General features: G+C 43.1%; 2 protein-coding genes and 2 pseudogenes across 4 annotated transcripts; 2 read left to right on the plus strand and 2 right to left on the minus strand.

Moving 5' to 3' along the window:
- The first annotated feature begins 18,926 nt into the window (after positions 1-18,926).
- epha6 (eph receptor A6) lies at positions 18,927-906,965 on the plus strand. Its single transcript, XM_068040607.1, has 17 exons — positions 18,927-19,008; positions 69,876-69,940; positions 188,317-188,980; positions 505,111-505,266; positions 539,698-540,033; positions 735,252-735,376; positions 740,547-740,709; positions 788,259-788,367; positions 808,286-808,356; positions 821,084-821,209; positions 841,120-841,305; positions 850,644-850,705; positions 860,161-860,370; positions 876,065-876,214; positions 884,428-884,621; positions 903,687-903,836; positions 906,851-906,965. The coding sequence occupies exons 1-17, from the start codon at positions 18,927-18,929 to the stop codon at positions 906,963-906,965; spliced, it is 2,964 nt and encodes a 987-aa protein (XP_067896708.1).
- A 111,330-nt stretch (positions 906,966-1,018,295) lies between these two features.
- Positions 1,018,296-1,018,404, minus strand: LOC137374767 (U2 spliceosomal RNA; annotated as a pseudogene).
- A 5,230-nt stretch (positions 1,018,405-1,023,634) lies between these two features.
- Positions 1,023,635-1,023,743, minus strand: LOC137374755 (U2 spliceosomal RNA; annotated as a pseudogene).
- A 6,079-nt stretch (positions 1,023,744-1,029,822) lies between these two features.
- Positions 1,029,823-1,086,241, plus strand: arl6 (ADP-ribosylation factor-like 6). Of its 3 annotated transcripts, XR_010975821.1 has the most exons (10): positions 1,029,823-1,030,173; positions 1,044,106-1,044,247; positions 1,054,812-1,054,873; positions 1,060,024-1,060,092; positions 1,067,741-1,067,835; positions 1,069,991-1,070,120; positions 1,073,419-1,073,474; positions 1,075,617-1,075,704; positions 1,075,990-1,076,080; positions 1,084,735-1,086,241. XR_010975821.1 is itself a non-coding variant. In XM_068040608.1 (9 exons), exons 2-8 carry the CDS (start codon positions 1,044,125-1,044,127, stop codon positions 1,075,652-1,075,654), a joined length of 573 nt encoding a protein of 190 aa, XP_067896709.1. In that variant the 5' UTR covers positions 1,029,823-1,030,173; positions 1,044,106-1,044,124; the 3' UTR covers positions 1,075,655-1,075,693; positions 1,084,735-1,086,241. The 3 variants fall into 3 exon arrangements, 2 of the variants coding, with proteins under 2 accessions (XP_067896709.1, XP_067896710.1); XM_068040608.1 differs by lacking the exon at positions 1,075,990-1,076,080 and having other exon boundaries at positions 1,075,617-1,075,693; XM_068040609.1 differs by lacking the exons at positions 1,075,617-1,075,704; positions 1,075,990-1,076,080.
- Positions 1,086,242-1,136,836: the final 50,595 nt, after the last annotated feature.

Here is a 1,136,836-nt window from a genome sequence, read left to right on the forward strand (position 1 = left end):
CAGCATCATGTCTTTCCCCACTCTGGCCCCTGCCACTGTCTTGCTGATACTGACCCAGCACTGTTGCTTTTCTCACACCTTTGAGCCACCTGTGACTGCTCCCACACAAACACTGACACATTTCATCTCTCACTAATGCATTCCTGTTGCTGTGAATTTCACACCAGCAACACAAATAATTTGTTCAGAGCAACTCTCATCACCTCACCCATTGTTCAGGAATAAGTTGCTTCCATTAACTGAGCTATAACATCATCATTTTGCTGTTAATATTGCAGTCATATGAGCACAGCTGAAAATTGATTTCAGAATCACAGATTCGGTTTGAAGCTTGAATGTCAGTGTAAATCAGCTCTCCTTACTTGCAGCAAACTTAAAAGTGAATCTCTTTCTCTCAGTTTCCTTTGTGTGCACCATTAATGACTTGCATGATGGATAAGGAAACGTAATGATAAAATACTGTGACTTTTGGCATCAAAGAATAGGCCATTTCTCAATCTATTGCAATCAGTAAAACTTCGACAAAAATTCTACACTACTAGAATTTTTGAGACAAGTCCTATTTTCTGCTAATGTTTAAAATACTATACATTGATCGCACAAAGAATAAGATCATTAATAGATGAAATTTAACAAAATTAAATCCACAGTAAGTTCAGCATTTAAAGGCTATGAGTTTTATGATTTATGGTATCACCGTTTCGCAAAATCAATGACAAAGTTAAGATTGTAATTGTGTATACCTCAATGCATACCCTCAATAAAATTTTAGAATTTTTTTGTGATGAGTACTATTGATTGGTAGAAACGTAGAAAATAGGATGATTAATAAAATACTTATCCAATCCTCAATTAATCACTGTGGACTGACCTATTTATAATATTTTCATTACTAAAGTCACACACCACAATTTCAATCTATATGTGGACAGAAAAATATTTTGATGAAAAAATTCTTTACATTTCTCACTAAAACAAATGTATTGCACTTTGGTGGATAAAAACAAAATTAATTGTTTAATGATTGATCAAGGTGTACTCGCCCAAATTGAACTTGCGTTGCTTTTTCACAACAGGTTCATTTTTTTCCTTACATGATTTGTTTTGTCAGAGACTAGCAGTTTGCAAGCCAAAGAAATCACTCAATACTTCTACCAAAAAATTAAAACATTTTAAATGCATTTAACATAAATGGTTTTATTTTAAGTGGATTAATATATCTGTTAAAATAGTGGACTGACCTATTTATAATATTTTCATTACTAAAGTCACACACCACAATTTCAATCTATATATGCTGTCCAAAACAGATTGCCATTTGAACTGTATGATAATCTACTGTAGCATTCAACAAAAACTGGCATTTATATAACACATTTAATATACAAAATTATCCCAAGATGCTTCACAGAAACATAAATAGACAAAATAGGGCACTGAGCCAAAGACCAGGATATTGGGAGGGGTGACTGAATGTTTCAGTATCAAGCTTTTATAGTGATAATGGATACTTGTAAGTGAATTGCAAGCAATATTGCAATCCAAGGGTTCAGATCCCATAACAAAGATGAAACCAAGCTCAAGTTGTGCACATTTATCATCTGGATCCCAAGCTATGATTATTGCTTTTAATTTCTCATATCTAGAAAGAGACCATTATAATTTATTATACATCTAGGTTGAAACTGAACTGAAGAGATTCTACATTGTCAGAAGTGCTAACTTTTGGATGAGACATTAAACCCATGTCTTGTTTGCCTGTTCAGGACATAAAAAAGATCTTATGTCATTATTCAAAGAAAAGCAAGTAAACTCTCCCATGCCTTAGCTAGCATACTTTCCTCAACCACTACCAGCAGATCAGTTTACTGGTTACTTATCTCATTTTGCTGTTTGTCTGGCATTGCTACATGCATATTAGCTGTTATATCTGCATATATAACAATAGTGAAAACACTTCATAAGTAACTTCTTACTGGTGAAGCACATTGGAACATTCTGAGGAGGTGAAAAGAATAAGACAAATGCAAGTTCTTTCTTTACATATCCAGTAGTGAATGTTAATTCTAGTTATGTTATGTTTTACTCCAGTGTTCTACTTTTTAGATTTCAGGGTTTTCTGATGTTTGGCTCCAATAGTAGTACAGATGACATAGGACAATGGGTCTCATCAATCTGAAATAGTATCTGAAAGTATAGTGAATTAAGTCAGAATATGTGCAGTACTCTGCTTTTTCATAACAAACTGAAAATTTGTGCTCTTGTAAGGATTCAATATGATTACTTTTTCATGATTGTATTGATTTTGCATTTAAACAATTTACTGAAATTGATGATTATATATTTTCTAATTACAAGTGTCAGTAGCATCTCTGAACAGAAAATATGATAAACAAAAATGTAGATGATGGAAATCGGAACTAAAAAGTAAATACCGATAATGCACAGCAAGTCAATCTGCTTCCAAAAGAGAAAGGTTGTTTTCTCGAGCTAACTTTCTCCAACAGGTTTTCTCCTCTCCTTTTGCTGACATTACATTTATGCTGAGGTACAGTTTCATAGTTGCCAAGTGGTCTCCACCTCCTTACCCATACATCATAATCACAGGTAAGCTATGTAGGTGGGTGTCATAGAAACAATGAAACATAGAAAATAGGAGCAGGAGTAGGCCATTCGGCCCTTCGAGCCTGCTCCGCCATTCATTATGATCATGGCTGATCATCCAACTCAGTGACCTGTTCCCACTTTCCCCCCATATCCTTTGATCCCTTTTGCCCCAAGAGCTATATCAAACTCCTTCTTGATCCAATGTTTTGGCCTCAACTGCTTTCTGTGGTAGCAAATTCCACAGGTTCACCACTCTCTGGGTGAAGTAATTTCTCCTCATCTCAGTCCTGAAAGGTTTACCCCGTATCCTTAGACTATGACCCCTGGTTCTGGACTCCCCACCATTGGGAACATCCTTCCTGCATCTACCCTGTCAAGTCCTGTTAGAATTTTATAGGTTTCTATGAGACTCCCCCCTCATTCTTCTGAACTGCAGCAAATATAATCCTAACCGACTCAATCTCTCCGCATCATCAGTCCTGCCATCCCAGGAATCAGTCTGGTAAATCTTCGCTGCACTCCCTCTATAGCAAGAACATCCTTCCACAGATAAGGAGACCAAAACTACACACAATATTCCAGGTGTGGCCTCACCAAGACCCTGTATAATTGCAGCAAGACATCCCTGCTTCTGTATTTGAATCTTCTCACTATGAAGGCCAACATACCATTTGCCTTTTTTACTGCCTGTTGCATCTGCATACTTACCTTCAGCGCCTGGTGTACAAGAACACCCAGGTCTTGCTGCATATTCCCCTCTCTCAGTTTATAGCCGTTCAGATAATAATCTGCCTTCCTGTTTTTGCTACCGAAGTGGATAACCTCACATTTATCCACGTTATACTGCATCTGCCATGCATTAGCCCACTCACTCAACTTGTCCAAATCACCCTGAAGCCTCTCTGCATCCTCCTCACAACTTACCCTCCCACCTAGTTTTGTGTCATCTGCAAATTTGGAGATATTACATTTAGTTCCCTCATTTAAATCATTAATATATATTGTGAATAGCTGGGGTCCTAGCACCGATCCCTGCGGTACCGCACTAGTCACTGCCTGCCATTCAGAAAAAGACTTGTTTATTCCTACTCTTTGTTTCCTGTCTGCCAACCAATTTTCTATCCATTACAATACACTACCCCCAATCCCATGCGCTTTAATTTTACATGCTAATCTCTCATGTGGGACTTTGTCGAAAGCCTTCTGAAAGTCCAAAAAACCACATCCACTGGCTGTCCCTCATCAACTCTACTAGTTACATCCTCGAAGAATTCTAGTAGATTTGTCAAGCAAGATTTCCCTTTCGTAAATCCATGCTGACTCTGTCCGATTCTGCCACCGTTCTCCAGTCCTCTGCTATAAAATCTTTGATAATGGACTCTAGAATTTTCCCCACTACCGATGTCAGGCTGACTGGTCTATAATTCCCTGCTTTCTCTCTACCTCCCTTTTTAAATAGTGGAGTTACGTTAGCTACCCTCCAATCTGTAGGAACTGTTCCAGATTCTATAGAATCTTGGAACATGACCACCAATGCAACCACTATTTCTAGGGCCACTTCCTTAAGTACTCTGGGATGCATACCATCAGGCCCTGGGAATTTAACGGCCTTCAATCCCATCAATTTCCCCAACACCATTTCTCTACTAATACTGATTTCCTCAGTTCCTCCCTCTCACTAAAACCTGTGTTCCCCAACATTTCTGGTATGATATTTGTGTCCTCCTTTGTGAAGACAGAACCAAAGTATGCATTTAGTTGGTCAGCCACTTCTTTGTTCCCCATAATAAATTCCCCTGTTTCTGACTGTAAGGGACCTACATTTGTCTTCACCAATCTTTTTCTCTTCACATACCTATAGAAACTTTTACAGTCAGTTTTTATGTTCCTCGCAAGCTTGCTCTTGTACTCTAATTTCTCCTTCTTAATCAATTCCTTGCTCCTCCTTTGCTGAATTCTAAACTGCTCCCAATTCTCAGGTCTGTTGTTTTTTCTGGCAAATTTGTATGCCTCTTCCTTGGATCTAACGCTATCTCTAATTTCCCTGGTAAGCCATGGTTTGGCTACCTTTCCTGTTTTAATTTTGCGCCAGACAGGAATAAACAATTGTTGCAGTTCATCTATGCACTGTTTGAATTTTTGCCATTGTCTATCCACCGTCATCCCTTTAAGTATTGTTTCCCAATCCATCATAGCCAACACGTGCTCATACCTTCGTAGTTTCCTTTATTAAGATTCAGGACCCTAGTCTCAGAATCAACTACGTCACTCTCCATCTTGATGAAAAATTCTATCAAATTCTATCCCCAAGGGGTCTCACGCAACTAGATTGTCAATTATTTCTCTCTCATTACACAGTACCCAGTCTAGGATGGCCTGTTCGCTAGTTGGTTCCTCAATGCATTGGTCCAGAAAACCATCCCGTATACACTCCATGAATTCCTCCTCTACGTTATTGCGACTAATTTGATTTGTCCAATCTATATGCAGTTTAAAGTCACCCATAATTACAGATGTTCCTTTATCGCATGCGTCCCTAACTTCCTGTTTAATGCCATTCCCAACATCACCACTATAGTTTGGGGGTCTATACACAACCCCCACTAATGTTTTTTGCCCCTTAGTGTTTCTCAGCCCTACCCATACAGATTCCACATCGTCAGAGGTATCGTCGTTGGGTTAGTTAGCCATTCTGCCATCAATTTCAATTGAAATCCTGCCCTGATCTGAGATCCACATGCATGCTTTCCCATAATGGTTGCTGCATAATAATTAGAAGTTGGAGTTGACCATGTGGCACCTCGAGCCTGTTCTGCCATTCAATACGATCATGGCTGATCTTCTGCCTCAATTCCACTTTTCTCCCACTCCCCATATCCCTTGATTCCCTGAGAGATCAAAAATCTATTTATCCCAGCCTTGAATATATTCAATAATGAAGCATCCACAACCCTCTAGGGTAAAGAATTCCAAAGATTGACAATACTATGGTTGAAGAAACTTCTCCTCATCTCAGTTTTAAATGATTGACCCCTTATCCTGAGACTGTGCCCCCATGTTCGAGATTCCCCAGCCAGGGGAAACAATCACGTGTCTACCCTGGCAAGCCCCTTCAGAACTTTATATGTTTCAATCTGATCTCTTCTCATTCTTCTAAACGCCAGAGAGTATAGACCCAATTTACTCACTCTCATCATAGGACAAACCTCTCTCCACAGGAACCAATCTACAGAATATTTTCTGTACAAGGCAAGTATATCCTTCCTTAGATATGGAGACCAAAACTGTGCACAGTACTCGAGATGTGGTCTCACCAAACCCTGTAAGATTGTAGCTAGACTTCCTTCTTCTTATACTCCAATCCCCTTGCAATAAAAGCCAACATGCCATTTGCCTTCCTAATTGCTTGCTGTACCTGCATGTGAACTTTCTGTGTTCCTTGTACAAGTCTCTCCAAACATCAACATTTATAAGTTTCACGCCTTTTAAAAAAAATTCCATTTTTTAATTCTTATTACGCAAGTGAATTTCTTTTGGCTCTCCTTATCTCGAGAGACAATGGATACGCGCCTGGAGGTGGTCAGTGGTTTGTGAAGCAGCGCCTGGAGTGGCTATAAAGGCCAATTCTGGAGTGACAGGCTCTTCCACAGGTGCTGCAGAGAAATTTGTTTGTTGGGGCTGTTGCACAGTTGGCTCTCCCCTTGCGCCTCTGTCTTTTTTCCTGCCAACTACTAAGTCTCTTCGACTCGCCACAATTTAGCCCTGTCTTTATGGCTGCCCGCCAGCTCTGGCGAATGCTGGCAACTGACTCCCACGACTTGTGATCAATGTCACACGATTTCATGTCGCGTTTGCAGACGTCTTTATAACGGAGACATGGACGGCCGGTGGGTCTGATACCAGTGGCGAGCTCGCTGTACAATGTGTCTTTGGGGATCCTGCCATCTTCCATGCGGCTCACATGGCCAAGCCATCTCAAGCGCCGCTGACTCAGTAGTGTGTATAAGCTGGGGATGTTGGCCGCTTCAAGGACTTCTGTGTTGGAGATATAGTCCTGCCACCTGATGCCAAGTATTCTCCGAAGGCAGCGAAGATGGAATGAATTGAGACGTCGCTCTTGGCTGGCATACGTTGTCCAGGCCTCGCTGCCGTAGAGCAAGGTACTGAGGACACAGGCCTGATACACTCGGACTTTTGTGTTCCGTGTCAGTGCGCCATTTTCCCACACTCTCTTGGCCAGTCTGAACATAGCAGTGGAAGCCTTACCCATGCGCTTGTTGATTTCTGCATCTAGAGACAGGTTACTGGTGATAGTTGAGCTTAGGTAGGTGAACTCTTGAACCACTTCCAGAGCGTGGTCGCCAATATTGATGGATGGAGCATTTCTGACATCCTGCCCCATGATGTTCGTTTTCTTGAGGCTGATGGTTAGGCCAAATTCATTGCAGGCAGACGCAAACCTGTCGATGAGACTCTGCAGGCATTCTTCAGTGTGAGATGTTAAAGCAGCATCGTCAGCAAAGAGGAGTTCTCTGATGAGGACTTTCCGTACTTTGGACTTCGCTCTTAGACGGGCAAGGTTGAACAACCTGCCCCCTGATTCACGCAAGTGAATTACCTCACATTATACTCCATCTGCCACCTTGTCGCCATCCACTTAACCTGTCTATGTCTCTTTGCAGCCTCCTCACAGTTTATCTTCGCATCTAGCTTTGTATTGTCAGCAAATTTGAATACGTTATTCTCAGTCTCTTCGTCTAACATAGATTGTAAATAGTTGAGGCCTCAGTATTCATCCTTGTGGCAGTCCACCTGTTATAGCCTGCCAACTGGAAAATGTCCCATTTATTCACACTGTCCCATTTCCTGTCTGTTAACCAACCCTCCATCCATACTAATATATTACCCCCAAATCCACGAGCCCTTGGCTGGAATTTTACTTTGGGCAGGGGCTCCGCCCACTGGCCAAAACGTTGGGGGCGAGCTCCACCTCCTCCGGGCCTGGGGAGCCACTCCAGGATTTTACACTCTCCAGCCCCTTTATTGGCCTTGGGCGGGATTTCCACCCCTCTGAGGCAGGATGTCCCATCTCCAAGAGTTACCAACAATCAGCGAGCTGGCAGATCTCAATCCCGGCAGCGCCACCGGGAGTGGTGGCCACTGCTGGGACTACCCCCAGCTTCAGCAGCAAGAGGAACGCCAGCCCAGGAAACACAGTAAGTGTCCAGGACATTGCCGGGGACAATTGGCCGGGCCCCGGCGAGGCAAAGGAATCGGTTGGGGGGAGGAGGGGAAGTATTGTGTAGCGGGGGTGATTGGGCCATGGGGAGGCCTCCATGGGGCACAGGGTGTCCAATTAGGAGGGTCCCCCTAGCCCGCAAGGAGGCCGCCAGGTTTTACTTGGCGGCCTTCTGGGCGGCCTCGGCCACCTGCCCGCCGCTGGTAAAATACCAGCAGTGACGGGCGGAGGACCTTAAATGGCCACTTAAGGGCCTTGATTGGCCTAGGGTGGGCAGACCATTTCTTGCCGCCGTTGCTCCTCATAAATTTGCAGCAGGGATGGGAAGGTGTCGGGAACGGCACCTCCCCATCCACTCAATTTTACATCCCCTCACCCCCAGCCACCAGCCCGATCCTGCAGGGGGGTGTGGGGGCGTAAAATTCTAACACTTTTCTTGCATATTAACTATTTGTGTGTCACTTTATTGAATGCCTTTTGGAAATTCAAGTATACCACATCTACTGGCTCCCCTTTATCTACCCTATTAGTTACATCAAAGAACTCTAATAAATTTGTCAAACACAATTTCCCTTTCATAAAACCATGTTGATTCTGTCTGATCATACTATGACTTTCTAAGTGCATTGTTAAGACTTCCTTCATAATAGATTCTAGCATTTTCCCAAAGATTGATGTCTGCCTAACTGGCCTGCAGTTCCCTGTTTTCTCTCTCCCTCCTTTCCTGAATAGCGGTGTTACATTTGCTAACTTCCAATCTGCTGGGACCAGTCTAGAATCTAGGGAATTTTGGAAAATCATAACCAGTGCAATCACTACCTCTTCAGTTACCTCTTTTAGAACCCTAGGATGTAGGTCATCGGGTCCTGGGGATTTCTCTGCTTTTAGTCCCTTAAGTTTCTCTAATGTTTTTTCTCTGCTGATATTAATTACATTCCCCACCCTTATTAGCCCCTTGGTTACCCTCTATTTCTGGTATGTAATTTGTGTCCGCTACTGTGAAGACAGACACAGAATATTTGTTCAACATCTCTGCCATTTCCTTATTCCCTATGATAATTTCTCCTGCCTCTGCCTCTCAGAGACCAATGCTTACTTTAGCTACTTTCTTCACTATTATACACTTAGAAAAACTCTTACAATGATTTTATATTCCTGGCTAGTTTACTGTCATTCTATGTTTTCCTTTTTTTCAACTTTTTGGGTGCCCTTTGTTGGTTTCTAAAATGTTCCCAAACCTCAGGCTTACTGCCAATCTTTTCAATATTATAAGCCTCTTCATCTAATGCTATCTTTAACTTCTCTTACAAAAGCAAAATACTGCGGAGGCTGGAAATCTGAAACAAATCTGAAACTGCGATCAGATGAACAGTCATTGATCTGAAACATTAACTCAAGTTTCTCTCACCACAGATGCTGCCTCACCTGCTGAGTATTTCCAGTATTTTCTCTTTTTGTTTCACCATCCTTAACTTTCCTAGTAAACCACTGATGGATCTTTCTCGCTGCATTTTTATTTTTTAATGCAGCATATTTTTGTTGAACATATTGAATAATATCTAATGTTTGCCACTGTTTATTACCACCAAAACAGGAGCAGGCTGGAGGCGGGGTGGGGGGGGGGGGGTCGTAAAATTGATTGGGAGGAAGAGTTGCCGCTCCCGTCGCCTTCCCGCTCCCGCTGCAATTTTACAATGGGTGGCGGTGGCAAGAAACAGCCTGCCCACCCCAGGTCAATTAATGCCCTTAAGTGGCCAATTAACAGCCACTTAAGGGCCTCCTCCCACCTCCCGGTAGCCTCCTTGCCGGCTGGGGGGCCCTCCTGATTAGGCACCCTTCACGTCCCAACCGTCCCCACTGAAATACATCCCCACCCCCACCCTCTCCCCACTCCCCTCCCCAACCGACCCCCCTTGCCTCGCCGGGGCCCAGCCAATTGTCCCTGGCGAGGCCCCACAAACGTACCTTTTTTCCGGGGCTGGCATCCCTCTTGCTCCATCCCCTGGCTGCAGTCCCAGCAATGGCCACCGCTCCTGGTGATGCTGCTGGGATGGAGAGCTGCTGGCCCACCGCTTGGCTGACAGCTCTTGGAGGCGGGGCTTCCTGCCTCTGAGGGGCGGAAGTCCCGCTCGAGGTCAATTAAGGGCCTGGGCCACGTAAATTCGTAGCGTCGCTCCCAGGCCCAGCAGAGGCAGGCTCGCCCCAACATTTTGGCCGGTGGACGCGGCCTCCCGCCCATAATAAAATTCCAGCCTTAGACTATTTACCCAATCAACCAGCTCTTCCCTCATACCTACATGTAATTAGCTTTAAGTTTAAGATTCTTGTTTTAGACTCAAGTGTGTTGCTCTCAAACTTAATATGGAATTCAGTTGTGTTATGATCACTTTTTCCCAGAGAATCCTTTCCTTTGAGATTACAAATTAACCCTGCCTTATTTCTAGATCAAAAATGGCTTTGTCCCTAGGTGGTTCCACAACATATTCTAGGAAGCTGTCATGAAAGCATTCAATAAACTCATCTTCCAGACTATCTTTGCCCATTTGATTTGGCCTGTCTATAGGAAGATTAAAGTCCCTCATGGTTATTAAAATGCTTGTTGCAAGCTCCAATTATTTCTTGCTTAATACTTTGTCCAATTGTATAACTATTGTTAGGGGGCCTATAAACTATGCCCAACATTTTCTGCCCTTGTTATTCCACCCATACCAATTCTACTTCTTGATCTTCTGAATCAAGATGCTTTCTTACTACTGTCTGTTTGTAATCCTTTACTTTGAAGGCTACTCCTCTTCCTTTTCCATTCTGTATGTCTTTTCAAAATGTTGTGTACCCTGGAATATTTATTCCCAACCTTGGTCACCTTGTAACTATGTCTTTGTGATGTGATTATATCAAACCCATTAATCCCTATTTGTGCCATGAGTTCATCTATCTTATTATGAATGCTTCATGCATTCAGATAAAGAACCTTTAATTTTATATTTTACCAGTATTCTTTGCACTATTAACATTAAACTCTCTGTCTCTTCCTGTCTCACTCTGTTTGTCTTTACCCAAATTATTGCACTGCTCTATTGCTTCAGCTTTTCTCTTTAGATTTCTAAATCTTCCTTCACTTAACTCCTCCCCCACTTTTTACTATAAAGCCCTATCCAGAGCCCTAGTTACACGATTCACCAAGACACTGAACCCAGCTCAATGTAAGTGGAGCCCATCCAAACAAAACAGCTAAATTTTCCCCAGTACTGATGCTAGTGCTCCATGATATGACCAGGCCATGCTTTGAGCCACACACTTAATTCATTTATCTGCTTGATGTTATATCAATGGGCATATGGTTCAGGCAGAAATCCAGACATTACCACCTTTGAAGTTCTGCATTTTAATCTGGACCCTAACTCCTCAAACTCTTTCTGGAGAACATCATTCCTCGTTCTACTTACATTGTTGCTTCCTACGTGGACAACAGCAACTGGACTCTCCCTCCCTTCCATTCCAAGTTCGTCTCCAGTCTTGTGGAGATGTTTTTAACCCTGAAACCGGGCAGACATCAAAACCTTCAGAACTCCTGGTCGCGACTGCAAAGAACAATATCTATCCCCTTGACTATACTGTCCCCTATGACTACCATATTTCATCTCACCCTCCCCCCACTTGAATTATATCCTACACCATGGTGCCATGAAACTCTGAAGGGTTTTCTCTTCCTAACTTAGGGGTCCTTAGGAAAATTGCTGCATCCCTACTGTTGCTACAACTAAGATCAGCTACTTCTCAGCACATCCGCAATTGAACTGGCCACTTTCCTGATCTATATGATTCAGTTATTCAATGAATAAATTCAGTCAGTAGAGAAGCAGGTAAATAAGCCAATGTCTCCAATTTAACACTTCATATGAAGGATATCATTTGAAACAATATTGTTAACTTTCAGATGCTAAATAACTTGTTTTTAGATGTGGATTTATAGCACTTTTTTAGAACAATTGAAGTTTTAAAATTTGTTCTCAGGATGTGGGTGATTCTGGCAAGACTGCTTTTATTACCCATACCTAGTTACCTCAAGAATATTGTCACAAGCAATATAACAATTTTATTTTGATCTTTTTAATTGAAAAAAAGTTGAAGGGCCAAATACCACAGTACAGGATATACCAAGGTTGTGAAGAATGAGAGAAATAGTTAAATCTCAAAGTGGAAATTAGTAATGCCTTGAGCAGGGCATGGAGTTGGGTGGTGGGGGGGGGGAGGGGCAGTCTTCTCTATGAACAACTGCAGTTCTTGTGTTAATTGTGCCCTCACAGTGGCATTGGGTAAGAAATTCCAAGTTTCAGTCCAGCAACAATAAAGTCACAGGGATAAATATCCAAGTCAGGTTAGTAAGTTGACTTGGGGGAACTTGAAGTTGATGGTATTCCCACAGCATTGCTGCTTGTCCTCCTTGGTAGCAGAGGTTGCAAGGAAGGGAGGTGTTATTGAAGTAACCTTGCTGTGATGTTACCTGTCGCTTGTGCATGCTGCAGCCATAATGCGCCAGAAGCGGAGTGGTTTGATATAAGTATGACAGATAAACTTGGAATATTTTCACAATAATGTCACAAACAATACAAACCTTATTTTGATGTTTTTTTAATTGAAAAAAAGCAAGTTGAATGGCCAAATACCATAGTGCAGGATGTAGCGTGATATAGCTGATAATAGTAAAAGATAAATAGTTAAATAATTAAAGCTCCAAAGTGGTTATTAGTAGGGTTATGTTTTCTGTTCATTGTCCATAAATGGACAATAAATTCATCCCCTGGGTGATGCCAAACTTGCATTTTAATAATCATAATAGTAGATGCTATACTATATGAAATAACATACTTTGACGGGATAAAATGTAATCCCTGGGTTTCGGTCATTTTGAGAAACTGCATCTGCAGTTCTATTCTTATGGTCCATCATACCTTGAGAACTGTTCAACTGAATTATTACTGTATAACACCCTCTCAAGCATCCATTTCATTATTCTATATTTAACTGCAATAAGCATCAGTCACTGACATAAGCTTATCTAGTCAGTAATAGTGAGCTTCTGCCCTTTATGAATTGAGGGAGGGGTAATACAATTACTTGGCAATTATATTGAAATGTTATCTTTTATAACATTCAGCTAGCTCAGCAGGCTGATAACAATTAGTTGATTTTAGTGGCTAGTACCAGAGGAGAGATTTTGTTCATTGCTATGCTAATAGTGGTGAAACAGTTTTCAGAATTTAAATGATATGATATAAGATAGGTGTCAGGAGGAATGCAGTTCAAGTTAATGAGTTCTTAAGGGTAGAACCATGTTCTCCCCACATGCATGCTGGAAGGAGAAAAAGGACAGAAGGAAACTCCTGAGCTCAAAATCGCAAACTGAAACCTGATTGGTAGTCTTTCACTAAAAACAAGAATTATATATTTTGTTACTGTAGTAGTTTTTTCATGACTTACCAGACTGGCTGTTACTTATGCAATGATTGACACCTCTTGCACACTTCTGAGCTCATCCAGACATCTGAATGAAACAACCCATGACATTTTCTTATTCTTCCTTTATGACTTTTCCATAGTGAGATTTCAGAGGTTAACACTGGTGTAAACGTCATCTTCCACTGGCAGTCCAGGGCAAAGTTTTAATTCCTGTTAAGGACAAGAGCATCTAAAAGCTTTGCGAGTCAACAACAATGCAACCATTAAGTTTCTCAACCCTTCCAAGCCAAATTTCAGTTCCTCCAGAATGACACTTTGTTATACAGATTGATTGCTGCATTGTTTTGTTGACCTGCAAAACTCCTGGGTTTCCTCCTAACAACAGCCCAACATGCATTTCATTGAGGCAGTGAGAACTGTATCTTCCCTTCCATGCAATGTAGGTCAAGATACAATGGGGAAATAGTTAGTCCAAAAAAGAACTAACATTGATACTGAATCAGGAGATATTTTCTAGCTGTAACCCTTAGCCCACTGCTAACAGATGCCCAGCTCACTGCATTGTATATACTGCAGCCATAATGCACTAGTGGTGGAGTGGCTGGATTTACCCCATAATGTCCCATGTCGTATGCAAGAAGATAATGAAGCAACCCACCTGACAATTAATATTCACAAACCCTATAGCAACACACAGAAAGCCAAATAAACATTATAAACCTAGGAAAACACCCCAAAGCCATTCACAGAGGCATAAGGAAAAATGCAAGCACTGAGTTGAAGAGGTTAGGGGTGACCAGAAGCTTAGCCAACATTGAGGAGAGTCTTAAGGAAGCAGAGGGAGGAGGAGAGGTGGATGAGTTTGGGGAAGAATTTCAGGCATGGAAATCTTACAGCTGAAGGGATGGTCATCAATAATAGGGAAAGGTGGTTCACAAAAGATCAGAGTCAGAAGAAATGAGTTTGGGAATTGTAGCTCTTAAGGTTCCAGAGATAGGGAGGATTTAGAACAAGGAAGCATTTAAACATAGCAATGAAATTTTAAATTTGAGTTATTAGCTAGGGAACAATCAGTGGTGAGGATATGGAGTTTGTCTTGGCAGGTGGGTGTTGAAGATGATGCCTTAGATGTTACCAAGATATAGCTGGAAGAAATGACAAATGTGCACTGCGACAGCATAGAGGCAGTAAGAGGTTGAGAGGTAGTAAAGAAGGTGAGCTGGATGCCATCAGCATATAGTGGAAACTAACCCAGTATCTGTGGCAGGCAGCCATATTAAAGGGCAATACTACATAGCAGAACAAGCCCCTAAGCAGTTGTATACCACTATGCAAGATTGACCTGTGTTCTTTTGCATCAATTACACTCAACTATACATATAATATGCAATGTTGATAAATATGAATATTGAAATGCACTGTAACTTAAAAATTGCAATAGATAATTTTCCATTTAGTTATATTAGGCATGCGTGTTAATAAATGAACCTCATCAGCATTACCCTAATACAGAAATGCTTTTCATATCAGGGAAATCATAAATAGAGCTGCAAGTGGAAAAATGCAGAAATGTTCAAAATTTTCAATGAATTTAGATAAATTGACAAATGATTAATATTTTCTAATCTGGTTATTCATCCAAATTATTTAATTGAGATTAATTGAAAATAATATCGTAGTTTTCATACATTTGTGACTGATACTCGCTATTGTCCTTTTTCATAACAAATTCATGAGTTTATCAGCATATTTAATGCATTGAGTCACTGATTGCCCCATATTTTGGGTCGAGCTGAGTTTAGCCATTTCGTCCTCATTTTTATGGCCGTTTGCCTGATTGGTTAGTTTAGAATTTGATAATGAGTTTACTGGGATGGGAACGGGGCAATTAGGGATGGGCAACAAATTACTGGCCTTGCCAGTGACGCCCACATCCTATGAAAGAATAAAACAAATGTCACAGCTAAGCACTGATTAGAATTCAATACGTCACAAATACAATGTGTTTTATTAAAATAATTAATAAGTGTTCCCTTTAATTAATAGTGGACCGTGCTTTTATGTTGTAAAATAGTTGATGTAATGTATAGCAATGGCGTGGGAAGTGAGGAGTCAGGAAAGGGTATTCCAGTGCCGATATCCCACTTCTCACGGTAATTGAATCTAATTCCTGAAAGCCCCCTAGTGGGAGTTCATCACGAATTCAACCAACTAGCAATAGCAGGTAAACAATTCACTATAAGTACTCGCTATCACAGCGGCATAACGAGAAGGTTTTGTACCCCACATGTGACCTACAATATCTCTTCACAGGTTCTGATTAATGGACTGGCCAGTTCCAGATTTTTTTCATTTTTATTTGTGGCTCTTAGAATTTCGGTTTTTAACCCTCAAAATACAATACTAGGGTCGTATTTGAAGATACAATGCAATAAATGTGTTTGGTAGCCTCAAGCATAAATAATGACTTTCGAACAAGGGGGGTATGATGCGATTTCAATCTCGATCTATCAAAATTATATATTGCAATATGCACAGTTTAATCAAATACCAATAGTCGAAAAATACCAAGTTCTCCTTAACGGCGAATCTTAACTATGCTCAGTTAGTAACGTTACTTCTTTATGCCAAATAAAAAATGATGGAGACAAATACAATATGGTCAGAAACTGCAACCTGGCATTGAAAGGGGGCGAATGCGACAGATGCTATGAACCAATTTTCACCATGCTTGCAATACCCGGGTAAGAAATCTATCCTTGTATGTTAAGAGAATAGACACAGCCTTATGGATGTATATGCCAGCGATCACAACGCTATTGCGGGGAAAGAATCGCTTTACTAAAATTGTTCAAAAACACAACCTGAAACTGCAGATTCTACTACAACACGGTCTGACTTTCTTGAACCGAACGGCTGCTTTCCATCTTAAAAACTTCCGTCTCGAATTCACCTATTTACATGATACTGTTTATGTGAGATGTTCTGAAGAGGTGAAATGATTTAACGATCGCGCTTCAAAGCCGCACTAGATCTTTAAGAAAGAATCATGAGGCTACTGTCCCCTAACGGCAGTTGCCTTTACTGTCTCTCACTGATTCACTCTCACAGTCTCACTACACGTTTAGTTCATAACGTTTGTAACGCGCTCTACAGATTTAGTGTAAATATACTGTGCACTGATTTATTCAAAAGCTAAAATTGGAGTATATGGAGTTAACGGAACATTAGCTGCACCTTTAAACCAGTTACATCGTAATACTTGCGGAAGATATAGATTATACCACCCGTGAGATGTAAAGTTTGAAGATCACCAGGGATGTTCAGTATGATGTTGACTAATTCAATTATCGGTTGTTCTGTACGGGCACTTATCCTAAGTACCTCATATTCCAAACTTACAAAGTATGGGAGTCAAGTGTTTCTATTGTAGTTAAATACCTGCATTTATAATCCTCCCATATAAAGGTCTTTAATTGTCAGTATGCCAATTCACATCAAACCGATTGGTAATATGAAACAATGATTTTCAAAACGTGTTATTCGTCACAATCTCTAATATTTCTTTCAAATGATTTTACATATTTTAATGACACATAGTTAATATGTTGTCCCATCCACACATGTCTGTAACAGAGTCTGTGGTACTGCAGTTTGGATAGAGTCATAACGGCACAGAAGGAGGCCATTCGGCCTTACTCTCTGCAGAGTAATCCGATCAGTACCATTTTCCCGCTCTATCCCCTCTATGTGTATTTAACTAATACATGTGGTTGAAAACGTCTTACGTCTTAACGTATGTAGGTATTCCAAAATAATGTTGACTGACATTTGCCAGCCATTTAAAATACTTCTAACTTCATTAAGTTAACCAAGCAGATAATGTAGAACACGATCATTGCATTAATAGAGCTTATGATATGACGAGAACCATATAGGTCAAACATAGCAACTCTAACCAAGGCGGGAAGCAGACACAACTGGTCACCTATGAAAGAAGTAATGGGTGGTAGTAATAGCAAAACATAGACCGATTACAAACATTTTATTTTGTAAAATATTTCTAGATTTTATTTTACCTAGTTTTTTTAAAAACAAACACTTCCCCTCCATTCCATTCTATTCCCTCCCACATTTCTTTTATTTTGTAAGTAGGGACATAGCAGGGAACAAATAAATGTTGATTGTAGATCTCCCATGGCCTGGTGCTGTCCATGTACTCCAACTGACAATCACATTGCCGTTTAATTGGTTAGTGTCCACTGGTTGAAAGAAAGCATTTGGCAATTGAGATAACGGCAAGCAATTGACGGCTTTGTTAATTCACTTCTCACAATTGCGATTTAAATGATCCCATATTCATTTCAATTTGAACAGATGTGCAGTTTTAGGAGTGCTTGCATTGAAGGATGATTTTGGCGTGGGATTGGGTTCTCGTCTATACAGAACAGCAGACTGATCTTTCGAGACCGCTCAGGTGGCTTCTTTAGACACATTTAACAACTTTCTCCGCCCTCTGTTTATTTGCTTACACTTGGGGTTCTCAGTACGTGCAGGCATTTAAGTGGACAAAGTCATCTACAATTGTTAACTCGGTTTGAAACCTTCCAAACACCCTTATTGCAATAACTTGTTTTAGGAAAAAAATGTAAATATTTAAAACAATCTTGGAGAGCAGCGTACCTTGTATTTTGTTAATTAAAGCTGGGCATTAGGAGCAGTAAGAAGTGTTCTGTGTGTTATTGACACCCCCTAGTGCTCAGTGGCAGCTCTCTTGACCTGCCAATGTCTGGCAGGCACCAGCTGGAGCTTTCGCTCGGGCCGGCACCTCAGCGCCAGTTTCATTATTCACGGACTGAACCAAGAATACATATTCTGCAAGTTGTATTTTCTTTTTTTAAAAAAAAACATTCTCTATGGGGGCGGAAGTGTCAGCTCCAAGCTTTCATTTATGATCATGTGTGAAGAGGCAGCAAGTTGCACTCAGTGGTTAACAGCAGCAACCGCCTGCACGGAGGATGTGCATTTGAGGCGCTGCTGAAAGTTGTCAATTTGTGGAGCGGCGGCGGTCCGAGCGCTGAAGGTGGCGCCAATCTGCCCGGCACTTTCCCTCGCTCTCTTAAAACCCCCAGGACTCGCTCAGCAGCCATCCGCTTGAAGAAATAAAAAAAAAATACTTTTCTGACCAGCGAGAGATTAAGGGGGTGGCTCATATTCACGTTAGTACTTTTATTGTTAGGCAGCTACAAAGCTGCCAGAGCGAGGGTAAAAAGTATTTGTCTTTCCTGAGTGCGGAATTTTTTTTCCTGCGATTGAAGCTTCCCTCTTGGAAGAGAAAGGGACCCGAGCAGTGAGTGGCTCACTTTGGATTTGTTGTGTGAGGAGAGGGGATGCTGCCGTGTCCTCGCTGATTCCAGTTCCCAGCCCATGGCTCCCTCAGTCTGGACGTGAACGGATGACCGGAGGAGGGCGGCGCACCAACTCCTTTCGGCTACAATTCTATCACTTCATTTTTATTTTGACAGCCCGCAGGCCTACCTGGTGTCTCCCTGTCTGAGTCGGAGTGAGAGGAGCAGCTTCTCTTGGAGCCAGGGAAGGGGGGTGGTGTTTGCATTGAAGGATGATTTTGAGCGTGAAATTCAGCATCTTGCTGCTTCTCTCTGAGCGGCTGCTCAGCGCCGCGAGTCACCTTTCTAACCAAGGTAAGAGAGGGCGGGTGGGGAAAGTGCCAGGTCCTCAGCAACACCTTTAACTTTCGCAGCTCTACCAACAGTCTGTGTTGACCCGGGACACCGCTGCTTGCGAAACAGCGTGCATTTATTCTCGTGGCAGTGACCAAAGAGGGCTTAAAAAATCTTCCAAAAGATTGCAAGGGTATTTCAATCTTTTCTCAAATATCTCAATAATTTGCAGATCCATTGCAGGGCTGTATTATATAGTCTATGTCTTGGACATAGATGGATAGTGCACGTATATCTGCACCATCATTCGTCTGCTAACAACACCTTCCATAAGTTTAAAGAATGATCCAAGATGGTAACTAATTAAACTCGTTTGATATTTGTGCAAAATAATGGGTGCTTATTTTTCAACTCATGCCGAGATGTAATTCTGTTTTGACTTGAGCAGTAGACTGTCGATCACTCATTTTAGGTGTTTAAAGTGATGTAATTTTAACTTGTGGATTCTAACTGCGATATTTCCTCAAAATTTAGCAAAGTTACAGTGCTGTGCTGCAATGCCAGGTTCATTCAACAATTAAACATTTTTATGTGTACTGTATCGACCTAATTTATCAGGTTGCCTTGATTCTATTAAATAACGTTCAAAGTACAATAGAGCAGTTTTGGAAGCGACGCCTTTTAACGGGAATTTTTTTTAAAGTGCCAGTTAATGGGAGAATCATTTCGCTACTATTACGTTACCACCCAGTTAAAGGAGAGGTTATGAAATTGAAGATGGGTGTTATAGTATATTAAACTATAGTTGAACCGTACTGGTTCCCAAGGCGCAACTGAAGTGCTTTATTATTTGGCCTTCATATAGTTATGAGATTGTACCATAATCCGTTTAGTGTACATGTTCAGGGACTTCAAGATCGACCTCATTCGAGTTTTTATTGAGGGTAGGACTAAAGATTTTATCAAATTAAACCCGGTATTCATAGATTGGATGCTTATGCTAACGATAGTGACCATTTAATTGAGCTGTTTAGGGTTTATCATTATTTGGAAGGGGCTACTACAAGGTTACCACTGTGATCGGAGCCCTTTTTAGAAAATAATTTGGTTTATTGTAGATTTTTGATGGAGAGCTGTCTGAGATTAGTAAGATTTAGATTACAGTTGTGGACCGTGTTGCAGAGATGTATCTATAGAGAGGGTAACAATTCCTTTTGGTATCTGTGAAAATAGCTAGTGACTTCTGTCTAACATTATCAGCTCGGTGTAATCAACCATGGGCCGTTTTAGAGTTCAGAATATTTTATTAATACTTTAACGGTCATTGGATCAAAGAATGTACCAATTGCTTTCAGAAGTAGTGCTGAAGGAAATAGCAAATGAAATACTAGCTATGTTAAGAGTATATTTTCTGCATTCCAATGATACTGATTACTTTTTACACTTCACAATTTGATTAGAATTACAACGTGGATATTGTTGCTGAAATTAAAATTGAGTAATCATTTTATTTAATGCCTAATTTTCATGTTTTAATCTCATTTCCTGAAAAAAAATGTTAACAGTACTTTTGGAACTATTTAAATATTAATGAGCTTTCTATAATTTAAAAAATGTAACAATGAAATTATTGGTTCATTGATTTTATTCCAGAAGTATTAATCACAGCTACCCTTGAAACTAAAGTTGTTTCCTGTAAAACTGAATAAAATACACAAACAACACTATCAGATAAGATCAATTTGTAAACTTTTTGAATTTATTGTTTAATAAGAACAGTAACTGTTTATGGTCATGTGTTTCTGGTGCCTTAGAGTAAAATGAATGTTAACCCCAAATTTTCTGCATCTATAAGTTAGTGTAAAATAAACCGCAAAGAAAATTAGATCTACAATTGGTCATGGATCTAAAGCAAGAATCTTATTATGTTAATGCTCATTTGATAGGCTGAAAGAGTACACATTAAAGTGTGGATAAGGATGAAATAAGCACTTAACATCAGAAATCCTGGCTGTAAGATATTACTTTAGTTGACCACATGTTAATAGTGGCATCTTTTTTGCTTCACAAATTGCCTTAACAGTTCTGATGCTTAAAAAAAAATAACTTTTTTTTATTCGTTAATGGTATGTGGGCATAGCTGGCGAGGCCAGCATTTATTGCCCATCCCTAACTGCCCTTGAGAAAGTGCTGGTGAGCTGCCTTCTTGAACCGCTGCAGTTCTTTGGGTGTGGGTACACTCATGGTGCTGTTACGAAGGGAGTTCCAGGATTTTGAGACCCAGTGAAGGAATGCAATATAGTTCAAAGTCAGATGGTGTGCGGCTTGGAGGGGAACTTGCAAGTGTTGGTGGTGAATCTATTTGGGAAAGATGTAACATAAACAAAGTCGCAAAGAAAATGTGTTAAAAATAAGCATAATCTAATAGTTAAATTATGTAGGTAGGCTAAAATTGATCTTGGAAATTAAGACAATGTTGCAGACTTTATTAATTACTCAATTCTGATGCTGATAGGAAAATATGGGCCATAATTTGCTGTCAAAGTAATGGTGAAGATAATGATGCTCACCATTACTTATGTGAAAATGCTACTGCAACTTCAGGCAAGGGACAGATGTGCAGTTAAACTTAAATATCCAAAAGTTGCTGTCCAAGTTGTGCTCCTAAGCACCTCACTGTCTGCCTCATCATGAAATGCATTGAATAACTTTATGTTGTTGTATTTGTAAGGCAAATATGAACTAAACTTGTCACAAAAAGTTGTCTTGTTCATTTTAGTCTAAATACTCTTAACAACAAAAGTGTTACTGCCAATCAAGCCCTCTGGCACTGAAATTAATTATTGCATGTGTGGAGTCTCATTTCTTCTCGTTTTAATTAAAGACTTCAAAAATGTAAAATTTTAAGTCACTTTTTATTTACTTTTGTCTTTTCTTTCTCAATCAAATCTCTTTCCCTCCCTTTATTTCTCTTTCTTTACCTGATTTGATGCTCCATCATTGAATACATTTAAGGCTGAGATAGATAGATTTTTCGTCTCTCTGGGAATCAAGGGATATGGGGAGCGGGCAGGAACATGGAATTGAAGTCCAAGATCGTATTGAATGGCGGAGCAGGCTCGAAGGGCCAGATGGCCTACTTCTCCTATTTCTTGTGTTCTTGTGATATTAAATTCATCCATTCAGTCCTTGTTCTGATATTTCACAACCCTTCAATCTGATTAAGGAAGTACATGGGTGCTTGCCCTGTTCGCTCAGGTGCTTGATGCCTTATTTCCCTTGTCGTGACGTTATCAGCTTGTCCTTTCAGCAACTTGCCATGCAAAAAAAAATCTACACATGCAAGGGCAAGGATAACTAATAGCAGATGCCATGAAATGCCCTGCCACAGGGCCCAATATGTTGGCATAAGAAATACAAGTGTATTTTAGCTGTACAGTTGCAACATGTACATTTTCATATGGCGAAGCAGATTGAATATGAAGAATATATTGCTAATTTTGAACTAATATTTTAATACATCCCATTGCAAGATTTAAGTACAATATATTTATCAATTGATGTATTCTGGAAGTTGGTTTATTCTCAAGTTACATTCGTAAAATCAGTTATTTGAATTATCAAAGTAATGGCACAGGGTCAGTCACCTCACAGTTGGTAAAATATCGCATTGCCTCCAAAAATTAGCATTCAAGTTTCTACAATCCAACTTAGAAATTAAAGATTAGAACTGGTCACTGAAACATTACATCTAATATTCCCACACATGGCATCTGGAGGAAAATTCATCCCACCCTTGCCATTTTAATTTTTGTCATGGCTGTCATAAGGGGAAATGTGATACTTAAACAAATATTTATTTTTCTCCGTAAGAGTGCATATAGAGACTTTTCTATTTACATCAAGATATTGGGTAGGGAGAAAATAGCCTGGTAATTGTCACATGATTGTAAGTGGCAATGTTTAACTTTTTTCATATTTTTATAAGCTATATAATCACGATGGATAGTGAGGTGTATGGGTGCACTGTAAATGCAGAACGCCAGTGGAAATCTGTATGTAAATTAGATGGGCATGCTATCCATAAGAGCTTCAGGTTCATTGCAATAAAAAAACTAAATGGAGTTGTGGGGAATTTTCTTTTAAAATATTTCTATTGCACAGATTTTTGGCATCTAATTGACAGTGACCTGTTGTAGTTTTAAAGTTTAGCATTTAGACTGTATGCAACCTCTAAACATGAGGCAGCTTATATCATTGTATTCAAAAATGTTTTCGTCCAATTTAATATGCAAATATGTGTAGTTTTACTGACATGGTTTGGTTGCAAATGCTACAGAAAGCTGTTTATCCTTTCATCTGTTAGTTGTGATCAATGACTCATATCTGGATAGAATTAAATTCTGGTTGAAGTGGAAGAGTCAAGGATATTGTTGACAAATAATTGGTTTTATTTTGTTGCGAAGTGTGCATGTGAAACATTCTGTGCTTATTGAATTTCAGAAACTATGTACAGAGTTTTAATTTTCTCTGCAAAATATTTTCATCTATTTTCTGTTTTGTTCCTGCAATTGGGAAGCTATCACAATGCTCTTATAGCTGTCAGCAAGGGAAGCCAGGTATGATTCTCTCCAATGATTATTTCATCCTTTGCTATGCAACACTAACTAGTGCATCTCCCTGTTGAGCAGAAAGGATGTGTTTCTATCCCTGCTCTGTGATGGAGTTTAGTACAAAATTCTTGGTGCCCCTTGCTATCCATAGCCTAATTCTTGTTTTCTAATTTCCATTAAAAAAAAAAGATGAAAACACTTGACATGCCTGAATTCCTCTGCTCTTGAGATACGTTTTTGAAGGTGGTAAAAACCCATTTAAAACAATTGCAACTAATTGGCTGAAGGTTAGTTCCGGGGACTTTTTTTTTTTTTGCAGAGCAGTAAAAAGTAAAGATTGACTTTGTCATATCATCGATGTGACTCAAGTCAATTATTTATGTATGAAAAATAGCCCAAAGCAGCAAGGGTCAACAGATGAGTGCATTTGTTAGCCTTGGATGTAAAGCACAGCCAGATGTATAAAGCACCTGCACTGTGAAATTCATTTTTTCCCCTCAGTTTATTTATTTATTTAATTTATTTAGAGATACAGCACTGAAACAGGCCCTTCGGCCCACCGAGTCTGTGCCGACCATCAACCACCCATTTATACTAATCCTACACTAATCCCATATTCCTACCACATCCCCACACCTATCTTGTGAAAGGAATTTATACAATTCAGGAAGCATTTGGTAACATTAAATTAGGTAATTAACACACAAAAGCCATATCAACTATCACAATAGAAAAGTGCTGCAGAGAATGTTTTTTTGAAGAAAGAAAAATGCTAGAGAGAATTTGTCATATAACACTATTGTAGATGGCCAAGGATTTTATGTAAAGTTTGCATTTTTGTCAGCAACTGCACTATTTTGAAATAACTTTAAATAAAATCCTTGGCCATCTACAATAGTGTTATATGACAAATTCTCTCTAGCATTTTTCTTTCTTCAAAAAAACATTCTCTGCAGCACTTTTCTATTGTGATAGTTGATATGGCTTTTGTGTGTTAATTACCTAATTTAATGTTACCAAATGCTTCCTGAATTGTATAAATTCCTTTCACAAGACAAATTCTCTCTAGCATTTTTCTTTCTTCAAAAAAACATTCTCTGCAGCACTTTTCTATTGTGATAGTTGATATGGCTTTTGTGTGTTAATTACCTAATTTAATGTTGCCAAATGCTTCCTGAATTGTATAAATTCCTTTCACAAGATAGTTGCGAAATGTTTTTATTTAAATAAAATGATGAAGCAAGCAGTCTAGATAGAAGCGCAAGGTTAGTACTGTCCATCTTAACTTCTGTTTAAGCCTAAATACACCCTGATATTCGTGAAAGAGTTTGTATTAACATTACAATACTGCATTTCAGGACTAAGTACTGATAGTACTGTGCCACACCGATTGGAAAGCTTCTTTCATTATCACTACACATTTTTTATTCATTCATGGGATGCGGGCGTCGCTGGCTAGGCCAGCATTTATTGCCCATCCCTAACTGCGCTTGAGAAAGTGGTGGTGAGCTGCCTTCTTGAACCACTGCAGTCCATGTGAGGTAGGTACACCCAGAGTGTGGTTAGGAAGGGAATTCCAGGAATTTGACCCAGCGACAGTGAAGGATATAGTTCCAAGTCAGGATGGTGTGTGACTTGGTGAACTTGCAGGTGGTGGTGTTCCCATGCAATTGCTGCCCTTGTCCTTCTAGTTGGTAGAGGTCGTGGGTTTGGAAGGTGCTGTCTAAGGAGCTTTGGTGCATTGCTGCAGTATATCTTGCAGATGGTACACACTGCTGCCACTGTGCGTTGGTGGTGGAGGGAGTGAATATTTATGGATGGTGTGCCAATCAAGCGGGCTGCTTTGTCCTGGGTGGGGTCGAGCTTCTTGAGTGTTGTTGGAGCTGCACCCATCCAGGCAAGTGGAGAGTATTTCATCACACTCCTGACTTGTGCCTTGTAGATGGTGGACAGGCTTTGGGGAGTCAGGAGGTGTTATGTGCCGCAAGACTCCTAGCCTCTGACCTTCTCTTGTGGCCACGGTATTTATATGGCTACTCCAGTTCAGTTTCTGGTCAATGGTAGCCCCTAGGATGATGTTAGTGGGGGATTCAGCGATTGTAATGCCATTGAATGTCAGGGGAGATGGTTAGATTCTCTCTTGTTGGAGATGGTCATTGCCCGGCACTTGTGTGGCGGGAATGTTACTTGCCACTTATCAGCCCAAGCCTAGATATTGTTCAGGTCTTGCTGCATTTCTACACGGACTGCTTCAGAATCTGAGGAGTCAAGAATGGTGCTGAATATTGTACAATCATCAGTGAACCTCCCCACTTCTGACCTTATGATTGAAGGAAGGTCATTGATGAAGCAGCTGAAGATGGTTGGGCTTAGGACACTACCCTGAGGAACTCCTGCAGTGATGTCCTGGAGCTCAGATGATTGACCTCCGACCATCATCTTTTGTGCTTGGTATGACTCCAACCAGTGAAGAGTTTTCCCCCAATTCCCATTAATATAGATTAAGAATAACAGTGGTCCTAATCTTTGGGAACCCCTACATATAATACACGCTAATATAGATTCTGGGACAAAACAGTGTAATGTAACAAAAAGTCTTCTGTCTTTTTTTCAATTTTCACGTATTATTCAATTCATTCTTCACCTGAGGGATGTTTGCTGCTTTAATAAAAACAAATCTTTAATTACATTTTAAGTTTTTAAACTAATGTACTTAAATAATTGAAGTTGGGCGTTTAGCAATGTATTCCATATTGACTCTATGCTATGACACTGGTGCATGGTTACCTGTTGAAGGAAATAAAGACTGCATATTTTAACTGAAAAATCCATAATGAGCATCTATTGTGGGTAAACTTCTGGAGGCATATCCAGGCTGAAATTAATAGTCCATCAGAAGTTTCTGAATTAATTAAGGGCATCTAATGTAGATTGCTAAGAGACAAGTCATGTCTGATAAGTTTAAGGTGTATTGTTGAAGGAAATTTAGTGAGTGTTCAGTAGGTGGATTTTTAGATGTTTGATGAAGTAGAGCATAGAAGACTTTTGGAATGAACATGGTTTTAAAGGAAATGTAGCAGCATGGGTAGGAGCACAAACAAGAAATGCTGGAAATACTCAGGTCTGGCAACATCTGTGGAGAGAGAAGCAGAGTTAATGTTTTAGGTCAATGACCCTTCATCAGAGCATGGATAGAAAGTTGGGTGAAAGACAGAGTTAGTGGTTAATAAATGTATTTTAGATTGGATCTTAAATGGTATTACTTCATATTGGGTTTTTCTATCTTCAGTTCTAGATTGGGGTACAATGACCACAATATCAAAATTTAATTCAAAATAGCCAGTTGAAAAGAACAATTTACAAAATGTGAGGAGAATAAATTAAATAAATCTCTCTTTGAGAGAGAGTACCGGTACATATATGATGGGCCAAATGGCCGCCTTCTGTGCTATAAAACTTTTTTTTTATAAAATAATTTTTTAGAACAGTGGAAAGGTATTTATCTTAGTAAGACTGTCAATGTTTGATTTAAATCGCATCTACCTTGTTATGGTCAGGTGGTGAGGGTGGTTCCTACTGTTCACTTCCCAACTGACAGCAATTGTGTTTTTTTGTTAGAAATGATATCCTCAGTGTTTTATTTGCTAAATAAACAGAGTGTGACAGGTTTTCTTGTAGGTGTAAAACATAAGATTAACTATTTATTGAAAAAATCCATTCCCTGAAATGTAACACCACTCACGCACATATTCACTCTCACAAGCGCTCGCAAGAGAAGATATATAGAAGGAAAAGGGTTCAGGATGTGGTAGGTGTTAATAGTTTATGGTAAACCTGTTGAATCTTCTAAGTAGAACAGTCTCTTTTTTAAAGATGCAGGCCTGGGGTATTTGTAGTCTTGACTTATTGAGGTGTTTAAGATTTCAAACTGGAGGTGGGTCACTTTCAGTTCTCTGCTGCACCAAGTTGAAGTGTAGAATTAGTAGCCAGACTCCTTCATTACCTGGCTGGGCTTCTTTCCAAAGCCCTTGGCTCGACTGCCTTCTGTGATGTTATGATCTCTCCTTCACTCTCTTCAGAGAGCTACTTTTTAAGGTAAAAATCTCTCTCGTTAGCTTCTGTTAGGCGATGCATGGCCCTCTCCTCTGTTGTGACCACACAATGGACCAAGATAACCATGGCCATCGTTCGATGTTTGGATGAGTATAATGCAGTTATGATGTGGCTACTTCACACCTTCTTTGTTTCAGAGGAACCCATTCAATTCAGAAATATCTCTTGATGGTTTGAGGATGGGTGTAATTGACACCTCTTAGCCAAGAATGTATCCTTTTTTTCCTTAACAGACAGTGAAGCAATGTTCGAATACACGAACCAGGTTGTCTGACCTCCAGCAGCCATCCTGTGCAACATTATTTTTTTTTAAAGGTAAAGTCAATTTAAAGAGTCAACTTTGAATAAAGTTTGTATCTTAAAAGTAGGAATATGATATGCCTTTACTGGGCATGACAACCTGTAATAAAAGTTCTCCCTCCCCCAAAGGTGGAGGCATAACAATGGAAATTGGGACTCTTTGATAACATCTTAAAAAGTTGATTGGGAGTTAAATAAATCATATTATTGCTGGTATGATGCCAACGTTGCTTGAGGCTATCCTTTTGAGGTAGTATCACACTGATTCTGTTCAACTAATAGAGTAGATGTCACATTAAGCTCATTTATAAAAAAAAAAAAGCCTACGTATCAATTAGGAGCCGGAGTAGGCCAATTGAGCCTGCTCTGCCATCTGATTGTAATCTCAGCTCCACATTTATGCTAACCCCTGCTAACCTTTCACCCCTTGCTTATCAAGAATCTATCTACCTCTGTCTTAAAAATATTCAAAGTCTCTGCTTCCACCACCATTTGAGGAAGTGTTCCAAAGACTCATGACCCTCAGAGAAAAAAAATCATGTCATCTGTGTCTTAAATGGGCAAGCCTTATTTTTAACAGTGACCCCTAGTTCTAGATTCTCCCACAAGAGGAAACATCCTTTCCATATCTGCCTTGCCAAGCCCCCTCAGGATCTTGTGTTTCAAACAGGTCACTTCTTCCTCTCTCAAGCTTCAGTGGATACAAGTCTAGCCTGTCCAACTTTTCCTCATAAGACTACCTGCCCACTCTAGGTATTAGTCTAGTGAACTGCAGTATAACTGTTCTGAATATCTTATTACACTAAAACGTTGTATCATGAAGTTGTAGTATGTGGTTAGACATCTTAGTTCATCACATAATTCATTCCTGATTTAGAGTCACCATGGCACGGAGGAAGGCCATTTGTCCCATCTAGTCTATGCCAGTTCTCTGTACAGAAATCCAATCAGTCCCTTTTCCCCATTCTACCTTCAGAGCCCTGCAGGTTTATTTCCCTCGAGTCCATCCAATTTACATTTGAAATCATTCATTGACTCTGCTTCCACCACCTTGTAGGTGTATATTCAACAGACAATATGTCATGCATTTTCCTGCAGAAGGTTAGTTTGGAACAGGAAGGGGAACAAGCTTCTGTGCAATGTTGAGGGGTTTTGATGGTAAATAAGGAGGAGCAGATTCTACTGGCAAGGGGGCCAGTAAGCAAAGGACACAGATTTTAGGTACTGGTAAAAGAACTAGAGAAGAGATGAGAAATTGTTTTAGACAGTGAGTTGTGATGACCTGGAAAGGTGTGGAAGTAGATTCAGCAGGAACCTTCAAAACAAAATTTGATATATAGTTAGAATGGAATCTTAAAGCAAAGAGGCAGTGCCAGCTCTTTGGAAGTGCTGTCCAATTTAGTCCCCCCCCCCCCTCCACCCTCAACCTTTTTTCCATATAACCCTATAAATTGGTTCTCTTCAAATAGACATCCAATCCTCTTTTTTGAAAGTTTCTGTGGAATATGATACCATCACCCTTTCAGATAGTGCACTCACTTGTGAAATAATTTCTCCTCATTTCTCCTCTAGATCTTTTGCCAATTATTTTAAAACTATGACCTCTGGTTACTGACTCATTTGTCAGAGGAAATCTCCCGATTTTCACTCTGTTTTTAAATACCTGTAACAGGTCTCTGCTTAACCATTTCTGCTCTTAGAATAATCCCAGCTTCTCCACTTTCTCTCTATATAACTGAACTTTCTCATCCCATGTATCATCCTGGTAAACCTCTGTACGCTCATCCAAGGCCACATCATCCTTCCTAAAGTATGGTGCACAATTGTACACAGTACTCCAGCTGAGGTCTAACCAGTGATGTGTAAAGGTTTAGCATGACTTCCTTTATTTTTGCATTGAATGCCCTGTTTGCAAACAACAGCTTGTATTTATATAGCACCTTTAACATAATCGAACATCCTAAGGCACTTCACAAGAGCATTGTAAAACAAAATATGGCACTGAGCCACATGAGATATTTGGCAGACAACTTGATCAGAGGTAGGTTTTAAGGAACATATTAAAGGAGGAAAATGAGATAAAAGGTGGAGAGGTTTAGGAAGGAAATTCTCTAGCTTACGGCTCAGGCAGCTGAAGGTGTGGCCACCAATGGTGGAGCAATTTAAAATCAGGGATGTTCAAGAAGCCAGGATTAGAGGATCGAAGGTTGTAGGGCTGGAGGAGATTAGAGATCGAGAGGGGTGAGGCCATTAAGGGATTTTTAAAATAAGGATGAGAATTTTAAAATTAAGGCATTGCTTAACTGGGAGCCAAAGTAAGTTATCGAGTATAGGGATGATGTGTGAATTCTGAAACAGGCAGCAGATTTTTGGATGACCTCAAGTTTTTGGAGGGGACAATGTGGGATGCTGGCCTGAAGTGAATTGGAAGAGTCATGTCTAGAGGTAACAAAGGCATGAATGAGGGTTTCATTAACCGATGAACTGAGGCAGGGGTAGAATCAGGCTACGTTACGGAGGTGGAAATAGGTGGTCTTAATAGTGCAAATATGTGGTCAGAAGCTCATCTCGGGGTTGAATGTACCAAGGTGTAGGAATTTGGGGTAATCAGTCAGTTAACCCTTTAATCCCTTATTCTCAAGTTCCTAAATGATTCAAAATGATAACCCTTATTGGTGACTGATTATATTTTATTCAGTATAAGTAAGACATGACAAATGCCAATGTCTGTGCTGTAGTATCAGCGCAACAGCATTGCCATTACATACTGAATAGAAACACAATCTCCATGTAACTATTCCCTTGTTATGCCCCAGTACTGTTGCATCAGTCCATATGACATGTTATACCTCTACAATCTCCTTACGTGGGGAATCCCTCCTTATACATTCTTTACTCAGAAAAGCCAATGGAGACCAATTTTTAATCCAATCATTACCTCGCTATTATTTGGCCCAATTACAAAATATACCAGTTATCTATCTGCCTGACCAAGCTAAGTCAAACCCTCAAGATCTCTGGCTTCCCACGCTCAGATTCCTATCAGCTCTTAAACATTTCAATGCCGGTGCCTGGCTAAAGCAAGGAAAACATGGTGGTCTTGGCAACCAGGTGTCTTGTCTAGGATTCAAGGCACTATTGTTTTCTCTGCCCTCTATCTGGGTCTCTGGAATCCTGCTAAGGTGTTTATCTTATCTCCAGTTCTACTCCGGCCCCCTCCCCAACTCTTTTTCTAGTACATTGATGACTGTATCGGTGCCATTTCTTGCTCTCACCCCGAACTGGAAAACTTCATCAACTTTGCTTCCAATTTCCACTCTTCTCTCACGTTCTCCAACACTTCCCTTCCTTGACTTCTCTGTGTCCATCTCTGGGGGTAGGCTGTCCACTGGTATTCGTTATAAGCCCACTGACTCTCTCAGCTACCTCGACTACACTTCCTCACACCCTGCCCCCATAAGAAATCCATTTCATTCTCTAATTTTCTCTCTCTCCAACACATCTGTTCTAATGTTGCAACCTTCCACAACAGCGCTTCTGATGTGTCTTCCTTTTTCCACCCGAGGAGTCCCCCTTACTGTGGTTGACAGGGCCCTCAACTGTGTCCAACCCACTTCCTGCACTTCTGTAGTCAACCCTTCCCCTCCCTCCCAGAACCACGACAGGGTTGCCTTTGTCCTCACTTTCCACCCACCAGCTCCACATCCAAAGGATCATCCACCACCATTTCTGCCATTTATTTATAGTTTTAATTTGTTTTAACCATGTGCCGGTTTTAAACTTGTTTCTCAGGTTTTTGCTTTTGGACAGAGCTGTTCATTATTCTGCCATTAACACTGTCTCTGGGATGGTGCTTTGTCTTTTACTTCTGCCATTAGCACTCCCTTTACCTTTAATTCCGTGACATCTCTGTCATTTAATCTCACCTGCTGTCTGCCCTATCATACGCCTTCCCTTTTTGTTCTCCCACCCAACCCCCTTTTCACTTGCTCAAAGCCTATTACAGTTCTAACTTTTGCCAGTTCTGATGAAAGGTCACAGACCTGAAACTTTAACTCTGTTTCTCTCTCCACAGATGCTGCCAGACCAGTTGCGTGTTTCTGGGACTTTCTATTTTTATTTCAAATTTGCAGCATCCGCAGTATTTTGCTTTTATTTTAGTGTTTATCTTTTAGTTCTCTTGCAGGCTGCCTTTTTGCGCACTCTGCTAGATTTCTGCTGAAGTTTACCTTTTTACGATTTGGTACTTTTCCAAACCTCTGGGCTCAAAAACACTTGGTCAATGAAGGCCCAAAGCACAAGTCCCCATTTGGTCACCCCTCTGCAGCTTTTACCCAGGATGCATCACAAGCAGGAATGAAACAATTCAGTATACGATTAAGTGTAACAAAGACATTTTTAAAAAAAATGTACAGCCAGTCATAGTATTTAAGCTAGTTTTCATTAATTAGCAAGAAAACTCATGTGGGGATTTCCCAGGATTCTTTGGTCACGAACAGTCTGGTTCAGTCTCTGGCAGTTGCAGAGAGAAGGATGGAGTCGATGGCTAGGGAACAGTTTGTGGCAGGGTCCAATAACAATTGCATCAGTCTTCCCAATATTTAGTTGGAGGAAATTTCTGGTCATCCAGTACTGGATGTCAGACAAGCAGTCTAACAATTGAGAGACAATAGAGGGGTCAAGAAAGGTGGTAAGGTAGAGCTGGGTGTCATTGGCATACATTTGGAAACTGATGTGTTTTTGAATGATGTCGCTGAGGGGCAGCATGCAGATGAGAAATAGGAGGAGACCAAGGACAGATCCTTGGGGGACACCAGCGGTAATGGTGGGGAGCAGGAAAAGAAGGCATCATAAGTTATTATTTGACTACTATCAGATAAGCGTGGAATCAGATGAAAACAGTTCCACCCAACTGGACAACAGTGGAGAGGCATTGGAGGAGGATGGGGCTATCAACCATGTCAAAGGCTGCATACAGATTGAGAAGGACGAGGAGGAAAAGTTTACTTTTGTCACTGTCCCATAGAATGTTAATTGTGACTTTGATAGGAACCATTTTGTTACTGTGGCTGTAGTGGAAACATGATTGGAGGGATTCAAACATGGAGTTCTGAGAAAGATGGGTATGAAGTTGGGAGGCAACAACATATTCAAGAACTTTTGAAAAAGGAAGGAATGTTGGAGATGGGATGGTATTTGGCAAGGATGAAGAGGGTCAAGGTTTGGTTTTTTTGAAGGAGAGGGGGACAGTGCTTGTACTGCATAAACGTAATTGCCTTATCAGCTTGCCCTGCCACCCAAGATTTGTGAATATGCACCCAAGTCTCCCCCTGCTCTTGTCTGCTTCTCAAAGTAGCACCGAAAGGAAAAAATGCAGGGCTATGGAGAAACAGCAGAGAAGTGTGACTAATTGGATAGCTCTTTCAAAGAGCCAATACAGGTATGATGGGCTGAATAGCCTCTTTCTGTGCTGTATTATAATACTATTAAGTTAATATTCTTTAAGGACCACTCCTCCAAGAACAGTGACACAAGCAAAAGCTTGGGAACACCCCCACAGCTTTGAGCCCTGAACAAAATAACTAAAAGGAGGAGACATGTCACATTTTTATAAAATTGATAATGATAGAGTGAATAAATGGAAGTCACAAGAAAACTCAAGTATTTCTAGCACCTCTTCCACTTTGAATCATATCACTTTCTGAAAGAAATAGGCAACTTGATGTTTGACAGTCAGACATAGCATTTAGTAATCTCTGGAATGGTTTCAGATATTAGAATCATTTAAAAGGAATCAAAGGCCACTGAAAATCAATTAACCATGCCTTCTGTTGAAGCAAAGTATGTTGATTGGCTTTACTTTTTCGAAGTTGTTTTGGTCACAACAAAATGGAAGTATCTCCAGCAAATAAATAACAATCTTGTCAATTTCTTACTAAGCATGTTCAATGTTAGTAAATACCCTATAAAACTACAAAGTAACTCCAATGTTTCAACTCTCAAAACTTTATTAAATCAATCATATTAATCCAAAATTTTAGATATCTAAGTCTTTAACTTTGCTCTTCAATGGCAATATTAAGCTACAGTAGAACATTGGAAGCCTGGAGCTCTAACTCTGGATGGATACCATGAAATTATGAGTTCAACTACAACATGTGCAGTTAAATACATATTAAAGTGAAGATCGAAGTCAGTCGCACTAAATAATTGCAACTTTCCTATGCAAAATACTGTTTATATATGGTTTAAAAAAGTGAAATGTACAAAAAAAAATCTTGTCCGCCTTCCCACCCACCCCACATAAATGCTGTCTTTTTTTATATAAACATGGTAACATTGTCTGATCTTTTGCTCAGGTTAGTATGTACATTCACAGCAAAATCTAATCATTCTGCTTACCTTTTTGTTTAACTAACAAAGATGTACAGTACTTATCCCAGTAGCAAGATTTGCAGCTGACAATACATTTCAAATTGTGATTTTTAATTATTTTCAATTACATTTTTTAAATGTTATTTTGACCATTAATTTTACAGTATATAAGTTCTCTATTTAACTTGCCATCATGTGTTCTGTAAAGCCTATTTATGAAAGTATTATTGCACTTGACCTTTCCCGTACATTCTGCAATTGCTGAAAACAATTTATTGAAGTAAGTTCTATGTATGGTGTTTGTATGCGGCTTAGCAATTGCTGGAGTGGCATATTTCACAGCAAGCCCCGTCAGTTGAACTGTTTTTATTTCCCCTTGTCCTTCAGGTTGTATTATTTTTGTGCAGCAAATCACTTAAAAATACAAATTGATAATGGTGTGGTGATGTAAACGGGCATCTGGGTCCAATGGTTTATCTCCTTAACTAATGAAATTTAAGAATAAAGAGAGGGAAATGGGGTGAATTAGTTAAATTAGATACTGACAGGGAAATAAAAACAAAGATTAGATCGAGAGGGGGAAAAAGCAACAAAGGAGAAGTTTAAAAAAAAATTTTAAATTTAGGAAACCTCTAGGAACAATTTATTATCAGAGAGTGGGGTTCCACAGTTTCAGTTGCTCCCTTTCTGGGCCCCTCCAGTTGAATGGCATGTCAGGACCATAAATCACGTCATTAACAGGATCCTTACAATGTGAAATACCTGCCTTAACTGGCTGGGTTAAGATTTATATGTATTTCTGTTGTAAAGCCAGCAATTTCATGACATTCATTGGGAAGTTAACAGTGCGCTCCTACTTTCGCGAGGTTAGCGGCAGAGCAGCACAAATACTTCAAGTTGTGCCAGTGTCGTGAACTCACGACAATTATCTTTCCAAAATATTTGGAGCAATGGTGCTGGTGGTATCTCGTTCTGTCTTTTTTTTTAATGCAAATGTCAAATTGTGTTTTGCCAGTGTATAAACCCTCTAAATTATCATAAACTTGTTATTGTATATCTTGCTTTCAGAGTAAAGATGGCTTTGCTCCAATTTATGAAATTAACTTGAAACTTGAAGTACAACACAAAATAATGTTCTCAATTGATAGAGCAGAATGGAGGCACTGGCTCTTCCAAATAAACCTGTTGAAATCAAGGTCCACCCTGATGTGTAATGAATACTTGATATATGGAGTATATAGAAATGCTAGAGGTGTGTAGATCGCCATCAAATATTATTAACGTAACATTTTCTCAGAAAATGGTCTAAAATGTTTAAATATTCGGATATGAATTGTGTTATTTATAACTTTAACACGCTAAAGGGTAGCCTTCCCTTGTTTGCCAGATAGCAGCAGAGCATTGCTCAGTTGATCTCAGTTCCTTGAAAGCAATCATCACTGTAACTGTTTCCAGTACATGAGGTTTCCTGACCCCGCCTCCCACTGCCCTATCCCCCACGTCCCTTCAGTTTGGACATAGCCTTACAATTGCATTAGCAGTTTTTTGCTTCAAAAAACACCCCTATCCCGCCAGAGGTAGCTGTCTGTTGAGTTTGTAGCTCTTTGAAGGTCACTGGTTTCAGGAGAATAAACACTGGAACATTTACGTTGCTGAATTCGCAACGTAGTTTGGAACCGTTTTATTTCTTCACCTCTTTTTTTTGTTAAAGCTACAATTTAAGTAAAATCATTCTGACTGCAGCAATAGAACTGCGATTATGAAAAAATGGTCAGGCTGTTGTTTCCTCTGCCCCTCAAAAAAAAAAACTAGCAATCTTTTAGCAAAAGCAACTTTAAAAAAAAAAGTCACATAGGATTATATGGAAATAGCATTTCTTTTAGTTTATTAAACCAAATCTATGGACCAAATCTTGTTGGAGTGGGAAATTTTGCAGCATGTGCTGTTAGTTAAACTTTTCCCTGTACTCGTTAGCTCAAAAAACATTTGCACCATGACTTGCTGGAAGTGTGAGTTTTTAATGGTATGGCAAGGGCATTGAGGTATTTAGGTCTTCCATGAATGATGGAGCCAACACAGTCTCTCTTTAACCAATGGCATTTAAGTATTAAGGAAGAAATAGGAATGAGAAGGAAATGGCTGAAACAGGAGTCAAATCAGGTACAGAAAGAGGGAAAGTCTGATTGGATTAAGAGAGAATTATTTAAAAATTTCAAACAATTTATTAGGAATTGGATTGAACAGTTTAAATTCTGTTTCTGGGTCAGAGAGATTGGTTGCCATTGAATTAAAAATTATCACAGCATTCAAAGGCTACTTGCACTCAATCACTAGCCATAACTTTCTGTGTCAAGTTTAATGGAAAATTAATCTGCAAATCCACAAGTTCATTAATAATGGGGAGGCTAAGGGTAGGATGCTGTCTGTGTGAACGAATGGTTAGAGCAGTGTATATTAACAAGCAAGTTTTAGAGATTCACCATTTGTAGCATATCTCATAATCTGTTGAATTTGCACATTAATAAATGCGTGTACACTATTTTGCCAGCAAGATTTGGGCCTTGTGCCCGATACTAGTGGAGGAGAAAATGGAGTAAATTGACTCTTGTACCTTCCTGCTGAGGTCAAGAGCTGAAAAAATAATATACAAATATCTCAGTGACTGGCCGCATAATTGATATAATAATCTTGACTTGGGTATACAGAGCAAAGTTTGGCGATTACGCAAAACTCTGAAATGTAAATTGTGAGGTAAAATGGACAGACATATCGCAGGTGAAATTTAAAGCAGAGAAGTATGAAGTGATTCATTTTGGTAAAAAGGATGAGGACTGCAATGCAAACTAAATGATACGATTTAAAAAGGGGATGCAGGAACAGACGTGGGGCTGAATTTTAATTGCGAGCCATGCTCCCTGTTGGCGCGCTTTCAACTCTGCAGCCTCCCGACACAGAAGTACCACCGAGGAGCCCTCACGATATTACACATGGGTGCTCATTTAAATAGAGGGGGCAGAGTGGCCGCCCCAATGATGCAGAGGGGGAAGTTGCCATGTCCCCAGCAATGGCGTTCGGTGCCACCACGCAAGCGCTAGTGCCATATTTACAGGGCCTTAAGCCCTTAGTGAAATTACCATTCTTAAAGGTGTACATTATTAATTTTTATTAAATAAAAACTGTTGTGATGGAGGCCCTTCTGCAACCCCTCCCCACCCCCCACAATGGTCAGTTCATTTCCCAGGATAACCAAAAAATACCTTTTTCCCATACTGAACTTTACCCCCCAACCTTCAAACTTTTGCCCTTCAACCCTTTCCCACCATTCACACAGCCAATCAAAATAGATTTCCCTGCTCCCCCACCTCTCCTGTCCTGGAAATTTTATTCCTACCCTCTCCCCACCAGCTTCTTACCTTGGAACTCCAAGTCCAGAAGGCGCATGAAGCACGACTGGCGGCAGTAAAATTGGTGTGGGATGGCCGCTGTCTGCAGGTAAGTACATTTACATATTAATTTAAATATGCAGATGAAAGGCCTGCCACCAGGCGGCGGGAGGGCCGCACTGAGTTCCCGTCGCCACCGGGACTATGTGGCGGGCCCTTCTCGACGTCGCAGGTCGAGGTGGGCCTCTCCCCATAGAATTTTACTGGCCCCCGCGCTGTGACCCCTGGTGTCGGGAGTCCAGTAAAATTCAGCCCGTGAGGGTGTGTGTACATCAGTCTTTGAAGGTGGTGCGACAAGTTGAGAAGGTCGTTTTTACTTAGCTTTATGAATAGAGACACATTATGAAAGCAACAGATACAATGGATGCCCCTCTACATTGCCTTCATCGATCTCACCAAAGCCTTTGACCTCGTCAGCAGATGTGGTCTCTTCAGACTACCAGCAAAGATCGGATGGTCACCAAAGCTACTAAGTATCATCACCTCATTCCATGACAATATGAAAGGCACAATTCAGCATAGCGATGCCTCATCGGACCCTTTTCCTATTCTGAGTGGCATGAAATAGCGCTGTGTTCTCGCACCTACACTGTTTGGGATCTTCTCACTGCTGCTCTCACATGCGTTCAAATCTTAAGAAGAAATTTTCCTCCACACAAGATCAGATGGCAGGTTGTTCAACCTTGTCCGTCTTAGAGCAAAGACCAAAGTAGGGAAAGTCCTCATCAGGGAACTCCTCTTTGCTGACGATGCTGCATTAACATCTCACACTGAAGAATGTCTAGAGACTCATTGACTGGATTGCGGGTGCCTTCAACAAATTTGGCCTAACCATCAGCCTCAAGAAAATGAACACCATGGGACAGGACGTCTGAAATGCTCCATCCATCAATATCAGCGACCACGCTCTGGAAGTGGTTCAAGAGTTCACCTTCCTAGGCTCAACTATCACCAGTAACCTGTCTCTCGATGCAGAAATCAACAAGCTCATGGGAAAGGCTTCCACTGCTATGTCCAGACTGGCCAAGAGAGTGTGGGAAAATGGCGAACTGACACGGAACACAAAAGTCCAAGTGTTTCAAGCCTGTGTCAAAGAAGAAAGAACAGTACAGCACAGGAACAGGCCATTCGGCCCTCCATGCCTGCGCCGATCTTGATGCCTGCCTAAACTAAAACCTTCTGCACTTCCGGGGTCCGTATCCCTCTATTCCCATCCTATTCATGTATTTGTCAAGATAACTCTTAAACATCTCTATGGTACCTGCTTCCACCACCTCCCCCGGCAACAAGTTCCATGCACTCACCACCCTCTGTGTAAAAAAACGTGCCTCGCACATCCCCTCTAAACTTTGCCCCTCTCACCTTAAACCTATGTCCCCTAGTAACTGACTCTTCCACCCTGGGAAAAAGCTTCTGACTATCCACTCTGTCCATGCCGCTTATAACTTTGTAAACCTCTATCATGTCGCCCCTCCACCTCCATCGTTCCAGTGAAAACAATCCGAGTTTATCCAACCTCTCCTCATAGCTAATACCCTCCAGACCAGGCAACATCCTGGTAAACCTCTTCTGTACCCTCTCCAAAGCCTCCACGTCCTTCTGGTAGTGTGGCGACCAGAATTGCACACAATATTCTAAGTGTGGCCTAACTAAAGTTCTGTACAGCTGCAGCATGACTTGCCTATTTTTATACTCTATGCCCCGACCGATGAAGGCAAGCATGCCGTATGCCTTCTTGACTACCTTATCCACCTGCGTTGCCACTTTCAGTGACCTGTGGACCTGTACACCCAGATCTCTCTGCCTGTCAATACTCCTAAGGGTTCTACCATTTACTGTATACTTCCCACCTGCATTAGACCTTCCAAAAGGCATTACCTCACATTTGTCCGAATTAAACTCCATTTGCCATTTCTCCGCCCAAGTCTCCAACCGATCTATATCCTGCTGTATCCTCTGACAATCCTCATCACTGTCCGCAACTCCACCAACCTTTGTGTTGTCCGCAAACTTACTAATCAGACTAGCTATATTTTCCTCCAAATCATTTATATATACTAAACAGCAAAGATCCCAGCACTGATCCCTGCGGAACACCACTAGTCACATCCCTCCATTCAGAAAAGCACCCTTCCACTGCTACCCTCTGTCTTCTATGACCGAGCCAGTTCTGTATCCATCTTGCCAGCTCCCCTCTGACCCCATGTGACTTCACCTTTTGTATCAGTCTGCCATGAGGGACCTTGTCAAAGGCTTTACTGAAGTCCATATAGATAACATCCACTGCCCTTCCTTCATCAATAATCTTTCACTTCCTCAAAAAACTTAATCAAATTAGTGAGGCACGACCTCCCCTTCACAAAACCATGCTGCCTCTCGCTAGTAAGTCCATTTGTTTCCAAATGGGAGTAAATCCTGTCCCGAAGAATCCTCTCTAATAATTTCCCTACCACTGACATAAGGCTCACCAGCCTATAATTTCCTGGATTATCCTTGCTACCCTTCTTAAACAAAGGAACAACATTGGCTATTCTCCAGTCCTCTGGGACCTCACCTGTTGCCAATGAGGATGCATACTGGCATTTTTTGTGGAAATGGTTTGGAACTCCTCCTCTGCATGGCCCAGTGTATACAGCCCTCTAGACATCCCACCAATCACCATACCTTCAATTTCTTTTCAGTGAACCAGAAATGTAAAGTTATTTTTGTACTGCTTTTCCTTGTTGTTTAATTTTCAAATTTCTCCCTCCTGAAGGCAGTAACTCATGCTGGGTACTTTAATTCATGTTTGAATCTGGCTCAAACAGCCATACTTGTATGTGAGACTTAGCAGTGATATTGGCAGAGCGCTCAAAAATTGATAAGTAGTAGAGCGGGATGGGTGTGTGGTGGACTGAGAAGAGGGGCAATCATAGCCAAACCCAGGTGTGTCCTCACACAAAGCCATAACATGCATCAGAGGTCTATGGGTTCTTTTTCAGGGCATCTTATGTCTTTCCTTAACCCAGAGAGGCAAAACCCAACTGTAGACTTAAATGTCAGCATTCATGTTAGGTCACTATATAATGTCCCTGACTTTGTGCAAACATCTTTAATTCAAAATTGGCTGTAATGCATTTTCTGTGTTCTCCTCAGTACCTTGCTCTATGGCAGCAAGGCCTGGACAACATATGTCAGCCAAGAGCGACATCCCAACGCATACCATCTTTGCTGTCTCCGGAGAATCCCTGGCATCAGGTGGCAGGAACGTATCTCCAACGCAGAAGTCTTCAAGGCAGCCAACATCCCCAGCATATACACCCTACTGAGCCAGCGGTGCTCGAGATGGCTTGGCCATGTGAGCTGCATGAAAGATGGCAGGATCCCCAAGGACGCGTCGTACAGCGAGCTCGTTGCTGGTATCAGACCCACCGGCCGTCCATGTCTTCGCTTTAAAGACGTCTGCGAACTCGACATGAAGTCCTGCAGCATTGACCACAAGTCATAGGAGTCAGTTGCCAGCAATCGCCAGAGCTGGCGGACAGCTATAAAGGCGGGGCTCAAGAGAGGCAAGGCGAAAAGACCGAAGTGTAAGAAGAGAGCCAACAGTGTAACAGCTCCTGACAACCAATTTTATCTGCAGCGCCTGTGGAAGAGTCTGTCACTCTAGAATTGGCCTTTGTAGCCACTCCAAGCGCTGCTCCACAAACCACTGACCATCTCTTGGTGCTTGCCCAATGTTTCTCAAGACAAGGAGGCCAAAGAATGAAAGCAAGGAAGTTATTCTAAACTATGATACTAGTTGGGCGCTACCTAGAATATTGTGGCCAATTCTGGGCATCACACTTGATGAAGGATGCCAAACCCTTGGAGAGGGTGCAGAAGAGATTTATGAGAATGGTACCAGGGATGAATAACTTCAGTTATGTGAAAACACTAGAAAAATTAGGGTTGTTCTCTTTGGAGCAAAGTTGGTTTAAGGGGAGATTTGATAGGTGTTCAAAATCATGAAGGGTTTTGATAGAGTAAATCAGGAGAAACTTTTTTTCCCAGTGGCAGAATGGTGAGTAACCAGAAGACTATGAATTAAGTAAATTGGGGCAAGAACCAGAAATGATGTAAGGGAGAAAACGTTTATACAGCAGTGTATTCCAGATCATTGTAACTTGCCTGAAAGGGTGTGAAAGCAGATTTAATTGTATCTTCCAGAAAAGAATTTGATAGATACTTGAAGGAGAATTTGCAGGGCTATGGGAGAAGAGCAGGGGCATAGGACAAATTGGACAGCTCTTTCAAAGAGCTGGTATGGGTCTGATGGGCCGAATGACCTCCTGCACTGTGTTATTCTAAAGGAAGGTATTTCTTCAAATGTAGCAAACACTTTCCTTTGGCTGTGTTGTTTCTGATTCATTGCTACACTTGCTGTGGCCTATTCTAATTACCAATCGAGGTAATTTTGGAGTAAGTTTGCAATGGTGCTATTACCAGGAAAGAGCCTGGAATTTAAGCCATATGTTGCCAACTCTCAATTACGGGAAATTCTATGGTTCAATCCCCTACCTTGCATGCCATGTAATTCATAGCGAGTCAGCTATTGTAGCAAGAAATTTAAGAGTGTTTGTCATTAGTTAGACTTGCCTTTCTATGTTTAAGTTAAATTTGTTTGCATGGCAAGTTGATGAGAGTGTGAACTGATGACAGGGCATTGGAAGAAACAGCACATTTGGGACTTGAGTGAACAAGGTAAGCAATTGTTTATCTACTTAACCAACCAGATTGAAGGATTGAGAAGAATTGCTGAAAATAGGGACATGTCAAAGCGTTTTGTCTTGCACTCATCAGGACAATTGCAAGAATAACCAATATAAGGGAAAACAACAACTTACACTGCATGAGAAGAGAATGCTCATTGGTTGGCAAGTGAACTCTGGTAGAAGTGTTGTCATGGCAAATGCACCAGCTTGCAGTGACTGACAGTTACTGCCAAGCTTTGTTTAAAATTTAAACCAGGCAGCTTGACTCTGGTCAAGGCATTACTGTGAGGAATGAACCAGTGAATAGCTGTCACTTATTGTGTTCAGCTGAAACAGGTGCAATGTTTGTACATATTCTTTCTGTCTGCAAAGAACAGGGCCCTGCGTACCGGATCGTATCAAACAACACGACCCTTCTGTTTGCAACGGGCAAGGTATGCGCCGTACCCAACCAGCCCGTGCTTGCAAAACTCAAAACCCAGTGTCCAACATTAGATGTGATTCCGCGATTGGACAACATTTGCTAAAAAGTGTGCTAAGAATTATGCTGACAACCAATTTAAGATTGTAACAAAAACAAGAAATGCCGGATTCACTCAGCAGGTCTGGCAGCATCTGTGGAAAGAGAAGCAGAGTTAACGTTTCGGGTCAGTGACCCTTCTTCGGAACTGACAAATATTAAAAGAGACAAACGAAAATCCCGTCGGAGAGAAGAGCAGAACTTCTTCAAGGTAGGCATTCCTGGAAGAGAAGTGGCAGTGAATTAAACACTAAAATAAGATTGTAAGTAGTGCTCGCAGCGTGGCACATTTGCGCGTACTGGAAGCTACATATATTAATACACAGGGCCCTGTTCTTTGAAGACAGACAGAATATGTACAAACATTGCGCCTGTTTCAGCTGAACAAAATAAGTGACAGCCATTCGCTGGTTCATTGGTCAAGTCATTGTCCTGAGGAATCAGAGTCAAGCTGCCTGGTTTAAATTTCAAACAAAGCTTGGCAGTTAACTGTTAGTCACTGTAAATTGGTGCATTCGCCATGGCAACGCCTCTACCAATCACAGTTCACTTGCCAACCAATCAGCTCTCTCTTCTCATGCAGTACAATGTTGTTTTCCCTTGCATTGGTTATTCTTGCAATTGTCCTGATGAGTGCAAGACAAAAAGCTTCAACAACATGTCTCTTATTTTCAGCAATACTCAAGTTGTGTACTACTAAACAACAATTGAGAAATAAACAACACAAGGACTGAGAAGGAAGTATAAATTAGAGTAGGTGAATTCAATGTCAAATCGGGTACAAAAGGCGAATTAGAGGAAACAAAAAATTGGATGAGAGAGGGGGGTAAAAGACTGGAAAGTGGAAAAGTAAAAAAAAAAGCTCTTTACATTTTTAAAATCTCCAACAGCAATTAATACCTGAAGGAATGAGATTTCACACTTGTAATAGATAATCCAGTGCCATTAAGGTTGATATAATAGGTATTAATTGCTATCATTAAAAGTGCACTTACAATTGAAATGACCAGGCTTGAATTTCTGTCATGTTCAGTTTGTATTTACCACGCAAATACAGCAACTTCATACTGTTCAGTACATGTCAATGATGAGGCAGACAGAGAAATGCTGTTTGCACGCAGTTAATAGCAGAGCATCGTCATTCAAACAGCAACTTCTGGATATTTGTGTTTGCTCCACACATCCGCCCTACCCCGAAAGTTGCTGTAGCATTTGCGCATTGGTAAAGTGAGTATCATAAGTGTCTCCATTAATTTGATAAGATTTTGGCCTAATTGCTTACTTCTATCATTGGGTTTGGTAAACAAATAATAAATTCAACATTTTATCTACTTCATTTCAAATGATCAACTATATTCATAGTTTGACAGAAAATATTCTTTAAAATAGCTGCTTGTTGAGGAAAGAGAGGATTCTGCGATATAGTTACATTTATTTTGATTATAACAGATTCATTTGAGTAACCAGGATCCTTTTGTGGGTTGCACCTGTAAATTCTTTAAGGTTTTGCTAAAAGCTGGACCTTTACACTGGAGCATGAGGAGTGAGTGTGGCCCCCGTGCTGTGATTTTTTTTTGTAGCAGCTCAACCGTAAAGGGGCAGTCTGGAGGCAAAGTACCCTGTTTGAGTTACCAGGATACGCAGATGAGGCGAACATTAAGTCCATTTTTATTTTCAAATTCGCAGAACTTTCCTCCGATGGGCAAGGGTAGAGTTATGTGTTAGTACTAATTTGGAAATTATTTTCGTGTTGTGTTTTTCCATTCCAGTAACACATGTCTCCCTCAAATTTCCTGTATTCCGATATTGTAATTCCAGTGTGAGGCAGTTAAGTGGCTAAATATAGATCATTTGGCCTTGATTGTGTGGTCACTGGCTAAACAACGGTGCTTGCTGCTGACCTCTAAAGTAAGCTGCCCACAACGATCTAGCTATCTCTGTGGCATGGTTTTGTCCATTCCTGACAGGTTAAATCTGTCACCAAGTTAAGGGATGTCTTGGTGGCGGCAGCATTAATATCAGCAAGCAGGTAAGCGGCCAGTTACATTGAAGTATTCACATACAGCACACCATGAAGATAGAAACATTATCCTCCAAATTTAAATTTTCAGATAGTGACATAAATTATTAGATTAAGGTAGAAGCTAAAACGGAGTTAAACACACTTACAAAAATTCCACACATTTTTTTATTTTTTAAAATCATAATGGAGAAATTTAACACACCAGTAGGCTGTTTTTCAGTAATTATGAAGTTAATATGCTGTTCAAAAACCCGGTTACACATCATTCAATAAGATGTAACTTTTTCAAGAGTTTTTACAGTGAGAAAGGTGATCGGGGGTAGGTGGTAATGTGGAGAAATCAGTTCAACCATGAACTTATTGAATGGCGGAGCAGGCTTGAGGGGCCGAGTGGCCTACTCCTGTTCCTAGTTTGTATGTTCGTATGAGACTAGCAGCACAAGAGTGGACGTTTTTGTTAATTCAATTGATTTCCCATTAGTTGCAGTCTGGGGATGTCTCAATGGTGATCTTCTAGAGAAATATAGAATCACTTGGCAGTGACTTCTGGATTTCTGCATTATACTGCACACGTGCGCACTCCCGAAGTTGCTGTCATTTTAAGTGCAGTAATGCTGTGCACTAACCATTTCACCTTTACCACTGCAAAATCTGGGCCCTGAGGATTTTATTAACGCTATCCTGAAGTTTTCAGTTCCGACCCACTCCGTATTGTAATCAGAATTGTTTGGTTGAGGCCCAATTCCCAGTTTCAGCGGCTGTATTGATTTTGCCATTGAATTGCTTATTTAGCTTGTAGAGTTTGGATTAAATCAAATATCAACTTGTATGTTATTTTAGTGCTTAATTGTGAAAATACATACTGTTGTCAGTTCTGGCTCAGTGGCAGCCTTCTCACCTGAGGTGAGAAAGTTGTGGGTTCAAGCCTCTCTTAGAGACTTGAGTACATAATCCAGGCTTGATACTTCAGTGTATTATTGAGTGTGCTATTTTGGATGTGCCATCTTTCAGATGGGAGGTTGAATCAAGGCCCCATCTGTCCCCTCAGGTGGATGTAAAAGACCCCATGGCACCTTTTTGATGAAGGACAGGGGAGTTCGCCCCAATGTCCCGGCCAATATTTATTCTTCAATCGACACCACTTAAAAACAGATTCTTTTTTATCTCATTGCTTCTTGTGGGATCTTATTGTCTGCAAATTGTAATCAACGCTGGACTTTGTAGTATGGTTATGTTTTAAAAATTGTGATCTTTAATGCAGTGTAAGATGGATTCGGAGAAGACATGTGACCTCACACTAAATCTGCCCAGAGACAAGGCAAGGGTCTTGGTTGCCAAGTAAACAACCACCCCAGGTCAGAGACCCTTTTGAAGGCAGCGTGCAAGGTTGTAAGATTTAAAGGACAGTAGGTTTCGCTTTTCCAGACTCTCTGATCATAAACAGGAAGCCAGAGGCTCCAAAAATGCAAATTAAAGTTGCAATTGCTAACACCTGGAAACAAAGGAAGGCCCAGGTAGTTTTGCTATGGTCAGACTTATGGACTCTGAGGATTGTAAAAGGCAAAAGACTATTGACTTTTTGATCTGGATAAATTCAACATACTTTCCTAAGTCTGGTTGGCTGTAAGGAAGACATGAAGACCAACAGCTGCAGCTTCGAGAGAGAGAAAAACAGCTGCTCTCAGGTCACCGATACAGCAAAAGGCTGCGAAGACCTGAGACCGATTTGAAAGTTAAGGTTTGAGAAAGGGAAAAGACCAATCGGGTTTCCAGAGTTTGCCTTTTTAATGGATGCACAATCGCATGTGCTCAGGAGAAGTGAATGAAGAGGACATTAGTTTTGAGAAGGACACTGGGAGATCCAATTCATTGCAACTTGGAGTTTGAGACTTTTAACTGTAAGGATACTGTTTCAATAAGAACACTAACGTATAAATGTGGTGTGGGGTTTTCAAGTGTTTTAATAAGTTAATGGGAAATACCTTTCTCTGTAATTTAGTGCATTTGTTACCTTCTAAGTACTGTTTAGTTAATGTTACTTTTAAGTTAATTATAGTGAAAGTCTTAATGTGAAATCTTGTCATGTAATTCTTTAATTGGTCTGGGGAGTTCATAGCTCTTGTTTTGAAATTAACGGTCTCTAATGAGGTTGTAACAAAATTGGCTGCCACATATCCCTATGAACTGTGACTACACTTTGGCTGAGGTCTTGAAAGGCAATACAGAAATGCTAATTCTTTTACATGTGGAAAGATGCATGTTAAGTTGGGCAAAAAAGTCAAGTTTCTCATGTAAGTAAGCTTTTTAAAAATGTATTTGAATTGTTTTCCCTTCTCTGTTGGAAAAGCACTGACCTCATGCTGCAGCACAGTTCTATGGGTGGCTGTTGGTCCAAGTGGCTGTTCTCATATCTGAGTCTAATCTTACAGTTGGCTTATTGAAGTGAAGAAGGGTATCACATCTGAGCCCGATCATGTTCATGTGTGGATGTCATGTGAGGACGTCTCCGACAGGAGTTATAGATAGCAATCAGGAGTGGCAGCTCTGACCAGTTGTTCCCTTCTTAACTCGGTACTAAAGTGATCAGTTGTAATCCATTTTTCCTGTAGTAGTTGAGACCAAGTACTTCAGCACAGAGTAAGGATCAATTTTGGTATCTTTCAAGTATGTTATTTAGGTACTCACTGAGTAATGAGCAGAGATTGAGGTTTTTTTTCATGTATCGTAGTCATTTGCAGTTAAAGTCTAATAACATTGATATAGCTGAGTCTGACGTCGTATTGCTATTTTTGCACTTAAGCACTTTTATATGTTTTTGAAAATGAACAGAACTATACTATGCATTATGCTGTGACTGAGAGAATATGGTTTCAATAGCTAGCTGGATGGTCAGTTTTGGGAACGAAGTGAAAATCTTAGTGATGGCACCAGAGGGGTACATGTGTAGATAGAAATGTTGAAAGTATCTTATTGCTAAACAAAATGAATCATACCAATGCATTTTGTGATGAGGTGCATTAAGTAGTCTTACATCAGGTGGAGGAGTACTTGTTTCAAATCTGTTTTAATGAGGCTAAGACCCAGCTTCAGAAATTAACATCTTCTAGCACCAATTGCACTACCCATCCTTGTAGCAAGATTGTGGACCATTTGGTACAATAAACCTAGGATGTCGATTGAAGCCGTTGAAACTCATTTTATGTAGGGCAATTCTGCGAGAGATTGAGAAACAAAAAACCTCCCACAAATGAACAGTCAAGTTCCTCAATCTGGACTACATTCAAACCCAGTGCCCAGAGCTAAAAGAAATGCTATGCTAATACAGTAATTAAGCTGATTGAGAACAAATGTGTTCTCACAAAAATATAAATTCTACACTTGGAAATTGGTGCACGTAGGATAATGGTTTGAAGTGATTGAAGTATCAGTAATAAAATGGAGTTGTCCTGGTTGAGATAAACTGAGAAATATTTTTTTTTTGTTACGAGAACCTTTTGGATGCATTACAGCCTAACATTCACTCAGGCAGTTTTGTTCTTTGTAATAATGCATACCGCATAAATTGCCTTAAAAAGAAAATGTGAATACCTTTTTACCTTTCTGTAGCAGGTGTGCTAGATGAAATCTTACTCAATGCTACTAAAACCACTTGGCAGAATAAGGAAAAATACTTTCTATGCAGTGTGGCAAATTCCATGGTATTATCCCTGAAAAATAGTTGGTAGAAATAGATTTAATTTTACATATAAATATCAATTAATACATTGTGCTCTGTATAAAGTTAAAGCTGAGAAAGATAGCTGCTCAGCTCAGGTGTATCTGGTTTCTGGAAGATGGCTTTTCTAATTGACTTGTATCCAACATTAACTATATAGCATTTCTGTGCTAATTAAGCCAGAAAAATATGGCATGAGCAATGCTCAACTTTGGAATATGCAACCTGGAAATGGGTCTGTCAGAGGAAGCAGTAAGCAAACCGTGTGCATTCTAGGAAGCTCAGGCTAATGGACCATTTAGGCTTGTCATCTGAAATTCCAAGAAAAACAAAACAATTAAAAAAAAAAAAAAAACTGGAACTACTATTGACACATGTTATAGACAGTTGGCAAAGAGACATTTGTTGGGAGCAGAGTTTGTGTTTTACTACTTAGTGTGCATAAGCTTATGCTATTTTCGGTGTCCTGTTTGGAAAGAAACATGGTTAGTTAATTTGGAATCTGCCTCTGGTGTATCTGTATCTATAGGCAGTACCTTGGAGTCAGGAATAACTTGCTTCCACTCCAGTTCTATGCATTTGAGATGGCTAACGCTGCGCAATCCACAGACTCTACTACATGTGGGGCAGGTGGTGTTTGAAGGGTTAGGTAAATGAGTTACTTGGAGGGCTGTGGGCTCCTTCCACTGCCTGGACGTAGCCTCTGCATGCTCTCTTCCACGTGCTCGATGCCTTCCCGAATGCACCATCTCCATTTTGAGCAGTCGCGGGCCAAAGATTCCCATGAGTCAGTGGGGATGTCGGATCTCTTCGTGGATGCTTTGAGAGCATCTCTCAAGCAATTTCTCTGTCTGCCTGGGAATCTCTTGCTGTAACGTTATTTGGAGTAGAGCAGTTGTTTCAGGAGCCTGGTGTCAGCAAGAAAGCAATGTGGCCTGCCCACTGAAGCTGGTTTTGGGCGATTAATACCTCGGTGCTGGGAATGTTGTCCCGGGAGGGGATGCTGACATTAAACTGTCTATCGTGCCAATGGATTTGAAGGATTGAAGATTTGTGGAGACAGTGTTGCTGTTATTTCTCCAGTGCCTTGTGGTGCCTGCTGTAGATTGTCCAAGTCTCTAAAGCATATTGTCATGTGGGGATTAATGCTTAGTCCCAGGTTTGAGGTCCTGGTTCTCATACTCTTCCTCAGCCAGTCGAAGGCTAAGCTGGTGCATTGGAGGTGGTGATGGATTTCATCATCTATGTCAGCCTTCATTGAGAGGAGACTTGCACATTGTGGAAATTGGTCCACGTTTTCCAGCATCTTACCAGGGATCTTGATCTACAGGGGCTGATGTTTTGCTGTGGGAGCGGGTTGTAAGAGGACCTTAGTTTTCTGGTGTTTAAAGTAAGGCCCATCCTCTCGTATGCTTTGGTGAAGGCGTTAATGATGACTTGGAGCTCAGTCTCTGAGTGAGCACATACACAAGTGTCTTCTGCATACTGAAGCTTTATGACTGAGGTTGGAATGACCTTAGTTCAGTTGAGGTGGTGATGAAGGTTGAATAACTTCCCATCTGTCCTGTAGATTATCTCCACCCCTGTGGGGAGCTTGCTGGAGGTGAGGCGCAGAATTGCGGTGAGGAAGTTGGAGAAGAAGGTTGGTGCAATGATACTGCCTTGTTTGTCACCAGTCTTCATTGACTTAGGGTCTGTGGTCCGTTGGTAAGGATTACAGCTTGCTCGTCATGTAGTGGGCAAAGGATGGTAACAAATTTCAGAAGGCAGCCAAATTTGAGGAGGACTCTCCAAAAACACTCACGATTGACACAGTCAAAGGTTTTTGTGAGGTCGAAAAAGGCCATGTACAGCGGTTGGTGCTGCTCCTTGGATTTTTTGTGGATTTGCTGTGCAATGAAGTTCATATCTGTAGTGCCCCTCAGTGGGCGAAATCCACATTGCGACTCTAGGAGGATGTCTTCGGAAACTGAGGAGACAGTTGAGTAGGATCCTTGCAGTTTCTTCCCTGTGGCAGTTAGCAGGGAGACTTCCCTATAATTACCACAATTGGACTTGTCTCGTTTCTTGAAGATGGTCATGATTACAGCATCCCTGAAATCCCCTGGCACTTCCCAGATAAGGGATATGAGATTGTGCAATTGTGTCAGGAGTGTATCTCCACTGTGTTTTAGGATTTTGGCAGGGATTCTGTCTGTTCCAGAGGCCTTATTGGTGTTCAGCTGATGAATGGCTTTTTCAATTTTATTCTAGGCCAAGATTGAGGCACTCTTCTAAATGTTCCCTCCAGCGGGTGCTAATTGCCTCTCTGTCCTTGAGCTCTCCTCCATTCTTGACTCTCAGCAGGTGGGCCATAGATGGTCTTGACAGAACTGAAAAACCCATGCATGTCATGGTTGTCCACCAGCTGTTGGATGTCCTGCGTAGTTTCCACCCACTATTAAATCTTTGTCTTGTGTTTTTTGTTAACGCCTATAAGTCTGCTGCTTTTCTCTTGAAATGTGGCGATGCTTTCAGTCTATGAATGCTTTGTGCTTATGCTCAATTAGCTGCTGTGTCTCTTGGTCATTCTCATCAAAACAGTACCTTTTATTTCCTGGTAGAGAAGCCAAGAACCTCTTTGCAGGTGCTGGTTATGGTGGACTTTAGAGTGGACCAGGCACTATGGACACACAGTGGCTCTTGTTGGCTGGGAGTTGAGAGGTTGCCTGTAAGGTGCTGGCTGAGAAGTGCTGCCTTTACGGGATCCTTGAGACCTACAATGTTAACTTTCTTGAAGCAGTGTTTCTGCTGCCGTTGATGAGGCTAGGTTGATGGAAATGATTGCCATCTAATTTGGTCTATCAGTCCAGCAATCATTGGCACCTGTCTTGGCTTAAGTGATATGGACATCCCTGCGATCTCTTCCTTGGACACTGATGTAGTCAAGAAGATTACCAGTGATTGGATCATGGTGTTGCCACAAAGTCTTGTATTTTTGTCTCTGATGAAACAGGGTATTGGTTATGACGTGGTCATGTTCTAAGTATTTCATCACGAGAAGCACTCCATTAGTGTTTGCTTTTCTTACCCCCTTTCTTGTCAATCACACTCTTCCAGTGGTTTGTCTCCTTCCCGACTCTGGCATTGAAGTCACCAAAGAAAGTCAGCTAGTCTCCCGTTGGGACTCTGGCTACGGATTGCCCAGGGCCGGCGTAGAATCCCTCCTTTAGCCTCGTCTGTTGCCTCTAGGGTAGGAGCATATGCACTGATGACAGTGGCATACTGATTCCTTGTTAAGGCGAGCAGGATGGTCACGAGTCACTGAGAAGCTGGACAAGCTTGTTCTTCCGATGCCCACCCCATACAGGAGTCATTCCTGTTCTGGATTGCCCTTCCAGAAAAAGGTTTACTTGCCACCTTGTTCCTTGAGCCTGCCTTCTCTTGTCTGCCATGTCTCACTCATGGCAGTGATATTGATGTCATGGCGCATGAGTTCCTAAGCTACAGCAGCGGCGCGGCTATTTGGCTTGTCTGTAAGGGTCCTGATGTTACAGGTCCAGAACTTCATTTTGAGGAGTGGAAGATGCCTTTGATGTGGAGTGGCTGCTGCACACCAGCTACCACACGATTTTGACAGCAAGGACTTGATCCAATGGCAAGGAGGTCCGAGGTAGTTGGAGACCAGACTGTGCTGCATAACAGTAACACAATTGACACACAGGCATACACTAGGGGCATAGACAGGCACAGGAACACACACACATTACATACACCATGGCCCCTCCACCCCTCAAGCTCCTTCATCACATCTCCCAGTTTCCTTCTGCAACATCCACCTTACACTCACCCGCACCTCGAGCCTACCTCGCTGCTAGTCTCCCCTCCCAGATTTTTTTTCTCTCTCTCGCATTCTCTCTCTCTCGCATTCTCGCTCTCTCTCGCATTCTCGCTCTCTCTCGCATTCTCGCTCTCTCTCGCATGCTCTCCCTACCGTTCTCCCTCTCCCTACTGCCCTCACCACCCCCCAACCCGCAGGACACCTCGAGCTAATACAGTCCCTTCTCCCTCCAACCTTCCCTGCTTTTCTTTCTTGGGGCCCAGTCCCAGTGGCAGCCTCCATGTGAGGGAAGAGTATTGGAGAGAGAAAGTAGTGGCCTGTGGGAGAGAGAAAGAGATTCTGGTGTGCTGATAATGCATCTTCTGGAGTGTGTTGGAGGGAAATGCAGTGAATTGGTTATTAGTGATCTAGGATTTGGTGTGTCCTAATCAGTATAAAGTGTCTGCAAAGTCCAAGAAATCCACTCAGATTGAGCTTTTGGTTTGTAAAAGGGCATGTAGTTCTTGGAAGCACTGTGAGACTGTTGCATCAGGGAAAAGCTCATTTAAAGTACCCGGAAATTACACCACACTGATAACCACAAGTTGAATTTCTTATTTCTGTCACCATATATGTTCAATTTACTCAGTGCTAAACGTGTATATTTTCGAACAGAATTGAGGCAAAATATTATCTATACTAGTTGATCCTCTACAGGATTTCAGTTGGGAATTTGAGATAGTATGTAATCTTCAGATGAAGGTGTGTTAAAGAATGGAGAAAATTGGATCAGAGAATATTCCCATTTAAAAGTCATATATTCTGTCCTAATTTTTACATTTCCATTACTCGTGAATCTCCTATGTTGCACACAATAAGTCAGAAATATCTGTCTCTGCTATCTTCATAATGTATTGCCTTTTTTCTCTCCTCTTCTTGTCTCCCTATTTCTTCCCTTTTTGTTCCTGTTTGCCTTTTTCTTCATCCTTCCTCTCAGGTGGGTGATATGGAGAGAGTAGTGTTCTCAGAACAGAGAAGGTTAAGAGGAGATATGAGAGAGGTATTCAAAACTATGTATGATTTTGATAATGCAAATAAGGGGAAACTGTTTCCAGTCGCAGAAGGGCCAGTGATCAGAGGTCACAGATTTAAGGTCATTTGCAAAAGAACCAGAGGCAACATGAGGAAACAATTTATTGCACAGTGAGTTATGATCTGGATAGCACTGACTGAAATGGTGGTGGAAGCAGATTCAATAAATATCAATCTGGAATTGAATAAAAACTTGGGGAAAATTTTGCAGGGCAGTGGAGAAAGAGCAGAGGGATTGAGCAAATTGGATAGTTTCGGAGCTGGCATAGCTACGATGGGCTAAATGGCCTCCTGTGTTGATCACAGGTGTTGCAGAAAGTAGACATCAATGCCTACCATTTACATTTGGGGCAGGGCTTTCTGGGAAATAGCAGCCCTCAATGCATTTCATCCTATCCACATTGGTACTTTCTCCTGACCATTTTCTCCTTTTCCCACAACCTCCTCTTCCTGCCCCTCATAACTCTCACTACCCTGAACTCTTCTAATCTAAACTACTCACTCAACCCATGTATCCTTGCCTGCTGTTTGCTCTTCTGTCACTTACTTCACCTGAAACACTCCATCTGCAGTACCCATTCTTTCTTACTCCTCTGCCAGAGGCCTTGTTTCATTATTTCCCCCTCCACTCTGACTGTCCCTTGTGATTCACTGAGACTTTGTTTTCAAAATTAAACATTTAAGAAAAAAAAAATCAAATAATGCAAGAAGTATCTCTTTGCCTTCCATTCTCTCCATTGACCTTTTGTAACTACCAACATAACCAGTGAGACAACTAATTGGCTTCAAAATTCAGCTGTTTTATTTTTTAAAATGGAGAACATCTCACATACTTACACACAAATACTCAAGTCTTGCCTGAAAGCTTTCAAAATCTGCATACTCTTTCAAAGTTATTTGAAGAAATCTACTGAGGAGAAAGTGCTGAAGCTGAAATCTTCTATCAATAGAGCTGACTGAACAATACTGATAGATCTTAGGAAATTAAGTTCACTGCACATGCTCAGATTACACAATCCAAATTTAGCTCAAGTGTCACAACTCTGGGCACGAATAAATTCAAGCTTATGCTTTTGGGAGAGATCAAGTCCTCTAATGACGGCATTAAAATACATGCCAGACAGTTCAGCGGATAAGCTTAATTATTCTGAAATTATTTTTGGGTTTGTTTTATGTGTATTCTTTTACTCAACATCAGAAATTCCAGTTGCTAAGGTTAAAATAAAAGTGGGTGAGAAAAATTCAAAGGCAATTTGGGGAACACCATGAATAAATTGCACAATTAGGTTTATCAAGTTTACATCAGCAAAAGCCATTATAAATGTGCACATGGGAATTTATAATGGCGGGTGGAGAGGGGAATTGACTCAAGCCATGTGACAAACATGAACACATGAAGTCATGTGCAGACAGGAAATGTATGCAAACCGAAGATGTCTGTTATTGATGGATTAGTTCTTATGCCACACATATAATGTAAACTGCCTGTGTAAACTTGTACTGTAATTGTTACACTGCTGTTTGTTTATAGGCAAGCTAGGTCTAAAAACAGTGAAGCTGGCGGCTGATCGCTGACATCTTGAGAACAGCCTTGCCTCAGCTGTCTCCTGAAAATAATCCAAGGTTTGCCATATGTACCAGAATTTTGCCAAAAGCTGTGCCTTGATACTTAATTTGCTGCTCTGTCAGTCTTTCTAGGTAAATAAGCTTTCAAATATATTAGCCACATACTTGAAAATATTTACTTGCTGCTGGCAAAGCTCCCCTGTATAACACCTGGGGTTGAGCCTGGATACGTATCCAATTAATGAATGGTAAATATGTAAGAATTATTAATCAAGGGACACTGGACAGATCTTTTTACCATTTCTCCACTTTAGAGAATTGAATTAGAGATTTATTATTCATGTATGAGATTTTATGATGTGAACATAGCTCACCTTTAGGGTTGTCACCCATTATCCAGTCCAAAATGCATTAAGCTACACAAACCTAAATCAATCACAACTGGAACACAGTACAGCATAGTGCAATATTCCTACTTGCCAGGCATCATGGATGAAGTTGGACACAGATGTATAAACTAACTTTTGTAGTATAAGGGACTGAAAGGGTTAATGTTTGAGACAATGAGTAACCCTGCTACTGTAGTAATGACGTGGTAATAGTCACATGGGCAGTAGGCTTGGAAGGAGCTAGAAGCACCATGAGAAGTGCTAGAGATCCTAATGGAGTGTGTAAATATAAATAAAAAGCTGATGTTCAGCCAGCCAAAGACTCCAAGACATTTCTAAAGAACACTAACTACGCTACCAACAACATAGTGACAGTGATATACAACGTTATACTTAAACAATATCTGTGTGTAATACTAAAGCTCACACCATCATTACAAGAATTACATTTATAAAACACCTTTCATTACCTCAGAACATCCCAAAGCATTTTATAGCTAATGAAGTATTTTGCAGTTTAGTCACTTTGTAATGTAGGAAATGCAGCAGCCAATTTGTACAAGCTTTCACAAACGGCAATGTGATAAAAACCAGATAATTTGTTTGTGATGTTGATTGAAGAATAAAATTGACCAGGACACTGGGGATAATGTCCCTGTTCTACAGTAAAGTATCATGAGATCTTTTACGTCCACCTGAGAGCAGGGAGGTTTAACGTCTCATCCAGTAGACGGCACTAGGGAGATGCTGGTAATACAACATTCACTGCTCATCCTGAGGTGCTCTGGAAAGCTAATAGTGGGCCTTATTGAAAAATTGCAAGCCTTGTGATGATGGTGCCCCTATGGCAGCATTAGGTAGGGAATTCCAAAATTTTGAACTAGTGTTTAATATCTTGGAGAGCCTGGGAGTGTTGGTGTTCCCATGAGCTTGACGAATTGTTGCACTGTATCCTATAGGTAGTGCAGCCATAGTGAACTAGTGGTGAAGGTGTGCATTGAGTTCAGTGACAAAGTGTATACCTGGTGAGATAGCTTTGTCCTGGATAATTTTCAAGCTTATTGAGTGTTGTGGCTACACAAAAATTGGTGGTGTCCAATCATACTCCAAGATTATAGTGCAGTTTTGTGAGGTTACGTTTGCAGTTAATTATCAACACATCTATGTAAATTAGCTTTTAAATATGTTGATTGCACACTTATTAAGTGCTGCTGACAATGCTCACCTGACTAGGACCTGGAGTTGGGCCTAGAAAAGTATTCAATTAATGAATTGTAAATCTGTAAAATATGTAAGAAATATTAATCAAAGGGTATTGAACAAATCTTTTTCCCCATTCCTACGCTTTCACATAGAACTGAATTGGAGATTTATTATTCATGGTTGAGGTTTTAAGGTGTGTAAATAGCTCACTATTTGGATTGTCGCCCATTAGCAAGTCCAAAAGCATTTAAGTTACATAAATTGAGTATTTGTCTCAGATTTCTCCCTGAAATTAGGGGAAAAGCATAGTTGTAGACTGAGTGTGAATTGCATCTCCGTACGGTGCTATGGAAGACAATAGGGGGAAAATAGTCAAACCAGGAGTTTGCTGGCCTGTTAGTATAGTTGGGTAACAAAACAGAGGTAAACCTGTGGTCAGGCAGCAGTATAAAGGTGGCCACCAGGTAGCAGAGTTGAGGCAGGCCTGTGGTTAGACTATGGAATACTGTGCAAAAGCTGCTGGGCGAGAATTGGTTGATCATGTACCTTCAGTATTTTGAGGTTGGAATGACACCGAGGCCTAAGGACTTAAATTATGAGGACAGGTTGCATAAATGTGACTTGTGCTCCCTTGAAAAAGAAGGGTTAGAGGTGATTTCATTTGAGGTGCTTAAAATGATTAAAGGATTTGATAAAGCAGGTACTGGGAAGCTATGCCCTTTAGAGGGGGACTCCAGAAAAAGGAGGAACAATTGTAAAGTTAGAGCTAGGCTTTTAAGTGAAATCTGGAAGCAGTTTTACACAGAGTAGTAGAAGTCTGGGATTTTCTCTTCACCCTCACCTCTCCCCAAAAAAGGCCATGGGATGCTGGATCAACTGAAATTTTAAAGGCTGAGATTGTCAGAACAAAGAACAGTACAGCACAGGAACAGGCCATTTGGCCCTCCAAGGCTGCGCCGATCTTGATGCCTGCCTAAACTAAAATCTTCTGCACTTCCGGGGTCCGTATCACTCTATTCCCATCCTATTCATGTATTTGTCAAGATGCCTCTTAAACGTCCCTATGGTACCTGCTTCCACCACCTCCCCCGGCAACAAGTTCCAGGCACTTTACACTCTCCTCTGTGTAAAGAACTTGCCTCGCACATCCCCTCTAAACCTTGCCCCTCTCACCTTAAACCTATGTCCCCTAGTAACTGACTCTTCCACCCTAGGAAAAAGCTTCTGACTATCCACTCTGTCCATGCCGCTTATAACTTTGTAAACCTCTATCATGTCGCCCCTCCACCTCCGTAGTTCCAGTGAAAACAATCTGAGTTTATCCAACCTCTCCTCATAGTTAATGCCCTCCAGACCAGGCAACATCCTGGTAAACCTCTTCTGTACCCTCTCCAAAGCCTCCACGTCCTTCTGGTAGAGTGGCGACCAGAATTGCACGCAATATTCTAAGTGTGGCCTAACTAAAGTTCTGTACAGCTGCAGCATGACTTGCCTATTTTTATACTCTATGCCCCGACCAATGAAGGCAAGCATGCCGTATGCCTTCTTGACTACCTTATCCACCTGCGTTGCCACTTTCAGTGACCTGTGGACCTGTACGCCCAGATCTCTCTGCCTGTCAATACTCGTAAGGGTTCTGCCATTTACAGTATACTTCCCACCTGCATTAGACTTTACTGTATACTTCCCACCTGCATTAGACAGATTTCCTTTTAAGTAAGGGTATTGAGAGATATGGATCAAAGGTGGGTACATTGTGAGGTATTACATTTTAGTCGGAAAAATATGCAAGTCACATAATACTTGGAAAATAAAAATCTAAATAGGATAGAGGAGCAGAGGGATCTGGGAGTACAAATATGCAGATCACTAAAAGTTGAGACACTAGTTAATGTCATTTGGAAAAAAAAACAAAAAGGCACTAGAGTTGGTTTCTTGAGGGACAGAATTGAAAAGTGGAGAAGTTGTGCTAAACTTGTATTGAACCTTGGTTAAACCACACTGTGTACGTTTCTGATCACCATATTAAGAAAAGGATATCGCGGCACTAGAGAGGGTGCAAAAAAGATTTATAAGGGTGATAACGGAACTGAGAGACTATATCTATCAGGAAAGGATAAATAGGTGGGATCTCTTTTAAGTGAGGCTGAGGGGTGATCTAATAAGGTCTTTAAAGTTATGAAAGACTTTGGTAGAATAGACACAGAGGGCTGAATTTGGTCGACCTGGCAGGGGTCCCACGTCAGGCCGAAAAGGCGAGAAGACCGCCTCAGCCCTTTGGAGCCCCCCGGCTCAATTCAGCGGTGCTTGGGCAATTACCTGCTTAGCATCTGGAGGCCCATCCCTTTAAGGATGGGGATCCCACCTCTGAGTTGCCAGTCAATCAGAGGGCGGGCAGCTTAGTAGTATTGGAAGCACCACTGGGAGTGATGGCCACTGCCATCACTGGAGCCCTGGACCCAAGATGAGTGAGCTGGGGTCAGTATGGCAGGCCCTGGCGATTTCGGGGGGTGGTGGAGGGAGGAAGGTGGACGTTGCGGGTGGGGGAATGTTCACGGAGGGGCTGCTTTTCCTGCTGGGGGTCTTCTGTTGGCCACAGATTGCCTACGGAGGTGACACCACCCCCCCCCCACCCCGCCCCAAGCCTGCAGGGAGGCTGCCTTGTTTTACTGGGTGACCTCCCTGCTCGGAGGAGGCCCTCCCCCGGCCGCTGGTTTAATTACAACGATGGCGGGTAGAAGCCATTAAGTGGCCACTTAAGGGCCTTAATTAGCCTCTGGGCGGGAAGGCTGTCTTTGGCCTTTCCCACCCCTCATTCTATGGGCTCACCCATCTCCCAGGGGCCCACTAAATTCTGCACAGAGTGTTTCCACTTGTGGGAAGAGCAAAACTAGAACGTATCAATGTAAGGGAGTCACCAAGAAATCAAATGGGGAATTCAGAAGAAACTTCTTACTCAGAGTGTTGAGAATGTGGAACTTGCCATCATAAGGAGTACTTGAGGCAAATAATATGGATGCATTTAAGGAGAGACTAGATAAGCATATGAGAGCAGGGAATAGAGGGTTATGCTGATGGTTAGATAAGGAAGAATGGGAGGAGGCTTGAGTGGAGAATAGACTGGTTGGGCTGAATGGCCAGTATCTCTACTGTGAATTCTATGTAAAATGGGGTTGAGATACAGATGATGTGATATAATTGAACGGTGGAATAGGCTCAAGGAACTGAATAGCTGACTCTAGTTCCTATGGTCGTGTTGGAACTGGGACTACAAACAAAAAAACTGGAGGCAAGGATAGCTCACATAAATTAGGCCTTAGGGCCAATTCAGGGCTCAGTTAGAATGCTGGTAGAGCCCGGCTTTGTGATTGCATCTCATGTATGATCACCATGCACATGATGGTGGTCATTATGCTGCTCGTACGTGGAATGCGCTTACAACAGTCAGAAAAACGGTCTTCATTGGAGGATGTGCGGAAACAGTGGTGTAGTGGTAATGTCCCTGGACTATAATCCAGAGGCCCAGGCTAATGCCCTGGGGATATGGGTTCATATTCCACCAAGGCAACTTGTGGAATTTAAATTCAATTAATAAATGTAATTTAATTAATAGAAATTTGGAATTGAAAATTAGTCTCAGTTTCATGGCACCATTACTATCATCGATTGTCGTAAAAACCCATCTGGTTCACCAATGTCCTTTAAGGAAGGAAATCTGCTGTCATTACCTGGTCTGGTCTACATGTGACTACAGACCCACAGTAAAGTGGTTGACTCTTAAATGCCATTTGAAATGGCCAAGCAAACCATTCAGTTCAAGGGCAATTAATGATGGGCAACAAATGCTGGTCTGCCAGTGACATCCACATCCCAGAAAAAAAGAATAATAAAAATCGTGCTACTTTAAGTATTTTACTTAAAAAAAAAAACAAAATTCTCACTGGTTCCAGTTTTGGATGAAAAAAAAAATTGCAGATTGCTGCGGCAAATTTGAAATGTTCTGTCTCTTCCCATCTGCTCACCTTCATTTTCTCTGGCAGCAGTCTATTTCTTCTGATTCTGGCAACAAGATTGACTGTGCTGGCTCAAAGTTCTCCCATGCATCTACTTGTGACTGCAGCTGCTGGACCTGAGATGCAGCCAAAAACCTCCCAGCTTGGTGGTGAAGGCAGCCAGAGATCCTGCTGGTGGTCTCTCTAACACTGATCCCAGCTGAACTGGCTTTGGAATTCACCGTCCATACACATTCATGTCCTGGATGCTGGGGGTAATGCCAGCTAGTTTATGTGATATTGCATTAACCTGCTTTTTTGATGAGACCAAAATTCATACCTCAACCAATAAGCTTCCCTCTGTACTTTTAGTACCCTACAGTTGATTAACTTTGGATATACTTTTCTAAGTCCCTAGAACTTGAAATTTTTTTTTTAAATTTGTTGCTTTGACCTGCAATTCCTGATTGTAATCATACCAGTCTCACCTTGCCTTGATTCTCTTGAGGCTTGAGGAACTATTTTTTCATTAATATGCATTCCATTACCTGGGCTTGTGTCTAGCCCATTTATTTCTTACGGATGCATTATGTTCCTATTTTACAGCCTTTGAATTACTTTAAACCAAAATAATTCTGCAGTTTCTATCTTTCCATTCAAAATGCTGCCCCAATTCATTTTTGAAGCTGATTCACAGAATTGAAACCTAGTGTAAAGTCTTAATCTCCCATTTTTAGTATTATCTGTTAAAATAACAACTAAGAATATGATCACATATTATGGTCATTTGTTTACATTACATTGCTAAGCAGCGTAAAGATAGAAAAGGTTTTGAAAATTCTTAAAGTAGGCTAAGTCTGATAGTGCATTAGACAGTAAAAGTCATTGTTTATCAGAAATCTTCAGAAAATTGGCTAAAAATGTTCCATTATGTAACAGATTGGGCATTGAAACACAGGCTTGCATATAGTGACATCACCATTCCTGGGCAGAGTAGACATGATTGGATAATTCCTCTATAAATCACACCTGAAGTCAGCACTGCTTTAAATAACTGGGACTGATTTTATGCCCATAATTTACATCATGTAACTATCCTCCACTCACTGAATTTTGCTGGAGAAATAATGTTGCAGTAGTTTTGGTCAGCTGTAGTTCCAAGATTCTTTCAAAATAGACTCTGTTTGCTGACTAAATAGACTTTATTGCTTTAAGACCTGCCCTGCCTCCAACTCCTTAGCTGGCAGAATGGTGCCAATAAACAATCTGGGGAAAAATAAGCCAAAGCCTGTTTTGTTTCTAGTATATAAAAATAAGCTGATGGTAACTACAGTTCCAGACTTGAATCATCATATTACTCAAAGAGTGACCTCCTCCAGGTACATAAAAAGAAATCCAGATGACCTCAACAGCGGGAATATTTCCTTCAGTGCTGTGTACGTATAGAGTTTATTGCTTGTAAAGTTTGGTATAAAGTGCTGCTGTAATTTGTTTCCTTCTAGTGGTGAGTAACAAACAAGCATTTCCCGTGGTATTCCTTTTCAGAAAAGTGAACAAAATTCAGGCACAGCATTTAGTGGAACTTATGAAAACTAATTGAGCTCACTGTTTAGGGCTTAGATATTCGTGGGATGGCTCTATTAAAGGGAAAATGTGATGGGCTGAATGGCCTCTTTCTGTGCTGTATTACTCTATGATTTCCTATAAGTCCTTAATCAGCCCTACCTTTTCTTTGACTATACTATTGCTCTTTATATGTTTATAAAAGACTTTAGGGTTCCCTTCTATGTTGCCTGCTAATCTTTGCGCACTCATTCATTGTGTCCCTCTTATTTCTTTCTATCTCTTCTATGTAGCCTGATTGTTTTGCAAATGGATATATTTCTATGTTCCATTGGCCAAGTTTTCCAACACTTTTACACTAGCTGGATCCCCTAAAGTCCAGAGAGCTATTCTTGGCCTTGCTGCCCCCATAGGTCCAGAATTGCACACATTAATGCCACGTAACATGGACAAATAAATCTGGTCACCACTGCCCGCAGCCTTAGATTGAGACTGGTGAATACAATGACATTCCTCTACAGCTATCATTCTGCTCCATCCCAAATGAAATCTCTCAACAAATTACAATAACAATTAACCCAAATTTTATTTAACCTAACAGTGTGTGGTTCAGGAATGTTCAATGGTTTTTAATCCTATACCCTACATTTCTCCTTTGCTGCAATATATGCTATGTTTTCCACTTCCTAATGTATTCTGCTTCTAGGTGTTTCCCCAGTGGGAGAAGAAAGTAAGGTGGATGTCTGTTGGGTGGTAGTATTTGTATTTAGGGTTAGAGATGGCTCAGTACCTGCTTGTATTGGGCAAGTACATGGTGCTACAACTGCCCACGGGTATTGGAGCACTGTCTGCCTAGGCCTTTACGCTATTTGATGCATCTGCAGTCATTTGGGGCAGCTGGATATTGAGGATGTGAATTCCATCATTTTGTATCAGTTTCTGTCACTTCTCTGCTTCTGGATACTCTCTCAACCTACCCAGAAATCTGTGTGAGATCCCTCTCCTGGCATCTGTGAGATAACTGAAACGCTATAATAAATGTTTCCCAGCAAGATAGACTGTTAGATTGCAGCTGAAGGTCTTGAGCCTGAGCCAAATGTTCAAGGTGTAAGATAAACCTCAGTTTAGGACTTTGGCCAAAGGGAATCTGCTGTGAAAAACTTTAGCCATGACTACAAAAGTGTGATTGTGGCCTTAGCAGCTAATCAGATTCTACCTCCTCCTTGCTTGCTGTACTATGCTTATCAAGTGCTCCCTCCTGCAAATTACTATTTGATCCTGGACTGGATGTATCTGACTGCTGGTGCTTGCCATGAATGGGTGATGGTGTGCTGCGAGATACTAGAATCAGTTAACATGTTAGGCTCTACCATCTGCTGTAAAGCGTTCAGTGTAGCAGAAGAGCAAGAACAATGGCAATAAGTGACCCTTTGAAGCACCGATAACTGATGTGGGGAAGTGGAAAGCATGCCCATTGTTTCTGAAGTTTGGATTAGGCCAAATTGTTGGGCAAGTGTAAAAGAAACCTTACTTTGCATTGAAGCTGTGCTGTACCTGATGTGTGAGAGTTCATTAATGATTCAGTGAGGCAGAAGTGGAGAAAAGCCTTCATTTCTCAGTATTGAGAACCTATACATTAACAAAAATTCACGACTTAGTTATAAGGAAGTTTTTCAGTATGTCTGCTCTTGCAAAGTGTCTGAATGTATGTTCAAATTCTATTAAATATATGCCAGGATGTCCATGAATATATGGGTAATTGCGATGAGCTCATTTTCAAAATAATTCAAAGATGTGATACGAGTCACTTGTCACGATGACCAGATACTCCAATGTAGAAGGCCATTTGGCCCATTTTGATTAATCTACCCTACCCTTGACCCCATTACAGCATCTAATTATTTCTTAAATGACTTGGGTTTTCTATCTCCACCACTTTACCAAGAATTCCATTCCAAGGGTGATCAAGCTCTGCCAATATAAAAGCAAAATACTGCGGATGCTGGAAATCTGAAATAAAAACAAGAAATGCTGGAACCACTCAGCAGGTCTGGCAGCATCTGTGAAAAGAGAAGCAGAGTTAACGTTTCGGGTCAGTGACCCTTCTTCGGAAGCTCTGCCAATATCAGTTCTGGTGTCATCTGGTTCTACTACCACTATTTGTTTGTTTTAAAGTAGTATTCCAGAATATCCTTTTATCTACCATTCACTATCTTTTCTATCTGACTACCTGTCAAATGCCTCTTTTTCCAAGAAGAAAAGTCCAACTCTGTGATCTTTCCTCATAACTCAGCACTCTTACACTCGGGATCAGCCTTGTGTTTCTTCTTTACACTGCCTTCAGTGCATGAATATCTACCACCCCTTCTTTCTCAGCAGCCAGAAATGCACCCAGTACTGAAGGTGTGGTCCAACCAGAACACATACTTTGATCATAACATACAAGTCAGGAAGTTTTTTGGCTATATTCAAAATTCCATTGTCATTATTGATTGCTCGTCTGCTTTGGTTGAACATGTTGACTGTTGAATCTACTAGAACTCTGAGGTCTTTGTCTTGTTCAATCTCATCCTGAGCTACTTCAACATAATTCATGAAGTATGTATATTGCCCATTTTACCTTCCTACAGGCAATCTCTTATACTTGTCTGTATTATATTTAATAACCCATTGTTCAGCCTCCTCATTTTCTTCAGGTCATTCTGTAGTTCCTGTGCTTCTGTCTTTAATTCCACTATCCCTCATAGTTTGGTATCATTGGCAAAGTTCACCAATTTACATTGAGTTTCTGAATACAAGTCATTTGGTGTAAATTAGAAACAGCAGTGGTGCCAATACTGAGCCCTGGGACACCCCACTCATTGCAACCTACTGCTATCACCGTTCTCCCTTAATCCCCACACAATCTGACATTCTCCTTCGAACAGATATCCATTGTTTTCTATCCCTCAAATTAAAGGAAATGCAAAAGCATGTTTAGTGTAGTGACAAGTTAGTATTCATAGATGGCCAAACATAAGTAATGTAAATTAATTTAACGTAATTTTTCATTGTATGAAGAATTGGTAAACACTTGGGTACTATAGTGTGAGCACCAGTACTTGCTAACTTGATTGTAGCTACATTACAGTGGGGAAAAACCAAGTGAAGGCAAGGAGGGGACATAATAGTAAAGTCACCCCAAGCCACATTCTTGGAGGGTTGAAGCCTAGGAGCAGATTGCCTCTCTATTTTATTGTCTGGGGTTCTGTAAATGTGAGCTGAACAAAGTGGAGAGAAAGTAACTTTGAGATGGATTTTTACCCAAAAATGGAAAACAGATTGGATGAGCAGCAATTTTTAATCTTTTCACATAATGTCATTTCCCCTCAGCTTCTGATCATCGAGGCAAACATTCTTCTACAAAACTTCTGACACTGTTAACCTGTAGATTAGCAAGTAGCTGTATGTTCCTGCAGCAAGGCACAATGTCAGTTTGTTGTAGGGCAATGACACCACCTCTGCATGGTATCATCAGAGGCTAGCCCTTGACTTGGTGCGGAATCTGTTTTCAATAAACAAGCATTGATTTGAATCCCACTTTCCATAGGGGACAAAAAATGGTTCGATCACCACATTAAGTGTGTGTTATCAATGTGTTCTTGCTGGATCGCCATGATTTCTGCAGTGACAGAAAATCCTAGAAGGCTGTGTAGTTAGAAGTAATTAGAATTCAAGATCATGTGCATGGGGTCATCAGTATCTCTTCCCACCAGGTATAGATGGCGTTTAATTTACATTACAGAAAGGGTTTTTACTGTTGATGTCACTTTGTCTTTGTAATTAATCTATTAAAAACTAGAGCATGTTTTGCATTAAAAATAAATGTGTAGATTAAATATATTGAGTGAAGAATAAGGACTATACTGTTACAAAACACACAGTAGCAATTATTTTCTGAGTTTGACTTTCATTTGTAATGCTTGTATGGAATTTAATTTTTATTGGTGATAGAATTATTTAACTTTAATCTTATTGCTCATTGTAGTGTTTACACGAACAAGATAGAATTTGTAGCGCGGACAAAGAAAACAACCATGACATTGCCTGTTATCAGTGAACTATGGTACTTTTTTCAATGTTGTGATTGGTAATAATGTGACTGAAAATCTCATAATTCCAAACCCACAACTTCTTGGCTCTTTTGAGTATCACTTTTGAATTAGGGCATCACAAAGCAGTTTCGAAGTGGCTATCTTTTGAGTGATCGCTTTCTAGCGTTTGGCACATGATCCAAAGACATTGTTGGGTGCAAATGAGCCTGCTTGTGGTAGGCTCAGTGGGAAGATTTCAACAGAACTCTTTATTTTATTGAAGTTGGAAGAATTTAAAAATGTTTAGAAGTCCAATTTTCAATTATCATCTGTAGGACAAATACAGTGAAGTACTTTAAAGCAATTTTTTTGCCGTGGGCGATCAACTAACCAATTTTTAAATTTGTAATGAAGTAGTTACTAAATACCAGCAATATAAAAGAATGCAGCTCACACTGCATTCTGGCAAAAATGATGCCTTGGTGCATGCATGCCTTTGTTATGAGGGCATCAAACCTAAAAGGAACTTCAGTATTAATTAAAATATTGTTTCATCATTGTTTTCAGTTTCTGAGTTCCATTTCACTGCACCTATTGAAAGTGTGTCTGCATTGGGAGTTTGGGTGCCATAGTGGTTCTAAACATGTTCCTTTTGTCTTCAGAACCCCAGTTAGAATCAAGCCTGATGGGATGGAAATCTTCTCCCCTTGCCAGCTTTAATGGTCATAAGTGGAATGCGTTTTGAACAATTTAAATTCAGTTATTAGTGGCTGCTGTCCCATCACACACAACCGCTAATAATTTGCCATTAGCATACACTACATTGGCAGCCTTACATTAAAAGATCCTGAAGAATGGCTGGAAGCATAAATAGAAATATCGCAGTAGTACAGCAATAAAAGTGCATTATTGAGGCATCATTGAAGGAATCTTGCCCTTTGTTTAATCTCTGCCATACAAGTCCTGGAAATAGGTGATGCTAACACAATTTAACAAAAAAAGTGAAGAATGTTCCTTTCCTGTGCACTTGTGCATTTAACCTTGTGCAAAAAATTCACCTGCGGACGGAATGCTTGTTTGTTGCTTCACTGTGTGGCTTACTAAGATGTTCAGTCATAGAGAGATACAGCACTGAAACAGGCCCTTCGGCCCACCAAGTCTGTGCCGACCAACAACCCCCCATTTATACAAATCCTATATTAATCCCATATTCCCTACCACATCCTCACCATTCTCCTACCACCTACCTACATTAAACTTTTCTGGCACTGCTGTCATGTACTTGGACCCAGACTCTGGGCATTCACCTCTCTGACCGCCTGCTCTCACTCCCTTCGCACTGTCAGCCTTGAGGACGTCTTGTACACCTGCAGAAACATTGGGCTGAATTTTAATCTAAAAAAACGAGTATTATTTTTTCACTGTGCATCTTGGGACTCATAGGGTAAAATATTCTGCTTAGATTCAATTCTAGCATGATCCATGCAGCTGGTATTTACAAAATCGGACAAAATAGAGCAATTCCGTCCATGATTCATTCCATCAGAAAGGTAATGCAGCACTACCCCAATGAGCTGCTGAGAAACAAATTAAACCATTTTTGTAAATAACTAAAATGAATGCAATGATCTGCAGAATCAAATATGCAGTAAGTATATTTCAAAATTGTTTTCTTTTAGTAGTGCTTCTGATTATATGGCTACAGATGGGGATTTACATTTTAATCAGCTGTATTTGTCACATGACTAGAATATAGTGGAGGTTTTACATAAGTGAGGATTTATGTTGTTAAATTGGGCATTTTGTTATTCAATAAAAACACAATGTGCTATTATCAAGACAGTTTATTAGTAATCTAGATAATTAATTATAAAACAATGAACATCAGAATTAGCTTCCCAGTAATTCACTAATGTGAGTTTCATTTGTGGGAAAACATTGAGTAACAAAAATTAGAGTTTGGTTTGCAGTATATCTTGGAGGCATACCTACTGGTTGGTGTCTTGCACAGAAGTGTTTGAATAAATAATGAGCTTCTGTGCCTGCATGCACGCATTGCAGCTAGGTTTCAGGATTCTGCCAGCATCCTGCCTGATGGTTTTATAGCACATATATAAAGGTGACCCATTTGGTTGTTAGACTATTTAGCACCGTGCTGCTATTGAACAAAAGGGGCGACGATCATGAATAAAAGTGTCATGTTTAATTTATGAAGGTCGTAACATTTTCCAATAGGTAAATTATTAAACATTGTGTTGCACTGCATATACAGCAACTGTTAAAAAAACCTAGCTAACTATTAGATGCAAAGCAAATAGCATTAAGAGTAAGCTATAATATGCTGCACTAAACATCTGAACTATTGAAATGACCCAACAGCTGAGCACCCAACTAAAGAAAGCACTGCACTGACGTATGTATTCAGGCTTACTCCATAGTATGAGTTTTGCTGCCTCGGGAGGGTCTCTCTGCATCTATTAATCATGCCTTGTGCCTGGTCAACTGATGATTGGCGTAAAGAAAGAATTTGCATTTATAAAGTGCCTTTCACAACTTTAGGACATCTGATCATTATTAATCCTTCAACTAACATTATAACAGATTTATCTGGTCATTATCTCATCACTATTTGTGGGACCTTGCTGTGTGCAAATTGGTTGCTATGTTTCCTACTTTACACAATGACTACACTTCAAAAGTAATTGGCTGTAAAGTGCAATGGGATGTCCTGAGATTGTGAAAGGTGCTATATAAATTCAACTTTGTTCTTTTCTTTGTCCCAAGTTAATGCATTAATCTACCATTCAGAACAAAATCTTGTCAAGTGAAACGAATTAAAATTACCATTACTTTCATCAGTCTTTCCTGAAAAGGTGGGGAAAAAATAAAACTATAATGGCTAGTCGTCTCAGTGCACAAGCAAAAAAATCCTGTTCTGTGCATTACGTTGGGTAAGCAATAAAACTGAGTCTTTGTAATATTCAGAGATTTGCTTCCTTCAGGAATGAGTGCAGCATATGTGGATTTGACTGCATTACTGTTTTAATATTTCTATTATATAATTGCTTTTCACTCTGTCTAACGGAGACATTGAATTCCAGATGATCAATTGTTTAACATGTTTTTTTGACCATTTGTTAAAATCTAAATATTGCTTTTCTTGGGGCTAAATTTGCTAATTAACTGTTCTTTGATGTACTCGGGCACTATTCTTCACAACATTGTTGAACAGTTAAAAGGGTATAGCCTTTTGTGATGTGTGAATGTAAAGCTCGTCATTATTTGATGCTGGGAAGTGAACATAGTCTTTGATTATTTGTTGCTGCCTTTGTAAATGTCAATTAAATGCTAATATTGATATTTTACTTATTTCCAGTTGTACTACTAGACACAACAGCTGCTCTAGGAGAGCTGGGATGGAAGGCATACCCATTAAATGGGGTGAGTCCATAATAATTTTCATTAACTGCGTGCTTTTATATGGTAGGCCACAAAAATCACTTTAATTTTTTTTTTTAAATGAACAGTGTTTCACATATGGGACTTAACGAATATTGTCACAACTTTGATATATTTACGCAAATGCTTTTTCTGTATGACTGAATAATTGTAGAACGTGAAAAGCTCTAAAATGATTAATACTAGAAAGTTGGGTTAAATTTTTTAAAATACATGTTTTAGTGAAAGAGCTGTTTTCCACTTGAATTTTTAAAACTGATAATTCTTTTGGATCTTATGTCAGCTCCTTACCAAAGTGATCATAGTGCTCCAATAATTTTAATATGTGGCTAATCCTATTTACACACTACATTAATGCTGCTGTGATGTGAAATGCCAATATAGCATTATCAGTTTCATGCTGCTGCACTTCTGATTCACCCCCATTAAGATCTATGCATTTCATGGCCTAATGTAATAATGTCATATAATGTCCAGGATTTTGCAATCAGTGGTGAAACAATGGGACTCCATGCTGACCTTGAAGAAAGCAGCACACAGCAATCTAGCAATCTCTGTGGCATGGTTTCCCTTTTCCTGACAGTTTAAATCTGGTGCCAAGTCAAGGAGATGCCTTGACATGCACCAGCAGCGATGTCAGCAAACAGGTAGGCAGCCAATCACATTGAAGTATTCACGCAGCGTGAACCAGGCAGTTAATATCGTTCACTTTTAATTTAACTTTTCAGATAGTGAAATAGATGATTGTGATTGGATTAAGATAGAAGATTAAAATGAGGATAAATTAATGTCTTTAGTTTTTTTTAAATTCCACATAAATTTCTCCAGAATGAAGAAACTTATTAATGTTCCACAAATATATTGGCTCTTGCAGGGCCAGTGAGGGTACTTGGCAGTAATTATGAAGTTAATACCCTGTTGAAAATCCAGTTAAACCTTGTTCAACAAAGTGTAACTTTTTCAAGGGTTTTTCCAGTGAGCCTAACAGTGCATGAAGGAAGTTCTTGTCAATTCAATTGATTGTCCCATTGATTGCAGTCTGTGGGTGCCTCAACATTGCACCCTCTGGAGAAGCATATAATCATTGACAGCAATTTCTGGATTTCCTTGTTATTCTGCATGTGTGGACTCGAAGTTTCTGTCAATGGAATAAAGACAACATCATTAGTGCTGCAAAATTTGGGCCATTGATCTGACATAACTCCACATAAGTTCTCATCTCTAAATGCAGCATTCTTTTCTGGAAGCTTCAGTGTGAAAGCATGTGAATGCATTTTTAACAGCAAAAAAATTGATTGAAAAGTCTTACAAGGATCGAGTGAAAGATTAAACACAAATTACGATCAATTCTTGTATATGACTTTCAAGTACATTTTTTTATGACTTGTAGGAGCCAGATCAGAATAAAACATAAAATAATTGAATAGTAGACTTACACATTGATTTCACCATATTCTGTTGTTAAGATCAAACTTCCTTTTTATTGTGTTGAGTTCTTTTTATTAATTCTACTTTAAACATTCACAGATTGTTTGTTTGAATTAATAGTTCTATAGCATGAAACAATTACTCCAGCATACAAAAAACTTACTGCTACTGATACCTTGGCAAACATGTTCAGCAATAATTTTAGAGTGAGAGAGCAAGGAAATCCTCAATGATTAGTAGTTCTGTTGACTGGTCACAGAGTTTTGGCTCCCTCCAAATATGGAGCATACACGTTGCATCACAAGTTGTATACTTGGTATCTGCATTTGTCAGATAGCCGAACTGTCTACATGCAGCTAGTATAACCAGACTGGTTCAATGGATGCATGCTACTAATATGCTTTTCCATGGTGTTCCTAGCTTCTGCTTGGGTTTTATCCCTGCATCACTGGACATTGCTCTGTGCTGACCATTTTCTGGCCTCTAAGTATGGAAGAGGTGTTATAAAATGCATTTTTTTTTAAAGAGTAGGTGACATCACTGTATAGCACTTGTTACATGCTCTTCTAATTTCTCTGTGTAACACTATTATTACTTCTAGGGAACATATAAACTGCTGCTATCAGTGTTTTGTGCCCTTTTTTATTTCTTAGCTTCACCCATACAGATTCTACATCCTAATTTTCTGTGCTAAGGTCCTTTCTCTTTACTGCCTTCATCTCATCTTTATTATCAGAGGTACCCACCTCCTTTTCCATTATGCCTATCTTTTTTTTAACTATTTGACAAATATGTTAGTTGTTTGAGGGTGTAACTAGTAGTTGTTACAACCAGGTGAGAAAGGGGTCCAGGGCTCCCCCTCTCCACCTCTTCCTGGTTTGGCCATAACAGGGTTTAACTTTTTAAAAACACCATGTTTTAGCTTTCCTCTCAGTGAGTCCTTGCTCACTGCTCTCTAATTGTAATGGCAAAGAAACCAACCAGACAGGTATTCTCAGATTTAAACAAGAAAGGTGTAAGTTTATTATCCTTAAAACTCTAACTCTGTTAAAACTACAAAGAACACACGTTGCAACCACGATAGCGTGCGTATGCGATAAACACACGCTCAAATAGAGACAGAGGAGGAGAAAGAATCAAAGGGGAAAGGTTTGAAGCAATAGCTGGAGTTCAGTTACTGGCTTTGGGTTTGATGTAAAGTCATTGAAGTTAAATCTTGCAGTTCTCATTGGGGCCCAGTGCACACTTTGAGTTGTTTCGCTGGTCTTCTGTCTTGAGGCTTAAGTTACTTCCGTGGGTCCCTGGAACTTTGGGTGAGAGAGACAGGGAAAGACCTTCCTTCTCTTTAGTCTTCAAATTGTAGTCTCCCTTTCTGTGTGGCACAATTCAAACAACTCCAGGTTGCCCAGCAGATAAGTCATGTGACTAGCTCCTTGTTTGGAACAGTCTCCCCAGCGAGGTTTTTTGGATTCTTTCAAGCTCCAGACGCTGTGGGGGAGGGAGGGGTGGGGAATGCTGGTACAATGGCTCTTGATCATCATCATTGACAAAAATCCATCTGGCTAATTGAATCAGGGAGTACTCCCATTGTCTTCTACAGGCAACTGTCTTTTAGAATGCATATGTGCAGCCATATTTTCAACCACTGTTGTCTTTTTAAACACGTTATTTCAAGTCCAGTAACAGCTCAAAAATAATGTTCCATATGACAAAATTAATATCTCATTTTGGCAGGTGTGGTTTTCGTCACACAGGGTAGATAAGAGGGAGCCAGTGGATGTAATATATTTGGATTTTCAGAAGGCATTCGATAGGTGCCACACAAGAGTTTGTGACACAAGATTAGGGCTCATGGAATTGGGGGTAACATATTAGCTTGGATTGATTGGTTAATGGCCAGAAAAGAGAGAGTAGGAATAAACTGATCATTTTCGGAATGGCAGGGTGTAACTAGTGAAGTACCCACATGGATCAGTGCTTGGATCTTGGCTATTTACATTCGATATCAATAACTTTGATAAGGGGACTGAGTGTAACATATCTAAGCTTGCTGACAATGTGGAGCTAGGTGGGAAAGTAAACTGTGAGGAGGATGCAAAGGGATATGGAACAGTTAAGTGGGCAAGAAGTTGGTAGATGGAGTATATTATGGGAAGAATGGAAAAACAGATGTTTTGTTAAAAGTTAGGAGACTAGTATATGTTGGTATTCAGAGGAATTTAGATATACTGGGTAGTTTCTGAGAAGCTGTTTCACTTGGAGAGTCTAGAACCAAGTGTCATAATCTTAGAGAAGGATTATTTTGGACTGCGAAGAGGGGAAATTTCTTCACTTAGAGGTTTGTGAATCTTTGGAATTCTCAATCCCAGAGGGTTGTGGATGTTCAGTCGATGTGTATATTCAAGACTGAGATTAATGTACTTTTGGGCACTAAAGGAACCTAGGGATATGAGGATAGGGTGGGAAGATGCAGTTGATGTAGAAGTTCAGACATGATAATGAATGGCAGAACAGACTGGATGGGCCTTATGGCTGCGCCAGCTCCTATTTCTTAGGTTCCTATATAGTGCTTTCAATTTCCTGAGGATGACTAATGAACTCTGCTAACACAAGGAATGTGAGGGAGATAAAGATCAACTACAGGAATGAGGCAAGAAGCAGACCCTAGTGAGTGGGAAAGGTGCCAAGGCATTGACTAGAGGTGGAGAAGGGAGCCATGATAGAGGCATAGTTTTAAGAGGATTATTGAGGGGAATAAGGATCTGAAGACAATTGATCCCTTGACTTTTAGTTTGTAAATTGTAATTCCAAATGGGTTTGAGAGATGTCAAAACGTGCAGCCTGCCATCAGTTTAAAAAAAAAATTAAATCAGATAATAGGCTCAAAAGTTGAAGTAAAGTTCTACTTAGTAATAAAGTTGAGACTTGCTAAGGCTGGACTTTAAATAGCTCACCTCTCTAGTTTCTTTTTTAGTTCTGAAGGTACTTAACTGCAAAAGTAATGAAGTGTTGCATTTTACTTTTTGTCCCCTATCTTTTTCACTTCACATTGTTGCCTGTTTGATTCATTTAATTTATATAACCAGCAGTCGATAATTAGTTTTGATGTTTCTCCTGGACAGTTTAAGGATTATACACTTTTGTATGCCATTAGGTTCAATAGCATTCTGCATTCACCACTCCCTATCATTTTTTCTCTGCCACAGGTTCCCTTGTACCATAGTAGATAGGGCTCTTGAATAATCCATTTCCCTTAATTCTGCCCTTGCGGAACTGTGATGAGGTTCCCTTTGTCTTCATCCTTCACCCCAACAACCTCTACATTCACCGGATCGTCTTCCTCTATCTTTTAACACCTCCAACATGATTCTACCACCAAACCGTTTCCTCTCCACTTTCAGCATTCCAAAAGGACTGTACCTTATTTGACACCTTAGTTCAAATCAATCTACTAACACCTGCTCTCCTTTCCCTGGCAACTTCGCATGATAGCTCAGTAGTCAAAACCCCTGTCTCCTCCACATCAGATCTAGGTTCAGTTATCACTTTGCTGAACACCTCTGTTTAAACACGCACCTGAGCTCCCTGACACTTACCACTTTAATTCTCCATCCCATTCCAATTTCCCTATCTTTTTACACCATTCGTGAAGCTCGAGGAACAACACTTTTTTTTTTAAAAAAGGATTTTGCAGCCAATTTACCTTAACATTAGATGCCATTAACTTCAGATATTTCCATTATCTCTGACATTAGGTGTCAGGAAAGTAGGCTGTGTTTTCCAACACTTCTGAGAATGGGGGATTGATTAAGTTGGGGACTCCCCATCAGCACATTGCTGGTATGGCAGCCCCTGGTGTTGATTTTCCTTTTTCTTCACCAAACTCCTGGGCTCCTTGAGCCTGCTTCACTTTGCCAGGTTTTCATAATCCCCTCTCCAATTTAATTAATCTGTTTTAAGTATTCATGCATTCCCTGGGTTTCATATCTTTTATTTCTCTCATCATGCCTCCTTGTATTTGCATTATTATCATACCTTGGGATGTTTTATTATGTTACAGATGCTATCAGTTAGCCATCTCGAGTTCTCTTAATCATTTTACTGCTCATACATAGAAACAGGGTTAGGCCATTTCGCTCCTCAAGCTTGTTCTGCCAGTCAATGATGCCATGGCTGATCTGCAAAATAACTCCATCAATTTGCCTTTGCCTGATATCCCTTAATACCTTTTGGATACAGAAATCTTTTTCTTCTGAATCTCCCTTTCTCCTGTACCGCGTGTTCTCTAATGTCTTCTGATGAAGGGCTATACCTGCAACATCATCATTTTCATTTTCTTCACGGATACTGCCTGACCTCCTGAGTGTTTCCACCATTTTATGTTTATATTTTAGCATAAAATTCCACCTTCCAACATTTGTTTGTTTTAAAGAAGTTATCCACTTATCATGGTTGAGATTTTCATTGGAAACCAGTAGAACACATGATTCTTAATGCAGGAAGATCATAACATGATATTCCAAGCAACTTGAGGACCTCAATTTGTAGGAAAAACATCAAATTCCAGTATTCCTTGTAGCATATTCTGTTAAGGATCATTGTGATGATTTGGTTTGAATTTTAATCTGTTGATTTAAAAATATGTATATTTTTCAATTGGGGAGGTTGCGAGATACCTTGCGACATTTCATAAGTACCTAAGTATGGAATGAAAAAGGCTTCTTCAGTTCATCAAATCTACTATCCACAGTGTTGTTGTTTGACTTACAGACTGGATTTTCTCCTTCTTTGGTACGAGGGGGGAAAGTGGTGGAAAATTGTGTAGGGACCTGTTCCACCAGGTTTCCATCTAATTTCATGATCTCTAAAAGTGTCTGCCCAAAAATAGATGCTCATTATGTAATTGACTGAAGGTTCCCATGTCTGTGACCTCTACCACCTGGAAGGACAAGGGCAGCAGATGCATGGGAACACCATTGCTGATAAATTCCCCTCCAAGTCGCACACCATCCTGACCTGGACAAATTTCATTGTTACTTAACTGTTGCGAGGTGAAAATCCTGGAACACCCCATCCAACTGTACAATGGGAGTACTTTCACCACATAGCTCGCAGCAGTTCAAGAAGGTGCCTGAACACCACCACCTTGTGGGTAGCTAGGAATGGGCAAGAAATTATGACCTTGCTGGAGATACCTACATCTGGAGAAAGCACTTTTTAAAACAAAAGTTTAAAGCGAATACGCCACTAACTGGGACTCAAAAACTAATGGCTAATTTTAACTGTTAGAATGCTACTTTGACCTTTTGCTTGTAGGGAGCTCCTGGTATTTGCTATCTTAATTGCAATTTCACACTATACAGTTGTCTAATAGAGAAACAAACTTTCTTTGGAGCCACGGTGTATCCAGGATGACACATCTGGCATTGGAAGTTCAGAACCTCATGCGTCTTGAAAGAGCCCTGTAAAACAATGCCTTAATGGGGTAGGTTTAGCTGAACAAGTAATGGGTTGGTTAACCAGTGCTCTTTTCTAGTAATTAAATTCTATGGTTTTAATTAGTTAAGCTTGAGCAATACCTTGCGCAGATCTGGAGCATGCTAAGTCTTACCACTGACGACCTGAACTTAAAGTCTATGGACTTGGGTAAATTTAATATATCTGAGGAAAGATGCAAGTTTCTCAGTGGCTTAATTGTGATGCTGAGATCTTGATTGGACATGTACAGAAAACCAATTTCTAGCTGTCCCTAAAAAGGAAGGAGGTAGAAGCATAAAAGTTGCAGATGGGTCAATGCTGACTTTCATTGCTGCCATATGGTATAGATTGGATTTAGGTCACCTTGTTTAAAAAAATAAAATCGCATGGGATCTAGGGAAATGCAGCAAGATGGATACAAAATTGATTCAGTGGCAGGAAACAAAGGGTAATTGTTGACGGTTGTTTTTGCGACTGGAGGGCTGTTTCCACTGGCATTCCGCAGGGCTCAGTATTGGGTCCCCTGCTTTTTGTGGTATATATTAACTATTTGGACAAGCATGATCAAGAAATTTGCAGACGAGACAAAGATTGGCCGTTTGATAGATAGCGTGGAGGGTAGCTGCAGGTAGATATTGATGGTCTGGTCATTGAGTCATAGAGAGATACAGCACCAAAACAGGCCTTTTGGTCCAATGGGCAGAAAAGTGGCAAATGGAATTCAACCTGGAGAAGTGTGAGGTAATGCATTTGGGGAGGTCAAACAAGGCAAAGGAATACACGATTAATGGGATAATACTGAGAAGTGTAGAGGAAGTCGGGGACCTTTGGAGTGAATGTCCACAGATCCCTGAAGGTAGCAGGACAGGTCGATAAGGTGGTTAAGGAGGCATGTGGAATCCTTTCCTTTATTAGCTGAGGTATCGAATATAAGAGCAGGGAGGTTATGCTGGAACTGTATAACTCATTGGTTAGGCCACAACTTGAGTACTGTGTACAGTTCTGGTCACCTCATTACAGAACGGATATATTTGCACCAGAGAGGGTACAGAGGAGATTTATGAGGATGTTACCAGGACTGGAAAAATGCAGTTATGAGGGTAGATTGGATAGGCTCGGGTTATTCTCCTTGGAACAGAGAAGGCTGAGGGGAGATCTGATTGAAATGTACAAAATTTTGAGGGGCCTGGATAGAGGAGGTGAAGGGCCTATTCACTTTAGCAGAGCGGTCAGTTACTAGGGGGCATAGATTTAAAGTTATTGGTAGAAAAATTAGAGGGGTGATGAGGAAAAACTTTTTCACCCAGTGCCTGTGCCAGTTGAAATGAAAGGTGGTATGAAACAGAACTGGCTGTTTGTTCACTCGTAATGGCAAAATTATGAAATTGCGACAGATTTAATAAACACACCAGAGCAGTTGCAAGTAGCTACATTTTTATCACTATTGGGGAGAGACTGTTAGAAAGTGTACTCCACCCTAAATCTCTCTGAAGAACAAAAAAAAGGACAGCAGAAATTTTGAAAGCACTATTTAAACCCTAAGTGAACATAACCTATGAACAGTGTGTGTTCAATATTAAGGCCCAAGGTGAAAGGATCTACAATGTGTTCAACCTCTTATACCTCTTTTCAGGGGATGGATCTGGGTTGCTGTATTGACAGGCCATACCATCCGATGAAGCTTCTCTTAAATTCACAATACCCAATTATATTCTGAGCTATTTGTTTAAACCATAGGATTTCAATCTGCCCAGAAAGTTGTTTATCCTTCTTTCGCTTTCTTCAATCATTTTCCATTTATAAGCCCCTTGTAGTCAACCTTCTAGATAAAGATGTTCTGCTACAATTCTGAAAACCATCTTATCTAATTTCGATAGTTTCCAGTTTCTATCCAAATAACAATATCTCCTCCTCTTCTGCACTATTTCCGTTTCATTCCAATTAGTATTTGCTTAGTTTCGCTGTCTTACCACATCTTAGTAAAATTTAATTTTAAAAGACTGAAAAGCAATCATTTCTTCCATCAGCAATATTTCATGCTTCCCAAGGCAGACTGGTTGAATGTCAGGCTTACAATGTCAATTTTCCTTACACGGCATGGACTGGTTGGGTCAAATGGCCTATTTCTGTGCTGTATAGCCCATGGGAACATGTTCAACATGGGAAGGACCGCATTACCCCTGAAATAATCAAGAGTGCCAAGTCTGCTATACTCTCAGCACTACATGAACTGCTTTGCCTGTGCTGGGACGAGGGAGCAGTACCACAGGACGTGCGCGATGCCAATATCATCACCCTCTATAAAAACAAAGGTGACCGTGGTGACTGCAACAACTACCGTGGAATCTCCCTGCTCAGCATAGTGGGGAAAGTCTTTGCTCGTTTCGTGCTGAACAGGCTCCAGAAGCTGGCCGAGCGCGTCTACCCTGAGGCACAGTGTGGCTTTCGTGCAGAGAGATCGACCGTTGACCTGCTGTTCTCCCTTCGTCAGATACAGGAGAAATGCCGTGAACAACAGATGCCCCTCTACATTGCTTTCATTGATCTCACCAAAGCCTTTGACCTCATCAGCAGACGTGGTCTCTTCAGACTACTAGAAAAGATCGGATGTCCACCAAAGCTACTAAGTATCATCACCTCATTCCATGACAATATGAAAGGCACAATTCAACATGGTGGCTCCTCATCAGAGCCCTTTCCTATCCTGAGTGGTGTGAAACAGGGCTGTGTTCTCGCACCCACACTTTTTGGGATTTTCTTCTCCCTGCTGCTTTCACATGCGTTCAAGTCCTCTGAAGAAGGAATTTTCCTCCACACAAGATCAGGGGGCAGGTTGTTCAACCTTGCCCGTCTGAGAGCGAAGTCCAAAGTACGGAAAGTCCTCATCAGGGAACTCCTCTTTGCTGACGATGCTGCTTTAACATCTCACACTGAAGAGTGCCTGCAGAGTCTCATCGACAGGTTTGCGGCTGCCTGCAATGAATTTGGCCTAACCATCAGCCTCAAGAAAACGAACATCATGGGGCAGGATGTCAGAAATGCTCCATCCATCAATATTGGCGACCACGCTCTGGAAGTGGTTCAAGAGTTCACCTATAGGCTCAACTATCACCAGTAACCTGTCTCTAGATGCAGAAATCAACAAGCGCATGGGTAAGGCTTCCACTGCTATGTCCAGACTGGCCAAGAGAGTGTGGGAAAATGGCGAACTGACACGGAACACAAAAGTCCGAGTGTATCAGGCCTGTGTCCTCAGTACCTTGCTCTATGGCAGCGAGGCCTGGACAACGTATGCCAACCAAGAGCGACGTCTCAATTCATTCCATCTTCGCTGCCTCCGGAGAATACTTGGCATCAGGTGGCAGGACCGTATCTCCAACACAGAAGTCCTCGAGGCGGCCAACATCCCCAGCTTGTACACACTACTGAGTCAGCGGCGCCTGAGATGGCTTGGCCATGTGAGCCGCATGGAAGATGGCAGGATCCCCAAAGACACATTGTACAGCGGGCTCGCCACTGGTATCAGACCCACCGGCCGTCCATGTCTCCGTGTTAAAGATGTTTGCAAACACGACATGAAATCCTGTGACATTGATCACAAGTCGTGGGAGTCAGTTGCCAGCGTTTGCCAGAGCTGGCGGGCAGCCATAAAGACAGGGCTAAAATGTGGCGAGTCGAAGAGACTTAGTAGCTGGCAGGAAAAAAGACAGAGGCGCAAGGGGAGAACCAACTGTGCAACAGCCTCGACAAACAAATTTCTCTGCAGCACCTGTGGAAGAGCCTGTCATTCTAGAATTGGCCTTTATAGCCACTCCAGGCGCTGCTTCACAAACCACTGACCACCTCCAGGCGCGTATCCGTTGTCTCTCGAGATAAGGAGGCCCAAAAGAATAGCCTATGTAATCCTATGTATGTAAAAATAGCATGGTACAAAAACACCCTTTGAATTGTAACTGCTCTATTGCCTTCTCAGCAGAAATAATACTAATTGGATCTTTATCCAGCAGAGCACAGCAGTGTGATGGCCTCGGGACTGGAGTGAAGTTTAGCCGAGTTTAGTATCAGATGTGAGACCGAGATTGAGCCAGAAGCAGCAAGCTATTGAACATAAAGACTTCTTTATTCTGCTTTAGCTTCACTTTCCCTTTGCTAGCATGTGTGTTCTACAGCATTCTTGAGAGGACACCATCTCAGAACACAGCTACACTACATCCCTCTCTTTCTTAGTAAATGAGAGACATAGCAGTTCTGACGAAAGGTGTGATTTAGTCCATTCCTAATTGGTGCTCTCTTTTGTCAGATTGCTCGGGGCAGATAGCTTAGCTTAGCGAGATCAGGAATGAAAACTGCAGTACGTGATGAGTCCTAACAGACTCCGGACTTCTTGCTCGTTTATAGGATCTACAGTGTTTTCAATTGCTTCAACTTTCCGTGGATCTGGTGATAGTTCTTCACCACTGAACACATGACTAAAGAATTCAATTCTGCCTTCATTAAACAAGCAGTTGTCTTTGTTCAAGGTGAGGTTACATTCTCTGAGAAGATGTAGGCGTGTCTCACGTTCCTCTTCTGTGCAGCCATAAATGAGAACGTCATCACTGATGTTCAGCGTGCCTTCAAGTCCTTTCTGAAGTGCAGATTGAATCAAGTGCTGAAATACCTCAACTGTTGAGCTGACTCCAAACTTGAGCCTCTTGTCTTGGAAAAGTCCGATTTGACTGGAGAAGACAGTAAGGTATCTCGATTCCTCTGCAAGCTTGATTTGATGGTAGCCTGCATTGAGGTCAAGATTAGCCAAGTGTTTAGCACCATTCACTTTCTCTATATCATTGATTATCAGTGTCTCGTGTCTTTCTTGTATGGCTTGGTTTGGTGATCACATATCAACGCAGATTCAAATCTGGTTCTCACTCTTGTGTTTCTTGATGACTTGTATGGGTGAGACCCAAGGGGCTCATCCTCCAACTTTCTCCACAATGTCAAGGTCAAGTAGGTGTTGAAGTTCCTTCTCTGACTGTTTTCTGACATGAAATGGTATTCATTACTATCGGGGCATATTAGGATCCACATGCAACTTGCATGTAACACCTTGCAGTTTTCCAATACCAGAGAAGGGATCAGCATACAGTTCAAGAATGTTTGTTTTTGTTCTCTCTCTCGCCCCCCCCTCTCTCTCTCGCCCCCCCCTCTCTCTCTCGCCCCCCCCTCTCTCTCTCGCCCCCCCCTCTCTCTCTCGCCCCCCCCTCTCTCTCTCGCCCCCCCCTCTCTCTCTCGCCCCCCCCTCTCTCTCTCGCCCCCCCCTCTCTCTCTCGCCCCCCCCTCTCTCTCTCGCCCCCCCCTCTCTCTCTCGCCCCCCCCTCTCTCTCTCGCCCCCCCCTCTCTCTCTCGCCCCCCCCTCTCTCTCTCGCCCCCCCCTCTCTCTCTCGCCCCCCCCTCTCTCTCTCGCCCCCCCCTCTCTCTCTCGCCCCCCCCTCTCTCTCTCGCCCCCCCCTCTCTCTCTCGCCCCCCCCTCTCTCTCTCGCCCCCCCCTCTCTCTCTCGCCCCCCCCTCTCTCTCTCGCCCCCCCCTCTCTCTCTCGCCCCCCCCTCTCTCTCTCGCCCCCCCCTCTCTCTCTCGCCCCCCCCTCTCTCTCTCGCCCCCCCCTCTCTCTCTCGCCCCCCCCTCTCTCTCTCGCCCCCCCCTCTCTCTCTCGCCCCCCCCCTCTCTCTCTCGCGCCCCCCCCCTCTCTCTCTCGCGCCCCCCCCCTCTCTCTCTCGCCCCCCCCCCTCTCTCTCTCGCGCCCCCCCCCCCTCTCTCTCTCGCCCCCCCCCCTCTCTCTCTCGCCCCCCCCCTCTCTCTCTCTCGCCCCCCCCTCTCTCTCTCTCGCCCCCCCCCTCTCTCTCTCGCCCCCCCCCTCTCTCTCTCGCCCCCCCCCACATCTTTCCTTTGGTGGGCAACACAGATTTTCATCCCTGCGTTGATCGACAATGGCTCAGATGTGGTTACTTCACACCTTCTTTATTTCAGAACAACCCATTCAATTCAAATTTTTCACGCATCAGGATGAGTGTAATTGACACATCTTAGCTTTGGATTGTATCCCGCTATTGTTGCCAGGAAGTAAGACCATTTGAATATACAAGACCAGGTCTTTTGACCTAGGGCTGCTATTTTGAAGCATATTGTCCACATTTTTGCAAGAAAAGTCCATTTTGAGAACTCTTCTGGTTGGGTACTTGTATTTTCAGTTGCTGTACTTTGTTAGCATTACAAACTGTACTATTAGATACAAATCCGTGCAGCCTCTTATATTTTGTATAAGTCATGAATATAATTTTTGGCGCATATTTAACCATCAAATGCAAACAGTATCTAATAGTAAGTGAATTGGTTTCCTAGAATCCATTAAAGTCAAATCGGCAGTAACAACGCACATTAAATCTTTTGTTCTAGACACTCTTAATGAAACTGCTCATCACTGCCAAATGCAACATCTGTGTTTTCATAAGAGATTATGTGCATAAATACTCAGCACGTCACTGATATTTTCAGGTCCCATCAGAACATGTGTATCAGACTGTAATGTAGCAATAGTGGAATGAGTGACGGTCTTCACTAACCACAACACCAGGCTTTATAGGTTGCCCAAATCAAATTGTAAGAAAATTTATAATGAAGCTGATCTGATGCTCATGAAGCCTGTTCTCGAAAGCAGTTAAAAGAGTAATGAACAACATTGGGATCCTTTTGTGGTATTTCCCATTTGATGCTTTTTTTGCGTACAATTTTATTTGAGAAGTGTGTGCTTTGTGTCAGTAAAGTTACAAATGCATCCATAACAGCCATCCCTTATAGCTTTGCTGTATCAGATTGCTAATTTAGCGCTAAATTGAGCCCCATGATAGGCAGTTATGTGCTGTCAGCCTGTACTTGCTCAAACTCATTTTACATAGTTCCATTATAGTCAACAACGAGAGAAGATTTTATCTCACTAACTTGGGCTGGATTTAAACCTGTTGCATCACTTACTCCTCAAGAAACAATGGACATAGTAGGTTATCTAGACTGTATTAAATTCAATATCTCATGTGTGATAGACTAATAAAATAAACCTAGTTTAATTTATTTTTGAACTTGAGAACCAAGGCAAAAGGTCTGGAATACTTTTAATTTCAAAGTATATGTCTACATATTTATATGAGATGTGGCTGTTTTCTAAATTTGACTATTGCATTCTGTTTCTATATTAGCTTTTCTGCATGTTAGGGAACATACCCATCACTGTTTGGTTTGCAAAATGTCACTTCAAAGAAAGGTGATCATCGCTGTCTAAATGCAGAACTAATATTGGCTCAAACATTGCTGGAGTGTTGCATCACGCAGCAAGCACTGTGATTTTTAATTTTTTTTTAACCTCTCTTCAGGTCCTATTATCTTTGCGCTATAAACTGCTGGAAATGTGAATTGATTACGATGTGGTGACATCAGCAGGGTATTGAGACCTTGTGAATGTCAGGACCAATGGTTTATTTCCTAAATCAATTAGATTTAAGGATAGAGATAGAAACAGTGAGTGACTGAGAAGGAAATAGGATGAATTAGAGTCAAATTAGTTACAAAAAGAGTTAGAGAGGAAAAGTTTGGATTAAGAGGGGTAGAAAAATGAGGCACAAAATGTAAGAAAATTGTAACATTTATATAATATAAATTACATATATATAAATATTTGATAAAGCCTCTAAGAACAGTTTACTACTTGCAGGCATACGACTCCACAGTTTCACTTGTTCCCTTTCTGGACCTCCAAGGTTGCATTTCATGTCTAAATCACATCATTAACAGGGTCCTTATGACATAAAATACCACCCCCAAATATCTTTAGTGAGATTATGATGCATTTGTGGTGTAAATCCAGCAATTTCTTGAAACTCGTGGGGAGATTGGTAGCAAGCTCCCATTTTTGCGAAACTAACAGAATCTCTACCCAAGCCTCGCCACAAATGCTTTTTCTTTTTTTACTTGCTAATAATGACAGGCACCGTGAACTTGCCATTGTATTTTCAGCAATCTTTGGATGAATGTTTCCCTGACTGTACAAGATTGAACTATATCAGTTGTGCTGTTGTCATGTCCTGGGTTTCTGCTAGCAAGGCTCTCAAAGCTTACTATTGTTCAGGAAATAAATAAAAGATTTGAAACTGGTTTCAATGGGGAAAGGGTCTTGATCCTTTGAAGTCCACTTAATTGATAGCTCTCTAGCCAGGCGACACAATTTTGGAGATAAATAGAATCGCCTTTTCCCAATTCTCTGTCTGCCAAGATTGGGGCTGGAAACTCTGTGTTGATAAATGAAACCTCACATACATGTTATGTTATAGGTGTTTGCTCAGATTTAGTGTTGTTAATCGAGTCAGTGCAGTGTTGTCCATTTTTTGTGCCCTAGAAAGTATGTCAAGTCTTGCGATCAAACGATATTTGCTTGATTTGATGTTTTTGCTACTGTCTGCTTTTTGCTTTAATGAATCTGATGAGCTGTTTGCAGTCTAAGTTTTACATTTTGATACATGCATTTGTTCACTGTCTGAAAACTAGAAGAACATGAGAGGGCTTGTATTAATTCAATAACTGGAGTTGAGATGCTAAATGAAGTCCCATCTGCCCTGTCAGGCATACATGAAAGGTCTCATAGAGCTATTTGAAGAGCAGAGGATTCTTCCGTTGTCCTGGCAAACTTCTATCTCTCAACCAAGCACTAAATCTGGTCATTTATCTCATAGCTTTTGTGAAATTTTGCTATATACAAATCGTTGGCCACGTTTGCCTACATTACTATGGTGACTGCATTTATTATTTTTTTTATTTAGAGATACAGCACTGAAACAGGCCCTTCAGCCCACCGAGTCTGTGCCGACCAACAACCACCCATTTATACTAACCCTACAGTAATCCCATATTCTCGACTACCTACCTACACTAGGGGCAATTTACAAAGGCCAATTTACCTATCACCTGCAAGTCTTTGACTGTGGGAGGAAACTGGAGCACCCAGCGGAAACCCACGCAGACACAGGGAGAACTTGCAAACTCCACACAGGCAGTACCCAGAATTGAACCCGGGTCCCTGGAGCTGTGAGGCTGCGGTGCTAACCACTGCACCACTGTGCCGTAAAGTACTTGACAATGAAGCACTTTGGGGGATCCTGAACGTGTGGAAGGCACTATATAAATGCAAGTCCCTTTTCTGTTGAGATGGGTTAGTGGAGGGAATGGATAGATGGTTAGATGAAGGGAAACATGGAGGTAATAGCGAAAGGCGGTATATCCTAAATGGTTTATAATGGAGTCCTTAAGGAACTTTAAGAATTGGTCTCTTAAAGTGCAAAATTTCAACATGGTTGTTATGACTGAGTGGTAGTGTCTACTTGTGGGCAAAAACCAGCACCAGCAAAGTGCAAGAAGGTTGGGAAGTATTTATAACAAAAACAAGAAATGCTGGAATCACTCAGCAGGTCTGGCAGCATCTGTGGAAAGAGAAGCAGAGTTAACGTTTCAGGTCAGTGACCCTTCTTCGGAACCCAAGAAGTATTTATGTTTGAATAATATGAGTTCCTCAGATTGTTGCTGAAGAAACTTCTTTATGTAACAAAAACAATTCTCACCCAGTTGATGCCTCCCCCACACCCCCCCCCCACCTGCCCTGCCACTGATCACAACTGGGACTCACCCACCCACCTCCTACAGTTACAAAAGCCATTTTCTAGGCTTCAGCACTTGAGTCTGGTCATGATGAGGTGGGGAAAAGGCTCCATCAATTACAGATTTAACATGAATTTATAAATTCAACATCCTGTCCTCATTACAGCCTTAGTCCAAGCAAGGACAAAAGAGCTGAACTCGGGAGGTGAGGTGAGAGTGACTGCCCTGGATATCAAGGCAGCATTTGACCGAGGGTGGTATCAAGGAGCCCTAGCCAAAGTGAAGTCAATTGGAATCGGGGAAAACGCTCCACTGGTTGGAGTCATATCTAGCGCAAAGTAAGATGGTTGTGGTTGTTGGAGGTCAATCATCTCTGCTCCAGGACATCACTGCAGGAGTTCCTCAGGGTAGTATCTAGGCCCAACCATATTCAGCTGCTTCATCAATGACCTTTCCTCCATCGTGAGGTCAGAAGTTGGGATGCTTGCTGATTGTGCGATGTTTAGTGCCATTCTCAACTCCTCAGATACTGAAGCAGCCCGTGTCCAGATGCAGCAAGGCTTGGGCTGATAGGTGGCAAGTAACATTTGCGCCACACAGGTGCCAGGCAATGACCATCTCCAATAAGAGGGAATCGAAAAATCTCCCTTGGCATTCAACAACATTACCGTCGCTGAATTCCCCCACCATTAACCAGAAACTCAACTGGAGCAGCCATATAAATACTGTGGCTACGAGAGCAGGTCAGAGACAGGGAATTCTGCAGCGAGTAACGCACCTCCTGACTCCCCAAAGCCTGTCCACCATCTACAAGGCACAAGTCTGGATTGTAATGGAATACTGTCCACTTGCCTGAATGAGCGTGGCTCCAACAACACTAGGGAAGCTCAACGCCATCCAAGACAAAGCAGCCCACTTGAGTGGCACCTCATCCGCCACCTTCAACATTCACTCCCTCCACCACCGACGCACAGTGGCAGCAGTGTGTACCATTTACAAGATGCACTGCCGCAAATCACCAAGGCTCCTTTGACAGCAACTTCCAAACCCGCAACCTCCATCACCTAGCAGAACAAGGTCAGCAGACGCATGGTAACGCCACCACCTGCAAGATCCCCCCCAAGCCCCACACCATCCTGACTTGAACTATATCGCCGTTCCTTCACTGTCGCTGGATCAAAATCCTGGAACTCTCTTCCTAACAACACTGTGGGTCTACCTACACCAGATGGACTGCAGGGGTTCAGAAGGCAGCTCACCACTACCTTCCCAAGGGCAATTAGGGATGAGCGATAAATGCTGGCCTAGCCGGGAGCACCCACATCTCCTGAAAGAATGAAAAAAACTGAGTAAAATATTTTTATAATCATGTTATAACAGAAAAAATGTTGCAGAGGGAAGAACAAATTTACATGCATCTGATGCACGTGTTGTCAGTTAACAGGGAAACATCTTTCAGATATATCTGTTAAAGCCTGTACTTTTTTTTTTTTACAAGTGTCTTCAAATAGATGAAGGCAGGGAGCAGATTTGGTGGGTTGTGGTAGGGCGGTGGTGGAGGAAGATGGTGGTTCTGGAGAATAAGTTTAGTTGATTTTTCTTTATGGTCCCTGTTACCATGTCAGTTGTAAGCACCTATTGACTGATTCTCTAACAAGGAATAATATTATAATGACAGTGATCTTATGAAGCAGTTTCAACAAAGTGACTGAAAAGTTTGGTGTCTGGGATGTGATGATGGCAGGTCCTTTTTTTTGTGGACCTGTTTAATGAGAGGATTGAAAATTTTTTTCAAGCACTGGAATGCTTTTTGTGACAAGACTGACCTTTCATATGGAGGCACAATTTTCTGTTTAATTCCTGCTTTATCTGTCCAATGCTGTTAGATTGAAGAGGGAGAGATTTGGCCTTATGTATTTGAATTAGAAGGTTGTGCATTCAAGGCCTGCTGTGGGATTTGAGCACTCAGTCTAGGCTGACACTCTGATAAGACAGTAGTCCTTTAGTTCTGCGCAGGAGACATTAAGCTGAGGCCCTGTCTGCCTGTTCAAGATGGGCAGAAAAAGTTCTGCCATATTTTTTCAAAGAAGAGCTCGGAGTGCCCCATCTGTCCTGGAAAACATTTCTCCCTCAACCAACTTCACTAATACAGATTAACGTTTAAAATAAAACCAGAAAATGCTGGAAACATTCAGCAAGGCAGGCAGTATCTATGGAGAGAGGAACAGAACTGACAATACAGGCCACTTATCTCTTGCTATTTAGTGGGTCTGCTTTGCACAAATCGGCTGCCACGTTTGCCTACAAAATAATAGTGTTAACACTTCAAAAGCTGATCCATTTTGAGATATTCTGAGGATATAAAGATGTTATACAAATGAAGTTAAATTTTCTCTGAATAGGTCTCAGACTTACGAGCTCATTGGGAGAGAATTTAATGTAGCTGGTGAACTTTTGTGCCTGTTATTCATTAGACTTGCAGTTACCCATTTAATTCCTATGACCTTTTGCTTCGGAGGTGGTTGTAAGTTAGAGATTCAAACATTTACACCCTCTATTGGGCATCTGGGTCTTGTGTGAACAGGGCAAGCAACTGTGTGTCTCCTTTCCCAGTCAGATTGAAAACTGGTTAATAAGCAGCTCTGAGTCTGAACTAGAAAGTGTTAGTCAGAATATGAAATTTAATGTCAAATCAAGTACAGGAAAAGAAATAGAGAAGGAATGAATGATTATATTACAATTTTTTTTGTTTTTATATCACTAATAATTAAAATCTGTAGGAATGAGATTCTATATTGGTAAAAGGTAATTTTTGGTGCCAGAAGGTAATTCAGACTTGTGCTGTTTTAAAAAAGGTACTTAGACTGGAATGGCCAATTCCCAACTTTTGTGGTGAGTTTAGTCTGCATCTATGATGCAAGTGCAAGAACGTCACACCATTCAATACATTGGAATAGGGACCCAGTCAGCTTAGGAAGGAATGGCAGTTCTGTGACCAGAACCTCCAGATTTTCGCATTTAACTGCACATCTGCATTTGTCTGAAGTTGCTGTCCAATTTGTGAATAAATAAGTGAGTGCACAATTTTTTTTACATTAAATTCTTGCCATTGAGACTGATGCATTCTGGGGTTAAGAGTTCACTGGTGTGGTATGCACAGAGTGGCACTAGTGCATTTTCGAAGTTTGACTCGTGCCCTCAATAATTAAGCAAAGTTGAAGTTCCAAGTTTTTCCTGCATTTGACTTCTTTCAAGGCCATGTGGTTTCATTTTTAAAATTCCGTACCTTGCTACAATCCTCTTCCCTCCCACTCTTTTTGGGGGGAATTTTATGCAGTCTGCCACAGCAGACTTGGTGGCATGCAGGGCGATATAATTAAGTGGGAGGTGTTTTTTCAGATTCTTGATGGCGGAATATTTTAGAGAAATTAGGTTGGGTTTGTGGCGTTCTGGGGTTCCCCCAGCATGGTGGCAGGTTGCAGCTTTGCATTTGTTTACATAACTTGAATACTCATTGCCTTTAAGCATAGTTAGGATTTAGTCCTACCTACCAGATTAACTGAATGCCGAGTGATATTCCTGTGCCACCCGGTTCATGAATATTTCAACGTGACATGAAGCTGTCTCAGGACTGTGACGTTCTCTCTTTCACTCAGCCATTAAACTAACGCCAGCATTGGAATGGATGTTTGCCTCCAGGCTCAGCACCAGCAAGGGTGAATCATCTCTGGATGGGGGAAATGGCATGGGGTGGGGGGCTATGTGGAGGAACAGGGGTGGGTAGTCGAGGAGGGAAGTCTGGGGCTGATCGGTGCATGGAGGAGCAGGACAGGACTGGTTGGGGTCTCGGGCGCATGGAGGAGCAGAGGAGGGAGATGGGGAGGACAAGGTGTGTGGTGGCTGATTTTGGCGATGAGGCTGGCTGTGCACGTTTGCAGGGGGTGGTGGGTTGATGTGTTCCTGTCACAAAACTGATGGTCATGAGAGGCCTAAAAGAAGAGAAGATCGCTGTTGTTGTCAGAGTCCTGTGTGTGCACATCAGGGTAGTGGCTGGCAGAAAGTACGGTCATAGTCACGGGGGCAATTGTATATGGAAGGGGAGAAGGTCGAGTCTTAGGGTTGGGTATTCGAGATCATCATATGGAGGAGATTGGGAATCTGTAACTATATCAAGGTGGATCTTGAAGGTTCACGGGTGAGAATCAGCAGTTGGATGGTGACAGGAATAGGGATGGGGGGAAGGATGGCATGTATAAATTGATGAGCCAGTCCATGGTAATGGGGGGGGAGGTTCTATGGTAACAGGGGGAAGGGTGAAAGTTAAGTTGGGTGGGTCAAGTGTGATGGGTGGGTCAAGTGTGATGGGTGCAGGCTGGAAGGTGGCAGCAGGAGGTTGGAAGGTGGGCAAATGTGCCTGGTGTCGTAGATGCAACATTTTCTGGAAGAAGAATGCAAACCACATGTCCAATCAAAGAATGCAAGTAGATTGGGAGGAGACAAATGATGGTGGGTGGGATTTCCTGCTGCATGCAAATGTTAGGCCATAACCGCAATCTGCTCATCACTTTCATGGTTCTGCTGAATGGTAGAAGGATGGTTTTAGAACACTCTTATCTCAACAATTGAAAAACTGCAACGGTGAGTCTCACAATTGCAATTTGTCCTCTAGCATGTGAACAATTGCAGAGGGAGAGACTGAGGAGTGATCTTGGCAATCACTGGATGATGCCTCAACGGGAGCAACAGGCAGCACAAGAGGGTGAGGCTGCTCAGAATGAAGCCATCCAGGAAAGGCATTATCAACGACCGGTGCTGGCATGCCATCACATCCTCAGGACAAAAGTACATTATCTTCAGATGTCACAGAAGCATGAAGATGTGACATGCAATGGCATCAGATGTCTGTATGATCATTCAGCATTACCTGCAGCCCTTTTTTTTTCATTGTGTGTGTGCATTTGTGACAATTTTGGGATAAGGTATTTTGTTCAATAAATGATTAATCTGTTTTTAAACCTAAAAGAAAACCTGTAGTTGTCTGTTTATTTTGACAAATAAAACATTAAGGGGTTAAAACCCCAATCACAAAAACACTTGCTGTGGCCAACTGGGAGTTGAACAGTGGGAACCACCCACACCCTTCACCACGTAGCTGTTAGAAGGATGAAACCAGAATTCCTTATTTCCTTCCCAGTGTGAATACCCTTCAAACGTAATCCATTAGTTGCAAAGTGCTATTGGACATTCTGAAGGTATGATGAGACACCAAATGAATACCAGTTGGTAAACGCACTGGATGATTGAAATGCATTACAAATTTTCAGATTAGCCCTAAGTATTCATTTGGCTTAATTGTCACTTGGCACTCTACGGTACATGGAGCCTGCTTGCCAATCTGCCCAATACTTAGTGAACCAATAGCATGACCTGGGTATCGTAACAATAAGAGTAAGACACCTCATATAAAAACTTTTTGAAATATTACGAAATGTTGGGACTCACTTAGTCAAAAGCAGAAAGCTTTGGTGATCATTTAGAGCTGAGCAAAGGCTGCAGAGCAGAGCTGCTCTGAAAAAAGGGCAATAATAGGCACCTGAGATAGATAGCAATTCCTGGGGGGAGGAGAGTCTTGAATACAAACCATGCAAAAATATGCAAAGGATCGGAGGATCCCTGTGATATCCCAGGGGCACCTGTGTGTTTTAGACCACCAACTGTTTAATACCAGCTCAATCTGTTGAATTTCAAAGGACATATGAGCTCAAACCACCTGGGATATCATCTAGACAGAACTTGAACCAAAAGGATAGTATAGTTATGAGAATGAACCTTTGGTTGGCATAGGAAATCCAAACTTGCTGAAGGACAGGGATCAGAAATGTTCTGTCAGATAAGTACTACTACAGATGTAGTGTAAAGGTTTATTAGAGGTAGCCTATAAAAAATCTCTCTGAAAGTCAGGACTACAACATACCAAAAAAAAACAGGTTTTTAAATTGATGTCAACATGTGGATAAAACTGCGGACCTAACAAACCAACCCATTGGTAACACACCTTTTAATGTAGGGGGCATAGATTTTGTCGTTCCCATGTATTACGTGAACCAGTTAGGGAAACTACACATTAACATGGTAAACTGTACATATAAGTATACAGACGTTGGTAGCTCTTGCATCGAACAGACATTATGGCCAATGCCTTGCTAAAAACATTCACTAAAATCAGGTTTCCAGAAGAGATTTTGTATTTCAATTACTTCAGTAGGTTGTTTCTTGTGCTAAGAATGATGTAATCAACTTCTGGGTACTGCTGGCAGCAAATGTGAATAATTATACTGTACCTCTCAATTTACAAATTGAGAATGAATGTCCAGGGGATTTTATTCTATTACAGATTGTGTCATAAATATTCAAGTAACCTAATATTTTCTCTTTCTTTATGTTTATCCTTGTATTGAGTTTATTACATTGAGTACCACAAATTCATACTACTGAGTAAAATGGATTAATGTCTTGCTGTATTTTGATGTTGCATATCTCATGTTAAACGGTGTCCCATCACAATACAATAAAATGTTAATCCTATTGATTGAAAGTATCAAAGTAATACCTCGCAGACTTCCTTTATTTCACAAACCATGTAACTCTGAACAGAAATATAAGGCAGCAGTTTCAGGCTAGGGTGACATATTAAAGTTGGAGAATACCATTTCAAAAATTTTGGATAGCATTAGAATTTGCTAGCAAAATCAGGATGCTTGAGATAAAACTGTTGCATGCACTTAGGTTAGCCACTGGTTTGAATCTGGCTACAATATGACTGTACTTTCAGACAATCCGCCAATGAGCTTTTGGTGAGTCCTGAATTAAACTTGCACTGTCGCAAAGGTAACTTGCACAGATGTGTAATTCATGCAGGCATACGTGCTTTCAAGTAGAAGGGAAGGAAACTGTTTCAACTGCAGCTGCTGTGTGGAAATCTCAGCTCCTCTCAGAGTAATATCCTTTTAACTGCTTTCAGGAAAATCTATTATTTTGAGGTTGAAACGTGATGGAAAGGGTTGGGGGGGAGGGGTGCAGGGGAACAACAGAGAAACTATCATAGCCCTCTGTTTACACCCTTTTCTATGTTGGTTGTTGCTATGTTGCTAAACAAAGCAGAGTTATATGACTGTCGGGTAATGATTAATTAAGGATGTTACTGTGCCAGTTAGTATCCACTAACAAAATGAGAGTGCTGACATATTTTAGTTGGTTCAGCAACCATTTCAATAATCAAGTCTGTCATACTTGCACAAAAAGAATCTCTGTCATCCTGTTATCTCCCTAAGCTGAAGGCTGCTTAACAACCTTATTGAATGTACGAAATTTCAAGGTGAAGGCATTTCTGTACATAAGACCCGAGTTGTAAGTAACTACTCATAGAGCACCTCTACTGTTTTACAGTTATTTTCTCAAGTATAAAATGCCTTTATTTTCTCTCCATACTGGTCTTAAATTAATTTAAATAGGGAAAGAGTAACTAAAGTGAGTATTGGCTCTCTAGAGAGCGATGTCTGGGGATGAAAAACAAGGAAATGGCGGAAGCATTGAACAGGTATTTTGTGTCTGTTTTCACTGTAGAAGACATAGCCTCCCAAAGGTACTTGAAAATCAAGAGGTGAAAGGGAGGAACTTAAAACAATCACCATCACCACAGAAAAGGTGCTGGGAAAACTATTAGACCAGAAGGTGACAAGTCCCCAGGACCAGATGGTCTGCATCCTAGGGTCTTAAAAGAAGTGGCTGCAGAGATAGTAGAGGCTTTGGCTATAATCTTGCAAAAATCCTTAGATTCTGGAAGGGTCCCAGCAGATTGGAAAATAGCAAATGTAACACCTTTATTCAAGAAGGAAGGGTGACAGAAAGCAGGAAACTATAGGACAGATAACCTAACATCTGTCGCAGGGAAATTGCTAGAATCCGTGATTAAGGAGGTTGTATAACAGGATACTTAGAAAGTCATAATGGGATCAGATAGAGTCAACATGGTTTTGTGAAAGGAAAATAGTGTTTCACTAATTTTTTTTTTTTAAGAGTTCTTCGAGGAAGTAACAAGCCAGTTGGACAAAGGGGAACCTGTAGATGTGGTGTACTTGGATTTCCAAAAAGCATTTGATAAGGTGCCACATCAAAGGTTACAACAGAAGATAAGAGCACATGGTGTAGGGGGTAACGTATTAGTGTCGATAAAAGATTGGTTAGCTAACAGGAAGCAGAGAGTAGGGATAAATGGATATTTTTTGGGTTGGCAAGCTGTAATGAGTGCCACAGGGATCAGTGTTGGGGTCTCAACAATTAACAATCTGTATCAATGACTTGGATGAAGACATCAAATGTATGGTAGCTAAAATTGCCGATGTTACCAAGATAGGAAGGAAAGTTAGGAGGAAAAATATCTACAAAGGATAAGAGAGAGGTTAAGTGAGTGGGCAAAAATTTGGCCATGTGGAAAAATGTGAACTTGTCCACTTTGGCAGGGAGATTCGAAAAGCTGTATGCTATTTAAATGGAGAGAGATTGCAGAACTCGGTGTTATAGAGGGATCTGGGTGTCCTAGTACATGAATCAAAAAGGTTAGTATGCAGGTACAGCAAATGATTAGGAAGGCAAATGGAATGTTGGTGTTTATTGCAAGAGGAGTCGAGTATAAAAGTAGAGAAGTTTTACTGCAGCTGTACAGGACCTTGGTGAGACCACATCTGGACTACTGTGTACAGTTTTGGTCTCCTTATTTGGAAAAGGATATAATTGTGTTAGAAGCAGTTCAGAGAATGATCACCTCGATTCATTCTGGGGATGAAGGGCTTATCTTGTGAAGAAAGATTGAACCAGTTGGGCCTTTACTCATTGGAGTTCAGAAGGATGAGAAGTGCTCCTTTTGAAACATACAAGATCCGGAGGGGACTTGGTAGAGTGGATACCGGAGGATGTTTCCTCGTTTGGGGGAGACTAGAGCTCGGGGACACAGTTTTAAGAATAAGAAATCTCCCTTTTAAGACAAAGATGAGGAGAAATATTTTCTCTGAGTCGTGAGCCTGTGGAATTCTCTTCCCCAGAAAACAGTGGAGGCTGGGTCATTGAATTTATTCAAAGCTGAGTTAGATAAATTTTTGATAGACAAGGGAGTCAAGGGTTATGCGGGGCAGACAGACCATAACCAGATCAGCCATGATCTTATTAAATGTCGGAGCAGACTCAAAGGGCCAAATGGCCTACTCTTGCTCCTATGTCTAATGTTCCTATTATCTGATCGCACAGCTCATTACAGCTTGATATGTAGAACAACTAACCTCAGGGATCTTGGTGTTGCTCCTCAGTGGCTCACTAAGGGACACTGACAGAAAAGTGATGACTTTTCCTTTTGATTTTACCTCTGCTCCTCCCAGCCTCCATCTCCACAATCTGGGGCAGTGCCAAGAGATGATCAGCCAGCACCCCTAATTATTTATAATATAAATAAGAACGATGCTTGAAATACTCAGCAGGTCTAACAGCATGTGTGGAGAGAGAAACAGAGTTTGGAGATGGGGGCTGGGAGGAGCAGAGGTAAAATCAAAAGGAAAAGTTATCACTTTTCTGTTAGTGTGTCCCTTAGTGAGCCACTGAGGAGCAACACCAACATCCCTGAACTTGGTTTCTCTCTCTGCAGATGCTGCCAGACCTGCTGAGTATTTCCAGCACTTACTATTTTTATTTCAGATTTCCAGCATCTGCAGTATTTTACTTCTATCCCCGAATTAGTTAACTAGATATGGATCTTGTAGAGGAAAGGGAAATCTTGCAGCCCTCCAGTTGGGATACACTGTTCTTGTTGCACCATGTTACCTGTAGTTTTTTTCCATTTTTAAAAAGTGGGAGAAAATATTTTCAGTATTCCTCTGTGGGGCTTTAAATTAAATACAGTAGAGACTGGAATAGATGCATTGAAATGATAGAAGGTAATGGGATTTTTCTGCATTGCATCTGCTGATCACATATTTGGTCTTGTTAAAGAGTGACCACATGTTGGGTGTTTTTCTTTTATTGCATTCTATCTTTCCAACAAACATTGCTTTAAAAGCAGTGTTGATGCTGAGCAAAACACTCCAAGGCCCTTGCTTTACTCCATTATTTTTGCTTCAGTCCATATGTCAGTGAATGGAGCTCCATGGCGAAGCTTTAGGAAATTACTTTTCTTTCCATTTTCTCCCCTTCTCTGTCTTTCTTTTTACTAGAGACTGAATTGGGCTGGAGTTAAATGCTTATAGGTTCCAGCAATGCCAAATGGCCAATCTTTGTGTGAGCTTAAATGGTGAGTGCCATGCTACTTGACTATTGGGAAGAGAAAAGAGTCATTAGATATCAGGCTTAACTCAGTGATAGTACTCTCACCTCTGAATCAAAAGGTTGAGTTCAGTCCAAACACTGAGACTTGAACACATACTCTGGATTGACATGTCAGTGCAGTACTGAATGAATGCTACACCGTTGGAAGTGTTATCCTTCCGATGAGATGTTAAATCGTGGCCTTACCTGTCCTCAGTAGATGTAAAAGACCCCATGCCGCTATTTAGAAGTGTAGATACCTCCCAGATACCTTGGCCAATATTTTTATTTCTCAGCCAAAGCCACTAAAACAAATTATCTGGTCATTATCTCATTGCTGGATCTGGGACCTTGCTCTGTGCAAATTGGCTGCTAATTTTCCTACATTACAACAGTGACTAGAATTTAAAAAAACATTGGCTGTGAAGTGATCTGAGGTCATGAAAGGTGATATGAGAAAGAACTTGCATTTTATCATAAAGCTCGATTGAGTTGTCTATTATACTTACTTACCAGGAGTCACTAGAATGGAAATTCTGTTTTATTTCACTCCCTTTTCTCTTTCTCAACCTTCGCCACCCCCAACAGTTTATGACCCTTTATGTTTACCTGGCTGAAATTTGCTAATTCAGCAATGGAGCATCCAACTGTGCTAGCGCGGTAAGAAATGTGCAAGTTTATACTGTTGATTTGTATCCTCTATTTACATAACAAACATGGCAACCCTTTGAATCTTTTGTAGTCATTGTCTTATTAGTTACAGATGAGCAAATGTAAATCTTATTGCTTTCCATAGAAACTGTTATCAAGCCTGGAACAAACTCGCTACTTTATAATATGTCTCCATTTTACCATCTGATCGCACTAAATATTAACATCAAATATGAAGTAAGGCTTCCTAATGAGTTAAAAAGGCTTCCAATTCGCTAAACTAATGTGCAATTCTGTAGCCTAATTCTAAGCTTTGGTACCTTATTTTACCCCTTTTTTTTAACCCACTCTGGGATTTGTAAGTTTGTCTGCATGCACTTTTTAATAAAGGGGAAGAATTAGAAACTCTGAGGTATAAAAATAGCAGTGCTGCTTTCAGTTTGCCCTCTATATCTGCAAGATGACGTTCTTGAGTGGAATACTTAGTTCAAATGCCAGAAACATTATTTTTATGCACATGCATGTATCGCCATAAAAATTAAAAAAAATAAAAGCTAATATATCTGTCTCTAGCCTACAGAGCCCATTGTAAATCAAGAATTGGGTTTCTGCACTCTCTGGCCTCATTGCCTACTCATATTTTCAGTGCTGGAGAGGTTGTTTGTTTCATGTCATTAAAAAGACACTTGTACTGGACAAGGATAAATACCACAATTTCACGCCCTTGCCAAGCCTATCAGTGAGGTATTGGTGTAGTGCAGCTTGTGGAGAAGCAGGATCAATTTTCAACAACTACCGGATTTCTGCATTTACTGCGCATTTCATGCTAAACCTATAGAAAACACTAGTTTGGCCCCACTGAGGGTGTTGTATCCAATTCTGGGCACCACACTTTAGGATGGGTGTGAAGCCTTTGTAGAGGGTACAGAAAATATTTACTAGAATGGTTCCAGGAATGAGGATTGTACTTGTGTGGGTGGACTGGAGAAGCTGGGGTTGTTCTCCTCCTTGGAGCAGAGAAGGCTAAGAGGAGACTTGTTGGAAGTGTCTAAAGTCATGAAGGGTTTATATAGAGTGAATGAGGAGAAAGGATTGATGACCAGAGGGCGTAGATTTCAAGTGATTGGAAAAGGAACCAGAGACAGCATGAGGCAACTAGTGGGGATTATTTATTTATTTATTATTTAGAGATACAGCACTGAAACAGGCCCTTCGGCCCACCGAGTCTGTGCCGACCAACAACTACCCATTTATACTAACCCTACAGTAATCCCACATTCCCTACCACCTACCTACACTAGGGGCAATTTACAATGGCCAATTTACCTATCAACCTGCAAGTCTTTGGTTGTGGGAGGAAACCGGAGCACCCTGCGAAAACCCACGCGGCCACGGGGAGAACTCCGCACAGGCAGTACCCAGAATCGAACCTGGGTCCTTGGAGCTGTGAGGCTGCGGTGTTAACCACTGCGCCACTGTGCCGCCCACTTAGATTGCAGTGCCTGATAGAGTGGTAAGTATAGATTTAATATTGGCCTTCAAACAGGAATTGGATAAATACTTGAAAGAGAAGAACGGTGGAGTGGGACCAACTGGATTACTCTTTGAAAAAGCCGCTGCCGCCTCAATGGGCTAATGAGTGTAGTAAAAACAAATCAGAGAATGTCTGTCTCTCTTTGTTGCTATAGATCTTTAAATCCTGCACAGCACAAGTTCTCAATTTCCCCCTGTACCTCCCTGCTCTATTCCACCCCTTCCATCTGAGGCATTTCTCAGTCTGGATATTATCATGGGTATGTGCTAATGACATCAGGCCTTAAAGAATAATCTGCATTTGTTCAGAATTTCACATCATTCTAAATGCTAAATTTATTGACCTAGTAAAAGGTTCAGTTGGAAACCTGAAGATTAATTCTTCCATGCAGGGCAGAAATTTTATAACTAGATCCTCATAATCCTGGATATTTTAAGATAGGCCATTCTGTATTGGGTGTAATGTCTAAAGGAATTTTTTTCTGAGCAGATATGCTGGTAGAAATTGTAATGAAAATATACATGAGGATCCTGTTAGTAGTTAGCAAGACTCATGTTTGCCAGATAAGGTAGCCTTATGATCCCTTACTTTTTGCCTCCTCGATAATTATGTCTTAATTTATCTATTAGTCCCTTGTGTGTATATGTGTTCTTTCCAGTTCTGGGGAGAACATGTGCTGTCAAAATGGCATGATCTAGAATAATATCGTACAGTAGAGAACTTTTAATTGAGATCTAGATGAAATGTTTCACCAATTCCCATATGATTGGAGTCAATAGCTATGACTAGCAATAGAGATGTTCACAAGTAGAAATGCTTGGTTTACTTTAACAGGCAGCTTTCAGCAAACATTTTATTTGATCAGTGTTTGAAAGAGCCATGTGAGGCATCAAAGAGTGCTGCGGGAAACCATGGGAAAAATTAACAGCAAGTTTTACAGAACATAACAGACATCACTCAAAGAAATGGCATTTTTATGACGACTTTCAAGAGGCCGATGTGTATCTCAAGTGAAACGTCTAAACCACCAGTGCCTTAAATTACAACAGCTATAGATGATTCCTTCCGGGCAAAGCAGAAACCTGCAGCCTTACAATGACAAAGATACAGTTATTGTAACTGAAAGGTGGTGAATTGGATTTGAATTAATTTAAATGAAGATTGGCCTACTTTGTCTGAAACAGAATATGCTGCTGAATCCCACAACAGGTAATGTAGCAGATATGGATACTTGCCGCCAGTTTCACCAAAACAAATGTCTCATAACTAATTCTGACAGCCCCTCCTCCCACCGGCACCATCCTACACCTGTGTAGGGGCCCCAACAACCCCACTGCCTTGTGGGCGTCTCGGGAGAGACCAAGGCTAAGGGAGTAAACCCTAACAGAAAATCCGGAGCGGAACCCCGTAGGCGGTCATGTGTCACCTTTGGCATGTTTCCGGCAGTTCCTGCAGCCATACTGGTGCCAAACGTCGTGTCCTGCACTCCTTTGGACCCCACCAGAAAGGCCGAGAGGGGGGTTTTGACGACTGGGCAACTCTCAACCCCCATAAATTTGCCCAGGCATGCGCCATGGAGAGGTCACTCCATAGTTGCCTCACAGCGACTAAAACAACACGGAAGGCAGCAGTTACGGGTTATAAGTCCAGATAAATTGGCGTAGAAACTGGGCGCCACGGGTTGCCTTTGTCGGTGGGAGAGGTCATTGCACCTCACTGGACAGCTACCGCCCGCCTCAAACCGGGCAGCCCCCGGTCAATAAGGTTCTGTCCCGCCACAGTCTGCCTGCTTCAATGGGTGCTTGGAGCTCAGGGTCATTGCCCGAAAGGTGGACTGATACACCGCACCAAACAACATGAAAAAAGGAAAGAAGGTACCAGCCCTTCGCTTTGCAAGCTGGAACGTCAGAACTATGTGTCCTGGCCTGTCGGAAGACCTTACACAAATCAACGATTCTCGGAAGACCGCCATCATTAACAACGAGCTCAGTAGATTCAATGTGGACATTGCAGCACTTCAGGAGACTCGCCTCCCCGCGAGTGGCTCTCTAGCAGAGCAAGACTACACCTTCTTCTGGCAGGGCAGGGATCCTGAAGAACCAAGACAGCATGGAGTGGGCTTCGCCATCAGAAACTCCTTGCTCAGCATGATAGAGCCTCCCTCAAATGGCTCGGAACGCATACTGTCCATCCGACTGCTCACCACCTCTGGTCCAGTACACCTACTCAGCATCTATGCTCCAACACTCTGCTCCGCACCTGAAGCTAAAGACCAGTTCTATGAACAACTCCATAACATCATTAGCAGCATCCCCAACACCGAACACCTATTCCTGCTGGGGGACTTTAATGCCAGGGTTGGGGCCGACCATGACTCATGGCCCTCCTGCCTTGGGCGCTATGGCGTTGGAAGGATGAATGAGAACGGGCAGAGACTGCTTGAGTTGTGGGGCGGCGCAGTGGTTAGCACCGCAGCCTCACAGCTCCAGGGACCCGGGTTCAATTCTGGGTACTGCCTGTGTGGAGTTTGCAAGTTCTCCCTGTGTCTGCGTGGGTTTTCTCCGGGTGCTCCGGTTTCCTCCCACATGCCAAAGACTTGCAGGTTGATAGGTTAATTGGCCATTATAAATTGCCCCTAGTATAGGTAGGTGGTAGGGAAATATATAGGGACAGGTGGGGATGTGGTAGGAATATGGGATTAGTGTAGGATTAGTATAAATGGGTGGTTGATGGTCGGCACAGACTCGGTGGGCCGAAGGGCCTGTTTCAGTGCTGTATCTCTAAACTAAACTAAAATAACCTCTGCATCACCAACTCGTTCTTTCACACTAAACCCTGTCACCAGGTTTCATGGAGGCACCCAAGATCACGTCGTTGGCACCAGCTAGACCTCATTGTCACAAGGCGAGCCGCCTTAAACAGTGTTCAAATCACACGCAGCTTCCACAGTGCGGACTGCGACACCGACCACTCCCTGGTGTGCAGCAAGGTTAGACTCAGACCAAAGAAGTTGCATCATTCCAAGCAGAAGGGCCACCCGCGCATCAACACGAGCAGAATTTCTCACCCACAGCTGTTACAAAAATTTCTAAATTCACTTGTAACAGCCCTTCAAAACACTCCCACAGGGGATGCTGAGACCAAGTGGGCCCACATCAGAGACGCCATCTATGAGTCAGCTTTGACCACCTACGGCAAAAGTGCGAAGAGAAATGCAGACTGGTTTCAATCTCATAATGAAGAGCTGGAACCTGTCATAGCCGCTAAGCGCATTGCACTTTTGAACTACAAGAAAGCCCCCAGCGATTTAACATCCGCAGCACTTAAAGCAGCCAGAAGTACTGCACAAAGAACAGCTAGGCGTTGCGCAAACGACTACTGGCAACACCTATGCAGTCATATTCAGCTGGCCTCAGACACCGGAAACATCAGAGGAATGTATGATGGCATGAAGAGAGCTCTTGGGCCAACCATCAAGAAGATCACCCCCCTCAAATCTAAATCGGGGGACATAATCACTGACCAACGCAAACAGATGGACCGCTGGGTTGAGCACTACCTAGAACTGTACTCCAGGGAGAATGCTGTCACTGAGACTGCCCTCAATGCAGCCCAGCCTCTACCAGTCATGGATGAGCTGGACATACAGCCAACCAAATCGGAACTCAGTGATGCCATTGATTCCCTAGCCAGCGGAAAAGCCCCTGGGAAGGACAGCATTACCCCTGAAATAATCAAGAGTGCCAAGCCTGCTATACTCTCAGCACTACATGAACTGCTATGCCTGTGCTGGGACGAGGGAGCAGTACCCCAGGACATGCGCGATGCCAACATCATCACCCTCTATAAAAACAAAGGTGACCGCGGTGACTGCAACAACTACCGTGGAATCTCCCTGCTCAGCATAGTGGGGAAAGTCTTTGCTCGAGTCGCTCTGAACAGGCTCCAGAAGCTGGCCGAGCGCGTCTACCCTGAGGCACAGTGTGGCTTTCGTGCAGAGAGATCGACTATTGACATGCTGTTCTCCCTTCGTCAGATACAGGAGAAATGCCGTGAACAACAGATGCCCCTCTACATTGCTTTCATTGATCTCACCAAAGCCTTTGACCTCGTCAGCAGACGTGGTCTCTTCAGACTACTAGAAAAGATCGGATGTCCACCAAAGCTACTAAGTATCATCACCTCATTCCATGACAATATGAAAGGCACAATTCAACATGGTGGCTCCTCATCAGAGCCCTTTCCTATCCTGAGTGGTGTGAAACAGGGCTGTGTTCTCGCACCCACACTTTTTGGGATTTTCTTCTCCCTGCTGCTTTCACATGCGTTCAAATCCTCTGAAGAAGGAATTTTCCTCCACACAAGATCAGGGGGCAGGTTGTTCAACCTTGCCCGTCTAAGAGCGAAGTCCAAAGTACGGAAAGTCCTCATCAGAGAACTCCTCTTTGCTGACGATGCTGCTTTAACATCTCACACTGAAGAATGCCTGCAGAGTCTCATCGACAGGTTTGCGTCTGCCTGCAATGAATTTGGCCTAACCATCAGCCTCAAGAAAACGAACATCATGGGGCAGGATGTCAGAAATGCTCCATCCATCAATATTGGCGACCACGCTCTGGAAGTGGTTCAAGAGTTCACCTACCTAGGCTCAACTATCACCAGTAACCTGTCTCTAGATGCAGAAATCAACAAGCGCATGGGTAAGGCTTCCACTGCTATGTCCAGACTGGCCAAGAGAGTGTGGGAAAATGGCGCACTGACACGGAACACAAAAGTCCGAGTGTATCAGGCCTGTGTCCTCAGTACCTTGCTCTACGGCAGCGAGGCCTGGACAACGTATGCCAGCCAAGAGCGACGTCTCAATTCATTCCATCTTCGCTGCCTTCGGAGAATACTTGGCATCAGGTGGCAGGACTATATCTCCAACACAGAAGTCCTTGAAGCGGCCAACACCCCCAGCTTATACACACTACTGAGTCAGCGGCGCTTGAGATGGCTTGGCCATGTGAGCCGCATGGAAGATGGCAGGATCCCCAAAGACACATTGTACAGCGAGCTCGCCACTGGTATCAGACCCACCGGCCGTCCATGTCTCCATTATAAAGACGTCTGCAAACGCGACATGAAATCGTGTGACATTGATCACAAGTCGTGGGAGTCAGTTGCCAGCATTCGCCAGAGCTGGCGGGCAGCCATAAAGACAGGGCTAAATTGTGGCGAGTCGAAGAGACTTAGTAGTTGGCAGGAAAAAAGACAGAGGCGCAAGGGGAGAGCCAACTGTGCAACAGCCCCAACAAACAAATTTCTCTGCAGCACCTGTGGAAGAGCCTGTCACTCCAGAATTGGCCTTTATAGCCACTCCAGGCGCTGCTTCACAAACCACTGACCACCTCCAGGCGCGTATCCATTGTCTCTCGAGATAAGGATGCCCAAAAGAAAGAATTCTGACAGACAGGAAATTGTGAAATTGTTAAGTTTAGGATCTTTTGGATTTCATGACTACTTTCAGTCTGGATTTCTGCTGTAAGGTTGGGTGTGATGCTCCTGAATTTCATGCGTTGAATTAACCTACACTTTTATTGAAGGGCAGCAAACAGACATAGTTTATTGTAGGTGGTAAACAGTAGTAGTTTATTGACTTGCTTAATGCTTTGAGAGTGAGAATGCATTTAGGATTCAAGAACTGTGTTGTAATGCACAGGAGGTTAACAAGGTTGTTATCGTTGATATATAAGCTCTGCTGTTAACTAATTTAAAATGATGTTTTCAGTTTGAAATGCCTTGTGGCAGTTTCACATTACAGCAGTGCTACCAATAGCAGCCCAACTTCAGTAGAAGTAAATAAATGAGGTAATGCTACTGCTAATAGAGGTGCCGAGAACCACCCAAAGAGGTGATCTAGCATAATGTTTCAGAATGCAACAGCTGGATTGGCCACAAATTTAAATGTTGAGGTCAATGGTGCCAGCTACAGTTTTATTTTCACTGACTGGCTGAGTGCTTGGCCCACCTGTATAGACCAGCAATGCAGATTTCCCTTTCCCAGATTGTACATATTTTCTCTATCAGGGAGGGTACAGGACAGCCAGAAATAAAACAGATTTTCAAATGACTCAAAGTGGATAATCTTGTCTCAAAGCTTTTGTTTGACTGTTCCTGCTAGTGTGGTGGAACAGCCACATTGTAAACGTGTTGGATTATATAGTACCAACAATCAAGGCAGTTACAGAAACGCATCTACTTGAAGTGGTTGGCAATAGAGAAAGACCATTAATAGGAATTGCAGCGTTTGACATATTTCAAGATAAGGCGCTATAATTTACTAATGGTCATCCACAGCTTACTCTTACATTTTGGCATAACAGAAAACTGGTATGTAATTACAAAATATAATGGGATGGTATGGAGGTGATATTTTCTTATGATTTTGCGCCCTAATTTTAGCACTATATCGGAATTAACTATTGCTTCCCAGGCTGTGTTCCCGTGTACTGAGGGCAATGACTACATTACAACAATTGACGCATCTTTTTAGAGTTATTTCAGATGAGCATGAAAACTCTTAAGGAAATAAATGTTCATAAATTATATTGTAGGACAATTGAGATGGCTAATATATTTGTAAAGAAATTATCAAAATCATAACAAAAAAACTCATACTGCAATTTTCCTTTCTGAAATGGCATTTGCCCAGATTTTGTGGTCGTAATAATCGCAAAACTATCAACCTTCACTATCATTACTGTGTGAAATTGACAGCGACATCCAATGTCTGCACATGTGCAGTTAAATTCAGAAAACCAGAAGTTGTTAATGATTCCCCACTCCTCCATAGGGTGCGCTTGTCTCTGCAGATGGAAATCTTAGAAATAACTTAATTTGATGTGAACCTCTACTTTTTATGCTAATAGTCTTGCTGTAAAACTACTTGAAAAAGTTATCCCTTGTTGAATGAGGTGTAACTAGGTTTTTAATGGTGTACTAAGTCATAATTAGTGCTGAACAACCTCTTTGATCCTGAAAAGTTAATTTTATATATGTGGAAATTCAAATTTCTCCATTATAATAAAATTCTGTAGATTTTGTTTTGTTTTAAAATTTGATGTTTCAACTTCTACCTTTGTCCCATGTGTATATCCCAAGATTTATTTCACTCTCTGTAAAATGAATAACTAGTGAAGAATAATCAGTGCTTTTTACTTCTTGGTTTCTGGCCCTAACGAATTCTTCAATATGATTGGCTGCTTCGCTTGCCTGATGACATCACTGTTGCTGGATGCCGCAATCCCCATAGTTTACATCGGAATGAAATTAACATGCATCGCAAATTAACGTTGGGAAAGGTAAAATCCACTCCATAGAGATTGCCGGTCGGTAGCTTTCTTCGAGGTCCACAGCAAGTGTTGTTACTTTGTCACTGACTGCGTAATTCGGGCTATTGTTTGATCTTGGGATAATTAAACACAATGGCAAAATAAATGCTGTGGTTTTAAAAAACTGATTCTAAATAATTAATCACTGAAAACAAATCTAAAATCTGCTTGGCAGCTGAATTTAAAATGCATGTTAATCAGATGTTACAGTACAGAAAATGAAATGTCTGGAATCTACCAGCTATGCTAACCAATTATCTTAACATGCAGTTTTTGCAGTGAACCTTTCTTAAAAAAAAGTGTATTTACAAGAAAATAGTCATAAAAGTTTAACCTCAAAGCAATTCTATTAATTGTGCCAGCCAATAATTCTGTAGTTGAATGTTGTATAAATTACTGTAATTGATTAAATATTCAAAGTCAAGGCTCATTTACCTCAACATTAATGTACTGCTGTGTAAAGCAATGAAGCACACACCAATTTGTCAAAAACTGCTACAAAAAATGTTAGTCATTTGTGTAGTTAACAATCACTTAACGTCAAATTTAACATGACCTGTGATAAACCAATACTGCAAAACAATACTCTAAAAGGGCCAATTTGAAGGCAACAAGGGAAAAGCTTAAAATCGAATGGGAGGGGTTGGGGGGGTTGACATCCAAGAAAGCTTCAGTTGAAAATGAAGGGACCTTTAAGGAAATATTAGGCGCACTGTAAAAGGTCAAACCAAGGAAAATAAAGACAGATTAAAAGAGCATGGCCCAAAATGAATTAAGAGGGGAAAGTGAACTAAAGAAAGCAAGCCCTATAAAGCCTTTAGGGAGAAAGGTGAGGCAAACCACTTGAAAGAATACCAGAATCTTCACTGAAGACTGTCAAAAGGACAGAGGGAACTTGAAATAAGCCTAGCTATAGCAGCTAAATGCAACAGTACAAAATTCCTCCAGTATTGTAACAGCAAGATTTAAACTACCAAACAATTTAATTAGACTATGAAATAGTAACAAAAACTAACAGATTTGCAATAATATGCAAAATGTAGATATTCTTCCTCTGAATATAGATCATAAGGTCACAAAATCTCACTATAAAACTAGACCTGGTAAAGTCCCCAGACAAAAACTGCATAATCATTCTGCACTGTGTCAAGTTCATACAGGACACCAATAGCTGTATAAACAAATATCTGTGACATCATTTGGACGGAGGAATAACACTAAGGAATTTGCATTCAACAAGCATCAGTGTATAAAAAGACAAACTTTCTGCTTCATTCCAGTAACATACAATGTAACATCACTGTTCCTGTCTTGATGTGCATCAGCCAGATTGGATCATTTCTTTAATTGAACCTGATTTTAACCCTGTTGATACTATAATAAGAATACAATAAAAGACATCAATCTAAGGCACTGCAGACAAAATTTGTCACCATAATATCAAGCGGCAACAACATTTGGCATTTGTATGGATTGGGTGTCTAATAGTTTACTTGGATCTATGTTCAGGCTTGATTTTGTTGCATCAGCTGTATTGTAAGAGGCAATGATTTTATAATTCAATGATCTTGGATAATGAAAACAATGGTATGACAAATGGAGTCTGAGAACCGTTGAAAAAATTAATTAAAACTTTTTTTTTTGGCCTCCTTTCCATTGTGTACACATTTCTTCAGAGATCAGGGTGGCATTTTTGTAGTTTTCAGGAAGTATGGTAGGTCAAAAATGCTGGGGAAAATTCAGTTGTCACAAGAGTTAATTATCTTGAAATGTCAAACTGTTTTGATATATTGATTTTTCTTCACTGAAATATTTAAGCTAGATGGTTGGAAGTGCTGCACTGAGGGAGGTAAAATCTAAAGTGTTCACTTCAAAAGCCATTTCTGATAACCAAGCAATCACAATACAGAGATATATTGGATTAGAGGTAACAGGAAGGAATAGAACAAACATTATGGCTGCAGGTTCCTTCTTGCTGAAAAGTAAGAGTCACAATAAAGGCAAACTAATAAAATTCTGATGAATTTTGACAATAATCAAAGTTAGCATTTAATTATTCTATATCTGAGATTCCATTTCACTAGATTATTTGCGATAGACTATACCTGAATCTTGTACTACCTAAAAATGCTTCACCGACTCCAGGAGTTAGGTTGATTTGAACGCTTGACCAGTTGAGCAGGGAGCCAGTTCAACATAACTATCACAATAGTGTGATTTTTTTTTTAAACAATCAAAACTAATGCAAATTCCACTAGAAATAACTCCTGTAAATTAACAATTCTCTATTAAGGAATGACTTGCATTTTTTAAAAATTCATTCATGGGATGTAGGCATCGCTGGCCAGGCCAGCATTTATTGCCCATCCCTAATTGCCCTTGAGAAGATGGTGGTGAACTGCCTTCTTGAACCCCTGCAGTCCATGTGGGGTAGGTACACCCACAGTGCTGTTAGGAAGGGAGTTCCAGGATTTTGACCCAGCGACAGTGAAGGAACGGTGATATAGTTCCAAGTCAGGATGGTGTGTGACTTGGAGGGGAACTTGCAGGTGGTGGTGTTCCCATGTATTTGCTGCCCTTGTCCTTCTAGTTGGTAAAGGTCGCGGGTTTGGAAGGTGTTGTCTAAGGAGACTTAGTGCATTGCTGCAGTGCATCTTGTAGATGGTACACACTGCTACCACTGTGCGTCGGTGGTGGAGGGAGTGAATGTTTGTAGATGGGGTGCCAAGCAAACGGGCTGCTTTGTCCTGGATGGTGTTGAGCTTCCTGAGTGTTGTTGGAGCTGCACCCATCCAGGCAAGTGGAGAGTATTCCATCACACTCCTGACTTATGCCTTGTAGATGGTGGACAGGCTTTGGGGAGTCAGGAGGTGAGTTACTCGCCTCAGGATTCCTAGCCTCTGACCTGCTCTTGTAGCCATGGTATTTATATGGCTACTCCAGTTCAGTTTCTGGTAAATGGTAGCCCCTAGGATGTTGATAGTGGGGAATTCAGCGATGCTAATGCCGTTGAATGTCAAGGGGAGATGGTTAGATTCTCTCTTGTTGGAGATGGTCATTTCCTGGCACTTGTGTGGCACGAATGTTACTTGCCACTTATCAGCCCAAGCCTGGATGTTGTCCAGGTCTTGCTGTATTTCTACACGGACTGCTTCAGTATCTAAGGAGTCACGAATGGTGCTGAACATTGTGCATTCATCAGCGGTCATCCCCACTTCTGACCTTATGATTGAAGGAAGGTCATTGATGAAGCAGCTGAAGATGGTTGGGCCTAGGACACTACCCTGAGGAACTCCTGCAGTGATGTCCTGGAGCTCAGATGATTGACCTCCAATAACCACAACCATTTTCCTTTGTGCTAGGTATGACTCCAGCCAGCAGAGGGTTTTCCCCCTGATTCCCATTGACCTCAGATTTGCCAGGGCTCCTTGATGCCATGCTCGGTCAAATGCTGCCTTGATGTCAAGGGCAGTCACTCTCACCTCACCTCTGGAGTTCAGCTTTTTTGTCCATGTTTGAACCAAGGCTGTGATGAGGTCAGGAGCTGAGTGGCCCTAGCGGAACCCAAACTGAGCATCACTGAGCAGGTTATTGCTGAGCTAGTGCCGCTTGATGGCACTGTTGACACCTTCCATCACTTTACTGATGATTGAGAGTAGGCTGATGGGGCGGTAGTTGGCCGGGTTGGACTTGTCCTGCTTTTTGTGTACAGGACATACCTGGGCAATTTTCAACATTGCAGTGTAGATGCCAGTGTTGTAGCTGTACTGGAACAGCTTGGCTGAGGGCGCGGCAAGTTCTGGAGCACAGGTCTTCAGTACTATTGCCGGAATATTGTCAGGGCCCATAGCTTTTGCAGCATCCAGTGCCTTCAGTTGTTTCTTGATATCACGCGGAGTGAATCGAATTGGCTGAAGTCTGGCATCTGTGATGCTGGGGACTTCAGGAGGAGGCTGAGATGGATCATCAACTCGACACTTCTGGCTGAAGATTATTGCAAATGCTTCAGCCTTATCTTTCGCACTGATGTGCTGGGCTCTCCCATCATTGAGGATGGGGATATTTGTGGAGCCACCTCCTCCGGTTAGTTGTTTAATTGTCCACCACCATTCATGGCTGGATGTGGCAGGACTGCAGAGCTTAGATCTGATCCGTTGGTTATGGGATCGCTTAGCTCTGTCTATCGCATGCTGCTTACGCAGTTTGGCATGCAAATAGTCCTGGGTTGTAGCTTCAGCAGGTTGATACCTCATTTTGAAGTGTGCCTGGTGCTGCTCCTGGCATGCCCTCCTGCACTTTTCATTGAACCAGGGTTGGTCTCCTGGCTTGATGGTAATGGTAGAGTGGGGGATATGCCGGACCATGAGGTTACAGATTGTGGTTGAGTACAATTCTGCTGCTGCTGATGGCCCACAGTGCCTCATGGATGCCCAGTTTTGCATTGCTAGATCTGTTCGAAATCTATCCCATTTCACACGGTGATAGTGCCACACAACACATTTTTAAAAACATTTGTGGCATCTTCAGAATGTCCCAAAGCAGTTCACAAGAAAGTGGAGTTGCAACAGCCAGTTTATACACCGCAAGATTCCATAAGCAACAGTTATGATTGCTTAGTCGGTGTTTTTGGTGGTGGTAGTTGAGGGGTGAATGTTGTCCAGGACAATAGCAGAAGACCTGGCTTTTCTTCGCATTGTGTTGTAAGACCTTTTATGTCCACTGCGGGTAGGCTGATGATTAATATCTCAGTTGAATGATAGCATCTCCAACAATACAGAATTCCCTCAGAGTTAGCCTAGGCTTTATGCTTGGATGTTGGTGTGGAATTTGAACCTCCATCCTTCCTTCTGCTTGGTAAGAGTGTTACCAAACTGACATTGGCATGAAATTAGTCTTGGACAGCAACACAAAATGGACTTTTTACATCCTGATGGATTTTTCTTTACAATGGACAAGACAAGGCTGCTCATTTGCTGTTGCTTGTTTTGTGCTGTTGACTAAGACCAATTTCACCCTTTTTTATTTTGGGTTCAAGTATCCATTGTCATAGAATCCTAAGAATTGCACCAAAGAACCAGGCTCTTCAGCTTATTAAACTTGTGCCTACGTTCTTTAACTTGTCCAATTACTTCAATCTAATTTTCCTGTCCTTCTGTATGCTTTTCAAATACTTATTTTTCTTTTAAGTTATAGAGTTTTTACCTAAATAACCATTTGTGGATTTGTTGCAAAATATTCTAATAACCCTCTTCTAAGTTTTCCTTCATTCTTCAAATAATCCTGTGCCTAGGTCCCTTGCTAAAACAATCCACCAAACACCTGATTTACTAACCAGTGGATTTTGCTTTTTAATCATTTCCCCTCTCGCAGGTTTTCAAGATTTTAAAAAGCTTTATTAGGTTCACTTCAATAATAAAGATAAGGTGGACAGCATCTCTCCATTTTAATCTACCAACAAGCTAGTTTAGAGATAATGGATTGAATGACCTGTGCTGTGCGCTTCTATGTTTCATGACTACAATCTTAATTCATGTATCTTTACAGCCTTTCTATGAATTTAATTCTTCATTATTTTCACAGTTCTCCAATGTCTTGCAGCAAATCAACATAACTTCCTTACTTTTCCATTCAGATCCTTGAATCCTATTTATTTTTATATCTATAATTTCTCTTTTGAAGATCTATGTATCTGCATCTTTAGATTTCTCTTCCTCACTCTTTTACGATTTAGTGTATACTTCTATTCAATGCTCCTTTTTCCAAAATGTACTTCAGAGTTCTGTCAAAGTTGGTCCATTATTTAACCTGTCTTTTTTTAAATTCAATTTCCAGTCCAATGCATAGGTGCACATACAATTAATTCTCACTAATTTGGTTATGGTAACTATTTCCCAAGTTTTTCCATAATTCTCTTCCTCCTTTCTCTGTCTCTTGCTTTCCTTGCTGTTGTCATTATGTCTTGTACATCTTCCAACCATAATTTCACAACCCTACCTCTTACTCTGCTGCCTACTATCAATTTTCCTTGATATCTTTCTTCTCAATTGCCCACTCTTTCTCTCTCTGTAGTTGCAAACTAAGAGTTGGTAAGATCACCAACAACTGGATCTCATGCACACCCAAGATACTTTGATCTTTTAACTCCTTAGTTGCATTACATAAATGATATTCAGTGTAATAAATTAATAAATGAGGTGCATGATGAGTGAAGTCTAAATAATGCACGAGTTGTGCGCCTGTTAATACTTAGTAGTTTATTTTTCATTAAATCTTTGAATCTCATGTCAACTCCAATTATTGATGATTTAAAACCCATTGACATAATTGACTGGTATTCAATTCTACATTTTAGTAATTCTCTGGTGGATAAAGTAGGACACGTAACTACAGAGCAGAGCACTGGTGTACCACAACTTGAAGAAATGGCATTGCATCTTTTTCACCCTGCTGTTAGTGAATCTCCTGTCAAGCGAGGCACAGCTGCCTTGGTTTTGCAAGTGACAGAGGAATCAATATCTCAAATGCCCTGTGTTCTTTCACTTGGCTGAAGAAAAGGCTGCAGAACCAATTAACGGTGAAAGAAAGGGGGCTTGCAGATAGGGGAGAGAGAATTAGAGGAAAATTGTATCCTAAAAATAAAAGACAATACTTCATACATTCTCTCAATCTCTTAATCTCTGTCGATCTCACACCTTTCCTGTTGTATCTGTTTTTAACTCTTGCTCCCCTCTCTCCCTCTTTTTCTCTCTGCAAGTCTCTCCTGTCTGGCTTCTTTACCATATGTCTACAAATATCTTGCTTTGGCTTTCAAGAATCATTGCTCACGTACTTGGCTTCCATGACTTGATTGTTTAAAACCTAAGATATGTTTCAAGTTGACAGCCAGCAAGTAGAATACTGGGAATGTTGGAGATCGTTTACTGAGGTGTTGGGGTTGGGAGGGGTGATGTTTAAGGCCAGGAAGGAGTGTGGAGGCTGTGACTAGGGCTGGTGCATTGGGATGGAATGTAGAAAGGCACCACAAGGATGTCTTGCAGGGTGCGTGGGGGGAAAGTAGCCTGCTTTGAGCTGTGGTTTGGGAGCAAAGAGGGCAGTTGGGTACCTCACAGTACTGAGGTAGAGCCAGCTCTTCAGAGAAGAGATAGGAACCTAGTAGCCCTCAGGACAGGGAAGTTTGCAGGGATGGCTAGGGATAGAATATAGGAGCTGAATCAATGAAAAAAAGTACATTATTTATTATACTGCTAGTGTAAAGTGTCCTCAGTACCTTGCTCTACGGCTGCGAGGCCTGGACAACGTATGCCAGCCAAGAGCGACGTCTCAATTCATTCCATCTTCGCTGCCTTCGGAGAATACTTGGCATCAGGTGGCAGGACTATATCTCCAACACAGAAGTCCTTGAAGCGTCCAACACCCCCAGCTTATACACACTACTGAGTCAGCGGCGCTTGAGATGGCTTGGCCATGTGAGCCGCATGGAAGATGGCAGGATCCCCAAAGACACATTGTACAGCGAGCTCGCCACTGGTATCAGACCCACCGGCCGTCCATGTCTCCGCTATAAAGACGTCTGCAAACACGACATGAAATCCTGTGACATTGATCACAAGTCGTGGGAGTCAGTTGCCAGCATTCGCCAGAGCTGGCGGGCAGCCATAAAGACAAGGCTAAATTGTGGCGAGTCGAAGAGACTTAGTAGTTGGCAAGAAAAAAGACAGAGGCACAAGGGGAGAGCCAACTGTGCAACAGCCCCGACAAACAAATTTCTCTGCAGCACCTGTGGAAGAGCCTGTCACTCCAGAATTGGCCTTTATAGCCACTCCAGGCGCTGCTTCACAAACCATTGACCACCTCCAGGCGCATATCCATTGTCTCTCGAGATAAGGAGGCCCAAAGAAGAGTGTAAAGTACCGATAGAGTATAACAGATTCATTAGATTATTCATTATTTCTATTGTAATACAATGTCTATAAAGCACACAGGAACCTCCTAACTATACCTTTCAGTGAGTTTGCAGTCAAAGGAACATTGGGCATGCATTTCGTCTCTGTAGCAGTGCCACAGAGGCCCAGTGCCCATTTGTTGGGGTGTGTTGCAGTGCCAGCCACTCCTGCACTGTTGCATGAAAGCATGCACCGGAAGGTACTAAATTACATCTGTCCTGATGTCACACAGCCCTACCAACAATGTGACATTCATTCACCTAATTTGTACCACACAGGTCCAGGCAACAAATTAGTACATCCCTCACCAAAGATCAGCTGCAAGATGGGCCCTGAACCAAGGCTGTTTAAAGGCCCACTCAGCAAGTTTCAGATGATGTGTTTTTGTCTTATTTTAGGCTGAGTTTGTGGAAGCACTGTACTGACTTTTTTTGGAATCGATTTTTAGCAGTTCTTGTCTACAGTCAGAGAGGACAGAAGAATATTTGACTCCAGTATGGTGGCTGTGATTATAGTGACCAGGATATGAGGGTGTAGAGAGGGGAAGCTCTGTGAAGAGGGAGGAAGGGGAGGGCTTTCCACAGAAGACCCTACCTACCAAGAATTTTCAGAGAGCAGTTTTACCTTTAAATGTCCCCGGAGAAATGCTTGTGGCATTTCAGGTTCAAAAGGAGGTGGTCACTGAACTGTCACCTCCTACAACCCAACCTGGAGCCTCACACCAGGGTGAGGAAAGCCCTTCCAGTTGCTGGTATGATCACCATTGCCCTCAGCTTTTATGCCTCCGGGCCTTCCAGGCAGGTTCGGGAAACGTTACCAACATTTTCCAGTAAGTGTTCATTGCAGTACTTGGGAGGTCGCAGAGGCCACATACACCAGATGAGGGGAGTTCATCATCTCACTCAGGAGGGGCAGACAGGATGAAAGGGCACATGGCTTCACCAGCTTAGCAGGATTCCCAATTGTGCAGGGCATCATCGATTGCACCCATGTAGCACTGCGGGCCCCGCATGTTAACGCAGAGGTAAAAGAATTACAAAGGTTTCCATTTGATCATCCTGTCGTTGCTTCATCAAGACCTTCATCTCAGTGAATGCCCGCTATCCTGGCAGTCATCCCTACCCACAGCCTTCAGCCATTTTAGAAAAACCAGAGGCTGGCTGCTGGGGGCAGGGATTACCCCCTCTACTAGTGGCTGATGACCCCTTCTGCCATCCCACCTTGTGAGCAGAGCCACTTGAGACAGCGTGGAGCAGGCGGTCGGTCTCAAGCAGCAGTTCTGCTGCCTGACCAGTTGGGGGGAGCATTGCAGTACAGCCCAGAGAGGGTCTCGAGGTTTGTGGTGATCTGCTATGTCCTTCACAGTCTCACCATTCAAGGTACAACCATTGCCTCCAGGAATCTGGAGGAGGAACAGGAGGGGGCATCCTGGACCCCTTGTAACCTGATGGGCTGTCAGAGAGCAGACTTGGGAGGTTCTGCTTCCACTAAGACAACTTCCTGAGACCAACATTGGACCCACCATTCCCCACTGTCACATCATAGCGTCCCCTTGGCCACCATACAACAATAAAAACCATCAACAAAAATCTTCACATAACATCCTTATCTGACAACACATTCTATTGTACAAACACAAATGAACTAATCACACTTGTAATTCCTTGCTGCCTGTCTTGTAGGTACCTTTGCCTGCCCTAGTGCTCCTGGGCAGTGTTAAACCAGTAGCTACAGCATGGCTGGTTGGAAGGCTGTTGACCTTCAGTGGGGGACACTGCAGATCACCTTGCAGGATGCCCTCAAGCAGCTCTGGGCATTGAGGGCCCAGCTTCAGACTGTACCACCTCAGCATAGCTGACGGATAATAACAAGGGCACTGGCAGTGTGCCAGTGGTGGGAGCGCAAATGCTTTCATCCTGAGAGAACAGCAGGTTAATCCTCCGCACTGCCACTCCACACCCACATTTTGCCTCCCCAGTAATCTGTTGGAGGACAGATTGCTGGACTGCTGAGTCTGCAAGCCCCTTTGAGCACTGAGATCCACAGCAATAATGGTGATTGTATGACTCTACATGGTAGCAGAGCTTGGAGATCTCAACCTCAGTCTGAGTTTCCACTGCAGCAGTCAAGACGTTGGGTGGCTTCTACCTGTGCTGCAATGGAAGCTGAGATAGCAGCCACCAGATTCTCCATCACATTTGGGTCCACAAGTGCAGTCATGGTGTTGGCCACCATATCCACAGTGGAAAGGATGGGCTCCAATTTCTGTGTAATGCCCTCTGCCATGTTGGAGCTGGACTCCTCCATGCTCCTTGATAATGATGCAATGCTGTCTGATAAGCCTACCAATGCACCAAGCACCTCATTGTGCATTAAAATCAAAGCAAAATACTGCAGATGCTGGAAATCTGAAATAAAACGATAAATGCTGGCAATACTCAGCAGGTCTGGCAGCATCTGTGGAGAGAGAAGCAGAGTTAACGTTTCAGGTCAGTTTCCCCCCCCCTCAATCCATTTTTTCTTTCCCTCCTTTTATTTTGCTTTCTACACCAGATTTTACATTTGAGTTCATTATTCAAGCTGACGCTTCATGGTTCAGCAGTGTATAGTAACTACTCATTAACAATTCTTCAACTTGATTGGTTAAGGAAATGCACAGTTATTTGCCTCATTCACAAAGACCCCAGATGCCCCGTAGAGGGAATGCACTGTTTCACTCTCCCACTTCCAGCAACTTGCTGTGGAAAAGTTCATAGAAGTTAAATGGGCAAGCACAACTCGAACAAATGGCGGTTCTGATGAAGGGTCACTGACCTGAAACTTTAACTCTGCTTCTCTCTCCACAGATGCTGCCAGATCTGCTGAGTATTTCCAGCATTTATTGTTTTTTTACTTCATTGTGCATGTTCATCAGCCTTTTCCTGAAGGCCGCCCCATCAAAGTGTTCATCCGAGTCCCCTGCCACTTATCTGCAACCTCACCCTTGAGAGATGACACATGAGTCATCCTTTCCCATGGCCTGGCTGCAGCTCACTCATGCCTGGTTACTCTCAACATGCAAGTCCTAACTCTATACCAGTGTCTAAAGTACATGCCAATATCTGAGCTGGAGTCTGCAAGTGTCAGATCACGGGTCGCTGCCTCCCTATCTCTGGTATGGGGTTGCCTTTCTTCTTGAGGCTGTCCAAGTGGCATAATATCAGAACAGGAGTGGTGGGGGAAGCAAGCAAGAGGGCTATGGTCATACCATCAGCAGCTTTCACTTCATGCCACATCTCGGGATGCGGGTGAGGAGGGAGTTGGGAAGGGGCATAAGATAGTCAATTACTGTCTTCCTGGATGGCCTCTGTGGCATCATAAGCCATGGGCTCTGTTGCTGCTGGCTCCAGGATTCTAAATACCCTCTCCTCGAGGGAGTTCAGGATGGAGTTATGTCACCACTCAGACATCCTCACTTCACCAGCACCGGTTCTTTGGCACTCCCTGCTGTTACGGACAACCTCATCCTGCAAGAGAGAAGAAATTATGCGTTCTATAGCTGAATAGCTGTATGTATGTGGAGGCAGCAAGAGGTAGATGTAAGGCTAACATCATTGGGAGTTGTATGAGGGTGAGGTGGAGTATCTGAATATTAAGTATGGGTCCTGAGTGCTACTGAGTGATAGGGGTGTGGTGCAATGAGCAGCTTGAGAGGTTGGTGTGGTGGTAGAAGATGTCATTTGAGGATGCATTCACTGACTGTGATCACATATGTGAGGTCATTAGATGTCTTGCGGCCAGGTCTTTTTGGCCAGACTGTAGTGTTTTACCTCCCTTACCATGTGCTCCCGCTCCCTTTTGGAGGCTGCTGCATGAAGGCCTTCTGGCGCCCTGTGGAAACATGGCCTTTCTCCTGGACTCCACTTGGCTTACTAGTGTCTCCAATGCAGCATCACTAAATCCTGGAACCCTTTCTCTTCCCTGGTGCACCATTTTTCCTGACCTTCAGTGTTCCAAAATCATATTCAGTAGAGCAGCTTTCCTTTAAGAGAGAGAGTCTACCTTTTAAGAATTGGACGCGAGCTGCAACATGCTGTTCAGCCCCACACTTGGCCTGCACTCCAGTCATGGTCATGAGGTGCCAGAGTGCAATTTATGTGCTCGCTACCTCCAACGTAACCGGCCTGGACAGATCACGAATTGTGGCACTGTGTTTAAAAACCAGGATAAGCCAATTTTTAGCCCATTGAGTGTGCTCAAAGATTAGTATGGTCATCTGTCCAATGACTGAATTTTCAGCCTTGTATCAGGGAAATTAGAAATGTTTTCCTATTTTTACCTAGTTTCTGACTCCTGATTAATTATTCATAGCAGAGAACGAGGCTTGCCTATAAGATAGCCTGAAAAGCCTGCTGGGTGCTTGAATCTTTGTCAGGCATCTTCTCTACTCTATGAATATATGATAAAATGATTGTGATCTGAAACAGCTCAACCTACCGAAAAAAGTATCCAGAAAAGAAGCATTTTTTGACACTTTTTCATCACAAATGTCAGGGGAGATAGTGTGATCAACATTTTGGAAAGAGAATAGAATAAGGATCTCGCTCGACTAAATGCTCAGTAATATTTTGGTTTAATACTGAAACAACAGTAAACTAAAAACCAAAAGCTTGGTGCTAACAAATTCCAGTGGGTTTGTTATATACATCTTTCTCACTGCTGAAATTCAGCTTCATTCCTTTGCCAAAGGTAAATCTGTCCACACTATGCGATGTGCACAAAATATTTAATCAACGTATATTTCTTAAAATCCTCTATAATCATGCAACAGGGAGAAACATGGGTATTACTTTGGCATTCTCAAATGGAAATGTTTTTTAAAAAAACCACCAAAAATTTTGACAAAAGCCTTGTTTGTGAAGGTGGTTAAAGGTACCTGGAAATAATGGGAAACATAGGGCAACTTGAGTGGCGCAGAGCAGTGGGAGTAGCTCAAATGGAAGGAATGCCCCAGAGAGTAATGAATAAATCAGTGATCGTTTTGTGCAAACATTGAAAATATTAGCTGGAGAAGGAAAGACACAAGTTGGAGTTAGCCTGGAGACATGACATTATACATATTCATTTTTTTTCCTTATAGATATTTTCTACACACTATGGACACTTTTTTGCCCTTCAGGTGTGTAGAGTATACTATAAATAGATAATACTGCTTGATATAGTGCATTAGGCGCTGCGCAAACGACGACTGGCAACACCTATGCAGTCATATTCAGCTGGCCTCAGACACCAGAAACATTAGAGGAATGTATGATGGCATTAAGAGAGCTCTTGGGCCAACCATCAAGAAGATCGCCCCCCTCCAATCTAAATCAGGGGACATAATCACTGACCAACACAAACAAATGGACCGCTGGGTTGAGCACTACCTAGAACTGTACTCCAGGGAGAATGTTGTCACAGACTGCCCTCAATGCAGCCCAGTCTCTACCAGTCATGGATGAGCTGGACATACAGCCAACCAAATCGGAACTCCGTGATGCCATTGATTCTCTAGCCAGTGGAAAAGCCCCTGAGAAGGACAGCATTACCACTGAAATAATCAAGAGTGCCAAGCCTGCTATACTCTCAGCACTACATGAGCTGCTATGCCTGTGCTGGGACGAGGGAGCAGTACCCCAGGACATGCGCGATGCCAATATCATCACCCTCTATAAAAACAAAGGTGACCGCGGTGACTGCAACAACTACCGTGGAATCTCCCTGCTCAGCATAGTGGGGAAAGTCTTTGCTCGAGTCGCTCTAAACAGGCTCCAGAAGCTGGGCGAGCGCGTCTACCCTGAGGCACAGTGTGGCTTTCGTGCAGAGAGATCGACCGTTGACATGCTGTTCTCCCTTCGTCAGATACAGGAGAAATGCCACGAACAACAGATGCCCCTCTACGTTGCTTTCATTGATCTCACCAAAGCCTTTGACCTCGTCAGCAGACGTGGTCTCTTCAGACTACTAGAAAAGATCGGATGTCCACCAAAGCTACTAAGTATCATCACCTCATTCCATGACAATATGAAAGGCACAATTCAACATGGTGGCTCCTCATCAGAGCACTTTCCTATTCTGAGTGGCGTGAAACAGGGCTGTGTTCTCGCACCCACACTTTTTGGGATTTTCTTCTCCCTGCTGCTTTCACATGCGTTCAAGTCCTCTGAAGAAGGAATTTTCCTCCACACAAGATCAGGTTGTTCAACCTTGCCTGTCTAAGAGCGAAGTCCAAAGTACGGAAAGTCCTCATCAGGGAACTCCTCTTTGCTGACGATGCTGCTTTAACATCTCACACTGAAGAGTGCCTGCAGAGTCTCATCGACAGGTTTGCGGCTGCCTGCAATGAATTTGGCCTAACCATCAGCCTCAAGAAAACGAACATCATGGGGCAGGACGTCAGAAATGCTCCATCCATCAATATTGGCGACCACGCTCTGGAAGTGGTTCAAGAGATCACCTATAGGCTCAACTATCACCAGTAACCTGTCTCTAGATGCAGAAATCAACAAGCGCATGGGAAAGGCTTCCACTGCTATGTCCAAACTGGCCAAGAGAGTGTGGGAAAATGGCGCACTGACACTGAACACAAAAGTCCGAGTGTATCAGGCCTGTGTCCTCAGTACCTTGCTCTATGGCAGCGAGGCCTGGACAACGTATGTCAGCCAAGAGCGACGTCTCAATTCATTCCATCTTCGTTGCCTCCGGAGAATACTTGGCATCAGGTGGCAGGACCGTATCTCCAACACAGAAGTCCTCAAGACAGCCAACATCCCCAGCATATACACCCTACTGAGCCAGCGGTGCTTGAGATGGTTTGGCCATGTGAGCCGCATGGAAGATGGCAGGATCCCCAAAGACACATTTTACAGCGAGCTCGCCACTGGTATCAGACCCACCGGCCGTCCATGTCTCCGCTTTAAAGACGTCTGCAAACGTGACATGAAATCCTGTGACATTGATCACAAGTCATGGGAGTCAGTTGCCAGCGTTCGCCAGAGCTGGCGGGCAGCCATAAAGACGGGGCTAAAGTGTGGCGAGTCGAAGAGACTTAGTAGTTGGCAGGAAAAAGGACAGAGGCGCAAGGGAAGAGCCAACCGTGTAACAGCCCCGACCAACAAATTTCTCTGCAGCACCTGTGGAAGAGCCTGTCACTCTAGAATTGGCCTTTATAGGCACTCCAGGCGCTGCTTCACAAACCATTGACCACCTCCAGGCGCTGAGCCATTGTCTCTCGAGATAAGGAGGCCAAAGAAGTGCATCATATATTAAAATATCTCAAGTGCTTCACATATTGAATTACTTTGGAATTAAGTCATTGTTATGTAGGCATGTTAGTTACAACATCTATATAGTGTCTTGGGTAAACTGTTGCAACATTACTCACATTTGAAATAAGTATACCGACCACTTTGACTACCTTGCGAGCATATTACATACGAACATACGAATTAGGAACAGGAGTAGGCCCCTCGAGCCTGCTCTGCCATTCAGTACGTTCATGGCTGAACTGATTACTCCACATTTCCACCTACCCCTGATAACCTTCCACCCCCTTGCTTATCAAGAATCTATCTACCTCTGCCTTAAAAATATTCAAAGACTCTGTTTCCACCGCCTTTTGAGGAAGAGAATTCCGAAGACTCACGACCCTCTGAGAAAAAGTTTCTCCTCATCTCTGTCTTAAATGGGTGACCCCTTATTTTTAAATAGTGACCCCTAGTTCGAGATTCTCCCTCAAGGGGAAACATCCTTTCCACATCCACCCTGTCCAGACCCCTCAGGATCTTGCATGTTTCAATCAAGTCGCCTCTTACTCTTCGAAATTGCAACAGATACATGCCTAGCCTGTCCAGTCTTTCCTCATAAGACAGCCCACCCATTCAAGGTATTAGTCTAGTAAACCTTCTCTGTACTGCCTCCAACACATTCACATCCTTCCTTAAATAAGGAGACCAGTACTGTACACAGTACTCCAAATGTGGTCTCACCAATGCTCTGTATAACTGAAGTATAACCTCCCTACTTTTGTATTCAATTCCCCTCACAAACGATAACATTCTATTAGCTTTCCTAATTATGTGCTGTACCTGCATACTAACCTTTTGCAATTCATGCACTAGGACACCCAGATCCCTCTGCATCTCCGAGCTCTGCAATCTCTCACCATTTAGATAATATGCTTTTTTATTCTTCCTGCCAAAGTGGACAATTTCACATTTTCCCACATTTATACTCCATTTGCCAGGTCTTTGCCCACTCACTGAACCTATCTATATCCCTTTGTAGCCTCCTTCTGTCCTCTTCACAGGTTACATTCCTACCTATCTTTGTCTCATCAGCAAATTTAGCAACCGTACTTTTGGTCCCTTCATCTAAGTCATTTATATAAATTGTAAAAAGTTGAGGCTCCAGTACAGATCCCTGTGGCACACCACTCAATACATCTTGCCGGTCAGAAAATGACCCATTTATGCCTACCCTCTGTTTGCTGTTAGCTAGACAATCTTCTATCCATGCCAATATGTTACCCCCTACACCATGAGCTTTTATTTTCTGCAATAACCTTATCAAATGCCTTCTGGAAATCTAAGTCCAATACATCCACCAGTTCCCCTTTATCCACAGCACATGTAACTCCCTCAACGAATTTGCTACGAAACAAAATTATATTGGAATGCAGAAAGCTGAAAGCAGCTTCAATAATTTTCTTGGATTTTGACGTCACCTTGACCATGTCGTGCTCCCCGGCCAAAGACGATGACCTCCTAATCTACAGTGATGATACTGTAGAACTGGTTGCAAGGAGGTGCATGAGGGCAGCTCAGATGATTTGCTGTCTGACTTTATATCCAGTCATGTGGGGAATTGTGAAGCCTTTGTTCAGCACCTCCACCTGATGTCTTGGCGAACATCAATAAAATATTTTATGAATGGTACAGATTTTTGGCATTTATTTAAATAGGAATTAATGATTAAAAATCCAAGATCCCAGCATCCTAATATTTATCTCTGAATTCAAAACCAGCAGAAATGTCAAAGGTAAAATATTAAACTGTTATGTTGGCTTTAATAAAAAGCTCCATAAATCCTTTTGTGATGCGACAGTCAATGCTGGTGCCCACCCATTGCACATTCGTTTGTTATGGTCCAGTTTTTTTTTAAGAAAAAAGGTCCTGGCCTTTAAAATCTAGCCCACTTTACTGGTGGGTGCGTGGCCCTCCCTTGCCCTCGGCCCTCTGCCCCTCTCCCTTCTCTGCCCCCGCATCTCTGCTCCCCTCTGCCCCTCCCCCTCTCTCTCTCTGCCCCTCTGCCCCCCCCTTCTCTGCCCCTCGCCCCCCCCCCTCCCCTCTCTGCTGCTCCTCCTCAGATGAAGGCAAAAGTTCCACTCCTTGCAATGCTGTCCCGAAAGTCCGGGAAATGCTGGAGACCCAGTGTAGACTGGTCCTTGCTGTTTTCCAGCAGGTTCTACTGGTTTACCTCATCACATTAATCTAAAGACTTCAGGTCTGATGAAACATTGAATGAATCTGTTTGTGAATTGCACCATAAAGTTGTTACCGAAAAATAACTAACTGTCGCACCTGGCTCCTTTTTTTCACCTTGTATTGTATATGTTGGTCTGATTCCTCTCCCTTTGGACAATTCATGAGTCATTACATTTGACTAATCATTTATATAAACTTGTGTTGACAGCTTCAAAATTCATAGACCGGATTTTATTTGGGTGGGAGGCACTGCCCACCCATCAAAAAGTCAGTGGCGAGCCTGCCTCCTCCGGGCCTGGGGAGCCAGGCCAGGATTTTTCGCTCCCCAGGCCCTTAATTGGTCTTGGGCAGGATTTCCACCTCCTTGAGGCAGGAAGTCCCGCCTAATAGAGCTGCTGGCCAATCAGCAGGCCGGCAGCTCTTAGTCCCAGCAGTGGCCACTGCTCCCATCGGAGGCAACAAGAAGGATGACCCCAGAACTCAGGTAAGTTTTTAGGGCCTTGGCGAGGCAAGGGGAGTTGGTGGGGAGGGGAGTGTTGTGCGTTGGGGGTGGTTGGGGCTTCAGGGGCGGCCCATCGTGGGGCACAGGGTCCCCGAATGGGAGGGCCCACCCCCCCACCCACCCCCACCCAAACCCACCAAAAGGCCGCCTGGTTTTACCAAGCAGGGTCATGAGGCCTTTGCCATCCGCTCGCTGAGGGTAAAAATACCCGCGGCAGTGGGAGGAGGCTTTTAAGTGCCAGGTAATTGGCCACTTAAGGGCCCCATGTAAGATTGCAGCAGGGGTGAGAAGGGGTCGGGAACAGTCCTCCCCCCCCCCGCCCCCCCCACCCCCCAAACTCTTTCTAAGTAATTTGAGCATCGACAATGTTAATGTTTACATACCTGCTGTACAATTCAAATATCATGGTATGTTGCTATAATATAATGAATATGTTTTAAATTCAAATGTCTCTTATTTAGTTTGGTATCAATGTACTATTATAACTGCCATTACCATTAGGCCAGGGGATCAACTCTGGTTCAATGAGGAGCAAAAGGGAGCATGTCAGGAGCAGCACCAGGCATACCTGGAGTACTGTGTACAGTTTTGCTCCCCTTACTTTAGGAAGGATATTATTGCCATAGAGGGAGTGCAATGAAGGTTCAGCAGACTTGTTCCCAGGATGACGGGACTGTCCTATGAAGAGAGGTTGGGGAAACTGGGCCTGTATTCTCTAGAGTTTTGAAGAATGAGAGGTGATCTCATTGAAACCTACAAAATACTTCAAGGGATAGACAGGATAGATGCAGCTAAGATGTTTCCCCTGGTTGGGGACTCCAGAACCAGGGGATACAATTTCAAAATAAGGGGGAAACCCACTTAGGACTGAGATGAAGAGAAATTTCTTTACTCAGAGGGTTGGGAATCTTTGGAATTCTCCCCCAGAAGGCTGTGGAAGCTCAGTCATTGAGTATGTTTAAAGCAGAGTGTCAGGCAAGCCCCCCACCTGCCAAGAATGAGGAAATTAATTTCGCCACATGAACATTAATTTTAAACTATTGATGGTGAATGAAGAACTTGCTTTAAAAAACAATTGGCGACTTTGGCTGGAGAGAGACATTAGCATATCAACAGAGAAGTACTTCAAAGCTCAAAGGAGCTATTCCCTGCTCCAATTTTCTCCACAATGGACTTTTGCTTACTAGACGTTGAAGCATTCCAGGTTAACTACTAAGATGGCCGAATACACAAACAGATGTGGTCAGGCCAGTTTAGTCACATAACTGACTGTTCGAGTTTTTTGAATTTGAACTTCCAACAGGACATTTGAACCCTTTGCTCCTGGATTGAGAACACCTTTTTCCTGTCTATTCTCATCTTGCGCTCACCTCACTCTCACCAGCTTCGGAAACCGTTGGAGACACGTGAACCCCAAGAGAGAAAAGTCTCCTACAGTGAACAAGATTTAAGAATAATACTGGGCCCCAACGAAAAGTAAGAGCTGTCTACAATCAAGGAGTCTATGGTGAGCTGGAAACACAAACAGTAACAAGAAACCCCCTTTTAGAGACTGCCTCAAATCTCTCCATTTTCTTTTCTTTTTTCTGTCCCTATTTGCATGTGTGAATCACGTGTGCATGCTAGCGTGGGGCGCGTCGTATATCCGTAGGCATTAATCAATTTAGAGTTTAAGTTTAAGATTTAATAAATTTCACTTTTCTTCTTTAAACCTAAAGAAAACCTGGTGTGGCTCATTTCTTTGCCTTGTAATCGGAAAGCTGTGAACAAGGATTCACAGAGGGGGAGCTGAAATCAGTGTGTTTAAAATTAAACCCTTTTACAGTAAGACCAGGTAAAGACAGTAAAAGACCCCTAGACACCTTTCTTACCTGGTCGTAACAAGCGATTGACATATTTCTCAATACCCATGACATAAAGGGATACTGGGGTAGTGTGGGGGGGAAAAGGCATTGAAGTGGATGATCAGCCATGATCGTATTGAATGGTGGAGCAGGCTTGATGGGCTGAATGGCTGCCTCCTGCTCCTATGTTCCTATGAATCTGCAACACCGGACTATATGCATGCCACCAAAGAAACAGCACGAAACAGGTAGAAATTAGTAATCCCACAAATTACAGCTCTTCAGTCCTGCTACATCCAGTCATGATTGGCAGTGGACAATTAAGCAACTAGCCAGAGGAAGAGGCTCTATGAACATCCCCATCCTCGATGGTGGAGCCCAGCACATCAGTGCAAAAGACAAGGCTGAAGCATTTGCAACCATCTTCAGCCAGAAGTGCAGAGTAGATGATCCATCTCGACCTCCCCCTGAGGTCCCCAGCCTCATAGATGCCAGTCTTCTGCCAACTCTTTTCACTCCATGTGATATCAAACGGCTGATGGTACTGGATTCTGCAAAGGCTATGGATTCCGACAACATTCCAGCAGTCGTACTGAAGACTTGGGCTCCAGAACTATCTGTGCCCTTAGTCATGCTGTTCCAGTAAAGCGACAACACTGGCATCTACCTGACCAAGTGAAAGATTGCCCAGGCATGTCCTGTCCACAAAAAGCAGATAAATCTTTAAGAGGCATCTTGACAATGAATAGGATGGTAATAGTGATACGGTCCCCAGAAGTGCAGAAGGTTTTAGTTTAGGCAGGCATCAAGATCGGCGCAGGCTTGGAGGGCCAAATGGCCTGTTCCTGTGCTGTACTGTTCTTTTTCTTTGTTCTAAATCCAATCTGGCCAGTTACCACCCCATCAGTCTTCTCTCAATCATCAGCTAAGTGATGCACTGTTTATCAAGCAGCACTTACACAACAATAATCTGCTCACCGATACTCAGTTTGGGTTCTGCCAAGGCCACTGTGCTCCAGACCTCATTACAGCTTTGGTCCAAACATGGACAAAATAGCTGAATTCCAGAGGTGAGTTACAAATGACTGCCCTTGACATCAGGGGACCATTTGACTAAGTGTGGCAGCGAGGAGCCCTAGGAAAATTGAAGTCAAAAGGGATCAGGAGGATAATACTCCACTGGTTGGAGTCATACCTATCACAAAGGAAGATGGTTGTGGTTATTGGATCATCTCAGCCCCAGGACATTGCTGCAGGAATTCCTCAGGGTAGTGTCCTTGACCCAACCATCTTCAGTTGCTTCATCATTGACCTTCCCTTCATCATAAGGTCAGAAATGGGGATGTTCATTGCACAGTGTTCAGTACCATTCGCGGCAACTCGGATACTGAAGCAATCCATGCCCGCATAAAGCAAGACCTGAGCAATATCCGCACTTGGGCTGATGAGTGGCAAGTAACATTTGTGCCACACAGGTGCCAGGCAATGGCGATCTCCAACAAGAGAGAATCCAACCATCTCCCCTCGACATTCAATGGCATTACCATCGCTGAATCCCCCACTATCAACATCCTGGGGTGACCATTAACAAGAATTGGACCAGCCGTATAAGTACTGTGGCTACAAGAGCAGGTCAGTGGCTCGGAATTCTGTGGTGAGTAACTCACCTCCCAACTCCCCAAAGCCTGTCCAGCATCTGCAAGGCACAAGTAAGGAGTGTAATGGAATACTCTCCATTTGCCTGGATGGGTGCAGCTCCAATAACATTCAAGAAGCTCAACACCATCCAGGACAAAGCAGCTCGCTTGATTGGCACCCCATCAACAAAGATCCACTCCCTTCACTGACGCACAGTGGCAGCAGTGTGTACCATCAACAAGATGCACTGCAGCAACGTACCAAGGCTCCTTAGCACTTTCCAAACCTGTGACCTTTTGCCGTCTAGAAAGACAAGGGCAGCATGTGCATGGAAAAGTTCCCCTCCAAGTCACACACCATCCTGACCTGGAACTATATCGCCATTCCTTCCCTGCTGTTGGGTCAAAACCCTGAAGCTCCCTTCCTAACAGTACTGTGGGTGCACCTACACCACATGAAATGTAGCTGTTCAAGAAGGCAGCTTACCATAAGCTTCTTGAGTGCAATTTGGGATGGGCAACAAATGCTGGCCTTGCCAGCAATGTTCCTATTCCATGAATGAATAACTTTTAAAAAATTGTTTTAGTAACATTTTTACATCACAATATGACTATTTTTAACTGTACTACATTATTATGAAAGCCACCCCTTTTATTTAGACATCAACAAAATTAAAACATTTTTTAGAACTGCGTGTGATGTAAAGGGAATTTCATAATGGTACTAAAATTCCTCCGTCAATGTTGTAGCAGAATATTAAACTTCGTCTAAAATTAGAAATAGGCTTAGAGGAAACATATATTTATCCGTCAGCCTGAAATAGGTAAAAGAGTAGGTTAGTGTTGTAAGTTTGTTTACTGGAAACTGCTGAGAGTTTTGTTTCACTGGAAGCAAAAACCAGTGGAATAATTATTCTTGGGTGATGTCAGCAGTAGCTAGCCTGAAAGGGGCCATGGTCAGATGAGGCCTCTGCTATTGTGGGAGAGCAACTGCATAGATACCTAAAATAATAATCATGCTGCAAAACTGTTAGGATTTTCATTTAACCTTGCTTAATTAAGGTGTTTGCTGAAATGCGAAAGTTAATTAGTGTGTGCAAGTAGAAGTTACTTTAGCGAACAATCCTATGTTTCAATAGTCTGACAAGAAATTAGACCACTTAGACTGGCCCTTATGAACAGCTCTGAGCATAAATAAATGATAACAGGCCAATAAGAACAACGGAGCCCCTGAAAGTTAGTTGAAGACCAGAGATGAGATGGAAAGGAGTTATAAAACCAGTCACGGAGAACAGCCTAGGGTGAGATAAAGAAAAATGATGTAAAGCCCTGGTTGATGATGGATAGAAGGTACTTGCAAAGGCTTTAGGAGCTCATGGCAAGTGGATAATATTAAAGTGGGCTTTTAACCCATGGTTTAGATAGAGCTCAATATACTATTGGGTATTTTGTAATAAAGGACATTTTTATAAGGTAATAAAGTCCTGTCAATCCATCCAGAGTGACCCCTGAAGAATGATATAAAGTTAGAGACTTTGGGAGACCTCAGTGCAGTTAGGCAGTAGAGAATCACAGTCAAGGCTGGCTCTGGTCTCACACTGTTAGGTAGTTTGAGAAGACGTGAGGCGCCAAAAAGAGGAAAAAGGAGAGAAAAGATGTTCATGCATGCCAGCCCTCCTGCCCGACCGGTACTCGTTACTTGTCATGGTTGTATGTTTTCTTTGTACAAGTAGCATGCTATAACCCGTTTTATACTACAATTAAAATCAACTTATTCACCATATTGGTTGTAGTTGACCCTGTTTAAATTCAGACAAATTAAAACTTCACGAGCAGAAGATTCTCACTCGCCTACTTGTACACTTTCAGTGTGTTAATGTTCACCAAAAGGAAGCTCTGCAGCAGCCATTTCCATCAAGGGGACTCCAGGATCATCAAATACATCTATTACTTTGCTTTTTTAATTTAAAACAGAACCAAGGAAAAATCTGAAACATGATGGTTGTCTAATTTTATCACCACCAAGTCGAAAATAGTTTTCCTACTACTGCTGACTAAGAACATCACAGCCTGTATCTCATGGACCAACATGGTATTCTAGGAACTCTCACCATTTCACAATACTTAAAATGTTTTTCAGTTTTAGTTTTAGAGATGCAGCACTGAAACAGGCCCTTCGGCCCACCGAGTCTGTGCCGACCATCAACCGCCCATTTATACTAATCCTACACTAATCCCATATTCCTACCACATCCCCACCTGTCCCTATATTTCCCTACCACCTACCTATACTAGGGGCAATTTATAATGGCCAATTTACCTACCAACCTGCAAGTCTCTTGGCTTGTGGGAGGAAACCGGAGCACCCGGAGAAAACCCACGCAGACACAGGGAGAACTTGCAAACTCCACACAGGCAGTACCCAGAATTGAACCCGGGTCGCTGGAGCTGTGAGGCTGCGGTGCTAGCCACTGTGCCGTTCAATGTCCAGTAACAGTTCAAAAATAATGTTCTATATGACAAAATTAATATGTCCCATTTTGGCAGGTATGGTTTCCGCCACACCTCCACATCCAGCAGAATGAAATGCGACATTACGGGAGCATTTCATTATAAAAATAGGAAGAGAAAGTACAGGAAAACACACATGCATTACTCTCATTCATTCTCATTCATACAGAAATCTGAAAAATTGTTACAGTCTGTCTTTCCTTTGTAGCTGGTACTGCTTTAAACTGCCCCTTTTCTTGAGGTGGGTCTGAGAAAGTTATGTGTTTCCAAAGGGTTTAAAGTTTCTTCACTTCATCAGCCTGCCATATGTTGGGAATGGGCCTTCCAATAAGCATGTGATTTTTGGGGAGGTTTGCAGTTTGCACATTTCCATGACTGTCTAGGGTGCCTTTGTTCCTGTTGAGGTCTGCAGAGGGTCAAATTTAATTTGTCCTGGTTTGGAGTTCTGCTCATGAGAGTCGGCAGTGGGTGGATCTACTCTGATCTCTCTTTCAGTGTTCTAATGAGTCATGCAAGTGCTTTTCACGTTAAGGGCTGGTTGGTTCCCTTTCTGCTGACTATTGGGTGGGGTGGGGGGGTGGGGGATGAGATTCTTTGCTAATATTCCCTTTGTCATCTGGGACATTTCTGCTTGCAAGTATTTGTCCAGATTCGACTACATGCCCCTGCGGCACTTCGACTCGGTCAGGCATCACCCTCAGTTTCTCTGCCCCCTGGAGGACATTCTTTGTCATTGCAGGTTTCTGTAAATGCTGTTAGTAACTCTGGTGGGGTGTTTGTGGTGTCTGCATTTACATAGGAGGATGTGGGAGCTCATTTCTCCAACATTTCAGGGTTGGTTGACCGGACAGTAGGGGGTTTCCATTTGGGAATCCTCTCGGATCTCCTTTAACCTGTCCACTTTGTCCCTGTTTCCCCTTTCTTCTCTAACATCTTGCTAGCCCTGTGCCTGTCTGCCCCCATTGGTTCTCGACAGTGGTCCCTGTCGAGTGATAGGCCACTCAGCCCTTCGAGCCTGCTCCACCATTCAATAATTTCGTGGCTGGACTGATTACTCCACATTTCCCCCTACCCCCAATAACCTTCCACCCCCTTGCTTATCAAGAATCTATCTACCTCTGCCTTAAAAATATTCAAAGACTCGACTTCCACTGCCCTTTGAGGAAGACTCATGACCCTCAGAGAAAAAAATTCCCCTCATCTCTGTCTTAAATGGGTGACCCCTTAGTCTAGATTCTCCCACAAGGGGAAACATCCTTTCCACATCCACCATGTCAAGATCCCTAAGGATCTTATAAGTTTCAAGCAAGTCGCCTCTTACCCTTCTAAATTCCAGCGGATACAAGAATAGCCTGTCCAATCTTTCCTCATAAGACAGCCCGCCCAATCCAGGTATTCGTCTCGTAAACCTTCTCTGTACTGCCTCCAAAGCATTTCATCTTTGGCCTCCATATCTCGAGAGACAATGGGTAAGCGCCTGGAGGTGGTCAGTGGTGTGTGGAGCAGCGCCTGGAGTGGCTATAAAGGCCAATTCTAGAGTGACAGGCTCTTCCACAGGTGCTGCAGAAAAATTTGATTGTCGGGGCTGTTACACAGTTGGCTCTCCCCTTGCGCCTCTGTCCTTTTTCCTGCCAACTACGAAGTCTCTTCGACTCGCCACATTTTAGCCCTGTCTTTATGGCTGCCCGCCAGCTCTGGCGATCGCTGGCAACTGACTCCCACGACTTGTGATCAATGTCACAGGATTTCATGTCGCGTTTGCAGACATCTTTAAAGCGGAGACATGGACGGCCGATGGGTCTGATACCAGTGGCGAGCTCGCTGTACAATGTGTCTTTGGGGATCCTGCAATCTTCCCTGCGGCTCACATGGCCAAGCCATCTCAAGCACCGCTGACTCAGTAGTGTGTATAAACTGGGGATGTTGGCCGCCTCGAGGACTTCTGTGTTGGAGATATGGTCCTGCCACCTGATGCCAAGTATTCTCCAGAGGCAGTGAAGATGGAATGAATTGAGACGTCGCTCTTGGCTGACATACGTTGTCCAGGCCTCGCTGCCATAGAGCAAGGTACTGAGGACACAGGCTTGATACACTCGGACTTTTGTGTTCCGTGTCAGTGCGCCATTTTCCCACACTCTCTTGGCCAGTCTGGACATAGCAGTGGACGCCTTTCCCATGCGCTTTTGATTTCTGCATCTAGAGACAGGTTACTGGTGATAGTTGAGCCTAGATAGGTGAACTCTTGAACCACTTCCAGAGCGTGGTCGCCAATATTGATGGATGGAGTATTTCTGACGTCTTGCCCCATGATGTTCGTTTTCTTGAGGCTGATGGTTAAGCCAAATTCATTGCAGGCAGCTGCAAACCTGTCGATGAGACTCTGCAGGCACTCTTCAGTGTGAGATGTTAAAGCAGCATCGTCAGCAAAGAGGAGTTCCCTGATGAGGACTTTCCGTACTTTGGACTTCGCTCTCTTTGAACAACCTGCCCCCGATCTTGTGTGGGGGAAAATTCCTTCTTCCGAGGACTTGAACGCATGTGAAAGCAGTAGGGAGAAGAAAATCCCAAAAAGTGTGGGTGCGAGAACACAGCCCTGTTTCACACCACTCAGGATAGGAAAGGGGTTTACACCCTTCCTTAAATAAGATGACCAGAACCATAAACAGTATTCCAGATCTGGTCTCACCAATGCCCTGTATAGCTGAAGCATAACCTCCCTACTTTTGTATTCCATTTCCCTCACGATAAACGATAACATTCGATTAGTTTTCCTAATTACGTGCTCTACCTGCATACTAACCTTTTTCATTTCATGCACTAGGACACCCGGATCCCTCTGCATCTCCGAGCTCTGCAATCTCTCACCATTTAGATAATATGCTTCTTTTTTATTCTTCCTGTCAAAGTGGACAATTTCACACTTTCCTAAATTATACTCCATTTGCCAGGTCTTTGCCCACTCACTTAACCTATCTACTTCCCTTTATAGCCTCATGTCCTCTTCACAACTTACTTTCCTACCTTTGTGTCATCAGCAAATTTAGCAACCATACCATCAGTCCCTTCATCTAAATCATTTATATAAATTGTAAAAAGTTGAGGCCCCAGCACAGATCCCTATGGCACACCACTTGTTACATTTTGCCAACCAGAAAATGACCCATTGATGCCTACTCTGTTTCTTATTAGCCAACCAATCTTCTATCCATGCCAATGTTACCCACTACACCATGAACATTTATTTTCTGCAATAACCTTTGATGTGACACCTTATCAAATGATTTCTGGAAATCTAAGTACAATACATCCACTGGTTCCCCTTTATTGACAGCACATGTAACTCCCTCAAAGAACTCCTATAAATTGGTTAAATATGATGTCATGGAAAAAATTCATTTTTGTAAAGTACTAATCAATTTTCTCGGCCATTTCATTCTGTTTGGACAAAGATTAAGTTTTAAAAAAATTTCTGATAGGTTGTTTTGTATTCTGTTCTCTCCGTGACTACTGTGGCAACATAAGTATTTGTGAGCAGTTGTTTAATAGTTGTTATGTATGCATAGAAATAACCATTCAGTTTCCTGCTGCATAGTTGAATTATCTTGGGGCTTCAATATAACTGGTATTGGGGCTATGTAAACTTCTCCGAATCAAGAGGTAATGGTGATTGTGACAAGGTAAGTGATGTGATCTGCTCCCAGGTGTATGGCAGTGTCATTTTGTAATGAGCAGTCCAGGGTTAGCCTTTCTCCAATTTTTCCTTTCTCTTTAGGGAGCTACCTGTTTTCCATTGTGCACCTCCCTTGATGTTACATCTCAGATTGGCAAGTCATTGAGTGGAGAATTGTAGGTGTGCACATACATTTTATCACAGAAGATTGAAGAAGCAGTGCACTGGCTCATTGCACCATCTCTTAGATTTAGTTTAGTTTTATTATGACATATTGCTCGGCTTTTAGTAGTTTTCCTTCACCCATCCGCTTCTCTAGTCAAAATATGTTCATTTAAATGTCCACCTTCCTGGGAGGGGGATAATTAATTTAAATGTAACTGGATGGAAGAGCATGCATATCATTTTACAGCATGTATTATCCATGTGCTTATGCATTTGAAATGATGAATTTAGTGCTCATTCTGGTAAAAGATAGCAGTACTAGCAATTGAAACATTTTATCCTAGTTTTTGCCACCTCCTGTTGGGAATCAGTGTTACCCGATCAGGTATGTCCATGCAGCAAGGAGCAGAGCTCATTTTTACTGTTGCCATGCAGGCCCCCACCTGCCAAGAATGAGGCATATTAATTTAGCCACATGGACATTAAATTGTTGCTGGGAGGAAGAGAAGGCCTGATACAAGGGGTTGCGAGGCCCCTGACTGGTAAGACATTCTTGCATATTAACAGACAGTGGGCTGGATTTTACGTCAGGCAGATGGGAGCTGGCCACCGAAGTAAATGTCGGTGGCAAACCCGCTTCCACCTAGCCCAGGGATCCATCTTGCATTTTACAGGTTCCCAGGCTTTAATTGTTCTGAGGCGGCGGGACTTCTACCCGCTTGAGGAAGAAGTCCCGCCTCATTGAGCTGCTGGCCAATTATCGGGCCAGTAGCTCTTCATCCTAGCAGCGCAAAAGGCATCGGTGGCCACTGCTGGGACTGCAGCCCAGCCGAGGGCATGGAGCCAGGACTGCAGGTAAGTTGGGCTTGCCTCGATAGGGGTATTTGATCGTGACCCATCGAGGGCAAGGGTGGTCGTTTCGGGGGGGAAGGGGGGCATCTTGGGTCCTGGGGGTGGTTGGGGAAGTGGGGGCGACCCCCAATTGGGCACCCTGTGCCTGATTGTCAGGCCCCCCCACCCCCAGTGTGCTGAGAGGCCACCAAGTTTTACTGGGCAGCCTTTCACGTCTCCTGGATGCCCGCCTGCCATGGGTAAAACCCCTGTGGAGGTGGGCAAAGGCTCTTAAGTGGCCATTAAGTGGCTACTTAAGGGCCTTGATTGGCTTGGGGTGGGCGGCCATTTTCTCGGCCCCCCCAACACCCTGCATAAAGTGGGGCAGAGGCGGGAGTGGGTCGAGAAGACCTCCTGGAGCCTCACGCTCAATTTTATGCCACCTCCCCGCCACCATCCGGCTCACTGGGGTGGCGTAAAATTCCGGTCAGTGTCTGTAGACAAAGGGCCATTCTCTGACCCACCCAATACACAAAGTCAGAAGTGGTTATACCAGTCACATGACTACCCTGCTGGCCAACTTGGGGAGTTTTAAATTGTAGAAACAATGTTTGAACTGGGAAAAAGCTCTTTGCTCCTGGACTGAAGAAGATCTCCTGTTTGCCTGTCTGCTCCCATCTCTTTCTCACGGAACTGAAATCCCCTGACGACACATGAACCCCAATAGAGAAAAGCCTCCTACAGTGAACAAGGTTTACGAAGAATACTGGGCCCCAATGAAAAGGAAGATCTACCTGCAATCAAGGACTACAGCAAGCTCGAAGCACAGTAACAATAAAACCCTCTTCAGAAATTGCCTCAAACTTTTCCACTTAATCTTTCCTCTCTTTCTGTCCCTGTCAGCACGTATGCATGCTATCATGGGCCGTATATCCGTAGGGGTCAACCGAATTAAAATTTAATAAAATTTCACCTTTCTTCCTTAAACCCAAGAAAGCCTATTTGTGCTCATTTCTTTACCTTATCATTGGAAAGCGGTGAATAACGATTCACCAAGGGGAGATAAAAACATGGTGTGTTTAAAAATTAAACCTTGTTACAGTAAGACCAGGTGAAGGCTGAAAGGGAACCCTAGACTTCTTTCTCACCTGGTCATAACACTGTACCTCAACAAGGTGCCTTAGCCCTGGAAGCCTAGATTTTGCTGCATTAGTGCAAATTTTTCGACTGACCTCTGCCCTTTTAATGGTACAAAAATATGGGCTGAATTTTATTAGCGCATTGCACATCGCCCGGTGGCTCATTTAAATGGAGGGGAGGAGCGTTCACCCTCAATGACGTGGAGATGGCAACTGCTTCGTTCCCAGCAGCATGTCCGGCGCCACCATGCAGGTGTGGCACCATTTTTAAGGGGCTTCAAGCCTTTAGAAGTAATTTTAATTTTTAAAGTGATATTGTGGAGCATTGTGTGTAAAAATTGGAATAGGTGCTGGAGGCCCCCCCACCCCCACCCCCAGTCACGACCCCTGATGTCGAGGGGCTGGTAAAATTCCGTCATGTCTTTTTGTTGCTGAATTGCTCCTTCATACGCAAGGGCAGATTATTAACATGAAAAAAACTGCATGCGCACAGATTTGCGGAAAAAAAATCACAATTTAAAGCAGCTAAGTATGCAATGCCTGAAGAATCGTCCGCGACCCTGGCGAACAGGCCCGCCCACAGCCTGCACGGCCTCCTCGATATCAACGTCCCCCAGCAGCTGATGAAAGTGTTTGTGACCCGTCGGATTCCGAAGGGCGGGCTGAAGGTATTGTCTAAGTCGGGAATCTGCAATATTCAGCAATGGGACTCCGATGAGCCAGTTCCAAAGGAAGAGCTGCTGAAGGGAATCGCAGGAGCACATGGCCTGTACTGTATGTAAACGGGCAAGATCGACGATGAGGTTTTACAAGCTGCAGGGCCAAGTTTGACAGTTATTGGTACGCTGTCCATTGGATTTGACCATCTCTCTCTGGGAGAAATCAAAAATTGGTTAGTGGATCAAGTAGCATCAAGTACTGTGAGCAGTACTCCCAATGGTGGGAGCGGATGAAATGCTTTATTACCGGCACCCCCTTCCTCTACACATCCCCGCCTGCTCCCCCCTCCCAGCTCCCCCCTCGCACCATCTTCCCCTCACACCCGCTTCCCCTTCCCCCCCCGCCTCCTCCCCCCCCCCCCAACCTCCTCCCACCGGCATCCACCTATCCCTGAGCAGCGGCCCTAACAACCCCACTGCCCTGTGGGCGTCTCGGGAGAGACCAAGGCTAAGGGAGTAAATCCTAACAGAAAACCCGGGGCGGAACCCCGAAGGCGGTCATGTGTCACCTTGGCATGTTTCTGGCAGTTCCTGCAGCCATACCGGTGCCAGACATCATGCTCTGCACTCCTTTGGACTCCACCGGGAAGGCCGAGAGGGGGGTTTTGACGCTTGGGCAGCTCGCAACCTCCATACATCCGCTCAGGCATGCGGCATGGAGAGGTCACTCCATAGTCTCCTCACAGTGACCAAAACAACACGGAAGGCAGTAGTTACGGGTTATAAGTCCAGCTCAATTGGCGGAGAGATTGGGCGCCAGGGGTTGCCTTTGTCGGTGGGAGAGGTCATCTCATCTCACTGGACAGCTACCGCCCGCCTCAAACCGGGCAGCCCCCGGTCAGTAAGGTTCTGTCCCGCCACAGTCCACCTGCTTCAATGGGTGCTTGGAGCTCAGGGTCATTGCCCGACAAGTGGACTGTAACACCGCACCAAACAGCACAACAAAAAAAGGAAAGAAGGTACCAGCCCTTCGTTTTGCAAGCTGGAACGTCAGAACTATGTGTCCTGGCCTGTCAGAAGACCTTACACAAATCAATGATTCTCGGAAGACCGCCTTCGTTAACAACGAGCTCAGTAGACTCAATGTGGACATTGCAGCACTTCAGGAGACACGCCTCCCTGCGAGCGGATCCCTAAGAGAGCAAGACTACACCTTCTTCTGGCAGAGTAGGGATCCTGAAGAACCAAGACAGCATGGAGTGGGCTTCGCTATCAGAAACTCTTTGCTCAGCATGATAGAGCCACCCTCAAATGGCTCGGGACGCATACTGTCCATCTGACTGTTCACTGCCTCTGGTCCAGTACACCTACTCAGCATCTATGCTCCAACACTCTGCTCCCCACATGAAGCTAAAGACCAGTTCTACGAGGAACTCCATAATATCATTAGTAGCATCCCCAACACCGAACACCTGTTCCTGCTGAGGGACTTTAATGCCAGGGTTGGGGCCGACCATGACTCATGGCCCTCCTGCCTTGAGCGCTATGGAACTGAAAGGATGAATGAGAATGGACAGAGACTGCTTGAGTTGTGTACCTATTATAACCTCTGCATCAACAACTCGTTCTTTCATACTAAACCTTGGCACCAGGTTTCTTGGAGGCACCCAAGATCACGTCATTGGCACCAGCTGGACCTCATCGTCACAAGGCGAGCCTCTTTAAACAGCGTTCAAACCACACACAGCTTCCACAGTGTGGACTGGAACACCGACCACTCTCTAGTGTGCAACAAGGTTAGACTCAAACCAAAGAAGCTGCATCACTCCAAGCAGAAGGGCCGCCAGTGCATCAGCACAGCAGAATTTCTTATTCACAGCTGTTATATAAGTTTCTAAATTCACTTGAAAAAGCCCTTTAAAACACTCCTACAGGGGATGCAGAGACCAAGTGGGCCCACATCAGAGACGCCATCTATGACTCAGCAATGACCACCTATGGCAAACGTGTGAAGTAGAATGCAGACTGGTTTCAATCTCACTTTGAAGAGCTGGAACCGGTCATAGCCGTTAAGCACATTGCACTGCTGAACGACAAGAAAGCCCCCAGCGAGTTAACATCCGTAGCATTTAAAGCAGCCAGAAGCGCTGCACAAAGAACAGCCAGGTGCTGCGCAAATGACTACTGGCAACACCTATGCAGTCATATTCAGCTGGCCTCTGACACCGGAAACATCAGAGGAATGTACGATGGCATTAAGAGAGCTTTTGGGCCAACCATCAAGAAGATCTCCCCCCTCAAATCTAAATCAGGGGACACAATCACTGACCAACGCAAACAAATGGACCGCTGGGTGGAGCACTACCTAGAACTGTACTCCAGGGAAAAGTTTGTCACTGAGACCGCCCTCAATGCAGCCCAGTCTCTGCCAGTCATGGATGAGCTGCACATACAGCCAACAAAATCGGAACTGTGATGCCATTGATTCTCCAGCCAGCGGAAAAGCCCCTGGGAAGGACGGCGTTCTTCTTTGGCCTCCTTATCTCGAGAGACAATGGATAAGCTCCTGGAGGTGGTCAGTGGTTTGTGAAGCAGTGCCTGGAGTGGCTATAAAGGCCAATTCTAGAGTGACAGGCTCTTCCACGCTCTACCCCTGAAATAATCAAGAGTGCCAAGCCTGCTATACTTTCAGCACTCCATGAACTGCTTTGCCTGTGCTGGTACGAGGGAGCAGTACCTCAGGACATGCGCAATGCCAATATCATCACCCTTTATAAGAACAAGGGTGACTGCAGCAACTACTGTGGAATCTCCCTGCTCAGCATAGTGGGGAAAGTCTTCGCTCAAGTCGCTTTAAACAGGCTCCAGAAGCTGGCTGAGTGTGTCTACCCTGAGGCACAGTGTGGCTTTCGAGCAGAGATCCACCATTGACATGTTGTTCTCCCTTCACTAGCTACAGGAGAAATGCCGCGAACAACAGATGCCCCTCTACGTTGCTTTCATTGATCTCACCAAAGCCTTTGACCTCGTCAGCAGACGTGGTCTCTTCAGACTACTAGAAAAGATCGGATGTCCACCAAAGCTACTTAGTATCATCACCTCATTCCATGACAATATGAAAGGCACAATTCAGCATAGCGGCGCCTCATCAGACCCTTTTCCTATCCTGAGTGCTGTGAAACAGGGCTGTGTTCTTGCACATACACTGTTTGGAATCATCATCTCCCTGCTGCTCTCACATGTGTTCAAGTCTTCAGAAGAAGGAATTTTCCTCCACAAGATCAGGTGGCAGGTTGTTCAACCTTGCCCGTCTAAGAGCGAAGATCAAAGTACGGAAAGTCCTCATTGGGGAACTCCTCTTTGCTGACGATGCTGCATTAACATCTCACACTGAAGAGTGTCTGCAGAGTCTCATCGACAGGTTTGCGGCTGCCTGCAACGAATTTGTGCCGAACCATCAGCCTCAAGAAAACGAACATCATGGGACAGGACGTCAGAAATGCTCCATCCATCGATATTGGCGACCACGCTCTGGAAGTGGTTCAAGAGTTCACCTACCTAGGCTCAACTATCACCAGTAACCTGCCTCTCGATGCAGAAATCAACAAGTGCATGGGAAAGGCTTCCACTGCTATGTCCAGACTGGCCAAGAGAGTGTGGGAAAATGGCGCACTGACACGGAACACAAAAGTCTGAGTGTATCAAACCTGCGTCCTCTACCTTGCTCTATGGCAGCGAGGCCTGGACAACGTATGTCAGCCAAGAGTGACGTCTCAATTCATTCCATTTTCGCTGCCTCCGGAGAATCCTTGGCATCAGGTGGCAGGACCGTATCTCCAACACAGAAGTCCTCAAGGCGGCCAACATCCCCAGCTTCTACACACTACTGAGCCAGCGGTGCTTGAGATGGCTTGGCCATGTGAGCCGCATGGAAGATGGCAGGATCCCCAAGGACACATTGTACAGCGAGCTCGTCACTGGTATCAGACCCACCAGCCGTCCATGTCTCCGCTTTAAAGACATCTGCAAACGTGACATGAAGTCCTGTGACATTGATCACAAGTCATGGGAGTCAGTTGCCAGTGATTGCCAGAGCTGGCGGGCAGCCATAAAGGCGGGGCTAAAGTGTGGCAAGTCGAAGAGACTTAGCAGTTGGCAGGAAAAAAGACAGAAGAGCAAGGAGAGAGCCAACTGTGTAACAGTCCCAACAACCAATTTTATCTGCAGCGCCTGTGGAAAAATCTGTCACTCTAGAATTGGCCTTTATAGCCACTCCAGGCGCTGCTTCACAAACCACTGACTACCTCCAGGTGCTTACCCATTGTCTCTCGAGACCAGGAGGCCAAAGAAGAAGAAGAATGTATGCAGCAATCTAGCACAATTACCAGATGCAGGTATTTATGACTCTTAGATCTTTCCTTGCCATCAAGGAATTATATGAAGGCCAGCAATGAGGAAAATGCATTGATGGCCTTGGTGGACAGCCAAAGTCAAGAGGATCCATTTATCTTTGCTAGTACTTTGCCAACAGAGAAATCCAGAGACACCTTCTCCCAAGGTGTGTCTGATACTGTCGCTCAATCATTTACATACAGGCTTACACTGGAGGTACAGGGGTAGTTTTTTAATCCATTACTTGACCCAATTCTCTGTTCGTTTCTTACTTTATATGGCTTCAGTTTAATATTAAATGTGTCCTGCAAAGATCTGCTACTGTATACTTTTTTCCAAAAATATACTTTATTCATAAAAATTTGCAAATAAATACATTATAAAACAGTTCAAATTTCACAATTCGGAAACAATAGTAGAGAGGTGCCTCACAACTCTTGCCATTACAATTTATATGCAATGTACATTTGCATTACGTAACAAAAACATTTTGGTGCATACAGCCAGAGGGGATTTACAGAGGTTCCAGACCTTCGGTATACTATGGTAGGAGGACCTTGCACCCATTAAGCATTTGAGGTAGCTACCCCAAACTTTACAGTGTCCCTCAGCATGTAGTCCTGGACCTTGGAATGTGCCAGACTGCAACACTCTGCCGTGGACAACACTTTGTAAGACCAGCAAGTTTCGGGCAGACCAAAATGCATCTTTCACTGAGTTGATGGTCCTCCAGCAGTAGTTGATGTTTATCTGTGTGTGTGTCCCTGGGAACAGCATATACAGCACTGAGTCTTGTGTTATGGAGCTGCTCGGGATGAACCTAGACAAAAACCACTGCATTTCTTTCTACACCTACTTTGCAAAGGCACATTCTCGAAGGAGGTGGACAATGGTCTCTTCCCCACACCTCGAGGGAAGCGTGTGGAGGCAATGAGACTCTGCGTGTGTAGTATCTGACAGGAGGGCCCTTCTCACCACCAGCCAAGCTATGTCTTGGTGCTTGTTTGAAAGTTCTGGCGATGAGGCATTCTGCCAAATGAGTTTGACAGACTGCTCGGGGAACCATCTGACAGGATCTACCATCTCCTTTTTCCCACAGGGCCTTGAGGACATTCCGTGCAGACCACTTTCTGATGGATTTGTTGTCAAAGGTGTTATTCTGCACAGACTTTTCCATGAAGGATAGGTGGTCCGGCACGGTCCAACTGGATGGAGTCTTTCACGGCAATGTGGCCAGTCCCATCCTTTGCAACACTGGGGACAGATAGAACCTCAGCACGTAGTGACACTTGGTGTTTGCGTACTGGGGTTCTACGCACAGCTTGATGCAGCCGCACACAAAGGTGGCCATCAGGATGAGGGTGACATTGATTGTGTTTCTTTTCCCTTTTATCCAGAGGTTTGAACATGGTGTCCCTGTGGACGCAGTCCATTTTCGATCTCGCGATAAAGCGAAATATGGCTCGGGTGACCGCTATGGCACAGGAGTAGGGTATGGGCCACATACAGTAAGCACGTGAGTGCTGCGCACTTGATGACCAGGTTTTTACCCACAATGGAGAGAGAACGCTGCTCCCACATGCCCAGTTTTTGTTTTACCATGGCTACAAGCTCCTTCCAGTTTTTGGCACATGCTCCGTCCCCTCCGAACCATATTCCTAGCACCTTCAGGTAGTCTGATCTCATGGTGAAGGGGATAAAGGATCGGTCAGCAAAGTACCCAAAGAACATGGCCTCGCTTTTGCCGTGATTTACTTTGGTTCCCGAGGCCAGTTTGAACAGGTCGCTGATGCTTATCAGCCTGTGAACGGACAGCAGATACGAGCAGAAAACGGTGACGTTATCCATTTATAGAGAGGCTTTGACCTGAGTGCCTCCGCTGCCTGGGATTGTCACCCCTCTTATGCCTGCATCCTTCCTGATGGACTCAGCAAAAAGTTTGATGCAGCAAACAAACAGGACAGGGGAGAGAGGACAGATCTGTATGACTCCAGATTTGACCAGGATACTTTCTGATTCCCACCCATTAATTGAGCCTGTGCTACTGATCTTTGTGTACAGCAGTTAGATCCAATTGCGGATTCCCTCCCCAAACCCCATTTTGGAGAGCACGTCCATTATGTAGGCATGCAATATCCTGTCAAAAGCCTCCTGGTCCAAGCTGTTGAGACATGTGTCCACCCCCCTATCCTGTGCATAGGCGATTGTAGCCTCGTGCTACTCAGGGATATCAGAGATCTTTCTGCTGGGTACAGTACAGGTCTGCTCCTGTGTGTAATAAATAAGGAATTCGGTTCTAAATTTGCTTTCGTGAAAAATCAGGTATAAAGCTTGACTGTTAATTACTAACACATTTAAGTGAGTGTAGCTTTAGTTCCATCTAAATTGGTGCTACAGTACTGGTGTAATAAGTAGTAGTGTTTTATCTGATGGTCGCAAAAGTGGGACTGACAGAGCGTGCCTTTATCACAATTGTGAGATGGCTAAAGTGTGAAATTATTACCTTATTTTCAGTGACATCAGGACGTTGTTTCCACTTTGTCATAAAAGGAGATTTATTGCAACTCTCAGCCCTATCTGTAGAACCTGATTGATTCATTTTCACTTAAATCCCTTTCACAGCTTTCCCTCCAAAATTGTAGATTCAGCTTTCCCTGAAACATGTCTCTTCCCTCTCTCTCTCTTTGACATGCCATTGCCCAAGTACACCCAACGCCTCTAGTTTCCTGGACATCCCTTTCACTTTCTTGGTGGTCTTCTCACTTAATGAACTTGCACAGTCTTCCCATGATGATTGCTCTAGATTCGACTTTCTAAACCAACAAACTTGAAAGTTTTTCCTGATGGGAAGTCAATCAACGAGTCAAGAGTCTGTCTAACTTAAATTAATATCAAGTACTATTGTGACATTATGAACAATATAGAGTTTTTGTTCTTGGGATGTTAACCTTGCTGGCAAAGCTAACATTTATTGCCCATCCCTAATTGCTCTTGAGAAGGTGGTGGTGAGCCAGCTTCAAGAACCGTGCAGTCCATCTGGTATAGGTACTCCCACCGTGCTGTTAGGGAGGGAGTTCCAGGATTTTGACCCAGTGGCAGTGGGGGAGACGGTGATGTAGTTCCAAATCAGGTTGGTGTACAACTTGAAGGGAACTTGGAGGTGATCGTCCCATTTGTCTGCTGCCCTTGACCTTCTAGGTGGTAGAGATCATGGGTTGGAAGGAGGTATCAAAGGAGCCTTGGCAGGTTGCTGCAGTACATATTGTAGATGGTACACATTACTGACATTGTGCACTGGCGGTGGAGGGAGTTCCTGTTTAAGATGATGGATGGAGTGCTGATCAAGTGGGCCGCTTTGTGTTGGATGCTGTTGAGCTTCTTGAGTGTTGGAGCTGTATTGATCCAGGCAAGTGGAGGGTATTCCATCACCCTCCTGACTTGTGCCTTGTACACAGGCTTTGGGGAGTCAGGAGGTGAGTTAACTTGCTGCAGAATTCCCAGCCTCTGACTGCTCTTGTAGCCACAGTATTTATATGGCTGGTTCAGTTAAGTTTCTGATCAATGGCAACCTTCACAATGTTGATGGTGGGATATTTAGTGATTTCATTGTTGTTAAATGTCAAGGGGAGATGGTTTGATTCTCTCTTGATGGGGATGTTCATTGCCTGGCACTTAAGTCGCATTTAACATTCATGCCACATATCAGCCCGAGTCTGAATGTTGTCTTGATCTTGCTACATGCAAGCATGGACTGCTTCATTATCTGAGGAGGTGAGAATGGAACCAAACACTCTGCAATCATCGGCGAACACCCACACTTCTGACCTTTATGTTGGAGGGAAGGTCATTGTTGGATTACCTGCAGATGGTTAGACCTAGCACACTACCCTGAGGAATGTCTGCAGTGATGTAGAATATAATGTAATATAGTGCTTCAGTCATCTTGTGTCTTACCTTTCAAGTCTCCTGCATTGGGAATTATTTCTTTTTGCACCTTTTGGTACAGTATTCTACCTTTACCAATGATTTAATGTGTCTACTACAGTTACTGGGTCCAATGTGAAAAGAACCGAAAGCATTGAACTTGCAATTGCATGAAACTGTGAAACTATATAAAACTGGAAAGGATGATTTTGTTGAATGCAAAATCTTTGTCAGGTGTAATTTATGATCATCAAAAATAGTGTTGCATCATATTCCAGTGACACATTAACTCGCAGCACTTTTGTTTGCAGTGGCACTTGGTGCCATTTCTGTCACGTAATTTTCTAAAATCTCTCAGTAATGATAATTGCACCAAACTGGAGCTTTTCATCCCATTATTTCTGTGCTGCCAGTTATAGATCAGTTGACTCGTTGATTGTGGGAAGGAGTGGGCATTGAGAACAAATTTACTGGAAAGCTAATAACTTAAATGTTATGCAGTACTCCTTGCCTGTCAAAGAGCCACCTTATGCAGGTAAGAGATGGATATCAAATGGGAGGTTCAGGAACTTGGGTTGGGAGATTGAAGATACTGTCAGAGATGGACACATTTTTAGGAGCGTTTTGAAGATGGAGAAAATTAGAAAATTATTAATTTTGTAAAAGAATATCAGAGGGCAGGGATGTGATGTCTATCAGACCAGTCTTTAATAGTGGTCTGGAAGGTTTACAGAAGAAACAATAATGCAGAGATGCAGGAATGGATGCTGTCTATTGGAACACGATACTCATAAAAGTGAGATAGGATCTTGGAAATATTTGAAAACAAGGACAAGCATCTTGAAGTAAATTCAGTAAGACACAGGAAGCTAGTGCAGCTTGGCAAGGATGGATGTGCAACAGAGATATCTGGGCACATTAATTCTAGATTAACAGGTTTGAAGCACATGGAAATAAAGTAAGCAGGCATGGGCTGTGAATGGAATAGAGGACAGAAATTTGTATGAAAGAATGTATGGAGGAAGGACATCGAGACACACACACAGCTATTCAAATATTTTGTATAGTGCAGAGAAAGCATCAACATAGCTCCTTTGCCATAAAGTTCTAATGTTATACAGATCAAATAGAGTTGGAAAACTCAGGAGTGTAATTGCAACACGGTTTCCCAGTGTGCTGCCAACCCTGCTAGTAATGACTTCTACAGTTTAACATTCCAAGATTCTGTAATGCCATCATAAGACAAACAGAGCTGATGTAGTTATCTTTATCACAGCATTTTAGCTTTCTGTTCCATATCATGCCCAAATATGAATAATGTGAAATCCACCACTGTTAGATAGAGGTACATTGGTTCCTTCAATCCGTCCCTATTGCAGGTGGTATTACTGAAGTTAGAGTTTACAGCAAGTAGTTCAATAATCATTTATTTTCTAAATTATTATTTTCAAGCCAAAGAACATTGGCACTGCTGAATGGAATAAGTTTCAGATATTTTATCCACTGAACACTCGTAAATTAGATACCCTACAAGTCAGGTATATAATAATATTCTGCTCTGCAATAACCATGTGCCTTTGTCCAAGCTTCATTTCATGTATCAGCCATATTTGTGACCTTGCATGAGCATGCCTAATTGAGGACAATTTTATGTTGCGGTTCTGGCCCAATTGAGAAGTGATTAAAGATTATCAAAACTTATTTCACATATGTGAGGCCTTTCTAATCAGCAAACCATGGAAATATTTGTCACAAGAAAACAAACCTGCAGGACTACAGGGATAGAGTGGGGGAATGGGACTGACTAGATTGCCGTATACAGTATGCCAGCATGGATTCGTTGGCTGAATTACCTCTTTCTGCGTCGTTATGACTCTCTGATTCCATAAATGTATGAGCTAGAGTGAGCTGCTGCTCCAGTGCTTAAAAAAAAAATGTGCTCTATTGCTGAATCCTCAAGATTATCAGTTTTTCAAAAATAAAAGATATGAAATTGAGGAGTAAGCAATCTACTGGTTTAATAAATGTGCCTGGAGGGAAACTCTTAATGTGATTCTAGCTGGTTGCAGCCTTTAGTAATCCTCTTATATCATGGTCAATAGTCTGTTCAAAAAGCCATGCCCATTCATTTAATTTCTTCAATGGCAGCCATACCAAGAACGCAGAAAGCTTACAATTTTATTCAGAATAAGGGAAGACATTACAATGATCACTAAACTAAAACTCCATTGATGAACCCTTAAGATTGAGAGTTTGGAATGAAAGAGCATCAAAATAGCACTTATGTTACAGCTTTATTTTTTCTAGACAATATTGAAATAAATAAATGTGTTTTAAAATGTTATGATTAAAGTATTGAAAATGCACAGCATATCCTTTTCCAAGTATTAAAATTAGATACATATTTGAAAATCCATTTCTCAATTCAAAAAAATAGCAACTAAAGTTAGCATTGTTAAATGCTGTTTAATTTCTTTCAACCTTAGAGTGATATTGCAGCAGTTAAAAGTCAACCTTTTGGAAAATGTGTTGAAATGTTTATTTTCCTATCATTTGAAAAAAAAATATTGATGTTCCTCAGCTTGAATCTACCCCTTCCGACAGCACAATCGAGGCTTGCAATAATCTGTGAGTGATGGGATTATTAGTGTGAATGTGCCGAAGAACTGGAAAATGTTTTACCATGGATATGTTTCCTTTGATTAACTGTGTTTATAACTTTCATTTATAAGCCAGATTTAACATGGAGGGGAAGCTTTTCCTAAAATACTGTCTGCTGGAAATGTCAAGAACCTTGAGGTATAAAGTATTGCTAGCTGGAGGCAATCCTAGACCTCCTTTTGTGCCTTGACAGTCCTGTGTCAATCATCTCTTCATGCGGAACCCTAATAGTTCCAGCTGAAACATTCTACAGAAATGTATTTCTGTGTTGGACTCTGGACAGTTAACAGTGAGAGCTTCTCTGCATAGGGTTCGTGATGTCTCGGATCGTGTTTTTGGGATCCTTAAGGGGGAGGGGGAGCAGCCCCAAGTCGTGGTCCACATAGGCACCAACGACATAGGTAGGAAGAGAGATGGGGATTTAAGACAGAAATTCAGGGAGCTAGGGTGGAAGCTTAGAGCGAGAACAAACAGAGTTGTTACCTCTGGGTTGTTGCCCGTGCCACGTGATAGCGAAGCAAGGAATAGGGAGAGAGAGGAGTTGAACACGTGGCTGCAGGGATGGTGCAGGAGGGAGTGTTTTGGTTTCCTGGATAATTGGGGCTCTTTCTGGGGTAGGTGGGACCTCTACAAACAGGATGGTCTTCACCTGAACCAGAGGGGTACCGATATCCTGGGAGGGAGATTTGCTAGTGCTCTTCGGGGGGCTTTAAACTAATTCAGCAGGGGAATGGGAACCTAAAATGTAGTGCCAGTGTACAGGATGTTGAGAGTAGTGAGGTCAGGGATAAGGTTACAAGGACGCAAGAGGGCACTGGCAAGCAAGAACCTGGTTTAAAGTGTGTCTACTTCAACGCCAGGAGCATCCGGAATAAGGTGGGTGAGCTTGAAGCATGGGTTGGTACCTGGGATCTCGATGTAGTGGCCATTTCGGAGACATGGGTAGAGCAGGGGCAGGAATGGATGTTGCAGGTTCCGGGATTTCGATGTTTCAGTAAGAACAGAGAAGATGGTAAAAGAGGGGGGGGTGTGGCATTGTTAATCAAGGAGAGTATTACAGCGACAGAAAGGACGTTTGAGGACTTGTCTACTGAGGTAGTATGGGCCGAGGTTAGAAACAGGAGAGGTGAGGTCACCCTGTTGGGAGTCTTTTATAGACCTCCAAATAGTTCCAGAGATGTAGAGGAAAGGATAGCGAAGATGATTCTCGACAGGGGCGAGAGTAACAGGGTAGTTGTTATGGGGGACTTTAACTTTCCAAATATCGACTGGAAATACTATAGTTCGAGTACTTTAGATGGGTCAGTTTTTGTCCAGTGTGTGCAGGAGGGTTTTCCGACACAGTATGTAGACAGGCCAACCAGGGGCGATGCCACATTGGATTTGGTACTGGGTAATGAACCCGGCCAGGTGTTAGATTTAGATGTAGGTGAGCACTTTGGTGATAGTGATCACAATTTGGTTAGGTTTACCTTAACGATATACCGCAGGGCAAAAATTATAGCTGGGGGAAAGGAAATTATGATGCGATTAGGCAAGATTTAGGATGCGTAGGATGGGGATGGGAGCTTATTCAAGGAGCAGCTACTGCGTGTCCTTGATAAGTATGTACCTGTGAGGCAGGGAGGAAGTTTTCGAGCGAGGGAGCCGTGGTTTACTAAAGAAGTTTGAAGCGCTTGTCAAGAGGAAGAAGAAGGCTTATGTTAGGATGAGACGTGAAGGCTCAGTTAGGGCGCTTGAGAGTTACAAGCTAGCCAGGAAGGATCTAAAGGGAGAGCTAAGAAGAGCAAGGAGAGGACACAAGAAGTCATTGGCGGATAGGATCAGGGAAAACCCTAAGGCTTTCTATAGGTATATCAGGAATAAAAGAATGACTAGAGTTAGATTAGGGCCAATCAAGGATAGTAGTGGGAAGTTGTGTGTGAAATCAGAGGAGATAGGGGAAGTGTTAAATGAATATTTTGCGTCAGTATTTACAGTAGAGAAAGAAAATGTTGTCGAGGAGAATACTGAGATTCAGGCGTTGAGGCTAGATGGGATTGAGGTTCACAAGGAGGAGGTGTTATCAATTTTGGAAAGTGTGAAAATAGATAAGTCCCCTGGGCCAGATGGGATTTATCCTAGGATTCTCTGGAAGCTAGGGAGGAGATTGCAGAGCCTTTGTCCTTGATCTTTATGTCGTCATTGTCGACAGGAATAGTGCCGGAAGACTGGAGGATAGCAAATGTTGTCCCCTTGTTCAAGAAGGGGAGTGGAGACAGCCCTGATAATTATAGACCTGTGAGCCTTACTTCGGTTGTGGGTAAAATGTTGGAAAAGGTTATAAGAGACAGGATTTATAATCATCTTGAAAAGAATAAGTTCATTAGCGATAGTCAGCACGGTTTTGTGACGGGTAGGTCGTGCCTCACAAACCTTATTGAGTTTTTCGAGAAGGTGACCAAACAGGTGGATGAGGGTAAAGCAGTGGATGTGGTGTATATGGATTTCAGTAAGGCGTTTGATAAGGTTCCCCACGGTAGGCTATTGCAGAAAATACGGAAGTATGGGGTTGAAGGTGATTTAGAGCTTTGGATCAGAAATTGGCTAGCTGAAAGAAGACAGAGGGTGGTGGTTGATGGCAAATGTTCATCCTGGAGTTTAGTTACTAGTGGTGTACCGCAAGGATCTGTTTTGGGGCCACTGCTGTTTGTCATTTTTATAAATGACCTGGAAGAGGGTGTAGAAGGGTGGGTTAGTAAATTTGCAGATGACACTAAGGTCGGTGGAGTTGTGGATAGTGCCGAAGGATGTTGTAGGGTACAGAGGGACATAGATAGGCTGCAGAGCTGGGCTGAGAGATGGCAAATGGAGTTTAATGCGGAAAAGTGCGAGGTGATTCACTTTGGAAGGAGTAACAGGAATGCAGAGTACTGGGCTAATGGGAAGATTCTTGGTAGTGTAGATGAACAGAGAGATCTTGGTGTCCAGGTGCATAAATCCCTGAAGGTTGCTACCCAGGTTAATAGGGCTGTTAAGAAGGCATATGGTGTGTTAGCTTTTATTAGTAGGGGGATCGAGTTTCGGAGCCACGAGGTCATGCTGCAGCTGCACAAAACTCTGGTGAGACCGCCCCTGGAGTATTGCGTGCAGTTCTGGTCACCGCATTATAGGAAGGATGTGGAAGTTATGGAAAGGGTGCAGAGGAGATTTACTAGGATGTTGCCTGGTATGGAGGGAAGGTCTTACAAGGAAAGGCTGAGGGACTTGAGGTTGTTTTCGTTGGAGAGAAGGAGGAGGAGAGGTGACTTAATAGAGACATATAAGATAATCAGTGGGTTAGATAGGGTGGATAGTGAGAGTCTTTTTCCTCGGATGGTGATGGCAAACACGAGGGGACATAGCTTTAAGTTGAGGGGTGATAGATATAGGACAGATGTCAGAGGTAGTTTCTTTACTCAGAGAGTAGTAGGGGCGTGGAACGCCCTGCCTGCAACAGTAGTAGACTCGCCAACTTTAAGGGCATTTTAGTGATCATTGGATAGACATATGGATGAAAATGGAATAGTGTAGGTCAGATGGTTTCACAGGTCGGCGCAACATCGAGGGCCGAAGGGCCTGTACTGCGCTGTAATGTTCTAATTCTAATTAGTCACTTCAGGAGACAACGGCTGGAATTTTCTATTGAGGCAGTGGTCCTGCCCACTGGCTAAAAAGTCAGGGGAGAGCCTGCCTCCACCGGGCCTGGAAGGAAAACAGCAATTTCGCATGGCTCAGGCCCTTAATTGGTCTTGGTCAGGACTTCCACTCCTCTGAGGCAGGTAGGCCCACTTTTAAGAGGTGCTGGCGAATCAGAGTGCCGGCAGCTCCTCAGTCCCAGCAGCGCCACCGGGCTCAAAAGCCACTGCTGGGACTGCACCCAACCAGAAGAGGACAATGGAGGTTGCCCTTCAGGAAGGTAAGTGGGGATCGGGCCTCACCGGGGCAATCAGCTGGGCCCCAGCCAGGAGGATGGAGGTTGGACTGTAGGGAAAGGGAGGTAATTTTAGTGAGGCTGGCCTATGCTGCTGGGGGGTGGGGGCGGGGTGGGGGGGGCCTCCATTGGGCGCAGTGTGCCTGATCAATAGGGCCCCCCCCCCACCCTGCCAGGTGACCGCCAAGTATTACTGGACCGCCTCCTCAGGTGCTGAAGTGCCCATCCGCTGCTCTAGTAGCAGTGGGAGGAGGCCCTTGTGGCAATTAATTGGCCATTTAAGAGCCTCAATTGGCCTGGGTGGGTGGGTCATGTGCCACCTCCCCCACTGCTGGTAAAATAGCAATGGGACGGGTAGGTGACGGGAACGGCACCCCTCCCCCCGGCTCCCACTCTATTTTACGCCCCTCCTGCGCCTCCCATCCCACTTCCAGAGGGTGCGTAAAGCTCTGACCAATTAGTTTTGGCCTTTACTGTTCTTAATGCAATCTAAGCTGTTTCAGCTAATTGTAGGTCGGACTTGATGTAAACCAGTAACCTGCCTTGCACTTTTCTTCCCCCTCCTCTCCGATGAAAAAAATTGTGTATTAGTTTTCCTTTCCAAATAAATCTGAATCGTTCTGTAATGGCCTTCAGTAATATCAATGGTTCAAATTTCCTTCAATATTTGCATTATTTTTAGTCCTTAAATTTCGATGCTCTGTACTCTTAATTTCAAATCTGAGTTTCAGGGCTTTAACTATTGTAATGCTTAATTCCTATGAATTAAAAGAAAATACAGAAAAATTAATTTAGAAAATAAGTTAACAATAAATCAATTAACTCAGTGCCATATACTTCATACAGGTCCTTGGTTAAAAGATGTTCACATTAATTGAGATATACAGTCACAGTGACATTGGACAGAAAATTCAAATTGTTTCATTTATTTATTTGATGAACCTACTTTTTTTGTTTTAATGAAAGGGTTTCTGAGCTCAAACATATGCCAAAACATCATCTGCAGTGATATAAAGATGCACAAGATATTTTCCCAGCATAGCAAAGAGTGGCAGGCAGTCTGAATAGATGTGCATTGAAACACTGCTACTGACATCTGTGTGAGGCGAATTGAGGAAGATAAGGAAGATATATTCATGAATATGCATAATTCAATGCATAATTATTACTTTAATTGTGAATTTATTTTTAACTAAAATATTGGTGGTTGTGTTTGTTTATATGTAGAATTGTGTGTTTTTTAGTGCCTTATTTGCTGTTTTCTGTTCTTTTCACTTGAGTGTTGGTATAAGGCACCATAGCTAAACCCAGTCTTGTCTTTATCTGGTAACCATTCACAAACACTTTCCAGTTCCTGGAAAGAGATCAGAAGTGTGAACCCTCTCTGCCAGGCCTTCTCCAGTAGTTGGATGGATCTATACAGATCTCCCCACCAACAACTTAGAGACAGTATAGCTTATGCTGGCTGTACAGTCTGGAGATTGGAACCATCTTGATTTGTGTGACCACCTGATGTAGTTACATGCTGAAGTTTTGGTGGAACTGGAAGTTTTTGTTTTCGTGTCAGGTACAATAACAGACCTGACTTTTTGACTGCTTTTTGTATCTGGATTCGTAGAGGTGGAAGGTCAATAATCCACAAATCAATGTATATTTGCTGCCAGTACATCTTTGCACATTTGTCAGATAGTTATTGCTGTCCCTTGGCCTTGCTGATTTGTTTTGGTGTGTTTTGAAAACCATTGCTGATTCTGTAATGACATTTGAATGCATGAATTTTCATGTGTGCAGCATAACAACATTGCACATGTTCTTAAGAACAGTGATTGAAGATGGTGATTTTAATTTAGTTTGTTGCTGTGCTGCATTTTTTGAGCTGTTGTCAATAAAATATTTTCTGTCTACATTCAAATTCATGCAGATAGGAGTTGTTCTGCAACTGGCTTGCAGCAGAAGGGATGTGATTCCGTGTACTTCACTTCCGTGGCTTCACTTCTCCTTCACAGTGTAGCCTAACTACCGTGAATCCCCCTGTTTAACTTATAACATTTTAAATGTGTTTTTACATTGGGTAGCCTGAAGCCTAATGGTGAATAATATGGAACAGGCTGGAAGGGTCATAGCTAAAAATGCTATTGGTGTGGTGTGGATACAGCCTGTGCAAGCATCTATTATGTCTCCAGCAAGAATGAATGACTGATTAATTATTAGAGACAATTTTTTGTGTTTGCATGAAGACTTAATTTTTAACTTTTTTGTTCTTTGTTTAGAAGTGATTTATACCTTTGTACTTTTACTTTAATTGTTAATTTTACACAATTCACTACATGTCAATACTTTCATTATTTGTTGTCAAGATCAGTAAAGCAGAAAACTGTTCTGCTATGTGCAGGTTAGCGTAGTAGTCAGTGCAACCAGTCACTAGGAAAGGTTCTATTAAAAAGACTGTATGAAATGATTGTCATTGAAAGTAAGTGGCAGATAGAGTTTCCACATGACATGTTGATCAGAAATAATTTTCTGTAATTAAGTTATTAAATGTTTAAAAGCTTTTAGCACTATCTTCTCTGATTATGTAAGAATGTTGTAATGCACATGCAAGAAGTGTAATATTTGTATGCAAATACAGAAAAATAAATCTACCCCGCCTTACTAAATGTCGTTACTGATGTATGTTGCTGTACAGGAGACCGTTCAAATTTTCTTTTGTCAGAGAACGCTGTTTTATTTTGCCTGTGGAGATGAATTTCTGTGCGCTACAATTGCTTTCCTGAAATACACACATGATTAAAAAGTATTTTTATTTGGTCAGATCTATCTCCATCTGCTTTTCCATCTCTAACACAAAATGTAAAGGATTAAAGTAATCCAAAATTAAGTTACATTTCGATAGATCTGTATTGGGGTTCTGTAGAATGTGATTTTAAGGCAAAAAGAGATAAATACTGAGTCATGCAGGGAAAGGATTAGTCCAAGTTTGATCCCTGGTATGTATTGAGTTAGCTGGTTTCAGCTAGCACAGCAGATGGGTGCTAGAAAGAGAAAAAATGGTCTTGAGCACTATCCAGTGTGCTGTTGAAAAGTACCTGTGTAATTTGTTCAATAATATCCTAAGCGGAGTACAGCAGTGAGTGAGGCCACCTTTTGATGGTATTTAACAAATTACACAGTCCTCACAGAAGAGAAGAGCACAGTTGGAGATTGAGGATGGGGGGAAGAAGAGCACAGTTCAGGTGTGCAATCCATTCAGAACACAATGAGAAGTGCTAGGAAGTAGAGCAGGATAGGGAAACGAGGAATTTAAAATGTTTTTTTTATTTGTTCATGGGATGTGGGCATCGCTGGCTAGGCCAGCATTTATTGCCCAGCCCTAATTGCCCTTGAGAACGTGGTGATGAGCTGCCTTCTGGACCTCGAGATGCAGAAGCTTATGACCTAACGTGAAAATAGAGCTATGAACCCCAAGACCAATTTAAAGAATTAAATGACAAGATTTCACTTTTTAAGACTTTTGTTATAACAACTAAACTAAAAGAAATTCCCATTAACTAAATAGTACTTTGTAAGTAGCTGATACACCAGATTACAAAGGAAGGTGTTTTCTTTACTTATTAAAACATTTGAAAACCCCACACCACATGTTTACGTTACACAGTCCTCCTTGATGGCGAAATCTTTGCGGTTAAAAGTCCCAAATTCCCCTCAGTTGCAATGGGTTGGATCTCCCAGACCCTTCTCAAAGTCAGTGTCCTCTTTGCTCACGTCTCCGAGCACTTTCGACCTAGATGTCCACGAATAAGGTGATTCCTGGTGACCCTGTTTGTCTTTTCCTTTTCCGCAAACTTCAACTTTCAAAACAGGTTCAAGTCTTCACATCCTTTTGCTGTATCAGTTTTTCCTCTTGAGAGCAGGGGTTCCCCCTCTCGCTTCCTTGAGGTTGCCACCGCTGGTTGTCTTCCTTTCTTACAGCCCGTTCTGAGGCTGCAACCACCGTTTTCCTTTCTTACAGCTTGTTTGCCTTCAGAAAATCTGTTAGGGTGAAACACATTGTTCTTCAGGTGTTACCCCAGCAGGCTCTATTTTTCAAAAAGTCTTTGATCTGTGTTCTCTGTTGTCCTGGTGACCAGGATTTCTGTCTTGGCTTTAAGCAGAGTTGATGTGAAGTCACCCGATTTCCCTGACTCCATCTTAAACTTTTAAAAATCTGTTTTTTAAAACATAAACATGTTACAAAGTCCAGCGTTCATAACACAGCAGTGGGAGAAGGGGAATCTGTGATAGGTAGACTGAGAATATTTTCCATAATGCTACCATAACTGGACTGGTCCCCTTCCCATAAAGGATTTAGACCCATTTCTGTATGTAGGTTAACTTGTCCACATATGGCTGTTAAATGACCTCATCAGTTGTAGAGAGTAGGGGAACTCATGATGCAGTAACTTCATTTATGGACTGACTTTATCAGGGCTGTTCAATAATCTCTCATCTTTCTATCATTGATCTGGATGATTTGTTCATGAATCTAGAGCTTGAGGAAAGGGAGATACAGCAGCAGGAAAATTTAGTAGCATGGAGGAAGCGGTAGCAACATTTCGAGACAGCCCCATATACTCTGCCATTAATTAAATGTTAGCTAGACCTTGGGGTCATTTTTAACTTCTGTGGGGGTGACAAACTGGTTATGGACCCAACTGCCCCTTATTCACCCTGCCTGGGGCCAACTACCCATTTATACCAACCCCCCCAACCTGGGGCCAACTGCCCATTACACACACAGCCTGGATATCCCTTCCATTGACTTCAAGACTGTCTTCTGCCCCTGTCAAAGTTAAAAATGACCTCTGTTCAATTTTAGATACTGAACATAGGAAATGATATACTTGCCTTAGATCTTTTCTAAAGTCCAGCAACAATTGATCACGATGACACTTTGAAATTAACTGTGTTAAAATAAAATCTGAGTAGCCTTCATTATACTTCCTGGAAATATGAGTCCAGTGTTTCCACTTGGGGCACAATTAGAAAACTACCTTCAAAATTCTATTGGTTTGGTTACAATTCAACTATACAGAACCATTTAGTAATTTCATTGATGTGCACTTGTCAGTTTTTTAATATTTCAATTTTATTGTTCAGTCATAGGATGTAGGTGTTGCTGGCAAAGCCAGCATTTGTTGTCCATCCCTAAATGCCCTTGAGAAGGTACGGATGAGCTGCCGCCTTGAACCGCTGCAGTCTGCGTGGTTTTGGAACACCCGCAGTGCTGTTAGGGAGGGAATTCCAGGATTTTGACCCAGCGACATTGAAGGAATGGCAATATACTTCCAAGTCAGGATGGTGTGTGGATTGGAGGGGATCTTGCAGGTTGTGGTGTTCCTATGTGCCTTCTGCCCTTGACCACCTAGTGTTAAAGGTTGTGGGCTGGAAGGTGCTGTTTAGAGAAGCTTGGCAAGTTGCTGCAGTGCATTTTGTAGATGGCACACACTGCTGCCACTGTGCGCCAGTGGTGGAGAGAGTGAATGTTTAAGGTGGATGGGGTGATGGTCAAGCTGACTGCTTTGTCCAGGATGGTGTCGAGCTTCCTGACTGTTGTTGGAGCTGCGCTCATCCAGGAAAGTGATATTTCATCTCACTTGCTGTAGAATTCCCAACCTCTGACCAGCTTTTGTAGTCACAGTATTTGTGTGATTGGTCCAGTTAAGTTTCTGATCAGTGGTGATCCCTGGGATGTTGGTGGGGGATTCAGCAATGGTATTGCCGTTGAATGTCAAGGGAAGATGGCTAAGTCCTCTCTTTTGGAGATGATCATTATCTGGCATTTGTGTGGGGCAAATGTTACTTGCCACTTGTCAGTTCAAGGCAGAATTCTATCTAGATCTTGCTGCATGCAGGCACAGACTGCTTCGTTATCTAAGGAGTTGCAAATAGAACTGAATACTGTGTAATCATTAGCAAATGTCCCCACTTCTGACCTTGTATTGGAAGGAAATATTTTTGATATGGAAATTTTTTTTAAACGCCTGAGAAACGGAGTGTAATCAGTAGAATTGTGCAATTTCAACCTGGGGGTGCAGCTAGTTTTGTGGGTGGGACTTTATCTGAGAAAATTTAGTCTTGAACCAGTGTAAAAGATTGCAGAAAACCTAACTGTAAGTGGTTTTGGACGTAATTCATTCACATTTAAAAGTCCCTCACCTTTGTACTGCTTTGGATGAGTCTGCCTTCATTGTGCTAATGTTACTGGAATTAAGGAGTGGAAACTCTATCTTTAGGAGTTTAAGGATTGATCTGTTTGAGGTGGGATTTTCCCCTCTAATTTGTAAAAAGTGAAGCTATTCATTTTACACCCTCTAAACTATGTTTTGCATCTGCCTGGAATTCCATCAACCTCATTGAATGTCAAGCTCAGCTTGAGCTCAGTTGGTCATCACAAAATCAGAAGATACTGACAAATGAAGAAGGCCATTGTTCCCATTATAATCCAAAACAATTACTTCTCACTGCCACCAGCACCACCACCCCCTCCCCCCACCAACTCCAACCTCCACATTGTTGCATCTCATTGTTTCTTAAGTGCATCTAAGATTTTTGGCTCCATCACCCTGCTCAGAAATCTATTCCTAGTATTGCTTACTCTGTATCTGAAGAACCTCTTGATATTAATCCTGAAGTTACCTTTTGCTAGTTTGAGCATGTGTCCCCTTTATCCTACTCCACAGTTTAAAGTCGTTTTCCAGAATAGCCTTTTCTATACCACTTATTATTTTTCTATAAGATCACTTGTCAGATACCTCTTTTTCTCGGCTGAAAAGCCCAGTTCCCTGTAGTCTTTCCTCATATCTCAATGCTGACACTAGGGACCATCCTTTTGGCTCTGCATTGACTCCAGCACTTGAATATTTCCTTTTGTTTTTCATTAATTGGAACTGACTTCCCCTGTACTCTGCTGTTTTTGGACGTGTCATTCAACATTATTTTTCTTATCCCAGATTTTCATTGCTCCACCATTGGTGGGCGTGCCTTAAGCTGGAATTCCTTTCCTAAACCTCTCCAGCGCGCTCACTTTTTCCTCCTTTCAAGATGCTTCTTAGAACCTATCTCTGACCAAGCTTTTGGTCACCTGTTCTGTTACCTCCTTACATAGTTTGGTGTCAGATTTTGTTTGATACCACTCCTGTGAATTGCCTTAAGAAGTTTAAATGGAAGTTGTTGATTACTTCTCTGAATTGTTTAGATACGTTGAGTGTTGAATTTATTAAGGCTCCTTGGACTCTGAAACTACATCTTCAGTTCTTTTAGCATTATTCATTAATTAGGGGCTGAAATTTATGTTGCTCATGGCGGCTGTAAACAATGGTGGCCTGCATGCGGAACCAAGCTTCGGATATTAAACGTGGTGGCTCATTTAAATGTCCGGGCCGGACTGCCCCCCTGATGATGTGGAGGGGGCGGACTGTCTGTCCCCAGCAATGGTGTTAGGCGCTAATGCACAGGCGCCAATGCCATTTTTAAAGGGCTTCTAGCCCTATAGTACAATTTTAATTTTTCAAGAAATATTGAGTTAGAATTTATTCAAAAAAGGAAATGTTTCTCGCCCCTCTCCCACCCCCAAATAGCTAAACAATTCATTCCTTGCTCTCTCCTCCCAAAATATTACCTTGTGCACAGGACCTTCTCTTTTCTCCCCACCCCCCCAAATTTCGTAAACTTTTATCTTTAACCATTCCCACCATCCTCTACATCAGGAATATTAGTTTGACCCTGGTTTTTCCCCCCCCTCCCCCCCCCCCCCCACCACCACACTGAAATAGTTATCTTCTCCCCCTCCCCACCAGCATTACGCCTCGGATCTCTGGATGGTGATCCAAAGGTGCGGGAGTGCCCCCCACTGGCAACAGTTACGGAGTGGAACAGACGACGGGAGCGGGTAAGTCATTAATTCATTAATTTGAAATTTTTTGATTAATGTAAATTCGCTCCCGTTGGCGGGGGGAGCCGCCACGAGGCCTCACCGCCCCTGGCAATATTGGGTTGGGCCGAGCCTTCCCAGCATCGAGGCCCGTGGTGGGCCTCTGTCAAAGGCATTTTTCACCCTGCCCCTCCCTTCCCCCCCACTCACCCTCCCTGCCATGACTGCCGACAACGGGGGGTTGGGGGGCTATAAAATCCAGCCCTATGTAGTTTTCAATATTTCCTCCTTGTCTGCATTACTTTACGCTTGTATATATTAAATTTCATCTGCCATTGTTCTGACCACTCACTTCTTGTTTAGCTCATTCTGTAGTTTCTCTTTCATAGAACATAGAACATAGGACAGTACAGGCCCTTCGGCCCACGATGTTGTGCCGAACCTTTAACCTACTCTAAGATCTAAGTAATTACCTACCCTTCATTCCACTATCATCCATGTACTTTTCAGTGCAGCAGCTTTTTCGGGAGCAGAGTGTGAGCGAGTGAGCAGCTGGGAAGGTCAGTTGAAAGTAAATTTAATTTCCTTTTGTTTTTCGGCGGAGGCCAGGGGGCTGCTGGGTAAGTAAAACACTATATATTTGGGCGGTTTAAAATAACTTTCCTTTCAGTGCAGCAGCTTTTTCGGGAGCAGAGTGTGAGCGAGTGAGCAGCTGGGAAGGTCAGTTTGAAAGTAAATTTAATTTCCTTTTGTTTTTCGGCGGAGGCCAGGGGGCTGCTGGGTAAATAAAACACTATATATTTGGGCGGTTTCTGAACCCGAGACACCACACTTGTAGTGTCTCCCACCCGCCCTCCTCCTCTAACCAAAAAAAAAAGGACTCGGTGGGGTGTTTGTAAGGTAAGGCTTTTTCGATTTCTCTGGTTTTATTGTGATTGGTAAAAACTTTTCGTTCCTTTTTCATTTAACTAAGTTTAAACTTAAGATTAAAAATGGCAGGAGATCTCAGACCCGTATCATGCTCCTCTTGCTCAATGTGGGAGCTCAGGGACATGGCTGATGACCCTGACTCCTTCACGTGCAGGAAGTGTGTCCAACTGCAGCTCTTGTTAGACCGCATGACGGCTCTCGAGCTGCGGATGGACTCACTTTGGAGCATGCGCGATGCTGAGGAGGTCGTGGATAGCACGTTCAGTGAATTGGTCACACCGCAGATTAGGATTGCTGAGGGAGAAAGGGAATGGGTGACCAAAAGGCAGAGAAAGAGCAGGAAGGCAGCGCAGGAGTCCCCTGCGGTCATCTCCCTCCAAAACAAGTATACCGTTTTGGATACTGTTGAGGGAGATGGCTCACCAGGGGAAGGCAGCAGTAGCCAGGTCCATGGCACCGTGGCTGGCTCTGCTGTTCAGAAGGGCGGGAAAAAGAGTGGAAGGGCTATAGTCGTAGGGGATTCGATTGTAAGGGGAGTAGATAGGCGGTTCTGTGGTCGAAAACGAGGCTCCCGAATGGTATGTTGCCTCCCAGGTGCACGGGTCAGGGACGTCTCAGATCGGCTGCAGAACATTCTAAAGGGGGAGGGTGAACAGCCAGTTGTCATTGTGCACATAGGCACTAATGATATAGGTAAAAAACGGGATGAGGTCCTACAAGCAGAGTTTAGGGAGTTAGGAGCCAAGTTAAAAAGTAGGACCTCAGAGGTAGTAATCTCAGGATTACTACCAGTGCCACGTGATAGTCAGAGTAAAAATGAAAGAATAGTCAGGATAAATGCGTGGCTTGAGAGATGGTGCAGGAAGGAGGGGTTCAGATTTTTGGGACATTGGGACCGGTTCTGGGGGAGGTGGGACTATTACAAATTGGACGGCCTACACCTGGGCCGGACTGGAACCAATGTCCTTGGAGGTGCTTTTGCTAACGCTGTTGGGGAGGGTTTAAACTAATGTGGCAGGGGGATGGGAACCAATTGAGGTCAGTTGACAGTAAGGAGGTCGTAACAAAAGCCTGTAAGGAACTAGATAATGAAGTCAGTGTGACTAAGGGGAAGAGCAGGCAGGGAGCAGATGATGAATATAAAGGGACTGGTGGTCTGAGGTGCATTTGTTTTAATGCAAGAAGTGTAGTAGGTAAGGCAGATGAACTTAGGGCTTGGATTAGTACCTGGGAGTATGATGTTATTGCTATTACTGAGACTTGGTTGAGGGAAGGGCATGATTGGCAACTAAATATCCCAGGATATCGATGCTTCAGGCGGGATAGAGAGGGAGGTAAAAGGGGTGGAGGAGTTGCATTACTGGTCAAAGAGGATATCACAGCTGTGCTGAAGGAGGGCACTATGGAGGACTCGAGCAGTGAGGCAATATGGACAGAACTCAGAAATAGGAAGGGTGCGGTAACAATGTTGGGGCTGTACTACAGGCCTCCCAACAGCGAGCGTGAGATAGAGGTACAAATATGTAAACAGATTATGGAAAGATGTAGGAGCAACAGGGTGGTGGTGATAGGAGATTTTAATTTTCCCAACATTGACTGGGATTCGCTTAGTGTTAGAGGTCCAGATGGAGCAGAATTTGTAAGGAGCATCCAGGAGGGTTTTCTAGAGCAGTATGTAAATAGTCCAACTCGGGAAGGGGCCATACTGGACCTGGTGTTGGGGAATGAGCCCGGCCAGGTTGTTGAAGTTTCAGTAGGGGACTACTTTGGGAATAGTGATCACAATTCCGTAAGCTTTAAAATACTCATGGACAAAGACGAGAGTGGTCCTAAAGGAAGAGTGCTAAATTGGGGGAAGGCCAACTATACCAAAATTCGGCAGGAGCTGGGAAATGTAGATTGGGAGCAGCTGTTTGAAGGTAAATCCACATGTGATATGTGGGAGGCTTTTAAAGAGAGGTTGATTAGCGTGCAGGAGAGACATGTTCCTGTGAAAATGAGGGATAGAAATGGCAAGATTAGGGAACCATGGATGACAGGTGAAATTGTGAGACTAGCTAAGAGGAAAAAGGAAGCATACATAAGGTCTAGGCGGCTGATGAAAGACGAAGCTTTGAAAGAATATCGGGAATGTAGGACCAATCTGAAACGAGGAATTAAGAGGGCTAAAAGGGGTCATGAAATATCTTTAGCAAACAGGGTTAAGGAAAATCCCAAAGCCTTTTATTCATATATAAGGAGAAAGAGGGTAACTAGAGAAAGGATTGGCCCACTAAAGGACAAAGGAGGAATGTTATGCTTGGACTCAGAGAAAATGGGTGAGATTCTAAACGAGTACTTTGCATCGGTATTCACCGAGGAGAGGGACATGACGGATGTTGAGGTTAGGAACAGATGTTTGATTACTCTAGGTCAAGTCGGCATAAGGAGGGAGGAAGTGTTGGGTATTCTAAAGGGCATTAAGGTGGACAAGTCCCCAGGTCCGGATGGGATCTATCCCAGGTTACTGAGGGAAGCGAGAGAGGAAATAGCTGGGGCCTTAACAGATATCTTTGCAGCATCCTTAAACACGGGTGAGGTCCCGGAGGACTGGAGAATTGCTAATGTTGTCCCCTTGTTTAAGAAGGGTAGCAGGGATAATCCAGGTAATTATAGACCGGTGAGCCTGACGTCAGTGGTAGGGAAGCTGCTGGAGAAGATACTGAGGGATAGGATCTATTCCCATTTGGAAGAAAATGGGCTCATCATGATAGGCAACATGGTTTTGTGCAGGGAAGGTCATGTCTTACCAACTTAATAGAATTCTTTGAGGAAGTGACAAAGTTGATTGATGAGGGAAGGGCTGTCGATGTCATATACATGGACTTCAGTAAGGCGTTTGATAAGGTTCCCATGGCAGGCTGATGGAGAAAGTGAAGGCGCTTGGGGTCCAAGGTGTACTAGCTAGATGGATAAAGAACTGGCTGGGCAACAGGAGACAGAGAGTAGCAGTAGAAGGGAGTTTCTCAAAATGGAGACGTGTGACCAGTGGTGTTCCACAGGGATCCGTGCTGGGACCACTGTTTGTGATATACATTAATGATTTGGAGGAAAGTATAGGTGGACTGATTAGCAAGTTTGCAGACGACACTAAGATTGGTGGAGTAGCAGATAGTGAAGGGGACTGTCAGAGAATACAGCAGAATATAGATAGATTGGAGAGTTGGGCAGAGAAATGGCAGATGGAGTTCAATCAGGGCAAATGCGAGGTGATGCATTTTGGAAGATCCAATTCAAGAGTGAACTATACAGTAAATGGAAAAGTCCTGGGGAAAATTGATGTCCAGAGAGATTTGGGTGTTCAGGTCCACTGTTCCCTGAAGGTGGCAACGCAGGTAAATAGAGTGGTCAAGAAGGCATACGGCATGCTTTCCTTCATCGGACGGGGCATTGAGTACAAGAGTTGGCAGGTCATGTTACAGTTGTATTCGGACTTTGGTTCGGCCACATTTGGAATACTGCGTACAGTTCTGGTCGCCACATTATCAAAAGGATGTGGATGCTTTGGAGAGGGTGCAGAGGAGGTTCACCAGGATGTTGCCTGGTATGGAGGGCGCTAGCTATGAAGAGAGGTTGAGCAGATTAGGATTATTTTCATTAGAAAGACGGAGGTTGAGGGGGGACCTGATTGAGGTGTACAAAATCATGAGAGGTATAGACAGGGTGGATAGCAAGAGGCTTTTTCCCAGACTGGGGGTTTCAATTACTAGAGGACACGAGTTCAAAGTGAAAGGGGAAAAGTTTAGGGGGGATATGCGTGGAAAGTTCTTTACGCAGAGGGTGGTGGGCACCTGGAACGCATTGCCAGCGGAGGTGGTAGATGCGGGCACGATGGAGTCTTTTAAGATGTATCTAGACAGATACATGAATGGGCAGGAAGAAAAGAGATACAGAACCTTAGAAAATAGGCGACATGTTTAGAGAGAGGATCTGGATCGGCGCAGGCTTGGAGGGCCGAAGGGCCTGTTCCTGTGCTGTAATTATCTTTGTTGTTCTCTTTGTTGTACCCATCCAAACATCGCTTAAATGCCCCTAATGTATCTGCTTCTGATACCACCGCTGGCAGCGCATTCCACGCACCCACCACTCTCTGTGTAAAGAACCTACCTCTGACATCTCCCCGAAACCTTCCTCCAATCACCCTAAAATTATGCCCCCTGGTGATAGCCCTTTCCACCCTGGGAGAAAGTCTCTGACTATCCACTCTATCTATGCCTCTCATCATCTTGTATCCCTCTATCAAGTCACCTCTCATCCTTCTTCGCTCCAATGAGAAAAGCCCTAGCTCCCTCAATCTTTCTTCGTAGGACATGCCCTCCAGTCCAGGCAGCATCCTGGTAAATCTCCTCTGCACCCTCTCTAAAGCTTCCACATCCTTCCTATAATGAGGCGACCAGAACTGAACACAATATTCCAAGTGTGGTCAAACCAGGGCCTTTATAGAGCTGCAGCATAACCTCGCGGCTCTTAAACTCAATCCCCCTGTTAATGAAAGCCAACACACCATACGCCTTCTTAACAACCCTATCAACTTGGGTGGCAACTTTGAGCGATCTATGGACATGGACCCCAAGATCCCTCTGTTCCTCCACACTACCAAGAATCCTGTCTTTAAGCCTGTATTCCGCATTCAAATTCGACCTTCCAAAAGGAATCACTTCACACTTTTCCAGGTTGAACTCCATCTGCCACTTGAACAAGGGAACAACATTTGCCACCCTCCAATCATCTGGTACTACTCCAGTGGACAGTGAAGACGCAAAGATCATGGCCAAAGGCGCAGCAATCTCTTCCCTCGCTTCCCGTAATATCCTTGGGTATATCCCGTCTGGCCCTGGGGACTTATTTGTCCTCATATCATTCAAAATTTCCAGCACATCCTCCCTCTTAACCTCAACCTGTTCGAGCATATCAGCCTGTTCCACGCTGTCCTCACAAACGACCAGGTCCCTCTCACCAGTGAATACTGAAGCAAAGTATTCATTTAGGACCTCCCCTACCTCCTCTGACTCCCTCCACTATCCCTGATCGGCCCTACCCTCACTCTGGCCATCCTCTTGTTCCTCACATAAGTGTAGAACGCCTTGGGATTTTCTTTAATCCTACCCGCCAAGACTTTTTCATGTCCCCTTCTAGCTCTCCTAAGTCCATTCTTCAGTTCCTTCCTGGCTACCTTGTAACCCTCTAGAGCCCTGTCTGATCCTTGCTTCCTCAACCTTAAGTAAGCTTCCTTCTTCCTCTTGACTAGCTGTTCCACATCTCTTGTCATCCAAGGTTCCTTCACCCTACCATCCCTTCCCTGCCTCATCGGGACAAACCTATCCAGCAGTCGCAGCAAGTGCTCCCTAAACAACCTCCACATTTCTGTCGTGCATTTCCCTGGGAACATCTGTTCCCAACTTATGCTCCCCAGTTCCTGCCTGATAGCATTGTAATTCCCCCTCCCCCAATTAAATATTTTCCCATCCCGTCTGCTCCTGTCCCTCTCCATGACTATAGTAAAGGTCAGGGAGTTGTGATCACTATCACCGAAATGCTCTCCCACCTGGCCTGGTTCGTTGCCAAGCATCAAGTCCAACATAGTCTCCCCTCTAGTCGGCCTATCTACATATTGAGTCAGGAAACCTTCCTGGACACACCTGACAAAAACTGCTCCATCCAAACTATTTGCACTAAGGAGGTTCCAATCAATAGTAGGGAAGTTGAAGTCACCCATGACAACAACCCTGTTACTTCTGCACCTTTCCAAAATCTGCCTCCCAATCTGTTCCTCCATGTCTCTGCTGCTATTGGGGGGGTCAATAGAAAACTCCCAACAAAGTGACTGCTCTTTTCCTGTTTCTGACCCATAATGACTCAGTAGACAAACCCTCCTCGACGACCTCCCTTTCTGCAGCTGTGATACTATCCCTGATTAACAATGCCACTTCCCCACCTCTTTTACCTCCCTCCCTATTCCTTTTGAAACATCTAAACCCTGGAACATCTAACATCCATTCCTGCCCCTGTGATATCCACGTCTCCGTAATGGCTGCAACATCGTAGCTCCAAGTACTGATCCATGCTCTAAGTTCATCACCCTTATTCCTGACACTTCTTGCGTTAAAATAGACACAATTCAACCCATCATACTGGCTGCAACTTTTCCCTGTCAACTGTCTAACCTTCCTCACAGACTCTCTGCACTCTGTATCTGACTGTTCAACAGCTACCCCATCCACTGATCCGTAGCTCCGATTCCCATCCCCCTGCCAAACTAGTTTAAACCCTCCCAAAGAGCTCCAGCAAACCTCCCGCCCAGGATATTGGTGCCCCTCCAGTTCAGATACAACCCGTCCTCCTTGTACAGGTCCCACCTTCCCCAGAAGGTATCCCAATGATCCACATATCTGAATCCCTCCCTCCTACACCAGTTCTGTAGCCATGTGTTCAGCTGCACTCGCTCCCTGTTTCTAGCCTCACTAGCACGTGGCAGCGGTAACAATCCTGAGATTACTACTCTGCTCGTCCTGCCTTTCAGCTTCCAACCTAACTCCCTATATTCGCTTTTCAGGTCCTCATCCCTTTTCCTAGCTATGTCATTGGTACCGATATGTACCACGACCTCTGGCTGCTCCCCCTCCCCCTTAAGAATCCTATAGACTCGATCCGAGACATCCCTGACCCTGGCACCCAGGAGGTAACATACCATCCGGGAGTCTCGTTCGCGACCACAGAATCTCCTGTCTGTTCCTCTAACCATTGAATCTCCTATCACTATCGCTCTCCTATTCTCCCCCCTTCCCTTCTGAGCCAATGAGCCAGGCTCAGTGCCAGAGACCTGGCCACTGTGGCTTTCCTCTGGTAGGTCGTCCCCCCAACCGTATCCAAAATGGCATACGTATTATTGAGGGGAACGGCCACAGGGGATCCCTGCACTGTGTGCCTATTCCCTTTCCCTCCCCTGACGGTCACCCAGCTACCTTTATCCTGTAACTTAGGTGTCACTACTTCCCTATAACTGCTCTCTATCACCCCCTCAGCCTCCTGAATGATCCGAAGTTCATCCAGCTCCAGTTCCCCAACGCGGTCTGCGAGGAGCTGGAGTTGGGTGCACTTCTCACAGGTGAAGTCAGCAGGGACACAAGTGGTGACCCTCACCTCCTACATCCTGCAAGAGGAGCATGCAACTGCCTTAGCTTCCATCCCCTCCGCACTAAATGGACAACAGAGATTTAAATAAAAGGAAAACCTTACCTTACCAAATCCTCCACACAAGAGTCTTTTTTTTTGGTTAGAGGAGGAGGATGGGTGGGAGACACTGCACTTGTAGTGTTTTGGGTTTAGAAACTGCCCAAATATATAGGTTTACTTACCCAGCAGTCCCCTGGTCCGCCGAAGCAAAAGGTAATTTACTTTAAGCTGAAACTCACCTTCCCGGCTGATACCTCGCTCGCACTATCGCTGCTTCAGAGTCGATTGACTAACTTCAATTTCACTACCCCTGTGTTATGGTATCATCTGCAAATTTGCATTGGCTTTCTCAATTCAAGTTATTGATATAAATTAGGAACTGTATTGATGCCAATGCTAAACCCTGGAGCTCAACATAATCCAGGTACATAATCTTGTGTGGTTTACCACAGTCAATTTGTTAGTCACTTCTATAAAGAAGTCGAGAAGGTTGGCTGGGTAGAAAGTCGAAAACCATGGCGACTGCTGTGTACAGAACACCTTAAAGCTTACTCTGGATAATCATTTTACATTGGGCGACGCAGTGGTTAGCCCCGCAGCCTCACAGCTCCAGCGACCTGGGTTCAATTCTGGGTACTGCCTGTGTGGAGTTTGCAAGTTCTCCCTGTGTCTGCGTGGGTTTCCTCCGGGTGCTCCGGTTTCCTCCCACAGCAAAAAGACTTGCAGGTTGATGGGTAAATTGACCATTATAAATTGCCCCTAGTATAGTTAGGTGGTAGGGGAATATAGGGACATGTGAGGATGTGGTAGGATTTTGGGATTAGTGTAGGATTAGTATAAATGGGTGGTTAATGGTCGGCGCAGACTTGGGCTGAAGGGCCTGTTTCAGTGCTGTATCTCTAAATCAAAAAAAATCAAAATTGTAATGAAAAGAGACTAATGGGTCTGCATTGTGTTTTTTGTTTTGTTTTGCATCTCTAACCCTGATTTCAAATTCACTTTACTGGACCAGGTCAGAGTCTGGGAATTTTGCAGCGGGTAACACATCTCCTGACTCCCCAAACCCTGTCCACCATCTACAAGGCACATGTCAGGAGCATGATGGAATACTCTCCAGTTGCCTGGATGTGTTCAGCTCCAACAACACTCATGAAGCTCGACACCATCCTGGGCAAAGCAGCCCATTTGATCACCCCATCCATCACCTTAAACATTCGCTCCCTCCACCAATGGCACACAGTGGCAGCAGTGTGTACCATCTACAAGATGCACTGCAGTAATTCACCACCAGGCTTCTTCAACATCACCTTCCAAACGGCTACCTCTACCACATAGGAGGTCAAGGGCCTCAGGCACATGGGGCGCCACCACCTGCAATTCCCTCCAAGTCGCACACCATCCTGACTTGGAACTGTATCGCTGCTCCTTTACTGTCGGAACTCCTCCCTAACAGCACTCTGGGTGTACCTACACCACATGGATGCAGGGGTTCAAGAAGGTGGCTCACCACCACATTCTCAAGGGCACTTGAGGATGGGCAATAAATGCTGGCCTTGCCAGTGACCCCCACATCCCACAAACAAATTAAAAAAAGCCTCCTCCAGACTTTCCAATTTTTTTTTTTTCCGTCCTCCTTCTGATTTGCTGTTCATTTTCATTTATCCAATCTGTAGTAAACTCTGGGAGATCTTTCGGATACTAAATTCACTATATAATTGCGAGTAGGTTAAAATAATGAAAGGAACAGATGAGGAATTACAGGTGAAGCTATGATGATGGAGAAGCAGCAAGGAAATTCCTGGCCTGAATCTTGTGATGAGTGGGATGTACGGAATCATCTTTCACCAGCCCCACCTTATGATATCCAAACAGTAATGAGTGCATTGAACTGTGCAATGCATGAGTCACAAAGTCATCTGTGTTTCTCATTTGGTATGTCCTTTATGAATCTATGCCCCGGGACCTTAACATGCTTTCAGTTTACATTATAAGTGTCATTTGTTTGGCAGGGTTTTTTCCCCATTTAGCTTAAATATTAATAGTAAATCAGGGTTTGCAAAGCAGGTTGATCAAGTTTGCTGATGCAGTTCAAGTGGCAACAGCCTGTTTTGACAGTTGCAGAGATTGAAGAATAATAGTATTGCTGTAAATAGAGACATGGTGTCAAAGCTTTTCGTCTTGCACTCATCAGGATAATATGCAAGGAGAACCAATGCAAGGGAAAACAACAAATTATACTGCATGAGAAGAGTGTGCTGAATGGTTGGCAAGTGAACTCTGGTAGAGGCATTGCTTAGGAGAATGCACCAGTTTACAGTGTCTGACAGTTAACTGCCAAGCTTTGTTTGAAATTTCAACCAGGCAACTTGACTCTGATTGGTCAAGGCATTGCCCTGAGGAATCAACCAGCGAATTGCTGTCACTTATTTTGTTCAGTTGAAACAGGCGCAATGTGCGTACATGTTCTTTCTGCCTGCAAAGAACAGGGCCCTGTGTATTAATCTATGTGGCTTCCAGTACACACAAATGCACCACACTGTGAGCCCTACTGACAATCTTAACTTGGTTGTCAGCATAATACTTAGCACACTGCGGATTATTTAGCAAATGTTGTCCAATCGCGGAATCACATCTGATTTTGGGCACTGTATTTTGAGTTTTGCAAGCACAGGCTGGTTGAGTACGGCCTGTACCTTGCCAGTTGCGAACAGCGGAAGTGACGTTGGATGCGATCTGCCAGTCTTTGGGACATATGGCCTATATACCTAGCATCACACTGGCATTGAAATTCATATATCACATTACTCATTTGTGTGATGGGACATCTTTTTGGCTTGACGGCAGCATCCTGTTAATGGCCAACATCACACGTGTTGCTACTGCATAGTAGCAGCGTGAAACAGCTAGCTTTACTTGTTGCTCAAATTTTTGGGATACATTACCCTTCCAGGGTAATCTGAGGTAGATGGGGCACTTTTCAGGGCAGAAAATGATGGCCTTAGGCCCGTTCATAAATGTGCACGATATCCAGCGAGAAATGATCTGCCAATAAGGCCAATCTTATAGCGTGTGGAACTGTAAGAATCCCAACACGTGTATTGACCAATGAAGGTAGGTTTGCGGTAGACCATGTGCTCATTTGACATTGATAGCCTATTCATCAATGTACCACTTAAGGAAGCCATAGATATTTGAACTGCAGCACTATATCATGGTGATCTCGACCCACCACCATTGCGTGAATCAGTATTCATTGAACTTATAAACTCGGCAACTCGCGCAGTTCAGTTTTAACACCATGTATGCCCAAATAGATGGTGTTGCCATGGGATCCCCTCTAGGTCCAGCTTTCGCAAACATCTTTGTTGGGTTCCATGAGAAACATGTCTTCAAGGGAATGACACCTAACCTCCTATCTCTTGCATATTTCCAATATGTAGATGATACGTTTGCTATATTTGAATCCGCAGCTGCATATAATTTCCTTACACGTCTTAATGGGCTCCATCCTGCGATCAAATTCACCTTTGGAATGGAGCAGTCAGATGAGCTTCCTTTCCTTTTTTTTTGAGATACAGCACTGAAACAGGCCCTTCGGCCCACTGAGTCTGTGCCGACCATCAACCATCCATTTATACTAATCCTACACTAATTCCATATTCCTACCACATTCCCACCTGTCCCTATATTTCCCTACCACCTACCTATACTAGGGGCAATTTATAATGGCCAATTTACCTACCAACCTGCATGTCTTTGGTATGTGGGAGGAAACTGGAGCACCCGGAGGAAACCCATGCGGCCACAGGGAGAATTTGCAAACTCCACACAGGCAGTACCCAGAATTGAACCCAAGTTGCTGGAGCTGTGAGGCTGCGGTGCTAACCACTGCGCCACTGTGCTGCTATTGACGTACTAGTTGAGAAATCTGCCAAGGGGTTCTCCACCACGGTCTACCGCAAGCCTACCTGCACTGGTCAGCACACGCCTTGGGATTCTTACAGTTCCATTCCCCACTAGATTGGCCTTATTGGCAACCTCGTAAATAGGGCCCGAGCCATTTGCTCACCATGCAAGCTTGATGCTGAAATAGGGCGAATCAAAGACATCCTGCAATGACCATGGCTATCCTGATCAGATCATTTCTCGCTGTATATTGGACAAACTTATGAACGGGCCTAAGGCCGTCATTTTTGGCCCTGAAAAGTGCCCAGTCTACCTCAAATTACCCTAGAACAGGATTCTGCCGTCAACCCAAAAAGATGTCCTGCCTATCACACAAATGAGTAATGTGATATATGAATTTCAATGCCAGTGTGATGCTAGGTATATAGGCTGCACGTCCCAAAGACTGGCGGATCGTATCAAACAACATGTCCCCTCCGCTGTTCGCAACGGGCAAGGTACAGACTGTACCCAGCTAGCCTGTGCTTGCAGAACAGTGTCCAACATTAGACGTGACTCCTCAATTAGACAACGTTGCTAAATAATCCAGTGTGCTGAGAAATATGCTGACAATCAATTTAAGATTGTCAGTAGGGCTCGTAGTGTGGTGCATTTGCACATACTGGAAGCTACATATATTAATGTACAGGGCCCTCTTCTTTGCAGGCAGGAAGAATGTGTACACACATTGCGCATGTTTCAGCTGAACAAAATAAGTGACAGCCATTTGCTGGTTGATTTCTCAGGGCAATGCCTTGACCAATCAGAGTCAAACTGCCTGGTTTAAATTTCAAACAAAGCTTGGCAGTTAACTGTCAGTCACTGTAAACTGGTGCATTCCCCATGACAATACCTCTACCAATCAGAGTTCACTTGCCAACCAACCAATCAGCACTTTCTTCTCATGCAGTATAAGTTGTTTTCCCTTACATTAGTTGTTCTTGTGTATTGTCCTGATGAGTGCAAGACGAAAAGCTTTGACAACATGTCTCTATTTTCAGCAGTTCTCAAGTTCTGTACTACCAAATGACTATTGATGATAATAGTGAAGCAGACATTTTTCATTAGCAGGAAAAGTTTAGCGTTTCTCAGATGCATGCTTTTGTTTGAGGTTTAAAGATCATTATTTCCTTCTCACCCTCTTGGGAAGGGGAGCTTATTTATTTTTGATTTTGTGTGTGTAAAACCAAACTTGCAATTCTACAAGGTAATTTTTGATAAATTGATGAGAATTCAATTTTTAGCTGGCTATTCATGTTGCAGTATACTGAGACGGAAACTACTGCAGAGATGTAACTAAAGAGGATTTAGGGTGACTGTAACACATAGAAATATTTTTGTGTTAGAATTAGTTAATGGTATGGCGACTTGGAATAGAGGCGACTTAGGATTGAGTGGCAGATTCGAGAGGATAGAACTTTTATCATCGTAGCATTCATGAATGAAAGTGGTGTGTGTGTGTGTAATCTTGCACATCATATGTAGGAATTGCCATGCAAATCATACCCAATTGGTTTATCGAGCCAGACTCTGATATAAAATTAAAATTCTCTGGGTGGACAGAACATATTGAATGTTAAAGATTTGGAATGACAAATTATGATTCAGTGTGAATGCATTTCTTATTGGATTTGAATGAAGACTTTTTTCAAGTTAAGTCTCTTGTTACTTTCTGTTTCTAAGTATGTTTTTCTTATTACTTTTTATGGTTGCTACGTAAATGCACTTTGTTCCCACCAGAGGAAAAATCAGTTTATGGTGTATGTGACAGTGAAGCAAAAATAGCAGGACATTTGAGCAGGTAGCTAATCAGGCTCCTAAGTGGTAGTAATGTTCTTAATTAGTTGTCAAGAAAACATGACATGCCAAATGAGGGATTATTAATTCATCAGTTGGAAACTTACATTACACTTTTAATGGAAAAAGAAAATCCTGCAGTTAACTTCTAGAAGACTAGCAGCCAAGATGGCCACCGCGATTTGCATCTGAAACACCATCTTCACATTCCAAAGACCCACCCAGAGACAGAGGTTTGGGCAGTATGGACCCAGAACAATGGCTTGCTCTAAGTGATTGATTGAATTACTTATGATTGCTTCATTAGCACAACATTCAAGGCAATCCTCATACCTTGACTTTGAAGGATCAAGCCCCCTTCAAGTGTAAATATTGGCATCCTGGGTGCTGGGGAGCCAATTCAGAACCTTGAATATCATTAGAAGATTCCAGTGAATACACGGGGATTGTCATGTGACTGTGTCTGTCCATCTCCAAGAGCCAAAATGTTTCCTTGAACAAAGACAGGAGCAGTAACTCAGACTGTTGAGCAACAGGAAGTTTGTGTGCCTTTCTCTTTCTCTCCTCCAGATAACAAAAGTTTGAACCCCGTCTGCGACTGTCGACGCTCCAAACCTACAGATTGCTACAGACAGAGACCAGGGGAACAGAGCCGCCTACAAATCTGCCGCCAAGGAAGCCAGCCAGAAAGTGCACTTTAACCTGCCAAGGACTTCAAGAATACAACTCCAGCCGGAAGACCATCGAATTAACCAACTTCAGAGCCTGCGTATTTAATTTCCATTTATTTTAGACTCTGATCCAACCACAAATCTACTTTTCCCTCTGTAATCTATTTGTGTGTGTGTGTGTGTGTCTCGTGTGAATGTGTAGTGTAAATTTATTATTTTTTCTAGATCGGTTTTAGATTAAGTTTAATAAACTCACTTCTTTAAACTCAAGAAAAACCTGTCTGGTTCTTTCACGATCACATTAAAGGTAAAAGGTAAAATACTCAGAGGTGGTAAGCACAACCATTGTTTAAAAAGGAATAAACCCTGTTGCAATCAAATAAGAGGAAGGGCAAGAGGGGAGCCTGAAAACCCCCCCCCCCCCCCCCCCCTCACCTGGCTGTAACAGTGCTTTTAATTATTTTAAAATACTCAGGAATACATTAATTTTAGCTGTGAATAAAGATACTGCAACATCTAACAAGGATTAAGTGTAAACTTTCTTACTATAGAAACACAGAAAACGTACAACAGAGAAACCATTTGTCCCAGTGTCTGCCGCCTTTAGTGTAATAAAGCATCCCAAGGTGCTTCACAGGAGCATGATGAAGCAAAATTAGACCCAAAGCCCTGTAATGCGATATTAGGGCAGATGGCAAAAAGTTTTTTCAAAGGGAGTGGTTTTGAGGAGTGTCTAAAGGAAGAAAGAGAGATAGAGGGGTAGACACATTTATGGAGGAAATTCCAGAGGTTAAAGGCATGGCCCCCAATAGTGGAGCGATTAAAATTGGTGATGCTCAAGACGCCAGAATTAAACAAATGTAGTTATCTTGGAGGATTGTGAGGCTGAAGGAAATGATTGGAAGGGGTGAGGCCATGGAGGGATTTGAAAACAGGGGTGAAGGGTGAATGGGATTTGATGCAATTTCGGTCCCAGGCAGGAGAGTTTTGGATGACTTGAAGTTTACAGAGGGTAGAATGTTGGAGGTCAGCCAGGAGTGTATTGGTATAGTCAAGTCTAGAGATAACAAAAGCGTGAATGGCGTTTTCAGCAGCAGATGAGTTGAGGTAGGGGGCAAAGTCGGGTGATATGGAGGTGGAAATAGGCAGTCTTAGTGATGGTGTGGCGATGTGGTCAGAAACACATCTCAGTGTCACCTATGACACCAAAGTTGTGAATGGTTTGGTTCAGCCTCATACAGTTGCCAGGGAAAGGAATGGAGTTGGCAGTGTGGGGACTGAAGACAGTGGTTTTGGTTTTGCCAATATTTATCTTGAGGAAATTTCTGCTCATCCAGTACTGCATGTCAGTGAGGCAGTTTGATAAAGCAACACTAGGAGAATTAAAAGATTTTTCACCAAAAGGGTGATTATAATAAAAACAGAAAATGCTAGAAATATCAAATCACAAATTTTCTGCAGTTGTTCACCTAAATATTTTTGCATGAACATTAACAAGTCTGTGACATGAAGGCTCTGGTTTTCCTGAGGACTTGCACTATTGCAATGGTACACTTTGTCCGTAGGGGCCCTGAATGAAAGGAAATTACGAAGTAAATGACTTGTTTCATTAATTTTGCCACTCAATGACCCAGATTTTGCATTAATAATGATAATGGTAAGGCTATCAGTTATTAAGAAATAAATCGGACAGCAGCCTCTGACATCTGCACATGCACAGTAGAAAGTGAAAATCAGGAGTTTGCTGTCAAATTTATCCTGGTTCCCGCAAGCTTCGCCACACCATTACCTCGCTGAGAAATTTGGCACTGTGTTGCAGTCAGATTCAGAGGGGAAATAATAGTGAATGGAACAGACAAATGTGGGAAAGGCTAGCATAAAGAATGGTACATCTGTAAATCGAGAGGGAATCAACTGGATAAATTACATGAACGGGTCATGGGGAAGGGATAAATACAATTCTTGCTGTTATATTAAAAGTCGTTTAATTACTCTTGAAATCTATATAGTGACCATGTGACGACTATTACAGAGCATGTGTTCTGAAAAGCTGTTGGTTTGAAACAATATCCCTGTGAGCTTAGTATGTTGTTGTCCCCAGAGAAGCCTTCACCTTGAACAGTGGTAATTGCTTTTATTGGCAGTCAAGGGCTGGATTTTCAAATCCTGCTGAGTGCGGGAACTGAGGCAAGCGCAATTTGAATATCACGTTCACGGAGGTCGGCACTGGGACCCGCCGTCTCCTGAAGGTGACACCACTTTTCAAGAGATGCTGGCAGCTCATTAACAGGCTTGTCAGTATCAGTTCACAATTTTCGGAAGCTGGGAACGGGGTAGATGCTATAGGGGAAATATGACAGGGTTGTGAAATGTGAACGTTGTAGAGGGCCATGAGGGCTATGGGAAGGGCTGACTGAAATCAATCAGAAGCAGCAAATAAAGCTCAGCTCCTTCAGATGTGCCTTGAGGCAGGAAACCGGAGAGGGATGTGACCCTGCTGGCATCCCGGGCAGGTGAGTGTAAAAAGTCCAGTGAGGGAGTTCACGTGGGAACAGGCTAATCTGATATTGGACAGAGCAGCCAGGATGAGTTGCGGCAGATACAAATTCCTGGACAGCAGGAGGTCAGAGGAGAACAGCAGGTTGCAAGGGAATGAAGGCACTACCCAAGATATCGGGTGCACAGCTACCTGCAAATGACAGAGCGCCAGTGACATAGGAGACTGTACCTATCCAGGCAGATGGTCTCAGTCCTGTGTGCTCTGATCCACAATGACCTGAGACCTCACTACCCCTATGGCAGTCCCCTACCTGCAGCTGTCAAGGTCTCAATCACCCTGAATTTCTATGCAACCAGGTCATTCCACAGGTCAGCCTTGGACCTAGGTGGCATCTTGCAGTCGGCATCTCATTAGGCCATGAGGCAGGTCACGGATGTCCTTTTCAGGAAGGCAAGGACTACACCCACTTTGAAGGATGGGCTTGCACTGGCACAGAAGGTATTGGGTTCAGCCTCTTTCGCTGGATTATCCCAGGTGCAGGGTATCATCGCTTGTGCTCATGTGCTATCAAGGCATCCAACATCCAGTCAGTGAGATCTATCAACAGGAAGGGCTGCAACTCTCTCAATGTCCAACTGGTCTGCGACCACGAGACCTTCTGCTAAGTGTTCGCTCGTTTTCCTGGCAGCTGCCATGTCTCCTTCATTACCTACCAGTCCAAGCTGCCTCCGTCCTTCACTCCATTCCCCAAAGTGCATGGCTGGCTCCAAGGGAACACCCTAGAAGAGATGGCTACTGACTCCTCCGTGGGAGCCCTAAACGGCAGCATAAAGGCAAAAGAACCAATGCCACCTGCTCAGCAGACTAACCATTGAGCAGGCCATCAGGTTTGGGAAGATGTGATTCTGGTGCCTAGATCGGTCAAGTGGCACCCTCCAATAACCTCCTTCAAGGCTGTCTGTTATTGTGTCTGCTGTGCTCTCCATAGCATGGCCCCTTGGAGAATGTGGACCTTGGGAACAGTGAGGCCCTGGAAGGGTCTGCCCTGCCTGTGGTGCCAGGCCTCCAGCTCCCCTGTGACATCATGCTTCCCTCTGGTGCTGTGGAAGGCAGATCTCTCCCTCAGCACAACCAGCAGCCTCTGTGATGGCTGTCATGGAAGTCTACATGAGCCCCAGACTTGATCTGACCCACTGCCATTCTCAAACCCACTGGCAGCAAGAGAATAGAAACCATCACCATACCAATTAAGGGCATTCCCATTTAAAATTGTATTCTGAATCAGCTTCCCAGAGGAGGCAGATTTCAGACCCAAAACCAGACCTGCTTCCTGTTTCCCATCTCCATAATGAAAATCCAGCCCCAGGAATTGAAGTCAGGCTGAAAAGATGACAATTCCCTTCTGAAATATGGTGTTGCTCAATTTCAACACTTTTACTCAGAAAAGTGTGTTTAGCTTGCTAATGGGTATAATCAGCTGCATTTTGTGAGCCCCCCGAGGCGGGGGATCGCAGGCCCATTGCCAAGCGATTTTGCCAGAAGCTGGATAGGCCGACAATGGCCTTTCTGCTAAGAGGTTAATTAACACCCTTAAGTAGCCTATTAATGGCTACAGTATCAGTACAGTTTCAAGGTTACAGTATTCAGCTGTCACAAGTTTCATTGGTACATCCCCTGTATCTGTGACTAGATATTGAGCAGTACAAATAAATTGGTGATCATGAGGGATACAGATCTGCCTATGGGTGAGATTGACAGTGCTGTACCCAACAGCACATTTAATGCAGACCTGAAATTTGGAGCAAACAACTTCCTGGGTGGCTGTAATGACAAAAGATAAATGGAATCCTGCTACACAATAAACAGCTGACATTGAAGTGCAACATTTCAATAAAAGTATTAGCACTTTCCAGTCCAGAAAAGATAGAGCTTTCTGACACAGAAAAGAACTTTTAGGAAATGCAGCTCAATAAAGGATCGCAGAGTAATCTTTCTACAGTGGAGTTTTGGATATGATATCGTTCAGGCATCTTATATATCAATATTTTCAGGATTATTGACTATAGCTAGAAGATTTTCATTCCAAAGTAATAGATTGGGTTGAATTACAGGTGAGTGCGATCCTGAACTGGTTTGTATGGCTCGTTCACATAAAAATCAAAAGCCAATTCAGTACCTTTGCACATACATATCTGTAATTTAGAGCTCACTATTTTAAATGATATATGCATATTTTTCCCTTGTTTTTATCTGTGAAAAATGTCTGCATCAGAGGGCACAGACAATATGTCCACACTAACACTGCAAGTAAAACAAAATTGCCATTGCAATGCATATCTGATACTGGAGCTCCGAATTGCAGGAAAACAATCTGCACACTTGAGCATGTGACATGCACTTTACAGGAATTTAATTTTGGAAAACTGAAAGGGAACCAAGTATAAAATAAAAACAGCAAATGCTGGAAATATTCAGCAGGTCTGGCAGCATCTGTGGAGAAACAGAGCTAACATTACAGGTCGCTGACCTTTCGCCAGAACTGGAAAAATTCAGAAATGTAACAGGTTTCAAGCAAGCACAGAGACAGGGAATGGTTGGGGACTGGGGTGGGGTGGGCGGGGTGGTGGAAAACAAATGGTAATGTATGTGATAGGGCAGAAATTCCTGGTGAAACAATGATTTACATGTACTACTTTCAATTTAGTACACTGTTTTCACCATTCACGACATGCTCTCCTCTACAATGGCGAGACCACATGCAGATTGCATGACCACTTTGTGGAAAGCCTTCAATTAGTCTGCAAGGCTGACCCCCAGTTTCTGGTCGCCTGTTATTTTAATTCTGTGCCCCACTCCCACTCTGACCTCTCTGTTATCGGCCTCCTATACTGTTCCAATGAAGTTCAATGCAAGCTGAAGGAAGAGCAACTCGTCTTTTGATTAGGCAATTATGCAGCCTTCCAGATTCAACATTGAGCTCAACAATTTCAGATCATAACTTCTGTCCCTATTTTTGCGATTGGCAGCAGTTGGTAATGATTTCGCTGTTGCCATTTACACCTCCCACCTTTTTGTTTCTGTACTTGTCCCATTTCCATCTTCTTTTGCACTATCATTCCTTTCATCATTTTATCTCGCCTGCCTTCCACACTATCACAGAGCTTCCTTGTTTCCTCCCATCCCCCCTTTCCTTGCCTTTGTGCTTGCTTAAAGCCTGTCAGATATCTAACTTTTCCCAGTTCATCAGCCTGAAATGTTAACTCTGTTTCTCTCTCCACAGCTACTGCCAGATCTGCTGAGTATTTCCAGCATTTTCCATTCTTAGTTCAGATTTCTATCATCTGTAGTATTTTGCTTTTGTATTAGGAAGCTAAGTATCCTGTACATATTCATGATTATTTAGTTGTATTTTAATTACAGTTTATAATTGCTGTTAAAATGTTTTGCAGTATTCCATGTTAACAAGACCAATCCAAAACTAATTATGCTATTTTTGAATTTTACAGTACAAGTAGTTGCAGATATTGTAAGCATTTCATAATCAGTTATATCCAGTGATGCGGGTCAATATTTTTTCTGTACCACAAGTTGTAGCTCAGGGTTTAGTTAACAGTAAAACTGTTGGTTAACTTTCCAAAAAACAACTAAATAAAAATTAGTGGCATTTTCTGACCCTCCAGCACTGAAAATTGATCTTCCACTAAAACAGAAAACTGAATGATTTCCTATTTAACAAACCAATAGCCTTTTCATACACCACAGTAAAAATGTAAAACTGCTTAATTGACTAATAACAAAATGGAGCCAAATATTTAAGTTAGATTATTAATTGCAATCCATATCTTTTTGGAAATTTACAAAGTTTGAATGTGTCAAGATTTTAATTGTTGCAGTGAGGCTCAAACCAGAGCCCAGTCCATTTCTCCTTCACCATCCCATGCCACAACCACCACCACCCTCCCCCAACCTTTCCACCCTCCAAAACTTGGGATATCTCAGTCCCAATGCCTCATATCCAGCATTTGCCTATGATACAATGTCCCAAGCTTAGGTATCATGATTTTCCTGTCCTAGTGATGATGCCACTTCCATAACAAGATCACATAAGAAATAGGAGCAGGGGTAGGCCATGTGGCCCCTCGATAAGATCATATCTGATCTGATCGTGTCCTCAATTCCACCTTCCTGCCTGCCCCCATAACCCTTTACTCCCTTGTAGATCAAAAACAGCCTTGAGTATATTCAATGACCCAGATTCCACTGCTCTGAGGTAGAGAATTCAAAGATTAACAACCCTCAGAGAAGAAATTTCTCCTCACTCCATCTTAAATGGGAGACCCCTTATTTTGAAACTGTGCCCCCTGGTTTTAGATTCCCCTTGAGGGGAAACACCATCTCAGCATTTACCCTGTCAAGCCCCCTCAATCTTATATGGTTCAATAAGATCACCTTTTAACCTCCAATGGGTATACACCTAACCTGCTCAACATTCCCTCATAAGATAATCCCTTCATCCCAGGAATCAGCCTAGTGAACCTTCTCTGAACTGCCTCCAATGCAAATATATCCCTTCTTAAATATGAATCCAAAACTGTGCGCAGTGCTCTAGGTGTGGTCTCATCAACACGCTTCACAGTTGTAGGAAGACTTCGCTACTTTTATGCTCCATCCCCCCTGCAATAAAGGCCAACATTCCATTTGCCTTCCTAATTACTTGCTGTACCTGCATGCTAACTTTTTGTGATTTATGTATCAGGATACTCAGATCCCTCTGTGCTGCAGCATTCTGCAGTCTCTCTCCATTTAAATAACATTCTGCTTTTCTGTTCTTCCTACCAAAGTAGATTACCTCACATTTCCCAGATTATACTCCCTCTAACAAATTTTTTCCCAGTCACTTAATCTGTCCTTCTCACAACTTGCTTTTCCATGTATCTTTGTATCATTAGCAAATTTGGCTACAATACACTTGGGTCCTTCATCCGAGTCATTAATATAGACTGTAAATAGTTCAGGCCCCAACACAGATCCCTGTGGCACCCAACTATTTAAAGTTTGCTAACCTGAAAATTTATCCCAACTCTCTGTTTCCTGTGACTCAGCCAATCCGCTATCCCTGTGAATATAATACCCCAACCCCATGGGCTCTTATCTTGTGCAGTAATCTTTATGTGGCGCCTTATCAAATGCCTTTTGGAAATCCAAATACACGACATCTATTGGTTCTCCTTTATCCTCCCCGCTTGTTAAATCCTCATAGAACTCTAATAAATTTGTCAATCACGATATCCCTTTCATACAATCAAGCAGTGTCCACATGATTTTCTAAATGTATGATACAGCTTCCTTAATAATGGATTCCAGCATTTTCCCAATGACAGACATTAGGCTAACTGTCCTATAGTTTCCTGTTTTGTGTCTCCGTCCTTTCTTGAATTGAAGCATTACATTTTCAGTTTTCCAATCCGCTGGGACCTTACCAGAATCTAGGGAATTTTGGAAGATTACAACCAATGCATCCACTATCTCTGCAGCCACTTCTTTTAAGACCGTAGGATGCAGGCCATCAGTTCCAGGGGACTTGTCAGCCTTTAGTCTTATTTTTCCTACTAATGTTTCTCTAGTAATACTGATTGTTTCAAGTTCCTCCCTTCCTTTTTCCCCTTGATTTTCTACTATTTGTGGAATGCTTTTAGTGTTTTCTACTGTTAAGACAGATACAAATACTTGTTCTAAATCTGTCATTTCCTTGTTTCCCACTATTAATTCCCCAGTCTCATTTTCTAAGGGACCAATGTTTACTTTAGCTACTCTCTTCCTTTTTATATCTTGTAGAAGCTATTAATGTCTGTTTTTTATATTTCTTGCTAGTTTACTCCGAGATTCTAATTTCTCCCTCTTTTTTTTTTAGTCATTTTTTGCTCGCTTCTAAAATTTTCCCAACTCTTCACTCCCGTTACTAGCTGATGACAAATACTCTTTTGCGTTGGCCTTGATCTAATGTAATGTTTTAAGCACTTGAAGTGTTGCAATGAAAAAATATATATCATAGCACCATGATACTATGGGTTGGATTTTATGGGCCCCTGATGTTGGGCTGGAGGCAGGAGGGTACAGAGAATTGCGACAAGTGACGGGGGCAGAGACCCAGTTGCCAACTGATCTTCTCGTGGGTGGGATAGGCTGAGGATGGCCTTCCCGCCCAGAGACCAATTGAGGCCTTTAAGTGGCCTATTAATGGCCAATAAACGGCCTCTTCCCACTGCAGCTGGGATACTATAAGCGGCAGGGGGTGCCTCTGCCATGCGGGGAAGATGCCCTTCCTGTGGGCTTGGGGGGAGGGGTCCCCCCTCCATAGGCAATCTGTGGCTCATGGAAGACCCTTGTTGGGAACCATTTCACCCCCACCGGACACCCGTTCCCTTAGACTGCATGCCCAACCCCCTCTTCGGGGCCATCCAGACTGGCCCCGGCGACTCCGCCTCACTTACCTGAGGGTTCCTGCACTGGGCTTTGATCCTATACAAAAGAAGGCATGACCACCAATGGTAGAGCAGTTAAAATAGGGAATGCTCAAGATGGCAGAATGAAATCTCCACAAATACCTCGGCAAGTTGTGGGCTGGAAGAGATTCCAGAGATAAGGAGGTGCAAAACCATGGAGGGATTTGAAAACAAGGATGACAATTTTTAAATCAAGACATTGCTTGACTGCGAGCCAATGTAGGTCGGCGAGCACAGGGGTAATAGGTCGATGGGACTTGCTGCGAGTTAAGAAAAGGGTAGTAGAGTTTTGGATGACTTCAAGATTACAGAGGGTAGAATGTGCAATATCAGCCATGAGTGTGCTGAAATAGTCAAGTCTAGAGGTAGCAAAGGCATTATTGAGGGTTTCAGCAGCAGATGAGCTGAGGGGGGTGCAAAGTTGGGCAATGTTAGAAAGGTGGATATAAGTAGTCTTAGTGATGGGGTGAATTGTGGTCGGAAGTTCATTTGGGGTCAAATATGTTGCTAAAATGGTGTCATGTAGGCCCCTACCTGCCAAGAATGAGAGACATTATTTTGCTACATGAACATTAAAACTTAAAATTGTCGCTGGGAAGAAAAGAAGGCCTATTGCAAAGGGTTTCCAAGCCCCTGACTGGAAATACATTTGCATAGTAACAGACAGTACTTGGAAGGGACAAAGGGGCCACTCCCTGCTCCAATTTAATCCACAATAGACTTTTGATTACCCAACTTTGAAGGTGGAGAGGCTAACATTCCAGATTAACTGCTAAGATGGCCGAAAGCACAAACAGACGTGGTCAGACCAGTTTAGTCACATGACTAACTGGCTGTTGGAGGTTTTTGAATTTGAGCTTGCCACAGAGAGTTTGAACTCAGAAAGCTGTTTGCTCCTGGACAGAAAAGACCTCTCTCCTGTCTGCTCCCATATCTTTCTCACGGAACTGAAGACACATGAACCCCGAGAGAGAAAAGTCTCCTACAGTGAACAAGGTTTAAGAAGAATAATGGGCCCCAATGAAAAGCAAGAATTACCTGCAAAAGGACTACAGTGAGTTCGAAGCACAGTAAAAAGAAACTCTTCTGATATTGTCTCAAACCTCTCCACTGCATTTTCCTTCTCTTTTCTGTCTCTGTTTGCACGTGCATATTGCACGTGCATGCTAGCGTGGGGTGCGGCTTGTAACCGTAGGTGTTAACTTAATTAGAGTTTAAGTTTTTATAAATTTCACTTTTCTTCTTTAAACCTAAGAAAGCCTATCTATGTTCATTTCTTTGCCTTATAATTGGAAAGTGGTGAACAAGGATTCACCAAGGGGGAGCTCAAAACACAGTGCATTTAAAAGCATAAAACCCTATTACAATAAGACCAGGTGAAGGCTGAAAGAGACCCCTAGACACCTTTTCCACCTGGTCATAACAGAGGTGAACAAATTGGTTTAGTCTTAGACTAGGGAAAGGAATGGAGTTGGTGGCTAGAGAATGGAGTTTGGAGCGGGAACTTAAAACAGTGGCTACTGTCTTCCCAATATTTAATTGGAGCAAATTTCTGCTCATCCAGAAAATGGGTGTCAGATAAGCAGTCTGATAATTTAGCAACATTCAGGGAATCAAGAAAGGTGGTGGTGAGTTAGAGCTGGGTGTCATTAGTGTACATGTGAAATTTAATGCTGTGCTTTCAGATGATGTCACCGAGCGGCGGCATGTAGATGAGATATAGGAGGGTCGAAGGATAGATCCTTGGGGGACACCAGAGGTAACGGTGCAGGAAGAGAAGCCACTGCAAGTGATTGTTTGGCTGCAATTAGATAGATAAGAATGGAACCAGGTGAGAGTAGTCCCACCCAGCTGGGAGAGAATGGAGAGGTGTTGGAGGAGGAAGGTGTGGTCAACACTACTCACATAGTTTGGAAGAAGGCTGTAGAAGGATTTAAAAAATAGCATGAAGGCATTTTTCAATGAATTAGGTAGGGCACAAGGAGTCAGTAGAGCTTGTCAAGGATGAGGGATAATATTTGGACCACAGAGCTCTGGAGTAGGTGACGTTTGTGAAGAATGAAGACAGGGAAGCCAGCTAGAAAATAATCCTTGGCAATTTAAAAATGTATTTCAATGTTTTATTAACTGAGGAATGAAGTGTGAGGTTGAAGTCAAAGCTGAAGATGGATAAATGCAGCTGTGGTGACAAACTCGATGTTGGGTAAAAAGCTTATTAGGCTGCACACCACTGGATTCAGTTTGAATGCACAACTAGGGAGATTAATAGAATGAGAAATAGAGGTGACAGGTATTAAAATGGATAGTTGTGGCTTTGTTGAAATTCTTAAACTGGGATGTAAAATGTAAGATACTTATGCTTGTAATATATTTATTAATACAAACCTATGAATCATATAAAATTATATTCCCTTCTATTTTTATGAACAGCCTTAATGAGAAGTCTGACAGATTGCAAAGTTAAACTGAAGAAGAAAATACTCCTTACAGGACCATAATTCTTCTAATAGTAGGCAAGCTGAAACATCTGTAACATACGTGGCCCAATTTTAACTCAGCCGACACTCACTTGCTGCTCCAGAAAAGAGCCTCAGGATATGTTAAAGTCTGCAGCTCGTTTAAATCCTAATGATGGACTTCTGACCTGTTCCAGGCAGTAAGCACCAGAGATTTGTATACCAGAGTTTTCCCACCAAGACCAATTAAGTGGTGGTATCAGCCGCTGGGGCTGACCTGGGGTTGGGCGGAGAGGGAGAAATTTTGTGGGGGGAGTGGTCTGGGGCCTGTGGGGCCTAGAGATGTGTTCCTGATATTATTGATATCCAACATGCATTGACAAAAAAGGAAAAAGTTGGTTTTGACTAGGTGTCTTGATCAGTTGAGAAGGTTAAAATTGCATTCAGGTGGCTCTGGTGCATTTAAGTAAGCTCGTTATTTTTAACTGTTCAAGGTGGAGAGAGTTAAAAATTAGCTCTTAAATTATATTTCAAATACAAAGATGTAAAGTATTGCCAATAAATATATTCGTTCAGTGACGTAAATCCAACATTTTTCACAGAGTGAATAAATTTGAAATTGTGGTCCTGTTTGGGTACCTGAGGCTATTCCAGATTAGATTGTTCCAATGTACATAAGATTTAATTAGCAGAAGGGTACTTAATAGCATTGCTATGCAAGGACAGTTTGAAACCAGTATCTGTTTAGGAATATATTTAGGGGCCACGAGTTGCACTATTGGCTCTTTATCATTCCTTAGCTAAGGTTAACAGAATTCTGCCATATCTGAATGTAGGTTAAACCTAAATGTTGCCAGCAAGCTAATGTGCACTGTGGTAACACAAAAAAATTAATTTGAAATATTTGCATTGTCATCAAGTTGCACTGCACCATTTATGTCAATTTAAAGGCTGAAACTGAGTAATAGTACAAAATGTGCAGTAAAATTGTCCAGTGAATAAAATCCAGTATTACTAAATGTGTGTAACAAATAATCTTGCATCTACACAACTTGACTTCCAATTGTTTTTGTCAAACTTTTTGTGACCTTTTTCGCATAAATTCCTAAGTTGATCTTTATAATGAATTTTGCTACATCAACTCAATCATAGTTGTTTACGTAATTGGGTGGCTGTACTAGATGTCTTCATTTTTCAATATTTTAATTATATTAAATTTGAGCACCTTTTCTATTCTAGGGTTACAATATAAAATTTGCTCTTAGTTGCTTGATAGTGCAGAACTTGAGTATTGCTGAAAAAGAATCATGCTGTTGAAGCTTTTCATCTTGCACTCATCAGGACAGATGCAAGAATGCCAAATTTCAAAGGGAACAACAATTTATACTGCAGGGAAAAGGGTGCTGATTGGTTGACAAGTTGACTCTGGTCGAAGCATTTCATGGAGATTGCATCAGGAAACTATTGTCCCCCATGCTTTTGTTTAATTCAAAAAAAGGTGTAACACATGGATAAGTTCCTTTTGCCTGCAGAGGACAGGTCCCTGCTTACGAATATATGTAGCTTCTAGCAAACATAAATGAGCCAGATTGGAAGCCTGACTGATCATCTTAAATTGGTTATTAGCATGATTCTTAGCACACTCGGGATAGTTCAGTAAATGCTGTCCAATTGTGTAATCGCATCTAACATTAGGCATTGCGTTCTGAGTTTTACAAGCACAGGTTAAGTACGATCATTACTTTGCCTATTGTGAACAACTGAAGGGACATATTGTATAATCCGATCTACCAGTCGTTGGGATTGTTGCTCCCTTTGAAATTTAGCGTTCTTGCGTCTTTCCTGATGAGTGTATGACAAAAAGCTTCGACAGCATGCCCCTTTTTTTCAAAAATTGCTCGGTTTCAACACATGATCTCTTCTCAGCCTGCTCCATCTTTTTAAACAGCTTCTTCTCATCTCACGTGATATATTTGTCACCACTGATTATCTATTTGGGCCTCTTTCCCTGTCCACCCACCCCGCAATGGCCCATCCTCCATTTCCCTACTCTTCTCTCTGCTCCCCAGCTCCACTTTCAACAGACTTTACTGTTGGAGCAGCGCAGCTGCATTTTCTGTCTTAATCAAAGTGAACAGCAAGCATTCCTCTTTTAAAAGTACGTAACGATCTTCCCCTCCGTATTTAAGACTGTGTTTTATTGTCCGGTAGATTGAAGTCATTTTGTAAGCCAGTTACACCATTGAAAGTCACCCATGTTGGTTCAAAAACAAATTGCGTGAAGTAAAACATTATACAGCACTATTCTTATGACAATAAAGACAAATTCATTCCAAGACATGGACTTTGGTCTTACATTAGGATTCATTGATCACCCAATCTTAATTGGTTCCCACTCCATTTCCATTACAGTGAAATTAAGAGACCTCGTTCAAGAATATAATAGTTTTATGGAAGTAATATTAAATATTTAATATCTGGTTATGAAATTAGTACATGTTCTTGTCTGTTTTCTGAATTATTTCTTTCCTTTAGATTATGATCACAGACCACAATTCAACTGAATCCAGAGTTGCTCAGTTTCTTCATTTGATTTTCCTCTTTGTTTTGCAGTGGGATGCTATCCCAGAAATGGACGAACGCAACAGACCCATCCACACCTACCAGATCTGTAATGTGATGGAACCCAATCAAAACAACTGGCTGCGGACTAACTGGATTTCCCGTGAGGCAGCTCAGAAAGTATATGTTGAATTAAAATTCACTCTGAGGGACTGTAACAGCATTCCTTGGGTTCTGGGAACATGCAAAGAAACATTCAATCTATTTTACATGGAATCAAATGAGTCTCATGGTGTTAAATTCAAACAAAATCAATATACTAAAATTGATACCATTGCAGCTGATGAGAGTTTTACTCAAATGGATCTAGGAGATCGTATACTCAAACTGAATACTGAGATCCGTGAGGTGGGGCCGATAACCAAAAAGGGATTTTATCTTGCCTTTCAGGATATTGGAGCTTGCATTGCTCTTGTCTCTGTACGTGTGTACTATAAAAAATGCCCATTTACTTTCCGCAACTTGGCCATGTTTCCTGATACAATTCCTAGAGTTGACTCTTCGTCCCTTGTGGAAGTTCGCGGTTCCTGTGTAAAGAATGCAGAGGAGAAAGATACACCAAAACTTTACTGTGGTGCAGATGGAGACTGGTTGGTTCCTTTGGGAAGATGTGTCTGCAGCATTGGTTATGAGGAAGTTAATGGAGCCTGCCATGGTAAGTGAATGAAACATGCACTAAGAATGTTTGAGACCATGCAAGTGAATCTTTCTTTAGAAAACCTCTGGTAATAGCAGTGGGGGAGAGCACAAGGAATAGACAGTGCATCACATAGTTGCACAAAAGCACAGCATTAAATCCAGGCTTATAGTCTGACATAAGTTTGCTAGAAAAGAAAACATATAGCTAACCTGTTTCTCTACTTTTGTGAAATCCAAAAATAAACTTCTGTGAGACAATCCGAAGGGGAATTACAGCACTGCTGCAAAACAGAAAATGTGCATGGATCACAGCTCCCAATGTAACACAGCTCCCGAAGCTTTTAACATAGGCCATTTGAAAAGCAGTAGTCATTTTTTTCCCAGTCTAAACCATTAGTAAATGGGATCATTCTATTTTATATGAAATCAATGACCTATCTAATGTTTGTAGGCACTGAATGTCAACATGTCGTACTAGCTGCTGTTTATTCATTAGTTTTATTCTTATTTCATTTAGGAACATAGTAAACAGATTTGTACATCATAGGAACAATAAATATTTTGGCAAGTTTACTTATGTAGCATGCAGTATCCTATGTCTGGTTCTAGATTCTTGATTTGTTAAGTAAGGTCAGTCGGATACAAATTTTTAACTTGAATGCCTGGCACAATGAGTTCAACAGTGTTCAAGGTTGGAGTGCATATTCCCACAAGACTTTTGTGGTTCAGAGGGAGCTGATGGGCAGGGATGTTAACTTGCTGTATTTATCATCTATGCCTATTTTCAAAGGGGCACTGGCAGATACCTGGAAACAGCATGACGGTCTGCTGCCATGGTTACAGATCTTACATAGCATGTTGACAATCATTAGAAGTGTGAAGGAAAAATTCTAACAGTCAAATAAAAAAACCTCATCACACAGCTAATTGGAGATAGAAAACAAAGCAACTTGCTACCTAATAAGATTTGTATATGATGCGACACCATGGTGCATTTATGAGTTTGCCTTTCACTATGTTCATTGGTTGGGTCACAAATATAAAGGCCAACCGCACACACTCTGTTTATCTGTATAAGGAAGTTAATACACCAGGTTCTTAACAACTGCTGCTTAAAATCATGATTAAATGGCTACTTTTACGCAGCAATATATTATAGTGGCCATGTGTTGGACTCCTGACATTTGGATTTTTGTAGCTCCTGTATCTTGAACTTTTTTTAAAAATATGATATCAGCTTTGCATGCCAACATTCTATAATGAACTTGATTCCTTGTATAATATCCCTCTTTGTTCCTGATTTATGAGGATAAACAATAAAGTACACTTCCTATAATTGTGCTTTCCGTATTTTATGTGCGACTTTCACAAAGGTTTCTGCAGCCATAAGTATACGGCATGATCACAATAAAATTGGCAGCATTATCTGGTCACAGGCAGTAAGGCAATAATAATGGTCATTATAGTTATTTAGCAGACTTCATTTCTTTATATACGCATTTGTAAAATCCAATTGTCTAGTATTTATGTTTGTTTTGTTCAATTATGAATATAGGAAAAGTGCAAGCTCAGGACACACAATCCATAATTGATGAGGAGATTGATCAGCCTCATTGTATGAGTCAATGGATTTTCACCCTTGTCCAGTTATATACTTAGCTGATCTTTAAGATGAATTAAATCTCTCTCTCAAAAGAAAATTATACCACTAACAATATATTCTGTTATTAAGATGCAATTTGACATTCAATCATGGTAAGTCACTGGCTGTCAGAATGTATTCTATGTTGCATACACTAAGGGTGTTTATGCAATTTATGATTATCGAAGCATTCATGTGTCTAATTACTCTTCTAGAAACAAGACTTCCCAGTTGCTCTTTTCACTATCCCTTTGGAATATTACTTTTGTTTCTATTTTCCCAATGCACAGCCCTTCAGTTTAAAAGTCTGGGGCCCACACCCCCATAGTCAGCACGGATTATTTAAGGAAAGGTCATGTCTGACTAACATGATTGAATGTTTTGAAGAGGTAACGAGGAGGGTGAATGAGGGTAGTACATTTTGGATCTAACTTTCCATTTTGCCTTGGATCCCATGGGCTTTTACTATTGTGACCAGTTGGCCATGTGGGAGCTTATCAAAAGCCTTGCTAAAATCCATATAGTCTGTATGGATTTTAGCAAGGCTTTTGATAAGCTCCCACATGGCCAACTGGTCACGATAGTAAATGCCCATGGGATCCAAGGCAAAATGGAAAGTTAGATCCAAAATTGGCTCAAAGGCAGGAAGCAAAGGGTAATGGTTGATGGGCGTGTTTGTGACTGGAAGGCAGTTTACAGTGGGGTTCCACAGGGCTCAGTACTAGGTACCTTGCTTTTTGTGGTATAGATCAATGATTTGGACTTGAATTTAGGGGGTATGATAAAGAAATTTGCAGACCGTACAAAAATTGGCCATGTGGTTGATAATAAAGATATCTGTAGACTGCAGGAAGATATCAATGGACTAGTCAAGTGAGCAGAACAGTGGCAAATGGTGTTCAATCTGGAGAAGTTGGAGGAATTACATCTGGGGGAGACTAGCAAGGCAAGGGAATACACAATAAATGGTAGACCATTGAGAAGTGTAGAGAAACAGAGGGACCGTGGATTGCCTGTCCATACATCCCTGAAGGTGGCTGGACAGGTAGATAAGGAGGTAAAGAAGGGATATGGAATCCTTGCCTTTATTAACCAAGGCATAGAATATAAGAGCTCTAAGGTTATGCTGGAACTGTATACAACATTAGTTAGGAGTACTGCTTGCAGTTTTGGTCACTGCTCTATCGGAAAGATGTGATTGCACTAGAGAAGGTACAGAGGAGATTTACCAGGATATTGTCTGGACTGGAGAATTTTAGTTATGAAGAAAGATTGGACAGGCTAGGGTTGCTTGCTTTGGAACAGAGGAGGCTGAGGGGAGACCTAGTTGAAGTGTATCAAATTATGAGGAGTCCAGTTAGAGTGGAAAGGAAGGCCCAATTCCCCTTGGTTGAGGGGTCCATAACGAGGGGGCATAGATTTAGGGTAGGTTTAGAGGGGATTTGGGGGAAATTTTTGCACCCAGAGGTTGATGGGAATCTGGAACTCACTGCCTGAAAGCATAGTAGAGGCAGAAACCCTCATAACACTCATAGCATTTAACAATACTTGGATATGCACTTGAAGTGCCAGAAAGCAGGATTAGGCTGGATGGCGATTTGTTTGCGTATGGACACGCTGAGCCTACTGGCCTCCTTCCGTGATGTGGATTTCCAAGATTCAGCCCAATATTCTTTTTAATGTTGAATCACAAATTAATTAGTTTGCCACTTGGAAAAAAGATTATGAAGCCTCACAGTTTTGCTGCAACTAAAGGAAATAATAACATGCGGGGAACAACATTGGCAGGAACAATTCATTCCTGTGGGTTTGAGCTGCATCGGATATAACTTTGGTCACAGCAGGCTGGGACCCTCCCACAGAGTGCTTTTTGATATACCTGCATAATTGCTCTCCCAGCTAGAGTAAATCCTGGCCTAGCCTGTTTACTTGCTGCCCTGAATGCTTCTGGTTCAGTTACCCACTTTGCTTCCTAGCTCACCTACCCACCTGCCCTGCATGATTTTTGATTGACGAAGAATTTCCAGCTGATGTTTCTTTACCAACTCCATGCCGCACACTAAACCCACTGGACATTCTGAGACTCCTGTGTTCCCATAACCCGTTCACTGCAGCTACTCCCAGGTGAAACACTCTCCCATTTCCTTCCAGGGCATGGCCCAACCTTCCAGTTGTAAGACTGCTCTGTCAAAGAGTTCCCAGACCCTATTCTACTCATGAGTACTGATGGAAAATTATGGAGGACAGGGTTCATTGGAGAAACCACTTTAAGCAGCAGTGGAAGTAACTGGATTTTTATTTTTATAAAGCAAATCCAGATAAAGCATGAAGCAGGTTATTTTGGTGAAAGGGTGAAAACAGGTGCTAAATGGGTGCCCTATTAACAATATATGCTTATTTGAAAGTTTGGTTTGAGCATGCGATTTTGATTCTAACATTATTACCATAATTTGAACTTGCCTAGACGTGCTAAAACAGCCACCTGCAGGTTCAGCACTCGAGCGCTGATTAGATGCAATTTTCATGGAGTGGCAGATGTGGGCTCATGCGTGGACCCTCCAGGATGACCTCACCCTCACGCTCAGACCTGGACTGTTGGCCAGCTCTGCACAGGGAATTGTCAATTTGCCACCATGCGCAACCAGTGAGCTATGTTTTGGTGCATGCAGTTTGCCGGATCCATGCAAGTGAGGGCCCATCACCAAATGACTCTTTCCACCAACAGCCCATTTTGTGTCAAAATTTAGAACTGACCCAAGATTTCAGGGGCCCGGATTTTGCAGTCCCAGTCGCGGCAAGCGCTGAGGCGTTTGCAACTATTGAGAATTGGAATGGCACTGCAACTTCCAGCAATCGCACTTGCACCAAAAATTGGACGTTGTGGTATGTCTCAATGGCCGATGGTCCTGCCAGGCTTCTTTGTAAAGTGGCAGGGACCCATATTTCATCAGTTTGAGCTGATTGCCCACTACTAGTTCTAGATTTAACATTGAATTATTTAGAGCTGGTATCCGGCGCAGAGGGAGTACATCCACCATTAAATTATATGGAAGGACTATACCGCTTCATAGCTATGGGGACTAATCATCGATTCACAAACTTGGATTAATATCTGATCGAGAACAGAATGAAGTTTGTGGATAAATGAAAACATCGATGCTCCAATATTTAACAAAAAATTATAGCTCCTCTACTGTTGGGGCATGCACATGGATCTATGCAATATTATGTTCAGGGTTGACAATGTCGATTGTGATGTTAGTTTGATATCGCAGAGCTTTACTAGATTATTTAGGAGCCTAGGAAGAAATGCAACAATGACTTGTTTGTAGATAATTTTAGTTAGACACAAGTGCCAGGCAATGATCATCTCAAACAAGAGAGAATCTGACCATCTCTCCTTAATGTTCATTGGCATTACCATCGCTGAATCCTCCACTATCAACATCCTGGAGGTTTCCATTGACCAGAAACTGAACTGGACCAGCCACATAAATACTGTGGCTACAAGAGCAGGTCAGAGGCTGGGAATTCTGCAGCGAGTGACTCACCTCCTGATTCCCCAAAGCCTGTCTGCCATCTACAAGGCACAAGTCAGGAGTGTGATGGAATACTCTCCACTTGCCTGGATGGGTGCAGCTCCAACAACACTCAAGAAGCTCAACACAATCCAGGACAAAGCAGCCTGTTTGGCACCCCATCCACCACCTTCACCATTCACTCCCTTCACCACTGACACACATTAGCAGCAGTATGTACCATATACAATATGCACTGCAGCAATTTACCAAGGCTTCTTCGACAGCACCCGCAATCTCTACCATCTAGAAGGATTCGGGCAGCAGATGCATGGGAACACCACCACCTGGAAGTTCCCCTCCAAGCCACACACCATCCTGGCTTGGAACTATATCGCCATTCCTTCACTGTTGCTGGGTCAAAATCCTGGAACTCCCTAACAGCACTGTGGGTGTACCTAAGCTCCAAGGACTGCAGCAGTTCAAGAAAGCAGCCCACCTCCACCTTCTCGAGGGAAATTAGGGATGTGCAATAAATGCTGGCCTAGCCAGCGACACCCGCATCCCATGAATGAATTAAAAAAAACTATTTCAAATTATGTAATTGTAAATGGTAATGAAAATGATTCTATGGAAGAAATGGGCTTGATAAGTCAAATAGTCCTTGTTCATGATCTAGATTTTCTTATTTTGTTACAAAATATGCTTAAGTTGCAGTGTATTTGCTAATAGAGAAAAGAGACAAAGGTGTAAAATTTCCAAGGGGGCTCTACTGGCCTCGTGCAATAACCTTGGCGAATTATCAGCAGGATCTTTGGAAACAAGGTATGAATGTTTATGTCATTTCTCTGGGTTTTCTTCCAATTTTCTGCCCAAGTTGTGGGGCAGATTGGGAGAAACCCCACAAATTCTACCCCACATCTTTCTCCTGTTCTGACCAGTTCAGTAAGTTTAAGTTCTGCTAACCAAAGCACTTAACTTCAGATGTGGAATCCCATTTGTTTTCTACATCATTAGTGTTTATCAAGTTCCCCAAATGTTCTTCCTTTTTGACCGTATCTGGTCAAACATTCTTCCTCTTGAGTATTGATCTAAAGATCAAGGGAGATCCTGTTTGACTAATTTTTGAGGATGTAACTAGTAGGGTAGAAAGAGGGGAACCAGTAGATGTAGTATACCTGGTTTTCCAAAAGACCTTCAATAAAGTGCCACATAAAAGATTATCTTTGGCCTCCTTATCTCCAGAGACAATGGGTAAGCGCCTGGAGGTGGTCAGTGATGTGTGGAGCAGCGCCTGGAGTGGCTATAAAGGCCACTTCTAGAGTGACAGGCTCTTCCACAGGTGCTGCAGAAAAATTTGTTTGTCGGGGCTGTTACACAGTTGGCTCTCCCCTTGCGCCTCTGTCTTTTTTCCTGCCAACTACTAAGTCTCTTCGACTCGCCACACTTTAGCCCCGCCTTTATGGCTGCCCGCCAGCTCTGGCGAACGCTGGCAACTGACTCCCACGACTTGTGATCAATGTCACAGGATTTCATGTCGCGTTTGCAGACGTCTTTAAAGCGGAGACATGGACGGCCGGTGGGTCTGATACCAGTGGCGAGCTCGCTGTACAATGTATCTTTGGGGATCCTGCCATCTTCCATGCGGCTCACATGGCCAAGCCATCTCGAGCGCCGCTGACTCAGTGTGTATAAGCTGGGGATGTTGGCCGTCTCGAGGACTTCTGTGTTGGAGATACGGTCCTGCCACCTGATGCCAAGTATTCTCCGGAGGCAGCGAAGATGGAATGAATTGAGACGCCGCTCTTGGCTGACATACGTTGTCCAGGCCTCGCTGCCATAGAGCAAGGTACTGAGGACACAGGCTTGATACACTCGGACTTTTGTGTTCTGTGTCAGTGCGCCATTTTCCCACACTCTCTTGGCCAGTCTGGACATAGCAGTGGAAGCCTTTCCCATGCGCTTGTTGATTTCTGCATCTAGAGACAGGTTACTGGTGATAGTTGAGCCTAGGTAGGTGAACTCTTGAACCACTTCCAGAGCGTGGTTGCCAATATTGATGGATGGAGCATTTCTGACGTCCTGCCCCATGATGTTCATTTTCTTGAGGCTGATGGTTAGGCCAAATTCATTGCAGGCAGCCGCAAACCTGTCGATGAGACTCTGCAGGCACTCTTCAGTGTGAGATGTTAAAGCAGCATCGTCAGCAAAGAGGAGTTCCCTGATGAGGACTTTCCGTACTTTGGACTTCGCTCTTAGACGGGCAAGGTTGAACAACCTGCCCCCTGATCTTGTGTGGAGGAAAAGATTAATAGTCAAGGTAAGGGCTCATGGTGTTGGGGGGTAATATATTAATGTGGATAGAAGATTTAGAAGATAACAGACAGCAGCAGAGAGTGGGCATAAATGGGGCATTTTCAAGTTGGCAGGCAGGGTGCTGCAAGGATCAGTGATGGGGCCTCAGCTATTTACACCCTGTATTAATGACTTGGATGAAGAGACAGAGAGTAATGTATGTAAATTTGCTTATGATACAAAGCTCGGTGGAAAGGTAACCTGCGGGGAGGACGTAGAGAGGCTGCAAAGAGATATCGAAGGGCTAAGTGAGTGGGCAACAAGATGGTAAATGGGGTATAATGTAGGGAAGTGTGAAGCTGTTCACTTTGGTCGTAAAAATAGAAAAGCAGAATATTTTCAAAAAGATGCGAAACTGGCAAGTGTTGATGTTCAAAGAGACTTGGGGTACTCGTACAAGGAACGCACAAAGTTAACATGTAGGCGCAGCAGGCTATTAGGAAGGCAATTGGCATGTTGGCTTTTATTGCAAGGGGATTGGAGTACAGAAATAAAGAAGTCTTACTAAAATTGTACAGGGTTTTGGTGAGACTGCACCTGGAATACTGTGTGCAGTTTTGGTCTCCGCATTTTAAAAAGGATATACTTTCACTGGAGGCAGTGCAGTGAAGATTTATTAAATTGGTCCCTGGGATGAGGGGTCGTCCTATGATAGGCTGAGTAAATTGGGCCTATATTCTCCAGAGTTTAGAAGAATGAGAGCCGATCTACTTGAGACATACAAGATTCTGAAAGGGCTTGATGGGGTAGAAGCTGAGAGATTGTTTCCATTGGTTGGGGAATCTAGAACGTGGGGGCACAGTCTCAGAATAAGGGGCCAATCACTCAGGACTGAGATGAGGATAAATTACTGCACTCAAAGAAAGGGCTGTGAATCTTTGGAATTCTGTACCCCACAGGGTTGTGGATGCTCCATCATTGAATACATTTAAGGCTGGGCTAGATAGACTTTTGGCCTCACAGGGAATCAAGGGATATGGGGAGCGGTCAGGAAAGTGGAATTGAGGTCCAAGATCAGCCATGATTGTATTGAATGGTGGAGCAGGCTCAATGGGCCATATGGTCTACTTCTGCTCCTATTTCTTGTGTTGTTGTATTTATATTATATAACAAAAGATCACTGAGATGTAGAACATGTGGAATAAAGAAATTAATTTCTCATGGAAAAATACTTTTAAAACCTACTTTTCCACGCTTGTCCTTATGGAATGATTGCTACACAAATGTGGACAATAAATAGCAAAGTCTTCAACGAGCATTAAAACAACACTAAGAAAACCAGAAAACTGTTGGATCAATTTAAACGGGCTGTTCGGACTCCAAAGAGATGTTATCTCGATCACAAAGTAGATTGGAATGTTTACCGATCACTAGCTCTGGTAAACTAAACCCTACTTTCCCTTTGGCAGAATGATAATTGAGATTTTCTTAAGGTCATTGACATATTTATGACAATCTTGACCATTTTGTTGAATTAATGAAACTGTTGAAGTTAAGTTCTGTCACGTTCCAAACTTCCTTGTGCCTTTTACGATGGATAAGTTAGATTTTGTGCCATATGGAGCATAGAAACATTAGAAAGTTTATGGCACAGAAGTAGGCCATTCAGCCCTTTGTCTCTACCAGCTATCCTGTCTAATCCCACTTTCTAGCTTTTGGTCTATAGGCCTGTAGGTTACATCATTTCAAGTGCATATCCATGGGACTTTAATGTGATGAGGTTTCTGCCTCAACCACCCTTTCAGACTGAGTTACAGGTCCCCACCACCCACTGGGTGGAAAGATTTCTCAACTCCCCTCTCACCCTTCTACCAATTACTTTATAGCTATGCCAGTGGTTATTGACCTCTTTGCTTAGAGAAACAGGTCCTTCCTATCTACTCTGTCTAGGCCCTTCATAATTTTATATACTTCAATTAAATGTCCCCTCAGCCTCCTGCATTCCAAAGAAAACAGCCCCAGCCTATTAAATCATTCCTCAGAGCTAAAATTCTCCATTCCTGGCCACATGCTCCTAAATTTCCTCAGTATCTTAATACTTGATTACTGATTGACAAGTGTACATATAGTTGAGTTTCAGACATTTACTTCAGTCTTTCTTTTCTATCTTTTACATTCCTGTTCATTGATGTGATAGATCTGAATAGTTTAAAGTAACATATGATTGACTGTCCTAATTTCTCACTGTCAGTGAAATGCTGTGTATCAGAATATGCAGTGCTGATCGTTGGGCATAAATCTATCAATTTATGTGCCACCTAACTATCTAAAGTGCTAAAATGTCCAATAGTCCAAAAGATAGTCTCTCAGTAATCTGACAGAGTAATGGCCTGTATTTTGCTGTCCCAAAAGTGGCAAACGCTGAGACGTTCATCGCTGTTGAGGGTTGGAAGGAAGCTGCAACTGCCTGTCGGGCTGAAGCCATGTCCTTCCCCCAATCTCTCAGTCAGTCTCGGCTCCCAGTCTAATAGCAGCAACAGCTGGTTCTTCCGCTCGTGTCTGGCATCCTTGCCCCGGCTCTGGATGTTTGATGCCCATGTTCTGGGGCTTATCCTTATGGTGTTGGTCCTCTCCTAGCCCAAGAAGCAGTAGACCAACCTGCTGCTTCCAGGGCTCAGAGCCCCATCTGGTCACTTGTCATATCACCGATCCCACAGCTCAATCAGCTCCACCATGGGAAAAAGGGTGAGCGGTCGGGAGAAGGAGGGAGGAAGTTTAAACTCCCTGGGAAAACTTCAGCCTGAGTAGCCCTTGCAGTTTTCCCAGGGAGTTTAAACTTTCTCCCTCCCTCCTCCTCCTGACCTCAAGCCAAGTCCAAGAGACCTTCTGATGATCTCTTTTATTAAAAAAAAACACAAAGTTCCAGAATCTATAAAATCAATTTTTCAATTTTAAAATACAAATCCTCATAATTTAACAAAAAAAATGGAAGCACTTATAACGGGGTCTATTGCAAAGTTGGGCTCCGTGGTGTCAGCAGGTGCTGAAAATGGTAGCCAATCTGCTTCCGGACACATCCCACATGGATTGCCGTGCTTGGAAGGGCAATAGCGTGGGTTCGCCAAGCAGGCGCCGGACACTTGCAGAGTGGGCAGATTGTGATGTCACTGAGCGACTAATGCCAATTTGGTGCCTGACCTGCCATTTTGGATCTTGCAGATCCTGATAACACCCTCTCTTAAACACTCATAGCTCATTATGCATTCAGCTACACAAAGGACCTCACACTAATGCTATTTAAAGGCATTAGCATGGGACTTTGATATGAGGTGCTTTTGACTTTTTTGCTGCTGCAAGAGTTAGTGGAAGTACTGTATACTGTGTCATTGGAGAATCCCTCAGATGTTATTGGACTCGGGAGCGAGTGGTGCTGGACTTTTCAAGGAGTTCAGTGCAGTTTAAAATCCTCTGAGCACAAAGCCTGCTACCACTTATGGGGGCTATAGATGTAGTCCCTCTTGGGCTGCAGCGTGACAGGGAGATGGAGAATAGGCAGCAGAGAGGCGAAGCAGCGCACAGAGAGGAGGAGAGATCGCAATAGAAGGCCATTCCAGCTATGGTCTTCAGAGAACACCTCCTACCCCAACCTCAGCAAGGAGCAGTGTCCGAGATGGCTAGGATTCAACAAGGAGATGGTCACTTAAATGTGCCACCTCTTCTAAACAGACCTGCAGCCACAGAGCAGGGCAAGGATGTTGCTGCCAGTGGCTGTCAAGAGCACTAGGGCCCTCAATTTTTACACCTCGGGATCCTTCCAGGTTGGAGCCAGTAACATAGCTAACATCACACAGTTCGCCAGGCATCACTGGATCAGGAAGATCACCTGAGACCCTGTGTGCAAGGAGAGGATACTTCATAATCTTCTGTCTAACCAGAGAAGCAGAGGAGCAGGCACGTGGCTTTGCCAGGGTTGAGGGATTCACAGTGGGGCAGGGAGCCATCAACAACACACACGTGGCTTTGTGGGTGCCGCATCTCATTGGGGAGATGTGGCGGAACCGCAAAGGGTTCCGCTGCCTTTACATGCTGTTGGCATATGACCATGCTCAGAGCATCATGTTAGTTGATGTCTGTTATCCTGGCAGCAGCCACGATGCTTTTATCCTGCAGCAGTCAGCAATTCCTGCTCTTCTTGAGCCACCACAACAGACCAGAGGGTGGCTGTTTGGTGGTTGGGGCTGCCCTCTCTCCACATGGCTCATGACTTCCCTTCGCAACTGTCCTCTCATGGACAGCATGCATACATCAGGAGCAGTTCTGTGACCAGGAACATCATGAAGGAAACCATTGGCATTCTATCGCAATGGTTTCGCTACCTGGACTGCTCAAAGGGAGCGCTGTCTCCAAATTTGTGGTGGCCTTTTGTGTATGACACAACTTGACTCTTGGGAGGATGCAGTCCTTGTCACCAGACATTCAGCAAGCTCCTCCAGAGGAAGGGAGGAGGTTTCCGGAACACCACCACTCCAGACAGGCTGTCCGTGAGGGCTCATCTGACTCTGGTTCCCTGGAAACATCCCACAACACTGTTGCCTCTCAATTCTCCACTTTTCAACCCCCCGTTGCAGACCATCACAGCGTCCTCTTAGCCAAAATCCGGAAGTAAAAGACACCATAAGAAAACCATTCCATAACAACTTTATCCAACAACACTTCCAATAATGTATACAGAACTATTCACCCTTGTACTTTCCTTCAGTGTCTGTCTTGTGGGTGCCGTTGCCTGGCCTAGTGCTCCTACGCAGCGTTATGCCAATGGTTGCACCATGGCTGATGAATGGCTGCTGACTTTCCATGAGGGAGACTACAGATGGCCTTGCAGGACATCCTCGAGCACCTCTGTGCCTTGAGGGCCTGGCTTCTGACTGCACCACCTCAGGGTGGGTGGCAGCAGTCTGGCTGGCTGGCTGAGAGGCATCAGCAGGGGCACTGGAAGAGTGGCAGTGGTGGGGGCATGAATGCTGTCATCCTGAGTGCTTGCGTGGCAGCAAGTATAGTTCTCATGAGCTCAGTCTGAGCTTCCACCACTTTTTTTTTTGTCAGTTCCGAAGAAGGGTCACTGACCCGAAACGTTAACTCTGCTTCTCTTTCCACAGATGCTGCCAGACCTGCTGAGTGAATCCAGCATTTCTTGTTTTGGTTCAGGTGTTACGTGGCTTCTGCCTGTGATGCAGTGGAAGCTGAGATATCAGCCATCAGACACTGCATCACATCTGGATCCGCAAGTGTTCTCAGAGTTGGCTACCATTTCCACACTGGAAAGGATTGTGCTCGAAGTTCTGCATCATGCCCTGTGCCAAATTGGAGCTGGACTCCTCCATGCTACTTGATGGTGATGAGAGGATGTCTTGCAGGCCCGACACTGCACCAAGCAACTTTATGTGCACGTCCATCAGCATTCTGCTGTATGCCACCCCACCGATGTCCTCTACAGCAGAACCTCACCCTCCGAGGGGCTGACGCACGTGCCATCCTTTACCCTCTGGCATAGTTGCAACCTATTCATGCCCAGTGACTCTTCACATAACTGATCCTGTCTCTGTACTATTCTTTAAATTACATGCAGTGCCAGTATCTTAGCTGGTGGCTGTGAATGTCAGATCAAGTGACGATGCTTGAGGATGTCAGTGAGAGCATTGCAATGTGTTTGGGTGATGTACCTGTCATAGGTGAGTAACTGGAAGTGTGTGGAAGCTGGGAGATATAGGTGTGAAGGTGAGGTAGAGAATATGAATGTTATGCACGTGTCTTGATTGCTCGAGACTGCTGATGAGTGATGATGGTGTGATGCATTGAGCAATGGGTAGAAAATGGCATTTGATGATGCAGTCACTGATCTTGGCCACCTGTGTGAGATCATTGAACTCTTTGCAGCAATGCAGCCAGGTCCTCAGGGCCACACTCCTTGAATTGAATTGATTTCCATGGCTATGTGCTCCTATTCTCTTCACAGTGTGTGTCTTAAAGACCTCCTGGTTCCCTGTGGAAACATCGCGTCCCTTCTCCTTTCCATCACCTGGACTAAGGCCTCCAACGCCACATCAGAGGACCTGGGAGCCCTCTCTCTGGTCTGTTACTTTGTTGGTAGTCTTGCTCCTTATCAGAAACATTTATGGAGAATGTTCCACCACCTGCTGTAGCCAGAATGAACCCCTTCGCTAAGAGGTACAAGATGGCTTTAACTCATGAGAGCATGCACCCAGCTAGGCTCCCTGTTGAGTATTTAGCAACACGATGAGGACAAGGTCATCGTGATCCACATGCTTGAAAACAGGCCCTATTGCAGTTTTAGTGCTCTGTTGATATATTTTTGTAAGCTAATCTGGAAAATTGCCCAGGTATGTCCTGTTCACAAAGAGCAAGACCAATCCAAACTGGCCAATTACTGCCCCATCAGTATGGATGGGAAGGTGTTGTCAACACTGCTATCAAGCGGCAATTACTCCCCAATAGCATGCTCGCTGCTCAATTTGGATTCCGCCAGGACCACTTGCCCCCAGAATGCATTGCAGGCTTGGGTCCAAAAACGCCACTCCAACAGCACTCACAAAGTTCAACTCCATCCAGGACAAAGCATCCTGCTTGATCAACGCTACGTCCACCACCTTAAACATTTATTCCCTCCACCACTGGCGCACCGTAGTTACGCTGTGATCCATCTACAAGTTGCACTGCAGCAACCTGCCAAGATTTCTTCAATAGCATCTTCCAAACCCGTGACCGCTAATGCTTAGAATAACAAAGACAGCAGGTAAATGGGAACACCACCACCTGCACATTCCCCTCCAAGTCACACATCATTCTTACTTAAAAGAAAAAAGAAGGATGCATTTATAATAGTGCCTTTCATGACCACTGGACATCTCAAAGTTCTTTACAGTGAATGAAATATTTTTGAAGTGTAGTCACAGTTGTAGCATAAAAACACAGCAGCCAATTTACTCACAGCAAGCTCACACAAACAGCATTGTGATAATGACCAAATAATCTGTTTTTGTGATGTTGATTGAGGGATAATTTAGGGCAGCACAGTGGCGCAATGGTTAGCACTGCAGCCTCACAGCTCCAACGACCCGGGTTCAGTTCTGGGTACTGCCTGTGCGGAGTTTGCAAGTTCACCCTGTGACCGCATGGGTTTCCGCCGGGTGCTCCGGTTTCCTCCCACAGCCAAAAACTTGCAGGTTGATAGGTAAATTGGCCATTGTAAATTGCCCCTAGTGTAGGTAGGTGGTAGGAGAATTGTGGGGATGTGGTAGGGAATATGGGGTAAATGTAGGATTAGTATAAAATGGGTGGTTGGTCAGCACAGACTTGGTGGGCCGAAGGGCCTGTTTCAGTGCTGTATCTCTAAATAAAATAAATAAATAAAATAATTATTGGCTGGGACACCAGAGGTAACTCCCCTGCTCTTTTACAAAATAGTACCATGGGATCTTTTATGTCCACCTGAGAGCACAGACAAGGCCTCTGTTTAACATCTCATCCAAAAGATGGCACCTCAACAATGTAGTATGCCCACAGTGTTGCACTGAAGTGTGAGCTTTAATTTTTTTACTCAAGTCCTGAAGACTTGGAAATATATCATTGTTCCTTTTGTCATCACTGGCTCAAAATCTTGAAAGCACTACCTAAACACAGAGTGCAGCAGTTCAAGAAGGTGGTTCACCACCAACTTCTCAAGGGCTGTTGGGGATAGGCAATTAATGCTGTCCTTGCCTGCGGTGCCCACATTCTGTGAAAGAATTTTTTAAAATGTTTTTGCTCTGCAGCAGATGTTACTTATTCCATGCACTTGAATATGACAAAAGAAATGTTAGTGGACCAGGGAATGACATAGCATTCTAATGTCAGCTAGAGTGATGACTTAATAATTGCATGCTCCACAGGGTCCTCTATTGATGTATGGCTGTTTACTTTGGTGTTGTGAAGTTCTTGCTGAAATTCCCATCTGAATGGAATTAGGCATCTATAAACAAGTTTTATCATCACTAAGTGGAAGTCCGAGTGAACAATCTGGATGCTGCATAGTTTTAATGACTGCAACAAATTGTCAATGTGGATTATTCTGATAAGAAAAATGTAAGAATTCTTCATTTTAATTAGCATGAGGACATACAAATTAGGCGCAGAAGTAGGCCATTCGGCCCCTCTAGCCTACTCCGCCATTCAATAAGATCATGCCTAATCTGTTTGTGTCTCGAACTCCACACTCCCATCTATTCCTGATAACCTTTGATTTCCTTGCCTAACTAGGTGTAGTGGTAATGTCACTGGACTAGTAATCCAGATGCTCAGGCTGTGGGGACCCAGGTTCGAATCCCACCACGGCGGATGGTAAAATTTGAATTCAATTAATAAATCTGGAATTAAAGCTAGTCTAATGGTGACCATCAAACCATTGTTGATTGTTGTAAAAACCCATCTGGTTCATTAATGTCCTTTAGGGAAGGAAATCTTCCATCCTTACTTGGTCTGGTCTACATGTGACTCCAGACCCACACCAGTGTGGTTGACTCTTAACTGCCCTCTGAAATGGCTTAACATGCCTCTCAGTTCAAGGCAATTAGGGATAGCCAATAAATGCTGGCCTTGCCAGCGATGCCCACATCCCATGAATGAATAAAAAAAAGAATCTATCTACCTCCACCTTTAAAAATATTCAATGACCCCCACCTCCACCACCTTCTGAGGCAGAGAGTTCCAAAGTCAGCAGCCTTCAGGACACCTGTAGGAGGCAGGACAAAGCAGGAGCCAATTACATAATTTACATATGGTACAATTCAGTTGAGTCAGCCTGATTAATTAGCTTTCAAGTGGAAAATGTGCATAGCTTTAAGGTCACTGTCTTGAACATGAGATGCTTAAATTTTTGGCACTGTGCATTTGGTGATTGAAATGTTTCTTCAGTTCTGCAGGAAACAGACACTACTTAACATGTAAAGCAATTTCCACAATGAAAGCTGACTGAAAAGAATACACCACATTAAGACCTTATAATGATTTGGGTATCTGGAATACTTAAAAAAAAAAATCGCTCTATCTTTAAGAATTTTGTAATTTATCTTGATAAAAGTTTAAAGCACTGATTTGTGGCTTTCTGATCATTGCCAGCTTTTTTCTTGGGCCCTATGATGTTTCATAGATGCTGCACTGAGTTTAGAAAATTTGACTATCAACCACTGAGAAGCACTAAAGGTGCATTGCATTTCAGCCACCAATCTCAGCTTAAAGTTTGGTTCCCAGCCAGGCAGTATCCTATTTACATTGCCTGGCTTCTATTGTTGGAACTTGCACTGTCCTGTTCAGGAGAGCATCATTCATGTGCCTGGAAGTAAACATGAACAGAGCACTCTCCCTGTTCTCTAAACATTTATAACCCAACAGACTCCTGAATGCTTGATAAATCAGGATTGACACTGCAATAGATTTGCACTCCATGTAGTGCCAAACCAAAGCGATGTCAGTCTATCACCTCCAAGAGTATCACTCTCCTTCACTAGCTCCAGAGTGACAGATTTTAAACTTTAACTATAGCATCTGTGCCAAAGGTAATCTTACTGTATCAATGCAAAACATTGTGTAAGTGTACTTTCAGAGAAAAGAAAACTTTTTGTTTGCTTAATCAGTGATGTGTTTTAGAAGAAATGAGGGTAAAGCCATTATTGCCATTATACTCTTGTCTTTTCCTGCTTTAAATAAATACATCAAATATTAATCTATAAGAGAATGCAGCATTGATTCACCAGGATAATAACAGGAAAGGGAAAGTATGGTTCCGAGGAGAGACTTAAGGTAGTTGAAGTATTCCCACTGGAACAAAAAGGAATTTTAAAAATATGAAGGTGTTTGTTGGGATGAATGGGAAAGACTATTTCCGCTAGTTGGGGGTGGGGGACTCGTGACAATTTGCAATCTAGTATCTAAGTAACTAACTATTTAAGGGGAGAGGTTAGGAGAGTTGTTGGTGCATGAAATGCTTTGCATGGTTGAGGCAGAAACTATGTAATGTTTTAAGGGAGAATTGGATACATATTTGAAACTGGAAGATACAGGGTTAAAGGGAGAAAGCGGTGCAATGGGAATAGCAAAGTTCCAGCACAGACATGATGGGCCAGTTCAACATAGATAAATATGAGTTAGGGAGGAAGAATAGGGAGGTCACTTATTATTTGGAAGGTGAGTCTCAGAGTAGAGGAACAAAGGGATCTCTGAGTACAAATACACAAAACACTAAAGGTTGTGCCATGGGTTAGCAAGGCCATAAAAAAGCAAACCAAGTACTAGACTTTATTTCTAGTGGGATAGAATTGAAAAGTAGGGAATTTATGTGAAACCTGTATTGAGCCTTGTTCAGACCTTGAGTGCTGCATACAGTTCTGGTCGCCATATTATTAAAAGGATATTTAAGCACTGCAGAGGGCACAGAGCAGATTTATAAGGATGGTACCAGAAATGCATGTGTATACATGTCAGGAAAAGATTAACAGGCTGGGTCTCTTTTCTCTTTAAAAAAAAAAAAGGCTGAGGGATGACTTAATGGAGGTCTTTAAAATTATGAAAGGTTTCGGTAGAGCGGATACAGAGAGAATGTTTCCTCTTGTGGGGAAGAGCATAACTAGAGGCTATCAATATAAGTTTGTCACCAAAAAATCAAATCGGGAATTCAGAAGAATCTTTTTTACCTTAAGAGTGGTGAGAATGTGGAAGCAAATAGATATAGATGCATTTAAGGGGAAGCTAGACAATTATATGAGGGTGAAGGGAATGGAGGGTTACGATGATAGATTTAGATGAGAAAAAATGAGGGGAGGCTCAAGTGGAGCATAAATGCCAGCATGTACTGGTTGGGCCGAATGGCCTGTTTCTGTGATGTATATCCTGTGTAAAACTCCTTTTGAGGCTATAAATATCCATGGTAATGAAACTACATAATCATTTTTGCTGACATCTTGTTCAACCACAAATAAGATAATTTCCAATGCTTTCACAACTAATGGCTTACATATACAACATCTTCTTAATATATATTTGTAGCATAGAATTGGTAAGTCACACAAAACTTATTTCCTGATAATCTCTTAAAAGCAAATCAAACTCATAGTGCAAGTTATACAAAAGCATATATATTCTGGTAGGGTAGCACAGTCTATTTCCAGTTCTTAGTGGTCTGTTACCGAGTTCAGCACAATCTTCTCATGATAGGAAGACCAATTTTTTTTTAAAAACCTTGAAAATTCTTCTTCGTTCAAGCAGGTCTCATGCAATCTAAGAACTTATCCAATCTTGATTGCCCTTTTTGATGACCAGGTATAGAACATAATACTGAAGCAGCAGGTAGTGGCACAAGCTCTTGTCTCAGCAGCAAAGTTCACGTTTCATAGTATTTTGCTGTATTATGTGGCACGGATATACCTTTCTATTCTGTTCTGGGATTTGCAGCAAATTCCGTTTCTGTTTGATGGAAAAGCTGCTTTTGATAAGTATGTGGAAGCCTCTTATTTAAAAAAAAAAAAATTCTAAATATAGAAACTAAAAGGTTAAGGATGCAGTGAGTGTGGAACAAATGAGTTGTCCTATATTAAGTCACTTCCATGTAAACGTTTGTGCTGGGTTGCTTCCAGATCAAATGTTTTCAAATATGTAATTTGAAGTTTCTTGCCTGGAAAATAACATTGTGGTAACATTAGTATCAAACTGCTGGGTTAGAGAACCGTCTGCTTTGATTGTAGATTGGCCCTGTTTGACTTGGCATGAGGGTATTGTCGTTCTTGCACTCTGCCATAGTTTTTCCATCAGGTGATCTCTCACATTCACTTCAGTCAGGAGATTATTTAACACTTTATCATCTCATCAGCAAATGAGTATTGTAGGTTTCATAATGTAGATGCATGCGGAGTGCTGTATTTTGATGTTCAATGCACTCCAGAAGTTTCAGCAGTTATTTGTGTCTTGGAAAGAAGACCTTGGGTAACTTATGGGGCAAAGCAGAAACTAGCAAAATGATGAACAAAATAATTCTCAATTGCATCTTTTATCTGGTACACATACCAAAGGTTCAGTTAAGGCCCATCTTGCTTAGTCCAGCACTACATCTTGAGCTTCTCTCATTCAGTTACTGTTCCCCATGTTTGTAAAGCAACCATGTCTTTTATTGAACATTATTATTTAAATGTGACCAACACCCAGAGCAATGCTTTTTTCAGAGCAGCTTTATCCATGTAGGTTGGGTCTCTTGGAGTGTGTAAAGGATGCTTGAATAATGAAGAAAACAAGATTACCTAAGTAAATGTGGAAGGTGTGTCCTGTGGTATGTGGGAAATCATGGATGCACCATGTGTCCGAGATGAACACATATGCAGGAGGTGTCACCGGCTGTAGAAGTTTGAGCTCCGGGTTTCGGAACTCGAGCGGCGGCTGGAGTCACTGTTGTGCTTCCGCGAGGTACAGGACTATATGGACAGCACGTTCAGGGAGGTGGTCACACCACAGGTTAGGAACATGCAGGCAGAAAGGGAATGGGTGACAGCCAGGCAGGCAGTGCAGGAGTCCCTTTCGTCTATCTTGCTTGCTAATCGGTTTTCCATTTTAGATACTGTTGAGAGCAATGGTTCTTCAGGGGAGTGTAGCCAGAGATAAGTCCATGGCACCACCGGTGGCTCAGCTGCACAGCAAGGGAGAAAGAAGAGTGGAAGAGCAATAATGATAGGGGATTCGATAGTCAGGGGATCAGATAAGCGTTTCTGTGGCAGTAAACATGTCTCCAGGATGGTGTGTTGCCTCCCTGGTGCCAGGGTCAAGGACGTCACGGAACTGCTGCAGGACATCCTTCTGGGGGAGGGTGAACAGCCAGAGGTTGTGGTTCACGTTGGTACCAATGACATAGGTAGAAAGAGGGATGAGCCTGAAAGCAGATTTTAGGGAGTTAGCAAGAAAATTAAAAAATAGTACCTCCAAAGCAATAATCTCGGGATATCTCCCAGTGCCACGTGCTAGTGAGCATAGGAACAGGAGGATTGATCGATTGGACACGTGGCTGGAGAATTGGTGTAGGAGGGAGGGCATCAGATTTCTGAGGCATTGGGACCGTGTCTGGGGCAGGTGGGATCCGTACAAGATGGATGGACTCTCTTTATTTTGCTTTTTGTATATGATTTGCCATTGAATTTAATATTCTAACTTGTACTTCCTGGTTCATAATCTGCATGTCTCAGTAAGGATTCTTCAATCTGATTGGTTAGGAAGATACAGTTGCTTGCTCTATTCGCACAGGTCTCAGATCCCTTGTAGAGAGCACTGGATCAAGATACGAACATACAAATTAGGAGCAGGGGTGAGCCACTCGGTTCCTCGAGCCTGCTCCGCCATTCAATAAGTTCATGGCTGAACTGATTTCTCCACATTATCACCTACGCCCGATAACCTTTCACCCGCTTGCTTGTCAAGAATCTATCTAGCTCTGCCTTAAACATATGCAAAGACTCTGCTTCCACCGCCTTTTGAGGAAGAAAGTTCCAAAGACTCAGCAGCACAGTGGCTAGCACCACAGCCTCGCAGCTCCAGCGACCTGGGTTCAGTTCTGGGTACTGCCTGTGCGGAGTTTGCAAGTTCTCCCTGTGACTGCATGTGACCGGGTGCTCCGGTTTCCTCCCAGAGCCAAAGACGTGCAGGTTGATAGGTAAATTGGCCATTGTAAATTGCCCCTAGTGTAGGTAGGTGGTAGAAGAATTGAGGGAATATGGGATTAATGTAGAATTAGTATAAATGGGTGGTTGATGGTCAGCACAGACTTGGGGGGCCGAAGGGCCTGTTTCAGTGCTGTATCTCTCTATGACTCTATAACTAGATCTTAACAGGACCGGAACTAATATCCTCGCAGGAAGATTTGCTAGTGGGGAGTGTTTATATTAGCTTGTCAGGGGGATGGGAACCTGAGAGGTAGCTCAAATTGGAAGGAAGTAAAGCTGGTAACAGGAGGTAGAAAAGCAGCAAGTGACGTTAGAAAGTAGGCAAAACAGAGGCGAGCATCAACTAGGCTTAGAATGCCTAGTTAAGAAGTCAAGAAGACAAGGTTAAGGGTACTCTATCTGAATTCACACAGCATTCGCATCAAGGTAGATGATTTAAAGGCTCAAATAGAGGTAAATGGGTATGATCTAATTGCTATAACGGAAACGTGGCTACAGGGTGAACAAGACTGGGAACTGAATATTCAAGGATATTCAACATTTAGGAAGGACAGGCAAAAAGGAAAAGGAGGTGGTGTTGCACTGATAATAAGGGATGGGATCAGTACATTAGTAAGGGAGGATTTCAAATCAGAAGAACAAAATGTGGAATCTGTTAGGTGGAGCTAAGAAACAGCAAGGGGCAGCAAACATTGGTAGGAGTTGTTTATAGGCCACCAAACAGTAGTGGTAGTGTGGGGCATGGTATTAATCAGGAGATCAGAGAAGCATGTGGCATGGGTAATACAGTAAACATGGGTGACTACAATCTGCGTATAGACTGGATAAACCTAATGAGTACTAATGCTGTGAAGGACAAATTTCTGGAGTGTGTTAGGGATAGTTTTCTAGAGCAGTAGGTTGAGGAATCAACTAGAGAACAGGGTATTTTAGATCTAGTATTATGTAATGAGAAAGGGCTAATTAATAATCTTCTTGTAAAAGAGCATTTAGGAATAAGTGACCATAATATGATAGAATTTTACATTATGTTTGAAAGTGAGGTAGTTCAATCTGAAGCCAGGGTGTTAAATTTGAACAAAGGAAATTATGAAGGTATGAGGGGCATATTGACTGAGGTGGATTGGGAAAATTAAAAGGTATGACCAGTACATAGGCAATGGACAGTCTTTAAAGAAATATTACACAATTTAAAGCACAGTGGTTAGCACCACAGCCTCACAGCTCCAGCGACCCGGGTTCAGTTCTGGGTACTGCCTGTGCAGAGTTTGCAAGTCCTCCCTGTGACTGCGTGGGTTTCCATCGGGTGCTCCGGTTTCCTCCCACAGCCAAAGACTTGCGGGTTGATAGATAAATTGGCCATTGTAAATTGCCCCTAGCGCAGGTAGGTGGTAGGAGAATTGAGAGAGAAAAGTTTCCATATCGAACAAGGTTTAAGAAGAATACTGGGCCCTAACGAAAAGCGAGACCTACCAACAATCAAGGACTCCACAGTGAGCTCGAAGAACAGTAACCAAAACCATCTTCCGATATTGCCTCAAACCTGTCCACTTTTTTTCCTCTCTTTTGTGTCTCTATCTGTGTATCGCATGTGCATGTTAGCATGGTTGCATATCTGTAGGCATTAACCAAATTAGAGTTTAAGTTTAATAAAGTTCAACCTTTCTTCTTTAAACCTAAGAAAACCTGTTTGGCTGGTTTATTTGCCTTACAGTTGGAAAGCAGTGAACAAGGATTCACTAAGGGGGAGCTGAAAACACGGTATGTTTAAAATTAAACCCTGTTATAAGAACAGGTGAAGGCTGAGAGGGAACCCTTTCTCACCTGGTCGAAACAAAAGATATTATTCCCATAGAGGGAGTGCAACGAAGGTTCACCAGACTTGTTCCCAGGATGGTGGGACTGTCCTTTGCAGAGAGATTGAGGAAACTGGGCCTGTATTCTCCAGAGTTTCGAAGAATGAGAGGTGATCTCATTGAAGCCTACAAAATACTTAAAGGGATAGACAGGGTAGTTGCAGCTAAGATGTTTCCCCTGGTTGGGGAATCTAGAACCAGGGGACATATTTTCAAAATAAGGGGGAAGCCACTTAGGATTGAGATGAGGAGAAATCTCTTTACTCAGAGGGTTGTAAATCTTTGGAATTCTCTACCCCAGAAGGCTGTGGAAGCTCAGTCATTGAGTATGTTTAAAGCAGAGATTGACAGATTTCTAAATACAAATGACATAAGGGGATATGAGGATAGTGTGGGAAAAAGGCATTGAAGTGGATGATCAGCCATGTTCTTATTGAATGGTGGGGCAGGCATGATGGGCTGAATGGCCTACTCCTTCTCCTATGTTCCCACCTAACTCATCAGGTCGTCATTCTTCAAATGATAACCTCCCAAGATATCCCTATGGCTCTGTAATTTTATGGTTGGCAAATTTTGAGGGAAGTAATTTTTAAGATAATGTTGGTCAAAAAGAGCAGAGAGAATGCTACACAAGTGAAAAGTTCTGGTCATATGGGAAAAAAAGATTCACTAGATCAATTCAAGATTCAACAATTTTTTGCAGTGTTGGCATGCTTTCTCCGAGTGGTTCCGATGTAATGTCCATTATCTGTGGGCACTCATTGTGACAGATAATATTTTGCTTTGATAAGTTCCTTACAGCAGTGCAGATAAGCCATAATTCATAAGATTATCTTCCAGTATTGAGAAGGCAGACTTTCCTGGCAAAATTACAATATTATTTGTTAGATCCTTGTTAAATTATGTGTTATACAAAAAATACTAATTCTACAAACCACCATGAGGCTATACTATTTGTAGCCTTAAAATAGGAAACACAGTAAACTGGTCATTTAGAAACAAAATAAAAACAATTTCAATCATTATAGAGAAATACTATGGTTACAAGCACAATGTTGATTTGCTTTCAGTGAACACAGGGAAGCCAATTTGAGTCAACTGAACTGGAAAGATATAGTGTGAACAGATATGCATTTGGGAGGGTGTTGAAGTAAACTGGATTCAAATAGATTTGAATTTCATCTTCGTGATTTTACAATCATTGCAGGTCTAATATTCGGTAGTCAGAGATGTTTTGTGTGCTTTGCATAAAGTTATATTACAGAATTTGCCACCTACGCACTAAAATTTGCTTTAGTGTTGTACAAAATCTAAAGCCTAAATGTTATGCTGTAATACTAATGTAAGTATGCATAACATGTTCATATGAAATTATATTATCCATTATTATAACTGAAACCTTAATTTTAATTCAAGCTTGGTAGATACCACAATAAATACCAGGACTGCACTTAGAGACAAACTGGACCCTTTGAGTAATACCAAATGTGTATACGAAACAAGGTTTGAAAGAAAGATATTTATTTGTGTTAATTTTAGGTTTAAAATATGTTTGTCATGCAGGTGCTATCCTCCCAGTGCTTATAATTTTCCTAACATTGTGGAGCTCTCTGCAATCAAACCACCACCCCCCCCCCCCCCCAACCACCAACAAGCACATAGGACAGTGCAGTGGTTAGCACCGCAGCCTCACAGCTCCAGGGACCCGGGTTCAATTCTGGGTACTGCTTGTGCAAGTTCTCCCTGTGACCATGTGGGTTTTCGCCGGGTGCTCCGGTTTCCTCCCACAGCCAAAGACTTGCAGGTGATAGGTAAATTGGCCATTGTAAAATTGCCCCTAGTGTAAGTAGGTGGTAGGGAATATGGGATTACTGCAGGGTTAGTATAAATGTGTGGTTGTTGGTTGGCACAGACTCGGTGGGCCGAAGGGCCTGTTTCAGTGCTGTATCTCTAAATAAAAATATAAATAAATAAAATAAATAAAAATAAAAAATATCTGTGTTGCCAACCAGCAAAGCCTTTGCATTTGACATCTGACTCTACAGTTAGTTGAACTAGGAGAAATTTGACTTTGTCTCCATTCCACCCGAAGTACTTTGCAGAATTCTAAGCAGACTATAGGCTTAACCCAGATTGCAGTGAGTACTGTGCATGCATATCAGGTAGAGGTTAACCATAATCTAAAGAACCATAGAAAAATTACAGCACAGAAGGAGGCCATTCAGCCCATCATGTCTGTGCCGGAATAGAATAGTGGAAACGACTCAAAGGACTGAATGACTGCCTTCTGTTCCTGTGACAAACTGTCACGTATAGTAAATAACATTGCATTATAATGTCTAAGATGTCGAAATTTGTTTCAACAAAAAACTCTTGCAAATCCAAGTGAGATTGTATGTGAATTATTAATCTATAAGGTATTCTGTGGAAATGCACATTTAATAATAAATCATGAATAATCAGTTACAAAATGTGCTTTTTTAATTCTTTCTTGGGATGTGGGCGTCACTGACAAGGCTAGCATTTGTTGCCCAATCCAATTCCCCTTGGCAACTGAGTGGCCTGCTAGGCCATTTCAGAGGGCAGTTAAGAGTCAACCACATTGCTAGAGGTCTGAAGTCACATATAGGGCAGTCCAGGTCAGGGCAGCAGATTTCATTCCCGAAAGGACATTAGTGAACCAAATGGGTTTTTATAACAATTGATTATAGTTTCATGGTACCATTACTGAGGCTAGCATTCAATTCCTGATTTTTATTAATTAATTGAATTTAAATTCTGCCAGGGATTTGAACGTGTCCTCCCAGAGTATTAGCTTGGGCCTCTGCATTACTAGTTTAGTGACATTACCACTACGCCACCATGGAAAAATCAGCTTTGGTAGAAATAGAGTAAGTTGTTCCTGGTTTTACTTTTTTTCTTTGCTGTGGTTCATACTTTTAAAATAACTCTTTTAAAAAATCCATAAAGTGGAAACTTCATATTTGACTTATCAAAGCCAGCTATAGAATTCTGCAAAGAACCAAATTGCTCTTAGCATGCTAATATTTTAATGGCAAAGTTGTTAGTGCTGATGTGCCACCAGAACACCTCTTGCCATGTAATCATATCTATTCCTACAATCAGCTTAGGATCCTGATTTATATATTTACCATGTCTTGCCCCTATTCCAGGTGGGCTGACAGATTGCTCATTCACAGGCTTCTCTGAAAATTGTATCAGGATGGCTTTGGGCATTTAGGAAACAGCCGAGATACCCTCCTCCCACCAACACCGCTCTCCCATCCCCCACCTCCACCCAACCCCAGATTTTGGAACTGTTGGCTGACCATTTTTAAGGGAAGAAATGGATAGCTGGCAGTTCAATATAGTCCCTGAGATGTCTTGTGTACATTATCAATTGCTTTCCAGAGTTAGGGGAGCAAGGGTTTGCCTGTAGAATCCAGGAAAGGTATGTAGTGAGAGCATAAAAACCCAAGAAAGAGAGGTCTCACATCAGCCATAATCCTAAGCTGTAATTTTACATTGAGTGGGAGGCACTGCTCACTGGCGGGCCTGGGGAGCCAGGATGGGATTTTTTGTTCCCCAGGCCCTTAATTGGTCTTGGATGGGACTTCCACCTCCTTGAGTCAGGAAATCCCACCAAATGGAGGTGCCAGCCACTCAGCGGGCCGGAAGCTCTTAGTCCCAGCAGCACCACCAGGAGTGGTGGCTACTGCTGGGACTACACTCTGCCATCGGAGACAACAGGAAGGACAGTCCAAGAACTCAGGTAAGCTTTTAGGGCCTCGCCGAGGATAATCGTCAGGGCTCCAGCAAGGCTAGGGGGGGAAGGGGGAAGTGTGTTGTGCATTGGGTGTGGTTGGGGCTTTGAGGGCAGCTCTCCGTGGGACACAGGGTGCCTGATCAGGAGGCCCCCCCACCCCAAACCTACAAGAAGGCTGCCTGGTTTTAACAGGCAGGGTTCTTGGGGCCTTTGCTGTCCGGCTGCCGGGGGCAAAATACCCGCAACGACGGGTGGAGACCCTTAAGTGGTAGTTAATTGACCACTTAAGGGCCTTGATTGGCCTGAGGTGGGCGGGCCGATTCTTGCCACCGCCGCCCACTTAAAATTGCAGCTGGGGCGGGAGGGGGTTGAGAACGGCTCCCGCACCCCCCCACTCAATTTAACACGGTAAAATTCTAGCCCTAATTTTTCATGAAATAAAGCACATGGTAAAGAACAAAGGATACTTCTGGGACCAGAGATGAGTTTTGTGAGACTGGTGTCATGATATGGCAAAGAATGAGGCAATCTGACACCAAGGAAGAATGATCACTGTGAGGAGGAAGTAAACATTCTTAAGTGAAATCCTATATTGTGAAAGATTTGATTACACCACAAACAGTAGCTGCACTGATATCATCATTGCCTTGCATTGAATTTAGTGAAGAGTATAACATTACATGGAAAGAAATTATACCTTCAAGACAATACTACTAAAAGTCGGATTTGAGGTGACTAGGATCATCAGAGGTGGAAATACATAGCCTAAGACAGGGAAACTCTGATCATTCTTTTTCCCTAGCAGTTTTCACAATCTGTGACCATATAAAGATTTTATAAGAAATAAATGCCTTTGTTGCATACTGTAAGGAATTCTTACTGGAAAAATATCATGTAAGATATTTTAATCTTAATGTACTTTATTTGGTTACAGTATAAAATAATTAAATCTGACTTACATTTTCAAATATAAATGGCCTGGATTTTCCTCCAAATTAATGCCAGCTTTGAGTGATAAACTCTAAAGCAAGTGTTAAGATACTACTGATGCAAAAAAATTGAATTTCCTGCAAAGCAAAATCAGTCCCTTTTAAGAAGTCCAATTCACCTTATGGAAAGACAGTTATAGCGATCGAGACTATCCGATCAGCTGCCTCTGCCACGACCTTCCCTTCTGAAAGTCCACATGGCCAAACTTCCTCCAATGCACCATAATCCCACATTAGCCCTGAACTCACATCTTTCTCGAATTTCTCTCCTATCTCCCCTTATGCTCTCTCTCAGCTCATTTTGCCCATGAGACCCACTTCCTGTTCACTGGATCCTATTCCCACAAAACCTCTGACCACCCAGTTTCGCCTCCCGGTCCAATATTGCTAATGGTTCTGTCTCTTCAGGTGTTCTCCTCTCTCCTTTAAATCTGCTGTCATCACCCCTCTTAAAAAAAAACCCCACTGTTCTTGTAAACTACCGTCCCATCTCCAACCTCCCTTTCCTCCCCAAAGTTACCTCCCAAATCGGTTCCCCCAACTTTTCTGGAAATTTGAATACCTCCAATGAGGTTTAGAGCCCTGCCACAGGACCAAAACAGCTCTTATCAAAGTCACAAATGACATCCTATGTGACTGTGACCAAATGTAAACTTTCCCTTCTCACCCTTCTCGACCTTTCTGATGCCTTTGACAGCGTTGACCACGCTATCCTCCTCCGATGCCTCTCCACTGTCGTCCACTGGGTTGGTCTGTTCTCACCTGGTTCCATTCTTATCTATCTAATCATGGCCAGAGTATCACTTAGACATAGAACAGTACAGCACAGTGCAGGCCCTTCGGCCCACGATGTTGTGCCGAATCTTTAACCTACTCTAAGATCAAACTAACTACCTACCCTTCATTCTACTATCATCCATGTACCTATCCAAGAGTCGCTTAAATGTCCCTAATGTATCTGCTTCTACTACCACCGCTGGCAGCGCATTCCACGCACCCACCACTCTCTGTGAAAAGAACATACCTCTGACATCTCCCCGAAACCTTCCTCCAATCACCTTAAAATTATGCCCCCTGGTGATAGCCCTTTCCATCCTGGGAAAAAGTCTCTGGCTATCCACTCTATCTATGCCTCTCATCATCTTGTACCCCTCTATCAAGTCACCTCTCATCCTTCTTCGCTCCAATGAGAAAAGCCCTAGCTTCCTCAACCTTTCTTCATAAGACATGCCCTCCAGTCCAGGCAGCATCCTGGTAAATCTCCTCTGCACCCTCTCTAAAGCTTCCACATCCTTCCTATAATGAGGCGACCAGAACTGAACACAATATTCCAAGTGTGGTCGAACCAGGGCCTTATAGAGCTGCAGCATGACCTCGCGGCTCTTGAACTCAAACCCCCTGTTAATGAAAACCAACAGACCATACGCTTTCTTAACAACCCTATCAACTTGGGTGGCAACTTTGAGCGATCTATGGACATGGACCCCAAGATCCCTCTGTTCCTCCACACTACCAAGAATCCTGTCTTTAAGTCTGTATTCCGCATTCAAATTCGACGTTCCAAAATGAATCACTTCACACTTTTCCAGGTTGAGCTCCATCTGCCACTTCTCAGCCCAGCTCTGCATCCTGTCAATGTCCCGTTGCAACCTACACTAGCCTTCCACACTATCCACAACTCCAGCAACCTTCGCGTCATCGGCAAACTTGCTAACCCAGCCTTCCACTTCCTCATCCAAGTCATTTATAAAAATCACAAAGAGCAGAGGTCCCAGAACAGATCCCTGCGGAACACCACTGGTCACCGAGCTCCGGGCTGAATACTTTCCATCTACTACCACCCTCTGTCTTCTATGGGCCAGCCAATTTTGTATCCAGAGAGCCAACTTTCCCTGAATCCCATGCCTCCTTACTTTCTGAATGAGCCTACCATGGGGAACCTTATCAAACGCCTTGCTAAAATCCATATACACCACATCCACTGGTCTTCCTTCATCAATGTGTTTTGTCACATCTTCAAAGAATTCAATAAGGCTTGTGAGGCATGATCTGCCCCTCACAAAGCCATGCTGACTGTCTCTAATCAAACCATGCTTTTCCAAATAATCATAAATCCTGTCTCTCAGAATCCTCTCCAATAATTTGCCCACTACCGACATAAGACTGACTGAACTATAATTCCCAGGGTTATCCCTATTCCCTTTCTTGAACAAGGGAACAACATTTGCCACCCTCCAATCATCCGGTACTACTCCAGTGGACAGTGAAGACGCAAAGATCATGGCCAAAGGCGCAGCAATCTCTTCCCTCGCTTCCCGTAATATCCTTGGGTATATCCCGTCTGGCCCCGGGGACTCATATGTCCTCATATCATTCAACATTTCCAGCACATCCTCCCTCTTAACCTCAACCTGTTCGAGCATATCAGCCTGTTCCACGCTGTCTTCACAAACGACCAGGTCCCTCTCACCAGTGAATACTGAAGCAAAGTATTCATTTAGGACCTCCCCTACCTCCTCCGACTCCAGGCACAAGTTCCCTCCACTATCCCTGATCGGCCCTACCCTCACTCTGGCCATCCTCTTGTTCCTCACATAAGTGTAGAACGCCTTGGGATTTTCCTTAATCCTACCCGCCAAGACTTTTTCATGTCCCCTTCCAGCTCTCCTAAGTCCATTCTTCAGTTCCTTCCTGGCTACCTTGTAACCCTCTAGAGCCCTGTCTGATCCTTGCTTCCTCAACCTTAAGTAAGCTTCCTTCTTCCTCTCGACTAGCTGTTCCACATCTCTTGTCATCCAAGGTTCCTTCACCCTACTATCCCTTCCCTGCCTCATCAGGACAAACCTATCCAGCAGTCGCAGCAAGTGCTCCCTAAACAACCTCCACATTTCTGTCGTGCATTTCCCTGAGAACATCTGTTCCCAACTTATGCTCCCCAGTTCCTGCCTAATAGCATTGTAATTCCCCCTCCCCCAATTAAATATTTTCCCATCCCGTCTGCTCCTGTCCCTCTCCATGACTATAGTAAAGGTCAGGGAGTTGTGATCACTATCACCGAAATGCTCTCCCACCTGGCCTGGTTCGTTGCCAAGCATCAAGTCCAACATAGTCTCCCCTCTAGTCGGCCTATCTACATATTGAGTCAGGAAACCTTCCTGGACACACCTGACAAAAACTGCTCCATCCAAACTATTTGCACTAAGGAGGTTCCAATCAATAGTAGGGAAGTTGAAGTCACCCATGACAACAACCCTGTTACTTCTGCACCTTTCCAAAATCTGCCTCCCAATCTGTTCCTCCATGTCTCTGTTGCTATTTGGGGGGGTCTATAGAAAACTCCCAACAAAGTGACTGCTCCTTTCCTGTTTCTGACTTCCACCCAGAATGACTCAGTAGACAAACCCTCCTTGACGACCTCCCTTTCTGCAGCTGTGATACTATCCCTGATTAACAATGCCACTCCCCCACCTCTTTTACCTCCCTCCCTATTCCTTTTGAAACATCTAAACCCCGGAACATCCAACATCCATTCCTGCCCCTGTGATATCCACGTCTCCGTAATGACCACAACATCGTCGCTCCAAGTACTGATCCATGCTCTAAGTTCATCACCCTTATTCCTGACACTTTTTGCGTTTAAAATAGACACACTTCAACCCATCATACTGGCTGCAACTTTTCCCTGTCAACTGTCTAACCTTCCTCACAGACTCTCTGCTCTCGGTATCTGACTGTTCAACAGCTACCCCATCCACTGATCCGTAGCTCCGGTTCCCATCCCCCTGCCAAACTAGTTTAAACCCTCCCTAAGAGCTCTAGCAAACCTCCCGCCCAGGATATTGGTGCCCCTCCAGTTCAGATGCAACCCGTCCTTCTTGTACAGGTCCCACCTTCCCCACAAGGTATCCCAATCATCCACATATCTGAATCCCTCCCTCCTACGCCAGTTCTTTAGCCACGTGTTCAGCTGCACTCGCTCCCTGTTTCTAGCCTCACTAGCACGTGGCACCGGTAACAATCCTGAGATTACTAATCTGCTCGTCCTGCCTAACTCCCTATATTCGCTTTTCAGGTCCTCATCCCTTTTCCTCGCTATGTCATTGGTACCGATATGTACCATATCCTCTGGCTGCTCCCCCTCCCCCTTAAGAATCCTGTGGACTCGATCCGAGACATCCCTGACCCTGGCACCCGGGAGGCAACATACCATCCGGGAGTCTCGTTCGCGACCACAAAATCTCCTGTCTGTTCCTCTAACCATTGAATCTCCTATCACTATCGCTCTCCTATTCTCCCCCCTTCCCTTCTGAGCCACTGAGCCAGGCTCAATGCCAGAGACCTGGCCACTGTGGCTTTCCTCTGGTAGGTTCCCCCCCCCCCCCCAACCATATCCAAAACGGTATACGTATCAATGGCTTCTCCTTCTGTTCCCGCACTGTTACTTCTAGGGACCTCAGTTGGCACCCTCCTATTTCTCATCTACATGTTGTCCCTTGGTGACATCATCCAAAAGCACAGCGTTAATTTTCACATGTACACTGATGACATCCTCACCACCACCTCTGTCATTCCTCAACTGTTGCTAGATTATCAGACTGCTTATATCTGATATCCAGTACTGCATAAATAGAAATTTCCTCCAATTATATATTAAGAAGACTAAAACCATTGTTTTCAGTCCCTGCTGCAAACTGCATTCCCCAGCTACCGACTCCATCTCACTCCCTGGCAGCAGTCTGAGACTAAAACATTCTGTTTGCAACCTTGGTGTCACATTTGACCCCGAGATGAGCTTCTGATCTCATATTTGCACCATTACTAAGACCACCTGTTTCCACCTGTGTAACTTTGTCCCTGACTCAGCTAATCTTCTGCTGAAATCCTCATTCATGCCTTTGTTACCTCCAGACTTGACCACATTCTACCCTCTGTAATCTTGAGGTCATCTAAAACTCTGCTGCCTGTGTCCTTACTCACACCAAGTCCTGTTCACCCACCAGCCCTGTGCTCGCTGACCTACATTGGCTCCCGCTCAAGCAACATGTTGATTTTAAAATTCTCATCCTTATTTTCAAATTCCTCCATGGTCTCACCCCTCCTTAACACTCTAATCTCCTTCAGCCCCAGAAACCTCTGAGACGCCTGCGCTCCTCGAATTCTGGCCTCTTGTGCATCCCTGATTTTAATCACTCCACCATTGGTGACTGCCCCTTCAGTTGCCCAGGCCCCAAGCTCTAGAATACCCCCCCCCCCCAATACCTTTCTGCCTCTCTAGCTCGCTTTCCTCCTTTAAGACTCTCCTTAAAACCTACCTCTTTGACCAAGCTTTTACTCATCTGACCTAATATCTTTATGTTGCTCAGTGTCATTTTGTTGTATAATGCTCCTGTGAAGCACCTTAGGATGTTTTATTACGTGAAAGGTGCTTTATAAATATAAGTTGTTGTTGTTGTTTCCCCATAACTTCTGCCTAAAACAGTCCCAAATAATTACCATTAAATAATGAAGCAACAGTTTGCTTTCACTCTATTAATTGTCAAGCTGGTATGCTCTACTGATCACTTTATCTCACATATCAATGGCAGATACCCAGGAAGATACAATGATGGCTTCATCATGCAACAATCCATCATGCCAGACTCAAACAGGTTGGTTGGTTGATTAGGCTATTCCCTGCATTTCTATTAGGCTTCTGCAGCCAGTGATGGGACAACAGGTACAACAAAGCCCTTGAGACCAAAAGATGTGTCATAGAGCTGACCATTGGAACATTTAAGTCCCATTTTAGATGCCTGGATAAATATGGTGGAGCATTGTATTGTAGCTCAGTGTGAATCTGTAGAATCATTATATCGCAATGAAGAAAAGCTCCTTCCTGAAATTGAGTGATGTTGGTGAAGAGGGAGTTGCAGGACCTCCCTTGCATGATGTGGGTACACAGGAAAGACAGAACATGAGATAGGATGCAATAGCCAGACAATGGAGAGTGCAACTAATAATGCAGTGCTTTCCATAAATAAAGGTTGACTCGCCAAGCCCCCTAAAACCTGGCTGTTCTCCCCCTCCCTCCATATGCCCCTCACTGTCAAAGACTTCTACAAATTTCCTTCATAAGATAAAAGTCAGCAGCTTCCCTGCCATTGTTCAACCACCAAAATTCAAAAGCATACACTGGGCTGGATTTTACTGACCCCACCGTACCCCATGATCCCGGGGTCCTTGGCCGGGGTGGGGGACGGAAAATGTCTCCAGGAGAGGACCACCATGCGCCCCGATGCCGGGAGGGCCTGGCCTGATATTACTGGTGGTGGCGAGGCCTCGTGGCATCCCCCCTGCTCGGCGACAGGACCGCAATTTAAATATTTACATAAATTGAAATAAGTGAATTCATTAATCTTGCATCGCCTCCCGATGTCCTGCCGTGATCTACAGCCCGGCGGCTGGCACTCCTGTGCCCTTGGATCCATGTCTGGGGAAATGAGGCATAACACTTGTTGGCAGGGCGGGGGAGGTAAGTTTATCAGTTCAGGGGGTGGGGGAAACAGGGTCAAATTAGCATCATGGGCATAGGGGGTGGTGTAAAAGGTTGTAGTTGATGGGTTTGCGGGGTGTCACGGACTTGTAATTGTTTTTCTCCTTGGATTAAAAACAATTTGTGCCATTAAGACTCTGTTAAAAAAAAACGTGCATCTTGAAGGGAAAGTAAGTTCTGGAATTCCTAAGGTGCAGTGTGCCAGCAGCTGCATTATTGTTACCTAGGCAACAGCAGGAGAGAGAAGTCACATGGTATAATGTTTCCACTTGACTGTGTGTGGAACTGGCAAAAAACAGTTTGAACCAGCAAAGCGTATTGAAGAGAAAGGAGCTGTTTTATTCTCTCAGCAGAAATTCTACAAGGAGCTATAGGCCAAGTTAATCCCCTAAGGAAAGAAAAAGCCTTTTCTTTTAAGAGACCATTTGTTTTGCTGAACTCCTTTCCTTTACTTCCAAGCCAGCAAGTATTTGCTTCAAGATTGAATCTCTCTGGACTGATTGAGTTTTCTGGAATTCGAAGTAAAGTTTCAACCGAGATACTGTCAATTTTAAAATTCAAGTTGACTTGTTGCTGTGCTTATCGTTCGAAGAACTGTTTAATGTGCACTGCAGCCAAAGAGTTGAATGCCTGTTAAGAATTGACTACTGCATCAAATCCATGTGAAGACTTCCTGTGGCCTTTGACTATTTCCACATTAGAATACCTCATCCACCAGGAGCGTAATCCACAAGATTTACTTATTTTATTTATTCTTAAGAGACAGCTAACTTTTATTAAAACACCAGTTTTTTAAAAAAACTGGTTAACTACTGTTATTTTTGAGTGTGTGAATGGGTGAGTTAGAATAAAATAAGAAGTTATAAGGTCTTTAGACATAGGTTTATCTTAATAGTGTTTAAGATTTAGTTTTTTAATAAATAGTTAATTTGTTGTTGTCTAAAGATACCTGGTTTGGTCTGTTTTATTCTGGGGGTTACTAGAGTGTTTAATTTGACTGTTTTCCGATTGGTTGTGAAAGCATAATAACATGCTGCAACCTGTGGAGTGATGGGATTGAATTGACAGTGCGTTGCTCCCAGCACGGTCGTAACAGGGGGGAAAGGTCAGATGGTAAAAGTAAGAGGGTTTTTTTTTTATTGGGGGAGGAAGGGCAAATAATTAATTTAATTGTTGTGGGAGAGAGGCAAAAGAGATGTATTTATAATAATTCCATTTCCCCTTAAATATTTAAATTTCCTGATAGGGCTGACGGCCTTTAAAAATGGTGTCAGCGCCTACGCACAGGCAGCTGACGGCATTGCCGGGGACGGACAGCCCACCACCACCTTGTGATTGGGAGGGGTGGGTGCGGCCCAGCTGCACGGAAGATAGTAACGGCTCCATGACATGCGGGCCGACATTTATTTTTGCCCACTGGGATTGGTACATAACATTCAGCCCCTATCAACATCCTGGGGGTTACCATTGACCAGAAACTGAACTGGAGTAGCCACATAAATACTGTGGCTACAAGAGCAGGTCAGAGGCTGGGAATTCTGCAGTGAGTAGCTCACTTCCTGACTCCCCAATGCCTGTCCATCATCTACAAGGCACAAGTCAGGAGTGTGATGGAATACTCTCCACTTGCCTGGATGGGTGCAGCTCCAACAACACTCAAGAAGCCCAAGACCATCCAGGACAAAGCAGCCTGTTTGATTGGCACCCCATCCATCGCCTTCACCATTCACTCCCTTCACCACTGAAGCACAGTAATAGCAGTGTATACCATCTACAAGATGCACTGCAGCAACTCACCAAGGCTTCTTCAACGGCACCTTCCAAACCTGTGACCTCTACCATCTAGACGTTCAAAGGGAGTAGATGCATGGGATCACCACCACCTTCCAGGTACCCTGCAAGCCACACACCATCCTGACTTGGATATCACTATTCCTTCACTGTCGCTGGGTCAAAATCCTGAAACTCCCTCCCTAACAGCACTGTTGGTGTACCTACCCCACATGGACTGCAGCAGTTCAAGAAGGTAGCTTACCACCACCTTCTCAAGGGCAATTAGGGATGGACAATAAATGCTGGCCTAGCCAGTGACGACCACATCCCATGAATGAATTTTAAAAAATTGAAATGAACTCAGAACTCTACCTGCGTAAGCTGTGTTTACTTTATCTAGCAACATTTTATCCAAAAAACACCAACATTTTCAACCTCCAATTACTTCTTATGACCATGTAGACTCTTTGTGGCAGCTAACTTAATTTCTCTTGCACTTAATCTATTGGTATTCTGAGGTGCTGTTTGAGTTAGGTAAGGTTAAGAGATGGGTGACTAGGATCGCGCGTTTGAAGCCCTGAATAGATTCCCCTGTCATGAAAGCACTTATCCTAGAGAAATAAGCTTCCAGCAGCCTCCTTTTGCAATATGGAAATAGTGTCAGGCACATGTCTGAGACATTTTCTAAAATACTTTTATTTATTTGCTCATAGGATGTGGGCATCACTGGAAAGGCAAGCATTTATTGCCCATCTCTAATTGCTCTTGAGGAGGTGGTGGTAAGCCGTTACCTTGAACCACTGCAGTCCGCGACGTGTAGTTACACCCACAGTGCTGTCGGATAGGAAGTTGCAGGATCTTGACCCAACCACGATGAAGGAATCCAGCAATATAATTCCAAGCCAGGATGGTGTGTTACTTTGCAAGAAAAGGACAAATGGTGTTCCCTTGCATCTGCTGCCCTTGTTCTTCTAGGTGGTAGATGTTGCAGTTTTGGGGGGTGCTGTCAAAGAAGCCTTGGTGAGTTACTGCAGCCCATCTTGTAGCTGGTACAGAGCAGACAAATTGTGCCAGTCGTGGAGAGTGTAAATATTTAACATGGTGGATGAGGTACCAATCAAGCAGGCTGCTTTGTCCTGGATCATGTTGAGCTTCTTGAGTGTTGATGGAGCTGCATTAGTGGAGAGTATTCCATCACACCGACCCCTGAGGCTTTGGGGAGTTGGAAGGTGAGTCACTTGCCATGGGGTACCCAGCCTCTTGTAGCCACTGTGTGTATGTGGCTTGTCCAGTTAAATTTCTGGTCAATGCTGACCTCCAGCATGTTGAAGATGGGAGATTTGATGATGGTAATGCTATTGAATGTCAAGGGGAGGTGGTTAGATTCTCTCTTGTTGGAGATGTGGTGTGAATGTTACTTGCCACTTATCAGCCCAAGCCCAAATGCTGTCTAGGTCTTGCTGCATGCAGGCACAGACTGCTTCATTATCTGAGGAGTGACTGGCACAGAACACTGCACAATCATCATTTTGTCCTGACTGTATGCCACTATTTCACCTCCTTTGATAGGTCTGTCTTGCCGATGGGACAGGATATATCCAGGGATGATGTCGGAGGAGTCTTTAATGCAGCAGGCTCAATGCTACATCAAGATCTATGGTCTAACAATGTAGAAATCAGCATAGTAACAAATAACGCTTTTGTTTGTGTCATAAGGTTGTGGATTTCATGATCACATCATGTGGGCTGATGTCTCAGTGAAGTACTGAGAAACTGCTGCGCTATCTGAGGTGGCGTCTTTCAGATGAGATGTTAAATTGAAGCCCCGTATCTGTATGTCCTTCCAGGTGGACCTAAAATATCCTATAGCATTATTTGAAATGAGGAGGGGAGTTTTCCCTGTGCCCTGGCCAACATTTATTCCTCAACCAATATCACAAAAATAGATTAACTAGTCATTTATCTTCCTGTTGTTTGTGGGACCTTGCTGTGTGCAGATTGTCACATTTCTATACACGGACTGTAATTCTTTGGCTGTGCAGTGCCTGGCGATGTCTGAGGTTATGAGAGGTGCTATATAAATGCAAGTTTGTTCTTCATAATGCTGCTTCCAGAGCTTATCGTGTTAATTTATGAAGATAAATCATTTGCTCTGAAATGTTAGTGTCTTAAGAAGAGGAGAATCTGCGAGAACTTCATTTTTACAAGTATGAAGAATCTGGATCCAGGCAAGTTTTTCTGCCAGGCACAAAATTTGAAGTCTCGGGTATACAGTTTAAAATTAAAAGTATCAAAAGAAAGTCGGAACTGTAGGCATTTTTTTAATAGTGAAGTGTGATCACATGTTGTCAGTACATTACCAATAGGGGTGGTAGAACAGAAGATTGTGACAGGTTTTAAGAAAGAATTTGATGAATTCTTCTTCAGAAAGAGTATATAGGGCTAGTCCTTCCATAATCTGGTAAGGAACCTGATGAGTGGTTCGGAAGAATAGGCTAGATGGAACAATATTTTATCCTGCCCAAGACATTGCTTGTGAACCATTAGTCCACTTTGGCAAGCTGCAACCCTTTCATAGCTGCTGCCTGTTCAGATTTTTGTGCACATGGGCTAAACTCTCTCAGCAATCTCTTCAAGGGCTAATAGTATGTTCAAATTAGGGAAATGGTTTCCCACCACAAACTTCAGCATCTCTTATTCGCTGAGTGCATATGTGGTGTGCCTGTATCATGAACCAGCTCAAGCCCAATTTTGCCATTCTTACAAAATTGGATTTCTTTTCTCTGAGTAACACTACAGGGGACCAACTCCCAGTATAAGCTCGATAGTATCCTATATCAGTTAAAAAAGAAACTATTTTGCAAGCATACCTGATAGAACGGACAAATGAGTAGCATGATCTAGGTGTTCGATGAGCCCTATAATGTTTGCACTGCCGTGAAAGTAATGCCTTTTCATTCTGTCTGTGTAATGTTATATCCCTCATTGAATGCACGAAAAGGACATGACAATATTGGCTTTGTTGTCTCAGATACTGCGTAGTAATGTAATAAAATCTATCAAGTATATAGTATTTTACTCAGGAGCCTAACAGAATCTTTGGTGTAACAGAATTATTGAAGGCTTTTGGTGCTGTGAAAAGAAAAATCCTCATGGAGATAAAAACATTACTTGTGGATATATTGGTCATATCTCACTGGTTATAATGTATCATTTATTTAAGTGTTCTTTTGCTTTGAAAAATTTTGTAAACATATTTATTTAAAAGAATACTTTATCATAATTTTTGTAATAATTGTGCCTTATTAAAGCTTTCAACATGCTAATATCTTGAGCCCCCACTCTTCTTACCTTTTATAGCTGATTCTGCATTGATAATACAAAGCAGTAGCGAGACCTCGAATGCTGTGTATATAAAAATATATAGGCTACCAAATAAACATTAGCTCCATGTGATAGGCACAGTTAATACTAGATGGTTTAACAATGTCAAAATTATCCTAACGACAAATAACATCTGTCAAAGCCCGATTTTAACATGGGCTGGCGAGGCTAATTCGCTGGAAAGAGGACTGGGACATCTAAACTGAGGTGGAGACCGGCGGGCAGAAACATGAAATTGTGCGGCAGCTGGCTGCCACCAGGGGCCCATGGTTGCCATATGAGGAGCACTCCTGCTCCTCCAGGCCCACAAAGAAGCCTTGAGATTAAATTTTGTTATCTTCTTGAATCACTTCTCATTCTGCTCCAATGAGGCACCAGGTTTCCCTAGCAAAGCCAGCAAGGGAAATTGAACGCATGTGTTGAAATCTCATTGGGTCTGAATTACATGCCTGGGGCATGCTGGCCAAAATGTGCCTGTAAAACTGGTGCCTAACCTGAAGTAGTTGTGGATCTGCTGGGTTGTTCACTGTTCTGGTTTTAAGCCATAGTTGTCGTGCATGTGATGGGGTGGTGGAGGTCAAAATTAGCTCTTTAGAGTTATTTTGTCTGTAATAGAACAAGGATTATTTTACATTAAAACAGAAAATGCTGGAAATACTCAGCAGCATCTGTGGGAAGAGGAACTGAGTTAATGTTTCTGGTTCTGGCCCAGACAAATGTGTAGAAAATGGCTAATTTCAAATGATATAACTAAGTCTCGAGTTAAATTATAAAAGTTAAGATTAATAGGTTGTTAAATTTTTGTTATTTGTAGTCATTCAAAAGCACGAATGTCACAACATAGTGTTATGGCTTCACTCATTTTAACTTCAGGAACAGTAATTTTTATCTGTGCATTAAAGTAAAGAACCATATTGTAATGTCAATTTTTCAAGAATCGTAACTACCTGTATATGGTGCCTTGGGAATGATTGACTGCAGCTTGTCTTTGAGCTTAGTTGACACAATCTCTTCTTGTCATGTTATTCCAGATAAACAATTTTAACCTGCAACCATGACCATTGATTTATTTTCCAGCTTTAAAAGACACATGATTGTAACATTATATTACATCAGTCAAAGCTTTCCACCCCTTGAGTAATGAGATTTTCTCTCACGTGCAAAATTGGAACATTTATTTCAATGATCACGATGAAAAATCCATCATGAACTTTGTGAGAAATGGTATAATCGTGCTGAATAGCAAAGGAAATAGAATTTCCTATTCAGTGTCTTCTGATGGTGAGATAGGATTGAAGAGGTAGCGTAGTGGTTATGTTACTGGACTAGTGATCCTGAGGCCTGGACTAATGATCTAGAGACATGAGTTCAAATCCCACCAGGGCAGCTGCCGGGATTTAAATTCAATGAACAATCCTTATCCAGACTGGCCTATATGTGACTCCAGACCCACAGCAATGTGGTTGACTCTTAACTGCTCTCTGAAATGACCTAGCAAGCCACTTAGTTGTTTTCAAAAAGGCAGCTCACTCCCACATTCTCAAGGACAATTAGGGATGGGCAATAAATGCTGACCTTACCAATGATGCCTGCATCTCATGAATGAATGAAAGAAAATTGAGAAAACACATGCATTCCAAAATCAATGGATATTCATAAGTAAATCCTCTCTGTATTAAAAGACTGGGAACCTATGGATAAAATGATGTCCATCTACCTGTAAAGTTGTATTTGACTAATAGCAGATGGAAGGAAGACTTCTCTCCTTATCAGCTGTCTTGATCCAAACTGAAAATAGGGCCTGTATTTTATGGTCAGCAACAAAGTGATGGTATTCGCCGCTGACCTTGAACAAAGCTGTCCACAGAGATCTAGCAAGCTCTGTGTCATGGATTCTCCTTCCCCAATGTTTGTTTGAAATTGTCATCATGCCAAGGGGATCCCCTGGTGTCCAGCAACAATGATATCATCAAGCAGGATAAGGAGCCAATTACATTGATGTATTCACACAGAAAGCAAACCAAGATGTGAAATGCACCGATTATACTTTAAATTACATTTTACAGAGAGTGAAATAAACGATTAGGACATATACATGGGATTAAGGTAGCAGTTGAAATATCATAACCTTTTAAGAATATTTATTTCTTTAAAAATGTGATTTTTTTATTATAATGGAGAATTTTGACATTCTACAAATATAGAATTAGTTTTTCAGGGGCAGTACTTGGACCACAATACAATTTATTAAACTTGCAATGACTTAGAGGCAATGCACTTTATTTTGAAGCTGAAGTAGTTATCTAAGTTCCTTTTATCACGTAACAATAAAATGATTTTATAATTTAATTCAAAACCCTTCATAAGTTGCATCAACCTGGCTTAAAAACAGGTTGTTGTCATCGTGAACATCAGTTAGTAATATGTAACTGCACAAGCTGAGTGTAAGAATATTTTTATAACTTTCCTGAGAATTCAGTAAGTAAATGTGCTATGTACTGTGGCAGTAAGATCTACAGATCAGAGATAGGCCCTAGATTTGCTCTATAAAGAATGAGTTGATCTCAGCCAAGGTAGTTTCAGGGGACAGGACAGTTTGTCTCAGGTAGGCAAAAGTTAGCTCTGTTCCTGCTGCTGTTAACTATGCAGCAATCCTTGCTGTTTGTGAATGTTTGTGGACATCAGATAGACAGGTGCAACTACCAATAAATTGATAGGGTTTCTATATGCCTTGCCCTCACTCACCTGCCATTTAACTTTTTATTAATCCTATTACTAGTTAATAAGCACAATGCTTTGTGCAGTTTCTGTCCATAGGGTTGTGTTTCCAAGTCCAGTACATAGCCATTTTTGATTCTCTTCCATTTTTAATGTGCTAGCTGATCAGTATTTGTTGAAAGGCATACTGTTAAACATTGCATGGTCATGTCAATAGTGTTTTTCCTTTTAAGTATTTTTAATTATATTTCCATTTTAAGTATTCTTTTAATCTGCTACTTCACAGATTTGTTTAACTAAATGATCCCTCAAGAATAAAATCAATGACTAAGGGCAACAATTCAGCAATTGCACATCGATATGTGCAATAATGTTTAATCATAGAAGACAAACCCAAGCATCAAAAGAACAGTTCCAACTAAAGGTACTGTTAAGACCAGGTGTGAAAGGTGTCTAGAGTTCCCTTTCAGTTTTCACCTGGTCTTACTGTAACAGGGTTTAATTTTAAACACACCGTGTTTTTAGCTCTCCCTTGGTGAATTCTTGTTCACCGCTTTCCAATTATAAGGCAAAGAAACCAGTACAAACAGGTTTTCTTAGGTTTAAAGAAAAGTCGAAATTTATTAAACTTAAACGCTAATTTGGTTAACGCCTACAGGTACACCCATGCTAGCATGCATATGTGATGCACACATGCAAATAGAGACAGAAAAGAGCAGAAGAAAATTAAAGTGGAAAAGTTTGAGGCAATATCTGAAGAGTTTTTGTTACAGTTTTTCGAGCTCACTGTAGAGTCCTTGATTGTAGGTAGATCTTGCTTTTTGTTGGGGCCCAGTATTCTTCTTAAACCTTGGACAAACTCAGCAGGTCTGGCAGCATTTCTTGTTTTCATTTCAGATTTCCAGCATCTGCAGAATTTTGCTTTTATTCTTCTTCAACCTTGTTCGCTGTAAGAGACTCTTCTCTCTTGGGGTTCATGTGTCTTCAATGGATTCAGAGGCTTGTGAGAAAGAGATGGGAGCAGACAGGAGAGATCCTCTCAGTCCAGGAGCAAACAGACACATTCAGTTCAAACTATTTGTACAATTCAGAAAAACCCAGGTTGCCAAGCAGGTTAGTCATGTGACTAATTGGTCTGACCACGTATTGGATTGTATCACCTTAGTCTCTGGAATGCTCCTCTTACACACAATACCTGGTGATCAAGGTCCATTGTGGGTTGAATGTGTCAGGGAATGGTCCTTTGTCCTTCCAATCACTGCCTGTTAATATGTAAATGTATTTTCCAGCCATGGCTGCTCTGTTTAACAAGTCCTTTCTTCACTTCAGTAACAATTTAGAATCAATGTGCCTCATTCTTGGCAGGTGGGGGCCTAGTATGATAGTCCCAAGAATCTCATCTATGGATTAATGCAAATTACAATGACCTGTGGCTATGCTGCCTCTGATTTGCTGCTCTGCTCGCTGCGTTGTATTTTAAATAAAATGCAGAAAAATATGGAATACGTTATTAACATGAGATCAGTGCACTCCACCACAGAATTTATAGTGTATGTCACTGATCTTGACGTTGCAGTAAATTCGGGGCAAAGCTCTGCAAATATTCTTGGTGGCATCTTTTTGTTTGTGGCCAACTAGATTTTGCCAGCTGATGATCATTTCTTCTTTCATGGAGCACCATGTTGAGCAAGATGCATTGATTGCGTGCTTCAGCCACAGATGACAGTTATGTTTATAAAGAAAATTTTAAGAAACATTGCTGTGGAACCAGCAGGAGTTCTCCCTTAATTCCACAGTATCCCATTCACTTCCCCATTCCCGCCCCCAGGACTCAAACAGATGTGCTGTCTGTGGAGGCACGGCAGGCCCCAGCACATATCCAATTAATACTATTGAGGCTCAAGGCCCAAATTTGGGCTGGCCTTGGGGCTCCCAGTTCGACTCTATGTTGCACGCACATCCCTACCTTCCCACCTGAAACCAGGTGCCAATGAAATTCTTCCCCTTGGTGTGCTTTTGACGCCTGTCCCAGTCTGCACGTGGATCTGTAACTAATTGTGAAAATCAACAAGCCCAGAAAAATTGGGTGCTTTAACAATTTTCGCAATGTTAACCTTTTCTTCCTTATTGCTAGAGAGTTTCTTGTCTAATAAGCAGAGAAAGATGCCTTGAAGTGTTTCACAATTCAACAATACCACTGTAATATATCTGTATAATGCACTAATGATGCGATGACATCATTACGTGATGATGTGATGACATAAACACTTCCTTGAACTGGCCATGCTTGGGGACCATTTTCTCTCTTAGTACCACACAAGTATATAACAGAAAATGGCAATGAGGATGAGATAAATGTCCATCAATACAGGCAGCAAACAGGGGAAGGGACTGCAGTGAACAGGTTCAGTCAGCTTCTAATGACCTACCTACTTGATGGCACAGATTTTGGCTGGTCTGTGCGAAGCCTCAAGCTGTCTGCTTGGTTGATTGGGATGCCGCAGGGTGCTAGTGTGCATCAGATTCAAAGTATTCATTTGGGTTAGAGAATATTTTTAAACACCGACAAGACATATGAACATAGGAATAAGGAGCAGGAGTAGGACACTCGGCCCTTCGAGCCTGCTCCGCCATTCAATAAGGTCATGGCTGATCTGATTGTAACCTCAAGTCCACATTCTCGCCTACCCCCAATAACCTTTCACCCCTTTGCTTATCAAGAATCTATCTACCTCTGCCTTAAAAACATTCGAAGACTCTGCTTCCACTGCCTTTTGAGGAAGACAGTTCCAAAGACTCATGATCGTCTGAGAGAAAACATTTTTCCTCATCTCTGTCGTAAATGGGCGACCCCTTATTTTTAAACAGTGATCCCAGTTCTAGATTCTCCCACAAGAAACATTCTTTCCACATCCACCCCTCAGAATCTTATGTTTTAATCAAGTCGCCTCTTACTCTTCTAAACTCCAGGAGATACAAGCCTAGCCTGTCCAACCTTTCCTGTTAAAACAGCCCGCCTATTACAGGTATTAGTCTAGTAAACCTTCTCCAAACTGCTTCCAATGCATTTACTTCCATCCTTAAATAAGGAAACCAATACTGTACACAGTGGCCGGAACTTTGCCGTCAGAAATCGGGTCCGATTGGAAGCGTCCGGAAGGTAAAATGGAGCGCGAAGACGTCTGGCCGGGTCCCCGGCGTCATTACGCGCAGACGCCATTTAACCAGCTTAGGAAGTCGGGCGAGATCGAGTCTGCGCTCACCGCCCGACTACAAGCAATTGAAAGCTCATTAAGGTACTTGAAAAAGCAATTGACAGCAATTTTACCCGTGCAGTCTGATTTTATGGCCATAAATCGTGTCGTGGGGCGTCCCAGGAACCTGGCTGGTTCTAAAGGGCGGCAGACATTGATTCATGAAGGAGTTGGAGGTACAGTTTTTATTTTTGCTCTTTATTAATTCAGATGTTATTTGTGTGTCCTAACAAGGGGTGTTACTGGCAGGTTGTACAGAAGGGTTCATCTGAATGTTATGCACTGCTGATCGGGACCCATCTACTCTGAGTTATTGGGTGAAAGGAAGGGGCTTTCGTGAGCCAGTCCTAACAGCTGGATGCTAATACCTGTGGTCAAAGCATCTGGTCTGCTGTACAACAATGGGAATTGTTCACTCGAGGTGGATCATCAGATGAGGAGGATTGTGCCCCAATGAGGGACAGAAGGACAAATGGGCAGGGGAACGTGCAACAAACTGCCCTAGTGCATCTTCGTAATGTGGGAGGGAGAGCAGGTGGCAGAGTCGCCCGGGAGCGAACACGTCAGGAGACGTGCCTACCCAGCAGGAAAGGCATACCGACCGCGTCTGAGCTACTTGCAGCTGTCAGGACGCCAGTGCAGAAGAAGACTGCGGCTGTCAGGGGAGACTGTCACATCTCTTTGTGAGATGCTGGCAATGGACGTTGCCTCAAACTGTATCGGTGGCCATCCAATGCTGGTTGCTCTAAAGGTTACAGTAGCTCTTCTATGTGTGTGGCTCCTTCTAAGCCTCAGCGGCAGACTTGTGCGGTGTCTCACAAGCAACAGCGCACCATTGCATAAAGGTTGTGACTAGTGCATTGTTCCAAAGTGCTAACCATTTCATCACGTTCAAGACGGACAACACTAGTCAGGCTGAGAGAGCCAGAGGCTTCAGCACTATATCTGGCTTTCCAATGGTACAGGGCGTGATAGACTGTACTCACGTGGCCCTTAAAGCACCAGCTGGACAGTCGGGGGCGTTCATGAACTGCAAGGGATTCCATTCAATGAATGTTCAGCTCGTTTATGATCATCAGAAGAGAATCATGCAGGTGTGTGCAGGTTACATTGGGAGTTGTCACGATGCTTTCATTCTTCGAAACTCCCAGGTGCTAGCACTTTTCAGTCCTCCAGACAGAATGGAGGGATGGATACTTGGCAACAAGGGTTATCCTTTGAAGAGATGGCTCATGACACCAGTGAGGAACCCAAGGGGTCATGCGGAGGAACGATACAATGAGAGCTATGAGGCCACCAAAGTGACAAGCGAGCAAACTATAGACCTACTAAAGATGAGATTTAGGTGTCTTGAGCGCTCTGGTGGAGCACTGTAGTACACACCATCAAGGGTTTCAAGAATCATTGTCATCTGCTGTGCTTTGCATAACCTGGCGATTGAAAATGGAGAGACCCTGGAGGATGATCAATGTCAGCGCGATGTCATCAGATGATGATGAAGTTTCTGATGAGGAAGCTGGGCATCAGTCACACGATCAGGGAGAGGAAGCTGAATGTAATTTGGCTCTCAGTGCAAGAGAGACCAGGGAGTCTCTAATAGGCAGGCATTTCCAGTGAGAGGATATAAATTTTCACAAAATTGATATTGCCGTATGAGATGAGTCATTGTGAGGATCTGAAAGGGCAAATTCACTCACCTTCAGGGGGAGGGATAATGTGACGATGCACTACTTCACATCATGAGGAACCCAACCCAAGTGTGTGACCTCACATTTTAAACTACTTGGGCTGAGCAACGATGTTGTATGTGACTTCGGGACTGACATGCCAAATAGTCAAGACACAAAATTTATTAAAATTTTTTCTTACACAAATCAAATAAATAAATTACAAGTCACCCAGTGATCCAGTAGTGGTGATAAAGTGATTTCTTATTTCATATGCGAATACTCATGCGGGTGGATGATCCCTCGCCACCAGACTCACCAGAGGCAGGTGGCTGATCTGGTTTCCGCCCTGCTTGTGTTGACTTTGGTGGACATCCTCTGCCTGCTTGTGGCCGTGAGGGCCGCGGCATCTCAGGGTTCTCATGTTAAATATCATAAGCACCCTCTAACACCCTGGGATTTCGCGGTTCACATGTACCTGGCAGAGGGAGCAAGGAGCTGCAGGATGCATCAGAGGGGCCCTGAGAGGAGTTCTCATATGCTCCGAGTGTGTGAGGCATCGGCCGATTCTGCCTCTGGTGGCTGGCCTGACAACTGTGCTGTGCTCACACCTGTCTGTGAATTCGACTCCCCGGACAGGCTAATCCCTACCAATGTGTAAGTATCTGCGCTGGTACTTGGTGCGTTGTAAGGATGTGACGGTGCACCCTCTGAGGCACCCTCCTCCACCTCAGAGGTGGATGTTCGGGCAACGGAGATGCTTCCTGGCCCATGCTATGTTTCACCTGTTGGGAAAATCATATTTATTTTTTATTTATTTAGAGATACAGCACTGAAACAGGCCCTTCGGCCCACCGAGTCTGTGCCGACCATCAACCACCCATTTATACTAATCCTACATTAATCCCATTACCCTCTCACATCCCTACCTTCCCTCAATTCCCCTACCACCTACCTATACTAGGGGCAATTTATATTGGCCAATTTACCTACAACCTGCAAGTCTTTGGCTGTGGGAGGAAACCGGAGCACCCGGCAAAAACCCACACGGTCACAGGGAGAACTTGCAAACTCCGCACAGGCAGTACCCAGAATCGAACCCGGGTCGCTGGAGCTGTGAGGCTGCGGTGCTAACCACAGCGCCACTGTGCAGTTTGATCAGCAATCCAGACTTAAGCACATGCTTTTGACTCCATTATAGTCACATCTGTGTGATGTAACATTTGAGGGCAAAATTCAGTGCATTTGACAATCACACACCATTGGCCCACCAGCACTCTTCTGCCCCCCCCCCCCCCCCCCACCAAAATACACTCTAACACCACATTCTGGATCACTCACTCTCATGGCCAGGTCCATCGGCCTCGCCATCTGCAACGGCGTGTCCTCATACCTCCCCTGCTAACATCAAAGCATCCTCCTCCATTCTACTCAGGTATACCTGACTGGCCACGCCACCACTGGTCCAAGACCTCTCTCGGGCATTGTGTGCCCTCTTTTCTGATTTAAATAAAAATACTTAGGACAACAAATATGTTTAAACTATCACGCAATCATCCAAAGGGGTTGATGTTGCATTGGAATGCTGTGCCAGTGCTGAGCGTGACTTGAACGTCTCTGCATCACCGTTCATCTCAGACTTGCCCATCTTGCGTCCCAATGCAAGGCAGCAGCCAAGCAGTGATCATACAGGGCTTCCACATTGCATCATGAGGACACATATACCCTCCCTTGACACATTAACAATTAGATGAATGAGGAATGCCCCTTACCCGGGCAGAGTGAAGCAGGTCATTGAGGTGCTTGCGGCACTGGATCCATGTCCGCCTCATAACGCCGCGGCTGCTGACCTCCTCCGCGACCTCCAGACAGGCCCTCTTGGTCACTTGGGAAGGTCGCCTTCTTCCATCTGGATTAAGGAGGACCTCCCGCCTCTCCTCAACTGCCTGAAGGAGGACCTGCAATGAATCATCCGAAAATTGCGGGGCTGATCGAATACTTCTCCCCTCCATCACTTCTTGTACTTCTCCTGTACTCTCCCAGTCCTTCTCTCCTTGCAGATGTCGAGCCTTTTAATCCACCAGACCTAATGCCACTGATGTCTTAATGTCGAGCCAAGTAAGAACTAACTGTTCAATTTCATTGCAGTAAACCTTTTTCAAGGGCTTTCCCGGATGTGGCTCCGCCCCCAATGCTGATTATGATCCCACCCGCACGCGCCCTTTCATTTCACAGCTACGTCGCAAGGCCACTAATTGGCTGCCCCGCGCATGATGCCGGTGGCCAGGAGACGCGGAGCGGGATCGGAGCCCTCATCCGCTTCGGGCTCATCCACCCCGGAGCCACAGATAATGGTAAAATTCAAGCCAGTACTCCAGATGTGGTCTCACCAATGCCCTGTATAGCTGAAGTATAACCTCCCTACTTTTGTATTCAATTACCCTCACAATAAACGATAACATTCTATTAGCTTTCCTAATTACTTGCTGGACCTGCATACTAACCTTTTGCGATTCATGCACTAGGACACCCAGATCCCTCTGCATCTCGGAGCTCTGCAATCTCTCACCATTTAGATGATGTGTTTTTTTTATTCTTCCTGTCAAAATGGACAATTTCACACATTTTCCCACATTATACTCCATTTGCCAAATCTTTGCCCACTCACTTAACCTATTTATATCCTTTTGTAGCCTCCTTATGTTCTCTTCACAACTAACTTTCCTACCTATCTTTGTGTCATCAGCAAATTTAGCAGCCATACCTTCGGTCCCTTCGTCCAAGTCACTTATATAAATTGTAAAAAGTTGAGGCCCCAGCACTGATCCCTGCGGCCACACCACTCATTACATCTTGCCAATAAGAAAATGACCTGTTTTTTTTAAAAGCATGAGCTTTTATTTTTCACAATAACCTTTGATGTAGCACCTTATCAAATGCCTTCTGGAAATCTAAGTACAGTACATCCACTAGTTTCCCTTTATCCACAGCACATATTACTTCTTCAAAGAACTCCAATAAATTGGTTAAACATGATTTCCCTTAAAAAAAAACTATGTTGACTCTGATTACCTTGCATTTTTCTAAGTGCCCTGCTATAATGACTTTGTTATGGCCAGGTGAGGAGGGGGTCTCATGCTCCCCTTTCGCCCCTTCTCTGGTTTGACCACAACAGGGTTTATCTTTTTTTAACACAGAGATTTAACTTACCACCTCAGTGAGCACTTGCTCCTGTTCCTCTAATATAATTACAAGTGAACTAATCAGACAGGTTTTCTTGAGTTAAAACAAGAAAGATGCAAGTTTATTAACCTTATCACTCTAAACCGGATAAAATTACTAAAATATGCTGCGCATCTATGCCCCATAATCACAAAAGAGACACACACACATACATAGATTACAAAGGGAAAACAGAGTTGGGAAGTTGGAGTAGAGTATGTAATAAATGGAATTCAAATACTGAATTTTAGTCCCAGAGTTCTTAGTTGAAATTGTAGTCCTGAAGTCCTAGCTGGGCCATATGCATGATTCGGCTTGCTTCTCAGGTTCCGGAAGGCAGAAGAGGGGATTTATCCCTGTCCCCTAGTTGCTGTGCTGTGCTGGGCTGTAGGTTTGAGTCTTAGCAGTTGCAGCCGAGGCTTCTCTGGGTCTTTCCTGGAGAGAGGAGAGTGATGTTCCCTTGCTGGATCTCATTACTGTTTGTCTTCAGAGTCACAACTCACAATATCCTAGACATGCACAAACAGCCACATGACATGACCACCTCTTTGTGTGTTACTGCAGTTTGTCTGGAATTTCCTCTGAAATTCAAGGTTCTGTCTTCAGGCTGCCCAGACATACTTGTTGGGTGGGGTTGCCTCTTTCAAAGTCAATGGGTGTCAATGGCTTTTGACAGTCACATATTGACAAGGCTATCTCAGATAATTGAATCAGAGAGCACCCCATTATTCTGGCCAGGCTGAGTCAATTAGGTTTGTCTCCGGTCCGCTCTGTTCCTGATTCATGTGCAAATTGTGTGGCCATCATCTTGGCTGCTAGCTTTTCTGTTCAAAAAAAGTTATTTATAACAATTTCCAGTAAAAGTCTCAAGCAAAGCTCCACATGAGGAAATTAATATTTTCCATCTAGCATGTGGGGTTCTCATCACATCTTTAATAGCTTTTAACATCTTCCCTATGACAGATGTTAAGCTAACTGGCCTGTAGTTTCCTGATTTCTGTCTCCTTCCCTTTTTAAATAAAGGAGTTACATTCGCTATTTTCCAATCTAATGGAGCGTTCACCAAATTTAGGGAATTTTGGAAAATCAAAACCAATGTATCAACTGTTTCACTAGCCATTTCTTTTAGGACCCTAGGATGAAGTCCATTAGGACCCAGGGACTTGTCAGCCTGCAGCTCCAACAGTTTGCTCGGTACCACTTCCGTGGTGGGATTGTAATTTTCTTGAGTTTCTCCCGCCCTTCCATTTCCTGATTTACAGCTATTTTTGGGATGTTACTTGTACCTTCTATGGTCAAGACTGATGCAAAATAGTTGTTCACTTCATCTGTCATCTCCTTATTTTCCCTCATTAATTTCCCAGACTCACTTTCTATCGGACCAATGCTCACTTTTTTTAACTCTTTTCTTTTTTAAATATCTATAGAAACTCTTAGTATCTGTCATTATATTTCTCGTCAGACTGGTTTTAGGTATCACTGTTACGGACAGCTGCAGTAAAATGTTTTCTGGCTTATTGTGAATTTGCAAACAGGATAATATGGCTGCAGCCACAGGATACATCAGAAGGCTAGGAACATAATGAGAGGGCTCAAGAGGCATTTAGTTCGTATGTTGAAAGAATGGACATGTTTTTCAGAGCTCATAACATTTTTGAATTCGAAGGTGATAGTGGAGAGGTCAAGACTCAGAATAAGGCAAATCTTGAGTGCACGAAAACAATTTAGCTGAAGGAAATTGACCTGGAAGTGTAAGGCACACTAACAAACCTTGCTCCCAACAAGGCAAAAGATGTGCCATTCAGAACAATCATCACCAAGTTGGAGAAACATTTCAATCCTAAAACACTAGAGAGAGCAGAAAGCTACTAATTTGGAACTAGAAATCAGAAAAAGTAGTGAATCAGTTGACGAGTGCATTGTTACATTAAAGAATTTATCGTTACATTGCAACTTTGATACTTTCTTAGACCGTTCATTATGAGACAGACTTGTGGTTTGGTGAACGTATCCAATCAAAGTTACACAAAATCTTACATTTGAGCTAGCATGTAAAATTTCTCTTCCTGTAGAGATGCCATCAAGAAATGTTCGGGAATTCCATCCTATGCCAATGGCTAGTGCAGCTTCTGTCCGCTGTCAGTAGGCTTGTGCCAAGCCTTTAAGTGGAGAGACCTAATCAGAAGAGTGCTGGTCATTGTGGTTCAGTGACTTGTTATCACTGTAAGGGCAACCACACGGCACAGGCATGTCAGTATAGAAATGCCAAATGTTTTAATTGCCAAAAGAAAAGCCATATGGCAACTGGGATGGGCAATAAATGCTGTCCTAGCCAGCGAAACCCCATCCCATGAACGAATTTTTAAAAAACTGCTTGCTGAGCGAAGGCCAAAACAGGAAAGAAAACTAATTCCAGTTGTAATGGAAAACAGTGTCGTCACTAGGGTGGAGTTCACAATCTTGAAGTGAGTCCAAAGTTCTTGAGTTAAGAGAAGTTAGTACTGTACAGCATTTATGCCACTAGGAATCTCTCAAATGACAGAGAATTTTTTACAAAGGTAAATCGACAATACATCAACATGCGCATTGATACAGCTGCAGATTGCTCCATTATGAGTAGAGATACGTATGAGAGCAAATTCAATGACATACTTCTAACTGAGAGCACAGTTCTGTTGAAAACCTACACTGGTTGGGTGTTCGAAACTTGTAGACAGTGGAGTGCAATGTCCAATATAAGGGCAAGTCCCTCAAGTTACCCATTGTTGTAACAAGATATGTCAACCAACCAATGCTAATGGGCAAAGGCTGGCTGAGCTTAGACTGGAAGCATGTTTTCCAAGTTGAGATGACCAAGAAGTTTGATCAGCTATTGCATAGTTACAGGGCTATTTTCGAGGACAGCTATGAAGGTATAATCAGTGTGAAAGTGCACATCTGAATTAGGCCTGATGCAAAACCAGTATATTGCAAGGCTAGGCCGGTTCCTTATGCTCTCAAAACCCTGGTTGAAGAGGAACTAAAGAAGCTAGAGAAAAATGGTGTACGAATGAAAACTGACCATAGTGAGGAGTAGTGCCCAAGACAGACAAAATTGTAAGACTATACAGGGACTGCAAAGTCACAATCAACAAGGCTTCTCAAGATTTGTTTGCGGAGTTAGCAGGATCCAAACTATTCATAAAGTTGGATTTGTCCTATGCTTATGCACGGCTCAATGTGGATTGAGTTAGCAGTATCTCAGAATAAACACAAACATGGGATTAAACTCCGACATGAAGCTGCCCTATGGTGTGAAGTCTTCTCCAAAAATCTTCCAAGATACAATGGGTAAGATTTTGCAAGGTGCGGCACGTTGCTTCTGTGATCATGATGATGTGCAGATCATGACCACAACAGAGGAAGAGAATCTTTAAGTGTTTCTCGAAGTATTAAAAAGGCTCATTGATCACTATGTGAAGTTGTGAAGGAACATGCTTTCGTGCAATTTGAGGTAGTGTACCTTGGCATAAAATTTAATGAAAAAGGACTACAGCCAGTGAAAGAGAAGATAGAGGCTATAGTTCATGCCCCAAAGCAAAAACATGTGTCTGAGTTTATATCTTTTCTACTCAATACGTCAATACTACTCACGATTTCTGCCTGAGCTTGCAATGGTGATAGCTCCACTATGAGTTGTTGAAGAAAGATGTGAAATAGGAATTGTCTAAAGCACAACGAGATGCTTATAATGTATGTAAGAAAAGCTTGACCAGTGGTGTGCTACTTGTTTATTACAATACAAATCGTGTCCTGAAGCTAGCATATGATGCTTCAAACTATGGAGTTGGAGCAAAGATCAATCATGTCATGAATGATGTTCAAGATAAGCCCTAGCATTCGCGTCACGTACCCTGACCAAGAGTGAGTGCAACTACGCATGGATAGAAAAGGAAGCGCTTGGAATCATCTTTGAAGTCAAAAGGTTTCGCCAGTTTTTGTTGGGTAGAAACTTTACGCTAGTAACTAATATTCTGATAACTATAAGGCTTAGTACAGAATATCTACAAGACTGTCTGTTAGGATAACAGGAGTTTATTTACACACGTCTTGCATCTGTGGCTTCCACTCACACTCTACATGAGGTTCCATACAAATTCTGTTACATCACATCCTGTTATGATGCTCACAATCTATTTAAATATTCTACCCAGTAACAATCCTATATTACATTAATAAAGACAGAAAATACTGGAAATACTCAGCAGATCTGGCAGCATCTGTGCAGAGCAGAGCTAACGTTTCAGGTCTGTGACTTTTCATCAGAACTGGCAAAGGTTAGAAATGTAATAGGTTTTAAGCAAGTGAAGTGGGGGTGAGGGGAAGAGAACAAAAGGGAAGGTGTGTGATAGGGCAGAGGACAGGAGAGATTAAATGACCAAGATGTCATGGGACAAAGGCAAAGGGAGTGCGAATGGTGTGGTGAAAGACACAGCATTAATCCAGAGAGAATGTTAATGACAGAATAATAGCCAGCCCTGCCCAAAAGCACAAACATGAAAAACCAAGTTTAAGGCAGGTACATGGTTTAAAAAATACAAGAAAATAATAATGAAAAAGGCCAGTCATACTCTGAAATTATTGAACTCTATGTTGAGTCCGGAAGGCTTTAGAGTGCCTAATCGGAAAATGAGGTGCTGTTCCTCGAGCTTGTGTTGATATTCACTGGAACACTGCAACAGACCAAGGACAGAAAGGTGGGTGTGAGATCAGTGTGCTGAATTGAAACGGCAAGCTCCAAAAGCTGCGGGTCCTGCTTGCAGACTGAGTGGAAGTGTTCTGCTGAGCGGTCACCCAATCTGTGTTTGGTCTCCCCATTGTAGAGGAGACTGCATTGTGAGCAGCGAATACTGAAAATTGAAAGAAGTACAAGTAAATCGCTGCTTCACCTGGAATAAGGGTTTGGGGCCTTGGATGGTGAGGAGAGAAGAGGTAAAAGGGCAGGTGTTACACCTCCTGTGATTGCATGGGAAGGGGACGAGGTGTCTGGAATGATGGAGGAGTGGACCAGGATGTCATTGAGGGAACGATCCCTTTGGAATTCTGACGAGAGGAGGAGAAGATACGTTAGGTGGTGGCATCGTGCTGGAGATGGAGGAAATGGTGGAGGATGATCCTCTGAATGTGGAGGCTGGTGGGATGGAAAGTGAGGACAAGGGGAACCCTGTCACGGTTCTGGGAGGGAGGGGAAGGGTTGAGGGCAGAAGTGTGGGAAATGGGTCGGACACGGTTGAAGGCCCTGTCAAACGGGGTGGGGGGGAAAATTCGTGATTGAGGAAAAAGGAAGACATGTCAGAAGCGCTGTTGTGGAAGGTTGCATCATCAGAGCAGATGCATCAGAGACGGAGAAAATGGAATGGAGCCTTTACAGGCAGCAGGTGAGGAAGTGTAGTCGAGGAAGTGTAGTCAAGGTAGCCGTGGGAGTTGGTGGCATTATAATGAATATTAGTGCACAGCCTATCCCCAGAGATGGAGACAGAGGGGTTGTGGAAGGGAAGGAAAATGTCAGAGGTGGACTGTGTAAAGGTGAGAGAAGGGTGGAAATTGGAAGCAAAGTTGAAGAAGTTTTCCAGAGTATTGAGATTAGAGATCTTGGAGAGATTACATTAAGGATATTTGGGAATAACAAAGTGTAGAGTCAGGAAAAGACAATTCAGTATAATGGTCTGGTATATCGAAACAAATTGAATAGATGATATCGAGATGTATCATGTGTGCTATCAATAGTTATAAGAACCACTTCAGAATAGTTTAGCCCCATGCGAATTGTTAAGGGAAGAAGGTTGAAGAGCCAACTTCCTACGCTCCCAAGAACAGTCGAGCCACAACTGAGTGCAGAAGACTTAGAAAAAGTGAGGTGGGGGGAGAGAGGACAATGAGCAGTCGAATCAATCAGAAAATAATGACAGCCCATCACAGAACCGGAACCTAGTCAGACATCCAACCTGGAGAATCAGTTTGAGTTAGAGGCCAAAATCAGTATGGAGAAGTCATAGAACAATCACCATATGCACGATCATGCATTGTCCAAATTGACCAAGGGATGATAAGAAGAAACTATAGGTCATTGGTGGTGGATAGCAAAGAAGCAGCAAATACAAGAAGAACAATCATCTCAAGAGTTTGATGAAGCAGTGATGTTGCAAGCAGCCATCAACCCAGAGGCCAACCAGAATGAAGAACTTGAGTCATCAATAGTTCTGCTCAAGTAGAGCAGAGTCAAAAGGAGGAGCTAGAAAATTCAAAACTTCAAACCCCTTCAAAAGAAAGGAGAGCAGGAAATGGCACCGATACAATCATCAATGTACTGGAAAAAGAGTTTTACTCTAGGGATAACTAATCTTTTATTGTAGATCAATAAATCATGAAGAATGCTTAGAGAACATAGGAGCTGGAGTAGGCCATTGAGCCCACCAAGCCTGCCCCACCATTCAATACGATCATGGTTGATCATTCACTTCAATGCCTTTTTCCCATACTATCCTCATATCCCCTTATGTCATTTGTATTTAGAAATCTGTCAATCTCTGCTTTAAACATACTCAATGACTCAGCTTCCACAGCCCTCTGGGGTAGAGAATTCCAAAGATTTACAACTCTGAGTAAAGAGATTTCTCCTCATCTCTACCCTAAGTGGCGTCCCCCTTATTTTGAAATTATGTCCCTTGGTTCTAGACTCCCTAACCAGGAGAAACATCTTAGCTGAATCTACCGAAGAAGGGTCACTGACCCGAAACGTTAACTCTGCTTCTCATTCCACAGATGCTGCCAGACCGGCTGAGTGGTTCCAGCATTTCTTGTTTTTATTAGCTGAATCTACCCTGTCTATCCCTTTAAGTATTTTGTAGGTTTCAATGAGATTACCCCTCATTCTTTGAAACTGGAGAATACAGGCCCAGTTTCCTCAATCTGTCTTCCTAGGACAGTCCCTCCATCCCAGGAACAAGTCTGGTGAACTTTTGTTGCACTCCCTCATGGCAATAATATCCTTCCTAAGGTAAGGGGACCATAACTGCACACAGTACTCCAAGTGTAGTCTAACCAAAGTTCTATAACTTTGAAGCAAGACTTCACTACTCCTGTACTCAAAACTTCTTGCGATAAAGGCTAAGATACAATTAGCCTTCCTAATTGCTTGCTGCACCTGTATGTTAGTTTTCAGTGACTTATTGACAAGGACACCCAGGTCCCTTGGTACATCTACACTTTCTAATCTCTTACCATTTAAGAAGTACTTTGCACATCTGTTCCTCCTACTAAAATGGATGACCTCACATTTTTCCACATTATATTCCATTTTCCATGTTCTTGCCCACTCACTAAGTCTATTCAAATCCTCTTGAAGCCACTTTGCATCTTCCTCACAACACACATTCTCACCTACAAAAACAAGAAATGCTGGAATCACTCAGCAGGTCTGGCAGCATCTGTGGAAAGAGAAGCAGAGTTAACGTTTCGGGTCAGTGACCCTTCTCCGAAACGTTAACTCTGCTTCTCTTTCCACAGATGCTGCCAGACCTGCTGAGTGATTCCAGCATTTCTTGTTTTTGTTTCAGATTTCCAGCATCCGCAGTATTTTGCTTTTATACACATTCTCACCTAGTTTTGTGTCATCCGCGAAATTGGAAATACTACATTTGGTCCCCACATTCAAATCCTTGATATATATTGTGAACAGCTGGGGCCCAAGCACTGATCCCTGTGGTACCCCACTAATCACAGCCTGCCAACATGAGAAAGAGCTGTTTATTCCTACTCTCTGCTTTCTGCCTCTTAACCAATCCTGAATCCATGCCAGTATATTACCTCCTATCCCATGTGCTTTAATTTTGTTAACCAACCTCCTGTGGGGGACTTTATCAAAAGCCTTCTGAAAATCCAAGTATAGCACATCCACTGACTCCCCTTTACTAATTCTGTTAGTGACATCCTCAAAAAACTCCAACACGTTCGTCAAACATGATTTCCCATTCATAAATCCATGTTGAATATGCCCGATCATATCAGTATTATCCAAAGTGTCCATCTATCACGTCCTTTCGAATAGATTCTAGCATTTTCCCAACGACTGATGTAAGGCTAACAGGTCTGTAATTCCCTGTTTTCCCTCTCCCTCCCTTCTTAAATAGTGGGGTGACATTTGCAACCTTCCAATCTGCAGAAGCCGCTCCAGAATCTATCGAATTTTGAAAGATGATCACCAATGCATCCACTATCTCCATAGCTACCTCTTTCAACACCCTGGGATGTAGAATATCAGGTCCTGGGGACTTATCAACCTTCAGCCCCATTAATTTCTCCAATACAACCTTCTTACTAATACTAATTTCCTTCAACTCCTCATTCCTCCTAATCCTTTGGATCTCTAATTCTGAGAGATTTCTTGTATCTTCCTTAGTGAAGACACACACAAAATAATATTTAGCTTCTCTGCCATTTCTCTATTTCCCATTATAAATTCTCCTGACTGTGCCTGTAATGGACCCACATTTATCTTAGCTAAGCATTTCCTTTTTACGTACCTGTAAAAGGTTTACAGTCCGTTTTTATATTTTTTGCTAGCTTACATTCATATTCTATTCTCCCTTTATCAGGTTCTTCGCCCTCTTTTGCTGTATTCTAAAATCTTCCCAATCCTCAGGTTTACTACTACTTCTGTCAACTTTAAAGGCCTTTTCTTTAAATCTTATACCGTCCTTAACTTCCTTTGTTATCAATCGTTGACTGCCTTTACTTTTTGGGTTTTTGTGTCTTGAAGGAATGTATATGAAGGAATGAAGTCATAGAGAGATACAGCACTGAAACAGGCCCTTCGGCCCAACGAGTCTGTGCCAACCATCAACCACCCATTTATACTAAATCCTACATTAATTCCATACTCCCTACCACATCCCCACCTTCCCTCAATTCTCCTATGCAAGCGGCAGTTTACAATGGCCAATTTACCTATCAACCTGCAAGTCTTTGACTGTGGGAGGAAACCGGAGCACCCGGCAGAAACCCACGCGGTCACAGGGAGAACTTGCAAACTCTGCACAGGCAGTACCCAGAACCGAACCCGGGTCGCTGGAGCTGTGAGGCTGTGGTGCTAACCACTGCGCCACAGTGCTTTAAATTATGTAATATTTCTTTATAAAGGCTGTCCATTGCTTATGTACTGTCATACCTTTTAATGTATTTTCCCAATCCACCTCAGCCAATGTGCCCCTCAAACCTTCATAATTTCATTTGTTCAAAATTTAACACCCTGGCTTCAGATTGAACTACCTTACTTTCAAACATAATGTAAAATTCTATCATATTATGGTCACTTGTCCCTAAATGCTGTTTTACAGGAAGATTATTAATTAGCCCTTTCTCATTACATAATACTAGATCTAAAATAGCTTTTTCTCTAGTCAGTTCCTCAACATACTGCCCTAGAAAACCACCCCTAACACACTCCAGAAACATGTCCTTCACAGCATTAGTACTCATTAAGTTTATCCAGTCTATATGCAGATTAAAGTCAGCCACAATTACTGTATTACCCAAGCCACATGCTTCTCTAATCTCCTGATTAATACCATGCCCCACACTATCACTACTGTTTGGTGACCTATAAACAATTCCTACCAATGTTTGCTGCCCCTTGCTGTTTCTTAGCTCCACCCAAACAGATTCCACATTTTGTTCTTCTGATTTGAGATCCTCCCTTACTAATGTACTGATCCTATCCCTTATTATCAGCACAATACCACCTCCTTTTCCTTTTTGCCTGTCCTTCCTAAATGTCGAATATCCTTGAATATTCAGTTCCCAGTCTTGTTCACCCTGTAGCCACGTTTCTGTTATGGCAATTAGATCATACCCATTTACCTCTATTTGAGCCTTTAAATCATCTACCTTGTTGCAAATGCTGTGTGCATTCAGATAGAGTGACCTTAACCTTGTCTTTTTGACATTCTGTATTCTAAGCCTAGTTGATGCCTTTGTTTTGCCTATCTTCTAATGTCACTTGCTACTTTTCTACCTCCTGTTACCAGCTTTACTTCCTTCCAATTTGAGCTACTCCTCAGGTTCCAATCCCCCTGACAAACCCTCCCGAACAGCACTAGCAAATCTCCTTGTGAGGATATTAGTTCCGGTGCTGTTAAGGTGAAGCCTGTCCATCTTGTACGGGTCCCACCTGCCACAGAACCGGTCCCAATGCCTCAGAAATCTGATGTCCTCCGTCCTACACCAATTCTCCAGCCACATGTTCAATCGATCAATCCTGCTATTCCAATGCTCACTAGCATGTGGCACTGGGAGTAATCTTGAGATTACTGCTTTGGAGGTCCTGCTTTTTAATTTTCTTCCTAACTCCCTAAAATCTGCTTTCAGGATCTCATACCTTTTCTTGCCTATCTCACTGATACCAATGTGGACCACAACCTTTGGCTGTTCACCCTCCCCCAGAAGGATGCCCTGCAGTGGCTCTGTGAAGTCCTTGACCCTGGTACCAGTGAGGCAACAAACCATCCTGGAGTCACGTTTACTGCCGCAGAAACGCCTGTCTAATCCCCTGACTATCGAATCCCCTATCTCTATTGCTCTTCCACTCTTCTTTCTCCCTTCCTGTGCAACTGAGCCACCCATGGTGCCGTGGATTTTTCTCTCGCTGCACTCCCCCGAGGAGCCATCACTCTCAACAGTATCTAAAATGGAAAACCGATTAGCAAGCAAGATAGACTCAGGGGACTCCTGCACTGCCTGCCTGGTTCTCTAAGACTGCCTGGGAGCCACCCATTCCCTTTCTGTCTGCATGCTCAGAATCTGAGGTGTGGCCACCTCCCTAAATGTGCTATCCACGTAGTCCTCTGCCTTGTGGATGTACAACAGTGACTCCAGCCACCACTGGAGTTCTGAAACCTGGAGCTCAAGCTTCTGCAGCCAGATACTTCTTGCAGATGTTTGTTTGGGACACATGGTGCGTCCATGACTTCCCACATACCGCAGGATGTACATTCCACTTGGCCAAGCTGACCTGCCATAATGTAACTTTAAAACATTTTATCACAACGAGAAGTAAAATAACTTCTGAGACTGAGACCGGTGGTATTTAAAAAGAGCAGCGACAGCGGGAAAGAAGGAGACAGAGTGAGACCAGCGGTGTTTAAAAGGTGCAGAGACAGCGGGAAAGAAGGAGACTGAGTGAGACGAGCAGTGTTTAAAAAGTGCAACGGCAGCGCACCTGAGTTTTGAAAAAAAAAAGCCACCAGTGACATCACAGGAGAGCTGCAAAATGATTGGTTGGTGAGTAGCAGCTGTTAGAATATCTTAAAAAAAATAAGGGGTAAATTTTTTTTTGTTGAAAATAAAATCTCTGGTGAAAAGCTGAGTACTACTAAAGTATTTTTTTTTCAAGGACTTTAGATTGAAGTGGGTAAAACAAGGCCCCTAGTATAATTAGTATTTTAATTAAGGGAGTAACTAATTAACCTAAGGCTAAGTCATGGCAGGATAGCTCAGCCCCGTGATCTGCTGCTCCTGTGCGATGTGGGAAATCAGGGATGCTTCCAGTGTCCCTGACGACCATGTGTGCAGGAAGTGTATCCATCTGCAGCTACTGGCTACCCGCATTACGGAGCTGGAGCTGCGGGTGGAATCATTGTGGAGCATCCGCGATGCTGAGGACGTCGTGGATAGCACGTTTAGCGAGGTGGTCACACCGCAGGTAATGGCTGCACAGGCTGAAAAGGGATGGGTGACCACCAGACGGAGTAGTAGGCGCAGCCAGGTAGTGCAGGAGTCCCCTGTGGCCATCCCCCTCTCAAACAGATATACCGCTTTGGATACTGTTGGGGGGGATGACCTCCCAGGGGAAAGGAGCAACAGCCAAGTTTGTGGCACCACGGGGGGATCTGCTGCAGGGGAGGAAAAGGGTTGGAAGAGCAAAAGTGATAGGGGATTCTATCATAAGGTGAGCAGATAGGCATTTCTGTGGCCACAAACGAGACTCCAGGATGGTATCTTGCCTCCCTGGTGCTAGGGTTAAGATGTCTCAGAGCGGCTGCAGGACATTCTGAAAGAGGAGGGTGAGCAGCCAGAGGTTGTGGTCCATATTGGTACTAATGGCATAGGCAAGAAAAGAGATGAGATCCTGCAAAGTGAATATAGGGAGTTAGGCAGAAGGTTATAAAGCAGGACCTCTCGGGTTGTAATCTCAGGATTACTCCCTGTGCCACGTGCTAGTGAGGGTAGGAATAGGAGGATAAGGCAAATGAATGTATGGCTGAAGAGCTGGTGTAGGCGGGAGGGCTTTAGCTACTTGGATCATTGGGATCTCTTCTGGTGCAGAGGTGACCTGTACAAGAAGGACGGGTTGAATCTAAACTGGAGGGGGACCAATATCCTGGCGGGGAGGTTTGCAAGCACTACTTTGGGAGGGTTTAAACTAGTCTTGCAGGGGGTTGGGACCCAAAGTAGTCGTCTCTCAGATGAGATAGTTGAGGCAAATGTAGAGGATAAAGCAAGCAAGTCCAGTAGGCAGGACGGGGAGCGTGGAAGGTGTGGTAGGTACTTTAATGCAAGAAGCCTTATAGGTAAGGCAGATGAACTCAGAGCATGGATCGGTACATGGGATTATGATATTATAGCTATTACGGAAACGTGGTTGAGGGATGGGCAGGATTGGCAGCTCAATGTTCCGGGGTACTGATCTTTCTGGCGTGACAGAGGTGGAGGTAAGAGAGGAGGGGGAGTTGCACTATTGATTAGGGAGGACATCACGGCAGTACTTAAAGAGGATATCCAGAGGGGAAGAATTTGTTAAGTGTGTCCAGGATAGTTTTCTGAAGCGGTATGTGGATGGCCCTACTGGAGAAGGGGCTACACTCGACCTCCTCTTGGGAAATGAGGATGGGCAGGTGGTTGATGTGTCAGTGGGGGAGCACTTTGGGACCAGTGACCATAACTCTATTAGCTTCAAGATAGTTATGGAAAAGGATAGGACTGGTCCTCAGGTTGAAGTCCTAAATTGGGGGAAGGCTAATTTTGATGGCATCAGACAGGAACTCTCAAAAGTTGAATGGGAGAGGCTGTTTACATGTAAAGGGACGTCTGGCAAGTGGGAGGCTATTAAAAGTGAGATAGGAAGAGTTCAGGGCTGGCATGTTCCTGTTAGATTGAAGGGCAAGGCTGGCAAGTTTAGGGAACTTTGGTTGACGAGGGATATTGAGGGTCTGGTCAGGACAAAAAGGAGGCAATGGTCAGGTATAGGCAGCTGGGATCAAGCGAGTTCCTCGAGGAGTATAGAGGATGTAGGACTACACTTAAGGAAATTAGGAGGGTGAAAAGGGGCCATGAGATTTCCCTGGCAGATAAGATAAAGGAGAATACTAAAAGATTCTTTAAATATATTAAGAGTAAAAGGGTAGCTAGGGAGAGAGTAAGTCCCCTTAAGGATCAGTGTGGCAATCTATGTGTGGAGCCACGGGAAATGGGCGAGGTCTTAAATGAATATTTCTTGTCTGTATTTACTGTGGAGACGGTCATGGAAGCTCGTGAGTTCAAGGGAGGGAACACCGATATCCTGGAAGGAGGAGGTGTTGGAGGTTTTGAAGTGCATTAAGGTGGATAAATCCCCAGGGCCTGACCTGGTGTATCCTAGGATGCTCTGGGAAGCAAGGGAGGAGATTGCTGGGGCCCTGGCAGAGATTTTTGTATCATTGTTAGCCACGGGTGAGGTACCAGAAGACTAATAGCCAGAAGGCTAATGTCGTGCCTTTATTTAAGAAGGGCAGCAGGGACAAGCCAGGGAACTACAGGCCGGTGAGCCTTACATCAGTGGTGGGAAAGTTATTGGAAGGGATTCAGAGAGAAAGGATTTATATGCATCTGGAAAGGCATGGTCAGATTAGGGATAGTCAGCATGGCTTTGTGCATGGGAAATCATGACTCACGAATTTGATTTGAGTTTTTTGAGGAGGTGACCAAGAGGATTGACGAGGGCAGGGCGATGGACATTGTCTACATGGACTTTAGCAAGGTCTTTGACAAGGTCCCGTATGGTAGGCTGGTCCAGAAGGTTCAAACACATGGGATCCAGGGTGAGCTAGCAAATTGGATACAAAATTGGCTTGGTGATAGGAGGCAGAGGGTGGTAGTGGAGGGTTGTTTTTCAGATTGGAGGCCGGTGACCAGTGGTGTGCTGCAGAGATCGGTGCTGGGCCCTCTGATGTTAGTCATAAATATTAATGACTTGGATGTGAATGTAGGGAGCATGATTAGTAAGTTTGCAGATGACACCAAAATTGGTGGTAAAGTGGACAGTGAAGAAGGTTGTCTAAGGTTACAATGCAGACAAGTGTGAAGTGATGCATTTTGGGAAGTTAAACCAGGGCAGGACATATACAGTGAATGGCAGGGCCCTGGGGAGTGTTCTTGAGCAGAGAGATCTTGGGGTGCAGGTACATACTTCCCTGAAAGTGGCAACACAGGTAGACAGGGTGGTGAAGAAGGCGTGTGGCATGCTTGCCTTCATCGGCCGAGGCATTGAGTACAAGAGTTGGGTCGTCATGTTACAGTTTTACATAATGTTGGCTAGGCCGCATTTGGAGTACTATGTGCAGTTCTGGTCGCCGCACTACAGGAAAGATGTGATTAAGCTAGAGGGGGTGCAGAAAAGATTCACAAGGATGTTGCCTGGTTTGGAGAGCTTGAGTTCTAAAGAGAGATTGGATAGGCTGGGTCTGTTTTCCCTGGAGCGAAGGAGGTTGAGAGGGGACATGATAGAGGTATATAAAATTGAGAGGCATAGATAGGGTAGATAGCCAGAGTCTGTTTCCCATGGTAGGGGTGACTAAAACTAGAGGGCATAGATTTAAGGTGAGAGGGAGGAGATTTAAAGGGGATTAAAGGGGTAAATTTTTCACACAAAGAATAGTGGGTATCTGGAATGAGCTGCCTGAGGAGGTGGTGGAGGCAGGAACAGTAGCGACATTTAAGAGGCATCTGGACAGGTACTTGAATGAGCAAGGCATAGGGGGATATGGAATTAATGCAGGCAGGTGGGATTAGTATAGATGGGCATTATGGTCGGCATGGACGCGGTGGGCCGAAGGGCCTGTTTCTATGCTGTACGATTCTATGACTCTATAACTTACCGGTTACTCACCAATCAACTTTGTCCCCTGTACCAAAGAGAGAGGCAGCTACTGGAGGCTGAAAAAAAGTTGAAGAAAGAAAGAAAGGAGCCTCTCCCACATACACCAAACTCCCACTTTACACTCTGTGCACCCAAATTTATTTTCTTCTTAATTTATGTTTTCCTCATTACTGAACTCACTTAATTACCAAACTCCCTTCTTAACATTCTGTGCCTTCAGCAGTCAAGCAGCAGAGAGTCCCCTCAATTTATACTCTGAAAATAATGCTGTGTCAGCTCTGCTTGAGCTCTGCTACAGCTCAGAAACCAGTTTAAGGTAGCGAGCTAATTTACTAGCTACAGCTACACTGAGTGTTAGTATACCCCTGTTTAAAACTGCAAGAAACCTAACTTGCCTCTTAACTGAAACAGGAGTTTCAATTAATTGCTAGACGGAAACAAAACAAAAACTCATCTTGAGAAATTAACCCTTAAAATTCACTCACTTACCAAGCTCCTTTCTTCACACTCAGTGCAGACAAGCAGCACTGAGAGTCCCCGCAATTTATACTCTGAAAACAATGCTGCGTCAGCTCTGCTCGAGCTCTGCTACAGCTCAGAAACCAGTTTAAGCTAGCTACCTAATTAACTAGCTACAGCTACTCTGAGTGTTAGTATACCCCTGTTTAAAACTGCAAGAAACCTAACTTGCCTCTTAACTGAAACAGGAATTTCATTAATTTAATGATGGTTTATGGGAATGGTGAATCAAGTAGGGAAACCCCTGGGCTATGTAGCATGTACGCTGGCCATCCACACAAGCAAAATTCCCTGATTGCAGTGAATACTTCATCTGTTTTCTGCGCATTCCTGATCTCACTCAGTTTCTGAGTCGTAGCAGGTTGAGTTGTTGTTGTCGTCAAAGCAAAAACTACTACTATGTGAAGGGCAATAAGGGCAATAAATGCTGGCCTCGCCAGCGAAGCCCACATCCCATGAAAGAATGAAAAAAAAGCAATATTTCCTCTTTCGGGTCCTGTTAATGAAATAAGTGATAAAGTGTTTGCTGTGATCAGCCGTTTCCCTGGAACATATTCAGTTTTCACATCAACTCTCATCAATCTTAATCTCAACCTCTGTACTCTTGGAGGTAGTTTTGCTAGCTCTTTGCGCTTAATAGAGTAACTAACAGTTTATGATTGTTTCAATTTTAAATTGAAGATCTAGCACATAATCTGAAAGCTTTCCACATGCCCAAGTTGCTGCCAATGCTTCCTTTTCTATGACTGCATATCTCTGCTCCGTTTCTGTTAACAAACGGGAAACAAAATATACAGGTCTGCGTCTCCCATTGCTCTGCACTTGAAATAAGACTGCTTCTAACCCCATTGATGATGCATCCGCAGCTATGATGGTTGATAGCTTTGGGTCATAATGTACTAAAACGTCTGATGATACTAGCATGCACTTGATTTTCTCAAAGGATTCTTGTTGGGCTTCTTTCCAACACCAAATATGGTCATTTTCAACAACTGGCTCATTGATCATGACTAAACTTGATCGAAATTTCCCTACTTGATTCACCATTCCCATAAACCTTTGAAGCTCTGTAATGTTTTCAGGCTCTGGGTAGTCCTTTATCACTTTTGTCTTTTGTGGATCTGCTCTTAGACCAAACCCATAGATTATATGTCCAAGAAATCTCACCCTTGGTTGTGAAAAAACACATTTCTCATTCAATATGATGCCTGCTTCCTCCAATCTCTGTAATACTGCTGTTACTTTTGTATCATGTTCCTGCTGATTCACTCCATGGATTAATATGTTGTCCATATGTCAGATGATCTGATCTAATCCTTCCAGGATTCTCGACATCGTCCTGTGAAAGACCTCCGGTGCTGACGTAATTCCAAACAGTAATCTGTTCAAACAGAATCTTCGAAATGGTGTTATAAATGTTGTCAAGAGTTTAGACTCCTCATCCAATAGTAATTGCCAAAATCCACTGTTGGCATTCAATTTGGTAAAAATTGTCCTCTTCCCTCACTTTGCCAAACTTCCATCTACATTGGATGTATTTCTCTTTCACTGCCTTATTCAACTGTATGAGGTCAACATGAATTTGAATGGATCCATCAGGTTTCTTCACTGGAACGATATCTGAGCACCATCCTATAGGATTTGTTACAGGTGAAATGACTCCGTTTTGTCATTAATTCGATTTCATTTTTAACTTTCTCGAGGAGTGGATGTGGAACTTTCCTAGGTGCATACAAACACACTGGCTCTGCATCCTTTCTCACAGTGATGAGATATGCTGTTTTTAACTTCCCCAATCCTCTGAATAATTTTGGAAATTCAGCCATGAAATCACCCAGCTGCTCTTCTACTCTACATATCAGTTGTAGGTCTATGCAAGTTTTTCTGCTTAAGAGTGAACAACTTTGATTCTTGCTTACTTATAAGGTCTCAGGAATTTATTTTCCCCAGTAATGCTAAATTGTTTTCAGCTCTCCTATTACCTTCAACTCGAGGCCTCAAGGCTCATATAATGATTACAATATTGAATATTGCAATTCAAAAGTGAATGCTATTGCTGAGACACTGTTGTGTTTGCTTTATGAAGATTCTGAAGTAGGCTTTGAAAGTGCAGTCTTCACGATAGGAATAGTAGGTGATGACTTCCCAATCACTACCTCTGAAATTGCAGCTGAAACTCAAAGGGCAGGCAGATGCAGAGAACAAAGAACAATACAGCACAGGAACAGGCCATTCGGCCCTCCAAGCCTGCGCCGATCTTGATGCCTGCCTAAACTAAAACCTTCTGCACTTCCGGGGACCATATCCCTCTGTTCCCATCCTATTCATGTATTTGTCAAGATGCCTCTTAAACGTCGCTATCGTACCTGCTTCCACCACCTCCCCCGGCAGCAAGTTCCAGGCACTCACCACCCTCTGTGTAAAGAACTTGCCTCGCACATCCCCTTTAAAGTTTGCCCCTCTCACCTTAAACCTATGTCCCCTAGTAATTGACTCTTCCACCCTAGGAAAAAGCTTCTGACTATCCACTCTGTGCATGTCGTTCAGAACTTTGTAAGCCTCTAACATGTCGCCCCTCCACCTCCGTCGTTCCAATGAAAACAATCCGAGTTTATCCAACCTCTCCTCATAGCTAATGCCCTCCAGACCAGGCAACATCCTGGTAAACCTCTTCTGTACCCTCTCCAAAGCCTCCACATCCTTCTGGTAGTATGGCGACCAGAATAGCACGCAATATTCTAAGTGTGACCTAACTAAAGTTCTGTACAGCTGCAGCATGACTTGCCAATTTTTATACTCTATGCCCCGACAGATGAAGGCAAGCATGCCGTATGCCTTCTTGATGACCTTATCCACCTGCGTTGCCACTTTCAGTGACCTGTGGACCTGTACGCCCAGATCTCTCTGCCTGTCAATACTCCTAAGGGTTCTGCCATTTACTGTATACTTCCCAACTGCATTAGACCTTCCAAAATGCATTACCTCACATCTGTCCGGATTAAACTCCATCTGCCATTTCTCCGCCCAAGTCTCCAACCGATCTATATCCTGCTGTATCCTCTGACAATCCTCATCATTATCCGCAACTCCACCAACCTTTGTGTCGTCCGCAAACTTACTAATCAGACCAGTTACATTTTCCTCTAAATCATTTATATATACTACAAACAGCAAAGGTTCCAGCACTGATCCCTGCGGAACACCACTAGTCACATCCCTCCATTCAGCAAAGCACCCTTCCGCTGCTACCCCCTGTCTTCTGTGACCGAGCCAGTTCTGTATCCATCTTGCCAGCTCACCTCTGATCCCGTGTGACTTCACCTTTTGTACCAGTCTGCCATGAGGGACCTTGTCAAAGGCTTTACTGAAGTCTATATAGATAACATCCACTGCCCTTCCTTCATCAATCATCTTTGTCACTTCCTCAAAAAACTCAATCAAATTAGTGAGACACGACCTCCCCTTCACAAAACCATGCTGCCTCTCGCTAATAGGTTCGTTTGTTTCCAAATGGGAGTAAATCCTGTCCCGAAGAATCCTCTCTAATAATTTCCCTACCACTGACGTAAGGCTCACCGGCCTATAATTTCCTGGATTATCCTTGCTACCCTTCTTAAACAAAGGAACAACATTGGCTATTCTCCAGTCTTCTGGGACCTCACCTGTAGCCAATGAGGATGCAAAGATTTCTGTCAAGGTCCCAGCAATTTCTTCCCTTGCCTCCCTCAGTATTCTGGGGTAGATCCCATCAGGCCCTGGGGACATCTACCTTAATGCTTTGCAACACTCTCAACACCTCCTCCTTTTTAATAATGAGGTGACTGAGACTAACTACACTCCCTTCCCTCGGCTCATCATCGACCAAGTCCTTCTCTTTGGTGAAAGAGGTGGGGGGAAAACGAGGACAACCTGCCCACCCCAGGCCAATTGAGGCCCTTAAGTGGCCACAAGGGCCTCTTCCCACCTCCACCTTAATTTTGTAGAAGGTGGAGGGGCCTTTTGCTGTGGGGAGACGCCACCAGATAAAGCTTGGCGCCCTCCTAACAGGAGTAGTGGTGGGGAAATCCCTCCATTGTGGGCAATCCAGGGCCCCATAGGGGCCCCAAATCCTAGTGGTGATTGCCACCCAACCACCCCCCACCCAACCCGACCCCATTTACCTTTTCTGGGATCTCTGATGTCCTCATTCACCAGCAGTGGCCACTGCTCCCGGTGGCACTGCAGAACTGCCAGCCTTCCGATTGGCTGGCTGCTCTGGAGGTGGGAGCTCGTCTCTTACAAGGACAGCATCCCCGACAGCAGGCAGTTAATTGCCTGCCCGCTGTTGAATTCCAACAGGGGTCTGTTGGAGGGCCAAGGCGGGTTCTCCCCTGCCTTCCAGCCCACTGCTGGGACCCCTGTCACTGGAATAAAATCTGGCCCAAAAGCTCAGTGTTGAATAGAGTCTATGAACAGACATTGAATGAATGAACAGAATTTGACAAGTGTACAGATGAGGAACTGAATCTGTTCCACAGTCGTCACAATGAGTTGTGACGTTCACTTTGGATCCCACGAGGGCCACTCAGCTCCTGACCTCATTACAGCCTTGGTTTAAACATGGACAAATGAGCTGAAAGTCAAGAGGTGAGGTGAGAGTGACTGCCCTTGACATCAAGGCAGCATTTGACTGAGTATGGCATCAAGGAGCCCTAGCAAACTCAAGTCAATGCGAATCAGGGGGAAAACTCTCCACTGGTTGGAGTCATACCTAGCGCAAAGGAAGATGGTTGTGGTTGTTGGAGGTCAATCGTCTGAGCTCCAGGACATCACTGCAGGAGTTCCTCAGGGTAGTGTCCTAGGCCCAACTATCTTCAGCTGCTTCATCAATGACCTTCCTTCAATCATAAGGTCAGAAGTGGAGATGTTCGCTGATGATTGCACAATGTTCAGCACCATTCACGACTCCTCAGATACTGAGGCAGTCCGTGTAGAAATGCAGCAAGACCTGGACAATATCCAGGCTTGGGCTGATAAGTGGCAAGTAACATTCGTGCCACAGAAGTGCCAGGCAATGACCATCTCCACCAAGAGAGAATCTAACCATCTCCCCTTGACATTCAATAGCATTATCATCGCTGAATCCCCCACTATCAACATCCTGGGGGCTGCCATTGACCAGAAACTGAACCATATAATACCGTGGCTACAAGAGCAAGTGGCTAGGAATCCTGCAGCAAGTAACTCACCACCTGACTCCCCAAAGCCTGTCCACCATCTACATGGCACAAGTCAGGAGTATGATGGAATACTTTCCACTTGCCTGGATGGGTGCAGCTCCAACAACACTCAAGAAGCTCGACACCATCCAGGACAAAGCAGCCTGCTTGATTGGCTCCCCACCCACAAAATTTCACTCCCTCCACCACCGACGCACAGTGGCAGCAGTGTGTACCATCTACAAGATGCACTGCAGCAATGCACCAAGGCTCCTTAGACAGCACCTTCCAAACCTGCAACCTCTACCAACTAGAAGGACGAGGACAGCAAATGTATGGGAACACCACCACCTGCAAGTTCCCCTCCAAGTCACACACCATCCTGATTTGGAACTATATCGCCGTTCCATAACTGTCGCTGGGTCAAAATCCTGGAATTCCCTTCCTAACAACACTGTGGGTGTACCTACCTCACATGGACTGCAGCAGTTCAAGAAGGCAGCTCACCACCACCTTCTCAAGGACAATTAGGGATGGGCAATAAATGCTGGCCTGGTCAGTGTGCCCTCTTCCCATGAATCAATAAAAAAAGTGAACAGTGCTGCATTGAGTGGGATCTTGGAATTTATTTTTAATTTGTTTCATGGGTTGTGGGCGTTGCTGGCAAGACCCGCATTTGTTGCCCATTCCTAATTGCCCTTGAGAAGGTGTTGGTGAGCTGTCTTCTTGATCCACTGCAGTCCATCTGGTAGTACCTAATTCTCTGAGAAATAGAATACTGAACGCATAGGAATAGTCAGTATGAAATCTATAGCTAGAAGTTTTATTTATTGGCCAGGTCTCGACAGTGATCAATAATCATTGGTTAGTAAATATACTGTCTGCTAAATCTGTAGAAACATTTCGCCTAAAACTACTTTGCAATCATGGTCATGCTCGATCCGACCATTTCTTGTGGATTACATTATTCCGGTAAGGGATGAACTAAAACATGAGCACGTTCCGCTTGATTATGATCTTATGTCAGAGTTTGAACCAGTTCAGATTTCAGTGACTGAAGTAGCAATTTTTGAGAAAGGAACAAGATCTTCTCTAAGTTCTGAACCTAAACCCAAGCAGTCCAAAACCTGACTCTACACCAAAATCTGTAAGGAGATCAGGAAGATTTTTTAAACCAGTTATTAAACTTGATTTATTAATATAGTTAATTGCAGAGGAAAATACTTTCCTTTTTAAAGGGGCAACAGTGCAATGTATTTGCATATTCTGCTAATAACATGATCACAGAATGAGATCATGATGTAAATACGAACTTCCTTGAACTGGCCATGCATGGTGCCCTCTTGTCTGTTAGTGCCACCCAAATATATCTCAGTCACTGCATCACAGCCCACAAGGGTTGCATTATTATCATTTTAAAAAGCGTAGTGCATGAAGGTAAAATCTATATTACAAAAGTTTACTTTATGGTGGATGTAACATCTGTTGTAGTGAGTTTTCTTTGCTTGCCAACATAATAGAACTAACATGGAGTTTTCAGAGCAAACTGTTACAGATTTGTCAAGTAATGAGCCTTTCCAAAATGCCACGTAACTCAAATCGTGCATCTCATGGGATTCTGTTTTTCGCATTCTATGTAAGTAGTTACATTTTGTATTGCATCCATCACTGGTGCTTACGTGAGTTTGTTCAAGAGAAGCAAGCTTGTAATTCAGAGGAAAGGTTTTCTATTTGCAACAACCCCAAACCAGTGAACACTCTTCTAATAGCAACTGATGACTATTGTCAATTAGCTGCGAAAGTTATTTTATATCACATTAGTTCAAATGATCAGAATTATTTTTAAATAAATCTAGCTAGCCAAAATCTTTGTTGATGGGTTGAATCACATTGGTTCAATTAGTTCCCAATTAGGTACTCCATTAAATTCACAAATATTTTAAAACTTTTCCCCATGATGTTGCTTGTACATATTTACATAGACTGCATTTGCTTTGAATCCAAAATAAGTTTGAGACAAAAAAAAATCTTTTGAATATTTGTCGCCATTCGCACCTGGAACAAGAAGGTTTAATTATTTTACCTTTTCTTGATAAAATGGATTTGTGTGGATATTATAAAGGTGCCTAATTCCAGATGATCTGATTAAAAGCAGCTTTCATCCTTGGGTCCTTTCAGCACTACTTAAAAAAAATTGATTACTGAAACAATATAGGTAAATGCCTTGTTTTAATAAGATATGGATGTTTTCAAATAAATAGAAGAATTTCTTTCACCATTTGTTGTCAGAAAGCTACTTTAAAAGCAACTAAAGACAGCTCTGTGAAGGAACATGGGAAACTATTAAAAGCAGAGTTATCAAAATCTCTTCTGCTCTTTTGAGAAAGCACTGATGAAAAGTGAAGCTCTGTGCAAACTCAGGTTGTTAGTTTCTTCACAGATTGCGGATGTTTTCTGTCCCTCAAAGATGTTTGATCTTTTCATAATTACAAAGAGAATGGACTTGCCTTGAGTTTCAGGCCAACTCCAGCTACATTCCAACTCTTAGCAACTGCATTTGCTCGCCCAATAGCAACAGTATCTATAGGCTGGATTTTATGCAGCTGGTGGGGCTCCCGATGCTGGGCCAGAAAGGCAAGGGGAGCCCCACCTCGGCTGTTAGGGGACCCCTCAGCTGCATTTCACAGCGCTCAGGCAATTAACTGCCTGGCGCCTGGGACCCTATCCGTTTAAAGATGGAGATCCTGCCTCTAAGAGCTGCCGGCCAACCACAGGGCTGGCAGATCAGCAGTCCCAGCCGAGCCACTAGGAGCAGTGACCACTGCTGGTACTGCAATAGGCCTGGAACAAGGAGCAGCCATGGAGCCTCAGAGAGTGGATAAGTTGGGCAGGCTCATCAGGACCAGTCAGGCGGGCTCCGGTGGGGAGGGAGATTGTTGAGGGCGGGGGGCAGGTGTTGGCGCAGGGGTGGTCTTTGCCGCTGGGAACCCTTCATGGGCCACAGATTTCCCAAGCAGGAGCACCCTCCCCCCCCCCCCCCCCCCCCACCTCCCCACAGCAAGGCCACATGCTTTTACTTGGCAGAGGCCCCTCCCTCTCACCGCTGGTAGAATTGGCCACTTAAGCGCCTCAGTTGGCCCTGGGCAGGAAGGCTGTCCTCAACCTTCCTCGCTCCTGACAAAACTAAATGGTGTCAGGAAGGTGATGGGTGTTTTGCTCCTGCCTTCTGTCGCCATTTTATGGGCTCCTGTGCCACCCTGACCATCCCTGGAGAGCTGATAAAATTCAGCCCTATTGGGCATTGCAAGCTGTGCTTACATTGTCATCTTGTATTATTATAGCATTGGAAGAGAGGGTTGACTCACCTTTGTGCATTCACACTGGCACACCCATACAGAGTTTGTTGAGTGGCCTTGACTGCCAGTGAGATTTTTCCTGATTGAGAAGAGCTGCTGGGACTTTGAAAATTGCGCTGAGCAGAGGAGGTAAATGTTTTTTGAGACAACATTGGCCTGGATTTTCATCTGTTAACCAGGTGAAAATTGGGACGGTGGAGATGTGTTGTTCCTAGCCACTTTAGTGGCAGAACATTTCCAGTGGACAACCAAAGTCCCCTTCCATTTTTGGACGAGCGCATTCAAATAAGACGGTGATTACTACATATGTTCTTTGACAAATATCCTATTTATGGAAGAAGACACATGAGGGCTGCTGGGGGAACAGCCTGAGGAGTAGCAGCAGCCTGAAGAGGAGGCAGAGGAGAAACCATTACTGCCTGTAAGAGACATTTGTTTTATTCTCAAAGAAGATTCCTTCGCTTGACCTCTATTTCTTAAGCCTATTATACCTATATTCCATCACAAAATCACCTCTCAGCCTTCTCTTCTCCAAGGAAAACAGTCCCAACTTCTCCAATGTATCTTCATAACTCAAGTTCCTCATCGCTGGAACCATTTTCATGAATCTCTTCTGTACTCTCCAATGCCTTAAAGTGCAGCACCCAGAATTGGATGCAATACTCCAGCTGAGGCTGAACTAGTGCCTTATACAAATGCAACATAATCTCCTTGCACTTGTAACCGATTCCCTTATTAATAAAGCCTAAGATATTGTATGCTTTATTAACTGCTCTCTCAACCTGTCCTTCCGCCTTCAATAACTTATGCACATATACCCCCAGATCCCTCTGCTCCTGCACCCCATTTAGCTTTTCAGCCTTGATGTTATATTGTCTCTCCATGTTCTTCCTACCAAAATGTATCACTTCACATTTATCCACAATGAACTTCATCTGCCACTTGTCCGCCCATTCCATCAACTTGCCGATGTCCTTTTGAATTTCTACACTATCCTCCTCGTAGTTCACAATTGTTCCAAGATTCGTGTCATCCGCAAATTTTGAAATTGTGACCTGTACAGCGAGGTCTAGGTCATTAAAATATATCAGGAAAAGCAAGGGTCCCAACACTGATCCCTAGGGAACTCCACTACAAACTTTCCTCCAGCCTAAAAAACATCCATTTAACACAACTCACTGTTTCGTGTCAGTCAGCCAATTTTGTACCCATGTTGCTACTGTCCCTTTTATTCCATGAGCTATAACTTTGCTCAGAATTTTTTATTGCCACTTAGAATAGACAAGATCTCCTGCCGGCAGTAGAAAGTTGAAAAATGACCCTGAAATTTGCCATAGCACAAAAGGAGGTCATTGCACCTGTGCCATTAGCAGAATGAGTAGGAATAGTCTGAACTGTTAAAAATGGTACAGTCTCCAGGGCACAATGGTGGGAATCTATGGAATGCATTCAGATACTCCCAAGTGAATGAGGCAGTGTGGTCTTGTGACAGTGCCAGAGGGTCTAATGCCCACCTGGTTTAATCTAATTGTTAACTTCTATTTGCTGCACAGCTGTTGTAAGATATAGGTTGTGTAGTTTCATTGATCTCACCAAAGCCTTTGAACTCGTCAGCAGACGTGGTCTCTTCAGACTACCAGAAAAGATCGGATGTCCACCAAAGCTACTAAGTATCATCACCTCATTCCATGACAATATGAAAGGCACAATTCAACATGGTGGGTGGCTCCTCATCAGAGCCCTTTCCTATCCTGAGTGGTGTGAAACAGGGCTGTGTTCTCGCACCCACACTTTTTGGGATTTTCTTCTCCCTGCTGCTTTCACATGCGTTCAAGTCCTCTGAAGAAGGAATTTTCCTCCACACAAGATCAGGGGGCAGGTTGTTCAACCTTGCCCGTCTAAGAGCGAAGTCCAAAGTACGGAAAGTCCTCATCAGAGAACTCCTCTTTGCTGACGATGCTGCTTTAACATCTCACACTGAAGAGTGCCTGCAGAGTCTCATCGACAGGTTTGCGTCTGCCTGCAATGAATTTGGCCTAACCATCAGCCTCAAGAAAACGAACATCATGGGGCAGGACGTCAGAAATGCTCCATCCATCAATATTGGCGACCACGCTCTGGAAGTGGTTCAAGAGTTCACCTACCTAGGCTCAACTATCACCAGTAACCTGTCTCTAGATGCAGAAATCAACAAGCGCATGGGTAAGGCTTCCACTGCTATGTCCAGACTGGCCGAGAGAGTGTGGGAAAATGGCGCACTGACACGGAACACAAAAGTCCGAGTGTATCAGGCCTGTGTCCTCAGTACCTTGCTCTACGGCAGCGAGGCCTGGACAACATATGCCAGCCAAGAGCGACGTCTCAATTCATTCCATCTTCGCTGCCTTCGGAGAATACTTGGCATCAGGTGGCAGGACTATATCTCCAACACAGAAGTCCTTGAAGCGGCCAACACCCCCAGCTTGTACACACTACTGAGTCAGCGGCGCTTGAGATGGCTTGGCCATGTGAGCCGCATGGAAGATGGCAGGATCCCCAAAGACACGTTGTACAGCGAGCTCGCCACTGGTATCAGACCCACCGGCCGTCCATGTCTCCGCTATAAAGACGTCTGCAAACGCGACATGAAATCCTGTGACATTGATCACAAGTCGTGGGAGTCAGTTGCCAGCATTCGCCAGAGCTGGCGGGCAGCCATAAAGACAGGGCTAAATTGTGGCGAGTCGAAGAGACTTAGCAGTTGGCAGGAAAAAAGACAGAGGCACAAGGGGAGAGCCAACTGTGCAACAGCCCCGACAAACAAATTTCTCTGCAGCACCTGTGGAAGAGCCTGTCACTCCAGAATTGGCCTTTATAGCCACTCCAGGCGCTGCTTCACAAACCACTGACCACCTCCAGGCGCGTATCCATTGTCTCTCAAGATAAGGAGGCCCAAAAGAAAGAAGAAGAAAGTTTCATACTGAAAAGTGCAGCTAATTGAATCATTTAATAAATGCACTAGATATGACAAAATATATCAAGCTGTTTGACATAATGCTGCAACTGGAGTTGGTGGCTCATCGGACAAGAAAAATAAAAAAAGTGTTAGAGATTCATTTTAATAAATGAGTCAGTACAAACAGAATAATCTATAAGCATTGTAAAACAATGCAAATTGAAAGTGTGAATCAACATGGGAAAATTCGTTAAAAAGCATCTAGAACAATGTATGAGCCCATGTTCAGCAATTCATTATTATTCACCTCTAAAATTCCCTATAGCATTGCTGATTTGTTTTTGTCTGGCCAAGGAGATTTGTCTTATCCAAAAAGGCAGCAGTTGCTACAGTGAAAGGCTCACAAGATAAATACAGATGAAAAAGGCTATTTATTCCATCTTAGTTTATTCATCCAGAAGGAAAAATGTAGAGTCTCCTTATCACTGCATTCAAATAGTTCCTGAATGACCCCAGAAGGTTTTTATTTCCATTTCTCTTCTCATTCCAAGTGTTGATTGCTTTGTGCAAAGACATTCGCCTGGACAAATGTCCCAAATTTGTCCTTTCACTAATCTGAATGTATGACTGCTTTTCCTGCTATTATGTTTTACCTTGGAATAGTGCTTCAGGTTTGCCTTTGCAAGATCATTGAATACCTTCAATAAGATGGCCTTTAGTCACCTACATTCAAGGCTTAAGAGCTTTGTTTTTATAGTCACTTCACATCTTTAACCCTTGTTATGAAAGTGCTTCTATATTTTTTGTTTAGTATATGTTTTTGAGGACTTGTATTTAAATTGTGAAGATGGATTCATTGGAAGGCTGAAGCATTCATAGAAGTTGCACTTTGCTTTGTTGTTAACAGTTCATTGAAAGGACACTGAGATGTTGTTTAAAAACAGCCTTGCTGGAAGTCATGTGCTTTAAGCAATAAACAACAGAAACTTGGTGACCTGGGGAAGATGTTTACGGAGAAGTGACAGGTCAACATTTATAGGGGTCAGGAAGCTTGACTCTTGAGATATTATTTTTGGTTTCGCTTTGGACAGTATGTTGGAGTGTGAACTGTTTTATAGACAGTTGCAGAAAACCAGCCAAGAGAGCAGCCACCATCAGCTTACCACCTTCCATCTCTTTGATTTAAGGTTTAGAGTGATTGCTAGAAGGATTAGAGGAGACGTAAGGAAGTGCTTTTTCACCCAGAGGGTGATGGGTGTCTAGAATTCACTGCCAGGAATGGTGGTGGAGGCAGAAACTGTCAACTCTTTTAAAAGGTACCTGCACATGCATCTGAAGTGCTGTAACCTGCAAGGCTACGGACCAGGTGCTGGAAGGTGGAATTAGATTGGGCGGCTAGTTTTTTCGGCCGGCCCATACACGATGGGCTGAATGGCCTCTTTCTGTGCCGTAATTTTTCCCTATGGTTCTATGGTTCTTTGAGAACTTCATGAGAATCAAGTGTAAGAAGTAAAGAAACTGATGCTGCATTTCTCCTGAAAAACCTGCCGTAAACTCCTGATGCCGCATTCCTCCCGGAAAGCCTGCCAAACTGATCCTCAATGTCGCCTGCAAAGAATTGCTCTAGAAAGATCCCAGTGACAGACATTTGCGCATATTTGGGACACCAGACCAAAAAAGGGACAACTGACATCTTTCCATATCTTCTCTTTTTTCTTCAAAAATTCGTGAGTATTTGGCCAAAGTATTCTTTTTTTGTCTTACTTTGTAAAAGACCTTTGCAGAGAGAATTTCTGTATTTTTTTCAGTATGTGCGAGTTTGTGTGTAGGGAATTTAAAAAGGGAACTTCCATATTTCAATCTGTGTGTTCATGTTTTGCTTCATTACCGGATAAGTCTTGTTTGATAATAAACTGATAACTTTGTTGTCTATTAAAGAAACCTGGTTGGTGTATCTTATTCTGGGATAAAGAGTAGAGTATATGATTGACTGCATTGGTAACTGGGTAAACAGTTTAAAAAATATATGTGTTGTGACCTGTGGAGTAGTGGAACTAGAAAAGACAGTTCATTCCTCCTGCCTCAGTCGTAACAACCTATTGTCTCTTCTCTGTCCTGTATTTGGCAGAATGAATTTAATGCTGCACAATTGTGAGGTCTTGTTGCCAATCACCTGGTTCACAAGATATCTCATCTACCCATCTCATTTGTCTTCCAATGCAGTGTGTGCGACTGTAAATGTGCATCCAGGATTAGGCTTTCTTGCATCAGCGATTCCACGACAATTGATACTCATCCATTCACTTGATGGAGTATTCCATTATTCGGGGCTTGAATGTTTCCATCGTGCAATTGATTAAAACTAAACTAAGCACTGATGGTGGTGTCTGACAAGTGGACTGTACATAGCAGCTCATTACCATTTTAATTATATGCTGAGTGAGTTAGATAAATAACACTATTTAATCTTGAACTTGGGGTCCAGCAATTGGTCACTGATAATCACTGTTGCTTTGCATGAATCCATATTAAAGTATGGTGTTGTCAAGATAATACACGTCCCCCATTTTCTTTGCTACATTTATGACATTGCAGCATCAGTAATCACAGCACTATCTTAGCATTCCAGTCTTGTATGGGGGATAATATTCATAGACTCATTTACTGCACAGAAAGAGGCCATGTGGCCTTCGAATCCATGCCAGCTCTCCACTGAGCAATCCAGTCAGTCCCACTCCCCTGCTTGATCACTGTAGCCCTGCACGTTTATTTCCTTCAAGTGCCCATCCAATTTCCTTTTGAAATCATTGTCTCCACTTCCACCATCCTTGTGGCAGTAAGTTCCAGGTCATTACCACCCACTGTGTAAAAAAAAAAAAGTTCTTCCACACATTTCCCATGCATCTCTTGCCTAAAACCTTCAATCTGTGTCCTCTAGTCCTTGTATCATTAGTTAATGGGGACAGTTGTTCCTCGTCTAATTTATCTATGCTTTCATGATCTTGTACACCTCTATTAACTCTCCCCTCAATCTCCTTTGCTGTAAGGAGAACAACCCCAACGTTTCCAACCTAACCTTGTAACTAAAGTCCCCCATTCCTAAAATCATTCTGGTCAATAATGCAATTGTCCTGCTCTCCTGACACCCTATGGTGATGTTCTTTACATTAACTGCCACAGAGTTGTAATTTGCAAATCTTGCCACATTTTATATTTTGCCCTTTTTGAAATATACTATTGATAGAGTCTGTTGAAAGGAATTTATGTGGCAAACCTAGGGAATATAGTTAGCACCTTGTTAATTAAATATGAATAAACATAGATAACACGGATGACATTAATGTACCACTGATGTCATGACTTAAGTCTGCAGCTATTCAAATGTGAAGAAGGTGTTTTAATAGCATCCACAATTTAAATGTTTAAGTCTGCATCTCTTTGTTCTTCTGTATTAATATTAAGAGTTTATTAAAAATTTATGATGCAGCAAAACTTATTTAATTGAGCTTCAGACTGTTGTTTTCTCAGTCCATTGCTTCATTTACCTATTTAAATCAGATTCTACCTTCCACAACAGACCTTGAAATTATTACATTGGGGTGTTCATTGTTCAGCAACATATATTTGACAGCTTTCCCAGTCACAGTAATGGATTATGATGAGTAAAATGAAAATGGTACCAAGTGACAACGCATCTAAGACAGTCACAGACTGCACTCGAAGTGTTTAGTCTTTGAGGAATTCTTACTTCAAAGACATGCCGATCAAAGCTAAGAGAAATTCCCACATGATACAGTGAAAGAGATGTTTAAAAAAACTCCTGTAGACAGTAATGTTAAGTGTTCAGCATTTTGGCATCAGTTTATAGCAGCACAGAGAGAATTTATGTGTGATGCAAAAGTTTATAATCGTCACCTAGTCATTCAGTTGTAAATCACTTTATTATGAGTATTTAGATTCTAGATTGGCATTTCAGAAGATATTTTCATCTTTAGACTTGAAAAGTGATCCAAATAAAACATGTAAAAAATGACAATCCAGTATATAGGGCTATGAAATTAGCTTATTAGCAAAATTGCGTCTCTTCTACATTTTGCTATGACACAATACACCACTTATCCTATTTCAGCAATGCATTTCCTTTTTTAGATTTGCATGAAGGAGGGCGGGATGAGGAGGCACTAGTACTTTGGTGAAGGTACTTGTTCATTGGCATTGTTTCTTTACTTCAGGCAATTCATCTACAAGAATAATGGTTGCAAAATATTCCTGGATAGAAATGTTTGGGTTTACAAGATAAAATTAAAATCACGTAAAGCCAGGCTTTTCTTCACTATAGTTCCCCACTATACCTTTGCCAGGAGTTTGACAGAAACCCCATGTTTGCTTAACTTCAGGTGAATGTGGAGATGGAGTAGGAGCAGTTCAGAGGGCATTCCTGATCACTTGTCAGTGATCCTCAGTGATATTTGTTTTACTTAGATGTTTTGATAAAATGATCATGCGGTAAAATGTTTATGTTGGCCTTTTTATTTGGTGCGAAATTGGAAAAATAGTGCTCAAGAAGTCAAAAGACAAAGTGGCATGGTGATTTTAATTAATTCCATAATTATGGAGAAAATTGTGCTTTTGTATTCAATTTATTGAAAGTTGCTGTAAGCTAATGTAACTGAGGGCTAAAGTAACCATTTTCTGTGAAACCTTCTTAAGGTTAACTGCTGTCATCCAAAACTTTAACTCCCTTTCAACCGACAACCTCACCATCTATCAATGAGTTGATATCCTAGCCCTAACAGAAGCCTAGCCTATGGATGCTAACTCCTTCCCCATTATCAAAACCTCTCTTCCAAATTACTTGTGTCACCATTTGCCATGTCCAAGCTACAAAACCAGCAGTGTAGCTTTCAACCTCAAGTCCCACCTTTTTGGCATTCGGGGCCTTCTCGCTCTTCCATCCCAACACCTTGAAGTTCCTTTGACATCGACTTCCTCAGCAACATTTCTTCACTGTTTTCCTCTGTCTGCTTGTGCACTGAGTGACAGTAAATAGTTTAAGTTCCCTTTTATTTCAAGGTCAATTCAATGTGTAGACCAATAAAATGTTTATAAACAGCATTTTATGAGGGAAGCTAGGATTGGCTAGTAGGTAATGCAGTGTAAATAATGGGATTCAAGCCTTGTTTTTGACTATGAATAGCTATTTATGAATGCTGTACTGTACCATTCTCCCTCCAGAATCGTGTTTGAGGATGTTTCTTGTTTTCTAGTTTACTACCAGGGTTGAGCCATGTAAAACCATTTTCTGTCACTTCAAAGTTCATGAGATATCTGGAAAAAATAGTGTTCTCTTTCATTTCTACTCAGATTGAGATGACACTAAACTTTCAGTATGCAGTGGTCAGTTTATTTACAATCCTCCTACAACATAGATTTGCATATCAAAGGCTGAAATCATTAAGCAACCCTTTCTGGTTCCATCTGCTGTTCTGCCTCTGGTGAGACCCATTACAGGAAATAAAGCAGTGTGATGGAGATCACTACAGAGCTACTGTACACTTAACTCCCTCCAGTATTACACTGAAGAAATTTCAATTTTCAGATCAGGTACATTACTGAAGATGTGCATATAAATGAAAGTACAGCTCAGCCATCAAAAGGGTAGATAGTAGGGCTGGAGAAATAAAATCACAATAGCTGTCAGAAACGAGCATGGCATTGAAATTTCTGGGAGGAAAACCATGATGTTTTGTTTCAGCTGGATAACCAATTCCATTTATATGACATATCTGCAATGGTCTGTGCAGGAAAAAGTAATGTAAGAGATCAAAATGAAGGACCACCAAATTCAGAGAAAGCAATATAACGCTGGAGATTTAATAACTTTAAAGGAAAAGATGACTATACCAGTATAAAGTATAATGCTGTTTCCATGCCTATCAGGAGCTGTGCTTTTTTTTTCAAAGGTATATCAGATAAATCTTAGCTGTTTAGTTTCAAGCAAGCAAAGCTCAAGTAATACTGTTTTAACAAGTAAAGACTGGCCCTGTTAACACGAAGGTATCAGTAATCCTTACATTATGATAAATGTATTTCATGCCACATTTTAACATTGATGTTAGCTTGACAGCTCCCCCGACATGTAAAATCAACAGCCTTGAACCCATATACACACTCCACTGCCAGTAGTCAGTTCAACACCCTTGTACTCATGTGTCTAGCCCATCTTCAAACCCGCCATCCAAAGGCTTGGTATGAATGATGCATACAAAGAGCATCAAAAGCTTGACAGGACAATGATTTCACCCTTCTATTATTAGGGATAGGCAATAAATGCAGGCCTAGCCAGCAACGTCCATTTCCCACGAACGAATAAAAAAAAAAGTTTCGGCATCAGCCGCTCTGCATTTTCCCACTTGCATGCTGCCGAAACTGGCTACTTTGTGCACCTACTGTTCTCACAGTTTAAGTTACTGTGGCTGCTGGCTCTAGAGGCTGTACTTGCTGGATCTGGGATCAAGCTGACCTTTGCCATGTTCCCAGAATCTGGGTCTGCACCTGCCCCTCTCAATCTGAGCTGAGCTTGAAATCTCCTGTCATGAAATACTCAAATAGATCCACAAGGATAAGCTGCTCACTGCCCTGCCCTGGGAAATCAATGCAGGTGAGAAATAAAACTAGAAAAGGAAAAATAAAATACAGATGGAACTAGATGACAAACTGCAAAAACAAATAAGGGAAGGATGGAGATAATTCTGAACCTGCAGTTGTGAGGTCAGCTTCACTCATATTACAGCTTCTCAAATGCAGAGTTTAGAGTTTTTAATCTGTTTTTCCAATTTATTGGCCTCATGGGTGGTAAAGTTCACCACAGCACCCTAAATACTAAAGTAGAAAAAAATCAGTCAGAATTTCTGCTGTTTAGAGATGACAGCAAAAGAAAGCGTGTGAAAAACAATGTAAACTGAAGATATAAATAAATACAGTAGAACGAGAGTAAGAAAGAGGAGAGACAGGCAAAGCAGAGATAACTTTTTCCCATAAAGCTAAATAACTGCAAATGTTGGAAATCTAAAAAGCACAAATTTCTGGAAAAAAATTCAGCAGGTCTGTCAGCAGTCAGGAGAGAACATAGCATTCTCTTTCAGGTGTAGATCATGGATCTGATGAAGGGGGTACACCTGAAAGGTTATCTTGTCTGTTCTCTCCACAGATGCTACCTAGTGTGCTGAGTATTTGCAGAGTTTTGTATTTTTGTTTAATCTTTATTTTTCCAAAGTGTTTTCCACCTTTCTCTCCTGAGCAGGAGGTTCATGCTGGGGTTTGGTTTCACAGGTATTGGAACCTTCTGGTAGCTCACCATTACGGCCATTCTGTGTACATAAGCCTAAATAATGTTATTAGCAGGCCATTCCAAATTCAGAATGCTATCAGACACACAACTAGATGAGGTCAATACAGGCCAGAGATTGAACCTAGGGCCTTCTTATCTGTCTAACACAGCACCACATGAAGAGAGTGTTTTCCACTCTCTGAGGGCGATACTTTGACTTTTTTTTTTAAAAATTGTGCATTTCTCTTTCTCTTTGACCTCCTTATCTCGAGAGACAATGGGTAAGTGCCTGGAGGTGGTCAGTGGTGTGTGGAGCAGTGCCTGGAGTGGCTATAAAGGCCAGTTCTAGAGTGACAGGCTCTTCCACAGGTGCTGCAGAAAAATTTGTTTGTTGGGGCTGTTACACAGTTGGCTCTCCCCTTGTGCTTTTGTCTTTTTTCCTGCCAACTGCTAAGTCTCTTCGACTCGCCACACTTTAGCCCCGCCTTAATGGCTGCCTGCCAGCTCTGGCGAACACTGGCAACTGACTCCCACGACTTGTGATCAATGTCACAGGATTTCATGTCGCGTTTGCAGACGTCTTTAAAGCGGAGACGTGGACGGCCGGTGGGTCTGATACCAGTGACGAGCTCGCTGTACAATGTGTCTTTGGGGATCCTGCCATCTTCCATGCGGCTCACATGGCCAAGCCATCTCAAGCGCCGCAGACTCAGTAGTGTGTATAAGCTGGGGATGTTGGCCGCCTTGAGGACTTCTGTGTTGGAGGTACGGTCCTGCCACCTGATGCCAAGTATTCTCCGGAGGCAGCGAAGATGGAATGAATTGAGACGTCGCTCTTGGCTGGCATACGTTGTCCAGGCCTTGCTGCCGTAGAGCAAGGTACTGAGGACACAGGCTTGATACACTCGGACTTTTGTGTTCCGTGTCAGTGCGCCATTTTCCCACACTCTCTTGGCCAGTCTGGACATAGCAGTGGAAGCCTTTCCCATGCGCTTGTTGATTTCTGCATCTAGAGACAGGTTACTGGTGATAGTTGAGCCTAGGTAGGTGAACTCTTGAACCACTTCCAGAGCGTGGTCGCCGATATTGATGGATGGAGCATTTCTGACGTCCTGCCCCATGATGTTCGTTTTCTTGAGGCTGATGGTTAGGCTAAATTCATTGCAGGCAGCCGCAAACCTGTCGATGATACTCTGCAGGCACTCTTCAGTGTGAGATGTTAATGCAGCATCGTCAGCAAAGTGGAGTTCCCTGATGAGGACTTTCCGTACTTTCACAGATCTCACCAAAGCCTTTGACCTCGTCAGCAGACGTGGTCTCTTCAGACTACTAGCAAAGATCGGATGTCCACCAAAGCTACTAAGTATCATCACCTCATTCTATGACAATATGAAAGGCACAATTCAGCATAGCGGTGCCTCATCAGACCCCTTTCCTATCCTGAGTGGCGTGAAACAGGACTGTGTTCTCTCACCTACACTGTTTGGAATCATCTTCTCCCTGCTGCTCTCACATGCATTCAAGTCTTCAGAAGAAGGAATTTTCCTCCACACAAGATCAGATGGCAGGTTGTTCAACCTTGCGAGCGAAGACCAGAGTATGGAAAGTCCTCATCAGGGAACTGCTCTTTGCTGAAGATGCTGCATTAACATCCCACACAGAAGAGTGTCTGCAGAGACTCATCGACAGGATTGTGGCTGCCTGCAATGAATTTGGCCTAACCATCAGCCTCAAGAAAACGAACATCATGGGTCAGGACATCAGAAATGCTCCATCCATCAATATTGGCGACCACGCTCTGGAAGTGGTTCAAGAGTTCACCTACCTAGGCTCAACTATCACCAGTAACCTGTTTCTCGATGCAGAAATCAACAAGCGCATGGGAAAGGCATCTGCTGCTGTGTCCAGACTGGTCGCGAGGGTGTGGGAAAATGGCGCACTGAAACAGAATGCAAAAGTCCAAGTGTTTCAAGCCTGTGTCCTCAGTACTTTCCTCTACGGCAGCGAGGCCTGGACAACGTATGTCAGCCAAGAGCGACGTCTCAACTTCTTCCATCTTCGCTGCCTCCGAAGAATCCTTGGCATCAGGTGGCAGGACCGTATCTCCAACGCAGAAGTCCTCGAGGCGGCCAACATCCCCAACATATGCACCCTACTGAGCCAGCGGCGCTTGAGATGGCTTGGCCATGTGAGCCGCATGGAAGATGGCAGGACACATTGTCCAGCACGTTCGTCACTGGTATCAGACCCACCGGTCGTCCATGTCTCCGTTTTAAAGACATCTACAAATGCGACATGAAGTCCTGTGACATTGACCACAAGTCGTGGGAGTCAGCTGCCAGTGATCGCCAGAGCTGGCGGACAGCCATAATGACGGGGATAAAGAGTGGCGAGTCAAAGAGACTTAGCAGTTGGCAGGAAAAAAGACAGAAGTGCAAGGAGAGAGCCAACTGTGTAACAGCCCCGACAACCAATTTTATCTGCAGTGCCTGTGGAAGAGTCTGTCACTGTAGAATTGGCCTTTATAGCCACTCCAGGCGCTGCTCCACAAACCATTGACCACCTCTAGGTGTTTACCCATTGTCTCTCGAGATAAGGAGGCCAAAGAAGAAGAAGAATCTGAGGGGAGAACAAAACTATGGCTTCCACTTTGTACCCCATCACAGGAATACAGTTACAATCTGTAATTCAGCACTGTCGGGATCACAGCATGACTCCACATTACATATTGGCATTCCAAAATATTATGTCACTGAATCTACTTTCTGAATGTACTACATTTCAACCTTTGGTATGCAACAAAAAAAAAAGCACTCAGGTCAGGTGCAAAATATAATTCCTTGTACCTTGGAACAGTTATCAAATTTTTGGGCAGTTTTATATTGTGGACTGCAATCTATGAAAAGCAGTTGAATAAAGTTGCTCAAACTTAATTCACCAGTTGAGGTGAGATTTCGAACCCAGGGTCCAGAGGTGAAAGGACATTGCACTAACCTATTGCACCACCTAGTGTCCACATTGCCTAGATGGTTTCCATCTATGTTGTAATTTCATTTGAAGTTATCATATGCATAATCACATGATAATTATGGATTCGGCCCATCTTGATTCATTCATTCAGATAAGTCCAAACACTATTTCATTGCTCCTATAATGATTTGATTATTTTTAACCTCCACTTCTTTCCCTGAACGTTTATTCAATATGTTGATCACTCTCTATCTTTATCAATTCTCAAGATACCTTACTGTAACCTGCACCTCAGTCTGTATCCTTTAGTTCTTTATCTAGTTCCAGACTTTTATCATAACTCATATCTCTGACAATGGGATCAGCTACACTGCCTCCAGTGCTTGAATGTCTCTGTTGTTTCTTCATGAGCAGAACTGGGTGCAGTTTTCAAGGTTTGGTCTCACTTGAGCACTTCAGTTTGATCATTTCCTCCTTTTACTGATAGTTTACTATTTTTGCTATGTCGTGCAACATCCTATTACCCAAGTTCATTGCTGTTGTGCATTGATTTACATGGTTAGTGTTGAGCCATAGGGACAGGAGTCAGCTATTTAGCCCCTCAAGTCTGTTCTGCCATTCAGTGAGATCATGGCTGATCTGCGACCTAACGCCATATACCCACCCTTGCCCTTATGCCTGAGGTTAATAAAAATCTATCAGCATCAGATTTAAAATTTCGATTGATCTAGCATCAATTGCTGATTGCGGGAGAGAGTTCCAAACTTCAACTTTGTGTGTAAAACTGTTTCCTAATTTCACTCCTGAAAGGTCTGGCTCTAACTTTTAGACTATGGCTGAAATTTTATGCCCCTCACAGGAGTGGGCTGTGGCAGGGAGAGGTGCAAAGATTGAGTGGGAGGCAGGGGGTGCCATTCTCATCGCCTTCCTGCCCCGCTGCAATTTTACGAGCAGCGGGGGAGATGACAAACGGCCTCCCCACCCCAGGCCAACTAAGGCCCTAAATGGCCAATTAATTGCCACAAGGGCCTCATCCCGCCGCTGCTGGTATATTACCAGTAGAGGGTGGGTGGCTCAACACCTCAGGAGGCCACCCAGTAAAACCGGGCAGCCGCCTTGCATGCTGGGGGATGTTCTCCTGATTGGGCACCCTGTGCCCCATGGAGGCCCTCCCCCCATGGCACAAGCCAGCCCCACTCCTGGTGGCACTGCTGGAACTGAGAGCTGCCTGCCCGCTGATTGGCCGGCAGCTCTTGGAGGCGGGACTTCCTGCCTCAAAGGCCTGAGGCCAATTAAGGGCCTGGGCAACGTAAAATCACCGCGTAGCTTCCAGGCCCGGCAGAGGCGGGCTCACCACTGACTTTTTGGCTGGTGAGCTGGACCTCTGCCCCGATGTAAAGTTCTGGCCTAGGCCTCCTAATCCTAGAATCTACAAACAAAGGAAATAGTTTCTCTCTATCGACCCTATTTGTTCCCCTACGAAGTCTACTAGGACTCCTTGGTGTGTCTCAGCTTCTTCCTCAGATCTTTCATGGAGTCTGTATGATGTCCATTTTTTCCTTCCTATGTGCAGTGCTTTACACTTATCTGCAGTAAATTTAATCCATCTTTGTTCTGCTACTTTATCTTGTCTAACTCATTCTGCAAATTCTGAGTGACCTCTTCCAATACCACAGCCCCTCCTAGTTAGGCATCTTTTGTAAATTTGATCACTTTGCATTGAATTTCTGAATCCAGATTTATGTTAATTAAAAATGGTAGAGATTTCAGTCCTGAGACCTGAGGTACCCCACTCATACTTCCAGCCAGTCTAAAATTGCTCCTCTAATGAGTACTCCTTGGCTGGGAATTTCCACAGAACTGCATCTTCTCCATCATCGTTACTTTGTTGAAAATGCTGTGAAAACTCTGTTAACACCTGAAAATGGAGTTTCCACCCATACCATTGGTGAAGTTATGGTTGCAGAGCAGGACAGCTCCGAGAAAAGTCACAACCATTCCTTTCTACCCTGCAACCAGTTCCTTATCCATTCCCAAGGTTTACTGTGAATCTCCACAGCTTTGAGTTAATTAATAGCTTTGCATGTGAAACTTTGTCCAATGTTTTTTTTGAAACTCGATGCACCATGTCACAGGGCTTACATCAGACCACTTGGGTTATTTATTTCCTCATATAAAATGTGGAGGTTGGTCAGACAGGATCTTCCCTTTCTGAAAACATGTTGACTGATGTTTACTACATTGTTATTGCACAGATGGCACTCAAGTTCACTCCTGATAATTGATTTGTAATAAAATGAAAGCAAAATACTGCGGATGCTGGAAATCTGAAACAAAATTGATTTGTAATGTTGTACACAGAAATGGAAGTAAGGCTGATGAGTCAGTAATTGAATAAATTTTGCAACATTTTTAAATATAGGCACTGCATACTATTATTTTATCCTTCATTTTGGTTATTTTTAAACTTACAACTACAACAGAAATAATACTTATTCAAAAATAGATGCCACTTGATCTTCAGTACATTGGTATTTGGACTTAAATACCATTACAAATACCACTGGCTATGCTCTGCAATGGGCAGTTATAGCAACAAGTATTAGCAATATCTGCATGTTGTTATGACGGTGCTTCTATATTTTTGTTAGGTTTTTTTGAGGACTGATGTAATTTAGAATTATAGACATTGTTTTATTTGGGAAAACTGAAAAGGATTCCATGGATGTTTTATTTTCACTGGGATCATTGGAGGGATAGTGAGAGGTCTTGTTTGAAAACAACATTTACTAGTAGTCACTCAGCAGGTCTGGCAGCATCTGTGGAAAGAGAAGCAGAGTTAACGTTTCGGGTCAGTGACCCGAAGAAGGGTCACTGACCCGAAACATTAACTCTGCTTCTCTTTCCGCAGATGCTGCCAGACCTGCTGAGTGATTCCAGCATTTCTTGTTTTTGTTTCAGATTTCCAGCATCCGCAGTATTTTGCTTTTATTTACTAGTAGTCATCTGTCTTCAGATAAATACCCAGAAGGGGCTTTTCGACTTGGGGGAGATGTTTACAGAGAAGTGACAGGTCAAGGCTTATAGAGGTAGGAGGCCTGACTCTTGAGGTGTTATTTTTGCTTTCGCTTTGGACAGTGTATTGGGGTGTGAACTGTTTTGAAGGCAGTTGGAGAAAACCAGCCAAGAGAGCAGTCACCATCAGCACCCTCTTCCATCTATTTGAAAACATCTTGAGAATCAAGTGCAAGAAATAGAGAAACTGATGCTGCATTTCTCCTGAAAAGCCTGCCAGAAACCCCTGTTGCCGCATTTCTCCTGGAAAGCCTGCCAAACTGATCTTCAACGTCGCCTGAAAAGAACTGTTCCAGAAAGATCCCAGTGACAGCCGTCTACATGTATTTGGGACACCAAACCAAAAAGGGACTACTGACATCTTTCCATATCTTTTTTTTGCTTCAAGAATTAGCAAGAGTTTGGCCAAAGTACTCCTTTTTGTGTTTTTGTAACTGAGCTCTAAAGAGAAAACCTCTATTTCTTCGGTTAACCGGTGTGTTTGTGTTTGAGGGGCTAAGGTAAAAGGGAACTTTCATATTTCACTCTGGTATGAGGTTAAAATTATGTAGCTATTATTGATTAGCCATTCATTGATTGTTTTACTATGGGAGACAAGAAAGGTTTGCAGTTGACAATAAACTAATGTATTGTTGGTTTACTCAATGGAACTTGTATGGAGTGCCCATTTATACTTCTCATTCCTGTGAAAGGCAGTGTAACACCATGCTTTCAGACCATATAGTGCACCATAGAACCATGAAGCAGATTTATGACAGGAACAATAATATACAGATTAATAGAAAGCAGTGTCCAATATACTTTAAACTTCTACTTCAACAAAAATATTAGTGCTTTAAGTTGACACTTTTGATGATTAAGTAGAGAATATCTGTATCTATAGTGTTGCCGTTCACTGCCTTGATGTAGATAATGAAAGGTTAAACTAAGTGAGCTAAACATCCTAGCTACCCATATATACTCATCATATCTTTGAAGTGCAAGTCAGTTTCTTTGAAGAAACCCCTGTTTATTTTTCAGTAGGCCAGTAATTATAATAATTATTTCTGACACCTTAATAGATGAGGATGTGGACAACCACTCCTGTGCTGAATGAGCAATCTTTACTAGGTCAAGCTTGAAACAAAGGATATTCATTTGATGATTGTGGCTCGTGACAGTGGTAAACTTGCTGGTCAACCTTGACTTTATTAGGTTGTGCTTCCAGCCGTGTCAGCCTAGGCTCAGTTGGTACTGCACTCGCCTTTGCAACAGAAGGTTGTGGGTTTGAGTCCCACTCCAGGATTTGAGTACATTAATCTAGACTGAAACTTCAGTGCAATATTGAGGGAATGCTGCACTGTCAGAGGTGCTGTCTTTCAAACGAGATGTTAAACTGCCTGTCTGCCCTCTCAGGTAAATGTAAAAGATCCCGTGGCACTATTTTGAAGAAGAGCAGGGGGTTATCCCGGTGCCCTGGCCACTAATTATCCCTCAATCAACATCACAAAAAAAAATCATCAGGTCATTATCACATTGCTGTTTGTAGCAGTTTGCTGTGAACAAATTAGCTGACATGTTCCCTACATTGTAACAGTGACTACGCTTCAAAAGTACTTTATTGGCAGTTTGGGCTTTAGGACGTCTGGTGATCATGAAAGGCACTATATCAATGCAAGTCTCTCTTTTTTAAATAATATAACCAGAGGCAAATCCCCTCCTCCACCCTGGGCTAGCAACTACACTCCAGACAATGCCATACATTACTCTACCATCAATTTCTGAGACAAGGAAGAGCTTCTTCAGAGTGCAGCTCCAAAGGGTTATTTAAAATGCATTGGCCTGCTAAAAGTTCCTGTGAAATTATATGATACAGAAATACTTTAGCGTATGATGCAAAACAAAGCCTCTCATCTGTCACAGTACCCTGGCATGACCTATGTATTGATTATATTTATTTTTAATGTTATCTGACATTTCACACATTGTACATGTATGTGGAGACATAGCATATTACATTGGAACTTCCCAGAGGGAGTGGTGCCTCTCAGACCAGCCTCTTCAGAATCCCCACTCTATGACCCTCAACTCTGCCAACTTCTTCCACAGTACAAACAGAGAATGCTGAAAATACTCAGCAGATCAGGTAGTACCTGTGGATAGAGGAAGATGTGATTAACACCATGGTTTCCTCTGCATTGGTTGTTGAAAGGATTCTTGCCCTTTCTTGTCCTCTTCATGTCACTAAAATATATCCTGGTTTCATGTCAAGTTATTATTTTTGGATACTTGAAGTTGAGTCACTCCTCCAAGGTCTGTGCTTTTTGTGCATTAGTACCTGTTCCAAATATGAAACCTCCCATGGCAATTAACTCATCTACTACGAGAACTGTTTCTAGCTTGCTTCTAGCTAACTTGACTTTTTAACATTTTTTCTGGCTAAATATGCCATTTCTGATCACCTGAGACAGTGCTTTTACAGTGTTGGGGTAATTTCTTCTTGCAGAGATGTTTACTGATGGTGGTAAATAAGGTCCTGGTGGAGCTAAAAGTAGAGCATGTAATTACCACCACTGAACTATTCATAGGGACTTAGACTAAACTAAATTATTTTATGAAAAATTGCATACCTTGAGATTGACCCGATGGAGATGGGGTCAATCTTCCACAAGTTGAAGATGCAAATAAAAGCCCAATGGAAAAGAATGAAAATGCTTGATAATGCTCAGAGTCACCAAGGATCTTCGGTGTTCTAGTCCCTAGGCTTTGATGTATTTTTATTTTTTCTTCTCCCTTCCTCCGCATCTAAAGCCATTAACACCTAGCTGAGGTATGGCTGCAAAGGTGTTGCTGAATCCTTTACCCCATCTACTTCACCAAAGGGATTGTTCTTCATTAATGAGCCATTATAAAGTGGCAGCAAGCTATCCTCACCAAACACTGCACACAAAATAAACCTATTGGACTATTGGAGCAGTCATTTCTGTCTACTTTTTTAATTACCTTGATTTTAGCGTGTTTGATGAAACATGCATAAGATAAACTTGCAGGGCACTCATTCAAGTTTTGAAAGTCCTGTTAGGTCTATATGTATCAACCTGTAAACTTGAATAGCAGGGACAAATGAAAACATCAGAGATATCTTATTTTACTGGGACAGCATCATAAATATTTTCATCTCTTGGACTAAAATGAGTTAAATGCATTGTTACACTTTCCATAAACCCAAATACAAATGAATGGAGTGTGTGATATGTGCTTAATTCATCAGTTTCCTACGATCAGAAGGATTAACCCCTGACTGTGTATGTGTGCATATATTCTTTTTCTTTTTCTTTTGGGCCTCCTTATCTCGAGAGACAATGGATACGCGCCTGGAGGTGGTCAGTGGTTTGTGAAGCAGCGCCTGGAGTGGCTATAAAGGCCAATTCTGGAGTGACAGGCTCTTCCACAGGTGCTGCAGAGAAATTTGTTTGTTGGGGCTGTTGCACAGTTGGCTCTCCCCTTGCGCCTCTGTCTTTTTTCCCGCCAACTACTAAGTCTCTTCGACTCGCCACAATTTAGCCCTGTCTTTATGGCTGCCCGCCAGCTCTGGCGAATGCTGGCAACTGACTCCCACGACTTGTGATCAATGTCACACGATTTCATGTCGCGTTTGCAGACGTCTTTATAACGGAGACATGGACGGCCGGTGGGTCTGATACCAGTGGCGAGCTCGCTGTACAATGTGTCTTTGGGGATCCTGCCATCTTCCATGCGGCTCACATGGCCAAGCCATCTCAAGCGCCGCTGACTCAGTAGTGTGTATAAGCTGGGGGTGTTGGCCGCTTCAAGGACTTCTGTGTTGGAGATATAGTCCTGCCACCTGATGCCAAGTATTCTCCGAAGGCAGCGAAGATGGAATGAATTGAGACGTCGCTCTTGGCTGGCATACGTTGTCCAGGCCTCGCTGCCGTAGAGCAAGGTACTGAGGACACAGGCCTGATACACTCGGACTTTTGTGTTCCGTGTCAGTGCGCCATTTTCCCACACTCTCTTGGCCAGTCTGGACATAGCAGTGGAAGCCTTACCCATGCGCTTGTTGATTTCTGCATCTAGAGACAGGTTACTGGTGATAGTTGAGCCTAGGTAGGTGAACTCTTGAACCACTTCCAGAGCGTGGTCGCCAATATTGATGGATGGAGCATTTCTGACATCCTGCCCCATGATGTTCGTTTTCTTGAGGCTGATGGTTAGGCCAAATTCATTGCAGGCAGACGCAAACCTGTCGATGAGACTCTGCAGGCATTCTTCAGTGTGAGATGTTAAAGCAGCATCGTCAGCAAAGAGGAGTTCTCTGATGAGGACTTTCCGTACTTTGGACTTCGCTCTTAGACGGGCAAGGTTGAACAACCTGCCCCCTGATCTTGTGTGGAGGAAAATTCCTTCTTCAGAGGATTTGAACGCATGTGAAAGCAGCAGGGAGAAGAAAATCCCAAAAAGTGTGGGTACACTTATATTAAAGTCTGTTAATAGCGTTTACTTCCCATAAGTATGACACTTCTAGTCCTATTATTTCTGCCATTACTGCATACATAATTTCCTATTTATAAGCCTTTATGCTTTATTTACCTAAGGCTCATTCTTCCCATATGACTAATTCCAGCTTGAGTCTGCACAATTTCCAATTTGCATTGCCGAGATAAATGGTGCTGATCTTTGATGTTACCCACCTGAGGCCTTTAAAAATTGCATTTTTCATCCAACACACCCTTCTGCTGCCTCTCACATCTTCAGCCTCTACGTATGCAAGTGGCATTTCCACACTCCATGCTCCTTCCTGCCACCTCTTGGCACTCCTACTCACTCCCCACCTCCTGCTCTAAGCACTGATGGCCTTCTCCCTTCTTTCTACTCCTTGCTGTTAATTCACACCACTTTCACAAAAGCCTCATTGCCACATTCCCATTTCTGACCTGGGAAACAAATAAGTTTTAAATGCTTATTCCTCTTTTACCATTCAATTCAGAAAACACTTTAAACAGTTTAAAGCCAGTTCCCAAATCATGGCTGGGATGCAGCAATGGGGCATTTCTCTTTGCAAAGGTGGATTCCACAATGACTTCCAGGACATTTAGTGAGGAGCCAGATTTCGTTATCAAAAGTGCACTAAAATAAGTTAAATGGCACTATGGCCTACTGCTACAATACCACCTCAAAAAAAAAGTTGCATCAAAATTATCCTCAGTAAAATCTACCAGTCTGCAGTACTCCACCACATGTAAATGAGAGCAGGTGGGCTTGTCAAAGGTCCAATCGCTATTTCCCTCAATTGCTGCCTCAAACTTGACATCTGAGAATGCTGCCACTGTATCGATGGTGGTATGAGGCGAATAGAACATTGAGGAGGCCATCTTGCCCTGGACATTAATTTGTGCTGTTTACTATAGCTTCTCTGAGAACTTCCCCTATAGTGAGTACTGGTGAATGTTATTTTTTGGACAGAAGCAATGGATTTCACAATAGGAATTTCTCTCTTTGTGTTATGAAGAGAGGATGAGGAAATAGATGAGGCTAGATTAGAGTCGAGCATCATAGAAGACCTTTGTTTACAACATATTGATACTCTTTCACTTAGGATTTAAGGATTTAGTAGACCTTAACTTAGACTTTTTGCTCCATCAGTGGTTCAGAAGACAGTGCCTCCCCTTGAGCCTACTGGGGAGTTATGCCAGCTGCCGACTGAAGATCTACAACTCGCTTGAATGAGGTGAACAGCATTGTCTGTAATAGTTAAAGCAATCACGGCTTTTAATCTTTATAGGTTGTGTCAGGTGACATTCATTACATCAGTTAAGCAGCAACTCATTATCACTGGTCAGCCTTGGCTAAAGCCTGGCTTGGGTATAAAATTAAAACCAGACCCGGACCCGACCCGACAACAGTCAACCCGAACTCGACCTGGGCCTGAGTCCTTTTAATTTTTTTAAATGCCAGACCTGAACCCGAACCCGACACATGTAGTCGGGTTTGGTCAGGTATCCAGGCTTTACTGCAGAGTGCGGAGTCCGGACTGCACTTTTCCCGCCTTGATGTCCTGAATGTGCATTTGAAGATTACTTTCCGGCGCAAGGCAGCACTGTCCATGTCCGGTCGGACTCGAGCCGAGCCCGAATGCTGGACCCGGAAGAGAGACCCGATCTTACCCGAACCCGGCACGTCGTCGGGTCTGGTCGGGTTCGGGTCGGGTAGCCGTGCTTTAGCCTTGGCTCATTGATGGTGCTTTCACCTCTGGGGGTCAGAAGGTCATGCCTTCAAGCTGCACTCCAGGACTTGAGTGTATAATCTCGGCTGACCTTTCAATGCAGGACTGAAAGAACACAACATTATCAATATAAGATGTTAAATAGAGATTTCATCTACCCTCTAAGGTGAATGTAAACGATCCCACGGCACTATGCAAAGACCAATGGGGGAATTATCCCAGTTTCTGGGCCAACGTTTATATCTTAACTAATACCAGCAATACTTATTTTCTGATTATTATTCATGTTGTCTGTGGAACCTCACTGTGCCCACAGCAATAGTGACTATACTTAAAATGTAATTTTTTGGTTGTAAAGGGCGTTGGGACATCTTGAGGATGTGCATGGTGCTATATAAATGAAATCCGATCAATTTCATGAATGAAATATTTCATTTGATTAATGTGCAACTAGTGTGCAATGCATGTACATTAAAACCCATTACCCTGAAAACTGTCATGGTATTTTCATCACATAGCAACATTGTCCTTATGAGTAAAAACCATGTACCTGAGTTGTTTGGAGATCGGAGATATCCCTGCATCCATGGCTTAGGATTCCAGTTAGGCATCCACCAATGGAGGGGGAGAACAAATATAATGAGGCCCCAGGGGACATCAGAACTGTAAAAGTGCAGACCATTGACATTCTCAAGTTTCAATTTAAGTGCCTGGATAAATCTCGTGAAACCATAAAGTCACCAGAATCAGTGTAGTTATATCTGACATGATAATATAGTTATGCAGAAAAGGATGCTGTTTCTTGAAACTGAAAGGGTGATTGATAATGGAGAAGGCCACATCAGGAGAAAATTGCCCAGAAAGCAGAAGAGTGTAGGAAGACAGCCATCAGCTTGTTGACAGAGAAAGGAGGCAGCAACTTATAGCTGAGAGCTTTCAATAAATAAATGTTGAGACATCTAATTTTACATTTTCTCCCCTGAATGTCCTTTCCTCCACCTCCAACTTCATCAAAAAGACCTGCAACTCAAAGTTTTCTATGCTTTGCCTCTGTAATACAGCTTTTTGGATGAGACATTAACCCCAGGCCCTGTCTTGTCTCTGAAGTGGATATAAAAGATCCCATCACACTCTTGAAAGAGGAGCAGATTGTTCCATCAGTTCTTGGCCATTAATTACCCCTCAACCAACATTAGTAAAAATAATGTACCTGGTCATTTATCCCAATACCTTTTAGGGGACCTTGCTTTGCATAAATTGTTATTGTGAAAGTCTATTAAGTTGCAAACTTCCACAGGAATCAATTCTGAAGTCTATATGTTCTAATAATTTTTACATTCCAAACTACAATTCAGCAGTAGATTCCAATAATTTCTTACAGTCTAACTGCAACAATTTCTTACCTTCATGTTTTTACTTTGTGCCAACTACCTGACTTATTGTAGCTCCTAATCTACTTCCATGAGGTGCTCCCTGAGTGATGTGAGTTGTGAGTTCGGTGGTTGGGAAATGTAGACTTTGATCCCAAAGATTAGTGGAAGATACAATGGGGATAATTTTGACTTTGGCTGAGGATGTAAAACAGGGGATACTGATTCAGCCGCCCATCATACATCTCTCCTGATTTTTATTTTTGTTGAAATAAAAATCAGAAGAGAAGAGATGTGGCTGAATTGATGCTGCCCGTTTTACACTATGACTCAGAAGTGTCAAAATTGCTCCCATTGTGTCATTTGCAAACTTTTCAGATCAAAGTAAACTTTTATTTTAATTTTAATTTGGCTCTGGATTCCATGTGCAAGCTGAAGCCCATGAAGATTCATGCTGTTGATTAACTGCATAGCGTATGTAGCAACTATGATTTTTGTTTCACATAGTTAAAACAGTGCTCATACAGTAGAAGAAGATATTTTGTTAGTGCAGCTAATTAGTGACAAAAGTTGCTTAAAGTAATTGCATCCAGCATCATTTCTGAATTTAACAACCTTTTTAAAAAAAAAAAAATCTTTTGTGGAAATCTTTCATACAGTGTTGCACTTGTTCCTTGCCATATTTAGTGTAGGTGTCTGCTGGCCATTAATCCAGATATAGCACAGTCATCTCGATAATATGTAATTTGTACTTGCTTAATGTTCACTGTCTTTTGTGGTTTCTTGTTATATATTGCAGTAGTGGCAAAAAATCAAGTTCCCGTGTGGTTTACCAAACTGGAAAGAAACTGCTGGGGGTTAAAGTTAATGTGATTTCTATTAGAAACCAAAGGGAGATTTTTCAGATGATTCTTTTGGTCTGCAGTCTTTGCTTCTAATGTCCTTGTGCTTGGTTTCACCTTCAAAGCCTATATGATTTGTACTCATGATTTCAGTAGGTTGACTGCATACGTAAGTCTGCAATAACTCCTGAAAGCAGAGACAATTCGTGAAGGACATTACATATTATCCCTAAATCATGGATAAATTCATGAAATGCCAAGTCTTTTACACAGTCCATTGTATGTAGCTCTGTCTCTGCTTCATCTCCATGTCTTCCAAAGCAGCAAGGAAATGAGTATGAAGTTCTTAAGTTATTCCACAGTGCACACTGCCTTTCATGAACTTACAACCCACTTGCTTCCTAATGTACATTCAATTTCATTTAGTTCTAAATCCAGGCCATCAAGCACATTCTCTCAATTCCTTTTGGTTGAGTGGTGAATATCTGTAGAAACTGTATGCAGCAATCTACAAATATCTGAAAATAGTTTAAACCATTCACTGCATCAGTAACTGTTAAATCAGTGCTACAATTGAGAGAATGCTACATTCATGGTTTCTGGATGCTTACCTCCAAAATGCTGACCAATTTGTTTTTTCGGCCTAACATTGCACTAGCCCCATTACTGGCAGATGCAACTAAATTGCTCTTCGAATATGTGGCTTGGTAACTATAACTATTGAGACATTCAGAAAGGCTCTCTGTGATGATTTCTGTTTCAGCTTAGGGATTGCCAATAGGTCAGAGAACATTTATGAGGGTCATTTGTTTTGCCAGTGTGACACTTGTATAGGACGTATATTGACCAATTTTAATATCTTGGGACTGAAAATCCACAAACTTTCCACCGCACTCATACCTTAACACAGAGTGCACCTGAGGGACTGCGAATTAGGCTGGAACCTGCTTACTCTGGGATTTTGCAGGAGATTCTGAGAACCGAAGATTACGCCTGCTTCATATCAGACCAGTAGCATGGGATGTTATCAGGCTGAGAGCAGGGATTCTCAATGACAGAAGTTCATGTGTGCCTGACCGCATAGGCATCTCCTCGGCACTCAATACAACCGTTGAAAGCAGGCACATCATACAATTGCCCGGCGGAAGTAGGGGAATTCTTTTTTTTAATCTTCATAATGTCAGCCTCCTTACAATCAGGGCCAGAGAATTATCTTTCTGGTGGGGATGTGCCACCAACCCTGACCCAGCAAGCAGTACTCAGAGTGCAGCTCAGTCCCTGGATGCCCTTGTGGTGGCATGGCTGCCTGCTGTTCATACGTAAATGGTGCGCATCCCCACCTAACCCTATGAACTTCAATTGCAGAGGTTTCAGGGAACTGCCTGATAGCACTTATGCCAACATTCACCCCTCATACTCCCTGCTGCACACCACCCACCCCCCACCACACCCCATTTTTGGCCCTGTTTCAATCATGCAAGCAGGGGGTCGAAGGGCTCCCCTCTTTTTCCTCTCCACAACAGGTTTATTTTTTAAGTGGATATACTTGTCAATTCATGGAGTGTTTAACTGTTTACGTGCTGTGATCATAAAAAGAGCCAAGCAGACAGGGTTTCTTGAGTTTAACAAAGAAAGAGGTTAATTTTATTGTACTTAAACCGATCTAAGTAAAAAAAAATATGCTCCAACTTTCTCTCACACACGTACACAAATAGGTTACAGAGTGAGGAAGGGTAGATTGGTCGAATTAGAGTCCAAAGAAATAAAAGAGGTATACAGTCTGTGGAGGTTCGTGACTCGGCTGGCTTCAGGCTGAATTTGGTGGCCCTGAGGCTTCCGTTTTGAAGAGGTGGACGCTAATTCAGTGGTTCTCCAGGAGACAGAAATGTGACTGGATTCATTCAAGCGAGACTGCTGCCTGTTCTTTTCAGGAAGTTCTCTTAGCCTCAATAGTTTCCCCATCAGGCTTAAGTAATTAAGCACAGTAAGCATCAATTGGTGAACAGTCTAATACAATCAAACACAGATCAATTAAACCACTGATCACTATAGTCTGCAGCAGGGAATTTTCCTCGGTGCTCACGGTCAGCAGACAGTGTTCTAAGCTTGCAAGGTTTGCGTGGATCATCTCCACCAGTTTAATATTCAGGTTTCCAGCCAGTGGATTAAACAGTCATCCTTTGATTTAGCATTGACTTTTCATGACATTGCCACACCTTGTAATATGAAATGCGACAACAGAAGCATTTCATTCTAAACTTGTAAAAAAAAAATGTACACACACACTCACTTATCAATCTCACTCTGCCATAGCTATGCTCTGGTCTAGTTTTCGTCCAGGATAGTTCTGTACTGAGTTAGATTCTGGATATAGCATCAGCTATCACATTGTTTTTCCCTGCAATGTAGATAATCTTTAAGTGGTAAGGTTGCAAAAGCAGACTCCATCAAAATAGCCTTGCATTCAGGGTTTTAAATTTCTCCACAAATGTCAATGGATTGTGGTCAGCATAAGCTACGATGTCTCTATATCCATTTCAGACATATACTTCAAAGTGCTTGAGAGCCAGTAACAGTCCCAATGTTTCTTTCTCCACAGCAGAGTATCTCCTTTGATGTCTGTTTAATTTCTTAGAGAAATACTCAACTGGTCTCTGAATGCCTGACTCATTATCTGGGATCAGGACGACACCTACCCCTAGGTCACTAGAATCAACAGTCACCTTAAATGGTTTGTTAAGGTTTGGAGATGCCAGTACCGGCTCGTTGGTTAAGCTGGCTTTCAGCCTCTTGAAAGCTGTTTGGGACCTCCCTGACCACACTACCATCGTTCTTTTCTGTAACAAGTCTGTCAGTGGGGTGGCTATAGTGCTGAAGTTTGGGACGAAATTGCAGTATCACACATCCCCAAAAATCGCATTATTTCCCGTTTGGTTGTGGGGATGGGAAAATCCATCAGCGCCTGTACCTTTGCTGCATTGGGCAGCACTCGCCCCTGACCCACAACTTGCCCTAGATAGGTCACCTGAGCTTTTGTGAACTAGCTCTTCGTAAGATTTACCATGAGGTCAGCTGACTGTAACCTTCGGAAGAGGGCTTCTAACTGGTCTAGGTGGCTCCCCCCAGGTGTCACTGTACACTAACAGATCAGTTGGGAAGGCCAGCCACTACCTTGGTCATCAGCCTTTGGAAGGTGGCTGGGACATTTCTTAATCCAAGGGTCATCACCTGGCACTGGAATAAACCATCTGGGTGACAAAAGCTGAGCTCTCTTCAGCTTGGGTGATTAAGGGAATCTGCCAGTATCGTTTTAACAAGTCTATTTTTGTTACGTGGGTGGCATTTCCTACTGTATCAATACAGTCTTCCAGGCGAGGAATTGGGTAGGAGTCAGCTCTGGTCACTGCCTTCCTGTAATCAATGCAGAGCCTTGTTGCGCCACTGGGTTTGAGCACGACTGAGGAACTGCAGCTGCTGTGACTGGGCTCAATCAGCTTGTTTTTTTATACTGAATTTCCTCCCGAACCTGGGTTAGTTTCCCAGGACCCAGGTGATAGGGATTTTGCTTTATCAGAGGGGTGTCTCCTACATCCACATTATGTGGGGTTAGGGTTGTGCACCCTGGTTTGTCCCTGCAGATCTCCTTAAACACTGTGTGCAGCCTTGTTAGGCCTCCCCTTTACTCTCATTTAGATAGGAGAGTACGGCATCTAATCTCCCTAACATTTTGATGTTAACTAACTAGACTGTAGGGGGTTCGATTTGGGAATCCTCCAGGCCTCCCTCTAACTTGTCCTCACTGTCCCTTTCACCCTCCTCTTTCTTGACTGCCTGACTGACCCATGCTTGTTTGTCCCTTCCCGGCTGTGATACTGTTTTAACATATTGATGTGGCACAGCCTTTGCTTTTGCCTATGATCTAGGGTGTCAATTATATAATTCACCAGGCTAATTCTCTTAACTCTGTACGGGCCACTGAACTGGGCTTTCAGTGGTTCTCCCTGCATTGGTAATAGCACTAACACAGGGTGTCCAGGCTGAAATGTTCTGATCTTGGCATTTTTATCTGCCTGCCTTTTCATAGTTGTCTGGGAGGTTTTTAGGTGCTCCTGAGGCACCCCACAGGCTCTTGTGAGCCACTCACGGAACATGGAGATGTAGGTCATCAGTTTCTCAGGATTTATCAGATTTTAGTTCCTGTTTCTATGAAAGCAGGAACAGGTTACTGAGTTGGATGATCAGCCATGATCATAATGAATGGCGGAGCAGGCTCGAAGGGCCGAATGGCCTACTCCTATTTTCCATGTTTCTATGTTTGGGGACAAAAGCAGAGAATCGGATTATAATAGATAGCTGCAGTTAAAGAGCTGGCAATGGCACAGGTGTATTTGCCAAAATGGCCTCCATTTGGACTGTAATTTCGATGAAATACTACAGGAGTCATATAATTTTATCATTTTTACTTGTTAAAGCAATTTGTCAAGGTTGAGTATCTTCCTTCATTTTATACATATCAGTAGTCCAGACATTTGGGACTGAATTTTTCAGCGGATGTTGGGATGTCAAGCCCTTATGGGGGGGGAGGGGGTCAGCTGCTTGCCAGTCCAACCTCTCGGGAGGCAACCTCCTAATTGGCCACCTCTGCACACCCCAAGGCTGGAGGCCCAATCAGCTCTGGATGGCCAGCATCTCCAGTGGGATAAGTGGGCACTGCTAAGGCAGAAAAGGGACTGCAAGCGTGCCTCAACATGGAGGTGCCCTCGGGTTGATTGCAGAGAAGTCAGCAAATAAAGAGACCTGAAGCCTGTATGGCCATCTGATGGGAAGGGAAAACCCTCTGTCGGATTGGTTTTGTATACGGTTATGGCCTTTCATCCCCAAGGCCCCAACGTTGAGGCATGGAGCCTTTGGTTCCAATGGCTCTCTGGCCTCTGCTGCTGGGAGGCTACCTCCAACGATCTTGCAGGCTGTGCACTTAGCCAGGGTCGGAGGGGTGTGGGACCAGTCAAAATGCCAGGAAACTACTGACGCTGTTGTAAAATGACCCCTAAGTGGGGGCCTTAATTATCCTAATTGGCTGCCTGCCTCTGTGAAACGGGCAGCTGACCCTGTTCCCAGCCCACCTTCGGAAATTCCCCCTCCCCATGCAGTTCCCCCCTATTTTTCTGGCCCCGCGTGCCTCCATGGGACCAGGAAAATTCAGCCCTTGGTCAGTTGATAATGAAGCTGCAGAAAGTATTGACATCACTACTTTTAAGTCTGAAATTAATCAAAGTTTGCTGTTTTTGCTTACTTGTGATTTTATGTGTTCAATTTGAATAGTAAGTGCTATATTCGAATGCTGTGTTGCCATGCAATGGCAGCCACAGGACCATGTTTGCGGCCAGTTAGGCAGACTAACCTGACTGGAGCTGTCATTTTTTTTAATATAGTAAAATTGCATTGATGCACATAATTAAGGGCCTGAGTGAAGCCAAGGATGGGACATGAGAGATTTGAAAGGGAAGTTTGTGGGGGTTTTTTAGGAACACTGGTATGGCAATAGCATTCCTGAGCACTTTGGGACCAGTGTATCATTGCTTTGGAGACCATCATTGTCTTCTCAGGACTAAACCGAGAATTCAAAGTTGCTACTGGCATAATCCACTTTTTAAGTGATTTTTCTGAAAGTCTTCCTCTGTACTCATATTAAGTGCATGTCATTGGTGGATTTGGGGTTGTTTGAATTTGTGTAGACATGTATTGAATTCAACCTTGTAATGGGGCAGTTTGCAAGACTTTAAACCATCTGGCAGTGGAGGTCAATTGGATGATTAATCCTGGTTCAATGAGAAATATCGAAGAGCATGCAAGGAGCAACATTAGACATGCCTGAAATTGAGGTGCCAACCAGCTGAAGTTCAACACAGGACTTTGTGCATGGTAAATAGTGGGACAGATCTAAGCGATCCCACAACCAACAAATTTGGTCAAAACTTTATAATCCTGCCGCATCCAGTCATGAATGGTAGTGGACAAGTAAGCACCTAATGGGAAGAGGTAACTCCATGAACATCCACTTCCTCAATGATGGTGGAGCTCGGCACGTGGATGCACAAGAAAAGACAAATCATCTCCTGAGATCCCCACGATCACAGATGTCAGACTTCAGCCAATTCAATTCACTCCACTTGATAGCAAGAAACAGCTGAGTGCACTGGATACAGCAAAGATTATGGTTCAATCAACATCCCAGCTATAGTGCTGATTATTTATTTATTTTTTTATTTAGAGATACAGCACTGAAACAGGCCCATCGAGTCTGTGCTGACCATTAACCACCCATTTATACTAATCCTACACTAATCCCATATTCCTACCACATCCTCACCTATCCCTATATTCCCCTACCACCTACCTATACTAGGGGCAATTTATAATGGCCAATTTACCTATCAACCTGCAAGTCTTTTTGGCTGTGGGAGGAAACCGGAGCATCCGGGGGAAACCCATGCAGACACAGGGAGAACTTGCAAACTCCACACAGGCAGTACCCAGAATTGAACCCGGGTCGCTGGAGCTGTGAGGCTGCGGTGCTAACCACTGTGCCGCCTGAAGCTACAGATTTTTTTTTGAAGTTATCAAAACTATGTATCGTATCATACATTTTGAACTGTGTAAAATATATACTAATTGAGAATGTCAATATTCCAAGGTTTAAACCTATAATCCACATTGTTACAATCACCTGATTCATGGTTTGTATTAATTTTCTACAGGTAACTTTTAATTTGGGAATTGGATTTTTTTTTAATGCAAGACAAATGAAAACACCTGGTTTGAGAAGCTGGCAAACAAACCTAGGGTGTTTACAAGTCAAAGGGTGGCCCATGGTTATTTAGTAAGGTCATATTGGAAAGTGTAAAGACCCTACACAATAGGAAACTCTCTTAACTTGTTGATGGAGACGTGGCTGCAGCAACCTCAGTCAGAGGTTAAAACTATTCATATGATTTCCCAAATCAAAGGGAAGATTTGAAGTTGGAAATAATTAGTTTAAATTGCTATCTGGGGCATCCCATATGTACCAAATTGCTGTGGAGTTAGATGATGCAGTGGGTGTCTGTTTTTTATCTGTGTTGCTGGCTGATACAGACAAGCAGTTGGCTTTGGAAAGCTGTTGGCTTCCAACAAGTATTTGGCTTTTGCAAAAGCAGTTGTCTTTTAGACAAGCTGTTAGCTTCAGATAAGCGGTTGGCTTTTGAAAGTCAGTTGGACTCGGGAGCAAAGAGGCCATTACGAACCAGGGATGTTTCTGTTTTGAGGTAGGCCCATGCTCAAGCTGGGAAATCCAGATTCTGTAGTATTGAAGGTGAACTGGAGGATTTGCCTAGCCGACGCTAGAGGGAGAACCAACAGGAAATCTCAAACCTCGGAAGACAGTTAAGAAATTAAGGAAATCAAAGTGAATTCCTAAGAGCTGTGGTACCCTTTGGATTGGTCCCAGGAGAAGTGAACAAGCCACCAAAATCCTGTCATGCATAGTGGAATTTTTGGGATGGAAATAACAGTCAAACAGAGTTTTCATGTTCTGTTTAAAATTTTGAGTTTAAAATATGTGTTTCCAAATTGTAGTGTTAAGTTAGTAGTGTTTTGTTTTGTTTAACTCTTGTACAGTAAAGTTTTTTGTTTAAAATGTGAAATCTTGCGGTGTAATTCTTCCAGTAAAAACTGGGAATTCGACTTTCTCTTTTTAAAAGTTACTGATCCCTAACAGAATCGTAACAATATAGTTCCAATTCTGAAATTTATGTTGATGTATTTTCACAGTGTTGAAATGTAATTTTTGTAATGTTCTTTATATTGGCTAATTTGGTACAGACAGGACATTATTCACCATGTATTGATTGCTTCCCATGTGAGCTGCAGCACTAAACTGACACCCAAGAAATGATCAAGAAATGTAACTTTTCTATAATATTTATTAAGATGTACCAGTAGGTTGGACAAAATGATCTCCTACAAGAGTTTCAGAATGTTGTCCTTGGGCTACATATAAACATATTAATTTTTTCCACAAGGTAATCATGCTTTCTTTTTTGCAGTCTTGCAGGGAGTAACTATCTTGCACTTCTCAAAGAAAATGTTGTTTTCTCAATTTCAGATACATATTCCTTGTTTTCAGATGGGATAAGATTGAAAGTTGCAAAGGAACATGAGTAGACCATTTAGCCCTTGGAGCATGTTCCACCTTTCAATGACTGGTCGATCTGCAATCCATGTCGGCCAGCAAGTAGCCATCCAGCCTAATCCCACTTTCCAGCTCTTGGCCCATAGCCTTGGGGGTTACAGCACTTCAAGTGCATATCCAACTACTTTTTAAATGTTATGAGTGTTTCTACCTCTATTACCCTTTCAGGCAGTGAGCTCCAGATCCCCACCATCCTCTGAGTGAAAACATTTCCCCTCGAATCCCCTCTAAACCTCCTATATCTTACCCTAAATCTATGCACCCCTGGTTATGAATCCCTCAGCCAAGGGGTATGGGGCCTTCCTATCCACTATATCTAGACCCCTTATAATTTTATACACTTCAATCAGGTTTCCCCTCAGCCTCCTCCGTTTCAACGAAAGCAACTCTACCCTATCCTCATAACTAAAAATTTCCAGTCCAGGCAACATCCTCATAAATCTCCTTTGTGCCCTCTCTAGCACAATCACATCTTTCCTATAGTGCAGTGACCAAGACTGCACACAGTACTCCAGCTGTGGCCCAACCAGCGTTTTATACAGTTCCAGTATAACTTCCCAGCTTATATTCTGTGCCTCAGTTAATAAAGGCAGGTATCTCATATGCCTTCTTGACCAGCTTATCGATCTGTCCGTTTACTTTCAGGGATCTCAGTATCCTATCATTGCCTGCGTATTCCCTTGTCATCTTAACTTTCCTCAAATTCATTACCTCACACTTCTCTGGATTAAACTCCATTTGTCACTGTTCCACCCACCTGACTCATCCATTGCTATCTTCTTGTAGTCTACAGATTTCTTCTTCATTATCAAGCATACATTCAATTTTTCTATTGTCTGCAAACGTCTTAAACATATCCCCTATATTCAAGTTCAAATCATTGATCTGTATACCACAAACAGCAAGGGACAATAGGGACTGAGCCCTGCAGAACCCCACTGGAAACAACCTTCCAGTCACACAAAAAAACATGCAGCGACCATTACCCTTTACTTCCTGCCTCTGAGCCCATTTTGGATCCAACTTGCCACTTTGCCTTGGATCCCATCGTCTTTTACTTCCATGACCAGGCTGCCATATGTGACCTTATCAAAAGCCTTGCCAAAATCCATATATACTACATCAAGTACACTACCCTATCGATCCTCCTTATTAACTCATCAAAAAATTCAATCATGTTAGTCAGACATGACCTTCGCTTAATAAATCTGTGCTGACTGTCTTTGACTAATATATATCTTTCTAAATGAAGATTTATCCTGTCCCTCAGAATTTCTTCCAATAGTTTTCCCACCATCAAAGTCAGGATGACTGGCTTGTAATTACTTGGTCCATCCCTTTATTCCTTCTTAAACAGTAGTACAAACTTCGCTGTCTTCCAGTGCTCTGGCACCACAACTGTAGCCAGAGAAGATTAGAAAATGATGATCAGAACCTCCACTGTTTCTTTTCTTGCTTCCCTTAACAGCCTAGGATACATTTAATTCGGGCCTGGGGATTTATCCACTTTCAAAGATGTTAAACACCTTAATACTCCCTCTCACTAAGTTAATCTCATCAAATATTTCATACTCCTCCTCCCTGATTGCAATGTCTTGTTATGGACAGGAAAGTGATGATAGGGATGGCTCCCCCTTTTCAGCTCTCAACTGACCGAAGACAGCATGTTTTAAAAATGTAACAGGTTTTCTCATAAATTGTAAAAGAAAAATAAATGTTTATGGTTCAACACTTGAATATACACAACTACACACACTCTCACACGCATACAGATACACACACTCAAGAAAAGATCGTGATTATAAAAGTAGCATGCGATTAGGTCTTATGATTTCAAGAGTTCTCTGTTACACTTGCTTTTCCCTGAGGTTAAGACTTGAAGTAATGCAGGCCTTTTTTTGAGAAGTCATTAAAATGCTTCTTGAGGTAATGGCTGCATTTCTCCAACTAATTAAATAAATCTGGGTTCACAATACTCTTTGACTCCAAACTTGAAATCCAGAAAATGGATGTGAAAAGCTCTATTTTATCATGATGCTTTGCGGACTCCATTGTAATCCTTATTTTGTTCACTGAAGAAAATCTCTGGAGGTTTAGTAGAATGGATTTGTTGTTTTATGTTTTCAATAGTAGATTTCTCTTATTACACTCCAGCCAAGGTTCAATGGCGAAGCCCTGATACGGTTCCTCAGGTGGAGAGTTCAGGTCCAACTTGAGTCTATGCCTACATGTCGCTTAAAGCCAGTGATCTTAGGCAGGGCCCTTTTCCATCATTGACATAGATTTTCTTTTGTGTCTGCCTGCTCAGAATGTGCCTTTTTAAAACCCCTTATCAGAAACCTAGTTTCTGTCATGTGACCAGATCATCTCTTTCCATTGTCCTCATAAATGGTTTCTGATGGTTAGGCCATTGTCAGAATTATGATCACTTCCACCAAAGTGCTCCCCAACTGATACCCCTTCCAGCTGCCCAGCTTCATTCCCTAAAACTAAGGCCAGAACCACCCACTCTGTTGTTGGGCTTGCTGCGTCCTGGCTAAAAAATTCTCTTGAATTCAAATCGCAATATCTTTGTGTCATTGGCAAATTTGGATATGTGACTTTCTATCCCATCATCTAAGTCATTAATAAATATGGTGAATAGTTGATGTCCCAACACTGATCCTTGCAGGCGCTACGAGTCACATCCTGCCAATTAGAGTACCTATCCATTATCCCTACTCTCTGTCTTCTGCTGCTCAGCCAATTTCATAACCAGGTCAATATTTTACCTTCAATTCCATGAGCTTCAACTTCAGCTAACAGTTTCTTAAGAGGGACTTTATCAAATGCCTTCTGGACATCCATATAAATAACATCCATAGATATTCTCCCTCCCACTACTTTAGTCACTTCAAAAATTTCTATCCGATTCGGCAGGCATGACCTACCCTTTATAAATCCATTCTAGCACTCTCTGATCAACTGAAAATCTTCAAGGTGTTCCCTCACCATATTCTTAATTATAGACTCTAGTAATTTCCTGACAACAGGTGTTAGGCTCACTGATCTATGATTCCCTCGTTTTCATAATAGCAGAGTGATGTGCAATTTTACAATCTAAAGGAATGGTTCCTGAATCTAGTGAACTTTGGAAGATTGTAGTTAGGGCATAGGCAATGTTCTCACCTACTTCTTTTAATACTCTGGGATGGAAACCATCTGTTCCTGGGGATTTGTCAATCATTAGTGCTGTTATTTTCTTCATTACTGTTCTTTTGCTTACATTAATTTGGATGAGTTATTGACCCAAATTCAGCATTAGTCTCCTTGCGATTGTGGCATGCTGATCTCCTCCTCTCCTGAAAATAATGATTCAGGGTAATTATTCAGTATGTCTGCCATTTTCTTATTTTCAGTGACAGTATCAACAATATCAGTTTTTAAGGTGCCCACATTGCTCCTGACCATCCTCTTTTTTCCTAGTGTAATTGTAATTGCAAATGTCCATCCATGATTATGCATCTTTGGAAAACATTCTCTTATTGACACACTAGATCATATTGCAAGTGTGATTACAATGCCCAAAACTACCAGGAGATAATGCATTTAAAAAAAATTAGATAGTTGCAGATTTTGAAGATTTACAATGATGCACAATAACGTAATACAAAATATAAGGTATTTTACTCAACATATGTGATTAATTTCTTTTGCTTTAAAATATATTATCTGTTTTTAACATGGATAAAGCTATATATAATAATTTTCATCTGGAACAAAATAAATATTCCATGCAATTTCTTTCCAAATCAAATGCACAATTATCCACCAGGAGATGAGCCAAAGTAACTCCAACCTCAAGCAATAATGGGTTTTCTTTGAACTGAGCAAAATACTAATAGAAATATTAATTTGATATATGTAATGTGTAATTAGCTAAATGTATGTCATTCATATACAATATTGCAAAAACATTCAGACTTCTAAATAAACAAACTGTGGTCACACCTAATTTGTCATAAGCAAATTCATCTTCTGCCAGTTCCTACAGTATATCTTTCTCAAATTAGAATAAACGTGTCAAGTTTTTCACTCAGGAGATTTGTTTTCTACCAAATGCCATCTTATTTATTGTTGGGGATTGTGAATTGTATTGTTAGCTTTGTATTGATTTGTTATTTACTGAAAATACACAATACTTTTGCAATGTTAGAAGGCATAAGCATACAGACATGAACCCTGACAGATATCAGTCCAAAATGTTTGGTCTGGACAGAAGATAATTACCCCAGGGTTAATTCAGAGGAAAATACCGAATGGCATTATGAAACTGAATATAATAAAAGGAAAAACTGGATTGAGTCAGATTTGTATGACTGATTGTGGTGGCCGAGGTAGGCATTGAGGGATACTATATCTATTACAGTGTTGATTTACTCAAGGATTGAAGGAAAGGGAATCCAGAATTTCTCATTTAGCAGAATGATTTGTTTGGCCACAAGAAAGACAATAAATGCAATCTGATCAACACTAGGGAAAAGTCAGTCAACAGTGTAGCCAAAGTTTCACCAGGGAATAGACAAGTGGTATGAAAGGTGCACTTCAGTTATTCCAAAAAAACAAATGTATATGGATGAAAGTAAAAAGTTTCATATAGCTCCACTGACACACCTGGGAACATTGATAGCTTACCAGTCGCACAAGATGCCAATCTCCATCTAATGTTGTGCTCATTAAACAGTTCTACACTGTTTTTGTAATGTGTTTATGATGCAAAACTTATCTTTATCAAGAACAGGCGTTCATAAAACATGCGAAAGACAATTTGCATCTGCACTCAGGAAACATTTAGTCCTTTGCACAAAGCAAATAGAAAATAGGCAAAGTTCTGAGATACTGGGCCTTTGTCCAATTTGTATTGCTCAGATACTTACTGAGGAAGTTGAGTTGAGAGCAAGTGCAGGCATGGAATGCGTACTAATGAGAAGGGTGTGACATCACATTGCCTCTCGCCTTGGTTTCTTGGATCTCTGTTTGTTGAAAGACAAAATGTAAAGGGTGACCACTGATAGAGGTGGGCCTATGCCTTCTGCCCCACCTGCTCAGCTGACAGGACCTGGTAACAGTCTGGGTCCAAACTTTTGGGGCCAACTAGAAGTTTTTTTCTTTTCATTGGGTCAATAGGGCAGATATAGGTCAAAAAATCACAAAGTCCGAAAGCAAACAGCTATTTCCACTGCTACTGGCACCTTAGGGCTACAGTAACAGTTTTGCTTCCTTCCTCTGCCAAGACCTGTTTCTGCACCCATGGTATATTGGATAATAACTTGAATCCAGAAATATAAATGGGTGCAAGCTGGGGAGAGTGGACTCTACCTAACTACCACAAAAATGCAGCAAAAGGGGAGGAAAATTGGTTCCAATATGTTGCTACCATTGATTAATTCCAGTAGAATAATACAAATACAAAGGCAAAATAATGTAGATGCTGGAAATCTGAAATAAAAACAGAAAATGCTGGAAATATTCAACAGGTCTGACAGCATCTGTGGAGAGAGAAAAACAGTTAACGTTTCAGGTCAATGAGAAGGTCACAGACCTAAAATGTTAACTCTGTTTCTATCTCCACAGATGCTGCCAGACCTGCTATTTCCAGCATTTTCTGTTTTTATTCCAAAATAATAATGTCCCACTATAATACAGTCCTCTGACTTGACATTTACAATGTGAATTGGTGGGAAGAGTGGATTGCTTCAATTCCTTCTTCCCATCTAAATGGTTTTAACTCAAGTTTCTTTGTCTGGCCACTGTTTTATCTAGTTACCACAAACAGAGTTTCTCTAGATAAGTTATCTCTTCTATTCAACTTGGTAAATTAATTAGTTTTAAGAAGCAAACATTTTGCGTTGATCAAAATCAATTACAGTCTTTCCTGTAAATGCAAAGCATTTTCAACTCTTAGACTGTTCCTGCAATATTCTGAGGTTACACATGCTCCACATGGATCTTTGTAAATGGTTGGAGTTGAACATGAAATTGGGTTGCAGGCTAGATTTTTGGAAACTGCACTGGTGACCAGCACAAGTGCCAGTAAAGCTTTACAAGTTATGTATATGAGGCTCATGTTGTTTTTAGTAGCTTCCTTGCTGCTTACTAATATGAAATGGTGCAGCAGTACTTGGATGGCCTGGCCTGTAGAAGTTAGTTTCTTAAAGAAAGTATCACCTTTTAATTGTTGGTTGGAAAGTTGGATATTTATTATTCATTATATTGCTTTATCTACATTTTCACTGTTACTTTGATTTTTAGTGTCAATTATGTTTGAGTTTTGCAAGACTCTGACTATGAATTCTATTTCTCACAACTTCAGGCGTGACGGGGAGGATGTTAAAGAGGAGGTGGCGTTGCACTGTTGATCAAGGAGTCAAATACTGCAGTAAGGAGGGATGATATCTGAGAAGGTTCCTCAAATGAGGCCAAATGGGTAGAACTTAAAAACAAAAAGGGGGCAATCACTTGGCTGGGTGCGTACTACAGGCCTCCAAACAGTCAGGGAGAGATAGAAGAGCAGATATGTAGGCAAATCTCAGAGGTGTAAAAATAATAGAGTAATGATGGGGGATTTCAACTTCCCCAATATCAACTGGGATAATCTTAGTGCAAAAGGCTTAAAAGGGGCGGAATTCTTAAAATGCATACAGGAGAGCTTTTTGAGTCAGCACGTAGAAAGTCCTACAAGAGAAGGGGTGGTACTGGACCTAATCCTGGGTAGAAGTGTCAGTGGGGGAATATTTCGGGGATAGTGACCATAACTCTAAGGTTTAAGGTAGTTATGGAAATGGACAAAGAGGGACTGGAAATAAAAGTCCTGAATAGGGGGAAGGCCAATTTCAATATGATAAAACAGGATCTGGCCAAAGTGGACTGGGAGCAGCTACTTGTAGGAAAGTCTACATCAGACCAGTGGGAGTCATTCAAAAAGGAAATAGTGAGAGTTCAGAGCCAACATGTTCCCGTAAAGGTGAAGGTAGGACTAACAAGTCCAGGGAGCCCTGGATGTCAAGGGATATAGAGGATTGGATAAGGGAAAAAAAGGAGGCTTTCGGCAGATTCAAAGCGCTGAAATAGCAGAGGCCCTAGAGGAGTATAGAAAGTGTAGGGGGTAGTTAAAAAGGTAATTAGGAGAGCGAAGAGGGGACATGAAAAAACACTGGCGGGCAAATTAAAGGAAAATCCCAAGGCGTTTTATATGTATATTAAGGGCAAGAGAATAACCAGGGAAAGAGGAGGGCCCATCAGGGACCAGCGTGGTAGTATGTGTGTGGAGCCGGAGGACATAGGTGAAGTTTTAAATGATTACTTTTCGTCTGTGTTCACTATGGAGAAGGACGATGTAGGTGTGGAGATCAGGGAGGGGGATTGTGATATTCTTGAACAAATTAGCATTGAAAGGGAGTAGGTATTAACGGTTTTAGCCGGCTTAAAAGTGGATAAATTCCCAGGCCCAGATGAGATGTATCCCAGGCTGTTATGTGAGGCAAGGGAGGAGATAGGGGCTCTGACACAAATTTTCAAATCCTTTCTGGCCACAGGAGAGGTACCAGAGGACTGGAGGACATCGAATGTGGTACCATTATTCAAGAAGGGTAGCAGGGATAAACCAGGTAATTACAGGCCAGTGAGTCTAACATTAGTGGTAGGGAACTATTGGAAAAATTCTGAGGTACAGGATTAATCTCCAATTGGCGAGGCAGGGATTAATCAGGGATAGTCAGCATGGCTTTGCCAGGGGGAGATCATGTCTAACAAACTTGATTGAATTTTTTGAGGAGGTGACTAGATGTATAGATGAGGGTAAGGCAGTTGATGCAGTCTATATTAACTTCAGTAAAGCTTTTCATTAGGTCCCGCATGGGAGATTGGTTAAGAAGGTAAGAGCCCATGGGATCCAGGGCAATTTGGCAAACTGGATCCAAAATTGGCTTAGTGTCAGGAGGCAGAGGGTGATGGTCGAGGGTTGTTTTTGCAAGTGGAAGCCTGTGACCAGTGGTGTACTACAGGGATAGGTGCTCGGGACTCTTGCTGTTTGTAATGATTTAGACATGAATATAGGAGGTATGATCAGTAAGTTCGAAGATGACACGAAATTTGGTGGTGTCGTAAATAGTGAGGAGGAAAGCCTTAGGTTACAGGAATATCTAGATGGGCTGGTAAGATGGGTGGAGCAGTGACAAATGGAATTTAATCCTGAGACATGTGAGGTGATGCGTTTTGGGAGGACCAACAAGGCAAGGGAATATACAATGGATGGTAGGACCCTAGGAAGTGCAGGAGGTCAGAGGGACCTTGGTGTACTTGTCCATAGATCACTGAAGGCAGCAGCACAGGTAGATAAGGTGGTTAGGAAGGCATATGGGATACTTGCCTTTATTAGCCAAGGCATAGAATATAAGAGCAGGGAGGTTATGATGGAGCTGTATAAAATGCTAGTTAGGCCACAGCTGGAGAGCTGTGTATAGTTCTGGGCACCACACTATAGGAAGGATGTGATTGCACTAGAGAGGGTGCAGAGGAGATTCACCAGGATGTTGCCTGGGCTGGAGCATTTCAGCTCTGAAGAGAGACTGGATAGGCTAGGGTTGTTTTCCTTAGCGCAGAGAAGGCTGAGGGGGGACCTGATTGAGGTATACAAAATTATAAGGGGCATTGATAGGATAGATAGGAAGAAACTTTTTCCCTTAGTGGAGGTGTCAATAACCAGGGGGCATAGTCTTAAGGTGAGGGGCAAGAGGTTTAGAGGGGATTTGAGGAAAAACTTTTTCATCCAGAGGGTGGTTGGAATCTGGAACACAAACTGCCTGAAGGGGTGGTAGAGGCAGGAACCCTCACAACATTTAAGAAGTATTTAGATGTGTACTTGAAATGCCATAGCATACAAGGCTATGGGCCAAATGCTGGAAAATGGGATTAGTGTAGATAGGTGCTTGATGGCCAGCACAGACACGATGAGCCGAAGGGCCTGTTTCTGTGCTGTATAACTCTCTGACTGTAGCTGCCTTGCGTCAATCTGCCACTTTGCAACTAAATTGGTCAGGAGTTTTCTTAATGCTTCAAGGTTTAGACAAATAAGAGCAGTTCTCAAGGACATGAGAAAGACATGTGATTCTGCTTTGGATCATAGACACACACTTTCTTATTTGGGGTTTTCATTTATTGGCCCAGATTCCTCTTCCTGGGCATGTTAGAGAAAACTTATCTTTGATGCCTTTTTGAAGGAGACTGCCACATATTTATGCAATTTTCTGGAGGTTGATTTGCAGACAGCTCGTACCATGGGATTTTTTTATGCCATAAAATCCTTCTTAGCTGTCATCAGTGACATATGCCAAATCAACCAGTCGACTATCCACAGATGCATCAGGAATATGTCAGAGATCTAGTTTGCAAAGGGCTGCCATGTCATCACTTTCCCTGTGGAAAGAAAGCATCAGTTTGACAGTTCACTAAATTTTTCCTAGGCGACAAGGTGTCAAGAGTGCACAGGATAGTAGTTGGTACCATGTGCTTTACAGCCCATTGATCCTGGCTGCTATGTCCTGATAGAGAAGGTGCACTGCTGCCTTCTGGAGAAGGTGCCCAATAGTCCAAGTCAACTTGTGGCATTGTGTCTACCTTGTCAGCATTAAAAGGCAATTGGGTGCTGGCCATTCCATCAGTTACTCCCTGATCAGTCCATCACATCATCAGTTCTGTTCCCCCACATAGCCTGGGCAAAAACTGACACATATTTTTAAAAATCTTATAAAGGCTGAAAAAAATTTGCCCCATATGTAGCCACCTACCTTTAAGTGTGAACATCCCTTTAAATTTGAGCTGATCAGATTTTCAGCATTCTCCATTTGACTAAATGCTAGCTCAAAACCAAAGCTGTGCTGGAAACTTATGGTAATTATTCAAGTAGCTTGACACCCTAAAATTGTGTCCAATCAGGTCCGTGCACTCCAGGTCAGCTTTTTACTGGTAGTCAGTCATTTTGACAGAGATTTTGCTATGACCATAAATTAGGGCTCAGGTGTCACCAAAGGCAGTATCACAAAGATGTAATAAAAGCAAAATACTTCAGATGCTGGAAATCTGAAATAAAAACAGAAAGTGCTGGACGTACTCAACAAATCTGGCAGCATCTGTGGAGCGAGAAGCAGAGTTAACATTTCAGGTCTGTGACCTTTCATCAGAACTGCTGAAAAGTCACAGACCTGAAATGTTAGCGCTGTTTCTCTCTCCACAGATGCTGCCTGACCTGCTGAGTATTTCCAGCACTTTCTGTTTTTATCACTAAGATGTAGTACAGATTGAGTGCAGTATCAACCTCCCAATACATTTTTATTATTCATTCTGGAATGTGGGCATTGCTGGCAAGGCTAGGATTTATTGCCCATTCTTAATATCCTTTGAGAAGGTGGTGGTGAGTTGATTTCTTGTACTGCTGCTGTCTCCCACAGTGTTGTTAGGGAGGGAGTCCCAGCATCAGTGAAAGAATGACAGTATATTTCTAAAGCTGTGCTGGATGGTGTATGACTTGGAAGAGAACTTGCAAGTGCTGGCGTTCTCATGGGCTTGCTGCCTTGTAATTCCAGGCAGTCGAGATCACAGATTTAGAAGATACTGTCAAAGGAGACTTGGCGAGTTGCTGCAATGTATCTTTTAGATTGTATACACTGCAGCCACAGTGCATGGGTGGAGGGGGAAGTGAATGTTTAAGGTGGTGGATAGGGTTCCAGTCAAGCGGGCTGCTTTGTCCTGGATGGTGTCGAACTTCTTGAGTGTTGGAGCTGCACCCATCCAGGCAAGTGGAGAGTATTTAATCACACTCCTGACTTGTGCCTTGTAGATGGTGGACAGGCTTTGTGGAGTTAGGAGGTGAGTTACTCGCACAGAATTCCAATCCTTTGATTTCCTTATGTATCTATGTGGCTGGTCCAGTTAGGTGCCTGGTCAATAACGACCTCCAGGTTAGTAATGGCGGAGGATTCAGTGAAGGTAACGCTGTTGAATATCAAAGAGAGCTGGTTAGACTCTCTTGTTGGAGATGGTCATTACCTGGCACATGTGTGGCACGAATGTTACTTGTCACTGAGCAGCTGAAGCCTGAATAATGTCCAGATTTTGCTGCATAGGGACATGGACTGCTTCATTATCTGAGGAGTTGCGAATAGAACTAAACACTGTGCAACCATCAGTGAACATCCCACTTCTGACCTTATGATGAAGGGAAGCTCATTAATGAAGTAGCTGAAGATGGTTGGGCCTCGGACACTACCCTGAGGAACTCCTGCAGTGATGTCCTGAAGTGGAGATGTTGGCCTGCAACAAACACAGTGTGGCATTGAGAAATCCTAGTAAAAGTGGAGTCAATGGAAATTGGAGAAAACTCTCCACTGGTTGGAGTCATACCTAGCACAAAGAAACATGGTTGTGATTGCTGGAGCATGAGGCTACAGATTGTGGTGGATTACAATTCTGCTGTTGATGCCCCACAGCACCTCATGGATACCCAATTTTGAGCTGCTCGATCTCTTCTGAAGCTATCAAATTTAGCAAGGTGGTAGTGCCACGCAACCGATGGAGGGTATCCTCAGTGGAGAGATGGGACTGTGCGGTGGTCACTTCTACTTGTCATAGATAGATGCATCTGCAACACATAGATTGGTGAGGACAAGGTCACATTGGTTCACATACCACCTGCCACAAGCCCAGTCTGGTGGCTGTGTCCTTCAGAGCTCAGCCAACTTGGTCACTAGTGGTGCTATTGAGCCACTCTTAGTGATGGACATTGAAGTCCCCCACCCAGAGTACATTCTGTGCCCTTGGTACTCTCAGTGCTACTTTCAAGTGCTGTTCAACATGCTCATATTTAATATAATGCCATGAGACCTCATGGAGTCCAGAGGCAATGTTGAGGACTACCAGGGCCACTCCTTCCTGACTGTATGCCACTGTACTGCCACCACTGGTGGTTCTGTTCTCCCGGTGGGACAGGACATACCCAGAGATGGTGATGGAGGAGTCTGGTTTGTTGGCTGAAAGCTATGATTCCATGAGTATGAAAGTCAGGCTGTTGCTTGATTAGTCTGGGACACCTCTCCCAATTTGGGTACAAGTGCTCAAATGTTAATAAGGAGGACTTTGCAGTATTGATTAGGCTGGGTGTGCCTTGGTTGTGTCTGGTGCCTAGGTTGAGACTGGGTGGTCCGTCCAGTTTTATTCTTCTTGTTTTTTATAGCAGCTTTATACAACTGAGTGACTTGCTAGGCCATTTCAGAGGGCAGTTGTGTTTTTTTAAATTTATTCGTTCATGGGATGTGGGCATCGCTGGCTAAGCCAGCATTTATTGTCCACCCCTAATTGCCCTTGAACTGAGTGACCATTTCAGAATGCATTTAAGAATCAACATATTGCTGTTTTCTGGAGTCTCATGTAGGCCAGACCGGGTAAGGATGGCAGATTTCCTTCCCTAAATTGAACCAGATGGAACTTTAGGATAACCTGGTAGTTTCATGCTCACCATTACTTATGCTAGCTTTGTATTCCAGATTTAACTGAATTTAAATTGCTAAGCTGCTATAGTGGGATCTGCAGACCATGAATCCAGATTTCTGGTTTACTAGTCCAGTAACATAATCACCCAATTTAACATGCACCAGTGTGTATTTATCTCTTTCCCATACAATCCATCATTGAGGCCTCGCAGCATTTTAGACTAGATGTTATGTCATGTTAAATGGCTTTTCTAATGCTCTGCACACATTTCTAATCGCTTATGGCACTTGAATTATTTTCCTGCAAGCTTTAGGCTGTTAAAGAATTTGTGGCACCAATTGAATATGACACAAGGTGATGAAACAAACACCATTTTTTGTTTACTTTGTTCCAATGAATTACCCAGTAAAAAACTCCTAATTTAAAAGCAACACTTTTGTATTACAGGTAGTCATTTTTTCTATTAAAAAAGTTTTATATTTCTATTTTGGATAAATATACTGGGTTTAGTAAGATTCTAAATGTTTAGCAAACCAGGGCAGCAGGTAGTACCTGTTGCATTCTCAATAGTGGCTTTTGTTATGACAGCAACAGGAACTGATGTGCTTTTGGAGGAGTATGTAATAACAGGAACATGGGTGAGCTCTTCATCATCAGACACACAAGCATCCTGATTGTCCTCCTGTTCTAAGAGGAGCTTGCCCCCTCTCATAATGGCGGGCACCAGAGCTTGCTACCTACCCAAGTTCCAATTTAGTTCATAAATTTTCAGCTCACACTGAGAGTGGTCTGCCTCTCGATGGCACTGGTTCAGTTTCACATTCTCCCTAGTTCAATTATTCAGTTCTTCCTCCAGCTGTTCGCATTTAACCATTCGTGAATTAACCTGTAAACAAGTAAAGCTTTTTTTGCTCTCACATTGCTGCATTTTGCAGTTTCTCTATTTCTAAACTCTGGACTTGTTTTTCCAAGTGTTCAATCTCCTGATCTTTCTGTGCTCGCAGCTCTTCTAATTGCTATTTCAACCTCTCTACTTCATTTCGTTTTTGTCGTGCCAATCATCACTTTTGTAAACAAGTAGATCCCTTACTTTGTCCACTTTCTACTATTTAACGTCTATTGGCCTTGAATAAACACAACTACTTCGTCGAAGGGAGCTGTCTCTCCCTTTGCTAACTATTCTGTCAACAAAATAAGAACTTCACTATCTGACACTTCATCTAATTTCTCTTTGTATGGTGACAGAATGCTATTCTTATTCTCATTCTTCCGTGACATCTTTTCACTTGCCTTTAACCGACTGGCAGTTTCTACTGATCCCACAACCCCGAGGCTTTCTTTCCCTGGCATGAATGATAGCTGGCCAAACACTACCGAGATCCCTAATCACCAACACCAAATATTCCAAGTTCTAGTCCGGTCCCATCTGGGATGCCAATTGTAAGATTTAGAACCTTACTTGTAATTTGTTCTTGGACCAGACAATAAGAATTTGGACAAGGAATCACCTGGTGTGGTGATATAAGGATGAATTATTAAGGCTAAATGCAATACTTAACAAATCCAAGGCAGCCGATATCCTAGTCCAGGTGGCCTTTACTCTCCACTGGCTCTCGTGGCACAGATGACTTATGAATCCTCTTGTCTCACCCTTTGCCGTCTTCAAATCTGTGCACCTAACCTCTCCAGGTCTGTTCCTTTATTCTTCATAGCTAGTGACTCCTCATGTGCACTGGTTGGTTCATGTGTATCGTGTTTCAACTGGTCCTGCCATTTTGTTTGCCAATTCCTCCGTTTATGCATTAATCATGTATATGCAATAAGATGTGTCCTTGATGCATAAACAGTCCATTATAACCCTGAGGTGGATTCATACATATATTCCCAGTGAAAACTCCTCCTGCTGTTCTGTTACATTTTGACCATACCAAGGGTCCAAAGTTCCAGTGGGTCCACTCTGCCAGTGCACGTGCGATGCAGTGGAAGCCCACAGCTGCACAAAGCGAAGGCCACTGCCCTTGCCCTAAATTGTGAGGGTGATGTCATTAGCATGGTAGGTGCATTATGGCTGAGGCCAGGAATATTTATTTAGTTGATATGACTTGGGAAGGGCCCAAAAGAAATAAAATGGCCCCAATTCTGCATCATCCAAAGGTGTGCAATGAGGCCATTCCCACAAGGTAATTTATCCTCTCCACGATCTCTTAGGGAACCTTTTCTCGACCCATAATGGAACCTATGCCTGCACTTAGATTTAGATTTTTTTAGATTTAGAGATACAGCACTGAAACAGGCCCTTCGGCCCACCGAGTCTGTGCCGACCATTAACCACCCATTTATACTAATCCTACACTACTCCCATATTCCTACCACATCCTCACCTGTCCCTATATTCCCCTACCACCTACCTATACTAGTGGCAATTTTATATGGCCAATTCACCTATCAACCTGCAAGTCTTTTGGCTGTGGGAGGAAACCGGAGCACCCGGAGGAAACCCACGCAGACACAGGGCGAACTTGCAAACTCCACACAGTGCGGTACCCAGAATTGAAACCGGGTCGCTGGAGCTGTGAGGCTGCGGTGCTAACAGATGTAGGTTTTGTTGGGCTTACTGGGAAGCATCTTGGGTGGAACTTTTCAAGGAAGCCTCGGAAGTACTTCAACCACACTCTCCTTAAGTAAGAGGGGAGAACCTGCTGGATCTGCACACTGGAATTTCCTGACCTTTTTGTCATGGGGAAAACTCCTGGTAGAACTAAGTTCCATCCTACTTTCTGCTCCTCCCCACCCCAGCAGCAACACCTAAGATACGCTCAGTACAAGGATGGAATGTTGATCCCCAACTGTCCTCACTAGTTTTCTGAGATTGCCATTTTGTGTTAGATTGTGGGCAGTTGTAAGTTGTATATCATCAAATATATGCAACTGCAGTGAGACTATTGTCACGAAAGCGTGCTATGTCGAATGATGAATTTTTTAATCCACCAGCTGGAAAACTGAATTAAACTTAAAAGAAACAGATAAAAGCTAAGATGGCCACACCAATTTGTAGCACTATACTCCACATTCCAATGCATTGAGATGGAGACGAATTGTCTGTCCAGTCCCAGCAAGAGCAATGACCTGGGGAATCTGAGTGAACTACCTATCCTGCTCCCATTAGCATGACATTAAGGCCATCACTTAGACATTAAATTGGTAGGGACAAACCACTCAAACCTAATCACTTGAACAATGGGACCCTGGTTGAGAGAAGGGAATTTTTTAGACATGAACTAATTTAGTTAAAAGAGGGAGTACACACTGGTAACCATCATGTTGAATCACGGGGTGGTGGTCATGTGATAGGCCCACCATCTGTGTGCTTAAGCTGGTGGTTTCTCTGCAGCAGCCAGACAAGCAGCTAGAGACTGGCAAGAGAAGACCTAAGTGGGATCCCTTCTCTCTCTCTCTCTAGCTTGCAAGCTTGGAACCTTGCCTGCTGGCAGTAACCACCTACGCCTATCACTGCTGCAGAGATCCTGTGAAGGAAATCATCTGCATTGCTGTTTTCAGGAGAATTACCAAAGCAGCTGTCCAGATTTGCAAACAGTAAGCCTCAGGACCACCAAATTCAGCCTGAAGCCAACCGAGTCACCAACCTCCACAGACTGTATACCCCCTTTTATTGTTCCAGACTCTAAGCCGACCAGTTTATCCTTTGCCACTCTGTAACCTATTTGTGTGTAAGTGTGTGTGTGTGTGAAAGTTGGAGCTTAGTTTATTATTTTACTTAGATCGGTTTAAGTACAATAAAGCAAACCTTTTTCTTTCTTAAACTCAAGAAAACTTGTCCGATTGGTTCTTTTTATGTTCGTAGCACATAAATAGTTAAACACTCACTGAATTGGCAAGTATATCCACTCTAAAAATAGAAACAAACCTGTTGTGGTCAAACAAGGAGAGGGAAAAGAGGGGAGCCCTTTGACCCCTCCTCACCTGATTGTAAGACTATCCAAATCATTTTAGATAAGTCATTTACAGCCAGGAAAGGGATGACTTTTATGCCATTAATATGACATGGATTCAGGACTCTACATGAAAGGAGATTATCGTAACAGTATATCACTGTCGACTGTCAGCTAGGTTAAAAGTATGCTTTGCTTCAGAAGAACTGATTGCTTAAGGTGTCCCTAATATTGTTCCTATCAAGAGTTAAATAATTTAATAAGACTCTGTGGGAGGAGGATGGAGTTGTTTACAGTCAGTGGGGGAGATAGTTTACTTCGGTCAGATCATTAGACCAGAGGTTCTCAATCTTTTTGCTTCTGAGACCCCCATTCTATTTTATAAAAATTCCATGGGCGGCCTGTAAAACAACACAAGTATTTTTTTTCTGCATTAAACTTAGTTACACAAGTAAACATAATTATTTATTTTCATTTTTGTTTACTTAGTGTGAAAACTGCTGGTGCTGAGCAACAATTCTCAATTGCAATGCTGAAAACACTCAGCAGATCAGGCAGGATCTATGGAGAGAGAGAAACAGAGTTAACATTTCAGGTCATTGACCTTTCATCAGAATTGATCATCGACCTGACATGTTAACTCCATTTCTCTCTCCATCTGCTGAGTGTTTTCCAACATTTTCTGTTTCTAATTTCACACTTCCAGCATCAGCAGTATTTTTAACTTGCTTGTTTATACCTGTTTATCTGTGGGATCTTAAAAGCACAAAAATCCCTCCCCTCCCCAAAAAAGGTTACACATGGGTACTTTACAGATGGAAACCGAAAAAGCAGCAGCTACATTGGTGGAAGAGGGATAAAGTTATAAAATGATGAAATTAAGAGGCCTATGAATCTCATGCATTAGGAGTGAGTCATTCATGTTGGTTTAAACATGTGACCTACCATGGATGCCACTGATGATGAAACACTACTTTATGTCCTGAGCATGGGTGCAATTCACTTCACTCCTTGATGATAAACCTGATGACCACCATTGCCCTAAATTCTTTCTATCTGCTCATTCCGTGCTTCACGTACGGCAAAATAACCTGCGGATCAAAGCTCCAGATATCAGGCACCGTGGAACCTAGCGTTCTCCTGTGTTGGGGGAGCACTTGGGTAAAAGAGATCATATCATAGGTTTAGACTAATAATGGAGAACAGCAAGGACAATCTAAAGTAGAGTTTCTAAATTGGAGGAGGGCTAACTTCAATGGGAGCTTCTTTTTCTTTCGTATTCTGTCTTTCGGCAGGTTCTTGTCCCATTCTTACATCTGCCTGTCTTATAGCCCTTTAGATACTCATATCATCGTTCCGTCACCATATCTAGCATTGCTAGTCTCTTCCCTCCTCGTTGTCTTTTACCTTTCGTTCTACCTTTAATTAATCCTTGTCTCAAGGTGTCGTGCCCGGCAGAGGAAGGAGTAGTGCCTCCCAGGTGGGGTGCTGAGAATCAGAATGTGAGAACAATGCTCAGGAGAGGAAAGCTGGAGAATATCTAGAGAGAAATGGAAAGATGCAAGCTGAAGTTTCTGGGGTTAACTGAAGTAAGAAGGGTTCTAGCCAGGGTAAAATGGAACAAAAGACTGACAAGAAAAGCTGTAACGGAACAATGGGTGACATGGAGAAAGATGTTTCAGGTACAGGCTAGGTACAATGCAACAAAGGCGAAATGTAGGTGAACCAAAGCCAGGGCTCCTTGGATGATGAGGAAGATAGAGAATATGATGAAACGCAAAAAGTGTACGCATGCCAGATGAATTCTTCAAGTGAGACCCGGATCAATTCCAATAAGTTGAGAGGGGAAGTGAAGAGGAAAATAAGGCTGTCAGAAAGAATATGAAAATAGAATGGCAGTTAACATAAAAGGGAACCCAAAAAACATGTAAATAGTAAGCAAGTAGAAAGAAGCAGAATGTGTTCTATTAGGGCTAAAAAGTATGCTGAGAGGCACAGGGCAAGGCTAGAAAACTGAATGGGTGCTTTGTATCGGTATTTACTAAGGAAAAGGATGCTGACAAAATATCTTTAGAAGCAGAGATGGTTAGATGTAATGGATGGGGTGAAAATTGAGAGGCCCGGATGTATTGGAAAGGACGGCTATGCTTAGAGTGGATAAGTTGCCTGGTCCGGATGGCTTGCATCCCAGGTTGTTAAAGTATGTGGGGGTGGCGATAGCGGAAGGGCTTGCCATAATCTTCCAATCTTCCCTAGATATGAGGGAGATGCCAGAGGAATGGAGAGTGGCAAATGTCACACTCTTGTTCAAGAAAGGGTATACAGACATTCCTACTAACTACAGGCCAGTCAGTTTAACGTCAGTGGCAGGTAAGGTTTTGGAAACAATAATCATGGAAAAAGTCACTTGGAGAGGTTTGGGTTAATTAAGATGAGCCAGCACAGATTTGTAAAAGGCTTGACTAATCTAACTAAATTTTTTGATGAAGTAACAGAGAAGGTACATGAAGGGAATGCAATGGATGTTGTCTATATGGATTTTAAGAAAGTGTTTGACAAAATACCACATAAAAGGCCAATTAACAAAATTTAGACTCATGGAATAGGAGGGTCAGTGTCAGTTTGGATAAAAAAAATTTGCTTAAGGACAAAAAAAAGCGAGTTTGTTTTGTGGACTGGAGGATGGTAGACAGTGGTGTTCCCCAAGGGTAGATGCTCGGACCGCCGCATTTTTGATATATAAATGACTTGCATCTTGGAATACAGAGTAAAATTTCAAAATTTTCCAATGATACTAAACTTAGAAGAGCGGCAAACAGTGAGGATGATACCAATGGACTGCAACAGGACATAGATAGGCTAGCAAAATGGGTAGACAAGTGGCAGATGGAATTTAATACAGAGAAGTGTGAGGTGATGCATTTTGGCAGAAGGGATAGAGTGAGGCAATATCGACTTAATGGCACAGTTCTAAAGAGTGTGCAGGAACAGAGACCTGGGGATGCAAGTGCATCGATCTTTGAAGGTGGCAGGACATATTGAGAGAGTAGTTAGCAAAGCATATGGGATCTTGGGTTTCATAATTAGAGACATTGAGTACAAAAGCAGGGAAATTATGCTGAACCTTTATAAAGCTCTGGTTAGATTACAGCAAGAGTATTGTGTCCATTTCTGGTCACCACACATTAGGAAGGATGTGAAGGTCCTTGAGTGGTTGCAGAGGAGATTTACCAGAATGGTTCCAGGAATTAGGGATTTTAGCTACAAGGTTAGGTTGGAGAAGCTGGGGTTGTTCTTCTTGGAGCAAATGAGATTGAGGAGAGATTTGATAGAGGTGTACAAAATTATGATAGAGGTGTACAAGATTATGATAGATTTAGACAAGGTAGACAAAGAAAAACTGTTCCATTAGCTGATAGTACAAGGACTAGGGTACATAGATTGAAGGTTTTGTGCAAGAGATGTAGGGGGAATGTGAGGAAGAACTTTTTTATGCAGCAAGTGGTAATGACGTGGAACTCGTTGCCTATGAGGGTGGTGGAAGTGGAGACAATCAATGGTTTCAGAAGGAAATTGGATGGGCTCTTGAAGGAAAAACGTGCAGGGCCACGGGGATAGAGTGGGGGAGTGGGACTAGATTGTTCTATGGAGAGCTGGCATAGACACGATGGGACGACTGGCCTCCTTCTGTGTTATACTGACTTTATGGTATCTATGCTAACTTTTCCAATAAGGTTTTTCCCATTGTTAATCTTCAGCTAATTGATTGAGGTCCTGAAATCCACACTGAGGTTTAATTCCTGGAAATTTCCCCTCTTTCAGTCAACCTGAGACGTCCATCTCTGCTTAATACTATGGAAATAGATTGAGAACTGTAACTGTCCATCAGGTAAATCATAAATGCAGATATCAGCCAGGAGGGAAAAATTGATATTAATCAAAATACAATCTTGCCAGATTATAGAGTCATAGAGTCGTACAGCATAGAAACAGGCCCTTCATCTCACTGCGTCCATGCCGACTATATGCCTATCTATAGTAATCCCACCTGCCTGCATTAATTCCATATCCCTCTATGCCTTGCTCATTCAAGTACCTGTCCAGAAGCCTCTTAAATGTCGCTACTGTTCCTGCCTCCACCACCTCCTCAGGCAGCTCATTCCAGATACTCACTATTCTTTGTGTGAAAAATTTACCCCCTTGATCCCCTTTAAACCTCCTCCCTCTCCCCTCATTATATTGGGCCAGATTTTGCAGTAGGAATAAGTGAGACTATCAGTATTCGCCATCATTATGGAGTAAATCGAACAGGTACTTGAATGAGCAAGGCATAGAGGGATATGGAATTAATGCAGGCAGGTGGGATTAGTATAGATAGACATATAGTCGGCATGGATGCGGTGGGCTGAAGGGCCTGTTTCTATGTGGTACGACTCTATGACTCAATAGTTTGGCAAGATTGTATTTTTGATTATCAATTAAAATCCAGCATCCACTCGTGCTCAGTTAAACAGGGAAATCAAGAAGTTGCTGTCCAGTTTGCCCTGTTCTTCCGCGAGCTTCACCATGTCGATACCTCTTTAAGAGATTTGGCATTCTCACACATGAAGGAAATGATGTTGCTGTACTTACCCACTAGATACCCACAAAACACACAAGTAAAGTTTTTTTTTAATCATTTCTGGGATATGGGTATCGCTGGCTAGGCCAGCATTTGTTCCCCATCCTAATTGCCCTTGAACTGAGTGGCTTGCTAGGCCATTTCAAAGAGCATTTTAAGAGTCAACCACATTGCTTGTTAATGCTTGTCCATTCAACTGTCAGTGAATTTTTAACACTGTGATAAGTCATAACTACCAAACAACCTCTCTGGCACTGAAAATGTAATTCTACAAGTGTGCAGTCTCATTCCTTCAGTTTTAATTGTTGTTGAACATTTAAAAAGAAGTTACATCTTTTTAACTTTTTCTCTCTGACCGGAATTCTATAGCCCCCCAATGAGTTGGCTGGTGGTGGGGTGGGGGCGAAAAATTGAGTGGGAGGCGGGGGCCCAATCTCGACCCCCTCCTGTCCCCATTGCAATTTTATGTGGGCTGGTGGCGGCGTGAAACAGTCCGTTCGCCCCAGGCTAATCAAGGCCCTGAGTGGCCAATTAACCGGGTATTTTACCCTCAGTGGCCAGACGGCAAAGGCCCCAAGGTGGCCGCCTTGTGGGCTGGTGGGGGGAGGGGGGATCAGTGCTCCATGTGCCCCATGGGGGGCTGACCTCGAAGCCCCATCTGCCTCCAAAGCACAACACTCCACCACCTCCACCCCACCCCACCCCCCAACCGACCTACCTTGCTGCAGCGGGCCTCCCGCCCAACTTAAAATTACGCCTGTCTCTTTTATCTTTCTTTCTTTACCCGATCTTTATTTCCCTCTGTTTATTTTACTTTTTGTACACGATTAGGCATTAAATTAAATATTCTAACTTACACTTCCAGTGAGAGTTTGAAGAGCTCGGGGGATGAGTCCGTGGGTTGGATTTTAAAGCCCCTCCACCATCGGGAATGTTGGCGGGGGGGCAATGAAGATCGGTGTGGCAATGAAGATTGGTGTGGCAGAGGCCCGCCACCAACCGCGATGGCGTCAGGCCCCATGCCGATCTTGGCGGTGGCGAGGCCTCGTGGCGGCTGCCCCGCCGCTCGGTGACGGAACCCCTATTTAAATGTGCAAGCTAATTTACATACCTGATTTAATGAGGGTCCCGTTACCTCCTTAATCATCGCACCCATTGTCATTCGTGGCACGACACCTGTGGGGATGGGGCTGGAGGATTTTTTTCTTTGTGCGGGAGGGGGAAGTGGGGTTAAACCACTACGGATTGGTTGGGGGGGGCGGGATGTTGGGAAGGGGTAAAGGGCAAATTTGCCGGACTTAGCGGGGCTGGGGTGGGGGAGGAAGGTCAAATTCTTAATAAACAAATTCCTGGGGGGGGGGGAAGGGCAGGAATGTTTTGAAAATGCCATCAGGGGGAGGGAAAATGAATTTAATGGTAATTTCATTCTTTTTTTTGTCATTGAACTGACCTGGCCCTTTAATTTTAAAATCTCCATTTAGGGCTGTAAGCCCTTTAAAAATGGCACCTGCGCCTACACATTGGCACCGGACGCGTTGCCTGCGACAGCTCGCACGCCCCATCCACGTGATCGCGGGGGGCGGACGCTGTGGCCATACAAATTAGCCGCCACGTTTGAAATCATGGCAGCTCCGTGGCGCGGTGCCCGTGTGGGCAGGGGTCATTATTTTTCTTCGGCGGTGGACTCTTAAAATGCTGCCCAGTGGGTTCAGAGCATTCTAAAGAAAATGGAAGTGTGACATAACGGGAAATAAGGTAAGAGATTTTCTCTCATCTAAACTATGGAATTTTAGTCGGGTTAAGCGTAATATTAGATGAAATAATAAGAATATCAGCACAGGCAGAACCAGAGGCATTAATTAAAAATTAATTAAAATTAATTAGTTAATTATAACACAATAAGGATGGCAGGCCAGGTGATGTGTTGCATCTGTAGTACATGGGAACTGGTGGAAGCCAGCATGATCCATGGCAACCACGTCTACAGTAAGTGTCTGCGGCTCGAAGAACTTGGGCTCAGAGTTAATGAGCTGGAGGCTGTGCTTCGTACACTGCGATGCATCAGGGAGGGGACAGTTACCTGGACGCTTTGTTCCAGTAGGCAGTCACACTGCTTAAGCAAGGGTCTTCTCATTTGGTCCGTGTCCAGGGACATGGGGGTGTGACTGCGAGAGAGGCAGGTATGGGGACCGTGTTGGTAGAAGTGCAGCAGCCTCAGCCCTTGCAATTGCTCAACAGGATCAAAGTTCTTACAGTTTGCGTGGCCGAGAACGGGGAGCTGCTGGGTGGATGAGCAAACTGACCATGGCACCATGGTGCAGGGACCCAGTCAAGTGTGGGGAGTAAATAGAAATGTAGTGGTAGTAGGGGACAGTGTAGTCAGGGGTATAGACACAGTTCTCTGCAGTTGAGAGTGTCAGTCCAGAAGGCTATGTTGTTTGCCCAGTGCCAGAGCTCGGGTCATCTGCTCGGGCTGGAGAGAAACTTGCAGTGGGAGGAGGGGGATCCAGTGGTCCATGTGGTTACCAATGACATATATAGGACTAGGAAAGAAGTTCTGCTGAGGGATTATAAGCAGCTATGGCTAAATTAAAAAGCAGAACCACAAAGGTAATAATCTTTGAATTACTATCTGAGACACGAGCAAATTGGCATAAGGGAAATAAGATCAGAGAGTTGAATGCATGGCTCAAGGATTGGTGTGGGAGAAATGGGTTTTGATTCATGGGGCACTGGCAGCGATACTGGGGAAAGCGGGAGCTGTACCGTTGGGATGGTCTTCACCTGAACCGTGCTGGACCAGTGTTCTGGGGAGTCGTATAACTAGGGCGGTAGAGAGGGCTTTAAATTAAACAGTGGGGAGGAGGGATCACCTGAGGGGAGATGCGGTAAATTAAAGAGGAAGGACACGGCAATAGAGTAGGGTAGTGATATGGGTAATGATAAACAGAGTGTGGCAAGAAGGGACAGAACATATAAACTGAAGAGTGCACCAGCAGATAAGGCCAGAGTTTGCAAGAATGGTAAAAATTCAGAATTAAAGGCTCTGTATCTGAATGCGTGCAGCATTTGTAACAAAATGGATAAATTGATAGCACAAATAGAAATAAATATGTATGACAGCCATTTCAGAGACATTCACCCGAATTTTATGTTGGGTGGGAAGCCCACCCACCGGCCAAAAAGTCGGGGGTGAGCCCACCTCTGCTGGGCCTGGGGAGTAACGCCAGGCCCTTAATTGGCCTCGAGTGGGACTTTGCCCCTCTGAGGTAGGAAGCCCCACCTAATGGAGCTGACGGCCAATCAGCAGGCTGGCAGCTCTGAGTCCCAGCAGCGCCACTGGGAGCAGTGGCCACTGCTGGGACTGCTTTCAGACATAGCAGGATTGGGGATGTCGGCCTGGAAAAAAGGTAAGCCTCTGGGGCCTCACCGGGGACAATTAGTCAGGCCCAGTGATGCAAAGGGGGTCGGTTGGATGGGGGTGGAGGAGAGTGTTGTGCTCTGGGGGCAGTTGGGCTGCGGGGAGTCCCTCCATGGGACACAGGGTTCCCGATCAGCTTCTACTTGGAGGCCTCCTGGAGGGCTTGAGCTGCCCGCCCACCACTGGTAAAATACCAGCGGCGGCAGGAGGAGGCCCTTAAGTGGCAGTTAATCGGCCACTTAAGGGCTCTGATTGGCCTGGGGCAAGCATTTCCTGCCACTGTCACCACTTGTAAAATTGCAGCGGGGGCGGTAAGATGTTGGGAACGTTCCCCCCCCAGCTCTCGCTCAATTTTACATCCGCCCCCCCCCCCCCCCCACCGGCCATCTCCTGGGGGGTGCGGAGCGCAAAATTCCAGCCATGATTGCAATGTGACCAAGGCTGGGACCTAAATATTCAAGGCTATTTGACATTTCAGAAGGACAGCAAGCTAGGAAAAGGTGGTGAAGTTGCACTGTTAATAAAGATGACATTAGTACAGTGATGAGAAATGACCTGAGTTCAGAAGATCAAGACATAGAATCAGTTTGGGTAGAGATAAGATACAGCAAAAATAAGAAGTGACTTGTGGGAGTAGTTCATAGATCCCCTCACAGTAGCTAGACTGTAGGACAGAGTATACAGGAAGAAATATTGGTGGGTTGTAAGAAAGGTACTGCAATAATGATGGGTGATTTTAATCTCCATATAGGTTGGACGTATCAGATTGACAAAGGCAGCCTGGAAGATGAGTTCATAGAGTGTATTCAGGACAATTTATTAGAGCAGTACGTTCTCGTGGCAACCAGGGAGCAGACTTGGTAATGTACAATGAGACAGGATTAATTAATGACATCATAGTAAAGGAGCATCTAGGCAACAGTGATCATAACCTGATTTCACATTCAGTTTCAGGGTGAGAAATGTGGGTTGAAGACTAGTGTCTCAAATTTAAATAAAGGCAATTAAAAGGGTATGAGGACAGAGCTGGCTAAAGTGAACCAGGAAAATAGGTTAAAGATAGGACAGTAGAGAAGTAGTGGTAGACATTTAAGGAGATATTTCATAACTTCCAGCGAAGATATAGTCCATTAAGAAATAAAGAAGCTATGAGATTAATGGACCATCTGTGGCTTACTAAGAAAGTTAAGCATAGTATCAAATTGAAAAAAAAACTACAATACTGTGAAGATTAGTGGTGGGTCAGAAGATCGGACAGACTTTAGAAACCAGCAAAGAATGACTAAAAAGATAATGAGGGAGGAATTAGAGTATGAGAGAAAGCCAGCTAGAAATATAAAAACAGCTAGTAAGAATTTCTGAAAGTATTTTCAAAGGAAAAGAGTAACTAAAGTGAGTTTTGGTCCCTTAGAAGGTAAAACTGGGAAATTAATGGGAAACAAGGAAATGGCATGTTCCCCTTGTGGTGAAGTCTAGAACTAGGGGATACAGTTTAAAATTCGGGGTCTCCCATTTAAAACTGAGATGAGAAATTTTTTCCCAGAGCAGTTCATTAGTCTGTGGAATTCTCTTCCACAGAGAGCAGTAAAGGCTGGCTTATTGAATATATTCAAGGCAGAGTTAGATAGATTTTTGATCGACAAGGGAGTCGAGGCTTATGGGGGGCAAACAGGAAAGTGGGGTTGAGGCCACAATCAGCCATGATCTTATCGAATGGTGGAGCAGGCTTGAGGGGCCAAATGGTCTTCTCCTGCTCTTAATTCTTGTGTTGTGTTCTTGTCTTGTGTTCCTGGTTTAGACTCTGCACAGCTCACTAAGGATTCTTCAATCCAATTGGTTGAAGATACGTGCTGTTGATTACCCTGTTCACACAGATCCAATATACCCTTTAGGGAGCACAGTGTGAATGGTCAGATGTAAGCTTAATGAATTATGAGTGCTCTTCATTCGCCGTTGACTGCAAAAACCAAGCCAGTAGTACATATGGTTTCCAGATTTCATTGCAATTCAATTTAAAGTATCTTATTTATACTTTTTTGGCATTCTGTTATATCTCTTATCCAGAACATATGATTTTTGTATGTCTCCATCAAAAGTGACAAAAATGTAATTGCTTTGAAAGGTACCTAATAACCTTTTATAGTTACTTGGGAAGCTGTAACAGGATATGTAGAAATCAATGAGAATAATTGAAATTTAAGCAATTGTAATCTGATGTCGACCAATTTAATGCTCAGGTTTAAACAATAAGGTCAGACAAAATATTTTTGAGACTGACAACGATTCATTTTTTTCTCTCTAAATTTCACCCCAGATCGATGAAATAAATGAGTGCCAATCAATTCTAATTGGTTTTACCAGTCTGTGGTATTCAATTGTAGCATTGTATCTTTGCAACTATCATCTGGTTTATAATGATTCAATTCGAATGGGGAACAGAAAATCTAGTAGTGACATTAATATAGATGCAGACAACTGTTCTAAATTTAGATACATGTTTGCAGCAGACTCGAAAAGTGATTGGAATTTGTTGCAAGCAAGGGAAGCAAAGTTGAATTGATTTGATACTTGTCCTGTGTGTGTGCCTGGATCTTGAGCTGCTTTTTTAAAATAATAATTCCGTATATAGAAAGTTAGATTGGTTTCTTGTGATGAAATTCTGCAGTGTTATCTGGTATTTGATTTTCAAATATCACTCTTAAGTTACCCAGACAGGGTCACTGATGTATAGAAACAAGGGCAAAACACCTTTAAGTGGCAGTGTAATGAAACTCTTACAGAAATGAAACACATTCAAATTAAGAAAAGGGAATTGTACTTAGTGTGACAATGTTTTTTAACAAGATACTTTGGACGCATAATAGTCGAATGTCAGAAATTACAAGGAAATAAATACGATACACCAGTGGTCCCAAGCACCTTGCCTGGATGGAATTCTGGATTTGCTAAACCTCCAGGATGCCAATGTCTGTCATTTTGTACCGCAGATCTTTATTATTAAGGTAGCTTTGTAAGTGACTACTAAACCCAAAAAATTATCATAGAAATATTCAAAATTACATAATTTTCAGTGTACATGGAGAATTAAAAGTTAACTTGTGCATTTTTAAACTTTTGGAAAGGGTCTGGTAGGATATTCATTAGAATTTTCTGTAACGTTACAGTATATTCCATGAGGTACATATTAGTTAGTCATAATATTTAGCCCAGATCTCTTTCAAAGAGATAAGATGGAGACAATTACAAATTGGTAAAACACAACCTTCCTTTTACAAAAGCCATGTTAGGTGACCCTGATATGGCCTGCTTATAATTCCCTTCAGCATCTTACCTCTTGCTGATGTAAAGCTAATGGACCTATAATTACCTATTTTGTCTTAACCCACTTTTTAAAAATTGGAAATATGTTAGCCCCGAGACTGAGGGAACAGTTCCTAACTCCAGCAAGCTGTTAAAAATGTTGGCACAGTCTCACATAGCATCTGTCTAATCTCCTTAATGACCTTCCTTTAGATATCATCTGGGCTGTCAGCCTGATGTAGAGTAAGGCTCCTTATTCTTTTTAAACCAATATTCTCATCTATTTTATTAATGCTTTTATTAACTAGTTTGAGTAATACATATGTTGGAGTTCACTTCTTCTGGTGTCAATCAGTTCATGCAGCCCTGTTGGTCAAGTCAGCCTGTTCCCACACCACCTTCGGGCTCCGAAAAACACCAGTCAGCAACAACTGCTGTTAAAATCCAGAAAGCTTGTTATGGAAGGATAATGCTGGAGCCTATCTCAGTCAGTTTCACATTTATTGTACAGAGTAAAAAGATTACAAACATGTAGCTCCTCATTCAAATCCTCCTCCAGTCTCAGTGAATGTCTGCTTATGAGTGCTCAGATAAGACCCCAATTAACACCCTCCACCTGCATATAATCAAACAATTGATACACAATTAACAGATTAACAACTGCAACCACTTGGCATCAAAGACCTCAGTTATATTGTGCACTGTATTGGACTCCACATTATCAGAAGGATATTGAGGCTTTGGAAAGGAAACATCATGGACAGAATCTTCTGCACTTAGTCGCTACTGGAACGATGGGACAATTTTCAGCTCAGGAACCCGATTCCCTAATTGGTGGGCTTTGCTGAGGCTCTTTTCCAGGGCCACGGTGTTATCATCCCACCTCTGGGTTCCCCAACCAATCAGGGAGAGTGGGTAGGATGACGTGCTGGATCTATCAAAGGAAGGATTTCTAATTAAAGGGACCACACCATGGTTTACAAGGGCTCACCAGCACTTGTATTTTTGAGGCTTCAGCAACCACAGGAATGGAAAGGAAACCTGGGAAGGCTACTCCCTAGGTCTCGCATTCTTACCTGGAGGTCCTGCTCTGGGATCTGAGGGGCTATAGTGAGGTGAGCTCTCCTAAGAATGGGAGGAAGAGGACAGCCTCTCCAGCCAAGCAAGTGTGGACAGAAGTGGCTGAGGAAGTCAGCAGCAGGCGTGTGGTTCCTCCAACCTGGAGATAGTGCAATGAGGATATAGGACATCAGGAGGGTGGGAAAGGTGAGTGGCAGAACACTTTAAGTTGCCAAGCTCCACACTCTGACTTTCCCAGTATTCTCCTGCACAGCATGCCTCAGGTCAATACACCTTGCAGCTCCACTCATTGCTCTCTCTGCGAGACCCTCCCATCCCCAACTGAACAGCCAACACTCACACTCACCCTCATCCTGTTGTCCTCTCGCACCAATGCCTCACAGTCATCCTCCACAAATATTGTCCTTCCCTCCTCGCCACACAAGCTTTTACAAACACCCACCCCTCTCTGCTTTCTCTTCTTGCAGGGGAAGAGAGCACACAACTTGATGACAGACAGAGACCCAGGCTGCAGGGGCACAGGAGGTGGGTGTGGGGTGGGGGGAGGGGGGCTGTACATTTGGTGGTGTAGGGGTGAACCACTAATGACAGGCATCTTATTGGTCATTGGCAATGCAGCCTACCTGCTCCACTGGGAAGAAGCCCTTGTTGCAGGAGGCTGCAGATGTCAGCAGTGGCCTGCCGTGAGAGCCTGAGCCTTCTGAAGCACTGATGTTTGACACTGTGAGAGAGCTGATTGTCTACCTGTAGACTCTGTGCTGAGGGTCTTACCTCCTTCCAGCTGAATTTTGATGTCCATCCCATCTGCCTTGTGGCGGGGCATGCAACTGTGGAGAAGGCAGCTGGTGGTGCTGCTTCTGGAGCTGTTGGTGGTGTTGCGGCAATCACCTGTCAAGCCATGCTAGCAGTCTCTGAGAGAAGTGCTTTAAGCAGCAGTCACTCAATGACTATGGCTGATCAGAGTAACTGATCAAAGCTTTCCCGAAGAAGCTCTTCTCGCTGTGCACTCACCTTGGTGACCCTAACAAATTGCTGACAGGTCGCCAAACAGGGTCCCTGACTGGGAAATCCAAAATTGAGGGTTAAAACAGTTCTTAATTGACTTCTTAACTACCTTAATTCCTTACCCGAAAGATCCCAGAAGGTTCCCCATTCACTTGCAATCCCACCCTACAGAAACATCAATTTCAGGAGATTTAGCTCCCCACACAAACACAAACCCGCCTCCACTTGGCTGGGAAAAGTCTCCCCCACAAGTTCAATACGAGGCTGCCTGATATGAGGAAAAACCAATATGAAGATAGCCTTAAAACATTAGAAATTGTTTCCATTCAGAGACCTATTACAGGGTGATCTGATCAAACTGTTCAGAATTAATTGCTTTTGATAAAAGTAAAGATCAAATTACGTCATACTGGATAAAATTATATAGTTTTAAAATTTATCTTGGGCAAAATTAAATTTGAAAATGCAAATAATTTTGTCATGTGACAGGCCATGCTGTACAAAGTAGTTTTTCACATTTGTTCAAAGAAACATGCAATTTCAAAATGTTTACTTTTCTATCATGTGACTAATCTGTATCTTTTTCGTGTCTTTCTAATACCTGCCTCACCAAGGTGACCATGCCTGCATGCAGCAAGACCTGGACATAATCCAGGCGTGGGCTGATGTGGCAAGTAATATTTGTGCCTCACAAGTGCTGGGCATTGACTATCTCTAACATGAGAGAGTAAACCACCTCCCCTTGATATTCAACAGCATTACCATTGTTGAATCCCCCACCATCAACATCCTAGGGGGTCACCATTGATCAGAAACTGGACCAGCTACATAAATACTGTGACTACAAGGGCAAGTCAGAGGCTGGGTATTCTGTGGTGAATGACTCACCACCTGACTCACCAAAGCCTTCCCGCCATTTACAAGGCACACATCGAGATTGTAATGTAATACTCTTCACTTGCCTGGATGAGTACAGCTCCAACAACACTCAAGAAGTTTGACACCATCCAGCACAAAGCAGCCCACTTGATCGGCACCCCTTAAATATTCACTTCCTCCACCACGAGTGCACCATATCTGCAGTGTGTACCATCTACAAGATGCACTGCAGCAGCTCGCCGAGGCTTCTTCAACAGCACCTTCCAAACCCACAACCTCGACCATCTAGAATAGGGGTGTCCAACCTTTTTGTGTGAGGGGCCATATTTCAAATTTTGTCCTACATATTGGGCTGGTGAATGAATTTCGGAAGGATAAAGGCATTAGAAATTTATTTTACTAGAAATAAAAACAAAAGGATGTGCATTTTTGTGAACAAACTTTAAATGAGAAAACAAATGTATTCATTTACTTGCTTGTCATTATGGTGAACACTGATTTAGTGTGATAGTTGGTATTGTTTTTGCTTGCACAAGTAGTCAATGACTGCCCACACACTTGATGTAGCAATGCAGAGTATTCCAGACAGATGTCCATCTGACAGGAATGATCTTGATCACTCTCTCATTCGCTCTGTGTCTGTCTGTCTGTCTGTCTCTCTCCCCCACCCCCCGGTCTGTCTCTCCCCTGTCTCTGTGTCTGTCACTCTCTCGCTCTCTCTCCCCCTCTCTCTCTCCCTCCGTCTGTGTCTGTCTCTCCTCTGTCTGTCTGTCTGTCTGTCTCCCTCTCCCTCTCTATGTGCCTCTCTCTCTCTCTCTCCCTTTCTCTGTGTCTGCCTGTCCCTCTCCCTCTCTTTCTATGTGCCTGTCTCTCTCCTTCTTTGTGTCTGTCTCTCTCTCTCACTTTCTCTGTACCTGTCTCTCTCTCCCTTCCTCCAGGCTTGGGTCATAAGCCTCAGGCTCACCTTCACTTTAATCAGCGTGCAGTCGGTTCCCCAGACTAACCGTGTCTACCGTCTCTGTCGTGACCCACTTCGGTCATTAACCTCTGGGGTCACACCGCCAGACTGCAGCTAATCACCATGCAGGCACACAGTGCTCTTTGAGATTTGTTCTGGATTATGGTTCTGTCCATAGGGACTGGGGAGCAGAGGGACTACATTTCCCAGCATGTGCTCACTCACTGAAAATAGCAGGGGTGGCCGATCATCAGTAATAGAAAGCTTTGGCGGGTCAAAAGAAATTTCTCACCCCTGAAGCTGAAAGCAAATGGCTGAGGGCAGAAACCACGCAGCGAGGAGGAGGAACGGCCACACACAGTTTACAACCGTGGGCCGGATGGAAACCTTTGGCAGGCCGGATTCCGGCCCGTGGGCCGTATGTTGGACAACGCTGATCTAGAAGGACAAATGCAGCAGGAGGATGGGAAAACCACCACTTCCACATTTCCCTCCAGGGCATTCTACTGGTCAAAAATAAGCAAACAGATTAGAACATAGGACCTTTAAACAGATTCACATTACATATTTAAATATTTCTGTGCTGTATTAATTTGTTGTGAAATTACTTCTGCAATGCTATCAGCTTGTAATTCTGTACAACTCTGATATACCTGTGATAAATATTCTGCATAGTAGTCAGAATGGTCATGGAGCATTTGCAGCTAATTGGTTCGTTCTTCTAGTTCTGCTGTAATATTGTATTTTATCTTAATATGCCACTGACATGCAGGAAATAGAACACTCTTTGCATTATATTCCCTTACAACTAAATATAATGCATGATTATAAACAGCAGTGTCAGTTTAGTCATTCAAGCCATTGTTTCTTATGGAGTTGCAATCTAATTTAAATAATCTAATTTGCTAACCACTCTGGCAGACCTGTTTTATCTGTTTTGAACTGCACAAGTAGTAGGATTATGCACTTGGCCCAGTTTTTCCAACCCCATTTCTTTTATGGTTGGCACACTATGTGCAGAGACCTGACTAAGCGCAGGTAGATTTTGGCATTCTGCTGTTTGCATGTTGTTGGAGGCCAAGGACATATCCAAAAGATAGTTTCTATTTTCATGCATATGCCAAGGGCCCTGCCAAATTCACAGCAGTGAAAAATGCGTTTCTGACTGTGAAATCTTAGGTTCTCCGTAAAATTGGCCATTTTGTGAACTTGGCGCATTTTATTCATTGACACAAGGCATACCTCACTGATTGCTGGGCACGTTGTCACCTTGTAACTTAAGATGCCCTCTCTGCGGGTTTAGGGTGGGGCCCCTCCTCCATGGGAAATCTGTGGCCCATGGAGGACCTCCGCCTGGAACCATTTCACCCTGGGACCCCCCCTACCCCTGGAATGCGTGACCACCCCACAGCTCCCCCTCACTGGGGCCTTCTGGACTGGCCCCGGTGACCCTGCTTCACCCATCATTGGTCCAGGTTTCCAGCGCTGGGTCTAGGTTGAAGGCATCTGCAGTACTGACAGCGGCCACCACTCCTGGTGGCGCTGTTGATACTGCTGAGTTGCTGACCCTCTGATTGGCCAGAAGCTCATGGAGGCGGGGACGGGGATCCCGGCTCCTGAAACTGGGATTGAAAAGGATCATTCTGGGTGGGTGAGGCAGGAAAAGGCAGAGCCTGTCTTTCTCCTCACTTTCTCGGCCAGCGCTAAAAGCCTTGCCTCCAGCAAAAAATCCAGCTCTTAGAGTGCGAAAGTCATTGCAGCAGAAAGAGAACATCCAACACTACACTGCTGGAAAATGAACACACATGAAAAAAAGCAACGATTTCATTTCTTTTTAAGAAGTCAACAGAGAGCTCAGAAAATCATCAGTTGGCTACAATGGAACTCGTGGATGCTTTTGTAAGTGCCAACATACCATTGGAAAAAACTTGATCACCTAAAGCTGTGGGGAGTCATTCAATGTAATGTGCAAAATGGTGGTTGCGGGGTAGGTGAACAAGATACCAGAGAGTTATAGGGAATTCTTGTCAAAAGGAAAAGTAACTCCTTCTCCCTCAAGTGATGCAGGTAAACCTATAGTTATACTTAGGGATACAGGAGCCACCCAAATGCTTTTTCTGGGAAAAGGCATAACGTTGCCACCAGAGAGCATACTGAATGTCAAGGTTTTAGTGAATGGTAATACCCATATGTTTGTATCGGGTGCACCTGGAGTGTGACCTAATGTCTGGAATGGTAACCGTAGGAGTTGACCACAGTTTGCCTGCAGCTGGAGTTAACCTACTCCTGGGGAATGATTTGGCCGGAGGAAAGGTAGTAGCTTCTCCAGTAGTCATGGAAAGACCAAGTGAAGTTAAAGCGATGAGTAGTTGCAGGAAAAAGTTCCAGGATTTTTTCCTTCATGTGTAGTGACCCGAGCAATGGCTAAACAAGATCCATTGTCGAATGTCAAATGGGTACCACAGACAGATAGCCGAATATATGAAACTTTCTTTGGATAATCGGAAGGAAATGTTCAGTAAGTCTTCTCTGATCAAGGCTCAGCAAGCCGATCCTGAATTAAATAAAGTGGCACAATCGGCTGTAACTGAGCTGAACCAAAGAAAGTTCTGAGAGGCTACTATGTTAAAAATGGGACCTGACGAGGAAGTGGAAACCTCCTCTCAGACCTGCGGACGAAGAATGGGCAGTAGTTCACCAGATAGTGGTACTGCCCAAATATCGCTGGTAAATATTAAGGATACCCCTTGAAATTCCTATTGTGGGACATCTGGGGATCCGGAAGACCCAATCACAGGTGGCGTAGTGGTATTGTCACTGGACTAGTAACCCAGAGACCCAGGGTATTGTTCTGGGTACATGGATTTGAACCCCACCACAGCAGAAGGTGGAATTTGAATTCAATTAATAAATCTGGAATTTGAAGCTAGACTAATGATGGCCATGTAACCTTTGTCGATTGTTGTAAAAACCCATCTGGTTCACTAATGTCCTTTAGGGAAGGAAATCTGCTGTCCTTACCTGGTCTGGCCTACATGTGACTCCAAACCCACAGCAATGTGGTTGATTCTTAGATGCCCTCTGTAATGGCCTAGCAAGCCACTCAGTTGTATCTAACTGCAACAAAGTCAATAAAGGAATGAAACCGGACGGACCACCTGATATTGACCTCGGCACCGGAAACGACAACGGCAAGCCAAGCCCTGTTGACCCTCCAAAGTCCTCCTTACTAACATCTGGGGGCTTGTGCCAAAGTTGTGAGAGCCATCTCAAAGACTAGTCAAGCAACAGCCTGACATAGTCATACTCACGGAATCATACCTTACAGACAATGTTCCAGACACTGCAATCACTATCCCTGGATATGTCCTGTCCCACCAGCAGGACAGACCCAGCAGAGGTGGCGGCACAGTGGTATACAGTACGGAGGGAGTTGCCCTGGGAGTCCTCAACGTCGACTCCGGACTCCATGAAGTCTTATGGCCTCAGGTCAAAGATGGGCAAGGAAACTACCTGCTGATTACCACCTACCGCCCTCGCTCAGCTGATGAGTCAGTACTCCTCCATGTTGAACACCACTTGGAAGAAGCACTGAGGGTGGCAAGGGCACAGAATGTACTCTGGGTGGGGGACTTCAATGTCCATCACCAAGCGTGGCTCGGTAGCACCACGACAGAATGAGCTAGCTGAGTCCTAAAGGACATAGCTGCTAGACTGGGTCTGCGGCAGGTGGTGAGGGAACCAACAAGAGGGAAAAACATACTTGACCTCATCCTCACCAATCTGCCTGCCGCAGATGCATCTGTCCATGACGGTATTGGTTGGAGTGACCACCGCACAGTCCTTGTGGAGACTAAGTCCCGCCTTCACATTGAGGATACCATCCAACCTGATGTGTGGCACTATCACCGTGCTAAATGGGATAGATTTCGAACAGATCGAGCAATGCAAAAGGGCATCCATGAGGCGTGGTGGGCCATCAGCAGCAGCAGAATTTTACACCACCACAATCGATAACCTCGTGGCCCAGCATATCCCCCACTCTACCATTTACATCAAGCCAGGAGACCAACCCTGGTTCAATGAAGAGTGCAGGAGGGCAGGCCAGGAACAGCACCAGGCGTACCTCAAAATGAGGTGTCAACCTGGTGAAGCTACAACAGAAGACTACTTGTGTGCCAAACTGCGTAAGGAGCATGCAATAAACAGAGCTAAGCGATCCCATAACCAACAGATCAGATATAAGCTCTGCAGTCCTGCCACATCCAGCCATGAATGGTGGTGGACAATTAACCAACTAACTGGAGGTGGTGGCTCCATAAGTATCCCCATCCTCAATAATAGGGGACTCCAGCACATCAGTGTGAAAGATAAAGCAGAAGCATTTTCAATAATCTTCAGACAGAAGTGTCGAGTTGATGATCCATCTCCGCCTCCTCCTGAAGTCCCCAGCATCACAGATGCCAGACTTCAGCCAATTCAATTCACTCCACGTGATATCAGGAAATGACTGAAGGCACTGGATGCTGCAAAGGCTATGGGCCCTGACAATATTCCGGCAATAGTACTGAAGACCTGTGCTCCAGAACTTGTCGCACCCGTAGCCAAGCTGTTCCAGTACAGCTACAACACTGGCATCTACCCGGCAATGTGGAAAATTGCCCAGGTATGTCCTGTACACAAAAAGCAGGACAAGTCCAACCAGGCCAATTACCGCCCAACAGTCTACTCTCAATCATCAGTAAAGTGATGGAAGGTGTCATCAACAGTGCTTTCAAGCAGCACTTGCTTAGCAATAACCTGTTCAGTTACACTCAGTTTGGGTTCTGCCAGGGCCACTCAACTCCTGACCTCATTACAGCCTTGGTTCAAACATGGACAAAAGAGCTGAACTCAAGAGGTGAGGTGAGAGTGACATCAAGGCAGCATTTGACTGAGTATGGCATCAAGGAACTCTATCAAAACTGAAGTCAATGGGAATAAGGGGGAAAACTCTCCACTGGTTGGAGTCATACCTATCGCAAAGGAAGATGGTTGTGGTTGTTGGAGGTCGATCATCTGAGCTCCAGGACATCACTGCAGGAGTTGCTCAGGTTTTGTCCTAGGCCCAACCATCTTCAGTTGCTTCATCAATGATCTTCCTTCAATCATAAGGTCAGAAGTGGGGATGCTCGCTGATGATTGCACAATGTTCAGCACCATTCGTGACTCCTCAGATACTGAAGCAGTCCATGTAGAAATGCAGCAAGACCTGGACAATATCCAGGCTTGGGCTGATAAGTGGCAAGTAACATTCGTGCCACGCAACTGCCAGGCAATGACCATCTCCAATAAGAGAGAATCTAACCATCTCCCCTTGACATTTAATGGCATTACCATCGCTGAATCCCCCACTATCAACATCCTGGGGGCTACCATTGACCAGAAACTGAACTGGATTAGCCATATAAATACTGTGGCTACAAGAGCAGGTCAGAGGCTAGGAATCTTGCAGTGAGTAACTCATCTCCTGACTCCCCAAAGCCTGTCCACCATCTACAAGGCACAAGTCAGGAGTGTGATGGAATATTGTCCACTTGCCTGGATGGGTGCAGCTCCAACAACACTCAAGAAGCTCAACACCATCTTGGACAAATCAGCCCTCTTGATTGGCAACCCCTCCACAAACATTCACTCCCTGCACCACAGACGCATCGTGGCACACCACCCACAGACACAAGGGGCTTTAGAATGGTACCATCAGACCTTCAAAACAATGATCAGGGCATACTGTCATGAATATCCCCATGATTGAAACAAAGAGCTGGAATTTCTTTTGTTTGCCACTGGGGATTCACCTGATGAATCTACAGGTTTTAGTCCTTTTGAATTCGTTTATGGACATGAGGTAAGAGGTCCTCTAAAACTAATTAAAGAAAAATGTTCAGAACAGCGGGACGAATCTTGCGTGTTCGATTATGTATCTGTGTTCCAGGAATGGCTCACGGGAGCCTGCAAAGTGGCTAAAAAACCTAAAAGCTTCCCAAACAGCGTGAAGAAATAGACAGACAAGCATGCCAAGACCTGAACATTTTAACCAGGGGATGAGGTGTTAGTATTACTGCCTTTACAGGGTGAACTGCTGAAAGCACAGTTCAGTGGTCCATATAGAGTAGTCAAAAGAACTGGTAAAGTAAATTATTTGCTTGACACCTCAGTTCGCCAGAAAAAGAATTGGCTGTGTCACATCACTGGGAGGAAGATAAGCAAGCACAGGTATGTCAGGTCGCAGGGACAGTGAAAGAAGAAAGGGATAATGAGGCCTAGACGATTCTCAAAGTCAACATCCTACTATCCAGTTTGCTAAGACTGAATTATTGGGGAGATTAGACATTATGCTTCCATATTTAGATGCAAAACAACAAGAAGACCTAACAAGGCTACTCACAGAATTTAAAGGAATCTGTAGGGATAAACCAGGATGTACAACCTTAGCCATACATGATGTGGATGAAGGAGAATACTCATCCTTATTGTTTAGGTCCAGAGAAACAGGCCCAAGTGAAAGCAGAAATCCAATACATGTTGGAAAACCACCTAACTGAACCCAGTCAAAGCAGTTGGAGTTCCCCAGTCATGTTCGTGCATAAGCCTGACGGTTCAACTAAATTTTGCTTAGATTACAGAAAGGCTAATGCAGTGACAAAGGCAGACTGCTACCCAATTCCTCACTTGGAAGACTGTATTGACAGAGTTGACAGTGCCACATTTCTTACCGAAATAGATTTGTTAAAGGGATACTGACAGGTTTCTTTAACGCCCCGAGCTAAAGAAATATCGGCTTTTGTCAGTGGGTGGCACAATGACGCAGTGGTTAGCACCTCAGCCTCACAGCTCCAGCGACCCGGGTTCAGTTCTGGGTACTGCCTGTGTGGAGTTTGCAAGTTCTCCCTGTGACTGCGTGGGTTTCCGCTGGGTGCTCCGGTTTCCTCCCACAGCCAAAGACTTGCAGGTTGATAGGTAAATTGGCCATTGTAAATTGCCCCTCGTGTAGGTAGGTGATAGGAGAATTGAGGGAAGGTGGGGATGTGGTAGGGAATATGGGATTAAATGTAGGATTAGTATAAATGGGTGGTTGTCGGTCGGCACAGACTCGGTGGGCCGAAGGGCCTGTTTCAGTGCTGTATCTCTCTATGACTCAGACGGTCTTTTCCAATGCTGAGTGCTGCCATTCGAACTAAAAATGCCCAGCTACTTTCCAAAGACAAATGAACCAAGTGGTGGCCAATATTTCTAGTTATGTGGTTTACATTCATGATGTGCTGGTATACAGTGACACTTGGAAGGACCACTTGGAACAACTAGAAGCTCTATTTAGAAAATTATAGTCAGCTGGTCTGGTGATAAACCTTGACAAAAGTGAATTTGAAAAAGTGCGATTAACTTACCGAGGGCATATAGTAGGGAAAGGACAAGTGTAAAAGTACAAGCATTGCTGGAGTTCCCTGCCCCTAAGACTAACAAGAAATCATGAGATTTGGGGGAAGTGTGGTTTCTACTTCGTTTGTACCAAATTTAAGCACTATAGCTGCTCCACTGCTACAAAAAAAGAAAGTTAAGGTAATGTGCTCAGCAGAGTGCCAGGTATCGTTTGAGAGGTTGAAAGCCATTTTGATCAATGAACCAGTGTTGGCTGCCCCAAATTTCACAAGCCCTTCAAGGTAGCAATTGATGCTAGTGACGTGGGGATCGGTGCAGTTCTGTTACAAGATGGTAAATCAGGCATAGAAAGGCCAGTGGGATACTTTTCCAAAAAGCAGCGCAGTGGTTAGCACCGCAGCCTCACAGCTCCAGCCATCTGGGTTCCGTTCTGCCTGTGTGGAGTTTGCAAGTTCTCCCTGTGACCGCCTGGGTTTTCGCCGGGTGCTCCGGTTTCCTCCCACAGCCAGAGACTTGCAGGTTGATAGGTAAATTGGCCATTGCAAATTGCCCCTAGTGTAGGTAGGAGGTGGGGATGTGGTAAGGAATATGGGATTAATGAAGGATTAGTATAAATGGGTGGTTGTTGGTCGGCACAGACTCGGTGGGCCGAAGGGCCTGTTTCAGCGCTGTATCTCTCTATGACTCTATAACAACAAAAGAGATAATCAACAGTAGAAAAAGAAACCCTGGGCTTACTGCTAGTTCATAAATATATGTCAGCCACAACTACAGAGGAACAGTGGTGTATACTGATCATAACATCCTAGCCTTTGCGGAAAAATTCAACAAGCAGAATGCCGGACTATTTCGCTGGAGTTTTCTATTGCAGCCCTATTGCTTAAAGATTATTCACACTGCAGGGAATAATAATGTAATCGCTGATATGTTGTCTAGAATTTAACCTTTTTTTGAGTTATCTGAGAACAAAATGGTACAGGGCATTACTGTATTAGTTACAGGTAAAGAGTGAATGAAAATGTGTGTAAATGTGTTTTAATTTTTTTTTTCATCTTTTTTCCCACTTTTTGTAATGCAATCATTTAAAAATGGTGTTTCATTCCTCCAAGAATGGAGATGTTACAAAAGTGCTTCCATTTTTTAGTATTTTTTGAAGACTTGTGTTTTAAAATTGTGGAAATGGATTCCTTTGGATGATTGAAGTGATTCCATAGATGCTTTGTTTTCTTTTAATAGGTTACTAGAAGGACTTTGGGACTTGAGCTTTCTGCTTAAAAACCACCCTTACTGGATGTCACATATCTTAAGCTAAATAAACAACAGGAGCATTGGTGACTAGGGGGAGTTGTTTACAGAGAAGTGACATGTCAAGATTTATGGTGGTTAAGAGTTGATCTTGTTTTGGATTGTTTTGAGTCACTTGGGGGTCAGCATGCTGAGAGAGAAGACCAGTTCACCCTTTCTACACCTCTCTGAGAAACCCTGAGAATCCAGTGTGTGATAGCTGAAATCCCTGATGCCACATTTCACCTGGAAAGCCTGCCAGACTAATCATTGATGTCGCCTGAAGAGAACTGCTCCAAAAAGATCCCAGTGACAGCCGTCTATGCACATTTGGGATGCCATGAAAAGGGACAACTGATATCATTCCATATCTTATCTTTTACCTTTAAGAACTAACAAGTATCTGGCCAAAGTATTGTTTGTCGTTTTTTGTGAAGAGATCTTTGCTGAGAAAACCTCTATTTTTTCTTTAACCTGTGTGTGTGTGTTGGGCTAATTTTAGATGGGAACTTTCATATTTCAATCTGTGTGTTAATGCTTTATATCTTTACCGAATAAGTCTTGTTTTATAATAAATTTATAATTTATTTGTTTATTTAGGAAACCTGGTTTGTGGATTTTATTCTGAAATAAAATAGAGTATATCGGTAACTGGGTAAACGCTTCAATATATGTTGTGACCTGTGGAGTATTGAAACTAGAGAAAGACAGTGCACTCCTCTTGCTTCAGTCATAACAGCGTGTACACATGCACAACCACACCACCACCCATTCGCACCCCGCCCCACCACCACAAATAATATCTGATGTTAGCAGCTTTTAAAGATCTGCTGGTTGTCTTGCGAGTGAGAGGTAGAAATGGTTGAAACATCCTTTCAGAATACAGGTTGGAAGTCTTTTGAAGGAGGTGATGGAGAACAGTGGTTCTTTCTGGAGCAGAAGTGCAAAGTGCAACCCCTTCTGATAACTTGATCATAAGTCACCTGGATAGATTTAGCAGAGCAAGTGAAGTCTGTTACACCTGGAAGCAGCAATGGAAAAAATTGCTAATCTCTTAAAAACAAATTGTCATAGTATGTGTGCTCAAACTTTACTTCATCTTATAATGTTGTCTAACAACACCTCTCACGAACACCTGATTATAAGCCTGGTGGAGATTGAGAATGCAAGTTCTCTCCTCCTCCACTTATTCTATGGCAATAGTATATGCACGGCAAGGCTATGTAAGGCACATCAGGCTGAAAACCTCTTAAACCTGCTATGTTAGCCTGTAATGCATATCTCAATCCAGCCCTCCCTCCTCCAAAACCAGGAGATAGAGAAAGATGACCAATGGGATACTTTTATTTAGGCAGAACTCCAATACAGTTCCCTCAGAGGTGAGATGGATGAAATCTTTAACCAAGGATTGTAGTAAATTAACAATGAAATCACTGGCTGCACATTAGCAACTTGCCATAACTACCAAGCTGACCCTTTAAGGAAGAGGAAACAACATGGTTGGATGGAACAAATATCCAGCAGATATTTTATCTGGGTGTTGACCTCCAGCAAAGTAGTTCAGGTGCTAAAACTGCATTCTGAGGCAAGGATGTGGTTAACATTTTCTTGTTGCTTCTTCTTTGGCCTCCTTATCTCGAGAGACAATGGGTAAGCGCCTGGAGGTGGTCAGTGGTGTGTGGAGCAGTGCCTTGAGTGGCTATAAAGGCCAATTCTAGAGTGACAGGCTCTTCCACAGGTGCTGCAGAAAAATTTGTTTGTCGGGGCTGTTACACAGTTGGCTCTCCCCTTGCGCTTTTGTCTTTTTTCCTGCCAACTGCTAAGTCTCTTCGACTTGCCACACTTTAGCCCCGCCTTTCTGACTGCCCGCCAGCTCTGGCGAACGCTGGCAACTGACTCCAACGACTTGTGATCAATGTCACAGGACTTCATGTCGCGTTTGCAGACGTCTTTGAAGCGGAGACATGGACGGCCGGTGGGTCTGTTGGAGATACGGTCCTGTCACCTGATGCAAAGTATTCTCCGGAGGCAGCGAAGATGGAATGAATTGAGACGTCGCTGTTGGCTGACATATGTTGTCCAGGCCTCACTGCCATAGAGCAAGGTACTGAGGACACAGGCTTGATACACTTGTTGCTTAATCGATGCCTTATCCTGTACTGTGTGTGTTGGGTTCACCTTGTAATAATAGCTGCCTGCACCTGATTAGTGCTATGGTGCCTGTTAGACATTAGAAATAATTATATATATATAATTAATTAGCTTTGTATAAGTACAATATTAAATTAATGCTGTAAGTTGCGCTTTACTTAAGTTTAATTTCCCTGGAAATGAAACTTGTGAAAGGAGGCACCTTATTGAATCATCTGATGGCTCAATGAGGAGTTCAAACAATTAGAATGGATGGCTGGCCATATAAATGGCTCTAAGCGTGAATAACTGACAGCAGGCAAATACAGAAGATGAGGCCCCGAAAGTAGATTTGAAGGCCAGAGATGTTTTTTTTTTATATTCTTTGACGGGATGTAGACATCACTGGCTAGGCCAACATTTGTTGCCCATCCCTAATTGCCCTTGAGAAGGTGGTGGTGAGCCGCCTTCTTGAGCCAGTGCAGTCCGTATGGTGTAGGTACACCCACAGTGCTGTTATGAAGGGAGTCCCAGATTTTTGGCCCAGCAACAGTGAAGAAACGGCGATACAGTCCAAGTCAGGATGGTGTGTGGCTTGGAGGGGAACCTGCAGGTGGTGGTGTTCCCATGCATATGCTGCTCTTGTCCTTCTAGTTGGTAGAGGTTGTGGGTTTGGAAGGTGCTGTCTAAGGAGCCTTGATAAGTTTCTTCAGTGCATCTTGTAGATGGTACACACTGCTGCCACTGTGCATCAGTGATGGCATGAGTGAATGTTGAAGGTGGTGGATGAGGTGCAAATCAAGTAGGCTGCTTTGTCCTGGATGGTCTCGAGCTTCTTGAGTGTTGTTGGAGCTGCATCCATCAAGGCAGTATTCCATCACACTCCTGACTTGTGCCTTGTAGATGGCGGACACGCTTTGGGAAGTTAGGAGATGAGTTACTCGCCGCAGAATTTCCAGCCTCTGACCTGCTCTTGTAGCCACAGTATGTATATGGCTGGTCCAGTTCAGTTTCTGGTCAATGGTAACCCCCAGGATGTTGATAGTGGGGGATTCAGCAATGGTAATGCCATTGAATGTCAAGGGGAGATGGTTAGATTCTCTATTGTTGGAGATGGTCATTGTCTGGCACTTGTGTAGCTCGAATGTAACTCGCCACTTATCAGCCCAAGCCTGGATATTGTTCAGGTCTTGCTGCATCTGGACACGAACTGCTTCAGTATCTGAGGAGTCACAAATGGTGCTGAATGTTGTGCAATCATCAGCGAACATCCCCACTTCTGACCTTATGATGGAGGGAAGGTTGTTGATGAAGTAGTTGAAGATAGTTGGGCGTAGGACACTACCCTGAAGAATTCCTGCAGTGATATTCTGGAACTGAGATGATTGACCCCCAACAACCACAACCATCTTCCTTTGTGCTAGGTATGACTCCAACCAGTGGAGATTTTTCCCCCTGATTCCCATTGACTTCAGTTTTGATAGGGCTCCTTGATGCCACAATCAGTCAAATGTTGCCTTGATGTCAAGGGCAGTCACTGTCTCCTCACCTCTGGAGTTCAGCTCATTTGTCCATGTTTGGACCAAGGCTGTAATGAGGTCAGGAGCAGTGAGCAGGTTGTTGCTGACTAAATGCTGCTTCATAGGATTGTTGTTGACCCCTTTGATCACTTTGCTGATGACCGAGAGTAGACTGATGGGGCGGTAATTGACCAGGTTGGTTTTGTCCTGCTTTTTGTGTACAGGACATACATGGGCAATTTTCCACCTTTTCAGGTAGATGCCAGCGTTGTAGCTGTACTGGAACAACATGGCTAGTGGCATGGCCAGTTCTGGAGCACAAGTCTTCAGTACCCTTGCCGGAATGTTGTCAGGGCCCAAAGGCTTTGCAGTATCCAGTGCCTTCAGTCGCTTCTTGGTATCACGTGGAGTGAATTGAATTGGCTGAAGACTAGCACCTGTGGTGCTGAGGACCTCAGGAGGAGGCTGAGATGGATCATCTACTCGGCACATCTGGCTGAAGATGGTTGCAAATGCTTCAGGCTTGTCTTTTGATGTGCTGGGCTTCCCCATCATTGAGGATGGGAATATTTGTGGAGCCTCCTCCTCCTGTTAGTTGTTTAATTGTCCACCACCATTCATGACTGGATGTGGCAGAACTGCAGAGCTTAGATCTGTTCCGTTGGTTGTGGGATCGCTTTAGCTTTGTCTATCGCATGCTGTTTTCGCTGTTTGGCATGCATGTAGTCCTGTGTTGTAGCATCAGCAGTTTGGTACCTCATTTTGAGGTATGCCTGCTGTTGCTCCTCCTAGCATGCCCATCTGCACTCTTCATTGAACCAGGGTTGATCCCCCAGCTTGCTGGTACAGGTAGAGTGGGGGATATGTCAGGCTATGAGGTTGCAGATTGTCGTTGAATATAATTCTGCTGCTGCTGATGGCCCACAGCGCCTCATTGATGTCCAGTTTTGAGTTGCTAGATCTGTTTGAAATCTATCCCATTTAGCACAGGTAATGCCACACAACACGATGGAGGGTATCCCCAGTGTGAAGACGGGACTTAGTCTCCACAAGGAGTATGCGGTGGTCACTCCTACCAATACTGTCATCGACGGATGCATCTGTGACAGGTAGGTTGGTGAGGATGAGGTCAAGTAGGTTTTGAAAGAGTTTTGAACTGATAATGCGGAACATCACAGGATGAGATAAGGGAATACGCTTTAAGGGTATAGTTGGTCAAGGACAGAAAGTACATGCAAGGGCTACAGAAGCCCATGAAAGGTGGGAGATAACATAAAGGTGGGCTTTCACTCCATCGTTTAAACAAAGAAATCGATATGCCATTGGACACCTTGTATTAAGAAGAACTTTTACTGGACAATTAATTCTAGTCAATAATGAACCCCAGGTCTACCACTGAGAAAGGGTATGAGGATAAGGTTTGGAAGAGTTCCAGTTGCAGTAGACGGCAGAGAGGAACTCCGAAGGGTGGATCCATGCTGACTTCAGTTTAAAACGCTTTGCTAGTTCAGGGAGACTTCAAGAAGAAGCAAGGCATTGAGAAGGAAAGAGAAGAGCTGTTCAAGCATGCAAGCCGTCCTGCCCAACCTGGATCAGTACTCACTACTTGCCACTGTTGTATGTCTTTCCTGTATAACTAGTGTGTTGTATTCTGTCTTTAACTCCGATTAAGCTCAATATATTCATCATGTTGGTTGCAGTTGATCCTGCTTAATTGAAATAACAATAAATTGGTTAATAGATTGATTGACAACAATAACAATCCTGCTTAAATTAAACTCAACAGGCAAACATTAGATTATTGGCCATTCAAAGGACCAGTTTCAAAAGGGCTGGTTTAAAGAAGGTCTGGAAACCATCACATGGCAAATTCAGAAAATATTTTTTTCAACAAACTATATTAAGTCAGCCTGTTCAGAATGATAAAACATTTTCTTGGGAAGAAAAGGATAATTTGCACAATTCAGAAAGCACTTGAAGACAATAGGTGGCCACTGGGCTTTTAATTCGATTGCAGCTGATGTGTTCTATACAAATGACAGCAATGCTCCATGAAGTGAGCAAGAGGAACATTTAATAATGTTGCAACTAATAACTCATGATAAGGTTTTGTTGCTGTGTAATGACTTCTTGCTACATGTCTTATACTCATTGTAGCTGTTGTATTAAAGAAAAATTACCTTCCATTTTTGCACTAACTCCAAAAAGAAAAATTACTTTCCATTTTTCCATACGTAATGTTGTGAAAATTCAGACTTGTGTGGAGTAATAGCCAGTGTAGATAGAATGGGTGATACAATCTGTCTCAATAACTTGGAGAGATTCAAACATTGAGTTGTGGGAAAGCTGAGCACAATTTTGGAAGACAGTAACACAGTTAAGGACTTGAGAGGAGAGGGAGATTGGAGGGAGCAGCAGTTTGCAAGGACAGTGGATGGTTCTTTTGAGGAGGTGTGTGATGATGTAGAGTTTCAAATGGAGGGTACAGTATATGAGGAGAGGGAACTATTTAGGATGTCAGCTGGCATGCAGGCCAGGAAATGAAGTTGGGCAGTAAGCAGTTTAATGCGAATGGGGTCAAGGAAGTAGGAGGCAGGTCTTGTTGACAAGGTGAACTGGGAAGGGAATGAGGGGAAATGGGAAAGAAACTATTGAAAGTCATGAGTTCATGGCTATGGCAAGGGAAAGCTGGGGATGGGTTTTGCTTGGTGAGCAAGGGGAAGAGAGGTAAAGGAGGAGAGGCAGTTGAACTGATTGTCTCAATCTTGTTGACAAAGATAGCCATGAGCTCCTTGGTAGATGGACCTTATTGGATGACTGCTATGGATTCACAGAGTGTCAGGAATGCAAATGCATCCAATAAACCATAAAACCCAAGGAGAGGATTGTTACTGTGGTTATTGAGGTGAGGCAGTTGAAAAATCAGCAATAGGAAGACCATTTCTCACACTGCTGTTGTCACAAGACAATTTAACCTGTGACGGTCAATGTTTGTGCAACTTCTCCACCTGCTTGTAATATGTGCCTGAAGACAGGACAGCCAACAAAAGGGCAGTGATCTCCAAATCAGGAGAATTTTATAGGATGGAGTCAATAGTACTTTAGAAGAGTCATGTAAAACAGAAAAGCAGAATGGGACAGGAAGGGACAGTGAGATTAATGGTAAGTAGCCAAGACTAGTTTATTCATCTTGACAGGCTGTTAAACTAGGTCCTGGATTCTAAAATACAGAAACAACAGAATCTCTCATGGACAAAGTGTCATTTGCTCACCAAAGCTAGTTAAAAAAAATAGATAAACATAATTTTTTAAAAAAGCACATTCAATTCCACCAATAAAGTGATTTTCTTGGTTTTAATTATGTCAATATCTCAGTCCATCACTGTTGATTCTGATTCAGGTCTGACAAGATAATTAACAAAAAGCTTTTCTACAAAAAGTTGAGCGGTTGTTACTGCATATATTATTCAATTACAAAATGTTTAATCACTAATGGTAAGATTGTACTCCAGACTAACCAATTTATGTCCAAGCCAAATCTCTTACCTGTTAGCAAAGATGCACTTTTAACGTAATATAATTACATAATACAGACAACTTTCAAATGACATTGGCCTCTCAGGTTATCTGCCCTCAAACTGGATAGTAGGTGATGCACATTGCAGTTACTGATCTTTAACATACTTTTAAAACTTGTCCTTTAATTTAATTTGCAGCAAAAAAAATCAGTTAATGACCGTTTCCAAATGGTCATTGAAACTTAATAAATTTTTGCTATATCATCCCCAACAGCTTTCAAAACTGCAAATGCAGCTTGGGTATTGTTAAGGAATCGTAGATAGTTCATCATAGATTGAGTTTATGAAAGTTACCTATTACATTATATTTACTAACTATTGTATATGGTCAGCCGCATCCTGTTTTTGCCAATATTAATTAGCCTGAATACACTGTACTCTTGTATTAATGAGGAACATAAAGCGCTGGCCTCTGGAGATTCCTTGGATTTTCTTGCCTATTTTCTCCTTCATACAAGTTCTGAACCAATGTGACTCCAAATGGATAGCAGTGCAATTGTGACATTTATATAGAAATAAAGGTCCAGTAACTTTCAACGTGTCACTGAGCTTGGGTCCCAAGTGAAAGTAATGCATGCCAGAGTGTAGAAATTGAGACATTCTCTAAGTGACTTTTGCCATTTTAAAATGAGTTTACATAACACAAGTCTTTAAACTTGTGTTTTAAACTAACCTAGCTGCTAGGTTATTTTAAAATACAAGGTTAAAGGCTTGAATCAGGGATGTCCAACATTTTTGCGTGGGGGGCCACATTACAATTTTTGTCTTATATAGGGGGCTAGTGATATAATTTCGGAAAGATAAGGGCTTGAAAAATTTATCTTACAGTTAATCAAAACAACAACTGTGCATTTTTGTGAAGAAACTTTAAATGAGCAGACTGATTTATTGACTTACTTTCTCGTTACTATGTTGGACACTGATTTAGTGAGATACCTGGCATCTCTTTGCTTGTACAAGTAGGCAATGTTTGCCCACACACTTGAGTAGCGATGTGGAGTATTGCGGATAGATGTCCCCCTGTCAGGAGTGATCGGTCTCTTTCCCTCCTCTCTCTCTCTCTCTGTCCCCCCCACCTCTTGCTTTCTCTCTCTGTCCCCCGACCTCTCTTCTGTGCCCCACTCTCTCTCTCTCCTCCTCTCTCTCTCTCTCTCTCTCTCTCCCCCCCACATCTCTTTCTCTCTTTCCCTCTCTCTGTACCCTCCCACACTCTCGCTCCACCCCCATCCCCCCTCACTTTCTTTCTGACTATTGCTGAGAGTGGGAACAGTGCTTCTGAACTTCGGACATCTTTGTTGTTTTCCGGTGGACTTAAAAAAAAAACGAACCTGCCGGATAACCCCGAATCTGTCTGAAGTTCAGAAGTGCCGTTCCCGCTCCCAGCAACTGTCAGCTGTGAAACTGACACTTGCGATTTTTTAAAAAGACAGTCTAAAGAAGCCAATGGGAAATTTCTCATCTGTGAAATTATCAGTCACAGACCTCAAAATCTTTACCACGGACGTGTCCGTGTACAGACAAGTTGCCGACCTCTGACAGTTGCAGAAGTATGCAAATAGAAGGCAGTTCGGAGTTTGAAAGTGCAGTTAGAAATGACTTTGGGGAGAGTTTATTCAGACTCTTTTACAGTTTTTTTCAGCTTCTCTCTCTATTCTCTGCCAATGTTTAATAAGCTTAAGCTTAGTGAATGCAAACAACTCAATCTAAAAGATACTAAGAAGCTGTATTAATTTACAAACTGTTTTCAATGCCTGTTTCTAGCTGCAGAGGATCATAGTGCACTGATTAGATTCTTCTATTGATATTTTTTCAAATAAAATTGTAGCTATTTGTCAGGTTTTTACTGAGATTTATAAAGTGCAAACATATGATTTCAAAATTAATGAAAACTAGTAGGTAACCACCATTTTTTTCCCATACACACTTACATAACCAGCATCGCTAGACAAAATATTATTGCTATCACAAAAGCATGATTGCAAATAGCAGGTAGGCAAAAGATAAGCCATCCAGTTGCAAAGCATGTTGTAAAAATGGATCAATTAAGCTATATGGAGAAGTAAAATTAGTAATTTTCAACTGCTTCAAAGCAGACAGAGAGATAACAATGTGTTTAGACAAGTCAGGTGAGCAGCAGGAAGGTGGACACATCAGGGACAAAGGTGATGAAGAGTTGAAAGCATAAATAATTTAAGAGGTAGTGAACGAGAGATTCCTAAAAGGGATCACCTTTATGGTAATCTGCAAGCCTTTTTGTTTTTGCTGATTTTCCATGACATCGGTCATGGCTAGCTGTTAAAACTGAGCTCAGGCACTCCCTGTGAAAATTTGACTTAAATGGAAACATCCCGAAGTCAATTGGAGATGAATTGTTGAGGTAGATTTCTGCAGATTATCATGTGCCTGTTTCTGCTTTGAAAACAGGTCAGATTATCACGTCAGAAATAACCAGCTACAAATGACTGCCTTTTTTTCTTAAATACTTCTGACGTGTTGAAATGTGAGTTTGAAAGTGTCATGAATGTGTTCTAGATGCAGGACTTTAAATTTATTTGAATGCCTGGCTAAATGCTGTAAATTATTTTGAAATGCATCAACGTGGTACTTATATGTGATGTTATTATGGCGAAACGTATGCTCACCTCCTCTGCCACTTGAATGATTCTGTGCCCTTTTGACACAAAAGCTGTAATCTCGGATACATATCAGATGAATTAGTTTACCAGAAACAATTTTAATCTGGAGGTGGATGAAGGTTTACGGTTCTAGTGATCACCATATCGTTTGATTTGATTTTCTTGACCTTAACAATACAAATGTACAAGACTTTAGATTAGCTTTGCAATTATGTCTTCAGCATCAAGGAGGAGTAAGTAAGATTTTTCTTGAAATAATTACTCCAGGAAAGATAGAAAGGAAATATATAGTTGTGTAAATGGCAGCAAGTATTAGAACCTAGATCACCATGGCTCAGTAAGTAACTGAAGAATAACATAACAGCCAAAAAGAATTATTTAAAATACAGAACAGTTGGACGAAATGGAAATCCTACAAAAATAACCAATGTGGATATTTCAAGCAGTAGCCAAGTAATGACAGTGATGATTGATAGCAGCAAAATTAATTAAAGAGCATCTTTCATTACATACAGAGCAGACAGAATGTTAAATAGTAGCTAGGTCCTTTAATGGAATATGTTAGATAGAAGTATCATGGATCATAAGGAAATGGATGATGACTTCAGAAGATCTAGTCAAACTGGTCCTGCAATCTATAAAGTATGTAGAAGTCTGTTATACATGTATTATGCAAAATTCAAATAATTAAATGTCACCTGCACCAGGTGAAATACGCCCTGGAATCCTCAATAAAATCCATGAGGAAACAGATGAGGCACTATGTAATATTTTCAAGAGCTCCATAAAATATGAACCATGCCTAAAACTGGAGAGAAACCCATGCAGAGTCACTAAAAAAAACAAATTAAACTCACTGATGATTTATGTCTCATATCAGTAGTAGGGAAAATGTCAAGTCTATTTAGAAGGATGTTATCATTATTCATCTAAAAAGTACAGCACTAGTAAGGAAAATAAGCCTATTCCCACAAACAGCAGATCAGGCTTCACATATTTGATAAATCTTGTGCAGGATGTAACTAAATTGATGGACATATCAAACTGATATAATCTGATTGGATTTTTCAGATATTTGAAATGTTTAGAGTTTTGAAGATGTTGCATAGAATTAATGGTGAAGTATCTAGCTTAATTGAAAAATAACTAAACAATAAAAAGCCAAAGTTGGTGATAAGTGGAGAAGCTTTTGGTTGAGAGTCTCTAACCACTGGAGTTCCCCAAGGTTTATTCTGTATCCCCAGCTGCTTACACTTTATAAATGATATGAAAAATCAAAAATGCTGTTAACAGTAGTTTATGTGAGTAGATACCCAGATCAGAAGGGATTGATAGCATCTGAAAGGATCTAGACAAATTAAACAGATGAATTGAGAAATGGCAGACAGAATTCAATGTGTAACAGAAGTAAGATTTCACAGACAGGACAAGACAAACAAGAAACACAAAGCCCTTGATAATATACATGTTTTTTTATTCCTTGAGTGTGACTAAAACTCATGGATTGGAAGTAAAAACTATGGCCCAACAAAACAAAGATGGACAAATCAAATCATTATTTCCGGTTAAAACATTAACCAAAATTTTCAAAAAAAGTCATTTGGAATCATAGAATCTTACAGCACAGAAGGAGGACCCATTGTGCCAGTGCCAACTCTTTGAAAGGTGTCAAATTTAGTCCTACAACCCAGGTTTTTCCCAATAACACTAAAATTTAGTCCTTTTCAAGTACATGTACTTTTGAAAGTTCCTATAGAATCTGATTCCACCACCCTTTCAGGCAGTGCATTCCAGATCTCAACAACCCTCTGTGTAAAGACATTTCTCCACATTACCCCTGTAGTTCTTTTGCCAATTATTTTGAAATGATCACCTCTGGTTACCAATCCACTTTCCAGAGGAAACTGTTTCTCCCTAGTTGCTCTATCATAACCCCTCATAATTTTGAATACTGCTATTGGGTCTCCCCTTATCTCACCTTAAGGAAACCAGTAGTAGCTCCATATCTATTTACAATTGTTGGAACTGTTGCCCCTGGGTCAAACAATTCAAGTACCACTCCTAAATTGTAAAACATAATCTAGGTTAATGAGTTCTTCGCTGTAAAGTGCTTTGGGATGTTCTGAGGTTGTGAAACGCAGTATAAAAATGCAGGGCTTCCTTTTCCAGTGAAGTACAAAGGATGTGCTCTATTGTCAGGGGTGCTGTTGTTAGGGTCAGACTCTAAATGGAGGCATATCTGCATGTTACTGTGGCTCAGGAGAATATTAAAGATCCTATGGCAATATTTGAAGAATACAGAGATTTGTCCCCAAGATTTTGAAGAATAGTTCATCAAAACTAGATTAACTGGCCATTCATCTCATTGCTGATTGTAAAAACTCTTTGGGCGGAATTTAATGCCCCCGCCTCCCAAGACAGGCGAAGGGCTCATAGAATTGTGACGGAAGGTGGGGAGTAGAGGACCTGTCGCTTTCTCGTTGCACCGCGATTAAGTCAGAGGCGGGAAAGACTGAAGACAGACTTCCCACCCAGAGGCCAATTGAGGCCCTTAAGTAGTTAATCAGTAGCCTGTTAAGTGCCTCTTCCTGCCACTGCTGGAATTAATCCAGTGGCGGGGGGCGGTGGGGAGTGGGTGGTGGGGGCTCTGCCATGCGGGGAAATCACCCAGTAAAACAAGGCGACCTCCTTGCGAGTTTATTGAAGGGGGTGGTGCGGGGGCAGAAGGGCCTCTTCAGTGGGCTTTCTATGACCCACGGAGGGCTTCTGGCGGCAAAGGTCGCCCCTCCGGTAACACTCCCCCTCCCTCATCACCAGGGCCTGCCAGACTGGCCCTGGTAACTCCACCTCACTTAGCTCTGGTCTGGGTCTCCAGCACTGGGCCTGGTCCCAGGCCTCCCGTAGTACTGGCAGTGGCCACCGATCCTGGTGCTGTTGCCGATACTACTGAGCTGCTGGCCCTCTGATTGGCAGCTCTTGGAGGAGGGATCCCTGTCCTGAAAGGGCCACGTATCCCAGCGCTGGAAACCTAAGTGCCTGAGCGCCGTTGAATCACGCTGGCGGGGGTGGCTCCGAAAGACCGAGGCAGGGTTCCTTTTCGGCCAGTGCCGGGAGTCCTGTTGGCACGACTAAATTCAGCCCTTTGTGTGCAAAATGGTTACAATGCTCATCTACATGAAAATGCTCACTGTGCTTCTCTCTGCAAATTTTGACGTTCTCACATAGTGGGTGGCCTAGAGACCCTAGAAATGGTTCAAAGATGGGCCATGAAAATGACGGCTACTTTAACAGTCTTTAGTTATCACAATAGGCTTAGACAGCTGGAGGTTTTCACTCTAGAATTTATAGATTTTGATGTGATATAATTGAAGTACTTAAATGTTGAAGGGGCTTGACATTGTTTGTGTGGATGGACTATTTGAAGTATATAGGTTTGGAAAAATGAGGGGTCATTGCATATAAGCTGTGTAAGCATAGACCTAGGTTCGATATCAGGAGGGTTTTCTTTAAGCAGAGGATTATAGATGGCTGGAACAAGTTGCCCAGTTGTGTGGTGAGTGTGACTTTAAAGCAACAGTTCAAAATGCAGGTAGACAAGTTTCTTTTTGTGGCTAATATCTTTAATATGTACAAAAGGTAAGAGGGATGTTGTGTATGTACCTCATGACCATTATATCTCCTGAACTTGTCTTAATTGCTTTAGGGGGATGGAGAGGAATTTCCAAGATTTTTTCTTTGAATTGGCAGGGTATTTTTAACCTGTTATTGGCCTTTCCCAGGAGATTACATTCCTTTCATTGCAGCAGCTTTTTCGGGAGCAGAGTGTGAGCGAGTGAGCAGCTGGGAAAGTCAGTTTGAACGTAAATTTAATTTCCTTTTGTTTTTTGGCAGAGGCCAGGGGGCTGCTGGGTAAGTAAAACACTATATATTTGAGCGGTTTAAAATAACTTTCCTTTCATTGCAGCAGCTTTTTCGGGAGCAGAGTGTGAGCGAGTGAGCAGCTGGGAAAGTCAGTTTGAAAGTAAATTTAATTTCCTTTTGTTTTTCGGCGGAGGCCAGGGGGCTGCTGGGTAAGTAAAACACTATATATTTGGGCGGTTTAAAATAACTTTCCTTTCATTGCAGCAGCTTTTTCGGGAGCAGAGTGTGAGCGAGTGAGCAGCTGGGAAAGTCAGTTTGAAAGTAAATTTAATTTCCTTTTGTTTTTCGGCGGAGGCCAGGGGGCTGCTGGGTAAGTAAAACACTATATATTTGGGCGGTTTAAAATAACTTTCCTTTCATTGCAGCAGCTTTTTCGGGAGCAGAGTGTGAGCGAGTGAGCAGCTGGGAAAGTCAGTTTGAAAGTAAATTTAATTTCCTTTTGTTTTTCGGCGGAGGCCAGGGGGCTGCTGGGTAAGTAAAACACTATATATTTGGGCGGTTTAAAATAACTTTCCTTTCATTGCAGCAGCTTTTTCGGGAGCAGAGTGTGAGCGAGTGAGCAGCTGGGAAAGTCAGTTTGAAAGTAAATTTAATTTCCTTTTGTTTTTCGGCGGAGGCCAGGGGGCTGCTGGGTAAGTAAAACACTATATATTTGGGCGGTTTAAAATAACTTTCCTTTCATTGCAGCAGCTTTTTCGGGAGCAGAGTGTGAGCGAGTGAGCAGCTGGGAAAGTCAGTTTGAAAGTAAATTTAATTTCCTTTTGTTTTTCGGCGGAGGCCAGGGTGCTGCTGGGTAAGTAAAACACTATATATTTGGGCGGTTTCTGAACCTGAGACACCACACTTGTAGTGTCTCCCACCCGCCCTCCTCCTCTAACCAAAAAAAAGGACTCGGTGGGGTGTTTCTAAGGTAAGGCTTTTTCGATTTCTCTGGTTTTATTGTGATTGGTAAAAACTTTTCGTTCCTTTTTCATTTAACTAAGTTTAAACTTAAGATTAAAAATGGCAGGAGATCTCAGACCCGTATCATGCTCCTCTTGCTCAATGTGGGAGCTCAGGGACATGGCTGATGACCCTGACTCCTTCACGTGCAGGAAGTGTGTCCAGCTGCAGCTCTTGTTAGACCGCATGACGGCTCTCGTGCTGCGGATGGACTCACTTTGGAGCATGCGCGATGCTGAGGAGGTCGTGGATAGCACGTTTAGTGAATTGGTCACACCGCAGATTAGGATTGCTGAGGGAGAAAGCGAATGGGTGACCAAAAGGCAGAGAAAGAGCAGGAAGGCAGCGCAGGAGTCCCCTGCGGTCATCTCCCTCCAAAACAAGTATACCGTTTTGGATACTGTTGAGGGAGATGGCTCACCAGGGGAAGGCAGCAGTAGCCAGGTCCATGGCACCGTGGCTGGCTCTGCTGTTCAGAAGGGCGGGAAAAAGAGTGGAAGGGCTATAGTCGTAGGGGATTCGATTGTAAGGGGAGTAGATAGGCGGTTCTGTGGTCGAAAACGAGGCTCCCGAATGGTATGTTGCCTCCCAGGTGCACGGGTCAGGGACGTCTCAGATCGGCTGCAGAACATTCTAAAGGGGGAGGGTGAACAGCCAGTTGTCATTGTGCACATAGGCACTAATGATATAGGTAAAAAACGGGATGAGGTCCTACAAGCAGAGTTTAGGGAGTTAGGAGCCAAGTTAAAAAGTAGGACCTCAGAGGTAGTAATCTCAGGATTACTACCAGTGCCACGTGATAGTCAGAGTAAAAATGAAAGAATAGTCAGGATGAATGCGTGGCTTGAGAGATGGTGCAGGAAGGAGGGGTTCAGATTTTTGGGACATTGGGACCGGTTCTGGGGGAGGTGGGACTATTACAAATTGGACGGCCTACACCTGGGCCGGACTGGAACCAATGTCCTTGGAGGTGCTTTTGCTAACGCTGTTGGGGAGGGTTTAAACTAATGTGGCAGGGGGATGGGAACCAATTGAGGTCAGTTGACAGTAAGGAGGTAGTAACAAAAGCCTGTAAGGAACTAGATAATGAAGTCAGTGTGACTAAGGGGAAGAGCAGGCAGGGAGCAGATGATGAATATAAAGGGACTGGTGGTCTGAGGTGCATTTGTTTTAATGCAAGAAGTGTAGTAGGTAAGGCAGATGAACTTAGGGCTTGGATTAGTACCTGGGAGTATGATGTTATTGCTATTACTGAGACTTGGTTGAGGGAAGGGCATGATTGGCAACTAAATATCCCAGGATATCGATGCTTCAGGCGGGATAGAGAGGGAGGTAAAAGGGGTGGAGGAGTTGCATTACTGGTCAAAGAGGATATCACAGCTGTGCTGAAGGAGGGCACTATGGAGGACTCGAGCAGTGAGGCAATATGGACAGAACTCAGAAATAGGAAGGGTGCGGTAACAATGTTGGGGCTGTACTACAGGCCTCCCAACAGCGAGCGTGAGATAGAGGTACAAATATGTAAACAGATTATGGAAAGATGTAGGAGCAACAGGGTGGTGGTGATAGGAGATTTTAATTTTCCCAACATTGACTGGGATTCGCTTAGTGTTAGAGGTCCAGATGGAGCAGAATTTGTAAGGAGCATCCAGGAGGGTTTTCTAGAGCAGTATGTAAATAGTCCAACTCGGGAAGGGGCCATACTGGACCTGGTGTTGGGGAATGAGCCCGGCCAGGTTGTTGAAGTTTCAGTAGGGGACTACTTTGGGAATAGTGATCACAATTCCGTAAGCTTTAAAATACTCATGGACAAAGACGAGAGTGGTCCTAAAGGAAGAGTGCTAAATTGGGGGAAGGCCAACTATACCAAAATTCGGCAGGAGCTGGGAAATGTAGATTGGGAGCAGCTGTTTGAAGGTAAATCCACATGTGATATGTGGGAGGCTTTTAAAGAGAGGTTGATTAGCGTGCAGGAGAGACATGTTCCTGTGAAAATGAGGGATAGAAATGGCAAGATTAGGGAACCATGGATGACAGGTGAAATTGTGAGACTAGCTAAGAGGAAAAAGGAAGCATACATAAGGTGTAGGCGGCTGATGAAAGACGAAGCTTTGAAAGAATATCGGGAATGTAGGACCAATCTGAAACGAGGAATTAAGAGGGCTAAAAGGGGTCATGAAATATCTTTAGCAAACAGGGTTAAGGAAAATCCCAAAGCCTTTTATTCATATATAAGGAGAAAGAGGGTAACTAGAGAAAGGATTGGCCCACTAAAGGACAAAGGAGGAATGTTATGCTTGGACTCAGAGAAAATGGGTGAGATTCTAAACGAGTACTTTGCATCGGTATTCACCGAGGAGAGGGACATGACGGATGTTGAGGTTAGGAACAGATGTTTGATTACTCTAGGTCAAGTCGGCATAAGGAGGGAGGAAGTGTTGGGTATTCTAAAGGGCATTAAGGTGGACAAGTCCCCAGGTCCGGATGGGATCTATCCCAGGTTACTGAGGGAAGCGAGAGAGGAAATAGCTGGGGCCTTAACAGATATCTTTGCAGCATCCTTAAACACGGGTGAGGTCCCGGAGGACTGGAGAATTGCTAATGTTGTCCCCTTGTTTAAGAAGGGTAGCAGGGATAATCCAGGTAATTATAGACCGGTGAGCCTGACGTCAGTGGTAGGGAAGCTGCTGGAGAAGATACTGAGGGATAGGATCTATTCCCATTTGGAAGAAAATGGGCTCATCAGTGATAGGCAACATGGTTTTGTGCAGGGAAAGTCATGTCTTACCAACTTAATAGAATTCTTTGAGGAAGTGACAAAGTTGATTGATGAGGGAAGGGCTGTCGATGTCATATACATGGACTTCAGTAAGGCGTTTGATAAGGTTCCCCATGGCAGGCTGATGGAGAAAGTGAAGGCGCTTGGGGTCCAAGGTGTACTAGCTAGATGGATAAAGAACTGGCTGGGCAACAGGAGACAGAGAGTAGCAGTAGAAGGGAGTTTCTCAAAATGGAGATGTGTGACCAGTGGTGTTCCACAGGGATCCGTGCTGGGACCACTGTTGTTTGTGATATACATTAATGATTTGGAGGAAAGTATAGGTGGACTGATTAGCAAATTTGCAGACGACACTAAGATTGGTGGAGTAGCAGATAGTGAAGGGGACTGTCAGAGAATACAGCAGAATATAGATAGATTGGAGAGTTGGGCAGAGAAATGGCAGATGGAGTTCAATCAGGGCAAATGCGAGGTGATGCATTTTGGAAGATCCAATTCAAGAGTGAACTATACAGTAAATGGAAAAGTCCTGGGGAAAATTGATGTCCAGAGAGATTTGGGTGTTCAGGTCCACTGTTCCCTGAAGGTGGCAACGCAGGTAAATAGAGTGGTCAAGAAGGCATACGGCATGCTTTCCTTCATCGGACGGGGCATTGAGTACAAGAGTTGGCAGGTCATGTTACAGTTGTATAGGACTTTGGTTCGGCCACATTTGGAATACTGCGTACAGTTCTGGTCGCCACATTATCAAAAGGATGTGGATGCTTTGGAGAGGGTGCAGAGGAGGTTCACCAGGATGTTGCCTGGTATGGAGGGCGCTAGCTATGAAGAGAGGTTGAGCAGATTAGGATTATTTTCATTAGAAAGACGGAGGTTGAGGGGGGACCTGATTGAGGTGTACAAAATCATGAGAGGTATAGACAGGGTGGATAGCAAGAGGCTTTTTCCCAGAGTGGGGGTTTCAATTACTAGAGGACACGAGTTCAAAGTGAAAGGGGAAAAGTTTAGGGGGGATATGCGTGGAAAGTTCTTTACGCAGAGGGTGGTGGGCACCTGGAACGCATTGCCAGCGGAGGTGGTAGATGCGGGCACGATGGAGTCTTTTAAGATGTATCTAGACAGATACATGAATGGGCAGGAAGAAAAGAGATACAGAACCTTAGAAAATAGGCGACATGTTTAGAGAGAGGATCTGGATCGGCGCAGGCTTGGAGGGCCGAAGGGCCTGTTCCTGTGCTGTAATTATCTTTGTTCTTTGTTCTTTGTTCTACTGCTTGGAAGGAACACTGGAGGTCATGATGCCTAGTTTGGGACAGGCTTAATAGTCCAGCCTGTCTTTTATTGCCCATATTTTTGTACATTCATAAGCTCAAAGTAATTAATTGAAGTGCTTTGAGACTTTGCTGGGAAATGCGATAACTTATTATTTATGACTAACAGAGTTTGCAGTGATTTATCAGTTTGATTGTCATTCTGCAACCAAGCCTAATTTTTCAAAGGATAGATTTATTTCTTCAAGTCATCTTTCTGAGAAACATCTGGCAACTTAATAGCAAAGAAGTTTACATCTATTCCACAATGTGTGCTGCAGTTTGGAGAATAGTCTTATACAGAATAATTTCACCTCAGCTTCCTCTGCCAGACATCAGGAAAGTTTTATATGATAATTCAACCTTTACAGTCCTTCACCCATACTCATTGAGCTGAAGGATGACCATATTGGACAGGATGCCATTCTTTGCTTTGCACCAAGTAATGAGCACTGCTTGGTAAGATGTAGTACTGGTTATATGCAAAGAACAGTTCCTTCTAATTTACCCCAACAATGCAGCTCACCCTAATCGCAGATGAGCACCACCATTGGAGCAGTGTGATATTTCTATTTCACAAAATCTATCTTTTCAGCTTCACAAGAGAAGATTGCTCAATTAGTGCCATTTTTGAAGCAATTTGGAGTTGTGGATTTATTGCTTGCCCTAGTGAGAATGATGAGATTGACACTGTCAGTACGAAATGCATTGTCAGAGGAGGAGACATTTTTGCAGTTGCCATGCTTGATTTGACCTATGTTTTACGGTTAGGTGAGTGAGTTTCCACTTATCTACGATGTATATGCAGCAGTATAAAAAGGTATAGTGTCTGTGTTAAACAAATCATTTTGCCTTTGTAGTATTTTGATACAAGTGATATACTGTATTAAGCAATCATTAGACTAAACTAGATCATGGGCTGACATCTCCTCACTGATCACCTCTCATTTGTAGCTCTATCCAGTGCCTGCCTTTTCCCCAATCTCCTTGTCTCTCTACTGCTTCAGATTCCTTTGCCCCAATAGTGGGTGCATGTTAGCCCAAACTACAAATTCAAGCAACAAGTTTAACACGATCTGTACAGAGCACATTGTCTATTCCCAAACCATTCATATTCTGTGTTTTTACTGTGCTCATTTCAATGGCTGAGACTCTGCTCAAATTTAATTTCCTGGGTTCCTTGGCCATCAGGACTAGACTGCTCTGCTGGACTATCACAGAATCTCAGAATGGTTACAGCACAGAAGGAGGCTTTTTGGCTCATTGCGTCCACATTCTGTCTTAATGAGCAATTCAACTAATGCCATTTCCACCACTTCTTCCTGTAGCCCTGCACGTTCTTGCTTTTCGGATAACAGTCTAATTCCCTTTGGAAGGCCTTGATTGAACCTGCCTCCACCACACTCTCAGGCAGTGCATTCAGACCTTCACCACTCACTGCATGGAAAGGTTTTTCCTCATATCGCTTTTGCTTCTTTTGCCAATTGCTTTAAATCGGTGTCCTCTCATTCTCAATCCTTTCATGAGTGGGAACAGTTTCTCTCTATCTACTCTGACCAGACCTCTCATGATTTCGAATACCTCTCTCTAATCTCCTCTCAACCTTCTCTTCTCCAAAGAAAACAGTCCCAACTTCTTCAATCTATCTTCATAACTGAAGTTCCTCATCCCTGGAACCCATTCTCATGAATCTTTTCTGTACTCTCTCTAATGCCTTCACATCTTTCCTAAAGTACGGGACCCAGAGCTGGATGCAGTACTCCAGCTGAGGCCGAACCAGTGTCTGACACAAGTTCAACATAACCTCCTTGCTCTTGTACTTGATGTCCCTATTAATAAATCCCAGGATACTGTATGCTTTATTAACTGCTCTCTCAACCTGACCTGTCATCTTCAATGACTTATGCACATGCACCCCCAAGTCCCTCTGTTCCTGCACCCCATTTAGAGTTGTACCCTTTATTTTATATGTCTCTCCATGTTCTTCCTACCAAAATGAATCAATTCACATTTCTCCACATTGAACTTCATCTGCCACTCATCCACCCAATCCACCAACTTGTCCTGTTGAAGTTCTACACTATCCTCCTCACAGTTCACAATGCTTCCAAGTTTCATATCATCTGCAAATTTTGAAATGTTGCTCTGTACACCAAGATCTAGGTGATTAATATACATCAGGCTAAGCAAGGCTCCCAACACTGACCCCTGGAAAACTCCACGACAAACCTTTCTCCAGCTCAAAAAACATCCAGTTACCACTACTCTCTGTTTCCTGTCAGTCAGCCAGTTTCATATCCATGTTGCTATTGAATAACCTATAACTTTGCTCACAAGTCTATTGTGCGGCACTGTATTAAATGCCTTTAGGAAGTCCTTGTACACTACATTAACAGCATTATCCTCATTTGGAGATTACTACTTTTGAGGTCCTGCTTCCTAATTTCCTACCTAGCTCCTTAAATTCTGACTGCAGGACCACATCCCTCTTGCTGCATATGCAGTTCGTACTAATGTGTACCACGACTGCTAGCTGTTCACCCTCCCTGCCCCCCCCCCCCCTCAGAGTGCTCTGCAACCATTCAGTAACATCCTTGACCCTGGCATCAGGGAGGCAACACACCATCCTGGATTCACTTCTGCAGCCACAGAAAGGCCTGTCTATTCCCCTATCAAATCACCTAACATTCTTGCTCTTCCATTCTTCCTTGTACCCGCCCCTCTGCACCCCACCCCCCCACCCTGCCCCCCCCACCCCACCCCTGTACAGCTGAGCCACCTGTAGTGCCATGGACTTGGCTCTGGCTGCACTCCCCAGATGAACCATCACTCTCACTGGTATTTAGGACTGAATACTAGTTGGAGACTGGGATGCATTCAAGGGATTCCTGCACTACCTGCCTGTTTCTACTTGATTTTTTGGTGGTCACCCATTCCCTCTCTCCCTGCATACTCTTAAGCTGCGAGGTGACCACATCTATAAATATGCTATCCACGAAGCTCTCAACCTCACAGATGCGCTTCGATGATGCCTGTTGCTGCTCAAGTTCCAAAACCTGGAGCTCAAGCTACTGCAACTGATGACACTTCCTGCACAAATGATTATCTAGGACACACCTAGCACAGGATGTGCAAGCTGGCGGTTGGAGCAGCCTTGCCATCCCTCTATCGATTAGTTAATAACCTTGCTACTGCTAATAAACCTTAACACGGCTATATCTTTACCAATACCTTACTATTAATAAACCTTAGCAATACTAATAAACCTTCCTAATCCTAATAAACCCTAGTAATACTAAATACACCTTACTAGTAGTAATAAACCTTACTTTGAAAAAGAGAGACTCACCAGCTGCTCACTTGTTACTTGTTATTAATACTTAATATTTTCAACATTTTAATTTGCTAGTTGTTTAGATTCAGTCCATAAGCAGCAATATTCACCTCAGTTCTTGCTCTTTATATTCCATTCAGCTCCCGTTCTTTATTTCCGATCAGCTCTCGCGCCTTCCCAAAGTCCCTACTCTGAAAGACTTATCCCCTGTGACTCTGCTCTGTTACTTGGCCACTTCAAGTATTATGCTTACCTGTTCTAGCTGACAGCATCCACTTCCAACCTGTTACTATTCCCTGCTGAGATTTAGGAATGCACTTCAGTGAACTGCTGGTTTTTCAGATTTACTCTGCTTTCTGTTGGGTATTGGACAGAAATTGATTTTCTCCTTGGCCAAATTCCAACTCTTTGCTGGCTTCTGTACTTTATAATGATCTTCACTTTCACAGCTGCTTTCTGCAAATACTGCATTCTTTGTTGGATTGCCTCCATTGTAGTACCTAGTCTGCTCCTGCATCCTCTTTTTTTTCCTCCTTTTTTTTCCTCCTCTTCTGGGGCGTTTTTACTCTACACTGAACTCACTCTGATCTGAAATAAAAATAAAGTGCTGGAAATACTCAGTAGGTCTGGCAGCATCTGTGGCGAGAGAAATAGTTAATGTTTCAGGTTGATGACCTTTCATTAGAACTGGCAAAAGTTAGAAATGTAATATGTTTTGAGCAACTGAAAGGGGGGAGGGGAAGAAGAACAAAAGGGAAGGTCTGTGATAGGGCAGAGGGCAGGAGAGATTAAATGACAAAGATGTCATGGAACAAAAGACAAAGGGAGTGCTAATAGTTGTAATAAAAGGCAAAGTATTTTTCCAGAGAGAGTGTCAATGGCAGAATAATGAACAGCTCTGTCCAAAAGCAAAGCTCTGATCTGTTATTGTTGGTATCCATCCAGCTCCGAATTCTATTCCATTGCAGCTTAATGAACTTTACCTTGCTGCTTTCCACTTGCTGTCTTTAACTGCTGACACCAGTCATCTTCAGAACTCCTCTCTCACCTTTTGCGAGACTGGGTTGGGCTAACTCCTCAAGTTCTAACAGCTACTCCCAATATTCTCTGCTCCTCACCTACCTAGAGCTGTCCCTCGGACCAGTTTCCTTGATCTTTTGGATTTTCATTTCACTATTTCCTGGTCCCCTGGACTTCACGGCTCCCAGTCCTTAGGTTTCACTCCCACCGGTATATCCACTGATATACATTACTAACACCAACACCTCTCTCACATCTGCTGGACCCAGAACTCAGCCGCTGCTGACGCAGAGTTGACTTGTCCTGCCTCCTCGGCTCTTTATTGTCCACTGAACAACCTCCAGCAATGTGCCCACTGATTTTTAAAAAAATCTTTGAAATGCTCCTGGACTCATTTGTTCCCAACAGCTATATCTGAGCCTAGATGTTGATTCATTGATGCTTGAAATTGACTCCACCTTATCTGTAAGTCAAATTCATCCCACCACAGAATGTCAGTCTTTAATTTTGGGCTCACGCTTACCGTCTCCACCTTTTGTTTACAACGAGGATATCCGATATCATTGTTGCCACAATATTAAAAGTAAAGCTTGGACTTTCAGGACCAAAATTAGGAAGCACTTCTCATTGTGTTTGTTGTAATCTGACTGTAAATAATCTAAATGTGATTTATCTGAGTATGGGGTTGATCACAATTTAATTAGTGGCATCAATAATTTTCATTATTGGAAAGGCTAACTTGTTTTAACATGTAGTTGTTCCTTGGTTGAATTAGGACAGTAACAAAGCTGTAAGAAACTGAGGACTTTAAGTTGGCTATAGTGGAAATCTACTGTTTACATTCCAAAGCATTGTGCTATTTCCAAACACAGAGGGTTGGCCAGTGGGTGATCTTTTTCCCGTTTCAGTTGAGCTGTACCAAAAGAAACCTCTTGATTTAAAAAAAAAGCATTGTTAAGTTTCTTGTAACAGTAATGTTCTTGAAAGCTAAAGCTTTAATTGGTTACATGCTTATTGATTTGCTCGTACATTCCGTAAGGAAAAAAAACTTTCATTTATATAGCACTTTTCATGATCGCAGGACGTCCCAAAGCACTTTATACCCAATGAAGTACTTTTAAAGTGTAGTCACTGTTGTAGGAAATGTGTCGGCCAACCTGCACATAGCCAGCTCCAACAAACAGCAGTATGATAATGACCAGAGTACAAGAAGTCCAGACTTCAAAATATAGCTGGGTTTTACCTGAATACAATCCAAGTTGCTATCTGTAACTAAAATGTCTAGTGCTTTTGTTATTATGGTGTTATTTTTCAGGTTTTAGGATGTGATAATTGTGTTTCACGATCAATGGCTGTTACAGTTAAACCATTAATGGTCATAATAAAATTTGATTTCATTGTACTTAGGGAGAACCTTCTTCCATGCACCCCCTTTCTAACACCCGCCACCCCCGCCCCCCCACTCATCCATTGGTGTTTGTGGGAGCTTGCTATACACAATTTAACTGCTGCATTTCCTACATTACCACAGTGAACACACTTCAGAAGTATTTTATTACCTGTAAAGTGCTTCGGGACATCCTAAGGTCAAGAAAGGCACTGCATAAATGAAAATGTTTTCTCTGCCAACATCTACCCTATTTATTTCCTTAGGATGAGAGTTTATGTATGGTAATAATAGGATTATGCAGATGCAGTTAAAACAAACTTTGCTTTTGGAACTCATAATTGCTCAAAGACAAAAAATCCCAGCATTCAGTTAATTTAGAAATGCTGACTATTGATATTATGCAAGAGCATCTCAATGTCAATATAAAGATTTGAGTAATAATACAATCTCTGTTGTAAGATTACTGGAGCATTAATCCTGACATTTTTATGTTGCATCTTATGCTCTGTAGGGACCTTTATGTAGAGGTGCCTTTTCTAATCTGAAAAATGTTTGGTTCACAAGGACTGCAGAATAATAATGAAATTGCTTTACATCTATTAATCCAGTGATTGATTAGTTTCAGTACTGCCAAGAATCATGATTTTAGCAGAGAACCACTGATTAAGTTGTCCCCACAAATCAACAGTTTATTTTTTAATTTGAATATGTAGGATACAGTTAAGTGAACTTCCCATTAACAGTATCTCTGATAACTAGCATTATTTCATCATCTTTAAAGCATCATTTCTGATGCATTGTACCCAAATTTGAATTTCTTGTTACATTCATATAAAAATCTGTACTCCGAAAACTCGGGGAGAGTTAACTCCACTTCAGCATGACCAGACAAGGAGGTTTAGAGTTATAATGTTATACAGCACAGAAACAAGCCCTTCGGCCCATTGTGTCTGTGCTGGCCATGAAGCACCTATCTATTCTAATCCCATTTTCCAGTACTTGGCCTGTAACCTTGTCTGCTATGGCGTTTCAAGTGCTCATCTAAATACTTCTTAAATGTTGTGAGGGTTCCTGCCTCTACCACCCCTTCAGGCAGTGTGTTTCAGATTCCAACCACCCTCTGGGTGAATTTTTTTTCCCTCAAATCCCCTCTAAACCTCCTGCCCCTTACCTTAAATCTATGCTCCCTGGTTATTGATCCCTCTGCTAAGGGAAAAGGTTTCTTCCTAAATATCCTATCAATGCCCCTCATAATTTTGTACACCTCAATCAGGTCCCCCCTCAGCCTTCTCTGCTCTAAGGAAAACAACCCTAGCCTATCCAGTTTCTCTTCATAGCTGAAATGCTCCAGCCCAGGCAATATCCTGGTGAATCTCCTCTGCACCCTCTCCAGTGCAGTCACGTCCTTCCTATAGTACTGTATACCGTACTCCAGCTGTGGCTTAAATAGCGTTTTATACAGCTGCATCATAACCTCCCTGCTCTTATATTTTGTGCCTCAGCTAATAAAGGCAAGTATACCATATGCCTTCCTAACCACCTTTTCTACCTGTGCTGCTGCCTTCAGTGATCTATGGACAAGTACACCAAGGTCCTTCTGACCCTCTGTACTTCCTAGGGTCCTACCATCCATTGTATATTCCCTTGCCTTGTTAGTCCTCCCAAAATACATTACCTCACACTTCTTAGGATTAAATTCCATTTGCCATTGCTCCGTCCATCTTACCAACCCATCTATATCATCCTGTAATCTAAGGCTTTCCGCCCCACTATTCACGACACCACCAATTTTTATGTCATCTGCGAATTTACTGATCACACCTCTTATATTCACATCTAATTCATTAATGTACAGATGCCTGACTTGACCAGATATACTCCCATTAAACAAACACCAGGTTCCTCTGAAGTGGAAGGGTGTGGGAACTTCTGGACTCCCTACCATCAGGCCTTATGATAGGCTGAGATAGACAGATTTTTGGTCTTTTAGAATCAAGGGATATGGAGAGTGGGCAGAAAAGTGGAGTTGAAGTCCAAGATCAGCCATGATAATATTGAATGGCAGAGTAGGCTTGACAGGCCTTATGGTCTACTCCTGCTCCTATTTCTTATGTTCTTAGTGGCATTTGTAAGGGACGGATGGGGGGCGCTACTCCTATGTGGTCATCTTGCGAAGTTTGCTGCACAGGCAGGTCCCAGCTTATGCAGTCCTCCGACCTATAGGCCTCTGACCTGTTTCCAGCTATTTTGGCAAAATTCTACTAAAGGTTCAAGGCCTAGAATCTGCGCTTGGTCAAAATGGTTGGTAGGTAAATTGGCCATTGTAAATTGCCCCTAGTGGTGGTAGGAGAATGGTGTGGATGTGACAGGGAATATGGGATTAATGTAGGATTAGTATAAATGGGTGGTTGCTGGTCGGTACAGACTCGGTGGGCCGAAGGGCCTGTTTCAGTGCTGTATCTCTAAATAAATAAAAAAAAATTAGTTTGTTTAATTGATTGAAGGCTAATTCCTTTGAATAACAACTGTTTTGTTCCATTGTGAAGAATAATATATTCAGTATAAACAGGCAAAGTGTTTGTGTCCTCCTGAATATTTCCCATTGTGTTTGTGACATTTGTTCCCTATTCATTTGATATCTTATGAAGTATATTGAATTTGTCTGGGGTCTTGTACCTCAACAAGATAACAAAAGTGTTAGTGTTGACACATAAGGGATTAAAAGCTATAAGATTAAAGCAGGATTTATTTTGAAAGTTGGTGTTTGACCAGAACAAGAGAACCAGTAATGCTATGTGGATGGCCTTGCACAGAACTTTGCAAAAAATGAAATGGGCTGACTTCCGAAACCATTCTTATGAAGAATAATTAGCCTGTTACAGACCTTCTGTTTTGCTGTCGAATAATAAGTACTTCCTGTATTTTCTGATTACTGTGCTTCATATTACTAATTATATAGAGATATTAGTTACTTCTTTAAATCTCCGGTGTATATGGTAACATGTACCATTTTGAAGAGGATTTGGTGGGGTAGTGTGAGTCTGCTAAATTTAGTAGACAATTTGCTGTAACAGCAACAATTTATATTTATACAGTGCCTTTAAGATAGTAAAACATTCCAAAATGCTTCACAGAAGGGTTAGAAAGCAAAATGTGACAATAAGCCCAATAAAGTGATATTGGGAATGCAAAAGATCTCAGAGGGATGGAAGGCCGGAGCAGATAACAGAAATAGGGAGGGGCGAGGCCATGGAGGGATTTGAAAACAAGGATGAGAATTTTAAAGTAGAGCAATTGTTGGCACCTGTGAGAAACTCTTAAGCTTCTGGATCATAAGGGACAAGATGCTGTCATAAAAACCATATTAGACCTTTGAAAGAGAAGACAATTAAAAAAAAAACAGAACTGACACTTATCCTGATGTATGTGTTTATGATTTGTTTAAAGTGTTGACCAACATAATAATGGAAAATTAATTGAGTCATTTATTTTAGCATTACAATAACTTATTGCTATATTTTTCTCCCTCCATTATAAAATCATATAGCACAGAAAGGCCATTCGACCCATCACGCCTGTGCCGGCTCTTTGAAAGAGCTTTCCAATTAGTCCTGCTCCCCTATTCTTTTCCATAGCTCTGCACGTTTTTCTTTTTCAAGTGTGTAACAAATTCCCTTTTGAAAGTTATTATTGAATCTGTTTCCACCACTCTTTCTGACAGTGCATTCCAGATCATAATACCTTGCGGTGGAAGAAAAAATCTCCTCATCTTGTCTCTGGCTCTTTTGCCAATTACCTTAAATGTGTCCACTAGCTACCAACTCTTCTGCCACTGGAAACAGTTTCTCCCTAAATACTCTATCAGAACCCCTCCAAATTTTGAACACTATTATTGAATCTTTCCTTAATCTTCTCTGTTCTAAAAAGAACAATTTCAGCTTCTCGAATCTCCTCATATAACTGAAGTCCCATGTCCCTGGTACCATTCTAGTAAATCTCCTCTGCACTCTTCTAAGGCTTTTACACATCCTTTCCAAAGTGTAATGAACACAATCCACCAACCGAGGCCTAACCAGTGATTTATAAAGGTTTAGCATAGCTTTCTTGCTTTTGTACTCCATGCCTCTATTTATAAAATCAATGACCATATATGCTTTTCTTGAACAATCTTATCAACTTGTCCTGCCACCTCTAAAGAATTGCGTACGTAAGCACCCAGGTCTCTGTCTTCCTGCACCCCCTTTAAAATTGTACCATTTTGTTTGTAATGCCACTCCTCATTCCTCCTACCAAATGCATCACTTCACACTTCTAAGATGTTTCTTCTCCTGGGTGACTAGTGGTTTGCAAATTGTTTCATAATATATGCAAAATGAGGTATGTTTTTTATGTCCAAGTTAATCTGTTGTACGGTATAGACAACTTACCATTTCAGTGTATTACTTCTCCCATATCCACTGTTTCAGATTTAAGTTCTTTCTTCTCCATTTATTTTAGTATCTACTGGTTGAACTGCCACAGCACTGGTTATAAATTAATAGAGTCATAGAATTATTTACAGCACAGAAGGAGGCCATTCAACCCGTTGAGTCCATGCCAGCTCTCCATGGCGCAATGCATCAAATCCTTTAAATTTGAAAGCTAGGATGTTAACAGGTGGAAAAACTATAAATCCCTTCGCAAATGTGAAGTATCTGAATGGTCTCCAGGGTGACTATGCTGATGTATCAGTAAATGGGATGACTAAGTGAATCCATTTCCACATTCAGCTTGTGAACACCCTCTCCCTGACGTAACTGGCAACAGAATGCCTGCCCACAGTCAAGAACAATGTGCATTTATATAGCACCTTTACCATAGTAAAAAGTCCCAAGACTCTTCACAGGAGCGTTAACAATCCCCACAAGAAGACATTTGATTTCTGACATGTTCATGCTTGTAGCTCCAATTTAGTCCCTAAAACACTGCTATAATTTCCAAAAAATAAATGGGAAATGCACCTATTTTACCAACATATGTTAGTGGCTCTGGTAAATGGTCCATAACGTCGTGTAACACTCCCGTGGTTGTAAAACAGAAGATCCTCTAGCTCAGTAGGAGAATACGAATTCGGAGCTGGAGTAGGCCACTCGACCTCTCAAGCCTGCTCCACCATTCAACAAGATCATGGCTGATCTGATTGTAACCTTAACTCTACCCCCAATAACCTTTCACCCCCTTGCTATTCAAGAATCTATCTACCTCTGCCTTAAAAATATTCAAAGACTCTGCTTCCACTGCCTTTTGAGGAAGAGAGTACCAAAGACTCACGATCCTCTGAGAGAAAGAATTTCTCCTTATCTCTGTCGTAAATGGGAGACCCCTTATTTTTAAGCAGTAACCCCGAGTTCTAGATTCTCCCAAAAGGGGAAACAGCCTTTCCACATCCACCCTGTCAAGACCCCTCAGGATCTTATGTGTTTCAATAAAGGACACCTAAATCCCTCTGCATCTCAGAGCTTTGCAATCTCTCACCATTTAGATAATATGCTAATTTTTTATTCTTCCTGCCAAAATGGACAATTTTCCATTTTCCCACATTATACTTCTTTTGCCAGATCTTTGCCTACTCACAGCCTATTTGTATCACTTTGTAGCCTCCTTATGTCCTCTTCACAACTTATTTTCCTACCTAACTTTGTCTCATCAGCAAATTTAGCAACCATACCTTCAGTCCCTTCATCTAAGTCATTTATATAAATTGTAAAATGTTGAGGCGCCAGTACTGATCCCTGTGGCACACCATTCATTACATCTTGCCAACCTGAAAATGACCCATTTATGCCTACTGTCTGTTTCTTGTTAGATAGCCAATCTTCTATCCATGCCAATATGTTACCCCTCTACACCATGAGCTTTTATTTTCCACAATAACCTCTGATGTGGCACCTTATCAAATGCCTTCTGGAAATCTAAGTACAATACATCCACTTTATCCGCAGCACATGTTACTTCAGAGAGATCCAATAAATTAGTTAAACATGATTTCCCTTTCACTAAACCATGTTGACTCTGCCTGATTACCTTGAATTTTTCTGTGCCCTGCTATAGCGTCTTTAATAATAGCTTCTGACATTTTCCCTAAGACAGATGTTAAGCTAACTGGCCTGTACTTTCCTGATTTCTGTCTCCCTCCCTTTTTGAATAAAGGAGTTACATTTGCTATTTTCCAATCTAATGGAACCTTCCCCAAATCTAGGGAATTTTGGAAAATTAAAACCAACACATCAACTATCTCACTAGCCACTTCTTTTAGGACCCTAGGATGGCGTCCATCAGGACCCGGGCGGGGTCTTGTCAGCCCGCAGCTCCAACAATTTGCTCAGTACCACTTCCCTGGTGATTGTAATTTTCTTGAGTTCCTCCCACCCTTCCATTTCCTGATTTACAGCTATTTCTGGGATGTTACTTGTATCCTCAATAGTGAAGACCGAAACAAAATACCTGATGCAAAATTCAGGATCAAGTAGTCTTCAGGTGAATTAGATCAGAACCTGAATTGGATTAGAGTACAAGGATATAGTTCAGTCTCCATTTTAAAGCCATGTATTCTGTTCTTATGTAGTATTTTGATTTGATATTTATTGCTAACTGGCAAAACTTATGGGAATTGGGAAACAGAAGCAGAGTTGTTTGGAGCATAATTATATTGCAAGAGGTGAGCTGCCAGCTTCAATTGCGCTGCAATAAGCAGCTTGCTGTGACTGCACTTTAAAAGTACTTCATTAGCTGTAAATTGCTTTGAAATATCCTGAGGTTGTGAAAGGTGCTATATAAATGCAAGTTTCTCTTTTTTTCTTCGCTGGCTGCCTATATCAAGGACTGCCTGAAAATCAGAATGGGCAGACCTCTAGTGTTAAACTGATAGTTTTTCTTCCCTAATTTTTGTTCACTGTTTCCCCATTTGCTAGTGTAAACACAGGACTAGTCCCTGGAAGTCTCTATTCAGTGTTTGGAGACAAGGTGAAAATATAAAACAGCATTACCAATGACAGACAGGTACAATTATCGAGCTTTGGATTCTACAGATGCAGTGTCCATTCTAAATGTGGATGGATTTAGTATTTACCTAATAATTACATTCTAACCCTACCCCTTATAAAAGGATGAATCACTTTATTCAAGCACTCGTGTTCCCACTTAATTTATGTTGTCTTCCAGGTTCACATTAAAAATTGTACCACCCTGACCTTTCAGGACATATCACAAGATGAACATTAAACAATGGCAACATTTCAAATGCCAAATATCACTTGTCACATATTGCCCTTGCTTAAAAACAGGGTGCAAACAGCATTATTCCCAAGTGTTGCTCCGTCTTTTCTACAGTTCATATTCTAGAATCTTCACTTTGTACTTTGCAGGATGAAAGCAAGTCCTTCTATTGTCACGGACTTATATTATTTTTCTCCTCGGATTAAAACAGTGTGCCATTAAGACTCTATTAAAAAGAGTGCGCCTTTAATACAGGGAGAGAAGTTTTGGATTTCTGAGACACAGTGTGCCAGCTGCACTTGTTACCCTAGGCAACAGCAGAAGAGAGAGGTCACATGATATAATGTTTCAATTTGACTGTGTGTAAAACTGGCAAAAACCAGTCTGAACCAGTTTGTCTTGAGAGACTCCCCAGTGAGGCGTGCTACTGAAGAGCTGTCTATTTTCTCTCAGCAAAAATTCTACAGGGAGCTACGGGCCGAATTGGTTGCCTGTTGCAGAGAAAAAAAAGCCCGTTTAAGAGACCTCTTGTATTACTGATGGTAGTAAATTCCTTTTCTCCACTTCCAAGCCAGGAAGTATTTGCTTCAAGATTGAATCTCTCTTGACTGATTGAGGTTGCTGAAATTCAAAGTAAAGTTTCAACTGAGATACTGTCAGTTTTAAAATTCAAGGTGACTGATTGCTGTGCTTATAGTTGAAGGAACTGTTGATGCCTGCTGCCGCCGAAGAATTTGAATGCCTATTAAGAACAGACAATTTCATCAAATCCACATGAAGACTTGGAGTAGCATTTGATTATTTCCACTTTAGAATACTTCATCCATCAGGAACGTAACCCACAAAGACTTATTTATTTATTCTTAAGAAACAGCTAATTCTTTAAAAACACCACTTTTAAAACCAGTTAACTACTGTTGTTTTGAGTGTATGTGTGTGAATGGGGGAGTTAGATTAAAATAAGAAGCTATAAAGTCTTTAGCCATAGGTTTATCTTAATAGAGTTTAAGATTTAGTTTTTTAAAAATAGTTAATTTGTTGTTGTCTAAAGATACCTGGTTTGGTCTATTTTATTCCGGGGTGACTCGAGTGTTTAATTTGTCTGTTTTCCAGTTGGGTGGGAAAACTTTAATAATACCTGTGGAGTGACGGGACTGAGTTGATAGTGTTATGACCGGGAGCAATGCACTATCAGAACTCTATATTTTACTTTTTCTAGTCATTAAAACTGAACTGTCGTCATCCTGTTCCAGACTAAAAGGAAGAAAATTGGTTTTCATCAAGGGATTCCTACATAGTATCTTCCTTTTACTTGCTAAACCATTGTCTGGAATTCTTGTGTGTTGTCCAACTACTTGGTGCAACGTGAGTTTCATTGGTCTACCTCGGTCCAATTTCTTTTTACATTTTTATTTGCAAGAGGCAGTCTGTCACTTACTTGTATGGAGTCTCCTTTTGTTTTTCTGTCATTCTATTTTCCTCTCACATTGATGCCCCTTGGTGGCATTCTCTTGGGCTCTTGCATAATTTCACAGAAATCATTATATAGACTTTTGATGTATGAAACACAGTCTATACATTTTCATCTTTCAAGACACAATAAATATCATACCTGTTTATATTATGAATTTTAGAATATGCCCAAATATAAGATGAAACAATATGGTACGGTTAGAAGCAAAGGTAAGTATAATCTAACATTTAACATTGCAAAACCAATGTCGCAAGAAAATTAACATTGAAGGCCTCATGATCACGCTAAAGCAGCCCTTCTCAGTCAGCACCTTACTGCCAACCTCGACCTCCAACCACCAAGAGCCGCTGTGTGCCATTGGTGCCTGGTCGACCCTAAAGACCCCCATAACAAGCACCTGCAAAGAGGTCCTTGGCTTCTCCACCAGGAAGGGTGATTGATTTGACAAGAACAACCAAGAAATACAGGACCTAATTGAGCATAAGCACAAAGTCTTCGCCACCTGGAAACCTCACCGCACATCCAAGGTAAAGCAGCAATCCTACAGGCTCCTGAAGGCAGTGGTGCAAAATGAAACCCGAAACATAAAAAACAAATGGAGGGTTGAAAGAGCGTGAGAGATCCGGCAACTTGTGGACACCAACAAATTGCACAGTTTCTTCAGCGCTGTCAAGGCGATCTATGTCCCAGGCACTCAAGGGCCCACCCCGCTGAGAACCAAGCCTGGAGGAGAACTCATCAAGGACAGGGAGTCAGTGCTTGCTGGAGAGAAGATTTTGAAGAACTCCTCAACTAAGACTCTGTCTTCAATTTAAATGTCCTCAACTCCATCCTGCAACACCCTGTCTGTCTCAGTCTCGGTGCTACCCCAGTCTGGAGCAAGGTCGGAAAAGCCATTCAACAGCAAGGTCTCTGAAAGGCAGAATCCCTGCCGAAATCCTGAAGCATGATTTTGTTTAGTTTAGTTTAGTTTAGAGATACAGCACTGAAACAGGTCCTTCGGCCCACCGAGTCTGTGCCGACCATCAACCACCCATTTATACTAATGCTGCACTAATCCCATTTTCCTACCACATCCCCACCTGTCCCTATATTTCCCTACCACCTACCTACACTAGGGGCAATTGCTAATGGCCAATTTACCTATCAACCTGCAAGTCTTTGGCATGTGGGAGGAAACCGGAGCACCCGGAGGAAACCCACGCAAACACAGGGAGAACTTGCAAACTCCACACAGGCAGTACCCAGAATTGAACCCGGGTCACTGGAGCTGTGAGGCTGCGGTGCTAACCACTGCGCCACTGTGCCGCCCACTGTGTGGATGCACTCCTGGCATGACTGCATAACCTCATATCCTTCATCTGGGATGAGGTGTGCTTGCTGGGGGACATCAGGGATGCTCTGATTGTGACAGTTTTCAAGAAGGGAGACAAGACCGATTGCAGGAATTACAGAGGAAGATCATTGCAAGGATCCTCCTCAATCGCCTCCTCCCTGTGGCTGAGGAGCTCATCAAGAGGCAGCACAGACATGATCTTCACTGCACAGCAAATCCAAGATAAATGCAGGGAATAACGCCACCGCTGAGGCCTTTATCGACCTCACAAATGCTTTTGACTGTCAGCCACAAAGGCTTATGGAGCACCCTGCTCAAATTTGGCTGCCTTCAGAAGTTTGTCACCATCCTCCGCCTGCTCCACAATGATATGCAAGCTGTGATCCTCACCAACGGAAACACCACAGACCCTATCTCAGTAAAGATCAGCGTCAAGCAAGACTGTGACATCGCACCAACTCTCCTTTCCATTCTCCTCGCTGTAATGCTACACCTCACCTCCAGAAATTACCCGCAGGCATGGAGATAATCTGCAGAACATATGGGAAGCTGTTCAACCTACACCGCCAAAACCAAAATCACTCTAACCTCAGTCATCGAGCTTCAGTATGCAGATGATGCTTGTGTGTGTGGTCACGCTGAAACTGAGCTCCTGATCATTGTCGACTCTTCTTCAAAGCAAATGAGAAAATGGGTCTTTCACTAAACACTGAGAAAACGAAGGTCCTCTTTCAACCAGCTCCCACAGCACAACATCTCCCCCCACCCACCACCCCCCCCCCATCAATCATGATCAATGGGAAAAACCTGGAAAATGTGTATCATTTTCCATATCTTGGGAGCCTCCTTTTGGAGAAGGCAGACATAGATGATGAGGTTCATCTTCGCCTCCAGTGTGCCATCTCAGCCTTTAGCCAGCAGAGCAAGAGAGTATTTGAGGATCAGGATCTGAAACCCAAGACTGAGCTCATGGTTTACTAGGCAGCAGTGATCCCTGCACTCCTGAATGCTTCAGAGACTTGGACAACCTACAGCAGGCACCTCAAAGCACTGGAGAAATATCACCAGAGGTGACTCCACAAGATCCTCCAAATCTGGCGGCAAGAAAGGCGGTCCAACAGCAACGTCCTCTCCCAAGGAAACCAGCCAGCATCAGGGCGCTAATCACCCAAAACCAGCTCCGCTGGGCGAGCCTTGTCATTCGCATGCCTGACACCAGACTCCCAAAGCAGCTGTTCTACTCAAAACTTGGTTGCAGCAAGAGACTCCCAGGAGGACAGCGGAAATGCTTTAGAGATGTCCTCAAAGCATCCCTGAAGAGATCAAACATCCCCGTTGACTTGTGGGAGACCCTGCTTCGTGATCGTCCTAGATGGAGAAAATTCATTCGAGAAGGCATCATACACCTCGTGCAACTTCGTCGGGAACATGCAGAGTCGAGGCATCTGAGAGAGTGCACAAACCTCCAAACTACTCATCTACCTGATCCTTCAAGCACCACCTGCCCGTCATGTGGCAGAGTCTGCAGATCACGCGTTGGACTTATTGGCCATCTCAGAACCCATCGAACCAGAGTGGAAGCAAGTCATCCTTGATCCCGATGGACTGCCCAATAAGACAGTTAGAAGCAAAGATAAGTATACCTAACATTTAACATTGCCTAATCTTGTAACATGCAGGTAGAGCTGGGATTATACTGTCATCCATCAGATTAAATTGTTTTACATTTCTGTTCCTTACTGGGAGGTAAACAAAGATGTGTTAAATTCCATAACATCAATATTCAAAAGCTGATGAATCAACTGAGAATCAAAATTGATCCATTCGTTTGACTGTGTGTATGTATTCTAGGAATCCATAGACATAAAATAAATGGTCTAGTTGCTAGAGGTAAATAGCTGAGCCACTTTTGTATGTAGTGGTTCATGACTACAGGTACATCCATATTGTGTTTGCTGCTTTCATCTATCTAAAAGACTATCTCTACAGGATAAATTATTTGAATTGGTTCTACTTGAGCTTTGCCGTGTGGCTTTTAAATCTTACTGTATATTATTTGTATCTCTCATATTGCTTGACATCGTTGCCAGGGCTCTCCAGAAGAATCTCTATTTGTCCAGGTGGATGGATTTCTGATGGTTCTGATGCTTGATCATGGACTAATTTTAGTACATCACTCTTAAAAGATGAAGGTACTACCAATCAAACCTTTTCTTCCTCAGAGTTCTGCCTTTAACCTGTAACTTACTCCACTGTTTTAAAAGTCTCAGTACTCTGTGTTCCAAGATATTCACTCATACATGGAATGACTGTGGTCTCTCAATGTACTGCCTCATCCTTGCAGTTATGTTAGCACTCTGCTGCTGTGCTTGTGTGGCATAATTGGAATAAACTGAAGAGTTTCAGGGCCAGATGATCTTGTTCTCCCAATATCTGGTTCTGTGGCATTGGGGCCTGGAAAATCAGAGAGACAACGGCCTGCCAGGGAATCCAACGAGGCGGGGAAGCTCCATCGTGGCCCTTCCACCACTCTACGATGGAACCTGAGTTTGCATATTTAAGTTAAATCTTTGCTTTCCTTAAAATGTAATCCGCAATGACCTTACCTTCAGTTCCTGATCTTCAGCATGACGTTCGGTACTCACACACCTTCACATTCCCCTCCAGGGAAAGCTGGCGCCACTGAGGTGGGGAAGGGGTCAACTCTGCACAATGTACAGTATTGGGTAAAAGAGGGGGGGGTGTGGCATTGTTAATCAAGGAAAGTATTACAGCGGCAGAAAGGACGTTTGAGGACTCGTCTACTGAGGTAGTATGGGCCGAGGTTAGAAACAGGAGAGGAGAGGTCACCCTGTTGGGAGTTTTCTATAGACCTCCGAATAGTTCCAGAGATGTAGAGGAAAGGATAGCGAAGATGATTCTCGACAGGAGCGAGAGTAACAGGGTAGTGGTTATGGGGGACTTTAACTTTCCAAATATTGACTGGAAATACTATAGTTCGAGTACTTTAGATGGGTCAGTTTTTGTCCAGTGTGTGCAGGAGGGTTTTCTGACACAGTATGTGGACAGGCCAACCAGGGGCGATGCCACATTGGATTTGGTACTGGGTAATGAACCCGGCCAGGTGTTCGATTTAGATGTAGGTGAGCACTTTGGCGATAGTGATCACAATTCGGTTAGGTTTACCTTAGCGATGGGCAGGGACAGGTATATTCCGCAGGGCAAGAATTATAGCTGGGGGAAAGGAAATTATGACGCGATTAGGCAAGATTTAGGATGTGTAGGATGGGGAAGGAAACTGCAGGGGATGGGCACAAACGAAATGTGGAGCTTATTCAAGGAGCAGCTAATGCGTGTCCTTGATAAGTATGTACCTGTCAGGCAGGGAGGAAGTTGTCGAGCGAGGGAGCCGTGGTTTACTCAAGAAGTTGAAGCGCTTGTCAAGAGGAAGAGGGCGGCTTATGTTAGGATGAGACGTGAAGGCTCAGTTAGGGCGCTTGAGAGTTACAAGCTAGCCAGGAAGGATCTAAAGGGAGGGCTAAGAAGAGCAAGGAGAGGACACGAGAAGTCATTGGCGGATAGGATCAAAGAAAACCCTAAGGCTTTCTATAGGTATATCAGGAATAAACGAATGATAAGAGTTAGAACAGGGCCAATCAAGGATAGTAGTGGGAAGTTGTGTGCGGAATCAGAGGAGATAGGGGAAGCGTTAAATGAATATTTTTCGTCAGTATTTACAGTAGAAAAAGAAAATGTTGCCGAGGAGATTACTGAGATACAGCCTACTAGGCTAGATGGGATTGAGATTCACAAGGAGGAGGTGTTAGCAATTTTGGAAAGAGTGAAAATAGATAAGTCCCCTGGGCCAGATGGAATTTATCCTAGGATTCTCTGGGAAGCCAGGGAGGAGATTGCAGAGCCGTTGTTGTTGATCTTTATGTCGTCATTGTCGACAGGAGTAGTGCCGGAGGACTGGAGGATAGCAAATGTTGTCCCCTTGTTCAAGAAGGGGAGTAGAGACAGCCCTGGTAATTATAGACCTGTGAGCCTTACTTCGGTTGTGGGTAAAATGTTGGAAAAGGTTATAAAAGACAGGATTTATAATCATCTTGAAAAGAATAAGTTCATTTGCGATAGTCAGCACGGTTTTGTAAAGGGTAGGTCGTGCCTCACAAACCTTATTGAGTTTTTTGAGAAGGTGACCAAACAGGTGGATGAGGGTAAAGCCGTGGATGTGGTGTATATGGATTTCAGTAAGGCGTTTGATAAGGTTCCCCACGGTAGGCTATTGCAGAAAATACGGAAGTATGGGGTTGAAGGTGATTTAGAGCTTTGGATCAGAAATTGGCTAGCTGAAAGAAGACAGAGGGTGGTGGTTGATGGCAAATGTTCATCCTGGAGTTTAGTTACTAGTGGTGTACCGCAAGGTTCTGTTTTGGGGCCACTGCTGTTTGTCATTTTTATAAACGACCTGGATGAGGGTGTAGAAGGGTGGGTTAGTAAATTTGCGGATGACACGAAGGTCGGTGGAGTTGTGGATAGTGTCGAAGGGTGTTGTAGGGTACAGAGGGACATAGATAGGCTGCAGAGCTGGGCTGAGAGATGGCAAATGGAGTTTAATGCGGAGAAGTGTGAGGTGATTCACTTTGGAAGGAGTAACAGCAATGCAGAGTACTGGGCTAATGGGAAGATTCTTGGTAGTGTAGATGAGCAGAGAGATCTTGGTATCCAGGTACATAAATCCCTGAAAGTTGCTACCCAGGTTAATAGGGCTGTTAAGAAGGCATATGGTGTGTTAGCTTTTATTAGTAGGGGGATCGAGTTTCGGAGCCACGAGGTCATGCTGCAGCTGTACAAAACTCTGGTGAGACCGCACCTGGAGTATTGCATGCAGTTCTGGTCACCGCATTATAGGAAGGATGTGGAAGCTTTGGAAAGGGTGCAGAGGAGATTTACTAGGATGTTGCCTGGTATGGAAGGAAGGTCTTACGAGGAAAGGCTGAGGGACTTGGGGTTGTTTTCGTTGGAGAGAAGGAGGAGGAGAGGTGACTTAATAGAGACATACAAGATAATCAGAGGGTTAGATAGGGTGGATAGTGAGAGTCTTTTTCCTCGGATGAGGATGGCAAACACGAGGGGACATAGCTTTAAGTTGAGGGGTGAAAGATATAGGACAGATGTCAGAGGTAGTTTCTTTACGCAGAGAGTAGTAGGGGCGTGGAACGCCCTGCCTGCAACAGTAGTAGACTCGCCAACTTTAAGGGCATTTAAGTGGTCATTGGATAGACATATGGATGTAAATGGAATAGTGTAGGTCAGATGATCGGCGCAACATCGAGGGCCGAAGGGCCTGTACTGCGCTGTAATATTCTAATTCTAATTCTAAAATTGGGGGGGGAAGGGGTCAACTCAGCACTATGTACTGTATTGGGGGGAAGGGGTCAACTCTGCACTATGTACTGTATTGGGGGGGAAGAGGACAGCTCTGCACTATGTACTGTATTGGGAGGAAGAGGTCAACTCTGCACTATGTACTGTATTGGGGGGAAGGGGTCAACTCTGCACTATGTACTGTATTGGGGGGAAGGGGTCAACTCTGCACTATGTACTGTATTGGGGGGGAGGGGATCAGCTCTGCACTGTGTACTGTATTGGGGGGGAAGGGGTCAGCTCTGTACTATGTACTGTATTGGGGGGGAAGGGGTCAACTCTGCACTATGTACTGTATTGGGGGGAAGAGGTCAACTCTGCACGATGTACTGTATTGGGGGAAGGGATCAGCTCTGCACTATGTACTGTATTGGGGGGATGGGATCAGCTCTGCACTATGTACTGTATTGGGGGGAAGGGATCAGCTCTGCATTATGTACTGTATTGGGGGGAAGGGGTCAACTCTGTACTATGTACTGTCTTGGGGGGGAAGGGGTCAACTCTGCACTATGTACTGTATTGGGGGGGGGCAGAGGTCAACTCTGCACTATGTACTGTATTGGGGGGAAGGGGTCAGCTCTGTACTATGTACTGTATTGGGGGGGAAGGGATCAGCTCTGCACTATGTACTGTATTGGGGGGAAGGGGTCAGCTCTGCACTACGTACTGTATTGGGGGGAAGGGGAGAGCTCTGCACTGTGTACTGTATTTGGGGTGAAGGGGTCAACTCTGCGCTATGTACTGTATTGGGGGGAAGGGGTCAACTCTGCACTATGTACAGTGTTGGGGGGGAAGGGGTCAACTCTGCACTTTGTACAGTATTGGGGGGGAAGGGGTCAACTCTGCACTTTGTACAGTATTGGGGGGGAAGGGGTCAACTCTGCACTTTGTACAGTATTGGGGGGGAAGGGGTCAACTCTGCACTATGTACTGTATTGGGGGGGGGGCAGAGGTCAACTCTGCACTATGTACTGTATTGGGGGGAAGGGGTCAGCTCTGCACTATGTACTGTATTGGTGGGGAAGAGGTCAACTCTGCACTATGTACTGTATTGGGGGGAAGGGGTCAACTCTGCAGTATGTACTGTATTGGGGGGAGGGGATCAGCTCTGCACTATGTACTGTATTGTGGGGAAGGGGTCAACTCTGCACTATGTACTGTATTGGGGGGAAGGGGTCAACTCTGCAGTATGTACTGTATTGTGGGGAAGGGGTCAACTCTGCACTATGTACTGTATTGGGGGGAAGAGGTCAACTCTGCACGATGTACTGTATTGGGGGGAAGGGGTCAACTCTGCACTATGTACTGTATTGGGGGAAAGAGGTCAACTCTGCACGATGTACTGTTTGTGGGGTGGGGGGGGTGTGAGAAACAGGTGAACTCTGAATTATGTTGTGCTGTTTGCAGGGCTGGCAGCCTTTTGAAAATGGCACCAGCACCTGCTTCTTCAACAGGTGACGCCATGCATGGTGTTGCCAAGGTTGCCCCTGCCACATGATTGGGGTTGCAACCGCCATGCATATGCAAAGTGCCCGCTAGCCGCAAGATCGTGGCAGCGTGGTCGCCATTTTCTGCACCCAGCACCACTCCTGGTGGCGGGACAACAAGATCCAGCCGTCAGTGTCCGAGTGTATTGGACAACTGCAAACATTACTCTCCCACAGACTGCCTCTTCCCAACATGTGTGGTTTTCTAACATAGTGGTGACCTCTTCTGGTTCTGCTGAACCTACTCCTATTGTCATTGATTCACTTCTGCACAGCGTATGTTCATCCAACTTACACCTCTCTTCATTCTCCTGCAATGTCTGATCAACAGTGTTATGGAATGTAACTTGCAGCATTGTTTCCTGTTTTTACTTCTGTATGAAGGACATAAGGCTTAGGTTCTGACTCAGTCTCTTTTTTTTTTAATTCTTTCATGGGATGTGAGCACACTGGCTAGGCCAGCATTTGTTGCCCATCACTAATTGCTCTTGAGAATGTGGTGGTGAGCAACCTTCTTGAACCGCTGCAGTCCATGTGGTATAGGTACACTCACAGTGTTGTTAGGGAGGGGGTTCCAGGATTTTGACTCAGCAAAAGTTAAGGAAGGGCGATGTAGTTCCAAATCATAAGGGTGTACGACGTGGAAGGGAACTTGCGGATGGTGGTGTTCCTTTGCGCCTCCTGCCCTCATTTTTCGAGGTAGTAGAGGTTGTGGTTTTGGAAGGTGCTGTTGAAGGAGCCTTGGCGAGTTGCTGCAGTGCATCCTGTAGATCGTATACACTGCTGCCACTGTGCACCTATAGTGGAGGGAGTGAATGATATAAGGTGGTGGATGGGAATCCAATCAAGTGGGCTGTTTTGTCTTAAATGGTGTCGAACTTCTTGAGTGTTATTAGAGCTGCACTCATCCAGGCAAATGGAGAGTATTCCATCACACTCCTGATGACTTGTAGATGTTGGACAGGCTTTGAGGAGACAGGAGGTGAGTTACTTGCCATAGAATTGCCAGCCTCTGATGTGCTCTTGTAGCCACTGTATTTATATGGCTTATCCAGTTAAGTCCTGGTCAATGGTAAACCCCAGGATGTTGATGATAGGGGATTCAGCAATGGTAATGCTTTTTTTTATTTTTTCATGGGACATGGGCATCACTGGCAAGGCCAGCATTTGTTGCCCATCCCTAATTGCCCTTGACAACTGAGTGGCTTGCTCAGCTATTTCAGAGGTCAGTTAAGAGTCAACCACATTGCTGTGGGTCTGGAGTCACATGTAGGCCAGACCGGGTAAGGATGACAGATTTTCTCCTCTAGAGGCCATTAGTGAACTCGATGGGATTTTATGACAATCGATGATAATTTCATGGCATCATTCCTGAGACTAACTTTCAATTCCAGATTTTTATTTATTAATTGAATTTATTAATCAAGTGAATTTAAATTTCACCATCTGCATTGGTGGGATTTGAATCCGTGTCCGCAGCTTTCTCTGATTTCCGTTAACTTCACTTTTATTAGGGCTTCTTGATGCCACACTTGGTCAAATGTTGCCTTGATATCAAGGGCAGTCACTCTCGCCTCACCTCCTTGAATTCAGCTCTTTTGTTCATGTTTGCACCAAGGCTGTAATGAGGTTTGGAGATGAATGTTCCTGGCAGAACTCAAAATAAGCTTTCTTTCAGTCATGCAGATATGGCCAGTTAAATCTTTCTTTGCTTTCAGTCTCTTTTCAGTCCTCTCACTGATCATACAAGGCAACACATTGCTACCTATCATTGCTACAACATGAATAAGTCTTCCCGTAGTTGCTAGCGCTCTTGCCTGTGAGTCACAAGGTTGTGGGCTGAAGGTTCATTCTAGGACTTAAATACATATTTTCGAAGTGCTGTGTTGTCAACTTTTATTTGGCATGTTAAACCACGGCCATGTCTGCCTTCTGTCATGGTTTAAATAAATGTAAGAAAAATCCTATTGCAATATTTAAGGAACAACTTCAAGTTCACATAGTGTATTGGTCATCATTTTTCCCTCAACCAACTCCACCAAAATGGAATTGCTTTTCTTGAGACCTTGCACACAAATTGGTTGCTGTGTGTTCCTGCATGATAGTAGTGACTGCATTTCAAAAGTAATTAATTGGTGATGAAGTAGTTTGGAATATTCTGAGGACATCATAACATGCTTTATGTACGCAAGTTTTTTCTTTTATATATCAGCTCTGGAATAAGATTTTTTTAAATTCAGATTTTGCAAATGAAGTTCTGCTTAGAAAGTTCCAAGTTTGAGATTTGGGATTTTTAAACATTGTAGTCACCTTCCATTAGGAAGGTGCTGGTGTTTCTGGGCAATATATATGGAAATAATAGTTGCAAGTATGCTGGCCTACTTCCCTATTGACATAAACTAACTTTAGTTAGTTTTATCTCCCTGGACAATACAGGTTTAATGTACATTGCTGAGCATTGTGTCAAGTTTATTTTGTCCATGTGTTTATTGCTCCGAGACCGTAAATGACTCTTTATTGCCTATTAGCTAAAGATGGGACCATAATTGAAATACTTCTTAAGTGCTGGATATGCCATCCTCCCCCATCAACAACATCCAGAGTTAAAAATAACCTAGATGTGGAATAGTAAAATTATCTCTCTCAAGTATTACTTCCGTATCCCTGCAATACTGATCAAGCGCATATCATATACATTATTGGACAAGGTATATTCTGTTTGTAGAGAACATGGGTACTATTTGTATGAGAAATGAATGCAATATGCTTTAATTATGTTATCAATGCTGGCACAGAGCCTGCACCATTTGTTGTAGAAACAGTTGAAATGGGGAGATAATCCACCTGCACTCATATTTATGGAAGCAATGACCATGCTCTGCGTGGGTGCATCAAATTACATTCACAGAGTGTGCTTTGTCAGCATCATGGATTCTCACTGTACTTATTTTAAAAATCTCATAGGACAATCAGCTCTTCATTTAAAATAAAGTTGTCAAAAATAAGTACCAGCACAATTTTTTTTTTAAAGCAGGCTAAACCAAAGAGGATACTGTGCTGCTGCAGTTAGTACAACAAGTGTCCTTAAGAGTGAAGGTCAGACCAATACGGACAGCATCATACTGTACTTTGAGGTAGTGTAAGGAAAATAATAGTGTGGCATGACCTCCAAGAGTGCAGTATGACATAGAATCATTGAATAATACAGCACAGAAGGAGGCTATTTGACCCATCAGGTCTGCATCACCTCTTTCAAAGAGCAATTTGTTCTCCTTCAAGTATTTATCCAATTCCTTTTTGAAGGCTACTATTAAATCTGTATTCACCGTTGTATCAGACAGTGCATTCCAAATCCTAAACACTTGCTGGGCTGAATTTTAGTTGCGCCGTAAAAGCGCGAGGGAAGGGGGTGGAGTGTCTGTTGCCTTCTTGATGGCGTGCAATTTTATCAGCGGTGAGGAAGGTTGAGGTTGGGCTTCCCATCCAGAGGCCAATTGAAGCACTTATGTGGCCAGTTACGGTCCTCTTCCCACTGCTGCCAGTATTCTACCAGCGGCAAGGGCCTCTGCCACAAGGGCAGACTGCCCAGTAAAAGCTGCCGATCTCCCTGCAGGCTGATGGGGGCTGGGGGGCGCCATTGTGATCGGGCACTCTGTGATCCACTGAGGGCCCACTCCCCCCGCTACCCCACCCTGACCAAGGGCCTCCCCCTTGGAAATCTCCCCCACCCCCACCTTTCCCTGAAGAATGACCCTCCCTCTCTGGGACCTGCCTGATGTCCTCGGCAAGTCCCACACGCTTACCTCCATTCTAGGGCCACCTCCATTGTTGCTGCTGCTGGGCAGCTGCAGTACCAGCAGTGGCCACCAGTCCTGGTGGGACGGAAGAGCTTCCAGCCCTCTGATTGGCTGGCAGCTCTTGTAGGCGGGATCTCCACTCTTAAAGGAACAGAAGCCCCGACACCTGGTAGTTAATTGCCAGGGCAGGGTTGTCCCTGACTTTCTGGCCTGTCATCGGGGCCACTGCCGCAGCCGTTAAATTTTGCCCGTTGTGTAAAAAAGTTTTTCCTCATGTCACTTCTTGTTCCTTTACCTTAAATCTGTGTCCTCTGGTTACTGACCCTTCAGCCATTAAAAACAGTTTCTCTTTATTTACTCTATTAAAACCATTCATGATTTTAAACACCTCTATCAATCTCCTCTTAGCCTTCTCTGCTGTAAGGAAAACAAGCCTATTAGAATATTGAAACTAAATTTTGGCTGCTTTGTGTGCAGTGGGTAAACAAAGTATCCATTTTAAAATATATATGTATATAAATTGAAACCCATAAAATGCCAGCTGCAATACACCAGTGATAGCTATCCCTGCTCGGTAATGTTTGTGATGTCAAGGGGCTATGCTGATTAATGTGATGTTTGAAACAGGTTAGAACAACCAAAACCATGACACAGATGTTAAACACTGAGCTAATGTTATCGAAATCCCTGAGATGCAAAGCAGGCCAACTCCCATTGGATTCTTCTCATTAATTGCAAGGATGGTTAGTACCTGTGCAATGCACTATCATTAAAAAATATTATGCAAGATACTGCCACTGAAACTGGTTTTAAAAATCTCAATAATATAACAAATCCCAACTGACTCATATGCTTCACCACCTAATATTTAATTATGCTCGACTGACTGCTCAATGAAAGGCATTCTATGAAGTATTATGTGGTCCTGCAGCACATGTACAGGTTTATAAAATAGAGAGGGACTTGGAGCTAAGATGGATCAGAGTATCAAGAAATACTTATATTTTCAAACATCTCCAGGAATAATATAATAAGGCATTAGATCCCAATCAAATTATTCAGCAAATGTTTTCATTTTTATGTACATGTGATGTGATGATATTCATATTATTAAGTTATCCACTTTGGTAGAAAAAACAGAAATGCAGAGTATTTTTCAAATGGTCAGAGGTTGGCAAGTGTTGATGTCCAAAGAGACCTGAATGTCCTTGTTCATAAGTCACTGAAACCCAACATGTAGGTGCAGCAAGCAATTAGGAAGGCTAATGGTATGTTGGCCTTTATTGCAAGATGATGATTGAGTACAGGAGTAAAGACATCTTGCTGCAATTGTATAGAGCCTTGGTGAGACTGCACCTGGAGTACTGTGTACAGTTTTGGTCTCCTTATCTAAGGAAGGATATAAGTGCCATAGAGGGCGTGCAATAGAGGTTCATCAGACTAATCCCTGGAATGGTGGGATTGTCTTATGAGGAGAGACTGTGGAGGCTGGGCCTATATTCTCTAGAGTTTGGAAGAATGAGAGGTAATCTCACAGAAACATACAAAATTCTTACAGGGCTCAACAGGGTTGATGCAGGAAGGATGTTTCCCCTGGCTGGGGGGAGTCTAGAACCAAGGACACAGTCTCAGAATAAGAGGTAGGCCAATTAGGACTGAGATGAGGAGGAATTTCTTTACTCAGAGGGTGGTGAATCTTTGGAATTCTCTACCCCAGAGGGCTGTGGAAGCTCAATCATTGAGCATGTTCAGATAGAAATCGATAGATTTCTGGATACTAATGACATTGACATAACCTCCCTTTTGTAGGGACTGCACCCTTAAGAAGGGAAGGCTGCCTGGAGCACGTGGTTTCTGAACAATGCTACTTGGCCCCCTGTAGTGTGCAGAAAATGTCTGCACTGGCATGGAGGTTGAAGCCACTCGTGTCCATGCTACAATCATGGAATTAGGTGGGTACACAAATATTGTGTCTTACCCACCTCGTTTCTATTGGGCGTGGGCACACTGCGATTCACAACCCCACACCCAAAAATCGAGGCAAATGAATTTCATGCCCATTAGGTCTTCTTCAATTGGGTTTTATTTTATTCATGCATATACCCCCAATCTTTTTGTGTAATCATATTAGATTTGCAATTAGACCAATTGAAACTTTCTTGTATTCTGTATTTTTCAGTTTTTGTTCATAAGTATATAATGTTAATTATATTGTTAATTAGAGTATTTGTGAATCAACTCGCTTTTCAACAATTGGTCTGGTTTATACACACCTGATCATGTTATTTACTTGTATGAAGATAATATTCCTCTCTTTAAAAGTATTTTTCTTCCCTACCTGTTGATGCATGTCTGGCAACATTATCAAGTGTAGGATCTTAAACTGGCCATGCAAAAGACTATCTTTCCAATTTTCTGTTCCTTCATGTGGCCTCCCTTCATATACAGCAGCATAACTAAGACAAGGAATTCAGTGTGAGTTGGATTGCAAAGCAAATTCATATCCTACTAATCCATGGCACAGCATTAGTATTGAAATGCTACTTTACTAGCTGTGATCTAGCCATCTTGTTAATATTTAATATGTATATCAGCAAGTCACAATAAATATTTATGAAACTATGACAATCTTAATTAAGGAACTTATTTGTTTTCACAGTGCTATTCATTTTTCATTAGTCTTGAAGATGATTGCATTGCCAGAATATTTTAACTTGTTCTATATTTAAATATGTTAAGCTGAAGATAAGGTTGTGCTCTATATTGTTGTAATAGTTAAGTTTATCAGTATTTTAGTTAGTTCCCTCTACATTTCACTCAAAATTTAGCAATAAATGGTAAGCCATTTCTTTGTAACATTGTGGAAATTCTCTCATTTTTCATTGCCTGTTTCTTTCTGCCCAAAACTTATACGAATCAGTGTTTGACTCCTGCAAACACCTTGTAGTGTGTTCCATAAATGATGCTCACATATCAGGCTGGATAGAATTTGACCCACACCACATGTAAAAATTGACAGTAAAGTATGTTTCAAAAGCAGCACAGTTGGACATCTATCGATAATACATCTAAAAATCTTTTGTTGGTATGCACTTCCTGTCTGTGCCACTTGACTTTCTGTTGTCGCAGCTTTGTTGCACTTTTTCTGCCAATATTTTCTAATTGTAAGTTCCTCGGGCCATATTTATGATAGAAAACACTTATGTAAACTTTTAGCTCTGCACAATCTGCCCACCGGATTCACCATGAAAGCTGCCCTCTGGGGAGAGGTAGCCCTTCTTATGTCACCTCATGCAGCTACATGCTCATTTAGCTATTCCTGAAACAGCTGCTGTAGCACTCATTGATCTGCTTGCAAAATCAGGTTTGTATCCCTACATTGGGTTTTGCTTCACTTCATTTACACTGAATCTGAATGTGTGAAATTGATTTCAAAGCTTGATAAAACTGAAGTAGATATTCATCCCTTTGCCATTCACTCACCATTTAAGTGCACACATTCCTTTAATTTGGATTTAGTAGCCAGAAATTCCACTTGTTCTGTTGGGCTGGCTGTCTACACAAGGGAAAAGCTGTGCTAGCAGTTAGGCATAATTATTCAAAGAGCTGGATCACAAATTTTGGAACACTCAGTGCACAAATGCACTGGGGAAGAGACAAAAGAAAATCATTCCAGTAGGTCAGCTAACTAAATGGTACTGATGCATTTTGGGATATTCAGTTCACTGCACGTGCTCAGCTTGCGCAATCCGCCATTCAAAATATGCCCACAGACTTTTTGGAAAGGCTAAGGGTTTCATGTGAAAACCAAATGACAGCATTAGAAGGCAATTCAACAGATGCTATTGTGAAATATGCAATTATTTCATTTTTTAGTTTTGGACAAAAGGAATTTCAGTTACGGAGGAAAAATGTTTGATAATTTGTGGGAAAATATATCAACCTTAACTAGTGATTTGAGAAGGAATGGTTACAGGTCAGGATCGGTTAGCTTTGGGATTCCCATCAGAGTGCCCATAAAAGTGTTATAGATAAGAAATAGAGGTAAATGTTCACATTTTAACATTAGAATCCTCACAGGAAACTTTACATTAACAGTAATTTGCATGTCACAGTCAAGATATTTAATAAGAGGTTGATTATGACAACAATCAACTTTCAAAACTTTTTTTGCTATGGTGTTTAATTTGGATTCGTATCAAACAGAACAAAAATACTAAAACAGCCAGAACCCGTTTTTTAATTGCTGTATTTGTACTACAATGACAACAAATTGACGAACGTTTTTACTTTCCTTTGAAAGGAAATCTTAGAAATGGAGGACTTAGGACAGTAAGGAAAAAAACACTCTGGTAATCCTTCTTGTCTGCCACGAAAAAAGAACAAATTAGTGGTCATTGTCTCTGACCCGCTTGAGTGCTCTGCAACTGCATGATGATGTATGAGTGTCAGCACCACTTATCAGCAAAGTAACATTAGAATGAGGCACAGACAGGATCAGTTCCAGTCACTGCCTATATGCTGCCAACTTAAGCTATTTAGCCTGGCCTTCAGCTGATAGAAAACATCAAAATTCCTTTACAAAATTAGCTGTGTATCATTCAGTTCAATTGAAACGAACAATGTGGTAATAGAAGGTTGCTCAGGTGCCAGAAACCACAATTACTTTCAAGTGAATTGAAGCATTCAAGAAATCATTTCTTCCTGCTATGAAATAAGGTGGCTTTCAATAGGAACACACATGCAAATCATTTGAGTATTTCTTATTTAATTGAATCGGAAAAGAAAAAAGTATTTCCTTGGCAAAAGTGAACACAAGGATGATATTGAAAAAACCTAAAGAGAAACAATGCTTTATCTAGAAAACCAAATCTGGGCCACTGATCATTTTTAAACAGCAAACAAATGCTTCAGTGCAGTTGATGCTCTGTATATAGACTTTCAGAAGGTATTTGGTATAGTACCGCATATGAGGCTTGTTAGCAAAATTGAAGCTGAAGGGCTAAATAGGTCAGTAGCAGCATGACTAAGGTATAGAAAACAGATTTGTGGTGAATGGCTGTTTCTCAGATAGAAGGGAGGTATACAGTGGTGTTCCACAGGGTTCAGTTCTAGGATCAATGTTTTTTATTCATATACATTAATGACTTGGACTTCAAATATGTAATGCTTAGAGTGGTGGATACAGCCTTTTAAAGTAGGTGAAAGAACAAAGAGATCTGGGAGTGTTTGCGCACAAATCTTTGATGGTAATAGGTGAGGTTAACAAAGCTGTTTATAAAGCATGTGGAATACTGGGCTTTATACGTAGAGGCACAGAGTACAAAAGCCAGGAAGTTATGCTAAACCTTTATAAACACTAGTTCAGGCTCCAGCTGGAGTATTGTGCCCAATTCTGGGAATTGCATTTTAGGAAGGACATGAAGTATTTGGAGAGGGTACAGAGAGAATTACCAGAATGGTTCCAGGAATGAGGAATTACAGTTACATTGATAGATCTGAGAAGCTAAGAGGAGGTTTGATAGTGGTGTTTAAAATCATAAAGTATTTAGAATAAATAAATAAATGCTGAAGGATTGAAAACTGGGGGCACAGATTTAAGATGATTGGCAAAAGAACCAGAGACAAAATGAGGTAAAACTTGTTTACGCAACAAGTAATTCTGATTTAGAATGCACTGCTTGATAGGGTTGTGGATACAGACTCAATTGTAGTTTTCCAAAGGAAACTGGATGAATACTTGAAGCAGAACAAATTGCAGAGAAATGGAAAAAGAGTGAGGGAGTGAGATCAACTGGATTGCTCTTCAAAAGAGCAGCACAGATTCAATGGGCACATGGCCTCCTTCTGTGCTGTATTATTCTATGATTGTATATTTTGTAATTTTAAAGAAGTTTAAATCCAAGCTAATTTGACATCAGAATTTGAGAACTTTAAGCTGAATTTATATGTCAGACATTTTATTATTTCATGGGATGTGGGCGTCACTGGCCAGGCCAGCATTTATTGCCCATTCCTAATGGCCCTTGAAAAGGTGGTGGTGAGCTGTCTTCTTGAACTGCTGCAGTACGTGTGGTGTAGGTACACCCACAGTGCTGTTAGGAAGGGAGTTCCAGGATTTTGACCCAGCGACAGTGAAGGAACGGTGATATAGTTCCAAGTCAGGATGGTGTGTGGCTTGGAGGGGAATTTGCAGGTAGTGGTGTTCCCATTTATCTGCAGCCCTTGTCCTTCTAGGTGATAGAGGTCGCGGATTTGAAAGGTGCTGTCTAAAGAACCATGGTGAGTTGCTGCAGTTCATCTTATATTCAGTATACACTGCTGCCACTGTGTATCAGTGGTGGAGGGAGTGAATGTTGAAGGTGGTGGACGGTGTGCCAATCAAGCTTTGGCCTGGTTGGTGACGAGCTTCTTGAGTGTTGTTGGAGCTGCACTTATCCAGGCAAGTGGAGAGTATTCCATCACACTCCTGACTTGTGCCTTGTAGATGGTGGACAGGCTTTGGTGAGTCAGGAGGTGAGTTACTCGCTGCAGAATTCCTAGCTACAGTATCTGTATGGCTGGTCCAGTTCAGTTTCTGGTCAATGGTAACCCCCAGGATGCTGATAGTCAGGGATTCAGTGATGGTAATACCATTGAATGTCAAGAGGAGATGGTTGGATTCTCTCTTGTTAGAGACGGTCATTACCTGGCACTGTGTGGCGTGAATGTTCCTTGCCACTTATCAGCCTAAGCCTGAATGTTGTACAGGTCTTGCTGCATTTGGATACAGACTGCTTCAATATCTGAGGAGTCGCAAATGCTTCTGAACATTGTGCAATCATCAGCGAACATCCCCACAGGCCATTGATGAAGTAGCTGAAGATGGTTGGTCCTAGGACGTTACCCTGAGGAACTCCTGCAGTGCTGTCCTGGGACTGAGATGATTGACCCGTAACAACCACAACCATCTTCCTTTGTGCTCAGTATGACTCCGGTTTTGCTAGGGCTCCTTGATGCCATACTCAGTCAAATGCTGCCTTGATGTCAAATGCAGTCACTCTCACCTCACCTCTTAGGGTAGTAACATTTATCCTTTATGAAGGACGTAGCACACTTTCATGTAATTTTGCAATTTGCATGCATGCCGACCTATTAAACTCAGAAAAACTAACAAACAGCTTCTGAAAAGTTGACACAGTCCCATAAAAGCAGATAAGTCAAAAAAAGAAACTCAGAACAGAAAAACAGCTCTGAATAAAGCCCATGACCAAAGCCACTATTTGAAGGCATCTGAATAAGTTAACAACCTTTTTATTTAATTGGACTTTTGAGATTTCTTTGTTTTTCTGTGAAAACAAATACCCAGTAGAATTGAGAAGAAAAATACTGTAACTGCTAGAAAGGTAACAAAAACAGAAAATGCTGGAAACATTTAACAGGTCTGTTTACATTTTGGATGATAACTTTTCTGTAGAACAGAAGATGATTACGGACATATGAACATACAAATTAGGAGCAGGAGTAGGCCACTTGGCCCCTCGAGCCTGCTCCGCCATTTAATAAATTCATGGCTGATCTGATTGCAACCTCAACTCCTCATTCCTGCCTACCCCCAATAACCTTTCACCCTCTCCCTTATCAAAAATCTATCTACCTCTGCCTTAAAAATATTTAAAGATTCTGTTTCCACCACCTGTTGAGGAAGAGAGTACCAAAGACTCACGACACTCTGAGAAAAAATTTCTCCTCATCTCTGTCTTAAATGGGTGACCCCTTATTTTTAAATAGTGACCCCGAGTTCTAGATTCTCCCACAAGGGGAAACATCCTTTCCACATCCACCCTGTCAAGACCCCTCAGGATTTTATATGTTTCAATCAGGTTGCCTCTTACTCTTCTAAATTCCAGCGGATACAAGCCTAGCCTGTCCAACCTTTCCTCATAAGACAACCCACCCATTCCAGGTATTAAATTAGTAAACCTTCTCTGAACTGCTTCCAACGCATTTACATCCTTTCTTAAATAAGGAGACCAATACTGTGCACAGTACTCCAAATGTGGTCTCACCAATGCCCTGTAGAACTGAAGCATAACCTCCCTACTTTTGTATTCAAAAGATTCTACACTCTAGGTGTTAACTTGTCTGTTCTTTCTCATAGCCTTAAGTATGACAGGTGAAAAGAAGTATAGTGGCACAGAAACTTGCATGGCGTAAATGCAGCTACACCCAATATTCCATGGGGGATGGGAACAGGGATGGAACTGGAGTACACTCAAAATGCAATTTCATTCTTCCTATAAAAATTGTTCAAACTAATTCGCACCAAATCACATTCCCCCATCAACCCTGTGCTTGCTGACCTACTTTGACCCTTGGTGAAGCAATTTTAAAATTCTCAATGTGTTTTCAAATCCCTCCATAGCTTCACCCCTCCCTATTGTAATGAGTTTTTTATGTTGTCTTGTGCAACATAAATGAGATGCCTGGAGTCCAGTTTGCTGAAGATCTCTAACACTTTTATGAACAGCTAAACTATTATGTACAATTCAGAGCAAACCACTTACTGAACTTTTCTCTAGGTGTTACAGTTGCAGAGTGATGCTGGCTTTGAGTCACATGACTACATCCTGGTACTTAGCTTATTAAGATACTGAGATCTTAAAGGGACATCAGTCTTAAAGGCAATCATACAGCACCTCTCTCTGTCACCTTCTCTAGCCCCATAACCCTCTGAGATATCTGCACACATCTAATTCTGGCCTCTTGTGCATCCCCATTTTTAATCACTCCACCACTGCTGGCTGTGCCTTCAGCTGCCAAGGTCCTAAGCTCTGGAATTCCCTCCCTAAACTGCTCCCCCTCTCTACCTCTCTCTCCTCCTTTAAGATACTCCTTAAAACCCACTTCTTTGACTAAGCTTTTGGTCACCTGCCCTAATATTTGCTTATTTGGTTCAGGTCAAATTTTGTCTCATAATGCCCCTGTGAAGAGCCTTGGAACTTTTTAACGATGTTACAGGCACTGTAAAAATACAAGTTGTTATTGTTATTACAAATCCAGATATTCTATTAAATCTATCAATATTATAAGTTCAGTTTTACTTACTTACATTGACATTCTCTATTTCAAATGCATCAGACACCTTAGAGTAATACCTGTGTGCTGCTACCAGACTGCCCTTCTCTCCAGACATATCATAGGTATACTAGGACAATAATCAGTCGAGTGGTGGTCACGCTCAGTGATCTGGCTGCCATTGGTACTGTTGTGTCATGTGAAAGCAGAGAGAATGGATTTGGTTTACTTTCTAGGGCAGAGTAAGGAGAGTAGATGGAGCTCAGTACACATGCCTATCTCTTTGAAAAAAATGTCACAACTTTGTTATTTTGGTGTATTATTAAATACTAAGAATAGAAGAGTTACTGGAAGCTTCTATGCGCAACTATGGATGGGAATTTCCATGAAGGTACTCACATTCTGTGTAGGAGTGAGGAGTTTGAGAGCTTTAGAAGTTTCCTAAAACCTTACTTATGAGTTACTGTAAGATAAGCCAGGGAGCAGTAAGTGCATCTAACTGCCCTGTGGTGGGTCTGGAAGAAAAGGTGGCAGAAGGTAAACCCCCCCTGGGATGAAGGAAGCCTAGAAAGAGGGTGGAAGTTTGTGGAGGTGGGTGGGGGAGGGGGTTGGGGTTATTTCAGACTGTTGCCACGTCAACACTATTAGTTACTAATCTGGTGCCAGGAGGTTGCTGGTGACTTTGACACCTGCCGTAACAATAGCCGATGTGTGCCCACCTATGAGCTGCATGACCTTGTCCTTAAAAAAAGGTTTGAAGCTAAGACTGCTGGCCTTTGTCGAACATTTTTTGCCAACTTCTCCTGCACATGAATCAGTAAATGAGGGTAAGGTCGGCAGTTAAAGAGTGTGCACGAAGAGGTGAAGTACAAGATGAGGGGATGCGAGGGGGATGCAATGGAGAAAAGTGTTTTGGGTTGTGCATAGTACAGGATAAGGCAGTAGATGCTCCCTTAACCAGAGTGCAGTGTGAAAGATTAGTTATTTAAGTTTTGCTTCAGAGGGTGAAGGGTTTGGTGGTGCCAGACTGGGCAAGAACCAAAAGGAGAGCATGGTGAGTGTGTTACATTGCCAGCCCTGGTCAAGTAGTATTCTCAGCCCTTGTCTTTCAGCTCTGTTCTGCAATCTTGGGAATGAAGGAATTAGCAGTTAATGCCAGTGCTACCTCCTTCCAGATGGCATAAGTAGCATCCCTGGTCAGTTTGGTGGATTGCAGACCCAGAAGTTTGTGCCTCCAACATCCAGAAGGCCATTCAATCCCATCCAGGAAGTTCCGATGGAAGGTCATTGACCTGAAACATTAACGTTTTTCTCTGCACAGATGCTGCCAGAGCTGCTGAGTCCTTCTAGCATTTTCTGTTTTTATTTCAGTTTTCCAGCATCATCTGTATTTTGCTGTTGTGGTGGTGTTGATGAGTATAAGCTGAGCAGTGCTTTTAAAAGCTGAACAGAAATTTCCTGGAAGCTGGGCTAGTTACACCTGCTCTACAGGGGTTTTATGCCAATGCTTGCACTTACAGATATCCAAATGACCCAGGAAACTGTCATGTATCCAGTGGTGCATATATCATCTTTTTTTGAAAGGTGTAGCTGCAGTGTAAATAATTCTGTGCCTTTATTTGGAATTACAGTAGAGCTTGATGCATGATTTCAAATCAACTGAACTGATGTTACATCCATACCTGTTTCTGGTCTACAGTTCCCAGAAGACCTTGCATGAAATAACTCCTCTTCACTTATGCAATGTTAGTGCATGCACAGAAGAGATATTTCATGCAAGGTCTTGACAGAAGATGTGAGGTCTGTGCAAGTCACACAAATGCTCATTGATAAAGTTAATTGCTCAAAGTATGATTGATTAGCAGCTGTGAATTTATTTTTCAATACTTTAAGAAAAGCACAAACTATTGATAAATGTTGATTAATCACACATTAATCACCTTAGGAGAACTGTTGTAAGCAAACACCCAGTAATTATTGACTGTTTCATCAATCTTTTTTACTGCATCCATTGACAAAATATCTGCTGTTCATTTTCATGCTTTGATGTTTGTGTCAGCTGTGGCTCAGTTGGTAGCGTTCTCATCACTGAGTCAGAAGGTTCTGGATTCAAGTCCCACTCCAGGACTTCAGCATAAAAATCAAGGCTGACACCCCAGTGCAGTACTGGGGGAGTGCTGCATGGTCAGAGGTACCATCTTTCAGATGAGGTACTATACTGAGGCTCTGTCTGCCCTCTCAGGTGAACATAAAATATCCCATGGCACTTTTTCAAAGAAGAGCACGGGAGTTATCCCAGGTGTCTTGGCCAATATTTATCCCTCAGTCATCATCACAAAAACAAATCATCTGGTCATTAAAATAAAAGCAAAATACTGCGAATGCTGGAAATCTGAAATAAAAACAAGAAATGCTGGAACCACTCAGCAGGTCTGGCAGCATCTGTGAAAAGAGAAGCAGAGTTAACGTTTCGGGTCAGTGACCCTTCTTCGGAACTGACAAATATTAGAAATGTCACAGGTTATAAGCAAGTGAGGTGGGAGTGGGGCAAGAGATAACAAAGGAGAAGGTATAGATTGGACAAGGCCACATAGCTGACCAAAAGGTCATGGAGCAAAGGCAAACAATATGTAACAATATGTTAATGGTGTGTTGAAAGACCAAGCATTAGTAAAAAATAAAAAACAATTTTTTTTTTGCATTTATTTCATTTCATCTTAGTTTGTTCAGTTTGCTTACCCACTGTTTTTTTTCAGGTTTGCACTTGCTGCTGTTCAATATTCAGTCCGTTAACACCTAATCTGTACAAATGCTTGGTCTTTCAACACACCATTAACATATTGTGTTAAGAAGGGTCACTGACCCGAAACGTTAACTCTGCTTCTCTTTTCACAGATGCTGCCAGACCTGCTGAGTGGTTCCAGCATTTCTTGTTTTTATTTCATCTGGTCATTATCACATTACTGTTTGTGGGAGTTTGCTGTGCACAATTTGGTTGCTGTGTTTCCTACATTACAACAGTGACCACACTTCAAAAGTACTTCATTGGCTGTAAAGTGCTTTGAGATGTTCGGTGGTTATGAAAGGTACTATATAAATGCATTTTTTTAAATGTATGAAAACAGCTTGCAGGGCTACAGGGAAAAGGCAAGGGAGTGGGACTAGGTGAGTTGTTCTTGCAGAGAGCTGGCACAGACACAATGGGCCAAATGGCCACCTTCTGTGCTGAAACCATTCTGTGATTCTATTGAGGAATTGAAAATAAAATGGTAGCTGAATAAGATTTGCTAATTGGTTAAATTGTACATTAGCATCCAAAAGTACATTACAATAAAATGATAGAAATACAAAAGGCTCAAAACTAACTACAGATATTTCATAGTTCTTTTAAAAGTTTGTAATCCAAACAAAATGGGAATAGGCAGAGTTCTGCCTCTGAAAAACGAAATATAGCTTATATTTAGAAGAATTCTGGTGCAATTCCAGAAATTTGCATCATGCAATTTGATCAATATGCACACCTAAAAATGTTCTGATAATTCCTGTGGAACTAAAACTGGTGGTATATGGTAGCTGCGAGTACGCTATCATGCAGAAATTAGTTTCTTCAGCTGAAAATAAAGATGAATAATTGGTAGACTTCAGTGACATTTCTTCAACATTTCAAAAAGTATGTCGGTGTAGTCATCAAATCTGTGATAATATCTTTAGTAATGGAAATTGTTTGTGCTGACTTCCCTCTTAACACAAATAACCGCTACCCCTTTAGATACTATACTGGTATTTGCACATCATTTTATCAGTTATAGCAAAGTTAGTTTTTCCAGGTCACATGAATCTTTTTTTGACTGAACATCCTTTGACATTTGCAAACGGCACATGATTCTTCATTCAGAACTAGGATTTCTGCATTGTGATAAACCTTTGACAGCGAATGATTAGCATGCACTGAGAATTTAACCAGTTCAGGGGTTACTGAAAGCTTGTAAGAACACTGGACTATATACTCTGATGAGAATATTTATCAAGTTCACAAGACAAATCCTTAACCCTCCAATTTAATTGATCATCAGAACAGCTTGAATTGACTGCCCAGTTCATACCTAGAATTGAATGATGCCCAAATTTGGCAAGCTGAATTGCCTTACATCAAATAAGGTTGGCATCTATGAAAAATGGACACGCAGTGAACAATCCATTTCAGTGGGGTGTCTTCTCTTGGTGCTCGTTTGCTGATGGCTGTGAAGACCAATCCTTGAGAGGCAGGTTCTGCCACAAATGCAGCACATGAAGCTGCCAAGTGATGCTGTGAGTTGTTGTATTTGATGGCACCTGTTGCCAAGCTGCTGTAGCAACTGGTCGTTCTGATAGTGCACACCAGTCCACAGAATATGGCGCATTTCCATCTTTTGCCAGCTATTGACTCCCAAGTGTGATGGTTGGCATTTAGAGCCTTCATGTCACGCTTGCAAGCATCCTTGAAGTGGAGCCTTGGGCGCCCCAGAGCTCGTCTGACCCAATCTACTTCACCATACAGAAGGTCCTGCAGACGTGTCTAATCAACTTTATATACTTATATCAACTGGTTTGTATTACATTTGCACCAGCACAACCAATCTTCCATCAGTATCTACAAGCTATTGAGTGAACTCACCTCTTGAGAATTGCCAAAGAAGTCAGACAGCAAAGTTATGAATGAACAAATGTTTATTAACCTTAAAATCATAGTGCTTAAACTTAAACATTGACTATGTAAATAATTACTATATAGTGTTCATTGAAATTAGATATTACAAGACAGTTATTTTAACTACTTAGTGGCAGGAGGCAGAGGGTAATGGTCGAGGGTTGTTTTTGCGAATGGAAGCCTGTGACCAGTGGTGTACCACAGGGATTGGTGCTGGGACCCTTGCTGTTTGTGGTGTACATTAATGATTTAGATGTGAATATAGGCGGTATGATCAGTAAGTTTGAAGATGACACCAAGATTGGTGGTGTCGTAAATAGTGAGGAGGAAAGCCTTAGATTACAGGACGATATAGATGGGCTGGTAAGGTGGGCAGAACAGTGGCAAATGGAATTTAATCCTGAGAAGTGTGCGGTGATGCATTTTGGGAGGACTAACAAGGCAAGGGAATATACAATGGATAGTAGGACTTTAGGAAGTACAGAGAGACCTTGGTGTACTTGTCCATAGATCACTGAAGGCAGCAGCACAGGTAGATAAGGTGGTTAGGAAAGCATATGGGATACTTGCCTTTATTAGCCGAGACATAGAATATAAGAGCAGGGAGGTTATGATGGAGCTGTATAAAACATTAGTTAGGCCACAGCTGGAGTACTGTGTACAGTTCTGGGCACCACACTATAGGAAGGATGTGATTGCACTGGAGAGGGTGCAGAGGGAATTCACCAGGATGTTGCCTGGGCTGGAGCATTTCAGCGATGAAGAGAGACTGAAAAGGCTAGGGTTGTTTTCCCTGCAGCAGAGAAGGCTGAGGGGAGATATGATTGAGGTATACAACATTATGAGGGACATTGATAGGTTAGATAGAAAGAAACATTTTCCCTTAGCGGAGGGGTCAGTAACCAGGGGGCAGAGATTTAAGGTAAGGTGCAGGAGGTTTAGAGGGTATTTGAGGAAAAAAAAAATTCACCCAGAGGGTGGTTGAAATCTGGAACACACTGCCTGAAGGGGTGGTAGAGGCAGGAACCCTCACAACATTTAAGAAGTATTTAGATGAGCACGTGAAAAGCCATAGCATACAAGGCTACAGGCCAAGTGCTGGAAAATGGGATTAGAATAGTTAGGTGCTTGATGGCCAGCACAGACACGATGGGCCAAAGGGCCTGTTTCTGTGCTGTATATCTCAATGACTCTATGACTCTAACTGCTTGCTGATTATAAATCTGTAGTAGAGATCAGTGTCTGAGACTTACCTAAATTATGGAACTAATTTTGAGGACCCCACTCCAATCTGGTAAATACAGGGAGGTGGTGCCCCCAAAAATGCTGACTTAGTGTCCTATTTACAGTGGTCATTGAGGGTGAAAATAGGGTGGGAAGTGGGGGGGATGGGGAAATAGGTTGGAAGGTGGGGGATGCCATTCCTGTTGCCTGCCCACCCCCGCTGCTATTTCACTAGCAGTAGGGGAGGTGGCAGGCGGCCTGTCCTTAGGCCAATTGAGGCCCTTAAGTGGCCAATTAATTGCCACTAAAGGCCTCTTCCCACCACCATTGGTATTTTACCAGCAGTGCACAGGCACTTCAGCACCTGCGGAGGTAACACCTGACGGCCACCTTGCGGGGAGTAGGCTCTCCTGATTGGCACTATGTGCCCTATGGAGGGCCCCCCCACAGCAGCACACGCCACACCCCCTAAAATAACATCCCAGCCCTAGACTCCGACCCAGCCCCACCTCGCCGGGGCCTAGCCGATTGTTCCTGCCAAGGACCACCGCCCACTTACCTTTTTCGGGGCCTCCTCCATTGTTGCTGGCCCTGACTAGGTGCAGTCCCACCAGGGGCAACTGCTCCTGGTGGCACTGCTGGGACTGAAGAGCTGGCAGCCCTCTGATTGGCTGGCAGCTCTTTAAGGCAGGATGGCCTGCCTTAGAGGGCGGAAGCCCCGCCTGAAGTCAATTAAGGGCCTGAGCCATGCAGAATAGCAGCTTTCAGACCTGGTGGAGGTGGGCTTTATTTATTTATTTTATTTAGAGCCCCAGCTTTCCAGCCAGTGGGCGGGGCCACCGCCTCACTGTTAAAATCCGACCATGATTTCATGGGAAGAGGTTGCTTTTTGGTTTCCAGGTGGCTTTTATTAATCTCTAAGCCTTGCCATTGAGTGTCAGACGGCTATCCATTTGTGGAAGACATCACCAATTATTTATTTATAATCACTAATTATTTATTTATCCAGCATCAACACACAAATTTCCCCATGGTTTCCTCTATACAGTGATTTAGGAGCAGGAACATTGATGGATTTCCCTTCCCTTAACCAGAAAACTGTGGCAATTTGTAATGTGTTTGCTGCTGCCTTGACTGAGAAGGGCTAATTCTTTGGAAAGACAGATTGGAGGTGCAGTGGTTTTGCAGCTTGTCATTTCACCTCCAACTTAAGCGATGTAAGTATCTTCTGTATGATGTCTGTAAGTTGCCTGTGTGAAAACACTTTGAAGAACTAAGACATTTTGTATCAGGCATGACAGTCAAACATTGAATGACAGTGTCATGCTGTTACACTCAGCAGTAGTTGAACTGTGCAATGGGAACATCTATAAAGATTCCATCCAATCAGCTTGCCAGCCTGCCTGTCCCTCAGCTGCCTGGTATTTGTTTCTGGTTCGTACTTTTACAGAGTAGGTGAAGGGAAACTTGAGGGATAGATCCTAGCCTCCAAACTAGTGAGAAACCTTTAAGTTACCTATACAACAATAGAAACAGCAAAGATATCTCCAGAAAGAAATTAATCAAGTTGTATTTGGACAAAATATCTTCTTAGTATGATCAACTTAGTGTCCTGAGCAGGAAATAAATAACTTGCATTTATCAAGCACCTTTCATAACCTTAGGACTTTCCAAAGTGCTTTGCAGCCAATAAAGTGTGAAGTAGGAAGAACGAGGAGAGACAATATAAAGTAAATAGCACAATTTTAAAAAGAATGGAGGAAGAAAAGGCTGCAAAAAAGCATACAGGACCCGTGGGTTTAGAAACATGTGGAGTGCAAAAGCAAGGAAGTTATGCTGAACATTTGTAAATCAATGGTTAGGTCCCAGCTGGAGTATTGTGTCCAGTTCTGGACTCCACACTTCAGGAAGGATTTCAAAGCTTTAGAAAGGTTGCTGAGGAGATTTACTAGAATCGTACTAAGAATGAGACTTCAGTTACAGAGAGAGACTGGAGAAGCTTAGAGCAGAGAAGGTTAGGGGGAGATTTAATAGAGGTGTTCAAAATCTTGAATGGTTCAATAATGTAAATAAGGAGAAGCTGTTGCCAGTAGCAGAAGAGTCTGTAATCAGAGGGCACAGATTTCAGGTGATTGGTAAAAGAATCAGCAGTAAGATGAGGAAAAAAAACTTATGCAGCAAGCTCTTATGGTCTGGAATGGACTGCCAGAAAGGGTGGTGAAAGCAAATTCAATAATAACTTACAAAAGGGAATTGGATAAATACTTGAAAAAAGAATTTACTGGACTATGGGGAAAGAGAAGGGGAATGGGACTAATTAGAAAGCTCTTTCTAAGAGTTGGCACAGGCACAATGGGCCAAACAACTTCCTGTGCTGTATCACTCTGTGATTCTAGGAAATGTTTCTGAAGTGCCATCACGGTTGTAATGTATAAATAGGGCAGCCAATTTGCACACGGCTAGAAGATCTGTTTTTTTTTTGTGGTGTTGGGTGATGGATAAATATTGACCATAAGCCAAGAGAACTCGCCAGCTCTTCTTCACAAGCATGATTGGCACACCATCCAAAAACATTTACTCCCTCCACCACCGACACACAGTGGCAGCAGTGTGTACCATCTACAAGATGCACTGCAGCAACTCACCAAGGCTCCTTAGACAGCAACTTCCAAACCTGCAACCTCTACCACCTAGAGGGACAAGGGCAGTAGATGAATGGGAGCATCACCACCTGCAAGTTCCCCTCCAAGTCACACACCATCCTGACTTGGAACTATATCGCTATTCCTTCACTGTCGCTGGGTCAAAATCCTGGAACTTCCTTCCTAACAGCACTGTGGGTATACCTATGCCCCAAGGACTGCAGCGGTTCAAGCAGGCAGCTCAAGGGCAATTAGGGATAGGCAATAAATGTTGGCCGAGCCAGCGACGCCCACATCCCATGAACAAATTTTTAAAAATGTCATTGGATCTTTAGCGTCCACCTGAGAAGGCAGGCGAGGCTTTGGTTTAACATCTCATCTAAAAGGCAGCACTTCCAACAGTGCAGGATTCCCTCAGTACTGCACTGAGGTTTCAGCCTATGTTTTAGTGCTGGTTAAATTTGTGACCTACTGCTCAGGATGGGACATAGGAGCAGATCATTCAGCTCCCAAGCCTATTCTATCATTCAGTTAGATCACAACTACTCTGTCCCTTAGCTCCATTCACATTGATACCTTTGCCTCATAAAAATCTATTAATCTCTGTCTTCAAAATTTCAATTAACCTAGAATCCGCAACTTTTTTGGGAGAGAGTTCTAGATTTTCACTATCCTCTGTGTGAGACGTACCTCCTGGTTTCACTCCTAAATAGCCCTCTCGTTCTGAAAATAGTTTTTAAAATCTCTTTATCATTTTAAACATCTCAATGAAATCACCACTCAACTTTCAAAGATACTCCAACAAACTGGGCTATCGAGATACCCATAGTCAAATCCAAGAACAACTTACACTCATATAAATTACACAACAACAATTAGGCTTTTACATCCAAACCATCCCAAAATAGTCCCCAGATGAGAAATCGTAAAGTCATTTACTGCATAGAAGGAGGCCATTTGGCCCATTGAGTCCATGCCGGCTCTACACAGAGCTATCCAGTCAGTCTCCTCCACTCCCCCTCTCGATGCCTGTAGCCCTGCAAGTCTATTTCCCTCAAGTGGCCATCCAACTTTCTCTTAAAGTCATTGATTGTCTCCACTTCCACTACCCTTGTGGGCAACAAGTTCCAGGTCATTACTATCCGCTGTGTAAAAAAGTTCTTCCTCATATGGATGGGTTGCATCTTAGCAGGACTGGGACAAATATCCTTGCAGGGAGATTTGCCAGTGCTGTTGCGGAGGGTTTAAACTAAATTGTCAGGGGGGTAGGAACCTGAGAGGGAGTTCAGATTGGAGGGAAGCAAAACTGGTAAATAGTCAGGGGTGTGGGAACCAGGAGCAAGTATTAGAGAGGAATACCAAGGTGCACTGAATACTGGGGGTGATAGATAGCATGAGAGTAGGGAATAGTACGTTATTAGGTGGGGTCAGAGTAAGGGAGAAAGTAATAAAGTCTGGATCAGGGTTAATGTGCATGTATGTGAATGCACGGAGTGTGGTTAATAAGATTGGTGAGGTACAGGTGCAGATTTCCTTGTGGAAATATGATGTTGTGGGTATAACAGAGAACTGGCTTAAAGAAGGGCAGGACTGGGTGTTAAATATTCCTGGATGCAAGGTGTTCAGGAAAGAAAGGAAAGGGAAGAAAAGGGGAGGGGTGGCAGTATTGATTAAGGAGAGTATTGCAGTGCTGGAGAAAAAGGATGTCCCAGAGGGGTCGAGGACAGAATCAATTTGGCTAGAGCTAAGGAACAGAAAAGGAAAACAGTCCTAACTTCTCTAATCTATCTTCATAACTGAAATTCCTCATCTCTGGAACCATTCTCACACTTTTTCTTCTTTAGCTTAATCTCTACCTCTTTCATCATCCAGGGAGCTCTGGATTTGTTTGCTCTACTCTTCCCCTTCAAGGAAACATACCTTGACTGTGCCCGAACTATCTCTTCTTTGAAGGTAGCCCTTTGTTCATCTACTGGTTTTCCTGCCAGCTTTTGGCTCCAATTTATTTGCCGCAGCTCCATTCTTACCCCATTAAAGTTGGCCTTCCCCCAGTTAATTATTCTTGCCCTGGATTGCTCCTTGTCCTTTTCTGTAGTCAGCCTGAACCTTATGATACAATGATCACTATCCCTAAATGTTCTCCTACTGATACTTGATCCACTTGGCTCACCTCATTCCAAGAACCAGGTCTAGCAGTGCCTCCTTTCTTGTTGGACTAGCAACATACTTTTGATAGTTCCTTAGCCTAGCAGGTTACATTGGGCCTCGCCTGTGATCCCGATCATGAAGCTTGCTGATACCTCACTTCGTAACTTATCTTGTTGGGCATTGTTTCTATGAGTCCCCGGCGGCTGCCTGAACCTCAGCAAGTTTCGACTTCTGCCCACCAGTGGTGACATCATCCCTGTTCATTCAGACGGGAGTCAATGTCAAGGTATTCAAATAAATCCTGGGACTTAATTCCTGGGCTTTAGTTTCTCCTCAAGTTTCTGGATGAATAGATTACAGGGAGTGGGGAAGATGTACAAGGGTCAGATTCAGAGAACCAAAAAGAATGGGCCCAGTTGTAAGAGATTAAGGCTCAGATTTTGCAGTCACCGCTCATTACTGACCTTGAAGAAAACTACCCCAAAGATCTAGCAATTTTTGTGACCTGGATTTCACCTTTCCAGATATTTCATTCTGGCGCCAGCTATAGGGGATCTCTGGTGTCCAGTAACAGTGACATCATCAAGCAGGCAATCACAGTGAAGAATTTTCAGAGACAGCATACCAGGAATTAACCAGCAGGATTTATCATTTACTTTTTATCATTTACTTTTTATCATTTACTTTTTATCATTTTACAGAAAATGAATTAGAGACTGGGACATACATATGGGATTAAGGTACATGCTGAAATATCAAAAACAAACTTTAAAAAAATATTTTTATAAATGTAAAAATCTATCAAATGTTCATAATGGAATGGAGAAATTTGACATCCCACAAATATAAAATTAAAATTTCAGGACAAGTAAGGTTGCTCAGCAGTAGTTATGTCTTGGAACACAGTGAAAAACTGAGTATTGCCATTTTTAATGAGGTGAAACTTTTTCAAGCATTTTTCTTTCTTTTGGGCCTCCTTATCTCGAGAGACAATGGATACGCGCCTGGAGGTGGTCAGTGGTTTGTGAAGCAGCGCCTGGAGTGGCTATAAAGGCCAATTCTGGAGTGACAGGCTCTTCCACAGGTGCTGCAGAGAAATTTGTTTGTTGGGGCTGTTGCACAGTTGGCTCTCCCCTTGCGCCTCTGTCTTTTTTCCTGCCAACTACTAAGTCTCTTCGACTCGCCACAATTTAGCCCTGTCTTTATGGCTGCCCGCCAGCTCTGGCGAATGCTGGCAACTGACTCCCACGACTTGTGATCAATGTCACACGATTTCATGTCGCGTTTGCAGACGTCTTTATAACGGAGACATGGACGGCCGGTGGGTCTGATACCAGTGGCGAGCTCGCTGTACAATGTGTCTTTGGGGATCCTGCCATCTTCCATGCGGCTCACATGGCCAAGCCATCTCAAGCGCCGCTGACTCAGTAGTGTGTATAAGCTGGGGATGTTGGCCGCTTCAAGGACTTCTGTGTTGGAGATATAGTCCTGCCACCTGATGCCAAGTATTCTCCGAAGGCAGCGAAGATGGAATGAATTGAGACGTCGCTCTTGGCTGGCATACGTTGTCCAGGCCTCGCTGCCGTAGAGCAAGGTACTGAGGACACAGGCCTGATACACTCGGACTTTTGTGTTCCGTGTCAGTGCGCCATTTTCCCACACTCTCTTGGCCAGTCTGAACATAGCAGTGGAAGCCTTACCCATGCGCTTGTTGATTTCTGCATCTAGAGACAGGTTACTGGTGATAGTTGAGCCTAGGTAGGTGAACTCTTGAACCACTTCCAGAGCGTGGTCGCCAATATTGATGGATGGAGCATTTCTGACATCCTGCCCCATGATGTTCGTTTTCTTGAGGCTGATGGTTAGGCCAAATTCATTGCAGGCAGACGCAAACCTGTCGATGAGACTCTGCAGGCATTCTTCAGTGTGAGATGTTAAAGCAGCATCGTCAGCAAAGAGGAGTTCTCTGATGAGGACTTTCCGTACTTTGGACTTCGCTCTTAGACGGGCAAGGTTGAACAACCTGCCCCCTGATCTTGTGTGGAGGAAAATTCCTTCTTCAGAGGATTTGAACGCATGTGAAAGCAGCAGGGAGAAGAAAATCCCAAAAAGTGTGGGTGCAAGAACACAGCCCTGTTTCACACCACTCAGGATAGGAAAGGGCTCTGATGAGGAGCCACCATGTTGAATTGTGCCTTTCATATTGTCATGGAATGAGGTGATGATACTTAGTAGCTTTGGTGGACATCCGATCTTTTCTAGTAGTCTGAAGAGACCACGTCTGCTGACGAGGTCAAAGGCTTTGGTGAGATCAATGAAAGCAATGTAGAGGGGCATCTGTTGTTCACGGCATTTCTCCTGTATCTGACGAAGGGAGAACAGCATGTCAATAGTCGATCTCTCTGCACGAAAGCCACACTGTGCCTCAGGGTAGACGCGCTCGGCCAGCTTCTGGAGCCTGTTCAGAGCGACTCGAGCAAAGAATTTCCCCACTATGCTGAGCAGGGAGATTCCACGGTAGTTGTTGCAGTCACCGCGGTCACCTTTGTTTTTATAGAGGGTGATGATGTTGGCATCGCGCATGTCCTGGGGTACTGCTCCCTCGTCCCAGCACAGGCATAGCAGTTCATGTAGTGCTGAGAGTATAGCAGGCTTGGCACTCTTGATTATTTCAGGGGTAATGCTGTCCTTCCCAGGGGCTTTTCCGCTGGCTAGGGAATCAATGGCATCACTGAGTTCCGATTTGGTTGGCTGTATGTCCAGCTCATCCATGACTGGTAGAGGCTGGGCTGCATTGAGGGCAGTCTCAGTGACAGCATTCTCCCTGGAGTACAGTTCTAGGTAGTGCTCAACCCAGCGGTCCATCTGTTTGCGTTGGTCAGTGATTATGTCCCCCGATTTAGATTTGAGGGGGGTGATCTTCTTGATGGTTGGCCCAAGAGCTCTCTTCATGCCATCATACATTCCTCTGATGTTTCCGGTGTCTGAGGCCAGCTGAATATGGCTGCATAGGTGTTGCCAGTAGTCGTTTGCGCAACGCCTAGCTGTTCTTTGTGCAGTACTTCTGGCTGCTTTAAGTGCTGCGGATGTTAAATCGCTGGGGGCTTTCTTGTAGTTCAAAAGTGCAATGCGCTTAGCGGCTATGACAGGTTCCAGCTCTTCATTATGAGATTGAAACCAGTCTGCATTTCTCTTCGCACTTTTGCCGTAGGTGGTCAAAGCTGACTCATAGATGGCGTCTCTGATGTGGGCCCACTTGGTCTCAGCATCCCCTGTGGGAGTGTTTTGAAGGGCTGTTACAAGTGAATTTAGAAATTTTTGTAACAGCTGTGGGTGAGAAATTCTGCTCGTGTTGATGCGCGGGTGGCCCTTCTGCTTGGAATGATGCAACTTCTTTGGTCTGAGTCTAACCTTGCTGCACACCAGGGAGTGGTCGGTGTCGCAGTCCGCACTGTGGAAGCTGCGTGTGATTTGAACACTGTTTAAGGCGGCTCGCCTTGTGACAATGAGGTCTAGCTGGTGCCAACGACGTGATCTTGGGTGCCTCCATGAAACCTGGTGACAGGGTTTAGTGTGAAAGAACGAGTTGGTGATGCAGAGGTTATGATAGGTACACAACTCAAGCAGTCTCTGCCCGTTCTCATTCATCCTTCCAACGCCATAGCGCCCAAGGCAGGAGGGCCATGAGTCATGGTCGGCCCCAACCCTGGCATTAAAGTCCCCCAGCAGGAATAGGTGTTGGGGATGCTGCTAATGTTATGGAGTTGTTCATAGAACTGGTCTTTAGCTTCAGGTGCGGAACAGAGTGTTGGAGCATAGATGCTGAGTAGGTGTACTGGACCAGAGGTGGTGAGCAGTCGGATGGACAGTATGCGTTCCGAGCCATTTGAGGGAGGCTCTATCATGCTGAGCAAGGAGTTTCTGATGGCGAAGCCCACTCCATGCTGTCTTGGTTCTTCAGGATCCCTGCCCTGCCAGAAGAAGGTGTAGTCTTGCTCTGCTAGAGAGCCACTCGCGGGGAGGCGAGTCTCCTGAAGTGCTGCAATGTCCACATTGAGTCTACTGAGCTCGTTGTTAATGATGGCGGTCTTCCGAGAATCGTTGATTTGTGTAAGGTCTTCCAACAGGCCAGGACACATAGTTCTGACGTTCCAGCTTGCAAAGCGAAGGGCTGGTACCTTCTTTCCTTTTTTCATGTTGTTTGGTGCGGTGTATCAGTCCACCTTTCGGGCAATGACCCTGAGCTCCAAGCACCCATTGAAGCAGGCAGACTGTGGCGGGACAGAACCTTATTGACCGGGGGCTGCCCGGTTTGAGGCGGGCGGTAGCTGTCCAGTGAGGTGCAATGACCTCTCCCACCGACAAAGGCAACCCGTGGCGCCCAGTTTCTACGCCAATTTATCTGGACTTATAACCCGTAACTGCTGCCTTCCGTGTTGTTTCAGTCGCTGTGAGGCAACTATGGAGTGACCTCTCCATGGCGCATGCCTGGGCAAATTTATGGAGGTTGAGAGTTGCCCAGTCGTCAAAACCCCCCTCTCGGCCTTTCTGGTGGGGTCCAAAGGAGTGCAGGACACGACGTTTGGCACCAGTATGGCTGCAGGAACTGCCGGAAACATGCCAAAGGTGACACATGACCGCCTACGGGGTTCCGCTCCGGATTTTCTGTTAGGGTTTACTCCCTTAGCCTTGGTCTCTCCCGAGACGCCCACAAGGCAGTGGGGTTGTTGGGGCCCCTACACAGGTGTAGGATGGTGCCGGTGGGAGGAGGGGATGCAAGGGGGAGGGGTAGAGGGAGGGGGTGGGGTGCAGGGGAAGGGGGTGCGGGGTGAAGATGGTGCGGGGGGGGCGGGCTGGGACGGGGTTGTGAGGGGGTGAGCTGAGAGGGTGGAGCAGGGAAGGGGACGGGGGTGGGGGGGGTGGAAGGGGGGTAAATGGGGGGGGAGGGGGGGTGGAATCTGGTGCAGGTAATAAGCCATTTCCTCAGTGAAACTTTTTCAAGCATTTTTACAGCCAGACTAATAGCATGAAAAGTGGAAGTTCATGTCAATTCACTGATTTCTAATTGATTTCCATCTGCAAGGACATCAACAGCACATCTGTGGAGGAGCAGAAAGTCACTGACAGCAACTTCTGGATTTCCACATTTAACTGTGCATGTACGGACATCAGAAGATGCTATCAGTTACACAGAATAATGACAGAGAACGCTGATTGTTTTGCTGTCATTATAATTGCAAAATCCAGGACAAAGTGTTTTCAGACATAGGCTGAGAATGCTACTTATATATGAGAATGAAATGCGTTAAATATTTTTGACACACATTGAGATCTTTATCCACTTATTCTGTTTGGAAAGGAACTATGTGATATTCAAGTATCTTAAGTTGCACATTGCGAAACATAATACAAGTAATAGCCTATGGTAAGTTTTTAATTAATTGATGTATAGCATGCTAAACCATTTTGCTGCAAAGCAGACCTTTCTGGCATGTTTGATAGCTGTATGTGTTATTTTCGATTTGTACTTAGTTGCTAAACTTTCTGATCCTGCAGGTTGCAACAGTCGGCCTTATCTCATCTCGTAAATATCTGCATTTATATAATAAGTTCAAATGTCATAGTTTAATAGTTACTTCACAAGCTATCTACTAATATTATGGTTAGCTTTCTGCTTTAATCAACTTGATCAGTTCTCTGACATAACGCAATGTGAAACATTCATTTTAACCACAGTGGAACAATGATTTGAAACCTGCTTGAAATAATAATGTCAGCAACGTAAAAAAATCCATTATAATAGAAGCAAAAAATAGAATCAGAAATATTTGCAGCTTGGTACAAAACTCAGATGGGAGTTTGAATGGATGACTGCATTTAACAAAAAAAAATGTGCAGGAGTATGTTACATGCTCTGAGTATTCTATACTCACTGGGCTGAAGTTTACATACCCTCTGATATTGGGGGTCATGGTGCTGGGGGGCGCCGGAAGAGGCCACCTAGAGAGGCCCGCTACAGACCTCAATGCCGGGAATGCCCGGCCCAATACTGCTGGCAGGGGCGAGGCCTCGTGGCAGCTGCCACCACCACCACCACCGCCCCCCAACCTCTGCTTGGCAACAGGAGCCCAATTTAAATATTAAATTGATGGAAATAAATGAATGAATTACCGTTACACTCCCACCATCTATGCCGGTGCGATCTTCGTGCCGGTGGCCGGCGCTCCCATGCCTTTGGATCCATGTCCAGGGAACCGAGGTGGAACACTGGTGGAGAGTGGGGAGCAGGTAAGTTTCTCAGTGCGGGAGCGGGTAAGCAAGGTCAGAGTAGTATCATTGGTTTAGGTGATGGTGGGAAGTATTATAGTTTAACGTTTATGCACTTTGCGGGGAGATGGTCAAGTGGACAAGCTAAGTGTTTGGGGTGGGGGAAGGAAGAGGGCAAGTAATTAATTATATGGTGATTGGGGGGTGAAATAAATACTTTCAATTTTTTTCCTTCAATCTCTCTTGAAATATTTAAATTGAAATGTAGGGCTCAAAGCCCTTTAAAAGTGGCATCAGCATCTGCACAAAGGCAGCTGACGCCATTGTCGGGGACGGACCGACTGCACCCTTCACATCAATGGGGCGGACGGTCCGCCCCGGCTATTTAAATGAACCGCCGCACTGAATATCGCTGCAGCTCCACGACATGCGGCCCGCCATTGTTTTTGTCTGCTGGCAGAATATAAATTTCAGCCCACTATATATTCTTTGCCCAAATCAGATAATCTTTAGAAAAATATGTGTTGATCTCCATACTGTTTCTTAATAAGTCAGATATACTGTAATTGTTGATAGGATTAATAGAAAGAGCAGACTTCATACCATCGGCATTGATTCCATCCTATTCCCTGGTTTTTGACTGAGTCTAAACCAGTCCTTTCTTAACCTGGGTGGCTTTTCTGACCCTGAACTGAACTTCTGATCTTGCATACTGTCTATCACAGAGACCCACTACTTCCACTGCCATAACATTGACAGCCTGCACTTCAGTCTATTTGATTCTGAAACCTTCATCCATATTTCTGACACATTCAGACTCTACTATTTGAATGCTATCCCAGCTGACCTCCCATCCTCCACCTTCCATAAACTTCAGCTCATCCAAAGCTCTGTGGGAATATTCTATCCCATACAGGTCCTGTTCACCTATCGCTTTTGACCTCGCTGTCCTACATTGACTCCCTTTCCTCCCAAAGCTTCCAATTTAAAACTCTCACCCTGGTGTTTAAATCTGTCAAGGTCTCACCCCTCCCTATCATTGTAACCTCCTCCAGCCCTACAACTCCACTCCCTACCACATTAACTTCCATTTGCTTTATCACCCTACTATTGACGGGCGCCCAGACTTCAGTGGCACCAAGCTAAGGTAAGCGGACTGATAACTGTCTGCAGCGGTACAAAAATTGATATAATATCCCATTAGGAGTGCAGAGGCAGCAGTATGAACATTACCAGTTATCAGACATCAATCGTTTCTCTGTTGCTGTCATTGCTGTGGAATCAATATAGATAGGGTGGATTCCATTGCTCTGAGAACCAAGGGTGTTAATGATATGCAAGATAATTAGTGCTCCTATAAAGTAATTATGACACCTTGGCAGTGAAATGTAAGGAGAGAACGGATTTGCTACAGCTATATCTGACATTGAAAATAATACCCGAGTTGATTCCTCGCTGGGAGAAAACAGTGTGAACTGGATGCCTTTACATAATTCATCATCTCCTGAGTTTGATTTAAGGTTGAGGTACTCTATAAGTCAGATATTATTTTTATAATTCCACCTACACTTTTAGTGTTTTAGTACTTCTAATATTCGAAATTTGCCCTACTTACACTGTGGGATGTACTAGGAGCAGCAGTGAAACAACTGCGCACAATTACTCAAAAAAACATGTTTGCAATTTTGCATTCCAGAGTGTGGAGCTTTAATGATGTTGGGAGAAGGATCATTAAGGGTAACAATATGAAAACTGCTTTGCTAGTCTGTATGTAGCTAGTAAAATGTAGCTTATGAGTTATCCTAATGAAACTTAAAGTTTAAAAATGTATTTATTGGTCTTTGCTCTATTAGTAAAGAACTTGCACAACCCTAAATTGCAAGACTTGTTATTTAAAGTACATTTTAATTGAAGCTTCTGAGGACTATAATAGCTATTCTGCACCAAACATAATTAAGAAAACAAAATCTGCTCTATAATACCCATTGCAAATTTACATAGAAACATATTTAGTGCTTGTGAAAAAATACACTTATTTTGAAAACTCGAAGGCTGTTTCATTACATTAAAACAAATGAGGAACCAGATAGGACTCTGAATGACATACATATGCAGCATAGATAAAATCTTATTGAAGGAGTACATGGAATACTGTGTGTGACATTCTTCTCTGTTCAGCAATTCAGATAACGCCTCCTTTAGCTCTCCTGTCTCAAGAGTGCTTAAAGTATGTATTTACTCTGAGTAAAATATGTGCAAAATAGGCTGATGTTATCATGTGCCATAATAAAAAAAACAAGGTTAGCACTAAACCCTGGATAATGTGTCCCCAGCCAGTGTTTTGCTGCTGCTTCACACGCTGTCTATACCTTTTTATAATTTGCAGTTATTTATCTGGAGATTTATGATGAGCACATTTTGCCTGTGAATCAGCACTTATTGTTCAAAACAATAGGTACAATATACCAGATTTAATTTAATAGCAACTGTTAAATGCCCAAGAGATCAGCTTCATGGAACATTACACAGAAATGTGCTTTCTTCAGTTACTGAGGTGCTGGATTTCCCTGCACAGAACAGGCTATGAATGTGCCTTTACACATATTTTAGTTTCAAATTCAGAACTCTGCAATGATTTCCTAAATCTAATATTTTTTATATTAACAAGCTTAACATGTCTTGTTTATTTTGCTTTAATCTAATGTATCTCACTCTTAAAACTAAACACCACTCCATAAAATAAATTAATCAATCCCAATCCAAGGCTTTTGACAGGAACCATCTTTGAAGGGATTTGGGTTGGAGAAGTAGAAATGCAATGTCATAGCTCTAATCCCCAACCTGAACTCCCTTACAGCATATCTCCCTGCTTGGAGTGTGAGATCATTAAACTTATTTCCAAATGTTTAAATATATTTGTGTATTTTTATTAATAAATTATACTTCTAACACTTAATCTGATCTTGAAAGCCATGCAATATCCAACTGCAAACATTTTTATACATTGAGTATAGATTAAAATACATACTTTCAACTCAAAACTGCATTTTCAACCCATTTTCATGTCGTGAATATCTCATCTCAGTAAAGGTACATCATTCTGAAATGATTTGTGCAGCTTCAACCTAAGCCCATAGTGGGAATGGATCCACATCACTGAGCTATCCATAATTCTGCACTAACTGGGGGAAGAACCAGGGGTTAAGGGACCTTTTTGGGACAGAGTAGAAGGAACTGTATACACAAGCTGGGATTATTTAATTCTAGCAATTGTGCGTAAAAGGATGAAAAGTTTTTGCTTCCCTAACATTGACATCTGTTATCTTGAGCAGTTAAATTAAAAATGCGAGCTTAATTTTAAAGTTTCTATGTAGGTCTCCTCTAAACTCCAATTTCAGGCCTTAAAGTAGTAATAGTGAGTTTTTGCTTGCATAATACTGCTATTCATTATCTTGCTGAACACATGGAAGACACCATTAAAACATCCTTCTAGAATGTAGCTTAGGCATAACTTGAGTACCATTTCTTTTTGAATAGTGCTTTCCACTAATTATTCCGCACCTACCTCAGGTGGCTCTACTATCCCAATAACCATCTCCAAGATCCAAACCATTACTGACCAGGGAATTGAGGCGTGTGAATCCTGTTTGAAGTTGTGACCAAAGATAACTTTTGGGGGCAGAAGGTGCTGGCAGTCAAAAAAGAAGCAGGGAGGCAAAGAAAGGGAAATTGGGAGGACATGACTGGCGCCTAAATATGGCCTAGCTGCAAGGGGCAAGAATGAATAAGTTAAATGTACTGTGACGTTGCACATGGGAATTGATGACAAAATTCAGTCAAAAGATGCGAAGGAGTTAGAGTGCAGGGAGTAATTGGACCAGGGCATGCAGCTGTAATTCAGTCCCTATTTAAATTCATACATTCTGTCTTTATTTTTTCTATTCTAAAGCTACAGCAGGTTGAGAATCAGACAAGTAGAGTTGGTTGCACCACATGACTTTCTCTACAGTACAGGTTGAAGAGCTGGGGGATGCAAAACTAAGATGCTACAGTGTCACCATTGGTGAAAGGGTCTAATTACTATTTGTAATAGACGTGCATGCAAAGGTAAGAAATTTGGTAAATTTGCATATTTCATTTTAAACATTTTTAGTAAATTACTTAAATTAATCAGTGGGGAAGAAAGCAAAATGGCAAATGGAGTTAGAAGAGTGACTTCAACTCCATATTGCCACCTAGTGGTCATAGAGTGCAACTGCATTGTTATAGACTAGTGTTTACATACAGGAAATTAATTAGAAATGTTTAAAGAGGTAGTTATAATGCCAGATGTTGACATAATAGAATGATAAAAAAATCATGAATTACCAATAATTATAATGACAGACTGATGGCCCAACATTAGAAGGTTAGCGAAGCCAGTAGGAAATGACTGGATTTTTTGTACACATCGAATTTACAGCTGAAATTGTATTTATATTCCATTTGAGCTTCTTCCCACTCTATTTGCTTCATCTCACCCTCGCCCTATCAACATATCCCCCTATTCCTTTCTCTTCATCTGCATATTCAGCTTCCTCTTAAATGGATCTATGCTATTCACCTTAACCATGTTCTCACCACTCTTTAGACTATTTTACATTTATGACCCCTGGATTTGGGGTCCCTGACAAGTGCAGCCACCTTCTCTATGTCTACCCTATCGAATATCTTGATAATTTTAAAAGCCTTTATCAGGTCACCTCTCAGTCAGAAGGGATAGGGAAAGGCAATGTAGACTTAATGGCACAGTTCTAAAGAGTGTGCAGGGACAGCGGGAACTGGGGGTTCATGTGCATAGCTCTTTGAAGGTGACAGGACATATTGAGAGAGTAGAATCATAGAATGATTACAGCAAAGAAGGAGACCATTCAGCATGTCCGTGCTGGTTCTGTGAAGGACCAATTCACCTAGTGCCACTCCTCCGCCTTCTCCCCATAGCCCTGCACATTCTTCCTTTTCAGAAAATAACCCAATTCCCTCTTGAATGCCTCGATTGAACTTGCCTCCAACACCCTCTCAGCCAATGCATTCCAGATCCTAACCATTCACTGGGTAAAAAAAAGTTTTTCCTCGTGTTACCGTTGCTTTTGCCAATTACCTTAAATCTGTGCCCTCTGGTTTTCAATGCTTCCACCAATGGGAACAGTTTCTCCCTATCTACTCTCCAGACAACTTATGATTTTGAATACCTCTATCAAATCTCCTCTCAGCCTCCAAGGAAAACAGTCCCAAATTCTCCAATCTATCTCTGTAACTGAACTTCCTCATCACAGGATACATTCAAGTGAATCTTTTCTGCACCTTCTCTAATGCCTTCACATACTTCCTGAAGTATGGTGCCCAGAACTGGACACAACACTCCAGTTGAGGCCGAACCAGTGTTTTATGCAAGTTTAACCTAATTTCCTTGCTTTTGTACTCTATGTCCTGATTGATAAAGCTTAGGATGCCTTATGTGGTATGAACCATTCTCTCAACTTGTCCTGCCACCTTCAATGATTTATGCACATACGCACCCAGATCCCTCTGCTCCTGCACCCACTTTAGAATTGTACCCTTTATTTTGTATTGTCTGTTCACATTAATTCTACTAAAATTAATCACCTCACACTTCTCTGCATTAACTTTCATCTGCCACTTGTCCGCCCATTCCACCAGCCTGTCTATGTCCTTTTGAAGCTCTACACTATCCTCCCCACAGCTCACAATGTTTCCAAGTTTTGTATCGTCCGCAAATTTTGAAATTGTGCCCTGTGAACCAAGGTATAGATCATTAATATATATCAGGAAGAGCAGGGGTCCCAACATTGACCCCTAGGGAACTCCACTATAAACCTTTCTCCAGTCTGAAAAACAACCATTAACCATTACTCTCTGTTTCCTGTCACTCAGCCAAGTTTGTATTCATGTTGCTACTGTCCATTTTATTCCATAAGCTCTAACTTTGCTCACATGTCTGTTGTGCTTGATCAAATGCCTTTTGGTAGTCCATGTACATCACATCAACCTTCTCTGTTACCTCATAGTTAGCAAAGCATTTGGGTTCCTGGGCTTCATAAATAAAGGTATTGAGTGCAGAGCAGGGAAGATTAGATTAGATTAGAGATACAGCACTGAAACAGGCCCTTCGGCCCACCGAGTCTGTGCCGACCATTAACCACCCATTTATACTAATCCTACACTAATCCCATATTCCTACCAAACATCCCCACCTGTCCCTATATTTCCCTACCACCTACCTATACTAGTGACAATTTATAATGGCCAATTTACCTACCAACCTGCAAGTCTTTTGGCTTGTGGGAGGAAACCGGAGCACCCGGAGAAAACCCACGCAGACACAGGGAGAACTTGCAAACTCCACACAGGCAGGACCCCGAATCGAACCCGGGTCCCTTGAGCTGTGAGGCTGCAGTGCTAACCACTGCGCCACTGTGCCGCCCCAATATGCTGAACCTTTATAAAACTCTGGTTAGACCACAACCATCCAGTTTGGATCACCACACTTTAGTAAGGATGTGAGGGTCCTTGAGAGGGCGTAGAGGAGATTTACCAGAACTGTTCCAAAGATGAGGTATTTTAGCTATAAGGTTAGGTGGGAAAAGCTGGAGTTCTCCTTGGAACAAAGGAGATTGAGGGGAGATTTGTTAAAGGGTATACAAGATTATGACAGGTTTAGATAAGGTAGACAAAGAAAAGCGTTTCCCATTAGCTGATCGTACAAGGACTGAGGGACACAGATTTAGGGTTTGGGGCAGAGATGTCGGGAAGAATGTGAGGAAGATTTTTTTTCACAGAAAATGATAATGACCTAGAAATCATCGCATATGAGGGTGGTGGAAATGGAGACGATGAATGATTTCAAAAGGAAATTGGATGGGCACTGAGGGAAACAAAATTGCAGAGCTATGGGGATAGAGTGGAGAAATGGGACTGATCAGATTGCTCTACAGAGAGCTGGCACAGACTCTGGGCCAAATGGCCTCCTTCTGTGCCATAATGACTCTGTGACTCTTTTTCTAGAGAACAAAATGTACAAATCAGTTCAGTCCTTTCTGATTGTTGTACCTTCTCAGATCTGGTATCATCCTTGTAAATCTCTTATGCACTTTTCCGATGCTTCTGTCTCCTTTTTGCAATATTGAGATCAGAACTGAGCACAACATTCTTAAGTGTGGTCCGACTGAGGATCCTCTAGGGAAGAATGATCATAACATGATAGAATTTAACATTCAGTTTGAGGGTGAGAAACTTATGTCTTAAACTTAAAGGCAATTACAAATATATGAACACAGTTTGCTAAAGTGGACTGGGAAATGGATTGAAGGTAAGGCAGTAGAAAAGCAATGGCAGACACTTAAGGAGATATTTCATAATTTTCAACAAACATAATTTCCATTGATAAAGAAAGACTCTGAGAAGAATAAAACATCCATGGCTGGCTTTAAGAGCCCACTGCCGATCTTGGCTGCGAACTCAAAAAATGGTGGCTCTCATATGCGTGCCGCATGCCAAAGAGCCACTGTAATCTCCCGCACAGCGGCTCATTTAAATAGCCGGGGCAGCCCACCCCATCCAATCACGTGGAGGGGGCGGGCTGTTCATCCCCAGCAATGTCATCAGTTGCTGGTGCGCAGATGCTGGTTCCATTTTTAAAGAGCAGCCAGCACTGCCAGCAAATTTGAATTTTTAAAGTGAACCCCCCCCCCCCAAAGTTTGCTAAATAAAATTGGAATGCCCCTTTCCAACCCGCTAATAAAAATTACAGTATTTGCCCTTCCCCCACCCCCACAAAACATTTACATTTGAATTCTGACGTTCCCCCCCCCCCCCCAACCCGCCCAGACTGCACAAAGTTGAAAGTTCACCCCTTTCCACCATCCCCAACATGCCTGCTTTCCCCAGATGGGGAATTGAAGATGCAGGAGTGGCAGCTGCTGTGCTGAAGATCGCAGTGGGACCGGAAGATTGCCAGTAAATATATTTAACTAAATTAATTTTAATGATTTAAATATGGAAATTGAGGTCCCATCACCCAACGGGGGTGGGGAGGGTGGGGGAGGCGACAGGAGAGGGGGTGGTGCCACGGAGCCGCATCGCTGCCAGGAGGAATGGGCCAGGCCCTCCTGGCATCGGCCTCTGAGCTGGGCCTCTGCCAGAATAATCTTCCAGGCCCCTTGCCACAGAGCCCGACGTCGTGGGTTTGTTAAAATCCAGCCCAGTGGATGCATTGGTAGTAATCTTCCAAAATTCCCTAGATTCTGGAAAGGTCCCAATAGATTGGAAAACCGCAAATGTAGCGTCCCCATTCAAGAAAGGAGGGAGCCACAAAATAGGAAACTATAGGTCAGTTGGCCTAACATCTGTCAATGGAAAAGTACTGGAATCCATTATTAAGGAAATAGTAGCAGGACATTTAGAAAATCATAACACAAACAAGTGGAGTCAATATGGTTTTTGAAAGGAAAATTGTGTTGAACAAATTCTTTGAGGATGTAATGAACAGGGTGGATAAAGGGGAACCAGTGGATATAGTGTATTTGGATTTCCAAAAGTCATTCAATAAAGTGCCACGTAAAAGGTCACTGCACAAAATAAGACACCATGGAGTTGGTGGGCAGTTGGGGGCGGTAGGGGCGTATTATATTGGCATAGATAGAGGATTGGCTAACTAACTGGAAACAGAGTCGAGATAAATGGGTCATTTTTAGGTTGGCAAATTGTAACCAGTGGGGTGCAACTATTTACAATCCATAGTAATGACTTGGATGCAGGGACTGAGTGTATTGTAGCCAAATTTGCTGATGATACAAAGATACATGGCAATACAAGTTGTGAAGCGGTCATAAAGAATCTGCAAAGGGATATGGATAGGTTAAGTGAGTGGACAAAAATTTGGCAGATGGAGTATAATATGGCAAGTTTAAGTTGAGAAGTTTAACATAACCTCTTTGCTTTATTAACTTATACATTTAAAATAAAAGCTATTCAGATATGTTTTTTATTAGGCAAAGTGTAACATTTGATGTTTAATACAAGACTATACATTGACGCTGCTCAAAGTAAACCAGATGATACCTTTTATGTTAAGGACAGGAGTGTTATATTACAGAAGGCAGACTGCAAATTACGCTTTGAACTGTCTTTCTAACTTTTGAAAAGACAGTTACAATTAATTCAGTTTCATGTTTGTGATCTGTCACTTGTTCAGAATTAACCCCAATCACTAGCAATTAGCAAAAGGAACTTCTGTTGAAACTTAAGGCCACAAAGTCCAATTGTTAAGTTAACATAGTCTAAGGTCTTTCTAAATTTAATTATTGTGTCTTTATGGAATTATGGAGAGTGTAAAGCATTTACCTATTTTAGGTTGCATCTAAGAAGTACGCAGTATTTTAAAATTGCTTTACGTCTGTCAAAGTCTGACATCTGCATGTATAGACATATTAATATTCATATATTACTAGAAAATCTCTCATGGTACTACTCATGGCAAGTCAGAGAATGTTCTGATAAAACAGAAACATCAGAACATGTAAATCACAATGTATAATTTTGCTGCTCTCGTGTAGGCATGTGTCCTTTTGAGGACACAAACCACAATTGATAAATAACCATAGGGTGAGTTATTTCCAAGATTAATTGTTACTCTGGTTGGATATCAGATCCCTGGATTTGTTTGTGGAAGGTTAAATAAGAATCTTGAGATATTGCTTTGCTAGTTTGCGTTCCTTGGGAGTTCTGTGTGTGACTTCTTTTGTTTATTTATACCCTTTTTAAGTATGACTTTAAAAAAAATTAGACAGGTCATGGTGGACATCTGAAATGTATTGGGTAGAAAGAATGCACATAAATGTTTTTCCTCAATAAATAAAGCATGGAAGCTAGCTTGAAAAATGCCAAGAACTATAGATTTAATCAATTCTGTGAAGCAGCAATTTTACAATTGGATAAGTATAATTTTTTTTCTCAGGTAAAAAGTGAAGTCAAAAATTCCTTTTGATCATTGATCCCATGCAACTCAGTCGTATTCTGAGTAAACAAATGACAAAAACTAGAACTGTTCAAAGTAGATTACATAATAGTTTGATCCAAGTAGTCTTTTGTTTGAATTAAATTGGTGCCTCAGTAACATTTGCATTAGAAATGTGAGTTTTCTCTGAGAGGAGCAGGAATTTTTATGAAGATATTCAAATATGTGAGACTTTGCAATGTTAATTGTTGCCATGTTGATATGTTAATGTCAGAGCAATTATCCTAGCCGATTGAAGCTGAAAGTTAGCATGTAGATTCATTAGCATTCAAGCTGATTCAGTAGATTATTATTCACCATAGAAATTTTGAATCTATTTATAGATAAAACATATATACCCTTCTAATATTTTAGAACAGCAACATGTATTAAGAAATATTCAAGAATCTGTTTTAAGAATATTGGAGTCCCAAAGGATATTTGCCAACTATTTATTAATGACAAGCCATATTTTGATGGCAAGTGCTGCTTTAAATAAGCTTGAAATGGGATATACACATGGGATTAAGGCAAAAGCTGAAATATAATAAACTTTAAAAAAAGATATTTTATTATTTCAAAAATTGTACAATTTTCAGATGTTCTTCTGAGGGAATGTGACTCCACAGTTGTAAAATCAGTTTTTTAAGGCCAGAGAAGATGTTCAGCAGTAAATATAGGCTAGATTTTAAGAAGTCCTCGAAGTCGAGATCCGTGGCGGGGTGGGGGGCTGAAGGTGGCTCCAGATGAGGCCCGCCACAGACCTTGACGCCGGCAGGGCCCGGCCCAATCCTCCCGCCGGCGGCGAGGCTCTGTGGCGGTCCCCCAACAGCTGGGCACATTGACCATGATTTGCATATTCAAATTAATAAAATTAACAAATTATCATGTACTTACCTAAGATCTTGAGGGCGCGGTGCAATCTGCAGCGTGGTGGCCTGCACTCCCGCGCTTTCAGATCCCCGTCTAGGGAAACGAGGCACCATATTGGTGGGGAGGAGGAGGAGGTAAGTTTGTGAGTGTGGGAGGGGGTGGGGGACGGGGTCAAAGACATGTAATGGGTGTAGGGGATGGTGGGAAGAGTTGTACTTTAAACTTTGTGCAGTTTTGGGGGGAAGGGAAAATAATTATTGTAATTGTCATGAGGGGGGTAGGAAAGGGGCAAAAGAAATGTATTTGTTTAATTTTGGTGTCTATTACTTTAAATATTTAAATAAGTCGGCAGGCAGCTGACGCTGTTGCCAGGGACGGACAGTCCCTTCTGCGTGATTGGGGGTGGGGGGGCAGGCTGCCCCGACTATTTAAATGAGCCACCGCACTTAAGATCGCGGCGGCATTTTGATGTGATTTTGAGCTCAGTGCCGAGATCGGCGGCGAGCTTGTGGAATCCAGCCCAATGTCTTAGTATGCTGTTAAAAACTCAAGTTACACTTGATTAAACAAGGCTTAACATTTTAATTGTTTTTTTACAGTGGGAATAGTGCATAAAAAGTTGAGATTTACATGAACTTACTGTTTCTGTGTTGATTATGTCAACAAAGACTGCAACAGTGCACTGTGTGAAGGAGCAGGGAATCACTGACACCAACTTTAGAATTTCCATGTTTAACGGCGCATGTCCCGATAGCAGAAGTTACTGTTAGTTTTATACAGTAATGACGGTGAGTGCTGACAGATTTGCCATCATTACATCTGCAAATTCCAGACCATTATGTCAATGTTTAAGCACACCATCAAATCTCCTTTCGATGTCTCACTGAACTCATGAGATCTCAATGATCATGTTGCCTTTTGAATGTTCATGTCACTACTTTTCGATCCTGAGAATATGGGTGAGTCTCTTCATTTGGGAATCAATCTGTGACTACATCCAAAGGGTATAATGAAATAAATGCTACTTGCTTGGCCTTGGGTGCTCATTTAAAATGCAGCGAGTCACAAAGAAAGCAAGAGCTTGCTTTTACATCATGCTTTCATACCGTCTGGATGCTCCCAACGCTTCAGTCAATGCATTACTTTTGAAGTCACTGTTGTTATGTAGGCAAATGTGGCAGCCAAATTGTGCACAGCAAGGCCCCACAAACTGCAAATGTGATAAATGACCACTTAAACTGTTTTGGTAGTGTGGGTTGAGGAATAAATGCTGGCAAGCATACCGGGAGAACTCTTTTACTCTTCCTTACATAGTGCCATGGGAAATCTTCATGTAATGGGTGTAGGGGATGGTGGGAAGAGTTGTACTTTAAACTTTGTGCGGTTTTGGGGGGGAAGGGCAAATAATTAGTGTAATTGTCATGAGGGGGGTAGGAAAGGGGCAAAAGAATGTACTTGTTTAATGATGAACAAGCAAATGGAACCTTAAGTTTAATGTCTTAACTGAAAGGCAACACCTCTGACTGAAGTGCCAGTCTAAATTATTTGCTCCAGTCGGATCTTCTGACTCAGAGGTGAGAGTACTGACTTTCAGCATGTAATGTACCAAACAATGTCCCAAAGGTCTGAAAGGTGATTTCTGCAGCCATGGAGGCAACAGTTCATTTCATCAGAAAAAAGTTAACCTGTATATTATTTCCATCCTTCAATACTTTAGCAATAATTATCTTGACCACACAAATAGAACTCTAGATGTACAACAAATTATTTTCCTTTATAAAGTCTTTTAAATTATCAGGCATTTTCAATCTCAGAGTGATTCATCATTTGGTATCATAAAATTATGGTTTACAATTTATTTGATGACTGGTAGATTTTGTCACATTTAGTTAATGGTTGTTTTAACAAGTAGTGGAAAATAATTTTCTGGGAGGCTAGATGAGCTGTTAAATGCAGAAACCCAAAAGTTTCTGTATGAGATGCTGTCTGTCTCACCATTATTTCTTTCTGTACCTGACTTGACAAACAGCATGAAGTTGCTGTATTTGTGTGCTAGATACAAATTAAACTTGCCACAGAAAGTTCAGTTTTGTCCATTTCAATCGAAATAACCTTTTAACAATGTGATAACTGTTAATTACTGCCAGTCAACCTCTCTGGCACTGAAAATGAACTATTACAAGTATGGAGTTTGATTCCTTCAGATTTTAATTGTTAGAGATTTTTAAAAATGTAATTTTTAAAAACGGTTTCTTTCCGTTTCTTTTTCTCTCTCTTTCGATCCAGATTTTCTCTACATATCTTTATTTCCTTCTATAACCTGTAACCAATTTGACATTGAATTCACTTATTCAAAGTTTACACTTCCTTTTCAGTCCTTATGGTGTTAATTTCACAACAACAGCAACAGCTTGCATTTATCTAGCGCTTTTAACATCGTAAAATGTCTCAAGGTGCTTGATAGGAGCATTATCAAACAAAATTTGACATTGAGCCACATTGGGTGTTATTAGGGCAGATGACCAAAAGCTTGGACAAAGAGGTAGGTTTTAAGGAACATCTTAAAGGATGAAAGAAAGGTAAAGAGCTGGAGAAGTTTAGGGAGAGAATTCCAGAGCTTAAGATCTAGGCAGCTGAAATAATGGTGGAGTGATTAAAATTGGGGGTGCTTAAGAGGCCAGATTTGGAAGAGTGCAGATAGGAACATAGGAAATGGGAGCAGGAGTAGGCCATTCAGCCCCTTGAGCCTGCTCCGCCATTCAACTAGAATCATGGCTGATCATCTACCTCAATGCGATTTTCCCACACAATCCCCATATCCCTTGATAGCTTTAATATCTAGATCTCTGTCTTGAATATAATCAATGACCAAGCCTCCACAGTCCTCTGGGGTCGAGAATTCCAAAGATTCACAACCCTCTGATATCTTGGAGTGTTCTTCAGTCTGATTGATTAAAGAAATAGACAGTACTTGCCCCGTTCACTGAGATCCCAGATGCCTAATTTCCCTTACTGCAACATTATCAGCTCACACATTCAACAACCTGCCATGTAAAAATTTTCAAAACTTATGTGCAAGAGCAAAACTGACTAAAACAACTAAACGACAGATGCCATTAGATGTCCTGACACTGCAAATTATAGAACATTTTTTTCAATAGGTAGTTGCAGTTAAAATTGAGGAAAACAAAACTGGATAGTCAATTGATAGCAACTGCACCTGAAGAAAACTTGGATACTCTCAGAATGTATTTATGTTGCAAGATGAATACACAGAACTCAATAAGTGCTTGATTAGAACTCCAAATGGTGGCCTGTGATGTAAAATTAATTGCTTCAGTCCCCACTGTAGCAGATTCCACAATTCATTTTGAATCTGGTCTGCTGCCACCTGCTCCCTGCTGCTCCGTCAGACACCCGCAGCACAGTCTGAGAATGCTGATGAAGGCAAAGGTCAGGCAGTCCACTTCGATTTACAGAGCCCTTAAATACTTCAGACAGGCTGTAATCAGAATTTGTTTACCTGTTAATGCATGGCATGGGTAAGAATTGGAGACAAAAATTAAAATTCAGACAAACATATATGAGATAGAACATTGATGTGGAGGACATGTAGCCACTGACTGAATTAGCACACAATATGTTTTGTTCCTCTATTCAGCTTTTAGCACAATAAGTAATTGTGCAAGGTTTCAATCGTCATGGTATACTTTGATAGACACCTGGGAGGCAATCTACAATGCATATTTTGATCTTCTAGTAAATTAGAAGGAAGGAATAGAACAATAATGGCTCCTGGGTATGCAGGTAACTGCAATTGAAAGTTACCCATTTAACTGGAGGAATTTTCTGCAACAGAAATGTAATTGCATTTTCTATTAAGTTTACTGATATTAAAATTCATTCCAGGGGGCACCTGTTCTATAATTCAAACGCATTTTACATTGTCACCAGTCACCCAAAAATATTCTCAGCTCAGGCTGTTAAAATATACAATTTGCACTTAAAAACGGACAGTTACATGCACTGTGCCTTGAGCTGGAGACAGCAAAATATGGTAAATATAGAACTGTAAGTATTCTAGCATTTTGATTAGTTGTGGCCTTGTGATGGCAAAATAAGTATTTTACCAAGTATCATAAGAAGATTGACTCAGGATAAAATGCTTGAAAATACTTCCAACTAAGTGACAGTGCTGAAAAAAGTAATGTCTACCTAACAAGGAGTGATGTATTGATTAAAAGAGTAACAAGCATTCCCCAACTTTAAAAAAAAAATGACCGACACATTAATCATGAGTCTCCTTTCGGGTGTTTTTTTCCTGGCAGTCATGAAAGGTGTCTTTTACCTTTTATTGATATTTAACTCATGTAAGCATACAGCGTTCAAATGTTTTCACATCCAACATTTTTTTCATCCAGAGAAATTTATAGAGAATAGATGTGGAAGAAAACTTTTTGCTGTTCAAAAAAACAATGAATTATGCAATAAATGGTTTATAGATTAAATAGTTAACTATTATAGATGGATTGATGGATAAATTGATGAATAGATAAACAAATCGGCAGCTGGAAAGATGGATGAGCAGATCGGTGGAAAATAGAATGATAGATGTATGTATCAGTGGATGGATAGATACAAGTATCATAAAATAAAGAATGCTTCATTGCTATTGAAGAGAGCATAATTTCACAGAAACTTGTTCCTAGTTTTCCATGGTTTTCAGATAGTACCTGATTCTTTTACAATAAATAAATCAGCATAACTTAAACAAAAAAATTAATGCAAATAAATTCATTAAATTAATAAAACAATGGGGCAAAAAATATGTTATCTCCCAAAACTGGATCCGATTCAGGTGGCATTGTGCTAGAATGGAGAGGCCTGAGGACTGCCCTAAATTAGTCCTCATTCACCAGAATTCAGGCCCTCAATGTTTGCATGTCAGGGCCTAAGCAATTTTGGCCAGTGCTCACGAGCACAGCTAAGTTGAGGAAGGCGGGAACTGCTTGAGAGGATGTGAAACCAAGGCAGCAGCGGCCCGCGGTTATTTTGTGCAGCTAGGAGCAGCACTTGTGCACCACAAAAAACTAATTTTTTTAAAGTTTTATGTCCTTTTTCAGAGTAGTTTATTAATGTAAATGATTTTATGCATCTTGATTGGAAATGAGCACAGGAGCCTCATTTTCTCTGCTAAATTAAATACTTTGCATCGATTGTACCCATAAAATGGGCGTAATGATGTTGAATTTAAGCTCCACTATTTCTATGTTGATTACTGTTGATTTGAAAGATACTTTTAAAAATTAAAATTCTTCATTGTACTTAATATGATGTCCAATAAACTCTGTTCCCCACTTAGATATTTTTATTTGTTCCCAGACTCTACCCCTGCCTGCATCCATCTCTTTTCTGATTAGCACAAGAGAAACATGTTGTTTTCACACCATCATCCAACTTAATTTTGTGGTTTATTTTTTGTTTAAAGGTTTGATTTATACTGAATACGGGGCACCTTCAAGAATATTTGTCATCTGTCTTCAGTGCTTTACTTAACATCAAGGTTTTGTTTCTTGCAATTTTTGTGAGCATTTCCAAGAAAGCTCATGGACAGCATGTTCCTAAGAAATCATTAATTTCAGGGTGGCTGACGTCTATTCTTCCTCTCCCATATCTTGGTGCAAAATTGGTGAAAGTGCACTTTCTGTTTGTAAATGGCTGCCACATTTGCCTACATAGCAAAAGTTAGGACTTAGATGTGAAGCACTTTAGCATACCTTCAGGGCATGAGAAGACACTGTATAAATGTAAGTTTGTTTCTTCCTTTCTTGCATACAATAACAACTTGCAATAATATAGCACCTTTAATGTGGAAAACATCCCAAGATGCTTCATAGGAGCATTATCAAGCAAAATTTGGCACTAAGCCACTTAAGTAGGACTGATACTAGAAGATGTCGTCAAAGAGGTAGGTTTTAAGGAGTGTCTGAAAGCAGGAAAAAGAGGTAGAGATGTGGAGAGGTTTAGGGAGGGAACACAAAAGCTTAGGGTATCAGCAGCTGAAGGTTGCGGTCACCAATGGTGGAGCAATTAAAATTGGGGATGGTCAAGAAGCCAAATTGGAGGAGCACAGGTATCTTGGAAGGCGGTAGGACTGGAGGAGGTCACAGAGGTAAGGAGGGGTGAGGCCATGGAGGGATTTGAAAATGAGTATTTTAAAATTGAGGTGTTGCTCAATCAGGAGCCAATGTAGGTCAGCGAGCACAGGGGTGATGGGTGAGCAGGACTTGGGGCTGAATTTTAACATAAAAAAGAGCGGGTTTGGTACTGGCGAAGGGTTTAAGATCTCAAAAATTGTTTCCCAACCCAAGCCCCGCCTCCAACCCGCACATTCCTGGTGTTACAATTCAACAGCGTGAGAGAGAATGCTGAATTGTGGGTTTCCCCTGACTTTCTGACACTCCCACTCCCTTCAGGCCAGGTCTGTAAAGATTCTGCCCTTAGTGCCAGTCAGGACATGGGCAGCAGAGTCTTGAATGACCTTAAGTCTGTGTAGGGTGGAAGATGGAATGCCAATCAGGATTGTGTTGGAAAAGTCAAGTCTAGAGATAACCAAGACATGGATGAGGGCGTCAGCAACAGATGAGCTGAGGCAGGAGCAGAGACAGGCAATGTTACCGAGGTGTTAATAGTTGGTCTTAGTTATGTTGCGGATATGTGGTCAGAAGCTTACCTTGGGGTAAAATATGACACCAAGGTTGCAAATTGTCTGATTCAGCCTCAGACAGTTGTCAGGGAGAGGGCTGGAGTCGGAGACTAGGGAATAGAGTTTGAGGCGGGGTGCGAGAACAATGGCTGTTGGAAGTCATTTTTGCTCATCTAGCACTGAATGTCAGACAAACAATCTGACAATTTAGAGATAGTGGAGGAGTCAAGAGAGGTGGCAGAGAGTAGAGCTGCGTGCCATCAGCGTATGTGTGAAAGCTGACACTGTATTTTTGGATGATATTGCTGAGGGGCAACATGTAGACAAGAAAAAGGAGGCAGCTAAAGATAAATCCTTGGGGACAGCAGAGGTTATGATATGAGTTCAGGAAGAAAAGCCATTGCAGGTGGTTCTCTGGCTATGACTGGATAGATAAGAAAGGTACAAAAATTAGTGCACCAAAATTGCCTTAGTTGATTATGAACTCCAGGATGTATCTGCGCCTAAAGCGTAGAGAGAAATAACCAATTGCATTATTGTAGCTCTGAATAGATTATATGGGGAGGAACTTCATTGCAGTAATGTAACCTCTGAAACCGATGATTGCTTAAGTGTGGAGTAATTAACTTTTCCTTAAAGACTTGATTTGGATTGCAAAATTAAATAATCAGACCTTTACTTACATTGATTAGAGACAAACAATTGGTTTGTCTCATCAATGACGATATTTTAACAAAAAAAAATTCCCATTCAAGAAATCCAAAATATTAATCAACTGCTGGATTGAAATGACTGTTAATGGTAGCTGAAAGACATGAAAATTAGTACTTGAAAGTTTTGCCTGTAGAATTTATTGAAGCATTCAGCCTACCAGAGATTAAAATTTTGATTCACTGATTGCAGGGCTAGCCATTTTATTCTGTTGAAGCACAACTCTCCCGATGCATAGTTATAATATCATTGCTCAGTTATGGAGAAGACCATGATCCAGATTATAGGTGTCACAAGCTACGAGGTTGCATGGTGATGAACAACCTGAATGTGGAAAATACAACAAAGACACATTTAAATGGAAGCTCCTTTGGGTTTGTTCTAATAATTCTTTTTAAATCCAGAGGAAGAGCCATTTTGATTTTAACACAATGAGAATGTAGGATGAAGGATGATCATGTAGAATGATATATTTGAAGCTTAGAAGGAACCAGGAGGAAAGTTCAGAGCATAGTAGTATAATAAAATAAAGAGAAAATTTAGAGCAAAGAGAGAGAGAGGTTAGAAATCTGAGGATGCAATTCTAGCAGTTCACCTGGTCTGGATTTTGAAGCAGCTTACATCTGAATTGAAGATCTTGGTAAATTCTTGTCAGCAGAAGGGAAGGAGGCGTAGTCTTCTGCCCACCTTTCTTATGCCTGGCTTGGACATCAGCAGCACATGTTCATGGATAACACCTGGAATCCTGCCATTTATACCTTCTTTTGGCTCTATGGAAGCCACACCTGCTGAGATCAGGCATGAGTCCCTTACACGGACTTGCCAAAGCCCCAAATAGTTCAGCAACTAGAGTTAAGTGATCTCGGACACAAAACAGAAAGTGCAGGAAATACTGAGCAGGTCTGGCAGCATCCGTGGAGAGAGAAGCAAAGTTAATGTTTCAGGTCTGTGACCTTTCACCAGAACTGGCAAAGGTTAGAAAAGAATTAGGTTTTAAGCTAGTGAAGGGGAGGGGGCTGGGGGAGAGAACAAAGGGGGAAGGTGTTTGATAGGGCAAAGGGAGATTAAATAACAAAGCTGTCCTGGGACAAAGGCAAAACATATGTTAATGCTTGCGATGAAAGACAAAGCATTAGTCCAGAGAGTGTTAATAGTGAAATAATGAGCAGCTCTGACTACATGCAAAGCAGGCACATGGTTAAAAAATAAAATATTAAAAAAGGCCAGTCATGCTCTGAAGTTGTTGAACTCAATGTTCAGTCCGCAAGGCTGGAGACTGGCCAATCGAAAGATCAGGTGCTGCTCCTCGAGCTTGCGTTGATGTTCACTGGAACACCGGAGCAGGCCAAAGACAGGAATGTTGGAATCAGAGCAGGGGGGAGTGTTGAAATGGCAAGCAACCGGAAGCTCGGGTTCATGCTTTCGGACTGAGTAGAGGTTTTCAGCAAAGCCGTCACCCAATCTGCATTTGGTCTCCCCAATTTAGAGGAGACTGTATTGTGAGTAGCGAACACAATATACTAAATTGAAAGAAGTACAGTTTTATCCCCTTACGCCCCCACCTGAATGAATTTCGCACTCGGCGTGACGTTCAACTCTTCTTCCATCGCATTCACCTCCATGTTCACGTCTTTGACCAGGAATCCTCCCCCCGACCAGCAGACCCATTCACCCAGCTCCAGCATTCTCCCTCCACCTGGACCCTCCTTCTGGCCTCTTACCCATTCTTGATCTTTTAATTGAGAACTGTCGGCGAGACATCGGCCGTCTCAATTTCCCTGGTCCCCTCACTCACTCCAACCAGTCTCCCTCTAAACTTGTTGCACTCCATTCTTTCAAGTCTAACCCCAACGTGGGTGGTGCTGTTTTTGACTGGCATACCAACCTCTACCTTCCAGAGGCTGAGCGCCAACTCTCAGACACTTGTTCCAACTCCCCCTGGACCATGTCCCCATCACTGAACATCAAGCTACTGTCCCCAGGACTGTCACTGACCTCATCATCTCCGGAGATCTTCCCTCTACAGCTTCTAACCTCATAGTCCCACAACCCCAGACAGCCCGCTTCTACCTCTTTCCTGAAATCCACAAACAGGTTTGTCCTGGCAGACCCATCATTTCAGCCTGTTCCTGCCCCACTGAACTTATTTCTTCCTATCTTGACTCTATCTTTTTTCCGCTGGTCCAGTCTCTTTCCACTTACATCCATGACTCTTCTGATGCCCTACGTCATTTTGACAATTTCTAGTTTCCTGACCCTAACCGCCTCCTCTTCACTATGGACGTCCAATCTCTCTACACCTCCATCCCTCACCAGCCACAGTTTTTGGGCTCTCGGCTTCTTCTTTGAACAGAGGCCCAACCAGTCTCCATCCACCACCACCCTCCTCCGCCTGGCTGAACTTGTTCTCACATTGAACAATTTCTCCTTCAGCTCCACTCACTTCCTTCAAGTAAAAGTGTTGCTCTGGGTACCCACATGGGTCCTATTTATGCCTGTCTTTTTGTGGTATATGTCAAACATTCCTTGTTCCAGTCCTATTCAGACCCCCTCCTCCAACTTTTTTTCTGGTACACCGATGACTGTATCGGTGCCATTTCCTACTCCCGCCCCAAATTGGAAAGCTTTATCAACTTTGCTTCCAATTTATACCCTTCTCTCACCTTTACATGGTCTATCTCCGACACTTACCTTCCTTTCCTCGACTTCTCTTTCTCCATCTCTGGGGATAGGCAGTCCAGTAATATTCATTATAAGCCCACTGACTCCCACAGCTACCTCGACTACACTTCTTCACACCCTGCCTCTTGTAAGCACTCCATTCTATTTTCCCAGTTTCTCTGTTTCCGATGCATCTGCTCTGATGATGTAACCTTCCACAACAGCGCCTCTGATATGTCTTCCTTTTTCCTTAACCAAGGATTCCCCCCTAATGTGATTGACAGGGCCCTCAACCGTGTCTGGCCCATTTCCCGCACCTCTACCCTCACGCCTTCCCCTCCCTCCCGGACCCGCGACAGAATTCCCCTTGTCCTCACTTTCCACCCTACCAGCCTCCACATCCAGAGGATCATCCTCTGCCATTTCTGCCACGTCCAACATGATGCCACTATCAAATGCATCTTCCCCTCCCCTCCCCTGTCAGCATTCTGAAGGGATCATTCCCTCCGCGACACCCTGGTCCACTCCTCCATTACCCCCGACACCTCGTCCCCTTCCCACAGCACCTTCCCATGGAATCACAGGAGGTGTAATACCTGCCCTTTTACCTCCTCTCTCCTCACTATCCAAGACCCCAAATACTCCTTTCAGGTGAAGCAGCGATTTACTTGTACTTCTTTCAATTTAGTGTACTGTATTGGCTGCTCACAATGTGGTCTCCTCTACATTGGGGAGACCAAATGCAGATAGGGTGATGGCTTTGCTGAACACCTCCGCTCAGTCCGAAAGTATGACACGAGCTTCTGGTTGCTTGCCATTTCAACACTCCCCCCTGCTCTCATGCCAACATTTCTGCCTTAGGCCTGCTGCAGTATTCCAGCGAACTTCAACGCAAGCTCGATGAGCAGCACCTGATCTTTCGATTGGACACTCTACAGCCTTGCGGATGGAACATTGAGTTCAACAACTTCAGAACATGACTGGCCTTTTTTTAATATTTAATTTTTTAACCATGTGCCTGCTTTTCATGTAATCAGAACTGCTCATTATTCCACTATTAACACTCTTTCTGGACTAATGCTTTGTCTTTCACCACAAGCATGAACACACGCTTTTCCTTTTTCCCAGGACAGCTTTGTTATTTAATCTCCCTCTGCCCTATCAAACACCTTCCCCTTTGTTCTCTCCCCTACCCCCTCCCCTTCACTTGCTTAAAACCTAATTCTTTTCCAACTTTTGCCAGTTCTGATGAAGGGTCACTGACCTGAAACGTCAACTTTGCTTCTCTCTCCACAGATGCTGCCAGACCTGCTGAGTATTTCCAGCATTTCTTGTTTTGTTTCAGATTCCAGCATCCGCAGTATTTTGCTTTTGACTTAATTGATCTCAGAACTGATCTTTGAGGAAATGTTAAAAATTTTCAGCTTACCTTGTTGGCCCATTGAGCACCTGTGGCAAATTGAAGTGGCAAATTACTTTTCTGATTTTCTTGCACTTCTCCAGGGTCGGCACTTCTGTTGTCTCTACACATTGTTTAAATTATCCTGTCCTCAGGATTTTCATTAAGTGACCAAGAGTCCTGCCCCATCAGACTGCCAGCATTGGAGCAGGCACACTGGAATTTCAGGCCCAAGCTTTTCTTGTTTCCTGCCCAAGAGTACAAGAGCGACGTTAGAAAAGTCTACTCACATGTAAAAGCGATAGTATAGCCTTTGAGAGACTTGAGCTTTAAAGAAAATTGAAAGGAAAAACATACTTGACCTGAAAGAGAAAACCAAGGTTTTTGGCGCTTTTAGCATTGGAGAAGAGCAATCATTGCTTCATTTTGGGTCCTGAATGTAATGTACCTTTAACAGTTTTTTAGTGGTTGAAGTAAATGCTACCAAGGCACTTCTGGAAGTGAAGGAAGTACTCTTGCTATTTTAGCAAATAATCTGCCTTCAATCAATGTTACTGAAAATCTATTAACTGATTGACATTCTTCAAATGGTTGTTTGTGGGATGTTGCTGCTATGGTATTGCCTATATAACAGTGACTCCATTTCAGAGAAATTCATTGAAGAAGTACCTTGAAAGTGATAAGCCGCTATATAAATGAAGGTTTATAAATAAAAACATTTTTCCATCAAAGAGCATTGGTTTAGATCAAGATATATTGGGGGTGAAATTCAACTTTGGCAGCTGCCTCTTATATATCCCATCTGTTTTTATTCTCATTGAAGTCAATCATAAGAAAAATCAAGTGGGGTGTATGATGGGTTCCCGGTAGTTAACGTCCATTTATGCATCCCCAACGAAGTTGAATTGCACTCTCATTCTTTCAGCCATTACACTGAGAGAGGACTTCAGGTTGTGTGAGCAGAGAGTGTGTGTGATCTAAAGGAAGTTGAATACAGAGTAAAAATCATGAACAAAAAAAGTGAATTAGGTTGGATGCTGAGCAAAGGAGGCCATTGATATATAGTTGGAGAAAGGAGAAATCCACAACGAACTCCTGAGTTCCTGGAATGAGAGTTAGAGAGTGAACCATTGCAACAGAGAAATTTGATAAGAAATTAGATAGTCATAAATATAGGCCTGGATTTTGCAATGCCGCTGTTGCCATAAACAATGGCTCATCACAGAGCTGTCGTGATATTAATCATGGCGGATCATTTAACAGGCCAGGGTGGACTGCACATCCCCCCCCACCCCTCCCCCCCCCCAGTGGAAGGGGCGGGCGGGAGGTCCCTGGCAATTGCATCCAGTGCCACTGCGCAGGCGCCAACACCATTTTTAAAGGGCTTCCAGCCCTTACATTTCATCTAGATATTGAAAGGAATAGGCATTTTAAATTTAATTTTAAAACTTAAAGAAATGTTTCTATCCCCTCCCCCAGACCCCAACATCCATGCAGTTCATTCCTTGCCCTCTCACCCCCCCAAAATACTTACCTTGTGTACCTGATCTCCCCCCACATCCCCCCCACCCCCCACCCCCCACACACCCCCAGCAAGGTTTACTTATTTTTAACTTCAACCTCTTCTCACCATCCCCTCCACCAATCAGAATAGTTTGACTCCGCTTCCCCCCACCAGCACTCAAATACCTACCTACTCCCCCTTCCCCACCAGTATCCCACATCAGATCTCCGAACGGAGGTTCAAAGGCGCAGCAGTGCCGGCTGCTACCACAAATATTGTACCGGGACAGACGGCGGAAGTTGGTAAGTATTTCATTCATTCATTTGCTTTTTAACTATGTTAATGCTGCTTCCATTGCCGAGCGGCAGGGGACTGTAACGAGGTGTCGCCGCAGCCGGCATTATCGGGCTAGGCCTTCCCTGTGTCGAGGCCCTCAGCGGGCCTCTCCCGGAGACATTTTACATCCCCCCCCCCGCCCCCCGACGTCAGGCTGTAAAATCCAGCCCATAGTTTTGTTTAGAGATACAGCACTGAAACAGGCCCTTCGGCCCACCGAGTCTGTGCCGACCATCAACCACCCATTGTATACTAATCCTACACTAATCCCATATTCCTACCGCATCCCCACCTGTCCCTGTATTTCCCTACCACCTACCTATACTAGGGGCAATTTATAATGGCCAATTTACCTATCAACCTGCAAGTCTTTTGGCTTGTGGGAGGAAACCGGAGCACCCGGAGAAAGCCCACACAGACACAGGGAGAACTTGCAAACTCCACACAGGCAGCACCCAGAATTGAACCCGGGTCGCTGGAGCTGTGAGGCTGCGGTGCTAACCACTGCGCCACTGTGCCGCCCACAGGTGGGAGGCCTAAGTTCATTACCAGTTTAGAAGTAGCAGACTCCATGTCATTAAGAAATCCAAGACATTGGCAAATGATTCATTAAAGTATTCATAAGCAGAGTTTCAGAAAAATGTAACATGAGGCACAAGATGACTGGAAGAACAGCTATGTGAAGAGCTAGACTGCAATTCTGGGCTGGAAGAAAACTTTTAAAGTTATGGTTAATTTCTGGGTTCCGATTAGTTCCCATAACTTTAATGGTACTCAGACATAAATCTACTTCTAAATTCCAATAAACTAAATAGACCTAATATTGACATTTAGATAATTGAAAAATTAATATTACTATTTTCATTTATATTGGTCCAGATATTTTCCCCTCAAAATATACTAAATGCCTTTTTCATCTTCAATGTAATTAATGGATTTCCATTTGAGAAGATTAGTCTGAAGTGAAGCTGAGGTCAGTGACTGATTGGAAATTAGAACACATGGCATGTCATCTTTAAAGAGCAAGGTTAATTTGTTCCCTGGATACAATTCTTCCACATCAGATGCTTAGATTAATGTACTTTAATTTCCGTTTTACAATTTTGTGATTGATGCAGAGTGTCCTGAAACTGAGAGTCCACCAAGGACTACTATTTCCGTAAAAAAAAAAAAATAGGTTGCAGATAACTCACGTAAAAGTCAGAGCTGGACCCATGGCACTTCTCTCTTAACTCCACATAATTGGAAATGTTGAGACATTTCCTGTCAGGTAGGTCACTTTGTGTTAAATTGCTAAAAATTGGTACAGCTGAACAGCTTCTCGTTTCCTGGTGATTTTGGAGGCCCCTAATTATAAACAATGAATTTTAGTTATTAGTGCAAATATTCTTAAAATTAAAAACAAATAGATGCTTATCTTTTTTTTTAAGTGGATTTACACAACAGCCTGTTACTTGTCAAGCTACAGATACTCATGAGAAGATTTAACATTAACATATAATAAATAAATCTTTGATCCCTGAAGAAAACTGTTTCTTTAAAAGAAAACTCCTCATAGAAAAAAAAAAGCGTTGGAGAAATATGTTGGTTCATGATATCAATTTAAACTGACTTGCTCAGAAAACAAGGGAACAGTCAGGGATTTATAAGACTATTGGGCTCCCATTTGGGAAGCAGTTAAGAAGGGAGATTTGATTAGCAAGGAAGACAAAAAGGAAATAGATAGGGAGTCAAAGACAAAAAGATTGAATCAAATCTGGGATAATATCAGAATATAGAATGACAATTAGTAAATTTTTCGAGTTTGGATAATTCTTATTTGCTGAAGAAAAGAAAATGACAAATCTATGTGAGTTGGAAAGGGAAAAGGCAAAAGGAATATGAGATGGGTATGTTATAAAAACAGAAAGTGCTGGAAATACTCAACAGGTCTGACAGCATCTATGGAGAGAGAAACACAATTAACGTTTCAAGTCTGTGAGCTTCCATCAGTTCTGGTGAAAGATCATCAATCTGAAACGTTAACTGTGTTTCTCTCCCCACAGATGCTGTCAGACCTGTTGAGGATTTCGAGCATCCACAGTATTTTGCTTTTATTTGGGTATGTTATAGTTTGATTCTAATTCAAGAGTATTGGTTGGGATTAATATATTTGACATTTTCAATGAACTGAACTGGAACAAGTGTGTAGTTTTTCCTTATTCATTGTTTGGCTATTAGTTAATATGTAACTTCATAAATAAAAGCTCCTGCATGCACAATTTTTCACAAATTTATTGCATTCAGAAATAATTTCTATTTTTGATATACAAACAAAGGGTTAATAAAAAGTGAAGATAGGAACCTTATTTGAATATGCCAACCTATTATTAAGGATAGTCCACAGAATAATTTCCATCTTTTGCATATTTTTCTGTGAAATCTTTGTCAATGCATACTTTCCTGCTCAATAGAAAGATACTTTTGAAAAAAGTGAGTATATTAGTGCATACGTCAAGCAATTTCTAAATAGATGGCACTTGATGGCAATGAATGTGATACCTTATTTATCATAGATCAGGTTAGCCTCATAAATCATAAGTTTCATATTTACACCATTGTTTTATATGCTTATTTGATTGTATGTAATTGCATATTCAAAATGATGCTCTATTGTGAGCAGCATATGCGCTGGTAGATGTATAGTGACAAATGTCAGTCTGAGAACAGAGTTTTGCAGCCTCATTATTTTTCATCCAGAATTGTGATTCAGAATTTTCAAAAATTGTTGTAAAGAGACAGGGGAAACATTTGAACTCTGTGCAATGTGGTAGTTAGTGTGAATTGTAGATATCTGATGTCGTTTTTTTCCTTCCATAGGTGAGCTTGGTGTAAAATTATAGCTCTTGATGTTATTAGCAGACTAGTGAGACATTTTAATGGTCTTACTGCTGGATGATTACATTGATTTATCATATTCAAAATATATCCACGTAATTTCTACACATTTATTTAAATTGAGAGCAATTTGTAGAATGCACAATCTTGAAATACAAATATTGCAGTTCTAACCCTTTTAGCAAAAAAATACCACAGTCCAATGGGAATGTATTAAAATAGTCAGGACATGTAGTTCTGTTCCAGTAACTTAGTCCTCCACTAGATTAATTAGGAAATTTTTGGTGGGATAACTGAAACATTTATCATATTGCATTCAGGTTAACCCTGATGGCAATGGTATAATTTGAATATCAATAGATAAGTGCACATTTGACAAATGCTTATTTCAGGACCATATGTAAAACTTTGCTTATTTTGTGTGAAATTTTGGTCTGGATTTTCATAGAGTGGTGCTGGCAGGTTCTCAGGTTGACGTACTGTCGGTTTCGTGCTACTGACTGGTGTGCCAGTCTTGGTATATTCCTGCCTCTGGCGTATTTTGAAGGAGGCTGTTTCAGAGGACATGACGGCTACCCATCTGCCAGCAACAGTTAGCCAATTCGGCCAATTGCAGGGCCTAATAAGGGCACTCTCCCGACGCCATCTGAAATTTTCCAGTCTGCAAGTGGGCCACCTGCTGATGCCAAACCCCAGCCGATGGATGGAAGCGACTTCCTGGCAGGGCGGGAGGGCCAGCAGTGCCTCCGTTAATACCCCACCCCCTCAGCTGCAATTGCCGGAGGGACACAGCTGCAGGTACAGCCCATCCAGTGGAGGACACCCCCCCCCCCCCACTCCCCCACCCCCCCACAATGACGGCTTGGCAGCTGTGACCACTTTTTATTTTGAAAAATTGGAAGATCTTCAGACAGCGCCCTCTCATTCTCCCATCTATATTGGCAGCTTCCACCTCTGACAGTGGGGCTAATGATCTTTCAGTGCTGGAGCACCTCCTATTGGCCTTACAACCATGGGAGCCTGCTCACCATACTTAATTGGACGGGGATCCTGGAGGCAACTACATAATAGGCCCCCCTCCAAAATCTCCCCTGCATCCCACTGCCGGCATTAGTGGGTTCCCAACCGACATTTCATCCTGACGTCGGGATCAGGATCCAGGAACAAAAATTCAGCCTTTCATTTCCCTTTCCCACATAAAGGTCGATAAGCATTTAGTAAGAATAACTCAAAAGTGATGCCACTTTGATCAAAATAAGCTTAGTTACTTCGGAATAGTAAATCAGGTACAACCAACATTGAAAGGTGCTAAGTAACATCAAAACACATTTAGTAGCAGCCTGACAACAGTTCTTCAGAATGAAAACTGTTAACTAATTTTGTTTTGAGAAAATAAGGGTAGCAGAAAATGAAGTTGAATTGAGTTACACTCTCCAAACCTAGAAATAAGGATCTTGAAGTTTGAAGGATGGAGCTAAGGGGCTCCATAGTTTTGAAGACACAGCAAAGAATGAGTTAGAGGAAGAGATGTGCGACGAATCTTGATATCAACTCAGTGTGGATAAGAGAATAGGAACAGCATGAAGTAGCTGCAGCTAAGAAAGAAAAGTTACTGCATATATTAATAAAATGGGGAAAAGTGATGCAAAGAGAAAGAGCTTGGAGGTTAAAGATGAGAAGGTCAGAGTAGTATAAAGCAAGAGCATTAACCATTGATATAACTGTAAAAAGCACAAATTCACTGTTGCTGGAGGCTGGGTAATATAGATGGTTATAATACTGCGAACTAAATTAATATGCTGTGCAGAAAAATGAGATGAAAGTCTCCAGTTCAGTGGAGTGGTAAAACATATGTTTGTCTTTATGATGCCTCATATGATGAGTTCTTTGCAAGCCATGCCAGTTCAACAATAACATGGGGAGGGAAGGAATATCAGGGAATCAACCTGGGCTGTTCTTGTACAATCCCAATTAAGAATAGACCTGACTACTTTCTCAGCTGAGAGCAGTGTATAATGCAGGAACCAACAAATGGGAAAATGCAAAATAATAAAGTACCATTTTTAATGTAGGAAGAGTTTTCTTTCACTAATCGCTCCTAATCTTTTCACTTGCACAAACCTATTATTGAGGGTTAACCAAATTACAGCACGGCCAAATGGATTTCTGTTTGCATGGTTACCCTCATTTGTTTAAAACAATGCAAGATTCTAAGAAAGAAATTATGATGTCTCCTGGTTGTTTTCTGCTTCCCATATGTTTGAAATAATCACAATTTAGACTTGGAAGCTAGAGTCTTTGTTTATTCCATTCAGCTTCCAGGCTCCCTGGTATAAGATTGCCCCAGGCTGGTTTCCTGTTACACATCACATGACTTTGTAGTGCAGCTGTGAATGTGCACCCCCAGAACACTTACACATAACAATTAGTTCTTAACTAATTAGTTCCTAGCACTTTACAGATAGTATAACAATACCCACTCCTGCGCCGTGGCAGTCACCCGAGCCATTTTCCGCTTCGTCTGGGGATCTAAAATGGACCGGGTCCGGAGGGACACGATGTTCAAATCTCTGGACATGGGCGGGAAAAATGTACCCAACGTGGCCCTCATCCTGATGACCACCTTCGTGTGCGGCTGCATCAAGCTATGTGTAGATCCCCAGTATGCAAACTCCAAGTGTCACTACGTGCTGAGGTTCTATCTGTCCCCGGTGTTGCGAAGGATGGGCCTGGTCACATTGCCGCGGAACGCACCATGCAGTTGGGCGGCGCCGTACCACCTATCCTTCGTGGAGCAGTTTCTGCGGAAAAACACCTTTGACCACCGGTCCATCAGGCAGTGGTCTGCACGGAATGTCCTCAAGGTCCTACGGGAAAAGGAAACGGTGGATCCTGTCGGATGGTTCCCCGAGCAGACCGTCAAAGTCATTTGGCGGAATGCCTCATCACCAGAACTTTCAAACAAGCACCAAGACGTAGCTTGGCTGGTGGTGAGAAGGGCCCTCCCCGTCAGATCCTTCATGCACACCCGAAGTCTCGCCCCCTCCGCACAGTGCCCCCGCGTTGGCTGTGGTGGGGAAGAGACGGTCGCCCACCTCCTCCTGGAATGTGCCTTTGCAAAGCAGGTGTGGAAAGAGATGCAGTGGTTTTTGTCAAGGTTCATCCCAAGCAGCTCTGTAACACAGGAGTCTGTGCTCTACGGGCTGTTCCCAGGGACGCACACCGAGACAAACATCAACTGCTGCTGGAGGACTATCAATTCGGTGAAAGACGCCCTTTGGTCTGCCCGAAACTTGCTGGTCTTCCAGCGCAAAGAGTTGTCCACCACAGAATGTTGCAGACTGGCACATTCCAAGGTCCAGGACTACGTGCTGAGGGACGCACTAAAGCTTGGGGCAGCCGCAGCAAAGGCTCAATGGGGAAAGACCACAGTGTAAGGTTCCCCCCACCAAGCTGGACTGAGGGGCTGGATCCATGGGAAACCCCTCGAACTGTATCGTTAATATTCTCAATTGCTGTAAATGTAAAACTGTAATTGACATGACAATTGTGAAACGGAAGGGTTGGGAAGAAACTCATGACAGTATTGAAGGAAACTGATCTCCCTTGCAATGTTTATATTTTTTGGTGCTGTTTGGAAACTGTTTGGCAATGTAATTTTTACAGATTTTTATGAATAAAGTATATTTTGGAAATTAAAAAAAAAAGTATAACAATATATAACATCCCTGTTTCTTTAAAACCATGTTGCCACTATATCAATATAACTGTCGCAGTCATTAACTTTAAACTAAAGAAGATGATCAACTGACTTTTGGAAATAATCTGAACCTCTTTTAAGAGTGTTTTAATTCGTGTATTCTTTCCTTTAAAATTTTTTTTTATTTGTTCATGGGATGTGGGAGTCACTGGCTAGGCCAGCATTTATTGCCTATCCCTAATTGCTCTTGAGAAGGTGGTGGTGAGCTGCCTTCTTGAACTGTTGCAGTCCATGTGGTATAGGTTACCCCACAGTGCTGTTAGGAAGCAATTTCCAGGATTTTGACCCAGTGATAGTGAAGGAATGGTGATATAGTTCTAAGTCAGGATGGTATATTATTCACTGTATCGCTTAGATGGTAAGATGTTGTACCTCCATCCTGTAGATTTGGCAATTGTTGCTCTCAGCAGTGAGTTGGCACGCTGCACAGGCAATGTTGTGTCACTTGCTGGTGATAATGTTGTCTTGCTGGGTAGTGATATTGCCAGTGTTGTTGATGGTCTTTCCTGTTTTTCCAGCTCAGGTGTAGATCAAATATGGATTCTGTTCCTTCTCATTTGGTTACTGGTTTCAGTCTCAATGATATATGACCTTGGAGTCTCAGCTTCACTAACAACTTTTGCTGTTAGGTTCAGGTTTTCATGATTGAATCCTGTACATGTACAGTTTGTTCTTTCAACAGCTCAGATAGGGATTTAGCATGCTTGTTGAAGTGTTGCTGTCCCCTTACCTGTGCTTCAGTGAGTTGTTGTCTCACTTTCTCCTAGTCACTTGAAGGATGTATTTTGCTTGGCAGAGTAGTCTTGTATTATCTTCCATTCAAAAGTTCTGCAGGTGATTTCATGACAGTCTTGAGAGGTGTAGATCGAAGTGACAATGAGGCCAGGCTTTAGGTCTTCCTTCGTCTCTTTAACTTGCTGCCAGGGGAGGTGGTGGAAGCAGATACGTTAGCGACGTTTAAGAGACATCTTGACAAATATATGAATAGGAAGGGAATAGAGGGATATGAGCCCTGGAAGTGCAGAAGGTGTTAGGTTAGGCAGGCATCAAGATCGGCACAGGCTTGGAGGGCCGAATGGCCTGTTCCTGTGCTGTACTGTTCTTTGTTCTTGGCATTTTGCAAGGGTTCTTTTGATCATCTGCACGTCTTTCTATAAACCTGTGTCCCCGTGGGTGATGAGGTGATGGTGTTGAACCCGTACTGGTCAGCGAATTCCTCAAATTCTCTGGATGTAAATTGGGTGCCATTGTCACATATTAACCTTTCAGGAATCCCTCATTCAGTGAACAGAACTCGTACTGCTGAGATGATTGTTGCGGCTCTCCAGTCTTTCACCTTCCGGATAAAAGAGAACTTTGAGTAGTAATCTGCGACAATGAGATACTATTCTTGATTATATGTGAATAAATTGGCTCCTACAGTATGCCATGGTCTGGGTGGTACTTCAGTAGCTATCATCTCTTTTTGCTGTGTTTCTGTACTTCTGGCATACATTGCATGTAGACACCATATTTTCGATATCTTTGTCTATGCCTATCCAGTACACAGCTGATCTGTCTCTGAGCTTACACTTCTCCATTCCCATGTGGCCTTGGTGTATCTTTTGGATAAGTTCTTCCTGCATTGTTTTGGGTATGATTATTCTGGGTCTGGCCAGCAGAACACCATCTTCTAGTGAGATGTCATCTCTGATAAACCAGTACTACTGTTTTGCTGGCTGTGTGTGCTGTATCTTATCAGACCATCCCTGGATCACTTGCTGAGCCAGCATCTGTAACTCATTGACTTTGCTGGTCTGATCTCTAATTTGACTAATTTTCAGTGGTGTTATATTCAGTAGGTGATGAATCTTTATACCTAGATCTTCTATCTTATGTTTCTTCTGTGACGACAACCAAGATGGGGTATCTGCCAGCATCATTTCTCTTCCTGGCTTGTATTTCAGAGTGAAATCGTAACTCTGAAGCTTCTGCAGTTTTGTTGGTGCTTTACATAGATATTTCTTGTAGATCTGCTCTAGTGGACGATGATCACTCTCCACTGTGAACTTTCTCCCATAGAGATGTGTGTGGAACTTCTCACATCCATACATGACTGTCAAATGCTCTCTTTCTATGTTGGCATATCTTGTCTCAGCTGATGTTAGAGATTTGGATGCAAATGCTATTGGCTTTCCCTCTTGTACCAGGGCTGCTCCCAGTCCTTTTGTGGAAGTATCTACTTGCAGAGTGGCAGGTTTTTTTCTGTCATAGCATGACAGACTTGTTTCCTTGCATACTACCTTTTTGAGTTTGTTGAAACTCCTGTCATGTGACTCTGACCACTGGTACTCTGCATCTACCTTCATCAGCTCCTGCAGGTTTGCTGTGTGTTCTGACATAATGCAGTATGAAGGAGCTCATGTATTGGATCAAACCTAGGAAACTTCGCAACTCTCTCTTAGCTCTTGGGGCTTCCATCCCAGAGATAGCTGAGATTTCTTCAGGTCTCAGCTTGACTCCGTCAGATGTGTACACCATTTCGAATTACTGGCATTCTGTCACTTTCATAATGCATTTGTCTGCGTTTAGCTTGATCCCAGCTTTCCTGATCCTCTCTATGGCTACATGTAGATGGTTGTCATGATCTTGTCCATCTATGCCATATGTCTGGATATCATCTGCTATTCCAACAGCTCCTTTACATCCCCTGTATGTCTCGTCTACTTCCTGTTGGAACACATCCTGGCTCACTTTAAAGCTAAAATGTAGACATAGGAATTTGCACTGTACAAAGGGTGTGTTGAATGTTGTCAACAGTAAAGATTCTGCATCTAACTTCACATTCCAGTAGCCATTTCTGGCATCAAGCTTGCTCAAAACTTTTGCCCCTGCCAATGCTGGTATGATTTCTTCCAGTGTTGGAATAGGGTAGTGATCCCTTTTTATTGCTTGTGTTATGACTAGGTGAGAAAGGGGTCTAGAGTTCTCTCTCAGCCTTCACCTGATCTACCGTAACAGGGTTTAATTTTAAACACACACTGTTTTTAGCTCCCCCTTGGTGAATCCTTGTTCACTACCTTCCAATTATAAGGCAAAGAAACCAGCCAAACAGGTTTTCTTAGGTGTAAAGAAAAAAGGTTGAACTTTATTAAACTTAAACTCTAATTCAGTTAATGCCTATGGATACACGGCATGCCCTTGCTAGCATGCATATGCAATACACACATGCAGATAAAGATAGAAAAGAGCAGAAGAAAAATAAAGTGGAAAAGTTTCAGGCAATCTCTGAAGAGGGTTTTTGTTACGGTTCTTCGAGCTTATTGTAGAGCCCTTGATTGTAGGTAGATCTTGCTCTTCATTGGGGTCCAGTATTCTTCTTAAACCTTGTTCGGTGTAGGAGACCTTTCTCTCTTGGGGTGCATGTGTCATCAGTGGATTCAGAGGCTTGTGAGAAAGAGATGGGAGCAGACAGGACAGGAGAAGTCTTCTTCAGTCCAGGAGCATATTGCAGTCTCTCAGTTCAAAACTGTTTGAACAATTCAGAACAACCAGGTTGCCAAGCAGGCTAGTCACGTGACTGGTCTGACCGTGTCTGTTTGTGGATTCGGCCATCTCAGCCATCCTGAAATTTGAGCTCCCTCACCTTCAATGTCTGGTGCTCAAAGTCCATTGTGGGTAAAATTGGATAAGGGAAGTAACCCTTTGTCTCCACAAGCACTGCCTGTTAATATGAAAATGTCTTTCCAACCAAGAGCATGGTGATCTTCACTTAAGCAACAGTTTTCAAATCAATATTCATATGAAAAAATTAATGTGCCTCAGTCTTGGCAGGTGGGGTCTGCATGATACTTGGTTAAGATCCTTGGGATCGAGGCAAATTCATAGCCGTCCATTTGGCTTCTCTCTCACCACGATGGAATTTACTCAGTCTGTAGGCTCTGTGACTCTGGCGATCACCTTCTTTTCTTCCATTTCTTGGAGCTCTCTTTCATGCTTTCCTTTTAGTTCTCTTGGTACTTTACGTAGGGATGAATCGCTGGTTTCATCATTGTTTCAATAGTGATGTGATACTCAATCTTCAAAGCATCCAACCATCTCATCAAAACACTCTGGGTACATTTGTCCCAGATCATCTTTGCTTCAAATGGGAGCATGCTTTACAATGGATGTACTGTCTTCAACCCTCAGTGTCACCTCTCATGGTTTACTGAGATAATCTACAGCTCTTCGCAACTGCTCAACCCCAGGATAGCAGGACAATCTGTTCCAGTGACATAGAATATACAGTTAACATCTTTTCCTTTGTGAGTTCCTCTGATTTGGGTTGTTCCTCGCTGTCGAATCTCAGTTTTCCTGTATGCTGTTAGCATGATGTTGTTTGGTTTCAGAGCACCTTTCCTTGGGTAACCATTTGTCTCCAAATTTTCAGGAAAGACCTTCTGGTATAGTCTGAGCGGGATGATGTTACTCTGTGCTCCAGTATCAATCTTCACCTTCAGATTTATTGTTGTGGGCTTATTTCTCACCCTCTTCCTGATCTGAATGGTTGTGTGACTTTCTTTTCTTTGGGAACAGTCGCATCCAGACATTTCATGCAGTTGTATGGTTCCTATGTCTATCGTGTTCTCAAATGCATCATCATCTTCCAGGGTATGGATATTTTGGTTTCTTTCCCTGCTCATTCGCCCTGTTACTCTGGCTCTGATGACTCGTCTACCACCTTCTTCCTTTGCTCTCCACATCTTTTCCCTGTGATTAGTCTTTCTGCAAGCTCTGCAGATTGATCCAGATGTGGGACATTTCCTTCTGTCTGTGAATGCATGTGGTCATCTACAGCTCCTGCACGTCTTTCTCTCTGTCTGGTGTACATTCTTTCATCGTTGTTTCACTGCATCAACTGGCTACCTTTCTCTTGGTTTAACTAAGGCTAGCTGTTTGGGTAGTGAGTGTCTTCATCTGTCTGCTCATGGCTTCATGTGCTCTGTCAGTGTCTACATCCTGCAATATTGTGAGCTTGTCCTTTCTAAATAGAGCTTTCTGTACTTCAGGATGTGCAGAATCCTAAATTAGCTGATCTATCAGCCTTTCATCTGTGTCCTTAAATTTATATTTTCTGGCTGCATTTTTCAATCTTGTTGCAAAATTGTCAATGGACTCACCTAGTTCCTGTCTGAGGCCTTGAAATTCATTTCAGTATATTCGATGATTTGATTTTGGCTGGAAATGGGTACTGAATCTTTCAAAAATTTTGTCTGGGTTTCTGCTGTCCTCTTCACTTAGGTCCCAGCTGTTAAATAAATGTAATCCTTTATCTCCTGCCCACAGAAGGATCTAGCTGACATTTTCCTCTTCGCTAGTGCCTTTTAGGAAACTACTGAATATCAATCTGCACTTTTGTTTAAATTCTCAAATGTCTCTGTGACATCATCAGCTTTCCAATACATTATAGGCTGTGTATTCCTTGCTGTGCTGGCCAACATTTCATTTTTCGTTTTCACAGGATTCATGCAGTTTTTCTTTTTCTCTCTCTGGCACCAATTTGGGTCAATTTGCCCCAATCTTTTTCAGCATTAAATTCATTTAAAATGTTTTAGGTTTACTCACATACACTCACTGCCACCATATTATTTTCTGGTCCCCATATGTTAGAAATAATTGCACTTTAGACTTAGAAAGGCGAGAGTCTTTGTTTATTCCATTCAGCTTCCATGCTGCCTGGTATAGGACTGCCCTAGGCTGGTTTCCTGTTACATGTCACATGACTGTCTAGTGCAACAGTGAATGTTCCCCTGGCCCCCGAATACTTACACATAACAATTAGTTCCTCGCACTTTACATATAGTATAACAATATATAACAGAAATTAAACTCAAAAAGAATTGAATTAAAATATTTTAATTCCTAACAGATAAAACAATATCTTGGAATTATTCCAGGACAATCTGGACTTAGTTATTCTCAGAGTATTTATATGGATAAAAGTGACCAATGAGAAGGTTAGGGCCATGAAATTGTTGCCAGTGCTATTGAAGCACGGAAAGCATTAAATGGTCTAGGCTGCACTGCCGGCTGCTCATGGTGCGTCTGGCACAGTACTCATACTGAGCAGGGCACTGACTCAGGCATGCCATCGCGTCTGATAGTGACATCAGTCAGCTGTTTCTTTGTTGAAGCTTGGATCATGCAGGTCCACTGAAAGGCTATGCTAATGATTTATGTGCATTCTGTTGCATTATGGGCCCCCTCATTAAAGCTATTAAAGGGCAGCCATCAACCTTGCAGGTGAGATGCTTTTGACTTACTCTGCCATTACAAAGTTTGTGGAAGTATTGTGACTTTTTTTGTAGGTCTGTTGGTGAGCATGTGCTTCCATTCAAGGAGGGGAGAGGATTTGGTCGCCTGTAGTCTTTAGCAGGTATGGAGGCTGTAGTTGCACTGCACTGCAACATGGAACAGAGGCTGCAGAGAGGGGAAGCTCTGCATAGAGGGAGGAGGGGGAAGAGGGCTCTCCACAGAAGGCACTAAAACCCTGGGGTTTTCTTAGAGCACTGCTCTTACCTCCATCTGAGCCAGGAGCAATACCTGATACAACTCGGGTTCACCAACTGAAGAACGGAACAGTGCTGCCTCCTTCAGCATGATCTGGAACCTCACACCAGGGTGAGGTCGGCTCTGCCAGTGGTTGTAAAGGTCACAGTGGCATTAAACTTCAATGTGACTCGATCTTTCCAGGCGGGAGTTAGAGACATATCCAACATCCCCCAGTACACTGAGCAGGAGGTGACGGAGGACATGTATGCCAAGAGAGGTGATTACATCATGTTCTCTCTCAGCAGGGAGAAGCAAGATGAGCAGCCACATGGTTTTGGCCAGGATAACCAGATGCCGAATGGTGCAGGGAGCCATCAACTGCACACACATGGTTCTGCCAACACCCCCATTCACTGGGGAGAGGTAAAGGAACCACATGGGCCACCATTTCATTGATGTATAGTTGCTATGTGACCATGTACAACATCATGTCGGTGCACGTCCATGTTGGCAGCAGCCAAAATGCCTTCATTCTGATGCAGTCTGCTGTTCCTGGCATCTTCACGCTTCTGAGAACATCAGAGGGTGGCTGCTCAAGGACAAAGGCTACCCTTGTACCCTTGGTTGATGACCCACCTCCAACACCTGATTACATCAGGACTGCTGGCATTTAACAAGATGCCAAGGAGCCTGAAGGAACATCACGGAGCAAACCATCAGCATGTTGAAGCAATGCTTCTGATACCTGGAAAGCTCTTGGGGGTGGGGAGAGCCCTGCAGTACACGCCAGAGTGGGTGTCTAAGTTTGTGGTGGTTTGCTGCATCCTCCACAACATCATCAACATGAGGACGCAGCCATTGCCACCAAAAATCTGAAGGCCAGCTCAGGAGAAGGAGGAAAGTTAGGCAGGGAGGAGGCACTGGAATACCTTTGCAGTGGATGGACTGTTTGGGAGCACCTGCTCAGATTCTACTTCCAGTAGGACAACTTCCTTTTACCACCATGTCTCCATGATTCCCCACCTCACCATCCATCTGAGACTCCCCATTATAATGTCCCATTGGCCAAGATCCTACAATAAAAGTCACCAACAATAATCTTTGCATAACATCTTTATCAAAAACACATCTTATACAACAGTAATGAACAATTCACCATTCTGCATTTCCTTAGTACCTGTCTTGTGAGTGCCTTCCCCAGTTAGAGTATCCTTATGCAGTGTAACCTCAGTGGCTGCAGCATGGCTGGTGGAAGGTTGCTGACTGTGCCTGGGGAGACTGCAAATGACCTTGCAGGATGACCTCAAGCAGCAGTGGACCTTGAGGGTCCAGCTTCCCCTGCAACACCTTGGCATTGGGGCAGCAGTCTGGGCTGGTTGGCTGACAGGCAACAGCAAAAACACTGGCTGAGTGGCAATGGTGGGATCACAAATGCTGTTGTCCTGAGAGAGGAAAGCAGGATGCTGCCCAGTGGTGCCACTGCCACGAGGCAGCACATTGGGACTCCTAGTAATCTACTGGAACACAGATTGCCAGACTAATGCAAGAACCTGCTTGCTCCTTTGAGCACTGTTGTCTACAGCCTGAGCCTGTGTAGCAGCAAGCATGGACCTCATGACACCAATCTGAGCTTCCACTGCGGCACTAGGACATTGGACGGCTTCTGCCTGTGCTGCAGTAGAAGCTGAGACAGCGGCCACCAGACGCTGCATCACAGTTGAGTCCATAAGTGCTGTAATGGAGTTGGCCACACTTCCATGGTGGAAAGGATAGGCTGCAAGCTCTGTGCAATGCCCTGTGCCACATTGGAGCTGGTCTTGTCCATGCTCATTGACAATGACAGGAAGCTGGCAGGCCTGCCATTGCACCAAGCATCTCTGTGCATGCCATCAGCCTTCTCCTGAACACTGCCCCATTGAAGTACTCATCTGAGTCCCCTGCAGCAGAACTCATCTGCAGCCATGCCCTCCGTTGAACTTGCACATGAACTATCCTTTACCCCTGGTCTGAATGCAGTTCACTCATGGCCGATGAGTCACCATGTGCCGATCCCAACTCTGTACTAAGCCTTTAATTTTTGTGCAGTGCCAGTATCTGAGCAGGTGACTGCAAGTGTCAGATCAAGTCCCAGTACTTCTTCATCGGTGCTGTGGTGTTGCTCGTGCTCTCCCTTCTGGGGCTGCTATGGCTGGGCAGGCTGCAGTTCTTGGCTATCTGAAAGCATAAAATCAGAAAGGTGTTGGGGGGGCAGTGGTGGGTGGGTTGTAAAGCAACAGGTCCATGGTCATACCATCGACAGCTTGTACATCATGCCAGATAGTAGGACGAGGCTGAGAAGGGAGCTGAGAACAGGCATAAGGCCCTGTTTCAATTATACAGGGCACTGGTGAGACCACATCTCGCATACTGTGTGCAGTTTTGGTCTCTTTATTTAAGGAAGGATGTAAGTGCGTTGGAGGCAGTTCAGAACAGGTTTACTAGATTGATACTTGGAATGAGCAGATTGTCTTATGAGGAAAGGTTGGAAAGACTGGGCTTGTTTTCACTGGTGTTTCGAACAGTGAGGGGAAACTTTATTGAAGTTTATAAGATCCTGAACAGACTTGACAAGGTGGAGGTAGAGAGGATGTTTCCTGTTGTAGGTGAGTCCAGAATTAGGGGGCACTGTTCTAAAATTAGGGGTCGCCCTTTAAGGACAGAGATGAGGAGAAATTTTTTCTCTCAGACTTTGGAACACTCTGCCTCAGAAGGTGGCGGAGGTGGGGTCATTGAATTTTTAAGCCGTAGGTAGATAGATTCTTGTTAGACAAGGGAATCAAAGGTTAACGAGGGTAGAAACAAACAGATCGGCCACTAGAGGGGCCGAATGACCTACTTCTGCTCCTAATTCGTATGTTCGCATGTTTCCTTAATGTACCCAGGGACGACGGATGCCATAGGCTCTGCTACAGATGATACGCAGCAGCATATCCTCCATCAGGCTCAGGGGATGAAGGCATGCCTACCCTGCCACCCCTCACTGCACCACCCCACCCCACTCCCTCCCCGCCCCCCCCCCCCCCCCCCCCCCACAATGCCATGCTGGTTTGCCTTTGCTGTTTTCTATTGTGGGAAACCTTGTACTGCAGGAGAGAGGGCAGAATATCAGTGATTGTGTTGCACTGTGTTTTGGTGCTGTGCCTGCCATAGTGGAATAGCTGGAGGTATGTGCAGGCAGCGAGAGATGGGCGTGAGGTTGGCACCTAGAACCATAGAATCATAGAAAAGTTACGGCACAGAAAGAGGCCATCAGCTCATCGTGCGTGCTCTGGCTGAAAAATCTAGCCGCCCAGACTAATCCACCTTCCAGCACCTGGTCTATAGCCTTGCAGGTTACAGCAATGCAGGTGCAGGTCCAGGTACTTTTTAAATGAGTTGAGGGTTTTTGCCTCCATCACTGATTCGGGCAGCAAATTTCAGACGCCCACCACCCTCTGGGTGAAAAAGTTTTTCCTCATGTCCCCTCTAATCTTTCTACCAATCACCTTAAATCTGTGCCCCCTAGTAATTGACCTCTCCACTAGGGGAAACAGGACCTTCCTGTCTACTCTATCTAGGCCCCTCATAATTTTGTACACTTCAATGAAGTCACCCCTCAGCCTCCCCTGTTTTAAGGAAAACAACCCTAGCCGATCCAATCTTTCTTCATAGCTGTAATTTTGAAGCCCTGGCAATATTCTTGTAAATCTCCTCTGTACTGTCTCCCAAGCAGTTATGTCCTACCTGTAATGTGGTGACCAGAACTATACACAATACTCCAGGTGTGGCCTAATCAGCGTTTTATACAGTTCCAGCATTACATCCCTGCTTTTGTATCCTATACCTTGGCCAATAAAGGAAAGGATTTCATATGCCTTCTTCACTTTATCTACCTGTCCTGCCACCTTCAGGGATCTGTGGACATGCACTCCAAGGTTTCTCACTTCCTCTACCCCTCTCAATATCCTTCCATTTATTGTGTATTCCCTTTGTTTGCCTTCCCCAAATGCATTACCTCTCATTTCTTTGGATTTAATTCTATTTGCCACTTTTCCGCCCACTCAACCAAACCATTGATATCACTCTGGAGTCTCCAGCTATCCTCTTCCCTATCAATTACATGGCCAATTTTTGTGTCATCCGCAAATTTCCCAATCATGCCTCCCACATTTATGTCCAAATCATTAATATATACCACAAACAACAAGGGACCTAACACCGAGCCCTGTGGAATGCCACTGGAAACCGCTTTCCATTCACAAAAACATTCGTTGACCATTACCCTTTGTTTCCTGGACTGAATGGCCTCTTTCTGTGCCATACCTTTTCTATGACGCTATGGTTCTAGGTGCCAACCTCACATCCATCTCTCGCTGCCTGTGCATACCTCCAGCTATTCCACTGAGCCAATTTTGGATCCAACCTGCCACATTCCCCTGTATCCTGTGGACTTTTACTTTTCTTACCAGTCTGCCATGTGGGACCTTGTCAAATACCTGACTAAAATCCATGTAGACACCATCCACTGCACTACCCTCATCAATCCTCCTTGTTACATCCTCAAAAAGTTTAGTTAAGTTAGTAAGACATGACCTTCCCTTAATAAATCTATGCTGACTATTCATGATTAATCCATACCTTTCGAAGTGACAGTTTATCCTGTCTCTCAGAATTGATTCTGATAATTTGCCCATCACCAAGGTCAGACTGACCTGCCTATAATTATTTGGTCTATCCCTCGTACCCTTTTTAAACAATGGTATACAGTTCGCAGACCTCCAATCCTCTGGTACCTCGCCTGTATCTAGTGAGGATTTGAAAATGATCCTCAGCGCATCTGCTATTTCCTCCCTAGTTTCCTTTAACAGTCTGCGATTTTAGGTGTTTTACCAATACTCTTCATTGAGGTAGTTTTTCTTATGATTGACAGAAAATTGGTCACTTTTCTTAAAGCTGTCAGATCCGAGACACTCCCAATGCTGCAGACTGTTATCTCCCCAGTGAATCAGTTCACACTTTTCTCCCTGCCTGCAGTGCTGCTAAACCCCAGAGATTCCCAGTGTTGAGAAAAAACTTGGACCCCCAGCACTCCCCCCGACATTGTGGAATTTTCTGGTGAAATCTGACAAACTTTGGATGCTAGAGTGGTAGCATGAAGAGGAGATTGGGCTGGAAGGCCTCCTACAATCAGGAATCCTCCTTCATCCTCCCCCATCAGGCAAGTGTAAGAGGTTCCTGCTCCCATTTCCCCCTCACTGTAGCAGGCTCACTTTAGAATTTTATAAAAGACAAATTGCACAGACACAAGGTTGGGCTGAACCACAAACTTGTTTATTAAAACCCTGATACAAAGACCTCTAAACTAATTTAAAGGGAACCACAGGACACCTTGATTGGTTAGTCCGATTTAAATCCCTCCACGATTTAACCTCGGCTCCCACCCAAACACACAAGTCACTACGACTTATAAGATGAACCTTTTTCGAAAAACCACAGGCAAAACCCCATGTTTCTGCCCCAAACTCAGTCAATTCAAAACCCAAACCCTCCTAGGGTTTGGTTGTTACACTTAAAATTGCTTTAAACTCTCAGCCTCAAATATCCCTTGGATTTGGCTGATAACATACAATCCTCCATGTGGTTGGTCCTTCCAGTGAGAATTTGTAGGCCTACGAGCCAGGTTGACCATTCCTGACCTACCTTCATTGACTGCCATGCTGAACCCTTCGATCTTGTCCTTTATATGATGATCCTTATCGAAATATCACAAACACATCTCCTGAAGCCATCCTGCTGGATGGTCAAGATTTGATCCCTTTTGTCTGTTACCTGCCTGGTCCAGACAGATCCACTTAATGCTGATGTTATCTCAATGACCGAGAACAATGAACTCCACCAAGGTGAGGTATTCCAGGTTCCAGAGCTGATATACATGAAAAGGCTTCTCTCCTATCTTGACAGGAGTGAATGCTGTGGTCTGGGGACGGTTAGTTCTAACAATGGCCTCCCCAATTACTTAATTGGGTTACATGATGGCAGTTATCCTGTGTCACTGTTATGATAATGTCCCAAATTCCAGTCCTTTAACAGTCTCAGTTCTGTTGTGATGTTTGGAATTTTTGAAATTGACCCCTTAGAATGCGGCCTGTCTCTGTGTTTTGTGTTGAGGTTTGGCTTTTATTCACAGCACTAGTATCCATGGGGGTTGGGGTTTTCCCCCATATTTCATAAAGTCCAATTTTAAAGTCAAGTTTGGGGGGGGAGGGGTAAGGAATTCCGTTCCCACACAAGTTAGCTTCACCCCACCATATGTAAGTGATGTTGGGGAGGTGGGATTTGGGAACCTGGCTGATTACTCTTACTGTTGCTGCCACTGCCAACCCAATAGATCACTAAGCCTTTATTGGAGGGAAAGGGCCTTGTCGTAGCCACCACTAGCTCCATTCAGGCCTTTTACCTGAACCCTTGTCCCTCAGCTCATACACTTTTCTGCGAATTTGTACAAAAATGCCTTTGGGATATTTCTGCCTTATTTAAACCAGGCTTGTCTTCCTTAAGGCACTGCAGCAGCTGTCCTGAAGCAGCACCAGATATTTCTTGGTGGCTGTAACAGGCTCACTTTGCAGCAGCGTTCCTGCTGGAAACCTACCTGAAATAATTAATTAGTTTCTACCCAGTAAAATGGGATCTGGTCAGTGAGGCGGATGGAAGTCCTACCCTAACCATCTTCCAGCAGCAAACCTTCCCCCGAGAAAAATTCAGTTTTCCTCCCCTCCCCCCACAGCCTCTGATATTTAAGGGGGGAGAAGTAGGTTATTAACGATTTATAATTTAATAATTTAAGAATTTTACACTTTATTGCACAATTGTTAAATTCATAATTATAAGGGGAGTTAAAATTTGGATCTTTTTTTTTGTTGCTGCCTATCAGATAGTGGAAGAAAATCTTGTTTGTAAGCGATTTTCTTTTAGCATTCATTATTTTCATTTAAGCAAAACCTTTAATAGTGTTTTGCTTTTTTGGTTCATTAAGATGTAAAAGGACCATCTAGATGTTCTGCCCATTGATTATGAATGGGCAAAATAGATTAGTCAATACTTTTAAGTAGTTTCATCTGTTTTTAATTGGCATTTGTTCAATTGACTTGAAATGCTGCCGGTGCATTCTTTCTAGGGTGCAATTTACATTTTTATTGATCTCCTGACATACTATTCATTGCATTGACCTTCAGTTACAAGTGGTTTTCACACATTCTCTTCACCAATAATAGTTCTGTATGATTGTCATTTTTCAGCTTATAGGATTCAAGGCTAAGTTGCACATTACCCATTTCCTACATTTTGTCCTGTTACATTAGATTATAAGACAGTTATTTCTAAAATGCATCATCTTAAATTCTCAATGTGGCATTCTAAACTATGGAATGTAGACAATAATGAACTTGATACTTTTACTGACCTCAAGCAGGCCTTGCAATTCTTTATTGCTCTATATATTACTTTGTGCAGACGAAATGTTGTGCCCTTTTATAATGTGCAGAATTTAGAGCTGTTCAACAACCTCGATCAAATATACAGACATCCGCTTTACTAATGCTCACTCATAAAATCTTAGGTGTATTGGTTGGTTATGGTCGTTTCAAAGCATTCAGCGACTTTTGATGTCAATTTTTTTTAATCAACTATATTGAGATAACTGATATTCTAGCCCGTTTATATACTGTCAACGTTTTGCCAACAAGTTTTTTGCTAAGTAATTTTGAGTCAGTAAATTTATTGATTATGTTGGTAAATGACAAGCACAGACCCATTTAAAAATCAACAAAATAATGCACACACTGGCAAATTTCCTATGGCATTATTCACAGTGAATCAAATATTTTGGAAGAACAGATTGTAATATTATGAAGAACATTGACTAATCAGCTGTGGTGGAGGTGGGGGAGGTCTGGACAAGGGCTTGGTAATGGCCATGCCAGGATGGGGTGTCAGGCTCTATCTATATTTTTAGGGGATCCAGCGTCTCCCTGTACTGGGAGGGAAGTTCTGGGAACTCTGTAGATGAAGGGTCTGGAAGCACTAGGCAGGAATCTAGGAACAGTAGAAAGAAGGGTTGTCAAATCTGCAGATCATTGGACAAAGGGGTCTCAGACTTTAAGAACATTAGGGTGGACTTGGGATCAAGGAGCACTGGGAAGATGATCTAGTGGTTTGCAAGTTTTGAAAGGGGTTTCCAGGTTCTGGAGGTGAGCAGAGAATCTCTGGAGAAGGCAGTCATGGCAAGACCAATGATGGAAATGGGGGAGGGGAACATAGCCCAGCAGTTTTGCAGTTTGCTTGAAACTGATAGTATGAAGGATGGGTGGAAGAGCGGGGCCTAGCAACATTGTGGGGAATGTGGCAGGAAAATCAAACCCCAAACTGCCCTTGGTATCTTTCAGACCATAAGGCATCACTCCTTCATCACTGCTCTATGCATTAGCCTTTTCCTCCAATGTGTAACCTTTTATGACCTCAGGTACCCTCCCCCACAACCGCTTTTCCTGTCAATGATCATTTCCTGTCTTTATGTTCCTGCTTTAAAAACCCAGATTATGTGGAAAATGGCATAATTGCTGCCATACAACTCTGGCACTGAAAATTGCAATATTCTGATGCTAGCTAGTCTTATAACAGAATATCTGAGAGATTGATGGTTACAGGAACAGGAGTTTATTTACATGCATCTGACTTCTATGGCTTCCAGTTTCGCTCTACGCAAGGCTCTATACAAGATCTGTTACATCATTTCCTGTATTGACACTCAGACTATTAGCATATTCTGCCCAGTAACAACCCTATATTACATAATACTATATCTACCCCCAAGTCTCTGACTTCACTTCTCAGAATGTCAACCGCTGTAGCATTTTTACAAGTCTGCGAGAACGCATTCTTTTCTCTTTAGAAGATATCTGGGGTTCCGAGTCTTTTAGTTCTTCTCATTCTTTTGTACTACAGTATAACTATTAGATGACTCAAGTTCTTCACTCGGGTTGTCCTCGGGGTTTATGGCTGATTGCAGCTCTGTGGGGTCATGAACCTCTTGAGATGATTGTTCCTCTTGGATGTGCTGCTTCTTCGGTATTACAACCAATCACCTTCAGTTTCTTCTTATCATCCGTTGATCAGTTTGGACAATGTACGATCATGCATATGGTGATTGTTCTATTACTTCTCCATACCTTCTCTGATCTCTAACCCAAACTGATCCTCCAGGTTGCAAGTCTGTCAAGTTTTTGGTTCTTTAACATCTGTCATATTTCTCTGATTGATTAGATCTTCCTCTATCCTCTCTCTCCCTCACTTTTTCCAAGTCTTCTGCACTCACTTGTGGTTTAAGCATTCATGGAAGTATAGGAAGTTGTGTTCTTAACCTTTGTCCCATCAACAATTCGCTTGGGGCTAAACCATCCTGAAGTGGTGTTGCTCTATAGCTTAAAAGTGCTAATTGAAAACCCTCATTCTTCTTTAAGATTTCACAGTCCTTGCACCTCTTCCTGTTTTGTCATTTGCCTGAGGATATCTTGACAAATTAGTGATGTGAGTAAAGCCATATGCTTCTATGAACTCTTTGAAACATTTGTTTGTGAATTATTGTCCATTGTTGGATATCACTATGTCTGGGATCCGGTGCGTAGCAAATATTTCTCTCAAGGATGTGATTACAGCTTCTGAGCTCTGACCTTGGAGTTGCTTCATCTCGAATAGTAATCAGCGACGATTAAGAACATCGTATTCTTATGTTCATAAAGATCCATACCTAGACGTTCCAATGGTCTAGACGGAAAGATGATGATATTAGTGGCTGCTTCATCTCCTAATGATTGACAGCACACGTGATACACCTCAATATCATCTCTTCAATCTCTTTTGATATACCAGGCCACCAAACTGATTGTCTAACCCTGGCTCTGCATTTTGTATTTCCTAAATGTCCTTGGTGTAATCTTTCCAAGATCTAATCTTGGTATCCTGGAGATAACTAACCTCTTGTCAAATATCAACAAATCATCAACGATACTCAAACAACCTAATTACTCATAATATTGCCTTAATATTGGGTTATGTGGCACGTACGCTGGCCATCCCTGCAAACAATATTCTCGAATTGTTACACATACAACATCACCTTTTTCAGCCTTTCTGATTTCGCTCAACTTCTGATTTGTAGCAGGTAAATACTCTGTAGTTGTGAGAGGAAACACGTCCTCATAAATAGAATGTTACCTTCTTCAGGTCCTGCTGATGTTATGTATGATAACACTTCCGCTGTTATTTGCTGTTTCCCAGGAACATACTTGGTTTCAGCGTCACATCTCATTAATCTTAAACAAAACCTCTGCACTTTAGGAGGTAACTATGCTAGTTCTTTTGTATTCAGCAAAGTAACTAGCGGTATGTGATCTATTTCAATCTTAAATTAAAGATCTCGCACATAATCAGAGAATTTCTCACATGCCCAAGTTGTTGCCAGTGCTTCCTTCTCAGTGACTCTGTTTACTTCTTTACTCTGTTTCTGTCAGAGAACGAGATGCAAAGTACACAGGCCTGCGATTCCCATTGCTTTGTACCTGAAATAAGGCTGCACCTAGCCCTGTTGCTGATGCGTCCACTGCTATCATGGTTGTAATTTTGGGTCATAACGTGCTAGTACTTCTGAAGAAAGAAGTTTCTGCTTGACTTATTTCAAAGGCTTCTTGTTGGACCTCACTCCAACACCAGGCCTTGTCATTCCTTAATAACTGTGGCAGTGGTTTGTTTATCATAGGCAGATTTGGCAAAAACTTTCCCATCTCATTGACCATGCCCATGAACCTTTGCAATTCTGTGATTTTCTTAGGCTTAGGAAAGTCTTTGATGACTTTCGTCTTTTGAGGGTCCACCCTGATGCCTGCTCCATCAATAATATGACCTAAAAATTGCACTGTTTGTTGTGAAAAGACACACCTCAATCAGCATTAGACCAGTTTCCTGCAGTCTCGGCAACACTGCTCACACTCTTGCATCGTGTTCCAGCTGACTTGCACCATGGATCAACATGTCGTCCATGTGTCAGATGATCCCTTCTAATCCCTCCAGGATTCTGGACATCGTTCTTCAGAAAATTTCCGGTGCTGATGTAATTCCAAAAGGTAATCTGTTAAACAGAATCTTCCAAATGGTGTTACAAAAGTCATCAATAGTTTAGATTGTTCATCCAAATGTACTTGCAAAAATGCACTGTTAGCAACTAATTTTAGTGAAAATTGTGCTTTTCCCGAGCTTTGCCAGACTCTCATCCACTGATGCCATTGGACGTATTTCCCGCTCTACATCCTTGTTTAATTGCGCAAGGTCTACACAAATTCAGATGGACCCATTTGGTTTCTTCACTGGAACTATACCCGAACACCATTCAGTAGGCTTAGTAACTGATGAGATGACTCCCAGTTTGGTCATTAGCTCTATTTCTTTCTTAAAGTGGGTGTGGAAATTTTTTTGGTGTATAAAAACACAATGGTTCTGCATCTTTTCTTAATGTGATGTGGTATGCTGTTTTTAGTTTTCCCAATCCTTTGAATAATTTCAGAAATTCAGTCCTAAAATTCCGTGACTGTTCCTCTATGCCTTTCAGCTCTTCAACTCTGTATATTAACTGTAAATCTGTTTAATTTCTGTTTAATAGTGAGCAATTCTGATTCTTGATAATATATAATATCTCAGGAATTTCTTTTCCCCGGTAACTCAGAAATGTTTTCATCTCTCCTATTACCTTCAGCTCAATGCCTCCAGGTCCATACAGTTTTTTACCTGCAAGTCTGATGCTTATTTTCTTCAACCACGGCTCTGTGGATTTCTCCTAGAAATGGTAATTCAACACATTGTACATCCTGTACTTTGTTAATTTTCTTATTTTCCTTGTGTTTGCTTTTTATATTTTGTAGCCCTGGTTTCTTGCTGCAGCATACCGATTGGAAGTGCCCCCTCTTTTTACATACGAAACACTCTGCTTCTCTAGCTGAGCAATTTTCCCACCAGTGCCTCACTCGGCCACACCTACTGCAGTGAGACGCTGCTGCCTCTAGATGCTCTTCACACTTTTCCTGTCTTTCACCGCCACTTTTCGCCTTTCCTTTCTTTAAGTATTCTTTTTTAAGCATGTTCAAGACAGAAATCGATAGATATCTAGATACTAATGACATCGAGGGATATGGGATAACGTGGGAAAGTGACATTGAGGTAAATGATCAGCCATGATCTAACTGCATGGCAGAGCAGGCTTGATGGACTGAATGGCCTACTCCTGCTCCTATGTTCCTATGTTCAATGGAGTCTGCTGCCTTCTAGATCGAACTCTCCCTGTCCCCTCGAATGACAACACAGTTATATTTCTAACCTCTGCTTGCCTGCTTATCTGAATCACCTTGATTAATGTAAGATCACCTGTCAACTGCAGATGATCCGAGAGAGCATTGTCTGCCACTCTGACCATGATCCTATCAAGTTAACTCTCCACACAAACTGCCATATTTGCAATCTTCAGCGAGCTTATATAAGTCGTTGATAAAAGAATCAATACTTTCCCATGTCTGCTGAGACCATTTATTGAGCTTGGTGCACTGGACGATCACGTTTTTTCTGACATTAAAGTAAGACTCTCCTCTGACATAACTTTTTGTTCGCCTATGCCCTGTGTTATGAAGATGTCGTCCGCTCACTCCCCCATGGCATCTAACAACATACTGTTCTGCTCCATGTCTGCCTTCTGTGCGAGATCTGATGCAGTACTGTACCTAATAAATCTTCAGAACCATTCCTGACCAGCAACTTTCTCGAAGTTCTCCGGTAAGGGCAGAGATTTTTCCATTTCTTCTTCAGTATGTCATTGCTACCATGTAATATTCTGATGCCAGTTAGTCTTATACCAGAATATCTGAGAGATTGATGGTTACAGGAACAGGAGTTTATTTACATGCATCTGACGTTTATGGCTTCCAGTTTCACTTTACATGAGGTTCTATACAAGTTCTGTTACTTCACTTCCTGTGATGACACACTCAAACTATTATATTCTACCCAGTAACAACCCTATATTACATTATATTATAAAAAATATCTTTTAAATATGTGGAGTCTCATTCCTTCAGATTTTAATTATTGTTGGAGATTTTTAAAAATAAGAAGTCTATTTAACATTTTCTGTCTGCATCTTTTATTTTTCTCTCTTCATTCCATCTTTCTTTCCCTCTCTTTATTTTGCTTTTTGTATATGATTTGCCATTGAATTTAATATTCTAACTTGTACTTCCTGGTTCATAATCTGCATGTGTCAGTAAGGATTCTTCAATCTGATTGGTTAGGAAGATACAGTTGCTTGCTCTAGTCGCACACGTCTCAGATCCCTTGTAGAGAGCACTGGATCAAGATACGAACATACGAATTAGCAGCAGGGGTGAGCCACTCGGCTCCTCGAGCCTGCTCCGCCATTCAATAAGTTCATGGCTGAACTGATTTCTCCACATTATCACCTACCCCCGATAACCTTTCACCTGCTTGCTTATCAAGAATCTATCTAGCTCTGACTTAAACATATGCAAAGACTCTGCTTCCACCGCCTTTTGAGGAAGAGAGTTCCAAAGACTCAGCAGCACAGTGGCTAGCACTGCAGCCTCACAGCTCCAGCGACCTGGGTTCAGTTCTGGGTACTGCCTGTGCGGAGTTTGCAAGTTCTCCCTGTGACTGCATGTGACCGGGTGCTCCGGTTTCCTCCCACAGCCAAAGACGTGTAGGTTGATAGATAAATTGGCCATTGTAAATTGCCCCTAGTGTAGGTAGGTGGTAGAAGAATTGAGGGAATATGGGATTAATGTAGAATTAGTATACATGGGTGGTTGATGGTCAGCACAGACTTGGGGGGCCGAAGGGCCTGTTTCGGTGCTGTATCTCTCTATGACTCTATGACTCATGACCCTCTGAGAGAAAGAATTTCTCCTCATCTCTGTCTTAAATGGGCGATGCCTTATTTTTAAATAGTGACCCCTGGTTCTAGGTTCTCCCACAAGGGGAAACATCCTTTCCACATCCACCCTGTCAAGACCCCTCAGGATCTTATATGTTTCAATCAAGTTGCCTCTTACTCTTCTAAATTCCAGCGGATACAAGCCTAGTCTGTCCAATCTTTCCTCATAAGATAGCCCGCCCATTCCACGTATCGGTCTAGTAAACTGTCTTTGAACTGCTTCCAACACATTTACATCCTTCCTTAAATAAGGAGACCAATACTGTACACAGTACTTCAGATGTAGTCTCACCAGTGCCCTGTATAGCTGAAGCATAACCTCCCTACTTTTGTGTTCAATTCCCCTCACGACGAACAATAACATTCTTTTAGCTTTCTTAATTACATGCTGTAACTGATTCATGCACCAGAACACCCAGATCCCTCTGCATCTCAGAGTTCCACAATCTCTCACCATTTAGCTTCTTTGTTATTTTTCCTGCCAAAATGGACAACTTCGCATTTTCCCACATTATGTTCCATCTGACAGATTTTTACCCACTCAATTAACCTATCTATATCCCTTTGTAGTCTCATGTCCTCTTCATGACCTACTTTCCTATCTATCTTTGTGTCATCAGCAAATTTAGCAACCATACATTTAGTCCCTTCATCTAAGTCATTTATATAAATTGTAAAAAGTTGAAGCCCCAGCACAGATCCCTGTGGCACACCACTTGTTACATCTTGCCAACCAGAAAATGACCCATTTATGCATACTGTCTGTTTCCTGTTAGCTGGCCAATCTTCTATCCATGCCAATATGTTATCCCCTACACCATGAGCTTTTATTTTTTGCAATAACCTTTGATATAGTATCTTATCAAATGCCTTCTGGAAATCTAAGTACAATACATCCACCGGTTCCCCTTCATCCACAGCACATGTAACTCCCTCAAAGACCTCCAATAAATTGGTTAAACATGATTTCCCTTTAACAAAACCAGGTTGACTGCCTGATTACCTTCAAATTTTCTAAGTGCCCTGCTTAAATGTCTTTAATAATAGCTTCTAACATTTTCCCTAAGTCAGATGTTAAGCAAACTGTCCTGTAGTTTCCTGCTTTCTGTCTCCCTCCGTTTTTGAATAAAGGAGTTACATTTGCTACTTTCCAATCTAACGGAACCTTCCCTGAATCTAGGGAATTTTGGAAAATTAAAACTAACGCATCAACTATCTCACTAGCCACTTCTTTTAACACCCTAGGATGAAGTCCATCAGGACCTGGGAACTTGTCAGCACACAGCTCCAACAATTTGTTCAGTACCACTTCCCTGGTGATTGTAATTTTCTTGAGTTCCTCCCTCCCTTCCATTTCCTGACTTACGGCTAATTCTGGGATATTACTTGTATCCTCTATAGTGAAGACCGATGCAAAATACCTGTTGAGTTCATCTGCCATCTCCTTATTATCCATTATTAATTCCCCAGACTCACTTTCTATAGGACCAATGGTCACTTTGTTGACTCTTTTTTAAATATCTATAGAAACTCTTACCAACTGTCTTTATATTTCTAGCTAGCTTTCTGTCGTATTCTGATGTTACCTTCCTTATCAATCTTTTAGTCAATCTTTGCTGTTGTTCATATTCTGTGCAATCTTCTGACCTGCCACCCATCTTTGTGCAATTATTTGCTTTTTCTTTAAGTTTGATACTATCTTTAACTGTTTTAGTTAACGACGGATGGCAGGTCCCCCCCTTGGAATTTTTCTTTCTCATTGGAATGTGTATATTCTGTATAGCTCTCTAATTACAGCAAATTCCAGTGCTGAATCCCAGAGAAAGTCTGTGAGTAATGTAAGGGTAATGAATGACTGATGCTCTTCATTCACCGCTGACCACATAATCTGGCATAAAGCATTTAAGTGTAGAATTAAAGGCTGGAAAACCACAGCCTGGGGGTGTCCAATTTGCTTGCACCATGAATACTGATGTGGCAAATTAATGTAAATTGATATAAACATTTCAATTAGATTTTATTAGTGGCACTATTGGCATTTATCACCCATCTCTAATTGTCCTTGAGAAGGTGGTGGTGGGTCTTGTTTTTGTAGTGAAGCTCCAAAACACTGTTCCAACTGTCAAGCAGCTTAACCAAAAAATTACTGTTTACACAATTAGCATCTGAAAGCTTAACATTTGCATACACCATTCCTCTGAGCAGTGTTATAAAAAGTCAATTGGCCCCTTTATCTTAAATGGGTCAATGCCGCTGTCATAGAAAGGCACTAAACCTTGCTACACAGATATTGCAAACAGTAATTTCTAGGCTGTTAAGTTTTCATTTGGACAAACTTGTTGGGATGAGGAATTTTGTTTTTGTTTTGTTGCTTTACAACATGGAAATGGCATCACAGCAAGGGAATAGGAAGCAAATTTATACTGAGACTTGGCAGGGGGTGAAGTTGTATTCTAAATGTGTTGACAACATATACTTATACATTTTTTAATCTTGCTAAGAGAGGTATTGGGGAGGACCCCTGAGATTCTCTAGTAACTGTTCAATAGAACATTCATGAGACAGGTTTTTTCATAACCACATTTTGAAATGATGATAGGCACTCTGAGGAAGTTATTCTCATGGAACACTGACGGGCTTAATGCTCCAATGAGTCGTGCTTGCATTTTAGTTGAAAGTAATGACTTCTAAATAGATATTGCCATGTTTGAAAACAAAAACATGTTTCTTCAGGGTACCTCCCAAGTTAAAAAGGAACTAGCTGGGAACAATGCTATTTTTAGCATTTAATTTTAAATGTCCAGAAGTGGCAATTTAGAAAATATTGCGGCTAAAAATTTATTCCTATCGAGGCTCAGCGGTGAGTAATGAGGCAAATTGACAACTAACAGATTAAAAATAGTCACAGGAATGCCCTCATCTCAAACCTAAAAGCTTTTCTTCTAATTTTGCTGCCTGGATAGCTCCAGGTAGAAGTGTGCAGTGGTCATTGGATAAGGTTCCGGACTGATCCACTTCTTCAGCTTCCTAGGGAGATAGAGACACTTCAGTGTAATTCTGTGATATGAAATATATACTTGATAGATTCATTGCATTTGGCAAGTATGGAGGAACTATTCATCTTATTTCTCAGGTCACAGTCTTTAGTAAAAGCATTAACCCACTTTCGATTATTACAATAAAATTACATTTGTTCATCAATAATCTGCTCCCTCCAAATGCCCCAATCACTTGCGACATCTGAGGTATACTGACTGAAGATGGTTTCGAAAGCTTCAGTCTTGTCTTTTGCACTGGAGTGATGGGCTCCATCATCAATGAGGATGGGGATACTCGTAGAGCCTTATCCTCCTGTTAGTTGTTTCATTTTCTACTGTTATTCACAACTGGATATGACAGGACTGCAGAACTTTCTGTTAGTTGTGCACTCACTTAGCTCTGACTTAGCATGCTGCTTCCGCTGTTTAGGATGCATGTAGTCCTGTGTTGTAGCATCATCAGATTGGCGCTTCATTTTGAGGTACACCTGGTGCTGCTCTTACATTCCTCATGGAACCAGGATTTTTCCCCTGGCTTTGATGGTAATGGTAGAGTGAGGGAATCTGCTGGATCATGAGGTTACATATTGTGGTGGAATACAATTCTGCTGCTGCTGATGCCTAGTTTTACATAGGAAAATAGGACGTAGAAGCAGGAGTAGTTCATTTGGCCCTTCGAGCCTGCTCCGCCATTCAATAAAATCATGGCTGATTTAGTTGTGGTCTCAACTCTGCCTTCCCATCTGCATGCCCTCCCCCACCCCCCGCCTATTTGGCTAAGTGACAGGAAACAGAGAGTAGTGGTGGACGGTTGTTTACTGGACTGGAAAAAGGTATATGGTGGGGTTCCCCCAGGGGTTAGCACCAGGACTGTTGTATGATTGCCATTAAGAGTGATGTCCCTTTAAGATCTTAGCATGCAAATGGCCGAAGTACCAGGATGCAGTCATGTGACTACAAGCCAGCATCACTCTGCAACTGTAACACCCAAAGTAATGTTCTGTAAATAGTTAGCTCTATACTGTATGTAATAGTTTAGCTGTTAATAAACCTGTTTGAGATCTTCAACCAACTGGACTCCACACAGTTCATTTATGTTGCATCAGGCAACATGAAGAATTCATTACATGGAGACAAAGTCTAAGTTGAAGAACATGAGTAAAACAGTTTTGAAAAAGACTTTTCCTACAGCCACAAGAGAGAAAGTTCAAGAGAAATACTGGCCTCAACAGTGGACAGAAAAAAATCTTACCTCCAGCTGTAGAAGACAGAGCACAACTGAAAATAAATCGGGTATGTCATTGTGCCAATGGTTGATGGATCCTGTTTTGAAAAAAAAAACAAGATTTGATGTGTTTAAAAGATTGATTTTTTTCTAAAGACTCAGTGGAAAAAAAACAGGGAAGACCTATCTTGCCTCTCAGGCTGATGGAGGTTGGCGCCATTACAGGAAGCGTCCAATTGTAAAATGCGTAGGAAAATCCCAATCACTGCAGAGCCTCATCCATACAGCCAATATTTTTAAAAACTAATTAAATCACTGAAGCATGAAGAAGAGCTTCCATTCACATAGCCACAGCTACAAAAAAACTAAACCACTCGAGTGTGACGAACATAAACAAACAAAAAAAGCAATTGAACTGCCTAGTGAACAGCTGTATAAACAGACATGCTTAAGTACTTCAAGCAAAATAAACACAGAACACTGTTAAACACCTGCTCCTCTCAATCCAAGCAGCCAGTCTAATTAACAGAGAGTTTCTTAAAGGGGAAACAGTGCAGAGTCATAGAACAAGTCGTAAAGCAAGTTTTAAAGCAAACGAACAGCAGAAAGATGGATACCAAATCTCCCTGCATGAACTGGAAGGCCATTGATATCCTATCGCTGTTCCAACCTTTTAAATAAGGAATGAAGTTATGTTTCACAGACCAAGTTATTGTAGAACCAGAGAAACAGGCTGTAAAAATACTGATAGCAGTTGGAAAGGAGAGAATATACAGAATCAATAATTCTGGCTTATCTGAAGAGGACCGGAAAGATCCCGCAAAGATATGGAAAGTGCTAGAAGATCAACTCCAATTACATCTGAATTTTAGAATTCACCACCTGGAATTGATGTCCTACAGGCAACAGCTACAGAAATCAATAGACCAGCTTGTCAGTAGATGCTGTAGTAAGGGCAACAAATGCGATTTTTCAGAACCTGAGCTGTCAGACTGAATAATGGAGTGATTGTCTCAATTGAAGTTGAAGTATTTCAGAAATAACTCTTGGGGGAAAAAGAAAGGTCACAGCATTGATGCACTGCTCGAAGATGACAGGAAATATGAAGCCATTATAGCTGGACAACAGCATCTGCAAGCACTAGGTGCAGCAAACAGTATCGGCACGATAGCCAGGTCAAAAAGAGCAAGCAAGCTGTGTGTTAAGTGTGGATGGTCCTACTCACCGCAAAGTTGTCCTGCATTTCAAGACCTGTGCAAGGCGTGCAGTGCAAAAGGACACTGGGCCCACCTATGCAAGAAATCTGACTCCAAAGATGCAGCCAGAAGTCACAGTAGGACACAAGCAAACAGAAGATATGTGCAACAACAGCAGCAAGGAGAGTTCCAGAGACCTGCGTAAATACAAGCTGATACACGAAGTCCACAGCGAAACAAACCTGAGACAAGACTCAGAGAAGAGTGATTCTCAGTCAGCAGACGAGCAGGTGTTTCACATTGTGAACCTGGCACGTCATGTTGAGGAAGTCAAACAACTGGATGCTATTGCTATCATTAACATCCTATGCCCAATGAAAGCTGGCAGACATACTCAGGATTAAGAATAACACTGGAACTAGTGCAAATATCCTACCAGTCTGCATCCTGAAGGATATGTACTGGAGTTGTTGGAAATTAATGATGCAACCGACAACTGCAAAGTTATCTGCATGCAATGGGTCGCCTATTCCTTGAAGTGGCATACAAACAATGCAATGCAGCTATGGCAACTCGGCATGAAAACGACATATATTTTACCTGGTAGACACAAGCAGACCAGCAGTGACTAGACTGCCAGCGTGTAAGGACCTCAACATCATAACTATCCATGAGGTCACTAAGGTACCAATTACAGCAGAAGACACCATGGGTAGCCGCATTGAGTCACAGTTCCTCCAGGATCTCAGTGGTTCCGGTTTGGAAAGTATCAGCCTCTTCTCAGAGACGCCACACCAAGAGAATGACGATCCAAACTTAGATGGTGAAAGTTCTTGGTCAACAGGCAGTGTCTCTTCGTGCTCCAGCGACTCAGAAGAAGAGATTGACGTCGTCACTACTGAGAAGCAAAGGCTGGCAGTGGGGAGCATCACCAAGGGGAAATCTCCAAGGACTGGAGCCCACTCACGGACTATGCCCAGCATCAAACAACTATGCCGTGCCTTCACATCTGCTCGCTAGAGAACCGCCAGCACCACAATGAGCCAGAATGGATAGGTACCTCTATGAGGCCAAGTACTTCTCCCCCAACAAGTCCTCGTCCTTGGGCCCCAAGACCTTCAGACATGGAGGATGAGGAGAGGTGAAGGACACACAATGTCCTGAAGAGGCAGACGAGGAATGAGTTGAAGCATTGTCTGTTGGCTCTTTGAGATGAGGAACCAGAACTTTCCAAGAATGACAAGGTCTCAAAAGTTGTCATCTTGAGAAAAGCAACAGAGTATATATAGCAGGCTGAAGGCAGAGCAACAGAAACTGAATGCAGAAAGGGACAAGTCTCAGAAAAAAACAGCAACAGTTGAGACGCAACAATAGGTGGACTCTTAAGCTTCTGCATGTGTAAAGTTCATAATCTCTATACCTATGTAAATAATCTTATGTGCTTTTCACTTTTAGCACACGAGACTTATCTATGGAATGAAAGGGGATGTTGTATGATTGCCTTTAAGAGTGATGTCCTTTTAAGATCTTTGTATGATAATGACTCAAAACTACAGAAAGCCAAGAGGAGTATAGAAAGTGGAGGGGTGAAAGCAAAGAGAGGGCATGAAAGAATATTGGCAAGCAAAATCAAGGTGAACCCAAAGATGTTTTATCAATACATTAAAAGTAAGAGGAGAGTAGGGCCCAAAAAAGACCAAAAAAGTAACCTCTGTGTAGGAGCAGAAGATATTGGTGTGGCTCTTAATGAGTACTTTCTGTCAAAAGAGAGGGACAATACAGATATTACAGTTAAGGAGTAAGAGTGTGAAGTATTGGATGTGATAAACATAGGGAGAGAGGAAGTATTAATGGGATTAGTATCTTTGAAAGTTGATAAATCAGGGCCAGATGAAGTGTATCCTATGCTGTTAAAAGAAGCAAGAGAGGAAATAGCTGAGGACTTGACCATCATTTTCCAGTCCTCACTGGATACAGAGGTGGTGCCGGAGGATTGGAGAATTGCTAACATTATACCTCTGTTTAAAAAGGGAGCGAAGGATAGACCGAATAATTACAGGCTAGTCAGTCTAACCTCAGTAGTGGGCAAATTATTGGAATCTGTTCTGAGAGACAGGATAAACTGTCACTTAGAAAAGCACAGGTGAATCAAGGATAGTCAGCATGGATTTGTTAAGGGAAGATCTTGTTTGACCAACTTGATCAAACTTTTTGAAGAAGTAACAAGGAAGATAGATGAGGGTATTGCAGTTGATGTGGTCTACACGGATTTTAGCAAGGCTTTTGACATGGTCCCACATGGCTGATTCATTAGAAAAATAAGATCACATGGGATCAAAGGAAATGCAGCAAGGTGGATACAAAATTGGCTCAGTGACAGGAAACAAAGGGTAATTGTTGGTGGCTGTTTTAGTGACTTGAGGGCTGTTTCCAGTGGCATTCAGCAGGGCTCAGTACTGGGTCCCCTGCTTTTTGTGGTGTATATTAACGATTTGGACGTAAATGTAGGGGGCATGATCAAGATTGGCTGTATGGTAGATAGCGAGGAGGATAGCTGTAGGCTGCAGGAAGATATTGATGATCTGGTCAGATGGGCAGAAAAGTGGCAAATGGAATTCAACCCGGAGAAGTGTGAGGTGATGCATTTGGAGAGATCAAACAAGGCAAAGGAATACATGATTAATGGGAAAATACTGAGAAGTGTAGAGGAAGTGAGGGACCTTGGATAGGCTGGGGCTGTTCTTCTTGGAACAGAGAAGGCTGCGGGGAGATCTGATTGAAATGTACAAAATTTTGAGGGGCCTGGATAGAGTGGAGGTGAAAGGTCTATTCAACTTAGCAGAGTGTTCAGTGACAAGGGGGCATAGATTTAAAGCTATTCGTAGAAAAATTAGGGGGCATTTGAGGAAAAACTTTTTCACCCACAGGGTGGTGACAGTCTGGAACTCACTGCCTGAAAAAGTAGTTGAGGCAGAGACCCTCAACTCATTCAAAAGGAGTCTGGATATTCACCTCCAGTGCCGTAATCTACAGGGCTAAAGACCAAATGCTGGAAGGTGGGTTTAGAATAAGTGGATTGTTTTTCGGCTGGCACAGACACGATGGGCCAAGTGGCCTCTTTCTGTGCCTTAAACTTTCTATGATTTTATGATTCTAAGTACCAGGACACAGTCATGTGACTACAAGCCAGCGTCACTTTGCAACTGTAACGCCCAGAGTAAGCTTTTGTAAATAGTTAGCTCTGTACTGTAAATAATAGTTTAACTGTTAATAAACCTGTTTGAGATCTTCAACCAACTGGACTTCATGCATCTCATTTATGTTGCATCTGACAACATAAAGAATTCATTACAAGGACCACTACTTTTCATGATATATATTAAAGTCTTAAACTTGGGTGTACAGTGCACAATGTCAAAATTTACAGATGACACTAAACTTGCAAATGTAATGAACAGTGAGGAGGATGGTGATAGGTTTCAAGAGGACATAGACAGGCTGACGGAACGGGTGGACACCTGGCAGATGAAATTTAGTGCAGAGAAGTGCAACGTGATACATTTTGGTAGGAAGAAAGAGGGAAGGCATATAAGCTAAAGGTACAATTCCAAAGGGGGTGCAGGAACTGAGAGACCTGTGGGTATATATGTACAGATTCTTTCAGGTGGCAAGGTAGGTTGTGAAAGCGGTTAAAAAAGCATACAGGATCCAAGGCTTTATAAATAGAGGCATAAGAGTACAAAGGCAAGGAAATTTTGATGAACCTTTATAAAATACTGGTTTGGCCACAACTGGAGTATTGTGTCCTATTCTGGGCACCACACTTTAGGAAGGATGTGAAGTCCTTGGAGAGGCAGAAAAGATTTACTGGAATGATTTCAGGGATGTGGAACCAGTTACATAGATAGACTGGAGAAACTGGAGTTGTTCTTCTTATAGCAGAGACAGTTGAGAGGACATTTGATTGAGGTGTTTAAAATCATGAGGGGTCTAAACAGAGTAGACAGAGAATAACTGTTCCCATTGACAGAAGGGTCTAGAACCAGAGGACACAGATTTAGGGTGATTGGCAAAGGAACCAAAGTGACATGAGTAATAACTTTTTTATGCAATGAGTGGGTTATGGTCTGGAATGCAGCACCTGAAAGGTTGGTAGACTCAGATTCAATTGTGGCTTTCAAAAGCTTATTAGACAAGTACTTGAAGGAAAAGAAATGCAGGGCTGTGGGAAAGGGAGAGGGACTGGGACCAGGTGAGTTGCTCTTGCAGATATCTGGCATGTACTTGACAGGCTGAATGGCCTCCTTCTGTGCTGTAACCCTTCTACTATGTATATGACAAGTATTAAATAGACATTGCCCCTCCCCCCACACACTGCCCATCCTGCATGTAGCTTTTTTTCTGTTATCTATCTTATACAAGGACATTTTCCAAGTTATCCCTTAAATTTTAAAGAAAAAAAGGTGACATTTACTAAATCAGCACTAAATCAGAATTGCCATTAGTTCAAAGCAAAAGGTTACAGAGACGAGGTGGAAGTTATGGGCAGGTCAATGGCTCTTAACATCTCATGAGCCACAAGAACAGGCAGACAAGGTTTCAATTTAATGTCTCATCTGAAGGACATCTCAGTTAAATTATTACAGCTTCAAAAGACAAAGATTTTCCCCCTGTTGACAGTTTGACTAATGATTTGTTTCAGTTGTAGGTCAGACTAACCTCTTCAATTGGTTATTTTCATTCTCTCTTATTTTTCATTTCCCTTTCATATGAAGTGCTTTGAGATATTTTAAAACATCTGATGAGGTAATACCTAAATGCAAGTCTCTCTTATTTTCAAAGGAACAATGTACTAAAAAGAAAGAAAATTGAGTTATATTGCACCTTATGTCCATACAACCAGACTGCAATTTTTTTTTTAAAAAACCTTATTTTGTTGTAGCCAGCTGGTCCCCTGGTCTGCAACAATTCCTGTGTTACAGGGCCAGGTGAGCATGAGATTAATTGTCCGGGTTTTCTGGGGAGGTGGTGGTGTCATGGTAGTGTGACTGGACTAGCAATCCGTGCTAATCCCACCACGGCAGATGGTGAAATTTCAATTCAATTAATAAATTTGGAATTAAAAGCTATTTGAATGGTGACCATGAAACCATTGTCAATTGTTGTAAAAATCCACTTGGCTCACTTATGTCCTTTAGGTAAGGAAATCTGCTGTCCTTACCTGGTCTGGCCTACAAATGACTCCAGAACAACAACAATGTGGTTGACTCTTAAATGCCCTCTGAAATGGCCTAGCAAGCCACTCAGTTCAAGGGCAATTAGAGATGGACAATAAATGTTGGGCTTGCCAGCGACGCCCACATTTTTAAAAAACATATGTGCGGCTCAATTAACCGTTGGTTCAAAGGTAGATGTTAAGTCTTGAGTAGTTATTGTATGTTCTAGATTTTCTCCCTTTTCCATCTGCAAAAGGCGACTAATAACCAACTGTTAGAAAGAATGTGAGTGTGGCCAAATGTCTCATTTTTTGCCTTTTCCTCCTATGTTGTTTTCTTGGGAAACAAATAGCTGCGATGTTTCATCCCCAGCAATGATCTCGATAAGAATTCAAAGTCACATACTGAGAAAAAGGGTGTGAACCAATTTACTGACAACTCCTGAAACAGATCAGAGGCAATCCATTGAGCTACAGTACCGTACTCTATCCACACCCAAAATAATATGGATACTTGGAATTCATCAATATCATTGTAATTTGAATAACCAAACTATCTATATTATGTTATAGTCTGTCAGGTGATCATTGAGAATAAACAGCTTAATTTAAGCTTCTTTAAGTTAAGTTCACAAGAATTTTTTTACGCATTCATATATCTCTTCTACATTGCTGTAAAATGCTGTAACTTCAGTGTTATCCAAATGCAAGTTGTTGGAGATTTGTAAAAAAGGAAAATAGTCATTGGATAATAGATTGGTTTAGACATAAATGATAGGTTGTTACAGCAGACATTTTAACAGGAGTATTATTTATGAGCTGCAAAACTGATTATAATATTGCATGATGGAGAAATCCAAGGTGATTTGAGTGTGAAATCAAATTTGTGAAACTGAATAAAATTCTTCCTTGATTCTTTTGAGCACTGGAACCTCTGGTATTTCTGCAGTGTACACATTTTTCTATCCTATAATATTAGCACAGATACTTTTCTATAAATACCTAATTAAAGAAAAGGAAACCGATATTAGAACAAAGCTGGCCCTGTGTCAAATGCATTAGGAGACAAATTTTCCTAGTAAGGGAAGGAAGACTGCCAAGATAACAAAGTAATGTTAGCCTGCATGACCCTTCACCATGTTTGTCTACAAAGATCACATAGGGGCAACTTTGAACTGCTGCCTGCCCATTTGCACTGGAAAATTGGGCAGCTGGTGATTGAAAATTTTTTAACGAGTCATCTGTCTCTTAGCTGCTGAAGGCCCGGCCAGTGGGATTTTCAGATTAGCCTATAAATGGATGGCCAGTGCTGTTGCCTGAAATGTGCATGAGCCTATATCACTATGCTAATCAGGCTACTACATTAGTTGCAGCACTCCAAATGCAATTTTCAGCACTAAAGGGCAGAGTATGCACCACACCTGCTACATTCAATGCCTAGAATGGCCTAATCAGCAGTGCTTAAAGGAGATTACTCACAAAATGGCCAGTAAGTATTTGCTGAGTTTCTTTGTGGGGCCAGAAGGAGATAGACTCACAGCATAAGTAGAAAGGTTAGAGCAAAATTAGTTTCAAAAAGAGGCAAATGTTACACTCTTTTTCAGAAAAAGGCAGGAAATTATAGGCCAAAATATTCTTGCCTCAGTCATAACTAAATGATAAAATTAGTGAAGCGTTTGGCTTAATCAGGAACTATAGCTAAAGGAAATGTTTTTATATAATAGAAGTTAAGGTATATTGCATTAAAGAAAATATAGTCAGCTAATGAGGGGACTGAAAGTAAAGAGTAAGGGTAAATAATGTTTTTCAGATTGGTGGGATGTGAGTAATGATGTGCTCCAGTAACCTGTGCTGGAACCTCTTCTTTTCCAAATATATAGATATTTTGGACATAGACACATGAGACAAATACCAAAATTTGATGTAATCAGCAAACTTGAGGCAAGGAATAATACAAGAGATTTCAGGAAAACAAACTGGTTCACAGATTGGGCAGCTAGGTGGCAGATACATTTCAATATGAGATGTGCTTCAGTACGTTTGGGAAAAACGGTGAAAGGAAATATACCCTAAATGCCTAGGCTCCTAAAGTACTGGACAGAGACTTAGAGGTACAGATGCATAGACCTTTAAAGGTGAGAGCATGGCTAGAAAAAGGCAATTGGGAATCTGAGCTTTATACCAATAGACATGGCATTTCAACACAACATTAGCTAGATCAAAATTGGATTGTTGCACACAGTTCTGAGCATTCCACTGATAGACCATTAGATCAATGGAAATGACACAGCAAAGATTCACTGAAAAATACAAGGAATGAGCTAATGGTATGAAGAAAGGTTAAAAGAAGTGGGACTTTTTATTCTTTGGAACATCAAAGGTTAAGAGGAGATCTAATTAGGGTTTCCAAGAGTATGGCAGGATTTGACAGAAGAAATAGTGAAAGATTGTTTCCCCTGATTAGAAAACTGTTAGCAAGGGGCATGTACTGAGGATTATCACTTGTATAAATGGGAAAGCTAAAATAAACTTTTACCACAAGTGGCAATGGAGGTAGAGACCATAACCTTGTTTAAAGGAGAATTGGATAATCATTTGAGAGAAAGACTGAGACAGTACCTAGAGGATATAAATTTAAGATCATCACTAAAAAGAATGAAGGAAGGGGTTAGGTACAATTTTGTTTTATGCAGAAAGTTGTTAGGACATGGAATACCCTACTGGCTGATGCAGAATCCATAACTGCTTTTAAAAAGGAAGGGCATAAATATTTGAAAAAGAAAATAGAGAAATGGGAAAAGGGCAAGGGCTAAATGTAAATCTCTTCAGAGAGCTGACAAAGGTATGTTGGGCTGAATAACTTATTGCTGTAAAATTTTAGGAATCTATTCTAGAAGTGAAAGAGCAGAAAAATAACAGCAGAAAAAATAGCTCCAGTTGAAAAGCTGGCACCAGCTCAGGAATGATGGGCAGAATTGCTTCCGTGCTCTTTAATGTATGTGATCTTTAAAGGCTCATACTCAAACTTACATATTATTGAGGAGAAGGATAAAGATACAGAAAAGCAAGGTATCCCAGAATATCATGTCAAATATATATGAATTGAATGTGGATTAATGCCTTATTGCTACCCAGCAATGTGCAGAAACATCTATGTTCTGAAGAATACCCATTATTGCATTATGAGAAAGATTTGATTTCTTATATCAGCCAGTTTGAGCTTTGAGTGAATTTTGATGTTGAATCGCACGCTGTTTTGTAAAGCAAACTCAAGCCCAGCAGGAGCTGAGTTAAGACTAACCAAATTGATTTTATTCAGCATATTTCAAAGCTTCAGAGAAAGAAAGCTTTCATCCCATCAGATAGGGAAAGATTCAAACTCAAACCTAATGAGCCTTATTCTTTCAGCGTGTCACTTACTAATTTTGTTTTAGAAATGTAATTTGGTTTAATATTTCTCATTCCAAAAAATAAGTGAAACTTTGTTGGGCTGATTTACAAAATTTCACTCCTGGTGGGGATTCTTGCCTATCAGGAGCTAATATTAGGAAGTCAGGTGCATGTTCAACATAATTTTCATATGAACATACGTACAAACATACTAATCAGGAGCAGGAGTAGGCCATTCGACCCCTTGAGCCTGCTCTGCCATTCAATAAGTTAATGGCTGAACTGATTATTCCACATTTCCACCTAACGCCGATAACCTTCCACCCCCTTGCTTAACAAGAATCTATTTATTTTTTCATCATGTCATCTTAAAATTAATGGGAAAGAAATGATAGGGAGCACATGTCAGATGTCCTGTTGTGAGCTCCCAGTGGGTGAAATCCTCACCATGAGTACAATCTCTACAATTGGCCCTCATTTGTCTGTCTTGCTCTGTTTGGTCAAACATCTCACTCTTAATGTTTTCCTGATCTGCTCAAAGACAAGTCCAAGAGGTGAAACATCTTAACTCAATGCCCCTGTCATGCAGGCCCCCACCTGCCAAGAATGAGGCACATTGAATTCGCCACATGAACATTGATTTTTAAACTGTTACTGGAGTAAAAAAAGATTTTTTTTTAAGAAAGCACCAGACCCTTGACTGGAAAGACATTTGTATATTTACAGACAGTGCTTAAAAGGGACAAAATGACACATTCAATCTACAATGGACTTTGATAACCAGACGTTGAGGGTGGAGGAGTTTGCATTCCAGGTTGACTGCTAAGATGGTCAAATACACAAACAGACGTGGTCAGACCACTTTAGTCACATGACTAACTGGCTGTTGGAGGTTATTTTTGAACTTGCCACAGAGAATTTGAACGCAGAAAGCTGTTGCTCCTGGACTAAAAAGAGCTCCCGTGGCTGGCTTGCCGCAGCCTCTCCTGTTCTGCTCTCACCTCTCTCACCAGCTTTGGAATCCATTGAAGACATATGAACCTCGAGAGAGAAAAGTCTCCTGCAGTGAACAAGGTATAAGAAGAATACTGGGCCCCAACAAAAAGCAAGAGCTACTTACAAGCAAGGACGACAGCGAGCTCGAAGCACAGTAACAAAAAACCCTCTTCAGAGATTGGCTCAAACCTCTCCACTATTTTTCTTCTCTCCTGTCTTTATTTGCATGTGCATGTGCATATCGCATATGCATGCTCATGTGGGGCACAGCGTGTATCCATAGGCGTTAACCGAATTAGAGTTTAAGTTTAAATAAAATTTCACTTTTCTTCTTTAAACCTGAGAAAGCCAGTTTATGCTCATTGTTTTGCCTTATAATTGGAAAGCGATGAACAACAATTCACCAAGGGGGAGCTCAAAACACGCTGTGTTTAAAAATAAATCCTGTTACAGTAAGACCAGGTGAAGGCTGAAAGGGAAACCTAGACCTCTTTCTCACCTGGTCGGAACAGAAATTTGTGTGCTAGCGTCTGGATTTTTACCCACAGACAAACGAGAAATTGGAAGTGGGAAGCCACATTGTTCCCAATCAAAAAAAAAGAGCAAAATTAATGCAGGTTTTCTTGTGGTTGTGTATGATTAAATACTAACATGTCTGCAACTGAAGCGAGTAGCTCTCCAAGCCAGGGTGTAGTGACTTGGGATAAGTTAAAAGCACTGTCAATGGAGGAGTTGAGAAAAATGGCTGAGCAGTGTATGTGGAAAGGCTAGGAAGTCTGAACTCCTAAGGCTAGTGGCCAACCATTTTTCCCTTGAATCTGAAGAAGTAGAAGCAGTGTTAGAAGTAGACTCCACAGGGTATTGTTAGCAAAGATACAATTGGAACAAAGGAAGCTTGAATTTGAGGAAAGAGAGAGGGAGAAAGAGAGAGCCTTCCAGAAGGAAAAGGAAGAAACAGAAGGATAGGATAAAGAAAGAGAGAGGAAGGAGAGAGAGAAAGAATATTTCAGAAAGAATGCGAAGAAAGAGAGTTGAAGTGGCTTGAGTTAACTAGGGGGCAACAGAGTACCCCTGGTGAAAGCATAGCCAATATGGAGAAGCATAATTCAGTGCTGGGTACAGAATTGTTCAAACCAGCTCATCTAATTCCAAAATTTAATGAGGAAGTGTTTTTTGTGTCTTTTGAGAAACTGGCAATGCAGAGAAAATGACCAGCTGAGACCTGGTCTCTTTTACTACAAAGCAAGCTAACTGGAAAAGCCCATGAGGTTTATTCCTTGTTGCCAGATGAGAGTTCATAAAATTATGAACTGACCAAAAATGCTATCCTCGGGCATATGAATTAGTACCCGAAGCCTATCGCCAAAAGTTTAGAACCCTCAAAAAGCAAGCTAATCAAACTTATCTGGAGTTTGAAAGAAGTAAGCAGCTGGCTTTTGACCAGTGGCTGAGGGCTGTTAAAGTACAGCTCAGTTATGAGACTCTCAGAGAAGTAATTCTGTTAGAGGAATTTTAAAAACTCTCTCCCATTCTCAATAAAGACCCGTGTAGAGGAGCAGCAGGTCCAGGGAGCCTGGCAAGCGGCCGTTCTGGCCCATGAGTTTGCTTTAATTTACAAGTTGGTTTCCCGGGGCGAACCTTTCCTAACCACCCCCACAAATCCGAAAAGGACAAAGGGTGGGAAGGTGATCTCTGCCCAGGAAGTCCAGGGAGAGAAAGGAAAGCAGGAGACACAGGAGGCCCTCCTCCAGTCAAAAAGGAAGGTGCTGTGAGAAAGAATGAGACTCGAAGACCTGTGTGTTTCCATTGTAATAAGGCAGGGCATTTAAAAGCTGACTGCTGGAAACTAAAGGGAAAACCAGTAGGGTTAATCAGGGCACACCCGCTCAGTGAAGAAGGGACCCTGATGGAATGCACAGAGCAAGCTGTAGCTTTAACTGCAGTAAGAGTGCAACCCTGGAAGCTTACTATGGCCAGTGCAGGAAAAGTTAATAGGGTTCCTGAAGATTATTAGGGTTTTGTTTCTGAAAGGAAAGTAACCCCATACCCCTCGACTGGGACAAGCAAGCCCATAGTGATTCTCAGGGACACAGGGGCCTCTAGGTCTAGGTCTCTTTTACTGGGAAAAGGTCTGACCTTTCCCCCAGAGAGTACAATGAACAACAAAATGGTCGTGAATGGTATTGGAGGGTGGGCAGTGTATGCCTGTACCTGTACACCGGGTGCATCTGGAGTGCAACCTAGTTTCGGGACCAGTGACGGTAGGGATTGTCCTTAGTTTGCCTGTGGATGGGGTTGACCTGCTCCTGGGTAATGATCTGGCGGGGGTGAAGGTAGTAGCCCCCCAGTATTGAAAGAAAGACCCCAGGAGTACAGAGAGACAGGGCCGTGGCAGGAGATGGTTCCCTGCAGTTTCCCTGAATGTGTAGTGGGTCAGGCCATGATAAAACCAGCTCCCCCACAGAAGACTGCATTGGCACTGCAGGCAGATGACCATGAGGTCTGCCTGCCCGAGACTTTCTTTGGAAAGTTAGGAGACCCAGGGAATGAATTAAATGGATTTTCCCTAGGTGACGCTCAGCGAGCAGACCCAGTGTTGTGAGAGTTAGTACAGGCTGCCCAGTCTGAAAGTGAAGCAGAGGGAGCCCTTGATTGCTACTACTTAAAGAATGAGATACTAATAAGATAATGGAATTCTACTCACAGACCTGAGAGCAAGGAGTGGTGTCACAGAAGTATGGGAGAGAAATATTAAGAAGGGCCCACGAGACTACAGTGGCTGTACGTGCTGGCGTACAAAAGACCAAAGCCCGCATAAGACAGCAGTTTGATTGGCCAAAACCCCACAAAGATGTGGTGGAGTACTGCAGGAGTTGCCACATGTGCCAGGTTGAGGGGAAACCCCAACCTACAGTGAACCCTGCACCCCTAAGTCCTGTACCAGTGTTTGGAGGACCCTCCAGCAGAGGGCTGGTGAACTGTAAGGGACTCCCACTGATAACAAAAGGGGACAGGCAGGCGCACGCCTGGCAAAGGTTTAGAAAGAGAAGGGGAAAAAGTGACCAAGAGGGCAGGTTAAAGGAAGTCTGGGGGGAATCCCGGATGAAAACCCTCAACTTTCTGGTCAGCCAACCCTGAAAAATGTGTAAAGTTAGACCCCACAGCCTCCTATGTAAATGCAGACTCTATAAGCACCCCACCAGAGTTGCTAACAGCATTTACAGGAACCTACAGAGACAAAGAGAGACCTCTAGGGGGCATAGAAGCCATGAGGGTGATGCCTCACCTGGTCAAAGTATCACAGGAGAGTGCAGTCAAGTCTGTACATATACCTGCAGGCAGGACTGTCCCATAGAACAAAAGGGAGATTAACAAAGAATCCTCCCCCACAGTCAGAGGAAAACGGAATCACCCATCCCCTAAAGTCAAAAGTCTTTGCATGACTCACAAAGCACTGAAAGAGAGTTCAGGATAGACCCGCCCACTACTAACTCTCCTGAAAAAAGCATTACCTCGGCAGGAACCAAAACCCTAGGCAGTCATGGCAATGGATCAACTGACGTAAAGCTTCAACAAAGAACCACATGGTTACTGGGATGCCATAAAGGGGAAATTGAAGCAGCACTGGCACCGAGAAAAGACAATTTTAAGAAGCTTTAAGATGGATGAATGAATGGAAATGAATGAGAGAAATGCATGGATTTTCTTTCTGTATCTTATATTTCTCTCAAACCTTTTAATAAAATGCATCTTTTTTCTTCAAATCGCATTTCATTCCTCCGGGTGTGGAGGTGTCATGAAGGTCCAGTCAGCCTCATCGTGAATATTTTTGACATTGTTGTATTTCTTTAGTGTTTATCCTGATGTGCTTTTGCAGATAATTAATATGATTAACCATGACAATTGTTCGGCATACTTGGGTGCTTATATTCTGTGTAACTCAGATACAACCATAATCAGGAGATTAAAACATACTCCACGCTTGCAAATCACGTTATGTAACGTGTATGAGTTCATGCTTTTAAACTGTTCTCCATAGATACAACCTGGATGATATTGGAATCAGGAAAGACTATTACTCTATTAATCAATGGACTACTCATTTGGAAAATTAGAGTTGATTCTAAATTGTATGTTTTGACAATGTGCTGACAAAAATTTCAGCTTTTAAAGGTTCAATTAGTATTTCAATCTGAAGTCAGTAGGTGCTTATAGACATGCCTGTAGAAAAAATATTGTCTGTATCAAATAATAGTTCTTTGGCTATTTCTCCTAATGTTTTACAGTGAATAATTATGATGTACTTGTCACTCTCCCATGGTGTTGCATGCTGTAAGCTGGAGAATATGGTCTCACTCATTTGGGGTGTGAGTTGTGGGGAAATGTGGACCTCCTATCACTACCCCTACCCGTCTCCTTTCTACTACCCACTCAACACCCTATATTGTCCCCTCCCCCTGCTTTGCTACCTCTCTCACTCTTTAACACACACAAACTCACACAGAGCCTTTTACACCCCTCCTGGGAGTGGGTTGGAGGTAGGGGCGTAAAATCAAGTGGGAGGGAGGGAGTGCTGTTCCCGTTGCCTATCCATCGCCGCTGCCATTTTGCCAGTGGCGGGGGAGGTGGCAAACAGCCCACCTGCCCCAGGCCAATTGAAGCCCTTCAATGGCCAATTAATTGCCAATTAAGGGCCTCCTCCCGCTGCCGCTGATATTTTACCAGCGGCAGCCAGGAAATTCGACAGCTGAGGAGGCCACCCAGTAATACTAGGAGGCCTCCTTGCAGGCCTGGGACCCTCCTGGTTGAGCACTCTGTGCCCCACAAAGGGCCCCCCCCTGCAGCGCAAGCTGCCCACGTTAGAGCACCTCACCCGCCCTCCTGATTGACCCTTACCCCACTCGCCAGGGCCCAGCTGATTGTCCCCGGCAAGGCCTGAAAGCCCACTTACCTTTTTTGGGGCTGGCATCCATGCTGTTCTTGAAGCTGGGTGCTATCCCAGCAGAGGCCACCACTCCGGGTGGCGTAGCTGGGACTGAAGAGCTGCCAGCCCGCTAATTGGCCAGCAGCTGTTGTCAGCAGGACTTACTGCCTCAAAGGGGCAGAAGTCCTGCCTGAGGCCAATTAAGGGCCTGAGCCACACAAAATCGCTGCGTGGCTTCCAGGCCCAGCAGAGGCGGGCTCACCCCTGACTTTTAAGCTGGTGGACGGGGCCTCCACCTCCATGTAAAATTCCAGTCTTTTTTTTAAAGAATACACTCAATATAATTCGACTTCAATAAAAAGGCCTTAACATGTTTTTCCTTTTGTTTTTCAACATTATTTGAAGTTCCTCATCAAAGAGTGCTAGAAGCTTAAAAACTACCATCAATAGATGAGAAGAATATTGATGTAAGCTGGGAAATTGGGTGCACTGCAAATGTTCATACTGCGCTTACCAGTTCTGGGTGAAATTATCATGTCTAAACCCAAGCATCTGGAAGAGGCTATGCCTTCAAGTAAAAATGTTAAAAGACAATTTAATGTATAAGTTTACTCAAGTTATTGTGAAAAATGTTGTTTTTGTATTATTTAAACTCATATTTTTGGAGAATAGCAATTTCAGTTACTTAAAATAGGTAGATGAGAACAATGCCAGAAAGCATTTTAAACAATTTGCATACATTAGTCTGATTTTTCTAGCAGTTCACTGAACTGGGCACTCCCCTGCATATGCAAATTACCCGATTTGTAATATGGCAAGACATCTGAACCAATCCACTCCACCAACTCTTCCAATTCTGGAGCAGCCCTACAGTATTCAGGGACATTGTACTCTCATTGAAGAAGGAATAAATTGCCATGATTAACAACATTTTAATGAACAAATGACCCCAATTTTCATCTGTCAATGAAGGCCACATGTGGAGAGGTATTTCAGTGATTGAAAGAGCAATCTACCAATTTACTCTGTACATTTGATTTAAAAAAACCTGAATTCCCAAAGTGTCATGTTTAACCTATGTGCAATTGAAGCATATTAACATACCAAATGAAATAATAAATGATCAATAATCTATTCATATCTAAGTATAGCATAGTTGCTTTGTCATTAATTTTCAAGTCATATTTTTAATTTAAAGAATTACCGAAAATCCAGTTGTCAGCTGAAAATTTGCATAACTATGCCAGGAATTCTCCCCCCCCCCCCCCCCAGGAGTAGGCTGGAGGTGGTTGGGGGGCATAAATTTGAGTGGGAGGCAGGGGAGGTGTCATTACCATTGCCTACCCTCCCCTGCTGTTATTTTACTAACGGCAGGGGAGGTGGCAAACGGCCCTTGTTGAGACCCTTAAGTGGCCAATTAATTGCCACTGAAGGGCCTCCTCCCTCCGTCGCTGGTATAAGACCAGCCTCCTTGTGGGATAGGTGGGAGTGCCTCCTGATCAGGCTTCCCGTGCCCCACGGAGGTCCCGCCTAGCAGCACCAGATGCCCCATTATTACTACACCCCTGTCATACCTTCCGACCCCTAACCCCTCGCCGGGGCCCATCCAATTGTCCCCAGCAAGGCCCGATTCCCACTTACCTGCTCTGATGCCAATATCCATGCTGCTCTTCTGACTCCATGCAGTCCCAGCAGTGGTCACCGCTCCCAGTGACGCTGCTGGGAATGAGGAGCTGCTGGCCCTCTGGCCGGCAGCTCCTGGCAGCAGGGCTTCCTGCCTCAGAGTGGTGAAAGTCCCAACTGAGGCCAATTAAGGGCCTGGGCCATGCAAAATTGCTGTGTGTCTCCCCTGACATTTCAGGCTATGGGCGGTGCCACCGCCTGAACGTAACCACCTGAAAGTAAGATTCCAACCTATGAGTAAGTGACGCTTTCAAACATGCACACAATTGTAAGATTTAAGTTTTAATAAAATATTTCTCATCTAAGTAGAGGTAAATATTTGGTTCTCGTTTATGTTCTGTTATTAGCAGTGGAAATTAAAGGGGGTGAGAGTGTTCCTTTGCTTCACCTCCAATATCTTCCTATAGGTTCCAGATGATGCTGACCATTTCTGGAGGCAAGCTCTATGGGCAACATGTGCCCTGCTACTAACCACTAAGTGGCTAATTGCTGTTCTGAAATAAAATTCTGGATGCAGTTTTCTTTCCTATTTCTCCTAGCTAAAACTTCATGGGTTGGTTATGATTGGCATTTAATAAAGGTTTTACAATCTGGAACACACATTTCCTCACATTTATTTTAGTTATGAGAAGACTTGGATAGCATAGATAGCAGAGGATTATTAATTCTTTTTGGCTTCTTCACCTGCTCAATCACATCTTTTTGTGAAAATTAACACCAAGGTGAAAGCGTATCTAATAGGCAGAGGAGTCCATGCTAGCTGATTGGCTTATACTGGCAGGCTGAACCATGAAGGAAGTTTTGTGTTCACTGATTTCTCTGTAATGTTGGCAGTCATTTAAAAAAGTGACTTGCATTTATATAATGCCTTTCATGTGCTCAGTACATCCTAAAGCGCTTTACAGCTAATGAAGTACTTTGAAATGTAGTTACTTCTGTAATATAGGAAACGTAGCAGGCAATTTGTGCACAGGCAGCTCCCACGAACAGCAATGTGGGCATGACCAGATACACCAGGGATAACTCACCTGCTCTTCTTCAAAAGAGTGCCACGGGATCTCTTACATCCACCTGATAGAGCAGACTGGGCCTTAGTTTAACATCTCGTCTGAAAGATAACATCTCTGACAGTGCAGCACTCTCTTATTACTGCACTGCAGTGTCAGCCTTGATTTATTATACTCAAGTCCTGGAGTGGAACTTGAACCTATAACCTTCTGACTCAGAGTCAATGGTACAGACCACCGACTACATAGTCACAGGCAATACCTTTACACAATTCTTCATGTGAAAATTTGCTTGTGTGCCCTATCTTAATGTGGAATTGGCTGCGATCGAAACTACACTGTAGTATAAATGGGCAGTTTTTTATGGCAGCAATGTCCTTGATTGGATGTTAGAGAAACTCTTCCTGAGAGGTCCTCGAATATAATTACACAATTAAAACCATTTCGAGTGGTTACAAAGAAATATGATTCATTTTATTATTTTTCTACTTCTGTTTTAACTTTGTTTCAGCATTGTATGTTGATAACATTATTAAAGTTGTTTCCCGGAGGAGCAAGTGAGCCTGTAACTGTGATAAAAGATCAATTAACATTAATAGAGGTTCATTAATTAAACCAAATGATCTTTAATTGTATGTCTGCATAATTGAACTTTCTCATGTTGTGAAATCACATAAGTGATCTAGGGTAACCCCTTTCATGCAGTTAGCACCAGCATTTTTATTGCAATTTTGGCCCCTGCTCTCTTAATGTTGGGGTAGAGGTTCCACTTTGGGCACATTTGGCAGCCCAGGCGTAAATTGCGCTAGTTTTGAAAAGTGTGTTTTCTTCTTCAAGTTGCTGCTCAAACTCATTTGCATCTCACAGAATGTAAAATCTGCCAGGAACCAGCAGAATCGGACAGTGTTTTAAAACGTAATGACCTGGATTTTGTAAATAGCAGCAAGGAGACAGTGCTCGCCACGGACCTTGAAGAAAGCTTCCCACGAAGATTGGTGAACACACTGGCATGGATTTCACCTTTCCTGGCATTAATTTCATGGTCATTCAGCAATAGGGGATCTCTAGAATCCAGCAGCAGTGATGTCATCAAGCAAGCTAAGCAACCAATTATATTGAAGCGTTCTCACAATGACCGGGATTTCACGTTGGGTACCGGCCACCAACTGAAAAGTCGGTGGCGAACCCACTTCCGCCTCGCCTGGGGATCCGACCCCCATTTTAGGGGGCCCAAGCTTTAATTGTTCCAAGGCAGGACTTCCACCCGCTTGATTGCGGAAGTCCCACCTCATTGAGCTGCCGGCCAATCAGCGGGCTGGCAGCTCTTAGTCCCAGCAGCACCACTGGGAGCGGTGGCCACAGCTGGGACTGCAGCCCGGCCGAAGATATACGAAGACGTGGAGCTGGGAGGAAAGGTTAGTTTTGGTTGCCTCGCCGGGGGTAATCGGTCGGGCCCCGGCAAGGCAAGGGTGGTCAGTTGGAGGTAAGGGGGGCATGTTGAGTTTTGGGGATGCTTGGGGTAGTGGGGGGGTCCTCCGTCAGGCACCCTATGCCCGATGAGTGGCCACTTAAGGGCCGTGATTGACATGGGGCGGATGGGCCGTTTATCGCCCCCCCCCCCCCCCCCCCACGTAAAGGGGGACGGAGGCAGGAGTGAGTCAGGAAAGCCTCCCGTAGCCTCCCACTCCATTTTACGCCACCACCACCACCCCCAGCCACCATCCAGCTCTTTAGGGTGACGTAAAATTCCTGCCAATAAGTCAGGAAGTAACAAGTTTGTCTTACTTGTAGTGTTCACTTGTTATAATTTTACAGAAAGCAAAATAAAGATTGGGATTTACGCATAGGATTAAGGTAGAACTTGAAATATCATAAACTTCAAAAAAAAAAATTTAAACTATCTAAGGAATTTTTATCATGGAATGAAGATATTTGACAGTCCACAAATATAAAATTAGTTTTTCAGGGCCAATTGTTCAGTAATTATGAGTTAGCATGCCATCATAAACCCAGTGACACCTCATTCAACAAGACTTCAAATTTTCAAGGATTTTTACAGTGGGAATAGAGCATAAAAAGGGGAAGTTCACATAAATTCAGTGATTTCTAATTGATTTCCATCTGTGAGGACTTCAACACTGCACCCTGTGGAGGAGCGGGTATCGCTGACGTATAACTGCTCATGTGCGGACTCCAGAAGTTGCTGTCAGTTTCACAGCGTAATGGCAGCAAATGCCGACAGTTTTGCCATCATGACAACTGCAAAATCCAGGCCATATTTTTTTGCTGTATGAATATTGCTTGATATATTTAAGCTTGGTCATTTGGTGCAGTTTGATTAATACAGCTGAAAATGGGTTTATCAAAAAATAAGCATTTTAATCAAAATGTCTAGTCCACCAACTGTAAGTAACCCGATTTTAAATAACTGAAAATGGGTTTTTAAAAAAAAAAGTTCTCCAGAACCATTTGTTAGTTATATTGGTGTACAGTAGTCATTGTTTTGATAAATTTTTGGGAAAAAATTCAAAAGCTTTTAAAATATGCCTATTCATGTCCTTGCAGCCAAAAGAACAAACTTAATTTTAGGAGCCCCCTTGTGCTTGGTTTGACCAATTTTGGGCAAATAGCACCAAAAAGCAGTGCAACTTAGCGGAAACAGCGGGGCGCTGACCCTTTGATTGAGTTCTGATTCCATGGGTATCAGTTACTCTTTAGTACATCATCCAAATGGCCAATAATTGTCTGAGCCTTGATGGTGAGTACAATTGGTGTATCTAACTATTAAGGACATGACAGTCCAGCCTGATTGCACATGTGCTTCTAGTCGAGCTTGCCATGTAGCAATCAGGAGCGGTAACCAACCTCTGTTATTTATACAGAAATATTTAAAAGGAAAGCAATCAATGGAAACAGAATACTTAAAGATTTTTAAAATTATTTATTACATTAGTACTTGTAAAAACTGAAAAATTACAAAATGCTGTTCAGCATTAACTTCAAATTAATTGTAACAAAGGGCTGAATTTTACAAGCCCCTCGACGCCAGGGCTCCTGGTGGGGAGGCCCATAAAATTCTGCCAGGAGAGGCCCACCTTGACCCCAGCCGACGAGAAGGCCCCGCCGGATATTAGCGGCAACGGCGAGGCCTCAGTGCGGCCCCCCGCCGGTTGGCGGTGGGGCATTCATCTAAATATTTAAATAAGCATTAATGAAATGCAAATTAACTTAACTGCTGCCGCCGGCTGTCCCACGCCACTTTTACATCAAACCGGCTGCAACCCGCGCGCTTTCGGAACTCGGTTGGAGTTCCGAAGCGAGACACTGTTGTGGAGGGGGAAGAATAAAATGATCAGGGCGGGAGGGGTGGAGGAGCAGGGAAAGCACTTTTATTGGCTGTGGCATTGGTGGGAAGGGGTTGAAGGGCAAATATGAGAAGGTTCTTTTGGGGGGGGGGTGGGGGGTGTAGTTTGGGTCGGGAATAAAGTAAGTTTTGTGAATATAGGCAATGAAAAGACCATGGGGTGGGGGGGGGGGGGAATTGGGAAAGGGCCTCCATCTTTTAATTATTTATTAAAAACAAATTAAATCTAATATACACCTTTAAAAATTAAAATTTTTGCTAAGGGCTTGAAGCCCTTTAAAAATGGCACCTGCGCGGTGGCGCCGGATGCCATTGCCAGGGACACGGCGACCACCCCCTCTACATCGTTGGGGATGGCCGCTCCGCCCCCTCCAATTAAATCAGCCTCTGCGCGTGATATCGCGGGGACTGTTCGGCAGCACCTCTGTGTCGACTGATAAAATTCAGCCCAAAGAGTAAAATTGTTACACTTCAGCAATTGGCAAGTTGAAATGTTTGTAAAGTTGGTTTGTCATCAAAGGGACAGATTTTTCTGTGACTTTTTTTTCGTTCATGGGATGCGGATGTTGCTGGTTAGGCCAGCATTTCTTGCACTCATCAAGTTGGAGGAGGTTAGTGCTGGGAAATGGAACATTTTCTTTTTTGGGTGCCCATTAACATTAATCACTCCTAAATTAATCACAGCATAGTTAAATGCCGAATAAATATTCCTTTATGCTTCCTCAACAATCTACCTCAAATGTGACCGAAGAGTCTAGAAGGAAGGAACATAGATGTAAGATTAAATATATTTTCAGAGAATTTAATATCGTAGATGGGAAGAAACTGTTTCCATGGGCAGGCAGATCAGTAACCAAAGGGCACAGATTTAAGGGAATTGGCAAAAGAACCAGAGATGAAATGAGCTGTATTTCTTTTGCACCACGAGTTGTTATGATGTGGAATGCATGGCCTGAAAGGATGGTGAAGGAGGTTTCAATATAACTTTCAAAAAAGGAATTGGATAAATACTTGAAAATGAAACATATGTAGGACTGGGGGAAAGACCAGGGGAGTGGGACTAATTGGATAGCTGTTTCAAAGAACTGGTGCCGGTATAAGCTGAATGGCCTCCTTCTGTGCTGCATGATCATATGATTCTATTGAGGGATATGGGGATAGGATAGGCACAAAGGGGTTAGAACTTCTGCTTGTGTGAAAGATAAACACCAACCTAGGTTGTGTTGAATGTCCTGTTTCCCATATTGTTTCGATTTAATTCTATGTAACAGCACCACTTAGTGTCAAATAAAATGTATTTTTGTACTGTGGGCCCAGGCGTAATTAGGAAATGAATTGAGACAGCCCAAATTCATTTCTGATATCTATAGTCCTTGCATATTATGTAATAAAACTCTAAAGGGGTCGCTAATGGGGGTAAGCATATTGTAGCACTTACACTGCAGGGTCTCCTCTTATACTTTGCTATATCTAGAGAGTCTGAAATAAAAGCAGCCTTTACATTGCCACAGCATCTGAAGTGTTTATCGGACAAAGCAGTCGGCAATGAAGTTGGATAACAATATGAAGTCCATGATGCAAATGCCCATATTCATTCAGCATATAATCATAATTCAGCTGGTAACACGCCCATTATCAGCCAGCAATTCATCACATAGAGTGTAACATGGGGTAATACAGGACAGTGTGCAGTAGCATTGTATTTATCTCGTAATTTGATGAGTAGTGAAATCATCTGCTCAATAAACAATTTCTTGATGGTAAAATCTTCAGTGATATGTGAACCTAATGCAGGTAGGTGGAACAATAAGCATGGGCATTCAATTTTGTTGGTTTAAACTTGATGACACACTGGTAAGCTGACAATTCAGTAGCCTAGATTTAAATTATAATCAAAGCTGTAACCGGTTTTAGATAACATGAAAGTTAAAGGTTAATGATAATCATACAGAACAAAATGATAAACAGGTACATGTGAAATTTCTTCACAAAACCGATGTTCCAAGTTATGTTTAAAAATATCAAAACAAGTACATAACTTCCTTCCACTGATTAACTCAGAAGGTGTCACACTGATAATATGAAGTGCTGTGCAATATCTCAACAAAAACACACTTCAATTCTGAAACTGTCTGGTTCAGGAATTGCATGCCAGTCAATCTGGAAAGCAAGAATGAAAAGAATTAACTACATTATACATCTGGTGGCCTTCTTATGTAACATAATCAAAGATGCTGCACGTGAGTGTGAAGCCTATCAGATCAACATGCCTGTAAATCCTGAAGGAACTAGGACTTGGCAAAGGCAGTTGTTATGCCAATGTGTTTTGTTGAATGATAATTTTCTTTGGTGCATTGACTGGAGATCTGAATTTATCTCTTTTAAAAAATACATTCAAGAAGACCAGCTAAAAGGATGCCTTTGCTAGCAGCTTAAGATGATCATCTAGTCTGCTACATTGTATCCTACATTGCAAATGACTGTGAGGAGTGACAGAAAATGGCTGCATATCCCAGCAAGAACCAAGACCAAGGAAGTTTAAAGGAACTGCTTGTTCTTTTCCTTTTCATCAAGCAGAGAAATACTGTTCACTGCTATGTTTGAATCCTTGAGTGACTATCATGTGACAACCCCCTCCCTATCTGTGGTTTTAAGCTAGTGTTTTTCTCTGCAGCAGAAGAGAAGCATCTGGACTCTGACATGAGCAGACCTTAACTGGGGGTCCCTCTCTCTCTCTCCATTCCAGCTTGAAAGCTTTCAAATCTTGCTTGTTGACTGACCACCTTTCCATACCCTGCCTACAATCAGAAATCCCATTAGAGGAAATCATCTGCATATCTATCTCCAAGAAACCCATCAAACCAGTCATCTACCTCTTCAAACTAAAAGCCTCAGGAACACTGAATTCAGCTAGAAGGCAGCCGAATCACCAAACTTCACAGACTGTATTTATTTTTATGGACTCTAACTCAACCCATCTATATGTCCTCACTCAGTAACCTATTTGTGTGTGTATAAACTTTTAGTGTGCATGTGTGAGTGAAAGTTGGCTTGTTGTTTATTATTTTAATTGTGTGGTTTAAGTACAATAAAGTTAACATCTTTCTTTGTTAACGCAAGAAAACCTGTCCGATTACATACTTGTTATGATCATAACAAGAACACCTACTGAATTGGCCAGTACATTCACTTTAAGAAAGAATTAAAGCTATTGTGGTCAAACAAGGAGAGGAAAAATAGGGAAGCCCTTCAACCCCTCCTCACTTGACTGTAACATAGTATATTCATGTTGATTTTACAAGCTGGAGACATGAAAATTTTGTTTTCATCATTACTGCCACTTCAAAATTCTGAGAGAAGAAAGTGATATGTATTGTACTTGTATAGTGTGTAACTCAACACTGGAGCACCTCACCACTGGTAGGAGTAAGCATATTGTAGCAAATACACTTGAGGGTCACCTCTTATACTTTATTATATCTAAAGAGAATGTTCCAGGGAGTTGGAAGTAAAAGCAGCCTTTACATTACCACACCAACTTGCATGTTTATCGTACATAACAATTTCACTTCGGACTTTGCTGGCATACCAGTAAGCAGACAGTGGAGACTTTCATCTCATCACTGTAACTAGATATGAACCATAGTCCTGTGACTGAAAGCATTGTGTCTGGCCCACTCTACAAACCGGTTCCCTAAAATAATTTTTATTGGGATATTTTCACAGCTATCAATTGATTCTCAATATATTTAATTTATTGCTTTTGTCCAATAGGAACACCTTGTTAAATTGAACAGTTGAATTTCCACAGAACATCTCAACTAAAATATTACACTTTGTATTTAGATTTTACGCTGAAGATTATTGTGATGAACCAAAGAGCAGCTCAGCAAAAGGAATGCCTTCACTTGTACAGAATGTATCGATTTGCATACAAACTTTATTTTCTGTTATGACAGAAGGGAATATGGTCCTCTTTACAAATCTTCCCTCTGGGACCATTAAATGGAGAGATGATAGCATGATATTCATTATCTCAGTTACCTACTAATAAGAGCTCCCTAATTACACTGAGGAAGAAAAAGCAGTGACAAGAATATGATGTCCACCAGTCATTTTCCTGGTGCAAACTAAACTTGCATAACTTTGCAACTCATTGGTAGTGCAATCAGGTTTACCTGTCATATAAAAATCTGTATCCATTTAAGTATCTTCCATTTATTCAGGGACTAATGGGTAACAGGGCATGGGTTACAGGGCAAGTTAATCAGAATATAGATAACGTACACCATTTGTTAACAGTGTTTCTGTAGATCTTTGAAACACTTTCAGAATGTTCTGCATTCCCATACATCTGCAAATTCAGACTTCCCACATTGATACTATTGTTGATGCCATTTATAAATGATTAGGGGGCAGGACTAAAATCAAGGAAGACTGCTGTAATTCGACTATTGGTAACTGTTCTGTTTCCCATTACCTAACCAATTGCCTAATTTACAGCTTTGTCATTGAGCTTTCATTTAAGAAAACACTAGCCTAGCAGACATAAAACACACAAACAACATATGAACAATGATGGACAGAAAAAGACCCTCTGGTCCATCCAACCTGTCTCACAAAATTCTGTTACCCGTATCTCAATATGTACACTCCCCATCCCACCTAAAAACCATGTGATCACCTCAGAGAGAAAAAAAAAGATAAAATGTCTGGCCAATTTGGGGGAGAAAAATCTGCAGAAATCCTTACCAACCTCCTCCCCCAGCCCCCGCCGCACCCCTCCCCACCTCTCCCCTCCCAGGCCCCTCGGTAATCAAAACTAGTCCAGGAGATATCTCTGGCCTCAAATTCATTGCAGTACCTACCTTTTATAAGTGGTGATCTCTGCCCCAACCAGAAAAGGCTCCAGCTTTCACTTGAAGTAATTCAGCGAACCAGTGTCCAGTACACAAACCTATTCCAGAGGTCTACTATTCTCTGGGAAAGGAACTACCTTCTGACATCTAACCTAGATGTGGCCTTGTACAACTTAAAATTGTGACCCCCGGGCCTCCCTAACCTATTTAATTGGAACAAATTGCCAATTTGAACACAATCTATTGCCTTCATTGTCTTAAAAATAAAAAAGCAGAATAGTTTGTCAATGGTGAGAGACTGAGAAATGTTTGCATTTAGAGGGGCTTGGGTGTCCTTGTATATGAATCACAGAAAGTTAACGTGCAAGCAAATGGTAAGTTAACTTTTGTTACAAGAGATTGTAGTTTGAGTTAAACAAGTTTTACTACAATTATACAGGGCATTGGTGAGGCCACACCTGGAGTACTGTGAATGGTTTTGGTCTCCTTACCTAGGGAAGGACATACTTACCCCAGAGGGAGTGCAATGAAGGTTCACTGCACTGGTTCCTGGGATGAGGGGATTGTCCTATAAGGAGAAACTGAGTAGACGAAGACCAGATTACCTGGGAATTTAGATGAAATGGAGGTAATCTAATTGAAACATATAAAATTCTTAACGGGCTTGACAGGGTAGGTAATGAGAAAATGTTTCCCCTGGCTGGGGAGTTCAGAACATGGGGTCACAGTTTTAGTATAAGGGGTTGGCCATTTAGGACTGAGATGAGGAAAAATATTTTCATTCGAAGATTTGTGAATCTTTGGAATTCTGTACCCCAGAGAGCTGGGGATGCTCGGTCTTTGAGCATATTCAAGACAGAGGTCAATAAATGTTTAGATGCAAAGGGAATTCAGGCATATGGGGATAGTGTGGGAAAGGTAGAGTTGAGGTCGAAAATCAGCCATGATCTTGTTGAATGGCAGAACAGGCTCGAAGGGCCAAATGACCTACTTCAGCTCCTGTTTCTTTTATTCTTATGGGCACTTCTCTACAATGTGGAGTTCAATCTCTTTCAACCTATCTTGATAAATGCACACAATGGGCTGGAGTTTACCAACCCCGTCTTCAGGGGTTGTGGTTTGGGGGACCGAGGGACTGGAAAATGCCTCCAGGAGAGGTCTGCCACGGGCCTCGACGCTGGGAAAGCCCGGCCCCATATTGCTGGCTGTGATGAGGCCTCGTGGCGGCAGCACCCCACCCCCACCATCGCCCTGCCCCCACCCCACAGCTGCTTGGCAGCAGCATCAAAATTAAATATGTAAATGTATTTAAAGTAATGAATTAAATACTTAACCTCTCCCGCCGTCGGTCCCAGTGCCATATTGGTGGCATCGGCTGGCATTCCTGTGCGATCGGAGATCCAAGGCTGAACACTTGGGAGGGGGAGCAGGTAGGTTTTCAGGACGGTTGGGGGGGGTGGATGGTGGGCAGAGGGGTCAAATGTTTTTACTTTGTCGAGGGGTAGTGGGAAAGGGTAAAGTTCATAGTTTGTGAAACTTAGGGGTGGGGGGGAAGGTCGGGTGCACTAGGTAAGTTCTTTTTGCTGGGGGAGAGGGCAAGTAATAAATTCGATTGTCTTTGGGAGTTGGAGAGGTTCGGGATAACTTTATTTAATTTTTTACACTCATGTTTCTTTAAAAATTTAAATTGAAGGGCTAGAAGTCCTTTAAAAATGGCGTCGGCGCCTGCGCAGTTGCTCCTGACGCCGTTGCCGGGAATGGACCGCCCGCCCCCTCCATGTCATCAAGGGGGCCAGTCTGCCCCGGCCATGTAAATGAGCCACCATGTTTAATATCGCAACCGCTCCACAGAGTAAAGCCTGCGCATGCGGGCCGCCATCTTTGAAGCTCGCTGCCGATCTCAGCAGCGAGCTTGTATAAAGCAGCCCAATGAGTTTATCTACCACTAATCCAAGAAAAATCAAACCATATACAGAGTAGCCTACCAGAAAGCAGATTGTCAGCTACAGTAAGTAACAAAACAACTTTTTGTTAAAAGGAAACAAGGACATCTAATTTGTTGCCCTTGCTCCATCCACAGTCCAGTCACAGTGGTATCAGGAGAATGCATATGCAAAGTGAATATACCTGTCCGCATTCTCACTGTCATTACTTTAAAGCCAAAATGGCCCAATTCCACAAACCCTTAAACCCTTGTAATTTGAAATTGTTTTAGTTGCCTGCCTCATATAGATGCTTATATAAAATACTCAATATTGAACAATAAAATAAAAAGATAATATAAACTGGATGGAGTCTGTTCCAATCCAATTATTTGTGCTAAAAATTATTGTAAAGGAGCTTACAATACCAATCACTGGGTATTCTCAACATCTGGTTACACTTCTGTTCAATTGACATTCTGTGCAATATTGTACATCTCTAATTGAACTTAATGTTGCAGATCAGCAAGTTAATTATTTGTTATTTTCTCAAATTAGTAATTTTACAATGAAGACATGAAAGAAAGTGCCTTGTTTGGAAAAACAATGGATTAACGCCAGTATCTGAAATTGATGTCATGATGAGACTTTCAGCAACATAAAAGTTTTCATGGAAAACACATCAGAGAAAGGTCTTGGGGTGAAAGTCTCCTCTTTGTGCTGGCTGTAGCTATTCCATATTTACAGAACAATGAAATTTCTAGGTACAATCAGTGCAGCTTCTGTCCGTGTATTGGCACAAAAATAAACAGCATGTGTATGCTGACCCACTTTGATGGGCTCGTAACATAAATTTGCAAAATCTCAATGACCAGTGTGAGTTTCTAAACTTGTATTCCGCAACAGTCATACTTAAGGTGTCTGTTTTGATTCTTCAAAAGCCTTCCTTGAAAGAGTCAGTGATTAAAGAAATTTGGCAGTACCAAGGCCAGAATTTTACTGGCACACCATGGGTCCCACTGCTGGGCCGAAATACAGGTCCTGAGCTTGCACAGGCAAATGCCAGGACAGGAGGAGAGATTTTACTGGTGCCAGCCAATTGAGGCTGCCACTGGCACCACCTGCCCCTTCGAGCAGCTGGCCCAATCAGAGGGCAGGCAGCTCAGCAGCCTGGCAGCACCAGTAGGAGAGGTGGCCGCTGCTGAGGCTGCAAACAGAAGGAGAGGTTGCCTCCATATTGGGGTGCCCTTGAAGAGCCAGGAAGAAATTTTCTTGTGCCAGGGCCAAGCAGGCCGACCCTGGCAATCAGAGGGATGAACCCTCCAGTAGCAGTGTCAGGCTGCCGGGGGCCCCTCCATGGGCCATCATGTCACCAGAAAGGCAGCCCCACCCCCACCCCGGGAAGCTACTGGGAAGCTGCCTCGATGTACTTGGTGGTCTCAATGGGGTCCATTCTTACACCAGTAAGATGCCAGAAGGGGCATAAAATGGCCATTAATAGACCAGTTCATTACTTAATTGGACGCCCACTTCCAGTCGGCAGGTGACCGAGCTGCTGCCATTTCTGCCTTTCAAAATATCCCGTGATGGCAGGAAGATGTCGGGCTTCCCTCCCAACACCACCTTCTGCCATTTTACCAGCCCTCCCACCTCTCAACCCGTCTTCAGACAGCTGGTAAAATCCTGACCCAAGGTGCTGGATATCTCCTGAATGACTAGACAGTGCTAATGATGGGTTATTATTTGTCTTCTGTGCAAAACAATTCCCCATTCCTCCGCTCTGCCTATGGATGGCAACCCCAGTATGGGGCTGTTTGAACAAGCTTCTGGCCACAACACATATTAAAATCACTTCTGTCGAAGACCTTTGGGTGGAAAAATGGCCATAGAATCCTGAACCATGAAATGTGGCTAATAATAAACAACCTTCAAATTCTTAATTTTCTGGGCTCGGTAATATAATTGATTAAAAACTTCCTTTTCCCTGTCCATTATTTATCCCTCATCAACATCACAAAAACAGATTACCTGGTCATTAACGCATTGCTGTCTGTGGAAGTTTAATGTGCACAAATTGTCTGCCATATTTCCTACATTACAACAGTGACTGCACTTCAAAAGTAGTTTCATTGGCTGTAAAGTGCTTTGAGACGTTTGGTGATCACGAAAAGCACTATATAAATGCTCAAGGGCCTGAGTTTGAATTCACTTTGACTAATGGATTTGGGTATCCTCTGTGATAGTAAAATGTCTTGCACTGAATTATTCTAGTTAACATGCTGTAACAGCACAGTATAGAATTAATATCAAATTCTATTGTCAAGCTCATTCAGGAATTTCATTTTGAGATCATAAGGAACACGGGAAATCAGTGAGTGTAAATAATTTGCAGTAAAGGCATACTATCTGAAGGTGCATTTTGAGGTTTATTTTAAGGCAGTTTGAGGGTGATTTGCATTGCATTTAGTCTGTCATACTTAATAGTGCTTGATGTTGTCAGAGGGCAAAGTGGAAAATAGACCATTCTGAAGCCCTGTCATTACTCCTTGACAGGTACTCAGAGAAAAATCATTTCATTGTCATACTGGAAATTACTTCAAACAATACACATACAGTCTAAAATCTTGGAGTAAAAGATTGGAGACAAATTAAAGCTGAAACAAATCTAGGCACAAATAAAAACAGGAAACCTTCACTTTTGCAAAATTTGGCAGGAATTTTATGCTGACTGCCGGGGTCTCGATGTCAGGGGAAACCGACACCAAGATCCCCACACTGCCTCTTGGACGGAAGGCATGTGGATTTAGTGCCAAACAGGCACTTAACTGGACAGCTGTAGGCCTTCCATAGGATCAGAAGCCCCGGCCTTGCATAACTGCCGGCCATCAGAGGACTGCTGCTCTAGTGTCACTGCGGAGGCGCTGGAACCAGGCTTAAGTTAGGTTAGGGCAAGAGGGGTCTCGTAGGAAGGGGGTTGCACGGGGGGAGGGTCAGCAGCTAGGGCAGGGGAGTGGCCTTCAGTGGGCCCCCCTTCCCGATGCCCAAGGCACCACGTACCTTTGAACGAGAGAACCCCCCCCCCCACCTCACCCAAGGAGCCGGAAAGCAGCCTGCACAGCTTTTTGTGCTGTGCTTCCCGTGCGGCGACAGGGCTTCCCGGCACACAGGTAATTGCGGCTGTGGTGAAAAGTGGCTTTTAATTCAGGGTTAATTACCCAGTTAAGAGCCTCAATTAGCGGCGGGGTGGGAAGGCCGTTCACAGGCCTTCCTGCCCCAGACTAAATTTTTTTGATGTGGGATGGTGACAGGCTTCCCCCCCCCCCCCCACCACCCCCACCAACTGCCACCATCCCACCTGATGTTATGCTGTCCCCACCTCCAAACCCCCTGCAGGGGAAAACATAAAATACCACCCTTCATTTCTCCTCGAGGAGACTGAAATTCTTCTCTTCATTAATTTTAGTAGAACAATTATATGAGCACAGTGGCGCAGTGGTTAGCACCACAGCTTCACAGCTCCAGGGACCCGGGTTCAATTCTGGGTACTACCTGTGCGGAGTTTGCAAGTTCTCCCTGTGACCGCGTGGGTTTTCGCCGGGTGCTCCGGTTTCCTCCCACCGCCAAAAGACTTGCAGGTGATCGGTAAATAGGCCATTGTAAATTGCCCCTAGTGTAGGCAGGTGGTAGGGAATATGGGATTACTGTAGGGTTAGTATAAATGGGTGGTTCTTGGTCGGCACAGACTCGGTGGGCTGTATCTATAAATAAAATATGATCTTACTTTGTACTTTTGCTATTGTTTTTGCTCAAATTGACACTGGGAGTTATTCCACACCCAAGATGATACTCAGTTTCACGCATAATGCACACACACAGTTGACACTCAAAAAAAAATACAAAGGTTGGATGACTCCAATACATTGATTAAATTCTCAATTACTCTAATATTGGAGCAGTTTTGCGTACATTGTATGTTAATTGTAACAACTGTCATTAGCACAGTTTAACCCAAATCCTCAAAAATACACATAGCTGTTAATTTAATAGTGCCAGGATTTCCTTTTTTTAAAAAATAAAACATACTGACTTGGATACAAATTGCCGTTTCCCAGTGCTTTCAAATCATATGGTTACCTGGTATTTAAATTCACCCCCAACACTATGTGGTATGTTTTCCCAGTTTCAGCTGAACCGTTAGGTAAACCATTTGTGACAGAGAAAATTTTAAATGCACCATCTTTTCTTTTTAAAAGCTTTTCTTTTTCTGTTGGTTAATGAGAGATTTCAGTAGCCAATGTAAAGAAATTCTTTTCTTGGGCTGTGCCAGCCTTCTGGTCAACAGTCGAGACCTAGAGATGAACAGTGTTTAGTTTAGTTTAGAGATACAGCACTGAAACAGGCCCTTCGGCCCACCGAGTCTGTGCCGACCATCAACCACCCATTTATTACTAATCCAACACTAATTCCATATTTCTACCACATCCCCACCTGTCCCTATATTTCCCTACCACCTACCTATACTAGGGACAATTTATAGTGGCCAATTAACCTATCAGCCTGCAAGTCTTTTGGCATGTGGGAGGAAACCGGAGGAAACCCACGCAGACACAGGGAGAACTTGCAAACTTCACACAGGCAGTACCCAGAATTGAACCCGGGTCGCTTATGAGGGAAAAGTATTGGAGCGAAATGTATTTTAATATATTATGTGAAATAAAATCATTATTATTTTGATCATTTGCATGTTTTCAATTAGTCGGTATAATGTCTAGTGACCCCGTAATGTGGGCGGCACAGTGACACAGTGGTTAGCACTGCAGCCTCACAACTCCAAGGACCCGGGTTCGATTCTGAGTACTGCCTGTGCGGAGTTTGCAAGTTCTCCCTGTGACCGCGTGGGTTTTCACCGGGTGCTCCGGTTTCCTCCCACAGCCAAAAGACTTGCAGGTTGATAGGTAAATTGGCCATTATAAATTGCCCCTAGTGTAGGTAGGTGGTAGGGAATATGGGATTACTGCAGGGTTAGTGTAAAAAAAAAATGGGTGGTTGTTAGTCGGCACAGACTCGGTGGGCCGAAGAGCCTGTTTCAGTGCTGTATCTCTAAATAAAATTAAAAAAAAGAAACTGCTTATTTAAGAAGTGTTAAATTTGCACACAATTGTGTCTGCACCACTTAACTTGCTGAGGGTAGACTTTCCACTTTTCAGCGTAATCATAACACTGGGTGAAAAATTCACTTGAAATTGCACTGTTTTTCTGAGGCAAAGTTATGGCTCAAGCTTCCGTCCAAACTCATTTGCATAACCTAATACATAAGGGCTGGATTTTACCAGGCCCTCAACGTCAGGCTCTGTGGGGCATGGGGGGTGGAGGGGGGAGCCAGAGCTGGTTCCGGTAGAGGAAGCTCTATGGCGGCCGCCACCCCCGCCCCCCAGTCCCCAAACCGCGGGTGGGCAACAGGACCTCAATTTCAATATTTAAATCAGTGAAATTAATATATTTAAATATACTTACTGTCAATCTTCCTGGCCCACCGCGATCGTCAGTGCAGCGGCCGGTACTCCCGCACCTTCGGTTCCCCATCTGGGAAAAGCAGGCGTGACACTGCTGGGGAGGGGGGTGGGGGGAGTCAAGATTTTCAATGCAGGGAAGAAATGGGGTCAAATAAATGTAATGAGTGTAGGGGATGGTGGGAAGGGGTGTACTTTAAACTTTGTGCAGTCTGCGGGTGGGGGGAAGGGCAGATTTAAAAGGTACGTGTTTTGGAGGGGAAAGGGCAAATAGTTGATGTAATTGTTATTGAGGGGAGTGGGAAAGGGGCATTAGAATTTTATTTGATAAATTTTGGGGAGGTGTATCTTTAAAAATTTGAATATGCTGGCAGTGCTGGCTGCCCTTTAAAAATGGAGCCGGCGCCTGCACACAGGCAGCTGAAACCATTGCCAGTGTCGGACAGCCCACCTCCTCCACTTAATTGGAGGGGGGGGCGGGGCGGGCCGCCACGGCTATTTAAATGAGCCACCGCGCAGGAGATCACAGCAGCTCTGTGGCGACTCGCGCGCGTGTGGTCCGCTATTTTTTGAGTTCGCTGGCTCTTAAAATCCAGCCCAAAATCTTCCAAGAGTCAATGTATTCAAATATTGTTTATTCTTTGCTCTGCATTAAAAAAAAATCCTTGATGTATTTAAGACTGGCAATCTGGTGCAGTTTTATTAATACAGCTGCAACTGGGTTTCTCACAAAAAAATGATTTTTAATAAGTATACAATCTTTCACCTGTGAGTAACCTGATTTTAAACCACTGAATATGACAAAAATATCCTATACTGAACCATTTAATAGTTTCATGGTGTGCACTAGTCAGTTTTTTAGTACATTAAATATATTTAATTATGTAAAAACTTTTAAAACATGTCTTTGTTCCTTAAAAACTAGCGCAGTTTGAAGACCCTCTTCAAATTGGTACAATCAGTGGAAACTAGCTATCCTCAATATTTCTGTCTGGGGTGTGGCCAGTTTTGTGGGTGGGACTGGATCCAGGCAAATTGATTTTAAAACCAGTGTTAAAGATTGCGGAAACTGATTTATGTTTGATGTGACTCACATTTAAAATTCCCGATCTTGTTCGCTGGTTCGGCTGGTTACATTGATAACACTAGCGCAAACTAGCAGAAACTCTTAGTCCAGATGTCACATTTTGTTAGTTTTATTTTGTGTCAGATTTTTCCCATTATAACTTCCTGTGCTTATAATTATTATGGATTTTGCCTATGTAAACTGATCACACTGATTGGAAATTTAGTGTTCACATTATACAGAATAGCTCAACATTTTCATCCACCATTCCTTTTCTCAGTAACTGAAATTTCTAATTGTTCAGAAGGAGAGTTTGCGCAAAATAAAAATATAATAGTTCACACTTACCTGATTAAATTTATATATTAAATTGTCTTTTGTATCCTTATACCATAATTCATGTTTACTCAAAACCTTCAACCTTTCCCAAGAGCCTTGTATTGGGCTTGATATTTTTGTCCAGAGCTGCAACTGTCAGCTGAATTTAGATTGTATAGTATGAGCTTGTGTGGGATACCTAATTTCCCAGGATGCATCAGTGCTGTCTAGTCAGCTCCACTGGTGGAATATTTTTAGAGCTTCTACCACTTTCTGCTCAATAGTTTTTCTTCAAATCATTTTGATAAACCAGAGGATAAATTTCAAAAGAGTTTAAAATTTATATTGAGTTCTGTGATAGCCCCGCCCGCTCTCCCTGCCACTCTGCGATGGGACCCGACTTTAAATATTTAATAAAAGGCAATGAATACATTTAAATACAATTCCTCGCAATCTTACCGGCTGTAAGCGATCTTGCATGCGGCGGCCGGCACTTTCCTGTCCCGGGAAAGCTGACGCACCGAGATGGAGAAGGGAGGAACGTAGGAAACTTAGGATTTTTAGTGTAGTGGGCCGGGGGTGGGAGCGGGGCAACGGGATCAAATGCATGTATAATGTAGGGGAGGGGGTGACCTCTACATTTTGTGGGGGGTTGGGGGAGAGATCAAATCAACAATGTAGGTGCTTTTTTGGGGGGGGAATGGGGCATCCATTAATTTTCATTGTATTGGGGAGGGACGGGTAAGAAAATAATTTTCGGTGTATTGGAGGGGTGGGGTATTGGGTTCCACTGTGCAGGTCTGGCAGCCCTTTAAAAATGGCGCCAGTGCATGCACAGAGGCAGCTGACACCATTGTCAGCATCGCAAAGCCTGTCCCCACCATGTGATCGGGGGGGGGGGGGCAGCCGTCTTGCATATTATAATGAGCTGCTGCACGCTAGATCGCGGTGGCGCGTGGTCCGCGTGTTCAACCCTTAGTGTGTGTACTGTGACTGGCGATCAATCTGGCGTGTATTATTTTTCACATTAGCTCCTGTAAAGTCAGACTTTTGTCATATTATTTGCACAGTCACAGTTTCACCATCCCATATTATTGATTGGCTCAAAGCAACATACCAGCAAATTTAAATTGAACAGGTTGGCAACGTAGAAATAAAATGTGAGAGAAGAGGCTACACAACAGTTGAGAGAAACTATTAAGTACAACTGATCTTGAATGACCTGTCACGCAAATCTACCTATAAAAGAAAGAAGCAGCTTAACCAATTGAATCACTTAAGAGAAAGTTAGCAACTACATCTGTGCATGTGGTATTTGCATAATTCAACAACAGCAATTTGCATTTATATAGTGCCTTTAAAAAATCCTAAATTGCATCACAGGAGTGTTATCAAATAAGATTTGGAACTGAGCCACCACAGGAGATCTTAGGACAGATAATCAAAAGATTGGACAAAGAGGTAGGTTTTGAGGAGCCACTGAACACCCAGTATGCTTCAGTAAGTTTCTTGGAGTTGAAATTGACAGGTACTTGCTCTCATTCTGTAAGATTTTATGAATCCATTGACTTTTTTCAAAACTTGGATTAAACTGAAGATTGAATTCTCAAACCTTTAGTTTAGGCAAGATTCACATTTAAAATATTAACAGCTGTTCCTTTTATCAAAAGTTACCTCACAGACTTTGAGACAGCATCTGTGATTGACAGCATCTGTGGTTTATTTTGTTGATGTTTCAAATGTATTTTCCTCGATGGAGAAGTCAAAAAATATTTCAGATTGTTTCTACACATGATGTAAATCTAGCTGAAAAGTGAATTTGAACCATTGGATTCCCACTGGATTGGCTGCTGTCCCTGTAAACCATGGCAAGACCCTTCCTCTTCATTTTGGCTGCAGATTCAATTACAAACTCTTATTTTATTTATTTATTTATAGATACAGCACTGAAACAGGCCCTTCGGCCCACCGAGTCTGTGCCGACCATCAACCACCCATTTATACTAATCCTACACTAATCCCATATTCCTACCATATGCCCACCTTCCCTATATTCCCCTACCTATACTGGGGGCAATTTATAATGGCCAATTTACCTATCAACCTGCAAGTCTTTGGCTGTGGGAGGAAACCGGAGCATCCGGCGAAAACCCATGCGGTCACGGAAAACTTGTAAACTCCGCACAGGCAGTACCCAGAACTGAACCCGGGTTGCTGGAGCTGTGAGGCTGCGGTGCTAACCACTGCGCCACTGTGCCACCCATTATGTTGAAAACCAGCATGAAGTGGGTTGTACTTGAGCCCAAAGATGCAGGCCCAAGGTTTACTGGAAATTGGGCCTTGGGCTCATCTACATAATACCAGTGAACAATGGACATCAATCAGGTATCCCAATGCAGCTTGCTGTTCGGGGCCTTCTCAAAATTGCTCAACTTGGGTACCAGGCCAGCCCACATGTAAATCCTGGAGAAGCAAGTGTTCAGGAAAAGGAGGACAAATAACCTGCAGTATTGCTGTTCAGCCATGAGGAGCACACTGCTCTTCCTGACCCCAAATTAAGGTAAAAAGCATAACTTGCCTACATTCCCACAGCCGTCAGCAATCCCTTTAAATGCCATTGGTTAAACTATGACACATCTGGAAAATCTGAGTAGAGCATGCATGGGTCAGCCAGTGCACTTCCAGGAGGGAATTGCGAGATGTAAAGGTTCTGGGTGGTTCTGAACTTTTGGACAAGACGAAACAGTTGCAGACTGTAGTTCCGGTGCAACAAATTGAGGATTTATTAAGTAATAAAATTATACTTAACCAGTTTACAAGTCACACACGGTCTTTACTCTCTGCGGCGCTCGGACACAGATCGACACTAGTTCTGGCCTCTTACTTCTTTCTTCAGTAAAGCTGTGTTCCAAAGACCTACTATGCATAGTCTTTTAACCATTTCTTGGAGGTTTACACTCCTCACCAAACGACCCTCTCTGGTTCTTTTGTTTGGTCTCAGGTGCCTGTGATCACTCTCTTATTGGTTTCTTAAAGTGACAGACACATAGGGCAGCACTATCCATTACACCGTCCCTTGATTCTCTCAAGATAAGGGACTACATGTTTTATAGGAATTAGGGTTGTGTAATATCCAGGAATCCTGCTTATCTCTACAACTTGAGGAGACCACATGATTTTCAGGAATCCTACTCTGAGAGAATCATGTGGTTTCCAGGAAAGGGTCTACACATCTCATATTGTCTTATAAATGAAATTATTAAGGGTGAATAATGTTTTAACCATGATAAAAGTAAGAGGTGCATTACATAATCTCAAAACTAATACAAAACTAAAAGCTAGTTCCTATAACAATCAGGATATATAACTATATATACATAAATATATAACTAGGGTGTATAAAATACTAACTTGTAAAAATATGGCATATGAAAAATATGGCAGCAAGATTTCAAATACACTTGATTGATAAAAATGCATGGATACATGAATCGGATTGTGCGTGGAAATTGACCTATCTTCCCCCCCCGCCCCCCATGCATTTTTTTATCTAAAAAAACTTGGGGGGTTGGTGTTGTGTATTTCACTGAGTAGCTAACATGTAGACTCACAGCAAGCAGCCATTTTAGAACTAACTTTATTTACACCTCTCCAGCAGAGAGGACACTATAACAAATTGCTTAGCTATTGCAATATACGACAGGCGTGGTGATAGGGATCAATTTGTCCGCACCTTTGCAGAAAGACAATGAACCATTTTAGGAGGTTCAAAGGCTTTTTAAAAAAAAATATAAAGCATAAAATGTTTTATAGAGTCATTTTTTTGCTTATGCAGGTTTATATTAAAGATTCATGGGTTGATTTTCCACTCTGGGCTCTGACTGGGAGCCAGAAAGTATCATATACCTTAGTATAGTAGACCAGTGAGGAGACAGGTGTCCATGAATTTCCTGGCCTAGTTACATTCCTGGCACAGGCCCACCTCTGGAAGCACCGTGTGCTGGGGTAGGAAAAAATGGCCTGAGAGCATGAAGGATATCTGGCTTTCTACACCCAAAGATCGTAGGGATCAGGGTGGTGCGGGCAGGAGGGATTCTTTAATAAATTTAAAGTACCATCTTCTCTTTAACCATCTTTGAGCTGCCCCCAAAACACCTGCAAACTGCCTAATCCATGCAGGTCCCAGCACAAGGACATTACCATATTTTTTCAGGTGCCACATGACAGTGGAAGAGAAAAATAAGGCAGTTGGGCTGGAATGCTCCCTCTATTTCTATTTACATAGCTATGTTGGGCCCGCACACATTACAAGAGCAGGGCTGGTTATGTCAGCTTTGGGAACTCCGCAGAAGTCCTAGAGCAGCATTATGAGGATGCAATCAGTCTCTGCTCCCATTTCTTCTTTCCTGTACCTGGGAACTGGGCGTTCACGAAACAGTAAAGAGGAACATCTCCCTTTTATGTCTTGTCAAACACACTAATAGTGCATAAAGTGTTTGACTCATAGAATCATGGAATGGTTTCAGAAGGAGGCCAGTCAGCCCATTGTGTCCATGTTGTCTCTCTAGAAAGCACTCAGCTGGTCTCACTCCCCTGCCCTTCCTCTGCAGCCCTACTAACTTTTTCTCTTCAGATAATTATCCAATTGCCTTTTGAAAACCACAATTGAATCTGCCTCCATCACACTCTCAGGCAGTGCATTCCAGATCCTTACCACACACTGCGTAAAAATGTTTCTCCTAGTGTCGTCCTTGGTTCTTTTGCCAATCACCTTAAATTGGTGTTCTCTGGTTCACGACCATTTCATCAATGGGAACAGTGTCTCCCTATCTACTCTGTCCAGACCCCTCATGATTTTGAGCACCTCTATTAAGTCTCCTCCAAACCTTCTCTTCTCCAAGGAGAACAGCCTAAAGGCAGAAACTGGCTGATGATGGTGGATGGCTATGACAAGGGTTCATTATGGCCCAAAAGGAGCTAAAGCCAGTTATTAGTATCTCATTTTCTTGAGCCTCCCTTTCTTTAAGGGTGCCTGACCCAGCTTTCCCCCAACCAATACTGCCAGTTACCAGCAATTCACCCAGTACTACCAAACACTGCCCACCCCATCACCATTATTTCCAGACCCCTATCTCTAGGATCTCCTGCATAAGCCCCTATATCATCCAGTGCTCCCACATCAATGTTCCCTCATCTTAGGATGTCGCATTCTCCAATGTCCCAGATCCCAGATACCTCCCCCTCCCTGTCCCCAACACTCCGGGATCCTGAACTCTACTCAGTGCTCTCACTATCCCTTTCTGGTGCTTCTAGACACCAAGGCCGTCACTCAGTGCCCTCTGACCCCAGGGTCCTGAGAACCAATCCTCGTACTTCCATGTCTGAGGCTCTGTTCCCAGTGCTCCTAGATCCTAAACTGTTACCGCAGCATTAATACAGAAGCGTCAATCACATTTGCGGCAGCAGTACTGGTATACAAACCAACCTGTATAATTGTTAAAACCAACTGTTGAGAGTTTGTACCATTGTCTGTGTAGTTCAAAGTTAATTGGCATGTGATAATTTACCTTTAACATTTGTGTATTTTATTACTCTGTTAGCATGCAGGCCTGGGTTCTACAAAGCTTTTGCTGGAAACATCAAGTGCTCCAAATGTCCTCCACACAGCTTCACCCAGGAAGATGCCTCAGAAGTGTGTAACTGTGATACAAATTACTTCAGGGCAGAAAAAGACCCACCCACCATGGCTTGTACCAGTAAGTAATTACAGCTATCAGATCTTGGCTTCTCATGCTCTCTGTCTAAGCTATTAAAGTGGTTAAAGAAAAGTTTTTGGTGCACCACAAATAAAAGAAAAATCTGACTTGGCATAGAATTCACAACAGGAACCAACCACTACCTGGACTGATGTTGGAAAATTATGTGTAGAAAGAGGCTTCAGATGTTGCAGGTGTGGCTTAACCATGTAGAATCATATTAAGCTTCATTAAAAGTATATTCTAGTTAATAGTCGTTTTCTATATATTTAAATAAACATTGTGCTCATCAAAATAAGGGATGCAGTACCGTGGGATGGCAAATGTGTCCTTTTTGTACACAGTACTGACCTTGGAAGAGTATCCTCTTTTGGTAAAATACATTTTCCATCCTGGCCATCCTTGTAGTCTCTCTAAGGGCAGAATTTATTGGGCCCCCTGGAGATGGGTTAGGAGGTGTGGGGGTGGGGTGGTGGCCATAGATTTGCTACAAAAGGTGGGAGGCAGAAGGCCCGTCAACTTAACGTCGCACCATGATTAAGATGGGGCCAGGAAAGGTCTAGCACGGCTTTCCCACCTATAGGCCAATTGTAGCCCTTAAGTGACCAATCGGTAGCCACTTAAGGGTCTCTTCCATCCACTGCTGGAATTAAACCAGCAGCGAGGTGGAGTGGGGGGATAGGGGCCTCTACCATGCTGGGAGTTTGCCCATTAAAACAAGGTGACCTGCTGGGAGGGCCCCAGTTGGGAGGGCTTCCTCTCTGGGCAATTTGTGACCCACGGAGGGCCCAGAAACAAATGCCACCCCTCCGGTAACAGCCCTGCCTGCACTCCCCACCCTTATCACACACGATCCCCACTTCATCATGGGGGCTTGCCGGACAAGCCCCGGTGACCCTGTCTTACTTACCTCTGGAGGAGGGCTGCAGTGCTGGGCCTGATCCCAGGCCTCCTGTAGTATCAGCAGCGACCACTGCTCCTTGTGGTGCTGCCGATACTACTGAGCTGCCGGCCCTCAGGTTGGCCAGCAGCTCTTGGGAGCGGCTTCCCAGTCTTTAAAGGAATGGTGATCATGGTGCCGGGTTGTTAATTGCCCGAGTGTCATTGAATTGTGCTGGGCATCTCCAAACGGTCGAGGCGGGGTTCCCCTTGCCTTATCAGCCCTGCTGGCACAGCTCAATTCAACCCTAAGGGCTGGATTTTATGGGCCCCCGTGAGGCAAGGTTGGTGGCGGGGGGCCGATAGAATCGTGATGGGTGGTGGTGGGAGGGAGAAGGGCCCACCGCAGCCCTATCATCAAGCGATCTTGCCCGAGGTGGCCTTTCTGCCCAGAGGCCAATTGAGGCCCTTAGGTATCATATTAACGGCCACTTAAGGGCCACTTCCTGCCGCCCCTGGGATCTAACCAGTGGTAGGTGATGTCTCCACTATGTGGGGAGCGTGTCTTGTAAAACAAGGCGTCCTCCCTGCGAGCTTGGGGGTGGGTCCCTCCTCCATGGGCAATCTGTGGTACATGGAGGGCTCAGGCCAGGAAACAGTGCGCCTCCCAGTGCCCCCCTGCCCTTGGACTTTATGACCACCCCCAACCCCTCTCTCCTGGACCTTCCAGACTGGCTCCAGCGACCCAGTCTCATTTACCTGATGTCCAGGGTTCCAGCACTGGGCTGTGTCCATGGCCTCTGCAATACTGGTAGTGGCCACCGCTCCCAGTGGCACTACTGATACTGCTGAGCTGCTAGCCCTGTGATTGGCCGGCAGCTCTTGGAGGTGGATCAATGTCTTTAAAGGGACAGGGATCCCGGCGCGGGACTCTTAATCCAGATGATCGCTCCATATGGCATGAAAAGGCCGATGCTGGAATCCCCCTGCTGTTACAGCCCGGAGCCGGAAGCCCACCTTCTCTACAAAATCCAGTCCTACGTGAACAAATTTAGAAACCAATTATTGCCAGATTATGAGCAGTTTTGAGTTCTGGACTTGCAAACACAAGGGACAAAGTGGAAGCTGGGCATACATATTTTGCCTGGGAGCCTTACATTCCAACAGTTTACTTTCATCCCCATCAGTACCATCTGGAATAAACTGAGCTCCTGGAGCCAGAAGTACCAGCTTTGACTCAGTTCTTTCTCAAACCTCCTTTTACAGATCTTTCTTGATAATTTTTCTCAAATCCATATTTATCACAAAATATGTTAACATTACAACCAGTCACTTTTCTTCTCCACGACTGCCAATTATCCCCATTCAGGCACTTATTGAAATAGTTATGTATATATTTCCCACCCAATAACATTAAAGAAACAACTGTTTTTTCATGATTCCAATCAACTGTGAATTTACTGAATATTTAATATTGACAGATATTTATACCACTCTATGATCCACTGGCACAAAAAGTAATATTTCAGGCTGAGATAGACGCAGTAATTAAAGCTCCACTTAGGATTTTTCAAAATGACAACTAGTTTTGGGAATGAGGCCAGAGCAGAAAGAATCTCACTCAGAAAACACAGAATAGTGGAAGAAGTGGGAAGAAGAAAGTCATACTGGTGCATTTGGAACTGCTCTTCTGAGAATGGGTTGGAAACAACATTTTGGGTGTAGTACAGAAACTTTTACTCAGTATTTAACCTGTGCAGTGTCTCATTTGGGATTTTTGGATGCTGACACGAGGTTCCCAGGGCAGAAAAATGGTTTCAGTTTTCAACACTAAAAGCCCGTGACTTAATCAATATGAAAGATTAATCACCCTTTCCTCAGAAATAACATTTGTAATGGCAGCCAGTCACTTCTGAAGAGCAGTGAAAGGAAAGGCTCATATGTTGCAATGGAAAGTGCTAACACAATCATCAATGTTTGAAAATGATCTTTGTTAAAGAACACATTTTCTTTGCACCTTTTCTATTAACAGCTTAAAATTATCAGCATATTCTGCTGTTCCCTTTATTACTATTAGTTGCTGTTGGGAAGACTTGTTCAATAATATTTTTAGTGGAATTAAGTTGGCCTTGATAACTTCACACACATGACTTGGCCATCTCATAACTGAACCATGGAATTTATAGTACAGAAGAATGTCATTCAGTCATCATATTAGTGCCAGGTTTTTGCTAGAGCAGAGAAAATGGAGTCCCAGTTGTCTGCAATTGCTAAGTCTTTCAACTTAAAATGTCAATTAAATTTTTAACCATTGCTGAACTTTCAGTTGCAGCTTTTAAATAGTGGAATTATTTCAATTTAATCTTCGGTCTTTGTTGTGGAACTCAAACTGTCATTTGTGTCTCTTCTGGAATGAATAGCGAACAGATGCAGATTCAGCCTTTACAGGGCAAATTAGAAACTTTCAGAAATTGCGGAAGCTCACTGCTGGTTTGTAGCTGACGTTACAGCAGGACACTGACAGAAGCCCTGATGAATTTTAGCCCCTGTGCATCAAAGGAATGAAAGAAAAATTAAAGGAACTCTGTCTTCGTTTCGCTAACAGAGAAAAATGAATAACGTGTTTTTAGTTATTATTATCTCCCTATTTAGAATACTGATGCATCAATGTGAAAGCACTATAAGGTGCCCATTGTAAAGGGCATCCTTGCAGAAACAAAACCATTGCATTTATATAGCACCTATAACATAGTAAATGCCCCAAGGCACTTTGCAGGAGCATTATCAAACAAAATTTGACACTGAGCCACATAAGGAGATGGTAACACTGTGACTAAAAGCTTGTTCAAAGAAGTAGGTTTTAAGGAGTTTTTCAACAGAGGAATGTGAGTTGGAGAGATGGAGAGGTGCAGAGAGGGAATTCTAGGCAGCAACATTATTTGGCTGCAATGAATATTATCTACACATATAGAGTCACAGGTATTTAGTATCCACTTATAGCCACAAATTAGAGCGAATGTTCTCGCTAATGTACCCAAAGTCAATATATGTGAGCTATTCCTCCTAGCTACTTGTAGTTACACCAGTGAAGAACATGTGAAAATCAGATTATCAGTGTGTTATTGTAATGCCCATGGCCATTGTATTATGTTTTTTCAACTGCAAAATAGGTCATCACGAATATTAATTTATTGAAGGTAACTTTTGTTTTTTTTCTCTGAACATTAGTCAGTTAATGAAGCCTTTAATTACACACAACTTTTGATCTGCCTCTCACTGTGAGCTTTTTATTTAAACAGAAATATGGGAGACCTAATGCAATGATATCATTGGATACTTTGATGGAAGTCCAATTGATTTTGGAAATTGACTCAAATCCCATACCTTGCTTTAACTGATCAAGTATTGGCTATTCATTGACAACCTACCACTAAATTTGATTGACAGGATAACAGTCAAATAGATCAATCCAAGATTGTTTCAAGCTTTTATGTGGGTAATGAAAATTAGATAATAATATGGCTTCAATTTAATATGCAGCGAGCAGTTGCACGATGAAGTCATTTTTCTTTGTGAAATATTAACTATGCAAATATTAATACACTTGTGTGAATAATGCCCAGCCTTTTACATAGAACCAATAGATTTATGGCATCCTACTGTGTGATGTTTATTATTAAGTATGGTGATGCTGCATATGAGAAAAGATGATTTTGTTGCCACAAATAAATCATGTCTCATCTTCCCTTCTCTTCTGAGTCCAAGCTGTTAGACCCTTGTAAGAGCATTCCAGTATCGGGCCAATAAACATTTTAGCTCTGCATAGACACTTATCTCACTATCACTTGGAAACAAACCAAAAAAATGTTCTGTTCTCCAGTTGTGAAATAATCTTGACATAATGGCATCAAAATGAATAAATTAACTAAAGATTTAATTAAGATATGGTCTAGGGCTATTGATTGTTTCTTAATTTCCACTAGTTTACTGAATTCCTAACTATTTAACTATAAATCATGGTCTTGTACCTCAGTTGTTCTGCTGCTCTCTATTAATATGGACTATGAATGATGAAGCTACTCCCAAGATCTTCAGGTCACTTGTAAGTGTATGAGTTGTTTAAATCTCTATTTATAAATGGGACCCTACCATTTCAACATAAAACATCATCTCTATCCCTGAAGGATTTAGATTTGCCAACTTCTTTTCCTGTGTCAAACTATCTGTCTCCACTGTATGAGCTAAAACAAAGCAATCAGGATATATTCATAAAAGCTTACTAGTGCACATAATTCTCTACTGTCACAAAATTAGAATTAATCGACTTGTATTGTTCCAGATTCTAAATCTTGGTAAATGATTCACTGCATGTCATTACAGCTTAGAATTTGCATGAAATCACAGTTTAGCTGGAATAATTTAACAGCAATTAAAAAGCTATTTAATCATTCATCATGCAGATCAGCAGGAGGAACCCCGAGTGTAAGTCTGCCTGATCTTCAGCAGCTTACCGATATGAGAAAGGGGATGAAGTGAGACCCTTGCTAGAATTATTCCTTTAACTTGACTGCATTGCTCTAAATCGCAGAAGAAGGAAATCATTTTGTGTAATGCAAACAAGGAACATAAAAGGGGACTTTGTTTCAAATAGTGTTTCATCTATATTACTGAAAACTGCACAATTGGCTCGTAGACAACACACCACAAGCTGTAAATAGATCAAACAATAGTTTAAAACTTCAATTTTGTTCCAGGCACACACCATGGAAATACAATACAAGCTTTATTGGCTGATGAGTTTTAATTTTTAATCTATTTTAAAATAGGTTTCTTATTTTTCATGTTACAGATTCAGATCTCAGCTTTTGATTCATTTGATTTATAATTGATTTCACTGAGCAGTAATTATAGTCAAGATACTTTATACATCAGGTATTGCTAACTGGTAAATGTGTCACATGTGACAGTTAGCACTTTGGCTTTTCCCAAGTGTGGAGTAACCCTCCAAGCAGTGAAACTGGCTGTCTCTTCCACAGAGTAAAGCACATTGTTAGAATTCCCGTAGCCGCTCAGAAAAACTTCATTTATAATTCAGCCATGTGCTCCAACAAATTACATGAATATACACAGTTTGTATTCCTTCTCAGGATCCCCTGTGGCCGTTTCCCTCAACAACAGGTATACCGTTTTGGATACTGTTGCGGGGGACGACTTACCAGGGGTAAGCAATGGGGTATAGGTATCTGGCACAGAGTCTGTCCCTGTTGCTCAGAAGGGAAGGGGGAAGAGGAGCAGAGCATTAGTCATTGGGGACCCAATAGTTAGGGGAACAGATAGGAGGTTCTGTGGGAACGAGAGAGACTCACGGTTGGTATGTTGCCTCCCAGGTGCCAGGGTTCGTGATGTCTCGGATCATGTTTTTGGGATCCTTAAGGGGGAGCAGCCCCAAGTCGTGGTCCACATAGGCACCAACGACATAGGTAGGAAGAGAGATGGGGATTTAAGACAGAAATTCAGGGAGCTAGGGTGGAAGCTTAGAGCGAGAACAAACAGAGTTGTTATCTCTGGGTTGTTGCCCATGCCACGTGATAGCGAAGCGAGGAATAGGGAGAGAGAGGAGTTGAATACGTGGCTGCAGGGATGGTGCAGGAGGGAGGGTTTTGGTTTCCTGGATAATTGGGGCTCTTTCTGGGGTAGGTGGGACCTCTACAAACAGGATGGTCTTCACCTGAACCAGAGGGGTACCAATATCCTGGGGGGAGATTTGCTAGTGCTCTTCGGGGGGTTTAAACTAATTCAGCAGGAGAATGGGAACCTAAATTGTAGTGCCAGTGTACAGGATGTTGAGAGTAGTGAGGTCAGGGATATGGTTACAAGGACGCAAGAGGGCACTGGCAAGCAAGAACCTGGTTTAAAGTGTGTCTACTTCAACGCCAGGAGCATCCGGAATAAGGTGGGTGAGCTTGCAGCATGGGTTGGTACCTGGGATCTCGATGTAGTGGCCATTTCGGAGACATGGGTAGAGCAGGGGCAGGAATGGATGTTGCAGGTTCCGGGATTTAGATGTTTCAGTAAGAACAGAGAAGATGGTAAAAGAGGGGGGGGTGTGGCATTGTTAATCAAGGAGAGTATTACAGCGACAGAAAGGACGTTTGAGGACTCGTCTACTGAGGTAGTATGGGCCGAGGTTAGAAACAGGAGAGGTGAGGTTACCCTGTTGGGAGTCTTTTATAGACCTCCAAATAGTTCCAGAGATGTAGAGGAAAGGATAGCGAAGATGATTCTCGACAGGGGCGAGAGTAACAGGGTAGTTGTTATGGGGGACTTTAACTTCCCAAATATCGACTGGAAATACTATAGTTCGAGTACTTTAGATGGGTCAGTTTTTGTCCAGTGTGTGCAGGAGGGTTTTCTGACACAGTATGTAGACAGGCCAACCAGGGGCGATGCCACATTGGATTTGGTACTGGGAAATGAACCCGGCCAGGTGTTAGATTTAGATGTAGGTGAGCACTTTGGTGATAGTGATCACAATTCGGTTAGGTTTACCTTAGCGATGGGCAGGGACAGGTATATACCGCAGGGCAAAAATTATAGCTGGGGGAAAGGAAATTATGATGCGATTAGGCAAGATTTAGGATGCGTAGGATGGGGAAGGAAACTGCAGGGGATGGGTACAATCGAAATGTGGAGCTTATTCAAGGAGCAGCTACTGCGTGTCCTTGATAAGTATGTACCTGTGAGGCAGGGAGGAAGTTGTCGAGCGAGGGAGCCGTGGTTTACTAAAGAAGTTGAAGCGCTTGTCAAGAGGAAGAAGAAGGCTTGTGTTAGGATGAGACGTGAAGGCTCAGTTAGGGCGCTTGAGAGCTACAAGCTAGCCAGGAAGGATCTAAAGGGAGAGCTAAGAAGAGCAAGGAGAGGACACGAGAAGTCATTGGCGGATAGGATCAGGGAAAACCCTAAGGCTTTCTATAGGTATATCAGGAATAAAAGAATGACTAGAGTTAGATTACGGCCAATCAAGGATAGTAGTGGGAAGTTGTGTGTGGAATCAGAGGAGATAGGGGAAGTGTTAAATGAATATTTTGCGTCAGTATTTACAGTAGAGAAAGAAAATGTTGTTGAGGAGAATACTGAGATTCAGGCTACTAGGCTAGATGTGATTGAGGTTCACAAGGAGGAGGTGTTATCAATTTTGGAAAGTGTGAAAATAGATAAGTCCCCTGGGCCAGATGGGATTTACCCTAGGATTCTCTGGGAAGCTAGGGAGGAGATTGCGGAGCCTTTGTCCTTGATCTTTATGTCATCATTGTCGACAGGAATAGTGCCGGAAGACTGGAGGATAGCAAATGTTGTCCCCTTGTTCAAGAAGGGGAGTAGAGACAGCCCTGGTAATTATAGACCTGTGAGCCTTACTTCGGTTGTGGGTAAAATGTTGGAAAAGGTTATAAGAGACAGGATTTATAATCATCTTGAAAAGAATAAGTTCATTAGAGATAGTCAGCACGGTTTTGTGACGGGTAGGTCGTGCCTCACAAACCTTATTGAGTTTTTCGAGAAGGTGATCAAACAGGTGGATGAGGGTAAAGCAGTGGATGTGGTGTATATGGATTTCAGTAAGGCGTTTGATAAGGTTCCCCACGGTAGGCTATTGCAGAAAATACGGAAGTATGGGGTTGAAGGTGATTTAGAGCTTTGGATCAGAAATTGGCTAGCTGAAAGAAGACAGAGGGTGGTGGTTGATGGCAAATGTTCATCCTGGAGTTTAGTTACTAGTGGTGTACCGCAAGGATCTGTTTTGGGGCCACTGCTGTTTGTCATTTTAATAAATGACTTGGAAGAGGGTGTAGAAGGGTGGGTTAGTAAATTTGCAGATGACACTAAGGTCGGTGGAGTTGTGGATAGTGCCGAAGGATGTTGTAGGGTACAGAGGGACATAGATAGGCTGCAGAGCTGGGCTGAGAGATGGCAAATGGAGTTTAATGCGGAGAAGTGCGAGGTGATTCACTTTGGAAGGAGTAACAGGAATGCAGAGTACTGGGCTAATGGGAAGATTCTTGGTAGTGTAGATGAACAGAGAGATCTTGGTGTCCAGGTGCATAAATCCCTGAAGGTTGCTAACCAGGTTAATAGGGCTGTTAAGAAGGCATATGGTGTGTTAGCTTTTATTAGTAGGGGGATCGTGTTTCGGAGCCACGAGGTCATGCTGCAGCTGTACAAAACTCTGGTGAGACCGCACCTGGAGTATTGCGTGCAGTTCTGGTCACCGCATTATAGGAAGGATGTGGAAGCTATGGAAAGGGTGCAGAGGAGATTTACTAGGATGTTGCCTGGTATGGAGGGAAGGTCTTACGAGGAAAGGCTGAGGGACTTGAGGTTGTTTTCGTTGGAGAGAAGGAGGAGGAGAGGTGACTTAATAGAGACATATAAGATAATCAGAGGGTTAGATAGGGTGGATAGTGAGCGTCTTTTTCCTCGGATGGTGATGGCAAACACGAGGGGACATAGCTTCAAGTTGAGGGGTGATAGATATAGGACAGATGTGAGAGGTAGTTTCTTTACTCAGAGAGTAGTAAGGGTGTGGAACGCCCTGCCTGCAGCAGTAGTAGATTCGCCAACTTTAAGGGCATTTAAGTGGTCATTGGATAGACATATGGATGAAAATGGAATAGTGTAGGTCAGATGGTTTCACAGGTCGGCGCAACATCGAGGGCCGAAGGGCCTGTACTGCGCTGTAATGTTCTAAATATACACCCACATTTTGATGCACATCATGTAAGAATTCTTGCTTTTGCAGGGGCATCCATATCTTTGCTAATATTCCAGCTTTTTACCAATTAGTTTACATGCATACATTAGTTGAAAGATATTCAACGGTATAATAATGTTAGGCTTAGAGAAAGTTACTGAACTGTAACTATTTGATGTGAGGAGGAGTTGTCAGTGTAATTTGTGCTCAATAGGATTATGAAGTCTCAAGCCTCCAGGTCCTATTATAGCTTTGTAATTTTCTATCCAAGAAAACTTTTATACTTTATATATGTCCTGCCAGTTGACTGTTCTTATTGGTTCCTTCTGGTGTTACCGTATTTTATTGCTGTTGTCACGCTCACGCATGGAGAAATTATCAACTATATAATGAACTTATAACACAAACCCAAAACAGACACTTTTCCTGAAAAACAAGATGGAGCAGAGAGGTCAGGTGACCTTATCCTGTACTGCCAAAATGCACGGAAACTACAAGAACCCTGAGTCAATCTTCATGTCTGGACCAGCTTGGAGAAGGCATTAAAATGTAAATGGACCATTATGTGTTAATGGCTACCTCGCCTCAACAAATTGGGTTAACAATGGCATGGTGTCTCCAAATTCAAACTCAATTGAAAAACTCCAGTTTATCAAAATGGCATGAAGGTGGGTGACACCCAGACCCCACTGTCTAACAATGGCCCCACCATCAGACGCCATTTATGAGGAAAATGGTAGAGAGAAACCAGGGGTCTGATGAGGAGCTTAATAGATATATGCTGGGTAGACAAAGGGAGCGCCAGACAGAGAGAGGTTTCATCTGCTTCAGTGGAAGAAGATGGACACTGCCTAAGAACACCATCTTTAAGCTACAAATAGGCAGTGACTAGAAGTGGCCTTGAAATTCATACCTGAGAAATTATACCAGGGTTTTCAATATTGAACTGTGACTGAGATACAACAAAACAAAGTCTGCAAAAACACATTTGGCCTCCTGAAACTTCCCACATTTTGTCTTCAGTGGACTAGGAAACACAGGCCCGCACCATTTTTAAATCTTCACACATGGGGAAGAATTCCAGGTTTCCAGTGAACTCTTTTTAAAACCATCAGACCTAATGCATGTTATCTTTTAATCTCTATCTTTTCTTTTGTATGTGCCTCTGTGAGCGTGGGTGAAGTTGAGAATATTTTCAGGTGTTGTTTAATAAGCATTTACCTTTCTTTGAACCTACAAGAAAACCTATTGGGGGTTTCCACACATTGCTGGCAAAAGTGCTGTCTTCAGTGAGTTGAGAGGTGAAAAAGCGAAACAATCCCTATCATTTCCCACCTGTCGCACCTGTCTGTAATACTGTTGCCATGTTTTAATTTCATTTGGGTTTGTATATGTTACTGGCCCATGTTCTGACATTCATGTCAGAAGAGATCATCTTTTGCTGCATGCTATGCCTGCAGTCAGGTGAAGAACATAGACTCCTGGATATTTTAAGAAAAGTAAATTAGCAGGTGTGGTTCTATTCAGTGGATAAAATATACTTGGATTTTCAGTGGGTTTGTGCTAAAATTCAGGCTACAAGTCTTTTCAAGAAGATTAAGATGCGTAGAATTAACTGCAATTTATCTATCTGGAATGAAAACTGTCTGGAAATAGAAAGAAAAAGGGTGAATCTTTGTTCTGTCAAGAGAGTGACTAGTACAGGTCTGCAAGGCTTTAACTTAAGCCCCGTCTTTTTTCACACTATTTGTAAACAATAATGGAGAGTATTTTGTAGATAATGTAATGAATTTTACTGATAAAAAAGCACTTGTAAAAGCATTGTGTGATCAGAACAAGTCAGCATGGCTTTACTAAAGGGAAATCCTATTTGACAAATTTATTAGAATTTTTTAATTCATTTTTTTTGTGGGATGTGGGCATCGTTGACTAGGACAGCATTTATTACCAATCTCTAATTGCCCTTGAACTGAGTGGCTTGCAGGGCCATTTCAGAGGGCATTTTGAGAGTAAACCACATTGCTATGGGTCTGGAGTCACATGTAGTCATGTGCCACAAGGATCAGTGCTGGGGCCTCAGCTATTTATACTCTATATTAATGACTTGGATGAAGAGACAGAGAGTAATGTATCTACGTTTATTGATGATACAAAGCTCGGTGGAAAGGTAAGCTGCGGGGAGGACATAGGCTGCAAAGAGATAGAGACAGGTTAAGTGAGTGGGCAATGAGATGACAAATGGAGTATAATATAGGGAACTGTAAAGTTGTTCACATTGTTTGTGAAAAGCAGAATATTTTTCAAATGATGTAAAACTGGTAAGTGTTGATGTTCAGAGAGACTTGGGGGTACTCATACAAAGAACGCATAAAGTTAACATGCAGATGCGGCAGGCTATTAGGAAGGAAAATGGCATGTTGCCCTTTATTGCAAGGGGATTGGAGTACAGGAATAAAGAAGTCTTACAAAAATTGTACAGGGCTTTGGCGAGACTGCACCTGGAATACAGTGTACAGTTTTGGTGTCACATTTAAGAAAGGATATACTTGCACTGGAGGCTGTGCAGCGAAGATTTACTTGGGATGAGGGGATTGTCCTAGGATGAGAGGCTGAGTAAATTGGGTCTATATTCTCTGGAGTTCAGAAGAATGAGAGGCGATCTAATTGAGACATTCAAGATTCTGAAAGGGCTTGATAGGGTAGAAGCTGAGAGATTGTTTCCGTTGGTTGGGATATCTAGAATGTGGGGGCAAAGTCTCAGAATAAGGAGCCAATCATTCAGGACTGAGATGAGGAGAAATTACTGCACTCAAAGAAAGGGTTGTGAATCTTTGGAATTCTCTATCCCAGAGGGTTGTGGATGGTCCATCGTTGAATACATTTAAGGCTGGGATAAATAGATTTTTGGTCTCGCAGGGAAACAAGAGAAATGAGAAGTAGGCAGGAAAGTGGAATTGAAGCCCAAGATCAGCCATGATTGTATTGAATGGCGGAGCAGGCCCGATGGGCCATATGGTCTACTTCTGCTCCTATTTCTTGTGTTCTTATGACACAAAGCTGAGTGACTTTCTGACCATTGTAAAAGAAATTGAAGATAATTAAAGGGATGTGTACCAATTAAGTGAATGAGTAAAGCAATAGCAGATAGATTTTAATCTGGATAAATGTAACAGAATACACACCAATGCAGAAGATAAAAAAAAATGCTCACAACTAAGGAATGTTGGAATGTCCATTTTTAAAAATGGCATTCGATTTGGTTGTAATTTTTAAGTATAAAGTTGTTGCCAGTAAAGATGATCCACTAATGAACCATATCGCAAAAATATTTGATCATTTTTTTTATCCCCTTATAGTAGTTAGTTTACATTTGTAATTTTGTGCAGAGTTTTGGACCTCTTTCAAAAAAGACAACTCATTTAGTAGGGTTCCAAGCAGAATGGTGAAAAGGAATTTCAGACCTGGGCTTCGACCCTTTGAAGAAAAGCTCAAATAATTGAATTTGCTTTCACTGTAGAAAAGACGATAGACAAGGGACATAATTTAAGCTTTTGCAATGACAAGATGGAATAAATTAAAAAGATTAAAAGCAAGTTGTTTCAGTTAAACTGTCAAGGAAGATCTAAAGGAATGGAGTACAAAATTAACAAGGCTCCAGTAAGGTGAAATTAAAAAATGTTTTCACCCTCACAGTATCATACAGCTAATACTAAATTGATTACCTACTTAGTAAAGGGCTGACTAAGTGTTTGAATTGAACCTGATATATCAATATCAACATCGCAATGGCTCCAAAATCCAACTTTTATTTCTGCCATGTACTAATGTCTTGCTTAATGCCTTCCCTAAAATGTTTTTAATAAAACCACCTATGCTATTTCCAGCCTTCTGATATTAAAATTATATCACATTCACTGCATTGATAATTGTCATGAAAACAAGAACATTTCGAGCTGTCTGAGTGATATTTTAAATGTATAGTCATCAGAAATATAAAATATTTTAAATTAAGATTGCAAATAATAGTTTAATCTTGTCTTAAAAAGCGCTAAAAATGTAGGAGATTGTGCAAAACAAAAGACCATGGAAATTAAATTGGACAACCCCAAAAATGAGTGCCAGGATCACAATGCGTGATTAACTTGTGCCCATTGCTTGCAATGCGGGCGTGGCACCAACTCTGTGCTGCCTGGTCATTTTCATGATTTCTCCGTGGAGCCATCACTCCCTACTCTGTTCATTGGGTGCACACACCAGCAGGGGATCTGATATCATGAGTGCCTAGTACTATTTAAAGGTAGCCTCCACCTCTTAAAAGGGAGGTGCATTGTGTCTGCTGGTGGTGCTGTGGAACAATCAACAATGGTAGACCATGGGAGAGAGCATACACCAAATCTTTAAACACTGCACCGGAGGTCTTGGTGGAGGGGCGAAAAGGAGAGATGTCCTTTAGCCTCGATGTTGGGGTGGTGAAGGGGCGGGGGTCAAGGCCCTCCAAGCACATGTAGGGGTCAATGCCAGGTATATAGCCCCATAGACCATTATATAATGCACAAAAAAGTTTCATGATTTCACATGAATGGTCCAGGACAATGAATGCATCTTCAAGTGCCATATCCTACCAACTGAACCACTTGCCTCATCTACTGCTGAATTCCCTACACCCTCATCACTCACCTACCGACAATTTCTATCAATCAGGATTTCTACTTAGCATTCATACGCTTTTCCTCACCCTCACACAGTTATCATTGTTGCAAGTCCCACATCCATATCTCGCAGCTCAGACATACAGGCAACATTAACCATGACAGTCAAATTACCCAAACATATTGCAAGACACTCATTGACACACTTCTCTCTTCCTTGCAGAAGCAGCTGGCACATAACAGGAGGCAGCAGGAATTAATGGGAGGGGCAGAGACACACCTGCATGTTTTAACCCTTGTAAGGAGACAATGCTGGCCATCATGGAAAGGGGCATTGCTGAAAGCACTTCTCCTCCTCCTTCCTCTTCCAGCAGCTTGTCCTGCTCTGCATGGTCTCTGCTCATTCTGCCAATTATGTTCAATGCCAAGAGGATGCCCTACCAGGCCACCTATATCTGGAAGCAACTGTGCACAAGCCTTTAAGTCACCATAAAAGTACTTCGGCAGCCGCTAGACCACTCCCAGTAGGCCATTGAAACTTTAAACAAGTAAGAAACGCACCCAAAATGGGTGGGATTGCAGCAACCATCAGAAGAAATAATCCAGCAACTAACCTGCAATAGTCAATGAGTCCTTTAAATAGTCCTGGTGTGGGGTTGTTTAATGTCGTATTCAACTGTGCAAGATGAAGAGAGTGCTTAGGTTACAGCATTGAGTTTGAAAATGGCTGTGCTGGTGACAAATCAGTGTTTAGGCTGATTGACATCATGCGTGCCTGCTCTACATGTTGTTAGGGGTTGTTAGGTGTGTGTGCGCTAACCCCTTTACGAAGATGGCACTTAAAAAATGGATGCTAGAGAGCCTAGTTTAAACCCTCATATTTAAAAGATGAATGGCCCATTCAAGGCAAATAAAATTACTGAGTATCATTGAGCATATGTTTGTGCAGCTAATTTGAATGTGTAATCACCATTTTCTCTTTTCAGTAAATGAGCAAATTCCTGTGCAGTTTTCCATTACTTGAATTCAAGTCAGCAGTTGCTGATGTAATGTATGGGATAGAAAATTAGACAGAAGTTCTAACTGTTTAACTGAAAGCTACCCGTAGATTTATCTGGGGAACAGCAACTTCTCTATAGACGACATCAGCTACATTGTTGTCACCTGTATACCTGGAAGCTGTTATCCAGCATAGATATTATCTGTAATGTTTACAAATGACAGATTTTCAGCACAGACTTTTATCACTGATTCACTTAATTATAGTATCAACTGATGGACTATACTAAATGCTAACTGAGAAATCTATGTACCTATGTTACCTAAATACCTATGATATTCAAGCCTGCGATAATAAAGCTTGAACGGTTTGTTACTTCAATCCAAAGATTGAATTACTGCTTTCAGTCATCTCTCACAGGCATTATATTACAGGAGCTAGTTTGAAACCAATTCTTGTAAGAGTAAAGAAGTACCAGCCGATCCAAGTTGTTGATCCAAGTTTCTGCATTCCATTCTGGCAAGGCAAAGCAATGCTCTGTTAATGTATGCTTTTATGCATGCATAGTTGTTAGCCTTCACTCAATTATATCACTCTCCCCTCTGAGTCCGAAAGTTATAGGTTATTGCCCAGTCCAAAGACTTGAACACATAGGCTGACACATATGCAGTACTGAGGGAGTGTTACCTTGTCATCTTTTGGATGAAATACGAAACAGAGGCCCCATCTACCCTCTCAGATGGACACAAATGATCCCATGTTACTATACAAATAAGCAGGGAGTTATCCTAGTACCCTGGCCAACATTTATCCCTCAACCCATAAGAGCAAAATCAAATTAACTGATCAGTTATTTCATTGCTGATTGTGCGACCTTGCTGTCTGCAAATTGACTGCCACGTTTACCTACATTATGACAGTGACTACACTTCAGCTGAAAAGTAGCTTGAGATATCCTGAGGCTGTGAAATGTGCAAATTTATTATTCTTTATATACATATCTGATTACAGGCATCCAAATGCTGCTTAATTTTAATGTTGGGAAAGGGCCAAAAGGACAGTTGGTTCTCTGCTAACAGTGAAAAGGCTGAAAATGGCTTGTGCAATGCTCACAAATATATGGACTGCAGCGTTTCAAGAAGACATCTCACCACTGCCTTCTGAAGGGCAATTAGGGAAGGGCAATACATACTGGCCTCACCAGTGATGCTCACGTCCTATATGTAATTGTTAAAGAATACATAATGTGATATTAATGAAAAGTTTCACTTGTTTTGCCATTCCAAAGGCATCTCCCAACGACTGCAATTTCCTCTTGCCAGTTGGGGGCGAATGCAGAACAGCAACTGTCATCATAAAAAGTGTTACGTTCCAAAGAGCTGTGCTTCTGGAGAATGTAAGTGGCACTGTCAGTTCTTTCTCTTCCTGAATGGAAGGTTCTGGTGCTCATCTGCATTAACACCAGAGACTCAAGAAAGTACCTACTGGCAGCTTTCTACTATATGGCTGATTTTAGAAACTGAAGTAAATAAACTATAAGTTAAATAATATGTTTATAAATCTGTCCATAAATTATTGAAGCATTTCAGGAACAAGACTAAATAATCTGAAAGTTAATTAGTGCATTTAGAAATTCATCCATAAATTAGTTGCTTAATTTGTTTATTAATTAATACATGTTTACATGAATTCAAAGAGCTTTTTAAATTTTGAAATGCAATTATGAATTTGTAAATGAAATTAGAAATTAATTATAATACAATTCCAAATGTTTAAAAATCCGAATATAAATAAAATGTATGAAATGATATATAAAGTTAAAGAATCAAGCTGTAGAGGGAGATAATGTAATGCAATATTAAATATGCCCACATTTGTGTGCACTACCATTTTTTTTCCTTGTCAGTTTTTCCTTTACAATATTTCTTATCATATTTTTCCAAAGGCATTGACTGCTTCCTGGCATATGGTTTCATGGGTGTTTGTTACTCTCAGGTACCTTACCCAACTGTCCTTTGCTCACCTGTAAGTATTGATTAGCTACTCAGTGCCAGAACCATCAGTGCTAAGTTTGCTCCTGTACTGAACTAGTGCCATTGACACACACATCCAGAAGAAGTTGTTGGAATTTCGTCAGATTTTTTTAGTTTGTTTTTTCCATAATCCAATTGTAGCTGGCCTACTAATTAATTTAGTAGAGGATTGAAATGGATCTTCCTGGTCTGTTTGGCTGGAGCCATTGGGAAAACCCATACCATTATTTGGGTGGACTGCAGGAAATTCACCTCGAATTTTGATGTCCTAGGTAAGGCAATTGTTTGTTTCTCTGCATAGATTTATGTTCTCATGCTCGTAGACTTCAATTAGTTCTCCGCCTTTCTATCTATAAAATGTAATTTTGTGGGGCAATGATCAAAACACACAAACGATTGAATCGCCCCCTTTTTGCTGTTATTACTAATGTAAAAGGAGGGATGAAATTGTATTTCTTAGCTGTTAATACTAAGTGTCAACCTTGGTTCAGTGTTAACACCCTTGTGTCTGAGTCAGAGGTGATGAGTTCAAGTCCCACTCCAAAGATTTGACCACATAACCTAGGCTGGCACTTCAGTGCACTACTGAGTGCTGTGCTATTGGAGGTGCCATATTTTGGATGAGATGTTAAGCCAAGAATTCTTGTCTGCCTTCCCACATGGATGTAAATGGCTTTTCAGTGCTATCTTAGAAGAGGAGAGTTCTCCTAGTTACCTGGCCAATGCACATCCCTCAAGTAGTGCTACCAAAAAAACTAATTATCTAGTTGTTGGGATCCATGGGCAAATTAACTATCACATTTTGGAAACGGATTGCACACTCAATAGATTCTCAAAAAAGTAATTGTTTCTGTGACAATTACCTCCATCTGGGTACAGCATTAGAGGTTACTGAGATAGATATGGACTGACTTGATCAAATACGACATTGGATAGGATGGTTCCCATGCTAATGGGGGAAGTGATCAGCTCTCTATGGCAGTCTGAGGCAGGTTGAGATTTTAGGCCTGGTGTATTTTAATACCCACACCTCAACGGCATGCCACCAGTCAGCTGCCCCCTGCAATGAGCAGAAAGCAGCTGACTGACCAGCAGGAACGGAAGTTTAGGTGGCTGGAGGCCACAAGTTGCGCAAAAGGAAGACTAGCCAGCAAGATAAGTCACAGTTAGGAAGTTTCAGGAACGTCTTGCAGGAGGAAAGGTGGGTGTTAGGGTGTGGGGGATGATTTGGGGCTAGCAAGGCTGCAATTTTCCCTATGAGACCATAAGGAGCCTAGAAAGAGTCAGGAACTGCTTCCATAATGTGCCATAAGCCAGTTAAGGACCCAAAGGGAAACCTGCATTGAAAGGCAGAGGACATGGCTAAAAGTATTAAATTATTTTTTCATCTGTCTTCACAAAGGAAGCGGATATTGTGAAGACTACACGAAGAGGTGAGGGAAGTCATGGAGAGGATAGTAATAGATAGAAAAGATGTACTAAAAAGTTGGTAAGCTACCTGGTCTGGATGTAATTCATCCTAGGTTGCTGAAAGAAGCAAAGTTAGAAACAACAGAGGTATTGTTCACAGTCTTTGAATCCTCATTGGATGCAGGTGTAGTGCCGGAGGACTGGAGGGTTGCCAATCCCATACCACTATTCAAGAAATGGGAGAGGAATAAACCAGGAAACTACAGGCTTAGTCAGCCTAACATCGGTGATGGAGAAGTTATTGGAAACTATTATCAGGACAAAATAAACTTTCATTTGGAAAGGCATGGTGAATTAAAGGAGAACCAGGATGGATTGGTTAAAGACAAATCATGTCTCACTAACTTGATTTGAATTCTTTGATGAGATAACAGTGAAGATCAAGTGAAGTAGATGTATATATGGACTTTCAGAAGTCATTTGACAAAGTGCCAAACAGGAAGCTTATAAAGAAGATGGAAGCCCATGAGATTAAGGGGAAAGTGAGGGTTTGGATACACAATTGTCTGAATGACAGGAAACAGAGAGGTGATGGTGGATGAATGTTTTTCAGACTAGGAGGTAGTTTTCAGTAGTCATCCCTAATGATCAGTTTTGGGTCCATTCGTCTTTTTTTATTTTTTATGAATGACCTAGACTCAAATTACAGGGAGCAGTAGAATAGAGGTTGCAGATGACATGAAACTTAGCAATGGATTAGTTAGTGATGAGAAGAGTTGTCGACCTCAGGATGACATAGGCAGGTTGGTGAAATGGGCAGTAGCATGGCAGATAGAGTTCAACGCAGAGAAGTGATACACTTTGGGAGGGTTAATATGGAAAGACAGTATACTATAAAATAGCATGATTTTGAAAAGTGTACAGCAGCAGAGAGATCTGGGTGTCCATGTGTGCAAATCCTTAAAGGTGTCAGGACAAGTTGATAAGGTGGTTAAAAAAGCATATGGGCTACTTGGGTTTATAAACAGAGGAGTAGAATATAAAAGCAAAGCAATCATGCTAGAACTTTATGAAGCACTGGTTAGGCCTGAGCTGAACTATTCTGCGCAATTCTGATCACCACACTTCAGGAAAGATGTAAAGGCCATAGAAAGAGTACAGAGGAGGTTTCCCTGACATTTACCAGGGATGAGGGACTTCAATTCTGAGGAGGGGTTGGTAAGGTTAGTGCTGTTCTCCATGGAACAGAAAAAGTTAAAAGGTGACCTGATATAGGTTTTCAAGATGATAGGTTTTGATCGAGTAGGTAGAGAAAGGATGCTCCCTCTGGCTCTTTCAAAGAGGGAGCACAGGAACAATGGGCTGGATGGCCTCCTTTTGTGCCGTAAGTTTCTATGATTCTATGACTTAAAAACTCCTGCAGCCTGATAGTTAAAGTTCCGATGAGGGGAGGTCCTCATTATATTATCCCTATACTTGAGAAATAGGTCTGATAGGCTATGCATCTGAATGAAATGGATGCTCCAAGTAAGATCTCTTTGGGTCTTGTTAAAGGTACATGTTGGTTTTATTGTATCTCTTTCCAACTCACTCTTCCTCCACTTTGTCTTGTTCGATAAAGAAAACTAAGAGAACTTCTTAAAGATTCCTGACTAGTAGCACTATAGCTGGTAATGTGTTTAAAAAACACAATGTTTGTAAAGTTAACAGCCTCTCCTCGCTTCTTCATAATCTCAGTAACTGTAAAAACTTTGAGATTCAAAGACTTTAAAATGATTATACGTCTGTTCAGGCTACAGTAAGCTTCTGTTCTGGACTCATTGGGCTGAATTTTACGCCACCCCAGTGGGTCAGATGGTGGCGTGGGTGTAAAATTGAGCGGGAGGCCTACCCGCCCCACTTCCGCCTCCGGCCAATTTACGACGTTGGGCGGGGGGTGGGAAACGGCCCACCTGCCCGAGGCCAATCAAGGCCCTTTAGTGGCCACTTAACGGCCACTTAAGGGCACTCGCCTGCCTCCACAGGTATTTTACCCGTGACAAGCGGGCATGCTGGGGACGTGAAAGGTTGCTGAGCGATAGCTGCTGGCCTTTCCGCGCCCGGGGGGAGCGGCATGGCAGTCAGGCACAGGGTGCCCGATTGAGGGCCGCCCCTGCCTCCCAACCCACCCCCGGGACCCAATTCGCCCCCCACCTCCGAAACGAGCACTCCAGGCTCACCAGGGAAGGACCTCCTGGATCCATGGCGTCGGCTGGGCTGCAGTCCCAGCATTGGTCTCAGGACAATTTAAGTCTGGGGACCCGTAAAATGCGGGACAGATCCCCGGGCTAGGCGGAAGCGGGTTCGCCACCAACGTGAAAGTCGGTGGCAAATTCCGGTCCGCCTAAGGTAAAATCCAGCCCATTCTCTGAGGTAATAATCATAAAAAAAGAGTTTCCATGCATAGTTACAGATTTTCAAGATATCTTTTGTTGCTGCTAAGATCTTAAACATAAAATTACTGAAGAAATACAATGATCTAGTTGCACTTTGTATCATAGAGTTTAGTTGATGAGGAATATAAATGAACTGTGCTTATCTGTAGATGGAGGGCTATAAATATTATAAGATTCAGTTTGCATGAAATGTTAAAAGCAACATATAATTCACAGCCTTATCGATTATCCCACTTACAGTGAGAGACTCACAGGTGAGATCACAGTTTCCTGCCCTTCAACTCTGGGTCACAATCTCATTCAAATTATACACTGTTCAGAAAAATCCTGACAAAGATAATCTTGCCTGCTATATGAGATGTAAGTTTAATTATGGACATGTATTTCATGTTCAAGGCACTCACAACACAATTGAAATTCAGCTGAACCTGAAAACCAGCTAGTGGAAACCAATACTGAGCCTTTGCTCATTTACAATTTTGCACAAGCTTAGGTGAAACAAGATTGCTGCCTCTGCAAAATTGGAAGTGAAAATAGTCAGAGCACAAAGTGGACCGCAGGCTCAACTTATCTCTAATCATGCTGCAGGTGCATCTGAAATCAGACAGGTGCTCTTGAATGCAAGGTGGAAGTAAAATTTCCGTGGCAGTAATGGCAAACCCTGGCACAAGAAGAAGTAAATGGGGGAGAAGACCTGAGAAGCATAGTTTTGGAAAAAAAGGTTTGAGATTCCAGAAAATATGAAGAAATTAATGGGAATTTGTAAACTGTCCTGTGAAAGTTGAACAACTGTTTGTTCACTGTCTTTATGAAGAAGGAGCAGACAGGCTGGCAACTGATTTAAAAAGATAATAGCAGATGAAGGCAAGTGCATTTCATACTTCCATGGATGACTATCATCCCTTGGTGAAAACATTTAACTTCCTTTGAATGATACCAGTCTTTACTTCCGCTACTCAGTGCAGAAGACCTTCCAGATATTGATCACTCTTAGCAGAAGTGCTTCCTGACCTAAACCTTAAAATTGCCTTGCAGTAATTTGCACCCATGTCCCCTTGTCCTGCATTTGTGGTTGAAATCGAAACAGTGTTCTATTGCAGTTAGTCAGTTGTATACCTCAATAGAATTAGTCATTCATCTCTTTTCAAGGATGAAGAGTTCATGATTTTCCAACTTGCCCAATGACTCAATCTTCTGACACGAAGGGCTGGATATTCCCATGGGCTTCAGGACCCTGGGTTGGGAGCAAAAGGGGGTCCCGGGCCCGCGCTTGCTGGCAGTGAGACTGGTGGCGCAATCTTCCGGGAGACCGCCTCCTAATTGCTGGGCAGCAGGCAGGCTCTCGATCCTGCGGGTCCAATCAGAGGGCCAGCAGTTCCAGAGCCAATGCAGCCCCACCAGGAGAAGTGGGCACTGCTGAAGCAGGTTGGGACCACGAGGGCATATCATCATGGAGGCATCCTTGGAGTCGTGGATGGAAATAAAACATTATCAGGGCAGAAGCTGTTAGGCCCCTCAGAGCAGAGGGGGAAAACCTCCGGCGGAATCCTTTGGGCAGCAAGTGTGGCCTTTCCTGCCCGTGGCGCCATGGATCCTCTGACTCCGATGAATGCTGGACTGCTGCATGGAGGCCACCTGGTACCCTCGATACACGGTGGGGGGACCACTCTGCTGACAGAAAAATGCTGATAAAGTCATAAAATAAGGCTCCAATTGGAGCCTTAACAATATTGCCTGCCAGCCCCTATGGAGCAGGCAGCTGATCCGCTTCCTAGTTTGTCCCTGAGCGGTGTGAATGCATTGGGGAGCCATCCTGATGTGGCTCTCACATATTTTCCTTTTCTCTTACCGCCACCCCACCCCCCCCCCCCCCCACCACCTCCAAGCACACCACCATGGGGCCAAGAAATTCAGCCCTAAGGATCAGCTTTGTGGCCCCTCTCTGCATCATTTTAGGGCCTGAATCTTTCCTTTTCACATCAGTGATCATATATTTAGAGATAGAGAATGCATCACACTTATACTAAGTTTTTGGCTTCCTTTCACAATAATATTAAGAAAAACTAGATTTCAGTTGAACGAAGGAAGGCCCAAATAAATCACCACCATAAATTATAACATTCAACCCACCAGACTCTACAAATATGGACTCAAAATAGTTTAGAATACGAAAACACCATCAAAAGGATTGGGTTTGTTTATTCCCTAAATTCAAGCAGTTTCCCAGGATAAGTAGGTGCCAAATTGCCTGATTTTGGTGATTTGGGTCTAGTTTGCACAATGAACAAGGCATAATACAGCTATGCTAACTTAGCAAAAAGACAAAAGTTTAAGTTTACTTCCAAGCATGTTCCCATCTGCAAGATTCCAATTTATTCTCCATTTTCGTAAACTTAACAATGAAAAAACTACACTTTCACCATTTTATGGGATAATCCTTCACTGTTGGTTACTAGTCAGTCAACCTTCACTTGCATTGCCCAAAAGCAACGAGTGTTACCATTAATACCTAGGCATCTATCTCTTCGTAGCACATATAATCAGGAAATTCCAGACTGAAGCCATAAGCCTTCCGATATAGTCAGAGACTAACTATGAACACAAAAGGCAAAGCTCCATTTCTGCAATAGGGGAGAATTCTAGGTTTTGGCAAATTAGGTTTTACAAGTGAAACTATTATAAGTTGGTCAGAACTTATATTCTTTCTAACTGGTCTACGTTTCAGAAAGCCTGGTGATGCAAAGGACCAGTGCACTAGTAATTGCTTTTACACTGCTGCTAATTACAGATGATTTGCTTTCATTCCTCAAAATATATGCTTTCTTTCAAAATCATTTTATTTTCAGTGATCATTGGAATTATTTTCCAACTAAATTTGATTTCCTATGCCATTACGCAAGGATAACATCCATCCACAATAAGATTTAGGTTACTGTTCTACGTCATCATATTGTTTCTTTGGGGTCATGTTTTCTTGTATGTTAACAAATATGCTCCTGTATGCCAGCTATCTAAATATTGAAAATGAATTATCCCTTATATTCTCTAAGACTCTTTTCTCTGTTGTAATTGTTAGAAATTAGACTTTTGTTCTATGCCTCAAAGCAGCTGCTGGTATCCACTCTGACTCCATTCTTTACCAGACTATTAATTTTCTGTTCAAGTAGACAGATGGTGGCATCCTGCAGAAACATAACACTTTGTGTTAGCTGAATACGTACATCAGTTTGAAATGCGTCATGCAGAGATGATAGAAGAACTCAACAGTTTTCCAGATTATTTTTATATTCCTTCATCAGACTTCTCTGCTTTCATTATCCTGACAACCCTCTGAGTAATAAAAAGTTTCCTAACACTTCTTTGATCTTTTGTTGATTATCTTAAATTGATGGCTTCAAAATTTATTGACTCACAGATCAATGGAAATATTTTTTCCAACCCACCTCTAAAATTCCTTTGTAACACCGAATATTTCTGCAGCAAGGTGGAATTCCAGCAGCGTGACAGCATGTACACACGTTAAAAATAAAATGAAAAGGCTGCTGTTTTTGACATCAGAAATGGTTTTAAAATACGAGTGAGAATTAAGAACAATATTTTTATTGTAGATGCAGTTGTGCTGCTATCTATAGTGTGTCCCCTTAATAAACACAAATTTGTAGTTTCAGTCGGAGCTACATATTCTGTCATCTATTGAAGAAAACCAATGGGTTTCTAGGAAACCTATACCATTTTCGGTGAATAACCCAACTTCATAAGTGCTTATAGTTTACCCCATAGGACACAATCCTATTCCTTTCATGCACAGGTTTAAGTTTAGGGTCACAGGAAGCTGACTTTTGCAGGTATCTTAAGTAAAAACATATTGAAAAATAGGGATGTTAAAAATAAAAGCCAGAAAAACACGAAGCTACAAAAAGATAAATTCGAAAGAGGATGAAAGAAAATTACCAAAACACATAAAGGGTAATAAACGGCTTTGAATAGGAACATTAGTAGCAAGAGGTTAATCAAGGTGAAGATAGTCAAGGGAGGGATGTAACCAGTAAGAGATGAAGAAGGCAAGCTAATCAGATAGAATGGGGGAAAGGCACAAATATATAAAAACTTTGTCTCACTTTACACACAGGATTTAAAAGGAATGAAAGTGAGGATTTATAGTAATGAAAACAGACATTAGAAGTTAAGATTATTTTCACTAAAGCTGAGAAGGTTGAAGGGAGACCTGATAAAGATTTTCAAGATGGCAAAGGAATACGTAATGATGGATGATTTCCATTCATTAGTAGGAGGTAATGTGAGTTCACAAATTTAAGATTACCACAAAAATAATTGGAGATGTTGCCATTTCTGATTCAAGCCATAGGCTCATACTGGAAATTTAAATCCATGAGTGGAAAATGCCTCACAAGTATTGCGGATTGTAAATAATTATATGTACATTTAATGATTTTCTTTTCTAAGCATTGGATTTTTTTAATAAAAGCAAAATACTGCAGATGCTGGAAATCTGAAATAAAAACAAGAAATGCTGGAAATACTCAGGTCTGGCAGCATCTATGGAGAGAGAAGCAGAGTTAATGTTTCAGGTCAGTGACCCTTCAGCAGGTCTGGCAGCATCTGTGGAGAGAGAAGCAGAGTTAACATTTCAGGTCAGTGACCCTTCTTCAGAACAATGGTCACTGACCTGAAACGTTCACTCTGCTTCTCTCTCCATAGATGCTGCCAGACCTGCTGAGTATTTCCAGCATTTCTTGTTTTTATTGGATTTTTTTAAACATTTGTTGTAAGTATTATCTTTATTCATTAAATTGAGTGAAAAATGAAAATGGTCGCACTACATCCACAGGTAAGTTTATTCTGGCAGTGTTGGTATTTGTGTACCTGCACTGGGGAGAGGAAATGTTTATTTGTTTATTTGCTAGCAGCAGTGGCCAAGAAAAACATTATCTTCCAGGTGTAATGAGTTCTTTATGTTGTCTAATGCAACATAAATGAGATGTGTGGTGTCCAGTTTGCTGAAGATCTCAAACATGTTTATTAACAGCTAAACTGTTATACACAGAACAAACTATTTACAGAACCTTTGTCTGGGTGTGACAGTTGCAGATTGGCTCTGGCTTTGAGTCACATGACTACACCCTGGTACTTAGCTCAGTAGCATACTGAGTTCTTAAAGGGACATCATTCTTAAGACAATCATACGACACCAGGAACAAATAGAAAAAAACATAGTTCACTATCCCTGAGTACATCAGTTACTAACTTTCACCACATTTTCTAATACATCATGAACAATGCCAAAGGAGATGAACTAGAATAAATATGTGTGTATGTAAACATTTAACAAAAAAAATAAAGAAAGTACCTGATGCCTGCATATTCAGAAGGTAAAGAAATACTGGCAAGCTGGCTGTGCAAAGATCTCTGCATCTATGGCTTCTGGCTCCACTTAGTAACTGCAAAGGAGCTTGCAAAACTGGAAGCTAAATATTTCTGTCTATGTTTGCCCTCTCTACTTGAAAAATTGGGGTTTATATATATTCTAGTGCAGAAAAGGAGTTACTTGGTGAAGTAGACTAGAGTCCAACTGATTAAAAAGATTAGATGCGGTGCGTAAAGAGTACAACATAAAAAAGGTGATGGAGGGATACACAAACTATGTTTAAGTTGTTGAGGGACAGCAACTTACCCCAGGATAATTGGTAACTAAAATGTTTCAGTTCTATACCAAGGACATAATGACGATGACAGACAATAGAGTGGGTTCTGACCTGTTTGATACCTGCCAATGATAGCACTGACATCAAAAGAGGCATAGCAGATGTTGAGTTCCTCAAACACTGGGCTCGTTCTTCCCTCAGCAACCTTACCATTTGCACTTGAGAGAACAAAAGTAGAACCTATTAATGAGATCATTTACAACTGTGACGGGCATCTGTGCCAAACCCATTTTTGGCTTCACAAAACATCCACAGACAGTAGAATTGCTGGATAGCAATCAAAAATGGATATTTAGGCTGATTCGCCAAGTATAGTACATCCAGCCAAGATTGGCTAACTCACCTTATGTATTAAACCTGGGACCTTCCTAATTTATATAGCTTAGCTATTCACTGATACTATTATAAGCAATAGGGATCAGGCAACTGTTGTATTCATACATTGCCCTTTTATTGAACACTTCTATATTTTTCAGATCATTAAACCATAAGGTAGTCAGCTGGTAAAGCACTTTGCAGCTACACATCTTGGTGAGATACAGTTTGTGAATATAGTTTTCCAAATGAAATCTATGAGCTCTTGCCATGTTCATCTGTCAAACGTCTTACGTTAAAATATAAGTTCACCTTGAGGCACTGATGCCCGTGGCTTATACAAAGCTGCTGTGCTTTATCTATGTTATAGTGAATTCTGTCATGTATACAGCATTTACCAGAATAGAAACATAATCAGTCCATATTTAGCTATTGGCCATCTGATAACGTACAACCTAGGGATAGAATCAAATAATTTTACCACACCGAAATAGGTTGCTTGTGCCATCTAATCTTGAATATCTTCAAATGAGCCACTTAATCTAATTCCATTCCCCAGCTTAATCTAATTCCATTCCCCAGCTTGTACCCCATGCTATTTAATGTTGCTCTTTATCAAGCAACTATTTATTTTCCTCTTAAAAGAATTTATGGACTCTGTTTCAACAGTGGATTGTGGTGGAGAATTCCAATTCCAACCATTCTTAACAGCAACACAACTTACATTTATCCAACACATGTAATGTCGTAAAATGTTCCAAGGTGCTTAACAAGAGTGATAACAATAAAAACATCTTTGACATCAAGCCACAGAAGGAGACACCAGGACCAATGACCAAAAGCTTTTTCAAAAAGAGAGGTTTTAAGGAATATCTTAAAAGAAGAGAGAGTGGTAGAGAGGTGGGGAGGCTTGGGAAGGGAATTCCAGAGCTTAGGGTCAAGTCAGCTGAAAGCGTGGCTGCCAATGGTGGAGCAATTAAAATCGGGGATGCACTGGAGGCTAGAATTGAAGCAGGGGTCAGCAACATGTCCATACATGAACACCAGTGTCCATGGTTAAAAAAAAGTTTGAAGTCCATGACTGGTAATTTCAGGGAAGAGAAATTTCCCATTGGCTTCTTCTTTCCAACCAGATCGGCTTAAAAGAAAAATCATACTGTCCGTTTCACAGCTGAATTGGAATTTCTAAGCTTAGATTATTATCTAATGCTCATTAACACTCCTTTCCATATTCACAGCCAACAAATGCTGGGAGCAGGAACAGCAGTTTCAGAACTTCGGACAGATTTGTGGTTTTCCGGCAGGTTCTGAATTTTTTTTAACCACAAATCTATCCAAAGTTTTGAAACTGCTGTTCTTGCTCTCAGCAATGGTCAAGGGGTGGTGGGGTGGTGGCAGAGAAAGAGAGGGGTGGCAGAGAGAGAGGGAAAGTGGGGCAGAGAGAGAGAGAGCAGGGGACAGAGAGAGAGGGAAAAGAAAAAGAGAGAAGGGGGACGGAGACACAGACAGCGGGGACAACATGCGGGGGGGGGGGCGACATGGGAGTAAATGATACAGAGAGGGGAGGAACAAAACAGAGAGGGGGGAACACAGAGAGTGGGGACACAGAGAGGAAGGTGGGTGGGGAGAGAGAGTGATCAAGATCATTCCTGACAGATAGACATCTATCTGGTGTACTCCACATCACTACAAATGTGTGGGTAGACATTGACTAATTGTGCAAGCAAAGAAATGCCAGGTATCTCACTAAATTAGTGTCAAACATAGTGATGAGAAAGTAAGTCAATAAATTAGTCTTATTATTTAAAGCTTCTTCACAAAATGCACATTTGTTGTTGTTTTGATTAATAGTAGGATTAATTTGTCATGCCTTTATCTTTCCAAAATTGTTTCACCAGCCCCATATGTAAGGCAAAAATTTTAATCTGGCCCCCCCACATGAAAAGATTTCACATCCCTGCTCCAAGCCTTTAACCTTGTGTTTTAAAATAACCTAGCAGCTAGGTTATTCTCCTGATTTGGAGACCACTGCCTTTTTGTTGGCTGCCCAGTCTTCAGACACATATTACAAGCCGATGGAAAAGTTGCATAAACGTTGACCATCAGGGGCTAAATTGTCTTGTGAAAATAGCAATGTGAGAAATGGTCCGATTTCCTATTGCTGATTTTTCGAACTGCTTCACCTCAATAACCACAATAACAATTCTGTCCTTGAGTTTCATGGTTTATTGGATAAACTTGCACTCCTGACACAGTGGGTTGAATTTTATATTCCCGCCACCGAAATCGGCGGTGGGTGAAAACAATGGCGGCCCACCTGCGCGGGCTGCATGTCGCGGAGCAGCTGCGATCCTAAGCGCAGTGCCTCATTTAAATAGCCGGCGCGGTCTTCCCCCACGATCACATGGAGGGGGCGGGCTGTCTGTCCCCGGCAAATGCGTCAGCTGGCTATGCACTGGCACTGACGCCATTTTTAAAGGCTTTTGAGCCCTACCATTAAATTTAAATATTTAAAGCATAAGTGAATAAAAAAATTAAAGACATTTAGTTTGCCCCTCTCCCACCCCCCCCCCCAACCATAGCAATGAAATTGATTACTTGCCCTCCCCGCCCCCACAGAACGCTTACCTTGTCCACCTGACCTCCCCCCCGCAAAGTGCATAAACTTTAACCTAAGGCCCTTCCCACCATTTCCTACACCAATGAGGTTACTTTGACCCTGTTCCTCCCCACCCCCGTACTGAGAAACTTACCTCCTCCACCCTCCCCACAAGCGTTCCGCCTCATTTTCCTAGACGGGGATCCGAAGGGGCGGGAGTGCTGGCCAGTGGCAGAAAGATTGCACCAGGATGGAAGGCGGCGGCGTAAGTATAATTAATGCATTCATTTAACTTTATTTGAATATGTAAATGGAGGTCCCGTCGCTGAGCAGTGGGGGGGCTGCCACGAGGCCTCGCCTCCGCCAGCAATATCGGGCCACATCAGGGTGTGTGGCGGCCCTCTCCTGGAGGCATTTTCCGGCCCCCTCCACTCCCCTCCCCTCCACACCCCTCCCCTCCCCCTTCCATGAACCCCAATGTCAGGGGGTCTGTAAATTCCAGTCCTGTGCGTATCCACAGAGGTCATCCAACAAGGTCCATCTACCACCCCGTGGTATTCTGTCAACAGAAGTAATTTGCATTGGCATTGCATACTATTTTACTTCCTTTCTAGCTAGCTTATACAGTTGTGCTGCTCTCCGTTGATGTTTGTATGCTTAGTTACATTATAGGGAGAAATGTGTTTTAAATTGGACTGTGTTTTGATGGCATTAAATACACTTCATATACAAATTAATTGCCCCATCCCCGTGGCTGAGTCAATAATTTTGTCAAATGTCCATATGTGCAACATGGTGCCTATTCCTAGTGCAGAGATCTCAATGGCTTGTACGGCTGGAGGAGGCTACAGAAATGGGGAGGGGCAAGGCCATGGAGGGATTTGAAAACAAGGATGAGGATTTTAAAATTGAGGTGTTGTTAGAAAGTGCGCCAGTAAAGATCAGTAAACACAGGGCTGCTTGTTGAATGAGACTTAGCCCAAGTTAAGCTGCGGGCAGCAGAATTTTGGATGAGCACATGTTTATGTAGGGTGGAAGATGGGATGTTAGCCAGGAGAGCATTGGATTAATTAAGTCTGGAGGTAACATAGGCATGGATAAGGTGAAGTGTAAAACAATTTTATCTAACTTTCCCTTTATTTCTTTTTGTGATTATCATAAGGTTATGCTCACTCTACTGTCTTGCTGGTTACTGGAAATAATGTCACTATTTGATCTACTGTAATGCTTCACAATCTTGAAATCCTCTATCAGGTCACCCTTTAACCTTCACAGTTCTAGTGAAAGAAGGCCAGGAGATAAGAACATAAGAAATAGGAGCAGGAGTAGGCCATTCAACCCTTCGAGCCTGCTCTGCCATTCAGTGAGATCATGGCCGGTCTTCTACTTCAACACCATTTTCCTGCACTATTCCCGTATCCCTATATTTCAAGTCCCTCCTCATAAGGGTAATCTCTCATCCCCAGCAACATCCTAGACAATCTGTGCTGCAATTTTTTGAATTCATATGTCTTCCCTTATAATCAGGAAGTCTAAAACTGTCGACAGTACTTTAGCTGTGACCTTAGTAAAACCTGTACAAGTTCAAAACCACTTCTTGATTTTTATTCTATGCCTCCACATGCAAAACATTTTTAATGGATTTACCTCACTTGTGCTGCCATCCTTAATGACCAGTGTATCTGTACACAAAGGTCTCTATGCTCTTAACCATCATTTAAAAGCTTACATTTTAAAGTATATTTTATCTAACATATTGCCTTATGATATGTACAAATTTAAACTTATGCACAGTATAAAAGACTAAATCTGGGCAAAGCCTACCTGATGAATACCAATTTTGACTTTTATAATAGATGTTTGTTCACTTGTGTTTGTTGGAGACTACAGAATGGCAACAAATTATGGCTTATGTTTAGGACTACAATTCTCATTCCTTTCCCTTGACTTGAAGATTCTGTCCATCATTTGGCTGGAATCCAAATTGATATAAAAATGTAAGTGTTTTTTTATAGTTACATTACTCATTCCACAGGTTGCCAATGATTTTAAGAAGGGAAGTCCATTGCTTAAGGTCCAGACATTTGAAGGCATGACCACTAAGTTGGGATGAAGGAAATCAGGGATATAGAAAGGAGGATTGGAGGAATGCAGAGTTTTTGGTGGGTTGCAAATCTAGAGGAGCTTACATAGATAGGGTGGGGCAAGGTCCTGGAGGGATTTGAACATGATGAGAATTTAAAAATCGGGACATGACAGGACAAATACACAATGTAAGTCAATAAACACGGGTGATGGGTGAACGGGACTTGATGTGATTTAGGATGCAGGCAGCAGAATTTTGGATGAGCTGAGTTTACAGAGGGTGGAAGATGTAAGGCTAGCCAGGAGAATGTTGGTGTGGTTGAGTTTGGAGGTAGCAAACGCACAGATAAGGGTTTCAACAGCAATAAAACAGAAAGCGAAATAATGTACTTTCCACAAAAATTAAAATCTTCTGAATTTCCTTCCAAAGTGAAGAAATCAGACCAACCTGGGCTAAGTGTAACATGTGCCATCTGTGAACCAAGGATGCAACTCAGCCACTTCTCATCCAACTACATGAAATGGGGGTGAAAGGGAAGAACTAGTAAACATCACCAGTACAGCGAGAGCATAATGTGCTGATTCTAGGATATTCATTGTTCTCTGACTGTATTCATAACTTGAAGAAAATGCGAACGTGTCTGAACAGACAAACCTACCCAGCTGAACTGGCAAACTGCTTCCTGTGCTTCTGTTTGAAGGTGCTGGCACAAAGGAAAAATAATTCTCTTAATTGTCAGAATAGCCAGATGGCCAAAAGATACATTTGAAAATATTTGGTGCACATACAGATGCACTTCCATTCCTGGGAAGGATTTGTGAATAGCTGCTACTTGGATCAATTGCAAAAAAGAAATGCAGTATTTTCTGTATGTGTTAGTAAGAGAAAACCATACTTATATATATTTCAGTTTAACACAATAGATCAGTGTGCAAAGATCAGCAATTCTAACCAAGGGACGGGAAAAGAAATCAGAAAATAATTATCATTCAATATGAACTTAGATCAATGTCATAGAAATAATCCAAATTATGCATTTTAATGCAGTAAGTTGCCGAATTTGTTGGTACCCCTCAACCCTGCTGAGAATTTTGCCCTTCGAACTTCTTTTCAGATGTTTTATTTAAAAACAACACAGGCGAGAGTTCATTTCATGCTTTGGTCTGCATCTGTGTCTCATCATTTTGTTCTTGGTGGGGTTGGAAACACTATTATTGATTGATTGAACTTGCACAAGGTGTTTTTAAGTTTTACTTAATGTGTGATTTGCTATTTCTGTGACACAGTTTTATGCACAAACACATCTGTTTACAATACATATTAAATAACTTGATTAAAAAAGCCTGCATCAGCAGAGCATGATATTAATTTGAATCCATTGTGAATGTTCCAAGGAGCTGTGTCCCTGCACCTTGACCTTTTATATCAAGTAGTTAAAAATAAAGATATATTTTTAGCAACAATTAGTCCTAATTGAAGGAATGTTTTATTCTCTTGACTAATGTCCATAGGGAGCTAAACTCAAACAGCGCAAACTCCTTCCATTTTACGATTATTAACATAAGAAGGAGGAGCTCGTCATTCTGGACTGATTTCTGAATTGTAAAAGAGGAATGTTTTTTAAAAGAAATGTGCTATCCCATCCCTAATTTTTAAATTGTGTGTGTTCCATTTGAATTTTTCTAACCGTTTTACCTTTAATATATTTTGTTTCTTTTGCCAGTTTTTACTGACTTGGACAGTAGTGCAGATCTGACACATTTTAACTTAACGGCTGAGATACTTAAATCAGGGCAGACACTGAAAATGGATCTTTCCACCCAGTCCTTGCAAGTATTTTGTGACAGCTTTTCACAGCTGTGCTTTGAAGACACAGAAGGAAATTGTGTACTACTTTTGACACTAGTGGGTACCCTTGTATAAAAATGTCAGATAGGTGATTTCACCTGCAGAACTGGTCAAGCATGTAACCTATTGCCAGGACTCTTTGGATACTCCAATATCATATCTACAGTGTTACTTACAGGTACATGATGACTTGGGAATCTCCAACTCTTATTAGATGTTATTATACATCCACAATTCTAAAGCATTCTGAAAGCGCAGAGGTCTTAGAGTCATAGTCAGATACAGCACTGAAACAGGCCCTTTGGCCCACCGAGTCTGTGCTGACCATCAACCACCCATTTTATGCTAATCCTATATTAATTCCATTTTTCCCTCTCACATCCCCCCCTTCCCTCAATTCTCCTACCATCTACCTACACTAGGGGCAATTTTTTACAATGGCCAATTTACCTATCAACCCACAAGTCTTTGGCATGTGGGAGGAAACCAGAGCACCCAGAGGGGCCCCACACAGTCACAGGGAGAACTTACAAACTCCACACAGGCTGTACCCAGAACCGAACCCGGGTCACTGGAACTGTGAGGGTGCGGTGCTTGCCACTGTGCCGCCCTTAAAGTTGATTGATTTAAACTTAGTGAAATTGACCTGAAAATAACAAGAGATGGTCTAGCTTTAACATACTGTTGTACTTTTTCTATCCCTAGGACCTCCTTCTACCCCTCGAAATGTCATTTTCAACATTAATGATTCATCTCTAATCCTTGAGTGGAGTCCACCAGTCGACACAGGGGGACGGAAAGATCTCACCTACAATGTCATCTGTAAGATGTGTGGCTTAGGCCATAAGAAGTGCTCGCTCTGTGGGGGAGGCATGCGTTTTTTACCTCGCAACACAGGCCTGACCAATACCTCAGTGACTATTGTTGACTTTCTTGCCCACATGAACTACACGTTTGAGATTGAGTCAGTAAATGGGGTCTCCAGCGAGAGCATGGTTCCCAGGCAGTTCGCTATTCTCACCATCATCACTAATCAAGCCGGTAAGCCACCTTTTGTGCCTATCCCATTTGTAGCATTAGTTCCAAGACTAATTGTCACTTTGCCATGCTGTGGTTGTAGGTTTTAGTCTCAGAGCAAACTACAGTATCTAACAGAAGTAACTGGGATCCGTTTCACTTGGTTTTTGGGTGTTGCTCAAGCCTGATGGTCTAACCCTCAAAGCAAAAAATTAAGACTATGTACTAACCATTGAATTGAAAAATGCTGATCATGTGCTCAAACTGCATAACCCAAGAATAACTGAGTTGCAAGTAATATTGAAATTGATTATTGTGAAGTAGCAATTGCAAATGTTTCATGTGGTGTAGCTGTATCCCATTCCTAACAGCACAGCTGGATCTAACTTTAAAACCAAAGTATTTAGAGATGATAACTTTTTCTATTACTTCATTAAAAATGGTTATAATTCTATCATATACAATTCTATAACATATACAATGTCAACCATAGTTCAGTGGGTAGTGTTCTTGCCTCTGAATCAGAAGGTTCAAGTCCCACTCCAGAATTTTAGTCAATCAATGTTGACACTCCAGTGCAGTACAGAGGGAGTATTGCACTGTCAGAGGGGCCATCTTTTAGATGAGACATTAAACCGAGGTTGCATCTGCACTCTCAGGTGGATGTAAAAGATCACATGGCACTATTTCAAAGAAGAGTGGGGAAGTTATCCCCGGTGTTCTGGCAAATATTTCTTCCTCAACATCACAAAAACAGATTATCTGGTCAGTATCACATTGCTGTTTGTGGGAGCTTGCTGCATGCAAATTGGCTGCTGTATTTCCTACATTACAATAACGACTACTCTTTAAAAGTACTTCATTGGCTGTAAAGTGCTTTGGGACTTCCTGCGGTTGTAAAAGGCAAGTCTTTTTTAAACTTAGATTATTACTGGTAATAATTACTGGTAATTACTGGAGATTTCTGACTCCTATTAATTGATACAATCAGATTGTAAGTAAAGGGATTGATTTGAGCCAGGAGCTAACCTATCCTATCATCCTTAGTACATTATGTTAATCTATTTCTCAGGATATAGATTTCCTGAAGTTTGCCAGGGAGATTGTATTTCTAATGTCAAATTTTGTTTCTTTCCCTCTTTCTCTCATTATCAGCATGATTCAGTTGGCAGCACTCGTCCCTCTGAGTGAGAAGGCTGTGGGTTCAAGCTTCACTGCAGACTTGAGCACACAATGTAGGCTTACAGTTCAGTACAGTAGTGAGGGTGTGCAGCATTTAGAGGATGCTGCCTTTCAGATTAGACATGAAACCGAAGTCATGTGGACATAATGGATTCCAAGGCACTATTCAAAGAAGAGTAGGATATTCTCCTAGCAATCTGGCCAATATTGATCCCTCAAGCAACATGACAGAACACAACACAGATTAAATAATCATTTATCTCATTTGTGGAACCTTGCTGAGTGAAAATTGTCTTCCAGACTAATCTACAAAGCAATGATTAGACGTCAAAAAAGCAATTAATTTGGTGCGAAGAATTTGGGATGGAGTTAGGTGCTGTATACATGCAAGTTTATACTTTTTTATAATCTTTTCTATTCACGTTCATAAAAATTTCAGATTTCCAAGAACAAATATAGATATATGAAAGTGAGTTAGAAAGTTATAAACATTTGATTGGCATTATAAGCCACTATAATTAAACTCGATCCATTTATGACCACCATACTCTTGTCTAATCCCAAGTATCTGTTTTTCTTTTACATCTTTTGTTTTGAAACCATGCTACTCTGTTTCAGAGGTCTGACTGATAATGTGCATTATTTCCAGTTGTGATAATTACAAAATTATTGAGTAGTATTGATAAAAGGTATTGATGATTTAGATGTATTATTGATCCCATGATTTATAGTGCAAGTCATTACTGGACTAAAGGTACTGAACACTCAGCCTATGCTTGAGCTGCTGTATCAGGCAGGCTAATGGAATGCTATTCTTTATTACGAGAGGAATTGAAAATAAAAGTAAGGATGTTATGCTTCAGTTATACAGGGTATTGGTGAGACCATATCTTGAATACTGTTCTCAGTTTTGGTCTCCTTATTTAAGGAAGGGTGTAAATGCGTTGGAGGCAGTTCAGAGGAGGTTTACTAGATTGATATCTGAAATGAGCGGGTTGTCTTACGAGGAAAGGTTGGACAGACTGGGCTTATTTTCACTGGAGTTTAGAAGAGTGAGGGGAGACTGGATTGAAGTATATAAGATCCTGAACGGTCTTGACGAGGTGGATGTGAAAAGGATGTTTCCTCTTGTGGGTAAGTCCAAAACTAGGAGGCACTGTTTTAAAATTAGGGATTGTCCTTTTAGGACAGAGAACTATTTTCTCTCAGAGGGTTGTGGGACTTTGGAATTCTCTGCCTTAGAAGGTGTTGAAGGCGGGGTCATTGAATATTTTTAAGGCAGAGATAGATAGATGCTTGTTTGGCAAGAGAATCAAAGGTTATAAGGGGGTAGACTGGAGTGTGGAATTCGAAACACAAACAGATGAGCCAAGATCTTATTGAATGGGGGAGCAGGCTCAAGGGACTGACAGGCCTACTTCTGCTCTTAATTTATATGTCCGTATGTTGCTTTCATATCTAAACCATATGTTAGAGATTTGTGTGTCTACAACTTTCTTGTCTCTTCCCTCTTTTATTATTAGAGTGATAGTATGACAGGGAGAATTTTAACCTGGAGGAGCGCCTGGATTTGCATGTGGGGAGAGGGTTAAATCTGGAAAAAATGTGAGCATGTTGGGTAACCAACTCCAAGCAACTTCCACATTTAACTTGAACTCATTAGGCTGGTTGCGCACAACCCGCTGAGGAGAGGCAGGTTGCTTATTGACATATGATGATTGCTCTATTGGAGCAATATGTCAACACAGTTTTAAGTTTAACATTGCATTCACGGGTTTCCCAGGCTTCCTGAAACTCACCATTGAAAGTAAGGCAGAATATCAAAAGAAGGGGCTGATTAAAACTCATGGAAGAACTGCAATAAATACTGACTACGCACAGTTGCTGGGACAGTACTCTTCTTGAGAGTTTACTTTCTATACTTTGGGTGATTTCTGAATTACATCAGGATGGGTTGTGTCTTAGATTGAAACTCAGACAAGGAGCAATATGACCTGTACCAGCCTGCTATTAAGAGCCCAGCAACAGATGGGTGCAGCTCATCGAAAGCATTACCCATGACACAGGGTGTACAAGCAGAGGCTGAGCTTCCTTGACATGTTGGAACAGCAGTGCTTCAGGCAGCTCCCATTGTCACATCAGGTGGTGGCAGACATCTGCCGCCTCCTAGAAGATGATCTTCTCTGTTCTGGAACTGGTGGCTGCGTTGTGACTGTCAAAGTCATCACTGCCCTCAACTGTTTTGTCTCCAGATCCTGCCAGGGCTCTGTTCATGTCTATGTTCTGTTAATGGACGTGAAGTACCTAGTAGTTGAAGGTAATAAGGTAAACAGGTGTTGGATGTTGATAAGTTAATTGTATTTAAATGTGTATATGCAAAGAAGAGCCAGCCAGCACTGGCTGGTTGTTGCTCGGAGTGGAGAAGTAAGTTCTGTGACAAGCAATAAACAATCTCCACCAAAGCATCCTAGTCTCAGTGTATTCTTCACAAACAGGCTTGGAGGTTTCTCTAACAGGCTGTGTTGGAGACATATCCAGGAACTCCCATTCGGCAACCCACAAATCCATCACAGAATCGTTACAGTGCAGAAGGAGGCCATTCGGCCCATTGTGACCGCACTGGCTGTCACATAACACAGGTGACTGATGGCTTGTCTGCCAAGACCAGCAATTATGTGATTGTCGCCTGAGATGACACCACCCAGAATGAGCAGGTGCTCGGATTTGCACCTCTGGTTGGCTTCTCACAGGTGCAGGTTGTTATACGACTGCACACACATGGCAATCCCTGAACCCCAGACTAACCAGGAGCATTCATGGACCACAAGGGCTTCCACTCCATCAATGTGCAGCTGGTGTGCAATCACAAAGATATTTCTGTAGGTGTATGCAAGATACCCAGGGAAATGCCATGATGATGTTGTCCTGTGGCAGTCCAAGCTCCCCAACCTCCTTGGACATGCAAACACACTTGAGGGGTAGCTCTAGGAGATAAGGGGTACCCACGTCAAACTTGGCTGATGACACCCATCAGAAATCTGATCAGTGAAGCCTAACAGCACTGCAGTTAATGCCAAATGACCACCATATATGTAATCAAACAAGCCATCAGCATGTTGAAGATGTGCTTCATGTGCCTGGACAGATCTGAAGGTGTCCTTCAGAATGCACCAACCAGGATCTCCATAATGGTTCTGGTGTGCTGCACTCTGTACATTGTTCAAAAGCAAGGTTTGAATTTGCAGGAGGAACAAGGCACAGAGCGCACATTGTCAGTAGACGATTCAATGCAGCAGAACAATGAAGATGATGAGGGCAATTCTGCACAGCTGCTCACGTTGCTGCCTGGGATGCCCTTATTAATACAAGGTTTATTTAGGCTGCACCAGTGGACCAATCTGATGTATACATGCAAAGGTCCCTCTTCCTCTTGCAGGGAAACCAGGTTTGGGAATTGAATATCCAAGGGTACTCAGTATTTCGGAAGGATAGACAGGAAGGAAAAGGAGGTGGTGTAGCTTTGTTAGTGAAGGAAGAGATCAGTGCTGTAGTGAGAAACGATATAGGCACTGGAGATCAAGGCGTAGAATCAGTCTGGGTAGAAATAAGAAATAACAAGGGAAAGAACTCACTGGTGGGAGTAATCTATAGGTCCCCAAACAGTAGTTCTGCAGTGGGGCACAGTCTCAACCAGGAAATACTAGGGGCTTGTAAGAAAGGTATAGCAATAATCATGGGTGATTTTAATATGCATATAGACTGGATTAGTCAAATTGGCAAGGGTAGCCTCAAGGAAGAGTTCATTGAATGTATTAGAGCTTGTTTATTGGAGTAATATATCATGGAACCAACCAGGCAGCAGGCTATTCTAGATTTGGTGTTTTGTAATGAGGTGGGATTAATAAATGATCTCATTGTTAAGGATCCTCTGGGGAAAAGTGATCATAGCATGCTAGAATTTCAAATTCAGTTTGAGGGTGAGAAGCTGGAGTCCCACATGAGCGTTCTGGAGTTAAACAAAGGTAATTATATAGGCATGAGGACAGATTTGGCCCTAGTGGACTGGGCAGGAAGACTACAAGGTAGGACAGTTGACGAGCAGTGGCAAATGTTTAAGGAGATAGTCAATTTATCCCAACTAAAAAAGATTCTAGGAGGGGGAATAAACATCCATGGCTAAGCAAGGAAGTTAAGGATAACAGAAAGACAAAAACTAAGACATAATATATTGCAAAGGCCAGTGGCAGGCTGGAAGATTGGGAAACTTTTAAAGGTCAACAAAGTGTTACTAAAAAAGTAATAAAAAGAGCAAAGGTAAATTATGAAAGAAAACTAGCGCAAAATATAAAAACGGATAGTAAAAGCTTCTATAAGTATATAAAAGGGAAGAGAGTAGCTAAAATGAATGTTGGTCCTTTGGAGGATGAGACTGGGGAGTTAACAGAAGGGAACACAGAAATGGCGGAGACACTAAATCGATATTTTGCTTCAGTTTTCACAGTGGAGGACACTAGTACCATCCCAATAGTACCAGGTAATGTAGAGGTTATAGAAAGGGAGGAACTTAGAACAATCATCACCACTAGGGAAAAAGTACTGAGCAAACTAGTGGGGTTGAAGGCAGACAAGTCCCCAGGGCCTGATGGCCTACATCCTAGGGTCTTAAAGGAAGTGGCAGTGGAGATAGTGGATCCATTAGTTATAATATTCCAAAATTCTCTGGATACGGGAAAGGTTCCAGTGGATTGGAAAAAAGCTAATGTAATGCCCTTATTCAAAAAGGGAGGGAGGCAGAAAGTAGGAAACTATAGACCAGTTAGTTTAACATCTGTCGTTGGGAAATTGTTAGAATCCATTATTAAGGAAGTAATAACAGGACATTTAGAAAGTCAAATCGCAATCCATCAGAGTCAGCATGGTTTTATGAAGGGTAAATCATGTTTGACTAATTTGCTAGAGTTCTTCGAAGCTGTAACAAGCAAAGTGGATAATGGGGATCCTGTAGATGTAGTTTATCTGGACTTCCAGAAGGCATTTGATAAGGTGCTGCATACAAGGTAAGTTCACATGGGGTTAGGGACAGTTTATTGGCTTGGATAGACGATTAGCTAACCAACAGAAAACAGAGAGTCAGGATCATTGGGTCTTTTTCTGATTGGCAAGATGTGGGGTGCCACAGGGTTCGGTCCTTGGGCCCCAGCTATTTACAATCTATATAAATTACTTAGATGCAGGGATAGAAGCCAAATTTACAGATGAGACTAAAATAGGTGGGACAGTAAGTTGCAATACAGAAATAAGAAATCTACAAATGGAAATGGATAGATTAGATAAATGGGCCAAAATTTGGCAGATGATGTTTAACATGGATAAGTGTGAGGTTATCATTTTGGTCAGAATAATAGAAAGGCAAATTATTATCTAAATGGAGAGTAACTTCAGAGTGCTTCAGTGTAGAGGGATCTGGGTGTCCTCGTGCATGAATCGCAGAAAACTAGTTTGCAGGTACAGCAGGTGATAAGGAAGGCAAATTGATTTTTAGCATTTATTGCTAAAAGAATAGAGTATAAAAGTCGGGAAGTATTGCTGCAGCTGTACAAGGCATTAGTGAGACCGCACCTGGAGTATTGTGTACAATTTTGGTCCCCTTACATGAGAAAGGATGTAGTTGCATTGGAGGCAATTCAGAAGAGGTTCTCTAGATTGATTCCAGAGATGAGGGGCTTGTCTTATGAAGAGAGATTGAGCAGTTTAGGCCTTTACTCTCTGGAGTTTAGAAGAATGAGAGGAGATCTAATTGAGGTATATAAGATGATTGACAAAGTAGACATTGCCCTTGTGGGGCAATCTAGAACGAGAGGTCATAGATTTAGAATAAGGGGTAGCAGATTTAAAACAGAGATGAGGAGAAATTACTTCTCTCAAAGGGTCGTGAGTCTGTGGAATTCACTACCCCAGATTGCGATGGATGCCGGGACATTGGGTAAATTTAAGGAGGAGATAGACAGATTTTTCATTAGAAATGGGTTGAAGGGTTATGGAGAACGGGCAGGAAAGTGGAGTTGAGGCTGAGATGAGATTAGCCATGATCGTATTGAATGGCGTAGCAGGCTCGAGGGGCTGAATTGCCTACTCCTGCTCCTAGTTCTTATGTTCTTATGTTCTTCCACTCTCCCCGTTGCCACTGACACAAGGTAGTCCTGCAAACAACCAACCACCCCTTGTACAACCCTCATTGGTCCCCATCAATTCATGTCTTTTTAGCTTTGTACCATCAGCAAACTTGCATACATTATACTTGGTCCCCACATCTTAGCCATTTTAAATTGTAAATTGCTGAGGCCCAAACACTGATCTTTGTGATACCCAACTAGTTACAGCCTGCCAACCCAAAGGTGATCTGTTCATTCCTCCTCTGTTTTCTGTGCATTAGCTGATCCTCAGTCTATGTTAATATATTACCCCCAATCCTATCTGCCCTAATTCTGTGTAATAACCTCTTATGTGGCACCTTATCGAATGCTTTTTGAAAGTCCAAGTACACTACATCTACTGGTCCCGCCTTACCCATCCTGCTAGTTACAACCTCAAAATACTCTAATAGATTTCCTTTCATAAATTCATGTTGACTCTGCCCAATCATATTTTAAGTGCACTGTTACCACATCCCTAATGTGGTGCACTGATTCAAATTGAATTTTTTCAAGTCATTTCTTTGGTTACTAAATATAATTCATATTTCAACTTGTAGTGAAACAGGAACATGATTGGGAGAAAGTGTGAAATAAGGCCAATCAGCCCTTCAAGATTGTTTCTTCTAACAGGCTAAACCAATTTGCGTTTATCCAACCTAACCTGCATCTATCATCCAACGGTAAAGCCAGTGTAAAGTGCTTCCACATCACATTAATGCTGATTCTGTAGTACAAATCTGGATATGGTCTCCTTTGAGGAAGAACTGTCACTTTAAAGCAGGTTGAGCCTTTGCTCCGATTTTACATTACAACTGCTTGATGTTGATGTGAAGCAAAATTAGCACTAATTACAGTGCAAAAGCATTGTGTCTTCTGAGAGGTAAATAATCACAGCTAACACTTTGAAGGAGAACAATTTATCTGTAATTATCTAAGGTAATCAAACAAAAAACTGCAGGAATTTAGCTACTATTGAAGTTTACATGATTCATTCTTGACCAGTGTTACCATACCCAATGACATTTCCGTGATCCCAGCAGCATATTGTGTTTCTGCAGTATTTGATTACATCCACCTCTGTGTGTCCTTGTTACTGTTTGACCTGATGTTCAACCAGTTCCTTATTAAATCAGTTATTTTAGCCCCTCTGATGTCTCAGGAACTCCATCAAGTGACTTCAATGGACAAATTGAAAATGGCTACTGATTTGCTATCACTTGCTTTCTGCTGATGATAAAAGTTCAAGTTCTCCCCATTATTTCTGTACTAATAGATAATTCCATAATGTATAGGGTGCATAATCTTTAAAAGAAAATCAGGCCCACAGGCGATAGAGTTCCCTGGAAATGCTGGCACTCTAAGCTCCAAAAAAAAACCTCACATGTGGAACTTTGTCAACTGCTTTCTGAAAACCTATGTCAATTGTCATGCCCAGTAAAGGAATATCATATTCCTACTTTTAAGATACGCACTTTATTCAATGTAGATTCGTCGAAATTGACTTTTCCTTTAAAAAGAATGTGGACAATGCGCCACAAAAGATGATCACCGAAGGGTCAGATGGCCTGGCCTGTGTATTCAAAAACTGTCTCAAGAGGACAAAAGGATACATTCCAAAGATATGTCGTATATACCCATCTTGAAACCATCAAGAGACATTCCTGAATTGAATAGTTTTCTTCTGAGACAAAGAAGTAGCCACATCTTAACAGAATGATACCCATCCAGACATCAATAGATAACGATGGATTCCACATCCTGGTCCATTTTCTGGTCACACCATGGGAGAAGGCCATGTGTCAAATAGCTGAAATGTTAATATGGTGAATTGTGACCTTAAAAGGTAACCCTCTGGAGCAAGAGGGAGAGATCACAGAAACCTCACAGCGGGCAGTCCAGCCAGAGGCTGTGGAAAGATCCAGCCTAAACAAGAAGAAGCCCTGCTGCTATTCTCCACTTCTACGTGGTGCAACAGAGAACTGAAAATGACTGCCACTTCCAGTCTGAAATCTTAACCACCAAAAATCTACAACACCTCAACAAGTTGAAGACTACAAATACCCAGCCTGTACCTTTAACAGAAACTGTCCTTCAGAGAAGATTCAACAGGTTTATCATAAACCACAAACACCTACCACAACTTGAACTCTTACTCTTTACCTTCTATCTATCTTCTCTTCAGCGTGCATGTGAGAGTGAATGTGTGCGTGAGTAGTGGTGCAAATATTTTGGGGAATGAATATTGTTTAATAAATACTTAATCTATTTTAAACCTACAAGAAAGCCTGTCACTGTCTGTTTACTTGGCAAGTAAAACACTCTGGGGCTAACTCATCATTTTAAACAAAGCACAATTGAGGTCAGTTGGGAGGTGAACAGTGGGAACCACCCACACCCCTTACCGCCTGTCTGTTATCCAATTATAACCCCTGGATAATCATCCTTTGCTAGCTTATCTACCTCCTCAAGGCTTTCAGTAGATTTCTGAGGTTTGGCCTGTTGCTATCAAAATAATGCTGTGCACTACAATGATTGCTATGCTTTTCCCTATTACTAATATTAAAGACAATTCCTGATTGGCTTCTTTCTTTCAAAATCAGAATTTCAAATGCTGACCTTAAACCCTGTGATACATTAGGAATTTGCAAATTTCCTAAAAAAAAAATTAACCACAGCTTCATGTATTTGTCCAATTACAGCTACAAGAATTCTGAGTATATTTATTCCAGACATCTTGAAGATATTTTGTTTGTGAGTTTCTTTTAACACTTCCACTAATTAATGGTTTCTGCTTGTTAGAAAAGTAGATACTTAGCCACCATCCCTGAAGGTCTATTTGGGTTCCGAATGATCAAAGTGGTTCTCTTGTTTTCAGTTTTAGTGTTTTTATATTTAATTTGTAACTCAGATAGTAATCCTATGCAGTGTATAAATTCTTGGGTTATATTAATTAGATTTGAGAAATGCAAATAAAAAGCTATGAAACAAGAAGAAATTAATTAAAACATGGCTACCCAACCGGATCCTGACGGGACCCGATGACACGTGTCGGGCTTGGGTCAGGTCGCTCTTCCGGGTCCGGCATTCGGGTTCAGGTCAGGTCGGGCCGCGTTGGGCACAGTGACAGCCAGGACGTCAAGGCGGGAAACACTCCGCACTAGTCTGTAGTGAGCGATTCCATCCAAGGTAGACCACAACCTCTTCAATAAAGTTGATTATATTCCGGAGGTCGGGTCGGGCGTGGATAAAAATGAAAGGACTCTGGCCGGGTCGGGTTTCATTTGCAGACTCAAGCCGGCCTTTAATTAAAACCTCCACTAATAACGTTAACAACAGAAATACTGAACTCTAAGAGTTGATTTTACAAATCACAAGGAGGCTTCCAAACTGGTCAAAATTGGTTTGATTTGTATTTCTTCTGAAAACTTTAAATTTGGCAAAATATAGGCTTGTTCAGAATTCAGTACACTTTTTTAAATACCGAGGTACAAAACAACTTTACATCAAGGGCAGGTCCCAATAGATGGAAAGGTATAATGTTTCCAACAAGCTGTCTTTTTCTGTTTTGATTTGCTTATGTGCTAGTAGCTATTTTATTTGATGACTTAGAGGTATGCATCCAATTTCCACATTGATGCAGTTGGTCTATGTTATAGCTTATTTGCCTTCATGTCTTTGCTGATTGCCATGTAGTGGACAGTTGTTATCTTTCTTGTGGCATCAAATTCGCTATTAATAGAAGATCTGAACCAATTTCAGAATTTAGTATGACCCAATTTGGGCCATATTGGGTTAAAGTAAATGTCAGTTTGGTTCAGTTGGTAGGATTCTAGTCTCTGCATCAAAAAGTTCTGATTCAAGCCCTACATTAGGATCTGCACACACAAGCTGAGCTGACATTTCAGTATACTATTGAAAAATGCTGCATTGTTGGAGGTGCCATTGTTTGGATCAGAAATTAAACTGAAGTCCTGCCTACTTGTTTCTTTGACTCCTATTGGCAGAAAAACATTATTCAAAAAACAGCAATGAGTTGCAGCACTATCCTGGTTAAAATCAACTCCACCAAAAACATATTAACTGATCATTGCTGTTTCTGGAATTTTACTGTGTGCCAAATGTCTACTGCATTTGCTTACATAACCATAGTGATGTGATGAAAAGCTATATGATCAATTTATCTATTTATCCTTTCTTTTAAAATGAATGTAGCTGACTTGCACAGAGGAACAGAATGCTTCCTTCGGTCTCCATAATATTTTCTTTATTCTGATGTCTATTTCCCAATCAGTGTGACAGGTGAATGGTAATATACGTCCAGTGGCTCTATTCACATTGAGACAAGATGATGGCTGGATTTTGTTGTCCCACTACCGCTCTTGGCAGCAGGTACAGAAAATGGCGGCTGCCCCACACGGGACCCGCGCCACTGTGCCACCGCGGTTCTGCAGCAGACGGCCACTTAACAAACTGACAGCGGCTGCCCCCCACAATCATGTGACGGGGCAGCGTCGGTGATGCCGTGAACGGTGTCACCTGAAGAGAACAGGTGCTGATGCCATTTTTAATAGGCTGCCAGCCCTGGAAACAAAATACAGAGTTGACCCCTTCCCCCCCCATCTATAAACAAAGTACAGAGTTGACCCCTTCCCGCCCATCTATTAACAAAATACAGAGTTTACCCCTTTGCCCCCGCGTCTATAAACAAAATACAGAGTTGACCCCTTCCCCCGCATCGATAAACAAAATACAGAGTTGACCCCTTCCCCCGCATCTATAAACAAAATACAGAGTTGACCCCCTCTCCCCATCTATAAACCAAATACAGAGTTTACCCCTTTGCCCCCGCATCTATAAATTAAATACAGAGTTGACCCCCCTCTCCCCATCTATAAACAAAATGCAGAGTTTACCCCTTTGCCCCCGCATCTATAAACAAAATACGGAGTTGACCCCCTCTTCCCATCTATCAACAAAATACAGAGTTTACCCCTTTGCCTCTGCATCTATAAACAAAATACAGAGTTGACCCCCTCTTCCCATCTATCAACAAAATACAGAGTTTACCCCTTTGCCTCTGCATCTATAAACAAAATACAGAGTTGACCCCCTCTCCCCATCTATAAACAAAATGCAGAGTTTACCCCTTTGCCCCCGCATCTATAAACTAAATACAGAGTTGACCCCCCTCTCCCCATCTATAAACAAAATGCAGAGTTTACCCCTTTGCCCCTGCATCTATAAACAAAATACAGAGTTGACCCCCTCTCCCCATCTATAAACAAAATACAGAGTTTACCCCTTTGCCCCTGCATCTATAAACTAAATAGAGAGTTGACCCCCCTCTCCCCATCTATAAACAAAATACAGAGTTTACCCCTTTGCCTCTGCATCTATAAACAAAATACGGAGTTGACCCCCTCTCCCCATCTATTAACAAAATGCAGAGTTTACCCCTTTGCCCCTGCATCTATAAACAAAATACAGAGTTGACCCCCTCTCCCCATCTATAAACAAAATGCAGAGTTTACCCCTTTGCCCCTGCATCTATAAACAAAATGCAGAGTTGACCCCCTCTCCCCATCTATCAACAACATACAGAGTTTACCCCTTTGCCTCTGCATCTATAAACAAAATACAGAGTTGACCCCCTCTCCCCATCTATAAACAAAATGCAGAGTTTACCCCTTTGCCCCTGCATCTATAAACAAAATACGGAGTTGACCCCCTCTCCCCATCTATAAACAAAATGTAGAGTTTACCCCTTTGCCCCTGCATCTATAAACAAAATACGGAGTTGACCCCCTCTCCCCATCTATCAACAAAATACAGAGTTTACCCCTTTGCCTCTGCATCTATAAACAAAATACGGAGTTGACCCCCTCTCCCCATCTATAAACAAAATGTAGAGTTTACCCCTTTGCCCCTGCATCTATAAACAAAATACGGAGTTGACCCCCTCTCCCCATCTATCAACAAAATACAGAGTTTACCCCTTTGCCTCTGCATCTATAAACAAAATACAGAGTTGACCCCCTCTCCCCATCTATAAACAAAATACAGAGTTTACCCCCTCTCCCCATCTATCAACAAAATACAGAGTTTACCCCTTTGCCTCTGCATCTATAAACAAAATACAGAGTTGACCCCCTCTCCCCATCTATAAACAAAATGCAGAGTTTACCCCTTTGCCTCTGCATCTATAAACAAAATACAGAGTTTACCCCTTTGCCCTCCATCTATAAACAAAATAGAGTTGACCCCCTCTCCGCATCTATAAACAAAATACGGAGCTGACCCCCTCTCCCCATCTATAAACAAAATGCAGAGTTTACCCCTTTGCCTCTGCATCTATAAACAAAATACAGAGTTGACCCCCTCTCCCCATCTATAAACAAAATACAGAGTTTACCCCTTTGCCCTCCATCTATAAACAAAATAGAGTTGACCCCCTCTCCGCATCTATAAACAAAATACAGAGTTTACCCCTTTGCCCTCCCCCCAATCTATAAACAAAATACAGAGTTGCCCGCTTTCCCTCCTTGGTGGCACCAGCTTCTCGTGGACGGAAAGTAAAGGCGTGTCGTCGAGCTCAGGTTGGGAACGGATGTGAGGATTGCGGCGGCTGACATCGAAATTTATGCAGAGAGGTATTTTAAATATTCAAACTAAGGGCCCGTCGCAGAGCGGCAGAAGTGCCCCCACAAAGCTTCCTTTCCCCCGGGATAATTGGGCCTGGCATTCCTGGCGTCGACTTCTGTGGCGGCCCCCACTGCTCTGATTCTCCAGCCCCCTCCGCCCCGCCACAGTACCCGATGCCGGGCTGAGCATAAGATCCAGCCCATATGTTCCTTTATAAGAAGTGTTACACCTAATAATGGATTATATGTTATTTTGCTGCTAAAGTTGATTATTGTTTCTATAATGCTGCAAGTGATGCTTGTCATATAAACAGGGCTTCAGATCAATCAGAGTTTAATATTTTGGTGATGTAACTCTACAGACTGGAACACACCTGTATGTTTTAGACTCCATGTTTGAATCCCTCAAATCAGGTTTCCGCCCCTGCCACATTACCGGAACAGCTCTTATCCAAGTCACAAATTATATCCTATGTAACTGTGACAAAGGTAAACTTTACCTCCTCGTCCTTCTCAACCTGTTTGCAGCCTTTGACACGGTTGATCACACCATCTTCCTCCAACACCTCGCCACTGTCGTCCAGCTTATTGGGACTGCACTTACTTGGTTCCATTCTTATCTAACTAATTGTAGCCAGACAATCACTTACAATGGCTTCTGTTCCTGCTCCTGCACTGTTACCTCTGGTGTCCCCCAAGGATCTATCCTTAGCCCCCTCCTGTTTCTCAACTACATGCTGCCCCTCAGCAACATCATCTGAAAGCACAGCGTTAGTTTTCACATGTACACTGAAGACACTCAGCTCTACCTCACCACCACTTGTCTCGACTCCTCCACTGTTGCTAAATTATCAGACCTGCTTATCCAACATTCAGTACTGGATGAGCAGAAATTTCCTCCAATTAAATATTGGGAAGACTGAAGCCATTGTTTTTTGTCCCCACTCCAAACTCTGTTCCCTAGCTATCAACTCCATTCCTCTACCTGGCAACAGTCTGAGATTAAGCCAGTCTGTTTGCAACTTCGGTGTTACTTTGACCCCGTGATGAGCTGCATGCCATCACTAAGACCACCTATTTCCACCTCTGTAACATCACCCAATTTGACCCTGTCTCAGCTCATGTGCTGCTGAAACCCTCATTCATGCCTTCATTACCTCTAGACTTGAGTATTCAAATGCATTCCTGGTTGGTTTCCCACATTCTACCCTCCGTAAACTTGAGGTCATCCAAAATCCTGCTGCCCGTGTCTTAACTCACACCAAGTCCCATTCTCCTTTCACCCCTGTGTTCACTGACCCACATTGGCTCCCAGTCAAGCAATGTCTTGATTTAAAAATTCTTATCCTTGTTTTCAAATCCCTCCATGGCCTTGTCCCTCCTTATCTTTGTAATCTACTCCAGACCCACAACTCTCCAAGCTATCTGTGCTGCTCTAATTCTGGCCTCTTGTGCATCCCTTATTTTAATCGCTTAAGGTACCTAGGCCCCCAGCTCTGGAAACCAACCCCCACCCCCGGCCCCCGCCCCGTACCTCTCCGGCTTTCCACCTCACTTTCCTTTTTTAAGACACTCCTTAAAATGTACCTCTTTGACCAAGAATTTTGTCATCTGACCTAATATCTCCTTTCGTGTCTTGGTGTTATACTTTGTTTTATAATGCTCCTGTGAAACACCTTGGGATGTTTTATTACGTTAAAGGTGCTTTTTAAGTATAAGTAGTTATAGCTTAGACAGTAATAACTGACTGGCTTTCCTTCTATTTTGTAAGATTTGTGTATGATGTATGGATTGTGATGGATAAAATGTATACTACACATTTTATATGATGATGATGACCAGTTCTTTGGAGACAAAAATAAAGGAAAGATTTGGCTGTATGGGTGCTGGCACACTTGCTGGTGGCTAAACAGTCCAATTCGAGATCTGCAGGCTCTTGAGCATTTGGGGCACAGGAACCCTTGACCTGGGAAAGCCTGGGCAGAAGCAGCTTCCTTCCATTTTCGACGCTTCTCCCTACAGCTTCAGTGTCTTTTTTTTATTCTTTCCTGAGATGTGGGTGTCACTGACAGAGCCAGCATTTGTTGCCCGTCCCTAATTTCCCTTGGCAACTGAATTGCTGGCTAGGCCATTTCAGAGGGCAGGTAAGAGTCAGTCACATCGCTGTGGGTCTGAAGTCACATGTAGGCCAGACCAGATAAGGATGGCAGATTTCCTTCCCTGAAGGACATTAATGAACTAGGTGGGTTTTTATGACAATCGATGATAGTTTCATGGCACCATTACTGCTTATAATTCCAGATTTTTTAAAGTAATTGAATTGATTAATTGAATTTAAATTCCACCAGTTGTCATTTTGGGATTTGAACCATTAGCCTGGGCCTCTGGATTACTAGTTCAGCAACATTACCACTACACCACCGTCTCAAACCTGCACATAGCGGTCCTAATTTTTGAGAACCAGTTGTTGCTGTCAGCAGCTTCCTGCTCCCACGTCCGTTGTTTGATGTTAACCAAGGAGAGTTGTTTCTTCAGCTGGTTCTGGAAATATTTTCACAGAGCACCTCGATTCCGCTTCCTGAGGCACAGTTCTCCATACAGCACTACTTTGGCATTCTGGTGTCCTGCAGGCATGACACATGTCCTCTCCAGCTCAGCTGTTGTAGGAGAATGCTCTCAATGCTAGGTAAATTCGCTCTTGTAAGTACTTCAATATTTGTAATGTAGTCCTGCCATTTGACATTCATGATGGAAGCAGTGTTAATGGAAGCGTTCGAATAGCTTAATTTGTTTACTGTACAGGGCCCAAGATTCTGAGCCATACAAGAGGGTAGTGATAACAACAGCTCTATATACCTGGATTTTTGTGGAAATGCGCAAGGAGTGATTTTTCCAGACTCGTTTAGAGGCGACAAATAGAGCTGTTGCCTTTGGACATGTGATTGTAAATGTCTTTGCTTAATGGAGGTGCTGTTTGAAATAACACTGCCCAGATATGTGAATTGATCAGCAGTATTGAGACTTTCGTCATCGATACTGATCTGTGGTGGGTTGTAAATTTTCATGCGGTGGGAGTTGGAACAGCACTTCTGTTTTCTTCAGGCTGATGGTAAGGCCAAATGCCTTTGCTGCTTCTGAGAAATGGCTCCAAATGAGCTGTACATCCTGTGTGTGTGCCACAAGGGCACAGACAGCAGCAGAAAGAAGCTCCCAGATGTGCAATTATGTGATCTTTGTAAGTATCAAGAGTTGTCATGGATTGAAAAGACTGTCATCTGTTTGGAAGTGGATTTAAATACCCTCTGTCAAATCTCTCGGCCTCTTGAAGCATCATGCTGAAGAAGAAGAAAAGAGTGTCGGTACAAGAACACACCCTTGTTTTATACCATTGGAGATAGGGAAGGTGTCAGGGAGTGCTCCATTCAGTTTCACCTGACCTTTCTGTCTTACATACGGAGTATCTACAGGAACTTAGGTGGATAACCCAGTCTAGACAGTATTTCTCACAGGCCATCCCAGCTGATGGTATCGAAAACCTTTGTGTGGTCCATGAAGGAAACATTTAGGCCCATGTTCTGTTCCCTGCATTTTTCTTGGATCTGTCTCAGTACAAAGACCATATCCATGGTACCTCTGCTTGGCCTAGATCCACATTGGCTCTCAGAGAGAGTTTCCTCAGTGATTGTTTGTACAAGTCTGTTTAGAAGTACTCTTGCTAAGATCTTGCCTGAAATGGAGAGCAAGATAATCCCTCTGTAATTTGAGCAGTCTGACTTTTCCCCCTTGTTTTTATAGAGGGTGACAATCATTGCATCGAAAGGTCCTGTGGCACTGTCCCTTTCTCCAAACAAAGCATAAACAGCCCTGTGAGCTTGTTAAAAAGGGCACTACCTCCCTGCTTGCAGACCCCTCCTGGAATATTGTCGATTCCCAGGGCCTTGCAAGATTTCAATAGAGCTATAGCACTTGTAATTTCTTGATGGGTTGGGGGTTCATCCAATTCGAATTTTGTTTCCCTTTGAACCAAAGCTTCCTGCACCGTCCTTGCATCCCCAAAGAGGCTGTCAAAGTGCTCTGACCATCGAATCATGTCAGTGGCCTCTTTGTCAGTGGATAGAGTTGTGCTGTCAGAAGATCGAAGTGGTGCCTGTGTCAGTTGGGCCAGTCCGTAGACGGTCTTCAAGGACTTCTAAAAGGTCTCTTGTCGCCATTGTCTGTGTAACTCTGTGTCTTCTCTGCCAATACTTGCCACCAGTCATTTTGAATGGCTCGAAGCTTGGTTTGTAGGGTACTGCAGGCTTCCCTATAAGCGGCTTTTGCAGATTGGTCACCTGGTCTTGCAAGAAGCTTTGTATAGCAGGAGTGTTTCTTTTGGAGCAAATCTTGGATTCAGAGTTGTTTTTGTCGAACCTGTCTCTGTTCTTTCTCACTGAGTACTGACCACTTCTGCAGTTGTTTCCTGAAAAATATATATTACATATATAACATATGCATTTATCTGACTGTTCGTCCTCATTGAATAGATTGCAAGCTGCTAATGACTCTGGTTCTATGCTTCTCTTGTTGTTTGTTATTCCTTTACTGGATTTTTTTTAACCAAGTAGATATTGATACTCATTACTCAGTTGCTGAAATCAGCAGTTAAAGAAATGCATCGTTTAGAAAGGCAAGGAAGAACTAATGGGCAACAGTTAATTTTTCAAAAAACATCTTTATTTTATTTTCAGATTATGCACAATACAAACTGATTGTAATATTGTTGTCCAAAGTAACTAATTCTATGCAATTAGTGTAATTTAATTTTTCTTCTTTGTTCATGATATCTCAGCTGTTTGACCAATACATATGAATGCGGCATTCATTTCTTAAAATGATGGTTGTCTCCTTTCAGTATCTAGCAAGCTCATTTCTCTGCAATATTTATTTGTAAGTCAAATGAGATGAGTAATCACATTGAATAAAAATTAGGAGAAAATATTCTGTCCTTGAGAATCGGAAACCCTGTTAACTATGCGACTAGTAAAATGCAAAACAAAATGTGGAAAATATTATATATTGATGAAGACAGTTTCACAATAATTGCATTGTACCACTTACAGTGAATATACAACAGATAATTATTGACTATATACAAAAAAAAGGACAAATTATTCTATTCAGAAAAAAACTTAGTCTTGCTGTGACTAGTACACGCGACTGTTTCTTGATGTCACATGGAATGAAGCAAATTGGCTGAATAGTCACCTCCGTGATTGTGGGGACCAACAGAAGGCTGACAAGGGTCATACACACTTAGCACTTCTGGCTGAAAGTGGTTGCAAATGCTTCAGCCTTGTGTGTTGCACTCACATCCTTGTGTTCTACCATTGTTGTGGATTTAATGTTCTTGGTTCCCCCACCTCCCATTCTTTGCTTAATTGTCCACCAGTGTTTACTACTAGATATGGCAGGTTTCAAGAACTTTGACCTGATCTGTTGGTTGTCAAATTGCATAAACCTATCTATAGCATTCTACTTTGTCTGTTTAGTATGCATATTGTGCTGTGCTGTAGCGTCACTAGGTTGGCACCTCATCTTCAAGTATGTTTGGTGCTGCTCCTCGTATGTCCTTCTACGCTCCCCATTGAACATGAGTTGGTCACTAGTCTTTAATGTTGATGAAGAGTGAGGGATACTCTGGGCCACCAGGTTATGTTTGTGGTAGTATGCAATTTTACTTCTGCTGCTAATGGCCCACAGGATCACATGGATGCATTTTGCCTGGATTTTATGGTGGGAATGATGATGAAACTATCAGCATTTGCCACATTACTCCACTGAAACTGACAGCAACTTCAGAGGTAGAATTTTGACAGCAACTTCAGAGGTAGAATTTTATGCTCTTACCCTCGGTGGGTTTGGAGGCGGGGAGAGCAAAAAATTGGGTGGGATGTTGGTGGGGGTGCCACCATCCCACCTCCACCGAAATGTAGTCTGGGATGGGAAGGCCTATGATCAGCCTTCCCACCCCTTTGCCAATTGAGGCCCTTAATTGGGTAATTAACCGGCTCCAGGTTTTGGTTGGGAGCAGGGTGGTGGGGAGGGGTCCCTCGTTTAAAAGGCATCAGGAAAGGGGGAGGGGCACTGAAGGCCACCTCACTGATGGACCTGGCGTCGGGAAGTGGGGGGGTGCCACTGAGGGCCACTCCCCTGACCTTGCTGCCAACCCCCCTCCCACATGACCCTCACCCCGCGAGACCCCTCCCAATTCTGACCTACCTTAAGCCTGGTTCCAGCGCCACTCCTTGGTATCTGGTCGTTGCAGCTACAGCAGCAGCCACTGCCTCCTCGGTGGCACTGAGCTGCCAGCCTCTGATTGGCCGGCAGCTCTGCAAGGCCAAGACATCCGGCGACGGGGTCCTAAATCCTATGGAAGGCCCGCAGTTGTCGAGTTAAGTGCCTGATTGACACTAAATCTGGGGTGCCTTCTGGAAAAGAGGGGATGCGGGGATTTCGGCGTCGGTTTCCCCCCACGTCCAGACCCCCACTACCAGCATAAAATTTTCCTCGACAAATCTGTTTTTGCACAGACGTATACAGAAATCCAGATGTTGCTGTTGGTAATTCTATACTTCTCCTATGGGTGCGTTGTTGAGGGCCCCACAGAGTACAATCTCTAAGCAATCAGTGAATTGGAAAAAAGTCTACCTTTAAGCTGTTAATCTTGCTGTAAAAACCCTTGACAAATTTACACCTTGCTGATTGAGATGTAACTGGGTATTTAATCGTGTATGAACTTCAAAATTACTGCTGAACAGATTGAAAGTTTTGGGCAAAAGATGCAGGGGGAATATGAGGAAGCACTTTTTTTACACAGCGGGTGGTAATGACCTGGAACTCGCTGCCCACGAGGGAAGTGGAGATGATCAATGACTTCAAGAAGAATTTGGATGGCTACATAGACTTGCAGGGCTATGGGGATCAAGCCGGGGAGTGGGACTGACTGCATAGCTCCTTGGCAAGCCAGCATGGACTCGATGGGCTGAATGGCAACCTTCTGTGCCATAAATGATTCTGTGACTCTGGGCACAGTGGTTAGCACCGCAGCCTTCACAGCTCCAGCGACCTGGGTTCAGTTCTGGGTACTGCCTGTGCGGAGTTTGCAAGTTTGCCCTGTGACCGTGTGGGTTTCCGCCGGGTGCTCCAGTTTCCTCCCACAGCCAAAGACTTGCAGGTCGATAGGTAAATTGGCCATTGTAAATTGTCCCTAGTGTAGGTAGGTGGTAGGAGAATGGCGGGGATGTGGTAGAGAATATGGGGTTAATGTAGGATTAGTATAAATGGGTGGTTGTTGGTCAGCACAGACTCGGTGGGCCGAAGGGCCTGTTTCAGTGCTGTATCTCTAAATAAATAAATAAATAAACAAACATCCTAACTGGCCCTGAAAAGTTAATGTTATATTTGTGGAATGTCAAATTTCTCCATTACAATAAAAAAATTCACACATTTTAATTGTTTTATAAGTTTGCTTATGATATTTCAGCTTCTATCTTAATTCAATCATCATTTATTTCAGTATTGAAAATTTAAATTAAAAGTGATGATCAGTGCTTTTAAATTCCTGGTTTGCTGTCTGTGAGAATAATTTGATAATTCAGGCTGCTTACCCTGCTTGCTGACATCACTGCTGCTGGACACCAGATGATCCCCTTGACTTAGTGCCAGATTCAAGCTGACTTCAGGAAAGGGGAAATTTACGCCACAGAGATCGCTAGGTCATAGTGGGCAGCTTTCTGCAAGGTCAGCCGTGAGCACCATTGCTTCGCTGTTGACGCAAAATTCAACCCTAAATCTATACGCTCTGATTTTCTCAAAACATTCCACCAAATTTCTTCCAGGAATTTCCAATATATTTCTAATATATTGAAGATGGTATTTAGGCTGAACTATTGGTTAAATTGCCTTGCAAGTGCTACAGATACGACGAAAGTATCTCTCATTAGCCAGTTAACTCTGATGCTCACAGCTGTTTGACATTCATAACAAAGCAAGAAGTCTGTCAACTGACTTACCTGCCTCGTAATCAATTTGTCAATATGTGTAAGTAGAACCATTTACCTTCAGTTAACTGCAGTTCAGTGGGAAATAATTAAAATCTTCAAGCCCTAGGTGATTCTTACCAATATATGGCACACAAGATCACAAGATACTTACTAATAAAGGCAGCCACTTGGCCCATCTTAATTCTTTCATCCAGAACAGCCCTGCATTCCTTCTCAACTGAAGCATTGACTTATTTCTGAAATAGTTTCAGGGTTTGCACTAGTTTGAACCTGTATTGCCTGTCCTTCTCCCAATGTTAAATGCTGCTCTGGATTAACCTTTTCCATACCATTTATTATCAAATATATCTTATAAGATTGCCTCTCAAATGCCTCCTTTCCAGATGAAACACCTAAGTTTCTCCAGTCTTGTCTCATAATTCAGGTCCCTGAAACTGAGGATAAGTCTAATGAGTCTTCATTGCATCTGCACTTCTTCCAACACTTCAGTGTCTCCTTTACTAATCATGTCCAAATCTGCACACTGCACACCAAGGTCTGATCAAACCCCAGCAATGTAGAGTTTGATTGCAACTTCTTCTAAAATGAAAACTGCCAGTTATTTTTATTTACATGTGAGCGACATGTTTGCATATTTTTTTTTGCAGTCTGGATAAGATTTGATTTGAATGCCTTTTCAATTTCAATTTACTGCCTAGTTCTGGAAAGTTGGCCTCCAAAAATATGCATAAGCTAAGTGACCACATCCACTACTGCAACATATTTTTATTCTCCTTTGAGGAACAATGGATATTTTATTTTAAATTTGTCACAACAAAGTGCCTTAGCCTCAGCTTCAGAAAAGCACCCCTCACTAGACTCATATAGTTTACACTTCCCATAAAACATCCTTGTGACCTCTCTGAGTGAAACTGTAATGTTGTGATAAGTTAAGGCAATTTTCTGCTGTGAGTCCAGATCCACTGGGAATTAGCCTGAGACTGCCCAGATTTATTTCACACAGCCAACACAGTGAGTAGACTCTTTCACTTAGTTTATGCCGGATTTAAACTAAATCCCAAAGGTAAAAGATCAATGTACCGATTCATGGTCTCTTTAAATGACACATTTTATTGAACATTCGCTGCTGAAAGATCATGATCTCTCTCCTTATACGTTACACAGACTTTCCCTGATGATTTTCTATAAAGTTTTCACATGCATCTTTACGTACACAAAAGCATACACAAAAAAGTTGAGTAATTAATTTTGGTTAAGCATGTATTGTAGTAAATACAAGAATTCCAGTCAGTATGTTAGAAAAGTACTGGCACATCCATAATGTGAGCCCAAGTATATTTCGTTAAAAATCACACTTGCTTGTGCACTGGTGTTAAACCCCCATTACACCAGCACTGCTAAAAATATTTGCTCTTTGGCATAAATAAAAAATGCAAATTGAAGTTCTGCATCATTATGCACATTGGTTTTACTGATTTACTTTAAAGGAAAAATTGAAAATAAGGGACAGGTATCACAGAGGGGAGATGCAGGAAAAAAATAAAAAGGTATAACATTATGTCCTTAATAGTTCAGTTGATAAAGGCACTACAAATTGGAACAGCACCATACAGATCACAAAAGTCTCAGGTTTGCTTAGTCTATGCTGAGTCCACCGATCTTGACCAGGGAGCAGTTGGTGTGCTATAGTTGACTTCAATGTCCTCGGCCTATAGTCAAGGAAGAATCTTTACCCGCAGTGGTTAGCACCGCAGCCTCACAGCTCCAGCAACCCGGGTTCGTTTCTGGGTACTGCCTGTGTGGAGTTTGCAAGTTCTCCCTGTGACCGCGTGGGTTTCTGTCGCGTGCACCGGTTTCCTCCCACAGCCAAAGACTTGCAGGTTGATAGGTAAATTGGCCATTGTAAATTGCCCCTAGTGTAGGTAGTTGGTAGGAGAATGGTAGGGAATATGGGATTAATGTAGGATGAGTATAAATGGGTGGTTGTTGGTTGGCATATACTCGGTGGGCCGAAGGGCCTGTTTCAATGCTGTATCTCTCTATGACTGCCATCCAGTGAGCCTCATTGGGAAGTGTGCATGGATGTAGACACACAGTGTAACAAGTGTAGACTTAGATGTGGTCCCTCCTTATAGTGAAATAATGTGACAGTATTCACGAATACAAAAGCTAAATACTGCAGATGGTAGAAATCAGAAATAAAAACAGAAAATGCTGGAAATGCTCAGCAGATCAGGCACCATCTGTGGAGAGAGAAACATAGTTAAGGAGCTGAATTTTCGGGCCTCACTGAGGATGGGAATGGAGGTGGACAGGGCCCGAAAATGCAGGTGCAGCCGGCATGCCAGTTTCCCGACGACGTTCCTGGTCCCTGCCATTTCAGAGGAGGCGGATCAGGACTGGCAGGGCTTCCTGCTCCCATGTGGCAGGAGGCCAAATAGGCTCATGAAGAGCCTTGTTAACTATAGTTTCCCGCACCAGCGGGGACCACTTTAGGTGCTTTAAAACGGCATCCAGCAGCAAGCAGGGGGCGAGCGGTCCAGGTAGACCTAGAGACCCTCCATGCTTGCCTGGATATGAGAGCAGCCACATGCCTCCCTACAGAGGGACTCCCCCTCCCCCCAACAGTGGTGGCCTGGCTGCAAGAACCCATTTTTAAATTAAAATTTTGAAAATGTTGGTGAGAGGGTGCCTCCATGTTGAAGCGCTCTCTCTGTTATTTACCTGCCATCACAGCCTGCTGCTTCTCTCAAGATAGAAGGCTGAGAGCCTGCCCGCCACCCTTAATTAGACAGGGAACTTGGTCCCATGGCCAATTAAGGGGGCACCTCTGTAAAAATCGCAATGAGTGACCGTTTCCCCCAGGGGCAGGTTCAGGATCTGGAAATAATCCCAACTTCTATTTCCCATCCCCGTAGGGAAAATCCAGCCCAATGTTTCAGGTCAATGGCCTTTCATCAGAACTGGAGAAAGTTAGAGATGTAACAAGTTTTAAGCAAGTACAGAGGCAGGGTAAGTGGGTGTGGGGGAGGTTGCGGGGCGGCGGGTAAAGAACAAAACAGGAAGTCTGTAATAGGGTGAAAGGCAAGAGAAGTTAAATGACAAAAAGGATAATGGTGCAAGGCAAAAAGTGATGGTAATGGGACAAGTAAAAAAACAAAAGATCGGTCCAGCGGAGATGTAAATGGGTAATAGCAGAATCATTACCAACAGCTGCTGTCCAAAAGAATGGTGACAAAGGTTATTATCTGAAATTGTTGAACTCAATCTTGAGTGCAGAAGGTGTAAAGTGCCTAATCAAAAGATGAAGTGTTGTTCCTTGAGCTTACGTTGGACATCATTGGAACAATGTAAGTGGTTGAGGCCAGAGAGGTCAGAATGAGATGGATAATTAAAATGACAGTGACTGGAAGCTCGGAGTCACAGTTGCAGACTGAACTGAGGAATTCCACAAAGTGGTCACTCAATCTGCATTTAGTCTCCCCAATGTAGAGGAGACCACACCATGAGCAGTGAATACACCATATTAAATTGCCTTGCACCATTATCCCTTTTGTTGTGTAATCTCTCCTGCCCTCCACCCTATCACAGATCTTCCCTTTTGTCCTTTGCCCCTCCCCTGTCCCTGCCTCTATACTTGCTTAAAACCTGTTACATCTCCAACCTTTTTCCAATTCTGACGAAAGGTCAGTGACCTGAAAGGTTAACTCTGTTTCTCTCTCCACAGATGCTGCTTGACCTGCTTAGTATTTCCAGCATTTTCTGTTTTTATGACAATATTCACTGTTTAGGTTCACACTGACAACTGAATGGCCATTTGTGTGAGATCTTAGAGAGGGCTAGTGCCTTTGGAACTGTACCAAATTATAAGTCTATGTCTTCATGAAAAAAAAACAGAAAATTGGTGGGGAAATATACAAAAAGGATGGATAAAGAATTAATAAATCAATTTTTTTTAATATAAAGGATTTTTGCAAACAGAACTGACTGCAATCTGCACAATTCCTGAATAGAGCAAAGATCTGCTATCTAAATCAGTAGATTAGAAAAGAAAGTGTAATACCTTCATCCTGTGTAATTTTGGGTATATAATAAATAGGAAAAACAGTTTCAGTGATAAGTTTGTTTTATTAATCTGTTATGTTTAAAAGAGTTTGCATAAATACTGGGTCTAAACTTCCATAATTGAAATGATAAGTAGTGAGGTTGTGGCTGTTCATAAGACTTTATCCCTCAGCATTCTGGTAACCAATCTCATTAAGTACTAAAGTAATTTTCAAAATTAATAAGCAAACAGTTGTAGCTGTTCTCCTTTAATTGGATTATATCTGTACTGTAAATAACAAAATTAAAATTATATGAAGCTCCCATCAGCAAGGTCCACTGAAATCAGAATTGCAGTTATAAGTGTGATGTGTTTGTCAGTGGGTTGCCTCAGGCTGGAAAACCTTCTGCTACTAACCTTTGTAGTCCAACAATGGAGTTATTTTTAATCATAACTACCAGCAATTTGTGAATGCCTTCTCTATGTTACCCCAGGGTTAACATTGTTTAGATGCTGTGGGGAATATCGAAATCCCACAGCTCTGGCTTTATGAGTACTTTGGTGCCTGAAATGACTCTGTAGGCAGTGTGCATTTTGAATATAATCTCTTAAAGGTTAATGAACAAGGCCTGACTGGTCTTAAGCTGCATTAGATAGAAAATTACAGCAAGTGACATTCTCAACAATATGCTTTAGAGATTGATTACATGTGATGGGAAATTACTGGAGTTGTTACATTTTCTTCCATTTGTAATATAACATGTAATTATGATCTTTTATTGATTATTTATCTTTTTAATGGCCTAAACTGTGTTTATTCAGAAGGAAAGAAGCCCACCGTGAAACTGAACCATTCATATTACAACACAGTGGAAAATAAAGTAATAAAAATATATTTTGTGAGATACTTCTGAGAAATTCCTCAAGAAAATGATTAAAGCACTGTTACACTAATATTTTATATTTAGAAGGACAGTATGACAACAGTAAATTTGCAAATTAGATCCGTCGGCCCCAATTTTCACCTGAAGCCACGATGGCCTCTTTGCTAAGGCTAAGTTACAATTGGAGTCAGAGCCAGAAACCTCATTGGGTTCCAATGTGCATATTAAATGAAGGACCCCACTGGCTGCAGGTGGTTCACCTTGCTACCTCCTCAGAAAAGCAGAATAAAATTAAGATTGAGGGAGCCATGTGGATGTCAGCTGATAAACCACTCATCTGATTTTTCCTGGTGCTTAGTTTTTACCATGTGAGTAGACTTCAAATCACCCCTTCAATATGGAATGACTGTTTTGGATTTTTTAATAATTTATTCTCAGAATGTGGCTAAAACTGATAAAGCCACATTTATTTTCCACCTCTAGTACTCTGAGAAGATAGTGTTATGCCTTCTCTTTGAACTGCTGTAGTACTTGTGGTAATGGTCCTTCCACAATAGTGCTGGTAGGGAATTCCACAATATTAACTCAACAATAATGAAGGAATGGTGATGGGGAACTTGGAGGTGCTGGTGTTGATTGTTCCCTCTAATTTCCCTTTGCTATGCCCAGCCTGTTTGTTGCACTACACAGTCCCTTAAAGATTGCCGTGAGGGAATGCTGCTTCTGCACGGCCTGTTTTCCCCTGTACGATAAGTTCCAGATTGCTGCACAGCAATGCACCTGCGCGGCTTAGAGGGAACATCGGTGGTGTTTGCTTGGCATTGATGTTCTTGGCTTTCATGGTGGTAGAGGTCACATGTGGGGGAGGTGCTGTTGAAGTAACCTTGATGAATTGTTACAGTAAATCCTGGCAGATCACACAAACTGCAGCCATAGCGGACTGGCAGTGGAGGGGGATAATATTGAGTCCAGTGGCAGGATTGCTGATCAGTCAAACTGTTCTGCCCTGGATGACCTTGCGCTTTTGGGTATTGTTGGAACTGCATCCAGTTATGTGAGTGGTGTGAATTCCATCACCCTCTTGACTTGTGTCTTGTCGATGATGGATAAGCTTTGAGGGTCAAGAGGTGAACCTTTTGTTAAGAGTACCTAGATTCTGCCCTGCTCTTGTAGCCACAGTGTTAATGTGGCAAGTCCAGTTATGTTTCTGTTCATTGGCCACCCCCAATGACAACTTCCTTCTCGCTTAGAATAATAATATACATGAATCAAAACAAAAATATATTTTTGTCAAGGACATATCAAAGTGATAGTTGTATCTGTTAAAGGATTTCTGTGCACTGGCAAGTTATTTAGTCCCCTAGTCTAAAATCATTGTATAGTGATCGTCCTGAACATCCATTGTAAAATGATCATTATGTGTTTTGATAGAAAAAATACTAATGTATAAAAATGTCAGAAAGTAGTTTGTATGTAGCATGATTAGTTTTCTCCAAAGTATGCATTATAGTTTTGGAACATTTTTGTTTACCAGAGCTCCAGTATTCCCTTTAGTCTTTGCTGCTTAGGGTAGTGTGAAGCACATAATTGGTCAAAGGCACTTCAGGAAGACATTAATCATAACAAGGCAATCAGAAACAAATTGTGTTTGTGGATGCCATGACTTTTTGTAAGCCATTAGGGAAAATGTACAAGGAGAAGGACACACTGAATTACAACCCAAATCTGCTGATATTTGCCACAGGGCAATTATCCCAGTAAAATATGGATGACTTATGTTGGTTGCATTTTCAAGTATTTGCATGCCTCCTCATTGATGACCCACAGATTTCTCTTAATACCAGTTGATTCAAGGCAAAGAGATAAAACTGCAGCTGAACAGGTTTGAGTGCATCGCAATGAATGTGACTTGAAATATAAGCTACAGCTAAATGACTAATAATAGGAAAGAAGTTAGATTTATATTGTAACGTAGAATTAACTTTTTAAAAAAAGTTATTTTAATCTCTGGATATGGCAAATGTTTGCTACCAGTTTAGATACTGAATTTTCCCATTAGATTTAAAAGGAAGCAATTGTTTCCTCTTGTATGTTATCTATATTTATTGATCTCTAAATTTTAGCACCTAAGACTGAATAATTTATTTTGTGACAACCTGCTGCTCAAATCAAGCTCAGCATTATTTGTCAACAGATTCTACGGTCTAGAAATTTGATCATGCCTGAAATGGCCTTGCCTCCATCGGAAAGGTACATGCTGTCTGTCTTTTCTCAGGATAACGGCATGCCTGCTACCTTGCTAACTACTCCGCCAATGCCCTTATTAGTGCCGCACAGCTAACTCATGCCGAGATGCTACAGTCTGTAGGCTGGCCCTCAAGGCCCAGAGCTGCTCAAGATCACCCATTATGGCCATTTTAAATGTACGGAGTGGAGGCTCAGCAGACTTCCACCTCCCAAGCTTTAGCCACTGGGGGATATGCTTCTTGGAATACTAGGCTAGGAAAACAAGCCCACAAGACAGTCCTATGGAGGAGTACATTCCAATATGGCAGGTGGCGAAGGATGGCTGCACAATGCCTGCCATATTACATGCTTATGTGCAGTGTTCCCTCTAATTTCCCTTTGCTGTGTGCGGCCCGTTTGCTGCACTGCGTGATCCCTTTAAGATTGCTGTGGGCCCAGGCATATATGCATCTTAAAGGAACCACAGCCTGTTTGTCCTCTGCGCAGCACATTTCCGAATGCTGTGCAGCCACCCACCCTGCAGCTTAGAAGGAACATTGCTTATTTGGGAGTTTTACACTTGTAAAAGGGTTGTGGTGCTAACAAATTTCTCGGACTATGTTCCTTCAGGTTGAACATCCTGATGGAGATTTCTTCAGTGTAAGACTTTCCTAGGAATAGCAAAACCTTAAATGTTTTTTTAATAAATAAATTTAAGACTTTGCTACACTTGGTGCAGAATGGGCATTACCCACTGGCAATGAATTAGGCAAATAAGATCATAAGAAATAGCTGGCAATAAAATTAAGTCTCTTAAGTTCTGCTGATCATGTAGATCTGTCGAGGGTTATGATGGCATCAGAACTCACAATTGAACAGCATCCCTATAACTCAATCCTGGCTGTTACTAATATACTGAGGTGTAATAACAACAACAACAACTTATATTTATATACGAACATACGAATTAGGAGCAGGAGTAGGCCACTCGGCCCCTCGGGCCTGCTCCACCGTTCAATAAGATGTAGCACCTTTAATGTAATAAAATGTCCCAAGGTGCTTCACAGGAGCAATATAAAATGAAGTATATCACTGAGCCATAAAAGGAGATATTAGGTCAGATGTCAAAAAGCTTGGTCAAAGAGGTGGGTTTTAAAGATTGTCAAAGGAGGAAAGCGATGCAGAGAAGTATAGGGAGGGTATGCCAGAGCTGGAGGGCCTAGGCAACTGAAGGCGCAGGCACCAATGGTGGAGCGACTAAAATCAAGGATGCACAAGAGGCCAAAATTGGAGGGTTGTGGGGCTGGAGGAGATTACAGAGATAGGGAGGGGCGAGGCTATGGAGGGATTTGAAAACGATGAGAATTATAAAATCAAGGCATTGCTTGACCGGGAGCCAATGTAGGTCAGAGAGCACAGGATTGATAGGGGAACGGGACTTCATTGAGTCACAGAGTCACTTTGTGCGAGTTAAGATACAGGCACCAGAGTTTTGGATGACCTCAAGTTTACAGAGAGTAGAATGTGGGAGACCAGCCAGGAGTGCATTGGAATAGTCATGCTGAATTTTACCAGCCCTCCGACATTGAGGGTTGTGGCGGGGGGCCTGGAAGATTCTTCCAGGTGAGACCCACCACGACCCCCGACGCCGGGAAGGCCCGCCACACTTTTCTGCCAGCGGCGAGGCCTCGGTGTAACCATCCCCCCCCACCACTGCCACTCAGCAGCGGAGCCTTCATTTACATATTGAAATCAAGTTAAATAAATGCAAATTAACTTACCATGACCTGATGGCCGTCCCACGCCGATATACCAGCCAGTGGCCGGAACTCCCGCGCCTTCGGATCTCTGTTCGGAGATCAGAGGTGTGACACTGGTGGGGAGGGGGGAGGAGTGAAATTTTCAGGTCGGAGGTGGGGAATGAGTGGTGAAAACTGTTCCGATGGTCATGGGGATGGTGGGAAGGGGTTGAGGGTCAAAGGTGCTGAGTTGGGGGGTGAATGTTTGGCATAACAAAAGGTGTTTTTTGGGGGGCACAGGACATTTTATGTATTGTTCACTCAGTGGGGGGGGGGATGGGAGAGGTGTTTAAAAGTTTAATTAAAATTTCATTTCCATGTTTATTGCAGCAGGACCTTTAATAATTAAAATTACCAGTAAGGGCTTGAAGCCCTTTAAAAATGGCACTGGCGCCTGCACGTGGCATTGGACTCCATTGCCAGGGACAATGCGTCCACCCGCTCTAGGTCACCGGGAGCAGGCGCGCCGCCCCCTCCATGCTAATGAACCACCGTGTTCAATATAGCAAGGGTTCAGCGACGGGAAATCCGCACACGCAGACAGGCTTTTTCAAAGAGCGCCGCTGTGATCGGCTGCCGCTCGTAAAATTCAGCCCGTCAAGTCTAGAGATAATGAAGGCATGAATGAGGGATTCAGCAGCACATGAGTTGAGATGGGTGAAGTCGGGCGATGTTACAGAGGTGGAGAAATGTGGTCTTAGTGTTGGCACGAGTATGAGTCCAGAAGCTCATCTTGGGGTCAAGTGTGACACCAAGGTTGTGAACAGACTGGCTTAATCTCAGACTGTTGCCATGGAGATGGATGGAGTCACTAGCTAGGAAATGGAAAATAATAATAAGAACAATAATAATTGGATAAATCTGTGGAACACAAATATCTTTATTGGCATTATTGACTGGAAGGGAAAGACTATTACCAGGTTTATGGGTTTTTTTGATGGTTAAAATGTTTTTCTGGTTCTCATGCTATTAATCGAAAAATGCTAAGCTTAGTTTAAGATGTCACTTTTGAGAACTGGCAGCTGGTTACGACACTGCAAATTATTCTCTTTTCCATTAAAAATAACCATTGCAGTGAGACAGTGACAAAAGAGACTGTTAAAGCCAAGTGATCATTATTTAGGTAAGAATGACTTTGTACTATCTGAGGAACAAAGACCAGGCAGGCTGTTGTTGTCTTACCCTTCAACTTACCTGCAATCATCAATTCTCTAATACAATCCAGGCAGAGTTCCTTAATACTATTTGATTCTACCTCTTTGTTACCAGAAAATGTTCACAAATTGGTATTTTGTTCTTTTATGATTTTGAATAGCAGCTTCAGAATAATAGTGGTTCATGTAGGTTGGAGGTTGAACTACGTAGAATGTTGATCTCTTTGTGCAGACCACTTGATTGGCATCCCATCCACCACCCTAAACAGTCACTCCCTCCATCACCAGTGTGGCTGCAGTGTGCACCATCTACAAGATGCAATTCAGCAACTTGCCAAGGCTCCTTCAACAACACCTTCCAAACCTGTGATCTCTACCATCTAGAAGAACAATGGCAGCGGGTGCATGTGAATATCACCATTGCCAGTTCCCCTCCAAGTCACACACCTTCGTGACTTGAAAATATATCGCCGTTCCTTCACTGTCACTGGGTCAAAATCTTGGAACTCCCTGCCGAACAGCGCTGTGAGTGTGCCTACACCACATGGACTACAGAGGTACAAGAAGGCGTCTCACTACCACCTTCTCAAGGGCAATTAGGGATGGACAATAAATGCTGGCCTAACCAGTGCCGCTCACATCCCATCAACGAATAAAAAAAGATTTAAAAGTACCTCAGTGCTTTGAGACATCCTAAGGTCGTGAAAGGCACTATGTAAATGCAAGTTTTTTTTTGAACACCAAGGGATTTAACTTCTAGTTAATTGTAGTGCAGTGCTAACCATGTTTATGTAAATTTTTTAAGTGCTATTTTAACATAATCATTAATCCATTTTAAATAACAATACATTAAAATAGCTGAAAAGGAATTTTGCATTCATGCATCAATCAGCTGAAATTAAAGCCCCAAGAGGCTAATTGAGTCATAGCGTCATTATGGCACAGAAGGAGGCCATTCAGCCCATTGATTACATTCTGGTTCTCTGTCGAGCAATCCAATTAGTCCCATTCCCCCACTCTATCCCCATAGTCCTGCAAGTTTATTTCTCTCAAGTGCACATCCAGTTTCCTTTTGAAATCATTCATCATCTCCACTTTCATCACTGTCTTAGGCAGCAAGTTCTAGGTCATTACCAAATAAATGCGTAATAAATGGGTAGGAGCTGCCTAGAAAAGAATGGTTGTCTGTTCGTTTTATCCTATATAGCCACCTCTGTAACCCAAGTAAAAATGTTTTGGCCATAGGATAAATAGAGTACTTTGCTGCTCATGATTCCACTGGCTTGTGGAATGGGTCCAGACCCTTGGCCATAAGACATGGAATGAATGTTGACTATTATCTTGGGTTTTTCTAACAAAATAGCATGCCTGCTGTTGACTAGAATGCATTGTGAATCAAGTAGTTTGCTACATTGGGAGTACAAAGTTAAGTCTGATTTATACGGAGTGAAAACTCACTATGGAAACAGTCAGTAAAATGTAAATGTAACACCCCTTTTGCATATACACCTGAATAACAAGTTGTTATTTTCTACTGAGTCTAAGTACAAATCTCACATGATATTTGGTACTTTGGGAAGAAACAAATTTGCTTCCTTTTAAAATGATCCCAGCATGACTCCTAGCCAACAAAAGCACGATAGACACATGGAGATCAACATTGTACTTGATTCATTCTCCACCCTACATGAATCTAAAGGTGCTATTCAAATCATAAAAGAACAAAACACAAATTTGTTAACATTTTTCATCAGTGAAGCGGTAGAATCAAATAGTCGTATTTGGACCAAATTGACAATGCAACACATTGGCTATGTAAGATTTATGTGTAAGACCAATTCTTATATAGTAAATTCTGGCAAGTTGTTTCTGCCTGATTTAAGCTTTTGAAAGTTCTACTGGATTACAGGCAACTGAAGAATTTGATAGCTCTCATAAAAACATTAACAAATTGAAGTGCATCAGATTGCTGCTGAAGTCTTTTTTCATAAACAGAAGTAGTAAATGTCTTAAAAATCAATGCAATTTTCTGCAGGACTACTTCTGCAATAAACAGTGGGTGGCACAGAAAAATAGCTGAGCTGTGAACATTTTAATCATTTGTCATTCCTAATCAATAGTTTAAGTAGTAACCTATTGCACAATGGACTTGACTAGTCAGAATATTTTCAGCAGAATACACAGGCTGTTTCTTTTACAGTTTGGCGGAAATAACATTGGAATAAAATATCTCAAATCTTTGCATTGCTAACTCAAAGCTTTTTTTAAAAAAAAAATGATCTCCCATTCCCATCAGTGCGGCGCAGTGGTTAGCACCGCAGCCTCACAGCTCCAGTGACCCGGGTTCAATTCTGGGTACTGCCTGTGCGGAGTTTGCAAGTTCTCCCTGTGAACCACGTGGGTTTTCGCCGGGTGCTCCAGTTTCCTCCCACAGCCAAAGACTTGCAGATTGATAGGTAAATTGGCCATTATAAATTGCCCCTAGTATAGGTAGGTGGTAGGGGAATATAAAGAAGGTGGGGATGTGGTAGGAATATGGGATTAATGTAGGGTTAGTATAAATGGGTGGTTGATTGTCGGCACAGACTCGGTGGGCCGAAGGGCCTGTTTCAGTGCTGTATCTCTAAATAAATAAAAGTAAATTTCTTGAGTGCATTTGGGTCCATTTTCTAAAACAATATGTTCTTGAACCCAAAGGGAACAGTCCATATTATATATGGTAATGAGTAATGAACTTGAGTTAGGCAATAATCTATCAGGAAGGAAAGACATGGCTGACTGTGAGCATAATAAAATAGAATCTGATTTTAGGTTTGAGAGAGAATATTGTGTTCAGTTCTGGTCGCCTCATTATAGGAAGGATGTGGAAGCTTTAGAGAGGGTGCAGAGGAGATTTACCAGGATGCTGCCTGGACTGGAGGGCACGTCCTGCGAAGAAAGATTGAGGATGCTAGGGCTTTTCTCATTGGAGCGTAGAAGGATGAGAGGTGACTTGATAGAGGGGTACAAGATGATGAGAGGCATAGATAGAGTGGATAGTCAGAGACTTTTTCCCAGGGTGGAAAGGGCTATCACCAGGGGACATACTTTTAAGGTGATTGGAGGAAGGTTTCGGGGAGATGTCAGAGGTATGTTCTTTACACAGAGAGTGGTGGGTGCGTGGAATGCACTGCCAGCGGTGGTAGTAGAAGCAGATACATTAGGGGCATTTAAGCGACTCTTGGATAGGTACATGGATAATAGTAGAATGAAGGGTAGGTAGTTAGTTTGATCTTAGAGTAGGTTAAAGGTTCGGCACAACATCGTGGGCCGAAGGGCCTGTACTGTGCTGTACTGTTCTATGTTCTATGTAGAGAGAAAGGTGAGTCATGAACCAAGTTTTAAATTTAGTTAAAGCTGACTTTGGGGGATGAGGCAGGAATTGATCACAGTAGACTGGACAGAACTATTAATGGATAAACTATGGATGAGCAATGAGGGGTGTTCAAAAAAGTATTTGCTAGAGTACAAGGCCTGTACATACTCCTAAAGGGCAAGAGCTCTACTTGTGTAATTAAATACCATTGTCAACAGGGGAAATGAGAGTATATGTAATGATTTTTTTTTAATGTTGTCTGATGCAACATAAATGAGATGTGTGGAGACCAGTCGAAGATCTCAAAACAGGTATATTACAGCTAACAAGTATATACAGTACAGAGCTAACTATTTACAGAACCTTACTCTGAGCGTTACAGTTGCAAAGTGACTCTGCTTCTGAATCATATGACTGCAACGTGGTATGTAGCTTATTAGCATGCTAAGAACTTAAAGGGACATCACTCTTAAAGGTAGTCGTACAACAGTTATACAACTAAAAGAAAGGACTTACACAAAAGCAAAGAACAGTGTAGATCTGGTGGACTTGAAAAGATATAAAGACAGCATAGAGATACAAAGAAAGTAGTAAGAGCTGCAACTGAATACAAGAAAAAGCTGACAAGGGATATCAAGGGCAACACTAAAAGTTTTTTTTACAATACTTTAAGAGCTATAGGATGGCTAAGAGTAATGTAGACCTCTTACTGACAGATGCATGTGCTCTTGTCATTGGAAATCAGGAAATGGCAGACTTACCAAGTAGTTACTTTGTATCAGTGTATACAGGCTGAGGATAAAGTACCAGAGATACAAGGAAAACATAAAAATAAATCAAGGGGAGGAAGCAACTTGATTCATTCTAAGTAAAGAAAAATTGTAATGGAGAAACTAATGAGATTAAAGATAGACAAATATCCAGGTCCCAACAGTATCCATCCTAGTGTATTAAAAGAAATAGGTGAGGAAATTGTTGATGCATTAGTCATGATCTTCCAAAACTCTATTGATTCAGGAATTGTCCCTTTGGATTGGAAAACTATCAATGTCAGTCCATTATTTAAGAAGGGTAGGGGAGAAAAACTAGGAAAATATAGACCTATTGCCAAAAGTCAGCTGGGGGAAGTTACTAGAATTTGTTAGTGGGAACAGAGTGACTGAGCATTTGGACCAATTTGAACTGATTAGAGAGCCAACATGGATTTATAAAGGGTAATTCATGTCTAACAAACCTAGTTGAAATTTTTGAGGAGGGAACATAAGGAAGTGTATATAGATGTACAACATAAGGAAGTGTATATAGATGTCATTGATATAGACTTCCAGTAGGCATTCAACACGGTTCTATATAAGAGATGGTTAACAAAAATGAGAGCCCATAGAATTAGTGGCAACCAATTGACTTGGATAGGTAACTAGTGAGGAGGTCAGAGGGCTGGCAGCTCTGAAGTCTCGGCAGTCCTACTGGGTGAGTTGGGCACTGCTGAGGCAGAGAGGAGATAGAGAGGGTAAGTTTGAAATAAAATTTCAGTGGGGCCAAGCAGGCAGACCCCTCCAACTGGAGGGGAAACTGCTCCAGGTTGCTCACTGGGGCCATGGGGCTGGCCTTTCCTGCCAGCTACCCCCTCTCTGTGGGAATGGAGCCTGTGGCTCCGAGGGCTCCCAGATTGCCTCGGGGAAGGCCACCTCCATTAAGCTAGCGGCCTCCGTAAGTGGCAAAGGAATGCTCTGCCACTGGCAAAATGCCGGAGTGCTCTAAATGGCCCTTAATTGGGCCTTAAATATGCGGATTGGATGCCATGCATCGTTGAGCAGGCAGGTGATCCATATGCTGACCCACCCCCGGGAAACATCCTCGGTGGCAGGAATGCATTTGGGAGCCATCCTGACATGGCTCCCTGCTATTTCCCGCCCCCCCTACCCTCCCCAACGTCACCCCACCCCACCTCCTAGTCTGCTGGGAAATTCAGCCCAGAGAATAGAGATAATGGGTATGTACTGAAATTGGCAGGATGTACTAGTGGTATCTGCCAGGGATCTGTACCCGGACCTCAGCTTTTCACTATATTTATAAATGACTTGGGTGGAGGAATAGAGAGCCATGTATTTAAGTTTGCTAACAACAGTGTTAGGTGATGCATTAAATAATGCAAATGGGAGCAGAAAATTGCAGAGGGTCATTGATAGATTAAGTAAGCCGGCAAAACTGCGACAGATGGTGTTCAATGTAGGGAAGTGTGAGGCTGAGCACTTTGGACCTAGAAAGATAGATCAGAATATTTTATAAATTGTAAAAGGCTAAAAACTTTGAACGAGCAGAGAGATTTAGGGATCCAAATACAGATATCACTAAAAGCTAGAGAAAAATTACAAAAAAATAATTTAAATGGATGATGGGATGTTGGCCTTTATCTCAACAGGGCTGGAATAGAAAGGAGTGAATGTTATGTTACCGCTGTACAGAGCCCTAGTTCGACCATATCTGGAGGCCTACGTTCAGTTCTGGCTACTGTACCTCAGGAAGGCTATATGAGCCTTAGAGGGCTGCAGCACAGATTCAACAGAATGATATTGGGGCTAAAAGGGTTAAATGATGAGGACAGATTGCATAGACAAGCCTCCTATTCTCTGCAGTGTAGAAGATTAAGGATGATCTAATTGAGATGTTTAAGATAATCAAATATGTTGATAGATTCTCGCCACCCTATTTCCCCTCGTGGAGGAGTTCAGAATAAGGAGCAGAACCTTAAACTTAGAGCTAGGCAGTTCAGGGATGATGTCAGAAAGTACTTCTTCACACAAAGAGTTATGGAAATCTGAAACTTTCCCACCCAAAAAGCGACTGAGACTAGGTAAGTTGAAAATTTTAAGTATGAGATTAATAGGTTTTTTTGTTAGGCAAAGGTATTAAGGGTTACAGAACCAAGGCAAGTAGATGGAGTTAAGATACAGATTGATATCAGGTTTGAAAGAGAGAAGGATATATGATCTAATTGAATGGTGGAACAGGTTAGAGGGGCTGAATGGTCTGCTTCTGGTCCTATACTGTTGGTAGGCCCACAACATTCTGAATCAAGAGAACTGTTAGGCACATTTCATCTGGGCTTTTGACAGAACAAATTCAAACTGGCCAAATACCAGTCTACTGTCAATCATCGGCAAAGCGATGGAAGGTGCCATTGACATTGCTATCAAGTGACTCTTACTAATAACCAACTCACCGATACTCTGTTTAAGTTCTGCAGTCACTGCTCAGCTCCAGACCTCATTACAGCCTTGGTCCAAACATTGACATAAGAGCTGAGTTCCAGAGGTGAGGTGAGAGGACTGCCCTTGACATCAAGGCGGCATTTGAATGAGTGTTATATCAAGAAGTCATAGTAAAATTGAAGTCAGTGGGAATCATGGGGAAAACTTTCCACTGGTTGGAGTCATACCTAACACAAAAGTAAATGGTTATGTTGTTGGAGGCCAATCACTCAGCCCCAGGTCATTGCTGTTGGAGTTCCTCAGGGTAGTGTCCTATGCCCAACCATCTTCAGCTGCTTCATCAATGACCCTCCCTCCATCATAAGGTCTGAAGTGGGGATGTTCACTGATGATTGCGCAATGTTCAGTACAATTCGCAACTCCACTGATAATGAAGCAGTCCTTGTCCACATGCAGCAAGACCCGGACAACATTCAGGCTTGGGCTGATAAGTGGTAAGCAATATACATGCCACACCAGTGCCAGGCAATTAGCATCTTGAACAAGAGTGAGTCTAACCATCTTGCCTTGACATGCAACAGCATTGCCATCACTGAGACCATCACCATCTTGGGGGTCACCATTGGCCAGAAACTTAACTGGACCAGCCACATAAATACTGTGGCTACAAGAGCAGGGCAGAGGCTGCTGGGAATTCTGCAGTGAGTAACTCACCTCCTGGCTTCCCAAAGACTTTCCACCATCTGCAAGACACAAGTCAGGAGTGTGATGGAATACTCTCCACTTGCCTGGATGAGTGCAGCTGCAACAACACTCAAGAAGCTTGACACCATCCAGGACAAAGAAGCCTGCTTGATCGGCACCCCATCCACCAACTGAAACATCCATTCTCTCCACCACTGGCACACAGTGGCAACAGTGTGTAACATATATATAAAAATATTATATATATATTTTTTATATATATATGTACATATATATATATATATATATATGTAAGATGCACTGCAGCAATTCACCACGGCTTCTTCAACACCATCTTCCAAACGTTGCACCTCAGCCACCTTGGAGAATAAGGGCAGCAGATGCATGGGAACACAACCACCTGCAAGTCAAACACCATCCTGGCGTGGAAACATATTGTCATTCCCTCATTGTCACTGGGTCAAAATCCTGGAACTCCCTTCCTAACAGCAGCGTGGGTGTACCTACACCATAAGGATTGTAATGATTCACCACTCACCACCTTCTCAAGGACAATTAGGGATGGGCAATAAATGTAGGCCTAGGCAGTGACGCCCACATCTAATAAGTGAATAAAAAAAAATCTGAGTTCAGTAATTCCCAACAATGATCAACTAATGTTGCTATGTAATCAGCTACACCAGCATCCCAAGCTAGGCCAATCTTCATAAATTAATCTCTATGCCCTATTTTCCTGAGTTTTATGGCCATTATGTTTAATCTGCTGGAACTTTCGCAACCTTATATAGTTGTGTAGTTTAGCTCTGAAGAGGAAATTGCTGACAATGGCAGATGGAGCTTCCCTGGTGAGGCATAATGGAACCAGGCCAACTGTTAATGATGTAAACCGAGCTATTGAGAGAAACAACACATTAAAAAATGAGGAGGAAAAATGTAAACGTCCCACTTGTTTGTTCTGCTAAATTTCACAATAGCATTTGTACTGGTAACATCATATTAGTATTTGTCACATTATAGGCACATACTTTAATATTTAATAATAATACCTACACAGCTTGCAATTTGTGTAGGATAGAGCTACACACCATTCTTGGATTAGGCATTGGCTAATATGATCATCTTCTGACCGACCTAAGCAGCATTGTTAGAGGGTATGTCTGTAGAATCCAGAAGTCCTTTGTTTAAGATATAGGACTCATGGGGGTCTCCATCTCCCCTGAGGACTCTGGTAATTTTAGATGGAAATGAGTGGCATTGTTAATTTCCTCTTTTTTTTTGCCTTAGCTATCACTGCCTCAAACTGGTCCCTAGATTCACAAATGATTTATGAAGGTAGCTTTTTTTTTTAAAAAAGTGAGACAAGTTCTAGTGATACAAAATGTAAATTTGCCAGTATTTTACTGGTTCTAATAGGGTTGAATATACAGTGCTCCCTGCTGTTTCTCCTGGCCCAGATCCCAACATGTTATGTATCTCTGGGACTCTGTGAGTCTCTTCCTCTATTACAACTTGTACAGAACCTCCTATTGTGTATAGAGCTAATGTAAGAATTGAAGAATGTTTCTATTATCACCACACCGGCATTAGATTAAAAACATGTGTAATGGGTTACATGTAAATACACTGGTTGTGATAAGGTCATACTTAATTTAGAAACAGCACAGAAATTAAATCATATGATCTAACTCTCCAGATGGCTTGGATAAGTACATGCTGCGGTGTTGCATTCAACCATACATACCCCGAAAATTCTGGATTTAGTATCTCGTCTATGCTGAATTTGCCGGTTTAACTCCAGTGCAGAGTAGAGGTGCTACAATTGGCTTCAGTGTCCTTGGCTAGGAAGGGGAAAATTTTCAGAACATCACCTAGTCACTCCTGCTGAAAATGCATGCACGTTGATGAGTTTGAAGACATGTTTGGGATCAGCTGTGATAACTTTCCCAGTCACCCCATGACACTCTCTGTTAGGCCTAACACAATGGATACTGGAGCAAGGTACTGAAGGGCTGCTGTTACCAGTGAATTTATAGCTGTCAGTATGAGTCACCACATTTAGGACAGTGGCAGTAAAGATAGAAACACAAAGAAAAAATACTTTCTACATAATTGCTGACAGTATTTTATGAATGTATTCAAACAGGCAACAGAGATTTTTGCAATTTGCCGGTTTGAGTTTTGGGACAACAAACATGATTTAATATTTAATGTTCCTCTTATCTACAAATTGTTTAATGTGGCCGGGCAGATTGAGAAAGTAGTTAAAAAGGCATATGGGATCCTAGGCTTTATAAATAGAAGCATGGAGTACAAAAGCAAGGAAGTTATAATGAATCGTTGCAAAACACTGGTTCAGTCTCAACTCAATTGTGTCCATTTCTGGGCACCACACTTTAGAAAGGATGTGAAGGCTTTAGAGAAAGTGCAGAAAAGATTTGCGAGAATGATTCCAGGAATGAGGGATTTCATTACAAGGATAGATTGGAGAAGCTCAGGTTATTCTCCTTAGAGAAGAGAAGTTTGTGAGGAGATTTGATAGAGGTGTTCAAAATCATAGAATAGAATAGAAAGTTTACAGAAAGAGGCCACTTGGCCCATCGTGTCTGTACCATCCAAGAAACGAGCCTCCCAGCCGAATCCCACCTTCTGGCATTTGGTCATGAGGGGCCTGGAGAAATTGTTCCAATGGTAGATGAGTCAAGAACCAGAGGACAGGGAATTAAGGTGATTAGCAAAAAAAGCAAAGGTTACACGCGGAAAAACCTTTTTACACAGCAAGTAGTTAGGATCTGGAATGCTGTGCCTGACAGTGTGGTAGAAGTAGATTCAGTCGTGGCTTCAAAAGTGAATTGGATAAGCAGCTGAAGAGTGGGAGAGGGCAGGGGAGTAGAAGTAACTAAATTGCTCTTGCAGAGGGCTGGCATGGACTTGACGGGCCAAATGTCATCCTCCTGTGCTGTAACCATTCTATGATTCTTTTTTGCATCCATTGTGGACATGGTACTCTTAACTCACCTTTATTTTGTACTCACCATCTCATATCGATGAATCTTCTGGGACCATGCATTATTGCAAGGACACAGTCAATTATAGAGTTGATTATGCTGATACAGCCATCTCATTCTTAATGCTACTTTTATTTTCACATTTGTTGTCCAATCTAAAAATGCCAGTCACATTATGAGGCCTCAATCTTTGACAGGAGAACTTTAATCAAAGATGACAAATTGGGGCTGCCAGTGGCTACTACCTCTGTCCACCACAGCTGCCATCACGGTACACCTCAACATCAACACAAGTCCGTCCTGGCAGAATTTAAATTAAGCGTGACAAATTAAGCAGGAAGTTAATTACTAGCTCGGGAAAATTAAAATGATGTTGATTGGAAAAGGCATTCAACAGCTAATTTTTTTCAAAGGGAAAAAAATCTCTGACATCCTGAAGAAAGGACAGCACCAGCATAAACTGGCCAGCTGAAGTTGTGCCCCTGACTGTGTGAAGGTGACTTTCCTCTGAGAGATTTTGCTGAATGGAAAAGCCAAATTGGAAGATGCATTAGGACCCTTGTTACCAGACTGTGGGTTATTGTAGAAAATACATATATCTCTATCATTGTTGACGGCATATTAAAGTCTTTGTCAGCTTCTCTTCCAGTCATGTCTCATGAATGAACAATGGCATTTTAAGTGAATGTCACCTTAAATACCAAGAAAAGCCATAAATCACATGCTTCTCTAACAAATACCTCATTTATTTTCTTTTGAGTCCATCACAAATAGATGTATAAAAAACTTACATAGTTTTCCTACATTTATTGAGCAAAATGTTTTCCCTTTTGATTGCTCATGCCGATTTAAAGCTTGTAATAATATTTGCAGTAATATTTCAGGCATAATTCAGGGTCATTTTACACAATAAGAGCTGTGCACTAATTTTTGAATACCAATGTCCCCCAGTGATTACAGAAAGATAAATTATTTGCCATTTTCACAGAGGAATTAATGTGCTTGAGTGTTAAGATGTAGCAATAAATCATTATTATGTGCAAGAGATGTAAAGCAAGCAGGCACTGATTGCATACTCTGCCCATTACAATGATAACCGAGTAATAATTTTGGTACTATCATATACAATTGTGCCATTTAATGGTCATTGGAATCATTTAAATTATTCTTTAATTAATTGTATGTCTCTGATTTTTTGTGATTATACTTGTACGTTACTGTACATAGGCATATTTTCGCATTAGGAAAGGTTGTCTCCTTTTCTGGTATCTGTAAGAGGATTTTTTTTTAACTGAAAGGTCATTTTAGGAGCAGTAACAACAATATAGTAATAGTGACAATTTTGAATAATTCATGCAAAAAGCAAAATCCCCTCAGATCAACTAGTTCTATAGCAATTGATGCACTGCGTATATCAATGAAGAACACATTTGTTTACTAGTTCATGTAAATCAAAGTAATTGATGAAGCTAAACCAAATACAACTAGGAAGATAGTCTGTTAAGGCAACATAGATTGGCTAAATTCAAAAGTTAAATCCTAGCTTATATGCAATGAAGTTCTTCTACATCAATTCTTCTACAAACGCGACACGAAGTCCTGTGACATTGACCACAAGTCGTGAGAGTCAGTTGCCAGTGATCGCCAGAGCTGGCGGACAGCCGTAAAGGCAGGGCTAAAGAGTGGCGAGTCAAAGAGACTTAGCTGTTGGCAGGAAAAAAGACAGAAGTGCAAGGAGAGTTCTTCTACAAACTTCCCGACATTAATAACATTTTGTAACAATGCTGTTATATTTAGAGGATAGAAGGTTGTGCATAAATGTGCAATGTAAACACAAAGAAGGCAATTTTTGGCAGTACTTTCAGGTACTAATGATCCTCACGGGTGGCTAGGATCCAGTCTTGTGCTGAAACACCGATTTAGCCTATGTTTAGGGCAAGGTGCCTTCTTGATAAAGGGGTTGAAGTGCACGCTAGGAATGACCGCCCAGAGGCTCATTTAGGGGCTGATTGCCACTTAAAATGCCTGCTAGCACTTATTAAAGAGACTGAACAGCATTTTGGTGGCTAGCGTTTGTTCTAATGCCCTCTCCGAACAGCGACCAGCTGTTTTGGACTAAATAATGCGTTGATGTGTATTTCAAGTGCTACTTAAAGAGGTACTTCCAATTGCATGTTCACTTGCTGCTGGAGCTGTGAAGAGGGCCTCCTAAAACATTGTGAGACTTTTTGGCACTCTTTTATCAAGACTTCATCAATACACTAGCAACATTTATTCCACACTTTTTTTTTATTCGTTTCATGGGATGTGGGCATTGCTGGCCAGGTCAGCATATTTATTGCCCATTCCTAATTGCCCATGAGAAGGTGGCGGTGAGCTGCCTTCTTGAACCACTGTAGTCCATGAGGGGTAGGTACACCCACAGTGCTATTAGGAAGGGAGTTCCAAGATTTTGACCCAGCGACAGTGAAGGAACAGCGATATAGCTCCAAGTCAGGATGGTGTATGGCTTAGAGGGGAACTTGCAGGTGGTGACTTTCCCACGCATCTGCTGCCCTTGTCCTTCTAGGTGGTAGAGGTCGCAGGTTTGGAAAGTGCAGCCTAGATAGCCTTGGTGCGTTGCTGCAGTGCATCTTGTAGCTGGTACACACTGCTGCTACTGTGCGTCAGTGGTGGAGGGAGTGAATGTTTATGGATGGGTTGTTTTGTCCTGGATGGTATTGAGCTTCTTGAATGTTGGAGCTGCACCCATCCAGGCAAATGGAGAGTATTCCAACACACTCCTGACTTGTGCCTTGTAGATGGTGGGTAGGCTTTTGGGAGTAAGGAGGTGAGTTACTTGCTGCAGGATTCCGAGCCTCTGATGTGCTCTTGTAGCCATGGTATTTATATGGCTACTCTAGTTCAGTTTCTGGTCAATGGTAACCCCCAGGATGTTGATAGTGGGAGATTCAGTGATGGTAATGCCGTTGAATGTCAAGGGAAGATGGTTAGATTCTCTCTTGTTGGAGATAGTCATTGCCTGGCACTTGTGTGACGTAAATGTTACTTGCCACTTATCAGCCCAAGCCTGGATATTGTCCAGGTCTTGCTCCATTTCTACACGGACTGCTTCAGTATCTGAGGAGTCGCGGATGGTGCTGAACATTGTGCAATCATCAGCGAACATCCCCACTTTTAACTTTATGACTGTACAAAGGTCATTGATGAAGCAGCTGAAGATGGTTGGGCCGAGGACATTACCCTGGAGAACTCCTGCAGTGATGTCCTGGAGCTCAGATGATTGACTCCAACAACCACAACCATCTTCCTTTGGCTAGGTTTGACTCCAACCAGCGGGGAGTTTTCCCCCTGATTCCCATTGACTTCAGTTTTGCTAGGGCTCCTTGATGCCATACTCGATCAAATGCTGCCTTAATATCAAGGGCAGTAACTCTCACCTCACCTCTTGAGTTCAGCTCTTTTATCCATGTTTGAACCAAGGCTGTAATGAGGTCAGGAGCTGAGTGGCTCTGGCGGAACCCAAACTGAGCGTCACTGAGCAGGTTACTGCTAAGCAAGTGCCCATTGACAGCACTGTCGACGACACCTTCCATCACTTTACTGATGATCGAGAGTACACTGATAGGGCAATAATTGGCCGGGTTGGATTTGTCCTGCTTTTTGTGTACAGGATATACCTAGGCAATTTTCCACATTGCCGGGTAGATGCCAGTGTTGTAGCTGTACTGGAGCAGCTGGGCATGGCAAGTTGTGAAGCACAGGTCTTCAGTACTGTTGCCAAATGTTGTCAGGGCCCGTAGCCTTTGCAGTATCCAGTGCCTTCAGTTGTTTCTTGATATCACATGGAGTGAATCGAATTGGCTGAAGACTGGCATCTGTGATGCTGGGGACTTCAGGAGGAGGCCGAGTTGAATCATTCACTTGGTACTTTGGCTGAAGATTGTGGCAAATGCTTCAGCCTTATTTTTTGCACTGGTGTGCTGGGCTCCCCCATCATTGAAGATGGGGATATTTGTGGAGCCACCTCCTCCTGTTAGTTATTTAATTGTCTACCATTATTCGTGACTGGATGTGGCAGGACTGCAGAGCTTAGATCTGATCCAATCATTGTGGGATCACTTAGTTCTGTCTATCACATGCTGCTTACGCTGTTTGGAATGCAAGTAGTCCTGGGTTGTAGCTTCACCAGGTTGATACCTCATTTTGAGGTATGCCTGGTACTGCTCCTGGCATGCCCTGCTGCACTCTTCATTGAACCAGGGTTGGTCTCCTGGCTTGATGGTAATGGTAGAGTGGGGGATATGCCGGGCCATGAGGTTACAGATTGTGGTTGAGTACAATTCTGCTGCTGCTGATGGCCCAAAGCGCCTCATGGATGCCCAGTTTTGCATTGCTAGATCTGTTTGAAATCTATCCTATTTAGCATGGTAGTAGTGCCACACAACATCCTCAATGTGAAGACAGGACTTCGTCTCCACAAGGACTGTGCGGTGGGTCACTCCTACCAATACTGTCATGGACAGATATATCTGCAGCAGGCAGATTGGTGAGGATGAGGTCAAGTGTGTTTTTCCCTCTTTTTGATTCTCTCACCACCTGCTGCAGACCCAGTTTAACAGCTATGTCCTTTAGGACTCTGCCAGCTTGGTCGGTAGTGGTGCTACCGAGTTACTCTTGCTGATGGACATTGAAGTCTCTCAACCAGAGTACATTCTGTGCCCTTCCCACCCTCAGTGCTTCCTCCAGGTGCTATTCAACATGGAGAAGCACTGAGTCATCAGCTGAGGGGGGGCAGTAGGTGGTAATCAGCAGGAGGTTTCCTTGTCCATGTTTGACCTGATGCCATGAGACCTCATGGGGTCCGGAGTCAATGTTGAGGACTCCCAGGGCAACTCCATCCCTACTGCATAACACTTTGCCATCACGTCTGCTGGGTCTATCCTGCCGGTGGGACAGGACGTACCCAGGGATGGTGATGGTGGTGTCTGGGACATTGTCTGTAAGGTATGAATAACTTCACCTATGTAGAGTAAGTGCTGTGCTATTTGGTTTTATAGAAGTCACCAGGGGAAAGGAAGTACTTGAGTCATGGGCATCTTGCAAGGGATCTCGCTTGGTCTGGATGAGGAGTGGGAGGAAGACATGATGCTAGGCAGAGCAGCACCAGCTGCAGCAGGAAGGAGGGACAGGAGGGCGAGGTGGCGTCTTTAACCCCTTGTGGGTACAGGACATCCCTCTGGCTCTGGACCTCCTCCACCAGCTGGGTCCAAGAACCTATGCACCTTTCCCCCGGTCCATGAGTCATCCTACAGCATACCAGCCAGAGCACTCCACACCTTCTGTGGAAGTGGATGTGAGGAGCTGACAAAAAAACAGCTGCACGACAATTGCTTTCAATCAGCACTTGAGTGCTAAACCTGCAGGCATTTGTTTTAGCAACTCCAGGCAACTTCAAATTATGGTGATCTGCAATTAGGACCAAAATTATATGCTAAATCCAGACTTTCAAATTGGTGTGTCTTATCAATGCAGCACCCATTTAGTGCCTGGTTTCAGCCTTTGGCCAAAATAACCACCAGTATCTTATGAGAGGTAATTTTGAACACAGTTAGGCAGCTGTATATCAAGACCTGAAAGTACAGGTTTCTGCTATCAGAAAATACTGCAGTAAAGTTTGATTTGATCAACTCAGTAGAGCAACAGGTTAAATTTCTTATGTAATTTTCAGGTGAACCTGTGTAACAAAATAACAGGATATTACAATTTGTTGGTAGCCATGTGAGAGACACATAAGGCCGAATTTTGGAAGGGCTGCAGAGGCGGGAACGAGTGTGGGCCCACAATTTCCCGCTGGCAGCCATTTTGTCATCATATTCTCGCCTTGGGACCATTTCCGAAGAAACTGGTTGGAGGTGGGTGACGGCTACCCACCCGCAAGCCAATTAAGCCCCTTAAAGGGCCTATTAAGGCCACTGTGCAGGCACCAGCTGTAATTTTGTCATCGGCAGTCAGGCCCCCCCTTTTCCCCCTGCTGAGGCAGAATCTCAGCCGATGAATGGAGGTGGCAGCAAGCACTCCAACTCCCATTTTTAAACCCTCCTACCCCTCGTCCCACACCCATGGCTGCAATTGTGAGATGGCCACAGCAACGGCCATAGGCCACCCTGTGGTGATGTTCTCCCTCCGCAATGACCACCTGGCAGCTGTGGCTTCTTTTCATTTTTAGGGTTTTAAAAAGTCTTCCCCTCGCTTTCACCTACCTGCATGGGCAGCTCCTTTGACGGTGATGCTGCTGATCTGTCAGTGCTGGAGGGTTGCCTATTGGCCCTCAGCCTCGGGAACCCGCCCACCATTCTTGATTGGACTGTGAGCGTGCACCTTGACCACCCACTGGCCTGCAATGCGACCACTGTGGGGCCAGGACCTGGAAATGCACCCAAGGTTGGGGTCCCGATCGCAGAACAAAAATTCAGCCCATTTTGACAGTGCCATTGGGAGGCTAATTGGATGCTATCATTTTTTATATTCAATTGTGGGATATGGGCGTCGCTGGCAATGCCAGCATTTATTCTCCTCCCTAATTGCCCTTGAACTGAGTGGCTTGCTAGGCCATTTCAGAGGGCATTTTACTGGTCAACTGCATTGCTGTGGGTTTGGAGTCACGTGTAGTCCACCATTAGACTAGCTTTTTAATTTCCAAATTAATTGAATTCAAATTTCACCATCTGCCATGGTGGATCTGAATCCATTGGTTACTAGTCCAGTGACATTACCACTACACCACCTCCCCCTGTTTCTATACTGTTTATATATAATGGCTATAGATACCTGTAGTAATATGAAAAGTGATCACTTTATCAGTAATTAGCTCACAAAACTGTTGCGTATTCATCTGGAAATTGCTTTACTAACATTTTGAGGTCCCATAGGACAGAAAATGAATGAGCATACTAGTCTGTAATTTCATTCTAAATATCATTAGGTTTGAAGGTACACACTGTCCCATCTATCACAAGATTGTTTTTACTAATGTCTGCAGGGAAAAGGATATTTTTTCATTCATGATGCAATGGGAAAAAGATCAGAGACAACAATGTGATCGATGGGTTAACTAAATAGAAACTCTGTTGAAGGGCTGGGTGCCAGAGTGAGTTGGAATGGCAAGGTCTGGACTGGACCCTTGGAGACTGGTGGGATAAAAATCTCTTCTCCCTGAATATTGTATGGATTATACATGAAATTAGTTTAATCAGTCTTAACCAAGTAAGCATTAGTCAATAGTACTACATATTAAATAATGTAAGACTAAATTAGCGTTTGCAGGCAAAGAGACCATGTAGATAAGCCGTTCTACAAAATGGAAAATACTCGTTGGTGTAGTATGCATTCTAAGGGATTTTTAGCAGAGGTGAGGCCAAAGGTTATGGCAGATTGCCTCAGTGAGGAACACAGAGTTTTTATCTGCCTTGTTCTGCATGTGATATGGGAGTACCTGTTGCTGATTAAAATTGCTAAACATGGAGGGATTTTTCATTCCCCTCTTTTCATTAAGACCATTATTCACCTAAATAGGCACAAAAATCATCCAAAAATATAAATATTGAAAGAAAGAAAACTGTTCTTTACAGGAGCTATTAAGTATTGTATAGGAACAATAGAGGCAGGACTTTGAAAAAGAGTCACACTCTACTGGCCTAGAAAACAGAGTTTTCTGCCATTCCAACACTAAGCCAAACTGATGATTGTTGTGATAAAAGCAAAATACTGCAGATGCTGGAAATCTGAAATAAAAACAGAACGTGTTGTAAATACACAGCAGGTCAGGCAGCATCTGTGGAGAGAGAAACAGAGTTAATGTTTCAGGTCTATGACCTTTCATCAGAATCAGATGATTGTTGTGATAGTGAATGAATGGAAAATGTAAATAGTGAGTCTGCATCATCACTGCAGAAAGTGATGTCATACAGCATGTGACACAGCAGTAGGAACTGTGTTGCTCCCTGGTAAGATGTGCATGTAGAGGTGTCCTGTAACTTGTATATAGTATTGTGAGTTTTCAAAGTATTTGTTACCATTCTTCAGTGTGTGATTGGTAAGTTTGGGTGAAGAACCCAATAACACAATATGGTGGCAGCTGTGCGTTTTTGAAGACCACGTTGCAGAAGTAAAGTCGAAGTGCAAAAGTGAAGATTGGAATCGTAATGATTTGCTTCAGTGTAGAGATCACGGAGTTGAGCCAGTCCAAAGATCAGGAAAAGCCAGAAAAAAATAAATTGGGACAACACAAATGATCTGCTCCAAAAGCAGAAGCAATAAGCAAGACACTGGGAGGGAGAAGTACGATTGAGTCATAGAGAGAGAGAGCCATAGAGAGATACAGCACCGAAACAGGCCCTTCGGCCCACCGAGTCCACGCCGACCATCAACCCACCCATTGAGGATCAGTGCTCGTAAAAACAGTGAGTAACTGACTAAGAGGATCACGAGATCGATGATCAGTAAGAATATACAGTCAGTTTGGAATCAGCTGAAAGGTTGCAAAGCCACTGGGGCGTTGCAGTGCGGTTCCTGGCCGAAACAGCTTTGTGGGTGGGGCCAAAGAAAAAGCGTGTATTACAGGCTACTGCACCACAGAGCCTAGGTCTGGGTGTGGCGAAGACTCAGTCTGCAGGCACAGCAGTTCTGCAGTACTGTTTAGTATTTCTATTGAAGGAAACCCAACCCACAGTAAACCAGAAGGACACTTGAGAAGCAAGGAACATCAGAACGATGACTACTAAATTTCCCATCATGAATGGAAAGGCCACAGATGGCCTATCCAAATTTAAACTTTTTCGCCAGAGAATGGAATTATGTTTCTTGGATTTATCTGTCGCTGAACCTGAAAGACAGGCAGTGAAGATTAAAATAGCCATTGGAAATGAGGGACCCCATCAAATTAATGCGTCAGATCTATCTAATGAGGATCAAAAAGATCCAGTGAAGATCTAGAATTGACTGGAAGATCAACTCCATATATTGGTGAAGTGGCCAAGGCACCAAAACAAAATAATTCCTGTGGGTGGTGCGGACTTCTACACCAGCAGCAGAATTGCCTGGCATTTCTGGACCACTGCAAGGGTATTGGGCATGTAAGTGCAGGAAATCTGGCTATGACAGTGTGGTCAAAGGCTATGATAAGCAACAGTCAAATAAAAAAAAAATACTGGCAGCAACAACAAGGAGTATGCCAGACATCAGTGAAAGCACAGACACATATATGAGGTTGGTAACATGACAGATCAGGTGGAAGATGCTGTGAAGAAAGCTCTTCAACCTGAAAGCAAGCAGGCTTTCCATACCGTTAATGTGGCACAATGTGTAGATGTGATCACACTGCTAGAGACTTCTGCTACAATCAGCATTGTATGTCCGGACATGAATGGCAAACACATGCTCAAAGCCCAGATAGCCACCAGAGCTAGTGCCAATATTCTGTCATTAAGAATCTTCAAAGACATGTATCTTGACTGATGGAAGTCAATGGTACAGCCTACGACAGCCAGATTGACTGCTTACAATGGGTCATCATTCCATTGTATCGGTACACTGACATTAAAATGCAGCTATGTCAAGTCTGCATGGTCATCACAACTTTTCTACTTGGTCGACACAAATAGTCCGGCAGTAGCAGGATTACCGGCATGTAGGGAGCCCAAAATTGTGGCCATACACAAAGTCAACAACTTTGGTGGAAGAAAATGTTAAAAATGACGCTATCGGGTCAGTCCATGATTTACAGCTGAAGTACCCAGACAGGTTCGATGCTGTCAGGAATTTCAAAAGTGATGCTGTTTTGCATTTAACAGAAGATGCAATTCCTTCAATTGACCCACATCCAGGTAAAGCTGAACACTGAAATGGATGATATGGAACAAAATGGCATTATTCATCATGTGAAGCAACACATTGACTGTGTATCACTTGTGTACTGAAGGAATATGGTACAAGTCTGGTGTGTTTGGACCCAAAGGGGTCCACATAATATTCAAACATTGGAAGAATTAAACCCAAGATTTGCTGGAGCAAAGTTTTTCTCCAAATTAGACACGAAACATGGTTATTGTTCTGTGCATTTATCAGAAGGATCACAGGAACTAACCATGTTTAGAACACTATTTGGAAGGTATTGTTTCAAGAGGTTACCATTTGGCTTCTCTGTAAATCAAGATCAATTCCAGCAACATATGGACAGGATTACCGAAAGTGATCTGGGTTGCTTGTGCAGAGCAGATGACAATGCAGACACGGGTATCACTAAGGAAGAGCATAATTTAAATCTTCATGTGTTAATGGAAATGGCTGGAAGAGAAGGTTTTGTTTTTAACAGCAAAAAATGCAAAGTAAATGTAAGCCACATCAACTTCTTTGGTTCGATTTATTTTAATAATGGGATACGTCCTCATCCAAGCAAAATAGAACACATACAATCAATGTTTACACCCCAAGACTGAGAAGATTTGCAATGATGTCTAGGGTTATTTCAATTTCTTAGCACTCTATGTACCCAACTTTGCCGAGAGAGCATCAACATTGAAAGAACTGCTAAGATGTTCTGTTTGTGTGACAAGAGGACCACCCACACGTATTTGAATCACTCAAGCAGTCTTCTTCAATATTACAACCCAAGAAAGGAAACTTTCTTGGCAGGCAATGTGTCGCAGAAAGGGCTAGGAGCTTGTATTACGCAGGAAGGGAAACCAAGAGAGTTTTCTTCAAAGAGTCTCTCACCAATGCAAGCCAATTACTTGAACATAGACAGCAAGACACTTACTCTCGAGTTTGACATTCCGAGGTTCCAACCATATCTTTTTGGTAGGTGGTTAATTGTGGAAATGGATCACAAGTGTGCCACCTAGAATACAAAGGCTACTATTCAAAATCCAAAGGTATGACTGTGAAGTCTGTTATAAACTGGGGAACAGGATGGTTACATCGCCACATTGGGCCAATTGCCAAATCTGAAGAAAGTACCAGATATTTCATTAGACCTACAAGTTGCCAGTATGGATATAGAGGTCGAGGATGTACTTGATGACCTTTGGAAAGCACAAGTGCAACCAGCTTAGAGAAGAAACAGACAAAGATCCAATACTGAAGGCATTGTGGCGAGTTATTGTCAATGGTTGGCCTGATATGATACAGGAGGTTCAAGACAACCTAAGATCCATTTGGCAATATAGGGACAAGTTAAGTATGTCAAGAGGAGTAATATTAAAGAAAGACAGATGCTGATTCCCGAATCTCTTCATCAGGATATATTGTCACAATTGCACCAGAGCCACGTGGGCATTGAGCAAACGAGATGCCTGGTGAGGGAAAGTGTACACTGGCTTGGGATTAACTGTTGTATCAAGTGAGCAGTGAGGATGTGAAAGGCATACCAAGCACATCAGCCAAACCAACACAGGGAACCAGTATATCCTCACGAGGTCCCATCACATCCCTGTTCGAACAATGAATCTGTTCACCATTTGTGGTGATGATTTCCTCTTAATCACAGGTTATTTTTCAAAATTCCCAATCATCAGACAGTTGAGGGATACATCGAGCACATCTGTAGCGAATACGATTAGTGCTATACTTAGTCTTTTTGGTGCACCAAAGGGGATTGTATCAGATAATGGTCCACATTATACAGGAAAACTATTTCAGGATGTGTGTGCCAAGTGGGGCATAAACTACATAACAGCTTCTTCACATTAACCTAGATCCAATGGTCTTGCCAAGAGAATGGTTCATTTGGCTAAATCGTTTATTGTGAGGTGCAGGGAAACAAAGCAAGTTTTCCATGTTTCGCTATGTTGTGTTTCTGGGCAACACTATTAGACATGGGATTACCATCACCAGCTAAAATCATGTTCAGGAGGCAGATCAGAACGGCACTTCTGAGTCATCATCTGTCCAGGTTTGCATCAGTGCAGGAAAGACTACTGGAGAAGCAGGAGAAGATGAAGTCTACACACAATCGACATACAGGTGCGGAATTGCCTAGTTTGCATGTGGGGCAAAAGATTTGAGTTATCCCTCCAACAGAAAGAACTTGGTTCCTTGCAGAGGTATCTAAGATTTGCAGTGAGCCAAGATCATATGACGTCATAACACCTAACAGAGCAACACTGAAGAGGAACAGATGTCAACTAAGGGAGTTGTCCAACTGCATCTTATCCAATACACCAATAGCAGCGATAACATGTTCGCAGGTGAGGCCTGAGATTGAAATTGTGGAAGAATACTGTGAGGCAACCAGCACAACGCTAATGTGCAGGATACGCACACACCTACATCGACGAGTCAAGAACACCGTAGCGATGATTCTAGATTTAAGAAGAGTTTTATTATTATGAGGTCTGGGTGTATTAGTAAACCACCTATACATTTTAGAGATTCTTAAATGATGGATGGAAGTCTAACCTTTATGTAAATAATGTTCATAACAATCCTGTTATGTTATGTGATTTATTCTTATTGTGTAATATTCTACTTAAGGAAAACAAATGAACATATGAATTAGAAAAAGGAGTAGACCACTCGGCCCCTCGAGCCTGCTCAGCCATTCAAAAAGATCATGGCTGATCTGATTGTAACCTCAACTCCACATTCCCACCTACCTCCGATAACCTTTCACCCCCTTGCTTTTCAAGAATCTATCTACCTCTGCTTTAATAATATTCAAAAACTCTGCTTTCGCCGCCTTTTGAAGAAGAGAGTTCCAAAGACTCACAACCCTCTGAGAGAAATAATTTCTCCTCATCGCTGTCTTAAATGGGTGGCCCCTTATTTTTAAGCAGTGACCCCTAGTTATACATTCTCCCACACGAGGAAACATCCTTTCCACATCCACCCTGTCAAGACCCCTCAGGATCTTATATGCTTCAATCAAGTCGCCTCTTACTCTTCTAAACTCCAGGAGATACAAACCGAGCCTGTCCAACCTTTCCCCATAAGACAACACGTCATTCCAGGTATTAGTCTAGTAAACTTTCTCTGAACTGCTTCCAATGCATTTACATCCTTCCTTAAGTAGAGAGACCAATACTGTACACAGTACTCCAGATGTGGTCTCACCAATGCCCTGTATGACTGAAGCATAACCTCCCTACTTTTGTATTCAGTTCCCCTCGCAATAAACAATTATATTCTATTAGCTTTTCTAATAACCTGCTGTATCTGGATACTAACCTTTTGTGATTCATGCACGAGGACACCCAGATCCCTCTGCATCTCAGAGCTCTGCAATCTCTCACCATTTAGATAATATGCTTTTTTATTCTTCCTGCCAAAATGGACAATTTCACATTTTCCCACATTATACTCCATTTGCCAGATCTTTGCCCACTTACTTAACCTATCTATATCCCTTTGTAGCCTCATTATTTCCTCTTTGCAAATTACATTCCAACCTATCATCTTGTCATCAGCAAATTTAGCAACCACACCTTCGGTCCCTTCATCCAAGTCATTTATATAAAATGTAAAAAGTTGAGGTCCCAGCACCAATCCCTGTGGCAAACCACTCATTACATCTTGCCAACCAGAAAATGACCCACTTATTCTTACTCTCTCTTTCTTGTTAGATAGCCAATCTTCTATCCATGCCAAATATGTTACTCCCTAAACCATGAGCTTTTATTTTCCGCAATAACCTTTGATGTTGCACCTTATCAAATGCCTTCCGAAAATCAAAGCACAGTACATCCATCGGTTCTCCTTTAGCCACAGCACATTTTACTTCTTCAAAGAGCTCCAATAAATTGGTTAGACATTAATTCCCTTTCACAAAACCATGTTGATTCTGTCTGATTACTCTGAATTTTTCTAAGTGCCCTGCTTAAACGTCTTTAATAATAGCTTTTAACATTTTTCCTATGACAGATGTTAAGCTAATTGGCCTGTAGTTTTCTGCTTTCTGTTTCCCTCCCTTTTTGAATAAAGGAGTTACATTGACTATTTTCCAATCTAATGGAACCTTCCCCGAATCTAGGGAATTTTGGAAAATTAAAACCAACACATCAACTATCTCATTAGGCGCTTCTTTTAAGACCCTAGGATGAAGTCCATCAGGACCCAGGGACTTGTCAACCTGCAGCTCCATCAATTTGCTCAGTACTACTTCCCTGGTGATTGTAATTTTCTTTAGTTCTTCCTCCCTTCCATTTTCTGATTTACAGCTATTTCTGGGATGTTACTTGTATCCTGTATGGTGACGACCGATGCAAAATACCAGTTCAATTCATCTGCCATCTCCTTATTTTCCATTATTCCTTCCAGACTCACTCTCTAGAGGACCAATGCTCACTTTTTTAACTTTTCTTTTTTAAATATCTGTAGAAACTCTTACTATTTGTTTTTACATTTCTAGCTCGCTTTCTCTCTTACTCTAATTTTTCGCTCCTTATTAATCTTATAGTCATTCTTTGCTGTTTTTTATATTCTGCCTAATCTTCTGACCTGCCTCCCATCTTTGCGCAATTATATGCTTTTGCTTTAAGTTCGATATTAGCTTTAATTTTTTTAGTTAACCACAGATGGTGGGTCCTCACCTTGGGGTGGGATTGTTATGATATTGCTTTAATGGAATATGTAAATAGTTAGTGTGCATCATCATTGCAGGAAGTGATGTCATACAGCATGCGACACAGCATGTAAGATGTGTATGTAGAGCTTTCCTGTATCATGTATGTAGTATTGAGTCTTCAATGAAAAGAACCCAAAGTATTTGTTACCATTCATCAGTGTGTATTTGGTAAGTTTGTTTGAAGATCCCAGTAACACAACAATGATTACTATTGAAATATGAGAGAAAGTATCAGACAGTATTTCAGGTTGTTGGTTTATATGTGAAATTGAGGTAATTTCAATCTGATTCACAATTATCAGGAGGTGGCACTCAGTGGTTGGTAGAAAACAATGAGATTTAAAATTGTAACTTTGCATATTCTGTTTTACAGGCTGTTGGTTGTGTAAAATAACCCAGACTGCAGACTTTATCCAGACTCTATCTTAGAATGTGCATCGATACTTTAAAAGTTGTGCCCTGAGAAAATCACATGTTGGGTTAAAATTTAGTATTAAGTGTATGGCAAGGGAATAACTAAAATGGTATGTTGCATACGCTATGCTCCAAACTTTGTTCAAACCTGGGGAAGGACTTTACAGGGAGTTAAATCTCTTGATGTCAGTGTGCCTGAATCCCTGAGTTCTATATTCTCTTTTCCTGTTAAGTAAATATGCCTACTCTCAGATTATACAAGTTTAGTTTCTGTCATGTATGGCGGTTTGCCAGTTCAAAGGGTACAAATTATTTATGCAACGATATTTGAATCTCATGCAAGATATCCCCATTTACTCCTTCTTTGCCACAGAGAAAGTATTGATTCTTTTCAGAACTATCAGGTATCTTTTAACTGAATGGGTATGATGAATGGGTAAATCCTTAATATGCTAGTCTTTTCCTGATAAGAGCTTCACTTTGAGTGTCGGTGGGTATTTGCCTTGCATATATAGTCATCTTTAAGACTCCTGGAGTACCACTGAGTTTTAATCTTATAGCTACTCAATAGATACTTAAACACTTCAATGCAATAATAGCATTGTCTGTTGGGAATCATAAATGTTTTTAACATGCATCAGAATGATTGATAGTTTTTCCAACTAACATTTATTTTCTGAAAATTGTGATCCAAAGTCTGTGCAAATATTAGTTCAGGTCAATCAGTTGTCTCTTTTCTACTCCAGACTTTTATTATCTGGTCTAGCTGATTCTCACAAATTTGTATACTTTTCTCAGCTATCAAACTTCTTAAATTAGTGAATACAGATCATTGGCCAGGATTTTGCAGTCAGTGGTGAAGCGACAGTCCTCGCTACTAACCTTGAAAGCTGCCCACAAAGATCTAGCAATCTCTGACGTGGATTTCACCTTTCCCAATGTCAGTTTGAATCTGCCACCAAATCACGGGGCTTGGGTGCCCAGCAACATCAAACAGGGTAAGCAGCCAATCACATTGAAGAATTCTCATAGACAGCAAACCAGGAAATAAAAAGTATTGATTATCCTTCACTCTTTTTAATATTATTTTACAGAGAGCGAAGTAAAGATTGCCACATCCAAATAGCATTAAGGTAAAAGCTAAAACATGATAAACTTAAAACATAATGGAGAAATTTGACATTCCACAAGTATAAAATTAGTTTGTCAGAGCCAGAGAAATTGTTCAGTACTAATTATTAACTTGCTTAAAAAAAACAATTATTTCTCGTTCAACAAGGTGTAACCTTTTACAGTGAGACTAATTTTAAAAAGTGATTTTAGCTTCTATGGAATAAGAAAGGTATCACAATTTGGTACAACCAGTATCAGCTATATTCTAGTTAATGGAAACTGTGGAATTTACTAATGTAGGTAAGTGACATAGCCTGTCTCAGGCAGGGAACAATTTTGTCCATTTTTAATGCAATATAGTAATGTGAACTAACCAGTTCCCAGAATAGCACTTCTTCAAGACAGTGTAGCTTCTCATGTAACTTCATATGGGAATTTTTGTAGGCATCAATCCCATTTGTTCCTTGTCAATTTTCTCCACTGATTTTTTTTTCTGCTCCCTTCCACTCAATGTGTTGACACTTTTCTGGGGTTATATAGGTCAAACTAGGGTTATCTGGAGCCATGGGGCCGATTAGGGACCAAAATGGAGATCTATTTGTGAAGGCAGTAGACATAGCTGAGGTACTAAAGGGGTACTTAATTCAGTGTTTTCCAGGGAAGAGGACTTCGCTAAAACTAAGGTGAACAAAGAAGTTGCCGAGATACTAGATGTGATAAAAAAAAATCAAGAAGAGTTACGAGAAGGACAGGGAGTACTTAAAGTTGATAAGTCACCTGGTCTGGATGGGATGCATCCTAGGTTGCTGAGGAAAGTACAGGCAGAAATTCAGAGGTGCTGACCAAATCCTCCAATCCTCCTTAAGTACAGGGATGGTGCCAGAGGACTAGAGGATTGCAAATATTATACTCTTGCTAAAAAAAAAAAAGAGGATAAACCTGGCAATTACTGGTCAGTCAGTATAAACTTGGGTAAACTTTCAGGAACAATAATCTGGGAGAAAATTGACAGACACTTTGGACAGACATGGATTAATAAAGAAGAACCTGCAGGGATTTGTTAAGGAAAAATTGTGATTGACTAAGTTGTTTGAGTCTTTTTGATGAGGATGTTTGAGAGCAGTGCAGGTGATGTTGTGTAAATGGACTTTCAAAGACATTTAATAAATTACCACATATTAGGCCTGTGGGCAAAATTGAAGCTCAAGGGATAACAGGGGCAGCAGCAACATGGATACAAAATTGGCTAAAGGATAGAACACAGAGCATTGTGGTGAATGGCTGTTTTTCAGATTGGAGTAAGGTGTACAGTGGAATTCCCCAAGGTTTGGTACAAGGACCACTATTGTTTTTGATATACATTAATGATTTGTACTTGGTGGTGCAGTGCACCATTTGAAAATTTGCAGATAACACAAAACTTGAAAGTAAACAGTATAGTAAACAGTAAAACACTAGTTCACCAACTGCCCCGCATCAACCCCACCAAACACATTTTAGGAAGGATGTTATGTCTTTGGGGAGGATACAGAAGAGATTTGCTAGAACAGTTTCAAGGATAAGGGACTTCAGTTGCATGTATAGACTGGAGAAGCTGGGGTTATTCTTAGAACAGAGAAATTTGACAAACGTGTTTAAAATCATGAAGGGTTTAGATAGAGTAATTAAATCAAAAGTGTTTCCAATGGCTGAAGAGCTGATAACCAGAGGGCACAGACTTAAGGTGATTGGCAAAAGAACCAGAGGTGCATGAGGAAAATCTATGTTTTTACGCAATGAGTGGTTCGGATTTGGGAATGTATTGCTTGATACAATATGCAGATTCAATATGAGTCTTCAAAAGGGAATTGGCTAAATACTTGAAGGAGAAAAATTGCAGCAGTATGGGGAAAGAAAATGGACATGGGACTAATTGGATTGCTCTTCCAACGAGCCCGCCTCGATGGGCAGAATGGCCTCATTTTCTGTTGTACTATTCTATGATTCTATCGTATATGTTAAATTTTATTTACTTAACTACTAATAAGAATAAACTTTAATAATACCATTGTAGATTAGCAGGTTTGCTACTTAGTTGTCTGGGAGAAACAAAACATATAATTGCTCTGATAATCCTGACCCGATGAGCATGTGTAAGCATCTTACCCATCCAAACCTTGCACTTGACACACAACAGGGTTAGTGAAATCTGAATCCAAGTGAAGTGCCGACATAGTATAATAGGATGACGTTCTGCTTAGAGATCACTGTGTGACAAAAGGAAGAATATCCATTCAGTGGTGCAGTTGATGACCGAGGATTAATAGAGTGAATAATTCTTCTCCTGTCAAATTTGTTGTGAATGGATATCATAAAGCTGAAAGACTGTCCATCATACTGCAAAAGACATTATCCACCAAATAAATCAAATTGAGTTTTCTAGATTTGTGTGAAAAAATGATCAGTATAATGAGCTGCCAGTATGAAGGCTGTGAGATAATCCCATAAGATTTCTAAATAATGTAAAATGAACCATGCCATCACATGATGTACAAGCAAATCTGTTCCCTACAATATGTGGGTTGGGAGTTAAAGTGTCTTGTATGACTAGATCTAACAGGGTCACAGTGTCATTCCCTTGGGAGAAATATAGTTATATTGCAAAGCCACACCTTTAATAGTCACCAGCAAATTAATAGACTATAAATGAAAACATACAAATAACAATGAGTTTTTCACATGATGAATAAGAAATATCCTTGGAGATTTTCACTGGCATGACCAGTTACATTATTAATGCCTCATCAACTAAGTTTTATGTGGCCCAGTAAAATGGAATTTGAGCATTGGAATAAAATGTTTTTTATTCGCTATATATATATATATATATATATATATATATATATACATACATACAAACACACTATTGTAGGGATTTTTCAAGAAGTTTAGTTACTATCATGATGTAATGTGGATGTGAGGTGAGAGTGACTGCCTTTGAGTACAGAAAGTGTAGGATGGAGCTTAAGAAAGCAGTTAGGAGAGCAAAGAGGGGATATGAGAAAGCTCTGGCTGGTAAAAGTAGGGAAAATCCCAAGATATTCTCTAAGTATATCAATGGGAAGAGGATAACCAGGGAAGGAGTAGGACCCATTAGGGACCAAGGGGGAAATCTGTGGGTAGAGCCAGAGGACATTGGCAGGGTGTTGAACGAATACTTCACATCTGTCTTCACCCAAGAGAATGAGGATGTAGATATGGAACTCAGAGAGAGAGACTGTGAGGTTCTTGAGCAAATTGTCATAGGGAGTGACAAGGTATTGGAGGTTTTGGCAGGCTTAAAAGTAGACAAATCTCCAGGTCCGGACGATTTGTGTCCCAGGGTGCTGTGGGAGGCGAGGGTGGAGATTGCAGGGGCTCTGACCCTAATTTTTAATTCCTCTCTGGCCACGGGGGAGGTGCCAGAGGACTGGAGAACAGCTAATGTGGTCCCACTATTTAAGAAAGGTTGTAGAGATAAGCCAGGGAACTACAGACCAGTGAGTCTCACGTAAGTGGTAGGGAAACTATTGGAGAAAATTCTGAAGGAGAGAATCTATCTCCACTTGGAGAGGCAAAATTTGATTAGGAATAGTCAGCATGGCTTTGTCAGAGGGAGGTCATGCCTAACAAATTTGATTGAATTTTTTGAGCATGTGACCAGGTGTGTAGATGAGGGTAGTGCAGTTGATGTAGTTTACATGGATTTCAGCAAAGCCTTTGACAAGGTCCCACATGGGAGACTTATCAAGAAAGCAAATGCACATGGGATACAGGGTAACTTGATAAGGTGGATTCAAAATTGGCTTAGCTGTAGGAGACAGAGAGTGATGACAGACGGCTGTTTTAGTGACGGGAAGCCAGTGTCCAGTGGCGTACCACAGGGATCTGTGCTGGGTTCCCTATTGTTTGTCATTTATATAAACGACATAGATGACTATGTGGGGGTTAGGATCAGTAAGTTTGCAGATGACACAAAGATTGGCCGAGTGGTTAACAGTGAGGTTGAGTGTCTTGGGTTACAGGAAGATTATAGACGGGATGGTCAAATGGGCAGAAAAGTGGCAGATGGAACTTAACCCTGAAAAGTGTGAGGTGATACACTTTGGAAGGAGTAATGTGACACGGAAGTATTCAATGAATGGCCTGACACTGGGAAGTTCTGAGGAACAAAGGGACCTTGGTGTGTTTGTCCATAGATCTCTGAAGGCAGAAAGGCAGGTTAATAGGGTGGTGAAAAAGGTATATGGGACACTCGCCTTTATCAATCGAGGCATAGATTACAAAAGCAGGGAGGTCATGTTGGAGTTGTACAGAACTTTGGTAAGGCCACAGCTGGAGTACTGTGTGCAATTCTGGTCGCCACATTATAGGAAGGATGTGATTGCACTGGAGAGGGTGCAGAGGCGATTCACCAGGATGTTGCCTGGGATGGAACATTTAAGCTATGAAGAGAGGTTGGATAGGCTTGCATTGTTTTCGGTGGAGCAGAGAAGACTGAGGGGTGACCTGATTGAGGTGTACAAGATTATGAGGGGCATGGACAAGGTGGATAGGGAGCAGCTGTTCCCCTTAGTTGAAGGGTCAGTTACGAGGGAACACAAGTTTACGGTGAGGGGCAGGAGGTTTAAGGTGGATTTGAGGAAGACCTTTTTTACCCAGAGGGTGGTGACAGTCTGGAATGCACTGCCTGGGAGGGTGGTAGAGGCGGGTTGCCTCACATCCTTTAAAAAGTACCTGGATGAGCACTTGGCACGTCATAACATTCAAGGCTATGGGCCAAGTGCTGGCAAATAGGATTAGGTAGACAGGTCAGGTGTCTTTAATGCATTGGTGCAGACTCGATGGGCCGAAGGGCCTCTTCTGCACTGTATTATTCTGTGATTCTGTGACATCAAGCCAACATTTGACTGAGTTGGCATCAAGCAGCCCCAGCAAAACTGGAGTCAATGGGAATCAGGGGAAAACTGGTTGGAGTTATACCTAGCACAAAGGAAGATGGTTGTGGTTGTTGTAGGTCAATCATCTCAGTCCCAGGACGTCGCTGCAGGAGTTCCCCAGAGTAATGTCCGAGGCCCAACCATCATCTGTCGCTTCATCAATGACCTTCCATCCACTATAAGGTCCGAAAAGGGGATGTTCACTGATGATTGCATGATGTTCAGCACCATTCGCGACTCATCAGAGACTGAAGCAGTCCTTGTCCATCTGCAGCAAGACCTGGACTTGCTTGGTCTGATAAGTGGCAAGTTACATTTGCGCCACACAAGTGCCAGGCAATGACCATCTCCAACAAGAGAGAATCCAACCATCTCCCCTTGGCAATGGCATTACCATCACTGAATCCCCCAATATCAACATCCTGGGGGTTACCATTGACCTGAAACTGAACTGGACCAGCTATATAAACACTCTGGTTACAAGAGTAGGTCAGAGGCTCAGAATTCTGTGGCGTGTTACTCACCTCCTGACTCCCCAAAGCATTACTACCATCTACAAGGCACAAGACAGGAGTGTGATAGAATACTCTCCACTTGCCTGAATGAGTACAGCTCCAACAACACTCAAGAAGCTCGATAGCATCCAGGACCAAGCAGCCCGCTTGATTGGCACCCCATTCACAACCTTTAACATTGACTCGCTCCATCACCAATGCACAGTGGCAGCATTGTGTACTATCTGCAACTCGCCAAGCTCCTTTGACAGCACCTTGCAAACCCAAAACTTCTATCACCGAGAAGAACAAGGGCAGCAGACACATGGGAACACCACCACCTGCAAGTTCCCCTCCAAGCCATATGCCATCCTGACTTGGAACTATTTCCCCATTCCTTCACAGTCTGGGTCAAAAATCTGAACTCCCTTCCTAAAAGCACTGTGGGTGTACCTACACCACATGAACTGCAGCAGTTTAAGAAGGCAGCCCACTGCCACCTTTTCAAGGGCAATTAGGGATGGGCAGTAAATGCTGGCCTATCAAGCAATGCCCACATCCTGTGAAAGAATAAAAAATGACATTAGTGGCAAATCTATTTGCAATTTTCATATTTCAATTCTTTATTACAGACTTATGTCTTGCAAGAGTTTAGTAGTCAATTTTGACTCCATGTATTTGTAAAATGTAGTTTAGTCACTGATAGATGTTCTATACCCAGATCTCTGGTTTACTCATACGGAACTATTTGGGCATCTCCAAATACTTCTTCTTGTGTCTTTCAAGTAAAGAAAGAAATGCGTTCTAATAGACTGGCTTGCAGTTCCCATGGAATGAAGTGTGACTTTGTGCACCAGGATTGTATGCTCCTGAAGATCACTAAACATTTCTGGATTACACATTAAGGACTGGATTTTAAGAGCCCGTTGCCGATCCCAGCGGCAAGCTCACAAAATGGCAGTCCGCGCCAAACAGCCACCACAATCTCCCACACAGCGGCTCATTTAAATAGCCAGGGTGGCCTGCTCCCCCCAATCACGTGGAGAGGGCGGGCTGTCCGTCCCCAGAAATGGCATCAGCTGCGTCTGCGCAGGCACTGGTGCCATTCTTAAAGGGCAGCCAGTCCTGCCAGTCAATTTGAATTTTTAAAGCAGTATCCCCCCAAAATTGATCCAATAAATTTCTAAAACCCCTTTCCCACCCCCCAAAAACAATGACATTAACTGTTTGCGCTTTCCCTCCCTATGACCTTTTAAATCTAACCTTCCCCTCCCCAAACTGCACAAAGTTTGAAGATCACCCCTTCCCACCATCCCCTAAATCCATTGTATTTATTTGACCCTGTCCCCCCTCTCCCACACTGAAAATCTTAACTCCTTCCCCCTCTCCACCAGTGTCATGCCAGCTTTCCCTGGACCAGGAATTGAAAGCGCGGGAGTGCCGGCCACTGCGCCGTAGATCGTGGCGGGCCTGGAAGACTTCAGGTAAGTTTATTTAAATTTATTCATGTTCATTTAAATATTGAAATGCTATTCACAACACTCAGCGGCAGGGTGGCTGTCATGGAGCCTCGCTGCTGCCGGGAGGATCAGACCAGGCCCTCCCGGCATCGGCCTCTGTGGCAGGCCATTGCTGGACCCATATTCCGGCCCCTCGCCAGGAAGCCCGACGTCGTGGGCTTGGTAAAATCCAGCCCTGAATTTCTACTGCATGCCACTTCAGAAAATGATTAATATGTCATTCCAGACTAATATGTCTTAACAGACTAAGCTACAGCTTTAGGCACTTATAGTCATTCACAGAAACAAACAGTAACATTCTTGTTGCAATCATTCCAAATACAAACTAATCTTTGAAAAGCCACGCTAAAGAGAGGTACTTAAACAGTAGACGGCATGCTCCATAACATAAATGCAAAAGCATATTGATGGACAGCTGTGGTGTTGGACAAATGCTTTCTACATCATAATTAACTTGATTAGATTAGGTGCACACATCTGTTCGTAATAAATTGTGTCTTTGTGTACTTCATACACAGCCAAAATAAAAGTTCTCCAGCATGTATTTTCAGAAACCATTCTGAAAGTGCTGTTTTTTATAAAAAAGGTTCCAATCAAATATGAATTTCAGGGTAGAGCGGAGACCCATAAGCTATATATAAATGTACCCCATTTTTGTCACAGTACTTAACTCTCAGGCATTCCATGATGCTATCTGATCAAAACATAATTGGACTTGATTTTGCAGTCACCGGTGAAGCAATGGTACTCACTGCTGTCCTTGAAGAAAGCTGCCCACAAAAATCTAGCGATCTCTGTGACACAGACATCCCCTTTCCTGATAACACTTTGAATCTGGCATCAGGTCACATGGATTTCCAGGTGTGTAGCAGCAGTGATGTCAGCAAGCAGAGTAAGCAGTCAATCAGATTGAAGTATTCTCATAGAGAGAAAATCAGGAAGTTCAAAGTATTTTATCCTTCACTTCTAAATTTTCATATCATGAAATAAATGATTCTGATTGGATTTAGATGGAAACTAAAATATCAATATAGACATACTTTAAAATAAAAATTTAATATTTTACTATTTTAAAAATGTGGAATGTTTTTATCATAATGGAGAAAGTTGCCATTCCACAAATGCAAAATTAACCTTTCATGGCCAGTAAACGTGGTATATTTCATGAAATCACTGATTGCTTGGGGATTGCACTCTGGGTGACCTCAACAGCACACCATCTGGAGCAGCATAGCATTATTGACAGCAACTTCAGGATTTCCACATTATTCTGCATATGTGTGGACTCCCAAAGTTGCTGTCAGTTTCGGCAGAGTAATGATGGCGAATAGTCTTAAAAATTAGAACCAGATCTTTCAGGACTGAAATTAGGAAACACTTCAACACACAAAGGGTGGTAGAAGTTTGGAACACACTTCAGTAAACAGTAATTGATGCTAGATCAATTGTTAATTCTAAAATTGAGAATGATAAGATTTTTGTTAATCAAAGGTATTAAGGGATATGGGGCAAAGGCAGGGATGTCTATACCACTCCAAAATATGGGCCAATAAAATGTGTATAGAGCAAAGAATTTATATGCATATGATGAGAAATTACCCCTACATACATAGATACATGCACAAATGGCATAATTTTCCCACCTCCTCTTATTGGAGAGTGAAGGAAAGCAAGTGGAGCTATCCCAGCATTCGTACCACTAGTTAAGTCCTTCTTTATCAGAATTAGAGTCCCCTATAGATACAGAGGATTTGCACTGTGTGCATGGATGTTGGGTTAGTCCTATCTCCATCACACTGTCTACCTTTCTCTTGTTCTTCAATTTAAAAAAAACCACTAATTCCATTATCAGAGCCCTGTGAAGAGACAACTGAGGCTAAAAGAGGAAAAAAGAAGGAAGAAAAGAAAAAGTCAAAGAAAACAATATGAGAAGAGGGGAGAGAAGAGGAATACAATAATGCCAATTTCTGTGGCTTGTATTAAAGATGTGGCTTTTCACATTTAACTGTGTTTGTTCTTTTGCCACGAGGTGATGTCTCAGCTATATGTCTCATGCCAGAAAACTAACATTTAGGATTTAGGTCAAGTGGCTGTTCTTTGTGTATCTTCACACTCTTGGTGTGATAGAATTGAAGGATTCACAGGTCTGATTGAAATTCTGACAGGCTACGATGTGAATACTCCTTCCATGGTTGTAACCAGCTTTTTATGACAGTTGACAGGGTGGTCAGTCCTATAGGGCAGGAGGGTTTGAGGGCTTGCATAGGCCATATAATGAGGGTGGGAACCACCCACATACAAACCAGTTGTGAGTATCCTGTTGGATGGCAACCCAAATTCAAAGCCAAAGCTCCGGTCTCCACAAGCTGAAGATTTGACCTAATATTTGGTCCTTACCCAGTTTTTCAATTGAATTGCAGATACAATGCAAGTTAGTTCCGAGGTTTCTAGGGCTGGTGTAAGGCCTTTAGACCACAAATAACATCCTCTGTTACTATGACTGTGGTACATTAATCATCCACAGCCTCTGCAACCTTTTATATGGTCAACATCACAAACCTCTTCCAATGTCTTTACTCCTGTCGAGCTTGATGAAACTGCCCTCACTTGGTTCCAGTCTTACCTATTCAATTGTAACCAGAGTATCTCTACCCATCTGCTTATTTTTACCTCTGGGGTTTGCCCCCCAGTATCTGTCCTTTGCCCCATCACCTTCTTCTTGCATAAAACTGGCTGTTAGCAACTTCATCTACAGACAGTAGGTCAGCATCCACATGAATGACACTCAGCTCCACTCTTGCCTCCTCCATTATCTCTATGCTGTCAGAATTCTGACATCTAATCCTGAACGAGCCACAATTATCACCAGCTAAAAGAAAACTGAAGCCATAGTTTTCAGCTTCTGCTGTAAATTCTGTACCTTTTGCCACCAACTCCATCCACTCGCTGACCAGTGTCTCTGGTTGAACTAAACTGTTCACGATGATACCCAGACTCCAAGGGTTAAATTACAAGGAGAGATTTCACAAACTCTGATTGTATTCCCTGGAAGTTAGAAGGTTAAGAGGTGATTTGATTGAAGTTTTCAAGGTATCAGGGAAACAGATAGGGTCGGTGGAAACTATTTCTGCTGCTTGGGGAGTCTGGGACTAGGGGGAGTAGTCAAAAATTAGAACCAGACCTTTCAAGACTGAAATTAGGAAACATTTCAACATGCAAAGGGTGGTAAACGTTTGGAACTCTCTTCAATAAACAGTAATTGATGCTAGATTAATCAGGTTAATTTTAAAATTGAGATTGATAGATTTTTGTTAATCAAAGGTATTAAGGGATATGGGGCAAAGGGAGGGATATGGAGTTAGTTCGTAGATCAGCCATGACCTCACTGAATGGCAGAACAGGGTCAAGACGCTAAATGACCTACTGCTGTTTCTATATTCCTACACCCTCGATCTTCTATTCAAACCTAAAGTAAGCTTCCAATCCTGTATCCTTTTCATTATAAACACTTAGTACTTCCACCTACATGGCATCACACTCCTCCATCCCACCTCAGTCAATCTTCCACTAAAACCTTAATTTGCACCTTTGAAACCCCCCAGACAACTTTTAATGCTCTCCTGGCTGACCAACCATCTTAAACTCTTTTTGGCTTGGGGTTTACAGGCCCCCCAAGGCAGGGTTGGAGGTGGGGAGGCATGGAGAATTGTGATGGGTAGCGGGGAGGGGAGTGGGGGGGGCGTCGGGATGGCAGGACGGCAGGCCTGTCACCCAGCGAGGGCGGGATAGACCGATGATGGCCCGCTTGCCCAGAGGCCAATTGAGGGCCTTAAGTGGCCTATTAAAGGCAAATTAAGAGCCGCTTCCCGCCTCTGCCAGGGAGAGCCTCTGCTGCATGGGAAGGACACGTTGTAAAATGAGGCGCCCTCCCTGCGGGCTTGGGGGGGCCCTCCTTCGTGGGCAATTTGTGGCCCTTGGAGGACCCCCACCAGGAACAACGTTACCCCCTGGAGCCCCTCCCCCTGGACTGAATGACCACCTCCCACATCCCCCCTCACCGGGACCTGTCCGGACTGGCTGCAGCAACCCCACCTCACCTACCTCTGTTCCGGTGTTCCACCGCTGGGCCTGGGTCCAAGGCCTGTGCAGTACCGGTAGTGGCCACCGCTCCTGGTGGAGCTGCCAATACTGCTGAGCTGTCGGTCCTTTCATTTTTCCGGCAGCTCATGGAGGCGGGTTTCCTGTCCCTTTAAAGTCTTTAAAGGAATGGAGATCCCGCCTCCTAAAACTTTGTCTCAAAAAGACCAGAAGATCGCTCCGGGGTGGCTGGTGGGGGTGAGGGAAGAAGGCAAAATAAGGCAGAGGCAGGGTTCCCCCCTCCTTTTCGGCCCAGCGCCGGGTGCCCTGCCTCCAACGCAAAATCCACACTTTTGTTAACTTCAGCTTATTCAAAACTCTCCTGTCCATTTCCTATCTCGCGCAAAATCCCACTCATCTATTAACCCTGTCCTCCTTGAACTAGATGACTCCCAGTCCCCCAACACCTCCAGTTTAAAAATCTTATCCTTGAGTTTAAATTCTTTCATGGCCTCATCCCTCCTTATGTCTGCAACTTCTTTCAGCCCCACAATCCCCCAAGAGCTGTTTGTTTCTTTGTTTCTGGCCTCTTGTGCATCTCTCCTCCCTTTACCCCCTACCCCACCCCCCTCCACCACTGATAGTCCTTTCAATCATGTAGCTCACACACTCTGGAATTCCCTCCCTAAAATCCTCCAGTTCGCTCTCATTCTCTAATCCCTCTTTAAAACCCAACTCCCTGATAACATTTTTGGGCACTCCTAATCATTCCTGCTTTGGCTCAGCATCCATTTTTTTTCTTATGATTCCATGAAGTGCCGTAGGGCAATTTTATACCCTAAAGGCAAGTAGTTGTTGCAAGATGGAGGTTACTATAAGTGAGCTTTACTAAATCAAATATCTGTTTTAAAACTTGTTAGCTTTTCAGATTCATTACCTTGATCCAGTTGTCCTCAAGCTAAAATCTAATCCCAATGAAACTTCATTTTGTAAAATTAAGGTGATTTCATTATTGTGTTTCCATTGTAGTAGATTGTTTTCCATTGCTAGATGGAATAAATTGCAAAGGATTAAACTATCGACCTTGTGCCAATCACAAGTGAATGTAGCAAACTATATTATTTACCGTTTTACTTTCTGGCATTTTATTTAAGTCTCAAAATGTCCCCCTTTTAAAATATCAATTGACAATTAAATTTCTTAAGCAGACTTTGCACTGATATTAGTAAATCTGCCAGTTACCACAAGCAGTAAAACTGCTGAAGCTCCCTTTATCTTAATGGAAAGGAAATTATGTGGAGTTTAAGATTTTTAAAGAGGTTCTTCATGTTTATTTAATAGAGAGGCTCAAAATTAAATTTAAAACTGAAATTGTCCATTTTTCCATCAATTATTTTTCATATCACCAATCTCATTGGTCAACTTTTAACTCATGACCTTTTAAATTTGTCAACATAAAAGTGCACAGTGGTGGAGTTCACTGCAGCAGAAGCTTTGGCAGGATGGCAGTTAAATTTATTTAGAAATTACAACACAGTTGTTAAATTAGAAATTTCATTTCAAAGACCATGCAAATCTCTAATTATGGACATACAGATTATTCATTAGAACATGTCTCTAGGTTATGAACAAAATAAGTATCAGTATAGATCTGTATTTCTATTTGTGTCAAACTTTCTAGGGGCAATTATAACTACCAATAGAGAATGGGTAGGTGATAGGCCGAGCGCCATCCGCCCACTTGTTATTGCTGGTCGGAGGCACGGGCCTCATTTCAGATCCACCAGCAAGCTGCAGACACAAAACACACATCCTGCTGTAGGCCATGGGATCTGAGAGGATAGGAAATTGGCTGGCTGTTTTGTTGAGCCGACCAATCATCAGGTCCTAGGGGGAGGCAATTGAATCAGATGCTTCTAGAGGGTCGCATGAGTGCGGCAATACAATTCAGGCAGCTCCCTGTAATATTAAGACCCTTCTGTGACATTGGTTTGCCCCAGCACCTGACTCCCCACATGATGAACGCGCCCAGAAACTCATGGCATGAACAATTACATAGGTTCCTGCAGCAGCGCAATGTAATAGGGTCTTCCCCTCCATATAGTTTAGTTCCTGGTTTGTCCCCTTAATTTGTTATCTAGCCTTGGCTTTTTTTGAGCAAAATTCTGCATTCTACAAGTTAATTCTGAATTCTGGGAAAATGTGTGCTTATGCATGACTGATTTTGTTTGCTTTGGAAACAGTTTATTCCAGTTATGGGTGGTCTGTTAGGTCTGTCTTTGGGGCTGCAGGATGAGGGGGAGCAGTGAAAAACCCAGGAGAGAGAAGGAGCAGCTGGGAGAAGGAGGAGGAGGAAGGCACAATGCAGGATACCATACCCACAGTTAGTCTTCAGGGAGCCCTTCTGATACCTCAGCTTTACTGAGCAGCAATGTGTGAGGCACTTCACCAAAGAGGCTATTGTTATGGCCAGGTGAGGAAGGGCTTCCCTCATGACCATTTCCTTGTTTGGCCGTAACAGGGTTTAACTTTTAAAGCACAGTGTTTTTAGTTTCCCCTCAGTGAATCCTTGCCCACTGTTTTCTAATTGTAATGGCAAAGAAATCAACCAGACAGGTTTTCTCAGATTTAAACAAGAAAGGTATAAGTTTATTAACCTTAAAACTCTAACTCAGTTAAAACTACTAAAAATATGCAACGCGACCATGCTCGCTTGCATACGCGATAAACATACACACGAATAGGTACAGAGGAGGAAAAAAATTAAAGGGGAGAAGGTTTAAAGTAGTAGATAGAATTCAGTTACTGGTTTTGGGTTGGATGTAAAGTCTTTGATTAAAGTTAAGTCTTGCAGTTCTCATTGGGGCCCAGTGCACACTTTCAAACTTAATTCGCTGGTCTTCCGTCTTGAGGCTTAAGTTACTTCCCGTGGGTCCCTGGAACTTTGTGTGGGAAAGAGAGAGAGAGGTGCTTTGTTCTTGAAGTTCAATTGCAGTCTCTTCCAAAACTGTTCTGTGAGCACCATTCAATTAACTCCATGTTGGCCAGCAGTTTAGTCATGTGACTAGCTTTTTGCTTGAGACAGCCTCACCTGTGAGGTTTGTGGATTCCTTACAGCTTACCAGACACTCTCAATGGGGGGTGGAATGCTGGCTCTTACACATTCAATGACTCTCAATATCTCTTGATCATCACTATTGACAAAACCCATCTGGCTAATTTAATCAAGGAGTACTCCCATTGTCTCTCCATGCCACTGCCTTTTAGAATGCAAATGTGCAGTCATGTTTTCTGCCACTGTTCTGTGAACATATATTGTTTTAAAAAGACCAACGTCCAGTAAGCATTCAAAAATAGTGTACCATATGACGAAATTAATATATTTCATTTGGCAGGTGTGGTTTTCTGTCACACCTCCACATCTGGCAGAATGAAATGCGACATTAGGGGAGCATTTCATTATAAAATAGAAAGAAGAGAAAGTACAGGAAAACACACATGCATTTCTCTCATTCATTCAGAAATCTTAAAATTGTTGCAGCCTATTTTTCCTTTGTAGTAGTGCTGCTTTAAACTGCTGCTTTTCTTAAGGTGTGTCTGAAATAGTTATGTGTTGCCCAAGGAGTTTAAAGTTTGTTCGGTATCAGCTTGCAATATTTTGGGGATGGGCATCCGAATAAACATGTGATTTTGGGGGAGATTTCCTGTTTGTATATTTCCATGACTGCCTATAATGCCTTTGTTACTGTTGATATCTGCAGGGAGAGGATTAGATTTAATTAGCCCTGGCTTGGAGTTCTGCTCATGAGAGTTGGCAGTGGGTGGATCCACTCTTATATCTCTTTCCATGTTCTGATGAGTCATGCAAGGGCTTTTCACTTTAGGGTATGGTTGGTTCCCTTTTCTCCTGACTGTGGGAGAAGATTCTTTGCTAATCTTCCCTTTGTCCTCTGGGACATTCTGCTTGCATATATTAGTCCAGATGCTACTGCACTCCCCTGCGGCACTTCAATTAGGTGAGGCATCACCCTCACAATTTCTCTGCCCTCTTGAGGACCTTCTTTGTCCTTGCAGGTGTCTGTAAATGTTGTTAGTAACTCTAGTGGGGTGCTTCTCGTGTCGGCATTTGCATAGGGGGTCTGATTTTTCAAACACTTCGGGGTTGGCTGGTTAATAGGCGTTTTCATTTGGGAAATCTCCTGGATCTCCTTTAACCTGTCCTCATTGTCCCTTTTTACCCCTTCCTCTCTAATGTTTTTCCAACCCTGTGCCTGTCTGTCCCCTTTTGTTCTCGGCAGTGGTCCCTTACAATTCACCAGCCCTCTGCTGGAGGATTTCCTGAAAGCCGATACAGGAATTAGGGGTGCAGATTGCACTGCAGGTTGGGGTTTCCCCTCAACCCCTCAACAATTTACGAAGTCAATAAAAAGGATGAAACGGGATGGACCACCTGGCATCGACCTAGGCACCGGAAACAACAACGGCAAACCCAGCCCTGTCGACCCTGCAAAGTCCTCCTTACTAACATCTGGGGGCTTGTGCCAAAGTTGGGAGAGCTGTCCCACAGACTAGTCAAGCAACAGCATGACATAGTCATACTCACAGAATCATACCTTACAGACAATGTCCCAGACACTGCCATCACCATCCCCGGGTATGTCCTGTCCCACCGGCAGGACAGACCCACCAGAGGTGGCGGGACAGTGGTATACAGTAGGGAGGGAATTGCCCTGGGAGTCCTCAACATTGAGTCTGGACCCCATGAAGTCTCATGGTATCAGGTCAAACATGGGCAAGGTATCCTCCTGCTGATTACCACCTACCGCCCTCCCTCAGCTGATGGCACAGTACTCCTCCATGTTGAACACCACTTGGAGGAATCACTGAGGGTGGCAAGGGCACCAAATGTACTCTGGTTGGGGGACTTCAATGTCCATCACCAAGAGTGGCTGATAGCACCACTACTGACCGAGCTGGCCGAGTCCTAAAGGACATAGCTGCTAGACTGTATCAGCGGCAGGTGGTGAGGGAACCAACACGAGGGTAGAACATACTTCACCTCGTCCTCACCAATCTGCCTGCTGTAGATGCTTCTGTCCATGACTGAATTGGTAGGAGTGACCACCACACAGTCCTTGTGGAGACGAAGTCCCGCCTTCACATTGAGGATACCGTCCGTCATGTTGTGTGGCACTATCACCGTGCTAAATGGGATAGATTTCAAACAGATCTAGCAATGCAAAACTGGGCATCCATGAGGCGCTGTGGGACATCAGCAGCAGCAGAATTGTACTCAACCACAATTTGTAACCTCATGGCCCGGCATATCCCCCACTCTACCATTACCATCAAGCCTGGAGACCAAACCTGGTTCAATGAAGAGTGCAGGAGGGCAGGGCAGGAGCAGCACCAGGCATATCTCAAAATGAGGTGTCAACCTGGTGAAGCTACAATACAGGACTATCTGCGTGCCAAACTGCGTAGGCAGCATGCGATGGACAGAGCTAAGCGATCCCGTAACCAACGGATCAGATCTAAGGTCTGCAGTCCTGCCACATCCAGCCGTGAATGGTGGTGAACAATTAAACAACTAACTGGAGGAGGTGGCCCCACAAATATCCCCATCCTCAATGATGGGGGAGCCCAGCACATCAGTGTGAAAGATAAGGCTGAAGCATTTGCAACAGTCTTCAGCCAGAAGATGATCCATCTCGGCCTCCTCCTGAAGTCCCCAGCATCACAGATGTCAGACTTCAGCCAATTTGATTCACTCCGCGTGATATCAAGAAACGACTGAAGGCATTAGATGCTGCAAAAGCTATGGGCCCTGACAATATTCCGGCAATAGTACTGAAGACCTGTGCTCCAGAACTTGCCGCGCCCTTAGCCAAGCTGTTCCAGTACAGCTCCAACACTGGCATCTACCCTGCAATGTGGAAAATTGCCCAGGTATGTCCTGTACACAAAAAGCAGGACAAGTCCAACCCGGCCAATTACCGCCCCATCAGCCTACTCTCAATCATCAGTAAAGTGATGGAAGGTGTCATCAACAGTGCCATCAAGCAGCACTTGCTTAGCAATAACCTGCTCAGTGACACTCAATTTGGTTTCCGCCAGGGCCACTCAGCTCCTGACCTCATTACAGCCTTGGTTCAAACATGGACAAAAGAGCTGAACTCAAGAGGTGAGGTGAGAGTGACTGCCCTTGACATCAAGGTAGCATTTGACCGAGTATGGCATCAAGGAGCCCGAGCAAAACTGAAGTCAATGGGAATCGGGGGAAAACCCTCCACTGGCTGGAGTCATACCTAGCGCAAAGGTTGTGGTTGTTGGAGGTCAATCATCTGAGCTCCAGGACATCACTGAAGGAGTTCCTCAGGATAGTGTCCTGGGCCCAGCCATCTTCAGCTGCTTCATCAATGACCTTCCTTCAATCAGAAGGTCAGAAGTGGGGATGTTCGCTGATGATTGCACAATGTTCAGCACCATTCGCGACTCCTCAGATACCGAAGCAGTCCATGTAGAAATGCAGCAAGACCTGGACAATATCCAGGCTTGGGCTGATAAGTGGCAAGTAACATTCGCACCACACAAGTGCCAGGCAATGACCATCTCCAACAAGAGAGAATCTACCATCTCCCCTTGACATTCAACGTCATTACCATTGCTGAGTCCCCCACTATCAACATCCTGGGGGCTAACATTGACCAGAAACTGAACTGGAGTAGCCATATAAATACCGTGTCTACAAGAGCAGGTCAGAGGCTAGGAATCCAGAGGCGAGTAACTCACCACCTTACTCCTTAAAGCCTGTCCACCATCTACAAGGCACAAGTCAGGAGTGTGATGGAATACTCTCCACTTCCCTGGATGGGTGCAGCTCCAACAACACTCAGGAAGCTCGACACCATCCAGGACAAAGCAGCCCGCTTGATTGGCACCCCATCTACAAACATTCACACCTTCCACCACCGCGCACAGTGGCAGCAGTGTCCACCATCTACAAGATGCACTGCAGCAATGCACCAAGGCTCCTTAGACAGCACCTTCCAAACCTGCGACCTCTACCAACTAGAAGGACAAGGGCAGCAAATACATGGGAACACCACCACCTGCAAGTTCCCCTCCAAGTCACACACCATCCTGACTTGGAACTATATCGCCGTTCCTTCACTATCATTGGGTCAAAATCCTGGAACTCCCTTCCTAACAGCACTGTGGATGTACCTACCCCAAATGGACTGCAGCGGTTCAGGAAGGCAGCTCACCACCACCTTCTCAAGGGCAATTAGGGATGGGCAATAAATGCTGGACCGGCCAGCGCCACCCACATCCCATGAATGAATTTAAAAAAAACCTAGCACATGTGGCAGTTCTTATAGTACTCCACCACATTTTGTGGAGTTTTGGCCAGTCAAACTGCTGTCTTAAGTGGGCTTTGGTTTTTTTGTATACCGACATGTACAGCCATTGTAATCTCATCGGCCATTCATAATATTTCTCTCCGGTACCTCTGTGGCACCACTAACTGGTGAACCACTGTCCATTCTTTGTCCTCAGGTCTGTGAGGAGAACTCCACTTCCTCATCAGTACCTCATTCTTTAAATAATAGCAATCAGGGACTCCCTCTGCTTCAATTTCAGTCTGGGTAGCCTGTACTAACTCCCTCAGTACTGGGTCACCTCGCTGAGCCTCAGCAAGGGAAGGTCCATTTAATCCATTCCCTTGGTCCTCTAACTTTCCAAAGAAAGTTTCAGACAGATAGACCTCATGGTCATCTGCCTCCTCCTCTGGGGGAGCTGGTTTGATCATGGCCCGATTCACTACACATTCGGGGAACTGCAGGGGACCGTCTCCTGCCACTTCCCTGTCTCTCTGATCTCCTGCAGTCTCTCTTTCACTACTGGGAAAGCTACCACCTTACCAATGAGCAGGTTAACCCCGTTCACAAGCAAACTAGGGACAATCCCTACAGTCACCAGTCCCGAAACTAGGTCGCACTCCAAGTACACCTGATGTAAAGGTACAGACACGCACTGCCCTCCAATACCATTCACAACAATTCTGGTATTTACTGCACACTCTCAGGGAAAGGTCAGGCCTTTTCCCAGTAAAAGGGATCTAGTGGCCCATGTGTCCCTGAGGATTACTATGGGCTTGCTTGCCCCACCCGAGGGTTATGGGGCTACTCTTCCTTCAGACACAAAATTCTGGTAACCCTCAGGAATCCCATTGTTTTCCTGCATCCACAGCAGTATGTTTTCTGGGCCTTACTATTGCTGCGGTTAAAGCCACAGCTTGTTCCATTGTACTTTCCATCAGGGTCCTTTCTCCTTCACTGAGTAGGTGTGCCCTGATTAACCCTACAGGCTTTCCCTGTAGTTTCCAGCAATCAGCTCTCAGATGACCTGCCTTATTACAATGGAAACACACAGGGTCTTACTCCTACTTACAGCACCTTCCTTTTTGGCTGGAGGATGGCCCCCTGTGTCTCCTGCTTTTCTCTCTCTCCCATGACTGCTTGGGCTCCTATCACCTTCCCACCCTTTGTCCTTTTCGGGATTGTGGGGGTGACTAGGAAAGCCTTTCCCCTGGGAAACCGACTTGTAGATTGGAGCAAACTCATCAGCCAGAAGTATGGCTTGCCTCGCTCTATGAACCCTTTGTTCCTCCACATGGGTCTTTATGGAGAATGGGAGGGAGTTTTTAAATTCCTGTAGCAAAATGACCTGTTTGAGGTTTTCATAGCTGTGCTGCACTTTAAGAGCCCTCAACCACTGGTCAAAAGCCAACTGCTTACTTCTCTCAAACTCCAAGTAAGTTCGATCAGTTTGCTTCCTGAGGATTCAGAACTTCTGGTGATAGGCTTCCGGTACTAGCTCATATGCCCCGAGGATAGCATTTTTTATCAGTCCGTAATTTGATGAACTCTCATCTGGCAACAGGGAATGAACGTCATGGGCTTTTCTGATGAGCTTACTTTGCAGCAGAAGAGTCTAACTCTCAGCCGGTCATTTTAACTGCCTTGCAAGTTTCTCAAAAGATGCAAGAATGTTTCCACGTCTCCCTCATTGAATTTTGAAATCAATTGGGAAAATTTTTTAAATTCTGTACACAGCCCCGCACTATTTGTAGCTTCCATGCTTTCACTGGGGTTACTCTGTCGCCCCCTAGCTAACTCAAGCTGCCTCAGCTGTCTTTCTCCCGTTCCTTCTGGAAGTTTCTTTTTCTTTCTCTTTCTGTGTCTTCTAATTCAAGTTTCCTCTGTTCCAAATGTATCTTTGCTAGCAATACCCTGTCAGAGTCTATTTCTAACCCAGTCCGGATTCTTCAGATTCAAGAGAAAAATGGTTAGCCACTAGCCTTAGGAGTTCAGACTTCCTAGCCTTGCACAGAAAGTGATCCCACACTACGCAGCCATATTCCTCAACTCTTCCATAGATAGTGCCTTTAACTTTTCCCAACTTACTTCACCCTGGCTTGGGGAGTTACTGGCTTCAGTGACGGGCATGTTATTATTCTAGCACACACAACCACAAGAAAACCTGTATTGAAATCTTTTCTCTTTTTGATCGGGATAAATTTGACATCCCACTTCCAATTTCTCCCCCAAATTTCTGTCATGACCAAGTGAGGAAGGGGTCTAGGGCTCTCCTCTTGACCTTTTCCTGGTTTGGCCGTAACCAGCTTTAACTTTTAAAGCACAGTGTTTTTAGCTTCCCCTCAGTGAATCCTTGCTCACTGCTCTCTAATTTTAATTGCAAAGAAATCAACCAGACAGATATTCTCAGATTTAAACAGGAAAGGTACAGGTTTATTAACCTTAAAACTCTAACTCCATTAAAACTACTAAAAATACATGAGGCAACCACGCTAGCATGCATACGTATTAAAGACACACACAAATAGATACAGAGGAGGAGAAAGAATTAAAGGGGGAAGGTTTAAAGCAGTAGATGGAGTTCAGTTACTGGTTTTGGGTTGCATGGAAAGTCTTTGATTGAAGTTAAGTCTTGTAGTTCTCATTTGGGCCCAGTGCACACTTTCAAACTTGTTTCGCTGGTCTTCCGTCTTGTGGCTTAAATTACCTCCGTGGGTCCCTGGAACTTTGCATGAGAGACAGAGAGAAAGGGAGAGAGGTGCTTTGTTCTTGAAGTTCAATTGCAGTCTCTTCCAAAACTGTTCTGTCAGCACAATTCAATAAATTGCATGTTGGTCAGCAGGTTCGTCATGTGACTAGTTTTTTGCTTGAGACAGCCTCGCCTGCGTGATCTGCGGATTCCTTACAGCTTATCTGACACTCTCAGTGTGGGGTGGGATGCTGGCTCTTACACATTCAATGACTCTCAATGTCTCTTGATCATCACTATTGACAAAACCAATCTGGCTAATTGAATCAGGGAATACTCCCATTGTCTCTCCATGCCACTATCTTTTAGAATGCAAATTTGCAGTCACGTTTTCAGCCACTGTTCTGTGGTATTTCAAAAACAAGATCTGTTCAATGTCCAGTAAGTATTCAAAAATAGTGTTCCATATGACTAAATTAATATATTTCAGTTGGCAGGTGTGGTTTTCCGTCAGACTATCATTAGGCTCTGAAACCTGCTGCAGCCACAACTGAAGCCCCAGACCAGGACATGGGCAGCACAGTCTGTAGCTGTCAAACCCACCATGCCCCTTAACTTTTATGATCTGAGATCATTACAGGCTGCGGCAGATGACATGAGTGATATCTTGTGGTAGGGGATAGATGACCAATACTCTCTACACCAGGAGCGGCGATTGGAATTTGGGGGTGTCAGTTAACCCTTGAACCCCTTCACTCTCAAGTTCTGAAATATTTTGAAGTGATAACCCTTATTGGTGACAGTGGTTATGTTTTATTCAGTATAAACAAGACTTGACACATGTTGATGTCTGAGCAGGAGTATCAAAGCACATCGCATTACCATTAAGCTCTGGGTAGAAGCGTGGTGTTCACATGACTACACCCAATGGCCCTGCTGCAGGTTCCATCGTGTTAGTCAATGCAACATGTCAACGTTGTAACAGCCCAATTACAAAAGATGTCATGTACCCAGATCATGCCAGATTCTCATGCTCCCTGACTTCAACTGTTTCCATACTTACTTAGCTCGTAAACATTCCAATGTCAAGCTTAATTAAAGCATGAAAAACATGTGGTCTTGGAACTATCCTGTCTCAGATTCAGGCACCATTGTTTTTCTCTACCCTATATATGGGCTTCTGGGACTGTGATAAGTTGTTTATCTTTTAGTTCTCACATAGCAGGCTGCCTGTTTTCACAATCTGCTTGAATACCTGCATCAGTATAGACACACATAGACACAGTTCTCTGCGGCCAAGAGCAAGACTCCGGTGCCAGGGTTCGGGACATCTGCTCGGGGCTGGAGAGGAACTTGCAGTGGAAGAGGAGGATCCAGTTGTCATGGTCCACGTGGGTACCAATAACATAGATAGGACTAGGAAAGAGGTTCTGCACAGGGAGCATGAGCAGCTAGGGGCTAAACTAAAAAGCAGAACCTCAAAGGTAATAATCTCTGGATTATTACCAGAGCCACAAGCAAATTGGTGTAGGATAAATAAGATTAGCGATTTAAACGCGTTACTCAAAGGTTGGTGTGGGAGAAATGGGTTTCGATTCATAGGGCACTGGCACCAGTACTGGGGAAAGTCGGAGCTGTACCGTTAGGATGGTCTTTACCTGAACCATGCTGGGACCAGTGTTCTGGGGAGTCATGTAACTAGGGTAGTAAGGAGGTCTTCAAACTAAATAGTGGGGGTGAGGGATCAAGAGGGAGAAGATGTGATAATTCAATGAGTGAGGTGGAGGCATGTGAGCAAGATAGCAATAAGGGTAATGATAATCAGAGTGTGGCAGAAAGGGAGAGAGTGTACAAACTCAAGAGTGCTCCAGCAGATAAGACTAGAGGTTGTGAACTAATAGTGGGGGGGGGGGGTGGGTTCGGGAGAGGGGAGTTTTAGAAATCCAAAGAGAAAGACCAAGTCTTCGGAACAGTATATTTTTGTGGGTAAAGACAAGCAAAATGGGACAGGAAGGGACTGAGAATTTAACAAAAATTGTACATCAGTGCTTAAGGTCATTGAAGGGAATAGAAGCAAAAAAATGAAATTAAAGTTTCTTTATCTGAATGCACGAAGCATCTGCAATAAGATAGATGAACTAGTGGCACAAATAGAGGTAAATGATTTAGATCTAATTGCCATTACAGAGACATGGTTACATGGTGATTAAGGATGGGAAATAAATATTCCAGGGAATACAATATTTCAGAAAGACAGACAGAATGGCAAAGGAGGAGGGGTAGCTCTGATGGTAAAGGATAACATAAGAACATTAATGAGAAAGGATCTGGCCTCAGAGGATCATGAGGTAGAATCAGTATGGGTGGAAATAAGGAATAGCAAGAATCAGAATGGTAGGAATGGTTTATAGGCCCCTTAACAGTAGTTATTGCATTGGACAGAACATTAAAGAATACATTATTGGAGCTTGTAACAAAGGCAATGTAATAATTGTGGGAGACTTTAATCTTCACATAGACTGGGACAATGATATTGTCAGGAGTATATGAGTTTGTAGAATGTCTTTGGAACAGTTTCTTGGAACAATACATTGTGGAACTGACTAAGGATGAAGCTCTCTTAGATCTAGAATTGTGTAATATTGCAGGGTTAATTAGTAATACAATAGTTCAAAGAACCACTGGGAAATGGTGATCATAATACCATTGAATTTTATGTTAAGTTTGAAAGTGACATGCCCAATTCTCAAACAAGAATCCTAAACTTAAACAAAGTCAATTACATAGGTATGAGGAGAGAACTTGCTAAGGTAATTTGGGTAGCTAGACTTAAAGGTATGGCAGTAAATGAACAGTGGGAAACCATTAAAAAAAAATCAATTCAAGCTGTTCAACAAAAATACCTTCCATTGTAAAACAAAAACTCAACAAGAAAGACTCATCCGTGGCTCACTCAGGAAGTAAGTATAGTATTAGATTAAAAGGAGAAGCTTACAATGTTGCAAAAAAAAGAGTAGCAAGTCTGAGGATTGAGAGTGTTTTAGAAACCAGCAAAGAGCCACCAAAGAGTTGATAAAGGAAAGAAATTGAGAGAGTAAACTAGCCAGTAATATAAAAACAGATTGTAAGAGCTTTTATATGTATATCAAAAGGAAGAGAGTAACTAAAGTAAACTTTGGTCCCTTGGAAGCAGAGACGGGAGAAATTATTATGGGAAATGAGTAAATGGCAGAGGCATTGAACAAATATTTTGAGCCTGTCTTCACAGTAGAAGACACAAGTTTTATACCAGAAATAGACAGTAACCTGGGGCTAAAAAGAGTGAGGAAATTAAAATCAGCAGAGAAAAAGTATTGGAGAAGCTTAAGGGACTAAACTCTGACAAATCTCCAGGACCTAATGGCCTACATCCTAGGGTTCTAAAAGTGATAGCTGCAGAGATAATGGATGCACTCACTATGATTTTCCAAAATTCCTTAGATTCGGGAACGATCTCATCAGATTAGAAGTTGGCTATTGTTGCACCACTTTTTAAGAAAGGAGGGAGAGAGAAAACAGGGAACTACAGGCCAGTTAGTCTAACATCAGTCATTGGGAAAATGCTGGAATCTATTATTAAGGAAGTCTTAACAATGCACTTAGAAAAGTACGGTATGATTAGAACAAGTCAACATGGTTTTACTAAAGGGAAAACCTGTTTGACAAATTTATCAGAGTTTCTTGAGGATGTAACTAGTAGGGTGGTAAAGGGGATAAATTAGATGTAGTATACCTGGATTTCCAAAAGGCGTTTGATCAGGTGTCACACAAAAGGTTAATAGGCAAGATAAGGGCTCGTGGAGTTGAGGGTAATGTATTAACATGGATAGATGACTGGTTAATGGACAGAAAGAAAAGAGTGGGCATAAACGGGGCACTTTCAAGTTGGCAGGCAATAAATAGCGGAGTACTGCAAGGATCAGTTCTGGGGCCTCAGCTATTTACAATCTAAATCAATGACTTAGATGAAGAGACAGAGAGTAATGTATCTAAGTTTGCTGATACAAAGATGGTGGAAAGGTAAGCTGTGGAGAGGACACAGAGAGGTTGCAGAGAGATATAGATAGGTTAAGTGAGTGGAGTATTATGTATGGAAGTGTGAAGTTATTCACTTTGGTTGTAAGAATGGAAAAGCAGAATATTTTTTAAAAGGTGTGAAACTGGTAAGTGGTGATGTTCAAAGAGACTTAGGTGTGCTTGTACAAAGAATGCAGGAAATTAGTATGCAGGTACAGCAAGCAATGAGGAAGGCAATTGGCATGTTGGCCTTTATTGCAAGGGGATTGGAGTACAGGAATAAGCTACAATTGTACAGGGCTTTGGTGAGACCACATCTGGAGTACTGAGTGCAGTTTTGGTCTCCACATTTAAGAAAGGATATCATTGTATTGGAGACGGTACAGCAAAGTTTCACTAAATTGGTCCCTGGGATGAGGGGGTTGACCTATTATGAGAGGCTGAGTAAATTGGGCCTATGTTCTCTGGAGTTTAGAAGAATGAGAGGTGATCTTATTGAAACATATAAGATTCTAAATGGGCTGAATAGGGTAGACACTGAGAGATTATTTTTGCTGGTCAAGGAATCTAAAACACAGGGGCACAATCTCAGTATAAAAGGTCAATCATTTGGGACTGAGATGAGGAGAAATTACTTCACTCAAAGGGTTGTGAATCTTTGGAATTCTCTACCCCAGAGGGTTGTGGATGCTCCATCGTTGAATACATTTAAGACTGGGATAGACAGAGTTTTGGTCTTTCAGGGAATCAAGGGATATGGCGAGTGAGCAGGAAGGTGGAGTTGAGGCCTAAGATCAGCCATGATCATTTTGAATAGTGGAGCAGGCTCGATGGGCCATTTGATCTACTCCTGCTCCTATTTCTTGTGTTCATCATTTGACCATTTGGTTCTTTTCGAAACCTTCAGGGCAAATAAAACATTTGGTCAATGAAGGCCCAAACCAAAGTTTCCCATCTTAGCACTTCTCAGCCACTTTTAGCCAGGGCGTATCACAAGCAGGAATAAATATGTTCAGTATAAGATTCAGTAGAAGTATTATCATTATCACCTGGGATCTCGATGTTGTGGCCATTTCAGAGACATGGGTGGAGCAGGGACAGGAATGGATGTTGCGGGTTCCGGGATTTAGATGTTTCACTAAGAACAGAGAAGATGTTAAAAGAGGTGGGGGTGTGGCATTGTTAATCAAGGAAAGTATTACAGCGGCAGAAAGGACGTTTGAGGACTCGTCTACAGAGGTAGTCTGGGCCGAGGTTAGAAACAAGAGAGGAGAGGTCACCCTGTTGGGAGTTTTCTATAGACCTCCAAATAGTTCCAGAGATGTAGAGGAAAGGATAGCAAAGATGATTCTTGACAGGAGCGAGAGTAACAGGGTAGTGGTTATGGGGGACTTTAACTTTCCAAATATTGACTGGAAATACTATAGTTCGAGTACTTTAGATGGGTCTGTTTTTGTCCAGTGTGTGCAGGAGGGTTTTCTGACACAGTATGTAGACAGGCCAACCAGGGGCGATGCCACATTGGATTTGGTACTGGGTAATGAACTCGGCCAGGTGTTAGATTTAGAAGGTGGTGAACTCTTTGGTGATAGTGATCACAATTCGGTTAGGTTTACCTTAGCGATGGGCAGGGACAGGCATATAGGGCGGCACAGTGGCGCAGTGGTTAGCACCGCAGCTTCACAGTTCCAGGGACCCGGGTTCGATTCCGGGTACTGCCTGTGTGGAGTTTGCAAGTTCTCCCTGTGTCTGCGTGGGTTTTCTCCGGGTGCTCCGGTTTCCTCCCACAAGCCAAAAGACTTGCAGGTTGATAGGTAAATTGGCCATTATAAATTGTCACTAGTATAGGTAGGTGGTAGGGAAATATAGGGACAGGTGGGGATGTTTGGTAGGAATATGGGATTAGTGTCGGATTAGTATAAATGGGTGGTTGATGTTCGGCACAGACTCGGTGGGCCGAATGGCCTGTTTCAGTGCTGTATCTCTAATCTAATCTAATCTAATCTAATCACTCATAGTGAAGGTTCTAATTTAGAATGTTCTAAAAGTTATTTTAGAAGATAGAGAAGTGTGAAGTCACATACAATAAAATTAAAGAAGTGTACAGTCAATCAGTCATACTATTAATATTAGTTTTCGTTAATTAGCAAGAAAATCCGATGTAGGGATTTCCCAGGATTCTTACAGAGCTCATACATCATATTCCCCATGGTCAGAATAAAGCAGGTCAAGAGATCGTTGTGTTTTATCAAATTGCATGCTTTCCCAGGCCCCAAGGTGCAATAGACTGCACTCACATTGTACTGTATGTATGCCATCATCAGCCTGGCATATTTGTCAATAGAAAGGAATACCACTCCCTGAATTTGCAGCTTAATTGCTACCACAAACATCACATCATGCATGTCTATGCCCAGTTTTGTTCATCCTGAACGAGTCCTCTGTCCCACCTATATTCCAACATGGCTGGCAGGTAGCTACTTGGCAACAAAAGATATTCCCTCTGACATAGCTCATGATTCCTGTCAGGAACCTGGACACAGAAGCACGGCATTCCTACAATAAGAACCATGTCCCCACCAGTAATATTGAGCAGACCATCGATGTACTCAAGCAACATTTGTTCTATCTTGACCATTCAGGACTAGCTCTGCAGTATACCCCTGAGTGAGTTTCCAGATTTATGGTTGTGTGCTGTATGCGCTGTTATTTCTTAAGACTGCGGGATGAGTCCTTGCCACCACCTGGACAGAAAGAAGTGGAGGAGGAGGAGGCAGAGCAGGAGCAGTATTGACCACCACCTCCCACCACCAACACCCGACCCCCAGAGCAGCTTATCCAAGAACACTTCACCTGAACCAAACCTTCCATTCCTAGTAAATCAACAGTCCTGCAATTCTTATCACCATCAGATTGCTTTCCTTCAGTCCAGTCTCGTAGATCTTGGCCTCAATTGACTACAAATATGAACATCAACACTAAATCCAGAAAACAGAAACTTTACTTCAACACTTTAGATTTGACTAATAGTTAACTGGAATAACTAGTAATCACCCTTGTGCAAACAAGTGCCTGGCTTGTGTGCTCAATTACCTGTCGTAGTTCTATTATTTTCACATGATTATAGCTTAAGAGATGAATTAAGCGGCTTAAGCGACATAGCAAATGGCAATTGTTCTGCTGAAAATGAATTAACAGCTAAGTTGAATGAAGGTAAGTAGACTGTATACCGTAGGTAATCCTACTATACCTGACTTGAGAGTTCTTGATGCTAAAACTGAATGGCAAAGGCAGAAATAAAATTCCATTCCCCATTGCTGTCATTCCCCACCTTGAGGATCAAATTTAACCATAAATGTTGTTTTTAAAGTAACAATGCATTCACAAAGTAGGCCTACATATAGCTTGAAAAAAGAAAGACAACTTAACACACAAGTTAGGTTTTGGTTATCCTTCTTCATCCTTACAATTATAATTGTCTGTGGTTTTCTAGAATCAATGACATGGAAGAAATTCCAATGATTACACATCATACTGCTCTTTTAAAGAAGAGCTATCTGCCAAACCTCAATGTTAATTCCTCTACATTCAATTTTTATTGTGAACGAAGAAACTTCTGTAAATAATTTATGGCTCAAGTTCCACAAATCAATAGGCTGAACTTTCATTTATATTGCATTTTTTGGTTTAGTTTAGTTCTGTTCCATCATAAAGTATAGAATCGCCAAATTGCTCCTACAAAGACTAGCCTCCTTTTATTTGTTGCACGGAGGAGACATTGATTTTAGGTTTTGACATTTCTTATGTACTCATTGCTGAAATGTCAGATTTGTTTCTTAGCAAGATCAAGTTAAAGGTGACTGTTATAATTTCATGGATACCGCAAGTCTTGAAATTTTTGGCCTCAGCTTGTGGATGTTTGTTGGTGCATCCATTTTCCCACAAATGTAGTTGTTCGGAACGAACAGAAATCCTGGTCAGATATCTAATGTGAATTTGGTCAATGCAATCATAAAAGGCCAAAACCAAGCTTTGCTTGCATAAACCTAATCTTTATTCAGTGGTAGGATCCACATTTTTCTGGGCTGAAATCTTGATGCTGTCACAGAAGAAGACAGTAATACCATTAGTAACATGGTCAGATTGAGATGTCTGCAACCACATCTAATGAGAGGTTTTATCATTGGATTTGTATCAGCATAGAGCCAGCACTACAATTTTGTTCTATGTTTTTATAGTGCAAATTATATTTACCAGTACTTACGTTTTTCTTTAGCAGCACGGGAACAGGAGTAAGCCCATCAAGCCTATTCTACCATTCAATTAGATGATGGCTGATCTGTGCTTCAATTCCCTTTACTCACCTTTTCATTATATCCCACAATAGCCTTATCCAACAAAAATCTATTGATCTCAGTCTTGAGAATTTCAATTGACCCATCATCCAAAGCCTTTGGGGAAGGGGATGTGGGGTAGTTCCAGATTTCCTCTTGCCTTTGTGTGAAAAAATACTTCCTGATTTCACTCGTAAATGGTCTAGCTCTAATTTTAAGATTATGTCCTCTTCAGGATTCTCCCACAAGAGGAAATAGTTTCTCTATATCTATCCTATTGAATCCCTTTATAGTTCTAAACATCTCAATTAGATCACTTGTCAACTTTCTAAACTCTAAGGAATACAAGCTATGTTGAAGCAACTGGCCCTCATAATTTAACCCTTTAAACCCTGGTATAATTTTGGTTAATCTGCACTGTAACCCCCTCCAAGGCTGATATAGTTTCCCTGAGTTTCGATGCTCAAATCTGAACCTGGCGCTCCAGACAGGGTATGAAAAAAACTGCACACAACTGAAGCAGTCACTTCCTCACTTTTGTATTTCAGTCTCTTTGAACTAAAAGCAATATTCCATTAGTCCTTTTGATTACCTTTTGTACCTCTACACTGGCTTTTAGTGATTTGTCTACATTTGTGTCAGCTGTGGCTCAGTTGGTAGCACTGTTGCCTTTGTGTTCTAGTCCCACTCCAGGACTTGAGCATAACAATCAAGGCTGACACTCCAGTGCGGTACTGAGAGAGTGCTGCACTGTCAGACATGCTGTCTTTTGGATGAGACGTTAAACCAAGGTCCTGTCTGCTCTTAGGTAGATGTAAAAGATCCCATGGCACTTTTTTTGAAGAAGAGTAGGTGAGTTATCCCCAGTGTTCTGGCCAATATTTATCCCTCAACTAACATCACTTAGGAGTCTAGAACCAGGGGACACAATTTCAAAATAAGGGGGAAGCCACTTAGAACAGAGATAAGGAGAAATTTCTTTACTCAGGGTTGTGAATCTTTAGAATTCTCTACCCCAGAGGGCTGTGGAAGCTCAGTCATTGAGTATGTTTAAAGTAGAGATTGACATATTTCTATATACCAATGACATAAAGGGATATGGAGATAGTGTGGGAAAAAGGTATTGAAGTGGATGATCAGCCATGATCATATTGAATGACGGAGCAGGCTCGATGGGCTGAATAGCCTACTCCTGCTCCTATGTTGCAATAAAAAAAAATTATCAGGTCATTATCACATTCCTGTTTGTGGGGTGTTGTGTGTGCAAATTGTCTGCTGCATTTCCTACATTACTACAATGGCTACATTTCAAAAGTACTTCACTGGCTGTAAAGCGCTATGAGGTGTCCGATCGTCTTGAAAGGCACCATATAAATGCAAGTCTTTCTTTCTATACGTAAATCCCTTTGCTCTTCTGCAGTTCCTAGTCTGTCACCTTAAGACAATAATCCAATTTGTCATTCGTGGATCCAAAATATATGACCATGCATCTCTCCACATTGACCACATCTGCAATACATTTACCCACTTACTTAGTCTTTGTCCCTTTGTCACTTCTTGTTCCCATCCACACAACTTATTGTGCCTCCTAGCTTAGTGCCATCTGCAAACTTGGATATGCAACTTTTATTCCTTAATCCAAGTCCATTAAGATAACATCCATAGATAAGCTCCTATCAACCATTCTAGAGACCTCCTCAAAAATTCAATTAAGTTCATCATACTTGACCTACCCTTCACATATTCATGCTGATGCTCTCTGATCAGCTGATACTTGTCGAAGTTCTTCGCCACTTTGTCTCTGATGATGTATTCAAGTAACATCCTCACAATTGATGCTAAACTAACGGGTCTGTATTTTTTTTGTTTCTCTCCTCTTCTCTTCTCAAAATATGGAATGACATTTGAAATTTTCCAATCCAAAGGCACAATTTCTAAATTTGGTGAGCTTTGGAAAATTAGGATAAGTGCATCTGGAACTTGCTCACCTATTTCTTTCAGGATCCCAGTATGTAAACCACAGATGCTGGAGATTTCTTTATCTTAAGTCCAATTATTTTCTCCATCACCATTCTTTTTTTACTTATATTAAATTCACAAAGTTACACTGCTTGACATTTTTAGGTTCCCTGTACCACTCGTGTTTTGTCATCTTCCTGCACTGTGAGAATGGATATAAAGTGCTCATTTAACAAGTCTGCCATTTCCTTATCCATTTCGACTTGCCTTTGTCTGTCTTTAATGGGCCCACATTTCCCATCACCACTCTCTTTTTCTTAATATATTTATAAGAACTTTTACTGTTAACTTTGATATCCCTTGCAGGTTTTTTAATGTACCTTTTTGCACCTCATTACTTTCCCTAACCATGTTCAATTGTGCTGAACCCTTTAATGCAGACCTTGATGACAGAGGAAAAGAAAAGCTTTTTATAAGGAACTGTAAGTTTACTAAGATGTCTGTACCTGTGTGAAACAGGCTTTTTTAAAACAAAAAACTGGTTTTAGAAGTATTTTAATTTTGGTACTCACAGGCACATGCAGTATAAGTTGGACAACAGTAACATTTCTAATAGCAGTAGAACTGAAATCGTATCAATTATTCACACCGATATTTCACACATGAGCAGGGCGATGGGCAGAACGTTTAAAACTGTACACATTCTTTCCAAATGGCACTCCCTCTGCTACCCTCCTGCATAAGTATGCCAAAGAGGATCCATAAAAACCTTTGAACTTTGTGTTATTTATTTGGATGGTGAAGCATTATTAATCATTACAGTGAGTTTGAAAGTGGTGCAATGGATTTGCCTGTTATAATTTCATGTTTTGTACCTGAATTTAATTCCATTCCACATTAATTAGATGAAAAATTTTGTTCTCTTCTGGCTATAGCGACCCAATGTGAAATTAGTTCCGGCCGTTTTTAATCTGTTCTTGGTAGGCGTAGGCCCGCATCCAAAAAACATCCATAATTCAGCACAAATTGGCAACTTAACTTTGGTCACATGGTTGGCTGCTGCAGGAAAAGATTAATTCACACTTTAATTTCACTTTTAAAGTTGAAGCTAAGATACGTTGCTGTGTCGGTACAGAGGCAGCTTTACTCTGCATTTGGCAATGGATCCTGCTCAACGTTGACACTGGGGCCCAAAATGCGGGGAAAAACATTCTCGCTCTGAGATCACCCATTTTGATAAACATGTATGTTCATCAAAACAATTTTTAGGAACATCAATATAATAAATTACTGCAGCTAAATTATGAAGGCTGAGTCAGGAGGCTGTGCCTAGTCACAAAGATATTGAGATTTTGGGTGGTTGTGGGAAGTATAGGTGAGCAAGCTTTATCATTGCTGGGGAAGATCACCAACTCAAATTATGCTATATACTTTTCACTTATTCTCCTTTCTTCCTTAATCCTCAGTCAAAAAATTTATTTTGAGAAAAGACCAGTGCCCCAACTCTATTAAATTGTTGCAGCAGTGAAACTGGACTGTGTGCTGTCTTTTTGCAACAGGAAACATAGCTGGTTCTCACAATTTCTAAATCATACAGTAATTGGGAATGATGATCTTTACAAAGCACTGTTCTTTTTTACTTCCCTTAATCTGATTATATGAGCCTGACTAAAGTCAGCAGTATAAGCACTTAGACACCACAGAGTTGCGTCTTTCCTTTCATTGTCCTCATCACTTTGGACATCATATTGAGCGAAATTGTAGAAAATCATTACTTTGCTTTATTTTTTCACTTCTGCGCATGATTTTGCTTTCTCCCAGCACAGCAACATGACAGGCAGGCAACTGCTCCCAGATTGTTGTTGATTCTCATTTTTAATTAGCTGCCAGGAGTTATACAGGAGGCTTCAAATTTAACTATTTCTTTTTGCATAATTGTCTTTTGTGAAGTGTCTGGCCTCCATCTTTGCTTCTCCTGAGAGTGCAATTCACCTCACAACTTGCAATGGACTCTGGTAAAACACTGGTTAATTTTTTTCCATATCCTTAATGCTTTACTTTAAAACAGTTGTTGACCCATTTAAAAACCAACAGCCTAGCAACTCACACACATAGAAATTTCAATCAAACTCATTAACGAGAGGAAATGAAAACAATACATAGAGATTTATTTTCTAACACTGTAAGACATAATGGATTTGTACACCAGTGCACTGCAACCCCAGGATGCTGTGATAATGGGTTTTTAATCTTTCAGAGTGCAGTAGTGTTGCAGTGCAAGTACACATACTTAACCTCTCCCTAAAACTCTAACATTCATATTATTAAATTCTAATAACCACTAAAATGGCTGATAGTGTAGCACATTAAAAAAAAATTAACAAAATCTAACCATGAGCTGCCCTTGCATTACTGGGCTCCTACCCGCTCGGCACATCTCCAGCAATCACTTCTTTTTCCATCTCTGCACCCTCCCCTCCAGAATTCCCCAGTGGTCCCCAACCACTTCCTTTTTTTAATTCTTTCATGGGATGTGGGCATCACTGGCAAGGCCAGCATTTGTTGCCCATCCCTAATTGCCCTTGAACTGAGTGGCTTGCTAGGCCATTTCAGAGGGCAGTTAAGAGCCAACCATATTGCTGTGGGTCTGGAGTCACATGTATGTCACACCAGGTAAGGACATCAGATTTCCTTCCCTAAAGAACATTAATGAACCAGATGGGTTTTTATGACAATCAATGATAGTTTCATAGCAACATTATTGAGACTAGCTTTCAGTTCCAGATTTTTATTAATTAATTGAATTTATTATTTAATTGAATTTAAATGCCACTAGCTGCCATGGTGGGATTTGAAATGTCCCCAGGGCATTAGCCTGGGTCGCTGGATTACTAGTCCAGTGACATTACCACTACACCACCGTCTGCTCAGTAAGATTATTCCAAGGCATTGAGTCAGCTTTCAAATATATGCTGATGACATTCAGCCCTACCTCTCCACCACCTCAGTCATTCCCACTATCACCTCTGTACTGTCAAGCTGCCAGTCTGATGTCAAATGTGGATCAGTCAAGACTTCCTTCAACTGAACACAAGGAAGACCAAAGCTACAGTTTTTAGCCCCTGCCATAAACTTTACTCCTTTGACAATGACTCCGTCTCTTCCTACTCAGGCTGAAGTAAACCATCCAAAACCTTGGTGTCCTGATCGACCCACAACTGATCTTCAAATTCCAAAACCCTATCCATCACCAAGACTGCTTGCTTCCATCTCGGCAGCATCTATCACCTCCAATATGCTGCACCTCCACTGCTGTTGAAACTCTTGGCTATGGCTTTGTTTACCTCTATTTCTCCAATGTCCACCTTGCCAGAATCCTAGTCTCCATCTGCCAGAATCTCCAACTTGTTGAAAACAACAGCTACCCACCCCTGTACTTGAAAACCTACGTCGGCTCCTTGTCTCACAAAGCATTACATTTTAAACTCCCATCCTTAGATTCAAATCCCTCCATAGCCTCACCCCACATTATCTTTGTTGCCTTATGTTCCCTTTAACACCCTTTAGACCTGCAACTCTAGAATTTGAGCATCTCCTCAACCCACTCTCTTCTCCTCGCCATTCATGAAAGTTTTCAGGATTGCTGCTGTTTGTTGCACACTGCAGAATGTTTCTCTACTAAGAGTCATGGTCATGGAAGCCACAGAGGAGGAATCCTTTCAAATATCCAGCAAGACATCAGCAAGAACAGCTGGTGCAGCATAAAGTAGCAATGGAAGAGAACCCTTGGTTAACTCTAACAGAAATTCATGAAGCTTTTATTCAGGATATTTGCTCAAAACTTACAAATATGCCTACTGCATTAATCTTGGGAACATCAGAATTGCTAAATCTTTAGAAAATGACCAACGTCCATCTCGTTTGTCTTCTGCCATCCTGGTAATCACATGATAACAGCTGGAATTTATATAGAGCCTTTAACATAATAAAATGTCTCAACACACTTCACAGGCATTATGGAACAAAATATGACCCTGAGCTACATAAAGAGATATTAGGTCAGATGAAAGAGGTAGATTTTAAGGAGTGGCTTAAAGGTGGAAAGTGAGGCAGAGAGTTGTAGTGAGGGATTTCCAGAGCATAGGGCCTAGGCAAGTGAAGGCATGGCAACCAATGGTGGAGGAATTAAAATTGGGGATGGTCAAGAGGCCAGAATTAGTGGAGCACAAATATCTCAGAGGGTTGCAGCCCTGAACGAGATCAAAGAGGTAGGGAGGGATGAGACCATGAGGCATTTGAAAACAAGGGTGAGAATTTTTAAATCGAGCCATTGCTTAACTGGGAGCCTCTATTGGTCAGTGAGCTCAGGAGTGATGGGTAAATGGGATTTGGTGCAGGTTGGGGCACAGACAGCAGAGTTTTCGATGACCTCAAGTTTATGGAGCATAGAATATGGGAGGCTGACCAGATGTGGTTTAGAATAGTCAAGTCTAGAGGTAACAAAAGCATGGATGAGGGTTTCAGCAGCAGATGGGCTGAGGTGGGGCAGAGTCAGGTGATGTTTTGGAGGTGGAAATAGGTGATCTTCGTGATGTTGTGGATATGTGGCTGGAAGCTCATCTCGGGGTCAAATATGAAATCGAGGTTGCAAACAATCTGGTTCAGCTTCTGTCAATTGCCAGGGAGCGGGATGGAGTCAGTAGCTAGGGAACAGAGTTTGTGGCAGGGACCAAAGACAATGGCTTTGGCCTTCCCAATATTTAATTGAAGGAAATTTCTGCTTATCCAGTACTGGATGTTGGACAAGCAGTCTGACAATTTAGAGACAGTGGAAGGATCAAGAAAGGTAGTGGTGGTGTAGAGCTGGGTATCATCAGCATACAGGTGGAAACTGAGGTACTTTCTGATGATGTCATCAAGGGGCAGTATGTAGATGGGAAATAGGAGAGGCCAAAGATAGATCCTTGGGGGACACCAGCGGTAATGTTGCGGGAACAGGATAAGTTACGATTGGATAGATAAGAATGGAACTAGGTGAGTGCAGTCCCACCCAACTAGTCAACAGTGGAGAGGCATTGGAGGAGGCTGGTGTGATCAACTGTGTCAAAGACTGCAGACAGGTTGAGAAGGATGATGAAAGATAGTTTAACTTTGTCACAGTCTCGTAGGATGTCATTTGTGACTTTGATGAGAGCTGTTTTGGCACTGTGGCAAGGGCAGAAACCTGTTTGGAGGGATTCAAATACGGAGTTCCGGGAAAGATGGGCATAGATTTGGGGGGTGACAGCATGTTCAATGACTTGCATTGCTTCCAATGTCTTCCTTTGCAGTCAATTCTCCTGAAACTCCATACAATGTCATCCCTTTTTTACACAACTCAAATCTTCGTAATTTCTAATGAAGCCTGTTCTCAAATCTTGCCAATAAAATCCTTAGAATGAACAACTTTAATGTAACTATATTTTAACCTCCATTATGTGTCTCTCTCTCACATGCACACCTTTATTCCCTCTCTCTCACTCTCATTTTGTACTCTTCTCTGGTACAAAGAAGGGAATTTTCCCAACCCTTAGTTGAGGGAGGCTGGTAGGAAAGTAGTGGAAAACCCTGTTGGAATAGCTCCTCAACATGGTCCTGCCTCCAGCCGAGTTTCCCAGAGACAGGCTGTCACTGGAATTAGCAACCTGCTCACAAGAGGTGGGGAGGCAATCAAGGCACATAAGCCTTCAATTAATGAACATTTTCAGAGACGAAGGCAGGTTTTCCAGCAACGCACGGGCCCCCTGCTGTTTCCAGCAATGCTTCAGAGGTGACTTCACAGTGGGAGGTCATTGGCTGATACAGATGATGGTATCAATGATCCCCGAGGCTGAAAGTGGTACATTCATGGCCAGATACATTCATGTGGAGGTGTTTGTCATGCAGGCCCCACCTGCCAAGATTGGGGCATAGATATTTCGCCACATGGACATTAAATTTTAAAATTGTTGCTGGGAAGAAAAGAAGACCTATTACAAGGGGTTGCCAAGCCCCTGACTAGAAAGACATTTGTATAGTAATAGACAGTGCTTGGAAAGGTCAAAAGGGCTGCTCCCTGCTTCAATTTAATCCATAATGGACTTTTGATTACCAGACGTTGAAGGCAGTGAGGCTAGCATTCCAGGTTAACTGCTAAGATGGCCGAATACACAAACAGACGTGGCCAGACCAGTTTAGAGTCATAGAAAGATGCAGCACTGAAACAGGCCGTTCGGCCCACCGAGTCTGTGCCGACCATCACCCATCCATTTATACTAATCCTACATTAATCCCATTTCCCTCTCACATTCCCAACTTCCCTCAATTCTCCTACCACCTACCTACACTAGGGGCAATTTAAAATGGCCAATTTACCTATCAACCCACAAGTCTTTGGCATGTGGGAGGAAACCGGAGCACCCGGAGGAAACCCACGCAGGTCACAGGGAGAACTTGCAAACTCTGCACAGGCAGTACCCAGAACTGAACCCAGGCTGCTGGAGCTGTGAGGCTGCGGTGCTAACCACTGCGCCACTGTGCCGCCAAGTCACATGACTAAGTGGCTGTTGGAGTTCTTTGAATTTGAACTTGTCACAGGGAATTTGAACTCAGAAAGCTGTTTGCTCCTGGACTGAAAAGAACACTCGTGGCTGTCTTGCCGCCGCCTTTTTCCTGTCTCCTCATCTCTTTCTCACCAGCTTTGGAATCCATTGAAGACACAGGAACCCCAAGAGAGAAAAGTTTCCTACAGTGAACTGGGCCCCAACGGAAATTAAGAATTACCTACAAGCAAGAACTACCTACAAAAGGACTACAGTGAGCTCGAAGCACAGTAACAAAAAACTCTTCTGATATTGCCTCAAACCTCTCTCTCTTTTTTCTTCTGCTCTTTTCTGTCTCTATTTGCACGTGCGTATCGTGTATGCATGATAGTGTGGGGCGCGGCGTGTAGCCATAGGCATTGACCAAATTAGAGTTTAAGGTTTAATAAATTTCACTTTTCTTCTTCAAACCTAAGAAGGCCTGTTTGTGCTCATTTCTTTGCCTTATAATTGGAAAGCGGTGAACAAGGAATCACCAAGGGGGAGCTCAAAACACAGTGTGTTTAAAAATTAAATCCTGTTACAAAAAGACCAGGTGAAGGCTGAAAGAGACCCTAGACACCCTTCTCACCTGGTCGTAACATGTTCCACATCCACACTGATGGCCCTGACAATTCTGGACCATCTTTGAAAACCTGACATCTGCACCCTTTCGTAAACACCTCCATTTTGAGGTGGCCCCAGGTCTCCTCCTGCCTGAGCAGCGCACACCTCCCTCAGTGGGGCTGCTGGCTGGTCCTTCCATTGGGCCCTCCCGCATCTGTGTGCTGTATACCATCCCTAAATGGATGGCAAATGCAGATGCGGCCTGTTAATTATCCACGTCCCATAAGATCGCGCAGGCGGGCAGACTCTTGACATGGGTGGGGCCGGGATCTGGAAATGGTCCCGATGCCCATGAATTTTATAAGTCCAGACAATTCCTACCAAAGTTTCCTGTTGGTTATAGTGTTTGAAATATCACCTCTTAGTCCTATCTCATGCCTTTTCTAGACATGAACTCAGTGGCAGGAGTACATGAGATGGCTGTGAGCTGTGTGTCATAAAATCATAAAATGGTTACAGCACAGAAGGAGGCCATTTGGTGTATCATGTCCATGCCAGCTGTCTGCAAGAGCTACTCACCTAGTTCCACTCCCCTACCTTTTCCCTGTGGCCCTGCAAATTTTTTCTCTTCAGATAATTATCCAGTCCTCTTTTGAAAGACTTGCTTGAATCTGCCTCCACCGCACTTTCAGGCAGTGCATTCCAGATCCTAACCACTCATAAAATAGTTTTTTCTCATTTCACTGTTGCTTCTTTTACCATTTGCCTTAAATTGGTGTCCTCTGGCTCCAGATCCTTCAAAAATGCGGTGTGCACCTGGTGAAACTACAACACAGGACCACATGCCTGCCAGACAATGGATGCAGCATGCGATAGACAGAGCTAAGCGATCCTACAACAAATGGATCAGATCTAAGGGCTGCAGTCCTGCCACACCCAGTAGTGAATGGTAGTGGAGGAGGAGGAGTTTCCACAAATATCCCCATCCTCAATGATGGTAGAGCCCAGCACCTCAGTGTAAAGTACAAGGCTGAAGCATTTGTAACCATCTTCAGCCAGAAGTGCCGAGTGGATGATACATCTCGGCCTCCTCCTGAGGTCCCCAGCATCACAGGTGCAAGTTTTCAGCCAATTTTATTCACTCCACGTACATACAAACATACGAATTAGGAGCAGGAGTTGGCCACTCAGCCCCTCGAGCCTGCTGATCGATTGTAATCTCACTCTCCATTCCTGCCTACCCCCAATAACCTTTCACCCCCTTGCTTATCAAGAATCTATCTACCCCTGCCTTAAAAGCATTCAAAGACTCTGGGCTAAAACTTATACTTCTGCCGCCGAAACAACAGTGTCACGGAGCCGTCGCGATATTAAGCGCGGCGGCTCATTTAAATAGCCGGGGTGGGCTGCCCATCCTGATAATGTGGAGAGGGCAGCTGATCCATCTTTGTCAATGGTGTCAGCTGCCTTTGCGCAGGCGGTGACACCATTTTTAAAGGGCTTCGAGCTCTATCGTTAAATTTAAATATTTAAAGAAGAATTGATTTTTTTTAAATTACATAAATTTATCCTGCCCCTCTCCCAATCAACCCCCCCCCCCACAAAAACATGCAATTAATTACTTGCCCTCTCTCTCCCAGAACACATACCTTGTCCTGCTGACCTCCCACCCCCGCCCCCACTAATGTGCATAAACTTTACACAATAACCCTTCCTACCATCCCCTACACCAATGAGATGACTTTGACCATGATCCCCCCCACCCTGCTTACCTGCTACCCCCACCCACCAGTGTTCCACCTCGGTTCCCCGGACAGGGATCCAGAGGCGCGGGAGTGCCGGCCATCAGCATGAATATTGCACTGGGGCAGAAGGCAGGAACGTGAAGGTAATTAATTTGTTTATTTACATTTTTTTAAATATTTAAATTGGGCTCCCATCACTGAGCAGCTTGGGGCCACCACAAGGCCTTGCTGCCTCCGGCAATATCGAGCCAGGCCTTCCTGGCATTGAGGTCCGTGGCAGGCCTCTCCCAGAGGCATTTTCCAGCACCCCCGCCATGACCCCCGACGGAGGGGTAGGGGGGGTGGCGGCGGGCGGCTGGTCTGCAAAATTCAGCCCTCAGCTTCTACCACCTTTTGAGAATCAAAGTTCCAAAGACTCATGACCATCTGTGAGAAATAAGAATCTCTTAGCGTTGGGGTGGTCTTCACTGTATAACAGCTGAGTCTTGTCATGGACATCCTGCTACTTCTGCTACTGCATAGATAACCTGCATCTGCATGCTTTCTGGCATCCAGGTATGAGTTATTGGGATTGCAGGAGGGTCAGGATATATTGATGCCCTGAAAGACATCAGCATTATTTGTGACCATTTCTCTACAAGATCAGTGAAGCACTGTCATATGGTTCTCTAACCAATTCCAAACCTGCTGAAGCCAGAAGAGATATCCTGCTCCACACTGGCATCACACAGTTTCCCACCCTAATCCCATGGGCTAGCTCCCAATGAGAAGCATTCTTCATGCCTGTAGTTTGTCCCTGCTATTATAAATAGACTGATTCCAGAAGCTTGCCTGGCAGGTATGGCTTGCACATCAGAGAGAGAGAGAGGAAAATATTGATTACAAGAGATTGAGTTCTGCAGTTGGATTCTTAACTGGAATATTCATTAATTGATTAACATAGGAACATAGGACTTTGGAGCAGGCTCTTTGAACCTGCTCCACCATTCGATAAGATCATGACTGATCTGGTTGTGGTCTCAACTCCACTTTCCTGTCTGCCCCCCATAACCCTGGGCTCCCTTGTCTATAAAAAATCTATCTAACTCAGCCTTGAATAAATTCAATGACCCACCCTCCACTGCTTTCTGGGGAAGAGAAGTCCACAGACTAATGTCTCTCAGAGAAAAAAATTCTCCTCATCTCTGTCTTAAAAGGGAGGCCTCTTATTTTTAAACTGAGTCCCCTAGCTCTAGTCTCCCCCACAAGGGGAAACATCCACTCTAACAAGTCCCTTCAGGATCTTATATGTTTCAAGATCACCTCTCATTCTTCTCAACTCCAACGGCTATATGCCCAACCTGTTCAACTTTTTTGCATAACATAAGCCCTTCATCCACAGAATGAGTCGAATGAACCTTCTCTGAACTGCTCCTAATGCAATTATATCCCTTTTCTCATAAGGAGACCAAAACTGTACACAGTACTCCAGATGTGGTCCCACCAGGGTCGCACCTATACAGCTGCAGTAAAACTTCACTACTTTTATACTCAATTCCCCTTGCAATAAATACGAACATTCCATTTGCCTTTGTTATAACCGAGGCTGGAGGAGTGCACTGTCTTTCTCTAGTTCCAATTCTCCATGGGTTACAACATATATTTAAATGTTCATCCAGTTACCGATTCAGTAAATTATATACTCTATTTTACTTCAGAATGAAATCCACCAACCAGGTTTCTTTAATAAACAGCAAAATTATCAATTTATTATAAAACAAGACTAATCAGTAAAGATGCAAAGCTTTAACACACAGGTTGAAATATGAATGTTCCTACTAACTTAACCAACACACACACACACCAGTTAAAGACAAAATAGAGAAGGTTTCTCTGCAAAGATCTCTTTACAAAAATTCAAGAAAGAGCACTTTGGCCAAATACCTTTTAATTCTTGAAGGAAAAGAAGATATGGAATGATATCAGTTGTCCCTTTATTCTGGCATAGCAAATAAATGTTAATGGCTGTCACTGGGATCTTTTTGGAGCAGTTCTCTTCAGGCACCATCGGGGATTAGTCTGGCAGGCTTTCCAGGAAAAATGCGGCATCAGGCGTTTCAGGTATCACACTGGATTTTCAGGGTTTCTCAGGGAGGTGGAGAAAGGATGAACTGGTGTCTTCTCTCTTAGAAGGCTGACCCCCCCAGCTGACAGAAAACAATCCAAAACAGAACCAACTCTTGACCACCAGAAATCTTGACATGTCACTTCTCGGTAAACAACTCCCCCCTTGTCACCATGTTTATTTAGCTTAAGACATGTGTGACATCAAGTAAAGGTTGTTTTTAAACAGAAAGTTCAAGTCCTTCCAGTGACCTTATTTAAAAAAAAACAAAGTCCAGCATCTATGTAATCACTTCAGTCTAAAATGAATCCATCTCCACAATCTTCAAAAACGAGTCTTCAAAAAAATATTTTAAAAATGGAAGTACTTTCATAACACCTCCATCCTTGCAGGAATGAAATGCCATTTTTAAATGTGTTTCATTACAAAGCGTGGAGAAGAAAACAGAAAATGGAAAAAAATATTTTAAAAAAACATTTACAAACTCGTTCTCATTCACTTTTTACCTATAACTAATACAGATCTGCTTTATACCATCTTTGTACTCAGATAATTCAAAGTAAGATTAAATTCTAGACAAAGCATCAGCAATTATATTATTTCTCCCTGCAATGTGGATAATCATTAAGTGATAGGGCTGCAATGGGAAACTCCATCGAAATAGTCTGACATTCTGGTTTTTAATTTTTTCCACAAAGACTAGGGAGTTATGATCAGTATATGCCAGTGTCTCTTTGTAGTTGTGATGGACATAGACTTCAATATGTATAAGAGCTAGTAGTAAGCCCAGGGTTTCTTTTTCCACTGCAGCGTATTTCTTTTGGTGTTGATTTAGCTTGAAAAATTTCCCACTGGTCTTTCTATGCCCAATTCATTGTCTTGTAACAGGACTGCACGACCCCCAGGTTATTAGCATCAATTGCTACCTTGAAGGGCTTGGTGAAATTTGGAGCAGCCAACACTGATTCATTGATCAAAATGGCTTTCAACCTCTCAAAAGATGCTTTGCGCTCTCCTAGCCACATTACCTTGGCTTTTTTTTGAAGCAAATCCATCAGTGGAGCAGCTATGGGGCTAAAATTTGGTACAAACCTGTAATAGAAACCACATATCCCCAAAAACTTCCTGATTTCTCATTTAATCTTAGGGGATGGAAACTGCATCAATGCTTGTACTTTTGCTGTTCTTGGCAACACTTGTCCTTCCCCTACTATATGCCATAGGTAGATTATCTGCGCTTTTGCAAATTCACTTTTGGAAATGTTTATCCCCAAATCAGCCAACTGTAATTTTTGTCCCCAGCTACTTGCCTTCCTCTCACCCTCCCATCGTCTATCCTTCTCGGGTTTGATGGGGTGACAGACAAAGGGTTTCAGCTTGCAAACAAGCTCATAATCATCAGTGTTCTCAGCTTCCTATCTGGCTGTTGAAACCTTCTGATTCTCTACGTGAGTTCTTACTAAAGGAAGGAGTGAATTTTTACATTTTTCCAGGAGAATTATTTCCCTAAGGGTTTCATATGTGGCCTCAACCTTTAGTGCCCGGATCCAACGATCAAAGTTAATCTGCTTTACCCTGTCAAATTCTATATGTCTGCCCAGGCTGTTTCCAGAGGTTCCGAAATTTCTGCCGGTCACCTTCAGGAACTAACTTATAAGCAGCAAGAATGACCTTTTTTGCCAGCTCATAATCTGCAGAAGCCTCCTCAGAAAGCGTAGCATAAACTTCATGAGCTCTGCCATTCAACATCATGAGCAGTGTCCAATTTTCTTTCAGCCACCTCATTTGTTTAGCTATCTTTTCAAAAGAAATAAAAAATGCCTCTACGTCCCTTTCCTCAAACTTAGGAAGGGCTTCCACAAATTTAACAGCTCTCCACTGGGTCTTGGGTTGAAGTCAAATTCTTCCTCCTCAGAACTTTCACTGGAGTCAAGGCCACCCTTTTGATTTAGTTCCAGCTTTTTAAATTTGAATTCTCTTTCTCGCTCCCTTTCTCTCTCCTGCCTTTCTTCTCTTTGCTTTTGAAATACTCTGCATCATCCTCTGCCATTTCTGCCACTTCTAGCATGATGCTACCAACAAACACATATTCCCCTCCCTTACCCTTTCAGCATTCCAAAGGTACCATTCCTTCCTTGGTCCAATCCTCAATCACCTCCAACACCACCTCGTCTCTTCCCATTTTCCAGGGTCTGAAACAGTCCTTCCAGAATCATAGAAATTTCCAGCACAGAAAGAGGCTATTCAGTCCATCATGAATGCGCCAGCCGACAAGTAGCCATCCTGCCTGATCCCACTTAACAGCTTTTAGTCCCTAACCTTGTAGATTGCGACACTTCAAGTGCATGTACAAATACTTTTTAAATGTTATGAGGGTTTCTGCCTCTAACACCATTTCAGGCAGTGAGTTCCATATCTGGCTGTTTCCAATGAGGTTCCACAGGGCTCAATACTCAGTCCCTTGCTTTTTGTGGAATATATCAATGATTTGGACTTGAATGTAGGGGGTATGATTAAGAACTTTGGAAATGATACAAATGACAATGAAGATGAAAGCTGTAGACTGCAGGAAGATACCAATGGACTGACTAGTCAAGTGGACGGAACAGTGGCAAATGGAGTTCAATCCGAAGATGAGTGAGGTAATGCATTTTGGGAAGACTAACAAGGCAAGAAAACATACAATAAATGATAGGATACTGAGAAATGTAAAGGAACAGAGGGACCTTGGAGTGCATGTCCACATCCCTGAAGGTGGCTGGACAGGTCGATAAGGTGGTCAAGAAGGCAGATGGGATACTTGCCTTTATTAGCCAAGGCATAGAATATAAGAGCTGGGAGGTTATGCTGGAACTGTGTAAAACACTAGTCAGGCCATAGCTGGAGTACTGCATGCAGTTCTGGTCATCGCACTATGGGAAAGATTGCACTAGAGAGGGTACGGAGCCTTCCTGTAACAAAAACACCCATCAACCATTACACTTTGCTGTCTGCCTCTGAGCCAATTTTGGATCCAACTTTCCATTTTGCCTTGGGTCCCATGGGCTTTTACTTTCTTGACCATTCAGCCATATGGGATCTTATCAAAAGCCTTGCTAAAATTCTTAAAGACTACATCAAATGCACTACCCTCTTCAACTCTCCTTGTTACCTTCTCAAAAAATTCAATCATGTTAGTCAGACACGACCCTGCCTGAACAGATCTGTGCTGACTGTCTTTGATCTGTGTCTTTCTACATGAAGATTTATCCTGTCCCTCAGAAATGTTTCCAATAATTTTCCCACCACCAAGGTTAGGCTGACTGGCCTTAATTGCTTGGTCTATTCCTTCTCCCTTTTTAAACAATGGTGCAAAGTTAACAGTCTTCCAGTCCTCTGGTACCATGCCTGTAGCCAGAGAAGATTAGAAAATGTTGGTCAGAGCCTCCACTATTTCTTTTCTTGCTTCCCTTAACAACCTAGGATACATTTCATCCAGGCCTGGGATTTATCCACTTTCAAAGATGTTAAACTCCTTAATATTTCCTCTCTCGCTGTGTTAATTTCATCTAATATTTCACACTCTTCTTCCCTGATTGCAATGTCTGTATCATCCATCTCTTTTCTGAAAACAGATGCAAAGTATTCATTAAGAACCATGCCCACGTCCTTCAGCTCCACACGTGGGTTATCCTTATAGCCCCTAACAGGTCCCACTCTTTCTTTAGTTATCCTCTTGCTCTTTATGTATTTATAAAAAATATTTGGGTTTTCTGTGATTTGACCTGTCAATATTTTTTCATGCTGTCTCCTTGCTTTCCTAATTTCCTTTTTAACTTCACCTCTATACTTTTTCTACTACTCTAGGTTTTCTGCACTATTGAGCCCACAGTATCTGTCATAAGCTTCCCTTTTTTTCTTTATCCTCTCCTTTAAGCCCCTTGACAACCAGGGGGCTCTGGATTTGTTGGTCCCAACCTTTCTCTTTAAGGGAACGTATTTGCTCTGAACCCTCACTGTCTCTTCCTTGAATGCCTCCCACTGATCTGGCATTGATTTACCTTCAAGTAGCTGTTTGAAGTTCACTTTAGCTGAATCACAGCTTAGTAAAATTAGTTTTTCCCCAGTTGAGAACTTTTATTCCTGGTCTATCTTTGTCCTTTTCCATAACTACCCTAATTCTAACTGAATTATGATCACTTCCACCAAAGTGCTCCCCAACTGACACCACTTCCACCTGCCTAGCTTCATTCCCTAAAACTAAGTCCAGAATTGCCCCCTCTCTTGTTGGGTTTGTTACATACTGGCTAAAAAGTTCTGCTGAATGCATTTCAAGGGTTCTGCTCCCTCTGTGCATTTCACACTAATTCTATCCCAATTAATATTAGGATAGTTGAAATTCCCCACTATTATTGCCGTATTGTTTTTGCACTTCTCAGAGATATGCCGACATATTTGCTCTTCTATGTCCCTCTGACTGTTTGGGGTCTCTAGTACACTCCCAGTAGTGTGATTGCCCCTTTTTTTTTCTTCAGTTCAACCCATACGGCCTCATTTGATGATCCATGTACCATATCATCCCTTCTCACAGCTATAAATGTTTCTTCAATCAATATTGCGACCTTCCCTCCTTGTTTATCCCCCTCTCTATCTCGTCTGAAACCCCTGTAACTAGGAGGGTTGAGTACCATTCCTGCCCTTTTTTCAGTCATCTCTTAGTAATAGCCATAATATCATACTTCCTTGTATTAATCCGTGCTCTCAGTTCATCTGCTTTATGCCCTAGACTTCCTGCATTGAAGTATATACCATTTGGCAGTGCCAAACTCCCTTCTTGTTTATTTTCTAGCCTTTGTTTCCTCTGTCTTCCAAACATGCTTACTAAGTTTCTGCCTTACTTTTCCATCTTTTCTTCTCTCCCTTCTGAATCTACACTCAGGTTCCCGTCCCCCTGCCAAGCTACTTTAAACCCTTCCCAACTGCACGAGCAAAGCTCCTTGCGAGGATATTGGTCCTAGTCCTGTTGATGTGCATCCTGTCTGGCTTATGCAGGTCCCAACTCCCCAGACACAGTCCCAAAACCTCTGGAATCTGAAGCCCTTCCTCTTGCACCATCACTCCAGCCACTTATTCATCAGCTCCATCTTCTATATCAGTGCACCCTAGCATGTGGCACCAGAAGTAAAAGAAGATTACTACATTTGAGGACCTGCTTTTCAATCTCTCTCCTAGCTGCTTAAACTCTGACTTCAGGACCTCATCTCTCTTTCTGCCTGTGTTATAGGTGCTGCTATGGACCACAACCTCTGGCTGTTCACCCTTCCCCCTCAGAATGTCCTGCAGCTGCTCAGTGACATCCTTGACCCAGCTACCAAGGAGGCAACATAGTATTCTGGAGTCACATGAATGGCTGCAGAAACACTTGCCTGTTCCCCTCACTATCAAATCCCCTACCACTATTGCTCTTCCACTCTTCTTCCTCCCACCCTTTGCAGCTGAGCCACCCATGGTGCCATGGACTTAGCTCTGCCTGCACTCCGCTCTGCCTGCACTCCTCAGAGGAACCATTGCTCTCACCAGTATGCAGAACTGATTATCAGTTGGAGAGCGAGATGTAATCATGGGATCCCTTCCCTGCCAGCCTGATCCACTTCGTCTTTCTGTCAGTCACCTAGTCCCTCTCTGCCTGCATATTTTTAAGCTGCGGGGTGACCACCTCCAGAAACGTGCTATCCACAAAGCTCTCTGCCTCGTGGATGTCCCATAGTGACGTCAACCACCGCTCAAGCTCCAAAACCCAGGCTCGAGCTGCTCCAGTTGGCAACACTTCCTGCACATGTGGTTGTCCATGCCACAAGAAGCATCCCGGATTTTCCACATGGCACAGGATATACATTCCACAGGGCTGAGGTTCCCTGCCTGCCTTTACTTTCTGGACTATTATCTAGAAATACTTACCAGCTACTCACCAATCGGCTCCTTCCCTGGTTGAGACATCACTATAGCTATTTTGCAGATGTTGCTTTTGTTTCAGAGATTTTGCTGGAGGCCCCCTTCCCCACTTTAACTCCTCAGTCAGTGCGCTCAGTCTCCACCCAGGTCTGCGTCTGCCGTGAGTCTCTCAAATTCCCTGAGTTAAGTATTCTGTCGAAGCAGTACTCCATCAAGTTGGACTTCGTGCAACTCATTTACTTCCAGGTGAAACAGAGATTTACCTGACATCCTTCAATTTAGTATGTTGTATTTTCTGCTCACTATACATTCTCCTGTACATTGTGGTGACCAAACACAGATTGGGCGACCACTTTGTGGTTCACCACTGTTCAAGCCACAAGCATTGCACTGAGCTACCTCTTACTTTAATTCTCTGCCCCACACAGATTTTGACCTCTCTGTCCTCAGCCTCCTACACTGTTCCAGTTCATCTCAACATAGGCTTGAGGAACAGCACTTCATCTTTCAATTAGGCATTTTACAGTGTTCAGGATTTAACATTGAGTTCAATATTTTCACATCATAACCTCTGCCCCCATTGTTTCAGATGGCAGTTGTTGGTGATGATTCTGCTATTCCCATTTAAACATCCTCTGGACCCAACTTTTGTTTCTTTACTTGTCCCATTACCATCACCTTTTGCCTTGCACCATCATCCTTTTTGTTATTTTATCTCTATGACCTTTCACCGTGTTACAGACCATCCCTTTTGTTTTTTCCACCCCTCCTCCTTTCCCCGCCTCTGTACTTGCTTAAAACCTGTTAGGTCTCTAACTTTTTCCAGTTCTGACAAAAGCTTGAAACATTGGGCTGGATTTTACATTGGGCAGATGGGAGCTGGCCACTGACGTAAAAGTCAGTGGCAAACCCGCTTCCACCTCGCCTGAGGATCCATCCTGCATTTTACGGGTCCCCAGGCTTTAAGTGTTCTGAGGCGGGACTTCCACCCACTTGAGGGAGGAAGTCCCACCTCATTGAGCTGCTGGCCAATCATCAGGCTGGCAGCTCTTAGTCCCAGCAGCGCCACCGGGAGTGGTGGCAACTGCTGGGACTGCAGCCCAGCCGAGGGCATGGAAGCAGGAGTGCAGGTAAGTTTGGTTTGCCTCACCGGGGTAATCGGTCAGGCCACGGAGAGGCAAGGGTGGTTGTTTGGGGGAAGTGAGGGCGTCTTGGTTCCTGGAAGTGGTTAGGGAAGTGGGGGTGATCCTCAATCGGGCACCCTGTGCTCGTTTGTCAGGGCCCACCCACGGGGCGCTGAGAGGCCGCTAGCTTTCACTAAGTGGCCTTTCCCGGCTCCAGGATGCCCGCTTTCCATGGGTAAAATCCCCGTGGAGGTGGGCGAATGCCCTTAAGTGACCGTTAATTGGCAACTTAAGGGCCTTGATTGGCCTGGGGTGGGCAGCCCGTTTTTTGCGCCCCCCCCCCCCCCCCCCCGTGCCCTACGTAAAGTGGAGTGGAGGCGAGAGGGGTCAGTAAAGCCTCCCGGAGCCTTCTGCTCCATTTTACGCCACTCCCCGCCACCATCCGGCTTGCTGGGATGGCGTAAAATTCCGGCCATTATCTTTATTTCTCTGTCCACAGATGCTGTCAGAGCTGCTGAGTATTTCCAGCATTTTCTGTTTTTAAGTCTGGGTATTTGGCCAGTATATCAACAGTGATGGGGAATGCAGTTTGGATTGCACTGCATAATGGTGCTCATACAATGGAAATTAATCTTCTGTTTAATTTTTGTTTATTTTTAGAAGATTTAAAGTCTGGTTTCTCTACACATTTTGTATATTGTCTTGTAACATTTGCATGTAGTAAATTGAATGGTAGTGCATCCAAAGTGACTGCTTCATTTTCATCGGATCCATTACCAGTTAGGGAACCATACCATCATTACCTTGTGAACAAGTCCAGTTTTTTGCTAAATGCCCACTACTATTTACATGCGTTCAAATCCTCTGAAGAAGGAATTTTCCTCCACACAAGATCAGGGGGCAGGTTGTTCAACCTTGCCCGTCTAAGAGCGAAGTCCAAAGTACGGAAAGTCCTCATCAGAGAACTCCTCTTTGCTGACGATGCTGCTTTAACATCTCACACTGATGAATGCCTGCAGAGTCTCATCGACAGGTTTGCGTCTGCCTGCAATGAATTTGGCCTAACCATCAGCCTCAAGAAAACGAACATCATGGGGCAGGATGTCAGAAATGCTCCATCCATCAATATTGGCGACCACGCTCTGGAAGTGGTTCAAGAGTTCACCTACCTAGGCTCAACTATCACCAGTAACCTGTCTCTAGATGCAGAAATCAACAAGCGCATGGGTAAGGCTTCCACTGCTATGTCCAGACTGGCCAAGAGAGTGTGGGAAAATGGCGCACTGACACGGAACACAAAAGTCCGAGTGTATCAGGCCTGTGTCCTCAGTACCTTGCTCTACGGCAGCGAGGCCTGGACAACGTATGCCAGCCAAGAGCGACATCTCAATTCATTCCATCTTCGCTGCCTTCGGAGAATACTTGGCATCAGGTGGCAGGACTATATCTCCAACACAGAAGTCCTTGAAGCGGCCAACACCCCCAGCTTATACACACTACTGAGTCAGCGGCGCTTGAGATGGCTTGGCCATGTGAGCCGCATGGAAGATGGCAGGATCCCCAAAGACACATTGTACAGCGAGCTCGCCACTGGTATCAGACCCACCGGCCGTCCATGTCTCCGTTATAAAGACGTCTGCAAACGCGACATGAAATCGTGTGACATTGATCACAAGTCGTGGGAGTCAGTTGCCAGCATTCGCCAGAGCTGGCGGGCAGCCATAAAGACAGGGCTAAATTGTGGCGAGTCGAAGAGACTTAGTAGTTGGCAGGAAAAAAGACAGAGGCGCAAGGGGAGAGCCAACTGTGCAACAGCCCCAACAAACAAATTTCTCTGCAGCACCTGTGGAAGAGCCTGTCACTCCAGAATTGGCCTTTATAGCCACTCCAAGCGCTGCTTCACAAACCACTGACCACCTCCAGGCGCGTATCCATTGTCTCTCGAGATAAGGAGGCCCAAAAGAAGAAAGAAAGAATTTACAAATTGAATTTTCACTGAACACGAGTGATAATTAAAAGCTTAATTGTTTGTCAATCATGTCAGGCTATTATCCTTAAAAAGCAAAATACTGCAGATATTGAAAAATAAGAAACAAATAGTCTTCTTTACATGCATTTACATTTTATTGTGATATTTTTCATTGCTTGCTTTTGGTATGCCCAACTGAAAGCTGGGTTATACAAAGAATGCAGTTTGAGTTTGATCGGAATAATTGGCTCAGTGACAGTCTGTACATAATTCTGAAGAATTTTTTGTTAATGAGTTCTTTAGCTTTATCCTCTGAGTTTAACAAAGATAGTACTTACTAGTTTTCAGCTAATGGGAAAATCTGCCCTATTATATAATTAACAAAATTTGCATATTAAATTAGCTTAAATTAGCATAAACCATTAATATGTTATTCCTATAGGGGTGACTATTATTATGCTCTTTAAATTTCATAGAAACTTGTATGTGACTTGTTAATGAAAATGTGTAAAAGATTATGTCAATAATGACGAATAATGACAACCTTTCTTTTCTTGTACTTTGCCTTATTACATTTAGAGCGGGACAGTTAAGTGTATTAATTTTATACATCAGTGTTACCAAGTTTTGATGGCATGTAGAACATAGATATCACAGACATAGGCAAAAAAAGTCAATTATAACGCAAGAAGAGCAGGTTATTAACTTGATATGGAATACTGGACCAATATTCTTTCTTGACCCTGCTCTTCTGAAGGTATTGATAATTATGTTCCATGGGCACTGGGCATTTCCAGTAGATAACCCAAGTGGCCATTCTTCATGTGTGAACCTGAAGAATGTGTTAACTTGGCTCGGTTGGTAATACCTGGCCAGTAAAAATATTGTGATTGGAACTTTCAGATCCCCACATGTCCTGCCATAGGAATTTCATGGGCTATCCTTAATATTTCCTGGCAATATTTGGGCGGTACCACTATCAGGTGAACAACCGTCCATTCTTCGTCCGCAAGTCTGTGAGGAGGTCTCCAGTTCCTCATCAGATTCCCATTTTAATATAGTAGCATTCCGGAAAAGCCGATTGTGCCACTTTATTTAACTCTGGATCGGCTTGCTGAGCCTTTATCAGTAAAGACTTATTGAACATTTCCTTCAGATTATCCAAATCCCCAAAGAAAGTTTCAGATATTCGGCTATCTGTCTGTGGTGCCCATTTTATCTCCCACAACGGAACTTGTTTAGCCATTGCTTGGGTCACTACACATGAAGGAAAAATTCCTGGAACCTTTCCTGCAACTGTTTTGTCTCTGACTTCACTTGGTCTTTCCGTGACTACTGGAGAAGCTACTACCTTTGCTCCAGCCAAATTATTCCCCAGGAGTAGGTCAACTCCGTCTATAGGCAAAATATGGACAACTCCTGTGGTTACCATTCCAGACATTAGGTCACACTCCAGTTGCACCCGATACACAGGTATGGGTATATACTCCCCACCAGTACCATTGACTAAAACCTTGGCATTCAGTGCGCTGTCTGGTGGAATAGTTATGCCTTTCCCCAGCAAAAGAGTTTGGGTGGCTCCTGTATCCCTTAGTATAACTATAGGTTTACCTGCCTCACTTGAGGGATAATGAGTTACTTTTCCTTTTGGCAAGAATTCCCTATAACTCTCTGGTATCTTGTCCACATCCCCTGCACTAACAGCGGTTTTTGTACTTGGCCTTATAGCTGCATTCAGAGCTACGGCCTGATCTGTCGTGCTCTCGGTCAGGGCCCCTTTCCCTGCATTGGCCTTGTGCACCCCAATAAGTCCCATGGGTTTACCCAGCAACCTCCAGCATTCTGCACAAAGGTGTCCCACCTTGTGGCAATGGAAACACTTAGGTTTTCGGACCTCACTTCCACCCTCAGCATCTTCTTTCCTGGCCTGAAGATCCCGGGGCATTCCCAGCTGTCGTTTCTTGTCCCCAGCTACTTGCCTTCCTTTCACCCTCCCACCTTCTATCCTTCTCGGGTTTTTGGGGGTGACAGAGAAAGGGTTTGGGCTAGTAAAGAAGCTCATAATCATCAGCGATTACCACTGCATGTCTGGCTGTTGAAACCTCCTGGTTCTCTACATGGATTCGTGATAACGGAGGGAGTGAATTTTTTAATCTTCCAGGAGAATTATTTCCCTAAGGTTCTCATACATGGTCTCTACCTTTAGTGCCTGTATCCAACAATCAAAATGAATTTGTTTTACCCTCTCAAGTACTATACAAGTCTGCCCAGGCTGTCTCCGGAGGTTCTGAAATTCCTGCCTATAAGCTTCAGGGACTAACTCAGAAGCAGCGAGAATAGTCTTTTTGCCATCTCATAATCTGCAGAAGCTTCCTCAGAAAGCATGGCATAAACTTCATGAGCTCTGCCCATCAACCTGCTTTGCATAAGCAGTGTCCACCTTTCCTTTGGCCGCTTCATCTGCCTAGCTATCTTTTCAAAAGAAATGAAAAATGCCTCTACATGCTTTCACCACAGTGGCGCAGTGGTTAGCACCGCAGCCTCACAGCTCCAGCGACCCGGGTTCAATTCCGGGTACTGCCTGTGTGGAGTTTGCAAGTTCTCCCTGTGTCTGCATGGGTTTTCTCCGGGTGCTCCGGTTTCCTCCCACAAGCCAAAAGACTTGCAGGTTGGTAGGTAAATTGGCCATTATAAATTGCCCCTAGTATAGGTAGGTGGTAGGGAAATATATAGGGACAGGTGGGGATGTGGTAGGAATATGGGATTAGTGTAGGATTAGTATAAATGGGTGGTTGATGGTCGGCACAGACTCGGTGGGCCGAAGGGCCTGTTTCAGTGCTGTATCTCTAAACTAAACTAAACTCAAACTTCGGGAGGGCTTGCACAAATTTAAACAGCTCTCTAATGGGTCCTGGGCTGGAATCAGATCTTTGTCTTAGTTTTAGCTTTTTTTAATTCGAATTTCCTACCTTCTCTTTTTCCTTTTTTCTTTCCTGCCATTTTGCTTGTTCACTTTGAAATTGTAGTTCAAGTTTTTTTTATTTATTTTTCCTGTTCAAGTTCAAGTTTCATCGTTTCCAATTATCTTTCCCTTTCCAGTTCAAGCTGCTTCATCTGCAACTGAATCCTAACTAAATCAACTGAATTGTCATCTGGATTGCCTTTTCCTTCTTCCAATTTCAAATTCTGTGCTATTACTTCAATTACATCTGCTTTCTTAGCTCCTGGTTTTCCAACTTCAATTTTGCTGCCAATGCTATTCGTGTAACATTGGTTAAGTTTCTCAAATCACTCAGGGATAAGTCCTCCTTCTCCAGAAAGGTCGTAGCAACTGACAAATCCATTCCGGTAATGCAAACTTGACTCTAATGCACACGAAGCCTGGTGTTTTCCTTTTCAATTATTATTACCTCACTTACAATTGTGAGTCATTGGCTTTGGGTTATCCCAGATGAGCCCCCAAAAATATCTTATGACTGAGGCAAGAGGAATGCACTGTCTTTCTCTAGTTGCATTCTACACCAGTCACAATATATATTTAAATGCTTACTAAGTTGCTGATACGGTCAATCCTGTACTCTACTCTTTATCCCAGAATAAAATACACCAACCAGGTTTCTTTAATGAGCAGCAAAATTATCAGTTTATTATAAAACAAGACTTATCCAGTAATGAGGAAAAGCATTAACACACAGATTGAAATTTGGAAGTTCCCTTTTTAAATACCCAACACACACACATTCGCACACACTGAAAAAAAAGAAAGTAAAGAATTTCTCTCTGCAGCGATCTTCTTACAGGAAAAAAGCCCAAAAAAGAATACTTTGGCCAAATACTTGCTAATTCTTGAAGAAAAAGGATGAGATATGTTGTGTCCCAAAGATGGCCTACAATCTGGCATCTGAGTAAACAGGTCACTGGAATCTTTTGTGAAGCAGTTCTTTACAGGCGGTATCGAAAAGTGATCTAGCAGGCTTTCCAGGTGCTGCTCAGGAGAAATGTGACCTCAGGGGTTTTAGCTCTCACACACGAGATCCATGGGGTTTTTTCAAAGAGGTAGAGAAAGAGGAGCTGGGTGTTTTTCAGCAGGTTACAAACCCAACTGCTTTCAACACAATCCACCCCAACTGAACCAAAACAATATCCCAAAAACGAAACCTCCTGGCCACCATAAATCTTGACATGTCACTTCTCCGTAAACATCTCCCCCAATCACCCAGGTTTATGTTGTTTATTGAGCTTAAGGCATGTGACATCCAGTAAAGGTTGGTTTTCAAATAAGGCCTTGCAATGACCCTTGTAAAAAAACATATCCATGGAATCTTTTCATCTTCCCAAATGAACCAATGTCCATAATCCTGAGATACAAGTCCTCAAAAAAATTAAAAAGAAGCACTTTCATAACACCCTCTATTTCCTTTTTCCTCATATGCTTGCCGAGTCTCCCCTTAAATGCATCTATACTGTTCATTCAACCACTCCACTCAAGCAATTATGAAGGCAAATGGCATGTTGGCCTTTATTGCAAGGGGATTGGAGTACAAGAATAAAGCAGTCTTGCTACAGTTGTACTTTGGTGAAACCACACCTGGAGTACTGTGTGTAGTTTTGGTCTTCATATTTAAGGAAGGATATATTTGCAATGGAGGAAGTACAGTGAAGGTTCACGAGATTGTTCCCTGGGATGAGAGGGTTGTCCTATGATGAGAGGCTCAGTAACTTGAGCCTATATTCTCTGGAGTTTAGAGGAATGAGCAGTGATTTCACTGAAACTTACAAGATTTTGAAGATGGAGTAGACACTGCGAAGTTGTTTTTTTCTGGCTGAGGATTCTAAAACATGGGGGCACAGTCTCAGGATAAGGGGCCGATCACTTAAGACTGAGATGAGGAGAAATTACTTCACTCAAAGGGTTGTGAATCTTCATAATTCAGGTTGTGGATGCTTCATCGTTGAATATATTTAAGGCTGGGATAGACAGATTTTTTGGTCAGTCAGGGAACCAAGGGATATGGGGAGCGGGTAGGAAATTGTGTTGATGTCAAAGATCAGCGATGATCATATTGAATGGTGGGACAGGCTGTGTGGTCCACTCCTGCTCCTTTTTCTTATATTCCAATGTTCCCTGTGGTAGCGAGTTTCACATTCTCATCTCTGTCTGGGTAAAGAAGTTTCTTCTAAATTCCCTACTTGATCTCTTGGTGACCATCTTATATTGATATACAAACAGAAAATGCTGGAAATACTCAGCAGGTCTGGCAGAATCTGTAGAAATGGAGTTAATGTTTCAGGTCAGTGACCTTTCATCAGAACTGATGTATTGATATACTGTCATTTTGCTCTTGCCCACAAGAGGGTCGCTCCTCAGCCTTCTCTTTTCAAGAGCCTGTTTATCCTTTCTTGATGGGTATAATAGATAATGTCCTTGTAAATCTATTTGCACGCTCTCCAATGCCTCACATCCTTTTTCTAATATGGCAACCAGAATTGTACGCAGTACTCCAAGTGTGGTCTAACCAAGGTTTGATACAAATTTAGCATACCTTCTCTACTTTTCAATTCCATCCCTGCAGAAATAAACACTAGTAATTGGTTTGCTTTTTTTTTTAAACAGCTCTATTAACCTGTGATTTGTGTATTTGTATTCCCAGATCCCTTTGTCCCTCTACCCCATTTAGATTCTTATTTCCTAAGTATTATGTGACCTCTTTATTTTTCTTACCAAGATGTAATAACTCACACTTATGTATTAAAATTAATTTGTCAATTATTTGCCATTTTGTTTTTTTATTCATTTATCGGGATGTGGGCATCACTGGCCGGGCCAGCATTAATTGCCCATCCCTAAATGCCCTTGAGAAGGTGGTGGTGAGATGTCTTCTTGAACCGCTGCAGTCCATGTGAGGTAGGTACACCCACAGTACTGTTAGGAAGGGAGTTCCAGGATTTTGACCCACCTACAGTGAGGGAACGATGATATAGTTCCAAGTCAGGATGGTGTGCGACTTGGAGAGAAACTTGCAGGTGGTGGGGTTGCCATGCATCTGGGCAGCCCTTGTCCTTCTAGTTGGTAGAGGTCACAGGTTTAGAAGGTACTGTCCAAAGAGCCTTGGCGTATTGCTGCAGTGCATCTTGTAGATGGTACACACTGCTGCCACTGTGCGTTGGTGGTGCAGAGAGTGAATGTTTGTGGACCGGGTGCCAATCAAATGGGTTCTGCATGGTGTCAAGTTTCTTGAGTGCTGTTGGAGCTGCACCCATCCAGGCAAGTGGAGACTATTCCATCACACACCTGACTTGTGCCTTGTAGATGGTGGACAGGCTTTGGGGAGTCAGGAGGTGAGTTACTTGCCGCAGGATTCCTAGCCTCTGACCTGCTCTTCTAGCCAGAGTATTTATATGGCTACTCCATTTCAGTTTCTGGTCAATGGTAACCCCCAGAATGTTGATAGTGGGGGATTTAGCAATCGGTATGCCATCGAATGTCAAGGGTAGATGGTTAGATTCTCTCTTTTTGGAGATGGTCATTGCCTGGCACTAGTGTGGGGCAAATGTTACTTGCCACTTATCAACCCAAGCTTGGGTATTGTCCAGGTCTTGCTACATTTCTACACAGACTGCTTGGAGTCGTGAATGGTGCTGAACATTGTGCAATCATCAGCGAACATTCCCACTTCTGACCTTTCTGATAGAGGGAAGGTCATTGTTGAAGCAGCTGAAGATGGTTGGGCACTACCCTGAGGAACTCCTGCAATGATGTCCTGGAGCTCAGATGATTGAGCTCCAACAACCACACTCATCTTTCTTTGCGCTAGGTATGACTCCAACCAGCGGAGAGTTTTCCCCCGATTCCCATTGACTCCAGTTTTGCTACAGCTCCTTGATGCTATACTCGGTCAAATGCTGCCCTGATGTCAAAGGCAGTCACTCTCACCTCACCTCTTGAGTTCAGCTCTTTTGTCCATGTTTGAACCAAGGCTGTAATGAGGTCAGGAGCTGAGTGGCCCTGGCGGAACCCAAACTGAGCGTCGCTGAGCAGGTTACTGCCAAGCAAGTTCCGCTTGACAGCACTGTCGACGACACCTTCCATAACTTTACTGATGATTGAGAATAGACTGATGGGCGGTAAATGGCCAGGTTGGATTTGTCCTGCTTTTTGTGTACAGGATATACTTGGGCAATTTTCCACATTGTCAGATGCCAGTGTTGTAGCTGGACTGGAACAGCTTAGCTAGGGCGTGGCGCATTCTGGAGCACGTCTTCAGTACTATTGCCGGAATGTTGTCAGGGCCCATAGCCTTTGCAGTATCCAGTACCTTCAGTTGTTGCTTGATATCACGTGGAGTGAATCGAATTGGCTGAAGACTGGTATCTGTGATGCTGGGGACCTCAGGAGGAGGCCGAGATGGATCAACCACTTGGCACTTCTGGGTGAAGATTGTTGCAAATGCTTCTGCCTTAACTTTCGCATTGATGTGCTGGGGTCCCCCATCATTGAGGATGGGGATATTTGTGGAGCCACCTCCTCCAATTAGTTGTTTAATTGTCCACCACCATTCACAACTGGATGTGGCAGGACTGCAAAGCTTAGATCTGATCCGTTGGTTGTGGGATTGCTTAGCTCTGTCTATCGCATGCTGCTTACACTGTTTGGTACACAAATAGTCCTGGGTTTTAGCTTCAGCAGGTTGACACCTCATTTTGAGATATGCCTGGTGCTGCTCCTGGAATACCCTCCTGCATTCTTCATTGAACCAGAGTTGATCCCCCAGCTTGATGGTAATGGTAGAGTGGGGGATATGCCGGGCCATGAGGTTACAGATTGTGGTTGAGTACAATTCTGCTGCTGCTGATGACCCACAGCGCCTCATGGATGCCCAGTTTTGAGATGCTAGATCTGTTCAAAATCTATCCAATTTAGCCTGGTGGCAGTGCTACACAACACGATGGAGGGCATCCTTAATGTGAAGATGGGACTTTGTCTCCACAAGAACTGTGCAGTGGGCACTCCTGTCATGGATGGATGCATCTGCGGCAGGCAGATTGGTGAGGCCGAGGTCAAGTATGTTTTCCCCTCTTGTTGGTTCCCTCACCACCTGCCACACACCCAGACTAGCAGCTATGTCCTGAGCCACTCTTGGTGATGGACATTGAATTCCCCCACTCAGTGTTAATTCTGCAACCTTGCCACCCTCAGTGCTTCCTCCAAGTGGTGTTCAGCATGGAAGGAGTACTGATTGATCAGCTGAGGGGAGTGCGATAGGTGGTAATCTGCAGGAGGTTTCCTTGCCCATGTTTGACTTGATGCCCTGAGACTTCATGGGGTCCAGAGTCGATGTTGAGGACTCCCAGGGCAACTCCCTCCCGACTGTATACCACTGTGCCGCCACCTCTGCTGGGTTTGTCCTGTCAGTGGGACAGGACATACCCAGGAATGGTGATAGCGTTGGTCGTTGTCACTAAGGTATGATTCCGTGAGTATGGACAGCTCTCCCAACTTTGACACAATCCTCCAGACATTAGTAAGGAGGGCTTTACAGGTTTGACAGGGCTGGGTTTGCCATTGTCATTTCCGGTGCCCAGGTTGATGCCGGGTGGTCCGTCAGGATTCATTCCTTTGTAGCGGTTTGATACAACTGAATGGCTTGCTAGGCCATTTCAGAGGACATTTAAGAGTCAACCACATTGCTGTGGGTCTGGAGTCACATGTAGGACAGACCAGGTAAGGACAGCAGATTTCCTTCGCTAAAGGAAGGACATTAGTGAACCAGATGGGTTTTTATGACAATTGACAACGGTTTCATGGCCATCATTGGACTAGCTCTTAATTCCAGATTTATTAATTGAATTCAGATTCCACCTTCTGCCATGGTGGGATTCAAACCCATGTCCCCAGAACAATACCCTGGGTCTCTGGGTTACTAATCCAGTGAAAATATCGCTGCACCACTGCCTCCCTGGTAAAGTTCTGCAAGTTTACTAATGTCCTCCTGTAATTTATTGCAGTCCTCCTCAGAACTGACAATTCCCCCCAATTTGATGACATCAACAAAGTTAGAAATTGTGTTTTTGTTTCCAAAGTCTAAATCATCAATAGAAAATATAAACACCAATGGTCCCTGCACTGATCCTTGTGGGACCTCACTTTCCAGCTTCTGCCACTTTGAATAGCTACCCTTTACCTCTGCTCTCTGCTTTTTGTCTTGGAGCCAGCTAGCATGACATTCAAGAGCACAAACCTTGGCCAGTTTTAGCACTTCTGTCTCTGTGCCAGCTGAGTTCAGCTAACAGAGCAGATTGGGGTTTCAGCCTGGGACCCAATAACCAGCAACTGAGTCATATTACAAAAGCAAAATACTGTGCATGCTGGAAATCTGAAATAAAAACAGAAAATGCTGGAAATACTCAGCAGGGCAAGCAGCATCTGTGGAGTGCGAAACAGGGTTAATGTTTCAGTTTGATGACCAGGCTAATGCCCTGGGTCAGGTTCAAATCCCACCACGGCAGCTGGTGGAATTTAAATTCAGTTAACTCATAAATTCAGTTGATTGGTGAAAGTCTGGAATTGAAAGCTAGTCTCGGTAATGATGCCATGAAACTATCATCGATTGTCGTAATAAGGGAAATGATAAGGGAAGGAAATCTGCTGTCCTTACCTGGTTAGGCCTACATGTGACTCCAGACCAATAGCAATGTGGTTGACTTTTAACTCTCCTCTGAAATGGCCTAGCAAGCCACTCAGTTGTCAAGGACAATTAGGGATGGGCAACAAATGCTGGCCTTTCCATCGACGCCCACATCACATGAAAGAATAAAAAAAATTAATAATATAGAAGAGTAGTGTACTAGTTATTAAAAACAATTTGCTCTTGTACAGTGCTTTAACAGAGCAAACAATCCGCAGTGTGTCACACAAAGGGTGGAGAGGGGTAAACTAACATGGAGCACGAATAAGAAAAGCAGTAAGAAGTAGTAGAGTTGATCAAGGACATGGTCAAAAAGACATTCCTAAGGAGGTTGCTGAAAGTGGGGAGAGATTTAGTATGGCAAGGAGTGCGAGAGGATAGGCAATGATGGCTGAAATCTCTGCAACTAATGGTAGAGCTGAGTAGCAAATATGCTCAGTAGTCCAGAATTGGAAGATGATAGGATGTATGACTAGAGGGGGTTGCAGAGGTAGGGTGAGGGAAACTATGGAGACATTTGCAAACAAGGATGAAGATTTTGAAGTCAATGTTTTGAGGGATGGTGAACCTGTTAACTTGGGTGATCTTTTGTGATTAAAAAAACAAATTGATACATCTAGGATTGGAAGAGAATTACTGACAAAGAAATGTTTTTGAACAAATTAGTTTGGACTATGGTTGTCTCCAGGACAAGTTATTTCTCAAAGTGAAGTAGTTTGTTGGAGTGACCTCCAGCTGTTTTTCTGCCTCAGGTTTCATCATTCTTCAAAATGACTTTTCACATTTCTTAGTAAGTATATCAAATCAGGAATGTTGTCTGTGTATGTGCACAACAATTTAGTCTGTGTCCAAGAGAAGGGTCTACATGATTTTCTCCATGCCAAGATCAATTTCTGTGATGGAAATGTGCCATTCGGCTTAGTGTGAAAACTGCATTTGTTGACAATGCTATCGGTAGGTGGCGCTGTTTTGGCACATGCGCAAATGCAGCATGTGCCACTAAAACGTCACAGCTTGCGACTGTAGCAGCTGCCAGGACTAAAGATGGCGCTGGTCAAAGAATCACACAGAGGCAACCTAACAAAGACGTGGCAGCATACAATGGCCGGAGTGAGAGAGTGCTGCGGGCCGGGGAGAGCAGCGCGGGGGGCGGGGAGAACAGCGCGGGGAGAGCAGCGGCGACGGCGGTGGGGGTGGGGGGGCGGGAGAGCTGGGGGAAAGAGGGAGGTAGGGAGGGAGGGAGGCAGAGAGGGAGGCAGAGGGAGCGAGGGGGGGGAGGAAGAGGGAGAGGGGGAGAGAGGGAGGGAGGTGTAAAGAGGGAGGGAGGAAAGAGGGAGTGGGAGAAGAAGCAGGGAGGAAAGAGGGAGGGGGAAAAAGGGAGGGGGAGGGAGAGGGAGGAAGGGGAGAGGGGGAGGGAGAGGGAGGAAGGGGAGAGGGTGGGGGAGAGTGGGGGGAGGGGAGAGAGTGGTGGGGGAGGGCGGCGGTGGGTGAGAGTGGAGGGGGGAGCAGCGGAACGGAAGAGGAGTACCTTTTTCTGTGCATGGGCCATAAACACAACAGCAAAAGACTTACCGGCCAGTCCCTGCACCCGGTGACACCAAGGTCTTCGGCCGCTCGCTCCCCGCGGCTCTCTACGGCCTCTCGCTTCCGGCCCTCTCCATTCAGCCATTCCCTCCAGCTGCGGATGCCCAATCCAGTTGCTTTCACCCCTACCCAGTTGCTTTCTCCCCTACTTCTCAACAGTACTTCAGGCATTGCAACTGTCTGGTTCCTGCCTTTTGCATGCTCCCTCTCCCCACCCTCCCCCCTCTCCCTCGTCACCTCCCCCTCTTCACCCACCCCTCCCTCCCCCTCTTCACCCACCCCTCCCTCCCCCTCTTCACCCACCCCTCCATCCCCCTCTTCACCCACCCCTCTATCCCTCCCTCCACCCCCCTACCTCCACCCCTCCACCACAGTTGAATATCTGAAGTGCAGTTGCAAAGTCGGGGAAATGGCATCCAAAACAAAACCTCAACAATTCTGGTTTTAATTATTGAGAAGTTTTATTAAGTTCATTAAGCATCCGAGGAACTGCTGTGCATGGATACATGAGTGTTGTGTCCAGCATTCCCGTGAGACAGACAGGCCGAGTCTCTGCTATGCACAGCTAAAGAGATTGTTCCTGGAGAGCCTTGTGGTGAATGAACGCTTGGCTCTCTATTCCACTACTGTATTGTCCATGTGAAGAAGGCAAAGTCACAAGAGTCTGAGCTCAGTCTATTCTTGATGAATGTTCCCCAAGCGCATCCCAATGTGCACTCCCAATTCATCCATAAATGCAATGTTCCTTTCCACATCGTGACAAGCTCCGCAGCATGATCCAGTTGCCTTCGTTGCTTGAATGCTGACCTTAAGTCTCAAGGATTGTTTTCTCGACGGCATGTTTTACATGAAAAGAAATAAAGCAAATCAGAGTCAGAGCTTGCCTCCCTCCATCCACTGAAATTACTGTTGTGCACACCTTTTTAAGTTCTGCAGTGAAGGCACCAATTGATAACGTCGCCAATGAAGCACTTATTACCCACCTCAGATGCAGGAATCAGCACATCCTTGTGTCCTCTCCTGCACTGCCTCCTTTGCTTGAATGCCATCCTTAAGTCTCAAGGATTGTTTTCTCAAAGGCACGTTTTACATGAAAAGAAATAAGGAAAGAACATCAGTGTCAGAGCTTCCCTCCCTCCAATGAAATTACTGTTGCGCATGCTTTATGCTCTGCAGGATAGGCATGTACTGATAACACCGCCAATGAATCACTTCGTACCCACCTCAGCTGTAGGAGTCAGGTATGATGTAACTGCCCCTATCTCGTGATGGTTCAATGCTGCACTCAGGGAAAACATGAATGATGTGAGGGTGCTGGAAAAAGAAGCACATTTCTTTTGGACTATGAACATAAAGCAGGCCATTTAGCCCAGCTGTTCCCTGCTAGTGGTTATGCTACTCCTGCGCCTTCCCGTACGCTCCCATTTAATCCTGCCTACTACTATCAGCATCACCTTCCATTTCTTTCACTCTTACCTACCTTTGCCTTAAAGCAACACCGAGGATGGAGAATGGTGTGGCTGCACTCCCACCTCACCAGTTGTGTATGCAGCAAGAGCATTCACATTCGTGCTACCACTGGACACGGCATGAGGTGGCTGTGTGTCCATGTGCACTGCTCGGATGGGTGCAGAAACAGGTAGCTTGTGTGTCCATGTGCACTGCTCAGATGGATGCAGGAACAGGTGACTGCGTAACTGAACAGCAAGGAGAGGGTACCGCAGGTGGGGGAAGTGGAGCTTTGAACAGGCAGGCATATGTTCAGGAAGGCTATTAAGGGACCACACGGGATACATGGGATGAGATAAGAAATACAGAATGCACTCCATTGAAACGTTACAAAAACGAAAGTGACCGTTTAGATGGAAGGTTGTTCGCTGGACTGCAGCACATGTACTGCCTGCACACAGCAACTTACAACAGGGACTGGAGCACATGCAGTGCCCCAGACAATGGAAATGTTTTCAGAGCAACTTACCTTGGAACAATCTCCTCTGTCTAATAAAAATGAAGCAAATCTGCAAAACAACTAAATAATTGAGATAAAATGCGAGAAAATGCCCGACGAAACCTCTCCTCCTTCCACTTTCAAAAACTCGCGCCGAAGCTTTGACGCATGCGTGAATATCGGAAGATTGACGCATGCGTGAATATCCGGTGGCGTTGCATGAAGCGCATGCGCAGAGGCCAACGTGGCGCGTTGCCCAAGGAAGACGACGTAATGCGATGACGTCACCAGCACATGCGCAAACTGGTCCTGGCAAGCCGGAACGCAGCGCATGCGCAGAGAGCAGAATACCGTCTGCGCATGTGCGCACCGCAGCACAGCCTGATGACGTCGGCGCTGGCCAGCGTTGTCAGGAATCACTTTGTAGTGTGAATGTGATCACAAGGTTTTCTTTGTTATAATAGAATAGGAAATGGGCCAATTAATTAGTGGCTGTGTGCTAGAGTGAGGAAAATACCACCTGGATCATCACTGCAGAACAATTTTTTTTCATCTTTCCATCAACCTGCCAGTGGAAATGCAAACAGAAACAGCTTGTTTCATGGAAGGCCCCAAAACTATTTTTTTCAACTAACTTAGACATTTAATGCATTGTGTATGTCAACTACTGAGGTAAGAAGTTTCAAATGTTATACTATATTGCATTGTGCTCCACCTTCATTAGAGGAGATTACTGACATTGTTTATAACTGTGGTTTAAAAATGTCCCAAATGAAAATGTACACAATTCTGTCATAAAATTGTATGAAATATTTTACTAGTGAAACAAAGAATCATCATTAGAAAGTATGATTTGATGATGCTTTGTTGAGTGGGAATATGTTACCAATTTTTAACATTATTTTAAACAGGGCCTATAATCTTTCTGTGTCTTAGCAGTTAAGTCAGAACAGAATTCATAACAGATCAATACTACTGCCACAGCACTGGAGAGGCTGGAAAAGGAACAAAATATATCCTCTGTTTTGGGCAACTCAAATACATTGGCCATGAATCTTTAATAAAAAACTGTGGACACTGGTTATTGAGAAACCAGGTTACTGATGTATCGTGGATTATATAAATAGCTGAAAAACGTCAGTAAAAACTAAAATTAGTTTAACTTTGTAATAGGCTATACATCAGACTTACTATGTTTTACATGAAGAGGAGATGCAATATTGCATTAGGATCAAACTGCTGAGCCATTTCAGTAGTTGTGTTTCTTTTTTCCCATCCATTTCTTGAAAACATCTTCGCACATTTTAGTCATAATTCCCATGGCAAAAATTAGCTTAAGAAAACTGACAGATACAAACTGTTTTGTCAGTGATAATGGTCCTTGGAACTGCAATTCCATGTGTTGAATGCTGATTTAGTCACCATGTGCACAGATGTATTAATTTAACTTTACAATTTGAAAAATAAGTTCCTTTTTTCTATTTATTTTAAAAAAGTACAGTGTTACACATATCCCTAGAGATTAGCAGGAGATATCAGGTTTTTTTTTAAACTCTCTCCTTTTTCAGGAAGAGATAATGTGGCCTAAATATGTCTAGCACGAGAACATCAAGTAGCTTTTTAAATTCAACAGCACTGTGCATGATCTCTTTAGCAGAACTTGCTTCTATTTTCCCTGGATTTAAAATTTATGTCATTAAGCTACAATTTTGAGGTAGTATAATGTATGTTTAGTTCGGGTACATTGTCATAACGCTCCAGGTACACAGATTATCCTTATTCAGCAGTGATGCAAGCAGATACAGATATCTATCCTTGATATGTGTGTACCATTTAAATAGATCATTCGAAGACTGGATTTCATGGAAAAGCATACACAGTTTTGCTTGACTTTAATACCCTTCTGTTAATATTTGCCCTTTTTGAGTTCTTTTTGTTTGAGCAGTGAGTCCTAATGATATTATCAGGGGAACTAATTTGGAAGAATTCCTGAACCCGACATTGTGAGGAAGCTTAGCTTTCCATCAGCGATGATACGTTAATTAGCCAAGGGTGCATCACACGTCTATATTTTTCAACTTGGACTCGCTTTTGGTTTCAATAACTATTTCGAATCAGTTTCTATTAATATCATTAGCCTTCACTACTTTGCCATAATTTGCCTATCATTGTCAATGATGACAGCCTATTTAATATAGGCTTGGACTCTCATATGACAGTAAAATCCGATTTTCATGAGGAATTTTTTCCCACACAAAGGAGACCTGGGAGCTGATCTTTCCTATGGGCTGTCTTTTTGGCTCACTAGATGCAACTTGCTTCAAGCTTTAAAATAAAAGCAAAATACTGCAGGTGCTGGAAATCTGAAATAAAAACAGGAAGTGCTGGAAATACCTCAGCAGGTCAGGCAGCATCAGAACAGATGAAAGGTCACAGAGCTTAAATGTTAACTCTGCTTTTCTCTCCGCAGATGCTGCCTGACCTGCTGAGTATTTTCAGCACTTTCTGTTTTTATTAGCTTCAAGCTTTGTCGTGCCAGCATGAATCATCATTTGCTGCTTTGTCGATTGAGATGCCACTTTTTTTTTTGGATAGATGTTACGGCCAGGTGAGGAGGGGGTCTCAGGCTCCCCTCTCTTGCCCTTCCTCTTATTTCACCGCAACATTGTTTATTCCTTCTTAAACAGTGGTTGTGCTTACCACCTCCGTGAATGTTTTACCTTTTTCCTTTACTGTGATTGTGAAAGAACCAATCGGACAGGTTTTCTTGAGTTTAAACAAGAAAGAGGTAAGATTATTATACTTAACACTCTAACATGATTTAAAATAATACTAAAAAACACGTTACACATTTACATGAGAATTGCACACACACAAATAGATTACAGAGGGAAAAGTAGATTTGGTGGTTGGATTAAAGTCCAGAATAAACGGAACTTAAATACACAGTCTGTGAAGTGGATGATCCAGTAGTTCTCTGACTGAAGCTGTATACTTGAAGTCCTTGCTGGTCAAAGTGCACTTTGGTTGGCTTGCTTTACTCAGGGTCTTCTTGAAGGCAGAATTGCAGTTGATTCTCTTCCCCTGGTCACTGGTTATAGCAGTCTGTAGGTTTGGAGGGTCCCCCAGTCACAGAATGTTTGCAAACTTGATGTTTTCTGGGAAGAGAGAAAGACAGAGAGAAAGGGAAGCCTGCAGCCTTCTCTGCTGCTACCCACTCAGTTACTGTTTGTCTCTGTAACAACTCCCAGTTCCTTCCGAGATGGACAGACAGTCACTTGGTTCTCTCAATTTCCTTTGTTTTTAATGAGGTCCTAAGTCCAAAACCTGTCTCAGGTGGGGTTGTCAGGAGGGACGTCTCCATTTATGAATGCCTTGGGATGGTTTGGAGTGTCCTGCTGTTACAACCAGGTGAAAAAGAGGTCTAGGGTTCCCTTTCAGCTTTCACCTGAAAAAGAGGTCTAGGGTTCCCTTTCACCTGGTCTTACTGTAACAGGGTTTAATTTTAAACACGCTGTTTTTAGCTCCCCCTTGGTGGATCCTTGTTCACCGCTTTCCAATTATAAGGCAAAGAAACCAGCACAAATAGGCTTTCTCAGGTTTAAAGAAGAAAAGTTGAAATTTATTAAACTTAAACTCCAATTCGGTTAACGCCTACAGATACACGCCATGCCCCACGCTAGCATGCATACGCGATACATACGTGCAAATAGAGACGGAAAAGAGCAGAAGAAAAATAAAATGGAAAGGTTTGAGGCAGTATCTGAAGAATTGTTGTTATAGTTCTTCAAGCTCACTGTAGAGTCCCTGACTGTCGGTAGATTTTGCTTTTCGTTGGGGCCCAGTATCCTTCTTAAACCTTGTTCGTTGTAGGAGACTTTTCTTGGGGTTCATGTGTCTTTGGTGGATTCAGAGGCTTGTGAGAAAGAGATGGGAGCAGACAGGAGAGACATCTTCTCAGTCCAGGAGCAAACAGCTTTCTGCCTAAACTGTTTGTACAAATTCAAAAAATTCAGGTTGCCCAGCAGGTTAGTCATGTGACTAGCTGATTTAACCATGCCCGTTTGTGTAATCGGCCATCTTAGCAGTCAGCCTGGAAAGCGAGCTCCCCCACCTTCAATGTCTGGTGATCAAAAGTCCATTGTGGGTTGAATGTCAGGGAATGGCTGCTTTGTCCTTCCAAACACCATCTGTTAATATGCAAATGTCTTTTCCAGCCACAGCTGATCTGTTCAACAAGTCCTCCCCTCACTCCAGTAACAGTTTAAAATCAATGTTCATGACAAAATTAATGTGCCTTATTCTTGGCAGGTGAGGGCCTTGCATGACACCTGCTAATCAGGGTGATCTGGCTAATCTATTCAGTTAGCCAAAGCATTGCTCTGGCTCGGCTTCTTGTTAGACTTATTGCCTCCAGTTCAATCTCTTGGTATTGCAGTGGCCATCTTAGCTGCTAGTTGTTTAAAAGTTAACTTGCAGGATTTCTTTCCATTAAAAGTCAAATGTAAGTTTCCAATCAATTAAATCAATATTTCTCATTTGGTATATAGGATTTTCTTGACATAGGTCTTTAGGCAATCCTTGTACCTTTGGAACTGACTGCCATGACTGCATTTATCCAGTTTCAGTTCACCATAAAATACCAGGCATTCAAACTAGATGAAAAGCCCATATCAATTATGCCTTTATCATCATTGCCTCTATGCCTGACGTATTTCCTCAGCTTTTTCACACCACCATTTTTCCTGTGGGACTCACAGCTTTGTTTGAAGCTCACTATGCTTACTGGTCATAGGCAGCTTCCTTTGATAATGATAGGTCTTTCAACTGTGCATGGTGAAGGGTAGGTTTCTCACAGAACAATTCAGTAATCTCTGTTGTTCTCATCAAACAGTTTTTGTGTTTTCTATTTTTTGGCCCTACAATCTACAGTATAATGCATCTCTATGCCGTGTCTAGCAGTGACTCCCGACCAGGATTGCTGCTCAGCTCCTACCCGAGAATTGAAGTCATTCATGATAATGAGCTTGTCCTTTCTAGGAACCTGTAAGACGACACTTGTTTGATTGGAGTTTGTCGTGATTGATACATAGAAACTAATAATGGTGGCATAGCTTTTAAGAGACAACTAAAGGCTCATAGGCATGAGGCAGTCGTTGACTCCTTCAGGAAGACTTTCAAAGTTAGATCTCATGTTGGATTTCACAGCAAAGCCAAGTCCAGCTTCTTTGCCTTCCACTTTGGAATGCCTTACCCAGAAGAAGGTGTAATTTGCACCAATCTCCTTTGGCTGACCGTCTTCAGCTAAAAGGATTTCCCTCAGAGCAACAGTGGTGATATTACACCATCTTGGTTCACTACCATATGCTGCACTTCTCCTTTCAAGTGTACTTGTTGACTCAGTAGCCTGGAGAGTTCTCACGTTCCAAGGTGTTCTGCTTAAGTGTTTGGTTCTCATTACCTGCAATAAACTAATCAGGAGTTAGAGAAGCAAAAACATTCACCATCAACCAACCAAGAAAAAAAATCAAAAATAGGTTAAACTCAGTCACATTTCTTTAGAAGTGATTTTTAAAAGGCTGCTAAAATGTAGCCCTAATAATATTGTCAACATTTCTGAGTTTTGAGATTCATCTCTAATATTTTTGCATATATTTTATTTACATGTAATATTAAAATGAGATAACTTGCAATAAATGTAATGCTTATTTTGAAATTGGTGGTATATCAAGCTGTTTTACAATTTAACTTTATCAATACTTTCACTGTGACAAATATTTGAGTAGCATCAGATCCAATTACTACCAATTAAATAACGTTGCTTGTTTTGGGTTTTTACTATCTCTATCTGCTACTACTTTTTATACAATAGCGAAATTAAAGTTGCGCTGGAGTATAAATTATACCTATATTATGTACAGGATATGTAGTGTAGCTTTCTCAAAGAACCGCAAAGATCAGTATATCTTCAGTGGCTGGCTGAAGATGAGGGCAAACAAAGGGCTGGATTTTACGCAGGGCGGAGGGGAGCTGGCCACCGACGTAAAAGTCGATGGCAAGCTCGCTTCCACCTGGCCCGGGGATCCGACCCGCATTTTACAGGTCTCCGGGCTTTAACTGTTCCGAGGCAGGACTTGCACCCGCTTGAGGGAGGACGTCCTGCCTCATTGAGCTGCTGGCCAATCATTGGGCTGACAGCGCTTAGTCCCAGCAGTGCCACCGGGAGTGCTGGCCACTGCTGGGACTGCATCCCAGCCGAGGACATGGAGCCACAATTGAAGGTAAGTTGTGGTTTGCCTTGTCGGGGACATCGGTCACACCTGGCAAGGCAAGGGTGGTCGTTTGGGGGGAAGAGGGGCTTCTTGGGTCCTGGGGGTGGTTGGGAAAGTGGGTGTGGCCCTCAATCGGGAACCCTGTAGAATACCCACGGAGATGGGCGAAGGCCCTTAAGTGGCCATTAAGTAGCCACTTAAGGGCCTTGATTGTCCTGGGGGGGGGAGGGGGCGGCCCATTTACTCCCCCGCCCAGGCCCATGTAAAGTGGGGCAGAGATGGGAGTAGACAGGGAAGGCCTCCCAGAGTCTCCCGCTTGATTTTATGTCACCCTCCCCACCACCATCCGGCTCACTGGGGTGGCGTAAAATTCCGGCTTGTTAATTAAACTTGTGGCAGGTAAGAATGAAAGGTTTGATTTACCTTTTAAGAGTACGAGCTTTGAATTCACACTTTTGATGTGTTTTAAAAGGATAGCAATGCTTTTCAACAGAATTTATCAACAATTGTTCAGATAGAGGCAAATTACCATCAAGAAACTTTGAGGAAAATACCAGAAGTTACATTCATCTTAAGAAATACTGTTAATCAATCAATCAATCTTATGGCAAATGTTACATGGCTGATTGGTACAACTTTAGTTCACAGTCATCACCCCCAAACAAGTAATGTAATTAGACGCAACTGTATTTCTCGAAAAGGTAGGGGGGAAAATGGGAAGGAAAGCCAGCACGGGCACATAATTGCAGTTGTGGAACAGCCTTGACAGAAGTTTTTCAGTAGGTATCTTCACCTTTTAGATACAAGAAAGGTAGTAAAATATACAGAAGGATGAAAACATAGACATTGATGGAAAATAAATAAAACTTAAATCGCATTACCCTTTACTTAAATAGAACAAAAAGGTCTGGACTGTGCAGTCAGTCAGAAAACTGTCCTGTACTCTCTAAGGTTCAAACAGTTGTTGATCTCACAACTGTTAGAGTTTTCAGCCTTTGACATTAATTTATCGGAAACTGGGATATTATTCCTATGTGTGCCAGTTGTTACACTTTAGCTACATCTAGCAAGAGAGGATATCTTCCTCTCAGAGGGAATATCACACACAGTAGAGTAGAGCAGGAGGATGCAAATTCAGGTCACAAGTTAAATACAGCCCTCAAACCATAGTAATCCTGTCTTCAGAGTCCAGACAGCTCAGTATTATTTGTGCCTCTATCGCTTATGCCTTATTTTTCTCTTGTTTGAATCTTCTGAATTTAGAGCGTTGAAATGGGGTGGTATTGGCACTATGGCTTAATTGATGCAAATATCCTAAAATCATAAACAGAAGATAAATGGGATGGGTGTATATTCATAATTTTTTTCTCATTCATTATCAACTTATCAGAGGAAGAAATAAGGGACTATTTTAGCCCTAGCCACTCGGTGTAATCTGAGCAGGTGGGCAATTACAATTGCCCATAGGACTCACCCACCATATTTCCCAGCTGTCCAATAGGCCATGATTTTTTACTCCGCTATTCTGAATAGGTGAAAGGGACACCTGACAGAAACTGATATAAATATGCAGATCAGCCTTCAATTACATCATCGGGGCTGAACGCTTTTTTTACTATGGGCTTGAGTGGGGAAGTGGTTGTGGATTTCCCACCTGGTCCACCAGAACTGTAGCCAGGAGAAACAGAAGTGATCCTCCATGACCCACAAGTAAACTTTAGTCCTCCCCCTGATCAACTTACCAGATTGTCGGGGACCATTTCTTCAGTTCCCCGGCAGTGGTGTCCAATCACCCAACATTTTGTTCTTGTCTGTCAGCCAGCTGCTGTTTGCTAACTGGTGGGAAAGTGGTCAGGGGCATGTAGATAAGCTCAAGAAGTTAAAATGCTGGCTACTGGTATCTATCACATGCTGCCAAATGTCTCTCATCTGCTTGAAAGTGGGCTGAATAAACAGTCTGACCAAACAAGTTCTCAGATCTGGATATTAGCAGGAGTGGGTTATGTAGGCAGGGCGGTTGAGTTTCGAATGGGAAACCTGGAAGTCCAGGTTTCTTCGCATGCTGTGGCAACTTAACTCCACAGGATGTGTTTTTTGGGCCCGACAGGTTCCCAGAAGTCAGACTGATTGACAGGCTTAGCCTCCACTGAGATGGCGTGCACTCCAGAGCAGGCCACAGGACCTGGTAGGTCCAATCCCTGACTCCAAGGGCCTTGGTACAGTGGAGATCTACTTTGAGGGGTGGCGGGGGGGGGAGTTGTCCTTGCCTCACTTCAAATGCCAGATTTTCCAAGGCCTGTGAAATCTGGCTGCATGTTATAAAAACTGCAAAGCAGGCTAAATCAGAGGCTGCCAGCCTCATTGAAAGATTCAAATTGCCTCCTGGGAGTGGGTTGGCTGCCTGCCCCTTTTCCAGCCTCCATAAGACCGGAAGTGGGCGGGTTGGGGTCGGAGTTCAGATTTATATAATTTTAACATTCCAACCTAACCCAACCCACCCATTCCCGTGTGCCAACACCTGATTTTACTACATAAGACAAATGAATGAACAGTCAACAGCTGAACAGCATTTCTCTACCTTCCTCAGAATATAATAGAAATCACTTGCTTTCTCTCGAAACATAAATTTGAAAATAGACATTCACTTCTTGAACTGTAGAGCAGGCTACTCTTAAAAAACTGGCTCAGCCATCTTTTCTGGCTGGCCTGAAACTTGTTTAGGCAGCTGGCTGCAAGAACAAAAATTGACTGTTAACTGCCACAGGGCACCCAATATAACTTCTGTAACAGGGTCACTAATCTCTCAGTCAAAGGGAATACAGTCAATGAATGGCCTTGTTCCCTCTTCAAAGGTCTCAAACATTGTTGAGGCCTTACTGTTTGGTCTGTGGCTATGTGTTATAGGGTCAGCTCTGAAGCTATACTGAAACAAAACGCAGTGAAGACTGCAGCTTTCGTAATCACATTAGAAAAAAGATTCATCAGTGTTGGATGCATCACACTTTTGCCAATGTCAAAAGTGTTTGTGATGAATCTGGTGGCTGCTGATCAATTAAATAACTAGCATGTTGGACAGTTCATTGTATTTGTCCCTGAAATTCATACCATGAAGGAACCTTCTCCAACCAACTTCTCTGGTCTAAACTGACAGCTTTTTATAAGAATGTTTTGTATGACCTTGTATGTTAACCCCTTATATTGTTGCTTGTAGCAATATAAAATACAAGTTAAAATTTAACAGACGGGTAGCAATTGGATAACAGGACATCTCTAAAATAAATATATTACAATACATATAAATAAATATATTTTAGAAATTGTACATGAGCAATTTCACAGGAGATCAACTAGTATAGATGATAAGACAAGTAATTCTATGTTTTAAAAGTAATAAATCTATATTAATTAAAAGCTCTACAACCCAGAAACTTCACCCACTGAGCAAACTGAATGCATTCATATGGATTGGCAAACATTACAAATGTAGGCTGTAAAACCCAGCTCCATAGCTTCTGGTTTTTCAGCAGCCATTCTACCTCCAAAATAATGTCCACAACATGCATGAGCACTTCTGGTGCAAACGACACCGGATGCCATGTTGGTGAGGACATCTTCAGGAAGTATGCAGAGTAGGCACATCTTGACATCAGTCAGTGTCCAATGCTGATTTGACACCCATGCTGCCATTTTGGAACTCAGTACTTCAGCCAACGTCCTGTCATAACCTCACACAGCTGAACATGCATTTATCAGCAATTAAAGGGATCATCAACTACTTTCAGATTATTTGCTGATTGGTTTCTACTAGCTGTTGCAATTTTAGAAGTGTTTGGGGATTTCTAGAGTTCTTTAAAGTTGTTATGGTCTACAGGGAGTGGTACAGCACATGCTCCAGAACTTTTTCTTGACGTCAAGGATTCTGCACAAACCACTTGCTCCCAGACATACAGTAGTCTACATTTCTTTTGGTCTACAGCATGATAGGGAGAATGAACAAAGGTGACAGAGAGCAGGATAAGCTGCTGGAAAAGGGAGAAGGGCTCTCAGCAGGAGACCAAATCCACCCAGGATGTTTAGGGAGCAGCTCTCTTACCTGAACCTCAGTGAGGAACACTGTGTGAGACATCTGCATTTCACTAAGGACACCCTCACTGGAATCTGCCACCAGCTGCCACCACAATTGCTACTTCAGAGCAGGGTGAGGACAGCATTGCTTGTGGCTTTGAAGGTGAATTTGGCCATGAACTTTTATACATCTGGTTCCATCCAGGCTGGAGCAAGGGATATTTGCAACATCTCCCTGTTTGCCATCCACTGTTACATAAAGAAGGTCACTGAGGCTCTGTATTCTAAGAGAGCTGATTACATTTCATTCTCTTGTGTCAGAGAGAAGCAGGAGTAGTGAGCATGTGGTTTCACAAGGATTGCAGGCTTCCCCATGTTGCAGGGTGTCACTGACTGTGTGCACATTGCTTTGCATCTTAACTCTGAGATGTGCCGCAGGAGAAAAGGATTTCACTTCCTCAAAGTCTATCTGGTGTGCGACCATGTGCAGGTCAATGCCTGGTCTCCTGGCAGCAGTCATGATGCCTTCATTCTGTTGCGTTGCACTGTGTCATCTGTATTTGAGCCACCAGAACAAATCTGGGTGACAAGGGCTATCCTTTGATGACAGAGCTCAAGACTCCAGTGTGCAACCTATGCACACGTGGGCAGCATGCATACAACAAAAACCATTGTGCCACATGATATCCAATGGAGCAGACCACTGGGGTGCTTAAACCATGCTTTTGCTGGCTGGGCAGTGTTCTGGGTCAGTGAAGGTTGTAATGAAAACCCCATATGCCAAATGGAAATATTAAATTCATCATGTGAAACTTTGCCTGAGCCTTTTACTGAGATTGTTACAAATAACTTTTAAAAACAGAACAGAGGAGCCAAGATGGCCACACACAAGTTGCACATGAAAAGCCAAAGAATCAGACGGGAGACAACCTGTCTGATTCAACCTAGCCAGAACAATGGGGGTGCTCTCTGATTAAATTGCCTAAAATGGTTTTGTCAACATGGTCATCAAAAGCCATCAACACCCATTGACTTTGAAAGAGCTAACACCCACTCCCCCACCCGCCCCAACAAGTATGTCAGAACAGCCTTGAATTTCAAAGATCAATCCAGCAGATACTGATTCAAAAACAAATAGGTGGTCACATCACATGACTGCTTGTGTAGCTCTGGGAGTTTGTGAATTGTGCCTCAGAAGTCAGACTGTAACTGTAAGCCAGCAAGAGAGCTGCAATCTCTCTCTCTCTTCCTCTCTCCAGTAAAGTTCCAGCAAAGCCTCAGCTGTAAGCCTAAAGCTCAGCACAGCCAGCAACCAGGGGACACGGATAAAGCCCCTCTTCTGCCTTCCGGAACCTAAGAAGCAAGCCCGAACCATATGTGGCCCAGCAAGGACTGCAGGTCTACAACTTCAAATAGAGACTCTGGGACTTAACTTCCGTATTTAAATTCCATTTTTATTAAGGACTCGACTCCAACCTCCCAACTCTGTTTTTTTCCTTCTATCTATTTGTGTGTGAGTGTGCCTCTCATGTGAATGTGAGCATGGATGCGTAGCATATTTTAGTAATTTTAACCAGTTTAGAGTGATAAGGTTAATAAACTTACATCTTTCTTGTTTAAACTCAAGAAAACTTGTCTGATTGGTTCATTTGTGACTATGTTAGAGTAACAGGAGCAAGTGCTCACTGAGGTGGTAAGTTAAGTCACTGTCTTAAAAAGATAAACCCTGTTGTGGTCAAACCAGAGAAGGGGCAAAGCCTGAGACCCCTTCCTTGCCTGCTTGTAGCAAGTTCAAGGTCACTGGAGGAAGTGATATCGCATCACACGTGACCAGGGAGTTGGGGGTGTAGCCCGACAGAAGGAGAAGCATGTAGATGTGCTCATGCAGTAGCTGTATATATATTTCTATATACGTTATAATATAAACCCATGTGTTCTTTGGATATCACTTGTATTCCTGTGAATCTTACAATAGTTCACATACCAAAGGAATAAGTAATATTATATGGTGGCAATGTTTGGGATATATTTTTCTGAAGGCCATCAAATATTACATTGTGGCAACATTTGATTTTTTTCTGAAGAACACACAAAGAGAGAACAAGAAACAGCAGTTTGCTTACCAGGAATGCAGCTGGCAGAAGACCCCACAACAGTGCAGCGAGCGCGGACCGTAGACAGGACCCAGGGAGGTGTTGAAACTCTGAGTACAGTAGGCAATTTGCCAGGGGATCAGAGCTTCAACTAATCTGGCAGTGGGTCAAAAAATTTGAAAAGAAGTGGCGCAGCCATAACTGCTTTAGTTTTCCTGGATATTTTGCTTTGTGGGTGGGGCCTAAGCCGAAAAGAGCAGGAAGAGCTGAACAGCGCCATTGGAGGTCCACAGCACAAAGTAAAATGCTGGCTGTGGCAGCAGCCTGGTACTGCAAGCTGCAGCTCTCCTACATAGAAAAAAACTGCTCTTTCAGTTTAAAAGAACAAACAAGCTATGTAAACAATGAAAGCAGCTGTAGTCTCTCACTCTTAAAAGGAGTAGGCCTGCAAAAAGAACCTGTCTTAAAAAAAGAAACTTGTAAAGTTGTGCCAGAAGCCATAAAAATGATTGAGGACTGCATGAATCTTTTAAGAGACTTAAGGTTTGAGGACCAATATATGGCCAAAATGCTAAATGAATACTTTGCATTGGTTTTCATAACTAAAGATGATGCAAAGGTGCCAATGGTACTGGATAGGGATGCTGCTAAAATTGATTCATTAGAAGTAACTGCAGAGATAGTCTCAGCTAGGATTAAGACACTCAACATTGATTGGGATCCTGGATTTGATGTAATTTGTCCCAGAGTGCTGAAGAAATTGGGAGAAGTATTATGCGAGCCATTGGCTGGTATACTTAATAGTTTTTTGAGATGTGGGTTAGTTCCAGTGAATTGGAGGGAGGTGCATGTGTTTGTAATATTTAACCAGAGGAAGGAATCTGTTCCTGGGAATCTTTTTATGCCAGTTTTAGGGAATGTACTGGAAGGTATAAAGGATGCAATTTCTAATCATCTGGTGAGTTTGGCAGTTTGACAGTAATTAGCATGGCTTTTTGAAATGGAAGTCCTGCCTCACTAACTGGAGTTCTCTGAGGAAGTGACCAAGTTTGGGGTCTGATACTCAATTCACTAAAAGCGATGCAGGTTATTAAGGCCATTTTTTTTTTAGAAAAGCAAACAAAGCACTGGGGTTCATTTTTTAGAGAGATGCCATTGAAAAGCAGAGAAGGTAGGTTAAACTTGCATAGAACCTTGGATAGACAATATTTGGCGTAATGGGACCAGTTCTAGTCTCCATATTATAAAAAGGATATAGATTTACTGGAGAAGACACAATAAAGATTTACGAGAATGATACCAGAACTGAAAAGTTGCACCTAATAGAAAAGATTGAACAGGCTAAAGCTCTTTGCTCTAGAAAAGGAAAGGTTGAGATATGACTTGATAGAGGTCTTTGCATCTACCCTTTCATAATCTTAGAGAAGATGTTTCCACATGAGGGAGATCAGAACTAGGGGCCATAAATATAAGATAGTCACAAATATATCCAATGAGGAATTCAGGAGAAATCTCTTTAGCCAGAGAGTTGGTTAGAATATGGAATGTACAACTACCATCAGTGGTATAAAAACAGAAAGTACTGGAAATGCTCAGCAGGTCAGGCAGCATCTGTGGAGAGAGAAGCAGAGTTAACGTTTTAGGTCTGTGACCGCAGAAGAGCGGCAAGCATAAGCCAAGAGTGAAAATTGACACCGGAGCAAGTGCAAACATTCTACCCATCTGTATACTGAAGGACATTATTTAAAGAAATGAGAATCTATGGTACGGCCCACCACAGCTAGGCTGACTGCCTACAATGGTTCTCCAAACAAGTGCATCGGAATGAATAGCCCTGAAGTGCAGCTATGGAGCTGCAGTAAATGGCTACCACAAATGTTGCAGGACTTCCAGTATGCCAAGGTTTATGAATTGTCACAATACATGAAGTCACTAATGCACTGAAGATGGTAGAAAATATCCAGGTCAAGTGTATCGGGTCGATCCATGTAAAGGACGACACAAAGGCTAGGAATTTTGACATGAAGAGACAATATAACTGGGAGTCTCTCCTTGGGCTTCACTTCATTGCAGCAAGAACCCAGAGGCCAGAGGGATTGCCAGTGATTGGTGAAGTTGCCGGTCATCACTTTTCTAAGCTTTCCAAACAAGGGAAGATAAAGGTTTCATACGACAGGCAAGCAAGACCAGAATTAGCCCAGTTGCAAGTAGAACTGAAGGTCTGAGTCCTCAATCATGCTTCAGGAACTTGGTATCCTGCAGAGGTTGCTAGGATATGCAACCAGCCTAGATCATATGAGGTCCAGACACCCAATGGTGCAATCTTCAGACGGAATCAAAGTCAACTCAGAGAACTGTACGACAACACTACATGTGACAACCCTGTGGCATCGCGGACACGTTCAAAGATAAAGTCTGAAAATGAACATACAGAGGCTACGAGCACAATGGAAGAATGTGCTAACCAGAGTTCTGAGATACCAGAGTCTCAGAGGAGTCGTCAAGACGAGTTCAGCTCTGGGAAGCAGTTTACGGTAATATGATCAGGCCAAATAAGCAAATCTCCTCTACAGTTTAGCGAGTGTTAAACATGCTTACTTGTAAATTACTTTTTGTTTTATTCATGTATAGTTAATCTAAACCGCAACATCATTATATATTGTACGTACATTTATATTTTTGGAGAAAAGGGGGATGTTGTGGGGCCACCTTAAGAGGCGGGAAGTCAAGGTCACCGGAGGAAGTGATGTCGCATCTCACATGAACAGGGAGCTGTGAGTGTAGCCCGACAGAGTGAGATGTGTGCAGATGTGCTCGTGTTGTATCTATGCATATGAACGTACCAGTTACGCTATCATATAAACCCACATATTCTTTGGATATTACCTGTAGTCCTGTGAATCTTACAATAGTTCACATACCAAAGGAACAAGTAATATTAAAGGCCGATCTGGAGGAGCCCTGCAGTACTTGGCAGAGTGGGTATCAAGATTCATGCTGGTCTGCTACATGCTGCAGAACCTCGTCATTATGAGGGCACAGCACATGCCACCAGCTTTATTCTCACCAGCTGAGGAGCAGGAGGTGTAAGAGGAAAAGGAAAGGAGGAGGCAACCAACACAGCCCTATTCTGGCGGGACTGTCTGTGATCGGCTCATCTGACTGTGATACCAGTAAACACAACCCTAATTCCTGATTCACTAACAGTCCCACACCTTACCATACCATTGTTAATCTCCATCGCAGAATCTACTTAGCCAGAATGCGAAAATAAAAGGCACCATAAAGTAAACATTCAAAAACAGCATCCGTACAGTCATTTAAATTAGCAGGCAAATGATAAAATGGCGTGCTCCCTGTATCAGAGGCAACAGCCGCGGGGTATTCCCACATTGCAGTCCTTGTGCCTGTTTTCAGGTTGTGTGTGATTGCTTTAAGGGTGATGTCCCTTTAAGAACTCAGTATGCTAATGAGTTAAGTACCAGAATGTAGTCATTTGACTAGAAGCCATAGTCAGTCTGCATAGTGTTGTGCCTAATCCGCACTTACTCTTAAAGAATTCACAGAAGCTGATTGGTGAAAGATATATCAATATTTTATTCACACACTAAATCATCAAGTATAAACTCTCATTACTTGCACAGTATACTACCCATCAAGGCATGAGGTGATCAGTCGGGGTATCTTCTGGAATGTTCTTCCCCGGGATTCTTGTGCCTTCACCAGTTTCAGTCAGGGGTTAAATCTTGTTTCCACAACCCTCCCCTCTTACTTACTCATAGGGATCTGATATAATGACACAATGATACTTCCTTATTTGGCTCAGTGAGAACCTGGTTTGCACTTTTTCATTTCTTTACAGGTTCCCATTGCCTACTGTGAGTCTAATCGTCTCTCGTGTCCATAGCGACTCCTTTATCTGGTACATGCAAGGACACTGAGTCTGCTAGCATCGTTACTGTTTCCCTTTCTACCCAACTCCCCTATGTTTTGACACACTGTGTAGTTATGTGTAACTAGGCCTTTGTTTCAACTAAGTTCTGATGTGTTTTACTGGGTCTATAACAGCAACACCCTGGACAAAGGTTCTGTATATAGTTTGCTCTGTATTGTGTGTATTAGTTTTAGCTGTTAATAAACCTTCCAGAGATCTTCAAGTAACTGGAATCCACGTACCTCATTGTGTTGCTTAAAGACAAAGAAGCACATGACACAGGCCATATCCAGTTTAGAAGCCGTATATTTCTGGTCAATGTTCCTCCAGCAGTTTCTTCTTTGGCCCCCTTATCTCGAGAGACAATGGGTAAGCGCCTGGAGGTGGTCAGTGGTGTGTGGAGCAGCGCCTGGAGTGGCTATAAAGGCCAATTCTAGAGTGACAGGCTCTTCCACAGGTGCTGCAGAAAAATTTGTTTGTCGGGGCTGTTACACAGTTGGCTCTCCCCTTGCGCCTCTGTCTTTTTTCCTGCCAACTACTAAGTCTCTTCGAATCGCCACATTTTAGCCCCGCCTTTATGGCTGCCCGCCAGCTCTGGCGAACGCTGGCAACTGACTCCCACGACTTGTGATCAATGTCACAGGACTTCATGTCGCGTTTGCAGACGTCTTTGATACCAGTGGCGAGCTCGCTGTACAATGTGTCTTTGGGGATCCTGCCATCTTCCATGCGGCTCACATGACCAAGCCATCTCAAGCGCCGCTGACTCAGTAGTGTGTATAAGCTGGGGATGTTGGCCGCCTCGAGGACTTCTGTGTTGGAGATACGGTCCTGCCACCTGATGCCAAGTATTCTCCAGAGGCAGCGAAGATGGAATGAATTGAGACGTCGCTCTTGGCTGACATACGTTGTCCAGGCCTCACTGCCATAGAGCAAGGTACTGAGGACACAGGCTTGATACACTCGGACTTTTGTGTTCCGTGTCAGTGCGCCATTTTCCCACACTCTCTTGGCCAGTCTGGACATAGCAGTGGAAGCCTTTCCCATGCGCTTGTTGATTTCTGCATCTAGAGACAGGTTACTGGTGATAGTTGAGCCTAGGTAGGTGAACTCTTGAACCACTTCCGGAGCATGGTCGCCAATATTGATGGATGGAGCATTTCTGACGTCCTGCCCCATGATGTCCGTTTTCTTGAGGCTGATGGTTCGGCCAAATTCATTGCAGGCAGCTGCAAACCTGTCGATGAGACTCTGCAGGCACTCTTCAGTGTGAGATGTTAAAGCAGCATCGTCAGCAAAGAGGAGTTCCCTGATGAGGACTTTCCGTACTTTGGACTTCGCTCTTAGACGGGCAAGGTTGAACAACCTGCCACCTGATCTTGTGTGGAGAAAAATTCTTTCTTCAGAGGACTTGAATGTTCCTCCAGCAGTGAGCGCCTAATTTTGGCTATGAAGTCAGTACTCTGAGTGAAGATATGGAACAGAAGAGAAAACCAGAAGATGAGCCACTTCACATCGCAGTCATATGCTTTTCAGTGGTTAGTTCAGAGAAGATTGATATATTACAAGGTAATTACATCTACAGGAGTTTATTTGTATCGTTACTCAAGATCAAAGTGCCATTCTACAGCACTGCTTTCTATGACAAAACCCCCAAAATATGAATTGCACCCATTTTAAATCTTTTTAAATTTTCCTCACAGTTTTGTAATGGTTTCATAGAACTAAAACAATATGATCTTCTGACATTTCTTGGCTACTTGATGAGATCTAATTCCTCTAATTTAGCTTTTTCCAATTTTTGGTTCTATTATCAGTTTAGTCCATTTTTGCTGGGAATGCCAGAATAGCAAATTCACAGAACTAAAGAGTAATTGAATTCCTGATGCTTAATATTTAAATGTTTTATTATAAAATTACTTTTAAGCTGTTAGAGTCACTCAGAACAGAATATGGTTGAGCAAAAATTGTATAACATCTGAATGTTATTATTTCAGAGCAGGCTCAGTCGACTCAACTGAAAACAAAGGGAGCTGGAGAAAGTTAGTTTTCCTGGCTTTGAATGTTCTTTTTCTTTTGTATCGCTTTTTAAAACATTCTGGTAGATTCCAAGTGAATTGCTTCCATTTTGACACCATTTGGCATCTGTCATTAAGTTCTGGTTTGTTACTAACTGAAAAGACTGCTAGCTTCATTTCACTGGGAATTCTCTGACAGGAGATGAGCAGAATACCTGGAGAAATGCTATAAATAACTAAAAGAAACCAGCAGGAGATTGGGAGAACTGCATGTAAATTAAAGACCTTGATTTCTATTCACACAAACATTTACAGCTCACAGGGAACAGCCTGAGATCTTTCTATACTTAGCTATCAATACAAAGTTACAGGAATACTGGCAAATACACACATCTTAAAAATGATGGCCCCAACCAATATACTGCAATGACTTTGTAATAAAAAATGACTGATGATGCCGTAAAGACTAACATTGTTCACTATTTGGTGAGGAAGGGGTTGGTCTTGGTTGCACTGGAAGCCATTACAAGTGGACAACCAGGTGGTGTTTCATTGATGGGGAACTGGGAGGAAGCGGTAAGGCCGAATTACTAACTGGACAGCAACTAGGAAGAAACGGCATCGCCCAGAATATTTGTATCTCTTTAAAAGCTGGAAATCAGTGCTACGAATCAAATTGTCTGCAAATTTCAGTTAAAAATCTAATTAAAATGCAACGCATATGTTTTATGGAAAAGTTATATATATATGTGTCAACTTATTTGGAAATATAGGCTAAAAGAAAATCTGAAATCTGGGCATTTTTAAAAATGATCCCTTTATCCTCAGTGTAAAATCTCCCAGTGTCCAGCTGGACATTTAAAATGCTTTTTTTGTTTATTCAGATGTTGTTTATATGCTTTAGAAACTGAGTATTTTTCAGATGTTTGCTAAAATCATGAGTGCAATTGAGGAAGGGGAAAACTAAATCTAATACATGACTGGTAATTAGATAGTTTCCTCCTCAAGTCGCAGTTAGTTAGTAATTAGGTTTCACTGAATTACATTTAAATGGTACCTAATTGTATTTAAAGCTTGTGCATGGTACTAAAGGCTGTCTACCATGAATCTTGAAAGAGTTTTTTTAGTGCTACTCCAATTTCTAGAAGAGAATGACTGGAAGATGTGGAGAGTGAGGGTTGGGTTAAAAGGTAACTAACAGGAATTAAGTCTAGGTCTAGCATAGGGAAATAAGTCTTTTACTCAGGCAAACTAGATCAGCAAGGCTTGAATTAAGACTGTGAGGGACCTGGACAATGAAGCTGAGGTTCGAAGTAGCTGACTGATATCAGTCAATCTCAAATAGACTGTTGGCAAGAAATGTATTGGTCAATAAGTAGGGGCAAATGGAGGTCATGTAAAAAGGCTTTTAAGTGGAGCAATGGATTCAGCGCATACGCCATTTCATTGGCTGAAGAAGTAAGTTCTGCCAGAAGCAATAATACTTCAAAGTAAAAGGGAGTAAATAGTCATATTTGTATCCAAACAGTGTAAACTATTCTGTGGATGATTTCCCAATCTTAGATGTAGTGTTTGCATATTTAATTTACAAATCAATCCATTGTTCACTTTTTGAATCCTGGATTCATTTTTTGGACACACTGTGGTAGATTTTTGTCTTCACTGCCTGGCCAGTGGCATAATGAAATTTACTGATCATTTATTGATGCTGTTTTCCTTCATATTTCCCCCTCATGTATTCCTGTAGTTGTGGGGTGTACACTCCAGCCTCCAGCAATTTCTAGAGATGGTAGCATTATGATTCCTTCTTCATCATTAGGATATGATTTTAAAGTCATACTATGAGATCTTATTGAAGACTTTTCCTTTCATAGATAGTCTAGCTAGTGTTGGCAAAACTGGTTACTGGCTGGGCAGTCCTATTGCTTCAGAGTTATGTCTTCCAAGCCACCAAGCACAATTTGAGTGGAGAACTCACAACCCAATCAGAAAATGTACTATGAATGATCCTTCGCCTTACCAAACAATGCCCTTGTAATAAAAAGACTATACCTTTGTCAAAAGAGTTACACACTAGTTAATTAAATCTCTATTAAAACTGTACAATTGTGATAATTTGGAATATCACAACAGAAATGCTGTTGATATACATTCTTTGCGGGTGTAGTTTGACTAAATAAATTCAGTACTATTATACATTTATCTAGTTAGAAAAATATTCATAGAGAAGTTTATATTATAATTTGGTTCATTTCCTCTGCATATTGAATGAAAATTAATTTTACACACATGTACTTCCTGCACAGTTTACGTCATAGCCCTAAAAATACTGGCTGCTTTGGAGTTTGAATTAGACGAGACACAAAGCCATGGAGGGCAGTACAGTGAATTTGAATCTGGTACAGATGGCTGTGGAGGTTCTAAGTGAGAAGACTTTGGGCAATTTTACTTTTGTTCTCCAGGGACATCAAGTCCACAACACACAAGTGCTCTCAATTTAATTTGACCAAGTTGCTCGGGAGATTGTGCGGATTCGCTGTGTGGATAATGACAGCTTGTCACTGAGACAATTAGGGATTCTTTTCTGAGGTTCAGCATCCATCACATTTGAACTAGGAGTCCACAGTGATGTCAATAAGGGTAGAATGAGAAAATGATTATTTCCAATGCCATAAAGTTATTGTTTATATACCAGTATGTCTACTCTAATGCAATTCTTTTATTTATAGGTAAACATGATTTTTCTTTGCTCTAAGTACAGTTCAGAATGTTAAAATCTTGAATAGGAATATGGGCAATAGAAATCTGTTTAATTTTCTTTCAAGTAGAAAGCAGTTTAAAATAGTATTTTAAAGCAAGCATCTCCTACATGAAAAGAAGGCATTTACTTCCTGGACATTAACATGACCTGAACAATTTTAAGACGAAAAAACTATTAACTGCATGCGTTAAGCAGTTAATGTCAGCAAAGCAGGAGAAGATATGGACTGGAAACCCGGAAGGAACGGGTTTCCCAAAAGCCCTGCACTTTTTAACTGCAGGCCATCTTTTAATTTTTTTCTCAGGTTTCCCACTTGACAGGCAACTTGATTAACATGCTGTCTGCCTGTTGGATGGGAAAGCCTGGAATGAAGGAGACAGCGAAGCAGCAGGTAGGTCTAGTGGTTGTGGGAGAGAGATCACAGGGTGGAGAGTTTGCAGGGTAGAACAAGCATGGTTGGAGGGGGTGCGAGATGGTGGTCAGAGGGGTAGACCATGGTCAGGGGTACAAGATGGTAGTTGTAGGGGAAAGAACATGGTCGGCGATTTGGACGAGATGGTGGTTGTGGGAATAGAGCATAGTCAGGGGTCAGAATATGGTAGTCAAGGGAGAGCAGAGCATGGCCAGGTGGGGTGAAAGAGTTTTTGCAGGGGGTGTAGAGCCTGGTCAGATGGCTGAGTTAGTGGTGTGGGGAGTAGAGCATTGTTGCCGGCAAGATGGTGGGCACAGAGGTAGAGCATGGTTCGGGTGGAGGGGGAGACGATGGCTGCAGCGGGTGAAAGTGTAGTCGGGGGCTGCGAGATTGCATAGGGGTCGATGATAACGGGGGTGGGGGGGGAGGTGGAAGATTGGGGTGTTGGATCTATGATAATGTACAAGTCTCACTATTCAATATTGTATAATATCACAAAATGTTTTGGGTTAGTAAAATTTCTTTTGCAACTAAAGGCATTGTTTTTATGTGGAATGAAAAATAAAAATCTCTTGATTCTGAACAAATAAAAAGATATTCTAGGTACAAGACTATCTGGTGGAATTGTATTCTTTCTTCCTTGTATTGTTGCATTGTTTGATACTAGAGATGATAATACATAGTGAGAGAATGTATTTGCACTTCAAGCTGGATCATCTGAAGTATGGCATCAGCTGATGCAATGTATGAACCTTAGAAATGGAGCTCAAATAATCTATTTGAATCCTAATTTCAGAGGATCACCCAATGCTTATCCATTTCCCAAGCTGCTTTCCCTTTTGACCTTTTAGAATGAAATTGCTAAATTAGTGCCAAAGTCTTGAAATGGGAAGGTAGCTTTCTGCTTAAAAACTTAAGCTAACTGCAAACTGCATTTAGATTGCTCAAACACCTATCATTCAGCGGCTTAAGACCTCTCATGGAGAACACCTTCATCTCCTTTGCCTCCGTTTGATCTAAGCTGAGGTCCCAAAAATGATCATTGGTGTTCTATTGAATGCATTGCCATGTAATGTGTGTTTTAGCTGTCATTGTCATTCTGTATGATTTCTTGAGCACTGGCACCTTAATTATCTTTAAATGCTTGTTTCATGTTTTCAACGTGATAAAACATGCTTGTAGGAAGTTTTCCATGGTGAAGACTTAATGGCGATGAAATTGATCAATGCCAGTAGCACAAAATGGACTGATAATGAATCTGCAGTCCGTTTTACACTGTGTCCGATTTTCTATTCTATTGCAGTCATTCGAAAAAAATTGGGTGCAAAATCACCTGTTGATTTGCTATCGGTCTGTTTTGTGCCCTTTGTTACCTCCAGTCCTGATCATTCCAATGCATTGCTGGCTGGCCTGCCATGTTTTACCCTTGGTAAACTTGAGGTCATCCAAAACTCTGCTGCCGTGTCCTTATTTGCATAAGTCCCGTTCACCCATCACCCTTGTGCTCATTGGTTTCCAGTTAAGCAATGCCTTGATTTTAAAATTCTCATGCATGTTTTCAAATCCTCGTGGCTTCCCTCCCACCCCCCCCAACTGCCAATCTCTGTAACCTTCTCCAGCCCCACAACCCTCTCAAATATCTGCACTACTCCAATTCTGGTGTCTTGAACATTCCTGATTTTAATCAGTCCAGCATTGGCAGCCATGCCTTCAGCTACTAAGTCTCTTTGCTTCTTTAAGGTGCTCCTTTAAACCTACCTCTTTGACCAGGTGTTTGGTCATCTGTCCTAATTCTCCTTATGTGGCTTGGTGTCAAATTTTGTTTGATAAAACTGCTGTGATGCACCTTGGGATGTTTTACTACATTAAAGGCACTTTAGAAATGCAAGTTATTATTGTTGGTGTTGATTCCAATAATGTTCACATCTATCTGCCAATCTTTCTGTCTGTGAAGATGTTTTATTTTAGCTCATGACTGCTCTCCTTAGGCAATGATTAATTGGCAAAAAAAGTGAGAAAGTAGAAGAGAAAAAAAAGTGAGACACTTTTGACATGAATAATCTGAAAGAGAAGCCTTTTGTTGTTAATGTGGTGATAGTGAAAGTGGACCTACCTATAACAAAGACAGCTTTTGTAGCTCAATTGGAAGCGATCCATCTGGTAATCCCTGATAACAGTTTGCAAATGCTGTCAACGTTAAAATCGAAAAGAAAAAGAACAAAGCTATAAATTAATATGCAATAAATGAAGATTATGGAGTTGACACAGCTGCATTCCAAATTAATATCACTTGACAAAGAGCTTAAATGTACCAAATAGAATGGAATTTCTCAGCATACTGATTTAAAGCAGGTACTTGATGCTTTATTTATTATACAACACTGGGAACTATCGACAAATGGATTGTATTTTATCCCTGGCAAAACGTTAGATGTTTTGGAATAAAAAGCATTTTTATTTGGCTCCAGCACACAAAAGGTATTGGCCGGAATTTTACGCCACCCCAGTGGGCCGGATGGTGATGTGGGGGCGGCGTAAAATTGAGTGGGAGGCTCCAGGAGGCCTTCCCGCCCCGCTCCCACCTCCGGCCAACTTTACAGCGGTCTGCAGTAGGGGTGGGGGAGAGGGTGGAACGGTCCTCCTGCCCAGGCCAATCAAGGCCTTTAAGTGGCCGCTTAGCCACTTAAGGGCCTTCGCCTGCCTCCACAGATTTTTTGCCATGGCAAGCGGGCGTGCTGGGGGTGTGAAAGGCCACCCAGCGATAGCTGCCGGCATTTCCGTGCCCCGGGGAGGTGCCATGGCATTCGGGTGCCCGATGGAGTGCCGCCCCCGCCACCATACCCACCCCCGGGACCCAAGACGCACCCCCCTCCACCCAAACGACCTCCCTTGCCTCACCAGCATGCCCGATCACCCCCCCCCCCCCCACCCACCACGCCCGGCGAAGCAACCCCAACTTACCTGCTGTCCTGGCTTCATATCGTCGACTGGGCTGCAGTCCCAGCAGCAGCCACCGCTCTTTGTGGCACTGCTGGGACTAAGAGCTGCCGGACTGATGATTGGCCCGCAGCTCTCTGAGGCAGGACTTCCTCAAGTCTTGCCTCGGGACAATTAAAGCCTGGGGATCTGTAAAATGCAAGACAGATCCCCGGGCTAGGCAGAAGCAGGTTCACCACCAACCTTTACGTCGGTGGCGAAGTCCCATCCACCTAAGGTAAAATTCAGTCCATTGTGTCAGCCTTGCAATTATTTCTCCCCCATGCAAGGAGTTAATACATGTTCTGTTGGTGGAGTTATCAAATTTTCACACAATATTCCTGCTATTTTTCTTTCATAGAATATTAGAATGATGCAGCACAGATGCAAGCCATTTACACCATCATGCCTGGGCCAGCACATTGGTAGGGCTATCCAAATAGCCCCATTCTCCTGCTCTGTCTTCATAGAACCTGTAATTTCTTTTTCCCTTCATGTATTTATCCAATTCTCTTTTGATGACTGCTATTGTATCTTCTTCCACCACACTTTTTAGGCAGTGCATTCCAGATCACAACAACTCGCTGTGTAAAATAAATGTTTCCTCGTCAACTTTCGTTCTTTTGCCAGTCAGCTTAAATCTGTGTCCTCTGATTACTGGCCCTTCTGCCATTGGAAACAGTTTCTCCTTATTTATGCTGTCAAAACTGTTCATGGTTTTGAACACCTCTGTGTAATATCCTCTTAACCTTCCCCACTCCATGGAGAATAATCCCAGCTTCTCCAGTCTGTCCATATAACTGAAGTCCCTCATCCCTGGTACCATTCTCATCAATCTCATCTGCACCCGCTCTAAGGCCTTGACATCCTTTTCTGTAGTGTGGTGCTCAGAATTGAACACAGTGCTCTAGCTGAGCCCTAACCAGTGTTCTAAAAAGGTGTGTCATAACTTCCTTGCTATGGCTGGAATCTTCTGCACTTGGAAAATTTTCAAGTATTGAGACTCTCTCTGAGTCCCAGCCCTACTTGTTGCAGCAGTGCACCCGCCAGTGAAATCTTACAGGAGGTGACTAATTAGCAAGCCGCCTCCGAATTTGCCATCTATAGGGATGACCGGACGGTTCCTGAGGTGAGTTTTAGACAAATCACAGGCTGTTGCTGAGGCAGCCAGTATCTTTCATTGTCTCACCAGTGAGAGCACTGCTGAGGCCCAAGCAGTAGGAACTTATTGGGTCACCATCTTTACCAGGGGAGCGACTGCCACTGCATCAGTCCCTACACTATCGGAGACATCAGTTTCCAAGAGATCCTAACACAATGGCGAGCCTCTGACCTGAGAAGACAGCATCTTTGCCATTTTTGTGCAGGTGCACATTTAAAATGCCTCAAATTGATTGTATCTCTGCCCTGCCCCTGTGCAGCTGCCTCCTCTGGATTGTTGGGGTGCTGACTTATTGGGGAGGCCCTTGTGTCAGTCGGAAGATCGCATTGCTGTGATAAAATTGGTGCTAATTAGCTCATTTAATACCTTAATTGGATTCCCGCTGTTGCTGGGCGGGTTGCCATACCGCTGTGAGCCTGCCTCTGGGAAAAGCACGAGGAGGCGGAAACCCATTGGGGAGCTGGCCCAGCACATTTATTCTGATTTTCCCGGCCTTTTCCCACCCCGCCTCCAAAGCTGCATCCATGGGGCTTGGAAAATTCTGCCCTTTGCCTCTATCAATAAAGCCAAAAATTCCATATCATTTGTTTATGGCCTTCTCAACCTTCAAAGGTTTGTTTGCCTAAACCCCCAATTAGTTTATATTGCCTCTTCTCATTCTTCCTACCAAAATGTATCACTTTGCAATTCTCTGCATTAAATTTCATCTGCCATGTGTCTGCCCATTTCACCAGTCTGTTCATGTCCTCCTGAAGTCTGTTCCTAGATTCCTCATTGTTTACTACATTTCTGAGCTTTGTGTCATCTTCAAATGTTAAAATTATGCTCTGTATACCCAAGACCAGGTCATTGATGCATATCAAAATAAGCGATGGACCTAATACCGACCTCTGGGGAACATCACTATCTACTTCTGAAATCAATAGTCTGAAATGAAACCATTCACTACTACTCTGTTGTGTTACTGCCGTCTTCAGCAATAAGATACCAAACAATCTTGAGTTGAAAGGTAATTAAAGAATGGGTTCTTTATTATTAAGTTACAGGTTTACAAGAGAGCTCTATGTGACTAGGTGACTAACACAACTCCAACTGAGCTATCACATGTTGGTTAATCTCACTTCCTGGTATCACAACACTCTCTGCTTATTATCCCTTCACCAATTTTGTATCGATGGTACTTCAGTCCCTTTAAATTCATGGGCTTTAATTTTGCTTACAAATCTGTTATGTGGTATGTTGTCTTTTGATAGTTTTGACCTCATCAACCCTTTCCATCACTTCATTGAAGAACTCAATCAAGTTAGTCAAACACAATTTGCCTTTAATAAATCTGCGCTGACTTTCATTAATTAGCCCATGCTTTTCTAAGTGCAAATTAATTTTGTTCCAAGTTATTGTGTCTAAAAGATTACCCACCATATTTATCTCATTTGTTTTTTTAAAAAAGGATAATATTTGTCAGGAACTGAAGAAGTCAGGTTCTAAAGAAACCAGTTCTACTGGCCCCATTATTGTGTGTCCATTTATAATGCAGTGATGCCTCTAGAAGGAACATTGGGTGGAAATTTGTCTCAGGCAGTGGCGCAAAACAGGTGGTATCAGATCGGCTGCCCATTATACGCAGTGCCTGATATTCAGGTCCATTGACTGCCTTTTGCGCCGCTGCCTGAGACTGAATTTCTACCTCACAATGTATTTTTTTGGAGGTTGGCAACACCACCTTGTTTGGTAAACTGACTCAAGTCACAACAGAGCGATGCCTGCCACTGTTGCTACTTGCCATCAGAACTGTCATTTTACACTGGTTGTGGGTGGGCAGACTCCTGTTTCACTTCCTTGGCATATACATACATTTCCCTAATATTGAGGAACGTCCTCAGCCAGTCATGAACATGACCTCAGAGCCAAGACGTGTATAGATGTTGCACTTTTTTCTGTCAGTCTCTAGATTGGTTCTATTTGTACTGGATTTGCACAGCATGGGTCTCAAGCAGAGTGGTGATAGACGTACCACAATTACCATCCCTACTCCTGGGCGAAAAAGGACAAATATCAATCAGAGCTTTTACTCATGAATGTAACTCCCACTGCAAAGTAGCCACCTGTAGACACCAGGTATGAAGAAAATTTGGTAGGCTGTAATGCTATCTGCACCACCAGGGTTTATACATAAGGAAACATCTCTTGGTTAAGGTACTAAAGAGCACTGGCAACCCATGGAACAGTTTACTGTTCTGGATCAGTGTGCTCAGAAGAGAAGGGGAGAAATTTGGGAACAAAAAACAAGCAAAGCCATTAGTGATGTTGCATATATGTACTGGCCGACAGATTTTCCATGTCCCATGCAATCAATACAGTCGGAGGTTTATCCCAAGTATCTAATACTTATTTTGCACCATAAAGATATGTTCTCAAACCATTGTTCTTGAAGTATGATTTTAACATTGTATGAATGTGGGTAAACTTACCCAGAACTTTGATGATAGAATTTAATTGCTTTTCTGTGTGCCTTTGCATGATGGTTCTAACTTTTGTTTGCGCAATTGACTTTTTATTCTAAGTTTAGACACCCTGGGCTGCATTTTTGGGCCCTGCTGAGGGCCGGAACCCAGGTGGATCATGCCCAAAAATACAGGTGCCAGCCAGCATGCCGGTTTTACGATGCCATTCTCAGTGCCGGCCATGTTCACCAGGGTGATTAAGGCCAATTAAGGGGTCCACAGGCTGCATGCGCTGTCTGGGGAAGACCATCTGAAAGGAGACGGGTACAGAGTGGGGAGCCAGTCATGGCTGCCCCAGCAAATTACCCGGAGCCATAGAAGATTCAACAGCGCAGAGGGGGTCTCGGCCATTGGGAGGCATGTTTCGGCACAAAGCAGGTGGCAGGGAGTGTGGGCAGTCAGCAGTGGAGCAGTGCAGGGGGTTGTGATCCTCCTGGAATTACAGGGCAGAAAGCAGGGGGCAAGGCAGCCAATGTTAACTGAGGAACCAGCTGAGCACAAGGCAGGCAGCAACTGGCAATGGGGGCATGGGTCACAGATTTTGGGCCCAGTGGCTATGCAGGAAGCACAGAGCCCCGGGCATCAGGAAGGCAGAGGAGAGAAACGAGGGACAGGATGGACGTGGAGGCCATACCCTCTGCATAGGAGCTACCTGGTGATGGCCAAGACCCTGTGCACAGGACACTGTGACTCTCCAGACAGATGGTCACAGACATCTGTGCCCTTGTCGCCGAAGACCTTGCACCTCTCAGCATTGGTCACCATACCCTGCTAATAGCTGTTAAAGTCATTGTGGCCTTGAACTTCTTTGTTTCTGACTCCTTCCAGGTATCAACTGCAGACCTTAGTGGCATCTCGCAAAATGGCAGCACACTGCTACATCTCACAGTTCACTAATCCCTTATATGCCAGAGCTGAACAATACCTTCATTTCACAATGACAGAGCCTCACAGTGTTGGAGGGCATTGGGTTTCACCTGTATCGCTGGATTTCCCTGGGTGGAGGGCATCATTGATTGCACTCATGTGACCATCAAGGCACCCAGTGACCAGCCAGTGAGATTCATCAACAGGAAGGGCTTCCACTCCCTCAATGTTCAGCTGGTCTGCGACCACCACCAGAGCTTCCTCCATGTGTGCAGTTGCTTTTCTAGCAGCTGCCGTGACTCCTTCATCCTCCACCAGTCCAGATTTTTGCAAATCCTCACTCCACTCCCCCAGCTCCGTAGATGGATTCTAGGGGACAAGGGATATCCCCTTGAAAAGATGGCTACTCACCCCTCTACCAGAGCCTCAAACAGAGGCACAGAGGCAATACAATCAATGCCACCTGGTCACTAGGATAACAATTGAACTGGCCATCGGGCTTCTCACCATGCAATTCCAGTGCCTGGACTGGTCGGGTGGTGCCCTGCAGTGCACTCCAGCAAGGGTCATGTGCATTGTGGCGGTCTGCTGCACTCTTCATAACATAGCCCTCCACAGAGGTGTGGACCTTGAAGAAGGTGAGGTACTAGATTGACACAGCTCATTGGAGGAGGAAGTGGAAGAAGAGAAGGAGGTAGATGCAGATCCAGAGAGGTACCCATGCTGAGCCACTGACCACTCCCAGCTAACACATTTCATCATGCATCCTGTGCATGCCAGTGTGCTACATGGACAAGCTTATGCACTCAGAGCCCTGAACCATTGTGGTGCACATAAGCTAGATGCACTTCTTCATCCTCAGGCCCATCACTGCATCAGGGAACTCTGACATGTGGGAGCACATCTCTGGCTCCTGTTTCATGTAAAGCCGCCTTTCTTGTGAATCCCAGCATCTGTGCCCAGCTAAGCAGGACTGTGTCAGTCCGCCCTCCTCCTAGGGGGACTACCTACAGCTGCCTCTGCCTCTCGCATCCCCTCATGCACACTTGTGCCATGCTGCTCACCCAATGCCACCTTATGTAAATGTGCACGAGGACCCATCATGGTGAGAGTATCTGCACTGGTGGATGGTGTGCCTGTCAGGGGCGATGGTGTCCTTGGGTGGACGCCTGCACCTGTGGGAGACCCAAAAAGAGATTATGAGAACCAGCCTAGCCAAGGAGAATAGCAGCCACTGCAGTGCTGAAGCGTCCCAATGCAACTCAGTGCTCGGCATGCTACTGTATGGGGTGGCTTTCACTGCACCCTCCTAATGAGCATTTTGTCTTCTGTAATCACCAGTGTTCAGTACCATTCGCTATACCTCAGATAATGAAGCAGTCCATTCATGAATGCAGCAAAACCTGGACACTATTCAGGCTTGAGCTGATAAGTGGCAAGTTACTTTCGCACCACGCAAGTGCCAGGTAATGATCATCTCCAACAAGAGAGCATCTAAACATCTCCCCTTGACATTCAGCAGCATTACCATTGCTGAATCCCCCACTATCAACATCCTGGGGGTTACCATTGACCAGAAACTGAACTGGACCAGTCATATAAATACTGTGGCTACAACAGCAGGTCAGAGGCTGGGAATTCAGTGGCAAATAACCCACCTCCTGACTCCCCAAAGCCTGTCCACCATCTACAAGGCACAAATCAGGACTGTGATGGAATACTCTGCACTTGCCTGGATGAGTGCAACTCCAACAACACTCAAGAAGCTCGACAGCATCCTGAACAAAGCAGCCCGCTTGATTGGTACCCCATCCAGAACCTTCAACATTTGCTCTCTCCACCACAGGCATGCAGTGGCAGCAGTGTCTACCATCTACAATATGCACTGCATCAACTCACCAAGGCTCCTTCGATAGCATCTTCCAAACCCATGATCTCTACTATATAGAAGGACAAAGGCAGCCGATGCATGGGAACACCACTACTTGCAAGTTCCCCTCCAAGTCACACACCATCTTGACTTGGAACTATATCGCAGTTCCTTCACTGTTGCTGGGTCAAAATCCTGGAACTCCCTCCCCTAACAGTACTGTCAATGTACCAACACTACATGGTCTGCAGCAGTTCAAGAAAGCAGCTCACCACCATCTTCTCAAGGGCAATTTGGAAGGGCAATAAATGCTGGTTTTGCCATTGAGGCTCACATTCCAAGACTGAATATAAAAAAGAAAATCTGCACCATTGTTTCCCATCTCTCCAGGCCTGACTTCCTCCAGTCTGGAATCTGGCTATCTCCATTGCTAATTCCTCCATTGGCATTATCCTTTGGTAGGATGGAACCCCATCACCTGTCAGTGCCCTTTCCTGGGCATTATATGCCTGTTTCTCCTGCAAGGACAAAAACGAGTGAGACAAGTGACTGCTGTAATCCATGACAAATGGCATCTGCATCTATCCATTAGAAACTGCATGTATCCATGGTGACAGGTCCTCAGCATCACTATGGCTCTGAGGTATTCTGACGGGTCATTATGTGCCCTGGCCACACAACCCTCCCAAGGTCAGAAGCACATGGGCCCTGATAGTCCTCAGGTGCTGGAGGGTGCAAGCCCTAAGACCTGTTCTAAGGGTTGGGTATTGCACTCACCTTGCCAGCGCATAAGAGATCATTGAACATTTTATGGCACTCAGTCCACATTCCTCTATTTACACCTGCCACTGCTAGTGGCAGCTATGTCAACCCAGGACTATTTAATTTTGGTTGATAGCCTACTCCTGCCACCCACCGGGAAGTTGACCTCCCTCCTCTCCCTCACTGCCTCAAACATCACCTCCAGGTCACAATCTGAGAACCGGGGTGGGGGGGGGGGGGCGCGGGAAAGGATGTGTGAAGGGTGCAGCTGCCATACCCCGGGTGCCAGGCCTCCAGCTTTCCAATGCCGTTTTTGCACGATTCAGTCTACTCCAACCCTCACAGAAACTCTTCTGCTTGCTTCTTCTGATTTAAATGGCAGCCAGAGTATTGGCTGCATTGGGATTTAAATCAGGTTTGCACTTCATCTCGCCTGCCTCCTTTCCCTCCCCCACTGTCCCTTATTGGACCCAATTCTATTACAGTCAAGGGGTTTACCCACAAAAATTGTGACTTTAATCTACTTAGCCCCCAGAGATGGGTTCAGGACCTGGGAAGCTGTCCTGAATTCTATTTCTCCTTCACAAACATTCAGCCCCATGGGCAGCATTTCTGGGCCCCGCCAAGGTCGGGAATGGACAGAGTGGCCCCACAAATACCGGCGTCGGCCAGCGTGTTGGTTTCCTGACGTTGTTTCTGGCTCTGGCCATTTTGGGGGGAAGCAGATTGGGGGGCGGCAGGGCTACCCACCCTCATGAGGCAGGCAGCCAATTAGTCTCACTAATAGCCTTGTTCATGATAGTTTAAAGGAGGCTGGCTGGGATTTTCCAGCCGACCTCCAGTTTTCCAATGTGATGAGGTGCAGTTCAACTGCTTGGAGAGCAGCAAGCTGGGGTGTCAGTGCTCCAGCCAGACCGAGAGGCCCTCCTTGCCTGTCAAAGATTGCCCTGTCAAGGGATCCCCACCACCACCGCCCACCCCCCCCACCCCAGTGGTGCCCTGTAGAGGGATCCCCACCCCCACAGTGGTGGCCTGGTTGCTTTTTTCTATTTTTCTAATTTTTAAAAAAAGTTGGTGAGAGGGCACCTTCATGTTAAAGCACCCTCTCAGTTACTTACCCTTTACTGCAGCTGAGTGCTCCTCTGAATCTGAAAGGCCTCTGATTGGCCCAACAGGTTTGAGAGCTCGTCTGCCACCTTTGAGGGAATCTCACTCCTTGCCAATTAAGGGGGCGCCCCGGTCAAGATCCTAACGAGTTAGCGTTTCCGCGTGGGGGCAGTTTCAGGACCCTGAAACAGTCTTGGCTCCTGTTTCCTGCCCTATTTTAAAAATATTCTACCTCACACTTCTAAGGAATTATGTGTTTGAATCTTCCGTCTCTCTCGCTCTCTTTATCCACGTGCTACAGTGTCTTTCCTTTAAGTGTATCCTCCCATTCCTTGTTTGTCTTTCCAACATGTATTATCTCATCCGTATGCACATCAAAAAGATTCTGCCCTGTTTGGTTATTCTGCTAGTGTCATTGCCCACTTGAAGAGTAGAAATTTGTCAGAAACTTGATGCTGCAAAGCAGTACATGCCCAAACATGGAGCCTGAGGCCCGTCCCAAATTAGTCCACGAGCTTCATTAAAGTTTTACCCATGAGCTGCCAATGCTCCACAAGCAGCTCTCACATTTCAGAAGCAGAATGTTGGCTGCTTGCCTTGCGAGTGGTGCCCCAAAGATAAGTCTTGAGGGTGAGGTTGGAGTGGACAATGGTGAGCTGGATGGTCGGGGGTTGGCAGTTATGACAACTTTGGAGTCAGGGGAGCGCTGCTGCTCCTCCTGGCTCCACTTGAAGACATTTTTAAATTTAAATTTAATGTAAATTTTAAAAAGATCTACCTTTTGTTGGCAGCCACAGGGGTCAGTGAAAATTTCTGAGCAGGGCAAACTCATCACCTGCTCCTCACATTTGTAAACAAATTTACAAGCATTAAGCCCCTGATTAACAGATGCAAAGGGCCTTACAATTGCTGTGCCTGGTGAGAAAATGGCCTGACAGATTTACCATTGGCCCAAACACAGATTGGACACAAGCCATCCACCGGTAAATTTATCAGCTTTGCACCCCTTTTGCACCTGAGAAACGGATGCATACTTCTTATTTTCTACCATGACTTCTTTTACAGCCTGCTTTATTGTTTGATAACCCATCTACTTATGTGTTATCAGCAAAGTTCAACAACAACCTTCATTTATTTTAGTACTGTTAGCTTAAAAAAGGCCCAAGGCTTTTCACAATGGTGTAATAAAATGGATGTTAAGCTAAAAAAGAGATATTAGGAAGGGCGACCAAAAGTTTAGTCAAAGAGGCAAGATTTTAAGAGGTGGAGAGACAGAGGGGTTTAGGGAGAGAATTGCAGAACATGAGGCCTAGGTGACTGAATGTACAGCTGCCCATGATGGGCAAAGGAAGAAGGAGTGCACCAGAAACCAAAGTCTGAGGAAGAGGCATTTAAGGCTGAAGGAGGGTACAATGATGAGGAAAGGCAAAGCCACAAAGGGATTTAAACATGAGGCTGAGATTTTTAATGTTAAGGAATTGGGTGACTGGGAGTAAATGTCAGTCCACAAGGACAAGAATGATGGATGAATGGATGTTGGTGCGGGATAGAATATGGGTGGCAAAGCTTTTTAATGAGCTGAAGTTTGTGGAGGATGGCCAACTGGCCAAGAGAGTATTGCCACTTCCAAACTCAACTATTTCAAAGATATGGATGAAGGTTTCAGTGGCTGATTGACAAATATAGGAATGGAGGCATGTGAAGTTACAGAGATGTACCTCGGTGGTCTTTGTAATAGGGTGGTTATAGGGTTGAAAAATTAGCTTGGGTTAGTATAGGACGCCGAGGTTGTCAACAGTCTGGTTCACCTTGAAATAGTGGATGGGGAGAAGGATGGAATCGATGGCAAGGGTACAAGGGTTTGTTGTAAGAGCCAAACACAATGGCTTTGGCTCTCCCTGTATTTGGCTGGAGAAAAGTGTAGTGCATCCAAGATTAGATGTCAGGCAATCAGTCTGACAACACAGAGGCAGCGGAGGGATCAAGAGAGGTGGGTGTTAACAGTCTACATGTGAAAGCTAGCCCCAAACCTGAAAATGATATTACTAAAGGGCAGCATGTATTTTAGGAAGAGAAGATCGCCAAGGATAGATCCTCTGGTGACTGAGGAGGTAATGTTGCAGGGCTGGGAGGAGAAGGTGTTGCTGGAGAGGCAGTGCCTACAATCAGATTGGAAATATTGGAACAAAGGAAACTTTGGCAAAGAGAGGGATTTTAAGCCCGATATGGGGGTGAATACGGAGGCAGACGGGTGCAAAAATTAGCATTGCCAGCCGTCATGCTGGTTTGATATCGCCATTCTAACTGCCTGCGATTTTGCTCAGGTGGGCGGAACACGGGACCTGGCAACCTGCCCGATTTGGATAAGTTGATCTTATCAACGAGCTTGTCAGCTCATCAAGGGCCATTTTGGAATTTTTGTGGGGCGCACGGGTTACACAATGGATCAACAACAGTCCAAGTGGAAGGAGGTGGTAACACAGTGGAGTGCCAGGGATGGCCACTCCATTCAATTAGGTGAGTCCATAAAAGGGTGCACCGCTGAGAGAGACACTCAGCAATTGGCAAACAGGTGCCATATCATGAGCAGAGTTAAATGGAACAAGTGGTCTGTGTGCGCTCGGGCAGTGGAGAGGTCATGACTCTCCAGGGGCCATGGGACCATGGAAGGGCGGGGAACAGTAAGCATTGTTAGCGCAGCTAACCACAAGCAAGGAAACAGTTGGACATAGGATTAAGATACTTGGAGATAGGGTCGAGTAATGACAAGGAGCAACATCCTCAGGAACAGATGCAGAGCCCCCCAGGTATGAGGAGGGCTGAGGAGAGGAACTAGGGGAAGGATGGCAATGGAGGCCATACCCTCAGCATCGAGTGTACCACCGAAGAAGCAGCTACCTGGACATGGCAGAGAATCAGTGCCACAGGAGACTGCGCCTGTCCAAGCAGATGGTACTGAGATGTGTGCCCTTGTTGAGGAATATCTCAGACCTCACAGTACTGCTTGTTATGCCCTGCCAGTAGCCACCAGCGTCACAGTGACCTTGAACTTCTTTGCCTCTGGTTCGTTCCAAGGATCAGCAGTGAACCTTGGCGGTGTCTCATAAGCAGCAGCATGCCATTGCATCCTACAAGTCACCAATGCCCTACTTGCGAGAGCTGGGCAGTACATACAATTTCAGACAGATGGGATTTCGCAGGCACAAAGGGCAGTGGATTCGCCGCCATCACTGGATTCCCACAGATGCAGAGCATCGTCGATTGCACCATGTGGCCATCAAGGCACTGAGTGAGCAGTCAGTGAGATTCATCACAAAACATTCAGCTGGTCTGTGACTACAACAAGAGCTTCATGCATGTGTGCACTCACTGTCATGGCAGCTGCCATGATACCTTCATTCTCTGGCAATCCAGGGTGCCGCAGCTCTTCATGCCACCACCCAAGCTCATGGATGGATTTTAGGCTACAAAGGACATCCCTTGAACAAATGGCTACTTACCCCTTTATGTGGCCCCAAGATAGCACCTCAGTGATGCCACAATCGAAGCCATCAGCTCACAGGGACCACCACTGAGCAGGCCATCGGGTTTCTGAAGATGCGATTCCAGTGTCTGGAACAGTTAGGTGGCACACTGCAGTACACTCCTGCAAGGGTCTTGCACATTGTAGTGGTCTGCTGTGCGCTCCATGACCTTGGAGCAGAGAAGGCTGAGGGGGTACCTGATTGAGGTATACAAAATTATGAGGGGCATTGATAGGATAGAGAGGAAGAAACTTTTTCCCTTAGCAGCGGGATCAATGACCAAGGGGCACAGATTTAAGGTAAGGGGCAGGAGGTTTAGAGGAGATTTGACAAAATTTCTTTTCACCCGGAGGGTGGTTGGAATCTGGAACACACTGCCTGAAGAGGTGGTAGAGGCAGGAACCCTCACAACATTTAAGAAGTATTTAGATGTTCACTTGAAATGCCATAGCATACAAGGCTATGGGCCAAGTGCTGGAAAATGGGATTAGAATAGATAGGTGCTTGATGTCCAGCACAGACACGATGGGCCGAAGGGCCTGTTTCTGTGCTGTATAACTAGCCCTGCAGAGAGATGTGGACCTTGAAGAGAGTGAGGTGTTGGATTGACATGGCTCATCGGAGGAGGAGGAAGAAATGCAGAGCCAGGGAAGTGGCTGGGGATGGTTCAGGAGCCTAAACTCTCATCAGGATGGCATCAACTCTAGGGAACATCTGGTCCAGGCATGTTTCATCTGAGTGCTTCTCATCCAGCAGGACTGCACGCGCTGAAACTCACTTTGAGCTGCCTATGAGAACACATTCATTGAAGACACAACCTTGAATAGATCTACTCTAACTGCTAATGCATTCTGCATACTGTCCATCCGACTGCTCACCACCTCTGGTCCAGTACACCTACTCAGCATCTATGCTCCAACACTCTGTTCCGCACCTGAAGCTAAAGACCAGTTCTATGAACAACTCCATAACATCATTAGCAGCATCCCCAACACCGAACACCTATTCCTGCTGGGGGACTTTAATGCCAGGGTTGGGGCCGACCATGACTCATGGCCCTCCTGCCTTGGGCGCTATGGCGTTGGAAGGATGAATGAGAACGGGCAGAGACTGCTTGAGTTGTGTACCTATCATAACCTCTGCATCACCAACTCGTTCTTTCACACTAAACCCTGTCACCAGGTTTCATGGAGGCACCCAAGATCACGTCGTTGGCACCAGCTAGACCTCATTGTCACAAGGCGAGCCGCCTTAAACAGTGTTCAAATCACACGCAGCTTCCACAGTGCGGACTGCGACACCGACCACTCCCTGGTGTGCAGCAAGGTTAGACTCAGACCAAAGAAGTTGCATCATTCCAAGCAGAAGGGCCACCCGCGCATCAACACGAGCAGAATTTCTCACCCACAGCTGTTACAAAAATTTCTAAATTCACTTGTAACAGCCCTTCAAAACACTCCCACAGGGGATGCTGAGACCAAGTGGGCCCACATCAGAGACGCCATCTATGAGTCAGCTTTGACCACCTACGGCAAAAGTGCGAAGAGAAATGCAGACTGGTTTCAATCTCATAATGAAGAGCTGGAACCTGTCATAGCCGCTAAGCGCATTGCACTTTTGAACTACAAGAAAGCCCCCAGCGATTTAACATCCGCAGCACTTAAAGCAGCCAGAAGTACTGCACAAAGAACAGCTAGGCGTTGCGCAAACGACTACTGGCAACACCTATGCAGTCATATTCAGCTGGCCTCAGACACCGGAAACATCAGAGGAATGTATGATGGCATGAAGAGAGCTCTTGGGCCAACCATCAAGAAGATCACCCCCCTCAAATCTAAATCGGGGGACATAATCACTGACCAACGCAAACAGATGGACCGCTGGGTTGAGCACTACCTAGAACTGTACTCCAGGGAGAATGCTGTCACTGAGACTGCCCTCAATGCAGCCCAGCCTCTACCAGTCATGGATGAGCTGGACATACAGCCAACCAAATCGGAACTCAGTGATGCCATTGATTCCCTAGCCAGCGGAAAAGCCCCTGGGAAGGACAGCATTACCCCTGAAATAATCAAGAGTGCCAAGCCTGCTATACTCTCAGCACTACATGAACTGCTATGCCTGTGCTGGGACGAGGGAGCAGTACCCCAGGACATGCGCGATGCCAACATCATCACCCTCTATAAAAACAAAGGTGACCGCGGTGACTGCAACAACTACCGTGGAATCTCCCTGCTCAGCATAGTGGGGAAAGTCTTTGCTCGAGTCGCTCTGAACAGGCTCCAGAAGCTGGCCGAGCGCGTCTACCCTGAGGCACAGTGTGGCTTTCGTGCAGAGAGATCGACTATTGACATGCTGTTCTCCCTTCGTCAGATACAGGAGAAATGCCGTGAACAACAGATGCCCCTCTACATTGCTTTCATTGATCTCACCAAAGCCTTTGACCTCGTCAGCAGACGTGGTCTCTTCAGACTACTAGAAAAGATCGGATGTCCACCAAAGCTACTAAGTATCATCACCTCATTCCATGACAATATGAAAGGCACAATTCAACATGGTGGCTCCTCATCAGAGCCCTTTCCTATCCTGAGTGGTGTGAAACAGGGCTGTGTTCTCGCACCCACACTTTTTGGGATTTTCTTCTCCCTGCTGCTTTCACATGCGTTCAAATCCTCTGAAGAAGGAATTTTCCTCCACACAAGATCAGGGGGCAGGTTGTTCAACCTTGCCCGTCTAAGAGCGAAGTCCAAAGTACGGAAAGTCCTCATCAGAGAACTCCTCTTTGCTGACGATGCTGCTTTAACATCTCACACTGAAGAATGCCTGCAGAGTCTCATCGACAGGTTTGCGTCTGCCTGCAATGAATTTGGCCTAACCATCAGCCTCAAGAAAACGAACATCATGGGGCAGGATGTCAGAAATGCTCCATCCATCAATATTGGCGACCACGCTCTGGAAGTGGTTCAAGAGTTCACCTACCTAGGCTCAACTATCACCAGTAACCTGTCTCTAGATGCAGAAATCAACAAGCGCATGGGTAAGGCTTCCACTGCTATGTTCAGACTGGCCAAGAGAGTGTGGGAAAATGGCGCACTGACACGGAACACAAAAGTCCGAGTGTATCAGGCCTGTGTCCTCAGTACCTTGCTCTACGGCAGCGAGGCCTGGACAACGTATGCCAGCCAAGAGCGACGTCTCAATTCATTCCATCTTCGCTGCCTTCGGAGAATACTTGGCATCAGGTGGCAGGACTATATCTCCAACACAGAAGTCCTTGAAGCGGCCAACATCCCCAGCTTATACACACTACTGAGTCAGCGGCGCTTGAGATGGCTTGGCCATGTGAGCCGCATGGAAGATGGCAGGATCCCCAAAGACACATTGTACAGCGAGCTCGCCACTGGTATCAGACCCACCGGCCGTCCATGTCTCCGTTATAAAGACGTCTGCAAACGCGACATGAAATCGTGTGACATTGATCACAAGTCGTGGGAGTCAGTTGCCAGCATTCGCCAGAGCTGGCGGGCAGCCATAAAGACAGGGCTAAATTGTGGCGAGTCGAAGAGACTTAGTAGTTGGCAGGAAAAAAGACAGAGGCGCAAGGGGAGAGCCAACTGTGCAACAGCCCCAACAAACAAATTTCTCTGCAGCACCTGTGGAAGAGCCTGTCACTCCAGAATTGGCCTTTATAGCCACTCCAGGCTATAACCACTGACCACCTCCAGGCGCGTATCCATTGTCTCTCGAGATAAGGAGACCCAAAAGACATTTGTCTAACAGTGTCAGTGATTCCATTCAAAGACAGCTACTTCCCTTCACTACTTCATCCTACTTTGCCATTAAAAAAATGGAAGCTCACACATTTGGGATCATGGCTCAACACTTACAGTGTTAACAATAAATTACAAAGTGCACATTTGCACATGAAATAAACTCCAGTGAACCACTCAGTGCTGACACAGTGGTCTTTGCTCTCACCCACTTCTATGCAGTGCTCCCCTTGTGGCCTCATATGAGGTGAAGGCAGCCTGCTCCCATTTGTCTGCTTGCAGCTGAGATGTCCATGGTGGTCATCCTCATCGTTGAGGTGCCAGTGGGGGCACATCCAGAGGCTGCTGCACTGGCGTCACTGCAGGAGTAGCCTCTATCACAGGGGCTTGCTGCAAAGATGATCCTCAGTCAGAGGAGCCAAGGAGGCCGATGATGATGATGGCAGCCCATTGGTGACTGCCTCAACCTGGATGGTTCTCTGGATCGCAGGAGGGGACCACCAGCTGGGGGGCAACTGGCATCCACTTTGCGCCATCAGCGCTACTGACCAGTCAATGCTAGAGCGTTGCATACATTCTGTGCATGTCAGAGCACTGCTCCTGCATCCACTCCGAATGCTGCCCCATATGGTTCTCCATGAGGTTGACCACTTTCTCAATGGAGAAGCTCATGCGTTAAAAACCCTAAACCATGGTGTCGCACATGAGCTGAATGGACTCTTCCATCGTCAGCCCATCACTGCACACTGCCTCAGGGAGCTCTGACATGAGAGTATGCATCTCTTGCTGCTGGTCCAAGTACAGCCTTTTTTCTTGTGACTCCCAAGGCCTTACATCTGCGCCCAGGTGAACAGGGCAGTGCCTGTCCTCCATCCGCCAAGGGGGACTATCCACCAAGGAGAGCCTCTGCCCCTCTCACCTCCTGCTCATTAGTGCTGTGCTCTTCACCCAGTGCCACCCTGTCGAACTGCCCGCAAGGACCCACCAATGTGAGTGAGTGTATCTGCGCGGGTGCACTTGAATGATGTGACGGTGCTGGCTCTGCTGTTTCAGTTTCTTGAGAGACCCTCAGTGATGCTGCTGCACTTTCACTCTCCCCCTCCACAACTGACCCTGTGGGAGACACAAGAAGGAGATCACAAGAACTGACCTGTGATAGCAGAAACCATTGCAGCTGAAGCTTTGGCATGCTGTTGAATGGGGAGGAGTGCATTCCATCCCCTTCATCTACAGAATTCACGACCATTTCACCCTCTCCTCCACATATTCCCATCTCTCCATCACCCACTAGGTCATATGGGGCCACCTTGGCAATTTCCATAGTAGCTTCCTCCATGGCTGTGAGGATGGCAAGCCGGGGCACTCCTCGTCCTGTGCGCGCCCTCTCCCATGAATTATGCAGCCTCTTCTCCTGCAAGGACAGGAGAGAGAGAGAGCGATAAACCAATGCTGCCTCTTTCACCAATGCCAGTCGCTCATTTAATAAATAAGCTGCATTTATCAGCTCTGCCAAGTCCTCAACAGCACTAGAGCTCTGGGCACTGCTGATGGGTCACTAATTACGCTGGGCACACTTTTCTCCCATGTTCAGGAGCACCATGCACCTTCAGACTGCTCAGCTATTCTGTGTGCTGGTGGCTCTAGACCTGCTGAGCTCAGGCATCCATGATAAATCAAAACAGCTGCCATTGTAATGGCTGCTGACATACGTTAAATTGTGCCCGCACTTTTACAAGATCACCCTCCATCTTGCTTTTGCCACCGCTAATTGGCTGCCAAACCCGCTCTCTACCCAATTCGCAGCTGACATCGGGGAAAGTTGCAGGCTGTGACTACTTCCTCCCTGCCACCATACACCCCTCGCCCCTCACCACCCCATCGTGCAGCGCCAGGACCCGGAAATAGTTCTGAAGTCGGGTTCCTGACCCTGGAGGCAAAATCATACCCTTGGTAGAGATGACTAAGTCCAGCCAGATTTGGCAATAGATGGCTAAGCCAGGTGTGGATGAGTTTGCACACTTGACTTGAAGAGGTGAAGTTAAGAGTGTGGAGAAACAACCAGGATGAGAGACATTGATGGTTTTGCTGGAACAAGGTAAAGGAGAGGAGGTGTTTGAGCAAATCAATAATTGTAGAGCTATTGTGGCAAATTTTAATATTGTACTCCCTATACTCCAGTACAAACCATCTATATTTATGAAGAGCAAAAGTGGGCCTCTTAATCTAGATATGAATTTTTCAAAATGTTTGTTTAAATTGAAGCTTGTTTTATAGGGGTTAAATTCACAGGAGCAGGGCCTGCAAACAGGTATTAGATTTCAGACTTGACATCCTACAAATAATAAATATAATTTGACATTCCAGCAACCTTTCACATTCATTTCTGCTGCAACAACCCCATTCATGCAAATTCAGCAGGGCTCATTGCCTAGATAGGCTTGTGGACTCTGCTGTTTGGGGATGGGGAGTCAGTTTTGACTAAAGGTTTGACGCTGGTGTCAGGATTCTTTTTTAAAAAAAAGCAAATACAGAGACCAAAAAGTTGGTTTAGGCTACGCAAAGCTTAAAAAGGGCAGGAAAAATGTTTGGCCCTGCCATTATTACAGGATCCAGAGAAATTATTCTGTTTGTGTTAAGTAAGACGATCCACTGGAGTGGGGAGGGTATTGCTTGTTGTATTATTGCATGAACGTAAGTTGTACCAATTAAACTAAGCTGCTCTGATCATACCTGTACCTTTACATTTCATCTTGTTGTGGATTAAAAGAGTTCACAAATCAAATCAAACTTCAACTGCTATCAACACAGTCTACTGTGAGTTAAATTGAAGAAACAAAAGACGCAATCTAGATTACAGTGGGATTCTATTGTTGGTCCCAGGATCTCGATTTTACACTGGCAGGTATCAGAATCAACTCTCATAAGTGCTCAGACTGCTTCAGGAGTCATTGACACCACTGAAGCTAAGAAGGCATCGACAGCAAACCTAAATTCAAAATACAGAGCAAGAGGGACACAGATTCAATCTCTGGTCTGTGCTGTCTTAATTGAACCCAGTTAGAGTGATGGTACAATACGACTTGGTGAACTGGGATATAAAAAAGAAAATTGGTCAGGTTTCCATTTCCTGATCACTATTCAGTCCTTCCAGCTAAAACATCCACTGTCTGTCAAAATCATTTGAGCACAGGATTAGTCATCGTCCATGGTCAAATAGCCAGTTGATACTTATCATCTAGGCTTACACATAAAGACTGGCTATTTGACAAGGTCATTAATTGGTAAAAGTTGGAAAAGTTGTTCTCCTTGCAAAAGAGAAAGTTAAGAAGTGAGCTAATAGAGGTTTTCAGGATGATGAGAGGTTTTGAGAGAGCAGATATAGAAAAAATATTCCCTCTGCCAAATAGGTCAATAATCAGATTCAGAATCATTTGCAAAAGATCTAGAGGGAAGATGAAGAGAATTTTTTTCAGTCTGGGAGTTGTTGGGATCTGGAATGTTCTTCTTGAAAAGGTGATGGAAGATGATTCCCTAAATAATTTTAAAAGGGAGCTGGACAGGTACTTGAACTTACAGGGTTACAGACAAAAAGAGGGGATTTGGGGTTAAGTGTGACTGCTCTTTCAGAGTCAATGGGCCAAATGGCCTCTTTGCTGTAAGATTCTATGATTCTAAGCTGGCCAGTATTTGTGGAAACATAGCTCAACACAGTCAGGACAAGAAGAGGAAAAACAGGTGGCAAAACTATTGTGTTCACAGAATTTTATGGAATATCCACCATTTGCAATTTTAACACTGATCATTGGTTTTAATATGGAGGTTTGCCACCATAGAACACAGAACCTGAAACTGGGGCAAATAGAAATACAAATGCCTGTTAAGTATCTAAAGAAGATCAGCAGGTACCAACTCCATGAACAGGTTGTGCTTGGACCACCCTTTTCTCAGCTCAGCCCAAGTGAGTGACAAACTGAGAAGTAACAGCAGTATATTTCAACAAAGAAAACCTTTAAATATCCACACCTCCGTCATTTGCATGTTTCTCTCAAGTATGTTGATGTATAAATTACAGACAATTGTGGACACTCAATATTTTCAGCAGGATTGCTAAAAATAATAGTATTCCAAATGTATCAAATGTCTTCCTCTCGCTGGAATTCTGGTTTGGTTTAGATAAAATTATTTCAGTCAGGTGGTAATGATCAGTGTCTGAAAAATTAGGCTTAGATTCTGCCCATTGAATGGAAAATCTCCATGTCAGTAGTTACAAATAAGCTTTTGCAGAGCAATCTGTAAATGCTGAATCTTAGAATAATAAATGTATAGAACCTGTAACTAGCTGTTTTCTGTGAATCAACACTATAACCTCATATATGATAGTATATGAGTGCTATTAGTGCTGTGAAGGTTAATGTTACATCTGGATACCAATGTGAAACTACTAATTGTGATTATCAGGGGATGTTTTTTAAATAATGGGTATTGCAACAGCATTTATAATGTGTGTGTATTTTTGTATCATTCATTTCCACCAAATAGTAAATTATATTTGAATAGGAAAGGTTTCAGGATAATGAAAGTATTCCACTCCATTATATTCTATTATTTGGGCAGTTTGTCAGAAAGTAGGAACCTCCAAATGTTTCAAAGTATTATAGTTTAAAATGGCACATTATATTTCTGTAGACTACAACCATACAATTATAGGCAACAGCCAGCACTAATATTGAATAGTTGTTTCCTTTATAACTATTTAAAAAGTCAGTTCCCCTTGTTTCTTCGTCAAAGTAAATATATATTCCATTTTTGTGTTTTTAATGTGAACTGACAAAATCTTTAATTGTGTGGAAATGTGATTACTTCAATGTAATTCAGTAAAAAGAAATAATGTCCTCACTCATTATTCTCACCGAAATAGATTAATGTTTCTTCTCACCTCTGCAAATACTAACATTTTGTTCATCTAAACATATCTTTCCACTTCATGTTTCAGTAAATACCATTCGGCCAATGGCAAACCTTTATGCGATCATTCCTCCTGGTCACTGCATTCTTTCTTTGACCATATGGGCAATTTTCTTTTTTTTCCCCCCCCACAATCACTAGCCCTGCTCCGTTTCACTTTTACTTTTCTTACTTTGCACTGTAGGTCAATTTACAAAATGATCACAGAGGTTGGGGGCATAAAGACAGGTTAGGGAAAGAGGTAGGTTATCATATAGGGATATGGAGGCACATGACAGGAGAGACATGGTAGAAAAAGAGGCACAGACAGAAACAGTGGGACAGATGGGGTTACAGACAGAGACAGGCAGAGAGATGCATAGATGCAGGCAAAAATAAGAAACAGACAGGCAGATATTTGGGACAGAGGCAGACAATGCTAGACTTGACAGGAGATGGAGACAAGGGCACACATGGGGTAGAAACAGATGGAGACAGGCATTAGACATAGCTCTAGAAACGATGGAAGAGAGACATATATGGACAGAGATAGTGGAGATCAGGGCAAAGACATATAGATGTAACAGATTGCACAGAAACAACTTGGGAGCGACAGATGCAAGCAAGAACACATCATTATTTTTTAAAAAACGTGGGCTGCATTTTAAGAGTCCACTGCCGAAGTAGGTGGCAGGCGTAAAAAACTGCACCCCGCCCACACGGGTACCGAGTCACAGAGCTGCCACAAATTCAAATGCGGCGGCTCATTTGCATGGCCACAGCGCCCACCGCTCACGATCACATTGGGAGGGGGGGTCGAGCCATCACAGGCAATGGTGTCCGGCGCCAATGCGCTGCCGCCATTTTTAATGGGCTTACAGCCCTTAATGAAGCTTTTAAAATTACAGGGCCAGGTCAGTTCAATGACGAAAAAAAAAAGAATTAAATTACCATTAAATTCATTTTCACATTTCTCACCCACCCCCACCAATGGCATTTCAAAACATTCCTGCCCTTTTCCCCCCGGGAATTTTTTATTATGAATTTCCACCCACGAGGTTTCGCACCTTTGCCCTTTACCTCTTTCCCATTGCCCCTCCCCCACCAATCCACAGCGATGTCACTCCATTCCCCCTTTCCACACAGCAAACAAATTCCTCCTCCCCCCTCCCCACAGGTGTCGTGCCATGTTTCTCCGAATGGGGATTCTGAGGTGCGGCATTGTTGGCTGCCCGAATGAAGATCGGTGCCGCGATTAAGGAGGCGACGGGACACTCATTAAATCAGGTACATAAATTAGTTTACATATTCAAATGGGGGGGGGTCCCATTGCTAAGCGGCGGGGCGGCCGCCACGAGGCTTCGCCGCCGCCGAGATCGGCACGGGGCCTATCGCCACCGAAGTAGGTGGCAGATGTAAAAAATGCACCCCACCCACACAGGTACCGTGTCACGGAGCGCCACGAATTCAAATGCGGCGGCTCATTTGCATGACCACAGCGCCCACCCTCGTGATCACGCGGACGCCCCCCCCCCCCCGCCAATATTCCCTATGGCGGAGGGACTTTAAAATCCAGCCCGAGGAGACAGACAGTGTGATATGTCATATGTGTTTGTAACTGAGAGATGGAGAGGTTAGGGTACAGACAGATAGAATAATGATGAGACATTGAACTGAGGCCCCATTTGCCTGCAGATGGAATAAAAGATCCCAGGCACTGTTCGAAGAAGAACAGAGGGGTTTTCCCAGAGTCCTGCCAAAGTTTGCTCTTCAACCAACACTGCCAAAAAGGATTAACTGGTCATCTATTTCATAGCTGTTTTTGGAACATTTATGTGTACATATTGGCTGTTGAGTTTGCCATCATAAAATAATTCATTGGCTGCAAAGCATTATAGGATGTCCTAAGGATGTGAAAGGTACTATATAAATGCAAGATTGTTCATTCCTTGCTATGGATATATATGCAGATGGAACAGAATGAGGGAGAGAACAGAATCTTGCAGTATCCAATGTATCAACAGTAAGAAGTCAGGAGACATCCCATGAAATACAGCTCAGAGAGAGTGATTCTAGAAAACATAGTTCAGGTAAAAACCTACCAAGGAGTAACTTGGTAGTACACTTTATTTTTTATTCATTCGCAGGATGTTAGCATCGCTGGCAAGGCCAGCATTTAATGCCATCCCTAATTATCCTATAGAAGGTGGTGGTGGGCCATCTTCTTGAACCGCTGCACTCCATGTGATGTAAGTACACACACAGGGAGTACCAGAATTTTGACCCAGCGATGATGAAGGAACAGCAACATATTTCCAAGTCAGGATGGTGTGTGACTTGGAGGGAACGTGGATTATGGTGGTGTTACCATGTGCCTGCTGCCCTTGTCCTTTTAGGTGTTAGACATTGTGTATTTGGAAGGTGCTGTTGAAGAAGCCTTGGCGAGCTCCTGCAGTGCATCTTGCAGATGGTACACACTGCAGCCACGTTGCATCGTTGGTGGAGGGAGTGAATGTTTAAGGTGGTGGATAGGGTGCCGATCAAGCAGACTGCTTTGTCTTGGATGGTGTCACGTTTCTTCAGTGTTGTTGGCGCTGCACTCATCTTGTGGATGATGGAGAGGGTTTGGGGAGTCACTTGCCACAGAATACCTAGCTTCTGACCTGCTTTTGTAGTCACATTGTTTATGTGACTGGTCCAGTTAAGGTACTCGTCAATGGTGAACTCCAGGATGTTGATAGGGGATTCAGTGATGGTAATGACATTGAATGCCAAGGGGATGTGGTTACACTCTCTCTTGTTGGAGATGGTCAGTTCTGAGGCTTGTGTTGTGCGAATGTTACTTGCCAATTATGATCCTGAGCCTGGATATCATGCAGGTTTCGCTGCATATAGGCATGGACTCCTTCATTATAAGAATTGCGAATGGAACGGAACATTGTGCAATCACCAGTGAACATCCCCACCTCTGACTTTATGGTGCAGGGAAGGTCATTGATGAAGCAGCTGAAAATGGTTGGGCCACTCCTGCAGCAGTGTCCTGGGGTTGAAATGATTTGCCTCCAACAACCACAGCCATCTTCCTTTGTTTTCCCCCCGATTCCCATTTTGCTGGGGCTTCTTGACACCACACTTGGTCAAATGCTGCCTTGATGTCAAGGGCAGTCACTCTCACCTCACCTCACCTTTTTCATTCAGCTCATTTATCCATATCTGGACCGAGGCTGTAATGAGGACTGGAGCTGAGCAATCCTGGCGGAAGCCAAAGTGGGCATCAGGTGCAGGTTGTTGATGAGTAAGTGCAGCTTGAAAACGAGTATTAGGGTCCTTGAATATGTTAATTAGGGGCCTAATGCCTGTTTTAAGAGACAAGCTGGAAATTGGTTTGCCCTGAACACAGCAAGCATCTATATGCAGCCAACCAATGGTGCTTAAAGGATCTGCTGGAGGCTATCACCAAATAGGTAAGTTTTTTAAAAATTGTTTACTTTAATGTGAAGTCAAGAAGAGAAGGAATGTCTGCCACTGCTTGCTCCCCTCCTGATTGTCTTCCCTCTCCCGACTCAACTTAGCCCTTTCGCCGGCATCCCAGCCAGCTGAGCTCACTACACCCCTCATCCCCACCCCCACTCCCCCACACAACTGATGATGTGCCTTCAGGTCCGCGACTGGCACCCACAACTGCCGGCAATATACTAATGAAGCTGGTGGACCAAATTGTCACTGGATTTGTATAGGGTTGAGCAGCATATGCTGTACCCGTTCAGCCCTATTTCGGGCGCGATCCAGTTTCTAGGGTCATAAATCTAATTAAAAATAGCAAATCATCTTTGTTGAGAAAGATAGAAGTATAAATAAAATAGCAGATATGGATAGTTTAGAACACCTCGCCTTGCTTGTATTATTTCTTCCTAAAAATGTTTTGAAGATTTTGTAGTTTTCTGTGGTAGCTTTCAAAACTTGTGATCCTTGATGAAACAATTTTAAGTAAGACAATCTGAGGGATCATATGTTAACCTCTTCCCACATAATGGTACAGTGAGAAGGAAATTGGTGAACTTGAAAAAATGTGTTATACTTCACCAGTTTCAGGCAGCTTTTGGCTCCAGATTAGTCAAAAAAAAAGATATTTTCAAGATCCTAGTGCAGCCCCTTGACAACCTGTCTTACGATAGTTAGCCACTTTCAGAGCAAAGCATAACCTTGCAAACCTTGTTGAGGTAGATATCATAGCTAGTGGTCCTTTGAAGGCCTGTTAGAATATAAAACGAAACAGATTGTAAATATGCAAAGTCCACAGCTTGGTGATTATTATTAATTATTTCTATCACCTGGGTGAGTCGTAAGCCTTCTGCCACTTGTTGAACAATAGAGAGAATTTCCATTCTAGATAGTTGGTCGCAGCCTTGCTTAACTCCTCAAATGTAATTAAAAATATCAGAGAGGGAAAAGAGCGCAAAGTCACCCTTATTGCTGTGACACACTGATACTGGAGTCTTGATCAAATAATGTATATTGTATCTAGATAAACTGTTCCTAGCAGTCAGCTGCCAATTTAAAGTGACCACAATGTTAGCATAGCTATAACCCCACTACCCCTCAAAAATATATAAAACAAATATTTTTAAGATATTAAATAGAACAGAACTCTGATTTATCAGTTTCTATCAATGAAAGTGCTTAAAACTGTTGGCAATAATGATCAACGTGTACAATTATCAGTGGCCTTAAATGAAACAAATGGACCAACAAAAACAAGTTAGGTGCCCTATTCAGAGAGATCGCAAGGCTATAACAGGGTTTGAGGAAATTTTATATTAGTGCAGTAGCATCCTTCATCTTGGTGAGCATAACATTTTTTAAAAATGTAGAAAGAAAAATATTTTGTTCCAACTGATATACTTCCATTTCTATCAATGCATAGAATATATATATTTCATCAAAGCAGCACTTGAAAGTTACGGGTGTTTTAAATCAATAAAAGAACTGCCACAAATTCACTTGCAAGGTTTTATATTTTTTTATTTATTATTTATTTAGAGATACAGCACTGAAACAGGCCCTTCGGCCCACCGAGTCTGTGCCGACCAACAACCACCCATTTATACTCATCCTACATTGACCCCATTAACCATTCTCCTACCACCGACCTGCACTAGGGGCAATTTACAATGGCCAATTTACCTTCAACCTGCAGGTCTTTGGCTGTGGGAGGAAACCAGAGCACCCGGTGGAAACCCACACAGACACAGGGAGAACTTGCGAACTCCGCACAGGCAGTACCCAGAACTGAACCCAGGTCGCTGGAGCTGTGAGGCTGCAGTGCTAGCCACTGCGCCTCCCAAATTCTCCAAATTCCTCCATCGATTTTGAAGGTGATGTTTCATGCTAGGTACAGTTTAACCAACAATGGCTAACTTAGCAAAGTGACCATTCTTCACTTGCAAGCCTATTAACCGTGTGTTGCATGCTGTTCAACTGTGAGTAGCATCACATCTGATCCTAGTCCTGTCTTCATCTGAAATCCACAGATCCAAAAAGAGTCACTGGATGATAATAAGGGCTGTGAACCCTGGTTAATTTTTTTTGGCATGCCCTCTCATACCTAGCTGATGAACCATGAGGCCTGTTCCAGAATCCCTATCACCATCCAAGCTGAGATCAGCAAACCCAACAAGGACCAGGGGACCTAGATACTTCCGTGTCCCCATGGCTCAGTTTTCCATTTATCAGAAGAACCACAGGAGGGACTCTACTTATTTACTGAATAAGTACTGTATGCTGAGGGGAAAAAATTGTAGAATGCATAATATTCTCTAAGTAGGATAATAAATTGGAACCATGTGACTATGAAAAATGCTGCCAATGTCTCACTTTTTTTCATTACCTGATGAGCTGAATTGTGAATCGGAGAGTTTTTTTTCTTTTTCAAAGATGTTTCAAAGTGCTGGATGTTAAAGATCCAAAAGTTGACTATGTGGCATTTTAATTAAATAACTAGCACATTGTAAATTTGGTTATTTAAGGCCATCTGTGCATTAGTATCTTGAAAAATTATTCATTGACTACTTTTAGCAAAATAACAAAAAGCTTTCTGCAGGTAATAAAGTTTCACTTGAGTTCAATTAACAGCAGATGGTCTACGCAGCAAATTACATTTTGAATTCATCATTACATTTTTTCACCCTGCATGGTATAATTTCTCTCTCTCTCTCTCTATATATATGTGTGTATATATATATATATATATAAAACATCCAGCATAATAAAAAAAACTTCAAAATGGTGATCCATTGCTGATTTCTGAAGGTAGTGTTGTATATTTTATTTTAATAACCATGACAATGTTGTTAAATGTAAAGTGGCAGCTCGGATAAAGGGATAGCTAATGGACAGAAAGCAGTGATTAAGAGTAAATGGATTGGCAAGAAGTAGCCAGTGGCATTCCTCAAGGATCTGTGTTGAGAGCTCTCTTTTTCTCCATACAAAGAGGAAATTTTTGTCTCAAATTGCTGCTGATAAATTAGGAGTTATAAACAAGCTGTGAGGAAGAATGTAGGAGATTGCTGGTGGACATTGATAAGTTAGAGGAGTTGGCGAAGATGTGGCAAATGCAGTTCAATGTAAAAAAAAAAGTGAAGTAGCGTATTTTGAAAAGAACAGAGAATAGAAAAAAATTCTAAGTAGAAAAATATGCTAAGCAGAAAAATTCTCAATGGAATGAAGTAATAAATAAATCTTTGGATACAGACGTGCAGATATTGAAAAGCAGGATTAAATTATGCTTTAACTATGTGCCATTCCATTCATTCCATCTTCGCTGCCTTCGGAGAATACTTGGCATCAGGTGGCAGGACTATATCTCCAACACAGAAGTCCTTGAAGCGGCCAACACCCCCAGCTTATACACACTACTGAGTCAGCGGCGCTTGAGATGGCTTGGCCATGTGAGCCGCATGGAAGATGGCAGGATCCCCAAAGACACATTGTACAGCGAGCTCGCCACTGGTATCAGACCCACCGGCCGTCCATGTCTCCGTTATAAAGACGTCTGCAAACGCGACATGAAATCGTGTGACATTGATCACAAGTCGTGGGAGTCAGTTGCCAGCATTCGCCAGAGCTGGCGGGCAGCCATAAAGACAGGGTTAAATTGTGGCGAGTCGAAGAGACTTAGTAGTTGGCAGGAAAAAAGACAGAGGCGCAAGGGGAGAGCCAACTGTGCAACAGCCCCAACAAACAAATTTCTCTGCAGCACCTGTGGAAGAGCCTGTCACTCCAGAATTGGCCTTTATAGCCACTCCAGGCGCTGCTTCACAAACCACTGACCACCTCCAGGCGCGTATCCATTGTCTCTCGAGATAAGGAGGCCCAAAAGAAAAGAAAGAAAGAATGTGCCATTAATACAAACATATTTGTCACACTTTCCTAATTACCTCAAATTCCCAAGAACTTGTCAAAACGTATCCATTGTCTCTCGAGATAAGGAGGCCGAAAAAGAAAGAAAGATTTGTCACACTTTCCTAATTACCTCAAATTCCCAAGAACTTGTCAAAACACAATTTAGCAATATTCACTTCATTAATTTCCACATATCTGCCTCAAACTATATTGTTCAACAAGTACTAGTTTACTATAAAAGTATGCACTTTGGCTGCTGATCTGGCATGAACCCTAATTTAAATCCCACATTTATTTTGGAATGTCATTCTGATGTTCAAAAGTACATTGTAGGAATATGTAGGAATATGAATTCACAAATCCATATTTCCTAGTTATGGATTATATGACCTAATTTTTTTATTATTGGTGCTGGTGCAAATGCTGTTTACTTTTGATAAGTGGGCATTACTAAACCCAACCTTACATTCTGCTGCATGAAACTATTACTCAGTGGGGGAAAAAATTGCACTTAAAGTCAGTAGAAAGATGGTTTATCTCTGTACAAAGATATTGTCCTTTGAGTCAGAATCCTGTTTGTGCTCCTAAACATCGAAAATAACCTCAGGGATAAATAAAGAGTGTCATACATGAATTGCATATTCATTTTATGATGGATAGTTTCAACAACAAAAACAATAATTGCAAATAATGCAAGCTCCAACAATGGGGAAAAGGGACCCATAATGTAGACTAAAACAAGGAACCTCAAGCTAATGAAAGCACTTAGAAATTGATTCAGGCTATAAAGGGCTTGAAAACCTCCGTGGAGTGTTTGAGATTAAAGGCATGCTCGGACCTGCAAATGAGATCCGAGCCCGACACAACCCTATCCGACCCCGAGCCCAACCCGGCCCGAGTCCTCCCATTTTTTCCTATGCCCGACCCAACCATCAGTTAACTTACCTTCAGTTTTTCCCTTTGTTCCTTACCTGTACAAGCTTAAAATAACTGTAAAAAAACCACCTCTAAAATCCAAAAAGTAAATTAACATTAGAGGCACTTACCTGAGGTGGTGATAGAGCATGTCCGATCCAGCCCGACCCAACCTGAGCCCGAATGCCGGACCCGGATGTGCGACCCGACCCGAACCCGACACACGTCATCGGGTCCCGTCAGGTTTGGGTTGGGTAGCAGGCCTTTATTTGAGATAGGCCCAATTCCCAGAATAGCCAGTTCCAAAATCTGTGGTGTTGTATTTCATTTTCAGTCAGCAGATGCTGTCATTGTTAACTTAAAAAAGAATTTGTATATGCGTGTCGCAACTATGAGCCATTTCACTGGATACATTGCCCCTTTAATCAGTTCCCATACCTTGCACTCTGACTTTAAACCTGCATTGCAACATTCTGCCACCGGTTTTTAAATGTTGCTGTATGTATATCATGCGGAAGCATCTAAATATATAATTGTAGCATGTAAGAAGCATCTGTGACCCATACCACCACACCTATTTCAAATGCTGAATACATTTTATGGATATCATTGTAATATGTTCTGGAAACTTATGGAAATCAGAACTTACTAGAGAGGTCTCTTGGTTCTTTGATCCCACACAGGTGAAGGTCACACATTCTCTGCAGCAAGATCCTTAACTAATTTGAGACAAAATATCTCATGAAGTGAACACCTTAAACAATGAAGAAATTTCAGACACATGTTTCCACCTCTCTACACGCATTACTTTTCAGCTATTCTACGCTCTACCACCAATTAGAAAATAGGCAATTGGCAGCAATGCTCTTGCTTGAAATGATTAGACCTCCCCTTTTACTTATCCAAGTATTACAGAGATTTGAGTATAACAATGTCTGATTTTCATTACACCACGTTAATGTTATCAGTTGCCAACAGAAGAAACACATATTTGGAGTCAGCCACATCTGCACAGTAATAAAGATTTGGTAGAGCTGACTCTTTTTCACACCTCTTGTTAAGGTCTAGTATTGAAATATATTATTTTTTAAAACTCTATAAATCAGTGCCATTTATAGCTTCTATTCGACCTCTATCAGCCTTCTGCAGATTCATTCTTAGACACCAGATAAGACCAGGCTTCACCTGACTACAGTTTAATGCATTATTAATTATTGGTTTCCATATAGTATTGTGATTACTTCTACAAATAAGAAATAAACAGGTTCAGCTTGAAAAGTGACAGTTTTATGAGTTCTTGGAATATGTTGCAGCAAGCTTTTTATGCAGATTGTGAAAGCATTGGGAGATGTATTTTTAAGGAAAAATATTACGTACTAATTAATGTCACTCCTACTGCTTATTTCATTGCCATTTTATTAGCACAATGAAAAATTGGAGTGTCTCACAAACTGTTCTTGTACTTCAGTGAGCTGCATACAAAGTATGATCAGATGAGTTTGTATTTTTATGTACTCTGAACTGGTACAGCTACAAAGTGTTGCAGTTGAAGAATAGCACTATCTGCTGCAGACAGCAAACAGCCAGATGTAAACAGCCTGCTACAAACCGACATGAGCATTTTTAAATTTTGGAATCACACAGAAACAATAGCATTGATATACAAAGCAGCCGGAATACCGTTAATGTATTTTTATCCACATGTAGGTTTACATAATTGGCAGAATATTTCATTTTCCTGCATATGTGATTCATTTAGGTGTTCAAAACACTTTGATGTTCTGACACTGTACACAAGACACAAGAAGTACAGCCTGGAAAGAAACATAATGGGCTGGATTTTGTTGAGCTCCTGACATTGGGCTCCATGGCAAGGGGGGGGCCGGAAGATCGCACCGACAGTAGTCCACCACGGAGCCCAATGCTGTGAGTGCCTGGCCCGATCTTCCCAGTGGCAGCGAGGCATCGTGGTGTTTCGGCGCCCCCCCCCCCCCCCACTCCGCACCTCGCCCCCACCAATGGCGACGGGAACCTACTTTAAATATTTAAGTAAACTCTATGCATACATTTAAATCCAATTCCCCATGATCTTATCATCAGATCTGGATCTTCTGCGCGATGAGCAGCACTCATGCATCTTCACTTTCCCATCCAGGGAAAGCTAGCACCACTGAGGTGGGGAAGGAGGATCAAAGCATTTTTAGTGCAGTTTGTGGGGGGGAGGGGAGAAACAGGGTTAACTCTGCATTTTTAGTTTAGGAGTGGGGAGAGCGATGACCTATTCACTTTGTACAGTTGGGGGGAGAAGAGGTCAACTCTGCAATTTCAGTATATTGGGGGGAGGGGCCAAACATTTATTTTTAGCATAGTGGGGTGGGGGTGGGGGGGAATGGGAGCAACTCTGCATTCTCTGAGCAGGGCTGGCAGCACTTTAAAAATGGCGCCAATGCTTGCGCAGAGACAGATGACACCGTTCACGGTGTCAACCCCATCACGTGATTGGGCGGGAGGGGGGGTGGATGTGGCCGCCCTGCATATTTAAATGAGCTGCCGTGCTCAAGATCGCGTCAGACGTGGTGGCGCACGGCCACTGCCGCGACGCCTGACGATGGGAAAAGAAAATCCAGCCCAATGGTTTTAAAAATGCATTTAAAAAGTTAAAGCCTGCATTCCTTTCTGAAGTAGTGACCATTCTAGGGCAGATTTGGGATGATAGACAGAGGAAGTTACATTATTACTAGTACCTCACAAAATCTGTTGATCTTGGTCCTGAAAATTTCAATTGAACCAGCATTCACTATCTTTTAACTTATTTTTAGTTTCTCTTCGACCACATGATCAAATTTCTCTTGGCTCCAACTTAGCCCTCTCCAACAGTCTCGTCTGTTAAATTGCCTATTATGTCTAATGCCTCTTCTTCCTGCAGACCTAGGGTTTGCCATGATGATCATCTTCCCCCAGTGTTCTGTTCCCTTTGGAAGGAGAGAAAACAATGTCACAAGTCTGTGAGTGTCATGGGGACTTGACACAAAGGTCATGCATGCAAAGATAATGAGAGGTGAAAGTCCCTCACCTATTTAAAGGAAGTTTCATTGAAGATGAACATTTCCCTGTGGGAGAAAGTTAGTTGAGAGTGGTTTTGAATAAAATGCATGAGTGTGTGGAGAGGGTGCTAATCAGCAAAAGTGTGTTTCTGTGCCACCCAGGTGCTGATTCTCCGTATTCTTATCACCAGGTGAGAAAGGTGTCTCGGGGTATTTTACTGTCTTCGCATGGTCTTATTGTAACAGGGTTTAATTTTAAACACACTGTGTTTTGAGCTCCCCCTTTGGTGAATCCTTGTTCACCACTTTGCAATGATGAGGCAAAAAAATGAGCAGAAACAGGCTTTCTTAGGTTTAAAGAAGAAAAGTGAAATTTATTAAACTTTAAACTCTAATATGGTTAACGCCTACGGATATACGACATGCCCACACTAGCATGCACACGCGATACACACATGCAAATATGGACAGATAAGAGTAGAAGAAAAATAAAATGGAGAGGTTTGAGGCAATATCCGCAGAGTTTCCTGTTTACTGTGCTTCAAGTTCATTGTAGTCCTTTTATAAGTATTCTTGCTTTTCGTTGGGGCCCAGTATTTTTCTTAAACCTTGTTCACTGTAGGAGACTTTTCTCTCTTGGGGTTCATGTGTCTTCAATGGTTTCCGAAGCTGGTGAAAGTGCGATGAGAGTAGACAGGAGAGAGGTGTTCTCAGTCCAGGAGAAAACAGCTTTCTGAGTTTTTAACTCTGTGTCAAGTTCAAAAAACCAACAGCCTGTTAGGCATGTGACTAAACTGGTCTGACTACTTCTCCTGTATATTGAGGAAGCAAACACTGGGTTCCTTGTTCCAACACTGTCTGTTACTATGCAAATATCTTTCCAATCAGAGGCTTGCAATTTTTAGTTTTAATACTCATGTGGCGAAATAATGTGTGCCTCAATCTTGACAGGTGGGAGGCTTGCCTGACAGTATGAAGAGAGCCAGCAGTCAACATAGATACAGAAGGAGAGAACCTGACTGACTGAATATGTCAACCATCTTGAGGAAATAATATCTCAAGCAGATTATGGAAAACTCCATGATATTGTGTACTTTGTCAAAAAAACTGTTAGGATATCTGAGTTCCACACGAACGGCAATTGATTAAAATCAAAGTTGTGGAAATTCAGAGTAAACCTTGAGGACGGATTAGAAATTCTTTGAAGGGTAGGAAATACTGAGTTATGTCAGAGTCAGGGAAAATGCTCACTCGAGTGCTTCGGGCTCACTTTTGGGACAAAAACTATTTCGGATTAACACAAGTGGCTTGGATGAGGAAATATATTGTAAAACGGTTAAATTTGCAAACAATAAACATTCAGGCAGTGAAATCAGAAGACACAACGACAAATTACAGAATGAATTGCACACAATTAGTATGTGAGTTTTATTTTATTCATTCAGGGATGTGGGTGTCGCTGGCTAGCCAGCATTTATTGCCCATCCCTAATTGCTCTTGAGAAGGTGGTGGTGAGCTGCCTTCTTGAACTGCTGTAGTCCATTTGGGGTAGGTATACCCACAGTGCTGTTAGGAAGGGAGTTCCAGGATTTTGACCCAACGACAGTGAAGGAACGGCGATATAGTTCCAACTCAGGATGGTGTGTGGCTTGGAGGGGAACTTGCAGGTGGTGGTGTTCCCATGTATTTACTGCCCTTGTCCTTCTATTTGGTAGAGGTCGTGGGTTTGGAAGGTGCTGTCGAAGGACCTTGTTGCATTGCTGCAGTGCATCTTGTAGATGATACACAGTGTGAGTAGAGCAATGGCCGTACAAATTTAATGTAGGAATTGAAAAGTGCTGCACAGAGTAAGGAAGGATGGGGAATGTAATGTTTTGAAAATTTTATTTTGTCCACTTGAGGCAACCATACACACAGACACCAGCAGAGGACATTGCAAAAACAAAGCTGTATCAGTCCAGCACAGACACATTCTCCTCCACACTGTATAGTCCAACAGATCTACCTCAACCCAAACACGGTAGGAATCCCACACAGCCAAGTCCACCCTACACTGTATCAGTCCCACACAGACACCTCGTCTCCTACACTGTATCAGTCTCGGACAGACACCTCCTCTCCTACACTGTATCAGTCTCGCACAGACACCTCCTCTCCTACACTGTATCAGTCTCACACAGACACCTCCTCTCCTACACTGTATCAGTCTCGCACAGACACCCCCTCCCTGACACTGTATAGTCCCAAAAAGATACCTCCTCTCCTACACTGTATCAGTCTCGCACAGACATCCCCTCTCCGACACTGTATCAGTCTCACACAGACACCTCCTCTCCGACACTGTATCAGTCTCACACAGACACCTCCTCTCCTACACTGTATCAGTCTCACACAGACAGCTCCTCTCCTACACTCAGTGTACCGTCAGCACGGTTTTGTGAAGGGTAGGTCGTGCCTCACAAACCTTATTGAGTTTTTCGAGAAGGTGACCAAACAGGTGGATGAGGGTAAAGCAGTGGATGTGGTGTATATGGATTTCAGTAAGGCATTTGATAAGGTTCCCCACGGTAGGCTATTGCAGAAAATACGGAAGTATGGGGTTGAAGGTGATTTAGAGCTTTGGATCAGAAATTGGCTAGCTGAAAGAAGACAGAGGGTGGTGGTTGATGGCAAATGTTCATCCTGGAGTTTAGTTACTAGTGGTGTACCGCAAGGATCTGTTTTGGGGCCACTGCTGTTTGTCATTTTCAGAAATGACCTGGAAGAGGGTGTAGAAGGGTGGGTTAGTAAATTTGCAGATGACACTAAGGTCGGTGGAGTTGTGGATAGTGCCGAAGGATGTTGTAGGGTACAGAGGGACATAGATAGGCTGCAGAGCTGGGCTGAGAGATGGCAAATGGAGTTTAATGCGGAAATGTGTGAGGTGATTCACTTTGGAAGGAGTAACAGGAATACAGAGTACTGGGCTAATGGGAAGATTCTTGGTAGTGCAGATGAACAGAGAGATCTTGGTGTCCAGGTACATAAATCCCTGAAAGTTGCTACCCAGGTTAATAGGGCTGTTAAGAAGGCATATGGTGTGTTAGCTTTTATTAGTAGGGGGATCGGATTTCGGAGCCACGAGGCCATGCTGCAGCTGTACAAAACTCTGGTGAGACCGCACCTGGAGTATTGCGTGCAGTTCTGGTCACCGCATTATAGGAAGGATGTGGAAGCTTTGGAAAGGGTGCAGAGGAGATTTACTAGGATGTTGCCTGGTATGGAGGGAAGGTCTTACGAGGAAAGGCTGAGGGACTTGAGGTTGTTTTCGTTGGAGAGAAGGAGGAGGAGAGGTGACTTAATAGAGACAAATAAGATAATCAGAGGGTTAGATAGGGTGGATAGTGAGAGACATTTTCCTCGGATGGTGATGGGAAACACGAGGGGACATAGCTTTAAGTTGAGGGGTGATAGATATAGGACACATGTTAGAGATAGTTTCTTTACTCAGAGAGTAGGAGGGGCGTGGAACGCCCTGCCTGCAACAGTAGTAGACTCGCCAACTTTAAGGGCATTTAAGTGGTCATTGGATAGACATATGGATGAAAATGGAATAGTGTAGGTCAGATGGTTTCACAGGTCGGCGCAACATCGAGGGCCGAAGGGCCTGTACTGCGCTGTAATGTTCTAATAAATCTAATACACTGTATCAGTCTCACAGAGACACCCCCTCTCCTACACTGTATCAGTCTCACACAGACACCTCCTCTCTTGCACTGTATCAGTCTCACACAGACACCTCCTCTCTTGCACTGTATCAGTCTCACAGAGACACCTCCTCTCCTACACTGTATCAGTCTCACACAGACACCTCCTCTCTTGCACTGTATCAGTCTCACACAGACACCTCCTCTCTTGCACTGTATCAGTCTCACATAGACACCTCCTCTCCTACACTGTATCAGTCTCACACAGACACCTCCTCTCTGACACTGTATCTGTCTCACACAGACACCTCCTCTCTGACACTGTATCAGTCTCACACAGACACCTCCTCTCCTACACTGTATCAGTCTCGCACAGACACCCCCTACCCTACACTATCAGTCTCACACAGACACCTCCTACCCTACACTGTATCAGTCTCGCACAGACACCCCCTACCCTACACTGTATCAGTCTCACACAGACACCTCCTACCCTACACTGTATCAGTCTCACACAGACACCCCCTCTCCTACACTGTATCAGTCTCACACAGACCTCCTCTCCTACACTGTATCAGTCTCACACAGACCTCCTCTCCTACACTGTATCAGTCTCGCACAGACACCTCCTCTCCTACACTTTATCAGTCTCACACAGACACCCCCTCTCCTACACTGTATCAGTCTCGCACAGACACCTCCTCTCCTACACTGTATCAGTCTCACACAGACACCTCCTCTCCTACACTGTATCAGTCTCGCACAGACACCTCCTCTCCTACACTGTATCAGTCTCACACAGACACCCCCTCTCTTACACTGTATCAGTCTCACACAGACACCTCCTCTCCTACATTGTATCAGTCTCACACAGACACCTCCTCTCCTACACTGTATCAGTCTCACACAGACACCTCCTCTCTTACACTGTATCAGTCTCACACAGACACCTCCTCTCCTACATTGTATCAGTCTCACACAGACACCTCCTCTCCTACACTGTATCAGTCTCACACAGACACCTCCTCTCCTACACTGTATCAGTCTCACACAGACCTCCTCTCCTACACTGTATCAGTCTCACACAGACCTCCTATCCTACACTGTATCAGTCTCGCACAGACACCTCCTCTCCTACACTGTATCAGTCTCACGCAGACACCTCCTCTCCTACACTGTATCAGTCTCACACAGACACCTCCTCTCCTACACTGTATCAGTCTCACACAGACACCTCCTCTCTTACACTGTATCAGTCTCACACAGAAACCTCCTCTCCTACACTGTATCAGTCTCACACAGACACCTCCTCTCCTACACTGTATCAGTCTCACACAGAAACCTCCTCTCTTACACTGTATCAGTCTCACACAGACACCTCGTCTCCTACACTGTATCAGTCTCACACAGACACCTCCTCTCCTACACTGTATCAGTCTCACACAGACACCTCCTCTCCTACACTGTATCAGTCTCACGCAGACACCTCCTCTCCTACACTGTATCAGTCTCACACAGACACCTCCTCTCCTACACTGTATCAGTCTCACACAGACACCTCCTACCCTACACTGTATCAGTCTCGCACAGACACCCCCTCTCCTACACTGTATCAGTCTCGCACAGACACCTCCTCTCTTGCACTGTATCAGTCTCACATAGACACCTCCTCTCCTACACTGTATCTGTCTCACACAGACACCTCCTCTCTGACACTGTATCAGTCTCACACAGACACCTCCTCTCCTACACTGTATCAGTCTCGCACAGACACCCCCTACCCTACACTATCAGTCTCACACAGACACCTCCTACCCTACACTGTATCAGTCTCACACAGACACCCCCTCTCCTACACTGTATCAGTCTCACACAGACACCCCCTACCCTACACTGTATCAGTCTCACACAGACACCTCCTCTCCTACACTGTATCAGTCTCGCACAGACACCTCCTCTCCTACACTTTATCAGTCTCACACAGACACCCCCTCTCCTACACTGTATCAGTCTCACACAGACACCCCCTCTCCTACACTGTATCAGTCTCACACAGACACCCCCTCTCCTACACTGTATCAGTCTCGCACAGACACCTCCTCTCCTACACTGTATCAGTCTCACACAGACACCTCCTCTCTGACACTGTATCAGTCTCACACAGACACCTCCTCTCCTACACTGTATCAGTCTCACACAGACACCTCCTACCCTACACTGTATCAGTCTCGCACAGACACCCCCTACCCTACACTGTATCAGTCTCACACAGACACCTCCTACCCTACACTGTATCAGTCTCACACAGACACCCCCTCTCCTACACTGTATCAGTCTCACACAGACACCCCCTACCCTACACTGTATCAGTCTCACACAGACACCTCCTCTCCTACACTGTATCAGTCTCGCACAGACACCTCCTCTCCTACACTTTATCAGTCTCACACAGACACCCCCTCTCCTACACTGTATCAGTCTCACACAGACACCCCCTCTCCTACACTGTATCAGTCTCACACAGACACCCCCTCTCCTACACTGTATCAGTCTCGCACAGACACCTCCTCTCCTACACTGTATCAGTCTCACACAGACACCCCCTCTCCTACACTGTATCAGTCTCACACAGACCTCCTATCCTACACTGTATCAGTCTCGCACAGACACCTCCTCTCCTACACTGTATCAGTCTCGCACAGACACCTCCTCTCCTACACTGTATCAGTCTCACGCAGACACCTCCTCTCCTACACTTTATCAGTCTCACACAGACACCCCCTCTCCTACACTGTATCAGTCTCACACAGACACCCCCTCTCCTACACTGTATCAGTCTCACACAGACACCCCCTCTCCTACACTGTATCAGTCTCACACAGACACCCCCTCTCCTACACTGTATCAGTCTCACACAGACACCCCCTCTCCTACACTGTATCAGTCTCACACAGACACCCCCTCTCCTACACTGTATCAGTCTCACACAGACCTCCTATCCTACACTGTATCAGTCTCGCACAGACACCTCCTCTCCTACACTGTATCAGTCTCACACAGAAACCTCCTCTCTTACACTGTATCAGTCTCACACAGACACCCCCTCTCCTACACTGTATCAGTCTCACACAGACACCCCCTCTCCTACACTGTATCAGTCTCACACAGACACCCCCTCTCCTACACTGTATCAGTCTCACACAGACACCTCCTCTCCTACACTGTATCAGTCTCACACAGACACCTCCTCTCCTACACTGTATCAGTCTCACACAGACACCTCCTCTCCTACACTGTATCAGTCTCACACAGACACCCCCTCTCCTACACTGTATCTGTCTCACACAGACACCCCCTCTCCTACACTGTATCAGTCTCGCACAGACACCTCCTCTCTTACACTGTATCAGTCTCGCACAGACACCCCCTCTCCTACACTGTATCAGTCTCACACAGACACCTCCTCTCCTACACTGTATCATTCTCACACAGACACCCCCTCTCCTACACTGTATCAGTCTCACACAGACACCTCCTCTCCTACATTGTATCAGTCTCACACAGACACCTCCTCTCTGACACTGTATCTGTCTCACACAGACACCTCCTCTCCTACACTCTATCAGTCTCACACAGACACCTCCTCTCCTACACTGTATCAGTCTCACACAGACACCCCCTCTCCTACACTGTATCAGTCTCACACAGACACCTCCTCTCCTACACTGTATCAGTCTCACACAGACACCTCCTCTCTGACACTGTATCAGTCTCACACAGACACCTCCTCTCCTACACTGTATCAGTCTCGCACAGACACCCCCTACCCTACACTATCAGTCTCACACAGACACCTCCTACCCTACACTGTATCAGTCTCGCACAGACACCCCCTACCCTACACTGTATCAGTCTCACACAGACACCTCCTACCCTACACTGTATCAGTCTCACACAGACACCTCCTCTCCTACACTGTATCAGTCTCACACAGACACCTCCTCTCCTACACTGTATCAGTCTCACACAGAAACCTCCTCTCTTACACTGTATCAGTCTCACACAGACACCTCGTCTCCTACACTGTATCAGTCTCACACAGACACCTCCTCTCCTACACTGTATCAGTCTCACACAGACACCTCCTCTCCTACACTGTATCAGTCTCACACAGACACCTCCTCTCCTACACTGTATCAGTCTCACACAGACACCTCCTCTCCTACACTGTATCAGTCTCACACAGACACCTCCTCTCCTACACTGTATCAGTCTCGCACAGACACCCCCTACCCTACACTGTATCAGTCTCACACAGACACCTCCTACCCTACACTGTATCAGTCTCGCACAGACACCCCCTCTCCTACACTGTATCAGTCTCGCACAGACACCTCCTCTCCTACACTGTATCAGTCTCACACAGACCTCCTCTCCTACACTGTATCAGTCTCACACAGACCTCCTCTCCTACACTGTATCAGTCTCGCACAGACACCTCCTCTCCTACACTGTATCAGTCTCACACAGACACCTCCTCTCCTACACTGTATCAGTCTCGCACAGACACCTCCTCTCCTACACTGTATCAGTCTCACACAGACACCCCCTCTCCTACACTGTATCAGTCTCACACAGACACCTCCTCTCCTACACTGTATCAGTCTCACACAGACACCCCCTCTCCTACACTGTATCAGTCTCACACAGACACCTCCTCTCCTACACTGTATCAGTCTCGCACAGACACCTCCTCTCCTACACTGTATCAGTCTCACACAGACACCCCCTCTCCTACATTGTATCAGTCTCACACAGACACCTCCTCTCCTACACTGTATCAGTCTCACACAGACCTCCTCTCCTACACTGTATCAGTCTCACACAGACCTCCTATCCTACACTGTATCAGTCTCGCACAGACACCTCCTCTCCTACACTGTATCAGTCTCACGCAGACACCTCCTCTCCTACACTGTATCAGTCTCACACAGACACCTCCTCTCCTACACTGTTTCAGTCTCACACAGACACCTCCTCTCTTACACTGTATCAGTCTCACACAGAAACCTCCTCTCCTACACTGTATCAGTCTCACACAGACACCTCCTCTCCTACACTGTATCAGTCTCACACAGAAACCTCCTCTCTTACACTGTATCAGTCTCACACAGACACCTCCTCTCCTACACTGTATCAGTCTCACACAGACACCTCCTCTCCTACACTGTATCAGTCTCACGCAGACACCTCCTCTCTTGCACTGTATCAGTCTCACACAGACACCTCCTCTCCTACACTGTATCAGTCTCACACAGACACCTCCTCTCTTACACTGTATCAGTCTCACACAGAAACCTCCTCTCCTACACTGTATCAGTCTCACACAGACACCTCCTCTCCTACACTGTATCAGTCTCACACAGAAACCTCCTCTCTTACACTGTATCAGTCTCACACAGACACCTCCTCTCCTACACTGTATCAGTCTCACACAGACACCCCCTCTCCTACACTGTATCAGTCTCACACAGACACCTCCTCTCCTACACTGTATCAGTCTCACACAGACACCCCCTCTCCTACACTGTATCAGTCTCACACAGACACCTCCTCTCCTACACTGTATCAGTCTCGCACAGACACCTCCTCTCCTACACTGTATCAGTCTCACACAGACACCTCCTCTCTTACACTGTATCAGTCTCTCAGAGACACCTCCTCTCCTACACTGTATCAGTCTCACACAGACACCCCCTCTCTTACACTGTATCAGTCTCACACAGACACCTCCTCTCCTACACTGTATCAGTCTCACACAGACACCCCCTCTCCTACACTGTATCAGTCTCACACAGACACCTCTCCTACACTGTATCAGTCTCACACAGACACCCCCTCTCTTACACTGTATCAGTCTCGCACAGACACCTCCTACCCTACACTGTATCAGTCTCACACAGACACCCCCTCTCCTACACTGTATCAGTCTCACACAGACACCCCTCTCCTACACTGTATCAGTCTCACACAGACACCCCCTCTCCTACACTGTATCTGTCTCACACAGACACCTCCTCTCCTACACTGTATCAGTCTCACACAGACACCTCCTCTCCTACACTGTATCAGTCTCACACAGACACCTCCTCTCCTACACTGTATCAGTCTCACACAGACACCTCCTCTCCTACACTGTATCAGTCTCACACAGACACCTCCTCTCCTACACTGTATCAGTCTCACACAGACACCCCTCTCCTACACTGTATCAGTCTCACACAGACACCTCCTCTCCTACACTGTATCAGTCTCACACAGACACCTCCTCTCCTACACTGTATCAGTCTCACACAGACACCTCCTCTCCTACACTGTATCAGTCTCACACAGACACCTCCTCTCCTACACTGTATCAGTCTCGCACAGACACCTCCTACCCTACACTGTATCAGTCTCACAGAGACACCCCCTCTCCTACACTGTATCAGTCTCACACAGACACCTCCTCTCTTACACTGTATCAGTCTCACACAGACACCCCCTCTCCTACACTGTATCAGTCTCACACAGACACCTCCTCTCCTACACTGTATCAGTCTCACACAGACACCTCCTCTCCTACACTGTATCAGTCTCACACAGACACCTCCTCTCCTACACTGTATCAGTCTCACACAGACACCTCCTACCCTACACTGTATCAGTCTCACACAGACACCCCCTCTCCTACACTGTATCAGTCTCACACAGACACCCCTCTCCTACACTGTATCAGTCTCACAGAGACACCTCCTCTCCTACACTGTATCAGTCTCACACAGACACCCCCTCTCCTACACTGTATCAGTCTCACACAGACACCCCCTCTCCTACACTGTATCAGTCTCACAGAGACACCCCCTCTCCTACACTGTATCAGTCTCACAGAGACACCCCCTCTCCTACACTGTATCAGTCTCACACAGACACCTCCTCTCCTACACTGTATCAGTCTCACACAGACACCCCTCTCCTACACTGTATCAGTCTCACACAGACACCCCTCTCCTACACTGTATCAGTCTCACACAGACACCTCCTCTCCTACACTGTATCAGTCTCACACAGACACCTCCTCTCCTGCACTGTATCAGTCTCACACAGACCCATCCTCTCTGACACTGTATCAGTCTCACACAGAAACCTCCTCTCTGACACTGTGTCAGTCTCACACAGACACCTCCTCTCTGACACTGTGTCAGTCTCACACAGACACCTCCTCTCTTACACTGTATCAGTCTCACACAGAAACCTCCTCTCTGACACTGTGTCAGTCTCACACAGACACCTCCTCTCTTACACTGTATCAGTCTCACACAGACCTCCTCTCCTACACTGTATCAGTCTCACACAGACACCTCCTCTCTTACACTGTATCAGTCTCACACAGACCTCCTCTCCTAAGCTGTATCAGTCTCACACAGACACCTCCTCTCCGACACTGTATCAGTCTCACACAGACACCTTCACCTCTGCACTGTATCAGTCAGACCCAAATTCTCCACTTCTGTACTGCATCATTTTTCAACCCAGTGTTTTACCCCACCTTCTGCCATCTAAGGATCACTTGATTCTCAGTTTCCTCCATGTTCGTGACTCTTCATTCTAAAATATTTAGCCTGCAAATATTATGGAGGAGTCTGAATATTTAAAAACAATACCTTGTATTAAGCTCATTAAAATGACTAAACAGCAACATGATTTCTATTGCCATTATATCCAACAGATGTTGTTTTCCAGCTCCTGTCTAAATCAGCTGTTAGGGAGAATGAAAGATTTTAAATGCCTGACACAGCCACGTGTGGCCAGAAGAGTCTTGCTGAGGAGCATCATTTGGTTCACCTGAGTCTAGCGCAGGAAGTTTAAATCCGGTGTTGCTGTTTGTCAGTTTAGACTGACAGAGAACAGTGGGCTGAAAAATGCTTCAAGTTGAGGATTAGCAAGTATCTAATGGTGCTGTCCTGATATTATCTCTGCTATCCACAATTTTACAGGTTGCTAGTCAGGGCATTCTGACACACTTCCTCTTCAGGTACTATTAGCAAATTTTAGAAAAGAAGATTTTCTTCAGCAATTGCTGGCATGCACACAATACCTCATTGGTTGCATAATGATTGGTATCTATGTTTCAGCAATGCAGTGTGCTGATAGACCCATAGTATGATGGGACTCAGAGGAGGCGTTTGTGTCTTTGCCTACTCTTTGGTAGAATTACCCAATTAGTTCCACATCTCTACTCTTTGAGCATAGCCCTATAAATCTTCCCCTTCGAGTGCTTGTTCAATTTTCTTTGAATATCACTTTTGAATCTGCTTCCACCACTCTTTCAGGCATTGTATTCCAGATCATCACAACTCAGTGTGTGGAACAAATGTTTCCTCAAGTTGTCTCTGGTTCTTTTGCCAATCATCTTAAATCTGTGTCCTTTGGCTACCGGCCCTTCTGCCACTTGAAACAGTTTCTCCTTATTCACTCTATCAAAACCATTCATGATTTTGAACACATCTGTCAAATCGCCTCTTAACCTTCTGTCCACAACAACCCAAGCTTTTCCAGTCACTCCACATAACTGAAGTTCCCCACCCCTGGTACCATTCTAGTCAATCTCTTCTCTCTCTGCAAGGCCTTGAAATCCTTCTTGAAGTGTGATGTCCAGAATTGAACACAGTACTCTAGTAGAGGCCCAACCAGCATTAATTAAAAGCTTATCTTAACTTCCTTGCTTTTGGACTATATTCAGCTATTAATAAAGCCCAAGATCCCATATGCTTTTTTAGCAGCCTTCTCAACTTGTCCTGCCGCCTTCAAAGATTTGTGTACCTACACGCAAGGTCTGTCTGTTCCTGCACCTTTTTAAAATTGTACCATTTATTTTATATTGCCTCTCCTCATTTTTTGATTCTATTCTAACCACAAATGTGCAATCATGTATCATCAATAAGATAGAAATCATAGGTTTAAGGCACAGAAAAAGGCCTCTTGGTCCATCGTGTCGGTGCTGGCCATAGTCCTGCAGCTTACTGTGCTGAGGTGCATATCCAGACTCCTTTTGAATGAGTTGAGGGTCTCTGCCTCAACCAATCTTTCAGGCAGTGAGTTCCAGACCATCACCACCCTCTGGGTGAAAAGGTTATTCCTCATCTCCCCTCTAATATTTCTACCAATCACTTTAAATTTATGCCCATCGTCACTGATCTCGCTGCTAATGTGAATAGACCTCCATTCTATCCAGGCCCCTCAAAATTTTGTACATTTCAATCAGATCTCCCCTCAGCCTTTTCTGTTCCAAGGAGAACAACACCAGCCTATCCAATCTTTCCTCATAGCAGCATTTTTCCAGTCCTGGCAACATCCTCTCAAGTACAATTACATCTTTTCTGTATTGAGGTGCAGAACTGCACACAGTACTCAAGTTGTGGCCTAACCAATGAGTTATACAGTTCCAGCATAACCTCCCTGCTTTTGGATTCTATACCTCGGCTAATAAAGAAAGGATTCATATGCCTTCTTAACCAAGCCTTATCGACCTGTCCTGCTACCTTCAGGGATCTGTGGACAGTCACTCCAAAGTCCCTCACTTCCTCTACACCTCAGTATTTTCCCATTATTCATGTATTCCTTTGCCTTGCTTGACCTCCCCAAATGCACCACCTCACACTTCTCCAAGTTGAATTCCATTTGCCACTTCCTGCCCATCTGACCAGACCATCAATATCTTCCTGCAGCCTATAGCTATCCACCACACGGCCAATCTTTGCGTCGCCCGCAAACTTCTTGACCATGGCCCCTACATTTACGTTCAAATCGATAATACACACCATAGGTAGCTCACCGTAGTATAGTAACTGAGAGACAATCATGGTTGTTTTGATCAACCCTATTAAAGCTGCCATGAATATCTTGGGGTTTTCTCTATATAATAGAATGTGAAACCATATAATAAACTAAATGTACAAGTCTGTCCTGGTAACCAATGGTGGAGCATTGGTGTTCCATTCAGAAGCCTGGGTTTAAGTGCTAGTCTTGACGGTCACAAGAATTCGGTTCCCCTCGATGGGTGAGTTTTGTTAGCTCCAATTTCAACAGTGCAAGTGTTCTATCTCTAGTGGCTAGGGAATATTACACATTGTCTTACATGTTCATTATGGCATAGAATACACAGATGTCAGTGGCCCCAGCCTTCAGAACGCCCTCTCCTCTAGTCTCATATAAGACTGGATAGTGGTGGTGATGCACAAAAATGTGAGGTGAAATTATTTTTAAAGAATTCTTGAATATTGCCAGAGAAAATAATGCAAATAATTTTGACAATGGGTGTGAAGCAAGACACTAATTAATACTCCCCGTACCTGCAAGTGTAAGGGGAGCCACAGTTGCCACATCACAACTTAAATTTTCTTTCCTAAAAACATATTCCGCACCTCTACCATATTTTTCTTATTGCACAGATGTGATACTCACATTAACTCTTTTCAATCATAAGCCTGTCAAAGATTACAGTGTCCATTTATTTGAATGGGTGTAGTAATGTGGTGCTTATGTTACTGTACTAGTAATCCAGGGAATGTGAATTCAGATCCCACCATGGCAGATCGAGAATTCGAATTTAATTTTATAAATCAAGGAGGGAAAATGCTTGTACCAGTAAAAGTAACCATGAAACTGTTGGATTGTTGTAAAAACCCAACTAATATGGTTTAAAAGGGGGAGATGGTGGCATAGTCATAATGTTACTGAACTAGCAATCCAGAGGCCCAGGCCAATGTCCTGGGGACACGGGTCCAAATCCCACCATGGCAGCTGGTGGAATTTAAATTCAATTAATAAAAAAAATCTAGATTTGAAAGCTAGTCTCAGTAATTGTGCCATGAAACCATCATCGATTTTTGTAAAAACCCATCTGGTTCACTAATGGCCTTTAGGGAAGGAAATCTGCCGCCCTTACCTGGTCTGGCCTACATGTGACTCCAGACCCACAGCAATGTGGTTGACTCTTAACTGCCCACTGAAATAGCCTAGCAAGCCACTCAGTTGTCAAGGGCAATGAGGGATAGGCAACAAATGCTGGCCTTGACAGCGACATTTACATCTCACGAAAGAATAAAAAAGGGAAGGAAATTGCCATCCTTACCTAGTCTGACCTATATGTGATTCTAGTCCCACACAAGCATGGTTGCCTCTTAATTACCCTCTGTAGTGACCTAGCAAGCTATTCAGTTGCATCAAATCACTACAAAAAGTTCAATAAGAAGGACCACCACCACTTTCTCAGGGCAATTAGGAACGGGCAATAAAGTGTTGTCCTTTCCAGCAACGCCCACATCCTGAAAATGAATTTTTAAAAACAGAATAGGTGACATAAAAGTTCAGCTTGGTTGTACTATGGAGATTTGCTCTCTTTTGGAATAATTGCAGTAGTATCTTTCTGACAGCTCCCCGCCAAGCTACATGAGAAAACCAAATGTTAGTGGTTGTGCATCCTGTTAAACATAAAAAGGTAAAATATGGCCCATTGAAACTTCTGCACTGTTTGTGACCCAGTTGTCAATAAGCCACTTAGATCCATTGAAGAAACTATAGCCCGAGGAGTTATTGGTCAAGCACAGGAGGCAGTGAAGTTCAACAACAGTGCTAACAGAAGAGACTGAGGGTGTCCACCTGTGAAATTGAAATAACCACAATAGCATGTTGCATTATAGCAATTTGACAACTGCTGCTAAACTAATCCAAAAGCCAAAGATTCACTTGAGCTGGTTTTCCCTATGAATATTTTTACAGAACCTTTTGTCCTTTCAGCTCCCTCTCTGATTGGGTTTCTGAGGAAAGATTGGGCAAACCAGAACAGTATTGGTCTGTCATGGCAGGAGCCTGAGCATCCAAATGGAATCATTCTGGACTACGAGATAAAGTACTATGAAAAAGTAAGGATCCATTGAAAATGTCACTGTACAGAATACTTAGTTCCTGAGACATTTCACGCTTACTAAATTGATAATCTCACAATGAAACCTTATCAAGTTTAAAGAACTGGGTAATAATTTTGCAGTGTTTTTAAATGAATTGAAATATTTCCTTCCCCCATTAATATTCTAAATGATAGTTGCTAAAGGAAATGAAACACAAAATAACTGTGCCTGGTTTTCTGTTGATGTGATTGGCTGTTCCAGTGAAGGTCGTTACCAGTGATAAATTCAACATTAAATCACAGCTCAAAGGTGGACTGTTCCTCCTTTTGCTCCTACTCTTAACTTTGGCATTGTATGAAAGCTTCAGAAAGTAAAATCTCTCACACGATTACAAAGCTAAGTTCATCAATCTCTGCTTCCAGTGGGGCACCATGTTAACCAAGAGTACAGATTGAAGACTGGATTATTAAACAGTAGCATCACCTCCAAGCTATTGGGCTTGGTTGGAGAATCGTCTGTTGGCCATATCAAGCCTAGATATCTGCACAGCAGAGGATACCTGGGAATCATTAAAAGACGATAATCTAATTGGAGGAACCTGAGGATATACACAAATGATGTCACCACAGTCATGCATCTAGCAGTTTACATACGTCAGTGAGCACTAAGATTACAGCACTGATACAGTTCCCTGGTAGCTGCTAATTTTTAACTGTTTTAACTTCATTTGGATTAGATTGAAATCTGCTTTGAGTTGGAAGTAGCTAGTAGTAGCTGATTTTAGCTAGCTGCCTGCCTCAGATGTGTGGTGCCAACCACTTTAAAAGATTAGCAACTGACATGTCAATGTATATAAGTAGAAAGGTTTGAGATGTATCCATTATACATTGTCCACTCCCACGTTCTATCGTCCATAAACTTGATGTCATTCCAAAACTCTGCTACCCATGTCCTAACTCTCACCAAGTCCCAGTCACTTATCACCCCTGTGCTTGCTGACCTACATTGGCTCCTAATTAAGCAATGCCTCATTTTAAAATTCTCATCCTTGCTTTCAAATGTCTCTAGGTTCTCCTACCCACCCACCCCACCCCAATCTGTGCAATCTCCTCTAGTCCCACAACCTTCGAAACATCTGCACTCATCTAACTCCAGCCTCTTGAACATCTCTCATTTTAATCACTTCACTGTTGGTGGCCTTGCCTTCAGCTTCCAAGACCCTAAGCTCTGGAGTCTCCGCCCCCCCCCCCCACCCCCCCCACCGCAGCCCCACCGTCCCCAAATCTCTCTGCCTCTCTTTCATCATTTAAGATGCTCCTTAAAACCTAGATCTTTGATTAAGCTTTTTTTCATCTGTCCTAATATCTCCTTATGTGGTTTTGTGTCAAATTTTATTTCATAATGTTCCCGTGAAGTGCCTTGGGATGTTTTATTACATTAAAGGTGCTATATAAATACAAGTGGTTTTTGTTGTATTTGTGTCACAGTTTAAAAACATAAAAAAAAGAAAGCCATTGCCAGTTGCAAAGAAACTTCTTTGTGAACACAAAATATATTCTAATTAACTTGAGTAATCTCATTGAAAAATCCTATGTGAAAAGTAGGAAGGCTGGTATCTGGCAAAGTATAAGCTGTATCAAATTGATTAAGGGAAGATCCCAGCAATTATACCTTGCGACATTAAAAGGGACACACTAAATTATGCACTGCTGCACGTTAGCAACAGGACAGTGTAATGGTCCTGTCCTTTAAAATTATTTATTGGCCTGCTTATCATGAGCACTGCAACTGGAGAGCCTCTATTAAGTTTTAAGTCGATAACATCTGTTGCACTTTACCCATCACACTTTAAAGTGCCAAATATATCAAAAAAGAGAAAGAAAGTCATTCATTCCTAGAGCTAGATTTACAAGCACCTGCCAACCTGCAACCTTCCCTCAACCACAATTAATGTCTAATTTGGTCTCACATTTACAGATATTAGACCTTGTGCTCTGAAAGTGACAGGATGAGTTAAACATTTTCTTAGCAACGGAATAATATGTTACACATTACATGCTACAGAGTTCTGGTCATTGTAAAATAGTATATCATCTGACTTTGCATGAATAACACTGTGGGAAATCCACCAGTAATAAAGCAACCTATCAAACATAGAATGATATCATTCATCACTATATCACCATTGCAATAGAAATAGTTTTCATTGTCAGGTTGGTTCTTCTAATTCATTCAATGTTCAGGCTCTTGTTCACAACTCTTCCACTCCCTGACCAATGTAATACAGGACAAGAAAGTCTTATGATTTGAACCCAAATTCTGGAGAATTAAAATGAAGATTGCTTCCCAAGGTTACCAGCAAAGCCATAACATGCACACAAAGCCCTCTAGTTCATCAATAGCTGGTCAGCTCAAACACCAGGAAAACAGACACTTTTGGGACATAGCCCTTCCTGAGATGCTTTACAAATAGTTCTTTAGCTACCAAAGCCCCACTGAAATAACACAGAACAAACAAAAAACACATTGAAAATCAGCTATCTCTCACTCTATTCCAGCTGTTAATAAACTAGGAGCCACAAAGAAGGGAAATGTAACATATCCATTGGCACTGAATCATAAGAACAGACAGATGAAAAATATCCAGCAATCCCATTTTGTATGCATGTCATTTCTCTTAAATCTCAGTGCAGATGGCAGGATACTTTCAGACTGCAGCAGCTCAACTCAGGTTACAAGATAATTCTCACTGAATCTATGACAGTAGTTACAGAGGAGTGAACTCAAGGTTATATTGTAGTTTTAGGCTTCAAATGATGTCTGAGACGTGCAATTGGCTTCCAGTCTCATCACTCACCCCCAACTGCTGATTATTTTATAATGAGAAAAGTCTGGAATTGCTGTTGAACATCCACATTGGACAGTCAAAACAACTTATCTTTCATACATACAAAATGCATGTGATGGACAAAATGCCTACTTACACGAATTCTGTAATAGTTGGTGAGGTCACAGATCAGCCATGATCTTATTGAATGGTGGAACAGGCTCGAGGGACTGTACGGCCGACTCCTTCTCCTATTTCTTATGTTTTTAATGGGCAGTTGTGAAAGGACCTTTTGTAAAACATGTTACTTCTGTCTCACTAAATTAACAAAAAGCTGTTTGTTCTTTAAGCAAATACACTTCTTTCATAAAACAAAAGCAGAAAATGCTGGAAATACTCAGCAGGTCTGGCAGCATCTGTGGAGAGAAAAACAGAGTTAACGTTTCAGGTTTGTGACTAGATTAGAATTAGAACATTACAGCGCAGTACAGGCCCTTCGGCCCTCGATGTTGCGCCGACCTGTGAAACCATCTGACCTCCATTTTCATCCATATGTCTACCCAATGACCACTTAAATGCCCTTAAAGTTGGCGAGTCTACTACTGTTGCAGGCAGGGCGTTCCACGCCCCTACTACTCTCTGAGTAAAGAAACTACCTCTGACATCTGTCCTATATCTATCACCCCTCAACTTAAAGCTATGTCCCCTCGTGTTTGCCATCACCATCCGAGGAAACAGACTCTCACTATCCACCCTATCTAACCCTCTGATTATCTTGTATGTCTCTATTAAGTCACCTCTCCTCCTCCTTCTCTCCAACGAAAACAACCTCAAGTCCCTCAGCCTTTCCTCGTAAGACCTTCCCTCCATACCAGGCAACATCCTAGTAAATCTCCTCTGCACCCTTTCCATAGCTTCCACATCCTTCCTATAATGCGGTGACCAGAACTGCACGCAATACCCCAGCCTTTCATCAGAACTGACAAAGGGTAGAAATGTAATAGGTTTTAAGCAAGTGAATTGGTGGTGGGGGCAAGAGAACAAAAGGGAAGGTGTGTGATAGGGCAGGAGAGATTAGATGACAGAGATGTCATGGGACAAAGGCAAAGGGAGTGCTAATGATGTGGTGAAAGACAAACCATTAGTCCAGAGAGAGTGTTAACGTCAGAATAATGAGCGGCCCTGTCCAAAAGCACAAACATGAAAAACCAAGTTTAAGGCAGGCAAATGGTTAAAAATAAAATAATAATAAAAAGGGCAATTCATGCTCTGGAATTATTGAATTCAATGTTGAGCTCGGAAGGCCGTAGAGTGCCTAAATGGAAAATGAGGTACTGTTCCTCGAGCTTGCGTTGATGTTCACTGGAACACTGCAGCAAAGAACAGAAATTTGGGTGTGAGAGCAGGGTGCTGAATTGAAATGGCCAGGAACCGAAAGCTTGGGGTTATGCTTGCAGACTGAGTGGAGGTGTTCCCCAAAAAGCTCTCTGGACTGAATTACTATTTCTAACCTTTGCCAGTTCTGCTGAAAGGTCACAGACCTGAAATGTTAACTCTGTTTCTCTCTCCACAAATGCTGCCTGACCTGCTGAATATTGCCAGCACTTGCTGTTTTTATTTCAGATTTCCAGCATCCGCAGTATTTTTCTTTCTTTTCTTTCATAAGTGATTATGCCCATTTCAGAGTTTAAAGGCCATTAATTGTTTAGCAGAAGTAGTTGAAAGTAGTTATAGATTCCAATTAAATTAATTAATGTTGACAACTGGATTGCATATTGGATTTGAGCAGCATTCCTTCACTTCTGTCACTTGGATTTGTATCTAGCTCACACTGATGGGATCACTGTCTTATCTCCCTGATGGACATATGGATTTTAAGTTTTAAAAAATTGTTTATCACCTGAATCTAGTTACCTGTGAGAAGCTATAGTACAAAGCTGCAAAAAGTTTAGCATTAAATTCAATTCACTAAATTATCAGTCTCACTAAGAGATGGCCCAAAGAAGACATGCTCTTCTCGGGCTCTTCCAGGCACATTGGGAAACTTTCCTGTGCACATTACATATATATGGACCTAGCACAGAGAATACATAGAAGGCACTTTACATCTATTTTGTGTGATATCTGGAAGTGGTGGTTACTGACATTTTGGCCTATTCCAAAGTGCTGACATCCCTGATCTTAATGAACAGAAAATGCACCCAAATAAATTTACAAAAAAAATATATAAATTTGTTTACATTTCTATGGCTTTGGGTGTTGATGGGTGATGGTCAGACATGTTGGACTTGTGCAGCCATTTAATCAGCAGTGGGTTTTATTTTGATCTTCATGTAATTTATCCTTAATTTCATGCAGGAACACGAACAACTCAGCTACTCCTCTACAAGGTCCAAATCTTCCAGTGTAATCATTAATGGACTGAAGCATGCTACGAAATATGTATTTCAGATCCGTGCCCGGACTGCAGCTGGATATGGCAGTTACAGTCAGAAGTTTGAGTTTGAAACCGGAGATGAATGTAGGTTTATCTGGAATGTTGCCCATAACTTTTTACTTATGTTTGATTTAACATTTGGACACATTGTTACTTGCTTGCTTTGGTCTACTTCATAGAATAACTGTAATTTTTTTTTTACAATCTATAAACTAAAAAATTAACAAAACTTTATCAGCTTGTTTTGAGATAGTTCATTATTACCAACCAGCTTCTTTTCCATAGTGTATTGAGAATATATAGTGTTTGATGCCCATGTTACATGGTTAACAGATTGAAAACATATTTTCCTCATTACTTCAAAATCTATCTGTCACCAGCAGATTACAATCATCAAATCTGTGTCCAAGTAGGGTAACTAAAATGTTGTTTCTTTTTCATCCCTGAGTTCTAGCTAATCTTTGATAGTTAATTCAACTAATCTTTTGCTACCCAACTTATATCTGAATTCAGGCTCATTAAAAATACTTACCAAATATATCAAGATATAAGTATAGCATGTTGCAATTGACTTATATTGCACAAAGAAAGTAATAGTCAAGCTTGCAATTGTCATGCACAGTATCATTCAGTGCTTTACCAGTTCTTGTTATGCTAACTTTTCTTTACTAGACTGGTTACTATCTGAGGGGAAGCATTTCTCCTTGATTGTTGCATCTGTGTGCCAGTATAAATGTGTGAGGGGAGATATGTTGGCAATAGTGCTTTGTTCCCAAATCCTCTTTTGTAAGATGATCGAACAAAGTTTTGTTACTTGCCATCTAATTTGTCTGCCATCTTTCCTCTAGAAACTGATATAAACTGAAGCAGTCGAGAAGGGAAGCTTCCTTATTAAGTTGCATTTTCTCTAGTAGACTAATGTATCAAAACTAGTGCAGCAAAATGGGTGAGAAATTGGGCTCATCAGCGCCATGATTTTGGGTGTGACTTGTGCCTGTAGAGCTCCAAACTGACGTCCGTGGCACACACGTGTGCACATTAGTGCGGCAAATCCCACCTGACACCATATTGATGCAGACATTAGCAACTGTGCAGTGAATGTCCGCCAGAAGTATGCAGAGCAGGCAGAACATGATGTCAGCCAGGATGCCAGCAGTTCCACATTGGAGCTTAATGCTCCAGCCAAAGCCCTCTCTTAACTTTGCATAGCTAAACACACATTCAGCAGCGGGAAGGACACCCCACGGTGCTATTTAAAGGGATCATCAGCTACTTTCAGGTTAGTTTCTGATTGATTTCTTCTGGTTGTTGCTGAGATTGTACAAGTCTTTTGTGCTTTTTTTAAAGTTGTGTCAAGTTGCAAAAGTCTACAGGGACTGCTGTAGCAGGTGCTGAGGGACATTTTGTTGACTTCAAGGTTCTGCACAAACCAGTTGTTCCCAGACATGGTGCACTTTTAGGCACACCCCTTGGAATATAGCCTGACCAGGAGAATGAACAGAGGTTACACAGAGCAGGACAAGCTGCTGGAAGATGGAGGAGGAGGAAGGAGAGAAGGGCTTTCAGCAGGAACCATATCTGCCCAGTGTGTTCCGGGAACAGTTCTCTTACCTGAACCTCTGGGATGAACAATGTACCAATAATTGTAACCTCAGCGCAGGGCAAGGACCACATCACCGGTGACTGAAGGTGACCCTGGCCATGAACTTTTATGCATCTGGTTCCTTCCAAGCTGGAGCTGAAGATATTTGCAACATCTCTCACTGTTGCGAAAGGGAGGTCACTGAGGTTCTCTATTCATTTAAAGCTAACCAGATTTCATTTTCTCTTGCCAGTGTTGCGACCAGGTGAGGAAGGGGTCTAGGGTTCCCCCTCAGCCTTCACCTAGTCTTACCATAACAAGCTTTAATTTTTAAACACACTGTTGGTTTAGCACCCCCCCCCCCCCCTTAGTGAATCCTTGTTCACTAGCTTCCAAATATAAGGCAAATAAACTAGCCAAACAGGTTTTCTTAGGTTTAAAGAAAAAAGGCTGAACTTTATTAAATGTAAACTCTAGTTCTGTAAACACCTATGGATATGCAACGCACCCATGCTAGCATGCATATGCGATACACACATGCAGATAGAGACAGAAAAGAACAGAAGAAATAAAGTGGAAAAGTTTTTCCAGCCACGTCTGATCTGTTTAACATGTCATTTCCTCACTCCAGCAGCAGTTTAAAATCAATGTTCATATGTCAAAATTAATATGCCTCATTCTTGGAAGGTGGGGAGGGTCTGCATGACACCAGTGAGAAGCAGGTGGAGCTAGCATGTAGCTTCACTAGGATTGCAGTCTTCCCCATAGTGTGGGTACCATTGACTGCACACACATCGCTTTACAGGCACTCCACCTCAACTCTGTCTTCATAGAATCATAGAATGTCTACAGCACAGAAGGAGGCCATTTGGCCCATCGGGCTGGATTTTAAGAAGCTGTCAATGTCATGATCTGTGGTGGGGGCCCTTGAAGATGGCTCTGGATGAGGCCTGCCACGGGCCTCGATGCCGGCAGGGCCTGGCCCAATCCTCCCAGCGGTGGTGAGGCTCCATGACGGTCCGCCCAACGCTGGGCAACAGGACCACAATTTGAATATTCAAATCAATAAAATTAATTAATTTACATACACTTAACTTAGATCTTGAGGGCCCTCCATGATCTTCTGCGCAGTGGCCGGCAGACCTAAGTGAAAAGGACAGCAGAAACCCAGACAAAAGTTTTGAAGATTCAGCACCCATCTCCAGCCAAAACCAAATCATCGGATATACCGATATGAATTTCAAGGCCTCAGACAGGAACTAGGTGAGCCTATTGACAATTTTGTAGCAAGATTGAAAAATGCAGCCAGAAAATCTAAATTTAAGGACACAGATGAACGGCTGATAGATCAGCTCATTTGGGGTTCTACACATCCTGAAGTACAGAAATCTCTAATCGGACAGGACAAGCTCACAATATCGCAGGCTGTAGTCACTGCCAGACTATATAAAGCCACTACATAGAGCAGACAGATGAAGACTCTGACCTCCCAAATGGCTAGCCTTCAGTTAAGCCAAGAGACAGGCAGCAGGGTCGATCCAGCAAGACAACATTAACAACATCACCAGCAAGTGACTCGACATCACCTGTACAGCATGGCAACTCACCACTGAGAGCAACAAATGCCAAATCTACAAGATGGAGGCACAACATCTTACCACCCAAGCGATACCATGAATAATTTTTTAAAAAATACACGCTATAAAAGACTCTAAAAAAGGGGTTCAGGTTATTTCCACAAGTCGGATGATAATTTTTTAAATTTATATTGACACTTATATTGATATAGGGGCATTATGTTTTAAAGAAAGAGGGACGTTATATATGTAATATATTGTTATACTATCTGTAAAGTGTTAGGAACTAATTAGCTGGGAACTAGTTGTTATGTGTAAGTGTTCCAGTAGGGGGCCACATTCACGGCTGCATTGAGGAGTCATGTTATATGTAACACAAGAACTAGTTGAATCAGGTTCTACAGCACAGAGCATTGTGCTGAAATAAACAAGACTGACTCCAGCCTTTTCTAAGTTTAAAGTGTGATTCTTTCCAACATCTGGGAATCAGACAACAACATAAAGACAAAACAATTACAATACAAAAGGTCCGACCAGAGTTTAATCATTGTTATGATCAGAGAACTTTGCAGATTGGAAAGTACTTGTAAATTTCAGTCTCCAGGTCAATTCTGGCATTCTTTAAGATTGTTTTGGTTTAGCATCTGTTACAAAGTGTTTGATGTGTGATGTCTGGCATGTGGTAGATTAACTCTAGCTATAATGTTATATATATTATTTAAGGGAAAGATAGTAAAATAACAAAGATCTTGAGAAAATTAGGAAGTCAAGTGTATGACAGCAAATGGAGTACAATGGGAATGCTTCCACACTTGTCATTATTTTTGAAAAGAAACAAAAAAGCGTAGAATGATAAAAGCCTATTTGATGTATTGAGCCTCCTCATTCCATGCACCATGTAAAGTCTTCCTTGATTCATATGTTATTTAATCCACTAACAGAAAGGTCTACACATATATTTCCTGATCCCCAAATGAAACCAGGCAAAATTCCAGAACAGTTAACCCTACAGGCTACAACTTCCAGTCACCTCTGACTGTCATTTCTGGCGGCCAGCAAAGTGCTAACCCCTTTTTTGGGTTGGCATGCGCAAATGAGACAGTAACAATCTAGTCATATTATCTGTCACATTTTACATTATGTTGTTCTGTCTCATTTCTATTATAACTTGCATTAAATGAGCATCTACGAATGTTAGGTGCTATACAAAAGAAAGAGGTGGAGCCTGGCAGCTATATTTGTAAGATTTCCAGAAATCTTATTTCTGACTTGACTTTGATGCTCTGTTTTGCTCTGCTATTGTCAATGATTTTCCATCTGCCTGTGGATCATTTTTTGCAAGACTTCCATTCCCATTTACGTAGTGGTAGAATTCCAGAAAATCCAAGCACTCTTAGGGTACTTTTTCCTGGCCCTGCGGAGGTGGATTTGGAGTTGGGGTTCTGGGAAAATAGTGAAAATTCCTATCATTTTGACTTGCTGACACGGTCCCATCTCCAGGCGTGTTTCTCAGGGCTGGGCTGCCTTTGGAATCAGCAACCCACTAGCTAGAGGTGGGCAGATGATCAAAATAATTAAGGCCTCAATTGAGGGCCATTTTCTGAGAGTGATGCAAGTTTGCTCGTGTCCCACAGGTACCCCCTTGAACACCCCCCCCCCCGCCCACGCTGTGTCAGGAACCAGGCAATGCTTCAGAGGCGGCCTCTCGGCAGGAGGCCAGAGGGCCATCAGAGGCTGCTCCAAATGCCGGGTGACACATGGCTCAAAGGGATGCAATCACATCGGAACTCGTTCTTGTGGAGGGGTTCCCCCTCCACATTGAGCTCCCTCACAGTTCTGGGCCTTGTTTTTCATTACTCCCTCTGGACCCTTTTGCGAGCACCTGCATTTTGAGACGCCCCCAGGTCTCCCTCTTCCACAGTAGCGCTCACCTCTCCTAGTGGGCTGCCAGCCAGTCATTCCTTCAAATCCCTCTATTGACCCACTCGCGTCCCTGTTCTGTCTGCCATCCTTACTTGGATGGCGAACAGTTTGGTTGCTAATTAGTATGCCAACTCCTGTAAACTTATGCCAGTGGGCACGCTGTCAAGAAGTGCAGGCAAATGGTCCCAATGTTGAGTTCCCGACACTCACGGTAAAATTCAGCCGTTATTAGATTGCATCCACTTGGCCAAACGTGCTCCCTTGTTCAAAGTCACCCACGGGAAAGGATTCCACAGTCTCAATGTGTAGTTTTTTCTGACCAGCAGAATTGCATTCTGCAAGTAGAGGTTCACTTTTCTGGAAGTTGTCATAATGCTTTAATTTTAAAGCAGGCCCACATGACACCAAGCTTTGACCTGGAAATGGAAATCTCTGGATGGCTTCTGAGAAACCTTGACTATCTCAAATTACAAGCATGGTTTCCCAGGACACAAGCTGAACAATGATATAATAAAATCTTTTAATCAAATAGGAAGGTAATAATTGTGCATACCATTGTAATGTTGAAATTGTGCTTCAGGGATGTTGATCAGTCTGAAAACGTCCTGCAATATAGTCTTACTGGGGTCTCAAGGACCATACTCCATGCTGCACAACTTTTGTCATACTAAGAAGCCAGATTATGGAGACCCTTGAAGAGGAATACTCATGAACAGCAAAAGGAACAGCAGCAGTCTCAAGAGCATGCGACCGACAACACATTATTGGCTGTAAGCCACATTTGTGCTCAAATATTACTCTCCACTTCAATAAAAAAAATCATTATATCATTGTTCAGCTTGTGTCCTGGGAAACCACACTTGTAGTCTGAGATAGTCAAGGTTTCTCAGAAGCCATCCAGGGATTTCCATTTCTAGGTCAAAGCTTGCTGGCATATTGGCCTGCTTTAAATGACAACTTCCAGAAAACTGTCTAATGCTATTAGCTATTCTGCTAATCAAAAACTGCCACTGTCAAATGATTGCAATAGTCTCCTGAGAAGTGTAATTCATGTGCCACTTTGAGGAGAAGGAATGACGGGAGGATTTCATCATCTGGTACAACAAAGAGAAGGAAAAGAAGCAGAACTCAAAACTGTCACATGCCCTCCTACCTCCCCCTCTCTGATCTTCCTGATGACCTCTCTCCTACAATGTGGGGTGCCAAACAGGGCCTCTCTCCTGTGCCTGATCTTTGGAAACAGGATTTCAACAGCTACATCTGAGAAAAATGGGGGGCTCTCTGTCTTCCAACTGACCTAAGAGGCATTTTTAGCAAAATAAGTAGCACAAGTGTAGTAAAAACAAATCAGAGAATGCATGCTTCTTTGTGTTACTGTAGAGCTTTAAATCCTCCCCTGCACAAATTCTCACCACCACCTGCCCCCAACCTTCATCCCCCTCCATCTGAGGCATTTCTAACATCTGGATATTGATATGAGGTTGACTCTGGAAATGATGGCCGGGTCCGGGCTGAAAGCATCAACATCGTGAGAATCATTGTACTTCTGTTCGTAATCACGCCCAATCCGAAAATCTAGGCTGGACCAAGTTCCCTCCCATAGAACATTTGACTTCTTTGTCAGTACTTATCCCTGTAACACTAAATCTCATTATAACCTCAGCTCTGATATTATGAGACTCCACTGATATTAACACCTTGCTATGGGTGGATACAGGTTATGAAATGAGGCACTCTATTTACATTTGCAGAATTTTATGATCTGGGATTTCAATGAATGAGAATGAACTGCATCACTGCAGAGTGACTGAGTAACCTGCTGCAAGCTGATTTACAAATACTCTTGAGGAGTGAGATTGTTCTTCCCATAGTAATGTATATCACAATAGCATGAAGATTTAATGTTATGGGGACCTTTCGGGTCACTGCAAGGAACATTGGCCAGATAAGCCTGTCTGCAATACATATTTCTCTAAAGTGACTGAGGTCATGTTTGACAAAGGAACTAGCTTCATAACTGCACCACTGAAAAGGAGACACTGACTGGAGAGGGTATCTAGCTTTTATTGGGAGCTGATTTCCCAAGGATCTCGGACATATAAATGGCACCAATGTGGATATGAATCTTCCACACATCAACCTGAATTCATGTATGAGCAGGAACAGATTCCACTCCTCAAACATCCAGCTGATATCTGACGACAGAAATATGATGCTACATGTTAATGGTCAGTATCCATGGAGCTGTCATGATGCTTTATGTTGCCCCAGTTTCTTTGAGGGTCCCGAGAAAATGAAGCATGGCTGTTGGATTGTATCGGAATACTCTATATATCTATGGCTGATAAATCGGATTAACCGTCCCCCCCAACTTCCCCTATCCCAACTTGTAGCAGCTGAATACAAATACAACAAATCCATGCCACCGCTCAAATCACTATGGAGCACAGCACAGATATTGCCAAAGTGACAATTTTGTTATTTGGACTGCTGAGATGGAATGCTGCTCTGCAGTCCAGCCAAAGTAACCACCCTGTAATGTGTATATTTGTCATTACAATTGTGCTTTGAATTCTTTAATTTTGTACATTAACAGTAAATATTTTATTGCCCAATTTCAACATGGATATGGCAATAGATATTGCAAAATATGCTCAAGGTCATTCTGTGTCAATGTGTTAACTACATCAAACAGAACCTAACACGTACTGTTGGAGAAATAGATTTGGATTTAAATTTATATCTAGGGGTTTTATATGTGATTCCTAATTTGACACTTGAATAATCACAGCCTTAGTCTGCTCAGTTCTGCATTATTCAATTCTGCAACAAAACCTCAGTTGGTTCCATTGAATGTAACATTATAACATAACAGTGAAGTTCACTTCCCAGGATTACAGTTCTTATTTGGCAAAATTGGCTTTTGTGTTCCCAAATATATGAAGATAATACTCATATGCTGTCAGGATTAAATCAATCGCTTTCCTTGATGGTAAAAAGAAATATAATGAGAATTAGCTAATAGATAAAATCAGTTTAGACAGTTTCTGTATTGTATGGATTCGGCCTTTCGGAGTACATTTTCAGTAAGTCATTTGTAGTCCTTTTTTCTTTGTCTCTTTATACCATTTTTGACATTATCATACCTTATTTGTTATGTGTATTGTTACAACCTCAGTCGAGAATACTAACATTAAACCAAGAGATATGAACTTCCCAGACCGATTAAAGAATTACACAACAAGATTTCATGCTTTAATTGTCATGCTAGGCCCGCACCTGCCAAGAATGAGGCACATCAGTTTTGTCCTGAACATTGGATTTTTAACTGTTGCTGGAGCGAGGAAATGACTCGTTAAACAGATCAGCCGCGGCTGAAAAAAACATTTACTTACTAACAGACATCGAAGGTGAGGAAGCGCATTCCAGGGCCTGCTAAGGAGGATACAATCCACAAGGGCCAGGACTGGTTAAACCTGCTGGTCACATGACCACCTGGCTGTTCCAGGGTTTTTCTTTTGAACTGGCCACAGAGAGTTTGAATTCAGAAAGTCTGTTTGCTCCTGGACTGAGAAGATCTCTCCTGTCTGCTCTCATCTGTTTCTCACAAGCCTCTGAATCCATTTAAGATACATGAACCCCAAGAGAGAAAAGTCTCCTACAGTGAACAAGCTTTAGCATAGGTTTTCTCCGGGTGCTCCGGTTTCCTCCCACAAGCCAAAAGACTTGCAGGTTGATCGGTAAATTGGCCATTATAAATTGTCACTAGTAGGTAGGTGGTCGGGAAATATAGGGACAGGTGGGGATGTTTGGTAGGATTATGGGATTATTGTAGGATTAGTATAAATGGGTGGTTGATGGTCGGCACAGACTCGGTGGGCCGAAGGGCCTGTTTCAGTGCTGTATCTCTAATCTTAATCTTATAATAATCTAATCTAAGAAGAATACTGGGGCCCAACAAAAAGCAGGATCTACCTACAATCAAGGACTCTACAGTGAGCTCGAAGAGCTGTAACAACAACTCTTCAGATATTGCCTCAAACTTTTCCACTTTATTTTTCTTCTCTTTTCCACTTTATTTTTCTTCTCTTTTCTGTCTCTATTTGCATGTGTATCGCGTATGCATGCTAGCATGGGGCGTGTCATGTATCCGGAGGCGTTCACCGAATTAGAGTTTAAGTTTAATAAATTTCAACTTTTCTTCTTTAAACCTGAGAAAGCCTGTTTGTGCTGCTTTCTTTGCCTTATAAGTGGAAAGTGGTGAACAAGGATTCATCAAGGGGGTGCTCAAAACACAATGTGTTTAAAATTAAACCCTGTTACAGTAAGACCAGGTAAAGGCTGAAAGAGAACCCTCGACCTCTTTCTCACCTGTTCGTAACATAAGACTTTTACAGAACTAAAAATCAACATTAACTAAACAGTACTTAGTAGATAGCTAATACACTAAATTACAGAGAAAGGTATTTCCCATTAACTAATTAACATACTTGAATACCCCAAACTACGTTTATACATTGCAAAGTGTTCTCAACGAAACGGTATCCTTGCAATTAAAAGTCCCAAGCTCCTCCCAGCTGCAATAAGTTGGATTTCCCAGTGTTCTTCTCAAAGCCAACATTCTCTTCACTCAATTCCTCTGAGCAAATTCAACTGGACTTCCGTTAATAAGGCAATCTCTCGTAACCCCGTTGGTCTTTGCTCCTCCGCAAACCTTGAGCCTTCAAACTGGGTTCATATCTTAGTAGCCTTTTGCTGTATCAGTAACCTGAGAGCAGATGGTTCCCAGAAAAACAGCCCACTGGGCTCCCTCTCTCTCTCTCTCTCTTTAGACTGACTGCTGGTCTTTGTTTCTTTTGTTTAGTACCCAGACCTAGGAAAGCCTTTCAAATTTATCCAGATCAAAAATCAATAGTCATTTGCCTTTGACAATTCTCAGAGACCATAAGTCTGACCATAGCAAAACCACTTGGGCCTTCCTTTGTTTCCAGGCATTAGAAATAGCAACTCAAATCTGCATTTTAGAGCACCTGGCTCCCTGTTTACAATCTGAGAGTCTGGGAGAGTGAACCTCATTGTCCTTTGTGTGTTACAACCTTATACCTTGCTTTCAAAAGGGTCTTTGATCTGCGTTCCTTGTTCTCATGGTAACCAAGACCCCTGCCTTGTCTCAGGGCAGATTTTGAGGTCACATGTTTCCTCCATATGTCCATTTTACACTGCATTAAAGATCACAGCTTTTAAAACTTAGCCATACTACAAAATCCAGCATTTGTAAAAGTATGCACTTTTGAAGCAGTACAAGGAGTACACGAACAAGAAAGTCCTGTTACAATTATACAGGGCTTTGGTGAGACCACACCTAGAGCACTGCGCAGAGTTTTGGTCTCCAAATCTAAAGAAGGATATACTTGCTTTGGAGGCAGTACAACGAAAGTTCACTAGATTGGTTCCTGGGATGAGAGGATTGTCTTATGATGAGAGGCTGAGTAAATTGGTCTTCTACACTCTGGAGTTTAGAAGAATGAGAGGCGATCTCGTTGAAATATACAAGATTCTGAGGGGGCTTGACAGGGTAGATACTGAAAGGCTTTTTCCTCTGGCTGGATAATCTAGAACAAGGGTGCACAGCCTCAGGATTTACTGGTCAATCAACTGAGATGAGGAGAAATTTCTTCACTCAAAGGACTGTGAATCTTTCGAATTCTCTACCACAGAGGGTTGTGAATGCTCCATTGTTGAATATATTCAAGGCTGGGATAGAGAGATTCTTGATCTCTCGGGGCATCAAGGGATATTGAGCACATGCAGGAAAGTGAAGTTGAGGCAGAAGATCAGCAATGATTGTATTGAATGTCGGAGCAGACTCGAGGGATCATATGGTCCACTCCTGCTCCTATTTCTTATGTTATGTTCTTGTAACAATTAAATAATGTAACCTAGCTTTTTACAATTGAAGCAATACATCAGTTCAGATACTTGACCAATCCACCACTTTCCATAAAGCTTGGGATTGCAATTAAAACTGCACAAATACAAAGGGGTAAGAATTTAACACACATAAAACCCATTTACTTGTATACAGTTAAAAATCCGGGCGCTAACTGTCCAGCACTCTGCAGGTTTTTCACATCTACACTTAAGTGAAAGTCAACGAGATGCATGCTGTTTTGGATGGAACTGTTCCAAGTGAAACAATAAGAGAAGCAAGCTTTCTTACACTTGATGTGTACCAATTTAGTTATCATTTTTGATCGGATTCAAGTTCACTTTAAGAGTTAACTTGTCTTATGTACCATTATGATGCAGAATGTAATTTATTGCAGCTTCTCCTACAGTCCTCAAGTGTTCAACAAGCTCGATGACAGAAACAAATTAAGACAAGGCATTCAAACAATTGAAAAGCATCAAATTTCACTGTGCATTCTGATTGACTCAGAAAAATTATACTGCAATTGAAAGTGATGGGTAGTCAGTCTGTCTGAAGTGAAAACGTATTGTATCTCAGCCATCAGCTTGCACTTATCTTTGTGGTTTATTTTGAAATATGTGTATTTTCATTTTTTTTCCAAGGCCAAATTCAACCATTTTCATGATGAAGATTTCTTTGTAAGTTCCATGACCGTGATTAACTGGATTAAAGTCAGACGATTTTTTTTAAATTCTTGATTGCTTACATGCCCTCTTTTTCCTTATTGTTAACTGTATTTTCTCCTCTTATTGATTAATTTCTAATTGCATTATTCACCAATCATACCATTCAAAACCTTTCTCCCCAACGTTAATTATGTTCCCCAATCATGTTGCACCCAAAGAAAAATATCACCAATCACATTGCAGCAGAAAAAAGATGCAAGGTACAGCTGGTGACTTCCTCACCCATTGCTCTATAAATAAATGTGCAACATAATAGTAACATAAAATACAACAATTCAGAAAAATAGCAGAAACCTAACTATAGACACACCCATTTCATTTGCCAATTACTCTGTCAACTTTCCCCTGAATGGCCCAGGTTTCTTGTACAACATCTCCCAGTACTTCAGGACTCAGCACCTCCTGCCTAGATGTGCTCCAGCTTTGCCAACATATGCAAGAAAGCACAGTGCACAGAAACCTCACTCTTAGCTCCCATTTTGTACCCTTTAAAATAAATAACATGCAAACAATACCTACTCTACACATTCCTCAGCTCATCTCTATTCCACCCAATTTTCAAATAAAATGTAACAAGTTTTTTTTTCTGTTCTGAGTGCCAACTATGAACTATGAGCATCTGTGCCATGCATCTATCTCATTTACCCCTTTTGTTACAGTGCAATTGCCTGTCATCTTTTTCTTACCCCATTCACATTAGCAAATCTTTCTGGAGCCTGTCTCAGTCCAGTAGGAACATAGGAGCAGGAGTAGGCCATTCGGCCCATCAAGCCTGCCCCATCATTCAATATGAACATGGCTGATCTTTCACTTCAATGCCTTTTCCCCACTATACTCATATCCCCTTATGTCATTTGTATTTAGAAATCAGTCTGCTTTAAACATACTCAATGACTGAGCTTCCACAGCCCTCTGGGGTAGAGAATTCCAAAGATTCACAACAGTCTAGTAAAGAAATGTCTCCTCATCTCTGTCTTAAGTGGCTTCCCCCTTACTTTGAAATTGTTTCCCCTGGTTCTAGACTCCACAACCAGGGGAAATATCTTAACTGCATCTACCCTGTCTATCCCTTTAAGTATTTTATAGGTTTCAATGAGATCACCTCTCATTCTTCGAAACTCTCAAGTTAACATAGGTAACAATAGTTAACATAGGGATACTCCTGTTAATATGCACTCATTTAATTTTAAATATGTCACTGCCACAAGCTCACTGTCCCACCTGGATCATTTTGAAGTCCCTGCTGTTTACACCCTACCTGAGTTTGAGCTGCCTCAAGTCAATCCTGTTCAAAGCCCATCCCAGCCCTTAGCCCTGAGTGCTGAATGGCCCACATGTGGTCTCTGTCAATTGTTCAAGCTGCCTGATGCTCCAAACTTCCTTGGCACAGTTCAGTAAAGGGACTAGTGAATTATATAACAGGATTGGGATGGACTCCAGCTCTCCCAGCACTCCACTGCCTTCCCTCCCTCCATTACCCCTTGCCTTTTGCGAACGTATTTCCTAATCTTCCAAGCATTCGTTTTATATATAAACTAGCCTGGTGAAGATGGAATAAAAACAGAAAATGCTGGAAATACTCAGCAGATCTGGCAGCATCTATGGAGTGAGGAAACAGAGTTAATGTTTCAGATTGATGACTTTACAGCAGAACTAATGAGAGGTCACAGACCTGAATCATTAACTCGGTTTCTTTCTCCACAGATGGTGCCAGACCTCCTGAGTATTTCCAGCATTTTCTGTTTTTATTTCAGATTTTTAGCATCTGCAGTATTTTGCTTTTGTCTGGTTGAAGATGGAGGTGAGATTGGGAGATACTGCCCAGGATGGTGGTAGCAGCAACATTCTGGTTTATTGTGTGATTGAAGTAATTCTGTGGTGATTGAACACTTCTGGAGAAAGTTTTAGAGTTCCCTTGAACCTTGAGCAGAGATATGCTTTCTTACCCAGAGAGAGACAAAATCATTTCTATCAGTGGATTCAAATGTTGGATGGAAGAGCTATGATGATTGTTTTGATAAGGTAGGGCTCTTCAGCCTCGATAAGCAACATCTCTGACGTTAAACTCCAGAAAGCTTGTTATAGAAGGAGAATGCTGGAGCCTATCTTTACTCAGTTTTACATTTGCTGTACAGAGTAAAAGGATTACAAACATGTAGCTCCTCACTCAAACCCTCCACCAGTCTCAGTAAGTGTCTGCTTCCTTTTGGGCCTCCTTATCTCGAGAGACAATGGATACGCGCCTGGAGGTGGTCAGTGGTTTGTGAAGCAGCGCCTGGAGTGGCTATAAAGGCCAATTCTGGAGTAACAGGCTCTTCCACAGGTGCTGCAGAGAAATTTGTTTGTTGGGGCTGTTGCACAGTTGGCTCTCCCCTTGCGCCTCTGTCTTTTTTCCTGCCAACTACTAAGTCTCTTCGACTCGCCACAATTTAGCCCTGTCTTTATGGCTGCCCGCCAGCTCTGGCGAATGCTGGCAACTGACTCCCACGACTTGTGATCAATGTCACACGATTTCATGTCGCGTTTGCAGACGTCTTTATAACGGAGACATGGACGGCCGGTGGGTCTGATACCAGTGGCGAGCTCGCTGTACAATGTGTCTTTGGGGATCCTGCCATCTTCCATGCGGCTCACATGGCCAAGCCATCTCAAGCGCCGCTGACTCAGTAGTGTGTATAAGCTGGGGATGTTGGCCGCTTCAAGGACTTCTGTGTTGGAGATATAGTCCTGCCACCTGATGCCAAGTATTCTCCGAAGGCAGCGAAGATGGAATGAATTGAGACGTCGCTCTTGGCTGGCATACGTTGTCCAGGCCTCGCTGCCGTAGAGCAAGGTGCTGAGGACACAGGCCTGATACACTCGGACTTTTGTGTTCCGTGTCAGTGCGCCATTTTCCCACACTCTCTTGGCCAGTCTGAACATAGCAGTGGAAGCCTTGCCCATGCGCTTGTTGATTTCTGCATCTAGAGACAGGTTACTTGTGATAGTTGAGCCTAGGTAGGTGAACTCTTGAACCACTTCCAGAGCGTGGTCGCCAATATTGATGGATGGAGCATTTCTGACATCCTGCCCCATGATGTTCGTTTTCTTGAGGCTGATGGTTAGGCCAAATTCATTGCAGGCAGACGCAAACCTGTCGATGAGACTCTGCAGGCATTCTTCAGTGTGAGATGTTAAAGCAGCATCGTCAGCAAAGAGGAGTTCTCTGATGAGGACTTTCCGTACTTTGGACTTCGCTCTTAGACGGGCAAGGTTGAACAACCTGCCCCCTGATCTTGTGTGGAGGAAAATTCCTTCTTCAGAGGATTTGAACGCATGTGAAAGCAGCAGGGAGAAGAAAATCCCAAAAAGTGTGGGTGCGAGAACACAGCCCTGTTTCACACCACTCAGGATAGGAAAGGGCTCTGATGAGGAGCCACCATGTTGAATTGTGCCTTTCATATTGTCATGGAATGAGGTGATGATACTTAGTAGCTTTGGTGGACATCCGATCTTTTCTAGTAGTCTGAAGAGACCACGTCTGCTGACGAGGTCAAAGGCTTTGGTGAGATCAATGAAAGCAATGTAGAGGGGCATCTGTTGTTCACGGCATTTCTCCTGTATCTGACGAAGGGAGAACAGCATGTCAATAGTCGATCTCTCTGCACGAAAGCCACACTGTGCCTCAGGGTAGACGCGCTCGGCCAGCTTCTGGAGCCTGTTCATAAGTGCTGAAGTAAGACCCCAATTAACAGCCTCCACCTGCATATAATCAAACAGTTGATAGACAATTAACAGATTAACAGATTCCCTTCTTTCTTTTATAATACACTGTGGTTCAACATGCTCAAACATATGTTACAACTGAGGCAGGAGGAGTGCACTGTCTACCTCTAGTTCCACTTCTCCATGGGACACAACATATATTTAAATGTTTACCCAGTTACTGATAGAGCCAATTATATACTCCACCAACCAGATTTCATTAATAAACAAAAAAATTACAAACTAAGACTTAGTCAATAAAGATGCAAAGCACGAACACACAGATTGAAATATGAAAGTTCCTTTTTAGATTAGCCCAACACACACACACACACACAACAGTTAAAGAAAAAAAGTTTTCTGTGCAGAGATCTCTTTACAAAAAAGACAAAAGAAATACTTTGGCCAAATACTTGTTAATCCTTGAAGGAAAAGGAGAAGATATGGAATTATATCATTTGTCCCTTTATTCTGGTATCCCAAATATGTGTACACAGCTGTCGCTGGGATCTTTTTGGAGCAGTTCTCTTCAGGCGATATTGAGGATTAGTCTGGCAGGATTTCCAGGAGAAATGCGGCATCGGGGGTTTCAATCCATACACTCAATTCAAAGGGTTTCTCAGAGAGGTGGAGAAAGGATGAGCTGGTATCTTCTCAGCAGGCTGACCACCAACTGACTCAAAACAATAACAATGTTTCATGAACAATGAAACCAACTCTTGACCACCATAAATCTTGACGTGTCACCTCTCTGTAAACAACTCCCCCTCGTCACCAAGGCTCTTGCTGTTTACTTAGCTGAAGACATGTGAGTTCCAGTAAGTGTGTTTCTGATCCCCCAAGTCCCAAAGTCCTCCCAAAAAAAAGTCCAGCATCTATGTAATCATGTCAGTCCTCCAAAGGAATCCATTTCCACAATTTTAAAATATGAATCTTTATAAAATATAAAAGAATGGAAGTACTTTCATAACACATTTCCAAATAAATTCCATATTATGTACAAATTATTAACCTGCTCAAAGAACATTTCAAAATAAATCAAAATAAATTCCATATTGGGTACAAAGTATTGCAAGACACCCCTCCTCTAGCACCCCTAACTATTTCTTTGTACTAGCATTTCTTTTTGTGAAACAATCAGGTAGCTGATGACTTACATCTACCCCTTTAAGTTTGGAGATTTCCTTTCTTTCCAGCATTTGTTTCAATCCAGCAAGGTAAATATGTCATCTTTTCTCACTCATACTTTTAATAGAATGTACATTGTCCCACAGAGAATGATTATCCACATAATATTCAATGGGTATCCTATCTTCAGTATGTCCCTTATTCAGAATTTCACCCAAAATATTTGACAAATAGAACGCCATATCCACTGCCTCCATAAGACCCAGTGTTTCTGCAACTAAAGTGCTTTTAATGCCCCATTTTATTTTCTTAGCCACCCAAGCTAAAGGACAACATTTACCATTTTCACCCATCAGAAATATTATGAAACCAACTGTACGCAAATAACCATCAGCAAGATTAGCATGTGAAGCATCACTAAAATTAATTAGCTTCATGCTGTTTGGGTCACCAAAGGATGGGAACTTCAGTACACATTTCTCCAGATTTATATTTTTATTGCCCTAAAAACATTCTCAACTTTTGGATGTTTCATCATCATGCTTAATTCCAGCACATCAAAACCAGCATCAGGTCTAGTCTGAGAGCACAACTAGTTTAATTGACCTATCAAGCTTTGCAATTGCTCAGTCTCTGCTTTAGATATATCATCATCTTTCTGTGATAGCCTGACAAGATTAACTGGAATGAGAGTATTACTCTCTAAATAGGATTGTTGATTTAAAGTTATTTCAGACTTAGTCTGCTTAATATCTAAAGCAATATATTTAAAGGCCACACAAGCCTGACTCACAATCTTAAATTCTGCCCTATTCTTATTAATAACATATTTCTCAAAATCTGCAGCCCATAAGAAATCATCAATGTGCATCATGAAGATGCCTGAAAGTTTCCCTGCATGATACCAATAAAACTTTGCAGGATCTGCTTTTAGTTGAACACAACAAATTTTCAACAAAACAGATCTCACCAAGAAATACCACACCCTGGAAACATTAAGGCCATAGACACATTTGTTCAGGTTCCATAATTTTCCTTCTGCATCTGCTGCCTCTTTCGGTGGTTTCAGAAACACTTCTCTCTGAAAAGTATCACCCTGCAGAAATGCAGCATTTATGTCAATGGATCTACACTCCCATGAATATGTGGCCAAAAGAGCTAAAAAGATTTTCAAGATTACTATTCGAGCTGTAGGGAAGTGCACTCTAACATCAGTATCACCCAGTCGCTCTTCAAAACCCCTCACAATTAGCCTCGCTTTAGCCTTATAAGTTCCATCGGGAATTTTAGTACAAATTTCAGTACAAATCCATCTATGTGACAAGGCTGGCTGTCCCCTATCTGGTACCTCAGAATAAACTCCAAACTCTCTCCAACTCTCTATGCTTTGCTTCTCTTATCAGTTTATCCTTAAGTTTATTGGCAGTCACTAAAACTTCACAGTCATGAGGACTTCTGCTTCTAGTTCTATTCCGACACTGCTCTCTAGCCTTCGTTTCATTGTGGAATCTGTTCAAAATACGCCCTCTATTACGATTTTGATGTCTTTCAGGACTATTGCTATAAGATCTCCCTCTCACACTATTAGAGGCTCTTTCTCCAGTACGTGATCACTTCCTTACGCAACAGTCACTTCCAGGCCCACTATTAAAACTGGTCCTGTGCTTTCTTACTCTCCACTCTTTCACCCCATTCCACCTGTCCATGGACCTTGCTTCTTGGCCATCATATTGAACATTTAACCAATATTTAAACTTGCCTGTAGATTTTCCTGCTCGTCCCACAATTGTTGCATCTCTCCATCTATGAAACCCCTCTGGATTATATGTTACCTGAGTCCCTACTCTGGGCAATTATCTTTTGGATGCTCTTTCCTGAGCATCATGATTTTTCACATTACTATCCAACCCTTGATCTACCAAATTCTGTTCCTTAGAACCTTCATCACAAAACAGATGAGTATTTGAGGTGCAAGGTGCATTGTTTCCCTCAATCAACTGCTCAGATTCAGAGATTTTGTAATCAACCCTGATCAATTGCAAGGAATGAACCTTAACAGTTTGATTTGCATGTTTGATAACTACTGTCTTACCATCATGACTGATTACCTTACCAGGGCCCTTCCATTCCCTATGACGTTCTCTTTTATCATACACCAAATCTCCTGAATTAAATTCCACCTCAGATGGCCTTATATGATGCTCTCCGAATTTTCTCAGAGACCTCAGCCTTGATGAAAGCCCATGTCTCTGCATGTAAAGTATTCAAATGTGTAGAAAATATGGAATTAATTATAGTACCTTCTGGAGCAGGAGGACTGTCACACAGTACAGAAGGCAATTTGGGATTCCTCCCATAGATCAATTGGTCGGGACTACAATCATCTGAAGCAAGTTCTTTGCATGAACTGCCAGAGCAGTTGTCAATTTGCGGTTTGGTTGGTCAGCTAAGATTTTATGCAGCTTTTCATTAACTGCAGGGTGATTCCTTTCACAGAGCCAATAATGTTCATGTTTTCACACATCTCTGAAAATGTCATTGGCAAATTCTCCCCCATTATGAGTCAGAAACATAGCTTGTGCCCCAAGTCCAGTCCCTATCCATTTCTCCATAATTTTGTCTATAATCACCCTTTTGTCCTTGCTATTTATTATTGTAGAAAGGCTAAATCTAGTAGCTAGGTCTATAAAATGTAGAATGAAAATATTCTTGTCTTTATCCCATACCTTTAAATCCATGGCAAATACCTTGTTAGAGTCACATGCCAATGGAAGGCTGACAAGATGGTGTCCTCACATACCTTTTACAGATTTCGCACTTTTCACTAATCTCTTCTATTATCCTCGTATACTCTTCATCAATCACACCTGCAACCTTTAACAGGGTTTTTAATTTCTGACAAGAAGGGTGAACAAATTGTTTGTGTAACTTTAAGACAATTTGCTTTTTATCTCTCTGATTCTTATCACCTAATGTCATTAATACTTCTCTAACACTCTGACATCAGTTTTTTTTAAGGGTAGACAGTAATGCCCTGACTGGGTAAACTGCAAATTCACTGACTTTCCAAAAACAATTGCTTTATCATACTTCATATCAAGTTTCATTTGTGCCTTTTTCATTGAAGGCTTACTCAACAGTAAAGGTATCTCACTGGAGACTATATCAGTACCAATAAAATTGCTTACTCCAGCTATTTTACATGGAATTACTATTCTCTTCAGTGACTTCAATGTGTTGTCACCACCGAACCTAAAGCTGGTAGTAATTTTATACTCCTTAACCTTGCATTGATCCTCACTACTAAGTGAGTCCAGATAATATTGTAACCAGTCAGTTCCACATACTGATGTGCAAGCACTATCCAATACAGCACAGTTGAATGAATCCACAACTAACGCATTCATCACAGGACTAAAACTCCTTGTGACTAGTCCAATTCATTCAGATTCATCAGTATCTTCCTCTTCTGCCTCAGAATTCTCTGCGTTGCGAGGACTCTTCCCCTCCGCTTAGGGCAGATCATTGCATAATGATACTTTGAACATCAGAGGGTAATCATACCCTAACAATTTACACTTGCTTTCTGCCATATTTTCCATAATAGCCCATGAGATTTTAGTTTTCTGTAAAATCCTAGTATCCAACCTTCAGCTTTAGGCAACCATCCTCTGCTACCATGTTAAACTCCAGAAAGCTTGTTATGAAAGGATAATTCTGGGGTCTATCTTTACTCAGTTTCACATTTATTGTACTGAGTAAAAGGATTACAAACATGTATCTCCTCACTCAAAACCATATTGAATTGATGAGGTGATTTCTAGAATTCACTATTAATTTGCATGTCATATATTTGCTAAACACTTTCCTAAGGATCACTTTACATTTAGGTGATGTCTCCCTAGATATAAATTTGCTTTGGACAGTACATCTGAGCTTCTATTTATCACTTCCACAGAGCATGCCTGCATAGCTGAATTGTTTCATTTTTATGTTATTAAACAGAGGGCTGGATTATTACTCAGAGGTGGAGAGGGAGCAGGGGTGCCGAATTGAGGTTGGGAAACCCGAAAGAATTTGCTTCCCTCAGGCCCCGTTGAATTTATCCAGAGACCTAATTAACTATTTTTCTCTGTTTCCTGATAGCAGCAGTCAGATTGAGAGGCAGGCTGGCTGCTGTCAGGCAGATAGGCCTTCATCACCAGGCTACAGGTAAAGAGCGGCACAGTGGCGCAGTGGTTAGCATCGCAGCCTCACAGCTCCAGTGACCCGGGTTCAATTCTGGGTATTGCCTGTGCGGAGTTTGCAAGTTCTCCCTGTGACCGCGTGGGTTTTCGCTGGGTGCTCCGGTTTCCTCCCACAGCCAAAGACTTGCAGGTTGATAGGTAAATTGGCCATTATAAATTGCCCCTAGTATAGGTAGGTGGTAGGGGAATTGAGGGAAGGTGGGGATGTGGTAGGAATATGGGATTAATGTAGGATTAGTATAAATGGGTGGTTGATGGTCGGCACAGACTCGGTGGGCCGAAGGGCCTGTTTCAGTGCTGTATCTCTAAATAAAAATAAATAAGAGGAGAAGAGGGTGAGAGGCATCAGAGGCCACGGAATGGGGGGGCCTGTTGGCAGTTGGAGGTCTGCAGGATTGGGGGCCGTGGGTGGAGGTGTGGGTGGGTGATCAGAGACTGGGATGGGATTTTTTAAGAGATTGAAGGCCTCAGGGGTGAGGTCAGAGGCCTTGTGGGTGAGTTTGGAGACCTTGTGGGGAAGGGTGAGGGGGCAGTGTCTGATCACATGGGGTTGACGAAGTAGGTACACTAGACGCAGCAGGTCAGTGGAAAGGTACTTACCTCCTGGATCCAGCAGTCCTTAACTTCTTTTAGCTGCCAGGATTCTCAAGGTCCAGGAATCTAAAGTTAAATTTGAAATTGGGGATTATGATATTTAAATTGTCAACCTGCTTCCTACAGCAGATTGGATGCTAGCCCCGTCCTGCTTTTGAAGTGGGAAGTTTGAGGTCAGGGTTTGGATTTTAAAACTTTAACCTCCCACCCAACCCCAACCTGCCCATTTTGGGGGTTATAATTCACCCTAGAGTGTCTGTATTTATTCTGTTTTTATTTAATTTTATGGTCATTGCACCTCCCCACTAGTTGGGGAAGGTCTGTAGAGGCCAGCGAGAAGCCATTACCGACTAGTGGGCTAAGCAGAATGGCTGAACCCACTAGTGACCAGAAGAGCAGTCGTTTCCTCTATTGGCATTGTTTGCTCTGCTCTCAGATGTAGTGCTGCGTCTGAACACACCAGTGTAACCCAACTTTGTGAGTGGATGTTGGCTTCTCCCAAAGCAACTAAGCTTTGGGAGAATTTACCTTACAATGCATCTGTCAAAGTTGGAGCCTCCATCAGTTCCAGCAATGTTAGATAGCTACAGCATTAAACTTGCGTAAGAGATTCTTAAAGTCAATTTGCAAAAGTCATTTGAAGTTCCAGTTGAACTGGGATTAACTAAGCAGTTCATAACAGAAGTGGTCGCAGCTCGAATATAACAACACGGATTTCTCACTGTAGTGGTCAGTGTGGAATTAGATCACGATCTAGCTTTAATTTATACAGATGCAGCAATTAATTGAATACACTGTATATTGGCAACAGTGCACAAGGAAGCATCACAACTAAAATAAAGGTTACCTGATGAATGAGCTGATACATGGAGAGTACTTTTTGAATCCTCAAATCTAGAGTGTTTCCTAAATTATAAATGTACTGTGCTGGTAGTTATGTACGAATCTTCAGTAGTACTGTTACTTCCTCCTTTTAGAATAACTTTGTTAGATCTTCTTTTAAAATATTAAATTCTTGATAAGTCTGATTGAAAACTGCCCTTTGACTTCTGCCAGCATGTCAAAAAGGTCTTTAATTGTAGTCAGGAGTCACAAAGGGAAATGAGTTTGTGCAGTTCGCAGTTTTTTTGTGGCTGTGAGTTCACAGCACAAAGCTATGCTCCAATATTAGTTAGGCAATCTCATTGAGAGATCATAAGGAATGCTGACCTCTCTGGTTATAAACCTCTCTGGTTATAGTAGCCAGCCTTTTCTGAAATCATTATTTAAGCAACATGGTGCTGCGAGTTCTTCAGCTCTGTCACTATTTATCCTGTGCACAAATTTTACATTTACTCACAAATAGCAAACTGGAATGAAGTCAAACAGATAGATATCATTTGGACATCCAGTATTCATGGTATATATCCTCAGTTCCACGACCAGTATTAACATATCCCAGATAAAATTTTGGGGGTAATTTCCTTAGCCCCTCTGCCCTTGCACTCAGCAAGGGCAATAGTACAGATGTGTGATGCACTTCTTCAGGGGAAGCTGTGGCCATTTTTGGTGCCCAGGTCACTAACAGAACCTAGGGGCATCCTGATGCAGTTTGTCCCCCCACCACCCCAGAATGGCTTGGTGCTAGAAAACAAGGCAAGAAAAGGAGCACAGTTACAGGTCTCAGAGGTCTGTCATTGTGGACTTAAGAGTTGGCCTTGGGCCTTCTTGCTGCTGCTTTCTCGCTATAAGTCAGGAAAGCACAAGGCCTAAAGACTTGGTTGGTAGCTGACAATTTCAGGGGTGCTCTTCTACTTGTTGCTAGGTCCCACCTCAGACACTCCAGTCTAAGGAGTGGTCCCGGCACAATTAACTTCATTAACTTTTTGTACCTGGGTGTAGCTACATGTAAAGAGACAGGCCATGAATGCCCCTTTCTACCTTGTTGACATGTCAGAAATGGGCCTTCAGTTGCTGGCTCAATTCCACAAACCTGGGGAAGTCCCAGAAAGTACAACGGGCAGAGACCTGGCTTAATGGGTTTCTGCATTTTCTTCCTGATCTTAGCATGTGGATGATGGCCATTCCCTCAGAAGCAAAGCTCAGGAAAGTTGACTCTTGCGTGTCAAAACTACTTTGAAACACAATGATGAAAAAAGTGAAGCAAAATACTGCAGATGTTGGAAATCTGAAATAAAAACAGGAAGTGTTGGAAATACTCAGCAGGTCAGGCAGCATCTGTGGAGAGAGAAGCAGAGTTAACGTTTCAGGTCTGTGATATTTCATCAGATGAAAAAATTGCTTCGCCTGTCAAGATTTTGGTTGTAGGTTCTGGTGAACATTGTTGTGACCACACCAAAGACTGCAGTAGGGCAGTAGGTCATTGCCCACCACTTCGGGGGGAGCCATCATCCCATTTCTGCTGGGCAGAAGGGCTGAAAACTGTGTGGAAAAGTGGAAATATTTTCATTCTCCAGCAGTCAGCTTCAATGAGCATTTAATTGGAAAGGAGAAAGAAGGCCAGATGATATATCAATTCAATGTTTGGTACTATCTATAACCCTGCAGCTGTATTTTGTCATAATTACTTTACCCTTAACAGTTACCAACCCTGTTAGAGACTCTCCATTGTATTCAGGTGGGAGAGTTAAGACGAATAATATTAGGGCTTATTAGATTCACCAGCACAGCATCCAGCAGTTTGATCTCCTGCATTACAGGCACTGTCTCCACCAATCTCAAGAAAAACTCAGCAAGTTTCTACCATTTTTTTTTAGAAAAGAACAATTGTTATGCAGTTAATTATATTCAATGAATGGATTCAGAGTAAAACCAGGTTCTCAGTAGTTAGTTTGAAAGTCAGGAATCTGGTTCCATTTGTATGTGTGAATTCTGATTTTTTCCTTCATTTACAATCAAAAACAATTACTTTTGTGCCACTTTTGATATCTCTAAGGTATTTGGAAATAATTCCTTTTATTACCAGCTGTCCTCATTTTCAGCTCTGTTACTGGTTTGATTGGTGATGGGCAGCTGATCATGTGAGGTAGAGGAGACAATTAAGAAGCCTGCATGTTTAGCTAAAGATTCAATAATGTTACCTTGGTGCATGTAAGGCCTAACAAGCCTTAGCAACTCAAGACCAGATTTTGAAACTCTGAACCTAAGAAATGTGCTTTCTTGCTTGTATCCCATTTTCCAGACCAACTGTAATGTTAATCTGATTGGTTCTTCCTATGTTGACTTATTTTACTGTGTTAATTCTGTTCCTTGGGCTGGTAATAGTAATAGAAATGAGGACATTACTTGTGGCATGCCATGTTCATCTTACATACAAAGGCATCACCTAAGTTGTTACCTTGACTGTTATTTAGTTGACTAATGTGAAATATTCACTAGTCTGTCCATTTTACTTGTGCTATATAGTATATCAATCACATTTTTACCTGCTGTTTCTCAGTCATCAAATATGAGTTAATCTTGGGGCAGGTCTTTAAGGTCCCAACGGGGGCGAGCGCAGAGGAAGGCAGGCGCGAAAATTGACACGGCCAGCCGGAGTGCCAGTTTGATGTCACTGTTCCTGCTGCTGGCGATTTTGCTCAAGATGGGAGCAGGCAGGACCCAGCAACCCACACAATTTGCATAAGTGGCCAATTGATCTTGTTAACGAGCTTGTTGTCAGATTGTCTAGGGCCATTTTGAAATTTTGGTGGAGGTGCACAGTTTGCACAATGGATCAGGGACAGTCCAGGTGCAAGGAGGCGACAACACAAAGAGGAGTCAGCCATGGCCATACCATGAAATTGGGTGGTCACATAAAAGGGAGTGCAGCTGAGAGGGCCACTCAGCCATTGGCATACAGATGTCATCAGGTGAGCAGAGGTAGCAGGGCGTGTTCTGTATGCGCTCGGGCAGTGGAGGAGGTCGTGATCCTCCAGGGATCGTGGGACCATAAGGTGATGGAGGGGTGAGGTCGGTTCCAGAAATCATTGTGAGTGAAGCTGATTGCAAACAAGGCAACAGCAGGACTTAGGATTAAGGTTTTCAGAGATTGGGTCAAGTAGTGATGAGGATCAAAATCCTTAGCAGCAGAGGAAGAGCCCTGGACATGAGGATGACAAGTTGCAGGAAGGCAACAGACACCATATCTGCAGCATTGTGTGTACTGCCAAAGACCTGTCGGAAATTTAAAAAACAAATTAAAATTAATTAAATAAAATAGAGATGCAGGGCCAGGCGATGTGTTGTACCTGCATGATGTGGGAGCTGGTGGACCCCATTGTGGTTCCAAGTGACCACATCTGTCGCAAGTGTTGGCTGCTCGAGGAACTCCGGCTCAGAGTTACTGCTACACTTCAGGGAGGGGGAGAGTTACCTGGACACTGTGTTTCAGGAGACAGTCACACCCCTTAGATTAACTACCTTGAATTTGGCCAGTAGTCAGGACAGGAGGGTGTGACTATGAGTGAAGCAGGAAGAGGGATCCAGGAGGTAGTGTCGCAGGAGCCTCAGCCCTTGTCCTTGTCCAACAGGTTTGAGATTCTTGCTGCCTGTGTGGACGAGAGCAGGAGCTGAAGGGAGGATGAGCAAACTGACCAGAGCACCGTGGTACAGGGAGCCATTCAAGTGGGGGGAGTAAAGAGAAATGTAGTCATAATCGGGGATAGTATAGTTAGGGGCATAGACACTGTTCTCTGTGTCCAGGATCGAGAGTCCCAAAGGCTGTGTTGCCTACGTGGTGCCAAGGTTCAGGATATCTCATCTGGCTGCAGAGGAACTTGGAGTGGGAGGGGAAAGATCCAGTTGTCGTGGTCCACGTAGGTACCAACGATATAGGTAGAATGAGGATAGAGGTTCTGCTGAGGGAATATGAGTAGCTAGGGGCTAAATTAAAAAGCAGAACCAAAAAGGTAATAATCTCCAGATTACTACCTGAGCCACGAGCTAATTGGCACAGGGTCAATAAGAGTAAAGAGGTAAATGCATGGCTCAAAGATTGGTGTGGGAAGAATGGGTTCGAATTCATGGGACATTGACACCAATACTGGGGATGGGAGCTGTTGAGATGGGACGGGCTCCGCCTGAATCATGCTGGGACTAGAGTCCTGGCGAATCGCATAACTAGGGCTGTAGATAGGGTGTTAAACTAAATAGTGGGGGGGAGGGTTGCATGGAAAATTAGGAAGTTAAAGGAGAAGGTAGGAGTGCAGGTTAGCGATGAGGCTGATTGTTACTAAAAAATAAAAGGTAGGGACAGCATGTGTGAACGTCATATTGTACCAAGGAATTGTACAAGAGTAGGGAAATTTGATAATAGAACAAACTTAAAGGCTTTGTATCTGAATGCACGAAGCATTCAGAATAAAATTAATGAGTTAACAGCGCGAATAGAGACGGATGGGTATGATTTAGTGGCGGTTACTGAGACGTGGTTGCAGGGAAACCAGGTTTGGGAATTGAATATCCAAGGGTACTCAGTATTTCGGAAGGATAGGCAGGAAGGAAAAGGAGGTGGTGTAGCTTTGTTAGTAAAAGAAGAGATCAGTGCTGTAGTGAGAAATTATATAGGCACTGGAGATCAAGATGTAGAATCAGTCTGGGTAGAAATAAGAAATAGCAAGGGAAAGAAGACTCTGGTGGGAGTAATCTATAGGTTCCCAAACAGTAGTTCCGCAGAGGGGCACAGTATAAACCAGGAAATACTGGCGGCTTGTAAGAAAGGTGCGGCAATAATCATGGGTGATTTTAATATGCATATAGACTGGATTAATCATATTGACAAGGGTAGCCTCAAGGGAGAGTTCATTGAATGTATTGGAGATTGTTTTTTGGAGCAATATGTTGTTGAACCAACCAGGGAGCAGGCTATTCTAGATTTTGTATTGTGTAATGAGGTGGGATTAATTAATGATCTCATAGTTAAGGATCCTCTAGGGAAGAGTGATCATAGCATGCTAGAATTTCAAATTCAGTTTGAAGGTGAGAAACTGGAGTCCCCTATTACCGTTCTGAAGTTAAACAAAGGTAATTACAGAAGCATGAGGACAGATTTGGTCCTAGTGGACTGGGTAGGAAGACTAAAAGGTAGGACAGTTGACGAGCAGTGGCAGATGTTTAAGGAGATATTCAACTCCTCCCAACTAAAATATGTTCCAGAAAGGAAGAAACATTGTAAGAGGGGGAAAAAAACATCCATGGCTAAGCAAGGAAGTTAAGGATAACATAAAGACAAAAACTAAGGCATACCATGTTGCAAAGGCCACTGGCAGGCTGGAAGATTGGGAAACTTTTAAAGGTCAACAAAGGGTTACTAAAAAAGTATTAAAAGAGCAAAGGTAAATTATGAAATAAAACTAGCACAAAATATAAAAATGGATAGCAAAAGCTTCTATAAGTATATAAAAGGGAAGAGAATAGCTGAAGTGAATGTTGGTCCCTTGGAGGATAAGACTGGGGAGTTAATTGTGGGGAACACAGAAATGGCGGAGACACTAAATCAGTATTTTACCTCAGTTTTCACAGTGGAAGACACTATACCATCCCAATAGTAACAAGTAATGCAGCGCTTATAAAAAGGGAGGAACTGAGAACAATCATCATCACTAGGGAAAAAGTACTGAGCAAACTATTGGGATTGAAGGCAGACAAGTCCCCAGGGCCTGATGGCCTACATCCTAGGGTCTGAAAGGAAGTGGCAGTGGAGATAGTGGATCCATCGGTTATAATATTCAAAAAGGGAGGGAGGCAGAAAGTAGGAAACTATAGACCAGTTAGTTTAACATCTGTCATTGGGAAATTGCTAGAATCCATCATTAAGGAAGTAATAACAGGACATTTAGAAAGTCAAAACGCAATCCATCAGAGTCAGCATGGTTTTATGAAGGGTAAATCGTGTTCGACTAATTTGCTAGAGTTCTTCGAAGATGTAATAAGTAAAGTGGATAACGGGGATCCTGTAGATGTAGTATATCTGTACTTCCAGAAGGCATTTGATAAGGTGCCGTACAAAAGGTTAATACACAGGGTAAGATCACATAGGGTGAGGGGCAATTAAATAGCTTGGATACAGGATTGGCTAACCAACAAAAAACAGAGAGTCGAGATAAATGGGTCCCTTTCTGGTTGGCAAGATGTAACCAGTGAGGTGCCACAGGGTTCAGTCCTCGGGCCCCAACTATTTACAATCTATATAAATGACTTGGATGCAGGGATAGAGGGTACTATAGCCAAATTTGCAGATGACACTAAAATAGGTGGGATAGTAAGTTGCAATAAAGAAATAAGAAATTTACAAATAGATATGGATAGGTTAGGTGAATGGGCCAAAATTTGACAGATGGAATTTAACATGGATAAGTGTGAGGTTATCCATTTTGGTCAGAAGAATAGAAAGGCAAATTATTATCTAAATGGAGAGAAACCTCAGAGTGCTTCGGTGCAGAGGGATCTGGGTGTCCTCGTGCATGAATCGCAGAAAACTAGTATGGAGGTACAGCAGGTAATAAGGAAGGCAAATGGAATTTTGGCATTTATTGCTAAAGGAATAGAGTATAAAAGTAGGGAAGTGTTGCTGCAACTGTACAAGGCATTAGTGAGACCGCATCTGGAGTATTGCGTACAGTTTTGGTCCCCTTACTTGAGGAGGGATGTAGTTGCATTGGAGGCAGTTCAGAGGAGGTTCACTAGATTGATTCCAGAGATGAGGGGCTTGTCTTATGAAGAGAGATTGAGCAGTTTAGGCCTTTACTGTCGAGAGTTTAGAAGAATGAGAGGAGATCTAATTGAGGTATATAAGATGATAAAGGGGATTGACAAAGTAGACATAGAGAGGATGTTTCCTCTGGTGGGGCAATCTAGAACAAGAGGTCATAGTGTTAGGATAAGGGGTAGCAGATTTAAAATAGAGATGAGGAGAAATTAGTTCTCGCAAAGGGTCGTGCGTCCATGGAATTCACTACCCCAGAGTGTGGTGGATGCTGGGACACTGAGTAAATTTAAGGAGGAGATAGACAGGTTTTTAATTAGTAATGGGTTGAAGGGTTATGGAGAACAGACAGGAAAATGGAGTTGAGGCCGTGATTAGATCAGCCATGATAGTATTGAATGGTGGAGCAGGCTCGAGGGGTTGAATTTCCTACTCCTGCTCCTAGTTCTTATGTTCTTATGTTCTAAGAAGCTATCTGGACATGTCAGAGAACTAGTACCACAGGAGATTGCACCTATCTAGGCTGATGGTCACTGAAATTTGTGCCCTTGTAGTGGTAGACCTCACATCAAGCAGCACTTGCCATGTTCAATCAGTATCCATCAGAGTCACTGTGGCCTTGAATTTTTTTCATCTCTGGCTCGTTCCAAGGATCAGCTGCGGACCTTGGTGGCGTCAGTCAAGCAGCAGCACACACTACATCTCGCAGGTCACCGATGCCCTATTTTCAAAAGCTGGGCGGCACATACAATTTCAAACAAATGGGGCCTCACTGGAACAAAGGGCAGTGGATTTGTCTCCATCGCTGGATTCCCACAGGTGTAGGGCATGATCGATTGCACCCATGTGGCCAACAAGGCGCCTACTGAGCAGCCAGTGAGATTCATCACAGGAAAGTCTTCCACTCTCTCAACGTTCAGCTGGCCTGCGATCACAACAAGAGTTTTATGCTGTGCACTCACTTTCCTGGCACCTTCATCTTGCAGCTGTCCAGGGTGCTGGAGCTCTTCATGCCGCCACCCAAACTTTGTGGATGGATATCTCTTAAAGAGATGGCTACTCATCCCTTTACAAGAACCTGAAACAGAGGCATAGAAGTGCTACAACCAAAACCATCCACTCACAAGGACTACCATTGAGCAGGCCATCAGGCTTCTGAAGATGCAGTTCTGCTGCCTGGGCCGTTTGGGTGGCACTCTGCAGTACACTCTGCAAGGATCACGCACATTGTGGTGGTCTGTGGCGCACTCCATAACATGGCTTTGCAGAGAGGTGTGGACCTTGAATATGGTGAGGCCCTGGAATGACGCAGCTCATCACAGGAAGAGGAGGAGCAGGAGATGGAAAAATAGGAGGAAGAGGTGGAGGATGAAAAGGAAGATACAGAGCAGAGAGGTGCACAGGCTGTGCAGGGAGGTGGCCAGGACTAGTGCAGGACTCAAATGTCTCATCAGGATGGAGTCAATGCTAGGGAACATCTGATCCAAGCATGTTTCACCTGAGTGCTCCTCATCCAACAGGACTGCATGCCCTGGAACTCACTTTGATCTTCCAGCAGGAACACATCCATTGAAGACATAATCTTGAATAGATCCACTGTTACTGCCAATGTATGATGCACATCTGTCCAGCGGTTTTACTGTCTCCCTTCAAAGACCTTTGCTTCCCTTCACTTCATCCCACTTTTAGGGTTTTGCCATTAAAGAATGGAAGCTCACACTTCTGGAGTCGTGTCAATATTTACAGTGTTAACAACAAATTACAAAGTGCACATTTGCAAGTGAAATAAACCCCAGTGAACCAGTAAGTGCCCTGACCAATGTGGTAGCCTCTGTTCTTGGACACTTCTATGCGGTGCTCCCCTTGTGGCCTCATATGAGGTGGAGGCAGCCTGCTTCCGTGTATCTGCTTGTGGCTGAGATGTCCATGGTGGTCATCTGCATCGTTTAGGTGCCAGTGAGGCACCTCCAGAAGCGCTGCACTGGTGTCAGTGCAGGGGCAGCCTCCACCACAGGGCTCTGCTTCATAGATGGTCCCTCAGTCAGAGCGGGCAAGGAGGCCGATGATAATGGCGCCTTGTGAGGGCTGGCTCCTTCATCCTCATAGGTGACTGCCTCAGCCCTTGTATGGTACTGTGGATCGTTGGAGAGGAACACCAGCTGGGATGCAACAGGTGTCCACTCCATGCATCTTTGCCCCACTAGCGCCACTGACTGGTCAATGCAACAGAGCATTGCATACATTCTATGTATGTCAGAGCACTGCTCTTGCATCCACTCTGACTGCTGCTTCATATGGTTCTCCATGAGGTTGGTCACTCTCTCAATGGAGGAGCTCTTGCATTGAAAACCCTGAGCCATGGTGGCACACATGAGCTGAATGAAACAGTCTCAGGATACGGGGTATGCCATTTAGAACCGAGATGAGGAGAAATTTCTTCACTCAGAGGGTGGTGAACTTGTGGAATTCTCTGCAGCAGAAGGCAGTGGAGGCCAAGTCATTAAATATATTCAAGACGGAAATAGATATATTTCTTAATGCCAAAGGGATCAAGGGATATGGGGAGAAAATGTGAACAGGGTACTGAATTCGACTAACAGCCATGATCTTTTTTGAATGGCAGAGCAGGCCCAAAGGGCCGAATGGCCCACTCCTGCTCCTATTTTCTATGTTCTATGTTTCTATGAATGGACTCCTCCATTCTCAGCCCATTACTCGGCACTGCCTTAGCGAACGCTACATGTAGGTACCCATCTGTTGCTGCTGGTCTAAATAGAGTGTCCTTTCTTGTGACTCTCGAAGCCCTGCGACTGTGTTCCAGCTGAGCAGGGCTGTGCCTCTCCTCCATCCTTTGAGGGAAACTGTCTACAGCTGTCTCTGCTTCTCTCACCTCCTCCTGCTTACCTGTACCCTACTCTTCACCCAGTGCCACCTTTCTAACCGAGCACGAGGACTCACTGATGTGTATGCATCTGCAGTGGTGGAGGGTGTGCTTGTATGATGTGACAGTGCTGGCTTTGCTGTCTCATATGCTTGAGAGGTCCCCGATGATGTGGAAGTGTTTTGGCGCTTGACCTCCATGAGTGACCCCGTGAGAGACACAAGAGGATATCATGAGAAATAGCCTTTAACAGCAGAAGCTTCTGCAGTGCACTCCACCCGCTTCATCGACAGATCGCAATATCTATTCACTCTCTCCTCCAGATATTCCCATCTCTCTGACCCCATGGTCAAGATGGTTTTACGAAAGGGAAATCTGTTTGACAAATTTATTCGGGTTTTTGAGGATGTCACTAGTAGGATAGATAAAGGGGAACCCGTAGTTATTAGTACACCTGGATTTCCAAAAGGCATTCATTAAGGTGCCAGAAAAGGTTAATAGGCAAGATAAGGGTTGATGGAGTTGGGGAAAATATATAAGCACGGATAGAGGATTGGTTAATGGACAGGAAGAAAAGAGTCAGGATAAACGGTGCACTTTCAAGTTGGCAGGCATAGTGGAGTGTTGCAAGGATCAGTGCTGGGGCCTCAGCTATTTACACTCTATATCAATGACTTGTTAGAAGAGACAGAGAGTAACGTATCTAAGTTTGCTGATGTTACAAAGTTAGGTGGAAAGATAAGCTGTGGAGATGACACAGAGAGACTGCAAACAGATATAGACAGGTTAAGTGAGTGGGCAACAAGGTGGCAAATGGAGTATAATTTAGGGAAGTGTGAAGTTATTCACTTTGGTCTTAAGAATAGAAAAGCAGAATATTTTTTAAAAGGTGTGAAACTTTTAAGTGTTGCTGTTCATAAAGACTTGGGTGTGCTCATGCAAGGAATGAAAAAAGTTAGCATGCAGGTACAGCAAGCAATTAGCAAGGCAAATGGAATTTTGGCCTTTATTGCAAGGGAATTGGGGTACAGGAATAAGGTAGTCTACGACAATTGTACAGGGTTTTTGTGAGACCACATCTGGAATACTGTGTGCAGTTTTGGTCTCCACATTGAAGAAAGGATATACTTGCACTGGAGGCGGTTCAGCAAAGGTTCACTAGCTAGGTCCCTGGGATGAGGGAGTTGTCCTAATATGAGAGGCTGAGTAAATTGGGCCTGTATTCTCTAGAGTTTAGAAGAATGAGAGGTGATCTCATTGAAACATACAAGATTATGAAGGGGCTGGATAGGATAGAAGCTGAGAGATTGTTTCCACTGGCCGGTAATCTAAAACACGGGGACAAAGTCTCAGGAAAAGGGGCCGATCATTTAGGACTGAGATGAGGAGAAATTACTTCACTCAAAGGGTAGTGAATCTTTGGAATTCTCTAATCCAGAGGGTTGTGGATGCTCCATTGTTGAATACATTTAAGGCTGTGATAGACAGATTTTTGGTCTCTCAGGGAATCAAGGGATATGGTGAGTGGACGGGAAGTGAATTTGAAGCCTAAGATCAGCCACGAATTTACTGAATGGTGGAGCAAGTTTGACAGGCCTTATGGTCTATTCCTGCTCATACTTCTTGTGTTCTTGTTCCCCCACTTGGGCCACCCTGACGATTTCCATTGCTGCCTCCCCCATGACAGTCACCATAGTGACCTGGTGCACACCTCCAGTATGAGCCCTTCCCACGAGTTATGTGCCCTCTTCTCCTGCAAGGGCAAAAGAGAGAGGAATAAGGCACTGCTGGTCTCTCTGACCAATGCCACTGTCTCCTTTATTTAAGAAGTCCCGCCTTCACTTTGAGGATACCGTCCTTCGTGTTGTGTGGCACTACAACCGTGCTAAATGGATAGATTTCGAACAGATCTAGCAATGCAAAACTGGGCATCCATGAGGCGCTATGGGCCATCAGCAGCAGCAGAATTGTACTCAACCACAATCTGTAACCTCATGGCCTCGCATATCCCCCTCTCTACCATTACCATCAAGCCAGGAGACCAACCCTGGTTCAATGAAAAGTGCAGGAGGGCATGCCAGGAGCAGCACCAGGCATACCTCAAAATGAGGTGTCAACCTGGTGAAGCTACAACACAGGACCATCTGTGTACCAAACTGCATAAGCAGCATGCAATAAACAGAGCTAAGCAATCCCATAACCAACGGATCAGATCAAAGCTCTGCAGTCCTGACACATCCAGCCGTGAATGGTGGTGGACAATTAAACAACTAACTGGAGGAGGTGGCTCCACAAATATGCCCATCCTCAATGATGGGGGAGCCCATTACTTCAGTGCGAAAGATAAGGCTGAAGCATTTGCAACAATCTTCAGCCAGAAATGCCGAGTTGATGATCCATCTCTGCCTCCTCCTGAAGTCCCCAGCATCACAGATGCCAGACATCAGCCAATTCAATTCACTCCGCATGATATCAAGAAACGACTGAAGGCACTGGATACTGCCAAGGCTATGGGCCCTGACAATATTCCGGCAATAGTACTGAAGACCTGTGCTCCAGAACTTGCCATGCCCCTAGCCAAGCTGTTCCAGTACAGCTACAACACTGGCATTTACCCGGCAATGTGGAAAATTGCCCAGGTATGTCCTGTACACAAAAAGCAGGACAAGTCCAACCCGGCCAATTACCGCCCCATCAGTCTACTCTCAATCATCAGTAAAGTGATGGAAGGTGTCATCAACAGTGCCATCAAGCAGCACTTGCTTAGCAATAACCTGCTCAGTGACGCTCAGTTTGGGGTCTGCCAGGGCCACTCAGCTCCTGACCTCATTACAGCCTTGGTTCAAACATGGACAAAAGAGCTGAACTCAAGAGGTGAGGTGAGAGTGACTGCCCTTGACATCAAGGCAGCATTTGACAGAGTATGGCATCAAGGAACCCTAGCAAAACTGAGGTCAATGGGAATCAGGGGGAAACCCCTCTGCTGGTTGGAGTCATACCTATCGCAAAGGAAGATGGTTGTGATTGTTGGAGGTCAATCATCTGAGCTCCAGGACATCACTGCAGGAGTTCCTCAGGGTAGTGTCCCAGGCCCAACCATCTTCAGCTGCTTCATCAATGACCTTCCTTCAATCATAAGGTCAGAAGTGGGGATGTTCGCTGATGATTGCACAATGTTCAGAACCATTCCTGACTCCTCAGATACTGAAGCAGTCCGTGTAGAAATGCAGCAAGACTTGGACAATATCCAGGCTTGGGCTGATAAGTGGCAAGTAACATGCGCACCACACAAGTGCCAGGCAATGACTGTCTCCAACAAGAGAGAATCTAACCATCGCCCCTTGACATTCAATGACATTACCATCGCTGAATCCCCCACTATCAACATCCTAGGGGCTATCATTGACCAGAAACTGAACTAGAGTAGCCATATAAATACTGTGGCTCCAAGAGTAGGTCAGAGGCGAGGAATCCTGCGAAGAGTAATTCACCCCCTGACTCCCCAAAGCCAGTCCACCATCTACAAGGCACAAGTCAGGAGTGTGGTGGAATACTCTCCACTTGCCTGGATGGGTGCAGCTCCAACAGCACTCAAGAAACTTGACACCATGTAGAACAAAGCAGCGCACTTGATTAGCACCCCATCTACAAACATTCACTCCCTCCACCACTGATGCACAGTGGCAGCAGTGTGTACCATCTACAAGATGCACTGCAGCAACGCACCAAGGCTCCTTAGACAGCACCTTCCAAACCCACGACCTCTACCAACTAGAAGGACAAGGGCAGCAAATGCATGGGAACATCACCATCTGCAAGTTCCGCTCCAAGTCACACACTATCCTGACTTGGAACTATATCGCCGTTCCTTCACTATCTCTGGGGCAAAATCTTGGAACCCCCTTCCTAACAGCACTGTGGGTGTACCTACCCCACATGGACTGCAGCAGTTCAAGAAGGCAGCTACCCACCACCTTCTCAAGGGCATTTAGGGATGGGCAATAAATGCTGGCCTGGCCAGCGATGCCCACATCCCATGAATGAATAAAAAAAAAAGCTGCATGTATCAGCGCTGCCGGGTCCTCAACAGTGCTACGGCTCTGGGCATTGTGAGGGGTCAGTAAGTACTCTGGGCACACATTTCTCCCATGTTAAGGAGCACCATGTGCCCTTAGGCTGCTCAACATGTGTGTCTGCTGGAGGTTGCATACCTAGGGGTCTCGTGTTGCACTCACCTTGCCAGAATGATAAAGGCCATTAAACCTCTTGCGGCTCTGCACTCAGTTCCTCTATATGACAGTTCTGCTGCTCACAAGTTCTGCCACCTCCATCTAGGCCTGCTTTGTTTGGCTGGGTGGCCTTTTCCTGGCACCCTCTGGAAACAGGACCTACCTCCTCTCTCTCCGTGCCTCCAGCAGCACTTCAGGGCTGAATCTGTGAAGCGTGGGGCAGCCTTGCCCCGGGTGCCAGGCCTCTGCCTCTCCTGGTGAACTGGAGCTTGCATGCTGAATCAAAATGGTTGCCACAGTAATGGCTGCCGTCATGCCTTTAAATTGGTCCCACACTTTGAGTCCCGCCTCTATCCCCCACCTGTTGCCCATAATTGGCCGCCAAACCCACCCTTCAGCCAATTAGCAGCTGACATCGAGGAAAATTGCGGACTGTGACTACATTCCACCCACCCCCTATTCATCCCCTGTGGCATTGTAATTGGATAGCTAAGCCATTATACCGAATTAAGGTCAAACAGGGTTAGATTGTGGGGGTTAATTAAATTGGACCGAGAATGGGGAAGGGGAAGAAGCCAGATGGAGGAGGGAAGGTGGAGAAAAGTCAGCAGGTAAAGACATTGGGGGAGTTGGGGAGGAGGTTGGAGGTGAGGGAGAGAAAGGAGAGGAAGAGGAAAAAGGTGAGGGGAACACAGAGAGAAAGGGAGGTTCGAGATCTCAAAAAACACTGAGATGAGCATGTAAATTTTGGTCTCTAAATGAACAATATACCAATTATGTGGAAACCAGTCATGATATTACAAGGTAATTTCACATGCACTGAGATGTTGGGGTCGATATTAGCCACACCCCACCCCCCGCCCCAGGCCACACATAACAAGAGGGAGAGGGTCAGGAGGTGGGGTTAAAACTAACAAAATCATGAAACGTGACCCCAACCCATCGTGTGCATGCCTGCTGCTGTTATTATGCCTTTTGAGCCATGCACATGTCCCGTTTTGGGGAGGCGGGATACTGCCACAGAGCAGTTGGGAGCCTGATTGAAATTTAACAATTGCTGGCCAGTTTCTCAGGGTTTGAGAAACCTGGCAGTGAAATGGGGATGGGAGTAGCTGGCTGCAGAACCTAAGTGCTTGTGCGTGCACTCCTTGTAAGCCAGGAGGAGCAGGTGAGCCGCCCCAACCCTGCCCCACCCGTTAACTGAACCTACTGCTGATTGTGGCCTCTCCTCACTGCCTTGATTGGCCGAACTTAGCTAACCTTCAATCTTTCCCTCCTGATTGCCGTCCTGCGATTCCCCTTCCATCCCCAATCTTCCCCTTCCCCCTGAGTGCCATTTTCCAATAACCCCCTGCCACCAAAGCCTGATCTTACCCATTGCCAGGACTGCCCCTACCAGTCCCTGACTGCAATCCTCGAAAGCTGAATTTTCCAGCCCCTGGCAGCCTGTCAATCTGGCAGGAAATGGAATAAAAAATTATAATGAGGTGCTGCCATTAAATTCAGCAGGACCTCTGCATCCCCTGGATTTCTGACATTCCCCTTGCAACCGCACTTCTCTGATACCTCGCCACAAATATCAGAGTGGTTATGTCTCTCCCTCATAGGTTTTTGTTCTTTATACAATTCTGTAACAGTCATGAAAATTAAATTGAAGAAATGGTTAAAAATGGAGTTCCTCCACTGGCTGGTATTCCTTATTCAATGAATAGCTGAACTATGCAAACGAGTAAGATCCCAAGATCCACTCTCAGTCTGTGGAGATTTTGTTGATCTAAGCCTACTACAATTTGCCTCAGTGAACCTAGACTATGGAATGGAATATCTATTAACATTCTCCAGCTTGATAACTAACCCGTGTTTCCTGCTGAACTAATAAATGTTGGGTGAGAATAGGATCAGGTTTGGCTCAGTGTTAGTTGGCACTGCTAAAATTTACCCATGAGAAATGGCATTTTACTGAGGTACTGAAGGGTGACTCGTGACTGTACCTTAACGAAGTGTCAATGTTTTCAATAAAGGAGAGGAGAAAATTGGAAAGAAAAGAATTCAAGCAAAATACCATTGTTTGAAGTCAATTACTTGTCGCCCGATTTGTTTTGAACATGCTCCATTGTTGATTCATTCCATGTATACAAGAACATCTATTGGGTGCCAAATAATCCGTATGCCTACTTTAACATCTAGTTTTATGTGATGTTGTCTATTGGCACCTCATTTACGGAGACTATCTCAGAGGTGAAAGAGTAATCATGTCTTTACCATCGCATCATCATTTTTCATGATTTAGTTAATGTTTCAGAAAAATGAAATGACACCCTAATCGCTAGCAGATTAGTGACTCACTGGCATCTGTGTATAAATAGAACAGATGACATTTGTACTTTAAATGTATCTCTGTTCTACTTTTGTTCCATTTTGCCTGAAAGGATTCCAAAGATTTCATTATCTTTGCACAAGTGTCTCATTGCTGTTATATCTGAAAGAAATCCACATTCCTTTCTTTTTTTACCCTAAGCTCTTTATGTTAATCAAAATCAAGTGATCTTCAGCATGTAATTCACTCTGCAGTAAGACAATATATTCTGATGTCTCTCCTGGTCCCATTATAAAAGTTCTTCTTTTGGGCCTCCTTATCTCAAGAGACAATGGATACGCACCTGGAGGTGGTCAGTGGTTTGTGAAGCAGCGCCTGGAGTGGCTATAAAGGCCAATTCTAGAGTGACAGGCTCTTCCACAGGTGCTGCAGAGAAATTTGTTTGTCGGGGCTGTTGCACAGTTGGCTCTCCCCTTGCGCCTCTGTCTTTTTTCCTGCCAACTACTAAGTCTCTTCGACTCGCCACATTTTAGCCCCGTCTTTATGGCTGCACCATTCGTTTAAATAACTAGCTATCTCGTTGCAAATACTGTGCCGCTGTTTGTTACAATACTTTTGCACAGAAATAAGACATGAGGGAAGTATTTCACGAAGCAATAGTTAAATGCTGCGCACAGACCGGGGAGGCGGATGCGTAGTGGTGATGTAACTAGTCTAGTAACCCAGAGACCCAGGCTAATTCCACAGCAAATGGTGGAATTTGAATTCAATTAAAAAATCTGGAATTAAAAAACTAGTCTAGTGGAGATCATGAAACCATTGTTGTCAAAACCCAACTGGTTCATTAATGCCCTTTGGGGAAGGAAATCTGCAATCCTTACCTGGCCTACATGTGACTCTAGAACAACAGCAATGTGGTTGACTCTTAACTGCCCAGTTGTATCAAACTGCTACAAAGTCTAAGAAAAGGAATGAAACCAGCATCGACCCAGGCGTCAACACTGCAAAGACCTCTTACTAACGTCTGGGGCTGGTGCCAAAATTGGGAGAACTGTCCTCCTGACGAGTCAAGCCTAACATAGTCATACTCACAGAATCATATCTTGCAGACAATGTCCCAGACATCACCATCCCTGGTTATGTCTTGACTCACTAGCAGGACAGACCCACCAGAGGTGGCGGCACAGTGGTATATATTCGGGAGGGAGTTCCCCTGGGAGTCCTCAACATTGACTCCGGACCCTATGAAGTCTCACGGCATCAGGTCAAACATGGGCAAGCATACCTTCTGCTGATTACCACCTACCGCCTCCCCCTCGGCTGATGAATCAGTGCTTCTCCATGTTGAACACCAATTGGAAGAAGCACTGAGGGTAGCAAGGGCACAAAATGTACTCTGGGTGGGGGACTTCAATGCCGATCATCAAGAGTGGCTCAGTAGAACCAATGCTGGCCAAGTCCTAAAGGACATAGCTGCTATACTGAGTCTGCAGCAGGTGGTGAGGGAACCAAAAAGAGTGACTTGACCTTGTCCTCACCAAACTATCGCAGATGCATCTGTCCATGACAATATTAGTAGGAGTGACTACCACACAGTCCTTGTGGAGACGAAGTCCCGTCTTCAAATTGAGGGTACCCACCATCATGTTTTGTGGCACTACACATCCTGACTTGGAACTATATCGCTGTTCCTTCATTGTCGCTGGGTCAAAATCCTGGAACTCCCTTCCTAACAGCACTATGGATGTACCTACTCCACATGGACTGCAGCAGTTCAAGAAAGCAACTCACCACCACTTACTCAAGGGCAATTAGGGAAGGGCTATAAATGCTGTCCTTGCCAATGATGAATAAAAACAGTGCTAAATGGGATAGATTTAAAACAGATCTACAAACTCAAAACTGGACATCCATGAGTCGCTGTCAGCCATCAGCAGCAGTAGAATTGTATTCAACCACAATCTGCAACCTCATGGCCTGGCATATCCCCCACTCTACCATTACCATCAAGCTGGGGTACCAACCCTGGTTCAATGAAGAGTGCAGGAGGGCATGCCAGGAGCAGCACCAGGCGTACCTCAAAATGAGGTGTCAACCTGGTGAAGCTACAACAGAGGGCAACTTGCATGCCAAACTGCGGAAACTGCATGCAATAGACGGGGCTAAGCAATCCCACAACCAATGGATCAGATCTAAGCTCTTTAGTCCTGCCACATTCAGTCATGAATGTTAGTGGACAATTAAACAACTGAAAGGAGGAGCAGGCTCCACAAACATAACAATCCTCAACAACGGGGGAGCCCAGCACACCAGGGTAAAAGACAAGGCTGAAGCATTTGCATTCAACTTCACCCAGAAGTGCCGAGTCGATGATCCATGTTGACCTCCTCCTGAAGTCCCCAGCATCACAGATGCCAGTCTTCAGCCAATCCAATTCACTCCACGTGATATCAAGAAACGGCTGAAGGCATGAATACTGCAAAGGCTATGGGCCCTGACAACATTCCGGCAATAGTATTGAAGATTTGTGCTCCAGAACTTGCCATGCCCCTAGCCAAGCTGTTCCAAAACAGCTACAACACTGGAATCTACCCAGCAATGTGGAAAATTGCCCAGGTATGTCCTGTACGCAAAAAGCAGGACAAATCCAACCCGGCACATTACTGCCTATCAGTCTACACCCGATCATCAGCAAAGTGATGGATGGGGTCATCAACAGTGCAATCAAGCGGCACTTGCTCAGTGATAACCTGCTCAGTGATGCTCAATTTGGGCTCTGCCAAGGCCACTCAGCTCCTGACCTCATTATAGCCTTGGCTCAAACATGGGCAAAAGAGCTGAACTCAAGAGGTGAGGTGAGAGTGACTGCCCTTGACACCAAGACAGCATTTGACAGACTATGGCATCAAGGAGCCCTAGCAAAACTGGAGTCAATGGGAGTCAGGGAGAAAATATTCCACTGGTTGGAGTCATACCAAGCGCAAAGGAAAATGGTTGTGGTTGTTGGAGGTCAATCATCTGAGCTCCAGGAACATTACTGCAGGAGTCCTTCAGGGTAGTGTCCTAGGCCCAACCATCTTCAGCTGCTTCATCAATGACCTTTCCTCCATCATAAGGTCAGAAGTGGGAATGTTCGCTGATGATTTTACAATGTTCAGCACCATTCACAACTCCTCAGATGCTGCAGCAGCCCGCGTCCATATGCAACAAGACCTGGACAACATCCAGGCTTGGGCTGATAATGGCATGTAACATTCAGGCCACACAAGTGTCAGACAATGACGATCTCCAACAAGAGAGAACCATCTCCCTTTGATGTTCAATGGCATTACCATCACTGAATCCCCCACTATCAACATCTTGGGGGTCATCATTGACCAGAAACTGAACTGGACTAGCCACATAAATGCTGTGGCTACAAGAGAAAGTCAGAGGCTGGGAATTCTGAGACGAGTAACTCACCTCCTGATTCCACAATGCCTATCCACCATCTACAAGGCACAAGTCAGGAGTGTGATGGAATACTCACCACATGCCTGGATGGGTGCCGCTCCAACAACACTCAAGAAGCTCGACACCATCCAGGACAAAGCAGCCCGCTTGATTGGCACCCCATCTACAAACATTCACTCCCTCCACCACCAATGCACAGTGGCAGCAGTGTGTACCATCTACAAGATGCACTGCAGCAACTCACCAATGCTCCTTCGACAGCACCTATCAAACCCGCAACCTCTACCACCTAGAAGGACAAGGGCAGCAAATGCATGGGAACATCACCACCTGCAAGTTCCCAATCAAGCCACACACCATCCTGACTTGGAACTATATCGCCGTTCCTTCACTCTTGTGTCAAAATCATGGAACCCCCTTCCTGACAGCACTGTGGGGTGCTGCAGTTCAAGAAGGCAGCTCATCACCATGTTCTCAAGGACAATTGGGGATGGGCAATAAATGCTGGCATAGCCAGCAACACTCACATCCCCCGAATAAAAGAAAAATCAATAATTAAAGATGAGCTAAACAACTTAGTCTACATTGTTCTGCTGATGTTTGTGGTTATTGTAGTGAAGACACTTACAAATGTCTTTGATAACTTCTTTTCTTATACGAGCCACTCTTTAAATTCCAACTTATGACCTTCAATATGTGATTGCTCATACCTCTGGGTGCTATTGGGACTGCTTCTAAAATACTCAGTCAGATTCAGAGCTCTCTGATCCGGGATCATGGCATACTACACATTCATGTTGAACATTGCCTCATGCCAGTTGTGAAAGCACAATGGTGTCTTCCAAATAAATATTGCATATGTATGCATTCAGGATATTCACCTTAATGAGCTATTAGAATATAATGCCAAATGACTTTATAGCACATAAAGCAATGCTTGAAAACAAGTTCACTAATCCAATTGATGCATGGTGCTGCCTCATGCATCAGTGCACTGTGCGTTCCTGTTATTTTGATTGAGTATGATAATAAACTCATCACACTAACTAGCATTAAAGACTTAACTGAGTGTGACTACAAAATCTTGGTATGGCTGCAATTATGATTCAGGAATTGCTGTTTGGCTGAAATTAATTGGTTTCAGCCCCTGATAATTAGTTTTGTGCTGTTGTTTAGCTACTGGTATTAAAATTTTATTACCCTGTTAAATCCATTTAGAAAAATGCAAACTGTTGTTATTACCTCCCCCTACTGCACTTTGACACTAAGTCAGCCATTGTGCTGTTTGATAGGCATAAAGAATGTTTCCAGCATGATCATCAACTCCATCAGGTTTTATGACTATCAAAATACAGAACAATAACTATTAGTTTTCTGTGCAATTTATGGGATCCTGTTAAATCACAGCATTCAGGATTCTGAAAATAATGACAATTCTCCATTTTCATAGGTAATTAAACTATCTGAATTGCAAGGTGAGGATATTCATGGATTGAGATTTAAATGTGCTGTTATGGTGCTCTGTCTCTGACTGTTTAAGTAAAAGCTGAACCCTATAGATGCATTGATAAGCACAATAGCCAGCAATTTCCTCGGAGCTGCTCCCACTCCACTACCATAACTTTTGTAGTTAACACATGATAACTGGGGTTGCACCACATAGCAACAGAGCAGCAGCATCTCTGAGGAAATTCCTAACCCATGGCTCTGTTCTGTGTGCAAATAGAAAGAAAATGAACTTGCTTATATGTAATGCCTTTCACAACATCAGCATGTTTCAAATATTTGCTGCACACAGCAATGTCCGACAGACAGCAATGTGATAATGACCAGATAATGGCAGAAGATTTGCTGTAGCCAGGCAATAATGCGAGGCAGTGGTGTAGTGGCATTGTCACTGGACCAGAGATCCAGGGTATTGTTTTGGGGACATGGGTTCAAATCCCACCGCTGCAGAAGGTGGAATTTGAATTCAATTAATAAATCTGGAATTAAAGTCTAATGATGGCCATGAAACGATTGTCGTAAAAACCCATCTGGTTCACTAATGTCCTTTAGGGAAGGAAGTCTGCTGTCCTTGTCTGGCCTACATGTGATTCCAGACCCAAGCAATGTGGTTGACTCTTAAATGCCCTCTGAAATGGCTGAGCAAGCCACTCAGTTGTATCTAACTGCTACAAAGTTGATAAGGAATGAAACCAGACAAACCACCCGGCATCAACCTAGGCACCGGAAACGACAATGGCAAACCCAGCCCTGTCGACCCTGCAAAGTCCTCCTTACTAACGTCTGGGGGTTTGTGCCAAAATTGGGAGAGCTGTCCGACAGTCAAGCAACAGCCTGACATAGTCATACTCACAGAATCATACCTTACAGACAATGTCCCAGACACTGCCATCAGTATCCCCGGGTATGTCCTGTCCTGTGCCACCAGCAGAGGTGGCAGCACAGTGGTATACAGTCAGAAGGGGGTTTCCCTGGGAGTCCTCAACATCAACTCCAGACCCCATGAAGTCTCATGGCATCACATCAAACATGGACAAGGAAATCTCCTGCTGATTACCACCAACTAGCTCCCCCTCAGCTGATGAATCAGTACTCGTCCATGTTAAACACCACTTGGAGGAAGCACTGAGGGTGGCAAGGGCACGAGTGGATGATCCATCTCGGCCTCCTGCTGAGGTCCCCAGCATCACAGATGCCAGTCTTCAGCCAATTCAATTCACTCCGCGTGATATCAAGAAACGACTGAAGGCACTGGATACTGCAAAGGCTATGGGCCCTGACAACATTCCAGCAATAGTACTGAAGACCTGTGCTCCAGAACTTGCCACACCCCTAGCCAAGCTGTTCCAGTACAGCTACAACACTGGAATCTACCCAGCAATGTGGAAAATTGTCCAGGTTTGTCCTGCACAGAAAAAGCAGGACAAATCCAACCTGGTCAATTAGCGCCCCATCAGTCTGCTCTTGATCATCAGTAAAGTGATGGAAGTTTTCGTTGACAGTGCTATCAAGCAGCACATGCTTAGCAATAACCTGCTCATTGACACTCAGTTTGGGTTCTGCCAGAGCCACTCAGCGCCTGACCTCATTACAGCCTTGATCCAAGCATGGTCAAAAGAGGTGAACTTAGGAGGTGAGGTGAGAGTGACTGCCCGTGACATCAAGGCAGCATTTGGCAGAGTATGGCATCAAGTAACCCTAGCAAAACTGGAGTCAATGGGAGTCAGGGGGAAAACTCTCCACCGGTTGGAGTCATACCTAGTGCAAAGGAAAATGGTTGTGGTTACATATGAAAAAAAAACATATGAATTCAGAGCAGAAGTAGGCCATTCGGCCCCTCTAGTCTGCTCCGCCATTCAATAACATCATGGTTGATCCGTTTGTGTCTCGAATTCCACACTCCCATCTACCCTTATAACCTTTGATTCCCTTGCCTAATAAGAATCTATCTATCCCCTCCTTTAAAATATTCAATGACCCCGCTCAACCACCTTCTGAGGCAGAGTTCCAAAGTCGCACAACCCTCTGAGAGAAAAAATGTCTTCTCATCTCTGTACTAAAAGGATGATTCCTAATGTTAAAACAGTGCCCCCTAGTTCTGGACTCCCCCACAAGAGAAAACATCCTCTCCACATTCACCTTGTCTAGAACGTTCAGGATCTTATAAACTTCAATCAAGTCTCCCCTCACTCTTCTAAACTCCAGTGAAAACAAGCCCAGTCTGTCCAACCTTTCCTCATAAGACAACCCGCTCATTCCAGATATCAATTTAGTAAACCTCCTCTGAACCGCCTCCAACATATTCACATCCTTCCTTAAATAAGGAGACCAAAACTGCACACAGTGGGTTGAATTTTATTTGGGCGCCGTGCTCTGTGGCAGCGCCCCTTCAAACGTAGTGCGGTGCCCACATTCCGGAGGCGTTGGGATGCAGAGACGCCTTCCAGGAACGTGATCTTCAATCCGCAGTGTTCTCCTACAAAGCGCATTGAAAATCCGGCCCAAAGAGAAGGAAACAAAGATTAGATTGAGAGGCAGAGAAAAAAGAGATGAAGAAAAATATTTTTAAAACCTTAATTTAATTTTTTTAAAATCTCCAACATTAAAACCTGAAGGAATGTCACTCTACACTTGTAATAAGTATTTTTAGTGCCAGAGATTGACGAAGTAATTATCACTGATCATGTTATTAAAAAGATTCTTAGACTTGAAATTACAACTTTCGGTGGAGAATTTATTTTGTATCTCCCACACAAGTTCAGGAACTTCACGGTACTCAATCAATTTGCATGGGGAGCCACACAACGAGATGTTGTTTTCCTGAAGCTAACAGCAGAGAAACGCATCTCCGACAGCAACTTCTCAACGTTAATTTTATTGTTTAATCGGTCATCTGCCCTCACCTGAAATTGCTGTGGCATTTGCACTTAAACAATGCCTCTGCATTATTTTGAAAGCAAATTTTGGACCATTCCATTTTAGTGATGTTGGTTAAGGAATAAACATTGGCCAGGTCACTGGGGAGAATGCCCATGCTTTTCTTTGAAAAGTGCTGTAGGAGCAGCTGAACAAAATCCTAGGCAGAGACTGCAACAACCAATTTCAGTCAGAGGACCAAAAACGGATGTTATGCCCCTCATTTACACATGGAAGGGGCCTGATACCTCTTCTAGCCAACCACCGGGAAGGCCTGCAAAGCTGCCATTATCAGTATAGAGGCACCAATAACACAGTTCCAGATCAGGCATGGAATGTTCCACCCTGAAATCAATCCTTTTGCCTTAGTTTTCTGCCCAGAGATAGGGCACAACAAGGACTAATTCCTACTCCTGTGCATTTAACTTAAAGCTAATTTTTAAAGTGTGTGTATGTGTGTATATAAATCAGCAGCCTACATAAATTTATATTTCCTTACTTGGTTCCAATCCACTTTGATTTGAAGGTATAAAAACTGCTAATGTCGAGTTTTAAAGTTGCAGTCTTTATTAGCAAAGATGTTCTCAATCACTTAATATTGTCTGTGTAAGTCGGTTTGTCCATTATAGTTAACCTGTAACTGACGACCAGTCGTACAGAACCAAAGTAAATGCATGGTAACATTTAACAGATTGAAGCTGGAACACATTGGAAGTTCAAAAATGGAATGGATTAAAATTACAATTTATATTTATAATTTATATCTGCTGACTATTATTTCCTGATGTGGTTCATCATTTAGCATAATTAAAGTAATTGCATCATAATTAATGTTGATGTGTCATGCACAGATGCTTATAGTCAGTGTCCACCATCGTATCCATGCCACCAAAAAATGAACACAGGCGTAGCACAAACTGTATGGCTATATGCATTACATAAATTAAGAAGGTCTATAATCTTATCTCAAGATCATTCCACAGCAAATACTAGTGAGCAAATCCATGCTCACAACTTATGACATTAGCCATTTATATATTTTTTTTGTTATCCATTCCTCTTAGCTCTTCTACCTTAAGGACACATTGATTGATTGTGTGGTGTTGATTTTAAAATGCTTGGAATGCAACTTTACGTAAAATATGACCTGTTGTGTTATCGTATTTCAGTCCCATTTTTCCCATTTCTATTCCAGCATCTGACATTGCCACAGAACAAGGGCAAGTTTTGGTCATTGCAACTGCTGCAGTTGGAGGATTCACTCTTCTGGTTATCCTTACCCTGTTCTTCTTAATCACTGGCAGGTAATGCATGTACTGAGCATCTTTTTTTAATGAATACCAGTAACCGTTTTATTGCCATGTCCAGCCAATGAAAATGCACTAGGGTATATTTTGACTTTGATGGTGAATTGGCAACCATTTGACTTCAATGGAAATAAAAATCAGGGGAGATATAAAATGAGCTGCTGATTCCTTATCGCACAAAATCAAAATCAACCCTGCTGTCGTTAAAATTGACCTTTTTTGTGCTTCGTCATTATTTCTGAACGTATATTTACATTGTTCTCTTTTTTAAATTATCGTTCTTTGTTAGAAGATGAGACTACCATTGCTTAAATTATATTTTAAGAAGATAGGTAGCTTCAGGATTACTAATTATCAACATATAGTTTTACAATAGTCATCTGTTTACCAGAAACAGGGCTCTTTTTTTTTAGAACATTACAGCGCAGTACAGGCCCTTCGGCCCTCGATGTTGCGCCGACCTGTGAAACCATCTGACCTACACTATTCCATTTTCATCCATATGTCTATCCAATGTCCACTTAAATGCCCTTAAAGTTGGCGAATCTACTACTGCTGCAGGCAGGGCGTTCCACGCCCTTACTACTCTCTGAGTAAAGAAACTACCTCTCACATCTGTCCTATATCTATCACCCCTCAACTTGAAGCTATGTCCCCTCGTGTTTGCCATCACCATCCGAGGAAAAAGACGCTCACTATCCACCCTATCTAACCCTCTGATTATCTTATATGTCTCTATTAAGTCACCTCTCCTCCTCCTTCTCTCCAACGAAAACAACCTCAAGTCCCTCAGCCTTTCCTCGTAAGACCTTCCCTCCATACCAGGCAACATCCTAGTAAATCTCCTCTGCACCCTTTCCATAGCTTCCACATCCTTCCTATAATGCGGTGACCAGAACTGCACGCAATACTCCAGGTGCGGTCTCACCAGAGTTTTGTACAGCTGCAGCATGACCTCGTGGCTCCAAAACTCGATCCCCCTACTAATAAAAGCTAACACACCATATGCCTTCTTAACAGCCCTATTAACCTGGTTAGCAACCTTCAGGGATTTATGCACCTGTACACCAAGATCTCTCTGTTCTGTTCATTTTATTCAGCATTCCTTTACAATGCAATTATTACACCAGCTCCATGCAAACTGCTGTGCAGGGCTAAAATATGAGAAGTGAAAATTATAAATATCTGAGGTGTGTCATGTATCTGTATAGGTAATGTGTATGCACTCAAAGATGTGAAAATAGAAGCCCTAGAGACAGTTATAGTTTTCTTAGTAATTTGAATTGGAGACTCTTAAACATGGTGATGTGTTTCTGCACATGTCAAACACCTCACTGACCAAAAATTGTCCTTTCCCTTCTGTCACTTAAAATGTATTTTCCTGTCATTGATAGGTTTATAGGGCTTGTTGTTCCTTTAGTCAGATTTGTGGCCCTAGTGAAACCCAAACTGAGCATTGCTGAACAGGTTATTGATAAGTAAGTGCTATGTGATAGAACTGTTGATGATTGCTTCGATCTCTACTGATGGTTGAAAGTAGGCTGTTAGGATGGTAATTGGCCAGGTTGGATTTATCCTGCTTTTTATACAAATACCTAGGCAGTTTTCCAAAGATGCCAGCATTATAGCTGTATGGTAGCTTAGGGGTGAGGCTAGCTGTGAAGCAGTACAACAGGGATGTTATTGTGACTCACAGCCTTTGCTGTGTCCAGTGCACTCAGTCATTTCTTGATGTCATTTGGTATTCATTGAATTAGCTGAAGACTGGCATCTGCCATTAGGAGCCTGAAAAGGATCATCCACTTGGCACTTTCAGCTGAAGATAGTTGCAAAGGCTTCAGCTTTGTTTCTTGCACTTGCTTCACCATCATTGAGGGTGGGGATATTCATGAAGCCAGCTCCTCCTGTTAGCTGCTTCATTGTCTAGCACCATTCACGACTAGATGTGACAGGGTTGCAGAGCTTTAGCCTGATCTGTGACAGGGTTGCAGAGCTTTAGCTTGATCTGTTGGCTGTGGAATTGCTAGGTAACTCAATAATTGCTGTTATTACTTTTGCAAAGATTATGCTGTATTTCCTGTCTCGGAGGGAAATTAATATTGTTTAACCTGGATTTCTCATAAGAAAAATATATTATAAACTCACTCATTAAATTCTAGACATTAAGGGGGCTAAATCAGGCTGTATAGCAGCTTTTTTAGGCAACCAAGATGCGCATACACACTTCTGATAGGAAGTGCTTCAAACGCCATCTTGGTAAATGGGTTTACACACAGCCACACACCTAATGATTCCTGGCAGTATTCAGAGCAGGAAGATTAATGACATCAATCAACATAGAGATGCCTTATCAACCAAGGGTCTTTAGGGAGCAATTCTCTTACCTCAACTTAAGTGACAATCAATCCTTGAGATGTCTTCACTTCACAAAGGTTCTGACTAAAATCTACCAACTGCTGCAGCCATAACTGCAACCTCAAAGCAGGTCAAGGATAGCAAATAGATAGCGTTCTATCACAATCTGCTCAATTGAGTAATGCAGGGCTCCTCCACAGGCAGCAGAGGTATTGCTTCAGGATGCCAGTGGTGTGCTCTATAATATTTCTTGTGGCTGCAGGGCTCTCATTGTAGGCCTGCTGCACACATCTGCACAGGTTACAAATCAGAGTCATGAGCCATGTCATGAGTGGGTAATCCTTGTTGCTCAGTAGCCAGCCATTGACTTGCCATAGTGGTTCAAATACAGGTGGCATGGTAGACTGCGGCAGAATGAAGGCATTCTGACTACTGCAAGCAAAGCATGTCTGTGACAATAAAGGTGACCATGGCTCTCAACTTTTGTGCATCTGGCTGCTTCCAGGCTGCTTCTGGAGATATAATCAACATCTCAACAGTTTGCAGTACACTGCTGCATAAGGGAGGTCACTGAGGCTCTCTGTACACAGAGAAACAGCTTCATCTCAGTTCATCTTGCCAGAGATGAGCAGGCAGAGTGAGCACGAGACTTTGCATGGACTGCAGGCTTCCTTATTGTGCAGCGTGCCATTGAATGCATGTGGATTGCTTTGCATGCAATAGTCAGAACTTCTTCATTCTGCCGCAGTGCACCATGGCACCTGCATTTGAACCACCATGACAAGTCAGTGGCTGGCTACTGAGCAACAAGGATTACCCACTTATGACATGCCTCATGACTCTGGTTTGGAGCCTGTTCACATGTGTACAGCAGACCTACAATGAAAGCCCAGCAGCTACAAGAAATATTGTAGAGCACACCTCTGGCATCCTCAAGCAATACTTCTACTACCTCTGGAGGAGCCCTGCATTACTCAGCTCAGCAGGTATCAAGATTTGTGATAGTATGTGACATGCTGCACAACCTGGCCATCATGTGGGAACAGCCCACCACCTATCAGGTGAGAAGCTGAGGAGCAGAAACACAAGGAAGAGGAGGAGGAGGAAGACTACAACATAGGCCCTTTCTGACCAGACTTTACATGATGAAATAATTTGAGCAATCTCAGTAACCTCAACCACATCTCCCCATTCACCAACAGTCGCATGCTCCTTACATTTCCTCTGTCGCTGACCAACACATCATCCTCTTTCAGACAACACAAAAATAAAAACCACAAGAAAATGCAAATTCCAATCCAAATTTATAAATTCAATCATTACGTAATGAAAACAAGAATAAAGTAATCACCCTTGTGCATTCCTTTATTGCTTATTTTCCATGTGCCTTTGCTTGGCCTAATGGTCCTATGAGGTGCTATCCCTGTGGCTGCAGCATGGCTGGTAGAAAGCAGCTGACCTTCAATTGAGGAGACTGCAGTGGCCTTGGAGGGTGACCTGGAGCATCTCTCAGACAGCACCATCCCAGCATGGGCTGCAGCAGTCTGGGCTGGCTGGTTGACAGGTAATAGCAATGGCACTGGCAGAGTGGCAGGGGTGGGAGTAGGAATGCTGTCAGCTTGAGAAAAGACAGAAGTTTTGTGCTCCATGGAGTTACTGCCACTCCCCCAGGGCACCTCAGCAATCCTACTGATCTGTTGGAGAATGGATTGATGGATTGCTGTGTCGCCTTGGAATCCCCTTTGAATAATGGTATCCAGAACCATGGTGACAGCAGTCTGAGCTTATGGTGCAGCACTGAGTCCTTTGATGGATGCTGATTGTGCTACAATGGAAGTTGTTTGTACTGCAATGGAAGCTGTGACATCGGCCGTCACACGCGCCATCATGTTGGGTTCCACTGGTGTGCTGATGGAGGTGACCATCCATTCCATGTTGAAAAGGAAGAGCTCCAAGCTCTGTAAAAAGCCCTGTGCCAAATTGGTGCTGGACTCTTCCATGCGTCTTGACATTGAGCATAGGCTTTCTGACAGGCTTTCAGTGCACCAAGCGTTTGGTTGTTTACACACATCAGCTGCCTTCTGTAGCCTATCCCTTCGAAATCCTCATCTGACTCCTCTGCAACAGAACTAGTGTGCAATCTCACCCTCAGGTGAGCGGGCACCTGCACTATCCTTTCTCCCTGTCCTGGCTCCTGCACACTTGTGCTTGGTGTCTCACCACGTGCAGATCCCTCCTCTATCCTAGCCTCTATGCACAGTGTCAGCCTCTGGACTGGTGCCTGGAAGCATAAGGTCAAGTGAGGGCATCTGTTCATCTTTACTTGCTTCTTCCGCTTTCTTAACTGACTGGGAAGACTCCAGTTATTGGGTATCTGAAATGACAAAGGAACAAGGATTGGGTTGCAGTGTGGGGAGAGGAGAAAGTAAGAATTGCATGGTTATACTATCTGCAGCTTCTCAGTCAGAAGAGATTGCTGGATGAGGAAGTAGTGGGCTAATTAGGTATGCAGATACCCTCAAGATCGATCATTTCAGTGCCGCTGGTCATCACGGCCTAGCAATGCCCCTTCCCATGATGGCCAGTACTGTCTGCTCCATGGGGGTTAGAACATTCAGATGTGTTGTCACCCTCCAATTCTTCCTGCTACCTCTTGTTCTGTGCCACCTTCTCTTGCAAGAAATAGGGAAGTGTGTCATTGAGTGTGATGCAATATGTGGCTGTCATGGTTGAATGGCTACCAGTGTGTGCAGGCTGTGAGTTACGGGTGTGATGCTTACAATAGTACAAAGTGCATGAGAGTGAAGTAAAGCTATGAATGTTAAGGTTAAGTCTTATTGATAGAGATTGTTGGTAGGTGGGTGATGGGGGTATGGTGAATTGAGCAGTGGATAAGGCCAATAGTGTAGTTGGTAGGATATGCCATATGAAGATGAACTCATGCACATTAACAACTCGTGTCAGATTTTTAAACTTCTTCCTTCACTGCATCCAGTTTCTAGGAGCAATATTTCTGGCACTATCTCCTGAACATGGGTCTGGATGGTTTCCTGTCTCCCTACAAGTACAAGACATCAATCCTCCTTTCCATCTCTTCCATTGTCTGAAAATCTTGGTGCTTGCTTTCTTGTATGTGCAGCCATTGTTCAAGGTACCAGAGTACAAAATCAGTTTCCAAGTGACTCCCACCACTTTTTGCAGCCATGTACCTCCCTTTTAAGACGTACTGGCTACCTGTAAGTAGCGTTAGCCACTTGTGAAATCAGGCCACCTGCTAAAGTGTGCAGTCAATGAACAACAGTAGCAGTAGCTGCATGAAGTAAAACAGCAGACAGCATGAATTGCTATCAGCTTGCAATGCAGTGAACAACCATGGGTTAATCACACACTGCGATTCTCATGCGCATTTTCAGGTCTTATCCAATTTAACCCCTTAGGTCTTGCATTCAGGGTCATCAATTCTGAACCATGTTAATATTTAATTATCAGAAATTGTATTTCTTGTGGCTCTTTTTTTATTATACAAAGACAGAAATGAGAAATTGGTTTGCTAGGAAATTACCCATTTGAATTATTAGTTTTTCATGTGGAACTATATTAGCCATTGTGTAATATTTATAACTGAATGATTGAATCTGTCATCGGCAACTGATTTAGAAGTATTCAACATAAATACTCCCATGAGAGGATGATAGGATATAGGTTTGTGGTCATTATTCGCTATACAGTGTGTTCCTGATCTTCATAATGCTGCAAGGGCCATGGGTCAGGTGGGCAGTAGGCATTTCCAATTTGGGAGGAAAAGTGGGAGCATTGGTCTCACAAGGGTAATTTCACAACTGGCTCAAAATCATTAGTGTCTGAGGTATTTCTGGCTGGGAAATGGTGCATGAGTCGGCTACACCCAAAGAAACAATGAAAAAGTGAAATGAGAAATAATTTAGTGGGAAATTGGATGGCCTGGTATGGTCTTAAAACATGCAAGCCGGGAAAGTCCTGGGTACATTCCATAGTCTGCACTGACCTTGCCCAACCACAACTGGGGTAGGGGTAGTGATGTTACACTTGGCCTCAGTGCCCCTAGCCTAGAGCAGGAAATATCCCACGTTCATGCTCCTGACCCTGCTAGAGAGTGCCCACATTCAGACAAACCTGGCTTGGCTGCGATGGCCTCTCTCTCAGTTAATAGCTTCATGCAGTTTAATTCCATAGATAGGGAATGGCTCTGTGGATTAGGCAGTGGAGGGTTACAACTATACCCTGGAATTATTTCAGAAAAGACTGGGAGAAAATGATAAACAACAAGAAAAGGGACAGGAAAAATCTTAAACACTTTCCCTGCTATAGCAACAAATTAACCAAGATTGTCTGTGTAAGAAGCAAAAGATTAAGGGCCACGTTTCATGCTGCCAAGCCTAACTTACTGTTAAAAGCCCCATTTTTCACCCCAACAAAAACTGGTTAGTTTCTATTTTGTTTTATTTAACTATCCTTTGACACAGCATAATTTAGATTTTAATTGAAGTGAAAACATAGCTTTGGGCACTGCTTGCAATTCTTACCTCTGTTCATCTTTGTTCCTTTCAAGGTTTCCTATGTCACACTTAAACTCTTATGAAACATGCAATTTGTTTCCAGCCTTCTGCAAGTGCTCTTTTATAGTCAGGCTTTAGGAGGTACATCAAGACAGGAACTTAGAGAAAGTCATCTATTTTTTCCTTTCCTTGGGGAGCTACCTAGCTCAACATAAGTGGCTAAATGAAAGTATTCAGGCTTCCTCTTTTCATAATCTTTGACTTTGGCTTTGTGATCGGCTTTATTGAAATAATTTAATGTTCCTTTTCCAAGCATTTTGCAAGAGGTCTGATAGCAAAGATAAAGTCTGGTGTAACTGTAAGACCATAAAGACCAAAAGGCATAGGTTCAATTCCTGATCTGTGCTGGTTTAGCTGATCTGAACTGGAGCAGCAGCTGGTCTTCTACAATAGTCCTCGGACAACATCAGCCAGGGTTTGTTTTCAGCAAAGTGATGGAAGGTATTGTCGACAGTGCTACCCAGTGGCACTTACTCACTACTAACCCGCTCACCCATGCTCAGGTTGGGTTCTGCAGGGCCATTCGGTTCCAGACCTCATTACAGCCTTGGTCCAAACAAGGACAAAAGAGCTGAATTCCAGAGATGAGGTGAGAGTGACTGCCCTTGACATCAAGGCAGCATTTGACCGAGTGTGGCATCAAGCAGCCCGAGCAAAATCGAGCGGAGGCCAATCATCTGAGCCCCAGGACATCGCGGCAAGAGTTCCTAGGGTAAACCATTTTTAGTTGCTTCATCAATGACCTTCCCTCCATCATAAGGTCAGAAGTGGGGATGGTCGCTGAAGATTGGACAGTGTTCAGTATCGTTCACGAGTCCTCAGATAATAAGGAAGTCCATGCCTAATGCAGTGAGACCTGGACAACATTCAGGCTTGGGCTAATGAATGACAAGTAACAGTCACACATGTGCCAGGCAATAACTATCTTCAACAAGAAATAATCTAACCTCCTCCTCTTGACATTCAGTGGCATTACCATTATTGAATTTCCCATCATCAACAATCTAGGGGTTACCATTGACCAGAAACTTAACTAGACCAGCTACATAAATATTGTGACGGCAAGAGCAGGCCAAAAGCTGAGTATTCTGTGGTGAGTGACTTACCTCCTGACTCTCCAGAGTCTTTCCACCACCTACAGGACACAGGTCAGGAGTATGATCGAATACTCCCCACTTTCCTGGATGGGTGCAGCTCCAACAATGCTTAAGAAGCTCGACACTATCCAGGACAAAGCAGTCCATTTGATTGGCGCCTCATCCATCACCTTAAACTCTCTCGATCATCGGCACGCAGTGGCAGTAGCGTGTACCACCTACAAGATGCACTGCAACAACTCCCCAAAGCTTGTTCGATCGCACCTTCCAAACTTTTGACTTCTACCACCTAAAAGAAGAAGGGCAGAAGGTGCATAGGAACACTATCACCTGCAACAGCCACTTCAAGTTACACATCAGCCTGACTTGGAAATATATCGCTGTTCCTTTATCGCCACTGGGTCAAAATCCTGGAACTCCCTCCCTAACAGCACTTTTGGAATACACACATCATACATAGTACAAAGGTTGAAGAAGGCCATTCACCATCACCTTCTCAAAGGCAATTAGGGATGGGAAATAAATGATGACCTTGCCAACAACGTCCACATACCATGAATGAATTTAAAAATCTCTATTCATGAGCATGGCAGGAAAGTGTGAAAGAATTGTGTGCAGTTTTGGTCTCCTTATCTGAGGAAGGATGTTCTTGCTATGGAGGGAGTTCACCAGACTGATTCCTGGGATGGCAGGACTGACGTATGAAGAGAGATTCTGTTGATTAGGCTTGTATTCGCTAGAGTTTAGAAGAATGAGAGGGTATCTCATAGAAACCTACAAAATTCTAACAGGACTTGACAGACTAGATGCAGGAAGGATGTTCCCAATGGTGGGGGAGTCCAGGACCAGGGGTCACAGTCTAAGGATGAGGGGTAAGCCATTTAGGACTGAGATGAGGAGAGATTTCTTCTCCCAGAGAGTGGTGAACCTGTGGAATTCTCTACCTCGGAAAGCAGTTGAGGCCAAATCACTAAGTATATTCAAGAAAGAGTTAAATATAGTTCTTAGGGCTAATGGGATCTAGGGATACAGGGAGAAAGTGGGAACAGGTTACTGAGTTTGGATGATCAGCCAGGATCGTATTGAATGGTGGAGCAGGCTCGAAGGGCCAAATGGCCTACTCCTGCTTTTATTTTTCTATGTTTCTAAAATGTTATTAGCCTTCCCCCTTCAAATTTGAATATATTTTTAATGTCAGTGCTAAAACTTCTTTTCAAATTCAATTTTTACAATACTCCCACAGAATTTGCATCATATAAATGAGCTACAACTGCAGCTTAGTACAATGAAAAATCTAATTGTCTGATACTTACTGGTCCCTTTTGAAGTGACTTGGCCCGTTCTACACTTGGATCAGATTTCTGAATGGATTAGGGTTGCATGTGTCTGGAGTCCATTGTCTTGTTTTGTTTATTTTTAATAATCTTTGAATATTATATAATAAATATGATTATCCCTAACCCTTGAAACAAACTCAGCCACAGCATTAAAAGTTATCAATTAATTGCAGTCTGTCCCAATAACACAAGATAGGATGAATAGCGACTGCAAACGAGCCCATTCACAATAAACAGCTGGAAAGTAATAAGCAACCAGTGCTCACATTAACCATTTGTGTACTTCATGGTATTTGTGGCTTTTCAAAAGTAGGCATATTTTCCCTAATCTAATGGGGTCAACTATGTGATGGAAAGCGCCTGAAGTGCTGCAGCCCCTCGGGCACCAGAATCCCAAATAGACCGGACACCTACTGTCTGTACACTCAAGATGTACTATCCATGACTATGAACTCGCGAAATGATTCACGTGCTAGGAGACGTGCACTGACGGTATGCAAGATTCATTATAGGGCCAAGCATTAATGAAGTGAGGGGTCCTCCTCATAATGCAATCTGCATGGCCAAGCAGCACCTGATAGGCATAAAGCAAAGGGAGACCTGTGCTTCCTTCAGTTAGGTCTTTGCTGTTAAATATATATTGCTGTTCTTTTTGCATTTCTTGGCAACTCATTACTCCTGCACTATTTTCGTATAGTTGGATAAATAAGTTGGGGAAACATTTGGAGACTTCCTGATAGCTACTTAAAGCTGTACTGCATCTTTTATCTGAGATTTTTGCAGAACTGAAATTGTTACTAGGTTCCTTTGTCTGCTGGTATAAGTCTTCTATAGGCATGTTCTACATGCATGGGTTGTGTATATCGGCACAGGCTATCATATCTGAACCCCGTCTGTAGACACCTGCTCACTCAGATTAAGATTCCCAGAGTCATGCATATCCAATAGCCAGACTTTGCTCTCTCTGTGGCTGCCATAGTTATCACTGTGTTGAACTTTTATACAGACAAGTGGAGGAGATCTCTGACGCATCTCCCAACCTATAGTTTGCAACTGCATCAAGCAGCTCACCCATACATGGTTTGCCAGGGCCTGAGACTTTGTATTTTTTCACATGGAAAGCAGCCAACAACAAGTAAGAGCCCTCCACTTCTACTGTGCATTAGAATTCCCACAAATGTAGGATATAATTGACTGCACTCGTGGTTATGCGTGCACCTACCATCAAGAAACTCCATTCCTGAATAGTTTCCAGTCCATAAATGTGTGGGTGGTTTGTGACCCTATAACCATAATCATGCATATCAGTGCTCCTTTCCATGGCATCTTCAATGATTCCTTCATCCTGTAGAAACTACAGATAGGTAAGGCTGACCAAGAGGTACAGAAATTGGTTGCACAACATACAGTCTACCAGAGTCATCAGGCACATCGAATTGAGCATCTCATTCTAGCAATGCATAACAGTAATCTCCATATGTCCCTAATCTCCTCGATAAATAAAACTTCTCCTCTACTAGATTTTGTCATACATCAGCACTCATCAATATTCTTTCATTTCTCCCAATAACCTGGTTCTGCCCGTTACCAAAAAATTGTCAGAACACATTGTACTATCAGTCAAAGAAGTTTTTATTAATCTCAACAACATACACTGCAGGTCTCGTCAGTGTGACTTTCCCCAGTGCTTCCCTTCTGTGACAATGTATGGTGTATGCCTTCCATTCCCTAACCATGAGCTCCTTATAAACATTTATTATAAACAAAGTGATTCCTGACAACGCAGCCGACCACTGGTGTTATCAGGCTGCGCCAAGGTGCACACATGCGCAGACGGGCTGTTGCTCGCTGCACGTGCGCTGCGTTCCGACTTGCTAGGACTGGTTAGCGCATGCGCTGATGACGTCATCGTGTGACATGTGCATCTTCGGACAACACGCTGGTCGGCCGCTGCGCATGCGCTTTACGCGTACAGCAATGCAACGCTAACGGGTATTCACCCGTACGTCAAGCTCCGCTCCCCCCGCCCTCGCTGCTCTCTCCGGCCACTCCGCTTCCCGCTTTGCTGCTCTCGTCAGCCGCATCACGCCCCCCCCCCCACCCCGCTGCTCTCTCCGGCCTCTCCACTCCCCCCCCTCGCTGCTCTGCTCTTTCGGCCGCTCCGCTCCCCACCTCGCTGCTCTCTCTGGCTGCTCCACTCTTTCGGCGCTCCACTCCACCCACCCCTATCCCCAGCCCGTTCGCTCGCCCTCTCCCCGGCCCACTCTGCTTCCCCCCCTTCACCGGCCCGCTCCGCTCCCCCCCCCCCCCCACCCAACGGCCCCATCGCACTCCGCTCCCCCCCCACCCCCGTCCCCAGCCCGCTCTCGCTCGCTTTCTCCCTCTCGCCATTGTATGCTGCCATGCGGTTAGGTTAGGTTGCCTTCGTGTGATTATTTGAGCAGCGCCATCTTTAGTCCTGACAGCTGCCTGGAGTCGCAGACTGTGACGTTTTAGTGGCACATGCTGCATTTGCGCATGTGCCACAGCAGCGCCACCTAGTGGTAGCGTTGTCAGCAAACACAGCCAAGGAGATTCAGATTAGGATCGCAAGACATTTCCATCACCACGGCACAGTGGCGCAGTGGTTAGCACCGCAGCCTCACACCTCCAGGGACCCGGGTTCAATTCTGGGCACTGCCTGTGCAGAGTTTGCAAGTTCTCCCTGTGATCGCGTGGGTTTTTGCCGGGTGCTCCGGTTTCCTCCCACAGCCAAAGACTTGCAGCTGATAGGTAAATTGGCCATTGTAAATTGCCCCTAGTGTAGGTAGGTGGTAGGGAATATGGGATTACTGTAGGGTTAGTATAAATGGGTGGTTGTTGGTTGGCACAGACTCGGTGGGCCGAAGGGCCTGTTTCAGTGCTGTATCTCTAAATAAATAAATAAAATAAATGTTTCTGTCACCAATGCTGTTTCCTGCCATTCCTGTGTTGCTGGACATTTTCTGAACAAGGCTACAAGATGTGAGAACATACCAATGCACTGAGGTTGTTTAAACCATGCATGATGGCTGGCTGAAGCTCATTGCTTAATGTAGTGAATCCAGATAAGTCCTTGATGGCTCCCTAGCCAGAAGATTGCCCTTCTGTGATTCCATCTGCATTTGCTCCTCCTCATTGATGAAGTGTGTATTACCAAGTACTCACTTCTACAGCTCAGTAACAACATCCCTAATCCCCCAGAGGCAATCTGTCTATGATGGTGTTTAATGCTGTAAGAGTGGATGATGCAGGGTGCTACGAGGTCCTAGTTTGAGGCCACAAATAGGGTTCTGCCAGTTCCTCCTGTAGACCCAAATGGAGAACATACTTTACAATATTTGCAGTAAAACACATCTTGAAACATCGATACTCAATTGAGACATTTCCGTGTGTTACACTAACGTACTTTAATGGCTGTGTGTGAGGGAGTGAATGAATGTGTAACTAAGGAGAGAAGAATGAAAAGCAGAGGATACTAGTAATGAGTTTGATTTCTCCAAAGAGACCCACCCTTCACTGCAAGGTCTCTTGCAGCAAGACCTCCAAAACCTGATCATTGAATGGTGTCCTTCAGCTTCAACCATGTTTCTGCCAGGAAAGAAGAACAGCTTTAAGGACAACACGTAATCCTTTAAGAGCTGTTGGCACCGGGAATCCTAATCCCACAGCCTCAGCACATCCCCAACACACCTCGTGTGATGTGTACCACCTATGTTTATAAATTAAGTGACTGTGACAAAAAGGAAGCATTTTGTCTAATTCTGGTTTAGTTATTTGCTATTCCAATCACAATACATAGGGGCTCCAAAGATCTGGAGGTGGGGGTGTACATCCTTGCCTAAGTGTAAATTGTAATCCTCTGTGAGCTCTTGAAGAGGGGAGAAAGATTCTGTACTAAGACAGGATAGGTAAAACAATTCACAGAAAAAATGTTTGTTTTTTTATCCTGGGTTTGCTATCACAACCTTGTCTGGATATTGTGGCCAGTGATATTCTTGAGATTATCAGTTAGGAAGTAAGATTCACCAAGGAGAGTATTGCAAAACACAAAAGCCTAGGTATTGAGAGCAAAAAGGGCAGAAAAGATCAAAAATATGCCACTGACTTGCTTTATGGAGCGAGGTCAGCTTGTAAGCCCCAGTGAGTACAAATCACCCATGGCACAAAAACATTGTAACTATGTTATCAATGCCAGTATATTCCAAACAAAAACTTCATTTGATGACTTAATCCATAAAAATCCATAGAACTGTGTTTACAGGTCATTCTATAGTGTTCTCTAAATAAACAAAAGATGTGCAATTATGCTGGATTATTAACTTTGGAACAAATTGAACCACAAAAAGAGGCCATTTGACCCATTACATCTATGCTCGCTCTTTGTTATACCAAACAAAACTAATCCTGCTGCTCTGCTCTCTCTTTCCTTTGCTTCAGATATTTATCAAGTACCTTGCTCTGGTTCAAATGTAATCCTCCAAAGAATCATTCTCCACAGAGCTCTACTTTGGTATTTTCTTGGAATTTACATTAAGCATGAATACAGCTGGTGAAATGTTATATTTCCCGAAGTTGCCATGCTCCTGTTTACTTATGAGTCACATTGCACATATGTTCGTTTCAAGATCAAATGCCATGTAGGTAGTGATTAAAATGAATCATTGCTAATTAATTTAGTAGTAGATAGTGTTGCCTATGAATTCTACAAGGAACTAAAGTGTGTGTAATAGCATTCATTTTAGGATTGTCATTTGTCTCGTAGTGGGCTGGTCTGATTTTTCAATGGGTTGTCCAAACATGAACCAGACATCAAGAGGACAGTTTTCAAGTTGTGCCCTAAACAGGTGGGAATTCAGTGGAGCAGGTGATCTGCCTGCCCATAAAGCTGGAGCCATTTGAGACCTGTGCCATGTTAATGTGCCCCAACAGGCTATGAGCACCAAACAAACATGCCATTTCAGGGTGGATAGGAAATCAGTCAACTCCCACACACAGTCAGCTGGAGGTTCAAGTCTGGGGGAGGTGTAGGAGGAGGCAATTGGGGGGAGAGGGTTCTTAAATTGGCCAGAATTTTTTTAATGCAATAGTCTTCTACCTGTACAAAACTTGTATAAGTGAGCTTAAAAGTCTCTATCCAGTTGCTGGTGGGCACAGGACTGCAGCATAAAACTCTCCCTAATTTGAAATCCTGTGCAGAGAGGCCACAGTTTGGCTGATGTGGGAAAAGAAAGATTATCATTCTGATGCAGTACGGGTGTTTTTCTAAGATTGGGGCTGAGGAGACTTGTTGGAGCAGAGTAAATTGAGCTTTACTCTGCGTCTGGCTGTGCTATACCTAACCTGGGAGGACTGAATGTCATCCGTGCCTCCGTTGGATGCACTGTCACCTTTGAGTCCAGCAGGTTGTGGATTCAAGTCTCACTGTAGGACTTGAGCACCAAAATCAAGGCTGACATTCCAGTGCAGTACTGAGAGAATGCTGCACTGTTGGAGGTGCCACCTTTCATGTGAACATTAAACTGAGGCCCCATCTGCCATCTCAGATGAACGTGTTAGATTCCATGGCACGATTTCAATGAAAAGCAGGGGAGTTATCCCCAGTGTCCTGGCCACTCTTTATCCCTTGATCAACTTCACAAAAACAGATTATCTGGTAATTATCTCATTGTTGTTTTTGGGAGTGTGCTGTGCGCAATTTGGCTGCTGTGTTTGCTAACCTTACAACAAGTTACTTCACTGGCTGTAAAGTGCTTTGGGATGTCCTGTAGTCATGAAATGTGTTATATAAATGCAAGTTTTCCTTTCTTTTTCTGACAGTGTGCTTGAAATTCCTCATCTTGCTGAACACATGTACACATCAATTTATCAATTTCTTTGCTGTCTCATAGGATGGTAGCGTTAGTTATTTCCACACGAAATTCAGATCAGTAGCATCGCTGAAGCCAATCGCGGTCCTGGGACCATGCCAGCCCCTTCTGGCACAGGCCATTTACGTAACTCGCGCGGGTCCCCGCATGCGCCTGAAGTAGCTGAAGTGGTGATGATATGACATCGCACAGTCCTACCAGTAATGTGACGCCAGGATACCAAAGTTGGACCACACAGTTCCAATCAACGAATGCGCACGTCACTCACAAAAGATTGAGTGCTCAGCTACAAGCGGAGCCCAACTTCAATGTTATGTAAAGGGCCAGGCAGCCAAGTTGCAAATAACATGATTTTGAAGAACTTCTGCTAATACAACGACTTTGGCAGTATTCTGGAGTGTTTTGGATGTGTTGTGGTGAGTTCCTGGATTTGGCAGGGATTGTCGCTGCATTCATACAAGGAGGGCCAAAGATCAGATGACCTGTCCACACAAACGCTGTACCAGGTATGGTGGCTGCAGTTGCAGTGCCTCTGGATTTGTAGGACAACAGGGAGATGGAGCAGAGACTGCGGAGAGGGCAAGCTCTGTGCCATGCCCTCTGCCAAGTTGGAGCCTGACTTTTCCATTGTTCTTACGGTGACAATAGGCTGTCTGGCAGGTCAACCAATGCACCCAGCATCTCAGTGTGTATGCCGATCAACATCCTTCTGTATGCCGCCCCATCGAGGTCCTCATCTGAATCCCCTGCAGCAGAAGTCATCTGTGACCTTGTCCTCCAGGACCTGGCGCACAAACCATCCTTTCCCCCTGGTGTAGCTGTAAGTCACTCATGCCTAGTGATTCACCACATGCTGATCCCAACTCTATACCACCCTGTAAGATACATGCAGACCCTATCTGAGCTGGCAGCACTGCTACCAGGTCCTCAGCCTTTGTCCTCCAACTGTTCCTAATCACTCTGAGGTTTGTCCTTTAGCGTCTCCTGGTATCCCGCGGAATCATGGCGTCTTTCCTCCAGTCCACCTCCACCACTGAGATCTCCAGTGCTATAATCATGACTCTGGATTGCTCTCTCTCTCTCTTTCTATCTCTCTCTCTGCCCTGGTGTTCCATTTTCCTTGTTTACAATTGCAACAATACTATTCAACAGCTGCCTCCTGTAATTCAGTGCAGCTTCCATTTAAGAGGGACTGCCTTTAAGAACAGAAGGTTGAATGCACTATGTGCTATTTGCATAACGCTCCCTGCTGATTTCAGATGCAGCCAGCAGAGCAGGAGATGCTTGACCCGACACTACAATCATGTAGATGAGGTGGCAGCACAAAATTTGCATGCTGCCTAATTCCACCGGAACCGGTGAGGGCAAATCACAAATCGCAGCCTCCGTGCCCAAGAAAAGAGCAAAACAATTTTCAGCCCTTCAAGTTTTTCAATGAATTTTCCTCAATAGCAAAGGTAACATCAGAACTTGAGTCATGATCCCAAAGCAGTTTTACTTCCATCTGGTTCTGAACTTCTGGAAATATCATAACCCTAATAATACAGATCTTAGTTTGGTTATATGTAGTCTATAATTGAGATTTCTTGAGTTTCAATTAAAATCTGAGTCTATTTGGAAGCATTCAGATAATTAAATATCTCTGGCGGCTTAAACAAAAATTTGCATTTGAATCCACAGCTCCCTTTGTTAGTTTTAATATAGTATTGTAGTCATTCAATAGAAAACAACAGGTTATAAATACAATTCTTGACTGAAGGATTATGATCTATTATTTTTGTGAAAGAGAATTAGCATCACAGATGGGAACAGATAATGAAGCAGTCTGTGCCTGCATGCAGCAAGACTTGGGCAACATTCAGGCTTCGGCTGATAAGTGGCAAGTAACATTCACACCACACAAGTGCCAGGCTCTGACACAAATTTTCAAATCCTCTCTGGCCACAGGAGAGGTACCAGAGGACTGGAAGACAGTGAATGTGGTGCCATTATTCAAGAAGGGTAGCAGGGATAAATCAGGTAATTACAGGCCAGTGAGTCTAACATCAGTGGTTAGGAAAATATTGGAAAAAATTCTGAGGGACAGGATTAATCTCCACTTGGAGAGGGATCTTGGTGTACTTGTCCATAGATCACTGCAGGCAGCAGCACAGGTAGATAAGGTGGTTAGGAGGGCATATGGGATACTTGCCTTAATCAGCCGAGGCATAGAATATAAGAGCAGGGAGGTTATGATGGAGCTGTATAAAATGCTACAGCTGGAGTACTGTGTACAGTTCTGGACACCACACTATAGGAAGGATGTGATTTGCACCGGAGAGGGTGCAGAGGAGATTCACCAGGATGTTGCCTGGGCTGGAGCATTTCAGCGATGAAGAGAGACTGAAAAGGCTAGGGTCGTTTTCCTTAGAGCAGAGAAGGCTGAGGGGGGACATGATTGAGGTATACAAAATTATGAGGGGCATTGATAGGTTAGATAGGAAGAAACATTTTTCCATTAGCAGAGGGGTCAAGAACCAGGGGGGCATAGATTTAAGGTAAGGGGCAAGGGGATTTGAGGGAAAAAAAATTCACTCAGAGGGTGGTTGGAATCTGGAGCGCACTGCCTGAAGAGGTGGTAGAGACAGGAACCCTCACAACATTTAAGAAGTATTTAGATGAGCACTTGAAATGCCATAGCATACAAGGCTACGGGCCAAGTGCTGGAAAATAGGACCAGAATAGTTTGGTGCTTGATGGCAGGCACAGACACGATGGGCCGAAGGGCCTGTTTCTGTGCTGTATAACTCTATCACTCTATGACCATCTCCAACAAAAGAGAATCTAGCCACTCCCCTTGACATTCAATAGTATTACCATTACTGAATTTCTCACCATTAATATCCTGAGGGTCATCATTAACCAGAAACTTAACTAGACAAGCCACATAAATACTGTGACAAGAGCAGTTTAAAGACAGAGTATTCTGCAGTGAGTGTCTCACCTCCTGATTCCCCACAGCCTTTCCACCACCTACAGGACACAAGTCAGGAATGTGAGCAAATACTCCCCACTTGCCTGGATGAGTGCAGCTCCAACAACACTCAAGAAGCTCGACACCTTCCAGGACAGAGTAGCCTGCTTGATTGGTACTCCTTTCACCACCTTAAACATTCACCCTCTCAGCTACTGGTGCACAATGGTTTCAGTGTGTAGCATGTACTAGGTGCACTGCAGCAGCTCACCAAGGGTCCTTCAACAGCACCTACCAAACTTGTGATGTTTGTCACCTAGAATAACAAGGGCAATAGACATGAGAACACCAGCACTTGCAAGTTCCCCTCCAAGTCACACACCATACTATTTTGGAAGTATATCATGGTTCCTTCACTGTCAGTGGGTCAAAATCCTGGAGCTCCCTCCATCAACACTTTGGGTGTACCTTCACCGATTGCATGGCAGTGGTTCAAGAAAGTGACTCACCACCACCTTCTGAAGGGCAATTATGAATGGGCAATAAATGTTGGCCTTGCCAGTGACATCCGTATCCCATGAATTAATAAATTATAAAAATACGTCACTAAGTATGAAATGATTTTATGTCTGTTCCAGTCAGCATTTTTAGAAATATCATACTGGTTGTGGCAGGGCTCATTTTTGTATTTCTATAATGAAATGACTGCAGTGTCTCCACGACTAATTGATTACCATCTCATGATCTAGTCAGATAAATGCTGCATTTGTGTAACTTACCTTTTCATGCAAAATAACCATTGCACTTCAGAAATAATTAATTGTATGAAACACTTTGAGACATTTTGAGTTAGTACTATGTTGTATGAAGATCAAGTGATCATTGATCATTAGTAATTTTGGTTTGCCCCTCTCTTCCCCAAAACAATGGCGTTGCAATGGTCACGGATCTATGTTTATAGCACAATAGTTTATAACCAACCAACAGAAATTTCCTTGAGAGCAAATCTATTGCTGTTAACTGGCAATGATCAACTGACTTAAATTAGGCAATACATTGGCATGTATCTCATAACTGAACATGGGAAGAGCCAGAAGCAGTGGGATACTTGTGAATTGTAATGAACCATTAAGTATGGAGAGGGAAATTTGAAACTATCCATAAAGTAGTACATTATTCATCAATGTTGAGATAGCAAGGTGCTGATTAATTGGTAATTACATAACCATTATCTAGGCTGTTGCTTCACAATTGGGTAATTGTAACTCACATCTACAATAAACAAAGGCCTGTTTCTTGAGATAATGTCCTTTTGCTAAAAGTAATCTATATTGTAGATTAGTGTCTCTAATAAGTGACAGCCATTCACTGGTTCATTCGTCAGGGCAGTGCCTTGACCAATCAGAGTCAAGCTGGACATGCCAGACATTATTAAACAATGTCAGTCACTTTTGTTAGCTTTTGAATTTATCTGTAGTATTTCTATTGAAAGAGCTTCTTCACAGCAAGCAATCCATCCTATTGCTTTCACAGATCCCGCTAAGATACTGTTGTCCTGTAGTCATTTCTAACAGGTTGCCTCAATTTCTGAGTTGCTTTGATAACTGTATTGAAGTTGATATGTATTCTTTGAAGTTTGAAGATTGCTTGGTGTATATTTCAAGGCTTTCACTTTCCTGTCTTTGTGAAGGTGTCACTGGTATATTAAAGCAAAAATGAAATCTGAAGAAAAGAGGAGAACACATTTCCAAAATGGGCACAGTAAGTAGAACCTAACCAAGGCTAAACAAATTGTGGCAAAATGGGATTGCAGTCTGACTTTTCAACAGTTTTTGATTGATTCTAATGTTCAAATTAACCTCTAAATATATTTTAAATTTAATTGCATGTATTCAGGAAATAATATAGGATGTAGCAGTATGACTAGCAAAGCTTATCCTTTTTTAGTCATAATTATTGTTAGAAGTAATGATTAGAAAATCTCTTAATATCTGACTCCTTACACTGGGGTAAGATTTCTTGGCCCGGATTTTATGGTCAGCGGCAAAGCCAGGACACTCGCTGCTGACCTCGAAGAAAGCCTCACTAAGAGATCGCGAGACCTCTGTGGTGAGAACTTTAACACTTGTGCGTACTGGAAGCTACATATATCAATACACACAGCCCTGTTCTTTGCAGATATAAAGAAGATGTATACACATTGCGCCTGTTTCAACTAAACAAAATAAGTGACAGCCATTCGCTGGTTCATTCCTCAGGGCAATGCTTTGACCAATCAGAGTCAAGCTGCCTGGTTTAAATTTCAAACAAAGCTTGGCAGTTAACTCAGTCCCATAAACTGGTGCATTCTCCATGACAATGCCTCTACCAATCAGAGTCCACTTGCCAACCAATCAGCACTCTCTTCTCATGCAGTATAAATTTGTTGCTTTCCCTTACATTGGTATTCTTATGAAATGTCCTGATGAGTGCAAGAGAAAAGCTTTGACAAAATGTCTAGGTTTTCAGCAATACTCAGCTTTAACTCCTTAATGTGCATTTGATTGTCACATAGTGCTGAATTTTTCCAGCCCCATGATGGCTGGCTTGGAGGCAGGTGCTGGGAAAATGGGGGCAACCACATTGGGACAGCTCCCTGATGCACTCCCACTGACAGGCAAGTTTCCCATGGGCGGCCAGGGGACCGGATTGGCTGCGTGCACCATGGAGGTGAACAGCCAATGAAGCTGATTACAGACCCAATTATGGCCCCCGCTGCATGTGGAGGCCACCACTGCAATGGAGCCAGAGGCTCCGTCCTCCAAAGAGGAGGCTGCGGCCAGGAAAGGCCATGCCTGGGGCCCAACCGATTCCTCCGAAGGGCTTTCCCCTCTGCTCTGCGGGGCTTAATGGTTTTGCCCCTCAAAATTTGTAACACAGCATGCCTCCAAGGACACATTCATGCTGAGGCACCCTCGCGGTCCCCAGCCTGCCTAAGCAGCGCCCACCTCTCCTGGTGGGGCTGCCGAGGCTCCAGAGCTGCTGGCCCTCTGATTAGGCTGGCAGTATGCGAGAGCCTGCCCATTATCCTTAATAGGAGGGCAAGCATGGAGGTGGCCAATTAGGAGGCTGTTTCTGGGAAGATTGCACCATTGGGTGCATTTCCAGTAAGTGTGCGCTAGGGACCTTGCTCCTGATGTTGGGGTCCTGAAGCCCATGAGAAAATCCAGCCCATTGTTTAATGGGGATTCCCAGTGTGGAGCTGCAGTGATGTCATAAAGCTATCCAGGCAATTACATTAAAGAATTCTCGCAGACAGCCAACCAGGAAATAAATAGCACTAAAGTCAAATCACTTTTTCAAAATTTTACATTGAGCAAAATAAAGTTTGGAACATACAAATTGGATGAAGGTAGAAGCTGAAATATCATTAAAAATCTTTTAATTATTACTTCAAACAATTTAGTTGACAAAGTCTAGTAATTAATCATAATGAAGACAGTTAACAACACACCACAAATATAAAATTATTTTTTCAGGGCTAGATCTGTTGTTCAGCAATAGTTATTACTCAGATCACTGTTAAAAAACCCAGTTACACCCAATTGCACAAGGTGTAACTTTTTATGGGATTTCTAATAGCAATGTGAGAGTGGATAAGGGGAAAGTTCTTGCCACATCAACTGATTTTGTTGATCGCTTGCTCTGCAGTTGGAGGCAGAGCACAGCAAAGCCTGTGGTTAGAGCAGTAAGTGACAGATCACAACTTTAGGATTCCCACGTTAATCTACCCATCCTGAAGTTGCGGTCACTTTCAGTGGGGCAGTGACGGCGAACGCCGACAGTTCTCCGTCAAAAACCCCTGCTAGATCCACGCTATAATATTCACTGTGAAAGCATCTAAAAGGTCTCATTTAAATAGTAAGCAGAGGAATATTCACAATACATTTCTGATGTTACTTCATATAGTGGCCAGAGGAATTCTTATCCTCCTATATTTGAGGAGCAGATTTTGTTTTTGAATATGTTTTATCAAATGTCAAAGCTATTTTCTGATTCATAAATTAAAGTGTGACTCAAATTGGGTGATAATTGTAGGATTCTCCACATTGCAGGTCTATGTTGCTATGCTATGTTCATAATACAGTAAGTGTAGCATGCGTGGGAGGAATAGGTGACTTTAGACTTTTGGTTCCCAATCCTTTTATCCACTGGGATTTGCCTCACCTTATGCATAGGTTTGTTGTACACTAATTAATAGAGTGATGGCCATGATTAGTTTATGACTCCATTATTATTATTTAGGGCAAACTATATTTATGTTCACTCTATTAAATTGATCCAATCACTTCCCAGTATTGGCCCAGTCCTTGGAACTATCCCTTCTTCAAGACATCTGTGTAGTAGGATATGCAAGGTGGAAACCGATGAACAGTGAAGTTGCTCTTTAAAGATATCCCAATAGATTGACACAGTAACAGGCATGATAGTCATTCCGAGATCACAATACACAATCACAATTTTCAGGTTGATAATACAAGTGGGAAAAAGGCTGAATATAGAAAGTTCAAAGGGGAAGTGAAAACAAATTGAGAGGCAAAGAGAGAGTATGAGATGAGACTGGCAACTAACATAAAAGGGAATCCAAAATTCTTTTGCAGGCATATACATAGTAAAAGGGTAGTAAGAGGAGTGATAGAGCTGATTAGGGACCAAAAAGGCGATCTACACATGGCAGCACAGGGTATGGCTGAGGTACTAAATAAGTACATTGCACCTGCCTTTACTGAGGAAGAAGATGCTGCCGCCAAAGTCAGAGTGAAAGAGGAGGTAGTTGAGATACTGGACGTGCTAGAAATTGGTAAAGAGGAGGTATTAGAATGGCTGGCATAACTTAAAGTTGACTAGGACATGATTGGATGTATTCGAGGATGCTGACGGAAACAAGGGTGGAAATTGCAGTGGCACTGGCCATAATCTTTCAATCCTCCTTTGGTACAGGTGTGGTGCCAGAGAACTGGAGAATTGCAAATGTTACACTCTTGTGTTACTCGCAAAAGGGTGTAAGGATAAACTCAGCAACTACAGGTCAGCCAGTTGAACCTTAGTGGTGGGAAAGGTTTTGGAAACGATAGTCTGGGACAGAATTAACAGTCTCTTGGATAAACATGGATTAATTAAGGAAAGCCAGCACAGATTTGTTAAGGGCAAATCACATTTAAATAACTTGTTTGAGTTTTTTTATGATGTAACCGAGAGAGTTGATGAAGGTAATGCAGTTGATGTGCTGTACATGGTCTTCCAAAAGGCATTTGATAAAGTGTCACTTAATAGGCTTTCCAGCAGAGTTGAAACTTACTCCTCATAATTCGTATGTTTGTAATCCCATGGAATAAAAGGGACATTGGCAGCAAGCATACGAAGTTGGCTGAGTGACACGAAACAGAGATAATGGTAAACAGTTGGTTTTTTTTGGACTGGAGGACGGTACATAGTGGGGCCGGTGAGGGGTGGTGGGGGGGGGGGGGGGGGGGCGGGGTGCGGCGTGGCAGTATTGAGACCACTGCTTTTCTTGAGATGTATATATATATATATATATATATATAAATGACCTAAACTATGGTCTACAGGGTTCAATTTCAAAATTTGCAGATAACACAAAACTTGGAAGAATTGTGATCTGTGAGAAGGATAGTGTTAGACTTCAAGAGAACATAGACATGCTAGTGGAATGGGTGGGCATGTGGAAGATGAAATTTAATGCAGAGAAGTGTGAAATGATACATTTTTGTAGGAAGAACAATGAGCAGCAATAGAAAATACAGGGTACAATTCTAAAGGGGATGCAGGAACAGAGAAACCTGGGCATATATAAATCGTTAAAGGTGGCAAGGCAGATTGAGAAAGTATTCATAAAGGCATACAGGATCATGGACTTTATAAATAGAGGCATTCAGTACAAAAGCAAGGAAGTTATGATGAGCCTTTATAAAACACTGGTTCAGCCTCAACTGGAGTGTTGTGTCCAACTCTAGACACCTCACTTCAGGAAGGATGTGAAGGGTTTAGAGAGGATGAAGAAAAGATTTACGAGAATGGTTCCAGTGATGAGGGACTTCATTTACATGGTTAGACTGGAGAAGCTGGGGTTGTTCATCTTAGAGAAGAGAAGATTGAGAGGAGATTTGGTGGAGGTGTTCAAAACCATGAGGAGTCCAGACAGAGTAGCTAGATGGAAACTGTTCCAATCGGGAAAAGAGTTGAGAACCAGAGGAAACTAACTTAAGATGATTGGCAAAAGAACCAACAGTGACATAAGGAAAAACAATTTAAACAGCAAGTGGTTAGAGTCTGGAATGCACTGCCTAAGTGCGTAGTGGAGGCAGATTCAATCATGGCTTTCCAAAGGGAATTAGACAAGCACCTGAAGAGAAAAAGTTTGCAGGGCTACGAGGAAAGAGCAGGTAGTGAGACCAGCTAAATTGCTCTTGCAGAGAGTCAGCACAGACTTGGCCGGCCAAGTGGTCTCCTTCTGTGCTGAAACCATTCTATAATTCTAAGATTCTACCTGCTATAATGAAGAACATCCCCTGGTGGATAATAGGAACAAATGCATAATCAAGAGTCCTCAAATTACACTGCTGATAGTTGCTGAAAATTTTGAATGTGCTGCCTTTCCCCACCCACCCATCCACTTCAGTTCTCCAGCAGCACTCCACTCAGTTGTTGTGCTGTTGCTGGCAAGCTCAGTTTGTGCTGGAATGACTGATCTGAAGCTTAAAGTTCCTCCAGGTACCTAATCTTGATTCCAGCTGAATATAATGGGCACTATATCAGCCGATTCATCACACATGCTGCTCGGCTGTCAAAGACATGTGTGTGAATAGACAAGCTGTCTAATTTTAAATTCAATTGGTGGTAATCTGGCAGAGTAGATCAGCTGTCCATTGTAGAATCCACCTGATTTTCATACATTGATCACTGGCAGTAAAGCATATAATTTTGCATTTCCTTCTGTAGCAATGTGAATATGGCTGGCTTCAGGGCATTGCTTTTGACCAATGAAATTAGATTAAAAATGGCCATCTTATAGGAAATAGAGAGTAAGAGTTAAGATTGTTAGCGAGGATGGAAGTGTGTCTCACAGGGGTTTGCTTTGGCACCACTTCTGTTCAATGTGTTCACCAATGATTTTGATACAGGGTTAGAGGGAGTGATGTTCAAAATTGCAGACAATGCGAAATTAGGAGGCATAATAAATAATTCTGAGGACCAAAGGACGTTGCTAGAGGATGCGGAAACATCGTAGTTTAGGCAAAAAGGGGACAGATGGAATTCAGTGTTAATGTAAGGTGGTCCAGTTTGTTAAAAAAATAAAATAGTTATACTTAGCACACAGGGATGTTGAAGAACAGAGGGAATGGTGGGGACGGGGAGGGCGTCATTAGATTAGCAATACATTAAAAGCAGTATGCAAATGGATAAGGCCATAAAAAAAAATGTAATACTGTACTGGGTTTATGTAATGGTGAATCTGTACAAAATATTACGACCCGGTGAGAAAGGGGTCTAGGGTTCCCTTTCAGCCTTCACCTGGTCTTACCGTAACAGGGTTTAATTTTAAACACGCTGTTTTTTTAGCCCCCCCACTTAGTGAATCCTTGTTCACTAACTTCCAATTGTGAGACAAAGAAACTAGCCAAAAAGGTTTTCTTAGGTTTAAAGAAAAAGGTTGAACTTTACTAAACTTAAACTCTAATTTGGTTAATGCCTTGCGGATACACGTTGCGCCCATGCTAGCATACATACACGATACATACCTGCAGATAGAGACGGGAAAGAGCAGGAGAAATAAAGGGGAAAGAGTTTGAGGCAATATCTGAAGATGGTTTTGGTTACTGTTCCTCAAGCTTGCTGTAAAGTCCTTGATTGTAGGTAGGTCTTGCTTTTTGTTGAGGCCCAGTATTCTTCTTAAACCTTGTTCGATGTAGGAGACTTTTCTCTCTTGAAGTTTATGTGTCCTCAGTAGGTCCAGAGGCTTGTGAGAAAGAGATGGGAACAGACAGGAGAGGTCTTCTCACTCCAGGAGCAAACAGTCTTTCTGAGTTCAAAAACTCTGTGGCTAGTTCAAAAACCCCTGAACCAGCCAGTTAGTCATGTGACCAGCTGGTTTAACCAGTCCCAGCTTTTGTGGATTGTATCACCTTAGTAGTCTCTGGAATGCTCTTCCTGCCACCTACAATGTCTGGTGATCAAAATCCATTGTGGGTTGAATGTGTCAGGGAATGGACTTTTTCTCTCCACAAGCACTGTCTGTTTGTATGCAAATGTTTTTTTCCCAGCCACAGCTGATCTGTTTAACATGTCATTTCCTCACTCCAGCAACAGTTTAAAATCAATGTTCATATGGATAAAATTAATATGCCTCATTCTTGGCAGGTGGGGGTCTAGCATGACAAAAACCTTAGTAAGACTACAACTGGGGCAAAGACCACGTTAACATTCTAGAATAGTTCAGATAGGTGGTTGATGAAAAGGGCAATAAAGGGAGATGGCAATGAGGGATTGCTCCTTGTGTGCAGCATAAGCACCAACACAAATTGATTGGGCTGGACTGCCTGTTTCCATGCTGTAATTTCGATGGACTCTGATGGATTTCTGGTGGATCTGTCATGAGGAACTTTGTGCTGGTAGTTCAGCTGTTCAGGAACAGTTTGACAGCAAGACCTGAGCAATGGAGGTGAGTAAAAAAAAGTTGAATCCCAACTCCTGTTGATATCTCATTATTCACAAATAGTCTCACAGATAATCAACACAGAATAATTACAGTTCCAAAGGACTTGGAAAAGGTTGTGACTGGATTAAAAAACTGACAAAATTCCTCTATGGACCAGGACATAATTCCTTCAATGTACATAACTAGCTCATGGAAATTGTAGCTAATGAATCAATTCTTCAGACCAATTTCCTAAGTGGATGAGTTGGAAATGGAGAAATTCAACAATAATGTAAAATATTTTAAACTTTTCAATCCATTGGGCAGAATTCTCAGGGGAGTACAAAGTCAAACTGAAATCCAATGCATAACCTTAATATTTGTTCCTCATGTTACATTAATTCCAAAGATATTGCGAGGAAATGACCAAATGGCCATCCAGATGTGTGCTCTCGAGGAGAATCGCCCACATATTGGTAATTTTGTAGTCCCCAAAAAAATTCACAAAATATGAATTTACTAAACGAAAGAGTATTTTGTGCATAACAGATTACTGCTGATAGACCTGACTTTAGTTTACTGAAAAAAGCAGAAGTGTCTTCCAAGAATGTTGCTAAATCTAGATTTGAGCAAATACCACTTTTGATAGCAAAATTTTTTACATTATTTAGGCAATTCCACTTTTTGGGGGGGCAAAAATGGAAATTGTTAGAAACATCCAGCAGGTCAGGCAGCATCTGTGGAGAGAGGAAGGAAGGGTTAGCATTTCAGGACTATAACTCTTTGTCAAGGCTTCTGATTAGCAGTCACAGAACAGAAACATTAACCCAACCTTCCTCTTTGCAAGGATGCTGCCCAAACTGCTGAGTGTTTCCAGTATTTTCTGCTTTTATTTCTGATTTTCATGGGTTAAAATTACCCATCATGTCTTTATTTCTAGTCTCCTTTGAATAAAGTAAGCATTGGAATCTAGTGTTAATTCTAGACAAATTAATACCGGGATTAAACCAATGGAAAATATTTAATTGTAGTTCTGTAAACGTCCCTTTTAATACTTCTGTATAAAGCAGACAAAGAACTTGTCTTGTCAAATCATATATAACGCTGTCTAAAATCTGAGTATCCTCATTTGAGACAAGCCCGTGATCTTCCATTTAATCCTCAGCAGTTCACAAAAAATACAAATGTACAAGAAACTCATACACTGTGAGCATTACATCATAGATATATTGGAACCTGGAAAGGTTTTGAGGTGTGAATGAACTGATTACGACTGGTGTCCATCAAATCCACATGACACAAATGAAAATTTTCTGCCTTCAAGCCTATTTTATCCCAAGTCTTTTGTTACATGCCAATTAATTCATACTGCAACCATTGGATAGGTTGTATTGTTTTTCTCTTTTCTTTAAAATGTGTTTTTTTTATATTGACTACATTAAAAACTAAAGCTACTGAAGAATGGATTATTTTTATCTTTTATTTGTACCGAGAAGCCTCATCAATCTCCGGTATAGTACCAGTTATATTCAATTGAAATATAATCCTACGGACAGTTGAAAGAGTAGGTTAGAATTTCTTGCTGGTAGCAACTGGAGACAGTGTTGTTGTTATTTGAGGCATGATTCTCCTATGGTATTAGTAGGAAAGGGCCAGTGGCAGATTTTAGATTTTCCATCTCTTGCTGGCAACCAGTTGTACAAAGTTATCACCAGTGTTCCTACTTAAGCTTGGAGGAAAGAGCTAATCCAAAAGTGGTTGAGAAGAACAACTATAAAAGCAGCTTACTACATTATTATTTTCTTCATTTTTGTGTTTGCTTGTTTTCCTTTTTAATGCCATTATCACTCTTGGGAAGCAAAAAGACTAGTTACAAGTTGGGTCATTCCCTCAAAGTTAGTTATTTCCTTTTCTCTAAGGAGCTTTCTCTAAGGAGCCCTCCCTCAGCTGATGACTCAGTACTCCTCCATGTTGAACACCACTTGGAGGAAGCACTGAGGGTGGCAAGGGCACAAAATGTACTCTGGGTGGGGGACTTTAATGTCCATCACCAAGACTGGCTCGGTAGCACCACTACTGACCGAGCTGGCCGAGCCCTAAAGGACATAGCTGCTAGACTGGATCTGCGACAGGTGGTGGGGGAACCAACACGAGGGAAAAACATACTTGACCTTGTCCTCACCAATCTGCCTGCTGCAGATGCTTCTGTCCATGACAGTATTGGTAGGAGTGACCACCGCACAGTCCTTGTGGAGACGAAGTCCCGGCTTCACATTAAGGATACCATCCATCGTGTTGTGTGGCATTATCATCGTGCTAAATGGAATAGATTTCAAACAGATCTAGCAATGCAAAACTGGGCATCCATGAAGCACTGTGGGCCATCAGCAGCAGCAGAATTGTACTCAACCACAATCTGTAACCTCATGGCCCGGCATATTCCCCACCATACCATTACCATCTAGCCAGGAGACCAGCCCTGGTTCAATGAAGAGTGCAGGAGGGCATGCCAGGAGCAGCACCAGGCATACCTAAAAATGAGGTGTCAACCTGGTGAAGCTACAACCCAGGACTACTTGCATGCCAAACTGCGTAAGCAGCATGCGATAGACAGAGCTAAGCGATCCCAATACCAACGGATCAGATCTAAGCTCTGCAATCCTGCCACATCCAGCTGTGAATGGTGGTGGACAATTAAACAACTAACTGGAGGAGGTGGCTCCACAAATATCCCCATCCTCAATGATGGTGGAGCCCAGCACATCAGTGCTAAAGATAAGGCTGAAGCATTTGCAACAATCTTCAGCCAGAAGTGCCGAGTTGATGATCCATCTCGGCCTCCTCCTGAAGTCCCCAGCATCACAGATGCCAGACTTCAGCCAATTCGTTTCACTCCACGTGATATCAAGAAACAACTGAAGGCACTGGATACTGCAAAAGCTATGGGCCCTGACAATATTCCGGCAATAGTACTGAAGACCTGTGCTCCAGAATTTGCCGCGCCCCTAGCCAAGCTGTTCCAGTACAGCTCCAACACTGGCATCTACCCTGCAATGTGGAATATTGCCCAGGTATGTCCTGTACACAAAAAGCAGGACAAGTCCAACCCGGCCAATTACCGCCCCATCAGCCTACTCTCAATCATCAGTAAAGTGATGGAAGGTGTCATCAACAGTGCCATCCAGCGGCACTTGCTTAGCAATAACCTGCTCAGTGATGCTCAGTTTGGGTTCCGCCAGGGCCACTCAGCTCCTGACCTCATTACAGCCTTGATTCAAACATGGACAAAGGAGCTGAACTCAAGAGGTGAGGTGAGAGTGACTGCCTTTGACATCAGGGCAGCATTTGACCGAGTATGGCATCAAGGAGCCCTAGCAAAACTGAAGTCAATGGGAATCAGTGGGAAAACCCTTCGCTGGCTGGAGTCATACCTAGCGCAAAGGAAGCTGGTTGTGGTTGTTGCAGGTCAATCATCTGAGCTCCAGGACATCACAGCAGGAGTTCCTCAGGGTAGTGTCCGAGAGCCAACCATCTTTAGCTGCTTCATCAATGACCTTCCTTCAATCATAAGGTCAGAAGTGGGGATGTTCGCTGATGATTGCACAATGTTCAGCACCATTCGTGACTCCTCAGATACTGAAGCAGTGCGTGTAGAAATGCAGCAAGACCTGGACAATATCCAGGCTTGGGCTGATAAGTAGCAAGTAACATTCGCGCCACACAAGTGTCAGGCAATAACCATCTCCAACAAGAGAGAATCTAACCATCTCCCCTTGACATTCAATGGCATTACCATCGCTGAATCCCCCACTATCAACATCCTGAAGGCTACCATTGACCAGAAACTGTACTGGAGTAGCCATACAAGAGCAGGTTAGAGGCTAGGAATCCTGAGGCGAGTAACTCACCTCCTGACTACCCAAAGCCTGTCCATCATCTACAAGGCACAAGTCAGGAGTGTGATGGAATACTCTCCACTTGCCTGGATGGGTGCAGCTCCAACAACACTCAAGAAGCTCGACACCATCCAGGACAAAGCAGCCCGCTTGATTGGCTCCCCATCTACAAACTTTCACTCTCCCCACCACCGACGCACAGTGGTTGCAGTGTGAACCATCTACAAGATGCACTGCAGCAATGCACCAAGGCTCCTTAGACAGCAACTTCCAAACCCGCGACCTCTACCAACTAGAAGGACCAGGGCAGCAAATGCATGGGAACACCACCACCTGCAAGTTCCCCTCCAAGTCACATACCATCCTGACTTTGAACTATATCGCCGTTCCTTCATTGTCGCTGGGTGAAAATCCTGGAACTCCCTTCCTAACAGCACTGTGGGTATACCTACCCCAAATGGACTGCAGCGGTTCAAGAAGGCAGCTCAGCACCACCTTCTCAAGGGCAATTAGGGATGGTCAATAAATGCTGGCCTGGCCAGTGACGCCTGCATCCCATGACTGAATAAAAAAAAAGAGCTTTAATGTCAGTCATCTGTTCCTGCACTGTTTGCATACTGCTCACGTGCACATGCCACACCAGCAAACAATGCGGCACCAAAAGACAAAAATGTTCACAAAAGCAGTTAGTAATCGTTAGTTTATCCACTTTTTCCCAGCAACAATTCACAATGAGAACAGTGGTTACAACATGCAATTTGCCATTTGAGATTACACCAATTCACGCAGACAATAGCATTTGGTTGGGAGAGAATCTTACTGGCATTGCTTTTGGCAAAAAAGAGCTTTGTTTAACCAACAAAAAAAATAATGTCCCCCTAACCTTTTGAAGAGCGCAACCATATCATCTGTCTTTATGGCCCTGAGCAAAATCATATTGAATTATGGGCAGAATTATTCCGTGAGCGCATTTCCAATGGGGGGGTTATCCCAACCGAGAAGCATTCATCATTAGGACTCCGTAATGAAAGAGATAGTATTTATACTCAGTGTTCCATCAAGTAGATTTTATGTCCTGCACACATAAACTTTCATTGAACTGAAATGCATTGTTGCCAACTTACAGCAAATTGCTATTTTTTATGTAAAATGGCAACTTTTAGCAGCCGTGGCTTTTTAATACAACTTTTGAAGAACATTTTTATTTCTGTACAACAATGTGATAGGAGAGAGTTTGTTTTTAATAATATGGATTCAGAACATGGCGCGGGGGGGTGGTGGGGTGGGGGGGGGGGGGGGTGCTTCTACGGGGCTCTCCTGAACAGCGATCTGAAAAACAGGGTAAACAGTCATTTCTAATTGTTTCTGTTGTTGGTCGCGATAGTCTACTGGAGTTCCAGTGGGCGATCGAGAGAACTCCGACGGAAATTACAGGCGTATATGTTCTGATAGTGGCAGAGGGCATGAGTCAGATTAATATCAAAGTGATGTGATTGTATTTCATATTTTTGATTGTAATGCTCCATCATTGTTACCAAAATTATGAATGCAGCAAGTTAAATAATACAAACAAAAAGCAAGGCTGCTGAGTTAGTTAGCAATTTCTTCACCATCAGCGTATTTCTAATCAGCAAACAACTGCTTCCATTGTAATTCACAAAATAAATTTGCTGAACCTTCAGCTCCACATGGAGAAGTAAATTCCCATTAAATAGACTTTTACAATGCACACTTTTCACCAATTTCCAAGATGCCGGAATGTGCTGGGATTAAATACTTAGACAACAGCCGATACTTTGTGAGCAAAATCTACCAGTAAGTCAAAAGCGGATTTTTGTGTCATGCTGGGTTTATTTCATTCTCACCAAATGTAAAATTGTATTTTAATTCTTTCCAGTCAGATTTCCAGGGATGAGAACATACATTGATCCTGATACTTATGAAGACCCATCTCAAGCAGTGCATGAATTTGCAAAAGAAATAGATCCCTCCAGAATTCGCATAGAGAGAGTGATTGGAGCAGGTAAAAATAGTAGAAAATACCAGAGAATCTTTCCTGCTGAGGATAATCGAATTGTTTCAGTTTGACTTGTTCCTTTAAAGATTCAGCCTTTTGAGGCATTTGTTTTGCAAGTGATCTTTTCAAACTATTTTCCTTAGCACTAACTAGTTTCACGAAACAATTTCTTTGAAAGTGCACTGGAGATTAATAGTTTCAAGCCATTAAAGTATTCAACAGAAATTCCCCTCTCTGCTATTTTTGTGAATTCATTAACCAATTTGAAATAAGTTGGTTAACACTTGGTTAAAATAGCAGGAGGAACTTCAAACAGACACTTTGATGTATCTGAACCTGTTAGCACACAACATAATTTCAGGCCAGTGTTACCACTTTTCATATTCTTTTTTAAAAAAAAAATACACTTAATTTCTTTACTGAGATCCAACTATAAGCAAAAGTGCAAAGAAAATAACGCAGTTAGAACATAAAAATTTTAGGAACAGGATAAAGACCAAACACTCCCTCCTTTTTTCATATACCTACTTTCCTACCCTATTCCTCAGTTCCTTCTCACTCTAGAATGAATCAGTAATCTCTTGAACTCAAAAACATGCTTCAATGGCCGTCCCTGGTAACTTATTCCACAATTCTAATACTCCTGGAATGAAAAGTTCCACTTAACTTTCCTCCTTTAGTTCCAACTTTATCATTTGTAATTTATGTTCCCTGGTATTTCGATAAACTGCTGTTTGTTGCCTTCCAACCTGCAGCCATCTTGTTACAGATTTTTGTTTCTCTATTGGATTTTGCTTTCTATTTGGAAGTTGAGCAGCAAAGTACTTGAGTAACATGACTGCACCTTAAAGCTTCCTAAATCTTAACACTGTGTTTTATATTATAGTACATATATATTTATACTGAATTGTTTATACACTTATAATCCATTGTTGTAAAAGTGCAGAATCCTCTTGCAGAATCATAGAATCTTACAATACAGAAAGAAGCCATTTGGTCCATTATGTCTGTTCCGGTTCTTTTAAAGAGCTATGAAATTATTCGCACCCCTTACTTCCCTGCTGTTTCCAATGTTATTCAGCTTTATCAACCTTTCACCACCTCTTCTGTCTCCTGCTACCTAACAATCTGGAAAAAAACTTTAAAAATACATTCTGCATTATATACAATTAAACAAAATATTGAATAGAGTGAGCTTAATGCTTCAAATTAACCTCAGCATTTTTCAAGTGTTTAAAAATCACTTGAACTTTGCTTTTATGATTTATGACGTAATTGGACTGCATCAAGTTAATTCTAATTTTGTCTCTCGTTGGCAGCTATGTATATTCCATATATAATGCATCACTAGCAGAAATACACAACAAGGGATTTTAGTCACCTCCTAACACTAAGCTTATTTCACAGTCTGAAAAAGTCTGTGCTATCAATTTGTTTTAATCTGTCTTTGTTTTCCCCCAAGTAATTTCATAATTTAAGTCTTCAATTGGCTCACTTGTATTCTGATATATTTTGTTTTGTCCCTCTTTATCCAGCTCCTAGCTGTTACCAGCACTTTTCTGGTGCAGGGATGTGCATCTTAGAAACTATTACTGAAGGAACTAAGTTAATTACAATTTTTACAAATGTCTTCCAATCTGCAGATCTGCCATGTGAACTCTCTGCTCACTATTATTTATGCCATCTATGAAAATGTGTATTAAGCCCAAGGGCAGTAAAGCAGAAATTGCCCTATATTTTAGTGCTGACTATTGTAACCTTTGTTGTCTCAAAACACTGCAGCATGAATTTAAAAATCCGGTCTTTATTGCTGAGCTGATATATATGGATCCTTAGATGTTCTCATTCAAGGATGAATTTTGCTTTTGTTGCTTAATGATCCATTGGTATGTACTGCTATGTCCAATATAGAATTCAATGGCTAATAAGTCTTGTTTTACAAAGGAGGCATTAAATTTGATTCAAAGATTTGAAACTGTAGCTTATTAAAAACTATTGTTTTAATTGTTCACAAAGTACAAAGTAAATTAAACAAAACTGCATTAAGAAACCAGTTTTACAGAAGATAGGACTCAGTCATGTTTTGGAAAAAAAACTGCCAACAACAAATGTGAGAATAAATTGAGAGCGTTATACCTTGCCAAAATTAATCTTTGTTATTGCACATTAACTGACAGTTGGTGAGTTCTAATTTAATTTAATAAAACAATGTGTTAATTTATACAGACATTATAACAAAATCCAAATGAAATCTGGAATACTTTCAAATGAAACATTGTTAGTAAACCATACAAATACATGCCAGTTGCAGTCCACAACACATGTTACAACACTTAATTTCTTTTGCATCAGGAAAACTTATAATTTATTGTGTTCAGCCATTTAAAATAAAATCTGACATCAGATGCATTTTGGAACCATCATTCAGATCTGACCAAATGTCTCATTTTAAGCCTGGAAATTACTGTTCATGAAATTTTTGTAACATAATTCAGCACATTGATATGGCATTCCTCAATCATCTACTTTAATACAAGATGTTGTGGTCTTGCTTTTTACACCCAACCCCCAACTTGGCAGAAACCCACAAGGGGTTAGGGGCAGTTGTAATGAGGCCAGTCACTTATCCCTGCTTTTTCCCCTGCCTTCCCCACCATGTCCCATTCTTTTGAGCAGGATGAGGGGTTCTTTATTTTATTTGAAGATCAGGTCCAATGATATCAGGAAGGAAATTGTGGGTCAGTAGAAACCTAGCAGGTAGGTTTGACAAATTTAATTTTAAGTTTCCTTGTGGGCCAAGAGTAGCAGGAATGTTCCTCCAGCCCTCGCAAGGAAGCCTTGGGCCACCCTTGCTGTTCACACCCCCCACCACCCTGCCCCTGTCACCCCTGTCCCCAGTCGCCTCCAGAGTCCCTATTCAATCACAACAGAGGCGCTGTCCCTTCAATTTATGACCAAGGGCTACTCTCACAAGTCCTTTGCTGCAGCTTCCTGCCACTGATCTCCAGCTCCCATTGGCCAACCAGATAGTGGAACTGGAAAAAAGGATCTGTGGATCCTAGTGACTCTATTAAAACATATTCAAATGAGGCCTGACCATTAAGATTGGCTTGGCATTCATGCACTCCCTTGGCATTCATGCACTCCCTTGGCATGTCGCACGTTTCGGGGTTCAAGCACATCATAATCATTAAAATCGGGGCCAATCGGTCTACTTATTTTAAAGAGGTTAATGCTTCTGATAATATAATGGCCAGAACGATTCAAATGAATGCATTAAGCTACTCAGTGATTTCCCAAACAAAAGCTAGTATATAAATACTATTTTGTATGTTTAGTTTTCATTTTAAAAGCTGTTTGCTGGTGTACAGGTTTTCATGTCTGATCATTGCCTGATTAAAAAATAGACAAAGCATTGGAGGCCAGCACTTCTCCTGCCACTTAGGATAAAAAATTGGTGTTCATCACTAAATAGATTCCTCAGATAGTTCAGCATTGATGAATGTTTGCAATAAGAAATGTCATTGTTGGAAAGCACTAGGCATCGTTGTGGGTTTATCATAAATTACATTGGTAGATTTAAAAATACCAATATCTGAAAATCATGATAAAACAACGCAACATGCATATTAGATTGTGCAACATGTACTGATTACTGGAAGAAGATTCCTTTAAACTAGTTTAAAATAACTCAACATGTCTTTCCAACTCTTGCCTCTTTGAGTACTTTTTAAAACAGCCACACACATCTCTTGTCACTGGGCTGGTCATACTCACAATTAATGCCCATTTTTACCAATGGCCTGGTCCCACTTTTGACTCTTTCAAATATATTAATTAATTTTAAATATTTTACCTATACTATTTTTAAGAGCCTGTAAAACTCATTTATGAATAAATTAAATTGTTACAACCGAGGTGGGAGGAATGCATTGTTTATTCTAGTTCCACTTCTCCACAGGTCACAACATATAAAACACAGCAACCAGGTTTCTTTAATAAACAACAACATTATCAGTTTATTATAAAACAAGTCTTAACCAGTAATGAAGCAAAGCATAAACACACAGCTCGAAACATAAAAGTTCCCTTTTTACCTTAGCCCCTCACTCACACACACACATACATACACCGGTTAACCAAAAAAAAGAGATTTATTCTTTAGAGCTTGAGTACAGAAAAAACAAAAAAAAATGTTGGCTAATTCTTGAAGAAAAAAGAGAAGATATGAAAGGATGTCAGAAGTCCTTTTCTGGTTTGGTATGTGTAGATGGCTGTTACTGGGATCTTCCTAGAATAGTTCTTGTCAAGTAACATTAAAGATCAGTTTGGGCAGGCTTTCCAGGAAAAATGCAGTAATGGCTTTCAGGCAGTTTCTTACACTTGCTTCTCAGCTTCTAAAGATGGAAAACTGGCAGGTTTTTTCAAAGAGCTGGAACAGACTGAGCTGGATGTTGCTCTCTTGGCAAGTTTTCTCCAACTGTCTTTTCAAACCATTGTCCATATCGCAGCTCACTGTAAAACGTGAAACCAAAACCAATGTCACAAGAATCAAGCTTCCTGACCCCTATAAATCTTGACCTGTCACTTCTTTATAAACATCATTCCCCAAGTCAAAATCAGTCACTGCAGGGTAATTATTTGAAGACAGGGTGCCTTCCCATAACTGGTTACAATCCAGACCTCTCAGTGACCCGTGAAAAAAATTCATGGACTCCTTTTCAGTTAGAAAACACAAGTCTTCAAAATTTAACAAAAAAATGGAAGCAACTCGTAACAAAATATGTAGAGATAGATATTGTATAAAATTAAGAGCATCAGGTGAACAGCAGTGCTGATGAGAAGGAGCAAGCAAGCAGAAGTGGGAAAGAAAGGTAGGATCAGGAATTAAGTTGTACATACCTTAGGAAAGAAAAAGAAGCAAAGGGACAGAACATAGAAGGGGAATGAATGAATACGGAAAAAGATGCAGAAATTAGAATTAAGATGAAGAAATGGATTTTTTAAGACCAATACTTCCTATCCATAAATCTCACTTTAAGTTACTCCATTTTAATGATTTTCTGACAAGATTTTAAATTGCTTAGTACAGAGATCTTAAATTAAACTTCAGCAAAACGTCTCCCAGTTTTTACATAGGATTATTGTTCAAAATCAGCTTGATTTAGTTGACCTATTAACTGAAAGATTTAATAGTTATATGGGTGTTGAGGTTGTTTATCCTAACAGAGATAGCAACAGGAACCACGAAGAGTGCCACTTCTTGTCAATTCCTAGCTGGGTTACCAGTGAAGACATTCCCATTTTACAAATAAACCTCTGATAGAAGTTAGGCTGCAAGTTGTTGCATGGACTAGGAAAAAGTTCTTGGACCTTTTTTAAGGGCTATTTACTTCAATGGGGGGAAGAGTTGCTCTGGTTGTTATGTGTAATGGCATTGTAAGTAAGGGGAACAATTTTTCATCTGGTGTGCATATCAGGCAGGTGGCAGGACAGGAAAGTGCTGTGCTTGTCCTAAAGAATCAGTGTGGAGCCTGTGCTATTTTCATGATCAGGCCTAATTTACAGTAACTCAGTGAGCTGTTGACCCAACATACACTCACTAGAGGCCTCTCACTGATTAGGCATACAGGACATTCGACAGGATGGTGACCAACACTTAAAGATCCGCAGCAACATCTTAAAGGGTAGGTCCCTTTTATCATGTGGGGGCAGTGACCAGTGAAATTGTGTAGCAGCAGGCAAAATGACTTTGAATAGGGCCTCCAGACTCTTCAATACAATGAAACTGTTGATTGAATAAATGAGAAGTAGGTAGGACATCCTCTTACTCTCTGATGAGCAACAGGTGCCAAGGCAAATCAGTCAGCAGGCATGGTGACAGGTGGCAGAAAATGTCACTTACATTGTTCCCCAGGACCTGATGGCAGTGCAGAAGAAATGCAATGATCTGACTGAGCTGCCAAGGTAGGAATCCACTTCACAACTCTCATAATGTCTCCACAGCCCTGCATGACCCTAATTTGACCTCAGCAATATCAATCATTCCCTTCCCGCTCCTTAAGTTAGCAGGAAACACTTTCTGATGTACTTACACCCTCAAAAGCTGCTACTGCCCTCCAACTGCTTCTCCATCATGTCATCACTAGCTGCTTCTTCCTGTCATCATTCACTATGTGAAGCTGCTTCATCCATCTTTAAAACCCTTCCAAGGGGCACATATTAACCCACTTCCACTCTTCTTGCAGGAGAAGCTGGCACAAGAAGATGACAATCAGCACAGGAGGAGGCCCTGCTGCTTTCTAGTACTACCACAAATGGAAGAGATCGCATTTGATTTTTTAAAAATTCTTTCATGGGATGTGAGCATCACTGGCAAAGCCAGCATTTGCCCATCCCTAGCTGCTCTTGAGAAGGTGGTGGTGAGCCACCTTCTTGAACCGCTGCAGTCTGTATGGAGTAGGCACACCCATATGCTGGTAGGGAGGGAGTTCAAAGTTTTTGACCCAGCGACAGTGAAGGAATGGCGATATAGTTCCAAGCCAGGATGGTGTGTGACTTGGAGGGGAACGTGCAGGTGGTGGTGTTCCCATATGTCTGCTGCCCTGGCCCTCTGAGGTGGTAGAGGTCGCGGGTTTGGAAGATGCTGTCGATGGAGGCTTGGCGAGTTGCTGCAGTGCATCTTGTAAATGGTACACACTACTGCCACTGTGCACTGGTGATGTAGGGAGTGAATGTTTAAGGGGATGCATGGGGTGCCAATCAAGCACACTGCTTTGTCCTGGATGGTGTCAAGCTTCTTGAGTGTTGTTGGAGCTGCACTCCTCCAGCCAAGTGGAGAGTATTCCATCACACTCCTGACCTGTCCCTTGTAGATGGTGGACAGGCTTTGGGGAGTCAGGAGGTGAGTTACTCACTGCAGAGTTCCTAGCCTCTGATCTGTTCTTGTAGTGATAATATTTATATGGCTGGTCCAGTTAAGTTTCTGATCAATGGTAACCCCAGGATGTTGATAGTGAGGATTCAGAAATGGTAATGCCTTTGAATGTCAAGGGGAGATGGTTAGATTCTCTTTTTTTGGAGATGATCATTGCCTGACACTTGTGTGGCCACTCAAGACTGAATTTTGTCCTGAATGTTATTATTGGCAGAGGATGGTTTACAGCATTGGCAATGCCCAGGCTGGAGGGAAGGCACAGCAGGGTGTTTGGATATCTTCCTTTCCTTTTTTCCTTCTTAATTCTCAGTCACAGGCCCAGCATGACAATCAAGTAGTACACAGCACTGCTTACTATTACATCCTAATTATTGTCCCTCTCACTGGGTGCAACCAAGAGTATCGGCACCATAACCAGGTTGAAAAGAGCAAGCAAGCTGTGTGATAACTGTGGTCTGTCCCGCTCATGGCAAAATTGCCCTGCATTTCATGACTTGTGCAAGGTGTGGGGTGCAAAAGGACACTGGGCCGGCCTATGCAAAAAATCTGGCTCCAAAGACACAGCCAGAAGCCACAACAGGACATAGGCAAACAGACAACAGGTGCAGCAATAGGGCAACAGCAGCAAGGAGAGAGCCAGAGACTGGCTTAAATGCAAGCCGATACACAAAGTCCACAGCTAAACAGACCTGAGACAAGACTCAACAAGGAGTAATTCTCAGCCAGAAAACGAACAGGCATTCCACATTGTGAACCTGACACATCATGTTGATGAAGTCAAACAACTGGAAGCTTTCGCCACTATCAACATCATGTGCCCAAAGAAAGCTGGCAAACATACACTCAGGGTTAAGGTTGACACCAGCGCTAGTGCAAATATCCTACCAGTCCAATACTCAAAGATATGTACCGGAGTCATTGGTCAATAATGCAACTGACAACTGCCAAGTTATCTGCATACAATGGGTCACCCATCCCACATTAACAATGCAGTGTAGGTATTGCAAGTTGACAGGGAAACCATATTTTACCTGGTAGATATGAGCGGACCAGCAGTGGCAGGACTACCAGCATGTAAGATCCTCAACATCATAGCCATTCATGAGGTCACCAAGGTGCCCATTACAGCTAAAGCGACCAATGGTATTTGCATTGAGTCACAGTTCCTCCAGGATCTCAGTTGTTCTGGTTTGGAGAATATCAGCCCCTTCCCAAGAGAATGAAGATCCAAATTCAGATGGTAAAAGTTCTCTGTCAACAGGCAGTGTCTCTTCGAGCTCCAGTGACTCAGAAGAAGAGATTAAGGTTGCAACCACTGATAAGTAAAAGCGGGCAGTGGGGAGCAGTCCCAAGGGGAAATCTCCAAGGACCAAAACCCACTCACAGACTCTGGCTGACATCAAATGGTGCAGTCTGGAAACCCAGCCAAAGCACAACTATGCTGCGCCTTTACTTCTGCTCTATGGAGAACCGCCAGCACCACAATGAGCCAGGATGGATAAGTACCTCCATAAAACCAAGTCATAACAAGTCCTTGACCTTGAGTCCCAAGCCTTCAGACACAAAGGATGAGGAGAGGCAAAGGACACGCAATGCACTGAAGAGGCAGAGGAGGAATGAGTTGAAGCATTGTCTATTGGCTCTTCGAGATGAGGTGCCAGAACATTCCAAGAATAACAAGGCCTCAAATGTGGGCATCTTGAGAAAAGCAACAGAATACATTAGTAGGCTGAAGGCAGAACAACAGAAACTGAATGCAGAGAGGGTGAAACCTCAGAAAAAACAGCAACGGCAGAAATGCAAATTCTTCGAACAAGAGTTATCAAATCACTGAGATGACATATGGACTTTTGAGCTTCTATACTTGTAAAATTCAGAATATCTATCCCTATGTAAATCATTTTGATATTATCCAGTGTGAAATGCTTTTACTTTTAGCATACGAGACTTATCTTCGGAAAGAAGGGGGATTTTTAAAAATTCATTCATGGGATGTGGGCGTCGCTGGCTAGGCCAGCATTTATTGACCATCCTTAATTGCCCTTGAGAAGGTGCTTGTGAGCTGCCTTCTAGAACCGCTGCAGTCCATGTGAGGTTGGTACATCCACAGTGCTGTTAGGAAGGGAGTTCCAGGATTTTGACCCAGCGACAATGAAGGAACAGCGATATAGTTCCAAGTCAGGATGGTGTGTGACTTGGAGGGGAACTTGCAAGAGGTGGTGTATCCATGCATTTGCTGCCCTGGTCCTTCTAGTTGGTAGAGGTCGTGGGTTTGGAAGGTGCTGTCTAAGGAGCCTTGGTGCGTGGCTGCAGTGTATCTTGTAGATGGTAGACACTGCTGCCACTGTACGTCGGTGGTGTAGGGAGTGAATGTTTGTGAATGGCGTGTCAATCAAGTGGTCTGCTTTGTTCTGGATGGTGTCGAGCTTCTTGAGTGTTGTTGGAGCTACACCCATCCAGGCAAGTGGAGAGTATTCCATCACACTCCTGATTTGTGCCTTGTAGATGGTGGACAGGCTTTGGGGAGTCAGGAGGTGAGTTACTCGCTGCAGGATTCCTAGCCTCTAACCTGCTTTTGTAGCCACTGTATTTATATGGCTACTCCAGTTCAGTTTCTGGTCAATGGTTGCCCCAGACTGTGCCGCCACCTCTGCTGGGTCTGTCCTGCCGGTGAGACAGGACATACCCAGGGATGGTGATGGCAGTGTCTGGTATATTGTCAGGTATGTTTCCGTGAGTATGACTATGTCAGGCTGTTCCTTGACTAGTCTGTAGGATAGCTCTCCCAACTTTCGCACAAGCCCCCAGATGTTAGTAGGGAGGACTTTGCAGGGTCGACAGGGCTGGATTTGCTGTTGTCGTTTCCGTGGCCTAGGTCGATGCCGAATAGTCCGTCTAGTTTCTTTCTTATGATATGTTGTATGATTGCCTTTAAGAGTGATGTCCCTTTAAGATTTTAGTGTGCTAATGAGCTAAGTAGCAGGATGCAGTCATGTGACTCAGAACCAAAGTCACTCTGCAACTAACAACCAGAGTAAGGTTCTTTAAATAGTTAGCTCTCTACTGTATATCACAGTGGAGCTGCAAATAAACCTGTTTGAATTCTCATTTATGTTGCATCAGACAACAGAAAAGAACTCATTAGAGCCAACACTTCCACATTGGAAAGGATAAGCTCCAAGCTCTGGGACAAGCCATGGGTCCGACTCCTCCATGCTCCTTGACAGTGAGTGGAGGCTTTCTGGAAGGCCTGCCAATGAACCCATGCACATCGGCCCTTTGCTGTATGCTGTCCCATCAAAGTTCTCACCTGAGTCTTCTGCAGCAGAACACACGTGCAACCTTGTGACCTTGGGCTTGTGCCAAAGTTGGGAGAGCTGTCCCACAGACTAGTCAAGCAACAGCCTGACATAGTCTTACTCACGGAATCATACCTTACAGACAATGTCCCAGACACTGCAATCACTATCCCTGGGTATGTCCTGTCCCACCGGCAGGACAGACCCAGCAAAGGTGGCGGGACAGTGGTATACAGTAGGGAGGGAGTTGCCCTGGGAGGCCTCAACATCGACTCTGGACCCCATGAAGTCTCATGGCATCAGGTCAAACATGAGCAAGGTAACCTCCGACTGATTACCACCTACTGCTCTCCCTCAGATGATGAGTCAGTACTCCTCCATGTTGAACACCACTTGGAGGAAGCACTGAGGGTGGCAAGGACACAAAATGTACTCTGGGTGGGGGACTTTAATGTCCATCACCAAGAGTGGCTCGGTAGCACCACTACTGACCGAGCTGGCTGAGTACTAAAGGACATGGCTGCTCGACTGGGTCTGTGGCAGGTGGTGGGGGAACCAACAAGAGGGAAAAGCATACTTGACCTCGTCCTCACCAATCTGCCTGCCGCAGATGCATCTGTCCATGACTGTATTGGTAGGAGTGACCACCACACAGTCCTTGTGGAAATGAAGTCCCGCCTTCACATTGAGGATACCGTCCATCGTGTTGTGTGGCACTATCACCGTGCTAAATGGGATAGATTTCAAACAGATCTAGCAATAAAAACTGGGCATCCATGAGGCGCTGTGGGCCATCAGCAGCAGCAGAATTGTACTCGACCATAATCGGTAACCTCATGGCCCGGCATATCCCCCACTCTACCATTACCATCAAGCCAGGAGACCAGCTCTGGTTCAACGAAGAGTGCAGGAGGGCATGCCAGGAGCAGCACCAGGCATACCTCAAAATGAGGTGTCAACCTGCTGAAGCTACAACCCAGGACTCCTTGCATGCCAAATTGCATAAGCAGCATGCGATAGACAGAGCTAAGCGATCCCATAACCAATGGATCAGATCTAAGCTCTGCAGTCCTGCCACATCCAGCCGTAAATGGTGGTGGACAATTAAACAATTAACTGGAGGAGGAGGCTCCACAAACATCCCCATCCTCAAAGATGGGAGAGCCCAGCACATCAGTGCGAAAGATAAGGCACTAGCATTTGCAATAATCTTCAGCCAGAAATGCCAAGTTGATAATCCATCTCGGCCCCCTCCTGAAGTCCCCAGCATTACAGATGCCAGACTTCAGCCAATTCGATTCACTCTGCGTGATATCAAGAAACGACTGAAGGCACTGGATACTGCAAAGGCTATGGGTCCTGACAATATTCCGGCAATAGTACTGAAGACCTGTGCTCCAGAACTTGTTGCACCCCGAGCCAAGCTGTTCCAGTACAGCTACAACACTGGCATCTACCCGGCAATGTGGAAAATTGACCAGGTATGTCCTGTACACAAAAAGCAGGACAAGTCCAACCCGGCCAATTACCGCTCCATCAGTCTACTCTCAATCATCAGAAAAGTGATGGAAGGTGTCATCAACAGTGCCATCAAGTGGCACTTGCTTAGCAATAACCTGCTCAGTGATACCCAGTTTGGGTTCCGCCAGGGCCACTCAGCTCCTGACCTCATTATAGCCTTGGTTCAAACATGGACAAAAGAGCTGAACTCAAGAGGTGAGGTGAGAGTGACTGTCCTTGACATCAAGGCAGCATTTGACTGAGTATGGCATCAAGCAGCCCTAGCAAAACTGGAGTCAATGGGAATCAGGGGGAAAACCCTCTGCTGGTTAGAATCATACCTAGTGCAAAGGAAGATGGTTGTGGTTGTTGGAGGTCAATCATCTCAGCTCCAGGACATCACTGCAGGAGTTCCTCAGGATATTGTCCTAGGCCCAACCATCTTCAGCTGCTTCATCAATGACCTTCCTTCAATCATAAGGTCAGAAGTGGAGATGTTCGCTGATGATTGCACAATGTTCAGCACCATTCGTGACTCCTCAGATACTGAAGCAGTGCGTGTAGAAATGCAGCAATACCTGGAAAATATCCAAGCTTGGGCTGATAAGTGGCAAGTCACATTCATGCCACACAAGTGCCAGGCAATGACCATCTCCAACAAGAGAGAATCTAACCATCTCCCCTTGACATTCAATGACATTACCATCGCTGAATCCCCCACTGTCAACATCCTAGGGGCTACCATTGACCAGAAACTGAACTGGAGTAGCCATATAAATACCGTTGCTACAAGAATAGGTTAGAGGCTAGGAATCCTGCAGCGAGTAACTCACCTCCTAACTCCCCAAAGCCTGTCCACCATCTACAAGGCACAAGTCAGGACTGTGATGGAATACTCTCCACTTGCCTGGATGGGTGCAGCTCCAACAACACTCAAGAAGCTCGACACCATCCAGGACAAAGCAGCCCGCTTGATTGGCACACCATCCACAAACATTCACTCCCTCCACCACCGATGCACAGTGGCAGCAGTGTGTACCGTCTACAAGATGCACTGCAGTAACACACCAAGGCTCCTTAGACAGCACCTTCCAAACCCGCGCCCTCTACCACCTCGAAGGACAAGAGCAGCAGATGCATGGGAACATCACCACCTGCAAGTTCCTATCCAAGTCACACACCATCCTGACTTGGAACTATATCGCTATTCCTTCACTGTCGCTGGGTCAAAATCCTGGGGAACTCCCTTCCTGACAGCACTGTGGGTATACCTACCTCAAATGGACTGCAGCGGTTCAAGAAGGCAGCTCACCACCATCTTCTCAAGGGCAATTAGGGATGGGCAATAAATGCTGGCCTAGCCAGTGACACCCACATCCCATGAATGAATAAAAAATAACCTTGCCCTCCAGGGAACTGGTGCTACCCTTTCCTCCTGCCCAGGCTGTACCCATGCCCAGTGGCTCACCACATGCAGATTCCGCCTCCATATCACCTCCTAGAGCATGCGCAGTGCCAGTATCTGAGCTGGTGGCTGCGAATGTGAGATTGAGTGACGATGTTTCATCATCATCATCTCTTCCACTTGTGTTTCACTCTCCTGCATCACTGCCTGGCCAGGTGGCAGTTGTTGCGTGTCTAAAAAGAGAAAGTTGCAAGCATTGACCTGTAGTGAGTGGAGGTGGCAGGCAGGTGCCGGGGGAAGTAAAGAGTGCATGGTTAGACCATCTGTAGCTTGGGAATCAGAAGGGAGGGTGGGATGAGGGGGAAATGGGATGTGAGAAGGTGAATTAGATCTGAGGATATCGTCATCTTCAATGTTTTCAGTCCCGCTGCTGACCACGGCTTCAGTCATGGCCACTCCAATGATGGAGATCACAGTCTCGTTGATAGAAGTGAGGACATGCAGCCCTGCCTGTCTCCCACTGATTAACTACTATTGTCTATGATTCTGCGGCATCTTGTCCTGCAAGGGAGATGGAAGTGTGTCATTGAGTGTGGTACCATATGTTTGGGTGATGCCATGGTTGAATAGCTGGCAGTGTGTGCAAGCAGTGAGATGTGGATGTGAAGCTTGCAGTAGTGCTAAGTGTGTGGGGGTGAGATGAAGCTATGAACGATAGGTATGAGTCATGAATGATTTTTTTTTTATTCATTCATGGGATATGGGCGTCGCTGGCTAGGCCAGCATTTAATGTCCATCCCTAATTGCCCTTGAGAGGTGGTGGTGAGCTGCCTTCTTGAATCACTGCAATCCTTGGAGTATAGGTACACCCACAGTACTGTTAGAAAGGGAATTCTAGGATTTTAACCCAGCAACAGTGAAGAATGGCGATATAGCTCCAAGTCAGGGTGGTGTGTGGCTCAGAAGGGAACTTGCAGGTGGTGGTGTTCCCTTGCGTCTGCTGTCCTTGTCGTTCTAGGTGGTAGAGGTCGCGGGTTTGGAAGGTGCTGTCGAAGGAGTCTTGGTGAGTTGCTGTAGTGCATCTTGTAGATGGTACACAGTGCTGCCACTGTGTCAGTGGTGAAGGGTGTGAATTTTGAAGGTGGTGGATGGTAGAAATTGTTGGTAGGTGAGAGATGGGGTGGGGGGTGATGCATTGAGCAGCGTGTGAGGCTAGTCGTGCAGTTGCTGGGATATGACATTTGTAGATGCATTCAGTGTGGTTGTTGAACTTCTTTCAGCACTACATCCAGGTCCTCGGAGTGACACTGCTGGCATTGACTTGCACACCTATCTGCTCCCTAGCTTTCTCAGAGTTTGTCTGGAGGGCTTCCTGGACCCCTGTCGGTAGAAGACCTCTCTCCTCCTGTTCACCTCCTGCACCTCCAGTGCTGCATCAGAGAACCTTGGCGCCTGCTCTCTGCTATGTTGTGCTAAAGTGATTTATGACTTTAACTCCATATAGAGACTAAACCAAATCAAGCGTACATCCCTATGAGTTTCCTTTAATTAAGTTCAAACTAGACTGATTCCTACAGACACTTGTTTGGGTCTGAAGAGCTGAGCTAGTCTTCCCTCAAAGAAAGAAAACTGACAAAGAATATTACGAACTTTTGGATAGCCTATTTTTTAAAATAATTATAGCTAAGTCATAAATATCCCAGATATTATAAGGGTCTGGGAAACTCTCTTCAATAAGTATCTCCCCACTTAAGGAAACACAGAGAGGGAGTTTTTAGATTAAATTAGAGATACAGCACTGAAACAGCCCTTCGGCCCACCGAGTCTGTGCCGAACATCAACCACCCATTTATACTAATCCTACACTAATCCCATATTCCTACCAAACATCCCCACCTGTCCCTATATTTCCCTATCACCTACCTATACTAGTGACAATTTATAATGGCCAATTTACCTATCAACCTGCAAGTCTTTTGGCTTGTGGGAGGAAACCGGAGCACCCGGAGAAAACCCACGCAGACACAGGGAGAACTTGCAAACTCCACACAGGCAGTACCCGGAATTGAACCCGGGTCCCTGGAGCTGTGAGGCTGCGGTGCTAACCACTGCGCCACTGTGCCGTTCTTGTAGTTGTATACAGAATGCTACATGAGACGATTTATCAACTTTTAGATATTTATTAAAGAATTGAACATGCAATACACTTTAAGTTGCTAAGTATACTACAATATCAAAGATGTAACACATAATCTTATTTCTAAAATAGAATCCAAAAGTTCAACCTTGACAATGTTATGGCAAAATATCATAGAATATCCATCAAAATTCAAAGTAAACTGTTACCTTAAATTCCCCGAGTAAGCCTCCTGCTTAACAAAAACAAACACTCTCGGTTAATAGCAGAATTCCCTTGTCATGCAATCAGCTGTTCTTACCTTAGGTTGAGAAGCATTAATGAGGAATTCAATACTTCTGGTTTTTCAATTCAAAACGCTCACATTAATACTGTTTCTAAATTATCATCTCATCTTTTGGAATGTAGGTGTCACTTTTCTATGTGTGGTTTTCTTGCTTTTGTTAGCCATATATGGTACTACCATTCCTACTTAATTTATTTGCTGAGAATTCCCTTCTCTTGAAGTTGTGAGCTTTTATCTGGTCAAAATGTTTGTAACTAGGTTTACATGGCTTCTGTTTTTGTAAGTACCATTCCATTTTGTGATTGATCATCTATGATGGTCCTTTGATGGTACCTTGTACCATCCTCTTAAGTCAGTCTGTCTATATCACTAACACTATCAACCAATTAAGTTTATAGTTATCAGTACGGACCTCGTATAGCATGTCTTGGTGTGTTTCATCTTCTAGTTCCATTGTAACAGAGACTTTGGAATGGATTTTTTTTAACTTAGAAGGTGTTTCTGGTTCACATTCTATTGTAACAGGGATGTGTATGGATTTTTGACTCTGCCCTTAAAAGGGAATTTCAGTGAGTCTTGAAAACTGACCATTTATTCAATCTTTAATTCTAAAAGGTATAATGTATTAATTATATCTAAATTCTATCTAATTAAGCCTATTATACCTATGTTTCATCACAGTGCCATTCCTGTGCCTTTCCCAGGTCAAACTTACTTCTAGAATGACTTCCAGCACTTGCAGCAGCCAAAATTCACCTCCCCTTAAAGAGCTGTAGACTGGGTTTAAGTAGTGTGGGATAGCTGAACTCATGCTTGCCTCTCACGATTTTCTACCCTGGTCAGGCATGCAGCCACCCATCAGTGCACTTAGCGAAGTTTGCGTGTTGCCTGCATCTGATGGAATGAATATTCATCACACAAGGCAGTCCCTACACCTATTTTCAGGTGCTGTCGAATTTTGCTCTCCAGATCTCTATCCTACTATTTCCAGTTGTGCACAGGAATAATGATAAAAGTTTTTGATGTAGTAAGCAATACATCAGTCACCTGCTTAATCCCTGCATGAACTGCAGATTGACTGATGTTACTGATAACCCCAGCGGGCAGCCTGGAAGGAACCAGAGGCAAAGAAGTTCAGAGCTGCTGTGACCTTTCTGCAATAGCCAATGCTGTGCTAGCCAGTTGGCTGGAGGTGAAACAACCCTGTGACAGCTTCCCTGAACAAGCAAAGCCACCCTATGCTCTTCTCAGAGAACTGCAGGAATGCTCTCCTGGATCTATAAACCCTGGAAGATAAAGTTTCCTGCGAGCACACTGTCTTCTATTTAATTTCCCTACAGCTACATCTCTCTGCTCATTTCACTTCCTGCTGCTCCTCCTCGTCTTACCAGAGTGGAATTGCTAGAAGGGCCCCCATGAAGGAAAAGTGCAATTCAGAATATTCTACAATAACTACAAGAATGTTGAAATCTCTTAGCAGCAAACAATATTATCTAATGCAAGCAAAATGTCTCTCAAACCTTCCTATAGCTTTACCTGAGTGTAGCAGAGGATCCCTTTAAATATCAGTGGCAACAAGTGCCTCTTGACTTGTACTGCTCATGGTTTGTGGTCAGTAGAGGGGACTGATGGCAGCAGAGATGAAAATGGTATTGGGGATTGTAACTGCGCCATCTGATCTCAATTAAAGTATATTAGTGAGGCTCCAGCGTTTTTCTGTTGAGAGCTCAGGCCTTTCAAATTGAGGTCCACCCAAAAATTGGAATAGTTGGGATTGTAGCATTGATTCAGCGCTTTGGTTTCAGGCACTATTTTGGTTGCACTACCACCTCCTTTTTAAACATTATCAGAGCAGCAATTAAGACATCGCCTTCATTGTCTTTTAAACATACTCCAACAGCACCACTTTTAGCAACCAGATTGGTGGGTTCCTGGGAAAAAATATGCAATCCAGTCAATAAAGTATTTATAAGCAAAAAAAATCAGAAATCACTTTTAAAGTCCAAACTCTATCAGCATCTCTGCTACTTATGATTTATGATTGGCTGTTCTTTTCTATAAAGGTGACAGTTCGACTTGTAGATTAAACAAATGTTTAATATTAACATACAGTCAGTGGGGGATCCTTGTGAGACTATTTTCTAATGTTATGTCGAGCTCACGAATCGCAAGTAAAATGCACATGCTGTGAAAACCTTCTGAAGACATCAAAGTAATTTCTTGAGTTTTCTTGTAAAATAGGAAATGTTTATTTTAAAATTTCTTGCATAGCAAATACGTATTACACAAATATTGACAGCTTTTCAGAACTAAAGTTAAGAGTGACTGATAAAGTATTATTCAATTGCTAGCATTTCAGATCATTTCTGTGACTCCCAAGAACATAGTGTACCTCAGTTCTGGATTTGTTTTGTTTTGCACTTCAGCTGACCATTGTTTTAAAGGAAAACCCAGTGGCATTTTTCTTGTAAAGTTTCAAACTGCTCCTGTGACATTTGTCCAATTCTGGTGCCTGGCAATATTGTACAAAGTTGCCATCTTTATGTTAGTCACTGGATAGCAGCAAAAACTATTTTCTCACACAATGATTTCTCAGCCTGTCACACCAAACATTTCAGTTCATGCGCAATATCAGAAAATAGATATCAAGACGTGATTTAATCTTAATGTGGACTCATGGAGATATAATTCTGAAGACTAGTCATGCATTTTTGCAATTCATTCCCATGCTTTTAGTATTCTATTTTTTTTCTATCTTTCTTGGAAATGTAGTTCTTTTCAGAATTGTCAAGGTACAAGATGTTGGTGCTGGAGAAATACTTTTTCATTTTGAACACTTGGTGGCAACACTGAACATCTCCAACCAAAAATATGGGCAGGTGCAGAATAAAGTTCCTTCTATTCACCAACTAAAACATACCATAACCCCACATACAAAATAAAGGTCATTTTTTCAAACTGTAGTACTGCCTATCTTCATGACCTTTAGTAGTGAGTTTTTCAAATTATTGCTATATTTAGTGTTAGCAGTCCATGTCACCAAGAGCCCAGTTAAAATTTCCCAAATGCATTTTGTATAAAATCAGTCACAAGAGGAGATAATTCCAACAGTTTCAGCTGTATTTGATCTCAAGTCCCTGAGGTGGAAAGACATTTGTGTTAACTCATTCCATCATCCATCACTTTAAGTAATATAGGGTAAGTCTTTCAATTTTGCACCCCCAGCAGCCAAGGTTCTACATTGGGACTGAGCAACCCGAAAATAGTCTGCAAGATCCTTTGATCAAGCACACAAAGCCCCTGCCAGTTTGGTTTTAGCATTTACACAAATCTGATTTTGACTTCAATTCTTTAAGTGACCTGGGCCTAGAGGACTAGGAAAGGTTGCTCCCTGATTGGTGTATTTGACCACTTATGGAACAGCTCTTTCACATCAATCAAACAGACTTTACCTGTCCTCCAGACAATAATACTTTAAACAGCTCAGTTTCCATCTTTTCAATCTTTGGGAAAAGGAGGAGGCAGGATAGAGAAACTGGCATTTTTTGCATACGGGGCAAATCTCAGTTTGTATTTGGGAGTCTCATTTGCTTGTGTATATATATAAATATATATATATATATCTTTTTTTTTGCATGTGGTGGTCTCACTCTTCATATATATGGGGGGTCTTGAATTTTCTATAGGGAGTCTCACATTTTTGTGTATGCAGGCTTGCATTTCCAGCTGATCACAAGCCATCAATGTGTTAGTTTTGACAAACACCTTGCTTCCAGCTCAAAAAATATGGATAACCCTACAAGACCACAGTAATTTGTAATTGAACAGTGGCACACTATTAATTGTATAAATAAGGGTGGACAAGAAAAATAATTTAAATTAACAGTTATCAGCTACGTGCCTCAATAAGAGCGTGTTTAATAACTGTCCAAAGATTCAGCACTTCAGTTAAATTTCCTGGAATATACAGAATATAGAGAGCGGAAACAGCAAGTCACAAATGATCTTTCTTAAGCAGAAAATAAGCCGCAACTCAGATACCACAGGCACAAGTAAGTTTTAACGTAAGTGGGCTCTTGCAGTGAAATAACACATTCATTATATTGTGGATATAGTCAGGAAATGTACTCTGGAGCTAAATATAGTTAAACCATTCTAGTATTCAGCTGAGCCCCATTTATTGGTAGAGTATAGCAAGAAGGTTACATCAACTCAATAAAACAGTTAACCAATCCCCACTGAATATTTTGGATATGCTGATTAAAATTAAATAACCATATTAGATTATTTAGACAGAATTATTTTGCATTTTATCAAAGTAACTTCCTGAGTCTAATGATCTGCATTTTTAGGTGAGTTTGGAGAGGTCTGCAGCGGTCGGCTAAAGACACCTGGAAAAAGGGAGATTCCTGTGGCTATTAAGACCCTAAAAGGAGGTTACATGGACAGACAACGGAGGGATTTCCTCAGAGAAGCAAGCATCATGGGCCAATTTGACCACCCTAACATCATTCGTTTGGAGGGAGTCGTAACAAAAAGTATTATACTTTTCTTACATTTATGTGCGTTTCTCCAAACTTTTGCAGGTTGAAATGTGACAGTATAACAATATATAATCATGAAAAGCTGTTGGACATAGTGTACTATTATTATTGAGATGACGGTATTATTGAACCATAAAATCATCCTTGTTAGTCCAAGTAGTGGTGGTCATGGGCGGGGTAGGTGGGGGTGCATTGGTACAGAGCATGGTCAGGGGAAACATAGTGTTGGTCAGCAGTGTGGGGAGGGGGGCAGAGGGTGATTGTGGGGGATGGGGAGTCACCAATAAGATTTTTGGGCTGGTGGAAAAACACTGATCCTGGCCCCCAAGCTGTGCTGTAAAGGCACTTACAAAAGCAAAATACTGTGGATGCTGGAAATCAGAAATAGAAACAGAAAATGCTGGAAGCATTCAGCAGGTCTGGCATCATCTGTGGAGAGAGAAACAGAGTTAATGTTTTAGGTCTGTGACCTTTCATCAGAAATTTAAGGCACTTTATGAATCTGGCGCTTCTCTCCTCCTTTTACCTATCGGATTTCTTGAGGCCTGGGAAACCCAGCCAGCATGAATTTAACACAAAAAGCTTGTAAAAATGTAGACACGAGGCCTCCTTAAATAATGTTACTAATCAACCCGCCTCCTGAGATCAGATCGGATTGATTGCTCCCCCAACTCCACCCATCTCCCTTCCCCCTGCCACTGGTCTGCCCACATTAAAACCCAAAGTGGGTGGGTGAGAGTCAGGTTTGAAATGTTTTAAATTGTAGCTTCTCTCCTAACCCAAACACATCCATTTTTGGGAGTTAAAATTACCCATAAATTTGTATTGGGAAATATTCCACACATTGGAAATGATGGTCAGAATTTGAGCTCAGAATTCATATTATAGAGTCATAGAATCATTTATGGCATAGAAAGAGGCCATTTGGCTTATCGAGTCCATACTGGATCTCCGCAGAGGAATCCAATCAGTCCCACTCCCCTGTTCAATCCCCATAGCCCTTTAAGTTTATATCCTTCAAGTGCTCATTCAATTGCTTTTGAAGTCATTAATAGTCTCCACTTGCACCACTCTCGTGTCAGCAAGTTCCAGGACATTACCACACTCTGCGTAAAAATGTTCTTAAAAAGTTGTTGTTTGAGATCAAACAGGAAACATGTATAGGTTTAATTATACTTTATTGTACATGTTATTACATCTTATTAAAACAGAAAACATTTCAATAAGATATATTATTGCCCCTCGATGCCCTGTTAAAATGTTATGTTTGTTCTTTCGTGTGCATATACATACACACCAGTCTAAAGCTGCATGAAATTATTTTTAATTCATGACAGCTAGAAGGATTTCAGTGAGTTGAATTGAGTTGTGGAATGGGGTAGAAATTGGTTTGCATTGCACCTGTGTTCAGGTATAAAATAGGCACAACACTGATCAATTTAGTAGTGGAACCCAATCTGTGAGGCGGTCAACCCACTGTTCAATTAATAGAGTCCATTTGTTAGGTATCATGGGCGGCTATCTATAGCAGGTATTAGGCCTCTTAAATAAGTTAATTAGGAGCCTAATGCCTGTTGAAGGTCCCGATGTAATATTTGTTTTCAATGAGCAGGGCTAGTGTTGGACCTGCTCCACTCAGGAGTTTTCAGTGACCGCTTATTAAAGGTATGTTTTTTACAAATATAGAAACCTATTTGTGGAGGCAGGACTACCAGGAATGCTTCCTTGACTCCACCTTCATCGCAATTGAGAGAGACACTGGGAGTTTGTGCTAATGAGGCCCAAGGCACAAGGATAGGCCAGCCTCAGGTCTCTTAGTTTGAGCTAAGACCAAGTTTTGTCCCAATAATGAATTTATGTGAAATTCTTTGTCCTTTATTTTGAAATCGATAGGGTGAACATCTTTGTTAAAAGATTAGGCTAACCAAATCTGATATGTGCTTTAGTGGTGGAGCACAGCACAATTTCAACCCAAGAAAACCAATATTCAAATGGTATATCACTTTTGTATTGTTGATTTCTTGTAAATGGAGTTTGACCACAAATATATTAGAATAGAATGATTCTAGTCATTAACTATTAGCTGATTAACTCAAATAGTGAATCATTTTTCCAGGTTAAACTATGATAACTAATTTACTGCTCTAATGCATTGGGCTTAATTGCTGGCCAAGACTCACAAGTGATCTAAGGATCTGTTGCCATTGACTCTACTAGAAAGTTTAAAAATTCTTGAGCCGTGAAATTCCTGTTCTTTGTTAACATGAAAATAAGTCAATCTGGGGTAGGGTGGGGGGTGGGGGGGCGTGGTTGGGGGATGGGGGGAGCCAGTTTCCACCAGGTCTGCATCCCTTTTCAGCAGTATTACAAGAGGCTGACAGGAGTGGGAATGCCAGCCATTTCTTGCACCCTCTCCCCTCCATCTTAATGAGACAGGACTAGAGGCATGACAATACCCATGACACATCCTGCCAATTCTGTTCCCTTTTCCCTGAATACAAACTATATTTGCATGTTGCAGGTTTGCTTACATAATGTGGTCCTGACAGAATTGCGCCCCATAGTGATGATTTCTCCACAATATGGTGAATATCAGGTTTTTTTTTGAAGCTCCGTGTTTTTCTGAGGGTAAGTTGAAACTATTAAATGGGATGCCTGCCAAATCTATCATTTTTTTTAAGATGCTTTTGGCTTTGACCAGAAGAACCTGACCTAACAAAGCATCAAGGGTGAAAAAGTGCTGCAGGGGTTGGCCAGCTGTCATCTTTATGTTAATAGCTCAATTCCTGGGTTTGGGACAAACTGGATGCTGGAACTGGCAGAGATCTTGTCCTGCCCCACTTTTGGCCACACAGGCCCTCGAGGATATTTGGAACTTTTGTCTTCAGTTTTTTTGGTCTTTAATTTCACCTCTTATTTGCTGTTCTACCTTTGTTCTAAAGTCAGTATTGCTTCTTTGTCAGTGCTTTATTTCATGTCCAGATTTCCCCTTCATGTCTCCTGATGCTCGTACTTTACCTTCAGGCCATTACTCGGTCTTCTCTGACACTTCTCATCACCTTTTATGAAGGGTCTTATCTCTCCCTCTCTCCCCATTGCTCTGTTCTAGCTTGAAGCTGCTCCTGTGCTGTTCAACACAACAGATCTGTCAACTAAAATGATTTCGCCCTTGAGATATCAGACTTCAGCAGATGACAGCAGTACCGTCATTATTCATTGACAAAATTATGTCAGCAATTTGCCATTTTGATGATAAGTCTTTAAAATGATAAAACATTAGTAGACATGAGGTAACATCCTCATTAATTGAGAATGATACTTAATGACTTATGTTCTGTACTTTCTAATTTGCAACAAGTTATTGCTATTTTTGGAATATAGTTGTAAGAAATTAAGATTGGGCTGCATAGAGACTGGGTCTGAATTTGATAGTCCAGACACACTGGGCGAGGCAAGAAGGGTGTGGATCAAAGACCAGCTTTTTTTGTACTCAGGTCACAAGCAAAACATGTCCCCTTCCTGATAAAAAAAAATGAATTGTTAGAAATGTGCCTATTCTGAACTAGAACCAACATGAGCTTGAGAAATGACATTGATATATCGTGTACACCAGCCATACATATGCATTCATCTGGTTTATTTTCTTATCTAGTTCTGGCACTGGCTATAGTGGATTTGTCCAGAATTATAACAAGGCAAACCATTAATCCAAATAACGCCTGCTCGTTAATGCATATCAAAGTAGGAGCTAATTAACATTGCAAGTCCTTTTGTTAAAAAAAGAATTAAACATATTAACAAATTATTGAAATACCTTTCAAAATCCTTAATTTAAGATTCTATGCTAATTGGGTATCTGCCTGTTTTTCCCATTTCTCTTCCTTAGCTAGCATTTCTAGCTGCAGTAATAGTTACTGTCATTTTATGGTCACGCTATGGGACAGATTTTCCTCTGATTCGTGTTTAGGTTTTGTTTATTTCCTAGGTACAGGACAGAGAAAAAAGTAGGTGGAGTGCTAGATCCCCAACACCTTTGCATTGCCAAGGATTCCCAGGAACGCTTGCACCTTGAGCAGAAGTAAAGCATGGAATAATAATATTAATAAGGCAGAAGTGATTTTACCTAACAACTTGCCTCATTTTGCTGGGTCTCTATTTGACACCCACAAGAAGAGGGCCTTAGAGCTTGTACGCAGCCCTCCTCAAATCAGATATCCAAGAAGCCTCAGTTGACAAGCACTTGAGGGCACCTGGAGATACTCTTTTTTTATTAAAGGATCAGAGGGATGAGCAATGGATAATAGCCAAAAAAGGCCCAAAGCCGGCAACCATTATCCCTGCGTAGTTTCCTTCCCCGCCCAGCCCCCTTTTGGGTGCAAATTCTTCCAATGCCTGTACCTGTGCTGGGTGAGAACTGGAGCCATTAAAACCCACAAGTACAGGCAGATTCAGTTCCTGTTAGACAGAAGGCACTTTGGGTGCCTTCTTCCCATTTTGCGCTCTGGTTAGGGGAGGGGGGAATGGAAATTGGCTTGTGTGATCTTTGACGTAATGGTGCAATCTTGATCAGTGTTTGATTTCTTAGAGAATTAAAACACATTTGGTAGATGCACCAGCTTTTGATAGTATTCTGCAGTTTCAATTAAACACTGGTAACTAATTCCAAATGCATTTTTGTTTGGAGCATTGTCTTATTATTAAAAGAATTGCAAATGTCAGCAAAAGATTAAGTTCTAGACAATTGCAATGTTCTAAAATGTGCATCGGTGAGCACTTCATTATCTTCCTCCTCACCACAATAAAAAGCAGTTAATTATTCTGTGTTTAATGCTGTCAGCTGCTGTTATTCAGATTCTTCTCAATTTGTTCACAGTTTCAAAAGCTACTAATGTAATCTTGCCTTTTTTTCTTTGCTCACACTTCAAGTATAACACTTGTGAATCAAGTTGTTTCAACATGTGGCCTATTAGGGACAAAGAGGGAGATATATGCTTAAAGGCGCTGGGCAAGGTTAGAATACTTAATGGGCTGAATTTTATCAGCGTGCCATGCTCCACGGCGGTGCGCTGTGAAAGCGGCAGCCTTCCGACACGGATGTGCCGCCACCGAGCCCCCGCGATATTATGCGCAGGGGCTCATTTAAATGGAGGAGGCGGAGCGGCTGCCCTGATAACGTAGAAGGGGGTGGCTGTCGCATCCCCGGCAACGGTATCCAGCGCCAGTGTGCCGGCGCCGCTGCCATTTTAAAAGGGCTTCAAGCCCTTCAGTGACATTTAAATTTTTAAAGGTCCCAGTCTCCAGGAAATAAAAATAAAATTTTAATTCAACTTTAAATCCCGTCTCCCACCCCCCCAATGGGTAATCTATAAATTGTCCTCTCCTCCCAGAAAAAACTTTTATTGCTATCCCGAGCTTCCCCCCATAAAATTTGTTCCCTTTGACCTTCAATCCCTTCCCACCATCCCTGCAACCAATAATATGTGTTTTCCCCACACACTGCCCCCCCCCAATTCCTCCCCACCTCCCCACCAGTGTCTCGCTTCCGAAGGCATGCAAGTTGTGTCCGGTTAGCCGAAAAATCGGCATCAGATGGCTGCTGTCGGGAGGTAATTTCATTTGAATGGTAATTATTCTCATTTTAATATTGTAACAAAGGCTCCGCCACTTGGTGGTGGGAAGCCGCACCGAGGCCTCATCACTGCTGCTAATATCCAGAGGGGCCTTCTTGGCATCATGGGTCGAGGCCGGCAGCTCCCACTAGCATTTTAGGGGCCTCCCCGCTGTGACTCACAGCGTCGAGGGGCTGATTTAATTCAGCCAATGAGTACTTTTGGTGTTTACTAAAGGAGAGGATGCTGATAAGATATTGGTAAAAGTAGAGATAGAGATAATGGATGGTGTGAAAATGAATAGGCAGGATGTACTGAAAAGGCTGGCTGTGCTCAGAGTGGATAGGTCGCCCGGTCCGGATGACTTGCATTCCAGGTTGCTAAGGGAAGTGGGAGTGGAGATAGCGGAAGAACTTGCCATAATCTTCCTTAGACATGGGGAGGTGCCAGAGGATTGGAAACTGGAAAATGTGCATTGACATTTGACATTTTCTTTCCTCTGACTATTTGGGTTGAAAATTTGCCTGGGCCCAGATGCAGTGCTACGGTGGCTGAAACAAGAGCACCAACATTTGATAGGGACTGGTCCGCGAGCCAGATCTGAATAATTGGGACTGGCTACTCGTGCTGTTCATGACTCCACAGTCAGCCAATTTCAGGTCATCTGCCTCGCAGGGCATGTGCTGGGAGAGGGGGTTGGACCAGGTATGAGGATGGTGGGGCTGATAGTGACTCCTGTAGAGTTGGAGGAACACTCTGTTGTTCTGGCTCCACAGGTACGTGTTTATAAAAACAACAACATTTTGAGAACTTACCCGTGGATGGCAGCCATGGGAGTCACTGAAGAATTCTGAGCAGATTAGACCCGGCACCTGCTCCACTCATTGGTTGCTAATTTCTGAAATAGCTCCTTTAAGAGGCATAAGGCCCATAATTTGCATATTTAACAGATCTAAGGCCTGTTTTAGGAGTCTGCCTAATGGTAGTGTATCATCCTCGCTCGATCTCTCCGCAGCCATCTACGTGGTAAATTACACTGTCCTCCTCCAATGCCTTTCCTTCATTTTTCAGCTGAGAGGGACTGCCCTTGCCAAGTTCTACATTTATCCATCCAATTGTAGCCAGAGCATCTCCTCTTCCCACCCCCTGCACCATTGCCTCAGGAGTCCCCTGAGAATCTATTCTTGGCCCCGTCCTCTTCCTTATTTACAAGCTTCTCCTTGGTAATATCATCAACAAACAAAGATCAGCATCCACATGTAATCTGATGACAGCAAGCTCCATCAGGGGCCAGTGGAGGAGGAGAGTTTGGCAGAATAATTTTAATAGCGTTTAATGCAACTTGCTCCCATATTTGCTGTGAAACTTGAAGCCGAGATGGGAGCAGATTTAGAAATCAGAGTTGGCAGCTGGAGTAGTTCCAATGGGAAATGACCCTGGGCATGAAAAGATCCGGGAAAGGGGCTCGCGGATGGAATAGTGAGCAGAGTTGTAATTCACATACAGAAGTATGGGAATGCCATCCAGAGTGAGGAGCCAGTGTTCAGTGCAGTCCAGGCAAAAGAGATTTGCAATTCCCCAGGGACAGTCAGGTGTGAGGTCCTCAGATGTAGGTGGAAGTTAGACAACGAAGTCAGAAGAGCAGCAGGATAACAGACTTGCAGATGAAGTTAAGGCGAGTTTTGCTACGTTAGAGACAGACGACTGCGATTGATGCAGAAGAGAAGATGGGGGTGGGGGCTGGGGTAGTGGTTGGAGGAGGGATGGGAGGGAGGAGAAAGGGAATGCCTGTAGCTGGTTACAGATGGAGCTCCAAAACAGAAGAGCTCAATAGGTGCGACCACCATGTGTTCCACAGCACTAACCACCTCAATCTGACACCATTGCTTCTTCCCTGGAGTCTTCCTTATCACTGGAGACAAGTACTGTGCTAGTTCTCAGGTTTCACTGATTATGATATTTATAGAGAGAAATCAAGGCCCTGACAGCTGTTTAATAACATAAGCAAGAACTGAAAAGATGAAAGTAAGAAACAACCTACCCTAAGGGATAATAGATGTCTGTTTAAATTTAACATCATTTGTAATGACTTTATTTTCAACTGCTGTGTCCCAGATAGGGCTTCAAAAATCCCTTGCGTGAAAGAAAATGTAACAGATCGTGCCTAAATATTTTTTGTGCACTTATTGATGTTCGCATCTCAAATAATTAAGAACTGTAGATTTTTTTAAATGTTATTTTTCTGGGTCATGTTGCTCTACCAAGCAGCTTTTATAATGACTTTTATGTTGTGGACATCTGCTGATGAGATCCTGGTGTATGTATATGATTACGAAGTAAGAGAAGGGAATTCAAAGCTTGATATAACACAACAGATTTACCTGACATCAGGAGAGATTTATCAATTACTGTCAATTCCGTTAATATTTGAGGCATGCAAGGAACTGCCTAAAAGCTGAGCCTTTTCTAACAGAGATAAGAGATGGCTGTGAATTCTAAAAAGTACTGTTCTATTTTAAGAATGGTGCATATTTTTACATAAAGAAGGATGAGTGCATTCTCAAGAATCTAGCTGCAGCATTTCCACCGCAACCTGTTAAATATTACATATTCTTAAGTTTTCGGTTGGATTTGAACACATTGCCAGAGGGACATTTAGACTGTAGCATGAAAATAGAAAACTGCTTCTACTTGTCACCCTTCAGATTTTTGCAGTTCACATCAAGGAGTTATGTATTGTCGCTCCCTGTGACCATTTAAGACAGAGATGGTGAGGAATTTCTTCTCTCAGTGGGTTGTGAATATTTGACTTTCTCTACCTGAGAAAGCTGTGGAAGCTGAATCATTGAATATATTCAAGTCTAAGAGATTCTTGAACTATGAGGGAGTCGAGGGTTATGGAGAACAGGCAGGAAAGTGCAGCTGAGGCCAAGATCAGATCAGCCATAATCTTATCGAAAGGCAGAGCAGGCTCGAGGGGTCATATGGCCTACTTCTCCTATTTCCTATGTTCATGTGATCACAAACTTCTTGTTGCATACTTTATGTCTGATTATTCCTGTCCCCCAGTGCATATATTTGGGAAGGGATATAAATATGCTCGCAGTGAGACTGATGTTAAAATATGACCTATTGGCCCTGAAAATTCATGGTCTCCCACTGGAAGTCCAATAGAATGCACTGGTACGTAGAAGATCCTGCCTGCGATGGGTCATAGAGTCATTAGGGCACAGAAAGAGGCCATTCAGCCCATCAAACATTTTCAAGATCTTCCAGCATATCTTGTAAGACTGAACCATCAGCTTCCCTCTTTCCTGCTCGTTCGGGACTGAGCATGTGTGGAAGTCAGTACACTGACTGTGGTGAACCATACCAGTCTCCAGACAGGCAGAAGTAGACCTCACATAGGGGGTCCAGGCTCGACAATTTTATTTAAAAAAAACATGAAGGCTCCCCTTCCAAAGAGACGAGGGCGAATGGTTAGAGGACTGGGCAGTGTGCTTGTGCCCTCTTGCTCCAAATTAAACTCACTTGTTTTAGTATTGAAATGTTTGACTATGTAGCTAATTCTCTGATAATTAAAGCAGATATTTTATAAGTGAATCTATTTGCAATTGTTCTGCTCTCTGGTACTTAAATTCTCATTCCTACACTTGTGCCTCTGGGGCCATGGAAAATGTGCTTTATGTAATGTTCTGATTGTTTCTTTTGCTGCATCCACAGGTAGGCCAGTGATGATAGTGGTAGAATATATGGAAAATGGATCCCTGGACTCATTTCTAAGGGTGAGGCAGCCAACAGACTAAAGTACATTATAATGATGATTTATGAACAATTTCTGTACTAAGACCAGACCTGGAATTATTGTTGTAAATACATTTTAAAATGGAGTTCCACATTGTGTCAAATGCACAATAGTGTTTTTTCCCTGAGATATTCAGCTGTCTTTTTTTTATTCTTGCAAGTCATAATAAAAGAAGATTTGACTTTCAAATACAATTATTAAGGCTTTGTGGCTGTAAGTTAATGGGCTTTAGGGAACTGGTATTCAAATGAACACATTAATTTAATACTTTCACAGACACATACATAATGTGCCTTACAGGACTAATGCCTGGTGCATTGTGGGTAATATTGTGGGTCTATATTGCCAGCCGCCAGCAGCAGCCCTGACTTATAACATTAACCCCAATGTCTCACAGGACAATCTAGTCTCTTTGTAATCAGAGGAGTCTGTTTCTGATCTTGTCCCACATTATAGGTTTTATATTTTTTCCTTTTAATAAAATCTAATATTATGTGCACAAAAATTGCATCAAAACTATTTGCACTGCTAAAGATGGAGTATTTTACGAGTCTTAACTGCCGATAGGACACCTCACCCATTAGCAGTACAGTCAGACATTCAGGTGCACACTGCACACAATTTTCCAATCACTCATTCTAATAGACAAAAAAATCGTGAGAACTGCATGTCTAAATTTCCTTTTACACTGCCACTGACAAGGCCACGTGCCAGCAAATGCAGACATAAAAGTACCACCACGAAGTCTGGCCTGAAGTACATTTGTTGTAACTTTGTGAGGATCTGTGCCTGAGCGAAAATTCCCATTTAGGTAATAATGGGGGAAAAATTCATTTGGGCAGCACCACTTCAAGTGGCGCACTTCCCTGGGGGCAGACACTGCCGCCGGTCAATAACTGTCTGGCCTGCATGGGTTTCTTCAATGATATCAATGAGGAAGTCCTCGCAAGTCAGGCAGATCGCGGCCCGCAGTGCTGCCTGCCTCAGGGGGAATTGATGTAGGTCTGCTTAGGAAGTGATGCTATGCGAACAAATTTCTCCCCCAATGGGCTGAAGGCAGGAATGGAGGTGGGGGTGTCCCAAAAATACTGGCACCGACAATAAACACAAAGGTGGCGAGAAGGTGGAACAGGAATTCTGCTCTCCTCCCAATAGAGGCCAATTGAAAAGCTCGTTAAGAGCTTGATAGGGATTGAGATTCAAATTTTTAAAGGGCTGGACAGGTTACCCACACCTTCAGAAACATTATCTGAAGGGAGGTAGGTACATGGTGCGGTGCCAGCCATGGCTGCCCAGGGTATCACCCCATCCCCATAAGAGGGGCAGAGGGGGACTGGGGACTTTGTAAGGGGGATGCCCTTGGCCCTGCGCCGGTAGCACAATGAGTGCCCACTCAGCGCCCGGAATTTGAATGGACGGCAACCCCCACCCCCCCCACAAGCATTGCGGGGGCAGGAGAGCATGGGGTAAGGCTGCCGAGGACAATTGAGACCTGCCCAGAAGAAAGGCTCCAGCTTGCAATGGGGGCACAGCTCTCAGATTTTGGGCTCAGCGGCAATGAAGGGCAACACCCTCCAAAAGAAGGCAGAACTCTGGGCTTCAAGAAGGCACAAGAGAGGAAGGAGGGGCAGGAAGGCAACGGAGGCCAGACCCTCAACACAGGATCTACCACCGAAGCCAGAGCTACCTGGAGATGACCAAGATCCAGTGCCACAGCAGACTGCAACTCTCCAGGCTGATGATCACTGAGATCTATGGTCTTGTCACCAAAGACCTCACACCTCGCAGCACTGGTTACCATGTCCTGCTAATGGCTGTCAAAGTCACTGTGGTGTCGAACATCTTTGCTTCTGGGTACTTCCAAGGATGAGCTGTGGACCTTGGTGGCAAATCAAAAATAGCTACACACCACTGCATCTTCCTGGTCATTGATGCCCTCTTTGCCAGAGCTGGACAGCACATTCATTTAATGACAGACACAACCTCGCAAGCACAGAGGGCAGTGGAGTTTACCTCCATTGCTGGATTCCCCCTCCATTGCTGCATCATCGATTGCACCCATGTGACCATCAAGGAACCCAGTGACTAGCCAGTGAAATTCATCAACAGGAAGAGCTTCTACTGCCTCAATGTCCAATTGGTATGCGACCACGAGCTTCTTCCATGTGTGTGCTCGCTTTCCTGGTAGCTGCCTTCATCCTCCGCTCATCCTGGCTGCCTCAGATCTTCACTCCAACACCTCTGTAGGAGCTCCAGACAGAAGTGATACAAGCAATGCCCACCTGCTCACTAGGAAAACTATTGAGCAGGCCATTGGGTTTCTGAAGATGCGATGCTGGTGCCTTCCAATACCCTCCTGCAAGGGTCGCTGACATTGTGCTGGCCCGCTGCACTTTGCATAACATGTATCTCCAGAGACATGAGGACGGTGAGGCCTGGAAGAAGACAGCTCATTGGGGGTGGAGCAGGAAGTGAGAAAGTGGGAGGAAGAGGAGACAAAGGGAGATGGCGCTGAACAGAGAGTTGCATCTGCTGCATGAGGAGGTGGCCTCCTCCTGTCACCCTTTGGGAAGAGGACCTCCCTCCTCTCCCTCACAGCCTCCAGCATTAGATCCAGGTTGGCATTGATGAAGTGAGTAGTTACTGTCATGCAGACCCCCCACCTGCCAAGAATGAGGCATATTAATTTTGTCATATGAACATTGATTTTAAACTGTTGCTGGAGTGAGGAAAGGACTTGTTAAAAAAAAATCACCAGACACTTGGCTGGAAAAACATTTGCATACTAAGAGACGCTGCTGTGGAGACAAAGGACTATTCCCTGCTCCAATTAATCCAAATGGATTTTGATCACCGGACATTGAAGGTGTAAGGAAGCGCATTCCAGGATGACTGCTAAGATGGCAGAATCCACAAACAGAAGTGGTCAAACCAGCTAGTCACGTGACTAACCTGCTCGGCAACCTGTTTTTTTTAAAATTGTACCACAGAGAAAGGGAGAAGGCTGTTTGAACTGGAACCTGGAACAAGGAAGCTTCCCTCTCTCTCTCACTTTCTCCCCAAGCCACCAGACCCACAGAAGACACGTAAACCTCGAGAGAAAAGACTTTGACCTTGAAACAAGTTGAAGCATGCACTGGGCCCCAATGAATTGCAAGTCTGACTGGCAACCCAAAGACTTCATAGCAAACTCAAAGGACAGTAAAATAGAAACCCATCTATTGCCTCAAACTTTTCCCCTTTATTCTTTTCTACTTTTCTGTCTCTATCTGCGTGTGTGTTTATCGCATATGCATGCTCGCATGGTCGCGTCGCATATTTGTAGTCGTTTACCAGATTAGAGTTTAAGATTAATAAACTTCTACCTTTCTTGTTTAAATCTAAGGAAACCTGTTTGATTTCGTTGCCTTACAATTGGAGCAGTGAACAAGGATTCACTAAGGGGGAGCTAAAAACACAGTGTTTTTAAAATTAAACCCTGTTACAGTTAACCAGGCAAAGGCTGAGAGGGAACCCCTAGACTCCTTCTCAACTGGTTGCAACAGAAATTTGGGGGCTAGCATCCGAGATTTTACCCACAGACAAACGAGAAATTGGAAGTGGGAAGCCAAATTGTTCCCAATCAAAAAAGAGTAAAGATTTCAATCCAGGTTTTCTTGTGGTTGTGTGTACTAGAATACTAACATGTCAGTGACTGAAGCTAGTAGCTCCCCAAGCCAGGGTGAAGTAACCTGGGATAAGTTAAAAAGCACTGTCTATGGAAGAGTTGAGAAAAATGGCTGAGCAATGTGGGATCACTGCATGTGGCAAAGCTCGGAAGTCTGAACTCCTACGACTAGTGGCCAACCATTTTTCCCTTGAATCTGAAGAAGCAGCAACAGGGTTAGAAGTAGATTCTGACAGGCTGTTGTTAGCAAGGATACAGTTGGAACAGAGGAAACTTGTATTAGTAGACAGGGAAAGAGAAAGAACCTTTCAGAAAGAATGCAGAGAAAGAGAGCTGAGATGACTTGAATTAACTAGTGGCAACAGAGTAACCCCAGTGAAAGCATGGCCTATATGGAGGAGCATAATTCAGGGCTGGGTACAGAATTGTTAAAACTTCCCCAACTGATCCCAAAATTCAATGAGGAAGATGTGGAAGCGTTTTTTGAAAAACTGGCAAGGCAGTTAAAGTGGCCAACTGAGGCTTGGACTCTGTTGTTACAGAGCAAATTAGCAGGAAAAGCCCATGAAGTTTATTCCATGTTGTCAAATGAGAGTTCATCAGATTATGAACTGACAAAAAATTTTATCTTCGGGCATATGAGCCTATCGCTAAAAGTTTAGAACCCTCAAGACTCAAGCTGATCAAACTTACCTGGAGTTTGAGAGAAATAAGCAGCTGGCTTTTGACCAGTAGCTGAGGGCGCTTAAAGTACAGCTCAGCTATGAAAATCTCAGAGAAGTAATTTTGTTAGAGGAATTTAACTACTCTCTCCCACTCTCCATAAAGACACATGTGGAGGAACAAAAGGCTGATTAAAGCCCGGCAGGCAGCTGTCCTGGCCGATGAATTTGCTCTCATTTATAAGTCAGTTTCCCTGGGGAAAACCTTTCCTAATCACCCCCACAAATCCAAAAAGGACAGAGAGTGGGAAGATGATAGAATCCCAAGCTGTCCAAGGAGGGGAAGAAAAGCAGGGGGCCCTCCTCCAGCCAAAAAGGAAGTTGCTATAAGTAGCAGTGAGACCCAGAGATCTGTGTGCTTCCATTGTAATAAAGCAGGGCATTTAAGAGCTGACTGCTGGAAACTAAAAAGAAAACCTGTAGGGTTAATCAGGGCACACCCGCTCAGTGATGGAGAAGGGACCCTGATGGAAAGCACAGCAGAACAAGCTGTGGCTTTAACTGCAGTAAGAGTGAGACCCAGGAAGTCTACCACTGCAAGTGCAGGAAAATTTAATAGGATTCCTGAAGGTTAATAGGGTTTTGTGTCTGAAGGGAGAGTAACCCCATACCCCTCGAGTGGAGCAAACAAGCCCATAGTAATCCTCAGGGACATGGGACCACTAGATCCCTTTTACTGGGAAAAGGCCTGACCTTTTCCCCAGAGAGTGCAGTAGACTCCAGAATGGTGGTGAATTGTATTGGAGGGCAATGTATGCCTGTACCTTTACACCGGGTGCACTTGGACTGCGACCTTGTTTCTGGACCAGTGACTGTAGGGATTGTCCATAGTTTGCCTGCTCCTAGCTAATGATCTGGCAGGGATGAAGGTTGGAGCTTCTCCAGTCATGAAAGAGAGACTGCAGGAGGTCAGAGAGACAGGGAAGTGGCAGGAGACGGTCCCCTGCAGTTTCCTTGCATGTGTAATGAGTGAGGCCATGATCAAACCAGCTCCCCCAGAGGAGACTGAGTTGGCATTGCAGGCAGATGACCATGAGGTCTGTCTGTCTGAGACTTTCTTTGGAAAGTTAGATGACCCAGGGAATGAATTAAATGGATCTTCCCTAGGCGAGGCTCAGCGAGCTGACCCAGTATTGAGAGAGTTAGCACAGGCTGCCCAGTCTGAAATTGAAGCAGAGGGAGTCCCTGACTGCTACTATTTAAAGAATGAGGTACTGATGAGGAAATGGAGTTCTTCTCACAGACCTGAGAGCAAGGAGTGGACAGGGGTTCACCAGTTAGTGGTGCCACAGAGGTACCGGAGAGAAATAGTAAGAATGGCCCATGAGATTGCAATGGCTGTACATGTCAGTATACGAAAGACCAAAGCTCGCATAAGACAGCAGTTTGACTGGCCAAAACTCCACAAAGATGTGGTGGAGTTCTGTAGGTGTTGCCACATGTGCCAGGTTGAAGGGAAATCCCAACCTGTGGTGAAATCTGCACCCCTAAGTCCTGTACTGGTGTTAGGAGGACCCTCCAGCAGAGGGCTGGTGAACAGTAAGGGACCCGTGCCGAGAACAAAAGGCAGGCACAAGGCTGGCAATAGGTTAGAAAGGAACGGGGAAAAAGAAACCAAGAGGGCAGGTTAAAGGAAGTCTGGGAGAAATCCCAAATGGAAACCCCTACTGTCCGGTCAGCCAACCTCAAAATATTTGAAAAGTTAGACCCCACATCCTCCTATGTAAATGCTGACATTAGAAGCATCCCACCAGAGTTGCTAACAGCATTTACAGACACCTGCAGAGACGAAGAAAGTCCTCAAGAGGGCAGAAAAGCCATGAGGGTGATGCCTCACCTAGCCGAAGTGCCACAGGAGAGTGCAGCAGAATCTAGACAAATACCTACAAGCAGGAGTGTCCCAGAGGACGAAGGGAAGATTGGCAAAAAATTTCCCCCCCGCCCCCCCCCCCCCCCCGACCTCCCACAGTCAGGAAAAAAGGGAACCACCCACCCCCTGAGGTGAAAAGCCCTTGCATGACTCAAGGCACTGAAAGAGAGTTTAGAGTGGAACCGCCCGCTGCCACCGCCCCTGAACAGAACTCCAACCTAGGGCTAATTAAACCTAACCTCCGCCCCCACTGCAGATCTTAACAAGAACAAAGCCCCCTTCGGCAGTCATGGAAATGTGCAAACTGAAAAAAACTGCCCCAAAAACCATATGTTTATTGGGATGCCAGAAAGGGCCTTTTAAATCAGCATGGCCACCAAGAAAAGACAGGCTGTAACAATTGTTAGGGTTCTGAATGAATGAGAGAGGTGCACGTGTGTGTTCCTGTCCTTATCTTCTCTCTCGTCCCTTTTAATGATCTGCTCTTTTAAAAAAAAAAATCACATTTCATTCCACTGGGTGCGGAGGTGTCATGCAAACCCCCACCTGCCAAGAATGAGGCATATTAATTTTGTCATATGAACATTCATTTTAAACTGTTGCTGGAGTGAGGAAAGGACTTGTTAAAAAATCACCAGACACTTGGCTGGGAAAATATTTGCATACTAAGAGACACTGCTTGTGGAGACAAAGGACTATTCCCTGCTCCAATTAATCTAAATGGATTTTGATCACCAGACATAGAAGGTGAGGAAGCTCACATTCCAGGATGACTGCCAAGATGGCAGAATCCACAAACAGTGGATCAAACCAGCTAGTCACGTGACTAACCTGCTGAACAATCTGGGTTTTTTTTTAATTGTGCCTCAGAGAAAGGGAGAAGGCTGTTGGAACTGGAACCTGGAACAAGGAAGCCTCTCTCTCAGTCTCTCTCTCTTGCCTTCTCCCTAAGCCACCGGACCCACAGAAGACACGTAAACCTCAAGAGAGAAAAGACTCTGACCTCGAAACAAGTTGAAGTGTGCACTGGGCCCCAACAAATTGCAAGTCTGACCGGCAACCAAAGACTTCACAGCAAACTCAAAGGATTGTAACCTGAATCCAGATATTGCCTCAAACTTTTCCCCTTTATTCTTTTCTACTTTTTCTGTCTCTATCTGTGTGTGTGTTTATTGCCTATGCATGTTAGCGTGGTTGTGTCGCATATTCCTAGTCGTTAACCGGATTAGAGTTTAAGATTAATAAACTTCTACCTTTCTTGTTTAAATTTAAGGAAACCTGTTTGATTTATTTGCCTTACAATTGGAGCAGCGAACAAGGATTCACTAAGGGGGAGCTAAAAACACGGTGTTTTAAAATTAAACCCTGTTACAGTTAAACTAGGCAAAGGCTGAGAGGGAAACCCTAGACCTCTTCTCACCTGGTCGAAATACTACTCTGATACTAGTGCCAGGCCTCTGGCTCCCCTGTGACATCTCACTTTCCTCTGGTGCTGGTGAAAGCTTTGGCACAAACTACAGATCTCTCCCTCAGGGCAACCAGCAGCCTCAATGATGGCTGCTGTGGGAGTCCAAATAAGTCCCACACTTCATCTGACCCACCTCCATTCCCACCCCCACTGGCTCTAATTGGACACAAAACCCATCTCTATATCAATTAAGGGCTCACCCCCGCAAAAATCTGAGGCAGGTTTCTGACCTAAAAACAAACTCGGCTCCGTGTCCCCTGTTCATGGAAATGTGTGAAGCTACAGTCTTAGCATGGGGAGGAGGGAAGGCTGGAAAAGATTTTGAGAGGAGGGTGGGGAAGAATGTTTGCAGGGAGAGGTCTGGGAAAATGTCTATGCAGGGCCAGGTCCATAGGAACAGGAGTAGACTATTCTTTTTCCACCATTGAATTAGATCATGGTTGACCTCTACCTAAAGACCATTTACTCACCTTTTCTCCAAATCCCTTGAGACCTTTATGTAATAAAAATCTATCAATCTCAGATACTTAATATTCAAATCCTTTTAATAATAGGAAGACTATTATTAAAACATTTGAATAACATCAAACATTTGGAATTTTAAAAACATAGAGGCCCTTTATTATCAATTCCAATTTGGCAGCTATATTAGTTATACTGTATTAAGTTAAGCAAACTAATTGAACAGTGTAGAGATAATTCAAAAGGCATTTCAAAAAGATGTCAAGCAAAATGAAACACTGTGGAAATAGGAAATAAAATAGAATGAGAAAGAAATACATTTAGCAAAATAGGCAAAAAGGGCTCAAATATTCATGTCATTAAATATGCCAAGAGTCATAGAGTGAGACAACACAGAAACAGGCCCTTCGGCCCACTGTGTCCGTACCAGCCATCAAGCACCTATCTATTCTAATCCCAAATTCCAGCACTTGGCCCGTAGCCTTGTATGCTATGGCATTTCAAGTGCTCATCTAAATACTTCTTAAATGTTGTGAGGGTTCCTGCCTCTACCACCTCTTCAGGCAGTGTGTTCCAGATTCCAACTACCCTCTGGGTGAAAAAAAAAATCCTCAAATCCTATCTAAACCTCCTGCCCCTTACCTTAAATCTATGCCCCCTGGTTATTGACACCTCCGCTAAGGGAAAAGTTTCTTCCTATCTATCTTATATATGCCCCATATAATTTTGTATACCTCAATCAGGTCCCCCCTCAGCCTTCTCTGCTCTAAGGAAAACAACCCTAACCTATCCAGTCTCTCTTCATAGCTGAAATGCTCCAGCCCAGGTAACATCCTCGTGAATCTCCTCTGCACCCTCTCCCGTGCAATCACATCCTTCTTATAGTGTGAGAACCAGAACTGTACACAATCCTCCAGCTGTGGCCTAACTAGCATTTTATACAGCTCCATCATAACCTCCCTGCTCTTATATAATATGCCTCTACAAAGATGAGTTGAGCTGATTTAATTGTGGAATTCAAAAACTTTAAGTGGACTATAGAAAAGAATCATGCAATCAGCATTATACTTAAAGGCAAACTATTCTAAATAGTTTGTTGCAGTAATGATTTTTTTAAGAATGGTTGTACATTCGAAGAAAGTATAAAATTGTTTCACACATTAATTCATGGAGATAAGGCACCTGCCATATATTAAAATGCGTTGCTTGTATTTGATGGGTCTTTCTAAAATTTTGTATTATGCAGAAACATGATGGACATTTCACAGTCATCCAACTAGTGGGCATGCTTCGTGGGATAGCATCCGGCATGAAATACCTGTCTGACATGGGCTATGTACATCGTGACTTGGCTGCTCGCAATATCCTTGTCAATAGTAACCTCGTCTGCAAAGTATCAGACTTTGGTCTTTCTAGAGTGCTTGAAGATGACCCTGAAGCTGCATATACAACAACTGTAAGTCAGACATCATTATTAAGGAATTGAAATGCAGCATCAGCCGAATTATTATTATTTGACTGTGTTTGGATGAGTACAGATAGAATGGTTATTTATTATAATTCTGTGGATTAATCCAAAGATACTTTTAAATCTACTTAATACCACTGAACCCTTTACCCAAAATACGTTTGGATGTACAAAAACTTTCATCTATGTATTTGCTGATAGTTCAAATTAACTTCCTCCATTAGGCGGAAATCTCCAGGAATGTGTTTCAAATAAGTTGTTACACATGTAATCATGAATAGCATACAGCAGTGCAATAGTCTTCAGTTCAGTTAATCTTTGGAGTATTTCCAGATCAGTACATCTGCCACCAACTCTAGACACACATGGTTGTTCTCTTTTCTATACGATAAAACATCTGTACATTTGTTCCATGCTCTGCCATTCACATTAATTGTGATGAATTGCCCTCCTCTGAAGTTTGTCATAGACGGGAACATCAGGCAGAGACTGATCAGCAACATCAATCCAGAGAACAGGGACATTTTCAATTGCATCAGCATGCCAGGATCTGTCAGATAATTGTTCTGCAGACTATGCTGCCTCAGGGCAAAAACTGGCACTTTACTAGGTGCAAACTATGTTGACATGAATCAATAGAATATAAAAATATAAATAATGCACTCCACATGCCCATCTGATGGATTGACTGCTGAAATGTGACCACATTTGTGTTGTGGATATAATTTTGAGAAACGAGGTCATTGACACATCTGTTGGCTGGTGAATAGGGCTTAATCAGGAGGGCGAAATAAAATGGGGAGCAGTCATCGGGTTTTGAAGAATACCCACTAACTTTAATAGTAGAGTGTTAGATTCCCAACCATGAGGGTGAGAAAGGTTAACCTTTGCTTCAACTGATACTATTTTGCTATTTTTTGCCTCAACCATTAATCACAAAGCAATATTGGGTGGAAGATGGAAGAGAGTCATGGGATGGTGCATCCTCTGAGTGGTCCTTCTCCTCAGAGATGGATGACTGTCCCCCTGTAGTTGCGGATCTCTACAAACAGCGACCTGCATGAGTGAACACAAACATATGTGGGTTAGGCTGTGCAGATCTCCTGACGCCAACTATACGTGATGTGGGTCTCCAACATTAATGCGCATGCTGATGGGGGCCAATCCTCACTCCAATCTCCCTGTCCAATACAGCGTGACTGCCCTGGGTGCCCAACAGCTCCAATGCCTCTTCCTCGGCAGATGTGAGTGGACGCAGATCTGGGAGTCCTCCGCCAGTCCGGGCCGTCTCCTTTCTAATCTGGGCCTTCTTGTCCTGCAAGAGGAAGGATGGAGATAGTAGAGAATGGGTCAACATGACATTTCTGCTCATGTCAGCCCCTCGTCCCCTACTGGGGGATCTGATGTATCAAATGCTGACACTCACTGTCAGGGGTGTTAAGGGGGGTGAGCTATGAAAGAAGGTGGCCTGTGGCCAAGATGCAGCCATGCACCTGTCAGGAAGAGACAGAACCCTAGCCCCTCAGCCAATGCTGCAGCAGCAGTGCTACCCTCCCCATGTCGCACACCCTCCCGCGTAGTCACATGCAATCCCCAAAAAGGTGAGTGGTATGGAGCATTCACCTTGGCAGAACGCAGGAGGTCATTGACCCTCTTCCTGCACTGAACCCAGTTGCATTGGGTGACCCCACAGCTGCTGACCTCCCAGGTGATCTCCACCGAGGCTTGCTTGGTCAGGTGGGAGGACCTCTTCTTGCCATCACGGGGAAAGAGAACCTCCCATCTTTCTCTTGCAGCCTGGAGAAGAATCTGCAGGGAGGCATTACTGAACCACGGGGCCACCCTGTGTCTTCTGCCCTCCTTGGGGAGTGGAGGGGGTACGGGAACCAGTCAGACTGAGTTTTAGGCTGCATAAAGCTGCAGATGACTCCAAGGCAGGAATGAAAGCAGGGCTCGCAGGCCTTTAAATATGGTGCCAGCACCACCTCTGGAGTCATCTCAGACTGTAATCAACGACTTGTCTCCTACCCCTGACATGTGATTGGGGGGTGGGGGGGTGGGGTGGGGGCCGAGCCTCCCCTATGAAAAATGGCTGCCCACTGCATAATCACAGTGGGGTGGCCATCTACGTGATGAATGGGAACAACGCCCTTTCATGGGCCTGGCAAATTCATCCCCAGTGTGCAGTGATTATAATCTATACATAGAACTGTTTAGATGTATCCAATGATACCATGATGTCAAAGCGCACATTGGATTCTAGGATTGTATCAGTTCTAGCTGTTACATTTGTACCATTGCTACTCCAATGCTAAACCCCTTTGGGGAATCTCAGTGGCGGTAATGCAGCTAAATTAAGTAAGATTTGGCAGCTCCATGCTTTGATTTTGCACTGAATTTGTACAAGTGTGAATTTGGTGCAAGAATCACAGTAATCCATTCTTCTGGGTTATATTCAATTCTGGATCATGGAGGCACATGTACACAGTTATAGACCATGTTACACATCCAGGACATTTAGTTCTTCTCTCAAAAATAACCAAAGTTACCAATGTGCTGCCTGCATCCACACTTGGATCTTGTCTTGAAATTTAACATTACAATAGATTACAGCTGTATGTTTCAACTCCTGTGCTCCCATTCGTGTTCCATGACTCCATTTACCTAAAATAAGTTCTACAGGGGCAGATGTAAGATGCTCAATTCCATGTCGGTCACTGTATGTGAATCAGGAGGAACAGCGGTCAGAAGGTCTATTTATTTACTTCAATTTTTATACAGTGTTTTATAACCTAATCACAAGTAGTGAAAAATTCAGACAAAAGGCTCTATGGTAGGATTTTAATTTTTCAGTTCAAATTATTTACCAGGCTTTTTTTTAATCTCCATTCTTATTTGAGCAATAAAGTTGAAATATTATTTAAAATGTTCCAACACGCAATTTTTTTTTCTGTCTCTTTACCTCAAGTTTTCCAGACTATGGGGAGAATTTTATGGAAGCAACAAAGGTCCCGGCCACCAGCTGGAGAGCCAGCCAGAGACCCACATTGTCTCCTTTGGGGCAGGCCCGCTGTATCAATAGCCAATCAAGCACTTGACAGGCCACTGGCGGGCCTTTTCCTGGATCAGGACCCCAGGGTTGGCAAGTCCCGCCCACTGAGCTGCTGGCCAATCAGAGGCCAGCAGCTCTTTTGCTCGGCAGCACCACTGGGGAGGCGGTGGTTGCTGCTGGAATGACACCCACCGGAGATCCAGGATAGTGGAGCAACCCAGGCTAGAGATAAGTGATGACAGGAGGGGCTTTGTGGGAGAGGGAGGGTGTAGGGTAGGAGCAAGGGCAGAGGGGTGGCATTCAGCAGGCCCCCCTTTCCCTATGTCAGGTCCTTCAATCAGGCACTGAGTGCCTTTGAACGAGGGACCAGCCCCTTCACCCCCCCTCGCCCCTGCCACCCGGGAAACTACAAGCAACCCTCACAGGGGTTACATGTCATTTTTAAAAAATTCTTTCATGGCATGTGGGCGTCGCTGGCAAGGCCAGCATTTGTTGCCCATCCCTAATTGCCCTTGACAACTGAGTGGCTTGCTACGCCATTTCAGAGGGCAGTTAAGAGTCAACCACATTGCTGTTGGTCTGGAGTCACATGTGGGCCAGACCAGGTAAGGATGGCAGATTTCCTACCCTAAAGGGCATTAGATGAGCCAGATGGCTTTTTACAACAATTGATGATAGTTTCATGACACCATTACTGAGACTAGTTTTCAATTCCGGATATTTATTAATTCAATAAATTTAAATTCCACCAGCTACCGTGGTGGCAGTTGAAGCTATGACCCAAGGCATTAGCCTGGGTTTATGGGTTGCAAGTCCAGTGACATTACCACTATGCCACCATCTACCCGTATGGCGTAAGGCCTGCCTACCACTGGGTTAATACCAGTGGCGGTGGGAAGAGGCCCTTAATTGGGTGTTAATTGCCCCTTAAGGGCTTCAATTGACAGCAGGGCAGGAAGGCCGTCCATGGGCCATCCCACCATAGACTTAATCAGGGTGTAGGTGGGAAGGTGTCTGGGTTCCCACGCGCCACCACACCCCCTGATTAAATGCCGTTCCCACCTCCAAACTTGCCACGGGGGAGAGCATAAAATACTGCCCAAAAGGTTCAATCTCTTTATATAATTGGCAATTATATGCTGAAGGTGTTTATAGGCTCTGCTCCTATCAGTGTTCCTCAGTCTGTATTTCTTTTCTCCTGTGGAATTTTCAACATCTTGCGATGCTTTGTAACAGATGGAGTAAACAGCATAACTGCAGTTTACCCTGTAGAACATCAGAAGGTAAAAGGTCACAAGCTTGACAGGTCCTGGTGACAGACCGTCTATTCTTTAGAAAATGAAGCAAACATACAGGCCTCATATTTATCTGTTACTGGACAAACCTGCCTCCCAGCAGTACATTGAGATTACAGATCCACTACTCAAATATCTTGCTGTGTGAACCAAACAAATTCATATCTCCACTGGTTGAGTTTGAAGTTCTTTATTTTTGTGCGTGAACGCTAAAGGGCTATGTCGAAATTACAAAATAAAGTGACGATGCTCTCAGGATTCCTGGAGTTTTGTTCATAACCAGTTGGTGTTAAAATGGAAACTTAAGCTTGACAAAATGAAGACCACCTGATTATAAGCATGCATCTATTTAAAATGATAGATTAGTGAGTGCATTAAACAGCACCCAAAGGAATTTTATACAAACACATTAAGCAATGCACCACTGGATGAGTCATATATAGCACAGAAACAGGCCCTTCGGCCCATCGTGTCCATGTCGGCCAACAAGCCTATCTATTCTAATCCCATTTTCCAGTACTTGGCCCGTAGCCTTGTACGCCTTGGCATTTCAAGTGCTCATCTAAATACTTATTAAATGTTGTGAGGGTTCCTGCCTCTACCACCCCTTCAGGCAGTGTGTTCCAGATTCCAACCACCCTCTGGGTGAAATTCTTTTTCCTCAAATCCCCTCTAAACCTCCTGCCTCTTACCTTAAATCTATTCCCCTTGTGGGAGAATTTTTTTTTTTCTCTGCTGCCCCTTTTTTCCAGCATGAATGGGCTGGGAGAAGATAAAAATAGTAAAAACAAACTTATTGCCAAATTCCTGCCCAAGGCCTGGAGGTGTGGTTTTTGAGTGGACCTCAATTTAAGCAGCTGGCAACTCCCACCAGAAACAGCAAGAGCCTCATTGTTCCATGTAGATCGGAATTCTATGATGTCTTTAGGACCCTGGTGCCATTTTCATCATTGATACTACAGGATAGAAAGCAGCCAAATCTTGTACAACTTAAAGGGATCACTGGAAACAAGCCCGGGAATATTATAAATTTATTTATTTGGGATTTCCTTCCCTAAAAGGGCATTAGTGAACCAGATGGGTATTGACTTTACCTGGTCTGGCCAACATGTGACTTCAGACCCACAGCAATGTGGTTGACCCTTAAATGGCCTAGCAAGCCACTCAGTTGTGTCAAACTGCTACAAAGTCTTTTTTAAAAAAAATGAAACCGAAAGGACCACCCAGCATCAACCTAGGCACCGGATACAACAATGGCAAACACAGCCCTGTCGACCCTGCAAAGTCCTCCTTACTAACATCTGGGGGCTTGTGCCAAAATTGGGAGAACTGTCCCACAGACTAACCAAGCAACAGCCTGACATAGTCATTCTCAGAATCATACCTTGCAGACAATGTCCCAGACACCACCATCACAATCCCTGGGTATGTCATGTCTCACTGGCAGGACAGACTCACCAGAGGTGGCGGCACAGTGGTATACAGTTGGGAGGGAGTCGCCTTGGGAGTCCTCAACATTGACTTTGGACTCCATGAAGTCTCATGGCATCAGGTCAAACATGAGCAAGGAAATCTCCTGCTAATTACCAGCTCTGTGCTCCCTCAGCTGATGAATCAGTGCTTCTCCATGTTGGACACCAATTGGAAGAAGCACTGAGGATAGCAAGGGCACAAAATGTACTCTGGGTGGGGAACTTCAATGTGCATGACCAAGAGTGGCTCGGTAGCACCACTGTAGACTGGGTTGACCAAGTCCTAAAGGACATAGCTGCTAGACTGGGTTTGTGGCAGGTGGTGAGGGAACCAATAAGAGGAAAGCACCTACTTGACCTCATCACCAATCTGCCAGTCACAGATGCATATGTCTGACAGTATGTTTCCGGCAGTTCCTGCAGCCATACTGGTGCCAAACGTCGTGTCCTGCACTCCTTTGGACCCCACCAGAAAGGCCGAGAGGGGGGTTTTGACGACTGGGCAACTCTCAACCTCCATAAATTTGCCCAGGCATGCGCCATGGAGAGGTCACTCCATAGTTGCCTCACAGCGACTAAAACAACACGGAAGGCAGCAGTTACGAGCCTGTCACTCCAGAATTGGCCTTTATAGCCACTCCAGGCGCTGCTTCACAAACCACTGACCACCTCCAGGCGCGTATCCATTGTCTCTCGAGATAAGGAGGCCCAAAAGAAAGAAAGAAGAAAGAATTTATTTGGGAGTTATAGCTTTCAGAGTTACTTGAATTGCCCTCCATACTCCTCCTGCAAGGTCTGCAGGCCTTAAATTATGCCCTCTGTCATTGCCCATCCCCCACTGATCTGCTGTATCCTCCATTTTAAGTTGCTGCTGCAGGCCAATGCTCAGTGATTGTCCCACCACATCTCCTGCCCTCCCAAAACTCTGAGCTGTCGGTAAGAGCCAAATCATGTGAGAAGCATGCTAACTACACTTAAATGAGGCCCAACAATCAAAATGGTCAGTCTTCTTACTGATAATACTGCATTCGCTACACACAAACGTTTGATAGGTGCCAGAGACCAAAACGAATACTCCACACCTGGATGGAAATGGTTGCATATTTAAAATTACTCCATTACAGTAATGAGCTAAGTAGATATCGTGCTTGCCTGCCATAATCAAAAGCAGTATATTCCATTCCATTTACTGGTAATTTTTAAAAATTGGTTCATGGGATGTGGACGTCGCTAGCTAGGCCAGCATTTATTGCCCATCCTTAATTGCCCTTGAGAAGGTGGTGGTGAGTCACCTCCTTGAACCCTGCAGTCCATGTGTGGTAGGTATACCCACAGTGCTGTTAGGAAGGGAGTTCCAGGATTTTGACCCAGCATCAGTGAAGGAATGGTGATATAGTTCCAAGTCAGGATGGTGTGTGGGTGTGTGGCTTGGAGGGGAACTTGCAGGTGGTGGTGTTCCCCTGCATCTGCTGCCCTTGTCCTTCTAGGTGGTAGAGGTAACGGGTTTGGAAGATGCTGTCTAAGGAGCATTGGTGTGTTGCTGCAGTGCATCCTGTCGATGGTACACACTGCTGCCACTGTGTGTCAGTGGTGAAGGGAGTGAATATTTGTAGATGATGTGCCAATCAAGTGGGCTGCTTTCTCCTGGATGGTGTTGAGCTTCTTGAGTGTTGTTGGAGCTGCACGCATCCAGGCAAGTCAAGAGTATTCTATCACACTCCTGACTTGTGCCTTGTAGATGGTGGACAGGCTTTGGGAAGTTACTCACCGCAGGATTCCCAGCCTCTGACCTTGTAGCCATTGTATTCATATGGCTACTCCAGTTCAGTTTTGGTCAATGGTAACCCCCAGGATGTTCATAGTGGGGGATTCAGTGATCGTAATGCCATTGAATATCAAGGGGAAATGGTTACATATTCTCTTTGAGTTAGTCATTGCCTGACCCTTGTGTGGTGCGAATGCTACTTGCCACTTATCAGCCCAAGCCTGGATATTGTCCAGGTCTTGCTGCATTTCTACACAACTTCTTCAGTATCTGAGGAGTCGTGAATGGTACTGAACATTGTCCAATCATCAGCAAACATCCCCACTTCTGAACTTATGATTGAAGGAAGGTCATTGATGAAGCAGCTGAAGATGATTGGGCCCAGGACACTACCCTGAGGAACTCCTGCAGTGATGTCCTGGAGTGAGATGATTGACGTCTAACAACCACAACCATCTTCCTTTGCGCTAGGATGACTCCAACCAGCGGAGAGTTTTCCCCCTGATTCCCATTGACTCCCCCCTCCATGTGTGAGGATTTTCTTTTCATTTGTGTGTTAAATGGCACTGCCCAAAATTAGAGGTATCTTACACATAAGAGCCATTAGTCTCTCCATATTTCAAACTTCATACTAGGACTTGTTTGTTCACTCCTTGAGGCATGAGTAAGTAGGATATATATTATAAACATGCACAAAATGAAATAGTATTTAAAGCGTTTGTCTAATATGTCACGTAATGCACGATTATAAAGGTCTAAGAATGTCTCTAATGCTTGGTCTACATCTTTTCAAAATTGGTTATTTTTCTGGAAATTAAAAACCTTCAGCATGAACTTCCTCCTGTCAATAATTTTACCAAAATACCATTTTGTACTCATGATGACAGGCGGGAATTCATCCCTGCTACCCTACCAAGTAGTTCATTCAGATTGATAAATTCCTTTAATTAGTCTGGCTTGTCTGCGAATAGATTCCAGATACCACATCAAATAAAGCAAATTGCAATGTTAACATTAAGAATTTCTGAAATAATTGTTTCATGACACAGCTCATAATATTTACCGCAATCATTAATGAACTGTGTATAATATTAACACTGAACTAGCTTGTGTGGAATCTGAGTATGTTTAATAGCTAGATAATCAAAATTATTTCTATCATTGGAAAAGCATAATTGTTGGTTGACAGTCTGAAGTATTCCACAATGATAGATCTGCTCTTTTTAGTCCAGAATAACTAGGGTATATAGGATTAAATTGCATGATTAAACTTTGACATTTCAATGTAGTATTTTCACTCAACCAAACACTACTCATCAGAGGAAGAAATGAAGCTGAAGCGATAACAAAACAAACCTGCATAGGAGAGCTCTAGTATGATATTTCTAACTCCATTAGTGTCATGCTTTGCTTTGGGCCTGTTTTGTATAATAGATGACAAAATGCTGTATTTCTATCTTCTTTTAGTTTTTCTTTAAATTACCAAACCCGAGGAAAGTGACAAAGTTTAAAATCTTTCTACTCTTTATTCCTTCCCTTGGCATTAGCAGAAATATCCTTCATTATCTGGTACCTTTTAAACATTTTTTCCTCACAGATTTTCTACAGCAACAGCAACTCCTCTTAAATAAAGAATATGGCAAGTATCCTCATTAAAGGAGCTGCTTGTCAGTGCAGCAGAGTTTGCTGGAAAATTCTAAACAGGAATAATTTTATTGCCATTATGCAACATAATCCCTGTGAAAATCAATCCCAACAAGATTTAACTATGCATATTGCAATATGTCAAAAATAGGTAGAATCTAAAATATTGACAAAATAGCTCTTGTGTTTTCTTGTTTTAGTTCCAGAGAGTTCATACAGTATGACAGTCTGTCCTTTCACTTTGAGAATTTGGTTTCAATTCATTCATGCAGAGAGGATAAAGATCTCCTCCTGCACAGGGGTGTTAAAGGTCAGGAGTGAAATAAGTTTAAGCATTCTCAATCCATCTTCCATTTGGTCAGAAATCCACAGGACAAAGCTATTCTGAATTCAACTCTATAAGTGAAATGGAATGGCTGTCATATAGAGGGATTGTTGAAAAGCATTTGATAAAGTACAATGTAAGAGGTTTTTGACAAAGATAATGATACATGGAGTTAAGAGAAATAAGGGCATGTGGATAGAGATGGTATGGAGCAAAAGGAGCTTTCCAACACTGGAAGGATGTAGTGAGTGGCATTCCACAGTGAGCTGCATTGGGGCCACTAGATAATGGTGTTAATACATCTGTAAATGATCAAGATTGAGGAACAATATTGAAATTTGTTGATGACAGCTGATGATAAGGACTATGAATGACTGCAAGATTGTGACAAGAAACCGATCTGTGTTTAATTTCTAACTTATAGTTTGTATTGTTAAAAAGCATGTGAGGGAATAAAGCAAAGGAAAAGCCGCAAGTTCAATGACTACAGTAGGATTCCAAGGTGCGGATTATTAAAGAAAAACAGAATGGCAAGACTCAGATGCTGCAGGTTTCAAATTGCATGCCAAGCACCATATGCCATCAACAGAAAAAGGAAAGATTTTCATTTATATTGCATCTTTCATGAATTCAGGATGTCCCAAAGCAACCTCAACCTCAATAGGGTTGGGATTGTATTTCTGTGGAAGCCTGTTGTCCTGAAAGTCAGTTTCAACTTTCTATAAAAGCAACAACATTTATACCACCTTTAGCACAGCAAAATGTCCCAGGGTGCTTCACAGGAGTGTTATCAAACAAAATTTGACATTGAGCCAGATAAGGAGATATTAAAACAGATGACCAAAAACCTTTAAGGTGCATCTTAAAGGAGGAGAGAGAGCTAGAGAGGCGAAGATGTTTATGGAGGGAATTCCAGAGGTTAGCATTAAGCAGATGATGACATGGTTGCCAGCAGAAAATGAATATATTTCAGTTTATGCCAGCCAGCAGAGAAGTTAGATTATGTTTGAAACTTTTATCTTTCAATGCATTAAAAGTGAGCTTCTATTTTGAAGTCTATGGAACAGATTTTCATCCATTGCCTGGGCAGTAATCTAGCATTTAGCAGAGCAGATCACCCACACATTCTTAAAACACCCACCCCCAAACCAATTTTCATTCCATTGAAGATCTGCTCTACCATATTATTGTCCAGGTGGCGAAGACAAAAGTCTATCCCTATATCTAGAGAGAAATGGAGTGATGGCTTATTCCTGCAGTTTGCATGATATTCATTCTCTTTTTTTACTAGCAATGCATCTGATCTTTTTAATTAATTTCCTTTTAGAAAAAGTGGGAGTTTAATACTATTCCTTCAGGTGTTTGTTTTTAAAAATATAATAGTCTTTTATGGTTGAAGTTGTAGAGGCTGAAAGAATACATGCCAGGCAGATTAGCATGTCCAGCCCTCATCTTCAGACCTTGGCATACCTATCTGCCAGTGATTGAGGACAATTACCGTAGCATTCTCCAGGTCAACAACACCAGAGCCCCGATATCTGCAGCTATGTTGTAACATAGGGATGGCTGTGCTAGTAGTTAACAAGGTCATCACTGCCCTCAACTGCCAGAAAGCAAGATAATGGCCGGAGTTTTACTCCGCCCCAGCGGGTCGGATGGTGGCGTGGGGGCGGCGTAACATTGAGCAGCAGGCTCTGGGAAGCCTGCCTGCCCCGATTCTCCCTCCGACCAAGTTTACGGAGGTCCGGCAGGGGGGGCGGGGAGGGTGGGAAATGGCCCGCCCACCCAAGGCCAATCAAGACCCTTAAGTGACCACTTAACGGCCACTTAAGGGCCCTCGCCCGCCTCCACGGGTATGTTACCCATGGCAAGCGGGTGTGCCAGGGATGTGAAAGGCCGTCCAGTGATAGCTGCCGGCCTTTCCGTGCCCCGGGGGGGGGGCATGGCAGTCGGGCACAGGGTGCCCAATTGAGGGCAGCCCCCGTCTCCCAACCCAACCCCAGGATCCAAGAAACCCCCTCTCCCCAAACGACAACCCTAGCCTCACCAGGGCACGACAGATCCCCCTGGTGAGGCAACCCAAACTTACCTTCAGTCCCGGCTCCTTGGCATCCTCCTCAGTCGGCTGGGCTACAGTCCCAGCAGTGGCCACCGCTCCCAGTGGCCGTTGATTGGCCAGCAGCTCACTGAGATGGGACCTCCTCCCTCAAGTGGGTGGAAGTCCCGCCTCGGGCCAGTTAAAGCCTGGCGACCCGTAGCATATGGGACGGATCCCCAGGCTGGGCAGAAGCAGGGTCGTCACCAACATTTACGTCGGAGTCCGGCTCCCACCCACCCACTGTAAATATCCGGCCAATATCTGTTAATCTACTGCTCACATATTTATCAAAGAGTGAAATAAAAGCAAAATACTGCAGATGCTGGAAATCTAAAATAAAAACAAAAAGTGCTGGAATTACTCAGCAGGTCTGGCAGCATCTGTGGAGAGAGAAGCAAAGTTAACGTTTCAGGTCTGTGACCTTTTATCTTGAACTGGCAAAGGTTAGAAAAGAATTAGGTTTTAAGCAAGTGAAGGAGAGGGGGTTGGGAGAGAGAACAAAGGGAAAAGTGTTGATAGGGTAGAGGGAGATTAAATAACAAAGCTGCCCTGGGACAAAGGTGTGTTAATGCTTGTGGTGAAACACAAAGCTTTAGTTCAGAGAGAGTGTTAATAGCAGAAAAATGAGCAGCTCTGACCACATGAAAAGCAGGCACATGGTTAAAAAATAAAATATTTTTAAAAATGGCCAGTCATGCTCTGAAGTTAGTGAACTCAATGTTCAGTCCACAAGGCTGGAGAGTGCCTTATCAAAAGATCAGGTGCTACTCCTCGAGCTTGCGGTGATGTTCACTGGAACACTGGAGCAGGCCAAAGACAGAAATGTTGGCATGAGAGCAGGGGGGAGTGTTGAAATGGCAAGCAACCGGATGTTTGGGGTTATGCTTTCAGACAGAGCGGAGGTGTTCTGCAAAGCGGTCACCAAATCTGCGTTTGGTCTCCCCAGTGTAGAGGTGCGCACATTGTGAGCAGCGAATACAGTATACTAAATTGAAAGAAGTACAAGTAAATCGCTGCTTCACTTGAAAGGAGTGTTTGGGGCCTGGGATAGTGAGGAGAGAGGTTGTAAAAAGCAGGCATTACACCTCCTGCGATTGCATGGGAAGGTGTAATGGAAAGGGGATGAGGTGTCGGGGGTAATGGACTCCACTCCACTCAATTCCTTCAGTAAAAGGTATTGCTATGGGTACCTGCATAGGTCCTAGTTATGCCTGTCTTTTTGTGGGATATGTCGAACATTCCTTGTTCCAGTCCTACTCAGGCCCCCTCCCCAACTCTTTTTCTGGTACATTAATGTCTGTATTGGTGCTGTTTCCTGCTCCTGCCTTGATCTGGAAAACTTTATCAACTTTGCTTCCAATTTTCTTCTCTCACCTTTACATGGTCGATCTCTGACACTTCCCTTCCCTTCCTCCACTTCTCAGTACACACTGCTGCCACTGTGCACCTGTGATGGAGGGAGTGATTGTTTAAGGTGGTGGATGGGGTGCCAATCAAGTTGGCTGCTTTGTCCTGGATGTTGTTGAATTTCTTGAGTGTTGTTGGAGCTGCACCCATGCAGGCAAGCATTAATGGCAAGGCTGTGTGCAAGTGTGCCATCATGCACTGAGGGAAGTGAAATGTGTCACCACAATCTACAGGAGAATAGAATGGAGGCTTGAATTGAGAGGGTTGGAAAGGGAAGAGAGTATCAGCTTGAATGAGGGGAATGAAAGATGAAAAACACCTTTAGCTGGGTTGAATGAGAGAAGTGGTCCATGTTGCATGAGGGGGAGAGAGAAGAGTACCCTTATGAAGCGGGAGGATTGTAGGAGGAGAGTGTTGCTGTGAAAGGGTGGGGAGCTGGATAGGGGACAGAGACTCTGTAAACTGGAGAAATGCAGGTAGATGATGATCTAGTTAGTTTGTTGAAAATTCAAATGTCACTTTGTTTTAATTTATTTTGATTAAAAATCTGTTAATTGTAAAACTGCTGAAAATTAAACAATGCACCATTTTTAACGCTAGAACTTAAAATTTTCTGGGAACATTCCTCACAGGCCTCTCCCTACAAATGTACCCGCAATTTTATCTCTTCAATATTTGAATTTCCTTTTCAGACATTCATATGCTTGCCTTTTTCCTCCCCTATACAAGTTGGGTAGATCAACAGCTTAATCTACAAGGCCCGTGCAATTGCTTGTTTTCTCATGTCATTGGTTTATAATAAGGACCACTCAAGGAATCAGCTTTTTTAGAGCTGTGTCAGCTTTTCTGAAAATGTTGGTCAACTTTTACTAGTTTTCTCGGCTAGTATATATGATTTTGTAGCATGCAATCTTGGGCAGCTTAATGGGTGCAAGATACAGTTGAATGGTCAAACATTACAAAGAAAGAACTTATACAACATCTTTCACATCCTCACGATGTCCTAAAGCAATAAATAGCCAATGACTTTCATAATGTACAGCCAGCAACATCCAACAGTCAACAATGCGAGGAAAGGTCAGTTAATCTATTTTTTGGTGGTGTTGGTGAAGGAATGAATGTTGGCAGGCTACTGCAAAAACTCTCTTGCTCTTCATTGAATGGTGCCACTTCAACAGGTAGCCAGAGCCTCAGCTTAATTCTTCAACCAAAAGATAGCCCTTCTGACAATGCAGTGCTACTTTATTGTTACAGTGAACTGTCAGCTCAAGTCCTGGAGTAGAGTTTGAAGCACAACCTTCTGACTCAGAGGCAAGAGTGAGCCACGGCTGACTGTCAGGTTCATTAAGGTTTGCTGCCTTCTCCCACATCTGGTAGATCGTGCACATATGGTACACAGTATTGAACCTGGCAGGAATAATGGCCAGTTGTCTTATACAAAGGTGCCCTAGAGTATCAAATAGCACAATTTTTTAATATATATTCGTTCATGGGATGTGGGCATCGCTGGCCAGGCCAGCATTTATTGCCCTTCCCTAATTGCCCTTGAACTCAATGGCTTGCTAGGCCACTTCAGAGGGCATTTAAGAGTCAACCACATTGCTGTGGGTTTGGAGTCACATGTAGGCCTTACTAGGTAAGGACGGCAGATTTCCTTCCCTAAAAGACATTAATAAACCAGATGGGGTTTTACAACAATTGACAATGGTCACCATTAGACTAGTTTTAATTCCATATTTATTAATTTGAATTTAAATTTCCCCACCTCCCATGGTGGGATTCAAACCCATGTCCACAGAGCATTAGACTGGGCCTCTGGATTACTAGTCCAGTGACATTACCACTAGGTCACCGCCTCCCCCTTCTAAATCCTTCTAACTTCCACATCATGCATGCAGTATTTCACTAGCCATTTAATGGGGGTGGGGGCTGCATCACTGGCCCACAAATTCCATTTGACTCAACTTCATTTTACTTTGGTCTGCTCCATTCTTGTATCCATTATCCCATAGAACCTTTGGACAAACTGAAATATATAAAGCATAGTGGTCTCTCTAAAGACTGGAAGAATGTTTTCCCCTTTGTAGCTACTTACCTTTAAGTGACCAGGTCCCTTTAATCTTTCCCAGCAGCCATTACACCTTCCACCCACTGCCCACTCAAATTCTCTCGCAATGTCTTTCCTAATGTGTGCAGAAAAAGCACTCTATGGATTTACATAACTTCACTTCAAGTATTCTAGCAGTGTATGGTGTATTCCAGGAGCACAATGCCACCTGTGATGAGACTATGGTATCAGTCTCATTAATGAGCTGATTATCCTCATCAGCCAATTTACTAAACATCTCTGAGAATTCCAGCAAACTCTTGCATTGTATGTAACCTGGGCTGGGCCTTACTGGAACTTATTTAAACCTACTTTATTCTTCAGCACTGTTATTTCACATCTTTAGGTGCATAAATGACCAAAATCTCCCCAGAACCAATAATTGTAAAACGAGACTATCGAGCTGTTAATGCAATAGCAATGCAGACAAGGCTCGAAGAGGAATAACCAAAGAAAATGTCTTGTAGAACCTGCCTGATTGTATTGACAACTCACATGTGCTTCTTTCTTGGTACAGGGTGGAAAAATTCCTATTCGGTGGACCGCTCCTGAAGCAATAGCCTACAGGAAGTTCTCTTCAGCAAGTGACGTGTGGAGTTATGGGATTGTAATGTGGGAAGTGATGTCATATGGGGAAAGACCTTACTGGGAGATGTCCAACCAAGATGTAAGTTATTCCTACAGATAATTCGGTCAGTCATGTAAAAACAAACTTTGTATGTTTACATGTGTGATTCCTTACTTGTATTATTACATTCTGCATTTCAGGAATTTGTAGAAGAGCAATAAGGGTAGAATTTCCAATCAGTTCTGCCCAATCAGAAAAACCAGCAATGATCTATTACAGGGTCGTCCAACACTTTTGTGTGGGGTGTCTTACATAGGGGGCCAGTGAGACAATTTTGAGAAGATAAAAGGCATAAAAATGTATCTTACTATTAATCAAAACAATGAGAAATGTACATTTTTGTGAAGAAGCTTTAAATGAGAAGACTAATTTATTGACTTACTTTCTCTTCACTGTGTTGGACATTAATTTAGTGAGAAATCTGGCTTTTTGCTTGCACAAGTAGTCAATGTTTCCCCACACGCTTGATTTAGCGATGCAATAGATGTTATTCTGTCAGGAGGGATCTTTTTCACTATCATTCTCTCTCTCTCTCTCTCTCTCTGTCTCTCTCTCCCCCTGTGTCCCCCCTCTCTGTGTTGTTCCCCCCTCTCTGTTTTCCTATCTCTCTGTTCCCCCTTCTCTCTCTCGGTTCCCTCCCCTCTCTGTCCCCCTTTCTCTCTCCCTCTCTGTCCCCCTTTCTTCCCCTTTCTCTCTCTGTTGCCCTTCTCTCTCTCTCTGTACCCCCCTCTCTCTCTGTCCCCCCTCTCTCTCTGCTCCCCCCCCCGTTCCCCCTTCTCTCTCTCTGTCCCCCCTCTCTCTCTGCTCCCCCCGTTCCCCCTTCTCTCTCTCTTCTCCCCCTCTCTCTGCTCCCCCCCCGCTACCTCCTCTCTCTTTCCCCCCCCTCTCTGCTCCCCCCTCTCTCTCTGCTCCCCCTCTTTCTCTGCTCCCCCTCTTTCTCTGCTCCCCCTTCTCTCTCTGTCTGCTCCCCCCTCTGTGTTCCCCCCCACCCCTCTGTCTCCTCTGTCTCTCTGACAGTTCCAGAGAGCAGGAACACTCAGCAGATGTTTGGTCAGTTTTTTTTTGAAGGATCGCAAGTCAGTTTTACAGCCATCCTGACAGGTGATGATGTCGGGAATTGCAGTTTCCCAACTTCGGACAGACTCGGGATTTTCTTGCGGGCTTTTTAAAAAAAAGTCAGAACCCGCCGGAAAATCCTGATTCTGTCCGTAGTTGGGAAACTGCTGTTCCTGATGTCAGCAGCTGTCAGCTGTGAAGCTAATTCACGATCTTCTTTAAAAGCAGGTTTCCCATCTGCAGTCCCAGATCCCTGGTGAGGATGAGGAACGGCCCGGGTACAGTTTACACTGGCGGGCCAGATGGAAACCTTTGGGCGGGCCGGATCCTGGCCGGCGGGCTGTATGTTAGACAACCCTGATCTATTATATCGAACTTCTGCCCTTTCAAGGGGTATGGTGGCATAGTAGTTATGTTACTGGACTCTGGAAACAGGAGTTCAAATCCCACCACGGCAGCTGGGGAATTTAAATTGAGTTAATTAAATAAATCTAGAAAAAAATGCTAGTCTCAGTAATGGTAAACATCTGGTTCACTAATTCCCTTTAGGGAAGGAAATCTGCTGTCCTTACCTGGTCCAGTCTGTCTGTGACTCTGAACCTACAGCAATGTAGTTAACCCTTAATTGTCATCTGAAATGGCCCAGCAAGCCGCTCAGTTGTATCAAACTGCTACAAAAAAAAGTGTAAGAAGAATAAAACTGGACATACCATCTGGCATCAACCGTGGCACTGGAAACAACAGAGGCACACCCACCCAGTTGACACTGCGAAGTTCTCCTCACTAACATCTGGGGACTTGTGCCAAAATTGGGAGAGATGTACTCACCAAGTCATACCATATCGCCAATGCCCCAGGCTCCTCCATCACCATCCCACCAGAGGTGACGGCACAGTGGTATACAGTCAGGAGGAAGTGGCCCTGGGAGTCCTAAACATTGACACCAACCCCATGAAGTCTCAAGGCATCAGGTCAAACATGGGCAAGAAAACCTCCTGCTGATACCACCTACTGTCCTTTCGAAGCTGATGAATCTGTCCTCCTCCATGTTGATCACCACTTGGAAGAAGCACTGAGAGTAGCAAGAATGTATTCTGGGTGGAGCCTTCAATGTCCATCACCAAGACTGGCTCAGCAGCACTACTACTGACTGAGCTCTGAAAGATATAGCTGCCAAATTGGGCCCACAGCAGGTGGTGAGAGAATCAAGATGAGGGAAAATCTACTTGACCTTGTCCCCATCAATCTACCTGTCGTAGATGCATCTGACCATGACAGTGTTAGTAGGAGTGACCACCACGGAGTCTTTGTGGAGCTCAAGTTTTGTCTTCACACTGAGGACACCCTCCATCATGTTGTGTAGCACTACCACTGTGCGAAATACGATAGATTCAGAACAGATCTAGCAGTTGAAAACTGGGCATCCATGAGGCGCTCTGGGCCACCACAAGCAGCAGAATTATATTCAAGCACAATCTGTATTCTCACGGCCCAGCATATACCTCACTCTACCATATTGAGCCAGGGGATCAACCCCGGTTCAATGAAAAGTGTAGAAGAGCATGCCAGGAACAGCACTAAACATACCTAAAAATGAGGTGCCAACCTGTTGAAGCTACAACATATGACTGCATGCATGCTCAACAACAGAAGCTGCATGCTGTAGATAGAGCTAAGTGTCAACGGATCAGATCAAAGCTCTATAAGCACTGCCACATCCAGTCGTGATTGGTGATGGACAATTAAACAGCTAACAGAAGGAGGAGGCTCAGAGGAATGGAAAGGTTAGATAGAAGCTATTTCCACTTGTTGGCGAGTCTAGGATGAAGGGATATAGTCTAAAAATTAGAGCCAAATATTTCATGAGTGAAATTAGGAAATATTTCTACACACAGAAGTTGGTAGAAATTTGGAACTCTCTTCCACAAATGCCAATTACTGCTAGATCAATAATTAATTTTACATCTGAGATTGATATATTTTTGTTAACCAAAGTTATTAAGGGATATGGAGCAAAGGCAGGTACATGGAGGTGCATCGTAGGTCAGCTCTGATCTCATTGAATGGCGGAACAGGCTCAAGGGGCTAAATGGCCTACTCATGTTCCTATCTAACTAGGCTCCATCAACATCCCAATTCTCAATGATGGTGAAACCCAGCATGAGTGCAAAAGACAAGGCTAAAGTGTTTGCAATAATCTTCAGCCAGAAATGCCGAGTGAATGATCTCGGCCTTTCTCTGAGGTTCCCACCATTACCAATCTTCGGCCAATTTGATTCACTCCACATGATATCAAGAAATGGCTGAGCTCATTGGATACAGCAAAGTCTGTGGGCCTCAACAACATCCCACCTGTAGAGCTGAAGACTTGTGTTCCAGAACTAGTCATGTCCCTAGCCAGGCTATTCCAGTACAGCTACAACAGTGGCATTTACCCAACAAAGTACAAAATCGCCCAGGTATGTCTTGTTCAGAAAAAGCAAGACAATTTCAATCTAACCAATCATCATCAACGCCCCTATCAACCTACTCTCAATCCTCAGCAAAGTGATGGAAGGTGTTATTGACAATGCTATCAAGTGGCACTTATTCACCAATAACCTATTACCAGTGCTATGTTTGGGTTTGGCTCGGACTACTCAGCTCCAGATCTCACTACAGCCTTAGTCCAAACATGGACAAGAGAGTCAAATGTGAGGTGAGGTAGAAGTGACTTCCCTTGACATCAAGGCAGAATTTAATCAAGTGTGGCATCAATGAACTCTAGAAAAATTGAAGTCAATGGGAATTGGAGGGAAAACTCTCAACTGGCTGGAGTCATACCTAGCACAAAAGAAGATGGGCGTGGTTGTTGGAGGCCAATCAGCTCAGCCCACATCTTGTAGAGTTCCTCAGGGCAGAGTCTGAGGCCCAAGCATCTTAATCTGCTTCATCAGTGACCTTCTCTCCATCATAAGGTCAGAAGTGGGGATGTTCGCTGATGATTGAACAGTGTTCAGTTCCATTTGCAACTCCTCAGATAATGAAGCAGTTCGTGCCCACATTCTGCAAGAGCTGGACAACATTCAGGCTTGGGCTGATAAGTGGCAAGTAACATTCACACCACACAAATGTCAGACAATGAACATCTCCAACAAAGAGAGTCTAACCACCTCCCCTTGACATTCAACAGCATTACCATTGCAAAGTCACCCACCATCAACATGCTGGGGGGTTGCCATTGATCAGAAACTTAATTGAACCAGCTACATAAATACTATCACGACAAGAGCAGATCAAAGGCTGGGAATTCTCTGGCAAGTGGATCACCTCCTGACTACCCAAAGCCTGTTCACTATCTACAAGGCACAAGTCAGGAGTGTGATGGAATACTCTCCACTTGCCTGGATGAGTCCAGCTCCAAATACATTCAAGAAGCACGACACCATCCAGGGAAAAATCAGCCTGCGTGATTGACACCCTATTCACCACCTTAAACATTTATTCCCTCCGCAACCGGCACACCATAGCCATAGTGTGCACTATCTACAAGATGCACTGAGGCAACTCACTGAGACTTCTTCGACAGCATCTCCCAAATCTCTGACCTCTACTGCCAGAAGGACAAGGGCAGCAGATGCATGGGAACACCACCACCTGCAAGTTCCCTTCCCAGTCACACACCATCCTGACTTGGAACTATATCGCTGTTCCTTCACTGTCACTGGGTCAAAAACCTGGAGCTCCCTTCCAAACAGCACTGTGGGTATACACACGCCTTCTTCTCAAGCGAAATTAGGGATGGGCAATAAATGCTGGCCTTGCCAGCGACACTGACATCCCGTGAATGAATAAAAAAGCAACTCCATTCAATTTTCCAGTCTGTTTTTTAATGGCAAAATTTGCAATTATTCGTGTCAACATTAGTTCCTGAGACCTTATTTAGTCTTTAATTTAGACCATATCTGTCCGCTCTAATCCTATTTCCCAGTCTCTCCTTATATCCTTTTATATTATTTATTTTCAAATATTCAGCTCACTTTTATGTTATGTAGTAAGGTTTAATTCCATGAGCCTGTGCTTCGCAGGGGAAAGCTGTACTCAAAAGAAGTATGGTTCACAGATAGGATTCCAACATTGTAGCCCTAATTAGCCAACCTATGACCCCGATGATCACCCAGCTGGGCGCATGGGATTGTGGAATTATCTCTGTAATGTCTACCTCAATAGCCGTTTATAATAAAACACTCCATTTCAGATGATCTTGATTTTCTAGTGATAGTACATTTATTGCAAATTGCAACCTTGATGATCTGCCAGCTGATCTGACCAGCTGTTTAGAAAGAATTTTTGAACTTGCTCAAGGGACCTCTTGTTGTGTGATAGGAAAAACCCTGCAAAATCTCCAAACAAAGTACAGATTAAATAGTGTTCCCATCTGCTGGCTGATGAAACAAAGGGCTATAAACTGCACAAATGTTTTTGGTGAAATAGTCTGGTATTTTCTGCACAGTGGGTTGGAATTCTGATACACATACATTCTGCTCCTTCTAAACACTAAATTCCAGTGAGTGGGTGGGGGTGGGGTAAGAGGGCGCATATACACAAAAGATGTACCTATCCCTAACATGGTGAATGTATGCAAGTGGCAGGGAGCCAGTATTTCATGTTAACTGAAGCCTGTAGAAAGAAGAGTAAGTACTTGTATGACTTATCAAGCCAGGAAGTGACTGAGGTTCTAGCCTTTGACTGTCCAGAAACTTTCTCTGAAATGCCTGTTTTGACTGAAGCGATTAGACATTTGTTTCTGCTCTGTTGCGAAAAAGAGCTCTGCAAGGTATTCTTCAGCAGTTTAGAACAGGGAAATCTACTTGTCCCACCCTCTGTCATGGAGCTCTTACGGTGGGTTTCCTGTGGGGCATTCCCATACATGTCCTTATGATAGAGGCAGAGCAGGAGCAGGAGGCGGAGAAAATAAGACAGTTAAGGCTACTTCAAAGGAGAAGGTGACCAGCTAGGAGGTATCATTCTATGAAAGACTGGAGACTATACCGTTCCCTTGAGGATGCATCAAAAGAGGTCTGTTTAAGTAAGCAATGGTCGGTAAGGAGGCATAAAAGACCTCTTGGGAGTTCTTCACCTTTATCACCTGCGTGGTCAACTTAATCAGATGCCAACCATAGCTCAGTACTATCACTCTTGCCTCTGCGTCAGAAGGTCTTGGGTTTAAGACTTAGAGACTTTTGCACATAATCTGATTAGACACTTTAGTGCAGTACTGAGGTAGTGCCGCACTGTTGGAAATGCCCTGTCTGCTCTCTCAGGTGTAAGTTTAAAAAGTCCATGGCACAATTCGACAGAAAGCGAGGGGGGGTGGGGGCGCGGCTTCTCCCACAGTTCTTGAAAAACGGGCAAGTTCTACAAAGACAGGGTCATCCACTCTGCCAGGTTACTGTCCAGGCAGTGAGGATGAAAATTACCACCATTGTGTCTAACTATCCCCTTAAATACAAACACAAAAGAAAGAGTAGATATACTTTGGAACACTAGCCTTCATATTACAAAGGTGTTTTACTTGCAGCAAGTGTTTCTTTTTTTCACTGTGCTGCCTCTAAAACCTTTCAATGTTGCTCCTAAACACAAACTGGTGCTCCATCTGGGTGCTATCCAAGATCCAGTAATGGCTGTGAGCAGGAGAGTGGGATTAGACGACATGACACAAATGGAGAAAAATACAAGTTCAGACTTGACCAGTGTTTTGGCCTGTTTCTGTGCTGTCGTATTCTGTGATTAAGATCTTCTTCTCTCCATCTTCGTGGAAGTGGTAGTCCTCAACTAAAACTATAGATACTATTTTCATTACTGGAATGCTTAATAGCCATTTCCATTCACTAGCATGGTGTATACACATGTGAGATCAGGAGAATCCAGTCTTATGATTAAATTTCCTGCCAACTGCAGGCTTGTTGTTCAACCTGAGTTTCATGCACTAATGCTTCTGTCTGAGGAACTTGCCCAGGCAGTTTTGTCACCTGCTACTCTGTTGTGTACAAAAAATTGAACCCAGAATTAGTCCACATTGGTTGAAATGGTACTGAGGGAATGTGCAATAGCCTCTGAGATCTCTGACTTAAAATTGGTACTCGTAAAATTTTGTTCTGTTTTCCTGTTGATGACCAGTATAATGGCCAGTTGGGGCATTTGTCACTATTGCTAACAACTAAAATTAAAAAATTCCATTGAGATATCCTTCTATACGTATTTTGGAAGACTGCTAAAAATTCGGTACTTAAAACAAATTTCATTTTGACATGAGTTTCCACCAAACCAATGCAAAAGATTGCAGAATTTTAAATGCAAGTTACATGAAGCATAAATTGAGTTGCCACAATCTTTAATACTAGTTTAAGAAACATCACACTGGAAGCAGGCCCTGCCCAAAAACTGGCCACGATCCCAGATCAAATTAATGAGCAGGAGGAGTTTCCGCCCATAGTACCTATTTGTGATCATTTGAGAAGACTTCAAATTGAGCTTGTTTTTTTTTAAGCACACAGACACTAGTGGGCACATTTTATTGTTTTTAAATAGTAAAAAAACTACTTAATTTACTATGAAGGTGATTCGTGTAAACCAATGAACGTGGTAAATGGTTCAATATAGTTTTTTAAAGTCATTTCCAATGATTTCAAATCAGGTAACTCATAGGTGCAGGACTAGACACTACTATTAAAATTGCTTATTTTTTGTGATAAACCCATTTCCAGCTATATTAACAAAACTGCATCTGGCACCACTCCAAAATATATCAATGAATATTTTTAATGCTGCCCAGTGGTGCTGGTTCATGAAAGAGATTGTGTTTGTGATCATGAAAATTAGTTTGGGCGGAATCATGAATCATACCTTCACTTTGGATATGCAGCATAATTTCAAATGCAATCTATGCCCAATTTGTTGTTTGTGCTCAAAGCAGAAATTCTACTGCGATCCCTTCCAGAGTAACATGAAAATCATTTGGAGAACTCTTTATCCTATATTGCCCCACCTCATTCTTATAATCAATCTGAAAGTATTGAATGTATATGACTATAATAACAAGGTTATGCTTTTCTCTCATAGTTTGTTAATATTATATGGACATGCCAATAGAATTGCATCTCTGAAGTAACATTCTCAAATATGTTATCTCCTCCTTCCATACCCTGTTCTTTTAGGTCATTTTATCTATAGAAGAAGGCTATCGACTCCCTTCTCCAATGGGTTGCCCAGCAACCCTCCATCAGCTCATGCTCCATTGCTGGCAAAAGGAACGAAATCACAGGCCAAAGTTCACAGAAATTGTCAGCTTCTTGGACAAGGTGATTCGCAATCCCAGCAGCCTTCAGACCCTAGTGGAAGAGGTGCATGGGTGGGTACACCTGAAGATACATTTTTTTGTACAAGTCTCAGTATGTCATGTAGGATTGCACTATTTCTTTCTGTTTTACAAGTAAGAACAATGACAAGTGTGGAGATATGAATTATTTTCATATTTCCACACATGTCACATAAATTGTAAAATTTGCTTAAAAGTTATATTGCAACCAGAAAATATAAGATTAGGAAAATTGTCCTCAACAGTCACAAATATGATTGGCATCTCTTAAGTATTTATTTTTTATATATTTAGAGATACAGCACTGAAACAGACCCTTCAGCCCACCGAGTCTGTGCCAACCAACAACCACCCATTTTATACTAACCCTACAGTAATCCCATATTCCCTACCACCTACCTACACTAGGGGCAATTTACAATGGCCAATTTACCTATCACCTGCAAGTCTTTGGCAGTGGGAGGAAACCGGAGCACCCATCGAAAACCCACGCAGTCACAGGGAGAACTTGCAAACTCCGCACAGGCAGTACCCAGAATTGAACCCGGGTCCCTGGAGCTGTGAGGCTGCGGTGCTAACCACTGCGCCACTAGTTAATATTTATGGCAAGACTCACCTGTACACCTGTGCTGGTATTTATCATCAGATGTATTTTGTCTATACATGAGACAGTTTCAACAAAGAAAGAGTTGATCAGAATTTGCATTCTCAACTAAAGTGTTCTGTTAAGTATCATCTCTGCTTGGAGAAAGGTTAGCTCTTTACTTTTGGTAGACAAATTCACTACAAATGGCAAATATTCACCCCTTATATTCTGGATTGCCATTGTGGCTGACATGAGCTCTATCCTATGTCATATTATAAAAGATTTCTTTATTATATCTTTTAACTGTAGTATTTTACAGCATAGAAAGGGGGTCATCTGGTTCATTGAATCTGTGCTGTTTCTTTGCTCGAGCAATTCAAAACTGATCTCACTGCTTAACTGTACATCCATTGCCCTGTTATTTACTCTGCTTCAAATGTTTATTCCATTTTCCCTTGAAAGGTGCAATTGTGTCTGCCTCAATTATTCCCTGTGGCAAAGCCTTCCATGCTCCAACAACCATGAGCCTGACTCAGGAAGCAACTCACTCAGATGTTGTTCCTCATTTTATCCTCCTGGGATGATAGAAATAATTAATATTGATTACCAAGCTACTGAGAAAGAATTTGAAATTCCCACTGTGATATTTTCCCTCTTGCGAAAGCTCTGCTTTTGATCTGAGCTATAAAAAGCTGCCACAACTTGGTATTTTGATTCTGGGTTTAGGTCACTGTTTCACTAATACTGTGGTGAGATAGAACTCCGTGGAGGAGGGGGGACAGTGGAGAGCAAAGATGTGTTCCATGTAGAATCACTCAGTGTAAGGTCTGTGTATTGGAATTTGACAGCTCTAATGCTTTAGTTATTTTAGTTTCAGGAAGTATCGTAAAGTGTTGATGAAAGTTAATTACTTATTATTTGCTACTTCATTAGGGGCCAGGCTGCTGCAACCAAAGATAATATTAAGTCTTCCTTTGCCACTTTCCTAACTGCAATCAGTTGCTCTGTAGGCAGACTTTAAATTGGCCCCAGTAAGAGTGAAACTGTCTCTAACTTGACTCTCTGTTTCTCTATCATTAAATTTAATTGACTAAGGAGATAGGATATAATAAAAACAAGAAATGCTGGAATCACTCAGCAGGTCTGGCAGCATCTGTGGAAAGAGAAGCAGAGTTAACGTTTCGGGTCAGTGACCCTTCATCGGAACTGACCCGAAACGTTAACTCTGCTTCTCTTTCCACAGATGCTGCCAGACCTGCTGAGTGAATCCAGCATTTCTTGTTTTTATTTCAGATTTCCAGCATCCGCAGTATTTTGCTTTTATTTTAAGGAGATAGGCTATCAATCCCATAGTTTACCAGATGCCCCATTGCCCACACCGCACTGTTATCAGCTCATTCTTGCAGCATTCTTCAGCACAAAAATAATTATAGTTGAAGTGCTCACGCTGCAAGATGCTGCGCTCCAACAAATTCCAGGCCTGAAATACATGCTCTGTTAGCATGGTGTTTTGCCACCAAAATGGAAAAAAAAGACACCAAAATGCACTAAGTGCAAATATCATGAGTGTCTCTAATTGCAACAGGCATACTAAAATAATACAATAGCCTTGGAATTTACCTACCCTCACTTTGATTTTGCTTTCTTTCAACTGAATGAGTCGTAACTTCATCTAAGTCAATATTGGAAAGACCTAACCCATTGTTTTAGACCCCTACCACAAGCTGCTTACCACTGATTCTGCCCCCCACTTTCCAGCCACTGCATCAGGCTGTTCCTTAGAACAGAATTATAGAATTGTTACAGAACAGGAGGAGGCCATTCGACCCGTCGTGTCTCTGCTGGCTCTCTGAAGGAGATATTCATCTCGTGCTGCTTCCCGTCTTCTCCCCATAGCCCTACACATTCTTCCTTTTCAGGTAATAATCCAATTCCCTCTTGAATGCCCCAATTGAACCTGCCTCCACCATACTCTCAAATGGTGGATTCCAGATCCTAACCACTCGCTGCATAAAAATGTTTTTCCTCATGTCGCTATTACTTCTTTAATTACCTTACATCTGTGCCCTCTGGTTCTCAATCCTTCCACCACTGGGAACAGTTTCTCCCTATCTACTCTGTCCACACTCATGATTTTGAATACCTCTAACAAATCTCCTCTCAGCCTTCTCTTCTCCAAGGAAAACAGTCCCACTTCTCCAATCTATCTACGTAACAGAAGTTCCTCATCTCTGGAATCATTCTCGTTACTCTTTTTTTGCACTGTCTCTTCACATCCTTCCTAAAGTATGGCACCCAGAACTGGACACAATATGCCAGTTGAGGCCAAACCAGTGTTTTATACAAGTTTAACATAACCTCCTTGCTTTTGGACTCTATGCTCCTATGCATAAAGCATTTATTAATCACTTTCTCAACTTGTCCTGCCACCTTCAATGATTGATGAACATATGCACCCAGTTCATGTTCTGTTCCTGAACTCCCTTTCGAATTGTACCCTTCATTTTATATTGTCTCTCTGCATTCTTTCTACCAAAATGAATCACTTCACACTTCTCTGCATTAAATTTCATCTGCCACTTGTCCACCATTCTACCAACCTATCTATGTCCTTTTGAAGTTCTACACTATTGCCCCACAGTTCACAAGTTTTGTATCGTCCGCAAATTTTGAAATTGTGCCCGGTACATCAAGGTCCACGTCTTCATTAATATATATATATGTCCTAACACCGACTCTTGGGGAACTCCACCATAAACCTTCCTCCAGTACAAAAAACAACCATTGACCGCTATTCTCTGTTCCCTGTCACTCAGCCAATTTTGTATCCATGTTGCTATTGCCCTTTTATTCTATGAGCTCTAACTTTGCACGCAAGTCTGTTGTGTGACACTGTATCAAATGCCTTTTAGAAGTCCATGTACACCACATCAACAGCATTACCCTCATCAACCGTCTCTGTTACCTCATCAAAAAACATCCAGTTTGCATCTGTAACTCCTGTTTATCCTTCAACTAAACTTCAGACCCCATATCCTCTGTCAGTAAGACCGATTACTTCCAGCGCCATACCGCTGCTTGCTGCTTCCACTAGATCAGCCACTGTAGCTGAAACCTGATACATCACTTCTAGATTTGACTACTCCAATGTTTGCCTTGCAGACCTCCCAAGTTGCACTGTCCAGAAACTGCAACTTACCCAACATATATCCTGTTTCACACTAAGTCCCGTGTGCCTATCACATCTTTCCAGGCTGAGCTACATGAACTTCCTATGCCCTCACTCATCTTTAAACCCCTCCAAGGTGTTGCCCCACCTTATCTTTGCCACCTCCTCAAACCTCCCCAACTTACTGTTGTTCTGACTCCAGTCTCTTGTATATTCACCACATCACCAATTCTCAGTCACCTGGGTCCTAACATCTGGAATTTCTTCCTTAAATCTTAAACCTCTTCCTTCCTTTAAGAACCTCCTGAAAGCCTATCTCTTAAGCTTTTAGATACCACTCCTAATCTCTTCTTTCCTGGCGTGTCATCTTATTTCCTTATGCCTATCTGTGAAGTGCCTCAGTAGAGTTTTTGTTACTTTAAGGGCACTAAAGGGGTATCTTTGTTAATGCTTCAGTGGAGTATATACCTTTACTTCTCTATCACTGCTAAGAAATATTCTCTCTTTCCTACTAAATGTGGTTTAAATTACCCTCAATAGTTCTCCATTTTCTGTAAGGGCCCTGGAATTTAGAAGGTTAAGGAATGATTTGATTGAAGTTTTCAAGATATTAAAGGGGACAGATAGGGTAGATTGGGCAAAACAAGTTCCACTAATTGGAAAGTCAAGTTGCAGGGGGCATAGTCTAAAGATTAAAGCCAGACTGTTCAGGAGTGAAATTAGGAAACACTTCACGCAATGGGTGGTAGAAGATTGGAACTCTCTTCCACAAACAGCAATTGATGCTAGATCAGTTGTTAATTTTAAATCTAAAATTAATAAATTTTTGTTAACCAATGGTGTTAAGGGATGTGGGGGCAAAGGCCCCATGGATTTACTTCGCAGATCAACCGTTGAATGGTGGAACAGGTTCGAGTGGCTGAATGGTCGACTCCTGTTCCTGTGTTCATATTTATTGATGATGTAATGAAGTTGTGATTTAGTTTAGTTTATTATTTGACCAAATGTTATTAATCTTGTTCAATTTTTAAAATTTAATTTCATCCACTTTATGTAGCATTCAAGTACAGAATAATAGAGCTGCAACATCTTAACAACCCCAAAAATTAAATATATGCAAACAGAAATAATATTGAGGCATTTTGTTTAGAAAAAACTATTAAACCTGTTTAGTTTGATTCTGGTGAATTACTATGGGCAGTTTTTCTATTTGTATATTATTTGTCGATCTATCATTCCTTCTAATACAGTGTCATTTGTTTCAAATATGTATTCCAACTTAGGGTGAGAAGACTGGTATATGAAGCAATTTAAAACTGGAGAGTTAAGATTTTTGCCTTAAAATTTCAGACAGAATGTTGTTTCGATTTTCCTTTGCCCTCTCACTTTTCTTATTTATTCCCCTGAAAGATTTGTTCACATACAGAGCTCTTCAATTAGAAACAGCAGTAACTCCTCTTCACTGCCAGTCAGTGCTGTTGTGTAATTGTTAGATGGTGGGTTTGCTGTCAGTTTTCATCCCTTAGATGGAGTGCCCAACAACAGCAGAGTGGCATGTGACAGCTAGACAAGTGCTAATGAAGCTCATTTTTAACAGTGGCAGCCTGAGTTTCTTCAAAAGGAAGCTTTGGGATTCAACCTTATTGGGTGGCAGACATTGCAACACCTATGATTTTGAGCCACCCTGCTGATTTTAATGGGTTTATTCTTTGTAGGCAGAACCTTTGCAAATAGTTTGTGGTGAAAGCCACAAGCTGAGAGTATCTTTGAAAAGTTCTGACTAATATTTGCAACCATGTTGGGTCATCTACTGAAGAGTTGCTTTCATTTCTTTTTCTGGAAATAAGAGATTAGAAAAAATAAACAACTACTACTTATATTTATATAGCGCCTTTAAATGTAGTGAAAGGTCCCAAGGGGCTTTACAGAAGCATTATAAAACAAAGTAGGATACTGAGTCATAAAAGGACGTAGTAGGTCAGATGGCCAAAAGCTTGGTCAAAGAGGTAGGTTTTAAGGAGTGTATTAAAGGAGAAAAGAGAGACGGAGAGGTGTAGGGAGGGTATTCCAGAGCTTGGGCCCTAGGCAACCAAAGGGGAGCCACCAGTGGTGGAGAGATTCAAATCAGGGATGCACAAGAGGCCAGAATTAGAGGAAAACAGATATCTCGGAGAGTTGTGGGGCTGGAGGAGATTACAGAGATAGGGAGGGGCTGGGTCATGGGGGGATTTGAAAACAAGGATGAGAATTTCAAAATCAAGATGTTGCTTGACCGGGAGCTAATGCAATCACAGGGTGATAGGGGAACGGGGCTTGGTGCAAGTTAAGACACGGGCAGCAGAGTTTTGGATGACCTCAAGTTTTTGGAGAGTAGAATGTGGGAGACCAGACAGGAGTGTGTTAGAATAATCAAGTTTTGTTGTTGTTGTAGAAAAAATAAAATTAGAACTGATAGACAAATAAGAATGGATGAAAAGTAGTGATGACATGGTTAGGAGAATTAAAGGGTCATAGTGTTTTAAGTGTATATTTCAGTTTTATAACCTTGATATCAAAGTAATTAAGTATTTCCCCGTGGTTTAATGTAATAGTTTACTGCTAGTCATGAGAAGCTAGGAACTGTGGATAAGCAGGGAGATTTAGGGGTCCATGTATAAAAATCATTCAAAGCTAGTGAACAAGTATTAAAAAAAATTCAAAAGGTTAATGCAGTGTTCAATTTTATCTCAAGACGGCTGGAATACAAAGGGGTGGAAGTTATGTTACAGCTGTACACAGCTCTGGTTAGGCCTCATCTGCAGTTCTGCATTCAGTTCTGGGCACTGCACTTTCTTTGGCCTCCTTGTCTCGAGAGACAATGGGTAAGTGCCTAGAGGTGGTCAGTGGTCAGTAGAGCAGCGCCTGGAGTGGCTATAAGGGACAATTCTAGAGTGACAGACTCTTCCACAGGCACTGCAGATAAAATTGGTTGTCGGGGCTGTTACACAGTTGGTTCTCTCCTTACACTTCTGTCTCTTTTCCTGTCAACTGCTAAGCCTCTTCGACTCGTCTCTCTTTAGCCCCGCCTTTATAGCTGTCCGCCAGCTCTGGCGATTGCTGGCAACTGACTCCCACGACTTGTGATCAATGTCGCAGGACTTCATGTCGCGTTTGCAGACGTCTTTAAAGCGGAGACATGGATGGCCGGTGGGTCTGATACCAGTGATGAGCTCGCTGTACAATGTGTCCTTGGGGATCCTGACATCTTCCATGCGGCTCACATGGCCAAGCCATCTCAAGCGCCACTGGCTCAGTAGGGTGTATATGCTGGGGATGTTGGCCGCCTCAAGGACTTCTGCGTTGGAGATACGGTCCTGCCAGCTGATGCCAAGGATTCTCCGGAGACAGCGAAGATGGAATGCAATGAGACATCACTCTTAGCTGACATACGTTGTCCAGGCCTTGCTGCCGTAGAGCAAGGTACTGAGGACACAGGCTTGAAACACTCGGACTTTTGTGTTCCGTGTCAGTGCGCTATTTTCCCATACTCTCTTGGCCAGTCTGGACATAGCAGCTGATGCTTTTCCCATGTGTTTGTTGATTTCTGCATCGAGAGACAGGTTACTAGTGATAGTTGAGCCTAGGTAGGTGAACTCTTGAACCACTTCCAGAGCGTGGTCGTCAATATTGATGGATGGAGCAGTTCTGACGTCCTGTCCCATGATGTTCGCTTTCTTGAGGCTGATGGTTAGGCCAAATTCGTTGCAGGCAGCCGCAATCCTGTCGATGAGTCTCTGCAGACACTCTGTATGGGATGTTAATGCAGCATCGTCAGCAAAGAGGAGTACCCTGATGAGGACTTTCCGTACTTTGGTCTTCGCTCTAAGACGGGCAAGGTTGAACAACCTGCCACCTGATCTTGTGTGGAGGAAAATTCCTTCTTCTGAAGACTTCAACGCATGTGAGAGCAGCAGGGAGAAGAAGATCCCAAACAGTGTAGGTGCGAGAACACAGCCCTGTTTCACGCCACTCAGAATAGGAAAGGGGTCTGATGAGGCGCCGCTATGCTGAATTGTGCCTTTCATATTGTCATGGAATGAGGTGATGATACTTAGTAGCTTTGGTGGATATCCGATCTTTTCTAGTAGTCTGAAGAGACAATGTCTGCCGACGAGGTCAAAGGCTTTGGTGAGATCTATGAAAGTAACGTAGAGGGGCATCTGCTGTTCGTGGCATTTCTCCTGTAGCTGGCGAAGGGAGAACAACATTTCAATGGTGGATCATTCTGCTCGAAAGCCGCACTGTGCCTCAGGGTAGACACGCTCAGCCAGCTTCTGGAGTCTGTTTAAAACAACTCGAGCGAAGACTTTCCCCACTATGCTGAGCAGGGAGATTCCACGGTAGTTCTTGCAGTCACCGCGGTCACCCTTGTTCTTATAGAGGGTGATGATATTGGCATCGCGCATATCCTGTGGTACTGCTCCCTCATCCCAGCACAGGCAAAGCAGTTCATGGAGTGCTGAGAGTATAGCAGGCTTGGCACTCTTGATTATTTCAGGGGTAATGTCATCCTTTCCAGGGGCTTTTCCACTGGTTGGAGAATCGATGGCATTACTGAGTTCTGATTTTGTTGGTTGTTCGTCCAGCTCATCCATGACTGGCAGAGACTGCATTGAGGGTGGTATCAGTGACATCATTTTCCCTGGAGTACAGTTCTAAGTAGTGCTCCACCCGGCAGTCCATTTGCTTGCGTTGGTCAGTGATTGTGTCCCCTGATTTAGACTTGAGGGAGGCGATCTTCTTGATGGCTGGCCCAAAAGCTGTCTTAATGCCACCATACATTTCTCTGATGTTTCTGCTGTCAGAGGCCAGCTGAATACTGCATAGACATTGCCAGTAGTCATTTACACAGCGCCTGGCTGTTCTTTGCACGGTGCTTCTGGCGGCTTTAAGTGCTAAGAATGTTAACTCGCTGGGGGCTTTTGTGTACGTCAGCAGTGCAGTGCGCTTAGCGGTTATGACTGATTCCATCTCTTCAGAGTGAGATTGAAACCAGTCTGCATTCTGCTTCTCACGTTTGCCAAAGGTGGTCATTGCTGAGTCATAGATGGCGTCTCTGATGTGGGCCCACTTGGTCTCTGCATCCCCTGCAGGAGTGTTTTGAAGGGCCTTTTGAAGTGAATTAAGAAGCTTTTGTGACAGCTGTGGATAAGAAGCTGTGGGCACTGCACCACAGGAAGGATATCTCAGCCTTGGAGAAGGTGCAGCACAGATCCAACAGAATGATACCCTGGCTAAAAGGGTTATATTATGAGGGGGGGGGGGGCAGGGTTGCACAGACTAGGTTTGTATTCCCTTGAATATGGAAAATTAAGGGATATTCTAATTGAGCTGTTTAAGATGATTAAAGAGTTTGATAGAGTAGATAGAGAAAAAAATATTACCTCTAGTGGGAGAGTTCAGAATAAGGAGCATAACCTTAAATTAGAGCTAGGCTATTCAGGGGGATATTGGAAAGCACTTCACAAAAAGTTAGTGAAAATCTGGAAATCAATCCCCTAAAAAGCTGTTAAGGTTAGTTCAATTGAAAACTCGATTGATAGATTTTTGTTCGGCAAGGCAAGGATTATGAAACCTAGGCGGGTAGATCAAGTTAAGATAGAGATCAGCTACTCCTGTTTCTTTGCTTCTAAATTAGGTGTTGAGCATATTGACCAGAGAAGGCTATGATAGTGTAGTAGTTATGTTACTAGGCTTATAATCCCTGGAGTAAGAGACCATGAGGTCAAATTCCACCATGACAGTTTAAGGATTTGGATTTAGTTTTTTAAAAATCTGGGAATAAAATCTAATCTCGGTAAAGTTGTCGGATTGTTGTAAAAACCCAACGGGTCTAGCCTATTTGTGACTCCAGTCCCGCTCCAATGTGGTTGATTCTTAACTGCCCTCTGAAGTGGTCTAGCAAGCCATTCAGTTCTACCAAACCATGACAAAGAATTGCAGAAGTTCAAGAAAGCTAATCTCAACCAGGGTGTTAGAAGGAGAATTGACCTTGACCCTCTGGACAGGGGAGAAGCAAAAGTCACTATCCCGTAACCCATGCTGGAAAGTGCATGCATGGGCATTGGGTGAGGACAAGATGCATCATATGGTTGAATAGTTTGCCAACACTCAGGCTCACACTTGCAAAATGTCAGTCCAATGTTGGTTCCTCAGAATTTAGACCCCAGCAAATGTCAATGCCTTTAGGAGTTGCGAAAAAGGAGGGGACATGTTTAAAAAAAAATTGTGCCATTCTGATTGCAGAGTAGTTCAGCTAATAATCTGGTGTTAGTTAATAATCAGCAGTCCACAAAGATGCGCAGAGCTCTCTATTAAAAAGTAGAAATCCTAAAATAAATGTGTGGGTATCAAGATTTGGAGCCAAGCTGTTCAGTCCTAATATAAGTTATCAGGAAGAAAACATGTCACTTTATATCTTTGATTTAAATCAGTCAGTTCTTTGAAAATCCAAAGAAATGGGTTTGCTGGATGCATTGAAAACCTAGTATATTCAAGAAGACCTGTTAAAAAAAACTCAGAAGAAACAGTCCTGCAAGTCGTCTTTCAAAGCAATAGGGCAGATACGTCTCTCAGTATCTGATAAATCAACAACTTGGTTGGTACTTAGTTACTTCAGCTAAATGGGCATTGACATTATACAGGATAAATGTTGACCTGCTGCATTCTCAGCTACAGTTGTTTTTTTTTAATTTAGTTTGACAGCATTTGAAAGTCGTCACAACAACATATAAAAGTAAGACTAATTTTAAATATTTAGCAGCAGGACTTCGCTTAGAGAACTGGATGTGTTCAAAGCGAATGGAAATGAAAGGAAAAATGAAAGGTTTTGTATTTGCATGATACTGCTCATGACCTCAGGTCCTCCCAAAATGCCTTACAGCCAATGAAATACTTCAGTAGAAAAGAAAGTTAGATATATGCACACGCTTCCTGCACACACCTCCTGCATTTCCAGTATATGTCATATCGCACTATTTCCATCAGCCTCGCCACAACGAATTGCATAGAATATGTAGCCATTCAGCCCAGCCAGCCCTGTCGGCATTTCTGCTCCACTCGAACCTTCTCCCATCCTTCCTTATCTAACTCCATCAACATAATCCTCTATTCCCTGTCCCTCATACGCTTATCTACTGTTATGTCTTGTGGTTCCCATAGCTTCTTAATAATCACTTTAGACACAGATACTGGAGCTTGCATCATGTTTTCTCACATTTCTCCATTTGTGGTGAAATGATACAACCTGTGTACTGAACATACATTGTAGTGCAGTAGTGAATGACGTGGCATTCTAAAAATATATATACATATTTGAAAATATAGTTTCTAAGCCATTTTGGATAAAACAATAATATTCTGTGACTCTGTGATAACATCCCTCTTTTAAAAAAATTAGCAATGTCTTTTTTTTTTTTACTATTAATGTAACTTTTCCAAACATTAATTTTTTTCTTTTCTTCTGGTTAAACTAAAGAAAATTTACTCTCAACTTTTACAATTAAACTTGTAATTCTGAATGCTTTATGCACGATATCGTCCCGGTGGTAAGATGTTGTGCCTCTATCTCTTGGACTTGGTTGTTGTCATCCCTGTCTGAAATGAGTTGGTGCACTGTACTGGCAGTGTTGTACATGTTGCTCCTGGTGTTGTAAAAGTTGTGGTTGATGTTGGTGACATTGTTAAAATGGCACCGCTTGCTGGCAATGTTGCTGATATTGTCGCTTGTTGATGATGTGTTGCTCATGACCTTCTCTGCTCTACCACTTCTGATGGAGGCTGAGTATGAACTCTGTTCCTTCTCATCTGCCTACTGGTATCAGTTTTGATGATGTATGATCTTGGAGTATCAGCTTGACCACAACTTTTGCTGGGTTCCAGGCTTTCAGGATTTGATCCTGTACATGCACAATTTGTCCTCTCAACAACTCAGGCAATGATTTGGCATGTTTGTTGAAATGCTGATTTCCTTCTTTCTGTGCAGCAGTGGTTTATCGTTTTACTTCCTCATGCCTCATGGTCATTTGGAGGATACATCTTGCTTGGCAGAGTTGTCTTGCATTTTGTGCTATTCAATAGCTCTGCAGGTGATTTCATATCGGCCTTGAGAGGTGCAGCTTGGAGTGACAATAAGACAAGGTTTGGGTCTTCCTTTGTCGCTTGGCATTTTATGAGGCTCTTCTTGACTGGACGTGTCTTTCTATCAAACCATGTCCCTTCGGGTGACGTGAGGTTTTGATGTTGAATCTATAATGTTCAGCAAATTCCTTAAACTCTCTGGAGGTGAATTGGGTTCCATTATCATACATCACCCTTTCTGGAATCCCTTGCTGAGCAAACAGGACTTGTACTGCGCTGGTGATTGTTGTAGCTCTCAAATCTTTTACATTTCTGATAAATGGGAACTTTGAGAAGTAGTCTACTATTATAAGATACCATTTTGGGTTGTGCATGAATAAGTCGGCTCTCACAGTATGCTATGGTCTGGGTGATACCTCACTCGCCATCATCTCTTTCGGCTGTGTATTTCTATACTTCTGGCATACACTGCATGTAGATACCATTTTTGTCAATGTCTTTGTATATGCCTATCCAGTACACAGCTGATCTGGCTCTAAGCTTAAACTTCTCCATTCCCATGTGGCCTACTTGTATCTTCTGGAAAAGTTCTTCTTGCATTGTTTTGGGTATGATTATTCTGGATCCAGCTTTTCCCAAATGCAGATTTCATCCCTTCGCAGAGCCCCCGCTCCCTAGACCCCCCGCTCCCTAGACCCCTACACAGAGCCCCCACTACCCTTGACCCCTTTACAGAGCCCCCACTACCCTGGGCCCCTTCGCAGAGTGCCCGCTACCCTGGACCCCTTCGCAGAGTCCCCGCTACTCTAGACCCCTTCACAGAGCGCCCACTACCCTGGACCCCTTCACAGAACGCCCACTACCCTGGACCCCTTCACAGAACGCCCACTACCCTGGACCCCTTCACAGAACGCCCACTACCCTGGACCCCTTCGCAGAGTGCCCGCTACCCTGGACCCCTTCGCAGAGTCCCCGCTACCCTGGACCCCTTCACAGAGTGCCCGCTACCCTGGACCCCTTCGCAGAGTGCCCCCTACCCTAGACCCCTCACAGAGCCCCTACTACCCTGGACCCCTTCGCAGAGTGCCCACTACCCTGGACCCCTTCGCAGAGTCCCCGCTACCCCGCACCTCTTCACAGAGCCCTCGCTACCCTGGACCCTTCGCAGAGCCCCACAACCCTGGACCCCTTCGCAGAGCCCCTGCTACCCCACACTTCTTCACAGAGTCCCCGCTACCCCACACTTCTTCTCAGAGCCCCCGCTACCCTGGACCCCTTTGCAGAGGCCCCGCTATCCTGCACCTCTTCGCAGAGCCCCCCTACCCTAGACCCCTTCAAAGAACCCCCGCTACCCTGGACTCCTTCACAGAGCCCCTGCTACCCTGGACCACTTTGCAGAGCCCCCGCTACCCCGCACCTCTTCGCAGAGGCCCCACTGCCCCACACTTTTTCGCAGAGCCCTCGCCACCCTGGACCCCTTCGCAGAGCTCCCACTACCCTGGACCCCTTCGCAGAGCCACTGCTACCCCACACATATTCACAGAACCCCCGTTACCCCACACATATTCACAGAACCCCCGTTACCCCACACCCCTTTCTAGAGACCTCCAGCAATGCACTCCTACAATTGCCTCCAAACTCCCCTCTTCCCCTAAGCTGCAGTGCTCAAGGCTCCCTATCCATCACTTCAATGTACCCTCTCATCTTTGTGCCACCAGGTTTCACTGGTCATGAAACTGGAGGCATGTCAGTGTTGCCCGCCATTCATAGAATCGGCCTTCAGACTTAAAATCACTTTAATATTAAAATGCATTTAAATCAGCGTCTAAGCAATTTAAAATAGGTTCCCATCACGTTGCAGCAAGAGTGCCGCCATTGTGCTTTCCTGACACTGACCAAATCCAGAACCGATGTCACAATGCCAGATTTCTGGGTGGGCAGCTGCGTTGCGATTCTCCGGCCCCCTCCCCCATCCCCCAACCCCGCCAGCAACTCTACCCTCGATGTCCACACTAAATCCATGCCCTGGTCTCAGCTGTTGTTAAAGCTTTGGGTGCGAATGCTATTGGCTTTCCTTATTGTACCAGGGCTGCTCCCAGTCCCTTCGTAGAAGCATCTACTTGCAGATTGATAGGTTTTGCTCTGTTGTAGTGTGACAGACTTTTCTCCTTGCATATTACTTCTTTGAGTTTACTGAAATTCTTCTCATGTGACTCTGACCACCGGTACTCAAAACCTTCTCTCATCAGCACAGTAGGTTTGCTGTGTGCCCTGACATGTGAGGTATGAAAGAGCTCATGTACTGGATAAAGGCAATAAAACTTCTCAAATCTTGTCTCTCGGAGCATCCATCTCAGGGATAACTGTGACTTTCTCAGGACTCGGCTTGACTCCATCAGCTGTGTACACCATTCCGAAGAACTGGCATTCTGTCATCTTTACAATGCACTTGTCTGCGTTTAGCTTGATCCCAGCTTTTCTTTCTCTCCATGGCTTCATGTAGATGGTAGTTATGGTCTTTCTCATCTACACCATAGATCTGGATATCATCACCTATGTCAGTTGCTCCTTTGCATCCCCTGTATGCCTTGTCTATTTTCTGCTGGAACACATCCTGACTCACTTTAAGGCTAAAAGGTAGGTGCAGGAATTTGTTCTGTCCAAATGTTGTCAACAATGAAGATTCCTCGTCAAGCTTCACCTTCCAGTAGCCATTTCTGGCATCAAGCTTGCTGAAAACTTTTGCCCCTGCCAGTGCTGGTGTGATTTCTTCCGGTGTTGGAGTAGGGTAGCGATTCCTCGTTATTGCTTGAATAAGATTTTTGGGTCCAGAAAAATTTGTAGATGTTTATTTGGCTCCTCTGTCACCATGATCAAATTTACCCATTCTGTAGGCTCTGTGACTATGGCAATCACTTGATTTCCTTCCATCTCTTGGAGCTCTCATTCAAGCTTTCCTTTTAGTTCTATTGGTAATTTACCTGGGGGTTAAATCACTGGTTTCATTGCTGGGTCAATGGTGATGTGATACTCAAAATCCTCAAAGCATCCAACCATCTTATCAAAACACCCTGGGTACATTTGGACTGGATCTTCCTTGCTTCTGATTGGATGTGCTATCTTCAATAATGTGCTACCTTCAACCTTCATTGAGTCTCCTTCATCTCGTGGTTTACTGAAATCAGCTTCAGCTCTTCACAACTGCTCAACCCCATGACGGCTGGACCATCTGTTACAGTGACGTAGAACATACAGTTAATGTCTTTTCCTTTGTGCGTCCCTCTGATTTGGGTCGTTCACAGCTGTCAAATCTCAGTTTCACCATATGCTGTCAGCATGGTGTTGCTCGGTTTCAGAGCATCTTTCTTTGGGTAACCATTCTCTTTCAAATTTTCAGAAATATCTTCTGGTATAGTCTGAGCAGGATGATGTTACTCTGTACTCCAGTATCAAGCTTCAGAGTCAGGTTTTGGTTGTGGGATTACCTCCCACCTTCTTCCTGATCTGTATGGTTCTTTGGGAACTTACTTATCCAGACATTTCATGTGGGTCTCTGGTTCCTATGTCTATTGCATCCTCAAACTCCCAGTCATCTTCCGGTGTATGGATGTTTTGGCTTCTTTTATTGCTCATTTTCCCCGTTGCTCTGTCTCTGGCAATTCCTTTGCCATCTACTTTCTTTGTCTTGCAAATCTTTTTTCTAGTGATTGGGCTTTCCACAAGCTCTGCAGTTTGATCTGTATGCGGACATTTCTTTTTGTCAGTGAACTCACGTTGTCGTCCACCTCTCTTGCACATCTTTCTCTCTCTCTCTGGTGTGCATTCCTTTGTTGCTATTTCACTGTGTCAACCCTGTTTCCTTTCAATTGACTTGACTGAAGGCCAGCCCTTTGGGTAGTCAGCGTCCTTTTCTGCCTACTCATGGCTTCACGTCATCTGGAAGTGTCTACAGCCAGTGATATTGTAAGCTTGTTCTTTGCAATTAAAGCTTTTTGTAATCAGGGTGCGCAGAGCCCCAAATGAGCTGATCTACCAGCCTTTCATCCATTTACACTTGCTGGCTACATTTCTCAATTTGTTAAGAAATTGTCAATCGGCTCACCTTATTCCTGTTTCAGGCTCTGAAATTCATAATGGTGGATCCGATTGACTTTGGCTGAAGATGTGTGCTGAATTTCTCAAAAATATTGTCTGAGTTTTTATTATCGTCCTCACTCATTTCCCAGCTATTAAAAAGACCTAATCCTTTCTCTCCTGTCCACAAAAGGATGTCACTGCCCTTTTCCTCTTTGCTCGTGCCTTTCAAAAACTACTGAATGTTAATTTGCACTTTTGATTAAACTTTCTGAATGCCTCCATGACATCGTCGGCCTCCCAATTCATCATGGGCTGAATCTGCGTGTTCATTGCTGCAGCAGCCACCTCGTTTTTCTTTCATGCAATTTACAGTGGGGGGTTTTTTCTGGCACTAAACCTGGTTGTTTTTCACAGTCAAATTCAACATTTACATCCCTCAAAGGGTTTGAATTCTACTCACAAACACCTTGCTGCCACCATATTAAGACTTGTGGTTCCCAGAACTTCTTAAATAATCACACTTTAGACACAGGTACTGGAGCTTGCATCATGTTTTCTCACATCTCTCCATTTGTAACAGCATCATACAATGTGTGTTTGGTACACAGGTTGTCGTGCAATAGTGAATGATGTGGCATTCTAAATATATATATACATATGCTTAACAATATAGTTCCTAAGTCATTTTGGATAATACAACAATATAACATCTACCCTTCCCTTAAGTGCATTCATACTGTTTGCTTCAACCACTCCCTGTGGTAGCGAGTTCCCCAAGCTTACCACTCTCCAGGTAAAGAAGTTTCTTCTGAATTCCCCAATTTGATTTGTTGGTGACTTTCTTATGTTGATGGCCACTAGTTTTGCTCTTTTTCACAAGTGGAAACATTCTCTCTGGACAAGATTTTGGGTTTCGGGTCGGGACCCCAAAGTCAGGGTCAAATGGGGGTCCCAACACCGCACTGTGTGGGGAGCAATCTCCCAGCAGTGATTTTCCCTGGATTGGTCAATTAGTAGCCAGAGGGTGCACTGGCTGTCCAATTAAGAATGGTGGGGGGGCAACAGGAGGCTCTCTAACTCGGAAGGAGCTAAAGCCTACTGCTGCAGGTAAGGGAGAGAGAGGGCAACTTCATCTTGAGGCACCCATAAGCATTTTTAAAAGTTTTGCATTAAAAATTGGCCCCAGCTGCCAGGCCACCATTGTGGAGAGAAAATCCTTGCACAAGGAGGCCTGCGGCCACAATGTGACCAGGTAGATAGGAAGGGCCTCAAAACCTGCCTGGAGCATTCGCAGGCGAACGGGAAAATTCATTTGGCCTCTGATAATTGGCCTCCTATATAGTGGTCATTTCCCATATCATGAAGTACTCAATTTGTTTGGTAATTTGAAGGTCCTGTCCATTGCTACGTTTAGTCAGTTCTGTAAAAACTCCCACTCTTCTACTGACTATCCAACAGGGGAGAATCCAACCCATTGTTTTGAAAATAAAATTTCCAACACAATAAATGTGTAAAAAAATAATTTCAGAATGAAATCATTACATTTACCCATGCAGCTGTCTTTTTTACATTTAAACTCTCTGAAGCATTAGCTCCCCAAACCTGTCATACATCAGAAACCGAGGGGAAATTTTAACCCCCAGAATGAGTGGGTTTGGGCAGATGGAGAGTTAATGTGTTAAAAATCTGAATCCAACCTGCCCACTTCTAATTTTAATGGACAGAGGAGAGGAGTGGATGACTAACTTGCTGCAAGGTCTTTAAGTATTATGATAGGTTGTTTGCCTCATTTCCATTTACTGTTTGTGTGTCTGCTGTGGCTCAGTTGGTAGCACTGTTGCTGCTGAATCCCAAGGTTCTGGGTTCAATCCCCACTCTGGGGCTCAAGTGCAAACAATTAAGGCTGATGCTCCAGTACAGTACTGAGGCAGTTGAGATGTTAAAATCAAGGCCCCATTTGCCTGCGAGGGTGGATCTAAAGATTTCCTGGCACTATTTTGAAGAAGAGCAGGGCATTTATCCCCAGTGTCCATGCCAATATTTATCTCTCAATCAACATCACACAAAATTATCTGCTCATTCTCGCATTACGGTTTGTGTGAGTTGGCTGTGCGCAAATTGGCTGCCATGTTTCCTACATTACAACAGTGACTACACTTCAAAAGTATTTCATTGGCTGTAAAGCGCTTTAAGACGTCCGATGCTCGTGAAAAGCCCTATACAAATGCAAGTCTTTTTCTTTTATTTGAAATTTAACTATGGCCGGCCAGGTTTCCCATGCCCTACTGCCTCCCCCTACCACCCCTCTCCCTCACTCCCAACAGGAAAAGATAGTTATAAATAAAAGCAAAATACTGCGGATGCTGGAAATCTGAAATAAAAACAAGAAATGCTGGAAATATTCAGCAGGTCTGGCAGCATCTGTGGAGAGAGAAGCAGAGTTAACGTTTCAGGTCAGTGACCCTTCTTCAGAAAAGATAGTTAACTCCCTTCCCCTACCCCACCCCAATTTTTGAGGTGTTTCCTACATCATGCCTTTTTCTTCAGAGCTTCCTGACCTGTTTTTTGGCTTAAAATTTTGCTCCATTGTGTCTTTCTCCACAGTTTGAATATGTCTGGCCCTTATTTTCTATTGAACATATTTTTCTTTGTTCGTATTTGCATCATTTCTCCTCTTGTTTACAATTGGTCAATTGTTATACATTTTTTGCTGTATACTGGGGGAATACAGTGTGGACCAATTACCTTTGCCTAATTGAGTTCTATTCCCTGACACTACTTTTTCTAATGTTTCAGGCGGTGATTATTGTTTTCCTCCGTACTCATTACAAATATTTGTCAATAAACATGAAAGTCAAATGGCAGGTCTATGCAAATCAGAATAATTTGACCATTTTTTTGTGTTCAGAAGATGAATTGTGGTTGTCAAACACATACATTAAAAAAATGTTCAGATGTGGTTTGTTGATGTTATTCCGGATTAATCTGAATTTAATTTTCTTCTGATATAACAGTGCAGCCTTCTGGTCATGATCCAAATAATGTAGGTATCTCTGTGTAACAGTTGGAAACTCATGCTAGAACAAGGAGTACATTTTGATTCTGAATACAATGAATGCAGATGATTTTTGTTGTTATTTTAATACAGATTACCAGAATCACCTGGTGAACTCCCAGAATTCTCTTTGTTTGTGTCAGTAAATGATTGGCTGGACTCAATCAAGATGGAACAATACAAGAACAATTTCATGGCTGCAGGCCTCACAACACTGGATTCTGTCACAAGGATGAGTATTGAGTAAGTGGAATATAATATCATACAGTCTTTTTGTGAGTGACCAAATCCCAGTTCTTGGAGACCACTGCCTGGGTAGCTTTCGCATTCATTGGTATGTGATCTTAGACATCCTAAGATCCCGCTCCCATTCATACCAATTTTATGCCCCTTTCTCAGTGTTCCCAACCACCAGAATCTGATATCATATCCTAGGATTATCCTCTGAATGACATACTATTTCCAATACTCCAGAACTCCAGATGAGACATGGTACCTATTTGATATGCTAACAATAGCCTTCTCCCCCCCGCCCCCACCCCCCCCCCCCTCGAGAGACATGCAGAGATTTATTTATAGAAATAGTACATAAGAAAAATCATCTCCAGCCTACAAAATCTTTATCAACCACTCCCCATGATGACATACAAACATACAAAGTTGATGGGCAGCAAAAGACCAGCTGGTCCATCAAGCCTGGCCCTAAACAATATACTATTTGTTGCTTCGTAGCTAGATTTCCATGCAACTAATTTGCAACCAGGGTGGGAGCAATACAAATGTTACCTGGTCTATACTATTATTTGAAGTTGTCATAAACGTGTTTGGGCATCACCAGAGAACACTGTCGATCCATTGATCTATCTGCAACTTGATTAGGGTTTGGCCAGCATTGCCACCCAATTTAATGTAGATTGGAAAATAGTGAATGTAACTCCTTTATTCAAGAAGAGAGGGAAACAGAAAGCAGGAAACTACAGACCAGTTAGCTTAACATCTGTCTTCGGGAAAATGTTAGAAGCTATTGTTAACAACGTTGTAGCAGGGCGCTTAGAAAAATTCAAGGTAATCAGGCAGAGTCAGCATGGTTTTGTGAAAAGGAAGTCATGTCTAACCAATTTATTGGAGTTTTTTGAAGAAGTAACATGTGCTGTGGATAAAGGGGAACTGGTGGATGTACTGTACTTAGATTTCCAGAAGGTATTTGATAAGGTGCCACATCAAAGGTTATTGTGGAAGATAAAAGCTCATGGTGTAGGGGGTAACATATTGGCATGGATAGACGATTAGCTGGCTAACAAGGAACAGAGAGTAGGCATAAATGGGTAATTTTCTGGTTGGCAAGATGTAACGAGTGGTGTGCCACAGAGATCAGTGCTGGGGCCTCAACGTTTTACAATTTATATAAATGACTTGAATGAAGGGACTGAAGGTATGGTTGCTAAATTTGCTGATGACACAAAGATAGGTAGGAAAGTAAGTTGTAAAGAGGATATAAGGAGGCTACAAAGGGATATAGATAGGTTAAGTGAGTGGGCAAAGATCTGGCAAATGGAGTATAATGTGGGAAAATGTGAAATTGTCCATTTTGGCAGGAAGAATAAAAAAGTAGTATATTATCCAAATGGTGATGGATTGCAGATCTCTGAGATGCAGAGGAATCTGGGTGTCCTAGTGCATGAATCGCAAAAGGTTAGTATGCAGGTTCAGCAAGTAATTAGGAAAGCTGATAGAATGCTTTCGTTTATTACAAGGGGAATTGAATACAAAAGTAGGGAGGTTATGCTTCAGTTATACAGGGCATTGATGAGGCCACATCTGGAGTACTGTGTACAGTGTTAGTCTCCTTATTTAAGGAAGGATGTAAATGCATTGGAAGCAGTTCAGAGAAGGTTTAGTAGTCTAATACCTGGAATGGGCGGGTTGTCTTATGAGGAAAGGTTGGACAGGCTAGGCTTGTATCTGCTGGAGTTTAGAAGAGTAAGAGGCGACTTGATTGAAACATATAAGATCCTGAGGCGTCTTGACAGGGTGGATGTGGTAAGGATGTTTCCCCTTGTTGGCGAATCTAGAAATTAGGGGTCACTATTTAAAAATAAGGGGTCGCCCATTTGAGACAGAGATGAGGAGAAATGTTTTCTCTCAGAAACTTTGGAACTGTTTTCCTCAAAAGGCAGTGGAAGCAGAGTCTTTAAATATTTTTAAGGCAGAGGTAGATAGATTCTTGATAAGCAAGAGGGTGAAAGATTATCGCGGGTAGTCAGGAATGTGGAGGAGAGGTTACAGTCTGATCAGCCATGATCTTATTGAATGGCAGAGCAGGCTCGAGGGGCTGAGTGGCCTACTCCTGCCCCTAATTCATATATTCTTATGTATGTAGATTAATATTCATTGTGTCATCAGCATGCTGGCATTTGTAAACCTCAAAATAGATAATTAGAAAAGAACAACTGATCTCCAGTATAACTAAGGGTTCTCTTTCCCTCGTCTTTCCCCTTTCTTATGAAAAACTCCTAGTAGGGAACTACCTTACTTTATGAAAATAAACAATCATTAACAAATCTTGCTTTTTTTAAATAGATTTTATGAAATAAAATGGGCTTGTTCAGACAACTCACATCCCCATCCATGTCTGAATTCTCTATCTTGACTTAATACACCCCCACAACCCACTTACTATATGAATGCCTCCCATTCCCCTTCTCATTTGCTTCAAACTCCAAATCTCTCTACCCATTTACAACCTTACCCCATATGGAAGGTGAGTTGAAAATGCATGGAATGCCAGGGGATGGAAATTTGAGGCAGATAAGCTGGGAGAAGTCAGAGATGACAAATCGGGCAGCAAAAGTTGGGCTTATTCTTAAAATGTTCATTTGCCTTAGAATTAGTTAATGATTTTTAACATGCACACAAGCTAAATATTGGTCATAAGATATTGTCACAAGCTGTTCAATACTAGCCTTCTGTACTTTAATCTTTTTTGCTAGTACAGGCAGAAGCATGGAAAAATAATAATTACAATGTCACTTTGGTTTCCTTTATCTGTGCCACATGTTTCCTTTATTCCAGGTTGTCCAACTGTAAGAAGTTGGGATCACCATTTGCACTCATTTCTATTTTCCTCAATTGTTAACTGATTCCCTAGTAGGACACTGGAAAGGTGAAATGGCTGCCTTCTTGGTCACCGTTGACCATACATTTTCATTATAAATGTCCAACTATGAGATCACATCAGTTTTACTCTTTTTTTCTAGCGACGTGAGAAGAATTGGAGTCACGTTAATAGGACATCAGAGACGAATAGTGAGCAGTATACAGACTTTGAGACTGCACATGTTCCACATACAGGAGAAAGGATTTCATGTGTGAATGTTCGAAAAATACCATTGAGTTGTATCTCAGCAATTTCAGTGGGAGGATATTTTATAACTACAATGCCTAGCTTTGTCTATTTCAAAATATCATCAGATGTTGATAGTTGGCATCTCCTTCATTTGGACAAGTTTTCAACATGAATCTTAATATTCTACAAGTTTCCGTCCTTTAGCTAAAACTTTACAAACCAATTACCCGTAGAGCTAACAACTATTGCTAATAAAGTGGAGTCTAACACACACTATTTGCCAATTTCCCCATTGTTATTTAAAGAAGACTTCATGTGTAGATGAATACCTCTTATGGTAATATTCTAATAGCCATGTGGCTGCAACAGTATTGATACCTTTAGAGTTATAGGTTGAGAAGTAATCTCTTTTTCATGTTTGTGACTGTTTAGCTGCTAATATCAAATGTGCAATCAAAAGGTTGACTTTAATAGGTTATTCTCTTTGTAATTTATTCTGTATAGATTTTCAAGGTTTTTGTTTTTTCTTTTTGTTTTTGAAATTAATTCTTGGTATGCTAGTAATATGGATAAACTAGGGATCAACTGAACTTGAAAGTGTTGACTCTAGAACTTGCTTACACAATTAAAAAATCTTACAGTTTAACTCATGGGAATAGATATAGGGGGTTCATTTCTTGTTTATGTTTATCCTCAGAACAGATCTTATGATGTGTGTAGGTATATTTTTACAGAAGAAAATAATTTGTAATTACTAATTTAATGCCATTACCAGTCTATTATCTTTCAGCATAAGTGAGTATTCATCAAGTCTTAATGTGCAATCATTTTGTTCAGTGATGCACCTAGGTTTCTGAGATTGTGCCTAACAATATAACTATTGACCCCTCAGCTCACCGTAATCTGTAATATCAATTGTAGCTTAGAATTCCAATATTCTATTTTATTATGTAAGTCCTCTGGAAAAGTTCTTAAGATGTGATTTTAACTCTTCCTGCCCAGCAGAAACCAAACAAATGGTCAGTTAAAATCAGACGGGTGACTTACCTGCCGACTTTCTGCCTTGATTCCACTGCCTTCAATTTCAATCTGTTCTCCGAGTTGGCAATAAGGGCCCCCACCTGAAGCCAGCAGGGTTCAGCTTTTAATATGCAGATTGGGGTTCAATAATGTCACCAGGACCCAACTTCAAGTTTAACTCTGGCCTGAGTGGGAAAATCTTTGTCTGGTTTTCCCTCGAACTAATCACATTAGGAGAGTATCCAGGACCAGAAGGGGCCCAAGCATGTAAGTTTTATTTTGTTTTCCCTGTGAGGCCATATTTAGCTGTCTGCTCCTCTGGGCCCATTTGGAAAGTTTAGACTTCCCCTGCCCAGGCCTCCCCCCTACCCAGCTGTGAGACCCTCCCAAAACCCACTACCCACAACTAACTTTCTTGCCAATGAGCCTCCCTTAGCTGCAGCCAGCGGCCTGCTGCTACTTGAACTTCTGCAACAGCATACAGATGAGGCCCAGGAGGAAAAATAGCCTGGGCATCACATTGCCAAAGTAGGGAGAAAGGGTTTGGCACTCACCCCTCCCCTCGCCCTCCCAAATCCTGCACCAGGTTCAAATTTCCCCTATAAGATTTTGAAGGCTGCTATGTTTGTTTTACTTTATTTCTCTAGCTGTCAGCTTCACCACTTGGAGTGTTCAGTTTGCAATCAGTCACCTCAAACTACCTACAGTTTGGTGAATTTCATCAGTTTATAGTCAGCCCACTCACTGGACGTAGCAATGCACAGAGACAAGGTGAGAATTGGGGAAGGACAATATGACTAGAAAAATGTAGCACATGCAAAAAATGTGAGTTATTAGTAAATGCCAGGAAATTATGTAAATAAAAATTCAGCAAATATCTGGAGGACTTAAAGTGGATATTCTCTGAAGAGACTAAATGGTGGTTGGATTTTTCGCCCCCCACCCCCCCCCCCCAAGAGTGAGATGGTGGTGGGGGGGTGGCGTAAAATAGACTGGGAGGAGCGGGGGGGCCCGTCCCAACCCGCTCCCACCTCCATTGCCATTTTACACGGGGCAGTGGGGGCAAAAAACAGCCTGCCTACCCTAGGCCAATCAAGGCCCTTAAGTGGCCAGTTAATGGCCACTTAAGGGCCTCCGCCCACCGCCACAGGGATTTTACCATTGGCAGGCAGCCGGCCTAGCCCTGAGAAAAGCCACCTGTAAAAAGTAAGCAGCCTTCTGACGGTCTGGGGGTGGAGGGGGGAACCTCCTGATCGGGCACCATGTGCCCAACAGAGGGTTGTCCCCGATGCCCCAATGCCCAACACATGCCCCGCCCCCCAATCGACCCCCCTTGCTTCACCAGGGCCCAACCACTCACCCCCGGCGAGGCCCCAAAAACTCATCTCTTTTCCGGGGCCGTCCTTCCTTTTCATCTTGAAGCTGGGTTGCAGCTTGCTGGGACTAAGAGCTGCCGACCTGCTGATTGGCCAACAGCTCCATTAGGCAGGACGTCCTGCCTCAATGAAGTGGAAGTCCCGCCTCAGACCAATGAAGGGCCTGGGAACTGTAAAATCTGGTCTGAATCCCCAGGCCCTCCAGATGTGGATCACCACTGACCTTTTGGTCGGTGGACAGCTCCCATTCGAGCGTAAAATTCCAGCCTGTAATTCAGTAGGAAATTGGGCATAACTATTTTAGCACCATCCAAAAAAGGTTCAAAGATAATTAAGGAGTGTGAAAATATTTTTGTTCATTGCTGATAACTAATTTGCTAGTTAGTAATGGCCAGGTCTTGTAGCTTTTGTAGAATTGATAGATTTACTTCAAAAAGTAATACATTGGAGTTTACTAGTTAAATAAAAAGAAAAGGCTGCAAATGATGAAAATCTGAAACAAAAAAATCCAGAAAATGCTAGAAATACACAGCAGTTCAGTCAGTATCGGTAAAGAGAAATTGACCCTTCATCAGATTGGTTTAGTTGAAAAGTCCACCCAGTAATTTCTTGCTTCAGATGTTGATTGACCTGCTGTGTATCAACCATTTTCAGATTTTATTTTGGAGTTTAAAAGGACTTTATTGGACACTGTATAGAATTTCAAATTTAGTAACTGTATAAAACATGAAAAGATTTACTCTGTGTTACTTTAAACAAAATTATAAATTTGTTCTTTATAAATGGCTTTGTGGTTTAGTTACACATAGCACATATTGGAAATCTTCCATGTTCCATCAGGATATTAAATTTCAGAACTGACACAGTATACGACTATTGTTGCTTTCCAAAGGTGCAAATTTGAAGGTTAGTTATTATATATTTTCATCTCCAGGCAACTGAAGTCTTTGTCTATAGAGTTTTGGACGGATGTTGTCTGAAATACTCAACTTTTAACATCCAGCCCTCAATTGGTTGTGAACCTAACCCACTTAAATTTAACAATTGAAGCTGCTGATATCTTCAAGAAGTGATGACGAATGCATGCTTTTCCTTTAACAAAACAGAAGTGTTCACCCTTGGGAAGTTCCAGCTTCCAGTTTAAGCATTGAGACATTGTGCTGCTTCCACTACTTTGAGAATAGCCAATTTAATAAACACCAACAACTTATATTTCTGTAGTGCCTTTAATGTAATTTAACATCCCAAGGTGCTTCACAGGAGTATTTTGAAAACAAAGTTTGACACCAAGCCACATAAGGAGATAATAGGTCAGATGATCAAAAGCTTGGTCAAAGAGGTAGGTTTCAAGGAGTGTCTTAAAAGGAGGAAAGTGAGGTGGAGAAGTGTAGAGAGGGTATTCTAGAGCTTAGCATCTAGGCAACTGAAGGCGCAGGCCACCAATGGTGGAGCGATTAAAATCGGAGATGCTTGTGAGTCCGGAATTAGATGAGCATAGATTATCTCGGAGGGTTGTGGAACTGGAGATTACAGAGATAGAGAAGGACGAGGCCATGGAGGATTTGAAAACTAGGATGAGAATTTTAAAATGAGACATTGCTTAACCAGGAGCCAACGTAGGTCAGTGAGCACAGCTGTGATAGGTGTACGGGACTTGGTGTGAATAAGGACATGGCAGCAGAGTTTTGGATGACCTCAGATTTAAGGAGGGTAGAATCTGGGGGACAGTAGTCAAGTCTAGAGGTAACAAAGGAATGAATGAGTGTTTCAGCAGCAGATGAGTTGAGGCGGGCAAAGTCAGGTGATGTTATGGAGGTGGAAATAGGCAGCCTTAGTGATGGCGTGGATATGTGGTTGGAAGCTCATCTCGAGGTCAAATATGACACCAAGGTTGTGAACAGACTGGTTTAGTCTCTGACTGTTGCCAGGGAGAGGGATGAAGTCAGTAGCTAGGGAATGGAGTTTGGAGCAGGGACTGAAAACAATGGCTTCAGTCTTCCCGATATTTAATTGAAGGAAATTTCTGCTCATCTAGTACTGGATGTCGAATAAACTGTCTGATAATTTAGCAACAGTGGAGGAGTTGAGAGAGGTGATGGTGAGGTAGAGCTGGGTGTCGTCAACATACAGTGAGCTCTAACACTGTGCTTTCGGATGATATTGCCATGGGGCAGCATGTAGATGAGAAGTAGGAGGGGGCCAAGATTAGATCCTTGGGGAACACCAGAGATAACAGTGAGCAGGAAGAGAAGCCATTGCAAGTGATTCGATTAGATAGGTAAGAATGGAATCGGGTGAAAGCAGTCACACACAGCTGGACAACAGTGCAGAGGCGTTGGAGGAGGATGGTGTGGTCAACCGTGTCAAAGGCTGCAGACAAGTCAAGAAGGATGAGGAGGGAAAGTTTACCTTCGTCACAGCTACATAAGATGTCATTTATGATATTGATAAGAGCCATTTCTGTACTGTGGTGGGGCGGAAACCTGATTGTAGGGATTCAAACATGGAGATCCAGGAAACATGGGCATGAATTTGGGATGCGACTACATGTTCAAGGACTTTAGAGAGGAAAGGGAGTGCAAGGACTGTGTAGTCAAAGATCTTTTTTTTTGAGGAGAGGGGTGATGATGGCAGATTTAAAGGAGAAAGGGACAACGTGTGAAAAGAGAGAATTGTTAATAATGTCAGCTAACGTGGACCAGATGAGCTAAGAGAGGGCATGAGGGGAGATAGCAGAGAAAGTAGAGAAAGATAGAAGTTCGGGGCTAGGGCAAGGGGGAGCTTTAGAGGAAGTTTGGCCCGGTGGGCTAGTGGAAGCGAGGAATGCGGCAGAGGCAGCTGATCAGAAGGTCTCAATCTTAGTGACAAAAACATCCATAAGCTCCTCGCACTTATTGATGGAGGTGAGGGTGAAGGAGATGGGAGAGGAGTTTAAGAAGATGGTTTGCAGTAGACAAAAGAAGCTGGGGGATATCTTTGCATAATTAGCAAAGCTGGTGCACAGTGCAGATTCACTTTGATTCTCCCACTAAATATATTTTGTGGTGGGTTTTTAATGGGAGATCTTCAGAACTACATTATTTTGAATGTTCTAGCCTTTGAAACAACCAAAAATTCTGTTTGTTGTAAAAAATCATTACATAACTGTGCTGTCTCTTCCATTTTTCATATTTCTAAACTATGGGCTGGATTTTAAGAGCCTGTCGTCGAGCTCAGAAAATGGCGGAACACCAAAGAGCCACTGCAATCTCACATGCAGTGGCTCATTTAAATAGTGCTGGCGGCAACCCCCCCTCAATCATGTGGAGGGAGTGGGCTGTCCTTCGTCAGCAATGGCGTCAGCTGCCTGTGCGCAGGCACATCTGCTGAAGATCTGTGCAGAATCATTTATGTGAGAAGCAAGGGCTGTATTTTACCAGGCCCTCGATGCCATGGGTCGCAGCGAGGGGGGGGGGGTGGGGGGAGTGCAGGTGGGGGTGGTAAAATTCTGCAGTGGAGGCCCACCTCAACCACGACCTCCAGAAAGGCCCGCTACACATTACCGCTGGCGGGGGGATCTCAGTGTGGCAGCCCCGCCACCTGGCAGCGGGCCCTTCATCTGCATATTTAAATCAACCTAAATTATTTTTAATAAACTTCCCTGCAGGCGGTGGCCATCTGACGTCAATTCTACCACCGCTGAACGGTGCTCACGCACCTTCAGAACTCCATATGGAGTGCTGAGGCGAGAACCTTGTGGGGAGGGGAGAAATAAAATTTTCAGGGCGGGAGTGGGGGAGGAGCAGGGAAAGCATTTAAGCATTTCTTATTGGCTGTGGTAAGGGATTGAAGGACAAAGAGTGCAAGGTTTGGGATTTAAAGGTCGGGACTGTCAAAAATGGTTTTTCAGGGGGAGAAGGAAATAAATTTATTTTGTGATCATTGGGCCATAATGCTAGAAGCATTAGAGGGGACATGAGGAAAAACTTTTTCACTCAGAGGGTGGTGGGTGTCTGGAATTTACTGCCAGAAATGGTGGTGGAGGCAGAAACCCTCAAATCTTTTAAAAGGTACCTGGACCGTCACCTGAGGTGCTGTAACTGGCAAGGCTATGGCCCAAGTGCTGGAAGGTGGGATTAGATTGGGCGGCTAGTTTTATCAGCCGGCACAGGCAAGATGGACTGAATGGCCTCCTTCTGCATTGCATGATTCTATGATAGAGGCTGCATTTGCTTTACATTGCCGTTGCTGGCAGAGGCCCAATCTTGGTGGAAGTGTTGAAATTTGAATGAAGCACTTCTGCTACCACTAGCAGCAGGGCAAACCACTTCACCTTCGTTGTTGATGCCATCAGAGCCAGACTAACAGCGAAGCGCGGCGCACTAATAAATTCCAGCCCCAAATTTCTAGTTTGTTCAGATGGACTGACCATTCAAACCAGGCATGGTCAGAAAAAATGGCAGTTGGCAGGGGTGATTACACTAATCCTTCTAGCAATCATCTTAAATCTGTGCCCACTGGTAATTGACCTCTCCTCTAGGGGAAACGGGTCCTTCCTGTCCACTCTATCTAGGTCCCTCATAATTTTGTACACCTCTATTAAGTCACCCCTCAGTCTCCTCTGTTCTAAGGAAAACAACCCTAGCTTATCCAATCTTTCCTCATAGCTGCAACTTTCAAGCCCTGGCAACGTTCTTGTAAATCTCCTCTGTACTCTCTCCAGAGCAATTATGTCCTTCCTGTAATGTGATGACCAGAACTGTACGCAATACTCCAGCTGTGGCCTAACCAATGTTTTATACAGTTCCAGCATTACATCCCTGCTTTTGAATTCTATACCTCGGCCAATAAAGGAAAGCATTCCATATGCCTTCTTCACCACTCTATCCACCTGTGCTGCCACCTTCAGGGGCCTGTGGACATGAACTCCAAGGTCTCACTTCTTCTACCCCTCTCAATATCCTTCCGTTTATTGTGTATTCCCTCACTTTATTTGCCCTCCCCAAATGCATTACCTCACACTTTTCTGGATTGAATTCCATTTGCCACTTTTCCACCCACTCAACCAAACCATTGATATCTTTCTGGAGTCTACAGCTATCCTGTTCACTATCAACTACACGGCCAATTTTTGTGTCATCAGCAAATTTCCCAATCATGCCTCCCACATTTAAGTCCAAATTATTAATATATACCACAAACAGCAAAGGACCCAACACTGAGCCCTGTGGAATGCCATTGGAAACAGCTTTCCATTCACAAAAAGATCCGTCAACTACTACCCTTTGTTTCCTAGCCCTGAACCAATTCTGGATCCAACCTGCCACATTCCCCTGTATCCCATGGGCTTTCATTTTATTGATCAGTCTGCCATGTGGGACCTTTCCAAATGCCAGACTAAAATCCATGTAGACCACATCCACTGCACTACCCTCATCAATCCTTCTTGTTACTTCCTCAAAAAATTAATTTAGTAAGAGAAGACATGACTTTCCCTTAACAAATCCATGCTGACTATCCCTGATTAATCTGTGCCTTTCTAAGTGGCAGTTTATCCTGTCCCTCGGAATAGATTCTAACACACCACCGAGATCATTTTGACCAGCCTATAATTATTTGGCCTATCCCTTGCAACCTTTTTAAACAATGGTACAACATTTGCATACCTCCAATCGTCTGGTACCTCTCCTGTATCTAGTGAGGATTTGAAGATTATCCTCAGCGCATCTGCTATTTCCTCCCAAGCTGGGATGCAATCCATCCGGCCCTGGTGATTTATCCACTTTCAAGGATGTCAGACCCTCTAGTACTACTTCTCTCATTGTGCTTATCATATGTAATATTTCACATTCCTCCTCTTTAACTACAATGTCTACATCAACTCTCTCCTTTGTGAAGACAGACAAAAAACTCATTAAGAACTCTGCCCACATCTTGTGCATCCACGTATAAGTTCCCTTGTACATCTCTGAAACGCCCTACCCTTTCCTTAGTTATAGTCTTGCTCTTAATGCACTAATGAAACATCTTTGGGTTTTCCTTGATTTTACCTGCCATTAATGTTTCATGTCCTCTCTTTGCTTTTCTAATTTCCTTTTTTTACTTCACCCCTGCACTTTCTATACTCCTCTAAGCTTTCTAACTTATTAAGATTTTTGTGAAACTCATAAGCCTTCTTTTTCTGCTTTAGCTTACCCTGTAAGCTTCTAGATAACCAGGGGGCTCTAGATTTGGCAGTGTCACCTTTATCTTTGTGGGGACATGTCTACACTGTGCCTGTAGTATCTCGTTTTTGAATGCCTCCCACTGGTTTGCCACTGATTTTCCTTCAAGTAACTGTATCCAGTCCACTTTTGCTGAGTCACCTCTCAGTTTCTCAAAATTTGCCTTCCCCCAATTTAGAACTTTTACTCCTGTTTTATCTTTGTCTATCCAATTAATCCCACTTCCTTGCTCTTTCCCAATAGCCCTGCAATTTTGTGCTGTTCAAGTATTTATCCAATTCCCTTTTGAAGTTGAACCCCCTCGACATTATACTGAAAGATGATTATTGCAAGCAGGTTTCACTGTATTAAATGCTAATGCAGACTTTCTGTTCAATGACAGTTATTGTGACACTGTTGATCTTACCTAGCTCAAAATTTGTATTGAATTTTTCAATAAGATGCAAACAAGTGAGTTATATTTATTGTGATTCTCACACCCTCAAAACCTGGTCTTAACATTAAAACAACTCAGAAAATTAAGGTTGCTACATATTCCTTATTCACCTGAATGCTTGTTAGCTTCTGTTCTGTTTAAATTGATCAACATAATCTACAGTCATAAAACTGTTGAAAGGTAGATAAAATAATACATTAATCGAAATACTTTTTTCTTTTATTTTTTATGGATATATAGAGTGTCTGGTAGAAGTAATGCAACTTTTTCAAGTTGACAATTTTTTTTCTTGTGATCTTACCAGAGTATTTTATGATACAGCAAAGTGAATAGCTCTTTGTCATAGCTTTGGGCTGTAGTGGTTGGTTGAAGTGATTCTGCATATTGGTAGCAAATTTATTTGTTTCTACAAAGTAGTAGAGTATAGGATTACCTCCATAATTCTTGCAAATTGAGCGCCAAGCTATAACCTAGGTATGTAGCAGAGATGATTCCCAGAAGCAGAAATGGAAAATTTGATGATTAGTGAATCCAGGTCATGATTATACACCACAAGCACTCAGCTGTAGAGTACCAGTGGCAGAAGCTCAGGAGTAAATTGGCTGCTCAATAGGAAATGATTTGTGATTGTCAGAGGCCTGAACAGGAGGTAGAAAATAACTACAAAATGGGCTGGGAAATTTTAAAAATATATGTACATATTTCCATATACTTTTGATTAGTATCCACCAGTTGAAGTAAGTAAGCAATAGATCATAAGATCAACTAGGAGTAGGCCGTCCGGCCCCTCGAGCCTGCTCCGCCATTCAATAAGATCATGGCTGATCTTTTCGTGGACTCAGATCCACTTACCCGCACTCTCACCATATCCCTTAATTCCTTTATTGTTCAAAAAGATATCTACCTTAGCTTTAAAAACGTTTACTGAAGGAGCGTCAACTACTTCACTGGGCAAGGAATTCCATAGATTAACAACCCTCTGGGTGAAGAAGTTCCTTCTTAATTCAACCCTAAATCTGCTCCCTCTAATCTTGAGGCTATGCCCTCTTGTCCTAGCTTCACCTGCCAGTGGAAACATCCTCTCTACTTGTATCTTATCTATTCCCTTCATGATTTTATATGTTTCTATAAGATCCCCCTCATTCTTCTGAATTCCAATGAATATAATCCCAATCTACTCAGTCTCTCCTCATAAGCCAACCCTCTCAACTCCGGAATCAACCTAGTGAACCTCCTCTGCACCCTCTCCAGTGCCAGTACATCCTTTCTCAAGTAAGGAGACCAAAACTGCACACAGTACACCAGGTGCAGCCTCACCAGTACCCTATACAGCTGCAACATAACCTCTCTGCATTTAAACTCAATCCCTTTAGCAATGAAGGACAAAATTCCATTTGCCTTCCTAATTACTCCTGTACCTGCAGACCAACCTTCTGCGATTCATGCACAAGGACACCCAGGTCCCTCTGCATAGCAGCATGCTGCAACATTTTACCATTCAAGTAATAATCCTTTTTACTGTTACTCCTACCGAAATGAATGACTTCACATTTATTAACATTGTATTCCATCTGCCAGACCTTTGCCCACTCACTCAATGTATCTATGTTCCTCTGCAAAGTTTCACAGTCATCTGCACACTTTGCTCTGCCACTCATCTTAGTGTCATCTGCAAACTTTGACACCCTACACGTGGTCCCCAACTCCAAATCATCTATATAAATTGTAAATAATTGCTTTCCCAACACCGATCCCTGAGGCACACCACTAGTGACTGATTGCCAACCAGAATAGCACTCATTTATCCCCACTCTCTGCTTCCTGTTAGTCAACCAATCCTCTATCCATGCTAATACTTTACCCCTAACACCATGCATCCTTATCTGTTGCAGCAGCCTCTTGTGCGGCACCTTGTCGAAGGCCTTTTGGAAATCTAGGTACACCACATCCACTGGGTCCCCATTGTCCACCTTGCTCGTAATGTCATCATAGAATTCCAAAAGATTTGTCAAGCATGACCTGCCCTTCATGAACCCATGCTGCGTCTGCCCAACGGGACAATTTCTATCGAGATGCCCTGCTATTTCTTCCTTGATAATAGACTCAAGCATCTTCCCCACTACAGAGGTTAAGCTAACCGGTCTATAATTCCCCATCTTTTGTCTACCTCCCTTTTTAAACAGTGGCGTCACATCTGCTGTTTTCCAATCTGCTGGGACTACCCCAGAGTCCAGCGAATTTTGGAAAATTACCGCCAGTGCACCTGCTATTTCTCCCGCCATCTCTTTTAGTACCCTGGGATGCATTCCATCAGGGCCAGGAGACGTATCAATCCTTAGCTCCATTAGCTTGCCCAACACTACCTCTTCCGTAATAATGATTGTTTCCAGGTCCTCACCTACGTTCGTCTCTTTGTCAATTACTGGCATGTTATTAATGTCCTCCACTGTGAAGACCGATACAAAATAACTGTTCAATGCGTCGGCCATTTCATCATATCCCATAACTAAATTCCCCTTCTCATCCTCTAAAGGACCAACGTTTACTTTAGCCACTCTTTTTCGTTTTATATATTTATAGAAACTTTTGCTATCTGTCTTTATATTCTGTGCTAGTTTTTTCTCATGTTCTATCTTACTTTTCTTTATAGCTCTTTTTGTGGCTTTCTGTTGACCTTTAAAGTTTTCCCAATCTTCTAGTTTCATGCTGTTTTTGGCCACTTTGTATGCCTTCTCTTTCAATTTGATAGCCTCCCTTATTTCCTGAGACACCCATGGCAGATTATCCCTTTTCTTCCAGTCCTTCCTTTTCACTGGAATATTCTTTTGCTGAGCACTTTGAAAAATTGCTTTGAAAGTCCTCCACTGCTCGTCAACTGTCCCACCATAAAATCTTTGTTTCCAGTCTACTTTAGCCAAGTCCTCCCTCATTCTATTGTAGTCCCCCTTGTTCAAGCGCAGGACCCTGGTATTGGATTTTATCTTCACACTCTCCATCTGTATTCTAAATTCAACCATACTGTGATCACTCCTTCCAAGAGGATCCCTAACTATGAGGTCATTAATTATTCCTGTCTCATTACACAGGACTAGATCTAGGATAGCTTGCTCCCTCGTCGGTTCCATTACATACTGTTCAAGAAAACTATCACAGATACACTCAACGAACTCCTCCTCAAGGCTACCCTGACTGAGCTGGTTCAACCAATCTACATGTAGATTAAAATCCCCCATGATAATTGCCGTACCATTTTTACAGGCATTAGTTATTTCTTTGTTTGTTGCTCGCCCCAATGTGATGTTATTATTTGGTGGCCTATAGACTACGCCTATCAATTACTTTTTCTTCTTAGAGTTTCTAATTTCCACCCAAATGGATTCAACCTCATTCTCCATAGAACCTATATCATCTCTCAGCCCTGATGTCGTCCTTGAATATCAGAGCTACATCACCTCCCTTACCTTCCTGTCTGTCCTTCCGAATAGTCTGGTACCCCTGGATATTTAACTCCCAGTCGTGACCAACCTGTAACCATGTCTCTGTAATGGCTACCAAATCATATTCATTCGTGATGATTTGTGCCGTTAACTCATCAACCTTGTTACGAATGCTACGAGCATTCAGGTAAAGTGCCTTTATGCTAGCTTTCTTAACCTCATGATTTCCAACATCTCTAATAATAACTCCTGAGTTATCCTTCCTTTCTGCTTCTTTCATAGTCCGCCTTGAATTTAAACCCTCCTGCACACATGTTAACCTGCTGCTTACCTTTTTATTTACCATCATACTCCCTGTCGTTTTCCCTTTCCCTTCCCCCCGACTCACTAGTTTAAAGTCCTAGAGACCACCTTATTTATCCGTTTCGCTAGAACACTGGTTCCAGATCGGTTCAGGTGGAGACCGTCCCATCGGTACAGATCCCCCCAGTTCCAAAACTGATGCCAATGCCCCATGAAATGGAACCCCTCTTTCCCACACCACTCCCTTAGCCACTTGTTTACTTCCCTAATATTCTTATCCCTAAGCCAATTTGCACGTGGCTCGGGCAGTAATCCGGAGATTATGACCCTCGAGGACCTGTTCCTTAATTTCATTCCTAGTGCTTTATAATCCCCAAACAGGTCCTCCATCCTAGCCTTGCCTATGTTGTTAGTCCCAACGTGGACCACAACAACTGGATCCTCCCCCTCCCGCTCCAATATCCTTTCAAGCCGGTCAGAGATGTCCTGCACCCTGGCACCGGGCAGGCAACACACCATGCGGGACTCCCAATCCGGCTTGCAAAGGATACTATCTATCCCCCTAATTATAGAATCCCCTATAACTACCACTTGTCTTTTTGCTCCCCCCTCTTGAATGGCCTTCTGCACCATGGTGCCATGGTCAGTTGGCTCATCCTCCCCGCAGCCCTTTTCCTCATCCACACAGGGAGCAAGTATCTCGTACCTGTTGGATAAGGTCAAAGGCTGAGGCTCCTCCACTCCTGAACTCAGGATCCCCCTACCTGCCTCACTTGCAATCACACCCTGTTGTCCCTGATCACTAACTGAATTTGAATTACTTAATCTACCAGGTGTGACTGCCTCCTGAAACAAAACGTTCAGGTAACTCTCCCCCTCCCGGATGTGCCACAATGTTTGAAGCTCAGATTCCAGATCATCAACTCTGAGCCGGAGTTCTTCCAGCAACCAACACTTGCTACAGATGTGGTCCCTGCCGTTCACAATGGGGTCAGCCAGCTCCCACATCATACAGCTACAGCACATCACCTGCCCAGCCATCTCTACTTAGTTAATTACTTTATTACTTGATATAAATTTATGAGTTAAATACTTTCTGATACTTCTCTGCTATGGTCTTTTTCAAATAACCAATTAATAGATAAACCAAAAAAAGAAAGTAAAAAAAGAAAGTAAATTTTTAACCAATCACACGATACAGAAGAAATAAAAAAGCTTACCTTATCAACACACTAGAGTCCTTTTTTTTTGGTTAGAGGAGGAGGGCGGGTGGGAGACACTACATGTGTAGTGTCTCGGGTTCAGCCACTGCCCAAATATATAGGTTTTTACTTACCCAGAAGTCCCCTGGTCCGCCAAAACAAAAGGTAATTTACTTTAAGCTGAAACTGACCTTCCCAGCTGATAACTCGCTCGCACTATCTCTGCTTCCGAAAAAGCTGCTGCAACAAAAGTATATTGTCAATAATGTTAGAGGATAAGAACAGAGACACTTCCCTATAGCTGCACTAAGTACAAACTATAAATGAGCGAAATTATTCCTTTTTTTTATTCTCGATGTTAGCCAAGTCTAATGGTACAGCAATTTTTGACTGAGGTTTTCAGGCTTTTTCTGTGCTGGCTACAGAAGTGATCTTAAGTGTCCAATCTTCTGACATTTTACTACCTACTCAGTCACTTCTGCAACCTTTGGAGCAACAATTTACAGCCAGCACTCAGCTGCAACCAATGCCTAGTGCTAATGTTGCACAAATATTTGTCAGCCTTCTGTGATTTGTAAAATTGTCAGTTGATCTCTAGCAAACATGGAAATCCTTTCTAAATGTTAAACAAAACAGAGCAATCTGTGGACCAACAGCAGTTATTCATTAAACAAATATCAGTTAATATAAAATTTCCATAATGTACCAGCATGCCTAGAGTTAATAGTAATTCGAGTTTCAGCTCTCTAAAGCTGGGAGTGGACAGATAGAATTGTGGTGTCTGAATCTAGGACATTTATTCACACAGAATATGCTGTATGGCAAATATCTGCTGAGCAATGATGTAAAGAGATTTTGTACAAAGTACAAGTTACTTATTGCTGTATTTTATTTTTCTATTATTTCTTAATGAAGCATTAAAGTGTTAAAGACGAAAATAGCTCATTTATTAAACTATTTATTAGCAAATTAAACAGCAGTCTATGCTTGTCATTTGCAGTTTATGCATTGTAATTATGACTAGTGAAATGCTGGTTTACTTATGTCATCAGCTCTATTAGCAAAAAAGTACAATTCCTTAATGACAATGTTTCATTGTACTGTGTTTTGTGAAATTTTCTTGACACACCTGGATATGATTTCCTCAAGTTACCATTTATCAAATGCTCCTTTTCAGCAGCCAGTCTGTTTCTATAGGAAGGTAAAAATTGGTTACCTGTTTGCATTAAAATACTGCACTATATCTTACATGGTAATCAGATGGACAGGGAAATGAATACAGTTTCAATTGTACTTCACAATCAATGGATATTACTTTCAAAATTGTTACTTACCTTAAATCGAAAGCCCATTTTCAGTACATATTAAAATGTTTTCCAACAAGTTAATACAGTTTGATATGGTACAAACAGATTCAGTCTGCATCTACCTCCCAACAGAAGCATGATTGCATGTAGCAAGGGATTTCCTGACTGAGATAGAATCACTAACCATCCCAAATCAGGGAATAAAATGTACTATACAAATCTACCATCTGTACAATCAATATGCACCCAATATACGATATATATCCACTCTGTGATTCAATGGAAGCTGTTTACACAATGGACTGAAGGCACTTCTCTGCAAAAACTTACACCAATGGCCCTTGCAGTTTCTTTATATTACTGAAACCTCCACCTTCAATTATAATTTCTGAATGAGTAGGACCCCTCTCAGTAATCAAGACTTTACTTTTAATAGTAATAAGCCATAGTGAAGTATGTCTGATGGTAATATCCAATGAAATTCCAAACAACTAGGTGCAGAGTCTCTTTGAAGTAACATTAACAATTCTAGATAATTATTATCTTTATTTAGGCTGTACGATCTTATTAAGTTATTCATGACTCTATCCCCATATCAACTTGAAACCATATTAACAAAGTCTACAACTTGATATTCACACAATATCAAGCAAGTACAAAACTTAGAATTCATAGTTGCTTGAAGATTAATCAATTAGCATTTATATATTCTGTAATGTTTGCAAAGATACCAAAAACCCCATTCCTAGACTACAGACACAAACAGTGCCTGAGAGGACAGGAAATAAATCTGCTTCCACACCACTTTCTCTTTATCAGTCATAAGGAGGTGCATGACAGCGGTTAAGGCTGACATACCTTCTCCAGCATTTAGGAAACCCTTCAGGACTTCTTCAGTATCATTACTCTGGAACACTAATTAATTGGAACATTCTGGACTTACAAAAAATATCAGGTCCAAAATTCCTCGGGTCAGTTACGTCGGAAAGTCAATGCCCTCCGGAACTGAGGTAGTATTTGGGATAAGTGGGAGGACACCTCATCCACATGGGGCAGGCAAGCGTAGGTGTCAGTGTGGGTGCATGGCTGGCAGCTGCCTGTCCCATGCAACCGGAAAATCCATCGCCCATGTGGTTTTTGGGGCTCTGATGTGCCCAGGCAGCCCCCTCCCAAACCTAGGCCCTGGGATCTGACAGTGGAGCAGTGAGGTCCTGCATCTACAGGCTGGTACATCTCAACTCATTTAGTGTATTGACATTCACAGATGTGCCATCCCTACTAAAGCAAAAACCCCTTGCACAGTAAACCCCTGTCCTGACTCTGCACTCCTGGCAGTACTTTTCTTGTATGAAACAGGAGAAGGTTTTACCTCTTACAAGGCAAGTTGGAAACTCCTGGAAATGACAGAACCCTAGCACAACCAGGTCATGACCATATTCTGGGGAACCCCAGTTTCCCGCCAGAGTCCCTAAGGAGTTTCAGCCCCTCTGTGAACTAAAAATTTTTCTATCACAACAATTACACATTTCTCAACTTCAATGGACAAAAGTACATTAAAATACAAATGTATTCCTCAGTGGGTAAGGTCCCTAACTTTGTTCATTGAAACACAATCATGTGTCCTAACATATATCGTCTAACACCAAAATGTATATTTGTTTACAGTTTGTGTTTAAATAAAGCAATGAGATCTGGTACTTAACTTTTATTACACTGTCATAAACTTATGTTACATTGGTTTAATCACAAAAACCTCTATCTGTGGTATTATTAAGATAGTTTCTTTCTCTCCAGCCCCTCCATCATGGACTTGGGTACTACTCCAATTGCTCTGGTGGTAATGACTGTGACACCGATAGTGCTAACTTGTACCATATGTATCTATACTCAGTTTGATATTAATATGATGCATGGTTGCACCAGATTCCAAATCATATGAGCCATTTTAAACTCCTTACTTGTGTGAGAATTTATTTGTGTTTGTATTGCTGGGAAAGGGATGGACTGGCACAAAAACTATCATAATAGGATGCTGCCTTCTTGCACATTTCATTATGCCTTATTCGCACATGCATAAAAATGCTGGACCTGGGTCACAATAGCAGAATTTATTTTTTAATGGGAATGACACAAAAGTGCTCACTAATGTCATTTACATGATTTGCGCTTAGTTTGAACAGTATTAAATTATGCACAGAGGACAGTTTTGAAATCAGTGTAATGGTGCTATAAATAGCAACAAATCATGAGAGTAAAAAAAACGTGGTGATGTTATCATATGAATGCTTAATGCCCTGGTACTAAATTCTCCATCCTGTAATTCTAATGGGAGATTAATCCACTTATTTGAACTGGCATTCGCTAAAATGCAGAGAGTGGAATTTGGTATGGCTGTATTAAGTGATGATACAAGCAACAGTAATTTTTACCTTAAAGTTGGAAAAATGTCCAGTACAAGTTTTGAGCTGTGGGATAATTGTTCATCCCCATTTCTAAGTTGTATTAGAATAAATAATACTATGCAAAATTTTGATTGGAAGCTTTTTGGCATAAACTTAAACTTTAACCTTTGAAAGTTAATTTTCCACGGGAGTAAGTATACAAAATTGTGACTGTCTTTGTCCACTTTCTCTGTGTGATGATTTTAAAGAAGATGAAGATTAATGAATTCATGATGAATGATCTAGCTGATTTCAAAATTGGCTTTGCAGTAAAAAGCAGGAGACAAAGTGTTTCCTGTTGAGCTTAGCAAAAAGCAGTCAGTGTGAGTATGAATTGAGATTTCTGTTTTGTACCCATCCAGAATTTATCACTAAAGTTATCAACAGAAGAAATGCCACTCTTCTTCAGTGTTCGATCCTAGAATCTGATATAAATGGTGAAGACATGCGATGTACAGCACAGAAACATTTGGCCCAATCAGTCCACACTGACGTTTATGCTTCACTCGAGCCTCCTCCCATCTTTCCTCATCTAAATCTATCAGCATAACCCTCTATTCCCTTCTCCCTCATATGCTTACCTAGCCTCCCCATAAATGCATCTGTGCTACTCACTTCACCCACTCACTGTGGTAGTGAGTTCCATATTTTCACCACTCTGAGTAAAGTTCTTCTGAATTCCCTATTTGATTTGTTGATGACTATCTATATTGATGGCCGTTAGTTTTGCTCTTTCCCACAAGTGGAAACATTCTCTCTCTATCCACTCTATCAAAACCTTTCATAATTTTAAAGACTGCCATTAGGTCATCTCTCAGCCTTCTTTTTCAAGTGAATACCCAGCCTGTTCATCCTTTCCTGCTAGGTATACCCCTGCATTTCTGCTCCACTGCCTCTATATATTTTTTATAGTAAGGTGACAAGAATTGTATGCAGGATTCTAGGTGTGGTCTAACCAAGGTTCGATGCAAGTTTGGCATAACTTTTCTATTTCTCAATTCTATCTCTGTCACTGCCTGGGCAATGAAGGAAATCAATTCTGCTGATACTGTTAAAATTTGTTGATGACACTAAACTATGTGATCAAGTGATAAGCATAATGAAAATGGGTAATATTCAAAGAAATATGGACAGGATTAAGAATCATTTCTGGATTTTAATGTAAATATCTGTATTAAAGAATGTAACTAAGCAAATTGTCACTTTCAAACCATATGATTTAAAACTGCACAGAACAACATTCTTTGTTAGGCTCCTGGCTAGTTTAAGTAAGCCATACAAATACCAGCTGAATTTCCATTAAATTAACCTAATGACCAGTTTGGACTGAAATGTAGTTCTTTCTATTATCTAACCCTGTGATATTATAGCTATTACGGAAACGTGGTTGAGGGATGGGCAGGACTGGCAGCTCAATGTTCCAGGGTACCGATGCTTCGGCGTGACCGGTGGAGGTAAGAGAGGAGGGGGAGTTGCACTATTGATTAGGGAGGACATCCTGGGGGGAATGTCCAGTGAGGCCATATGGGTAGAACTTAGAAATAAGAAAGGGGTGATCACTTTGATTGGATTATACAATAGGTCCCCAATAGTCAGAGGGAATTGGAGGAGCAAATATGTCGGGAAATCACAGATAGGTGTAGGAATTATAGGGTTGTAATAGTAGGTGATTTTAACTTTCCTAATATTGACTGGGACTGCCTTAGTGCTAAGGAATCAGATGGGGAAGAATTTGTTAAGTGTGTCCAGGATAGTTTTCTGAAGCAGTATGTGGATGGCCCTACTAGAGAAGGGGCTACATTCAACCTCCTCTTAGGAAATCAGGATAGGCATGTGGTTGATGTGTCAGTGGGGGAGCACTTTGGGACCAGTGACCATAACTCTATTAGCTTCAAGATAGTTATGGAAAGGATAGGACTGGTCCTCAGGTTGAAGTCCTAAATTGGGGGAAGGCTAATTACGATGGCATCAGACAGGAACTCTCAAAAGTTGAATGGGAGAGGCTGTTGACAGGTAAAGGGACATCTGGCAAGTGGGAGGCTTTTAAAAGTGAGAGAGGAAGAGTTCAGGGCTGGCATGTTCCTGTTAGATGGAAGGGCAAGGCTGGCAAGTTTAGGGAACCTTGGTTGATGAGGGATATTGAGGGTCTGGTCAGGACAAAGAAGGAGGCATATGTCAGGTATAGGCAGCTGGGATCGAGCGAGTCCCTCAAGGAGTATAGGGGATGTAGGACTACACTTAAGAAGGAAATTAGGAGGGCGAAAAGGGGCCATGAGATTTCCCTGGCAGATAAGATAAAGGAGAATCCTAAAAGATTCTATAAGTATATTAAGAGTAAAAGGGTAGCGAGGGAGAGAGTAGGTCCCCTTAAGGATCAGTGTAGCAATCCATGTGTGGAGTCACGGGAAATGGGCGAGGTCTTAAATGGATATTTCTCGTCCGTATTTACCATGGCGAAGGTCATGGAAGCTAGTGAGTTCAAGGGAAGGAACACCGATATCCTGGAGCATATCAACATTACAAAGGAGGAGGTGTTGGAGATTTTGAAGTGCATTAAGGTGGATAAATCCCCAGGGCCTGACCAGGTGTATCCTAGGATGCTATGGGAAGCAAAGGAGGAGATTGCTGGGGCCCTGGCAGAGATTTTTGTATCATCGTTAGCCACGGGTGAGATACCGAAAGACTGGAGGATAGCTAATGTTGTGCCTTTATTTAAGAAGGGCAGCAGTGATAAGCCAGGGAACTACAGGCCGGTGAGCCTTACATCAGTGGTGGGAAAGTTATTGGAAGGGATTCTGAGAGACAGGATTTAAATGCATTTGGAAAGGCAAGGTTAGATTAGAGATAGTCAGCATGGCTTTGTGCATGGGAAATCATGTCTCACGAATTTGATTGAGTTTTTTGAGGAGGTGACCAAGAGGATTGACGAGAGCAGGGCGATGGACGTTGTCTACATGGATGGACTTTAGCAAGGCCTTTGTCAAGGTCCCGCATGGTAGGCTGGTCCAGAAGGTTCAAACACATGGGATCCAGGGTGAGCTAGCAAATTGAATACAAAATTGGCTTGGTGATAGGAGGCAGAGGGTGGTAGTGAATTGTTGTTTTTCAGATTGGAGGCCGGTGACCAGTGGTGTGCTGCAGGGATAGGTGCTGGGCCCTCTGTTGTTTGTTATATATATTAATGGCTTGGATATGAATGTAAGGGGCACGATTAGTAAGTTTGCAGATGACACCAAAATTGGTGGTATAGTGGACAGTGAAGAAGGTTGTCTAAGGTTACAACAGGATATAGATCAACTGGGAAAGTGGGCAAGGGAGTGACAAATGGAATTTAATACAGACAAGTGATGCATTTTGGGAAGTTAAACCAGGGCAGGTCATATACAGTGAATGGCAGGGCCCTGGGGAGTGTTGTTGAGCAGAGAGACCTTGGGGTGCAAGTACATAGTTCCCTGAAAGTGACAACACAGGTAGACAGGGTGGTGAAGAAGGCATATGGCATGCTTGCCTTCATCGGCTGAGGCATTGAGTACAAGAGTTGGGACGTCATGTTACAGTTGTACATAACGTTGGTTAGGCTGCATTTGGAGTACTGTGTGCAGTTCTGGTCGCCGCACTACAGGAAAGATGTGATTAAGCTAGAGAGGGTGCAGAAAAGATTCACAAGGATGTTGCCTGGTTTGGAGGGCTTGAGTTATAAAGAGAGATTGGATAGGCTGGGTCTGTTTTCCCTGGAGCGAAGGAGGCTGAGAGGGGACATGATAGAGGTATATAAAATTATGAGGCATAGATAGGGTAGATAGCCAGAGTCTGTTTCCCATGGTAGGGGTGACTAAAACTAGAGGGCATAGATTTAAGGTGAGAGGAGGAGGTTTAAAGGGGATCAAAGGGGTAAATATTTCACACAAAGAATTGTGGGTATCTGGAATGAGCTGCCTGAGGAGGTGGTAGAGGCAGGAACAGTAGCGACATTTAAGAGGCATCTGGACAGGTGATTGAATGAGCAAGGCGTAGAGGGATATAGGTGGGATTAGTATAGATAGGTATTATGGTCGGCATGGACGCGGTGGGCCGAAGGGCCTGTTTCTATGCTATACGACTCTATGACTCTATGTTGACCAATTGCTGATTTCTCCCTCCCCTTTCAAATTGCATTCTTTGGTAATAAATAATTTCTTAAAATTATCAATCGCATATTTGTCATTTGACGCTGCAAAAGTGAGAACTGCTCATAACCTCCACATTTCAAGAACTTACCAGAAGGTGAAAGGAGACATTGCAAATACCAGTCAGTCAGCAAAGCACTGCTTTATAGGTCAAATTATAGATTCACTGCCCCAAGGGGCAGTCAGGGTCATCAAATTTAACATTGATCTATCCCTCCCCATTGCCCTGCTTTCTTAAACTCCCACCAGTTATAACAATATCGAATAGAGTCCTGTTCAGTAACCTAAAGAACCACTATTCAAGGTGCTTCAGGATGCTTTATTCACCTGAGAACCTATCTATCTGGAAGTAAACAGGATCTGCCATCGCAGAGTGGTCGTAAAAGGAGTGCAGCGTAGATAGTGTGTAAAAGTTGGGAATTTGGAGAGAGTGGGAATTCTCTAGTATATCTCAAACTCAAATTTAGTTTAACATTTTGAATTTAACTTGGAACTTTAAAAACTACAGAAGAGACTGCAAGCTAGTTAACAGAGACTACCTGTCACTGGCAGTTAACAGTCAATCAGCTATAAGTGATTGCCTGAAGAGGTGCTAATTACTATGAGCAGGAACTGAGTAAGTACTTATATAACAGGCTTGGCTCAAAAAGATGCATAGAAAGTATTAAAGATGCATAATCTTCCAAAGTTCCCTCAATTCAGGGACCATTACTTTGGATTCGAAAATTGTGCATATTGCTCTGCTATTAATTTCTTCTTTCTCTTTCTTTGGTCTCCTTGTCTCGAGAGACAATGGGTAAGCGCCTGGAGGTGGTCAGTGGTGTGTGGAGCAGCGCCTGGAGTGGCTATAAAGGCCAATTCTAGAGTGACAGGCTCTTCCACAGGTGCTGCAGAAAAATTTGTTTGTCGGGGCTGTTACACAGTTGGCTCTCCTTGCGCCTCTATCTTTTTTCCTGCCAACTGCTAAGTCTCTTCGACTCGCCACACTTTAGCCCCGCCTTTATGGCTGCCCGCCAGCTCTGGCGAACGCTGGCAACTAACTCCCACGACTTGTGATCAATGTCACAGGACTTCATGTCGCGTTTGCAGACGTCTTTAAAGCGGAGACATGGACGGCTGGTGGGTCTGATACCAGTGGCGAGTTCGCTGTACAATGTGTCTTTGAGGATCCTGCCATCTTCCATGCGGCTCACATGGCCAAGCCATCTCAAGCGCCGCTGACTCAGTAGTGTGTATAAGCTGGGGATGTTGGCCGCCTCGAGGACTTCTGTGTTGGAGATACGGTCCTGCCACCTGATGCCAAGTATTCTCCGGAGGCAGCGAAGATGGAATGAATTGAGACGTCGCTCTTGGCTGACATACGTTGTCCAGGCCTCGCTGCCATAGAGCAAGGTACTGAGGGCACTGCTATTAAGAAGGGTGAGAAAGGGAATTTTTTTCATTTTTTCATGCCATGTGGCCAGCGCTGGCAAGGCCAGCATTTGTTGCCCATCCCTGATCGCCCTTGACAACTGAGTGGCTTGCTAGGCCATTTCAGAGGGCAGTTGAGTGGTTCTGGAGTCACGTGTCGACCAGACCAGGTAAGGACGGCAGATTTCACAGAATCACAGAATTGTTACAGTGCAGAAGGAGGCCATTCGGCCCATCATGTCTGCACTGGCTCTCTGCAAGAGCAACTCCCTCAGTTCCATTCCCCGCCTTCTCCCCGTAAACCCTGCACATTCTTCCTTTTCATGTAACTGTCTAACTCCCTTTTGAATGCTTCAATTGAACCTGCCTCCACCACGTTCTCAGGCAACACATTCTAGACCTTAACCACTCGCTGCATGAAAGAGTTTTTACTCATGTCACCTTTGCTTCTCTTACCAAATACTTTAAATTTGTGTCCTCTCATTCTCGATCCTTTCACGAGTGGGAACAGTTTCTCTGTGTCTACTCTGTCCAGACCCCTCATGGTTTTGAATACTTCTATCGAATCACCTCTCAGCCTTCTCATCTCCGAGGAAAACAGTGCTAACTTCTCTAATTTATCTTCATAACTGAAATTCCTCATCCCTGGAACCATTGTCATGAATCTTTTCTGTACCTTCTCCAAAGCCTCACGTCTTTCCTCAAGTGCGGTGCCCAGAATTGGATGCAATACTCCAACTGAGGCCGAACTAGTGTCTTATACAAATTCAACATAACTTCCTTGCTCTTGTACTCTATGCCCCTACTAATAAAGCCCAGGATACTGTATGCTTTATTAACCGCTCTGTCAACCTGTCCTGCCACCTTCAATGACTTATGCACATATACGCCCAGGTCCCTCTGTACCTGCACCCCCTTTAGAATTATACCCTTTATTCTATATTGTCTCTCCATGTTCTTCCTACCAAAATGATTCACTTCACATTTCTCTGCATTAAACTTCATCTGCCATCTGTCTGCCTATTCCACCAACTTGTCTATGTCCTTTTGAAGTTCTACACTATCCTCCTCAAAGTTCGCAATGCTTTCAAGTTTCATATCTGCAAACTTTTAAATTGTGCCCTGTGCACCAAAGTCTAGGTCATTAACATATATCAGGAAAAGCAAGGGACCCAATACTGATCCCTGGGGAACTCTACTACAAACTTTTCTCCAGCCCGAAAAACATCCATTTTACTTCCCTGAAGGGGATTAGTGAATCAGATGGGTTTTTATGACAATAGATGATAGTTTCATGGCACCATTACTGAGGCTAGCTTTCAACTCCAGATTTTTATTAATTAATTGAATTTAAATTCCACCAGCTGCTATGGCAGGATTTGAACTCATGTCCCCAGGACATTAGTCTGGGCCTCTGGATACTCGCTCAGTGACACCATCTCCCTGACCGTGTCTTGCTGCTGAGTCAGATGAGCCACGAGCCGGCTCCAGGGGTCCTTGGTGATGTCAGTGACCCACCCGACCTGTCTTGAAACATGGACCAAGATGTCTAAAACATGCGCGAGCCAAAGGGTGTCACGAAACCCCATGGCACAACGAAAGTGAAGGTCGGTGCTGGCTGACTACAGCGGGATCCTGCCGCCCTGCTATAATCTGGGGAATTATAGACCAGTTAGCCCAATATGTGTTGCCAGAAAATTACTAGAGACTGTGGGCTCAAATTTCTGGGCCCCGTGATGGCAGACTTGGAGCCAGGAAGGCTAGGAAAACAGCTGGGTGCCGCGTCAGGACAACTCTCTGATACATACCCGCTGCCGAGTAAATTTTTCAGGCTTGGGCTGGAAAACGGAATGGCTGCCTGCTGAATGGAGGTGGGCAGCCAATTTGCATATTTAAGGCCCCAACTTGGGCCAATTTAGAGGGCTCACTGGCATTTTGCCAGTTGTGGAAAAGCCCCCCGCTGCGTGCAGAGGTCTCCAGCTCCATGGATGCAGTTTCCCTGTGGCAGGTTGGGTGAGGAGGGGGGGCGGCGGCCATAGGAGCTAGGGGCTTCATCCCCACCGACAACAAAGGCCACAATGGCAGCAGAATTTGTGCTGCAAGAGGGTTTCTCCTGTGCTCCAAGGGGCCTGTCTGTTGGAATAATAATTTTTAATTTACGCCTTCAAGGGTGCCTTCATTCTCAGGCCTGGCCCTGCAGCATCTGGAACCCACCTGCTGTCCTTAATAGGACGGCGAGCACAGAGGCAACCAATTAGCAAGCCGCCTCCAGGTAAGAAGCTCTGGTTCCTGGCAATTGCAGGCATGGGACCCCCATTTGGTCCCAACGTCCATGGGAAAATCCTGTCCTTTAAGTAAAGATAAGGTGATTAAATACCTTTAAAAATTTTAGCTGATCAGAGAGAACTAGCATAGATTTGTAAAGGGCAGGCCATGCCTGATGAACATGATTGCATTTTATGGAAAGGTGATTCAAGAAGTACACAGGGAATGTCTATGGATGTTAGTTATATGGACTTCCAGAAGGCATTGGTAAAGGCCCTCATAAGAGACTGTTAAATATAGTTGAAGTTCATGGAATTGAAAGCAAGTTATTGACCTAGTTAGGAAATTAGCTGAGTAGCAGAAGACCGAGAGTCAGGATAATGGGCAGGTACACTAATTGGCAGGATGTGACTATTGGTGTCCTGCAAGGATCTTGTTGGGGTCTCAACTATTCACCATATCTATTAATGACTTTGATGATAAGATAGGCAGCCACATATCCAAATTTGTTGATGACATGAAGATAGGCAGCATTGTCAGCAATGCAGATGGGAGCATAAAATTACAAAGATAGTAATAGAATAAGTGAATGGGCAAAACTCTGGCAAATGGATTTCAATGTAGGCAAATGTGAGGTCATCCACTTTGGGCCTAAAAAGGATAGAACAGGTATTTTCTAAATGTTGAAAAGCTAGAAATAGTGGAGCGTTTTGAGAGCATTCTGATTTTAAAAGCAGGACCCATGGATCAAGATCCCTTTTAGCCAGCAGCTGGGTGGAGGATTTTCACTGTCCAACAAAGGACCTTCTTTTCTTCATCCACCTTCTCCTCTTTCTCTTGCTCACTTGTATCAATTGGTTCATCTGTTGTTCTCCAGTGCACGCCTCTATCTAACTCCATACCAACTGCCCCCACCCCTACCCCAGTGGACTGACCTGAGCTGGTGCTCAAAGTTCAGGAAGATGTGATGGGGTGACTAGTGATGCATTTCTATCTCCCTGAAGGGTCTGACTTTGGTTCTTCATCAGGAACTGGGAACACAGAGTACACAAAACACATGAAGATGGTAGAATAACGATAGCCCGATGTTTCCACAGCCTTGTGGATGATTACAAGAGTGAAATTTCTTTATTTCAAGAATTTAACTTTAGTTAGACTCTGTATGCCAAAAAACCCTCTATAGAGGCACTCTTCCCAACACACCACCCCAGCTTCCTCATCCTGGTATCAATCCTGGACAGTTATGGATGAAATTTCTTGAACTGTGGCTGAACCTTCATCAGTGACAGGCTGCTGATTTTGTTTATGATCTGCCTTCTCCTCCAATCATGACAACATTAAGACCCTTGGGAAGAACAATCTTGCCCCCACCCCCCAGTACTGACCCCTCAGGTATGAAGGAGAGAAAGGTAAGCCATCAAACTTATGACTCTGACGATTAGCAATGATTATTCTGTGACATGACTGAGTTTCTCTCAGTGAAACTTGTCGAGTGGGAAAAGGGATGCTTATGATCATGGAGGCTTTCACAATGTCACTCCTCTGTTTGAGGGTGCTTGATTCAAGTGGTGGTCAATGCCTCACTTTGCTCAATAACATAAGGTGAAGCTGATCAAGGACCCGATTCTAACTTGCCCATATTGATTAGATCATTAGACTTTTTACAACATTGCATTGAAACTATGTTGTTTATACAGTTGTTCCCACATTGATGGCCTTGTCAACCTCCTGCCAAGCATTCCTTGCCTGTGTTTATTGACCTTCCTCCAAATGATGGATGTAGACCCCTCTTCCTTCCTTCTCCTTTCAACTTCCTGGAGAAGTTATGCCAGGCTCATAAAGGAGGGAATTCATGTTTGGAAGTCCAATTTGAAGGTCATTTTTGACAGCACATAAAATGCTTTAGCTAGCACGGTCCAAAAATCTTATCACAGACTCCAGAAGCAAAACCTCCTCAAACAATCCAACAATGTACTCGAGCAAGCAACCTGACAGCAGGCCTTTAGGGCCTTACAGTGCCTTCTAATCTCCTGTGCATCAGCAGGCAGCGCCCACTTGGAACGTCCAGTTTTTTGAAGAGGTGACTAAAGTAGTGGACAGGGTATGTCATTGGATGTTATTTATATGGGCTTCCAGTAGGTGTTTGATAAGAGACTGTTAGCTAAAGCTGAAGCTAGTGGAATTAAGGGAGAGTTATTGACCTGGTTAGGAGATTTGCTGAGTGGGAAGAGACAGGGAATAGGGATAATGGGCAGAAACTCTAATTGGCAGGATGTGACTACTGGCATCCCACAAGAATCTGCGTTGGGGCCTCAACTATTCACCATATTTATTAACAACTTTAATGATGGGATAGAGAGCCACAAATCCAAGTTTGCAGATGGCACAAAGATAGGCAGCATTATAAGCAGTGTAGATGGAAGTAGAAAATTACAAAGAGATAATAATAGATTAAGTGAATGGTCAAAACTGTGACAAATAAATTTCAATATAGGCAAGTGTGAGGTTGTCCACTTTGGATCTAGAAAGGATAGATCAGTGTAGTTCCTAAATGGTGACAAGCTAGAATCAAGGAGGTCCAAAGAGATTTAGATTATTAAAATGTCATGGACAAGTAAAAATAAATCAAAAAGGCTAATGGAATGTTGGCCTTTATATCTAGGGGACTAGAATACAAGGGGTTAGACGTCATGCCACAGCTACATAAAACCACACCTGGAGTACTGTGTGCAGTTCTGGATACCACATCTTAGGAAGGATATATTAGCATTGGAAGGAGTGCAACATAGATTTACTAGAATGATACCTGAAGTCATAGAGTCATTTACGGCACAGATGGAAGCCATTTGGCCCATCGAGTTCATGCTGTCCATGGAGCAATGCTGTCAGTCCCTCTCCCCACTCGATCCCCATAGCCCTGCAAGTCTATTTCTCTCAGGTGGTCATCCAACTTCCTCTTGAAGTCATTGATCGCCTCCGCTTTCACCACCCTGTGGGCAGCAAGTTCCAGGTCATTACTATCCGCTACGTAAAAAAGTGCTTCCTCATATTTCCCTGCATCTTTTGCACAGAACTTTGAATCTGTGTCCCCTAGTCCTTGTACCATTTGTTAATGGGAACAGCTTTTCCTTGTCTAACTTAACTAAGCTTGTCATAATCTTGTTCACTTCTATTAAATCCCTGTTCAATCTACTTTGTTCCAAGGAGCACAAACCCAGCTTTTCCAACCTAACTTTGTAACTAAAATCCTCCATCCCTGGAACCATTCTGGTAAATCTCCTCTGCACCCTCTCTCAAGGACCCTCACATCCTTCCTGAAGTGTGGTGACCAGAACTGGGTGCAATACTCCAGTTGGGGCCTAACCAGAGCTCTCCAAAGGTTCAGCATAACTTCCCTGCTTTTGTACTCAATACCTCTATTTATGAATCCCAAAATCTCATATGCTTTACTAAACACTCTCTCAGTATGTCCTGCCACCTTCAAAGATTGATACACATGCACCCCCAGGGTACCTCTGTTCCTGCACACTATTTAGAACAGTGCCATTAAGTATACATTGCCTCTCCCTATTCATTTTGCCAAAATGCATCACCTCACATTTGTCAGTATTAAGTTCCATCTGCCACCTTTCTGCCCATTCTGCTAGCCTATCTATGTCCAGTTGCAGGCAGTTCATATCATCCTCACTGTTTGGCACACCTCCAAGTTTGGTGTTGTCAGCAAATTTTGAGATTCTGCTCTGTATTCCCAGATCCAAGTCATTCATATAGATCCAAAATAACAGTGGTCCCAGCACTGACCCTTGGGGAACATAACTGTCCCACCTTGTCCAGAACTGGTCCCAGTGGCCCAAGAATCTAAAGCCCTCCCTTCTGCACCATCTTTCCAACCACGCATTCATCTGCACTATCCTCCTATTTCTAACTTCACTTGCACATGGTACTGGGAGTAATCAGGAGATTACTATTTTTGAGATCCTGCTTGCTAATTTTCTTACCTAGCTCACTAAACTCTTTCTTCAGGACCACATCCCTCTTCCTACCTATGTCATTGTTACCCATGTGGACCATGACTGTTGGCTGTTCACCCTCCCCCCTCAGGGTGCTCTGCAGTCGTTTGGTGATATCCTTGACCCTGGCACCAGGGAGACAACACACCATCCTGGATTCAGGTCTGCGGCCATAGAAACACTTGTCTGTTCCCCTGACTATCAAATCTCCTATCACTGTTGCTCTTCAAGTCTTCCTTGTATTCCCCCTGTACAGCTGAGCCACCCATGGTGTCATGGCCTTGGCTGTGGCTGAACTCCACAGATGAACCATCAGAAGTATTCAGAATTGATTACTTGTTGGAGAGTGAGATGCATTCAGGGGTCTCCTGCACTACCTGCCTGTTTCTTCTTGACTGTCTGGTGGTCACCCATTCCCTCTCTGCCTGCATACTCTTAAGCTGCATGGTGATCACATCTATAAATGTATTATCCACGAAACCCTCAACCTCACAGATGCTCCGCAGCGACGCCAGCTGCTGCTCAAGTTCCGAAACCCGGAGCTGAAGCTGCTGCAACCGATGACACTTCCCACACATATGGTCATCCAGAATACGAGAAGCATCCTGGAGTTCCCACATAGCACAGGATGTGCACTGCAGAAGTTGGAGCAGCCCTGCCAGTCCTCTATCTAATAGATAATTAACCTTGGTACTACAACTAAACCGTGCTACTAATAAACCCTGCTGCTGCTAATATTAATAATCTCACCAATAGTAATACACCTTACCAATAGTAATAGTAATAACTAGGAAATATTCCCAGCCAATCTAATTAGCTTTACTAGTATGAGTAAACCTTACTACTGCTAATAAAACCTTACAATTACTAAAATTACCCGGGTTTTGAACGATAAATGAGAAAAATACTCACCAACCAATCAACTAACTGTTTTCCTGTGACGTCACAGTGATATCTTTCACCCTCTCAGAATGTGGTCAGTTCGTCCTGGAGCCACAGACTGGACTGGCTAGAATTGTTCTTTTTAACTGCTCGCTGGTCCTGCTCTCTCTCCCTCTCGCTCTCTCTGCTTCCCACACTGCTCTTTTAAACTGCTCGCTGTTCGCTCCAAGGGTTAAATTACGAGGAGCAATTACACAAATTAAAGTTGTATTCCCTGAAATATAGATTAGGGAGCAATTTGACTGAAGTTTTCAAGATATCAAAGGGAATTGATCGGGAAAATTAGGAGAAACTATTTTTGCTGGTTGAGATATTTAGGGCCAGGATTTTATCCGAGCAACAGGGTCTCGACATCCGGCAAAGACGACACTGAGAAGCCTGCGTTGCCTCTTCTGTGGAAGGCCGGCTGAATCTAATGCCAATTAAGCACTTCACTGGACCTTCCATGGCATCAAGGACCCTGGCAACGGAAGTCCTGCCCTCTGAGAGCTGCTGGCCAATCAAAAGCCGACTTCTCTTTAACTGAGCAGCACCACCATGGAGCACTCACCCTAGGCCCAGGAGCAGCACTGGACCCAGGCCACAGGTAGGTCAGGGCAGAAGAGGTCTCGTGGGGTGGGGGTCGCGAGGAAGCTGGGGTGTAGGGGGGGTCAGCAGAAAGGGCAAGAGGGTGACTCTCAGCGAGCCCTTCCTTACAGATGCCGGGTCCCTCGTTCAGGCAATGGGCTGAATTTTACGCCGCCCTAACGGGTCAGTTGGTGGCGTGGGGGCGGTGTAAAATTGAGCGGGAGGCTCCAGGAGGCCTACCCGCCCCGCTCCCACCTCCGGTCGACTTTACAGCGGTCAGTCGTGGGGGGGAAACGGCCTGCCCGCCCGAGGCCAATCAAAGCCCTTAAGTCAAGACCCCCCCTGGAGCTGGCAAGCAACCCGCACAGTTTTTCCTGCCATGCTTCCTATGCGGGGCCAGGCCCGTCCACCGCATGGCTAATTGCAGCAGCAGCGGGATGAGGCCCTTAATTGGGCATTAATTGCCCACTTAATGGCCTCAATTGGCAGCGGAACGGGAAGGCCGCTTCCCACCCCGGTCTTAAATTCGGCGGAGGTGAGAAGGTGGCAGGCTCCTATCCCTGCCACCATCCCACCTGATTATACGCTCTCCCTGCCTACAAACCCGCCGTAGGGGAGAGCATAAAATTCCCCTCAGGACTAAGGGACATAGCCTAAAAATTAGAATCAGGCCTTTCAGGGTGGTAGAAGTTTGGAACTCCTTCTGCAAATGGAAGTTGATGTTGGGTCAATTGTTATTTGTAAATCTGAGATTGATAAGTTTATGTTAAGCAAAGGTATTAAGGGACATGGATTGAAGGCAAGCACATGGAGTTAGGTCACAGATCAGCCATGATCTCATTGAATTGTGGAACAGGTTTGAGGGGATAACTGGCCCACTCCTTTTCCTATGTTTTGCCACTGCAATGCAAGTCAAGTGCACTGGAAGTACCAAGGCAAATGATTGAAATGTACTATCACTGCCCAGGAAAATACTACCTTGTTCCATAAAATTAGTGCTGATGTTGCCAGACATGATTCCAATATGTTTCCAAGTTCCAGCAGTAAATGTGGGTATCATCGTGTGTCAAGAAGGAGTAGTGTTTAGCCAGGCAAAAGGTGACAGAATCATTACAAAAATAGTTGGCTGTCAGTAGAATAATGTCTAAATTATTCTGTTGAGCATGGACAAAAGCCTATCCATCTGAGTGTGCCTAGGGGAGGACAGCCAAGATTAGTTTGGTGTTCAGGTAAGTGATTTGTTGTCTCCATAACCAGTTGATGAACTTTGTGTTTCTGTCTGACTAATAGCACAACATAACCCTCAGCAACTCCAAAAAATACTGAGGCCATTAAGAGATGTTACCTGGCACCAGCATCTTGTAAATGGATTTTGGTGCCCCTCAGCAAAGCCAGCATATCATGTGCTGGTACTATGCATTATGTGATGCTGAGGCTTGAGGCTTGCTAAGTGCTTAATGCACAGAGTGCTTGATAAATCAGTCAGCAAGCATCTGTGGCACTAAAAACCTGTGCACCTCGCATGCAATAGACTCCTTATGGCTCTGTATTTTATTCAGATTAGAGAACCGCACCATAATTCATTGGAACACCAGAAGAGCACTCCAGATGCTCAGTATCCATATGAAAAGAACACTGAAGGGAAGCATTTTCCAATGTATCTGGTCCCTTAGGATTCATGGAAGTAACTTGCTACTAAACGCTGCTTGTTTTGTTTGCAGCTATTTCTGTGGATTTCTGGCATTCTGTTAACATGTTAATACATTTATCTGTTTGGATGCTTCAAGCAGTTCAACTTACAGATAGCTTCAACCAGGCCCCACCTGTCTCTACACCTTTCAAAGGGCTGGATTTTGTTCTCAGCCTGACATCGGGTTTCGTGGTGGGGAGCAGGGGGGTGGTGGGGGGGGGGGGGGGTGGTGGCGGGTGGTTCAGGGGGCTGGAGAATCGGAGCAGCAGCGGCCACCACAGGACCCGACACCGGGATTGCCAAGCCCGATCTTCCCAGCAGTAGGGAAGATCCATGGCGGCCTGTCCGCTGCCCTGCGATGGGACCCTGGTTTGAATATTTAAAATGCCTATCTATATGCATTACCATGTCATCCCTCCGCAATCTTCCCATCTGTCCCCGATCTTCATCGTGACGTGCAGCACTCACGCGCCTTCGCTTTCCTGTCCAGGAGGCGCTGGCGCCACCAAGGTGGGGAAGGGGTCAACGTTGCATTTTGTGTATAGATGGGGAAGGGGAAGGGGTCAACTCTGCATTTTGTGTATAGATGGGGAAGGGGAAGGGGTCAACTCTGCATTTTGTGTATAGATGGGGAAGGGGTCAACTCTGCATTCTGTTGAACTGTCTGCAGGGCTAGCAGACTTTTAAAAATGGCGCCAGTACCTGCTCCCGCATCAGGTGACGCTGTGAATGGTGTCACCAGTGCCACCCTGCCACATGATTTGTGGGGGGCAGCTGCATGAATATGCTATGTGACCGCCCGCCGCAGAATCACGGCAGTGCGGGTTCCGCGTGGATGACCGCCATTTTCTGCACCCACCACCACTCCCGGCAGCGGGACAACAAAATCCAGCCCAAAGTATTCTGCAATTTTGAAGCTGTCCTCCTTTAAGGCGAGCAACAGCTCTTTGCAATTCCCAAATGCATGATGCAAGACAACAGTGATTCCAGCACCACAGCAACTGGTCAGATATCTGGCTAATTTAATTTCATTGCAGGACCCCAAATGCAAAATTCCTGTACAAATGGTTAGAGCTTGCATCACAAATGCTCTGACTAGTTGTAACAGGTCTTAAAGGAGCCACCGGAGGCCATTCAAAAGAAGGCCCAAGAAACTTAGTTTTATATTTTTGTGGGCCAAGGTGAAGAGGGAGTGCTCCTGTTGGGCGCCCAAAAACCTCTAGCCCTCTGCTGACATATTTAAGGCTCCCATCCCCCAGGATCACTTTCCTTCCCCCAGCTTAATCCTCCAACCGGATCCGTGTGAGAGCCAGACAATTTCCTGCTCTCCCTGACTGCCAACCTACAGCAGGGTGCCATATTTAATTGATGGCCAAAGGTGAGTTTGGCTCAGACCTCAGGCTGGCATGGACTGGCACACTGAGCTGTCACTCCACCAACTCCACAGCAGTTTTGGGCACAAATGGAATTTCACCCCCACTGTCTTTTTCTGCTTCTTTTGTACGGAAGTAGGATCACCTGGACACTGAAAGTTATGTGAGTACCCCCATAAGAATTAGATGCATGTTAACTATCTACATGTGGAGGATTCTCATCTTACATTAAATTAAAAATAGAGTTGTCCCTGATTATAAAATGAATTGAGACAGATTCCTAGGGTTTACAAATATTTGGTTTCCTTCTCATGAGGGCTGTGTCTGTGCGTTCCACTTTTTCATTATTTTTTCATCTTTTTTCATTCTTTTCATCTGCTCTTTTTCCTTTTTATTCTATTTCTTTACTTTAACTTCATTCTTTCCTTATTGAACTAATTTCTCTCATGTTTTCCATCTTTTTTTTCCTTTCTATCCCTGTTCCAGTTTTCCTTGACTGTTTCTATTCTTTTAATTCTCGTGATACCTTGCTCCATTTTTGATGACATACCTAGCTATTTATCTTTCAATGACTGAAACAGGAGCTGAAATATTGTGGCATCCTTATTCTTCAAGAGGCTAAGATTATAGCACCTAATTAATCTCTAAAGCTTTTTTACTAAAATTGATGCTGAATTCAGATGGAATTCATAGCTTCCTTTGAGGAAAAATAGAAGTAATTAGAATGTCTATGATACCCCAAATAAATAAAATAATTTCCATGATTCCTGATAAAATATAACAAATATTTACAAAAAAACTACAATTATTTAACTCCCCCATTTGAAATGATAAAAGGCTTCAATTAAATGCACACAGAATGTGGGTATATAAATCTATTAAAGGTTTTGAACTTCTGAATCTGTTTTTTGATCTGTTATTTCACAAAATTACTTATTACAACATTATTATTTGCCTAGTCTGCCTGCTTTACTCAGTTACGTATCAAGATAAACTACCATTTCATATGTTGCTTTTCTTCCTTGAGAAGTAATGAATGCAGTATTCCGTATTTTTTTAAAAGCCTTTAGACTATTTCAAAGCTGACAAGCATTAAGCTTACCAAATTGCTTCAATTGTTAAGCTGTTGTATACTTTACAAACTGGTATGCATTCAGTCAGCTGGCAGGAGTTGAAAGAAAACAGCCATTCATTTTTTCTGATCTATTTGTCGGGATTCTATCAGCACTTTTGTTCAATTTCAATCAACGCTTAAGCTTTCAAAAAAGCAATTTTTGAGATTCACATTAAGGTGTATTCAAGGGATTACTGGCTGAGCATCTTCACAGACTTCTCACAAAGTAATGAATCAGAGAATCGTTTTAATTTCAAAACTGGCCAGTGTCTTGGTTTACTCAGCTGGACAAAAGATTTCCTCTTTCATGTCGTTGAACCGTTATTGGAAAACTCAGAGGTGGGGAAAATAATAATTTTTATTGGGGAGGGGGGGAATGGTATTTTATCAATGTCTGGACTTTTCCATCAACTAATGATGTTTGCAGCAGCACCGTGGAGATGCTTGCTATAATGAAAGGATTGTAATGATAGAGTTTGTAGTGATGTGGCTCCATTGTATTGATATAAATAGATGAGAATTGTACATTCTGGAGCTATTATGATTACCCTGAATGCAAGGCTTAAATTAAACCTCACTGAAGTTCCTTATCCTATACTTTATCTCACACCATGGTAACTGTAGAGAATGGTTTTGCACAGAGAAAGATGCATTATGTTCAGGAAAATATGAGAAAAATGCTAGTTACTTAAAACCTATATTGTGTAATCATATTGGGAAGAGGCCCCATTATTATTCTCATTGTAATTTTCTAAATAAGCATTCTACACCCTGAAATCTATTGAGGTGGCATTTCTAGTTTGAGGGAGGAGTTGTGGAGTTTTTTTTTACAGGCTTCCCACCCAGAAGCCAGCCTGATTGTCAGGCTTGGCTCCCTTTTGAGCGGGGAATGCTCCAGAAGAAGCCGTATCCCAGGAGCAGGTAAGTTTCTTGCTTGGTGATTGCGGGGGACTACACCATCTCGGTACGGGTGGCAGCAGTCTGGGCTAGCTGGCTGACAGACAATAGCAAGGGCATTGATGAAATAGGAGTAATGGGAGCACAAATACTGTCATCCTGAGAGAGAGCAGCGGTTTAGTGCTCCACTGAGCCACTGCCACTCGCCCAGAGTGGCGCCTGAGTAATCCTTGTAATGTGCTGGAGCACAGATTATTGCACTACTGTGAGAGCCCACAAGACACTTTGAGCACTGGTATTTGCAGCCACGATGGCAGCAGTCTAAGCCTCCATGGCAACAAGCTGGGCTTGCATGTCAACAAGCAGAGATCTCATTACCTCAGTCTGAGCTTCCACTACAGCACTCAGATGTTGGGTGGCTTCTGCTTGTGCTGCAAAGGAAACTGAGACATTGGCCATCCACCCTGCATCATGGTCGGGTCTGCAAGTGTTCTCATAGAGTTTATTACCACTTCCACACTGGGCAGGATGGCTCCAAGCTCTGAGCAAAGCCCTGATCAAGGTTGGAGCTGGGCTCCTCCAAGCTCCTTGACAGTGTAAATATAACTCCACTATTTAAGAAGGGGCAAATGTAACCATACTATTTAAGAAGAGAGGGAGAATGGAGAACTACAAACCTGTTGGTTTGACATCAGTATTAGGGAAAATGTTAGAATCTATTATAAAGGATATGATAACTGGACACTTCGAAAATAATGGTGAAATTGGGTACAGTCAACATGGATTTATGAAAGGGAAATCATGTTTGAAGAACCTGTTGGAGTTTTTTGTGCATAGATAAAGGAGAACCAGTGTATGTGGTGTATTTGGATTTTCAGACAGCTTTTGATAAGGTCCCACACAGGAGGTTAGTAAACAAAATTAGAGCACATGGGATTGGGGGTAACAGAGAGAAAACAGAGAGCAGGAATAAACGGGTCATTGTCAGGATGACAGGCTGTTACTAGTGGGCTACCGCAAGGATCAGTGCTGGGGCCACAGCTGTTCACAATCTATATAAATCATTTGAATGAGGGGACCAATTGTAATATTTCCAAATTTGCTGATGAAACAAAACTAGCTGGGAATGTAAGTTGTGAGGAAGATGCAAGGAGGCTTCAAGGGATTTGGACAGGCTAAGTGAGCGGGCAAGAACATGGCAGATGGGAATATAATGTGAATAAGTATGAAGTTATCCACTTTGGTAGAAAAAACAGAAGGACAGAATATTTCTTAAATGGTGAGAAGTTGGGAAGTGTTGGTGTCGACTTGGATGTGAATGTAGGGGGCATGAATAGTAAATTTGCAGATGACACCAAAATTGGTGGTATAGTGGACAGTGAAGAAGGTTGTCTAAGGTTACAACAGGATATAGATCAACTGGGAAAGTGGGCAAGGGATTGGCAAATGGAATTTAATGCAGACAAGTGCGAAGTGATGCATTTTGGGAAGTTAAACCAGGGCAGGACATATACAGTGAATGGCAGGGCCCTGGGGAATGTTGCTGAGCAGAGAGACCTGGGGGTGCAAGTACATAGTTCCCTGAAAGTGGCAACACAGGTAGACAGGGTGGTGAAGAAGGCATATGACATGTTTGCCTTCATCGGCCAAGGCATTGAGTACAAGAGTTGAGACGTCATGTTACAGTTGTACATAACGTTGGTTAGGCCGCATTTGGAGTACTGTGTGCAGTTCTGGTCGCCGCACTACAGGAAAGATGTGATTAAGCTAGAGAGGGTGCAGAAAAGATTCACAAGCATGTTGCCTGGTTTGGAGAGCTTGAGTTATAAAGAGAGATTGAATAGGCTGGGTCTGTTTTTCCTGGAGCGAAGGAGGCTGAGAGGGGACATGATAGAGGTATGTAAAATTATGAGAGGCATAGATAGGGTAGATAGCCAGAGTCTGTTTCCCATGGTAGGGGTGACTAAAACTAGAGGGCTTAGATTTAAGGTGAGAGGGAGGAGGTTTAAAGGGGATCAAAGGGGTAAATATTTCACACAAAGAATAGTGGGTATCTGGAATGAGCTGCCTGAGGAGGTGGTGGAGGCAGGAACAGTAGCAACACTTAAGAGGCATCTGGACAGGTACTTGGATAAGCAAGGCATAGAGGGATATGGAATTAATGCAGGCAGGTGGGATTAGTATAGATAGGCATTATGGTCGGCATGGCGCAGTGGGCTGAAGGGCCTGCTTCTACGCTGTACGACTCTATGACTCTATACCTCCAGGGGATAAACATTGAAACAATGAGTCCCGAGAGAGATTGAGAATTCCTAGACCTGAATCTAATTAAATTGCAAACGAGGACACTGAACAATCATGTGACCACCTCCTCATCTGTGAAAAACTAGCAGTCTTTTGCAAAAAGACAAGCTTTGTGTGCTAACCAGACAAGACTCCAGTGGGGCTGTTTGTCTCTCTCTCTCTCTTTTTCTCCAGATATACGGCAAGTTTGAAATCTGTCTGCGACTGTGGAACATCCAAATCTACCATTGCTATAGAGAGAGACCCCGGGGGGAAAACCACATTCAACTCTGTCTCCAAGAAAAACCTGAACCAGGTGGGCCAGCCGCAGAGTGCACTTCTACCAGAGACTTCAAGATCACAACTTCAGCCAGAAGACAACGGAATTACTAGACCCCACAGACTGTATATTATTTTTAATTTTTCTGGACTCTAATCCAACCCAAACTATTCCTCATCACACTGTAACTGTTTGTGTGTGTGTTTCTCATGTGTGTGAGTGAAAGTGTGTAGTTTTATTATTTTATGTAGATTGGGTTTAGATTTTTAGGTACAATAAATTAACCTCTTTCTTGTTTAAACTCAAGAATACCCGTCTGATTGGTTCTTCTATGATCACAACAAAGGTAAAAGGTTAAACACTCACTGAAGTGGTAAGCACATCCACTACTTAAAAAGGTTTGAACCCTGTTGTGGTCAAACAAGGAGAAAGACAGGAGGGGAGCCTTGCTAACTACGAAGATGTGGATCTTAATCTCTTCAACAGCCTGTTTATCCATAATGCTGATAACTTTTCATCTATCTAAGGGGTCTAATTCCAAATTAATTTCGCCAATTTATATCGATCTTCGACATTGATCTCGGCTTTACGTTTGTAATCAGCAATCAGTTAATGCTAAATTACTGACATCTCTGAACCTGTGTAACCTGTTATTTATTTTGTCAATTAACCCCATCTACTAATTACTTTCATAGTTAGCAGCACTTAAACATTGACTATGATTCTAACATTATTAAATAGTAAATGACTGTGATATCTTCTTTAATAATTGGTGAAAAGAAGTTAATTTATTTACCCAGTATGTTGTGTGAATCACAATAGATGGTTCAGAGTTTAAACGCTAATCTAATCTGAACTAATTGATATAAAGCAGTTTGGTGAGAGAAATTTAGGTATCATGAACTCCTAGACATAAACTGGCTGGTTAAACTCTAGATGGTTCCTTGATGAGGTGTTAAAATGAATGGGTTAGGGATTAATCCAGTACCCTTGATGGAGATTCTTGTCAGGGTATCAATAACAGTCTTCTGACACCAGACAGTTCCTCTAAGGTATACTGAATATTTTTAGCAATTTACTTGAATATACAACCTATTGAAATTATGATCAAAGAATTTCATATGAATGTATTAACTTTACGCTTATTGCACAGCAGGACTTTAATTCCATAGAGTTTTGTTGCATATTTGATTATCTCTGTGTATCTTTCAATCCTGTTCTCAGTCAGAAATCTATCCAGATCTTCAGTAAAGGAGATAAGTGTTTTGGAAAGTATATTCTACGTATCCACTAGTCTATAAAATTACAATCTCCGGGCTTACACTTGTTACTTTTGAACTCATATTGGGGCACACATTGAATTTTGTCCGCTAGTTTACAACAGTTAATAGCGAGTCGGCAGTTCATTTTACAGTTCTTTTGATTATTGTTTCTATTGATGTAAAATGGGCTGCCTACTGACCAACACCTGTTTTACACTGTTCACTCAATATCAAGATTTCATCTTTTGTTTTTTTATACCATCACAGTTTACGTTTACCCATTGTCCATGTTTACATTACAACAGTGACTACACTTCAAAAAAGTACTTCATTGGCTTTAAAGCGCTTTGGGACATCCTGAAATTGTGAAAGGCGCTAAATAAATTCACATCTTTCTTTTTCATTTATTTTAACATTGTAAAGACATAGATCACACCAACAACAACTTGTATTTATATAGCATAATAAAACGTCCCAAGGTGCTTCACAGGGACATTATCAAGCAAAATTTGACACTAAGCAACATAAGGCAATATTAGGCCCTTCCTGTCTTCCTCCCTACCTTCTTAGATTCCGTGTGCCTCTCTTCACAATTTAAAAGTTTTAATTTCTATTATCATTCTCACCAATGGAGACGAGGGGCAGAATTTTCTGCCTGATATGGGGGCAAGAGCAGAGGTGGAAGGGCACATAATTTTGTGCCGTCAGTCGGCATGCCAGTTTGCCAGCACCATCCTGCCGCGAAGCCATTTTCCCGGAGGCCAGATCGGGGTGGAACGGCTACCCACCCGCAAGTGACGGTTAGCCAATTGAGGTACGTTAAAGATCAATTAAGGAAAAATTATCAGAGGGCGACTGGAATTTTCCAGTCAGCCTGCAGCCGCCCCACATCATCGACAGCACTGCAACTGCCTGGGACAGAATTTTGAGTTTTAGGTTGGCACCCTGATGTTGGGGTCAAATGTGAGTCCCGACTCCACACCATGTCAAGAGCAGTCACCCGACATGGATTTTATCTTGATTGGACAATTAGTGGCCAGAGGGTAAGCTTGCCTTCCAATTAAGGATGGTGGCGGGCTCTCAAAGCTGGAGGGCCAAAAGCAGGCCCTCCAGCACAGAAGGAGCTGCAGCCTGCCATTGCAGATAAGGGAGGGAGATGGCGCTTCCATCTTAAGGCACCTTCTCAACGGCTTTAAAAAATTTGAAATAAAAAATGGTCACAGCTGCTGGACCACCCTTGTGGAGGGGAGAGGCCTCACAGTCTTCCTGGAACGGTGGCCCCTCAGGAGGCCCCTTCCAGGCAGCTGCCAAACTCCTGATTCTGCAGGGGCCCACCGACTAACTGGAAAATTCCAGTCAGCCGCTGATCATTGGCTTTAATTGGTCTCTTAATTAGTTTAACAATCTACTTGCCACTTGCGAGTGGGCAGCTGTTCTGCCCCTGAACTGGCTTCCAGGAAAATGGCTTGGGGCAGGAGTGTGCCGGCAAATCAGCATGAAATGATGTGCCCGCCCATATTGGGGGCCAGTGCTCCAGACAAACTCTGAGGCCCCCTCCCCCCACCCCCCCGTCTACCTGGCCACAGCTGTGGCCACAAGCTGCCTAGTGGACGGGTGCCTGGCAGCTGTGGCCGTTTTTATTTCAGATTTCCTTTATCTGCAATGGCAGGCTGCAGCTCCTTCCATGCTGGTGTGTCTCCCATTGACCCCCCAGCTTTGAGAGTCTGCCCGCCACCTTTAATTGGACAGTGAGTGCGCCATCTTGCCACTAAATGGCCAATCAAGGGAAAATCACCATCGGGTGACTGCTTGTGACACTCTGGGGTCGGTACCCCCATTTGACCCCAACACCGGTGTCCTGACCCAAACACAAAATCCTGCTCATGGGGTGAGAGCAGGAAACGCAAAAGGAAGTCAGTGGAAATAAGATTGGCAGAGATGTTAAACAGGTCACCGATTCGCTATCACCCGCTTTATACAATCACACAAAGTCAAGATCTACTCCAAAGCATTTTGGGAGTTTTAATCACAGAAAGGAAATGACTTCTTAGGCTCAACCCTGCTTTTCAATCAACTTGATGCACATTACTGCTAAGGCCATTAACACTCTCTCTGGACTAATGCTTTGTCTTTTAATACAACCATTAGCATTCCCTTTGCCTTTGTTCCATGACATATTTTTCATTGAATCTTTCTTGCCCTGTTCCCTATCACATACCTTCTCTTTTGTTCTTCTTCCCCCCTCCCCCTTTTTGCTTGCTCAAAGCTGATTACATTTCTAAACTTTGCCAGTTCTGATGAAAGGTCACAGACCTGAAACGTTAACTCTGTTTCTTTCTCCACAGAGGCTGCCTGATCTGCTGAGCTTTCTGTTTTACACCACAAAGGCCAGTTGGCTTTATGGGATAGCAACTAAACACACCTCTTGTCAGAATCTTCATTCAGAATTTTTGCGAAGCCAAAAGCTTTGAAATGCTGCATTGTTTATCATTTTAAAATGTACACATTTTATCTCAGCTGTTCTATTAATGTTAATTTCATAATAGAGCTACCATAGCTATCAAAAATGATGCAGCAGACTCAATGTGCTGATGCCCTACTGATCTTTGGTTCCTTAGTTTTTTCCAAACATTTTTCATATAAGCACCCCATTCCTATCAGTTCACAATCAGCATTTCTTGATTATTCTTTTACCAGCTCCAAGACTCAACTTTTCTTTTCAAAACTATTTTCAGAATACTTCAGCAACCAAAGCATTTTTGCACCGCTTCAGTTCCTTGTGATCTTGAGTTGGCATTTCAGAGTGAGGAGGAATCCCAATTCAATTTGTCACTTATTACTTTACTGATTCTAGCAATTTATCATATTTGCTTTAGCTTGCTCTTTATGTTTTATGTTTCTTTACCCCATATTATATATTCAGCACATTTATAACTTTCATTTAGGCTCTCTTGCATTTTTTTCCCTTGACTAATTCTTATAATCACCTAATTAAGGAAGCGATAGTGCTGAGATTAAATATCTCCTTTTTGTAACATTAATTTTAAAACTGTTACACTTGGCAGCCTGGCAGTGCAGTAATTTGATGTACTACCACAGTATGCCATGGAGTCTGAGAACTTAAGTCCTCCCCCATGATTTCCAATACATTGAGTTCATGACCGTAATCAGCCAGCTTACAAGGAGGGTATAGGAACTGAACTGAATTCACCTGCGGCTCAAAGCTAGGAGGAAAATTTTAAAACAAGACGACTCACATTTACTCTCCTGGTAGTTGGCTGAAGAGCAGTATTGGCAGATATACAGGAGTAGATCCATCCTGTCCCTCCATTGCTGGAATATGAAATATAAAGAACTAGGAGCTGAACATTCAAAGCATTCTAGCCTGAGAAGGGCTATAGATTAGGCCAGGATGTAACTACACCAGATTTCAACCTAACCTAAGAGTTTCCTGACAGATTTGTAAGGGGCTGACCCTGCAACACCCCAAAAACAGCCATCCACACAAGAAAGGGCAGGGAATCCCAAGGCTGGGATTTGCCACATTTTCAGGCTTTCGTCAGATTTTATTATTTTTTTTATTTATTTCATGGGATGTGGGTGTTGCTGACCAGGCCAGCATTTATTGCCCATACCTAATTGCCTTGTGAAGGTGGTGGTGAGCTGCCTTCTTGAACCGCTGCAGTCCATGTAAGGTGGATACACCCACAGTGTTGTTGGGAAGGGAGTTCCAGGATTTTGACCCCGCGACAGTGAAGGAACGACGATATAGTTCCAAGTCAGGATGGTGTGTGACTTGGAGGGGAACTTGCAGGTGGTGGTGTTCCCATGTATTTGCTGCCCTTGTCCTTCTCGTTGGTAGAGGTCACGGATTTGGAAGGTGCTGTCTGAGGCGTCTTGGTGCATTGCTGCAGTACATCTTGTAGATGGTATACACTGCTGCCACTGTGCGCGGTGGTGGAGAGAGTGAATGTTTGTGGATAGGGTGCCAATCAAGTGGGCTGCTTTGTCCTGGATGGTGTTGAGCTTCTTGAGTGTTGTTGGAGCTGCACCCATCCAGACAAGTGGAGAGTATTCCATCACACTCCTGACCTGTGCCTTGTAGATGGTGGACATGCTTTGGGGAGTCAGGAGGTGAGTTACTCACCACAGGATTCTGAGCCTCTGACCTGCTCTTGTAGCTACTGTATTTATATGGCTACTCCAGTTCAGTTTCTGGTCAATGGTAACTGCTAGGATGTTGATAGTGGGGGATTCAGCGATGGTAATGCCATTGAATGTCAAGGGGACATGCTTAGATTCTCTCTTGTTGGAGATGGTCATTGCCTGGCACTTCTGTGGCACGAATGTTACTTGCCACTTATCAGCCCAAGCCTGGATATTGTCCAGGTCTTGCTGTATTTCGACACAGACTGCTTCAGTATCTGAGGAGTTGCGAATGGTGCTGAACATTGTGCAATCATCAGCGAACATCCCCACTTCTGACCTAGTGATTGAAGGAAGGTCATTGATGAAGCAGCTGATGATGGTTGGGCCGAGAACACTACCCTGAGGAACTCCTGCAGTGATGTCCTGGAGCTCAGATGATTGACCTCCAACAACCACAACCATCGTCCTTTGCGCTAGGTATGACTCCAACCAGCGGAGGGTTTTCCCCCTGATTCCCATTGACCTCAGTTTTACTAGGGCTCCGTCAAATGCTGCCTTGATGACAAGAGCAGTCACTCTCACCTCACCTCATGAGTTCAGCTCTTTTGTCCATGTTTGAACCAAGGCTGTAATGAGGTCAGGAGCTGAGTGGCCCTGGCGGAACCCAAACTGAGCATCACTGAGGTTATTGCAAAGCAAGTGCCGCTTGATGGCACTGTTGATGACACCTTCCATCACTTTACTGATGATTGAGAGTAGACTAATGGGGTGGTAATTGGCCGGGTTGGACTTGTCTTGCTTTTTGTGTACAGGACATACCTGGGCAATTTTCCACATTGACGGGAAGATGCCAGTGTTGTAGCTATACTGGAACTGCTTGGCTAGGGGCGCGGCAAGTCCTGGAGCACAGTTCTTCAGTACTATTGCCGGAATATTGTCAGGGTCCATAGCCTTCGCAGTATCCAGTGCCTTCAGTCATTTCTTGATATCACGCAGAGTGAATCGAATTGGCTGAAGTCTGGCATGTGTGATGCGAGGAACGTCAGGAGGAGGCCGAGATGGATCATCAACTCGGCACTTCTGGCTGAAGATTGTTGCAAATGCTTCTGCCTTATTTTTTGCACTGATGTGCTGGGCTCCCCCATCATTGAGGATGGGGATATTTGTGGAGCCATCTCCTCCAGTTAGTTGTTTAATTGTCCACCACCATTCACGACTGGATGTGGCAGGACTGCAGAGCTTAGATCTGATCCGTTGGTTATGGGATGCTTAGCTCTGTCTATCGCATGCTGTTTATGCAGTTTGGCACGCAGATAGTCCTGTGTTGTAGCTTCACCAGGTTGACACCTCATTTTTAGGTATGCCTGGTGCTGCTCTTGGCATGCCCTCCTGCACTCTTCATTGAACCAGGGTTGGTCTCCTGGCTTGATGGTAACGGTAGAGTGGGGAAAATGCCAGGCCATGAGGTTACATATTGTGTTTGAGTACAATTCTGCTTCTGCTGATGGCCCATAGCGCCTCATGGATGCCCAGTTTTGCTTTACTAGATCTTTTCAAAATCTATCCCATTTAGCACGGTGGTAGTGCTACGCAACACGACGGATGGTATCCTCAATGTGAAGGTGGGACTTCGTCTCCACAAGGATTGTGCGGTGGTCATTCCTACCAGTACTGTCATGGACAGATGCATCTGCAGCAGGCAGATTGGTGAGGACAAGGTCAAGCATGTTTTTCCCTCTTGTTGGTTCCCTCACCACCAGCATACCCAGTCTCGCAGCTATGTCCTTTAGGACTCGGCTAGCTCGGTCAGTAGTGGTGCTACCGAGCCACTCTTTGTGATGGACATTGAAGTCCCCCACCCAGAGTACATTCTGCCCCCTTTCCACCCTCAGTGCTTCCTCCAAGTGGTGTTCAACATGGTGGAGTACTGAATCATCAGCTGAGGGAGGGCGGTAGGTGGTGAGCAGTAGGACGTTACCTTGCCCATGTTTGACCTGATGCCATGAGACTTCATGGGGTCCGGAGTCGATATTGAGGACTCCCAGGGCAACCCCCTCCCTACTGTATACCACTGTCCCGCCACCTCTGGTGGGTCTGTCCTGCCGGTGGGACAGGACATACCCGGGGATGGTGATGGCAGTGTCTGGGACATTGTCTGTAAGGTATGATTCCGTGAGTATGACTATGTCAGGCTGTTGCTTGACTAGTCTGTGGGACAACTCTCCCAACTTTGGCACAAGCCCCCAGATGTTAGTAAGAAGGACTTTGCAGAGTCGACAGGACTGGGTTTGCTGTTGTCTTTTCCGGTGCCTTGGTCGATGCCGGGTGGTCCGTCCGGTTTCATTCCTTTTTATTGACTTTGTAGCGGTTAGGTACAACTGAGTGGCTTGCTAGGCCATTTCAGAGGGCATGTAAGAGTTAACCACATTGCTGTGGGTCCGTAGTCACATGTAGGCCAGACCAGGTATGGAGGACAGATTTCCTTCCCTGAAGGACATTACTGAACCGGATGGGTTTTTACAAGAATCGACAATTGTTTCATAGCCATCATTAGACTAACTTTTAATTTCAGATTTATTAATTGAATTCAAATTCCACTTTCTGCTGTGGTGGAACCAGGCATGCCAGCTAACTGAATGATGGTAATGGATTTCACCTGGTGGTCTAGGCATAGATTGTCGAACCAATAAGTTCCACCAGGCTCCCTCGATGAACCCTTAAGTGGCACAGGCACCAACCCACAATTCAATCATGAATCAAAGGACATACTCCTAAAGCTGTCAACTTTTCCCACCCCTAATCTGCCCCATACTCCCAATTTTCCGCCACCCCCCTATCTATGGAATGTCCGCACCTACGTCTTTTGCTTATGGTAAGATATTTCTGGATCATGGGTGCCAGATTCGACATTTGCACCAGCAACATGGGGGCAAGGTGACATTGCTGCTGCATCATGGCCTAGAGGTAGGGAAGAGGTAGCGCTCACAAGAAAGGGACTGGCTGTCTCATTTACTCTCCATCAGCTCCTTCACAGTGGCCTGCGGGGTGGGAACGTGTGGGGTCCTTTTCACCACTTGCTCCTGTAGCTGCTGCCCATGCAGCTTAAGCTTCGTGTCCTCCACTTCCTTGTTCTCCGGCATCGTCTTCTCCTCTTCCTCCTACTCCCCAACCTCCAGGACAGGGAGTTCGGACTCTGATGGACCTGTGAGAACAGAGAATATGCTATTAGAATGATTGAGTGTGTCCTCCCAGGATGCAGTCCTTATTTCACAGGCAGAATGTTTAGGTTTTGGTCCAGAGAGGTACTGCCATTGAACAAGTCTAGGTGAGTAGGAACTTACCTCGCTGCAGTTGGATGACACCAATCTTGGCTCGCATCATGGGCAACACAGAAGCTCAAAATCCTTCTCCTCATCGGGGCTCAGGGTTTGCAGATATGGCATCCCCTGCTGACCCCTCCCTCCACCCTGGTGCTTTCCTTCTTATGTACAATATACGCCAATTTGCCCTTCAAAGACAAAGGAGATGGTGGGTGATGCTTGTAGTTCATAGTCTTGCTATATGAGAAGTGCAGGTGTCAGGGAGCCAATTTGTTTGGAGCTGCAGTAGTCCTTGATAGACAGGTCTGCAGATGTACATACTGCTGGTTTGGGTGATTTATGTAACCTTGAGCCAAGTTTTTCTTTGCTGCTATCTGACTGACTTTATGGTGTTAGTGCACCACTTTAAAAACCTTTTTTTCTCATAGCTTAAAGAGATCACTCAACACCAATCCACAAGTAAGCAAACATAGCTAACGTTCTGTCCATTGTAGGCAATTTGTGGAAAACAACTTCACATCTCACATTTTAAAGAACAGCTTTGCACAAAGCTGCCCTTAAAGGTTAGCACCTTTTGGGAAGATATTGCTCAATTAAAATTTTTTATTTGCTAGTATGTCCATGTCTTATCCATCAGAAGAAATGAAGGACATGGCACGTGTCTTAACTTTGCCAGCCCTGTTTAGGTTGTTTTTTTTGTGACACAGTTCTGTGGTCCATGTATATGCAGAGGTCACACTCAGAGCTAGTGCCACCTCCCTTCAGGCGCCCGGTGAACTTCACAGGGCAGCTTGGCCTTTCTGCTTCCAAGGAACCATCCCTCAGCAGCTCAATCGTTTCCAGGTTTCCCTTCTGGAAATTGTTGGCCCTCTTCCAGGCTGATTTCTCTTTAGTGAATGGCATCTCTGTGGAAATGGAAATCCTGTTTAGTTGGAAACAACTTGTAAAATTTTTTTTCCAAAAAACTTTTTTAAAAAATGTCTTTAAATGTGTAGCACTTACCTTCAAGTTGTATTATCAATCCAATTGTCTGGTTTTGTCTGTTTTATTGAGTGTTTAAGGCTTCTTTATGCCTTTCTACATTCTGTTCATGTTTTCCTTGCTTTGGATCTGGTACAATTTCTAGTTTTCCCTAATTATCTTATCCATTTAAGCAGCTCTAATGGAAATTTATCTCCTCTTTTGGTCATTAAACCTTGAAGAGGAAGTGAAGTCCATGGGGATTATTTTTCATTCATCGCCAAAAGTTTAGAACCCTCAAAAAGCAAGCCAATCAAACTTATCTGGAGTTTGAAAGAAGCAAGCTGCTGGCTTTTGACTAGTGGCTGAGGGCTTTGAAAATACAGCTCAGCTATGAGACTCTCAGAGAAGTAATCCTGTTAGAGGAATTTAAAAACTCTCTTCCACTCTCAATAAAAACCCATTTCGAGGAGCAGTGGGTTCAGGGAGCCCAGCAAGCGGCCGTTCTGGCCGATGAGTTTGCTTTAATTTATAAGTCGGTTTCCCAGGGGAGAACCCTTCTTAATCACCCCCACAAATCCAAAAAGGACAAAAGGTGGTGTCAGGCAAACCCCCCACCTGACAAGACTGAGGCACACATGATTTTGCCACATGAACATTAAAAATTACAATTGCAAGCCCCTGGCTGGAATGACATTTGCATAGTAGCAGACAGTGTTGAAACAGAGGAACCTGTCCTTGCCCCAATACACAGAAGAGATCTGGTCAAACCAGTTGGTCACATGACCACCTGGTGCCCAACTAGGGGAGTTTTAAACTGGAAAAACAGAATTTGAACTCAGAACGCTGTGTGCTACTGGGACTGATGCAAGAATTACCTCCTGCTCATCTCTGAGGGAGTAGCTCTCCAAGCTAGGGTGAAGTAACTTGGGATAAGTTAAAGCACTGTCCATGGAGGAGTTGAAGAAAATGGCTGAGCAGTGTGGGATCACTGTATGTGGCAAGGCTAGGAAGTCTGACCTCCTAAGGCTAGTGGCCCACCATTTTTCCCTTGAATCAGAAGAAGCAGAGGCAGTGTTAGAAACAGGATCCGACAGGTTATTGTTAGCAAAGATACAATTGGATCAGAGGAAACTTGAATTTGAGGAAAGGGAGAGGGAGAAAGAGAGAGCCTTCTAAAAGGAACGTGAAGAAAATGAAAGGCAAGAGAGAGAGAGAGAAAGACAGGAGAAGGAAAGAGACAGAGGAGAGAGAGAGAGAGAAAGAATATTCCGGAAAGAATCTGAAGAGAGAGAGCTGAAGTGCCTTCAGTTAACTAGGGGGCGACAGAGTAACAACCCTAGTGAAAGCATGGTCAATATGGAGGAACATAATTTAGGGCTGGGTACAAGTTTGCTAAAACTCACCCAATTAATTCTAAAATTCAATGAGGAAGATGTGGAAATGTTTCTCGTGTCCTTCGAGGTACTGGCAAGGCAACTAAAATGGCCAGCTGAGTCCTGGTCTCTTTTACTGCAAAGCAAACTAACTGGAAAGGCCCAGGAGGTTTATTACTTGCTGCCAGATGAGAGTTCATCAAATTATAAACTGACCAAAAATGCTATCCTCGGGGCATATGAATTAGTACCCGAAGCCTATCGCCAAAAGTTTAGAACCCTCAAAAAGCAAGCCAATCAAACTTATCTGGAATTTGAAAGAAGCAACCAGCTGGCTTTTGACCAGTGGCTGAGGGCTCTTAAAGTACAGCTCAGCTATGAAAATCTCAGAGAAGTAATCCTATTAGAGGAATTTAAAAACTCTCTCCCATTCTCAATAAAACCTCATGCAGAGGAGCAGCGAGTTCAGGGAGCCCGGCAAGTGGCCGCTCTGGCCGATGAGTTTGCTTTAATCGATAAGTTGGTTTCCCAGGGGAGAACCTTTCCTAATCACCCCCACAAATCCGAAAAGGGCAAAGAGTGGGAAGGTGATATCCACCCAGGCAGTCCTGGAAGAGAAAGGAAAGCAGGAGACACAGGGGACCCTCCTCCAGCCAAAAAGGAAGGTGCTGTGTGCAAGAGTGAGACCTAGAGACCTGTGTGTTTCCATTGTAATAAGGCAGGGCATTTGAAAGCTGACTGCTGGAAGCTAAAGGGGAAACTGGTAGGGTTAATCAGGGCGCACCCACTCAGTGAAGACAAGGGCCTGATGGAAAACACAGAACGAGCTATGGCTTTGACTGCAGTAAGAGTGCAACCCAGGAAGCATACTACGGCCAGTGCAGGAAAAGTTAATAGGATTCCTGAAGGTTATCAGGGTTTTGTGTTTGAAGGGAAAGTAACCCCATATCCCTTGAGTGGGGCAAGCAAGCCCATAGAGATTCTCAGGGACACAGGGGCCTCCAGATCCCTTTTACTGGGAAAAAGCCTGACCTTTCCCCCAGTGAGTGCAGCGAACACCAAAATGGTGGTGAATGGTATTGGAGGGCAGTGTATGCCTGTACCTGTACACCGGGTGCATCTGGAGTGTGGCCTAGTTTCGGGACCAGTGACCATAAGGATTGTCCTTAGTTTGCCTGTGGATGGGGTTGACGTGCTCCTAGGTAATGAACTGGTGAAGGTGGTAGGTCCCCCAGTAGTAAAAGAAAGACCACAGAGAGACAGTCCTCTGCAGAGTCCCTGAATATGTAGTGGATCAGGCCATGATCAAACCAGCTCTCCCAGAGGAGACTGCATTGGCACTGCAGGCAAATGGCCATGAGGTCTGCCTGTCCGAGACTTTCTTTGGAAAGTTAGAAGACTCAGGGAATGAATGAAATGGATTTATCCTAGGTGAGGCTCAGTGAGCCGACCCAGTATTGCGACAGTTAGCATAGGCTGCCCAGTCTGAAAGTGAAGCAGAGGAAGTCCCTGACTGCTACTATTTAAAGAATGAGGTACTGGTGAGGAAATGGACTTGTCCTCACAGATCTGAGGGTAAGGAGTGTACAGTAGTTCACCAGTTAGTGGTGCCACAGAGGTACCAGGGAGAAATATTAAGAAGGGCCCACGAAACTACAGTGGCTGTACATGTCGGTATACAAAAGACCAAAACCTGCATAAGACAGCAATTCGACTGGCCAAAACTCCACAACAATGCAGTGGAGTACTGCAGGAGTTGCCACATGTGCCAGATTGAGGGGAAACCCCAACCCACAGTGAAACCTCCACCCCTAAGTCCTATACCGGTGTTAGGAGGGCCCTCCAGCAGAGGGCTGGTGAACTGTAAAGGACGCCCACTGAGAACAAAAGGGGACAGGCAGGCACACGGCTGGCAAAAGTTTAGAAAGAGGAGAAAAAGTGACCAAGAGGGCAGGTTGAAGGAAGTCCGGGAAGAATCCCGGAGGAAAATCCCTACTGGCCAGTCAACCAACCCTTAAAAATGTGAAAGGTTAGACACCACATCCTCCTATGTAAATGCAGACTCTAGCAGCACCCCACCAGAGTTGCTAACAGCCTTTACAGGAACCTGCAGAGACAAAGAGAGACCTCCAGGGGGCACAGAAACCATGGGGTGATGCCTCACCTAGTTGAAGTGTCACAGGAGAGTACAGTAGAGTCTGCACAAATACCTGTAGGTAGGACTGTCCTAGAGAACAAAGGGGAGAATAACAAAGGCTCCTCCCCCGCAGGCAGAGTAAAAGGGAACCAGCCATCCCCTGAAGTCAAAAGTCTTTGCATGACTCAGGGAGTTTAGGATATACCCACCTGCTAACTCTCCTGAGATTAAAACAGACCTGGCACCCAGAAAAGACCATTTTAATAGGCTTTAAGATTGATGAATGAATGGAAATGAATGAGAGAAATGCATGGGTTTTCTTTCTGTATCTTATATTTCTCTCAAACCCTGTAAATGAAATGGGCTGTTTTTTCTTCTAATCGCATTTCATTCCCCTAGGTGTGGAGCTGTCAGGCAAGCCCCCCCACCTGCCAAGAATGAGGAAAATTAATTTTGTCACATGAACATTAAAATGTAAAATTGCAAGCCCCTGACTGGAGAGAGACATTAGCATATCAACAGACTGTACTTCAAAGGACAAAGGAGCTATTCCCTGCTCCAATTTAATCCACAATGGACTTTTGATTACCAGATGTTAAAGGTGGAAAGGCTAGCATTCCAGGTTAACTGCAAAGGTGGCTGGATACACAAACAGATGTGGTCGGACCAGTTTGGTCACATGGCTGGCTGACTGTTGGAGTTTTTTGAATTTGAACTTTCAACAAGGAACTTGAAATCAGAAAGCTGTTTTCTCCTGGACTGAGAACACCTCTCTCCTGTCTGCTCTCATCTCGCTCTCACCAGCTTCGGAAACAATTGAAAAGACACGATCTCCAAGAGAGAAAAGTCTCCTACAGTGAACAAGGTTTAAGAAGAATCCTGGGCCCCAATGAAAAACAAGACTACCTACAATCAAGGACTCTACGGCGAGCTGGAAACACAGAAACAGTGACAAGAAACCCCCTTTTAGAGACTGGCTCAAACCTCTCCATTTTATTTTTCTTCTCTTTTCTGTCTCTATTTGCATGTGCGTATCACATATGCATGCGAGCATGGGGCATGTCGTATATCCGTAGGCGTTAACCATTTTAGAGTTTAAGTTTAAGGTTTAGTAAATTTCACTTTTCTTCTTTAAACCAAAGAAAGCCTTATTTCGTTGTCTTATAATTGGAAAGTGGTGAACGAGGATTCACCAAAGAGGGAGCTCAAAACACAGTGTTTAAAATTAAACCCTGTTACAGTAAGACCAGGTGAAAACAATAAAAGACCCCTGGACACCTTTCTTACCCGGTTGCAACATTACATTGAAACATCAAAGAAATTTCAGGTATACATGTATATTATTTCATTCTATAAAATGGGGTCATACTTTAAACAAAAAGAAACCCCCACCCATTTTTACCCCTTTAGAGCTGTAAGCCCAGGTTTTAAGTGAAAAAATCTAGCCATATAATGTACTTTTTCTCTCCAACCAATAATAACTTGAAATTGTGAATAGTTTTTTTTCACCAAAGCAGTTCATTTTGATATTTAACTACCCTATTGTAGTACTGCTTCTTGTGTCACTTTTATCAGTCCCATAGGTGCTCTGGGCTGCTCATCATGGCATGATCCTCAGGAATTTTCTCAGAGTTGTTCCCATTTTGTCACCGTAACTTTTGCTGGGAGTGCAGCAGAAACCCTGGGCCGAACCTGCAGTGAGGGAACAGGGCAAGTTTGGGTCTGACCCCCATTATACATCCTGCCCAACTGGCCTCAATGGAGTGTAAAATTGGGCTGGGTGCAAAATGGGTATCCGATGCAGAGCTGTCTATATATTGCAGGCAGGTAAAGTTAAATTTCAACACCGCCCGCCCACCCCCCCCCCCGCCACCCCCCGCCACCCTGTTTATACACATAAATAGGATTTGAACCACACTTGCAGTGAAGTTATGGCAGCAAAGTGAGAGCAGCTCCCAGAAAATTCCAGGTAGTCTAGCTTAGTTTTCTAGGTGTCAGAGGGTCCCACCATTCAAGTGGCTACCCCGAATCTCTCATAACCTGACCAATGGTTAGCTGCTCCAATGTCACCTCACAAATATTCACTTATGTAGGTCATTTCCTACGAGTAGCAGCCTTGGTTTCATTTATTATACTTAATTTAGTATCTTTATCATTGCAAAATAAGAGTGCAGACTGTCCACATTTACTGTTAGTTTATTAATTTAGCTTTGTCTCATCCTCAGTCAATTCTCTGTGCTGCTTCTTTGTAATGATAAGCGCAGTACCTGGCAATGATTAGACCACACTTTGAGGAGTGTGTGCGGATTTGGCTGCCCCATTACACATAGGACATACAGCCATGCATAGTGTAAATTCAACAGGATGATACCAGGGATTAGTTTTTATTCATTTCATGGGATGTGGGTATCGCTGGCCAGGACAGCATTTATTGCCCATCCCTATTGCCCTTGAGAAGGTGGTGGTGAGCTGCCTTCTTGAACCGCTGCAGTCCATGTGGGGTGGGTACACCCACAATGCTAGTAGAAAGGGAGTTCCAGGATCTTGATCCAGCGACAGTGAAGGAACGGCGATATAGTTCCAAGTCAGGATGGTGTGTGACTTGGAGGGGAACTTGCAGGTGGTGGTGTTTCCACGCATTTTCTGCTCTTGTCCTTCTAGTTGGTAGAGTTCGTGGGTTTGGAAGGTACTGTCTAAGGAGCCTTGGTGAGTTGCTGCAGTGCATCTTGCAGATGGTACACACTGCTGCCACTGGGCATCGGTGGTGGAGGGAGTGAATGTTGTGGATGGTATGCCAATCAAGTGGGTTGCTTTGTCCTGGATGATGTCGAGCTTCTTGAGTGTTGTTGGAGCTGCACCCATCCAGGCATGTGGAGAGTATTCCATCACACTCCTGACTTGTGCCTTGTAGATGGTGGACAGGCTTTGGCTCAAATGCATTAAAAACAGTATAGTGTAAATTCAACAGGACGATATCAGGGATTGCAAACAGTAATTATAAGGAGAAATTTGAGATACTCAGACTATTTTCATTGAAGCAGAAAATTAAGAGATTTAATAGTTTATAAAATTCTGAAGGACTTTGCTAACAGGAATAGGAAAATAGTTTTGTCTCGTTGGGGAGTCAGTGATGAAGGGTCATCAATTTAAAACTTACTCTGAGAGTGAGGTGGGAATTGCTTTCCTGCAGGGAGTAGTTGAGATAGAGACCATTACGTTTTAAAAAAGCATTAGAAGTAAAGGATGATGCACTGGTATCAATTTGAATTGCTCCAGGGAAGAGTTGGCACTGCTACAATGGTCCAAATGGTCTATTCTGTGCCATAAACCTTTTTGTGCATGTAGACAGATCACTAAAATTTAGTGGTCAGGTACAAAAGAATTATCAAAAAACCTAATAGAATGCTAGCTTTTTGGTCTAGAAGGCTAGAATATAAAGGGAAGTTTTGCTACAACTATACAAATCCCAGGTTAGACCACGCCTGGCCTATTGTGTATAGTTCTGGACACTGCACATTAAGAAGTAAAAATTGACCCTGGAAGGAGTACTTTGCAGTTTCACCAGAATGTAACCTAGGAATCTAAGGGTTAAATTATGAGAACAGATTACATAAACTCAGTTTATATTTCTTGGACGAGAAAAAGCTAAGGGGTGATTTGATTGAGGTTTTGGTATTTTGAAAGGAATTGATAGAGCAGGTATGTAGGGACCTTAGAGGTCTTAGCAAGTCTGGATTTGGACCCTTACTCGAGGCAACAATGAATCAGGTGAGATGAAATATTCTAGTGAAACACAGTAACCTTTCTATTGATCACCAAATATATTAACGATACAACAATGTTCTGACCCAAAACTTTTGAGTTTGCCTTTGCATGGTGTTATGATCCTGGTGGGTTTTTGTGGGGAAGTGTGCGGTGTGTCTTTAAGACAGCAAAGGATCAGTACTGCTTTAAGAACAAGCAAGCCTTAGGAGTTAGAGAAGGTGCATTCTGGTTGCTGTTGAATATAGCCATACAGAGAGGGAGAACAAGCTAGCCTCAGAAGTTACCAAGGAAAGTGCATCTTGGTTGCCCTGGATACAGCCATTCGGAGACCAAAGACAGGATATACAATATTGCCATTTAATTTTGAAACTAGTTGAAAAACTGACTTTTGCAGAGACAATTGAGACACGGACACACAGACTGTCTGCCAGAATTCTTTCTTTTTCTTTCTTTTGGGCCTCCTTATCTCGAGAGACAATGGATACGCGCCTGGAGGTGGTCAGTGGTTTGTGAAGCAGCGCCTGGAGTGGCTATAAAGGCCAATTCTGGAGTAACAGGCTCTTCCACAGGTGCTGCAGAGAAATTTGTTTGTTGGGGCTGTTGCACAGTTGGCTCTCCACTTGCGCCTCTGTCTTTTTTCCTGCCAACTACTAAGTCTCTTCGACTCGCCACAATTTAGCCCTGTCTTTATGGCTGCCCGCCAGCTCTGGCGAATGCTGGCAACTGACTCCCACGACTTGTGATCAATGTCACACGATTTCATGTCGCGTTTGCAGACGTCTTTATAACGGAGACATGGACGGCCGGTGGGTCTGATACCAGTGGCGAGCTCGCTGTACAATGTGTCTTTGGGGATCCTGCCATCTTCCATGCGGCTCACATGGCCAAGCCATCTCAAGCGCCGCTGACTCAGTAGTGTGTATAAGCTGGGGATGTTGGCCGCTTCAAGGACTTCTGTGTTGGAGATATAGTCCTGCCACCTGATGCCAAGTATTCTCCGAAGGCAGCGAAGATGGAATGAATTGAGACGTCGCTCTTGGCTGGCATACGTTGTCCAGGCCTCGCTGCCGTAGAGCAAGGTACTGAGGACACAGGCCTGATACACCCGGACTTTTGTGTTCCGTGTCAGTGCGCCATTTTCCCACACTCTCTTGGCCAGTCTGAACATAGCAGTGGAAGCCTTACCCATGCGCTTGTTGATTTCTGCATCTAGAGACAGGTTACTGGTGATAGTTGAGCCTAGGTAGGTGAACTCTTGAACCACTTCCAGAGCGTGGTCGCCAATATTGATGGATGGAGCATTTCTGACATCCTGCCCCATGATGTTCGTTTTCTTGAGGCTGATGGTTAGGCCAAATTCATTGCAGGCAGACGCAAACCTGTCGATGAGACTCTGCAGGCACTCTTCAGTGTGAGATGTTAAAGCAGCATCGTCAGCAAAGAGGAGTTCTCTGATGAGGACTTTCCGTACTTTGGACTTCGCTCTTAGACGGGCAAGGTTGAACAACCTGCCCCCTGATCTTGTGTGGAGGAAAATATACTGAAGGAAAATATACTGAAGGAAATAGGAAAGCGCTCCTTCTGTCTGTTTAAACCCTGATTATTATACTCTCAGAATTCTGAAAAGTCAAGCCAGATTAATTTCTTAAAAGAAAATAACCAATTACTTTAACTACTGAACTGTAATTGCTGAATTCATCACTGGAGAAGAAGAAAAGCATCACTTAAACTGCTGAACTAGACTACTAACTGTCCTACTGTTGAAAAACCTATTTTTTCCCATTGGACGGGTGTGAGGACTTCAAGCAACCTTGGACTATTCCACATTGGAAGATTCCACTTCGGCAGGAGCATAAATCTACAAGGGCTTTGTTAAGAATTTAGTTTTCTCTAATAAACAGTTAATTTGGTGATCTAAAGATACCTGGTTTGTTCACCTCATTCGAGGATTAATAGATGGTTCAATTCGGCTGTGGTTTTCTTTAACTTGGAAAGTTTAAAGTGATATGTTAGGCGATCTGTGGAGGGACAGGACTGAATTGACAGTGTGTTTCTCCCACCGCAATCAGAATCATATATTTTGATTGGGGGCTTTGACTTGAGCCGTCGGTCGTAACAGTGGGAGCAAATTCTGTCGGTTAGTCATTCCATCGTCATCCCATCTCTTCGTATCTTCCGATGGTTGACTAGACCACCTGTTCCCAACTGCAGTGCCAATCTTCGGGGTATCCTCCTCTTATGTTGATATTCCCACCTTCCGCAGGCCCCTTCTGCCACTGGCTTGTCTGATGAGCCAATTGATCTTTTCTCACTGATTTAGGTTATCCAATCGTCCTCACTGAGCACTGACATTCAGATTCGTGGGATAACCCCTTTTACTTTGTTCCTGTAGATGCAGTTTATTTGATCAATCAGTTCTGAAATGCCTGCACATCCAGCAGAGCACTCTTTATCTTGGTCTCCGTCATCCTGATCTATGGTTTATGATGGACAACTCCCAGCTCAGGCTGGCCCATTAGACTAGGTTTGTGGTTGTATTGTTGTAAAAAAATAACACAGGGTTTCTGTGACCACATTATTCCCATTACTCATCAACAACTGAAAGATCTAATCAATTCAACATTCAACCCCTCCCGATACAACACCTGTAAAATTGCAGTCACTCTAAAATTCAATCAATTACGATTAAGCCATTAACTTATGCCATGAACAAGTGTAAAATAGTAATGTCCTGACAATCGTAAAATATGAAAAAAATATGGTAACGTTCTAGACTCTGGCCTACAGGTAGTAACGTTTTCCGCTGGTGCAATGACTTCTCCTCCTGCTCCCGCACCGTTAACTCTGATGTTCCCCCAAGGATCTATCCTTGGCCCCCTCCTGTTTCTCATCTACACGCTGCCCCTTTGCGACATCATCCAAAAGCATGGCATCAGTTTTCACATGTATACCGACGACACTCAGCTCTACCTCACCACCTCTCATTTCTTCCACTGTTGCTAAATTATCAGACTGCTTATCTGACACCGAGTAACGGATGAGCAGAAATTTCCTGCAATTAATATTGGAAAGACTGAAGCTATTGTTTTTGGTCCCTGCTCCAAACTCTGTTACCTATCTACCAATTCCATCCCTTCCCTGGTGACAGTCTGAGATTAAGCCAGTCTGTTCTCAACCTTGGTATCACATTTGACCTCAAGATGAGCTTCCGACCTCATGTTGAGATGAGCGACCATAATATGAAAGAATTCGTCATCAAGATGGAGAGTGATGTAGTTGATTCTGAGACTAGGGTCCTGAATCTTAATAAAGGAAACTACGAAAATTTGAGGAGCGAGTTGGCTATGATGGATTGGGAAACGTTACTTAAAGGGATGATGGTGGATTGGCAATGGCAAAAATTCAAAAAGCGCTTGGATGAACTGCAACAATTGTTTATTCCTGTCTGGCGCAAAAGTAAAACAGGAAAGATAGCCAAACCATGGCTTACAAGGGAAATTAGAGATAGCATTAGATCCAAGGAAGAGGCATACAAATTTGCCAGAAAAAACAACAGACCTGAGAATTGGGAGCAGTTTAGAATTCAGTAAAGGAGGATCAAGGGATTGATTAAGAAGGGGAAAATAGAGTACGAGAGTAAGCTTGCGGGGAACATAAAAACTGACTGTAAAAGTTTCTATAGGTATGTGAAGAGAAAAAGATTGGTGAAGACAAATGTAGGTCCCTTACAGTCAGAAACAGGGGAATTTATTATGGGGAACAAAGAAATGGCTGACCAACTAAATTTATACTTTGGTTCTGTCTTCACAAAGGAGGACACAAATATCATATCAGAAATGTTGGGGAACACAGGGTTTAGTGAGATGGATGAACTGAAGGAAATCAGTATTAGTAGAGAAATGGTGTTGGGGAAATTGATGAGATTGAAGGCCGATAAATCCCCAGGGCCTGATAATCTACATCCCAGAGTACTTAAAGAAATGGCCTTAGAAATAGTGGATGCATTGGTGGTCATCTTCCAAGATTCTATGGGCTCTGGAATAGTTCCTACAGATTGGAGGGTAGCTAATGTAACCCCACTATTTAAAAAGGGAGGTAGAGAGAAAATAGGGAATTATAGACCAGTCAGCCTGACGTTGGTAGTGGGGAAAATTCTAGTGTCCATTATCAAAGATTTTATAGCAGAGCACTTAGAGAACAGTGGTGGAATCCAACAGAGTTAGCATGGATTTACGAAAGGGAAATCATGCTTGACAAATCTACTAGAATTCTTCAAGGATGTAACTAGTAGAGTTGATGAGGGAGAGCCAGTGGATGTGGTTTATTTGGACTTTCAGAAGGCTTTCGACAAAGTCCCACATTAGAAATTGGGGGTAGTGTATTGCGATGGATAGAAAATTGGTTGACAGACAGGAAACAAAGAGTAGGAATAAACAGGTCTTTTTCTGAATGGCAGGCAGTGACTAGTGGGATAACGCAGGGATCGGTGCTCGGACCCCAGCTATTCACAATATATATTAATGATTTAGATGAGGGAGCTAAATGTAATATCTCCAAATTTGCAGATGAGGCAAAACTGGTTGGGAGGGTGAGTTGTGAGGAGGATGCAGAGAGGTTTCAGGGTGATTTGGACAAGTTGAGTGAGTGGGCTAATGCATGGCAGATGCAGTATAATGTTGATAAATGTAAGGTTATCCACTTTAGTAGCAAAAACAGGAAGGCAGATTATTATCTGAACGGCTATAAACTGAGAGAGGGGAATATGCAATGAGACCTGGGTGTTCTCGTACACAAGTCGCTGAAGGTAAGCATGCAGGTGCAACAGGCGGTAAAAAAGGCAAATGGTATGTTAGCCTTCATAGCGAGAGGATTCAAGTACAGGAGCAGGGATGTCTTGCTGCAATTATACGGGGCCTTGTTGAGGCCACACCTGGAATATTGTGTGCAGTTTTGGTCCCCTTATCTGAGGAAGGATGTTCTTGCTATAGAGGGAGTGCAGCGAAGATTTACCAGACTGATTCCTGGGATGGCAGGACTGACGTATGAGGAGAGATTGAGTCGGTTAGGATTATATTCACTGGAGTTCAGAAGAGTGAGGGGGAATCTCATAGAAACCTATAAAATTCTAACAGGACTTGACAGGATAGAGAGGGTACAGGGAGTCCAGAACCAGGGGTCATAGTCTAAGGATACGGGGTAAACCTTTCAGGACTGAGATGAGGAGAAATTACTTCACCCAGAGAGTGGTGAGCCTGTGGAATTCGCTACCACAGAAAGCAGTTGAGGCCAAAACATTATATGTTTTCAAGAAGAAGTTAGATATAGCTCTTGGGGTGAAAGGGATCAAAGGATATGGGAGGAAAGCAGGAACAGGTTACTGAGTTCGATGATCAGCCACCATCATAATGAATGGCGGAGCAGTCTCAAAGGGCCAAATGGCCTACTCCTGCTCCTATTTTCTATGTTTCTATATTCATGCCATCACTAAGACCGCCTATTTCCACCTCCATAACATCGCCTGACTTCGCCCCTATTTCAGCTCATCTGCTGCTGAAACCCTCATTCATGCCTTCATTACCTCTAGACCTGACTATTCCAACGCACTCCGGGCTGGTCTCCCACATTCTACTCAATGTAAACTTGAGGTCATCCAAAACTCTGCTGCCCATGTCTTAACTCACACCGTCCCATTTCCCTAACACCCCTGTGCTCACTGACCTACATTGGCTCCTGGTCAAGCAATTTTTTGATTTTAAAATTCTCATCCTTGTTTTCAAATCCTTCACTGGCCTCACCCCTCCCTATCTCTGTTATCTCCTCCATCCCCACAACCCTCAGATATCTGTGCTCCTCTAATTCTGGCCTCTTGAGCATTTCTGATTTGATGGTCATGCCTTCAGTTGCCTCGGCCCCAAGCTCTGAAATACCCACCCTACACGTCTCTGCCTCTACACCTCGCTTTCTTACTATAAGACACTCCTTAAAACCTACCTCTTTGACCAAGCTTTGGTCATCTGACCTAATAGCTCCTTTTGTGGCTTGGTGTCACACTTTGTTTTATAATGCTCCTGTAAAGCGCCTTGGGATATTTTATTACGTTAAAGGCGCTATATAAATCTAAGTTATTGGTAGTGCTGGTGGTGGTGAGGGAGTCTGTGACAAGGGGACATAAACTTTTAATCAGAGTCAGACCATTCAGCAGAGAAGTTAGGAAACACTTTTTCACACAAAGGATGGTAGAAATGTGGAACTCCCGACAAAAAACAGTAGATGCTAATTCAATTCATAATTTTTGAATCTGAGGTTGATCGAGTTTTGTGAGGCAAGGGTATTAAAGGATTTGGAGTCAAGGAGGGTGGATGGAGTTCAAATACAAATCAGCCATGTTCTCATTGGATGGCAGAACAAGCTCGAAGAGCTGAATGCCTACTCCTATGGTTCTACAAATCCAGCACATGTCAGTAACACTTTTTCTCCTTTTATTACTGTAGGCACAGGAGGAAGTTGATCAGAGGTCAAATCATAATAATACACAGCTGATGAGGGCAAGTAAAGGATCCTGCTGCCCAGCTTTTAAAAGAACGCATTTTTGAACATAGGTAACTGTTGAATTTTTGGGGACATGAGTACCAGTTTCCATCCCATGGGGAACAATTTTCAACTGCCGGCTCTGATTCTTGCCTGAAAAATGGCCAAACAGCAGTTGAAAATCAAGTTTGAGAGGAAAGGGCATTCAGGTGGGCCTGTAAATGAAGAAGCAGATCAGGAGTCTACACCATTTGCAGGACCCTGATTACAATTTTCAGCTACAAATGGACAAAGCATATGCTGCACATGCTCCATTTATTTGTATGAGGCATTCAGCAGTCTAACCAGTGGTCTTTGTAGCGTAAGAGTCTGAAAGGGTTAATAATTGAGACAGTAAGAGTAACCCCTCCCACTATAGTGATGATGTGGTAATAGTCACATGGGTATTAGGCTTGGTAGGAGCTAGAAGCACCATGAGAAGTGCTAGAGATCCTGATGGAGAGTGTAAATAGAATGTAAATAGAAATAAAAAGTTGATGTTCAGCCAGCCAAAGACTCCAAGACCTTTGTGAAGAACACTATAACAACGCTACCAACAACATACAACAGTGTGCCAATGATATACAACAGACTTTCCAGGTACCAGTGGTGGCCACTCATGAAATGGCCAAAGAAATGTAACATTTTTATTTCTGTGAGGCCAGGAAGAGCAGGAGTACTCACACAGAAATGAAAAGAATTCAATGGGATTGACTCACCACCACTCCTTCCCCATCCCCGCAGCCCCACGGCAGCATTAGACAGGTGGCACTGCTATTCCACAAGCTTCATGCCCATATCAAGCAGAGGTCGAAGAGTGACCCCGTGGTGTACAGATGCATGGGATAGAAAACTGCAGTCTACTTAGGACTGCATTGCTTCTCCAGGGACATCTACAACAGTGCTGCTGGTCTCTGCTCCTCTTTCTGTGCCATTACAACATGTGAACTGGCTCACACACAAGTTCATGACCAACAAATTATCCTCTTTTGTTCTGAACATAGCACACTACTTCACACCCAAATGTGTCAGTCCGTTTGCATCAGAATTGAACACAACACAAGATGACCAATACACAGCTCACTCCTCAGTGCTTAGCTTTATTTCTCAGCTATTCATGCCTTGATTTTCAAGCTCATTATTTCACAGGTCACCAACCATGTCGTCTCTCCTTCATCTTGGAGATCGCATTTTCAAAATTTGCCGTTAAAATGCTTTGCTTTAGAGCTAACCATTTCATATTTTCTCGTTATACTTCTTGATCTTTCTTTCTAGCTCACCAGTTTTACTTGAAGCTCAATCCATGCATCATGCCATCAGAGTACTTTTATTTGCTTTTCCAGCTTACTGTTTACATCCCTCCAGCTATAGTACTTTTCATTCATTCAATTTCTATATCATCCCGAGTGATGCTTTATGTTGTATTTCTGTAATAGTTTTGTAAAATGCACTCTGATACTCTCCCTGGGGTGTACTTTATATGTTGTTTTGACACAGGTTTCCATTTTATCCCCCCTTGTGGTTTTCTGAGCCGCTCAGCAAATAATTTGAGGGATTGTTACTTCATATCTTCACACAATTTAGATCGTTAAAGAAAATCTCTTCTCAGATAATATCCACAGATAATCACATCTTGTTGGGGTATTTGGTGCACCATCCTCATTTGGGGATTTAATTTTTTCTGGTTTTGTGCCTGAAAGTCATGCATCATCCCCAGGAAAGGTTATTAGTGCAGGTGGCATGTTAAAGCTGGGCCTTGTAAACAGTTTTATCCTGCAGCAGAGATTTGTTCACTTCAGAGCAAATTCAATATTTAATGTGGATAGCAGAGTGCATGACTGTTTGGGAGGAAATGAGATCTAAAACAAAACCCAGTGGACCGCTTTATTATCAGCCATCAACTGATACTGCTGCTGTTTGCAATATTCAGATTGAAACCAGGAAAGCAAGGGCAAGAAAGATGAAAAAGAACACGAGTTTACACAGATGGTATTGTGCGCATTCAAAGTCATCAAGACATTTTTCTGATTGCAGCATGTTAAGGTAACAAGTGATAGGGCATTTGAATTTCATATTTGAGTCTGCCACATTACAACATCCCTTTTTAAAAGGCATCAGCAAGGGGAAGAGTTAAGTAGAAACTTAGAGGAAAATATCAATGAGTGGGTTAACCCAGACCTCTGTGCCAGCCAGGGAATAACACATTATGCAAAAGAATCTAGAGGTGAAAGAAGGGTAAAATACACAAAACCAAGTTCATTTCTGCCTGGGTTCCAGAGCTACAGCACCTCACTGTGTTGCTAACACGTTGCTGTGTTAAAGTCCCACAATTGCCCTAACTTAATGAATGCATTTAAGATAATATTTTGCAAATGCATTGAGTTTTCCTAGTTAGACCTTTTTTATTATTTGTTTATGGGATCTGAGCACCACTGACAAGGCTAACATTTGTTGCCCATCCCTAATTGTTCTTGAGAAGGTGGTGGTGAGCTATATTTTTGAACCACTGCGGTCCATGTTGTGTAGGTATACCCAAAGTGACGTTAGGAAGGGAGTTCCAGATTTTGACCCAGTGACAGTGAAGGAACAGCGATATTGTTCCAAGCAAGGATGGGGAGTCAGGAAGTGAAGTACTCATCACAGAATTCCCAGCCTCTGAGCTGCTCTTGTACCCACAGTATTTATGTGGCTGGTCCAGTAAAGTTTCTGGTTAATGGTTAACCCCCAGGATGTTGATGGTGAGGGATTCAGCGATGGTAATGCCATTGAACATCAAGGGGAGATGGTTAGATTCTCTCATGTTGGAGATAGTCATTGTCTGGCACTTGTGTGGTGTGAATGTTACTTTCCACTTATCAGCCCAAGCCTGAATGTTGTCCAGGTCTTGCTACATGTGGGTACGGACTGCTTCAGTATCTGAGGGGTTGTGAATGGTGCTGAACACTGTGCAGTTGTTAGCGAACATTCCTACTTCTGACATTATGTTAGAGGGAAGGTCATTGATGAAGCAGCAGAAGATGTTTAGGCCCAGGACACTACCCTGAGGAAATCCTGCAGTGATATTCTGGGGCTGAGATGATTGGCCTCCTCCAACCATCTTCTTTTGTGCTAGGTATGACTTGAACCAGTGGAGAACATTCACCCTGATTCCCATTGACTTCGATAAAATGCTGCCTTAATGTCTAGGGCAGTCATTCTCACCTCACCTCTTGAATTCAGCTGTTATGTCCATGTTTGGAGTCAGGTGCTCCTGGCAGAACCCAAACTGAGTATCGGTGAGCAGGTTATTGTTGCATAAGTGCTGCTTGATAGCATTGTCAACAACACCTTCCATCACTTTGCTGATGATACAGAGTAGAGCTTAGCCGAAAGAACACAAGTTTATACAGATGGTAATGTGCGCATTCAAAGTCATCAAGATTCTGATTGCAGCATGTTAAGGTATCAAGTGATAGGGCATTTGAATTTCATATTTGAGTCTGCCACATGACAACATCCCTTTTTAAAAGGCATCAGGGAGAGGAAGAGTTAAGTAGAAACTGAGAGGAAAATATCAATGAGTGGGTTAACCCAGACCTCTATGTCAGGCAGGGAATAACACATAAAGCATAAGAATCTAGAGGTGAAAGAAGGGTAAAATACCCAAAACCAAGTTCATTTCTGTCTGGGTTCCAGAGCTACAGCACCTGACTGCTGACACATTGCCATGTTGAAGTCCCACAATTGCCCTAACTTAATGAATGCATTTGAAATAATATTTTGCAAATGCATTGAGCTTTCCTAGTTAGACCTTTTTTATTATTTGTTTATGGGATCTGAGCACCACTGGCAAGGCTAGCATTTGTTGCCCATCCTTAATTATTTTTGAGAAGGTGTTGGTGAGCCATATTTTTGAACCACTGTGGTCCATGTTGTGTCGGTACACACACAGTGCTGCTGGGAAGAGAGTTCCAGGATTTTGACCCAGCGACAGTGAAGGAACGGCGCTATAGTTCCACCCAAACTGATTCTATGTCTTGATCTTTAGAATTAAGGTCATCTCTCACTACAGTACTAACCTGTATGAGGGAATTGTGGGACATGTTAATGACATGGCACGATGGTAATCAATGACACTTTGTCGTTATGCAGAAACAGAAAAAGCTATCTTAATTCATATTAGCGAGCATTGATTTGCACTCATGATTTATGGAATGTGAGAAAAAGTTGAACAAGTAATTTCTTTCAAATTTAAATTGCTGACAGATATGATAACGGTTCAAAAGTTAAGTGAACCTGTTACTTGGGTATTTTCATTGGAACCAAATACCTTATGTTATTTGGCAATGAGAATAGTAAAAGTGCTCTACATATAATTTATTGCATTATGCAGTAAGTTAATTTGGAAATGTGCACGCTTTGGAAAATGTAATTTCCCTCCCACATAGGAGAAATTTAGAGACCTTCAGTTTCCACGGCAATGTATTTATCAACCAGACGCTATAAAATTCATACCCAGAAATTCCTGCTGGTGAAGACGTCTCCATTGATTGATAACCAGGCTAGCAGTGAATGGGAAATTGTGAGTTTGTGAACTTGCCAGTTTCTCAACGTGGGATAGGCACCAATATGTTGCACCATGGACATTTGACAAAAGTATTGACTCAGCCACAGACATGGGGGCAATTATTCTGTATATAAAGTGTATAGCCAACCTAATACTATCAAAACACAGCCCGATTTAAAACACATTTCTCCATATTTAGTGTGATACCTGGCATTGTTTTTGCTTGCACAAGTAGTCAGTCTCTGCCTGCACTCTTGATGTAGTGATGCAGAGAATTTGGATGGATATCCATCTGTCAGAGTGATCAAGATCTCTCTCTCTCCTCCTCTCTGTGTCCATCTCCCTCTCCCCCTCTCTGTGTCCATCCCCCTCTCTGTGTCCATCCCTCTTTCCCCTCTTTGAGTCCATCCCTCTCTCACCAGAAGAGGCCCGCCACAGGCCTCAACGCCGAGAAGGCCTGGCTCGATATTGCCGGCAGCAGCGAGACCTTGTGGTGCCCCCTCCACCGACACCCCCCCCCCGCCGCCCAACCACCCCACTGCTTGGTGATGAGGACCAAATTTAAATATTTTAATGTATTCAAATAAAAGAATTGATTACTTATCCGTTCCCACCATCCATCCTGGAACGATATTGGCGCCAGTGGCCAGCACTCCTGCGCCTTTGGATCCATGTCCGAGGATCTGAGGCAGAACGCTGGTGAGGATGGGGAAACAGGTAGGTTTTTCAGTGCGGGAGTGTGGCAGGCGGCGCCATTTTATTGGTCTAGAGGGTGGTGGGAAGGGGTAAAGTTTAAAGTTGATGAACTTTGGAGGGGAGGTTAGCAGCACAAGGTAAGTGTTTTTGTTGGCGGGGGGGGGAGAGGGCAGGTAATTACTTCTATGCTTATTGGGTGGGCGGGTAGGAGAGGGTCAGGATCACTTTATTTAATTTTTCAGAATCATTCCTCCTTTAAATTTCAAAATTGTAGGGCTCGAAGCCCTTTAAAAATGGCATTAGCGCCTGCGCAAATGCCCGCCTCGGCCATTTAAATGGGCCACTGTGCTGAATATTGTGGCAGCTCGGCAATGTGAGGTCCGCCATTTTTGAAGCCCGCCGCCGAGATCGGCGGTGAGCTTATAAAATACAACCTTTTGAGTGTCTATCCCCCTTTCCTCCCGTGTCCATCCCTCCATCCCCCTCTCCCCCTTCTGTATCCATCCCCCTCTCTCTTCTCTGTGTGTCCATCCCCCTTCCCCTTCTCTGCTGATCCCCCTCTCTGTGCCCATCCTCCTCTCCCCCTCTGTGTCCATCCCCTTTCCCCCTCTCCATGTGTCCATCCTCCTCTCCCCTCTGTCCATCCCCCTCTCCCTGCCAGGTCCCTCCATCCTCTCCCCATCTCTGTGTCCATCCCCCTTTCCCCTGTCTGTGTCCATCCCTCCATCCTCTCCCCTCTGTGTCCATCCCCCTCTCCCCGCCATTTCCATCTCCCTTTCCCCCACTTTGTGTCCATCCCCCTCTTCCCCGCTCTGTGTCCATCCCCCTCTCCCTCACTGCGTGTCCATCCCTCTTCCCCATTCTGTGTCCATCCACCTCTCCATTCTCCCCACCCAACCCCTACACCCTGGACTGCTGCTTGTTTAAAGGGCTGCCTGACTCTCAGCGTGCTCCCTCCATCCCATGTTTCTGGCTGTGTGCTGGACCAGTTCCTACTAGAGCATGGCGACCTGACCCAAACCCGACGGGACCCGACATGTGTAGGGTTTGGGTCTGGTCGGGTCACACTTCCGGGTCCGGTCGCACTTCTGGGTTCAGCATGCGGGCTCGAGTCGGGTTGGGCCGGGTCGGACATGCTCTATCACCACCTCCGGTACGTGGCTCCAATGTTAATGTATTTTTTGGACTTGAAAGGTTGTTTAGTTACAGTTTTTTAAAGCTTGTGCAGATAAGCAACAAAGTGAAAAACGGAAGCTAGGTTAACTGATGGTCGGGTCTGGTCGGGTCAGGTTGGCCGTGGGAAAAAATGAAAGGACTCGGGCCGAGTCGGACTTGTGGTTCTGTCTGGCTCGGGTCATGTTTCATTTGCAGACCCGAGCCAGCCTTTAGTTCCTACTCTCCCCTCAGCCACCATCTTTCCCTCTCCCCACAGCAGCCATTCCTGCTCACTCCCTGAACTGCGCAAAAACAGCCGTGGCGCCCGATCCCAATGTACCTGCACCACGAACCACCAATCAGCACTCATTACACTCAGCAGCCTGCTGTCAGTCACACAGACATTGAACAATCATAGACAGGGGGCTGCTGTCCGCCAGCTAACGTACACTTTAATGGGAGAGCCATCAATCAGAGCTGAGACACAGGCAGTCCATTGTCAGAAAATTGGCAGGCTGGATGGAACCACAGACCTCAAAAATTTTTATCACAGACACTGGTGTCCATGTACAAACATGTTGCCGACACCTGTTCACAACCACTCCGTGCATTGCATAGAATTGCTGACCTACTAATCTATTAGTAGTGTGTGCTCTAATAGAATGAGCAAAGTTTTCATTCTCAAAGCAGATTCTGTGTAACTGAGATATTATAGGTCATTATGGTCATATTCTTGCTATTTTGAATGGACATAGAAGACTACCAAGGCTATCAACAAATGGAAAGGATCATTTAAAGTTGTACTGTTGTTTCCCTGCTATTTAATGGCAAGCTATTGGGGTTGCTTTACTCCAAGAAGATGTCATGCAAAAGACAAAGAATAACAAGGGGATGAGACCCACAACCAACCATCACCATAAAAATAGTACTATCCTCAACTTTTATGCCTCCTTGTCCTTCCAGGATACTACAGGGAGACATATCGTTGTTGTGCTCCCTTTACCTTCCACTGTTTTTGTTCTCCCCAAACCCTAGCCTGCTGTCGCTGCAGCCACCAATAGTTATCAGCCTATGTGCATCACGTGCCCAATGTGCCTCTGTGTGCAACAGGCACCACCCACCAATAAAAACCCCCCTTAAACTGACCAATCAAAATAGTCTGGACAGACAAAAAAACAAGTGTTATTATTATAGATGTACTTATATCTGTTATTTAGAAATGTGTTTTTGTATATGTGTTTATTACTTTCCAAGAATTTCATTTTATCTGTCTGTATGTTGTTTATCAATATATTTATCTCTGTGTTATTGATCAGTCTCTCCTATCAGTTGTAAATGTTGTGCTGTGAAGCTTTGTTTCCAATCATCTCCAGTTTAATCATTTCCCATGATTGTGAGTGAAAGTGTCTCTTGCGATAAATTGGCTTGAATTGCAATGTCTGGTGTCTATGTGTGAGCGTGTGTGTGTGTGTGTGTGTATGTGTGTGTTCATCAGGAGAAACTGCACTGTTTGAAGATCCACCAATAATTACCAAATCATCGAATATTAGTATTGAAAGGGAGGAAGTATTAGCTGTTTTAGTGGGCTTAAAAGTGGATAAATCCTCAGGCCCAAATGAGATGTATCCCAGGCTGTTATGTGAGGCAAGGGAGGAGATGGCAGGGGCTCTGCCACAAATTTTCAAATCCTCTCTGGCCACAGGAGAGGTACCAGAGGACTGGAGGACAACGAATGTGGTACCATTATTCAAGAAGAGTAGCAAGGGTAAGCCAGGTAATTACAGGCCGGTGTGTCTAACATCAGTGGTTGGGAAACTATTGGAAAAAATTCCGAGGGACAGGATTAATCTCCACTTGGAGAGGCAGGGATTAATCAGGGATAGTTAGCATGGCTTTGTCAGGGGGAGATCGTGTCTAACTAACTTGATTGAATTTTTCGAGGAGGTGACTAGATGTGTAAATGAGGGTAAAGCAGTTGATGTAGTCTACATGAACTTCAATAAGGTTTTTGATAAGGTCCCGCATGGGAGATTGGTTAAGAAGGTAAGGGCCCATGGGATCCAGGGAAATTTGGCAAATTGGATCCAAAATTGGCTTAGTGGCAGGAGGCAGAGGGTAATGGTCGAGGGTTGTTTCTGCGAGTGGAAGCCTTTGACCAGTGGTGTACCACAGGGATCGGTGCTGGGACCCTTGCTCTTTGTAGTGTACATTAATGATTTAGATGTGAATATAGGAGGTATGAACAGTAAGTTCGAAGATGACGCGAAAATTGGTGGTGTCATAAATAGTGAGGAGGAAAGCCTTAGATTACAGGACGATATAGATGGGCTGGTAAGATGGGTGGAGTAGTGGCAAATGGAATTTATTCCTGGGAAGTGTGAGGTGATGCATTTTGGGAGGACTAACAAGGCAAGGGAATATACAATGGATGGTAGGACCCTAGAAAGTACAGAAGGTCAGAGGGACCTTGGTGTACTGGTCCATAGATCACTGAAGGCAGCAGCACAGGTAGAGAAGGTGGTTAGGAAGGCATATGGGATACTTGCCTTTATTAGCCGAGGCATAAAATATAAGAGCAAGGAAATTATGATGGAGCTATATAAAATGCTAGTTAGGCCACAGCTGGAGTACTGTGTACAGTTCTGGTCACCACAGTATAGGAAGGATGTGATTGCGCTGGAGAGGGTACAGAGGAGATTCACCAGGGTGTTGCCTGGGCTGGAGTGTTTCTGCTATGAAGAGAGACTGAAAAAGCTAGGGTTGTTTTCCTTCAAGCAGAGGAGGCTGAGGAGGGACATGATTGATGTATACAAAATTATGAGGGGCATTGATAGATTAGATAGGAAGAAACTTTTTCCCTTAGCTGAGGGGTCAATAACCAGGGAGCACAGATTTAAGGTAAGGGGCAGGAGGTTTAGAGGGGATTTGAGGAAATATTTTTTCACCCAGAGGGTGGTTGGAATCTGGAACACACTGCCTGAAGAGGTGGTAGAGGCAGGAACCATCACAACATTTAAGAAGTATTTAGATGAGCACTTGAAACGCCATAACATACAAGGCTACGGGCCAAGTGCTGGAAAATGGGATTAGAATAGTTAGGTGCTTGATGGCCAGCACAGACACGATGGGTCAAAGGGCCTGTTTCTGTGCTGTATGACTCTATGACAATAGCACAACAGATATTTATTACAAAAACAGTACAACAGAATGTTTATTTACAATATTTACATATGTACAAATCGTGTCGAGAAGAGGATCAGTTCAATGTTAAGAAGAGCAGGAGGTGGAGGAAGATCAGGGCCTGGGTCTCTTTCGGTTTTATTCTGGCACTCGACAGCAGCAGTTGATTGTGCAGTTCTTCCACCAGGTGGCCCAGCGCTGACTCGGGAACATGCTGGCTGCCTCAGGAGGAACGTTGACAAGGCCTTTGCGTTATCTTGGAACTGCTCCTGGTCATTGTTGAAAAATGGTTCACAATCCATGATGTAGTCATTCACCCTGTCGGAAAAATCTTGGACCAAATGGTCAGAGATGCGTTTGAGGAAGTCCATGTACCTCCCATTGGGCTCCTCAAGATATCTTTCAATTAGAGAGGACCCCTTCACAGATCCAATCAGTGGCAATATCATCCACAGTGCTGAATTGCAAGATTGGATGATTTACTCACTCTTTCCACCCAAGTGCGACAACAAGCGCCCCAGGTTGGAATGGATCTGCTGGGAGAATAAAGATGTGGACCCACAAATTCCGCACTTGGTCAAGTTCCCCAACACAGTGAATGTTTCCACCCGCACTCTCTTAGACCCGGCCCTGAAAAGTGGCTGGATTCTGTGAAGGATTGGATCCACAAAGGGCTGGATGGTGTTTGCCTATGATGTTCTTATTCAGGCAGTACAGCACCGCATGTGTGAGCAACTCCGACTTCTGCTCATTCCCCAACAGGCTAATCATCATGCCCCAAGACCATCTATGAGCTCCGAAGTTAATATTGTTTATGGTCCTGACACACAGCAACTGGGTAACAGGAGAGGCATAGAGCAAATACCTTATCAAACCATTTACCACAGTGTCTGTATGCTGAGACCCTGAAACCAGTAGAGCTTTCAGCAGTTTACCAAAGAAGATGATTATTGTAACTGCCTGACAGTCTTGGACCCTGATGATTGAGAAGCCAGTTGGGTAATAATATGAGGCAGACTGTAGCCAGCATGTTCTGCCATTATAAAAACAAGAAATGCTGGCCACTCAGCAGGTCTGGCATCATCTGTGAAAAGAGAAACAGAGTTAACATTTTGGGTCAGTGACCCTTCTTCGGAACCAGCATTTCTTGTTTTTATTTCAGATTTCCAGCATCCGCAGTATTTTGCTTTCATTTTAATGTTCTACCATTGCTCTGGCTAGCAGAACAACCCCCTTGTCAAAGTGGTTCAGCTTCATCATTTGGTGCCATCTGCCATTTCTATTGAAGTTTTCAACGATGTCCCCATTTGTTGTTTGGCCGAGGAGGAGCTTGAGTGTCTGTACACGCTTCTTACACAGATCCCTACTTGATGTTTCAAATTCAGCTGCGAAATCTCTCTGCTACGATTCAGTATCTAAAGGATCGAACAGAGAAATATTAACGCAGCTGTTTAAGGATATAAGTAGGGTACTGAAGATCAGTGGGAATAAGGTATTCATGACCTCTGCCAACTCAGGCTTAGTGATAAACTCACACAGCTTGCAGCCGGCAGCCAGTGATAAATCGAATATGGTCTTCTGTTCCTACTGATGGGGCAGGTTCTTCTCCCAAGTGTGTATGCCAGCTCCTTGATAGTCTTCACTGAACATGTTGGCTCTTCAGCCACTGATCTCCACACATTGTTGACAAGTTTCTCCAAAGTAGGGTAGGTGAGGAAATGGGAAACAACTGCTGCTGTATTGCGCCAGGCCAAAATGGTGATAGAATGTAGAAATGAACGTTTTAGATCTTCATGAGGAACTGACTCCAATTCAACCCTCAGCATTTCAAGTATTTCAGAGATGTGGTACCGCAGTTCGCTGCCTTGCCTCTTAATGATGACTTTAACGAGCACAGCGGCTGCAAAGGAACAACTGTGGTGTTTTGGACAGTACCTTGAACACCATGAGCAGCAAGTTGCGCAGCTGGTCGTGGGGCAAATGCTTGGAAATGATCTCCACGATCTGATGGCATTGTTGGAGGACTGAAACATCATCGTAATCTTGCAGAAGCTCTCAGGTGGTCTGCATGATTCTCTGGCGCTCATGGTCTTCAGTTGAAATGATCCCCTCCTTGACATGATAGATTGTAGTTGATATATACTGCTGAGAATGGTCACTCTTTTCAACGATGTTTTCACTTTGTCCATTTTCGTACTCATTCTACAGTCTACTAATTGAAATGAAATTTTGTTTGGTTGTTTTGGATTTCTTTCAAATGGATGATCTTCAAAGATTCTGATGTTTTCAACGCACTCAGCTTTACTCTTTCTTCCTTGCTCTCGTAGACACAAGTGCACAATTTGTATCACTTCGCTGTGTTTCATACAGCCCTGCAGTTTCTGTGTTGGATTTAAGGCCCAGACCTGAGATGCAGACTATAGGGACAAGGCAAATTCACAACCCGTGGCAGCCATATTTGGACTGAGCAGCTGTTTTTGCCTAATAAAGCATCCATTGCACCACAGTCACTCAAGGTATTTGTGACAAGAGATGTAGCAATGGGAGTGTAGAACAGACCTTTCTAGCAGAATTTCCCCCAAATTAAGATGTTCAAGTGTCAGATCATGGGAAAATGCTAGAATCAATTATTAGGGACGTGGAAGCAGAACACTTAAGGAATCATAAAAGCAAAATACTGCAGATGCTGGAAATCTGAAATAAAAACAGAGAATGCTGGAAACACTCGGCAGGTTGGGCGGTGTCCCTGGAGAGGGAGGCGGGGCTGGCGCCCCAGGCCTGAGACCCTTCCACGGGTCGCGGGCTTGGGGTATCGGCTCTGCGCCCCCCCCACCCCCCCAACAACGATCGCCGCTCAACCCACTCGGCATCCCCAACATTCTCTACTTAAAGAATCATAATGTGATTAGGCAGAGCCAACATAGATTTAGGGAAGGGAAATCTTATTTGCCGGATCTGTTGGAATTTTTTGAAGTTGTACTTCTTTCAATTTAGTATACTGTATTCGCTGCTCACAATGCAGTCTCCTCTACATTGGGGAGAACAAACACAAATTAGGTGACCGCTTTGCGGAACACCTCCGCTCGGTCCGCAAGCGTGATCCCGAGCCTCTGGTTGCTTGCCATTTTAATTTAGCACCCGGCTCTCATATCCACATTTCTGTCCTTGGTCTGCTGCAGTGTTTCAGTGAAGTTCAATACAAGCTCAAAGAACAACCCCTCATTTTCCGATCAGGCACTCTAAAGCCTTCCAGACTCAACATTGAGTTCAATAATTTCAGAGCATGACTGGCCTTTTTTATTATTACATTTTATTTTATTTTTTAACCATGTGCCTGCCTTAAACTTTGTTTCTCATGTTTGTGCTTTTGGACAGAGCTGTCTATTATTCTGGCATTAACACTCTCTCTGGACTTATCTCCTTTTCCTGCGGCAGGGTGGAGGCTTCTCCAGTACCAGCAGTGGCCACTGCTTCCAGTGGTGCTGCCAACACTGCTGAGATGCTGACTTTCTGATTGGTCGGCAACTCATGGAGGTGGCATTCCACCATTCCACCATTAAAGGGACGGGCATCCCACCTCCTGAAACTTTGATTTAAAAAGACCAGAGGATCGCTTCCGGGGGCGGGGTGGGGGGGAGGGTGGGTTGGTGGCACTAAAAGACAGAGGTGGGGTTTCACCTGCCTTTTTGGCCCGGCGCCAAGGGCCCCACCTCCAGCACAAAATCCAGCCCTTGGTGTTTCTATACTGAAAGTCTACACATAGCTTGATACAGTCACATACAAAGATGGCCATCAGGATGAGGGCAACATTTGGTATGGGCCAGACCCGTGCCACATACAGCAACATCGAGAACACATCGCACCAGGTGACCAGGTACTCACCCGCAATGGAGAGGGAGCATTGCTCCCGCATTCATGGTTTCAGTTTGGCTTTACACTCCTCCCAGTTTTTGGCGCACACCCCGACCCCTCCGGACCATATACCAAGCACCTTCAAATAGTCTGACCTGATGGTGAAGGGAACAAAGGATCAGTCGGCCCAGTTCCCAAAGAACATGGCCTCGGTCTTGCTGCAATTTACTTTGGCTCCCAAGGCCAGTTCAAACTGGTCGCGAATGCTCACTAGCCTGTGAACTGACAGCGGATCCGAGCAGAAGATGGTGACATCATCCAAGTACAGGGAGGTTTTGACCTGAATGCCTCCGCTGCCTGAGATTGTCACCTCTTATGCCAGCATCCCTCCTGATGGACTCGGCAAAAGGTTCGATACAGCATGTGAACAAGACAGGAGAGGACAGTCTTGCCTGACTCCAGATTTGATCAGAAAGCTTTCCAATTTCCACCCATTGATTGAGACTGCGCTATTGATGTTGGTGGAGAGCAGATGGATCCAATTGCAGATTTCCTCCCAAGACCCCATTTTGGAGAGGACATCCATCATGTGGGTGTACGATATCCTGTCAAAGGCCTTCTCCTGGTCCAAGCTGATGAGGCAGTTGTCCATGCTCCCGTTCCATACATAGGTGATCATATCCCTGAGTAGTGCAAGGCCAACAGAGATCTTCCTGCCAGGTACAGTGCAGGTCTGATCTCGATCTGATTCGTGATGACCTTGAACAAAATTTTATAGTCCACATTAAGCAGTGAAATGGCTGCCAACTTCTGATTTCCTCCCTTCCACCTGTAGATGGGGGGATGCTGCCTTTCATCCTGGATTCTGACAGGCTGCCATCCAGAAGCTACTCTCGTACAATTCCAGCTGGTCTGGGCCGATCAGGTTCCACAGTCAAATACAACTCAATCAGTAAGCTGTCATTTCTGGGAGTTTTACTCATCTTGAAGGATCTGACAGCCTTTGTCAGCTCATCCAGAGTTAGCAGTTTGTCCAGACTCTCCTATATACTGTCATCAAATCCTTCAGTGATAAATGACAGGAAGGACTGGGAAGCCATGCTGTCTGTGGGGTTCATGTTGTATAGCCAGGCATAAAAGAATTTGCTGATCCTTAGTATGTCAGCCGGCGATTATGTTACTGACCTGTCCTCTTCCTTCAGGCTGCTGATCACAGAGCTCTCTCTGTGTACCTTTTGGAAGAAGAAACGTGAGCACGGAGTGGACTCTGGACCGGAAGATGATCTTGGAGGCCTCCGTGGCAAAGAACAAGGCCTGCTGGCTCTTCACCTCTTGGAGATCCTCCTTGACATCAACCCCCATCGACTGCAGCAGGAGTAGATTCTGCATTCGTTTCTAGAGTCAGGACATTTCCCTCTGTCTCTCTCTCTCTCTCTCGCCTTCTAAACACCTTTGAGGATGAAGAACTTCTTGACATTTGTTCTCCTTAGAACAAAGGAGATTCAGGAGAGATTTAATAGAACTGTATAAACTTATGAGAGGCTTAGATAAGTTAGACAAGTAAAAATTGTTCCCATTAACAAACAGTACTCAGACTAGGGGACACCAATTGAAAGTTTTGGACAAAAGATGAGGGGGAATATGAGGAAGCACTTTTTTACGCAGTGGGTGGTAATGACCTGGAACTCACTGCCCACAAGGGTGGTGGAAGCAAAGAGAAACAGACTTGCAGGGCCATGGGATCGAGCGCAGGAGTGGGACTGACTGCATAGCTCTGTGGAGAGCCGGCATGGACTCAATGGGCCGAATGGCCTCCTTCTGTGCCGTAAATGACTCTATGAGTAAATTAGATCATTTGTCTTTCTGTATTATGCAAGACAAGTGTGCTGATATTGATTGTAGCACTGCTTTTTGACCACATCTAGTCCATCAAATAGAGTAAGGTTGAAATGGTTGAAGAATCTGCCATTGATGGCAAAGTGAAAGGGGAAGCATGGGTGCAGAAGGCCAATATCTTCAGGTCTAGAGGCCGTGCATAGGTACATACAATTATAGTTGGTTTCATAGTTAGCATGGGGTGTGACCATAGAGGGATTTGTAAACAAGGACAAGGATTTTAATTTCATTGCACTGAGAGATGGGGTCCCAATGGAGGATGGTGAGGACAGTGGTGATGGGCAAGTGAAACTTAGTCCAGGGAGTACGGCACAAGATGTGGGTAATGGAATTTAGAATGAAGTGAAGTTTATGTAAGGTGAAGGTGGGAAGGCCAGAAGGGGGACCAGTAGAGAGGTCTTGGTGATGAATAAAGATATGGGCCGCCCCCAAGGTCAGGAACGGAGGCAGGCAGGGCCCAAAGATACCAGCGCCAGCCATCATGTCAGTTTCGAGATGCTGTTCCTGGTACTGGCAATGTTCACCAGGATGGGGGAGAGCAGGACAATGATCCCACCTGCCTCCCGACTGAGGCCAATTAAAGTAGTTAAGCAGGTCATTAAGAGCTTGATAGAGGTGAAGGGTGAAATTTTGACAGTGGCGCACGGATTACCCACGCTGTCCATTACTAACCAGCTGAAGGGAGGCGGCTAGGGAGTGGGGAGCCAGTCATGGCTGCCAAAGGGAATTACCACGGCCCGATAAGAGGGTCAGTGGGACCGAGGGGGCTCAGCTTTTGGAAAGGAGATGCCATTGGTGATGCACAGGTCGCGGGGAGAGTGGGCATTCAGTGCTCCGGCATTGAACATGATTGTCTCACTACCCCCCTGGCATCATGGGAGCAGAAGAGCAAGAGGCAAGGCTGTCAATCACATTACGGTGCCACCTGTCCAAAAGGAAGGCTGCAGCTGACAATGGGGGCATGACTGTCAAATTTTGGGCCCAGTGGCGATGAGGAGCAACACCCTCTGCAGGAGGATTAGAGTCATTTACAGCACAGAAGGAGACCATTCGGTCCATCAGGTCCATGCCAGCTCTTCATTGAGCCCTGGCTCGATCCCCGTGGCCCTGCAAGTCTATTTCTCTCAGGTGATCATCCAACTTCTCTTGAAGTTATTGATCATCTCCGCTTCCACCACCACAGGCAGTCATTACCACCTGCTGCGTAAAAACGTGCTTCCTCACATTCCCCCTACATCTTTTGCCCAAAACGTTCAATCTGCGTTAACTAGTCCTTGTACCATTAGTGAATAGGAACAGTTTTTCCTTGTCTAACATATCTAAGCCTGTCATAATCTTGAACACTTTTATTAAATCTCCCCTCAATCTCCTTTGTTCCAAGGAGAACAAACCCAGCTTTTCCAACCTAACCTAGTAACTAAAATTCTCCAACCCTAGAACCATTCAGGTAAATCTCCTCTGCACCCTCTCAAGGATCTGTGGACTCGTCACCAAAGACTTCACACCTCGCAGCTTTGGTCTCCATGCCTTGCCAGTGACCGTCAAAGTCACTGGCCTTGAACCTCCTTGCCTCGGAGCAGGAAGAGGCAGCCTGCTCTCATTCAGCTTGCAGCTAGGATGTGTGTGGCGGTTGTCTTCATCATGGAGGTGCCTGTGGGGGCATCCCCAGAACCTGCTGCAACTGCATCATTACAGGGGCAGCCTCCGTCACTTGGCCCTGCTGCACAGATGGTCCCTCAGTCAAAGGGGCCAAGGATGATGAGGGCACCCCGTGAGGGATGGCACACTCATCCTCCTCAGCAGCCTCAGCCCTTGCCGGGCACTCCAGATGCCTGGTGGAAGACAACCCCTGGTGCACAGCTGGCATGCCCTCCAAAGATCTCAGAGCCACCAGCATCACTGACCAGTCCACGCTACCCAGAGTCTCATGCAACCTGTGGAGGTCAGTGCACAGTTTCTACATGCACTCCAAGTATGCCATATGTGACTCTCCAAGAGGCTGGCCACTTGGCCACTCTCTCTATGGAGGAGTCCATGTGCTCAAAGCCCTAAATCATTGTGGCACACATGAGCTGGATGGACTCCTCCATCCTCTGCCCAAGAACCTGCACTGCCTCAGGGAACTCCGAAATGGGAGCACATGTCCTGCTGCTGTTCATGGTAGAGCCTCCATTCCAGGAACCCCTGAGGCCCTGCATCTCCAACCAGCTGAGCAGGGCTGTGTCTGTCCTCCCTCCTCCAAGGGGAACTGACCACAACTCCCTTGCCTCTGACACCTCCTCCTTCCCACTAGTGGCATGATCATCACCCTGTACCACCCTATCTACATGCAGGTGAGAGTATCTGTGCTGGCGGACAGTGCGCTCATAAGGTGTGGTGGTGTTTCTTCATCTCCTTCTTGCTCCTCTGGGCCCGCAGATAGATGGGGAGAGGCTGCCATGGGTTGGACGTCTGCACCTGTGGGAGACACAAGAGATGATGAGAGCTAGCCCAGGAGAGTAGAAACCTCTGCAGTGCTGAGGCTTCCCAATGTTGCTCAGTGTGCGCCATGCTATCAGATGGGGTGGAGTGCACTGCACCCCCTTAATGACCACACTGCCCTCTGTAATCACCAGGCCCACCAAGAGCTCCTGTCTCACCATGCCCAACAGCCTCCTCTTCCACTATCCTGGCTATCTCCATTGCTGTCCTCCATTGGGGTGATGGAGTAGAAGGACACCCCTTCCCCCCTGTGGGCCCTCTCCTGGACATTATATGCCCGTTTCTCCTGCAAGGTCAAAAGACAGTGAGATGAGACACTGTTGTCCTTTGTGTCCAATGTCATCTACCCCTATGCATTAGGTGCTGCATGTCTCAGTGGTGATAGGTCCTCAGCAGCACTATGGCTACGATCCAATCTGAGGGGTCAGTAATTTCCCCGGTCACACACTCATCCCATATTTATAAGCACCATGTACCCTGAGACTCCTCAGGTTGTGTTTCTGCTGGACGATGCAAGCCCTTAGATCTTCATAGAGATGGGTGTTGCACTCACCTTGCCAGAACGTATGAGGTTGTTGAACCTTTTATGGCATTGAATCCAGGTTCTTCTTGTCTCGCTTCTGCTGCTGATAGCAGCAACAATCTGCACCCAGGCCTCTGGTTTTAGCTGGTGGCCTCCACCTGCCACCCTCCGGGAAGAGGACCTCCCATGTCTCCCTCATGGACTCCAGCATTAGATCCAGGTCCGTATCAATGAAGCAAGGGGCAGCCCTGCCTCGGGTGCCAGGCCACTGGCTGTCCCATGACATCTTGCTTCCCTTTGGTACTGTGGAAGGCGTTGGCACAATCCACAGATTTCGCCCTCAGGATAACCAGCAGCCTCAGTGATGGCTGCCATGGGGAATATAAATCAGTCCCACACTTTTCTGACCCGCCTCCGTTCCTGCCCCCACTGTCTCTAATTGGACAGGGAACCTGTCTCCATACTAATTAAGGCAGCAACCCTGTGAAAATCATCACTTTAATCAGTTTTCCACCAGAGGCAGGTTCCTGACCCAAAAACAATCCAAACTCCCGTTTCCTGCCTCCATGGTGAAGATTCAGTCCATGGGATCTGAAGCGCAGCTCAGGGACAAATAAGATACCGAGCTTGTGCACCATGGCGTTCAACCTGAGTGAGTAGCAATGGAGGAGGATGAAATCAGAGGATAAAATACAAATCTTTTGACGATAGCTAACCAAGATAGTTCTGGTTATGCAAATATTAAGTTAGAAAAAGCTGTGGCTCATTCAGGAGTTGATGTCAGATAAGCAATCTAAAATTATGGTGGCGGGATGGTAGAAAAAGATTGATGGCAAAGAATTAGAGCTGGCAGCCATTAGCATATGTGTTGAAGCTGACCCAACATTTACTGATAATATTGTCACAGAGCAAAATAAAGACAAGGAACAAGAGCCAAGAATGGAACCATGGGGTACTCCACTGGATTAAATGAATTCATCATGGCAGCTGCTTGTTATGTGACCACTGACTTCTGATGGTTGCAAATGAGTTGCACCTTGAGAATGTGGAATCCTTTCCTGTTCATGTGGTAAGTGGTATTGAGCAGTGGAGCACATGGGTACAACCTAGAAACTCCTGGAAACTTGGGAATCCTGCTATGCAATAAATTGCATGTTGTTTTTGGTTATCCATGGGCAAATGATTAAATTTCATGCTTGCATAAATAAGGTATCTGGCACCTGCTTGGCACATCTATGGATTTTGAATTGAATACAGGGAGAGATGGTGAGCCATTGAAATTTAGCCCAGAGTTAGCACATGGGATTATGATATTATTGCTATCACAGAGACATGGTTGAGGGAGGGACAGGACTGTCAGTTCAATACTCCAGGGTATAGAATATTCAGGTGCGACAGGGGAGGGGATAAAAGAGGAGGTGGCATTGCACTGTTGATCAAGGAGTCAATTACTGCAGTAAGGAGGGATGACATCTTAGAAGGTTCCTCAAATGAGGCCATTTGGGTAGAACTTAAAAACAAAAAGGGGGGCAATCACTTGGCTGGGAGTGTACTACAGGCCTCCAAACAGTCAGCAAGAGACAGAGGAGCAGATATGTAGGCAAATCTCAGAGAGGTGTAAAAATAATAGCGTAATAATAGTCGGGGATTTCAACTTCCCCAATATTAACTGGGAAAGTCTTAGTGCAAAAGGCTTAAAAGGGGCGGAATTCTTAAAATGCAGACAGGAGAGCTTTTTGTGCCAGTATGTAGAAAGTCCTACAAGAGAAGGGGCAGTACTGGACCTAATCCTAGGGAATGGAGCCGGTCAAGTGGTAGAAGTGTCAGTGGGGGTGCATTTCGGGGACAGTGACCACAACTCTGTAAGATTTAAGGTAGTTATGGAAAAGGACAAAGATGGACCAGAAATAAAGGTACTGAATTGGGGGAAGGCCGATTTCAATATGATAAAACAGAATCTGGCCAAAGTGGACTGGGAGCAGCTACTTGTAGGAAAGTCTACATCACATCAGTGGGAGTCATTCAAAGAGGAAATAGTGAGGGTTCAGAGCCAACATGTACCCGTTAAGGTGAAGGGTAGGACTAACAGGCCCAGGGAACCCTGGATGTCAAGGGATATAGATCAGGGAAAAAAAGGAGGCTTAAGGCAGATCCCAAGTGCTGAAAACAGCGGAGGCACTAGAGGAGTATAGAAAGTGTAGGGTGGCACATAAAAAAGTAATTAGGAGAGCGAAGAGGGACATGAAAAAACACTGGCAGGCAAGATCAAGGAAAATCCCAAGGCGTTTTATAAGTGTATTAAGGGTAAGAGGATAACCAGGGTAAGAGTAGGGCCCATTAGGGACCAAAGTGGCAATCTTTGTGTGGAGCCAGAGGACATAGGTGAGGTTTTAAATTATTACTTTTCATCGGTGTTCACTATGGAGAAGGACGATGTAGGTGTAAAGATCAGGGAGGAGGATTGTGATATACTTGAACATTGAAAGGGAGGAAATATTAGCTGTTTTCGCGGGCTTAAAATGGATAAATCCTCAGGCCCAGATGAGATGTATCCCAGGCTGTTACGTGAGGCAAGGGAGGAGATAGCAGGGGCTTTGACACAAATTTTCAAATCCTCTCTGGCCACAGGAGAGGTACCAGAGAACTGGAGGACAGCGAATGTGGTACCATTATTCAAGAAGAGTAGTAGGGATAAACCAAGTAATTAAAGGCCAGTGAGTTTAACATCAGTGGTTGGTAAAATATTGAAAAAAATTCTGAGGGACAGGATTAATCTCCACTTGGAGAGGCAGGGGTTAATCAGGGACAGTCAGCATGACTTTGTCAGGGGGAGATCGTGTCTAACTAACTTGATTGAATTTTTCGTGGCGGTGACTAGATGTGTTGATGAGGGTAAAGCAGTAGATGTCATATACATGGATTTCAGGAAGGCTTTTGCTAAGGTCCCGCATGGGAGATTGGTTAAGAAGGTAAGAGCCCATTGGAACCAGGGCAATTTGGCAAATTGGATCCAAAATTGGCTTAGTGGCAGGAGGCAGAGGGTAATAGTCGAGGGCTGTTTTTGCGATTGGAAGCCTGTGGCCACAGGGATCGGTGCTGGGACGCTTGCTGTTTGTAGTGTACATTAATGATTTAGATATGAATATCGGAGGTATGATAGGTAAGTTCGCAGAAGACACAAAAATTGGTGGTGTTGTAAATAGTAAATAGGAAAGCCTTAGATTACAAGGAGATATAGATGGGCTGGTAAAATGGGTGGAGGAGTGGCAAATGGAATTTAATCCTGAAAAATGTGAGGTGATGCATTTTAGGAGGACTAACAAGGCAAGGGAATATACAATGGATAGTAGGACCCTAGGAAGTACAGAAGGTCAGAGGGACGTTGGTGTACTTGTCCATAGATCACTGAAGGCAGCAGCACAGGTAGAGAAGGTGGTTAGGAAGGCATATGGGATACTTGCCTTTATTAGCCGAGGCACAGAATATAAGAGCAAAGAGGTTATGATGGAGCTGTATAAAACGCTAGTTAGGCCACAGCTGGAGTACTGTGTACAGTTCTGATCACCACACTATAGGAAGGATGTGATTGCACTGGAGAGGGTGCAGAGGAGATTCACCAGGATGTTGCCTGGGCTGGAGCATTTCAGCTATAAAGAGAGACTGAAAAGGCTAGGGTTGTTTTCCTTGGAGCAGAGAAGACTGAGGGGGGGACATGATTGAGGTGTACAAGATTATGAGGGGCATTGATAGGAAGAAACTTTTTCCCTTAGCGGAGGGGTCAATAACCAGGGGGCATAGATTTAGGGTCAGGGGCAGGAGGTTTAGGGAGGATTTGAGGAAAAAGATTTTCACCCAGAGGGTGGTTGGAATCTGGAACTCACTGCCTGAAGAGGTGGTGGAGGCAGGAACCCTCACAACATTTAAGAAGTATTTAGATGAGCACTTGAAATGCCACAGCATACAAGGCTACGGCCAAGAGCAGGAATATGGGATGAGAATATTTGGGTGCTGGATGGCCGGCACAGACATGATGGGCTGAAGGTCCTGTTTCTGTGCTGTATAACTCTATGACTCTATAACTAGTTGTTTTATATTGCTGGTGTCCCCACTGGAAGGCTGAAATAATCTCAAATAGAAAAGTTCATTGAGCTTGGCTATGGTTTGGTTGTAACACAAAGAATAATTCAGTCATGATATCACTTGTAAACCAAAACTCCACAGGCTCTACTCTTCTGAGAATTAGGAGGTATGTGCACCTCTGCTTGAATTTTGTACAACAGAAGGACTGGTGGTTGGGTGCAGAATCCCTCTGATGCAGTGACCTGCTTGGATCCTGCCACTAATCCTTCTCTTCCTCCTCCAAAATGCAGACTTTTTTTTATTCGTTTATGGGAATGTTGGCATCGCTGGCCAGACCAGAATTTATTGCCCATACCTAATTGCCCTTGAGAAGGTGGTGGTGAGCTGCCTTCTTGAACCGCTGCAGTCCATGTGAGGTAGGTACACCCATAGTGCTGTTAGGAAGGGAATACCAGGATTTTGACCCAGCGGCAGAGAAGGAACGGCGATATCGTTCCAAGTCAGGATGGTGTGTGGCTTGGAGGGAAACATGCAGGTGGTGGTGTTCCCATGCATCTGCTGCCCTTGGTCTTCTAGGTGGTAAAGGTCACAGGTTTGGAAGGTACTGTCTAAGGAGCATTGGTGCGTTGCTGCAGTGCATCTTGTAAATGGTACACACTGCTGCCACTGTGCGTCGGTGGCGGAGGAAGTGAATGTTATGGATGGTGTGCCAATCAAACAGCTGCTTTGTCCTGGATGATGTCGAGCTTCTTGAGTGTTGTTGGAGCTGCACCCATCCAGGCAAGTGGAGAGTATTCCATCACACTCCTGACTTGTGCCTTGTAGATAGTGGACAGGCTTTGGTGAGTCAGGAGGTGAGTTACTTGCCGCATGATTCCTAACCTCTGACCTGCTCTTGTACCCACAGTATTTATATGGCTAATCCAGTTCAGTTTCTGGTCAATGGCAACTCCCAGGATGTTGATTGTGGGGAATCAGCTATCGTAATGCCATTAAATGTCAAGGGGAGATGGTTAGATTCTCTCTTGTTGGAGATAGTCATTGCCTGACACTTGTGTGGCACAAATGTTACTTGCCTCTTATTAGCCCAAGCCTGGATATTGTCCAGGTCTTGCTGCACTTTTACACGGACTGATTCAGCAGCTGAGGAGTTGCGAACAGTGTTGAACATTGTGCAATCATCAGCGAACATCCCTACTTCTGACCTTATGATTGAAGGAAGGTCATTGATGAAGCAGCTGAAGATGGTTGGGCCTAGGACACTACCCTGAGGAACACCTGCAGTGATGCCCTGGAGCTGAGATGATTGACCTCCAACAACCACAACCATCTTCCTTTGCACTAGATATGACTCCAGCCAGAGGAGAGTTTTCCCTCTTATTCCCATTTATTGCAGTTTTTCTCGGGCTCCTTGATGCCATGCTATATCAAATGTTACTTCGATGTCAAGGGCAGTCACTCTCACCTCATCTCTTGAGTTCAGCTCTTTTGTCCATGTTTGAACCAAGGCTGTAATGAGGTCAGGAGCTGAGTGGCCCTGGTAGAACCCAAACTGAGCATCACTGAGCAGGTTATTGCTAAGCATGTGCCGCTTGATAACACTGTCAACGACACCTTCCATCACTTTGCTGATGACCGACAGTAGACTGATGGGGCGGTAATTGGCCAGGTTGGATTTGTCCTGCTTTTTGTGTGCAGGACATACCTCGGCAATTTTCCACATTGCCGGTTAGATGCCAGTGTTGTAGCTGTACTGGAACAGCTTGGCTAGGGACGCAGTGAGTTCTGGAGCACAGGTCTTCAGTATTATTGCCAGAATGTTGTCAGGGCCCATAACCTTTGCAGTATCCAGTGCCTTCAGTTGTTTCTTGATATCATGTGGAATGAATCGAATTGGCTGAAGATTGGCATCTGTGATGCTGGGGACTTCAGGAGGAGGCCGAGATGGATCATCCACTTGGCACTTCTGGCTGAAGATTGTTGCAAATGCTTCAGCCTCATCTTTTGCACTGATCCACATCGTTGAGGATGGGGATGTTTGTGGATCTGCCTCCTCCTGTCAGTTGTTTAATTGTCCACCGCCATTCACAACTGGATGCGGCAGGATTGCAGAGCTAAGATCTGATCTGTTGGTTGTGGGATCACTTGGCTTTATCTATCTCGTGCTGCTTATGACATTTGGCATGCAAGTAGTCCTGTGTTGTAGCTTCACCAGGTTGACACCTCATTTTGAGATATGCCTGGTGCTGCTCCTGGCATGACCTACTGCACTCTTCATTGAACCAGGGTTGGTCTCCTGGCTTGATGGTAATGGTAGATTGGGGAATATGCCGGGCCATAAGGTTACATATTGTGGTTGAGTACAATTCTGCTGCTGCTGATGACCCACAGCGCCTCATGGATGCCCAGTTTTGCATTGCTAGATCTGTTCAAAATCTATCCCATTTAGCACGGTGTCAGTGCCACACAACACGATGGAGGGTATCCTCAAAGTGGAGACAGGACTGTCAGGGACAGGTGCATCTGCAGCAGGCAGATTGGTGAGGACAAGGTCAAGTATGTTTTTCCCTCACCACCTGCCACAGATCCAGTCTAACAGCAATGGCCTTGAGGACTCGACCAGAGGTGGTGCTACCATGCCACTCTTGGTGATGGACATTGAAGTCCCCCACCCAGAGTACATTCTGCACCCTTGCCCACCTCATTGCTTCCTCCAAGTGGTGTTCAACATGAAGGAGTACTGATTCATCAGGGAGGGAGCGGGGTGCAGTAGGTGGGAATCAGCAGGAGGTTTCCTTGCCCATGTTTGACCTGATGCCATGAGACTTCATGGGGTCTCGAGTTGATATTGAGGACTCCCAGGGCAACTCCCTCCCGACTGTATACCACTGTGCCACCACCTCTGGTGGGTCTGTCCTGCCAGTGATGGCAGTGTCTGGGATATTGTAAGGTATGATTTGGTGAGTATGACTATGTCAGGTTATTGCTTGACTAGTCTGTGGGACAGCTCTTCCAACGTTGGCAAAAAGCCCCCAGATGTTAGTAAGGAGGATTTTGCTGGGTTTGCTGTTGTCGTTTCCAGTGCCTATGTCAATGCTGAGTGGTACGTCCGGTTTCATTCCTTATCGACTTTGTGGTGGTTAAATACAACTGAGTGGCCATTTAAGACAGCAGATTTCCTTCCCTACAGGGCACATTTGGGGTGGCACAGTGGCGCAGTGGTTAGCACAGCTCCAGCGACCCAGGTTCAATTCTGGGTACTGCCTGTGTGGAGTTTGCAAGTTCTCCCTGTGTCTGCGTGAGTTTCCTCCGGGTGCTCCGGTTTCCTCCCACATGCCAAAGACTTGCAGGTTGATAGGTAAATTGGCCATTATAAATTGCCCTTAGTATAGGTAGGTGGTAGGGGAATATAAAGAAGGTGGGGATGTGGTAGGAATATGGAATTACTGTAGGATTAGTAAAAATGGGTGGTTGATGTTCGGCACAGACTCGGTGGGCCGAAGGGCCTGTTTCAGTGCTGTATCTCTAAATAAAAAATTAAAAAAATAAATTAGTGAACCAGATGGGTTTTTAACAACAATCATTTCATGGCCATCATTAGACTTTTAATTCCAGAACTCAAATTCCACCTTCTGCCGTGATGGGATTCAAACCCATGTCCCCAGAGCAATACCCTGAGTCTCTGGGTTACTAGTCCAGTGGCAATACCACTATGCCACCGCTTCCGTGGTGGGATTCCCAGGGGAAACCCATTGGTTACACTCTTGGGGGCGTTAGGAAAAAAGGCAAACCATTACCACAGAGGCTTCTTAAACCTACATGACAAAAGGAAAGAAAATGAGTAAAATAATTGAGAAACAGCTTTACAATTTAGTAAAAAAATACTTTCTGTGCTCTTTAAACATGCTTCCTTATGCACCTGAACCTCAAAAAGCATGGAAGACCATTTTTTATAAACAAATGGAAATAGCACTCATTGGGCAGTGTAATGGAAATCCAATGTAAGATGTCACAACATAACTTTAGCCTCATTTGCAGTCATGTTCTCTGTGCTAAAATTGCATCTGACATGTTTGTAGAAAAGTGAGGTTAATTACCGAGAAGTCTTGTCAAACCTGGTTTCAATCTTCGTCTCAGGCATTTTCTCTCTCTCTTTCTAAACCCTGCCACTTTGGGTCTTACCATCCACACTTTCTTATTTTCCGTCCTTTACATATGTGATGTGCCATAAGCTTCATTTCAACATCCTGCATACCTATTTAAATTAGCTGACCCCACAATTTACAGCATAGTCTGTGCCTCAACCTGAAGGCATTGGAAGTCCTGCTTTACCTGAATTCCCTCTTTGCAATGGCACCACCAAAATTTCAAGCCATAACCAGAGCTACTGGCTTACTGTGACTAATTAAGGCAAATTCACTTTTCATTACGTGAAGTTCTGAGGTTTCTACTACTGTTTTGGACGTTGCTCACATAGCACTGTTCCATCCATTTCTTATGAGGGCCACGATTTATGGTGATTGAATAAGATGAACTCTGTTTTATTAACATGGAATTCCGAGACTTTTGCTTAGTGCATTCTGGAAATTTTTCCAGCAATATGGGGAAAGAGCAAAGGAATGGAACTAACTGGGTTGCTCTTTTAAAGAACCAGCACAGACATGATGGGTTGAATGGCCTCCTTCTGAACCATATGATTCAATTCTGGCCATTTTCTTATATGAAAGGTACATGACTGGCCTTGTTTATAATCTGAGCTACATATCATAACTGAGAATACCTATTTAAAACAAAAGAGGCTACATTAAGGCTTATCAAGATCTAAATAAAAAGGTTATTGCTATAGGATGGATTTATTAGGAATCAAAGGTGCGCATTCCACTGAACACATTTTAACTCAGCAGTTTAGAACTGTCAAATATTTCCCTTCTGAAATTATGGCAAACTTTCAATATCACCAAAGGGATTTTGTCACCATATAGTACAATATCATTCAATTACACCAGTCCCTCTCACCTAAAGGAAAAACCAACAGCCAAGGAACTGACCCTGTATTGATCTTGTGACTCTCTACATGCCAGCACCAAACCAACCAGATCTCTGCTTTGTTTCTATTTACTTTGCTTCTATCATTGCCTAAATGCAGAGTGATACAGGGTGAGGAGAGGGTCTCAGGCTCCCCTCTTGCCCTTCCTCTTATTTGACCGCAACAGGGTTTATTCCTTTTAAACAGTGGTTGTGCTTACCACCTCAGTGGGTGTTTTACCTTTTTCCTTTACTGTGATTGTGAAAGAACCAATCAGACAGGTTTTCTTCAGTTTAAACAAGAGGTAAGTTTATTATACTTAACGCTATAACCCCGATTTAAAAAAAACTAAATAACATACGCTAAACATTCATGCACACATTCACACAGATTACAGAGGGAAAAATAAATTTGGTGGTTGGATTAAAGTCCAGAATAAATGGAACTTAAATACAAGGTCTGTGAAGTGGATGATCTCGTAGTCCTTGGCTGAAGCTGTATTCTTGAAGTCCTCGCTGGTCAAAGTGCACTTTGTGATTGGCCTGCTTTTCACAGGATTTTCTTGAAGGAAAAATTATAGTTGGCTCTCTTCCCCTGGTCTCTGTAACAGTCTATAGGCTTGGAGGGTCCACAATCGCAGATGGTTTTCAAACTTGATGTTTCCTGGGGAGAGAGAAAGGGAGAGAGAGAAAAAGGGAAGCTCACAGCTTTCTGTGCTGCTGCAGTCTCAGTTTCTGCTTGTCTTCTTGTCCAAAGGAAACAAAACCAGATTCTCCCTGAGATGGACAGATGGTCACATGCCTGCTTCAGGTTTTCTGAAACCTTCTAATGAAATTGAAGGTTAGGAATTAGCTCCACATACCCCAAGATGCCAATTTACACTTGCAGAGGGTTCGTTCTTTCAAAGTCAATATGTTAGGATTGCCTTGACTGTCATGCTAATGAAGGCATTTTTAGGTAATTCAATCACTTAGAGCAAGCCGTTGTTCTGGGTCCATACTGTTCAAACCCCTGTTTCCAGGTGGATCTTTTGAATATGAAAAGGTGTTTCAGATTCAAATTGCGGTGGCAACCTTGGCTGCCAGTTTTTATTTGAAGTTACTGTAGGATTTTTTCCATTAAAAGTCTAATGTAAGTTTCCAACCAATGCAATTAGTATTTCTAATTTCGCATATGGGGTTTTCTTTACAAGAATCTTTTAAGTCACAAATAAAGCCATCTGACACAGCAATCTGTGAAAGCCCTGCCATATGGTACCTGCCAATCTTAAAGGGAGATTTATAAATACAATGTTCAAGAGTGCTGACAGCATCAAAAAAAAAGAAATTATAAAAGGAAAAAAATCAGATGTATAATGTGAGTCTCCGGTGCAAAAGTGTGACTTGACAAATGTGACAGCACTATCACCTTAAACATTCATTCATGTGGTAAGTGTGCATTTTTGTGCTTGATGAATCTGACCAAATATTGTGTGTAGTTCAGTCATTAATCTTTGTCAAATACTGCTACCAAAAATAAATTTATAAGCATATGCATAGGTTTCTGCAGTTAAAGAAACAATGTTAAAGATAGGGTATAGAAAACAACTTATGATGATTGAAATGTCTTTTGTTTCTTCCAGCACCACTTCTATAAAACCTGTTTACTGATAAAGGAGATCTTCAGATTTCAGATAACAACTTTCATTTTCATTGCAGCTTTCATATAATGGGAAGGGGGAATCAGGGACTTGAACTGGAAAAGGGACAGAATTAGGGGACCTAATTGAAAGTGCAGTCAAAGAGATTGGTTTTGAGGAGGATTTCAAAGCTAGAAAAGATTTTAGAAGAGAGTTTCAGATTGCAGGACCCTGAAGATTGAATGCTTTGGCTCTGATAAATGAGTGGAGTGCAGAAAGTACACCAGAGACCGAAGAGGAGTGGATGCAAGCTGGAATAATAAGTTGGAGAAGGCTACATAGGTAGGGAGGATGGAGGCCGAGATGGAATTTGAAAATGAAGACAAGGATTTACATTCGATATTCCGGAAGATCGGCAGTCTGTGGAGGTCAGTGAAAACGGGAGTGTTATGCTTGCAGGATGGGTTCTGAGAGACAGGTTTCTGCATGTGTTGGAGATGAGGAAACATAAAGAATGCATTCATATAAACTGGTAATTCATTTACATTTGTAAATCTTTTGTGTCATTTCTGCGCATGGAAGTTGTAAACTGATAAAAATTACAAACTGAACAATACTGGAGTCCGAGGAAAGGAAATCATGTGCCAGAGGAATATTTATTTCTGAAGGCCATGGAGATCCTACATAAATGTCTATCTTAAAGGAGAAAGACAATATGGATGAGTCCTTTAGAGCTCAAGTTTCTCTCCAGCACATAATCTATGCAGTACCATATTGTCAGTGTGCCATTTTACAGGTGAAACATTAAACTGTGACTCTGTTTTTTGCCTGTTCATATCTATTAGATGTAAAAGATCCCCTAGCATTTTTCAAGTATGAGCAGTGATTTCTTCTGCTGTTCTGGCCAATATGCATCCTTCAACCAACAGCACCAAAACAAAGATTAACAGGCCATTTATTTCATTGCTGATTGTTGGGCCTTGTTGGATGAAGTGATTATACTTTAAGAGTAATTCATTAACTGTAAAACAGTTTTGAATCTCCTGAGAATGTGAAAAGTGTTATATAAATACCAGTTCTTGCTTTCTTCCTTCTTCTATTTTGATATAAAATGATAGCTCAGGCAGATTTATGGGATAGCCTCTGTAGTATAACGTACATAAGCTGTTGCTAAGTAGATTATGTACATAGACCTTAAATATCATCACAGGATGTGATGTGATGCCACAAGTCTGTACCTCAGGCTGCTCAGTGTTCACGTAGATACCCTAGTAAAAAGACTCCTGTAAATAAACTCCTGGCATTTCAACCCAGAGTCTACTTTTCTCATTCAATACTGATAGCGTTATGGTACAACCGCTCAAGACAAAGCCCCCAATCAATATATATATATAATTTTGACTGTGGTGGGAGCAACGCACTGTCAATTCAGTCCCGCTGCTCCACAGCTGACATCATACATATCTTAAAGCTTTCCAAATCAAATAAAGCCACAGCCAAATTGAAACAATCTAGTCACCACCCCCCGCCCCCCCCCCCCCCCCCACCCAGAATGAGGTGAACCAAACCAGGTATCTTTAGATATCTACAAATTAAATGTTTATTTAAAAAAAACTAAAATCGTAAACACGACTAAGATAAACCAATCTTGGTTTTTGGTCAGCTATGTGGCCTGGTCCAATCTGCACCTACTCCTTTGTTACCTCTTGCCCCACTCCCACCTCACTTGCTTATAATTAGATTAGATTAGAGATACAGCACTGAAACAGGCCCTTCGGCCCACCGAGTCTGTGCCGAACATCAACCACCCATTTATACTAATCCTACACTAATCCCATATTCCTACCAAACATCCCCACCTGTCCCTATATTTCCCTACCACCTACCTATACTAGTGACAATTTATAATGGCCAATTTACCTATCAACCTGCAAGTCTTTTGGCTTGTGGGAGGAAACCGGAGCACCCGGAGAAAACCCACGCAGACACAGGGAGAACTTACAAACTCCACACAGGCAGTACCCGGAATCGAACCCAGGTCCCTGGAGCTGTGAGGCTGCGGTGCTAACCACTGCGCCACTGTGCCGCCCTGTGACTTTTCTAATATTTGTCAGTTCCGAAGAAGGGTCACTGACCCGAAAGGTTAACTCTGCTTCTCTTTCCACAGATGCTGCCAGACCTGCTGAGTGATTCCAGCATTTCTTGTTTTTGTTTAAGATAAACCAATATCTAAAGACCTTACAACTTATTTAAAAATCTAACTCCCGCATTCACATACATATACACAAACTGACGGGAGTTTGATGTTTAATTAGCTGCCCGAAAAAAATTGAAATAACAATAAAATAAAGTCTTTGCAGATTTACATTCCTGATGAAATGGAATCTTTGGCCGGAATCTTACCACTGAAAAACAGGAGTATTATGAGGCATCAGAGATGTAAAATGGTGGTCGATGACGCGGGTTGGGTTCCCGACCTCATGACGCACGATCGCCATTTTACGATGGTAGGACGGCGGGCGAGATCAAGGCATCGCTCGTTATCCGCTTACAATCAATTAAAGGGTAATTAAAGTCTTTAAAACACCAATTGACAGCCATTTTATGGTGGCTGTCGGATTTTATGGCCATAAATCGAGTCAAGGGGCATCTCGGGAACCCGGCAGGTTTAAAAGAGTGGCAGGCAGTGAATCGCTGAGGGAGTTGGAGGTACTGTTATGTTGGCTGTAGTTCAATGTTATATCTTTGTTTGACTTTAAAGTTTGTGTGACTTTACAGTTTGTGCTACTTTCAGATTGTTCATCAGGGTTCATCTGAGTGTTACTAACTCCTGATCAGGCCCCAGAGGTATTGATTTATTGGTTGAGAGGAAGGGGGTTGTGTGTACCTTTACTCACAACAGGCTGATAAGACCTGAAGTAATAGCATCTGTGGAACACAGCATCAGTGGGAATCACACTGGAGGCGGCTCATCTAATGAGGACTATGCCCCAAGGAGGGACAGGAGGACAACTGGCCAGGGGAACATGCAAACTGCTGGCCCAGTGCGGCCACGTAATGGAGGAGGGGTAGAAGGTGGCAGAGTGGCCCGGGTGCAATCAGGAGACAAGCATATCCAGCAGGCAGGGTCTACCGCCCATGTTTGAGCTTCCTGCAACTGTCAGAACACCAGCGCCAAAGAAGACTGTGCCTATCATGGGAGACTGTCACATCTCTGTGTGAGATATTGGCAGCGGAGGTTGCTTCAAACTGCGTGGGTGGCCATCCAATGTTGGTCGCACTGAAGGTAACAATAACGCTGAATTTCAGTATCAGGCTTGTTCCAGGCTTCATCGGCAGACATGTGCGGAGTCTCCCAAGCATCAGCATATCACTGCATAAAAGTTGTTACTAAAGCCATTTTCAGGCGTGCCAACCATTTCATCAACTTCAAGACGAACTCCGCCAATCAAGCCAAGACAGCCAGAGACTTCAGCACCATTTCTGGGTTCCCAATGCTCCAGGGCATAACAGACTGTATATATGTGACCATTAGAGCACCAATCGGGGGCCTTCATTAATCGCAAGGGGTTCCACTCAATGAATGTTCAGCTCGTCTGTTACCATCGTAAGGGAATCATGCAGGTGTGTGTACGTTACCCTGGGAGCAGCCTGAATGCTTTCATTCTCCAGAACTCCCAGGTGCCAGCTCTATTCAGCCCTCCTGAATGCCTGTAAGGATGGATACTTGGCAACAGGGGTTATCTGCTGAAGACATGGTGATGACACCGGTGAGGAACCCAAGGACTGATGCGGAGAAACATTACAATGCGAGTCAGGCGGCCACCAGAGTGGCAATCTAACAGACTATAGGTCTTCTCAAAATGAGATTTAGGTGTCTCGGTCGCTCAGGTGGAGCCCTCCAGTACTCGCCAGCAAAGGTCTCCAGAATTACTGTCGTGTGCTGCGCCTTACATAACATGGCGATGGAGAGCGGAGATTCCCTGGAGGATGAAGGGCAGCGCGAGACTTCCTCAGACAAGAATGGTGAAACGGATGAGGAAGAGGGGCCGCAGTCACGTGATCAGTGGGGAGATGGAGCTGAAAGTCAGGGGAGTTGAGTGCAAGGGAGACCTGAGAGGCTCTAATACTCAGGTGTTTCTCTTGCACAGAGCCCCATCAAACATAAACCAATATGGCAGTCTGAGAGGAGTCAATGATAAGAGCTGGAAGGGCCGAGACACTCACCCTCGGGGGAAATCTAAACTGAACCGGGACACCGTTCCATCAAACATCATCCAGCAAATGTGGTACATCTCAAATAACCCCTTCTCATGCAGTGCAACCATATCACTTACGACAGCAACAATGATGTTTTAGATGTTAAAAAGCCAAGTGAAAAGTTTATGAAGTTATACTGCGTTGAAACATGAAATAAAAATTTACAAATTGCACCAGTGACCCCGCAGTGCTGTTACTGTGATTTTTTGAAACGTTTGCGAGTGCTCACGCGTGTGGACAATCCCTCGCTGCGAGCCACACCAGAGGCAGGTGGTTGTTCAGGCTGCCGCGTTGCTTTTGATGACTTTGGCGGGCATCCTCTGCCTGCCCGAGGCCATGCGGGCCGTGGCATCTCAAGGTGACCCCAAGAAGTCTCAGGAACACCCTCTGACACCCTAGGATTATGCTGTGCTGATGACACTGGCAGAATGGACAAGGAGCTGCAGGATGCATCAGGAGCTCCCGGAGAGGAACCCCCATATGAAATCTGCTGCTGCCCCTGTGCCCTTCAGAGGTTTGATTGGTCCTCAGTGCTAACCTCAGAGGGATGAGTAGCCTCAAACTGTCGCCTACGCATCAGATTCCATCCTCTGATGCTCTGGTCCATGGAGGCCACTCTCGCTGTGATGTTATGCATTGCATCCAGGATCGGCCCCTCCGCTACAGCCGCTAATCTGTCAATGGAGGAGGCTAGATGGTCAGATGACAGAGAATGTGCGGCACTCAGGCCCTGGATGGATGTTATAGCATGCAAAGTCTCTGGTAATTCCGTCAGATCTCCACGCACCATATGCTGCACTTGAAACATCTCCTGCCGAATGGATGTCATCAGAGGCTCGTCATTAGCTCCTAGCTCTGCACTGGCCTGGCCTCCCACAGTCCTCCAATTGTCAGAGGTATTGGCCGGTACTGCCTCTGACAGCTGGTCCGGCAATTGTGTGGTGCTGACACCAGGTTGTGACCATGATTCCGAGGAGACTGCATTCCAACTGAGGTGAATGTCTCTAAGCTGGCACGGTGCGGGGAGAGGATGTGACGCTGCGCTGTCTGAGGTCCCCTCCTCATCCTCAGAACTGGACAGATGAGCCCCAGAAAGCTTCCTTGCCACTGATGTGTTTCACCTGCAGGGAAAATCAGAATGATCAGTAGTGATCAGCACTCCTGAGTGGAGAATATCTTATAGACTGCATTGTGGGCACATCTTTGTGATTTCACGTTTGGGACCACCCTTAACCCACATACTGGGGAATTCACTTTCCTGGCCAGGTGCACCGGCCTCGCCATCAGCTACAGAGCATTCTCCGTCCTCCCTGCCAGCATTAATGCATCCTCCTCCGGTCTGCTCAGATATGCCAGGTTGGCCACGCTGTCATCGGTCCGGCACCTCCCTCAGGCATTATATGCCCTCTTCTCCTCTTACACTTAGTTACGACATATCACATGGATGATCACGCACTCACGCCTGTGGCTGAGTGCTGCATCTCAAACCAATGCCAGTGAAGTGCATGGATGGAACACATTTGGACCACTGGGCATCATAGATGTGCCCATCATGCTGCCCAAAGCATGGCGGCAGCCAAGCACTAGCCATGGATGGCTTCTACCTTGCAGCTTCAGCATTCATTGACCCTACCATTTCACATAAAAGATGAGATACATGTAGAATGCCCCTTACCCGGGCAGAGCGCATAAGCTCATTGACCCACTTGTGGCACAGGAGCCAGGACCTCCTATGCCGCAGCTGCTGACCTCCTCTGCTACCTCCAGCGACGCTTCCTTTGTAACATGGGAAGAGGAGCTTTCGCCTTGCCTCAGTTGCCTGGAGTAGGACCTGTAATGATTCCTCTGAGAAGTGGGGGGCCATGCAGCTACTTCTCCCTTCCATTCCTGCACTTTGTTTCCGGTGGGGTTCTGATTTTTCTTATATGTTGTGTTTGTGAGCACTTCCAGATCTCCTACGGTCCTTTCAGCATCAGGCTTTTGTTTACCCTTCTCATATGGTCAATGTCCCCTATCAACATCCTCCTTCCAGCTTCAGGTAAGCCTTTATGAGCCACAGAGATTGCTGGAAGTCTTTTTAAATGGCTTTCAGGAGACTCTTCAGACTCTTGCCCCGTCCCCGCCGATGCTCAGCCTCCCGTCCATGCACCCTTTTCAGTTGGAGGTGCGCTGCAGGGCCACTAATTGGCTGCCCCACGCGTGACACCAGCAGCAATGAGTTGTGTAGCGGGAACGAGTTCTTCACCCGCTTCTGCTTCATCGGACTCTGAGCCACGGTCAACAGTAAAATTCCGGCCTTCAATGAAGAAGCAGTACATGGTTGCTTGAAGTCTTCGTAGTTGTCCAATGGGGGAAAAAAAAACAGGTTCTTCAATGATAGGAAATTCAGCAGTCCAGTTCAGTAGTTGAAGCGTTACTCTTCTTTTTCCAGTGATGAACAAAGATCAATAATTTTTTTTAAAGAATTAATCAGGCTTGACTTTTTAGAATTTTGAGAGAGAATAACTAACTAACTTCTCTTCCTTCAGTTTAAATGGTCTGAGAGCTCTCCTTTCTCCCTTCAGGTGCTAACACAAAGCTGTCTGTCTGAACAAAACAATTAGCCAGTTTCAAAGTCAAATGGCAACATTGTATCCCATCTCTTCTTGATTTGTATGGTTGTAGCTAGGCAACTAGAATGCAATTTGCTTACAGTATCTGGAGCTGGCTTCCTTAAAGTAGTACTGATCTTTTACAGCCTTAAAGGCGTACTGCTTATTTCCCGAGGAGAAAAAGAACAGGATCATGACAAGGGCATACTGACAAAATAGTATATGGTGGCAGCAGTAAAAACAACTTTTCCAGCATAAGAAAACAGAAGTGATCAAAGACTTTGAAGAAACATCGATACCATTACCAGAAAGCTTTGAGTGAGCAGCGGGGCCCAACCAGGCCGACGCCTGGCTGAGATGGTTTCAAAGATTCGACAGGTACCATACCACGTTCGGGTTAACAGCACGATTGTACAAAGAACAGGTCAATGTTTTGCTTTACGTCATGGGAGACAGTGCAGACGACATTCTGACTGCCCTGGGGATTAACGATAAAGAAACCCCATATGGAGAGGTGATTAAAGCATTAGAAGGATATTTTCAGATCAGGAAAAATTTAATCGTGGAGAGAGGTAAGTTCAACATTCACCCCCAGAAAGTTGGTGAAAGTATCAATTTGTCTATTAATGATCTGTATAAAGTAGTGGAGGTTTGCGACTATGGGAATCTGCGAGAGGAACTGATTCGGGACAGAATAGTAGTCAGGATTACTTTGACCCAGAGTTTACTTTTCTCATTCAATAAAAGTAGCACACTGAGAAGATAGTACAGTCTCAAATATTTTAAGGCCTGGATTTTGTGGTCAATGGCAAAGCAACAGCGTTCGCCACAGAACGTTGGCCACAAAGATCTAGCAATCTTTGAGGCATGGATTTCATCTTTACTAATGTTAATTTGAATTTTGCACCAAGCCAAGGGGATCTCCGGGTGTCCAGCAACAGTGATAAGCAGGGTAAGCAGCCAATCGTGTTGCAGAATTCTCATAGACAGCAAACCAGGAAGTAAAATTCACTGATTTTCCTTCATCATTTCTAAATTTTAGAGACCAAAATTAAGATTGGCACTTACACATTAGAAACTGAATTGTCATAAACAACCTTCTTAAAAAAGTTTTTATTACATTAAACTATGGATTTTTATCAACATGGAAAAAAAATGATATTACATGAATATAAAATTAGTTTTCCAGGACTAGAGAGGTTTTTCAGCAGCAGTTATGATTTAGTAGGTCATTAACAATGCAGTTACACCTCATTAATAAGGTGTAACTTTCTCAGGGGTTTTAACAGCAATATGACATGTAAAAGGGGACATTCTCATCAGTTCAGTGATTTCTAAAGATTACCGTCTGTGGGGATTTAACAGCACACCCTATGGAGCAGCCTTAATGTGTTACTGATTTAGAACTAGTTGAGACTTTTAGAACCCACAAAGATATTTATGCATAACAATTCAATATTAGAATTTCCTAATTTATTTGAAAAATGCTATACACAGGCATGCTCCCTGCACTGACTTTGTATAGTTCACTGTGGAAAGTGCCTCTTTAACCACTAACCATTGACGTTAGATACTAATTGCCTTTGTAATTTCTTTTGTTTTCATTAGGAATCCATAATTAAGGTATTAACAATGTCTAATTTGTCAGTTAAATGATCTCATTGACTAAAATGTAATTTGTAAATGTAAATTGTAAAGCCTATTTATAATACTTTTGCAACTAGTAAAAAAGAATCTTGCCAGCATATAATTCAGACATGGTCAATTTACAAAAGAAGACCTGGATTCTCATGTAAACCTATACAAATTTGATGTCTGCTTTGTAAACTGAATAATGCAATCTCCCAAATGTCAGACTGTTGTCATGAAGACCCCCACCTGGCAAGAATGAGGCATTTTAATATCGTCATATGAGCATCAATTTTAAACTGTTGCTGGAGTGAAGAGATGACTTGCTTAAAGAGACCAGCAGTGGCTGGAAGAACATTTGCCTACAAAGAGACGGTGCTTGGAGAGACAAAAGAATTGCTCACTAATTCAATTAACAGGGATTGGTCTGGGCAACGGTGATCCACATCTTGTCGGTGTAAGAGACAGCACTACACTACCCCACAGCGAGCTTTGGAATCCACAAAAGACATAGGAGAGTTTATTGAAAACAATTAGTCACATGACTAACTTGTTGGCCAACTTGGAGGTTTGAATTGTGCTCACAGGACAGTTTGAATTCAGACTGCCGTTTGCAACTGAACCTGGAACAAGACATCCTCTCTCCTGGCTGGCTCTCTTTTGCTTTCTCACAAGCCTCCGAACCCACTGAAGACACAGAACCCTCAAGGGAGAAAAGACTCCTACATCGAAACAAGTTAAAGCGTGCACTGGGCCCCAACGAATAGCAAGACTTGCCAGCAACCAAAGACTCAACATCAAACTCAAAGGACTGTAACTACAATCCAGATATTGCCTCAAACTGTTTCCCTTTATTCTTTTCTACTTTTTCTATCTCTATCTACATGTGTGCTTATCGCGTATGCATGCTAGCGTGGTCATGTCACGTAGTCGTTAAGCAAATTAGAGTTTAAGCCTAATAAACTTCCACCTTTCTTGTTTAAATCTAAGAAAACCTGTCTAATTGGTTTCTTTGCCTTATAATTGGAGAGCAGCAAACAAGGATTCACTGAAGGGGAGCTAAAACACAGTGTTTTAAAAATTAACCCCTGTTAAGGTTAAATCAGGCAAAGGCTGAGAGGGAACCCCTAGGCCCTTCGCACCTGGTTGGAACACTGTTCTTTGGAGTTGAGGTGAGCACGGTACATAGAATTCACATTTGAAGGCCACCTACGTGCTTAAATTAACAACCACCAAAGCCTTGGACCGTTCTCATGCTCCAGTAACCATCTCAGCCAGCTCCAGCTTGCACATTGGACAGTGGTGTTCATCTTAACTATTCTAATGTCACACATGCACTTTTTAAAATCTTTTATTTCTATTCACAATTTCTCAGCCGGTCGCATGCATCAGTCAAATAGGTGAGGGAAATTGCAGCATGGAAAAAAGAGCTGTCCATAGAAATGTGGCAGCTGTTGAAGGCAGCAATTGACATTTTTTTTCTTTGGTTGTCTGCTCACAATATAAAGAGGGCAATTTTAGAAGCTATCAGGAACTTGGGATACCAGGTTCATATTTGAATGTTTATTCCAATCAATAAGAAACAATAACAAAGTGTATGTATGTATCATAAGATCAAGAGAAGCTCTAAAATGTGATTTGAATTCATATCACATCTCTCACAAACATTATGTGAAATTAATAATTTTGAAGTTTGGTCACTGTTGTGCAGCCGAAACAATAGCAGCAACCTTTTTGCACAACAGATTGCACAAAAAGCAATGAGATGAAAAACCAACTAATTCATTTTTTTGATGGTGTTTATTGGATGAATGTTGGCCAGGACGCAAGTGAATTCTCTGCTTCTCTTCAAATGGCCTCATGGCAATTTTAACATCTACTTGAACTGTAGGAACAGGCAGAGAGCTCAACTTAACATCTTATCCAAAGGACGACACCTCTGACATGGCAGCATTCCCTTGATTTTGTACTGGAGTGTTAGCCTGTTAACGTTACACTATCATTATGTTGAGTCTCAAATAACTTATGTTGCCTTTTCTATTAACATTTACAGTTAAATGGAAACAATCCTGTTGCTGAATGTGTTATGCAGTTTTTTGCTATTGCAGCTGCGAATAGCTGGGGGTAATTTTTTTTAAGTTATGCAATAAACCTGTAAATCCCATCTTAGGTTTTCGGTATGGTAAATAAAATTTCAAAGCCCAAAATACTTCTGTACAGCTGAAAGAGCTATGGTCTTAGATTGTAAACTGGACTGCTAATTGTTGGTTGTTTATGAATATTAGAATAATATTATTCATAGATTAATAAGTTCAGTGCCTTTGGCTATTAAATACAAATCATCTCAAGATTGTAATTTTCTTTTAAAGAAAAGATCAATTTAAGGCCAGGCTCATAACCTGATAAAGCGAGGAATACTGTAAGTACAAGTCCAATAATACTATAGGAAACAGCTCTCTAAAGTGAATACTTTTTAATGAATATATACAGTATAGGTTCAGGTCCAGTATTACTATTTGCTGTTTTCTGCATTTGAATTACACTCTCAGTGAATTATATGTAGTCAATCACTACCTCATATAATAGAACTTTGTCACAAGCAAACAATTGTTTGTGAAATAATTCCCCTTCATGCAGCATTATATTTTTAAGAAATATAATTTTACACAAAATACATACATCCATGAATATTTGCTTCACAAAAATTAGAAAAGGTCTATGCAGAGCCAATGTTGTTGGAATCCAAACCAGAATTTTATTTTGAATTGGTGTCATTCAGCTGGTAGTCTGACTTGTTGAAGCTTGTTGGAAGAGTTTTGTCAGCCTTAAAGTCAGATATTCTGGGCTACAAACAGTTTCACATCTTCCATCAGTGTTTCTGCTTAACCAGCCATATGAAAAATCAGGTATAAGAGATACTCACATCTGCATATTGAAAAATTGCCATCTTGCTTCCCCACAGTACCTCAGATAGTAACCAATTTGAAAGTTGATAAATCTCATTCAACTGATGTGAACAAGCTCAGGTGCACCGTGACTTGAACTCATAAGACATCCATCAAATAAAGAAGTAAAATCTGCCTGTCCTACGGCAGATGAAAACACCGTGTTGGAACATGGCAACGAGTGTGTCACATATAATATAAAAAGCAATCAATTTTAGTTTCCTAGTTTCTTACATGCTGCACACGTGCCAACTTTTCTAAATCGATCTATATAAAGAAAGCTTCAGTGCTCATCATCTGTAATCACCAATATACTTGATCAGTATCCATTTTTTCCTGTGATTGACTATTTCTATGACTCGAAATACAATATCGAGAAATTCGAATACAAGGCAATAGATGAAACACTGCTACTTAAATTGAGAGCTAGGTTTCTCGATAAATCTTTTTTTCTGGTTAAGTTAATATTAATGACTGTTGTTTGTCCCTCATTTTTGACACTGTTTTACTGCAATCAGTTTTCATTTCTTGCTTTAAATATGCACTTGGTCCTTTCTGGAGCAGAGAGCCACTCTCCAGTGAAGAGTACTGATAGAGCTATGTGGAAGTGGCAGGAAAGGTCAAAGAAATATCAGCTGTCCAGAGAGCCGGGAAGTCGGTCAGAAAGAAATTTGCTAGCTTCAGGAAGCTGGCTAAGGTAAATGCTGTTTCCATTTTGATTCCTTTTAAAATGCTGCTCTACACCGCAGTTTAAAAAACATTTCATGTAAACTTGTCCTTGCATTGCAGAGGGACTATGCACAAAACTCTGCCAATTGCTCATCCGACTTTTTCATATGTATTTACAATTACTAACCTTCCCGGATTGTCCTGGACTCTGCGGAATAGAAGATCAATCTCCCATATACTGCGAGCAACCCAGGAGAAGAATATTTGCATCACTTTCTGATTATAATTTAGATTGCAGTACTATACCCAGCACCAGAGTTGCGAAAATAAATTTTATACAAACTTCATGGCCGTTTCATTTTTCTGGGCAGGCTCGCAACAAAGTTGAACAATTACTTACAATAATTCTCTGTGACCGCACTGCAAGAGACTGTTTGGAGATGATTCAAATGGTTTTTAAAAATAAGAATAGCACTGCCATTGACCGAGTGGGTGATTCCAGCACTCCTGCTGATGTTGAACCCTTTTCAATCAAGTGACATAGTGGGCAACGCCATGTCCTACTTTTTCTAGGACATTGTGCAGTGTTCCTAGTGCAAGAATTTGTCTAGTGGCCTGTGAATTATGTTAAACAACAAATAACTAGTATGTTGCCCACAGCACATGCCTGACACACACATAAGGTGCCTGCGGACTTGGAACACATTCATCTACTCTCAGATTCCTCATTCCATTGTATGGATCCTGTTTTTTTGCAAAAATAGGCAGCAGTTAAAAAGCAGCAATGAATGCAGACAGGAGAGGGTCAACTAAGTTGTGGCTATAGACTTGTTATGGGGATAAGTCTCTAGAAAGGCTTGCATGGAGGTTGAAAGGAGAGGTCAAAGGCTTGACTAATGGGGATCATGCTGTGGAGCGGTCAACAGGGCAGCAGCCATCAAACAAAGGGCCAGGTACTAAGCTGCTCCATTAGATTTGGTTTCCTTTAACTTCATTTTTGTCACTTCTTAGTTGTCTCCTGTTTCTAAGGCTAATTAGTTAGAATGCCTTTTGTGCCTATCCTAGATTTTTGTACCCTTATTCTATCACTTCCCTTTAATTGCCCACATACTTTTAAATTTCACTTATACCACAATCTAAATCTAGCAATACAAAATATTAAGCTGACCATGGAAAACTGTAAGTAACTTTACTTCAGGTGAGCTTTGCACTCATTTCTAATCATTTGGGAGTAAACTACACCCATATCTGAAAATATAGCCTAATGTTTGATGGCTAGAGTTAACATACTCTTCTTATCATTTTCAAAGTATGTTACATTTGGAAATGACGGCCCTGCAATTCAATGTCATTTTTGGCATGTTCCCAGCATTAAGTCGCAGCAAGTATTCAACTGGATATGGTATCAAGAAGCCTAGCAAAACTGACATTAATGGGGGTCAAAGGGAAAATGCTCCAATGGCAGGAGTCATACCTGACAAAAAGGAAGATTGAGTTGATTGTCAGAGCACAGTCATCACAGCTCCAGGACGCCATTGCAGGAGTTCCTCAGGGGATTGTCTCTCATAAGGTCAGTGTAGAGCTGTTCACCACCATTATCCAGTCTTCAGTTCTATTCACAACTCCACTAATAATGAAGCAGTCCATGCCAGCCTAACTTCCAAGCACAGCCAGAACATTACTTGCATTTTACATGGAATGTGTATTGCTTTCCCTGATATATATTAATGACCTAGACCTTGGTATACAGGGCACAATTTCAAAGCTTGCAGATGATATGAAACTCAGAAGCATTGTGAACTGTGAGGAGGATAGGGTAGCACTTCAAAAGGACATAGACAAGTTGGTGGAATGGGCAGACAGGTGGCAGATGAAGTTCACTGCAGAAAAATGTAAAGTGATTCATTTTAGTAGGAAGAACATGGAGAGACAATATAAAATAAAGGGTACAACTCTAAAGGAAGTGCAGGAGCAGAAGGACCGTTTCTGGGGAAGGTGGGACCTGTACAAGCGGGACAGTCTACATCTGAACCAGAGGGGGACTAACATCCTTGTTGGTGGGTTTGCTAGTGCTGTTGGAAGGAGTTTAAACTAATTTGGCAGGGGGAGGGGATGCAGACTCCTAGCAGAATAGGGACACAGTTAAACACAGGAAAGCGAACAAGTCAGAGGGAATACAGCGGAAGTCAGTTTCAAGGGAGTAAGACCAGGATGGAAGGCCTCTACTTTAATGCCAGGAGTATTGCAGGTAAAACAGATGAGTTAAGGGCAAGGATTGACACGTGGAATTGCGATATAGTAGCCATCACGGAGACATGGTTAAGGGAGGGGCAGGATTGGCAGCTCAATATCCCGGGATATAGAATCTTCAGGCGGGACAGAGGAGTGGGTAAAAGAGGAGGGGGCATTGCAATATTAGTTAAGGAGTCAGTTACTGCAGTAAGGAGAGATGATATCTTGGAGGGGGCATCAAATGAAGCTTTATGGGTAGAGTTTAGGAATAAAAAAAAGGACAGCCACATTGCTAGGCGTTTATTATAGACCCCCAGATAGTCAGTGGGAAATTGAGGAGCAAATATGTGCGCAATTTGCAGAGGTGTGTAAAAATAATAGGGTAATTATATTAGGCAATTTCAACTTTCCCAACATTAATTGGGATAGTCATTGTGTTAAGGGCTTAGATGGAGTGGAGTTCTTGAAATGTATACAGGAGAACTTTTTAGCTCAATATGTAGAGAATTTTTTTTTTCCAAAATATACATTATTCATAAAAATCTGTTTAAAAAAAATACATTGCCAAACAGTTTCAAACAGCACCAAGTCAAAAAATACAAATATGGCAAGGTTGATCAGTTTCCTTCAATACAATCCTCACAACCCTTCCATTTCATTTGTCATGCCATATACATTTTTACATTTTACAGCACACAAAATTTTCCCGATACAGTTCGAGGGGTTTCCCATCAATCCAGCCCCTCAGTTCAGCTTGGTGGGGGGACCTTACACAGAGGTCTTTCCCCATTGAGCCTTTGCTGTGGCTGCCCCAAGCTTTAGTGCGTCCCTCAGCACGTAGTCCTGGACCTTGGAATGTGCCAATCTGCAACATTCGGTCCTGGACAACTCTTTGCGCTGGAAGACCAGCAAGTTTCGGGCAGACCAAAGGGCGTCTTTCACCGAATTGATAATCTTCCAGCAGCAGTTGATGTTTATCTCGGTGTGCGTCCCTGGGAACAGCCCGTAGAGCACAGACTCCTGTGTTACAGAGCTGTTTGGGATGAATCTCGACAAAAACCATTGCATCTCTTTCCACACCTGCTTTGCAAAGACACATTCCAGAAGGAGGTGGGCAACCGTCTCTTCCCCACCACAGCCACCGCGAGGGCATTGTGCAGAGGGGGTGAGACTTCGGGCGTGCAGGAAGGAGCTGACGGGGAGGGCTCTTCTCACCACCAGCCAAGCTACATCTTGGTGCTTGTTTGAAAGTTCTGGTGATGAGGCATTCCACCAAATGACTTTGGCGGTCTGCTCGGGGAACCATCTGACAGGATCCACCCTCTCCTTTTCCCATAGGGCCTTGAGGACATTCCGTGCAGACCACTGCCTGATGGAGCGATGGTGAAAGGTGTTTTTCCGCAGAAACTGCGGAAGGATAGGTGGTACGGCACAGTCCAACTGCATGGAGCGTTCCGCGGCAATGTGACCAGGCCCATCCTTCGCAACACCGGGGACAGATAGAACCTCAGCACGTCCTGACACTTGGAGTTTGCGTACTGGAGGTCTACACACAGCTTGATGCAGCCGCACACGAAGGTGGCCATCAGGATGAGGGCCACGTTGGGTACATTTTTCCCACCCTTATCCAGAGATTTGAACATCGTGTCCCTCCGGACCCGGTCCATTTTAGATCCCCAGACGAAGCGGAAAATGGCTCGGGTGACCGCCACATTGCAGGAGTGGGGTATGGGCCAGACCTGCGCCACGTACAGCAACAACGTGAGTGCCTCGCACCTGATGACCAGGTTCTTACCCACAATGGAGAGAGATCGCTGCTCCCACACGCTCAACTTTTGTTGTACCTTGGCTACTCGCTCCTCCCAGGTTTTGGTGCACGCCCCGGCCCTTCCGAACCATATCCCCAGCACCTTCAGGTAGTCTGACCTGACGGTGAAGGGGACAAAGGATCGGTCAGCCCAGTTCCCAAAGAACATGGCCTCGCTCTTGCCGTGGTTAACTTTGGCTCCCGAGACCAGTTCGAACTGGTCGCAGATGCTCATCAGTCTGCGCACAGACAGCGGATCCGAACAGAAGACGGCAACGTCATCCACGTACAGGGAAGTTTTAACCTGAGTGCCTCCGCTGCCTGGGATTGTCACCCCTCTTATGCTCGCATCCTTCCGAATAGATTCAGCAAAGGGTTCAATACAGCAAACAAACAAGACCGGGGACAGAGGACAGCCTTGTCTGACTCCAGATTGGATCGGGAAACTTTCCGATTCCCACCCATTGATTGAGACTGCGCTACTGATGTTTGTGTAGAGCAGTTTGATCCAATTGCAGATTCCCTCCCCAAACCCCATTTTGGAAAGCACGTCCATCATGTAGGCGTGCGATATCCTGTCAAAAGCCTTCTCCTGGTCCAGGCTGATGAGGCAGGTGTCCACCCTCCTGTCCCGTACGTAGGCGATCGTATCCCTGAGTAGCGCGAGGCTATCAGAGATCTTCCTGCCGGGTACAGTACAGGTCTGATCGGGGTGAATCACCAGCTCCAGAGCAGACTTGACTCGACTGGCTATGACTTTGGACAGAATCTTGTAATCAACATTAAGCAGTGAGATGGGCCGCCAATTTCTGATTTCTACCCTCTCCCCCTTCTGCTTGTAAATGAGGGTGATGATGCCTTTTCTCATGGATTCTGACATGCTACCGGCCAGGAGCATACTCTCGTATACTTCCAGCAGGTCCGGGCCGACCCAGTCCCACAGGGCCGAGTACAACTCGACCGGTAAGCCGTCGCTCCCGGGAGTTTTACTCGCCTCGAAAGACTCAACGGCCTTTGTCAGCTCGTCCAGAGTTAGCGGCTTGTCCAGTCCCTCCCTCCTGCTGTCATCTAAGACCTCTGTGATAGATGACAGGAAGGACTGGGAGGCTCTGCTGTCTGTGGGCTTCGCGTCATACAACCCAGCATAAAAGGATTTGCTGATCCTTAGTATGTCGGACTGCGAAGACGTTACCGAGCCATCTTCTTCCTTCAGGCTGCTGATAACAGAGCTCTCTCTGTGTACCTTTTGGAAGAAGTAACGCGAGCACGTCTCATCCTGCTCGATGGAGCGGACTCTGGACCGGAAGATGATCTTGGAGGCCTCCTTGGCAAAGAGCGAGGCCTGCTGGCTCTTCACCTCTTGGAGGTCCTCCTTGACCTCGACCCCCATTGACTGCAACCGGAGTAGATTTTGCATAATTTTCTGGAGTCGGGACAGTTCCCTCTGTCTCTCTCTCGCCTTCTGAACACCTTTGTGGATGAAGAACCTCTTGATGTTCTCCTTAATCGCTTCCCACCAGTGAACTGGAGACTCAAAGAGGGGTTTCACGGTCCTCCAACCATTGTAATCCCTTTTGAGTTCCTCAACGTTCTCTGGGGTCAGCAGTGTCGCATTGAGCTTCCACGTCCCTCTGCCAACCCGCTGGTCGTCCTGTAAGTGACAGTCGGCCAGTAAGAGGCAGTGGTCGGAGAAGAACACCGGCTTGACGTCGGTGGATCCGACCGTGACAGCACGGGACACAAACAGGAAGTCAATCCTGGAACGGGCAGACCCGTCCGATCTTGACCATGTGTATCTGCGCTGCGCTCCGTCTGCAGGTTTGCTGAAGACGTCGTGCAGTTTGGCATCCTTAACTGTTTCTACTAGGAATCTGGACGTAGCGTCCAGTTTGCTGTCGTCACTGCCGGATCGTCCAGCCGCATCGATGATGCAGTTGAAGTCACCGCCTAGGATGACCGGCCTGGACGTCGCCAGCAGCAGTGGGAGCTGCTGGAAGACGGTCAGCCGCTCGCTGCGTTGTACCGGGGCGTACACGTTGATCAACCGGAGCGGAGCGTTGTTGTACATCACGTCTGCTACGAGGAGGCGGCCGCCCACCACCTCCTTAACTTCGGAGATGGTGAAGTTACCTCCCCGCAGCAGAATACCCAGGCCGGAGGAACGGCAGTCATTACCCCCCGACCAGATCGATGGCCCGTGGGACCACCATCGCGACCACTGCCTGTAGGTGCTGAGGTGTGGTATTCCACACTCCTGCAGAAACAGTAGGTCAGCTTTGACCTTGGCAAGGTAATCCAAGGTTGAAACACATCGCGTAGTCGATTTAATGCTACGCACATTAATGGAAGCAATTCTTACACCCATTTTTTACTAAAAATTAGTTGTTGCTTCCCATACCATTTGTCCTCGCTAGTCCCAGTCCTTCCCCTTCGGGATGTTCCTGCATACCCATCGTATGCGCAAGCAGTTTCACGTTGGTTGGGCTCAGAAACCCCTCCTGATTTTTCATGCAGGGTTTGTGCCGCTCGGGTGACATCGGGGGGGTCTTGTAGGCAGAGAGGATTGGGTTGTCCTCAGCTGCTTCCATCTGTTCCTCCTCGAAAACATCACAGCTCCCGGTCTCCCGGAGCTCAGGTGCGCCAGACGTGTCTTTGATCCCGGTGTCCCGGAGCTGAGATGCTTTGGCCACGTCGTTACGTGTGGGGAATTGGGGTTGGGGCACGCCGGGCCCATCACAGCTTCCAGTGCCCGGGGGCTGGGATGCTTTATCATCCATCTCGGAGTTCTGCCGCCTCTTTTGAAGGGGCTGTCGTTCCAGCATTTCCCCGTCCAGTGAAGAGGAGTTGTTGCAGTCTGATTCAGAAGAGAGCCTCCTCTTGCCACTGGTTTGGGTGGTGGCTTTGGGATGTTTTTTCTTTGTGGTTTTCCTCTGGACCACTTGCCACTGACCTGTTTGTCCATCTGCTGCCTCCTCCTCCATTGATTCTGTCTGCGGAGGAGGGGTTTCCGGGCGCTGGGTAGGTGCTGGGTCGTTGGTTTCAGCCGCCTCCCCTTCCTTCTCAGGTTGAAGTTCCTCACTGCGGAGAAGGTTGCTGGTCTGCTTTCGAACAGCGGACGCCTTCGTCGAACCTTCGCCCGGCCATTCCTTGGACCTTGCCGCCTGAGCATAGCTGAGACAACGTTTGGGGCAGGTCTTGTAGAGATGGCCTGCCGCACCGCACAAGTTGCAACACTTAGTCTGCTTACAGTCCTTGGTCTGATGGCCTTCCTCCTTGCAGTTCTTGCAAACAACCGTGCTGCAGTTGGCTGCCATGTGACCAGATTTGCCACAGGTGCGGCAAACTCTGGGCTGCCCAGCGTAGACCAAGAAGCCTCGACTTCCCCCGATAGCGAAGCTGGAGGGAGGGTGGATGATGGCTCCACTGGGATCTACCTTCAAGGTCACCTTGACCTGCCACTTGCTGGTCCAGATCCCAAAGAGGTCCTTGACATCAGTGCTGCTGCCGGCCACCTCGACGTACCTGGCGAGAAAGGTGAGTACATCCACCACCGGAACATGGGGGTTGTCGAGGTGAATCGTCACCACCCGGTCCCGTTGTGACGGAAGCGTGAAGAGCGGCTCCGCTGTGAGGATCGACAGTGGAGCCCGGTCCCCTTTCTCCTTGAACGCCTTCAGGAACTTGATGCATCCCGCCACGTTCCGGAACGTCACGTCGAAGTATCCACTGCTGGGGAAATCCTGCAGGCAGAAGACGTCCGTTGCTTGAAATCCGCAGCAATCGAAGAGAATTTTCTTGATGAAGAAGGTGCGATCGACCGGTGTATCTCCTTCCTTGTCCTTCACGACCACCCGAACGGTGTTGCGCACTCCCTGGCCCGAAGCTCGAAAATTGGTTATAGCCATTTTACTCAAAGCTTCCCCAGGATCAAAAGGCAATGATCATGGTCTCTTCTCAATCAAATAAGCACTGATAAGAACAGATACTACACTTGATCTTAGCCAAAAGGCCGAGAAGCGATCAGAAGCTTTTTTTTTTATTTCCAAAATATACTTTATTCATAAAAATCTGTAAAAATTACATTGCCAAACAGTTTCCAAACAGCACCAAAAAATACAAACATTGCAAAAGAGATCAGTTTCTTTCAATACTGTCATGAGTTTCTTCTCAACCCTTCCGTTTCACAATTGTCATGTCAATTACAGTTTTACATTTACAGCAATTGAGAATATTAACGATACAGTTCGAGGGGTTTCCCATGGATCCAGCCCCTCAGTCTAGCTTGGTGGGGGAACCTTACACTGTGGTCTTTCCCCATTGAGCCTTTGCTGCGGCTGCCCCAAGCTTTAGTGCGTCCCTCAGCACGTAGTCCTGGACCTTGGAATGTGCCAGTCTGCAACATTCGGTGGTGGACAACTCTTTGCGCTGGAAGACCAGCAAGTTTCGGGCAGACCAAAGGGCGTCTTTCACTGAATTGATAGTCCTCCAGCAGCAGTTGATGTTTGTCTCGGTGTGCGTCCCTGGGAACAGCCCGTAGAGCACAGACTCCTGTGTTACAGAGCTGCTTGGGATGAACCTTGACAAAAACCACTGCATCTCTTTCCACACCTGCTTTGCAAAGGCACATTCCAGGAGGAGGTGGGCGACCGTCTCTTCCCCACCACAGCCAACGCGGGGGCACTGTGCGGAGGGGGCGAGACTTCGGGTGTGCATGAAGGATCTGACGGGGAGGGCCCTTCTCACCACCAGCCAAGCTACGTCTTGGTGCTTGTTTGAAAGTTCTGGTGATGAGGCATTCCGCCAAATGACTTTGACGGTCTGCTCGGGGAACCATCCGACAGGATCCACCGTTTCCTTTTCCCGTAGGGCCTTGAGGACATTCCGTGCAGACCACTGCCTGATGGACCGGTGGTCAAAGGTGTTTTTCCGCAGAAACTGCTCCACGAAGGATAGGTGGTACGGCGCCGCCCAACTGCATGGTGCGTTCCGCGGCAATGTGACCAGGCCCATCCTTCGCAACACCGGGGACAGATAGAACCTCAGCACGTAGTGACACTTGGAGTTTGCGTACTGGGGATCGACACATAGCTTGATGCAGCCGCACACGAAGGTGGTCATCAGGATGAGGGCCACGTTGGGTACATTTTTCCCGCCCATGTCCAGAGATTTGAACATCGTGTCCCTCCGGACCCGGTCCATTTTAGATCCCCAGACGAAGCGGAAAATGGCTCGGGTGACTGCCAAGGCGCAGGAGTGGGGTATGGGCCAGACCTGCGCCACGTAGAGCAACAACGTGAGCGCCTCGCACCTGATGACCAGGTTCTTACCCACAATGGAGAGAGATCGCTGCCCCCACATGCCCAACTTTTGTCGTACCTTGGCTACTCGCTCCTCCCATGTTTTGGTGCACGCCCCGGCACTTCCGAACCATCTCCCCAGCACCTTCAGGTAATCTGACCTGACGGTGAAGGGGACAAAGGATCGGTCAGCCCAGTTCCCAAAGAACATGGCCTCGCTCTTGCCGTGGTTAACTTTGGCTCCCGAGGCCAGTTCGAACTGGTCGCAGATGCTCATCAGTCTGCGCACGGACAGCGGATCCGAGCAGAAGACGGCGACGTCATCCATGTACAGGGAGGTTTTGACCTGAGTGCCTCCGCTGCCTGGGATTGTCACCCCTCTTATGCTCGCATCCTTCCTAATAGACTCAGCAAAGGGTTCAATACAGCAAACAAACAAGACCGGGGACAGAGGACAGCCCTGTCTGACTCCAGATTTGATCGGGAAACTTTCAGATTCCCACCCGTTGATTGACACTGCGCTACTGATGTTTGTGTAGAGCAGTTGGATCCAATTGCAGATTCCCTCCCCAAACCCCATTTTGGAAAGCACGTCCATCATGTAGGTGTGCGATATCCTGTCAAAGGCCTTCTCCTGGTCCAGGCTGATGAGGCAGGTGTCCACCCTCCTGTCCCGTACGTAGGCGATCGTATCCCTGAGTAGCGCGAGGCTATCAGAGATCTTCCTGCCGGGTACAGTACAGGTCTGATCGGGGTGAATCACCAGCTCCAGAGCAGACTTGACTCGACTGGCTATGACTTTGGACAGAATATTGTAATCAACATTAAGCAGTGAGATGGGCCGCCAATTTCTGATTTCTACCCTCTCCCCCTTCTGCTTGTAAATGAGGGTGATGATGCCTTTTCTCATGGATTCTGACATGCTACCGGCCAGGAGCATACTCTCGTATACTTCCAGCAGGTCCGGGCCGACCCAGTCCCACAGGGCCGAGTACAACTCGACCGGTAAGCCGTCGCTCCCGGGAGTTTTACTCGCCTCGAAAGACTCAACGGCCTTTGTCAGCTCGTCCAGAGTTAGCGGCTTGTCCAGTCCCTCCCTCCTGCTGTCATCTAAGACCTCTGTGATAGATGACAGGAAGGACTGGGAGGCTCTGCTGTCTGTGGGCTTCGCGTCATACAACCCAGCATAAAAGGATTTGCTGATCCTTAGTATGTCGGACTGCGAAGACGTTACCGAGCCATCTTCTTCCTTCAGGCTGCTGATAACAGAGCTCTCTCTGTGTACCTTTTGGAAGAAGTAACGCGAGCACGTCTCATCCTGCTCGATGGAGCGGACTCTGGACCGGAAGATGATCTTGGAGGCCTCCTTGGCAAAGAGCGAGGCCTGCTGGCTCTTCACCTCTTGGAGGTCCTCCTTGACCTCGACCCCCATTGACTGCAACCGGAGTAGATTTTGCATAATTTTCTGGAGTCGGGACAGTTCCCTCTGTCTCTCTCTCGCCTTCTGAACACCTTTGTGGATGAAGAACCTCTTGATGTTCTCCTTAATCGCTTCCCACCAGTGAACTGGAGACTCAAAGAGGGGTTTCACGGTCCTCCAACCATTGTAATCCCTTTTGAGTTCCTCAACGTTCTCTGGGGTCAGCAGTGTCGCATTGAGCTTCCACGTCCCTCTGCCAACCCGCTGGTCGTCCTGTAAGTGACAGTCGGCCAGTAAGAGGCAGTGGTCGGAGAAGAACACCGGCTTGACGTCGGTGGATCCGACCGTGACAGCACGGGACACAAACAGGAAGTCAATCCTGGAACGGGCAGACCCGTCCGATCTTGACCATGTGTATCTGCGCTGCGCTCCGTCTGCAGGTTTGCTGAAGACGTCGTGCAGTTTGGCATCCTTAACTGTTTCTACTAGGAATCTGGACGTAGCGTCCAGTTTGCTGTCGTCACTGCCGGATCGTCCAGCCGCATCGATGATGCAGTTGAAGTCACCGCCTAGGATGACCGGCCTGGACGTCGCCAGCAGCAGTGGGAGCTGCTGGAAGACGGTCAGCCGCTCGCTGCGTTGTACCGGGGCGTACACGTTGATCAACCGGAGCGGAGCGTTGTTGTACATCACGTCTGCTACGAGGAGGCGGCCGCCCACCACCTCCTTAACTTCGGAGATGGTGAAGTTACCTCCCCGCAGCAGAATACCCAGGCCGGAGGAACGGCAGTCATTACCCCCCGACCAGATCGATGGCCCGTGGGACCACCATCGCGACCACTGCCTGTAGGTGCTGAGGTGTGGTATTCCACACTCCTGCAGAAACAGTAGGTCAGCTTTGACCTTGGCAAGGTAATCCAAGGTTGAAACACATCGCGTAGTCGATTTAATGCTACGCACATTAATGGAAGCAATTCTTACACCCATTTTTTACTAAAAATTAGTTGTTGCTTCCCATACCATTTGTCCTCGCTAGTCCCAGTCCTTCCCCTTCGGGATGTTCCTGCATACCCATCGTATGCGCAAGCAGTTTCACGTTGGTTGGGCTCAGAAACCCCTCCTGATTTTTCATGCAGGGTTTGTGCCGCTCGGGTGACATCGGGGGGGTCTTGTAGGCAGAGAGGATTGGGTTGTCCTCAGCTGCTTCCATCTGTTCCTCCTCGAAAACATCACAGCTCCCGGTCTCCCGGAGCTCAGGTGCGCCAGACGTGTCTTTGATCCCGGTGTCCCGGAGCTGAGATGCTTTGGCCACGTCGTTACGTGTGGGGAATTGGGGTTGGGGCACGCCGGGCCCATCACAGCTTCCAGTGCCCGGGGGCTGGGATGCTTTATCATCCATCTCGGAGTTCTGCCGCCTCTTTTGAAGGGGCTGTCGTTCCAGCATTTCCCCGTCCAGTGAAGAGGAGTTGTTGCAGTCTGATTCAGAAGAGAGCCTCCTCTTGCCACTGGTTTGGGTGGTGGCTTTGGGATGTTTTTTCTTTGTGGTTTTCCTCTGGACCACTTGCCACTGACCTGTTTGTCCATCTGCTGCCTCCTCCTCCATTGATTCTGTCTGCGGAGGAGGGGTTTCCGGGCGCTGGGTAGGTGCTGGGTCGTTGGTTTCAGCCGCCTCCCCTTCCTTCTCAGGTTGAAGTTCCTCACTGCGGAGAAGGTTGCTGGTCTGCTTTCGAACAGCGGACGCCTTCGTCGAACCTTCGCCCGGCCATTCCTTGGACCTTGCCGCCTGAGCATAGCTGAGACAACGTTTGGGGCAGGTCTTGTAGAGATGGCCTGCCGCACCGCACAAGTTGCAACACTTAGTCTGCTTACAGTCCTTGGTCTGATGGCCTTCCTCCTTGCAGTTCTTGCAAACAACCGTGCTGCAGTTGGCTGCCATGTGACCAGATTTGCCACAGGTGCGGCAAACTCTGGGCTGCCCAGCGTAGACCAAGAAGCCTCGACTTCCCCCGATAGCGAAGCTGGAGGGAGGGTGGATGATGGCTCCACTGGGATCTACCTTCAAGGTCACCTTGACCTGCCGCTTGCTGGTCCAGATCCCAAAGGGGTCCTTGACATCAGTGCTGCTGCCGGCCACCTCGACGTACCTGGCGAGAAAGGTGAGTACATCCACCACCGGAACATGGGGGTTGTAGAGGTGAATCGTCACCACCCGGTCCCGTTGTGACGGAAGCGTGAAGAGCGGCTCCGCTGTGAGGATCGACAGTGGAGCCCGGTCCCCTTTCTCCTTGAACGCCTTCAGGAACTTGATGCATCCCGCCACGTTCCGGAACGTCACGTCGAAGTATCCACTGCTGGGGAAATCCTGCAGGCAGAAGACGTCCGTTGCTTGAAATCCGCAGCAATCGAAGAGAATTTTCTTGATGAAGAAGGTGCGATCGACCGGTGCATCTCCTTCCTTGTCCTTCACGACCACCCGAACGGTGTTGCGCACTCCCTGGCCCGAAGCTCGAAAATTGGTTATAGCCATTTTACTCAAAGCTTCCCCAGGATCAAAAGGCAATGATCATGGTCTCTTCTCAATCAAATAAGCACTGATAAGAACAGATACTACACTTGATCTTAGCCAAAAGGCCGAGAAGCAATCAGAAGCTTTTTTTTTTATTTCCAAAATATACTTTATTCATAAAAATCTGTAAAAATTACATTGCCAAACAGTTTCCAAACAGCACCAAAAAATACAAACATTGCAAAAGAGATCAGTTTCTTTCAATACTGTCATGAGTTTCTTCTCAACCCTTCCGTTTCACAATTGTCATGTCAATTACAGTTTTACATTTACAGCAATTGAGAATATTAACGATACAGTTCGAGGGGTTTCCCATGGTTCCAGCCCCTCAGTCTAGCTTGGTGGGGGAACCTTACACTGTGGTCTTTCCCCATTGAGCCTTTGCTGCGGCTGCCCCAAGCTTTAGTGCGTCCCTCAGCACGTAGTCCTGGACCTTGGAATGTGCCAGTCTGCAACATTCGGTGGTGGACAACTCTTTGCGCTGGAAGACCAGCAAGTTTCGGGCAGACCAAAGGGCGTCTTTCACCGAATTGATAGTCCTCCAGCAGCAGTTGATGTTTGTCTCGGTGTACGTCCCTGGGAACAGCCCGTAGAGCACAGACTCCTGTGTTACAGAGCTGCTTGGGATGAACCTTGACAAAAACCACTGCATCTCTTTCCACACCTGCTTTGCAAAGGCACATTCCAGGAGGAGGTGTGCGACCGTCTCTTCCCCACCACAGCCAACGCGGGGGCACTGTGCGGAGGGGGCGAGACTTCGGGTGTGCATGAAGGATCTGACCGGGAAGCGATCAGAAGCGATCCAACAAGGGAGGGTGCAGTGCTGGACCTAATTCTGGGGAATGATGCCAGACAGGTGGTTGATGTGTTGGTGGGGGAACATTTTGGTGATAGCGACCACAACATGGTACAATTTGTTTTTGCTCAGATTTCCAGCATCTGCAGTATTTTGCTTTTATTTTATTATGGTACAATTTAAGCTTGTTATGGAGAAAGAAATAGACAAGTTGCAAAAAAAGGTTTTGGATTGGGGGACAGCGAATTTTAGTAAAATAAGGCAGGATCTGGCCAAGGTAGACTGGAAAGAGTTACTTGTCGGGAAATCTATAGAAGAGCAGTGGGGGGCATTCAAAAAGGAAATGAGGAGGGTACAGGCCCAACATGTTCCCTCTAGGGTAATAGGTAGGAGCAACAAGCCCAGAGAACCATGGATGACCAGAAACATTCAGGGTACGATGAGAATGAAAAGAGAGGCTTTTAGCAAAAACAAGGAGAGCAAATCAATGGAAGCATTAGTGGAGTACAGAAAGTGTAGGATCCATTAGGGACCAAGGGGGAAATTTGTGGGTAGAGCCAGAGGACATTGATAGGGTGTTGAACGAATACTTCACATCTGTCTTCACCCAAGAGAATGAGGATGTAGATATGAAACTTGGAGAGAGAGACTGTGAGATTCTTGAGCAAATTGTCATAGGGAGTGACAAGGTATTAGAGGTTTTGGCAGGCTTAAAAGTGGACAAATCTCCAGGTCCGGACGATTTGTGTCAAAGGGTGCTGTGGGAGGCGAGGGTGGAGATTGCAGGGACTCTGACCCTAATTTTTAATTCCTCTCTGGCCACGGGGGAGGTGCCAGAGGACTGGAGAACAGCTAATGTGGTCCCATTATTTAAGAAGGGTTGTAGATATAAGCCAGGGAACTACAGACCAGTGAGTCTCACGTCAGTGGTAGGGAAACTATTGGAGAAAATTCTGAAGGAGAGAATCTATCTCCACTTGGAGAGGCAAAATTTGATTAGGAATAGTCAACATGGCTTTGTCAGAGGGAGGTCATGCCTAACAAATTTGATTGAATTTTTTGAGCATGTGACCAGGTGTGTAGATGAGGGTAGTGCAGTTGATGTAGTTTACATGGATTTCAGCAAAGCCTTTGACAAGGTCCCACATGGGAGACTTATCAAGAAAGCAAATGCACATGGGATACAAGGTAACTTGATAAAGTGGATTCAAAATTGGCTTAGCTGTAGGAGACAGAGAGTGATGACAGACGGCTGTTTTAGTGACTGGAAGCCAGTGTCCAGTGGCGTACCACAGGGATCTGTGCTGGGTCCCCTATTGTTTGTCATTTATATAAACGACATAGATGACTATGTGGGAGGTAGGATCAGTAAGTTCGCGGATGACACAAAGGTTGGCCGAGTGGTTAACAGTGAGGTGGAGTGTCTTAGGTTACAGGAAGATATAGACGGGATGGTCAAATGGGCAGAAAAGTGGCAGATGGAATTTAACGCTGAAAAGTGTGAGGTGATACACTTTGGAAGGAGTAATGTGACACGGAAGTATTCAATGAATGGCCTGACACTGGGAAGTTCCGAGGAACAAAGGGACCTTGGCGTGTTTGTCCATAGATCTCTGAAGGCAGAAGGGCAGGTTAATAGGGTGGTGAAAAAGGCATATGGGACACTTGCCTTCATCAATCGAGGCATAGATTACAAAAGCAGGGAGGTCATGTTGGAGTTGTACAGAACTTTGGTAAGGCCACAGCTGGAGTACTGTGTGCAATTCTGGTCGCCACATTATAGGAAGGATGTGATTGCATTGGAGGGGGTGCAGAGGCGATTCACCAGGATGTTGCCTAGGATGGAACATTTAAGCTATGAAGAGAGGTTGGATAGGCTTGGGTTGTTTTCGCTGGAGCAGAGAAGACTGAGGGGTGACCTGATCGAGGTGTACAAGATTATGAGTGGCATGGACAGGGTGGATAGGGAGCAGCTGTTCCCCTTAGTTGAAGGGTCAGTTACGAGGGGTCACAAGTTTAAGGTGAGGGGCGGGAGGTTCAAGGGGGATTTGAGGAAGAACTTTTTTACCCAGAGGGTGGTGACAGTCTGGAATGCCCTGCCTGGGACGGTGGTAGAGGCAGGTTGCCTCACATCCTTTAAAAAGTACCTGGATGAGCACTTGGCATGTCACAACATTCAAGGCTATGGGCCAAGTTCTGGCAAATGAGATTAGGTAGACAGGTCAGGTGTCTTTAATGCATTGGTGCAGACTCAATGGGCCGAAGGGCCTCTTCTGCACTGTATTATTCTGTGATTCTGTGACCTAGGTGTATATGTGCATAAGTCATTGAAGGTGGCAGGATAGGTTGAGAGCGCGGCTAATAAAGCATACAGTATCCTGGGCTTTATTAATAGGGGCATAGAGCACAAGAGCAAGGAAGTTATGTTGAACTCGTATAAGACACTAGTTCGGCCTCAGCTGGAGTATTGCATCCAGTTCCGGGCGCTGCACTTTAGGAAAGAGGTGAGGGCATTGGAGAGAGTACAAAAAAGATTCACAAGAATAGTTCTAGGGATGAGGAATTTCAGTTCTGAAGATAGATTGGAGAAGTTAGGACTGTTTTCCTTGGAGAAGAGAAAGCTGAGAGGAGACTTGATAGAAGGGCACAGATTTAAAGTATTTGGTAAGAGAAGTAATAGTGACATGAGGAAAAACTTTTTCATGCAGCGAGTGGTTAAGGCCTGGAATGCGCTGCCTGAGAACGTGGTGAAGGCAGGTTCAATTGAAGCATTCAAAAGTGAATTAAACAGTTATATGAAAAGGAAGAATGTGCAGGGTTCTGGGGAGAAGGCAGGGGAATGGAACTGAGGGAATTGCTCTTTCGGAGAGCCAGTGTGGACACGATGGGCCAAAGGGCCTCCTTCTGCACTGTAACGATTCTGTGAAATGTTCTAATGTATGTGCATCATATGAGGTTATGCAATTCTGGAGGATTAGGACTCTAGAGCATCAGCCAATGCAAATTTCTGACTCATTGGCACAAATGCAGTGGCACTCACCACTAGGGAGTTTTGGGATTGATATAATTAATTTGTCCAGAAATATGTGAATATACTGGTAAAATTGTAAAGAATGGCCTACACCTAATTTGAACCTACAGATCTCTTGAGATCTGGAGGCAATTTTATCCCCAAGACCAGGTGGGTTTGGATTGAGTGTAAAGTATTTTAAAATTTCAAACCCAACTCCAACCCGGCCACTTCTGATTTCAATGTAGGTGGGTTGAAACATGCATGTTCAATCAGCTCGAGGCGGGTGGGTCACTGAAATTTTTTAAGGAGACTTTATGCCTCCATTTTAACAGGATTTCATTTATAAATAATGTTGGCTGGGTTTCATGGGACTTATAAAAGGTAAGGTGATAAAAAGAGGCAAGAGCCAGATCCATAAGGTGAATGTCTTTGCAGCACTGCTTGAGGGCCAGGAGTAGGAATGTTTCCTCTGGCTCTGGCAAGCTTACCTCTTTAACCCCCACAACAACCTCTGACCATGCAATCTCCGATTTCACGCACTCCATCACGATCTCCAACTCCCACGCCACTCTCCAAACTCCACCACCACCTGTGATCTCCTACTTACATGGCATCCGTTCCTCAGCTGCTTTCCCATCCAACAGGCCTCCAGGCTGTCAATATGGCTGGCTATTAGGAGGGAAACATACTGAAAAGTTTTAAAAGGCATCCTGCAATTAAATCTTCCATTTCCTGTCTGTAATTCCTCACCCACCACCACACCCGTTCCCCCACCCCCCTCACCCAAAACAACACCCCACTCTCTTCACAGGTCCCAGTAAATATCAGGGCCACTGTGTTCAAAACCACATTTTCTATTCCTATCAAGTATGGATAATTTAAATAGCTAGACTGGATATTTTTAGTGTTTTTAAAACATCCTCTACTAAACCGATTAAAAACATTAAAGATGGAGGCAGCAACTACTGCTGCAGACTGAAATTGAATTTCTTAGTTAGCTCCAAACAAGATCTAAAATTTTATGGAATCTTTTTGGCAAGTTTAAAATTAAAATGAAACCTGTCTGCACCATTACTAGTTCCACGAGTTCTCTCCTCCATTAATTCCTACTTAAAAGTTGTAGGTGCCGTCTTTTGGAAAAGATGTTAAACTGAGGTTCCATCTGCCCTCTCAGGTGGGTGTAAAAGATCCCATGGCACTATTTCAAAGAACAGCAGGGGAATTAACCCCGGTGTCCAGGTTAATATTTATCCCTCAACCAACATCACAAAAATCAAATTACCTGGTCATGAACACATTGCTGTGCACAAATTGGCTGCTGCGCTTCCTACATTACAACAGTAACCACCTTCAAAAGTACTTCAATGGCCATAAAAGGCTTTCAGATGTCCGATGGCCGTGAAAGAATCACAGAATTGTTACAGTCCAGAAGGAGGCCATTTGGCCCATCGTGTCCACACTAGCTCTCTGTAAGAACAATCCCTCAGTTCCATACCCTTGCCTTCTCCCCATAAGCCTGCACATTCTTCCTTTTCATATAACTGTCCAATTCCCTTTTGAATGCTTCAATTGAACCTGCCTCCACCACGTTCTCAGGCAGCGCATTCCAGGCCTTAACCACTCGCTGCATGAAAAAGTTTTTCCTCATGTCACTTTTGCTTCTCTTAACAAATATTTTAAATCTGTGCCCGCTCATTCTCTCTATCTACTCTGTCCAGGCCCCTCATAATTTTAAATTCATCTACCAAATCACTTCTCAGCCTTTTCTTCTCCAAGGAAAACAGTCTTAACTTCTCCAATCTATCTTCATAACTGAAATTCCTCATCCCTGGACCCATTCTCATGAATCTTTTCTGCACTCCCTCCAATGCCCTCACGTCTTTCCTAAAGTGCGGAGCCTAGAACTGGACGCAATACTCCAGCCGAGGCCAAACTAGTGTCTTATACTAGTGTCTTTCTTTTTACTTGGAATTGGACTTATATAATAGTACAACGAATATATAAATGCACAGTAGATATGAGGAACACTGTCAGTGTTTGTCTTTAGCGCATAAATACAAAAGGCTGAAGCACAAAGAGTTAAAGCTGCATAACCCACACAGCGACCCAGAGGAATACATCGACCACCTGAGAAACAGCTACCCGTGTATAATTGCAAAGGGGGCAGCAGCTGCCCGGCGGGAGCACCAAGAGGAGGCGGCACCTGCCCGGCGGGGGAGCACCAATAGGGGACGGTACGTGCCCGGTGGGAGCACCAATAGGGGGCGGCACCTGCCCGGCGGGGGAGCACCAATAGGGAGCCGGAGGCTGATGAGCCCGCCCCTTTGTGACGTCACACGCCACATCCGGTGCTGTAAGCGGAAGAGCGGTTTTGCTGCAGGTGAAGGCCTTAGCAACCAGGCCTTGGTTGTAAATAGACATTGAGCAACACGCGCCTCACAGCGCTCAGCTAGACTGGGCGAGGATGTGGGTGTTCACCGACTGCTTCCCATGATTCACCTTCAGTTGCTCGCAGCTCTTTATTTTCGTCTGAGGAGGAGGAGGAGATGTCACTAATTTTAGGAATGCCAGAATTGTAGCACAGTTACTGATCTTGGTTTAAAGGCATAGAGAAGGGGGAGGAGGTGCCCGAAGTGCAGCAGCTGAGCAGAAAAAGGACCAATTTCCTCCAAACAATTCCTGGAAGGAGCCACCGTGGGTAAGTATGAGGATGGATGGATGGGGGGTGGCGTGGGGGCAGTACATGAGGGAGGCACCAAGATTCACCGGTCCGCCTGGGGCACTGATCTATCAGCAATGCAATCATTATTATTTTCATGGTCACTAATACTTAACAGCTTTAGCACTTTCCCAACCCTCGCTGTTGCTGTCAGGATTATCATTGAAACATAAACCATTGCTATCACAATCATTTACATCACTGTCATTACAACAATAACTTAGTTATTTAACACCTTTAATAGAGTCATAGAGTTATACAGCACAGAAACAGGCTCTTCGGCCCATCGTGTCTGTGCTGGCTGTCAAACACCTAACTATTCTGGTCGCATTTTCCAGCATTTGGCCCGTAGCCTTGTATGCTATGGTGTTTCAAGTGCTGAGCTAAATACTTCTTAAATGTTGTGAGGGTTCCTGCCTCTACCACATCATCAGGCAGTGCGTTCCAGATTCCAACCACCCTCTGGGTGCAAATTGTTTTCCTCAAATCCCCTCTAAACCTCCTGCCCCTTACCTTAAATCTACGCTCCCTGGTTATTGACCCCTCCACTAAGGGAAGAAGTTTAACCGATCAATGCACCTCATAATTTTGTATACCTCAGTCATGTTCCCCCTCATCCTTCTCTTTTCTAAGGAAAACAACCCTAGCCTTTTCAGTCTCTCTTCATAGCTGAAATGCTCCAGCCCAGGCAACATCCTGGTGAATCTCCTCTGCACCCTCTCCAGTGCAATCACATCCTTGCTATAGTGTGGTGACCAGAACTGTACACAGTACTCCAGCTGTGGCCTAACTAGCATTTTATATAGCTCCATCATAACCTCCCTGCTCTTATTTTCTATGCCTCAGCTAATAAAGGCAGGTATCCCATATGCCTTCCTAACCACCTTATCTACCTGTGCTGCTGCCTTCAGTGATCTATGGACAAGTACACCAAGGTTCCTCTGACCTTCTGTACTTCCTAGGGTCCTACCATCCATTGTATATTCCCTTGCCTTGTTAGTCCTCCCAAAATGCATCACCTCACACTTCTCAGGATTAAATTCCATTTGCCACAGCTCCGCCCATCTTACTAGCCCATCTATATCGTCACGTAATCTAAGGCTTTCCTCCTCACTATTTACGACACCACCAATTTTCGTGTAATCTGCGGACTTACTTATCATACTTCCTATATTCACATCTAAATCATTTAACAGACACTACAAAGAGCAAGGGTCCCAGCACCGATCCCTGTGGTACACTACTGGTCACAGGCTTCCACTCGCAAAAACAACCCTCGACCATTACCCTCTGTTTCCTGCCACTAAGCCAATTTTGGATATAATTTGCCAAATTGACCTGGATCCCATGGGCTCTTACCTTCCTAACCAATCTCACATGCGGGACCTTCTCAAAAGCCTTACTGAAGTCATGTAGACTACATCAACTGCTTTACCTTCATCTACACATCTAGTCACGTCCTTGAAAAATTCAATCAAGTTAGTTAGACATGATCTCCCCCTGACAAAACTGTGCTGACTATCCCTGATTATTCCCTGCCTCTCCAAGTGGAGATTAATCCTATCCGTCAGAATTTTTTCCAATAGTTTCCCAACCACTGATGTTAGACTCACCGGCCTGTAATTACCTGATCTATCCCTGCTGTCCTTCTTGAATAATGGTACCACATTTGCTGTCCTCCAGTCCTCTGGCACCTCTCCCGTGGCCAGAGAGGATCTGGAAATTTGTGTTAGAGCCCCAGCTATCTCCTCCCTTGCCTCACGTAGCAGCCTGGGATACATCTCATTTGGGCCTCGGGAATTATCCACTTTTAAGCCGGCTAAAACAGGTAATAGTTTATCCTTTTCAATGTTAATATGTTCAAGTATATTGCAATCCCCCTCCCTGGTCTATGCACCTACAATGTCGTTCTCCACAGTGAAAACAGATGAAAAGTAATCATTTAAAACCTCACCTATGTCCCCTGACTCCACACACAGATTGCCACTATGGTCCCTAATGGGCCGTACTCTTTCCCTGGTTATCCTCTTGCCCTTAATTTATTATAAAACGCCTTAGGATTTTCCTTTATCTTGCCCGCCAATGTTTTTTCATGTCCCCTTTTCGCTCTCCTAATTACTTTTTTAAGTACCCCCCTACACTTTCTGTACTCATCTAATGCCTCCGCTGTTTTTAGTGCTCCGAATCTGCCATAAGCCTCCTTATTTTTCCCTGATCCAATACTCTATATCCCTTGACATCCAAGGTTCCCTGGACTTGATGGTCATACCTTTCACCTTAACGGGTACATGTTGGCTCTGAACCCTCACTATTTCCTCTTTGAATGACCCCCACTGGCCTGATGTAGACTTTCCTACAAGTAGCTGCTCCCAGTCCACTTTGGCCCGATCCTGTTTTATCAAATTGAAATTGGCCTTTCCCCCAATTCAGTACCTTTATTTCTGGCACATCTTTGTCCTTTTTCCATAACTACTTCAAATCTTAGAGTTATGGTCAATACCCCCAAAATGCTCCCCCCACTGATACTTTTACCACTTGTCAAGCTTCATTTCCTAGGATTAGGTCCAGTACCGCCCCTTCTCTTGTAGGACTTTCTACGTACTGGCTCAAAAAGCTCTCCTGTATGCATTTTAAGAATTCCTCCCCTTTTAAGCCTTTTGCCCTAAGACTTTCCCAGTTGATATTAGGTAAATTGAAATCCACAGCTATTATTACCCTATTATTTTTACACCTCTGAGATTTGCCTACATATAGAGTCATAGAGAGATACAGCACTGAAACAGGCCCTTCGGCCCACCGTGTCTGCCGACCATCAACCACCCATTTATACTAATCCTACATTAATCCCATATTCCCTACTATTCTCCTACCTACACTAGGGGCAATTTACAATGGCCAATTTACCTGTCAACCTGCAAGTCTTTGGCGGTTGGAGGAAACCGGAGCACCTGGTGGAAACCCACACGGTCACAGGCAGAACTTGCAAACTCCACACACAGTACCCAGAACTGAACCCGGATCGCTGGAGCTGTGAGGCTGCAGTGCTAACCACTGCGCCACTGTGCCACCCCTTCCTCTATCTGTTCCTCTATCTCTCCCTGACTGGAGGCATGTAGTACACGCCCAGCCAAGTGATTGCCCCCCTTTTGTTCTTAAATTCTACCCATATGGCCTCATTTGAGGAACTTTCTAAGATATCATCCCTCCTTACTGCAATAATTGACTCCTTGATCAAAAGTGCAATGCTACCTCCTCTTTTATCCCCCTCCCCTATCACGCCTGAAGATTCTATACCCTGGAATATTGAGTTGCCAGTCCTGCCCCTCCTTCAGCCATGTCTCTGTGATAGCAATAATATCATAATCCCATGTGCTAATCAATGCCCTTAATTCATCTGCCTTATTAGGAAAACATCTCCAGGTGTTTCACAGGAATGTTATTAACAAAATCTGACATTGACCCACATGAGATAATAGTACGGGTGACCAAAAAAGGGTTTTCCTTTTAAGTTTCAGCTTTACAACCATACTCTCCCTAAACACAAAGACTTTTATTTCTCAGAAGCATGCTTGCAGGTCTTGGGAATAATGTTGCCAGATCGCTAGTTGACATCATTTATGTTTGGAACTGTGACGGTATCTGATCATCTTTGAAGTTCCAGCATTCGTTCCTGATTATTGAAAACAGTCTTGGCAGGGGAAGAGGTTTAAACTGAGAATTCCAGAGTTTATGGCTTAGACAGCTGTAGACACAGCTGGTAGTGGTGGAGCAATGAAAATTGAACAAATGCAAGACGCCAGATTTGGAGAAGCTCAGACATCTTGGACAGTTGTAGGGCTGAACGAGATTACAGAGATAGGAATAGTTGATTGAGGCTATGGAGAGATTTAAAAACCAAGGCGAGAATTTTAAAATTGAGGCATTGCCATACCAGAAGCCTATACAGGTGAGCAAACAGACCAGCAATGGATGACTAGGTCTTGGTGTGTGTTTGGATACAGGCATCAGAGTTTTGGAAAAGCTCAAGTTTATGGAGGGTACACAGTGGGAGGTGGACCAGGATAGTATTGGAATTGCCTAATCTTGAGTTAACAAAGGCACCAATGAGGGTTTCAGCAGTAGATGAGTTGATGCAGGGGTGGAAACAGGTGATGTTACGGAGTTCAAAATAGTCGATCTTGGTGATGGAAAGAATATAGAGTCGAAAGCTTCCTTCAGGGTTAATTAGGATGCCAAGGTTGTAAACTGTTGGGTGCAGCCTCAGAATATGGCTAGAGAGATGGATGGAGTCAGTGGCCAGGGAACAGAGTTCTTGGCAGGAACTGAAAACAATGGCTTCAGTCTTAATGTTCCGTTGGAAGAAATCGTAGCTCACCTAGTACTGGATATCAGACGAACAAGGTGATGGTAATCAGAGCAGTAGAGGGGTCAAAATAAGTGGTGATATGGTAGAGTCATTTATGGCAGTGAAGGAGATGTGCAGGTGGAATCTGTTATGTTTTTGGATGATGTTGCTGAGGGGCAGCATGTAGTTGAGAAATAGGTAGAGGCCTGCTCAGGTTGGGGAAAAAAGAACCCAACCGGACCACAGCGGACCTGAGCCCGACCCAGCCTGGGTCCCTCCGATTTTGCCCCGAGCCCACCCGAACCTGCTCCGGTTTGACCCGACTCGAGCCCGGCCAACCATCCCTTTACTTAACCTTCTGACTGGGAAGTTCCACGAAGCTGCAGCGCATGAGTGATGACATCACAGTGACATCACTCGTTCACTGCACAGACTCAGTTTCGTCCTGGACTCCCAGCTCAGGTAAGTTTTTTTTAATTTCAATACTTACCAGAAGAGCACTTACCGTGTGTCCAGCCCGACCCAACTTGACTCGGCCTGAACCAACCCGAGCCCAAAAGCCATACCCTGAAGATGGGCCCGTCCCAACCCGAACCCGACACATGGATGAGCCGGAAGAGATGTGATTGCACGAGATTCACTTTTTTGCTAGATACCATTAGTATCATTCTCGCTGTGACGGCCATCGGTACCCTACCTGTCAAGATCAATATTATAATTACCATTGTCTGTATCATTCTTATTATTGTAACCATCATCATCATTACTCTTGCCATTCTTGAATCAGTAATATATTATAAATATCTTTAAGTTAGGTGAAAACTGGATGATTTATTGAAGAGTTTTTCACTCGCAGTGGTCAACTAACAGGTGGAGAAATTTATTATGACTCTCAGCTGGTGATAACTTATCTAGTTTAGAACACTGATAAAAAAATTTTCAACGAAGGAAAAAGACAAGTATTTGTGCAGTTTTAATAGCTCGAGAATGTTTTAGGAAACTGCCTGGGAATGTCACTTTGTCACTATGATGCGTCATGTCAATAAAAATACATATTTTTAAATATGCTGGTGTCTCATTGCACTGGTACTGAGCAAAAAATAGTTTGCAACCCCATTTTAAGTGTATATATGTGTGTATATTTAATCAATGATTCATGTTTTAATGTGTCAGATCTGACAGCTGTGGGTTTGACAGACATTATCTGATTATCTACCCTTTTGCTTCAGGCTGCATGACATTGGTGGAAATATTTGTGACCTTGATGTTGATGGTGATGAATGATGACGGTGTCAAGTCCCTCCAATAACATTCACTGATTTGTGGGAAATTATAATCTGTTTCTTTGTGTTCCTATGTCAAAAGAATAACCCTAGCTTTAATAAGTTCATTAGGTTTACAATCAGTACTTTATCTCTGTAATCTTCTCCAGCCCCACAACCCTCCGAAGCTACCAACGCTCCTCTAACTCTGGCCTCTTGACTGTCCCCAATTTTAATCGTTCCACCATTGGTGGCTGTGCCTTCAGTTGCCTGGGCTCTAAGTTCTGGAATTCCCTCCCTGAACCTCTCTACCTCTTTCTCCTCCTTTGGGCGGCATAGTGGCGCAGGCTAGCACTGCAGCTTCACAGCTCCAGCAACCCGGGTTCGATTCTGTGTACTGCCTGTGTGGAGTTTGCACGTTCTCCCTGTGACTGCGTGGGTTTCCTCCCGGTGCTCCGGTTTCCTCCCACAGCCAAAGACTTGCAGGTTGATGGGTAAATTGGCCATTGTAAATTGCCCCCAGTGTAGCTAGGTGGTAGGAGAATTGTGGGGATGTGGTAGGGAATGTGGGATTAATGTAGGATTAGTATAAAATGGGTGGTTGATGGTTGGCACAGATTCGGTGGGTCGATGGGCCTGTTTCAGTGCTGTATCTCTAAATAAAATAAATAAATAAGACACTCCTTAAAGTTACCTCTGACCAAGCTTTTGGTCATCTGCCTTAATATCTCTTTGTGACTTGGTGTCAAATTTTATTCTACAATGCAGCTGTGAAGCATCTTTGGATGTTTTATTATTGTAAAGCTGGTATATAAATACAAGTTGTTTCTCAAAAATTCCACTATACTGTTATGACTAGGTGAGGAAGGGGTCTCAGGCTCCCTTTCACCCTTCTCTGGTTTGATAGCAACAGGGTTTATTCTTTTAACACAGTGGTTTAGCTTACCACCTCAGTGAGCACTTGCTCACTGTTCCCCTAATTATAATTGAAATGAACCAATCAGACAGGTTTTCTTGAGTTTAAACAAGAGAGATGTACGTTTATTAACCTTATCACTCTAAACCGTTAACATTACTAAAATATGCGATGCATCCATGCTCACATTCATAGGAGAGGCACGCATACACACACACACACAAATAGATACAGAGGGGGAAAACGATTTGGGAGGTTGAAGTAAGGTCCATAATAAATGGAATTCAAATACTGAGTTTCAGTGTCCTTGGTTGAAGTTGAAGTCCTCGCTGGGCCACATGCACAATTCGGGCTTGGTTCTGGAAGGCCGAAGAGAGACTTTATCAGTCCTCCTTGTTGATAACTGGGTGGGTCTGTAGGTTTGAGATTTAGCTGAGGCTCCCCTGTGACTGCTGGAGAGGGAGATACAGAGAGAGGTGTTGTTTTCTTCCTTGGAGTTACTGTCTTTCTTCTGAGGCACATTTCACAATCTCGAGAGTTATACACGCAGGTATGTCATGTGGCCACCTCTTTGTTCATAAACAAGTTTCTGGAAGGTTATATTGAAATTCAAAGTTCTTCTCTCAAACTGTGCAAGCATACTTGATGGGTGGGGGGGGGGGGGGCGGGGGGGAAGTTTGGCTCTTTCAAAGTCAATGGGTATCGATGGCTTTTAACAACCAATATTGACAAAATCCATTTTAGGTAATTGAATCAGAGCGCACCCCTATTGTTCTGGCTAGACTGGGTAATTACTCTGTCTCTCAGCCGGCCTTTGGCTTCTCGTATGCAAATTGTGCGTGGCCATCTTTAGCTGCTCTGTTCTGCTTTTTAAAAGTCATTAGTAATAATGTCCAGTAAAAGGTCTCAGGCAAAGTTTCATAGGATAAAATTAATATTTTCCATTTGCATGTGGGTTTTCCATCACCATACTAATTCTATAATGGTGTGATGATGGCTGTGATCTTTTAATGATATTGATTAGTAGTGACAAGAATGATGTAAATAGGATGAATCATTGCTAGCAGTGAGTTATATGCCAAATATTTCCACTTACCAGATTGATGACTTCTGATTGAGAAATTCTTGAATGAGTTATCCAGTCAGCTTTGTTTTCTGAGATATTTGTAATATATTGCTGATGGCCGCATCATATCTTCTGTCTTTGTCTGACCAGGCTTCCTATTTGTATTCCCCACCATGGCAAGCTAGATTTTTTACAAAGATTGTATTAATGCTTCTTATACAGCAATAAATTGGCCAGTAACCACAAAATGGTCATTCCTGGTGTCTGCAAAACATTTTTTTCTGCTAAAGTGCTATGGACAAACTTTAAAAAAAATATCCTTCCAATGCATTCACGTTACAAACTGCATCAAACCTTTGAATCGACCTACAATGGCCAGTTGTTAATGTGATGAATTACATCATTATTATATATCATTCAGTCATGATAAATAATAAATACACATTTTAATTAGATCCATTGTAATATATCCTAGTGTGTGCCAGGGTGCTTCTGTTGGTGATCTCTGCCGTGGACCCCACTGGGGTTTGTGGGGACCCAGGAAGGTGATTCATTTTACATACCTTTCAAAGGGGGCTGAAATTTTCTTCTGCAGTTCAAGCCTGAAGCCCCAACTGGTCTCACATGTGGTCTTCACTTCCCAGTCCACCTGCTCATACCATATTCTACTGGTGGCGATATGCCCACCACTTGAGACTCTTTGGGCGCAGGTACTTCCGATGTTGGAAGGCTCTGCACCATTTTCTACTGAACTTGCAAGGGCCTCGTAGAAGTTCTGAGATCCAGGGTCTGGTGTAATTTGCAGCCCTTCTGCACACTCCTGCCAGAGTTACAGTGGGAGCGTACTGGGAAGGCTGTAGATTTTTGGCTTTGTATGCTGGTAGTTAAATTCCTGATAGTGTAGAATTAGCAAAAACTCTTAAGGTAAAATTATTTTATATATAAAATCTATATCTGTAGCTGAGATGAAAATTAATTAAATATACTGAAAAGTAATGTGACTGTTGATTTTTTAAAAGTTTGTGCACAAGTGACATGATATCAAAGTATAATATGTTCAATTCTATCTCCTTTTAAAGCTGTTACTGGGTTCAGCAAAATTTTCAATGGCTATTACTGATTTGTATGGATTTTACTGTGGAATTTAAAATGGGAGAGAGTTCCGTTTAATTCAGTAACAAAACCTGCTCTCCTCTAAGAGAAAAAAATCAAATTAAATCAAGTTCCAATACAAAACAGTAGAAAAGGATGCATCTAAAAATTGAACATATAGAAAAGCAAAATGCTTCAGTTGCTGGAAATCTAAAATAAAAACAGAACGTGCTGGAAATAATCAGCAGGTCTGGCAGCATCTGTGGAGAGAGAGAAACAGAGTTAATGTTTCAGATTGATGACCTTTCATTAGAACTGGAAAAGGTTAGAGGTATAGCAGGTTGTAAGCAAGTACAGAGGCAGGGAGAAAGAGGGTGGGATTTGCAGGGAAAGAACAAAAAGGCAGGTCTGTGATAGGATAGAAGGCAGGAGAGATTAAATGACAAAAGGAATGATGGTGCAAGACAAAAGGAGATGGTAATGGACAAATAAAACAAAAGGTGGTTCTAGGGGAGGTGTAAATGGGAATAGCGGAATCATTGCCAATAGCTGCCATCTGAAAAAAATGAAGGCATCTGTTATGACCTGAATTGTTGAATTCATTGTCTCTGGAAGGCTTTAAAGTGCCTAATCAAAAATTGAGGTTCTGTTCCTTGAGCTTGCATTGAGCTTCAGTTGGAACAGTATAGGAGGCTCAGCTCAGAGAGGGGTGGAAGCAACTGTAAGCTCGGGGTCATGCTTGTGAACTAAATGGAGGTGTTCCACAAAGCTGTCACCCAGTCTGCATTTGATTTCCCCAAAGTAGAGGAGGTAGCATTGTGAGCAGTGAATCTAGTTTGCTAAATTGGAAAAAATGCAAGTAACTTGCTGTTTCACCCGGAAGGAGTATTTGGGACCCCACTCCCACTCTGATCTCTCTATCCTTGGCCTCACACTGGACTGATGAAGCTCAATGAAAACTTGAGGAACAGCACCTTTATCTTTCGATTAGGCCCTTTGTAGCCTTCTGGACTCAACTTTGAGTTCAACAATTCCAGATCATAACCTCTGTCCCTATTTTTTTCAGACATCAGCTGTTGGTAATGTTATTTTCCATTCACACCTTCTGTTGTTTTCTTTGCTTGTCCCATCGCTGTCTCCTTTTGCCTTGTGCCATCATCCCTTTTGTCATGTGATTTATCCTGCCTTCCATCCTACCACAGACTTTTGTCTTTCCGTTGCCTTAATTCTTGCCTAAAACCTGTATAACCTTTCTAACATTTTCTAATGAAAGTTCATCAACCTGCAACATTATTTCTATGTCTCTCTTTATAAATGCTGCCAGATCTGCAGAGTATTTCCAGCATTTTCTGTTAAATATACATAGACTGGTGTATGTGTATGAAAAATTTGAGCAATAAGTAAAGATTTTTGAACAAAACCCTCTTTTAAAGATATTTATAAAAATAAGGCACATATAAGGCAAATAAAAGCTTTAATTATTGCAGAAGAAATTTAGAGCTGTTATTTCCAACCTGTTGCATTTAGGTATATAAGTCATGGGCAGCTGTTATGCACTGTCTGATAAGTAGCTCAGTACATCAGTGACAGAGTTCTGGGAGAAGGCTTGCCTTCTCATTCTGGCATTCAGTGCTACTGGAAGAGTGAGAGGGAGGAGAATCATTTGTCTGCCTTGTCTGACTCCAAAACTGGTAAAAGTGATTCCAATGAGTTAAGATTCTGCACAAACATTAATGTTGGTTTCCATTATGTGCCGCTATGCTGATTTCATTCTTTTATATAACCTTTGTGCTAACTATGGGATTGAAATCATGAATCAGTGTATTACAAACTAACCGAGCATCTGATGCCCTGTTAGCTCTGGCTGGTTATGATGAAGAAGAAATCGGTTATGATGAGTCAAGTTTTGCAATTTACTTTATGTATGGAGCAGCAGCATCTGAAACATTCTGAGATTACTGTCATGCAAGTGTATACATGCAAAATACCTGGATCTCCATGCTTTAATAGTTTATAGTGTACTTAGTTGTACAAGTTGCAGACATGCAGCAATCTGGCAGAATGAGAGTGATTGATAATCAGTTAGCAGATACTGAATATGCATCATGAGGAACAGGAGGTGAATACTTCTCAGTGAATGTGCTTCTACACAACACGTAATGTCATGATTTGTAAAAGATGATTTCTATGAGTTTACAAGTGCTGCTGCTACAGTATAATGTGACATTAGTTAGAAAAATAAACATGCTACTTCACATCAATTTCATTTTTTGATATTTAATTTTCTATTTCAGTGGCTAAGCAATGTATGTTATGGTATAGTCAATTAAAGACCGCAAAGTACATTTATTGTACAGCAAAGGTACTCAGTATGACTTTACTAGAAAGTTGCAATTGCTGAATGGTTATATAAAAACATAAAATTGAGACCTCTTTATAATATGTTTCATGCATTTTTCTTATAAAGTAAGGCAGAACTTCCACAAGAGTATTCTTGAATTTCTTAATTTTTATATTGGCTTTAGTGACAAGTATGCAATCCATTTACAATTCTGGTTTAATACCATTGCGAGACTTGCGCACCATAATTTACAATTTGGTTATAGAAATGCTCATAGTGAAAACATGCAGTAATTATAGATGTAATCTTTAAATCTGTTATGAAGAAAAGTTGAAAGTTATTATTCCAATAGGAAGATTGGTAAATGTGTTTCTAAAACATGTTTTACTTATATAATTTCATGGGGAAAACTGGACTTTTTTTTTATTCTACAATTTCATTCCCAAGTAACTTTCTATTGGTTAAACTTTGTAAGAAAGCTGAGCTGATATATTTTACCTCAGAATGACTTGTGTTGTTGTATGTCCCTCTCTGGGTAATATAGGACAATCGAGAACACTTAGACTTTGCTTATGATAAAAGGTCTAATAGCTGGGAAGAGTACATGAGGTGGTTACCAACGTAGTCATGGACTTTCTTTTTGCTGAATGGCCCATAGATAAAAATGTGGTCATTAACAGTTTAGCAAATCCAGTTTTAATTTATAAATTGGTTGCAGTACTCAATTCAACAGAAAAACTGTTGTCTCCTATTGCAGCAAAACATTTATAGCACCACTGATCAGTCAACAGGTGCTCTAGGCCAAACCATTTACTGATATAGTTGTAGTTTGGAATTGGATGGGCACTGTGAACTTATAAAGAGTTCACTTATTCTGCTGGTTTTCATTTGTTAAAAGTGACACAAATAGCACTATAATATGGGACACAATTGTGATTTAGCTTCTAAGTGCACTAAAGTCAGATATGCAAGGCAACGTGTGAGGTAGATTTGCATTGCTTAGATTTCCCATTGCTATTTTGTAGCTCCAGCTTACTGCAAAACTTAGCTTTAAAACTGCCAGGCAACCCTTTCCATACTTTGTGACCCAATCTTACATTGTCCTAATGAAGGTGCTGGGGAATGGAGCACTTTCCATTTTAGACATGTTGCATCACCATCAAGCATGACTAGATCAAGTATAGGACATTTGAATGCAGAATCCAGGTGTATCATCCCTTCTGGTTGGTAGGTGCAAATCTGTAAAAAAGAAGATAGATTTAGCCATCGTCCAGTCACATTCTCTAAATTTCTTCGAGATCATTTAAATTCTGTATTTTTGTAGATGTGTTTACACAGAGCTGTCTCTCCACTGTCTGAACTGTGTTTCAGCCCTAATCTCAGAAAGCATGCTCTACTGTTCTGGCATGGTATGTTTTTCTGTTCACAACAATTGAGAGATTTCTGAGTGACACAGCCAACCAGTACCCCAGTCTTGTGCTGTTGGTCCATGCTAACTAAGAATTCATTTCAGACTGTCCAAGCTCATTTGACACAGCATCCATGCAGTCAGCAGATACTCATACCATGATCCTGGGGGTGGAGTCAAAGTTGGGACCTAGAGTTGAAAGACCAGTATCTAACCCATGCACCATTCAGTTCGCCTGATATTTTTATTGTTATGAGAAAGTGAACATCCCAAATACTCTCCCAACAATTAAAAAGTATTTACATGGAGAGCAGAACTCTGTCTATGAACTCAGTTCGTAGCACTCCTGCCTGAGCCATAAGGGTCTGGGTTCAAGTCCCAATCCAGGGAGTGGGTCTTGAAAAATGGGTGGTTGTTGGTCGGCACAGACTCGGTGGGCCGAAGGGCCTATTTCAGTGCTGTATCTCTCTATGACTATGAATCAAGGCTGACGCTCCAGTGCAGTATTGAGGGAGCGCTGCACTGTTGGAGGTGCTGTTTTTCAGATGAGATGTTAAAGTGAGACCTCATCTGCTTGCTTGGATGAATGTAAAAGATCCAATGGCACTTTTCGAAGAAGAGCAGGGGAGTTATTCCCGGTGTCCTGGCTAATATTTATCCCTCAATCAGCATCACAAAAACAGATTATTTGGTCATTTATCACATTGCTGTGTGCATACTGGCTGCCACATTTCCTGCATTACAACAGTGACTCCACTTCAAAAAGTACTTCATTGGCTGTAAAGTACTTTGAGACGTCCGGTGGTCATGAAAGGCGCTATATAAATGCAAGTCTGTCTTTCCTTTCATACTCCTTTTGTCACTGAACTCTGCAATCTGCACTTGTCAGATCCAAACTGCATTGCTATCACATTCTCTGAATACCAGATTTTGGAGCAAAAGCTGTAGTATAACTGTACCTTTTAAATTGTACACGTGTTTCCTTCTGCTATCCAATAGCTCACAAATTAAAGCTCTATTACCTTTCTTAGAAGCAAATACTTTGTAAAGGAAATAGTAACTGATTATTTTTGATTTAATATTGTGTGCAGAGTATCTGATTCAATTGTGTTTTATTAAAATGTAAAAGAACATTTTTATTGATCAAAATGCATTTTAAAGGTACAGACGTGTTTCAAGGATGGCATTATTTCAAGCTCTGGCAGGGTAATCCGTTACTGTAGTCTGCTCAGACTATTATCCAATTAAAGCAGCTTCTGTTGCAAGGTTCAGTTACTTCTCAGTAATCCATTAAACCACCACTGTTACAATAATACAATAACCCTCCATTTAACCCCTGCTTATTTACTTCCTTTTTATAATTGAAAACTGTAATTAATGAAGTAAATTTGTTTAAAAGAATTTGTACTTAAAGCATGATTTACTCTGAAGCCCTTGTAAAATTCAATCATAATTCAGTCTCATCTTTTAATTGTAATTAGATCAGCTGGAATCGAGATCATGGGCCTATTTGACAAACTAGCTGGCTGGCTTGGTCTAAAGAAGAAGGAGGTTCACGTGTTGTGTCTGGGGCTGGACAATAGTGGGAAAACAACTATAATTAATTGCCTAAAGCCTTCAAACGTAAGTTTTTTTAAAAATTGTTTTTGACTGGTATATGCCAGTAAAATGAAACCAAGTTAGTACCAGTCTATAACAAACCTCTAACTTCAAATCATAATCACTTATTCTTACAGCTTTCTCTTCTGTATTGAAATAATTTTATTTCCTTCTATGCCTTCTGTTGTATATGTTTTACTCCTCTACTCCTCTTTCTACTTATGCTTTCTTTAATAATCTCTCTTGTGACTTTCCCATTTTTGTTTGTTTCTTACTTCCTGTACTTTAATTTGATTTTTTAAAATTTCTCTGCTTCATACTCCACTGTCAACCTTGGTTGAATCAAAAGGCTATGGATTCAACCCTCACTCTAGGGGCGTAAGTACATAATCTGGGCTGAGACTCCAGTGCTGCACTGTTGGAAGTGCTGTTTTTCGGATGAGACGTTAAAACCTCCTGATCTGCCCTCTTGGGTGGGTGTAAAAGATCCCATGGCACTATTTTGAAAAAGGAGCAGACAGCTTCTCCCCAGTATCCTGGCCAATATTTATTCCTCAACCAACATTAAAACAGATTATTTGGTGATTAGTACATTGGTGTTTGTGGGATCTTACTGTGTGCAAATTAGCTGTTTGTTTTTTTTTTACATTACAGCAGTGACTGCACTTCAGAGATATTTAATTGGTTGTAAAGTGTTTTGTGACTGTCCTGAGGTAATGACTAATTGCAACATCTTTTCGCATTTCCTATTTTCTGTTATTATTTCTCCGTCATCGCTAGTCCTCTGGTTTCCTTTCCCTACCTCTAACCTTCTGTATCTTCTTTCACTATTTATGCTTGGATCTCTCTAAAATAAGGCATAAAGAACAGTTGAGAAATTGGTGTTTATGCTGTCTGATGCTTTGTTTTCTTGCTACTTTTCCATATTTTTGAAATAATTAAATACTTCTCATGCAAATTTAAATTGGAAATCTTAAACCCAGTGTAAAGTGTTGTTATCTATTGTGGGAAAACAAAAGAGTACTTTCACATTTATCAGTAACCCCAGTCCTAACTGTCCAGGTTTTGGCATTTCTGCGCTGAAAATTAAGTACCATCAAAATGAGATCTCAGTTCAAATAACATCCTTTGTCTAGTTTTGCACAGGAAGGGAATGATGAATGTGAGACACACATTAGTTCTATCTACCAAATAGTTTACTTTTAATTTTTTCCCTTCCTATTCTGAGGCTGCTGATTCTTATTGAAGTGCCAGCAGCTCTTGGGTAACAGAGTTCATCTGTTGCTTCGTCCAGGTGACCAGCCTTTGTGTATGAGCCTCAGCGGTGATTTCATTGGGCTATTCCATCATCTGAGGCATCACTGACTCACCTAATCTTGTCATCACCTTGTGGGTGAAATTCTGACTTTTTAGTTTTAGCAAAGAAGTAGACACAAGTATTAAGTGGTGGAGCCCTTGGTGGTTTTCCTCCCCAGGCCACGGATCCTGCAGCTGCCAAGACCAGTGTGTGAAATAATTAATATTGAACTGTAGGATTTTTAATTGATGAATAATCTTTTGATTCTATCTGCACTGAAACATTATCCTATTTAATGACAAAATCACATCGAAACATATATAAGATAAATATAAAAGAATGTTTCATTGTTTATTCATTTCAAATGTTATACTGTTTGGTATGATACTGAAATTCTGTAGTTTTACATTATAGTGGTGCCCTATCCAATTGTAATCCAGTTGCAATAAGAGTGGCAAAATATGAATTTACTCTGTCCTATAGCAAAGATGTATAGTGTAAAAATCTATTTGAATTTCAATGCAGAATCTTATCTAGGATTACTAGGATATACAGCACAGAATCAGTCCATGCCAGCATTTATGCTCCACTTGAGCCTCCTCCCTTGATTCCTCATCTAACTCCATCCACGTAACTCTCTATTCCCTTCTCCCTCATATGCTTGTCTACCTTCCCTTTAAATACACCTATACTATTTTCTTCAACCACTCCCTGTCATAGCAAATTCCACATTCTCACCACTCTTTGAGCAAAGAAGTTTATCTGAATTCCCGATTGGATTTCTTGGTGACTATATAATATTGATGGCCTCTAGTTAGGTTCTCCACCACAAGTGGAACAATGGGCTGCATTTTCACCATGGAGGCGGGAAACAGAAGATAAGCTTGTTTTCGGGTCAGAAACCCGCCTCCAGTGGGAAACTGATTTAAAGTTAAGATTTTTCACATGAGCCGCCCTTAACTGGTATGGAGACAGCTTTCCTGCCCAATTAGAGCCAATGGGGGCAGGAACAGATGAACTGTGGACTGATGTAGACTCCCCATGGCTGCCATCACTCGACAGCTGGTTGTCTTAAGGGAGGTATCTGCTGATCGTGCCAAAGCCTTCCACAGCACCAGAGAGAAGCAAGATGTTAAAGGAGAGCAGGAGGCCTGGCATCCTGGGGAGGGCTGCCCCTCGCTTTATCGATGCTGACCTGGATCTAATGCTGGATGCAGTGAGGGAGAGGAGAGAGGTCCTCTTCCCAGAGGTTGGCAGGAGGAGGCCTCCTAGTCATGTAGCAGGAGCACCTCTGTTGAGCATCATCTCCTTCCACCTCCTGTTCCTCCTCCTCCTGCTCCTCCCCCGATGAACTGTCTTCCAGGGCCTCGCCATCCTCAAGGCCCACAGCTCTCTGGCAGGCTGTATTATGGAGAACATAGCAGACCACCACAATCAGTGAAACCCTCGCAGGTTTTAGAGGGTACAACCCTACTGGTCCTGACACCAGAATTGCATCTTCAGAAGCCTGATGGCCTGCTCAGTGGTTGTCCTACTGAGCAGCTGACATTGGTTATATCACCTCTGTCTCTGTCTGGGGCTTTTGTAGAGGGATGAGTAGCCATGTCTTCAAGGGATATCCCTTGTCCCCTGGGATCCATCCAAGCACGTCGAGTGTTGGAGTGAAGATCTGAGTCAGCGTGTGAGGCCCTGTCTGTCATGAAATGAATGTACGGTCCAGCTCCGACAAAGAGGGCATCAGTGACCTGCAAGATGCAGTGGCGTGCAGCCGCTTGCGGGATACCATTAAGATCCACAGCGGATCCTTGAAAGGTGCCAGAAGCGAAGAGGTTCAAGGCCGCAGTGACTTTGACAGCAACTATGTGGGGGGGTAGGATCAGTAAGTTCGCGGATGACACAAAGATTGGCCAAGTGGTTAACAGTGAGGTGGACTGTCTTGGGTTACAGGAAGATTATAGACAGGATGGTCAAATGGGCAGAAAAGTGGCAGATGGAATTTAACGCTGAAAAGTGTGAGGTGATGCACTTTGGAAGGAGTAATGTGACACGGAAGTATTCAATGAATGGCCTGACACTGGGAAGTTCCGAGGAACAAAGGGACCTTGGCGTGTTTGTCCATAGATCTCATGAGGCAGAAGAGCAGGTTGATAGGGTGGTGAAAAAGGCATATGGGACACTTGCCTTCATCAATCGAGGCATAGATTACAAAAGCAGGGAGGTCATGTTGGAGTTGTACAGAACTTTGGTAAGGCCACAGCTGGAGTACTGTGTGCAATTCTGGTCGCCACATTCTAGGAAGGATGTGATTGCACTGGAAGGGGTGCAGAAGCGATTCACCAGGATGTTGCCTAGGATGGAACATTTAAGCTATGAAGAGAGGTTGGATAGGCTTGGGTTGTTTTCACTGGAGCAGAGAAGACTGAGGGGTGACGTGATCGAGGTGTACAAGATTATGAGGGGCATGGACAGGGTGGATAGGGAGCAGCTGTTCCCCTTAGTTGAAGGGTCAGTTACGAGGGGTCACAAGTTTAAGGTGAGGGGCGGGAGGTTTAAGGGGGGTTTGAGGAAGAACTTTTTTACCCAGAGGGTGGTGACGGTCTGGAATGCCCTGCCTGGGAGAGTGGTAGAGGCAGGTTGCCTCACATCCTTTTAAAAAGTACCTAGATGAGCACTTGGCACATCATAACATTCAAGGCTATGGGCCAAGTGCTGGCAAACGGGATTAGGTAGACAGGTCAGATGTCTTCAATGCATCTGTGCAGACTCGATGGGCCGAAGGGCCTCTTCTGCACTGTATTATTCTGTGATTCTGTGAACTGGCACGGCGTGGCGACCAGCGTTGCAAAGTGTGAGGTCTTCAGTGATGAGGGAACAGATGTCTGTCATCTGGAGAGTTGCAGTGTCCTGTGGCACTGGGTCTCGTTCATCTCCAGGTAGCTCCGTTTTCGGCAGTAGATCCTGTGGTGTGGCTATGGCATACATTGTCTTCCTGCCCCTCATTCCTCTCCCTTGCCTTCCTGATGCTTGGGCTTCCACCTTTCCTGCGGAGAGTGTTGCCCGTCCTCACCACTGGACTCAAAAGCTGACAGTCATCCCCCCCATTTCTACCTACAGCTTTCCTTTTGGGCAGGTGGCTGCCCAGTTGTCCTTTGAGCTCTTCTGACCTTGTGATGCCAGGGTGGGGTGACGACCCCGTTCAGTGCTTGCGTGCTGAGTGCCCACTCTCCCCACCACCCGCACAGGGCCAATGGCACCTCCTTACCTGATGTCGAGTTCCCTTTGCCTTGCTGCCCCTCTCATGGGGCCGGGCTGATGCCCTGTGGCAGCCATAACTGGAAAGGTGTTGCACAAGGATCAGTGGTGGGACTACTGCTGTTCACAATTTATATTAACAATTGTGATATGTCCCTTCAGCAGGTCTGCAACAGACATCTGAAACCTGTGTGCCCCTTTCAAAATTCCACTCCCCACAACAAGCTCTACTAGCTTTATAAATACTTTAATTGATCCCTGTCCTGTTCTCCTCCTCCTCCTCCTCCGCCACCAGCAGCAGCACCAGATCCAAGAGCAGTGTCCTGCAACTGCCACACCAGTACCCGCAGCTACTTTCAGGCCACCCACCCCCCAACCCCCCCCCCCACCCCCAACCTCTGTTCCTGGCTTCAGTGGGAAGTGCGAAAATTCAGCCTATTCTCACTGTGTCCATTTTATTAAAACATGTCATAATTTTAAAGACATCTATTAGATCATCCCTCGGCCTTCTCAAATCTTCTGTGCACCCTCTCCTGTGGCGACCAAAACTGCATGCAGTACTGTTAGTGTGGTCTGACCAAAGCTCGATGCAGATTTAGCATAATGTCCCTACTTCTCAATTCTATCCCACTAGAAATAAAGCCTAGTGCTTAGTTTGCTTTTGTAATGGCCTTGTTAACCGTAGTACAACTTTTAATGATTGGTGTATTTGTTCTCCAAGATCCTTTTTGTTCCTCTACCCAACCAGGGCTTGCACCCTCTAAGTCATAAATGACCTCCCTATTCTTCCTACCAAAATGTTCTACCTCACATTTATGTGTTGAACCTCATTTACCAATTATTTGCCCATTTTGCAAGTTTATTAATGTCCTCCTGTAATTTGTTGCAGTCTTCAGTATTGACTGTCCCCCTGCCAAATTGGTGTAATCCACAAATTTAGAATTTGTGTTTTGAATTATAAAGTCTAAATTGTGAACAGCAGTAGTCCCGCCGCTGATCCTTGTGAAACACCACTTCCCAACTTCTGCCACTCTGAATAACTACCCTTTACTCCCACTCTCTGCTTTCTGTCTTGAAGCCAGCTAACAATCCATCCTGCCATATGTCCCCTGACTCCACACTCTCTGACCTTATTCATTATTATGTGGCACCTTATTGAAAGCCTTTTGAAAATCCAGATAAATTACATCTACTGCATTATCATTATCTACTCTTACTGTTACCTCCTCAAAAAGTTCAATAAGGTTGGTAAAGTAAGATTTTCCCTTTTTGAAATCCATGCTGTCTATTCATTATTGTATTTTTCTCTTCTAGATGCTCTTCTATTCTCTCCTATAGTAGGGATTCCATTATTTTTCCTACCATCATTGCTAAGCTGACTGGTCTGTCATTCCCTAGGCATGTTTGGTCCTCCTTAAATATAACAGTTACGTTAGCTATCTGCCAGTCCTCTGGCACTACACCTTTTTCTAACGAGTTGTTACATATGTGTAGTAATGCCTCTGCTATCTCTTACCTAGCTTATTTTAAAATGCGTGGATGCAATCCATCCAGACCAAGGGTTTTATCCTCTTTGAGTTTGATTAGTTTATTCAGTGCATCCCTTCTTTAAATTTTAAATGCCCTTATCTTATTGCTCATCTTATCAATCATTGTCATGTCTACCAGTTCTATCTCCCTGGTAAATACCAAAATTATTAGTTAATATTTTTGCCATCTCTCTTGCGTTATCTGTCTATTCCTTAATGGTCCTTTTCCCACCCCAGACTTTTACTATATATTTTATGTTCCTTGATTTAATTTCATAGTTCCTCTTTGCCTTCCTAATTTGAGATTTGACTTCTTTCCTAATTGCTTTGTATTCTGTCTTATGCACTCCTCTGCTGTCTGTGTATTTAATGTATGCCTCTTTCCTAACCCTTTATTGTTTCTTTATTCATCCATGGAGTCTCGCTAGTGTTTAGTTAGTTCTTTCCTTTTAGCGGAACATATTTTCAGCTTTTCTCCAATCTATTAGCCTAGTTTTTGTCATACTTGTGTCCTTCTCTATTACCATCCTAAATTTATTATTCCAATTGTCGTCTGAGATCTAATTTTCTTAAAACAAAAAGAAAGGACAAAAGGTAGGATTATGTCAGAATGACAGAGACTAAAGCTATTGGCATTTAGTTCAGAAATGAGAGGATGCCTTACATTGCAGTTCTGAGGTCTGAAATGCAAACTTGCAATGCGATTTGTAACTTTCTTAATTTTGTTAAAAATGTGGTAATCATTGGGGAGTTTTTAATTAGTCATAGCATAGATCTGCCAGTGAACGTTCTTTTTCAGTACATATACTTTTGGTTTGTAGAGAATGTGTAGCATTGTAAGCAATGGGTATATTTACTGCAGAAAGTAGGCTAAGGTGCCACTAACCTTGCTGTCTTTGACCTTTTACACTGACCACTGAAGCTCACTGCAAATTTGAGGAACAGCACATCATCTTTTTCCTGGGCACGCTGCAATTCTGTGACCTCAATGTTGACTTTAATAACTTTCGAGCATAACTTTAGCCTCCACACTCTAGCTAGAAGCCTATTGGATCCAATGGTAAACATATAATATATATTTTATATATTTCTATGAGACTCATTATGCTGAATTCTTCTGCTAGCAGCTGATCGGAAGAGCGGGAATACTGCCCGCTTAGTGAATTTGCTGCTAAACTGCTGCAATTTCCTTCTTGGCCCCTAATTAAACACAAAAGGTGGGAGCAGAAATGCTATTCCTGGTACATTTTACTGCTACTAGGGTCGAGGGAAATTCAGTTCTGGTGCAATCTTTTAAAAGGCTGTAGCCAGTCAAAGGGAAACAACACAATTCTGCAAGGATGTCCGAAGCAACTTTGGGGATGTCAGCAGCATTAAGAGCTCCCCAATTCACTAATGCATCAGTGAGAATATGTATTGCAGATTGTCGCATGATGAAAGAGTCATGACAGCTTCCTGGGTATCTGGCAATCACATGCATGGAAGGGTAAGGCATTGCAAATGATATGGACGTTAATAGGAATCTTGCCTGTTCATAAAACTGGAGGTGTTGCCATATGGGACTTGAATACATCGGTCATGCAATCAGTTGCTCCTTACACCTGTGGGAACCCTGTCAATCTTTAAAACTCGTTCTCTTTTTTGCTCTCTCTTTCATTTTGCTTGTCTGGTTCTCTTAAGTAGGATATGACTTGTGCATACATCCTGAATAAAACGTCAGTCACCTTCTTGATCAAGTGGTGAGTGGCTACCCGACTGATATGGCAAACATCATCTGATACAGCCTTGAAGGATCCGATAGCACATATAGCACTTCTCCTGATTGAAGTGACTGTAGGTTTTCCACCAGTGTCGACATATTTTCTCAATAGCGTTTTGAGGGCAAGCACAACCTTATGAAGCAGTCAGAAAAGTCTAAGTAAAACCTTCTAGCTTTGTAGATCCTGGTGAGTGGGTATGTGTATATGCGAAGAGCCACCTTGATGCTTCATTTGTGTCTTTAATCTAGTAGCTTTCACATTCTCAACTTCCTTTTAATTACTTGAGGATATAGTTTTGCACCCATTGGAAAATCCTGTGTTAAGCTGCACTTTGAAAGTTCAGTCAGGACTTTTGTTGTTAGTTTTACTGGGCTCTGCACAGAGTACTAATGTAATTGATATGGTGGCAAAGTAACACCATCCTTCAGTAGCAACTCAAGCAATGACCTTCCTCAATGTAATATCCAGAAGAAGAATATACTATGATTGTAATTATGATGAATTGGTGGGTCTTTAAACAGGCGTGGCAGATTCTTTTGAGAGGATTCTTCAGGTGCAGTTTTTTTTTAACAATTCTGAGGTGGTGGCTGTAAAAAAAAAAAAAAAAATTATGGTCCAAAATGAGTAGTAATTCAGAGGATAATCCAGTTAATTTTATTTGTACAAAAAAACCCTGTTTTCTGCCCCGCCCACCAGAGTCTCATTTTCCAGCTGCAATATCGACAGACGTTTAGATGTTGTTAATGGCAAATTTTCGTGGGAAGGATTTTGAGGGGATAAAGATATTACTGAAACAACTGATATTCTTTTGAGGAAAGCAATGTGGAGGGTGGAATCAAGTAAGTACTGAATGGAAAAGACATCATCAAACCACTTGGTGGAGAGTTTCAAAAGCACCACACTAGACAGACTTTTTTTTCATTCCTTTCAGTCTGCAAAAGTCAGAAATCAACCTTTTTAATATCTTTAATCAATTTTGAGGGTCATGCTGCCAGTGTTAACTAATAGAGGTTTTATTGTTACTGTTACGACCAGGTGAGAAAGGTGTCTAGGAGTCTCTCTCCCCTTCACCTAGTCTTACTGTAACAGGGTTTAATTTTAAACACATCGTGTTTTTAGCTTCTCCTTGGTGAATCCTTGTTCACTGCTTTCCAATTATAAGGCAAAGAAACCAGCACAAAGAGGCTTTCTAAGGTTTAATGAAGAAAAGTTGAAATTTATTCAACTTGAACTTAAATTCTAATTTGGTTGACGCCTGCGGATACACGACGCGCGCACGCTAGCAAGCATACACAATACACACAGAAAAGAGAAGAAAAATAAAGTGAAAACTTCGAGGCAATATCTGAAGAGTTTTTGTTATGGTTCTTCAACCTCACTGTAGAGTCCATGATTGTGGGTAGATCTTGCTTTTCGTTGGGGCCCAGTATTCTTCTTAAACCTTCTTCGCTGTAGGAGACTTATCTCTCTTTGGGTTCATGTGTCTTCAGTGGATTCAGAGACTTGTGAGAAAGAGAAGGGAGCACACAGGAGAGATCTTTTCAGTTCAGGAGCAAACAGACTTTCTGCCCAATCTGTTTGTACAAATTCAAAAAACTCAGCTTGCCCAGCAGGTTAGTCATGTGACTAGCTGGTTTGACCATGTCCATTTGTGTATTTGGCCATCGTAGCAGTCAACCTGGAATGTGAGCTCCCCCACCTTCAACGTCTGGTGATCAGAAGTCCATTGTGAGTTGAATGTGTCAGGGAATTGTCCTTTGTCCTTTCCAAGCACTGTCTCTTAATATGTAAATGTCTTTCCAGCCAAGATCTGGCAGTTTTTTTAAAACCAGTCCTTTTTTCACTTCAGCAACTGTTTGAAATGTAATGTCCATATGGCGAACTTTAATATGCCTCATGCTTGGCAGGCAGGGACCTGCATGACAGTTACATATAACAAGTACTCTCCAGAGGGGTGATGATACATGTATCCATAATTTCTTTCTTAAAAAAGGCTTACTGCTGCTTTAAAGAATGAATGGTTTTTAGTTAAGAAATTAAGATAAAACTTAGGCCCTGCACTTGCACTGTGGCATAATAACAGATAAATGCAGTCATCTAATATCCCTCGCTCTGCTATTTTAGCAGTGATATTAAACCATTAATTTTGACCATGTTTATGCCTCTGCAGCATTCATCGGCTACTGTCCCATAGCATAATTTCAGGACCCTGGGAGAATTATTGGCCCCAGTACACTAAAGACTTTTTTTTTGGAGTAGTACAGTGCTTAAGAATGAAGAGGGAGTTCTGGACACCAAATTCACATTTCTCAACTTCAGCTGTTTGCTAAACGCTGACCTAAAATAATTTATTGGAACTACATTCTGATTTGCCAGCACCCCAATTGTGCAGCATCCCTGCTAGATAAAGAAAATCAGCCTTGTATTTAAATAGCTCCTCGGGACATCCCAAAGTGCTTTACAGCGAATGAAATACTTTTGAAGTATAATCACTGTTGTAATATAGGAAATATATTGCATTAAATGAACTGGAATAGAATACAATTAGAGAAACAAAATCTGTAAATACCAATTGTAGGTTGATCTTGTAATGAGATTTTTTTAAGGGTACAAATTTAAGTTACTTGGAGCTTGATATATAAAAAATGTAAAATGTAAAGCATGAACTGGAGTTTTGACCCGTACTTTAATCAGAAAACATTTCCTGGCAGAATAATATTCTGTGCTGATCAGTGTCATTTGTTTTGCAGGCTCAGGTACAGGACATTGTTCCAACCATTGGATTCAGTATCGAGAATTTCAAGACTTCCGGGTATTATTCTGAGTTCCTTACCTACTGCCCTGTTTGGTTTGGCCTACTAGATCGGAAGAAATATACCTGTAACTTTTTGATAAGTAAATAGTGACCAAACTGACCACCTCCAGGCGCGTATCCATTGTCTCTCGAGATAAGGAGGCCCAAAAGAAAAAAAAAGAAAGAAAGAAATAGTGACCAAACTTTTGTAGTGTTAGAATCTGATGGTTTTCAGCTAACTGTCTGTCGAGCTTTTGGCCACCCATTTGCCAAACATTTCTGCAGCTACTGATTTGCTCAAATATACCCTCGCCTCCACTTTGATGCCCTAATCCCCAATAAAACACAGTGGTGCAGTGGTTAGCACCGCAGCCTCACAGCTCCAGCGACCCAGGTTCAGTTCTGGGTACTGCCTGTGCAGAGTTTGCAAGTTCTACCTGTGTTCGTGTGGGTTTCTGCCGGGTGCTCCTGTTTCCTCCCACAGCCAAAGACTTTTGCAGGTTGATAGGTAAATTGGCCATTGTAAATTGCCCGTAGGTAGGTGGTAGGAGAATGGTGGGGATGTGGTAGGGAATATGGGATTAATGTAGGATTAGTATAAATGGGTGGTTGTTGGTCAGCACAGACTCAATGGGCCGAAGGGCGTGTTTCAGTGCTGTATCTCTTATGACTCTAAAATATTATAATCTCTCTCGCCCTGGTCATTCCCCTGGTACAGCCCTCATCTCCACTCCTTTTAAGTCCAAGGGATGCAGACATGAAAAGATATGGCAGGCAACTGGTTTAGCCATCCACCGCCAGATCAGGCGGGACCACATAAAGCACTATCCGATACCTTGGACCACTTCCTGTTGTCATTAATTAAAGGTCACTCTATACGGATAAAAGCAGGTGATCTGAATTTCTTCCCCTCTCAATGTCTCTGATTCTTGCTCCTCAGAATATTTCTTGGACCCTCTGGGTGGCTTGGCAAGTCTGTACAAACTCAATGCAACTTGAGGGATGATCCTGGAATGCAAAGATACCACCTGGCTTTTCTCTACTGCAAACCATCTTCATAACACCTACCCCCTCGCACCCCCCCAGCCCCGTCCCCTGTCTCGTCCAACCTCGCCTCCAACAATAAGTGCAAGGAGCCATAACTTGCTGGTCTACGGACTAAATGCTGGAAAGTGGGACTAAGCTAGGTGGCTTTTTTTCTTAGCTGGCATCGACACGATGGGCCAAGTGGCCTCTTTCCGTGCCATAAACTTTCTATGGTTCACAGACTTTTGTCACTAAGTTGAAAAGCAGCCAATCAGCTGCCTCTGCCTTGCTGCTCCCACTAGCCCACCGGGCCAAACTTCCTCAAAAGTTAACCATTGCCCAATCCCTGAACTCTCCGTTTTCTCTAGTTTCTCTCCTAATTCCACTCGTCCCCTTTCTGAGCTCAGCCTGTCCATGAGGCCCACCTCCTGCTCCTTTGACCCTATTCCCATTAAACTGCTGACCATCCAACTTACCCTCCTGGTCCCCATGCTAGCCTGTCTTAAGGTGTTGGCCCTGTCTCCTTTTAAATCTGTTGTCATCATCCGTCTCAAAAAAAAAACAACCCTTGACCCCACCATCGTTGCAAACTACCACCCCAGCTTCAACCTCTCTTTCCTGTGCAATGTGCTGTCGCCTCCTAAATCCATGCCCATCTTTCCAGCAACTCAATGTTTGAAACTCTCCAATCAGGTTTCTGTCCTTGCCACAGTACCGAAACCGCTTTTATCAAAGTCACAAATGACATCCTGTGTGACTGTGACGAAGGTAACCATCCCTCCTCATCATTCGTAACCTGTCCGCAGCCTCTGACAGGGTTGACCACACTATCCTCCTCCAATGCCTCTGCACCATTGTCCAGCTGAATGGGACTGCTCTCACCTGGTTCCATTCTTCACTATCTAATCATAGCCAGAGTTTTCTTCCAACTCCCACACCATTACCTCTGGTGTCCCCCAAGGATCTCTCCTTGGATCCCCCTATTTTTCATCTACATGCTGCCCCTTGGCGACATCATCTGAAAGCACAGTGTTAGTTTTCACATGTACGCTGGCGACACTCAGCTCTACCCCTCCACCTTTCTGGACTCCTTCACTGCTTCTAATTATCAGACTGCTTATCCAACACCCAGTACTGGATGAGCAGAAATTTCCTCCATTTAAATATTGGGAAGATTGAAGCCATTGTTTTCGGTCCCAACTGCAAACTCCGTTCCCTGGCTGCTGGTTCCATCCCGCTCCCTAGCAACATTCTGAGATTAATCAGTCAGTTCACAATCTTGGTGTCGCATTTGACCCTGAGATGGGCTTCTGACAACATATTCGCGCCATCACCTAAAACTGCTTATTTCCACCTCCGTAACATTGCCCAACTTTGCCCCTCTCTCAGCTCATCTGCTCCTGAAGCCCTCATTCATGCCTTTGTTACCTCTAGACTTGAATATTCCAACACATTCCTGGCTGATCTCCCACGTTTTACCCTTTGTAAATTTGAGGTCATCCAAAACTCTGCTACCTGTGTCTTAACTTGCACCAAGTCCCATTCATCAATCACCCCTATACTCGCTGACTTACATTGGCTCCCGGTTAAGCAACATCTCATCTTTTGTTTTCAGATCCCTCCCTGGCCTCGTTCCTCCCCATCTCTGTAATCTCCTGCAGCCTCACAACTCTCTGATATCTACACTCATCTAATTTTGGCCTCTTGAGCATCCCTGATTTTAATCGCTCCACCATTGGTAGCTGTGGCTTCAGTTGCCTAAGCCCCAAGCTCTGGAATTCCCTTCCTACACCTCTCTGCCTCTGCACCTCTCTTTCCTCCTTTAAGACTCTCCTTAAAACCTACCTCTTTGATCAAGCTTTTGGTTATTTGACCTAATATCTCCTTTTGTGGCTCAGTGCCATATTTTGTTTTGTAATGTTCCCGTGAAACACCTTGGGATGTTTTATTACATTACAAGTGCATACTATATATTATAAGTTGTGTTGTAAGGAAGATCTCTCTCTCCAGCATTCAATCATATTTAGGACAGAAGAGCTAATGCTGTCCATGAGAGAGATTTCACTTGGCTGGATTCTCATACCTTCCTGATCAAGTAAGCTAATGAGAATATAGGATAGTTACTGTTATACACTTTTGTTTTGTGTTGTGAACATAATTGTTTACATGCTGATAATTACAAGGATAGGATTGATCAGAATTGCTGTTTAACAATGTACTTTAGCCATGTTACTGAAACATAGATGTTTTCCATTTGTGACAAGTATGGAACATGCTGTGCAGGGGGAAAACAGTTTCAACATCTTATTGCCTCAACAATCTAAAAAAAAACTAGTAACATAAGGTTAACTCAGCATATTAATGCCTCACTATCTCCAATTGTACATGTGGTTGCCTTTCACTTGCCATATTTAGCACTCGATTCTTATTACAAGCTCCAGAATACCAGCACATTTGTTCCAATAAGCACTCCATTTCTCAACAAGTAAACGCTTTCATTCAATCTAATGGAGTTTGAAAGTTAATTTAGTGTTTTTTAGATATCAGAGTTGGGTATAATGAGATGTAACTAAAGTTCTACTTGGTACCTAATCGCAGAAGTCCATGTGACGTCCACTAGATGAGCAGTGTTCTGTGCTGGTAAACAGTGCAGTTTTAGCTTACTTGTGTTCTCTGAACTTGGGTAAATAGGATGTGTACCTGTAGCAAGTGTGTGAAATTTGTAGCCTGCTGGCAGCGTTAAAAGAAGTACGCTTACTGGTTCACATGAAGCTCCTCTATCTGCTATTTAAGAAAAGCACTAACCTAGTTAAAATATGCATGTTAAGCACTTGTCCATTAGTGTTATAACCTCAGTGAGACCGTTAACGTTAAAATACGAGATAAGAATGCCCAGACCAGTTAAAAGGATGACGCAACAAGATTTCATGTTTTAGGACTTCTCTTATAAACAATCAGCTAAAAGAAATCCCCATTAACTAAATAGTACTTTGTATGTAGCTGATACCCCAGATTACAAAGGAAGGTATTTTCTTTACTTATTAAAGTACTTGAAAAGCTCACACTACATTACACAGTCCTTTTTGATGGCGAAATCCTTTGCGGTTACAAGTCCCAAACTCCTCCCTGTAGGAATGGATTGGATCTCCCAGACCTTTTCAAAAATCAATGTCCTCTTCGCTAACTTCTCCGAGCAATTCCAACCTGGACGTCCATGAATAAGACGATTTGCAGTGATCCTGCTGGTCTTCTACTTCTCTGCAAGCTTCAGCTTTCAAACCAAGTTCAAGTCTTTGCAGCCTTTCACTGTATCAGGCTTCTGAGAGCAGGTCTTTTTCTTTCTCTCTCTCTTTTTTTTCTCTCTCTGTCTCTCTCTCTGTCTCTCTCTCTGTCTCTCTCTCTGTCTCTCTCTCTGTCTCTCTCTCTGTCTCTCTCTCTGTCTCTCTCTCTGTCTCTCTCTCTGTCTCTCTCTCTGTCTCTCTCTCTGTCTCTCTCTCTGTCTCTCTCTCTGTCTCTCTCTCTGTCTCTCTCTCTCTCTTACAGCTGTCTGCCTTCTGAAAATCTGTTAAATTTTTCTGGACTCAAATGTTAATAGCTTATTGTCCTGTTCCAATATGCAAAGTCCAGAAGTCTGGTTTCACAAAGCCAGCTGGGTCTTCCATTGTTCCTAGGTGTCAACAGCTGCTTGGTACATTTTCATATACAGAATCACTAATCCCTCCCCCACCCCCCAAACAACCTTGTTTACAACCCAAAAGTCTGGGAGGACAAAACTCATTGTTATTCACGTGTTACTCTTGCAGCCTTTGTTTTTTCAAAAAAAAAGTATTTGATCTGTGTTCTCTGTTGTCCTGGTAACCAAGACTTCTGTCTTGTCCTTTTGCAGAGTGGATGAGAGGTCGCAGACTTTCAGGAGTCCCATCTTAAACTTTTAAAAATCACAGTTTTTAAAACATAATTGTGTTACAAAGTCCTGTGTTCATAACAATTAGTATTGCCAACATTAATTTCTACGTTTTATAGTGGACAAACAGACACCTGTGTGGATGTCAGTAGCTTGCTTTGGGGACTTGAGCATGATATTGGGTTTGCAGATATGTCTGACGTCTGGTTGATACTTTGCTCCCATTTTTTCCCCCCAGCCTATCGTTTACAGTATTTGATATGTCTGGCCAGGGAAGATATCGAAACCTATGGGAACACTACTATAAGTAAGTGTTGTGTACAAAACCGAATGTAATAGGTTAATAGAAAATTTGTCTAGTTACCTTTGCATAATCCATAACCACAGGAGGTTGAAACCAGTAACAAAACTCCTACTTCCATAATAAATCCACTGTTCACAACATCATATAACTTTTTATAAACTTTTATAGGAAACAAAAATACAATTTGAAACTAAATTGCCATCTCTGATCTTAGGCATTTGGAAAAGACTGCCTTGTGTGTGTTATATATTAAATACAACTGTAGACAACAACAAACATTATAATAAATTAACTTGACAGTGTGAAGTGTTTTGTAAGTTCAGTTAGGAATGTTCAAACAAAATGGTTGGAATAAACAATCTAGGTTCTAGATTGATCTGTTCAAGTAAATAGAGTATTTTTTCCAATATCAGGCTAAATAAACATTTGTTCTTGCATAGATGTTGATCATGAGATCCATGATTGTCTTTGGCAACATCAGCAGCTGAATTTTTGCCACGGAATTGGGAAACAGGAGCTGGGTTTGTTTTTGGGTCAGAAGACTGCATCCGATGGGAAACTGATCAAAGTTGAAATTTTCACGTGGTTAAGCCCTTGATTGATATGGAGTGGGTTTCCTGCCCAATTAGAGCCAGTGGGGACAGGAATGGAGCCAGATCAGATGAAGTGTGGGACTGATTCAGACTCTCCTTGGCAGCCATCACTGAGACAGCTGGTTATCCTGAGGGGAGAGATCTACTCATTGTGCCAACCAGCACCAGAAGGAAGGGAGAGCTGGAGGTCTGGCACCCAGGGCAGAGTTACCCGTTGATTCATCGATGCTGACCTGGATCTAATGCTGGAGATCGTGAGGGAGAGGTGAAGGTCCTCATCCTGGAGGCCAGCTTTTGAACAGTGGGGGTACCTTTTCTGTTCAGCATCATCTCCCCCCTCCTCTTCTCACTTTCTGCTCCTGCTCCTGCTCGTCCCCCGATGAGCTGTCTCCTTTTAGACGCTCACTGGCCCTCTGGAGGGCCAGCAGACCAGCACAATGACTAAGATCTTGCAGGAGGGTATTGGAGGACGCCACCCGACAGATCCAGGCACAGGAATCGTATCTTCAGAAATCCGATGGTCTGCTCAGTGTTTGTCTTACTGAGCAGGTGGCATTGTTTGTATTGCCTCTGTTTGGCCTCCCTTAGAGGAGTGAGTAGCCATGTCTTCAAGGGATATCCCTTGTCCTCTGGGATACATCCACCACGTTGGGGGTTGGAGTGAAGATCTGAGGCAACGTGAACTGCAGAGGATAAAGGAAAGCGAGTACGCACAAGGAAAGCGAGTACGCACATGGAGCAAGCACTTATTGTGGTTGCAGACCAGTTGAACATTGGAGGAGTGGAAGCCCTTCCTCTTGATGAATCTCACTGGCTGGTCACTGGGTGCCTTGATGGCCACAAGGGTGCAATTGATGATGCTCTGCACCTGCGGGAATCCAGCAGTGGCGCTGAAACCCTTGTTCCCTGTGAGGTCACATCTGTTGTGAAATGAATGTTCTGTCCAGCTCTGGCAAAGAGGATATCAGCGATCTGTGAGATGCAGTGCTGTGCAGCCACTTACAAGATGCCACCAAGGTCCACAGCTGATCCTTGGAAGGAGCCAGAAACAAAGTTTACGGCTACAGTGACTTTGACGGCTACTGGCAGGACATGGTGACCAGTGCTGCGAAGCGACTGGTCTTCAGTTACGAGGTCACAAATGTCTGTGACCATCTGCCTGGAGAGTCACCGTCTCGGCGCTGGGTCTTGGTCATCACCAGGTAGCTCCATCTTCAGTGATAGATCCTGTGGTGAGGATTTGGCCTTGGTTGCCTTAATGCCCCTCTTTCCTCTCCTATGCCCTCCTTCTGCTCTGGGTTCCAACTGTTTTGAGGAGGATGTTCTGACTCTCGTGCGCCTATTGCCAGCTGTAGCCTTCCTTTTGGGCAGGTAGCTGCCCAGTTGTCCTTGGCAGCCTTTCCCCCTGCTCTCTGCCCCCACAATGCCAGGGGAGTGCTGACTTCGTTCATTGCCTGAGCACGGAGTGCCCACTCTGCCCACCAGCTGTGTTGCGCCAACTGCACTTCCTTATGAAATGCCGAGGCCTCCTTTTGTCCTGCTGAACCTCTATAGGACCACAGTGATTCCCTGGGGCAGCCATGATTTGCTCCCCACTCTGTGCCTGCCCCCCCACCCCATCAACTGATCTGCAACAGATACCTCCTGAAACCTGTGTGCCCCCTTCAAAATTCCACCCTCCCACTCCTGCAACTGTTAACGAACTTTTAAAATATTTTAATTGGCCTCAATTGGGAGTAGAGTGGGATCCCTGTCTAGCCCTCCCCCCTACCCTGGTTAACATTGCTGGTGCCAGGAATGGCATCCTGAAACTGACACGCCAGCCAGCGCCGGCATTTTCGGGCTACCTCCGCCTCTGTTTCCGACTTCAGGGGCCCTGAAATTCAGCCACAGGATTGTATATAAGCTGGTAAAGAGGGACTTTAATTTTTCTCTTTAGCTACTGTTTGCAGGTTAGGACATTGACTAATTAAAAGGTTTACTCAGGGGAACAGATACCCACTTTGCACTGTAGATCCAATTCAGTTAAGGGTTGAATTTGATCTGATTCAATCCTTTGCCTTAATTATGAGCATTGGTCAGGCAGTATCAAATTACTGCCAGACCAATGCCCCAGCTTCTAATCTAACTGAAATCACTTTCTTTCAAAATTGATTTAAACTTCAGGTAAATTTAAAATCAATATAATTTTTCAGTTTAAAACTGTAATTCATTTCAAACGACTTTAAATATATAACATGTTTTAAGCGGCGCTTAAAAGAAGTGTACTTACTTATTTTATCTAAATAGAGCATTAAAAATATGAAAATAGTGCATGAATTTATTTAACACATTTTGTGCCTGAAAGAAAAACAACTTTGAAATATACTATGTTTAAAAACATTACTAAGAGAATGTTCATACTTAGCAAGAGCTGGTAAACTAATTGCATCCATTTTTGACTGTAATTAAGCAGTAGAAAATGACATTGGTCTCCACCCATCAATAAAGTAATGGTTTGTTGTAAGTTTGAACAGCTAAAATCCTTGATTATCAAAGGGTCCATGTGACTTTGAGCTTTTTGCATGACCCTTGGTTATGTTCCAAGCATTGCACAGCTTTAAAGTATATGCTGTGATTTCATTATGCCATTTGATTAGGTCTGTTATACTAAACTATTATTTCATAATCAATATCTATAAGACATGCTTGTAATGTCCTTATTGAAGAGTTGGGCAACTTTCCAACTCAGTTGCTAAAACAGCTCAAATTTACAATACAGAGATCAACAAAATTTGTGGGAAGAACATGAGAGTTGAAAAAGTTAGCAATGCAACTGATCTCGAACTTACTACAAGCATTGCCCAGTGGTCGTCATAGCCAAGCTCAGGTGCAGTTTTCAGAAGAGGCTGTTCCAGTTAATGATTCCATTTAAAAAGTCACCTGTGCAATCATTGTATTTTTTTCTCATTGGTTTTCAATTGTAAGCTTACTGACGGTATAGAGCTTAGCTGTGTTAGTGAATTATCTTTTATGGTTTATGTATTAATTATGGAGCCATGAACAAAGATTATTGTATGGTGGGTAGCGAACTCAAAAATTCTGTTTCCTGCCTGAAGTGAGATTTTAAAATGCATCTTAAAAAGAAGTAATTAATGTTCCTTTACATTAATGTCTTTAGTTAGCTTTTCAGCTCGCAATTTCCAAAACCAGAAAAAACAACTTTTTGTAACCAAGCCCACATACCGGACTGAACTTTACTGGCCCCTCAACGCAGCGGGTCGAGAAGGCCCCACCACAAATTACTGGCGGCGGGGGGGACCTCTATGCAGCCTCTCCGCCGCACAGCAGCCACACCACAAATAGCATATGGTAAACGGTTCTTACCTTTGGTGATTATGCTGCCTGCCGCCTCTCCATTGACACTTACTGATTTTCCGATGAACGGGCAGCCGTCATGTGCCGTCCCGTTCAAGATTGGAAAACCCGGTGGGTCCACAGAGGCAGAATGTAAATTTCTTTTCAAGGGTCTCACTCAGCATTCCTAAAGGGAGGAGGGAGGGGGAGATATCCAGGAGTCTTGCTCTGCATTCCTAAAGGGAGGAGGGGTGGGGGGGAGGTACATAGGGTTCTCACTCTGCATTCCTAAAGGGAGGAGGGGTGGGGGGGAGGTACACAGGGGTCTCACTTTGCATACTTAAAGGGAGGGGGTCTGGGATTACTGGAGGGAAAGCTCTGCTGGCATGAAGGGAGGTACTGTGTACCATCCCTCTGTTAAGTGTATGCTCTGTGTTTGTGAGGGAGCAATGGTGTACTCGGCACCCTGTGTGTGGGGAGGGTGCCAGAAAGGACAAGACCATTAAGGTTATGTGGATGGTGGGGGCAATCGATTCAGCTGGTAGGATCTTGATGTCATGCTGTGCCACTGAGTGTTGGCCAAGATGGGCAATGCCATGGCACGCCACATAGTTGATCCAGGAAAGCAGCTGATGTACCCGTAAACACCAATCCCTGCTGTGTTAGGAACCTTCGAATACATGAAGGGTTCAACTTTAGTTATCAAATGGAAATAGGTATGGCTCATCCTACATTGTGTCATCCTCTGCTTGTGAGAAACCATATGCACCGAAGGCAATATCAACAGGCAGGTGCGATGCACGTAGAGGCCCCCAGTCATGAGCAGCAGCCCCCAAGGGGAGCTCGCCCTTACGTTTGCCGTGCATCTACAGGTCCCACATGACATGCCATCGGATGTTAGAGCACCAGTGTCAGAGGCGATTGCGCATGTAGAGAGGGTGGTGACACATCTCTGTGCCCTGCTCAAGAATAACCACAGCCCATGGGCTTCGGTGGACATCCCATGCCTTTGTTCCTCAAAGTGGCTGTGATTCTCAAGCCTGATGCCTCTGCAGCTTTTTAGGGGCCCACCAGAGACCTTTATGGGGTGCTGCTGCATCAGGGAGGTCACCAATGTCCTGCACCGGAGGGCCAGTGAGTATCTCCACTTCAGGACGGACTCTCACAGCCAGGCCCAGAGGGCCATTGGTTCTGGCACCATTGCCAGAGAACCATAAGTTGGAACGTTCATAGACTGCACTTATGTGGCCATCAGGCCTTCCGCCAGGCCTGAGGCCTGCTACCCGACCCGAAACCGATGGGACCCGACCGACATGTGTCTGGGTCGCGTCAGACCCATCTTCTGGGTTTAGCTTTCGGGGTCAGGTCGGGCTGGGCTGCGCACATACAGACAATGCCGGTAAATATTGACATTTTAAAAAATTACCTGAGCTGGGAGTCTGGGGCGAAACTGAGTCTGTGCAGCGAGCAAGTGACGTAACTATGACGTCATCACGCATGCGCTGCAGCTTCGTGGAGCTTCCCAGTCGGAAGGTAAGTAAAGGGATGGTTGGGTCAGGTCGAGTGGGATCGGGTTCGGGGCAAAATTGGAGGTACTCTGGCCGGGTCGGGCTTGGGTCTGCTATGATTCGGTCGGGTTCTTTTTTCCCAACCTGAGCAGGCCTCTCCGCCAGGCTACCATCTGCAGATGTCACCCTTAAAGGAGCCCTCTCAATCTAGGTGAAGCTGGTATGTGATCACAGCAGATGCTTCCTGAAAATGTGTGATGGCTTCTCAGGCAGCTGCCGTGACACCTGGGTCTTGTGCCAGTCCCAGCTGCTGCTGCTGTTCACTGAACTGGCTCAGATGGAGAGGTGGCTTCTTGGAGATGAGGGCTATCCTTTGCAGACATGGCTCCCGACACCAGTGAGACCCCACCACTGCTGCAGAGGAGAGATACAACGCAAGCCACTGAGCTACATGAGCCACCATTGAGCAGGAGATTGGCATGCTGAATGAGCACCTTCAATGCCTGTATGGCTAGGGTGATTCCCTGTACTACGGACCGAAAAGGCCAGCTCCTTTCTTTGAACTCTGCACAACTGCGCGCACAATAGGGGCCAGGTCTGGCATGATGAGAGACGTCAACAGGATTCCTCCTCTGACTATCAGGATGTTGAGGACCTACAACATGAAAGACGCATGGGAGGGCAGATGGCACCCAGGCTCTGCACGCAGGGCTAGCAGTGAGCTAGGGATGTTCGCAAGTGGCTTATATCAGACAAAGGCTTGTCTGCTCCATAGGAACCGACATGCGCTCTGCAAGCCACACATCACCTCGTTCACCTGCTGTGCACCAGTCCACATCTGCAGTTCCTATTTGTGTCAGTGTGTTCTCTGTCAACCTCTAATACCTTTTATGGTCTATTTAAGTCTCACATCCTGGAATGTGCAAATTTAAGATTATTCGCCCAGGTGCGGCACACCTACAAGAAGGGATGTTACACTTGAGTGGGAGAAGCGGATCGCAACTTCACAGGACACTGGGACACAGCAGGGTAAGTATGTGGCAGCAAAGCGGAAAGTGCTGGGGTCACTCAGCAAAGCAGGCAGCATTTATGGAGATAGAGGCAGAGTTAACTTTCAGGTCTGTGAACTTGGACAAGTTAACTCTGCTTCTCTCGCCACAGATGCTGCCTGACCTGGATTTCTGCAGCACATTCTGCTTTGCTGCCAGATTGACAGCAGCCCCACTCTTCAGCAGTCAGGTAAGTATTTCTTTGACAGCTGTCAGGAAGCAGGTGCTGGGGCGTTTAAAATAGGGCCCCAGCACCTGCTGCACAACTGTCAAAAACTCTCTCACTGCACCGACTGTCACACCTCTACCCACATAATATGGGGAGCTCAGCTTGGCGCCGTGATTCTAATGAGCCCCCGTGCGTAATATTGCAGGGGCTCTGCGGCAGCCGCTAAATGCGGCCACCCCGCTGAATTGAAAGGGCATCACCGCGCAGCGCGGCGCCCAAATAAAATTCAGCCCTCCATTTCTACCAACAGAACTAATTGCTTTAAGATGATTTAAATAACTTTATTTTCTGCTTTGTTTAACAAACATAAATTTTCGCATTCAGTATATGGCTTAACTCAGTCACAATATATAAGGGAAGAAATTGTATTTGCATAGTGTCAGCACTTTAAAGCTAATGAATTTTGTCACTGTTTTGTAAGCAAATGTGACAGTCAATTTGCACAGAGGGCCCACAAACAGCAGTGAAAAACCATGGTTCATTAGTCTGTCTTTGGTGGTGTTGGTTGAGGGATAAATGTTGGCTAGGAATCCAGGAGAACTACCCTGCTCTTCTTCAAATAGAAGGGTCTTTACATTCACCTGAGGGAATATTAGCATCTCACTCCACAAAGGTGAAAGTGCTGCCACTGGCCCAAGGTTGACACTTAATGTAGAAAAACAATTACCATCTGGTTTATTTAGCTTGGAGAAATGAATCATGATTACTTCAGATGACATGACTACTAAAAATTAAAGCATTATGTATATATGTGTGTGTGTATATATTATATCAGTTGTTAGGTGAGGTGAACTAATTTTGGCCAACCATTCTAAGATGGTAATGTATACAGTGCATTGGCTACTACACGCACAATATTCATATAGTCTGACTAAAGTGATATAGTTTTAAAGGTGCAGTTGCACGCAGTCTAATATCTCTTCATGGTCACTTCAGGGAAGGCCAGGCCATCATTTTTGTTATAGATAGCAGTGACAAGTTGAGGATGGTGGTTGCCAAAGAAGAACTTGACACACTTCTTAATCATCCAGGTAGGATCATTTATCTTTGCTTCTTTTCTCATTTTACCTTTCAGAAATCTCCGTCCAACAGAAATAAAAATAGAGCAAACAGTGGTTTACCTAGTAAAGACAGATTTTTTAAAAAATTTATAATTATGGTGTTCAATGGAAGATGTGAATATATTGCTGAAGCTTTCATGAGCATTCCAGCTGTAACGCAAGCTGCCTAATAAGCTGTTTAAACATGCCTGTGGTAAAGATTATTCTGGCAACTGGAAAGTTTTTGCTCACTGCTGAGTTAACTGGTAAAGGTGGTCAAACAGCTTTTGAATATGGCTGTTGCAAATTACGGTTGGAGTAAAATACTATCAGATCTTTGGAGTAAATAAGATGTTATTGTGATGTTTTCTTCTTACTGTTCATATTTGATATAGAAATTATTCAGAGGTGAAATTTATGTTCAGTTGAAATAAGCTCATTTAAAAAATGTTTTGTCCCGAAAGCATTGATGAAGGAGCCTTAATTGGTACAGTTGAGATGAAGTCATTGCCATAATTTTGCAGTAATACTGCTGATAGCAAAAAAAATCAATAATTTTGTCTCTCATACATTGCTGTGTACGAATATAGTTGCGATGAATGTTTTGGCATGTTTTAAATCTGCTAAAATAGGGGACTCGTGTTTTATAGTGCTCCCATGTCTACAGATGATTTCTGCTTTCACATAGAGAAATGGTTGCCACTCTCCGAGTGGCTCAGTGAGTTTACCCAGTGAGTAGTTGAGCCATACTGACCAGGAAGGAGCAGACCCAATCACTTCTGTGCTGAGTGAGCTGATCTCAAATGGTGCAGTAGTTATGGCACTGTTTGATCTTGGAGCCCTTGGGTTAGGAGAGGAAAATAGTCCAGGGTTTCTGATTTTTCTTTTTTGTGTGTGTGTGTCCGCCCGCCGGCCGACGTACGCCGTCCACACCCGCTCGGTGGTAACGTGGGCGCGATACTGGAGGCTGACTAGTGCCGTTGCACCACACTGTAGTGAAGCGTTCATCTGTTCAGGAGAGGAAGACTAGGGTGCAAATTAGAAAACAATTTGTTTTTAAAATTGTCTCAGTCAGTCATGGAAATGAAACTTGCACTTAGGGCACAAGCTCCGAAGAAGGAAAGTGGATGGACTGTTTAGATTAACAGAGGATGGTTAATGTGAATGTATGAAACAGACCTTACACGGGAGAAAGTGGCAGTGAATAAAATCAGTAACATTAGGAGGAAGCTGGATAGTATTTTGATGAAGAATGATTGGAAAAGATGAAGTATAGTTTTTTTGTTTACTTTGGGACTGGCTAGATGGATATTTTATTCCTAATTACAAAACACAAACTTAGTGTAGGTTTGGGCCTCTTTTGTTTTCTGCTTGATCCAAACTGGCTGCTTTATGTTCTCAGAATCTAAAATATTAATCTTGCAACAAACTATCATTGCGGTTTCATTGTTTCTATATTTTGATATATTTACTTGTAGGTTTTCCCTACATAAACCATAAGAAATTGGACAGGAGATACAGGAGTAAAAGAGCTCACAGTATACACAAAATGTCTGATTTTGATCTGGAGTATTACTTAGTCATCTGAAGTCCCCCATCCCAATGTAAAACATGTCAAAACATTTATAATAACTGTTAGTAAACAAAGTGAAAGTGAATGAAAGTCTTTAGGAGTAGAAACTTTTGGGACATATGCTCTTTTAGGCCAAACAGGTGTCTCTTCTAATAACTGTGTATTTAATAGATATTTGGATACTGGTTCAAACATGCAGTAATTGTCCAGCATGTAATTGTGTTGCGTAAAGAATTTGTTGCAAACAAAACCTGAAGTTAGGTTTTTTTTAAAAAAGACTTTTGTACTCTGATTTTACACAGCTATGACTGTATATTGAAGCACCTGCTAAACTGATTATTCCCTATTATTGTCTTGAAAGTTAATATGAATTCCAGTCATTAACAGCTGTATTAAAATATCTATGCTTTGATTGTAGGAATGCTCCTTTTGTGTGTAATTGTACCCTGGGTAGCCTCACATTATTATTTGTCAGGATTATCAGCTGTACTGCCCATCTTTTCCTAGTTATGTAGTTAGACCAAAATTAATCTTGGCTTTATTAACTTTCAAAAACATTGATTTTGCTTTCAGACATTAAACACAGACGAATTCCAATTTTATTTTTTGCAAACAAGATGGACCTCAGAGATGCTTTGTCATCTGTCAAGGTTTCCCAAATGTTATGCTTAGAAAATATCAAAGATAAGGCATGGCATATTTGGTAAGAGAAATTGCAGCCTATTTATATTAGCATTTTTGTTTCTCTGTAACTATATAGTTCTGCATAAAAATTATATACTGAATGCTTGTAGAATTATGTTTCAAATGGATACCTTAATTTTTATCATTATTATCCTTATCAATAATTAGAGGCATCTGTTGTTAGAGCTAGTCATGTGCCCAATAATTTAAGGGCAGTTGACATTTCAAATAAGTACCATGGCTAAGGGTCAGACATGCTTTAAATTGGACAAACCGGTAATATGGTGCAAAATTGATGTTTAGCCGCCAGGGGTCAGCCCAAGATGTAAATACTGTCACTTATTAATAAAAGATACGCTATAAAGGGCCCAGAGCCAAAACTACACATTTTCATTCCATATTGATTCTTGAAAATTACACAAAAGAATTCAAATAGGTTCCAGTTTTGGATCTGACAGCAGGATATCTATGCTTTGTTTGTAGAAATGCTCCTTTTTGTGTGTAATTGTGCCCTGGGTAGCCTCACATAATATTTGTCAGGATGATCAACTGTCCTGCCCATCTTTTCATAGTATGTAGTTGGAGCAAATTGAATCTTGGCTTTATTAACTTTAAAAAAAAAAAAATTGACTTTGCTTTCAGACATTAAATACAGATGAATTGATGACATCTTGAACTTTTATTTTTGGGTACAGTTTCTGTTTCCTTCTAAAGGTCAAAGGAATAATAATCTTTGTCAGGCCACATAATTTCTTCTTACCCCATTATTACTGTTTTTAAGGTAGAAATTTAAAACTGAAACTATTCTTTTGAAGGTATTATAAATAGCACTTTTGAATATATATGCAATTTTAAAGCCTGATTTCAGTTGAATGGCATTCTCCTCCTGTTTATAAAAAAAAAAGTTATATCCTTGTTTTTTTCCTCAGAATATATTTTACTTAAAACTAGGTAAGTTCATTCTGAGGTAAAACTTACCATAAGGTGGCTTCTCCGCCAGCCAATGTTGCCATCTTCTCGGAGCTTCTGAGTATAGAGCCCAAGAGCAGCCTGAGATTGATGATCCTCAGGCACTGGCTCCCCATGTTATCAGACATGACGTTCAGGGCTGAATTTTATGAGGCCTCCGGCAATGTCGGAGATTGTCGCGGGGGACCCAGAAAATTCTTCTGGGAGAGGCCCACCATGGCCACCAACGCCGAGAAGGCCCCGCCGCATTTTACTGGCGCCGGTGAGGCCTCAGTGCGGCTCCCCTGCCGCTCAGCGGCAGGGCCTTCATTTCAATATTATAATTAAGGTTAAATCATTCACATTAGCCGACCTTGTTACGGCGGCCATCTGGGGTGGGGGAAGAGAGTGGAGTGAAATTATTAGGGCGGGAGGAGGGGAAAGCGGGGAAAACATTTTTTATTGGCTGTGGGGATAGTGGGAAAGGGTTGAAGGGCAAATGTGGCTAGTTTGGGGGGGAAAGTTCGGGGTGGGAATAAAGTTAATGTTTGTGATATAGGCCAATTTTAAAAAAAAAACATTTAAGGGGTTGGGGTTGGGAAAGGGCACCCAGCTTTTAATTTTTTTAAACAAAATCCACAGTAATGTTACTTTTTAACATTCAATTTTTTTCCTATGGGCTTGAAGCCCTTTAAAAATGGGGCTGGTGCAGTGGCACCGGATGCCGTTGCCAGGGACGAAGGGGCCACCCCCTCTACGTCATCAGGGGCGGCCGCTCTGCCCCCTCCATTTAAATGAGACCCACCGTGAAATATCGCATCTGCGTCTGGAGGCCACCGACTTCAGCGTGCTAATAAAATTCAGCCGTTCGTCTGCTCCATGCTGATGCATCCAACATGTTCCACTGCAGCTTGCCAGCCTGTAGTATATTGGAAAACTGCACACCAACCATGAATATGTACCCAAAATTTATTTAAATGTGACCCAAGTCATATAAAATGATTGTTTGTTTGTGCTGGATCAGAACTTGTCACTCGGCATCCGTTACAAGGGAGGACCATGAGGAACTTTTTTTTTCCTGGACGGGACTAACCTTCCTTTAGGGCTACCCATCTTAACCATTGCAAGACCGTTGGTCCTGAAAGGGTTTTTTTTTTTTTGGGGGGTGGCGGGTAGGTGGTCAGTCTCCTCATTCCTCCCACTACCCTCCTCCCAAAAAAAAGCTTCTGGCTGTGTCGGAAATCCTAACCCTGAGAATTTGCTCTCTGCTAATGATCAGAAATATACAGAAAGTGACATTTTAATATTGAAGTGGGCTGATCTTGCATTATTATACCAGGCCATACCACCATGCCTAAGGAGCAGGGGTTTTGAGTTGGAACCATATAATCAGAGCGAATATAGTCTTAGCTCCCAGAAACACCCCAGCACTGATTGTTTTCAGTAAGCAGCAGCAGGTGCTGCAATTTAGGGTGCACAAAGAGAAGTCACATTTTGCCACACCAGCTTTGGAAGTGTTGAGAAGCTGCCATCTCCTGAGGATTTTTTTTTGTTCTTGAAATGTTTAAACTATAAATAAAAGAGAATTGAACAATCAATGATAAGACCATGTTGTTCCTTTACTGTCTGTTTAGCAGTAGAGGTATCATGTCATATATTATAATACACAATTTTATTAAGGATTAGGTACACTGAAAACGTGCAGCAGACCATCCTAGAGGTTAGAACACTTATTCAAAGAATCCTCCAAATTATACTCTAAAATGCCTCTGTACTATTATGTTGATACTTTCTTCCTAAGGTAAACAAGGAAGTTAATGCAAAATAGGGTGGGAAAAAATGTTTCCCACAAGACGACTGCAGAACCAAAAATACCATTGAAAGTATTGTGAAAATATAAACTGTTGTTCAGAGTGGAGAGGAATCCTACATAAATAATACCCAGAGTGGTGCTTAAATCATGTAGGTAGTTATATCATGAGGGAGACTTATTTTTCAGTAAACTCACTAAAATCATAGTCATTCATTATGTACAATACTAAGAAACCAATAGTGGTGCATGATGCTCACAATCTTTGGTTTGTGAGACGTGTGCATCTGGTAGGGACCTACAAAAAGTGTGTACTAGGAAACTGCAGAGGTGTTCCTCCTGATTTTCTGTCAACTTATTGATTTCCTGATATCTCTTCCCAAGGTGTGAGGCTCCCTGCCAAGACCATGATTTAGTAAAATAGGCTGTGTAATATATATTTCTGGAAGCCGCTTAGAGCAAGCCTGTATTGGGTGAAGTAGCTGTATTGTTTTTTTTTTGTAGCCTGTTTGACAAGTAGTATACTTTGCATCTGATGGTAGTTTTGATCTTTTTTCAGTGCCAGTGATGCTATAAAAGGAGAAGGACTACAAGAAGGTGTTGATTGGCTCCAAGGTATAATTTGCAGCTAAACAGTGCTGCACTTAACTCTCTCCATTTTAATACCTCAGAAAACATCTTTCATGGTGAACTTCATACATGTATTTCTGTCCCTTTCTTATGTTTGCATTGCCTTTTTGTGTTTTTCCTGTTCTCTGCATCCAAAATTACACAGAAAGCACTGTATTAACAGTCTGGCTATTCCATGTCGCATATGTCAATAATTCTACTTAAGACTCTATGCTGGTGAATGTATATCCATAGACAAATGAACAGTACAAAATAAACAAAACAATTATAAAAATGTAAATGACTTTACAAAAAACCTTGGCCTATTTCATAATTGGAAAATTAGTTCTGAACAGAGATAAATGATCAAATTATAGATTCTGATTGCCTGAGAAGACAAAAGAGCTTGTATTTATAAAGTGCCATCACTCTTTTGTAGGCAAACACAGCAGAGTCCTATAAGGAGAAGTGAAATGAATAATCAGTTAGTCTGTTTTTGATGGTGACCGTTTAGGGAAGAATGTTAACTAGGAAAACTCTGCTTTTCTTCAAACGGTGCCATAGAATTGTTGACATCTACCTAAAACACTGGAATTCACAGTTGGGGTGTCTCTAATATCTCATTCAAAGGTAGATGTCCCCAACAATGCAGCACTGCTTCAGAATTATACTGATACGTTAACCTAGATTACACGTTGAACTCCTAGAGTGGGGTTCAAACCCCAGAATCCAGTTCCGAAGAAGGGTCGCTGACCCGAAACGTTAACTCTGCTCTTTCCACAGATGCTGCCAGACCTGCTGAGTATTTCCAGCATTTCTTGTTTTTATTTCAGATTTTCAGCATCCGCAGTATTTTGCTTTTAACCCAGAATCATCTTACTTGGCGATGACAATTCTACCAAGCTAACAAAGAACTTCTGTAAAAATCCACAGTAGACACTGGGCTGGATTTTACCAGCCCCCCAACTTTGGAGGTCATGGCAGGGGGGCCTGGAAAATACCTCCAGGAGAGGCCCGCCTTGACACTGGGAAGGCCCCGCCACATATTACTGGTGGCGGCCAGGCCTCGTGGCAGCCTCCCCGCCGATTGGCAACAGAGACTTAATTTAAATAAATGTTAATTAATGCATTAGTACTTGTCGTGACGACCATTCCACTCCGATAATCCAGCCGGTTGCCGGAACTCCCGCACCTTCGGATCTCCATTCGGAGATCTGAGGCGGAATACTGGTGGGGAGGGGGAGGAGTGAAATTTTCAGGGCAGGAGGGGGAGGCTAATGGGGAAAACTCTTGCTATTGGTTGAGAGGATGGTGGTGAGCTGCATTCGGCGACGAGCTGGGAAAATTCAGCCCATTGTCTTGCAACCTGCTGTTCAGTATCAATATACTGCTGAGAAGCAATGCAAAATAATTTCAGAAATGTTAATTTTCTTTAGGCTGCACCCCAGCATTTAAATTTTGGTGTACAGCCTTATCGAGTGGCAAAATTATTCCCAATCTGCTTAATTGTACTCCTCCTTACAGCTGGGAAATGAAAACTAAAATTACTTTGCCTTGTGTGCAGTATAAAAACAGCATCATCTTGACAAGTGAACAATAGGGCAAGAGAAAATAAATTAACTCTTTCCAAAATTCCAGCTATATTGTAACCTTAGTTTCTGTGACAGTTTTCTGCATTTAAAACTTATCATCTGCACCAGTTTTACTTTGATATAACTTTTATTTTAAAATTAAACATGCAGAATAGTAAATAGGTAGCATTAAAATTAAAGGTAAGTGAAAAAAGCTGTTGAAATTATGTCATGTAACAAAAATCAAAGCGTGTTGACTATACATGTACTCTGAACTTTGTGATTGCAATATTGTATTTAACTCATTTAATTTTAGGATGTTAACTAAATTTGGAAACCATTAGTATTCAGAACATTTTTCTGTAATAGGAGAAAGCAAGGAGTGCAGTTTACGAGAACGATAATATAACCAAATGGAGATTTATTGTTCATGTGGCTTCTAAAGATTATCAACATTATTCGTATCCTGGTATATATTTATATGTAGCCTACAGATGGTCAGGAATAAATTATAGACAGACATCCAGAGGGTCAAACTATCTTGTTTAGTGAAACACATCTATTGTATAATCTACAGTGAAATTGAAAGCAACCATGGAAGATGCAGTGCCCTAACTCAACCCAGCTTCTTAACCAAATAAGGACCTTTTCAAGGCAGGAAAGCAGTGAGGGAAATGTCTGAAGTCTGTCTTTTAAATATAATAAATATGTTTGAAGCAACAATATGGAAATTTTATTCTTTGCATGTCTGTTAAGAAACTTCTGAACATCATCTACAACTTGCATGTTGTACACTTTTACACTTTTCTAAAATTATTTCTGCAATGATCAATAATCTATAAAATTAATGTTGACTGTTAGAAACTATAAATAGCAGAATGCATAACAATTTTTTAATTGTATTCGTTTGAGAATGTTATTAAACCTCATTTTATCTTCATTATGTGCAGAAATGCCACTGTAATCATCTGATGAATAATAACAGCAAGCCATAGCAAATAAAAAATCAGCCACTAGGTGTCAGGCATATTTTGACTGCAGGTACTATAGTTTTATATAGTTAAACCAAACATTTCCTGTCTCTTTGTTCTGGCGGATATGCATTATTTTGTTTCATTTCTTCCCCCACTCCCCTATTTGTTTTATTTTTAAATCAGTTAATAGCCAAGAAAATATTTCAATTCAGAATGCAGCTGGGAGGTGATGGATGTAGGTGTTTAAAGTCATGTCCTGTAACTCGTTTTTTTTTAATCATTGCAAGTCCAGATTGTTGTTCAGGTGGTGCCAAAGACTGTAAAACAAGTGTTTTGTGACCAAAACTGAAAAACATTTGCAGGACACCTGGGTGTCACGGTGGTTAAAACACTGCCCTTTCATCTTCTAGAATCCTGAGTTTGAATGAAGTGTGAATTGATGAGATTAAAGTTCCTTTTGTGTGTTGGCTGTAAGATCCCCAAAGGAAATGAGTTTGGGCAGTCTCAGTCCAGATCCTAATGGCCATGAGTCAACAACACAAAGTTGTAACTTTAATTCTCACCAGTTGGAAAGGTCCCAGAGGTGGCTGGTGTGCAATATAGTAATATCAATGTATTGTAGTAGAAATGTTTTCCTTCGTGTGGAGCTAATGCACATTGTTGGGCCATAGTGGGATTCTTACACTGTTAATCAAGCACTGTCAGGCCAGGTAACATAGGTCAAATACAATATAATGATCCCACTACTCTGGCCCAACAGCGTGTAATAATTACATTTCTTACTGCCTGCAGGCCACGCAAATCTAAGGCAGTATTTTATCTGTATTATACGCTGGCAATGCAATGTTTCAAAAGTCTGTTAATGTTATTCTGCGACTATTACTTTGTATTCACTTTATCTCAAGCCTAACATCACCTGTAGCTCACTTTATTACCCAGTTTATAGCAATGAAGTGACTGTATACCTCTGGTGTAACAGCTATTGCTATCTCAAATGGATTCAAATAGCCAGTTTGCCATAAGGCCTGTTATGCAAACAATTGAGTACCTGCTTTATAACTGGTTGTCTAGCTCTTTTGTTTTAAAAAAAGTGGGCTAATGCCTTTCATATGCTTCAGAATTTTTTCACAATAAAGACCTCTGATGCAATTGAAGATGATTATTTAGTTTTTAGAAAGCCTACCACAGACTAATTTATTCAGTCTTTTATATAATGCTGCTTCTCAAGTGATGGTAGAAGCAGATTCAATAACTTTCAGAAGGAAATTAGATAAATGCTTGAAGGGGAAAAATCTGGGGAATAGGGAAAGGGCAGGGGAGTGGGGCTAATTTGATAACCCCACTTTGAAATTGGCATGATGGGCTGAATGATCTTTTCTGACCTGTAATAGTCTGTGATTCTATGAAGTATAGAAAGAGAGCTTCATTAAAAAGATCAACTGCTTTTGGCACACCCATTATTATTTGCTGCTTTCATTTGTTTTGGATGCAGCTCCACTACCTACCATTCATTATGAAGCTAAATGAATTGCACGCCCCAGAAAAAAATAAATGTCTTTTGACATCGGACAAAACCAATTACCAGTTCAGGCAGATGAAATGGATAAATATGGGAGGTGTCAATTTTAACTATTACACGAAAGAGCTCCCTATGGTTCAGCAAGTCTGTCCAAAAAATACTGGGTCATACAACCAGGACAGTCTTGGGTTCCTTTCCGACTGTGTTAACCTGCCTTGGTCAGGGTGACAGTAAAGGCACCACACTTGGCCTTAGTGGGCCTTGTATTAGGGAAGGTCCAGGTTCCAGTGACCTCTGCCAAAAATATGTGAAATTGTACATTAGGTGGAGGTAGGATCAAGCTTGGTTGTGATGCCACATAATTGAATCATGTGCCAGCACTCACTGGAGGCTCAGACATGAAAAATAACCACTTGGGCGAGTTATCGAAGGGCAAGTGTACTCTTGGGATTGATTTCCAGCAAGGAGTCAACAGTTTAAATTGATAAAAAGGATGTATTGACAGGCTGTCTGTACTTAAAGTGGAGAAAACACTGGGACCTGATGAGATGCATCCAAGGATAGTGAGGGTGGAAATCGCAGAGATACTGGCCATAATTTTTCAGTCTTGCTTAGACTTGGGTGTGGTGCTAGAGGACTGGAGAATTGTAAACGTTACACCTTTGTTCAGAAAAGGGTGTAAAGGTAAGCCCAGCAACTACAGGCCAGTCAGGTTAACTTCGGTGGTGGGGAAACTTCTAGAAAGATTAATTCGAGACAAAATTAATTGCCACATGGACAAATGCGGGTTAATTAAAGAAAGCCAGCATGGATTCGTTAAGGGAAAATCTTGTTTAACTAACTTGCTGGTTCAATACCAGAAATAGGCAGTGACCTAGGGGCTAAAAAGAGTGAAGAAATTAAGGAAAATCGTATCAGCAAAGAAAAAGTATTGGAGAAACTTAAGGGACTAAAATCTGACATCTCCAGGACCTGACTGCCTACACCCTAGGATTTTAAAAGAGATAGCTACAAAGATAGTGGATGCGCTAGCTAAGATTTTCCAAAATTCCTTGGGAATGGTCCCATCAGATTTGAAGTTGGTAAATGTTTCACCGCTTTTCAAGAAAGGAGGGAGAGAGAAAATGGAGAACTACAGGCCAGTTAGCCTAATATCAGTCGTTGGGAAAATACTGGAATCTGTTATTAAGGAAGTCTTAACAATGCACTTAGAAAAGCACAGTATAATTGGAATAGGTCAACATGGTTTTACAAAAGGGAAATCCTGTTTGACAAATTTATTAGAGGTTTTTGAGGATGTTAACTGGTAGGGTAGATAAAGGGGAACCAGTAGATGTAGTATCGCTGGATTTCGAAAAGGCATTCAATAAGGTGCCACATAAAAGATTAATAGGTAAGGGCTCATGGTGTTGGGGTTAATATATTAGCATGGATAGACAGGAAGCAAAAAGTGGGTATAAACGGGGCATTTTCATGTGGGCCGGCAGTAAATAATGAAGTGCAGCAAGGATCAGTGCTGGGCCTCAACTATTTACAATCTATATTAATGACTTGGATGAAGAGACAGATTAATGTATCTAAGTTTGCTAATGATACAAAGGTAGGTGGAAAGGTAAGCTGTGGGGAGGACACAGAGGCTGCAAAGAGATATAGACATGATAAGTGAGTGGGCAACAAGATGGCAGATGGAGTATAATGTAGGGAAGTGTGAAATTATTCACTTTGGCCGTAAGAATAGAAGAGCAGAATATTTTTTTAAAGATGTGAAACTTGCAAGTGTTGATGTTCAGAGAGACTCGGGTGTGCTTGTACAAGGAATGCAGCAAGTTAACATGCAGGCACAGCAAGCAAGTAGGAAGGCAAAAGGTATGTTGGCCTTTATTGCAAGGGGATTGGAGTACAGGTATAAGAAATTATTGTTATAATTGTACAGGCTTTTGGTGAGACCACATCTGGAGTACTGTGTAGTTTTGGTCTTCACATTTAAGAAAGGATATACTTGCATTGGAGGTGGTACAGCGAAGGTTCATTAGATTGGTCCTTCGGATGAGGGGGTTGATCTATGATGGGCAAAGTAAATTGGGCCTGTACTGTCTGGAGTTTAAAGAATGAGAGGTGATCTCATTGAAACGTATAAGATTCTAAAGTGTCTGGATTGGGTAGACACTTAGAGATTATTTCCACTGGTTGGGGAATCTAAAACATGGGGGCACAGTTTCAGGATAAGGTGCTGATCATTTAGGACTGAGATGAGGAGAAATTACTTCACTCAAAGGGTTGTGAATCTTTGGAATTCTCTACCCCATAGGGTTGTGGATGCTCCATCGTTGAATACATGTAAGGCTGGGATAGTTAGATGTTTGGTCTCAGTGAATCAAGGGATATGGCGAGCCTGCGGGAAAGTGGAGTTAAATCCTAAGATCAGCCATGATCGTTTTGAATAACGGAGCAAGCTCGATGGGCCACATGGTCTACTCCTCCTATTTCTTGTGTTCTGACAACTGGTATGGTACTTGTAACATCCTATTTTTGTAAAACCTCTGACCCTGGGAAAAGTAACATTAATAGTTAGCTCATGGAAAGTAACCTGTCTGTGAGTTATTATAAAAGAATCTACTGCCTGGCTATTTTATATTCATTCATGGGATGTGAGCGTCACTGGCTAGGCCAGCATTTATTGCCCATCCCTGATTGCCCTTGAAAAGGTGGTGGTGAGCTGCCTTCTTGAACCGCTGCCGTCCATGTGGGGTAGGTACACCCACAGTGCTATTAGGAAGGGAGTTCCAGGATTTTGACCTAGCGACAGTGAAGGAAAGGCGATATAGTTTCAAGTCAGGATGGTGTGTGACTTGGACGGGAACTTGCAGGTGGTGATGTTCCCATGCATCTGCAGTTCTTGTCCTTCGAGGTGGTAGAGGTCACTGGTTTGGGAGATGCTGTTGAAGGAGCCTTGATGCATTGCTGCAGTGCATCTTGTAAATGGTACACACTGCTGCCACTGTGCATCGGTGGTGGAGGGAGTGAATGTTGTGGATGGGGTGCCAATCAAGCGGGCTGCTTTGTTCTGGATGGTGTCGAGCTTCTTGAGTGTTGTTGGAGCTGCACCCATCCAGGCAAGTGCTGAGTATTCCATCACACTTGTGCCTTGTTGATGGTGGACAGGCTTTGGGGAGTCAGGAGGTGAGTTACTCGCCGCAGAATTCCCAGCCTCTGACCTGCTCTTGTAGCCACGGTATTTATGTGACTACTCCAGTTCAGTTTCTGGTCAATGGTAGCCCCTAGGATGTTGATAGTGGGAGATTCAGCAATGGTAATGCCATTGAATGTCAATGGGAGATGGTTAGATTCTCTCGTTGGAGATGGTCATTGCCTGGCACTTGTGTGGCGCAAATGTTACTTGCCTCTTATCAGCCCAAGCCTGGATATTGTCCAGGTCTTGCTGCATTTCTACACTGACTGCTTCAGTATTTGAGGAGTTGCGAATGGTGCGGAACATTGTGCAATCATCAGTGAACATCCCCACTTCTGACCTTATGATTGAAGGAAGGTCATTGATGAAGCAGCTGAAGATGGTTGGGCCTAGGACACTACCCTGAGGAACTCCTGCAGTGATGTCCTGGAGCTCAGATGATTGACCTCCAACAACCACAACCATCTTCCTTTGCGCCAGGCATGACTCCAACCAGCAGAGAGTTTTCTCCCTGATTCCCATTGACTCCAGTTTTGCTAGGGCTCCTTGATGCCATACTCGGTCAAATGCTGCCTTGATGTCAAGGGCAGTCACTCTCACCTCACCTCTTGCATTCAGCAGTTTCGTCTATGTTTGAACCAAGGATGCAATGAGGTCAGGGGCTGAGTGGCCCTGGCGGAACCCAAACTGAGCATCACTGAGCTGGTTATTGCTAAGCAAGTGCTGCTTGATGGCACTGTTGATGGCACCTTCCATCACTTTACTTATGATTGAGAGTAGACTGAAGGGGCGGTAATTAGCAGGGTTGGACTTGTCCTGCTTTTTGTGTACAGGACATACCTGGACAATTTTCCACATTGCAGGGTAGATGCCAGTGTTGTAGCTATACTGGAACAGCTTGGCTAGGGGTGCAGCAAGTTCTGGAGCACAGGTTTTCAGTACTATTGCCGGAATATTGTCAGGACCCAGAGCCTTTGCAGTATCCAGTGCCTTCAGTCGTTCGTTGATATCACACGGAGTGAATCGAATTGGCTGAAGTCTGGCATCTGTGATGCTGGGGACTTCAGGAGGGGGCCGAGACGGATCATCAACTCGGCACTTCTGGCTGAAGATTGTTGCAAATGCTTCTGACTTAACTTTCGCACTGATGTGCTTGGCTCCCCCATCATTGAGGATGGGGATATTTGTGGAGCCACCTCCTCCAGTTAGTTGTTTAATTGTCCACCACCATTCGCGACTGGATGTGGCAGGACTGCAGAGCTTAGATCTGATCCGTTGGTTATGGGATCACTTAGCTCTGTCGATTGCATGCTGCTTATGCAGTTTGGCATGCAAGTAGTCCTGGGTTGTAGCTTCACCATGTTGACACCTCATTTTGAGGTGTGCCTGGTGCTGCTCCTGGCATGCCCTCCTGCACTCTTCATTGAACCAGGGTTGGTCTCCTGGCTTGATGGTAATGGTAGAGTGGGGAATATGCCAAGCCATGAGGTTACAGATTGTGGTTGAGTACAATTCTGCTGCTGCTGATGGCCCACAGCGCTTCATGGATGCCCAGTTTTGCATTGCTAGATCTGTTCAAAATCTATCCCATTTAGCACGGTGATAGTGCCGCACAACACGATGGAGGGTATCCTCAATGTCGTCTCCACAAGTACTGTGCGGTGGTCACTCCTACCAATACAGTCATAGACAGAAGCATCTGCGGCAGGCAGGTTGGTGAGGACAAGTTCAAGTATGTTTTTCCCTCATGTTGGTTCCCCCACCACCTGTCGCAGACCCAGTCTAGCAGCTATGTCCTTTAGTACTCGGCCAGCTCGGTCAGTAGTGGTGCTACTAAGCCATTCTTGGTGATGGACATTGAAGTCCCCCACCCAGAGTACATTTTGTGCCCTTGCCACCCTCAGTGCTTCCTCCAAATGGTGTTCAACATGGAGGAGTACTGACTCATCAGCTGAGAGAGGGCGGTAGGTGGTAATCAGTAGGAGGTTACCTTGCCCATGTTTGACCTGATGCCATGAGACTTCATGGGGTCTGGAGTCGATGTTGAGGATTCCCAGGGCAACTCCCTCCCTACTGTAGACCACTGTCCCAGCACCTTTGCTGGGTCTGTCCTGCCGGTGGGACAGGACATACCCAGGGATAGTGATTGCAGTGTCTGAGACATTGTAAGGTATGATTCCGTGAGTATGACTATGTCAGGCTGTTGCTTGACTAGTCTGTGGGACAGCTCTCCCAACTTTGGCACAAGCCCCCAGATGTTAATAAGGAGGACTTTGCAGGGTCGACAGGGCTGGGTTTGCTGTTGTCGTTTCCGGTGCCTAGTCAAAGCTGGATGGTCCATCTGGTTTCATTCCTTTTCATTGACTTTGTAGCGGTTAGGTACAACTGAGTGGCTTGCTTGGCCATTTCAGAGGGCATGTAAGAGCTAACCACATTGCTGTGGGTGTGGAGTCACATGTAGGCCAGACCAGGTAAGGACAGCAGATTTCCTTCCCTAAAGGACATTAGTGAACCAGATGGGTTTTTTTACAACAATCGACAATGGTTTCCTGGCCATCATTAGACTGGCTTTTAATTCCAGATTTATTAATTAAATTCAAATTCCACTACCTGCTGTGGCGGGACTCGAACCCATGTCTCCAGATCATTACCCTGGGTCTCTGGGTTACTAGTCGAGTGATAATACCAGTACGCCACCACCTCCACCACATTCTTTCAGCCACTGAACCCTCAATGGAGGTGCATGGGTATCAGAAAAGGGAAGAAAAGAAAAGGAGAAAACAAAGACCTGGGCCTTTTTTTTGTTTGTTTTTTTTTACCTTTTGCTAATTTAGCTGCCAAGTCAGGAAATAGAATACTTCAGGTTAGAGCACCGAGTGAGCACAGCTGGCACTCTCTGGTCTTGTGTTGTGCAGGAGCCCAAATGGATACCAAAGCTCCTTCTACTTAGATTCTACAATATTCCATAAATCCAACCTTAGAAAAGCACACCCTCGTCCACTGTGATTTTTCTTTTAATTTATCACAAGCTTCCATTAATGCAAGATTACCCATCTATCAAATTGAGCAGCTTTCTTTTGAGTACAATAAGTTGTAATAAGCCAACAGAGATTGTCATTTCCTCAGTCAATTTAAAAGTTATGCCTTGGTCCTCGCAGTGAAAGCACTGTGTTCCGACCCAGTGTGTGCACCCAGTACCTTTTTGGTTCCATCTTGCCCTTTTAACTCCTGCTTAAGAATGCAAGGTCATTGTGAAGTGATACCAAACAGTTTTGTCCACTGGCAAACTAACCATATTTTTTTTATTCGTTCATGGGATGTGGGCAGCACTGGCTGGGCCAGCATTTATTTCCCATCCCGAATTGCCCACTGAAGGCATTTAAGAATCACCACATTGCTGTGGGTCTGGAGTCACGTGGGCCAGAGGACGGCAGGTTTACTTCCCAAAAGGACATTAGTGAAACAGGTGGATTTATACAACAATCGGCAATGTTTCATGGTCACCATTAGACTAGCTTTTAATTCTAAGATTTATGAATTGAATTCAAATTTCACCATCTGCCATGGTGGGATTCAAACCCATGTCCCCAGAGCATTAGCCGAGGCATCTGGATTACTGATCCAGTGACATTACCACTACACCACCGCCTCCCCACGCACATTCTGCCTTACTCAATTTCTCCAGTCGTTGCCTGGCACCTGGTTACTTCAGGAGTTTCCCTCCTGTATCATTGTTTCAGTCACAAACTTAATATTTGGTTTGTGAGTTTGTTTGTTTTTTCTTCTGATGTAAAGCAGTTGCTTCCATAATTATCTGTTTATGATGAGATTAACCGACAATTCTACAGTTACTGACTCCACTTTAAGATGTGACATTGTCACTTTATTTTTTAGAAAGAGAACACACTGTTGATTATAGTAGATCCCTGCTAATTCTATTATATCAGAAAAACAAAGCCTCTCTTTTCCTCTTTGCATCAAGATTATTGATTTTGTGTTTTTGATTCACCAGATCAAATCAAAGCAATGAAGGTATGAAGACCTCTGATGAGCGATGCAGAAGAATGTGATTTGGCACAGATCAAGAGATGAACATTGTACCAAACATATCTCATCATGTTGGGACCAAACATTTATTTAATCTGTCTAAAGTGTATGCTTAAGAAAGCAAAATAGTGTACATAGAAGTCAAAGTAATAATTTGTAGTATTTTTGTAATGCTAAAGAACAATGTAGGTTATACTTGGAGATATATTAAGGAATTATTTAAAGTTGTAAAGGTCTGGAAGGAGTCTTTCTGTTCAAGTAATCACCATTTTATGGAGAGAAAATAGTTAATACCAAATGAGTATTTAATTTGGCAGTTTTCTAGAAACATCAAATGTGTGACTTGCCCAAAAGGCCTTGAGTCGGGGCTCAATCCTGGTCAGAGCAAGCTGGCAATCTCACTGAGATGGAGTGGCCTCATGCATTCCCAAGCAGCTTCTTCCTCAACAACTTGAACAGCAACTTTAGACCATTCCCACAGCCACTCCACTTGCTAGATCCTTGACATCCACACTACAAGTCACTGTCCGGTTGTTCTAAATATGGAGCACTCTTTGCTTATCACACAGCTGAGGAGATTGAGGGGAGATTTAATAGAGATGTACAAGATTATGACATTTAGATAAGGCAGACAAAAGCTGTTCCTATTAGCTGATGGTACAAGGACTAGGGGACACCGTTTTAAGGTTTTAGGTAAGAGATGTGGGGGGGATATAAGGAGAACTTGCCTACCAAGCTGATTGAAATGGAGAGGATCGATGATTTCAAAAGAAAATTAGATGGGCACTTGAGGAAAATAGACTTACAGGACTATGGAGATAGAGCAGGGGAATGGGATTGACAGGATTGCTCGACAGAGAGCTGGGATGAACTCTGGGTCAAATAGTCTTCTGTACTGTAATGATTCTACTCTATGACAAGGACATATTCCGTTGGAGTAGGCTAGCAGCAAAGGAGAACTGATTTTAAAACTTGATGTCGATAATAAATCTGATGTTTTTAGAAAGCACCAAATAAGAGAGTACTTGGCATAAAAAAAGGTATCCACCTAGACTTGCCACCCCCTTTGCAGAAGTATGTTAAGAAATATATGTATTTTCAAACTGTGACCCTTTTTGCCAAATGCATAGATTGGATTTTGTTGTTGTAATGATGGCAAACCCCTGTGAAACTGACAGCAACCTCTGGCATTTGTGACGGGGACAAACTTGACTTATAAATATTGCAGTAGTCGCCTTTCTTTATCCATTTTGTTATGTCACCCAAACAAAATGCATTTTTTGCATGATTCATTTTTGCAATTCATGTAGGTTAAGAGGTTATCAAGTTTTCAGAGCATTCTGATTGTATTTGCTTACATTATTACTGATTAGGGTTGGTGTTATGGAAATATGAAATCAAATCGTCCAAAGGGCCATTCTTTTGAGTTGAGCCTATCTTGTGAACTGAAAATAAAAGCAAATCGAATGGTATTCAGTTTCTTTTTTAAATCTTCAAATATAAACTAATTGGAAGTCTTTAATCCCATAAAGTTCTACTTTATCATATGACTACTTTCTTCCTATAGGCGCCGTATGCACCTCAAGTCTTTTGCACTGTTAGATAGGACATTGTGGTTTTTAGGTGCCGGCACGCTCTGGCAGGAGGTGGGATTTCCCCTGCGATAGTGCCAGGAGCAAGCAATTAAGAGCCAGCTGGCAGGGATGCAGCCAATTAAGGATGGTGGATGGACCTTCCACGCTGTCAGCCCAATCAGATGGCTGGCAACTCTGGAACCTCAGCAGCGGCACTGAGGCAGCAAGGAGACTGCAAGGGTGTCTCCATTTTGAGGTGCCCTTGGCAGAACGACAATTAAATAAATTTTTGTGGACTCGGCAGGCAGGGCCCAGAGAACGGAGGGGAAAGCCCCTCTCGTGGCGTCAATGGGGCCATAGGGTGTTTGCTGCAGGACATCCCCTCCCTGTGCCTCCGGTTCTGATGGCTTTCCCAGGGAAGCCCCTGGGAGGCTGCCTCCATGCAGCAAACGACCTCCTCCATGCAGCAGTGGGTCACACTGCCACTGCCTGGACAAAGCACTGTTTATTGGGGCATTAATAATTCAAATTGGCTGCCTGGCCCTGTTCAGCAGGCAACCAAGCTGTTGCCATTTGTGCCGTTGAGAAATTCCCAACTTAGCTCCCTGGCATTTTACCAGCCCACCCCACCCCCCCCCCCCAAATGCAAAGATTCACAAACCTGAGTGAAGGCATTTTTCATCACAGTCCTTTATCAAGATCAACCCTGTACGCGAGATTCTCCAGCCAGAGAAACAACCTCTCAATGTCTACCCTGTCAAGCCTTGTCCTGCATGTTTCAATGAGATCACCTCTCCTAAACTCCAGAGAGTATAGGCCCAATTTACTCAGTCTCAGACAACCCACTCATCCCAGGAACCAATCTAATGAACCTGTGCTTTACCACCTCCATTGCAAGTATATCCTTCCTTAAATATGGAGACCAAAACTTCACACAGTATTCCAGGTGTGGACTCACCAAAGCCATATACAATTGTAGCAAGACTTCCTTATTCTTGTTCTCCAATCCCTTTGCAGTAAAGGCCAATATGCCATTTTCCTTCCTAATTGCTTGCTGTACCTGCATGCTAACTTTTTATGTCCCTTGTACGAGTACACCCAAGTCTCTCTCAACATCTACATTTAGAAATTTGGAAAAAATATTCTGTTTTTCTATTACTACCGAAGTGAATAACCTCACACCACAAATATTGAGGTCGCAGTACCCAATGAGAACTTTTCTGGTAAATGCTGTCACTTTGTAAACTTACTTGAAGTCAAGTGTGCTTCAGTTTATTATTCAGAACAGGAAATCATAATGGGATCAGAGTCAACATGATTTTGTGAAAGGGAAATTGTGTTTAACTAACATATTAGAGTTCTTCAAGGAAATAACAAGCAAGGTGGATAAAGGGAAACCTGTAAATGTGGTGTACTTAGATTTCCAAAAGTCATTTGATAAGGTGCCACATCGAAGATTACTACACAAGATAAGACTACATGGTGTAGGAGGTAACATATTAGCATAGATAAAGGACTGGTTAGCTAACAGGAAGCAGAGAGTAGGAATAAATGGATCTTTTTTCAGGTTGGCAAGCTGTAACAAGTAGAGTGCCACAGGGATCAGTGCTGGGGCCTCAACTCTACAATTTATATCAATGGCTTGGATGAAGGGACCAAATGGATGGTAGTTAAATATGCTGATGACACCAAGAGAGGAAAGAAAGTACGTTGTCAAGAGGAGGTTGTGAGTGGGCAAAAATTTGGCAAATGTGGGAAAATGTGAACTTGTCCACTTTGGCAGGAAGAATAGAAGGAAGCTGTATACTATTTAAATGGGAGATTGCAGAACTCAGTGGTACAGAGGGATCTGGGTGTCCTGGTACATAAATCACAAATGTTAGTATGCAGGTACAGCAAGTGATTAGGAAGGCAAATGGAATGTTGGTGTTTATTGCACGAGTATAAAAGTAGGGAAATTTTACTGCAGCTGTACAGGGCCTTGGTGAGACCTCATCTGGAGTACTGTGTACAGTTCTGATCTTATTTGAAAAAGGATAAAATTGTGCTGGCAGTAGTTCAGAGAATTTTCACTCAACTAAGTCCGGGGATGAAGGGCTTATCTTATGAAGAAAGGTTGAACAGGTTGGGACTCTACCTGTTGGAGTTTAGAAGAATGAAAGGGAATCTTATTGAAATATGGGCAATGGCGGTGGCACAGTGATTAGCACTGCAGCCTCACAGCTCCAGGGACCCGGGTTCGATTCTGGGTACTGCCTGTGCGGAGTTTGCAAGTTCTCCCTGTGTCTGCGTGGGTTTCCTCCGGGTGCTCCAGTTTCCTCCCACATGCCAAAGACTTGCAGGTTGATAGGTTAATTGGCCATTATAAATTTCCCCTGGTATAGGTAGGTGGTAGGGAAATATATAGGGACAGGTGGGGATGTGGTAGGAATATGGGATTAGTGTAGGATTAGTATAAATGGGTGGTTGATGGTCGGCACAGACTCGGTGGGCCGAAGGGCCTGTTTCAATGCTGTATCTCTTTTTAAAAAAATGTGTCTTAAAGAGACAGATATGTCAGAGGGGTACTGTCAAATTCCTTTGACATCCCAGGGGAAGAAAAAATCAGCTTCTCTTCCACCAGACAGGGTTTTCCAGTGTCAGGTGATGTCACATAGGTTAAGGGGTACTCAAGAAACTTCTCAGAGAATAGTAAACCCAGTAATGGTCAATGCTCCTAGCTGTGCAGCTCACCTGGCTGAGGTGATGGAGAATAGGGACACTTGGAAGGAAAACACAAAACAATTGGAAGACTATGTTTATAAATTTGAAATGGGTTAATTGGAACAACCTTTTGAAGATTTAAAGCCAAAATGTTCTGGTGGAACTTGTTGCTGTAGTATAAACATTTTTTTTAGAAAAGTTTATATCTGTAAATGTGGGGGGAAAAAATGTGTTAACGTTTATTCAATTTGTATTTTTTTTTACCCATTGTAATGAAACGCTTTCAAGGAATGGCGTTTCATTCCACTAGGGAGGTGTCATGGTCCTGTAGTTTTTTTTCTCTCCGGGAAATATGCGGTGTACCTTTAAGGCTTGCAAAGGATTAGTATGGCTTTAAGAACCAGCAGGCCTCCCGAGTTACTGAGAAGGTGCATTTTCATTGCCTTGGATACAGCCATTCAGCGATTGCGATTCAAAGGGTGCATTCTTGTTACCATGGATACAGCCACTCTGAGCATCATGTGATACATTTGTTAATTCAATTTTGAACTGGCTTTTGAGTTGAAGACAGTCAGTTCTAACAGAGAACACAGACAGACAGCTGGTGTTAGCACCTGAAAATAGAGCTCTCTGCCATTTAAACTGAAGGAAGAGAATTTTGTCTGATTAATTGTTATCTCTCAAAATTCTAAAAAAGTCAAGCCTAAACAGAGATCTCTGGTAATTTAAACTAAAGGAAGGGAAGTTAGACTGTGACGCTGAAACCAAATTGATTCATTTAAAAAGTGTTTGCAAGACATTAATTGTTGAAATTCGCTGAAAGAAGGAAAGCATCACTTACTGCTAGAATTAGACTATGGACTGTTCTACTGTGGAAGAACCTTTTTTCCCCATTGGACAGCTGCAAGGACTTCAAGCAACACTGGACTGTAAATTTGCAAGGATTCTAATTTTTTCCATTTTAAATGTTTTTTATATCTTCATAGTGTTTACGAATTTAGTTTTTTTTTTAATTAAACAGTTAATTTGTTGAATTAAAGACACCTGGTTTGCTTAGCCTCATTCGGAGGTTAATAGATAGTACACTTTGGATGGGTTTTTCTTTAATTTGCAAAGTTTAAAATGATATGTTAGGCAATCTGTGGAGGGATGGGATTGAATTAACAGTGTGTTTCTCCCACCACAATCAGAATTGTATAGTTTGATTGGGTGCTTTGTCTGGAGCGGTCGGTCATAACAATAGACAAGGGAGTCAAGGGTTATGGGGGCAGACAGGAAGGTGGAGTTGAGACTACAACCAGATCAGTCATGATCTTATTGAATGGCGGAGCAGAATCTAAGGGCCAACTCCTGCTCCTAAGTTCTATGTTCCTATGTTCTAACAGATCATCAGACTATTTGGTTTGCCATTGTGGCTGAGTCATAAGAAATTTGACCTAATGAATACACTTACATGCAATTTGAAAAAATAGAACTGATTTTGAAATCAAGACCTATCACATTTTTATTTGTATATTTGATGAGGAGAAAAAAAACAAGATCACTGTGCAGAGGCAAACCTAATGAACACAAATCTAACATTCTATCAAATGTCCATTTCCAGTTTACTTTTTCCCTTTAGAAATGGAAACACATAGAGAGCAGTGGAAATTTAGCAGAACTGGGCTATTGAGTTCCCAGCAACAAAACTACCAAATAGTATTCTTCTTTGGTCTCCTTGTCACCTGGTAAGCACCTGGAGGTGGTCAGTGGTTTGTGGAGCAGCGCCTGGAGTGGCTATAAAGGCCAATTCTAGAGTGACAGACTCTTCCACAGGTGTTGCAGATAGAATTGGTTGTCGGGGCTGTTACGCAGTTGGCTCTCTCCTTGCGCTTCTGTCTTTTTTCCTGCCAACTGCTAAGTCTCTTCGACTCGCCACACTTTAGCCCCGCCTTTATGGCTGCCCACCAGCTCTGACAATCGCTGGCAACTGACTCCCATGACTTGTGATCAATGTCACATGATGTCAATGTGTCAATGTCACAAGGGCAGCCCTTCATACTATTTATGATATGCCACCCCAGGCACTTTCGGTGGGGAATCTAGTGATGCAGCAGTTCTTAAAAGGTAATGGCTTATATTAAAGGGAAGGACTATTTGTTAAAACAGCAAGAATACATTTCAACTCAAAAAGATGGACTTGAAAAGAAATGTGGGGAAAATTATCTGTATGAAGTTGGTGCTTCAGAGATCCTGCTGTTGGAGGTGCACCAAAGAAGACCACCCGTCTGTAAAGGCAGAAGTGCAAAGTGCCTGGATAGAGATGATGGATAGAGTTTGTGTAATCCACAGGACCCAGGAATAATTTCAAGCATTGGCAGAAATGCAAAGGGAAGAAAGACAGGCTGGATAGACTGTTGGTCTACATCAGGCATAGCAGAAGCACTGGATCTGAAAATGCACAAGTCCTGCTCCACCACAGTAACCATGGAGAAGCAGAACTTGCATCTTCAGGCTCCATACAATCCTGATCCATACCAAATTCTAAGGTCAGGGACATTTATATAAAGTGGGTTCCCACTAGGTGGAGGAGCTGGGAATTAGCAGTAGATGACAGCTGCTGGGGTGGAGTGTCAGTTTTGCCAGTAGATATTGTAGCACCAGCTTTCTGTCCATTTTTATGAATCATATTTTAAATCCAAAACCCCAATAAAGAAGGGTACTGTTTGGCAAGCTTGTGGGAGTGGCTTAGGGAATAGGATTGACTGGCAGGAGTTTCGAGCCAGACTAACCTGACTAAGGTGCATTCATATGCAAACGAACATTTCACACTGACAGGCTGGGTGGAGGGGAACCCAGTTGATTCTCTCCTTGTGCTTCTGTCTTTTTTCCTGCCAACTGCAAGTCTCTTCGACTTGCCACTCTTTAGCCTGACCTTTTTGGCTGTCTGCCAACTCTGGCGATCACTGGCAACTGACTCCCATGACTTGTGGTCAATGTCACAGGACTTCATGTCGCGTTTGCAGACGTCTTTAAAGCGGAGACATGGACGGCCGGTGGGTCTGATACCAGTGGCGAGCTTGCTGTACAATGTGTCCTGGGGGATCCTGCCATCTTCCATGTGGCTCATATGGCCAAGCCATCTCAAGCACCGCTGGCTCAGTAGGGAGTATATGCTGGAGATGTTGGCCACCTCGAGGACTTCTGTATTGGAGATACGGTCCTGCCACCTGATGTCAAGGATTCTCCGGAGGCAGCAAAGATGGAATGAATTGAGATGTCGCTCTTGGCTGACATACGTTGTCCAGGCCTCACTGCCGTAGAGCAAGGTACTAGTATAATCAGTATAAATTTATCATTATAGACCCCATCTGCCCTCTTCTTCAGTTTCAGTTTGTTTCTAACCTCTATCCATGGCATTCTGGAAGTTGAAATATTCATTTTTTAATGGCATGTCTTTACTTTGCAATGATAGTATCTTTTTTTGAACTATTCTATTATCGATCCACAGTCTTGTGTACCAATTTATCATTCCACCTCACCTCAGCTAGCTCACTCCTATATTTCATAAAATTTTTAAATTCCAATTGGGACACTATTCTTTATTTAAGGAGGGATATTATTGCATTAGAGGCAGTTCAGAGAATGTTCACTAGGTTGATTCCTGAGATGAAGCGTTTGCCTTATGAGGAAAGGTTGAGCAAGTTGGGTCTATACTCATTGGAGTTTAGGAGAATGAGAGGTGATCTTATTGAAACATAAGATTCTGAGGGGGCTTGGCAGGGTAGATACTGAGAGGATGTTTACCCTTGTGAGGGAATCTAGAACTAGGGGGCACAGTTTAAGATTAAGGGGTTTCCCTTTTAAGACAGAAATGATGAGGAATTTCTTCATTCAGAGGGTCATCGATCTTTGGAATTCTCTATCTCAGAGAGCAGTGGAGGCTGGGCATGGAATATATTCAAGGTTGAGTTAGATTTTTGATCTACAAAGGGAGATAAGGGTTATGGTGGGCAGCCAGAAAGTGGAGTTGAGGCCATGATCAGATCAGCCATGATCTTATTTAATGGCAGAGTAGGCTCAAGGGGCCGATTGGCCTACTCTACTCCTATTATTTTCTTAAGGTGCTCACCCATATTTGACTCATCTATCTGATTGATTTTGTTAGTCATATGCCTTTGTCTTATGAAAGATGTTAAATAAATGCAGGTTCTTCATAAATTTAGTGTTAATGCCTAATTTCAGGAGGGTTAACCTTTCAATTAGGACAATACTGGAATAGACAGGAAGGATATTGATCAGCAGCTGTTAAAGTGATTTGGGTATAGTTGGAGCATGGATTGGTTTATCCTTTGTGTGTGTTATGGGACTCAAAGGCAACAGGTACAGCACACAAATTCAAAGAGCTGCAGAAAAGTATAATCTGTCTATTAAGTGGTACAAAGTGGTGCAACCCGGTACAGAGTGAGAATAGACTCCGTTTGTTTGGGATTGGTTGCTTATTTATCATGTTTGGGAAAGTAATTAGAGAGGACAATTTAGTGCTTAATAGTGATCCAGGGACAGTATCTGATCTCTATGTAGTACACCATCAGAAGAGTGGCCATTGTACTGTGACATTTTAGATGATGAGTTGACTTAATTCTCTTGTGTCAGCCTTAACACAGTGGCAGCCTCTGAATGAAAAGCTTACGAATTCTGGCCCCACTGTAGCAGCTTGAGCACATAACTTAAGCTGATAGTACCGCAGTACTAAAGAAGTGCCATCAGTGGTGCTGCCTTTCAGATGAGGTGCTAAACTTAGATCTCAACAGTACTCTTCAGTTGATATAAAATATCCCATGGCACTATTTGAAGAGTTGCGTTCTCTTGGTGGAGTGGCCAATATTTACCCTTCAACCTACTCCACCAAAAACAGATTATCTGCCCATGTATATTATTGATATCATTGTTTGTGGAATGCTCAAATTAGCTGTTGTATTTCCATATAATATAGCAGTGACTTCACCTCACATTAGAAGTACTTCATTGGCTATAAAGCGCTTTTGGGTTGTCCTGTGGCCCTGAAAGGCACGATATAAATGTAAGTTCTTTCTTCGTAACTTAATGTTAACGCCTAATTCCAGAAGGGTTAAATTTTAAATTAACAGTGAAGATACTTTAGATTATGTTATTGGGCTATAATAACTGCAATGCAGGAGGAAAGTAAATTATTTTTAAACCTATGTTGAAGAACAAGGAAGCTTTTCACGGCCCTACGAAAGAATTGAGGAGTCAAAGTAAAGTGAAGCGGAAATTACCAAACAGTAGAGAAATTAAGATGTTACAAATACAGTCTAATACTTATAGAAACATTACAACGTTCACAATTGCCACATCAGTTTTTTCATAAACTGGCGATACATGTTTGAAGACACAGTTGAGATACAGAAACTCCTCCTACACGGTTTTTGGCTATTAATAATACCGTGGACTTCCAGCCCAGTCTTACAAGTCCGACCAGTCTAACCTCGCGTTTTCTTGCTCAGCCTCAGTGTAAATTGTATGTTGACTGGGTAAGATGCGCCGCTCCCTTCATCTTTTGAGGAAAAAATGAGTGCGTTTAAACTACCAAGCATCTGGCAGGAGGACGTCGCAAAAAACTTATCTAAACTATTTTCTTCAAATAAATCTGCTGAGGAGGATAATCCAGCGGGAAAAGCTTCCGAGATAGAAAGGTAAATCCGAGAGCCGTCTGTCACCTGTTTTTAAAAAATACTGTCATTGGACATAGGAAACAATATGAACCATTGTTTTGCTAAAATGGATTAAGTTTAGGACTTGTTGCAGCAAGTTAGAGGATCTTTGTTTCCTTGATACGGCAGAAAGGAAATTGAGAAGTATGTAAAATGATGTTACATGTGCACTTGGAGATCAATAGAAACGGATAGCAAAAGAGAGAGTAGCCTCTGGGGAGAGGGCCGCTGAGGCAGGTACATGAGACAGAGCGGTCTGTGTGGAGGGAGGGCACACGAACAGGTAAGAGACAGAGACATGTCTGTGTTGAGGGGTTACAAGAACAAGGAAGTCTATGTGGAGGAGGGAACAGGTAAGTGAGGGAGATCAATCTGTGTGAAGGGACGGGTAATTGAAAGAGATTAGTTTGCTCAGGTGATAACAGCAGTTTGACGAGAGATTACAAAGTTATAGTCTCTATAACTTAGTGTTGTGAAATATTTTCAGAAGGTGAAAGCATCACCACCCTTCTAATGGATATGTAAGAAAGTGACCACAAGAAGAAAGCATGAGGAATGGAAGTATACATCATTAAAATCTAAGTTGTTTTCACAAAATTTTAGTGATTTGAACTGCCAATATTCAGTCTGATGAACAATAAAAACATGAATCATTGGGAAACATTTTAAGGATGGATTATATATTCAAGTGATAGGAGTGGTTGAGATTCCTGTGAGGTAATGGGCGGAGATTTCTGTGGAAATGGGAGGTGATATGGTAGCATTCGAATTTATTATTTGAATCACACTTGTTTGAGTCAAATAATTATTTATCTGGTTTCAAATTTTGAGAAGAAATCTTCTATTAAACGTTCTTGATGCCCATTAGGTTTTATGTGTAAAGAGGGAGAAACGCTAATTGTGGGCGATACAGAGTGTCCATTGGCATTTGCAAAGAGAAAAAATCGTTTACAATTTTAGGCGTAGATTATTTGTCAGAAATGGTGCAGCATTTTTGTCGTTGCTCTGAACTACTATTAAAATATTATCTTGCTTAGTCACTTTAAACCCTACTCCATTTGTAACCATAGTAAAGTGCCTTTGCAGCAAATTTCATGGCGATAATATCAGCCTTTTAAGGTAAAAATAGTGGCCTAGAATTTAGATTGCGCAACACCTGTTTTTCAGGCACGGAAAGGGCATTAAAGTCTTCAAAACGACCATAAAAGTTGCGGGGTTGTTGTTAAAAAAAACAACCGGCAAGTGCTCCCTGCATTAAACAGAAAGATGTTATAGCAGAACTGTAGTCTTTTGGGGAAGTGAATCATTGCATACAATTGGTTTTAACCCTAAAATTGGAAGATGTAATGGTCATTGATTATTGGCTTATATCTGCATATCAGGAAACAGAAACTATTTGTGTGAACTTGCCAATAATTTGCTTTGAAGACTCATAATAAAGGCAACGGGTTTTCACATATCACTCAGCTAACCAACAGTTCCCAGTCTGTCATTGAATAACCATCGGAAACAAAGCTTCATCCTTGTACGGTGACTGTTCTGTAATTTGGTCCTTTAATGCTGTATTAATATAATAGACCTGTGTAAGGTTTTTGTCCGAGAATTGATTACAGGATTCAAAAAAATTATCTCTGTGAAAGGAAGTGAGCTGAATGAAACGACATCCTTCAAGTACTTTTAAGGTGTAGTTTTTTTATGGGACTGTATTTTACGTAAAGAATCTCCAGGATGCGACTACATAAGAGCATTGTTCTGGATTATTTCTTTACATTCATCATGTGTTTAGAAATTTTAATAATGTTTTTGATCACTTATTGGGTTAGAATCTCTGCAAGTGTTCTCCCAATCACCCACCATCATTTTGCAGAAGACTGGCGTAAATACCGAATGAACAACGTAAATAGTCATTTAAACCGGCATACCCACCAAAGTTAAGGTGGAGATTGGGAGAACTCCCACAGAAGTTCTATCCCATTTTGTCAATCAATTTCATTGGGTTGTATCTTTCCCCTGCTGAAAGAATAACAATTCCTATGATTTGTGCAAACTCGATCTGGCAAGGCTACATTTTTGTGGTCATTGATTTTAATGGGTGAATACAGTCTGACTCTCTTGTTGATCATCATAGAAACATCAGAATGCTACAGATATGACACATCACAGCCACTCCCTGTTTCATTCTCTGAGGTTTTGACACTCGGAGAGAAAGTTTATTCTGTTAACGATTTGTACCAATATCAGAAATACGAATATAAACACAACATTTAATTACAAATAGCATGCAGAAAGAAAGTACAGAGTAAGGGTTAGAATTTCTCATCAGGTCTCCCCAATCTCCCACCGCAACTTTAGAGGGAACCCCAGCGAAAGATCGGAAGCAGCTGTTTGCGCCATTATACTTGAGGTTATGAAAGGCGCCATATAAATGCAAGACTTTATTCTTTTTACTTCACGGTTTCCTCTAATTTTCTGCCGAAGTAACAGCAAGGGATTGTAGAACTCTCATAGAAATTATACCCCATAATCATTTTACTTTGCTTTTGGTATTTGATAATTAATATATTTTCACAAAAGGTCGGTGTGATGTCTCTCCTCCATGTGCACTACCAAGTGTATTATAATGTGATTTTGTTTACATCTGGTGTGCAAGTACGCTGAAATCTGCGCTTTATATACCCTTAGTTCCTTAACTCTCACTATAATTCCAAATCTGAATCTTTAAAAAGGTAACAATATATTTACGTTTTAAACAGCCAACTGCCAATTTACACAAGTATTCCAGATATGGCTCCTAATTTGATACCTCACCTTCGAGGGTAGAACATCCCACTGTATGATAGAAGTTTACAACACAGAAGGAGGCCATTTGGCCCATCATGCCTGTGTTCTATTTTTGCGAGAGCAATCCAAAATTGACCTACAACAGAACGGTTCCTCGCATAAAGTTAGTGTTGGGCAGGGGTTTTGGTAGCTGAGAGGGAGCGCAAGGCTAGGACTGGGGAGGCTAAAGGACTTTTTGCAGGACCGATGGAGCACTCCTAACTCTCCTACCCCAAAAGAATTGCACAGAAAAATAACTTTAAAAAAATTTATCCCGGTCTAGTGGTTAAAATCTACCCCCTAAGGAGTCAGAAAGGTGACAGCAAATGAAACTGGAACTTAACCCTTTTTACTACACCAGCTCATTAATATGCTGTGCTGGCATTTAAAAGACAATTTTACTCTTTTAAAATATTTAATTGTTATCTTTGTTCAGTGATTTTCTCTTTATTTTAGTGTTATTTTGTCTGTTATAACATTTGCTTTTGTATTTGTTTTATGATCATTTTGTTCTAGCCCTAAGAGCAAACAGACTGCAGTGAGACCAAAAGATAGAAAGACAGATGCACAAACTTTCTCTGGGTCTGCAAATAAGCTGTTTACAGGCCTGGCAAAGGTAATATACATTTTGATTTCTGTATTGTGGTTTTAAATTACTATTTAAATTAATTATAAACCAAATTTAGAGCATGAAATTGCACTAACATACTTTTCTTGTGTTGACAAAGGTTTTTCAGGGGTCTGTGGATCAAGAGAATTCCTCGGCCCAAGAAAAACCAACAGCTAGTGAAGATATTGCATTATTACCATTTGGTATTTTGAACCAACCTGAAGATGGAATTCGACAGAAATTGGGAAGTTTTTTCAGTCGAACCCCAAAATCCAAACCAGATAAGCCATTAACTCTATCCCAAAGCAAGAGTGTCAGCAGCCCAGATTTGAACACTGAAAATCAATATGGAACTCAAATATCAAACCAGAATGATGATCCAGAAAAGGAGCCTTTTAGTAAGCAGATCACACTGGCCCTTGACAGTGATCCTGGAGAGAATGGCAGGAAAACACTGGAGACAAGCTATCCTGAGACTCCTGCCACAGAGCAGACATTTGTTCAAACAGAGTTAGTTGAGCGGAATAAATCTGAGACTGCACGTCCTAAAGCAATTGGATTTAATACAAGCACTTCAGCACAATACAAGGAAAGTGGAAGCTCAGAGGAAAAACTTAATGATTCAGCCTGTACCACAGATCCTATAGACCCTCAGTAAGTCACTTTGAAATCATCACAACTTTTCATAGAGTGTTTTTTAAAGTTTCAAAGAAATGCAATGACCTATTAGTGATAAATAATGTTTTCATAAGTCTTTTTTTGAAGTAACCTTTCCCTTAATTCTTTCCTGCTCTGATGCCTGTACATTTATTTTATCGACCAGGACAACAGGGTGTTCTAATTATAGGCACTGTTAATGTGGTTTCTTGAAGAATGCTGAAGGAGCTATGCTTGAATAGTGTTGCAAGCATCTTGTTCCAGTCAGTTTCCTTTCTTTCTCCCCAGAAATCCAGTCATGATTAGTTAGCTCACCCCCCAGGATTGTCAAGAAGAATCGATTGAAATTTCAGAGGGAATTTTAACTCAACTTACCAGGTGGGAAACCTGCAGGATTGGGTAGAACACCAGTTTTGCACTCACCTGTTATTCCTCTCCATTGACTTCCATGACAGTAATGTAGGCTGGGATGTAAAACCAAGGTTGCACCTAATCTTGTCAGTTTAATGATGGACAGGTTAAGTTAAACTGTGGCCCTTGTTTTTTCCAGTGGACAGTCCAATATGCTAAGGTGGTGTGTGCTAAGCCAGTTCTAATGGTATTATGAGCACAGGTGCATGCAACTCCTCTTTCTCAATACATTATGTTACTCACTCATTAAGGACATTAAGCACACGCCCCGGCCCTTCTGAACCTGATGGTGAGGGGATAAAGGATCGGTCAGCCCAGTTCCCAAAGAACATGGTCTCACTCTTGCCACAATTTACTTTGGCTCCCGAGGCCAGTTCGAACTCGTCGCTGATGCTCATTAGCCTGTGAACAGACAGCAGATCTGAGCAGAAGACGGCGACATCATCCATGTACAGGGAGGCTTTGACCTGAGTGCCTCCGCTGCCTGGGATTGTCACCCCTGTCATGCTCGCATTCTTCCTGATGGACTCAGCTAAAGGATTGATACAGCAAACAAACAAGACCGTGGAGCGAGGACAGCCCGGTCTGACTCCAGATTTGATCAGGAAACTTTCTGATTCCCACCCATTGCTTGAGAATGCATTACTGATGTTTGTGTAGAGCAGTTTGATCCAATTGTGGATTCCCTCCCCAACCCCATTTTGGAGAGCACGTCCATCATGTAGGTGTGCGATATCCTGTCAAAAGCCTTCTCCTGGTCCAAGCTGATGAGGCAGGTGTCCATCATCTTGTCCCATACATAGGTGATCGTATCCCTGAGTAGCGCAAGGCTATCAGAGATCTTCCTGCCGGGTACATTACAGGTCTGATCGGCGTGAATCACCAACTCCAGAGCAGACTTGACCCGACTGGTGATGACTTTGGATAGAATCTTGTAGTCTACATTCAGCCCTGAAATGGGCCGCCAATTTTTTATTTCCGCCCTCTCCCCCTTCCGCTTGTAGATGAGGGTGATGATGCCTTTCCTCATGGATTCTGACATGGTGCCGCTAGAAGCATACTCTCATATACTTCCAGCAGGTCTGGGCCGATCCAGTCCCACAGAGTCAAATACAACTCAACAGGTAAGCCGTCGCTTCCAGGAGTTTTACTCGTCTCGAAGGACCTGCCGGCATTTGTCAGCTTGTCCAGAGTTAGCTTGTCCAGAGTTAGTTTGTCCAGACTCGCACATGTGCTGTCACCTAAGACCTCAGTGATAGGTGACAGGAAAGACTGGGAGGTCATGCTGTCCATGGGCTTCAAGCCGTACAGCCCAGCATAAAAGGATCTGCTGATCCTTAGTATGTCAGACTTCGATGACGTCACCGAGCCGTCCTCTTCCTTCAGGCTGCTTATCACAGAGCTCTCTCTGTGTACCTTTTGGAAGAAGAAACTCGAGCACATCTCATCCTGCTCAATGGAGTGGACTCTGGACCAGAAAATGATCTTGGAGGCCTCCGTGGCAAAGAACGAGGCCTGCAGGCTCTTGACTTCTTGGGGATCCTCCTTGACCTTGACCTCGACCTATGCCATTTTACCACCCCATCCGCCTCCCAGCATATCTCCAAAGGGCTGGTAAAATACAGCCCATTATATTCTCATGACTCTTTTTGTGAACATATTTTTCTTGGTTTGGTTTCAACAGACTTGAGCCTGCAGATTCCTCCAAGAAAGCAATCTGGAAATTGCGCCAAAAAATATGTTTCACTCTGCACCCATCTGGTTGAGGTGAAATTGCACCTAAATTTCCACACAAACTAACATAAGTCTATGTAAAAAAAGACCCACAAATCAAAGCGATCAACCAGCATAATCAATTTGTTATTGGAGCAGAGCCAACGGGGCCTCAGGGTAAGAACGTAGGAACATAGGAGCAGGAGTAGGCCATTCAGCCCATTGCGGCTGCTCTGCCATTCAATACGATCATGGCTGATCAACCACTTCAAAGCCTTTTTCCCACACTATCCCCATATCCCTTTATGTCATTGGTACTAGGATATGGTAGTATAACAGGTGAAAGAAAAAAAATTCAATTTCAAGGTCAGGCTGGAGACTACAACATAAGCACTTATCTCACTCTGTAAAGGTGCATGATCTCTGGCATAGCAGGGAAGGCCTGAGGCTTTAACTCTCTGCTGATTTGTACTTGATTCATATGACCATGGGTGCCTGTGTGTCTAAAAATCTGGGTGCAACGCAATTAACCCTCCCCACCCCCAAACAAGGGCAATTGGAGGAAACTGTGTTTTGGTGCAGGTGATTTGGCCATGTTTGTGAGTGAGAATATTCAATATTCTTTACATTTGGATAAGCATTTGATTTTAGTTTTACATTTTTGCCTTTTTTTGACCAAGCTTGTTTAATTACACAAGTCGAGCTCTCATCCCTTAGGTGTACGTGCAAATCTTGTATAGTACTAAACATTTCTTTGAACACTTCCCACTGTTCATTTGTAGTTTTATCCATTAACAGTTCTGCCCAGTCTAGTGTGGTTAATTTCTGCATCACCACTTCAAAATCAGCTTAACCTAAATTTAATACCTTTGTTTGTGACTCACCCTTCTCCCTCTTAAACCTCATGTTAGTTATTAGCTAGGTGTTCCCTTATTGCTAATTGTTGACTAATTTTGGCTCATTACTCATCACGAGTTCGATTTTGTCATGTTCTCTTGTCGGTTCAAGAACATATTGTTCCAGAAAAGCTGTCTTGAATCCATTCAAGAAATTTGCTGTTGTTAGAACTCAAGCTGTTCTGCTTCTCCCACTGTATGTGAAAGTTAGTCTCCCATTATAACCACTATCATTTGCAACAAGCTTCCTGCTACTTTACCACTGCTATGGACAATTCCCTACAAAGTCTTGCATCTTTTTCGATTCCTTAATTCTACCCAGAGCATTTCGACTGCTTGCTCACTCTCAGGGAGATAGCACCCGAGGCAAGGGAACCATTTACAGCGGCAGTATGGGGGTCAAGTAGGGATGTTGGTTCATCAGCACTTCAATGAGAATGGTTCAAGAGAGCAGGAGCTGGATCTCATGGCCAAGATGGGCTCAGAGAGGGCATGAGGAGAAAAACAATAGAGGGACAAGGGCTCAGGGCTAGGGCCGGGAGATCCTTGGTATAAGTTTGGATTAGTGAGCAAAGGGAAGGCAGGTTTTGGCAGAGGCAGCTAAACAGATGGTCTGAAGGGGTAATTTTACCTTCTCTGTTTAGGTGGTAAACCAGTGGAGTAGATCATTTTCCCATTATAGAAACTGCTTTTTGGAATGGATATTGGACAGTTCATTCTGCCAGTTTGCTGCCCAAGGGGAGAATCAGTTCCATGATGCTGGAGTTATTTTTCATGAAGGAGCATTTTTCTTTCAAATGAGGACCCTTGATACAGCTTTTGCGAAGTATTGCAAAGTACTTACAGCACAGAAACAGACCATTCAGTCCAACAGGTCCATGCCAGTGTCTATGCTCCACATGAGCCTCCTCCCACCCCCTCTTCATCTAACTCCACCAACATATTCTTTTATTTCCAATGCATGTTGATATAGTAATCTTCAGTAGCATGAATATAATTTTTAATAGTAGCTGCTCTATGAACACACTATCTTGTTCCGGCACGATTGTGATATTGATCCTGAAGAATTGATAACATGTCCTTTCACGCAAAATCACATCAAAAATTCACCTGTTATATCTATACTGTAATAGGATACATCTTAAATTCTAAGACTTGATGGCTGAAAATAAGTCTTCAGGGATGGATTTTAGCCATTTAGAGGCCAATTTTTCTGGCATTGTTCCTTTCTCTAACTCAAATCTAGAGGCACAAAAAAACCCCCATTATTTTTGTTTTTAAAAAGCCAGAGGTAATTGAAATTCCCTGGACCCACCAGGACTCAAACAGCTGAAATTTCTGAATAGCTTGTGCTGTTTCCTGGTTATCCTAAATTTTCTTTGATAATGGCAGAAGGCTGGATCCTCAGAACTGCAGCACATGGCACTTAACCACTCTTAGAAAAACTGTTTTCACTTAACTGCATAAAGATTGCAACTTGAGATATGTTTTGTTCTGTGAGTAAAGTTAAAGACATTTTTTTGCAACTGAGCCTCCACTTATAAATATCCCTATTTTGTTTTTTCATTTAAATAGTGGTATGGAATAAAACTGCTGTTCTGCTTTCTGAAGTTTATTGTTAGGGTGTCCTAACTAGAAATTGGATTTAAAGAAGATTCTGGAATTTTTCTGTAGGGCAATTATTTACAAATTGTGTTTCTTCCTGCTTACCCCTTAACACCACTTGTTTTAAATCACTTCATATAAAAGAGCAACAGTTGCAGTGAAAGACATTTCGATCATTTAGGGCTTAACAGATATATGAGATGGCTTTGGGGTAGATGGCGAATGTTTCAAATGCCTTTTTATACTGACAAAATTTAACAAGGGTAAAGCCCTCATATATCTAGTACTGCAGTTTAAATAATGTGGGTAATGATATTCATGGCACCTTGAAATGATCAGGAGACAACAACAGCAACACATTTATATAGCACTTTTAACATGAAAATATTCCATGGTTCTTGACAAATAAGTGTGAGGAAAACTAGAGCCAAGCCATGAAGAAGTTAGGAGGCATGGCCAAAAACTTGGTCAAAAAGATGAGATTTGAGAAAGTTTTTAAAATGAAAACAGAGAGGTAAGTAGTTATGGGAGTGAATTCCAGATGCCAGGATTCAGATTGCTAAAGGCTGTGCCAACAATGGGTAGGGCAAAGGAGAGGGCGTGTACGAAAGTCCCAAGTCAGAGAAATGGAATGTTGAGGGGGTATAAACCTGAAGAAGATTGCTGAGATAGGGCGGAGCACAGTCAGGGAAGGATTTAAAGACAGGTGGAACTCTTCTTCCTGTAAAAAATACAAGAAAAGGAGGGTTCCCGTGGGGAATCCATTGTGGTAGAGTCATAGAGTTATACAGCACAGTAACAGGCCCTTCGGCCCATCATGTCTGTGCCAGCCATCAAGCACCTAACTATTCTAGTCCCATTTTCCAGCACTTGGCCCGTAGCCTTGTATGCCATGGCGTTTCAACTGCTCATCGAAATACTTTTAAATGTTGTGAGGGTTCCTGCCTCTACCACCCCTTCAGGCAGTGTATTCCAGATTCCAACCACCCTCTGGGTGAAAATTGTTTTCCTCAAATCCCCTCTAAACCTCCTGCCCATTACCTTAAATCTATGCCCCCTGGTTATTGACTCCTCCACTAAGGGAAAAAGTCTCTTCCTATCTAACCTATCAATTGCCCTCATAATTTTGTATACCTCAATCATGTCCCCCCTCAGCCTTCTCTGTTCTAAGGAAAACAGCCCTAGCCTTTTCAGTCTCTCTTCATAGCTGAAATGATCCAGCCCAGGCAACATCCTGGTGAATCTCCTCTGCACCCTCTCCAGTGCAATCACATCCTTCCTATACTGTGGTGCCCAGAACTGTACACAGTACTCCAGCTGTGGCCTAACTAGCATTTTATCATAACCTCCCTGCTCTTATATTCTATGCCTCGGCTAATAAAGGCAAGTATCCCATGTGCCTTGCTAACCACCTTATCTACCTGTGCTGCTACCTTCAGTGATCTATGGACAAGCACACCAAGGTCCCTCTGACCTTCTGTACTTCCTAGGGTCCTACCATCCATTGTATATTCCCTTGCCTTGTTAGTCCTCCCAAAATGCATCACCTCACACTTCTCAGGATTAAATTCCATTTGCCACAGCTCCGCCCATCTTACCAGCCCAGCTATATCGTCCTGTAATCTAAGGCTTTCCTCCTCACTATTTGCGACACCACCAATTTTTGTGTCATCTGCGAACTTACTTATCATACCTCCTATATTCACGTCTAAATCATTAATGTACACTACAAACAGCAAGGGTCCCAGCACCGATCCCTGTGGTACACCACTGGTCACAGGCTTCCACTCGCAAAAACAACCCTCGACCATTACCCTCTGTTTCCTGCCACCAAGCCAATTTTGGATCCAATTTGCCAAATTGCCCTGCATCCCATGGGCCCTTATCTTCTTAACCAATCTCCCATGTGGGACCTTATCAAAAGCCTTACTGAAGTCCAAGTAGACTAAATCAACTGCTTTACCCTCATCTACACATCTACACACCTCCTCAAAAAATTCAATCAAGTTAGTTCGACACAATCTCCCCCGACAAAGCCGTGCTAACTATCCCTGATTATTCCTTGCCTCTCCCTCAGAATTTTTTCCAATAGTTTCCCAACCACTGATGTTAGACTCACCAGTCTGTAATTGTCTGGTTTATCCCTGCTACCCTTCTTGAATAATGGTACCACATTCGCTGTCCTCCAATCCTCTGGCACCTTTCCCGTGGCCAGAGAGGATCTGAAAATTTGTGTTAGAACCCCTGCTATCACCTCCCTTGCCTCACATAACAGCCTGGGATATATCTCATCGGGGCCTGGGGATTTATCCACTTTTAAGCCAGCTAAAACAGGTAATACATCCTCCCTTTCAATGCTAATATGTTCATGTATATCGTAATCCCCCTCCCTGGTCTCTACACCTACATCGTCGTTCTCCACAGTGAAAACAGATGAAAAGTAATCGTTTAAAACCTCACCTATATCCTCCGGCTCCACACACAGATTGTCACTTTGGTCCCTAATGGGCCCTACTCTTTCCCTGGTTATCCTCTTACCCTTAATATACTTAACGCCTTAGGATTTTCCTTTATCTTGCCCGCCATTGTTTTTTCATGTCCCCTTTTCGCTCTCCTAATTACTTTTTTTTAAGTACCCCCCTACACTTTCTATACTCCTCTAGGGCCTCCGCTGTTTTCAGCGCTCCGAATCTGCCATAAGCCTCCTTTTTTTTTTTCCTGATCCAATACTCTATATCCCTTGACATCCAGGGTTCCCTGGACTTGATGGTCCTGCTCTTCACCTTAATGGTACATGTTAGCTCTGAACCCTCACTATTTCCTCTTTGAATGACTCCAACTGGCCTGATGCAGACTTTCCTACAAGTAGCTGCTCCGAGTACACTTTGGCCAGATCCTGTTTTATCAAATAGAAATCGGCCTTCCCCCAATCCAGTACCTTTATTTCTGGCCCATCTTTGTCCTTTTCCATAACTACATTAAATCTTACAGAGTTATGGTCACTATCCCCAAAATGCTCCCCCACTGATACTTCTACCACTTGTCCAGCTTCATTCCCTAGGATTAGGTCCAGTACTGCCCCTTCTCTTGTAGGACTTTGTACGTGCTGGCTCAAAAAGCTCACCTGTATGCATTTTAAGAATTCCTCCCCTTTTAAGCCTTTTGCACCACGACTATTCCAGTTGATATTGGGGAAGTTGAAATCCCCTACTATTATTACCCTATTATTTTTACACCTCTCTGAGATTTGCCTACATATCTGTTCCTCTATCTCTCCCTGACTGTTTGGAGGCCTGTAGTACATGCCCAGACAAGTGATTGCCCTCTTTTTGTACTTAAGTTCTACCCATATGGCCTCATTTGAGGAACCTTCTAAGATATCAACCCTCCTTACTATAGTAATTGATTCCTTGATCAACAGTGCAATTCCACCTCCTCTTTTATCCCCTCCCCTATCACGCCTGAAGATTCTATACCCTGGAATATTGAGTTGTGGTAATGTTAATGAAGTAAGGCCTAAATTGACAGAATGTTACTTGATCACCTAAATGAAAACAGAAAGAAGCATAAGAAGAAGAAAAAAGTTAACTAGTTCCCCTTGTACTCTTTAAGCAAGGTTCTTAAAAAGATTTCCATCAACAGCTCAGGCCCTAACAGTGGGCTTCCATTTTGTATAGGGGTATTGATGAAATAGTGATATCTTGATGGGAAATGCCAAGGAATTACATTAAAACATTGTTATGGTCTCAATTTATCAAATATTTATCAAACTCACTTACCCCACCGCATGAAAAAAAAACAAAGACAACTTGAAGGGGCATTAAATCTGGTATGAGGTTCTCCACTCTTATTTCTTGTCAATTTTGCCAAATTTATCCACTCTTTTGACAATACCAAATATCGAGGCTATGAGGTTTTATCACCTGCTCTGTGATCTCATTAAGTTTCTTATTCAAATTGAAAACAGCCACCAAAACATTTACAAAATTCTTGGCTCAGTCAAGTCATCAAGATTTTATTGTCTCATCTATTTTTATTGCCTTAAATTAGTGTTTGATAAATGCACAACTTTGTTAGAAAATTTAATTTTAAGATGAAAGTCTAATCATTGTCATAAAGTGTCATCAAGTACATTTTTACACATTTATGAGGCTCTCTTTTCCTGTTTACATAATACGTATTGTACAGGGCCTTGCAGCTCTACTCTATGTAGACCTTGTGAGTACCTACCGCCTGCACAAAGGGGAAGAGAATCAAGTTTCCATATCACAAAGCAAATGTAAATCACTTTAGCTGAAGAGAGAGTAAGAGAAATGTTGACAAAAGATTGTGTCTTATGTCACTTTAGTTTGACTTTGCTTGTCACTCAAAAAGACATATGGCTCTATTTAGATGCAGGTCTTGATGGCGAATCATGGAGGAATTATTATACATACCTTTGCTTAACCTCCCGTGGATCGCTGATTGAATAAGATTGACAGATTATTTATAGTAATTGCAAACATTTAAAGGCATTGGCCTAGAAACTGGCATAGTGCTCATTCTGCAAGTGCTCCACTGCTTCCTAATGCCCCAAAATGGTGGGCATGAGGCACATGCACTTCTGATCCAAAGTGCGCAGCCTGCCATATTGGGTAAGAACAAACAAGAGATATTGTTTACCAGCACCTGAGATAGGTGTTAAGCTTTTTGCATATACAAATAAGGGGTCTAATGCCTCCTTCAGGTCCCCAAGGCAACATTGGTTTGTCCTTAGAATCCAACCCTAAAGTGTGCCTGCAACAAACTTACCTGTAAGGCACCATCCTCATCACTATCGATGTTGCCCCTAACCCCCAGCCCCCATGCTTCTGATCTCAAGATCTCTAACCCCCAACCAACAGGCCCTGGCCTTCGAACTCCTCCCACTCCTCCCACACCTCCCCTCCCCTCCAGTCGCTTGTTCTCCCCTTCTCACTGCCCACCACCAGCCAACACTTACTCCCATTTACATGGCTTGCCATCCCCCCTCCAAGGTCTGTAATTGCACTCCCAACCATCGATCACTTACCTGTGGGCCACTAGGACACTAGCCGTACCCTGAACTCCCAGCACTTACCTGCATGACCTCCTCTTGCAGATGTGAAGTTCCAGCACATTGTATTGTTTTGTTTATAGAAGAATATATAAATGAGCTTGTTGTATTGATCTGAATTGCCATGACCTTCAAAATTAAAAACAATACTAAAATGAGAGCTACTCATCCATGACAGATAATTTATAAGACAGGAGAGAAATAATTTTAAGAATCACTTAAATAATGTTTGCAGAGGCCCCAAAATAAATATACAGCAAAACTAAACACAACTCCTAATGATCTTCACTGAGTTTTGTCCACAAATTTTTTTAAATTTAATGTAAGTTGGATTTGATTAATGTTTCTGAGGTCATGTTTCAAGTAACAATTGAACAATGTATAATAGAAAAATTATTTTAAAATAATCTATGATCACTGGCTTGTTTATCACAGAAAATCCTGAAACTGTGTAATTCAAGTAATAAGCAAAATGTTTTGTTTTAATTGAACGTCATATAAGCTGATATTGTATGAGGATAAAAGATAAAATATAGGGGCGGCACAGTGGCGCAGTGGTTAGCACCGCAGCCTCACAGCTCCAGGGACCCGGGTTTGATTCCGGGTACTGCCTGTGTGGAGTTTGCAAGTTCTCCCTGTGTCTGTGTGGGTTTTCTCCGGGTGCTCCGGTTTCCTCCCACAAGCCAAAAGACTTGCAGGTTGATAGGTAAATTGGCCATTATAAATTGTCACTAGTATAGGTAGGTGGTAGGGAAATATAGGGACAGGTGGGGATGTTTGGTAGGAATATGGGATTAGTGTAGGATTAGTATAAATGGGTGGTTGATGTTCGGCACAGACTCGGTGGGCCGAAGGGCCTGTTTCAGTGCTGTATATCTAATCTAAGTATTCTTTATAGGGAGGGCATTGATTTTTTACACATTTACAGTCTCTCCGAGGTTGTACATCTGAGTGAACTAATCCGCTAAAGTCTCATTAATGCGGCAATGATATTTTTTATTCTGTTGCCTTATATATTTTCAAATCAAAAGATTAATGTTTTCTTTCTTTCTTTTTTTTATCTCCCTCTGGCTTAGCTCCAGCATTAAGATTGAGATGGTGGCAGTTGTTAAATGATGTATCACTAAGATGTGTTGAGGTTTTTTTTCAGTGGTTTACAACTACATTCTATTCTATTTATAAACAGTAGCTTTTTTGTACTAGTTCCTGGGATGTGGCCAATACCAACAAAGCAGCATTTATTAGCATAAAGGAGTCAACCACGTGATCTGGCACTGGAGTCATGTATTCCTGACCAGGCAAGTTCCCTTCCCTGAAGAACATGGTTAGTTGGGTTGGGTTGGGTTGGGTTGTTCAAAAATTACCATGATTTCTGGCCTACAGATGATCACATTTTTGGAATTCAATTTTACAACTTATCATGGCGGGATTAGAACTCATGACTGTTATGTTGCTCGTCTATTACCATAACCAGTGGGTTACTATGCCCACAGTATGCGAGTTATAATTTTAAGTACAGTTTTTTTAACTTTCAGGAAATTACAAAAGTTGAGCGGAAGTATTTCATTGGAAAAGGATGCTGGTTCAGTACGTACAGACACGGATGCTGTTGATCAGAAAACCCTAACAAAGCTACAAGCTGTAATTTGTGAACGCAAAGAAAGTAATAGACAAGTTTTAGAAGATGGAGCTAATGAAACAGATAGTTCTGAGAATGAACAAGACTTATCTGTTCCTCCTATCATCACTTATTCAACTTACTGTGGAGCGAGGAGGATCAGAAGAAAGAGATTTGAAAGGAAACCATTCCAACCACTAAATCCCACAATCTCTGAAGTAGATGAAAAGAGTGTGATTTCATTGGTTGATCAAACAATTATGAATCCAATGAAAGAAGAAACTAACCATGGTGTCGTTTTGCAAGCTCCAACAATGACTGGGATCCTCAGACCATTAGAAAAAAATCATGGCAAGGGAAATAATGAATTGCAACCCAGAATCTACACAGAGAAATTTCCATCGAACAAACTTGGGTTGGTTGAAGATGCAAAAACAGAAAATGAAACACTGATGCAGCAAAGTTCTTGCAGTGGAGTCAGCAGGGAAATAGAAATAAATGGGTCACACCACCAAGAACCAACAAAAGTAGGAAGTGCATGCAGCCCAGTGACAACAGGCACAATAAATAGCACCAAGAAACAAATATTAGAATCTGATGCATCAGTATCAAACACAACTGGCATACGAAAGATAACTGCTGTCAATCTAGACAACATAGATGTCCCAAGTACAATTGTGACACCTGAGGATTTGCATTCAAAAGAAAGTGGTGTGCCGGAGATGAGCACACATTGTGCAGTTCAGAAAGATAATCTAATCACAAATCACAACAATCTGAGCCACAAGGATGAAGTCTATGCTGACATAACAACAGGCGAAATAACTGCCCAAAATGATATTTCACCTAAAACAACTATTATCATGAACTCTGAGCAAGAGCCACATGTTCCATCTGCTTTAAAGACAATCAGTAAAAAAGGAACTGAAACAGATGTACCAAAGGCAAACTGCTTTACTGTAGATGCAGTTGAAACAGCAACAACTCAAAAATTAAAACCTGTCAATTCAAATAATGCTTTGTCCTTAACAGAGACTGGCCAACAAGCTGATAACACACATGGGCTAGGAAAAGGTATTGTTGCTAATTCAGCAGAAGATCGGGCTCAAACAGTTCCTGTAATTACTGGTTCAAAGTTAGATGATATGGAAAAAGAGACTGAGAAAACAGAACCTGTGGGCAATAGTGAAAAGCAAGGCCTGATGCTGGAAATTTTGGACAATGCCACTGCTGCTCAAACAAAAATGTTCTCTTTAAGAGACCCAGTGAAAACAATCCACACGAGTAATGAGGTAGATACACCAAAAGTAATACCCATTGAAACTTGTGATAAATATGATGTACAATTGGAAATTGCCAGCAGGACGCAAACAAATGGGCACACAACAGTGTCAGATACCTTTGAAATGTTCAATATCAAAGGGGGTATTCCTGATGTCTCTACCAATGACATGCCAAAAAAGTATAAAAGCAAAGATAATGTAACAGGGTTATCCACTGAGAGTCTCACAACAGACACTGGATATGCAATTGAGAAACTATCAAAGGAGTACAGTCAAACAATACGAAGAAAATCAGTACCTGAAATAATACGTGTAAATGAGGAGTCATCTTCTGAAGCATTGCAAAAGCAAATGAGTAAGAATTCATCCATGTTGACAACTGTTGAAGTAATAAATGAAACAAGAACTGAAGATATAGCTACCAGTGCTAATGTTACCAATGAATCAACAATTGTAATTGAGAATGATAAACATCTCAAGATATCAAGTTCTACTGTCTCTACAATGGCTACAGATACAGCCCCAAGTACAATGCAGTCAGATGGGGTTAGCAATTCTGAAGCCACTATAACTACTGAGCCCCAAGAGATTCCAGAAGCTAGCAATGTACAGACTGATAAATCATTGTACATTAAAAAAACAGACCAAGTGTTTAAAATGTCTTCTGAAAAGCTTCATGATGACACTTCAGAATTGCTACAGTGTACTCAAGCCTCTTTGTTTGAACCTAAGGTTTCTAGAGCAGCCAAGCCTTTCTTAGCTAATGAGAGTGTATTCTTCAGGTGCTATCAAGAATCAGCATATTTATTATTAGATTCAGACAAGAATACACGTTCAATTGCAAACAGTGAAATTGTAACAGTACCAACCTTTAAACAAAATCAGTTAGTTGAAGAAATACAGGGCAACAGAAAAGCATCTCATTTTGTAACAGCACAGAAGGATGACAGTGAATCATCCATGAGAACAAGTAGCACGTGTAGCCCATCAGAAAACAATTTGTGGTACAGATGTTTTCAACAAAGTACCGGTTTGTTGAACGTGGGGGAAAATACACAGCCTAATATAATCAATGAAAGAACTTCAGGAAATACACAAACTGATGAAATTGTACAGTTAACAAAGCCAGTTGCTCTAGTAGCAAATTCTGCTGAGGAAGCAATTCAAGGTATCTTAGAGGGAGATGCATTGAATAATTTCAGGATGAGCTATTCTAATCAGCAAAATGAAGAAATGGTAAAGAGAATCAAAACCTACGACAGCAAGGACTCAAATACATTACATTCAGTTAAACCAGAAGGTGAAGAGACTGCCATAAAAATCAAAGAAAAGAAAGAACAAATCACTTTACAATCAGGGGAAGAATTAATAAAATTGATGTGTGCAGTTGATGCATCTCAGGCACATCCAGTAGAAACAATGCTAAGGACAGATAGTGGTGACACTTCAGAAGGAAAAACAAAAAAATTAGCAGAGGAAATGATATCTTCAGCCATACAAGTAACACCACATACCCAACTAAGTACCACATTTATCAAAGAAGATATTACTACTGTAGAAACAGGTTCAGATGTAATAAAAAGTGCCAGGCTCATGGATAATGCTGAAGATGCTGACTTAAATGAGAGCACAAATAATTTAGCAGTGAACAACACGATTGAAGAAAGACCTGAAGAATTAGTGAAGACTCTACAAGTTAATGGTGAGAGAGTGAATGGGGTGGTACAGTCAGAGATACCAGAGGAGTCTGAAAATAACTCCATACGCATTTCTGGAGGAGAGGATAAAGCCTCATCTCTGAAAACACATGAAAATGTTCCCGAATATGTTCCTTCAATCCACAGAGCTGATGAGAAAGACGTCTCAATGATGATGGAACCATGTGAGGAAAGTATTAATTCAGCACCTTTATTGCCAGTGGACACTGACCTTACACTGGCACATCCTGTTAAAGATGCAATAAACCAGGAGGCAGGGACAGGCCTCTTAAATCTTACCTCAACAAGTCATGCAATTGGTATCACAGAAACTGCACTTAGAACAGATCAAGTCAAAGTGAATGATGGTCAAATAAGAGCACAAGTTCCGACAAAAGAAACAAAAGACAGAACTGAGCTGAGAAAGATCGTAGTTGCTGCAGACGATTCCTTACCAGAAGCACCTTCAGAAATGATAAAAACAGACCAGCAAAACTCTGAACCCATGGCCCAGGAATGTTCTGCAATAGTAACCGAGCAATGTAATATTATTGACCCGGCACAGAGTACTGCTGTACTAAGAACTGATTCTGCACTATCAGCCCAATCAAATGACACCCAGGAAAATTTAACCTTAACTGCTGATTTTGAGAAAAGTGTAACAAACTCAGAAGAAGAAAATAATTTTCAACCAGGTTCTGTCCAGTTAACTGTCAGTAAGTGCAGTTTGTCAGCTGACCAGAGAGACACCACAAATCAAAACACAAAATCTGAAGAAGTTGGAACAGGCATGCTTTCCGAAATACAGAGAAGCTCCAGCATCTCATTATCAGTTTCAGTTAAACCAGTGAATGAAATGGCAAAAAGAATGATCCAAAAAATTATGCTTTCTGCCCAGGAGGCAATTGCAAACATTCAGATAACTGATACAGTACAACTGCCTTTATCAGACTCGGGACCAGCTACTGAGAGCAACATGACCTTACCATCAGAAACAAAATCAGGCGCAGAACTGGTGACTTTCACTGAAACAGTAACACCGCACATCCAACCAAGTAGCATTGTTACTACTATAGAAACAGGACCTGATGAAATAACAAGTGCCAGGCTAATGGATAATACTGAAGATGTTGGTTTAAATGAGAGCACAAATAATTTAACGGTGAACAACACAATTGAAGAAGAACCTGAGGAATTTGTGAAGACAATACAGATTAATGGTGAGAGAGTGAAAGCAGTGGTACAAAATAACTCCATACGCATTTCTGGAGGAGAGGATAAAGCCTCACCTCTGAAAACACATGAAAATTTTTCTGAATACGTTCCTTCAATCCACAGAGCTGATGAGAAAGACGTCTCAATGATGATGGAACCATGTGAGGAAAGTATTAATTCAGCACCTTTATTGCCAGTGGACACTGACCTTACACTGGCACATCCTGTTAAAGATGCAATAAACCAGGAGGCAGGGACAGGCCTCTTAAAGCTTACCTCAACAAGTCACGCAATTGGTATCACAGAAACTGCACTTAGAACAGATCAAGTCAAAGTGAATGATGGTCAAATAAGAGCACAAGATCCGACAAAAGAAACAGAAGACAGAACTGAGCTGAGAAAGATCGTAGTTGCTGCAGACGATTCCTTACCAGAAGCACCTTCAGAAATGATAAAAACAGACCAGCAAAACTCTGAACCCATGGCCCAGGAATGTTCTGCAATAGTAACCGAGCAATGTAATATTATTGACCCAGCACAGAGTACTGCTGTACTAAGAACTGATTCTGCACTATCAGCCCAATCAAATGACACCCAGGAAAACGTAACTGCTGATTTTGAGAAAAGTAAGTCCAGTCAGTTAGCTGATCAGGGAAATTTTGCAAATGAAAGCATGAAAAATGTGGAGGAGGATGAAACAGAAAGAATTCCTGAACCACAGATAAATTTTGACATCTTGTTTGCATGTTTTACTAACATACCAAATAGTCATGTTACAGAAAGCTTAGGAACTATTAACCATCATGTGAACAATGAGAATGAAATGGAACCTCAATTTGTGGAACAGGAAGCATTGATCCTAGACACACCATTGAGGCATAACTTCAAGAGGAGGAAGATTTATCCTTTTGCTTTACCACCAATATATGAAGAACAGAATTTAGAAAATGATGCAACAATGGACACATATAATATTACTCATTCTCCAACTTCAACAACACTGTACGATTCTAACCAACCTGTTACATCTGTACTTGAACCTACAGCAGCATCTTTACATTTGATGCAAACAGAAAATATAGTTGAAGAAGTTGGGGGAGAAGAAGAAAATCCACTCAGTCCTGGTCGGGTATTAGAAGTGAGCACAACGCTGTCCAGTGACCACTTGGACAAATCAACGACAGTTTCTCAGAGTATAAATGAGGAACAAAACTTGTCTTCGCAGTTACAAATGGAAACATGTGTGGTTGATTCCAAAGCCTCCCCTAAACCTATGTCTTCTGCAGCAGTGGATAGTGTATTCTACAGATATTTTCAGTCGTCTAGGAATCATTTACCAAAGGATGAACAAGCATCACCTGAATGTGCTGCTGAAATGTTAACTCATTCACAAGAGAAGTCAATTGAAGAGTCAAACCAGTTAAAATGTCTAGCAGATTCAAAGGTATGATACTTTATTTTCTACTTTACATTTAAGATAAGATTTAGTATTTTTAATTAATTTTTCTCCTTCCCTGTTTTGACCTTTCCATTACATGCACTATCCATAGTGAAGAGAGCAAGAACATGAACTGTTCCCTAGCCCTTGCCAGTCCGACTGTAAAAGATGCTACTAAGAGCTGTCCAAAGGTAGCAAAAGGAGGCATTCTCTTCTGATATTCCCTTCCTTCCTTGAAGGGAAATGTCTGGTCACCATTTGGTGCTATTCACATCAATGCAGTATTGGGGAATGATAGGTGTGAAGCCATGCAGCACCAATATATGGTACTGTGCACTGGTTCAGCCACACACAATGCTACCACAAAAGCTTTTCGTAACATGAAATTTGGTTCTGATATTTTACAGTTAGCACCCTGACAATTTGAATATTTGTTCCTTTAATATGTAAAGTATTAATATTGGAATTAAACTTCATAAATACTTAGCTTCCCCTTTTCTCCACCCTCCCTTTTTGATAACTGTTTCCAACTTATGCAACATATCATTCTTTCCTGAAAATGCCAGCAGACAACATTCTTTAAGGCTTTTGCCAGTCCTGTATTGTGATGACCATAAGGAACTGAACAAAGATTCTCTGGGTTCACACATCCAGAGGTCATCTTTCCCTTCCTCTGGAGAATTACTTCCTTTCATCCTTTTTTAATTTTGGCGATGATCAGGAACTTACTGTCCCTGAATCAGCAAGAATTAGCTATGTTTGGAACATTAAGTGTAAAATATTCATAGTTTGTTCATTAAAATCTATCATATTCTGAATCGAGATTCTATGGGGCCAAAAATAGACATGACCCAAAAGCAAGCTTAGGGATCATGATGCCGATTATCCCGTGCCTGTTGCTTCCATTGCAGGTAACCCACAAACTTTGTGCTGTCTGCTAATTTAAATTGTTGCAGCTTGCAGCCCAGTGCTAAATGTACTGTTCAGTGGCTGCACACCTGAGTAGTGGTTGCAAAATCGTGAGAGACGAGTACAAATTAAAAGCCAGACTGCACCTCTTAAAGGGAAGGTGCATTTGAACTGGAGCAGGTGCTGCAAATCATTCTAAAAGGGAATATTGACTTGGGGAGCACTCAATAATGGCAAAACATAGCTGAGAGTGAGCTCCAAGATTTTCTGACACTGTACTGGAGCCCTTTGTGCAGGAGGTGTAGAGGAACAAAGCGGTGCTCTATATACAGGGGGCTAGGGCCCCCCCCCCCCAGACAAACTGCGAAGGCAGTGGCACCAGATAGCCATGAAGGTCAGTGCCAGGAGTCAAGCCCCAAGGACCTGGATGTAGTGCCACAATTACCTCACACGAGTGATCAAGGTCAGCAAATGCCATATCCGACTAACTGCACCATTAACCTCAGACACTGCTGAATCACCACATGCCTACCACTCACCTACCAACAATCTCTATCTATCAGGACTCATAACTAACATTCATAGCTTCACCTCATCCTCACACTCATAGAAATGCTGCAAGCCTCACACCCACATCTCACAGCTTGCAAACACTGCCAGCTATTCAATCATAACACCCACATCACCCAAACACATTGCACCACACTCACTGACACACTTCCCTCTCTCTTGTAGGACTAGGCACAGCTGCATGTCCTTACCCCCATGGAGGAGATGGTGCTCACCATAATTGGAGTGGCCATTGCTCAGGCTTTGGCCAAAGGCAAGGTTGAAACCATTGAACATGATAATATTCTCAAACCCAATCCTTCTTCTCTCGTTCCACTTCCCCCTCATCCCCTATTTCTTCTTATTTACAAGCTGCAATGGTGTAAGCATGCACCTCTTGCTTTCCCCCTGCACCACCCTCACCACAACCCTAGCCTTGTGCCTTTCCCCTTTCAGGTACCCAAGATCTGCTACCTGGCCAGGCAGAGGTGGAAGAATAAGAAGCAGAGGAGCAGGAAGACAGTGATGAAGAAGGAACACTGACACTCACTTTCACACTCGCAGCCACCAGCTCAGATACAGGGACAAGGGTAATTTAGAGGATAGCTTAGAGGTGGACTCTGCACATTGTGAGTCAACGGGTGGCCTGCAGCCAGGTCAGGGAAGAAGGGTAACGCAGGTGCCAGTTTGCCGGAGGACGAAGTCGCATGGGCATTTTGCTGCAGAGGCTAAGATGAGCACTTTGATGGGGCAACCTACAGGAGAAGGCTGATGAATATGTGCAATTAAATATGTGGTGTCTCAGCATATCTACCAGAAAGCATGCATGCAATGTTAAGAAGTGTGGAGGAGTGCGGCATCAAATTTGCCCAGAGTAGAAGTGGTGGCCAATGCCATTAGCACACTTGCAGACTCAACCACGATGCAGTGTCTGATGGCTGATGTCACAACTTCCATTGCAGCACAAGCAGCAGCCTCCTGAAACCTGAGTGCTGCCATGCAAGCTCAGATTGCTGTCATCATGGCTGTGGATACCACTGTTTAAATGGATTTGCAGGATCTCACAGCAGTCCAGCAATCTGTCCTCCAACAGATTACTGAGATTGTGAGGTACTGCCCCAGGGAAGTGGCAGTGGTACTGTGGAGCATGAACTTGCTGTCCTCGCTCAGGATGACAGCATTCATCCTCCCACCATGGCAACTCTGCCAGTCTCCTTGCTGTTGCCTGTCAGCCAGCCAGCCCAGACTGCTGACAACTATACCGAGATGGTATAGTTCGCAGCCAGGCATTCTAGGTCCAGAGCTGATCTAGAAAATCCTGCAAGGCCATCTGCAGTCTCCCCACTGAAAGTCAACATTCTTCCAACAGCCATGCTATGCTGGGGTAGTACTGCCTAGGAGCGCTAGGACAGACAAAGGTACACTATAAACAGGTAACGAGGGAATACACAAAGGTGATTAGTTGACGTTTGTATGTAATATGGCACGGTTGGATTTTTACCTTTAGTTTGGAATTTTTATCTTGTGTTGGTTTTTACTTTTACTTTATGGCTAAGCAAATGCTATGATGGTCAGTAACAGAGGGAAGGTATGGTGTTGGTGAGTGGAGGAATTGAGGTTATGTTTACTGGTATCGCAGCTGGATAAATTGATCATGGACAACCAGGCCAGAAAGGGGCTCTCTAGGTTGCCCTCTCCCTTGCTGCTCCTCCTCCTGCTCCTCCTCCTCCAGCTTCTCTTCAGCTGCTCATTGTATGGCTGGTAGCAGGTGCTGTGCCATCATGATGACAAGACTGTGCAGCATGCAGCAAATACAAGTCTTAACAATTCTGCTGAGTGCTTCAAGGCTCCTCCAGAGTGATCCAGGCAATGGAATCATTGTTTTAGCTTGCCAATGGTCTGCTCTATCTTATTTCTTGTGACAGCATGGCTTTCATTGTATGCATGCTGTGCACATGTGCATGGATTGCACATTGGAGTCATGAACCACATTGTCAGTGGCTAGCCCTTGTCATCCAGCATCACCCTCTGGTTTGCCGTGGTGGCTCAAATGCAGATGGCACAACGGACTGTCGCAAAATGAAGGCATTGTGACTGCTGTCAGGATACCAGGCATTGACCTGTATAATATGCTGCATATGGTTGCACACCAGTTGAATGCTGAGGGAGTGAAATCCCTTTGATTGCAGTACATCTCACAGTTGACATGTGGTGCCTGCAGGGTAGTATCCTGCACCATGGAGAAACCTGCAATCCTTGTGAAGCTACACGCTCACTCCACCTGCTTCTCTCTGGCTAGAAAGAGCAAGATGTGTTCATCTCTCTTGGAATACAGAGTCTCAATAACCTTTTTTATGCAACAGTGGAAGGCAAATTGGGAGATGTTGTACGTATCCCCGGTCCAGCCTAGAAGTCGGGTGATGTATAAAAGTTCATGGCCACAGTCACCCTGTCAGCCACTGGCAATGCCGTCCTTAGCCTGCCATGAGGTTGCAGTTATGGCAGTTGCAGCTGGCAGGTTTCAGTGAGGATGTCCTTACCTAAGCGTAAACATCTGACGCACTGTTCATCATTGAGGTTGAGGAAGGAGAATTGCAGTCTAAACTTCATGAGAGTATATAGCCTTCCACTGAGAGCTCTTGTTCCCCTCCTTCTCTTCCCTCTTTTAGCAGCTTGTCTTGCTCCGTGGGATCACTGCTCATTCTCCTTGTTGTGCTGTGGTCCAAGGGGAATGCATAGCACAGCACCCATGTGTGGGAGCAAGTGATTTATGCAGAATCCTTGACATCAGGGCAGTCTTTCAGCACGTGCTACACCACTCCCTGTAGAATTTAACCACTTTTAAAAAACTCTAGAAACCATCAAGAACTTCTGTAAGAGTAGCAAGAACCAATAGAAATCAATCAGCAACTAACCTGTAAGTAGTTGATGATTCCTTTAAGTAGCACTGGTCAGGAGTCCTTCCTGATGCTGAACACGTTTTCAGCTGTTTGTGTTTAAAAGACAATGTGAGCTGGAGCATTGAGCTCCAAAATGGCAGTGCTGGCATTAAATCAATGTATCATGCTGAATGATACAATCTGCCTATTCTGCATATCTTTGGTAGCCGCTCCCTATGCATATGCCAGCGCACACATCAAAACAATGTCCAGCATGGCTAGCAGCAGAAGCTATTTTGGAGCTAAAACGGTACTTGTAGCATCAGAAAAGCAACTACTAAGTGACCAAAATTTGCCGATAGCATCAGAAAACTGGCTGGTAAGGAGTCAAATTTGCTTTCTATATTTTTGTCCAATATGTCCATATGGCGCTGCTTTGTTTTAGTTATATTTTCTCACATTTACCCCATGAGGTCTCTTCTAACTGGAATGGGAAAAGGTTCTGGGTCTTTCCTATCATTGCTAAAGTCATTCTCTGACTGGCAAATATGTCCTCTGAATATAGGTCAGTTACTTCTCCGCCTTCCCAAAATGGAACATTGAACTATGATGAGGTGCTTCATTAAGCATCCCAGCTGAGAAATGTACAATAAAAACCTCTAATAGGTGATAACATTTATAATAGAATATTAAGTTATACCCATGTGCTTTGTTGAATGATAGTTTTCTTTCATCCACTGATTGGAGATCTGAATTTATATATTTTTTAAAAAGACATTTAAAAAAGGGTGATTTTGCTAGTGGCTTAGGATGGTCACCTAATTTGCAACACTGTATCCTACACTGCAAGGACTGTGAGGAGGGAGACAAAATGTCTGCTAATTCCCCAGCAAGAACCAAGGCTCAGGGAGTTTGAGGGAACTATTTGTTCTCTTTCTTTTAGCAAGACGAAGAAATACTGCTAACTGCTATGTTTGAATGACTGAGTGACTGTCATGTGTCAAGCCCCTCCCCATCTGTGGTTTTAAGCTGGTGTTTTCTCTGCAGCAAAGGAGAGCAACTGGACTCTGACATGTGCAGACCCGAGTGAGGGTCTCTCTTTTTCCCCATTCCAGCTTGAAAGCTTTCAAACCCTGCCTGTAGACTGACCACCTTTGCATACTCTGGCTACAATCAGAAACACTGTTGGAGGAAATCATCTGCATCGCTGTCTCCAAGAGACCCACCGAACCAATCATCTACCTCTTCAAACTAAATGCCTCAGAACCACCGGATTCGGCTAGAAGCCACTCGAGTCACCAAATCCAACAGAATGTATACCTTTTTTTATGGACTCTAACTCAACCAATCTACCTTTCCCCACTCTGTAACCTATTTGTGTGTGTGTAAACCTCTAGTGTGTGTATGAGTGAAAATTGGCACGTCGTTAATTATTTTTATTATTTCGGTTTAGGTACAATAAAGTTTCTTTGTCAACACAGGAAAGCCTGTCTGATTAGTTCTTGATATGATCATAGCAAGTAAGTAATCAAACACCTACCGAATTGGCCAGTACATCCCCTTTCAGAAAGAATTATACCTGTGATGGTCAAACAAGAGGAGGGAAAAGAGGGAAGCCCTTAGACCCCCTTCTCACTTGACCGTAACAATTAAATATTAAAATTAATTTCTAAGACTTATTTAAAAAGTGCATAGTATAAATGTGATACTGGATAACTGTCACACTATAAGACTAAAATATCCAATTGGTTAAATTCATAACGATCATTTATTGCATTGTTTTGTTGCAGTGTCTTGTTAAGAACAAAAATTTGAAAATCAACCCGAGGCCAGGGAAGGTAAGTCATCTCTTTTAGAAAAATGTAAAGATAAATCTCCAGTATCTGTTTGGCTTACTGATTTAAAAACATTTTATTTGTGATTTAGATGGTTATATATGACGGATTAAACTTTCATGGAAATAAACGTGAAATCTTCACCGATGTAGCTGATGCAACAAGCTGGAATTTGTCTGAAGGAATCTCCTTGAAAGTTGTCAGAGGATGGTAAGAAAATTATATTTTTGCTTAACAACCAAGCTATAGATAGTGTTCAATTACATAATTTAATGAGTAATTTTGTGTAAATTAAATTTGTATTTGTGTTTATAAACTGCTATATTTAAGTCTATTGCCATGAATCAAAAGAACATAGTTAACACCTGTGGAGAGAGAAGCAGAGTTAACGTTTCAGGTCCGTGACCTTTCACAGTTCCGATGAAAGGTCACAGATCTGAAACGTTAACTCTGCTTCTCTCTCCACAGATGCTGCCTGACCTGCTGAGTATTTCCAGCACTTTATGTTTTTATTTCATATTTCCAGCATCTGCAGTATTTTATTTTTATGAACATAGTTAACAGTTTAGTTTGCAGAAAATGGTTTTGACAATAAAATGTGTGATGAGTTTCTGAGGGATTTTGTTTAATCGTATAGGCTGTGAAAGAACTTGCTTTGAGCAATGGTGTAAAACGGTGATGGCGAGTCGGCAGCCCATTTTACATCTCTCCCAATTTTTATTTCTGCTGAGGCAAAGTATCTATTTAGTACTTCTGTCATAATATAGTATCAGTGTATTCTCAGTATTCCTAAACTCAATCAAATGAGATTCTGTTTGCACTATTTCTCTACTTAAATCCTTACACTCTAGTACAATGATATTGTATTTAATTAATACTGCCGTCGCACATCCTTCTTTACTCCTGTAGAAACTTTTATACCCCAATTCCTGTCCCAGCTGTAGCCATAGTTCTTGGTAATATGATTTTTCTATACTAATTAATGAAATTTCCCAATCTCATTTCTTATCCTCTGATATTATGCAATCTCTGACATAACATATTTTGTTTATCTCTTCTTCATTTATTTTTAGGGTGGACCTCATAGATGTCTACTGTTTATACAAATGGATTTTCAGGTTTTCAGCAGGCAGAGTTAATAGTCCCTAGGATACTGAGAATGAACCACAACAATGTTACTTTATCTCTTAATTTAAATCCAGCAGATTGAGATCAAAGTCTTCTCCCTCTGGTAGCCATAGAGAACAAAGTGAAATAAGGATGCACTTTCTTAATCCTGTTCCAGTCAAATTCAGGTCCATGTTGCAGTTGTACTAGTTAAAGACAATACCAATAGACAAATGATACAAACAGACCTGCCAGAAGATGCTGAATTGGCAGATTCACTGAATAAATCAACAAATATTAGAGTGGGAAATCGGTTTTTGCAATGTGCTTTTCCTGTGATGTATCTAATTTTTTTTTAAACTACCTCATTCCAGTTGGATATTGTATGAAAAACCTGAATTTCAAGGCCAAACATATATATTGGAAGAGGGACAGAGGGAGTTAGATGAACTCTGGGTTGATGAGAGCTTGCAGATGGAATCCACAACCACAAAAATTGTGATTGGTTCTATTAAAAGGATTGTAAAGGTGAGTCTCCCTCTCAACAACTCCTATGAAAAAGGAACAGTACAATAAATGACCAGTCTATCACTTAAAAGATAAAGGGAAAATTTTCCATCCACATTTGCAGGGATGGATTGAAGATTCAAGGCTGAGAGCATGGATGAAATGAAAGATTAAGATGTTATTTAAGAAACTTTGGTACTTCTAATTATATTTGATAAGGAATGTGTTTGGCAAGCTTTAAAACAATACAATTGAATGTGTAGCTATTTGGATTTGTCTAAATCGATTCCCTTAAAATTACAAATATGAGTGACATTTAATAATTCAATTTTAAAAAGGTCAAACAATACTCAATGTTGCTGCACTAATTAAAAAAAAATTAATTGAAAGGAATGTGGCATTTTCATGCTAAATGTTTCCCATTTAGAGCAAAGGATTAAAGTTACAACAAAAGCAGCATTTATTAGGGGTGGTTTTATTGCAATCTCAAAGACATTTCATGTAGATCTGGGTCACCATACCAGCTTCTTAAAGTAAAAATAGTTTTCATGCAAATGTGGAGATGCCCCCCTTCCCCGCACCCACCCCCCCCCCCCCCCCAGTTTACCTCCCCTTTCTCCTGGCTCCTGATTCCTTTGCCTACCAATCCAAGCCTGGGTCTTCCTGCATCCAGCTGCGCTCTTGCTTTAAGCAAAAGGGAGATTAATTAATCTATGTGGAGATGGGTGTCACCAAAACTGCTTAAAGCTGTGTAAATTGGACTATAAAAGGTGTACGTGGTCACCATTTCACACAGCAAATGTAACTCGCACTCATTAAGGAGCTTAGCTGAAAGAAAGATGTGACTCAGGTGTAGCCTGAATGTAAAAGTAATAACAGGAAGTTTTAAAAACAGCAAGTATAACCCAGCACAAGATAGGAGAAGCAGCGCAGACAGTCTTTTATATTAGGCTGCTCAATTTTACTTCTAAGCAAGTTTTCTGAAATCCAAGAAGTGTTCCATTCAAGCAAGCTTCACTGTGGGAATAATAAGTTTCACTTGCGTTGTATTGAATGCTGTTTATCATACAAACATTTAATGCTCTCATATCAAATTCTGCTTCCTTCTATTTTAATGGAGGCATTTCAAACAAACAGTGAACAATAACATTTGATAGCAATGCCTTAACATTCAAGCGTTAGTATCACCCAATGTAATTTCAGGTTTATATGTTTGGGATTGGGCTCCTTGAAAAGTCAAAGTCCTGCGTCAGTTTGAGGAAATTACTAAATCAGGGTTCCTGGCTCATAATCATGGCTCCGGCTGTGCAAAAACTAACTTTTCAACCACAAACAAGAATTAACTGGATTGCACAGGTATTAATTATCTCCATTAACTAAATATTCACAGCTATGAAGGAGATTGAGTAACGGGTTGCTATTGTGCTGGCATTCCCTCCCCCACTCCCCGCCCCCTGCATGTTGATTGAGTGATTGAGCCAATACTTGGGAACAAAGGAAGATAATTTTCCTGCTGATAACTCAAAGTCACTACCATCATCAATATTTGGGAATTAACAATAGATAATGGCAATGATAGTATTTGGCTTTCAAAAACAGAAAATTGTTGCCTAAATATTCTGCTTGGTGTGTGGGATATATTGCAGGGGAGAGAAATATGATTGAAATGTTTTTTTCCCAAAAATATACTTTATTCATAAAAATCTGTAAAAAAAATACATTACAGAACAGTTCCAAGTTGACATTCCAGAAAATGCAAAAGAAAGCAGTTTTCTTCAATAAAGAACATGCAATGTACATTTGCAGTACACTGTAAAACCATATTTTGGTGTATACAGCCCGAGGGGTTTTACACAGGCCCCTCAGTTCACTTTGGTGGGAGGACCTTACACAGTGACCTTTCCCCATTGAGCCTTTGCGGTGGCTTTAGTGCTTCCCTCAACATATAGTCCTGGACCTTGGAGTGTGCCAGTCTGCAACACTTGGTGGTGGACGACTCTTTGCAATGGAAGACCAGCAAGTTTCGGGCAGACCAAAGAGCGTCTTTCACTGGGTTGATGGTCCTCCAGCAGCAGTTGATGTTTATCTGGGTATACATCCCTGGGACCAGACCGTTGAGCACAGACTCCTGTGTTACAGAGCTGCTCGGGATGAACCTCAACAAAAACCACTGCATCTCTTTCCACACCTGCTTTGCAAAGGCACATTCCAGAATGAGGTGGGCAACAGTCTCTTCCCCACCACAGCCACCTCGAGGGCAGCATGCGGTGGCAGTGAGATTCTGGGCGTGCAGGAAGGATCTGATGGGAAGGGCCCTTCTCACCAGCAGCCAAGTTACGCCTTGGTGCATGTTTGAAAATTCTGGTGATGAGGAATTCTTCCAAATGACTTTGGCAGTCTGCTCGGGGAACCATCCAACAGGATCCACCATCTCCTTTTCCCGTAGGGCCTTGAGGACATTCTGTGCAGACCACTGCCTGATGGATTGGTGGTCAAAGGTTTTTTTTGCACAAACTTTTCCACGAAGGATAGGTGTATGGCACGGTCCAACTGGATGGATCGTTTCACAGCAATGTGACCAGACCCATCCTTCGCAACACCGGGGACAGATAGAACCTCAGCACGTAGTGACCCTTGGTGTTTGCGTACTGGGGTTCTACGCACAGCTTAATGCAGCTGCATCTTTTCCACCTTTATCTAGAGGATTGAACATTGTGTCCCTCCGAACACGGTCCATTTTGGATCTCCAGATAAAGCAGAACATGGCTCGGGTGACTGCCATGGCGCAGTAGCGGAGTATGGGCCAGACCTGCGCTACATACAGCAACAACGTTAGTCCCTCACACCTGATGACCAGGTTCTTACCCGCAATGGAGAGCGAACACTGCTCCCACATGCTCAGTTTATGGCGTACCATGGCTACCCACTCCTTCCAGGTTTTGGCACCGCCTTGGCCCCTCCGAACCATATCCCCAGCAACTTCAGGTAGTCTGACCTGACGGTGAAGGGGACAAAGGATCGGTCAGCCCAGTTCCCAAAGAACATGGTCTCACTCTTGCTGCGATTTACTTTGGCTCCCGAGGCCAGTTTGAACTGGTCGCAGATGCTCATCAGCGTGCAACGGACAGCGGAGCCGAGCAGAAGACGGCAACGTCATCCATGTACAGGGAGGCTTTTACCTGACTGCCTGCACTGCCTGGGATTGCCACCCCTCCTATGCCCGCATCCTTCCTAATGGATTCAGCAAAAGGTTCGATACAGTAAACGAACAAGACAGGGGAGAGCGGACAGCCCTGTCTGACACCAGATTGCATCGGGAAACATTCTGATTCCCACCCATTGATTGAGACTGCATTACTGATGTTTGTGTAGCGCAGTTGAATCCAATTGCGGATTCCCTCCCCAAACCCCATTTTGGAGAGCAAGTCTATCATGTATGTGTGTGATATCCTGTCAAAAGCCTTCTCCTGGTCCAAACTGATGAGGTAGGTGTCCACCTCCTGTCCCGTATATAGGTAATCGTATCCCTGAGTAGCACGAGGCTATCAGAGATCTTCCTGCCGGGTACAGTGCAGGTCTGATTGGGGTGAATTACCAACTTCAGAGTAGACTTGACCCGACTGGTGATGACTTTGGACAGAATCTTGTAGTCTACATTAAGCAGTGAGATGGGCTGCCAATTTCTGATTTCCGCCCTCTCCCCCTTCCACTTGTGGATGAGGGTGATGATGCCTTTTCTCATGGATTCTGACATGCTGCCGGCCAGAAGCATACTCTCATATACTTCCAGCAGGTCTGGGCTGATCCAGTCCCACAGAGTCAAACACAACTGAACTGGTAAGCCGCCGCTTCCAGGGGTTTTACTCATCTCGAAGGGCCTGATGGCCCTTGTCAGCTCATCCAGAGTTAGTGGGTTGTACAGACTCTCCCATGTACTGCCCTCTAAGACCTCCGTGATAGATGACAGGAAAGAGTGGGAGGCCGTGCTGTCCGTGGGCTTCACATCGCTCAGTGCAGCATAAAAGGATTTGCTAATCCTTAGTATGTCGGACTGCGAAGACATTACCGAGCCATCCTCCTCCTTCAGGCTGCTGATCACAGAGTTCGCTCTGTGTACCTTTTGGCAGAAGAAATGGGAACATGTCTCATCCTGCTTAATGGAGCGGGCTCTGGACCGGAAAATGATCTTGGAGGCCTCCGTGGCAAAGAGCAAGGTCTGCTGGCTCTTCATCTCTTGGAGATCCTCCTTGACCTCGACTCCCATCGACTGCAGCTGGAGCAGATTTTGCATTCTTTTCTGGAGTAGGGACATTTCCCTCTGTCTCTCTCTCACCCTCTTAACACCTTTGAGGATAAAGAACCTCTTGATGTTCGCCTTGATCGCTTCCCACCAGTGCACCAGAGACTCAAAGAGCGGTTTCACGGTTCTCCGACCTTTGTATTCCCTTTTGGGTTCCTCAATGTTCTCTGGGGTCAGCAGTGTTACATTCAGCTTCCATGTCCCCCTGTCAACCCACTGGTCATCTTGTAAGTGAGAGTCAGCCAGTAAGAGGCAGTGGTCAGAGAAGGACATCAGCTTGATGTCGATGGATCTGACCGTGAAAGCACGGGACACAAACAGGAAGTCAATCCTGGAACGGGTAGACCCGTCTGGTCTTGACCAGGTGTATCTACACTGCGCTCCGTCTTCAGGGTTGCTGAAGACATCGTGCAGCTTGGCATTTTTTACTGTTTCCATATGATTGAAATGGGTGGAAAGTAGGTGATGTGGCAAAGGCACCTCAAGCTGACATCAGGAGGCCCAAACCGTATTCCGTTTTGAGCCTTACTTAAATATTGCTGGCAAGCAGCAGGTACCAGGAGGGCACCTCTCTGCAGCTCACTGGTTGTGGGATGGCCAGCTCCCACATTGAGCCAACTGCCAGAACAGGCCTTGACTGTTGAAGGGTTAATCCTGACAGGGTCTTGAACAGCCCAACGTTATTTTCGTGAGCTCTGGAGGTGCACTCCTTTGCATATGTAAGCAGCTTTATGCTTGTTTCAAGAAAGCAGGCTCGTCAGCCATTGAAAACCCAACCGGACAGTTGTAGCAACTGGGTGGCAGAGGTTCCTTCTCTTCCATCCTTAAATTTTCAACAGCTGGCTGCTAATTTTTCAGGGTAAAAGTGAGCAGTTCGCAGTTGAAAATCATACCCACCCCCGCCACCACTGACTGAACACTATAATTGCTTCCAAATCACAATTCAAAACGAGCCAACTGCCTTTCATTTTTTCCTTTCCAGAATCACTGCATTCCAGAGATTGCAATCTTCCAAGAATCCCAGCAAGATGACATGAAAGCGTACCTGCACAGTGAGGTCACCTGTATAGAGGAATGTGGAATAACGCCCACTATATCTTCTATCATTGTCAATTCAGGAATGTGAGTGAAATGAGTGTGTTTTGCATATTTTTACAGACTGTGTTGCATTCCACACAATCTTCTGTTACCAAACATTTGAAACACTGACCTGCTTTGGGTCTATGGCTGTTCACACTATGAATCCTTAACACTGCAGGCAGATTATAGGAACAAAGATTCTAAGAAATTCCCGTGTTTCTTGATCAATTCATTTCTTGATCAATTCACTATTAAAAGGTTTTTTGGCCTGGAATTTCCTTCAATGGCATAACCAACAATTTACTCCAGAATTACACTGGTTTCTGAGCTGATCTTCCTGACCAGTACTTGTGCTGAAATTTTCAGCCAATCTCAGTAGGTGAAATGTAAAAATTGGTGTAAACAAGCAGTTTACATGATGCTATGACTTTACATGACTTTGAAAGATGATAAGACTGAGTGAACCACATGGGAGTCAGACAACTGGGTAATCTTCTGTCCATGTGTGAAGATTATATCAAATCAGTCTGGTTTGAAGAAAACAGATGAGTGATAATCCGACACAGTTCTGAGAAAAAGAGGAACAAAAGGAATGACGAATTTCTGAAACACCTAACTTCAATTAACCAACTGCAACAGATGGTTTTAAATCATTATTGTTACTATGGTTTGCCGATAAACTCTTTGACACTACTAAGAACTCTGCTGATTTTGCCTGAATGTTCCCTTTATAAGGGTACAGTTGACTTGTCAACTTTCTTCCATACTCAATATTGGTTGCCACGTCATCTGCCAGTAAACTCATTGACATTAATAAAATAAAATCATACAGCACAGAAGGAGGCCATTCAGGCCATTGTACCGACACAGCTCTTTGCAAGAGTTAAGAACAAAGAACAAAGAACAGTACAGCACAGGAACAGGCCATTCGGCCCTCCAAGCCTGCGCCGATCTTGATGCCTGTCTAAACAAAAACCTTCTGCACTTCCGGGGACCGTATCCCTCTATTCCCATCCTATTCATGTATTTGTCAAGATGCCTCTTAAACGTCATTATCGTACCTGCTTCCACCACCTCCCCCGGCAGCAAGTTCCAGGCACTCACCACCCTCTGTGTAAAGAACTTGCCCCGCACATCCCCTCTAAACTTTGCCCCTCTCATCTTAAACCTATGTCCCCTAGTAACTGACTCTTCCACCCTGGGAAAAAGCTTCTGACTATCCACTCTGTCCATGCCTCTCATAACTTTGTAAACCTCTATCATGTCACCCCTCCACCTCCATCGTTCCAGTGAAAACAATCCGAGTTTATCCAACCTCTCCTCATAGCTACTGCCCTCCAGACCAGGCAACATCCTGGTAAACCTCTTCTGTAGCCTCTCCAAAGCCTCCACGTCCTTCTGGTAGTGTGGCGACCAGAATTGCATGCAATATTCTAAGTGTGGCCTTACTAAAGTTCTGTACAGCTGCAGCATGACTTGCCAATTTTTATACTCTATGCCCCGATCGATGAAGGCAAGCATGCCGTATGCCTTCTTGACTACCTTATCCACCTGCATTGCCACTTTCAGTGACCTATGGACCTGTACGCCCAGATCTCTCTGCCTGTCAATACTCCTAAGGGTTCTGCCATTTACTGTATACTTCCCACCTGCATTAGATCTTCCAAAATACATTACCTCCGGATTACCTCCACGTTTGTCCGGATTAAACTCCATCTGCCATTTCTCTGCCCAAGTCTCCAACCGATCTCTATCCTGCTGTATCCTCTGACAATCCTCATCACTGTCCGCAACTCCACCAACCTTTGTGTCGTCCGCACACTTACTAATCAGACCAGCTACATTTTCCTCCAAATCATTTATATATACTAAAAACAGCAAAGGTCCCAGCACTGATCCCTGCGGAACACCACTAGTCACATCCCTCCATTCAGAAAAGCACCCTTTCACTGCTACCCTCTGTCATCTATGACAGAGCCAGTTCTGTATCCATCTTGCCAGCTCACCTCTGATCCCGTGTGACTTCACCTTTTGTACCAGTCTGCTATGAGGGACCTTGTCAAAGGCTTTACTGAAGTCCAGATAGATAACATCCACTGCCCTTCCTTCATCAATCATCTTTGTCACTTCCTCAAAAAACTCAATCAAATTAGTGAGACACGACCTCCCCTTCACAAAACCATGCTGCCTCTCGCTAATAAGTTTGTTTGTTTCCAAATGGGAGTAAATCCTGTCCCGAAGAATTCTCTCTAATAATTTCCCTACCACTGATGTATAATTTCCTGGATTATCCTTGCTACCCTTCTTAAACAAAGGAACAACATTGGCTATTCTCCAGTCCTCACCTGTAGCCAATGAGGATGCAAAGATTTCTGTCAAGGCCCCAGCGATTTCTTCCCTTGCCTCCCTTAGTATTCTGGGGTAGATCCCATCAGGCCCTGGGACTTATCTACCTTAATGCTTTGCAAGACACCCAACACCTCCTCCTTTTTGATAATGAGATGACTGAGACTATCTGCACTCCCTTCCCTAGGCTCATCATCCACCAAGTCCTTCTCTTTGGTGAATACTGATGCAAAGTACTCATTTAGTACCTCGCCCATTTCCTCTGGCTCCACACATAGATTCCCTTCTCTGTCCTTGAGTGGGCCAACCTTTTCCCTAGTTACCCTCTTGCTCTTTATATATGTATAAAAAGCCTTGGGATTATCCTTAATCCTGTTTGCCAATGACTTTTCATGACCCCTTTTAGCCCTCCTGACTCCTTGCTTAAGTTCCTTTCTACTGTCTTTATATTCCTCAAGTGCTTCGTCTGTTCCTAGCCTTCCAGCCCTTACAAATGCTTCCTTTTTCTTTTTGACTAGGCTCACAATATCAACGTGTTATCCAAGGTTCCCGAAACTTGCCAAACTTATCCTTCTTCCTCACAGGAACATGCTTGTCCTGGATTCTAATCAACTGACGTTTGAAAGACTCCCACATGTCAGATGTTGATTTACCCTCAAACAGCCACACCCAATCTAAATTCTTAGGTTCTTGCCTAATATTGTTATAATTAGCCTTCCCCCAATTTAGCGCCTTCACCCGAGGACTACTCTTATCCTTATCCACAAGTACCTTAAAACTTATGGAATTATGGTCACTGTTCCCGAAATGCTCCCCTACTGAAACTTCGAGCTCATTTCCCAATACCAAGTCCAGTACGGCCCATCCCTAGTTGGACTATCTGCATATTGTTTCAAGAAGCCTTCCTGGATGCTCCTTACAAATTCTGCCTCATCTAAGCCCCTAGCACTAAGTGAGTCTCAGTCAATATAGGGGAAGTTAAAATCACCCACCACTACAACCCTGTTACCTTTACATCTTTCCAAAATCTGTCTACATATCTGCTCCTCTACCTCCCGCTGGCTGCTGGGAGGCCTGTAGAAAACCCCCAACATCATGACTGTACCCTTCCTATTCCTGAGCTCCACCCATATTGCCTCGCTGCACGACCCCTCCGAGGTGTCCTCCCGCAGTACAGCTGTGATATTCTCCTTAACCAGTAATGCAACTCCCCCACCCCTTTTACATCCCCCTCTATCCCGCCTGAAGCTTCTAAATCCTGGAACGTTTAGCTGCCAATCCTGTCCTTCCCTCAACCAAGTCTGTGTAATAGCAACAACATCATATTTCCAAGTACTAATCCAAGCTCTAAGTTCATTGGCCTTACCTGTTATACTTCTAGCATTGAAACAAATGCACTTCAGACCACCAGTCCCGCTGTGCTCCTCAACATCTCCCTGCCTGCTCTTCCTCTTCGTCTTACTGGCCTTATTTACCAGTTCCCCCTCATTTATTTCACTTGTTGTCCTACTGCTCTGGTTCCCACCCCCCTGCTACACTAGTTTAAACCCTCCCGAGTGACGCTAGCAAACCTCGCAGCCAGGATATTTGTGCCCCTCCAGTTTAGATGCAACTCGTCCTTCTTGTACAGGTCCCATCTGTCCCTGAAGAGATCCCAATGGTCCAGATATCTGAAACCCTCCCTTCTACACCAGCTGTTCAGCCACGTGTTTAGCTGCACTATCTTCCCATTTCTAACCTCACTGGCACGTGGCACAGGGAGAAATCCCGAGATTACAACCCTAGAGGTCCTGTCTTTTAACTTTCTACCTAACTCCCTAAATTCCCCTGCAGGACCTTGTCACTCTTCCTGCCTATGTCATTGGTACCAATGTGTACCACAACGTCTGGCTGTTCACCCTCCCCCTTCAGAATGCCCCCTGTCCGTTCAGAGACATCCTTGACCCTGGCACCAGGGAGGCAACATACCATCCTGGAGTCTCTTTCACGTCCACAGAAGCGCCTATCTGTGCCCCTGACTATAGAGTCCCCTATAACTATTGCTCTTCTGCGGTTTGTCCCTCCCTGCTGAACAACAGTGCCAGACGTGGTGCCACTGCTCTGGCTGCTGATGTTTTCCCCTGTTAGGCCATCCCCCCCAACAGTATCCAAAATGGTATACTTGTTAGAGAGGGGGATAGCCACAGGGGATTCCTGCACTGACTGCCTGCCCCTTCTAGCGGTCACCCATCTATCTGCCTGCACCTTGGGTGTAACCACTTCTCTAAAACTCCTGTCTATGACACTCTCTGTCACCTGCATGCTCCTAAGTGCATCCAGTTGCCGCTCCAACCGATCCATGCGGTCTGTGAGGAGCTGCAACTGGGTACACTTCCTGCAGATGTAGTCATCCGGAACGCTGGAAGCGTCACGGACCTCCCACATCTCACAGGTGAAGCACTTCACCCCTCTAACTGACATTTCTAGCACTAATTAATAAAGTAATTTAAGATAAATAAATACTTGTTAAATCCTTACTAAATTGTTATAACTATATGGTCCCTAGTGCTAGATTCCTGCAATAAATATTAAATTCTAACTAAATACAGTAATCTCCTCCCTCTGGTTTAGTTACTCTACTTATTAATTAGTTAATTAGGGTTTTAATCAATTTTTTTCAATGTTTTATTTTCAAATTCAGTGAAAAAAAAATTCCCTACCAGCCAATCAGGTCACAGCTTTCCTGTGACGTCACTTTCAGTTTTTTTTTACCAGAGGTAAGTTTTTTATACTTACCAGTCCGGAACTCTTCCCTCCGAGTCTTCTCCCAGTCAGCTTTGCTCTTTGGAAGCTCTCCTCACTGAGGACGGGTAGGAAATGGAAGGAGCTCCTCGCTCCCTCCTTACCGAACTTCCTCACTATCCAAACTTCCACTGTAGCACTCTACTGCAACCCAAGTCAGCACTCCAGTTATTCCATTAATCCCATTAGGCCAGCATTTACTACCCATCCCTAATTGCCCTTGAACTAAGTGGCTTGCTAGGCCATCTCCGAGAGCATTTAAGAGTCAACCACATTTCTGTGGATCTGGAGTCACATGTAGGGGATGCACTTGAGCAGCTCTGGGCCTAGGACTATACTATCTCAGCATGGGCAAAAGCAATCTGGGCTGGCTGACAGGCAACAGCAAGGGAATTGGCAGAGTGGCAGGGGTGGGAGGATGAATGCTGTCTTCCTGAGAGAGGGCAACAGATCTATACTCCGTGGAGCTACTGCCATTCCCCTGGGGTGACATCTTAGCAATTCCAGTAAGTTGTTAGAAGACAGATTGCTGGATTGCTATGGCACCCTGCAAGTCCCTTTGAACACTCTAATGCACAGCTATGATGATGACAACTGTCTGAGTTTGCATGGCAGCAAGCTGACCTTCCATGACTTCAATCTGAGCTTCCACTTCAGCACTCAGACATTGGGTGGCTTCTGCTTGTGCTGCAAAGGAAGCTGAGACATCGGCCATCAGATGCTGCATCATGGTTGGATCCACAAGTGTGTGTATGGAGGTGGCCACCACTTTCATGCTGGAAAGGGCGGGCTCCAAGCTCTGCACATAGCCCTGCACCAAGTTGGTGCTGCATTCTTCCATGCTCCTTGACATTGAACACAAGCTCTCTGACAAGCTTTCCCAACGCACCAAGAATTTTGTTGCATATACCCATCAGTGTTTTTATGTTGTCCGCCCCATCAAAGTCTTCATCTGAGTCCTGTGCACTGGAACCCATGTGCAATTTCACTCTGTAGAGAGCTGGCATCTGCGATATCCTTGCCCCCTGCCCTGGCTGCAGTCCAATCTGTCTCACTACCTGCAGATTCCACCTTCTAATCTATCCTTTAAGAAACGTGTAGAGTCAGTATCTGAGCTGGTACCTCCAAGTTTCAAAGCAGTCAAAGCTCTGTGACTTCATAATCACTCTCTTCTTGTTTTGAAGTGTGAAGTGACACCATCATCATCAGTGGCTTCAGCCCTGCCATGGCCTCAGCAGTGCGCTTCCCAATAACGGCATTCACCATCTCCTCCATAGGAGTTAGGACATGCAGGCTCACTTGTCCCCCTCCAGTTAGCTCCAGCTGCCTCTGGTTATGGGCCACCTCGTCCTGCAAGAGAGAAGGAAGTGTGCCAATGAGTGTGGTGCAATCTGTTTGGCCGATGTAGCTGTCATGGTTGAAAGCTGTCAGCATGCACAAGCTGTGAGATGTGGGTGTGAGGCTTGCAGCTGTGTGAAGTGTGTGAGGGTGAGGTGAAGCATATGGGTATGAGGCCTGATCAATAGAGATTGTTGGTAGGTGAGTGATGGGGGTGTGGCGATTTGAGAAGTGTCTGAGGCGAACGGTTCAGTTGGTAGGATTTGTCATTTGAAGATGCATTCACTGACCTTGATCACTCATGTTAGGTCATAGAGTCCTGGAGTCAAAGTCATTTATGGTACAGAAAGAGGTCATTCGTCCCTCAAGTCCATGCTGGCTCTCCACGGAGCAATCCAGTCAGTCCCACTCACCCTCTTGATCCCCGTAGCTCTGCAAGTTTATTTCCTTCAAGTGCCCATCCAATTTCCTTTTGAAATCACTGATTAACGAGTTCCAGGTCATTACCATTCACTACTTAAAAAAGTTATTTCTCACTTTCCCCCTGCATCTCTTGTCCAAAACCTTCAATCTGTGTCCCCTAGTCCTTGTACCATCAGTTAATGGGAACAGTTTTTCCTTGTCTAACTTATCTAAGCCTGTCATAATCTTGTACATCTCTATCAAATCTCCCCTCAATTTCCTTTGCTCCAGGGAGAACAACCACAAGCTTTTCTAACCTAACCTTGTAACTAAAACCCCCCATCCCTGAACCATTCTGGTAAATTTCCTCTGCACCCTTGCAAGGACACTTATATCCTTAAAGTGTGGTAACCAGAACTGGATGCAATACTCTAGTTGGGGCCTAACCAGAGCTTTATAAATGTTCAGCATAACTGCTCTGTATTTGTACTCAATGTCTCTATTTATGAAGCCCAAGATCCCATATCCTTTGCTAACCACTCTCTCTGTCCTGCCACCTTCAAAGATCAATGCACGTGCACCCCCAGGTCCCTCTGTTCCTGCACACTCTTTAGAACAGTGCCATTAAGTCTGTATTGCTTTACCTTATCCCTTCTGCCAAAATGCATCACCTCACACTTGTCTCTATTAAATTCCATCTGCCACTTGTCTGCCCATTCTGCTAGCCTATCAATGTCCTGTTGCAGGCACTTCATATCATCCTCACTGTTTGCCACTCCTCCAAGTTTGGTATCATCGTAAAATTTTGATATTCTACTCAGTATTCCAAGATCCAACTCATTTATATATTGTAAAAAAAAGCAGTGGTCCTAGCACTGACCCTTGGGGAACACTACTGTCTACCATCCTCCAGTCTGAAAAAGAAACATGAACCATGACTCACTGGTATCTGTCCTTAAGCCAATGTTTTTATCCAATTGGAGACTGACCCTTCCATGAGCCTCAA

This window comes from Heterodontus francisci, chromosome 10, assembly GCF_036365525.1.
Source record: "Heterodontus francisci isolate sHetFra1 chromosome 10, sHetFra1.hap1, whole genome shotgun sequence".
Classification (NCBI taxonomy): domain Eukaryota; kingdom Metazoa; phylum Chordata; class Chondrichthyes; order Heterodontiformes; family Heterodontidae; genus Heterodontus; species Heterodontus francisci.

What these genes read in the sequence shown, in the direction of transcription:
- epha6 (XM_068040607.1), top strand. Translation starts at nt 18,927, where the DNA reads ATGATTTTGAGCGTGAAATTCAGCATCTTGCTGCTTCTCTCTGAGCGG. An exon ending in AGTTAATGGAGCCTGCCATG is followed by an intron (nt 188,981 to 505,110) that starts GTAAGTGAATGA and finishes TTACTCTGTTAG; the next exon opens with CATGCAGGCCTGGGTTCTAC. An exon ending in TTCTTCTTAATCACTGGCAG is followed by an intron (nt 788,368 to 808,285) that starts GTAATGCATGTA and finishes GTCTTTGTGAAG; the next exon opens with GTGTCACTGGTATATTAAAG.
- arl6 (XM_068040608.1), top strand. Translation starts at nt 1,044,125, where the DNA reads ATGGGCCTATTTGACAAACTAGCTGGCTGGCTTGGTCTAAAGAAGAAG. An exon ending in ATTGCCTAAAGCCTTCAAAC is followed by an intron (nt 1,044,248 to 1,054,811) that starts GTAAGTTTTTTT and finishes TTTGTTTTGCAG; the next exon opens with GCTCAGGTACAGGACATTGT. An exon ending in CACACTTCTTAATCATCCAG is followed by an intron (nt 1,067,836 to 1,069,990) that starts GTAGGATCATTT and finishes TTTTGCTTTCAG; the next exon opens with ACATTAAACACAGACGAATT.